The sequence below is a fragment of the Alligator mississippiensis genome, chromosome 5 (genome assembly GCF_030867095.1).
Source record: "Alligator mississippiensis isolate rAllMis1 chromosome 5, rAllMis1, whole genome shotgun sequence".
Classification (NCBI taxonomy): Eukaryota; Metazoa; Chordata; order Crocodylia; family Alligatoridae; genus Alligator; species Alligator mississippiensis.
Window position 1 is genome coordinate 13368856 of NC_081828.1, and position 1147955 is coordinate 14516810.

At 43.6% G+C, this 1147955-nt stretch overlaps 10 protein-coding genes, 4 long non-coding RNA genes and 1 pseudogene across 26 annotated transcripts; 2 read left to right on the forward strand and 13 right to left on the reverse strand.

Annotated features, from left to right (window-relative positions):
• Nucleotides 1–9308: 9308 nt before the first annotated feature.
• Nucleotides 9309–10300, reverse strand: JUN (Jun proto-oncogene, AP-1 transcription factor subunit). The gene has a single exon (NM_001287608.1). It carries the CDS (start codon nt 10297–10299, stop codon nt 9337–9339), a length of 963 nt encoding a protein of 320 aa, NP_001274537.1. The 5' UTR covers nt 10300; the 3' UTR covers nt 9309–9336.
• A 441-nt stretch (nt 10301–10741) lies between these two features.
• FGGY (FGGY carbohydrate kinase domain containing) lies at nt 10742–422974 on the forward strand. Of its 12 annotated transcripts, XM_059727889.1 has the most exons (22): nt 10744–10835; nt 22425–22553; nt 39394–39522; nt 71747–71807; nt 148278–148477; nt 157965–158121; nt 234154–234210; nt 238000–238219; nt 241890–242001; nt 244232–244383; nt 265036–265124; nt 296682–296797; nt 322947–323075; nt 332034–332137; nt 360330–360437; nt 364798–364859; nt 370030–370177; nt 374131–374205; nt 378648–378768; nt 381970–382064; nt 420792–420853; nt 422743–422974. In XM_059727889.1, the coding sequence occupies exons 8-22, from the start codon at nt 238019–238021 to the stop codon at nt 422822–422824; spliced, it is 1656 nt and encodes a 551-aa protein (XP_059583872.1). In that variant the 5' UTR covers nt 10744–10835; nt 22425–22553; nt 39394–39522; nt 71747–71807; nt 148278–148477; nt 157965–158121; nt 234154–234210; nt 238000–238018; the 3' UTR covers nt 422825–422974. The 12 variants fall into 12 exon arrangements, 11 of the variants coding, with proteins under 11 accessions (XP_019334769.2, XP_019334772.2, XP_059583872.1 ...); XM_019479222.2 differs by lacking the exon at nt 234154–234210; XM_059727888.1 differs by lacking the exons at nt 148278–148477; nt 234154–234210.
• A 2348-nt stretch (nt 422975–425322) lies between these two features.
• LOC102568008 (E3 ubiquitin-protein ligase RNF170) lies at nt 425323–458524 on the reverse strand. Of its 2 annotated transcripts, XM_059727892.1 has the most exons (8): nt 458420–458524; nt 448529–448642; nt 445509–445593; nt 437349–437424; nt 433522–433630; nt 429783–429856; nt 429195–429305; nt 425323–427855 (listed from the first exon to the last, which is right to left on the reverse strand). In XM_059727892.1, exons 3-8 carry the CDS (start codon nt 445544–445546, stop codon nt 427550–427552), a joined length of 714 nt encoding a protein of 237 aa, XP_059583875.1. In that variant the 5' UTR covers nt 445547–445593; nt 448529–448642; nt 458420–458524; the 3' UTR covers nt 425323–427549. The 2 variants fall into 2 exon arrangements, with proteins under 2 accessions (XP_059583875.1, XP_059583874.1); XM_059727891.1 differs by lacking the exons at nt 448529–448642; nt 458420–458524 and having other exon boundaries at nt 445509–445747.
• A 142-nt stretch (nt 458525–458666) lies between these two features.
• Nucleotides 458667–501276, forward strand: HOOK1 (hook microtubule tethering protein 1). Its single transcript, XM_014598711.3, has 22 exons — nt 458667–458765; nt 467719–467804; nt 469274–469346; nt 469679–469729; nt 472555–472687; nt 474633–474700; nt 475819–475881; nt 478397–478480; nt 482130–482296; nt 482896–483036; nt 485555–485756; nt 486508–486618; nt 486973–487060; nt 487144–487204; nt 489221–489361; nt 490120–490207; nt 490684–490718; nt 491781–491863; nt 492279–492379; nt 492713–492814; nt 495006–495074; nt 497511–501276. Exons 1-22 carry the CDS (start codon nt 458715–458717, stop codon nt 497667–497669), a joined length of 2157 nt encoding a protein of 718 aa, XP_014454197.2. The 5' UTR covers nt 458667–458714; the 3' UTR covers nt 497670–501276.
• Nucleotides 501277–503120: 1844 nt separating this feature from the next.
• Nucleotides 503121–518096, reverse strand: LOC102557714 (cytochrome P450 2J2). Its single transcript, XM_059727893.1, is given in 9 exon segments — nt 503121–507320; nt 508580–508718; nt 509880–510067; nt 511452–511587; nt 512222–512398; nt 514697–514857; nt 515441–515590; nt 515993–516155; nt 517574–518096. Coding segments are annotated over 9 exon segments (1500 nt in total). The 5' UTR covers nt 517784–518096; the 3' UTR covers nt 503121–507144.
• A 1274-nt stretch (nt 518097–519370) lies between these two features.
• Nucleotides 519371–523945, reverse strand: LOC132250684 (cytochrome P450 2J1-like). Its single transcript, XM_059727645.1, has 4 exons — nt 523840–523945; nt 523209–523396; nt 522229–522367; nt 519371–520840 (listed from the first exon to the last, which is right to left on the reverse strand). Exons 1-4 carry the CDS (start codon nt 523943–523945, stop codon nt 520665–520667), a joined length of 609 nt encoding a protein of 202 aa, XP_059583628.1. The 3' UTR covers nt 519371–520664.
• Nucleotides 523946–529544: 5599 nt separating this feature from the next.
• LOC132250739 (cytochrome P450 2J4-like) lies at nt 529545–547111 on the reverse strand. Its single transcript, XM_059727894.1, has 10 exons — nt 546848–547111; nt 540657–540819; nt 539349–539498; nt 538619–538779; nt 537606–537782; nt 536820–536955; nt 535477–535664; nt 533570–533708; nt 531194–531365; nt 529545–529986 (listed from the first exon to the last, which is right to left on the reverse strand). The coding sequence occupies exons 1-10, from the start codon at nt 547055–547057 to the stop codon at nt 529956–529958; spliced, it is 1527 nt and encodes a 508-aa protein (XP_059583877.1). The 5' UTR covers nt 547058–547111; the 3' UTR covers nt 529545–529955.
• A 5257-nt stretch (nt 547112–552368) lies between these two features.
• On the reverse strand, nt 552369–558892 carry LOC132250740 (uncharacterized). Its single transcript, XR_009462328.1, has 4 exons — nt 557823–558892; nt 556363–556525; nt 555810–555959; nt 552369–555222 (listed from the first exon to the last, which is right to left on the reverse strand). It is a non-coding gene; the product is annotated as an uncharacterized LOC132250740 (long non-coding RNA).
• An 863-nt stretch (nt 558893–559755) lies between these two features.
• LOC132250741 (uncharacterized) lies at nt 559756–562766 on the reverse strand. Its single transcript, XR_009462329.1, has 2 exons — nt 562637–562766; nt 559756–561225 (listed from the first exon to the last, which is right to left on the reverse strand). It is a non-coding gene; the product is annotated as an uncharacterized LOC132250741 (long non-coding RNA).
• Nucleotides 562767–578171: 15405 nt separating this feature from the next.
• On the reverse strand, nt 578172–591430 carry LOC132250742 (cytochrome P450 2J2-like). Its single transcript, XM_059727895.1, has 9 exons — nt 591181–591430; nt 588225–588387; nt 586917–587066; nt 586166–586326; nt 585153–585329; nt 584367–584502; nt 583023–583210; nt 581183–581321; nt 578172–578749 (listed from the first exon to the last, which is right to left on the reverse strand). Exons 1-9 carry the CDS (start codon nt 591388–591390, stop codon nt 578574–578576), a joined length of 1500 nt encoding a protein of 499 aa, XP_059583878.1. The 5' UTR covers nt 591391–591430; the 3' UTR covers nt 578172–578573.
• A 1770-nt stretch (nt 591431–593200) lies between these two features.
• LOC132250743 (uncharacterized) lies at nt 593201–603460 on the reverse strand. The gene is made up of 3 exons (XR_009462330.1): nt 603195–603460; nt 600072–602204; nt 593201–599484 (listed from the first exon to the last, which is right to left on the reverse strand). It is a non-coding gene; the product is annotated as an uncharacterized LOC132250743 (long non-coding RNA).
• A 3885-nt stretch (nt 603461–607345) lies between these two features.
• Nucleotides 607346–620559, reverse strand: LOC132250745 (cytochrome P450 2J2-like). The gene is made up of 9 exons (XM_059727896.1): nt 620317–620559; nt 617330–617492; nt 616022–616171; nt 615296–615456; nt 614283–614459; nt 613497–613632; nt 612200–612387; nt 610360–610498; nt 607346–607923 (listed from the first exon to the last, which is right to left on the reverse strand). The coding sequence occupies exons 1-9, from the start codon at nt 620524–620526 to the stop codon at nt 607748–607750; spliced, it is 1500 nt and encodes a 499-aa protein (XP_059583879.1). The 5' UTR covers nt 620527–620559; the 3' UTR covers nt 607346–607747.
• Nucleotides 620560–658140: 37581 nt separating this feature from the next.
• Nucleotides 658141–684048, reverse strand: C5H1orf87 (chromosome 5 C1orf87 homolog). Its single transcript, XM_006277871.4, has 12 exons — nt 683628–684048; nt 681974–682129; nt 678743–678962; nt 676863–676991; nt 676027–676290; nt 674892–675013; nt 673410–673548; nt 672339–672436; nt 670261–670331; nt 663203–663246; nt 660825–661023; nt 658141–658783 (listed from the first exon to the last, which is right to left on the reverse strand). The coding sequence occupies exons 2-12, from the start codon at nt 682078–682080 to the stop codon at nt 658623–658625; spliced, it is 1554 nt and encodes a 517-aa protein (XP_006277933.2). The 5' UTR covers nt 682081–682129; nt 683628–684048; the 3' UTR covers nt 658141–658622.
• Nucleotides 684049–697448: 13400 nt separating this feature from the next.
• On the reverse strand, nt 697449–718465 carry LOC109283574 (uncharacterized). Its single transcript, XR_009462331.1, has 4 exons — nt 717857–718465; nt 713980–714095; nt 703611–703694; nt 697449–702339 (listed from the first exon to the last, which is right to left on the reverse strand). It is a non-coding gene; the product is annotated as an uncharacterized LOC109283574 (long non-coding RNA).
• A 600-nt stretch (nt 718466–719065) lies between these two features.
• On the reverse strand, nt 719066–850570 carry LOC102567110 (FRAS1-related extracellular matrix protein 1-like; annotated as a pseudogene).
• Nucleotides 850571–1147955: the final 297385 nt, after the last annotated feature.

Genomic DNA, 1147955 nt, shown 5'->3' on the forward strand with positions numbered 1-1147955 from the left:
ACAGCAGCGGTCCCCAAACTGTGGGTCATGACCCCAACGGGGTCGCAACATCAGCGGATAGGGTCGTGGGGCTGGGGGACTGTGGCCTGGGAGAAGGGGCCATGCTCGGGATATGGGGTCATGCTGACGAAGTGGGGCTGTAAATGGGGTCATGATGAGGAAAAGTTTGCACTCGAGTTTGGGAAGCACTGCACTTTTATCCCTGCTGTTTGGGTGGGGGTGTGAGAGATCTGGGGATACTGGAGGACTTCAACTTGGGCAGCACATGTGTGGGGAGCAGCCACATGTTAATGGAATAGGAGCCGGGTAGTGCAGATTCGAGAGAGCCCTGCCCTTGAGTGGCATAACTTTGAGCCACATAACGAGTGCTTCATACCGCTTTAAGGGGTTTATATGTGGACAGCCCAGGGGTTAAGAGCTCCAGGAGCTGCATAACAAGGCCCTGTGAGGGGATCATAATAATGTCAGAGAAACACCAAGGTCTCTAGTCCAGCAGGTAGACTCAAACAGCAACTGCCTCACCAATTCCCAGAGAGCCAGGGCTCTGGTTTTGACAGCCGTAGTCCTAACCACGTTATGAAGTTGGAAGCTAGACACAGAGATTCTGCCTCTTTCTTTTTGCTTTATGTTTCAAAGGGAAGGTGTAAGATGGGACATAATATGATCACAGAAGGTCTCTCCCTAGCTTGGCTTCAGGGAGAAAGGAGCTAGAAAAAAGATCACTAAACTCAACTCTATTTCTTTTGGGAAATATTTATTGATTGCAAATCTAGTGCTCTACTCAATAGCTATAAACTCACTGATTTTGCTATTACAGATTAGCTGCAAAGGTTTTTTTTATTGCAGTCATCCTTATAATCTGCTATACTTAGAGTAATAGCTTTTTATTGCTATTATGTGTTCATTTGAAAAAGAGCACTTTGGTAAATATTAGAAAACACTTGTAGAGATACCTGTTTGTGGAAGGAATCAGGGAGGACGGACAACCTGTACAATAAAGAGAAGAAAGAAAACAAGAAAAAATATATTTTTGCCTTGGAAGTGTCTTTCCTTCCTATACCCAATAGGGAATTTGAATAACCCTAAACTCATTTTGCCACTTTTCAATTAATCTAATGTGATTAGAATCAAATTTGGACTAGGGTCTATAGATACTACAATGGAACAAGAAAATAATAATAATAAATTGGTTTTGTTTTGAATGATTTCCTATAAGGAGATTAAAGCAGGAAGCTTGAGAGATTAAAGCAAGTGTTCTCTCCTATCATGGGGGTCTTCCAGAGGAGGCTGGATAGATATTTGGCTGGGGTGATATGACCCCAGCACTCGTTCCTACCTGGGGAAGGGGCTTGGACCTGATGATCTGTTTAGGTCCCTTCCAACCCTGGGCACTATGATATTATGGTTGTACATTTCCGTATGGGAGACATGGATTTCCAACAGTTTGGTCCATACATGATTCACCAAAGCAAAATGTTGCATGCACAAACTGGTCCTTCAGTGAGGGATAGTGGATGTTTCAGAACATTTCTGTATAAACTAACAAAAAGAAGCATCTCTCTGTCCAGTTAGCTAACCAGTAGGCCAACATCTTTGATGTGTTAACACTTCATTTAAATAGGAACTATTAGTTATTCAGTGTTCCTGCGTTCTCAAACAAAAATTCATAGCTACAATTTTCCAGCTAGGTATCTCAAATTAGGCTTCCAGCGCCACATTTTGGCCTCTGAATAATTAAATGGGCCTGAGCTTTTAGAATTTGCATGTGGTCAGCCCCTCTGGAAATCCAACTTCTCCGATGCAGAAAAGTATCATTAAGCACCAGATTTTTTTCTCTGATGCAGAAAAGTATCATTAAGCACCAGATTTTTTTCAAAATTGCCACTAACTTTATAGAGAGTATCCCTTATTTCTTCTTCAAATGTGAACCTGTGCAGTTTCCTCTTGTAGGTTTGAATAGCAGCATCTGTCGGGTCACACCTGCGGTATGCATGTGTTCTTGTGTTTTCACCTGATGGCATCAAAAGGCAGAGTGGCTACAATCAGTCTCCTTTCCTTCACTAATTCAGAATCCTAGGTATGGAGAGTTACAGAAACAGGGATGGTGGGGGCAGGTATAAATACATCACGGTGGGAAGGAATAACAGAAAGTAATAAGGCTTCTGCTAAATAGGAGTAGATTCTAGTGAGAAAGGAGAATGCTGAGAAGGCTAAAATGCTCAGCAACACTGTTAGTTGGTTCGCATTGCAAAGGATGAAGAAAGGAGGCACAATAAGATGTACAACAATTAGAGCCTGGTAATATGAGGTATCAAAATGATGAAGGGTCGAGTAAACACACCTAGGTCACTGTTAATCCTGACAAGCCCCACATGCAAGGCATAGCTGGGCTCTTGAGTGCCCTGGGCAGCAGCTGCACGTGTGCAGGATCAAGGGCTGTGCTACTGGTGGTGTCTGGGCTGGAATAGAGCTGCTGCTATTTTTGCATGTCACCAGGGTTGGTACCTGAGGCTAGTGCCCCAATCAGTCCCCTGCGTTATGCTACTGCCCACATATGAACTTCCTCCCCACAGTGGTGGCCAGATCACCCTTTTGAACGCAACAATTTTAGGGTGTGAAATTCAGACATAACTGAAACAATATTTGCTGGCAACCTTGATTTTCAAAGGCTTGAAAACTCCCCCAGCTCCCCCATGTTTAAACAGGGTTTGATGGGTACTTTTCTTAACTCGGCCCATAAAGGAGTCCTTTAACATGGCCTGAATGTGTGTGCATTCATTGAGGTATTCAGCCTGACTTTTTGACTTTGCCCTTTGAAGTTGATGCAAGTTCTCCCTGTCCACCGCAATATTAACTGCATTTACTCAAATCCAGGAGGAGGTTTTTTTCCACCCCCCTGTTCAACATGGGGAAAAGAAAACTTCATCTTAGAACTGAACACCAGGCTGCTGCAGCTAGGAGGTGTGGGGAGAGGCAGTGTGGGGAGTCTGGCTCAGCCAAGGACAGCAGCAAGGTAACACAGGTTCCTCCTTCCAGTGTCTGCTCCCTATCTGGCTCCTCTCCCCACCTCCCACCTCCTGCCCCTGTCCCCCTCGCTGGGAAAGGGCAGGTAGGGGAAGAAGGAATCTGCGTGCTGCTACTGCTGAACCTTGCCAAGCCAGGCTGCCTGCACCCTCACTCCCCACAGCTCCCAGCTGGAGCGGTCTGTCTGCCAGCACGGGGTCGGAGGGAGCCCCAGAGCCATTCTGGACATATTCCAGCCCTGCCCCATGCTGCAGGAGGAAGCTGTGGTGGCATGCAGGTTCCTCCTCCTCTGCCCAGCTCCACTCCCCCTGCCCCTCTCCCTTGCTGGCTGGGAGCAGACAGCCTGCTCCCCATGCTGTTTGCCACCCCACCACCTACCCTTTCCCCCCCACTGCTTACCCCGTTTCTGCTTTTCTGCCACAGCACCTAGTGGGACAAATTTAAGGCAAACCTCCAATAATTAGTTTCTAGACATGGAAAATTATAACCAATTCCCAATTTTCCATGTCTAGAAACCAATTACTGGGGTGGGTGGTCATCTTAAATTCAAAGGCATCTTGGATTTGGTTAAATGTGGTCATTTCAAAATCCAGGTCAATCCTTATAAAGTTTCTACTATTATTACTATTACTAATGCAACAACAAGTGGTATTATTATTAGTATTAATAATAATGGTGCTGGTTATTACTATCAGAATCACCACCTGTATGGTATACTGTCAACAATAACATGCATTTATTGGAAAGAATGCTCCTAGACCCTGATTTGTTATCTCCCATGTAGAGTGACATTTCTTCCCTGACCAACACATGGCCCGAGTACAATCTGTTTTCAGAAGCATTTGTTTTCTTGTGAAACCTACACGGTTCAGTGACCGTTTCTGCCTCGTAGCTCCATCTACTGGGACAATTTCTAATCTATTCATGTTCTCACCTCTTTTCCATTTCCATAGCAGCCAAAGTTTATCAGATAATACAGGGGTAAACAGACTGTAACACAGGTGTCCACAGTTTGGAGATTTTTTTTAATAGGTGCATTTCTTGTCTTTGTGCAGTATTCTGTCAAGAATAAAGGCTCCAAACAGAGAAATGTAAGGCACAGATATCCATTTCAATTTTGTTCACATAGTTTCTAAGTACTTTATCTAAATCAATATAGGAGCCTACCATCTCACAACTTACTTCAAACCTCTCACCATTTCTGAATTACGTTTTCCTTTCTTTCCTAAGTAGCCACTGCTGTAGTATCACAGCCATGGCAGAAAAATATCTGTGCCTGCAATATTTGGTACATTTAAGAAAATATTGTGCCTTTTCATTACAACTATTTTTCCTGCTGTTTGGAGGTTTAAGGCCAGAAATATCCATTACAACCATCGAATCTTATCTTCTGAATTGTAATTGGTTCTCCACCTAAATGTATTTAGATAATAATATACAAAATCAGAAGAGAGATCCTGCTATGCTAAACCACTCTAAGATTGTTTGAGTCTTCTTATGCTTTTATTTTGAATTACAGGATGATGTGCTACCAATTTATCTTTGTCAGAAGCTCCAGTTTTGTTCAGAGGATTTTATCATTCTAATATTTGTGTCAATAATGGGACGTGGCAAAAGGGTGAATGTAGAACTAGGAATATCCCTACAATTTGTGTGGATTGAATGGAAGCTATGTAGTGGCAAAACAGGGACGCACTGACATCCTGTTACCACCACTGGAGCATCATCAGCTATTCTCTGTGGTGCTCAGGTTGAAAGGACTCTATTTAAGTGAGGCAGGACAAGTTGAAAGCTGTCTGTGATCAGACATCCCCGATACCTTCATATGCTACAACAGTCTTCTGCTTACTCCAGTTCTTACCCTGCTTTCCCAGGACAAAGCCTCCTAGCCTTCTCACCCATGGCTACAGCCACCTTGACTCTACTTATAAGCTTTGGGTGGTCATGCTGGGCTCTTGGTGCCAATAATATGGGCTCCAGGTGTTGTGTTATACATATATCAGCTGAAATATCTGTGCCTCAATCACTGATTGTGTCAAAATACTTGAATCTGAAGCGTATGTAGTGCTATCCATTCCAAAACGTCCTGCCAAATAACAAATGCTTCTACAGTTTGAAGTTTTTTTTTTCCTATGGGTAGAGCATAGTTTATTGTGTTTAAGGGTATTATTCTTAAGTAATCTTTTCTCGCTGTTACACCAATTTTTGTTTGCTCTTTATGTTGGCAACAATATTTTTTTATTATTATTATTTAGCAATTTGAGTTACACAGATGCAGCTGGTTTAGTTTCCAGGTGAAGAAATCCATAATGCATTACCTGCCTTTAGGAAAAAATGCAGTTGTTGCAATGAGAGGAACTCAGAGACTTCCCAGTTTTGCCAAAGACTTCCTGTGTAACCTTGGGCAAATCACTGAATGCTCGCTTCCTCAGTCTTCCCATGTGCAAAAGAGGGAAAAGAACAATTCCCTATCTTGGAGAGGTTGAGAGACTAAATTCATTAATGCATGTCAGGTGCTTACATACTGCAGTGATGAGCTTCACAGAAAGTAATGAGGAGGATGATTCTCTACTTGCTTCCATGGTATGAACGAGCTATCCTCTTTCCTCCCAGTTGGACAGAGCTTGCCTTTCTGACTGTTTTCTGAAAAAATAGAGAAAGTGGCTGAGACACCTACTGGAGTTGTACCTCACTACTGGGTAGGTGTGGGCTATCCTGCGGGGACTGACATTTAACAGTGCAGTGCCCTGCTGTCAGCATTTTTCAAACTCATAATGAGCAAATATTCAAGGTTGGAGGAGTCTCTAAGTTACTAGTGCTACTGGCTGAAAATAAATATCATGGGCAATTAACTTCCTTTACAAGACAGAATAAAATAGATATTGACTGTTTTTTCATATTTATAAAGGCAAGCAGTTATCCTTTGGGCTGAAAATTATTCAGTGAATAATCATTCATCATTATCCAAAGCCCATCGTTGTGGCTAGCTTTTCTATCCATGGGGAAAATGGTTCTTTATCCTAAAGACCCAAACTCCAATCACTATTTCTGCAACACAAACATGTTGTTCTGATTAGAAAGCTCACTGCCCGGGCATTTCTGTGTAGCCTGCTCTGTTTGAAACCCTGCCTTTTTCTGACTTCACTTCCTGAATCCGTTAACAACACTCACAGCCAAACAAAATACATGTTCACAATGCCGTTATTTGCAAAATATTCCCTTGTGAGTACAGCTGGGGCAACAAAAAGAGAGTTTCTCTCTAAACCTCAAGAACTGAGTGTTCTGCCTATAGGCAAGGAATGGGATGCACCAGGCAATATTTCATCTCAATGGTCAAATATTAAATCCCAGCATTTTACTGCATTAATGCAGGCATGTCTTTCACTGTTTTGTGCCTAGCTAATTAGCTAATTATGTGGAGTTGAAACAACCTAGTGACAGCACTGAAGAGAGTTCACAAAACAGATGGAGTAGGCAGAGGCAGGGTAAAGCTCCTCAGTGCGTTCTGCCCAGACCATGCATTTCAAAGCAGACACTGAAAAGGAGGAGAGTAGTACTCACTGTGCCTTATTCCTCCTTCCACCCTTCACCTCGTGGTGACAGTGCTGGCAAGAAGGGTAATTAGTGCCGGTTAGGATGTGGATTTTCTAACATGGGCATCCCTGTACATCCCATATTGTTGAAAGCAGCAACTTATTTCATAGAGACCAATGAACAACCATCCAAGAGTGCCTGCTTTAATTAGCTGCTGTACTAGTAACCAACTTTTTCCTGTGCCTTGAAATGTCATTTGTGCGAGCTGGAACACTTCACGACTACAGTGGTGAATGTATGTTATGGTGACAGGGTGGAGCCATTTGTCGTTCAGCTGCATCTAATTAAAACAATCTTCTAGGAATACGTTTCCAAAAACACAAACAACGCTCAGATGGTTAAGCCAGATCCTTGTTAATAAGGTCTATAGTACAGCACTGTCAGGAGTTAAACCTCTACCTTTGCAGGTAATTAATCTCCTTGCCCTGCTTATTTTGCTAGTTGGCACTTGTCAAAGCCCTGCAAAGCCACACCCCAGCAGTGCTGTGTGTTATCCCTCTGCTGACTATTCCTACATATGGTCAAAATCAACTTACCTTCCGGGTTGCTGACATCAGCAAAATGTACTCTTGGCAAATTACAGTATCCTCCCAGTAACCCTTTGTTTGGTAAGTGTTGTTACAATTTTATGCATTTGACAACAGCAAATAAAACCTAAACATAGTAATCCCAACTCCAGCACATATATTATTAGGGAAGAAACGTTACTATAACTCAAAAGTTAAAACAATCTACTCTATGAAATGATTCATATCCCACAATTTATATCATGGGCCAAAAGGATCACTCATCAAAGGGGACTAACTACTACTGTATACTACTATAAAGGAACTACTATCCTGAGAGAAAGCAGTTACAAAAAGTTTCTGGGTATCCAAGTTTTGTTACCAGTTAACATGTGTGTTTATTATGAATGATTTTAACTGACATTTTGTGAAGTACTGTGTTTTCTTACAAGTATTATAACTTTAAAAAGAGGAGACTTTTAAGACTGACTAAACAGAATTATAAAGTAATGTATTAATGATTTTTTATTCTGCCTCTCCCCCCACAGCATCTGTTACCTCTTAGCTATATGGCTCCAACCCCCTCCAAATAATTTTAGCAATACAATCTGTTTTATATAAATGTAATTGGACACAGAATCAGTATGTTGAAAATAGTGACTGATAAATATTACTATTTTCCACAAGCATGCGTGGTTTTTTTCTTCAGAACTATTAAGTACCTTGTTTCTCAGTTGTTGCTTATGGTCTTAGTCTATAAATTATTGTACATGCACACTGACAATGACAGGGAAGCTGTTGTCATAATAATGTCTTTTTTGAAAAAGAAGAATCCTCCCTAGATGCTTTGCTTTTTATTTACACCCTGATTTTCAGTGTAGAAATAAAAGGTTTCCTCACTGTTAGCTTTACCCACTTTTCATATGGATAAATAAGTATACAATCAAAAACATCTGAAAGGGAAAGGAAGTAGAGATAGGGAAAGGGTTATAGAATGATTTTATTGTGACAACAGCATTGTCATAAATACTTATGAACAGAGATCACCTTTTATCTAGGAATAGTTAGACAAAAAAAAAAATGAGGTGATGAGTTCCATGTGAAGGATACATTTTTTTTAAATCTCCTATTTTAAATATGTTGTTGAGGACACTAGTTTACTAAGAAGCATCTAACATTAAATAGCCAGTTACAGTTCACACTATTTCAGCACAGGACAGTTCGATACAACAGCAGATTCCTCCAACCTGCTTAATTTTTTTAAGTGTACTGTCCAAACTGCTACTGGATTATGGTAGCCAATCCAGACCACATAAAGGCAATAAATAAAGATGCAAAAACCACATCTGTTTACACTACAGCATTGGTTTTGTATCCCCACTTTGACACATTCCTCAGATGTCTGTTGTTATAGAGTAAGTTTAACATCAGTCTTACCCACTTAGAGTTTGGGATACAGGATACTAGTCCTGATCTAGGTACTGGGGAAGGGGAGAAGGGAGGGGAAATGCATTTTTAAAAACAAGTTCTTAAAATATAAACAGAACTTTTCTGGGATTCTTTTCCAGAAGCAAAAAGCATAAAAGAAAATTATACTTTTATTACAAACTGCAAACTCAGGGTGCTTGGGGAGGAAACACTGTCTTATTTACAAAACAGTACCAGGCAGACCCCAAATAAACAACATAAAAATAACTTACAAAGTCATGAAGTAGTTTATTGACATTAATCAGCTTTCATAAAATAATAATAATAAAAAAAAGATATGTACATACACAAATTTAAGTGAAGGCAGGCAGTATAGTTCATTTTTTTTTTTCCTTATGAGCCTCCCACAAGCCTCCCTCCCACTTTTTTTTTTTTTCCTTTAAAGAGAGTACTACAGAAAGCAAACTACAGTCTCTATTGCAGTTTAACCTTTAATACTGAATGATCATCGAATGTTAGGTCCATGCAGGTCTTGGTCAGTGTTAAAACAAGAGATCTGAAGTCTCCTCGGAGCAGGCACAGCACTTCTCAGAGCGGTGCTGCTGGCTGCTTCACCCACTCGCTCGGACTGAAGGCTTGCCAGTCTTTCCACACATGCGCTTGGCGGGGCGCAGGCAGGACTCAATGCCTTTCAGCTTTTACCATTAGCTTTACGTGTCTGCCACTTCTGGGGGGTTTGTTTGCTCTACCACAACCTCATTAGTTCTGACTCGAGTCAATCTCTTCAAAACGTTTGCAACTGTTGTGTGAGCATGAGCTGGCACCCACTGTTGACATGGTTCATGACCTTCTGCTTAAGCTGTGCAACCTGTTCTCTGAGCATGTTGGCAGTGGATGCCAGTTCTGAGTTCTGGGCTTTCAAAGTTTTCACTTTTTCTTCCAATCTGGCAATCCTTTCCAGCTTCCTTTTCCGGCACTTGGAGGCGGCGATTCGATTTCTCATGCGCTTCCTTTCAGCCTTGATCCTCTCCTGAGACTCCATGTCAATGGGGGACAGCGGAGGAGTCTCCCCCGGCATTTCAGGGACAGTCTGAGGCTCTTCTTTCAACGCCTGGAGCCTGGGATGCTGCACCGGCATCTGGGGGTTCATGTGATGCTGTGGTGGCGGCGGTGGTGGCGGCGGGTAGCCCATGCTGCCCGGCGTGTAGCCGGGGGCCGAGGTGAGGGCGTTGGGGTTGAAGTTGCTGAGGTTGGCGTACACCGGCGGCTCGCTGTGCAAACTGGCATTGAACCCGCTGTTGCCGGCCATGGAGGAGACAGGTGCCATGCCGCCGCCGCCAGGTTGGGCGGCCGAGGTGACGCTGGGCACCGTGTTCTGGTTGTGCAGCTCGGCCAGCGCCCGCACGAAGCCCTCGGCGAAGCCCTCCTGCTCGTCCGTCACGTTTTTGGGGCAGAGGAACTGGGTGGGGGTCGGCGTGGTGGTGATGAGCCCGTTGCTGGACTGGATGATGAGGCGCTCCAGCTCGGGCGAGGCCAGCTTGAGCAGCCCCACGTCGGGCGAGGTGAGCAGGTCGGCGCTCTTGTTCCTCAGGTGCGGCTTCAGGGCGCTGGCGGGGTCGGCCAGGTTCAGGGTCATGCTCTGCTTCAGCGCCTTGGGGTTGTTGTATCCGTAGCCACCGCTCTCGGGCGGCGCGAAGGCGGCGTTCAGGGCATCCTCGTAGAAGGTAGGCTCCATCTTTGCAGTCATAGAACAGGGGGCCAAGGGCGGGCGGGCCGGCACCGGGCAGCCGGGGGGCGCGGGCCGGCCCTGGCCTCTCCCCTGCGGGCAGGAGCCCGAGTCCCGCTGCGCTGCGCTGCGCTGCGCCGCCGCCGCCTCCTCCTCCTCCGGCTGCTGCTCGCGTGTGTCCCGAGACGCCGCAGGCCGAGCCGAGCCGAGCCGGGCGCAGGGGGCAGCGCTGGCGGCCGCGCGTCTGAGCCCTTTCGCCGCGTGCAGCCCGACACTTATCAGCGACCAGTAACCCCCTAAAAATAGCCCATGATGTCACCCCGCGGCCTCCCCATTGGCTGCGGCCGCCGGGGGAGGGGGCGGGGCGGGCCGGTTGCCTACGAGCCCGTCTCCATGGCCACCCCGCCCCTCGAAGCTTCTCCTCCCGCGCGCGGGGCAAGCCGGGATGAGGTAATGCGGACCAGGTCGGCGCGGCGCATTGTGGGCTGACGTATTGTTTTCGAATCTCCGGTTGCCCGCTGAAGAGGCGCCCGAAGGGGGCGGGGCTTCCTTCGGAGGTAGATACCAAGCGGGGCGGAGGGGAGGGGGGGCACGGGGGTGACGCGGGGGATGATGGACTCTTCCCTACTCCCCCCCCCGCCTGGATGTATGGGACGGGCCGGGGGTTCCCGCGGAGGGGGTGGGGAGCGCGGTTGTCACGTGATTTCCCCCCTCCCCCCTGCTGCCGGGCAGGGTCGGGGGCGCCGCGGGAACAGTGCGGGAGGGGGCTGTCTGCTATCCCCGTGCACCCTCGTGTGCAACACCCTGGCACTGCTTCCCGTGCACCCCGTGTGCAACACCCCCGCACTGCTTCCCGTGCACCCCTTGTGCAACATCCCCCTGCACTGCTCTCTGTGCACCCAAGTGTGCAACACCCCCGTACATTACTTCCTGTGATCCCTTTGTGTAACACCCCCCGCATTGCTCCCTGTGCACCCCTGTGTGTAACACCCCTGTGCATGACACCCCCACATGCTGCTCCCTGTGCACCCCCATGTGTAACACCCCCCTGCACCATTCCCCATGCACCCCTGTGTGTAACCCCCTGTGCAGCCCTGTGCGTAACACCCCCTGCACCACTCCCTGTGCACACCCATGCGCAACACCCCGCATACAGCTCCCCGTGCACCCCCGTGTGTAACACCCCTGTACTGCTCCCTGTGCACCTACTGTGTGTAACACCCCCCGCACCACTCCCTGTGCACCCCCACGTGCAACACCCCCCCCACACCACTCCCTATGCCCCCCCCCCGGCACCGCTCCCCCATGTGTAACACACCCCGCTCTTGGCTCGCTGTCGCACTCCCTCAGCGCCCTCCCGCATTTAGGCTTGAAAGTACAGTTCAGGGCCTCGCCACGCCAGGGGTGGCTAAATCGGAATAAAAAGCAAAAAAAAACCCCTGGATTTTTTCTGTTGGCAAATGACAAAAATACACGCGCCCATGGCTCCACGTGGTTTTATTCATCTATGGATGCGTTCCTCGTGTATTCAAATGTTTTGAGTTTGTAAATTGGGGCGGAAATAAGGAAAATCCAGTTTTTTGTGGATTGTTTTTGTCTGACGGGGCCTGCTAACAGGGACGGTTATAATCGTGTCATGATCCCGCGTGGCCTTGGGCGGGGTGACGTCAAGAACCAGCCCCTGGCGGCGTTCGGGGTCAAGAACCAGCCCCTGGCGGCGTGCGGGGAAGGGGACGCGGGTCGGTCCCATGTGCGGCTCTCCTCCGCTGCCACCTTTCGGTGCCGCTCTCTGGCCATCGTAGAGGACAGTCCAGTTGTCCTCTATTGATATGAAACCGGACGCCTTTATGTCCTCTGTTTTTTCTCCAAGAAAAACATCAGATGAGAACAAGAGAGGACATAAAGGCATCGGGTCTTCTCAAAGAGAAAAAGAGAGGACATTAAGGCGTCGGGTTTCGGACCGATAGAGGACAGTGTAGCAGAAAAGCGGACTGTCCTCTATGATGGCCACCCTCGCCCCCGCATGGGCCTGTTGGACGCATGACGGGATGGCGGGTCTTGCTCTGGCAGAGCGACGGGGAAGTGCTCCAAGGGGGGTGCTGAGCAGAGCACACCAGACAGCATCGGCTGGCCCTCGAGCCACTGTGACAGGATGCTGGACTGGACGGACCTAAGGTCTGACCCAATAAATAGCAGTTATGTTGAGCCTTTAAAGGTTCTGGCAGTGCCCCCACAGCCAGGGCTGGATGAACCCTTTTGTAAGCCCGAGGCAAACAAGCTCATGGACCCCGGGGCTGGTCAAGACCCCTCTCCCCACCCTGGTGCTGCTGCCTGCGGGGAGCAGGGCTCAGAGCGGCCTCTAGGAAGCAGCTGCCGCAGTGGCGAGGCTGGCGGAGGGAAGGGGAAGTGAAGGGAAGGGAGGCGGACAGGGCCCTAGGGATGTGCCTAGTTTGCTTATGCATGAATCCAGCCCTGCCCAAAGCTTATAGGTGGCGGAAGGCTGGGGCTTAGCCCCCCCAAACTAATTTTGCAGCAGCCAGCGACAGCACCAGCACCACGGCACTGCTGTCCCACAGCACCCGGCGCTGCTCCTCCAGCACCGCGTACAGCACCAGCACACACCGGGTCTGCAATAAACCTGCAGGGGCGTGGGTCAGCCCCCCCACAATAATATTTATTCAGCTCCCCACAATAATATTTTTCCTGCCACCAGCACCACAGCCTGGTTGAAATCTCTGGTTTAAAAGCAGCAGATTCACTAAGTTGAGTCCAATACTCTTGATGCTGTGTTGCAACTGCATTGGTTCGGTATAAAGAAAATGCGCAGTCCTTCAAAGCAGCTTACGGGGCGAAGTTTCAGGCTCACTCTTGTACCTGTGAGCTGCCCTGTGGAGGTGAGATGTGTATGATGTAGGCATCATGTTGTGGTATGTTAAGGAAGGTATTATGGACTGGATAGTGATGTGTTTGAATATATTCTGATGTCCAACATTGGATCAGACTTTCAGGAATGCACGATTTAAGCAGGAAAACAGAGCCCAGTGTCATGGTGGAAGCTACTAAGCCACAGAGGTTGGAGGCAAGCCTTTTCGGTGAGCATGTCACAAATTAGCCCTCAACAGCCCCAGGTGCCACTCCTCTGCCTCATCTCATCTGCTGTTCTGCTTTCTCCTTCCTGACCTATCTGCTGCTGTGGTACCTGCCCCCTCTCACACCCACAGGTGACCCGTGTCATTTGTTGCGTGCACATGTTGGTCAACAGGAAAAGGAAAAGACAAAGGAAAAGAGCTAGGAAAGGTGGGAGAGTCACAGCAAGGAGCCTGGTATACCAGTCACCTGGCTCCAGTATATCTGAGAATGGGCTGAAGGAAAACAAGGATGGTAGAAGAAGGTTTTGTGTTTTGCAAACAGTCAGAGAGGCTTATATACAAGTCAGGGGCTAGATCTGATCAATTTCTGGAGCTCAGAAGAAGATGTAATGAGAAATCTAAGGGGATTAAACAGGGGTCCTTGGGAGTGTGAGTTAGTCTGTTGACTGGGACAGCAAGGAAGTCCTTCTCTAGCCTGGTTGTAAGTACAGGCAGTCCTCAGACTTACAATACAATTGGTTCCTGAAAACCGCGTCTTAAGTCGTAACGTCGTAACTCAGAACCGATTTTCTCATAAGAAACAATGTTATAAATGGGGGATTGGTTCCTGAACCAAGGCCCGATACCCTATTTTCACCAAAAATACCCCAGAATTTTATACTCGATCAATTATAGTTGAGTAATATAGCTACATTAATGTATTTATAACGTAAATAGCAATCACATTGATTTGGAAGGACTTCTTTGAGGTGACTTTGCTGGACATTTTGAAGGGCTCTTGGTTGGACTGTTTGAAGGGTTCTTGGCTGGAGTCTTCTTAGCAGTCCTGGCTGCAGGTTTTTCTGGAGTCTTGTCTGTTTTCTTAAAGAAAGTGTCCAAGGAAGTTTGGACAGACGTTCTCCAGGGAGATGAGCGACGCAGCAAACTTGTTCGCTGGTGTGGCGTCACATCAGTTCAAGCATTGTAAAGCCGAAACTGACATCAGAAAGTTGAAACAGGGTGTCAATTTATAAACGTTGTAAATGCAAAACGTTGTAACTCGAAACGTTGGAAGTCGAGGACTGCCTGTATTCAGATCGAGTGCTTGTAGCTGTAATTACTGTGTGAGTGAAGTCATTAATAACTGCTGCAACACTGCCATCTAATATACAGTTAGTTAGAAGGTTTGTCTAAAGTAACTGTATGACAGTTCTTGTGTTTGGGTTTGATAAAGGGATTTTAGCTCAATTACTGACATGGTCAATCAGATTCCAGCAGTTTGGTGTAATCGGGAGGATACCAGTCAGTAATCCTGAAAGCCTGTAGATGGAAGGATCATCATCTGTCTTTCTTAGGCAGCAAATAGTTCCTCTCCAGTAAACACAACAACTTACAGGACAACAGGGGTGGTACTGCACAGCAAAGAAATACTGGATGCTACTGGGAAAATGTTGGCATGTGATGGGTAATGCTTGAGAAATTTGAATGGGAACAATCCATGCAAAACTGGAGGAAACTTAGAGTTGCCATTCTGAGTAACCCCAAGTAGGAAAAGGCAGAAGTAAAAGCAATCATCCTTCAGGGCCTGCGTTTGGTACGTGGAGTGTACTACTACCCCAGGAGATGACTGTAAGAAGTATGAGAAATAACGTAAAGCTAATGAGGGAAAGATCAGCTTGAAGTTACACCTCCCTCCATGAGAGGATAGCGGAGTTGACATTTCTTGCATCTCGTGTAGGATTAGAAATTAGTGCCTGGGAAAAGAAGAAACTGAAGTTCAAGTTAAGGCTGAAGTGAGTAAGGTGAAGCATTGCAAAGTTGCCTTCGGTAAGCAGATCTGTGAGTTAAAGGAAAAGGTTAAATGTAACAGAAGGCAAGTTTTGAATTGAGGCAGTTGTGTTGCAACTTTTGTAATTTACAGAAAAGAGAAATGGCAAGGGAAAGTGAAATGATGTTTAAAGTGCAGTAGTGTTTTTCCCAAGCACGTTGGTAGAGGTAAAAGCTAAAGGTGTTTTAGAACAAACACAGTCAGGAAGAAAGTGCAGGGAACCAAAAGGGCAAAAAACAATGTGACAATGTGTACTGACTAAAAACAAAAATCAAGCGGATTGCTTTTCTTGAACTTACAGGAATCAAACGAATTAATAGAGTTAATAAAGCTGTGGATGTAAAACATGAAGATATGATTACTCTGAGTTATGTATTTTTTTGGTGACATTTTTGGAGATGCATGCATTAACTGCTTTTTCTCTTCTTGCAACAGTAAGATAAGTTTATGTAAAAAGCAAGACACCAGGGTTTTATAAGCTATTTTCTTTTGACCATGGTAGATCTGGTGGTTTTAATTTTGTTTCCATAATTTTCATCCTTTTGCTAACCCTGAAGCCTCACTTTGCTTTTCAGATTCCAGAAACAAGGTTGCATTCTAGCAAAGTGTAATTTAACAGTTCTTAGCCCTGGCTATGAAAAAGAAACGTCTTTTCTGTTACAGTTTAGATGTTTTTGTCCTAGTTCAGTGGTTATCAACTTTTTCTTTACAAATTGCAAAAAATTAAATTTACTGCAGTTGACAATGAGAGCTACTTGGCATGACTTAAAACGTTAAAATAACCTGTTAGCATTTTTAGCATTATTATGCGTGTGAAAATAAATGTATGTTGCAGCAAACAACACACACATGCAATATACATGTTACACAATGCAGTATGTTTAAAGGAAAGCACACTCAAAAGCCATGTTGTCAACCATTATATTTTTATCTGCCAAAAAATCATGACAATTATTTTAAGCCCTTTTGTAAAAAAAAAGAAACAGTAAAAAATGCTTGAGTCTTTCCATTTTAAGTTAAACTAGGACAGCGATTCTCAACCAAGTTGCCCAGGCACCTTGGGGTTCTGTGGGATCCTTTTATGGGTGCCATGGGGTGCTGTGCAATAGTAGCCCTGTTAAGATGTGCAAACATCTAAATGCGATTCACCAGATTAAACCCAGAGATTTTAAGTAAGATTCCACAGTGTCAAAGGCATTTTGATCTGTTGTGGTCTTTCTGAATTCTTGCAACAGAAAATATTCTCTTTTGTTTTCTGTAATCAAGAAATGAATGAAAGCAAAATGCTGGCATTTGTCAACGGCTGCTTTGAGTGTAAAAAGGTTGAGAACCTAAGAAATATCAACATCAATGTCAACATGCAGCAACGACATTACTTACCACGTCTTGACTAATCAGAAGATCCACCGCCATTATTAAAATTGAGGCATGTACTCCTTGGCTGCGTATCCATGGTGGGTACATGTACCTCTGTTTGAAAACCACTGCCTTAGACAAAGGAAGAAGCTACTAAAGATGATAGACAATAGCAAAAAAGATTGGCATGTCACAGTCACCTGGCTCCACTATACCTAAAAAGGTACTAAAGGAAAACAAGGACCGCAGAAGAAAGTTTTGTGTTTTGGGAACACGTGTATGGATGTTGGGGTCTAGATCTAATTTGTTTCTGGAACTCAGAAGAAGATGTAATGACTAACCTAAGGGGATAATACATAGCCAGAGAGAGGGTTTGGTTTCTTGTTAACATAAGCGAATCATCTGAATGGGACAACTAGGATGTGCTACACTAGCTCAGTTGTAAGTATTCTGATTAAATGCTTGTCCCTTTACTTGCAGTCATTAATGCTGTAAATGCCATGTAATATACAGTTAGTATTTGTTACCATATTTTAGAAAGTACAAAATAACTGTATAACAGTTCTTGGACTTTTGGGTTCAGTAAAGGAATTTTAGCTGAATTACTGATGTGGTTAATTCAGTTCTAACTATGTAGTCAAGATATGCCTATGTTCCGAGAAACGTAATGCCTTTGTATCTCACATCTAGAATCCCAAATCCTTAACTAGTTTTTAATCAGTGTATGTCATTGCACATAAATGAGAAAGTCTCCAAAATCCACTGGCAGTCCATATAATGCCCTCACTATTTAACTTATTTCAACCTCTTTTCATCTTCTCAAAATACAGAATTTTAGGAAGTGCATCTTCCATAAAAAATATTGTGAAATATATTTTACATTTTCACTTGTCTGTTTTAATGAATGGAAACCTTAAATTTTCCTTATTAGCATCTCTCTTGCCATTTTTATTTTTTGTTGTATCAACATATAATTATAATCTTTAAGGGCTTGGCTGCATAGAGCAAGTTATTCTGGAGTAAAGCAGGGTGTGAATTTTAAGCCCTGTCACTAGTCCAAAATAAATGTGTGTGTGGAGCCTGATTGCAGAATAAGAGTGGATTTTGGATTAAGCTAATCTGGAAGAAAAAATCATTTTTATTCTGGCATAACAATCTGTATGCAGAGAGGCTATTGTGAAACAGCGGTTCTGGTCAGTTTTCTTGTGTAGACAAGTCCTGAATCTTAATAGTACTAATGATATTTATTCTAATTAATCATTGTCATCTTTAATTTGTCAAAGGACACTTTTTTCAGTCTGATTTGTTTCCTGCTAACATTGCAACGCCAAATTCAGATTGTGAGTCAAGAATATGGTCAGTGTAGCAGTTAAGAGCTCTCCTTTGTTAACTTTATTGGTATTAACTGAAAAAACTTTTCTTTTAGGGTCCTATTTGATGTCAGTGGGAATATTCCACTGACTTGCATAAGTATCAGAATGGGCCACAAGAATGTGCGTGTGCAATTTTTATCCTCACTTTTTTTCTCCCTCTTTAGTGCTAAGCAGGCCTTGACTTCCTTCCTGTCACATAGGTGGAATTTCAAGTCTAGACACAATTAAAACAGGTCATTCCAGTTTTGCAGGGGACAAGTTGCTACTGGGGGGGACACCCATCAATCCACCGATTTACGTTGATTGCTACTAATTTAGAGGCTATTTGGTCACTTGAGCAACACACGGTCAAGTTGGCTGTAAAGCCTGAGTATACTTGGATGGCTTTGAAACTAAAGACAGACAAATTGATTGCATTTGTTTGTTGTCCTTCAAGGTTTTATCCCTCGCTCTTTCAATAATAATGATATTATTGAAGATGATTACTGAAGATGACAGGATGCTCTCTGCTCAATCGAAGACTAAAAGTCTTAGTACCTAGCTTGACCAATTGAGATTGATTCAGTGTCATGGAGCTTAACTCAGACTCCAGCTGAATCAGAATTAGACCCCTTGGGTGTGAAGACTTGACTCTTCATGGCCAGCAGCCACTGAGCTGGGAATTTTGGGTGAAGAGAGCCCTGAATTATTAATCAATTATTACTTTAGGTCTGTTTCCCCCCCGATCTTCTAAAGTAAATATTCCTTCAGTGGGATGAGCCCCCCCCCCCCAGCCATTTGTAAATTGTATCCATTTATATGTCTAAGTAAACTTACTTATAGGTAGGAATTGAAAATTCACTATATATCATGTTGATGTGACAAGCAGATGCGTTGACCAATGGTAATGTAGATTTTGATTTAAAGAGTTCTCTAACCAGTCAATACAGGACTGACTGAACCTATCTGATGATCTGAATAATTAAATGGCTTTTCAGAGGCTCATTAACATTTCTTATACACACTACATCCAAATGAATTGAATTTCATCTTCAGATACAAATGGGTTGTTACTGTGTTTTCCTTCTTACATGAGGGGCTTTTATTCTTCCAGCCCCACATGCGGCAGGAGTCAGGCACTTTGAGAAGTTAAATATAAAACAGAGGTTTAAATATTTAGAAATTGGTTGAAATCCAGTATGATTTAATCAACATTTGCCAGCCACCTCCTGAGCTCTGGGCTTATTTTGTTGACCGCTTGAAAAAGCATAAATGGTAGGTTCAACTCTGGCTGTGAGGGAAACAATACTCTTGGAAAGACAGTATCTATTTTAATTTAGGTTTCTTATTTTAGCCGTGTTTCAGAATCTCTCTCTCTCTTTTCTCACAGGACTTTCTCAGTTTTACTATAGGAGTGTTGAGAATGCTACTGTCACTTTTAACGTGGTTCTTGCCTTCCCACTTGAGGCCCTTTTCATTTACATCATCCTTCAGAAGACGTAAAATGGGGAAACCCTGGATCACTTCAGGCTCTCATTAGTTTTTAAATGGGTTACTGTAGAGTAGCACGAGATGCTCCTGTCTGATCAGTGCTTTGTCTGCAGCACTTTGTAGTAGCTGAAGTCATGTCTTCTCTAGTCCTGGGCTGGCCTTTTTGTGTGCATTTGAAAGAGGCTCAGCAGAATTGTTTCTTAGAACTACAAACCCTTGAAGATGAACATCATGTCCATCTCCTCCACCCTCAATTAGTCATCACATGGCCAACCCGCACATACTTAGTCCTTTTAATCTTTCCTTACAACATTCTCCTTAGACTGTGCTTCCCCTCATTTGAATTAATCTCTGCATTACTTTGAAATGTTGAGTTTGTGGAATGGAGGAAAATGAATAGGTGAGAAAGACATGGTTGTGAATGATGGGAGCGGGCCAAAGTTTAGGAGGCTTTGCAAGACCTGTTATGTTACTTCTGGGCTCAATATGAGGCACCCATCCTTGGGAGGTGACAGACATAGACCATACTGGGCATGTGTACACGTGCGCTTTAATGTGCAGTAGCCTGTTTTACTGTGCATTAAAGCATCACATAAAAAACCATGCTATTACAATACTGCACGGTAAAATAGGTTACTGCGCATTAAGCATAATTTAAAAACGATGCACATTCGTTGCTGCTCATTAAGGCAGCCTAATGCGCATTTGTTTAATACCTCCCATTGGAGGTACTAAATGTAATGAGCATGGGGAAAAGCCCCTTAATGCATGGGAAGACATACCCACTGTGAAGGAGTATAGGAAGAACAAGTGAAAACAACATTTGTCCTCGATTTTGTTTCAATGTTTTTGAAGTATGCTGGCTTTGTAATTTGAGGCCTGTATAATTAGCAAACTTCAAAGATTTCATGTGCTTATTTCTAGAATTGATCACAAATAGTTAATTTATTTTTCCTTATTACTTTATTTAATTTTCCCATTCTCCGCTTGCTGTATAGATGATGGGATAATCACAGTAGATGCAGGGGAGGATTTTTGTTGATTGCTTGATTAAGTGAGAGTATTTATTTATTATTACTGTTGTTGTTATTCAGCCAGCTGTAGTTATTATACAATGCTTCTTTGTTGGTGGGCTGGTTTACTGACAACTGTTGTTCATTACTAGAGACGGATCTGAACAAAAACCCAAGATCCTAACTTTCCACAATTTTAGTGTGTTGCAATTCTGAATGTCATGGCTTTTGTGCGTCTGGAGCATCCAAGGTGCGCACAAGACTCTGTGAAACCTGCAGTTGGATAAAGTCCCTGTCCTGTGGAGCTTACAATTGGATAGATCCATGACACACAAACTAGGCTGGCAGAATAGCAGTTGATCCACAATGGGAGTCCAGAGCATGAAGTGGGTTTAAAGGTAAAATATAGAGGACAAGCAACATATGGGAAGCAGAAGGCTGTTTCCAGCATTGTGGGCATGCGGCACGAACAAAAATGTATTAGTTAAAACATACAAGTAGAAACGCACAAACAGTGCATGCCGGGGAGCAGCTGATCGGCCTTGAAAGCTGTCTAACATACTCAAAGTAAAAGAACAGCTCTGGAAACTTATGTTCATTTGAGCTTAACTGAGTTCAACTTCCATTGTGGAGCTCTGCGGTTCACAACTGCAGTTCAAGGCACAGCTGATTAGCATTTCCATAAATGCGTATTTTACTAGTTCACTCTCCTCCATAGGTAGTTACAACAAAATCTACTGATTTTATTTACCTCTTACGACTGAAAGCTTTAGATTAGCGAAGATAAACACTTAAGAATCCCTGATAAGATAACCTAGTCATTTGGTTGTTGGCCCAGAAAGATCCAGAATGCTTGTTTTTTTAATTAATAAATAATCTGGCATGTTGTTAAAGTTGACACTTCATACTATGTCAGCAGCTGCTAGAACAGCAAGACTCCTGGCAGCCCAAAAGGTAGGAGAGTCTGTAGCTAGAGCAGGAAAGGAAGCGAGTCTATGTGAGTCCAGAAAAGTGCAAGTGTAAAGGGCAGCAGAGCTCAGGGTTTGTATTAAGGTTTTGAGTTAATTTGGACTAAGATTTTGTTGTTGAAGGTCACTACTGAGAGTTGTTAAGTGGCTCATTTGAATTCACTTGGCAGCATTAGTCTGGTCCTATGGGTTTGATGCCCACACCACAGAGAACTTAAATCATAGCTGGCAATTTTCTTGACAATCAGCAGAGAAACCACTGGACAGAGAGAGTATGACTTAAAGGTTCCCCCTGAAGATGGGGCATCATGGTAGAGCACTGTAAAGAGCCTTGCAGGGTGGCTACACATTAATACATATAGAAAACTTCAGCCTGAATGACTAACCTTGTCTTGGTGTCAGTTTGCAGTAAAGGTAAGGGTTGTTGAACAGGTAAAGAAAAAGATCATGAACTGAATAGGGGGATATTTCTGATAAGAAGCAGAGGTGGAGAAAACTAGATAGTCAATATTAGTATCTTCTGGGGATCTTCTGGGTAGATACAAAACAGTTACCAGAAGAGAAGAGGTAGTTTACATAAGGAACGTGAACAACTGGCCAGTGGCCATGCATTTGGCAGATGCATTAGTCTGTTTTTGTTGTTTCCCCAGTCCTTTGGGAATATACCAAATTTATAAAATGCCTTAAAAATGTCAGGGGTTTAGGTTGTAGCCGTGTTGGTCTAAGGACATAAGCAGACAAGGTTCCTTGGGTGAATTTGATATCTTTTATTACACCAACCCGAATAGTTGGAGAACAGTTATTAAGCAAGCTTTCGGGTTCAAAAACACTTACCTGACGAAGGGTTTTTGAACCCAAAAGCTTGCTTAATAACTATTCTCCAACTATTCGGGTTGGTCTAATAAAAGATATCAAATTCACCCAAGGAACCTTGTCTGCTTAAAAATGTCATACATTAAGAACAAGATGATGCAATCAAGGAAACTTTAGGATACAAAGCCCATGCTACTAGTGCAGTGGTTTGAGGCTGTGATGGCTACTAATTTAAATTCAGCTGTATTTTATTTTAGGGATCATAAGTAAAAAGAGTCATTCTGAAAAAGGCTGTGCTGCATCTGGAGATCTGGGACCTACCTGAAATGTGTACATGTCTTGCTGACACTTCAGTTTCAGCCAGGAACTGGTGGATAGGAACACAGGTAAGTCATATAAGAGAGAGTAAACATGCATGTGGTAAGAGCTAATGATAGGACCAAACCTTGTTCCACCTGGGTACATGTTGTGTTGCTGGTTTTCCCTAGCAATCAGTGTAGGGAAAGGTGTGTGGCTGGAAAGTTAGCAAGTTCAGGCATAAATGTTCAGGGTGTGGATGTTTACAGCTTATTGCCAGGTGCTTCAAGTAAGCATCTAGGTCAAAGATCCAAGGTCAGTTCAGTGACAGCAACAACTGCAGCCAGGAATAATGGCAATAATAATAATAATAGTTTCTTATTTATTGCATTGATGTACAAAGCATCTATGTCTGTAGCATTGGGGGGATGTTGGAATATGTATCTAGCTTTTCAGGGCAGGTTTAGAAATTTAGTAGGCCAGGCAGAAGCTCTGCTTATCTAGCTACCTGTATCATGGTGATATTAATGAATAAAGTATCCCAACTCGAGCAATTCACTCTTTTCCCTTCTTTCCCCTCAAAATACCTGCATCAGCTAAGTGGATTAGTGGAAATGAAGATAAAGTAGTGGACTGGGTTCTATTTCTGGTTTTGCTACTTGCCTAATAGAGGACCGTGACCAGATAACTTTTCACTGCCTCAGTTTCACCGTCTGTAAAATGGACATTATGTGACAGTCCTCTTTTGTAAGACATTTTGTAATCAACTGATGAAACTGATATAAGAGTTAGGTAGTATTCACATTGAAATGCCTTAGAATTAACTCAAATTGGCAGAGGAAAGATATGGAAGTTCAGATTTGAAGAAGCCTGAGAACCATAGCTTTATACTACAAGAGAATTGGATGCTTAGCTTCTCGATGGCACATAGGAACTGCCATGTATTGGGTCAAGCCATAGGTCCATGTGTCAGCATCCTGTGTCACTGTGGCAAGGAATGGATGCTGAAAGGGAGAATGAATAGATATGACTAGGGTTTTCCCCCCTGTTCCTGTCCCACTTGCAGCCTCTAGTATTTAAGGACCAGGAAGTTCTCATTCAGAGCCTATACCCCTAACTCCCACGTTCAGTAGCTACTGATGCAACTTTCCTCCAAGAATTTGACCAATCTCTTTTTGAATCTGGTTAAACTGTCAGCTTCCGCAATATCTTGTGGCAATCAGTTCCACATTTGAACTACACACAGGCACAGATCATTCATTTTTAATTGCAATGGATTGCAGGATATTGAGCACTGATGTGTATATTTGTCTATCTGCCTTGCAGTGCTTTTTTTGGTTTTAATTCGGGACTGAGTACAGCACACTGGATATCAGACCAGTCTCATTTTCAATTTCTAGTCCCTTATTGATAATGTTGTATTCAGGTATTTTCCTGCTGCTATGGGCAATTTAATTGTTCTGAGCTTTTTTATTGTATTTAATTTGTGTTTCAAAATAGTAATCTCTTGCCATTGTATAGCATCTGCCAGTAGAGGATCTCGGGTTTCTTTGCAGGTGTTAATGAGTTTCTTCTCACAGAAGTCCCGACATGGGTATTATCTTAGTTTCACAGAGGGAGAAACTGAGGCACAGAGAAGTTAGATCCTGACTGAGGCCTCACAGACAGTCTCTTGGCAGCTGGGAAAAGAATTCAAGAACCTTGATGCCTAGTCCTGTGCCTTAGGACCAAGCTGCCTTGTAAAACACAGCAGCTCCTTTTGGACTGCAGGATTTTCAGAGCTGCATATTTCCTTCATTTTTTACAATGGACCCTGCTATTTGATGGTTTTTTCTTCTGCCTTTTTTTGATTATACGTGCCTTTTTTATTTTGCTATGCTGCTGTGTATCTCTCTGCTTTCTTTTTTATGGGCGATTAAAAAGAGGTAACTTTCTAGGTCGGGGGTTGGCAACCTGTGCCCCGCAGGTCGGATCCAGCCCATGAAGTGACTGGATCCAACCTGGCGGCAGCTTAGGGAATCAGCAGTATGCTCCAGCCAAGGCAGCAGAGGAGGTGTCTGCGGTGTCCTAGCACTTGCCTTTTTCCCTTTGCAGCCTCTGCTGATTTCTGTAGGAGCACAGGGGTTTTCCCATGACAAGGGCTGGGTTGCAAGCACCAGCCTGCACTGGCAAAAAGGTTGCTAACCTGTGCTCTAGATGGCTTCGCCTTCACCGTAACTTCTCCAATAGCCTAAGAAACGTTGTGAGGTAATTCAGGTTTTTTCTTTTTCTCCCTTTTCCTCTATTCATATTTCTCTGCTCCCACCTGCTTTCCCATTCCTCGCTCTCTCATGCTGTCTAGAACAGCGTTTCTCAACCATGGATTGCGACCCAAAAGTGGGTGGCAAAAATATACGAAAGGGTTGCGAGCAAACTTTAAAGAATGGCTCAACAAACTTTAAAAATGGATTCTCCTTTAAAGGAGAAAAACATGGGAAACCGTGGGCTTCTCCTTGCAGGCTGGAAGAGCTCCAGCCTGCAAGTGGCTGTTTGGGGCTGGGGGGGAGTGGGAGGAAGGTGATCAGGCAGTGAGCACCACGTACGTGTGTGCCACACATGCATGTGGCAGCCAGGCAGTGTGGAGAGCAGCTTCTGCAGCTCCCTGCCATGGGCCAGCCACCACCACTGCTTCCTCTCAGGCCATGGCTCTACCCTGGAGAGGAGGTGGGGTGTGGTGGTGGGCAACAAGTCTCCCTGCCCCAGTCTACCCTCCCATACTGGGTCCTGCCCACTGGGCCTCAGAGGTGGCTTCTGCCTATGCCGGTCCAGCCAGGCTGCAGTCCCAGGCAGCTGTGGGTGCACAAATCTTGGGGGGCATGTGCCCCCCCAAAACTCCAGACATACCCCCCTTCCCCACACACCACCCCTTGTCCCACACACTGAGGGGCTGAGGCCTGGGGGTGGGGTGCAGTGGGTTGGGAGTTAGGGGCACCATCAGGGCTGGGGTTGGGAGTGAGGGGCTCTGGCAGGGGCAGGGGGCTATTTTCTACTTAAACTATTTACTGGGTCGGGAGGGACTGGCCATCAATGTTTACACAAAGGTCCTGGTATAAAAAAAGTTTGAGTACCACTGGTCTAAAAGTTTGCTGTATACCCCGATTTGAGAAACATTAAATGATAATGATAAAAATTCTGTTTTAACAAACCAGAGGGCAGATCCTTGGCTTAGCGAAAGGTACTGCAGCTGTCCTAAAGTCAGCAGAGCTAGTCTGATCTACCTCTGCAGAGGTTTGGGCTCTAAGGGAATAATCAGTCTGGCACTGAAATCCCCCAAGTGCATCTCAGTGTTTCATTTGTATTCATTTTTTTATATGGCTTTTTACACACCTTTGCCACAGTCGGCATCAAATCTGTCAGCATTTCAGTCAAACAAAGGCCTTCTCAAGTCTTTCTGTTGGGTAAATAAAGCCGAAGCATTTCACCTTGCCCTGATAGGGTGCCACTGAGTTAATGTAAAGCCTGGAAAGGGGCAGGCATGGGAGCAGCGTGCTAGCATTAACCTGTGCTGCTGAGAAGGATTGCAACAGGATTGCAACAGCTCAGCCTATCTGAGCCACTGCACGTACTGTAAACACGGCTCCGTGCCTGCATTTGGTATGGGTGGTGATAAAACAATACCCATCTCTGGGAAATGATAACGGATGCCGTTCTCTCATTTCAAGAAATTTTGAACAAACAATCCCGGTTTCCCTTTGAACGCTGATACTCTCCAGACAGCCCACTGAGCTGCCAAAGGGAAGCATGCAGGTCAACAGTCATTGAGGGGTTAAAGTTTTAGGGAGGCAGGGAGGAAAAGCCCATCCGACTTTATAGAAGCGTGACATCGATCTTTGTATCTGTAGTGCAGTTCTGACTGTTTGCTGTTTTTTTCTCTGCCTTGGGACACAGTGACAGCAATAAATGCACTGGGACAGCAGAGATTGGTCTCTGAAGTGAGCAGGAATCCACCTTTTAATCTGGAAATAAGCCTCTGGTAACATGTGCCCACAGTGCCACTTGTTGAAATTTTAGGATAGTTAAGGAGAGACTAAGCCTCCTTAAAGGGAAATGCCAGTACCTTTCCATTACTTCCAGTATCCAATTTTTCTTTTTTGGAGAGTGATGTTCCCATAGAAGGTGACATAAAATCACAGACAAGTTATAATAGTGTAACTTGTATTTTTCTCAGCCTGGGCTGCTTTAATTTATGTTAGGATCATGCAGAATACAAAACAATGCATTTAATTTGTGTTTATCCTGTAATAGCTTTGACTTTTTCTGTTGTGTCCCTCCCTGTACTGGGTGTATCGCTGTGTGTGCTTCCTCTGGAGTTGTTTATGTCCACATTGACGGGTTCAATAAGCACTTTCTTAGCAGGGCGTCTTCCAAGGCAAAGACAGTGTTTTTAATTCTTTTTGGAGTTCCCACTTCCTACATTCACCAGGTCTCCACAGTCTGCAGCTGAGAACAATAGAAATGAATATCAACAGCCTTGGTAAAGCTTAATTGATTGCTGTATGTTAACCATAGAATCTCTTGATACTAAACAGCTGTACAAGTATAGGACATCTGTTTATTCCATGTCAGTATTTTATTAGTGTTCCAGCTACACTGCTTTAGCTATAGTATAAATTTAAATTTTAGGCATTTTATTGACAGTGGGCATGTCTACACGTGCATTTATGCTGGTTTAAATTTACTGCTCAGTAAATTACTGCGCAGTAAGTAGAAATTCGCTGGCATCTACACATGCAGGCATTAAAGCACATTAATGCTCTTTGTGGACTGACTTGGAACTAAAGTTTGTCCCGTCAGTCCACAAACACACACAGTGTTACTGCGTAGTGAGGCATCTCCATGTGCATTACTGTACAGTAAATAATCGGGCATAAATTTGATACCGGCATAATGCAGGTATCAAATTTACATTCAAGTTGGCGTAAGTCACCTTAGTTACTGTGCAGTACGGATGTGCTAGTGTAGATGCACACCCATGCTGGGCAGTAATTTCAGTTACTGTGCAGTAAATGTGCGTGTGTAGATGCACCCAGTGAGTCTGAAAAACCCAGAATTGTAGTGTGCTAATGAATTTCCTATTTCTCAGCAAGGGGCTCCTATTCCCTTAGCAAGGGAATTTCCTATTTCTCAGCAAATTAAGAAAATTGTGCTAATCTCTTTAAGGAGTTGCTGTGTATACAAGAATGTGAATAAAGGCCATGGGAGAATACGAATAACATGTAATTAGAAATAACTATTCCTAAATTTGAATAATGAAAATTTGAGAATAAATTACCCAGGTAAAATATATAGATTTAATTATATACCATGGTGCCTGGGAATTAGGGAGTAATGTTGGGCCCTTTTGAAATTACCTTATAAAGGGCAAGATTTCACCTTATACACATGGATGGGTGTTGGTGAAGGCAAATTTTCCAAACTATCCAAAAAACCTATATTAATAAGTAGATTTTCAGGGAATATCTACAGAAGGAACACTTTCATTTTCCATATCTACATTAGAATTTCTTTTCACCAGACGGGGAATATGAACACTTGTATCCTGGCCAAAATTCCAGTTTAAGTGAATCTACTGAATTTTGCTTTTGTTTTAATTTGGATAATATATTCTCTCTTGTGCAATACTGATAAGTTTCTATGCTGTAGATCTTGGGAATCCACCTGGATAGAAGGGATTATGTAAATGGTAGGCAATCATGACATCTCAAGGAAAATCCTGAATGTGATGATAAGAAAAGAATATGAACAAGGCATCCAAGGGTCTCTGTGAATCCCCAAAAGAAACCATGACTTATATTTGTTTTTATATTGTCTTACATCAAGTTAAAGATGTGGGGTGTGTTCTAGGTCACTACCTCAATGGGGTATGCGCTTAAGACGACAGAGTTAAACTCCAAGACTTTTGTATGGTTTATTTTCGTTGCAGGACCATGGAGATAAGACACATAACTGTATCACATACATGGCAGTGATATCCATCTGATAAATTGCACTTTCTATGCACTTTTGATGACCTTGCCTCCTCTCTGCCTTTTAATCTGTTTCCACAAGATTGTTCCTAGCATTTCAAACTCTTGAGAAGCTTTCAAACAGCATTTTAAAATAATCAAGCGTACAAACCCTCTTTCCCCCTCTCCATATATAGAATTCTCCCCTCCTATTGTTTTGGTCCAAGACACATTATTCATTCTTGAACTAATGATAAGTTTTAAGTGCAATAACTTTTGGGCTATGTGTGGGTAAATTATGCTACTGGAGATCTGGTATGATAGGAACATTTATTTATAGTTCTGGTAGCTCACATTCCATTGGACTTGAAAATTGTGATGTGGTTTTATATAAGAGGAGCACTGGATCATTTTTAGAAGTTCTGCTATACTAGAACACTTATTTGGTATGACCTACATAAACTCGTTTGTGAATACTGCAGCATCCTAAGGAAATACAAGATGATAAAACCTGCATATTGTCCTATTAGATATCCTCATATATAAGCATGACACTAATTTGGAAATTAAAATGTAAAATTCTGTAAAATGTAAAAAATGAGAGATAAACTTTATATCTAATAAATATATATGAACATGAGAGAACAGGAGCATGACGACAGGTTGACCTTTAGTTTGTGGGTTTGTTTTTTGAGTTCCAGGTTTCCCTTTCTCACTTTGAAAAAGAAAAAAGAGGCAGTGGAAGCTAGGGACAGTCCTCAAGGAGGACTATACAACTGTGGTCTGCACTTGTAGGGAAATGATTAGGAAAGGTAAGGCAACTGAGTTTTAAGGCTGTGGGAAACAGCGCCATTTTGTTTCGACTTCCGTTTTATTTCGACAGGACAGTGTTTCGTTTTGAGTTTTGTTTCATTTTGAAACCACTGTTGCTGTTTCGACACTGTTTCGACGTTTCGCCCATAGGCTATAATGGGGAAACATGAAACTGCCCATAACTTTGTCATATTTTGGCAGATGTGGATGAAAAGAGCAGGATTGATAGCCCCTTCTGAGGCCATGGAGCCTGCCGGTTTCAAGGAGATAGGTGCAGGGGTTCCTGGGAAACTGTGCTTCAAGCTGCTGACAAACAAAACTCGTGTTATGTGTGCATGTTAAGGCACAGCAGGGTGAAAACTGCAGGCATGGTAGGCCCTGCTGAGGCCTTGAAGCCTGCCAGCTTTCCAGGGGTTTCTGGAACACTGCACCTCAAGCTGCTGACAAGCAAAATTCATGATATGTGTGACTTTGTGTATGTGTTAAGGCGTGCCCTCACTGGCACTGCGACCTCTACATGACACAGTAGTGTGCCCCAATGAGGTCTCCTCCTCCCCTACAGCCTCGTCCTCATCCACCACTTTAAATGACAACAGGTAAAATAATAACTCAGTGAGCAGGAGCACAGTAGCACCAGCAGCATCTCAGGTAGCTGAACTGTGACAAAGCCTTTCTTTCCCCTCCTGCAGGAGCTTCTTCTCCAGAGTGTGTGTTAAGACGTGCCCTCACTGTGTCCTTCCCCCCTCATCCCCCTCCCTCTTTTTACTTTCTATTTCCCTATAGGCAAGCCAGCTTCAGCGTCGAAACTCGAAACGTTTTGAAACTTTTGAAACATTTCGACTGCCCTTGTTTTGTTTCAAGGGTGTTTCAAAGCTCTTGGTTTCATTTTGATTTCGCTTTTTCGAGTTCGAAACAAGTTGAAACAGTGTCGAAAGGAAACAGCCGGTGAAATTTGGCACAACCCTACTGAGTTTAAGTTAGCCAAGGCAGTCAAGGGCAATAAGAAGTCCTTCTTTAGGCATGTAGGAAGCAGAAGGAAAACAAATGGAAGCATGGGGCCTCTGCTTAACACCTTGGGATAGCTGGTAATGGATACTCAGGAAAAAACTGAACTCCTGAATGCACACTTTGCTTCAGTATTTCACCAGACCAAGGGGAAAGACAAGTGAGATACGGATCGCAGGGAGCACAGTGGGAATGATAGCCTTCCCACTGTGGATGCTGAGCTGGTGCAAAACCAGCTAGAAAAGCCAGACATTTATAAGTCAGCAGGACCAGACGGACTTCGCCCGAGAGTGCTGATGGCTGAGATCACTGCAGAAGCCCTGGCAAAACTCTTTCAGAATTCGTGGTGCACAGGGGAGATACCTGAGGATTGGAAGAGGGCCAACATTGTGCCCATCTTCAAGAAGGGGAAGAGGGAGGACCTGGGCAACTATAGGTCAGTCAGCCTAACCTCCATCCCAGGGAAAATCCTACAAAAACTCATTAAAGAATCTATGTGCAATACGCTCGTTGAGGGTTAGATTCTGAACGACAGCCAGCATGGCTTTGTCGCGGGTAGGTCTTGTCTTACCAATCGCATCTCCTTCTATGAAAAGGTCTCTCACCACCTCGACACGGGAGAGAAGGTCAACATTATATACCTAGACTTCCAAAAGGCTTTTGATCTAGTATCTCATGATATCCTTGTGGAAAAATTGGAAGATTGTGGGCTTAACCGTTCAGCACTTCAGTGGGCGGAAAACTGGCTGCATGGCATGACCCAGAGAGTTCTCATGAACAGATCTGTGTCATCCTGGTGAGAAGTGGCCAGTGGTATCCCTCAGGGGTCTGTGCTTTGACTGGTGCTTTTCAATATTTTTATCGATGATTTGGATGTGGGGGTGAAAAGCTCGCTGGCCAAGTTTGCGGATGACACCAAATTATGGGAGAGCAAGGTCATGCCACAAGATAGGGTGCAGATACAGGTGGACCTGGACAAGCTGGATAGCTGAGCATACCGGAACCAGATGAAGTTCAGCACTCAGAAGTGTAAGGTGCTCCATCTGGGGGCAAACAATCCCCAACATACCTACAGGGTCAGTGGTGACGATTTGACTTGCACCGCAACTGAAAGGGACCTAGCAGTAGTGGTCGACCATCACAGGAACATGAGCTGGCAGTGCGATGCTGTGGCAGCAGGTCAAACAACACGGCGGCCTGCATTAACCATTGCATCTCATGCAAAACTAAGGAAGTGATACTCCCACTGTACTCTGCATTGGTGGGACTGCAGATGGAGTACTGCATCCAGTTCTGGGCACCACACTTCAACAAGGACGTGGAAAAACTTGAAAGGGTCCAGAGAAGAGCCACTCATATGATCAGGGACTTGCAAGACAAGCCATCCAAGGAGAGGCTGAGGGACCTGGGACTCTCTAGCCTGCAGAAGAAAAGGCTGAGGGGGGACTTGGTAGTGGCATACCGCTACATCAGAGGAGTACATCAAGAACTCAGTGAACAGCTGTTCACCAGGGCACCCCTGGGGAAGACCAGGACCTATGGATACAAACTCCTGGAAGGCTGCTTCAGGCTCAATTCCAGGAAAAACTCCTTCACAGTCAGGGTGTCCGGACTGTGGAATAAACTCCCTCCAGTGGTGGTGCAGTCACCTACCCTGGAAATCTTCCAAAGGAGACTGGACAGTCACCTCGCTGGGATTATTTGACCCCAGTTGTCTTTTCCTACCTAGTGCAGGGGGACTGGACCTGATGATCTGCAAGGTCCCTTCCAGCCCCTCACAACCTATGAATCTATGAACTATATGTACAGCCTCTATTACTATTCAGCCTTTTCAGCTTCTTTGCTTTCCAGGCTGCGTTTTGGGGAATCATTTAGGTTTAATTTTCAACACAGAGGAACTTTGACAGGGCACATTATTTTCTTCTATGAACAGTAATAAGAAGACCATAATGGTGGGAGATACAGGAATATAGCCCAGTTTGGCCAGTTAGATATTACAGTTAGATTACACATATTATGCATACTGTCTTTGGTTTGGATTATAGATATTAGTACCACGAAAGGGCTTAGATGATTTCTCAAGGCCCAACCCCCTGTTCAAGGCAGGATTATTTGTGTCCAAACCATCCAGACAACTGTTTGTCTAACCTGTACTTAAAAACTGACAATGATTGCGATTCTACATCTTCTCTCCATAACCTGTTGCAGTCCCTGACCAACCTCAGGGTTAGAAAGTTCTTTCTACTATCTAAACTAGATGTCCTTGGTTGCAATTTAATCCTATTATTTCTTGTCCTATGCCAAGTGGACAATAGAGAACAAATCTTCAATACCCTCTTTTTTGTCTGAAGACTGTTATCAAACCTCCCTACATACTTCTTTTCTGTACCCCTAAGTATTCCTACTTTTTCTAGCCTTTCCTCATATATCATGTCTTCTAAACCTCTTGCCATTTTTATTGCTCTCCTCTGGACTCTCTCTTACTTGTCCTTTCTTAAATTGGGCCCAAAATGGGATACAGTACTCTAGCCTCACCAGTGCTGAACTGAATGCAAGCCTATTCCCCTGATTTGACCACGATGCTTCTTTTAATGCACTGTGTTATGTTATTAGCATATTATAGTCTGGACTCATCTAGCTTGTGATCCACTATAACTCTCATACCCTCTTCTGCTGTATAACCATCTAGCCAATCATTTCTCATTTTGTACTTATGCATTTGATTATTCCTTCCAAAGTGTAACATACTGTACTCATCTTTTAAAAATGTAATCCTATTTATTTTAGACCATTTTTCCAATTTATTAGAGGTGCACCGATACATCAGTTCAATATTGGATTGGCACCAATACAAAATTGACTATATTGGAAATCGGCTTTTTTTGCCCGATGCCTCCAATAATGTGGCTGATAAATGCCCTGTGCATATGCATCACCTGTTTCCTTAGACTCTTCCTGGGACTTTGGGGGTTGAGTGATAGATGAAATGACAAAGGCCAAAGAGAGGATTGAGAGGTAGATAGCAAGAGGTTTTAATTTTTAAAGCCTGAAAATGTTGCTATGCTTGGATATCCTTTTTTTTCTCTGTTTGTAAGGTAGACTGACTTCAGACTACCACAGCTAATCCAACTCTTTGTAAAATGTAATCTGCCTACTGGTAAGGTCAGCATACCTATATACATAAAACATAAATATCATGGCAGTGATTCTTATTTAATCACTTCTTCCTGTTTACTTCATTGTTCCATCCAGTGGCAAAGTGGTACAGGCAGTTCAGTCTTGCCACTTCCCTTAATCATTTTATTCTTGTGACTGACAATACTGTGTAGAGAGTGGTCTGTGCCAGAAACCTGTTTGACTCCCTTTGGGCTGGATCTGGATTATGAAACTCCTTGAAGGCCACCTCCAGCAGTGGGGCAAGAAGCATCAGAGAGCAGTGGGGCTAGTGCAGCTGTTCCTTGCCCCATCACTGCTAAAATGCATTCCCAATGCAGTTCCATATACGAGATTTCACCAATAGGCCTTGGCCCTGCTCACCTAACCCACAAATTCCTGGTCCTTCTAGGAGCCCCACAGGCCAGATTTGGCCTGCAGGCCATATCTTTGACATCCCTGGTCTATACAAAAAGCTTCTGATAGTAAAGCCCCCCATTCTTGTACACTTATTGGGCAGAGCAATAGGTCATTTCACTAACAGTCCCACTGATTTCATGGAGACCACTTCTCAAAGAGCACATTACTGTTCACCATGAGCAAGGCTGGCCAAACCTTTGTCAGAATAGCTCTAAGAGTTATTTTTTGTTTTAAATAAACCCCCCCCCAAATCCTATGTCCACATTTACAGTCCTAAATCTGAGTTATTCTGAGAGCGTGCTTACAACTTCCATGGAAGTTGATGGGAACTGCAAACGCTTAGCACTGCAGAAAGCCAGGTGCGCAGACTTGAGAACATTGGTCCAAATATAGTCATTACTATACTATTAGGGAAATGTCAGGACTTACTGAGATTAAACAAAGACCTGCTTAGAATTTTTGTGACTTCAACTCATAAATGGATTTCATCACTCGCTACAGCTGCATAAACAAATGCATGTGGTACACCTTTTTAAAAAAAGAGACCCCAAAGAATTTGTCTAATCGTGCCTAATGAGCAAAATGTATTCCAGGTGTTGGTTGATGCCTCGTATACCTGAGCAGCCCAGCCCAGGCCAGCCATTTCCCAGTAGGGAAATAGTTTGCTTGCTTTTCTCTATCCTTGGCAGCAGAAGTGCTTTGGACAGGTGAGTGTTTTAAAGGGGAGATGTACAATATGAAACCCAGCACCAAACATCTTATTCCCTTTATGAAAAAAGTCTTGTCCCACTGCTGCTTTAGGTCTGCAAAAGCATTGTCCCTGCTCGGTCAGCAGTTTTTACAATGCCTGAGAAGATAGTTCAGCTCTTGCACAGCAAGGCTATTGGGTATTTGGAATAAGCTTCTGACCCACACATTTTCCAGTCATTTTCCATGTTTGCGTGTGTGTTCCTCCTACTAAAAGGGGTCACAGCAGAAGCCCTGAAGACTGACACTTTGTGTTTATACACAGAGCAGCCAGCCAGCACTTCTATTATGCTTCTATGCCAGTTTGGACTGAACTGCAGTAGACTCCAAACCAGTGGAGTCCTACACATCTCAGAGTTGAATTTTCCCAGGTCTGTTTAACAACATTATAGTGCAGCTTAGAGCAAGAAGAAAGTAAGTATTAGCATTAAAAGATGGAAAGTATGTCTTCACAATGTGCTGTAGCTATTTGAGTTTGAATATGGCCATCCTGTTTTCAAAGCTGGGAAACCAGAGGTTTTTCTGGATGAATAAATAATAGGTCCTTTTAATGCTACATATATGTAACTGCTCCAAAAATATTTCCATGCAAGAAGGCTTGTGGACCAAAACAAAACTCTTTAATGCTCACTTTTTACTTGAGCTGACATCTGTGGTTTGAAAATAAAAGTTTCGGAATTACTATTTTTTAAACTTATATCAACCTAATTCGTATTTACCATGCTTACTTTCAACCATGCTTTTTTCCTGGGGAAAATGCAGGAGCACGAAATCAAAGTGGGGCAGGATTTTGTGCCATTGAAGTTAATGGCAAACTCCCACTGACATTAAAACGATCAGGGTCAATCCTACAGTGACTGTTCGGCTCCTTACCCCAGTAAAAAGGAAGTAATATATTTTGAAAAGATTAACATTAGCTCCAAGATGTGTCATTGATGAATCTGAACAAACCAACATTTTTCACAAAATACTATACTTTTTACCCCAACTAGCTCTAATTTGTGAACAATTGGGATGAACAAATATTGCATCCTGTCAATCCTTCATCCTGGGTGTGTAAGTGGCATGCTTTTCTGCCCTGCTGTTTGTGCTTCAAATCCTGGTAAAGTTAAGGGGACTGTGGTTTCTTATGGCCGTTGGAAATTTGGCTCAATGTCAGTTAAAGTACCTGCCTGAACATTTTGGCTCGATTGCCTTAAAAGGTTATGTTAAAACTACATGTGCTGCCACAGCCTGTCTGCATTTTCCAAATATGAAAATGACCTGTGCTTAATTAAACTTCCCCGCCTCCTAATGGTGATATTAAGCCCAATTTGAAAGCTCTGCAGTTCTCAGAGTAAAGGTGCTAGAGGAGGGCAAAATACCTCTGAACTTGTGTTTATAAAACATGCTCCTCTTGGGAAATGCAGGAATATGACCCTGCTTGCATTCTTTCAGTAGGCGGGCGTTTACCTTGTAGTCTGCCTTAACGCACAACCAAATATGGGCTCGGGGAAATACCTGTCTTTCTCCTTATAAGGATGCAGAGGCACTTCCAGTGCCCACAGTCAGCTTTCTTGCCAGTAGTAGTTGCACTGTGTTGTTGATCCTTATGCCTAAAAAGGCGGTTCCTCCACTCCCTTGCCTCCAGCTGCAGAACTCTGCAGAGTATACAGCTCTCTGAAATCAGGCATTTACTCACAAGGAAAGCAGTATTTCTGGATTTCACTGTCACTTTTTAAAGCCAGTCAATTTACAACTACGGCTGTGGTTATCCTTTACTCTCATGATTAAGCAGTCGATGAATAATAAAGAGCCCAACAAAAAGCATAGTGCCTGAACCTTGCAAGTGGTTCCAGTTTACAGGCATTTTACCCTCCTGTAGCACCTTTGATCTGAGAACTGCAGAGCTTTTAACTCGGGCCTGATTATTACCATTAGGAGGCAGGGAAGTTTAATTAAACACAGACCCTTTTTAGATTCGGAAAACCAGGCAGGCTGTGGAAGAATATGTAGTTTGAATATACAGCTGTAAATTGGCAGGGATCCCTGAAGGACTCTACGTAGGTCAAGTATCGCCCACGCCCATGGGGGATAGCTTCCAGTATCAGGTGCTTTAGCTCCAAAAGCACATACAGGTACATGCCTCCTAACCCAAAAAGAGCTCATGTGACTACAAGATATGATTGCATTTTAATAATAACTCAAAACCTTTAAGAAATCTTGGTCCCCAAATATTGACTTCACTCATTCACACCCAGCCAGGACTGACATGTGGTTCACAGACTTTAAAGGACAGATGTATTTATTTTTATTAGAGACATATTCTTACTCTCTCTGGACTCGTCTGCCTTGAGATATTTATTCCATTCGTCTATTAGCTCCGAGCATACAGGATTTGTTTGTTTGTTTATTGGTTTTTTGTTCATTAAGTTAACAAATAATCCTTCTTACATAAAAATAATGTCAAGGAACGTAATGCCAATTTGAGACCAGTGGAACTGAGCTGCCCGAAATGGTGTGTCAAAACTTTCTCTGGTGGGGTCTGGAGGAGGGCCTGCGGTTTGAGAGAGAGAGAGAGAAGCTGCAGCATGGATTATTCCCTGCTGTTTGCAGGACATGGTAAGGGTGAACTGCAGTTCTTGACCTTTTGAATAACGTGCTCCGGGATCCAATTCAGAAGAGGGAAATATTAGTTGATGTAATTTTTTAAGCCACAGACAATCTACATTGATATTTTTGCACACATTGTCATGTCTTTTTTCATTGGGTCACGGCCCCTTTTCTTTTTGAATGCTTGAAACATCCTGTCTATCCCTGAAGACAGCTACTTTCCAAAGCATATTAGCAGAAAGGAAGAATTATTAAGGCCAAGATTTGCAAAAGAGACTAGTGATGATTAGCACCTCACTTTTGGGTTAGCCAGGTTTAACTGCACTTAAAGGGTTTGATTTGTACAAAGGGCTTGATCCAAAACCAGAGTACTCTGTCCTTGCTCTAGCCAAGCACTTAATTGCACAATTAGGCCCTTTAAGTTAAAGCTTAACCAGGTGTCATTTCCCTCTTCACAGGCTGGTTCCCAGCCATGCTAGCCCCTTTTGCATTACCATGTAGTGGTAGATGTGGAGCAATGAGCTCAGCACCCTTCAGGATCCAGATTAAGTGTAGAGCACCTGCTTAAAAAAAAAAAATAAAAAATCTAGGCTGCCACTAAAAAGTGAGGCACTTAAAAATGATCAGAAACTTTTGAAAGTCTTTGGGTTAAGAGTTCATTGGCAAGGAAAGACCTCTGTTTTCACAATGAATATGAAATGTGCTCCCTGTGCTCTCTACTTTCAGTTCGGTTAGTATATAAAAGGTTAAAAGGTATAAAGGTATAAGGTTAAAAGATATATAAAAGGTTTGGAAATTTTGCCAAAGATTGAAACAGGATGGCTGGTCTTGAGGGCACTGATATAGTTTATGAGGCAAATACTTTATAATTAGCATCACCTCTTATAAAACATCTTTGATAGTATTCACAGTCATTTGTAGTCACTCTGATGAGCAAATGAAGACACTTGGCACAGGCCTGTCTTTATCCCAAATCATGAACTGAGAACAGCAGGTTATCCTAATCCTTGCCCTCAGAGTACACTGAAAATAAAATGGTATCTCTCAGAAATCTGCTTCATGTTTTGTCCCTGATATGTGGAAAATGCATTTGTTCCAAGCCCATGTTTGATATGTTGAACTTTTTAAATCTGGTAAGTGTAGCTGGTATATTGAGGACAGGTGGCTCTACCTGGTGGGAGATTGTCATTCATAGTGCTGCTAATCTCCTCCCCAAACTACAACCTATAATCTGGGATGCTGGGGTGAAGGTGAGACAGGAAGGTTTAAACTCGTGGTGTGGGACAGAAGTTTCATCAACTGGTTTGATCCAAATCAGTTAAGTCTGATACTACATATAACCAGGTTCATCTTAAACCAGCTTCAGCCATTTTGAAAGTGGTTTATGTGCACTGAAATTCTGTTCTGTTACAGGTTTAAACCAGTTTCTGATGACTTAAACCAGTTTACATGTAACTTCTGTGCCTAGCCCATGACTATCTCATGCCAGCACCCAACTTCAGCTGCAAATTGACTTCATGATAACAAAAAATAGAAAGAGTGGGAAGTGATTTTTTTAAAATGATTTTTGAACTGCTTATTTTAGTCTAGAGTTCTGCTTTTCTTGTGCTATTCAGTAAAAATCTATCATAGGTTTTGGATATGCTTCAGAAATGTGTGTGTCACTCGTGTCCCTGAAGGGTTGAGGAGGATGTCTGCAGGTGCAGTTATAGGAGAAGTTAGATTTTAGGTACAGGGACCTTGAAGGGTCAGCCCAAGGTCTGGGATCCAAGCTGTACTGGAGGGGGCTGTGAAAGTCGAATCTGCAAAGTAGGCCCAGTAAATTGAGACCCAAGAGGACAGCGTGGTGAGTGTCCAAACACTGGGAGAGTGATCAGATCTCCGATAGTGGGAAAATCTAATTATTCACTATCAGCACTCTTCTTCCAGAGACAGCTCGCAACCTCTTCCACATGGAGCAACAGCAGGAGGCTAGTGTTGCTGTGGATGATTTTGTCTACTTGTTTGTACCAGCTAGTAAAAGCAGCTGAGCAAGCACAACTTTAACCCTGGGGGATATGCAAAAGAGGGAGTCACATGTGGAATTCAGGAAAACAGGAGGGACTCCTGTGGGGTGAAAGAGGAATGCTTTATTTCCAAGTCCTAGAGTGAGCTAGTGTTTATTCTCTGGGGGAAGATGTGAGTGATCTGGTAGCACTTGCTTGCCTCCTTTCAGATGAGAATGTCAGCAGAGTCTTATTGGAGTGGATAATGAGGATATGGCAAGCATCCCTCATCAAGTGCTGATTTCCCGTGCACCTAGGATGTAACGTGCTAGCCCTTCGTGAACATCTGCTATCATAAGGTACACATACTTTTGATCCCTGTATATTTAAAGGATAAAACCTGGTTAGCAGTGTAGTCCATAGCTAACTAAAATTTTAAGCATGGAAATGCCTACAAAAAGCTTTGTAATGTTTATATTAATTGCAAACTCCCTAGCTAGTAAAATCACATAGGAAACCTGCTCAAGGTTCCAGTATTGCATTTGTGCCCCAATTGTGGCTTCAGTCCCTATCAGGTGAAGCACTATCAAAAGATAGTCCCACAAGATGGCCTCTTAACCCAAAAACTTGTGAGACAATTGATGGATATGGACATTCAGACAAGGGAGGATGAGGAAACGAGGGGAGACAGTGTGGGTCTGACTATGTCAGTAGCAATCAAAGCTAGTTGAGGTTATGATCTCTAATAAACCTTGTATTAAATAATCATGCCAGACATGTGTAAATTAGCTTTTTTTCTGAATAGCCACTGCTTTTTACAAAAGGCTCCAAGGTGCTAATCTTTGTGTTGGCTTTGTGAGCTGGAAAAGCTTTGGGTTAAAATCCAAGGAGGTTCTTAAAAACAAGAAGCTTTTTTGTCTGTTCTCTTGACTTTCTGAGCCATTTCATTTGCTTTGAACATTTTGTAAGTAAGCTATGTTCTCAACCTGAGAGTTTAGAAGTTGAGTTTTTATCTATGGAGAAAACTTACTGTCTAGTCAGAGGCTTCAAAACTAACACAGCTTTATAGCTGAAAGCCTGGCAGATGTTTAGCTATGGATGAAAGAAAGTTTTTAAAATGGCTATTGCTTTCACATGATGGAGTTATACGGCGGGAATAAACTTTTGGAGACTACAGCACTGTAGCAAGTTTTTAGGAGTGCCAGCAGCCCAACAAATTGTTTATGTCTCTCCTGCCTGTTCAGTTTAACTCTTTCAAATACTCCCAGTGACTGCAGTGACATACACCACGCTCAGATAGATGAGCTGATCCACTGAAAGCCTTACCCTGGAAATGAACTCTACTAATCAACTGCTCATGACTCCAACAGATGTTTCTGTTTTTCAGACAATTAGAACCTCATGTGCAACTCTTTTTTTTTGCTTTTCATACTAGCAGCAAATACCACTACACATCTGAGCTTCAGAAACTTGTCACATGATATCAGGAACAAATTGTTAAGCCAGTCAGCAATATCAAGGTTTGAAGTGGTGGTCCGCGGAAGCACCAGGTCTTAGAAGCCAGAGGAGTAGTTTATGGAGCTACCATGCTGTGGTTTTGCTGCAGATGCCAATACTCTGCTCCAGTCTCTTGTCTGCAGTTTTGAAATATCAGATGAACTCAGACCAAAACTCCTTTTCAAAGGCTGAATCATTTTAGGATGTGGAGATAAAGTTAAGTGATACTTTTGAGGATATGAGTATTATTCTGTGAAAACCACAGACACAGGATAAGGACTGTTTATACAGTGTGCTTATACTAGTCTAGCACATATCTATTGAGAGAGGTCTGAAACGATGAATTCTCAGAGGCAGAAGTCGCTGTGGCCAAAAAGAGGGAAGTTTTTATTTTTATTGGTTTGGTTTGCTAAATAAGAGTCTATCTTTTCAATTTGTTCTTGTTGTCTAGTAGCTGATGGGACTGGGATCAACTAATATTAAGGATCTGGGCAGAAAGAATGAAATGTAACCTCCCTGAAAGGATGTGGTACAATCTCATGTCACCAAAGCCAAAACCAGTTATTGGAAATGAAGCACCTGTTGAAATGGTACAATGAAACAATTAAAACTTTGTAGCTGCTAGAGACAAGTTTCTTTGGGAATGCACCAGCTCATTTGCAAACCATCTTTCTGCTAGCAATGAGCAATTCCCCAAGTACTTGCTTCTGCCCACAGCTGACCCACAATCAATTGATTCAGGAGCCACAGTTTATCAGAGTTGGATGGACCAGACCAGGAAGTTTATCAGCATTCACAATTTATTAGACAGCAGTGGGGGAGGATCACAACCGAGTGTGGGATTCCATAATCGGAGCTTGCTCTTTCAGACCTCCCAAACAGTGTATTACGCCACTTCTGCTGTTGGACTCAGTTGCCATGATGCATGCAAGTACAGAGAGCAGACTAAGTTGGAGGGAGTTGCACCGGGGAGCGAAAGGAAAAAAGTACAGATTGTTTTTCCTGCCAGCCTCACAATGCCACAGTGACTGTAGTATTCTGCCCAGTGCCTGATTTCTAAAGGTGCTAGCTATTTATATGTATAAATGACTTCAGGTAAGGACCTGACCCTTTCCCAATACTGTACAGTATGTTTTTTCTGGTGGGATGCTAGCTGGTGGAAATACCGTCTTTGCGTTCCTTACTTCTGTCTCCTCTCTCCTTCGAGACAAAGTTTTGCCCGTCGGTTCTATACTCATGTATCTGAGGACAGAATTTGCCCTTCATCATTTTTAAAGTGGGAGCAAAATAATTTATTTTGAATTAGCTTTGGATGGATTAGCTCTGGATAACAAGCCAAGGTCCTTTATCTTTTCTCTGTGGAATTGCCATCACTGGAAATTTTCAAGTGCAGATTAGTGAAATATTGGTTGGGATGCTTTAGGCAGAAACTATCCTGCCTGGAGCTGGGGGTTGAATTAGATGAGGTCTTGACTCCCTTTCTAGCCTATTTTTCTGTGACCTTATGTTGCTGATGCTATATGTGGTGTTTGGCTTGTATACTGCCGTTAAATGTTGGAAAGGCTGTTTTTATAATTCAGTATATAAACTCCTAACAGTGCTCCCACTGAGTAAGCAGAGCCTCTTCAAGCCCAACATGTGACTGGTAAATTGGGGATCAGAGGTGGGAGACAGCATCTCAGTAGCAAAGGTGCGGATAGGCCAAAAAAGGGCCTTGAAAATGAAGACAAGTAGCTTACATTTGATGCAGAAGAGAAGCAGGAGGCAGTGACAGGATACAAGGAAAAGGATGACATTGCCAAAATCCTGGACTAGCTAAATGATGTTAGCAGCAGGTCTTTGAATGGATATGAGCAAGTTTGCATTTCTCAAAAGTGAGAGGGAGAGATGTTGCAGTAAAAAGATGGAAGAAGATGTGGAGCAGCATACAATTTATTTAAGCTGAATGGATGGATAGCAGGAATCATCCTATTAGAAATGGTACATGGAAAGATTTTTGCAAGACTCAGTTCCCCACATTTTGGGTCTGTAAAAGAGTCCAAGGTGATGGCCAGACAGGTAGTATAGTGGTCTTGTATATAACAATCAAGAAGAGATATGGGAATAAAGGCTTAGCGGGGAAGCTAGTGGAAACTGAAGAGAGGAACTTCAGACAGAGCATTTGGTTAACTTGCAGATGAAAGGAAGCAGAGATGGGGCAATAGCTAAAGAAGCAAATGGGGGCAAGGCGGGTTTTACTTTTAAGATGGCACATGCTTGTATGCAGAGAGAGAATTGAAGGAAGTCAAAAGAGAAAAGGAAGGGAGTGGATAAAAGAGGAAAAGCTAATTGGGGCAAGTGGAGGGGTAGGAGGAGTAGAGTACACATGAGAAGCTCCATGTCTGTGATGGCAAAAAGGAAGAGAGACTTCAGGAGAACAGAAAAGTCCTTTTGTTTTGTCAGTTTTTTTCTTGGAAAAACTGAGAGACTCACATTTTGGGTATATTCATGTTTTGCAAAAAAAATTTTCCACATAATATTTCTAAGATGATCTTTCCTGGAGTTGGTGAGTCTACAGGGTCTTCTTTTTCTCTTTGCCCTCAGTGTCCATTTTCTCAGGCCCTGCCAGCCCTAAGGACTAGATCCATGGCCTTCTCCACCGGTCCAGCCATGTCTATGCCTCACAGATGTTACCAGTTATCACTGAAGTGGGGCAGCTCATCCCTAATGCAAGGCTTGTCCCACTTAAGCTTCCAAACCTTTGTTGGGAGCTTCAGCCCTCTTGACTTTGCCCCTTTTCTTCCCCTTGGACCCTGTCTTTTGCTCTGGGCCCTTGTTCTTGCTCTTCTTAGGCAGCAGGTTTGGCCCTCCTGGCCTTGGCCCACCTTTCTGGACCCTCTCAAGGTCAGAGTATTGGCCCCCTTGGTCTCAGCTATTTGCTTCTCATGCCAAAGCCCCTGTCATGCCTCAAGGCTCAGCATGCCCCTCAGGCTCTTCACTATAGCTTAGACTTCAGCTTTCCTGGCTTCTGCCTGCCTGTCTCTCAGGCTCCTGTCTCTGGCAGAGCTCAAGACCTCACGCATCCCTGGGACACCCCTGCAGCTTGCATTCCTGCCCCTGGCAGCCCTATGCTTTGCTATAGCTCCTGGTGTTTGGAACAGACTGCCTGCTGCACAGGGGTCTGATCTAGTGCCTATCTGGAGTCAGTGGAAAGATGCCCGCTGTTTCAGTCACTTTGGGTCGGGCTGCATTTCATTATAGCCAAGTTCCCTTGGCTACCCTTTCAGTCTGCTTCTGTCTAAAATAGTATTGTCAAATGAGTTGGCAGGCTGGATCTGAACCACAGGGCCTCTCAGGAGCCAGATAACCCACCTCCAGATCTGCTCCACAGGACTTGTTGCGGTGACTCTCTACATCAGCATCCAAGGAGCTAAAGCACTGCTGCCTGCCACTCGAGCCCCAGATCTGTAGTTGCCTGAGCTGCAGTGTCAGCCCTGCCAGCTCCAGGGGGGTGGGGATGGGCTCCACAGGATTTAGTTCCCAGCAGCACCAAAAATGCTATATTTTTATCCTCTGGGTGTTGGCCTCACTAATGCTATGGCTCTAGCACCGGGAGCTCCAGGTCTTGAGTGGTGGCAGCATTAGCTGCCTGGCTGCTGGTAGTCATAGATCATCTGGCCTGCAGGGCTTTTCACCATCTCTTGATGGCTGGATCCAGCCTGCAGGCAGTATGTTTGATACCCCCTTTCTAAAGCATTTTAGACTTGAAAGGGTGTGAGAAGCATAAATATGTGTTCCCTCCCCCATTTGCTAAGGCACCAAGCTAAGAGGGATCTGTTAAGACTCTCCTTCAAGGACAATAAGATGTTCAGCGCTGTTCCACCGAGTTCAGGTCTGAGCGCCTGTTTTGGCTTCGGCTCTCCCAACACCGGTCCTCTTCTATTTGGAGTAGCCAAAGGCTGGCGTTCACAGTAACTGGAGAAGATGGTGAGTCTGCCCGTCAGGTTCAGAGCAGCTCATCCAGAGCACATGAAGAGACTCCGGAGAGGCCAGTGTCTGAATGGTTGTCCTTGCAGCCGTGAATTTATACTGAGAAGGCCAGATGAATCCCGGAGCTAATGCAAGCATTTCCCCTCTCCATGCAGAGGCCCCTTTCCACCCTAAGCTAGGGACCTGTCTTAGGCTCTGACTGTCCTGCCCTGTCTTGGGCTCTGCCCTGCCATGAAATAGCCCCTGCATCTGGGTTTGCCACAAGGATGATGCAGAAGTTACATGCTCCAGGGAGATGCTGACCTGGCTACAAGCTTGTTTCGTGGCTTGCTAGTACTGTCATGAAGAGGCCATGGGATGGGGATGCATCAGTCCCACCAGCAGGGCTGCAGGGAGAAGATTTTGCAGCTGCTAGCTGCTGTGTGAGCAGCCCGACCAATTCGGTCTCTGGGGGTTTTCAGTCTATCACCCCTCTGGGTAACACAATGTTCGTTCTGTCCCTCCCATACGCACAGTGCACCCAATGAATAGTCATCTGCCTGCTGTCTGCCCACAGAACACATCAGGAAGGAAGCTGCCACTCTCTGAAAGGGGATATAAAAAATACCAGTCAGGCAAGCCTCGCATATTGTACCAATTCCACTAGGACTGAAGGAATCCTTTGCCCCTGTGATTCATGCTGAGCTGTCCAGTCCATCCGGCAGCAGCCCCGTCAGGCAGCCACCCACAGTTAATCGGGTGCTGGCTGCTGGCTGCGCCTGGCACAAGAGGCTATAGATTTTCAAGTTCTTTTTATTAGTCAGGGCACTGGCACTTCCTTTGGCATCTGTCTGTCGGCAGGAAGGGGGGGGGGGTGTGCGTGCGTGTGTGTGCGTGCGTGTGTGTGTGCATGCTTTTTTTTTTTTTCTTTTACACATTTGGAACCTAAAAGTTTGATTCAGACTTTCTCCCTCTTCTCCGTTTCCTGTAGGTTTGAGGCTCTGGTTTTTGATGATTAGCCAATACCAGCTGTTCTGGGGATGAAGATGTCTCAAATCAATTCTATCCTGTCTGGCTTTCCAGGAAGAGGGTTTTTTTTTTTTCCCTTTCCCCTGTCATCTGTGATTGAAATTTATCAGAGCCATTGCAAGCAGGAAATTTGTTCCTTTACTAAGTGTGCTCTACTGTTCCTTGTTTTTATTGTTTTAACAATTTCCAGAAAAAAAGGCACAAAACAAACCTACTTCCTTTTTAGAAAGTGCAGTTTTTAACCTCTGAGATGCTGATTTCACTAGCAGAATTTTTTTTTTTTTTTAATCTAGGGTTATTTGAAAAGTATTTTCAGGATCACCAGATTAAAACCTCAGCCAAAATTCAGTCTCTCTAAAGAATGAGACTACAGGCAACAACTTCAACCCTCACTGCTTAAAGATAAATGCCTGAATTCTACACATGGGTATTAATACTGTAATGAGCTCCCCCAGAGAGAGAACATCTAGGCAAAGCCCCTATATAAAGGGACAAACACAGAGATCTTCCTGAGAAAATGTGGTTTGTAAACACTAAAATAGAGATGACCTAGCTTTGCAAGGCAAAGGGAAAAACTGACCTAAAATTTGATGTAAAGTTTGGGTGCATTAATATTTTTTTACATTCTCCCCCCCCCCCCCCCCCCCCCCCCCCCCCCCAACACACACACATGTCAGAACTGATAGAAGACAAGGTTCTTTGGGTAAATCTGATACCTTTTTATTAGACCAACTCAAATAGTTAGAAAAAATCTTTGCAAGCTTTTGACCATAAATACCCTTCGTCAGGCTGAGGAAGCATCTGCAGTTGGTGTGTGCTCTTCCTGGAGGGAATGAATAGTAAAGAAGCCAGAAGCTGGGCTGCCTGCAAGAAAGGCAGTCAGTGAAGATGTAAATTGAGGAGTCGGTGGGTGAGAGACAGATTGTGGGGGAAGGGGGCTGGAGAGGGGAATGAATGTAGCTGGTAAATAGTGGAGAGGATAACAGTGTTAAATAGTAATAGTGGTAAATAGTGGAGAACTGATGGAAGATATTCTGGGATATGCGAAAGAAAGATTCTCCCTTAATTATCAGATGTTTTTGGTATGCTTCAACAATCAAAATACATCTTGCTTTTTTCCCTGAACACAATTCTGGCAAACATATATATACCCTACTGCAGGCCACAGGAAAACAATGGGTCTCTTCATAGCTGGGACTCAAGCTCAGGCAATTAAACTAGGACCCATGTCCATTGATCTCAGTGAAAAACCCTAATATAAGAGAGAGCTCTCAGACCACATCCTGTCATCATTTTGCACTGAAAACCACTACTGAGGTCAGAAGTTTTGTGCGAATATTTATGGCAGGATACAGTCCGCTTAATGGCCCTGTGAAGGTTGTCAAGCCCTAAACTAACCTTTCCTTCTCCATCCTGATCCTGCCAGTTCTCTAAAACTAGGTTTGCACAAGATATATAGTCTCCACTGGTTGATCAGGCACAAACAACACAGGCATTAAGTTTATATACAACAGTGAGCACAGATAGGAGGCAAACCTGTTACATGACACAATGTCCCTTCTGAGTGTTTTTTGTTCTTATAAGCATGGGCTGGGTTGGGCTGGGTCCCTTTAACTTCTCAGAAGTGGGCAGCAAGGAAAGGATGACTGCCTCCAATTTACCTTTGACTTAAGCAGCTGGAAGGGTTGCTAATTATTATTTTAAGGGGACACCTGGATGACTTTGTTAGCAAATGTCTTTCACCTGTGACCAGCCAAGGTTCTTTCCTGGTTCACAAGTCAAATTTTAGCACTCCTGAGCTGGAGAGGGGCTGAAAGGTCTAAGTTTGATGTCTGTAAGAGCACAGTTTCTTGGACCACCTGGTTCCAATAATAGCAAGGACAGCTCTGTCCTTTAGCTTTGTGAGAGAGAAATTGAGCTCTGTTTAGCTGATACAAGTCTTTCTGCTAGGACCTTAAGGACCGAGGTCCTGTATGTTATGAATTAAAGTTAAAGGATAGTTCACTGGCTAGAGTTTTTGAGTTAAAGGAAAAGGGTCCTGCTCATAGCTTTGTCACTGACTGACTGCTTGATTTAGGTAAGTCACTTAACCTCTGTCTTTCTCAATTTCCTCATTTGCATGAACGGGATAATGATTCTCAGCTGCCTTTATATAATACTTGGAGTCTAGTTATTCATAGATCTCCATCTACATGCTTGGCTCTGACCATGTTCTTGGTAGAAGTGAGGGTTTGTCCTGGAGCCTTAGCCAAAACGTTTCCTATCCCCAGCACAGCTGCCACCCTCTGCACTAGAGAGAGGATTAAATTAGTGCATGGTGAAGTAATCATTCCACCCTTATACTTATTGCTTACATATAGTGTACAAAACTGCATCTTAGCAATAGTAAATTTAGCTGAGGATTGTGAGATCCTGCTTTCGGGGCTAGATCCGATGAACGACTTAGGTTCCTGAATCCAAAATGATAGCCCATAAACCTCTGATCAGCTGCCTATTGCTGGCTGCATCTCCCTGTTTGACTTAATGTGACTCAAGAACCTAAAATTCTGCTTCTGTGCAGGTCCAGAACCGCTACAGTTTGAACAACTTGGTAACTATCCCTCACCTCACCCCGATCCAGGCTAGAAAGGATGTAGTCCCTTGTCTCCATCTCCAGAGGGGCCTGACCTAGTAAGGAGGCTCAAAGCATGGATACCAACCAACACCAACAGAGCTATACACTTACCTTTTGATACAATATCCTTATGGCTAGATGACATGACTATGGTGATGGAGGCCTGGGTTCAATTCCTTCCCAGCTTCTTTACACTGCTCAGAAGAGTGCCCTATCCACCTCCCACCCTCTGCTAGCGCTGGTGTGTGGAGGTGGAGCTCTCTCCTGCCTCCTGGGCTATGGTACAGGAAGAAGATCAAGATTTTTCATGTTAGAGTAAAAGAAGGTAAAAGGAGCAGCTTGTTCGGGTGGCCTGGTGGTTAGGCAGCTCCTGCTCTCTGGCTTGCTTCTGCATTTTACCCAAACCTGTTCAATGTAAAATAATGAAATGGTCCTGGAAATGGGGGGGAAAAGAAAAGTTTTAGTATTTTTTAACTACAAGACTAATCTCCAAATTGTGAAATGAGCACACTGGTAATAAATGACATTTTCTATATCCTAGTTGTGATAAGTCTAATTCAAGAGAATGGCATGATAGCACTGAAACCTAATGATGGCAAAGCAGATATCAACATTGACTATTTTTCTGTTGATCAAAGCATGAGCGAGAGGTAGATAATACTGTATAACCCATTCCATTCTGTAATAACAAACCTAGAAACCTGTCCAAGCAGATACTGGGCCATAACAAAATGACTCTCATCCCCATTGTTGCAGTCTTTGTCTTCAAGACCCCTAAAGTGTGACTTCATTCATCTTCCTGCACCTTGCATCCTAGGTATGAGGTGCTCAGGTGGGCCATGAGCGGAATAACTAATGGCCAGAATAGCCAAGTGTGGACTTTTTCAAGAAAGCGTGTTTTGCTGTTGTTGGAAAATGGGGATGTATCAAAGCAAAAGCTCTTCACACAATTGTATCCATGTTCTAATGCAGGGGCAGGCAATTATTTCAGGTGAAGGGCCACTTACTGAGTTTGGGCAAACTGTTGTGGGCTGCATTTCCCTTTCCAGTGCAGAGAAGCAGGAACACCCCCATGGTCCCAAGCCAGAAGCCTCTGCTAGGCTGGGGGTTTCTGTTTGGGGGGCCAGGGCTGGGTAGACCTTGCTGCTGGGTCCTGCCACTATTTTCCTCTGGGTCCTACTGCCCCTGGCTCCTGTCATCTTTGACAGGCAGCTAGGAGCTAATAAATATCAATTTTATAATTTTTTTTAGGGGCCCCGTGGGCTGGATAGAATGGCCTGGTAGGCCGGATCTGGCCCCCGGGCCATATTTTGCTCACCCCTGTTCTAATGGGATGCTCTTTAGGGAGATTTTATGGATCCAAGGTGGAATCCTTAGGCAAGAGATTGGCAGAGAGAGAAGGTCTGCCAGGACAGCTGATAACCTACCCTTGCAGGAAATGCAGCTCCTGTTCTGAGGACAGGGTATCTATCTGTCCATCCCTTTCTGACTCTTTGTAAAAAAAATAAAATAAAAAAAAAAAAATGGAATGTCCCCATTTCAGCCCGACATGGAACAAAACCAAATGCCAAACTCCTGAAATTTCTTTTCAAAATGGAATTCTTGTTTTCTGGCCAGCTCTAGTGCAGAACAGATGTGTGTTTGTGGAAGGTGTTGGAAATGGAGGCTTCCTCTTAAACAGGAAGAGTGCGAACCTGCTACCCTGCTCCAGCCAAAGGAGGAGATCTCTCGATTTCTTTTACAGCTAGCTCTGATCATGATGCAGTTTGTGTTGAGTATCTGAAGGCAGCTGTAGCACAAACAACAAGTGCGTAGGTCGAGAGGAAAGATAACGTTATGTTCAGTGCACTGCACTGGATTCACAGATGTGGGATCAATGTCTGGCTCTGCCACTTATTCCTGTCCCTACATTTTTCTGTGCCACAGCTCTTTGCCCTCAGGAGGTCATCTACATGATAGAATTGCACTATTGTGAGAAGTTAAATTACTGTAGACACCTTTATGTTTAAATTAAACTCCTTTCAGTTTAGCTGAAGTTGGAATCTGTTTAGACTGCACCAAATGAGCCACTTGAAAAGAAAAGCCTGTCTACACAGGGAGTTGCACGAGTTGATTAAAATCTATTTTGGTCAATCTAGTCCAGTATTATGAAGAAAGATGCCAGAGTAGGAACCTTCCTCTCAGCCTTATCTGGCTAACTAGGCATGATCTGTACAGTGCCCCATGTAGTGATTTCAGTTTGGTCTCTAGACACTGCAATAATACTACTTGTTAACCTCAGCAGGGAGGCACCTCCTGCTCTAGAGCTCCCAGTAGCTGCCAGTTTGGCACTGTTGTCTAAAGAGGCTGTATGAGCACATGTAGTTTCTGGGGCAGGGATGTTGGGGAGGGGAGGCAAGGGAGGGGAATGAAACACTTCAGTGTGAACGCAAATGGCACTTTCCAACTTCCATTGGCTTGGGTTGCCGTAGAGAATACGAGCAAAACATGGTGAGAAACACCTGGAGATTGGCCTCTTCAGCAGCAGAAACTAAAACAAACAGCAGCTTGAATTATTTATGAGCTTCATTGCAATCCTGGAACTGTGTCCCCTTTGAATGAAAATGTGCGAGTTCAGCCTGCACAATGAAGCCACAGCACTGAAATGAAAAGGAATCTTTTAACTGCTTCCTTCTATTGTCTTATCTTACTGTCTGCCTTGCCACTAATGTTCTCTTTGGTAGGAATTCGATTAGCACCGTGTTTTTGTTCCCAGGAACAATTCAAACAAAAATACTGCTTAGAGAGTCAGTTTGGAAAGTACAGATGGAAATCTTTAGGACTGAAAAATAGCACGAAAGGGTATTAGAGATGGTTGTGACTAGCAAAACAAATGTTTAGTTTAAGATAGAGAAGAGAGTTATATTAGACATGCTGCAATTCCATCTGGCTAGAAATTGAGAGACTTAATGCCTGATCGTGTCAGGCCTGGAATGGAGGAAATAAAGAAAACTTTTGAGTATCTCGCAGTCCTGCCCCATCTTCAGGACATTCTCCCTACTACAGACACCAAGGGACCTTTAATGCAAGTCAAACACTCCAAATGAGGAAAGAAAAATCTGTCTGAACAGGAAGCTTCACATACTGCGAGTATAATTGAGTTTGGATAATTAAGGGGGTTTAGAGTTGTAATTCAGAGGAGAATGGGAGGGGGAGGACAATTTAATTGAGATTGCTTGTCCATCTGCAAATTCTCTGTATGGTCTTGTGTAGCACATCCTGGTTGTTATTCATCTTGACCTAACGGGTTTGATGTAGTTTGTATTGACCTTATTAATAATGCTGCAGACTTTCATCTACATTATAGAGCTATTTCTTTGGTATGAGAGAGGTTGATAGTCTCTGATTTTTACCGGCTGGATACAATGGCATTCTGTAACACAGACCAGCAGAGACTCCCTATGCCTGAAGAAGGGTGACTGTGCCTGAGAGCTTGCTAAGAACTTTTTTCCAACTACTCAGTTGGTCTAATAAAAGATATCACATCCACTCAAAGCACCTTCCCTGCAGTTTGTAACCTACCCACTTGGGGACCTGGCTTATGGCACTTCCAGGATTAGGAAGGGAGGAACAATTCCTCACTTGGTGTTCCTCCCTTTACTGGAGTCTAGAATTCACCACTGTTTTTCATAGCGCTAAATCCTGACCTTTGTTATACCAGTTATAACCAAGATGAGAATCATGCTTCCTTGAATCAAATGAATGAAAAAGCCTCTACTAGGAGAAGCCCCTGATGGTGGTAGCAGGCATTACAAACCAGGCAGTTGAGGGGAGATAGCAACTCAGTTCCATAACCTTGGTGGCATGGTGCCTAACTAACTTTGCATGATGTATAAACAGTCAGGAAGAGCAGTTTAGGAAGGAATGTCGTGCTGTGCCACAGAAACAAAAGTAATGCCCAAACAAGCTATGCCTCAAGAGACTGTGCTGGTGTATGAAGAATGCTTAAAGTTATTGTTGGCAACTATGCCCGCTTAAACTGTTATCTTTGCAAATCTCAAAAATGAAGAAGAACAATCCTGACTATTAGCTGATGGGGTGGTGCCAAACAATCTAGGGTGCTGCAGGAAGTTGTGCTGGTGATTCAGTAGGTGGCATGCTTTCTTCCGAGTCCATACTGAACAAATGCAGACATGCAATGCTAGTGCTGCTCTATTGTCAATATTTCTATGGCCTGTAGGCATATCTGAGTTAACTTTAATTTAATTTGAGGCTTTCTTCAAACAGCTAGTGGAAGTTTCCTGATCACAGGCCTGGTTCTCAAGGTGGACTTAAATCACCCTGACTGCTGCAAGGGCAATACAGCAGTGCATGGGGCCAGGCGTGGTGTACCCAAGGGTGCTGAGGGAGTTGATTACTACCATCTCTTTGGCAGCTGGTATCAAGTGGTGTGTCCCAGGGTCAGTCCTCTGAACAGTTTTGTTCAATGTCTTCATCAATGTCCTGGAAGATGGGATGGAGTGCACCTTCAGCAAGTTCCCAGATGACATCAAACTGTGGGGAGTAGTAGATACGCTGAAGAGTAGGGCTAGGATTCAGAGCAACCTAGACAAATTGGAGGATTGGGCCAAAAAGCAATCTCATGAGGTTCAGTAAGGACAAGGGCAAAGTCCTTCACTTAGGACGGAGCAATCCCATGCACCAGTACAGGCAGGGGGGTGACTGGCTAATCAGCAGCTCTGCAGAAAAGGACCCGGGAGTGACTGTGGACAATAAATTGAATATGAGCCAACAGTGTGCCTTTGTTGCCAAGAAGGCTAACAGCAGCCTGGGCTGCATTGGTAGGAGCGTTGCCAGCAGATCGAGGGGAAGTGATTATTCTCCTCTATTCAGCACTGGTGAGGCCACATCTGGAGTACAAATGTGGATATGGACAAATTGGAGACAGTCCAGTGGAGGGCATTGAAAATGGTTAGTGGCTGGGCACGTGACTTATGAGGGAGAGGCTGATGGAACTGGGCTAATTTAATCTAGAGAGAAAGAAGATTGAGGAGGGATTTAATAGCAGCCTTTAACAAGCTCAAGGGAGGTTCAAAAGAGGATGGAGCTGGACTGTTCTCAGTGGTGGCAGATGACAGAGCAAAGAGCAATGGGCTCAAGTTGCAGCAGAGGAAGTTTAGGTTGAATATTAGGAAGACCTTTCTTACTAGGAGGGTGGTGCGTTTATCCACAGAGGCTTTAGACTCTCCATCCTTGGAGGTTTTTACGACCCAGCTAAACAAAGCCCTGACTGGGATGATCTAGCTGGGGAAGGTCCAGTTTTGACCAGGGGGTTGGACTAGATGTGACCTCCTGAGGTCCCTTCCAATCCTCACTTTCTATGATGCCAAAAGCAGTAATGCTGCAATAGTATAGGCAGCCCTGGGGGACTTAGGCACATATGATGGCAGATAGAAAATGACTTTCTTCGGAGCTCTTTTTGCTCAAAATCTCATACGGTGTCGTCATCTTGTGGTAAAGGTAGGGAAGATACCATGCACTTAAACACCAGTCCTGCTCTGAGTTCTTGAATAATTGATACCCATTTATACACTTAACAGGTTATAAGATACATAAATGACTATAAACATAAACCTTTTCCATGTTTCTTTGTCTTTAAAGAAGAGCAGTTAGAGGGATAAAAATGATACTAATCCCTCTCTCTTTTTAAATCCATATTATTAGTTGCCTAAGTGAGCTGGTATTGTCTCCAAGATCTGCTACCATTTATATATATACATATTTACACTTGTAACCAGGGTTTGACAAGTAAATATCGTAGCATATTAGTAGCCAGTTAATACCTTAATTTCAGTTGCAATGTGAGCAAGATGCTAACCAACCACTTAGGGTCTGATTCTGATCTTACTTACTTTGGTTGCCCCCCTGGAATAATTCTTGTAACTGAAATGAACTGGTTCCTCTCTTATACTAGCATATATGAGATCAGAGTCTAGACAACTTTGCAGCAGGCCACATTTCTTAACTTAGAAAGGAGCCTAAAGAATTTGAAAGGAGAGGTCTTGAGTCTACAATTGGTAGCAGGTCTAGTTTGCTTTGTTTATGTACAGCATCAAATCATCTTGAGTAGGAACCAGAGTGGTCCCTCACCTTAAGGACCTCGGAGGAAATAATAAAGGAATCTGAAAGTGTATTGTTTTTGCCTATTTCTGTCTCTCTTGCTTTTCTTCAAGTGCTTCAGTACAGAAGTGACAGTTTAGCACAATGGGCTCTTTACTATCAACACAGTCTTGTTTGTGCCAGGAATCTGTTAACCAGAAAGTGGGGGACTAATTCTTGAACACTTCCAGTGAAAGAGTAGGAAAAAGGCTGTGCAGTGACTGCTGTTGTCAGGTGTTCCCATAGTTATAGTTATTGTTACTACACTTCTGGGCCTGGGAAAGAGGAATAAATAACCAAAGAGGATGTCTCCAACTGATATTCTCTGTCAGATTGATATCAGTCCAAGATTTAACACTTCCTTTCTCTGCCAACCACATATTAAGAATAACATGTTTTCAGGATATGGGAAATCACTAGAAATCTGTGGTGGTTGGCTCTTGCATACTACTTTTTGTAGGAACACAGGACTGGAAGGAACCTTTGGGGTCACTAAAACCTGTCTGCTGCCATTGCAGCCATGTCACAGAGCCCCATCATGAACTTTTCAAGCTCTATCACAAGAGCAATGTTGGTCCCACTTCTCCTTTCCTTGTACTTATGATGGATGAAGAACACTTTATTTGTTTTAATAGTCTTTGCAAAGTCTAACGCAGCTCGCCTTCTGGCAGTTCTCACTATTATCCCTGTGCTGCCAGACTTCTAAGGCAGCTTTCTTTGCCAGTCGGTCCTTTTTTCCTCTTCCTTGTTGTCTCTGCTTATTCCTAAAATTCTTCTTGAAGTGGCTATTCATCCAGTTGGTCTGGAGTCCTTCTTTAGAATTTCCCCCCTTGCTTGAAATACAGACTGCTGATAGATTTAGCACCTTTGACTTAAAGAAATTCCAGACCTCCACTACAGTCAAGTCCCTGAGCTCTTCCATCCAGTCCAGACTTCATTAACTAGTCTCTTGATTTCTCAAAGTTCACTCTTTTGAAATTATGTATCTTAGTTACAAACATGATCTTGTTTATCTTTCCTTTTCATTTAAACCATGTCAATTGATGATCATAGACTATGTCCCGTGACCAGGTCTTCTATGTCTCCATTGCTTACCAAAGCCCAGTGTAAAATAATATCTCCCTCTGTTGGTTCAGTGAGAGCTTGAAAAAATGTGTCAGCTATGGCATCCAGAGTAGCAGATCTCTACTATTAGTAGTGCTTATTCTCCATTTTCTAGCTTGGATGTTAGTCTCCTGTAGTATTCTCTGTGGGCGTATTGGTATTGCTGGTAGTATTCCTCTCTCAAATACCCTTAGAGAACACTATCCATTTCCAAATCGGACCCAGACTTCAAGCAGTACTCTCATTTACCGATGTGATTTCCCACCCCCACAAAAAAAACAAACCAAACAAACCCCAACAACCTGGTTTTAGTCAGGAATCCCTGCACATTTCTTTATAGTCTATTGCATTCCTAATATATAATGCTATTGCTATTCCCTACCTTTACATTTATTTCTTTTTCCTTAAGTGCTTCATTACCTATACTGTGCTTGCTATTCCACCTGGTTTCTGTTATTGGATTTCATGTTCTGCACCAGTAATTCAAGTTCCTCTCTATTTTTTTACCTAGGCTTTTTATATTAATGTATGAGCATTTTTGTTGACCATACCCTGCCCTCTGGATGGATTAGGTACAGTCCTTTCACTAACTGTATTACTTTCCTCACTGCTGATTTAATCAGACTTAGTACTTTCCTTTGGTTTCCCATTCATTCTTCTGCTCTTTCCTCCGTTGTGATATCCTCATTTACCCGATTGCTTTTCTCCATTATGTTAAAACTAGGCATGGGAGGTTACACAAGGGGAGAAAGTTGGGAGAGATTCATTTCTCATTTTAAAAAGCTTCTCTTGTGAACCGTTCCAGCCCCCATGTCAGAAGGCTATTTCCCTAGGGATTTTAGATTTACTTTCATCCAATGAGAAGAATCCTTTTTCATAAATGCATCCCAATGGTTGAACATCTAAAAAACTTCTAGCACTAGGCCCTGGACCCTTGTTTTCTAGGCATCAGAAGACTGAAGGTTACCTGTGAGCATCTTACCCAGACTGTCAATGATCCTCCTTCATCTGTTGCAGCAGAAACCTTAAAGTGCTGTTTGTCCCAACATGGAAGAGAATCAGTGGATTCTTCCCTGATCCCTTCCAAATCCTTTACAGCCTCCAGTCTGCATCTCCTATTCTTGTTCCTGGCAGACAATTAAGTTCTGGATATGCTTTGGTGACAAACCTACTGTATTTACTCAACTAGAAGATGACTGTGATTATAAGATGATCCCCCCAATAATTAGATTCTATATAGGAAAAATGTATAACTTTGTTATAATTTTTCAGGTAAATAAACTAATTATTAGAGGCTTGCCTTGAATTTGTCCCCTTCCCACTGCTATAGGAGGGACAATTAAATCTGGAGGGTCTGGTAGCTCCCTTGCCCTGCTACCAGCTAGTTTCCCCTGTAGCCCCTTCCCCTCTTCCTTGCTGTCAGACCCTTCCGTCCCTGAGCTTGTGGAAGTGAGGAGCAAATTTGAAAACAATAACCTTGAAATAAAACATGGCTGTAGCAATGTGTACATAGTGCCCAGAATTGATGCATGTTACCTTTTTCTGAAACTGCTGCAAGTTTGAGCACAGATGTTTCATCAACATACTTTTGAGGAATACTTTGGCACCTACTTTTTATTTTATTTTATTTTTGCAAAAATATTTATTTCTAGAGATATAAATATACCTCTTCCAGTCTCTCAGACCAATATGGTTCATTTGGCAGTCCAAACCACACCTTTTACAGTTACATTATTCTCATTCCTGGTACAATAACCACATACCACACCTGCACTCCCACGTGCTTGTGATGTTGCAATCACCTTTAACTGTGGCAGTCACACAGAGGACTGTCTCAGAGCTCTCTTTCTCTCCCTAACCACTCCCAATTTCTCACCCGTTTCCCCAGTCCTTTCATTCATCGTTGTAGTCGGCATCATCGCTGTCATTGTGTCCATTGTCATTCTCTGCGGTGATGGTCCTGCCTCTGAATGGTCTGTGCCAGTCATTTCCCTTTCATATGATCTCTGCAGTCCCATCCCCCCCACATCATCTTCAACTATCTTTCTGTAGTACCTCTATATCTCAGTCCCATTTTAATGCAACCCTTGACTGGGAGGTTTGTGTGTCTGTTCATGAGCAGGTTCCTGGTCTTCCATGGGGCATTCCTGAAACTGGAAATGAACTGGTTGAAGCACGCTATCGGGGTCATATGACCAAACAGCACTGCCTCTTTGGTTGGGATCTTGACCCCTGTCACCATAAGAAGGAGTATGACTACTCTCCTCCACACCTCCTTGGCATATGGGCAGAACCAGAGGAGGTGATTATTTCTGTTTTTCACTGGCAGGTTTGCCTGGGGCAGTTTGGTGGGCCTCTCTGCCCCTCTTTGTTTTTCAATGCCCTCGTGGGGAGTACTGGTAGTCTATCTGCCTGTTCAAATCTGTGTGCTCCTTCTGCATTTTCTTATGGAAGGTTCACTCCCATGCATCCTGGCAGCTGTAATCGGGTAGTATGTCCACACTCGACAAACTGTCTCTTGCCTGGCTAGGCAGGCAGTCTAACCCTGAGAGCCACAGAGAGAGGGGCTCCTGGCTAACAGCTGAGCTGGAGTAAGCAACTCTGGTTTGTGGCAGGGATTAAGGGAAGGTGAGGAGGTTCCAGCTGCCCCACGGAGAGAGGGGTCAGAGGCCCAGAGGGTCCAGGGAGCAGGTAGGGCCAGGGTGCCTGTAGGTCTAGGAGCAGAGCTAAGGCTCAGAAAGGGCTGAAGACCAAGAAGGGCCACAGCTGGAGACTGGAGGGGCTGGAGAGCCCAGGGGTCTCAACTGGCTGAGGAGCAGGGCCATGGTCTAAGGAGAAGGACCAAAGGCCAGGAGGACCACAGCCAGAGACTGAAGGGGGCCGGAGTGCCCATAGCTCAGAGAGCGGCTGGTGTAAGGATGAACTGAGCCGGGAGACTGTAATCTGTAGGGGCAGTTATGATTTGATCAGGATGTATGACATCTGGAAGACATGGGTGTAGATACTGGGAAGGTAATCAGCCCTTACAGCACTGAGCATGGACATTTGTGTTGAGGAGTGCGAGACCAGGCCTGGGGAGCCCTGGGGCAGCACATGCTGCTTTTGGTGGTGGGTTAATGATGTATTTCATGAGATTTCCTTGTATGTGATTATAAAACGAGGGCCTTTTCCCCCTGTGTCAGTTGGAAGGGGGGACACACCTTATCTTGTATTCAAGTAAATACGGTTTGTTTGGGGGGGGTTTCCTGAGGCAGGTTCCCCAATTGCATTGACAAGTTGGTATGAATCTCTGGTCCTCTTCCTTTCAAGCTGCCTACAAATGATCCCCTCTTCCATTCTCTGTCACCATTTGCTGGATGATGTCCTTGCTTTTCCTCAAGTGTCATTCCCTGATTTGTCTCCATCTTCCTTTTCTGGGACCACCTGTCCTTCTTCTCTTCCCGGCCACCTCACCTTCTGATACCGTCCCCAATGGCTCCAACATAGTTCCTCGAGTCAGCCCTCCTCTCCAAGCATTGCCATAATTTTGTAGCTCTTGGTACATCTGGGGTAACATTAAAACAACAGAGCAAACCACGCACCCATCCCTGAAGTGCCAAGAATTATCATAACTGCACAAACAGGTTTACATGTCGGCATCTTGAGAAACGCAAGTCAAGAGTAGAGGAGGGAAATGCCCCTAAAGTTTTCTTAATGCCTCTGTTCCAGTTTTGGTGAGTGAATGGGTAGGGCCTATTTTTTATGTCGCTCAGGAGCAGTCCAAAGCCCGTGTAGACATAACATTAAGTGTTAACTTTGCTGCCTAGCAGAAGATTCTGCGCGTTTTGGGGGTGGAGGGGGCCATCTTGAAAACACTGTGACCATTTGTTTTTCTGACATCCTTAGGGAAATTATCACTTTCAAAGTGAGTGGGAGGGGAAAACAATGTTGTTTTTTGGAAGGGTGAGATGTACCACACGATGTAGCTGCAAAATGTTGACTGTACTCTAAAGCAATCTGTTTAATTTTGCGCTCTTCAACATCTGTGGACTCATCCTGGCAAAAGTGAAGGATCACATGCTGATAACATAAAGTACGCAAGAGTATTCAATATGCAGCGCACAAGGTGGTAAGGAGTTGGTCTGCTTATGGGAATTTCATGCCTGGTCTTTGTGGCATGGGTAAATGATCCTTCTGCTCTTGCTGCTGGACAGCTTCTGACTGACACTCACACAACTGCTAAAAGAGATGCTCTCTACCTCTGGCCAGTAGCAAGGGACAAAATACCATTCCAGCTGGTATCTATGAGTTCTGCTGTAAGGAAACAAGTGGTCTGACTGCCAAATAATTTTTCTTTATTTCTGAAGGTGATTAAGGATTTCATTTACAGTCAACGTTTGCACCCTAACTTGAATGCATGCATGCAATCTTGTTTCCTCTTGCCACTGACCGGGTTCTGCTTATTCCACTCTGTACCAGCTCTTTCCCCAACAAATCTATGAATTCTTCAGTTTTTCTCCAACTCTGACCTCTGGGACATTTTTCCTCAACTGCTGTTGGGAATTCCTAACTCCCAGCCAGGACTTCAGCCCCTCTTGTGTTTTCCTTTGTCTCTACTTACTGCTGTTCTTTCCTTGTCTTTCTCTCCTTCCCTTTGACAGGAAACAGGATGAATAGTGAAGAAACCACTTCCCTAAACTTAAGTGAACACAAAGGAAGGCGCAGAGATGCAGATACTCTCATGAATCTGAGACTCAGTGTCTGTAATGAGGACAAGTAGGGAAGGAGCCATTGCTTACAATCCCAAGGTGCTATGGGGCAGGAGGAAAAGTAGTTGAAGAGGCTCACATCTCTGCCCATTCTAGCATGAGCTCCATCCTTCATATTTTGGTTCTAGCTAGATTCATTATACATTAAGCTGTAACCAGGTGTCTGTGGGTTGGATTGCACTGAAAACTTAAAAGGACTAGTGAGGTGGATCCGGAGAACTAGATTCAGACAAAGGGCAGAAGCCCCTTTTCTAGACAGTAGCACAATCATTATCCATCTGTGTGGCAGAGCACCAGTGGGGTGCTTGCCAATTTAGGGCTGTCACGGGCTCTGGGGGAGCCTGTTGTTGGGAGCAGAAGGGAAAAGCCTTCCCTGCTAAACATGGTAAGGGGGAAGGTGGGTGTCTGAGCACCTTAAGGGCTCTGCCACTGTAAGATCTGGATCAGGCAGCAGGCAGGTGTGGCCCAGCCTTGACAAGTGGCCATTTTAAGTCCCAGGCCAACAGGGCTGGGGAAGCAGTTTGCTGCCAGGCACTGAGGAAGCAACATCTCCCGGAGGAGCTGCTGCTCTGAGAATAACTCGGAGGTAAGGATGAGGCTATGGGGAAGGAGGCGACTTCACTGCTCCCGGACATGACCTGAAACTGTACCTTGCTGGGATAGGGACCCTGCCTGGTGGTCCTGCCTGTGACGGGGCAGGGCCAGTTAAATGCCAGGCTCAAGGACCATCCCAATGTAAGGTGGGTTGGGGAGCCTAAACCCCTGCCCCCACCACCCGGTGGGTTATGCAGGTAACATCGGAGGGAGTAATGGGGCCAGGGACATCCATATGGGACACCTGAGCCCATTGGGGTGCAAGACCCTGAGGGAAGAGTAGTGGAAGCCAGGTAAACTCTGAGAAGCACCTGAGCCTGAAATGGGGTGGAAGACTCTGGAGGTGAGGCCAGGTTAGCTTCGACAAGTGCCTGAGCCTGAAGGGGGAAGACCCCATAAGAGGGGAAGTTGAGGCCCTGGAGAGAGGGCAGTGAAGTGGGCCAGACACACTGACAAGTGGCACCTGAGCCTGCATGGGTGTTCAATTCTAGGCCCCGGTGTAAGGGCAGAGCATATGCCTCAGTGGAGGTGGCTGTGCAGAGTAGGGTGCAGAGGGGCACCTAAAGGGCTGCATGGGAGTGGCAGTTGTGAGGGCCTGTGAGTTAGGGCCGTGAACTGGGTCCCTGTGGGCAGGGGGCTTGAGTGTAGATCCTGCTAGCATGGGGACTGAGTTAGGTTCAGGTAAGCCTTGGGGCGCCTGAGGCTGTAGGTGGGCCAGATGCTGATTGGAGGGCAGCGGAGGAGTTGCTGCAAGGAGAATGGGGAGTGAGCCATCAGTCTCTTTATGGAGAGCAGCTGAGGGGGAGTTATCCAGCTACAAGACCAGGGGCAGAGTCAGCACAGTATTTTCTGAACGAGCACTGGGCGGTTCACATGAGAGTAGCGGGAGATGTCCAAAAGGCTGTTTGCTTGCTGGCAGGGGAGTGAAGAGCATCAAGCCTGAGGACCCTTTGGGATAGGGCAGGGTGGGTGTGGTCCCAGGGAGAGAAGGGGTGGTATGGTGAGGCCCAGGGAGGCAGTATGAAAGAGACTGGGTGAAAGTTGGTGGAGTGTGAGAGGCCTCAGTGAGAAGGAGGCGGTGTGAGTGTGGCCTGTAGCTGGACAGAAAAGAGGCTCAATACTGTGATGAGTTGTGCCCAGCCTCAGGCCACAGCTTAGCTATTAGTGACATCTGCGAGGCATGGGACACGTGTAGGGACGGTCAGAGCATGTATGTTTGGCCCTTGTCAACAGGGCAGTCAAAGGGCAGGCTCTTGCCTACCTAACAACTCAATTATTTACAATCAAGGTATGGCAGGCGAGCAGGCGGGCGGCATTGCCCGAAGGCAGGTGGGTGGCCAGGACTGTGCAGGTCAGGGAGTTCTCACTTGTCACAATCTTTTTCAGTGGTATGGTGCTTTTTCAGTGGTATGGGCATAATCCTTATGCCCTATCGGATTTTATTCTTCCCCAAGAGCTACCCCAGCAGTGACTTATAAAAGTTGTTCATACTAATAATTGTGCTAGCTGGCTAACAGAAGAGACTTTCAAAGGCATGAATGTAGCTACATGTCCAGATTCCATTGAAAACTGAGATAACTGTTTTTGAAAATCTTTGCTGGCACCATCAACCCAAGGGTCTCAAAGGCTTCCCAACTTACTACATTAGGGGTAAATGTTTCACAAATGCCTTGATGGATTGTAAGCACCTTGTAGGTGCTTTTGAAAACTGTACCTCAAATCTCAGATCCCTCACAGAAGACAAAGGTAGTGATATTCTCCGAAGTGGGTAAAGTAAGCCACAGAGATGAAGTAACTTGCTCAGAGTTACTTAATCATTTGTATTCATGTCTCTTGACAGCAGCCTTGTGCTCCAGACTCTAGACCCTGCTGCTTTTCTAAGCCATTGCAATATCTATCCGTAATAAGTGAAGTGTTGCTGAACACTTACAGATATTCAGAATCTACTGAAGAACAAAATGGGTTCTTCAAATATATAGTCTTCTTTAAAGTGCACTTAATTCAGTGCTTGCTTGGTTTATAATATCAAAAGGGGCACTCTGAGGATCAAAGCACAGTTCTAATATTTTCTTTTTAATACTTGTACAATTTAAGTTCCTTAATTTGATGTTGGAGCAAAAGGGGGAGGGCAGAGAAGAGACCCAATGGAAAAATAAATCTTTGACTTGCAGTAAAATTCACAGAGCTCTCTCAAACATTGAGCATCAGTGTTGTTTCATTATTAAACCACCGCGCTGTTGTTACCATGGGAACAAAGCAACAAATATTTGGAGCTATGTAACACCTTCCACTAAAATTCCAGACAAGAATATTTTGGAAAGTGCTTCTGTCAATCAGACCGCTCCTGTTCATTGAATGAATGCTTTGTCCTCCCACTACAGCTCAAAGAGGTGGAACTCCCCTCTCTGCTTTATAAACAGGCCTTGTGTTTACATTTTTGAAAAAAGGAATTAATTACTTCAGCACTCCTTTCCTCGGTCCAGATGATAAATACAAGACTTCAGGAATGTCCCAAATTAAACCATAAAGGTTTTTTTTCCTAAAACAATCCATATATTTCCATAGATCTCTACTGGCAACTTGTCAGATGATTTTACCTTGAACCCAACACGATCAATCTAGAGATGAAAGAAAAGCTAAAATAAAATTGAAGCGGTGGCCAAAGGTTATATTTATCTTACTAGGATAATGCGATCCATCTATTTATCACCAGCAGAGAGGGATTTTTCAACATTGCCAAGGTATTTCTTACCTGAGGCTTCCCATCTGTCTAGGTTTACAGCTGTGGGTGGGGGGAAGAAATTGGATTAGATGTAGCAGGTGCTGCCTTTTTAAAATTAAAATGATGATTGTCTTCCTTTGTCTGCTTCCTTGGTTTCACCTGCAGACCAAAGTCAACACGCATTAACCACTGAAGTGCCAGAAAGCTGCTGGAATCGTTTGCCAAAAAGGAAAACCCTAACAAATGGAGAGGGAACACCATGGGGAATCATGATGTGTCAAGCTTTGAGGCTCTTCTGAAGTGGAATTTATTATAATGCTTTCAGTCTATGAAGCACTTCTTTATGCAAAGGGTCTGGAGCTCCTCCAAGATTGGGGGATGGGGGTAGGGAGAAACTAGTAAAACTAGCTAAAATATTCTAAATTCCAACAGCACTTTTCTTCCCTAGTTTTTTCCAGTGGGCATTTCCCTGCGGCATTTTTTTAACTTCCAGTGTAGTAAGTGTATATTCAAAAGGTTTTAGTTTGGAAATTCAACCATGGCTAAGAATCATTTTCAAAGTTTTAGAAAGGTTGAAGGCCTCATGGCTGATGGAACATCCTTTAAAGCATTTGTAACCAGCCCCTAACTGTAATTGCACTTTCTTTCAAGCATTATAACAGGATTTTATATAGCAGAATCAAATCTCTCTTCCAAGCTAGTGGCTGACTATGTGTCAAGCCTTAGCACATTGCCTGACTTAAAGGGAGTGTGGAACTCAAGCTACTTCTTTCTTTCTCTTCGTTTCCTCTCAAATTGTGACTGATGTGAGCTGTTGCCTTCACAGTCAATAATCTCTACTTTTTTTTCCTTCAGTTGTGTGCCATTGTAAAACCACTCACTTTCCTGGGGTTACACTGGCATAAAGCTGGAGTAAGTACAGGCCCACCACATGCCAGGCATAGATATTAAATTATATTATTTCCAAGGTCCATCTACTGTTCTAGCAAGTAATGATGCAGAGTAATCATGCCTAAGGTAATCATTTGGGCTATAAGGTCTTACAGCAACATTAGATGTTTGTCAGTGAAAATAGGCTACTCTATCTGTTTTAACTTTTTAATAATGCTGAAAAGGGCGGTCTTATGTTTGTCCAAGGCCATGCAGAAATAAATGACCCCAGCCATAAGTATGGGAATGGGTGCTGCTAGATTGGCAAGCATGGAATATTTTGTAAGCGTAACGTAAAACTATGCATTCATTGCCATTAGCAGATTCAACAGAAAGTAACTTTAGATTCCCATGTGCACATTCAGCACATTGGCATATCTCAGAGGTGCTTCTCTTGTGTCTAAACTCTTATACCCTAGGTACCCCTGACATAACTTAAGAGTGCATATAGCATGACCATCCATTCTAAGATAACCCTTTTCAATTCTCACCCACCCTCCAGTTTAAAAAGCTCTCAACTTGTAAATTTATCAGTTATGTATGCCAAACTAAAAACATTGCATTTTTTTTGTAATTGTGTGCACTTTCTTGTTTTCCTGTCTTGTATTTTGTTATCTTTTCCAAACACTCCCTAAACTCACTTGACTAGTCAACATGAGGAGATGTTAGAACTGGACAATTTTTTTGTTTGTGAAAGGTCCCAAATTCACAAACAGTTTTGTCTTAAGTTCATCAAACAATTTTGGCTGGAAATTTGTTTTACGGAAGTACTGTTGCTTTTCTATCCAGTTGTTCAGTGGCTAGAGCATTCGCCCTAGCTAAGGGAGATGGGGATTTAGCTGTGTTCTCTCTTTGAGGGGATCTGAAACCACATCTCCAGCCTCTAGAGAGGCTAAGTGCCTTGGTCAATATGCTATAGGAAATTTTAGAGTTGGAGGACCACTCGTTTTCTCCTGTTGACACCATCACACTTGGCATATAGGTATATTTTCACTGGAGAAGATTGGAATCAAGATATCCCACTTCTCAGTTGAGTATTTTAACCATCAAATTAGAGAGCCGTTCTTTCTCTGTCTCTGACTTGTTGACTGTCTAAATTAGTTTTTTATAAACTGGAACAGTGCCAACAGGAGAGACTGCTAGAAACCCATTCAAGTGTACCTTGTTGCCTAGCAGTTGGGGTTTTTGATGGCAGGTGAGGAGTCCTCCTGCAAATGCAGTCTCTGCTTGATGGGCGTCGATCTAAAATGCCAACATTTTCCATCAGCCATGGTAAAATAAAGAATTTGTTCACCGACTCTCATTTGCGTCACGTTCTTGTTGCTCTAACGTCAATGTACTCTGCAGCAGCTGTTGTTGAAACCAGTACAACTGTCTTAGAGCCAACACATTTGTATTTATACCGGTGCACTAATGATCAAATCCACAACTTATAACTGCAACCAGTATATCATGTTGTAAACATCCTACAGATGGCCTTGGTACCCCATTGCTTTTCAAAACCATGTTTTAAATATGCTAAAGTAACTTTGTGTGATGTTGTTAAATTTCAAGCTGATGCAACTAATTTGTGTTGAGTGGGGAGCGTGTTCCCTCTTCATTTTATTGTATCCTTCTGTTAAATTGAATGATCACCTGTGTGTATGAAACGGGTACCAAATTCTCCCTTCCATTGGAACTCTTTTCCCAAGAACCACATGGAAGCCAGATGGGGTTGCTATCAAGCGGCGAACGTTATGATTTCCTCTTTAGGTGAGCTACTTACTCAACACTGCTCCCAGCTTAATCCTACTGACCCTGGAGTGATGCCTACATGCAGTTGTCATTGATAATGATGCCTGCCTATTGCAGAATATAATTCTCTTTCCATGGAGGCTCCGGGCTCTTTGTCATTTGACTTCATTGCCAACAGGACTGGTCCCAATGAACACCATTCCCTGATCAAGCCAAACAAATGAGCCATGCACAGCATTTTCAACATGACTGTCCCTGTACTCATGGTTGGGTGGATCAGGACCATGGTGAGCCAGGTTCTTGGTTTCCCATTAGCTGGGTGTTCTTTAGAGATTGTCCAAACATTCTCATTGCAGCTTTTTTGTGGTAGAAAAAACTGGGTTTTTGACCAAGCGAGCAATTTTGAGAAAAAGTGTCTGTAGAGAGAGGGTGGGCAGCTTTAAATCGATGTCAGAGAAATTCTTCTAATTTTAATGTCTACTCATGAGATAAGCTAGAATATCACCTTGAAAATGCAAAGAGAAAATACTGTCAGGTGTACTTGCAACTGAAGTCTTTCTCAGAATTAAAGTTGTCGGACCTGGGGTCATATCTTTTGTGCTGTGCTTGCACAGCACCTATAACAATAGGAGTTTGATCCATGAACCTATGATTTTGGTTTCTAGGAGCTATTGTAAATACAAATGAAGAACAGCTACCAAGCAGGATGCTTCTAAGGCAAAACTCGAAATGCTCTGCGTTAACAAACAGTGTAAGTGTAAGACATTTGAGGCATAGCACAACATTCAGGCATCGGAGACCTGGTTTTGACAGTTTGTCATTGTAACCACTGAAACATTAAAGGTCCTATTAAAACCTCATAAAAAAGTTATTCACCGATGCTTGAATATGTAAAATAAAAACGCTTTCATAGCTCAGCTTTATGAGCATGTATGGCCTCTAAAATTTCTGAGAACTTTAGTATACTTTTATACAAGTCGTGAACTCCGGCTTATTTAGCAAATTTTGCCACTTTTTTTTTTCTTTCCAGGCTTTCACCATTGCTTACAACCCAAACCACAAATAAAGCATTAAAATAATTGATGTGAGCTAAGCAGGAGGGCTTTTGCCAAAAATAGCAGAGTTCAGTCAGGCTTATTCTGTGTAGTTCTGGAAAAATTATTCCCAAGCTACGGCAAAGATCACATTTTTTCCTTTCTTCACTAATAGCTAAAATATTACCTTTCAAGTGCTCTCTTGTTCCTGCAGCTGGGGGATAAGCAGGTTGGATAGAGTTTAAGGTAGCTACATGAACAAGGCCAGCAGCTCTGGCCTCCTGGTAATACACTGAAAGATTTATTAAGGCCGTCTCTTCTGCCCCCAGTTTTTGTATGGCAGGAATAGCCTATGCTTTCTTTCAAGAGAAAGCAAATTAAATAGATGGACAAATGAAATCCTTTATTTGACCTGGGCTCCAGGAATTTTTTTTCATGTTCTTTCCACTTTAATGAACTGCAGAAGAATAAGTTTAGTAGGTGTTGGGGCTCTTTATAGTGGTAGGTTTTGAATGGAAACTTGCAGTCCTGTGTTGTGGTGAATGTAACTCGGAGCAAGAGGTGTGCTCAGAGATTCAGAGGGCTTTTAGGATGGGCAAGGACATGGTGCATGGGGTTAAGGCATGTATATAAATATAGCACCTGCAAAGGCTTGTCTCTGTGGGAGCACTCAGAAAAGTTAGCTTAATCTTTGGAGAGTGGAGTTACAGTCATCTAAAACATTTCACACCATAAAGTGCTTTAAGTTATTTGCATTGACTTCACACCCTTATAATTTGCCTTCTTTTTCCTGAGAGTCCCTGTGTAGACATGATATGTTGCATGCATTAAGGCTGAAGCCATGCCTCTATAACCACTGCCAACAGATGCACATGGACAGTTGCCAGAGGCATTTTACCCAATTTGAGGGATTTGGGGCAGAAGCAGCATGAACCAGAATGCGTACAGCTAGCTGTGCAGGGTGGGCCACTTACCACTGAGCCAGACCAATGCTTCTGGCCTTTGCTTTGCTGTCCTGATGCTAACCTTGGTCAGTCCTTGTACTTACAGAGTTAGTCATGAGCTATCCATATTGATACAGAGCCTTTCAACATCCTTGTTTTGTCTTCTCTTACTGGAAGAAGATGAAGAGTTAGGAGTAGCATGGCCTTTTGTTCATCTTCCTTCTAACATGATAGCTTTTCTTGCTAAGATGTACCTTTTGCCTCATCTGAGTTGAGTGTCAGTTGTTCTTGTGCTGAATCATACTAGTACCTTCACTGAAGCAAGCCAAGACACTTGCTTAGAGGAATACCTGATCACCCCAAGACAACTTGGGGAAAGAGGCTAATACAGGATTAGGAGCTGCAAGATCTGTCTCCAACTCTCCCACCAACATAGTGGTGTCTTGGGCACATCACTTAACAGTTTCTTTCTGTATCTCACAGGAGAGATGGGAAACTAAATTATCTATGCATGGATTAACATAGATCCTCAGAAAGAAGGGGCTGTAGAAGTGGAATTTTCTGTTGTCACTATGCTTCAACTGTCCACAGGCCGCAGCTTTAATGTGTGTCCTCATTTTTTCAGGACATAATATGATCTGGAAGAAAATGCATCCCTGGTAGAATTACGTGGATTATGGTGGTGTTATGCCTTCTGCTCCAAAAAAACCTGGCAGTAGCTGTTGTCAGAGATAGGGTCCAGAGTTTATGGACAACGTTTTAGCAGAGTACCCGGGTCCAGTTCTACACCCACTGAAGTCAACTGAGTTTTGTTACTGACTTTAAAGCATCCTTCGTGTTTAAACAAGTGAGCAAACATGGCAAAAACTACTGCAGTCCTGTGCAGAGGTGTATACGTACTAGGATGGTGACAGATTGTACCCTAGTTCTGTGTGAGGTTTTATCCTTAGAGAGTAGTAGCTCCTGCCAGCAAGAAGGAGGGAAGAACGTATTGTCTAGGGACCCAAGGGGCTACAGAATAAGCAAAAAGGGTAATAATGCAGACTTAAAGGAGGAAAAAAGCTAATAATAAAAGGCCAGTGGCAACAAAGGACAGGGCCATAAAGGAGAAGCCCAATCCAGGGAGAGAGACATGCCTCCAGGCTCCATTGCCAAACAACACGAAAAGAAACACATGCACATCATTGTTGTGGGAGTTTTTCTCATTAGATCAAAAGGACAACAGCACTGCAATCTGTTGCTTGTGCAGAAAAAGCAGCAGAGAGGAGGAGGATACACATGTGGGCAGAAAGAAGCCTCTTGAAAAACAACTGAAGAAACAGCCTGGGAGAAGGATCTCGCAGGGTGGGTCAGACTCATAACGCAGAGAGAGAGGAATGAGAGGGCACAGGAGTGGGTGAGGGACAAGCACCCTAGTGATGTTGATTGTGGCACAGGCTCCATTAGAATCCTTCCCTAATGCTTCCACTCCCCGTGCCAGGAATACGCTGTGCCAAGCAAGTTCCCGTGTAATCAAAGTGCTAACTGACAATAATAAAAACTGCTGCTGAAAACCACAGCTGACTGCAGCAGAGCTATGGGATGGAGGAACAGTAAAGACATAATACATGAACATTGAAAGAGTTGTCCTCCTTTTTATTAGTGGAGGTTTGCACTGCCCTGGGCCATTGCTGTTTGCATCTTTGAAATGTATGGGAGATATTAGGCCTCATGCATTACAACTATTTCTTTCACAAGATGTAGACATTAATTGCCTTTTCATAGAAAACTTAGAAAATTAGGGTTGGAAGGGACCTCACAAGGTCATCTAACCCCCTGCTCAAAGCAGGATCATCCCCAACTAGATCTTCCAGCCAAAGCTTTGTCGAGCCAGGTCTTGAAAACCTCCAAGGATGGAGAGTCCATCACCTTTGGGTAACCTGTTGCAGTGTTTTACTACCTTCCTAGTGAGAAAATTCTTCCTAATATCTGACCTAAACTTCTCTTTCTGCAACTTGAGCCCATTGCTCCTTGCTCTGTCATCTGTCACTACTGAAAACAGTCCAGCTCCATCCTCTTTTGAACCCCGCTTCAGATAGTTGAAGGCTGCTATTAAATCTCATGTCGGTCTTCTCTTCTTTAGACTAAATAAGCCTCAGCCTGTCCTCATAAGTCATGTGCCCCAGCCCCCTTCACCATTTTTGTTGCCCTCTGCTAGACTTTTTCCAACTTTTCCACATCCTTGCTGTAGTGGGGGACCCAAAACTGAACACAGTACTCCAGAGGTGGCCTCACTAGTGCTGAGCAGAGGGGGAATAATCACTTCCCTTGACCTACTGGCAACGAACCTACCAATGCAGCCCAGTGTGCTGTTAGCCTTCTCGGCAACAAGGGCAACAACAAACTAGCTTATATTCAGCTTATTGTCCAGTGTAACCCCCAGGTCCTTTTCTGCAGAGTTGCTGCCCAGCCAGTCAGCCCCCAGTCTGTATTTAAATCCTAGTAATCCATTGCTAAAGTCTCATAGGACTTGGAGAGTGCTTAGGGTCTGCATATTACTTTTAATTGCCATCTGACTTTGTGCCAGAAATAAAGTACATCCAAGAATTTGGAATTTGACCCTTAGCAGTCCAGCACTGTTCCACTTGGTCTCTGTGATGGCACACCTATGCAGTGATTCTCATTAATAGCATGCAAGAAAACTCTTGAGATTTCCTAATCGGGTAGTCTGATTTAGGCATTAGCCTAAAATCAAAGGTATTTTCAAGATGTAGGAAAACACTCTTATTCCTGATCGGTATCTCAAAATGCCATGCCTGCTTAACCATGCTTTTAAAAAAGTATCAGAAACTATGAACACAACAAATTTCAGGTGGAAACGATCCCTTTTTTCAGAGGGTTGAAAGAGAAAAGTGTGTGTGGGGGGGAGAAACCCATTCAAAATCCATATTATTTTGGTAACTCTTGCAAGCTGGGCTTGAGTCAGTGTTTATGGCTGTCTAGTACTGGCAAATGTAACCGGCAGACAGAGAATCCAGGTTGATTTAGGGATCCCAAGCTTGTGATTAGAAAACTTCTTTCTTGACAGGTGAACTCGGTGCTTTTTTCATATAAATGTCCTGATGCTGGGAACGGCTAGAGAGCTCCTGATGTTTAGGTTTGGTTCTGTTTCGAGTCCCTTTTCGGAGTATAAACATGCTTAAAAACATGAGATGGAGTTACGCAAAGACAATGCAACATGAGGAAGTGGTAAAAAAATGACTTTTATCTAGGGACTGAACATCGTGACGAAAAAGAGCCACGGGCCTTTAAGTTGCTAACTTGGTTCATAGCCAAATTCAATCGGTCTCAAGTTCAGGGTGCTCTGATACCAGGTTTTGCTTTGGCCTATATTAGAGCAGCACAAGCAACTCAAACTTAGGGGGCGTTCTGAGTTGCATCCAAACTTAAGGGTAGATGAACCTGTGACTCTGTTTTGGACATATGAATTAAGGGGAAAATATTAAAATATTAGCTAATTCATTTTTTTTTTCTCTCTCCCCACCCTCCCCTCTATCTCTCCTATTAGGAACAAAGGTTTTGCAGGCAGCCTGGCTAGGATAATACTCCATTACATCTCTTCAAGAGAGGTAAGGAAAAGCAACTTTATTTATTTTGGTTTCATTAGTGGCAGACCAACCTCTCAAATGAGCACAAAGTTTCTTTTTTTGCCAGCTCTAAACAGATAAAATTACTACTTGGTAAATTCCACCTAACCTTTAAGGCTTTCAATCACAGCAGTAAAAGCTACTGTGTTTTAGCTCTTACTTCTGCTAAATTGTATTATAAGCACCTTAATTACAGTGTAGGCCGTCTGATGGCCGTAGAAAAGGTTGACTCCCAAAGAACGCATGATAACAAGGGTGGAGCGACCCTGGTAGGATTTTTTGTCTGTTGGGAAAGAAGGGCTTTTGCAGAGGAGAAGATTAATAGTAAACAATGCTAATCTAAATATATCTCAGACACAAGACCTCGCATTCCTCCAGCCCTGTCTTTTCAGGGGATGTGGGTGTTAACCATTTCAGTCCCAGGTCTACCTAAACAAACATAAGAAACACTCTTCCTGGATGCAACCCGTGGGAAGCTGTTGCAATGGTCCTTATCACTGCTGTTTCACCGTGACATTTGTCGGTACAGATATTTAATGCTCTATGGCTTGATTTGCCTCTTGTCTGCATTGGGTTGACACTGGGAGCGGGGTTAGAGTGGTGGTGTAGCTGTATGGTACAGGAAATGTATAAGAGGTGAGGGTTGTTTGGGGGGGTGTTTTTGGTGGGGAATGGTTTATAATGGACCAACTCTACAGTTGGCAGATACACAAGGTTTCATGAAGAAACTGTCCCTCCTTAAGTCTTGGGGAGAAGCAAATTCTTCTCGCCTCTTTAACACTTCAGTTAAAGAGTTTCTAACGTGGGGCCCAATCCCAGGCTGTTGCAGTTAGTTTAAAGACGCTCCTTACCTTTGGATTAGGCTTTTGCACAGCTATAAGGGTGGAAAATCAGGTTTTGGTCTGAGAACGAATTAGCCTTCCACTACGGGCCATTGAAAAGTAAGGCCTGGGAAGAACCGTCACTTGGTTTCCCAACCCTGTCGTGTTATTTTCTAACCCCCTGCGGTGTCTTTTTATTTTATAGGTCAGCTCAAATATAGATTGGAGGGAGCTCAGTTTTAAAGTCCCTGTTGGTCTAACTATAGCAACCGTCTGGCATGACAATCCCATCCCTGACTCCCCTGCTAATGGCAAGGCTTTGGGCCTTTGGGTAGGCAGGCTATCCTTATCACCCTGGCAGGCTTCCAGCTCCAAATAATAATCCATTAACGTCTGCCCTGCTGGCATTCTTGCCAGATACGAGGGATATCTTTTAAATAAACATTGGCAGTTCCCAGTCAGAGGAAAGAGAAAGGGAGTAGAGGAAAAACAATCCTTGACATTTCAGTGACTTTGCAGGGCTAGCTGACACCTGGTACCACCCTTATCTGCGGGTGTTTATGCAGAGCTGCAAAACACAGCCTCTCCCGCTGGCTCCTTTGCTGGCTTTAAATAGAACTGGAAAGGTTTGTAATGATAGGCGGAACTTTCTTGGACATCTACTCATTTTTTTTTTCAGGCTAGGGGAGACCCTTACGTTAGTACTAACATCTGTGCTCCTGTTTTCCTGTGAAGTTCAGCAGACTCAGCCTAGCAGGCTTGCATGCCATGTGCACTTTGCCAACAGTATTTTTTCCCACAGTTTGCTGCACCAGTGGATTTTTGTATAGTGCTGATCTGCTTTCAGGAGGCCCCTTTCCCACCTCCTGATCCCTTATCTGTTCATCCACCAAACTAGACAGCCTGGCCGTGAAAGATTCCCCCCCCCCCTTTAATTGCTTAAATATTACTCTTCACAGTTAAAGGGGAGAGCTGTTGACAAAGCCAAATAATAATAATAATAATCAGGGTAACTGTGTAAACTAGAAGAACATGTATTTACTAGCCCATTCGGTGTGGGGGTGTGAGCATATGTCTAAATTTTCTAAATTCAGAGTATAGGACCTAAGTCGGAGATTATTTTAACTGATCCTTGCTAGCCTGTTGTTCAATATATTAGATTAAACCAATGGTTGGTAAGCTTTTAGGAGTGGTGGGTTGAAATAATGCAGCTAAGTGCAAGGTGGGTCATCGCTTCTGACCTAGCTGCTGCCCAGGTGCTGTAGAAACCCCCTGCGGTTGAATTGCTATCCATGTTCATGCTTCTTGGTCTAGATGAAATCATAGAATCATAGAAAATTAGAGTTGGAAGGGACCTCAGGAGGTCATTTATTCCAACCCCCTGCTCAAGGCAGGACTAGACCCAACCAGATCGTTCCAGCCAGAGCTTTGTCTTAAAAACTTCCTAGGATAGAGCTTCCACCACCTCTCTGGGTAACCTGTTCCAGTGTTTTACCACCCTCCTAGTGAGAAAATACTTCCTAATCCCTAACCTAAACTTCCCTTGCTGAAACTTGAGACCGTTGCTCCTTGTTCTGTCATTTGCCACCACTGAGAACAGTCCAGCTCCATCCTCTTTGCAACCCCCCTTCAGGTAGTTGAAGGCTGCTATAAAATCCACTCTCAGTCTCCTCTCCTCCAGACTAAATAAGCCCAGTTCCCTCAGTCTTTCCTCATAAGTAATGTGCCTGAGCCCCCTCACCATTTTTGTTCCCATCCACTGGACTCTTTCCAATTTGCCCACATCCTTTCTGTAGTAGGGCCCAAAACTGAACACAGTACTCCAGATGTGGCCTCACCAGTGCTGAATAGAGGGAAATAATCACTTCCCTTGACCCTTTGACAACACACCTACGAATGCAGCCCAGTGTGCCATTAGCCTTCTTGACAACAAGGGCACACTGTTGGCTCATATTCAGCTTATTGCCCAGTCACCCCAAGGTCCTTTTCTGCAGAGCTGCTCCCCAGCCAGTCAGCCCCCTGCTTGTATTGGCACATGGGATTATTCTTCCTAAGTACAGGACTTTTCAGTTGTCCTTGTTGAACCTCATGAGATTTCTTTTGGACCAACCCTCCAATTTGTCTAGGTCACTCTGCATCCTAGCTCTACCCTCCAGCATATCTACTCCCACAGCTTGGTGTCATCTGCAAACTTGCCGAGGGTGCACTCTATGCCATCCTCCAAGACACTGAACAAAATCAGCCTCAGGACCAACCCCTGGGGCACTCCACTTGAAATGGTTTGGTGGGTTGGATTTGGCCTGCTGGCTACCCCTTAACTAGAGAAAATCCTTGTCATTCCTTTTAATTATGCAGGTGAAAAGAGCTTTTAATTAAATGAATCTCATGTAGAGAAAATGGAAGGAAGTAGTAGCAGTTGTATGCAAGGGGCACACTCCCTCGTTTCCTTTGTAGTACCTGTTTGGGCCTAGATCTAAGACCATTCACCTAAATGGACTTCAGATCTGCTTTCCTGATAAAAAGAGAACAATAATGTTAATTTGCCACCAGGATAGGAACAAGGTAAATGAGCAATACTCTTCTCAATGGAGCTCCATTATCTTCTGCCTGCTGAGGTAGAAGCAAGTACCTGCTCCTATGTCTTGACTTTCCAGAAAACAACACTTACCAGGATGATGGACTAGAGGAGTTCTATGAAATTCTGCAGTTTAGGTTTTCATCTAGATTGTAAGATCTTGGGGGCAGAAACTGTCCTTGGTGGGTGCATCTACACATGCAATTAGCATGCAGCAATAAACTCTGGCATAGTTCACACTGGAGTTTATTGCTCCCAGGCACAGCATTGCATGTCTGCCTGGGACCACAGCACACTGAGTGGGGGCTGAGCAGTCCCGGCTGGCCGGGAGCCCACGGGGTCAGCCTGCCAGCCCAGGGGGTCATCTTGGCAGCCCACGGCCGCTCCGACCCAGCTCAACATGCTGTAGAGGGGCTGGCTGGGTCATAAGGGTGCTGCAGCATGAGGTTAGTGGGCAGGCAGCCCCTGCACTGTGGCACCCTCGTGGCCCAGCCAGCCCTGGTTGGCATTTTGGTGCTGAGGATAATATACGTGTTGGACAGGACTATCCTACAGTGGAGTTATATAATTTCCTGCACTCTAATACAGACGCACATGTAGATGGTGATGTGTTACTATGGAGCTAGTTAGTCAGTTCCTCGGTAAAGCGCATGTGTAGACGCATCCAGTTTTTATTCCACCTGGGACAGCGAGGTGCTGAGCCATAATTGAAGCTCCTAGGTGGCATGCCAGTGCAAATAGCAGCTGTAGTATATAGTAGTGAAACAACAAGGTTTTGGATGGCTAATGTTGTATTTATTTATTTTGTTTTGTTTTAAGTTAAAGAAAATGGAACTGCTCAACTTTTCATCCTTGGGCTCCTCTTACAGAATCTGTCAGCAATGTTTTCCAATCCACCGTTCAGAAACTACATTTTATGGAGCTGCTCTGGGAGAATTGTTGTCTTAAGTTTCAATCTGGTTTGAGAAATTATACACTTCCTCTGTTTCAAAGGTTTATGTTTCCAGAACACCAGTTTGGAATTGCTTCTGTGAACTTGGAATGGATAGTGCGTGTCCTGGGCTTATTTTTGTATTGTTGTAGACTATAGAGTGTGATAGTTGGTCAGATCCTGATCTTGGCTACACCAGTGTTAGTCCAATGGAACTGTAGCTAGCCAAATCTCATTTGACTGGGCGTAGGAAAACCCCTCTCCTACTACAGAACAAGTTTTTCCACCCTGTTGGGTCATGACCGTATACGGAAGCAACCCACGCTGATAACACATTGCACAACCCATTTTGGTGAGTTGTCTTTTAAAGAGCAAGTCTCTGCACCTGTTGACCTTCTGCATCTGCCCAGCAGGAATGTGCAGGTTCTGGAGTATGTGAGCTGCAATCTCCTGCACTTATCTACTTCTAATCACTAGCCCATTGCGCATCAGAGAGGCATCCTGATCTGCTCTGCTTGGCAGAAGCAGAAGTCCATGCCCTGTCTCTCTTGAAATCTTCTCCCTTGTCGGGGGAGAATATTGTCTGGTTCTTTTTTTCTTGAATACAGGGGTGTTGTGTTTCTCTGACTAGCTGTGCTTTGTGAATATGATTTATAATTGTTTCTTGAGCTGTACAGGGTCCCCTGTTAGAGCCATTGGTCCAACTGGGGGCGGGGAGGGTGGAAAAGAGGGGGGCATTTTGCACGTGCAGAGACTCCGCAGTGGCAATGCTTTTCTGTTACGTTTAACACCCTGAGTGTTATTTACAGGTGTCACATGTCCCTTGCAACACAGCCACTTGTCTCACAGCCAGGAGTGACTGTGCACATCATGTCGTCTTTGCCTCTATCATTCAGGTGTTCACATGTGCTCCATAAACATCAATAGATGTGATTAAATATAAAAAGAGACTTGGTACTAATGCTTCATGCCTGGCATATGGGGAAGGAGCTATGACAAGAAATGACATTTACATCCTCATGAACACTGAAATATAAGAGTAGCAGAAGAAATGACACTTACTCGAATTTTGCAGCCTGGGTAAGAATGTAATTCTATCATCGCCTGGAAAAATTGCACTTAGCAGGGACTGCTTCACTTTTAAGGTGATATTATAGCATCTTTGCATATGGGCATGACTGTATGAAACCAACAGACCATGGATAGTTGCGTATATTTGGCCACAAGACTTCTTGCCAGAAATACGAATGGGAAGCTAACTGGGAGAAGGTATTTTGGAGAGTTATGGGGGGCCTAAGCAATTGCAAGAGAGAGGGGTTCAGAGTAGTACAGAGGAGATTTTTCCTTACCCTTTGCAAAGACAGAATTATCTTCACTCTTCCATTTTTTCCGAACTGTTTCTCCCCTTCCCCCCACCACTTTGGTAACAGTTCATTTTGGCCTTAGACACTTGTATTCAGGGATACACATGCACAGCTTGTGTTAGTGTATTGAGCAGATGTGTCTGACGCTAGTTTTTCTAGAAAGACCCCACCCACGTCTGTGCCTCCAAAACAGATCTATGAAGAGAGGCCAAAGGAAGCTTCCTTTGCTTTCCATTCAGCTTCCTTTGTTGAATTGGGCATCGGGGCACCGACACCTGTCCCACATCCTCCAGCTCACTTACAGATACAAAGACTCTTCATAATAGCAAATTTTCCGAAATTGTTGGATGCTAGAACTCTTATTTCAAATTAATTGCTTAAACAGAAGAAAATCTTCTTAGAGTGATACTGCACCTGGCCAGGTCCAGGCATGTTTTTGTCCATTTGGGCAAGTCGGTGTGTAAACGCAATGGAGTCGTTCTTGTCTAAAATGTGATGTTTTGTGCAAAATGATGTACTGTTCCTGGAAACAGATTTAAAAAATATGAAGTGAGACTGGTACATGAATGGAGAACCGACAGCTTGTAAAATCCTGGTGCAGCTTTAAATTTAAGTGACACCTCTGGAAGAATTTGCCTAAGTAAGATTTCCTTGGAGGGCTTTCTCCTGAAAAAAAATCAAATGGCCTTAAATAGTGTGCCCTCGGTAATAACCGTATTCCACTACCTTTTCTCTACCAAGGAGAGGGAATTCTGCATGTGGTACCAGTGCACTTGGTTAACAATTAACCACACCAAAAGTGCAGAGTTTTTAAGAACAGCCACTGTACAATGTCACAACTCAAGTGCCTCATTTTGATGGCCTTGTTCCTTTCTTTGGGATTTATTATGCCAAATAATAACAGAGGAAACTACACAGAAACTGAAAAAGGAATCTAATTTCTCTCTCTCCCTGTCTCCCTCTTTCCCTTCCCCTCTTCCTCCCCGTTTGGGAGTGTTTCTGTTTTTGTTTGAACAAAATTAAGCCACAGCCAGTACCTCACTGCTCATTTAATATTGCCTGCCAGCATGGGAAGTTGTTATGCAGGTTTTCCTTAAAACAAGCTCATGTTCAACTGCAGAACACCTGCTAGGAGACGGGAAGACGGTGAAACCCAGGGAAAAGACCTGCCAAACACAAAGGGTTGCTTGTGGAAAAACGTGTTGACTTTTGGGTCTAAGTATATCCATCACTTGGGTGACTTTAGCAAGGCATTGTGTGGTAGGCGAAGTCCGCACATGTGTGGAGGTAGGGAGCAGAGCTAAATGGAGAGTCTAACACTCGCCCACTGACTTGAATTTTTGAATCTATTTTGTGGAGGTGTTTTTGTTTTGCTTTGTTTTGTTTTTAACCAACTTCCCCGTTCAAGCCTGTTCATAACCAGATTCAAAAGCCTCACAGCAGCGGTAATGTCTAACGGAAAGATTGCATCTTGGGGATCACCTTGCCTGTAACTCATAATCTGATCTGCAATCTCAAAATGCATATTCTAGTCCCGCTACCCATGCCTTACTGAGGAACCTTGCCTGTTTGGGAAAGTTGAGGTGGAAATTTCTACTCCTTGCCTCCTCCATAGAAATCAATTTTAATGCAAACATTGCTCTCCATTGATTTTGCATAATGCGGCACCTCCCTGGGCATCTCCTCTGTAACCCACTCCCATGCTTTAACGCTGCCCCCTGACTCTATTTCCTGTGCTCAGTTTTGTTCTTGTAGATAATCTTAAGAGTCAGAGATGCCAGGAACAATCTAAGATTAAAACATGATGGTTTAAGTGGTGCACAGCTTAATAGTAATGTAATAAAATATAATATAATATAGTAATATATAAAAATATAATAACAACAACAGCATAATACTATGGAAGAAAGGAGGAAGACATTTTTTCTTAGGAAAAAATTGGCTTTTTTAATTTAAAGAATTATATTTTATAAGTGGGAAAAATACCACTGGCAAACTTGTTTCTACCTAAGCAGGTCAGGTGCTCTATAAAACAGAATAACCAGAACTTTATGAAGTTAGCTAAGAGACAGTCTCTGCCCAGTGCAATCAATGAACTGCTTAATTGGGCTTTCAATCAAGTACCCAGTCCAGAAAGGTGGGGCACTGACAGACATACAGGTCTCTGCTCTAACTCTTGGCACTTTTCATAAAACACCATGAGTTAGTGACCTCCCCAATGTTATCCTGTTGTGTCAGGGGCAGGGGAGAGATCAAGCCTGCCTGTCTAGCCCACGATCGGGGCTGGGCTGGTGCAGCCCTTCTTTCCACCCAGCTCCAGCGCTGTTTGCAGGAAGGGAAGAAGGGAAGGGGGAGGCTGGGGTTTTCTCGGCCTGAACTGAAGGAGGGAGGCAAGGGAGGGTGCAAGACAGGGGGCTCCAATCCACCCACCTGCCTTCCAGCTCAGGCCAGGCAAATCCCAGCCTGCAGCTCCCTCCCCCTCCCTTTTCCCCCCTCCTTTCCTGTAGACAGCATGGTGGTGGTGGGGAGGACTGGGCTGCATCAACCCAGCCCTGACTGCACTAACAAACTCACCCTAGGGAACAGAAGTTCCTTCAGGTGCTTCACTTCATCTGATCCCTCATTAGATGAGGTTAAATTTGTCGCACAATCAGCCACTTTTAAACCACTCTGCAGCCATGCACTTCTGTTAAGGTGCAGCTGTAGACTGCTTTCAGGGGGCCGATCGCATGACAAACGCCACTCCTATCAGCACCTGTAGTGTCCTTCCATGGCTCAAATTTACTTCAATCTGTGAGATCACATCACTTTTTTTTTTTGTTTTTAATCTGTGGTAGTTCTGGAGATGGACTTTACCTCTGACTATACTCTGTTGTTTCTCTCTATTCTATGATCATCAATGTAATGGTCTCAGAAATTGAATATTATGCACTAGTCAAATCCCAAGTACATTTTTTTTCTTTGTTGTTGGCTCAGGAAAACCTTCTGCTGACCCTTTAGAGACAGACGTTTTTAATTATGGGGTACCAACACAGTCCAGATGTCTCAATCACCTACAGCAATAATGAATCAGGCCTCAGATTAGGGAAAAGCCATGTTCAGAACTGGTCAGGCAACTTTAGCAGCAAGCTGATCCATGCTGTTGTGTTTTTACTATAAGCCCATTTGTTTGTGCAGACAGGACTCTGAAATCTTTGGTTTGGAGCTGCACAAGCAGAACTGACAAACTGGATGACTGCCCAGCCTGCTAGAACAAAGAAGGAGAAAGAAAGAGCTCTTAGTATCGTTGAAGAGCTTGACTGGTTTTCTCTGTAGGTATTTTTTCCAGTCCACAGTAGCCCATTGACACTGGAAAATGCAGCAACAACAACCTCGATGGTGAAATTGCCAGTGTTACAATCGGAGGGAGATAAAGTGAAGTATTTGTTGGAGTGGCTGTACCAGGAAATGGTTGAGACATCACATGACACAGGATGCGCACTCTGTACCAAAGGGAAGTATTTACTTAGAGGCTAGACTTCTCCCAGATTCCACCAAGGGCGGTTTGGGCTTGTCATTTGAAGTACCTGACCCATTTGCAGTAGGAAGTTGTTATATAGATAGTAAATACCTACCCCACCCATGAGTAGGCAGACAGACTGTTTGCCAAACTGGTCTAGCCCAGTCTCACTAAATATAAAATATTCTGCCTTTTCAGTTCTACTGTTGGTACAAAGTCATTAACAGTGCTGCTGTTCCAGTGAGTGGCTCCACTGCCTGGCATTCAGGCTAGCCTGGAGAGAGCTGAGTGGACTTGCTGATTACCAGGGATCCTGTTTTTCTCTGATTTAAAAAAAATCCCCAATTTTTGGTTAAAAAAAGTAACCCCAAATCCACATTTTTCAATCATTAAAATGAAACACCACTATAGGTGGTGGTCAAGCTAGATGATCTGTTCAGGTCCCTCCTGACCCTAGCTACTATGAAACTATGAAACTATAGATATAGATAGATATATCTATCTATAGTTATATAGATCTCTCTCTCTCTCTCTCTCTCTCTCTCTGTACACACACACACACACACACACACACACACACACACACACACAGGTACAGAATGTATGTGTGTGTGTGTGTGTGTGTGTGTGTGTGTGTGTGTGTGTATATATATATCTATCTGTGTAGATATCTATATAAATATAGATATATCTATATATATATTAGTGGTGTTTCATTTTAATCATGGAAAAATGTGGGTTTGGGATTACTTTTTTTTAACCAAAAACTGGGGCTTTTTTTTAAGTTGGAGAAAACCAGGATCCCTGCTGATTATCAACTTTGGAGCAGGAATCACCTCTTAGAAACAGATGGCCAGAATTTTTCCGAGGTCCTGAGTGCCTGCAACTCCCACTGGTGATAAAGGGAACGGTGGTTTCTCAGCATCTCTGGGAGTCGGGACACTCATCTGCGACTGAAGATGGTTATCAATGTGAAACTCGGAGTGGAGGAAACAAAGACATGTTTTTCCTTCGTTGATTTGTCCTGGCAACTGCAACTACCTGAGCAAAGTACCACAATACGACAGGATCTGCTGACACATAACACCCCTTAATTAGACAAGGCAGTCGATCCTAATCCTCTGTTAATTAACAGATGAGTGTAGAATTTCAAGCAAGCTGTCCGAGACATTAGCATACAGGTTAACACTGTTAACAATCATTCTCAGTACTGTTATGACTGCTCACAACTCTGTCCACATTTTCAGCTGGTGCAAATAGATGCAGTTCCACCAGAATCAATGGGCCTGAACCATACATCCTTATATATTTAAAACCTTGCTGAGATAAAAGGCAAGAGTCTCTTCTTGCTTATTCCAGAGTCAATATGGAATAAATCCAGGGAGTGACTCCAGACTCAAGGCCAGTGCTACTGGGAGCAGAATCTGGTCTAATATAGGCTTGGTTGATTTTAAAATAATACCTTTGGCTTGTACATAAAAGAATGGCGGGACTTTCTTTGATTGCAGTGCATTCTGGGAGCAGAGGAAAAAGACAGACGTTGAGAGAAGGAAAAAAAATATGCTTGGAATAGCTCCATGTGGAGAGGAGACTTGCCTTTTGCTGTACATATTGACCCGTTTGTGTTTGTGCATGCGACCCTACACGTTGTAGCAGCACAGTCTTCTCTCAGATGTTCTATACACCTGGACTTCTACTGCTGCTATGTGCCGGGGCAGTTTGTTGAGTAAAACCTAAAGTGGAAAATTATTTCATTTACAGGTCATTTTTAATAACATAGTATAGGGTTTTTCTTTCTTTCTTTGTTCGCTGTGTTTTTTTAGTCTAGAGTGTACGGGCAGGCCTTGCAGGCCATGAGCCCAGGCCATGTCCGTGAGGCCCAGGTGTTCGGGCCAACCTGTACATACTCTCTACTGGCCCCGATTTGTCACCCTCCCTGGAATAAATGCCTCATAAAAGTCAAAGTCTTTCTATGGAATGAGTGAGACTTCTTGCCCTTCTAAACAAGGCCACCTGAAATGGATCTGATTCAGCCGTAGACCTTTGCATGACTGCAGTGCAGCTAGCTGCACGTCTCTCCTGCACGCTGCATGCTTGCTGTAAGAATTGGAAGTGACCACAAGAATCTGCAGACCATAGCTAAGTAGACATAGACCAAAGTATTTATGCTCTTGCTCTCTTCCACCATCCCAGTCTGCTAACAGGCAGTGATGAGCACTGTTCACGGGAGGAGAATGTATGTCCCCGGCTATTCAATACCGATATCCATGTCAGCTTGCTACCTACTGGGTGAATTACTTTTGCACTGAACTCTATAGTTCTGGCAGTGCAAAATGGACAGGCCATCCTCCTTGCTCATGGGTACTGATAGTCCTGTATCCAAATGGGTTGAAGACTTCAATTCTAGACACAGTTTGGTCTGTTAAAAGTAGAAATCACTAAGTGCAGAAGCCTGTCGTCATTCTGTGCCTGGAATTCCCATGAGCCCCAGTAATAATTCCCAATGCAAAGCTGTTTGTGGGGGCAAAGCCTACGTAGATCATTAGAAGCTAGGGCCAGTAGTCTGGACCTTCTATATCTGCCTTTGGCACTGATCACGCCCGTGCTTAGTCCAAGCCAGTTAGGCTCTGTTTGTCTTGTTTTTTCGCAACAGAGGATTTTTTGCAGCGTTGTGCGTGTGCACTATTGTGTCTGTGCTCACCACTCACTCCACATGCAAAATTCCATCATGTTTCCTTGGCACTTCTTTTTCCTTGGCAAAGCAAACCAAATTTAATTTGCCTCCCCACTTTTTTCAATTATTAAAGTACTCCATATGGTACTGATGGCCCAGTGTTACAATGAAGCTATACTTCCCTTGTTTCCAGATCTATTTCTTTTATGAGTGCTTCTCATCAACTAATCACTGCTTGGCACAGTATTAAATTTAATCACTGAGCTCCAAAATATTGTAATGCATCTACCTACTCCATGGTTCCCATTTGAATGGAAATTTTCCTGCTCGTTTAAAGACTATTAAAAATCCTGCCTTTCTTGTATGCAACAAAAGAGTATTGTTTGTTTTGTTTTTCATTATTTTTGTATGCAACAAAAGATGATTATTCTCCCGTCTTATTGCAGAGATCTCTACTAACATGCAGACCTCCTCTCTGCAGGCTTTTTTTCCCCTCCTGGGTACGTACAAAATAGAGAGATTGCAGTTGAAATGCACTATAGGAAATGTCATTTAGATAAATCTTCAAAGCTTTCTAAGCAAAGGTATTAATTAAAAAGTTGATGTGATGCATATTTGAATCAAGATAGACATCAAGATAGACATTTTACAGGCAGCAATAGCAGTCAATGACAGCAACACACTTTATGATTAAAAGTGAACCTTTCACAATATAGAAGGATTTATTTCGGTCAAAACCTTTGACCTTTTAAGCGAGATGCACCAAACCCACAAACATCTGATTGTTTGTTTGAATCCAATTATTGCAATCACATTATATCCTAGGGAGAAAAACTTTTTTGATGCCTACTACTAAACAGCCTGTAGGCAGGACAGCAATTTTCTTGCTTTTTGAGAGCTAACAGCCCATTCACAGTGGGTTGGCTTTCAAAAGACCCATTTATTGAATGACGCAAGGTGCAGATTATGACTCACCTTGGATAGGTTAAGTTTGTAAAAAATCTGCCATCGGCTGCCTATGTTCACCTTCCTAGCACCTACACAGTTGCATAATGTATTTGTTTTATTGAGAGTCCTATTAACCCTTTCAGAACCGTAAGTGATCTATAATAAGTCATGGGAAAGCTTGTGATCTTGTTTATTGAGGAGACTTCCCCCTTTTTGGTGGTGGTGAGAGAGATTTTCCCCTCTGGCTGATGCTAAGAGAAAGAACAGCTCAGTGACATGGTTCTGAATGCCCTCCCTGACTGCTCTGGCAGACTCCATGAGTGGCTGGTCTGCTATTTCTCAGTGGCACACGAGGGCATCTTTTCTAGCCATGCTAAGCAGGAGATCCTGTGTCCCCTACTCATCTTTAAGGCTGTTATGAAGATTTGTTAGTGTGGACAGCTTCTGAAGACAAAGTCTGGGGTCAGGGGTCTCACATCCATCTAAGTAATTCCTTGTTACCCATGACCCCTCAGCCAATTGGAGTATGCTTGACTGAACATGGACCCCTGTTACTCTGGTGGCAAGGCCTCTACAGCAGCGATTTTTAACCAGGTGACTGTGTTATCCTTTCAAGGGTGCCGCATGATATTGGCAGTTAAATATGCAAATGCATAGATGGTTCAAAATATTAACCCAGTGATTTCTAATAGGAATCCATAATGTCAAAGACCTTCTGGCCGGTTGTCATCTTTCTGAGTTCTTTGCAACAAAAGAATTGCTCTGTTATTTTTCCATATTCAAAAGATGAGTGTAAGCCAAGTGCTGGCATTTTCTGAGTGGTGTCTTGCGTTTAACAAGGGGTGCCTTGAGTCTGAAAAAGTCAAAAACCACTGCTCTAAAGGGACAAAGCCTACCCCCACCATCCTTCCTGCCCGAGTGTCATTGTAAGGGTTGGTGGTGCTTGAGGGGAGACAGTGAGGTCACCTGAAAGAGTCAACCTCAGTGTGCAGGAAAGCTAGATCAGCATTTGGTGCAAGCGAGACTGGCCTGACAGTGAAAGCAGCAGTTGCCACTATGGTGTGGCAATTAAAAGGTGGGATGACAGCTCAAAACTTTTGTAAAATTGGTCCTCTACATGTCAGTCTATATCTCTAACAATGGCCCTGATGCAGTTACAACTAAGTACTGTTGCTGGTAATGTTTTTTTATGGAGGGAGAACTTCAGAAAAGTTTGGGGTTCAAGTTTGGTTCCCTAACCTGTTGTGAATGAGGTGAGGTTATCAAACTGGACTGGAAGTACTGCGAGGCCACTTGTGCTCTCAGTATTGCTCCCTTCAAGACATCAAAGGAAGAAACACTCAAAAAGGCTCTTTCATATTTGATTATAAAAAACGTTGGCTTCCTGAAGTTGTTATTACTTTATCTACACTATTTCATTCCCATTTTGTGCATACAACAAAGAATAAAAACCACAACACACGTCAGCTCAGAAAAGGGGCACATCAGACTGATAAGTGTGAACGCTATCTGGGTGACCTTGAATGGGGGTTCTGACTCATCCAGAAATCTCAGTGCCTTGGACTTTTTTCAGAAAAAAAAGGACAAGACCATTATATACTCTCTTGTTTCAGTAGCTTAAGGAATACTGCCAAAAAAAAGTTTCCTTGCATATTAACAAATTAATTTGCTTCTCCCTTGCTCACATCCCTTTTTTGTGTAACCTTTCTGTAGGCCACAGCATAGTAGCTTCTTATGGGCAAGTTTCACGTGTATTTGAACCTGAAGTTTAAGAGCTATACCTGCATCAAATGCTTGTGTACGTCTCTCATTACCACGTGATTCACCTGGCCAGTTACTATGAAATCCCAATGCTTGAATTACTGGATGCACACAAGAAAGGACTTGGATCAGTAATGAAAGATTTTAAAAATAGTAATAAAACAATCTTCCAGTACTATTAAATGATGAATGAATTTAGTGGAAGCTGTGATCTACTTCTGAGTATTCTATAAAATGAAAAGGGCAAATTCTTCAAGCAATCTGTTCTTTACAAATTATATTATTAGTTCTTCCTTCTATTATCTGTGTATATGAAACAGCAATGGGAGGTTGCTAGAATCTCGCTGAAGTCTCCTGTTTGGGTCCCTCAGTTTCTAACTTCCACAAAAAGTCATTGTAACAGGCACCAACCAGAAACTGAATTGAGAACCAAAAGATTTGTATAATACAGCAGGAGCTAAAGCCAACTGTTCTTTAAGTATAGCTGAAACAAAGTATGCTCCTCTGTGACTTGGGCACATAGATGGACCTGTTAACACACATTCCCCAGGCGCTTACATCAGTTTGTGCCATTCCAAGTGAGGCCCTTTTGAAATCAGCTGCTGCTTTGCCTCTTGCCACTGCTGAAATATGATCCAAGGCTCAGGTAGATTCCAGCTGTGGTCTTGCTTCTTGGTTATGAACATACATTTATGTTCTCAAGACATCATAGCTCCTTCTACACAGGCAGAAATTGTAAAAACAAAGTGAACAGCATTCTCTGTGTAAAGTTATTTAATGTGCCTGAGGGCTTGAACATAAGCAGACACTTTGTTCTCATATAATATAAGCACAATTCCTGGGTTTGGGGCATTTCAAATGACAACTAAAAAGTGGCAGACATGTTTTGGCAACTTTATGAGATGCCTTAAACCTCTAGAAAAGGATTCCAGACAAAAGCATAGACTCCCAGGTGCTTCTTTGCCTTTTGTTTCTTAAGCTTGCTTGTTAATATGTTGTGCCACTGTGCACCATAAAGCTAATAAAGCAAATATATATGACAAAATGCATCTTCCCGCTTGCAGTTAGAATCTGTTGTCAGAGAAAAGTGCTTCTTGGGGACAACCAAGATTTGTATTCTGTAGATCCCTGTTCAGGTGATTCTTGCCATTCCTTGTTCTCTCCATCTACAAAAGGCCTAGGCAAGTGAGTCATCATAAGATAAAAAAGCATTTCTTCCTTAATGCAGAAGAAAGATATTAGACATGAATTTCAGCCCCCCAAAAGTGTGCTTACCTTGAAGCTGCCTCCACTTTATATAAAATATTTGCTGGAGAAATGGTGCTACCTGAGGATAAGTAAGCACCTTCAGGTGCAATGCAAGCAGTGCCTTGTATTGCAAACCCTACTGCTCGTTGTCATGGACTTTGATGGTAACATCTTAAAGGCCCCACCCAGGACTGGAACGCCATTGTGTTGGGTGCTGTACACATGTATAGCTAATCTCTCCCATGAGTTGCTTAATGTCTAAATAGACAAGATTGACAAAGGGTGGGAGAAAGGAAGCGCTTACCTTGAGTCATCAAGAGATTAAAGGGAGTTGGGTGCTTATCTTTTCTGTAATCCTTTAAAAGTTTCTTCCTAAATGATTCTCAAGGTCACACAGGGAGTCTGGCAGAGTTGGGAGCTGGACCCCAGCTAGGACTTTCTTCGCAAGGCAATCATTCTCCATTTTTTTGCACCCGAGACAAGAAAGGTATTCAAATTCAACAGTGCAAGAACTGAAATAGGTTCTCCAGTTTGTTTCATCACTAATCCTGTAAATCTGCCATTCTCTTAAATGTTCGGGCAGTGTGTTTTGCCACTGTGTTGTGGCAGCTAAGGAACTTAGTTTTGTGACTTTCCAACTCTTCCCTTGCCACAGGAAGGGATACAGCACTGTGCTGTGTCCTCTTGGATGCACCTGAACTTGGCTTCTCTTGTGCGTTTCAGCCACTCGTCCTTGCCCAGCAATGCGGGCTTCTCATGACTTTCTCACCCTGCACAGGCAAGGAGGAGGTCTCACCCTTCTCTTTTAGTCCTATATGTATGCTGAATGACTCCATAAACGTTGGTTTTCAGTGGCAAAACAAGGAGGTGACTTCTCGAGCAGCAGTGAATCCCTGGCTACTGCTCATTCACCAGATGCCACCACCATTTCTCTCCCCTCCTTGCTGCTGGAGCCACTGTAGGAAAGTTGCAGAGTATGGGGCAGAGGGAGGAATGGGAGGTGGGAGTGCAAAGCATCGCCCTAGCTCCATTCTGGTACCCCTTTGGTAGCACCTGGGCCTCATGCCCTGTTCACCCACCTGTTGTTACATTACTGCTACCCACTCACTTATCCTGCTCTGCTCATATCGGCTCCAGCGAGGTGGTGGCATCCTTGATCTTGGATCAAGGCTTAGGATTCTTGCTTGTTCACGGATGGCAGCTGGGGGCACCCAGGGCATCCTGCCACCTCCTTTCCAAGGTTGCTTGTAGACCAGAAGCAGTCAGGCAGGGCTGATTTCTCCAGCAACAAGACTAAGCTGTCTGCCATGGCAGCATAGACCAGCTCTAAGGGCCTGCTTTCACTCTCTGCAATTGTGTTTTGCTCAACTCATTCTCTTTTCTTCTCCTTCCCCATGCTACAATCAAAGCCTGTTGCACCTGTTGTCTCCCACCCATCCAACTCCTCTTGCCCTTCCTCCTTTACATTCCCTCCCTGTGTTTATTTCGTCCTGTTAGTCTGGCCTCAACTTAGCTTGCACCAGGGAATCTGTCTATGTTTTGCTCATATATAGTACCAGAAAGACATGATGATACAAGTGCAAGGTTTGCACACAGTAAAAATCACTCTGCTGCAGAAGACTGACAGAAGGCGATGCAGTATTTAAATTTTACTTTAACTGTTTTGCAGGCTGGAGTGGGAATGATAGTACTGCACAGTCTTAATGCTTCTCTTCTGCATGGAGGTTGAAGCACTGGGAGCGCACGTGGTTTTCTGACAATTGTAATGAACACACCAACTTGGAGGAAAGTCTGGCCATGAGGGATTATGCCACTGCTCCCTTCACAGTATCAACTCCAGCATTTTTCCACTTCACACCATCAACCTGAAACCCGTACGAGTAAAAATAAAGATGGTAAATCATTGCTACTGCAAACTAATTGAGCTGCACAAAATAGTTGAGCTGCTATACAACTGCAGCATTGTATTTCAAGCCCTTGAGTATCACTAATATTGCACTTCATTTTTCCCTTGGCCTCTGCTCTGCGACAAAAACGGAGATGTTATTTTTCTATTGGCAGATCTGGAGGTGGAACATCCATCCCTCTTTGATTATCTGGTTCATCTCCCCAGCGGTGCTGTATCATCCCCCATTATATAATTGCTTGTGGTTTGCCCAGTCTGGTCTTTAGATGTGCCAGACATTGGCATTTGCAGCACGTGGGCGTTGATATTGCAGGCCATTAGAACTTGAGGAAGTTTTCTTTGAGTTTCAGTCTCTATTTTCCACTTAACAAATTTCATACCACTTTTAGTCCTTTTTATTGAGGAAAAAAATTCTTTTCACTCCTTGACATTTACACTCATCAAGTACTTGTAGACTGCTATGTCTCCTCTGAGTTGTTGTTTAACCAAGCTATAAGCATTTAACTCTATCCTCATAAATCATTTCCTTCAGCTTTTTAACTAGGGTGACTGCCTATGATCCAAGGAAAAAAAAAGGCTGGCGGCATGAAAAATTCAGCCTAAAATGTTGTTTTAAATTACTAGTCTCTGCAATGTTGCATTTGTGTGCAAGTATTTTTATCATGATGTGTGATCCTTTGCAGATTATTACTGACACTTGGACCCCTGCTGACCTAACACACATGGCAGAGGTCTGGGTGGAAAACCGCAACCTTCTGATCGTTGCAGCACCTGCAGTTTGGACCAACGTTTGAAAAGGGTTAATTGCCACAAGAAAGCACTTATGGCCAAGAGTTTAGCAAAAGTCGAAAAGGTTGGACATTTATTCAGTTAACTAGAAAACCCAAAGTTACAATTGCAAGAATTAAAAATAATCTAGAATTTTGTAAAGAATCTAAATCATCATGCTTTAAGGCATAAATGAACTGCTGACTGAGGCCGGCAAGGCAGAAGCTTTCCTTATTGGGCTGATTGGTTCATAACAGCCTACTGAAGAGTTTCTTGGATTTTCCTGTGAAGCATCTGGTAATGGCCACCACCAGAGACATGATGCTGGACTAAATGAATCACCAATCTGGTCTTGGATGGCAATTTTTAGATTCCCATTCAGAGTAGAGTATGGCTCTCTTTGCAGCTGAAAAGACTCAGAGAATACAAAATGTGTTTGAGGGCAATGGGAATAGAAACCACACGTTCATGCATTTCCTTTTCCAAAAGCTCATAACAATCCTAGTCTACTCTGACACTGATTTAATTCCCCTGCCCCTCTCTTATTTTTACTTAAGCGTGCTCTAAACGGCAAAGTTATGCCAACAGAGCTCTCGTTTTGTTGACAGAAGTATGTGTGTGACCATATCCGAAGAGCCTTTAAGTGACAACCCCAGGTTTATGTTGGCAGAGCAAGACTGCCTTCCTGAGTGATGCAAGCTCTCTGCTGCCATGCTGAAGCCAACACGAGGAATGTGTGGGCAGTCCCCCACATCTGTTGGCTGTAGCAGTCCTCCAGAAGAACTTGCACCATGCTTTACATTGACCTCCCTGGACAGACAGGTTTGAACTCTATTACTTAAATTCAAACTACTGGAATGCATATGGTAAGCCAAGCAAGAACATCTGCAGCAAAGAAACAAAGGTTTGTTTTTTTCCTAACCAGGCTAGTATAATTTCTTTTTCCTTTCTCATTTTTGGACTCGGGGATGAGCACTTGATGCCATGTAGGAAAAGAGTCCATACAGTCCTGCGTAAGCAGAGCATTAGCAACCCCTTCCCATTTTGAAATCCCTTTGTCTTTTAGATAAAGCTCAGTTTCTGTAAAACATGGCTATTGCTGGGGGCAGGCTTGCTCCCAGATCTCATGCTCCTACCTGGAGCTGGAAGGGGTTTTTGGATCTCCCCACCCCACAGAGAGCTCCATGTCATCCAGGTCAGCTCCGTGGAGCTCCTCAGCTCTGGGGAAGGGGTGGAGGGCATGCAGGAAAGTGCTACAAGCAGGACTGGAAACAGCACCAGACTAGGCACATTACTATGTGTCCAGACTAGGCTCTCTGGCAGGACTGTTTGTCCTGTGGAGCTGATCCAGTGGAACAAGTACTCTCGGGCCTCCCTTGGGAAATACCCCTTAGTAAAGTTGAGGCACTTTCCAATAGATTGTTTCTGCAAGAAAATGCAATCTCTTGTGTCAGAGTTGGCAGAGCTACTTCTGTTTGTTTGGCCTGAAGAGAAAAGCCCAGTCCTAGATAGAAATATCTGATGTTCATCTATTACTTCCCTCTCACATTGGATTTTTACCACTGCTCCTAAATATTTGGCTTGTGTTTCATCAGATGGGTTCCTCTTCAAATATGAGCAAGAGGTCCAGTTGCAGCCTGGCTGCCTGATTGAAGATAAGTTACATTTAGGTGGTTTGGGAAGGTTTTGTGTCCCACTAGTTATTCTGCTGTATGTGCATCTGTGCTTTGAAATGATTGAAGCTATATGCTTACGTACACACACACACGCCTTTTCATCTCACTGAATGTTTCCTTCCTGAAATCACTTGTTTTATCGGCTTGGAAAATCTCTACTTCAGCCCAGCAGATATAGACAGAATACAGAAAAAGAAGAAATATGGCTGTTTCCTTTAAAATTCTTCCAAATCTAGCCACCAGTTTACTGCTGTGCTGTGTAGCATGGCTGCTGAAGTCCCTATGTAAAAAGGGAAGAAAAACAAAAATAGCCTCTAATGCTCTTTGCTTATGAGGGACTGCATGGACTCTTTATCTGCATGGCAATAGGTGTTCAACCTTGAATTTCTAAGTCCCCAAATGAAATTACATTAGCTTGGTTAGGGAAAGACACTCTTTTTGCTGCAGATGTTTTTGCTTGGCTTACCATATAAATTAATTAAACAAATTCTGTACTATCTCAGAAGCCATTCACTACGAAAGGTTAGCCATCACCTTGCTTTTACTTTCAATTGTTAGCTGCTACACCTTTTGGAGGGGGGATTTCCCATCAGGTCCCCAGAGTCTGATTCCTCTTGCTTTTCTCATTATTTGGTGATTAGCTCTACAGAAATACCTTTCAGTCTATAGTCTAATTAATTACTGTGTGTCCAGGCAACAGCTGATCCATCATCAGAAACCTCCCCCAACCCCCCTACATTTTCTTTACAGGCAAGGCCGGGAGTACAAAGGAGCCAAAGTGAGATGTGCATCCACTACCTTTCAGTGAATTTCAGCAGTAATTAGGCTATGAAAATCTCAGCCAACATTTCTAGAGTTTATCACACAGCGATGACTATGCTATTCCTATTTTTTCCCCGATGATAAAGCGCAGTGGAAACTGCGATACGTGGCTTGGTAGAATGACAGACCTTGCTAATGTTTCTCATGCGAGTATGGAATAAACATAGGTAAACACTAGAAGAGGGTGCCCAGAATTGGGGTTGAAGGACTGGCCCCAGCAAGGAGAAGATGGCCCCATACTCAGAATAAATTAATCTGGTGAGTAAACTATTGCAGTTAACAGATCAGGTCAGCTTGAAATATCTCTTACACCTGCTTCTGGATGAACCCTTTAAACCCATGACTAACTAGATGACTGTTCATTAAAGGCTTACTCTAAGTAACAGGATATTTTTTTTTTCCTCTGGGACCTGGCTCATGACAAAATGCCCTAATTGCATGGGTATTGGTTTTTCAGCTTGGATTGGCTGAGCCTTAAAACACTATTGAAAACCACAGTGACATTCTTACCTTCTTCCCTAGGGGAACTTCAGCAAAAGACACAGGCAGGTGGCTTGACACATCTAGTAAGGAAAACATTTGCCAAACTGGTCAAAGTGGGATATGCAATTCCTTTCTTTTTAACAAAAAAGAACAGAGACAAAAATCTCTCTGGCTTAACCTGTATACACCTTTTCTTCCTGTGCTTTTTACTTATGGACCCAGAACTGAGCTAGGTTTAACTTAACAGTGGCTCATTTCAAGGGGTAAAATCATCTTGGAATTCAAGTGACATGACTATAATAAATGCAAATGTAATCCTACAATCTGAATGAAGATGTATTGAGACAACTTCATGTTACCATGCTTGTACTCTCTAAGCCATGAGGCCAAATTCACTGTCATGTCAAGGCTATGACTGAAAGAGGAACCTTTTCCCTTTTGAACACCTTGCCATTTGCTGCTCCATTTCCCCTTGCAGCATTGAGATTGATCCCTGAAATAAGGAGAGCAGGAAATGGAGGAGTGAAAGTTGAGGTGTCTAATAGTTGTTCCTTTGGCACATTAGTAAGTGGTCTTCCTGGTTGCTTTATTTCAGTGTTAGTGGACTCTCTTTCAATGAATTGCTTTGCAACCCACTTACTTGTGTGGACTGCCTCAAATACGTCTTACATGATGTCACCAAGATAGCATTTGTGCTAGATTTATGTTGGCACACAAACTAGCTATAAACTGTGCACATGTGCCCATAGTAGCCCCTTCTTAAAGACAACATGTTTATGGAAACAGGAAACATGGCTGCAGCATGGATATACCAGTTGCTGCTATGTCAACAACAAATACAGGTATCCAGGATCTACACATGATGCATTCATTTTCCATGTATTTCAGCTCTGCCAGTTATTTGAGACACTTTTACCAGAGATTACTGCTTGATTGGTTGGTCCAAAAATGACTTATTAGGTGAAATTCATGCTTTGCCTAAAAATACACATTAGACTTGCCTTCTTGCCCTGTTTTTTTTCTTTCTTACACTTTGCAACCTGGGGCTAGTCTTCCATAAGGGATCACTACTAACCTTCCTTACGGAGTGAGGAAATTCTGATTCTGTAGCTCCAACATTTATCTTTAGAAAGTGTTTGTATGCTCTCATTCAAATAAATCTGGAGACCTTTTAGCTATATTCAGGGACTTATGAGCTCTTCCCTGTGCTTTACAGTCTGGTACAAAAAATGCAAAGGGTAGCATTGCTCACCTGTATTGAAGTAGTTAGAAGAAAAGCAGAAGCAATAGAAATGCACGGAGTTATATGAAAGAAGAGACTCTCTCCATTGCTTACTTTTGTTCCTTGGATCTGTATATAGATATTCATTCTTAGATTTGTCTGAACTGAAGGACACTGCTAATAGGCAATGCGATATATACAATGTAACAGCTTAGCTCTTTCTTTTCCACTATAGTAGCAGTGAAAGGATGGCTCCTTCTGCTCCGGGCATCTGGGATGGAATTAAATATCTTCTCTTTGTTATAGATGAAGAGCTGCACCAGAAAGCGAGCGAGGAGGCCAATTCAAGTTGCAACTGAGGTTCTGATCTCTCCCTTCTGTGTCAACACAGAAGTGGACCTAACCAAGAGCTCTTCTTGCAAGATTATCTTTTCATAACATCCCTTTCTTCCTGCTTCAGAAGAGTCATAATAGAGACATTGTTCGTGTATACAAAAAAACTCCTCCTTTATATTTCAGAGAGCAGCACATGATAATGCAGAAGAAATCCTTTCTCATGCAGTACATCATCCCTGTTCTTTTTTCCTCTAGTTGGGAAAATCCCCTTCTTAATCGTCTGCCTCCAGTAGGCAAAATACCTTCTCCCTATTTTAATTAGGCAAATCTTATGTTAGAAATATGTGTGAGAGTGGAATCAAAATATTCTTATCAGCTGGCTACGTTCTCCTGTCAGGGCATGTCTGACAGCAAAGACTATCCACTGATGATGAGTGATAATATGAATCCCAAAGCTTAGGTTCTAAATAACGAACCCTGTTTGTGAATGAAATGACCATTTCAAGGAATTTCAGCAGGTTGGGTTACTACTTTGGTAACTCTTTCAAATGGAAAGCGGGGAGGCCTGGTAATGCGACGCTGTAGTTCTCTAGAGGCTAATGTCCGTGGGGTAGGATCAGGCCCCAAGGGTGCCAGAGGTAAACTAAAAACACCAGGACAGAGTCTCCTCCCATTCAGCGAAATTATGTTGGGCTTATCACCTACAAGAAGCATTGTTATGTGTGACTCTGAAAATGCAACAACCACCATGCATTGTAGTTTTCATTTCGGTAAAAGGATCAAAATAATGCGATGGTTATTTCCTTACAGAATTATGAAAATGTGAAAAACCTGGTCGCTCGTTTAGGAAATACATTCATTCCATGATACTTTATAGGGCATTTAGTATATTTATTTATTTATTGCGAATCCGATAGGACTTTCAAAGCATTGTAACCCTACAAGAGACAAGTTGGAGCCATACTAAATGCACTGTCAAGCACAGAATATTCCAGGTATGAATTTCAAATTTGAGTCTTCAGTGCTGTACTGTAACCATTGGCATGACAGGAGTGTGTGGCTGTGAGTTTTCCCCTACTTTTGGTGGAAAAATAATTTTGCCAGTGTGTTCTGAAACCTGTTCGCTGTGTATTTAAAAACTGGTGATATTCGTTTGCTCGGAGCAGTGTTTGAATATGGTAACAGGCTCATTTCCAAGGGTAGATCTAGAATTTTGAAAAGGGGGGAGTGCAGATGGTGAGATTTATTATCACATGTACAACAACATATACTTTTCTCCAGTTAAAAATAAACTAGAAGCTTACAAATGTGCTAGGGGTCCTAGGACCATACGTATTCAGTTTAAGATTTAAACAAAAACAAATGTAACTTCATTGGACTGAATTAATAATGTACAAGGCTGTGAAAGAAGAGCTCCATTACCAGGAGCAACTAATAGACAGCAGAAGTGCAGAACACAGGCTAGCCTGATTGGTGGAACGGCAAGATCATTGAAAAGAAGATCCCCTGTGGAATGAAGAGTTGAGAAGGGATCAGGTAGATTATAATGAGCTATGAAGTCAGTTGACTCCCTCAGCACTGCCTAACTAGAAATACTGCTGCTCTTGCCAGGCACTTGGTTTTAAACTTTGGGTGGAGCAGGAATCAAAGGGAGGTGCAAGTCCACCAGTGCACCGCCCTTCTCCCCCTGCCTCTCCCCTCCCCACCCCGCAATCTGCCCCTGCCAGTTTCCATCCAGAGCCATGCATGTAATGAGAGAGTTTCATTGAGGAAATAGGTAACATAGCTTTGAAGGGTTCTCCCGGACGGGAGCTATTTGACGTCCTATGGGAGCTGATACTCAAGCAAATGCTTAGGCTGCAGGTACCAAGCAGGAAACAGGGGCAGCAAGGAACCTTGTGGTCTGCTTCTTGGGGTCTGATCTGCAAGAGCCCCAGAAAGGCATGTCATTCCTTCTCCGTATCATCTCCTTTGGGCCACAAAGCCAGAAGTCCATTCTTGCTTTCTGGCAGCCTTGAGTGCTGGAGCTGCCAGGAGACCTGTGGCAGCAGTAGCGGCTGTCCCCTCCTCTGCATGAACTGTGTCCCAGCCAGTGACATTAGCAGAAGGATGTCTGCCACTCTTGACCAGACTGCCTGTCAGCTGGAGAGAAGTATATTAGAAATCAAATTATTTCTTTGCAAATAAGAAATGTGACACTTAGTAATTTTTCCAGCACGTTCCCACCCTGAGACTCCCACTCTACCAAATGCCACGCACGGTTGCGTGGGACTTTTTTTCCCCCCATCAGAACTGTTGGAGTCACATCTTGTATCCTTTATTACTCACCTTACTTTCTCAGATAGTCCTATTGATTTCAAAGGGGTTGCTTACATGAACAGAGTTTACGTGTGTGGATATGAGTTGCTGGATCTGGCTTTCAGTTTGTATCTCTTGGAAGGATCCTGATATCTAGGCGTACTCTGAGGTGCCTGTGAGATGGATACTGGAGCCAGAATGACTTATTTTTGGTCTGATGCCACTTTGAGTTTTGGGCTAAATCCCACTCAGGTGTGTGTGTGTGGGGAGGGAGGGGGTGGTGGGCAGGCGATTCACAAGCACATGCACATAATGGGAACTTGGATTTAACATTGAGTCCTAATCTATTTTTTTTTAAACAACGAACCTAACCTAACATATTTTAGCATGGACAAACAATGCAAATGTACAATCTCTTTCCCTCCGTTGCATTTCAAATACACTTTCTACATGGAAACGTCATTTATTTTTCTTAGCAAAATGCAGCGAAAGTGGTGAATGACTAAAATATTTAGGACCAGAGGCACAAGTGTCACAGGCAGAGACGTGATGACCTTGAGAAAGGCGCACTGCCCGCTGACACTTGTCAGTAGTGGGATTGCATTGTTACATCTCTTGTTACCCTCCTATTGCCCACTATTTGGACTGAGCTCAGAGCCTGCTGTTTGCAAGAGCCAAGAAGAACAGAATCCTTCTTCAGCTTTGCAAGAGCTTCTATTAATGATTTGAAGTTGTACCAGATTCTGCTGTTACTATGTACGCCTCCAGTCTCCGGTAATTCTTGCTTATCTTTCTCAGCTCCACAACAGGGAATTTGCTTCATTTAGCCATGTTTTCTGCTGCTGTATCAAGGTTCAGTATCTGTGAAAGAGTGGATTGATGAAATCCTGGGCAACCGAGTATAAACCTGTCAAACCTGAACCTTGCCTATAACCCGAACTGCCCAAGGGATAAAACAAATTAGTTCCGTCTCCAAACATTTTGTACTTCATTGCCTACAAACCTCCTGGAGGTCTGAGCTTGTTCTCCGATTCTTGACCCTGATAAAAAAGGAAGTTCTCCTTGTCTGGGGTTCAGGCGAGCGCTGGTCACAAAAGTAAGGCCACCCAAGTAGAAGTATATGACAGAACTGCACCATCATCTGCCAGGACCTAGGTCTAGACAGGAGACTAATAGGAGCCTGGGAGATCCAGGACCTTGAACCTGACAGGGTCACCTACCTTGTGAAGCTGCCTGAGACAGGAGAAGGCTTGAAAGGAAGATGGAGTCAACCCTGAAGCCAGGGGAAGATGTCCATGGGTGAAAAGCCTAAAATGAGACTATTCCCGTATATCTGAAGACTGTATTTTGACCCAGCTTTCTACCCCCAGTAGAGAAGGATTCTGGAAAGTCTGTAGCTGGTTTTATACCTGGAAGGGATTGCCTGATTTTGGATTCAAGATGCTTCTGTGACTTGTGATCCTGAAGTGAGACTGCCCTGTCTCCAGAATCAAGCTCTGAGCTCGGTTTCCAGGCTAGACTCCTGGCTGCTGGGTTCCTCAGCCTGGTTTGTTTAAAAACTTCAAAGCATTTCTTCTCACTTTCCTCACTTCTCCCTGCAGCACTGAGTCACCGTCTGATTCTGGGTGAGAAATAAAACTGTTTGCTGCTGGAAATTTTGCTAGCACCTGCCTAAAATCCAGAGTGGCAAGGTCCGTAGGTCAGTTTGCTCCAAATTAGGCATACATCACAAATGCCACATCTAGTACTTTTGTCCCCTGCAGGTATGCTTGTTTTTGTTCTCCTGCTTGTGTCTTTGTTCAGGTATACCATCGAAACCTTAAAGAGGGCTGCATCAGGCACGTGCAGAAGAAGATTAAAGGAGAGCAAATGGTGTATTGGTTTCAAAGGGATGTTCCAGTCTGGAAGGTGACTGTTCAGACATGGCACCATGAGATTTCATGACTGCTGCATCTCTCAGCGACTCCATTTTAAATCAGATCAGTTTTTTACTACTCTAGGGTCTGAAAGTCAAAGTGAGCTCTTCCTGGGCTGTATGTGGTCTGCAATCTGTAGAGGATACGGACCTGTAAAAACTCTAGAAAGACTCCTCTTTTTAGTTCTCGTGTTCATTGGTTTAGTCTCTGGAGTCAGTTATGTTGACTGTCCCAGCACTGGGAGTGGCAAAGCTTGCATCTTCTGTGAATTATGGTATTGGGGGGGCATGTATAACTCTCTCTTCCTTTCCCTTCCTGTGGTTTATATTCCTCCTTTTGGAAGAGAGGAAGCTCATCCCAGGCATCTTCAGGCAACAGAGCTGATAATAGGGACTGAACTGAGAACCTTTTAGGCTGCTAACCTGCAGCTTGAGCAGAAAAGGCAGTCAGCTGCGACTGTACCAGACCTATCGACATGCTTTGTGGACAAGGTACAGAGATGGACTAACTCACACTGCAAGTGGGTTATGTACTGCTTTGTCACCACTGAAGCATTTTGCAGGCCACTGGGGATTGTGTAGCTGTAACCTAGGGCGTAATTTAAAGATTTACCATTGCACACAGAGGAAAACTGTAGAATCCTTTATTGTTAATGATGCATAAGCCAGAAAATGCAATTTGGCTTTCAGACGTCAGTGTGAGTTTGCAGAGCTGACAATCAGAAACATTATCCCTCGCTCACAAGCTAACTAAGTTTAAAATGGAATCTGCTGAGATGCATTAGATGCAAAGCTCTGTGGTGCCATTATTTTGTAGTCACCTCTCCGAGTAAAACCCTCTGAAAAGCCAATAAGCAGCTCATTCTCCCGTATGCCTCCTGTGTTAAAAATGAAGTATGACGAAGAGCCTAAGAGCTGTTAAAGTAGCAAGAACAAAATACGTAGATGTTTTGCATAAAGTCATTAAACAAAACAGTATTTGTTATTTTGCATCAAGTTCTGGATAACGTGGTACAGTGGCTTTGCCATTTAATTTACTGGAGTGCAAAGCAGCACTGAAAAACTTCCAGCAATAAACATTTTATTTCTTGCCTACAGCCAAACTGTGACTCAGAGTGAAAATGTCACTGAGACATGGCAGGTAGTGAGAACAAATGATAGTGTCCAGGTGAGACTCTAAGACTGTTGTTTCCAATAGTCTAGCAATTAAATTTTTGGTTTGTGGATGATGCATTAGCTAGGGTAACATCTGCAGGGCTAACCGGACTAAAAAGTATTCAATTTATTTTCCATTGGGAAAGTCAGCAGATAACCGAGTGGATCACAAAATATTAGACTTAACAGGTTTTGGTTGGAAAACAGTAGGTTCATCAAAATAAGAACATTTCAGGGCAACATTAATTGCCACGGCAGTTTCTGTGGGGAAAAGCCACTGGACCATTTTAATGCTGTCACTGAGTGTTAACAAGATAAAAGATTTTGGGGCTTTTTTTTTTACTTTCTTGTTCTGATTGATTTCATTTTGACTTTTATGACATTAACATATTTTACCACGGCATCTTTAATGTTGCAGAATATATGGTTTGGATATGTGCCTGTGTTTGCACTAGTTCTGAAGGCCAGGCCTGGTCATTTCTAAACTTTCTGTGACTGTTCTGTTGACTGGGGCAACAATCACAAAACCAGATGGGGAAAATCTGAGATCCATGGTTCCCCTGGCTGCTGGGTAGGGCTTTCACCAAGTTCTGCAATTATCTACACCTTGATGGCCTCCTTGAACACTTTCCAACCTAACTGCCCCCTGTTCTGGACTACCCCTTTTTTCCGGGCAAGACAGGAGGCAAAATGTAGGAACATGGGGGTCCATAAGGGAACTGATGACAAAAAGAGAGCCCCAGCAATGGAGAAGGATGTGGTACCATTAGTAACACACAGAGCCCATAGTGTAGGGGAATGGGAAGCCGTGGTATAGGGGGAAAAAGGAATTTGATATGGACCAAGAGGCCTTGAAAGAGGGAAGTGAGGGCCACTGAGGCCTGGGAATGGAGACCCCTACTATGGAAAATGAGAGGAATGAGAAGCATAAAGAAACTCTGGCATGAGGAAGTGAAAGGTTTTAGGAGTTTCAGAGGGCCCCTGCATTAGAGCGGGAGGGGAGGGTGCCACGTCAGGAGATCTTGGCCATGCAGAGACCTGAGTGTAAGCAATGATTTTGCCCTACAGAAGCAAGAAAGTATGGGATGCCATCAGACATTGTGTCCGAATGTATTAGCGTTATTGAAGCAAACTGTTTGGCGAGTTCCCAGTTGAAATTGTTTAGATTTTTCACTTGGTGGAAATGCTGGCTTCTCCCTCTAATCCAGAGCAAAAACAACTTTTGCAGTAATGAAATTTTCCTTGGAACAGGATTCTTTAGTTCCAGCCATCACTCCATGCACCCAGGGAGCAGGTCTGTCAAGCAAGGAAGTGGTGGTTTTACATGAATACAGATTAGAACAGTAACTAAGTATCTGTGCTGGTGTTTCCCCATGTTGCGTATTCTGACCTGTTTTGGGAGAATTCCCAGCTCTGAGCCGAAAAATAGCTTTTTGTGTTTGTACCGGCTCTAACCACCGTACCAATGTTCAGAAGAGAGACTCTTGTGCCAGAGACCGAATGAGCAGCAGCAGTGGAGCAGCAATAGCATCATGCCTGCTGTTTACTGGGCACCAGTTTGGTTAGATCAGGAAAAGTAAGAACCCATGCTGGAGCTCAGCAGCCTTCCTTCTTGCAGTTTGGATCTCTAATTTCCTGATTGTATGGTCAAAGATCTGGAAGCAAGAGGTTGGTGAGCTATTCAGCAAGTGAAGGAGCAGGGAAAGTATCTACATATACAGGTGGCTGAAAGTATTTTCATAACAGGAGAAATATATTTTTAACTGCTACTTTGCCTGTATTCTTTTCACTTTGAATGGAGGAGATAGGGCATTAGCTTCCATTTTTGCCTTGCATATGAATTGGTTTTAGAGTTGGAGTTCTTCTGCCCTTCCCTTAGCTTTGGTTTGATCATGCTGCCACTTACTAATAATGCATGTGGCACTTATTCCTCTCTGTGCCTCATTCATAGAGGATGCAAGTTATTTACAGCTCCTACATGGGGCCTTGGCTGGTTAGCTCAGACCATGACATATGATGCTTATGTATGTTGGAGGTCCCCAGATCAATTCCTTGTGTGACCCACAATGCCTGGGAGTCATTGATGATAGGATCTGCCTTATGTCAGGAAGGAGCATCGGGGCACCTTTTCTTTGACAAACCAGAGCATCTTTAGTATATAGTATGCAAACTCACAAAGAGGAAGAAAAGGAATGCTCCCCTTGCACTATATTCTGATCTCTCACAAAGGCCCATCTGCAGGTGGACCTGGAGAGGAAAGTCAGATAAAATGAAAGTGTGCGGTGTAGTTCAAGAGCACAAACCAAGCATACTTGAGTATGGCGGCAAACAGGACCATTGGGAGGCTGGATCCACAGCACTACAACATCTTCACTGGAAGGATGGGTCCAAAGAGGATGGAGCTAGACTGTTCTCAGTGGTGGCAGGTGACAGAACAAGGAGCAATGGGCTCAAGTTGCAGCAAGAGAAGTTTAGGTTAGATATAAGGAAAAACTTTCTCACTAGGAGGGTAGTAAAGCACTGGAACAGGTTATCCATAGAAGTGGTAGCATCTCCATCCTTGGAGGGTTTTAAGACCTGGCTAGAAAAAGCCTAGGCTTGGGTGATCTAGTTGGGGATGGTCCTACTTTGAGCAAGGGATTAGACTAGATCACCTCCTGAGGTCCTTTCCAACCCTCACTTCCTATGATTCTATAAAGATGGATTTGTTATGTCTATTATGTGATTTTTTCTATTTTTCCCTTTTTTACCAATGGTAGCCCATTTTCTGTAGCCATTGTATCCCCTATATTCACTAAGTGCAGAGGAGAGGCTGGGTGTCAGTCCTGGCAAGCTGACTTTGCTCTGTCCTTCCCCAGTGTGACTTTAAAAGGTCAAGGAGAGTAGTTCTTAGTTTACACTACTGGCAAATGAACTCTGCTGGCATAGACTTGAGTGTAGAGGAGTTTGGCTTAGCCATGTTTCCTCCCCACCCTACTCTTAGATGTGACCTATCCATGACACAAACCCTTCTTTCCTTAAGTAAAGCAGTGAATCTCTGGTCTGGAAGGAAGTAGTGGATGGCAGAGCCAACAGCACCAACTTTTACTGCAACGAAGACTACACAAGGGAAGTCCTCTAGGGAAATCCCCAGATAACATGAAGTCTTTGCATTGTGCAAGCACAGTAGGAAATCAGGAATTTAGTAGAGGCTCAGGCACCTTGGTGATAAAGTCAGGACCTAGGCAGTATTTTTTTCCCCTTACTTAAGGCCCTAATTCTCTGAAATCATGGAGAGTTAAGCCATCTCTACACAGCAGATATGCTACACTGGGTAGCAGCATCTTCCGTCATGCTATGATGCTCTTGTTGGACTGCACCCCGACCTGGAAGTGGCAGTCATGTTCACATAGTCGCATTCAGATGGGCTGGTTACTTAGGAAAAGAATGGGCTAATATTAGCAGTATTTGTGAATGCAGCTTCTGCAGGGCAGCAGGTGTATTTGCAGATACTGCTGCTGGGCGCAGTAAATTTACCATGTAGCCACAACTTAGTTTCTATATGCAATGTGGGGCAGTGGGCCAAACCTTCAGTCAAACTTAAGGGCTAGTCCCCACTGCTTTCCACTCTCTCGCTACTTCTACAGCTCTTTTCAGCTTTCTAGTGTTTGCTCTGCTCCTTCTGAATTTAAGGTGCACTTACCTGGCTCCTGTGCTGTTCCTTGTTTTACCTAGGGAACAGTGGTGGATATGAAAAAAGACAAGTGTGGCACAAAAACGGCTTCTTTTGAGAGAACCAGAGCAAGAGGTTTCCACTGTTTTCCCAGTCTCGTCTCTTCTCTTCTCCCAAGCACCCTGAGGAGAAGTGAGATAATGAAGTTTCTGTGTGCAAAGCAAGAGGAGATTAACAGTGGATTAACCTTTAAGGAAAACAGCATAACTTTGCGTGCCAAAAAAAGGTACCACTATGTTGTGGGAACCCCCCCAAATAATATGTTGTTTGGAAACTGAAAGATTTGCTGCTGTCTTGGGGAGCGGAGATAAAATTGTCCCACTTCCACTAATATTAGCACATCACCACCACCACCATTTTAGGCCTTAGATATTATGATATTAATTTTAAAATATCTTGTGCTTTTAAAAAAAAAAAAAAAAGAAAAGAAAAACTTCAGTGTGTTCTTCAGTCACCCCATGGTTTCTGAGCTGTTAGGGTGCAGCATGGTCACATATTTTCAAGCTCTTTTTTTTTTTTTTGTCCAGTCTTAAAGGCTAAAAAGTTTTTTGTTGTTCTTAAATGAAAGCTGAGATGGTCATCGTTATTTATCTCTAGTAGCTAGGGTTTTAAAAAACCTCAAATATAATGAAGTTTGTGAGATGATTCCCACCACTGCACCACCTTGAAAATGTCAGTCTTAGAAGTCAAAGAGGACTTCTAAAATGTGCCCATTGGACCAGTTGCCCTTTTTTAAATGCAAATGTACTTTTTGTAAGCTATTTTGTATAGGTAAATTCTTAAATAAGGCTGAAAGAGAACCTCTCCATTTTAGTGTGTTTTAAAAAGACAGGTTTTCAGGAGGGAAGTGATAAGGGAATAGACCTGTTTTTTATCATACAACAGAGTTGGAAGTTAGCCACAATACAATACAAGTTATAGAAGGTCTCTGCGCTGGAGTCTGTCTGCTTCACTGTCTGTGATACGTTAGGTTGCTGCCAGGGAGCTGTATAGCCGAATCTGAAGAGTTCAAACGCTGAGACTTTACATCTTTAACCTCCTTGTAGTTGAGGATTTAATTGTCTTTTCTGCAAAACTGTTGGAATCTCTGCCATGTATCCACATATCACAAGAAAACGAACGATAGCCTTTTTACCAGTGCTTGGGGGGGAGTCGTTTTTTTTGCCCCCACTCCCATGATTATCAGATTTTGGAAGAGTGACACTAGGCACCAAAACCAAACACAAACGGGCAAGGCATATGGTATGTGGGAGAGTGCCGACTCCTACATTTCTGATCTCAGTACTAATGCAGGGCATTGGTATAGGTGGGGAATGACAATGTTGATGTGTGATACAATTAGCAAAACAGAGAGTTGGCACTGAGCTCCTAGACTGAGAGGAACCTTAGAAAAACACTTCTGATAAACAGGCAGCTTTTTCATAACAGTCCAAGGGACGCGTTCATCCCTGGCATAGGGCTGCTTCTGGTCCAGGGACTGAAGACAGGTGGTTTGACACCACGAGCACCTGCCCACACATGCACATGCTCACAGTGGGGGCCGGTTTGTCTCTTCATCATTGAATCTCTGGGATGCTGCAGCTGTATACTGGCTATCCCACCTCCTGCCCCTAATCTGTTTCTTCCTTTCTCCGGCCTGCCGTAGGAATGGTTGTGCTTGTCAAGGCCTTTGTACAGGCTTCCCACAGCTGATGTGCCAGCATCTGTTTGACATAGCTGGTTTCTCTGCCAGCATTATTCAAAGGGGAGAGAGGGACTGAGACTTCTACCATCCCTCAAGTTTTTTGCATCTGGCCATTGCGTAACTTAGTAAGCATCCTACTTGCAAAGGATCTTTGAGTTACTTGCAGGAAACAGTATTCTCTAGTGGACTGAGGGCAAGCTGGGAACTAGGAGCTCCTGAAACGTAATCCCAGCTCTTCTGCTACTTTCCCAAGCAGCGGCTGTGGTGAGAGGGAGACAAACACACGTAGCCATAGTGTTGGTTGTAATCTGGCTCTCCCTCAGGGACTGTCCCATCTTTATTACAATTCCCTTAGTACTGCCTGTCTAAGGGGTGTGGAGGACCCGGACTCTGTGATCACTCCACAGGGGCTACACTAGGGAAAACAGGGTCTCTCCCAAACTGACTCTCCGAAAAGGTCGCTTCACTCTGGCTTTTGCTACATCTGCAATGTTGGGATAATAATATTGGCTTACCCCCTTACACGTCGCCTTAGATCAGTATGTGTGTAGTAGTATGCTTCAGAGATGTAAAATGTTGCAAAAAACACGCAAAAGTGTTGTTATTAGTAGCAACTTCAAAAAGGTGTACCTTTAGGAGGGTAGAGTTGTGTGGGTTTTAAAGTGATGCAGAGAATTAATTAGCCTGTTTATTCTACAGCTCAATGGAAAATGAAGTTTCTATAGCAACCGCATCACACAGATATTTACGTTGCTGTATTACGAAATATCTTCAGAAAGAACATTCCCATAAATAGGGCTTTAGCATTTTCTGTGCCAAATACCAAGCTAATATGTGTACAGTGCTTTGAAGAGGTACTTAGCTACGTGCTAAGCATTATTATTTTATTGCTATATCCGGCCACTTACCCACTGCATACGGGATCTTGCCACTAAATAGCATTTAATATCTGACAACAGGGGGCTGGGATGGTGCAGGTGCTAAGGTGCATGGTTAACAGCCTAGAGGTTGCAAGTTTGAGGCCATAGCTGAGATGTTCATGGTGTGGCCCTGTCAGATTCTAATGCATCTGCTAAATAACTTGTCACAAGGACATGAAAAGGAAGGATATGATAGAGGGAAAGAAGCCAAAAAAACTCCCCTTGGCAAATATAGTATTGCTGTGTATAGAGGAAATAATTCCTTCTTGCTTCTGTAACCAGAGTCTGCCATGAAACACGAGACAGGGTCCAATCTCTCTGACAGAAGTGATTCCTTGGAAACTGATTATATGATTTCTGAAATGTAAAGGAAAATAAATACTCATATGTGCATGCTTTTGTATGTGAATCCTGCCTGTGTTCAAGTATCTAATGCAACTTCTCAAATTAGCATTTAGGTTTCTATTACTAGTACTTACCTTTTGGGAACTGGAGCTCTCCAGGGCACTAGGTAAAGATACACTGTGGCTACTTACTATTAATGGGTTTCATTTAGGGTGGCCATCATAAAGGACATTCCGGTTTTCTGCTACTCTGTCCTGTGTCCTCTGTTGATACGAAACCGGGTGCCTTTATGTCCTTTATTTTTGTCTTCAAGAGAAAATATTATTACTGTCTTCAAGAGGAAAACAGAGGACATAAAGGCATCCAGTTTTGTATCAATACAGGACAGAGGACAACCGGACTGTCCTCTATGATGGCCATCCTAGTTCCATTATGGTTCAAGCCTGGGGATGGGGGAGATAAGTTTAAAACAAGTTTTGAATTCAATAGATGGATAAATCATGAAAATGTATCTTTGTTCACTGCTTTGTCAGTATTGTTATAGGGCAGAGTTAGGGCCCACTCTAGCAACTGGCTGCCATGCTTCCTACCTATCTTTGAGTAGATCCACAGGAAATAGTAAAAGAAAATACTCATAGTAGAAAGCACTACACCTGCTAGCATTTGCCAGACCTGGTCTATTGTCCGTAGGAGACCAAGGAGCAGAAGTACCATTCTCTTTTATATAAGCCATGTAGGTATTTTAAAACATTTTAGCCAGAGTCTGTAATCAGCCCAAAGGAGAGCGAAACTCTGCACGCCATAAATAAATTAACCAGACCACTGATAAATAATAACTGACGTACTACTTGGTACCAAAATAGCCTCGTGCTGTCTGTGGCAGGTAGCATCCAATCACACAATAGCAGGTAGGTCAGGAAAGAGCCCTAGGTACAGAGCACAATAATGCAGTTTTGTACAAGCCTAAAATGAGACCATCACAGAGGAAGAGGGAAGGATGTGACTTTCTAAATCTGATTTTCTTTCCATTTTTCTTCTGAGCATCTGGATGCCAACCTTTAATAGCAAGACATACAGTATGTTAGTGCTCTCTTTTGACCTGTTTGCTGAAACATGAAGACTTTCCCTTGCCTTTGTTTTGTTTTCCCATGCATAGCTAGGATCTCTCATAAACCTGGCATACAGGGCATGCTAATAAGCAGCCTAGCCCTGAATTGTCCAATCTTTTGTTTCAGGAACACAGCATGAACCTAGGCTTGCTCATAAAATATCCATAGCCAAATCATGCGATGCCTGTCCCCCTTATACATTTTTCAGAGCTGTGCCCTAAATCCATTAAAAGACTGTGAGGCATGAATACCGTGGAATAATCCCTCCTACTGTATGGGTGAGTAGGGAGCTGAGATCAAATGACTGCATATATAAAATGCGCTATCGTGAATTAATTTCCCCCCAACTTCTGCTGTGGGAGTACAGTGAAGCTCTTTTGTCTCGATTGTCATCAAGGCATTTTGCATTGAAGGACTGAGAAACTTTTTCCAGAAAAACACAGAGCTGGTTTAAACACTGGGCCAGGGGGAGGGAGGCAGAAGTCCAAGGAGAAATCATTTTAAAGAGTCAGGCGGTAGGGATGTGAATTCATGCTGAGTGTTAACATTGACTTTCTCAATATTTCAGTACAACTAATTGCAGTGTTGGGAAAACTTCACTTACCTTTGAGCAGAAAGGTGGCTGCTCTTATTCTGAAAGCGATCTTTGGTAACCCAACCTACTTCTGCAGATTACAATAAAAATCAGCGTTGGCTGTTTCACTAATGGGAGAGATGCAGGGAACCTAATGACAGCTCAAGTAATAAGGGCTGGGATTTTCAAAGGAACCCAGGGGAGTGAGGCATGGTGTTTCAGCGGGATTCGGATGTCTGAATCCCTCAAGAGTCCTCTCATCTGATCATTTGTGTCGTTCCAGGGTGGAAACTCAACACCTGCTTCTCCCTCCCCACTGAAGTCAATGGGGGTTTTGCCACAGACTTCAGGGGGAGAAGGTTGGCTACCAAACTCCTGCTCTTCTGTTCTCTATACTAGCAACTCAGGTTTTTGCTTTGCATCTTCCTTGGCCTTCTCCAGTAGAAAACTAGGTGAGCCACTGAAATAAATTGCACTAATATCTACCTTTATTTTAGAGACTTACACTTCTGTACCTAGCACAGTACACATTTCCGCAATGAAACCAGTTTCCATTTCAGCCAGCTGTCATCCCCTCCACCCAACTTGCTGAACTTTATCCAGGTGAGGACTGCAAGGCTGAACCCAAACTCCAAAGAGTAACATTTTTAAAAGAACCTATATTCCATATTCAAAATCAGCACGACCACTTAGACATCCCATTGATTTCAGTAAGACTTAGAAACTAAGTCACTGTAGAACATAACACTTAGGATACTGAGTCCTCAAAAACTTAGAGGGTATATATATTTAATTTTTTTTTAAAGGTGGTTAACTGCACTAAGTATTTGAAGCTGTGACAAAAAGTTAGCCTTGTCCATATCAATTCAGGTCGGTTCAGAAACAAAGTAGGCAAATTCATTGTATCGTAACGGTGACCTTACTTTACCTTAGTGTCACTGCCTTGTGTTCTGGAGAGTTCACTCTTATTTAGGCAATAGCGGGAGAATCGGCACCATTAATTAAAAAAAAAAGTGTAAATAGCGGGAGAATCGGCACTGTTAAATAAAAAAACTAGATTGAAGAGCAAAAGCAACCTCCACGCACAGTAAGACTTCTCTGTGATGAAAAAGCCTGTTGAGAGAGGCGTAAGGAACTAGCTTAACACGTTTTAGAGCGCATTTACTGTAAATATTAGTTGTGTTTTTTTGCAAGTCACTTTTAAGATGACTTGTTGCTAGAATTCCCTCTGCAGTTTTCAATTCCCTTTCTATGGTTTCAGTTTCTCTTCTCTGCTGAACAGGCTGCAAGTGGGCTGGGGTTTTCTGAAGAAGTAACCACAATGTTTACCATCAAACATACAAAACTCGATTTAAAAAAAGAAAAGCATTAACCGAAAGCAAATGTTTCTTTTCATGTATGTGGGTTACTACTGTTCAGACAACTTTAGCAGATAAGATAGAGGCATCACCAAGATAATTGGCCGTGGCACCGTGGCAAATACCAAACCGAATTTAAGTATATTTGAGTTTTTTATACATAAAACAGCCTGTACCATTAGTGCTTTTGTACTTTTCCTGTTGTATTGGACATTTATGTACAGATCAACTCATATGCCTGGTACATGGATACTCAGCCATGACTGCAGTCCATGCAATCACATCATGGTTTTCTTTTCTACAAATAATAGCCATGATCCTGTATTTAAGTGCCTCGAGATGGACCCCCAATGACTCTTTGCATAAGCCATCATGCTAAACTTCATTTTCCCATTATCTATAAAATGTTCCACTTGGTATCTGAAAACAGTTTTTCCCAGAACCCACATACGGGGTAAGTTCAAGTGCTTTTATTGCTAGGTTTAATTGAAGTTGATGCTAAGCATTTTGCAGGTTGAGATTTTTCAGTGTGCCCAAAACAACGAGAACTAGATGCCTAACAGGGGTGTGCGGAGCGGGCCATATTCAATTCGGATTTGGATTCAGCCCAAATCGGGGACAGTGATTCGATTTGTTGATTTGGATTGCTGTCCCTGATTTGATTCGGCCAAATCCGAATCTGGAGATTCGATGCTGATTCGAAGAATTAGTAATTCAGACATAGACACAGCTTTGAATGTTTTTTCTACATGCTTCGAGGTACCAGCGTGGCTTGTGACTGCTGTGATGCTGGGGCAGATGGAGCGTCCCACAGGAGTGCAGGGGCCCCGCCATGTGCTCGGTGGTGAACCTGGAAGTGGACCAGAAGTACTTCCGATTCACTTCTGGTTCTGCCGTAGAGCATGCTGCCCCTCCCCCCCGGGCCTCCCCCAGCTCGGTGATCAGCCATGGGACCCCAGGTGTCCCCCCAGACCCAGGAAACACCAGTTGCCAAGCCAGGGGCACAGGGGGCCCCCTTGTGTGCTCCCTGGTGGACCTAGAAATGGACTGGAAGTGCTTCTGGTCCACTTCTGGGTCTGATGCTGACCTTGGGGAGCCCCCCGTGCTTCTGTGGGATGCTGCATCTGCCCCAGCATCGCAGCATTCATGAGCCACCTGGTACCTTGAGGTATGTGGAAAAACCATTTAAAGCTGTCTGTCTCCATATCTTTCTGAGTCTCTCTGAACCAATTCAGAGGGTTCTGATTCAATTTGGAGAGATTAAAGGGTCTCCTGATTCGATTCGGATTCGGAGATTCAGCCACCGAATCGGGCCGAATCTCTGCCAAACTGAATCAGGGACTGAAGCTTTGCACAGTCCTAATGCCAACTCCCTCTATGGCCTGAAGCACTGTTGATCCCAGAAAGGTGTGTAAAATTCCCACTGAAATTAATTTGATTTTGGACCTGTTGCCATGGCTAAGATGCACAGTCCCACTTCAGTCACCTGAGTTAAGTGTTGTAAGAACAGACCCTTTGCTTAAATAGCGAAACTTTTTAAAAACTGAAGAGCCAGGTTTTTATAAAGCATTAGTGCAACTGGTGCTTCACCTTAAACCCAAACCTAAAAACTAGCTGAGCTCTTTGTCCTGTTAAAAAGACACTTGTTTTTTTCATGGAGCAGTACCACGCATCCAAAACCCCAGTAAAAATATTCATTGAAAGTCAGATGGTGCCTCTCTTACTCGCATTGAGTATACCTTGGTCTTTGGGAAGCTCCAGGGGAGCCAAGTGCAACTTGTTGTGGGTGAGTGCTTGAGAGTGCAGCCCTAAGGAGGTTGAATTTTTAACGCTTGTGCTCCTAAATGTATTTTTGTTTTCATTTCCATGTGAGGCTGCCATCACTACTTTCACTGCAGCAGCCGCTTGGAAAGGAACATTCCCTTTAGATCAGGTTTGTCTGTAACAATCTTGAACTTGTTGACCTGCACACCTATTAATTATTGATATAATCCTGCATTATTTAGGCTTGTTTCAGCAGACGGGTACATTATTACCAGACAGACATTTGCCAGACAGGTTGAGAGATAGCATCCTAAAAAAATCTCATGTTGCATTTGTACAGTACAGGGCAGTAACTTCTTGACTGTTTTTTTTTTCTTCCTGACTTGCAGAATTAGCAATACACTAGTTTCAAGTCTTCACATAAAATCCAAACGTATGATCTTGCTGCAGGCTGTGGACTCATCTTGGCTATGTTGGATTTGTGGTTCTGGCATTGATCAGTTCTCAGAAATTCAGAGGAACTCCTAGTAACCAATCTTCCCAAACTGTTTTTCTTAAGATGCAAGGACTTGTTTAGTGTTTCAAAACCTTACCACTAAAAGGGAACTTATTTCTTATTGGTTGCCATGCACTGAATTTTGGCATTTTAGAGGCACATGAACTGCCTGATGTGTATCTCAGGGAAGCATGCCTTTGATTTATTTTTTCTTAAAACACTGCAGTCATTTTGTCTATGGTTCCAAGACAAGGAAAATCAAAATGAATTAGCTATAATTTAAAACATGCATGCTAAACCCTTTGCAACTGAAGAGCATAGCTTTAGCTGAAGTAAGAACAGGGTAATGCAGTTTTTCACAATAATCATATCAAAACCACTAGCTACAGTGTACAGCTGCAGTCAAAGAGCTATATCTGGGATATGACAACCCTGTTTCAGTCTGCAAGTTGCCCCTCTTTCCTCTTCCCCTGCCCGGTTTGTTTCACGCTGTCATAATCAATTTACCTATGACGTTAAAATCTTAGCACTCAACAGGCTGTTCATAGGACAGCAACAAAGGGAAAAAAGAGGAAGGGAAGCAGACAAGGGAAGGGAAGAGAAGTAGTATACTGGGAATCCCAGTTCCATTAATTTTTACAGATGTTAGATGGAATCATCAGGAGAGGCAGTCCGAGAGAGCTAGGGTGAAAACTAGGCTGTGCAAAGCTTCAGGTGCTGATTCAATTTGGAGGAGATTCAGCCTGATTTGGCAGCCAAATCTCTGAATCTGAATCAAAGTGGGAGACCAATGAAAAGGTCTGAATTGATTCAAAGCCTCCGAATGGATTTGGAAAAGATTCAGAAAAAAATTTGGAGATTTGGCGATTTGGGCAGTCCCTGCTTGCCGCTGTGAGGAGCTGGACCTGGGCTCTGTGCCGGTAAATAGGGGGTGGGGGTGGGGGGGCTGGAGGAGACAGAAGGGAACCATGGAGGGACCCCTGCCAGGCCCCATCCCCTGCCTGTGGCTCCCGCCCCTCTCCCAATCCCATCAATGGCTTCCATGCCTAGCCCCAACGTCCCCGCTCTTTAAAAAACAAACAAACAAACAAAAAACCTGACACTCTTTGGCTCCTGCCAGGTGTGGGGAAAATCCCTGCTACACCCCACTGCCCTGTGCTGCATGGCGGGCACTGCCACAAGCCTTCGCTCCCCACCCACTCTCCCGGCCTGCCAATAGCTGCTTCGCCTGACCCCAGTGTCCCAGCTCTTTAAAAGAAAGCAAAAAAACCCAAAGTCCCAAACTCTCTGGCTTCTGCACTGGCCATCAGTGCTTCTGGGGGCTCGTGGCAGAGCCCCCCATGCAGTGTGGGGCAGTGGGGATCGCCCCCCACCTCCTGCCTGGCAGGAGCCAGTGAGTGCAGGGCTTTTTTTTTTTAAGAGCCAAGATGCTGGGGCAGGCTGGGCAGCCATTGTTGGGGCTGGGAGAGTGGGCGGAGGATGGGGCCTGCTCGACTTGGAGATTTGGCTGATTTGGCGGCAGCCAAATCTCCAAATCAGATTTGGCCAAATCAGATTTGGCCAATTCATCAAATTGAATCGCTGTCCCCTAAATCAGCCAAAGCCAAAGTGAATACTAGCCACTTTGCACAGGCCTAGTGAAACCCCCCACTATGTCGTATTTTCAGAAGTAAGTTAAGGCTGGATTTTTAAAGGAATTTAAGGTCCTAAAGGTACAAGTAGGCACCTAAGCTCCTTGATCCCATCTGTGTCAGTGATGCAGAAGCATGCCTTTTGGGAATCAACAGCTCAAATATAGTTCATTATGTGGTAGCAGGGTGCAAGGCTATTTCACACAGTACTGGTAATGGTGCCTTAGCTGGATCTTTACCATACTGCTGTGATTGCGCTCCACCAGGGTGGACCCATGTAGTCTTAATCTTTTCTTGGTTTTTCCTTGACCTTTCCTTGGCCTCTCTGGCACATTTCTCCTCTGCCTGTTACCCTTTCACAGTGAAAAGTCCAGATGCTTTAGGATCTCAGGAACATAGCTAGCGCCAAAACCCTTCCCCAGGTTTCCAATCTGGTAACTGAAGCAAAGAGTAGTCAAATTTTTTAAGGCGTTCCAAAAAACTTATGTAATTTTTTTTTTTACATTCACTAGCAAAAGTGACATTCCAACCCAACCAAAATAGTGAATGTTTATACGTGTTTCCTGGTAGCAGATTTTTTACTGCTATGGAGTATTCCTAGGGCTTGTTCATAGTTCTCTGGAGTGTCTGAGATGTGTTCCTGCAGCTCATGGCTTCTCAGGTATGGAGCTTCTCTCAGTCTTGCTGCCAGCTTTCTGTTTCTGGTCCTTCTCTCTCTCAAACTGCTGTTGATAGGAGAGAGCTCAAGCCTTCTCTGTCAGTGGGCCTCCCCACCTAGCCAGTCTTGTCAGGTAATCAAAGCCCCCTTACCAGGGGTTCTTTCACTTAGTTGCCAACTACCTGGAGTTCAGTTTCTACAAGTGGGTTTGCCTAGGTCACAGCCATCTCTTTAATCAAGATTGGTCTGTTTGAATAGACAATCAACATTTAAAAGCCACCTTTTTTTTAGCCCAATGCTAAGTGCAAGAATTTCACGTACCATCTCCTGTGGGGTTTACCTCAATGCATAAGCAAAAGACAGTAGAGATGGCAACGTTCTTCTTTTTGCCTAAGTACAGACAGTTAAAAAGCCTGAGACTGAATCGATTCAACCTCACAGATTAATCTAAACTACATAGATTGAACTCATAAACAAGTGAACAGACATTCACTTTTGATTCCAGAAATGCAGCCACATGCCTGCAACGGCTCAGGCCAGAAGTTGGGGAAACTAGAGCATACCTCCCTGTGTGGCTGGAGCAGACAGCTTGGGCCAAGGCTAGCCCACCCACCCTGCAGGGGAGGTGCAAAGCATCCTAGGATGCTGGGGGGCTGTTAGTTAACTGGAATCCTGAGGGGATCTGGGACAGAAATTCAATAAACTAATTTAACCTAAACCAGTTAAGTCAGATACTACATCCATCCAAGTTTATCTTAAACCAGTTTCAGCCATTTTGAAAGTGGTTTATGTGCACTGAACTTCTGTTGTGTTACAGATTTGAAGCAGTTTCCAATCACTTATACCAGCTGATGTGTATTTTCCTTTTCATGCTCTGCCACAATAATTATGGAGGTTTCCAGCATTCGGCATATATTTATGGCCCAGGCACTAGCCCTGGTAATGTTTTCCATAGTGCATGGTTCCTCCAGGAGCAGGTGGATCACAGATGTTGCCTGGTCTGTTTCAGCACAGCCACATGTGTCTATGTCATTAAAATAACTCCACCTCCTCATGTTGCCCTTCAACCTGCCAACTCTTGTTTGAAGGTGATTATAACTTCTCCAAGCTGGTCAATCCTTTTCTGTGCCAGGGGAGACATTCAGCAGTATCTATATGTGCGGTCCACAGCCATGTAGTCATTGGTTACATTTTTTAAAACAGTTTCACTGCAGCTAAGAAGCTTTTCCATGATTTCAAACAGCTAACGGCTCCCATATGGTAGATGTCTGATGTCTTTGCCTTGTCGCGATTGTTCTGTTTTCCTTGCAGTTGCTCTCCTGATATCCAGTGGAGTGATTCCAGCAAGCACATAAGGCTGTTCATGTTTGTTGGTTTCAGACATGTAATACAATATCAGATGTCATTTAGCATAGGGTCCAGTTCTTTGCATGAGCTGATCTTTCCCGCACTGAACATGCATGTTCAGCCATTGAGTAGCAAGGTGCAAGGGCAGTAGGTCTTAGTATTGCCAGGTTGGCTTCCCACTTGGAATCTGCAGACTTCCTTAGTATGTTGTTTTGGCCATTAAGTTTACCTTTGTCTTTTCTACCTTTGCCTGGAAGGAGAAGGTATGTTTAGTGTCACTCAAAGGTAGACAGGAGTCTACCTGATACCTTCTTTGAGATGATGCTAAGTTGTCTGGTAGCTTTATGGTTCTGAAGGTGGAAGATACTCACTTGCTTTTTAGCTGGGCTGTCATGTAATTGGTTCTTTGTGTGATAGACTGAGAGCCCAGGAAGCGCTAATGTGAGCATAGCTTCCGTTTGGGCAAACGTCTTAGCTTGGGCAGCAGTGCATAGGTTGTTGGTTATAGATAAAACTTCTTGGGCCCGGATGGATCCATTGATCATTTGAGTAGACATTGGCATAAGTCCTCTCCCTTGTAGTAGGCCATTTCACCCTAAGCCTTGGCTTTGCTTCCTCCACAGGCTTTCACTGAGCAGTAAGCGTACGTTGTGTTGGCACTGCAGTATGCATGCAATGCTTTTCGGTTCTACTACATCCAGAATAGACTCACAGAGAAGTAGGGCTGGAAGGGACCTCCAGATGTCATCTAGTCCAATCCCCTACCTGACACAGGATCATCCCTATCCAAACCATCCTATACAAACCAGAATCTAAACTCTACATAAGCCTACCATATAATCCAGCAACATTATTGAATAACCAGTCTGATAACCAGTTGCAACACTGAGTCCAGGCCTGTGGTTCTTCCACTGAAGCCTGTTCTCAAGGAGTGCTGCAGAGAAACGCCAGTGGAGCCTGATATCTCACTGTAGCAGATCTAGTATAAGCAGTCTGAATCTTTAGGCCCCATTGTATTAGCCAGTTGAGCACCATACAGTTAGGTGCTGCAAGCTCTGGGCAGCATCCTATCTGTTGACAGTGAGCTATAGAGTCATGCATGTGACTCTTTTCCAGTGTTTTGTTAATTGGTTTTAGATCAACATGCATTATGCTTACCTGAAGGTTTTCTCACTACAACTCATCCACTCTGTGCTACTTTAAATAAGGTGTAAATGATTCCTCTTCTTTGCAGGCTCGCCAGGTCCTTCTTGAATGGCTCTCCCAGGGCCAAAGCAATGCTCTGTTCACGTAGACTCAGATTCTTACATCAGTTTGTCCCCTAGCAGCTGATATCCACGAAACAAGTCTATTTATTGTGTTAGATACTGGAGGGGGTCCACAATGAATGCGCTCCCTCTTTTCTTACACTGAGGAGATTGTGGTGATATTCTGCACTCAAACCCATGGCTTGCAGCCCAATTACGAGTGGAACTCCAGTGTGACAACCATTTATTAAACCCCTACTGTAAATTATTTCAAATTTCTCCCATCCAATACTGCTTCTTTTCCTTGTTGCCTGGGATTCGCCTGCTGGTCACTATTTAGCGGGAACCGATCTCCTTATCGCATAGTCGAATTATGAATATGGCAGTTGATGGCTGGCAGTCTACTGCAGCAGGTGTAACACTGAGTCTTTTGTTACCAAATTTGCCCATTACTTTGGGGTGTGCTCATTTATTAGGGATAGTTTCTAGGGTCTTGGTGATTCTGTCAACGTGCTGCTTGTGTTACTATACGGAGCTGTATTTCTCCCTTCTGCAAGCCCTCACCCCCAGTGGAGCTATCTTGCAGGACTCAATCTCAATGGGACTGGGTTCCTCCAGTCACCAAATCAGTCATACACACAAACACACACAAATTAACGTGACACGCCTGACCTGGCCGGGCTGATCAGCATGGACCGGCTGACACCCTCATATGCCAAGAATCAGTTCATAAGAGCAACAATAAAATGCAGTCAGACACAAGCACACAGGTGAACAGAATCCCTCTGAATCCGGCTGAGTGTCCAGCTGACACCCTCATGGGCCAGCATTCAGTTCATAAGGGCACGTCTGAGTCAAACTGGGTCAATCAGCCTGTACAAGCTGATCCCCTTATGTGTTTCAAACTCAGCACGTCCCAATCTTTGGCCTCTTGATGAGCAGACCCCACAATATTTTTGGGCTTCACAGGGATCTTTAGCTTAGGTAAAAGAAGTGTTGCTGCAGAGCACGGGAGGAAAAAGAAGCAGAGAAGGAAAAATATACCCAATTACTACCAGTTTGACTATAAAAGTTATTTATTGCTAAGCATATGAAATATATAATGGTACTAGTAGTAATAGACATGCAAAAGAAAAACAAACACCAACAATGACAATTCTACCCTGGTTTCACTAAGTATTTGGGGAAACTTAGCTCAAGCTTAACTAATACAGTTCAGGTTCAGAAGTTTATGCCTAGAGAGAAGAGAGAGAGAGCGAGCGCTGGGATCTCACCTAGTCCACGGTACTCAGGCTGCAAAGCTGACAGGCACAGTCCACAGCACAATCCTTGAAGAGAGAGACGATCTGTTCTTCCAGCGTCCCAAGAATGACAGGGGATGGTGTCAGCACAGGGGTTTTCTTCTTCTTTCTTCTTCTCCTTCTTTCCTCCTGCTTCTACTTCTTTTTTTTTTTTTCAGCACACACACTTACAGATTTTTATACCCTCAGTTCAGCTGCTTTGAAGCACCCTCAGTAGTGTAAATCATTGCCTTTTCTATTGACAAGAGGTTATCTGGTTTGGACCATCTCAGGAAACTGATTGATAATCAGGAAACACTTAAGATTAGGGAGTAACCCAAATACTTGGGAGCCAGCTTGAGATTCCTATGGGTGGCAGATATACTGATGGGATATTTCATGGTTTCTTCAGGAACAATAGATAGCTTGCAGCATCAGGATTTTGGATTTTTACTTGTTGTGCACAAGCCTCAGCTTAGCATGACTTTTCCAGATCTTACTATAGTCTTTTAACAGACTTAAAGCAATTATTGGGGTGCTCATAACCTTTTGTGGAGAGAACTCCCACCAGTCATCTCAGGAAAGATATGACAACACCTGGGATTAGGGCTCCAGCAGGCTGGATGCTGTGATGAACCCTTAACCATTGTTCAAATGTTGCCCGTACCCCCTCTGACTCGGTCTCTTGCCTCAGCATTCCCTAACCCAGCAACCGAGTTTTAGTCAATCAAGTTTAAATAGGCCTCCCATAGTGGGACCGGGGAATGTATGGCCCGAGATGCCTATTAAACTTAGAGCTGTGTGTGTGTGTCGGGGGGGGGGGGGGAAGTCCTTAGTAAATCCAGATTAGAACTTGTCTGATAAATGCTGAGCTGGGTGTGTGTGAACATGGGTTGATTAACATTTGAAGCACAGATTCCCCATCATGCAGTGCTCCCCTGCTTCTCTGGTCCCAGAATTCACTGCAGTCTCTGCTTCAGGCTTTCTGTTCTCCATCTCTCATGTAAATGAATGGTCATCTGGTTCCATCTCAGATGTAAATGAGACCTAGGGCAGTTGTTTCACTCTTATCACCCTTATCTGGTGAGGGTCTTAGGTGCGTCTCTCACTGCATCTGAATCAGTTTCGTTTAGGTAGAGGAGGGGGCGGGGGGGGGTGAGTCCTTTGTGAGTCAGACAGACTGCATCCTGTGCCAGGGTTGCCCAAGAACACAGAGCTGAGACGTAACACTTTGGGTATGCAAAAGTCATACTACAGACCTCTTCTTCTTTACAAGAAGTCTTGAAACCCTCAGCCACTGCACTGCAGTTGCTTTTTTTCTGATCAGGGTAACTAAAGCATCAGGCCATGCAGATGGTCTAGTTTCCCAAACCTCTTGCTTGTTTCTTGTCCCTTTTCCCAATGAGATAACAAAAGAAATTCACTTCCCTTTTCTTCATCCCCAATGGTCAGCTCAGTGAACAGACAAAATTCTTCTTTCCATGCTTATGCAGCGTTTCTTGTTCAGAAATCCAGGTTCCACGGTACTCTGGGTCCCTCCATGTCGCCTGTTTGCTCTAATTCGAAGTGCTGGTTTTTATCTGCCTATTAATCATGCTTTCTTACTTGTTCATGGGTCAGAAGACCAGTAAACCGACTGTTGCCACTGTAGATCACATATTCCTTGTTGAATAAGAACATGAAAGGGCTCTATGCCTGTCAAACTGAAATAGCACTTTATTATTAGGACTATTTTCAAAGTTGCTGCAGGTGGCACCTGTATGCATACACACTTCTTGGTGTTTCCTTCATTATTTCCCATCATGCAACTTGTTCTGGTCCCTGCATGTTCCACGCACGTTGCTATAAAGCAGGGAATGATTTCCATTGAGAAAATCACTACAGTGTGGAACTTGAAATGGAGAAACCAACAGATGGGATCCTGCTCTCATACTGAACTTAGTTTGCATCCTTTTTTAAAATACCCCTTTCATAGACCAGTGAGATACAATCCAGTGCCGCCTTTGTGGGGTGGGGAAAAACCCATTATGGAAGATTTCTCAATAAGACCCTTCCCGGTTCTAGCTCCTGCAGCGTTTGAAACAATTTTGGTATCTATTCATGACTCCAAGAGGAAGTAAGACTTCCAGTTACATTACACCTACAAAGAATCTAAGTTCTTTCGTTATGCTCGAAAGTGAGCCTGTTCCTTGGAAAATAAATCTAGTTATGCTCAGTAAATATCAAGTGGTTTAGTGCTTATTCTCTGGAGCCTTCCTCTTTCTTTTAATCCTCACAGGGATCTTTCAGGGGCAGGCTCTGTTCCTTTAACGGAGTTGTTCTCAGTTTGTAATGCAAGGTTATACTGGACCCGTTTTTTCTAAAGTGATGGGAGCAGCAAGTCCTGGATTTTACAATCCATGCTTTACTTTCTACAAGTTCAGCCTTACATTATACCCCTGAAAACTGCACATTAAGCTTGAAGTATAGCAGTCATATCTAACTGCTCACCTTCTGTGTCATATAGGGGCCATTTGTGTTTTACAAATCCATTGCAGAGGGCAGGCAGTTGTAGCCTCAGGTCTGTAAAGCTGGTGGTGCTGCTGCCGGTAATATTTTAATAAATGCTCAATATTCAAACTGGTTGAGGAAAGACCGAGCAGTTTTTATGAACAATCCAAGCAAGTAGCTCTGCACAGAGTAAGCCACGTGGGAAACGCAAGCATGCAACACAGCCTGTATACTCTAGAGGAGCAATCTGGAGTTCAGAGGGGACACATGTCCTGTTGGCCAGAACAACGAACAGGGCAAGTCGCTCAAAGCTGCACAAAGCAGTAATAAACCATTTACCTCCTTATTGTTAATAGTTCTTGACACAAAGTTCCTGTGCATAGTCAGAGGTTATCTCCACACCACTTGGCTTGTTGATAAGATGCTACAGGCTCAGCCTGTTGGACGGTACAAACTAGGCATGCTTCGAAGCATGCTCAGAAGTACTAAAGCAGTCAATTCACATAGATATATACAGGCACCGATTTGTAGTTATTCATGTGCTATTACATTGCTAGTGTGGAGTTCCCTGTGGTTCAGTGGCAGAATCCTTGTTTGCTATACAGGAGATGTGGGTTCAATTCCTGGATGCTTATACCAGTGTAGCTGTGGAGGCACTAACCATCTAAATTTGATCTGGCCTTTGGGTTCTGTCTAAAGGGAAGATGTAAGGTTTGAGCAGTCTCTACTCCTCCATACTCCTGCCTAGGCATAGTGTCAAGGGTCTGAGTGATCCCTGATGCACCATGATCCCGAAGGGTCAATGGTTGCCAAACAATGGCCATTACTTTGGTGCTTATCCTCACATCTGCTTGACCTGGCTTCTCCGGTTGCCATTGCAGTCTGAAGCCAGTTAATTGCCCAGTATATTTGTTGGGGGATACAAACACCAGTTTCTTGTGGTCCTACCATGGCCACCTTGTTTTCCACAGGGATGGGTGGTTGTGATGCATCTCTCTCTTTGGAAGCAGTCTCCAGGACTCATGTTCCAGTTAGCTGCTTCTCCTTGTGCACATTTCCATGTTCCAGGAACACGCGTGCAACTGTGAACTTGGCCATCACAACAAATTAAAACAAATGCAATCATCAGTAGAAAAGTTGCATAAGCCAAATATGGAGCAGAAGGACCCAAGAGTGTAAGGAATGGCTGTGGCTGGCGCACATGGTGAGTTTGCCATTTGATGCCCTTCATTGCCCCCAAGAAACAGAGCGTAAAGTAGAATGGATCAAAGTAGTGCCAGAGTCTAGGGGGACTCTGGGGAGCACCAGCTTCTGTCCTCTCCTTCCATTCATGCTACAAGCACAAAAATAGGAAAGCAGAGAATTGAGCCCTAAGCTTTGTTCTCTTGACTTGCAGATAATCTTGTGGACACTGAATTAATCTTTTTTGATACAGTCACACTGCGCCTTATTTTATCCAGCTGTTAATGTAGAGAAAATAGTTACTTGCCTCTCAAGGTGTTTGTGAAATCAAACCAGGTGGTGTTTGAATAGTGCTTTGACATTCTCAGATATTAAGAAATGAGGAATCAAGGAGCAGATTTTTAAGGCTATGAAAAGGTCTGTTTCCCCTTGACATACTTTTAAAAATCTGGCCCCAGGAGATAGGCCTGTGCGAAGCAGCAAGTATTCGATTTGGATTTGGCTGATTTGGAGGGACAGTGATTCAATTCAGTGATTCGAGTCACTGTCCCAATTTGATTCAGCCGAATCGGATTCAAAGAGTTGGTGCTGATTCAGAACTTTGGCCATAGACTAAACAGGCAGCGATCCTCAAAAACACTGGACACAGCTGCCTTCAGCTGGTAAATCTGTTGTGGTGGGTGGAGGGGGGAGGGAAGGGGCATGAGGCAGGCAGATCAATGCCCTCACAGCGAGGGAGGTATTGAGGCTGGGGCTGGGACAAGCTGCCCAGCTGGGAGAGGGGAGGCGTGGGACTCGGGGAGGGGGGATCCTGCCATTATGTGCCACAGGTCTGGTAGGACATGGGAGTGTGCCCCCAGATCTGTGTGGGGCGTGCTGGGCCGGGTTGTGCTCTGGATGGGCAGTGGAAGGTGCTGGGAGTAGGGGCTCTGCCCTCCCATCGCTTGTCCAGCTGAGGCGGTGGGGTGCGGGATGTGGGCGCAGCAGCGCTTGGAGTGGGGGCTATGCCCTACTGGTGCTTGCCCAGCAGGGGCAGGGCGGGGAGGAGGGGGGCACATGATGCAGGCACAGCTCACTCTGGGCAGAAGGCACTGGGAGTGGGGGCTTTGCCCTCCTGCTGCTTGCTCAGCCTCCCGGCGCCTCCCGGACAAGCCATGGCTTTGCCCCGACTGAGTGAGCGGTGGCAGGGCATGGGGGCCCTGCACCCAGATTGGGGTGGGCTGGCAGCAGGGGCTATGGGGAATTTTAGGGTGGCTCCGGCCCCATAGCCCCCACTCCACTGTGTTCTGCGGAGCAGGTGGAGCCAGGGCTGCACTCTGGACTACAGCTGGGGCTAGCCACCCAGAGCGCAGCCCTGGCTCCACCTGCCCTGAGCAGCGCAGCCCGGCGGCTGGGGCTAGCCTCCCGGAGTGCAGCCCAGCCCAGCCTGCCCTGCGTAGATCCAGATGCACATGCCTGCTCCCATGCTCTACCGGACTGGCAGTGTGCAGTGGTGTGCAGTGGCAGGAGCCCCCCTCCCTGAGTCCCACACCACCCCTCCCCGGCTGGGCAGCTTGTCCCAGCCCCAGCCCTGATTCCTCCTTTGCTGTGGGGGCATTGATCTGCCCACCCGCCCGCCTCCCCCCAACCCCTCTTCCCACCACAACAGACTTAACAGCTGGAGGCAGATGTGTCCAGCATCCTTGAGGACTGCTGCCTGTTTAGTCTATGGCTGAATCTCTGAATCAGTGCCAAATCTTTTCTGAATTGATTCAGAGACTTCCAATTCGATTTGGACCTTTTAATGGGTCTCCTGATTCGATTCGGATTCGGATACTCAGTCGCCAGATCGGGCCGAATCGCCTCCGAATTGAATCGGCTACCAAAGCTTCGCACAGCCGTAATAGGTGTTACTGCCCTGTTCCAACCTTAAAAAGAAATAAACCTTCTATCACCTCATTTTTCTAGTTGTCTTTCTATTATCGTTTTGTAGTAAGTGTTCATTATTGTTATTTTGTTGTGTGCTACTTTCATGGCACGAGGCACCTGAAGTGATGGACATATTTTCTGTAACTATGTACTGCAAATGAGTAAAACATATAATCTCTGGGATTCAAAGAATTGTACTCCATGTGCCTCCAAGTTTTCAGTGCAACCGACGTACTAAAGGATTCAGAGAGTTTTTGTCTTCTTAAACTGATGTAATTGAGATGCCTCTCACTGACTTCGGTTTGTTTATGACTGTACCACAAAATCCTGAAAAGAATAGAGGAATAAAGCTGACTCTTTCAGGAAGAAACATTTTAGGGTAAGCGTTTCAAAAATGACTTGTAATTTTGGATGTCTTGATTTTGCGGTGCCCCACATCGTTAGTCACTTTGAAACTTTTGGCCCTTCTTTGTACTTTTACTCATGGGGACTCATTCCCTCCCCACACAAGGAGTAGAGCTGCTGTGTCCTCATTTGGTTCTGAGGTAGCATGTACTCCGAACGAGGCCTGCTTAAAACTTTTCCATCAAATTTTTATTTTGCTAGAAAATGTAGATAAGTTCTTCTTCCCATACTTCTACCGCTACTACTCTTTTGGAAGCAGGCTTTTCCTCAGTTTATTTTATCAGAAAACTGAAAGCTTGGAAAATGACAACATTTTTAATTCTGAGTTGCAAAAAAGTCTTTGTTTTTTGGGACAAACTCGCAAAATTTCCTGTGGGGGGAAGTGTATATATTTTTAATCAACTCCATGCTGAATTATCCCCAGCCCTCCCTTCTGCCTCCCACCCCACAAAACACATAGACCTAAGCAAGGATTTATTTAGGGTTTGAATTGTGGGGGAACTCGGGGTGGGGGGGTTGAGCCACCCCATGAGAGATGAGAGCCCCCCTGTAAGATTTGAAAATCATAACTTGGGGGGGAGGGGTCTCTGATTTTATTAGGGCATCATGATGGGCAGCCCAACTTTTTTTGCAGACCACCCTGCTCCCCCCCTCCAAGAATCACACTGCATCTCAGGGGCGGGCAATTATTTTGTGCGGAGGGCCGCTTACTGAGTCTTGGCAAGCGGTCGAGGGCCGCATGGCAGGCAGCCGGGGCAGATAAACATTAATTTTCTTAATTTTTCAGGGGCCCCACGGGCTGGATAGAATGGCCTGACGGGCCGCATCTGGCCCATGGGTGGCATTTTGCCCACCCCGGTGTATCTTGAACCTTGGATATACTACTACATAAACATATCCTTAGATGCAGGAGCAGTTTACGCTCCCTTGGCAATGGGGATCAGCACTTTTTCTGCTCTTCAGATATACTTGCTTGAACCTTCAAAAGTATAAGTCCCTTGGGTTAATTGTATTTAAAAACCTCCCTCCACTGATGCTGGGCTGATTTTTAATTGATACACTTAAATCTGCTCCTTTATGGATGGGCATTTGTTCATTATGAACTTGTTTTTACACACAGCCACCCTCAGGGAAAGCAAGCTAATATTGTTCCATCAGCAGTCAGGTACATTAGAGAAGCAATTGCAATACGTCTGCCTCTGATGTGTTTTTGGCATGCTTTTAGCTCCCAGTGATTCAGATGTCAGCTACTGCAGCTGTAAGAAAACATTTATGATGGATTTAAACATTCAGGCTTTAACTTAGTGACCAAACATGCCTAAGCATTTGCTTTTGAAACAAAATTGGTTTACGTTGTACAAAAAGACATCTTCCATTCTCTGTATTTTAATTACACACTTGAGCTTGATCACAATTGCTTGGTGCTTGTCAGACTGGGTTTATTGACACTGCAGGGTTGATTACTGAATGTGGGTGAGGAAACACCTTTGTTCACCAGCAAATTTATCTTTGAAAGTGTCATTAGGATGGCTCAATTCAGTAGATCAAGGTGCATCAGCACCTGTAAAAAGATGGAGTCCTTCTGAGTTGGGAAGTGCTAGAGTAAAGGTCTGCCAAGCAGTGCCCAGGAAGTTCAGGGAGAGGCCCCATGGGTATGCTTCTGGAGAGCAAAGTATTAGCATTATAGCTGTAACTATTTTGTATTACAGTGGATTGTAGAGGCCCCCACTGGAGTCCCTTTGCTGCTGGCTCCTGTACAAATGCTTAGGAAATGAGAGTTCCTGCTCCAAAGAGCTTGCACTCTCCCAGCCTTCATCCATCTTGATTATACGAAAGAATAATAATAAATGAAAGTGGAACCCCTTGACCCCAACAGCTCAAATCCAGTACTGGGATCAGATGTGTAGGGTTCAGTCCCTTTGTCCTCATTCTGTCAGAAACCTCTGCTGCCAGCATAAAACTGATAACACTTTGTAAAGTGTGTGTTGTATGTAGGTATATCTAATGATCACTTTCCACTTTGATTCTTCCAAAGGAAGAATGGGCCTGTTGGTTGGGCCCCTCATGGAAAGATCCCTAAGTCTGCAAAATACCCTTGGGTAATACGAGCTGTATGAAACATTCACAATGAGCCAGTGAACCAGGTCGTACTTCCCTTTTGTGTGTGTGTGCATGTGTGTCTGATTTTTTTTTTTTTCTTGAAACTCATTCTGAGTTCACCAAAAGATTTCCTGAATCTCATGAAAAGGAAGATGATGTTGTGGTGAAGGCTTCACTGTTTGGGAAATCAGGAGGTCTGGGTTCATTTCCTGACTTGATCACCAGTTTTCTCATGTGACTGGATAGATCATGCAACCCCATCCTCCTTGGTTCCCCATCTGAAAATGGAGGTGACAATCCTTGCCTGTTCAAAAGGGGCTTTGCAAGGGCTCTCTTCAGTGAGGTTGATTGGCACTTAGGTGTGGTGGCAATAGGACCATACAAGAGATTTGATCAGGCTGTGGGCTGGTCTCATGAAAGTAAGTCTGATCTTGCTTTTGTAAGTTCTTATGTACCTCCAAGAAGATTTTTCATGTTGATAAATATGCAAGTGTTTCTTGGTTCAGAGCATATTGTTGAGAGAGCCTAGAAATTCTTACGGTGAGTTATGTGCTATCTCAGGTTGGAGGAGGTATTGTTGTGCATGAGACTCATACCCAAGTTCTTGAAGGCTCACTGCAAAAACTCATCCATTGGCTGATTTGGTTAGCAAAGGTTATCACTCCACATTTTGGAATCCAAATTCATGTAAAAGAGGCCTCCACTCTTTTTTGGCTCTGGTAGCATCTCTTCCCATAAGGATGATAAAGCTTTGGTTATATGCTAGCCCTGAGACACCTCAAAGTGTGTTACTTAGTGCCCTGGGGCATCCCTGGTATATAATTCATAACCAGAAACACTTCCCGTATGGGAGGTTCCATGCTGTGGCCTGGACTGAGGGCAGACAGCCTGTGGTTTTCTCTCTCTTTAGGGAGACTGTATTAACCCTCTTCCAGCCAGCCACTGGACCAGGAGTTGTAGGCCCCATCACCAACACTAGCTTAGTGGTTATTGGACAAGGAGAGACACTGTCTGTTAATCAGGTATGTTGTAGGCAGCAGCAGAGAAAGCTCCTGCCAGACACTACCCTTGTTCCTTGTTATCCAAAGGGGACATCTCTAAGGAGAAGACCGTTTAATCGTCATGCCTGTTTTGTCCTTGGGCTCTCAGGTGAATGCATCAGTTTTGAGAGTGTTTTCTGTGGCATGGACCTCTTTGCTAGGAAATGCATAGGGAGAAGCAAAGGATATTTATCCCTGGTCAGCAATTAATGGCTTTTGGTCATTACCACACTGCTCTGGATTCGGACCAGTCAGTTTTGTAGTAAGCAAAAGAGTGAAGTAGTTCTTCCCTTCTGCTAGGAAGTGAAAACAGTGGATGAGCTCAGAGGAGCAAATCCTGCCTTTTCCCTTGTATCTGCAGACAACCCTGGCCCTAAGACAGGGAAAGGGATTGGAGAAGATTTAAAGAGCTCTTGCAGGGGAACTGGGCTCTCTATTCATTGGAAAGTTCAATTTTATGGAGTGCTCCCTTCACCTTGGTTCTTCGACTTGGGTTCTTAGCAGGATATTACACAGACACCTCCGTTCTGTATTTTGGCTATGTAGGATCTCATGCAACCTAGACGGAGAAGAGAGTAGCCTCAAGGTATATGGGAGAAAACTGGGCCTGCCCATGCACCCCTACAGTCTAGGTTAAGTGTGTGTGGGCAGAAAGGTAAGATTTGTTGCCCCCATCCAAAGTCAAAATTGAGTAAAGCCACTTTGCCCAACTGAGAGAACATTATTGAGATGGTAAAAGGGGACCCTATAGGTTTTCCAGTTGGCAAAGATTTGCACATAAGAGTTCTTACCTGTTACCCGTTTACATTTTGACAGCTCAGACCTGATGTTTTCTCCCTCCCCATAGCTAATCGACAAACTGGAGCCTTGAGGGCTTTGGCTTAATGTCATTATACTCCTGCTAAACCACTGCTGCGGTGTTCCTCTCCAGACAATAACTACAGTCGCTACAGGGCATCACAGAGCTTCCTAACAGACAACCCCAACTGCTTCATTAATTGCTTATTGTTCTAAGATGCTGATAATTAACACCCTGGTTTGTATTTCTGTTCAGCCAAAAAAAAACACCAAAAAAAAAAGAAAATCCCAGGTGGGCTAAAAAAGCCATAAATATATTATTATTTATGTTTCTTAATTATTAATATGGCTAGCTCTTATGAACTCTCTGACACAGAGTGATGTCAGAAACATCCCAGATTAGTAAGAGAAGCAATGCAATGGTAGGTTGTATGACAGCGTATTTCTGAAATGACAAATAGGACCAAATTCTGTGCAAGAATATTCAAATGAATGCCCTGATGAGAGAAGACTTTGGCTCGATAAGTCACAACGGGGGGAGACAATGCTGTCGTCTGCTCACTTTAGTTAGCTTCACAAGCAGTATTGGCCATGACACTAGCATCTGCACTAAATAGTAAAACAGTACAGAGTTGGACTCCCCAGTCTTGCATCTTGCATCTGGGCAAAATGGGTGTAAAACACGAGAGATAAGAGTGGTCCTCCACAGAAAAGGACACGATAAGGTGTAAGGCAGCAGGGAATTTGGTCAAAAAGAGAAGCTGGTGGAAGAGTTCTTCTACTGAAATTTGCTTTAGCACAAACCAGCCATGGGCAGTAACCTGCCCGAATCCTTTCTGCTGTGGGAGTTGGTGTCACAAGGACAGCAACATTATTTTTTTTTCTGTTGGACTTGCCTCCCTAATGAATATGCTCTGCTTTGCATGGGAACAGCTTGGGTGGGCCTGGAACAAAGACTGCAACAATCGTCAGATTCTAGCACCGAAAATATCCACATGCAAGGTCTGCAGTTCAGGACAGTGGCTAGAAAGAATGGAAATGCCCTTGCCTGATATAGTTAAAATTAGCTTGGGCTAATTTGCTGTAGGGAATATTCCTCCATTAGCAGGGGAACGCATAAGTTGATCTGGGCAGGTCTTTTCTGCCTCTAATTAAATCGATTCCCTGGTTCTCGCCTGAAATGTCGCATGCTGAAATGGAGCAGGGCTGGCGCTGGGCTATGGTAGATGAGGGGTCAGCTGGCATATAGTGGTGAGGGGACTGAAGGGAAGAGGAGAAATAAGTGAATGGGACAAGGAGCAGGTCTTTGTGCCAATACTTGGAGCAGTCTGCTGGAGCATCTCCAGTGACTGACAGACTGACAATGGTGAGTCACTGGAGATGCTCTGGATTTAAAGCCAGCTGCAAGAGCAGAATTGACCCTCCTTTTGTCAAGTGAAAGGAGAAGTGAAACTGCTCTACATCTTGTAAGATCTGCACTCAGATCCTACAGAATCTGAATCCCTGTAACCTCAAAGTAGAAATATCAGGGAGGGGAGCTGCAAATGAAGCAAAACTTGACTACTTAGTATTAGCCATTGGAATGGAAATGAGGGAGGCAGTGCGGCTTGGTGAACTGAGCACCGCGCTCGGGTAGCGAGACCTGATTCTTTTCTCAGGTTTGTCATTGGTCTGTTGGGTGACCTTGGCCAGCTCATTTCTCCTCTATATGCCTCAGTTTCCTTATTGGTAGAATAATGTTAGTGCTACTGGCGCAGAGCTACACATGATTAAACTAGACTTGTTGAAATGCATGTAAGTTGAAAAGGTGAACTCATTTGGATTTAGCTCTCTTTACAAATGAGGTTTATGAATGTTGTAGTAACAAAAATAATTGGATGAGGATCTCTACAAACATGTTTCGGCCTATATTTTCAGGAGCAGTGGTTAAAAACTACATGTGTCATAAAGAAATACCATAGTTTAGTATAATTATCCTTCTGACCTCTCTGATGTCTCAAAATGATGCATTACTACTGGGCTTTTTTTTTAATTTCCAGAAATAAAAAAAGGCTTTGCTCTAGGGTAAAGACAGTCTAAAAGCTTGTGCTAATAAATCTGTGCTAGTTTAGCAGTGCTTAATACAAATCCTGCTTCAAGTGCTTTTTAAATGCATTATCACCTTTAAGTAAATACAGTGGAAGACTGCCAAATGCCTAGATGCTATTCCCTGTCAATTTATGCATTTATATTATTAATGCAATAAAATGTTTAAACTTTCATTGAATTTTGCTAACTGATTTGCAGTTTGAATTGTAGTAATTTTATGCATTTATCAATTGCCTTTTAAGTGGCGGCTATAATATTTCTGTTTAAGCAGGCAAAGCACATTCACCAAAACACTTCTCGTCTGAATTAGATTTGGTATGAAGTATTCTAGTAATCAAAAACCAGGAGAGGTAGCAAAAGGATAGGGACAGCAGAACTCTAAAAGCTCAGTCCTGATGGAAAAAATAAAATGGATAGTGGAGAGACGTCTCTGGAGGGTCTCAAGTACTCAGTATGACTTCCACTTAATAAGCCTAATTCTTCACTGCTATTCACTGTGTGAGACCAGGGACACCTTTGCAAAGGAGGGTCTCAAATTTAAAGGACAGATGGTTCCGATTGATTATATTATAAATCCTGTAGAATAATATGTATGAAAAAAAAGAGAGTGCATTATGCTTCCAGCCATATTTCTGCCTGTTTTGCTCAAATGAGTTCAGAAACAAATAAGAATGGATGAAAGTGTTTTATTTTGAAAATATCTGACAGCGTTCTTAATCTCCCACTTCTGTTCACTTTTCAAGCGTGACTAATACGAAGCTCATGATTGCTTCATTGAGTGGGCACTAAACAGTACTTAATGGAATGATAAATTTCAGTTATAATTAGGGGACTTAATTGATTTGCTTGCCCTTGTTTTAACCAAATTAGCAGATATCAGAAAAGAGAGATATTCAAAGCAGGTTCTGAAATGTTTTTTCATAGCCAGCTGAGCACGGTCAAACTGAATAATTGGGGTTAGTGCTGGTGAATATAGCTGATATGAATAATCTTTCATTGCTATTGCTTCTTTTGTCAGAAGAACTTAAAGCACTGTACAAAGATGGACGGATTAAACTTCAGATCATGCATGCAAGATGGGTATTACCCCCATTGGGCAGATGGGGACATTGAAGCCCAGAGATTAAGTGTCCTACAGTAGACGGTCATAAGGAATGGGATTATAACAGTGTTACTTAACCTTCTGGTGCTGCAAGATGGATGAATGATGCAGGATTAATCCATGTGTGCAATCCAGCATGCTAGCCTGGCTTCACAGGCTGGTGCATCCCACATGCTGGATCCAGCCACAAGCCAGCTGATCCCCAGATCTGACTGCAGAGTGACCCAAGGCCATCATGATCTAGTATGCAGTGCCACCTTGTCCAGCCTGCAGAGCTCTCCATAGGTCTGGAAATTTGGCCGCAGGGATGTGGCAGTAAATGCTGCTGCCACTCAGCACCACGTTTTCAGACCTATGAGGAGCACCACTGGATTAGAAGAGGTCTCCTGATGCACAGGTCTTCTCTCTAACCAGATCCCTCCGCCATTCATGCAGGCACAAACTCATTCAGAAACAATCTTATTCCTCTAGTTTTTATCATTCACTTCCTCCTGATATATTTTCCTAGACCTGCACCCAGGCAGCATACTTTCTTGCAGCTCTGAAATACTTTGGCGCAAATGCTCTTCTCCTCCGGTTTTTAGAGGGAACTAATAGTGCTGAAATATCACAAGAGAGGATGTGTAAGATGTATTTCTCCCAGAGACATTCAGTGGAAGTACCAGCACTTATAGAAAGCCTATTCTGACATGATTTCCAGCTCAATTCTGTGGATTCAAAACAGATTTCTACTGCTTTGGATACGTGTGTAGACTTTTTTGATAAACGTCTAAATGTATACATTGTGGGCTCATTTTTTAATTCAAACTGGAAAAAAAAATCACCATTGGGTTTTTGACACAGACCAGAAAAAGGGAGAAAATCACAGGGAAAACTGAAATGTGGTACGGTTTTCTTTGCTTGGCATATCAGAATTTGGTGAAGGCTCCTAGAAGTAAAGCTAAAGATGCATGCAGTAGCGCAGAAGAAAAAATTTCTACCGCTTTTTTTTTGTAAAGTGCAGGAAGAAAGCACAAAGGCATTTTGAGACAATCAGAGCAGCAATTTAACATTTTCAAAACAGAATGTCTCCATTTTTCATTTCAATATGGTTTTTAATGTCATAGATTTCATAGACATTTGGGCTGGAAGGGACCCCGGAGGATCATCGAGTCCAGCCCCCTGCCCCATGGGCAGGATGTCAGCTGGGGTCATAGGATCCCAGCAAAATAAGCATCCAAATGTGTCTTGAAGGTGTTCAAAGTGGGTGCTTGAACCGCCTCCGGTGGCAGTCTATTCCAAACCTTGGGGGCTCAGACAGTAAAGAAGTTCTTCCTTATGTCCAGCCTGAATTGGTCGTGGTGGAGTTTGTGACGGTTCAATCTTGTCATCCCTTGCGGCGTTGTGGTGAACAGACGTATTGTTCACCAGAGCAATTTCAAAATGTATTGTGCTAATGGCAATAAAAATACATAAAGAACTGTTCCAATTTTTCACAGCTCCCTTTACCCCAATTTCTACCTCTGATAATTGGTCACTACTGGATAATTTGCCATTATTTGCATTCCACTTAGAGTGGTGAATTTACCAGTTTACTGTATAGCAGCAGTGCCCAACCTCAACCTTTTAACCTTACTGGTATAGGGTTGATCTGTGGCTTGGATCCCATGTGGGGTCAGTCTGCAGGTGTGATGCAGTATACTGATTTGGCCCAACCCCATGCTCCATGTCTGCCTGTGAGCTAGCTTGAGATCTGGCTTTGTGCTGACCTAAGCCCGTGCACCCCAACCTGGCCACAGAACAACACTGCATGCTGACCCACCTGCAATCTAGCATGCAAGGCCACGTCAGCCAGACAGTGGGGCTCCCTACAGGTCTAGAAATTTGGCAGCAGGGGATGTCACTTAAAACTGCTACTGTTCCCCTGCTGCCAAATTTCTAGACCCGTGAGGAGCCCCTGGCCTGGTTGACATGGCTCTGTTGGCCTGAGGTTGAGCACCACTGCTCTACCGCATTTTGAGACCCAATATCAGTTGGGACATTAGATGCTGCTGCATTCTTCTTGTTACTAAAACACTATGGCTTGGCAGGAAAGAACCCAGCAAATCAAAGTATGTAATACTTGGTTACATCAGTAGCTTGTATAAATCAGTGGAACTACACTGATTTGCACCATCTGAGAATATTTCCCAGAGCCATTCACCATCCTTTCCCTAATTTGACAGTCAAAATGTTGGCTTTGCAAACATGTTGAAACTAAGCACTTGCCTGTAAGTGCAGTCATTGTGTCATAATGTTTTAAAAGGGATTTGCATATTTAGTCATGTAGTTCTTTGAAGTATAACACATTCACATTCTGTATTTTGTTGCCACATAAAAAGTAAAAAGAACTAGAAGCAGAAAGTGAAGGTGAGGAGTCTCATTTCACCTGCTGGGTGAACCACGCTTACAAAGTAAGTGGTGAGCAAGTTACAGTAATCAGAGTCGAACTTTTCGCTTTGAATGGTTGTAGATTCCACAGGAATCTAGAATAAAATCCAGGATTTGTCTTGTGTGACCTTTGTAAAGTTTGCTGATTTGTATGTATTTATTCTTTGCCAATGTGTATTGCAGCAAAGCCAGAAGCTGCTTCTTGTTATACGAGGCTAAAACATTTTCAAACTAACTACCTTCACAGAAATTAGAAAGTCAACAGTTCATCTTATTTCACAGGAGATACATAAATCTTAGGAGGATTGGTATTATTGACATTTGCTTTATTTATTAAGATATAAAGATTTCTTACTATCTTTTATTGAACCAGCTATGTAGTTGGGATAGTTAGACAAACATTTGAGTACAAAACTTTCTTCCTTAGGGCTCTGACTTTATCCCAACTACATAGTTGGTCCAATAAAAGATAACACCCTAAGAAATCCTTGCCTCCCATAATTTCTGTACCTTCATGGCTACAATGTCACTCTTACAATACGTACTTCTATTTATTGAGCTTTTAATGATGTTATAATAGTGTCATAGAAGCCAGTAAAGACAAATTTCCCTGTCCCAAGGAATTTGTAATTGAATGTCAAAATTGTACAAATCGTATGTCGATCATATGGCAATTTATACCAGCTGAGCACCTGACTTTTAGGCTTTCACTGGACTGTAACAACTTGGCTGGAACCTGGAGAGGGAAGCACAGATTGCAGGAGTGAAGGGTTTGGAGGAACCATAGTTGGGATCCGGCTGCTCTTGCAGCCTCTTCGCATACATAGTTCTATTACTAATGAACCAGTTGAGTTTTACAAGCTATAGACTCCTTCACTCTTATTTCTCAGTTTAAAATATATGAAACCAGGCCAGCTTTCCTATGAGTAATATTGCATGTGCAGAAGTATTGTAGAAATGGGCCTCGGTCGTGCTATATATGGAACATACAGAGGGAATTGGGAAACAAGGAAAGGAAAAAGGGGCTTTCAGTACAATGTTATGCAGGTATTTCCAGTGGCATGGGTATACCCAAGCAAGTTGGGATTTTTCTGGTTTGGTTTCACTTACTGGTGATAGAAGAGGGGAACACATTTTTTATTCTAGAAAACATTTTATTCTTCCAAACAATGTTAAGATTTAATTCCCATTCAATTGATATAATGTGCAGCTGACGTCTAAACTAAGCTAAATGAGGTGTAATGGGAGGCATAGTAGAGAATCCCAACCTATGCTTTCAAATAGTTGAACGTGGTCCATATTTTAGGGGAAATGCTTTTTGTCTGGGATCCACATACAATTCCTGCTTATATACCATGTACAGAGTTAATAGACTATGTTGTGTGCATTGCTTTAAGAGATTCTTAACCTTATTTAAATTCCATTTCCTTCTCTTTCCCATCTTCTGCGATAGCGTTAAAGACTATAATTCTTGCTCTCCCACAGCCATCTACTAGAACACAGTATCCCTCAGGGCCTGAGGGGGAAGTTAGAACTTAGCACATATGAACATGAGTGTTTGACCTTAGCTGAAGAGTTAATCTGATGAAAATTTAAGCATGGCCCTGGCTGAGCTCGTGTTCAATGCTGGGGCTGAGCCAAGGAAGGTCCAAGCCAGTGAGAACATTTTGGCATCAGTTCTAGAGGTTACAAGAACCTTATGTATCATTTTATGTATTTTCTTTTCATGTGCACATAATCAGTACCAGTGGCTAGGCTTGTGTTTTGGTTCATACAGCCAAGCTAGGCAATTGACTTGGCTCTATTTTCAAACCTTTCGGTTTGCTGGATGTCAGAGCCTAAAATACTAAGCAGGGCTTTTCTTTGTACTCAAGTGTGATACAATTGGCCTGTGTTAAGCGTTTTCCCTGAATGTACACGTACAGCCATGAATACGAAATCAAACCTACATAGGAGCCAGACAAAAGGTCAGCAATGCAAATATTTCTGTCTCTACAAACTGCCTTCCTGGAAAAGCCGTGTGAGGCCCGAGCTCGATGAGTCTTCTGGATCCCGTAAGTCAGGAGCAGAAAATTAAATTGAGAAAAATACAAATCCATTGATGGGACCTACTAGTGAAATTCCTAATGATCTGGGATTTTGTGGGCATGGGCCTCAGGGTAAAATATCTTCTTTGGCAGTAGTAGATCTTCGACATTATCTCCTAATGGTTTCTTCAAAGTTATAGTGAGGTAAGTTCTCCTTAGGGAACCCAATAGGCAGTATAGGTTGCTACAAGCCAAACTGATGAGAAACTCTTGAGGGACTTCCAACTGCTAACTGCTAGAGAACAGCAGAATGGAAGTGGGCATAAAAGCACTCCTGGAATTCATGCTATATTTCATTTGCACTCGGTCTTGTAAGTTTTAACTGCAATGGCACAGTGCAAAATGTTACACTGCAAACAAATATATGCAGGCAAGCTGCAGTCTTACCACAATTTGATTAGTTACACAATGTTTGCATTTACTAACAAAAATAAATTCTCAGATCCAAGAGGGTGTTGCTATCCAAAATCCTATTAACTCCGAGACGCATTTCATCCCCAAATATATGCAAAAATGTACATTCTCTAAACATGTGCATGAAATGAACATTCAGTACATTTCACTTCTAGAACATAACATTGGCTCTGATCCTTACTTCATCCATAGTGGTTGAGCACAGTATGTACTAAGCAGCACATGTTGCTGCATGAGATTCAGCTGTAGATTATCTTTGGTAGAACATTCAAGATATCTATTAACCAAACCCTGAATTAGATACCTGTATCTCCCATTTCAGGTGCAGACAGAAGTGACAAGCACTCTACAGCTATGAAAACACTCTACAGCCATGACCAAACACAAGTGCATGGCTGCAGAGTGCTTTAAAAAGGCCCAGGCCTGTGACAGTCTCAACCCTCATTACATGAGGGTTCAGATGAAGGCACTCCAAAATAGAGCGCCTTCATTAACTTGTGTATGCACCTGGTGAGAGCAGGGCTTGGCTGATGCAGCCTAGTCCTGCTCCTGGCTCTGTTTTCAGAATGGGAGGGGGGGAAAGAGAGTGGAGGGAGCTTTTGGGGTTTGCCCAGCAAGTGCTGGAGGGCGGGGTGGGTGGATTGGAGGATCCACCCACCCCACCCACTGAGGTAGGGGCTCCAATCCACACCCCACACACACTTCATCGTGTCTCGGAAAACCCCAGAATGGACCTTCCACCCTTTCTTTCTTCCTCTCCCATCCTGAGACAGAACTGGAGCTGGGAGCGGGGGGTGGAGCTAGGGGAAGAGGCTGCAGAGATACAGCTTCTCTCCCTGAATCAGCTCCAAATTGGACCTCAATCCCCCTCCCTCCTGACCCAGCAGCTAACATCTGTTTGGTTTGGAGGATCAGTCTAACTCATAGCGCTTTCTGTGAAGCTCCATGAGTTGGACCTGGGAGCTGCACTTCTGTCTGCCCTTTTCAAGCCTGTTTTATGCATGTTTTTCCTGCTTGTACATATGGGTGTTTTGGGGTGCTTACCAACTTCTGCCTGTATTACTTAAGATTATTCCTTAGATTCTCGGCATGGTAAAAAATGGTGTATGTCCAGCCAAGTATAGTTCAACTTCTGGTAGAGGTTTTGAAAGCAGCCACAGCAGGGTAGCGTGGAATGCTTTCCTTGGTGTATCTGTGGGTTTGGAGCATAAGAGTGGGAGCGGATACCCTTGGGGCTGTTCAGGCTGAGACAAACTGCTGCTTTTGTATATATACTCGTGGTGGCACACCTGACCCATAATGAACCACACATAAGCGGGAGGAGTTTTGCCTTTTCTGCATTGTTTTCTCCCCCAGCTCCCTGGCCCCTCATGGATATGCTTCCCACAGAAGCTTGAAGCCCTGCAGATTTCAGTTGTAAATGGCTGGGAATGGGAGAAGGCATGGCATGGCAGTGGCCTCTCTCCAAAGCACCATCCTCTTCTTTCTGATTGCACTTCCACGTGGAGATGTTAACGCTGGGACCTGGGCTATCTCAGTGGGTTTGCCTGTCCCATGTCAGCAGCAGGTCAAGCTGAGGGCAGGACTGAAAAGGCCACAGCCAGCTAAGTCCAAAGCTAGAAATTCCCTAGTCAGGTTACTCTGGGCTCATCCCCAGTTCTTGCTGTCAGACCCACTGGAAACTGAGGGCTCAGGAGCAGTTTTTGTGGATGAGTCCAGAGTAATCTCATAGGAAAATTTCCAACTCTGGAGCATGTTAGTGAACTCAGGTGGGCAGTGTATGAGGCAGACTCGGTCCTAAGGCTCTTCTAAAACCATTGCTGATGTGATGCATACAAACTCTGTAAGCTGTTTAAATTCCATGCCAGAAAAGAGGCCTGGCAGAGCTGCCGTACAGCTCCCGACTCAGTACAAATGTTGGTTCCTGTTCTGATGAATCTCTGAAATCTGCAACATCAGAAGGCAGCAGCCTTCAAAAACTGCCACTTCTCTCATCAGAGAGGAAGGTTCACTCCCATTCAGCCTTCTTTCCTCTTTTCCCCCTATAGAAAAAGGACAGGCTGGCCATAATAAAATAGAGCAAAGGCCCAGAGGTTCTTGTAATGATTAACTTTTTAAAGGCCTGACTTTTGGAGGTTCTGAGCATCCGCCGCTCCCATTACACCTTCAGTGTGGATGATTATCGCCTCCGAGTACAGGCCCTAAGGGAAAGGGAGAATGGAGAGAATTAGAGTGGAAAGAATTAGAATGGCATGTTCAGTTAGGAATTGTAGGGCCAGTCCAAATCCAAACTCATGAAGCTTGAAAACAGTCATCAACGGCACTCATCCAGTTCTCCGTGAAGAAAATGGAAATCTTGGCAGACACTTTCATGGGAAGAAGATCAGGTTTCCTGTTTTCCATTTAAACATAAATTGCATTAAGCTGGCTGGGTAGGAAGGTAAGGACTGGTATGCAGTCCTTTGGCATTGAATAACAACCTCTGCTAAGAGGCACAGACCACCACACAGTTGCGTGCACTTACCAACTCCTGAAAACTATTGCCTAATAGATAATTCACAAATAGAAAGTTGAATGCTGATCTCTTCCTGCAGGAGTGGTACTAGATGCAAATTTTTTCATCTTAAATATACTTTTTAATTAAAATTCTTCTTCTTCATCTCCTGTTTCCAGGACTCAGTGAGCTGTTAGAGTAAAGGCCATATCTCTGTACTAAGCAAGGTGCTGTAGCTGTAAGATGTTTTCCATTTACAAAGCAAACTGAAGGCTTTCCCCTTCTGCTAGTAAAATGGTCATGACGTCTATTTTTTTGTTGAGCAGGGAGAGTGAATTTACTGGCCATTTCAGGTTCTTATTGTCGCTGTTGTGGTTAACTTTGAAGTGTGTACAGTCATCTCAAGCCACTTGACAATTGTAGCGAGGGTATTAATAATAACTGAAGTCAGACGGTGATTTAATTTGGTTTTTGGGTAGTTACAAATGGAAAAACCCTACAAGTTTTTGGTGAGAGGTCACCAAAGTCGGTCACTGGATATGGCCTACAATAAATGGCCAGAAGCCAGTTTGTGCTTTCATAGCGTTTAAGGCCAAATCTAAAATAATCTGACTTCCTCTAACTCAGAGCTGTTCAACTTTGGCATGGCCAGGGGCCGCACACCACCTGGGCTCCAGGCTGCCATGGTGGGCCCTCAGGATTCCTACCATGTGGACTGTGCCAGTGGCATGCAGCCTCCCCCAACTCCGCGACCACATGGGTTGTGGTGCTAACACATGGCTCCCCCTCTCTTTGCTGCAGAAGTTGTGGCAGTGGTATGTGGCCCCTCAGGCCTTTCCCCAACACAACAGCTACAGAGTTGTGGGGGCCTGTAGGCTACATGTTAGATGCTCACGGTCCGCATGTGACCCATAAACCAGCAGTTGGTTTATTTTGAGACCTTTTTGCGTGGGCATAAGCCCACTAATTTGCAAGAGACTGCCACTCATTGGTGACAAGGGAACAAAAAAGTATCAAGTAATTTGGGGGGACAAAAAACGACAAAAGGGAATGTGCATGTGGGTCAGAGGGTCAAAATAAGTGCACCCTCAAGGACACTGAGCAAAGCACCCCAGACAGTGGCCACCGACTCAAACGCAGCCAGAGAGCCGGCAGCTACTGCCCAGCATTGCTCTGCCCATAAGCCACCCGTTGGATGGCCCTGCGGTGACACAAGCTATACAATTTAAATCAGCTACTCCTGTATCAAGCACAATAACTTGCGTCTCACTAAAACATCTTCTGGAAAGTTATCCAGTTTTGTCAGGAGAGATTCCACCCCTTTGGGTAGTTTATTCCACAACCATTAAAATGTTGTTATTTTACTCTGTAATTACTTATTTTGATTTATTCAAATTATGGAGCTAAAAACGCCAGGAGACAGCTGCTTTTGATTTCTTTCCAACATCGGTACCCTTGCTTCATGTGTACCCCTTTCTCCCCCTCTGCCTTTTGGTTTGTATCATGAGTGGTATTTGGCGTGTATTAGACGCTGCTTCACCTCCCCTGTAGCAGGCACCGTTATATTTGAAGGATTCAAAGTATTTTAAGTCATTTGGTCTACTTGTGAGGTAGATATGCATTGTCATACCCATTTTACAGTTTATAGGAGCTAGGATCCTGATAGAGCTCATGAGGATTCTTTTCCATCTTTCTTTTTCACTAAACTTCTTTTTTTGTCAGAAAATGGTGACTTGTGGAACTTAACATTTCTTGCAAGAATTCTCCAGGTCCTGAGGGGTGAAAGAAATGAGGTGAGAAAGAGACTGATTCTGGGAGCATGGGTGTGTGAGCAGGGAAGAGAGTGCCACAGCCTCAGCCTGCTAGATGTTGAATGTAAGCAACCTTGGTTCAAGTCCCTGTTGTGTGGTCCTTCCATAATCCTGGTGGATGCTGGTCCCTGGACTCTGAAAGGTTTTGGTTTTGGGTTTTGTAGAACAAAAGGATAACTTTAGATAGACAAAAAATGTATCTGGGACTGGAAAACTTACTAATCCTAGCCTTTTATTCCCCTCTAATTACCAGACAATTTTGTTGCACAGGGCTCTCCCTTTCCTTGAGTTGTCTTTATTACACTAGTGTTTGCCTCCCTCTTTCTTCTTCATTGAACACTCAGGAAAGATCAAGAATTTGATCAAAACTCTGGGGCTTATATCTGAGACTAAGCTTCAAACAGCTCAGGTGTTTGGCTTCGGTGAGAGCCAAAACTTATGTACCGAACAAGAGAGTATCTAAGCTTTTGAGGCTACCTTAGTACAACTATAATTACAGACAGACCACACCTCTCCAGTGCTGTATAGCAGGCCCCTAACTTTCTCCCTACCTGCACTTCTGCAAATTCCCTATCACCAGGCAGATCTTCAACTTAGCTTTTCTCTCTGGCAGCCTCTTTGCCAATCGTTAAATCTAAACCTCTTTTCATTTCCTGCACTTCAGGCCTTTCTGGTCAGAGGTGCCACAAAGTACATTGCGTGCTAGAACTTGCAAAATTGGAAGAGTGGCTTGTCCCGAACTTGCAGAGTGACTGCAAAACCTGTTGGACTGTGCAACAGATTTCCTGAAGCATTTGTACTAATACATGGATGAGGGGCCTGTAAAGGAAGTTGTAGAGAGAGGAGCGGGTTATTAGTTAGTGGATAACTGAGAGGTAAAACCAGAGCTTGATATGCCATATTTACTCAAATCCAAGATGAGGTTTGTTTCCCGCATTTACCGTAGGGAGAAAGCTCCTCATCTTGAATTGGGGCAACAATTGTGACTCTGACTCCAAGCCCAGGGTGGAGGTAGGGGTGCAGCCATTGCCCTCCCTCCAACTATGTCTACCTCTCCCTTCATCCCCTTGCCACTTACCTTTCTGTCACAGCTCCAGCTCCAGTCCCATTCTGGCCGGGGGTAAGGAACAGGAAGCATGTGTTGCTTCTGAAAAGTAGCTTGCAATGGCTGGAGAAGGGCCGTAAAGAATTCCTCTTGGGCTGGGGATGAAGTGGAGGATCTGCTCTCAACAGTGGAAAATCAAAATGTCCCATGCCAGGGTGTGGCAGGTGTTCTCGTTTGGGTAATAGGTTGGAGCAGGGTGGTGACATCTGTAAGTGCTCTCAGTGTGTGTCACTTAAGTTTGTGGAACAATCTCCTTTTGACCTGCTTTTGCCACATGATGACATTTCAATGGGTACGATCGGGATCTGAACTAACCCACACTTCGGGAACATTCACATCTGGAGCGTTGGCCAACGGCAGTGTTGGAATCTCAGAGCTTGTGTCGAGCTTGCACCCGCTTCAGAATATTTTTGGGGTGTTTTGATGTACAACAATGTGAGCTTTCAGACACAGGAGGAACCCCACTTTGGTGCTAGTTAAATACTGTTCTTTGAGCAGTTGCTTACAATGGAAACAAATGTCTAGCTTGCAATGGTCTCAGAAGAAATTGTCTAACATCTGCTGGGGAGATGATCAGGTTAACACACTGCTGTAGTCCTTCCTTGCTAGTGTTGTTGAGGCACAGTGGATTCCTTTCAAACGTCTTGAAGAAATGGGCAAGATTAATGATTCTTGTATCTAATTTCCCATGGCAAATTAGACGTAGCGAGTAACCCACCCAAATTCAGCTACAATAGCAAAATAGCCTTTTGTAATGAATGTAATAAATGCACAAGAGACTTCAATGCGCCTCCCTAGTGCAATCACTTTGGATGGCTGGTGCCGAGGTGGGTCATATCTGATGCAGATTGCCTAGATGATAGATATGAAAACTAATATCTTGGTTTGCAGAGGGGGTTCTGAAATTGAAAATCTAAACCAGATGTGCAACCAAAAAGAGCAGTGTATATTACAAAGTGTTGTGAAATTGCCCAAGGGAGGCAAATAAGCAAAAACAGCCCTGTTACTTAGCAACATGAACAACAAAACAAGTAACAGCTTGGTTGGCATCTGACAGGGCAGGTTTTGCTCTCTGTAATGGAAAAGAAGGATGAGGGTAGTTTGGAACAATTTTGAAGTGTTCAGTGACCCCCCAAGCCCCTCCCTTTTCAAGTTACCTGCTTCTTCAAACTATCCTTGGTATTACTTACTCCTGTCTTCTTGATGTGGTTTCTAATTCTTCTCCCTGCAAAATCATGGGAGTTTAGTAGCTCTTTGTCCCTCTGTATGACACATTTCTAACCTAGCTCATCTCATCCAAGTCAAACAGAGGGTCCTGATTTTTCTATTGCTCTATGCCTTGCAAAATCATTTACAACAGTGAAAAGTGAATGAAAGAGGATGTCAAATCCTATCAAATCCGAAAGGCTGGAAGCGCTTTGTACAGGTGAACTGACTAGGTGAGGTTTGGGAAAACAGAAAATTGGGGCCATCACCATATCCAAAACTCCTGTTAATTGGAAAAAAAAAGTTAAGAAAAACCAAAGAAAAGTGTGTGTGTGCGTGCGTGCGTGCGCATCTATAAAACTATTACTAAATAGTGTCAAATGTAAACTCAGACTAGTTTATCTGTAGCATTCTCCTTTGTCATTTGAATTTATTCCATTGCTCATTAAGGTATTTTATACCCCAGGAACTCAAAAAATCATGAGTCAAGTCCTAAAATATCATGAGATCTGCATAAAAATCATAGCCATCAAGGGCTAGATTTTGTTTTTTAAATACAACCTGATGCTTCATTTGCATTGCGAAGTTTAGCTGCTAGTATAGCTATATCAATGAGGAATGTGCAAAACCCATCCCTTATGGTGACATCCCCATTTTGGCAAAATACTTATGTACCTATAGGTATACCAGTATACAAGTCCCTTTGCTGGCATATTCCATTTGGGAACTAGCTGAACACTTTTGCCGGCATAAGCTCCTTCACTGGAGCTGTCTATCAAGATAGCTCCAACAGACTCGCAATACAGGCTATCCCTGAGATCCTTACATAATCAGTCTGAAGTTAGGTTATGCAAACCCACCAGTTATATGTAGTATCACAAAGAAGAGCATCCCACTATAATGGAATTAACCTCTTTTTGACACCAGTCTCATCCGTGGGAGCCGTGATTTATCGTGCATCTTCCATTGGTCCTGCTCTGTCATGGAGCCTCCAAATACATGCAAACAAACTCAGGATAAAGTGATAACAAGTGGCCCCAGTGTGGCTGCAACAGATACGGTTTCCAGATCTCATCTACTTAACTGTGGATAATCTGGGAGCAAACCCTTGCTTCATTGGGCCCCTGCTTTGTTCCACAACGCAGTTTTCCACTCGAATTCTGAAATCGTGTCTCTTTTGGAATGGCTCAGAACTGCCTGGGTTTGTCCTCCAGGGTTATCCAGTACTGGCAAGAAGCTTGTCCTCAGTGTGGTAAGTCAGGGACGGAAGCAGAATGCTGGAACAAGGATTTTTTGGAAAATATTTTAACTATCAGACCTGAAGAAGGGCCTAACAGGCCAAAATATCGTCCATGTCCCCTTCCATTGCTCTCCTAATGCCTGACCAGTAAGTCTGCCATGTATGGAACTGCTGTGGCCCTCAGTGGGTTTGTTGCGTGCAGAAGACTGAATGAGTCGGGTCCCTCATTACTAAACACCGCAATAAGCATTGTTCAAATGGGGGCTGGGGAGAGCATCATTGTACTTTATGTGTCTTTCTCTGGCATGAGTTTCTGTCTCCAGCCCCACTTCCCTTGAACAGTGGCTTTACTGTTTGATGAACTGTCATGTGAACTTGTACATTGGTAGAATGCTGGTTTGGATCTCAAGAGAGAGTTTGCTGATGGGGAAGCCAATAATTTTCCAGTCCCCCTGTAATTGTGGCGGGGGCAGTCAGTGGACTCATGTTGACTCCTGATTGCTACCACTAGCAGAAGTTGGTCATGGGGATGCAGTGCAGTAGCTGAGGAGGCAGACAGTTATGGAAAAGTTGGTTTTGTCTTCAGTAATGGACTCCAGAAGCACTTGTCTGAGACCCTGAATAACTCTGGTATATGGTATTACTGGGCCACATCTACACAAGATGCTGACTGCACAGTAGCTCCTTACTACTGCGCAGTAGTGTTGCAAAGCACAAAGTGTGACGTGACTCTATGCACAGTAGTAATGAATTGCTGCACAGTCAGCGTCACCTAAAAGCCATTCGGCGATGCTACTGCACAGTAACTCTAGTTACTGCACAGTCATTTAGTACTTGTGGATACTCTGCTTGTGTAGACACGGCCTCTTAGTACCAGGGTTTTCCACCACCAGTAAGGCCGCAGGGTGACACTGGGCTCTACCTCCTGAAGACTTTTTCTGCACAACACAACACAAATGTCATTCCACTATATCAGTAGAGTTAAAGTGTTTGAAGCCAACACCTCTCCTTTCCTGCCCCGTGTGGCACAGTCACATTGGTATGAATAGGCCATATACTAACTATTCTCACATAGTGAAGAGAATAGTTATTTGAGTATAGATCATCTTTATATAAATATACCTGCAAGCACACTAGAGCTTTTCCCAGCATAATTATTTTGGTAAAGAATTACACCTCTAACCCATATGAGTTATACCAATAATTTTTTAACGAAGCCAAGTTCAGAAGCAGGTGGTTTTACTGTGAACACTTCCATTTTAATTGGAAGTATAGTGAAAGATGAGGGTGTGTTTTTCCATTATCAGTGCTTCAAACCCACAATACTTAAAGATAAGTGACAGTTTCATAAATAAAATTGTTCCTTTTAAATCGCTGAAGCTTTTACAGTAAGCCTTGTACCCACCAATGAGATCCATTAGTGTCTGATTAAGTGGTAATTAGTGGCGAGAGTCACAATCATTCGTGTTTTTAGCTGCCTGGTTGTAAATCATAATGACAGCTGAGTCCTGCAGGAGCCCGTTGCCAATATTTGAGGCAGGAAAAGGTGACTTCCAGAAGGGTAGCTGTGGAGGAGTCTTATTCAACAGCTTCCTTCCAGGGCTAGGATGGAACAAGCCAGTTGCAATGAACAATTCACTTCACAAATTTTTGCTTGCGACCAATCACGAGTCTATCTGTTATCACTCACTACTTATTAAAACATTGGTGTGGACATCCATGCTTGTTCTTTTATATGCGATTGGTTGCCTAAGTCAGATGGTGTTACCATCTTCACAAAAAAAGAGTGAAAGTGTTATTGCTCACTGAAGAAATGAAGAGGACCTGAACTATTGCACCTAGCACTGAATTTAATGGGTATATCTCTCTATCTTGGCTCTGCTTGCAGGGGTGACTTGCGTCGGCACATGACTGACCTTTATTAGAATCAAATGTTGAATAGCAGCAGAGATGTCTACGCAGCATGGCTCCGTGCCACACAGGGATAACTTGAACTGGAAGCGAACTTACTAATTCGCATGCTAGAGTGAATCCCGTGCAAGGCACAGTGCCGGGCAGACACACAAGCTGTCTCTGCATGTGCTAGCTCCAGAAGCAGTGGAGCCATGCTGTTGCATTGCTACGCCTGGGCTGATTTGCCTGGTTTCTCAGCGGGGCTAATTCAGCAGGTGCAGCACTTCATTAATACTTCTTCTGGGTCCAGAACTAGCGCGTGCAGAGCAAGCTTGGCTCTCTCTGCATAGCACTGCCATGTGCCCTATAGATAGTATCTCCCTGCATTAAAACATGGGTTTTGTGGTGGATTGACTTGGACCTCCCAAAAGGAAAATGGTCATTGCCAGAGAATCAGCCCAAATATCTGGTTGTTTGTGGATCCTGAGCCAAAATATCCCCTCTTGGTGGATTTAGATCTCAAGCTGATTATGTAGAAATGAAAGGTGATTTCCAGATTTGCAGATTTTTAAGGCAAGAGGGGACCTTTTCATCATCGAGACTGGACTCCTGTCTATCACAGGTCACGGTGTTTCACTAGTCAACACTGTATGAAACCCACAAACTTGTGCTTGACTGAAGCTCATCATCCAAAAATATCTACTTCTGTTCTAAAGACATCAATTGTTAGAGGATCTGTTACTTCTATTAGCAGTCTGCCCCTATAGTTAATCTTCACTGTTACACATCTGTATTTCTGGTTTCAGTTTGTCTGGCTTCAGCTTCTAGCTGTGGGATTTTCTTATATCTTTTCCTGCTGAATTAAAAAGCCCTTTTTGCACCTAGTATTTTCATCCAATGAACATAATGATAGGCTGTAATTAAGTCACCTCTCAATCCTTTTGCTTAACTCATCAGAGTGAGCTCTTTAAGTGTCTGACTGTAAGGAACTTCCTGGCCCTCATAATTTTGAGGCTCTTTTCTGTATCCTCTCCAATTTTTGGACAGCCTTTTAAAGTTGTGGGTGCTAGAATGATATACAGTTTTCCAGAGTCAGTCCCACAAGAGGCATATACAGAGGTAAACTCCTCTCCTTAGTCCTATTCATTAAACTACTACTTATAGATCCAAAAATATAACCAGCTTTTTTATCCACACCATCATGCTAGAGGCTGATACAATGCTGCTTGTCCTCTATGACCCCAAAGCCATTTTAAGAGGTGCTGATTTCCAAGAAACAGCCCTCCCATTCTGTATGTATGACTTGTATTCCTTGTTGCTAGATTTATGTCCTCATATTGAGCTGTATTCAAAATGTACTTTGTATGAATAGGCACAGTTTATGAAACCAGTGCAGATCACCTTTGTGTGACTGTCCTGCCTTCATCATTACTTCCCTCTGTCAGTCTTGGTGTCTGGAAATGTAAGCAGCGGTGCTTTTGTATTCACTTCCAGATCACTGACAAAAATATTGAAGAGCTATGTATAGGCCCATTAGAATTGGACCCACTCATCGTGGTTCCCCAAGGACACCTACTGTTGGGGAGCAGTTACTTACCCCTCAATAAAGGCAAATGGAAATAATGTGGAGAGAGTAATGCAATTCTCTCTCCTACCCATCATCAGCTTTCCTGGATGAAGCAACCATGCTTAGTCTTTGCAATAGGCCAGTTTTACTTACGGTTTTACATCATCCTATGTTCTTTTGAATTCCCCCTGCCAACTCTGCAAACACAGGTTTCCTTTTGACTTGGATTCACCTTCCCCTAATAAACATCTGAGTGAGCACTACGTTCTTGAAATGGCTGAGCTCAGGTGCAATGTGGGAACCTCAGGGCACTTGACAGAGCCCTCCCAGCCAGTAGAGGAGGAAGTGGGGAAGCAACTTGATGTAAGTGGAGGTGTTAACATGTGGGTTTGTTTGGATTGATTCTTGCTACAGTAATTACAACTGCACAACTTCTTTGAGTTGTAGGTAAGAAGAGATTTGGACTTGGCATAGGCCAGCTATAAAGGCTTGATCCTGTTTCTGCTGATGCCGATGGAAGCTTTACCCCTCATTTCAGTGGGAGCTGACTTTATATGACCAGTTTGCATCTCTGTGTTTCATTTAGAGATTCTGCCTAATCAGGTGTACTGACTGCGATGGTCCATTAAAGGCAATGAACCTGCTCCCAATGACACCTGTTGGGGATCTGACGCCCGAGGTAATATAGCAGATGAAGTCTCATCCTTTTCATGGTGATGTGGATCCTGGAAGAGACAGAGCATCTGCTACTTACAAGAACTGTCTTCCTTTCTCAATCTGGGAAATGTAAGTGCCTAAACCCAGTGCTGGGGTCAGCAGTTCTGAGAAGTTTTTTTTTATAAAGCTCTCTGCCAAAAGCACAATTTGGCACACACAAATGATTAGTTTGTGTTTCTCCAAAGCCACAGGAATAATGTCATTTTATTGTATTGGATGCTCTTTCACAACAAGAGAGGATGCTTTAAAACAAGGAGTAGCTCAGCACAGAATTTTAACCCTCACAATACAAGAGCATTGCAGTTAGCTGTGAGCAGGGTCTGATTGAAACGCAAGGCTAACTATTGTAAAAACAGAAGGGCAAAATAAATGCCTCTGAAGGCCAGGGATTAACAAAAATGCTTTAGATCAGAAGGGATCTCAGTTAGAGCCTTTGTGATTCCTGCCTGTTTCCTGCTTATAGCTTTGCACTGCTACTATCACTCGCGCCAGATCATGGGCCTTGTTACACCTTACACTGCAAAATGCACAAATGTTGACGGCTGTTAGTGCTAGACTGGGGTTTGGAGCAGTCCAACCCTTAGTTTAGAAACCTTCTCTGGCTGTCCCCCACCTGCATAGCTGTGACTTGCTGCTAGAGGCCTGGTGAGCAGGCACAGGACTAGGAACTATAGGTGTGTGTTTCCACAAGAGGATTGGTGAACCAGGACAGGCATCTATCCCTGCTCTACAGGCGGAGGTATGAGAGATCCTGGGATACTGGAGGACTTCAACTTGGGCAGCACATCTGGGGGAGTGGCCACACCTTCATGGCACAGAAGCTGGGTAGTGCCGATTAGAGATAACACTGCCCTGGAGTGGTATAATTTTAAGCCACATAATCAGTGCTTCAGATCACTTTAAGGTGTTAATGTGAGGACAATCCAAAGGTTAGGAGCTCCAGGAGCTGCCCCAAACTATTGTGTAGCAAGGCCCTATATCTTGTGGGGTAGCTTTTACTTTTCCAGAAAACTGTACAAAACTAAAATATTGTAGTTGTGGGTCTTTTACTGAGGTGTGTTACCAGAGCTGAGAGTGGCTGCAATATTGCATATCCCTACATTCAATCTAGTTCTAATCAATTTTGGCTCAAGATTGAATGAACACCAACCACATGACCAAAAACATTAATAAAAAGTCACCAGAAAGTGTTCAGAAAAAGTACAGTAAAATGGTAAGGGTTGACCTAGCCATAGTATGGCAAGACTCCCATTACACATGAAATCCTGGTCCCCCAGATGTCAGGAGGATTTCTGACATTGATTTTAGTGGGCCAGGCTATCACACAAGGGATTCTCTTGGAAAAAGCTTGGGTGGGGAGGAAAGAAGCTCATTGAGTATCTAATGCACTGGTTGGGAGGATGAATGGAAACATTAAATTGGGAAAGAGAAAGACCATAGATTTTTTTGAAGGGCAAATGTGGTACTGAGAAGAATGGGCTGGGAAAGGCAGAGGGTTTTATTGTGAATGGGAGGAATCAGCATTTGCTTGGCCCGTGTATAGCAGACACTTGAAAAGAGGCCATTTTTAACCTTAAACCCAGCCTTGGTAGACTGTCTACTTTAATCTCTGAATTATGTTAATAATTACAGTAACATTATATTTGTGAACTGTTGTATCTTCGTGATCAGTTATCACCCTTCAGATCTCTAGGGAGGGTGAGTTGAGAGCTAGCTGGACCTCAGGGCATAATTATATACACATTATGTATCAGGTTTAACAAGACAGTCACCCTGATGTGTATGACTGATACGTGCCCTTGCTGCTAGAGTAGCTGTTAAGTACCCAAAAATGGAATAGCTGAAACAACTGCTGGTCACTTTGCACAAAAGGATGAAAGTGTGCAGGAGACAGATCGGTGTAACAGCTGCTGAAAAGCAAAAACACAGAAGTCACAAACAAAATGGGTACAGCTAGTTCAGAGATGGGATCTATAGGCTTTCTAATGCGGTAAGAGGCCCCTATTCTTCCTGGCTATCTCTTAAGAGAAAACCTAGTGTCCCTTTGCTCCAGGGAAGAGGGATATTTCCCCCCTTTATTTCTAACAGTTTAACAAATGTCTTTGTGAAGTATTGTATGTATGTATCATAGTGGCAACATGTTCCAAAGCTGCAGCTTCTTCTTCTCTCTCTCTCTCTCTCTCTATTCAGATAATTCTACCTTTCCAAATAGGCATGGCAGGATTGGGCCCACTGGACTATTTTGGGTCATCCAGTAGCAATTCCTCCAAGGAATTCAGGAGATTTCACAGACCGCAGGAATTAAGACGGTGCAAACTGTACCTTTGAACCATGTTAAGTATAACACATCAATATAGAGCTTGGCTCTGTGTGATTCAGCTCTTGCTTGAGATCCTTTTTGCCTCCTTCCCCCTTTGCTCTGTTTCTTTGCTCTTCCCTTCTTCCAGCCCTCTCTCTTCACCTCTTGATTTGAAGCTCAGTTTAGTAGTTGCTGTCATTGTCAGGGAGTTTGGGGTGCAGTCTCAGTGAATTGTGACAGCTACCTTTTGTTCAGGATAAGTGTAAGTAGCACTTGCATTCCTTTTTGAAACAAGGTGGCTGAAATGATAGGACCAACCACCCAAAATGAGGATAGCGAGCAAGGCCAGCTGTACGGGCAGCAGGTGCTGTTTGGTGAGGCTGTGTTTGACTAGCAGCAGAAGCTCCCAGAAGAAGCCAAGGAAAGAGGAGCAAGAAAGTAAGGAAGGACCCCAAAATGTCCCTTTGAGAGAAAGCTAAGATAGGGAGCTTAAGGGGGAAGGTGTTGTCTGGAAAGAGGACTGGACTGCGACCAAAGAACTGCTTCCTGTTGTTGGAGTCCTGCTGGGCCCTGGGAAACAAGATGGCATGTATAATCTTTGTAGACCTTTCTTTGCATGGAAGAGCTCTATCATTTGTTCTCATTCTAACATGAGGCCCTGAAGAGTAGCTAAATACTCAGGCCAAAAAAACAAAAAAAAAAGATAAAAGTATTCATATCTAGGCTTCCTTTATGAATAAACTGTAATACTCGCATGTTGAATATTTTCCAGGAGCATTCCTTTGAAAATAGGATGTGGCTCTGTCACGTGCAAAATGAGGGGTTAGTGACTGAGCTGATCAGTTCATATTCATCAGCCAGGAGTTCCAGATAGTAACTTCATGAAGGCCTTCAGTTCAGTGAGATATATAAGCACACGCTTAACTTTAAGCCCGTGAATAGTCCCATTAAAGTCAAAGGAACTACTCACAATAAATAAGGGCATGCTGAATTGGGGCATAAAACGGCAACTATAAGTCTTTGTTCCTTGAAAGTGATTTTTCACTGCAATACTGGAGTTGTGTGATAAAAACCAGATTCCAAGTTACTTTTATTTAGTTGGACAAGAGGTATGCCAGCACCTGACTTGTACATGCAATGAACATGAACCAATGCAGTTTGCTTGCCAGAGTCCTGCAGGGAAAAAATGATTTGCTGAATGATGAATATATTTTGTGAAAATCTCAAACTGTTTGTAAGCAGTTTATGAGCTGAAAAAAACCAAAATGCACTGGATAACTACTGCACGGAGTTACTTGCTGTGATCTAATTGCCATAAAGGTGTAAAACTCCCCTAACATAGGCACATCGTAAAAATCCGGATGGAGAGGCAATGCAGTAATTCAGCGGGCTCCTGATGAATTATGTCTTTAAATTTTACATTATTCAGGAATAATGGAGGACCTCCTAAAATGAATGCCCAATCCTTGTGTGTTTCTCTGCATGCCAGACAGCTTATCCCATCCACTTGTGAAATACCCCATTTCTCAATTTCTTGTTAGCAATATGGGTTTTTTTAGCCCTTTGCTATTTGGGTTGCCATTGTGGTTTGGCCCAATATGGTAGTTCTTTGTTGGGAAAACTCACATTTCTAGGTTTAGAGAGTGTGGAGATTCTCCTTCAAAAGACCGAGCATATTACCAACACGCCAGAGGTAGAAATGGTCATGAACAGTGCGACCATTTCTTATTTAAAAGATCTTCATTTTAAGATATACTTCTCCTCTCAGGAATATCTGTTACAGAATGTAAGATATGACACATGCTTTCCTCTTAAATATAAAAGGAGGAAAAAAAAAACTAGCATGAATCAGAGCGACACCATGAAAGGGCTGTTTGATGTAAATTCTATGTAAGTGGTGCGTATATTGGGGTTATACAGCTGAAAATCATCCTAAGATATGTTCTTAAACTCCTAGCCAAATCAGTGGGGGGCTAGGCTGGAAAGTTGGTGGAAGGGGGGAGAACTTGATCCATGTCCAGGCCATGAAGTTTTCCTTCTTATCACAGCAGCAGTGGCTGACCTCTCTTTCCCTTACATCCCTCAAAAGGAGACCAAGGATGCTACTTAGAGCTAATAGCGTACGTTTATTTTTTCTCTGTCTGAGATTTCTTGCACTTAGGTGTTGTTTTATTTGAGGATGTTCATACATTTACCTTGATAGTCCCCTAGCGAGGAAAGCCAGCAGAAGTGGAGACATGAAGTACAACAAGGTCAAGTCACTTAACCAAGACCACATGGTAGGGTTGGTGTCCAAGTCAGGAAAATCTGTTTAGTTCCTAACCACTGCACATGCTGTCTTTCATCCTGTGTGAAGGAGGTGGAAAAAACTGTTTCATATTCCCCAATCATGGAGTTGGGAATGTTACAGGTCATGTGAACAAAGCCGTTCATTCAAGTAGCTTAAACTGAAGACTTCTAAGAAGCTGTCGAAATCTCACGGCCTTTCCTTCCTCAGTAGGGCAGATATTGCATCCAAACTAAACATGGCCAGCTTCTCCTCTATAAAACCGTAAGTCCTGCCCAGGATCATCAAATCCATGTCAAAAGTTAATTGTTTTCAAAGGTCTCCCTTGAAACTAAGGGATTATGTTGCTTTTGCTGTAATATCTTATAAAACACGGCAGACTGGGATCGGTTGAAATAAAACCTTTTGCTCCATTTGTAAAGATTAGATTATTACAGTTTTTCAAATTCTTTACAAACAGCATTAATAACATTTGGCGATTTTGCAGTTTGGCCAAGTCCCTCACTGCTAGTATTGTTGTTGGTATGTCACTGTCAGTATTTTACATTGAACTAGCTAACAGCTGTCTTGGCTTTCTTCCCCGCTAAAACAACTGCTGCTTCACAAAGAACACAGATAATTTTGTCTTCCTTGAAATTCACAGATCAAGGGAAGCCTTTGCCAATACAAACCCATACTTTATTTTTACAGTTTAAGTGAGACCCTGAGTAAAAAAAAATGTTCTCTTTTATTCCATACTGTGAGTGTAGTTGACATTAATCTTGTTCGTTTTAACTGGTGCCTCTTGGGTGGGACATTTAGAAGGGGGATATAAGCTCTGACAAAAGAATCAAGGTGGAAAAGAAGCTAAAGGCAAAAGTATACTCGGTAAAACCAGTACATAGTTCCCTGTGGAGCATTGGCTAAGAGCTCAAATAAAGCAAGTAAATGGGAAGCGCTGCACTCCAGATTTGTACCCATCTCCTCCTTGCCCACAAATTCCACGAGCCAGGATGCAAAGTGATGTTTAATATCATGGCACCTATTCTGGACAAGGATCGGCATCTTTTACAGCAGATCAGTGGCATCCACAGAGAAGATTGTGGTAGTCCAGGAATAAATTTGGGGCAAAGCATCCACACCAGAAGACAGGAGGGTGATCCAGGCTGACCTGGACAAGCTCAGCAAATGGGCAGACAAGAACTGATGGTGTTTAACACTAAAAAGTGCAAGGTTCTCCACCTTGGAAGGAAAACCCTGCAGCATCCTTATAGGCTCAGCAGTGCTATGCTGGCTAGCACTATGGAAGAAAGAGACTTGGGGGTCATCATTGACCACAAGATGAACATGAGCCTGCAATGCAATGCTGCGACTAGTAAAGCTACCAAAATGCTGGCTTGCATCCATAGATACTTCTCAAGCAAATCCTGGGACGTCATTCTCCCCTTGTACTCGGCCTTGGTGAGGCCACAGCTGGAGTACTGTGTCCAGTTTTGGGCTCCACAATTCAAAAAAGATGTGGAGAAGCTTGAGAGAGTCCAGAGAAGAGCCACGCACATGATCAGAGGTCGGGAAAACAGACCTTACGATGACAGGCTGAGAGCCCTGGGGCTCTTTAGCCTGGAAAAGCGCAGGCTCAGGGGTGATCTGATGGCCACCTACAAGTTTATCAGGGGTGACCACCAGTATCTGGGGGAACGTTTGTTCACCAGAGCGCCCCAAGGGATGACGAGGTCGAACGGTTATAAATTCCTGCAAGACCATTTCAGGAAGGACATAAGGAAGAATTTCTTTACTGTCTAAGCCCCTAAGGTCTGGAATAGCCTGCTGCTGGAGGTGGTTCAAGCACCTACGTTGAACACCTTCAAGAGTAAATTGGATGCTTATCTTGCTGGGATCCTATGACCCCAGCTGACTTCCTGCCCTTTGGGCAGGAGGCTGGACTTAATGATCTTCCAAGGTCCCTTCCAGCCCTAATGTCTATGAAATCTATGAAATTCTTCTGTGGACTGTGTACTAGAGCATTGAGATGTCTGTAAGTGGGTATGGGGAGGACTACTGAACACAGTGATGCAGAGACACTACAGCAGCTGATTATGATCCCCCTTTACGTAAGTCTAATGCTTCACAAAGCATATTGGGTATCTGAAAAAATGTAGGTGATGTGGGAGCATGATGTAGCAAGGATGCATGAAACTGCTTGCTGTGCAATTTTTGAAAGCCATGTTGAGCTCAGTGGGGAGTAAAATGTAATCAACTTTTCAACAACTATCAGCCTACTTGTACCTGAAAATGGAAATTTTCTCTATTGAAATAACCAAAAATGAAGTAAAATTTGAGGGAATGTGAAATTGAGGTACTGCTTGCTTGAAATCATATTATACAGGAAGCCTCTGTCAGGTACATACTACTGCTCAAGGGCCTATTCTTCAAAATACGGTAGGGGATTTTAGATGAGGATAATGCCTTTCAAATGAACAAAGTCAGACTTCTCTGGAAACCAAGTTAAAATACTTAGGAGACTTAGCTTGCAGTGTGTTACATGCTGCTCTTTTTTACCAGGTTGGTCTTTACAATTTTACTCTGAAGTCACATGTTATTCATCTGCCATCCAGAACTATTTTAAGTGGCAATACACTTCCGCGCTCTGCTTATATTCTAGCTGTATCACATTCACGATTTTTAAAATCGTGGTCAGAACAATCTGACATCACTCTTTTCTGACCTCATCAGCTTCCCATAGGAATTGTGTGCACTGGTCATATTTGTCCAGAATAACTTTCTTTTGAAGAAACACATAAGGTTCAAAACCCTGCAGTCCAATGAGTGAGGTCCCACACGATTGCAAATATAGTGCCCATCTTTAAGAAAGGGAAGAAGGAGGGTCCAGGGAATTATAGACCAGTCAGCATGACCTTGATACCTGGAAAGATCAAGGTCATGGAACAAGAAGGAACCTAGTGTGAAGCTCCTAGGGGAGACTAAAGTTATCAGAAACAGCCAGCATGGATTCAATAAGGTTTCTTTCTACAATAAGGTGACAGGCTCTGAAGATGTAAGGAGAGCAGTGGATATGATAAACCTTAATTTAGCAAGGGTTTTGACACTGTCTCCCACAACATTTTCATTAACAAGCTAAGGAAATACAGACTACACTAGATGCAAGTACTGTAAGGTGGCCACATAACTGTTTGGATCATCCTACTCAACAAGTAGGCATCAATGGCTCTATGTCTAGTTGGGAGGTGGTATCAAGTAGGGTTCCCCAGAGGTTTGTCCTGGGTCCAGTATTGTTTAATATTTTCATTAATGATTTGAATGATGAGTGTACAATTAGCAAATTTAAGGATGACACCGAGTTGGGTGGAGCTTTAGACCCTCTGGAGCATAGCGCTAGGATCCAGAATCACCGAGGTAGACTGGAGGAAGGGCCCACGATCAATCAGATGAAATTCAACGAGGACAAGCACAAAGTTCTGTGCTTGGTATGGAATAATTGCATGCACAAATGCAGACCCTGGAATGGCATTAAAGTGAAATCCTGGCTCTTTTTGAAAGCAGTTTTAGTCAATGGATGCAAGATGTTGATATAAGTGGCATTGCACATCGAACTGTGCAAAATTAAGCAGCATTCTCCCTCTAAAGGATATTTTGAAGTTCAGTGGCACTGTGCTGTCAGGGACCTGGCTTTACAGTATGAGTAGGATGTGTGTTCTTTTTTGTAAGGTAGAATGGTATTTTTGACATTCCCGAAGTTCCTAATTACTGGAGTTAATTTTGTATTTTCCAGCATGGACAGAACATCTATTTTGCATTTCCCACTAGTTGTGTTGTTTTTTTTGTTCTGTTCGTTATCTTGGCTTCCAGCATTTTTAGATACCCTTGTATGTGCAGTCTATTTATAGCACCTCTGGATGGTACCTGTTCAAAGTTAGATGCCAAAAACAACTGTTGCTATCCAACACATAAACAAACCTGGTGCTTTAGGAACATTTTTGGCTGCACAATAATGTGCATGAGGAACACCCTTTGCATTTCTTTTTTTCCTCTCATTTTTGCTTATAATTTAGAAGAAAGAAATCCCTTGCCATCTGCAACCTCCCTGAAGTAAAACTGTTTCTCTGCTTTTCCTCTTATGCTGTTATTGTCTAATGTATAAAGACCACTAGGTTCAAGGCTACAGTCTCTCTCAATTTTTCTCTGCTCGATTCAGCCAAGCACTGCTCACATGCTCAGTTATAAGCACAGGACTTGTCAGTGGAACTGCTCATGCTTACAAATAAGCATGTGACTAAGTGCTTTCCTGCACCCTGGCCTCTTACTCTGGTCTTACCCAACCGTTTTCATTTACAGTCCTGAATATCTGTATTTAAATAGTCCCCAAAGGTTCCAACCCCACAGTATTGCATTTTATAGCAACGGTGCTAGAATAAAATCCACAAGCCTTTCTCATTCTAAACCCTCCGTAGTTATGTATTTTCCTAAGTCCTTCTCCATTCAGCAGAAAATATAAAAATGCTTAAAGGAAAGTATCTGCTTGAAGTGAGTGGCCGAGCTGGCATCCAGGAATGTCTCAGTATTCTCCCAATTCATATGTTTTTCCTCCTGCTTCATACGCTTCCAGGTGCATGCAGTTTTTTCATTAGAGGAAGGCAGAAAAGAAATGGAACTGTATTGAAACTAATATCAGACCTGGGTCTGAAAAGACTTTACTTCAGCCCTAAAACTTTACCAAAAATCTCTAACAGATATGTGGTTGCAATGCTTCCTTTTGTATTTGTTGCTACCTGTACGGATGTCATAGCACAGTGTATGAACAAAAGCACCAGAGAAAGAAGTGCTCTTGATTGTAGAGTTGGAAGTCATACAGGAGCACAGGTGGAGTGCTCTGCATAGAATTGCTTCTGTGCATCTTTGTGCATCTTATAATCTCTTTGAACTGCTAATTTATTTCACCTACAAGTGTTTACAGTAGTTTGTTTTGCCCACAGGTGTATGTGCTTCTGGAGCTGCGTCAACTTGTTTCTTTCCCAGAGCATCTTCAACTGCATATTTGGATGAAATCCTAGCCCCTTTGAAGCCAAAAAGACAGGATTTTGGGGCCAGAGACTGCTTCTAGAGAACCAGGAAGAGAAAACTGAAGCTGAGGTACCCAAAGAGGGAAATGGTCATTTCCTAAACTGTTTCTGATCTCATCTATATCAGTCTGCTCTTCCATCTTTTTTTAACTTCCTTCCCTATTTCTAATGCGCTGCAGTTTATTCATTTCAAAACAGCAGACCAAGTTCTTCCTCTCTCCTCCACTTTTGTCTCCCAATAACTATGTCTAGTACTATATCACATACCAGAAGTCATTCTGGTCTGTTAGGTCAATATGTAATTAAGTTGTTTCTTTGTATTTGGTATTCTTCTCTATGCATGGGACAATGTCATGCTATCAGGTAAATATATAATTGGGCAATGTTTTACTAGCTGGTATTAGGTAGCAAATAAGTAAGTATTGTGTAGCTCCTGTTATACGATATATGCGAAGGGCATTATACTATTTACCTGATTAGTAGGCCTTTTGTGGCTCTGTTAGCATATTATGGTAATCACTGTTAGAAACTCACCATCTGCCAGGAGTTTCCATTCAATGCTATTGGAGATGCCATTGTGGCTTGCCTGTACATAGAGAGAGAGAGCAACTGGGGTATCTTGGGTACAACCACTGAATGGCAACTCCTGGCAATGGACATTTTGTTAATGGCAACCCTTGTGTTTAACTGAGATGCTATCTCCATGGTATGGATCCGTCTGGAAATGTCTTGGTGGTGCTCCGAAACCATAACTTAATTTCAGTACCCAACTTCAGCCCAGTTTCAGTGGCTGCTTCATAGGTTGTCTTTGTGCAAAAATCCTAATTGAAAAGCCACAGGTGCCATATTCTACCCCGGATATTCGGTGGGTTCAGTGCTTGGCCATGACCTAGCTGCCAGGTCAGGCCTGCTGGCTGTGAACATGTTCCTCTCCAGAGAAGGAAGGCCTGTCTGGCAATCACTAACTGGGGATTTTTTTAGTTACCTCCTACTCCTTCCCCCTAAACCTGGGATTCTGTTCCTGCCTCCCTTTCCCCTTACACAGATGAGGTGACTGGATGAGAGGAGCCTGAGTCCCATGGTAAGGTAGGCGCCTAACTCACCTAAGTGCTTTCGAAACTTCTCCTGCAAGCCTCAACTTCGACATGTTAAAACCGATAAGAAATGTAAAGATATGGCTTGAAGTAAAATCAAATCTTTGAAGCAGGTTAATTAAATAATTTTCTTCCACCAACAGATGTTTTACTACCAACCTTTGAATGTACTAATTGCCCCAAACAGCCTCCAGACATCTTGCATAAATCATAGTGTTATGCAAGGCTGGGGAAAGGCAGTGGGTCTCTGAGCTATCATAAGTAGGTTAACGTGAACATTTCACAACCAGCAGATGTGGATCTGCAGTCAGCTAGATGTTGACAAATTTTCCCCTACAAATGTTTTGTGTACCTGAAACACCATTACCACTTGTCAGTGGAAACTCAGGACCAATTGGGCACCTTGGCCCAGATTTTGAGCTAGTGTAGAGCGACATCAGTTCCTAGCAGTTGAGTATTCAGCCTCAAGACATAAAGCTTTTCTTATCGAAGGACTCGTTTTGGCCTGGAACATAAGGTTCATTGTTTTGGGGATCCGTTTTAAGGTGTAATTAATTTTTCCATAACCAGGCAAAGCTTTTATAGAGGCTTCTCTCAATCCTAGGGAAAGGAGCACTTGTCCTTATCTCTTCATATATAACGTAGATTGTATTTACATTCTAATTGCTAAATTGTGCCTTTACTTTTCTGTCCCTGTTTTTACAGTGTCTTCACTATAAAAGCAACTGAATTAAATAGCAGGTTTCATAGATTTCATAGACATTAGGGCTGGAAGGGACCTCGGAAGATCATCGAGTCCAGCCCCCCGCCCCAGGGGCAGGAAGTCAGCAGGGGTCATAGGATCCCAGCAAGATAAACATCCAAATTTCTCTTGAAGGTGTTCAGTGTGGGTGCTTGATCCACCTCCAGTGGCAGGCTATTCCAGATCCTGTAAATAAGTTCTTCCTCCAAGGTGTTAAATACTAACTGTTGCTCACACAGGCCACATAAAGTACTGATATCTTGGGTAGCAAAACATGTAGTAGTAGGTAATTAATGAATAAAATCAAATTAACTTACAATTTTAAGAATGATTTATTTTCCCACCACTGTCCTAGCGCCAGCTGTAAAAACCAGTCTCAAAGGAACCAACATAGAAGGAATGGAGAATTGGATCTGGGCCAGATGCAGAAGGCACTATACAGAAGTGTCTGTCAAAGGGGTTTCCTCAGGAAGGTGATGTGGCAGGGGGATCTAGAGAGAGGGGTTGACCCGTTTCTTTCATTGTTGCGTTAGGCTTGGAACTTAGAATCATAAAAATCATAAAAAATTAAGAGTGGAGGGGACCTCAGTCCAACCCGCTGCTCAAAGCAGGACCATCCCCAACTAGATCATCCCAGCCAAGACTTTTGTCTAGCTGAGTTTTGAAAACCTCCTAGGATGGAGCTTCTACCACCTCTCTGGGTAACCTGTTCCAGTGCTTTACTACCCTCCTAGTGAGAAAAGTCTTCCTAATATCTAACTTAAACTTCCCTTGCTGCAACTTGAGACCATTGCTCCTTCTTCTTCTGAATGCGTCTGTGTGGCTTTCAGCTGTTACATTTGGATGTTGCCTGGGATCCTGTCTTTGCCTAACAAATGCAGCTACAAATGCAGACTGTTGTTCTTGTTCATGGGCACCATGTCCTCTATTTGCTGAGGAAGCTTGGAGCTCGATAGGCAGGGCTTGGGTTCCTATTGACGGTCTGAGGTTTTCTAGGAAAGTGCAGTTAAATGAATGAAGAACCTCCTTACTGAAGGTTGAACGGGGGAGAAAGGGGGCCTGGAGGGTGGTCTGTTAGGACAGTGTTTCTCAACCTTTTAAGTAGCAAGTACCCCCTAACGTCTGAAAATTTTAATATGTACCCCAACATTCAGTTTTCCAGGGGATTTTATACTTACAGACTAATGTGCATCACATGTTGGAAGAAGGGCTGTGTATATAAGGCCGTGATATGACAGATGTCTGATCTGGTGTGGGTAGGGTTGCCACCTTTTACACCAGGGGCGCACAACTCAAGTATGTACCTGGGCTAGAGGTGATGTTGGCCAAAGCTAGGAGGGCTGAACACCAAATTTTTACTGGGGAATTTAATTTTTTAAATTGCACCAAATTTTTTGCCCTAGTTTTGAGGGTGAGAGAGAAAGGAAAAGAGGGCAAGAGAGAGAGAGAGTGTTGGGGTACCCATGTCCCCCCTGCCTGTGTCTCGTGTACCCCCAGGGGTACACAGACCGCAGGTTGAGAAACTATGTGTTAGGAAACATAGCAGAGACAGCTCGGGTGACTGTGTTCTGTGTGCACCATGTCCCTGGCCATTTGGTTCACCCTTTTCCAAAACAGCTGACCAGATCCATTTCCCCCCCTGTGATTAAAGCATTGAAATTGGTTACACTTGTCATTTTCCCTGTGCCTTGGCTTGGCAACCCTCAGTTGGCAAATTATTTTTTAAAAATACATCTGGTGTTAGCACAGTAGAAAAAATTACAAGTCTCTTTCTACACAGATGCGTGGAACACTGGAACTCAGCCTCAGCTACTGCTTCTTCTCTGTGTATAAATATATACATTTATGTAAATATATACAAATGTGCATGTTATAAATTATAATGACCAGGAACCTCCACTGAAATAGAAGCCTCTCTGTGAAGCCTGTGGCTTGCTTATTCTTTCTGCACTGGCTTCTGCTTCTTACATCCTTAACAGGAGCATCACCGACACGTGAGTCACTGTAGAGGCACTAAATGTCAAAGTTGAAATAAAGTTTACCACCGCAGTTGTGAATGTGAATGTGAATGTTACATGTGTGATCAGTGGTGTGTCACTCTTGTAGCATGGATGTCTGGTTAGAAAAGGTTGTTTGTTTTTTTACCTCCAGGGGTAAAGGGAGGGAGGGATTGGGCCGAATGCATCTGTGTGGCTTTCAGCTGTTACATGTGGATATTGCCAGGGATCCTGTCTTTGACTAACAAATACAGTTAAAAGTTCAGATATGCAAGGTAAAGAGCCCTCCAAACTAAGAGACATAGGGCACAATGCCCCCCGGGCTCAGCTGCCATCTGATGATGTGCTATCCCATCCTGAGCAAAGGTGAAAATGTTTGCATTATTCCCACAGGTTCCTGTAGGTGCAGTCAGCAATGCAAAGTTGTTGCCATTGCTTGAAGGTATCCACAATCATTCTTTTTGAACAGTTTTTATTTTTGAGGCAGCATGTAAACAGGAACCCCTATGGCAGTGGTTGTCAACCAGGGGTACTTAAAAAAGTTGTAGCAGGTGTGGGGGGTGGCTCCTATCACTGTGTGCACCCTAGCAGAGACCTAGCGGGGATGTGCCTCCCAATCTGTGTGTGGGGCGGAGGTGGATGCCATTGCACACTGGGCTTTGCACACCACTGTACCTGCCACCACTGGGCTGTGCCATGCCCCCTGCCTGCACCGTTGCAACTACTCCTGGGGTAGTTGCAACGGTGCCCACAGTGGCAGCCACCTCTGCCCCATGCACAGATTGGGGTGGGGGCGGGCATGTGCCCCCTAGGCTTCACCAGCGTGCAGCGGCAGGAGTCCCTGTCCCCCCCGTCCTCCCCTCCCCATGACCCTGGACGAGCTGCCCAGCCTCTGATTGTCCAATGACCGGGCCCAGTTGGGGCCCCATTCACCCCAGCCCCTGCCCTTGCCTGTGCCCCACTCCCTCCCTCACCATGGGGGCCTTGATCTGCCCCCCCAATGGCCCTTTCCCCTCCCCCACAGACTGCTGGGGAGGGCAAGGGGGGGGCATGCGCACACTCAACCCCCTGAATAATTTTAATATAAAGGGTTGCATGAGCTGAAACTTTGAGACAGAAGGGGTATGCTTGTTAGAAAAGGTTGAAAACCCCTGCCCTATGGGAACTGCATGATGCATGTTTCATTGATTATCCAGGGTCCTGGTACCACGTAGCGTCTGATGCTCTGCCAAGCCACTGCTCCAGAAGCTTTGTTTCTGCAGGTGGAACACAAGAACTGCAGCAGAAAATTGTTATGCTCAGCGGCATGTGTGCCCTGCTTCCCCATGGCGAGCTCTCCAAAACTTAATATGGAGAGTTAAAGGATTGCAGTTACAAATTTAGTTCTGCTCTCATGTAAGGAGGTATTAATGATATCTGTAAGTACTTGCTCTGGCTCAGCTTTTGGCCCTAATTTCAACTGTAGTCCTTTACTTGCACCTCATGACATTGAAAATAAAAGGAAGCTAATAAGCGAGTGTGGCTTCACAGGTGCCTATACCATACACTTGCCATGCCGGGCAGTGGCACATTCAAACATGCTGTGCTGTATTATGCATGCAACCACCTGATGTGCTGCAGGTAGGCTACATAGCACAGCTTAGAAAATGCATTAGTCTGTTCATGGTGCTTTGCAAATGCAGCTACAATGCATCCAGCCTGGGAGGAGTATGCTCCTTGGCACAGTAATTTTGCGAGGTAGGCATGGCTGTAGATTGGCCCAAGGACCGACAACTGGGTTTCTCTTCCTAACTCTGGTACTGGCTTGTTGGTTGGGCTTTAGCAAGTCACTTCATCTCTCTAAACTTCCGCTTCCCTGAGAGTCAATGATATTGGCCCTTGTAGTGGGTTAACAGTTCATATAACACTGTCCTTTATTTCCCTGGAGCCAACTGGTCCCACGGGACACAGCCTAAGTCACAACCGGAGCATATACATAACCAATAAACAGTCAAATCCTCAGGCATTCAATACAACATAATAAAGAATCAGAGCAAACCCTGTAGTCTTTTTCCAGACCCTGGGAGAGTCCCTGTCTGTGTTGTAGCCCTTCACCCTCTCCCTTGTCCTGTTCTCTAGTCTCCCCCATCTCCTTTCCCCTGGGAGCTTTTAAATTCCTCTAGCCGGCCAATTTTTCTCCCCAGCTAACCTGCTTTGGTGCCCTTCTGCACAGTCAGGGTGATACAAGAGAACATAGTGACTTCCCTTTAGGTGCCAGCTTTCCATTATATTGTTGGCACTTCAGCAAGGACGCGCTTGGTACATGACCCAGCTCTAGAGGTACGTATTGTCCTACATAAACTCTCAGCGCTGAAGCGGGTCCAATTGCATGAATTCCTGTTGCCTGCTTGCAATCTGAATGTTATCTTGGGGAAGAACACCTGTTCCCTACAACTTTGCTGTCGTTTGGAATAATGCATCTATTTTGTCTTTCCTGCAGGAGCTGTTGTAGCAGGTAATAACTATGCGCAGGCCATAGGAGAAGAATGAGTCTGTTAAAGGACTCAATTTAGCGCAGGAAGGAGAGACATACATTGTCTAATTAAAATATATTAGCCAAATTATTTGTAAAAGACTGGGCAGCATTTTAATTCCACAAATTAGGGTCATTTTTTGAGATCACCACCCCAGAGGGCAGGTTTTGAAAAGGAAAGATGTGTGTGGTGTTTGGATATGTGGAGTGAGCTGGGGAACTGTGTACACTATTGGAAGCATGTTGTTTTGAATAAGTGGATGTTTTGGGGGTTTGGGATCTCAAATCTGACACAAGGTAGTCTTCACCAATAGCTCACAGAAGAGAATGGCTTGATTCACCATATTCAGATCTAGAGCCGAACTTTGCCAAAAAATGGTTGGAGGGGCAGGGCGCTGGGACTGGTGATCGAGGTCAGTTTGTCTCCCGTAAATGTATCGCTATGCTTTACCGAGGTGCTTTAAAGTTTTCAGCCCACTCTCGGGGCAAAGTGAAACCACGTGAAGCTTGAGATTTGGACATGGCACTTGCCTTCTTTTTTTCTGCTTATCTTTTAATCTCTGTTTCTCATCAGACCCTAAAAATAACCACTTTTTCCCAAAAGTTTGAAACTTGAAATCTCTCCAGACTCTATTGCTTTTGGATCTTCAGCACTTGTGAGTCATATCTGCAGATTACATGAGTCAGATTTCAGTGGTCACCATGTCAAATTGGCCATTTAAGGTGGAAACATTCACCATTAGCTAGCACTTTTTGTACACCCTTTGTGTGTGTGATTGTTCCTGCCTGCAGGATGCAGGACCCTGTTTTTGATGGTCTTTCTCTGGGGGGGAGGGGGGTGGTCATTTAAGCAAAATCTGCACTGTCCTGGAGTTTGCTTGAGAGATGATTAAATAAAAAACATCCTCATCACAAAGAACTGAGCACCAGGATTTCTGGTTTACCTCAACCAGTTCCAGAGAAAGGTAGGGATTCCTCTGGCATGGGCAGGGAGAGGAGTTTGAGTGGGGGTTGGCAAGTAGGATGGCAGTGGGCCAGGCTGGGTCTGCTGTGCAACAATGATGAGTGAGTATTGACAGCCACAAGTTGCGGGGAAGCATGTAGGTACCTCCCATTGCTGCCAGGAGTTTCTGTGGATGCTGGTCCATGATGCACTGGCCATGCATAACATAACACAGGCACTATATTTCCGAAAGCACTAGCAGGGCAGACTGTCATTTGCTAGGGCATATTTAGGGAAGAGAAACATTTTAGCTGTTGCAGCATCTGACACAGTCCCGATTGCTGGTTTGTCCACTCAAAACCCCCAACCAGTTTTGTTTTATGGGCAAGTGGATATTCTGGGTAATCAGCAGTCCAAACTCCGAGAGAGAGAGAGGAAAAGGTATGCCTCGCTGACAACAGAAATGAAACCGTGCCACTCTTTTAGTGAGAGAGTGGCCTGTCTGTGCTGTTTTTAATGCTGTTTCAAAGTAGACAGAGGCACTGCTAATGCTGCTTGTCTGGGAGATATATAAATGTAATATAAGACAGCCATTCAAAGGCGATTGCTGTCTTGCAAGTGATTTATGGGCCACAGGAAAGATTCTGATGTGTCATGCTGCAGGGGGAAAGAAAGTGGGACCGGGGTCATGAACAAAAAGGAATTTGCTTATCCAATTTCCGTCCCTTTCTGAATTTGATTGGAGCTCACAGTTGTCAGGCTGTGTTTAAGTCTAGTCTTTACCAACGCCTCCTTAACTGCGGAAGGTCAAAACCAATTATTGTTTTGCCTCCAGGGACTTTCCTCCTTCAGAGAGACCTTACAGTGGAGGGTCTTTAAACCCCTTTCCTTTGAATCAAGGCAGCAGAATCCATTTCCCAAGTTTTTTTTTCTTTGGGTGGGGGAGAGGATAGACTTATCAATAGCCTTGCAAAATAAAGCCCATATGGCTCAGGAAGCTTGAAATCTAATTCCTTTCAAGGACTTTTTCACTCTGAAGTTTAAATCTGTCATTACATTACAGCGGGAATGGAAAGCCCCTAGTTTTCCCAGGCTAGAGTTTTCCTCTGTTTTTTAACCCTCGAATACCTTGCGGATTCACATTTCAGCATGCCCGGGGTTTGGCATTATTTGGCGTTTTGGTATGCACGGCATGCCTTGAAGAGGAAGGACTGAGGGGAATGAGGAGGGGCAGTACCTGGAGCTCTTTCACTCTGACATGCGTGCAACTAAATCGCTTTCCAGGGTTTCGGGACAGAAGAAGTAAGGGCTCTCTAAGACGCCTCTGTAGATTTTTCTTTTTCTTTCACTTTTATGATGAACAATCCTTTTTCCACAGTTTAAAGCGAGGGAACTCCAAACATCCCCTAGTAGCCCCACGTGCTGGTTTGCACGGATATTTCTCAAAGGCCAGGGCAATGAACCCTGCACCCTTTACTGAGTTGGCAGTCAGCAGATGCCTCTCTGATTATTCTGGTAGACAGTGAAGGGGTTAACAATATTGCTTCTCTATGGTTCAAATCTGCCATTTGTTGTGGGGGAAATGAGCCACAGAGCAGAAGGAAAATAATCTGTTCTGGAACAGAAAATCCATCATTGGAGGGGCAGGGCTGGAGGGGAGTTAAGTACAGGAAACAATACCTTGGTATTTTAATTAGGCATTGTTATTACTAATGGCAGAATAAACGTTGAAACTGTAACACTAGATGCCAGATGCAACTCATTCGGGCACTTAAACACTGCAGTAAATAAATGTATCTGGATAGAGAGCTCTGTAGACTGCGCTATCTAGACTGTTTATTCTTTGAAAAACAGCCTCTGGCGTGTGACACCAAAACAGATTTTTTTCCCCTGGTGCATAGAAATTTAAGGAAACTTAAAATAGATATACTACACTTATGAAGACTTAAAAGACTGTGTATATATAAGGCAGTTAGGATCTTACAGACTGAAGCTAGGGAAAGGGTCAGGAGACCAGGGTTTTCGTTCTTGCTCCGCTACTGACTGGCTGTGCGACCATGGACAAGTTGCTTAAACTCGGTGCCTAAGTTTATCCATCTTTCAGCCTTTACCCATTATGGCGTGCTCCAGTTTGTGACTAGCTTATAAAGGGTAAACACATGCTACGTGGTTTAATAGTTAATCTTTGTTGTGGATTGCTATGACCGGTCAATCGCTTGCTTATAGCGAAGTCTTGCAAAGTACTATTTATGTCTGGTAAGCAGTTATTAAGTCTCCATTAAACCATTTCTAAACTTAAATAGGAAGTGAGACCGAGATCATAACTGCTTGCCAGCCTTTGCAGAACCCCCTGAGATGAACCGATAAAAGGGGTAGTGAAAGTGGATGGGATTGTTTTGTTTTGTCCTGACGTTAGCCTTCAGCCCCGAGCTCAGGTCTGTGCAGATGTCACAGCTGTGACACGAGCGCTGAGCAATAAAGCGGCATGTCGCTATTTCAATATATGTAATGGTAGAAAATATTTTCCTCCTCTTACCAAAGCAAGGAAGATGATGCACTCTGGTTAGTGACTTGATAGTCTCACCTAGGCAGATAAGTACAGATAACACAGATTTCCTTCCAAGCTAGCAGGAGCCTGTGTCCCCAAACAGAGGCTTTTCTTTTGACAAGGTGTCTCATGTATCCCGGACTGCTTAAGCAGTCTGAATCAGCACGTCATCATGTGACTGTAGGAAGATACCGGTTTCAGCCGCTGAGTCACATGAATAACTGGAATAGTTCTTTAAAGCAGAATTAATTCCCAGAACCTCTTTAGGCATATACTAGCAGGCACATGTTTTACCCTCCAGCATTACTTTACAGCTTTATGATTTAGTGGAAAAGACACAACCAATATTTGTAAACCAGCTGACCCATAGAAATGGTCTTAAATCTTGCAGGTTTATTGTTGCTTTGTTTTCCTGTTTTCAGGAAGATTGAAGAATAAGCCGTGGCATTACAGGGTGATTAGGGTTAAGCTCAAATCAACTGTACAATGACTCAGAGATTGTGGTGCTCTCATACCAGTGGTGAGCAGGGAACAAAAAAGATCTTGTCATTATTAAGTTAACTGTTGAAGAACGGCTCATACCTGAAGGGTGGCCAATTAGATTGTCTGCAGTTCTCTTAAAGTATCTCTTCTGCGCTGGGTGCTATAGATGGAAAATAACAGCAACTTAAACAGTAAGGATGCTTTGCTAGGCGTTCCAGAGATCCTGGCAAAGGGAAGATTTGAGATACCTGAGGCAAGGCAGAGAGATTTGGTTCGAAAGCCCAAATTTTGGTCCTAAATCTCCTGAAGACTGCATGTATGTTAGAAGTGGCCTCAGCTGAGAGAGAGAAATGAAGGAAGGAAGAAGAAAGCTTAAGGAAGATGCCCTGTCTGCTTCTGAATGCCAGTTGAGTGTGCCCTAGCAGCTGACATTCAGGGTAGCAAAGGAGAGCGGAAATACTTGTTTTTTTCTTTCTTAAATAACCATTTTGTACATTCCCTTAGCCTGGGAGTAAGAGTCAGGTTGCCACAGAGGTGAATATAATCACGGGTACTGGTGCTTCTGCCTGTTACTCTGGGATACATCATAAATGAATGTGGGATTACAGCAGAACTCTGATAGAGGAGCCATCATGAACGTGGCCTGTATCTCTACCTTGTCTCTATGGGCTGAAGGCAGGGCAGGGTAGCACCTTAGGGGGCATCCTCAGGAGTGGGAACATGTGTTTCCCTGGGGACAACTACCAGCAGCCCATATTTGTGCCACTACTAGTTGTCCCTGGGCACACTCCTGCACATGTGCTCTGGCATGTGGCAGATTGCCTTGGGTGGGGTAGGGGAGGCTGGAGCCAGCAACCAGGCTGGCCCAGCAGCCTTACCTGGGATCCTGGGGGCCTCCCGGGGCTGCAGCAGCAAGAGGAGCCTGCCCGGCAGCCAGAATGTGGCTCTGGCCGGTCAGGCTCCAGTTTCGGGTGGCTCATGCTACAGCCACATGCACCACACCACTTTTTTCTGCTGCAGGTTTTTTAGATACCGGGATTTCCCAGTATCTAACATTGCCACCGCACTGCAAATATGCAGCATGGCAAACAGAATCACAAGTGGTGCGTGCGTTTCGTGGCACCTCAAAAGGCTTTGAGGCACTGGAAACTGTACCTTCCCATTCATGGGGATGTAGCCTTAGGGACTAACTCAGAGAGACATAGGCTTTTGTAGGTGACACCTGTATTACATCGGATGCCTCTCTGAAGCAGATAGTCTCTAAGGGCCTTTGCACAGGTCATAAAATTGGCCTTGCAAGTCGCTTAAATGCCCTTTTGCACCACTTTAATGGTGTTGCTGTTTACACTGTCGGCAACGTATTGCGCTTTAATTGACTTAGGGACGTAGCAAAATAAAACACCTCCGAGGTGTTTTAGTTTGCTACCTAACAAAGTGCAACAGCCCTGTGCAAGCAGCATCCACTGAAGAAAAAAAAAAGTGGCGAGCCTGATCTTTTTTTTTTCTCCCCACCTCTCCCCAGACTCCACCTGCCTGCCTGAGCTGCACGGGGACCTGGTGCTTCCTTCTGCAGTTGCTTGGGTGGGGTGGGGTGGGGAGGGCTGGTGCTTCCCTCCGCAGTTGCAGTACCCCCTGGGACCGCCCGAACCAGGTGCCTGCAGGTGGGTGCTGCTGCCACCATGGAGAGAAGCCCCAGCCTTCCCCCCCCACCAAAGTTCAGGGACCGCTTGGCCTGTCGGGAGCTCGCCCCCGCATCCCCCCCTGCTGCCGGAGAGGCAGGTAAGGATCGGGACCTACCCTTGTGTACATGCCACAGTGGTTTACTTCGGTTTAATTCTCCCTAAATTGAAATGGTGTTTTTAAAAACCCACTGCTTCAATTTAGGGAGAATTGAACCAAAGTAAACCCCCGTGGCGTATACAAGCATTAGTGCTCTCCTGCCCTGCCCTCTGACTGACTTCAGATTAACACACCTCTGTCAATCCATGGGCTAAGGAGCTAAGAGGCATAAATAATGCAATCTTTCCTCTAAATATGGATGCAGTTATCCTTCAGGCACCCTGTTTTCCATTCTTCCATGAAATCAACTGTTTTTCCTTAGCGAAGAAATCTCGCTCCAGTGGATTGAGAATCATAGAGACACAGGGCTGGAAGGGACCTCAAGTGGTCATTTAGTTGAACCCTATGCCTGAGGTAGGATCGTCCCTCTCCAAACTGTCCTATACAAATCTATTGTCTAATCTGTTTGCAAACCTACACAGTCAAACCTGACACATCACAAGAGATAACACCCAAACCTGCCACAGGTAAAGCAGGGGGACTACCACGGCCAACATACTGCTTGCTGCTGCAAGGGTTATTAAAATACGCTCGAGAGATAGGCTATATCTCCTGTTATAGAGGAAGGCAGAACACTCCCAGACTCTGTACCAATCTGAAATTCCCTCCTGGCCCCAGATATGGTGATCAGTCTGACCCTGAGCAGAGGGACAAGACTTAGCTAGGAACCTCTGGGTTTAAGTCTCAGCAGGAGCATTGGCACACCCCAGTCAAAATCCCAAGCTTGGGCTGCAACCAACAACCAGTGCCTCTGAGGAAGGCTTAAAAACAACCTGACATGTAGCAGTAGGAAGGGAAAAAGTCACTCCCGGCCCCATGCAGCAACCAGCAAAGAAAAAAAGAACAACTCACTCCCAGATAACTGTCTAGCAGAGCAGGACACAGGATGGATCACCATGCTACTGCTTCTCTTACTGCATTACCATGGGTTCTGCTTCACGAGAGATTTCTTAATATCCTTCTATTTTATTTTGCACACCCTTCCTATGACCAAAACTGGTCTCTGTCCCAGTCCCTCGTATGCTGCCTGGCAAAAGGAATGGAATGATGTCCTGGAGACTTCCTAGATATAAAGAGCTCTACCTGTGCCCTTTGTGCAGTCCTGCACCTGCCACTGATAGTCACCTCAACCATTCTCATTACCTCCACTGTCTTCTCTGCCTTGGCTTATCTTCCTTTCACACTATTAGGATTCTACTGTGGCCTTTGTGTTATTCAGATTTGTTATCTGAAGAGCAGAAAAACCTCTCTGCTATTTTAACTCAAACCCGCTTCAGCAACCATCAGTCTTAAAAAGCCAATAACCAGAAAGGAACACACATCTGAAAAGTTTGATGTCATTGGGAAATCCTGAATTGAAGAAATAGCAGTGGAAGAAGGCCAACGTTTTTAAATTTGGACGCCTAGTGTTTGCATTCTTTGGGTGTAAGGGCATAATCTTTCATTGGGCTTTGTCCTGAGTGAGCACGCACTACAAACAATTAGCATTTTGGATCTGACATCTGCTTCTTGTTTTGATGGCAAACTGGCGAGGGCTTAACTTTGTCATTTTAGTCAGAAATGCAGTAAACAGTCGAGTGACCATGGAAACCACATACAGTTTTTTCCTGTTTCTTCTTCTACTCATGTAGTGAATTCATTGCTAGTGAATGAAGCCAGTTTGGCAGCCCAAGAAACTAGTCTTCAGTTTAACAACAGGACGGGGGAAGCATAATCAAAAGCAACGTATGTACCATGCATCGCTTTGCTGAAGGACACTGTCCCTGTTCTGGAGTGGGAAGCTAGGGTCATTTCTCATTTGCTGAGGGTGGCGGTTAATACCAATTTTATTGTGATATGGACCCCAGGAGTACAACTGGTGCTGCCAAACCAATATGACAGATTACAGTTTCTTTGACAGAAATCTGCTAACCTTTTGTGTGCCAGTGGAGTCCATGACTGGCTCCAGTAAAACAGTCGGGAACCTCCATTCACGTCCATGTAACAGTAGAAGAGGGCATGTGCACTAGGTAGCACTGGAGGGGTTTGAAGTCTCTGCGTTGTGTTCATATAGTACCTAGAACTGGAAGGTCTTGATCTGTGAGTGGACTCCTAACTGCAGTGCAATTGATAATAATTGAAATGCTGCTCTGAATGAGACAAGTCAGCATACTATTATATGCAAAACTGTATCACAATCTGTTTATGCAGTATATTGGTTTAGGAGACATGATGTTCCCCAGGATTGTGTAACAGTAATAATAACTTCAAGTCCTGTTCAGAACAGGATGCAGGACATAGTTTCATAGTAGGTAGGGTCGGAAGGGACCTGAGCAGATCATCAAGTCCGACCCCCTGCCATGGGCAGGAAGGGATGCTGGGGTCAAACGACCCTGGCTAGGTGATTATCCAGCCTCCTTTTGAAGACCCCCAGGGTAGGAGCAAGCATCACTTCCCTTGGAAGTTGGTTCCAGCTCCTAGCTGCCCTGACTGTGAAGTAGTGCTTCCTGATGTCTAGCCTGAATCTACTCTCAGTCAGCTTATGGCCATTATTCCTTGTAACTCCTGGTAGTGCTCGAGGTAACAGGGACTCTTCCATAGCTTGCTGGTCCCCCTTGGCAAGTTTGTAGGTGGCCACCAGATCCCCTCCCAGCCTTCTTTTGTGGAGGCTGAACAGGTTCAGGTCCTGTAGTCTCTCCTCATAGGGCCTACCCTGCTGCCCCCCTGATCATGCGAGTGGCCCTCCTCTGGACCCTCTCCATACTGTCCACATCCCTCCTGAAGTGCGGCGCCCAGAACTGGATGCAGTACTCCAACTGTGGCCTGACCAGTGTCGCATAGAGGGGGAGGATCACCTCCTTGGACCTGCTCATGATGCATCTGTGGATACACGGCAAGGTGCAGTTAGCCTTCCTGACCACGTCCCCACACTGGCAGCCCATGTTCCATGTTCATCTTGGAATCAGTAATGATTCCAAGATCCTTTTCTGTCTCTGTGCTGACAAGAAGGGAGTTCCCCAGCCTGTAGGTCTGCTGCTAGTTTTTCCTTCCCAGGTGCAGCACCTTGCACTTGTCCATATTGAAACCCATCCTATTCTCATCTGCCCACCTCTGTAACCTGTCTAGATCTAGTTGTAGCCTGTCCCTCTCTTCTAGCGTGCCCACTTCTCCCCACATCTTAGTGTCATCTGTGAATTTGAACAAGGTGCTTTTCACCCCCTCGTCCAAGTTGCTGATGAAGATGTTGAACAGTGGGGGCCCGAGGATTGAGCCCTGGGGAACTCCACTGCCCACATCCCTCCCGGTCAAAAATGACCCGTCCACCACCACTCTCTGGGTGCGGCCCTCCAGCCAGTTTGCAACCTATCTGACTGTGTAGGCATCAACACCACAGTTGCCTCATTTTTTAATGAAAATGGAGTGAGAGCGTGTCAGAGGCCCTCCTAAAGTCGAGCACCTGCAGTCCCCTCACCAGGTCGTCACCTGTGGTCAGGACCAGGTCCAACATAGCATTTCCCCAGGTGGGGCTGTGCATCTCCTGGGTTAGATGGAGGTCCTGTAATTCAGCCAAGAACCTACGTGAGTGGTCAGACTTGGCTGACTGCTCTTCCCAGCAGATATCTGGATAGTTTAGGTCACCCATGATGACCACATCCTTTGACTTGACTGCCTCCGCGAGCTGACCAGAGAATTCCCGGTCCAGCTCTTCTCCCTGGTTAGGTGGCCTATAGTAGATCTCCACCGTTAGGTCCCTTTCCCCCTGCCCCCTTATATTCTGATCCAGAGCACCTCGGTCTGCCCTACCTCAGACCCAGTGCTGCTTGCTGAGGATGTGTATTGCTCTTTGACGTAGAGCGCCACACCCCCACCTTTCCTCCCCGTTCTATCCCGCCTATACAGCCTATAGCCCTTGATGTTTACCACCCCATCGTGCGTTGAATCCCACTAAGTGTCAGTGAGCCCCACTATGCCTGGGTTTCTGTTAGCTAGTAGGAGGGCAAGTTCCTCCTGCTTGTTCCCCATACTACAAGCATTAGTTTAGAGGCATTTAAGGCCTCCTGAGGGTGTATGCACCTCCCCCCCAATCCCAGGACAATCCGGGCCCCTGTCTCTTACCTGGGTATTTCTTGTGGTTATCACCTGTCTTGACCGGACTGTTCTTGGGGGTGTCTTCTGGTTTGGTGTTCCATGGTTCCCTCGGTCCTCTTCCTCCCCCAACAAGTCTAGTTTAAAGCCTGCCCAACATATTCTGTGCAGTCACATAATCACCATGTCATAAATTTGATATATAACATCTGTAACAAGTGGATGTCCCAGGGCCAGTCAAATCGCTGGCCCTCCCACTTGCTTCCAGGCAAACCACCTGCCTACCTTTCCCTCCCTGCCCTGATATTAATAGTTTGAAAAGATGTCAGTAAGGCAGGAAGCTGCCCATTTACTTGCCCTGGTGACAAGGGCCTTACACACAACTCCGACCTCCCCTTATTCATAGATTCATAGATGTTAGGGTCGGAAGGGACCTCAATAGATCATCAAGTCCGACCCCTGCATAAGCAGGAAAGAGTGCTGGGTCTAAATGACCCCAGCTAGATACTCGTCTAACCTCCTCTTGAAGACCCCCAGGGTAGGGGAGAGCACCACCTCCCTTGGGAGCCCGTTCCAGACCTTGGCCACTCGAACTGTGAAGAAGTTCTTTCTAATGTCCAGTCTAAATCTGCTCTCTGCTAGCTTGTGGCCATTGTTTCTTGTAACCCCCGGGGGCGCCTTGGTGAATAAATCCTCACCAATTCCCTTCTGTGCCCCCGTGATGAACTTATAGGCAGCCACAAGGTCGCCTCTCAACCTTCTCTTGCGGAGGCTGAAAAGGTCCAGTTTCTCTAGTCTCTCCTCGTAGGGCTTGGTCTGCAGGCCCTTGACCATACGAGCTGCCCTTCGCTGTACCCTCTCCAGGTTATCCGCATCCTTCTTGAAGTGTGGCGCCCAGAATTGCACGCAGTACTCCAACTGCGGTCTGACCAACGCCCTATAGAGGGGAAGTATCACCTCCCTGGACCTATTTGTCATGCATCTGCTGATGCACGATAAAGTGCCATTGGCTTTTCTGATGGCTTCGTCACACTGCCGGCTCATGTTCAACTTGGAGTCCACTAGGACTCCAAGTTCCCTTTCCACCTCTGTGCCACCCAGCAGGTCGTTCCCTAGGCTGTAGGTGTGCTGGACATTTTTCCTCCCTAGGTGCAGCACTTTGCATTTCTCCTTGTTGAACTGCATCCTGTTGTTTTCTGCCCACTTGTCCAGCCTATCCAGGTCTGCCTGCAGCTGTTCCCTGCCCTCCGGCGTGTCCACTTCTCCCCATAGCTTTGTGTCATCTGCAAACTTGGACAGAGTACATTTCACTCCCACGTCCAAGTCGCTGATGAAGACATTAAAGAGTATCGGTCCAAGGACCGAACCCTGCGGGACCCCACTGCCCACACCCTTCCAGGTCGAGACCAACCCATCTACCACGACTCTTTGGGTGCGACCCTCTAGCCAATTCGCCACCCACCGGACTGTGCAGTCATCCACATCACAGCCTCTTAATTTGTTCACCAGTATGGGGTGGGATACCGTATCGAAGGCCTTCCTGAAGTCCAGGTATACGACATCCACCCCTCCTCCTGTGTCCAGGCGTTTCGTAACCTGGTCATAGAAAGAGACTAGGTTGGTCAGGCACGATCTGCCTGCCACAAACCCATGCTGGTTTCCCCTCAGCATAATTTGTCCTGCCGGGCTCTCACAAATGTGAGCCTTGATAATTTTTTCAAATACTTTACCAAGGATGGAGGTGAGACTGACCGGCCTATAGTTGCCCGGGTCCTCCTTCCTCCCCTTTTTGAAAATGGGGACCACGTTAGCCCTTTTCCAGTCCTCCGGGACTTGGCCTGTGCGCCACGAGCATTCGAATATTCCCGCCAGTGGCTCTGCAATGACGTCGGCCAGTGCCTTCAGCACCCTCGGATGGAGCCCATCCGGGCCTGCCGACTTAAAGGCATCCAGTTCTTCCAAGTGACTCTGCACCACCTCAGGATCTACGCATGGAAGTCTGGCACCTTGCTGCTGCCTCTCTACAACCCCAGTGAGAGACTTGTGCCCCTCGCTTAGGAACACTGAGGCAAAGAACTCGTTGAGGAGTTCAGCCTTGTCCCCTCTATCTGTCACCAATTGCTTCTGCCCATTTAGCAGGGGTCCTATTCCTCCCTGGGCCTTCCTTTTACTCCCTATGTATCTAAAAAACAATTTGTTGTTGTCCTTTACTTGGGTTGCCATCCTCAGCTCCATGGTAGCTTTGGCCCGCCTAACTGCCTCCCTACAAGCACGAGCAGAGGAGGTATATTCATCTTTAGTGATCTCACCCTGTTTCCACTTTTTATGTGCTCCCTTAGGCTGCCCTGGATTTCTCTGGTCAGCCATGGAAGCCTCCTGGCCCCTTTCCCTCTTTTGCCTCGCTCGGGGATCGTCTTGCTTTGTGCCCAAAGGATCGTTATTGTGTCCCATGCCTCACACATGTTTCTCCAGCTGGCTAACACTGGGACCCAAGCTCTGGGGTCTCACATGGGACTCTCCCGCCAGAGCTCGTGGTCCCAGAGCCCTCACACTAGGTTCTTACCTAATCATATCCTAGGCTTCAAGCCCCACCCCAGGCCTCCAAGGCTGCACCCTGGGCCCCAAGCCCCACCTTGGGCCTCCAAGCCCACACACTGGACCTCCAAGCCCCACCCCAGGTCTCCAAACCCCACCCTGGGCCTCTGTACCCTCACCCTGGCCCCAGGGCTCCAAGCCCTGTCCCATGCCCCCCAGGCTATCACTTATCCCATCACCTGGGATCTTCTCTACTAGCTCCCCAAGGCTCAGGCCCCACTCCCCTGCAGCCTTACTCCTGGCTCTCTACAGCAGCCTCAGGGCTCACGGCAAGCCTGGGCATCACTCCAGGTCCCTTCACTGACCTCAGCCCCGAACTCCCATGAGCCTGGACTCCCCCTGCTTGATTTCAACCAACGAGGAATGTGGGGGCTGGGATTAGAAGGCACTCCATACTCACCTTTCATCGGAGAGGTAACTGGCCTGGCACTTCTGGAGGGCTGTCCTGCCATGGACAGTCCCACCGAACCACCCTTCCCCAGCAAGCTGCAGTTTCAAGTTATACCCAGGACCATGGGGCCTCCGCCTTCCCTATAACCCCAGCTCTTACCTCCAAGACATTGAGCAGCAGCTCAGCTGATGATGTCTCTCTGGCTGCTGGCAGCAAACTGCTGCCTTCGCTGTTCAGGGCCCTGCTCTTCTAGGGAATAGCCAGGCCCTGTTCCCCAATCAGGCAGTGGTGCCTAATTGGGATTGCAAGCAGCTGCAGGCTACCTTGCTGCTGCTCAGGTCCCTGCAAATAACAAAGCACTCTGTGCTCTGTTATCTCATTTTGAAATGGCATGCTTTTAAATAATAAGTTGTCAAAAATTCTTGTGAAAGGACTAATGGAAGTCTTTTCATTGATGGTGTTGGGTTAGGCCCATAACATACACAGGATTACTTAGTGAGGGGACTGCAGATCCTTGACCACCTGGGCAATAGTGATCATCACCTGCTGGATTTCATTATCCAACGCAGGGCATCAAGGACTTGCACCAAGGCTAAAGCCCCTGACTTCAGAAGGGCCAATTTCAATGAGCTTAGGAGACTAGTGGGGGAGGCACTGAGGGCCCAGAAGGTAGAGGAGATGGGAGTCCACAAGGGATGGTCGTACCTTAAGGGGACGATCCTCCAGGCCCAAAGGATAACAGTCCCTGAGAGAAGCAAGGCGGGTAAGAGTGCTCAGAAACCCCCTTGGCTCAGCAAGGGCATTCAGCAATGCCTGAGGACTAAAAGGGAGGTGTACAACCAGTGGAAGGGAGGAGCTATCACCAAGGAGGAGTGCTCCTCTTCGGCCCGGGAGTGTAGGAGGGCTATTAGGAAGACCAAGGTAGAGATGGAGCTCAGGCTAGCATCCAGGATTAAGGACAACAAAAAGTCCTTTTTCAAATACATTGGGAGCAAGAAGAGGGCACAAGGCAATGGAAGGCCCCTGCAAGACACAAACGGTAATCTTGTGGCTATGCCAGACAAGAAAGCTGATATTTTGAACAGTTTCTTTGCCTCTGTTTTCTTGAACAGGGACTGGGATATCCCATCTACCAGAGGTGAGGACAATCTTGGGGATAGCTCTATCAGGCCTTCAGTCAGTGCAGATGTAGTTACGGATCTTCTGGAAGGGCTAGACATTTTTAAATCTGCAGGTCCAGATGCCCTCCAACCAAGGGTGTTGAGGGAGCTGGCAGGGGTTCATTGCGGAGCCCTTGGCTTGGCTGTATGAGCATTCGTGGTCATCTGGCCAGGTGCTGGGGGATTGGAAACTGGATAATGTGGTCCCAATTTTCAAGAAGGGGAGGAAGGAGGACCCAAGGAACTATAGGCCTGTAAGCCTCACCTCGGTGCTCAGGAATATCTTGGAGAGAATCATCAAGGAGCACATCTGTGGGGGGCCAGCAGGGGAGATCAAGCTCAGGGGCAATCAGCATGGGTTCATCAACGGCAGTCCTGCCAGACCAACCTGATTGCCTTTTATGACCAAGTAACTAAATCCTTGGATGATGGTGCCACTGTGGACGTAGTCTTTCTAGACTTTAAGAAGGCCTTTGACACTGTCTCTCACCCCATCCTCATCAATAAATTAAGCCACTGTGGCATTGATGCCTGCACAGTTGGATGGGTAAAAAATTGGCTGATGGGGCGCACCCAGAGAGTAGTGGTGGACGGGTTGTACTCAGCCTGGCAAGATGTGAGCAGTGGGGTATCCCAGGGCTCGGTCCTCGGGCCCGCACTGTTTAACATCTTTACCAGCGACTTGGACGAGGGGGTGGAAAGCACGCTGTCCAAGTTTGCTGATGACACTAAGATGTGGGGCAAGGTGGACACACTTGAAAGGAGAGAGAGGCTGCAACTAGATTTAGACAGATTACAAAAGTGGGCAGACGAGAATAGGATGGGGTTCAATGTAGACAAATGCAGGGTGCTGCACCTTGGGAGAAGGAATCCACACCATGCATACAGGCTGGGGAGTTCCCCTCTTGAAAGCACAGGGGCAGAAAGGGATCTCGGAGTCATTATTGACTCCAAGATGAACATAAGCTGCCAATGCCAGACTGCAGCCAGCAAGGCCAACCATACCTTGTCATGCATCCAAAGGTGCATCTCAAGCTGGTCCAGAGAGGTGATCCTCCCCCTCTATGCGACTTTGGTCAGGCTGCAGTTGGAGTACTGCGTCCAGTACTGGGTGCCGCACTTCAAGAGGGCCAGCCTGGAGAGGGTCCAGAGGAGGGCCACCAGCTTGGTGAGAGGGCAGCAGGACAGGACCTATGAGGAGAGACTGAGGGACCTGAACCTGTTCAGCCTCAGCAAGGGAAGGCTGAGGGGGGACCTGGTGGCTGCCTACAAGCTCATCAGGGGAGATCAACAGCAAATAGGCAGAGCCCTTTTCTCCCCAGCACCACTTGGGGTGATGAGGAACAATGGTAAGAAGCTGATGGAGAATAGGTTTAGGTTAGAGATCAAAAGGCAATATTTTACAGTTAGGGTGGCCAAAATCTCGAACCAGCTTCCCAGGGAAGTGGTCCTCGCCCCTACCTTGGGCAAATTCAAGAGGAAGTTGGATGATCACCTGTCTGGGGTCTTGTGAACCCAGCATTCATTCCAGCCCATGGATGATCTGTTCAGGTCCCTCCTGACCCTAGCTACTATGAAACTCCTGTGGCACACAACTCCCACACAAAGTAGACTTCCGTTAAATTCAGTGGAAGTTTAGGTTGCCTTTCAGGAGTTGCTCAGCACTTTGCAAGTCTGGCCTAATATTGTTTAGAAACTACATGGTCTGGGTCTGTAGACAGTGATTCCAATATGAGTAATTCTAGTGTGAGATTTTTGCCATGAATATCACTAGGAGACAGATTGGGCATTAAAATGTACACCCACTGTGTACTATTAAAGCCAATGTGAAGCAGCCTTTCTTCCTGATTCCCCCCCCCCCCCCTTGCTTTTTCTTCCTGACCCAGAAAGAAAATTCATGGCACAATTGTAACCTGAGTTTGGAGCCACAGGGTTCAGGAAGAGGAGCTGGGGGTAAGTATGCAAAAGCAAGGCCTTGTTGAATCCTGGAAGGAGTAGGGCTGGTGTGCATTCTAGGAAAGTCCTTTGGGATGGAATAGAGAGTGAAATGGCCCCATCCTGCAGCTGACACAGCTCTGCTGGCAAAACCCACTATGTGGAGACAGGTCTGCAGAAGATGACTTCTGCTGATAAGAGCTTTTGCCATTCAGGTGACCTGGTGTAGCTCTGAGAACAGAAAAACTCTTGCTGGTAGAGCTGTCTCTACAATCAGTAGCCTGGAGCCATAATATTGTCCCAATAGATAAAGCAACAGCAGTCCCTAACAGAAGGCAAGCCTTGCTGTTTGTGGTGTACTTTGAAACTCTTTGGGCATGTCTACATGTATGATTCATGTGCATGAATAAACTGCAGAGCTTATTGAGTGTTTTGCTCCTGGGCATACAGTTTGAATGTGTGTCCGGGAGCAAAAAACTCTGGAGCATTTTGCTCTGGAGTCTATTCATGAGCAGCACATAGAGCCCAGTTGGAGCAGCCCTGGGCTAGCCGACTGACCCCCCGGGCTGCTCCCTGCCATGTATTTTACAAATATTACTCTGCTGTGGAGTTTATTAGTTTCATGCACTCTAATAGGGGTGCATGTGTAGATGCCAAGACACTTACATTTAATTAGTCAACTGCGCAGTAAACATCTCATGTAGATGCACCCTTTAGGAGTCAAATTCAGAGGTAGTGATTCAATTCTTAATGGTATAATTCCACTGATAATTTATATGGGTAAAGATTGAGAAAAGATAGTATAACAAGTGTTAAAGGACCTCAATACTTAGCTGCACAGATTTGGAAAGGATTTTTATTGCCCCACACAAATTTTCTGGGTGCATTTTAAATCCTTTTTTTTTCTAGATATTTAAAAGTCAGGGCTGGGATTTTCAGAGACGCTTAAGAGAATTAGATACTAAGTTCTGATAAAATTCCCATGGGATTTGGGTACCTCACTTCTTTGCACTCTTCCAAGAGTAAAGATTTTGTACTCTGCTGTTTTGTCAAGTGATGCAGATCAGGCCGCAAAGCTGGCCAATTCTTCTCCTAAGAGCAGGTTGACTAACTGCTTGCAGGCAGCTTTTGAAAATCATCTTCTCCCACTAGTTTCAGCTTTATTGGCATCTTTTGCTGATCACCACACCCACACCTTGCCATAGAATAGAAAGCACTTGCCTTGCAACATCCAACTGACAAAGAGATGGAGTATTTTTCCAGAAAATAATTTTTTAGCCCCCAAGATCAACAATTAAAGAAACAAAAAATCTCGTGAGAGGTGGTGAGCGAGGCAGTCTGCACCTGATGACTACAATAATTTAGATGGTGGTACATGGCCAACCTTAGAGATGCTGATGCAAAATATCTTGTAGGGTAAAATTCGCAAAGGGACTTGGGTGGGGCAATGTGCACAAGGTGGGCATCACCACCGTCAGGCGCTGACCTCAGTGTCCTTGGACATCCTCTGAGTATGTCCATTGTGTCAATTCCAAGCAGCTTTAGGCAGAACATATGTTTAGTTCATCCAAGATGATAGCATCTCTGGGCATGCCCAGTTGCTACATTTTAGATACCAAAGTTGCATTTTGCCAGAAAAGATAGGCCCCAAGAAGGTCTTGGAAGCCTAAACAGTTTGCTCAGGGTTTCTGTGAATCGCTTGTTTGGACTTTGGTAACGTCCTGTTTTTGGCACTTAAATTCCTTCATGAATCTCAACACAGTCTATGGGCTCCTATACACGTGCAAGGAAGCTGCTCCAGTGCACTGTAATTACAGCACATCGGAGCGGATTCAACTGTGTCTGCTGGAGCGTGGTAATTGCCGCACTCCAGCAGACTCCAGCGTCATGTGTATCAGTGTCCCTGTGCTGAAAAATGGCAGTGGGCACTTTAAACTAAAGCTTAATTGACAAGTTTTAGTTCAAAGCACCCTGCCCAGAGCATGTCTATAAATGCCCAATATTATCACAGTGTTCAAAGGCCAAGGTGCCTGTAGTGTCTTGCTACTTATAAAGCCAAATCCCAACCTAGGTTTAAACAGTTATACAGGTCATAGAAGCCCTGCTTAGGTGAATCAGAGGTTGTTATGAGGAGAAGGAGGTATGGCAAGGATCTGCATCTTCTCCATGGAGTAGGTCTGCAGCTATTGACTGCACTCCAGACAGCCCTTTGTGCCATTCAGTTTTCTCCTTCTTTATTGTCCAATCTTTATCCCAAGGATCCAGAGTGGAACAGGGGGAAAGGGTCAGGGAAACATCTAACTTTGTGTTTCTCCAATTTACCTTTTAGAAACATAAGCCAAAGATATTTGTGTTAGGCTGCTTGGCTCATTCAGGGCCTTGCCACAGGTTACACTGAGCACATGTTAACTGCACTTTAAAAGTTAGCATTGGAGCGTTCGAGCAGTAAAGCCATGCTAAGTGCATTGCAACAGAGCAAAGTTAGGACTTTTCTAACGAGGAGTATCTCCAGGTTATATTATCTGACGCGTGTGGGGCTAACGTCAGACTGCTCCAAAGAGGCAATACGATCAGGAGACTGGTGAGGTGCTGAAGGTGGGATGGATAATCAGCCCCTGCAACCCTCTGGAGTCTTCAAGGGCCCGATGCTTTAGGGCATGTTTTATTTTGGCTCATAGATAGCATGACCATGTGACTGAGCAGAAAACTTTCTATCTTATAGTAATGCTTACTACAATCTAAATATAACACATCCTAAGTGTAACATGTGACAAGGCCTCATGTGACAAACATGTAACAAGACCAGTCAGCTTATTTACCCCAGCTATTTGTGTCTTGAACTGGGAGGCAATTGACTGGTATTTGATGGCCATGTTGATGGTATTGGTCATGCTGAAGCACTCAACAGAGAAGGCCATATGAAGTTGCCATCTTCCATCTCAAAGGGTAGCTTGTTGTTTGACTGTAGAGAAGTCATCCAGACTATTGAAAATCCAGCAAACCACTGACTTTGAATATACTTCTCTGGAAAAGTATCTTTGATTCATTCTATAGCAACAGAAGTTACAGACTGGGTAGCAAACCCTGATGCCCTTTAATGTTGCTCTTCAAGCTGGCATACAAAAGAAGAAGACTCTAACCACAGGGGATGCTGAAGAGGAAATACTACGATATGTAGAAGGTCAGATTAGTCAGAGGCATAGACTCTACCTCTGAGAGCATGGCAGTGTGGGCAGCCATGTACATGATTTGTGCCTGCTTCAGGCACAAAGGGGACTTCCCTTGCAGGATTCAGGAGAGGTATTCATGATGGCAAAGCCTATTCTGTAAAAGCTGCACTGGCCAGGATTTGGAAAGCTGCCTAGTGCAAAACTACCTTGGTACATGGGGCTCTGTTGCAGTCAGAAAAAGTTAAATAGGCATTTATAAAAAAGATAACCAAATGGTGCTGCTAGCAAATGAACATTGAAAAACCATAGAGCACTTCAAAACTTTTATTTCCCATTTCTCAGGAAATGCTGTTTACGTAGAGAACTTCTGAGTACATTTTATAATCAGGCCTGGTGAGTGCTGCAGGTTTACAGTGCAGGGCAACGCAGACCTGACTGACACATTAAGTGGGACCGTTTTGCATCCATTGGTCTTGATGTGTCATTACTTCAGTCTGCCAACCCCAGATGCACAGGTGTGATTTTGTTCCTCAGTTGCAAATGGCACAATGAAGCTGTGAAACAAAAAAACAGCCAGGCCTGAGAGAACCTCAAAGAAAAAAGAAAATATTAACAGTGATAATGCGCTAAGAACAGCAGGAGATTTGACCCAAGTGCAATTGTGGGGAATCAAATGGTAAATATGACTAATACAAAGCATTTGACGCAGTAGTATCTCTAAGTGAAAAACACTTCCCATGCATTTCTTGTGACACCTCGTTGGTTAAATATATCGTGCATACATTCAGTATGTAAAATGTGTTAATAAAATTGTTCCAATTTTAAAATAATAAGAGTATGTCAGAAAGCTAGATATGTTATGAATAATACTAGATATGTTACAAATAGTGATGACTATGGAGCCAATGGGAATACTCCCACATGTACAAATTATCCAGTATGAGTAAGGGTTGTAGACTGACAGCCGTAGTGCTTTAAATCTTCAAAACACTGTACAAATACTAATCCTTGCAACCGCTCGGAAAAGTAATGCTTAGGCTCCTGCTCTGTAGTCAGGGTCAGCTCTGTAAGGCTCAGGCAGGCCTGGCCCAGCCTGGCCCTGCTGTGCCTTGCAGCCCTTAAATGCACTGACCCAGTTACTACTAATCAAGGCCGGCTGACCCCAGCCCCTTCCCTCCGGTTGGTTCTAGAGCTCATCCAGCACCTGACTCTTGCTGTACAACACAGTGCTCTTTAGTGTCTGAGCAGTTCTTGTCCCAGCAACATCTCTGGCTTCCCTGGTTCCTGACCCTGCCTTCTGCTTGCTCCTAGATTTTGGCCTTCAGATTCTCCCTGCAGACTTGTTTCCTGACTCCTGACCCCATTTTGACTTATTCTTGGACTTTGCCCAGTGGATTACCCTTCAGATTTGGTAACTAGGGGCATGTGTAGATGAAATGGGGCCCTCAATTGAAGCGGTGGATTTTTAAAAACACTGCTTCAATTTAGGGTGAAGTAAACCCCCGTGTCGTGTGCACCCGTGTCTTGCCTCTCCAGCAGTGGGGAGGGAAGGGTGAGCTGCTAGTGAGTGGGGCAGTTCCTGCGGTGGGCAACGGGTTGGTGCTTCCCTCTGCAATGGTGGTGCCCCCCCCAAGAGGCACCCGCCTGTAGGCACCCAGCTCAGGTGGTCCCGGGGGGCATCACAGTCGCGGAGGAAAGGATTGGGTCCCCATGCAGCTCATGCAGGCAGGCAGGCTCAGGGTAGGGTCCAGGGGGGCGGGCAGGGGTGGAAATCAGGCACACCACTTTTTTTTTCCTTCATTGGAGCCTGCCTTCCCAGGCTGCTGCCAAGCTGCCTGCACGGTCCCTGACCTGCACAGTGCCTGGTGCATTACGCTGCTGAATGTGCTACAGCAGCTGGAATTAATGTGAAATACACTCCCAATGTGTGCAAACACCAACACCATTAAAGCAGTGAAAAAGCAGTTAACCTGCTTTAAAGTGTCATGCACACATGCCCCTCATTTCATCTACACATGCCCTAGGTTTCTGATTCTTGGCTTCTGACCCTGGCTTGGCATTTTGCTTCCCAACCTCTGGAGTCTGACCCTTACCCCTGTAAACCCCAGATCCGTGCCTGGCCCCAGCCCCTAGGCTGGCCGGCCTGGTGGACCATGGCAGTTTCTGAGTTCCAGCCCAGATCAGAGCTCAGAAGGCACCTACGTTCCACTTAGGTCTCCAGGAAGTCTGATCCGTAAGGTCCTCACAGCACTCTTATGTATTCGCACTTGGTTATAGTCAGGCTCCCTTGTTTGCTGTTCTTGTGGCCCTGTTGACCTGTTCCTCTTGGCTGCCCAATGGAAGATTGGAGCTGTGGATTTGAGTCCTCTTGGGCTAATGTGCATTACATTTCACTGAAGGCCAAGTAAGTGCCCGGCTGGGTCTAAGATTAGGGAGCTGCAAAGGCATCAAGGAGGTGAGGAGTGCTGAGGTTCTGGCAGAACAGGGAAGGAGGGATTCTGGGGACAGACAAGTGCCAAAGCTATGCAGAGCTCCTAAATTGGAGTTTAGATGTGATTCAGAAACTCAAGGGGAGCAGTTGTGGTATGGTATAGAGTCTATTCTTCCTTCAGTACACACTTATAACTCCACTGGATGTTGACTACATCTTTTATGAAGAAGAGGCTCTGTAAGCTCCCAAGTTATTTCAATTTATGTTTTCATAAATAAACTATCAGCTGTGTTCACTAAGAGCCTGATTCAAACTTGATTGAAGCTGTTAGGATGCTTTCAAATAATTTTAGTGTGCTTAGGAGCCAGACCTAACGAACACTATTGTCTGCTCTGCTCATTACTCTATTACATGTCCTTTATACCTGGTTTATTGTTGAGTAATACCTAGTATTAGGAGCGCTTATCCCTCCCTGTTATAATGACAAGAAGAGACTTGAAAATCATTATTTAGTGATTTTAATGTTGATACACAGCACATGCATTACACTATCGCTTCCTCTCAGTAAAGATGTTTTTTACCAAACAAAGCAAAATAGGCATCTGTCAAGGATGTGTCTGGAAGTCAGGTTTGAAAGGAGAACCAACACTTAAAAGGTTACACATTCTGTTAAGCAATGGGTTGGGCTTTGTCATTTTTGTTCTTTGCTGAATTTGCTTTTTCAACTATTATACAGTTATGAGAAGAACTAGTAAATAAAGTGAAATGACTTTGGAAACACTCAGACAAAGGTTTCAACATAACAAGCTAGTCATGAAGACTGTAATAACTGACAAAGGTTGATGCTTCTAAGATTATTTTTTAAAAATATGTTAAAGTTACTGTGAAAAGAGGCTCACCATCTCAGTCTCCTGCAGAGCTTCATGCCCATAAAAGTGTGACTTCTGAAAGGACTTGGAGAAGATTAGCAAGGACATTTAGCTGTCCAGATTAGCAAGGACATTCCAGATGGAAAAAGGTAGAGGCTGGAGAGTGGGAGAAGGATGAGTAGAAAAAGGCCTTGTACAGGATGGAGGTATTTGTAGGAAGGGTGCATGAGGAGTAAGTAGATAGAGGGTAAGTACACATGTAAGGCTAGAGAGATTTCCAGAACCTTGTCGAAATTCAGGATGAAGAGCTTGGATTTGATTCAGGATGTGAGAACCAGCAAAAGGATTAAGCAAGAGGAGTCTGGTTTCAAATGAGGAACGCCCCTGCCAACCTACCTCTGCCTTAGGGTTGCCATACATCTGGCTTTTCCCAGACATGTCCTCTTTTTGGGTCCTCCTATCTCCATCTGGGTGGCTGTTTTCTTAAATATCAAAAATTGCCTGGGATTTTGCTCTGCTCAGCATCAAAGTTTTTCCCAGAACTTCCCAGCTTGCCCTAGCAAGGAGCTGCTTGGGGCTGGAGGATTGAGGGGAGGGCAACTGGAGGCATGGTGTACATGCACGTGGCTGGCATTCAGCCAGGAATGGTGGTGGGAGCAGCCCTGGCAGCTGCATTCAGATAAGTCTGTGAGGGCAGCGGTTGGAGGGCCAAGGTTTGGGGACTGCCGGGCGGGGTGTTGTGTGTATGTGGCATGGGTGTGTGAGGGGGTGTGGGGTGTGGGTGCTTGTTGATGCTGGGGAAAGCTTTCCATTTGCTGGGGCCACAGCAGGGGGGAGGTGGGGGAGATGCTTGCCCGTGCAGTAGGGGAAGGGGTGGGAGACCCTTTACGGACAGCAGGGAGCTCCATGGCCAGCCCAGTGTACCAGGGATGGGGCAGCTGGGAGATGCTGCAGGGCTAGGGGAAGCAGGGGGCTGTGGATTGGGAGTGAGAGGCACTGGGAAGGCTGGGGTGGGGGGCTGTGGCTTGGCAGCGAGGGGCACCAGAGGGGGGTGGTGACTGTGGGTCGGGAGCACAGGGCACAGGCAGTGCCAGGGGGCTGAGAGTCGGGAGTGAGGGGTATCAGCAGAGATGGGGGGAGCTGCGGATTGAGAGTGAGGGGCACCAGCGTGGTCTGGGGGTCAGGGTACTGTGGGTTGGGAATGAGGGGCAGCAGCAGGGCTGGGGGTGCTGTGGCTTGGGAGTGAGGGGCAGGGGCAGGGCATATCACTGCCCTCCTCCCGGCAGGTTCCTCTTTTTTGAAACTGGAAATCTGGTAACCCTACTCTGCCTGCAGTCACACGGATGATGGGTGGGAGAGGTGGGGGAGGGCACTGGGAGAGGGGCAAGGGGCGCCAAAATACATGTTCACCCAGGGTGCCATTTTCCCTAAGCCAACTCTGTTTTTACCTGGTGAAAGAATACTTCGTGCCAGCTGGATTGACTTGCTCTCACTCCCACCGAATCCTAGTATCGCTTTCATGAAGACTGAGTAGTATCAATTTATCTGCACCTTCCTCATCACATCATTAGAGGGGGGTTTTCACAAAAAGAGGGTTCAAACTGCACTGAGGCAGTGGCCTGGCTGTTCCTTTTTAATGTTGAGACCTGATCCTGTGCCCATTGACAGGGATGAGAAAACTCCCATTATAGCCAGATTGGGCCCCAAATTTAAAAATCTTTTGTTAATGCTTTAACACCAAGGGATTTCCTTGAGCACTTTATAGTTACATTCCCAGCTTTGTCTCTGTTTCACTGTCCATTGTTTACTGTTCTCCTTAATCCTTTTTGAGCTTTCTAGCATCTTATCTTTGCCTTCCACTGACATACAAATTTATTGTTGGTAGCTTTACTGTACTGTACAGAATGAGTTCCCACTTCTTTCAGATTTTTAGATCCCCTTCCCCATTTAAATTGTCAAAAAGTAATCCACTCCACCAATTAGCCTATTCACATTAGCAACCTTAAGGCTGAACTTTTCATCACTCTGGCCTTCTTGCTTAATTAGTTCAAGTTTATTTAGCACCTAGAAAATGCTAAATGAGTTCACAATATTTTCATTATATTACTTCTGAACCTGAATTTTTAAAGGCTCAGACTATTTTTAGCCTTCTGTTTATCTCCAGTGATGGACTGGTATCTTCTCACATCTCTGCAAAAGCTAAACACAATAGATCAAAATAATCCCCAGAGTAACTCCATTGAAATTGGTAGAATTCTGACAGGGATTAATTTAATTTTGTATTAGTTATTATCATTGTCTTCACCTCAGCTCACTTTTTCTCTCCTCTTGTTATGATGATTTCTTTTAAAGTGTTTGATTCAGTGGAATGATACAAGACTTACATTTAAAATGATTAATACAGTTGTCCGTAGCAAAACCAACCATATATGCCAAGAACATATTTATGATACACTTAATCTTGATTTATACGATGGGAGATTTAAAATGTAGCAGACATTTGGTTGATTGTAACTGCAGGGTTATAGCTCTTATGCTTTATCAAAAGATGTAGAAACACATTTCTTTGTATAGACTTTTATTTTTCTGATACGGTTATTTAATTGTCTATGTTAAGAAAAGCTACGCGTCCGTGTTAAGGAAACCTACGCTCCCTGCAAGCTGATGTTGGTGACCAGGGTGGACGACTGGAGACCCTCTGGGTTAAAATCTGTGGGGAACATAACACAGGGGACACAACGGTGGGAGTCTACTATGGACCTCCCACCCAAAGTCAAGAGCTTGACCAGGAGTTTGCCTGGGAACTGGCTGAGGCTGCATGCTCCAGGACCATGGTTGCAATGGGTGACTTCAATTACCCGGACATCTCATGGGAGGATCACTCAGCAAAATCCGAGTGATCACAAAGATTCCTATGGTGCATGGATGACCTCTACCTGACTCAAGAAGTCTACGGGCCAACGAGAGGTAAAGCGCTGCTCGACCTGGTACTGACTACTGGAGATAACCTTATCGGCGACCTAGTGATAGATGGGAAGCTGGGTGACAGCGACCATGAGCTGATCACCTTCTCCATCTGCCGTAAAGCTGGCAAGTCAGTCAGCAACACTGAAGTCCTTGACTTCAGGAAAGCCGACTTTGACAAGCTCAGGAGGCTTGTCAGTGAGGCCCTAAGGGACCACGACCTCAGGGGGAGGGGAGTCCAGGAAGAGTGGTTGCACCTCAAGGGAGCGATCCTTAATGCACAAACTAAGTCTATTCCATCTCAGAGAAAAGACAGCAAGAGGGCACAACAGCCCTCCTGACTCTCCAGGGATCTAGCAGACCTCCTGAGGCTAAAAAGAAAGGCCTACAAAGGATGGAGGATGGGATTCACCTCCAAGGAATTCTGCACTGGTCTGGTCCTGCAGGGAGCAAACCAGGAAAGCCAAGGCTGCAACTGAACTCCAGCTAGCTTTGAGCATCAAGGACAATAAAAAGTCCTTTTTCAGATATGTGGGGAGCTAGAGGAAAAGCAAGGGCAACATTGGACCCCTGCTGAACCAGATGGGACAACTGACAACTGACACCCAGGAAAAAGCCAACCTATTAAATGGGTACTTTGCGTTGGTCTTTCATCAGTCCTATGGGACGCCCATGCCCACTACAGGACAGGGAGGTCCAGGTGAGGGAGATCCCCTGCCCTCCATCAATGCTGACCTCATGAAGGAACACCTTGAGAGGCTGGATACCTTCAAGTCAGCCGGACCTGACAATCTACACCCCAGAGTACTCAAGGAGCTGGTGAGCATCATAGCCCAGCCCCTGGCACGGATCTTCGAGAGCTCCTGGCGCTCTGGTGTAGTGCCCAAAGACTGGAAGAAGGCCAATGTGGTGCTTATCTTCAAGAAAGGGAGGAAAGTGGATCCGGCAAACTGTAGGCCCATCAGCCTGACTTCTATCCCGGGGAAGATCTTAGAAAAGTTTATTATAGAGGCCATCCTTAATGGACTGGCCGATGCCAACATCCTGAGGGATAGCCAGCACGGGTTTGTTGTGGGTAGATCTTGCTTGGCCAATCACATTTCCTTTTACGACCAGGTGACCTATCACCTGGACGAGGGAGAAGAGATTGATTTCATATATCTTGACTTCAAGAAAGCCTTCAATCTGGTATCCCATGATCACCTCTTGGTGAAACTGGCCAATTGTGGCCTTGGGTCCACCACGATTCGCTGGCTGGGAAATTGGCTCCGTGGTCGGACCCAGAGGATAGTAACTGATGGAAGTCAATTGTCGTGGTGCCCTGTGACCAGTGGGGTCCCCCAAGGCTCTGTCCTTGGACCAGTATTGTTCAACATCTTCATTAATGATGTGGACATTGGAGTCAGAAGCGGACTGGCCAAGTTTGCTGATGACAACAAACTTTGGGGCAAAGCATCCACACCAGAAGACAGGAGGGTGATCCAGGCTGACCTGGACAGGCTCAGCAAATGGGCGGATGAGAATCTGATGGTGTTTAACACTGAAAAATGCAAGGTCCTCCACCTTGGGAGGAAAAACCTGCAGCTTCCTTATAGGCTCGGCAGTGCTACACTGGCTAGAACTACAGAAGAAAGAGACTTGGGGGTCATCATTGACCACAAGATGAACATGAGCCTGCAATGCGATGCTGTGGCTAGTCAAGTGACCAAACACTGGCTTGCATCCATAGATTCTTCTCAAGCAAATCCTGGGACGTCATTCTCCCCTTGTACTTGGCCTTGGTGAGGCCGCAGCTGAAGTACTGCATCCAGTTTTGGGCTCCACAATTCAAAAAGGATGTGGAGAAGCTTGAGAGAGTCCAGAGAAGAGCCATGCGCGTGATCGGAGGTCAGGAAAACAGACCTTACGACAACAGGCTGAGAGCAATGGGGCTCTTTAGCCTGGAAAAGTGCAGGCTCAGGGGTGATCTGATGGCCACCATAAGTTTATCAGGGGTGACCACCAGTATTTGGGGGAACATCTGTTCACCAGAGCGCCCCAAGGGATGACGAGGTTGAATGGTTACAAACTACTGCAAGACCGTTTCAGGCTGGACATAAGGAAGAATTTCTTTACTGTCTGAGCCCCCAAGGTCTGGAACAGCCTGCCATCAGAGGTGGTTCAAGCACCTACATCAAACAGCTTCAGGAGTAAATTGGATGCTTATCTTGCTGGGATCCTATGACCCCAGCTGACTTTCTGCCCTTCAGGCGGGGAGCTGGACTCGATGATCTTCCGAGGTCCCTTCCAGCCCTAATGTCTATGAAATCTATGAAATTATTACTAGAGCTATGAACTGTAGCAAATAACAGTTTATAAAAAGAATTCTTCTTGCCCCGGGCTGTTACCTGCAGACAAATTTGTCTGTTATTGAGAACAAAAGGTCAAGTGCTTCAGCAAACATTTTAACCTAAGGACTGCATGAAAATCATTCTCCAAGAGTATTACTTTAAGTATTAAATATTGGCTATTAGAAATGACAGTTTATGAATGGCCATCTAAGTTACATGGTATTGTTCCCTGGTAACTGGTTGGGTGAAATGCAAAGGTCTGCGCTAGAGTTAAATGAGTATTTATGGGAGGCAAGGATTTTTTGGGGGGGTGATATTGGACCAGTTGCATTTCTTTAGGTTGTGGGTTTTCCATTGTAAGCAGCAGATTTCACTAACATCCAAGTTATGGTAGTGTTAGAGTGATGATGTAGCCATGATGGACCAGGAATGATACAGTTGGTCCAATAAAATATCACCCCAAAGAATCCTCATTTCTCTCAACTCCTGGCCCATCGTTGTTTTTCACCATTGTGGCAACTGGTCCAGGACACAGAAATATTCCAGTTATTTAGGCTGCTTTCTTTGGGCTGTAGCAGAATGATCCTAGCAATATCATAGGTAGAAAACACTTATCCAGAATCTTCACGGTGTTTTTTTCCAATTAAATTTTGTTTGTTTTTCATAAGCTCAGAAAACTAGCTGCCCTTTAAAAAAGCAAGCAGGAGTTGATCGGGTTTGTGCATCGGAATATCGACAGTCGCTGCCAATCTGCCTCACTTATGCGGTTTCCCGCTCCTGTTTCTTTCTCCCTTGATATAGATCCAATTCCTGATGTCTACACAGAGAAACGTCCCCTCACTTATGCCAGTGGAACTTAAAATAAAAAATGAGGAAGGTTGTAAAATGAACATGGCTGATTTTTATAATATCAATTGGAAGTAATTACAAGTTCTTTGTCTCCCAGCTTGCTTGAAAAATTCACATTTAACTCAGCAAAACACCTTAATTAAAGTCATACATCTATAGATAGATAGATCTATATATAAATTTCTATGTAGATATATATATATATCTATAACCTTCACTTTTCAGCCAAAGTCCTTCAATGAGCTCTAATAAATTCCCTTTGCCTTCACCTCTTTATTAATAACCTTTCTGAATATTTTCAATTAAGCTTCTGATCACATTATAGCACCAAGCAAAGATTTCTCATTGACCTCCCATAGAATATGGATACTGAGCACTTTCTGCTCAGGTCTTCTTTTGGCATCACTGCCCTCCTTCTTAATACTACCTCCCACCCTCCCTACAAATCCTTAGACTTCTGGAAATGCATGTTGCATTAAGAAAAGCTACTTTGTGGTACTGCTACCAACTCAATGGACTTAAAAGTGAAATTATTCTCTAAGGTTGTGAGACTCCATTAAAACGAGATGGAAACTGATTTGCAGTCTAAGAAATCAGACAGTGTTAAAATGACCCCAATTTTCTAAAGTAGGGCAACCACCAGTGGCAGACTTGGAATGTCTCTTAAAGCAAAATAAAAATACACAACTGATATTTTCCATCTGGCAATAAATGCTTCTCCCCATGTGAACTTTTAGGAGTGTGCTGAAAAACAAAGGATGTTTATTTTTAAATGGCTAGTACCGTATTGGGTTCAAATTCAGATGCAGACACTCCAGCTTTTGGACACCAAATAGAATCAGTAATTAATGGTATAGCATGATAAGGGATGTTTACACTCCCTTCCAATCTAAATGGCTTCTGGGAAGGAAAGAGATATTTGGCAGCTAGCCAGATATTTGTCAGTCCAAATATTTAAGACATTTGGTTTTCTTCTTCCTGGTTGAGTTCATCTGTTCTTTCTTTTGCTTTGTTTTGTTACATTTGTCTTTTTCCCCCTAATAACCTGCTGTTTATGATGCTCTCAAGAATTTTTTATCTTGAGGCATATGTCATGCGTCTTCCTCATGACAGGTGATTATTATATTATTTTAATAGGTGTGAAAGAACCATGCTCATATACTTTGGCTCCAGCCTTTGTGCACTCAGATAAGCCTGTTATTCATAGAATAGCACAAATTGTAAAACCTGCTTTAGCTGGAAGTTGCCAAACATGTAGTCAGGAGTAGGTGGCATAGTGGATTGAGGCTTTCAAGGTAACACATTTCTATATTGACTCTTTCAATATTTACGTCTAAATGAAGATCCAGTTGTTTCAGGAAACTTCATCTGGCTTCTGCAAATAAGGGTAGAGGGTGTCTAAAGATCAAAGCAATAATTTAGATTGGAGAACTCAATCTCATGCAAACCTTGACTGGAAGCCAAGGTATAAGAATGGACATAACGAGCTAAATTCAGAACTGGGGTACCTGGGCGCCCCTTCCCTGAAGGCAAAGATCTGGATTTGTCCAAATGAATGGGTTTTATTTTTAAATGAAGACTTGGTAGTGTTTACTGGCTCTAAATGAGTCACAGCAATGGTAACTCTCTCTTTCTGTTTGCCTGAAGCCAGTACTTGGCTCTGGACACTGCTTTTGGAAGCAGTTGAGATCCAGAGATAATGCACACAGAGGCTGAATTATTTCTGCGGCAATGCCTTGGTCTTAGTTGCAATTCTTAATGTCTCGCTTTCCCTGCCCTATTTTCGTTTGTTTTAGAGTCTCCCAAGCAGCAGGATCCAATAGTGGTTCTCTATTTATTTTCTCTTTTTAGTCAGTAGGACTTGTGCTTTAACACCTTCCAAACTGAGAATATATTAATCATAACTATAATTTCCACTAATATATTTCACACTGCTTCCCCCTCTCCGCTCTACTGATGTTCCATCTATCAGCATCTCCCGCAAACACCTCCATCACTTGCAGCTCTTGTGCCTCGTACGAGTTCATCCACAGAGCACTGACTGTCCATATTTAGTCTCTCTTAATGATCCACTTCTGCTATGCTGCTTCCAGTGAACTAAATTTACTTTTGTATTAATTGCCTCTTGTTCCTCTTCTCCAGAAGTCAGACCGCGAATTGTCCTGTTTTGAATATGTGAAAAAATACCCTGCTTATCAAGGCCTCTATCACAAACAATGCTAAATAAAAATAAAAGCATTGCCCATCAAATCTTCAAAGGCTTGGGATTATCGGAGCATATTTTCTCATTATCCCATTATACAGATGCAGAAGCTGATGCAGAGGGAAGTTAGGAATCTAACTGCAGCTTCTAAGCAATAGAGCTGGGACTGCAATCCAGGTTTCCTGGCTCCTATTTCTGAATTCAGACTGCTAGAGCACATGGTTGCTCTGCTTTCTTTTCCAGAAAGCTCATGTATAGTGGTAGCTGGGAGTTCTGTATTTTATGCCAGAGGCTTCTAAGATGGGGTCTGTGGTCCCCTGGTTATTTAGTGTAGGGACTGGTTATCTTCTTGCTAAAAATTGTATTAAAGGAAATGAAATGTGCATATATACCTACCTTTACTTTCCTTGCAAGCCATTTATTGTAGTTGCCAGAGCTATTAGACTCTCCCCATTAGGGTTTAGCCTGCTATATAAAAATGCCCAGAGCCCCTGCCCAATCGGGATTCCACACAAACTTATTTCACAGGTTTCTGTTTCTCTAGACACAATGCTAACTCCCAGGGAAGCTGTGCAATAAGCAGATCACTATTACTGATGAGCAGAGATCTGGGTTTCCCATTCGCCACGGGGGGGCGGGAGGATGACTTGGGTGGCACATGCCCCTCCTCCCCGCTGATTTGTGCATGGTGTGGTGGGTGGATGCAGATTGGTGGCTGCCGGCTTGGGGCTCCCTACCCTGCTCCTCTCCCCCCCAGGAGCCTCCGCAGCCCAGCATGCGGAACCCAGTATGGCAGGGCAAAGTGGGGCAGGGAGGCTTGGTGCTGCCTCCAGGAGCCCTGCACTGCCATGGTGAGGTGCCTCTGGCCACCCAGCAACAGCAGGGGCAGCAATGCAGAGTTGTGCCCCCTGTTGCTTCCAGCCAGGCAGGGAGCACCTTGCTATGGTGGCATGGAGCTCATGACTGAGCCTCCTAACCCTGTTGTGCCCTGTGGCACCAGGTCCTCCTGCTGGGCCACAGAGGCCCCCAGGGAGAGGGCAGGAGGGCACGCAGTCCAGAGCCTGCAGCTGCCAGCCCATATCCATACCACCCTCCTCCTAGAGCTCCAGCTGTGCTGCCCATGGGGGAGGGAGTGCCGGGCTCCATGCTTTGCTCCAGTTGCAGCAGCTGTTGCCTCCCATGGGTGGCAGCCAGGGCTCGGGCGCTGCTAGGAGGGGAGGGAGCTGTGGACCTGGGTCCCTTGCCCCATAGCCCTGGTAGGTGGGCCCCCCGCCCAGCAGGGCTGGGGGAGTGGGGGGCTGTGGGTCAGAAGTGAGGGGCACAAACAGGTCTGGGGGGCCATGGCTTGGGAGTGAGGGGCAGTGACCTGGACAGGGCACTGGCATATCAGGGCTGCTCAGCGCCACAAAGCGGGGGGAGGGGGGGGCAGCTACAGCTGGACCTGCATCGTGGTAAGCAAAGGGAGCAGGGGGAGCTCTGATTTTCATGATCAAAAACCCAAAATCAAATGCCAAAATTTATAGGTATTTAGAATTAATTTTATTATAGTGGTTGAGGCACTGGGAAGCTTCTAAATTGCTTTAAAATGGTAAATATATCAATAAAATATGTTTAGCCGATAGCTATATATAATGGTGTTTAATTTTATTCACGGAAAAACACAAGTTTGGGTTTTTTTAGTTGGAGAATTCACAATTTTTTCTAAATAACAGATTTTGCAATTTCTAAACAGAGAAAACCACAGGATCCCTGCTGATGAGTCTCAAAGGAGGAAACAGGATACCAAAGCTGGGCTCAGAAGGGCAGTGTCTTGTGTAGCTTGCATGCTCTCATACTTACTCCACTTTGCTTGATCCACTTCACAACACCAGGACAGTGCTGGAATCATCAGCTGGGAAAGACAAAGGCAAAAGTCCAGTCTCCTTCCCTCCATGCTGACTCCCATAAGGGACGTGCACCAAATGGGCAGGAGAAGAGTATATGCCAGGCAGGTATTTGAGAAGGCCCTAGGGGGTACATGCAAGTGGGTTGGGAAGGAGCGCTGCCACCCATCACCAAGCACCACTGCCTCCCAGGAGCAGGGCCAGGATGGGGCAAGGGAAGCAGCCGCACAGGCACCACCCAACTGGTCAGACATGGTGGGGGAGAGGGAAGCTTGCACGTGATGGCAGGTGCCACTGCTGTAGCGGGGCACTGTTGGTGCCTGCCACTTTAAGGACTTTAAGGACTGGAGCAGTCAGCAGCTAGGTGCTTGAGTATGGTGGCCATTTTGAGACCCTGGATATATATAGGATGAAACAGCAGTTTGCTGTTGGCAGCTTTGAGAGAAACATCAGTTGGCAGAGCTAAGGCTCAGGATCAGCTAGGAGGTAAGGGCAACAGCTTATGGGGATGGCTAGGAGGCTCTTGGTCCTGGGCATGACCTAAAACTGCACCCTGTCAGGGATGGGTGGTCTGGTGGGTGGCGTGGGAGCCTCAGGAAATGCCAAGCCACTTACCACCCCAGTGAAAGGCAGGTCGGGGCACATTAATAACCCCAGCTCCCACAATTGGGTGGGTAACCCCATAGTAAAGCTGAGAAGGTGGACCCATGTTAGAGAGAGTGGGCTAGATGCTCAGAAGCCTGACTTGAGGCACCCTCAACTGTTCAGTGTTGGGGCCAGGATCAGAAGGGTTAAAAGGGCCAGAGGCCCACCGTGAGGGATGTCCAGAGCTGGAGGCCTGGGGTTCTGACTGGCCTTGGTGGTGAGGCCAAGGCCTGTGTGGCCAAAGGTCCCGGAGGGTAGGGACACACCTGAGACTGAAGGGTTATGGGGCCCAGTGTGGGGCCAGAGACATCAAGAAGTTAGATGCCATCTGTGAAACATGGACTGCAGTGTAGAGGAGGTTTCAGAGCCACAGATAACACCCCCTGGCATTGGGGCAGGAAAGGGTAGCCTCTCGCCTGTGTAATATTTTAATCATTTTCCATCAAGGCATGGCAGGTGAGAGAGGCAGGTGGTTAGCTCAGAAACAAGTGGGCAGGCCAGCTTCTAAATGACCCCAGGAAGGCCCCTTTCCAACTGCCTTTTACCACCCTGTGCTGCCACTCCGCGTTTGGCCGTGCGCCACCTGTTCACCCTCCCCCCCCACCTGCTCTGTACCCGGCCACCGGCCATGCACCACAACACCCTGCACCTCCCCCCCCCTTCTGTGTCCAACTGCCAGGGGTACACTTATTTAAAAGGTTGAAAACCCCTGACGTATGCAATTCCCTGGGGAGCAGACACCTAGAAGGAATGGAAGAGCAGGCATGAGGTCTCTCTGTGCTGTGTGGGTTTTATAAAGCCTCCGTTCCTGGAGTCATAACATTGCTTGATAATCTCAGCCTCCAGTTAGTTAAATACATAAATAATTTTGTACTCTTTAAGTATTATGGCAGGTGGTACCCATTTAAACAGCTTGTGAGCTTTCTGGGCTAGGGACAGAAGTTACACATAAACCGGTTTAAGTGATCAGAAACTGGTTTAAACATGTAACAGAACAGAAGCTCAAAGCACATAAACCAGTTTAAAATGGCTAAAACTGGTTTAAGATAAACCTGGTTGAATGTAGTATCAGACTTAACTGATTTGGGTCAAACTGGTTTATGAAACTTCTGTCCCAGGCCTCTTCCTGTTTCAAGTTAAATCACAGTCCCCCAGTATCCCAGCAGGCCTTCCAGCTCCAGGCTGGGCTGTGCTGTCTGCTCCACAGAGCAGGGTTAGCCCTGCCCCTCTGCTTCCTAGCTGGAGCAGTTGGGCTGGCTGACAAGACGGTGTGGGGGGCAAGCCCAGCTGTCCTGTTCCCCGCCCCCCTGGCAAACCCTGGCTGGGGGCTGGGACCAGGGAGTGAGGTTAAACACCCCTTCCCCCGCTCCAATTTACTGCTGACTGCGACTGTGGACTACAAATCCAAAAAGCATCTGGAAGCAGGAAATAGAGGTGATAATGAGCAACCCAGCAGAGTCTTGTTGCTGGGATTTGGACTACAAATCCCAGAGACCTTGGGGGCAGCAGGAAGAGGAAATGAACACACAGCCCATGCTGGCTGCATGCCAGTGCTGTGCTCTAGTGCCTCTGCGCCTCCCGGCTTCTGGCCTGAGCCACTGAAGGCAAGTGGCTGCATTTCCTGAATGTCTGTTTACTTCTTTTTCAATTCAATCTCCGCAGTTTAGACTAACCTCCAAAGACTTAATCAATTCAGCCTCTGGCTTTTTGACTATCTGTACTTAGCCCTGGTAGTGCTCACCATGTCCTGTCCTCTGTGATGCACCAGAAGACATGAAACTGGAAAGGAATGCAACCACATTGGAGAATGCAAGTGCACTTCAGAAAGATCCTGACAGATTGGGCTAGAGCTAGGATGAAGTTCAGTGTGGACAAATGAAGGGGGCTGCACCTCAGGAATAATAATCAAAAATACAAATATCAAATGGGTGACACCTGGCTGGATGTCAGCACTATGGAAAAGGGCTTGGGAGTCTTAGTAGATGACAGACTCAATATGAGTCTGCAGTGTCATACACCCACACAAAAAAGGTGAATTCGGTTTTGTGATGCATCACTAGAAGCATTAAGTACAAGACATAGGAGGTGATAGTGACCCTCTTGGTACTGGTTAGGCCTCATCTGGAGTACTGTGTGCAGTTCTGGGCTCCACATTTTAAAAAGGATGTGGAAAAGTTAGAGAGGATCCAGATGTTGGCAACAAAGATGATCAAGGTCTTGGAAGGCAAATCATATGAGGAGAGGCTGAAGGAGATAGGCATGTTCAGCTGTAGAAAAGGTGCTTAAGAGAGGACATGATGGCACTCTTCAAATACTTGAAGGGCTGCTGTAAAGAAGAAAAGCACCTTTTCTCTTGTTGCAGAAAGGAGGTCATGGACCAACGACTTGAAGTTGCAGCGAAGTAAGATTAGATTGGATATCTGGAAAAAAGTCTTCGTTGTTAGAATAGCAAGGCCATGGAATAGACTGCCTAGGGAAGTTGTGGACTCTCCATAACTGGAGGTGTTCAAGAAGAGGTTGGACAGCCACTGGTCGGGGATGATCTAAGCCTAGCTATGTCTGTATTCTCCTGTGGGCATTTCCTATGCTTCTAGATTGTGCTGGTTGCCCTCACCCCCACTTTCTTCTATATGTGTCAGGGTGTTTTTAAGCCTTCTTCAGAGGTATTGGGTGTTGGTTACAGCCAAGGCTGGGTACTTTGACTTAGGTGTGCCAGTGCTCCTAGTGGGACCAAAGCCAGATGTTCTTGGCTAGAGGGTCTGCCCCTCTGCTCAGGACCAGACCAATTACCATATTTGCAGTCAGGAAGAAATTTTATTCCGTGGTCAGATTGGTATGGACTATGGGGGGTTTTGCTTTCCTCTGTGGAGGGGGGCATGGCCCTACACCCAGCATCTCTTGAGTGTATATTTACAACATTTTGGAGGAGCAGGACGTTGGCTGCTGTGGATCCCCTAGTTTTCCTGTAGCAGGTTAGGGTGTTAAGTCTGTGTTGTGTCAGGGTTGGTGATAGTTTTATGTAGAATTTAGATTATGGCTTGTATAGGATATGGTTTGGATAGGGATGATCCTGCCTCAGGCTGGGGTTAGGCTAAATGACCTCTGGAGGTCCCTTCCAGCCCTACTTCTCCATAATTCTATGAGAATACTGAGAAAGCAGCAGCAGCAATGTAGGTGGCCTCTGCATTTTACCCAGAGTGTAGTGTGCCTGTGGAAAAGTTTCCATTTGAATTGAAGCCAGTGAATTGAGTATTTCACAGGTACAGAGGTTAATGCAGATATGGTCAACAGTTAAACAAACAAACTGCTGTTGGTGGTCCCAACCTACTTCTTGCCACCATCTCAACCTTGCATGGCAGCCTAAGCAGAGGACCCAAGGAATGAGTCATCCTGGGGACATAAATACTTTCTCATTCCTTGCAGTGGTCCCTCCAAGTAGGTCAGTTATGAGGAACATGCAGTGGGTGGGAAGCTTTAGTTGGGCTTGTTTGATGAATAAAGAGAAGACTTCAGCCTCTCCGGATGCCAATCTAGCTTTTTTTTATGAGCACCAAGTTGACTTACATAAATTAAATCAACCAACCAACATGCAAATAGATTAATTTCTACTGAGAGAGTCCCCTGTGTGCCAGAACTGTTAATGCTATGTGTTTCTGTTTATTTAGTCAAATAGCTGGTATGGATGAAGAAAAAAATAATGTACAATAGACCCACTGCAATTAAGTCCTACAGCTGGGCACATCCTGCAAGTCCCAGTCTATTAACACACACACACACACACACACACACACACACACACACACACACACACACACACACACACACACACACACACACACACACACTTGAAAAATCAGCCAGTATCCTTTCAGTTTGTGTAAATATAGCTTACAAGGGGAGGGAACTGGTCTAATTTATGCATTTGGACCCAGCTCTCTGGTTTACCTCAATGCTGTTCAATGGATTCATTCCATAAATCTCACTGGGAGAAAGGATGTCAGCTCATGCTGGTTCCCTGAAAACATGCTGAAAATGTTACTGAAAGAACAAACATGCAGAAGTGATAATGAGCATTTAGTTTCCCTTTGCTTGATAGACAAGACTGAACCAAACCCCTTTGATCCACACAGTCCAAACACTGGGAGGTTTTGAAAGCCCAGTTCAGATCCAAATCTGAATTTCCCTGCTGGACCTGAGAAGAAGTATGAGGTTGAAAGGGGGAAGGACCATGTAAATGAGATGACATAATACTAATTTGTTTATAACAAGTAGATTTAGTATGAATTGGATGCTTACTCAGCTGATACAAGTAATGCAACTTCTTTCAAACATGTTTGGCTACTCAGTGCATAATCAGCATTACAGTCTCTTTTGCTGTAAGGAGCCAACTCAGATCTCAAGATCTTACTTATGTGGTTCTTAGGGAATTAGGATTCTGGATCCAGATTTTACAGCTCAGGCTCATCTCTTATTTTCTTTGGTTTATGGCTGTCAATGACTGGTCTCTGGGTTTCACTGCTTTGCACAGGGAACCTAAGTTAAAGTACTGGTATATGAGCTTGCAGGGTGTTTATTGATGGACTAGCACAAACAGACCTAATCCTTGGAAAAAGTTAAAATAGGTATAAGCTAATTAAAATAATCTACTTGTTGCTGGATGGCAGTGTGCAGACAGCTTCCATCCTGTTGCTTACACTGTTGCTATCTATGTTCATAGTTTCTTTGTCCTATATATTTATCTTACTTAGGTTTTTATACTGCTCTTCACTGTAGCATCTTTATACTTTTTCAGTAGTGCATTAAGCAACATAACTACTGCCTGTCCCATATAGTCTATTCCCTCTCTGAACCTCTCCCCAGGAGAAGGATTGTGTGTGCTGTGTAAGGTGGGGCTTGGGGTATTTGCACTCTGCTCATGCTAAGTGGATTGAAGAGGTATGCCTGGCACTTTAGACAGAGGGCACTGAGGTTTGTGATGGTCCTTAGCTGCTGTGAGACTTCATTTCACAGTCTCAGAGTGGCCCCTGAGAAAGATCTGTCTCCCGGACAAAAGAGGTGATGCACTCCATGAAAGGACTGGCTGGTTATGATCTTCACCCAGGAGCTTTCAGCAACCTTATAGAAATGCTGAGCCCAGACCACTGGGGACCTTGCAGAAGGTTCTTGAATATTACTGTACAACTGATACAAAAATATTTATTATGATGAACCAGAATCAAAACTGGATCCAGACAGAGCTCAGTTTTTGGAAATATTTAGCATAGGACCCAAATTTTGTGGTTTGGTCCCATATCTCATATTTACATGAATAAGAATAGCAAGTAAAGTGCTGTGAAGTTGTAGAAAATTACAGACCCTTTTAGTTTTCCCACATTATGACTAAATGCCTAAACAGATCTCCAGCTGAAATTAGAAAGAAGTAGAGCTCCATTATAAAATGAAGAACAATTAAGTGGAATATGGGAAAGGGCCTTGATCTCAACCACTGTTAAAGACAGGCTGTAAGGGAGAGGTAGATCTTCAATCTGCTCTAATTGGTCTGTATCTCTATTCCAAAATCTGATCATTCAGATCAGAGTGTAAATATTTCACGGTTCCCTTACCTTCCTGGGCCAAATTAATTGCATTGATTTTATTCAGCCTTAGTTACTATGGTATGGCATGGGAAGATGCATAGTACAAATGGAAGGAAAAAGTAGCTGCACTGTGGAGGTTATTCCAATCTCTAGTATGCCTCACCGCTCCTGCAGTGGCCTCAGGGGCTCGGGGGGCTCATGCACAGCCCCCCATGTGGTGCAGAGAAGTGGGGATCACCCCCCCCCCCAGCAGGAATGGTGAATGTGGGGTTTTTTGTTTTTTTTCTTAAAGGGCCAGATCTGGGGTGGGCTGGGCAGCCATGTGGGGGGCTGAGGGAGTGGGGGCAGGGTCGGGGGGCTCGTCCAGAGTCCCCAGGCTGCGGGGGGCAGCAGGGATCACCCCCTGCCTGGCAACATCCAGCTTGAGTTGGGGCTTATTTTTCCAAGTGCTGGGAGCTGGGGCAGGCAGGGCAGCCATTGCTAGGCTGGGAGAGAGGGTGGGGGATGGACCTGGCCTGGGTGATTTGGCTGAATTGATTCGGGACAGTGATTTGAATCACCAAATCGAATCACTGTCCCCTGAATCGGCCAAATCCAAATCCAAAGCGAATACCAGCCAGCCATTTACAGCCTTAGCCATTAAAAATCAAGAGATTGCATTCTTCACACAAGTCAACTGGAAACCAGCATAATGACAATGCTAGCTCCACTGGTTCTCAATAGGATGCTCTGCTCAGTGCTCACAAAGGGTCTGATCTGGCACTGTTATAGTCAAGGGAAGTAGGATTAGACTTTAAGGCACCAATACTTTAAAGATTTGCATACATCCATAACTTTAAAGCATGTGAGTAATCCTCTGCTACTCAATGAGACTACTCACATGTTTCAAATTAAGCATGTGTGTCATTCTTAGGAGGAATAAGACTTTGGTGGCCAGGTGCCTTCTGGACCAAGTTCCAGTTAGCAGTCGCGCACTAAACCAGCACGTGGGACAAACACTAGGGCTGTGCGAAGCTCCTGGTGCTGATGCAATTTGGAGGAGATTCGGCCTGATTCTGTGGCTGAAGCTCCAAATCCGAATTGAGTCAGGGGACCAATTAAGAGGTCCAAATCAATTCAAAGCTCTCTGAATTGATTCAGAAAACATTCAGAGAGCTTCAGCACTTCAGGCTGTCCCTGTTCACTGCCGCAGGGAGCTGGACCCGGACTCTGTGCTGGTAGGTAGGGGGCGGGGGAGGGGGGTGCTGGAGGAGTGGGGAGGAGACCCATCCCCTGCCTGTTTCCCCAGCCCTGCTGAGTGCCCCCTGAACCCCACCCTCTGTCCCAGCCCCCTCCCCCCATGGCTTCTCCGCCTGTCTCAGCCCTTTAAAAAAACAAAAAACAAAAAACCTCGAACTTACTGGCTCCTGCAGTGGCCTTGGGGCTTCTGGGGGCTGCTGAAAGAGCCCCCAACGCAGCACAGGGCAGTGGGAGGCAATGGGGATCGCCTCCACTGGGCGGGAGCTGGTGATTTCAGGGGGGGGTGGTTTATAAAGTGCTGGGAGCTGGGCTGGGCAGGGCAGCCATAGGTGGGGCCTGGAAGAGTGGAGGGTGAGTCAGGGGGCTTGTGGCAGAGCCCTCCATGTGGCATGGGGCAGCGGGTATCAGCTCCCCGCCCAGCAGCAGCCAGTGAGTGCGGGCTTTTTTTTTTCCAAAGAGCCGGGAGCTAATGGGGGGGGGGGGGGAGCTGGGAGATTCAGAGGGGGGCATGGGGCCTGTGTGATTCAGAGATTTGGCTGCCGAATCTCCGAATCAGATTTGGCCAAATTGATTTGGGACAGTGATTCAAATCACTGAATCGAATCACCGTCCCCTGAATTGGCCGCATCAAAAGCTGAAGCGAATACTGGCCGTTTCGCACAGGGCTACTGTGTGTGTATCCAGTAGAGTCGACTAGAACCAGGTGCAGGAACAAAGGACTACAAAGAGGATCTGCTGTTCTGTGCTGATTTGGCAATTCATGGACCAGGTAAATCTTCCCTTTTGGGACCTGGAGCAAGCAGGAAAGGGGAGGACCTCCTCCCCAGACTCTTACTCCTACAGGAGTAGAATCAGAGAATAGAAAAGTGGTCCCTTCTCCACCAGAGCAGCTGGACCTCTCACCACACTACTTTCCCCATGTTCTTTGGTACCCCGGACCTCTGCAAATCATAAATCCAGGCAACTGTATTGAAAATGTTGGGAAGAAATGACAGTCTGGTGGAGCAACAAATAGTGAAAGACTCCAGATTTGGTGTAGGATGTGTCTTCCATAGTAGATAATGCAGACTTGAGGGGTCGATGTTGTGTGATGGTAACATAAAAATGGGGAGCTCAGCCTTAAGCAGAGTGCTTATAGTATTAACCAGAAAATAAAAGTTGACTCTTGAAAAGAAAAGAAAATGTTATTAAGCAAAAGAAGAAGTGGCAATGACTTGAGCCCTTAATTAGATGCCAGTGGTGTCTTTGAGTAAGCAACTCCCAGAGGATTATCAGAGAGATGTGAAATGAATTGTAAGAGCTGCTTTACAGGCTTTCGCATACGCATACACCTGCTTACAGCGAGGCAGAAGACAGTGCGTAGATGTCTGGAATATTACATAAAAGCTGTCTGGTAGACCAGGCAAAGCAATTAAAATCCATCTTGCTTAAACGAACTCTGAGTGCAGGTCAAACAAATCTAATTTTTATTGTTCCTTAAGGAGATGTCTGCATAGGAGACAAAAGAGAGATGCAGCAGTCAGGTTAAAAAATCAAGATGCCTTAAAAAAATTAAATGTTCACAACAGTGCTACAGCAGACTGGATAAATGATATAGTGATGGTTTAAAACTAATTGATGACTAATGTTGTAATGCATTCATAGCTACACTGATCTATTATACGTCTCAGCCATGTTGAAGGGACACTTCAAGGAGAAAAATTGCTAACTGTTTTAACCTGATGGAACTCAGGGAAAAAATAGTTACTTTAAAAGATAAATGTGAAGGTTGTGACCTCCTAATGTACAGCTGGGTCTTGCAATGCAAAATCAAATTATCATTAAACAGATTGTGATCTGTGATGGTATTAAAACAAGCAGAATCCAGAAGAGAGTTGTAGAGAAATGCAATAGGGCAGCTTGAGTTTGGGGTGGCATCGGCTAACCTGCATCAAAAACAGCCTGGCTTTAGGACAGTTATAATAGCTCATATGGATTTGATTGGCTTTAAAGTAAAAGTTCATTCCATTGAGGACCCAGGGAAAACTGTAGTACTGGTAATATTTGGCATTTATATGACAAATTACACAGGCAAGGCATTCTACAAACACTAACTACTTAGGTCGTAGCAAGGAACAATTTATCTTCAGAGTTGAACAAAAGGTGGTACTTTGAGCTATTAGGAGTTCTGCATGAATTTTCCCTCCTTAGTTTTGTTTCACAACGTGCAGGCCCCTCCTTGGTTTCATTCTAACTCTGTGATCCAACACCAAAGTCAGTCAAGCTCTGCTTCCATTTCTGTCTAATTCACGGTATTAGACCTAAGGCCATAAACTGGCCTGGATTCACTGCAAGGCTTAGCTTAGGATCACTGAAAGGGTCACAGCGGCTGAAACAAAACCACTTTCCTATCTGAAACACAGTGATATGATCTGCAATGGGCAGGTGGGGACAAAGGCTAGATGCGGTCCTTAAAACTCTCAGTTTGGTCAATCTACCAATTTCCTACAACCCCCTCTCTCCCATCTCCAACATGAAGAGAGCAATATGAACGGGATGGCTCAAATCCAGGAGCAAGCGTGCTTTTCTGCACTCTCAATAAGCTGTAAGAGACTGGCTTTGTTGCACTGTGCCAAGAGTCAGGGCAGCAAGCAGCTGGCCTTGGTTACCTGAAGGGGCCTGGCTGCCAGTGACCCTGACTGCCAGCACTTCTAGGTGACCCCAGCTGCCTGCAGAAGTATGGCTGCCTGTTTATGAGTAACAGGTCTTTCACTGCCTAGAAATATGTTGAGCAGGATAGATGCTTCTCTGCTTGGTTCCTGGGCCTAGCCTGACTCTGCTTCTCATGCCACCATGACCCTCTTTGCTTCCTAGCTTGCTGGCTCCCAAGCCCTTGGCTTGTGGCTCTGGTCTGGACCCCTGCTTCTGGTTTCTGACTTTGCTCCTGATCCCCTGGGTGCCTATATACGTATAGTGAGGCTGTTCTGACACTGCATCGGACCAGACTCAATTAATTATGGTAATTACCATACTCAGGAGACTCCAGATCATGTGTATCACTGTTCCTGCCCTGAAAAATGGCAGCAGGCAGGGGCAATACATAGGGATTGCACACAGGTGCACGTGCACCCCCTGAGCATGGCAGTGCACTCTCTACAAAAAGGCAGTGCTGGCAGTGTCTGCAGGTGGTCCATGACCCCTGCTGGCTGCCACCGATGCTGCCGGTGGCAGCTGCAAGGGGTTGCTGACCTTTGGTTAGTGCCTGCCACCCTCCACCAGTGGCGACGTCTACAGGAGCTCCCCCACTTACTGCCACCATGCTCCTGCTGCTCCCACCACTGCGCTCCTGCTGCCGCTGTGCCCACCCCCAGCAACCAGGGACACGAGTCATTCATGGTGGTGGGTGCACTTTAACTAAAATTCATTTAGCTAAGCTCTAATTAAGTGCCTCCCCACTCCGCCACACTCCCAGAGCACGTGTATAAATGCCCTTTGTGTCCAGCCAACCTCCTGACAGCTGAGTGATCTTCACAGAGCAGTACAGGCTCCCCTTGCCTGTATTCCCAGAATAACTGCCCAGGTCTTGGTCCCTTACAGCTGTCTGTTCTTGGATGGTGACCCCTAGCTTGGTGATTACCCATGTCCTGGTCCCCATGACAATTAGAGTCTCCCCAGAGCTGCACAGGCTCTGCCTGGTCATTTCCCCAAAGCATTGTAGGCTTGACTCATCCAGGTTCCCAGAATCCTGGAAATCCAGCTCCTGGGGCCTCTGGAAAGTGCCCTAGGGAGGGGAGGGGATACTGTCAGGAGTCAGGGAACTTATTTGCACCCCCCTTCTCCATATGGTTACCTGAGTAGGCCTGGCTGCCATTAGCCTAACTACTTCCAGCTGGCCCCAAGCTGTATACATAGCTCTTGCTCTCTACTTTTAAGTACCCAGGAGGCTACCCAAGACAGATGTTCTCTGCCTGGCTCCTGGGCCTTACCTGAATCCTAATTTCTTGCTTCATGTCTCTTGGTTTTTGGTTCTGGGTTCCTGCCTGCTGGCTTTATGTTTGTAGTTTCCTAGTTCCTGCCTGCTGGCTCCTTGCTTTTTACTCCTGTGTGACCCCTTTTTGCTCTCTAACCTGTGGCTCCAATCTGGACTTCTGCTTCTGATCCCGTTGATGTGTGACTCTTTCTAGTGTCTAGCCCCATGGGGACTGCCTGTGTCTTGGTAATCCCCTTAAACACAGTCCCTGCGGGATAATAAGGCACAGCTCACCAGTTCAGTTTGCACCCTAGGGTACTCTAAGCATGCCTGAGACAAAACCTTAGAGCAGCACTGGGAGCACATGCTCAGGACTCTTCTAAGATAGCTAAGCCTCCTCATTTCTGTTATTTGGTGCACATTGAGTGGAAGCAAGCAGGCAGGGTGTAGATAAGCCCCAAGATGCAGTTCTAGAAGTCCTGTCAGGGAGGAATCACAATCCCAGTGTCTTCATAGTGACAAGGCTATATGTTGCTTTGCAAAAGCTATTACAACACCCTACAAATGAATATAATAGTTTCATGCCACAGTTATTCTGTGGTTTTCCCTGGAAATGCAGTGATTGAGTGATTAAAAATACCACCATTTTCTGCAGCTGTGCTAGCTGCTTTTGGACTGGTTCTCTTAATATGCAGGGGTATGACAGAAGGGAAAACAATCTCTTAGGGCGCTGACAGGCATGTAGTTTCCCTCTGTAACTCATGGCGCTTCACAGGAAGCACTGCAAGTTACAGCGATCCTCCCAACTCAGCAGACATTTGCTCTTGAGTCCAGGGGGTTGGGGGATCAAGCTCCAGTTTAGAGCACTTATGTGTCTGCAGCTTCTCTCCACTAGCCAAAGGCAACACATAGAGAGGGCACGGGGCTGTATGTACCCCCCCTGAGATTGGCCCTCACCGGCCAGGGAGTGGCGGGAGCTGGCTGGCGCCCCCCTTGAGATTGTGGGGATGCTGAGAGAAGCACCATGGGTACTTCCAGGTTTTCTGCCAGCACTTTTGGTTTTGCTGCTATGTTTGCAGCCATGCGCTTCTGTCAGGGCAAGGCTGTACAGCGCTTCAGGGGGCTGATCAAGCAACAAAACATCACGTCTGTCAGTGCCCAGGGTGACTTCTACCCACAAACAACTTTCCTTAGGGTTGAGGACAAGTTATTATAGCAAGAACTCCTCCATCTGACATATCATCTAGATGTAAAGTGTTTTTCTTCATCCATTAACCTTCTAGTGCAAAGGGAAATACTTGATGTACTTGATTTGCAGGTATTTTTCTGGCATTCCAAGGTTATTGATGTTCTTAACAAAAATTGTATGTGACCTGCTTTTCCATGTGTTGATGCTTCCTTCTCTGTGCCTAAGCCATACAGGTTACAGCAGCCCATTAGGAAAGTTAGCCCTTTGCCCACCTGTGGATGTTAAACCGTTCACTCAGGAGGCCATTAGTTCAGCCTGTACAAAGTGAGGTAATTATTTTGAATATCAGAATTCTAACAGTTGAAATTTTTTGGAAATTTGAAAAATTTCAGCTGATTGTTAAATGGGCTAGAAAATCAGCAGCACAAGTTCAGGCTGGGTGATTTAAGAAAGATTTTTCCAAGTGGTGATACATGTACAGTCCTCTCCAGGAGAATTTGGAAGGGTCTTAGTCTTTCCATTCACATATTAGAGCAAAACTAGTGTAATAGCTCCCCCTTCTCCCCAATGAAAGCTATGTAAAATGGTCTACTTGCCAAGCTTACTGCTGTATTAATGCTTCTTGGATATTTGTTGTTGTTAGGCAAAAAATGAAGGCGAACCATCTTTAGATGACCTCATTAGCCCATAGTGATTTAAGAGCAAACTAAGCTACATGAGACAGCAAGAGAAGGAACTGAATAAACTCCAGTTGCAACCCTATCCAGTTTTATGGACTGGCTAGAGAAAGACTTACTAACTTAATGAAACTCGTGTAGTTCAATGAAAGCATCTTTTCAACCCCCCGGTAAGTGCATCCTAAGTAGACCTCCATGATTTTCTTGGTGATTTTTTGGGGAACAGGTATGTTATTGCTTCAAGTTATTTGTTTGAGCAGGAATAGATAGAGACAGTGCTCTCTGCAGGAGAATGTCATCTCCTAGACTAGAGAACCAGAATGGAGGAGATGGTGTTGAGGAGCACTGCTGGAGCCCCATAACAAGGGCTACTACAGGCTACTTGAGCTTGGCTGCTTTATGCTCTTGTTTAAGATTGTTTTGGAATCCAGAGAATAAGTCTTTGCCATTCCTTGTCTTCAGCTCTGCCGGCACGCGCTGGTCCTGTATTCTCCATACTGTTGATCAGTTGATGGTGAAGGAGGTTTGTTCATCAAATAATAACTTTGTGAGTCCTGCTCTCACATTTTATGCCATGCATGCACATAACAAGTATGGCAGCTCTTTGAACTGGCAGAGCTAAATAACTAAATTCGTCCTCCGCTTCCTCTTGAAATCAATCGCTCTTAAAGCTATCCTGAAATAAGCGTTGTTACAGTTTATTTCCTTCCTCCACACTTTTTGCCTCCTGCTTCATGACAACACAGCTTGGCTGTGGTTAAAAGAAAAATGGGGCGAGGGAAAATAGCATTTATGAAATGTTTGTCTCTGCTGTTTATTTCACTTTCAGTTTTTTTAAATCAAATAAAAACAATTATGGTTTTATCGCTGCTCCTGAAAGAAAAAAAAAGCTGTAAGATCCAAAGATTAGCTTCTGAAATGTGATTCGGAAGAATGCTTGAAACATTTTTTTTGATCTGCTGCTTGTGCCTGACGCTGGAAGGAGCTCTGAATCTGTGGCTGCTTTCTGGATCAAAATGCTGAGAATTGTTTTGCACAGGGTGTAGCTTATTTTTTGTACCTAAAAAAAAATATTTTGGAAATTGTTGATAGCGTTTGCTGTGCTGTGATTTATAACACAGCTGTTTGCTTGTCAGCTCAGCGCAAAGGCAGCGAGCAGAAAAGAATGAATTGTAGGTTGATGCAATTGTGCTTAATTGCCATAATTTTCCTGATTGATGCATGGAGAGAATTCATTCATACTTAAAGTCAAGAATCTAAGAGAGATTTTAATTTGATTCACTCAATATTACGATCCTAGTAATGGAGTCTAACAGCAAATACAACAGTCACCAATTCATCTCTAGTAGTAGGTCTATTCTTCCCTGATCTCCAAGCCTGCCTCTATCTTATCTGAGTATTTGTTCATAGATAAGGTTTTGAACCAGAGCTAATAGCTTTATCTTTCCAAGAAACCAGTGAGTAAGAACAAGAATCCTACTTGGCATCTCTGTTCTGTCTGTACTAAAGAACCATACGCCATTAGAAGTAGGTCCTTGAAATGTCTGGTAGCACGGAGGTGCCGTGGGTGCCCCCCACTATTCTCGCGCTCCATACAAAGAGCATTCTCTGCTGAAAGCTGATATAGTTAGGGAGTCCCCTGTTTCCTCCAACAGACCCTTGGGGCTAGAATAATTATGAGGCTGCTTTAATTTTTAGCAGAGACCCGCTCAGCCTCAGGAGTATGGAAGTCTTACAACAGCTAACAACCACAAATGTCCCCTCCTTGGCCCTGGTTTTGCACCAAGATAAGAGAATCTCACCCCCTGTTCAGAGTCACTTTGCAGGATATAAGATCTGCTTCTGATCTCTTATGCAACATAGTAAATGCAGTGAGATTTCACTGTGGGAGATCAGAATTGGACCCATAGCTACATTAAAAAATGCCCCAGAATTAACATTTCAAATTTGCCTTCAGGGTCCTGAATAGTACAGTAAGCGCAGATTGCAAAATCAAGTAATACATTCAGATTGGAAAACTTAAAATGACCATAGAAAAAGCTGAATTTGCAGGATCCACAACTGACTTCTTCCCAGGTCTTCCTATAATTGCTGCATTAAGTTTCCTTGGGGACTACACTATTTTGCAGGTGCCACCTCCAAATAACCCATTTCTGAATAAAGGAGGAATAGTTAAAGATTTTGAAATTCAAGACCTATAAAATAGATCTAGTGATGTTGAGTAGTTTGTAAATATTATTAACGACTAATATAAAAACATTCCCCAAGTTTCTTCCTTTGTAGACGTTCCTTGACATACTTTGGAGAAACCGGGCCTAATTTAGGAGGAAACCCCATAATTGTCCCTTAAAAGTTGCGTGGTATTAGTGTGGATGAGCTACGAGGCCAAACTCTTTACTAGTGTAACAACCATCTTCTTTAGTGATGTTACACGAAGGATGAATCTGCCCCGTAGTATAAAATTTTCTCCCGGAGGCAGGAGTCTTGGAAGCCGCATTGCATTTTAATTGCAAGCAGACAATTTGTTTTGGAATGCATGCAGAGCATGGAAACAACTGCTCTAGGCGGTAACTATATCCTATAGGGTGATTTTTATCCCTGCCTCTCCAGTGCCCTTCAGTTTATTTATCCAGACTTCACAGGTGACCTGCAAACTTCTTTTTTTTCCCTTTATTTGATTGATTCCCCAGGTGAATTCAGGATTTTAAAAATCTAATGCTAGCTTTAAGGTGTCATTTGTAATCACTTTAACAGAGGAGCAGCTTCTTATTTGTGTAGATGCTATACGTTTCAAACAATCACTGGGGAGCTGGAGGAATCCTTTTTTGGGGTTTTTTTTTTTGAGCTAAGAGATGTTGATATAACAACTTTTGGGATGGTACTGACTGGTTCCTGTCTACAAAACGCTGCCTTAGGAGAAAATGTGATCTGCATTACGTAGAAAGCCCAACTGTCATTGAAGCAGGGAGAACACTACTTGAAAAGTGTGAGAACCGTATTCATCCACTTTTACTGTTGACTAGATTTTAAATGTTGCATGGGTATATTAAAACAAGCCGAACTGTACTTGTGTGAGCTAGGCACGCTTTGTGGAAAGCTTCTGGTACAATGTTGCAGAAAAATATTTACCCTTTTAATGCAATTTTCACTTATTGTGACATTCAAAGAGGTCAGTTGATATTTCCCAGCTTGTTTTGTAAATTCCATTTTCCAGCTCAGCTGATTGTGATTTCAAAATTTTGCTGGTCTATTTTTTTCATGGAAATATAACAATTCTAGGAAATTCATGGCAATATCATGACTGGTCTAACAATTCTGTCTTTGTAAAGAAAAAGCCACAGAAACTTCTGTTTGAGGTTGCCTATAAATCCAATTTATTTTATTATACTCGCCCCAACCTATCTTGTTCCTTTCTCCCCATTACTTCTTTTTTTTTTTCTGGGGCAGAGACTGTTACTTACTGTAGCTCCACAAAGTCTCTGCATCTACACATATGGTTTTATTAGGGCACAGGCAACTAATAAACTCCACTGGAGGATAGTACTTGTAAACACAAGTACTATCCTAGATTCATAGATTCATAGATGCCAGGGTCGGAAGGGACCTCAATAGATCATCGAGTCCAACCCCCTGCATAGGCAGGAAAGAGTGCTGGGTCTAGATGACCCCAGCTAGATGCTTATCTAACCTCCTTTTGAAGACCCCCAGGGTAGGGAAGAGCACCACCTCCCTTGGGAGCCCGTTCCAGACCTTGGCCACTCGAACTGTGAAGAAGTTCTTCCTAATGTCCAGTCTAAATCTGCTCTCTGTTAGCTTGTGACTCTTATTTCTTGTAACCCCCGGGGGTGCCTTGGTGAATAAAACCTCACCAATTCCCTTCTGTGCCCCCGTGATGAACTTATAGGCAGCCACAAGGTCGCTTCTCAACCTTCTCTTGTGGAGACTGAAGAGGTCCAGGTGCCCTAGTCTCTCCTCATAGGGCTTGGTCTGCAAGCCCTTAAGAGTGGCCCTTCTCTGGATCCTCTCCAGGTAATCCGCATCTCTTTTGAAGTGCGGCATCCAAAATTGAACGCAGTACTCCAACTGCGGTCTGACCAGCGCCCGATAGAGGGGAAGTATCACCTCCTTGGATCTGTACATCATGCATCTGCTGATGCACAATAAAATGCCATTAGTTTTTCTGATTGCTTTGCCACACTGCCGACTCATGTTCATCTTGGAGTCCACTAGGACTCCAAGATCCCTTTCTGCTTCTGTGCTACCCAGCAGGTCATTTCCTAGGCTGTAGGTGTGCTGGACATTTTTCCTCCCTAGGTGCAGCACTTTGCATTTCTCCTTGTTGAACTGCATCCTGTTGTTTTCTGCCCATATGTCCAACCTGTCCAGGTCTGCTTGCAGCTGTTCCCTGCCCTCCGGCGTGTCCACTTCTCCCCACAGTTTTGTGTCATCCACAAACTTGGACAGAGTACACTTCACTCCCTCGTCCAAGTCACTGATGAAGACATTGAAGAGTATCGGTCCTAGGACCGAGCCCTGCGGGACCCCACTTCCCACACCCTTCCAGGTCGATACCGACCCATCCACTACGACTCTCTGGGGGCGAGCCAATTCACCACCCACCGGACTGTGCAGTCATCCAAGTCACCTGTGGCAGAGTTACTTAGAGCACCACAACGCAGGTGTAGATGCTGACGGGGGATGAGTGTTCTTCGGGGCTGGGGCAGGCTGCCTGCTGGCTAGCCCTGCGCTGTGGTGGCGGGATGCTTCAAACTGAAGTTCATTGAATGTGTTTTATTTCAAAGAGCCTTGCCACCATTTTTTTCTGCCCGTGGTCCAAAAACTAAGTGAAGAGATCAGAAGTTGACAGACTTACAATTTTTTTGTCAGGGCTTTTGATCAAGCCCGCTTGGCTGGGCCAAGCATGAGCTACCACACTTGCTCCTGATCACAGAGTAATGCAACTGCCCCAGTTCTCCGCAGCTGGACTGGCTGCTGATGGAGCCATTCACCCCTTACAAGCACACTTGCAGCCTCTGGCTGCATGCACCCTTTCACACAGCCTCAGTCTGTCTCAGCACATCTGGTGTTCGCTGCTCTCTGGTTCTGCTGGCTCCTGACTTGGCTTTGGCTTTCTTGGATACTGATCTTGGATCTCCCCATAACCTTGGCACTGGCTCTCCTCTCTCTGGCTCTGCTCTTCTTGGCATGCTGATTCAGCTTGGCTTCCTGACCCTGACCTCAGATCTTGCTTGGAACTCGGCACCAATTATCTGACTTCTAGCTCCTGACCTAGGATTATGTCTCTTGAATTTCCGCCCTTGGCTCTGGTAACCTGTCCCTCCTACCTGCTGACAAGGACCCACCTATGTCCCAGCTGAATCCTCACAGTTTTCTCCAGATATCTTCATGGCTGCTTCAAGTTTGGGGTTTCCTTGTTTGAAGCTTCAGTATCTGTGGGTGGCTTGATATACCTAGAAACAGTCCCTATATGCAATTTCCCCTTTTTTTCCCCCTTTGGTGCATTCTGTACTTAATTAAGAATTCCACTCCAAGCATCCTCAGTCGGCTTTACTAGAGCTGGCAGTCTTTATCCCTTTCACTCCTACTTTATGAATACTTCAGTCTAAGGATTCAGTGGGCAACTGATCCTAGATGCCTCCCAACTTCAGTTTTCTATTGGCTTGCTTCCTGGAGAAATGGATGGATCGGTTAGTTGGAGGCTATTAAACACAATAGGCAGAGATGTATCCTCAGGCTCAGACATCCTTAAACTTATAAGTGATGGTAATTGAGAGGGTATGGCATTGAATGGGTCACTCTACACATGCCTTGCTCATATCCTTCCTAAAGAACACCCACTTCTTGGCACTGTCGGAGATCGAATACTGCGCTACACAGAGCTTTGGTCTGACTCAGTATGACAGTCTTCATGCTGTATGATTAGGTGCATAATAACTTCAGGTGATTGTACAAACTGCCTAGAGAAGCAATTTTGTATTCAATAAATCATGTCTTCTCTTTAATTTTTTGTCTGGCTATTAGCCCAATCAATATCTAAGTAATTGAAACTCTCTATGATCGAGGATCTATTATTTTTACAAGCATATTTGTTGTAGATTTTCCTTATCTGCTCGCTTTCTTTTTAATAAATGTACTGATTGCCTACGTATAATAAAAGATAAGGCTATAGGTAATCAGTGAAGATCATACCAGATGCATGAGCTTTTTTATACCAAAATAAATGTGCCTTGGACTATTTCCTCCCTTGTTTATAAAGATCTATAAAGACTCAGGATATGGGTCAAATGCTCTGGCTACTTCTAATTTGCAAAGCAATTCTGTAGCTATCTTGAGTAGCCCCTTCAAGATTCCCCCTCTGTTGGACAGTACTTGTGTAGCAGAGAGTTACGCCTAAATGCTCATATTTTCCAGCTATTTCCTTCCACTAAAGAGTTAGATCCTGCAAAAATTCCTACTGACTTCAAAGTCAGCACTTCCAGGAAAGTAGCAGCGGGCAATTTGCTTAAACATTTTACCTAGGATCTTATTACTGATACACAAAAGCACTTGTAGATAGATATGTAGCTGTCTAATGACTGTCTGCATTGCCAACGAACAGCAACATGGTGGGTCTGATCCCTGAAGTGAGTGGGAGGTTCACTATTGTTGTCCATAAGAGATGGTTTGGATCCTTAACACCCAGCTGTACCTCAAGAAGTGTGTGTGTGTGTGTGTGTGGGGGGGGGGGGGGGGGGGGGGGGGAATGGTCTGTCTTTTTTTCCTTATTCTAGAAATCATTTATCTCTATCTCACCTTTCACCTCCCTCTTTGATTGCAGTTAATGGAATTGTCACCTTTATGTACTCACGTTCCATTTCTCAACCTGTCTGCACTTTGGCCTCCAAAGGTTCCCAGTGGCAGTGAAGTAATATGATTAAGTGAGTCTTTTTAGACAGATTTATGCAGGGTTTCTTCTCCGGCAAATGTTACATATAGTAGAGCCCAGCAAATGAGAATATTTCAAAGATGCCGACTGTCATTTAAAAACATTAAATTGTTCTGTGGTGTTGCTTCAAGACAACAGGCCAAATCAGAGCGCATTGACTTGGGCTACTTGAGGAGCTGGCCATACCGCTTACAATAGTGTTTCTTTCTAATAAGGACAAATACAAGTTGGACTTTTCTTGTACCTTGGAAACAGGACTTTCACATGAGATTTTTTTCACTACCAGGAAATTTAAAAGGCAAAGTGATGCACTTCAAAAGTGTTTATCCAAAATTACGGGGTTGGAAGAGGGTTTGAAAAACAGAGTAAAATAGCTCATCTGCTCATTTTTAAATTTGTTCCTGAGTTTTAACTGATAGTAAGATTTTAAATAGGGGGGAAAGATCATTTATTTGCCTTGCATTCCATGCCTAACAAGGAGAACTGCAAAATGTTTTTGCAGCTTTTTAGCTCCATTTTCTGGGAGGCTCAGTGCATACACATCTAATCTCTTTAGGCTTGGCATGAAAACCAGAAATAACAACACCAATAGTAATAATAATAAAGTAACAAAACCACCTTCAAATCTTCAGGTCTGAAAGTATTTCAAAACAATAATGAGTTTAGCTTCATTCTGTCCCCAGAGTTGTTAACTCTTGTGGTTTATTGTAAGCCTTCTGTTATTTAGTAGTTTAAAACTTCAGAACCTGGAGTCATGTTAATATACGAGAACTTCGACTTTCATATTTAGCTGTTGTTTTGAAGAATATCTTGGAAGTATGGCCCAAATGCACCTTAAAGGCTCAGGGAACCAGAAGATGAATACAATAAACCCAGAATTCATAGGGTTTTTTTAAACATCTGTCTTGCAAATCCTGGCCCCTGGAGTTTTTTCGGGGGTTTTTTAAGGCATGACTTTTGATGCCTGACTGCTTGGTGTTGGCAATACTGCATTTCTGGAAAGAAGATATTGCTATCTCTGTTTTGCAAAACAGCTAACAAACTAGAAAAGAGGCTACTTATTCCGAGTGCCTCAATTCTTAGATGCACAATTTGAGATACTTCTAATCTCAAAGGAGACACCCAAATTCAGTGGCTATTCTTGAATATATTAGTTTAAGGGCTTCATTAACAATGAGTTATTTAGTAGGCAGGGCTCCAAGAAAGAGACTTGTATGCAATATGCTGGGAGTGTGCTTTAGAGTGTGTGTATTACAAGCCCAGCTTTTATTCCTAAATCCCTGAAGATGTACTAGTCTTGGTCTTCCTAAAGTCTGATCATCTTCTTCAGCCCCATTCATCATGCTTAGGGATCTACTCAATTTACAATTTTGTGATTTTTGCAGAAACCTAAAAAAAGAGGTGGTTTCAACAAGCACCGTAAAAACTGGAATTCCTTGCAATTTTGCAGTCGTTTTGGCCAATCAGCAGTGAGGAGCAGGGCTGCAGGGGTCCCTTGGCCAATCAGCAGTGTGTGTGTTGGGGGGGGGGTTGGGGGCGGTGGGATTCTCTGCAAAAAGAATACAAAAATGACACTGAGTGCTGTGAGCAGCCCATGATTTTTACTTTACTTCCATATGCTTTAAGTAGATCACTAATCATACTACATTAATTAAAATGGAATGAAATTTGAATCCTCTTTCCCATGGGAGATTCTGATGCCTCAGTATTTGTTTTCAAATAACACTAAGCACAAAAGTTGAAATTTCCAAACTTTTCATGGATTGATAATTAAAGAACAGAAAAAAATCCAATTTAGAAATGTGGAATTACACAGGGGAAAAATGTGTAGGGAAGAGGTCCAAACCTAACTGGATGAATAACCATCTAAAAATAATATTAGGAGTAAGCACAGAGCCAACAAGGAATGAAAAAAATGGATAGATCAGCAAAGAAAGTGTCCTGGAGGTTGGACAGTGTAAAGGTAATAAGAGAACTGCCAAAAGGCAAGATAAGTTACGTTACAAAGGAAATTAAAGCAACCGTCAAAGGTTTTTTGGCCATATGAAGAAAGAGAAACTGGAGTAATTACACAGAAAGAGAGGGGTTAAGATTAATATAGGCAGCCTAGGTACCTACAAGATAATCTAGGTGGGGGAAACACCAAATGAATAGTTAGCTTCATATTCAATATGGAGGAGGATGTAGAACTTGGGGGCAAAGGCAGCATTGCTAATGAGAGTGAGCGTATGGATATGGAAAAAATTGAATGTGTTAAAGTTGGAGGAAGTCAGATGATCTCTATTCCTGAATTCTGTAAAAAACTGGTATGTAAAACTGCAAGTCCAGTTGCAAGGATTTTTAATAAATCTCAGTTCACACTGGTGAGACCTTGCCTTTCCGAATGAATCCAGTTTTGCATACCATACTGCAAGAAAGACATGGGCAACCTGAAGAAAGTGTTTGGAGGAGAGAAACAAAAACTATTAGAGGTCTAGAAAACATGACTCATAAGGAGATACCGGAAGAACTAGGACTGTTTAGTCTGGAAAAAAAATACCCGGGAGAGATTTGATGATAAAATATAAAATATTTTCAAAAATACAATGGGTAACTATGAAGAGAAGGAGAATTAACTGTTCTCTGTAACTGCAAGGTCCAGGACAAGAAGTAATGCTCTTAAATTTCAACAGTGGAAATTTAGGTTGGATATTAGGAAGACCTTCCTAAGTGTGAGGGTAGTTAAGCACTGGAACAGATTCCCTCGAGGTTTAGAAGAGGATGATCCTGTCTTGAGCAGCGGATCAGACAAATGGCCTAGCGAGATCACTTCCAGCCTTATTCTTCTATGATTCTACCTGCAATTAAGAAAGGGAAGAAATGTATTCTAGAAACTACAGACCTGTTTGTCAAAACTCAATAGTAAGTAAGGTTTTAGAACAAATTTGAAAGGGAAGAATAATTAAAAAGATGAAGAAAGAAGGAAAATGGGATAAAATACAACATGGGTTTACTAGAGGTAGATCATGGTTGACTAATCTGCTTTTTCTTTGATAGGCTAACTTATTTTCTTGACAAGTAGAATGTGGATAGATCTAATTTGTAAAGCATTTGATAACAGGGCCATGTAAGAAAGAAAGAAATAATCTGGAGAAGATAGGGTTGGGTACAAGTCTTCTCAGCTGGGTTAAGGAGGAAATGACAAGAAGAAGCTTTTAAGTTGGAGTGGGCTTAATAGTGGAGTTCCTGAAAAAACGGGTCTTGCTCCCGATTTTTATCCAGTATTTCATTAGTAACCTTCACACAAAAAATAAGCATGTGCTTACATAATTTGCTGATGGCATGAAGTTGGGAAGTGTATAGGACTGGAATTTCATACAGGAGGAAGTGAAAGCCCATGAAGGTGAGGTAGTAGAAAAGGGATGAAATGTAGCGGTACAAACTACAAGCTTATGCATGTAGGGACGAATAATAATGTCTGCTGTAAACTGTGGAGAAGTCGCTCCGTAAGATCTCATATAGAATATTGCATACACTTCTGGTAACCCACATTTAAGAAAGATGAATTTGAAGTGAAATGGGTACAGGATGATGGGGGGATGGAGAACCTGTTTTATGAGAGCTGATTAACACAGCATGGCATGTGTAGCCTAGCAAAACAAAGGAGGCTACGAGATATGATGACTGCTTATGGATGCATTCGGGGGCCGATAAATGCCAGGGTGGGGGAAGGCCTGTGTAAACTAAAGGAAAACAGTGGCAGAAGAAATATTGGGTATAAACCAAGGCTCGGAGTTACAAGAGTGAGAATATGGAACAGCCTGCCGGCAGAGGTACTGGGGGTAGGAACAAGGGTTTATGACGTGGTGGCCAAGGTAATAGGAGTCAGAGGGGTCTCTCTCAGGCCTCTTTTCCTATGTTTCAGTTTGCCATTTTTAATCTAAAGAAAATGTTGTGACATACCAACAATCAAAATGTTTCATTTTGCTTTACTGAAATGATTCATTTTGAGTCAATGAATATTAAACTGCATTTCCCCTTAATAGCACACTGCTGGATGAGAGTTGCAAGCTGGGAGCCTGAGGCTCTCAAACTTCCTTATGGGCCAGGCTCACATAAATATGCTCAGTCATGCGTACCATCAGGCTTGGGTAGAGGGCTATCTGCATTGCATTACAGGAGACACAGATCTCCTGAGAACTCATGTCCAGACCTAGAAGATGATGAGTAACATGAATTGTTACTTAAGGCAATGCATTCAGTTTTATTAAACCAATTCAAAACAGCATTTTTAGGCCAATTAAGCTAAATATTTTGATTTAGTTTATGATGACTTTTCTGTTTAAATGCTGATTTCTTTTTTTTTTTCCCATCTGAATTGAGATTTTTTCCGAAGAAAATTTGGCTTTTGTAGAAACCACATTTTCTGTCAGAAAATCATTCTAGCGGAAAATTCCTGTCCAGCTCGAACGTTAAGTGACTAACAAAGGTCACAAAATGATTCAGTGTCAAAGCTGGAATAGAAGCCACAACTCCAGACCACTAACCCTGTGCTCTAACCACAAGACAGCACTCATCTTTCCATGAGCAGTATTTCTGTCTCAACCAAAATGGGAAAATTTGGAGAGTTTCTAGCCTTTGATTGCAAGGTTGTTGGGTTTTTTTGTTTTGTTTTTTTGCCACAGAAGCCAGATAATAATGGAGGCAAATTAATAGTGGCTCCTTGGGGGTCTTCTGGGCTCACAGACTCCAGGGTTTTCATGCACTGCTCGGTGTATCGCTGGTACAGTGACGTACACTACTCTAGGACCGGCCAACCTGTGTCATGCAAATGGCCCGAGCAGCCTCTGCTCATGGCCTGTGGCAGATGGGGGAGGTGGCAGGCAGCACCGTGGCAGATAGGAAAGGAAGCAGAGCAGCAGACTGGGCAGGGGTAGCGGATCGGAGCGATCTTTGGGTCTAATTTGTGTCACATCTGCCAAGAAGGCTGCCCCCGCCTCTATGCAGGAGTGGATCTGAGGGTTGCACTGCACACCCCCCTTTTGTAGTCTAAGACCACCCGCCTGGCAGTGGCATTTCTCCTTAGGCAGCAGTGAGAGCATCAAGCAGATTTGTGGCTCATTCAAATCACCGTGCTCCTGTCCAAACTCTTCGTGTGAGCCCCCTCCCGCCTGTCGGGACCTGGATGTGGCACTGCCCAGGCCGGCCCCTGTTCCTGGGCATGGAGCTCCTCCGGCACAGCCGGGTTTCTTCTGTCCACGAAACTTCCCCAGGAGAAGGTGGGGGTAGCACTGAGCTCCCCGCCACAGCACTGGGCAGGGACCCTCTAGGCTGATGTCTCCTGGTGGTGCCACCCCTGAGCCCGGGCTGTAACAGGAGCAGAGGAGTCCTCCTCCCCACCACTGTGGCTGGATGGGGCCACCTCTCTCCGCTGCCCCATACGACTGCACCCAGAGCGGGGCCCAGCCCGGACAAGTAAGTGACTTACCGGCATGAGTCACCGGCTGCAACCCATCCTCCCCCTGCCTGCCATGCCAAGGACAGGCTGGCTGGGTCCCGGGCCCAGTATGTGGGGCCGCAGGTCAGCCCGACCCCGGGCCTCGGGCATGGAGGGTGGGAGGGAAGGAGGCTCCTTAGTCAGGTGTCTTGTTCCCCCAGTGCTCAGGCTGCAGGGTGCCATAGACCTGCTCTGCCCTCCTCTGTCCAGCCTCATTGAGCAGAGACGCTTGTTTTACTGCTCTCTGACAGCCGGACACTTGGCGTGTAGGACTCGCCCATAAGTGTGACAGGGCCGGGGTTTTCAACCCCCCTCCCTGTTGTGTGAATTTAAGACACGATTTGATCTGCTCCCACTTGAAATGAGTTGGCCATGGGTTGTGTCCTCAGAGGGCCCCGAGCCCCAGTCACTCCCAGGGGTTGGCTGCAGCTGGAACGGGGATGCTGGGAAGTGCTGGAGACCTTATAGGATTGCATTTAGGATGGAGCAAGGCCATGTGCCGCTGCAGGCTGGGGACCGCTGGCTGGGCAGCAGCTCTGCAGAAAAGGCCCTGGGGTTACAGTGGACAGTAAGCTGGATATGAGCCAGCAGTGTGCCCTTGTTGCCAAGAAGGCTAATGGTGTCCTGGGTTGCATTGATTGGAGCGTTGGTGGCAGATCAAAGGAAATAATTATTTCCCCTCTATTCAGCACTGGTGAGGCCACATCTAGAGTACTGTGTCCAGTTTTGGGTCCCCACTACAAAAAGGATGTGGACACATTGGAGAGAGTCCACTGGAGGGAAAAATGGTTTAGGGACTGGGGCCCATGAATTCTGGGGAGAGGCTGAGGGAACTGGGTTTATTTAGACTGCAGAAGAGGAGACTGAGGAGGGAATTCATGGCAGCCTTCAACTACCTGAAGGGTTGTTGCAAAGAGGATGGAGATGAACTGTTCTCAGTGGGGGCAGATGACAGAACAAGGAGCAATGGGCTCAAGTTGTAGCAAGGGAAGTTTTGGCTAGATATTAGGAAAAACTTTCTGACAAGGAAGATACTAAAGCACTGGAACAAGCTACCCAGAGAGGTCGTGGTATCTCCATCCTTGGAGGTCTTTAAGACACAGCTACACAAAGCTTTGGCTGGTTGGGGATGGTCCTGCCTTGAGCAAGGAGTTGGACTAGATGACCTCCTGAGGTTCCTTTATGACCCTATTTTTTTAATGATTCTATGATTGGGCACAGCCTTGCATCATTATCATCATTATTTTTATTAAGGAAAGGTAGTACAGAGCCCTGCTTCATATTCAGTTGCCTCTCCCAGGTTTGTTTGTGGAGTTCAGCTAACAGCAGTGGACGGTCTGAAGACCTGCAGAAGGGATATACATCTATGTGGTTTTGTTACTGAACCCACCGGGTCTTTGGGAGGATGAGACCTCCCAGCATTGTGGTTCTTGTTTTAGGCCCTACCCCTATAGGATGTTCTTTTTCTTCAAACACAGCGGGGGACAGGGGGAAATCAGATGCATCAGTCAAAGGCTTATTTAATAAAATTGGCCTGAGAGGCCAGTGGCTGGAGGCTGCTTAGAACAGGAAAATAAATGGGAACGGGATGAGAAGGACCTGACTGAAGAAAAAGGGGCTGTGAGACAGGATTTTCCCCAAAGCCCTAAAGGCGATCCCATTCATTTTCTATTCTTATGCAGTCCCTGGCAAGGAAGACCATTCCTTCTAATTTAGAAAAAAAATGGTACTAAAATATAATGGAACTTTTAAGAGGGGTCTCGGATATCAATAGTTTCCTCTTTTACATGAGTATGTTTGGGAGTATTGGGGGGGGAGGGGATTCTTTCTATTTTCTTGCAAGTTTGGGGAGTCCTGATACTTATATATAGACAACTGCCACCATTATAGCCTCTAAGAACCAGTTAGAAAGTTTACTTACAGAGTCAGCGCAGAAGTAAATAGCTACACCAGGACTTTCAGTATGGATCCTCACGGACATCTGCCACCCCACCATGTGTTCTGTGTGGTGCTACAAGCACGAACAGGGAGGACGAGCGGTACCAAGCATGTTTGGAAAATCTGACAAGCATTGGAGAAATAATGATTCCCTCTCCAAGTGAGCAGCAAGTCCTTATCCCTCACTCAGATTGTGCCTCCTCAGTAAGCCCTCGGTTTCTTCATGCTTCTTACCAGTTCCTCCCTTAGAAACCCAATAATGTCGGGCCTTTGTTTTTTTCCCTGTGTTGGGTTGGGGTTTGGATTCTGGACTATTTCAGGGTCCTAAGGCTTATGCAGGAGGATGAGAAACAATTACATTGCCTATCCTGATTTTGCAGCTTGACTCTTTCTGGTGACCAGGTTTAGGATTTTATACTGCAATCCATCTCTGTAGTGGGAGTAACTCCATGTAAAATCAGTAGCATTAGTACAGTCCCTAATGGATTACATGGTTTTCCTCCCCTTTTTAGGATCCAAAAGGCAAACGCTGCTTGATGTAGGCTTTTTTATTATTTGAGAAGTCTAAAATTGGGTCAATGGGTTAAAGTGCCTGCTAGTGCTGTTAAGTATTGGTCTTTGATCTTCTCATCATCTGAAGATCTTTTTCAGCTGGCGTTAGGCCACCAGTGTTGTGGTCTTAAAGTTCTTGTCTAATGAAGGGGAGAGCATTTGGGTTGATCACAGGAGGGTAGCTGAAAATCTATGGTTTCTTCATTGCCTTTGGTAGACAAGCTTATGTGAGGTCTTGCATGATATACGGTGTCTTGAGGAAGCCCGAGGGAACACAGCTTGTGAAGACCCTGTATTAGTATCGTCTGCATCCTATGCTGTTATGAGTGTTCATAGTTATTTGGGATCATCTCAAAGAAGACTCATAGGGAGATCCCAGACTTTATAAGAAGAGTAGTCATGAAGAAGAGACAAGGAGTGTATCACATTAGGTTCAGATAGGCCTTTGTGGTTTTCCCATCACCATTATGGGATTCTGATATAGAAAGAGAGGGAAGGGAGCTTGTTACACATGTACAGTGTAACCTGACATCTGATTTATGTCCTGAATACATGTTTCTCTAAAACTAGCCTAATGTACAACCTTGCTGCCTTTTAAGTAGTTGTGACAGGAACTTCAGGGCCAAGGTGTTAGAATTGCAGATTGTCTAGCAGCCCAAATAAATGTTTAATTTTAAAATGACAAATTACTTAGGGCTGTCACTCTATCCAATTACTATGCAAGACTGAACAAGTACTGTATAGTAAACTTTGGAATTGGCTGCAGAAACACACTTGCTCTGGGCTGAGTGTCTCAAAAGAAGTGGTTTACAGCATGTCTTTAAAAATTGATTGAAGAGTTGCATCTACTACTGGCCTCAGCTTTCCAGTGTCTGTCATGGGTAATTATAGATGGTTGGTTCAGATGTTGTTTAAATATCAGAGGTTTTCTGGGAAGTGCAGTGGATTTCAGCCAATATGCTAATTTTGATGTTTTGTCATATTATTGAATTGAGAACTTGGAACAAATAATTTTTATAGTGATTTGGTGATGTAATTAAATACACAGGGCCAAACTCATCCTTGGCGTAACATACAGAGTGACCTCACTACAGTCTGAAGGTGACATGCTCAAGTTCTTAATCGGGGTCCTGGGCTTGCATGTCAAGCCCACGTCGAATCCCCTGTTGCTGTGGTACAGTTTCTCAACCTTTTAAGTAGCAAGTACCCCCTAACTTCTGAAAATGTTAATAAATACCCCAACACTCAATTTTCCTGGGGATTTTATAGTTACAGACGAATGTGCATCATATGTTGGAAGAAGGGCTGTGTAGATAAGGCCGTGATACGACAGATGTCTGATCTGGTGTGGGTAGGGTTGCCACCTTTTACACTAGGGGTGCACATCTCAAGTATGTACCTGGGCTACAGGTGATGTGTGCTAAAGCTAGGAGGGCTGAACAGCAAATTATTACTGGGGAATTTAATTTTTTAAATTGCACCAAATTTTTTGCCATAGTTTTAAGGGCGAGAGAGAAAGGAAAAGAAGGTGAGGGAGAGAGAGTGTCGGGGTACCCACATACCCCCTGCCTGTGTCTCGTGTACTCCCAGGGGTACACGTAGCACAGGTTGAGAAACTATGCTGTGGTAGACTGCCACTAATACCCAAGATGCATAGTTTAAAGCTAACTTGAGTGTATCTGCATAAGCTTCAATCATAACTTGAGCAATATAGGCCCACCTGAGGTTCTCTTCACTGCATGATTTATGTCAGTCAGGCATCACTCTTTTTTCCCCCTCCTTTCTCACTCCCATTATAACAAAGAGGAAAACAAAAGCAGTGACCAGCTTCAATGTTAATGTTTATGTATCTAAGTGTCATAGCCACCTTGTTCTCTCTTTCCTCCTGCCTAGGCTAGGTTAGGATGGTCATGAAAGAGTCAACACTGCTACTGTAGACTGCTCCAGGGGGATCTCTGCATTCCCAGGGGTATGCTTGCCTCTTGTTGGCTATCCACACAGCTGTTGGAATCAGATCTCATGTAATAGTTGGATTGCATGGTTTCTGTTTTCACGTCATTAGTGGAAAAGAAAACAGCACCTCCTACCAGATCTCCAGGTACACAGTGATCCCACTGAGAATAGGTGTGGTTGCCAGCACGGCTGCAACAGCTTTCCTAAGCAAGGGCTCTGTTCTGTCATGGAGAGGTCAATGCTTTCGATGTCCAGTGCACCGTGGAATTGTAGCTGTTGTTTTGTTAAAAGAGTTACATGAATTGGGTGAGTATTGGGGATGTTACAAGATTTCTAAAATCTGCTGTTGATCCACTGATTCCAATGGGCTCAGGATCAAGCGCCTTGTTTATAGGTGACATTCAACCCAAACTGCATCAAAGTTGCAGTTGGAAATATAGAGAAGTTCCTGTGTTGTCTTCCTTTGTCTCCTTGTGCTGGGCAGACCCACGTTTTCTTCGCAGGTCTCTGTTGTCTTCCTTTTTCCTGCCAGTCCCTGCCTGCTGATCCGGAGAGAGCAGTTTTCTGCTCTCTCTCACGCTGGAGGGGGACAGGTAAAGAGATGCAGTTCACCCAAGAGGCAAGGCTTCATGGGTCATTTCTTACATGAGGAGGAGGCAAAGTGCGGTGGCGAAAGGACCAGAAGTCATGGAGCTGGAATGCACGCTTATAGTCCAGAAATGCAAACAACCTCTTTATTCATCACCATTTCGTCTTGGAGCGTCAGTGCCTTGGGAATTGCCTGGAGACTGAAGGGCTGCAAAGGCTTTTTTTTTCCTCCCCCTGAGCTAGCTTTCTGTAGGTCTGGCTCTGGCTCTGCTCAGCAGCTCTTCATTCCCACCACATCTTGCTGGCATGCTGTTTTTCCACATTGAGCACCGAGAGAGAAGTAGTTCCTCTCTTGGGTGCTGTACGCACCCTTGCTGGCTGTCTTGGGCAGCCACTGTGCAGGGTCTTCCCACCTGTCTGGCTCCTCTCGCTGTTGCTGTTCTGCATACCTACATTTATTATTTGCTGTTTGTTGTTCATATATGTTCATAGAAAGGCTTCAGGTATCCCATCAAGGAGCAGAATGATATAATCTGACTCATGAGTTCAGCCATGCAGCGCAGCCAACGACTTGCAGCAAGCTGCTTGGAGACATCTCAGAGGCTGAGATGTATTTACCTGAATTATTCATTGACCAGTTGAGCGCAGCAAAGTGATTAGTACGGATTGGGGTGCGCTTCTGAATGAGCCATCGATGAAAAAGAAGGGCAAAATTTACAAGCAGTATTACTTCTATCACCGCTATTATTATTTGCAGTGTATCTGATTTATTATTTGTATTATGATAGTACCAAGGGATAACTGGCATGAACCAGGAGCCTGTTGGTCAGCATTACCATGCACCTTGTATAAAAGCTCAAGACAAGAGCTGTCAGAACAAGAGCATCAGTCTCCTGCTATGCCACAGACTGGTTTAATTAATTATTCAGAAATTATTAGCTTTATTGTTCATTTGGTAGAGTTGATTTTTGTTGACATCTGTCATGCTTACGTAGCTGAGTTTTCTCTCACAAATCAATGACTGAGTCTCTTTTCTCAGAAAAATAAAACCACTTTGCTTACTCAGTTGTGCTCTGCTGTGTTGCTTTTTGGTCATTTTGACAATTTACTTAGATGATGCTTTTGGTTTCAAAATCATGGAGGGGCCACATTTTGCTTTTAGTGATGCTAGTGTAAATCAAGAATGCCTCAGACTTGCACCTTTGGGTATGAAAGCAGAGACGAATAGAAATAAAAAGATAAAAACATCAGTGCTCATTTAAATACATCTTGAGGGTTAGGAAGGAAAACAAAATTGAAGATCAGAAGACCACATGGGTTTAGACTAGAGGTTATTTGTGAAGAGAGAAGGAAGCGGCGGGGTTTCTAATAGTCCAATAATCCAATTCTTGGTTCTGGTATGCAGCGATTTGAGTACTATATTATAAAGAAATTGTGGGGTGGAATAGGCAGGTGGTTAGAGTTTGAGACTGGGAATTTGGATGCCAGGATCTGGTGCATGACTGTTACTGAACTTGGAAAAGTCGCTTCTTAGTTTCTTCTCATTCTCCCCATCCTTGTAGAGTGCATTGCTGTGGGAAAGGGCCATCAGAGTAAATAGTACTACCAGGGAATTAAAAAAAAACCACTAGAATTTTTTTTTTTTTACTTTGAATAAAATAGCAATACAGTGATAAATAGCAACCTAGAGCAAGTGTTTGAGTGTTTCATTCTTTTCCTTGTCAGCATGGTTACAAACTCTAGAGCCTATGGAGTTTTTATGAGTGTACTTTTTCTCTTTTGACATTGAAGAATTGGAAAATAAGCCATTGCTCATAGGTTTATAGCACTGCCCTTTGGCATTCAGGGCATTAATCACTATTAAAGGCAGTCCCCATCCCATTCCCCGCTCCCTACCTCCCAAAAAAACCCCTCCCACCCTTCTGTTTGTTCCTTTGATCATGTCCCAACAGGAACCAAATATCCTGGAGAAGGAAATGGAATACATTGCCTTTAAGACGTGATCTGGACTGTTCTGCTACCATAGTTTGGCTTAGTGTATCACTAAAAAGCTGTCAAAGTGCTGAATTTTCCTACCTGGCACAATGTTGTCAGAAACACTCCTTCCATTTTTTCCCTCTATGAGGGCTGTGATGTTGACATGCCGTTCTTGTTTAACGTAATGTTTAGATCCTTTCATATTAAGATTATGAAACCTAATTTGATGCCCCGCTAATCTTTTTTCCCCATAATCCCTAGAAAAGCACAGCTGCAGTACTAAAAACACACTATTTACACATGATCTCCAGGCTTGAACGGCCCGCAACGTTCCAAAGATCAAAGTTTAAAAGAGACGTGTCAATCCTTCCTAATTCCTAGTCTTTAAGCATATGACACCACCAAATCTGTACTTGCAGCTGATAAATATTTCTGCTGAGCACCAGTCTGCTCTGTGTGTGTGTGTGTGTGTGTGTGTGTGTGTGTGTGTGTGTGTGTGTGTGTGTGTGTGCATGTAGCGTCTGCTTGTACTGTAGCTTTATCAGAAGAGTATGTCTTGGCAATCTGATAACCATAAAGTAAGGTAAGACAAACTGAGCTTAGTACTGAACTGTAACAAAATGATCGTCTGGCTTCTCAGCCATTCCTTTTAAAGTAAAACAAACAATGTTCAGGATTTTCTTTTTTCTTTTTTTAATGAAATATTTTTGCAAATGGCAGTCTCTATGTCTCTCTGTCTCTCTCTTTTTCACTGCTGATGTGGGAAAACTAACACATTTGTTTAAGGATAAACTGGGAAGTCTGTGGTTTCCAGTGCACACATTTTGAATAATATTTATACAGACTATTATTTAATGGACCATATAAATATTTATCATATGCTGCTGCCCTTTGATCATAAATACTTGTTTGAAAAGCTGGTCTGTCCCTGCTGCGATTCATGGAGGAGGAGGAGGTTATTGCTGCCCCAGTGCTCGGAGGGGGTTTTGGCTGGAAGTCCTATTACAGTGATTGTGATTTCAGAGTGCCACTGTCAAGTTTTGGGAGGTCCTTTCCTTTTATATCTGTTGTCCCCTTTTTTTTTTCTGCTTGCAAATTCAAAATAATAATAGTCCCCCGTGCCCTCCCTCCCTCCCCCAAATCAAAGCCTCCCGTTCTGCAATGGGCAGTCCATTTGGCTGCAGGGTGACACGCTTGGCATAGTTACAGGGTTGTTGCCAAATACTTTGCAGCCTCAGGGAATGACAAGGTACAAAGCTATCACCTGCTTGCAGTGAAAACCTCAGCCCAGTTTTTTCCACTCCTTGCATGTGTGTTCAAGCAAAGACCTCTGCCTCCCCCATGCTCAGTTCAGAGAGGACAGTGTGGCCTCGGGGAAGGGGGGCTCTGCAGCCAGGACCAGCTCGCACCCCAGCCTTGGAAGTTTTGTTTCCTTTTCAGTTTTGGTTTCTGTAGTTTATCATGCTTGCTGGTTATAAATATCATTCCCGAGGAAAAGACCTTTCTGACTGCGTTTCTCCTTTGCTGTGTCATACTCTGAGATTGCCCTGTTTTCCCGGGATCAGATGCATTGCAGAAACTCTCCCATGGCAGTGATGAATATAAAACAGAGCTCACAATCTCACATCTGAGGCCGTGAATTTTGGTTTCAAAGTTCAGAGCCTGGAAGTTTGTACTGTGACCCGCTTGTGGCCTCAGATACATCTGGGGCTGTTATTATGGGTCCTGTTCTCAGTTTGGATCCCCCTCAGGTACCAAAGCATGTTTCAAATGGTGATGGAATACTTTGGTCAAGTCTTTTCTACAAATAACTCTGTCCAGGTTTGAGTTTTTCAGGGATTGTATTAGACTGTTGCATCAAGACCCCTGGCAGTGACGCTTGTGACCTAGAGATGACTGCTTTCTTGTGGATCCAGATGACAAGTTGGTTAAATCTCAAGTGAACTGTATTTCAGAAAAGCCCTTGGCATCCAGTGATGTTTGTGCAAGCGTATCAGATCGTGTTGCAGAGATGTTGTCCTCTGAACAACCTCCATGGCCCAGAATGTCTGCTTTGCTACAAGTGCTAGCTTGAAGGAAAAAAAAAAAGCTGGTTAATGTTTAATTTTCTTTTTTTTTTATCGTAAGATGTGACATTGCTTCCCTAAAAAGTTGAATCAAGAGTCATTCCAGAAAGGAAGACTAGCTAAAAGAGGAGTTTTGGGTTTTGGAGTTCATTACCTGACTGTTTTTTGCTGGCTTTCAGTCAATTTTCAGAAAATCAAGATTGGAAAAAAGTGTGGATGCACAGCTTAAACACAGATGTACTTCCTGTATGCTCAGGCATTAGACCAAATGATATAAGAAGACGGACCCTAACTTCATTACTGGCATTAGAGGCATGAGATGACAAAAATCACTTGTTCCATCAACTGCTAAGTGAAGACCTGAATAGATGGAGGCTTAAGAGGCATTAAAGTTGTAAACCATTTATACATGAAGCCCACGAGGGCCTGAAAGAGATTGGGGATTCTGAACCAAACCTATGGGCAGCTTAATGGAGTAGGCTGACTGCTGGGAAAGGTCAGACCTATTCCTACCAACCTATTCCTGCCATTTCTGATTTTGTTCCTACTAAACCTATTTTATACCAACACCAAACGAGTCCCCCATTGGGCACAACCTTGACAGAAATGCATGGGTCAAGCTGAACAGACTGAGATCTGGATACGGTTGCTTTAAAACAACACTGTCCAAGATAAACATCTTGGACAGCCCCCTTTCAGTGTCCAGCAAACAGCACAATACTTAATCAAAAGCTGCAATGCCCAAACAGGGCTTTACAAATGCCTGGATGGGGTAGATGGAACCCGCACATTGAGCAATTATACCAGATAGTGGTTTTTAGATTTGGAAGTTGATATCTGATGCCATACAAAAAAAAAAAACTTTCAGAAGTAAAACGGTGGCAGCAGCCTCGGCTGTAGTATATACTACTATATAAGCACATAAACAAGCTCACCCTCTCATAAGCAGCCAAACACACTCATTACTTTTGTTGCTTAGTAAGGGAAAAAAAGGAAAGCAAATGTTCTATGGGTTGATTGGGTTCCAATTTTCAAATGCTTGTGGTGAGAATCCAATGCAAAGCCATAATTTTAAGTGCTGAGTAAAGATGTACTCTGTAGCTTAATTCTCTAACATCTGTTAGATGTGCCCTCAGTGTACCAAAAAGCATTAATGATCTAAAATCAAGGACGCCACGTAAAGTAAAGGAATAATAATTTAGGAGTAACTGCTTTCTCTGTGTGTGTAAGAGGGGAGAGAATATTTTCACTTTCTGTAATCTGAAAAATGTCAGAAATAGGCTTTTTTTCCTCTCTCATAAAAATGAAATTCACTTAGTGGCTTTTCTTGTGGTTCTTTCTTTTTTATGAGTCAGAGGCAGCACCTAAAGAAGGCAAAACAGGGAAATTCATAAGATAATATCAAGAACAGTTTATTTTATGCAATTTATTTAGAGTAATATTCCTAGCTAGTAGCTATCAGGTTTTGAAGTCAACTTTCTAAACTGATTGTTGGGAAATAAAGTATAAAATTGGAATGGGAATGTTATCTTTTGCTGATAGTGCTTTACAACCCAGTGAACACTGGAAAAATAAGCAGGTTGTAGTGTGTTGTAGTGGGCATCCCCAACTGGTAAATTTTATATATAAAGGGCTTAGTCCATCTGTCTGTGTGTCTATCCCTGTGTCTTTCTGTCTGTCCAGAATGCTCTTGGGGCATGGCTCCCAATGGGGCGTGGGTCTAGCCAGTGCTGTGTCAAGCATGCCCATCAAAACATGGATCCAGCAGAGTGGGCCAGGCAGATGCAGAGCAGGGGAGAGGGGAGGTGGGTGGTGTGGGGCTGGATGCAGTGTGGGAGGGAGGTGGTGCGTGGCTGGATGCAAAGCAGCGGCAGCGCAGGGCAGTGGGGTCAGCACAGTGCTGGGGGGACAGGTCCGGATGTGGAGTGGGGGGGGTGGGATGGGGCTACACACAGGGGGGAAGGTGGTGTGGGGCTGGACATGGAGTGGCAGCAGTGCTGGGCGGTGGGTGCCGGTGCCAGGTGCCACATGCAAGCTTCCCCCTTCCCCCCCCCAGCTCCTGGGAGGCAGTGGCAGCACGGGGTATTGGGAGGTGGCACTCTATGCCCGCCCACCCCCCATCATTCGTGATGGGCAATTTGCTAGTATAATAATCGCTGAAGTCAGTAAATATTTTCCTCTGTAATGTGACAAGAGTATTTACCCTTTGTCACTCAGGGGAAGGAAATAAATTCAGATTTCTTGCTAGTGCCCTTATGTGTTAGACTATTTGAGTATTAAATCCACCTTCATGATTATATTTGATCAGTTGTTGTTTGTACTTAACAGGACCTCTGTATAGTACTGTCCAAGCTGCTTCTGCCCAGTGGAACTTCAGAAGCAGCGGTAAGATGCCAAATATTCCCAAGTCCCTTGCTCTTTGTGCTAGTGAGGTTTCTACAGGGTGTTTATTAGGCCTGTGTGAAGTGGCTAGTATTAGCTTTGGATTTGGCTGATTTGTGGGACAGTGATCCGATTCAGTGATTCAAATCACTGTCCCGAATTGATTCAGCCTAATCTGATTCAGAGATTCAGCTGCTGCCAAATCAGCCGAATCTCTGAATCACGCAGGTCCCACCCCCGCCGACTCTCCCAGTCGGGAGATTCGGGAGAGTCCCCTGCCGGGCAGGGGACGATCCCCACTGGCCCATGCCACATGGGGGGGCTCTTCCAGGAGCCCCCCTGACCACCCTCTGCTCTCCCTGCCCCCCACCCCCCATGGCTGCCCCACCTGCCCCAACTCCTGGTTGTTTAAATAAAAAGCCTGCACTTGCCGGCTGCTTCCAGGTGGGGGGGCAATACCCGCTGCCCCCCACTACCCCATGCCATTGGGGGGCTCTGCCATGGGCCCCCCAACCCCTGCCCACTCCCACAGCCCCTCCATGGCTGCCCTGCCCTCCCCAGCTACCGACCCTTTAAAAAAAATAACCCCCTCCAGACTCACCGTCTCCTGCCCAGCGGGGGGGAGGGGGCAATCCCTACTGCCCCACACTGCCCCACGCTGCATGGGGGGCTCTTCCATGAGCCCCCAAAAGCCCGAAGGCTGCTGCAGGAGCTGGTGAGTTCGGGGGTTTTTTTGTTTTTCTTTTAAAGGGCCAGGAGCTGGGGTGGGCAGAGAAGCCATTGTGGGGTGGGGAGCTGGGACAGCAGGCAGGGGTCAGGGGGCACACAGGGGTGCTGGGGGAGCAAGCAGGAGATGAGACCTGGCAGGGGTCCCTCATGGGCCCCTCCCTCCTCCTCCAGCCCCCACTCCTCCAGCCCTTCCCTCCCCCGCTCCTACATACCAGCATGGAGTCCGGATCCAGTTCCCTGCGGCAGTGAGCGGGGACTGCCCAAAGCGCTGAAGCTCTCTGAATCTTTTCCAAATCAATTCAGAGAGCTTTGAATCGATTTGGACCTCTTAATTGGTCCCATGATTCGATTCAGATTCGGAGATTTGGCCACCAAATCAGACTGAATCGCCTCAAAATTGAATAAGCACCCTAAGCTTCGCACAGCCCTATTGTTTATCCTACCCACTGGTTTAGTGTGCGACTGCTCACTGGAACTTGGTCCAGAAGGCACCTGGCCACCAAAGTCTTATTCCTCCTAAGAATGACACACATGCTTAATCTGAAACATGTGAGTAGTCTCATTGAGTAGCAGAGGATTACTCACATGCTTTAAAGTTATGGATGTATGCAAGTCTTTGAAGTATTGGTGCCTTAAAGTCTAATCCTACTTCCCTTGACTATAACCGTGCCAGATCAGACCCTTTGTGAGCACGGAGCAGAGCATCCAATTGAGAACCAGTGGAGCTAGTGTCATCATCTATGCTGGTTTCTAGTTGGCTTGTGGGAAGAATGTAATTTCGTGATTTTTAATGACTAAGGCTGTAAATGGCTGTGTCCTGTGCCTGTGAGAAGCCGCATCCCTATGCTCGCAAAGGCACTCAAGCTGGACTCTGCTTGGTGGGACAGAAATGGAGCTCTTGGCAGGATGCTCCGGGAAGGATCCTTGATCAAGGTGGTCTGTTCCCTACAGTTCTGGATTGCCTTGATACACTGATTTTCTCTGCCTATTGTGGTATTGTTCTGTTCTTGTGACCATCTATTGGGAACAGGGCCATACATGTAAACAGACTTGCATAGCTTGGGCTGTTGGTTTATGGCCACATTTCTGCTATCTAAACACTTACCAAATTGTCCAAGTATAAGTGACGGCAAAATAAGAAGAGCAGTTGAATGAATGTTTCTCTTTCTATCCTTATTGTCATGAACCCCATTATGTTTTGGGGGTTTGCAGCATGCCATGAATGTTTTCTTGTGTTTTACTATACTGATATGGCATGTGTGGTTTTGTTGGAAAGCCAATATTATCCGTATCCATATATTACTGTTATCTCTGTATAGTTTATGTTGTGCTGTCTATGTATGGCCTTTATGGCTTCGATTATGGTTAGGAATGGCCCATCCAGCTAAAGAAATGCCACAGCAGGCAGATCAGAATTTTTTAGACAATCCCGCTGACTGTTGCAAGTGCTGGTGAGCAGGTTGGTTGGAGGGAGTTAGGCAGTTAGCGGTGGGCTAGGAAGGGTCAGAGACCCCATCAGTCAGGGCTGACATAAATCAGCAAGAAGGCTGATGTCTCAGGAAGGCTGAGGTATAACTAGATGAGAGGGTAAAGCACTTCCTTGTTTTATTTTTCTGTTTCCAAATCTGTAGTCAGTTTTAAGCTTGCCTTATCCTTGTAGCCTGGGTAATAAACCTTTTTGTTGTTTGGCTCCTTACTGATTGCCTGTAATTTTTAGGCACATGATATTCCAGGCAAGCCCAAGCTAAAATATTCTTCCATAACCCAATGGGATGCCCACCTAGGCTGCCAGGGATTCCCTCACCTCAGCTGCAGGATCTGGTTAAGGAAAGTGGATCCAGGCTCACTGGGGTAGGAGCTATCCCAGGACAACCTCGATTTGTTTCGTGGACAAGTAGCAGCACAGTGGGGAGAAACTCAGCGCTCTCTGCGGCCATGTTTGTGACAGTTATAAAATCCTATTAAATAAATAACGGGGAGGCATTGGTAAAGGAAGTATAATTGGATGGATATGCAGAACATGACTGCATGGGGAAAAATTGGGGAAAATGAAAACCAGATAACTCTCAATCACAAACAACATCACTGCTGTTTCTCAGCGAGAAGATTTTGTATCTGACTTCTTTTTTTTTTTTATATAAGTTAGGCTATTTTGGTGTATTATAGAAACAGCATGTACCAAAACTTGATGTGTGATTGGGTTACATTCAAAAAATTAGAAAATAAATGTCAGTTCAAATTTGCAGGCTTCAGCAGCTTTATTTCTTTCAGCATCTGAACAAACTTTTGGGTGCTTGTCTAAACCTTCAAAACACTTAGTATCAACTATTATTTATCTGTTCTCCCAACTTGGCCAATACATAAATATTAATAATTAATTAAAGGCAATCTGTGAGAAATTAAAAACAGTGATTTTTGTCAGCTTTTACAATGTCATAGAGCTCAGTGAACAACTAATAGTGAATAATTTAAACGATAAGCTTATAGATTCATAGATTTCTAGGATCAGAAGGGACCTGGTAGATCATCGGGTCTGACCCCCTGCTCCAGGCAGGAAAGAGCACTGGGGTTAAGTAACTCCAAATTCTCTTTTATTCTCTTAATTCTCTTTTAGTTTTCAACTTTTAGTTTCTTTTTAGTATTCAACAAATTCCTTTGTGAATTTGCTTTAATTCTACAAATATTTACTAGGCAAATTTGGTACTTGTGATCAATCAGCTTTGTCAAAGGGTATTATGCCTGTTCCCTGATTGGATGGGTGATCAAACATTCCTATTAAGCATACTCCTGCATGCAAATTGGCAATGTGCTTTCCAGGAACATTTATACCAGTACAGTTCATAGACAAAAAGAATTGAACAAAAACAACCTTCATACTACAGGGGCTGCATAAGCAAATTCATATTACAAGTTCAAATGAAGACTTTCAAATATATTGCTCACCTTTAATCTCGAATGCTCAAAAGTGCCTACACGACACCTGCACTGTTTCATGTCATGCAGCTTTTCTTCATCACTTTATACACGTGGTTTTAAACCAGATTTTTTTTTTCCCTCTTGCAGCTTTACAGGGTTATTAAAAATGCACAGCAGCAAGCAGGACCTGGTAAATTACTATGTTGGAATTGATGTTGGAACAGCAAGTGTCCGTGCGGCTTTGGTAGACCAATTTGGGACAGTAGTGGCGCATGCGGATCAGCCAATCCAAATTTGGGAACCCCAACCAGACTACTATGAGCAGTCCTCTGATGACATCTGGGCTGCTTGTTGCACAGTGACAAAGGTAGGTGGGGGAATGAGTTGAAGGGATAGCCGATGCAGGCTGTACTTCAGCTGGTAAAATGAGATGCAGGCTGCCAGCTGGTGCCCTTGGCCTCCTGTCCAGTTGTGCCTGCTGTATTCTGCCAAGCTGTAATAATCTTTTAGCACAAGGGTACTTCCCAAATAGAGATGATGGTAACATCACACAAAAAAATCTTTGTTTTCCAAAATGAGGGGTGGCAGGGGGGAGAGGAGATTGAGAGCCATAGAGATGGAAATGACTTGTCCAGGGTCACAAACCAAATTTGTATTGCTGGAAATAGAACCCAGGGCCCTGCTTCTGCATTAGTGTGGATGGAAGGTGTGCTATTGACCTCAGTGAATGAAGGACCAAGTCTGAGATATTGATTCATTGGTCTATATCTTAGCCTTAAGAGAAGCCTTACTCTTGGGAGTCAAGGTTGCTCAAAGCTTGCTGGCATATTGGGTACTGACAGACATACAGGCCCCTGCTCTAACTTATGGTACTTTACATAAAGTCCCATGAGTTAGTGCTCCCTGCAACCCAACAGAGGATCTTCTGTTGGGTTGCGGGGCGGGGATTGTGCTTGTAGGTGAGCAGCCAGATGAGAAGACGCCCCTCTCTCCAGTCCAGCTCTTCTCCCTCTGTCCCAGCTCTGGCACTGTTGGCAGCCGGCTGGGGTTCGCTTGGTCTAAGCTGGAAGGGGAGGCTGCCAGGGGGGCATGATGCAGGGGGGCTCTGATCCGCTCCCTCCCCGCTCCAGCTCAGGTCGGGCAAACCCCAGCCAACAGCTCACTGCTGTTGGCTTCCCCCTCACTCGTCTCCCCTTCCTTCGTGCTGACAGCCCCAGGGGATCCCAGCCCCAATCACAGGACAAATTAGAGTGACTTAGGGAACTGGTGTCCCCTAGGGTTAAGGTGGAGCACCTTCATCTGATACCTTATTTGAGGAGGTTTAACTTTTCATGCTATCTGCCACTTTTAAAGCTTTCTGCGGCTGTGTGCATGTGTCAGGACATGGCTGTAGAGTGTTTTCCGGGGGCTGATCATGCAACAAATGTCACTTCTGTCTGCGCTTATTGACTTGAATTAAAGATGAGCAGCTGTGATTCACTGGGGCCAAACAGGACTTCTGTGATATCTTTCTCCACCTTAACAAGGGCTGAAAAATTTTAAGTTCCCTTCTTGAAGAGATGATACCTGGCACAATGAGCTCCTGATCCTAATTAATGTCTTTGGGCAGTATGCAAATAAAATAAGTGTTAGGTATAAGAATAGCATTCATGCTTGTATGTATTCTGCTACTTTATGAAATGCAAGACTCAAGCAAACTTTGCAACACTGAATACATCAGGGAGCACTGCTTTCTCGTTTGTTGTGTCCTTTTGGTAGGAACCTTTCTTATGCATCCTGGCAGTATGTAAAGGTCCTTTTATTCCTCTTAAAAAAGCTCCAGCCCCAGACTGCTCCATGTTCTGAGGTTGGCTTTTTAAATATTCATGCGATGCCTGGTAATTTGCAGATGGACAGTTCACCATTCTCTTGTTATTGATCAGCCTTTTCAAACATTAATGAGCCTGGCTCTGTAGTGCCCTGAGATAGAGGAGGTGAGAGGAGGAGGAAAGAAAAGGGATGCAGGGGGAGGGGAAAGCAACTAGATGGAGACTAAAACAAAACAGGGGCCCTTTAACTAGGCCCGCTTAATGTTTTTTCATTGTAAATGGCTTTGCCGTTGCCCTCGGGCCTCCTTCATATCCCTAAAATATAATTTCTTAGCACTAAAGACCTTCCAGGGCCTGTAAAAAGGGACCAAGTATGATTCCTTGGTACAGAGAAGCTCTAAAGACATTTTTTTGCATATGTTGCTAATTAAACAGTTGTATTGTCACCGAGCGGTGACAGTTTGTTGCTTCATTACAATTGGAGGATTGGGCTGAAAGGAATCTCCTGAGGTTCAACGAGGACAAGGGCAAAGTCCTGCACTTAGGACAGAGCAATCCCATGCACCGGTACAGGCTGGGGCTGACTAGCTGGGCAGTGGCTCTGTAGAAAATGTCCTGGGGTTACAGTGGACAATAAGCTGAATATGAGCCAACAGTGTGCCCTTGTTGCCAAGAAGGCTAACGGCATCCTGAGCTGCATTGGTAGGAGTGTTGCCAGCAGGTCAAGATCTAGTTGGGGAAGGTCCTGCTTTGAACAGGGGGTTGGACTAGATGACCTCCTAAGGTCCCTCCCAACCCTAATTTTCTATCATTTTTATGATTACCTCGTAGGCACCTTGCAAATTCACTTGTTGCTTAGTCAGTGCACGTATTTTCTTCTCAGCAATTCTTATGAATTGCAAAGTTCATAACTGCCATAAAGTTTAGGGGTAGTGCGCTCTGGTGTTTTAGGGGACACCTATCAGCACATTGGAGGAAATGTGGATTGCAGTGATATTTGTCTACTAAGCACCTCAGATCAGTTTTATAGGCAGTCTTTTTTCTTCAATGCTTAACGTGCTAAATAGGGTTAGACAAATTCTGTGAGATACTTCCATCCAAAATAGCTTGGAAGTGGCTCTGACTTGAAATACATTGTCACCCTCAAACCTGTCCCTGAGTCTCCCATCCAAGTCTGCCTGAACTGGTCAGGGTCTTGTTTCACAGGACAATTAGCTTGTGTTTTATTCAGATGGTAGTAAGCATTACCATGCTCCACTGAGTTAGAACGTGCTCCGAGCAGTCATACGGTAATGCTTACTTCGATCTCAGTGCACTCTGACAGGGCTGGAGCAAGCTGGTCCTTCCCCCCCTTGCCCCCCTCTGACTGTGGCACTGAGTGCTGCAGCTTGCACATCCACCTATGATGACTTGCAACCTCTGTGCCACACGCTTGTGCTTTCTTGGCTGTGTGCCCAGCACCGCCAAGTCTGCAAGCACCTGTCCGTGGCATGCCAGGGCAAGCCAGGTCTCTGCCGATGGTGGTGGGTGGAGGGAAGCATGTGGAGCTGAGCCCAGAAGAGGGTGCCACTCCTGCTACTGGATCCTCTCCTATTGCTGGATCTGTGGGGCAATCTGTGTCTCTGCCGCTGGCAGTCATGAACTAGCTCTGGTCAGTGTTGGGGAGGGGATCAATGATCAGCTAATTGCCGGTCCAGCCTGGGCATCACACAAGAGCCAGTTCAAGACTCTGGGGTAATGCTGGGGCTGGAAGCAGCAGTCAGCTGATTGTCAGTCCCAACTTCGGCCCTGCACCGGAATCTGGAACTTGTATTATCTCCCTCGAAAAGTCCTTACTTTACTACGCTATGAGAGCACTTGTTCATGCAGAAAACACATGCTAAGTGGACGTTTGCATTGAATCCTAATTGAGACATGGCCCTCAGAAAAGGCTAGAGTTAACATAACTTACTTTCCCTTTTGTGTCCCTCTGCACTGGAAGCAGCAGGACCAAGAGGCCATCAGAAACCCTTTTATGAGCCTTGAGTCCAATTTTACTGACCCAAGAGGTTTCCATTGTTTGCATAGCTCTTGGAATATATAGCACCCGCATTTTTAAGGTATTGAATTTCCCAAATCTTTGACCTTGGGTCTTCAGTTTATAACCTCTCTTCTCTAAAACCACGGTACACTTGTTATATGTGTGTCTGTGGGCATTTGTGTATTCAGAGATGTCTTGTGTCTTCACAGAAAATTGTCTGTGGCATAGATGCTGAGAGGATTCGAGGGCTTGGTTTTGATGCCACTTGCTCACTTGTTGTTGTGGATAAGCAGTTTCGGCCCTTGGCAGTCAATTACGAAGGTAAGACCCTCGTGACAAAACCTAAGGTTAGATAGCTGTTTGCTGGTGACTTTACGGAGGCTGGGATTTCATAGTTTCATAGTAGCTAAGGTCAGGAGGGACCTGAACAGATCATCTAGCCTGACCCCTGACCCATTTGACTTAATTCTGTAGAAGTGGAATTATAGAAGTCACTTAAGAACAGCAATTTTTATTACATTTTGATCATTAGGTCTAATGCCAGGAAAAAAAATTGAGATCAGAACCACTTAAGTTTAGAACTATACTGGGTACCCTAGTAATATTCACTCAGCTTAACTCTGATATCATATTGCTTTTTTCCTGAGAGATGTCTTTGTTTTAATTTTTTTCCCCCCCTCTTTTAGATTGAACAAGTGCTGTTTTGGGGGGGCTTTTTTTCTTTTTTAAAGGGCTCTTTTTCCATGCTTGCTTCCAAAGAGAGCTGAACAGCATGGAACGACTACAGTTTAACTCAGTGATTCTCAACCAGGACTCCATGCCATCCTGGGATGACGTGCTATTGTTCTAAGGCTGCCACAGGGAGCAGCACAATATTAGTTATGTTATATGTGCAAATACTTGCACACGATTCAGAAGATAAAGCCAGAGATATTGTGAAAGCATTCTGACCTGCAGTAGTCTTTCTGAGTTCTTTGCAAGAGAAAAATTGTTCTATTATTTATCTAGACAAAAAATGAATGAAAGCTAAAAGCTGGCATTTTCCAAGGTGTGCTTTGAGTGTAAAAAGGTTGCGAACCACTTGTTTTAATGGCTGCAGGCCTCTGTGATAGTAGACTAGAGTGAGCTTGTTCATATTACTGTACTTGTGAGACTGAGATATTATTTCTAGCTATATTATGTTGTTAGCTAAAGTGTCTATTAAATTAGGGAACTAGTGCTACTGCAGAGGTCAGCATAATGGTTTAAAGAATTTGATTTGCATCAATTTTTGAATAAATGCTTCAGAAGGATCCTCAAACATGAATCTGGGTAATAAAGGTAGTTTGCACAATTACTAATTAATATTTGGTTTGTGCACCATTCAGTAATTATAGTCACAGTCACAATTCGAAGAGTCCTTTTTTACATTAAGACTTGTCACCTACTTCTACTGTTATCAAAATAATTTCATTATCCTCAGATCTTTGCCTGTTACATTTTTTATCATATTTTTTCTTATATGTATGGTCCTTGACCATATCTGTTATTTTAAACTGTATCTTAACTGTTTTGGCCCCTCATAAGTCAAATTTGATTCCCATTTTTTATTTCTTTGAGTTCTCCAGAAAAGAAAGAAAGATATCTTTTTTTAAATATTTACCAAACGTTATCATCAAATAAAGTCGATACTGCACTACATTCTCTAATGATGTATGCATGTGTTGTTCTAGTGCATGTTTTAATCAGTCTCACAGCTGCAACACTTGTGTGAATTTGTCAGCAATATGAATATATTCCACAGTTGTTACTCTTCTTCTAATGCACTTTGGGGATTAAGTATATATCAGTAGCTCTGTCATACACTTGAGGAATATAGTGCTATCAGCAGGAGACAAGAGTTGGGAGTGTTGGTTGGATTATTACTTTTTACCTCTCGAATGTTCCCTGGGTAGTTGAATTGAGATATGATATTCTTCATTTTTCTAAAGTGTTATGGAGTCTTGCCAAGGGCTGTGGCCTTCCACCTCAACAATGAGTACGTTTCAGCAAATTATCACTATACATGGTTTTTTTTGAAAAAGGCTAAAGGGGTTGCTTCCCACAATAGTGAAAGGGCAGAAATAAGTCCCTCTAGCTGTCTAGCTGGCTGGGTTCATTTGAATTCACTACTTTAATGCACCTTGAATTTATTATGAGGTTGACACTGTCTTGAGTAGGAGTCTGTACATTTTTAAATTTAAATACATATAATACACTTGCTTGTTAAGCATTGTTTTGGATGAAAGATGCTATTGTTTATAGCCTACATTTTCAAAGATCTTGAGCCCCTGCAGCTCTTGCTGGCTTAGGTTGGAGTAGCGATGGCTTGGCATTTTTGAAAACTGGCTTCAGTGCAACCATAATCTTACCCTAAATATTGGTTCCCTGTAATTAAAATGAGCTGTATTTAAATTCTGTATTCTTAAGTGGAGTTGCCAAATGGATTACCAACAAATAACTTCTAGTATTGATGAAGAATTAAACCAAAACTAAAGCAGCTGTCTCTTTTTTTTAAATTTCTTTTGGTAAGGGGAGCATACTAGAAACATCATTCTGTGGATGGACCATCGTGCAGCCAGTCAGGTAGCCAGGATCAATGGAACTCAGCACAGCGTTTTGAGCTATGTTGGGGGAACGATGTCTGTAGAAATGCAGCCACCTAAATTGCTGTGGATAAAAGAAGTGAGTATATCTGAAATTGTGCCAGACTTTTAGCTGATAGCTAAGGCCTTTGCAAGTTTTAAAACTTTCAGAATGAGATGTCTAAAGGAAGGCTCGGCTTAGGCTGAAAATTGCTCCTGCTGGAGTCAGTGAGAGTTTCACCCCCATGTTTAGTGGCAGCTAAGTGAGGCTGACCTTGAGCATCTTGGAAAATGTCCTCCTTAAGAGATTCCATTTTTTCCATTGCCTGCTTATAAATGTCTATGTCTCTAAGGTGGTTAAATGTTTTTTAGGTCAGGGTATTTCATGTATCTCTCCTGCAGTAAGAGGATAGATATTTTGGACTTCCACGTTAGAAAAACAAAGATGAGCGTATGTAGTTGGGTGACTGATGAATAAGCCTTAAAAACAGACACAGATTTAAATACCTGGGCATCTGGCCTACTGCAAATACCATTGTTGCACATGCTCCCTCTAGGTGCATGAGCGGATATAGACAGGGGTGGATGGCGGGGGGGAGGTTGGGGTGTTTAGGGGTTCAATTCCCCCACCTTTTGATTCCTGGTCCATCTAAAGTTTAAAACCAATTGCCTGGCAGTGGCAGCAGCATTTCTATTCAGCCAGCAGTGACGGAGTCAACTTCATGGCTTATTTCCTGCTAAACTCTTCATCCCACAGGTGTTAATGACACTCTCTCCTTTTTTAATGTTCTTAATAATCAAGCTGTCCTTTGATCTGCAATTCTGCTATCTATTAGCTTCTCCTGGTAATGTAGCTCCTATGTCACGGCCCTGCAGACTGTTTTTAACTCTAACCAAAAACATTAACTCAAGTTTGGAAACATTAACTGAGGTGCATGTTTACTCGGGCATGGAAATAACTTTTAGTGAAGCATGAGATGCACTGTACAGATGCTAAAGAAGGCTTGAGTTTGATTTATGAATCTGAAAAAGATGTACTATTAAATCTAATGGCTACAGGACTAAAGAAACAATGTTTTGATTATTGTTGCCAACTTTGTTGTGTTTTTCATATGTAATGTCTGATATAGCAAATGAATGCACATTCCAATAAAGTTAGATTTGTTTTTCCCTTGATCTTAAACTGAATAGTACAGCCCTATGCCCCTAATATACTAGTGAAGACCCTAGTTTCTTTTTACCTAGAGAAAAATGTGTTTTGTTGTAAGTGAGGCTGTACCACACGCTCTGCACCTGGCATTTCAAAATCCTAGGTCTACCCATGGGTGTAGGTGCTATTTCTGGGAGGCATCTGAAGCTGTACAATTGTAGCCAGAAGTATTGCTTTTAAGGCACCGCATCCAGGACTGGAATCGTTCAAGATTGCTTTGCTCCCTAGGAAAGAAAATGCTTGGTTAATTAGAGTCTTCCGAAAAAGGACCAACGTTGCTTAGTCCCATCTGTAGGAAGTAGTCCGTCTGGAGAAGGAAGGAACTCTATTCATAATGCAGAACTCTTATGCTGTCTCTTACACTTACATTTTCTGTGTTGTAGGATGACATATGGCTTTTTAATAATAACTGTCAGATAAAAGGAAAAATGCTTGCCACTTGAATTTTTTATAACTTCCACCAATCTGGGTTTTACATTTGGTCTCAATGATGTTCACTGTCATTTTAATGAAGGCCAAATGTAAATTATGTTCTGTCAGCTTTGAACAGCTGAAGTCTCCTATCCTTACAAACATGAGACATTGTACAGTAACAAGGTGCAGACGAGGGAAGGTCAAAGGAGTTAACTGGCAGAAGCAGATAGTGACAGATTAATGTTAATTAATGTTGTTTGTAGGTGCTGTAATGAAATATGAATATCTGTCTATTAAATACTTTTCTCTTTTGACCCATGAATGCCATTCAGCTGGTCACTTTACAGCTTAATGTTTCCATTCTTATTTTGAAAAGGCTTGAAGGAAACTGTTGGGTTTCATACGTTATTATGGTGCGGAGTCTGAAATATCAACATCCAGGTTACTTGGCAAACTTTTGTTCATTCAGGGCCTGATTGTGGTCCAGTTCGACAGGGTCACCACCCTCACAGCATAAGGAAGCCCAAAGGCCATACCACCTACACAGCTTGCCCAGATGTTTTGGGGAGAGCAGGAGAGTATGAAGAGCGTTCAGACTGAGCCACAGTCCCTTCTCAAGACTATGAACAATGGCTCAGCTATGTACTACACATGAAGTTTGAGGAGGAAAGACCTGTTCCCTAGTCCCTCAGTAAGGGGGAAATTGGGCTATGCAGTGAACTAGCTCCAAATCTGTACAGCTCCTACGGGTGGTGAAGAGTCTTTGTGCTGGTCTGTTGGAGAAGGATGACCTTCATCCTCACTTCACAGCTGGTGATCTCTCCTGCCTACCTTTAGCACAGTCATCTGCATATACCAGCATATAGTGCTAAGCATCTTCAAGAGCTTTACAAATATTTATTCATTAAACTTTAGCATATTCTGTAAAGTAGAGTAAGTATTAATAATTTATGGCTGAGTAAATTGTCACAATGAGAAATTAAAGTAGAAGTAGCAAAATGACTAGAAAAAGATACTTACCAGCCCCCGCCGCCCAGGAGTTTTGCAAAATCCTATTCTCTTCCTTTTCTGGGCAGAAAGCACATGTTTAGTCATTTGCTCCTGTTAGCTCGTCAAAGCTGAGAAGCCTATGGCAGATTTCTCTAAATTCTAGTCTAGTTGGTGCCCCATGGATAGAGTGATTACATTTGAGTGGCAGAGAGGGTTTTATGCTAGTGGCTAAGGTCTTTGCAAGTTTTCTTCAGTGCATGGTCTGGAAGGAACAAAGCTTGGCCTGCAGATCCTAGGACTCATTTACAAGGATAGCAGTTAACCACCCCCCACATGAAAACAGATGAAAAGGCCTGCAGGAGAATGGCTATAGGGTCTCCATCATACCAAATTGACAGGCGCTTTCAGAGCACAGCTGCACCATGCACGGACTTGGCTTAAGGCTTTCTTGTGAGTCAAGTTGTCTAGGTAGGAACTTTGTGGACACACAACTAGACTCTGTTTTTGAAAATGGGGCCCTTAGTCTCTCTAAGGAGGTGGCCAGGATGGGGATGTTATGGGCATTGCATGTTAGGAGTGAGATGTGTTGGCAGAGCTGTGTAGGGAAGTTTACACAGTGTCTGCCCACACTGTGCCTGGCTGTGATCTGTGCCTTTAGTCTCCAGTTTTTCTGAGTGCTAAATGTCATCAGATACACTACCAACAGGATTCCTCTAAAGTGTCTTGCAGCTGGGAGTAGTATATTTTTCTTATTTAAGCCCCTGTTGCTACTTATTTTTCTTCCATAGTATATGAAGTAATTTTTCTTTCCATGCTACTACTTGCTCCAATACATGGTTTCTTCTCAGGAGCAGTTTTAAGCCTAGGCTTGATCACCACCTTCCTGAGTCCCCCCAAAACCTCTTGAGAGTCCATTCCCCTATCCTGTACTGTGGATATACACACACTGACTCTTGCATGGCTCTTTCTCTTTCATTTTCTTGTTCTCAGTATTTTCAGTCCCTGCAAGCATCTATGACCTATTTCTGTCTGCCCCTAAAAACTTCCCTTGCACCTTTCAGAGCCATTCCCAGGCTCATGACAGATGTGTGGCTGCTTGCTATGTGCATCTCCATCGACTGCTGGAAGTGTCGTGCAGTTACAAAGGGCAGACGGTACCTCCAGTGGTCCCAGGGCAGGCTCTTCCTAGAAGGGGCCTCTGAAAGCAGCAGAATGAATGGCAGGGCTTACAGAAAGAACAGGGAAGGGTCCTTTGAACTGAACAGCTGCTGGCAGGGGTAGCTAGAAGGAGAAGCAAAACAATCAGCTGGAGTTTCACAGGAGAAGGCCATGGAAGGAGCAGTGAGAGCCAAAAGAGCAGCAGCTGGCATCGGCCTGCAGGACAAGCGATGAAAGGAAGTGCAAAGGGCATTCTTGTCCCAGTAGTTGAGAAGCAAAGGGGTTGCTAAGCAAAGCTATGGAGATTGCAGTGGAAAGAAGAAACCAGACACTTTTTATAAACCCTTCTCACAGTGGTCCTCCTGGATCCCAGAGAAGGAGAAGCTGTGGCAAACCAAATGGAGTGGGCTCATCCTGGGACACCCGGCAAGGGGGCAGAGTCACCTGGAAGAGAAAGAGGGGCCCAGGAGTAGCAATGGCAAGGAAGGCCCAGTGAGCTCTAAGAAGGACCAGCAGAAGAGAGAAGGGAATGGCAGTGTTGTTGGAAAGGGAACGTGAGCAAACAAGTGGAACGAGGGGGCAGCTACGTGAAACATAATGCTCTTCTGCGTCTAACTCTTGATCATGTTTCTGCACTCTGGTAGTAGGCTGGCTCTGTGAGGTGGGTTTTTAAGATTAAAATGCATTAGTGTTTTCTCTTTTTTTCCCCCTTGAGTCAGGGATAATAAGCATCTGTATCTCAGGCCAGTTTTGTCCCTTCTCTGGTCTTTTTTTCTACTTCTTTTCTTTTAGGTAGTGCTGCTCTTGGCTTCCCCTTTTCGCCAATAAACAGTGTGGTTTGCATTGATTCTGATGATGCCATCTGTCACTGTGGCAAGTCACCTGGCTCCCAGTCATCCAGGCACTAACAATGAAAGAATAAAATATAAAATAACATCATAACTGTTAGATACCTCTTGAAAGACTAGAGGCTATAATCCTGAGAGTGATCCTTGCTAAAGTGCAGTAAGCACAGCACTTTCTCTTCATATGTTTGCAATGTGAATAAGTCTCTGAAGTCCTTCACAAACGCAGTGCTGCTGTGGCTAATGCATTGGCAGATGGATGCCTTCAAAAGGTGAACCTCAGCTTGTCAGTCATTATAGACTGGACATCCCATCTAGGTATAGCCCATAACGGTGCTTCTGTGGAACCACACAGCCACGAAGAGTCTGCAGAATGGATACCTCCCCGGTAATGTGACATTCAAATGTTGCTGACATTTTACTCCATCATCCCTTTGTGGGATGCAACTTATTATTTCCCTCTGGAAAGGGGAAATAATTCCACAGGTGTGGGGTCACGTCCGTCTTTTTCACTTTTTCCATCTCTTTTCATGAAGACCAGCCATGGTGGCAATGGGTGTCCAGAGGAATAGTGAAAGGGCCGAGCTTGTATTTTTATTTGGGCGGTGCAAAGATGAGGCAGTAGGGAAGGCTGTTTTATATCCCACTAAAGCCTGGCCTTAAAAGTTAGGTTGAACTTTTGTTCCCATTGAAGTTGAAGGCAAAGCTCACGCCCTCTTACTACTTTTTCCATCCAGTTTTTTATTTTCCTTTCAGTATTTTTCTTGTGATAGCGGCATAGGGGTAAATCACACACATACTTGGGATCCACAAATGGAGGCATCACATTTACTGGACTTTTAGTATAAGGAAGCATTTTCTTTTAGAAGAGTGCCCAGCCTTCTCAGATTTTCTGGAACAGGCTCAAATCTCAGGCCTGCATGCCAGTGCCTTCATGAACCCTCTGCAATGGGACTTTGGTCCCAAATTTGAAAACCTGGTTGCGGATCAGCACCAGGCAGCATCCTGATTGTGGCTCTGTTAAAAAAACCAATACAAAACCATACCATTTCAACAACCTCCAAACTGAATAGCTCCTGGCAACTTCAGGGCTACTCTAGGCAGCCATGGCACCGACCTGACACCATCAATTGCTCCCATCCTTAAGCTGCTGTGCAGCAGCCTTCCCACCATTGGTTTCACAGCTGCTAATAATCTGCTGTGGACTGTCCTCCGGATTTTGCTCCCTAAAAGTCGGTCACTACATCTTTAGTTTTCTTAACTGCCGGTGTTTGTACCTATTTGTAAGCTGGATTTTTTGTTGTTGTTGTTTTTTGCTATTTTCACCACTGATATCAGTGTGTTCCCATGCTACCTTTTAAGTTTTAACCTGGATTTCTTACACAGACTTGGAAAAACTTCTGAAATCAAAAATATTTTATTACACAGTTCAGGTGAGATCAGTGAAAGGATTGCTTGAGGCAGCCAGAAATACGAATTATTGACATTGAAAAAACAATGCAGTGGCATAAATGCTATTTGTTTTTTATTTTAAAATTGTCCCAAGGCACCTCTACATGTCATTAATACTATCTCTGTGAACATCGGCACACTATATTGCCAGTTCCTCATACATGTTTTTAGTGATGTGTCAGATCCTAAATTTAAGTGAAAACTTCATCTTTTTTTAAATAAAGTATAGCCCTCATGGTTATGAAGGAAGGCTTGTACAGTCTAAATGATTGTACAACCTAAATGCTTCAATTACAAAAGACAAGTAAAAAGACCCCAAAACATTGTGAAAAATGTCATGATTTGTATATGAATCTCATGTTATAGGGGTTCTTGACTGGATTTTTGAATGCTTGTGTTTGGCAATACCAAATATATCAAAGGGAAGTGAATGCTGATGTGGTTATGAGTCAGGCTGTCCCCTTACATCCAATAGAATATGAACATCTAAAATGGGCTAGAGCAGTCAAATATTTCATATTCATCCTCTTAGTCCAAAAAGGAAGGTATAATTGTGTTACTAAATACAAAGCTTGCATTCAAAAGCATTAAGAAGACAAATGACCTTGTAGGCTATTTTTCTTCCTTACAGCAGATCAACTTCTTTTTATTTTTTACATTTGTTATGCTTGTGTCCTAAAAAAAAAATTCCTGAAATAAAACACTAAATCAGTGTTCCTAGCATACATCTTCCACCTATGCCAAGACTTTTACATTTGGTAATATACTCAAATGCAACACCACCATCCCTGTAGGCCAGGGCTAGCTAACTGGCAGAATGCATGCCACATGGGCAGGAGGTCTGTGTGAAGCTTCAGGTGGTGATTCAATTTGGAGGAGATTTGGCCCGATTTGGTGGCCAAATCTCTGAATCTGAATCGAATCGGGGGACCAGTTTAAATGTCTGAATCAATTCAAAGCTCTCCGAATCTTCGGAAAAGATTTAGAGAGCTTTGATGATTTGGGCAGTCCCCGGTGGCTTAGGAGGGAGCAGCAGCCAGACTCCGAGCTGGTAAGTAGGGGGGAGGGGACCATAGGGGGACCCCTACCAGCCTCCCCAACCCCCCCAGCTCCCCCAACCCCTGCTCACTCCCCCAGCCCCTCCATGTCTGCCTCGCCCTTGCCAGCTCCCAGTGCTTTAAAGAAAAGCCCCAGTGCTCACTGGGTGCTGCCAGGTGGGGGGAGGGCGATCCCTGCTGCCCCCCACTGCCCTCACTGAATGGGGGACTCTGTTACGAGCCCCCCAATTCCTGCCCCACTCCTCCAACCCCCACATGGTTGCCCCACCTGGGCCAGCTCTGGCCCTTTAAGAAAAAAAAAAGGAGAAAAGCCCCGGGATTTACCACTCCTGTAGTGGCCTCGGGGCTTTGTGGGGCTCATGCAGAACTGCCCATGTGGCACGGGGCAGTGGGGATCACGCTCCTTCTGGCAGGAGTGGTGAGTCTGGGGCTTTTCTGAGTTTTTTTTCCATTTTTTTTCCTTAAAGGGCAGGAGCTGGCCCAGGCAGGGCACCCATGGCGGGGCTGGTGCAGTGAGGGGGTGGTCAGGGGCTTGTGGCAGAGCCCCCTATGCAGCATGGGGCAGTGGAAGGCAGCGGGGATCGCCCCCCTGCCTGGCAGCACCCGATGAGTCAGGACCTTTTTTTTCCCAAGTGCCTGGAGCTGGTGCAGGCAGGGCACCCATTGCTGGGCTGGGAGAGCAGGTGGCAGATGGACCTGGCTGATTCAGCGATTCGGCAGCAGCTGAATCTCCAGATTCGGCTGAATCGATTCGGGACACCGATTCGAATCACCCAATCGAATCACTGTTCCCCGAATCAGCACCCTGTATATATGGCACATGGCAGATCAGGGAGGAGATGAGCCTCCCAGGAGGGTAGGAAGCATAAAGCAGAGCAGCAAATGAGAGGCAGGGAGCACAAAGGAGTATAGGTAGGGTAGGAAGCAGAAAGCAGAGCAGCAGATGGGGCAGGGAGCACAAAGGAGTATAGGTAGGGTAGGAAGCAGAAAGAGCAGCAGATGGGGCAGGGAGCACAAAGGAGGAAGCAGAAAGCAGAGCAGCAGGTTAAGCAGAGGAGGGGAATGGAGTGGCATTCAGGTATGGTGCAGGGCGAATTTATGGCATCCCTGACAAAAAGGTCGGCTTCCATTGCTTAAGCAGATATTTCCCATCCTACCAATCTTGATTTTATTAGGAATATATTTTGAAGTGCAGAAATACTGGTACTTAACAGTACAAGTGGTGGTGTCTTTATAATGACAATTAGCCATCAATGGCTCAATATCTAGCTGGGAGGAGGTATCAATTGTGGTTCCCCAGGGGTCTGTTCTGGGTCCAGGATTGTTTAATATCTTTAGTAATGATTTGGATGATGGGATCAAATACATGCTTAGCAAATTTGTGGATTACACCAAGTTGGGTGGAGTTGCAGATACTCCAGAGAGTAGGGCTAGGGTCCAGAATGACTTGAATAGACTGAAGAAAAATAGTCTGCAATCAATCAGATGAGATTTGACAAAGACAAGGGTGAAGTCCTACACTTGGGTTGGAATAATTGCGTGCATAAATACAGACTGAGGAACAGCTGTCTAGGCTGCTGTATTGCAGGGAAGGCCCCAAGGTGTTACAGTGGACTCTAAACTTGTTGCCAAAAGAGCAAATGTGCTCTTGTTGCAAAAAAAAGCCAACAGCATCCTGGGTTGTATTAACAAGAATGCTGCTTACAAACCAAGGGAAGCTATGCTTCCTCTCTATTCAGCACTGATGAGCCTTTACTGGAGTACTGTGTCTAGTTTTGTGCTCTATGCTTCAAGAAGTATGTGGACAATTTGGAAGGGGTCCATTGCAAAGCAACAAAAATGATTAGGAGCCCAGGTAACAAAATTTATGAGGAAAGGCTGAACACATTAGGATTATTCAGTCTGGAGAAGAGAAGACTGAGGGGGGATTTGATAAAAATCTTCACCTGAAGGGTGATTAAAGAGAGGATGGAGATGGACTTTATTCTGTGTTTTTAAGGGATAGCACTAGGAGCAGTGGCTTCAAACTGCCGCAGAGGGAGATTTAGGTTGGAGATTAGGAGGATCGTTCTGACTATGAAAGTGGCCCAGCATTGGAGCAGGCTATCTAAAGAAGTTGTGCAATCTCCATCCTTGGAAGTTTCCAAGAACAAGTTGGACAGACACTTGTCTGGGATAGTTAGGGACAATTCTACCTTGAGCAGGGGGCTGGACAGGATAGCCTCACGAGGTCCCTTCCAGCCCTACACTCCTATGATCCTGTGCATTTCTCAATGGACTGTCTGTGGAGGATTAGAACTCCAGAGTCTTATAACATGCAAGCCCTCCTTTAATTTTATCAGAGTTCTTGTGTCATTCAGAATTATATTAGATTTCCTTTGAAACAAGGACAAATCAGTGGAGTACAAATGCAATAAAACAGTACATCTCATTTGAGGGAAAGTTTTATAAGAAGATGCAAACAAGATGCTATATATACTCTGCTCAGTATTCAGAATACTAGACAAGAGCTGGCTTAAACTGACTGCTGTTTCATGTAGATGCAGCGATTCAGGTCTCATAACACATGATCTTTTTGGGTTCCAAGGTCCTTTCTCTAGCAGCTATACCAACAATAATTGCATCTCTCTGACTGCTTGTTTAACTGTTACTTAAATTTTATTGAGGGAATAAATTAGGATATAGGTTTCCAGGAGGTACTGTTTGAATAGAATGGAGTAAAATCTTGATGTTGAATCAAGTTCTGCCCCACCACCCTCTTATGATGTCTGAACTCTGGGTTCCTTGCATGTACATTTTTATAAGTAATCCAGTTTGTCAATCTTTCCCTTTCCACTTTATTAGTCTGACCTTGAGAAGCTGTATCAAAAGTTAGTGTCTGCAGACTCCAGACAAATGTATGGCAAACTTTTGCTTCACTGTTACTTGTCAGTACAATCTTCTGATTGTTGATTTAACCCCCCACCTCAAACCCAAGCTAGCTTTCAAGTGGTTAGCATACCTTCCAAGGGAAGAGATGGAAGTCCTGTTACTTTAGTAATTTAAATCTAAATAAGAAAAAAAAAAACAACGCCCTAAAAGTATAGCTTATGAGTTCATCCTGTACTGGCTGACATTAGGGAAGGTATAAGATGACTTAACTGTACTTTTCCACTTCCATTGTATCTGATTCAGAGAGGTGAAGTTGAAGATGACCTCATTCACCATGAGGAATGAGATGACTGCAATAGTGTGGGAAGTAGATGAGGGTCCTTTCCTCTGCATGGTTTCTTATTATAGTGGACACTTTGGCTGCATCCAGATGAGTGAGCACATGCCTGTTGTGGCATCTCAAAGCGGTTTGAGATGCCGCAACAGGCATACTGGGAGCGAAAAAATGTTCCCTGTACTGCATATTTGCAGCATGGACTCTAAACTTGATTCTGGGAAATCCTGGTATAAAAAAAATGCTGTAGAAAAGTGGCACAGGGTGCAATCCTGGAGCATGCCCTGAGGCAACCAGAGGCTGGGTCTTCCAGAGAGACGCTCTAGCACCCAGCCACAGTGTTCCTGTGCCTGTCGCGTGTCCCTGCTGCTCCAGCAAGGCTGCAGTGGTGGATCGGACCCAGGCTTTTTTCCCAGTAAGGAGGGACGTGGGGGTAGGGGGAACTGTCTGGGTGTGGGGGAGACTGTGTGGGAGGGGTGGGTCCCCTGCCTGCTCCCCTGCTTGGTGTACACCTCTCCCACATAGTCCCCCCCATACCCACAGTCCCCCCACACCCACAACCCACACCACAATCTACCCCCACAAACCCCACCAATCCATCCACAAACCCTATACCCCCAAGCCCCTGCACAAGCCCCAAACCATCCCCACAAACCTCACCCCCACAGACCCTACACCCACCCACAACCCCCCCACAACCCTTTCCATAAACCCTACCTCCACTACTAAAAAATGCCCAACTGATTTCTCTTTATATAGTAGTGCTTCATTTTAATTGCAGAAGAACAGTGATTTGGGGTATTGGGGTATTTTAATGAGAGAAGTTAGGGTTTTTTATCAGAGAATTTGCAATTTTTAAACAGGGAACACCAGGATCTTGACAGGTGAGGCAAGTGGTGGGACCCAGGCAGAGGAGCCTGCCCAGGGCCAGAACTGGGGACGCAGCTGGAGGGCTGACGAGCTGGCTTCTTCTGGCCATTTGGGGTGGGGAGGACACGCTTTGACAGTTTAAAGTGGGCCACCACAAGGAGCACATCTTCTGGGTGATAGGTGCCCAGATGTCAGGGCAGGGGCACCAGAAGACATGACAGCAGTGCCTCATGATGGCCAACTGTGCAGTCATAGCCCACTGGCAGCTGGCCCAGAGATGCAGGTGGCTCTGCTACAGTGTCCATACCACAGCTCAGGCAGCCATGTGGTCCCCAGCTGGGTCTGGCAGGTGCACAGCCATGGGACTGCAGGTTCAAGGAGGTGGATGCTGTCACAGGTGGCAGCAGGTCACAGCCAGGCAGCAGCCCCAATTACCAGACTGCTGCAGTCAGTAGAGGGTGCAGGGGCCACTCTAAGTTAGCGCTGCTTCAGCAGTCCAGCTGGCACAAGAGGCTAGTGTCCCCAGATACCAACTGGCAGGACCTCAGAAGCTGGCCTCAGCCTCTTGCTCCCCTTGGCTGAAGATCTGGGTGGAGCTGAGCAGGGTCAGTTTGCCCCAAGTGGCACAATTTGCCCCACACCAAAGTGCATGTTCAAGTCTGTGTGCTGAGGCACAAATCCCCAGCACAAATATGTGCCACTGCTATTTGAGTGTCTGCAAGCACATGTGCCTACATGTGTGCATGTACCCTTCGGGGATATTTTTATAGGAAGATGTCACTTACTCCCTTCCAAACCATAACTGGCTCCAGCTCCTCTGGTTTGCTCACCCTTCTTTTGCTTTTTCATTTTGTTGGATTTGTTTTCATCTTCTTAAATTTCTCTTCTCTTGATCTGTCTTCATTGCCCACTCTCTCTTTTCCTATATTTCATATGGAACAAAAAAAGAAACAGAAATCTGAAACAGTAGCTTATTCATTTAAGACTTGGGTATATCTGGTAATGCAGTATAAAATCTTTCATTTCTAGATCACGTTTCACATTCAGTCTAACTTAGTTAGAATCACAGAATCATAGAAAATTAGAGTTGGAAGGGACCTCAGGAGGTCATCTAGTCCAACCCCCTGCTCAAAGAAGGACCATCTCTAACTAGATCATCCCAGCACAACAGGTCAAGTTGGGCCTTAAAAACCTCCAAGGATGGAAATTCCACCACCTCTCTTGGTAACCCATTCCAGTGCTTCACCACCCTCCAAGTGAGAGAGTTTTTCCTAATATCCAACTTAAACCTCCCTTTCTGCAACTTGAGACTGTTGCTCCTTGTTCAGTCATCTGCCCCCACTGAGAACAGTCTAGTCCTCTTTGGATCCCCCCTTCAGGTAGTTGAAGGCTGCTATTAAATCCCCCCTCAGTCTTGTCTTCAGACTAAATAAACACAGTTCCCTCAGTCTTTCTTCATAAGTCATGTGTCCCCAGCCCCCAAACCATTTGTGTTGCCCTCCGCTGGAATCTCTCCAACTTGTCCTCATCCTCTCTGTAATGGGGCACCCAAAACTGGACACAGTACTCCAGATGAGGCCTCACCAGTGCAGAATAGAGCAGAATAATAACTCTCCTTGATCTTCTGGCAACGCTCCTACCAATGCAGCCCAGGATGCTGTTAACCTTCTTGGCAACCATGGCACACTGCTGACTCATATCGATGTTATTGTTCACTATATACCCCAGGTCCTTTTCTACAGAGCTGTTGCTTGGGGTTTTTCCATCCTAAGGGCATGACTTTAGACTTGTCCTTGTTGAACCTCATGAGATTTCTTTTGGCCCAAACTTCCAATTAGTCTAAGTCATCCTGAATCCTAGCGCTACCCTCCAGTGTATCTACTACACCCCTGGCTTGGTATCATCTGTGAACTTGCTGAGCATGTACTCCATCCCATCTTCCAGATCATTAATGAAGATATTGACCAAAACCGCCCCCAGGACTGACCTCTGAAGTATTCCACTTGATACTGGCTGCCAGCTAGACGTTGAGCTGTTGATTACTACCAATTGAGCCCAACAATCCAGCCAGCTTTCTGTCCACCTTACAGTCCGTGCATCCAACACATACTTTCTCAGTTTGCTTGCAAGAATGCTGTGGGAGATGGTATCAAAAGCCTTGCTAAAGTTAAGGTATATTATATCCACTGCTATCCCTGCATCCACAGAACCAGCCTTGTCATCCTAGAAGGCAATCGGGTTGGTCAGGCATGACTTGCCCTTGGTGAATCCATGCTGACTATTCCTAATCACCTTCTTCTCTTCCAAGTGCTTAGAAATGGATTCCTCCATACTTTTTCTAGGGGCTGACTGGTCTGTAGTTCCTTGGATCCTCCTTCTTCCCTTTCTTAAAGATGGGCACTATATTTGCCCTTTTCCAGTCACCCTTTTCCAGTTGTCCAGTCACCATAAGTTTTCAGAGATAATGGCCAGAGGATCTACAGTCACATCAGCCGACTCCCTCAGCACCGTTGGATGCATTGCATCTGGCTCCATGGACTTGTACATGTCCAGCTTTTCTAAATAGTCCCTACCCTGTTCTTTCACCACTGTTGACTGCTCACCTTCTCCCCAAACTGTGCTTCCTGGTGTAGTAGTCTGGGAGCTGACCTTGCTTGTGAAGATTGAGGTAGAAAAGGCATTGAATACTTCAGCCTTTTCCTCATCATGTATCACTAGGTTGCCTTCCCCATTCAGTAAGAGACCCATACTTCCCCTGACCTTCCTCTTGTTGCTAACACACTTGTAGAAACCCTTCTTGTAGAAACCCATTCAGTTGCACCTGAACGATGTCTTCTGTTAGTCTGTGCAAAATTAGTTGGGTAGTCTATACATAGTTCACAACAGGTAGGCGTCCATGATACAATGTCATAGAAAATGAGGGTTGGAAGGGACCTCAGGAGGTCATTTAATCCAACCCCCTTCTCAAAGCAGGACCATCCCCAACTAGATCATCCCAGCCAGGACTTTCCCAAGCCAGGCCTTAAAAACCTCCAAGGATGGAGACTCCGCCACCTGATACCACCACTGCAAATGACATGAACTAAGACCCTTGCTTGAAGTTGCAGTGTACTGAGTGAAAAATGAACAGGCAGCCTGATTGACATACTCCATAAGCCATAGAATAGTGCTGGTACAACATGGTGCTGCAAGGACCACGGAGGAAATAAATGCATTGTTTGTCTGTGTGTGCATAACAGCTCTTCTGTAGTAAATAGGAATTCAGTCTCTAGAGTTGCTAATCTGACCATTAGTTGATATGTGATTAAATGAATTTGGTGTCTGTGAATACTTGTTTATTTGTCTTTTAAAGTTGCCTGCTCTGAATGTTAGTGAAGGATGAAATAGAAATGAGAAGAAAATAAAATGTTCTCACAAGCATACGGAAAAACTTTGGATGATAGATAAGAAAGATTAGCTTTTCCTAGGTTCAGTCAGATAACTCTAAATGTAAACTTTGTTGAAAATATTCTAAGTTGTCCAAGGTGATGTTTCTAGTCATTCACAGGAATTAATTAATGCTGGCCTCTTTTCTGCTTGCAGACAGTCTTTGAACATGAAGCTATTTCCTCAGCTCTACTTATTATTCCAAAGATTTTGATAAATGATTTTGAAATATTTTTAACTGCAATGGCCATAAATAGTATTCTGAGATAATTTGCTACTCAAGCCGTGTCTACTGGTGGATATTGATTAGATGCATTGCATGGTGGTGGTTCTCTTCCTTCATCAGATAAATGCACAGATATTTCCAATGTGTGTACACATGCATGTGAATTGAACATTTGCTTTCCATGAATATTTATGCGTGCAATTTTGCTGTCCACTTGCTGTAAATATTTGTATCTGCACAGCTCAATTGCATGATTGCTTATGGGTGGCAAACACAAAGTGGGTGTAAGCATAAGCAAAGCAAATTGACTTAAAGCATGGAGTTAAAATGTGTTTGTCTGGCTATAGAATTATTCAGTTAGGCATTTTGTTTTTTCTTCCCAGGATAGGAGAAAAAATCATCCAAATTTATTCATTCCTGGCTGAACGATTATATTGTGGCTTTTGCCCAAACTAAAGGACATGTGTTAGGTTTTTCTCATAATAATGACAATGCAGTGTAGCTATTTCTAAAAAAATACTTGCTCCATGATATCAGCAGTGCCCTCACACTTTCTGGTTCTGGTTGGGTGGGAGAGGTTGGACTGGGAGTAGGTGTTTCTTTGCTAATTGTGTCCAAATTAAATGCATCCATTCTAAAGTAGTGCTTTCACACCTCATTTATTATCGGGGGAATAAGGGCAAAGAAGATCCTCCCTTTAGCTAGAATCACTTTGTGCAGCAAACAGCCAAGATATAATTCCTTTGCCATTAATAACCAAGATTGATGGCTCTAGAATGATTCTTTTACTTTTTCTGGCAGATTGCCCAAGGACCTTGCTGTGTGTTAGTGTTCACTTCTTCATTTATGGCTGCCTTTTTGTACATCATTATTCCCTCTGTCCACTCTTGTCTTGCAAGTGCTAACCAAATTGAGAGAGAATGCACAGCATCTATTAAACAGACTTTTTGTTGGCCCTAGGAGGGTGGAAAACAGCTGATATGACAGTGGTGTTTGCATGGCAGTGGCTCCTTTATTCATGTTCTCTGGGCTGCTCTCTTGGCATTGCAGATGGCTGAAAAGTTAAAGCTTTGCTAGAAAACAGACTGACTTCATGTAAAGTAAAGATGGCTTTGAGCTGCTGAGTTCTGATCTGGATATGAAATAAACTGTTTGGTATTTTTTTGACAAAGCAGTTGTGTTTTTTTTAACAGAACATGGTGAATTATCACCAAAAAAATGTAGCAGTGTATGTGACTGGTATGTACTAGGTACAGAAAGGGATGACATTTTTATCAGAAAGAGACTCTCGGACCCAGAATAGCTTCTAGCCCAGGAGTTACAGCACTCAGCTGGGATGTGCAAGACTCACATTAAAGGACTTGTCTGCCTGATTCAGACTTAACCTCAGTTTCCCCCCTCTCAGGTTGGGGAACAAAGCACTAGGCTATTGAGTTGGCCTCTCTCTCTAGATGAATGACTGTTTCACTGTTTTTATTTAGTTTTAACAAAGCAGAACAGCTCCAACAGAAGATAGTAGATGTAATTCACTATAAAATGGCAAGTAGACTAATAGTTAAAGCAGTTACCCAGCATGTAAGAGACTATTCTCCTGTGTGGTCTGAACGACACAAAGCGGGCTCACCCAGGTGAATGCCCACCTCATTGGACCATCATTTATTCTGGAGTAGGCTGGTCTGTCTCTTTCTCTTCAGGACATCTTGGTTTTGTCCCAATGATGAGATGAAAAACTTTTGAAATCTTGCAGATTTCCATGGGATGATGAAACCCATTCTCACCCATTTCGATTGTCTTTCACACACGCCATATCTTGGAGGTGTTTGAACTTGTACATTTAATATTGGCTAATGAGACAACAGGAAGTCCAGGTTGAAACACGGGTTTCACTTCTGGCTCATGTCTATTCAGTCACTTGGCCAATAGGGATCTGATGGCAAAGATGATTTGTAATGGCCTATATGATACAGAATCTTCTGCCTCAAGATCATTAGTTTAATCCATATTTCTATGGGTAAGGACCAAAAACTAGTAGCATGCAAAATGTGATAATTCATTCATGTTTAGATTTAAACAATAGCACATGCAAGATGCCCATGCAAGTTTTCTAGGTACACTGACACTTCATTGTATAATGCACTTAGCAGCTTTAAAGATCAAATATTTACAGATTAGTTCAGGTCTTTTAGCAAGCCAGTAAATTATCTATGAAACAACTCTTCTCTATCCTCAGTCTCTTAGATTGTGCCCTCACCCTTGTCTCCAAACCCTAGTGGATATACCTCCATAGCACACAAAATGCATAAGTATCTTTTGGTTCTTGATGCCAATCCTGTGAAGGCATGCACTGAATGGCAGAAGTACACAGGCCCTGCAAGCAGTGTGAAGAAGTGTGTAACTACAGTTAGTCTGTGGATAAATGGGACACCCCACTATTAATGGCTAGATTCAGTCCAACATGGATCGCAATCCAACATGTTCCATTTGAAAAATTAATTTATAAAAGGGACCTTGGGCTCTTCTTTGCAAGATGCAAAAGTGCTGTCTCAGAGATCTAAGTTCAGAATTTCTCTAATTTCCCTGCTTCCCAAGGGGTGCTAAGAATGCTGTATGATCAGCATTTGGCGAGGAAAGAACTTGTTCAGATATGTCATCTCCAGGTTTTCTGAAATCTGGACTGGAGTTGATACTATCACTCTGGGTGCATCTACAAGAGACGCTAAATGCACAGTAGACTAATTCTACTGCGCATTAGTGCATCATGGCAAAAGCTGTGCCATGAATTAGTCTACTGAGTTAATCTACTACACATTAGCATCATTAAAAGGACATATGCTGGTGCTACTCAGCAGTAGCACTGGTTACCACACATTCAGTTAGTACCTGTTATTAAAGGTACTAAACTTAATGCGCAGTAACTACAGAGAATTAATGCACGTGTAAATGAGTCCTCTGGTAATTGTGACTTATGTCTTTGGGGCTGAAGTAAAAAAAAAAAATGAGGGAAGAAGAGTCCATAGGGCAAAAGAAGTAGCTGAATTTATTTCCTTTGCATGTGATTTTGGAGGGTGAGTCGCAGGATATGAATATGGCATTGAGAATGTTCCTGGGGCTTTTCCACAACACTTTTAATGTGGTTGTGCATTCTTTGACTGTGTCTGAGAATAAAATAGAACTGCAGCAAGTGTAGAAAACATGAGACTTTTAAATTTGTTTGGAAAATGCAGCAGGGCTTGATATGATTTTGTCTATACTAGCTAGTGATGACAAAGCATAAAGATGACAAAGAATGAATCATTTGGATGTTCATGAAACAACATATTATAGGGTCACTAATTTGTGGCTTTTGGGAATTCTTGAAGTAATGAAATCAGGATCCAGCGAATATCTTTGCTAAATTGTTGGGTGTGTTTCAGGGGTACATTTAGTATCATCTCAGCATCTGTTTTCATAGACACTAGATTAACAGCCAGAAATTCTACTTTTTCAGTTCCTGCAGGGCTCCATAGTATGGGACTAGTATTTCATGGTATATATTATCAAAACAATCAGGCTGAATAGCCTTTAAATTAAAATATAAAGTTCCAGGTTATAGCCTTGGTTACAAAGCCAGTTTTAAAAATGAAATGGCTAGCTGCCACACCGCTTTAGGAGCAAAGTTACAACCAAATGGTTTAAAACAAACATCCAGCACTCATACTTTTTAAGCTATGAGTCTACAAGTGACCTTTTATATCCAGAAGTCATCGGGCACGTAGTACCGTGTGTGAACATTAGAGAGTTGTAACTAGAGAAAATGCAGAGATGGATTTGTTAGATGATCCTCAACCAAAATGATGCTCTTGTTGTCACTGTTTACATGGCTATGACATAGGCCATGGTCAGGTGCTCATTTCTACTGGTAAGACTTTCAAGGTTTCAATATAATGACTAACATATCCCAGGAGCCAGCGCCATACATGTGTTGCAGTGATCTGGCTGGAGAGCTACACAGTCAGGCTTTCCAACCAGGGGGTGCAATAGGGCCACCTCCATCTTTAGGGGAGCCCCTTAATTGACAGCCTGCCCTCTCCCCTGCCTGGGAAGGGAGCAGGTTGTCAGTTGGCAATTGGCAGCTGATAAAAAGTAGCAGCTGCCATAGACATCCCCAAGAGGGATCCAGTCCCTGGAGAATGCCCCCCAATCCTGCCACCCCTCTGGGTGGAACCCGAAGGCATGTAGGATGTGAGGGATGGGTCTCCCAAGGCTGCAAGCCTCCCCAAATCTGGCTGCCCCGCCACTGCTACTTGCTGCCCCCCTGCCCCCGACTGCTACTTGCTGCCCCCGCATGCCTCTGCAAGCACCTGGAGCGTGGGGTGGGGGGGCATTCTCCCCAGGGGCAGCCCTTCAGGGCTCTTGCAGTACTCCTGCCACAGGAAGGCAATGCCCCTCTCGCCAATTCAATGATTAGTTGGAAGGGAAAATGGGGGAGGGATAGTCCCATGCAGGGGTCCCAGAGAGCCTGCCCAAAGGGGGGTCAGAGAGGAAGGGAGGGAGAGAAGAGGACTGTGAGTGTCCTCCACATCTCAAGAGAGCCGGGCGTCCATTCAGTTTAGATGGGGAGGAGGGAGATATCCTTGGAGGTAACAGGTTTAACTGCTTGTGAAGGAGCCAGTTTTCTTCTGCAAGAAAGGCCTCGAATGGCATCTCTCTGGGTACAAATGTGGTGCCTCTTCATGGCCTGAGTTTCTGGGGGTACATTTTTTTCACTATTGTTAACATTAGACACTGTCCTTCAGTAAGTTTTGGGGTCTTGCAAGACTGCGTTGTGACACCACAGAACATAATCTGAACCTAGATGGCGATACTAGGCTGAATGCAGTGCTTGTTTAACAGAAACTAAAAACACGCTTTATATTTTAGGATGTACACTTTGAAGCAGGAGCTGGCTTTTCCTCAGTGTGCAGGGGATTTTAAGTAGTGGAACCCTGAGCTTGGTTGGAGCCTCTGAGTGCTGCTGTAATATAAGTGATCAAATAGTGATGACATTATTGGTGCTTGTACTTTACTAAATTTGTGAAGGAACCTGGCACTCTTGCGAGCCAGCCACAGTAAAAATAGGGGCTCTTAAAACCTCTCCCCTCAGTTCTGCCAAAATGCCTCTGTCCTGACCCATAACAACCTCAGCGTCCTAGTCCCTCGCTAACCTTCTGTCCCAAAAGATTTGTTGCTATTGCCAGCTCTCATCATTTTATTTCTAATCTTGTACGTACTTCTGGAGTCAAACAGCTCTACAAGAATATCGGTTCTCATTTGTAAAAATGGTGATGGCGGAAAGCCAAAAACAGGGAAGTCCAAAGATCCAACAGCAAAAAGACAAATAGAGACCAAATTTACCTTTATTTCAAATTTTGTAATTTGGTTGGGGTTTTCTTTTCCCTTTTAAGCTGACTCGTGACTTTTTTTTAGACTGATTCTTGCCAACAACAAGCTTCTGGTGCTACGTTAGCTAAATTATTGAAGCAAGAGGTAGCCATTGATGGGCCACTGTTATAGGGAAGTGAGTCTTGCTCTTTATCAGTGTCTACTCTACATTTTAATAGACAGCTCTTGGAAAACTCTGTTCCCATTCACAGTTATGCTTTCCCATTAAGTATTGTTTAAAATCCCGATGTCAAACCTAGCAGTGGCTTTCAGGATGCCTCTGTGAACCCAAACTCAGGGGAAGTGTTTTCTTGTTAGCACCACCTGGCTGGGTGCTTCAAGTAGTAAATCATTGTAAAGGGAGTGGAGTAACCATAGGTTGAAAGTTCAGTTCCATGTTTGGAAAAATGCTTGTCTTTACGTAGCGGGCAGATAACTTAGGATGTCCTTTAAAAATACTGGCAGATCTCACATTCGCATCTTTTACCTTTTTGTTAGAACTTGCGAGAGTCTTGCTGGGAAAAAGCTGGCTACTTCTTTGATCTTCCCGATTTCTTATCATGGAAAGCAACAGGTGTCACTGCAAGGTATGTTAATGATAGCTGCATGATTTGTTTTTCTTCATCTGTTTTCCTGTGTATGTTTCTGCTTTAATTCATTTTGACTGAACATGTTGTATGTACATCTGTATGTGATTTAGCTTGTTCAAAAACATCTTGAACCTATCTCCTGCTTCCATTGTACATTCCTAAACACAATTGTTCCTAGGAGCACTGTAACTCTCAGATACAGTATGTTGCTACAACTGTCAGTTAATTGGCTTCATACTCCATTTTGGAACGTAAGCAGAATTGCTTTTGCTGTTTTAAAATACGCTGCTTGTCATGCTTGGAAATCTGTTTTTATTGACAGATCGCCGCATTTTTCGACAGAAAAACAAAACAAATAGCTTTTGCCATGTGCATGAGATCCAATGATCCTTATTAAAAGTAACTGGCAGTTGTATCACTTCTGAAAAGCATCTTTGCTAAATTCATCTTTTATTATACGAACCTCATCTAGTAGAGTGTGTCCTGTGTACAGTAGGGTGATCCGTTAGGTCTGTGTCTGTACGACACATTTACCCATGTAAAGTTAGTGAGTGAGTAGGGTGGGTCCAAGCTTAGTTTTGTCTTGTTCCTGTTTTTTCCCCTCAAGAATAAAGGGCAGATCCCTCATACTCTGTATTCAAGCTGGGATTTTGTCTCCCTGCTTTCTTGACAATTGGCAGCTATGGTTAGGTATCTTACTTCTGAGAGCAGAACAGGGCACAGTTCATTTAAAAAATGGTGAAGTGTATGGGTTCTGCAAGAGCTTGTTCTCTGTAAAGCAGTAGCTCCCCTGTGCTGGATGGATCAAGATCTCATTACGCTAAGTGCTGTACAGGCACAACTTCTGAGTGCTGACACCTTAAATAGTGCTGTCAGTAGCGCCCATGTCCGACGAGTCTCAAGAATCTGAATCCTATGGCTCCGAAGACGGATGTCCTGCATGGCAGTGTTTTGTGAAAGAAACCCTGGCTTTCAGTGGTATCCACTAGCTTTCTGGCTCTGGGCTGGGCAAGGGAAGACACTGCTGTTCTTTGCTACTCTTCTTCCCAGTGCCAGTGTGCTAGAGACCCCTGGAGCAAGGTATGAGCCAGTGCTCACTGCTACAGAGAAAGCTTTGTGAGGCCAGATGGGCTCGTGGGCTGCAGACGTTTGGTTTCCTGGGGACAATCAGCAAGGAACGCCTATGCCACGCATGCTTTGGTGCATGGCAGGTTACCCCGGGTGAGGTATGGGAGGCTGGGCCAGCAACCTTACCTGGGGGATGGAGGGGCTGCAGCCGCGATGCTTCTGCAGCTGGGAATCTGGCTGGCAGCTGGAGTGTGGCTCCAGCCGGCCAGGCTCTGGTTTTGGGCAGTGAGCACTGCCACCAGGTGCGCTGTCTCACTTTTGTTCCACGCAGGTTTTTTTTACCTTGGGATCGCCCAGGATCAAAGGAAAAAAAAACCCCTGGGCTGCAAGGCAGCAGTGCAAGGAATGCCTGCATGTGGGGTTTGTGGCACCGCAGACCCGTCTGCAGCGCCACATGCTGTATGCCTGTGCTTGTCTGGATGCAGCCATGAGAGCTAAAAAGAGGTATGTGCTTTTTAGCTATTATTTGGCTATAAGTCCTTGGATTCAACTAATGACTCTATTTAGCAGAGATCTGAGGAGGAATGTCTTGCATTCAAAAGCTTGTCTAACTTTATCCCAGCTAATAGGTGGTCCAGTAAAAGATCTCACCCTAGAAATCCCATAATTTTGGGAGCATCATGACTACAATATCATTCGTAGGCTATCCATTTAACAGGACGGAGTCAGTCATTTGGAGCTGTGCTTCAATGATATACATGCTCGCTAACCACCTGAAAAAGTATGCAAGCAGAACAGGAGCTGTTGTTGTGCTAAAAGATTTGGGAAGTCAGTACCGTCTACGAGACTTTAGATTAGAATAGCACAACACATTTTTTGAACCATGTTTGTAAACCCAACACAAGTTGATTTTTTTTTTCCAACACAGAGTCATTTTTAGGGCTGGAGATGACTTTGGATGGAATTGGGGTCTATTTGGAAAATTATTTATTTTGCTAGAGAATAGAAGGCTGAGGTAGGGGATGGTTCAAGTTTCAGTACTCTTCAAAGCCCTTCAAAGCCTTTCTCTCTGTCCCTGTCCCCACTCTCTGCCCTCTTCCCCAGTTCAGTGCTAGTAGGTATGCTCTGTGTAAGAGATCCTCCCCTAACCCCTCCTTTTTCTTAATTGAGCCTTCTTCTGAGGAACAACCACCCTCCCTGTCTGACACATTCAGACCCAGAAGCTAGCTATTTGTGCTGTAACTTACTCTTAACCCCACCAGGACACAGCCAAACAATTTTGGAAGTAGGAGATGGAAGTCTCTGGTGTTTCATATGTTGAGCCAGTGGTCATATTGCCAAATGACAGTCATGTTGGGTAGAAGTACAGCAAGAGTTGGTGTAGCTGACCTCCTTTGGCTATACTTCTCAGAATGAAATATTTCCTGTAAAAATGAAGTTTCGTGTTTGTGTCTTAATGCTTAACTTCCAGGCTTCTGCAACTTGGGAGAGTAGATAGAAATGAACAGCAGTGTCTTCCCCCATACTTAAAAAGGAAAACTTCAGTGTCATGCTGACTAATCCTTAAATCTTCTGGGAAGCAAGTAATCAGATTAAATTGCAGGGTTATGCTCTCTTTGCTTCTTTCCCACTTGTGACACTCGATGGATCCAAGGGTTTGGTCACAACTTTTCCTGTAGTAGTGAGGATTTTTAATAGAATCCAGGATATCCAGATGACAGAGTCACTTTGGCATGTTATAGGCTCTTCTTTCCTCCTTCAACTTGCTCCTTAAAACTAATATTTTCCGTTGATTCCCACAAAACCCAGTGGCTGTGCAGCTGGTGTCCTATGATCCCTGCTTATTACACTAATCATAAGACTGTAGCTCTACTCTCAGGGTTGCATGGTGCTCCCCAACCTGTTTGTTATACCTGTCTATTGCCTCTTTTTTGGGTACAGAGATTGTTAGTACTTTGAGGCATGGACAGGGCATTTTTTTGTTAGCTATTTGATCAGTTGCTAGCACAATGAGCCCGTTATTCATTACTGGGGCTCAGCAACAGCACAAATCAATATAATGGTGACAAGGTAGACATCCTATAGACAAACTACAGGATTATACAGTAATGGTCCAGGCATTACAGTAATGCTGTTGTAAGCTCATTAGGTGAGATTCGTGAGTCCCTCTCTAACCTGTATATGCCAGGAAGAGATGCTGGAAAGGCATAAGGAATCTAAACTCTAGATCCAGCCAGAAGAATTTCCCATTGCAGGAACAGAGGAAGATGTTAGGTTATCATCCAAGTTCCTCTTGTAAAACTCAGTGTAAGGGGCATGCTACTCTTCATAGTTTGTGAAAGGGTTGAAGTGTTGTTGTGGTGGTGGTGGTACAGGACATGTCCAAGAGGCAAGGTTTTGATAACTTTTTTAATTGGACCGACTGTCAAATTGGGAGAGCTGTTGGACAAGCTTTCAGGCCTCAAGTGCCCTTCTTCAGGTCTGAGAGAAACAACTACAGGCTGAACTAAATAGCAGAGAAAGGACACCATGCAAATGCATTTCGCAGATAAGAACTACTTCTTTCTGGAATGGTTTCCCTCTGCCACCAACTACTTTGCCTATTCTATTAGACTACTTTTGTCTTACAAAGACTCCTTTTGGCAGCATTTCACTCCAAGTGAAACCTTCCTCCATCCCTCCATGTAGACTGCTTGAGTATTTCTCTGATATTGAGTTAAAACTAAGATCTTGACATTTTCCAAGTGGTGCCTTGAATCTAGAAAGGTTGAGAGCCACCAGTTTAACACTTCATTGCTTTGCTTTTTAACAGATACCGGGCAAGAAAGCTTTGTGTGTTGGTCCAAGTACAATGCTACATTCCACATAAAACATTTTTTTTAAAATTTTTCATGAGGAAAAAATAGTTGAACTTTGATTGAGGGTTCCCTTCCCCCTCGGTCTTATGAACAAATTGAAAAGCTAGTTAGCTGATTCCTCCATGTGCATGGTTGAGAGCTTAAATTCGGATGCCTTTGGCCTTTGTGAGTTTTCCAATAGCTTGAACCCCTCTACCTCCTACCTAGGATTTTCTCATAATAAAAAACCCCAGAACTGTCCTTGCTTACTCCGTCCGTGCAAGGAGGAAGGTCAATCCTGTTCTGAGATTTGCTCAGCTACCTTTTATCCTTAGCTGTCCTGAGGATGGACACCTTGCATCCAGCAGCTCGGAGAGACTAGTTTGAAACCTGCATTTTCATTTCAGTACACTCCAGCTTCTCATGGAGGGTTATTGTCTGGGGATGTTCCTCAAACAAAATCTACTCATTTGCTCTGATTCTTGGTAGACATCAATTAGTAAAAAAGCCATTGCTCTAAATGGTCCAGACTGCTGACCGCTTTAGATTAAGGCAGACAAGGTTCTTTGGGTAAATGTGATATCTTTGATTAGACCAGCTAAATAGCTGGAAAAATTGTTCTTTGCTAAAACCAACACCCCTGATTGCTTTAGATTAAGGGCATTTTATTAGGTTAAGGCATTTTGTCACCTGGTCATATTTTTAAGGCTCATTGCAGGGATATGCTTTCCCCTGGGAAGAGTGGGTAACAGCCTTGACATTCAGATTATCACCTGGCTTTTCTCAACAAGGCTGTTGGTGAGGCCGGGGGAAGGAGAAAATTGTTTTTCTCACTGTTCTTAGTAATGTTCTTCAGAGGCTCCCGCACTTTTACTCATGGTGAGTATGATTCACCACCCTGCTCCACCCACCACTTATAACCTCTGATCATTTTTCCTTTGTGTACCGTGTTTTGGGTTAAGCTAGTTTTAAAAATACTTTTAAATAACTGATACAGCTACAGGTGCCTGTATTATGGAGACAGAGCTCTTGCCAGAGGTAAGCCCCATTTCCATTGGACTCCCCTTCCCTCATAAAGCACTGCATTGCAAGCTAGGAATTGATAGCTAGGAAGTCAGATCTCAATTGATGGAGCTAGGAAGTCAGATCACAATCCATCTCCAAAATGTTCTCCTGAAGTTCAAGGGTATTTGCTCCAGGGCTTTCTCCAATTATAAGCAATACACTCAGTGTGAAAGCCAAGTCTCTGTTGGATTTATTTGGCTGAAGATGAACCATAGCCAAAGAAAGATTATAGCTGTGGAGGAAGATTTAGAAACATAGGTAAGACTATCAAAGCACCTCTAAGAGAGGTGGAGAGTACACAACATAGCACTGGGAGCTTGTGGAACAAATACTATGCCTTTGCCTTGCACACACAGGAAGGTAGTGAAGCGAAGAAATCGTTCTAAAAGCAAGAACTCAGAAACTGAGGTTCCCGTGCTTTCATAGTTCACTCAGAAATAAAAATTACGTGGCCTTTATAAAGATGAAGGAAGGATTTCCCATCTTTAGCCTTACCTATCTAGGCTAGTAATAGGAAAAATATAATATTTTGTCCAGTGGAGATCCAAGAGCTATGTGGTATTATTCTTCTTACAAGCTTAATTATTTTGCTTCTTCATTTGTCAAGGACTTACCCATTTCATGAACTGATCCAAAGGAGCCTCTCCTGTGGCAGCAACTGCTCTGTCCCACTCTAGCTCCCGGGCTCATGGAGTCTCTGAAAAGGATGATGGCTGCATGGAGGCATAGGATGCATTTTCTCTTCTGCGTGGGTTGTAGGAGACCCTTTTCAGATTGTCCACTATTCACATGAATCTCAATGCTATGATTTCATCGGAAGAAAATGCCTTCTCTACATTTATATGCTTGTGAAAGTTGTGCAACATGCACAAGCCCAGAGGAAAATGTGAATGAGTCTCAAGAAGCAGTGTTGAGAAACACTCAACTAATATTAGACTTCTTGTATACCAATTTTAGACAGGAATTTCTGTGCCCAGACTACATTGAAAAGAGTCAAATATTCATTTTTTTGTGAGAGATGCTCATGGCCAGCTCTTCCATCCTGTAAATTGATATGAGTCCTGATATACGCCAACTGCAAATCTGACTCTAAGCAGAGTAAACACGATATACAATTTGGTCCTTTTTTTATTTGAAATAATGGAAATTCTTAAAATAGCCACAGGGTCCAGTGCCTACTTTGGAGACTTGGATTCGAATCCTTACTTCACCACATTTTGATGTTGGGCAGCTCACTTAGGCCCACCTTTTCAGTGGTATGAAGATGTCTGCATGCATTTTGAGGATCTGGGCTTTATAGTCTTCCTTGTACCTCAGTCAGGTGAGGTGCTCAAGTACTATATAATCTATTTTGAGTATCACTTCTAGATGGATTGGCAGTTTTGTGCTAATAATGTGAAAAGAGAGAAACAGCATTTTGGAGAAAAGTTGCGAAGTTTGCTTAGAAGGAGCAAGGAGGAGACTAGTGTAAATTCAGTGATTATCTGAGGAATGTGTGTGCCTTTTTAAGGGGTGGGGCAACCCTTTTTAGTAAGATGTGGTAACTGTAGCAGCCAAGACACCAGACTCTTGGGGCCAGCTGCCCTTCCCTTCCTTCCCGACCCTGCCATGACTAATATATAGTCTGGCTGGCATTCGGGTGGTTGGCTGCCTTTTGTTTATAGTTTGTGCCTACTTCAAAAGATGTCTGGTCTCAAAATCAGGCTTCTCTCTAAAAAGGAAGGGACCTGGGACTGTTTCACAGAGCTGCACTGATTAGTGCCGCAGTCTGTGCGGCAGGGACAATGTTCTGTGTTGCATTGGAGTTGTTTATAAAATGAAACCCAAGACATCGGACACCAACTCATTTGGGAGAAACTGCTAAAAAAGGAGGAGAGGGGGAATTCTCTTAAAGGACATGGGATGGCATTTTCACGTCTCAAGCAGGGCAAACAATGTATCAAGAACTTCCTGTGAGAGAGCCAAGAGCAAACGTCTATATAGTTAAACCTTTTCCAAATGAAAAGAGACATCTTTGGGGTAAAGCATCCACACCCGAGGACAGGATCGTAATCCAGGCTGACCTTGACAGACTCAGAAAATGGGCGGATGAAAACCTGATGACATTCAATACTGAAAAATGCAAGGTACTCCACCTTGGGCAGACAGACCCATAGTACGCTTATAGGCTTGGCAGTGCTACGCTTGCTAGCACCACGGCCAAAATGGACATGGGGGTCATGACTGACCACAAGGTGAATATGAGCCACCAATGTGATGTCACAGCTGGTTAAGCGAACAAAACTCTGGCTTGCATCCATAGATGCTTCTCTAGCAAATGCCAGGATGTCATCCTCCTGCTGTACTTGGCCTTGGTGAGGCCACAGCTGGAGTACTGCATCTAGTTTTGGGCTCCACAATTAAGAAACGATGTGGAAAAGCTTGAGAAAGTGCAGAGGAGAGCCACGCACATGATCAGATGTCAGGAAAACAGACCTTATGATGAAAGGCTGAGAGCCATAGGACTCTTCAGCCTGGAAAAGTGCAGGCTTACGGGGGACCGGGTGGCTGCCTATAAGTACATCAGGATCTGGGGGAACCCAAGGGATGACAAGGTCAAACGGTCACAAACTTCTCCAAGACCATTTCAGGCTGGACATAAGGAAGAACTTCTTTACTGTCCAAGCGAACAAGGTCTGGAATAGCCTGCCTCCAGCGGTGGTGCAAGCACCTACTCTGGACTCCTTTAAGCGTCAATTGGATATTTATCTTGCCGGGATCCTGTGACCCCAGCTGACTTCCTGCTCCTGGGGCGGGGGGCTGGACTCGATGATCTTCCGAGGCCCCTTCCAGCCTTATTGTCTATGAATCTGCTCCCTCTAATGCTCCCCAGTTCCCTATGCTTTCAACAGCTCAGGACCTGGTGATAGAGGGAGGTGAGCCACCATGGAAGAAGTAACACGTTTCATGCTTATCTGCCAGGGACCTAAGGGAGAAAAGTGTCATGCACAGCTGACAGTGTAGAGAGAGGCAGGAGTACTGTTGTAACCATGGTCCAGGAAGTGTATGGGAGACGAGGCTTTTTTGGTGACACCTTTCATTGAACCAACTGTGTTGCTGGGAGAGCTGTTGGACAAGCTTTCGGGCAGCAAATGCCTTTAGTGTAGAGTGAGGTAGTTAGCTATGTTAGTCTCAAGTCATGCAGAAGGCACCTTAGAGACTAACTTGTTCAAAAAGGCCTAAGCTTTCATAGACAGCCTACTTTGTCAGACTCTACAATTGGATTTAGTGAATGTGAATAATACTGAGTGGGAGAGTCTTGATGGATGGCAATTTTCTATCAAGCCTGTTGTTTTTTTTTTTTAACTTCTACACATTTTGTGAAATGATTGTGTCTATTGTGTAAATTGCAGATGTAATAAGAAATACTGGCATTGTTTGTCCCTCATATTAGGATGAATTTGGGCTCAGTGGCATTTCTGTTCTTGGCCTCTCTATACTCAAGGAGTCTTTGTGTTTTTTTTTGAATGAGTCAACAAATTGGAAGTTTCTCTGTAATTCTCTGCTTCTCTTGTATTTGTGACTTAATATAGTCCCCTTCTTAGGTGACCAGAATAACAGCCATAATCTCTGAAATCCTATTTTTAAATAAGAATGAGACATAAAGGAATAACATTACAAGTTACTTGAATGGTGATGGTTAAAAAAACAAAACCCAAAAAACTGTCTACTTATAATATATCTAGGCCCTTCGTACCCTGGTACTTACATATGTATAAGTATATATTCTTTAAAGACCTGCATCTTTCATGTCTTAAGCTTATGTCTTAAACCCTTTACAAATGCCATCATTTGGGATTTTATTAATTCATTTAGATGTGAGTCATAATATAGACCCCGTGTTTTGCTTCTCTCAACATTCATTCTTTGTTGTCGTCTTTCACTCTCTTTTCACCGAAAGTTTGTTTTGCTCTTTCTACTTCTTTCTATCTTTAAAGGAATATCCTAAGGTTAGAAATTGCACCCTATCAGATTTTCATTACTGGTATTACAGCTAACACTTGCTGAGATTTCTATAACTAAAAAATCCGAGAAATGCATTATTTTAGTTATTCCGGTTGTTTGTCTGTGCATCTGGCACCAATTTGTATCTGATCAATGCCAACGGTTTCCCTTCGGTTACTTTTCACGTTTATTTATGTGCGTTTTTCACAAAGCAAGGGGAAGGCGCAACATCGTTTAGAAGAGGAAAATATGAATGTAAAGCCACAGAAATTGGCAGGGGTCTTGAAACCTATATGTAACCAAACAATTTTAAAAATGACTATTTCAAATTGCCATGACCTATGGTCTTTAGCTATCAAAGTACTCTGAGGGACTTTTATGTGTTGAATATGAAACTTGCTGATATGTATTGTTAATGTTTTCCAGGAAGTACACAGGCAAACAGGAAACTTTAGCTATTGTTATGAGACAAATATCCTTTACAAAACATCAGTGAGCGAAACCAAGGTATTTTCCAAAAGATCTTCAGACCTTTACTTTTATATAGCTCCTTAGTCATGTCTAAGCTTATCTGTACAGTGGAGAAATACTTGTATTGCAAGTGTTTACATTTACATTTTTCTTCAAATATTTACTTCTCCTTAAAGGTGTTTGGGCTCTTAATTAATGGTGACAGTGTCTGGCCCTTCATTTTGTGTGGTGCTCATTTGCTGTTAGGAAAAAGCCAGCTAGGTCAGAATTGAAAAGGAGTGGGGGCCGGAGCTGTAGTAGATATATTACTGGCAGCTTGCCACAGAGACACTGAACTCCGAGCCAACCATGAAGTCATTTTGAACTCAGGGAGTCTCACTAATCCAAGGCAATGCGTCTTAATTTGACAAAGCAAGGACTGCTCAATAAGCCACCCCCGCTACAAATGCTGTTAAACAGGGGTGCTTGTAAGTGTAGATTGCGAATGAGAAATGTGGTGATATGAAAGAATCATCTTGTTTTCTGGTTCCTACTCCCCCAATCCCAAAGGCAGGCTTGGCTCTGCTCTTCCCTGCAATTTGGGCTTATGCAGTGGCTTGATGTGAAATTTGAGAAACATATGTAGTTTTCTATTTCAGGAAAATGATCTCAGAGATTGAATGTGTGTGTTGTTGGCTGTTAAACTCTGATCTTGCCTAGTGTGGTAGCGAGGGTATTTTTTTTTTTTTTTTGGCATTGGGAAGGCATTCCAAAGCGTGTTTTATCAGAATTCTTGTATTCCTGTTTGCTGGTCTTTTGGTTTCTCCATCCTTAAGCTGCAGCATCGTGCATCGTAGGAAACATTTAAAGAAACTCTTCGCAGCACCATCGAAAAGGGTCTTCTACCTTTCATTTTTCCAGAATAGCTATTATCATGCATTTCTGCTGCCGAGGGATGCACATGAAATTTTCCATCAAGGAAAAGAAGCCTGCATTTTAAACAACCCTTTCATTGTTTATTCTATGCAGGAGGGGTATATATTGGTAGATGTGAAAATAGTAATTGCTAGCTCCTCTAATACTCCCCTTGTCCCTCCCCATTAATAAAATCTGCAGAAAGATGACCAGGAGACTCTGAAGTTTGCTGAAACTTAAGGGAGTGAAATGGAAGAGTGAGGCTGATAAAACTTCAGATTCTGATGGAGTGCAGGGAATGAAAGGTTCACCCCCCTGGAGGAGTTTACCTCTTTTCCCCTTTTCCCTTTCTTTGAGCATCATGGCTCTCTTAACATATAGGCATGAGAGTGTGGAGGGTACCTTACTATTAATTTCTTTTGCACCAGCCCCTGAAAACTCCATCAGGGAGCAGTTTGTCATTGCACAATGCAAACTGGCATTTTCCTGAATTCCCATTTGGGTTGAATATTATAGAAAAATTTGTTGTACAATTACATTTCCATTTGTGACATCTTGTATCCATTCAAGAAAAGCAGAAGGCACTGGTGTTAGCATGGCCCTTTTTCTAGTCTAAGCTTTACGTGGATTAGAAAAGAGACATATGTCTCTTGGGTCACTTTCAGCCCTAGTCATGTTTTATGGGTGTATACATAACGCATGGCCTCACAGTAAATTCCTAAATTCAAACTTCTAAGCACGATGATAACAATCCAAAAGCGGCTCAACAAGAAAACAAAAGGGAAATAAATAGCATATGATTTATTTGTTGTGTGCTGACTTGGACATAATTGTTTAAAAAATTACAGGTCATTTACATTAATTAATGTATGGCAATATGTTCTGAATACACGCAGATGGTGAGGGAGGAGGGGGATTCCTATCTTTGTCCTTAAATGTTTTCCCACTATAATACTTTGTGTGGGCAGAGGCCTTAATGAAGAAGGCCTTAAAATATCTCTTCCAGGTAAGTGGCATTCCCATGCTATGGCTGGGGGAATTGAGACATTGAAATTTAAAGGTGAAATCTGCCAAACTTGCAAAAAGGACTTAGTTATCTAAGTCTCATAGACTTTCAAGGGCAAGTAAGTGCCCACCTGCCTTAGGCCGGAATATAAACTACTACTCCTGACTCCCAAAGCTATCTTCTCACTGCCAAACTATCCCTCTTATTTCTTGTACCATAGCAGAAGATGGAAGTCACAATAGCCTGTCTTGGAATGAGATTCTCTTATAAATGTTCTGCCTTCTTTTCATTGGCACGCTGTTCAAATCTGTTTAATGTTAGTAACTCTCACTAGGAATGCTGATCATACTTTAGACCACGCTGGGGCTGCTGGGGTTAATTTACATTCTCTCTTTAAAGTAGCATTAGCTTACACAGTATTTTTTCTGTTATTTATTTTTGCATCCACTTTATCCAGAGAGGAGCCTTTTAACCAGTAGGTGTAAGTATCCTAACAACTCAGACTTCAAAGGGAAATCATTCCTTGCCTTTACAGCAATACCCATGTTGCCAACTCCATGACCTTTAAAATAACATACTTTTGTGTTTGACCTGTCATCTGCCTATAAAAATCATCATAGATCAAGGACACAATGCTTTCAACAACACATCTAAAGAACATAGGCACTTCTACTTATATGTTCTGTCATTTCTTCATTGTGGTAGACCATCTGCCACCTCAAGTCTAAGTAAGAGATGGTTATTGATTTGTAGTAAGTGCTTGACTACAGCTTCTACTTACATTAGGCAGTGTACACTTTTACTGTAGGTTGCAAATTGATGTTCCCAGATAGTGAAAGGAGCATTATATAAATATATAATGTGTTATGTGAAATCACTGAGGATTGGATTTTTTCCTCTTTTTTTTTTTTTTGTATGCCATTCCATTAAGCTGCTTATGAGATGAAAGGTTGTAATTCATTTTTCAACGAATGCAATTTATTTGTGCTTGTGGAATCAAAGGCATTCTGTGAGTGTTTATTTTTTATTACCTGCTGTATGCAATTATATTTTAATTGCAACATCCTCAGGGTCTGAGTTAAGAGAAGCAGATGGAACACAGAAGTTAGCTGGGCAAGGTAGCAAAACAGAGTGAAAATCATGTCAGGCAGTGTTACAGAGGCAGATATATTATCCTGGCTCAGGATGCTTAATGGTTCACTTATCATTATCACCCTGCTTTTAGTTTCATTTTAAAAATAAAAGATGACATTCTGTGCTGTATCCCTCATAGTTTCATAGTAGTTTCATAGTAGCTAGGGTCAGGAGGGACCTGAACAGATCATCTAGCCTGACCCCCTGCTACAGGCAGGAATGAATGCTGGGTTCACAAGACCCCAGACAGGTGATTGTTCAACCTCCTCTTGAATTTGCCCAAGGTAGGGGTGAGGAGCACTTCCCTGGGAAGTTGGTTCCAGATTTTGGCCGCCCTAACTGTAAAATATTGCCTTCTGATCTCTAACCTAAACCTATTCTCCATCAGCTTATTACCGTTGTTCCTTGTCACCCCAGATGGTGCTGGGGAGAAAAGGGCTCTACCTATTTGCTGTTGATCTCCCCGATGAGCTTGTAGGCAGCCACCAGGTCCCCCCTCAGCCTCCTCTTGCTGAGACTGAACAGGTTCAGGTCCCTCAGTCTCTCCTCGTAGGGCCTGTCCTGCTGCCCTCTCACCAAGCGGGTGGCCCTCCTCTGAACCCTCTCCAGGCTGGAGATGTAATGCATGATCCATCTGCATTGCAAAAAAGGTCAGTTAACTCCACTAAAACAACAGTGAAGTTGAAGCAACTGAGAGCAAGGTGTGAGCATACACTAAGTGAGATAAGACACCTTGTTGAAGCGAGAAGCTAAGTCCACTCATACCTTCAGTGTATACCTGATCTTCAGTATCACAGATTTGTGCTGTAAACAGCTTGGCATGGCCCAAGCACACGTTCAGGGACCATGCTCAGGATTTTTCTCAAGTGAAGAACATGTGCATTTTGCAGTGCAGGCATACTCTCAGTGGCCTTATGCCACCCCTTTGCCATTTTGATCAGGGTGCTGAGAGCCCTTGGCATATCTCACGGACCTTGGCAGTCCAGGAAGCCTGGAATTTCTGTAGTATTGTGGCTCCCCTCCTGTTGCTGCCGTGCATTTTGCTCCTGATTATAAAGACTATGCAATGGTCGTGCTAGGCAATGCCCATGCCATGATGAGGAATGGGTGGGCTAGGTTCAAGGGCATGACCTTATCTACCGTCTTCCTCATGTCCCCATCTCCCCTACACGGAGGCCAGGACAGCACTTGCCAAAGGGAAGAGTAGCATCTTTAATATACGGTGCCTTTCCAAGGTCATAATCTGTGATTCTTTTTTTTTATTCAACATAGACCTGTGTCTTAAAGGCCCAGTCAAAGATGTCTTTGTTCCCCCTTCACTTATAATATTGATGATCTGATGCCAGCAGGCTAGGGTACATCTGGAAACCTCTCTGGAGGAAAATGGAGTTAGGTTAGGGCCTCTGTTTTTGTCATGCTTTCCATACTCCATTCTGTGGAAAAATTTCCCCTCTGGTTGTGCAGATGGTTGATAGACAAACCTAGACATCCACAGCCTGAAGTTCAGTGTTGTTACTGATCCATCAATAATAACACGAGACGGATTTATCCAGGTAGCCCTGTTGCCATCTGTGTATATAAAATTTATTTTACTTCTGAAGCGTCCTGTCTATTCAGAAGGATGTTCCCTTAAACATGATCAAAGTAAAGTTCTTTATATGAAAATGTTGGACAACTCATCAAGCGACTTTAATCTTCTCATGCATCAAGAGACATTCATTAAGTACCCAGAGTTGATTGCTCATTTGCTTTGGCTCATGCTGAATTGTTGGAAAGAGAGAAATGAAAGTAGAAGATGGCACAACATAAGTTAACTTTTGAATATGATATGTATAGCCTTGGTAGGAACTACTCGAGGCATTATTGGGAGGCTTCATCTGCTGTCTCTTACTTGTCAATTAATCCACACTAGCATCTGTTAATGCTTGTGTGTACTCCTGTGTGTCTGTATGGGGGCAGTGCAATTTCATAGTATTATCTCTAAAACCCTGCTTGCTGGAATATAGCTCAAAGAAACTGTGTTTTGCAAAAGCAAACTAGTTCAGAGAAAGCGTTCAACATGTCAAAGCCTCAAGCCCTCCATCCCTCTGTTCCTCTGAACCATGCCTCAGGACTTACAGGGCTGAATAATTTAGTTTTTATTTAAAAAAAAAAAACAACACTCTATAAGAAACATTAGTCTGATGTTTTATTTTCTTAAGGTCTGAACTCCACATAGCTTTTTTTTCAGAACTGTTTATCCTCACTCCAGACATGAACCTTGGAAAGGTGGCAGAAAAAACAAACAGCTGCTGTGTTTTTGGGCAGTCTGCATTCCTTTAAACTTTCTGAGATCAGGCTTATGCCTAGATTTTTAAGTTATTTGTCCCAGGCCTTAACCACTTTGACTCCTGCTTAAAAGTGAGTTGGCCCTCTGTGTGCTTGTGAGACCTGTCATGCAGAGCTTTTTATGACTGAAGAACTATGAATACAAGATGTGTTTGAGGAGTGGGTGTTTCGTTCTAACTCTAACTACCTGCTTCTGCATTGTCTTCTTTGAATTTTTGGACCTTTTTCTACAGTCTCTTCTAAAAATTCAGCATTTTGAGATTGATTTGTGTCACCCCAATCCTTGAGTTTTGTGTTTCTTTGGTTTTATTTTTGCTTTTTTCAGGGTATATTTGTTGCTCAAGAACATGTGGTCCTAATGGGCAAAGTTAGAGGCATGCAGTTGTGACATACCTAAGATCTACAGTCAGGTGGGGTCCCCTTGATGCTTGTCTCTGCTCTCCTCCTATAAGGAAGAGGGAAGGGTCACTGGTGATGTGTAGGGGGTGCATGTGAACCCCCTGAGTGTGGCAGCACACCCCATGTGAAAAGGCACTGCTGACACTGCTGGCGATGCCTGCGGGTGGTCGCCGACTGCTGGTTGGCACTCACCACCCCCATCGCCCCTTGCCACCGACAGCACCGTGACTGCCTGCAGGAGCTCCCTGCTTGCTGCCACCACACTCCCGCCACTAACAGTGCCATCGCCGCCACCTGCGGGAGCTCGCCCTGCTCCCCCAGCCTCGGGGGCATGCGGCATTCATGGAAAGGGTTTTCTCATGGGAGAAGAGGATCTAGTCCAAAATGTGGTTTTCAAGTCCACCCCAAGCCTGACGTTCCCTGGCTTTTTCATTCTTGGGACTTACCTGAGCGATGAGTCCAAATACTAGCAACTAGGCTAAATAGAAAAAACAAAGCGAGCAATCCAGTTCTGAAGGGATGATCAGTTAAACATGTTCATCCCTTTCTTTGGGCTCTTATCTAGGAAAACATTTAGAAATGTGCTTCAAGTTAGAGCATGTGCTTAGGTGCTTTATTGTTCTAGGGGTTGTTGTCTTTTTATTTTTTGCTTTTCAAGCACATTGGTATCATAGGCAAATTAATGCTTGGGCCTGTGGGGCCCATTAATCCAGTCAGAGCCCCTGGATTCCTGGGCTCCCTGGGGAACCAACTGGTTTCCTCTTGCAGGTGGGCAGCATTCCCATCTGCAACGGGTCCTGCTTGGGGGTGCTGGGAGCAAGATGCAGGGGGAACCACCTGCGGCCAGGAATGCAGCCAGGCAATGTGGAGAGCAGCTCCCTACAGGTAGGTCTATAGAGGGGAAGGGGCATGGGGAGTACCAGGTTAAGGCTCCCAGGCCCCACAGTGAGGAAGGGAGTGGGGCAGGGGCAAGCGCTGGGCTGGGGGCGCTGCCCAGTCAAGGTGGTGCATGGGACCCAGGGCCGGGGTAGGTAGTAGGACAGAGCCTTGGATGGTTTGTCCAGGGGGTGCAGGGTGGATCAGGAGGAGAGGTGCTGGGGTGTGGGAAGGGGGGGTGGCTCCTCGCCACTGTTTGCACCCTGCAGGGGAGGCATGAGAGGCATGTGCCCCCCCATATTTGTGCGTGGGGTGGATGCAGGCTGGTTGCTGTGGGCTCAGGGCTCTCGGCTCTGCTGCCTTTGCCCCGGGGTCACCACACCGGCTACGTGACCCCTACCCACCTGGCAGCAGTGGGGGCAGCAAGTTATACCTCCTGCTGCCAGGTGGGCAGGGGACATGTGGCCAGTGCAGGCCCCTGGGTCAAAGGCAGCAGAGCAGAGAGCCCTAAGCCCACAGTGGGCAGCCCGCATCTGCCCTCTACCCACTCATCTCTCCTCCACTCCAGCCATGGCAGGGGGTAGGGAGGATGGGGAGCAGGGAGGAGAGGTGGACATGTGCCACCCTACTCCCAGCCTGGCCAGGTCCACCCAGCCTCCCCCGTGGGGCATGGAGGCCTGCCCTGCCCTTGGCAGCGGCAGCACCAGGATGGGAAGGGGCTGCTCCCCTTGCTGGAGTCCCTATGGGTTTGTGGGGGATCTCCAATTTCCTGCTTGCCTAGGGTCCCAGTAAATCTTTATCCACCACTGATTGGTGTAAACGGGCTCTTGGTTGTATGAATATGGGGAATTGTTGTAGCAGATACCTAAGGGGAAAAAGTTTACAAGCACCCATAGAGGTTTCCTTTCAATTAAACTACATGGTAAATTTAAGACTGAGATCTTTCTCAGAATTGGGATCAGTTTGCAAATGATTTGCAAGAAGAGATTGTTACATTGGTCTGATGTCGCTCCCAAAGTCCAGTCCAGTCAAGTACACTTGTGATCTAGCAGGGTGCCTGTAAGGGCAAAGATTGCTACCAGCATAGTCTACATTTTCTACAATCTTCTCCTCCTTCCAGGAAATACTCTTTTACATTATTGATCCTGTGGCACTTATAATAGTTGTGAGGTGCTTGGCTATAGATGGCATTTGACTTTTCATTTATTTATTTTTTTTACTTTAATCCATGCTTTCTGCTTTCCCTTCCCCCTCCCTTGAATTTGTTTTCCTTTCCTCTCATTCCCATGGCAAGTCAGGACAAGGAAGCTTATTTAATAAAATTAGGATCTTAGGACTCTGTCAGCATCTCTTGGCAGTAGATGTTGGACTTGAGCCCCCAGCATGCTAACAATACCTGTGTGCTAATTTTCTCTATCTGATATTCTACATTTACACTTTAGGCTTAAATATGTAAAACATAGAGCCTGATATTGCAGTGAATTCCCAGAGAGAAAAAGGAATATGTAGAATATGGTTTGCAAGACTATGTGCAGTCCTGCAATTGCTCATGCACACAACTGGTTTCCCTTACCAGAATGTCCCCATTGGTATCAGAGATTACTAATGCAGGTAAAGTCACTTATATGTATAAGTATTTGCAGGCCTAAGCTTCTAGATTGTCTCTTGTATAACTTGAGGCAGCTCTAATCCAAGTTCTGCATTTCGCCAATATTAAAATACAGTCTTTTATTACTGCAAAGTGGGACTCAACATTGCTTTTAGGTACTCCCTCCCCTGCTCTCACATTGCACGATTTTCATTAAAAGTCGTAAGAAAGAGGGGGTGAGGGGGATCCTGTAGTGTTATTACAACTGCATAGTTCATCAGAGCATGGAACAGCAATGAACTCCATCCCTCTGGTTCAGCCACGACTTCGACAGTGTTTAGTGCGAGGCAAGGCCAGGCAGTACCAAACTCACCTGAGAGGGTTAAGCCAGAGAACATAGCATATGCTTATTCTCAGAGTAAGTTGTTTTTACATTAAATTAAAAAGCAATATGATAACTTCTTACCCTACCTGCTATTCACATTCCTCATTTCATATGCTCCAAATCCTCTAAACAAATTTCCAACTGTCCCCTCTTTGGAATACCTATATGTCTTTGTATGAGGTTTTCCTGGATGCTGGTATTATCAGTTGCTTCAGAGAAAGCTATAAAAAAAAAATTCTATAATGGACAATGATGGATTAATCTTCCAGTAGAAGATGTTTCTTTCTAACCCCAATTAGTTAATGGTTGGCTTGTATCCTGAAACATGAGGGTTTATATCCCCTTTATATTCCTTTGTATTTTATATCCTTTCTATTATAGCTGAGATGTCCACATTATCTATGTACATATTCTAATCCTTGTTTGATTCTTCCTTAGCTTTTAGTCTCAATGATATGTTGTAGCAGGGTGGTCCATAAATGAATTAATGTGTTGTGTGAAGTATCTGTTTTCCATTGCTTAATTATATAATGATTACCTTTCAGTTTTAGGAAGTATCCTACCTGCTTCTGTATTGTGAGAAGATACGCTTGATTTGCCTTCTTCATATGATACATTATTGTGTTCTCCTCTGTCATGCCCCCTCCACCTCTTACTCATTTTCACTTTGAAGTAAAGTTACTGTATTCTCTCCAAACCCTGTCTTCCTAGGGAAGTGTCTGTGCCTCACCTCTACCCCCTTGTCACCCATCTCTGTAACCCTTCTGTTGCTACTGTGTTTTTTCCCTCCTGAGGGTCCTGAAAACTGGACACTGCTACTGCCTGCAGTCTAAAATTCACCCAAAATTATCTTTCCCCTTTTCATAACCCAAATATAATATCAATGGAATGTAAACCAGAATGCAGTATTATTACAAAATATACTGTAGAGCATTGACCCATCTGTTGTGTATTATTCTATATATATAAAATTAAACAAGACTTTTCAACAGTACAGGAACACAGCACAGGCTGTGACTTCTGTGAGGCATTGGCCTGGAGTCTTATTTTTTTTTAAATTTTGGATTCTATGTATTAAACCCAAAATGTTGTTTATAATAGTAAATAACACGCACAACTTTTGCTGTTCTTATCAAGTGCATCTTGAGGGGCTTTATGAGCAATGGTTTTGAAGAATACTCATTCATTGAATTCATTATTACAAAAGGAAGAGGCTAAACACCTCCCTCCATGTTCCAGAAACCTTGTGCAGCATTTGTCCACCCTGCAATCTAACTGGGCCTTCCTCACTTAAACAAAACTTCCATGGACTTGAGCAGGTTTTGCCTAAGTAAAATGGGCTCATGCCTTAAATTGAGCTGCATAAAGAATAAGGGAGTTCATAAATGAAATAATCTCTTTTCTTGGCTTGCAAACTGAAAAAGTATCTAGTATTAATGATAGTTTCCCTGCTTCTTTTTTTAATTCACTTAGGTTTTTTCTGGCTAAAACTGCATGACTTAGGCTCTTAGTCAGCCTGGCAGTTGAGCAAGTCTCTAACTTCTAGCTTGTCAGTAGTCCCACTGCTTTTAATGGGAATTTTCCAAGTTAAGCACATGCTCAAGTATCTCGCTGAATCAGAGCCTTATAAATGTTGCCATTTTGAAACATGCAGTTCTTTGACTATTGTTATCATTGACCATATTGAAAATCCTGTCACTGGAGGATGGGATTAAGTACACACAAACTTGGGTGGAGTTGCAGCTAGGGCTAGGATCCAAATGACCTGAATAAAGCAGAAAAATGGCCCACAATCAATCAGGTGAGATTCAGCAAGGACAAGTGCAGTCCTACACATGAGATGGAATAATTGCATGCACAAATACAGACTCAGGAATGATTGGCTAGGTTGTAGTATTGCTGAAGACCTGGGGATTACAGTAGACCAGTGATTATCAACCATGGTGCTGGAGTGCTTTTGGATGCTGCAAGGTGTGAAGAGATAAGCAGATAAGCTAAGTAGACAAATGCAGTTTCAGACTTACCCATGTCTGAACAATCCTGCAGCCCCATTGCCAGCCCTGCTGCAAGAAGATAATCACTATCATGTATAATTAGTTTTTGAAACTGGATGCTACTCAATTCACAAAAGTGATAGAGAGAAAGCTTGAGTCCGGTGAGGGGCGCCTCAAGTCCAGTGAGGTTGAAACCACTGCAGTACACCACAAACTGAATATAAGCCAACAGTGTGCTCTTGTTGGCAAAAAAAAATACTGGGTTATATTAACAGGAGAGTCACTTACAAATCAAAGGAAATGATTCTGCTGTTCTGTTCAGCACTGTTGAGCCCTCACCTTGAGTGTTGCATCCATTTTTGGGCCCCACACTTCAACAAAGTTGTGGACAGATTGGAAAGAGCAACAAAAATGATTAGGGGCCTGATGAGCAAATCTGAGAAAAGGCTGAAAGAACTAGGGTTATTTAGCCAAGAGATAAGTAGACTGAAAGGGGAATTTGATTCCAGTCTTCGGATACCTGAGGAGCAATTATACAGAGGAGGGAGATTGGGTTTTCTCTGTGGCTGTAAGGGACAGGGTTAGAAGCATGGGGAAGTGGTGCCACCTTAGTCGGGGGGCATGTGCCACCCAAGCGACTGGTTAGCGACCGGGGGCGGGGGTGTTCCCCCACAGCCAATCTTGCTGACCACGGGGGGAAGGGAGGGTTCCCCCTTGGCCAATCTTGCCGACCAGAGGGAAAGTGGGGATCCCCCCACGGCTGATCGCACCGACTGGCATGCAACCACAGTGCTTCCAGAAGTGGCTGCAGCGCTTCATCCGTTGCTCTCATTCCCCAGCCAGTGCTCGCAGTGGGGGCACTGGCACTTCCACCTGACCCCTCTGCCTGTCAGCTAAGCAGGGAGTGCAACCTGTCGGGGGTGCACCAGCACTCTCGGGGGTGCACGTGCACCCCCACGCACTCCTTACACGTTGCCACTGGTTAGAAGCAATGGCCTCAAGCTGCAGCACGGGAAATTTAGGTTGGAGATTAGGAGCTTTCTGACTGTGAGGGTGGCCGGGCATTGGAACAGGCTCCCTTGAAGTTGTGGAATCTCCATCCTTGAACATTTTTCAAGAGCTGGTTGGACAGACACTGGACTAGGATGGTTTAGTCAGGGATAATTCTGCCTTGAGCAGGAGGCTGGACTAGATGACCTTGTCAGGTCCCTTCCAATCCCACATTCCTAAGTGCTAGTAATTATGGATTCATACACAAAAATGTATGTCTGGTGAATGTATTAAAAGAGCTCTAATTCATAGAAAAACAAATTTTCTTTCTCTCAGTCGGATAACGGAGTTGCATTGTGATGTCTCTCCCTACTGATGTAGTCCACATTTAATTTATGGTCTCTTAATACAAATTACCTCCAGGCAGTCAGACAAGGGAACCTACCATCTATCTATACCTGTTTATTTCACTGTCTCAGCCAAGCTTGTACTTGTTGCAATCCTGAAGAGCATTTTCTTGTTCACAAGGAGCTCTGTATCGCTCCCTTCTTTTTAGGGTCTATGCTACCCTATATTTTTAAGGTCAGAATTAACTTAACAAAAAATTAACAGTATGAAAGAAATAACAGTTGATTTTGTTTGATGTTCTCAAAGGACCCCTGTCTGAAACATTGGCCATTTCATGCCAGGGCTCTGGGGAGTAAGAAAGTACCTAAAGTGCTGCTTTGTTAGGCTGACAGAGGGGGACCCATATTTTGAGAAGCAGCAGAGCTTGTATGGAGTGTAACTTTACTCACCCCCCCCTTAACCTTTCTTCTGTGTTGAGGGTGAAGCTAGTGGCTGCAGCTATTCTGGGCATGGGCTAAGGAATTGTGATTCCCCCTTTCCTTCCCCCCAAAAAGGGTCCTTGAATCCTTATTGAGCTGTGAGCATCATTACAGTTGACTTAACAAGTAGGGAAGGTGCATCTGACCACATGCTCAAACCAGTGATCTGCATTAGCCACACACAATCACAGCTCACCACTAGGCTTGTACGTACCTGGATGCAAGAAGTGACACACTGCAGTGCATGGGCTGGGGAAATTGCACACTGCCACTGGGGAGTAGTTGATTGACCACAGTTTGGCCATGCAGAGATGAGAGAGTTCGTTAAAAGTTTTCTAATCATTTCTTTCAACTGGCTTGTAGCCCTGAGTGAATCTTCTTGGAACATTTTCAGGAAGTGTGTAATGAAATCTAAGACCAGGTAATTTGCCCAGATTGGAGGTGTCTTAATCAAGGGTTTACCTAGCTCCCCCACCCAATACTGACACAAAGAAAGGGTAGTGCTGCTATTGCTCTCTTGTACAGCTTTACACAATAGACCAATTGTGCTGAATTGAAAAGTACAAAATCAAGTCAAATAACAAAATAGCATAGAAAGAAAGGTCCAGCTTACTCATTGGTGGGTTTCTATTTAAATGAATATTGTTACACTAGGGATGAATTCAGCCCAAATAATTATGATCAGTCAAGGTCTTACAAAGCTCAAGGCTATCCATTTTCAGCTTTAATTGTTGAATGGTTTTAGCTGGCTAAGGAAGGTGACAAGAGAATATATTTTTAAATATGAGCTCTTCATTAAAACAGATATTAGTTCTATTCCAGTCTGCTTTGGATGAAATATTGAGCTGGAAGGAGTACATTTTTCTGAATTAATTGAGCTGGAGTGCTGCTGACGTTGCAGCTTGGGAGGCAGCATGTCTAGATTACAGGACCCGGGACGGAAGCCATGTTATGTAGGCTCTTTGTCTCTTCCAGTCATTTGCAGTGTAACATCAGACAAGTTTTGCAATTTCCCTATATCTAAATGAGCCTTCTTTTAAGTGGGCTGATGATACTTTATTTACTTAATGTTGACATATTTTTAGATTTTAAATATGTGAAAAAAGTTTAATCCTGATCTGACTGACTGTACAAGAATGTATAACATGTCCAAGTTAGTGGGGTATCTGAGTAGTATCAGATACATATACCTCTGAGTATGATCTTGTGATGAAAATTGTTGCCTGGGAATCAGGAACTTAGGTTCACTTGAGGCCCTGAGAAGGGCCTCCTGTGTGACCTTGGGCAAGCCAATTAATTCTTCCGTGTCTTAGTTCCCCATTTGTCAAATAAGGATAGTAATATATCCTGTCCCTTATGTTTTGTCTGTCTAGGACATAAATTCTTCATGGTAGGGACCATGTTTTTGAATGGGTTTTGGGCATTGTTTAAAGCAATGGGACACCTTTCCTGGTTGGGTGACGCTAACACAATAGAGGAATGCAACTGATAAGTAAGTCAAAGCACTGGATATATGTTTGGTTCCTCTAGCTTCATGTCATGCTGAGAAGTGGGTATAAAGGTCTATTATTATTTTGTATTTTCTGGCCCAGCTGATGTTTAGCCAAATATATCCCTGAGATAAAATCAATAAAACAAATGGAAATAAACAGGGGACTAATTTGACCTGCCATCTGGTACTTGAAATGGGCGTTTCCTTTCAAGTCTTGTGACATAACTTTTTCTAGGAAAACTCTAAGGTGACGGGTCTAAAGATTTTTTTCTTGATAGCTTATCCCTAAAGAGAAACATTTCTCAATAGTTATTGCTACAGCTGACAAAGGGAACATCTTGCTTCAATGATAGTAAAGTTTATTTTGTTCTTAGTTGAGTTGTATGACATTAGCTCAGTTTGATTAATTTTGTTTTTCAACCAGCAATTGCCATTCCTCCATATCTATCCTGTCTCCTTCCCCCATAGGACAGTTGCATGCTAGATGCATAGGTTTAATCTTTAGCAAGGTATATAACAGATGAAAACATTTATGGACCCTGAGACTAGAACTGGATCTGTTGGGACAGCCCCTTACAGTTCCTTGGAGACTTACTGACATGGTCCTGTATGATGTCTCATTAAAATCAGGGTATATCTGTGCAGATCCAAAAGCAGGCCATCCTAGCTTTAGCTTAAAACCTTGAGTCTCTATGCTAGGAGTATAGGCATCATCACAATATACCATGTCATATGAGACTATTAAGCAGGGTCCCATCTCTGACAGTGGCTGTTCCCAGTGCTCAGTGAAAAGTGAGAGAACTCCCAGGAGGCAGATGTAGAATAATCTGGGCCTTGCCTCCATGTTCTCCAATAGTTAGAGAAAGCCTTAAAGTCAGAAGCGGAAAATATAATAAATGTGCAATGCAGATATTAAGTATATAGATCAGTAGAATGTGTGCACTTCCTATAAATCATTGCTTGACAGGGTTGTGTGGCAACTGATGATCTTGCCAACCTTGGGGTGATAGACACAAGGTTGGTACCAAAGATCAAAAGATCCTGTTGTCTTCTAAGCTTTATCTTGTTACAGACTCTTTGAAAATAATCCTGTTGTTCTCTTTCCTTTCCTTTTTTTTTTTTTTTTTTTTGAAGTGGCATCCAGTGTTTAAATATAACATGGATCCTTGTCAGGGAGTGGCTGCACTCAGGAGAGATTAATTATATGTGTGGGTATAGAAAATTGCAGATGTGAATTGTATTTTTCTGACAATAAAATCCTGCCCTTTAAGTAAGTAGTATATTTGCTTAGAATATTCTATGATTAAAAAAGCCAAACAAAAAAAAAAAGCCAGGAGTCGGAGTAAGAGAAGCAGGTAGCACACTGAGTTTGGAGTTTATTGCTCTTTTCTTTCCTAGAAGGAACTTACTGTTTGAACCTGCTGAATAAAAAGTTTTATTTCTTGGTCACTGATATAAGTTTAATGTTCTGATTCCTGAAAGAGCTATGTGGCAACTTTCCCTAGAGGCCTTCTTCCTCTTCCTAGAGAAACCAAAGATTAGGAGTCATGCAAGTATATGTTTATATTGGCACAAACCCTTAAGGCTTAGATAATGTAGTGTTGCACACCTTAGAAATATCTAATAGATAGCCCAGGCTCTGGAAATTTTGCCAGGAGTCAATGTTACAATGCAACTGCAGCTTTCCTTGTTATTGTGGCTGTTGGTGGGTGGTGTACATTACGGCAGTGTGAAGCTTTGGTTGCTGATTGGATACAGAGGAGATTTGGCCCAAATCAGCAGGCGAAACTCTGAATTTGAATCTATTCAGGAGACCCGTTAATCTCTCTGAAGCAAATCAGAAGCTTCTGAATCGATTCGGAGAGATTCGACGATTCGGCCATAGACACAGCTTTATGTGTTTTTCTGCGTACCTTGAGATACCAGGCACGGCTCATGAATGCCAAGATGGTGGGGCAGATGGGGCATCCCAGGTGAGCGTGTGAGGGTGGGGGTCACACTCGGTGGCAAACCCAGAAGTGGGCTAGAAGTACTTTCAGTCCACTTCCGGCTCCAACGTGGAGCATGTGGGGGTCCCCCCACCCCTTGGCTTGGCAACTGGTGCCTCCTGGGTCTGGGGGAGCACCCGGGGTCCCCCCATGCCCGATCACTGAGCCAATCTCTGGATGAGAAATACTTCCGGTCCAATTCTGGGTCTGCTGTTGAGCACATGGGGGACCCCCCCCCCCAATGCTCCCGTGGGATGCTGCATCCAGCCCACCATCTCAGTGTTCAATGAGCCGCACCTGGAACCTCAAGGTTTGTAGAAAAAACAATGCTGTGCCTATGGCTGAATTGCTGATTCTCCAAATCAGAATCAAATCTTCAGATTCAGATTTAATTTCAGATTTAACAGTTTGCTTTGATGTTTAACTTTTCCAAAGTTTTCTGGAAATAGCATCTGTTCCATCCAGAAACTGTACAAACCCCAACTGTGTCTATACCCAAATTCTATATCCATGCAGAAACTGTATAAACTGAAACATGTATAATATTTAAAACACATCTGGGGTTGTCTTTAAGGACCTTACAATTAAACCTGAAGAAATTCCTGCTTGTCCGAGCTCACTGTTTGCTAATACAGTGCATGGAACGGATGCTGTTTCCAGAGCTTTACATATTTGACATATTTCAATTTGTATAAATGCAATTAAATACAATTAAAGAGCTGTTCAAAAGGCAAAGTAAGTAATGTGCAAATAGCCTGACATGAAATGGATTAGACCCAGGCTTATTTGGCCCTGTGGCTTAAAGTTAATCTTCCTGGGAGATCTCGAGGAGTAACTGAATGACAACAGGTGCAGCTCTTCTTACACTGTTATGTACTCAGCCCACAGCTCTTTCTTTGAATCTTTTCACCAACCATCTAGCCTAGGCTGTATCTCATAAATTTTATATTCATAAGATAATGTTTCAAGGCTAAGTGACTAGATGCCAGATTTTTTTTCTCCTTCTGGCTGAATAATGTCACCTCAGGGCCAACTACCCCTTTCTTTTCCCACTCTCCACAAAGAGGGTAATATACAGTGTAGACATTGCTGTGTCAGGTATAAACACCATCAGCAAACGTAAAGCTAATTATTTGGTTTCATTTCATAAAGGTCATGAATTAACATGTACAGCATTACCCGTAATGGGGAGGGGTGGTGTTTTCTTATTGCTTTGAGATAACTTATGCTGCTTTTCAGGCTGTCTCAGTACTGATGCCTAGCTCTTTTTCATACTGATTGTTGCTGGAGGGGTTGAGCGCGCCATAGGATTTTTTCTGGGACATTTTTATGAAAACCGCAGACAGTTCTTTGATTGTGTTAGAACAGCATTCTGCTTGTTTCAGTAGAAAGCCTGAAACTATGGGACACTTAATTTGGGGGGACACTAACAACATGTCTAGATGTCAGACCATGGAGGAGTTCACTTGAGCACAACATAAACCCGGAGTTTCCATTTGAATACCATCTGTTTTAAATTTAAGGTCTGTAGAACAAAAGGAAAAGCATGTTTGATGTTGTGGCAGTCGTACTCCATTGTTTGAGGGTTTTTTTTCTTACTTTCAGAAACTTGCATGGCTTCCTTTTGTTCTTGATTGCTTATGGCTTTTGAACAGCGCTGGCCTACAGACCACAGAAAGCTACTTTGTGCTACTGCACGTGACTTCTTTAGGTCCCCGATACAGTTTGCTACAACTACTTGTAGCATTTGAATTGTGTAAATGAGTGAAGGTGTAAGTGGGTGGAAGTGCTGTCCCTCCATATATTACTGTGTGTATATGTATATGTATATATGTATTTTTATATATATATAATTTGTGTGTGTGTATATGTGTGTGTGTGTGTGTGTGTGTATATATATATATATATATATATATATTTGTGTGTGTGTGTATATATATATATGTATATGTGTGTGTGTATATACAATTTCTTCTGTGATCTTGGCTAAATACTGAATGTCGATTGATGCTGTCAGTTATGATATATGTACAGTGTGACTCTTTACAGAAAGCTTTGTGTAAGGTTAGCCTTTGTACATGGGAGACAGCAAATAGGGGGTTTTTCTGGCCTTTGCTGCCTATACAGTCTCATGGGGCCTGAGTACAAACAGGTTCTCAGCACCTGTGGGGAGGACCCAGCCTGATTTGATGCAGAGATATAAGCCAATGCGTGTGAATACTCCCAATGAATTGCTTCTAAATGTGTGGAATTTAACATGCACGACTTCCCTAGACACCTGACTTCTTACACAAACTGTCTGGAACCACTGGATTTCATGTAAGGAGATTTCCGGAGCTTCCAGCGTCTTTCTGATCCTGCTAGAAATACCACGAGGACAACCTGCTTCCTGTCCTTATTTCCACAAAAATTTGCAAGGGCACAGAAACTTAGAAAATAACTGAAAGAGGAGCTTAGTGCACCCCTCCCAGCCAACGCTGCCTTGTAGTAAAAATAGAGGGTACTCTTTCCTGCTGCAAAGCTGAAAAATATGGTTTTGACTACATCAGTGTCAAAATGTTGATTTTGATTTTTCCATTAAGATATTTCTCATGTTATTTGGTTTAGGATATTTCTGAGGCTAAGAGTGTTTTCTCACTAGGTGTATCCCCGTCTCACTAGGAATCTATGCTAACTAGGGCCAGCCACTATACCAGATGTCCAAAAGTCCTATCCTGGTGTCTAGCAGTCATGAAATCAGAATGTTAACTGAATTTTCTTGAACCAGGTTATTTTTGAATAATGGTAGAGAAATTAAGTGTTTACTTTATCCTTCTGGTTCATCAATCTTTAGGTAAGAAAGTTCTGATGTTTAAGGCCAAATAATGAAGTTAATACCTCCAACCATTCCAATAGAGAAACAGAAGTTAGGAAGGTACTGCAATGAGCATTCCTCTTTTTGTATGTGTGTGGGTAATTTCTGTCCTTCATCTCCTTAAAAATTGGGGCTGGGTCTTGACATTTGAACTCAACTGGCAGGTATCTTTGAAGTGAAGTCACTTGCTTATTCAATCTTTTTTTCATAATGACCTTTTCATTTTCTGGTTTATTCCTGGAGTTAAGAATTGTGCTATCCCTCCCTAATGGGTTGTATTGGACAAGGGTTTCTGTGGGTGGTTCTAGATCAAGCTAATGTTTATTTATTAATTTTAGTCCATTTAAAATTCACCTGTCCAAAGCTGCACACGCACATGGAAAATATGTAGTTAAATGCCCACCCCCATAAAACACAAAAATTGAACAACTGAGCAGAAGGAGGAAAGCGCCTACTATACCTTCCAATCCAAAAAAGGTCACCCCAGCAAAGAACACATGGGAGATAAGCTATGTTTTCTTTGGGTTTTGAGGACTTGGGCTGCTAAAAGCTTTATAGTTCAGTTAACTTTGTAAAGTTTAATTGGCGATGCATTGGCAGCCCGCACAGGGTGCTGTGCTGAGTCTCAGGAGATCTCAAGTTCTTCGCTGCTGGTAGACTTTCAGCTTTGGGGCCATATTGGTGGTTCATGCCTAGCATATATTCAGTCTTACCCTATCCCAGTGTAATGAGTGAATAGGCAGTAAGGCCTAGATGCCTACCTGTAGATGAAATACTTTAATTATATGTATTTATAAAAGCCATCATGAAACACTATTTCTGTTTGACAACACATGTAATATTTCCCATATATGGAACTGAACTCCTATGAAACTTTGCAGTAAGACTGAAAACTAAGGGTGCTGCAGTACGTATAAATCCAGTGCGAGTCAGGCTCCTCCCTTTACTCACTGCTGTTTTAAAGGACCATAATGCACGAAGGGACTACTCACTCTGAACTGGGTGGCAGCACTGAGCCCTAGTTGATAATATTTTAAAAGAAATTTCTTTGAGATCAAAAGTGATTCATCATTCAAAATGAATGCAAGGGCCCTGTAGAAACTGCTCTGGGTTTTGAGAGAGTCGGAAGCCTGTGTATTTGGCTTGTGGATAGCCCTCTCATGTATAGGTCTTAAAGCATTTTTCAAGGTAGTTCCTAAATCAAAAGGGTAGGATAATAATTCATAGCATTGCGATCTAATTTAAAAGTATGTCCATGTGTGATGATACTTTGCTTTGGCTTATTACTTACAGTATTTTGGAAAACCTGCTACATTATTTTACACTTTACTTATGTAGAGCAGTGACAGAGGCTTCGTTTTGGATTTTCCCTTGTGCCTTTTTTAAATAGAAGGATCAGGTTGATTCGGGGGAAATGTTTATTTTTTTTCCAATTTATTCTTGGGCCAAGAATTTATATATTCATCCAATTTCTGTCAGAGGTCCTAATTGGATTTCTGTGTCTGGCTTTTAAATCCCTGGAAATTGGAATTCCTTATATCAACATTGTCACTGCTGTAGTTACAGGTCATGTGCTTTCTATTTTCGGTTGTGTTTGTTTGCAAACCAGAGACAGAACGGTACTTGACTGGCCATTTTGTAACTGTAGAAAGGGGCAGATTCAAAACTCAGGTGGATCAACCTGCATCAGCCTAGACTCGGAGAATTATAACCCCAAAGGGATCTCTAGGTTTTTCCATTTATGAGCACATGGCCTGTCATTCCCATTTCAGTTCCTCCAAATCACTACCATGCATTAATTGATGTACAGTATTTGCTGTAAGCCATCGTAGAAAAGTACACAATGTGGAATGGAAAGAAGCACTGAGAGTCCTCCAGTTATAAGAACATATGGTAATGTTAAAGCAGCAGAAGAAAATGTAACATGATAGGCTGCAAATGTATTTTTAAATTAAAGTTTGGCTCTCCATGTAAGAAACTGTACTAGCCTTGAGCTTTGTCGCTTTGTGGCAACTCTTATTTGGTTTTGTAACTTTTGGTTTAATTGTTTACATAGACCTCTGAGAGAGAGAGAGAGAGCGACTGGAATATTTATTTCTCTCCTTTTATTTGCAAGGAAATATAGCATAAATTGGCCTGAATTCAATTACAGGCAATCTCAAAGAAGCACTTGCTCTTTTAATATTTTCTTTTAATTGTGCCACATCTTGTATAAAAGCAAGTTGTCTGCAAAAGAAAACCTACGTGAGAAAAACAAGGGACAAACAATGCATATGGCCTGATAGGAAAGAAGCGTAATCCCTAAGCGTGGTTATCTCCGTAATGAGACCAATTACACCAGGAAGCATTTCAATGAGATGCAACAGAGCTCACCTCTACTTGGCGCCTTAGTGGCACATCCAAGTCTACAGGTAGTTGTCATTTTTGGTGGCAATTAGAATTATTAACACCTTTTAGTGTATTGATTTTTCCGAGCACAGTTAAAAACTCCTGGGATGCCTTAATCATCAGTAAGGCAACAGTGTATTTGTTTCTCGGTATTTTGTATCACTTTTAATTATTCACTTCTTTGACTGTAAGTCTGATATAGTAGGTGGCTAATTCTAGAAGAGCTGTTACCTTGTGCCTTTCCAGTGCCCCTCTCCCATCTCCTTCCGACTGTATTCTCAGTGGGGCTCAAGCCGTTTTATCAGCAATATCAGCTGAAACAGTAACTTAATATTTCACTTGGTTGCATCATGGCTTATATATTATTTCAGCACATCACTGAGCTGTCATCAAGTTCTGATGAAATACAGACCCAAAGGCAGCAAAACTAGATGTGCTGTGCAGAAGCACTGCTAGTTTGACACAGTTCTGTTTTACACACGTGACCTCACAGGATTTTGCCTGTGTGGTTAATGATGCAACATCACTAAATTGTGGGTTCATTGTAATGGCAGGTGCTCAAAGCATTTATAGGGCTATGCTGTGTGCACAGGATTGCTTTGCAGGTACTACTCTGAGTACAAGCAACCCCTCCTCAAGCTCCTTGCTATGCAGTTGTAGTGTTTATGCTGTACTGTCCCTCTGAAATGCCTCTGGTAGACGTAGCTTGCTGACCCGGCTGCTGTATGCAGATGAATAACCAGCTGAAGAGCTTTTATTGTTGAGAAAGCACCCTAGACATCAGCCTTTGTGAAGTGCCACAAACCTGGCACCCTAAATCCTAAATCATTCTTTCAAACATAGGCATGTGTTTTAAAAGTATTAGCCTTAGGTGTCCTGTTGCCACTTACCTTGTTATATATTCTCTATCATTGTCTTTTAAATGATGCGTTAATGAACAAACATATGAAATGCTCTGACTGTGGACTTATGCCATTTTTCATTAGGTCCCTCTGTACAGTGGTGTGCAAATGGATGTATTCGTCAGAGGAGGGGTGGAACGATGATTTCTGGAAGTTGATTGACTTAGAAGATTTGGTGGAAGATAAATATGAAAAAATAGGTAAATAATTTTATATTAACCCCTAACCCTTTACTGGTGTACCTGCCAGCAAGAAAGTAACAGGCCTCACTGAAACAGGAGATGGGCAGGTGAGAAACTACATGATTGCGTACATAGAGGTGTTACGTCTCCTGAGTATACTATATACTTGTGGGTGCCATGAAGTATAGTAGTGAGAACTTCATGCCTTTGAACTGTTAACATTATTGGAAGAATTACTTCCAGAAAGCTGTTTATAAAGGTGTGACATGATATCAGTGTTTAATGATTTAATCTTTTTTCTTAAATGATAGGATTTAGAGTACCATAGGTACAGGAATTACATGCATCTGAAAACTTCAGCACTGTTACCAGCTCTCTCCACAGCTTTACCAAAATCACTTAGAGCAGTGCTCAACAACCTTTTAGAAGCTGCGGGCCAGGACAACCCAGCTCTGGTCCAACGTGGACCAGGTGGCATTGGGAGAACTTCAGAGACAGAGGGGCTTTCCCTGCCTCCTCACCAAGGTACACAGCTAGGAGCTACATCCATGCCACCACCACCACCTCCAGACCCTCCTGTTTCCTGGCTGCAGGCAGGTTCAACTTCTAGCCAATGGGGAGCTGCACCAGGGCCATGCAGCTTCCAGCTGCATCTGTCACTGGTGCTTTTCCTCTCCCCTTCCCCTGGCTACAGCATGGGTGCAGCGTCCAGCCTTCAGGTTTCTGTGTCAAGCCTGTGCATCTTCCAGCTGTGCCTGTTCTGGAAAGGGCAGGGGCCTGGGAGCGGAGAGAAGCAGTAGAGTTTGCAGTAGGGCTGTGTGAAGCTTCGGTAACCGATTTGATTTGGAAGAGATTCGGCCTGATTCGGTGGTCGAATTTCCAAATCTGAATCAAATTGGGAGATAATTAAAAGGTCCAAATCACATCGGAAGCTTCTGAATCAATTTGGAAAAGTTTCAGTGCCATTTCTGAGATTTAGCTATATACTAAACAGGCAGCAGTCCTCACCACACTGGACACAGCTGTCTACAGCTGGTAAGTCTGTTGTGGTGGGCAGAGAGGGGAGGGAAGGGACATGGCGGGAGGGGGCAGATCAACATATCCACAGCAAGGGAGGGATTGGAGCTGAGACAAGCTGCCCAGATGGGGCAGGGGGGTGCAGGACTCAGGGCAGGAGGGCGGGGGATGTGAGCACAGCAGTGCTGTGAGCAGGGCCTATGCCCTGCTGCTGCTTGCCCAGCTGGGGCAGCAGGGGGGATGGGACGTGATGCAGATCTAGCTCGCTCCAGGCGGAAGGGAATAAGTGGCAGCAGGGCATAGCCCCTGCATCCAGTGCTGCCATGCCTGCATCCCATGTCTCCCTGCACCCCTGTCCCAGCTGGGCAAGCAGCAGCAGGGCATAGCTCCTGCTTCCAGCGCTACTGCACCTCCCCTCCTCCCCCCCACCGGCTGGGCAGCTTGTCCCAGCCCCAGCCCCGATCCCTCCCTCACTGTGGGGCATTGATTTGCCCCCCCATGCCCCTTCCCTTCCTCCTCTGCCCACCACAACAGACTTGCCAGTTGGAGGCAGCTGTGTCCAGCGTGGTGAGGACTGCTGTCTGTTTAATCTATGGCCAAATCTCTGAAGCGGCTTCGAATCTTTGGATCTGATTTGGTTGAATATAATCGGGACAGTGATTCAAATCTCCGAAGTGAATCACCGTCCCTACAAATCAGCTAAATCCGAATCCAAAGCAAATACTTGCCATTTGGTACAGGCCTAGTTTGCAGCTCCCTGGCCTTGGTGCAGCCCCCTCCAGCTGGAAGCGAGCCCGCATGCAGCCGTGGAGCAGGGCGGGTCTGAGAGCAACAGCAGCAAGGCGGGCAAAGCCTTCCAGGTCTGCGGGTTGGATCCAGTGGCTCAGCTGGCTGGATCCAGCCCCCAGGCTTTATGTTGCCAACCGCTAACTTAGATCAGCATTTTCAAATAGATCTAATACCTTTGTCTTGTTGCAATACTGCAGTACTTTCTTTAATGCTGACATTGAGATACATATTGATAGGGCTTGATTTTTCAAAGGTGGGTACAACTGCTGTCCACTTCAGGTAGAAGTGTAGATTTGCTACACTGCTAAAACTCAGGCCGTAGTGGTTTTTAAGTGGACTGCCAGGAAATCAAGCAATTTCTACAGTGGATTCATAAGAACTTCAGCTAGATTTCAAGCAGTAAGTTTCTGACACTAACATACCAACCAGCATGCTGATGGAGGAACCAAAAGTAGCTTTTGCTGCTACTGTTAGCATATTTTGTGGCCTGTACCATGCTTTGTGAGGCAGAATTTTCCTACTTGTTACTGTCTTCTTAGTGCTTTTTACTCACGTATGGCTTGTATTTAATTACATTTTAGTTTTGCTAATAACAATTCCTAAAACAGATTTTCATTAGAAATCCATAATGTTAATTTAGCAGAAAATTCCCAGGGTAAGTTTATTAGACTTTCCCTGCTAAGTTAATGGACTTTTAATGGATGTCCTAAGCAGACATGTCATTAACAAGAATACTACCATACGTGAATTAAAATATGCCTGTTCATCAAATATAATCATCTAAAATTTCTTTTTATTTTTTTTATATTTGGCATATTGAGCAGGTTTCTACAACAGTTTCAGTGCAGTAATGTGAAATGTAAATAATTTAAGAATGACTTGTTATTGGTAATGAAATCTAAAAACCTTTCCAGTAGTCATAAGTAGATGCTTCAAGTAATCATCAGGCATATGTGAATTGTACTTGAAAGCCATGTTTGTATAGCTTTCAGCATCTCCACTGCCTATTAAAAAGGTTCTGCTGCGTTACAAACCATTTCAGCAGATTTCAGCATTTAGCATTTTGAGATTTTTAGCATGAATATAATTCCTATAATTCCTACCAGATGCAGCTTTTAGCAAATCTGTACCAAGCTAAAAGAATGTATGCAATAAATAAATGTTTTTTCAGAAAATTGAACACCTCAGCAGCTGCTGGTCTCATGGAAGAGCATTTTTAAAATAAATTATTTATGAACTGTAAGCTAAAGATCAAATACAATATTTATACGGTACATTTCAAGGACAGTGCAAAGCAATTTACCATTTGAGGCAACTAAACATACATGTTTCAAGTGATGAAGCAGCCTTTAATAAAAAGGAGGTGCTGGTATGAGAGAAACCTCATAAAACTGAACAATATGAGTATCAAAGTTTGGAAGGACCAAAATCTTCAATTTAATAATGTTTACATTTTTCTTTTAAACAAGGGGTTCATAGAAATAAATACAGATACAAATTATCTTATGTAGGCAGATAAGTTGCACAGAAAATAAAAACAACACATTTTTGGTTCTCTCTATAAAGTAGAGAAGTAGCTTGTTCCACAAATAGTCCCAGTGATAGAAGAACAGGAATGGGAGAGGCAGAAGCAAGCCCAGAGTCATGACCTGAAACTCTAACCTTCCCAACAGAACAAGATGTCGGGAATACACATATGTGTGGTACAAAGTTACCAGTTGCTCGAGGTTCTGACATCTTTACTCATGTTGGTTAGTATTTCATTCTTCAGAAAGTTGCTCTGATTTCAAGTGAAATACTGTTCACTGTAAGTAATGTTAATGGCAGTTGTTCTAAGGGCTCGGGACAGAAATTACACACAAACTAGTAAGAGCAATCAGAAACCGGTTCAAATCTGGAACACAACAGAAGTTCAGAGCACATAAACCGCTTTCAAAATGGCTGAAAATGGTTTAAGATAAACATGGATGGATGTAGTATTAGACTTAACTGATTTAGATTAAATCGGTTTGTTGAACTTTTGTCCTAGATCTTCTCCAGATTCAAGTTAACTCACAGTCCCCAAGCATCCAAGGATGATTCGCACCTCCCCAGCCAACGCCCCCCCCCCGGCAGGCTGACTTGGCCTAAGCTGTCTGCTCCAGCCAGGCAGACAGGTGTGCTCTAGTGTGCCCCCAGCTTCTGCCCTGGGCCAGCGCAGGCATGTGGCTGCATTTCTGAAATCAAAAGTGAATGTCTGTTCAGTTACTTATTGGTTCAATCTACGCAGCATAGTAACCTGCAAAGATTGAATCAATTCAGCCTCCGGCTTTTTGACTCTCTGTACTTAGCCGAAGCGATCAGAGAAGGTGTGGCTAGTTCCATGGACATTGATTTAAATCAGTAGGGGCCAGCCATTGCAGGTGTGCCACAAATTAAGCTCTGCACCCTCCCCATGTGCCACTCAGATCCCTTTCTGTCTGATCTGCTGTTCAGCTTTCTGCTTCCTACCCTATCTGCCATTGTGTTTCCTGTTTCCTTCCTGATCTGCCATGCACCCCATACAAAGCCTGCCTAGGCCACTTGTGGCATGTGCACCACAGGCTGGCCACTCCTGATTTAAACAGTCAGACTTACTGAGTTTGAGCTAAATACTGACAGTCCATGCATGGGTGCCAGAGAAGAGGAAGAGAGAGCAAGGAGTCCTCCCTGTTAATAGAAATACAGAGGCAGGAGATGGAAATGACTGCCCCTTCTGCAAGTACTGGAATTGAATTTGGTGGACTGAGGGCCAGAGTCCAAAGGAGTCTTAGGTGTGGTGGTGCAAGTTAAGGCCTGACTCTGGAAATGGGGTTCACAAACTCATGGTAGATGCCTATTCTTCATATACTTTGAATGGGGAGAGTTAGGTGCCAGGGACTGGTATTCACGGTGCTTTGTGTGCTGAGTGAATGGGATGTTTCAATCAGCCAATAAGAAACTAACTATGGATGCGTACCTGTGATCCTGTCTCTGGCCTGGACTTAGACATCTACCCTGGAGCCCTGAACTACATGCTTATGTGAGATTGAGATTCACAACCTGATTGCTTATGCATTTTGAATTGGAGATGCTGGATACAATGCAAGAACAGTGTTGAGGGCAGGGACTGGAACTCACCCAGAGCTCTCAGAAGAGTGCCCTCTTGCTTGTTCACTGTGGTCACAAGTCATTCATTTCTTTCTGCACTGTGCTCCCCTTCTAACCGGAGGGGGTCACAATGCTTCCAGTCAGACATACCTGACTTCTAGTCTTGATTAAGGTACTTTCCCAGGAGATAAAAGGCTCCTCAGGCTGTAAAGGGCCTAGAACCCAAGTCTCCCACTTGCTAGGCACAGTTTACATATAACTCCTTGACTGTTTATATGCTAGATCATTGCTGTCACCATAAAATGACCCTAGGGTCATCTTTGGCTTTGTTTCTGAATGACGGTAGCCAGGGGTGCTGAACTCCATGTTGTCAGTGTGTGATAAGTATGGTCTGAGTACATCTACTGTATCAGTAGTAGCTGAAGCGTACTGGCAAAAACTTCAGCATGGATAACTTCTCATGTGCAAAACCAGCCAGGTGAGGTCTCTTTATTTCTCTCCTGGATTTTGGTGCCTGAATGCCCCCTGAGTTGAATTTTAGGTGCCTGAATCCTTTTTTTTGTATATGGACTTTTGCCCATCCAATGCTAATGGATGGTTCTAACTCAGTGCTTTGGAAGATACTAAAAGAAATTGCTATGCTAATGTCCACGAATATGCCCAGGGGCACTCTCCTTCCCAAACTTCCCACTTCAATCACTGTTATTTCCAGAAGTGCTGCTTCTGGACAGCCTACTTCCAGGAATTGAGTTACAGAGCCAGAAACTTTGATTCTCTGGCATAGTAACGCTAGCCCAGGGGGTATTTGTTCTCGAAGGGTGTGCAGGCTGAGCGGAACGGGTATTGATTGCATTGTTTGGCGAGGGAGCAGATTGGGAAAAGCATTTTGGATGAGCTCAGCCCTTCCTTGCTTCATTTAAATTATTTAAGTAATTCAGTGTTGTCTTGATCCAGCTAGTTCCTAATTGACACTTTGCCTGTCTTGCTGCAGATCTCAGCAGACCTGCAGGGCTGCCAACCCCCAGCTGGGATTGTTTTGTGTAGTGCAAGACTTCTGGAAGGTGTGTTAGTGCCCTCATTGCTGTTAAGGAAGGCAAAGGCTCTTTTGGTCCTGGTCCCACAGAAGTAAATGGGAGTTTGGCACACAGTGCAACTGAGGGGAGGAAAATACATCTATATACATGCATCTGAATACATGTGTAATAGATTTTATGGCTGAAGCAAACTAGGGTACAAGTAATACACCGAGCTATGCTTGCAAACACAAGAATTCCAGAGATTAGCAACTAAGCCAGTAAGGAATAAGGATGAGAAGATAAAAGGGACACGATCAAATTCTTCTATAAGGAAAAAAAATCAGACTTTTCACGGGAACCTAATGGAATTTCCCTTTTGCCTTAGTACACAAATTGGCCAAACCTTCATACCTCATTCAAGGTTTGTTTGTCCCAAATTCTTATGAACATGTATTTTTAATGCCTGTACATGCCCACTGAAAAGAAAATATTGGCTTCTGACAAATGCTTCTGATGCTCACAGTATTAGGAACACTAAAGTATAAGAGTAGTTTTGTGGGAAAGAAAGCAAAAAGATCAGAATAAAATTACCTGAGTCTTTCATTTATTGTTGTAAAAGCAAATATTTATGTTACAGAATTTCAAATAGGCAGACACAATATGAATTTTTATTTGCAATGAGAGGAGACCTATAGCTGCATAGTTAGGACTGGAAATATTTTTAACATGCAGTTAACTTTCAGGACACCAAAAAGAATGGTTGAAATGATGTGAGACTATTTACTCTTAATTTAAAACAATATACATGTTCATATATTATGAAAAATGCATATTAAAAATATCTGGCCCTTTAAATATACTTTTATTGTAACCAGAGAGGGGCTTGTGGTTTTGTGTAGCAAGTTTCTTTTAGTTTTATTTTAACATAGTATGTGACCTTGTTGTGAAAGGACACCTTTTCTTTTGACCTTTTAGGGTCTCCCACAAAACTTTCCCACATCAAGGTGTGGTTTCTTCTATGAAAGTACGGGCTTCTGACCTTTTACACTTCTCAGAACAGTTTCACCTCTCAGGAAATCTACACAATAGGCACCTTGTGGTGACGTCTGCGTCTCATGAATTTACTTATCATACGTGCGAAGGTATAGATTCAAACCTAGGATTTCTGCAAGATTTATTGATCCGATCAGTCGGTCCATTGCAAACCCGGAGCAGAAGATGGCTCGCATCAAATCCCCTGTGAAAAATCCAGTGTACCACAGGCATCAGCACTTATCTGCTGTGGTGAGAGCATGCAAAGAGCATCTCTGTGCCATTATAAACCTAGAAAGACATTAATAATACTATTAAATGTTCATGTAGGTACTGAAGTATAAATTCCATTTAGGGGAAACAGAATGCCTGATGATTTTTTTTGTCACTATTTCTTATTTCAGGGGCATCTTATGGGGCCAAATAATGATTTCTTATTGCATTTTGCTTTATACCTAGCCCTTTGTACATGTGACAAAGGGTCCTTATACACATGACAAAATTGCCCCTTTAAGCGGTTTAATTGCTCTTTTTAGTGATTTAATTGCATCACCATGCACATGTGCGGCAGCATATTGCGATTACATTTCGTAACCGTGTACACCTGTTGTGGCGTTTTTCGATTTTAACTGACTTTTTTAGGTAGCAAAGTAAAACGCATCCAATGTATTTTAGTTTGCTACATAACAAATTACAAAAATACATCTGGAGATGGCAGCAGGGACGATGCACGGGGCGCTGGAAGCCCAGGTGTGTTAGGGGAAGCTCGGGCTTAGCGGGCTTCCAGCTCCCCATGCACCATCCTTGCCACCTTCTCCCACTGCCAGCATACCCAGCTACCCTCCTGCCACCTTCCTGCACTGCCTCAGGGCAAGCCAGCCCATTCCTGGGTGGTCCGAGGTGGCAGGAAGGTGGTGGGGATGCACAAGGTGCTGGAAGCACACCAAACCTGAGCTTCTCTGAGCACACCTGGGCTTCCAGCACTCTGCGTCCTGTTGGATCCGGCAGGTGCTGCCTGTGAGCTGGGACAGCACCTGCCCACTAGCACCCCACCTGGGTGGTCCCAAGGGGCACTGCCACCACGGAGGGAAGCATCGGCCTTGTCTGCTGGCAGGAAAGGAAACAGAAAGCAGAGCAGCTGATCAGGCTGGGAACACAGGGCTGGGAGTTTAAAACAGAGCAGAGGATCAGGCAAGGGAAGGAGATTGGAGTGGCATTCAGAGGGTGCAGGGCTAATTTATGGCACACCTACCTCCTTAGCTTTAACAGTAGTTCCTAGAATCAAGCACTGTGCCTTGTGCCTGAGGTTGTTAATCCTTGGTAACCCTGACAGGTCAGGTATCTGGAAATAAGGGCCAGCACTCTTTTGTGCATAAGGTATTATAGGCTTTAAACTATGAAATAACAGACCTATAAAGAAAACTCTTGTATGTACAAACATCAGCATCTAGCTGGATGCGTTCAGAAAGAGAACATGGTATTCCAGTTAAAGACAAGGACCTCAGATCTGGGAGGAACCTCCTCTGTGGAGTGAGTGAGTCCAGCTGGCAACTGTTGCAGGCAATCATATCATGCCATGCCATGTCACGCCATGCCACTGGCACCATGCCATGCCACGCCACGCCACACCGTGATGCCACTACCACTCCACGCCATGCCACAACTCCATGCTGCTGCCACTGCCCCCACTGCTGCTGGGCAGCCATGGTGGCATGGCTAGCATAGGGCTCCTGTTGGTGGCAGCAGCACTGAGTCTCCCCACCCACTCTGCCCTCCTGCTTCTGGTCCCGCCCAGGAGGTGGCTCCTGCCCAGTACTGGTGGAGGTGGCTCCTGCCCAGCACTGGCCCAGCCACGCTGCAGCCCCATACTCCATGCCCCCCGGTTAGCACAGAAATCTTGGGGGTAGGAAACAACACATGCCCCCCCATGTCCTCCCAACACATCGCCAATGGGCATGCCCAGACAGTTCCCAAGCCCTGGTCCTCCAACCTCCCCGCCCCAAGACTTACCTGTATCCAGCTGCTGGGGGCTGCTCCCACCACCCTTCCTTGCTGTATGCTGGCATGTTGGCCACATGTGTCTGCATGCTTCCCACTTCAAAGAGGAAAATCTGCAGTTTTCTCCTTTAAAGGGGAAAATCCGCATTTTTAGGTGCAAGACACAGGAAGTGACAGTGCCTCTCTACTCGGCATTGGTTAGGCCTCGTGGAGTACTGCGTGCAGTTCTGGGCTCCACATTTTAAAAAGGATGTGGAGAAGTTGGGTCTAGAGGCAGGCAACGAAGATGATCAAGGGTTTGGAAGGCAAGTCACATGAGGAGAGGCTGAAGGAGGTTGGCATGTTCAGTTTGCAGAAAAGGCACTTAAGAGGGGACATGATAGCAATCTTCAAATACTTGAAGGACTGCTATAAAGAGGAGGAAAAGCACCTCTTTCTCTTGTTGCAGAAAGGAGGATGTGGACCAGTGATCTGAAGTTGCCGCAAAGAAAGTTAAGGTTGGATATCCAGAAAAACTTTTTCATTTTTAGAACAGACTGCCTAGGGAAGTTGTGGGGGCAGGAAGGAATTTTACCCCATTCTTGGATTGATACAGATGGTGGGGGCTTTTGCCTTCCTTGGTAGCGATGTGGCATGGCCCTCGACCCAGGGACTCTAGAGCATATATTGACAATGTTTCATAGAAGCAAGACATTGGCTGCCGTGGTTCCCCTGCTTTCCCTGTGGCAGGGTAGGATGTTAGGTCTGTGTTGTGTCACGGTTGACAGTGGTCTTATGTAGAGTTTAGATTATGGATTGTATAGGATGGTTTGGATAGGGATGATCCTGCCTCTGGCAGGGGTTGGACTAGATGACCTTTGGAGATCCCCTCCAGCTCTGCTTACATGATTCTGTGATCTGCAGGCTTTTATACCTGCCTACCTATAGGTGCTACTGTTCAGCTATTCCAGCCAATTCCTTCTTGGTCTTGGCAGCCAGGCTTCCAAAACTTCAGCATTGCGGAACCTGTCTCAGGTATCCTTTTCTGTGAGTTTAACCCTTTTGTAGTTTGGCTCTGAGATTATTTTAAATTGCAAGGACTTTGACTCCATAGAGACACACTTGTGTTTGCTGCTTTCTTCCTCTATAGGCAAGGCGGTGCGTGGCCCTGCACACAGTCCTGGCATATTGCACTTCTTCCTTGGCATCGTGATACCCAAATCTGAAGCTCTGAGGACTGTAAGCTTCAGTGCTTTCATGGTGTTTTGGACTTCAGTGCCTAAAGAGCCTTGCCTACTTTGGCATATTTCCCTCGTGATTCCTATAAAAGGGCCTGTAAAGGAGTAAAGCAGGTTCCTTGCTTTTGCAAGATGTCACTCTGTCCAAAGTTATCTTATGTGCAGTGCTTTGTCTTGGACTGAGAATAAAGAAAACTGAATACCACTTGGGACCTGGCTCAGGGATCTAACACTGTCTGTAGGCGATGCTGTTCATTTTCACTGTGTACATGCTGAAAAACTCAGAACCAGATTGTTGAGCTTAGTTCCCAAAGCTGTCTCCCCTCACAAATTCAAGCAAGGAATGAAGTATACTTGTTGGCTATATTTACATGTGCAAAGTGCCACTGTGTTGCACATGGAAGTACCAGCCTACACGAATAAATGTATTGTTACTACATGCATCGGGGGGGGGGGGGGGGGGGGGGGCATTTCCACAGTCTTCTGAGTTTGTTTTTGTGTATGCAAAAGTTATGATGCTCGGGAAGAGATTCTTTATTGTTTCGGTTATGTGACGGTCTGGGTAGAGGACGCAAGAGGAGAAATTAAATAGCATGAATAGCTGGAAAATTTGCTGCCTACCTTTGTCTCTTATTAGCGGTAGTTGTTGAAGCTGAGCTATCCCGTGGGAACCAGGCACTAGTGCTGGGCTGAGATTCCTGAAAAGAGGGATTACTCCATATCGGGTATAGCCATCTTATCTCAGGACTGTTGTTTCTATGTAAATGAAATAAGTTATATTTACAATATAGTTAGACTCTACATCACTGATTTCACCTTCTTTGGAAAGCCAATTCAGACATATGCTACCACCAGAGACAGAGTACTATACATGTTGGTGTTGCAGACAGGAGTGACGTGGTAGATTCACCTGCATCTTCTGGGGACTGAGTTTCTGTTCTGACGTGGGAGAACCCACGAAGTATAACCTGCGCTAGAACAATGCAGCTGAGAGTTGCCTTCCCACTAGTTCTCTTCCTTTACCACTGCTTCTAAAGATTTGAACGCCAAACAGCTCAGAGCATGTACTCGAGGACATTTTTCAAGGCCAAGAGCACCGTGATCCTTTTTTCCTGGCATCTCTGATCCCAGTCCACTGGATTCAAGTATCTGTTCCGAGAACTGCAGAAGTGCCAACAGTATATGAGCTCTGAACTTGCCATATGATATATAAGGATGTTTCAGACTGTAATGACAATTTTAAAATAAAACCCTTTTGTGTGCAATGAGTGGGAAACTGCACAGCAGCAAGGAGCACTGCTGGCAGCACTGTCAAACTCACCCGTTTTTTATGGCTAAGTAGGGAAATGATGTGGTCCAGTAAGTTATCATTGCACACAAAATAGTTTTATTTTGAAATTACCGTTGCTTTCTGAAACACCCTGGCAAATAATGAACAGGGGAGAAAGAGGAAACTTAGTGTAACTTAACCTTTTTTTACATGGTTTTCCCCTCAATAAGTTACAGTTTCAGAAACAAGTTAAAGGTGTGATTCACAGCATCCTTGCATGGTAGATGCTATGGAAATCCATGGAATTTGCAAGCAAGTCGTGCTCCAAAAATGCTAACGTTTCTTTGGCTTCCTGTCATTTCAGTTGCAACAACTTGAAAATGGGTGAAGTTGGCAGGGTGGAAAGAGATGTTCGGTGGTGACTCTCCCTTTGAAGCCTGAGGCTCTGTTTCATAATCTCTGAATCAGCAGTAACAAGTTTGAGGAGCATTTTTTGAGGGAAGACTGAGCTATGTGTGGCAACTTATCTGCCCTGAGCTACTTTTTGCCTTTCTTTCTCAGGGCACCCTTTACATGTTCCAGGTTCAGCTCTATCCAGGCTGACCTCAAGTCTCAGAGTAAAATTTATCTGAAGGGGAAAACATTGACAGCTCATGTCTTTGCTCCCACCGTTTGCTGGGTTGGGGGTTTCCAACCCTTTTTTTTCCAGCCTGGGAAGTGAACTCTTGTTCAGTAAAGGGAGGGAGGAGGTCTCATCTCTGCCCACCCCTCCAATCTCAGTGAGTGAGAGTATGGAGTTTTGGTATGATTTTTTTTTTCTTCTTAGGATTTTTCTTGACTGATAGATTTGTCTTACCCTAACCGACCAAAACCCTGACCCTACACCCTTCTGAGTTGTTCCTTTTCCCTGTGACTGACTCTGTCCCCTTCCATTTTCCCACCTCCCAGGACTTCCCTGTGCTCAGAGCCTTCGTTCAGTTGTGAGCGCTCAAGTTGGGGTAGTTTAGATCACTATTAACCTTTCCTTAAAGGGCTAGTATGTCCCGTTACAGGCTGATATAACTTGGCAGGTTCCACCATGCTGCTAAAGACAAGGGAAAGATGAAGAAAGATTTAATATGCTGTCATCAACCTGCACTGGCTGGAAGTGTAGAGGCTCTGTTTAATCTTTTGGTGTCCTGGATAGGAACTGAACTGGATGGATATCCCCTGGAGAGTAGGCAAACAACTTAATTTGCCAGAAAGCAGGCTGAATTTAAACTACTGTGTTGGAACCAAAGTTTGTCTATATACATTTTTTTTGCACTTGTTCCTTCTATAGCTGACAGGCACAAGTACATTCTTTCTTGCTTGTTCTGCACATTAAATGATGTTTAAATTTATATTATGGCAACTTCAACTTTCTCTTCCTGTTAAAAATGAAATCTGGGAGTTAAATTTATACTTCTTTTTTTTTCATTTTTAGCAGACAGCAAAAGTTTAAATCAACAGTCTTAGCAAAAGCCTTGCCTGCAGCAGTCACCGCACTGATATTTTATCTTTAAACAATGTAAGGAAGAAAAGTGTGTATGAGATAATAGTGGTGAAAGTGTGTCTTGGGAAATTGCCCTCTTCAAGGAAAAAGGTAATTGAGCTGATGCGCTTGTCTCTTGTAGTAACCTCACTCCTTCCCGCCTTCAATTTGTCCTGTGGTTTTGCTACCCCTTCATTTTGACATATCATAAATCAGGCGTAATCCTTTAATAGCCGACTGAAGTTCCCATCTGGATCCCCTCTTTCTAGGACCCTGCATTCCACTCATCCGTTGCAGTGTGCTGGATTGGCTTAATTTTTGGCTTTACGGGACAGAAATGTGACTAGACATTGTGAGACACCTGCCATATTTGTGTATACTGTGAAATAAGTTAGCTATCTGGGCATTTTAAATCAGTTATCCCTATTGTAGGTTAAAGCCACACACCGCATGCAAGGGCTGCTGTGCACACACTGATCTCCAGGAGCTATAAGATGTTAGAAACATTTGACTGAATAAAGGTAGCTCTACACGCCATGCCAGGAGCATGAGAAGTTCCTGTATGCTGAGCAGCTGGTGACACTCCAGGTGACATGGGGTTAAACGTATGTTCCAGCGTTAAATAGGGCTGTACAAAAGACCTGAGATACCTTAATTCTTTTGTGCGATTAGACACTTAGAAAGAGAAGGGAGTTGAAAGCAAAAATGGTATTTTTTTCCTTTCATCATCCTCTGTCTGTCCTGTTCACTTCAGCACACTGTTGTGGTTTAAATGATCATTTCTAAAACATTTTCTCCATATGGTTGCAATAAAAAAGGCTGTCTTCAGAGAATTTCCAGATCAGAGGCTTTCTGTTGAACATCTTCCTCTTCCTCCTTCTTTTGTCTAATGCTTTCCCTTTCTTCTTCTCCTCCTCTTCACCTTCTTCCTTGGCTTAACATGGGAATATACTTTTTTGAGACATAGATTAGATATCCAGAAAGGGCCCATTGTGATCACGTAGTCAGGCCTTCTCTATAACACAAGCCAGAGGACTTCTCTTGAATTTCTGTTTGAAATAGAGTATGTCTTTCAGAAAAACAATGAATCTTAAATTAGAAAATTTCAACTGCTAGAGAATCCAATCCAGATCTTGTCAAGTTATTTCAGTGTTTATCGTATTTACTCAAATCCAAGATAAGGTTTCCCCCCGACAAACACCGGGGGGGGGGGCGCATGAGGGGAGAGGTAGCTCAACTTAATTTTGAGGTGGGGAATATGGCAGCTCAAGTCCAGCTTCAATCCCTGGGCTCAGGGCCAAAACCATAGCTGAGCCACTGCCTGCCCTGGGTGGGGTAGGTTATGTAGTAGAAGAGCGGGCATGTGGTAGGGGAAATGCAGGAGAGATCATGCAGTGGGGAGCAGCAAGTGGGGAAGACCTGGGGTGTGCAGCTTAGAGGGAAGTGCAGAGGATACTGTGCCGCCTGCCTCCCCCTTTCCCCCACTTCCTAACTGACTAACTTCAGCTTTAGGTCTGGTCTAACCCAGCCAGGCCTGGAGTTGTAGCCATTCATTTTTTTCCTGGCTTGGCTGGGCTAAGCCACAGGTGCCATCGCTACTTACTGACCCAGAGCCAGAGCTGCCCCCCAGAAGGTAAGCAGCAGATGAGTGCAGGGTAGGGGGCAGGAAGCCATAGGCACCGAGGGGCAACAGGCAAAGGAGGCCAAAGGTAGGGAGGCAAGGGCCTCCTTGAGAGGGGATCTGGTTGCCATCTATAAACTTACCAAGGGGGACCAGCAGGGAACGGGAAAGACCCTGTTCCCCTGAGCACTACCAGGAGTAACTAGGAATAATGGTCATAAGTTGACTGAGAATAGGTTCAAGCTAGACATCAGGAGGCACTACTTCACAGTCAGGGTGGCTAGGATCTGGATCCAACTTCCAAGGGAAGTGGTGCTCACTTCTAGCCTGGGGGTCTTCAAAAGGCGAGGTCATTTGACCCCAGCATTCTCTCCTGCCCATGGCAGGGGGTCGGACTTGATGATCTGCTCAGGTCCCTTCTGACCCGACCAACTATGAAACTATGAAGGGTGTGGTTCTGGCTCCTTGTCCCTGCTGCTCTTTTGGGGAAGCAAATTTAAGACAACCCTCCAATAGTTAGATTCTGTACATGGAAAAATTTAAGAAATTTAGAATTTTCCACATTCTAAATATATAACGGGCTTAGTCTGTCTGTCTGCCTGTGTGTCTGTGTGTCTGTTTGTCCATAATGCTTTTGGCCAACTGTGCATGCACCACCAAGAAGGTGGGTGGCGATTGGCTGCGTCGGCCCAAGGTTGAGCTGATGTCAGGGAAGTTTGTGGTGGTGGTGAACACGCCCTGACCACCCAAGCAGCAGGGCTTCCCCATGCCTTCCTGCCTGAGGGTGAAGCAGGGGTCATGGTGGTGGCAGCCCCCAACCCGACCCCACAGAACAGCCGGCAGGGAGGGGGAGGCAGTGGGGAGGGAGGGGAGCAGGGCAGAGGAAGCAAAGTGGGGTCATGGTGGCAGCTCTTGTCAGGGCTGGGTGGTGGGGAGGGAGGGAGGGAGGGGAGTAGGAAGGGGCCCTGAACAACAGGCGGTAGGGAGGGGGAGGTAGCAGGGAGGGAGGGAGGCTGCATGGGCCTGGGCAGGCACGGAGCAGGGGGAGGTGAACAACATTCCCCTAAGCTGTGCGGTGTGCATGGCCATGCAGGCATGCCAGGCAGAGTGGCATGAGCACACCTGCCAGGCCACGCATGCCATGAAGCACAGAGGGAACTCTGGAGGTGAAGGGGAGTGTGGTCATGGTGGTGGCTGTTTTCAGGGCTGGGTAGCAGGGAATAAAAGAAGGGAGGGGAAGGGGAAGAGAGAGGAGATGGAGGGAAGCCATGCTGCGAGGTGGAGGCAGGCGGGAGGGAGGGAGGGAGGGAGCCCCCTGCACCAGAGGCTGGAGGAGGAGGCGATGGTGGCAGTGGAGGGAGTCTTTACATGGCCATCCTCGAAGGGTGAGTGAGGGTTGAAGGGGGCCATGTAAACACTCCCTGAAATCCATCATTCTTGACAGGCAATTAGCTTGTATAGAATCTAAATATGAGGGGTCATCTTAAATTCAGGGTCATCTTAGATTTGGGTGAATGAACCTCACTGTTAAATATTGGTGTGGGGGTTTTTTTTAGTCTTATTTTGTCTAGCTTTCAGCTTTCAGTCACTTGATTTTGGTCTGCAAGGCCAAAGATCTGTCTGCTGTAATATTATTATTCCCATGGAAGTACTTTGTCAGGATGCCGTCTTTGGTCCCTGATGCACTCTACTGAACTGCAGTCATCTGTCCTCAGTTTCTTTCATTGAGCCTCCAGTCACCTTCTTGATATGTCACTTGCTACTCGCTAGTTATATAATGTGCTACTCTGGCTCTTCCTTCTTGGGATGGCATCTAAAGCCACTGTTGATTATAGTAACTGCACTGATGGGAAAGATGATTAAGGAATCCAGATTTCCTACTCCCCTGTGGTCCAGCCCAGAGACTCTTTAAAAAGCAGCTACAGCCAATTTTCCTCCATAATTTGCTGTTTTCCCCCATTTGCTGCTTTCTTGCCTCTCTAGAAGGTGCCCTCTTTCTTTTCTTTTTCTAGGTGCTTTGGTGACTCTTGAAGTCTCTCTCTGCAAGAAACTCCCCTGCCTTTCCTCTTCAGCCTCTCTAAACTGCAACCTTCTTATCCTCCTTATCTCTAACCTGCAACCTTCGTTTCTTCAGATGTTGCAGGGCCAACAATTTGATCTAGCTGAGATGATATTCTTAGGTACTGGTCCCAGTAACCTTCTCTTTGTTAAGTTAGGCATGTTGCATTTGTTGGGCCTTTAAATGTCAGTAGAAGCCTATTTTCTAGTCTTTCACTCATTCTCATCACTCTTCTTTGAACCCTCACCATTTTATTGCATTCCTTTTGAAACGTGGGTGCTAGAAATGGATAGAATATAAATGTAGTTAATTCTTGTCAGTCTTTTTGGGGATTGAAGTTGTGTGGACTTGAAGGCTTCAAAAAATTCCTTTAATAATTGATTAAGGTATTTCTTGTATTGATCTCGTGTTTCTTCTGGATTTGAAAAAGGGGTAATCAAATAATGCTTCAAATGAGAGTTACTATCACCTGCATTATTAATAAACATCAGGTAATAAAAAGCACTCGACTGAGTAATAAAAGATAAATTATATATTTAAGTCAAAATAGAGATCTATCATTCCCAGCCAGAATGATTGATCTGCAATATCAACAAGTAAAACATTAATCACATAGAATGATGCCACTTGTTGATCTGCAGTATTTAGAGACAAGAATACTGTTGATGGTATACTATAAAGTTATATATATCTATGCTGGTGAGCTCCCATTAGATAAGTTAGGGTGCAAACCTATAGTTTGCTAGCTCCTCCATGATAATAGACCTTATGAGTGCTTTTACCTCCACTAAGTGGGAGGTAGCTCACCACACTTCCGCTGAGAGGTAAAAGTACATTACATTTGCCATGGATAATTATACACACCCAGGTAGTCAATGTGCTAAAAGTTTATATCTTCAGTTACTTACCTGAATCAATTATTTGACTGTTACACTTGATTATTTACTCAGTTATATATACATGTAATATATTTATTGCTCACATACCTCAGAGTAAGGCTCCTACACATGTAGGCAATATTCATGTTACTCTGTTAATCCAATTCCAGTTACCCAATGCACGTTTGTGTCCCTGAGACTTCAGCTAGACCCTGTACATGATACAGACAAATAAATCCGGAGCCTTGTAATGTATTTTCCTACTTTCCTTTTGCCAAGAAAGTAGATTATATAGATGTAAAGTGTGTCTTCATTGGACACACAGGAAAGAGCCTTAGTCAATGCATGCATTCATGACCTTTAGACTGCCTTTACTCTTTAGCTTAATAGATCATTTTCTGGTACCCGCACAGATTGTTTGGCTTTGCCAAGTCCTCCCATCAGCCTTGGTCCATCTGTCTTAGGTAATTAAATGACCTCCATTACCCTTAGTTGCTGAGCTGAAAAGTAGACCAGGTAGAAGTTTGGCCCACAGGGGAAATGGGGGTATCAGGCAAATGAGCTACCGCAAATATGAGGCGCTAGGGCAGCTCAGCTGGATGTGGATGCAAGTTGATTTGACCCAAGACAAAATGATTAATTTTAGCAGACCATATCTTTCAGTCTGGGTTTAGCTGAACTGAACGGTAGTATTGTGTGTTGATTTTTCTGGTGCACAGTTACATTTCAATGCCTTCAGAATTCCCCTCTGAAAAAATCTGATTTTGCAGAAACTCCTTTTTCCATCAATATTTTTAATGGACAATTCATGAACATAGTCCTGAGCTATTTTATATGTTTGTTAACATTTTGAAGAAATGCACTAATTCTTACTGCTGACATCAGCTCTCTAAAGTCCCTTGAATCCTAAATAAGTGTGAACTTTAGGGTTTATTTTCTGGTGTGTGAGTTTGTAATGGAGCAGTGGTTGCAGCGGGGTTGTGCTTGCATCCTCAGGTGCCAACTGGGGATGGGGAGAGGATACCCCTCCTTCCTCTCCCTCCTCCCTAGCCTTATATGTTGTGTTGCCTCCCCCTGTTCCTCAAACCCTAGCCCAGCACTTTGTCCCTGCCAGCTGGGCATTCCTGGGCTCTGTCTGTTTGGGTCTCAGGCTTGGCATTCAGGGGGGATTGCCCTGGGATAACGAAGGCCACAAATAGGTCCTGCACTTCCCTGTCCCTGGTGGTGACCTGGAGTCTAGGTGCCGTGCTGAGAACAAACATGCAATGGGCCAGGCAGAGCTGGGGAGGAATAACCTGAAGGGGGTGACTGTTAAATTACATGTTATATTCTGTTATTTATTAATACAATTAATGAATAACATATTGATTAATAATATATGCTTATATTATAATATTCATGCTACATGTACATTAGTTTTTGAAATGGGGTGCTGCTAAATTCTGAAAACACATGGAGGGGTGCCTTGAGTCTAAAAATGTTGTGAACCACTGGTCTCTAAGGTGCCTCTCCACCCTGCCTTATTCTCAAACAGTCACCTTTGCATAACTAAACTGAACAAAAGTCTGATTGCCATGTTGATTGGGTGAGGCAATTCTGCACATTCCTGGTATCAGAAAGGCTGGATGGCTATTGCAGACAGTTCTCAGGTTATTTATCCAGATATATAAAGGTGAACTTTGGTTGTGCACATGTTTCTGTGCATGGGCACTCTGTGAATTCCTCCTGTTATTTTGCTTTGTTGTTGCAGCAGCCCCAGGGAGCCCCAGCTGGGCTGTGCGAGGCACTCTGCAAACTAACAAGACAGTCTCTGCCTCTAAGGCTAGGGACAGAAGTTACACATAAACCAATTTAAGTGATCAGAAACTGGTTTAAACCTGTAGCAGAATAGAAGCTCAGTACACACAAACCAGTTTCAGAATGGCTGGAACTGGTTTAAGATAAGCCTGGTTGAATGTAGTAGCAGACTTAACTGATTTGGGTCAAACAGGTTTAAGAAACTTCTGTCTCAGCCCCCTTTCCTAATTCAAGTTAAATCGCAATCCCCCAGCATGCTTTCCAGCCCTGGACTGGTATGGCCTGTATTGTCTGCCTCAAAACACAGGGCTGGTCCTGCCCCTCTGCTCTCTAGTTTGAGCAGTGTGGGCTGGGTGACAAGGGGGAACAAGCCTGGCTAGGGATGCAGTCCAGTCTACATGGGGGGGACTGCTCCCCCAAGCAAACCCTGACTGGGGTCTGGGAGGGGAGTTAAACACCCCTTCCCCTGCTCAAACTTACTGCTGGCTGCAACTGTGGACTACAAATCCTAGAGGCACCTGGAAGCAGGAAGAGGAAGTGATGAGCAACCCTGCAGAGTCCTGCTGCTGGGAGTCTGGACCACAAATCCCAGAGACCTGGTGGGCAGCAGGAAGAGGAAGTGAATACAGCCAGAGAGTCGTACTCTAGTGTGCCCCAGCTTCTGGCCTGAGCCACTGTAGGTATGTGGCTGCATTTCCTGAATCAAAGGTAAATGTCTGCTCACTTCTGTTTCAATTTAATCTGTGCAGTTTAGACTAACCTGCAGACACTGAATTGATTCAGTCTTGGGCTTTTTGATTGTTTGTACCTCACCTAAAAGACTACAGTGTGGTTTTTTAGCCAGCAGAGGGTAGGTAGGAGTTAGCCCATGGCTTAAATGGAGTGGGACTTACATCACGAGACTCCATTTTTATGAGGTTTCTGCTTTCTTGGACCCTGTGCTTGTGCACTCCTTGCATTTAATGCTCAGTCTTCTCAATGGGTCCAGCATACAGCTTTTTTAAAGGAAAGATTGTTGCAATTTTGATTGGTTTTTTAATTATCATCACTTCAAATTTCCAGTTTTTGTGGGTCAGAAGATAGGGCCAGAAGAAAGTCCTTTGGCCAGATTTGTCCTTGCAGTCCACAGAGTCACACACGCACTGATGAGGCTTTTTAATGTGTTAGATGTCAAGTCAATAGAGAAAGAAAGCTTTGTCCTTTGAGGTCTCTTTCTTTTTTCTTTTGTATATTTTTTTCTTACAGTTTTGCAGCCAAATACAATTGCAGATAAAATGCAACGAAGTTCTGTATGACAGGTTAAAAGCAGCTCTTAAATGAGTGTGTGTCATCGCTGAGTCAGCTGGGCCCCCTGCTGTGCTCTGCTTTTGTTATTTTAAAAAAAGCTGGTGAGCATTAAAAAATCTGCTTGTATTAAATATTAGCAAGGCTCTGTCCAGTACATTTTGCTTACTAAAGTTGACTGAAGATGTATTGTTGTCTGCTTCATGTGTTACGTCTGGTAAATAGCTGGTTGCTGGGGCAACCGCTTAAAAAGGTGGAGGGTCGTTGGTACCACAAAGTCTTTAAACAAAACAGGAATGTAGCAAATTCCAGCATTAGTTTGAAAGAAAGGATAAAAGAGGAGGAAAGGGCTCAGGCAGCTTTTTCCTTTTGTAAACTTGCTGCTTTATAGGGGGCAAAACTACTAAAATGGGATGTCCTGTGCAAAATAAAAGAGTGGATCAAAGCACTGCACTGAGAAGGGCTCTGTGTGTCGTAGTGAGACAGCCGTACAAATGTAAAGCAGAAACTCTTTCACCTTCCCGTCGTTCTGCTTCTCTTTCCTTAGGTCCAGGTTTGGAAACCATTATGTCAAAGGTAAATGATTTGCACAAGAGCACGCAGGTACATTTCCCTTAAGACGGGTTCGTTTGTTGGCTGCGTCTTTCCATGATGGTCTCCACGCCCGCTTCTTTATGCATTCTCATTTCCACTTCCACCTCTGAAAGCTTGCTTCCAACACGGGCTGAAATTGTAGATGGTGGCACCTGCCGTTGAATTAGACCTATGTGGCTTTTCAGTGGCTTTATTCCTCCTGTGGTTGCTTGCTCACATCCCATATCCGTAGGTAACTAGCTGCTTTGGACAGAGAGGAACTGCATCATTCTCTCTGAGGCTAGTAGCAGCATCCTATCCATTAGACAATGGTTACTTTGTCATTATGATCATTTTCTCATGTTGGTGTCTTCTGCTGAGAAGTTCTTACAGTTCTGAAGTCTAGGTGTGCTGGTGCTGAGCTGAATTTCCTAGCTTCTCAAGTAATGAATCACTGAGCATTTTCCAGCTCCCTCCATGCATGGGGCAAAATCAGGCCTCCACCCATATTCCACACCCACTTACTCACGCTTGTGGATCTGGAAGGAGATTCTCCCAGAAGGGGAGCAGCGCTGTGCAGTGCTCTTTCCCCTTGGACCCAGGCTGGTGATGTAGTTACACCCTGTGCATGCACTGATTTCGATTGCCTAGGAGTGGGGGGGATAAGGCACTTTCTTGTTGCCATGCACACTCTTTTTAAAGCATCTTAAAGATGCTTTAAAAAGAGACAGATATTTGGCTGGGGTGGTATGACCGTGGCACCCATTCCTGCCCGGGGCAGGGGGTTGGACTTGATGATCTGTTTAGGTCCTTCCGATGCTAAGCACTATGAAACTATACCCTGGCTGCCAAGTGACCAAGGGAAGACTCTTCTCTTTATTGGCCCATAATCCTCCCTGATGTTATAGGATAATGGGTTCTCCCTTATTATTTTCTCTGCAGCCTTTCCCCTGTTAACATCACCGTCACATTCTTGCTGCTGGCTGGATAAAAGGGTTTTTCTGCTCTCTTTGAGGTCTCCATTCATCTTACCCCCTTGCTCTATAACCCCACTGTTTTCCTTTCTTCCTAAAGGGAACTTGGGGTTTGCTTCTGCTTGGTTCCTCCCTGCTCTTCCTTGCGGAACTGGGAGCAGGGGTATCCCATCACGCTAATCCTGTTTGCTCACCACTCCCTGCAGCGTCTTACTCCAGGTTGGTTTTGCATTTGTTCTTCCTAAGTCATGCCAAGGACTGTAGTTGTCACCAAACTTCTGGCAGTAGGTTTCACCAGCTGAACTGGCAGTGTGGGAATGATGTGAGTACTTTCAGGAAGTGGCTTTAGTCAGGGAAGGATTATTCTTGCTTCCCCGACTTCTGAAATAACACAGATATGCTTCTGGGTTTTTGGTTGTAGCCATGTTGGTCTAAGGACGTAGGCAGGCCAGGTTCTTTGAATAGTTGTGAGCTCTTTTCTTAGACCAACTGAGTAGTTGGAAAAAAGTTCTTGGCAAGCTTTTGCATGCAGTCACCCTTCTACAGTCATAGGGAGTCTCTGCTGTTCTGAGACTCCAAGAAATGAAAGAAGCTAAAAGTATGGCAGGATGTTAACAGGGGAAAGGCTGCAATAATAGAAAATAATAAGGGAGAACCCATTACCCTATAACATCGGGGGGGATTATGGGCCAATAAAGATATCACATCTACTCAAAGAACCTTTCCTACAGATATGCTTTGCATTTAGTGCATCTTACTAAAACATGAAATGGCTGCACCTTTCAGTCACAATAAACCCATCTCCAGACGCTCCCCCGCACCCCAGTCCTAAAGAAAATGATGAAACTGTTGACCAGTATAATGCACTTTGTGTCTCAGAGAAATCCATATGGTCATTTTCTACTGCTTGCATCAGGAAAGAAGATAATCTTTATCTCTAAGATTGTTCCCTAAGTGCCCATTTGTCATAGGTGCAGTCATTGAAAAATCAGTAGGAAAAGATTTTGTTTAATGGTTGTCCTGATCCTTAGAATAGATTGTAACCAACTAATAATTACTCATTATGACATTTGACCACTTAGACTGTAACAAAAACCAGAATTGGGAGTAAATGGTTGGAAAGAAGTTTTCTTTCAGAAACGTCATCCTGCACTGAAGGTACAGCATGACATAGCTGTGCATTTAAGAGGTACAGGAGATTATGGAGCAAAATTGTGGTTGTAGCTGGTGAAGATTCATGAGCGTCCATTCATTTGCAAGGTCTTGCAGTGTTTGGGAGAAGCAAAACACTGCACTAGTTTTATTCTCTAATGCCTTCTGTTTCTTTAATTACGGTGTTCTGAAAATGGAAATGTCCTCCTGTCTAACCTTAATGTACTTTTTGGAAAGACAAGAATGCTGGCACTTCTCCTCTGAGATGTGGAGCGAGCCAGCAATTCATTTCACATGAGCCACCGGAGGTGGAAAAGGTGCCTTTGGATTATGACCACAAGGAGTTAGTTTGATTGTTACCACCAAATAAATGCAGAAAGCCTTGAGTATATGTGTCGATTTTAAATTCAGAACATAAAATGAAAGCTAATTCAAGGATGAAACTTTAATCTGTATGACTGAGAATTTCACAGCCTTGTTGGCAGAAGGCAGGGCAGGGGTGCACCTTAGAGCAGGGGTGGGCAATTATTTTGACTAGATGGCTGGTTTAATGAGTTTTGGTAAGCTGTTGAGGGATTCAAGGGTAACCCTGCCCCTTGACAGGTGCCCTGTCCCCTGGTCATCATCTTGGGACCAGAAGTCCCACCCCCTGACTTTTGCCACCACAAGTCCCTCCCCTTGTCCCCAGAACTTTTTTTTGGGGGGGGGGGGGGAGAGGGGGCATCTGAATCAGAAAAAAAAAACTCATATACTAAACATCAAAAATCTGCACAGGCCACGAGTGCCCCGAGGAGCCCCGCCTGCTGTTGCTGCTGCCACTGGTGGCAGCAGGGGCTATGCACCATGGGGGGGGGAGTGTGTGGAGGGTCACCCAACCCTTACACCCATACCCTACCCACCCAAGCTTCGTGCTCCCACTGCCTCCCTGGGTATGGGCTCCATCTTCCTGCCATCCCCAGCCCCAGCCCCACAATCCCTGTCCCCACCCAGCTGTAGCTCCCACCACCCCTGCCGCAGCTCCCTCTGCTCCTGCCAGGAGACAAGGAGGAGCCGCTGGAGCCTGAGAAAACTGAACAGGTTCCCCCATGGCTGCAGGAGTGGCAGCAGTGGCCCCTCCTGGAAGCTTTGTGCTGGCTTGGCCAGGCCCTTCCACACACCACAGTGGGAACGAGGCAAGTGGGCTGGGTGGGGTACAGTTAATCAGTAGACACCTGTGGGCCTGATCCGGCCCGTGGGCTGTATTTTGTCCACCCCTGCCTTAGGGACTACTTCATCCAGAGAGCCATAAGCTTTCATAGGCGACAGTCTGCTCCGTTAGCCTGGTTGATGCTTGAACAGCCAAGGGTTATGTGTTTGGATGACAAAAGTCAGTTTAATCACAGAATATTTTACATGTCTTATCAGAAGATGATATCCTGTTCATTCTTATCCCGGTTAGTTCATGTTAATTAACCCATACTGTGCAGCTTACTGAATTTGAACTTTGCCACATTAGAACACCTTTGAAGTTTAATGCATTTTCTTATTAAAATCAATGGTGAAAGTAGGCCAGCCTTTTATTTGAAGAAGTTGTGCCAACTCTGTCCAGATAATTTTTTAAACAGTTTGAAGAAAGAGCCTCATTAAATGAATATGGAGTCTCTGACTTGGAGCCAAGGCATTGGCCAGGAAGCGTGTGGAAGCTCCCACTGTGCTTTCCTCTGCCCCACACACCCATTTTATGCATCAAGAAAGAGGTGTAGATGCCAGGAGCTGTCAGTTGTTTCTCACCACGTTGTGCTTGGTTATGCTCGACAACTAGCCAAGTAAGGGATCTCTTACCTAGAGATGGGCCTAAACCGATGCTCCCAACCCAAAACAACATGACTTCTGTAGCTATCCATGTCTGGATCTGCTCTTCATAGCTTTGGCCTGTCTACTTTTGTTGTAATTGTTGAGCTTGTTCAAATGATCTCCCTCATTTTGGTAAGAAATGGTTAACAGCCCAGTGTGGTGGCTCAGACCATGGCAGATGGGCCCTTCTGCAAATGGTGTGGGTTTGAGGAGGTTCAGTACCAAGTATTTGAGCCCGTAGTCTCCAACTCTCAGAGTTGATGTTGGGGATGAATCTAGAGCAGCCTCACAGGCAGTCTTCTTCCTCCAAAGCATGTCAATGCATTTGAAATGGTAGGGAGGCTCAGTCCCATTTACCCTAAGACCTGCCACTGGCGCTGTATAGACAAGCCACAATATCCCCTTCACTTCCCTCAGCCCACATAGATTCAGATGTGGGTGGTCCTGACCATAGGTGAAGTAACAGGAGCAGTAGAGTCGGCTAACTGAGTATCTCCCTGCTGGCTCCTCCAGAGTTTCTGGTGGTTGTTACAACCACCCTTCTTCGCTGCAACCTTTGAGCCAAACAACCCCTGCTAGTGCAAGAAGAGTAGTTTACATGTGTGTCAACCCAACTGAATCTAGGTCCGGATATGCAGTTATACGGTGTCTGTAGATAATACCGTCCATAGCCACAGTATAAAGCGTGTATCTTTGTATCTATCTACATATTGATAGAAAGGCCAGAGTAGGTTCAATGGGATTTGTATGAGCTATACTGTGTAGTAAAATCTGTCTTCTCCATGGCTGCTTTGGGCGCAGAACACTGCACAGCTTTTAAGCTGTTCTGAACAGCCCGATACAGCACAATTGTGTATTTATGCATCGTGGTAGATCCATTTGCTAAGTAAATGGAGTTCTTTGATGCCCTTTCTTGTTCCGTGTCCTGTGTGAGACTGGATGAGAGAAGGAGGAAAGGACTTCTAAGGAGAAAATACATGTTTGCTTTTCTGTTTATCAAATTGACAGCTGTTTGGTTTTTCTTGTGTCTGCCCAGGAAACCAAATCCTGTCTCCTGGAACTTCTGTTGGAAATGGTCTAACGCCAGAAGCTGCAAAAGACCTTGGTCTTCCTTGTGGGATTGCAGTAGCAGCATCTCTCATTGATGCACATGCTGGAGGACTAGGTATGCTGTTTTTGTACTTGGAAATAGAGATGTTACTGAGATTCTATATTTATGGAAAATATCCCTTTTCCACAAAGCTTCATGTGTTACAAATGCCAGTAGCTAAGCAGCACGCTGACCTATTCTTACAAAGTAACATACTTTTTAAAACCCCCTCTCTTATGAATTAGTCATTCAGAAAAATGATGGTATGCCTATTCCACATTCAGTTATCTAGGGTTGAAACTTTTGCTGATTTTGTTGTTGTTGTTGCCGCTACTTCGGCAATACTAACTAGGAATGTCAAAGATCTGATGTCGGATACTAAGAGACTTCATGTCCCAATGGCCGTTCCCATCAATCAGTGCTCCAGGGGAAAAAATACCCAGTTATTAAATGAATTGCTTGGCCACAGACTGTGGGGCTCAGATAGGAATCAGTAGGTGACATGTCATAGATAAGGAAACAAAACAGAAACTGCTGAAAATTCCAGTAAATAGTCTGGAGAAACACTATAGGCAGGGGATTTTGTACATATATTAGTATCTGAACATATTAACTTATTTACTATATCATCCACAGCCATTTTGTAATGTTTTGGTTCTTCTAAATGTTGTATATCCATTAAAAGAAGCACCTGTGTACAATACTATGTTTGTTCGCATTGCAATAGAGGGAATATGCCCTGTTTTGTTTCAAAAGTCTCAGAAAACAAGAAACACTAAGAGTCATGCAAAGTCAAAATTGATTTCTGTTAGTAAGATGCACCTTCTCTACTAATAAGCACTTAATAACATCCGCAGTCTGCAAACACAAAAATAGAGAATAACTTCATAGTATTGGTCATTAAATAGCCATGTCATAAAACTTACATTGAGCTTTTCTTATCTTTGAGGGTGTGTAGAATCTGGATGATGTATTTTGGTGTTCACCCATCCCAAATTTGGTTTCACATTGAAAAGCCAGCTCACATATACCATTCATTTTTAGGCAAACCAAAGTTCAGTTTTGAGCAAGTCTGGAACGATTGGTATGCACATGTCACCAGATGTCTAAACCTATTCCGTTCTGCATGATGTTGCCTCAAAATCCAGTGGGAATCAGCACTTCCATCTGCATTTGTTCAGGCTGTCAGTTTAAAGTGAAATTCAAGGAGTAAATCCACATCAGAAAGAAAAGGGAAGCACTGGACACACTCCTCTGCAACAATGAAGTAGCTGAATTTCTTTCTGTCATATAAGGAACTAACAGAACCCTTAATTCTGGGTTTTTCAGTTAGTGGAAGTAATGGCAATATCTATTTTCATGAGTTCTGCTAAAAAATGAAAATATATTTGTAGTTTTCAAGTTCACACGTATTTCCTGTTGGTGATCTGGGTTCTGGACATTGGACATTGTAGTGCATTGTACAGCATTTGCAAAAGCTTCATTTTACCTTTTAAAAACTGTTATCTGTATGTCATTGTGTAACTTCTGCTCTAACAAACCGGCTAGTCATTCTTCATGAAAATATATGGACTTTGATAGAACTCCTCCGGAGATGAGGAAATGAATTTCCCAATACATTTGCTATTTTGCTTCTTGCTGCTCTTTATAGCCCTAAGTTCTCAGCGTTGGCTATCCAGCATCATCCAATTTGCTGAAATATATCTGTGATCCTTGGAACCAGCAAAAAAGATGGCAGCAACATTTAACTTGAGGGCATTTTCCCCCTCTGAGATCCATATGGTTCAAGAAGATTTTAAGTTTCTTTGTTGTTAGTTGGAGTTTACATAGGGAAAACAGTGGTTTCGGTGTCTTATTCCACCCTGTTATTCTGATAGGACCGTCTTAACAGGCTTTGCTTGCTTGTTTGTTTTTCCACTTTGAATTTAGCAAACAAATTCTGAGCAAAACCACATCTGTAATGCAGAAACTTCAAACACTTCCCAGAAGTCTTGTCCCCAACTTCTGTGTAAAGTATATGGGTGCTTTGGAGCAACCTCAGAGGAGACATGAGTATGCATAGAGCTTTTTTCGATGCCCTGGGATAGGAACAGGTTCCTTGCCTGAGTGGCTGATAGCTTATAAATATCTGACAGGAGCTGTGCAGCTCACAGTACACTCTCCTTGCTGATAGCTCTAAAATGGAGCAGATACACAGACCCATCAATCACATCATTTCCTTTGGGAAATGGTGTGGGGGGTAGGTATAGAGGAAAGAGCATCTCGGTGACTTCTGTTGTAGAAAGGATGGTAGAAGAAAACTCTCTGGTCCCAACAACCTCCTCTCTTCCCATGGCTGAGCTGCACAAGGCTTACTGCTGCTCTAGTAGTGCAAAAACTTGCGCAGTCCTGGTGGAAGGGAGATTCAGGGACTGGGATACAAGCAGGGGTATTGACGGGAGGAGGAACTCATGGAAATAAGCATCCTGCTTTGACAAGCTGGCCTGTTCAGTTCAGGACTGGATTTGCAAAAATAGTATAGGTGCTTACAGTCAAATTTAAGCACCAAGTGGGATTTGCAAAGTGCTTTACAAAGATATGTGCCTAGACTCCCATTGGCTTTCACTGAGAGTTAGACACCCAACCTATTTCAGCGCTCATTAAAATCCCCATAGGTTACCTGGCCTTTAATTAGTAGACACTTGGGTGTCAGAATTTTGATGGCAGCTAACTCCGGAGGTTTGACAGTCTCTCCCTCCCACACATGGGATGCAGGCAGAAGTAACAACAGAAATGTTTCAAAGGACCAGCTTGTAACAGGGAACCCTGCCCTGTCACTGAGAGTGAGAAAGTGAGGACCATGCCCTTAAGGTAAGCTTTTGAGAAGCCCGAAGAGGCAGTTGTGGAGGTATATAAGCCCTGCACCAGGGGCAGATGGGGTCAATCTGACTGGGACAGAGATGAGGGAAGCAGTGCTGGGAACTGGACCCTGGCTTAAGCTGTGCAAGCAGAAGAAGCTCTTTGCATAAAACAGAGAAGCAGGACCAGAGACTAAGGGAAGTGTGAGTTGGCCCAGAACGGACAGAGCTGGCAGAAGGCAGCGGGACTGGATAGGAGCCGAGAAGGGCTTTTAGAAAGGTTTTCCCAGCTGCAGATGAATTGTGGTGGAGTTTTTCTTATTGCATTTTGAGCCACATAGGTAGAAGGAGGTCACTAATGGTGCCTGGGGAAGGCTCTGCAGTCAACAAAGGACTGTTAGAGGCTGGTGCTCAGCATCAGGGGTGTCAGCCCCGTTTCCTGAACAGACCCTGTTACTTGTGCATGGAGATAGGGGCCAGATATAGGTGTCTCCTACCCCATCCTCCCTGCTCGGTACCTGCCAACTCCTGTCCTCCTGCCATCCCCGCTATTGCTCAGCTCTCCACCCCCAGCCCTCTCTACCCCACCCCTCCAAGGGGGGAGAGGAGAATTGGGATTGGAGAATTGGGATTGCAGTGGCAAGGTCCCCTCTGCTCTTGTCCCTTTGGGGGGATAGGGGAGCAGAACCACAGGTCACTCGCTGCAGCCTCCTCTACTGCTTCTGGCTGGTGCTAGAGGAAACCACAGCATTTTGAAATGTTTCAGCTGAGGAATGCCACAGGGGCTGCATGTATGGCCCCTGGCTAAAATTATTCTATTTTGAAATGTTTCCAAGTGTGTTTCACTTAAAAATATTTCAGAAGTTATTGTCTGCTCCCTGAGAGAGAGAGAGAGAAAGAGAGAGAGAGTGCACTTCATTAATAATCCAGAGAGGTTCTGTGTTTGGTCTCAAATTATGGGAGGTGGGAGTGTTTCTGCACACATATTTCTTTCAGAGATGGAGCAATGCCCTACCAAAGGCTGGGAGCCCTAAAAACCTCTTCAGCTACTTTGTTCTTCTTTTATTGTAGTATGTTTGGGGTTAACCTTTGTGACCAGTCAAGAGACCTCAAGGATGGATGTGATACCAACTGTTCTGTTGGTATCAAAAATGCAAAAAACTCTTTTAAAGTCAGCAAGATACAGTAGAACATGGTTCTGCCTCCTCTTATTCATTTACTTTAGGATAGTGCCGGTAGACTCATTGAAGATCAGAGCCTTGTCATGCCGGGACATGCAATGAGAGATTATCTCCTACAGACCTAGCATGCAAAGTACAAAAGACAGACAACATATACATGGGAAACAGAGAGGAGATGCACCTTCACCGTCTACCTTGTGGACTTGTCTATTATTATCTGATAAGTTGCTAAACTCACTGTTCCACACTAAGGGCACTTCTATATGTGACAGTTGTCATGATGTACACATGACAAAAATATAATTTGTGTTGCTTAATGGCATCACACATCACACGTGCACCAGTTCTGGGGGGTTTAAATGACTTTGCATCATTGCAAACTAAACCACATCTGGATGTATTTTACTTTGCAGTGTTGCAAAGTGCAATGATACAGCTGTCAGCTCATGGGACTAGTAAGGGGAGGTGGAGATCCCAGTGGTGCCTGGAGGCCACTTGACTGCTCTGATCCCCACCTGGGGCTGGGTTTAAGGCACTAATAGATGAGGATTGAGAGACCAGAGACGTGGGGCCCAAAGCTGAAAAAGGACAAGATGGGCTGGAGCCCAAAAGCCAGGTCTGACACAATGAGCCTAGGCTAAAGAGTTCAACTAGAGAAAGGGGGCAGAGGCCAGGAAGGCTCAGGCCCCAGCAAGAACATAGACACCTGGAGAGGTGTGGTACAGGAGTGCCCAGTTAAATGATTAATTGGTAACACCTGTGAGGCATGGCTGCATGGGGAGATTGGAGGTCACAAAATTAGTCCTTAAGGCAACTATTGCACCAGGGCACAGACGAACCTGGAGGGCCCACTGAGCATTTGAGGGTGGGACAGAGATCAGTGTGGTTTGGGAAAGACCCAGCAACAGCTAATGGGTCAGGACTCGCTCTCGGACCCTGGGCAGCCTTCCTTCATCCCATTAACAATAAAAGCAAGGCATGGCAGGAAAGAAGGTAAAACAGGGAGGGTGCCCAGAGCTAGAGCTGAATGAGTCACACAGCCATCAGGGGGCATCCTGGCTGCCCCTGGAGCCTGGTCCTGTTACAGTCATTAGTAAGAATATCAGACACTGCCACACACAGAACAGACCCCTGTTGCATCCCATGTGAAACTCGGGTCACTGATATTGATGGAGGCAAATAACTATTTGGTATAGATATTTTAGCACTCCAGGGTGCAGTATAGTGTTAATACAGGAGCCCTCATCCATGCAGTTGCATATGTAATGCCACAGTACAATAAATGGCAGATTTTTGGAAGCAGTTTGGCGTTTTTGCTATTCATTAGGTATCTGTGTTGTAGTTGTAGGAGCAGTTTTGTTCCCATCATTGTAAACCCCTTATCTATCCAGGTTCTTGGCAACCACTACATTAATTGGCTAAGTGATGTGAATGTGGGTCCATAAATACACATGTAAAATTATATGCCCTTTGAACTTTGTACACTGACTGCAAAATTAGAAACCACCTTTCAAAGTGAGGTCCTCAGTCTCAATTTGTACTTCACATTAGCATAGGTGTTTTTCTCTTAAAGTATTCCAGTCACTAAGTAAAAGATAAGCTTCTTGATAACAAGCAAATTCTCCGTTCAAGACACAAAATATACACTCAGATCTTTTGCTATAAACATATATCAGTTAGCCTTTGAAAGGCTTAAAACATGATTGTTTAACTAGTGAATCTCTCCATCTCATCTTCCTTGGTTCATACTGTGTGTGTGTGCATGTGTATGCATGTATGTATATATGTGAGTATGTATATATGTGTGTGTGTGTGTGTGTGTGTATTTTATATATAATATGTGTGTGTGTGTGTGTGTGTGTGTGTGTGTGTATAGGCAGACAAGGTTCCTTGGGTGAATTTGGTATCTTTTATTAGACCAACCCATGTTGTATGTGTATGTGTGTATATATATATATATATATATATATATATATATATATATATATATAAAACAAAGCAATGCATTCATATAAACATGGAGAATTATTTGCTGCCTCCAGTCTCGTGATAGTCAGGTGGTGTAGTTTGCATTGAAAATGGCCTATTCTTTTGAGCATTAAGAGTTCTTCTGAATTCAGCAAGTTACTACTTATGTGTGGGGGAAAAAAAGTTGAACTGAAAATGATCCATGGGAAGTTTGCACTAATTCATATACTGTAAGAATTAGAATTTGGTGTAAACAACACTTCCTGTCCATGTTCCCAACTACATAAAACTTCAATAAATAAATGTGGGTGAGAAGCAATGTTTCATTCATGTTCCAGGGATCATCTTTTGTTAGAACAATGTTCAGATCCATGAGTGTATAAAAAAGGCACCCTGCTATTTGCTCTCTGACCAATTTATATGAGGTCAGTAATAAGAGAGTATGGATTAATCTGGGTAGAGGAAATTAATTCAGTTTCCTAGAGAATTTAGGTATTCTGAAATGTGGCTTGGTTTTAGTTAAGAACTGGTTTAAAACTCTATACACGAGAAGAAAGCCACAGCCTTAAGGCTGAATGCTTGGCGAGTTCTTCAGAGCCATAATCCCTGGAAGACCTGGACTCTGCAGTCCCTGGCAGGCTTGGCTCTCCAGCAGCGCACTGAGCCATCTACCAGGGAACAGGCAGGTGAGCTGGCAGGACACCAGACATGGAAAGAGGATCACCAAGACCAAAGGCTATCTTTCAAAGATAGATAACTCATTGTCCTCTTAGCTAGGGTGATGAGAACTCTGCCCATCTACTTCATCCAGAAGGCATTTGGAAACTTGAATGGCACAAGGAAAGGACAGAAAAGAATGTGAACGGAGAATCTTCAGTGGGAATCGAAGCTAATAAAAATAAGAAGGAACGTTTAATAGCATTACACTACAATTTACCGCCATTAAATAAAAAGATGAAAAAAGTTGAAGAAACACATATACAATGGAGGCAGAAGAGAATATGGTAAATTTAGACCAGGAAACATTGAGAATAAAGATTGGTTTTAGTTGATGAAAAGGGGCACCATGTTTTGAAAAGCTAATGTTGCATCTTTGGGTATTTTCTCCATGTTTTATCATGCACTCGCTTGGTGAGAGGTACACCATAAGTAGAAGATCTAACTTGAGACATGCGTACTTTAATATAGCCCATCATATAGTAACTTCGACTGGATGTCACAGTTGTTCCACTGAAATACTTTGTTCTGCCTATGTTACTCAATGGTTTATGAAGATAAAATATTGAAAACAGGCCCTTCTCATGCTATGCACCAAGCCAAGGTGACATGATGGCTGTCTACGTTTCATTGTTAGCAAATTGTGATGCAGAATCTATTTCTCTACTTGGCTAGGTATATTGAAGTTCAGAGTCCTGGAAACTGATGGATTTGAAGTGTGTGAGCTGGGTTGGGAGGAGTTGAAGAGTTATTTGATATTTACTGTGGCAGAGGTCAGAAATAGCTTCCAAACTAGTCCATCTGAAATCTGTTACTAAAACATAGAAAACTGGAAGCTGGCTAGATATATGTCCTTCGTTTGACCTGTTCCATTAATTTTAGAGCTTGGAGTTAAAACATCATAGGAGGTCTGACTTTTACAGATGTGACCTCAGAAAGTTAGAATAAGGTGCATGCCTATTCCTTTCAAAAAGTACCACCATTATCTTTTTTGGTTTGTTTGGGTTTTTTTTTTCCAAACTATGTCTTGCTGTACAGTATTTTAGATAGTTTGTCAGCATGGGAAAAGGACTGAAATTGTGCCTGCTTAGCTTTTCCTGCTATCTGAGACTGACTGATGTGAAGTTTGCAAGGTATCGTAATTTTCTGTGTTGGGTCCATCCTTTTGGAGCCTTCAAAAGAGACGTTTATAGCCCTCCTAGAACACAAAATAATTCTGATACATGGAAAATACTCTTCTGAAAAGCACTTGGGTTTTGTCCCAAGAACTGAATTAAATGGCATGCTCTTATGATTATAATGTTATAATCAGTGTTTCAAGTTTACACCCATGTTTGCTATCTAACTTATAATGAATAGAAATGTTCAAGCCGGCTGTGACTTTTAAGTTGGAATAAACACTGACTGCAAAAACGGGAACCCAGTAAAAATCAGTGGCAAAATTCTACTAGCTGAGGATTTCATCCTAAGCAATACGTATTTTCCCAGTGATTAGTGGATCCTTCACTCTGAGGTGCATGAAATTTATGGGAACCATACAAAAACATGTTTACATATTGCAGTTTTGATTCACACTAATACATTTGTGTATTGTAATGTGCAACTAGCATTGCATTTTTTTCACATACAACACACACTTTTTCCCTGCAAAATCAATCTCCCCGAATTGGAATGAGTATATTATGCAGGGAAGCTGATTTTCTGCCCAGGATAAAAGCACCCTGCTTTGATTTCTGCACTGCAGTGCAGCAGATGTGGCATTACTATTCAGGCAGCTGAGGGGGTCAGTTGGCATAATGGCTCATTGTTCTTGATCGCTAATCAAGCAGTTTTTGGACAGTTTTGCTGAGTTGCTAGCAGCTCCTGGCCTCTTCTCCTATTTCACAGCCCTGAAGACTTTAGCTTTTTTTAAAAGCATAGATCCACCCATGGAGACTAGTCTTTAGCAGCAGCTGGAGTTTCAGCTTTAGTTAAGTAGGAAAGGGAGGGTGAGTTAGCTGAAGAGTACTCTCTGCCCCTGTTCTGCGCAGCCACAACTGGAAAAATCTTTTTTTCTTCATTCTGCCTTTGCTTCAGTACAACTCTAATTGCAGCTGAGCCCTCTGTGTATTGCTGGGACAGAAATAAAATAACGAACGCTTAAGGAATGTCTGGTCCATCGCGGATGGGAATACATGTTTATCTGTGTGGATAAAATTAGTCTTGTTCATTGGACCTTTCTGCTTTGTGGAATCAGCATGAGATCCTTGGCAACTTGCATCCTAAAAACTTCCCATTTTATAAGAATCTTTTTTAAGATTGAATTTCCCCCTTTTTTCTTTTCTTAATAGGCATCATTGGAGGAGATGTGAAAGGACATAACCTACCCTGTGAAAATCAGCCTATTACCTCTCGGCTTGCCCTGATCTGTGGAACATCTTCGTGCCACATGGGGGTAGGTGGGGAACATGATCACTCTGGTGGTGGGGCAGCAGCTCGGGCTCGAAAGAGAAATTGAACTTTGTCTCCTCTCACCTTTTTTTTTTTTTTTCTTCCATTCTGCTGGTAATTCTATCTTTACTTCCAGATATTAATTATATATCACCATGCATTTGCTACCAAGCAGCGGCTCTAATAGTAGTAGAAATCAATACTGGGGGTGGGGGAAGAGACCTGAACATGAAGTGTAAAAGCAAAGTCTATGCAATGTGAGAGTGGCTGAGAGCAGCTTGAAATCTGAGCTGAAAACTCTGCACTTGAGTTATCCACGGCAAGCCTGTCGCTAATGCGCTACTGAGTACTGTCTTTAGAGAACCAGTGTGCATCTTCAGTGGCAGCCCTTCTCCCCCCCACCCCCTCTCTCAATCAATATAAATCCATCTCCCTTGGAAAGCTGCAGTGATCTATAGAATTATGATACGTATCATGACTACAAAAAAACCCAGATAAGCAATTTTTACTTTGTTAATTTTTCCTGGTGAATTAACGAAAAAGCTTTTCCTGAGATTGCAATTAAAATTTAGTGTCTGCTTGTGAAATTTATACCTTTTTAAAATGTATGAGTCTGAAAGCATTCCATTTAGATAAGTACCCTTTTCTGCCATATTTTTTATTTAAAACTCATTACTCTGTTAAATTTAGACTGATTATAACCTGGATTTTTCCCAGATGAGCAAATTGTGGTGGGGGTGGACGGACAGTTTGGCAGAAATGAGCCTGCTGTCAAGGAAAGGCACCTCGGATACTGAAGAGAGGGAGACACTTAAAGAAATGTCACAGCCAAGCTTAATCATGATGCCCGTGTCTTGGCCATATATACATGGATATAGGACATGATAGCAGCATGTTATTAAATAAATGACCTTGTCATATGCCCCAGTTTAGCAAAGCAGGTACTTCATTTTAGGCATGAAAAAGCCCATCTCTGTTAAGAAAAGCATTTAGCAAGTAATTACATCCTTTAGAAGTCTATGGGATATAATCTTGTATTCACACTTCAGAAATGTTTGAATTCCTGACAAGCCCTATTTTATATTTAAAATCCTACTACTCCTAGACCTGTTTTTCACCTGAGAAGTTTGGCTGGTGTCACTAAGTTGGTTAAAGCAGTGATTCATTTTTTCACGCTATACATAGTCTGATGCAAAGTTTGTTATACCAGTGCACAGTTATACCAGTAAAAATGATCTTGCTTTTCAAATTAATCCAGTATAAGCACTTTTACGCCAATATAACTGTATGTGATCTTTGGGATGGTGAAAGTTGTCCCTTGAATGATATCGGTAATGTTAAGTGACACCATTCTGTGGCATGAAACCTTTGGTGAAGTTGATCATGATCCTAGTACATGCATAAAATACATACATCCTAGTATATGCATAAAGTCACATGAAATCACTAAGTAAGGGGTGGCACTTAACAGTTTCAGTCCCAATCTAAGAATAGACTCCTTTTTGTAAAATGTTTAATGTTACAACTCAGCCTTTAATAAATCTCCTCTCTGCCACTTGCTTTTTTGGGAATTAAAAAAAAACACCACAATTTCCAACCAACAGATAATTAGCAAATGCCAAGCTGCTATGGACTGAATCTCTGAAAGGCCTTCGGTGTTAACAACTCTTTATCTGTACCTTCTTATACTGTACCAAGTGAATATAGAGCACATAGGACCTTTGTGTGTGTGTACTTTAATGAGACGTATATGCAGCTGCAGTTGGTTGAAATTAGCTGTGCCTTTTTTTAATTAGGGCCATAAAATGAAAGTTTATTATACTCATGTTTTGATAGAAATCTATATTTTCTCTCTCTTTCTTTGTACCGAGGGACCCTCGGGCAATAGAGATTAATCATCGGGTTTAATTTAATGCAGTGGGAGAGAGACCTGTGTGGTCAGGCGGGCATTAAAAAGTGCCTTTGATCTGCCTCAGGTGCACTGAGCCCCAGTGAGCCAGCAACAATAATACCTTTGTGAGATGATCAGAGAAGAGAGAGGGGGGGAAATGGTCTGTGTGGAAACTCAAGGCCATCCTTTGTTGTGGTTCTGGCAAACGAAAGAGCCAACTGTCAGGAGAAATTCAGAAAACAGAAAGCAGGGTGAAAGTGTGGCGGTCAGGCAGTGCATTTCTTTCAAGGGATCTTAACAGGAAACTGTTCAAAATCATCTGCTGTTTCTTTCTTTTGGCAGGGGGGAGGGTTGCTGTTGGTGGTATATGTGTATGGATAAAATATTTCCATTCTTTAGGCTGAATGCTCCATGACTCGGAGAAGTTCGCATAGCTTGAGTAGGGCATTTATTTTAAATGTAGAGAGAAACTCTGTGACCTAGCTTTTATTAACCTCGAGGAATCAAGAGAACTTGAGTAAAAGCTTTTGCCCATCATTCCTTTCATGTTTTAGAAGGTGAAAGTGGTGAACATAATGTTACTGATGGACCTAATAGTTTAACTAGCAGTAAAACTACTCTTTTAAGTAGGGATAGACTTTTGGAATTAACCTCTGCCTCTCCTGGCAGTCAGATGCACAGACCCTCGCTGCTGAGAGATTTGGATGGCTCATTCAGCAGGCTGCAAAGAGTTGCCTGATTAAGTCGTTGGTTCAAGTTCAAGTCCAGGTTGGTAGTCATCAGATGGCATTACCATCCCAAGACTGATCCAGTGCCCACGTGAAGAATTTGATGGTTTGTCTGGATGATGGTGAATAGTTATCCGTATCATGATGCCTTTTCTGAATAGCTGTCTTAATAAAAGACATTCTAGGAAGAAAGACACAGGAACTATGCTTTTTTCTCTTTAGAGGTGGTCTCTTCTTCGGGGGTGGCATGGTAGCCGTACTTATCATTTCTCCCTCCTGTCCCTTTCAAGTGGCAGACCCAACGCCTGCATTTCCCCCAAAACAAACTTCTGTGATTCAGCCTATTTTTCGATTGGAAATCCGGTTTCAGCACCCTGTTCTCCTGCCATGTTTCCTTAATAGGCCCAAGCAGTTTTGGCTCCTCCATGAGACTTGCCTTGGATAGCTGCGGGGGTGCAAGACCACTTCTCCAAAACAAGATATTATTTAACACAGAATTAGTGAGGGAAGGTTAAAGGTAACCAAAGGGCTACATGAATATTTGTCTTCACCTAGCACCTTGGATATGCCTAGCTTCTCCCAACCCCCCAGCTCACCCCCTTGTCCCAGAAGCCCCAGCCTGGTCAGAGGTTATTTCCTAGGTCTTGATGTCCATTTGTCACCATAACAGTAGGTGACTTGCAGTTACCTAAAACCATTGTCTGCCTTCCAATAGCTGTAGAAAACCACCAGGATTTCAGTTTACTTTCTGATTCCAGCAATCAATAGCCTATAATCCAAGAAACAAAGGTACACATACCATTTATGAAAATAAATGAATATTTCCCAGCATTTTTCACAATCAGGTCATAACTTCAACAGCTGCTGCCTCTGTTCACTAGATGACATACTTCAGTCTCCAGAGCTGTCAGTCTAGGAGTTTCCATCAGCACTTCAGTATTAAAAATATAGGAGTAAAGTCCTTTTTCCATGAAGAACAATGTTTCTTAGTCCTAATTGGGATTTCTGTTACAACTGCAATCACAATATTAATAGGACTTTTTACATTTAATTTACAGGTAAACAATCTGGCACTGTTGTCCAGAAATCTTGCACTATTGTCTGTGCAGTAGGACAAACTTGCTCAAAAGCTGTACCAAGAAAAGCTGCTGTACAATGGCATCTTCAGAACTATTCTCTCTTTCCCTGTTGCAAGAGATCCTATGCATATGGGATATGGACTTACTAAAGGGTAGAGCCAGATACTTATATAAACTAACCCTGCTCAGAAAATATGTATAGACCTTCGTTTGTACTTTTTGTTATCAACTAAACTTGCTTCGAGAGCAGTGTTCTGCCTTTCCCCCTTGCCAGGACAGTCATCCCCATGGCCTAAGGGAGTAGCCAAAAGAGCTTCGACTGGGAACATTGTCTGGCCTTAATTTTATAGTAGGGGCCTGGGGGAGTAGGAATTTAGTGGTAGCTTGAATCCCAAAATGCACAAGCTGCAGATTCTCTCCCAAGAGTAGTTTTCTTTAGTTGTCCTGTCTTGGTTTAAGTTATTAAATCTCTGCAGTACTTTGCCACAGGCTTCCCCTCTCCTTATGTTGGCTGTTCTGGAGACAATCCCTCCTGTTTTGGATGGTGCATACATTTCTCTTTTCTGGATTAAACAAGCTTTTCTCTGTCTCCTTTTGTCTGTCACAGCAATTTCAGTTTTGACCCCTCTGATTTTGGACATCTGTGAGTTTAAACTGGGTTGCTGCATAACATGTGAGGGCTTAGAAACAGTTACCTGACTTGTGCACGCTCCAAGGAAGCTTTTGGGTTTGGTTTGGTTTTTTTGCAATAGTAGCACAGATTCACAGTTGGAAAGCCTGCTTATTTTTATTTTTTATTTTTTTTTATCATTTAGCTATTTGAATCCTAAAGAGTCTGCAGTACTGGATGATTCTGGTTTATGAGATTATTTCTTTAAAAGACAGCAGAGTTGATTTTTTCCCCCCCGCAAATAAAAAAATTCCCAGAGGACAGAACAAAATGGGAAGTGTTCCAGCTCTTTCATTTTGTTGCCCCATTATTTACTGTGACCTATTTAAGAAGAATTGTTTTTACCAGGCAGGGCTATTCTTTGCCTGTTTCTGCTAAAGGCACTTCAATCTGACTTGGTTCATCTGATTCTCCTGATGACAGGCGAACACAATAGTGTTTCTTTGCTCCACAATGTCCATCCAAGCTGCCAGCTTTGTTCACACAAATAGAGTGTAAAGCACGTTTTGAGCCCCAAAGCATGCACAGTGTACACATCCTGGGGTGGAGACTGCAGACGCACTCGCTCAAAGTGTTCTTGTAGCCTGATCTCTGTAATCTCGGTGGGAGCGAGACCAGCAAGTGGATTCAGTATGTTTTGGCTCTGATACGAGAGCCTCCTCTTCAGAGCATGCCACGTTGTTAAAGCAGCAGACTTCTGAGCGGTTATTGCAAAGGGACTTCTCAGCTGTTGAAACTTGGGAGTTTGAGAGGAAACTTGCAGGAACAAAAAAGCACCGTGCTCAACTTGCCAGCTACATTGAATCTGTGCTGGTGGCACCAGGCAGCGGGTTTCCAGGAAGAATGGCGGGACCGCTTGACGGACTTCAGCCTTGCACTTTTCAGTCACCGCTGTACTCGTATAACGTGCAGTCTCCGGGGGGACAGGGCCTGGAGCTCTGGGCAATGAAGCCCTGTGCCAGCTGGCTCAGGCCCAGCATTTAGCAAAGGCAGCAATTTGTCCTTTTCCTGACCAGAGGAGAAGTGCTGGGCTAGGGAAGGGAAGGCAGGGAATGCAAGGAGAAAGCAAAAACAAAAGCAAAACTGTTGAAACCCAGGCTGCTTGGAAAAGGCTTGAAAGGGACGGAGCGATCTTCGAAAACCGATAGGCCCGTGCCCCTATTTTTTAATACTTTTCTCTGCTGTATGACCTCTCCTCTGAATATAAATCATAGAGCTGGTGTCTTTCAAGTGAGGGAAATAAATCCGTTCCCCTGGAACCACTGCCTTTATTCTAGCCTTGTTCAGTTCTTCTGGCTTACAGATTGCCTTTGGCAGGAGTCACAATGCCGACTTCCCAGCTAATGAAGATATTTTCCCTTCAGGGAGGGGTGTATGAAATTAAAACCATGTTTGCTTCCCTATCCCTTACAGGTTGCCCATCTGTACTGTACACGACTTGGGCACTGCAGCTGGAAAAGGTCACTCGGCCCATTTGAATGCCTTGGTGCTATTTCTGTTCAGCATGTGACTTTGCAGGGGTTACATTTCTCCATAATTATACCCCAAAACTACTCAGGGCTCTGTCTCACAATCTTTCTTTTCCTTCGTGAACCCTCCCCCCCTCCCCACACACACACACAACCCTTTGGCAAGGAGCCCTTTGCAGCATCCCCATCATTGGTGGCAATTGGTCTGATTTATTTTTTCTTTTAGGGTGAGAAGTGAAATAGCTTTGCCGGCGGGGTGTATCAAAAGCCGGTTGCTCTTCTGACCTCTTCATTTTATTAATAAAGGGTAGGAAGATATTGGTGGTGGTGATAGATGACATGCAGGTTGCCTCCCAGACCCAAAGCACTTACTTGCAAAACTGGAAAACCGCAAAGCTTAAGATCTTGAAATGTAAATAGGAAGTGGAAGAGTTTACTTTAGAGGCAGCAGTGCTGAGCCTGTATAGTGTTTACTTCTGTTTGCCTCCCAGCCCCTCTTAAAGCCTGGTAGAGATGAAAGGAAGGGTCTCTGGGTAAATCAGTTATTAAGGATTGTGTTCTGAGCAGGGTGCCTTTGTTTGTGGCCTGGCATAATTCAGGGCCCGAGGATGTCTCGGATCAAGTGGGAGATTTTCATTTAGTTCGCCTGTCCCAGAAGTCCAAGTTTTGCACTCCAGCACTTTGCTTGTGGAATCAACCTGATGCTGGAAGCGCATCTGACAGCAGCACAATCCCTTTATTGTATGCACAGTAGATAATGCTTAATAACATTTCCAGAAAACTGTGCAGTCCGCTCCCCTCCCCCTTGGTGAATAGGCCATTTGAGTTCAAAGAGTCACAGAGTAGACGTGCATAAAACAAATGCTTTGAAAAATATTCTGCTCTGAGACGGTACCAAGAGTGATATTCTACAGCCGTCGCCTTGACATGAGTGAAAACGCTTCGCTTTGAAAATTCCATCAGGCAGAGCAGTTTCCATCCTGCGGTTGACTGTGAGCTACCCTTGTATGACATGCAGACGTTTGTTGGGATGACTGATTTATAATACTGTGCATTTCTTTGACCCCTTCTAGCTGGGGGCTTCGAGAATCTTTACAATAATGAGAGAGTTATGTAAGTGAGGGAAGAATTATTACTCCAGTTTTACAGATGGGAAACTGAGGCACAATGGTTTGGTGATTTTTTTTTTCATGCTTATCTCTTTGTAAATTTACAAATCATACTTCCCAACCTATAAAACTTAAGTGACAAATGCAGCTCTTTCCCTCAACCATTGCTACTCAGCCTGAACCATGCCCAGCTACTATATTTTTCTATATTTTATTTTGCCTGACAACAAAATCATATTTTGTGTGGCAAACACATTTCGAACATGGCGATGTATGGACCAGTCTCCAAAACTCTCTACTGTTTTGGGCTTTGTTTTAAGAGTAGCCCACATGCATAAGTCCAGCCCTGTAGGACTCTGTCTTCCTATCGCATCCTATCCCAGTTCTCTAAAAACATTGGCTCAATGTACAGTGGCAACCAAAAATGCCAGTAAAATGTGCATCATTAAGAATGGAGTAGACAATAAAGCAGAGAAGATCATCATGTCATTGTACAAATCTGTGGTGCACCCACATCTTGAATACTGTGTGCAGTTCTGGTTTTTGCATCTCTAGAACAATGTAGTAGAATTAGAAAGGGTACTGAGAAGGGCAACCAAAATGACCAGGGGTATGGAGCAGTTGCCATACCAGGAGAGATTAAAAAGGCTAGGGCTTCAGTTTGGAAAGGAGAAGGCTGACGGGGGATGCAATAGAGATCCATAAAATCATGAAAGGTATGGACCAAATGAATCGAGTGCTGTTATTCAGCAAGTCCCAGCATGCTAGAACTAGGGGGCACCCACTACTTCCAGTGTATAGGATCTGTCTGCCGGACACCATTCATCTGCAGGTGGCATGCTTGGCAGGTCCAGAGTGCACACTGCATGTGGTGCCCACTCCAGACTGACTCCACATACTGGTTCCAGTTCATGACCCAGCCCCATGCCATTTATCTGGCCCATGGACTGCATCTGTGCCATTTTTCCAGCTCAGAGGAGCTGATGAGCTTCACACCCCTGCCCTCTCCCACCTTTGCCCTAGAAACTTGCCACTTTTCATATTCTTGATATGAGACCAGTGTGACTCACCTATCTGATGGCAACGTTAGGTGGCAAAATAGCTGTATTTCCCTGTGCAGTCCTAGAACCTCACATCCTACCGGCCCCTTTGTGACTGGAGAAATAAAGGGGAGGCACCTTCAGTCTGTGTCCATCCCTTCCTCCTCCGTTCCCGCAACAAAAGCAGTTCTCAGGTCACGCATTTGTTCTGCATAGTGACTGCTCTCCTGTTCCGGTGTTGTGATTCCTCCAAGCAAAGGGGAAGCCGCTTCCTTTTTTTCTTGAACAGCGTGGAGGTGTTGAGCATTGCTTGCTACCGGTATCTCTAGAGGACAGCACCTTTAAGCCATTCATGTTCTTATTGAGTATTTCTAAATTTGGCTCAAGCAGGGTTTTCTGTTTGAGGAAGGTGGGGATGAGAGAAGCGGGCGAAGCAGACTGTTGCTGCGCACTGGACTCTCTTAAAAGGGGTTTTTGAGCAGTTAGAAACTGTTTCTGTTGGCATTCATTTCCCAGCCTTTTCTTGCAGCATCACTATACTACCTTTGAATAATGTTGACATAATTTTAGTTCTGCTCTAAATCCAAAGTTAGAGGATGATCGTTCACACCTCAAACATTGCACGGCTGCTGTCTAGATTCACCGAAGCACTCCATTAACGATAGCACCCCATCGCACTGAACAGACTGAAGATCTAGCCAGTAGCTATAAAAATCCTTTCTTCAGCAAATGTAAGCTAGAAGTCTAGCTTTGCTTCTAACAGGTTTTTAAGGTAAAATCTCCATTATTTTCTCTTTCTAAATGATATGATCAGATTTGACAGGTACAACATTTCATCTACGCTTGGAGTAAACTGAGAAAAGGTTATCTTGAAGTCCACAAAACAGATCAAAACCCAGCTTCTCCACAGAGTGCCTGCCCCAGTAAAGCTGAGTCCAGGACTTTCTTCATGTACAAGCATACTTATGTGTGCTATCCTGTCCTTCTGCCCTGCTCATCTCTGTGTTTTATTCTTGTGAGTAGATATGAGATTATTAAACAGTCCATGTATTTCATGCATCTAGATGTCATGGTGGACAAAAGATAGGAGGTCATGCTAACATATATATTATCTCCTTGATACCCTGTAATAAAGCAGCTTGACATAGGACTGGTAGGGACTTCTGGCTCATGAATTAGCATGGGTGTTGATGTACAATAATCTAATAGATTTTTTACTTAAAGGAAATGTTAAAAATATCAATGAAATAAAAACAATTTGTTAGTTTTGTTGGGTTTTAAAATCTTTTAAAATAGCAATATCTTCCAACCCAGTCATACAGCCATGATTTAAATATGGGACTTGGAGTCCAGGCTCCTGGATTTCTTTCATGACTTGGTCATGTACAGCCGTTACATTTTTACCCAGGAGAATCCCACTTTTCTGGTACATACTAGACAAAGCCTTGACTGGGATATAATTGGGGATGGTCGTGCTTTGAACACGGCACTGGACTCGATCACCTCCTGAGGTCCCTGCCAACCCTCATTTTCTATGATTCTGTGATGCTAGGAGTGTACAAGCAAGCTTTCAGTCTCTCCCATATGCTCCCCCTGGGAAAAAAGAGCTTCTGGATGTCAATCTGGAAGATCTCCCCTGTAAGAGAAACACTCCTGGAAGAACAAATTAGGGGTGTGTGAAACGGGCCGTATTCCATTTGGATGTTGATTCGGCCCGAATCAGGAACAGTGATTCGATTTGTTGATTCAGATCGCTGTCCCTGATTTGATTCGGCCAAATCCAAATCTGAAGATTTGATGCTGATTCAGAGGATCAGCAATTTGGCCATAGACACAGCTTTAAATGTTTTTTCTACATGCCTTGAGGTACCAGGTGAGGTTTGTGAACACTGTGATGCTAAGGTGCATGGAGCATCCCACAGGAGCACGGGGGGCCCCCCGTGCTTGGTGGCGAACCTGGAAGTGGAACAGAAGTACTTCTGGTCCACTTCTGGGTCCACCAGGGAGCGTGCTGGGGGGGGCTCCCATATACCTCCAACATACAGTGCCTCTGGTCAACTTGCAGGTCTGCTGCCGAGCACATTGTGAGGCCCCCTGCGCTCCTGTGGGACTCTCCATCCACCCCAGCATCACAGCATGCGCAAGCCCCCTGGTACCTAGAGGTATGTAGAAAAAAGATTTCAAGCTGTGTCTATGTCCAAATTGCCGAATCTTTCTGAATATCCCCGATTCGATTCAGAGAGATTAAAGGGTCTTCTGATTCAATTCACATTCGGAGATTCAGCCACAGAATTGGGCCAAATCTCCTCCGAATCAGAGACCAAAGCTTCACACAGCCCTAGAATGAATGTCTGTACACTTCTGCTGGACTCCTCCATGATCAAGAGTTGAGCAGTATGTTCCCCTGTGCCTCCTCCCAACAAGGCAACCAAGTTGGGGAAGGTGGGAAAGCATTTCCCCAAAGCTAGATTCTCCCCCATGAAGGCGTTGAATTGCCCCTGCCCCCTCAGCCTTCCCAAGGCTAGGGACACCCTGATCAGAAGCACAGAATAGGAAGAGACACAGAGAAAAAGGGATAGATTAAGACAACATTGGAGAAATACTGGTTATGGAGAGAAAAAATAGAAGCAAACGATATAGGGCAGATAGAAAACCACAAGTAAAGGTGTGAGAAATTAGGGGGAAGTGTGAAAATACACAGCTCAAAAGTTTGTGCAGCTTCTGTATTTCCATTTCACTAGCAGAAAAGCAGGTTCCAAGTGGTTTAGGAACTAATGAGTCGCCGGGCATTGTGAGGAAAAGGCGTTTTGGGGGCTGCATAACAGCCTTTAATACAATAATACAGCTAATAATGCTTTTTTCAGTTCAGACATGGGTAGCTATAACAATACTTGCCTTGCAGGAGTGCTGGGAAGGTTGCATTGTTTGTGAACTGGTTTTGAGTCCTGTAGTGAAAGATGCTGTGCATGTACAAAGTGAAGACTGTTTGGGTCACGGCAGTATAAAAACCATTCAATTATTTAATTTTTTTTTTTAAACCGCAACAAAGTGCTAAATTCAGGAGGAGCCTGTAGATATGTGGGCAGCAGGTTTGCCCATGGGCCTTTTGCTTGTTTTCCCGTCTCGCTCAGTCCCTGATGTAGCAACAGTTGTTTATTCCAGGCCCCTTTTGCTGCTCCAGATGCGAGTGGAGGAAGCTTTAGTTTGGGCAGGGTTTAAGAGGGAGAATATAATCTCATTTCAGTTCTGTGAGCAGTGAGGCAGTCGCTGCTGCCTTTCTCCCAGTGTCAGCTGGGATTCACAGTTTACTCTGAGCTCATTGTTTATAATGGGGGGTGAAAGCCTGAGGTCCTCTCCCAGTGTTTACTCGCTCCTTCAGAGTTGGTCCCAGTAAGGAAGGACCGAGTAAACACTGAACGAGGCTCTCAGGATTTGCCCATTTAATTATTCAAATAAAAACGTTCTTCAAACGGGGTGCAGGATGGCACAGCCTGTGAATCCTTAGCGAGCTTCCCATACCTCATCATGGATGCAGCTGACCCTTTCTTGGACCAGTAGGGCCAATATTGCTGCCGTTATGACATTTCCTTTTATTGCTAGAGGGAGTACTAGCCACCCTGGAAGTGAAAGCTTTTCAGCTGTATCATAAGGTACATGGGAAGTCCATGCAGGCTCATTAAATCACCCGGATCTAATTCTGAGAGAGCTGTCCTTGGCGTTTCCTATTCATTTCAGAAAGCGTTGGGTAACTCTGACAGCTGTTTGTGCGGAGCATATGAGATGCAACACCACAGCAGAAGGGAGTCAAGCTAGATATTTTAAAGCTGCGTCTGATTTTTTTTTTTCTTCTTACTCAGAGGGTGCAAACAGATGTTACCCCTCTGCCAGCATAAAGGTTTGTATGGCAGCACAAAACCCAAGCAAACAGACATCCATGCCCTTTGTCACAATACAAGTACCCAAAATTGTGAGTATGATGACTTGTAGTGAAAGTTTGTGCTGCCTTTTGGCAATGGATGTTCATTTGTTTAAGGTGTGAGAGAGCAGGCAGCTTGGGGCTGCCCACCCTCTCCAACCACCATAAGCAGCACTCCCAGGGCTTCAGGAGCTTGATCCTATAGGACAGTGGTAGTAGGTACCTGGCCTTGACCTGGGCTGTGCTTCTACAGCTGCAGAGTGGGGAAACCCATGGGGTTCTCTATTTTGTGCCTGCATTTCACCTGACTGGAAAACTGTCACAATGGGATCCCTCTCTCTGCAGTCCAGATCAAACAATGAATTTTGCAACCTGGAGTGTCTGCACCCGGATGGACAGCCCTAACAGTGACCGTCCAGAAGGAAGGACAGCACTTGTAGCCAGAGAACTTGCATGATTTGATGTTGATGTTGCTGAGAGGAAAATCCTTGGAAAATGCTGTGCATTTTGCTTACGTGGGTCACCACCATTCCCAAAAAGTATACGTAGCATCAGTCATTTTGAGCCTCACTCTGGAGGCCAGTAGATGAGAGAGGAAGAGGGAAAAAGGCATCAACTAACATCTCTAGGACTACTTTTCCCACTGGGAACTATTTGTCACGTCTGCAGTCAAATAAGCAGATTTCTGATGTTTCCTCAGTCATCTGTGGATTCACCGATGACTTCCCTATTCACTGGAAGACTGTCATCCTTGTGTCCTGGGACTGCCAGTGACGACAGCTTGCAGTGAGCTATTGCTATTCCCTCACGTGGCAGGGAGGTATAATGTTGTGAGTCACTAAGTAGTGTTGCTTTAGGACAGGGGTCAGCAATGTTCAGCCCACGTGGAAGCAGTTTCCAGCCCACAGATCTGCTGGACTTTGTCTCTGCCCTTGCTGGGGCTGAGCAGTGGGGAGCTGCACCTGGGCCAGAGAGCTGGAAGCTCTGCCCATGCCACTGCCTCTTCCCTCCTCACACCTCCCGCACCAGAGTTTCAGTGCAAATGCAGCCGGGGTGGAGCTGTGCCAGGGCCTGGCTGGGTAGAGGTGTGGGCAGGGAGAAGCATGGTAGCAGGTTTTAGCTGTGCTCTCACTGCAGCCTGGGAATGGGCTAGGAGAAGCAGTGGTGGCATGGATGCAGCTTCCAGGAATACAGCCAGGCAGTGGTGGAGAGCAGCTCTTGTAGCTGCCTGCAAGTAAATCTATGTAGGAGAGGAGAGGGAAGCACAGACTGAGGCCCCCACATTGAGGGAGGAATTGGGGCTGGGCCTGGGGGCACTACCCAGCCAGGGTGGCACGTGGGACCCAGGGATGAGACAGGGAGCACAACAGGAGCCACAGCTGGCCCCAGGGGGGCTGTGGGAAATCTCCTCTCCCCCTCCTATTGACATGCTGCCGAAGCCACCCAGCTCATGGCTTGAAAAAGGTTTTCAGCCTCTATTTTAAAACATGATTTAGAAAAAAAAAAGCATTTCAGCAGAGGACATAACTAGACTCTCAGAAGCTCAAGTGCAACCAGACAACCTTTCAGACCATTTATCAAAGTACTCACAATTCCCATTTCAAGCCAGGCGACACAGCAAATATAAGCAGAAAAAAAGGTTAATCTGTATCCAGACATTTCATTAAATAAAACAATAAAATAAATCAATGCAGAACTGCTGGTGCTTAAGTGCTTAGCAAAATGCTTCTCTATCAATTAGGAATTTACTTTTTGCTCTTTTGGATCACAAAAAAAGCAACTTGTAGATTAAAGCGTTTTGCCCCAATTGCCATTAGAAACCGTGGAATTGGGGAATACCAAGAAATAGTCGTGTATCATTGTGTCCCTGGTGTGTGTGTCTGCCCACACACCAGGTAAAGCTATTTTGAACTTTAAGGGGACCATTAGAAAAGGCAGGATTTGGGTATAGGAAAGAAATACTGAAACCCAAACAAAAGTCGGTTTTGTTTCAAATCTGAGCATTGGATCAGGCTTTCTGATAAGTGAATTGAGATGATCAAATCTCTAGACCATATTGTGAGCCAAAGCTGAGCCTTGAATGAAGCTGGAATGGTTCATTATTCATGAGGAGCTCAAAGACCTGTTCTGAGTTTCATTTTTTTTGCCTCTTTCCAAACCTGAAACTCTTGGCACGTCACCTCCCAGAAATGGAGGCAGCAAGCAAGCAATACTGCTTCTGCTTAGATCCAGGGCAAAATTCAATCCAAAGGTTCACAAGTGACTCTGAAGTGCAGTTGCCAAGTTTTTTGTGCCATTCTTGTCAGAGCGCCTGACCTTGGGTGCATCCATCCTGTTTTCTTTGAATTCTTGAAAGAAGAAAAACATTTGCAAGAAGGCTTACAGCAGTCCTGCGTGCCGAAGGCCAAAGTCTGTTCTGTCACCAATGGGTCATGTACTGCAGTCAGTCAGTATAGCACAGTGAGTATAGAAGCTGGCAGATGCTCACCCTGGCTGATTTTATCAAGCAGAGGGGTCTGGTAAATGGAGCTGATTGAAACCCTTTTCCTTGCTAAGAAAAAAAAGATGTCATTGAGAAAAAGAATTGGCAGGAAATTGTCACTTTCAAACAACGTTTTTATTATTTTTAAACAGGTGATGGCTAAATAAAATGGAAAAAGGAATTTTGCTTAAAATTGCATTTTACACTAAATTTTACTTACCCTACCCCGGCAACCTTTTCCAGTTGTTGGAGCTTAGCTTTTCTTTTGCTTACCCCTTCCATGGGCAAAGTGTAGAAGTAGAAAGTAAAAAATTGAAGGGACTTGGAAGAAAACACTTCCCCTTTGTTCTTGAACATTTTCATGAAGCTTTCTCCCACTTTTAACGTTCTCAAGTGGGCCATCTCCAACAGCCAGTACATGACAAGTCTGATGGGCATGGCTTTGCTGGAGTGAGCATGCAGGACTAACAAAATAAATTACAAAGACAAAATAAACTAGTGCCAACAAAGTCCTTCCAATTTAATAACACTTTTTTATATAAATACTGTATATAGCTTTAAGTGATGAATAGATTCAGCCCGGAGATGCACTGGCCACATCTACACGTGCCCCCATGGCTCAGTTTATTACTGCACTGTCATTTAGTCTTCCTTTAGGGGAATTATTAAATGACGGTGATACACGGTTACTTTTAGCAGCTACGTTACCATAGTAATGCACGACATAGCAGCGGCATCATGGTTTGTGCCCGCTGATGCTATGTCACCATAATGATGTGCTACTTTGCCGTAGCATCTAATGTAGACGCACCCACTGGCTTGTATCATATGGCAGGGCTAGAGGGCTGAGGTGGTAGAAATCAGAAGTGATACTGGGGTGGCAGAAGGCACCTGCAGTCCAAACTCAGCGGGAGAAACCAGAGCTAGTCAGGGTAGGTTGAAAAAGTCAATGCAGTTGTTATGGGGAGGGATATAGCCAGGCCATCAAGGGATGCAATTTTGTGCAGCATCCTCTAGCAGCTTCTGCCAGGGGGACTCCCCTCGGCTGAAGCTTAAAGCTGTCCTGTTCTGGCAGGACCCCAAGAGCATAGCTGCACAGACGCAGGCTGTGGGTTCCCCAGTTCACCCCGGCTGGCACAGGGTGAATGCCAGCCCTGGGATCCTGCACTTTCCAAATATAGCGGAAAGGTAACTAAATAAGAAGGGTTCTACCATTAACCTTTAGCATTTTACTCTTTTGCTTTCACAAGATTAAGCATGGAGGGATGGTTTTCTACAGACACGGTTGAGCTATTTGAAAAATGTTAACAGCTAGATTCCTTGGCAAAAAACGGTACCTGGCCCAATAAGATTGTGACTGTGTTACTTTAAATCCAGTCAATACGCAGTATAGCTGGAGCTGTTCAGACGGTGAAGCTGTGGCTGTTCCCCATGTAGCTGAAGTCTCAGGGCCCCATTTGGTAGATTCATGCTACTTTCTGAATTTTCCTTAGGAAAGGAAAATCTCCTTGGGGTGCATGCCACACTCTTTGCTTAGGCCAAACCCATACTTGCAGGAGTCATGTCTCCTGTCACCCTTCTCCGTTTATGAACTAAAGAACAGAGGCAAATTCCATTCTTCTCCCACGTCCAGGCACTCACTGTTCCTGACCTGAAGAGAGGCCTCTTTCAGCTGCACGGGTACTCCTAATTATAGACTCATAAACACCAGAGCCAACATTTTCAAATTTGTGTTCCTAAAGTTAGGCCCCTGAATCCATATTTGGACACCTAAGGAGCTGAGTGGGTGCTTCTGAGATGCTGAGCTTACAAGTGAATGGGAACTATGGGTGCTTGGCACCTCTGAAGAACAAGGCTACTCACGTAGGTGCCTAAGTACAGATGGTGGCTCAGAGCCTCAGATGATAAAAATCCATGGGGTTATACCGGTCTATGCCATCTGAGGATCCAACCACCACCACCACGACTGAAAACATGGGCTTAGCATTTTTATCCTCTACCCCTCTATCCCTCAGTGCAACTGAAATAAAAAGTAGGCATACTTTCCATTAGGTAACTCTTTCTCATTTTTTTTAATGTGATGATGTTTTTTAATCATGATCATAACATGCATGTTAAAATACCTTTCCTTATTTAGTTGCTAATTAACATTTCATAGTGGAAAGCTTTAATAAGAATAAATAGTTATAATTTATAAATAAGTTGTGGTAGTGGTGGTTGTTGTTGTTGTTGTTGTTGCTAAATTTTCCCTAATTAACTCTTGCTGAATACATGGTCATACTGTACTGGGTATAATGCTCTCTTATGATAACATTTGCAGAGTTGAGGTCATCAAGTTGCCTTAGGAATGCAATTGCTTTCCTGGGCATTAATCATACACATTGTTTAGGTTCACTGATTGAGGAGCAGTTAATGCTTCAGTGAAAACTTAAACCTGCTTCTGCATCCATGTCATTTATTTTTTGTTTCTATGCCCAGGCAGGCTATTCAGGATATTTACAACCAGAAATATCTAAGCTCATCTATTTCTGCTCTGTGCGGTCCCCACTGACAGTCCTCTATCCATGGCATTATAATTAGAAGAGAACCTGAACTAAAACACCAGATCCAAACTCCAGCCGTTGGGAGTTTCCGATTCCAGTCTGACTCCTGACCCAAGGGTTGCAATGTGGGTCTCTCGTTCGAATCATTTTCACTGCAACACTTTTTTTTTCCCCCCATGCAGTATTATTATGCTTTTATCAAAAGGGAAATAAGTAGTACAATAAGATGAGGAGTCAACATTTCCTCTTCCACACTGTCACATAGCCTTCAACCTCCCATAGCTGAACTCTCTCCAGGTAGCTGCGTGTGGGTCCCAACACCTAGGACTCGTGTATTTTTAAGCTAAGTGTGAATAGGTTGCAGCACTGTCTCACTTTATAGCTTCTATTGTGTTTTCTGGACATAATCTCTCTGTTACCTATCCAAGGAAATGGGACCCTACGGCCAAGGACCAATGCAAACCTTCAATATATACCAGTGCTTTAAGCACACCCCTTTGCATGGCAACACAATGCCCACAAGCCATAAGCTGGAACCCTCTGCCACAGAATATTTGCTAAGTTGAGATCATAATCAATCCAAAATTATCAGTGGTATGTGACACACAGGAATTCGGGGTCCAGAGTACACATCTGCAATAGATTTTGCCGTTCAGTTCTTTTCTGTCTTTCAAGCATGTTTCACTTCTGGTATAGGTTAGGTTATTTTATACACACACACAGATATATAAATTTTGATTTTGGATGCAACTTGAGCATCACTAATCGTTTTAATTTTATTTTTAATAATAGTTTTAATGCAGCAGTTATTGCTACAGTTAAACATATTGCAACATTGGAAATTACCGTATTTACCCAAATGCACTGCTGCTATGGGGATGGTCTGGGGTTTACTCCGTGCTCCAGGCTAGAGTGGGGGTGGAGCCTGCTGGCACAGAGGTGGGGAAGTGAAGGGGTGGGGATGGAGGGGGCAGAGGCTGCAGGGAGTGGGGAAAGAGGGGCAGAGGAGATGGGGGGGTGGGGAGGGCAGAAGCCCGAGTCTCCTGGGGGAGAGGTGGTGGGGGGATGCAGCCAGCAGCTGTGGCTCTGGCCCCAACCCAGTGTTGGGGCTAGGGTCAAGGCCACAGCAGCTGCCTGCTTGCTCTTCGCCCCCTAGCCCCTGGTACTCAATTCCAAGACAAGGGGTTTTCCCCCCATGTAAAAAAGGGGAAAAGAAACCTCATCTTGGAATCGAGTAAATATGATAAGGTCTCTTTAACGTGACCTTAGAGGACTGCATTTGGGGTCGTTAGTCACCACACACACTCATTTAGTGTCTGGCTTCTCTGAAAATTGCAGCCAGGATGACAATTTCAGAGTAGACATCTGTCCACTGGGAACAAAACTGAGTCTACCAAAATTAACAGAGACCATTAAAAAATCATCAAATCATAGTATTCAATAGGTAATCATATGAGCTGGATCTGAACCAGAGACATAGAGATAAAAATCTCTAAATTTTCCTCTAAATTTTCTCCTTTCGTTTAATGCTCTTTCATTCTTTGTAAGGGGTGTACTCAACTGGCTGCATAGGACACATCTGTCTGCAGCAGTAAAATGATAGCATTCTTAATACAAGATCAGACTCATCAACCTTGAAGACTGTGGTCAAATAAATATTGGTATTCACAACCAACAGTATGGCATAGAGTTTGAAATTTAAAAGACAACACGCTAGCTAATGAGAGTATTTGACTTGTCGGTGATCAAAGCCCAAAGCCATAGATGGAGGTATAGAGAGCATTTATTACTTGGTGATTGACACAGCACTGTCCTTTCTTTTCTTTCTTTCTGTTTTTTGCCCCTTAATATCTTAGATCATGTTTCATACCTAACTTAGCCTTAAAAGGACGGCTGTTATTCTGAAATGCTGTCTGTAAAAAAAACAATCGGTGAGATGATTTCAACTGGGCCTATTGACCTATCTCCTTGGTAACAAGGGGCATGTATAGATGAAACAGAGGCCCTAAATTGAAGCAGTGGTTTTTAAAAACACCGCTTCAATTTAGGGCCAATTATACTCCTGTGTCGTGCACACACCTGACTTACCTGCCTCTCTGGCGGCTTGGAAGGGAGGGGTGAAACTGCCAGTGGGTAAAGCAGCCCCTGGGCTGCGGGGGTGGGGGCAGTGCTGGTGCTTTCCTCCGCGGCAGCAGTGGACCCCTCCCAGGTGGCACCCGCCTGCAGGCACCCGGCTCAGGCAGTCCTGGGGGCACTGTAGCCGCGGAAGGTAGCACCAGGCCCCCACGCAGCTCAAGCAGGCAGGCGGGCTCCAGGGGGAAAAAAAAATAAATCAGGCTCACTGCTTTTTTTCTTGGGCAGAGCCTGCCTTCCCAGGCTGCTGCCAGGCTGCCTGCAGGTCTTCCTGCAGAGCCCCATAGCTGCACAGAGCCCAGTGCTTCACTCCGTGGCTGTCAGGGAGTGCTTCACTCCGTGTGCCCCAAGTCATTCAAGGCTCATTACGCTGCTGAATTTGCTACAGCAGCTGGAATTAATGCGCAATGTGCCACCAAGGCATGCAAACCCCAACACCATTGAAGTGGTGCAAAAGCATTTTAGCCCATTTTTAAGTGTCATGCACAGATGCCTCAGCATGCACATCTCGAAATGGCTTAATGGTGGAATGAAGATATAATTCTGCTCTTATGTAAACTGGTGTTAATTGGGAGTGGCTTCACTGAAATGAATGCTGTTACACCATTGTAAATGTGCTGCAAGCGAGAGGAGAATCAGGTTCTGATACTGTAACCTGCCAGGTTTGAGAGCCCCTGTTCATAGATTCATAGATGTTAGGGTCGGAAGGGACCTCAATAGATCATCGAGTCCGACCCCCTGCATAAGCAGGAAAGAGTGCTGGGTCTAGATGACCCCAGCTAGATACTCATCTAACCTCCTCTTGAAGACCCCCAGGGTAGGGGAGAGCACCACCTCCCTTGGGAGCCCGTTCCAGACCCTGGCCACGAACTGTGAAGAAGTTCTTCCTAATGTCCAGTCTAAATCTGCTCTCTGCTAGCTTGTGGCCATTATTTCTTGTAACCCCCAGGGGCGCCTTGGTGAATAAATACTCACCAATATCCTTCTGTGCTCCTGTGATGAACTTATAGGCGGCCACAAGGTCGCCTCTCACCCTTCTGTTGCGAAGGCTGAAAAGGTCCAGGTTCTCTAGTCTCTCCTCGTAGGGCTTGGTCTGCAGGCCCTTGACCATACGAGTGGCCCTTCTCTGGACCCTCTCCAGGTTATCTGCATCCCTCTTGAATTGCGGCGCCCAGAATTGCACGCAGTACTCCAACTGCAGTCTGACCAGCTCCCGATAGAGGGGAAGTATCACCTCCTTGGACCTATTTGTCATGCATCTGCTGATGCACGATAAAGTGCCATTGGCTTTTTTGATGGCTTCGTCACACTGCCGACTCATGTTCATCTTGGAGTCCACTAGGACTCCAAGATCCCTTTCCACTTTTGTGCCACCCAGCAGGTCATTCCCTAGGCTGTAGGTGTGCTGGACATTTTTCCTCCCTAGGTGCAGCACTTTGCATTTCTCCTTGTTGAACTGCATTCTGTTGTTTTCTGCCCACTTGTCCAACCTGTCCAGATCTGCTTGCAGCTGTTCCCTGCCCTCTGGCGTGTCCACTTCTCCCCATAGCTTTGTGTCAACTGCAAACTTGGACAGAGTACATTTCACTCCCTCGTCCAAGTCACTGATGAAGACATTGAAGAGTATTGGTCCAAGGACCGAGCCCTGCGGGACCCCACTGCCCACACCCTTCCAGGTCGAAACCGACCCATCCACCACGACTCTCTGGGTGCGACCCTCCAGCCAATTCGCCACCCACCGGACTGTGCAGTCATCCAAGTCATAGCCTCTTAACTTGTTCACCAGTATGGGGTGGGATACTGTATCGAAGGCCTTCCTGAAGTCTAAGTATACAACATCCACCCCTCCTCCTGTGTCCAGGCGTTTTGTAACCTGGTCATAAAAAGAAACTAGATTGGTCAGGCACAATCTGCCTGTCACAAACCCATGCTGATTTCCCCTCAGCATAATTTGCCCTGCCAGGCTCTCACAAATGTGAGCCTTGATAATTTTTTCAAAGACTTTGCCAAGGATGGAGGTGAGACTAACTGGCCTATAGTTGCCCGGGTCCTCCTTCCTCCCCTTTTTGAAAATGGGGACCACGCTGGCCCTTTTCCAGTCCTCCGGGACTTGGCCTGTGTGCCACAAGCGTTCAAATATTCCCACCAGTGGCTCTGCAATGATGTCAGCCAGTGCCTTCAGCACCCTCGGATGGAGCTCATCTGGGCCTCCCGACTTAAAGGCATCCAGTTCTTCCAAGTGACTCTGCACCATCTCAGCGTCTACGCATGGCAGTCTGGCACCTTGCTGCTGCCTCTCTACAACCCCAGTGAGAGACTTGTTGTGCCCCTCACTTAGGAACACTGAGGCAAAGAACTCGTTGAGGAGTTCAGCCTTGTCCCCCCTGTCTGTCACCAATTGTTTCTGCCCATTTAGCAGGGGTCCTATTCCTCCCTGGGCCTTCCTTTTACTCCCAATATATCTAAAAAACAATTTCTTGTTGTCTTTTACTTGGGTTGCCATCCTCAGCTCCATGGTAGCTTTGGCCTGCCTAACTGCCTCCCTACAAGCACGAGCAGAGGAGGTATATTCATCTTTAGTGATCTCACCCTGTTTCCACTTTTTATGTGCTCCCCTTTTGGCCCTTAGGCTGCCCTGGATTTTTCTGGTCAGCCAGGGAAGCCTCCTGGCCCCTTTCCCTCTTTTGCCTCGCTCGGGGATCGTCTTGTTTTGTGCCCGAAGGATCGTTTCCTTAAGGCACAGCTACCCTTCTTGGGCTTCCATTTCTTCAAATCTCCTACTCTGCAGTGCGTCCTTGACTAATCCCCTGAGTTCACTGAAATCAGCTTTCCTAAAGTCTAGCACTTTCACCCTACTAGTTACCTTACCCACTCGAAGTCTTATGGTGTATTCTATTATTAGGTGATCACTGTCCCCCAGATGGCTACCGATCTGGAGGTCCGCTACCATGTCATCTCCCGTTGCCAGTACCAGATCCAGTATGGCATTCCCCCTAGTGGGACTGTGTACCTCCTGTGTCAGGTGGAGGTCCTGTACACAGGTTAGAAACCTGCGTGAGCGGTGGGACTTTGCTGTCTGTGTCTCCCAGCAGATGTCCGGGTAGTTTAGGTCCCCCATGACTACCGCCTCTTTAGCTTTTATGGTCTCCGAGAGTTGCCTCAGGAGCCCCGAATCTCTTTTTTCCCCTTGGTGTGGGGGTCTGTAGCAGACCCCTACCACCAAATCCTTTCCCCCTGCCCCCCATGTAGCCTAACCCACAATCCTTCTACTTCCTCATCCTCGGATTCCGTCTTGATGAGGGTTGATGTATATTGCTCACTGACATAGAGCGCAACCCCTCCCCCTTTCTTCCCCACCCTGTCCTTTCTATACAATCTATAGCCCTCCATATGTACCGCCCAGTCATGGGATGAATCCCACCAGGTTTCCGTTATCCCCACTAAGTCATAGGTGTTTAGTGCAAGCAGGAGCGCTAGTTCATCCTGCTGGTTTCCCATACTCCTAGCATTAGTATATAGGCACTTGAGCCCTGCGACTGGTGCCTTTGCTGCCCCCCCGCTCCGAGTCCCAAGGGGCCCTTTGATTCTTACCTTCTTGTTTCTTACCTGTGCCGTAGTGCTGGCCTCCCCATGGCTTTCAGGTTTCCAATGTTCTCCTTCTTCAGGCTGGGCTGTCCTTGTGGGTGCCACATGGTTTGGTGGTCCACAGCTTCCCCCGCCCTCATCTTCCCCTCCCCCCCGACGAGCCTAGTTTAAAGCCCGCCGGAGGAGATCCGCCAACCTAGAAGAAAACACACGCTTGTTTTAGGATGCATTGGTGAAAATGGGAAAAAAAATACACATCCAGCCATGTTCCCTGTTAATACAAAGATTTACTCTTCAGGTGATAGCCAAGTTCTCAAATAGTGTCAGTGCAGGAATTCATGTAAGCCTACACCATCAGCACATGGTGTCAGCTAAGGAGGAAAGTTCTGTTGGAATTCACGCGTCCATAAAACTGCCCTCACCAGCACGGCCTGTTTTATTTTATCTTGTCTCTGATTACTGTAACATTTACACAAAACCAAGGAGGAAACATTTGCAGATGTATGATCATTATGACTCTGCTGGCAAAACAGAGTGTGCTAAAATAAATCTATAGTGCTTACACAGTCAACCTCTTCATTTTATGGCTGGGGTATAAGCTAAGGTGATTCCCTTCTGCAGAAGTCTGTGTTCTGCTCCATTCATCGTCTGTACCAAATGACAGTGTTGAAAACTTACACAAGCTTAGTTTGGATTAAAGACAATGACTCCAGTGATTCCACTTAACATTAGTTTCAAGTTAGCTTTAACTATAATTGGTAAGTAGTGCATTTCTTCCACATAAACTTTTGCAATTGAGTTTTGGTGAGGGGGAGGGGTTAAGCCAAACTAAATACATTACAAATTTCATGCTAGCACCATTTAAACTGGTCCTTTGGTACCATAGCTTAGCTCTACATAGTATTATGTATTTTATAGCCCTTATAACATTTTTGTGGCCTGCCAGATGTGCTCCTGATGCCTTCTGATCCTGGATAGTTTGACATTGATTTTCCAAGTGCACGCCAGAGTTGAAATCAGGTCTGTAACTCATCCAAGTGATCTGTTCATAACAAAAAGTGCCTTCTGGCAGTTGCACCACAGCTGAATACTGTTAAACTGAATCCATCGTTTCATTTGTTTCTGATTGCTCTATAATGTTTACATATCTTACATATTAGTATAATCTTGTGTAGAGTACAAGCTGAGGTTAAACCCTCCCGGATAGAGCTCCCTTTCTTCTTTCCTTCCTGCTAGAAAATGTAGAACTTCTTTCTTCTTTCCCTGGAAGAGGAGAAACCCAGGGAACCCAAATCCTTGGGATATTTGAACAGGTTTCCCAGACATGTTTGCTGTGGCGAGTGGAAAGCTGGTGCCTATTAGGGAGACATGGAGCAGGAAGCATCGTCCTCCATGAAAGAATTCTGCCACCCACTGCAATAGCATGTGGTTGTAAGTGCTCTCCAAAGACAACAGAGAATGGCTATAAGTAAACATCGAAGCAAAAAAGGCAACATTTTCTCTGTGATTGCATTTAATTCACATAAATGGGTATAGATAATGGCTGTGTTCTTTCACTTTAGAACCCAAAATTTAAGGCCCCAAATTTTTGGCCCTATTCAAGGTCCAAATTTTGCTTTCCCTCTATTCCCAAATACCAATGTCAATAAATACTGTGCAGTGGACTGGGAATCAGGTACACCAAGATTTTATTCTGGCCCAGACACTGATTTGCTCCATTGCTTTGAGCTGCCACTTAACCCAGATGTACCTCAGTTTCCCCATTTACTGAGTGGAGTAAATAGCAATAACCTGCCTTTCAGGTGAGGTGGAACAGGTGCAAGGGGTGTGTGTTTATAATGAATTGATCAATTAATGTTTGGAATTCCATAGATTTCATAGACACTGGAGCTGGAAGGGACCTCGGAAGATCTAGCCCCCTGCCCCAGGGGCAGGAAGTCAGCTGGGGTCATAGGATCCCAGCAAGATAAGCATCCATATTTCTCTTGAAGGAATAAGTCCTGAGAATGAAAAACAGTGCAATGCAAAATGTATATTGAATATTGATTTAGGTTGGATGTCAGAGAAAATCAGGGTCTCCTTGTGTGTAGCCATTCAACTTTTAAAATCAAAATGGTGACATCTCTTATTCACTTGAGAAATAAAAATCACTCATCCATAAATCAAAACAGCTTTTTTTTTTTTATGCATCATGAAGCTTACAGATTTTTCTTAAGCTTCATAAAACAATGACTTGTGCTGGCATCAATCTGACCATGTCAGCACATGAGTGTTTGAAAGTAACATAGAGTTTAATATGAAAAGGATATGGTGCCAATCTGAAACAAACCTTTTCTAATTGAACCCCAAACCTGTGAATGTGCTTGTTGGATGGAGCCACCGCAAACTGGGCACCATTTCCCCTGACCTACACCAGTGTAGACTCATTTACCCTAGGGGGATTGTATGGTGTCAAAGTCCAGACAGAGTTTAGACTTTTGATTATGAAAGTACAGATGGCAGATGCAAGGTGGCTTAGGGAACTTATGAACCATCCAACATTAATTCAGGGAGGGAAAATTGGCATGTATTATATGTACATCTGTGGAAGAAGAGTCACTTTACTGCTCCTCAAATAATTTCTGTTTTGGTGAGTGACAAATCTTCATAGCTCTCCATGCATGAAAATCACAGTCTTCAGTTTTGCTAGTTGGCCTTTTAGTCTGCTAAACCTGAGCTAAATTTTTTGAGAGGTGGCTGTCAGAGGGCAATTTGAAAACTATGAATGGTGCAAATAACCCTCGGCATCATAGCAACGTCTCTCATCCCACTTAAGAGTTACTGGGGAGAACTTCCCGCAGAAGAAGAAATGGCAAGTCAGCGTCCCATTGGCTGTGTCCAGTTACCCAGAGATATGTGACTGTCTCATTTGCACCATACATGCGTTGAAAGTTTGCTGGAATGCATACAAATGGTATTTTGGTAGTAAGATGATAGGAAAGCCTCAGTGTAAATGGATACGAGGGAGCACGGAAATATCCTGTCCCGGCAGATTCCTGTGGGTATCCTCCAAAATGCCGAGCCTGGCTGCAGACACTCTGGACCCATTGCTCTCCAGAAGTACTCGCTTCAGGGCTGGTTAAGTCATTACTCAGCCTACACCTTCTAAAGTTATCAGACATAAAGGACAGTTTGGGGAATAGCAAGCTAATAACTGAGGAGCAATCAAAGTACATTGTAGGAAAAAACAACATCTGGATCTTCCTGTACATTTGTAAAAATCTTGTAGCAAGTCCAACCATTTGCTTCTGCCTTAATAAAGAGGTGGGCAATGCATAGCTTGCTGGCTTTAGCTTCAGGAATAGTAAAGCTGTAGTTGCTAGAAGCACAGATTCAAGCCTCAGCAGAGTCCATTCAACCCTTTATCCTTCCAGGTGAGTAAATTTAGTACAAAACATTTGCCCTGTGAAGGACACTTTGGGAGGAGACTTCAAAAATTCAGACCTCCTCTGCCCTGACTCCTCCTTCCTATCTTTACAGTTCTTCCCTTGTCTGGGGTTAGAGCAAAAGACTGAGTTAAGACCCCTGGGCTCCGTTCCCATGGCTGCCATTGCTGTATGAGCAAAGTATCTAAATAGGGATTTGGGGACCAACGGCTACAGTCCCATTCTCTTTGACATCAGCGATGCAGACTTGGGTCTTCCAAGCTGTCTTTTAAGTGCCTAAATATAGAGCGAGGCTTTAGGAAAACACATTGTTCATGTCGTAAAATATGTACCATTTTTATTGTAAAATATGTAATGGACTGCCCGTCTCACTACAACGTTGTGAAGCGCTGTTTGTTAATTCATGTAAAGCACTGGAACGTCTCGCATCAAAAGGGCCTAAAAGGACACATTCGGAAGAGTTGATAGCATTAAAAAAGAAGTGTTTGTCATCTTGACTTGCTGAGTTCAGTGCAGGACATGCCATCCAATCTTGAACTTTTAAAAAAGAAATAGAGCTGATGTCCATTGTATCAACATCTCACTCAATGACATGCAGAAAACTCTTTTAGAAATACTAAAAATCTTTCTTGCTTTAAGACTTTTAAGTATTTCTAGTATTAAGATTGACCATTTAAGGACAAATGAAGAAGATTCTCACATAGTTGTCAGCTGTATTCTCAAGAGAAATTGGGATTTGGGATTGTTCAGCACTATGTAGGGAAACCAGTTTCTGCTTATTTGTTTGGGTTTTTTTAAGTTAATTTTGTGTTCCTGGCAAGAGTTATCTGTAATTTAATGATGGTTTGATTGTACAGAAACCTTTCTGCTGGTCTATTTACTAAACATATGTTGAACACATGCCAATACGCTTGATATTAGTAGGCAGCCCTAAAATGTTTAGCAAATCTTCTATTAAAAATCTGACTCTGCTGTCACTGAAGTCAAGGGGAGCTTTGCATTACATTTGTTGGGAACAGGATAGGGACTTGTATTCAAACAGTATGGGGAAGACCTTGGATGACTTTGGTGGGGCCCAGGTTTCCACCCATGAAGGGCAAGCTCCAGTTGAGAAAGTAGATTCTTACTGATTGGGCCAGGAGATGTTTTCTTTTGACCTCTATCTCGTTAGTCTGGTGGAGCTCTTGAGAGAGATGTTCCTAAATCCATAAAAGTCCAAAACCCTCAGCCCTGCCACTTAAGTACCCTGGCACAGCCAGAGGAGGTGGCTGCGATGTTCCCCTTAATTTATCATCATAGGGATTGGAGCACTCACAGGATGTCAGAGACCTGAACTGAACTATGCCGAATCTAAATGCAGGGTAGGACAGCTTCAACAGGAAGAAAAGCGAGTACCCTCACCCTTCTGGCTTGGTAGTTGGAATTCCAATTTCAAGGAAAAAGAGGTCATGAATCCAGGTCTTCCATGTGTTTCCATAATAGTTTAACTGCTGAGTTAGTGGATAAAAGTAGGGTACCCTGTGTGTTGAAAAAGAAGAGCAGTCTCTGTTCAGTTCTTGAGAAAAGGGCCTTCGAGACCTACATCCAGGAGAATCTTTTAGTGAAGGAAGACATCTCCAGCAACACTTAAGAAAGATACTTCCTTAAATCCCCCCCAGAGAGACAGGATTTAAACCACAGTCCTGTCCTCAGTGTTTCCTACTGGCTAACTTTGGCAACTCTTCATTGAACCTGTTGACTTCTGTGAATGCCATTTGGAGGCACCTTGCTCTTCCTGTGCATCATGAGAGCAGAAAGACCTAACTGAGGATCTCAGACATTGTCTCAGGACCTTCAAGTTTTATCTTAAGTCTCTGCTTTGAAAAAATGATCAGCTACGGCATAAACAACTCCGGAGTATCAGCTAAGCACAATTTAATATGTGATCAGCATCAGCAGGAGATTATCTTCTCATCAAAAAGTTAATTATTCCCACTTAAAATGTATCTAGTAAGGGCCATGTTCTGAAATCTGTTGCTCGTCCTCCTCGTGTGAGCATTTCCATTGCTCTAATGCCAATGATGGCCCCTGGAAAGCCCAGTCAAACAGGGCAGTTTGATTGACTATGTTTATTCTTGCTTTTGCAGATAAGTGAAACCCCCATTTATGTGCCTGGTGTTTGGGGGCCCTATTACTCGGCCATGGTACCTGGATTCTGGCTGAACGAAGGAGGCCAAAGCGCTACAGGAAAACTGGTAAGTCTGGAAAGAGTTTCTTCTAAAATACCGCCCTGGTTCCTCAGCTCTTGTCAATCAGCGTAGCTGTGCTGAGCTATGCCAGTGTATGCCAGCTGAGGGGCTGGCCCAGAATATCTTAATGAGAGCACGATGGTGACTGTGCTGCTAAAAGCACTAAACAATTCGCTGCTCAAAAGTCTATTAATTTTCAGAAGGATAAAAACTCTTGTGTTTGGACTTGGTCAGGGGGGTGAGAGAGAGTGGACTAAAAGAGCATTCCCTCTTCAAGCCCTCTCCAATACAAATGCCAAACATATATATTCTCTCTGCAGTCTAAGGGAGATTGAGGAAATAAAGTTAAACCTGAAAGTGTATTCTAATCTCATTTGTTACAATGGAGAGATCTGTCTTCAAAAGTACAGTTAGAGGAACAGATACTGCTTTAATTTATTAACGAACTGAATGTAGATCTGCGTATTTCTCAACCCATGGGTCACAACCCAAAAGTGGGTCGCAAGAAAATATGAAAGGGTCACGAACAGACTTTAAAAATGTATTCTCCTTTAAAGGAGAAAAATGTGAGAAACTGGCTTTTTCTTTCTAAAGTGTCTCAGATCCAGCCTGCAAGGGGCTGCTTGGGTGCCCCACTCCCTCACATGCACTCCCCCTGCCAAACACTCTGGGGGGCTGAGGGTGGGGGGCAGTGGGTCGGGAGTGGGTCGGGACTGGCCATCAATGTTTCCAAATGGGTCCTGGTACAAAAAAGTTTGAGAACCACTAGATTAAAGGTTTGAAGCAGTGAAGGTCTGACTTTCTTTATCTGTAAGGAGGCACTTGGTACTCCAAGAAGATCTTTGGAATTTGTTTCTATTTTTGTTATGGCCCCTAGCAAAAGTTAGCATAAAACTTTAGGTATGTTAAGGGAAGTGTATCTTCATTAAGACATTCATAGAATATTCTGTTTCATGTGGATTTTTCTGATGATACATGCAAAACAAGTAGAGAAAAAGAAATTGAAATTAAATATGTCAAACCTGCTATTGTGGTTGGTTGATTGTCTCTACTGTAATGAAATTTGCAAAGAAGCAGTCATAATGAAATAGGCTTTTGCCTACTGTAACAGGGGGCCTACTCAGGGCCGATCTCTGTGGCCCGCCTGCCTGTTCTTGGGCCAACCGCCCGCCTTCTCGCCCGCCACGCCTTGATGTTAATTGATTCATTAATTGATGTCAATTAAGCGGAAGGCTACCCATTTTGGTGCCCCAATGCCAGGGGGCACTCTCTGCAGCTCCTTTCCTCCCCTATACCGCAGCCCAAGCCTCGCAGATGGCATCTTGATGTTCATATCCTCACTGGCCCCCACGCTGGGTCCCAGAATCATCCTAACAGGACCCCTCCATGATCCCTCCACTCAGACGACCTCTCCGCCTTCATTCAGGCTACCTAGCCCCCCGAAACTATTTTCCCCTCTCGGGTGTGGTCCCCCCGGGACCTTTGGCTATCAGCCCTGGCCCACCTCCAGGCTAGTCGGGACCCCAGGCCCCCGACTCTTGGGCGTCCCTCGCGGTGGGCCCCTGGCCCTTTTGACCATCCTGGTCCTGGCCCCAGCATGGGCCAGTCAAGGGTACTCTCTCATTCGGGTCGGGTCTCTAGTCCCTCACTCTCTCCCAGGGTCTGCCCTCTGGGCCCTTTATAAACACAGGGGTTACCCACCCAGTGGTGGGGGCTGGGGTTAAGGCGCCCCGACCCTCCTTTCACCGGAGTGGCATTTCCTCGGGGCTCCCGCACCACTGGGAGCCCCACCAGGCCACCCACTCCCAGCAGGGTGCAGTTTTAGGTCATGCCCAGGACCAGGAGCCTCCTGACCATCCCCTCTAGCTCCTCCCTTACCTCCAGATGATCTCAACAGCCCTCCAGCCAGGCAATGTTGTTGCCTGTCCTCCAGCAGCCAAACTGCCCTGTTTATATAGACAGCCCCTGACTCCAAAATGGCTGCCCTCATCAGGCACCTGGTGGCTGCCAGCTCCAGGCCCTTAAAGTGGCAGGCGCACACAGTGTCCTGCCACACCTACTCTTAGCTGTTTGAAAAAATCCTATTTTGGGATTAAATTTTCACTGATTGGTCTGTGCCTGAAGGTGATTTTTTTCCCCATAAAGTTTGAACATAGCCAATGGTATCCAGTGAGAGCAAAATAAAGATAGTTTCCCTTTTAAAAAGTTCCCATCACTTTTCTAGCTTAGCCTATCAGAAATTCTGCTAAAGTTTGAAATTTCAAGATTTCTTTTGAGGAGCTGCTTTTTCTGGAAAAAAACAGTTTTCCTTCTGGAAGGTCTAAGCATTTAAACTGCATTTTCAAAATGTGTAGGAAAAGGTCTATTGCATAATTGAGATGAGACATAATTACAGACAGCAGCCAAAAAACATATCCGCTAGGAATTAGAGGTAAGTTTATGCATGCAACCTTAATTTGGGTATTTCTGAAGTCTGAGTGTTTAACTTTGCAACCTTAATGTTTCAGTAATATAATTTTGTTAATAAAATAAATTCTCTATCACACGTGCACACACATCCATATATAAAGCATGCACCTATGTATATTGACTTTTAAATTAAGTTTAAAACATTTTCTGGACAGCTTTATATAGTTCATGTATATGACTAATGCCTGATGGCTTGTTCTAATATTAATATTTCAGTTTTTAAAATTCAGGGCAGCCCAAAGCTTTGTTCTTGATGCATTTATCATTGTGCAATTTGCTTTCCTTAATCTTCTGTGCAAACCTCAGAAGGAACTTAATGTATTTCATCTGCTGTCCATCTGGAAATGTGTGCGCATATTGAAAATAATTGTCATCATACTGTTAATACTCAAGTTCCGGAACTAATGAGAACTATGAAAATTAAACACATCATCTGGCTTTCGGTCAGCAGGTATTTCCAGTACCCTGAGCAGTCATAGTTTTACCTCTTTATCTTTACAGTCGCCTCTGATAGGTGCTGTCATGTGTTCATGAGGCTTAAATAGTTATCTTGGAAGCCCATTTGACCCTGCTCAGTGCATTGTTTTGTGAATAGTAAGGGAGACATTTCCCTGCATGGTGCATCTTACATGCTCACTGTATAAAGGATATGTTTATACCAGACCTCACGTTGAGCTAGTTGATTTTCAGAGTAAAGGACGAGTAACTGTATTATGAGAGAGATCTGTAGAGTTTCCATTCTAGCCACTATGTGTGTTGTAGCTAGCTCAAGCTAACTAGCCATCAGTTAACTTCATGCTAAGAAACTGAGATGGACCTGTCCCACAACAGAGTTTGAGATCAGTAATTTAGTATAGGATTTTCTCATAGCATTCTCTATGTTAGTCTCTCTCGGGCAGGGGTAGCCAACTTGCAGTACATGTGCTGCAAGTGGCACACGCAGCCTTTCTGTGTCACCTGGCAGGGGACTGTCAGATAGGCCACCGAGCAGAACGCAGAGGAACAGATCAGGCTGGGTAAGGAGATCAGAGTGGCGCTCAGGATGGGGTAAAGGCCTAATTTGTAGCATTCCTGCCAAAAAGATTGGCCCCGGTGCCCTAAGGGATACATTCTGTTAGTTTTTGGAGAGATAGAAAATATGCCTTTAGATTAGGGATGACTATTTTTTGGAATCCTGTAAAACTCAAACACTTTAATAGCAACCAACGAAGCAATTAACCTGTATTAAAAATTGTTTCCAACCCTGCCTCAGAGTTGTTTGATTGTAAGCTTTGATATCTGTTGATAGAACTTTATTAATACAAATTATAACATAATTTTGGTATTCACATGGCTGCCCAATGAATTTAGTAAGAGGTACTAGCAAAGCTTATGCTACAAAATAGTGCAGTGTTCTTGTGCTGCATGAATATTGTGCTGTCTGCTTGAGGAACATCTGAAGTCTGCAAGTAATTAGACATTTGATATTCTAACAGATCCAACATTAAACAGCCTTGACAATAGATATTATCTTCATAATATAGAATGAAGGAAAAATGCAAGCTAGATGTTTGCACCAGTAACACTCAAGGTGAGTTAGATTTCTAAATGTCACCATTTCTGCAATGGCATGAGATGGATTAATAAGCATACTTTGGCTTTTCGAGACACAAGGGGTGATGCCTTTTGCTTGCAGCTATACCTGGGAAGCTATAAACATATTATTTTACTCATCTTAGGTATAACATCTTTTTAAACTAAATCCTGGCTCTATTGAAATCAGTGGGAGTTTTGCCGTTGGCTTCAATAAGACCAAGCACTTTTGCCATTTTAGAACTGTAATTTCTCAAAATGCTTTACCAGGAGCGAATCTTTAAATTTAATTTCTTTCAATCAAGTTGGTTTTCTTCTTTTTCAGATCGAGCATGTTGTCCAGGGCCACGTTGCCTTCCCAGAATTGCAAGCAAAAGCTGCGGCCAGGTCACCACTTTTACTTCTTTACTACAGCATCTGCTTTATAATGATTTTTAATAGTATACTGAACTCACATACCTGTAGTGCTCTCATCTCAGAACATGAGAATCACCCAAACTGTCTACGAACTCAGTTACCTGAATGTGAACTGATTGGAAGCATTTGCAAAGGCTGTTCTAATTATGATAATTCATGGATCAAAGCTTAACAAACCTAAAACATGCCTCCCTGAGGTTAGAATACTTACCCAAGTAGTGGGGCTTGCCTTTTGCTTTGCACATCAAAGCCATTTTTGTATCCACCTGATTAGGTCACTTGGTAGCACTGAATACTTTCTATGTGGCACACCTGGGTGCCTTGGGCTAATGGGGCCTCATCATTGTGATGTTGTCAAGGACTAGGGATGAGACTAAGCAGACTGCTGCTAATAGCACAGTGGAAGCTAGTGAAAGAACAGCTCCTGTATGAAGAGATACTCTGGGATAGTGGGAAAGAGGAATGAAAACCAAAATAAAGGGTTACTTAAAGAGGTATGCTTGAGCTGCAGCATTTGGATCTACATCCACACTTTTTACAGTTCTGTTTTGGATCTGGGGTTTAAAGTCAGCCACTTCAGAGAGTGAAGGCTGGCTGCCTGTGAGCTGCCTTTCAAATCTAGAGCCTGAGCTTTCCACTTGGGCTCATCTTTAGTTAAAAACTCTCCAAGACTAGAGCCATAAGAACAAATTTGCCTGTCTGTGGGAAATATCTTCTTTCTTCCCTTCCTTCCTTTTCTGGAATGATGAAGCATAGCAAACGTGGTATTTTCGCTCAAGTCTCTCAACCTGCCCTAACCTGTATACAAGTCCCAGTCCTGAAAGAAACACACACATGCACATTCACGCTGATTTTGACACAGAGCTTCTCACAGTCCTCCCTACTTCTGCCTTGGTTGCTCTAGAAAACCCATTACTTCCCTATGACATCTAGGAAGGCCTTGCAATAGCCAGTGACTCTTTCTTAAAGAACTCTTTCTGCCTCCCAGAAGTCCAGTTCTAGCAATTACATGTCATGTTGAATGAAGGAGACTTCATGCTTTCTAGGGTCCCGTGTGATTTAAGGCTATGGCTAAAGTTCATGTTACAGAATAAGAGTCAATCTCTGTATTTTTCCCCTATGCTGAAGCTTCAGATGTAGTCCCCCACCAGTGAGTTTTAATGAGAAGTCAGTCATACGAGCACAAGCTGTATTTTATGCTGGTGCTGCAGAGGCATCTGCTGTTGTAGACAGCCCTAACTGAATGAAACTATACAGTTACACAGTGCACCATCCACGAGCGCTGAGATGATGGAGGGAACTTGTTTTCTCCCTATATACTGAATACCATGGGATATAACAGTCTCACGTAGCACAGCCTACCATCCTTAATTTATATTTGAGGCTTATGAAGATCATAAAACTGTGCAGAAGAGTGTTGATAAAAAGGGTTATAATATTTTATCCAGTTAATTTACCCAATTGTACTTCTATAATGCTTTCCAGACACTGCCCTTCTAATGAAATGTTTGCATAGCTATAAATTTAGTAAACAAGCCACTTATAAATTCAACCCTCACTCGCACCGAAATTAAAGTTAACATTAGTACCTAACTTGAATGGACAGGAGCCAGGGACCTTGCCGTTCGGGCCAAAATTCCATCTTTAACTCAACATCGTACCTAGCTATTACAGCACATATGGCACAAACTTTCTCTTGCTGTTCTGAGACCTTATCAGATTAGACTATATCAACTGAAAGAGCTGAGTAGAAGGTGGTATTTAGCAGGAAGTTTTGGCTCCAGCTTTGAATTTCCTGTGTTTTTCTCAAATTAATTCTGGCCCTTTATATCAACGTTTGGTCTTGTCTGGGTTTTTTGGACCCTTGATGGGGAGGAGATGATGAGTTATTTGCCTGCAGATCTCCCTAAAATAAACAGTAAGGTGTATTTGGCCTGATTCCCTGCCTTGCAAAGTCACTTATGTTTGTCAGTGAGTGCAGAGCAGTTATAAAATTGCAAACAGAATCAGTGTTCTGCACTCATCCTTGCAGTGTTATTTTATGCCAACTTCATACCAACAGCAACTGTGCAAGGTATAGGGTTGTGACAAGTCAGCTGTTTTGTCAGTTAATAATCTACAGGTATTTTTGACATGAGAAAACTTGTAGTGTATGGTCAAGAGAGGAGAGGACTTTTTGTTCTAAGCATCAAGGCTGCAGTGTCTAGGGCTATTTGTATATGCTACAGGGTCTACTTCAGTTTAATTCTCCCTAAATTGAAGCAGTGGGTTTTTAACACCGCTTCAATTTAAGGCAAAGTAAACCCTCGTGGCATATACGCAAGGGCTCAGGCCTGATCCTTACCTGCCTCTCCAGCAGCGGGGAAGGGAGGGTGAGCTGCCGGTGGACTGAGCAGTCCCTGAGCTGTGGGAGGGGGACAGTGCTTCCCTCCCCGGCAGTGGCAGAGCCTCCCAGGTGGCACCCGCCTGCAGGCATCTAGCCCAGGCAGTCGCAGGGACTACCGCAGCCGTGGAGGGAAGCACCAGGCTCCTGTGCAGCTCAGGCAGTCAGGCAAGCTCCAGGGAGAAAAAAAAAAATAAGATCAGGCTTGCTGCTTTCCCCCCCACCTTCGGTGGAGCCTGCCTTCCCAGGCTGCTGCCATGCTGCTTGCATGGGCTGCTACCAGGCTGCCTGCACAGCTCCTGAGCTGCACGGGGCCCAGTGCTTCCCGCTGTGGTTGTAAGGTAGCAAACTGAAACACCTCAACATGTTTTATTTTGCTGTGTCCCAAAGTCATTTAACACGCATTATGCTGCCGACATGTGTGAACAGCTGCACCATTAAAGCAGTGAAAAAGGGCATTAAGCCACTTTAAAGGCCAATTTTGTGGCGTGTACAAATGACCTAGATTCCTTGAGCTGACAGGCACTAATCCTGATAGGGTTCAATTAACTCTTTGCTCTTCAAGGGGAATATACTGAATTCATATTTTTGGGCCTAGAGTTCACTCCTTTTGGCAATTTTTATATTACTTTCAGGGTTTTGTCCTCAGGTGTTCAGACAGAATTTGCAGTAGTGAAATGGTGTCTGTAAAGTACTTTGGGATCATTCAGGTCATCTATAATAATGGCAGTTGGCAGTTCCTTCAATGTGTGGATTTTAGGGCCAGAGTTTCAGAGGTAATAAGGAATCTGAAGATGTAGGTAGGCACCTGGTAGCATTTTCAAATGCACCTATGCAGATGAAGTGCATAACTCCCCTTGGCTTCTGAGATATGGCCGACAGTACAGATATTACCTTCTGGTGAATTTCTGCTGCTTGTTCATGCTGTCACTTACAGAGTTTTTAAACAGCCAAAGGAAAGCTCGGTGGTGGTGACAAAAAGCATTTGCTTCAAACATTCAGGAGTGCAAAGCACAGCCCTACTGTGCTAAAGGAGGAAAGGGATCCGGTACAAGAATATCAGTAGCCCAGCACTGCACATGGCACTGACAAGTGTTTGAAGATGCTCTGAAGCTCTGTCATTCATACTGACCCAGACCTTATGGCCCAGATCTAGAGGAAGGGGAAGGAGTAAAGGGTAATTCTGGGGTGAAAAGACACATTTAAATTTCTGCTGCATGGGCTTTGAGCTCTGAAATACCTGCACCCACTGGAAATCCCTGCTATTAGGTACAAGTAACAAGAGGACCAGAAGGAAATCTGGGAGGTCACATAGGCCCCATGTTGAATGATGTTGCTCTCGTCCTCTTTTTTTTCCCCTCTCTATTCCATAAAATCAAGATTTACGCTGAACATGCAGGGATTGATCATTAGCAGGTATTGCTTCTAATATAATCTTTAGGGAGGCAGAAAATTGAGCCACTATTGGGGGGTGAGGGAAAGGATCGTTGTAACTCACAAAATTATCATAATTCAGTTCCAGGAAGGCACATAAAGCACGTTTAAAAGTATGTGAATAATGACGTGAATTAGTTATTTTAATGTCTTCCAAGTGGACTTCATTTTGAATGATATTCTCTGATAGCATACACATGGTAAGGTATAATTGAAAAAACATGCGGCTGAATGGTTGAATGCAAATATAAATATACAGCTGCTAGGAGGTCAGAAGTCAAAGTGGTAAAGCATATGCCAAATTCCCTTAGGGATCTCATTAGTGTGTGATTGAATATATATGTAGGGGCTAAATGAATATCACTGTTTGGACCTACAATAAATGAGACAATGACTAATCAATTGTAATTAGGGTTAGATGCTGTTATTGACCTAGATGCCTGAAATTAAGTGCCCTGCTCGGACATTCCTGAGCAGTGAAGGAAAAAAGGAAAATTATGAATCTGTTGCTTGCATTTTTCCTTTGTTAGAAAAGTATTATAACCCTAATTGCAACATTTTTAACTGGAATGTCACTTGGGCCCGTGCAAGCCAGAACAATGAACAGTTCATCATTAATCCTGCAACTACTGTTGGCCCAGGAAAAAGGCTCTTGGACAATGTGGAGCTGGGTGTAGAATCAGAACCCAAATAAAATCCAATTTGGAGTCTGCTGAGCTCCTCCCCAGCATCTACTTTACCCTACTCCACCCTTGCTGGTCTGTTTTAATCAGACCACACTCTCTAACATTTATGTAGCACGAATGAAAAAAATTGACACAAATAACAAGAGAATTGATAATATTTGGGGAAAATAAGGCATTTGTTTTCATTCCTCTCGAGGAATCATACTTCTTCTTTCCCTCCCCGCTGCTCTTTTCCTTCTTCTCTTTCACGATATTCACACCTCTTCTCTGTGACGGGCATGTCTGCCAGCCTAACTGACACCAAACAGCTGCAGCTCCAGGAGTGACCCGCAGGAGGCAATGCACTGGTAGCGGGGCAGCTACTTCTGAAGGTTGTTTGCTCCCTACTGTCTCCCCACATCCCCGCTACATTCAGAAACTTGGATCTCCTGCTGTACAATGGTGCAATATAACTCCCCGCTTATTCTACATGCCTGGCAAGCAAATGAGTCTTTCTCTCATTTGTTTTAAGTTTGGCTTGTGGGCCTCTTTGATGGTTTTCTTGCATTTGATATTAGAGGTACAAATGTTTTACGTTCAATGAATAACCTCCCCCCCCCCCAACCCTTCCCTTTTTTCCAACTTGTTTTTCTTCCAGTGCTCAAAGTATATATACATACTTGAACAGTCACCTGGATCTGATTAAGAAATCTTTGCCTGTGGGTTTCCTCACTGTTGATTTACATGTTTGGCCAGATTTCCATGGTAACCGATCTCCCTTAGCAGATCTGACACTAAAGGGCATGGTAAGAAACAGCCTGACTTTGCAAAAGGTCAATACAGGGTAATGTTAAAAAAAAAGTTTAGAAGGAGCTTTCTTTTTTATTTTAAACATACTCCTCCTTAGTTATTCAAAATATCCCAGCAGACCTGATTTTCTTGCTAGTATTTTTTGCTGCTGTTGTTATTGAATTTAGCAAATGTATTTGCAGCTCGCCATCAATCCGGATAGTTCTGATATCACTAGGGCTGCATGTGCTTGCTAAAAGTATGAGGAGGTACTTCTTCCAGTATTTTGCCCTGCAATCACTCATTATCTTTGACTACCCCACCTGTCTGCACAATCTTGGATTTCTCACGTAAAATGGATGAGCCTCTAAAACCAGTAGCATAAATTTAGAGTGATGTATTGCAAAGAAAATTTTCCAAATTAAATTGATGTATTCTGAATATGGGTGTTACATTATTTCAGTTGCTTACTGGTTGGTTTAAAGAGAAGCTGGAAAGCTCTGGTGTAATGCTTAGAGAAGGGTGTGCATGTTCAGACCTAAATAATTAACTAAGTAAATGAGGTACCTCCTTATACCTCCTCATCCTTCATTCATTTTTCAAAGCTGAATTCAGTCTTATTTTGGCTTGAAATTTTTAGATGTTTTCTGGAACTGGAATAGCGAAATATGGTATGAAGGACAGTTTTCACAGTGTTTCAGTCCAGAAGCAGAAGCAGCAACACTAGAAAACTTGTGAGAGAATATTTGAAGGTCTTTTTTTTACCAGTTTTCAACATAATGTTGTAGATAAGGGGGGTGTAAAATGGGCCCTATTCGATTCAGATTGGGAGCACGCTGGGAGCCCCCCCCATGCCCCCCTGGTTTGGTAACCAGTCATAGGGGGACCCCGGGTGCCCCCCCAGACCCAGGAGGCACCAGTCACCGAGCTGAGAGGGCATTGGTGGGGGGGAGGGGGGCTAGCACGCTGTGCAGCGGACTCTGAAGTGGACCAGAAGTGCTTCTGGTCCACTCCTGGGTCTGCTGCCGAGCATGCTGGGGAGCCCCCCACGCTCCTGTGGGATGCTCCATCCACCCCACCATCACAGCATTCACGAGCCATGCCTGCTACCTAGAGGCATATAGAAAAAACATTTAAAGCTGTGTCTATGTCTGAATCGCAGAATCTTTCTGAATCTCTCCAAATCGATTAAAGGGTCCTCTGATTCGATTTGGATTCACAGATTCGGTCACCAAATCAGGCCGCATCTCTGCTGAATCGAATCAGGAACTGAAGTACAGCCCCCTAGTTGTGGACTCATAAAAGTCAGAGAAGCTTCCAAACCTTTGGATGCTCCTAACTCGGGGGTGTCAAAGGCTGTATCAAGTCCTCAAAAACTTTACTCCCACCGTATGCCCCCCTATGCCAGATCCAGCATGCACGGCACACACTCTGGGATCTGCACTCCATGTGGTGCCTACCCTGAGCAGTCTGGGATCCATGCTGCATGCAGTCTGGACCAGCTGGGTGGGGAGGACTGGTGGGGCACTGTGTGCAGAATGGATCCTAGACCAGCTAGAACGGGCATCATGATTACCATGGATCCCAGGTGGTGCACATTGTGGGCCCTGTGCACAGAGCTGGTCCAGCACAGACCATGTGATTCAGCTCAGCTAAATCTGGTCCATGGGCTGTATTTTTGACACCCCTGTGTCTAACTGAACCTGATGGAGGCAAAGGCTGTCTATACACGTGCTGGTTCGTATTCTAATTAGAACGCTCCAGTGTCGCCTTACCATCACATGTATTAAGCACCTGCATGTTTTAAACTGGCCACAGGGGCACTTCAGCTAAACCTTGTTGCATGAGGTTTAGCTAAAGCATCCTGCGGCTATTTTTAAGCATGCACGCGCTTAATACATGTGACAGTGAGGTGTTTTAATTAGAGTGGGTCTCCAGGAATCACTCTAATTAAAACATCCCCTGTACCCCCAAGTATTTGTATAGGCAGCCAAAATAACTAGATGACACGCCAGGATGGTGTTGTACAGGACCATGACAAATGAAGCAGATAGAAAGGGGCGCAATCTGAATCATATGTGTCAAAGGTCTAGGATCTTTTGAGTCTCAGTGATGTATAGCAACAGTTTCTGTGTCAGATGGTTTGTGTTATAACATCCTTTAAAATGATCATTGGTTCTTGGAGTAAGGCAAAAACCTGAGAAAGCATTGCAGGCCATACCCAGTTGGAGTGGGTGACTTTTAGCACCCTAAGTGTCCTGGCAACCTAAATTGAAAATACTGGCCAGGAGGGCATTCTAGACAACTACAACTTTGATGACTCTGGATAATCAGGAAAGTAGTGAATTGAAATGCAGGAACCGTTATCACTGAAATGATAGAGAAAAGAACTGGTGATGCATGTGCATTCTTGCACAACAAAATCAGTCTGATAATTAGGGATGAAACCCAGCTGCAAAGTTTGGATCTGTGTTTGAACTTACCCCAAATTCAGGAATGTCTGGAACTGAGGGGTTGAGTCAAACTCTTCTCTAACAGTAATAACGCATTCCTGAAAATTTAATTCTGGTTACAACAGTGAGAGAATCAGATCTACAGTTTAAATGTAGTGCTATTTACATACTTGTATATTCTATACTAAGAGCATCAAAACCTTTTTTCTTTAACTATTGAGCTTAAATGGACAGTACTTGATGACACTGTCTACTGAAGTGCTAATTACTCTTTGACTCATCAGCTTAAAGATGATTCTGATACATGTTGTTAACAAAGGGTTTATGGGATCAGTGACTCATCAAAAACTATATACAAGTTAAGCTGCATCTTTATTTCCAATTAACGCCAGGTTGCCACTGAAACTACAGGCAAAATGAACTTCCATCTTAATATGGTGCCAGGACTAGCTATACTCAACTAACTGCAGCTCATACTTGTACTCATCTGGCTTTGCAGAGAGCCGTAGCTCAGAAGGACCTAACTGTGAACAGTAACTCTATCTGTAATTTGAGTAAAGTTATTAAGGTTATCTTTTGCTCTCAGCTGTACCCCAGTGTAGAGCTCTTGGGATCCCTTTGACAACACGTTTGCAAATTTGGCTCAGAATTGAAGTTGGGTGGAGATTTTTCCTTAGAAACATTTTAGATGAAAAATAGCATGCAGCTGAGGCAGAAACTTCGAAGGGAAACATCTCTTCTCAGTGAATTTTTGTTGGTCTTTGTTTTTCAATAAACACACTCCCCCTCCCACCCCTGAAAACATATTACATCCTTTGGCTAAAGAGAATAGGAACATTTTAAGAAAAACTTAGTTGACCAATGTATATGTGGAAAGAGAAAGAGAGAGCACGCCCAAGTATATTTCTGAAAGAAATATATACTACAGTGGGTGTTTATTCCCTTGATATGATGACTTGATGAAAACGACTCCGTATGTTTTCTGCCACAGTGAGGGGCAAATTTGGATCTCACTTATGTTGATATAAATCCAGAGGAACTCCATTACTAAACTGGAGGCAGTTTGGAAATAAGCCTGACAAAATGAGATCAGAATCTGGTTTTTAATTATTAATTGTCTTTCACTGAAAAGATGTACGGGGGGGGGGAGGGGGAATAGGATTTTTTTTTTCCTTTTACTGTGCCAGTTCAGAATATTGCACTAAATGTATTCCCAAATCCATATGTAAAGCTTATAAGAAGAAAAAAAAAATCAGGGAACACATAACATGCTAATCCCCGTCTCTGCAAAGTATGTTTTGTCCATTGTCTCTTTGCAAAGGCAAGATCTCTTCCCATGGCTCTTCCCCAGATCGGGAGTAACATGTTTAATGTAACACTCTGCGTGCCACCCTAAAAGAGAGGATTAGAAATAGCATCGATACACCAAGAAACATGCCTTGTGTGCTGAAAATGTGGAAAACTTCCATTTCTGCTGGATTTGTACACTTTTTTTTCCCCTTGTTTTTTCCACACAGGTTGTTGGGCTCACGCTGTCTCAGGGCCTTGATGATCTTGCCCTTATCTACTTGGCCACAATTCAAGCCATTGCTGTAAGTCATTTTATAGAGCCTAAGTTGTGTAAGAGCATGAAGGACTTCAGCAAACTGCACCCTGTTCTATGGGGGATTGATGGTGCCCCCCCCCCGTTAAATAGATTTCTAATTACAAATGAACTTACTAAGTAGACATCTTAAAGGAGCAAGGTGGAGAGTAGAGTGCCCATTCCCTTGGCAAAGGGGCAGGGGGTCTGACCTAATGATCTGTTTAGGTCCTTTCCAACCTAAGCACTGTGAAACTATGAAAACATGTAGGAGTGAACTAGGTTTAAAATCCCTAAAATCCTAATTTACTCAAAGCATGAGGGATTTTGGCTAGCTAATAAATGAGAGTTGTGCATTAAGAAGCTTTTGGTCTTTGTGTTCTCCAGGAGGCAAAATGTATAAATATATACCCCCAAGGGGTCATTAACTGCCATAAGGAGGGGAGAGGCACAACCTTACCCCAACCAGAAGTCCAGTTCTGTCTGAACATGCATACTGGGATGCCCAGCGGTATGACCGAGCCTGGGAGGTTGCCATGTGTGAGATTTCCTTGCCCAACCTATAAAGAAATTTCTGGCATCATTAACTTTTGTGGAGTCCTGCTGTAGCCTGTCCAAAGCCTGGGATTGATACAGGGACCATTTGCCCCAAGTACTTGTGGAGGGTGACATTCCTTGGGGAGCGGTGTTAATGAGGGTAATGCATGGACGAATGCTATCAAGATGATGAAAGAAGCTGGATAGCCGTATGCAGGAAACAGCTCACTAGAGGGATGCATTATAGCTCTTCCTAAATCTGTGGGTTTCCCCTCTAGCTGTTGGGACTTCTGCCTGTTTGGAGGGGCAGATGGTGTAAAACATTTGGGGTTTCTCAAATCAGTATTTTCTGACAAACCTCTGTTTCAGTGGAAAATGTCCAAAGAGTGCTGCTCACTGAACAGCTACAAAAGAATATTTGCTCAGCCGATGCAGCCAGGTTGCATTTTTAGATGTGTAATGCCTACAATTGACTTTTCTCTCTCTTTGCCTGTGTTTTGAATTAATGCCTATTACCTTAATAACAACCCACCTATTCTTCCTTTTATTTTTTATTTTTTACTCATTTCCACACATTTCATTACAAAACTCTATGCAGCACGAGCTGCCTAGAGTTGTCCCTGTAGGTAGTCTGTTCACACAAGATGGGGCCTTGTACAGTGCTGAAATTAATTATCTTTCCAGCTGTCACACAGTAATGCAGCCATGTTTCTCTGCCATCCTGGGAGTTAACACTTGCTGCTGTTTTCTAATGGGACAGAGGTTTATGGATAACAATGACCAGTATGGTGTGCAGAATCCCAGCATTGCACCCCACCATCTGGAAGAGCAGCACAGGCAGCTGCTGTAATTTTATTATGAATTATGCATCTGACTTGTTAACACTCCTTCTTCAGGAAATACTGATCAGTTAATGTAAACCTGGAATTCATTAGTGCCAACTATTGACCTTTCTTTGAGGAACATAATGGTGTTATACCTGATGCTTTAATAAAATCCTCTGATTTAAATTTAAGAATGTCTAGGAAAGTAGACACAATGCCAGCTACTGATGTAGCCAAATGAAAGAAGCTGAAAACAAAAACTTTTCAATACCAAACAGGTGCTCAGTTATTATTTCATGCTAACGAGGTGGAAGCATTCTCTGCTGGACATCCTGGGAAAGCCACCTATTATCTCATTGCTTTGTTCTAAATACCGCATTTTAGCATTAAATGCAGCAGCCACAGGCCTTTTTCTATAATGAATTTTATTGACCATGATACATAACCTCAAGATAAAAGACCATACCCTCCGTTTCTCTTCCTGGTAAGTTAACACGCATCCATTTGCTTTTAAAACACCATTGAAACAACAGGCAATCATAATAAATCGACAGAGGACAATTTGTGTCTGCCCTTCCTGATAATATTTATGAGGTACAAACTTAGTTATTAAAAAGTTCCCCCCTACTACCACCTAATTTTTTTCTTTATGTCTGTTGTGTAATGCAACAAGACAAGATTTCCTGTTCACTAGAGCACCAAACCTGCACAACCCCTTGACTTTGATGGGAGATGCATCAGACTTTAAACCCAACTGCAAATCTTGTCAAAAAACCTAGGTCTACCCCTGGAATGTTAATCTCTAGTTTTCTTTTCAGTGTGAAACCCTTTTCTCTTTTTTTAAAATCAAATTAGCATTTGAAGCCCTCAATTTGCATTTTGTCCAATCCAAGATTAAATTAGGTTTGTTTTTTTTGCTTCCCGTAGTGAAATAAGAGTAGTTTTAATTTAAATTTCTCTGTGAATAAAATTTTCCAGGCAGGTAAACACACAATAATTTTCACAGCATGTTCTTTTTCAAAGTATTTGGAGCGGGGGCAGGGGCAGCGAGAGAGAGAGAGAAAGTGCGTGTTGTGAAGGAAGTTGTTAATAAATTTGAATTTCAGCAGTAGCGAAAGAGAATATCCTTTAGCTACTCATGTGGAATAATTTGGTGCAACAATTAGACTATTGTGGGCATGATCATAGATATAATTGTGGTCATCAAAGCCAGTTTTTAGGAGAGGGTTTTTTGGAATCGTTTATTTTTCCATAATTAAACTCATGGCTGTGTGATTTGGAAATTAGCCCTCTGTGTCAATAGGGAAGTGATGGATTTAGTCAGCTGGCCCTATGGCTGTTGCAGTTCCTCCTAACCACTTTGCCTTCAACCAAAATATATTTGAAGGCCTATCCAAAGTCATGGCAGCCATTCATAATAAACATCCCAAAACTGGTGAAATTCAACTAGTTTTATATTTCAGTAGCAACCTGAGCTTCAGTTTGCAGAGGGATTTACTCTGGGCTGCAGGCCTTTTCGTTAACTGGGGGCCCAGTTTCAGGAAAATGTTGGGCATAGCTGTATTTCTGACTCACTGTGCCAAGCAACACCATGCTGAAACACATCGCATGACTGCTTTTGGTACCTTCAGAACTAGAAATAGGGTAGCCATGCTGTGATCAAGCCCATTGGCTCCATCTCACAGCAGAATGAATTAATTCCACTTAAAGCATCTCACTTTTTCAGTTCAGAAAAACATGTTTTATTTTTTTTAATGGTATTAGTTAAAAATAAGCAATAGAGGGAAATAAAAGGATTTTTAAAGAGTTAAATAGAATCACAGAGACCTAGGGCTGGAAGGGACATCCATAGGTCATCTAGCTCAATGCCTTTTCATGAAAAACATGAAAAGGAAGCAGAAATAGTTGTTACTGGTTGAACCAAAACAAAATTCTTCATTTAGCCAAAACACTGGAAAAAAAACCTGGTTTGGTCTGACCCTAAACCATTTTCCCCTGTTTTGCTGCCAAGCTATAAAAAAAAAAAGGGCCATTTTCTATAAGCCTGTGGCAGATCCTTCAAATTGTGCATATACTGACCTGTGAAACTATAAGAGTTCTGCTCTTCCCTTTTGGTAGCCCAGTCACTTCGATACACTATCATAGCTATGCAAAACAGTGCCAGTGCTTGAACCAAGTCCCCCTGGTTTGGAAGGGAGAGTACTGAAGGCGGAAACTTTTAAGGAAGGATCTTTGACTTCCTTTCTCCTTAGTGTAACAGATCCCTAATATATTAGCCTTTAAATAATCCTGCAAGGCTAATTTGTATTGTGTAATGTTTTCAGAGGCATATCAGATAGTGGTGGATGGTGCAGCCATTCAGTGTCGACTTCTGGGACTCTTAACTGTCTCCTTATTCCCTTGTAGCTGCTCAGTTCCCATTGTCCCTCCTGGCCCCAAACAGCTATTTTTCAGTGGTCCCAATAGGTTTCCTTTGATCTTTCTGATCCTGAGTCTTTGCATCTCACAGCCAGTTCTGTTGGCACTTTGGGTGTTTCCATTTCAACTCTCCATAACTGCAGACAAGCCGCTGTCAGGTCCTGCTTTCCCCTCCATCCATCTCCCAAAATGTTTCCTCCAGCCATGTGCTTTCATATTCTTCCCTCCCAAATCTTGTACCTGATACCTTTTGCTTTCTTTGACTTCTTTTGTTCCTAATAATTGAGAGTCAGACTGGCTGTGTCTACATGAGACAGTATCTTGTGACTACTGCACAGTAGCATTGCATGGCACGAAGCATAGTAGCATGAGCTGCAGTGTAGTCAGCATCACCAAAAAGCCGTTCAGGGATGCTACTGCACAGTAACTCCTTTAGTACTTGTGTATGCAAATGCAGCACAGTCAGCATCTCGTGTCGACGCAGCCACAGTGCTTCTTAGTGGCCAGGAATGAAGCTGAATCCTTAACTCCATTGACCTACTTGTTGTCCTTAGGTTACCATAAGGGGCTCCCACTAGCCATACATTTCCATCTCCCTTGTAATCACTTAGTGTAGGTTCTCTGATGGGCGTGTTTTCCTCCTGAGCACATCAGTCTTTTTCTGTCTTTGAAGTTAGGAACAAGACACATTTTGGAAACTATGCAGGCTGCAGGGCACCGCATCAACACTCTGTTTCTGTGTGGTGGGCTGAGGAAGAACCCCCTCTTTGTGCAGATGCATGCTGACATTACTGGTAAGCTAGACAGAGGAAGTGGGGGAAGGAGAGTAAACTGCTGTATTATTTTAGGTGGCTAAAAACTTTGTGTTTGGAAAAATAAATACTCTCTTTATATGGAACTCTGCTTGGCTGGTTGGCCAAAAACTGTGTAATGAAATGCTACTTCCTGAAAGTGGATTTTCTGAAACCTAAAGGCGTTGGACTGACACAAAGATGTGGTGGAAACAAAAGTATCTTGTCCACATTATTAACAAATAGGCTTCTCAGAAAAACACAGCAGTTCTTTGCCATTTCTAGGAGAAAATGCAGGAAAATTTAATGGCAAATTGGAATGTACCTAGAGACTTTAAAAAAAAAAAATGTCCCATTAAATGGTGTAGCAGGGATGTAATTCAGTGTAAAAGTCTATGTTGGTTTAAATATTCTATAGAAATTATTCAGTTCTGTTAATTAATTAAACCAGATTCTGCCAATCTAGTCCTAGGCCTTTTTCTATAGAACCTGTTTGTTCTGTGAAAAATAATGTTGGCTTCATCTCAGTTGAATAACCTTCCCCTAACATCCATTGTTTATACTGAACATTTTCTTGATAACATAGTCTTTCTTATCTCAGTTCCTTGGGTGCTCATGTAATTCAGGTACTATAGGACCCAGTTCTGTAGATCTTTACTCCTGCTGTCTCTCATTTGATAGAATTTCACATAGATAAAGGGCCTGGTTTATATTTTTTTATAGGAGCAGATGGCAAGCTTGCACTGCATTTATAATCTCCACGCAGTCTCCATAGGCATGGTATTGTCCAACATCTGCACATCAATTCAGTGTACTGTCAAAATTTAGAAAAAACAATATCATTTACTTAAAAAGACTTTATAGAAACCTTGACCTGTTTATGGGTTGGATGACTTTCAAATGAGGAATGGTCAAGCTGGTTTGGATAAATTTAAAGCTCAGATTTGGGGTATTCGGTGTGGAGATTTGAATTACCTTCACATCAAACACAACTTCTTACCTTGGTATAGGAAGAAAGATGAAAGTCTGCATTATGTAATTATAGTAAACGAAAGCAAAAACAGAGAAGCAAATGACATGACCAAGGCTTGTGTGGATGCAGTATATCATAGCGGTGCTTTCTGTTTGTCAAACACGATTTTATCAAGTCCACACCTTTCCTTATCTAACTAAAAGATAGCATAAGGTGAGTTAATTGCAAATAGCCTTACTATTGGAAACTGCTTTGTGATGTCTACTATAAAAGCTTTATTAATAGGTATTCTGATTAAAATTTAATCAGGAATCTCTGGACTGTAACTAACAGCCAAGTACAATTCCAGACAAAAAGGCCTTTTTGCAGTCCTGGAATTCTCCTGGTTTGTAAAATGTGTGACTGACAAGGGATGTCAGAGTTCATCTAACTGAAATGCTCTTGGTTCTGTTGAACTCATTAGAGCCTATCAGATAAAATAACTAACATTCCAGGATCAATCCCCCATTCTTTCAGGAAAAGAAAAAAATCTGAATATATTACTGTTAGCTGTAAGTGCCCATTCTGCTCAACCATGCAGACTATCAGCAGAGAAATTCACAGGCCACTTTTAAAGTATCAGTTGAAATGGCAAGATGAATATGTTCATTCTGAAGACTGGGAAATAGTCAAGATGTTTTAAAGCATGCTGCAAGTTGCTCGGTACTTCAAAGGTTAACCAATACCGAGACTAGCAGTGAACTGTCCTTTTAGTTTGTCCGGGCACATTCAGAGTTATAGGTCTAAAGCCTGACCTGTAGTTGCAGATTTGGGGGAGGAATACAAAGATGGCCAATTCTAGAGCCACCTATATTGGACTGATGCCTTTTGGGAACACCTTAAAAAACTTTAGAGATTGGTCTAAATTACACATTTTACATAATTACATCTGCCTGGCAGCGGCCATTCCAGCAAGCAAGAATCACCAGGGCACAGGAAGCTCTGGCTAGATCCAGTTTGCCCCAGTCACTCCTTTTGTGCCAGCTACGAGGTGGTAGGGTAGTATGGAAGGCAGCTCCATGTTACTACAAGGGTCCCACTATCCAGCTTGTGCCCATGGGAAAGTGCAGATCTGCTATATTGCAGCTAAGTGTCTGGCTCCCTGAATGTTGAATGACGGTTTTTTGTATTAATAATTATGTTTTCCACTTCGAAGTATGAAGGAAAATCCATGAGGATATGCATAGAAAGTGTTCCCAGGCCCCATCATGTGGGCAGGCTTACGCAGAAGTAGCATGTAGCTTAGCAGTTTCAGCATCTTCTCAGTCACTTTTACTCCTTGCAGGCATATGACCAAACCCTGCTTATTATTGTCAGGACTGGCTCATCCATCCACAGAAGCAAGCATTTCCTTCACCCAGTCACAGATAATCAGAGAATTCACAAATGTATTCAATACTGTACAAATACCAACAAATCATTTGCAAAAATAACTTGCTAAGATAGCCTGAAGCTAGGAAAATAATTAGATTTGCTCCCTTTCTATGTTTTTAACGGGCTGTGAAGAAAATTAAAACATTTGTATTTTCTTTGTACCCCCATATATTTTTTCTGCTTGATTTTTTTTCACCCTTAACTGGGTGGAAGAGACCCATTATTTTCCTGGAAAATTATGGAAGTTGGAAAACTAGTAGATTTATGATATTACTTAGGTTAAAAAGTCTAATTCAGGTAAAGAGGAAAAGATTTCATATAAGGTTTGAGGAAACCCCCAGCTCATATTTTTAGACCTTTCAGCAAAAACAGAAGATTAGACCCAGCACTTTTGTCCCAGCATATATATGACCCAGCATATATATGTAGGGAGGGAAACTGGACTCTCACTTTTCTAAACTCTTTACATAAAAGCAAAAAAAGGCCACAGCTCACTTTTCTTTCCCCTGTAGGTATCTTTTGTATAGTGGGCAAATGGTGTTGTTTGGGTTGGGAAGATATTTTTCAGTGCAATTTGTGTCTCACATTTTACCGAATTTGTATAAATTCTGCGTTTTGCTTAGAGCTTGGGGTAATTAAGGGAATCATTCTACACTGACCAGCAGTAGAAGCAGCAGCTGTGCAGAGTCTATGAACTTAGTTCATACACAGATTCGCCCAGCCTCCCTCTTTTTTTTTTAAACTGTGATTATTTATTGTGCATTGAGTGCTATGGTACTTCATTCTCCCTAACAGAGGTGTATTTCTTTCCTGCACAGGCAAGCCTATTGTCCTGTCCCAAGAAGTGGAATCTGTTTTAGTTGGTGCTGCTATTCTTGGAGCTTGCGCTTCTGGGGATTTTGCTTCCATACAGGTATGTAATAATGGAAAAACCTGAATCCCTCTGTCTTCAGGTTTGATTTGTAGTTTTTTTGAGTCTGGAATCATAGAAGGTTATAATTAAGCTGAAAAACAATTCTACACATCAAGGAAGTTTCCTGCTTCAGTTATGCCTCCTGATTTTTTTTCCTCTACCAGTTCCATATATGTATTGCTCCTGTGTGTTTGAGAGACATTTTCCTTTTAAATGTGGGGAGAAGTAAATATAAGCTACTCCCTATAGAATTACCCACGTCATTTGGCAGATGACCAAGCTAAGCCCTGGTCTAAAATGTGGTTCTTGTAGGTATAGAAAGACATCCACCCAAATACAGCATAATGCAGGATCCAGTCCAAAGATTATTACCACTGCTAACAAGTCCACTCTTTCATCCCAAGTTATCATTTTTGTGGTTTGTTCTCCTTCCACTTCCTTAAAATCAAAGAATCTTAAATGTGTAACTATTCCCTGGCCAGAATAAACACAGCCTATATCACCTAGCGTGCCTGTGGCTGGAGCTTAAGAGTATTTGCTCCAGATACTTAACTCTATTAATTGTAACAGAACTAGTAGTAGTAAGGCTTATCCTCTGTGGAACAACTTCTGGGGGTGACACAACCACAAGCATGAAACAGATGCTGTACTGCCTTATGTAACACTGGTATATGTAACTTCCACGTGTACATAAAAGGATATTTGTATATAGTGAGTTAAGAGGACCACCTCTCTTTTAAGGGGTTCCTTTTGTAAGTGAGTACAGTTGCCATATAATAGCCTTTTGGACTTGCGCTGAACTCACAGTTCCTTGGGATACTGAGCCAGAGTCTCATTCCACGTTCATTGACAAGGTCCCATTGAACTCGGAAGCAGATCTGCATTAACTGAGGATTTAGCCCAGGGTCTCACATGTTTCCAAAGGTCTGAAGGCTCTGCTGAGTGATATGGATTGGCTTCCTTTAATGAAAAGGCATTCACTGAAACATACCCCAGTGCAGCAAATTAAAATCTTGTAATAAATTGTATCTGTGTTGTATAATTGTACTGCTTATAGCTCAGGCTTGATAATTGTGATCAATGTAATTGATTTTGATAAAAGCTTCTGGTGACAGGGCTTCATACTAATTCTTGCCATTCTGTTAATCTTTTGAAGATTACTTTCTGGCTTTAAATATATGGGTGTTTAAAAGTTCAAAGTTTAGTCTGTCATGCAAACTGATACATGGTAAGAAAACTCTTCAGTTCTCCTCGTAGCAAGTCTGATTGCGTAAGCATTAGTAAATCTTGTGTTGTAAAGTTGCTAGTGGTCTGATACCTTTCCTTTTATGTGGTTTTATATAACGGTAACTTCTTTTTTTATTTTAAGTATTTCTTCTTACCCTCATATGCTTAAATATTTCAAAAGTATGACGTCCCAGAATGTAAAAACTGTACATTGTATTGAAGCCCATTCTTTCAAAAATCTTTCTTAGTTCAACTGTGACTGGACCCTGGTACCTAAACAAATCAGGGAGCTGTTAATTTAAAACCTGTTTGCCTTTTGAATGAAAACACTATAATGACATCGTTGCAGAAGTGTACACTTTTAATATTCTGAAACCAGTAACCCCTGTGGAGCCAAAGATATCAAGATGAGGCACTAGCACTTCTTGGTTGATCCTGTGAGTCTGCAGAATTTAAGACTAACACTGGAAAGGTTAAATACCTACATATATGGCACCTTTATCTATGCTTTGGCATCAAAGGAGAAATTGTATAATCTAATGTGTTCAGTCCCCATCTCTCTCATTAGCCTCAAACATGCAGAAATGTTTCTGAAGGTGTTATATGCTAATACTGTATTTCATGCTGTTTGTGCTTTAACAATTTATCTGGATTAGCTGTCGGATTTTTGGGTTGGTCACTGTCTTGCTTCAGTTTAAAATTCAAAATAATGCATCTGATCCTGTGATAAAGACAGTGTGCGATTGCAAGGAATCGGTCAGAACCCCCGTGTTTTTGGCTGAAAGACTTCATGACGATCAAAATGTAAATGCAAGACAAACTAGCTTTATACTGTCAGACACATTGGAGAGAAACTTTTAGGGCATGATTTTCAAAACTGCCTGTGCACACAATTAAATTGCCAATTTGTATGTGCTCTTATTGTATTAGGTCATGTAACTGGTGGCTACTTTGATGCACTTAAAGGCATTTTGAGTGCAAAAATACCTGGTTTGAAAACATAATCTCAATAATTACATGGCTAGATTAGGCACATAGAAACTAGTGGGGTGAGTTAGCAAAAAGAACAGTTGCTTTCAGCCAGAATTTTTTTCCCCTTTGAATTATAAAAAGGACTCAAAAGAAATTACTGTATGCAAAAAGGGAATAAATAGAATATTTCCAGTTGAAATTCAACCCAGTGCTATAGTCCTGGGTGGGAAGCCTGACTGCCCCAACAGCCCCCTCCCCTCCCTTCCCTTCCCTGCTTCCAAGCAGTCATTTTTACCGTGCCTGACTCAAAGCTTGTGTTAGCTGACAGGAGTGATTCCACTGATTTAAATGGGCAGTGGGTCTGGCCCATTGCATTTCCTCAAGGCATTTGTGCCAAATGGAAAAAGGATCTTAGAGAATGCCAGTGTCTCTGTCTCCATAGGTGTCTGTGTCATGCTTATTGCTGTGGTATCTGAGTATCTTGTTCAGTGGCGACCAGTCTATGCCCATGCATCCAGTCCAGCACTGTGACATTCCTGCACCTTTGGCAAGACCCAACCCTATGTGTTTTCAATTAATATGTTTTTTGATGATAGCAGTTCTTTTATATGCATTGCTGATAGCTATAACAGTGGCAAGGCACAGTAAGGAATTAAATATTGAAAATATTTTTAAAAGAATCTACCCACTGACTACACCAGATCAAGAAACAAGAAAGTATGTAAATGCCATACTTTTTGGTTAACAGATATCCCATATTGTAATCCAATAGCTTCTCACTATGTTGGGCTCCTGATCAAAAGCCTCCCTACACCAAATTGGATTTTCCCCAATGAACTACCTGGGCATTTTGTCCAACTTGTTGTTTGTTATTCTTGGCAAGAATACCCAGGAAGGTATCTACCCAAGAAGAACACAGGAAGGTATCAAACTGTCCACCTAAGCACATTTTTTCGTACAAATTAATGACCAACTTACTTTCTAATTCCCCTTCCTCCCCCCAATGTAACAATAGTCCAGTTGCTCATAAAGAAGTATAGTACATTTCTTTGGACGAGTCAGATTCCTGCTCTTAAACCATACAAGTGTCTACTCTTGATTCTTATTTTCCAAATAAGATATCTATATTTTTATCTCTCATGTGAGACCAAGGCAACAGGAAAAGTTAGTGACTCAGGGATTAAAGGAGATTTCTTTCAAAGTATCAGATTCCCCTATGGTCATTTTCTTTATTGACCACATCTGTATTAACAACTGAATTCTCAGTATCCTGCACATCTTGCAGGGAAGTGTTTGAAAGGTTACTACAAAATTTGTAACAGTCCAGGTTACAATCTAATTTGCTGGATTCCTTTGTGGGTTTAAAAGCCCAAGCTTTTATTCAAAACTGCAATGTCTTCCTTAGGTAATTCTACCAAGGAAAGATTTATAACATCCATCTCTGATGCCTGGTCACCACATGTTGTTCCTTCAAAGAACGTTGACTTCCCTATATTTCTCTTCATTTACCCCCTCTGCGATTTTTCTCCTCTGTGGTGAAAGGGAATTAAAATATTTGTCCAATCCAAAAAAACCTCCAAAACCTTAGAATGATCAGAATTATCCCCTCATTTCATCTTTTGATTATTTAGTCTCTAGACTCTCCTGGGGAAAAAATCTTTGGGGGGTTTTTTCTCTCTCTCTTTGGCTCATCTTATGATTTGTCCCAGCCATTCATTTTTTTTTCTTTTAACCAGCTACTTTTGTCTCTTTAATGGTTAACTACAAGCTATAAAACAGCCCACCTGGGCCAGCACTGACACAGGAGACAATTCAGAGCAGTTCATCACCATAGAAAAGTCCATGATGTTGAAGGATTTTGGTTAAATTTGCACACACAGTCTAAAATAGTCTTAGCACTGATGACTGAGATGGATCCAGGGTATGGGCTATAGTCATTCCTCTCATGCTGGGATCTCGGTTTGTCATTTATGTACATTTCTATATGATTTTTTTTTTTTCCTATAGTGAAGATAGTTTCTGGTTTCAAAGGCCAGTGGTTCCTTCTAGGTAAAAGTGTTCAATAAATATGTCAGAGTTTCAAGTATATCCTTGTTACTCCGCTTCAGTTATATGTAACTGGAAAAGGGAAAGAGGAGGCTGTTTGAGTTGGCTGTCATCCAGCTCTTTCTTCAGGATTGCCTTCTCCTTCGGACACAGCTCATACACATGAGAACAGAATTATTGCCTTATAAAAGCCAGTGACCCCACTGATTAGTCCCTAATTTCACATTAAAGTAATTAATAAAATTATCTTTAGAAAACCTAATTACCAACTTTCTTTTGGTCCTGGTATCTTAAGGAAGAGTCTTTTCACTGAGGCAAAGATGAAAGAAAAGAAATGTCATCCAGTGCAGTGCAGTGTATTTTACCAGGAGCTTTTCTGTAACCGGAAGAATTGTTTTGGCATAAACACTGAAGAGGGAATAAGGGGTTGACTTGGGCTTGATTCCCTGCTTCCCAATGCTCTTCCCTGGCCCTGGGTCTTGGATTTGCACCATTTTGATCCTCAGGAGCACTGGAAAATCACTTAGCACATAGTGAGTGCTACTGCAAAGAAAATACAATAGATAAACACAGTACTACAAACAGTGTGTGCGTGTGAGTGTTTTACCTGCACTGGTTGACACTGATATTCGTATATATTTGCAACTGCATGCATGTGTGTATATGCATGTATAGTTCAAATGATGGGTTATATTTGCATTTCTGTGTGTGGATGGATGACACAGGAGGAGAGTGTGGTTGTGCAGTAGCCTGTTCCTCCCTGTATTGCCGAGTGCTTTGTCACTCTGTGACCTCATTTGTGTTGTGTTAAGTCTCCTTTCCTTTCCCTCATCCCCTCTGGGGCCACGTTCACGATTGCATCCTCCTCCTCCATTACTGTTTTGTTCTTGTTCGGAAGGAGTGCCAGGTATTCCCACTGCCTTCTCCTGACCTGCTCCAGGCCTGTGGAAGTGGACTGTCCTTCTCCTCCCTCTATCCGAGGAAAGCTGGAGTCTTTCCTTTGGGCCCTCTTCAAGCCCCCTGGTGTTGCAGCTACTTGGAGATAGGAAGCAGAGTTTCAGATATCCTTAACAGCTACTGGTTGGCCCCAGAGATGAAGGGGACAGTCCTGCTGAGCTGTCTGTAGACACTAGCTTGTGGGATCAGGAAGTGGTCTCCCCTCCCTCTTTCCCTAACCTTCACTATAGGATCAAAGTCAAGGGAGAAAGTCCCTCGCATGCCTACTTTGCATGCTTATATTATACTTGTGTGCCAGAACAAGATCTCTTGCCCTCACTTGGCCTCTCATTCCATTTGATCAGCTACTGAGGTCACAGTTTTGAATCTGACATCGTCGTGTTGCCATAGAAATGCTTGTGATATCATTAATTCAGCGAGAGACAAGTAGGACCTGTGAATGGATTTCATTTTTTAATATGTATTGGAGATTTCCTTGTATGAAAGCAACTTTTTAAGTTACTCTGTATATAGTTTCCTGTTAGCTTAGGTTGTTAAGCAGAAAGCTGACATTTACTAAAGCTTCTGTATACTTTTTTTCTCTCCACTTACATTTAAACAGGAAGTTGTAGATACAAACTTGCTAAATAGATACTACAGGGTGCTGACCAGCATTGTAGAAATAGCTAAGTAGTGTATTAGTTGCAATATTTAAACAGTTTTAGCTACTTGGTGATATCAAGCACTACGTAGTTATAACTGCATGGCCCCTGAAGCAACACCCATAGCTACATGACCCTGGAGCAGTGGGGACCAACCTTTTTGGTAGACATGCCACAGATTAGTCCTGCACCGTCTCCGAGTGGCACTCGGATCCCCTTTCCATGTCCAATCTGCTGCTCTGCTTTCTGTGGATTATCTTCCTGATCTCCTGATCTGCTTTCTGTTTCCTTCCCTGTGCCCCCTGCCTCATCTTCTTTGCTGTGATCCGTTCCCTCCCCTATCTGCTGTTGTGCTGCCTGTCACCTCTCTGATCTGCCCTGTGCCATACACAGGGTGCATTTACATATGCGCTTTACTGCAGAGTTAGCTAATTATCTCTGCAGTAAAGCATCACCATTTACACATGCAGCTGTATAAAGGCACAGTAAATTAATTACCTCTGCCATAAGATAGTACTATCAAAGACAGTACTATCTTATGGCAGATTAAGTAACTGCGCTGAAACGAACATATAGATGGTGACAGGGACTGGCTGGACCATGAGGCTAAAGTGTGGGAGCTGCCTACCGGCTAGCCACACAGCTCCGCAGGTTCTGCACCCTTGTGCCTCGGCCAGCCCCTCCACTGCCTGACCCTGCCACCCGGAGCCTAAGGCTGACCCCCGGGATCCCCTGCCAGCCGGGGCTGCTCCTCCCCAGGTCCAATTGCTGCTGTCCCCAGCACACGTGCAGACATCATGTCACATTAATTCCACACGTAGATGCACCCACAGGCTGCCCGTACTGTGGCACTCATGTCGCAGGCCGGCCGCCCCTTCCCTAGAACCTCCTGACATGTAAATAAGGTCTGTGATTAGGAGGGGGAGAGGTTTCTTGAGACAGTTGGAGATGCTCTTTATGAAATGGTTAAGTTACAACTCCCTGTTAGCAGAACTGGGGTGGGTTTTATTTCTGCACTGCTTGGATTTTCTCAGTGAAGTGGCCGTGTGTCAAATTTGATTTTAAAAAATACAAGTAAATATTACTTGGGCACGGGTGGAGGTTTATATTGGTTTAACAGGGACTAGTCCCACTTTTGGAGTTTCTGAACCAGATCATCATCTGATGAGATTTGGAGTAGCTTTATTGGCTTCAACATGGGCAGAGGACCTGGTCACTATTTCTCTTGCAAACATTGCCACTGAGTCAAGGGCTGAAGTTTGTAAAGATATTCATCTCTCTTTCTGGATCTTTAATGAGAAAAGCAAGGAGGTTTCAGGGAGGGGAAAGTTCTTTCCTTAATTATTTGCAAAATCAAAAGGGACAATCAATTGGGTTTCTCCCTATTAAGTCAGGGTGAGTCTCCTTCCCTCATTTCATTAAACATTTAAAGCACTCTTATTTCTAAGCAGAGTAATTGGTAATTAAGTGCTATAATCAACTTGTGTAAACATAATGTTGAAGGAGAGAAGCAAATTAATCATTTTGTTGGCATGCTCTTACTCTATTAATGCACCTTTTACTACTTGTACTAAGGAGCCTCCTGCAGCATCAGGATAGTTTTTATTCTCCACTCCTTTGATCAAACATTTTGGATAAGCACAAGTGCCCATTTAGCCTTGCCTGCTTAGTTTTTATCTTCTGCGTTTTGACCCCCAGCAATGTTACCATGTATGTAGTCTTATGGATTGTTCACAGGTTTGGCTCTTTTTCCCATTAGAGATCAGTGAAGAGCGATCACTTTATTTCACATACGTAGCAAGGATTGCAGGTGATAACCAGTTATCGTCACTGTTCTGTTAACCAGGACCAGATTCAGTGGCTCAAGGGTTTATACCCTCTTTTGACTTCCAGTGAAGTTAGTATGGCATGTGTGAAACCACCAAAGAGAGAAAGAGGAGAGGAAACAAATAAAAACGGAATGATTTAGGTGCCTTGCAGACTGCTTTTCCTATTACTAGCATAGACGAGCACTGTTGTCAATCTCCCCAGCAAAGGTGGAGACTGACAAGAATCACAGCTACTTCTTTGTGCCTAAAGATGAACCCTCTTGATTAAAATGAGGGAAAGAGTTGGAGCAGAATGAGTGGAATTGCCATAGCTTTCCAGTCCTGTCAATACAGGAATGAGTTTCCAGTTAGTCTGAGACGTTCCATGAATACTAACTTCACTTTTAAAACAAGTGAGGTAGGCTTACAGATCCAATATCTATTTATTTCAGATATTGAATGGGCGGTATTTACATATGGCTGAATCTAATCCCCAGATAACAGTTTAATCTAAGGAAACTCCCCTACACCTCTCCCCATCACATTTTAAAGCTGGGGCTATAGATGATGGCATGGTATATTCACAAAAGCACTAAAAAAGTAGCTCCTTGCACATCTGCTGTTTACTGATACACGATACTTGTTGACATCTGTTGCCCTTCTCATTTAATGAGAGCTTGCTTCACTTACTTCAACATTTCCACATTGCCCTGCTCCTGAAATACACTGATATAACGATCCTTCCAGAGTCCCAGTGATCATTGTCTAATGAGGAGAGGCACCTATCATTTTGTAGACTTCATCTCGTCCTCCTCACCTCCGTGTTACTGCTGGGAATTGAAAGAAAGCTGTCAAAGAACGTTACCCCCACTGAATTTTCTCAACAGATTACAGTATCTGATGTGATAACCTGCTGGGTGTTTGATACATTATCAGATCAGTACCTGCTGTACTGTAGTGTTTTGTTCACTGTAACTTTACTTGTTTTGTAGTTGTGTTATATCACTAGAAAGTATTGCAAGGAAAAACACGTGTGCAAGCCAATATCAAAGTAGGTCAGGGGTGTCAAAATCATCTTGTTCCCTGGGTCAGATGTGGACATGGCAGTGACAGCAGGGCTGGTAGTGGTGGCAATTGGGTGATCAGTAGTGGGGATTTATGCAGCCATTACTTGCCCCCCACCACATGGCCTCTGGGGGCTCTGTGGCCCAGATTTCAATGGCAAGTCCTGCCTCCACTCATCATCCCCAAATTCCTGATCTCTACAAGCCCCATGGACCAGATGACACAGCTGTGTGAGCTAGATCCTTCCCTCAAGCTGTAAATTGAACACCCCAGCCGTAGCTCATATCACTTTAAAGAGACACAGGATCTGGTCCATAATAATAGTGCCCAACTCTCAGCTGATATAAATCCACATAGCTCTCATGTCTTCAGTAAAGCATTGCCAATTTACACCAGGGCTGTGATCCACTCAACAGCTGAAGATCTCTCCCACAGTTCTCTTGTGGATGATACATCTAGAAATGATGAGGATTAGTATAGCTCAGGGATGGGCAATTATTTTGGGTGGAGGTCCACTTTCTGAGTTTTGGCAAGCCATCGAGGGCCGCATGACAGGCAGCCAGGGGCAGATAAATATCAATTTTCTAAACGTTTAGGGGTCCCGCGGGCCAGATGGGATGGCCTGGTGGGCTATATCCAGCCCGCGGGCCGCATTTTGCCTACCCCTGGTATAGCTCCTGCCATTGGTTTTCAGTAATATCCATTCAGAAATGAGCTGTGGACATGATAGGTAACAAGATACAAAAATATCCTCTTTTCTTTATTACTCTGGCTATCCAGAAACCTAGGACACTACATTTTAAATATCATCCAGAAGAGAGTTTTTTTCTCCATAGCAATTTGATAGATAAAGAAGGCCAGATTCTCAGCTGGCAAAAATCGATGTAACTCCATTGAGTGCAGTGAAACTATGCTGATTTTTTTTAGCTAAATGTTTGGCCCAGAATTCCCTACAGTCACAGGAGCATTTAAAAATGTGGCCATACTATTGTCTTTAAAGTAGATGATTTATGACATACTCCACTAATAAAATTAAATGAAACATTACGTTCTGTTTAGATGTCAGTGAAAGGGTATGTATTACTGTTTGTTGGGAAATCAGCCTGACTTATCTGTTTATTAATTTTGTCTGAGAGCAGTGATAAAGATTTTATTACTTATTGCCTACATTTATGAGGATGGATTGAAAAGGCAGTAAAGCCCCTTAGCAATTCTAAAATGACCCTAGAAATCCATTCACTTTGTGTATTTTCATGTAATAATGTGGCCAGACAGAGAGGGCCAGATCTTCTGCAGAGGTAAATCGGTGTAGCTCCTTTGACTTCATTAGAGCAATGGCAAATTGCACTGCTTGAAAGATCCTAGTGACCTTCTTCACTCAAGCTCTGCATCGTTCATACATTGTTGTAGTCCCATTGAAGGAGTAGTTCCTCTTGTCCCAGTAGCTTTGACATTTACTTTAGTGATCCCGGCAGTCTGTAGTAAGAGACAGTGATCTCACACCTTTTAACTTGAAGTAACCTCATCTCAGCTGACACATTGGCATAGCACAGAGCTTGTGTTGGAACAACCTGAGGCCAGTGAGACTCCCACAAAGACAGCAGAATCCCTTTTATCTGTCAGCAAGTCTAAGAGGTGGGAAGCAGGAGGAAATATACTGGGTAGCAAATCCTTGGCTCCGTTGCTGGATCTCTTCATAACAACCCAAGGCACAGATGACCACTGTAATATTCAGATATGTAACGTGCAGCTAGATTGTAATCACCTAGACTAAATGATCTGTTTTGTAATAGGAAAAGTATATCAAACAGGCAATATGAGCAGTTGCAAATGAAAGAGAATTTGCCACTGCTCCATAGTGGCTTGTAGGCAGTTTGGTTCACTCTGTACTAGAAAGAGAGGTGTTGGTTTTAAATGAAGCGTGTAAATCAGTCAAGAAAATCATCTTCTGGAATATATTGGGTTTCCAAAACAGATTATGATTCAAGGGCAGCTCTTACAATAAACTGTGTAATAATACAACCACTTTGTGTCTATTTTTACAACCCGTGGCATGGTTTTCTGTTCGTGTATTTGTGAAGAAACCATAAATATGTCTTCATAACCAAGAGAGATCTTATTAAAAATGTTATCCATTTCCTCTCTATTTTAGGGTCAAATTCTCTCCACAGATACGTAGGTCTAACTCTCACAGAAGTCATTTAGACCGTAGACATCCACTCTTTGTTTAGGGCACTGGGAAGGGGAGAAGCATGTGATGGTAACATTTTTTGAGAAAAAATATTTCAGAGATGGTATGATAGATTTTTTTTATGGCTGTTACTAGCCAGTGATGGCCTTTCCAGTGTGTATCTTGTATAAATGATGTGGAGGATTTCAGACTAGGCGAATGTCTCCCTGCCCTCACCTCTTCCACAGCTGAGCAGAACAACCTTCAAGCTGTGCACTAGAGAATTGGAAACTCAATCCAGCCACATTGTGAGATTAATTTTCCATCTGGGATTTGAACTCTTGCTATGTCAGTGCAGGGGATCAGACTGTTCTGTAAGGAAGCACAGGCATCTAGAGTCACAGCGCTAGCTGTCTGAAATGCCTGGGGTTTTTTAAAATGAATTTTTCAAAGGACATTATGATTACTTCGTCTGGGGATTTGACACCAGTGGTTTGAATCACCAGGACATGCTTTTACCACCCTGGGTCTTATTAAATTTGCTGCTGTGCACGTACAGCTTTTCTTGCAGAAGTGGCAAGAGCATTTTGCTTCCTTAAAATGAATGTAGTCTTGCCAGACGATCTGGATCTAACAAGACTCCATTCAGGGTAAAATCTGGACAGTTCAGTTTCCCTTATGTGGCTAATGATGGGAGGGAGCTCTGTTTTTTCCTTCTTATTCTCTTCTTAATCGTGGTTCCAAATGACTAGAGTCCAAAATCTTCAACCCTTACTATCTTTTAAAAGCCAGTTGACTGTTATTATATTGGTTCTCTTCAGCCTCAGAATTGAATGTATTCTCTCCCACCTATTTCTGTAGTTCCTGTCTTTCATGGACTCCTCAGTATCCAACTGTTAGACACAGCTAGGTAATAACCACAAAAACTTCCATGTCCTGCCCTGCCCTGAGTTTTCAGGACTGTGCTACATTGGATACTCTGGGCATTACAATGCACAGTTTGATTTCAGAAGCAGGGCACTGGCACACAGAGTGGGTCTGCATGATTTAGGTTGGTAGTTCTAATTCATTTGTTCAAGCATCTCTGTGATAATTAGCTCTGCAGTAATCAGCACCCTTATGGGAAGTCTCAGTAAAAATGTCAACAACTAACCAAGGATATCCAGGGGTGGAGGCTTCGCTACCACCTTCTTCCCAGGGGTACCCCTCCAGGACTGAGAATTGAGAAGAGAACTGGGCGCGCGTGGGCAGAGAAGCTTGTTCTGATCTGCTTGGTGGACAGGGAGAAAATGTGAAGTGGCTCGACAACTTTTACCAGCATTTCAATTGAAAATAATAACGGTAATCTTAAAATAAAGGCACAGAAGGCTGTAATGCTGGCATGGGCTACATTTCTTGCTTACATGATAGCCTTCAATATATAAATACCTCTTAGCCTATCTGGGGCCTCTCCTTGCCCCTAGATGTTGAACACCTCCTATGATGTTCCAAGCTTCAGTTATCCTGAATGATGTGGAAATCCCTAGGCAGGCTTTGGGTGATGAAAGCTCAGAGAAGACAGTTTAATAAGGAGACCCACACCATCCTTCTGTCAAAGGGTGCATGGGGTCCCCTTTTCTCTACCACCAGGCTGAATCCTCACCTTCCTGGCAATACGGTTCCTTTGGAGATGCGCAGCTAGGGGCTGTTCTCGGCCAACCCCAAGCACAGCCACTTGGTAAAACCAACAGTCCCAAATGATGCACTTTTTTTGTGGGGAATCTCTCTGGACTGTGATGTAGGGAAGGAGGGGAGCAGTGTCTATCACTCTTACCTTGCCCTCACCCAACCCAGTGATTCTGCATCTGCTCTCCAGAATGCATTCATGGTAGAGGAGGGAATAGGTAGGACAGCAGTGGCTAATCACTGCCCTTCACCGTGAGAAGGTCCCTGCTGTGTTGTGCGTGGGCAGTGAGCACAATAAGTCACTGCTGGACTCTGCTAACCCATGTCAGAGTCATTTGCTCTTATTTTACTTGCTAATGTGTGGGGGTTTTTGCCAAACTTGTCTGCCGGCTTGCTTGCTCTGTACTGGTATGTCATAGCTTATCTCTATTAAATTTTTAAAGATTAGATGGTGAATCCTGTATCTCTGGACTGGGGGAAGCTATGCTCCAACATCTTATAGCTGATGAATTAGAAGTGTGTTAGCCTGGAGTTTGGGAGCTGGCACTTAGCTTAGGTGAAAGAGATGAATAATTGCCTTAAAGATGCGAACTTGTTTGAAGCTCTGGTAATAAATGAAGTCTTTGGGGGATGAGCTGTTCTCACTTGCTTTGAGTATTTGTTATAAAAGCTTTGTGTATAGAAGCACATTATTCATTATTTGCTGGTACGGTTACAAGGCCGTCTGTTTAATTTTGCAATAGTCCCACCTAAGGGATGGTTCTCGTACTGCACTAAAACAAGAGGGAGAAAAAGTGCACTTTGCTCTTATATAGTTCCTGCTCCGTTTTATTGTCTGTGTATACTTGGAAATATTTGAGCAGCCAACACTTTTGCTGTAAGAAGCCAACCATCCAGGATTTGGGGCTTTTTGGACATGCATATCCCATTCATCTCTGAACAGAAAGAGAGAGCAGATATCCAAAGAGCACAAAAGAAACATGAGAAGGAAGAAGATGGGGATGAGAGAATTTCCCTTTGCTCTTTTTGCATATCACTCTCCTCTGAACACGAATGCCTGCCAAGTGTCATCTAGTTACTTTTATCTAATATACTTCTTCTTAGTAGTTGTTTTCTGTTGTTCAGGCTGTCTCCCTGCTTTCTTCTGCCTCATTTTTCCTTTCTCTGTAATTTTTTTCGCCTCATTTGATCCTACTCCACCTCTTTTCCCTCTGTTTGTGTTCCCTCTCCTACTGTACTTTTCCGATTTTCCCCACCCCTCGTCCATCTCCAGGTGCTCAAGCTAAATGCCCGAGTCGGGAAAAGGTTCAGATTGAGACCCTTCAGCGTAACCCTTCAGACAAACAATCTAGGGCTAATCTGCAGGCCCCTCCACTTTGTCAGCCTTCATATCCTGTGCTCTTTTGATGTGACATTTTTATTGTGGAGCATTCGCCCTGCATTGATTGGGCACTGCCAGTGCTCTTGGCAGTCTTGTTACAGGGACGGGAAGAGATTTATGGTGGCATTGATCACAGTGCTAAAGTAAACGGATCGGTGTTAGCTAAATGAATTCAATTTTGTAGATGCCAATATTTTATAAGCAAAATGAAGGGCGCAGACTAATGAAGCCAGCTGCCTTGGGTAGCTGTTAGAGCTCTGGAAGTAGCCAGTCTTTAAAAGCAGGGAGCCAGAAGAAAAAGTAATTTATATTAAAACAAACTCTGTCATGAGTCATTTGACTTCTCTTTCTCTTATACACATAGTTTATGTCTCAGGCCTTCTAAGGCCAGAAAACATCTGATACTCTTTAGGCTGAGTCGGCTCTAATTTGATTGGGTTCCTGCTTACAGTTGCTGAATGCACCGCTCAGCCCTCCATTTAATTTGAGACTTGTGTTTAAAGGCTGTAACTATTATTTATTTGTTGTTTCTGCGAGGAGGGAAAGAATCCGTGCCCCGTGCCTCGGGCACAGCCACGCCATCGAGAAGCTCCCCGTTCTGAGCAGAGAGCCCAATCTGGGAAAGGTCTTTTGCTTCTTGCCCTTCCAGCCACCCTTTCCTTCCTCCCCAGCTGCTTCACAGAGGGGTCACCTAAAATGCGCACATGCAGAAGCAACAGCAGAAGCCAGATATTGGGAGAATGGGGCGGCTCATTGCAAACTGGATTGTAACTTCACGGCTGGATCCCCGGAAGGAGCAGTGCAGATCCGTATCGCGGCAGGAGTGGGCTAGAGATGGAGCTGAGGCACAGTTGCACGGTTCCTCCCCTCTTTCCCAGTTGCTGTAAGGGAGGAGTGCATTACTTCAGCTCTTCCCGTGGAGTGGCATTTGACCAGCTACTCTGGTCAACAAGTGCAGGTGTGGAGCTCAGGCTCCTCCAGGTCCCTGCTTCCCACTTATCCTTCCCTGCCTACTTACTCGCAGAGCAGGGGGATTGGGCAAGCAGCCTCCCCAATTCCCTGCCCAGCTGGAGCCATAACCTCCAGGGCTGAGTAAGCATGGTGGCCGGTCCCCTGGGCTATAACAATCCAGCATTATACGAGCAGAAAGTTTCAACCTTATTATATTTGCCTTTCTTTTCTTAGTCACCAGCTCCACCCACCCCTCCAAAACCCCCCACAAAAAACAGTGGTGTTTTCCCCAGGCATTTCAGTTGGTCTTTGGGCATAAGCACCCATAACAAATACGAAGTTGTGTGAAGAACCAGAAGGATTCAAATCCCGTTAACTGCTGTAGTCAGAGGCATTAGGGACCCAAAGAAGTGATTGTGAAGCACTGCGTCAGGTCAGAAAGGCCTGATCCCAGCTGAAAAGCAGACAGAGAAAACGTTCCAGCTTCATTAGGGAGGGATAGCCCGTCCAGGCTCGCTGCCAAGAGCAACCTTCTCTTAATTGTGCAACACGACTCTTGTTCCCCCTAGCGGTTCATTACAAGGGCTGTATTTCACATGCACTTTTTATGCGGCTGCTTTTGAATCTTCCTGCCTGCTTTCTTTTTTTCATTCCAGGCTTTTCCAGCTTTCTCAGGCTCACCTACATTTGTGGCATTTGCCATCATTTTGCTTGTGGCTCCAACAAGCAGAAAAGGATGTTACGGATTATACCTTCAAAGGGCCGGGGGCTAGAGTTGCATGAGAACAATGCAGTAGGATTTGGGAGTTGAAGGAAAGATTTCTGCATGCGTTTTAACTGTGTACTTGTGTTAGAAGCCTTAGAGCTTCCTCTGCGGATGAATGTCTCCCTTCCTTATGATTAGGAAGGTGGACAAAGCTGTACCTCTGAAATGTTCAGAGTCCACAAGGCTACATGGATGCCCCCACAATCAGAGATGAACTGGCTTTGAGGAACAACCAAAAAAGGCAACCCCTGAAGTCTTCAGGGAAGTGGGAGCTTTCCGTAGACTAAGATATGTTATATTTGCCTGTGTGCATCCCATTAGCTAAGGCAGACTTTTGCCAATCAGAAAATGATCTATGCTGAATAACTAGATCAGAGGTGCTTGGGGAGCAGGAGCTCTCAGGTTCCCTCCTGGCTCTGCCGCTGGCTATATTTTGACTTGGAGCAAGTCATTCAGCGTTTCTTGTTCTTCACCCTACTGCTTCGTAAAATAGACCTAATAACATTTATGTCCTCCACAGGCTGGTTGTGCAGTTTAATTAAGGTAATAAAATTCAGAGTGCTTCACAGTGAATGGTTTTAGTTATTGTGCTTGCCAGGTCATGTAAGGAGCAATTAGTTGAATTGACAAAGTAGTTCCACATATTTGGAAAATGTCTTTCTCATTCTTTCTATGTAGGAAATGAACACATTTTAAAACTGTATCCCAGGGCTGTCCAACTTCAAAACAGCTGGAGGCCACATGCCCTAAAGGCAGCACTAGCAGGGGGCCATACAATGTGGGCAATCACTATCAGGGGCCACAGGCCCCTTAGGCTTCCTTCTTCTGTCTCCCCTTCGGCTCCTTGCAGGCTCCGCGTGCCACCACACTGCACAGGCGTTGCAGTGCACGTGGCCCCACCTCACTCCTGGGATGGGGGCAATGTAGCAGAAGCCAGGGGAGGGAGGAGGTGCCCTAAGACCCCAGCTGCTGCTGCAGCTGGAGCAATAGAGTCAGCAGTGGCTGGATGGGCAAACTTGTAAAGGCTTCGAGACTTATTACAATGAAATAAACTGCAGCGTAACAGTGAAACCCTTGCAGAACATGCATTACTCTGGCTGCTCTAGGAAACGTTTGGGTGGGAACTTTAACTTTGAAACAAAATGCGCACATTTTACCCACCTGCGGGCTCCATTGGCAATTTCCCAGGAGTCAGTGCAGGTCAGTGTTTTCAGACATGGGGACTTAAAGGTAGGCATCGAGTTCCATACATATTCTCATAACTAAAAGCTTGGGGTCCTGGTTTTCCAAAGTATTGAGCTGTCAAAACTCCATTTGAGGGCTTTTGGAGGTGACCCGTGAAAATCACCTCTGCTTGACCACACAAGGATTAGTAGGGTGTTTATACACATGCTTCAGGGGTGGAGGGAAGCGGGGCACTTTTATTAGAGTGGCTCTAATTAAAGTGCCTGGAGCATCATATGTATCAGTGTCCCTGGGCCACAAATGGCAGCAGGGGAGCTTTAACTAAAGCTCATCAAACAAGCTTTAGTTAAAGCACCCCTGCTGCCATTTTTCAGCACAGGGATGCTGATACACATGACACTGGAGTCTGCAAAAGAGCAGTAATTACCATGCTCCAGCAGACTTGATTAATCGAGTCTGCTCTGATGTGCTGTAATTACAGTGCATTGGAGCAGCTTCACTGCATGTGTATAGGTGCCCTAACATTGTTGTCTCTGCAGGTATATGGAAAAACACTGAACCTTTGCATCCAAAAGTAGTTCCAGAGAGCCCGGCAACCAAATGAAAGAAAAGTAAAACATACAGAGGGGATAATAAGACTTCTGCATGCTTTCTTTTGCATAGCTAAATTGTATTTGTTTTAAATGATTATATCTAGAAGGGCCTGCATTACTTCTAGCATGAAATGATTGACTGTGTTAAGATTCACATGGTGCTAAGGTCCCAGTTGATTTTTAGGTGTATTTTTTTTGCGTGTGTAGCCAGGATGGTTCTGCCACTGCCCATGTTTTTTGCTTACCAGTGAAAAGATACAGGAGGTAACTGTTTAGTTTCAAATACACTATCATTAATCTAACTAAGCTGTAATATAAATCAAATAAAACTTTCTCAAGACTGGGAAACAAGGACTAGAATAACAGAAAAATATCTTTGGAAAAATTCTAGATAAGGGGATTTTTACCCCAAAGAAAAGTGTTTTTAATTTCACACCCTGTCCCCCATTCCAGTCTTCTCACAGCCTCAGGAATACCTTTGAAGTAAAACAAGCTATTTTTCAGATTTGCTGGATTAAGCAATTTCCACAGTCCAAAATTGCTGCTATTGAGAAAGCGAAACAAATCTGGGATTTTGAGCTAGAATAGTATTTGTGGAATTAGTTAGTCTTGAAATGGCAAATAAGCACTAGGGAGAGGATTGTAAACTTTAAATATGTTAGCACTTTATTAAGCACTAAGTGTTAGCACAGCTTCAATGTGTCAGATTCATGGACTGCTGTAAACAGTATGGATGTTTAAAAAAAAATCTCTGATTATATCGTAGCACATTAGATCATGATTCCAAGGTTCATTTTATTTTTTTTTCTTCAAAAATTAAATTAAGTAAAGATTAAGACCATGATCTGGATGGTTTATATGCACGCACTTCATTTTTAAATATGAATAGGCCTGGAAACGTCAAGGTGTAGTCGCTCCTGGGAGTAAGTGAATCACATATATAAGACCTTGCAGAATTGGGACCTAAATTCCTTTGCTTATCCATAAACTAGGAACAACATGTACAGCTGTAGTGAAATATCCCCTACATAGCCCTGACTCTGCCACAGTCTAGAAGTCTCTAATAGAAGTGCAAACTTCATTCCAATTTAGGGCCACGTCTCCAAGCCCAGCTTCCTTTGCATTTAACTTGGGAGGTGAGTTTAGAAAGAGGTGTAAGTTAACTCCTTAATTTTTAGTTTGTTTCGTAAAACTGCCAACCAAGACTTAGTAACGAGTAAAGGATGATGGTGGGTTTTGCATTGAGAAGACCCTATCCATCAGCAATTCATCTGGAACCAACAAACAAAAGCTGTTGAAAAGCTGTTGAATAAGCTTACAGGCATTACTGATCCAGTCCAGATTTTGATCGGTGACCTGCAGGCGCTATGATCCATTTCCAAGATCTTGAGCTACTTGATCTTCCCTTGGTCAGCTTTGGTCTTTCAAAGAACAGACCAGGTCCTGTCCTCGGTGGGCTAAGTTGGGGTAGCTCTAAGAATCAGTTACTGCATAAAACACGAAGCGAGCTTCTTCAGCTGAGGCTGGGCACATGTGATCAGGGTATCTTGGGAAAACCTCAGCTGTCCTGATAAGTAAAAAGTTGTGAGCTTGTGATGCAGTCCTTTGAATTGAGGTCAATGGATCTTGAACTCTGGGCCTTTTAATGCAGGTACCAATCTAGAATAGTCCCTTTCCAGGACAGCCATTTGTTTGCATGCAGCTGTTTCCATATTCCCTGTCGGTGGGCAACAAGCATCCTTAGGGTAGCCCAAAGTGTAGATTTCCCACTGATACGTGCTAGTGAGGTACATTTCCCATTTTGTACCTGGGGAAACTGGAGGGGCTAGAAAGCTCGAGTGATTAGTCTAAAACAACCTAGCATTGGAACAGAGCCCAGGAATTGAGGTCTTCTGGTTCAGTCCCTAGGGCTCAAGAATTGCTCTGGGAAAAATTTTACCCTCCTCGTGGCTCACCAGGACTGGGTTAAAATTCCTCTCTCAAGGGAAGGAAAGCACAGACTCCCCCCACAGGGAATGCTGTAGCTGCCAGCATGGAGATGAGAGCAACCAGGTGCAGCTAATTATGTGCTCTCAGCAAAACAGGAAGTTGTAGGGAACAGCAAAGGACCTTATAAAAAGGGGAAAGGATAGTGGCAGGGGGTTTCAGTGGGGGAATGGCCCCTGTGGGAGAAACAAGAGTTTATTTGCCTCTGCCCAGAGATAACAGACTATTTTTTTTTTAAAAGAACAAATCAATCCAGCCTAAACCAAAAGTCTCCAGTACTGTTCTCTCCTCTGCCGGGTCTGAACTTTGATAACCCCAGAGGTAGGATGGTGCTATATTAGATTTTGGGCATCGAGCCAGCCAAACCCTGCTACCACTGATGAATCACTTGCATGCTAACTGCACTTTTAATTCTGACTCGTCTGTTTTCAGACAGAACTGCCTATTGTTTTGGACACAGCCAGTTACAAAATCTGTTCTTTTCCTATTTGCCAAAATTAAAACAAATCCAATCTTAATCATCTTGTGAAGAAGTCTCCGGTATCTTTTAAAATTCCTACTGGGAAGATGGTGCGGCATGCTTAGGGTTGCTAGTATGAAAGGTTATGTATTGCTGCAATCAAACCCTCTTTTGTGGCTTTGGGACAGGTGGTGATTAATTGTTGTCATTTCTGTTTCATACAGAAATGTCAAGTGTGATTGACTGCTAAAGTAATGGGGGCGGGAGTCTTTGACATTTGTGGGCAAGGGGGCCTATCTTCTTCCAGAAAAGTTTCAGAAAAGGTTCAGAAAAATCGCCTTGCCACATAGCAGAATAAAGTCTGACTGAGAGACAAAAAGACACTGTGAAGGGGCAGGAGATACCCACATATAAAGGGAGAGGGGTTATAATCCTGTATTTTCCCTTTGCTGAGCCTCGCCAAGCAATAGAAGCCCACATTTATAGTAACAAAGAAAGCAGACCTGAACAAGTTTGCATTTTAAAAGAGCACCAGCCCATAAGGAGTTCCTGTAAAATGTATTCTTATTTCAGAATGGCTGAATTCAATTCAACAATCCTTCGCACACGTGAGATGTGTTCTTTTACTAGTGCTGCACCTACACAGCCCTCCCTGCCATATTTCTGAATGTATCCAGAGCCTTCCCCTTGTTGGGGAAAAAATCTGCCAGCAGGATGGGGCACTTGTCTCATAAACAATGAATCGATGAACCGAGCAGGGAAGTCGATGAGTGAAATTCAGAAATTTCATAGAAGCCACATTTAGAGAGAAAAGACACGTTTGAAACCTGTAGCCTTTCAGGGCCCCAGAGTTACAGTGGTTAACAAAGGGAGTGTGGGTAGGAGATGAGGTTGGGAAAAGAATAACAGTGACAATAAGAGTGTCTCCTAAGGAACATAGCAGTGCTTCTCAGTGAAAATGTCTAAGGAAGGGAGATGCCCCCCAAGGCCTACCTAACTCTTAGGATCCCTCCAGATATTCTGATAGGATCTGATGTGTGATCCACACAATTGTACTTTCTGCCATGGCACACAGGTATTGCAGGAGGTGTGATGATGGGATTCAGCATCAGATCCAATCATGCCTTATTGCTGATGCAGGAGGAGCTTGAGATCGCAATCTTGGGCTCCCCCTTCTCCAGCAAGGAGCAAACCTCCACTGCTAGGAGCCTGCAGCTGATGCGGCTCGCAGCTGTGGGAGCATCCCATGCACTGCCGCTGCTGGAAAGCCCATCAGCTGCAAGAGTCACAGTCGTGGCAGTGCTTTGGATACTGCTGTGGCTGGGAACCCTATCTGGTGTGGGACTCAAAGCCATGGAAGTGCATGGTGCACCCCGGCAGCCACGTATTCAATTAATGACATAAGAAAAAGCCACAAAGTTATTACACATTTTTTGTGGAATAACTTTGTGGCTTACGCCTTGTTTTATCACATCCTTAATTGATTGGACATGTGGCTGGGTCACAACTCAAGATGTGAATAACTGGTTAATCATGTCTCAAGTGTAACATGTAGATGGAGCATTACTGTGTCAGAGCTGCACTGCCAGCACTAGCTTGAATGAAATACTTGGCTTCATCCTTCTTATGTGCTGTTTTTTTTTTCCTCCCCATGCCAGCCTCCTGTTCATGGAGTGCTCTTTCTGTGTTATTCCACTTGCTACAATGGTGTACAATGATACTCTGTTAAATCCCTCCTGGAGGACTCCTTTTTTCCATTAAGTCTGTGAAAACCTAACTGAAGGCAAAAATCACAGTCCAGCTGGTGCAGACATAGGAGATGCCCGCTTACACACCTCCTCTGCCTACACACATTATACAGGCATGAAAGCAGACTCTGCAGAGCCATTGAGTTCTGTCCCTGAGCAGGTGAGTGACCGGATGGGGATTCGATTGCAGAGGAAAAGTTTTCTTACCGTCAGAAGAGCAAAGCTTTAAAACGGTCTTCCCAGCCAAGCAGTGGAGGCAAAGAACTGAAATCATGTTGAGATTGAACTTAATGAGGTTATAAAAGGGATGGGATAATAGGAGAGGAGGGAGATCTTGGCTTAAATATCAGCATGTGATACATGAAAGCATGTATTCGCAATCCCCTTGTCTGGGTATAGAGCAGGGGCGGGCAGTTATTTCGGGAGGAGGGCCTCTTACTGAGTTTTGCCAAGCCATTGAGGGCCGCATGACAGGCAGCTAAGGGCAAATAAATATTAATTTTCTAAAAATTTTAGGGACGCTGCAGGCTGGATAGAATGGCCTGGCAGGCTGCATTTTGCCCACCTCTGGTATAAAGGAAACTCTCTTGCAATCCCACACTCCAGGATTTCTGCTGGTAGGAACCAGGAAGATTTTTTTTTCTTTTTATGAATGGAAGGAGGTGCAGGAGGTGGACTTGCCATCCTCTGAAGTACTGGGACATTGGTCAGAGGTAAAACTGGGGATTTTTCCTGGGATATGCTGATGCTTCTGCTAGAACTTAAACAGCCCAGAGGTTCCTGGCTAGAGGGTCTTGATGACCTAGAAGGCCCAACACAGTGGACTCTGTCTTGGCTTCAACCCAACCTTTCCAGTCACGCAGCCATGCTGGTACACTATCAAACCTCCCATCCCAGGCAAAGACCAGCATGCTCTATTCCCTCCTTCAAGTGGCAGAGAAACCACGCAGGGGATTTTGGCTTTCTCGGTTCTGCCTCCCTCTTGAGCTGCTTCAACCGTGCAACACGTTGCCTCTTACCGCAGGTGGCTCCAAGTCCCAGCCTGGCCTTCAGTAACCTGTTTATTGAGGGAGCTGCTCGGTTATGTCGAGAAACAGAGCAAAATATCAGCAGGGAGGGGAGTTAAGGGCCCTGAGATTGACATGGGGCAGAGAAGACAAGTGTGCTGGTTTGCGGAGAACTGACTTAGTGGTTGAAATGGTGCATGGGAAAACAGCGAGGCATGCAACCACCAAGTATCTGTTTCATCTGCTTGCGGGGTGAGTCACTGAGCCAGCCGAGCACGTAACCATGTTCTTAGGTCAGTAGGACTATTAAGATGCTTAAACTTAAGTTTTGTTAAATCACGGACGTAAGATTGAGGCACAAAACACATTTATGCCAATGGAAAACACGTGTATAGTGATAGAAACAAGAAGCAGACAGACAGTGTAAGTTCTTCAAGTGTAACTTCCTCAGGTCTGAGGTATAACTGCCTGGGAAAAATCTGTAGTAAAAATACACCACTGTAGATATACCCAGTATTAGGTGTCATGTGTCCATTTCCATCTCAGGGGGAGCTGTTTGCTCAAAGCCAAAAGGATCTGACATGCCCCCTCTTCGCTTAGTGATGAAGTACTGTAATATATATAGTCTGCTGCAAGCAGCTGCCAGTCCGGTGTGCAAAGCCAATGTGAATCGCATTGATGGACATGTGGTGTGTCCAGGCCCTTAGATTATACTTTCTTCAGGGAAGAGATGTGTGTTTTTCTGCATTTGAAAAAGACCTAGCAGATTTTGAATAGTAGTGCAGTAGTAAATAGTAAATGAGTAGTAAATAGTAGTAAATGAGAAACAGCAATCCAAGCAGATAGTTTATGAAGGGGGAAGCACAGGCTGAATGAAATGGGATCAGGTATTTGTCACAATCCATTTGATGCTCATTTGTGAACAGAAGAAAGGGAGCCTTTCCTTGCTTCTCTTGTTCAGCAATTCTCTCAGGGTAAGACGCTGCAGGTTTGCAAGGTGTCAGCAAGACCGCCACTACTGTTTCCTTGGAGGAGATCCCTGTGCTCTGGGTAATCACCTGTCACCTTTGTCAGCATGCATCTGAAGGTGCAGGTCTCTTTATTACTAGTGAAAGGCAGGGATTCTCACTTGGCACCATCAAAGTACCTTTTACAGCAGCTTCACTGTTTTGTCCATGCCTTCAAGCTTTGCTGGCCATTCTCAAGTCAAAAGGTTTTTAAAATATCTATTACTTGCCCGTCCCTGTTTTGAGAACGGGCTCCACGCAGGAGCTAGAATTCAGTTCTTACAGGACGGGGAGAATGCATCAACTCTCACCCGTCTAGAAAAAAAAAGTCTGTAGTGATTAATACATCAGCAAGACAACTCAGTGAGCCGCTGAGTTGGCGGACTGATCTTCCTCGGCAAGTTTAAGGAGATCGTGCCTCTCAGTGTTCAGTTCCTGCCTTCCTGGTTTATCTTTCACCAGACTATTTCATCCAGGCTCCACACACCGCTCCCCACTACCTGCCAAAAAGACATATGTTACTTGGGGAAGCTCTGCTACCTACATGTGATGGAGAATATCCTTTTTTTTCCATCTAGGTGAAACGTCAGTAAGTTTGAGACTTGGTGCTTTGTCTGTACTTTCATGAAGTTCTGCCTTCTCAAAGTTAAATCTTGCTTTTCAGGGGTGTAAATTGTGACCATGTTGGTCTAAGGATATAGGCGGACAAGGTTCTTTGGGTGAATCTGATATCTTTTATTAGACCAACTTAAATAGTTGGAAAACAATTTTTAAGCAAGCTTTCGGGTTCAGAACAAGAGCACACACCAACTGCTGAAACTTCCTTAGCCTGACGAAGGGTTTTTGAACCCAAAAGCTTGCTTAAAAATTGTTTTCCAACTATTTAAATTGTCTAATAAAAGATATCAGATTCACCCAAAGAACCTTGTCTGCCAATCTTGCTTTTCCACACTTATTTACAATAGTGAAAATCTTTATTAAAAGCCTGTGTGTTTTTTTTTATGACCAGCTATCTAAAGTAATACCCCAAATACTACCCAATCTGGACTGTAATACCCCAAATACCACCCAATCTGACTGCATGTGAGATTTGTTTCTGGATGTCCTTGCTTGCTTTCTGGCATTTCTCTGGCAAGTGCTAATATGAAATAAACACGATCACAACCTCAAGTGGGAATTTCACGTGTTCACCTCTAGGCAGATATTGAGATATAGTGTAGAGCAGGGCTGTCCAGTTTCTAGGCAACCAATACCCCACAGGCTATACTAGCAGGGCTGCACCAGTGTGGGACCGGGGCCTCCACGGCCACCCCCTACACTCCCCAGTGACCCCCTCCCTGCTGCATCCCACGCTCCCCAGCTACCGGCTCGCCCACTGCATCGCACCTCTCGAGCACCCCAGGCCACGGGCTCCCCGAGCACTGTGTGCTTCACCAGGCTGCACAAGCAAAGGGAAGCTGGAGGAAGAGTTAGCTTAATGACCTGGCTTCTTCCACAGCTAAATCAATGCAGGGAGCAGTGGCTGGGTGGAAGCATGGGGCACACAGTGTAACACCTTGCAAACCACCGGTTGGACAGCCCTGATGCAAAATAAAGGAAGAGAAGGGGGTTAAGATCCAGTTCGCTGAACCAGGTTTGGAGAGATGTGTATGAGTACTTAGAGAACAATGACACGTTGAGCATATAACCATATTTTTCGGATGCAATAACAGCAAAGCAAAATGAAATCGGGACTTGTTTTTGTGACAGAATCCCAGCTGGATGCCCAAAGAACCCTGCCCAGAAGACATTGTACTTGGACTGGATGAAGAGATGTGTATAGATTAGTTAGATCCAAAAAGTTTTATGCGAGCGCAAACAAACATATGGAAGGAATCGATAAAACCCCATCCAGCCGCCCATGTTTAAATGATGCTTCAGCCATAGCTCGTAAAGCAAATACAGATGCAGGAGGGGAAAAACAGCAATAACAAATAATTTCCAGATGGTAAATAAAAGTTTGATCTAAAGGTGAGGAAAGCTCCATGTTGAGTATGGATGTGGACAGAAATCAACTGAATAAATCTGAGTCCTGCACCTTCAGGCAAATGGCTCTGTTCAGCAAAATTTTGGACTGAATCCATAGTTAAGTGCCAGAATGCGGAAGGGGGTTCTGATTTCTTAATTTTTATACCCTCTCGTCACATGAAGACTCCTGCTGCTCTCACCTCCTCCTCTTCTCCTTCTCCTCCTCCTCCTCCTCTGCCTGTGTATCAGTAAAGAACCTAGCGGTCTCAATCCCTCACACCTTCCTCAAAGAGCTTACAAGTAGACAAGGGAGGTGCAGAGTTTGAGAGAAGCAGAGTGGTAGTATGACTTGTCCACACTGACACAATATCCTAGAAGTCGACTCCAGCTTTCCAGAGTCCCTAGCCAGCAACCTTTGCATTATAGCATGCTGCCAAACAGTGTAAGACTTGCCTAGGATGTTTTAGCATATATTCCCCTGCAGTTTTAATGAGATGATGTGATTCTTCTTGACTCTGCCTCCTAAATTGTCCTGCTAGTGCTGCTGCGTGCTGTTAAACAATTGCTTCATTCCACCCCAGAAGCAGCTGCATTTCAAGGATGGCTGAAACAGTTACTTCACTATGGAGTTTTGCTTGTAGCTTGTGAAGATATACCCATACGGGCTTTAAATGGGGTACCAGTAGCAGTATAGAGACTGACAGCAAGGGCTTCCAGGTAGGCTGCTTGGGACCCCGTGCTAGTTTGGTTGACTGCTGTGTTGTACAGCCAGCCTACTCAGCACCTAACCTAACTAGTTTAAATCTAGCTCAGATATGTCTATGAGTCTAGACATTTCCTATGTCTATGTGTATGTGGAGCTGCGTCTTCCCAGGCTGATGGAGGGATGACTGAACCCCAGCCCCTCTCCCCATTGAAGAGGGAAGGACTGCTGAGGCACAGCCCAAAAGCTGTTGAACTATCGTACCCCGTGCCAGCAATCTGTCAAACTAAAACAGGAGCTAAACTGTTGGGCCTTTTCCACAGCCCATGTAAACTTGAAACCAGTGCTTAGCAGTTGACCTGGCATCTGACCTGCTTTGGACACTGTGAGGTGCCAGTTATGGAGGCCCCGTGAAGCAAACTGCTTAATTGTTAGTCACAGGCAACTCGGGCAGTTGCAGATTCAAATCAATAGCAAAACAACCTAAAATAGTAAGAGTCTGGCCAGTCCTTAGACCCAAACATACTTTCCAGCTGATAGATGATGTGACGATGATAAATGACTCTCATTCCCATTCTAAATTTGGTCTCCTGAATAAGTAATTAATATCACAGCCAGCACAACAGTCACCCGCCGTAGCAGCTGCACTGCCACTGCTGCTCCTCTTATGGCTTTGTCCATCTACTGGACCAGTTTGGCTAAAGGGCAAGTTCCCTGTGAGACTGCTTGGGTGGGTAAAACACATCTGATACTGGACCTAGTCATTGAACCAGGGTAAACCTATGGGCTAGTCCAGCAGCAATGTCTGCTTTTCCCCCAGCTCTCACCCAGTGCCTTTTGTAGGTCTGCTCTTGCCAGCAGACAGGCTGGCAATAGGACTCAGCCGCCACTGCCATTACTTCCCACCATACTAGAGAGGAAGCCCCTGCCACGGCCATTTCTCCCTGCCACAGCACAGACATTCCCCGGACTGCTGCCAAAACCCGACATCCATGGCTCCATAAGCTGAATCTGGCATGCAGGCCAGAGGTTGATGACCCCTGCTGTAAAGTGTCGAAGCACCATTGAGGACTGAATTCCACTGTAGCAGGAAGGTAGAAACATGTATAAGACACGGTCCTTGCCCTGCAGTTGGCAGTCTAAGACAGACAAGGCAAAGAAGAAATGGGGGGAAAGAAAGGATTTTCTGCCCTGATGGCCTATTATGCGTGGGGACAGTGTAGGGTTCATTACATACTCAAGGTCACCCAGGGAGCTGATGGCAAATTCTGCGCATGCCAGTTCAGTGCTCTTCACTATAAAACCTTCCTTCCTCAATGGAGGGCCTGTTCAAGGCCTATGCACTAAGCCCCACTTGCCAAGCAAACATTGATGACTTTGCTAAGCAGACGATGCTTTTTGGTCCAGGTCTCTTTGCCAGCAGCTGAGTTTCTCTTTCATCCTTCTAAGGTGCCTGTATAGTTCATGTCACCACAATCCCTGAGCTTCTCAGAATCTGTAATGCATTTACACCTTCCTGAAGGAAGGAAATGCTGTTATCTGTCTTTACAGAGGGGACTGAGACCCAACAGGGTTGCGGGCCAGACTCTTGCATGGCGGCATCAAAGTGAGCAATCCACAGTCTCCCTGCCTAACTGTGAAAATCTGTACCTAAGGTTGCTCCTGAGTACTCTCAGTATTTATCTCCCACCCAAGCCTCTCTGGGATCCTCAAACTAAGGTTGCCTATACACATGCTTAGAGGTTGGCGCAGGGGGAGGGGAGCGTTTTAATTAGAGCAGTTCCTGGATAGCTGCTCTAATTGAAATGGCTCAGCGTCATGTGTATTAAGCCCTCCCCCAGGTTTCAAAATGGCTGCGGGGACACTAACTAAAGCTCAATCAATGAGGTTTAGTTAAAGCACCCTGCAACCATTTTGAAATGGGGGGGGCTTAATACATGTGATGCTAAGGAGACGCCAGAGCCTTCTCATTAGAACCCGGAGCAGACTCGATTAATCCAGTCTACACTGATGCGTTCTAATTACAACGCATCAGAGCACGTCTATAGGCAGCCTAGTGTCTCCATGCCTAGATCTCCTGCAATAGGCACACTCACAGCATGCCAGTGCCCCAGACAGCACTGAGTTCAGAACAGAGGAGACCCATTTCCATTAAATATATATAGCCATTTCCAAAAATATATAGCCATTTTCATTAAATATATGGTTGTTGGTGGTGTTACCAACAAAGGATAGCTTTGGGCACTTGCTAGGGAAGTAGAAGTGGGCCCTTCTTTTTAGCTGAAAAGACAGGTGGAGTGATGCTGAATCTCACAACACACAAATCCATTTGTGGATTGGGCCACAGTGCCTTGCCCCAGGTTGCAAGGGAGGGCTGTAGCAGAGCAGAGAGCACATCCAGCACAAGTGGCCTATTCAGTGGCATAACAAGCAGAGTTGGCATCTGGGGGGACAGGGAGTGGGCAAAAGACTCTGAGAGCAGGGGAGCCGTGGGTTGCAGGGGACACAGGTTGAGAGACTGGGGGAGCCTGGGTTGCAAAAGCAGAGGTAGGGGACACGAGATCTGAGGGCAGAGGGGGATGCTTCAAGAGCAGGATGGGGGTACAGCGCTGTTACCCACGCCAGGAACTCTTACGCAGTCCTGGCTGAGCTGCTGCCCACCCCAGCTGTTGCTTTTAAAGCAGCGGCACCCAGGGACTGTTTAGGAGTACCTGGCATGGGAGTGCAGCTGGGGCACGGACTCTGACTCTGCCACCCTTCCTAACTTGATACCTGGGGCAGGTGCTCCTCTCACCCACCTCTCGTTATGCTGCTGGTCCTATTCATGGAGCCATCCATCACTGCCATGTTGTCTCTCCTTGTCTCATCTTACGTGTGCTGCAGAGCAAGTGAGGCCTTGAGGACTTCACCTTCCAAACACACACCTCTTGGAACAAGACAAGGGGAAAATACAGGGTTATGTGAAATTGTATGCCTGTTTGTGAAGCCACCGAAATGCCAAATTATCACACACTTTGGGCCTAGGCGTGAAATTTTTGTCTAGCTGTAGTAGTTATGCATCATGTTACTTGAATCTTGGCGTGCTGGAGTCCACATACCACAAAGAATTGAGTTCCAGATTTCAGGCTTTGAATGTTCTGCCAAGATCTGCCCCTGTAACCCAAACAAACTGGAGAAAAAAAGGAGACCAGCAATAACATATATGGTCCCTCAAATGCTTTCTTTGCATAGTCATATACCACCGGAGAGTAATCTGGGGCTGTGTTACGTAGTTAAGTTCATTTGACTCCTGTAAACATATAATGTAGAGTCTGGATCTCTGAACTGTCAAGCAAAACTGGTTCATTAGACTCCTATAAACACACACAACGCACTATAGGAAAAAGCAGCTTGTTTAAAATTCTTACAAGGGCGATATTAAAATATTTCTACACAAAGGCATTCCAATCTTCCCCTTGCTAAGCTTCTGTAAGGAGTGCACCCAGATGATAGGGTGATGAAAGACCTACAAAATACTTTTAATAAATACATTGATTGGTATCAAGGGACCTGCAGGGGGTTCCCCGATTGGTAAGAATTATTAGCAAAAAAAATCATTAAATATTTGATATAATGATTTGAAGGTTTACGGCAAAGCCTTTTCCTTATCCCTACAGAATTCACTGTTAATTTGATTGTGAAGATTTTTCCTATACTTGAGTTTATTTTAAGTAAGGCAGCTATTACATTTTTTTCATGTGAAGTTAAGATGACTACAGTAGATCAGGTAGATCTACAGACATTACAGGTGAGGCTTCATCCTACTGAAGTTAATGGAGTTTTCTTGTTGGCTGCAATGGGATCTTCATGTATCCATTCATAGAAACTCCCCATTTTGAAGGTTTTCCATGATACAAAGGGCTGGTGCTGAACCACGGCACAGGTGCTGAACCACTGTGCATTAAATCTCATCTTGAATGGATTAAATTGGACTACCCAGTCTTTTTTAGCATGTCAATACATCTTCCTCAGCAGTTGGTGTTTTTAGCAAAGGTAGGTCTTTCTTCTAACTTGGCTCCTGTCACCATTGTGTAAATGAATCTCGTCTCAGAATTGTATATGAGGAATAAGCTCAGGTAAATTAACAAACACGTTAACTGGGACTAGGTACCTGGATCAAGGACAACAAGAAGTCGTATTTTAAATGCACAGGGGGTAAAAAGAAGGTACCGGGCAACGTGGGGCCTCTGCAAGACACGCTAGGAAATCTGGTGGTCACATTAGACAGCAAAGCTAACCTATTTAACAATTTCTTTGCCTCCAATTTTCTGATCAGGGACCGAGTCACCCTCCCCACCGGGACCCCATAGGCCCCAGGGGTGGCGCACCCAGGCCTATGGTCAGTGAGGATCTAGTCGGGGAACTTCTGGAGGGACTGGTCGCATTCAAATCAGCAGGTCCTGACGATCTCCACCCCAGAGTGCTGAGGGAATTGGTGGAGGTCATTGCGGGACCCCTGGCACGGCTTTATGAGCACTCATGGTGCTCTGGCATTGTGCCAGAGGACTGGAAAAGGGCCAATGTGGTTTGCATTTTCAAAGAAGGGAGGAAGGAGGACCCAGGAAACTATAGGCCAGTTAGTCTTACCTCAATCCTGGGTAAGCTTTTTTGAGAGAATTATCCTGGTGCATGTCTGTGAGGGGCAGCAGGGGAGGTTATGCTTGGGGACAACCAACATGGGTTCATTTGAATCAGGTCCTACCAGACCAACCTGGTGGCCTTCTATGACCAGGTCACAAAATCCTTGGATGCAGGTGTCACGGTGGACGTAGTCTTTCTGGACTTCAGGAAGGCCTTCGACACTGTCTCTCACCCCATGCTCATTAAAAAACTAGGGGACTGTGGCGTCGACACCTACACAGTCAGATGGGTCACTAGTTGGGTAGAGGGCCACACCCAGAGAGTGGTGGTGGATGGGTCATTTTTGACCTGGAGGGATGTGGGCAGTGGGGGCCCCCAGGGTTTGGTCCTCAGGCCCGCGCTGTTCAACATTTTCATCAGCGACTTGGACGGGGGTGTAAAAAGCACCCTGTTCAAATCTGCTGATGACACTAAGCTGTGCGGGGATGTGGGCATGCTAGAAGGGAGGAATAGGCTGCAATTGGACCTGGACAGGTTACAGGGGTGGGCGGATGAGAACAGGATGGGTTTCAACACTGACAAGTGCAAGGTGCTGCACCTGGGGGGGAAGAACCAGCAGCATACCTACAGGCTGGGGAACTCCCTTCTCGTCAGTGCAGAGGCAGAAAAGGATCTTGGAGTCATTATCGATGCCAAAATGAACATGGGCTGACAGTGTAGGGACGCGGTCTGTAAGGCCAACCACACCTTGTCATGCATCCACAGATGCATCTCGAGCAGGTCCAAGGAGGTGATCCTCCCCCTCTATGCGACACCGGTCAGGCCGCAGTTGGAGTACTGCATCCAGTTCTGGGCGCCGCACTTCAGGAGGGATGTGGACAGCACAGAGAGGGTCCAGAGGAGGGCCACCCACATGATCGGGGGCAGCAGGGCAAGCCCTATGAGGAGAGGCTGAGGGACCTGAACCTGTTCAGCCTCCGCAAGAGAAGGCTGAGAGGGGATCTAGTGGCTGTTTACAAACTAGTCAGAGGGGACCAGCAGGCACTGGGGGAGTCCCTGTTCCCCCAAGTACTACCAGGAGTGACTGGAAATAACGGTCACAAGCTGGCAGAGGGTAGATTCAGACTAGACATCAGGAGGCGCTACGTCACAGTCAGGGCGGCTAGGACCTGGAACCAACTTCCAAGAGAAGTGGTGCTGGCTCCAACCCTGGGGGTCTTTAAGAGGAGGCTAGATGAACACCTCACCAGGGTTGTTTGACCCCAGTACTCTTTCCTGCCATGTCAGGGGGTCGGACTTGATGATCTGCTCAGGTCCCTTCTGACCCTACCAACTATGAAACGTTGCTTCTTATGCAGGGCTGAGCTGAACTTAAATTAGCTAACTGCATAGCAGCTTGCATCCAGCATCCTTACAGTGAGGTTGCTCTACCTACCTTCTCAGTCAGTTCCAGTTAGACACTTTGTTTTTTAGATAACAGAAGCAGGTTGGGAAAAACCATCTAGGGAAAAGCTGGTTTAAATACACTGCAAACCAGCAGCAGCGGTCACGAACAAAGTGTGCTGAGTTTGCATGTGAATGCATCTCTCTGTTTGCATTGGAGATGAGGAGCCTTCTCCGAAGTAGCTATCTTGCTGTGATTGTTACTGAACCATGGTAAACCCAGAGGCTTTTGGTAGGCTTACATGCTCACATATATACAGGCCAAATATTTTCAACCACTGACACTGTACAGTAGTCCCCCAGATGATAGATGGTTGTGCTTTGTTGTTACTATGAAATTTAACATGAGAACTGTTTCAGATTCAACCACTTGAAACTCAGAACATTTCTCAGGGGTTATTGAGGTGAGTAGGACATGGATAAGTCAGTTGAGAAATCCCATTTGTCCCAGTTCCTCAGTCATCTGATACAGCACAAAATGTTCAGAAGCACCCAGGAATCCTAGAAACGTAGGCCCAAATCATTCAGGGAGTTCAGTGATTGTTAGGGAATTAGCTGCATCTGAGAATCCGGGATATAAGTCTTATTTTTGAGCGTGACCTACTTTTGAGGCTACATCTCATTGACTTCAAGTGAGAACTGGGCTCCAAAGTGCCTGCTTTGCTCCTGGGACTTGTTATTCCAGCTTGTTCCTGGTGTGTTTTAGTGTCTTGATGAACATCTGTTATGCCTTAGACTTGAAAAATGTTATTTTTCACTTAGTACCTTTCTGATTTTCAAAGGCAGTGGTCGGATTAATGCTTCGTAATGTAGAGAAGACCATGGTGTTTTTCCTAGAAAATGGTGACCAGGGCCAGTGAGCAATTCTGCTACAGCTTTATTTTCTCAGGGCCCTGTGAAGATTCAAGCTACGGAGTTTGACTGTCCTTTTGCTTATACAAGTCACTTCCATTTATGGCTTTTTTCACTTAGAAACTGCAGAGAAGGATTATGTAGAAGACTGGCTTCAGGCATCCAGCACACCTCCTGTGGACAGCACTGGGAGATCTGGTTTGTGCTGGGAGCAGTTGACAGTCTTCAATTTATAGTCGAACCATGGATCATGCTTAAAAATAGGATTTTGGCCCTGTCTAGAATGAACTTTCCCTGAAAGCAAATAGAGTTTCCTGATTAGACGTCACTGATGTTATTCCCTTTCTAGCAGCAAAATGCAGTGGTTTGTTGCCCACTTTTGAAACATTGCCGGTCCTGGGAGAATTGGGTTCATTGGGCCTTTTTCTCTCCCACCCACATATAGAAGTGGGTATTCCCATTCTGCTAAATCCCTTCTTGCTAAGCAGGGTGTTTACTGGCTTGTATCTGTCCCAGCTTTGACACTATAACAAAAGGTTAGAAATGATGAATGCGTTCCTTTATTTATGCTCCACAGTGCCTCCCTTTTTTTCTGCATAAACCCTTCGCTTGCCTCTTGCCCAGGCTTTAGAAATGATCATCAAATGTGAACTTTCATGGGTTTATTTATAGCATTGCCTTTATGGAAAGAGAGAAAAGAAATGATTAAAAAGCAATTTTACAAAATATTTTGTTTTAAGAGAGAATTCATTGTGTTTAAATCACTGTATTCATTGTGCGGTCTAGACTGGCAAACGAAGGCCTTGGAGCGTCATTCAAATTAAGATTGCAAAGTTCTTCGTGCCTGGAATTATGGATTTGGACGTAAACCCTCAAATGAGCTATTTCTGAACAGTAGTATAATTTTGCTATATTTAAGGCTTTGTTGGAGAGGGGGCACTGGACCAGGTTGGGCATTCAGTCTGATTCAGTAGAGCAAGCCCAATGTTCCTTTTGTTTCTGTTGTCATTATAAATTCATATTTTCAGGGTTTTGTTCTTTCTGCTTTTCACAATTGCTGAAAACAGTCTCCTCTGTTAGTGAAGCATTTAATCAAACCAGGAAGGGCCAAGCTGACTCGAAACATATTATTGAAGTGCAAAAAATAAAAATAAAAAACCCCCAAAAAACAAAGAATCAAGTACCAGGATCACTCTGGATATTTTGAGCACCCTGAAAGAGGCAAATTTGAAAACTGCCGCCTGCAGGGTTTATTTTTAACCTGTTTTTGTCACATTGTCATGATGTCTGGTACAAGTGGTTCACGCTCAGGAGGATTAGAGACTTAAATATCAATTGACGTGATGTTGATGTGTGTTAAAATAAAACAGATTTGCCTGATCGACTGGAAAGACAATTCTGGTGCCATCCCTCATCTGTGTAATAGGGATTGGCGAAGCAAGTCCAAACAATAAGCAGCAGCCATAACCAGGTTTCTGATTTAGATGGAGTTGTGTAAGGACACCACACCCCAACCTATTCTCTGACCGCTGTCCTAATGCTGTCTCCTCCTGCCCACCCTGCCCTGGCGTTCCAGATGTGAAGTGCTTTGTGCAAAGGAGGCAGTAAAGAAATTATCGGGATTCTTCAGTCTGGAACTAACATATTTAAAAAAAACGAGAAAGTCTGGGAAGGAAGAGGCAAAATTAACTTGGAGGAGAAAGAAAAGCATCAAGTGTTAGGGAAGGGCTGAAACTGCAGGGTGCATACCCAGAGCTCATGCCTCTGTTGTCTCTTTTAGCACTTACCAGAGATCTAGCTCTCATTGTAATCAGTGCAGAGTTTCCCACTGTCTCAAGTGGGAGTTGAATGGGGCTGGTGTTGCCCCGAAGTTTGCTTCCAAGCTTCACAGACGTAGGTGGGAAGAGAAATGTCTGATGTGAGGTGCTTACAGCCTAAAGACCCATCCTGCATCGGGATCTACTGACATGTCCCTGGTGCGAGTGGAGAGGCAGATGGGGCGTCATGATGGGAGACTCCTCCGGCAGGATCTGTGCGCAGGTCATTCACGGGCCCAGGGGAGAGAGAGCAGCAGTGCAGCCCAGTGCCAAGCTGCAACCCCCCTGCTAATCTGCTCTGGTGTGTGCAGGCAAGAGTGCTTTCTCATGAACAAACCAGAAAATCTCCATTACTGGGTGAATAGCAGCTTAAAATAAAGCCTGCCTTCACCTACATTTATCTCTAAAGCCTAGATCTTTTCCAGAGGAGGCACCGGTGGTTTTTGAAACACCAAATGGTTGAAGGAGCCAGAGGGAGTCAGAATGGGAGTCCCTGTGTGAGCACATAGCATACTTGTGACACAGGCAGGCAAAACAGGAGCCAGTAGTGAATGCACTAGAGCACCAGCTCCTTTGCCCCTGTGCTTTGCCTTTCCCTCCGGCTCACAGGTAAGGGTGCAGCTGGAATAGCAGCAGCGAGATACACTGCTACACTGGCTTACTTGCAGTGACATCAGCAGACAAGCTGGCCCCTTGTTTCACTCGTGTTGCACCTGACAAAGGGGGGTGAGCATTCATGCATTAGGCCCCTTCAAATACACCCATTATCATTGCTTGAGATTCATTACTTTTCCCTTTTGGAACAGAGTTTGGCTTTTTCCAGGCTCAAGTTTCACCTGCTCATGAATCACAGGCACAGACAGATTAGGTAGAACTGGGAAATGGGGGTGGTTATAAAACTTGTGATTATTTAAGATTTTTCATGGCCATGTGGACCTGTAGTGTGGGAGGATAGTTTTAAGAAAAAATGCATCATAAACGATTAAGGATATGTGGCTTCTTAATACCGTATTTTCTCACAACACAAACTCCCCCAAAGAAGAGGTGCACCCAGTTTTTGGGAAGGCCGAATTAAGACTTTTTTTCCCCAGAGTTATGGCCACGTGCAGCAGAGACCAAGCCTAATATTCAGCTCGCTTGCTCTTTCTTTCTTGCTTGGGCAAAAGCTGGTTTGAACTCTTTCACGGCTGACTGGTCAGCAGCTCTTGGCTGCTGTGCTAAAAGCTAAAACTGTAATGGAGTTACTGTAAGACTGGAGTCCAACAGGATTTTGAAAAGGGCTAAAGTCATCTGCAAGGCTGTGAATGAAAGGAAGAGAGACCAGCATGAGCTCAACTATAAACTCTTCAGCAAAGTTACTGAAGAAAAGATACCTTGGTTAGTGGAACATCAGGACTATTAAAAAGACTATGGTTATTAAGACGGGGCACATTTACTTGAGTCATTTACTGCGCTTTGGCATCTTGGTGTCAACATGTGTGCACCTATTAGGGAGCATAAAATTAATAAACTCCACGGCAAGGTAGACTTGTAAAATACAAATACTTCCCTGCTGCAGAGTGTTTTTGTGCATAGCAGTGCACATGTAGGTGCTGGCTGAGGCACAGGGTACATCAGCGTGGGGCTAGCCAGCAAGAAGCCCCTGCACTGAAGCACCCTGTGCCCCAGCAAGCCCCTTCGCAGCACATGGAGCCGGGGGGAGCAGCCCTGGGCTGGCAGGCTGGCCCCCTGGGTCCCTGCCACTCTGTACAATTCCTGCACCAAAAGGGACCTCAAGTTTCCCCTTTCAGTCTCCTAATCTGGTGGGAGGGTAGAGGACTGCAAGGCGTCTCCCTCACATTTCCATGGGAAGAGAAAGCATCTCATCATGCATGTCTCCTCCAGGGTGTCCTTTCTGGAGTCAGTTAATGCCATTGCGCTTCACCCGACCTCCCTGTGGATGTGTGCACCCAGAGCACTCCTCAGTGCTTCTGAGCAGAAACGCTAGGGCGGTGGAAACCTGGCTCCATTAAAGTCAATGGGAGCTTTCCATTGACGTCAGTGGAGACAAGTTTTCTCTCTCTGCTTTTTTGCAACCTTAAAAATGCTAACTCGTATGTATGCCCACACACTGCTTGCAGCATGCGGTAGAAATGTATTTGGATCTGCAACATATAAGAAGATCTAAAAGGATTTATAGACATTTATACCAAAAGGAATAAACACATGGAACATAACCAGCCTAAAGTACTGGCTCAGCAAGACAGGCTGTGGCCAACATGACATCACCTACTTTTCTGGTCCACCAATCTCATCCTAAGCAGCGTGCGCCCAGCCAAGTGCACAGCCCTGCACAGGGGAGAAAAAAAATGACCTGCTGATCTTATTGACAGTCCACTGACATCCTGGCACTTAGGATGTGATTATATTCCTTCCAAGCAGGGCTTAAAAGTGGAAATGGGGAGGTCTGGGACCTGTATGGTCTTAAGCAAGTGATTCTACATTTGGGGAACTGCACTGGCGTTGTTTGCCCACCTTGTAAAGAGCTCTGATATCTCAGTTGAAGATGGCTCCACGCATGCTAAGTGTTGTTTTTTTTTTGCTACAGATATAATAGACCATAAAATTATCCAGTGCTTTTCAAAACGTAGCCATGACATGATAGCTGGCTTTCAAGAGTAGCCCCTTGCCCAAGCAGACTGTCGGATATGTCCTTCACGGTGCTGTTGAGGACCTAGTACCAAGGCAGATTTAGGTTCCAGTTTGAGAAATCATAAAAGCTTGTCACGTTCTGATTAGACTTTTCTGACCTTTATCTTTTATAAAATATTTTAGCAGTCATCTCTCTGTGGGTGGCAGCTCTCCTGTTTGCTGTGAAATAATACAGGCCCTGCCAACTTTTGTTTCCCTAAGTCACATAGGCCCCAAGCCCGACCAGAAACACAGAGCCTCATACTTTCATCCCGTGTTGGAGCCGATTGCAGCCCCCTTACTAACACCGCTGCACAGCTTTTCACGTGCCGATCCACCAATTCTAAAAAATCAGACCCAGAGATGGATCCACCTACAGGGACCCTGATCCCTCCAGTGTATCCCCACAGCCTACAGCATGAATCTGCCCAGAAGATCCTTTGGCAGGACCCTGCAGTCCCCAGTCTGGATTCGCTTTGACCTTGAGCAGATCTGGATGGAGCCCAGTGTCCTGCACCTTCACATTAGAAAGTGAAGAGAGCTGCGGGCCGCATTACAGAACCGGAGACGTTCCAGTAGCTCTGGGGACGCACATTGGCCTGGCCTCACTACTTACAGAAGTGATTAAAACACCTCATCTACAACACATATTTATTGGTGAATAATCAGGATATCAGCCCCTTACGTTAGGGATGGGGGGTAACATTTCCTTTGGTTAGCATAAATCTGAAAAGAAAGTCTGCTCTGCCCCAGACTCCTTGGAAGACAGAGGAACTGATTTTTGGTTTGCGGAAAGGTTTGCAGTATTTTGTTCTTGTGACTACTGTAAAATGGGACTGAATGCGTCTTATGCCATCTGGCCTGTTAACCCACAACTAAATCCATCAGTAAGCTCCTGATTGGGCTTGAAACATCTTGTTCTTGTCAAAAAATATTTTAAATAAAAACAGGCCTTTCCACTTGTGTTTATCTTTTACCAGGAGGCCATGGAGAGAATGGGAAAAATTGGGAAAGTTGTGCAGCCAAACCACAGGCATAAAAGGTAATCTTGGTTGTAATCTTGACTTTTATACGTCTCTCTGTGAGAGTTGAGAAATCATTTAAAAGGAAGTAAGTGCCTGCTTGCTTCTAGCCCTGTTTGTGCACAGTTATGTCGATGGCCCAGGTTTGCTAAGGTATTCAGGTGCCTCACTTCTTTTGAAATATCACAATTGATATATGAACTAAATCGTGATTTCAGGGGCTGTTAGTTATCTTTAAGAATCCGGGCCGGTGTCCCTATTTGCACTGTGAGTGATCGGGAAAGTGTGACAAGCAGAGCACCAAAATATAATGCATATGTGGTTGAAGAGGTTAAATCCCCATTTTCAGAAATGATTTGACCTCCTAGGTCACTAACAGGCTTTTGAAAGTGTCAGCACCGTACCTAGACTGCTGGCGGCCCTGGGTGAACTTTCAGTGTTCGCCAGAGATAATGATAATAATAATCAGACAATGGGAAAAGAATTGTCAGGGCCTTTTTCTGTCCCGTCCCCGGGTGGCTGCCCCATTTGCCCATGCCTGTGCGCAGCCCTGCAAAATGTCAATCCTGGGTAACGCATTTCGGTGAAAGTCCCATAAACTACAACTGTGCTTAAATAAAAGTTACAAGGGTGTATGTTGTAGCCGTGTCAGTCTAAGGACATGGGCAGACAAGGTTATTTGGGTGAATCTGATTCCTTTTATTAGACCAACTTAAATAGTTGAAAATAATAGAAAATGCTGAAACTTCCTCAGCCTGACGAAGGGTTTTTGAACCCGAAAGCTTGCTAAAAAATTGTTTTCCAACTATTTAAGTTGGTCTAATAAAAGAGATCAGATTCACCCAAAGAACCATGTCTGCCTAAATAAAAATTAAGCACGTTCACCCGGGTGAGGTGCTGAATTAGGTACAGCTTTGTATGAAAGGGCTGTCCGTTTTTCCTGAAACCTTTCCATTGTCGATGCGTGCTTCGACGCGCTCCACACCAGGACGTGCGAGTACAGGGAGCTAGTCCGCAGCATACAATGGCTAACCCGCATTGCTGTACTCCAGTTAAATGTGAGCCGTAGTAGTAATAGCCTTAGCTCAGAGCAGGAGAGTTGGCAGGGAAGTGTGCGAGCACCACCTGCGGGTGTAGTTGGGGATCGACAAGCAAGATGCCAGATTCACACTTCAGAACAGCCCCTCCGCCTGTCTGAGTCACAACTTCATTTTCTGACAGCTTATGTGAAAGACGCTTCTCTCCATTGTGAAGGGGAAACTAATGAGCTTTGTGATAAAATGTAGCAAGGACCAAAGTGTGAACAACCCTCAAACAGAGAAAACTAAACAGTTTCTTGCTGGTAAGGGAATGCAAACTGTTGCATGCACTACAGCCCACTCCAACCTGTGCAGGCTATACAATAGCACAGACGAAAACTCCTGCCTTTCTCTTTCTTTGCAAAAGAGGAGTAATAGTATCTCTGAGCATGAGCAAGCCCAGAGAGCAGGGAAGGTTTGACTAAGTACACGGGAGGCATTAGTCATTTTTTAAAGGATTAAAGCTTTTGGAACAATTTCTGCTCATGGGTACAAGTGGGTAAAAGGCCTTTGAAGTCAATGGTTATGCAGCTGTTTACTGCAGCAGAGACTTCTGCTGTAGCATAATAGGAAAGTGTCTGAAAATTAAAGCTGTGTGTGGAGTAAATAAAAGGTATAATTATAACTTGAAATCACTTGTTTGGGTGGATGCTCTGCTCTGGCAGAACACAGGACTCCAATCCCTGCAAAACTGTAATTAGAACAGAGGCAACATCACCATGTATCGATGCTGCTCCGAGCAGAGTAAACATATATATTGTGGGGTGTAAAGCATTGTAGAGCTTCAAATGTGTTGAATCCAACTTTTTTATCCCCCTCCGCCCCCACAGATTTTATGACAAGAAGTACGAAGTGTTTCTGAAACTCGTGGAACATCAGCAAGAGTATAACGCTATCATGCAAGGCATTTAATTCACAGTCAGATAATCCGGGAACTGCGGGCATCCCAGCTTTTCCAGAGACTTGCAAATGGGAGTTCATGGTAATTTCATCTGATTGCATTATGCGGTTCCAAGGAAAATTGTACTTTGTTCTTTTTAATTAAAAAAATAACCAAGTGCATTCACTTTGTGGTGCTATGTTGGGTATTTTCCCTCAAGCCATTCACATCTCTGAACTGCAGATGACCATTTCCCCACCGGTTAAAAAACAGGAGTTAGTACACCATGCCAACAGTCAGTGGTGGCCACAAGCTGGGAAAGCACAAGAAATCAGTGAAGTCCTTTTGCATTTTTAATATCTACCCTACATACTGTTTCAAAAGCTGTCAGGTCAGTTGATCCTTTTAATTTTAGCACCTGCTATGATTGAGACTAAAGTAGGATTTCTATTGTAAACTCATATTGCCTGGATAATTTGATGACAGCTTTTCTTTCTGGGCCTATCTGTAGCAGCCTGCCTATGCTGCTAAAGACTCTCCCTCTCTGTCTTTCCAAATTTCAAAAGCACTTCCAGATTATGACAGATTATGTTTCTCCATCCCCATCCTTGCAATCAAACATTTTGCCATCAGATAGCTCAGACCGCTTTAACTTTTGAAAAGTCTTTAATGAGCAGGTGGCGAAAAATTCAGGCACTGATATTTAAAGGTTAGGTCATGCCGATGCAGTTGTAAGGTATGCATATACTGCAGGTATCTTTCCCTGCTTTACAGATGCCAATAAAACTCCCTGCTTATTGTTTCTCATGTAGCCAACAGTGAGGTATCCAGGTGTATCTTGGTGCATTCGCACGCTGCAGACAGGATGACAGCAAGTGTGGGGACCCAGCCTGCAGTCCCAATATGACATAATCGTGTGTGTTACCATAGCCCGCTGAGGCCCTTCTCATTGACCATTGGGCTGGACACTGAAGAAGAAGAGGACAAAGAGATGGCCCTAGGTCCCACAAGCTCACAATTCAAGTGGGGCTTCAGCACCAGAGCCATTCTCAGGTCTGTAGTGAAAGCAGAAGAATAAGTGGGGGGCAAACAGGTTGGCTTCCCCCCCTTTGCAGAAGAAAAGTACACCTGCCCTTGGATGACATACGCAGGCCTGATCCTGCAAAGATATGAGCACTGCAGTGACTTCAATGAGATTCTCACAGGAAGCCCAGGGCAGCTCACAGGAACAGGCATTACTTAAGCATGAGTCATTTATCTTCTACTATTTTAACACCAGTGTCCAACAGTTTAGGGCTTTGGTGCTATATTAAAGGCAAAGGGGGTAGCTGACGAAAGGGGAAAAAGGGTGCAAATAGCCAGAAGTAGCTTAACAGCCTTACAGCAGAGGTTCGCAAGCCCCGGGCTGAGGCCTGGTACCAGGCCTTTAAGGGTTGGCTGCTGGTCTGCAGGAGGGTTGGCTGCCGGACCGGAAATCCAGTAATGACCGGCTTATATTCAGTATAAAATGATTGGCTGCCGGTCCACAGTATGCCAGTCACTTCTTGTCTGCAGTATGCTGGTCTGCAGTTTCCCAGTCTGCAGTCTTAAAAGGTTGGGAACCATTGGCTTAAAGCACCAAATGGACTGTGCAAGGCAACTGTAGCTCCTTTGTAGGTCACTGGTGAAAACCCATGAACCCCCAACCTGCTGGTGCCATTCTTCCTCTAAGCCAGTGGTTCTCACCCTTTTTAGATTTGAGACTCAAGGCACCCCTTGGAAAATGCCACTCTCTGCTTTCCCTCTGTTTTTGAATGCAGAAAAATATTTCTTATGTTGCAAAGAACCCAGAAATATCACCACAGTGGGTCAGATTTTTTTTAGCACTATAGATTCCTGTGCAAAAATTCAGAGTTTATCTTGTGATCCGTGTTTGCACACATAACGGTGCTATCATTGTGCAGCACCCCATGGCATCCTTGAGAGAATTTCAAGGGACAACCATGGCATCCTGGTTGATAATCACTGCTCTAAGCCCTAGCTATGCAACAGAAACAGCCTATGGATATGAAACATAATACCATCTTTATACACATGGCTTAATAGGAATTCCATTCTTTAGTCCAAGTTAAATGCACACAGGAGTTACCTGATGACAAAATTAGGCTTAGAGTATTATATAAATAATAGCTGGTTCCTAAAAAATCATTTTATGTGAGTAGCGAGTGCTCAGAAACATCTGGTAACCCTTTTTTAAAGAAACAATACACTTCCTGCCTTGAAGCTCATGGAAAAGCAATTGCTGTCCTTTCCAAAGTACCCATTGTTAGGGGGAGACTGCTCCATGTAAGCTTTCCAAGTCTGGGGCCGTAACTAGAGACAATGATAGTGTGTGGGTTTAAAGTGAAGGAACAAAGAAGAACCAGCAGCAGAGAAAGCAGATATAATGATATTAAACCAAAGCATGCAGCTCAAGGGGTTAATGAAAATTATATAAATTGAAAATATGCGAAAGGAAATAAATCACAAATACGACACTTAGAAACTAGTATATTGTGAACAATAAATATTTATATTTTTATATATATATATATATATATACAGATGTATATGTATATACATGTGAGGTGAAGTCCATTAACTCCTAACGCATAACAAAAAGCATATAGTACAGGTTGGGTCCAGATGGAACGAATAATAGTTTTCTTCACTATACCAACAATTTTAACTACTTGCAAAAAAAAATCCTTCATACACTTCCTGCTATTTATATCATCATCATAAATTTGGCCTTGATCTTGCCTGTTGAACAAGTGCCCGGACTTATAAGGAAAGTACAGGGAGCATACAAAGTCTACAGGAAGCGAACAACAATGTTAATTTTGTTAAAACTCAGATACACGGAGTTCAAGGAAGCTGCTAAAAATAAAATTGTACCTTGCATGAGCATGTACACAATAGTCAGATCAGGCTTTATTTTGATACTTTGTATAGTTCTTTCAGTCCCTTTGCATTTTGCTCTCTTTGAAAAACTTGTGTTTCATAGTGGTGTTCTTCAGTCAAGCTAACATTATGTCCTTTTATAAAACCAAGATCATGATAATAAAAAATTTGCAAGATTGTAATCCAATGGATGAGCTGAGTATAGACAGTTTTGATGGCCCAAAAGTCCCTATGAAGAATCCTCTTACAGACATCATCTAGCTGACATTGTATTTTCTTTGTTGCGTGTGAAGTTGATTTAGTAAATTCTTCAGTAATAAAATGTGTTAGGGTTTAAATCGAATACAATCGAACTGAGATGTCACTATTGTTTATTTATTTGATTTATATGCCACTCTCTCCAGAAAAGTTGCAGGGTGGCTAAGGATAAAACCAAGATAAATGATCAAAACAGAATAAAATATTGAAGTAAAATTGTAAGTAATAAATAAAACAACTCCCGAAATCATAGCACAGCACTTAACCCCACCTGCTAAAAGCCTGGCCAAATAAGAAGGTACTACAGTGCTTTTGAAAGATGTCCAGGGTTGTGCTCTGATGGTCCACAAGTGGGAGGGGGCTCCAAAGCTGAGGAGCAACAACCTACAGCAGGGGTTTTCAACCTTTTTTAATAGGTGCATCCCTGGCAGCTGGATGCAGAGCAGCAGGAGGGGGAGTCAAGGGGGAGGGTGGTACATGGCTGGATGCAGAACAGCAGCAGCGCGGGGTGATGGATGGTTGCGGCGTTCACCACATGCGAGCTTCCCCCCACTCCCCGCGTCTGGCCGGCTGGGCGGTGCCTGTGCGGCCGGCACAGGTGCACTGCTGCCTTTGCCCCTACCACCCCCAGCCCTGCTCCTGGGAGGCGGCAGCACAAGGTGGTGGGTGGTGGAGCTGCATCCCTGCCTGCCTGCGCGTTCCCCCTAGGGCCTTCCCAAGTACTCCTGGGGGTGCGCGTACCCCTGGTTGACAACCCCTGACCTAGAGCAACCTCCCATGTATTTTCATTAAATGAACTTGGTGCATAGACTGCACTTGTAAGAGGATGCTCAGGTGACATCAGGGGCCATGGCAGAACACAAAGAAAGAGGAAATCCCTTATGTTTATAGGGCCCAGTCCATCAAGGGATTTTCAGGTCAAAACCAGCACCTTGACTCACACCTGGAAAGCTATTGGGAGGCAATGAGCATTTGCTCATCATCACCATCTGGGATCTCCCTGTGGAGCCAAGTAAGAATGGTCCTGCAAATCCCCACCAGGATGTATAAATGCATTATCAGCACCTCATAGCCAACTGTATCAAACACCAGTAAGAGCTCAAATAGGATGAACAGGGTAGGGTTCCCCTGTCAGTCTCCAGGCAAAGATGGTTGAGCAGGGCCAAAAGGCAGTCTCTATACTACATCCAAGACAAAACTCAGGCTAGTTAAATAGAAATAGGTTGAATAAAAAAACCCACTGTTCAGATATAAAGTGCCTGCTTTGTAATTTTAGGTCTTGCGTATAGCTCTCAGGCATTGTCACTTCAGATACCCTATATGCTAAAATAAGTTATGTAAAAAAAGCCAATTTATTCTGAAACAGCCCAGTATATACATAGTTGTATAGAAAATCAGCCTTGCAAGACATATGGAAACAAATGACTTGGTTGTGACAAATGTCTCTGAGTCTTACTTTGCCATATGCAGCATTAGATTGTTCTTCAAAAACAAATTCATCATACACTACCGCCGAGTCTTTGAGAAGCCTGTAACTGTTCGATGGAAGCTCCCTGAAAAATGAGGGTTTGAGTGGATCAAGATTCTGATAGCATACTCTGCGTCGCAGAACTTGTCATACTTATACCCTCTGATTCAATTTCCCGGCAAATGTTTATCATGCAATTCAAAAAGAGGAAAACAACCACTAAGTCGTCAACTGCTCCAAGGACTCCACCAGGGGGTTCAGGCATTATGTCAAATGGAGAAGATAAGCACATGACGGTTCCCAGGGAGCAAACAATGACTCTTAGGAAGAAAATCCATATCAGACCACCTTGGGTGAAGATTCCTCTTAAGGCGAGACGTAGAAGCAGTGGCATGTCATAAAGGTAATCTGCAAACTAAAGAGTTAATTGAGTTATGCTCAGAAGTGATAATACATTCTCCTGCTCTATCTCACGCAGTGTCTATAGGCAGCAGACAAGTTTCTGAACACTTTTTCAACTACAGTTTCTTAACTATGGAATTTACTGATTGAATTCACTAATTTTCCAGAATTTAGAGCCAGGTTTTCTCAAGTGTTCACTCTTACATAGATACCGGAATAGGAGACCCGGTTTTCTAAGGAGCAAAGTATGATTGGTGTTGTTTTTTATGAAGATCTGATCAGGGTTGTTTCATTTAGTGAAGGGCACCTTTGAAAATCTGCTCTCAGGTCCTTGAAAGACCAAAAGACTTCAGCGCTTGAAAAAGTGCTTTTGAAAATCTGGCCCAATGGCCCAATCTAGCAGCCTATACTCAGACTAACATCCCAGTCATGAACTGGGACCTGTAGAACAAAGTTCTTAATAGCAATACAGGGTACTCAGTTACCAAAATATACTATGAGCCTTTAAAGAAATCTTTTTCATGCATCATAGACAACCAGTGATTCATATTACCTTCCATTGCCTGTTAGTATTTTAATTCATTAAATCATAGAACGAACTATGCATGGAATAAATATGCAAGAGGAAATATAATGTTTGGATTTTCTATTGTTATTTAAATTCCCTGCTGGTTTATAAACTAATCTGAAGAAATAAATTTCTGTTTCATGGAACGTACTCAGTTTATCGGCTAAAGTTCATTTCACAGTCCTCTTAGGCCTGCTCCTTAGGGGCAGGAAGACAGGAAGATTTGCCTTGCCATTATCTTTTATGTGAGGTAAGCAAGGAATGTGCAGCACCTGTACATCTGGCTTTCATTTTTGCACAGTTTTGCTGCCTGTGGAGCCCCTGTACTTACTGGGATTTGGGCTTTAATGAATGATTTTCCCTGTAGGCCTGCCTGGTTTTTCACCTGAGAATTGGGATGCACCCAGAGAAGAAACCAGTTTCTTTCTGGTTTCATATCTGATTCAGAACTAAACCTTAAAGGCGGTGGAGATCCTAGGGTTCAAACGTGAACACACTGAAAACCAGCTTGCCCATCTCAAGTTCTGTTTTTCTGCCCTTGATATTTTTCCCCGCTTGTTTTTCCCCTCTCCCAGGATAATGTGTCCCTCTGAGGAGGCACCTGCTTGCATGTGAACCGTGCTCAAAGGCATCTGCCCTGGGCATCTACTAACAGAGAGGCTGAGCCCTGCTGTAAGTGTCAAGAGTTCCTTAGAAAGCGCCAACCAGGGAAACGTGCAGAGAGATTTCCCATACTGTCACAAAATGGGATCTGTCTACCACCTGGGCCTACGTAAGCACTTACCTGTCGAGGTTGTCCAGAGAAGCGCTTGTTGTAATCTCTAATCTCATGTACAATCTGTTTGCTTGGCTTATCTTGTTGATTTTCACAGAAGACATTATTCAAAAGAATCACCTGCGGATAGAAAATAAAGGTGAGCCTTAGCACTGTATCTTTCCATCCAAAGGAGTGCACCACTGCATCATTAAGGGAAAAAAAAAACAACCCTATGCTGGAGTTTATTGTATTTCTCAATATCATCACCATCACATTGACCTTTACCCAGTTTCATTTGAGCAGAAACATTTCCTGCATCTTCCTTTTAAAACCTGTGTATATTTTCCAGTGCAATATGCAGCCTCTGGCAAGAGTCTGAGGTTTTATGGAATATTGTGACACAGATATAACGAACTATAAGATCATAAAACACTGGAGGCCCATTTAATACTTCACAGGTTCCTGATATGACAGGCGTCGAATAATAGTTGCAAATGACCATAGTCCAATTCAAGCCTAAATGGGTTTCGAGATGCTGTGGAAAACTGGCTTAACCTAGGTGTCTTCTTCATTGTATGTTAAGAAGCAGGAGTTTAGAATAGAAATGACTCTTACTTTTTGTCTGCAGAGGGGGCAGCTGATTGCTCCTAGCCAGGAGCCATGTTTCCAGTATGTTATTAGGCAGGAACCTACAGAAAATAAAATCACTGTATTAAGGCACAGGGTGTGGATATTTCAGTAGGGTAGATTTGACAGCAGGCTCTCGGAGTTAAAAATCCCTGGCCCCTTCACATTAGTCCAAAAATCAGTATAAGTCTTTGTTTTCTTCCTAAAAACTGTTTTTTAAAGTAGGATTTTACTTTGAAAAGCAGCTGTTTAAAATGGGTGCCTTCCTTCTGAGAGGATCTACTTTTTCTGCGTATTTAAAAATGTACCTGCTGTCTTCAGGTGAGGCGTTGGTGTTTTGAGTAATGTGAAGGAGTATGCTTGCTCTGTGAGCAGCCCCACTGATTATAGCAGCACCACTCTGGAAGTAAGATCATATTTAACACGCATAAGGGTGTCAAAAACTGGCCCTCGGCGACTAAAGTAGAAGGCTGGGGTAGGGGGTGTTATTACTTTGGCTGCTGCCATTTCTGTGGAATTGCCACATTTCTGGGTGAGTGAGTTGTTGGACTCTATTCAGTTCTTCATTAACAACAGATTTGTTAACTAACTTTCAGTTTAGCTCTCAGTCTTAGCCTGTGCAACTTCCCGGAAAATGGACAGCTGTAAAATCAGGACGGTGGAATTGTACAGGTATAACTGAGAGCAGCACTCGATATGCAGAAATGTTATTGCTGGTCCAAAGGAATTAGCAACAAAAAATCCAGAGATTTTCTTGACTTTCATCATCCAGGCTCAGTGCATAAGGCTGACAGCTAGGGAAACCAGCTTTCGATTTGCAGACTGATCACATTTGACACAAGCATTGTAGTGTTAATAGAACTGGGATGGTCCAGGAAATAAATGAGAAGTAAGGTTGGTGGGGTAAGGTAATATCTTTTGTGTTCACAAACTTATCTAATATCTCTACCAACTTAGTGTTAGGGTGTGTACAGTCGTTTGCTGCACCTGGCCTGTGTTCATGTGGAGCTGCGTGGGGAAATCAGTGTAAATAACTCAGGGTAGGGTGAAGGGTGGCTGGTATTGGGGGGTGGGGGCGGGTTGCCCTATTGGGGTGGGAGCGTTCAGCAGTTGAGGGGTGGGAATAGCACAGCCCCAGGGCTGGGGTGAGTAACTGGGCTTCTGCAGACCCAGGGCTGCACTGCCAACATGTGCAGGCATTCGTGAGGTTGGGTTAACCCTTTCTTAAATCAGGTTAACTCAATCTCAGGTCGGTATTCCTATGAACTTCCTGAACGTATGGTCTGTAATAAATCTGAAAATAAAAACTCAGGGAAGACCTGTATGAATAACCAATAATAATAAAATGGTATCTTTCTCTAACTCTCAGTTAATCTGCCTAGAAAGCCTTGGGCTGACCACTTTAAGAAAAACCAGAAAAACACTTTTTTTAAAGGGTAGAGTTTATAAAAAGCTATTCTGCACTGGCCTGCCCCTCTTCCAATGGATGTCAGTGGGAGTTTTACTACTGATTTCAGTGGCAGTAGATTTAGAGCTAAACTGAACATTTTTTAAAATCCTACCCTCAAGTTTTATTGCTTCAAGATGTGAAAAGGTAAATGTTGTACAAGGACTGGCTCTGTACAAATATAGGTATTTTATAACATGCTTGACACACTGGGTTGGGCTTTTCTCTTAAAAGGGTAAATGATGCTGCACTCGGAGGAAAACAAAGTCTAAATAATGCCAATAATAATAATAATAAGCTCTTACATTGCACTTCTCATCCAGTGATCTGAAGCACTTTACAAATGGGGTCAATAATACAGACAGAAAGGGGAAAAAAAAGTGTAGAGAAACAGAGATGATAATATACTTCACTGTTACATCTATCTCCTTACATGAAAAATCTGCATAATAAATTGCTGGATATTATTGGAAACATTTTTGGAACCATCTGTTTTTGTCCCATATTTGTTCTGGGCTGGAAGAAATTCAGGATATCAGTTTTTCCTGTGTGTGCACATTTTATAAAGCAAGTCATGTACATAAAAGCCTCAGAGACTCCTAAAATACTCTGATGCCAACTTTCAAACATGGCTGGTTCCTATGACCTACTCCCTGATTTTGGTAAATCCTTAATTGCACCACGAGTCAGATTATAGAGATGATGGTCATGAACAAACTGTGCTGAGCCAGCATAACATCAGTCTAGAAAGAAATGATGATTTCTCTTAGCAAAAATCATATTCCAGAGTAGTAAAAAGTCTTTCAGCACCTTTTAGGTTGCAGTCATAATGTCCCTGCACCTTCCAATATCGACTGGTGAAAAGCATGTTCTTTCCCAGGGATGCAGCTGGGGCAACATATCTGATGTCCTAAAGGAATATGTTCTAAAACTCTCTCCAGAATATGCTTATTTCTTATTGTAGCAGCAGTGTCAGAAGGCCTGATTCTCTTTAAGACTTAGGCCTTTTTTTATAACTGGCACTGTAAAGAAAGCTAAAGTAAGTGTAAATAGTGTGTAAATGTTGTTTTAAGGCCCCTTAAAAGTGATATAGTGGAGACTTACTGTGGAAAAAAAATTCAGTCTTAGTGAGTGCATCTACACGAAATGCTACAGCAACGTAGCATCGGCAGGCACGAACTGTGATGCCAATGCTACTGCGCAGTAGGGTTGGAAATGACCTGCGTGCCACCGGGACTGCGCAGTATCAGCTTTAAAAAGTACTAAATGAATGCACAGTAACAACTGCACAATCGGGTGCCCATGTAGATGTGCCCATGTCTTTATTAGGCCTGTGCGAAGCAGCAAGTATTCTCTTCGAATTCGGATTTGGTCAATTCAGATGGACAGTGATTTGATTTGGAGATTCGACTCACTATCCTGACTCGATTTTGCCAAATGGGATCTGAAGATTCGGCCATAGACTAAACAGGCTGCAGTCCTCACCATGCTGGACACAGCTGCCTCCAGCTGGTAAGTTTGTTGTGGTGGGTGGAGGGGGGCAGATCAACATCCCCCGCCTGGAAGCTGCGTGTGCTGGTTGGGCTGGGTCCTTCCACACACAAGGGTGGAGCAAGGTGTGTGAGCTGGGCAGGTTACAATTAATTGGTGGGTGCCCACAAGCCGGATAAAATTGCCTGGTGAGCCATATAAGGCCTGGGCTGTATTTTGTCTGCTCCTGTCTTAGATGGACACAGGGAATTCCTACAAAGGTCCATGGGAACTGCATAGATATATTTTAGAGCATAATTGGGTCTCACAAGTGCAATTTTTATGAATTAATATTAAAAGCTGAACTTTACAATTCTTAGCTTTGGAGTACTTTCAGGTATAACTTTAACTTTATGAGAATGCCAGAGTTTGTGAGGTTTGCATAGATTATTGCAGTTTGGACTTTTACCGGCTATTTGCCATTCACAGGCTTCATTGCAACCTATTAGTATTGAACTGGCCTCATGGGGATCTGTTTCCTGTTTATTGCTTAAAGTCTTCATGGGCATTTCAAAACCTTTTCAGCAGTTCATAAATGTGAAAGTGTCAGACAAACACAATATTGTTGCTAATTTTCTAGTAGTTTAAAATAAACAAAGATGGGGCTTAATCTGCTCCCTCCCTAGTGAGACAGCACTTACAGATCCAGTGAGAACAGACACAGGATCTGAGATCTTGAGATCTCAGTAGCAAGTGTTCTGCCTTCACTGAACTGTTCAAGCACCATATGCTCCAGTCTGGAAAACTCACCACAAAAGATATGTCCACAGTTGGTTTCTACTGGGCAAGCTGCTGTTTGGAGACATATCGGGCAATTGAAGTCACTGTGATAACGTGGTTGCCAATGCTGGAGAGATTCCTAAAACAGAAAAAGTCAAAATTCTCTAGTAGATGCATATTTTCAGTGACATCATTTATTAATATTACATTAACTATTAATTATTCTATTTCATTTGCAAACAAGTGTATTAACATTAACCATTACTTGGCCTACAGCAATCACGGAAGGATACATCAGTGGTGGCAGATGACAGAACTAGGAGCAAGGATCTCAAGTTGCAGCAAGGAAAACTGAGGTTAGATATTAGGAAAAATTATCTTACTAGGAGGATAGTAAAGCACTGGAACAGGTTACCCAGGGAGGTTGTGGAGTCTCCATCCCTAAAGGTTTTTAAGATTCAGGTAGACAAAGCCTTGACTGGGATGATCCAGTCAAGGATGGTCCAGCTTTGAGCAGAAAGGAGGACTAAATGGTCTGTTCCGACCCTGATTTTCTATGTTTCTCCACCTAACAGATGGGGAAACTGAAATGCCTAGAAATTGAATGACTTATTTAATGTAACAAATCATGGCATTTTTACACATGCAAACACTGCAGCACTGCATCATGTGCAGTTGTATAAGTGGCGAAATGCATGTCATGGAGCAGAAAATGGTGGCGATCCGCTTTTGAACTCAAACACGTAGAAGATGTTTTAGTTCAAAAGCGCACTGCCGCCATTTTCTCCATGACCCAAGTTAACCCCTACCTAGTCCTCTTACTATTGAATTCAGGGCTTTGGATCCCTGCTCACCATGAAAAACTGCTGTGATTGCAGGGCCAGAGAAGATTTAACTTGGTCCTTGGTGGTGACAGCTCTCTGGCAGCAGTATTCTGCCCCTGCTCTACTCCACACAGCCAGAGGCTCAAGCTCTCCTGCCTCCATCTGGTGCCCCAGGATGCAAACTGTTAGGTATGCCTCTGGGAGTCAAGGATCAGCAAGGATCAGAGCAGCAGTTGGAGAAGGGGAGGGCTTAACTCGTGGCAAGCCAACCAAAAAGGTTGGCCACAACTGACCTAGGCCATCTTTACTGTTCATACAGGACGCCTCTACGTGAGCAATTAATGCACATGAATAAACTCCTGGACTTATTGCTCTGGAGTTTTTTGCTCCTATGCGCAGCATTTGAATGTGCACCTAGGAACAAAAAACTCCAGAGTATATTGCTCTGGAGTTTATTCATGTGCAGCACATTGAGCCTGGTTGGAACAGCTACAGCTGGTAGCAGCCCAGGGCTACTCCAGTCGGGCTAAAATTGCTACAGAGAGGCTGACTTGGACATGAGGGTATTTCAGGGCTGGGCTAGTCAACAGGTAGCTCCCACATTGAAGTACCCTTGTGTCCCAGCCATCCAGGCAGTATCTACACATGTGCTGCTGTGCAAAAAAACCCTCCAGAGCAGGCTAGTACTTTTACAAGTACTTTTACAAGTACTAGCCCGCTCCGGAGTTTGTTTCATGTGCCCTAATAGGGGCATACATGTAGACAGAGATGTTTCCTGTGGAGTTAATTAGGCAGCTCTTTAATAAATGTCTTGAGTAGGTGCACCCACTGAGTCCTAAATTCTGTCTCAATAACCCAGTTATTTTTCTTGTTGTTCATTGCCAGTTTCAGCCAGTTCTTACATGTACCAGAATAAAAGGCTTGGTGGGTATGGAAATGATGGCTTTTCTTGGACTGCCATGATTATTTGTCCAGTGTAAACCACAGGCCTTGTACAGTGAATAACTAATGGAGGATCACCTGTAACTCAAATAAAGGGCTGTGTTTTTAGAACAAGAGAATATGAGTTTTATCCCCACTGTCAGTATAATTTTTCAAAGGGGCACTGTGAAGTCATAGATGGCCATGCATTACCTATGGGGATATAACACAACACCCCAAAAGTATCCTATCCTTTTGTTCTAATTTTTAGTGGAAAGGATGTAAGGTTTAGTTTGTTCTCCGGGCTTTTGTTTCAAGATCGCCTACTGCCCACTCCTATAAATAAAGTCTGCTTGGTATTATAGTCATTTCTGCCATAGCTACCTGATATAATGAGTGGTAAAGAAAAGGCTAAGCAGAATTTTTCTTACTGTATATCAGTTTTTTGCTATGACAGAAAGTTATTGCCAGTTTAATTTATTCAGATTTATTAGCTGGCTTCTGCTGGATCAGGAGATAAAACGTGCTTGCCTCTTTTCATTTTTATGTATATTAAAGAAAATATTGCTTTTTAGATTTTTGTCACTTGTCATTGCCAAACTTAGATCAACCTGTGAAGACAGTCTAGTAACAGTGTAGTTGGCACTCTTTTCTTCTGAAGATAAAGTTATTTCAATGTTCGTGTCACTCCCATTTAGTAATTGGACTCCTCTGAATTCAGGAAGCAGCCTCCATAGACATTGATTTGTTCTAAGGTAATACCATTTGTCTTTCACTTCCTGTGCATAGTCAAAGGGTACAAGAGGAGAAGGAGTATCAGTTCCACAATTTCATTTTGCATTTGGATCAAAATGTAGTTAAAAGTAGGTGTTTCTTGATGAGATATGCCAAATGATATAGAATGGTATGTTACTACAAAGGAAATAAGGCATATGATTATGGTTATTTTATGATGTCACCATATGCATGGTCATGCCTTATTGCCCAACAGGAAGGTACATGCCAGTGTTCTTGTTTGCTCTGGTGCATATTTCAAAAGCAAGGTTGGCACCCACTTTCCTGATGAATCCGTGAAAACGCCCCCACACCATTTGATCTATTTCTGGAACATTCAATAAAGAGCATAATAATAGAACTTAGCTCTTTCAGTGGTAGAAAGCAGTAGAGACAGGGAATGCAGTGAATGCCAAGCTCATGGGAAAAGCAGACAAAGATCAATTTTATTAATTTAAAGACTCCAAAAAAGAGTGAGGTTGACAAGCAGCTCTACAAAACAACTGAGCTTACATCCTGCTATCTCTGCCAGTTCATTGACTACATGTGTCGAAATCAGTGCCCTCTAAATGATCCTTTTCTTTGTATGATAAGGATCTGGAACCAAGAGGAAGTAGGGGTTTTTTAAAAACAAAATATCAAACCCACTAAAAAAGTCTCATTTGTATAAGCTGCAATGAGTTGTATGAATTATGTAATCAAGTACTAAATAAATGCACAGTAACCAAAGTTACTGAGCAGTAGCACTGGCACACGCCTTTTTAGTGACACTATTGTGCCATAGCCTAATAAACAGTGCTAGTACTCTACTGCACAGTATTGTGCTGTGGTGTACTACTGCAGAGCATTATTAGGCTACTGTGCAGTTAGTGTCTCATGTAGATGTGTCCAGTGTGACTTAAAAAAACACATCCATCATGGCATTTTAATGTATTCCAACTTCTCAAAATGCTTTGGGGACCTCTTTGTAGACTCAAAGGGACAGCCTCGCAACTGACATCTATTTTCACTGGTGAAACTCTGACAGTTTACATCCGCTAAAGGCCTGTGCCTTAGTCCACCACCATGGTGTTTACAAATGCTGCACGTTTGACCTAAGTGTATCAAATCTTTACTTTGCAAAGTAATAAAACATATACTCCTTTAGCTTTGTCTAGTACAAAAACAGGAACCAAATGTGTTTCCAATTATGGAGCAGATATTGAATAAAGGAAACCCAGCATTCCCAGACCATAACCAATGGAAATTTTGAAAAGCTCTCCTGACCTCTGCAACCTCAGTAAGTATAAATTGCTTTTGTATTTTATATTAAACTATAATGTAAAATAATGAACTTACTATGGGATTCCTAGAAGAAAAATGGTTATAGCCTTTTTCCAGATGACTCATCTTTTGCTGATTGACATTAGCAAACCTGTAAAAACAGAGTTTGTGCTATTTTAAAAAATGATAGAATTGAATATTACTTTGTTGCCACGTAATATCAGCTCCAGCTTCTAACATGAATCATTGCATTAATGAGTGCCTAAACTCATCAGGTATATCTAGTAGGCACTGCATGTAAGTACAGATTTGTGCTTAAACATAGAAAATTCCAATCATTTTCTACTCAAGGCACTGTGTGTCACATGGGTTAAAAATTCAAAATCCCAGAAGCCAGCCTAATAATAATCCACTAATTATGACTCACAGAAAGGAACACAGACATGCATGCAGTACAACAAAAAGTTAAATTCAGAGTTACAAAGTAAATTTATCTTCTTGAAATACCAGTCTTCTTTCCCTACATTCTGGGAAAGAAAAGTATGGGTACCGAAGAGCTTCACATAGGAGAAATCTCCCCAGTTGACCTCTAAGAAATATTTGGGTCACCCAGAAGGGATAAATTTTGTAATTATTAAGCACTAAAGCTACAATTTCCAAAGCCACCTAAGGGATTTGAATACTTAATTCTCATTAAAATGAATGAGTGCTTGGACCTCTATACATTTAGGCAGTTGAGAAAAATCTTAGCTTCAAGATTTTCTTCTGATTGCCAAATAGATACTGAAAATGATTTTGTTTTGTAATGTTGGAATTCCATTGTGCCTGACACAGTATAGGTAGTTGTCCAGGATGGGCAGATAATGACAGAGACAGACCCAAGAATATCAATATAATCAACATTTTTAAAAATGTACGTTGCACGTGGGTAAAAAAGTGTGTTTTCATTGGAGAATATTCTTGCATCTTTCAACATCAGGAATGCTAGATACTGTGGGACTATATTCTTCCTTTTCCAAACGATCACCTAAGTGTGATCTTTCTGTAATAGCTGGCATCCTCTGATCTTCCTCAAAATAATACACTGTGGGTGCATCTACATGTGGAATTAATGCAAATGAATAAAGTCTGGCATGGATTGTGCTGGAGTTTATTGATCCTGAGAACCATATTTACACATGTGCCTGGGGCCAAAGCACACTGAGCTGGGTCGGAGCAGCTCTGGCTGGCAGGAGCCCTGTGGGGTCAGCCTGCCAGCCCAGGGCTGCTCCAACCTGCTCAATGTGTTATGGAGGGGCTGCCTGGGGCACAAGGGTGCTTCAGTGCTTCACTTCTACCTGGCTCAGTTCCCAGCCGCTTGCAGCCCCATGAAACTGAGCCCAGTAGTGGGTAGCAGAGCTCAGTGCGGGAGCTGCGCTCCACCTCCCTCCACTGGCTCAGCTCCTGCGGCCGGTCCCAGGCAGCAGCAGCAGCCTCCCGCCTGCACCCCCGGGAGGGCTACAGGGCTCTGCCGGACTCCTCCCCGGGGTGCGGGCCCTGATCTGCCTGCGATCAGAGGAAGCTGCTCCTCTTCCAGTTTCATGCTTCCGTATTATAGCCTGGGCAAAACGTTGAAACAGCATCGAAACATCAAAACTGTTTCGACAAAATGAAATGGAACAGTGCTTTCAAAATGAAACTAGAAACGAAACACTGTTCTGTTGAAACTTCGAAACAGAAGTTGAAGCAAAACAGTGCTGTTTTGCAGTCCTGCTGTGCAGTAGCACCCCCAAACAGCTTTTGCGTGACGCTGACTCTGCAGTAGCTCGTTACTAGGCCTGTGTGAAGCAGTTAGCATTCACTTTGGATTCAGGTTCGGCCAATTTGGGGGACAGTGATTTAATTTGGTGATTTGAATCGCTGTCCCGAATTGAGTTGGCTAAATCTGATTTGGAGATTCCGCTGCTGCCAAATCGCCGAATCACACAGGCCCATCCCCCAATTTTCTTAAAGGGCCAGAGCTGGGGCAGGTGGGGCAGCCATGGGCGGGGGGGGGGCTGAGGGGAGCAGGCGGGGGTCAGGGGCTCGTGCAGAGCACCCCCATGTAGCATGGGACAGTGAAGATCGCCCCCGCACCTGATAGCACCTGGTGAGTAGGGAGCTGGGGTGGGCAGGGCAGCCACGGGGGGGCGCGGGCTGAGGGAATGGGCAGGGGGCACTGGGGGGCTGGGAGAGCAGGCAGGGGATGGGGTGGCAGGAGTCCCTCCATGGCCCTCTCCCCTCTCCTCCAGCCTCCCCTCCCCTGCCTCCTACATACCAGCTCTGAGCTCCAGCTCCCTGCTGCAGTGGGCAGGGACTGCCCAAATCATCAAAAGTCTCCAAATCTTTTTTGAATCAATTTGGAGAGCTTTGAATCAATTCGGACCTTTTTATTGGTCCCCTGATTTGATTCAGATTCGGAGATTCAACCACCAAATCGGGCCGAATCTCCTCTGAATCAAATCAGCACCCGAAGCTTTGCACAGCCCTACTCATTACTACTGTGCAGTGGTTTGTTACTACTGTGCAGGAGTGTTGCATCACAGTTCATGCCCTGCAACGCTACTGTGCAGTAGTAACGAGCTACTGCACAGTCAGTATCTCATGTAGCCATGGCCACTGTGCTGCTGGAAGACCACTGAAACTACTCCCTTACTGTACTGCAATTAGGGCTCAGCACTTGGTGGTTTAGTTCTGGTCTTTCTTTTAAAGTTTTGCAGGTTAAAAAGAAACTATCATAGGGCAAAAAAGCAGCTGCTAGAAGCTGGTTTTATGCCACCCTGATCTCTCTGTAAATGAAACTGTGCTGTCCAGATGCAAGGGGCTGTGCATAAAGGATTTTTCTGCTACCATAAAAAGTAAGTCAGGAGCTGCTTCCTTATCTGTGACCTGAGTCTTTTGTACATTAAAGTAACTGTTAATTTAAGAAAGAAAATGGACTGCCTTCTATTTAACTTTAAATAAATCCAAAAGCTATAAAGACTCTTAACAAAGGGGAAAGAATTGGAAAGCCACAAGTGGGACAGTCTAACAGAGGGGTATGCATGTCCTAATGAATTTTCCCCCTAGGCTTATCATATTAATCTGCAAACCCAATCCTAATATATCTTGTAAGAGTTAATGCCCAAACCCAAGGCTTTAATTCTTTGATGTATTAGACCTATACAGCTGATGACCTATTTTACCCTGACAGAGTTATCATGCTTATTTAAACATTATTTATTACCCTGTGGAAAGTTTCATGAAAAAGAACAAAGGAAAATGATCATTATATTCTAAATAAAATATCAATTTGATGTATTTAGCATATAAAAACATAGATGACTATCTTAATTGTTAGTGAAAGCTATCAGAAAAGTAAAACCATTTTATTCTAGCTGAGAATTTGTCCCACAGTGAACAGTTTTCTTGCATTCTATCATTATATAGGGGGAAAGTATCTAACATATGTATCTTTTAAACACGTTGGGCATGAGCCTGATCTTATTTACCCTGATTTATCAAAAATAACTACCAAGATCAATGGATTTACATAGTTGCATTAATGGTCTGAGACCAGAACTAGGCTTATTAGATGGTGAAAACTATTACAGAAAGAGTTAATCACATAGCACCATTATTTTAAAATGTCTTAAAATGGTATTTGTGTCCCATTTTGCCAGGATGTTTTTATTATATGTGTCTGAATTTTAAAGCACATATTCTAGCCCACATAGTGTTGGCCTCTTTAGTTTAGATGTTGTCAGTTTTCACAGTATGTTAGCTTCCATCTATATTTTCCAGATGCAAATGGTAAAATTGAGGTTAGTTAAAAATAACTTTATTAAAATAATTTGGCACCAGGACAAGTTGGCAAAGAGCATTGTGGATTCATCTTCAATGGAGATATTAAAGGCTTAGACTTGTCATTCATCTATCAGGGGTGGATTAAGAAAAACTAATTGAATCTTGCACTGATTTCAGTGACTACTTTACATGAATAAGGACCACCGCACAATTTAAATTGCTGATTATTTTTAAATAATCATTTTTAAATGATTTATTTTAAATACTATAAACTGGATTTTTGAGGGGTCCAAAGGAGTTAGTGTCCAGTTCCCACTGATTTTCACTATGAGTGCCTAAAATGTCCTTTGAAAATCCAAGCCTTGGATAATAAAATATTGACATTGTCTGTGCATTCTGCATCTGTCTTGTTGAAGCTGACTCGCTTGGCCACCTCACTGAATTCAATAGTCCATTTTGCATGTTTTGTCTGCCATATGAATCTTTCATTAATGTCTCCTCACTGGCCCAGTATCAATAGGAAGGGGGTGGAGGATGCTCTCAGCTCTGCCTAGCCACTGTGGTGTTAAAGGCACTCTAGCAGGAAGTAGGAGGTGTGGGCTAAAGCCCTTTTTTACTGAAGAAGGCAGTGCTGTGTGAAGCTTCGGTTCCTGATTACATTCGGTGAAGATTCGACCTGCTTTGGTGGCCTAATCTCTGAATCAAATCAGAGGACCCTTCAATCTCTCCGAATTGAATTGGAACCCTCCAAATCGATTCAGAGAGATTTGGAAAGATTCGGAGATTCGGACATAGACACAGCATTACATGTTTTTTCTGCATACCTCAAGGTACCAGGCGGCTCGTGAGTGCTGTGATGCTGGGGTGGATGAGCATCCCACAGGAGCGGGAGGCTCCTCAGAGCACTCGACAGCAGACCCAGAAGTGGACCAATAGCACTTCTGGTCCACTTCTGGATCCTCTGGGGAGTGCGCAGGGGGGGCCCCCCATGCCCCATGAGGCTTGGCGACTGGTGCCTCCTGGGTTTGGGGGGGCATCTGGGGTCCCCCCATGGCCGATTGCTGAGCCGGGAGGGCACAGGGGTAGCCCCCAGTGCACTCCCCGGTGGATCCGGATGTGGACCGGAAGTGCTTTCGGTCCACTTTCAGGTTCACCACCAAGCATGTGGGGGGGTGTGCCCTGTGCTCCTGTGGGATGCTCCATCTGCCCCAGCATTGCAGCGATCACAAGCTGTGCTGGTACCTCGAGGTATGTGGAAAAAACATTTAAAGCTGTGTCTATGACCAAATCGCTGCTTCTCCGAATCAGCATCGAATCTTCAGATTCGGATGTGGCCAAATCGAATTGGGGACAGTGATCCAAATCAACGAATCGAATCGCTGTCCCTGATTTGGGCCGAATCCAAATCAAATACGGCCCACTTTGCACACCCCTAGAGGAAGGCCTACAACCCAGATCTCCCACTTCCTGGGCAAGTGCTTTAATCACTAGGCTGTTGAACAAAACGTAGACAGAAGGATCACAACCACGGCTGCAACATAAAACAGTTGCTCCATGTGGTTCTTTCTCTGGCTAGAGATCAGGGACTTCTGCAGAGTTTATGCATTTTCCCAGATAGAACTGAATGGCAACAGAGCTGGAAGTGGAGGCCAACACCTAAATGGCTATTCTGAATTGTTTCTGGGCATGCACAGTGGCCCAAAATTAGGCCTTTTCAGACCAAGGTGAAGTGGTATAAGTAATTAGATACTACAGCAGTCTTACAGCTGTTGCACAGGCTGGAATATAACTCTATTTAGTGACTGGGGTACCTAAAAAACCTCATAACTTCCACTTAGAAATCAAAAAAGTGGAACGGGATGTGGGCAAAAGGCCTAACATTTGGCACCAGAGCCTATATTTATACTCCTGAAAAGATTAGTCTGCTTTTACAGAGTTGTTCTACAACTTACACTGATTTCATTGCAAATGGTGAGCATACAGTAATTACTGAAAATCAGACCTCACTTCGGTGCCATGACATAGACTTGCGGTGCTGACCTTTACATGCTGAAGTGAGAGAGACTGGACAATACTTTTTAACCAGATCACATGCCTAAAATAGATGATTGTTCTAAAGTGACTTCCTAAATAACATTTTCTACAAATAGAGACAGGATAAATTTGCTTCTTCAGCCACCTGACAGGAGGATACCATGCTGAAGCTCTCCGAATCGATTCAGAAAAGATTTGGAGAGCTTCGGTGATTCGAGCAGTCCCTGCCCACTTCAGCAGGGAGCTGGACCCGGATTCGGAGTTGGTAAGTAGGGGGCGGGGGAGGGGAGGGCTGGAGGAGGGGGGAAGGGACCATGGGGGGACCCCTGCCAGGCCCCATTCTCTGCCTGCTCCCCAGCCCCTCTGACCCCTCCACCCCCTGCCCACTCTCCCAACCCTCCCCTTCCCCCACGGCCACCCAGCCCCAGCTCCCAGTGCTTTAAAAATAAGCCCCACTCACTGGGTGCTGCTGAGCAGCGGGATGATCCCTACTGCCCCCCACTATCCCACACCATGTGGGGGGCTCTGCCACAAGCCCCCTGATCCCTACCTGCTGTCACAGCCTCACGGCTGCCCCACCCACCCCAGCTCTGGCCCTTTAAGAAAAAAAAAACAAAAACAACCCCCAGACTCACCAGCTCCTGAAGCAGCCTCGAGGCTTCTGGGGGCTCATGCAGAGCCCCCTATGCAGCACGAGGCAGTGGGGGACAACGGGGAGTGCAGCCCTGCTGGGCAGGACCCCAGTGAGTAGGGGCTTCTTTTGTTTATTTGTTTTTTAAAGGGCCAGAGCTGGGGTGGGCAGGGCAGCCATGTGGGGCTGGTGAGGGCGGGCAGCACCCGGTGAGTCGGGGCTTTTTTTTTCAAAGAGCTGGGAGCTGAGGCGGGCAGGGCTGCCATTGCCAGGGCTGGGAGAGCGGGTGGGGGATGGGGCCTGCGTGATGTGGAGATTTGGCTGATTCAGCAGCAGCCAGATCTCCAAATCAGATTCGGCTGAATCGATTCGGGACAGTGATTCGAATCACCAAATCCAATCACCGTCCCCTGAATCAGCCGAATCCAAATCCAAATCCGAAGTGAATACTAGCCATTTCACACGGGCCTAGTAGATACAAGTATTAAAAAAAAAAGTGCATTAACTAATGTGCCATACCGCATGTGTAGACGCTGACCGGGAGTAATTGACTTCTGGTCAGGCTAGGCAGCAGAGGGCTGAGAGAGCTGTCCTGGCTTGGCAGGATGCTGCCTGCCAGCCATGTGGACATCGGGACCTATCTGGATCTCCGTGTGGCTAAGAGATCTGTCCCGGCAGCTGGGTAGCTGCCTCCCTGCCCCGTGGAGATCAGACCTCTCTCAACTTCCATGGGGCAAGGAAAGCTGTCCCAGCTGCCTTCCCAGCCACGTGGAAATCAGGACCCATCTCCCCACTCAGGGCCAGCCTAATCTCCCCCCAGCTGGGACAGAGCTGCTCATGAAGCTGGGACACCTGCTGGAGCTCAGGGCTAAGCCCCCGTGCCCCCTGCCACAGAGCCTGGAGCTGCCCCTGGCTGCTGCATGGGGCAGAGCAGGGCAGAATCAGCCCTGGACTGGGCAATACCTGTCGGGCTCAGTTTGCTCCCGACAGGGGTGCATATGTAGACATGCACAAAGGAGCACTTTAATGAGGCTGAATTATTAGTGCAGAAAGTTCAGGAGCATTAATTGCACATGTAGATGTACGCAGTTTGTCTCCAAGGTACAACCCTGCTCTACCCTTCTTCCTGACTTCAGACTAACATAGTTAACCACCTCTCAAAGGTTTGAACTAGAGGTCAGAGCATTGTCTAAACCTTCCTCACCCTGTGGCCTTGGGCAGGTCACTTAACTTCCCAGGTTCACCGGGTGTATTTTTTTTTTAAATTGTAAGCAGTCCATGATAAAACTTGTCCATCTCAAAGATATGTCAGAAGGAAATTAATTAAAATTGGCATAGCGCTTTGAAGTTGAAAAGTGCTAACTATTATTAAACAATTTTTTCGAACATCAGCCATTATTCAGAATTAAAATAGACCTCACTTTGAAGTAGAAACTTGTTAATAAAGTATGGTAATCTCAGGGTCAGGCTCCTGTAATACATGAGCTGTGACTGTACATTTGAAGTGCAGTACTGTTAAGACTGTTGATATGGATACATTCAGAAACAATAGCTATTTGATAGTACATATTAAACCTGATCACAAGCAAATTAAAACTAGCTGACATCCTAAAAAAAGAAGGAATTGTTTTGTTCCACACTTCCAGTTATTTAAAAACATTTCAGCTTGAGTTTCTAACAGTTAAAAATATAATGTGTGTTTTTCACCCAGCACATTTATTTTAGTGGAAAAGCCCACAGTAACCAGCCAAATAAAAAATCCCTACCTTGGTTCAGAAGGTCTGCATAATGTATGGTTTAGCATTCTGCCTTCTGTAGATATGTAGCCAGATGACTTCTTCCTTACACCAGCTGACAGAAAAGTGTTGTGATATGGAGTCATTATACCTGATTCATTGAGGCAGGCCATTCATCTTGGTAAATTATTAACTTGGTTGCCTCATGTCAAGGTTTTGTTAGGATTTCTAAATATACTAAGGAAAGGAAAGAAATTTATTTTCAAATGCAACAATTGCATTAAATGTCTGGAGGACCCCGGGGGTAAAAAACAATCAATTTTTTTTTTTAACGAGTTCAAAGACATTCATATATCTAATAGCAATATTGCATTGCTGCCTTCAAACATTAACTTGATCAAGGTCATGCAACGGGTATTTTTCATCATATGATATAGTAGCAGCTCAAAAAGTGTGTAGATAAGAGATTAGCTAAAGTGCTGTGGTGAAACAGGTTTAAAGCTTGCCAGGCACTTGTGATAGTTTAATATTGTGTAACTCTCGGACCAGATTGAGTAGCTATCCAATCAAACGTGTGAATCTCACATTTGGGGGGGAAGACATTCATATCCCAAAGAACATTACCTGATTGCCAAGTAAACGTCATACAAGATATGTTCTTTTTCATGGTACATGTCTCTCAACAAAACGCCTGACTGATCAAAGAACACGTTTTAATTCCTATAAGGTTCTTTTACAATTTAATGAATAAAATGGTAACATTAGCAAGGAGGTCTGTTAAAGGTCGGGTTTTGCACAGCCCTGAGCGCGCTGGCTCTGGGTAGCAAAGCATTCAGGCACATGCCTACCTTCAGTTCTTGAGCAGTCCCGCTGATTTATTGAGGAAGTCAGTAATGTTATGGTATGATAGCACGCATGTACTTGGGACACTTATAGTATACTGGCATTCATGTACTTGGGACATTCCTTATAGGCATTTTATCATGGCAAACAAAGCACTTTTAGAAAGATTCACGACAAGATGGGCTTAGTGGAATAAACAATACTCCTTGTCAGTAATTAATCCCTCAGAAATGCTCTGTATTATGGTGACAAACTACATACCTCCATGTGTCTGTCGGTGTGAATGTGGGTATACATTCACAGTATGTTAGCTTCCAGCTATATTTTCCAGATGCAAATGGTAAAATTTAGGTAACTAATTTTTAGCTACATTGTGTACACAGCAGTGCCAGTTGTATATAACGTGTATTATTATAATGTGTATTATTCACTCGTATCTATACTTTGCTGTTTATACATGTTTGAACACAGAGCCCTAATACGATGTAATTGCTTTTGAAAGGTGCCAGATTGTGGCAGTGCAGGTTTCCCCATGTTGCTCTTGTGTTGTGCTGCAAACCCAACATAAGGATACCCCTCTGTGAAATGTTGGATATCCCTCTGTGAAGGCTGTTTATGCCCTTACCGTGCAGCTGATGCTCTGGATGTTAGAACTAATTGTAGTTTTGAGATGTGAATACTATTCACATGGGAACTGGTCACCAAAACATGTGATCACTAATAACCCAGAATGGATTTGAATTATTTTTGACCGAGACATGATTAAACCAAACTGTCAAAACAGCCTTCTTTTCACAGAAGTTAGGGGTGAACACATACATTTTTGCAAAAGTGAGATGCAATCCAAAGACTTTTTTACTTGCTGAAGGCAGTGTATGTAGTTCTGTGTTCCTCTTGCAAAGGCTGATGCTATAACTAACACATAGTACAATCTTACAATTTTTCTGATAAATTTTGCACATCCATTGGAAAGAGATATTTCTTTTTTCGTGCTTATCCCACTGGCTATTGGAATAGATGATATTAGAATGGAACTCCTGGTTAAAGTGTCCTCACATTTTTATTTCTTTGCTAAACTGCTCTTAAAGTATAAACCATCGTCCTTCCACTACGTTAAGTTAGATGCTAGCAAACGTCCATTCTAATAGCACCAGATCATTCTGAATGCACAGATTAAATACAGGACAACCCCCTTAATCTGTTATGAATGTTAAAGATAAATCGGCAGTTAAAACACGGCAACCATCTGGTAACAGCTAGGTGCGTGACAAGTTGTGACTTTTGCTTATTATACAAAAATGTTGTTTCATCAGTGCCTTATCTTTCCATCTCTCGACCTCCTATTTGTTTGTTTCATTCGTCTGCCTTGTCCTGACATGAGCAGACATTTTCATTCTGCTTTATACAGTACCTAGCACAGAAAATGGCTCAATCTTTGACTAAGGCCCTCAGGCACAACCGTGAAAAAAACAACAAAGAAAACCGATGAGTACATTGGCCTTGTCTTTTTTGCCTTAGGCTTTGTGCCAGCAAATACTTCTGAGTTACTTGAGCAATCCCATTGAAGCCATAAGGGCTACTCACATGAGTAAAGCATTCACTCACAGTATCAAGTCCTTAATTGCTTAGCTTCTACAGGCAGGTTTTGCAAAAAAATATCATCTACATCACAAAACTCTAACCAAACAAAACTGGAAGAAACTGGTGCCATAATGTGAAATATCACCTCTTGGTAGTGCTTGTGGGGGGAATCTAGGCAATTTGATTTTATGCAAACCTAGGAGTTTTATGTTCGTATGGGAGTTTCTCATTAAAGAACCTCTCAATGTGGCCCAGATGTGATCAGATTCCAGTCGGGGTAATGAGAGTGGGGAATGCCAACTGGTGCCTACAGAGGCAAGCTTTACAGCATTGTGCTAAAAATCAAAATCTAAACTGTTAGAACAGTTATTAACCTGTTCCCACGTAAGAGCAAAACGTGACACACCAGCTGTCAGTGGAAGTGCATGATGAGAGGTAGGAGAGGAATCTGTTTAAAATGGCAACATGTTGGGCTGCTAGAAAAAGCAATTGTGGTTTTTGCCATTAAAACAATCCCAGTGTATAATATCCTTTTATTGCTAGTATTTCCAATAAAAAGAATTGTTGCCTTACCGGCAGTGCGGAGAAACAGCATTGCATATAAAACAGAACAGAACCCCACCCACCTGCTTTTGCTGGTTGGGTTTGCTATTTCACTCACTGGAATATGAATGTCAAGGGAAGTTTAAAATATTGATGAAAATATGGTCAGAGGTCTCAAGCAAACTCATGAGAAATATCTAAAAAGAATAAAAGACAATGGCATTAATATGGGAGATAATTAAATCAGAGCTCAGATGTGTACACACATGCCAATTTATTCTATTTGATGTGTAAACAATAACATGAATTATTACGGTAAAGCGTGATTAAAGGTGGAGAAAATTCTGAAGTCACAGAATTATAGAAAATTAGGGTTGGAAGGGACCTCAAGAGGTCATCTAGTCCAACCCCCTGCTCAGAGCAGGACCATCCCCAACTAGACTATCTCAGCCAAAGCTTTATCTAGCCGGGTCTTTAAAACCTCCAAGGATGGAAAGTCCACAACCTCTCTGGGTAACCTGTTCCAGTGTTTTACTACCTTCCTCATAACAAAATTCTTCTTAATATCTAACCTAAACTTCCCTTGCTGCAACTTGAGACTGTTGCTCCTTGTTCTGTATCTGCCACCACTGAGAACAGTCCAGCTCCATCCTCTTTTGAACCTCTCTTCAGGTAGTTGAAAGCTGCCAGTAAATCCACTCTCAGTCTGCTCTTCTCTAGACTAAATAAGACCAGTTCCCTCAGGCTTTCCTCATAAGTCGTGTCCCCCAGGCCCCTTACCATTTTTGTCATCCTCTGCTGGACTCCCTCAAATTTGTCCACATCCTTTCTGTAGTGGGGGGCCCAAAACTGAACACAGTACTCCAGATGTGGCCTCACCAGTGCTGAATAGAGGGGAATAATCACTTCCCTTGACCTGCTAGCAACGCACCTACCAATGCAGCCCAGTATGCCACTAGTCTTCTTGGCAACATGGGCACACTGCTGGCTCATGTTCATCTTATTGTTCACTGTGACCCCCAGGTCCTTTCCTGCAGAGCTGCTGCCCAGCCGGTCAGCCCCCAGCCTGTACTGGTGCATGGGATTGTTGTGTCCTAAGTGCAGGACTTTGCACTTGTTCTTGTTGAACCTCATGAGATTCCTTTTGGCCCAATCCTCCAATCTGTCTAGGTCACTCTGAATCCTAGCCCTACCCTTCAGCATATCTACTGCTCCCCACAACTTGGTGTCATCTGCAAACTTGCTGAGAGTGCACTCTGTGCCCTCTTCCAGGTCATTGATGAAGACATTGAACAAAGTCGGCCCCAGCACCAACCCCCCCACTTGATAGCAGCTGCCAACTAGACATTGAGCCATTGATTACTACTGTCTAAGCCTGAAGCTCCAGCCACTTTACTATTCACCTTACAGCCCATTCATCCAGCCCATACTTCTTTAGCTTGCCTGGGAGAACGTTGTGGGAGACCATATCAAAAGCCTTGCTAAAATTAAGGTACACCACATCCATTGGTCTCCCTGCAACTACAGAGTCAGACGTCTCATCATGGAAGGCAATCAGGTTGGTGAGGCATGATTTGCCCTTGGTGAATTCATGCTGACTATTCCTAATCACCTTTTTCTCCTCCAAGTGCTTAGAAATGGATTACTTGGGGATTTGCTCCATGATTTTTCCAGAGACTGAGGTGAGGCCAACTGGTCTGTAGTTCCTTGGATCCTCCTTTTTCCCTTGCTTAAATATGGGCACTATGGAGGGCCGGCACACATTTTTTGGGCACCCCTGCAAGAAATAGTTTTGGGACCCCCTGCCCTGAAGAAGCTGGCGGTGGCGGTGGCAGTGGCGGGGGGGGGGGGGAGGGCGGTGGTGAGCAGCTGAAGAAGCCGGAGGCAGCAGTGGCAGGGGGGTGGGGGGTGGCGAGCAGCCAGATGTGAAGCTGGCGGCAGCGGCGGAAGGGAGGGGGAAGGCAAACAGCTGAACATGAAACCGGCAGCAGCAGTGTTGGGGGTGTGGGTGGCGAGCAGCTGGACGCAGGGGCCCCCTTAGTTGTGGGACCCTCTGCAGTTGCAGGTTTCACAGGCTAGGATGGGTCAGCCTTGGCATTATGTTTGCCCTTTTCCAATCATCTGGGACCTCTCCTGATTGCCCTGAGTTTTCAAAGATGATGGCCAATGGCTCTACAATTACATCAGCCAACTCCCTCAGCACCCTCAGGTGCACGCCATCTGACCCCTTGGACTTGTACACATCCAGCTTTTCTAGGTAGTCCCTAACCTGTTCTTTCACCCCTGTTGGCTGCTTACCTCCTCCCCAAACTGTGCTGCCTGGTGCAGTAATCTGAGAGCTGACCTTGCCTGTGAAGACAAAGGCAAAAAAAGCATTGAGCACTTCAGCGTTTTCTGTATCCTCTGTCACTAGGTTGCCTCCCCCATTCAGTAAGGGACCCACACTTCTTGCTACCAACATATTTGTAGAAACCCTTCTTATTATTCTTCACATCCCTTGCTCGCTGCAACTCCAATTGCATTTTGGCCTTCCTGACTTCATCCCTGCACGTCCAAGCAATGCTCTTATACTCCTCCCTAGTTAATTGTCCAAGTTTCCACTTCTTATAAACTTCCTTTTTGTGATTTAGTTTACTGAAAAGTTCCCTGCTAAGCCAAGCTAGTCTTCCGCTATACTTGCTAGTCTTCTTGTGCATCGGGATGGTTTGTTCCTGTGCTCTCAGTAAGGCTTCTTTAAAGTACAGCTGGCTCTTCTGGACTTCTCTCCCTTTGAGCCTGGCTTCCCAGGGGATACTTCCCATGAGTTCCCTGAATGAGCCGAAGTCTGCTTTTCTGAAGTCCAGGGTCCTCACTCTGCTGCTCTCCTTCCTTCCTGTCCTCAGGATCCTGAACTCTATTATCTTGTGGTCACTGCTGCCTAAGTTGCCATCCATTTCTACGTCCCCCACCAATTCTTCCCTGTTTGTGAGCAGCAGGTCAAGAAGAGCATGGCCCTTAGTTGGCCGCTCCAACACTTGCACCAGGAAGTTGTTCCCAACACCCTCCAAAAAACTTCCTAGATTGCCTGTGCACTGCTGTATTGCTCTCCTAGCAGATGTCAGTGTGATTGAAGTCCCCCATGTGAACCAGGGCCTGTGATCGGGAAACTTCCACTAGCTGTTTGAAAAAAGCCTCATTCACCACTTCCTCCTGGTTTGGTGGTCTATATCAGAGCACCACCACATCACCGTTGGTGCTTTATACCAGTGCTCCAGTCATGCAAGCTCCCACTAAGTCTCTGTTATTCCAATCACATCATAGCTCTGTGACTGTGCAAGGATTTCCAAGTCTTCCTGCTCATTTCCCAGGCTCTGTGCATTTGTGCAAAGTCCCTTCTTTGCTTCAAGTATCTGTGAATAACTAGCACACCATATGTCCTGCCTTTGTCAGTTATTAGTATTGGTTAGTTTACATGCTAACTAATTGACTAGTCCTCTCTATTGGGGATATTTTTAGCTTTTTATCTTTGAGCGCCAACTTTATTTCTCGTACGTAAGTTTATCATCTTAATAATAATAACAATAAGAATAGTAAATATACTAGTTTTTTCATACCAACTATGTGCAGAGACAAAATGAAGGAAAATTAGTATTCCTTTTATTAACTTATTTATTCATGTTCACTTTGAAAAATATATGAAATACAATTAAAATAATTACATATGCTGCCCATGCCACTTTTGTCACAGGTTGGCCACCTCTTCTTTAGAGGGTCATGTAACAGATACGTCTCAAGCACACTTCGCAGTTTTATCAGTGGATCAATGGATGTGGGACAGAAAATTAAGCAGCACTTGTATAAATAAATCTGATGATGAAAGTATGGGGCTTTTTTGTGTGTGTGAAAGAAATTTTAGTGCATGTAAAGGATTAAAGACTGGGATATCAGATAGGCAGAATATAAGCAGTTCTACAGACTCAGTTAATATCAACTGGTGACAGTCTTGTGACCACCAAACCCAATTTCATGTGTGACCTTAGCCACAAATAAAAAAAAGATATAAAAGGATGGGACATCAGAATAGAAATAAGGTTATCTGTGAGCAAGTAAACAAAAGCCAGAAACAGAAAGGCATAGATATGAGACTGATAAGTTGTTAGAGAAGTAACCCAGGCAGAGAGATAGGAAGATGTGAAGGCTATAGTGAAAAGGAGGAGGAAAAAAGCATGATGAAAAATGGGTCAGGTGTAAATATTTTATTGTTAAACTGCTGCAGTGTAATGGATCTGTTCATGGTGGGCTGGATCAGACTATGATTTATTGAGGTGACCCATGTAGATACATTCCTGAAAAGGTTATTCATTTTGTCTTCTGTATCAAGTGACAAAGATTATTCTGAGCACTCTGGGTTTAAGCAGCCTTTTATTTAATGACATTTCTAACTGTGAGCCAAATAGTTCCCTTTGCCTCCCTCAGGAGAACAGACATGCTCTGGCACATCCGTTTTAGGTGGTATAATGGGACGTGGGAAGTTCTGAGTCTGTGACATGCTCTCTTTCTTCCCTCAGTCCTGTAAAAACCCCTCCAGGAATGGCCTGTGGGAGTCATGCTATACTGGTGGGTAGGGAGGAGGGCTAGGATAACTACTTAATCTGCTGCTGCATTCTGTCTTTTCCATCTTTCAAGGAAGGACCATGCAAGCTAATCCTAACACAGTCTGCATGATTTTTACAGAGAGTGCTTCATGCCAGAGTGAACTTTTCTTCCTTCTGCAAAGCCAGAAGGATGTTGGGACAGTTTTCTTTTACAGATTTCAATGCTCAGGTCTGTTCTCCAACATCACAGCATTCACGAGCTGCACCTGGTACATCGAGGTATGTAGAAAAAACATTTAAAGCTGTGTCTATGGCCAAATTGCTGATTCTCCAAATCAGCATCAAATCTTCAGATTTGCAATCAGCCGAATCGAATTGGGACAGTGATCTGAATCAATGAATTGATTTAGATTGACAGGGTTAGGCACCTGGCATCATACATAGGGAAGGAAGAGACACAGGGACCTCCTAGGTATGATCCAGAGCAGTAAGCACCTAAAGCTAGCTCAAAGGCACAGCAATGTATCTGCACCCTCACTCCACTGCAGGGCTTAGGTGTCTGGCTTCAGGTGAGGGGGATCCTCTGTTATTTCAGGATCCTCCAACATCTCTCTTGGGATCCAGCGTGCTTGAGGTGACTTAACTATCCTTTTGCTACCTCCCACACCCATTTGAATCACAACAGAGTTTACAGTAGGCATTGATAACTATCTGGTTAATCTGGATTATTTCTGGATTGTGACTTGGACAAATCCTAGGGCATCTCCACTTGGGATATGTACCAAGGTGAACATGAATCAGAGGAGGAACAGTGAGGACTCAGTAACACCTGAAGAGTTTTGCTGCAAACACCTAACCTGACACCTAACTTGAATGCTCAAGCTCACCTGGGCTGAATGTGCAGTGCAGATATACCATGTCTTTCTGTTCCTCATCTGTAAAGTGGGGATAATACCACTTCCTTCTCTCACAGGGATGTTGTAAGGATATATACTGTAAGAAGTGCATAATATTATAAATTGTATCAATCGAGGTTCTAAATGCAACAGCAAAGCTATGGAATATTCATTTTTCATCTAGTCCTTAAACCTGTTCAAGTTTATTTCATGGGGATGGGAAGTGGAATGGGTATGTTCATTCCATAGTTAGCCATGGTGTCACAGATTGGCTTTTTTTTATATTTCCAAACTGTATGTATCTACATAAGTGCACAGAAGAATCTGTCACATGCAGTACAGTATTCTGTATAAGATACTGGCTGACCAAAGAATTAAACACATAATTTAAATAAGGAAAAATGACATGCTTGTATCCTCTGTTTGTAAGGAGCAAATTGCCAGGGTCAACACATGTGGTTTCCTTTTTCTTCTGCAACAAAACAATAGGTAAAAAGTTTATTAAAAACGAATTGATATGTAACTGAGTCAATTATGTAATCTCCTTGGAGATCAGAAGACTAATTAATTAGATCTGATTCAAAGATTGATAATGATTGTAACTGAATTATATAAAATGTTTTACACTACAGAGGGCTTTGTTTTATATTTTTTACACAGACAGAACTCCCATTAAAGTCAGTGAGAGTTTTCCTTTTCTTTATTTTTCATCTTATTATGAGGGCAAAACAAGTCTTCCAAAAAGCAAAGAATCTATTACCAAAGAGAATAATAATTGATTTCTAGCAAGGTGCATGTTGCTAGAAACAGCTAGTTTGTTTTAAAACTGCTTTAAAAAATACTGTCAGTTGATGTTAGATGTCATGAGTCTAAGCAAAGCGACTGCTGAGAATGCCAAACTCCACTTCCCCCCAACTGCAATGTCAATGTAGGTCAAGGTACTTATACTCTTGGTTGGCACAAAACTTAATCTGCTGATAAGCTATCACATGGGTTACACCATATGAACAGGCTTCTAGCAAAGTCTGTAAGTAAGGAAGACTGGTGTATAGTCTTTCCTGTGGAAACTAGAACACTTTCTTTGTCATCAATTCCTTTGTCCCCCTTCTTTTTTCCTTCACCACCATACCCTGCTAGTCCTACTGTATTTCTAATGCATGCATGTATAACAACAGCTGGAAGGAAAAAAGCAGAGCTTCACAGACTGCCAAATGAATTTGCCATTTTGTCGTCTCCTGTCTACCTGCAGGATTTGCATGTCATAAGGATAGTATGTCTCATAATCCTGAAGGACAGACTGTTCGTCAGCTAATTTGGGTTTATCCTGGGGAGGCCTTTATTAGTCAGAACTTGAATTAGATCCTGTAGGACGTGAGTGCATAGGGTGCCTTTCCCTTTAGACATGGTACTGCCACTCCTATGCAGACTAGCTTTTGGACTTGGTCTCAGTCCCACACTGCCTGATTCAGCCTCCTTTTGCTATGCACACCATTTTCTCAGGGGCCAGGCTGACCCTGTAGAACAAACTCCTAGAGGAACGTAAATCTAACACAAACATCACAATCCAGTGCAAGGCATAAACTAACTTAAAGCCAGAAAATGCACAACACTATTTGGTACTCATATTTCTCACCTGGAAGCGGATGCCAGAAAGAATAAGAATAAACCCTCATGGTAAAACAGCTGTTAGGGATGTTGCTCAGTGTGCTACCAAAAGGTGCTCAGCTCCTCTAGCGAGGTGAGCAATGTCAGTATAGAAGAGAATAGAAGCAATTAACATAAATGAATGAGATAAACAGGACAGGACATCAGAGAATTCAAGCCAATGCTATGGCTACTAAAGTGAAGCAATAAAATGTGTACGTGGTGCAGGAGATTATCCTATATCTATCCTATATCTGTTTACCCTGAGATCCCTATGCTTGTCTGTGAAGCATCTGGTTCTGGGCACTGTAACAGAGCATTTAACTTGATGTACCTCCAGTGAGATTCAGATGAGATTTTTTTAATGGACACAGTGCACATAACAGGAAGTGAATGCTTCCTCATTACACCTATTCACTGAAACAGAAAATCAGTAGCACCTAAGTGCTATATGTTTAGCTGTGCAAAAAAATATGTGTTTGTTCGATGCCAGGATGTTTTGAGCTGCACAGAGACAACAATTATGCAGCTGCCTGTGGAGATGCATCTGGGTGACCATGTGTAGAGCAGACTGGAATTCAAGCATAACAGTTCAGGTCTTCAAGTCCCCCAGCCCTGTCACAGAAGATTTTCAGTCGCTGTGGGGCCAAGTTATAGTGACTAGATGGTGTCACCTTTGAGACAGATGGTTTTTGGAGCAGTCACTAACAGTAGCCACTGGCTACACAGCACTGTTAGTAGTACTCAGGTACTAGACTATAGGCAGAAAAGGGGGGGGAAATGATAATTTAGAATGAAAAAAGAGAGCTTTGCATCTCTCCTCAGTCTTTACCACGCCGTCTGGGGGAAGAGAGAAGCGTGCTACTTTATGCCCATGACTAGACTTAAATCACACTCGCATTCAGCACCTTAGGGTCTTGCCATGTCCCCCCCCCCAATGCCACTCATCTATGTTTGTCAGTATTTTACATCCAAGTCTTGATTTTTGTCCTCCAAGTTCACATCATTTGTTCTATGCATTGAGGAGGCTTTTGCTGTGAATGCACTTCCAGGAAACAGCAGCGAGCTATTTGAATTCAGTTGCCACACTGAGTTTGTTCCTGTCAGAGGCTACTATCCACTTCACAACCCCATTGCAACTGGCAGTCGCCCAAAGGCTCCACACACTATGTGTGCGGTAACCTAAGGCCCCATTGGCACATTACGCCTAAGACACGATTATACATTTCGCCACGTCTGTGACCGAGCCACAGGTTCAATCAGTTAACTGTGTGATAAAACAATGAATAAGCCACAAAGTTATTTCACAACAATGGGTAATAACCTTGCACTCCTTATTATGCCATTAATTGGATGCATGGCCAAGTGCTCCTCTGTGGCTGGGAGCCCCATCAGCTGACGGGGCGACCAGCTGCAGGGGTGCACCATGTGATGCTGCTGCAGCTGTGAGGCCCGTCAGCTGCAGGCCTCCCAACCACAGGAGCTGGCTACTTGTCTGTGCAGGGGAAATCTGGGGTTGCAACCCAGGTCTCCTCCCGCGCCGGCAATATGGCATGACAAGATCTGATGCTGCATGAGTGGTGCTGTCCAAGGTGCAATGGTGTGGATGGCACCTCAGATGCTATCATGTGTTTACCCCAATGTCTAGACCAGTGGTTCTCAACCTTTTTTGAACCAGGCCCATTTGCAAACATTGATGGCCAGTCCCGACCCCCTGCCTCCAGCCCCCCCGTGTGTGGGGCAGGCGGTGGGTCTGTGGGGCACAGGGAGCCCCTTGCAGGCTGGAGCTCTGCCAGCCTGCAAGGGAAAAGCTGCAGTTTCCCATATTTTTTTCCCTTTAAAGAAGAATCCATTTCTCCTTTAACAATGTTGATCCATTGTTAAAGTTTGTCGCAAGGGCAGTTTAGGTTAGATATTAGGAAGAATTTTCTCACTAGAGGATAGTAAAACACTGCAACAGGTTACCGGGAAAAGCCGTGGTTTCCCACGTTTTTCTCCTTTAAAGGAGAATCCATTTTTAAAATTTGTTGATCCATTGTTAAAATTTGTTACAAGGGAAGTTTAGGATAGATATTAGGAAGAAATTTCTCACTAGGAGGGTAGCAAAACACTGGAACGGGTTGCCCAAAGGTGGTGGCCTCTCCTTCCTTGGAGGTTTTAAAGACAAACACTTGGATGGGATGGTTTGGGTAAGGATGGTCATGGTCCTGCTTGGAGCAGGGGGCTGGACTAGGCGTGCCCTCCTGAGGCCCCTTCCAACCCTCATCTTTCTGTGGCGCATTTTTAAAGTGGACACATACAGACATGACACTTAGATTAGTCTGAGCGATCGGAAATCGAACGAAACGAGGGTGGCCATCACAGAGGACAGTCCAGTTGCCCTCTGTCCTGTACAAAACCGGACCCCTTCACGTCCTCTCTTTTTCTCTCCAAGAGAAAGTTCGTCCTCATTTTTTCTCTCCAAGAGAAAGCTCATCCTCTATTTTTCTCCTGAAGAGAAAGTTCGTCTTGAAGCGAAAGTTTGTCCTCTGTTATTCTCTCGAAGAGCAAGTTCACCCTCTGCTTTTCTCTACCAGAGAAAGTTCGTCCGCTGTTTTTCGCTCAAAGGGAAAGTTCGTCCTCTATTTTTCTCTACAAGAGAAAGTCCGTCTGGAAGAGAAAAACAGAGGACATCGGGTTTCGTATCAGTAAAGGACAGCAGACAGATGACCACCCTAAACTAACCCCAGGACCGTACAGAAGTTCGGCGCGTGCACTCCGGTCAAAAACCGGTGTGAGGGTCTAATCCACACCGAGCCTGACACCAGGGTCAGAGGGATGTGCAGGGGACCAGTGCCAGGTGTGCATCGCCCTTCCCTACCTGCTTGAGAAAGGCTGGTGTAGACCCAGGTGGGACAGGAGCAGCACGTGACCAGCCCGGCCCGCTCCGGGGCGCGGGGCTCTGTCCGCGGAGCCCCCGCCGGCCGCCAGGAGCTCGCACTGGCGCCCGCGCCCGGCAGGGGGCGCCGGAGGGGCGCACACCTGGTAGGCGGGCGCACGGCCCCGCCTCCCTGTGCCGGCTGCTGATTGGCCGGGCGGCACATCCGTCAAGCGGCGCGGGCGGGGGCGGCGGCTTGTCACGTCGCCGCGCGTCGTTGCGGGGTCGAGGAGCCGCCATGGAGCCGGGTCCGGGCGCGCGGCAGCTCTGCCACAGCCTCGTGCTCTGGGTGAGTGGGGCATACCCCCCCCACGGGGCCGTGGGGCTCCCACGCGCGGCGGGGGGGAGGGGCTCCCTACTCCCGCTGAGACGTCACAGTGCCCCTCCCCCCGTGGGGACACGACCCCGTGGGGGGGGGGGCTGCTGTGCACACGCGTGGGTGCCGCGCTCCCTTCACCCTGCAGAGGCATGTATGGAGCTGCAGGTGGACGCGTGGGTCGGCGGGAGCGTCCTGACCCCCGCGTACGCCCACGTGTGTACGGGCGTGTTCCCGTATGGGGGTGGGTGTGGGTTTAGGGGAGGGTGTGCGCTAGCCTCAGTGCGCAGCTGTGACACACGCTTGTGTATGCGGGCGGGGGGACGTGCAGACACCTTGAGCCCAGGCCTGCGCATGTTTTCAAGTGGACGTGCGTGTGTACATGGAGACGTGCATATGCACATGCCAGTGTAGGTGTGTGTATACGTGTATGGGTTTATGCGTATGCCTTTACCTACACGGACGCACATTGTGCGCGTGTGCACGAATGCGTGCCTGCTTACATACGTCTATACACATGCATACATCGACCCACACATGCATATATGCACATCCACATATACATACATATCTACATGCCTGCATACACGTGTGTCTTTGTGTATATACACATGGGTGCATGCACACATCTGCCCACACATGCACGTACGCACATCCATATATACATACATATCTACATGCCTGCATACATGTCTGTATGTATACACATGTGGGTACATGCATACATCTGTACCCACACATGCACATGCATATATATGCATCCATACATACGTACACATCTACATGCATGTTTACACATGTGTCTGTGTGTACACACATGGGTACATGCATACATCTGCCTGCACATGCGTATACACACATCCATATATATGTACATATCTACATGCCTGCATACACATGTGTGCATATACATACGTGAGTACATGCATACTCATGCATGTACCCACACATGCACATTCATATACACACATCCGTACACATGTACCTATCTACATGCCCATGTACACATGTGTGTGTGTATACACATGGGTACAAGCATACACCTGCCCACATGCATACGCATATACACACCCATCCATCCATACATACATATCTACATACTCACGTACACGTGTGTGTGTGTATACACATATGGTTACATGCATACAGCTTTACCCACACATGCGCAAGCATATACACACATCCATACATAAACATATACATACATCCATATCTACATGCCCAGGTACATGTGTGTATACATACATGGGTACATGCATACATATTTTATGCTCACATGCATACACATATATACGCTTCCATACATACATGCATATCTACATGACCGTGTACACGTGTCTGAGGGGGGTGTATACACACATGGGTACATGCGTACATCTTTACCCACACATGCATACGCATATACATGCATCCATACATACGTACATGTCTACATGCCCCTGTATGTGTGTGTGTGTGTGATATATTGGACAGCTGTCATGAAATACCCGTTCTCACCAGGGAGGCTCATCTCCGCTAACACTGTGGGAGGGAGCCGATGTTTATTTCACTCCTAACACATCAGATTGAAAGACATCAGGAGCCGCCTGTGGGGTCCTTGCCCTGCTTCTCAGTTACAGCAGAAAGGCTGCAGCCCTCTGAATTATACATCAGCAGGGATCTTGCTTCTTGGGAGTGCTGCCCTTGTGTCCTGCTTTCCCATGTTGTCACTGCTCACAGGCCAGAGCTGATATTTGAGGCTGCCGGAGCCTGGCAGAGGGAACCGACAAGGAGGCAGGTGCATGCTGGAAATGAAGGTTTCTTTTGATGGGAACAACTGTTGCTGTGCTTGGGGGAAAAGGGGGAAGGAACACAGTTCTTGAAAACAACAAAAGGTTGGTGCAAGAACAAGGGTGTAGGTAGAAAATATAGGTTCATCTCCTTGGCAGAGGGGCTGGTCAGCGCTTCTTTGGTTCTGACTCTGACTTTTGTTAATAATTGAACCAAAAAAGGGAATTGACAGAACATTTAAAGTGCAGGTGAATTGACAAAGGAAAAAAAAATAGATCTGAATTTTAATTTCTTCCCTTTCCACATTGCACTGGTGAGATTGTCTAAATGCAGGTGCTCTCACGGTATGAGATGTGCACGGCTGCATGCACCACCGTTTGAGTAAGCGATGCAAAATGGATGTTTCCTTCATTCTTCCTCTTCAAGCACATGAGCAAAACTGTTTTCTTGTCTTTCCAATCCACAGTAGGCTTGGCAAAATCTTTTGACCAGATTGAATTGTACTAAGTTAACATGTGATTTGCAGTTGGAATTACATAAAGCAGCTTGCACGTTATACTGGGGCCTTGTAGCACTCAGTGTCTTTTAGAAATACCAGACATTTGGTGTACACTCTTTAGGAACAGGGAAGAGGAATTTCTAACTCTTTAGAAGTATTTTTAAGATCTAGGGGAAAAAATAAATAAGTATAAGAGACAGTTTGGCAGCAACTACAATAGGAGGAATTCCATTCTTACCACCTGCTCTTTTGGGATATGTATGTGTGTATCTATAGTAGATGTTTATCTATATATATGGATATGAGTTCCGTTACACCAGAACCTACAAAGTCTTATAATGTTTTAATAACTTAGTCTTATAATGTTTTAATTCTCCTTTGCTTTTTTCACTTCTATTAATAGTTTTGCACATACTCCGTATTAAATGATTAGTGTTCAAAAATAGTTCCTTTTGTCTGATTGTCTCTTCTTATTCCTTTCTCCTGACACTTTTTTTATAATCTTTTCATCTCTCCAGTGATCTCTTTTCCTAGCCTTGCTTCAGTACATGTATTTTTATCCTTTTGTTTATATATAAGTAAAAATCATTTGATTTTGAGAATACAGGTCTTCTTGTAGTCTAATGATAGTGAACAACCTGAGCATGTACACTCTTGAACATATTCATAGAGTTGAAATGAAGAATCTTGGACTAATTTATTTTTATAATGAGCATAATTTTCATCTAAACAACCTTAACTATGTCAAGGGACCTTAAAATGAATGCTAATTTAATTTTCTTCTTTAAGACATCTTTAAATTGCCAGACTATTATATATATACATGAGACTGAAGCCATGTTATATTCACACGTCCAATTTAAGCATGTGCTGTAATAAAAGTTCATGTCTGCATGTACATTTTCTAGCCAATCATCTTATTTCAATGACCTTTTTACAAGCTAGTAAAAAGTTTTATGTATTAACTGCCATGTGTTGCAACAGTTCATGTGACTTAAATTTTTCATAACTGTGTTTAATAACACATTCATTTTCTGCAGTGATGGGGAAAATTCTTTGTGTCTGAGTTTTAAGAAGTTCCCACCATTCTAGGTAGCCCAGAGAAATAAGCTCATATGGTTAAATTTTCGTTGCATTCCAAAGGGATGTTCACCTTGTATTTTACTTTGCTCCACTGTAAGATTTTTGGGTATTAAGTTTTGTTTATTATTAAGACTGTCTGTATAGTATATATACACATCCTCCAAAGGTGGAGGTAAACGTGAATGGTAACCATTCTGCATGCTGGGTTTCACTGAACTTGTTCAAAAGGCTATACAGTAGAAGAATATACAAGGTTATCCATATATTCTTCAGCCTACTATTCTAGGGTATATAGTATTTATAAATTTCAGAAAAGGAGTGGCTAGTTTTCAAATGAAGAAAAACCGGTTTGAGTTTCTAAGGGGTGGGGTGAAATTTGGAGGTCTGATAATGCTATCACTTCCAAGACAAAGTTCAGTCTGGCATTTTCTTAATGGTCTTCCCAGAAAGAGAGCGTTTATTTTGTGTCTTTTAAGGAAACCATACCGCTCTCCTTTTGGAAATAAGAGTGGAACTATATGCACCGTAGCAGCAAGGAGGCAACCATGACCTGACCTGGCTGTGTCAATAGCGTCTTAGGTATTTCAGTGCCCATTACAATAGTATGGGGACATATTCTTAATATGGTAAAGCAATGAATACTCTTGAATTTCCTTTAGCAGCACTCAGTGGCTTTTTGAAGTTATGGGCCAGATTGACCCAGTTTGGGTCAGAGGCGGATGTGTGCTAGGACCCAGCCACAGCTGTTGCCTTTCCCCAAGAGGTAGGGGAAAGTGACTGCTGCTGAAGCCCCACACTGCTAAATGCCTCGAAAGTCCCATATCAGGAGGCCACATCTGACCTGCAGGCCCTGGGTTGCTGATCCCTGCCTTTTAGCGTTGTGCCATTTACTGGAAATGCCACTTGTCCGAATAAAACTTTTATCTGGGACTTTATATTTACATCAGTATGACAGAGTAGGACTTGGCCATGTGTTATTAGAAACATTACTCTCTCTCTCTCATTTTATATATGTAAAAAATATAAAATGTGTGTGTATGCATGTATATATGTATGTGTGTGTATGTATAGGTATATGTATATATAAAAATAAAAATAATCGATGCACTGGCTTGCCTTTAAAATAGTGGTATCTTACACTAGACCTCAGTCCTGCAGACATACACGTACTTAACAGGTATCTGTGTAGTCATGTTACCTCAGTGGGACTATTCATACTTGAAGTTAAGTATGTTCTGTCATATTTTCTATCATCAAGGGAAAATGGGGCTTGAATCCTGCTGACACTCAGGTCACTGATAAAACTTCCAGAGACTTCAGTAACACCTGATCATGGCCAGAGTGAGAGTTAGAGGAGTAGATCGAGAGCTAGAAGAGTAGATTTTCCATTAACAGCTCTTCTTTTCAGTTCCGTTTGTAATTTTATGGTAATGTTTCTTAGAAAACACTCTGAAATGAACCATAAACTTAACCCCTATAGTTTTACAGCCTTGGATACTTGAAAATCAAAAGGTGCCTATGAAAATGCTTCTGAAATTAACCCTCCAAGGGTTACTGCTGCTCTCCATAAGTAGAGGAGGAGAAGGGTGGAGGGTATGAACAAACGTGTTCATCCTTTCCCATTTGCAAGTTTGCAATAATGGTGCTATGAGGCTGGCGTACATGTTCAAGCCATTTTTTTTTTTTTTTAATTAGAGCCTTTTTAGAATATATGGACGCTATATTTTTAAATTGCTATTTGTTCCCCTACAAATCTGCTGGTAGATTTGGACATATTAAGCCCCGTGGAATGTTATATGGCTGCATCTGTGGGAGAAACCTTGGCAGTCTTACTGAGCCGGGTAGTGGCCCTTTGAAACACACTGTGGTGGTCTTTGAGCGCTGCCTCCTAGACTGGAGTCATAGTTGTGATCGCACAGAACAGGCTAGTCATTACTGCTAATTAACCTACTTCCAGTTTGGGAGCTGGCTTGCCTGAAGCCGTGCAGTGTTTGGTGCCAGTATGGTAGCTTGTGGTTTATGTGTAGTTTTAGTTTCAGCTCTTTAACATTGTTAATAGTCATAAGGGTAACGTCCCCTGGATCAAATCATGTTTATTTGAGGTGTTTTTCTTTAAAAACTCCCGTCTCCTTTTTTTTCCTTTCACTTCTAATAAAAACACCCAACCTGTAGCTCTTTCAGTTCACAACCTGCTTGCATGGCTAAAACCTGTAAGACCTGTCTTCAGAGCTGATTTGGCTGTGTTAGCTGGAGAACTTGAAGGGTGGATCATAGGGATAAATGTAAAGGTGTTTTTTTTTTTTATTTTTCAAGTATAGAAATCTAAAAGTCTGTCTGATAACTAGTTATGAGCATGGTCCTGTTTTAAACTGCAGGCATTTGGTGGTGGAACATGTGAGAGCCCAGAAAAAGAAACACTAGGCGTTATGCCAGGAGGTGTGGCATTCATCCTTCAAACATGTGCAATGCAAACCTGATAGCTCTGTTTCTAAGACAGCATTTTTGTTCCACTCAGATGGGTGGCAAAATTTAAATCTGATGCTGGGCTACTCTGAGGGGTAGCTCAGCAGTAGTGAGAGCAGTCATGGATGTCTATGAACTACCGTGCTGTTGGTGGCCTGGCAGATCCATCTCATTGTCCCTTGCAATGAACCTGTGTGTTGTGGGAGTGGGGAATACTATTTCTCAGCACATTTTGCTCTTTAGTATCAATTTATCAGACTTCATGTTCATTTCCAGCAAATAATTCTGCTAGAGTAATGAAGAGTCAATCCCCCTTTCATTAAAGTCAGTGGCAAACCTCTGTTGAATTCATTGGTCCAGGATCAGTCTCTACTGCGGAGATTCCTGAGACCTATATAACAAAAGTTTTATATTTCTACCACAGCACCAGCAGTGCCCAATTTAAAAAGTGCCCAGCAGAACTAGGACATGCTGTAGGGTGGTTTTAAGTTCATTTGAAGGTACAGCAACATGTTTGAAAGCAAAACAGAATAGAAAGCCAGACTTAGCAAATACAAACTCTGAGGTCATAAAGAGCACAGAAACATGTAGTTCTATATGCATTGCGTAGTTAACTCATGGAATCCCTTACCATAGGAGGTTGTAGAGGCAGATAGTATAGCCAGATCCAAAAAGAGGACTGGACAAATTCATAGTTGATAGATCTATTAACAGGACAGTCAGATATGTATTCTTTGGCATCTGTAAACCAATGATTGTAGATGGCAAGGACAGTAATGAAAAGGGGCTAGATCACTCTAGATATACCTAGTTCAGTGTTGTCCCTCCAAAATAGTGCTGTCAAACTCATCTGGCCTCATGGGCTGGATCAGTGGTGTGGGGCCAGTCCACAGGACAAATCAGGCCTGCAGCCTGGCCCTGCATGCCAGATCTAGCAGGGGTCCCCGAGTGAGCAGAGGAGGTGCTGCCTGCATAGGACCTGGAACTGCTGGGGTGGGTACTGAGTGCAGCATGGTCCCAGACCTGCTGCTCTGGCCACTCTGGGACCATGCCACACATGGTGCTTGCTTCTGCACACTGGGCCCAGCACATGTCCCATGTTCCCTGGAGCAGCCAGTCTGGGGCCATCCCCTATACAGCACTTGATGAAGTACCTGCTCTATCCACTCTGGGACACACTGGAGCAGGTGCCACATGTAATGCACAGGGCCATCCAGCAAACCTCACACATGCTGCCTGTGGATCTGTTTGAGACTCCTGGGCAGCATCGGGGTCTGGATGATAGGGCTCTACATACCATATCTTTGCCACCCTAACTCTAAAGCATCTATTCTGGCCACTGTCAAAGATGGGCTACTGTGGTAGATGAACCATTGGTCTGCCCCAATGTGGCATTTCTTGTGTGTAGCCAAACATTAGCACAAACAAATTCTATTCAATAGCTATGAGGAACTATTGAAGCAGTCCAGTGATCCTGGGCTTAGAGCCCCCCATGTCCCCTAGAGAAGCCTGTACAAGGGGAGGTTGGCCTGGAACGTAAGGGGCTTGCTGACCCCAGGCCGTGAGCCCCAGTTGAGGGCTTCCCAGGAACAGCATGGGGATTGCTGGGGCCTGGGTACAGGCGCAGGGAGCAGAACAGCAAGAGCTGGCACTACTCAGAGCCACAAGGTAGCGGGTGGGACAGCTGCAGCTGGACTCATGTCCTGGTGCTGGGACAGAGCTGCTACCGGGATGGAGTAAGTGGGGGCAGGCAGGGACTGTGGGTTAGGACTAAGGGGCAGTGGCAGGGTTTGTGGGTTGGGGGTGAGGGGCAAGGGCAGGGGCAAGGCAGTGGCATATCAGTGCCGCTCAGTGCCCCACATACTGGTAAGCAAAGGGGGCAGGGACAGCTCTGATTTTTCTGTGATAAAACCAAAGGAAACGCCAAAGTGTATAGATATTTAGAATTAATTTTATTATGATGATAGAGGCACTGGTAAGCTTCCAAATTGCTTTAAAATTGTAAATATATCAGTAAAACTTTGCCCAACTGATCTTTCTGTATATAGTGGCATTTCATTTTAATTGTGGAAGAATGCAGATTTTGAGTATTTTAATGAGAGAATTTGGGTTTTTTAAATCAGAGAATTGGCAATTTTAAAACAGGGAACACCAGGATCTCTACTGGTGTGGCAAGTGGTGGGATCTGGGCAGAGGAGTCTGCCCAGGGCCAGAACCGGGGACCCAGCTGGAGGGCCAATAAAGTGGCTGACTTTCTGGCCATTTGGGGTCAGGAGGATGTGCTTTGACAGTTCAAAATGGACCATCGCAAGGAGCACATTTTCTGGGTGAAGGCTGCCCAGATGGCAGAGCAGGGACACCAAAAGACATGACAGCAGTGCTGTCCAATGGCCCATGGGCAGCTGGCCCAGACATGCAGGTGGCTGTGCTGCAGTGCCCAAACCACAACCCAGGCGGCTGTGTGGTCCCTGTCTGGGTCTGGCAGGCATGCAGCCTTGGGGCTGCAGGTCCAAGGGGGAGGATGCTATGGCAGGTGGCAGCAGGTTCCAGCCAGGCAGCAGCCCCCAATGCCAGACTGTGGCAGTGGGTAGAGGGTGCAGGAGCGCTGCTTCATCAGTCCACCTGACACAAGGGGCTAGTGTCTCCAGATACCAACTGGCTAGCCCTCAGAAGCTCCTAGTAGCCCTAAGCTGCTTGCAATGGCAGGTTTTTATACTGCTGGGGTAGCACAGGTGCTGGCCCCAGGTTCTAGCTCCTTGTAACTGAAGATTCGGGAGGAGCTGGGCAGTTTGCCCCAAGTGTCACAATTTGCCCCACACCAAAGTGCTTGTTCAGGCACATGTGCTGAGGCACAAATCTCCGGCCCAAATTTGTGCTGCTGCTACTTGAGCTCACATGCCTGTGGTTGTGGATGCACCCTCTAAGTCAGAGGTATTAAGTGCACTGGGTTGGCCTACAAGCTAATCTAGTTTTATGGAATTGATTTTGATGTTCTGAGCTACTTAAAGTAAAAAGACATTTTACTAAAGGTTCATACTAAAAAGTAGCATTGCAGCAAATTCCCTGCCTCCATCTGATGAGAGATATTGTAATGGTTGTCTTTTTTTTTAGTTGCAGACATTTAATACTGCTGCACCCTGCAAAGATGTCCAAGACTTGACTAATGGTGTTGCCATGGCACAAGTGCTTCATCAAATGTAAGTTGATGGTCTAGTTCAGTGTGTATCAGATTATGCAAAGTGCTTATTTAGGTTTTACAGTCTTCTTTGCCGAGACCAAGATATTTGAAATGAAGTAGGTCTTAAAACAACAACAAACTGCTTCCCCCTCCAAAACCTCCATCCAATTGTAGATATTTCAAAACATATGATAGGGACCCCTTCTTACTTTGGGCTGTTGTTGACCAGGTGTCAATAAATCTGATGAAATGGAACTTCAGAATAATTCTCCTTCACTTGCTCTCCTCCCCTTTCCAGGATATTGTAACACGCAAAACTAAATACAGTTTAGTTATATAGTATATTTTTTTTCAAAAATGGCTAGCAAAGGTAAATTGAATTACGAAGTCATAGTCATGCAGGTGTATACTTTCTAGCTTGCAGGTATCCTTTTGTTCTTGTTTATGCTGAAAAAATACAAACATTAAAATCACTTCTGTTTCTTCATGGCTTACTTTTGTTAGATCACAAAGAAGCATAAAGTAGCACTACATTCACAATACCAGCGTTCATCTAGTCAAATAAAGGGCAAGATTGGGCAGTTTGAATTTGACTGTGTTTCTGTAGCTATCAGGACTTCTGGCTTTGTACCATTTTTCTTTGGAGTGGGAATTCATGCCTCTATGTAGTATTGCCATTAGAATTACCCAGCTTCTTGACCATTTTGCTTGCAGCAGTTGGGAGCTTTTACAGGTCAGGTGTTAAAAGTTGACATCACGAAGTGCCGGTTTATTTTCTAATTTAAAAAAAGGTGTGTGTGTGGGGTGGGGGAATATTCAAAATAACTTGAGCTCCTGCTAAGGTTACAGCAGTGAAATAAGACTGCAGTGACAGTCAGGAGTCATGTATGGTATGTCTGCTCTTTAATCTTGCAGTCAATTTAAATAGTACTGTTATAACCTAGTATTTCAATGAGATAATGCTGCAGCTGAGCTTTTGGGGCCTTTCTTCTGGCTCAGATACTAAAAGAAAGATTTAGTAGGGGGCATCTTCTGTTTAAACACACAGGCTGCATCCACACATGTGTGAATGTTTGGTTCACCAGGGACAAGTAGTGGCAGCACACTTTGTGCCGTGACTAGTTGTCTCTGGGGAGTGCCTGTGTTACTCTGGTGTTAAAAAGCACTTGCATATAAAAACTAAGCACAGGAAAGTATTCAGATATCTGTCTTCAGTTCACTAAGTATGTTCTTGAACTTCAAAATTCCTTTTTCCTAAAGAGTAGAATGAGTTTACTACTTGGATTTAGTGTTTTATTCAATAGAATTTATTAAGCAGGGTAAGAAATTCCCTATAGCACAAGTGACAATGCAGTGTCCAGGAACGTACATATCTTTGGGATACAATAGTAGACTTCCTAGTGGAAAATAATATTGGATGTTTGATGTTTTATTCAACTTCTGCATTTACCAAATATTAAATTGGCATGTATTTCATTTTCATTTTAGAGATGTTGCCTGGTTTGACCAATCATGGCTAAGCCGTATTAAAGAAGATGTTGGTGATAACTGGAGAATTAAGGTATCAGAAATTAAAATTGGCAAAAGTTAATTTGCTGTTGTTTGGGATGTAATTCCTCAGTGTATCTGATATTATAGTCACAGCAACATAGCATTGGGCAGGTTGAAAAAAATCCACCATACTGAAACAAATTTAAATATATTTGAACTGTGTTACCAAGATTTACTGATACCTGTGTATTTCCTCCCTTACTTTAACTATGCATAGCTTCAAGATAAAACTGCTGTGTAGATTTTAAGTGAAGAGTAAGATATTTTTGTACTATACTTTCATGAAGTTTGGGAAAAAGTTGGCGGTTAATAGTATAACCTTTATTATCATTTATACGACAGGCCAGTAATCTGAAGAAGGTTCTACAAGGAATTATGGACTACTATCATGAGGTAGGGGAAAAACAGCAATTCTTATTCAAATATAAAGATCGTTTTGGTTTTTTTCCATGAAACTCTAATGTGAACTCTAGAATAATGCTAGTTTTTCTTCTGTTATAAATGTCTTATTGAGAAACGCATGATCTAGGCTGGTACAAGAAAATCCCGCTTACTCTGGAAGTACTCAGAGTACGAGTAAAACCTGGGTGGAGTAATGGGGTTTTCTCAAGCATGCTGCATCTTGATCAAATAAGTGAAACTTGGTTTGCGGTCAACACCCTGTGGACTTATTCTGTCTAGTCTATTTTGATTTTAGCAGCAGACATGCTCAGTCAGCTGTAAGTAAATATCTCCACAGCCTGATTTTTCCTTGTGGCAATGATAGCGCAGGAACAGGCTTATTGCTCATGAAGGGGGTAAGGAGTGGGTTTTTGATCCTGCAGTTTTATAAAAGCATGCATTATGAAAAAGTTCCTGTTTTATCTGGCTTTAGAAGTTAACTAGTGCTGAATGTTTGCAGTACTTGGATGGGAGATCTCTGGGGGAGCAGTCAGAGGTATACGGTGCTGCTGTTCGTAGGGTTAGATTGGAAAGGGCGCTTGGGCACTGCAACTCTAAGCATGGCTTCCTGAACCCTTGGAAGAAAATTTTGAATTCTGTTAGGGGCCTAGATCCCCTGTACAACATCTGCCAGAGTTAGGTGTCTCAGAACAGCCTAGAGGCTAAATGGGCATAAAGATGTCCACAGAAAATACTGAGGATAGGGCCACCTCTCTAAATCCTGTGCGTCTCTGGAGCTTAGGTATCTTACTCAGGGCAGTAGAGAAGTGCCTTTCTCTATTTCAGAGTCATACCTGGAGCCTTCTCTTCAAAGGTAACCTTTTGCATCTTTTTTGTTTATACAACATTTCCTGGTACAGAAACAATAAACCAGGTCTCCTTTTTCTTCCCTTCCCCTATGAATGTCACAACCATTGAGCTGCAGAGTCATATTCGCTCTTGTGTGCTCGTGCATGCTCACCTGCTAGTACCCTCTCTCTCTCAGTCAGTCAACCTTGAATTATTTGTCACCTAATGTCCCAGGAGCAGAGAAGCATGCACTCACCTAACAGCATCCTGTAGCCTGGAAGTCTGCGGACCCTCCAGAGAGGTGGCGGGCTTGCAGGCTGATTTTTGAATGCTTAGGGAGCATTTTAAGATAAAAATGAGGTTCCTTAAGGGCTAAATGGCAACTAAGTTTGGACTTGGGCTTCTAAATTCTGCTCTAGTCTGTTCCTTATTTCTAGCAACAGAAATGTCCATTCCTTCATTAAGACTACAGGCTGTCAGACATTTAAAAAAAACCCCAAAACACACTTTACCAGAAGAAGCAGCACATTAGTTTGACCTGGCTCTGCACCATCTGTATAGGTTGGGTGCTTCAGCAGAGCTTTTTTAGCGCTTTTAGCTAAAGCTGATTCAATCAGCTATCAGATAAAAGTGCCAAAAAAGCCCCACTAAGGAACCCAGTCTATACAGATGTTGGGCAAGCTGGGTCCATCTAATGCGCTGCCTTTTCTGGGCATGCATTGAGCTTGGTGCAGGTGTGTGTGGAGTTTAAATCAAAGCACTGTTTTCTGTTGTTGTTTTTTTAACGTCTGTAAGCAGCCACAGATCTTAGATAAGAAAAAGGTTTTATGTTATTGCTTAACAGTTTCATGATCATGTGATACAAAGGGGCAAAGGCTGGGGTAATTGTAGAAAATCTCAGCTTCCTGCAATTAATGCACCATTCATATAGTGTGTATGCTGTTGCACATGCTTGTGGTATCTATGTATACTATTGGCTTTTTATATTATAGTACAGTGGGTCTTTAAAAATGACTGTGTACTTACCTCAGTTTACTGTAAGCGGACATAGTCAGTGTTTAGCTTTTTATTCTTGGTTGAGTCTGCCCACACTGAAAATGGCAAGGAAATTAGTCAATTAATTAAACAGCTGCTTGCAAGTTGTCAGCTGCTACTTAAACTGCTGTCAGTACTGTGTGGAACGGCTGGTTTTATGTCCACAAATTTGAAATTGGCAACTGCGTGTCTTGTTCACCAATTATTCTGCAGTTTGAACAGAGTGCAGTATACAATTCCATCACATAACCTGGAGTGATACCAAAAGATACCGTGCACTTAACCAACTCCAGTCTCTGTTGGAGATCTTCCTTTTCAAGCTACACAAATGCCCCCTGGTGTTATTAGCTACTGGGACCACTCACCACAGGGTTACTTTCTACCTTCCCTCCTTTGCCGTAGTTAAAATAACCATGAGCATCTGTGCCTCAATTAAGGCAGCAGATGAGGACTTCATTTGATTAGAGCTGGGGCTGTCTGGGACTGAGAGGGAGCAGGCAGGTGGGATGGAAATGGGATTATATGAAGTGAGGGAGGTACAGCCCAAGTGACATTTAGAAGGCCACGTATGGAGTCCCTAATGGCGAGTAAAGCTAAAATCACTACTCTAGCCATTTTGATTTTCTAGTCCTTTACATGCTTTCCACTGTCTTCATAGTCTCATTACCCTAATTTATAATTGCTGTCTCAGTGTTCTACCATCAATCAAATTGCCAGGTGGTAGAATAATTGTATTTCTCTTGTTCAGAACTGACTTGAAGTGACCAAGGTCTTTGCCCTCATCAGTTCTAAGATTATCAGTTTTGTTTTCTTTCCTATCTTGAGGTTTTGTCCAGAGCATTTCCCAAAAACCTTTTTACTCAATGGTTCACCGTTTCCTTTGATGTTAAATATTAATGTTGTATAAAATCAAGAATCCAGATTTAACCTTATCGTTTTTTTTAATTCTGCAGTTCTTGGGTCAGCAGATCTCCGAAGAACTTGTTCCTGATTTAAATCAGATATCTGAACATTCAAATCTTACAGAGATGGGGAGGTTGCTTCAACTTATTTTAGGTTGTGCAGTCAACTGTGAAAAGAAACAAGGTACCTACTGTTTTCAAAGATACATTTAGAAACAAGCATTGTCTTTAGGAATATCTTACTATAGGAAATGGTGACTAGTAAGATAAATTCAGCATAAACTGGAATAGATGCACATTAAAAGTAGTTCCTGCCCTGAGTTAAACTACAAGTTTAAGCACCCTTCTGCTGATGTGTTATAGCGTGTTCATGTGTATGCTCCGTAACTAGAATTCATAAAAACAAAAAATCTCTCTCTGTACAGTTCAGATGGCTCAAATGGCTTCAATTTTTGGTGGAGTGCAGAGAGGCCTTTAAATTGATTTTATTTTACTATTAAAATTGCAAATTGCTTACAAAATTTGTGTCCTGGCTTAAGGATACAATTTAAATTAAAACTAATTTTTTGAAATTCTCTCCAACTTACTGTGGAGTGTTGAGAAAAATGCTTTTTGTGCAATAAATAATGCCTTTACAAGCACTTAGAATGGCACAAGAAAATCCTGAGTGTTGAGTAGACATTCTTGATAGGATAGATTCATAGATTCATAGATGTTAGGATCGGAAGGGACCTCAATAGATCATCGAGTCCGACCCCCTGCATAAGCAGGAAAGAATGCTGGGTCTGGATGACCCCAGCTAGATACTCATCTAACCTCCTCTTGAAGACCCCCAGGGTAGGGGAGAGCACCACCTCCCTTGGGAGCCCGTTCCAGACCCTGGCCACTCAAACTGTGAAGAAGTTCTTCCTAATGTCCAATCTAAATCTGCTCTCTGCTAGCTTGTGGCCATTATTTCTTGTAACCCCCGGGGGCGCCTTGGTGAATAAATACTCACCAATTCCCTTCTGTGCCCCTGTGATGAACTTATAGGCGGGCACAAGGTCGCCTCTCAACCTTCTCTTGCGGAGGCTGAAAAGGTCCAGTTTCTCTAGTCTCTGAAGGTACTGAACCTCCTCCGGACATAGACCTAATAAACACGTAAGATGTTCTCGAGTAATTCATACGTTTTGAATCAGTGAGTATTTTGGCGGCAAGGCAGCATAGACCTGCATTGGGAATTAATATTAGCAATGCCAGTTCATCTACCATACTTCATGCACCACCCCAATTGCAAGTTTTTCATAGCAGACATTCTAGAAATATAAAATAAGCCAAGCAGTGTTTAAGGCTACAGGTTAGAAAAACTTTAAAAAATGGAAGTACTTTAAAGACATTTCACTCCATTGTGCACACTGTAAAGTTGAGAACATTTATAGTAAGCAAAATATTAAATTGTTCTAATTGACTATGTGTTATACAATTTTTAATATGCACAATGCACTGAAAATGCCTAAAGCAGCTTTCTGGCTCTTGAGTTTAAACACAACCCTTCTGTCTTGAATAATAGTTTAACTATGTGGCGGTAGCAGTGGAATGTTATAAATTTCAGTTATAGCTTTCAGGCCTTCTGTTGTGTGCAACATAAGCTGTTTGTGCATGAGTGGCAATATGTTGATACCTGTACTTTTGCTGCCTTCATGGAAAGGGTTGCATTGTAAAGTTTATTTACAATTTATAGATCTGGTCATTGTTTTCAATTTTGTTTTAATTTAATACTCTGAAGCCTTTTTAGGGTGTTCTTGGATTTGTTACTTCAAAGAACCAAATTCTTTCTGATATAGACATAAAAGCTGCCTTTTAAAGATACGTGAACTATGTGCATGGTAAAATTTGTCTCGAGGCATCAATTTTTTTCAAACTTCAGTGTGGTCCTGTCCATTGAGCTTAATTTTATAAACATGAATGTAAAGTAAACATGTCCTCATTGGACTGTAATTAAAAAGGGTAACAACTTTCCTGCAATGCTAAACCATAGGAAATACATTTTTTGTTCTTTGTTGGTGTCTCAGATATGAAAAGGGCAGATGGTAACTCATTTACGATAAATGTCACTATAAATTACTGTAAATATCTTTTCATTGTTACAGAACACATACAAAACATAATGACCCTAGAAGAATCTGTCCAGCATGTTGTTATGGCTGCTATTCAAGAGGTGAGTGGTAATTCACGTAGCCTAAAACAGGAGAGCTTGAATATAACTATTTAGGACAAGAACCTTGTGTCCTGCCATTCTTCCATCTTTACTGCTTTCCTCTGTTCAAGTTGTAAAAATAAATTGGAAAGATGCTTGAAACATTCACTTGGGCATTCCTCTTATGATTCTGTGCTATCTGTTCCCCTGGACCAAAGCATAGTCTGTTAAGGAATCTTTACTTGTTTGTGCATAGGTCCTTACAGGGTTCTTAAAACCAGATGGAAGTCAGGGAGCTTGAATGCTGCCCTGACTTGTCTGCCAGATCAGGACTGAGGAGAGATGCACTGAGTTTTCTTTTCATTTGGTTGCACTTTTAGCCCCTGTACTTTAATAGTTTTATAAAACATGAAGCTGTTTCAGCATGCCTCTTGCACTGAAAATAAATTCAGTAATATAAGACAGGACACCTCTAGAGTCACTAATAAGAAACCAGCAGTTCTTCAAAGTCTTTTATGTGTGGATATGATCAGGAGAGTTACATCTTGTTTTGTAACATATTTTGGATAACTGAACTCTTCTTCCAAATAATGGAAGAATTAGTAGGTGATTGCTTTGCTTTGTTCTTAATCCAAAAGAACAGAGGTAAAATGTATTAGCTGGTAGCAAATGGAGTTCCAGTATTTTAATTTGAATTAGTAAGAATTAAACTGGTCTTTCAGTTCTCAGTATTCTGGTCTTTACATTAATTGATATTACTTGGGTCAGTTGACCTTGAGTGAACAAATACTGCTAATGATCAAACTCACTGGTTGAAATAGTGATACTGCTCTCTCTCTCTCTCTTCCTTTCCCTCCCCCAACACCTTTGAAGCAGATTGGAGTTTTTGACATTAAATTCATTGTGGTAGGGATTTAACCCATAAATTTATCACTCCTATTTTTTAACATAATAAAGCACTTATTCTGGCTACTAATGATCTTTAAACAGTTATATGTAAGGAATATAGTAATAGAAAACCAACAGTGACTGAAGTTTAGTGGGGTGGGGCAATCTAACATCTTGTTTAGCAAACAGATACTAGTTTTACAGCATGTACATTTGAATTATTTTACTCTTTAATTTTATTTTTTTGGTAGTTGATGAGCAAAGAAATAGTGGGTTCTGCGACAAATGATGGATCAGGTGAAATGGAGCAACAGGTAATAACTTTTACATTTGTTATAATAGCCACAGTAATAAGCTTGTGGTAAATAATAATAAATAAATAGTAGTAGTAGTAAATGATAAAACTTGTAGTAAGCATTACTGCGAGTAAGAATTTCTGAGCAGTCACACAGTAATGTTTACTGCAATCTAAATAAAACATGTCCTACGTGCTGGAGTCATTGAAGACTCCAGTGCATTGCAGTGCTGGTTCAAGGCTCCAGTGGGGTGGGAAAGCTGGGACTGACAGCTGTTTGTCTGTCCCAGGCATCCCACTGCATGGGAGTCTTGAACAAGCTTTGGTGCAGTGCCGGGTGTAGGACCAACAAACAGCTGCTTGTCAGTCCCAGCCACAGCACTGCACTGAAGTCTCCTGGTCATATTGCCTCCATGGAGCAGCTGAATATTAGTTCAGCATATGTTAAGCAACAAATACAATCTAGCGATACTCTTGGACAGAAAAGTCCTAATTTGGTATGCTGTGGTGGCACTTTGGCATGTATTTTACTGCTTGAATGTTTGGACCTTAGCATTTTAAGTATAGTTAACATGTGCTGAGTGTAATGTGTGACAAGGCCCTTATTCAGAGCTTCATAATTAAGGTGTTGGCGTACTGTGCCTCAAGATGATCGATATGTATTCCGTCATCTCCAATGATGGAAATTTCAGTACTTTCTCCAAACTATGAGCTTGTCTCTTGCTTCATGCAGCCAGTTGTTGCTACCTCCAGAGCAGTTGACCAGAATTAATGCCCATGTTCTTATTTCACAAAAGACAGAACAACATACTGATGGGAAGTTATACATTTAACTTGTTTTTTACTATGGTCTGTTGTGTGAAAGGTCATTGAATAACTGTGTAAAACAATACACACACACACTTAGTTTTTTTAAAAGATGCCAAGAGCCTTGTTTTGTGTTATCGCAGACCTGTGTATAGATTGCAGGAGTACATGACCAGCAAAGTGCAAGTGCACGGCACCTGTCAAATTCCATCAAATTTCAAAAGTTCAGAAATGTGCAAAGTTATCCTGAAAATATTTGAGTTCTGTGAGAGCCTAAACAAACTAGGGCTTTGTGCTTTCAGTGAACTTACCTTTATTTGAAAGTACTTACTCCTTCAAGGAAGTTAATGGTATGCCCCATACAGTATTGGTTTTCTATATTTCAGGATGATTGTCTGGTGGCCTGGGAAATATTCTTGCACTTTGGCAACAATGTTTTACTTTCCTGTTCTCTCTCAGACTCTTGATGGCCTAGGGCAAGTTGCTTCAGGCTATATCCTTGACAGGCTTAAGTATTACAACAAACATTAAGCACAGCAACACCTAACCGTTGGGCAGCTAGCTCTTAGAGTGGAATTCACCGCCCTGAGTTGTGCATCTAAGTAACCTAGGCAAACCAAGGGAAGACTGAAGTCACTTTTACGAGGCAAACTCTCTATTCCTGAGAGAGGTGCCCTCAAGGATACAGCAGTGGTCCAGGTATTTTGCCCTCTGAATTGGAAAAAGTATAGCCACTGCCATGGGGCACTGAGGGAAGGCTAAATTGCACACCTGAGTGACAGTGCTAATCATCCCTTTCCCAAATTAATCAGCCCACCTACAGCAACAGCTACTCTGCTTCCAGTTCTGTCCCTCAGAGCAGTGCACATAGGAATGGCCTCAGGTGCCTTGGAATCAGATTTGTAATGGTTTGTAATGGTCAGGACACTGAGTGTAGAGCTGCCTTAGTTATCCAGTGGCAAACGCTAAAGAGAGGGGTGCGTCTTTAAACCCCAGTACAGGTAGAATTTGGCTTTGAATTCTGGTCTTCTGGGAGGTACCAAGGTCAAAACCTGTATTGGAGTTGGATACCTAAGTCACCCGTTTTCAAAAATGGAGGTTCTGGGAACATACAAGTTAATGAACCACAAAGAGAGCATGACTGGCACCCAGTCTGTAGGGGCTTCAGTTGGAAGAGGGGTCAAGAGCTCTGATCTCTGCTCTAAGAACTGTTTGTTCCTTGTTCAACACCTCCACCACTTCTTGGTTTGTTTGTTTGTTTGAATTAAAATGCTTGTTATCAGTGTTGTGCGTGGTTCATACCCCTTCAGGGAAGTTCTGACCTTACCTATATAATCCAGTCTCTTTGGGGTGGAGGGTGGGAATGGGAAAAGGTAAGTGGAAGAACATCTAGTTTGAGGATCCTCATTGGGCTTTCTTGCCAGGTTCCTCAGCCCTGTCTCAGTAGGCTTAGTCCTAGGCATGCACAGAAGCACAGCTTGAGTTATCTAGGGAATATGACTGATGAAAACTTAGATGCCAGCAGACTTCGTGTGCCTAAACGATTAGGCAAGGGTTTTGAAGTTTGCAGTCTTGAACTTAAGCACGTACATTCCACCAAAGTCCTTGTGTGGATTTAGGCCTTAGATATGTTGCTGGAAATTAGACTAAGGTATCCCTCATTTAGCAGACAGGGATGTAAAGCACAAAGAAACTAACCTGTGTTAATACATATGTGTCTATTTAAGCTTAAAAGGGCATTGGAAGACCTGCAGGAAGCACTTGCAGAAAAAGAGGAATTAAAGCAAAGATGCCAAGAACTGGACCTTCAGGTAAGAAGCAAGCAGCTACTTTTCTAAAAGAAGTGATGAACATCCTTTAATAGGGACTATTAGACAATGGCAAAATTCACCATGTCTTTAGAAATCAGATATGTTTCTTGCATATGTCTTGGGCATTTTGTGCAAAAGCCAAAACTTTATTCTGGAATGCAGCATCAATGTGAAATGCAGCATCAATTATATTAGAAGATAGTACTTTTAAATAAATTTTCAGCTTCTATATAATTGTTGAAAGTAAACTGTTAATTTGTGCTGTGAAATGTTTATTGGTATAATAGCATAATTTCATAGTAGCTAGGATCAGGAGGGACCTGAACAGATCATCTAGCCAGACCCCCTGCCACAGGCAGGAATGAATGCTGGGTTCACAAGACCCCAGACAGGTGATCGTCCAGCCTCCTCTTGAATTTGCCCAAGGTAGGGGCGAGGAGCACTTCCCTGGGAAGTTGGTTCCAGATTTTGGCCACCCTAACTGTAAAATAATTGCCTTCTGATCTCTAACCGAAACCTATTCTCCATCAGCTTATTACCATTGTATCTTGTAGCTTGATATCTTGCAGCTAGTAGCAAGCTATTATTGCAACACTATAGTTTGCGTAATAGAAATCTTAACAGCGCGGATGGAGGGGAGTATCCATTTCTCAGCCATCAATAGATTTAGCTCTTTAGAAAATATATTAAAAGATTTTTTTTTAATATTATGTAACTGATTGCATTCACTAAAGGGAAAAATTGAAGGGCATTGTCAGTAAAAAGAAGTTAGAGGAAAGTGTATGTGAAATCAAATAATTTTTCCCTGTTTGCTCCAGTCTGAAAGTTTGCATATGTTAACTAAACTATTTAGAAATAATTTCAAATGAATGGGTCCTTGCTGACATTTTTTTTCAACCATCCAAACATTACTAGGTCCTTTTTGATTCAAGAGAAAAGTTTACGTTTTTATCTTTTTAAGTTCTATTTCCTGTAATAAATAATTTTTTAAAAATGTTATTTTATTTTGTTTAAAGGGATAAAGAAAAATAACACTGTATCCCATCTGGCTCCCTGTATCTCATTCCACAGCCGCAAGTGTAGTATCTTTACTTTCTATATTTGAGATAACTCAAATATAATGAATTGCAAGGAGCTACACATGAAAAGAAACCTTTCTTAAATTTGCCCATCGAAAGTTAGAACTTCTGTTTTAGCCTTTTGTATAGGAGTTAAATGTTCACTCTTTTTAAGTGTGCATGCTTTTAGTTCACTGAGAGCCAATTCCTTTTTTTATTCTGAAATGTACTCTCACAGGGAGAACAAAATATCTCTCTAATATCCTTCTCCTTATCAGTAACTGCAGGTGACAGATGCCTAGGAAATTCATTAGAATCTCATTGATTCCTCATTCTTACATGAGGCAGTGATAATTTGTCTCAGTAAAGATAGAGATATAGAAATGACCATGATGGAACTCCGCATGTAAAGTGGAGTGTTTTTGCAAAGTAGATTGAGGTATTGCACAACTTCAACTTCAATTAGGACATGAGTATTACTAGAACTATTAACAGGTTATCAGTGACAACAGGATAGTTGCTTTGTGTCATTTCTCTTCCCAGAGGGTAAAAAATACTATTCTTGCTCCATCCCTTATCTTATTTTTTTTATCTAATGTGCCTAATTTCAGATTGCACATCAGTAAAGTCAGGCTGAGTTGACTAATCCCTCTGCTCTACCAGATAGTGTTCCCATTCTTTTTCTAGGTTTAAGATTTATTTGCAACTGTGTTTCTTCCGAGAGGCTGTCACTGAAACTTGAAAGTGCCTTCACCTTTAAAATGTTCAGTGTTCAAAATATGATCCACTCACTTCTCCAGAAATGCTCTAGTAAATGTTTTCTTGTAACTGCACCTACTCTGTATCTTTTTGTGTTCACCAGGGAGTAAGGCAAAAAGATTTTCAGCATGTACCTTTATAGTAAGAATTTCTTCTGTGATCCCAAATACCCCTTTATGATTCTACTTTAGTGTCTAGCATGTTTCATTCTGAGACATCTAAAGCTTTCACAGAGCTACTGTAGACTTTTTTACAGGGGATAATGATGGTAATTCACATAATTGATTGGTCATAACAGATGGAGAGAATGGCCCAGTAGTCCTTAAAGGTCTGCTGTTAAGTGTAAACATACAAGTGGGGACTAAAATTCATTAAAATATGTTTTAAAATAGTATTTTATATTCCTGGTCCTGTGTTGTTCCATGGTTCAGTCATACCGTACGCAAAGTCACAGTGAAGCAGGATGTAGTCAGTGTGATTCTTCAGGGACACGAAATGAAGATAGGGGAAAGCTTTAGTTACGTGATGTTCTTTGAGGCCTAGGACATACAGTTTATAAAAGAGCATATTTTAAAAATAAAAATGTTAATGTCTTTCCTTGATTGACACCTTTCTGGATCCTGTAAAGGAATTATTATATTAGCTAAGAAACAAATGTGGTCTAGGTTTTACAAATGCACATAAGGTAAGTTGGCTTCCCAGATGTAAAAGGAGATGCACCTTGAAGGTCACCACTCACTGAAGAGCAGGGAGAGCACAACTTGTTTCTTTTATTTCTTTTTGATTAAAATTATGTAACCTACAGTGCGATCACAGATAAATAACAAGCTGTTATTGTTCCATCATTTATTGTAGTATGCCAACTTGCTATCAGTATTGACACCTGAAATGCTGTATATGTATTGAAAGTCATAGTAATGACTGACAGTTCTCATTTAAACTAATTTTTTAATAAATTCACTTGTAAGGTCTCAATCTTCCTTGATATTTTCCAAGAATATAAAGAAGGTAGGTTTCTTTTATGATTCAGGAAAATGTAACCCAAAGAATGCGTTCTGTCTGTTTAATGCCAGTTAACTAACACATGTTATATGCTCTGACAGGATTTTAAAATTAACACAAAATCTAAAAGGTTCTGTACTTTTAATACTCTCCCCCCCATTTTATGGCTATTAATAGACTTAACATTTTAATATAATATTGTGGTCTCATTTGCTTAGCTGTGAACACACTCCAAATTAAGATTTTGTTCCATCATTGCAAAAATGCATGCCTTTCTGAAGCTGTTAAGGTTTTTTTTTGTGTGTGTGCGCTTATTAGTTTATGGCTCCCGGACCTGCTTTTTTTGCACAACCATTCACTGCTGAGCGCACAGCACAGTTTTAGTGTGCTACCTAGTGCCATGCTGCTTTGTATTATCAATTTAAAGGTCAAGTAGGGAGTACTCTTCACCCTACTATTAGTATTTCTGTACAGGTTCTGTGGGTATTGTTTTACCAAAGTAGTTTTAACGTGTTTATTTCATTTCAGTCTCAATAAAACTGGAAATACCAATTGCTTCCCCTATTTATTACAACACTGCATGCCTTTAAGATGTTTTTTATTATAAAAGTAATATAAAATACACTTTCTTTTAGTACTTCATCATTTTCATGCACTAAAACATCTGTCGTCTTAGTATATCTTATTTAAATAACTTTCTGAATTTTCAAAATGCTCAGCTTTTATGTGCCAAATGAATTATTTGATGATACCTTACACTCCATTTTTTTTAGTTTTATTCAGCAACTGGATGGGACCTATAATGTTATATATCATCTTATGCACACTAGGTGGCTGCCCTTCAAGATGAAAAAAACAGCCTGATGTCTGAAAATGAGGTTATGAATCACAAATTAGAGCAGCTGGATGATTCTTTTGATGATCCAAACAATATGGTCACAAAAAAGTATTTCCATGCACAGTTGCAGCTAGAACAACTGCAAGAAGAAAACTACAGGTATGAAATAAATGAAATAATTTGAACCCTATTTCATGTTCCTGAAGACCAAAACCAAATAATAAAACACTTAACACTGACAACGTCATGGACATTTTTTATAAATCTGTAGGATTTTCTGCTTCCAAGTCCTCTTTTTCTTCTTAAAGCTCCTTTATACCTTTACTTGATCAAAATACATTTTTAAAGACCCAGCTTGGTTTTGCCACCTTGGTTATCATACTGAGACCACTTGAGGCCTTTCAACCTAAAAATATTCCTAAAATATTATGGGGTAGTTAGAAGGGAAAAGGAAGAATTCTTTCATGAAATGAGGTAGTCAGGGGAGAGCGTTCTGTATCTGTTTTGAAATAATGTTTTTAGGGCAGTTAAAGGAAGTGGGCATTCCTTCAAATATGGAATTAAGACAAAAGCTGCGAGTTTTAGTCATAGTTTCACATGGATATGATACATTAGTATCCTACTGTGACACTTTATGGTCTCTATATTTATGTATTTCATTTGGGCTGTTTTTGTTTTGTTTTTTTTAGAAGGCAGAACATTAGTGACAGGATTGACAGATAAAAATGTGATTTCTAAATTTTTTATGCTTTTAAAAGGCTTGAAGCTGCAAAGGATGATTATCGTTTACACTGTGAAGATCTGGAGAAACAACTAATTGAGCTGCAGCATAGAAATGATGAACTGACGTGCCTAGCAGAAGAATCTAGGGCCCTGAAAGATGAAATTGATGTTCTTAGGTACGTAGTAGATATAATTGTCCTTCACACTGGAGCTTCTCAATGACAGTATCAAGGGTCAGTATTTAAAGGTGGAGACTTCTTTGCAGTATTACTTGATTTTTAGCTCTTACCATAACCAAGCATAAAGAAAAGCACACTTAATAAAACTGGAAGATGAACTGTAGGACCTCAGTTCTGCTAAGCCTTAGGGATGCCTAAGTTGCTAAATGGCTACTCATTAAAGCCCCACAAAACATCATAGATTCCATTTTTTAATCCATATTCTTTAAGTTTCATATGGGCCCCTGAAGGAGGCCTCCATCGTCACTGAAAAAGCTTTCTGTGGTCCATGATGTGCCTTGACTTGTCTGCCTGAGAATACTCAGAAGGAATCCAAGACTGCCACCAAAGGATCTAATTCTTCTTATACATCTTTCTGATTTCTGCTGTAGCTGGGAACATTTGTAATTTGTGCATATTCTTGAATGCATGAGCAGGAACAGTCTCATTGACACCAAAATTAAATATGGTGATAGAGCACGTTTTGCTTAGCATCCTAGTGATTAAACGATTTTCCCAATAAGTGGTAATTCCAGGTTCTAGGTCCCACATCTTCTTGATCTAAGTTGAATGCCATATTTTGCACTTCCTAGAATAACATTTTTAATCATCATGCCATGGGCTAAGTGGGGCTGAGAGCACTCTCCACTCCTGTTGAATTTGAGCTGGCCAGATTAGTGTCAAGGAGGCGAGTAAGAGAGCAAGCAAATACAGACACACACTGTTATAATTAGCATTAACGTTAAACTATTTACTTATAACTTAAAATTATATACATCTATATGCAACTGGTCCTGCCCTTGTGGCTTAGTTCAAGTGCATCTCTGTTCTGCTTCCTTGCCTTCACCTGTCCTCCCATAAAACTTGTTTTGATAATTTTAGTTTCCACTCCAAAACTCCTATAATCCTTATACATGAGATCCCAAATAAACACCATCTTTGTTTAGTGAATTTAGTGATTCTTCTTAATAGAGCACACACATACAAGTGTTTTGGTTGCTGTAACATGAAAGGTGTTTGCGTGTCTATTGAGCAGAGTAGGATCAATATACAGAATAAGATTGCCTCCTTTGTTTTCCCCAGATGGGAGATTTAAACGCCCCTGCAGGGTGTAACGGGATTAAAGTTTGAAAATGCACTAGGCTTCCCATTTCCACAATGGGAAATTCAGGTATAATAGGTTTGCCTTTCAGGGGACACCTGAGTTCAAGGTAAGCAACAGGCTAGATGTACTTAAGACTTATGAAGATTTCAGCCTAAATGTGCTGGCCCAATCACTGCTCAGAACCCTGAAGTTTTTATGCAAAAGCTTCCACGGGAAGCAGGATTAATAGATGTAAATGTTCTCTAGCCGGTAAAGAGGAAGAAGATTTGCCTTTTTATAATGCAGAAAAAAATAAAATTGTCCAAATGTGTGAGGCTCAAACCTAGTAAAAATGAAACATGAGTGTTTATATCTGTATTGCAGTTAGACGGTGTGTTCAGGCTTGTTACTTAAGATAAATTGTAATAAAACACAACTTAATAAAAGGTGATCAAGCATTTGATTGTATATAAATTTGAACAGGATACCAAGAAAATACACAAAGCAAATAGGATGCTAGCATGATTGTAGAACTGTAACCATGTCTAACCACTTTTATACCGATAATAGCTCACTTATTAATGTAGAATAAAAGACCATTAATATGCAGAAAATAATATGGAATAAAAGAGATTCCGATTCTTTAATATGTAACATTTATTACGGTAAGCTTAATTGTTTCAGTGTTTCTGTACTAATTATTAATGTGCTAAGATACCAAGTGAAGGGACTCCTTTAATTTTCCTTTATAGGTAATTTTATTTGCATAGAGTACTTTCTTCTGTATGCCTCTTAGATTATCATTTTCTGTTTGTTGGTCACATTGTATATTTTACAACAATGCGTAATTCCCTGCAAAACGTGTACTAATGAGCCTGCTAGATGCAGGTTGCATTATTTTACTGGCTTGAATAAGATGCACCTCATAGCAAAGGGCATAGTGCAGTTGTGGTACATCTGTCCCGTTTTGAATCCCTGCAGCCATTGGCAGTGCCTTAATCTCCCTTGCTTTTATTTCTGACATATTTAGGGTGGTTTTTGTCTTTCTAGTTGTCTGTATCATAGTGCTAGTGTTTAAGTTCAGAGTGGACATGTTTTAGCAATGATTGCTTGCAGGAACTGGTTGCAGTGACACAGAAGACCTGATCCCATCCTAGTTGGATGTTCCTTTGTTCCATTTGACATGCAGCTAAAAACTCAAAATAATGCATTTGGCTTTAAGTAAAACACCTAATTCTACCCTCAGGTACTTGCATGGGAACATTTTATTTTTTCTCTCCCCAGCTAATTAGAACAGTGTTTGAGAATGAGGGCAGAATTAATCATTTTTCATTTGTTTTTGTCTGAAAAAAATGATTTAGCTTTTTCTATAATCCATATTTCCTCTTCTAGGACTGTTGCAGATAAGGCAAGTAAACTCGAGGCAACAGTTGAAGCATATCGCAAAAAACTGGAGGACCTGAATGATTTTCGCAGACAAGTGAAGTCTCTGCAAGATACCAACCTGATGTATATGCACAATACAGTGAGCCTGGAGGATGAACTGAAGAAGGCAAATGCAGCGCGTGCTCAACTAGAAACATACAAAAGACAGGTAGAACAGAATACCAATTACCCTATGGCATTTTTAATGAAAATATCTGATTATTTAAATAAAAACTTGTTAAAGACAGGGAAAGTAAGTCTGCTTGAGTTAAAAGTTCTTAGGATTCAAGGTTTATAGCTAGTGATATTTTCCTAAGGAAATCCTCAATCTCTGCCATTCATTCCCAATCTGCTCTTTTCCTCTTCCGTCCAAGTAGTTGGACAGAGTCTATTCTTTGAGCGTTGGCTTCGGGTACATAGCAATAAGCACCCTTTACCAGTAGTTTAAAGTGTCCTTTTCTGGACTATAGGGATTTTTTTTTTCTTTAAACAGCTGTGTTCTTTTGCATTTGATATCCTCTCATTAATTTATGGGCATAGAATTTTTTTTAAAGTGTTGTCTTTTCATTTTTGGACATGTTCAACCATTTGTTTCTAAAGAATCCCCAGACTGGTTCAATGTATTTTCTCTATACCTGTCTTTAAAAAAAGAAATAGATTTTGGCCAACATGAGCTGCACATGGTGTCTGAATCTGGCAGGAGAAACGTTTTTTGTATACAGCTAGCTAGTCCTGCCTGGATTCTGTCAGCTGAAGAAACCTGTATGGTCAGAGTCAAGAGTTATTGTAACATTGTCTCTCTTTACCTTCTCTTCCCCACCCCACTCCCAATCTACATGAAAATGCCATGTCACTAAAAAAATATTTTAACAAAAACCTGGAAACATACTGACTCTAATGTTCACGTGCCTTTATATAAGGTCCAGGAACTTCACAACAAACTGTCAGAAGAATCCAAAAGAGCTGATAAGGTAGCTTTTGAAATGAAGCGACTAGAAGAAAAACATGAGGCTTTAATCAAAGAAAAAGACGTAAGTTTTATGAGTGAGAGTTTATTTAAATGTACTAGGACCTTTCTCTCCCTCCCCCTTATCCTTTGTTCATTTTTTTTTTTTTTTTTTTTGTAGGCTTTGGTCATCCTGAAAATAATTTCAGAGCAGTATTGGTACTGTAAGGATGAGATTTAGCATGAAATATAATTGCTTTGATAGTCTGGCTGCTATAACTCGGTAGATACCAAGTTATTTCACTTCAGACATCATCAGAAGTCTGCCAAATAAACTCTTGTCCAAAAAAAAGTTTTATGACTGACACAACGCCCTAGCATAAAACAGTTGTGTTCGACATCATTTCTATCTCAGATATATTCTTTCTCTTACCCCTAGAGGCTGATTGTACAGCGTGATGCTCTCAAAGAGACTAATGAAGAGCTTCGATGTTCACAGATGCAGCAAGATCGCTTGAATCAAGCAGGTATTTATTTTAATCTAGAGATGGGTTTTTTTGTTTTTTAATATGTTACATAATCTGGAATCTAATTTGTCATGCCCTTTCAGATGCATCTGCTATGAAAAGTCATGAAAATCTTGCTGCTGAAATTTTGCCAGTGGAATATAGGTAAGGAAATAATTTTGAACTGTATTCCTGTCTTGTAAACGCTTATTGCCTCAAAATTTGTTGGGTAAAATACCAGTTTTTGTATTTGTTGCTTCTCCCGATTCAAGCTCTAAATTTTGAGGCGAGTCCAAGTTTATCATGACAATAATATAGTTTTCATATAAAGATGTCAAAATGCTTTAAAATATGTTAAAAAATGAATCCTCAGAAATAAGAAACAATACTCATTTTGTTGATGAAGAAACTGAAGAAGAGTGACTAAAAAATTTCACAGGCCATAGGGAAAGTCTGGGAGGACATAGGATAAAACTTCACAAAAATAGTCTTCTGAGAACCCAAATCAAATATCTTCCTCCTTTTTATATAGTTTCTTCTTTCAAGAGCTAGTGTGACTTTTTAATAAAGATTTTACTCTAAAAGAAATGGACATATAGTTTGAAAAGTAGTGTGGTAGTGTCCTCATAATCCTTTAGTAAATGTAAAATTAAAAGAACAAAATACCTTGAAGTCTAGTAGAATTATAGGCAGGGCTTGTACTACCACCTGTTCAGGGTGACCAACACTTTCCATTAGAAAAAATGTTTAGTTGATTTAAAGTATAATGAAGTTAAACATGGGATCTAAAGTTTTAAAGCAGTGGTGGGCAATTATTTCAGGTGGAAGGTTACTTACTGAGTTTTGGCAAGCCATTGAGAGCTGCATGACAGGCAGCCAGGGGCAGATAAATATTAGTTTTCTAAATTTTTAGGGGCCCTGTGGGCTGGATAGAACAGCCTGATGGGCCGCATTTTGCTCGCCCCTATTTTAGAGGCTGGGTGGATGCCATAGGCTGTTTTGGGGAGGGGCTGAGAATTTTAGTCAAAATGCAAAGTGATGTGGATATTTCCCTGGATTCATTTTTGGAAAGATTATATATGCATTTTAACATCAGCAAATCCAGTGAGATGCTCTACTCCCCTAGTATTTGGAACATGGACTTAAAAATGTATCTAAGATGTGCCGTTTGTTGTCCTTGCTGACAGCTCCTGAAAAATCATTGTCCATTCATACTTGGTAAAGACTTGCCTTTTGGCAGCTAAAATCTCCAAAGTCTATGTGCTTAGTGAGGATGCAGTTTTGCATGTCCAGTTTCCACAGAATGTCTGAGCATGCTCTGGTCCAGGGTCACGAGGCCAAGTAAGTTCCTTGTAACGGCTGCTTCAGGTTGTGCTGTAGTGCGACTGGGCACTGAAACGGCATAGATCCTGCCTCTGCTCTCACTGAACTCCAAGCAACGTGGAGAAGGAACCTGTCTGATCTACAAGCAGCAGACAGAAACGAGTAGATTAGAAGTAGAGAGAGGAATTGCTGGCAAAGAGTTTGGGACTTGGTGCCACAGAAAGGAAAGGATGGACATCTCTAAGTGAGTTGGCTGTGGGGCGACCTACATGTTGAACACCAATTCCACAGAAGTTAGTGGGAGCTGTGCATTGAACATACAAAGTGCCCATATTTCTGGGTGCTCTAGAAAACGCGGTTTGAAGCTTCTCCATTTGAACGTCCAAAAGTGAATATTTTTTCAACTACACCGTCTCTGTGCCCTAGCCCCATGTCTAAAATGGAGATAAAAGAATCACCTTACCTTGAAGGTTTTGTTAAATCGATGAAGGTCTGTGAAGCACTTGGCTGTTATAGTAATGAGTACCATAAAAATACCAAGATGGAATTAATTCCATCTTCAAACAGGGTTTGAATATTGGACTGTGAGTAAGGTCTAGGCCTGTACGTTGAACAGTGAGAGTAAAGTCATGCCTTGAATAGCTGCTTATTATTTACTACCTATTTCATTTCTGGGAAACCCATGTGTTTGGTGTTTACTAAAAGGAACAGCACATTATGGTACTTGGTTTTAATGAAAAACATTGATATCATAGTTAAGCAAAATGCCAGCTCTTCCATTTAAATCACATTTTAATTGAAGAAAGAACTATACAAATAAACTTCACAGAATGATGACTTTTTGTTTTTGAACCACAGAGAAATGTTTATTCGACTGCAACATGAAAATAAGATGCTTGTTTTGCAACAAGAAGGATCAGAAAATGAACGTATTGTAGAACTCCAGGAACAGCTAGAGCAAAAGCATCGGATAGTGAATGAACTAGAAACAGAAAAAAGGTGAATGGAGTTTAAACAAGAGCAAATAAACCTGAGACTCTGACCTTAGGAGGGAATGGGTGTGACTAACTTCTATGATCCTGTTCTGTTTGAAGGAAGCTACCTGTCCTGTCCTCTTGGCTAATAAAATTATTGATGTGGTCATTATAATGTGGGTGAGCAAGTCAGGAAGCTACAAGCCTAGAAAGTAGTGTAACTTGTGGTGTCAAATATAGACCCCGCACCACCCTCCTTCCCCAACACATGCACACGCTCACACACGCACATTTAGTTTCCAAGAAGTTCTAGGCCCAAGGGGTCGACTTCCTGCCAGCTTGGGGCTGCTCCCCCAGCTGTGTGCTGTGGAGGGGCTGGCTGGGGCACAAGGGAGTTTTAGTGCAGAACTAGCTGGCAGGCAGCCCCTGCACTGAAGCACCCTTGTTACCCCAGCCATCTGGGGCAGTGTCTACACGTGCACTGCTGCAGAGCTTTTTACTTCACAGCAGGAAAGTACTTGTATTTACTGTTTCCAAGTACTATCTTGCTGAGAAGTAAATTAGTTTATTCCAGCCTAATAGGGTTGCATGTGCAGATGCAAGACCTTTACTGAACAGCTAATTAGACTACTGTGCAGTAAAAATCTCATGTAGATGCACCCTCCATGTATATAAATCTGTTATAGAATTATAACACAGGCTTGTATGTATGTGGGTTATTTACCTTTTTATTAGAAGACAAATTACATTTTTTTTCCCCTTCCCTTCTCATTCCCTGGAAAGGCTAAGCAAAGAGCGTATCGGCGAGCTGCAGCAGCAGATTGAAGACCTTCAAAAGACTTTGCAGGAGCAAGGATCCAAAACTGAAGGAGTAAGTGAAAGCCCAGACTCCTCGAGTCTTAGAAACCTCTTAACAGTTTTGCCCAAATGCTTGGATCTAGTGTCAAACTCTTTTGACTGTAAAAGAAAATATGCGTTTTCTCCCTTTTGGTCCTGACAGTGCTGATAGTTCTTGTGACATCAAGACAACCGTTTTTTATTAGGTAGTGGTGATGTAGTCTGAGCTAATGTATGATAGACCTGTAGGACTTTATTGAACTGTTTTTTGAATTTGATCTTAAAAAGAAATCTTACATATACACACACACGCACACTTTATATATGCATATGTTATGTATAATTAATTATTATATATTCTTATTATGTAGTCTGTGTATATAAACATTTTGAAAAGAAGATTTAAAAAAAATATTTGTAAGTGTGGGACTCCCATTTGTCTGCATTTGTAGTGTTGCATTTTTCATGTGACCAGGCTGTTTAACTGAATTTTAATTCTTTATTTTATAGTCCAGCAAACTGAAGCAGACGTTAGCAGCACAGATGTAAGTAAAACTGATATTTTTAACAAAAAAGAAACTGTCACTTGTTATTTAATATTTTAACCCATGCAGTGAATAAAATTAAACACTATTAAAGATCAGGCTTGCCTCTAGAGCTAAATACAGAAAGTCAAGCCTAAGTCAGTCTTTGCTGGTTAGTCTAAGTTATGTAGATTGAACTGATAACCAAGTTAACAGACATTCACTTTTCATTCTGGAAATGCACCCATGTGCCTACAGTGGCCCAAGACAGAAACTGGGACACGCTAGAGCACGCCTCCCTGCTTGGCTGGAGCAGACAGCTTGGGCCAAAGTTAGCCTGCCCCCTCTTCTATGGGGGCAGGTTGCTGGGGAGGTGCAAACCAACATGGGATGCTAGGGACTGTAAGTTAACTTGAATCTGGAGGGGATCTGGGACAGAAATTTAATAAATCGGTTTAATCTAAATCAGTTGTCTGAAACTACATCCACCCAGGCTTATTGTAAACTGGTTTCAGCCATTTTGAAAGCAATTTATGTACACTGAACTTCTATTGTGTTCCAGATTTGAACTGGTTTCTGATCACTTCTACCGATTTATGTGTAATTTCTGCCCCCAGACTAAAGAAGAAAGATTCAAAGTTAAACAGCTCATCAGCACAAGCAATTCTATGCTTTGGTTCTAATGTTATGACTTCAGACAGTGTTTTTTTTTTATAATCATAAATCTCTTTTTGGCATTGCCAGATCCATTTCAACGTGCTGAAAAAGTATTTCTCAACATCACTTGTTTCTGTCTGAAAGAAATTGTCTCCTGTCATTCTGGAATTAGATGAGCCTTTTGTTCCACCCCCCCTCCAGCCCCCTACCAAGTCTCAGTTCAGAATGCTTTTAAAAAAATGCATTAACTGTCTTGAGACAGTAGCTCCATATAAAGTTTCACCTTTTTTAAATCAAGTTATCCTCCTACTTTAGACTTCAAACAAAGTTTTCAGTTTTTAGCACGTGCGCATGTATATATGTGTGTTTGAATGCATGGGATAGCATTATGAACCTATCCTCTGGATCAAATCTCTGAATCCATAGGGAAAAACTGAATGAAGTCCATGAAGAGTTGCAGAAAAAAGAGGCAGTTCTTGCAGCACTCCGGCCAGATGGAAATCAGAACTGTAAGTAGCTTCATGCAGGTCCATAGTATTTGCTCCTCAGTGTACTTCTGTCATCATAATCATCTGATGCATCAGATACAATCAATTAATGAAAATTCTAAGCCCGGAAAAGAAATTATAAACATCAGTCTGACTGGATATTTGTATAGTGTCCAACATAGTGGGACACCAGTCTTAGATATCGTTATGTAATGATCATTTTACACCAAACATATATTAAGTAGATGAAAAGTTATTTTTCTCCTCTCTAAATTATACTAGAACATTTTATGTTCTACTGATCTTCCGGAATCTAACACCTATAGCTTTATATTCTAAGCAGAATATTGATGGGGTTAAAATATCTGCTGTCGTTATTTTGGGTGTTTTTAAAATGCTGTGTGTGTTTTGCTTTGTCCCCCCACCCCCCATATAGCTCAAAAGATTGAGGAGCTAGAGGCAGCTTTGCGTAAAAAAGATGAAGATATGAAAGCAATGGAAGAAAGATATAAAATGTATCTGGAGAAAGCAAGAAATGTAAGTCAAATGGTTCACAACAAATTCATTCCCCACCTCCCCTTCCCCATGCATCAGTGATGCTCACAAACTTCTCAGATAGTCTTTATTAAAAGAAGTCATCTAGTTGTGCATTTTTTGTTCCAATTCCTTGATTCCGGTTGGTCACTTGACCACTATAATTTATATTTAGCACAGTATACAGTTTAACCAACAGCATGATACGTCATTGATGTGTGTTGTGTTGTTCATCTTGATTGACTGCTGCACATTTTTGTCTACCTGCCTAATATAACTGGATAAAATGTGAAGCTCTTGAAGATCAGACATAATATATTCATTTTATTTCCACAGGTCATAAAAACCTTAGACCCCAAATTAAATCCAGCATCAGCAGAAATTATGTTACTGAGAAAGCAGCTAACAGAGAAAGAAAAAAGAATTGAAGCATTTGAGGTAAAATTTGCTCTTTTTTGTGTTACATCTTTATTATGTGTCCTCATAAATCTGAGTAGGAAGCCAGTTTCTATAGGGTGCCAATTAAGTGTTTTAATGATATACTGAAAACCTTTTGAAAAGTAATTCATATAGATTTATAATGTTTCAAAGGGATGAAGATTAAACTGCATTAGAGAGATGTAGTTAGGCAGAAAGCAGGGTGGCATCTTACACTGCTTACAGATGTTTAAAAAAAACAAAACAAAAACACACTTTACCAGAAGAAGCAGTGCGTTAGTTCAGTTCACCTCTGCAGCATCTGTATAGGTCGGGTGCTTCAGGAGGGCCTTTTGGTACTTTTATCTAAAACTGCTTCAATCAGCTATTAGATAAAAATGCCAAAATCCCACTAAAGTGCCTGATCTATACAGACTTTGGGTGAGCCAGGTCCAACAAGTGCAATCCCTCTTCTGGGCATGTACTGGGCTCAGTGCGGGAGCATGTGGAGTTTCCAGTAAAGCACTGTTTTGGGTTTTTTTGGAAGGGGTGAGGTTTCTTTTAAAGGTATGTAGACCTTAAAGGCCTTAGAGACTAAACACACACATTTTTGTAGGTAACAGCCTAGTTCCCCAGATGCTATGAATGGACTTGCAAATCTCTGTCCAGACCATTATAATGAGTGATGAATTGTATCTTGCAATGTAGTAGTAAATAGAGTTTGTTTGCTTGTTTTAAGTAAGGACCTGGATATATGGCACATTAACATTAAATTCACTTATGTTGGTGAACAAATCAGATGCAAATTGCAGTTGTGATCCAAGTCAGAGTGGACAGGATCAGCTGCCTTGGGGTGTCTGTCTGCAACAGTAGGCACTATTATAGTGCTGTGCCACTAGGTGGCAGAAGAGCCAGCAATAGCTGGTTCATAAGTGGACACAACACCTACATCTGCACAGTTTTACCCCAGTTTTACTCCAGTTTCTCTACCGGATTCTAGTAAGTTCCATTGGTGTATGGCTGCAGTGAATGGGTCTAATCCCTGATCAGTATAAACAAGTTAGACATTCAGACTGTAACTATAATATTGTCTATATGCAGTGGATTAGATATTTTACTACAGAATTAACATAATACTGGACATGATAAATTGAATATCAATGGTAGTGAAAGTACTATCTAGTGATAGTAGGATGTGTACACACACACATGCACACGCACATGCGCGCACACACACACACACACACATATATATAATACAGATTCTGATTTACCACAATGCTATACCCAGCAGTCAAGGAAAGTTTTGAGCACCTAAGGATCTGAATCTGCAATTGTTCATGTTTACAAAAATCTAGATTTTTGTAAACATTAGCTATATATATATATATATATATATATATATATATATATATATATATATATAGCTAATGTTTACAAAAATCTATGTATATCGTTAATGTCTATCTACTTTAGCATTTTATATATATAGAGAGAGAGAGAGAGAGTTAATGTTTACCAAAATATATATATATATATATATATAATAATGCTAAAGTAGATTTTTGTAAATGCTAAAGTAGGTTTTTGTAAACAACAATTGCAAATTCAGATCCTTAGGTGCTCTTGATTGCTGGGTGTATCACTGTGTTAAGTCAGAGCTGCAGAGTATTAAATCAGGGAGGATGCTTGCTTATTTTTTGGCTGTTGTATAGACTGATGTATAGTCAAATACTTGCACAGAACAGACTTTGTGATCATATGTGCTAGAAAGCTGTTTTTCTTTTATTGATTATCATTTAAATATGTGCCGGTCTGTCTTGTTAAGGGTCGTTCTTTTTCTTGGAGTAATGAACAACTGAGATAGTGGCAACCTGAGAAACTATGTAACCCTTCCCAAACTTCTGTTTTAGTTGCTACAGAATTTATATATTTTTACTAGTAGCATAACTGAAGGGGGGAGCTTCAGGAAGGGGTAGGGGAGCACAAAAATAGGCACCATACAGGTAGCTGGCCATGATATTGTTGCTGGCAGCATGGCAGCAGGCATTGCCCTGTGTAGAGCTGTTGCCCAGTATACTGAACTACCTAGTTACACCTCCTGAGTTTTACTGTGTATATTTTTTCTCCGTCAGGTCTTTAAAGAAAAAAAGTTGTCTGTTAGCTGCATGTTTCTCTTAAACTGGCCTTCTCTGTTTTAATCTTTCTCTAGGCTGACTGTAAACTGACCAAGCTGCGCGATTATGAAGAAAAGCTCATTGTATCTGCTTGGTATAACAAGGTGGGTGAAAACAATTCACTTGATAGCGAATCTGGAATTTCTATTAGAAGAAGAAAATCCTTGAAGCTTACCAACCAGAGTTGGTACACCTTGCTCCTGCTTGTTTATACACCTTATTTTCTTTGCAAAATTTTGACAGGGACCAGAATTTTTCATTCTGAGCATCTGCACAGTTTAAGTTCTTTAAAAATATACCAGCCATCTTTGACAACATAATTAGGAGGACAATATATTGTTTCCCAGTGTCAAAACAGAATGTTGGTGACCTTCTCTTTGAGAAGATTTGATCTCTCCTTGCTTTGAAGTTTGGCAGAGAAGTGGCCTTTGTATTAGGGTTGTGTCTCTTCCTGTCCCTGTAATACTCAACCTAACTGGCCTCTGAAAAGGTCCGGTCTCTTTATAGGTCATCTTTAACAGTGAAAATTTCAGAATACTAAGAAGTATTTACTAGATATGTGTGTATGTATGTTCACTAGAGCCTTAGTATTCTGAGACTCATTCTTAAGAGTCCATCCTAATGAGCCTTGTAGATTTCACTGTGGATATCACTTTTGCATGTTAAAAGATAATTAATTTTGCAAAGCCAAGCTTTCAAAAAGCAATGAAATCCCAGCATCTAAGCTGCCTTTGCGACCTGAAGTTTCTCCCTTTTGTGTAAGCTTTTTGGATCATGTAACTGGAATGTAACATACAGATCTTTTTCCTTCCTGGAATTCATGCCTTATTCACTGCCTTTCTGCTCTGCAAAAGAGTAGGGTTACATAGTTAAGTTATTGTCTCTAGTACCTCTTCTTCATTTACTGCAGAAGCTGCATAGTGGCAAGTGCATGAGATAAAGGGTTGTGGAAAAAGAATGGATGGTCCCTTGGTAAAACTAGTTGAATACTAGCTTAGATATATAGGTTCTCCCTCTGCTTCTCACTCTGCCTCAGAGTTCTTATGTGACTGGCGTTCACTTAGGCAGACTTCTCAGAAGTAGTTGTTACCTATGTGCTTTCTTGTTTCCCATCTTGAGACTCAGGGGTGTGATTTGCAGGAGTGCTGAGCATTCACAACAGCAGCAGAGGTCGAACAGACGATTTCAACATAAAGTAGTCTGATGCTGAGTACTCTGATGAATCGGGTCTTAGGCACCTTAAATTGGACACCCAAAATTAGTAACACTTTAGAACAGTGGTTTTCAACCTGTGGTCTGCGGACCCTTGGGATCTGTAGACTATGTCTAAGACAAGCGATCCCTGAAAGATTCCTATGATCAATCAAAAGTATGTGAATACCCACACTTACAATTCAAAGGGGTCCGCAACTCAATTCTAAATTTTTAGGAGTTTTCAAATGAAAAAAGGTTGAAAACCACTGCTTTAGACCTTTATCTCTGTCTTTAGCACTCACAGTAAAATGGGGCTGATACCATCCCCAGGGTATTGTGAAGACTGTGGAAAACTCAGATATTGCACTGAGGAGAAAAAAACCCCAGAGGAAAGTTTATCATTTTGTTTTCAAAGCAATGAAGACAACCAATGAAATAATGAGGATAAAACTTCATAGACAGCACTTTGGGTGTCTGTACATGAGCCAGGAGGCTACTCTGATGTGCTGTAATTACAACGCATCAGAGCAGACTTTATTAATCGAGTCTGCTGGAGCATGGTAATTATCATGCTTTGGCCTCCTGTGTGTCTCATGTATGAGCATCCCTGCACTTCAAAATGGCAGTGGAGGCACAGTATCTAAAGTTTGTTCAAGAGATTTAAATAAAGCACCCCCATTGCCATGCTGAAGCGCAGGGATGCTGATACACGAGCTGCTTTGGGCACTTTAGAGTGCTTTAATTAGAGCAGCTCTCAAAACCGCTGTAATTAAAGTGCCGCCACTCCTGGAGCATGTGTAAAAACACCCTTTGTGAGTACTATCTATCCTATTATCAGTGGCGATGCGTAGGGCATGCACAGGGAGAGCGCTGGTGCACCCTCTGTCAAGCCACGCTCACCGTTTAAGCGACAGGCAGGGGGACAGGAGGGACCACCGGTGCCCCCTCTGCAAGCACTGGCCAGGGAGTGTGCTCCCCCATGGTTGTTGACTGGTGTCAGGTGGGGCACGTACCCCCACAACTGGCTCAAGAGGCACCAGTTGCCCAGGTATTAACAGAATGAAGCAGGGACACCCTGAATATTTAGTATGTGATTATTAAGTTTAAGCATTATTATGTGGAATGAATGAACCTTCCTATATGTCTGCACTGCATTGCATGTCCTTGAGGTCTGTAGCATTTCAGATGTATATATCCTAAACAGCTGGAAAAGAGCTTCTTTAAACTTCATATGGCAGCTACTCTCACATGAATTCCACAGATCTAGATCCCATGTGTTGTTAAAGTTAAAACTAACATCTTTTGATCATGTGAAAAAAAATAATAATTCTCCCATTTTCTCCCAGAGCCTGGCCTTCCAAAAACTCAGCATGGAATCCAGACTGCTCGGTGGCAGTGGTGCCTGCAGAGATCCTCCTGGACGCTCCTTTCTAGCACAGCAACGGCATGTCACCAACACCAGAAGAAGTCTTTCAGTTAAAGTACCTGGTGCAACATCAGATTAAATTGCAAAATAAATGTCTACACTAAAGTGTCCTTAAAGAAAATTTTGTAGCTTCCATTTTAACTACCTGACAGAAGAGGTAGTTGTGATGCTGGGCATCTAATATTTTAACATCAAAGCTTATTGGATATATTGATGCATCTGGTCAGTGGTATCTAAGAAGCATTGTGTAACAACTTTCCTAGGTCAACATAGGTTTAATAACTGAAGTGTGTGTTTTACAAGCACAACTTTAAAGATGTATATTTGTCTTCAGAGTATATTGTACATAAATACAACAAATTGGCACTATATATTTAAAATTATATTTAATGTTTTCAGTCTAGAAAGTTGAAGACTGATTTTTAACAGAAGAAAAATTTTATGATGAATCATACTTCAGAAAACTTTCAACACTGGGTATTTTTGTGGGGTTCTTGATAATTAAAAAAAAAATTGGTAGTTTGGCTGGAAGAGTCCAGATTTTTAACATTGTGCATTTGCAATTCAGAAGTATTTTTTGGATTGCAAAACAGGTTAGTTTAGTGACTGGGATTTATCTTTAATGAGAGAAGACATATTTGTCACAATCTCACTTTGTCCCAAGGCAGAAGGATTTTATTTATTTTAAATGATTAAACTGTTTAAATTTGTCTGTATTCTGACTAAAGAAAACCTGTTTTTTGCGGTGTTGAATTCACTAAAAGCAAAAAAAAAATCCATCTTCATTTATAAAATAGTTAATTCTGTTTTTAAGAAACAAAACAAAGCCCAAACTTATCTTTTAAAAACTTTGCTGTAGGTTTCTTTTTATTTTCTTTTACTATATTGTTCATTAGGTGGAGCCATGCCCTCATATTTATTTAGTTCAGTTAAACATCACGGTGCATAGAACTTGATCTTTCTCATTCTTTAGTTACATATTTTCTGTTTGGTTACTCTGAGCTGGTGACACCAACCGTAAAGCGGGTAGGCCTTCTTTTTTTAATTGATTAGCAGCTTAGGCTGTTCAGCCCGGAAAAAGTTCTAAAGCTGCACTATATCTAGTATCCCATACTGCCGACGGTGAAAATGGGATTGGTGTGAAATTCAATTTTTGTTTTTTATCATTCCCTGCGGCACTTAAGTTGACGTTTTGTATAAAAATGTCTTTTTGCATTAAGAGTGTATTTAAAAAAGCACTTTTTAAAGAAACTATATTTTGAATTTTCTTTGATGCTTCACAGACTGACTAAACCAGTTGAGCACATGAGTGGTACAATAACACAGTAAATAAAATTGCTTACCTGCATGTAGTTCGTTATAGTAAATGCAGTCACCTGCTCACATAAAAACAAGTGTTTGTGTGTCTTCAACGTTAAAGCCATCTTCGTATGAAAGTTGGGCTCAGGTTTGCTTTGCAAAATTAAAAAATAGTCCTATTGTCGAGTTTGTAATGAAATGTGAATGTTAAATAGCCTCACAGATCCTTGGATAATTTACATGAATTTAAAAGCTTATTCCTTGACCTTGCTGCTGTATGGTCCTGAGATTGAACTGGGCCTCCTGCATGATGCTGCAGAAGAAGGATAATTATCCATTATTAGTGTTCTTTAAAAGTATTTCTTCAAATAAGTGTGTTGCTCTGGTTACAGTATTACAAATATAGGCACTCAATTTAAATTTCCTCTTAAAATGTTTCACGGAAAGCTTTATTTAAAATCAAATCCCATTCTAATTGTACTATTCGTGTGATCATGTAAAACACTTGTTGGATAATTTTTGTCTTTCATGTTCTGTTTGGCAGGACTCTGCTTCTTTTGACTACCTCTGGGATTTTGAAGTCTTTGGCTGATGTATTGATATTGCTATTTTATGTTTGGTATGTTTTAAAGCTTTGATTGCCTACTAATCTTATTCAGATGAGAGGGTGAGGGAAGGGACTTCAGCAGCTGTCTTAACACAACGTTTGTGTTTCAGAAGTTTGGTACTTTGGCATGTTCTTGGCCAGAGTAGGACAAAATTATTAGTAATAGCATTGTAGGTATTTTGTTCCTGTATTTCTGCACATAACTCTTAAAGATTTTCTTCTTGAAGCATTTGTCTGGACTATAGTCTTCATGCACTCTGTCATACTTTATTATATTAGAAATGCAATGCTAATATCAAAAGTCAGGTCCTCGTAAAAATAGAACTTTTCAATAAATGCCTGTAATTAAAACTTTTCAAAACTGCAGACCTAAGTACCAAAACACTGAATACAAATAATGGTGTTTTTACTTATCTGAAGCTATGCCTTCTAAGCACTAAAATTTCATGTAGGTATTCAAAGACAGGTGGTGATTTCAGGGAATGGTTATCCATAATAATGCCCACAACTATTTCAGTGAGGTGTCAGATGAAAATTCACTTAGTTAAAATTATTGAAATAAGTAAAACTCTAGGCACGTGACTATTAGTTTTATTTAGCATTTTTTGAAGCCTAGTGAGAAGTTATGGGGAAATAATTTTCACGGGACTGTTTAAATATAGACCACCTCCTGTGAGTGGCAGAGAAGATTAGGAAGAGAATATTAATGATGAGTTGTTAACAAACTATACATTTCTACCTTTGTTAAGTTTGTGCAGGAGGTACAGTGACAAGGATTTAAAAAATAACTTTTGATTTTGACTGTGTTCTGAGAACTTGTATTCTTGGCAGACCTCCTTCAAAATGTTTAATGGCTTAGATTTGAATTGCTGAACTGTGTGTGTTTGGTTTTGTTCTCAGATTTACATAATATGGAGAGTTGTTGGACTACTGATTATTGTTGCCGTGATACAGAGAGGGGGATAGTTGTATATTATAGCAAGAATAGCTCATGTCACACCCAGATGTCACAGTTATGAAGGCATGCAGATTATTGAGATAATTGAATATTGTTCTGTTTCTTCATATAGCTAAGTGTGCTGGAAGGCAATAACTCTCATCAATAGGTAATAAAGAGCCAATGAAGAGGAGAAAAAGTCCTTGTTTTTAATTACAGTTCAAGGATAGACATTCTGGCTGGGGTGGGTTTGATTTTACATTATAATAAGATTTGTATGGGATTAACTGACGAAAACTATTTTGAACCTGGTTGTTCAGGTTATTCTCTGTTAATAATCTTAATTTGGGATTATTAGATTTCTCATGCTTCAGGGTTCATAAGAGAGCAGTTTTGAGAAGTTTCTTTTAACGTGTATTTTATTAGCATGAGTCATTCAGTAGAAAATTAACAAAGCTTTCCTCTGCATTTGTTATTCTGCAAGAAATATGTCAAAGGATTCCATTTTCTGTTGTAATCACTTGGGAAAAACTACTTCAAGCAATACTGGTGTTTTAAGTAGCCCTAGCATGCTTAGGGAATTTTTAAAAAGAGATTAAAATAACCTGTCAGCTTAATTGTCAGGGCTGGGAAGTACTTTTTAAACCTTTTGGTTTTCTTTCTACTGATCTGCCAGGTTTGAGGTTTTCAATGTGTCAATGTCTACTTCCTTTGTTTAAAACAAATGTAAAGACTGTGTTACCGTGTAGAACTGGAAGAATGTTGCACTACTTTTTAAATTCTGGTTTTATTTTGTCTTTGGAAAATAATCTTTTATATTCACATAAAAACAATTCAAATGAATTCAGTGCTCTCTGTAGTGTGTTTGTTAGCCTTTAGTTTAAATTCTTTTGGGGGGCAAAATCCATATCTCCCCCTGAATTTTTACAGTGTTTGACATGACTGGCATCTCTGGGTGGTATCAGAATGTAGCTACTCATTCCAGGTAGAATAGTGCTAACATAGCTTTGCTATTTCCAGTCATCACGCTGGCTTGCTGAGAACTAGTTGGTGTGTATTTACTACACAGCAAGGCAGTGTTTTGCGTAGATAGACTCATATTTCCTCCCTGCCTTTCTGCACTCATATTTCTAGTCAAGCTGCTCAGCTAACTTGTCTTGGTCTGGTTCTCCACATGCCTTCCACTTGAGGAATACCCACATGCGTGCACTTCTTGAGGAATACCCACTGGTAATCACGTGACCCCAGGCTTTTTTGGGGTTGTGCCCTGCACTTTCTCTGATGTTCTGTATCCAGCAGCTCAAAGGGCAGAGCAGCTGCAACTGCCTGGGGCCTCTTTATAAAGACCCTGCAGTGTCCATTTTATTGCACACTATGCATTTTTGTTTAATTTTTTTCCTTCCTCTCAAGTTCTCTGTTCACTCTAGTATTCCTTATTATAGTTATGCCACTTGGCAAGGAAAAAAGGCCTTCAACTCTGGGTGCGCTCCCAGTACTAGACTCCTGGATGGGGTGGGGGGTTTCATTCGCAGGGTTAAATTATACCGTCTCGTGAGTCTGCTTTTCCTGATAATGAGCATTTTGTCTCAATGAAGCACATATCCATCAGAGGGAAGACCAGCCTCAGGACTATTTAGACTGAACAAGACCATTCAGATTTTTTTTTTTCCTAAGATGCTTTAAGTGGGTTCTGCACTAGATGATAATTTGTTTCAAACCATCTTCCTGGTTTAGAGCCAGAGTTCGAACATCTTCTCTAAGGGCATGTCTCTAGACTTGACACCTGAGCTTAACTCTAAACAAGCTGGTTTGGGTACTAGAGCTGTATACCCCATTAGCATGGTACTGTCTGAGCTAGCTTACTGTATTGAGGAAAAGTTTATTTAGAGCTAGCTCAAATGTCCCCTGATACAAAATGTCATGCCATGCAGAATACCTCCACTTGTGGGGCAACTAGCTAGAGCAGAGCTGACCACCTTCTGGACATCGGGGGCAGGGGTGTTACATGTGTATGGGTTGCACACTAAGTGCACGGCTGAGCTCTCCCGCTATCACACAAGTGTCCTGCCACCTTGCCCTGTCCTGGAGAAAGGAAGAAGGAAGGCTGGAAAACCTGGTCACTACTGCAGCAGGGGCCACGGAAATTGGAATATTTCAGTTTTGAAGCTACAAAGCTGCAAACTTTGCTATACACCTCTGAGAAATGAATGCAATAGTCGAAGTTCTTGGGAATCCGTAATTATAGCTGCTCGTAGCCAAATTATATAAAAATGGTTTTAAAAAAGGGTGAATCACAAGGTTAGTTTTCACTTTGGACACAGTAGCTATTTGCCCATGTGTGGGGGCTCTTGAAAGCATTTTTAAGGGACTATTACGCTTTTATCACTGTATCCTTTGGGGCAAGACAGTAGTAGACAGAATGAAGAGCAGAGTCATCCAAAACTAATTGCCTAGGAGAGTGGACAGAATTTGCTAGAGATTCCTATATTGTATATCCTTAGAATTGTCTTTTGTTAATTGCTATCCCAGTTTTTTATAGCTTACCTGTGTTTAAGAAGATAACTGTCTCTAGTGGGTTTTACGGAATAGAGAGAGGTCCCACACAATATATTGGTTCAAATTTGTACGCTGGTGGGGGTGAGGTTGAGCCTTGTGTATTCACACAATGACCACGATTTCGATTCCTTTTAAGATGTTTATTAAAACTCCTTACTACGCATATAACACTGCTTAGCTTTAAGAAATACCACAAACATTAAAAACACAACAACTACATATATCAGAAACAATGCTCCAAACGCACTTCCTTCCCAAACAATGCTATAAGAATTAGTATTGCAAAACCAGTTCCAATTACAACTAAAGGTTAAATTCGAATCACTACTGTTATTTCTCATGCTTACAATCCTAGAATTCCAAGAAACCAAATCCGCAGATATACTTCCATTCTTTAGTTATGGTTTTAGGGTTGGTCTCAGCAGTAATAGGACTAAGTCCCCTTCCTTCAGTCCCACTCCGGGCGCTCCAGGGCTTCAGCGTGAACAAGAGTGCTTGTTCACGGAGAGGGTGGTTCAGGTGATCAGTCTGATCCAGCCTACACTTGTGATTCTTCCTTCGTTGTTCTGCAAGTGAGGTTACCTCCAAATTGAGACAGTAGGTTACAGTTTTTATTGGGTAAGTTGCCGTCTTGGGCCCCTCCTACCCAAACCTGTCACTACTCCCAAATTTGGGCTCAGATCTTACTCAACAGGTTTTGTTAGGTGGTCAGTTTGTCTTCCACAACGGAATTTGTCTGCTGACTATTTAGTTTATCTTAAATTTTGCTTTGGGAGATTTTCCATAGCACTGCGGTGACCTTTCTTTTACAACCCCCTTTCAAAAGGCTCCTAGGGTTTGATCTCTCAGAATGTTTGCTTAAGGGTTGTTTTTTTTGCTCACTTTTTCCAGGCAAGGCCGGATTTCACAATTTCTGCGAAATCCCGATTTTGGTAGCTCCCTAGTTATGGACAGTGATTTCTGTGTTCTGTTGTTGTGTAAAAAGCAAAAAAACAGTATGTGTAACTTGAAGGAATTGCATTGGCAGAGGGGGATGCAAATCTTTACTAACATGCACATCATGCTGCCTATATGCACTGCTACTCTAGCAGTGGTTTTGAAACCTGACCCAGGCTGAGCACCGCTAGAGGGCTCTCAAACTCTTAGAAGATGATTACTCCTAGTTCTGCTTGTCATGTATCAGTATTGCAGCACTTAAGCAAGGAATGTAACGGGATGTTTTTCAAAAGACTGTCCTCAAATTAGGGTTGAAAGAGACCTCAGGAGGTCATGTAGTCCAATCCCCTGCTCAAAGCAGGACCATCCCCAACCATATCATCCCAACCAAGGCTTTGTCAGCCCAGATCTTAAATGTCCAAGGATGGAGATTCCACCACCTCTCTGGGTCACATGTTTCAGTGCTTTACTACCCTTGTAGTGAGAGAAGCTTTTCTTAATATCTAACCTAAATCTCCCTTGCTTCAACTTGAGATCAATGCTTCTTCTTCCGTCATCTGTCACCACTGAGAACAGTCCAGCTCCATCTTCTTTGTAACCCCCCTTCAGGTAGTTGAAGGCTGCTATTAAATCCCCTCTCAATCTTCTCTTGACTAAATAAGCCCAGTTCCCTCGCCCTCTCCTCAGAAGTCATGAGCCCCAGCCCCCCTAACCATTTTCATTGCCCTCCACCGGACTCTCCAATTTTTCTACATCTTTTCTATAGTGGGAGGCCTAAAACTGGACATAGTACTCCAAATGTGACCACACCAGTGCTGAGTAGAGGGAAATAATCACTTCTTTCAATCTGCTGGCAATGTTCCTACTAACTAACACAGCCCAGTATGCTGTTAGCTTTCTTTGCAACAAGGGCATGTTGTTAGCTCATATTCCGAGTATGGTCCACTGTAACCCCCAGGTCCTTTTCTGCAGAGCTGCTGCCTTAGCCAGTTGGTCCCCAGCCTGTACTGGCACATGGGATTGTTCCATCCTTAGTGCACAACTTTGCCCTTGTGCTGTTGAACTTCATGAGATTTCTTTTGGTCCAGTCCTCCAATTTGTCCAAGTCTCTCTGAATCCTATTACCCTCCAGCATAATTACTTTCTTGTGCTTTGCCTGTTCAATAAGGCAATAGTATTTTTGGAACCCATGTGCAAAGCCTGCATTCGTGTCAAAATGCTCATTCTTGACTACTCAAGAAAGAGGCAAAATGTGCAAATCAGAAATCTCCCACTTCCGGGGTGGGCGGAGGTGTATTCAAGCTCTGTAGGAATCAGGCATTGGCACAATCAAGCAACAGGAAGGAGTTTAAGCCAGAGCATGCCTCAAGGTCTACCGGAGCAGTGGCTGGACTCTTGTTCAGACTCTAGATGCTTAAAGCACACACAAGACTCGGCGGCCGTGCTCTCTCATAGCAGTTGGGAAAGCTGTGTTGGGCCAGGTCTGTCACTTGCCCTTCATTGTGAAGATTGTGGATTTGCTCAGACACCAGACAAAAACAGCATGGGAGAAAGGGTTATTTCTTCACCCTGAGATGGGAAAACAGAGAAGGGCATCTTCTGCTTCATCCTCTGCTTTGGTAGCTTGTCATGCAGTGGCTGCTTGACCACGTGTACTCGGTGCTTTATTTGCCCAAGTGTGCTGGAGTATGAAGGGCAGCAAGTAAATATTTATTGTATTTAAGGTCATCCTTCACCAAACATAGATCAGAGCAAGACTGAGGTATTGATGAGGTGCCAGGTATGGATCACTTCTGAGTATGCACTGGTCTAGGTACCTCGGGGAACTTTTCAGGTTCAACTGTAAGCAGGAGGCGGTTTTGCAACTGGATTTGGCTCACTCTTTGAAACACAGTGCTGAAATGCTGCCTAAACCCTGCTTAGTTTTTACAAGGTTTAGTTGACTCTGGCTGTAAAGGCTGTGTCCACATTAGGCACAGAGCATGCATTGTGCCCGGCTCTGGTTTAGGAATGCTTGCAGAAGCTTTTTCTGAAAGGTTCTGTTGTGTGTTTTAGCCAGATTTGGGATCTTGGCAGCTCAGTTGCAATGAACTTTGCTGTATGATGGGTTTTCAACCATTTTTAATAAGTGTACCCCTGATCGGTGGACGTGGAGTGGGGTGGGGGGTGGCGTGCGGCTGGATGCAGAGTGGGGAGGGGTGGTGGCTGCCATTCGCGTGGAGCAGTGATAGCGTGGGGTGGTTAGTGGTGCTGGCAGCTGCCATGTGTGAGCTCTCCCGACCCAGCGTCCGGCCAGCTGGGCGACACCTGTGCGGCTTGCAGAGGGGTACCACTGCCTTCACCCCCCCCGGCCCTGAGCGGCATCACGCAGGGTAGTGGGTGGTGGCGCTCCGTCCCTGCCCACCTGTGCATAAACCCCTTTCAAAATGGCCAAAACCAGTTTTAAAGATAAACCTGAATGGATGTAGTATCAGACTGAACTGATTTATGTTAAATCACTTTATTGAACTTCTGTCCCAGATCTCCTCCAGATTCAAATGAACTCCCAGTCCCCCCAGCATCCCACGGGGGTGTGGAGGGAGGCTAGCTTTGACCCAAGCTTTGTGCTCCAGCCAAACAGGGAGGCATGCTCTAGCGCAGGGGTTTTCAACTTTTTAAATAAGTATAGCCCCGGCAGCTGGACGCGGTGCAGCAGCAGTGCAGGGTGGTGAGAAGCTCCCCCACCCCAGGTCCGGCTGGCCGGGTGGTGCTTGTGTGGCTCACAGAGGGGTGCTGCTGCCCTTGTCCCCCCAACCCCCCCCGGCCCTGCCCCTGGGTGCTGGTAGCACAGGGTGATGGGTGGCGGCACTCTGTCCCCGTGTGTACCCCCTGAGGCCTTCCCAAGTACCCAAGGGGGTACGCATACCCCCAGTTGACAACCCCTGCTCTAGTGCACCCCTGGCTTCTGGCCTGGGCCAGTGTGCCTGATCTTCCACAATCAGAAATGAATGTCTGTTCACTTATCATTTCAATTTGCACAGTTTAGACTAACCTGCCAGAATTGAATTAATTGAGCCTCAGGCTTTTTGACTGTACATAGCCCAAACAAGCTATTGCCCTTTTTGTGGCGCCTCTAATACAGAGAAGACAGGGGCATTTGGGGACCAGGGCATGGGGCTCGCAGCACCATCTACAACAATTCTGAGAAATAAGGTAATGGCAAATTTTTCCCACCTCTCCCTAGCGAGGTAGGGCACAGATTTTGTAGGGCTGAGGGTTCATGGTGAGTCCTATTCTGAACCGGAGGTTGAGCTTCACATCCTTTGGAGCCTGGAACGTGAACTTCTGAAAAAGGGAGGCAAAGAACAGGAACAGCTCCGTTCTAGCCAGCTGCTCTCCCAGGCAAACCCTTTTCCCTGAAACGCCAGCAACATTTGGGTGTATCAGCCAAAGGATGGTATTAGAAAGTGACATTGGGTTTCATGACAAATGAGGCTTTAACTTTCCACAGCAGAACGAGCATTGCTTTTATTTCATGACCGTAAAGGATAGGAGATGGTGTTTACCACCAGCTTCTCTTTTGCTAGCTTAGTACTAAATTTTCCCAGCAGCCCCTGGATAAGCCTGGCCTCGGCTGCTGTTCTTGTCCACAGTGGGACACTGCCTGTCCCACTGCTGTCTCTCCATCTTTTTTGTTCAGTGAAAATCCAGTGCAAAAAACCCCAACAAGTGGAGCTGAGGTGGAGGGTGGGGACAGGCCAGAATCCAGAGTCTCATCCCGTGACCACTTCCATGAACCAGACTGTCTCGAGCATGTACGTCTCCTGGTGCCACCTGTCTTCTTCTCTTGACTGCCAGACTTAACAGGAGCAGGAGGAGAGGCTGCTCTGTGGAGGCCTAGTCTCTAGTCTGGTAGTGAGGGCACTTTGCTAGCAAGTGGGATAATCCGTTCAGACCCCTGCCGGGTGAGTCTTGTCTTCAAGCCCCAGTGGAGCAGGATCTGCTAATCCATTTATTCAGTGACTATCACATGCCAAAACAGGTAGTGGTTGCAGGGGTGGTGGAGGGTCCCAAACCAAACCCAGAGCATTCTCCTTTTCTGGACTGAGCCCATGCGCTGAGCCACACTCCCTTCAGCACGTGCTCTTCCAGACCCCACAGACTATTCCCAGTACACCAATTTGAACAAAAGGGGTAGAGGTGACTCCTTGCTGTTCCTATTCCCTAGTGGGGGGCTCAGAGCATTTTACTGGGGAGTGGGAGACACGGGGTCAAGTCCCTCTGGGCCTCCTAACATATTCATGGGGATGTACACACAGCACTCTGTGGACTGGCTGGTGGACTGGCTGCAGGACACAGCTCCCAAGTATTTAAGGCAACACTGTGGAGCAGGACCCAGGCTGATCTGTGCTCCCTCATCCCTACCCCTGGAGCTTAGCTGGTCTCCTGCTTCTGACATTGGCTCACCTCTTGGCCCTCAGCCATAATCATGAGGCCAAGCTGGCTTCACTTGGGTCCATTATAAAGCAACATGCACCTCAGCCCCAGGACCCAAGCCTTGGCCATGATTTCCATTTCTGATCTTTCCATGACACCTTACAGAAGTGCTCTGGCCAAAACCAAAAACCCAGAGGCCCAAACCTGATGCTAATGAAAAGAACCGAGTATGTCCCACCTGCTGAGAAGGGCAGGAAAGCTTCCCTCTTTCTGAACTGTCCATCCTTCAGAAAGTGCTCAGGGTTAAAGGCATCGGGAGTTTCCCACTCATTCTTGTCAAACAGCACTGACATTAAGTTGCAGATCAGACTGGTACCCTGGGAAGAGAGTAAGAAGGACTTTAAAAAAAAACACCCCAATCTTTGTTTCCTCTTTAAATGGGACTTACAGAGAGAGGAAAAAAGAGAAGCTGGATCAAGCTTTTCTTTTTCAGCTTGTATGATGTATGAAGAGGGGTGTTTTCTAGACAGGACATTTATTCTGCCTCTTTCATTTATTTATAATCGTATAAGGTGACTGGAGCAATGCACGGGGTCACACATCCTTGGTTCACACTGACTGGCCAAACTCTGGTCGCTCTGGCTGAGCTCCAGCATGAAGTTATTCCTCAGTGGACACATCTACATGTGTCATTAGTATGCAACAACCAAGTGTGGAGCTTATTGCTCCTGGGAAGCTCCTGGGTGTACAGTTTACATATGCACCCAGACCGCAGCACATTGAGCCAGATTGCAGCAGACCCAGCGGGCAGGGGCTCAAGGGGTCAGCTTGCCTGCCCAGGGCTCGACATGCTGTAGGGGAGCTGGCTGGGGCACGAGGGTGCTTCAGCCAGGGGCTAGTTGGCAGGCAGCCCCTACACTGAAACACCTTTGTGCCCCGGCCAGCCCTGGTCACTGTCTACATGTGCGCTGCTGTGCATGAACAAACTCTGCAACAGGCTAGTACTTGGATTTACAAATCTTGCCGTGCCGTGGAGTTTATTAGTTGCGTGCACCCTTATAGGAACACACACGTAGACGCCGAGATGTTTCCTGCGCAGTAATTTAGCTCTGCAGTAAATGTCTCGTGTAGACACACCCAGATATGAGCTCAGGACCACTGAGACAGGGTTCTGCACTCGACGAAGCATCAAGGGAGGGACAAAATGAATCTGCCCAGCTAACTCAAACGGCTGGGGTAGGAACAGCCTGCTCCCTTCCACGAGGAGAAACTCTTGACTGGCAAGCTGGATGGAGTCAGTGAGAAATGCTGCCCGGAGAGGGAGTATCCCTCTGGAAACTTCACTTTATATTACTAAGGACCAGCTGTAAAGTACAGGCCTGGACCTGGGTCGATTCCCTAAGTGGGTTCAGATTCTGACCCTCACCCTGCTTGCCCCAACTTGTGAAGGTGATTAACTGCATAGCTCTGGTTTCATCTCTTTATTAATTTCCTCAACCAAGATAAAGGAAGTCAGACTATGTTGCCTTCCAGGTTACCTTTGGCAGGTGGAATCCAGCCAGCGTTGTGTCCCTGGTTGTCATTCGGGGCACATTTAAAGGTACAATGTTGCCCATCCTTTGAATTTCATGCACAACTGCGTTGGTGTATGACATGTTGTCTCTGTCGTCCATGGCTGGCTGGCGGGACTGGCTAATCACCGTGTCGATCTCCGCTTGCACTCTCTCTACAGAAAAAGCAGAGTTGAACATTGGTGCAAAAACAAGCATACTCTTGAAACTACGGGCGTAGAGTGTCAGAAGTTGGAGCTCTAAGATTCAGCCTCAGAGATCAGGTTCGACATCTCAACGTCAAACTAAGTAAGATGTACACCTGCGAAGAGGGCTGTATTTCACTGGCTGGAGGGAGAGGAATATATAAGGAATGGTTACTTGCCTGTGATGCTGCAGCAGCATTGGAAGGAGAAAAAAAACCTGTTCCCAAACTATGATAATCCCAATAGCATAACAAGGGTGGGACGACAGGGGTAATTACTTGAGAGGCAGATGAATAGTAGCTGCCACCACAGCAGCCAAGTCACACTGACAGAAGTCACTGCTGCCCCCATAAACCCTGCTACCCTGGATGGCAGGCCACCTCGTTATGCCTCTGGATGATCCCGCTTCTCACACCGTGGCATCAGCATCCACTGACACAACCAGCTGACCGAGCAAGGACATAGCCCAGTGGATTGGGACTTGGGAGACCTGGGTTTTATTTCAGGCTCTGTTTCTGGCTTTCTGGGTGACTTCATGGAAAAGTCGCATTTTTCCTTGTGCCTCAGTTTTCCCACCTATAAAATGGGACTGATCCTTTCCCCCCCCCCCCCCAAACACCATGAGCTTTATTGTGAAAAGCCCTTTGAGAGCTTGAGATGAATAAACATCTGCGTGGAAGGCACAAGGTATTGACTCCAGGCTCTCCCACTTCCCCCTCAAATAATTAATGTTGAAATGTCTTCAATACATATTTTATTTTGTCCCCATTCCAAACAGCAGGGTCAGGGTCCCAAGCCTGTTTCAAAGCACATTGGAATATGAAGAAACATATTCATTGGTTTTGTGTGTAAGGCAAAGCTCCCACATTTTCCCAGCACAGACTTTCTCTGAAACTTTATCAGATGGACCAACATGCAGACACCCTGCCCTATCTGCATTCACTGAAGCTGGTGTCCTTGGGACACACGTCAGCGCGGAGGATAAAATTGATCTTGGGCCACGTTTTAGAAATGAAGGAAACCCCCCTTTATCCCCAGCAATCAAAGGCCTTTCAGAAATGAGCAGCATCCTTCTATCAGGTACATCAAATATCAGGGACTTCAGCCCCCTGCTTGAGACTCAAGGTCGTTTTCTCCTTCCATCAATGTTATTGACACACTGGATTTTGCTCCTTGCTTCCTCATTAGTTGCTGGGTGTTTAATTGAGGGCAAAAGTCACTGTAATACAAGGAAAGATTTCTGACTGGGGGAAATCTTTGGAAAGAAAGCATTTGGGCACAGGTTTTTCATAATGCAGCATTTGAAATCTCATCATAAGCCTCTCATGCTGGGATAGAGCCATAACCATTTTACCTTGAATTTCTGGATACATGGCCATGTACAGTAGGCCCCAGAGGATGGTTGTGGAGGTTGTTTCAGTTCCAGTAAAAAAAAGGTCCAGTGTAGAAAATAAAAGATTATTTTCATGGAAAGATGAACTGGCTTCATTCTGAAAAGAAACACGCCAGTTCTACTCATGTCCATATAAATAATATTAATATGATTCAAAGCCATATTCCAGGCTCAGGCTTGCAAGGTGCTGTGCGCCATCAGTGCCCATCAACTTCAGTGAAAGCTGGCAGCCACCAAGCATAGGGCTTACAGCAGAAAAGACTGCCGTGTTTTGAGAACAACGTTTGTGCTGCTTTTAGAGCCGAGGGCTTGATTCATGATACCTGCTGGCCACAGCTGGTTTTGGTTCTGGCCCCAGAGCCCAGTTAACACTTTTTAAGACATTTTTAGGCCTCAGCTCATCTCCATGTTCAAACAGGTGCTTCTCTTTAAGCATGGGAGTTATGGGCTGCCAATGGGGGCTACATTCACCCTCAAAGTAAAGCACATGCTTAAGTGCTTTGCTGAAAGTGCTTTGCTGAAAGCACTTAAGTGAAGAATTCAAGTGTTAATTTATAAGGGGTCAGAGTCTCGTGATACAACTGAATTGGCAAGTTCTGTATTCATTCTAGTTCAGCTTTCTTTTACACACAAAAAAACCGGGGGGGGTTCAGTCCCCCACTTGAGCAGCTGTGGCTGCTGTAATTTTGGTATCTGATCGGAACAGGGTTTTTTTTCCATTTCTCTCTTACCTTTGCGATTTCCTTCAGATAGCAGTCAATGAAGTCCCTGGTGTCCACTGGATTCCAGTCCTCCTTGTGCTTTGCAATCTCTTCTTTCACAAAACATTTCAGTTTTCCCCAGTTTTTAAAAAGGGTGTGATGGTGTCCTGGGAGCCACTTCATTAGGGTGGGAAAGGAATTATACAGCTTTGGGCACAGAGAGAGAGAGCAAAGAACATCACAAGTTAAGAGAAGTTATGCATTTGATTTATATCCTGTCCGAGGCTCAGAGAAGCTTATGTTATATTGACATAAACCCACAGCTTTGCTTCATTAACATTTGTCTCAATTTAGAATAGGTTATTACAGTTTAATATCCCTGCCTACATATGCCTGAAGTAAAGCCTTCATGTTTTGTAGACAGAACTGGGACAGAGAAGGGCCAGTGCTGAACCCCAGGGCCATTCACACCTTTATAGCTAGAGAGCAAAGTAAAAGAGTCGTGATCATGATAAGCTGTAAGCCTCACCTCGGTGCTCGGGAAGCTTTTGGAGAGGATCATCAAGGAGCACATCTGTGGGGGCCTGCAGGGGAGATCATGCTCAGGGGCAATCAGCATGGGTTCATCAAAGGTAGGTCCTGCCTGACCAACCTGATTGCCTTTTATGACCAAGTAACTAAATCCTTGGATGATGGTGTCGCCGTGGACGTAGTCCTTCTGGACTTTAAGAAGTCCTTTGACACTGTCTCTCACCCCATCCTCATCATTAAGCAACTGTGGCATTGATGCCTGCGCAGTCGGATGGGTAAAAAAGTGGCTGATGGGGCGCACCCAGAGAGTAGTGGTGGACAGGTTGTACTCAACCTGGCGAGATGTGAGCAGTGGGGTATTCCAGGGCTCTGTCCTCAGCCCCACACTGTTTAACATCTTCATGTTAAACTTGACATGACAAAGGGGTGGACTTGGACGAGGGGGTGGAAAGCACGCTGTCCAAGTTTGCTGATGACACTAAGATGTGGGGCGAGGTGGACACACTTGAAAGGAGAGAGAGGCTGCAACTAGATTTAGACAGACTAGAAAAGTGGGCAGATGAGAATAGGATGGGGTTCAACGTAGACAAATGCAGGGTGCTGCACCTTGGGAGAAGGAATCCACAGCATACCTACAGGCTGGGGAGTTCCCCTCTTGAAAGCACAGGGGCAGAAAGGGATCTCAGAGTCATTATTGACTCCAAGATGAACATGAGTCGCCAATGCCAGACTGCAGCCAGCAAGGCCAGCCATACCTTGTCATGCATCCAAAGGTGCATCTCAAGCCAGTCCAGAGAGGTGACCCTCCCCCTCTATGTGACTTTGGTCAGGCCACAGTTGGAGTAATGCATCCAGTACTGGGTGCCGCACTTCAAGAGCGATGTGGCCAGCCTGGAGAGGGTTCAGACGAGGGCCACCCGCTTGGGGAGAGGGCAGCAGGACAGGCCCTATGAGGAGAGACTGAGGGACCTGAACCTGTTCAGCCTCAGCAAGAGGAGGCTGAGGGGGGACCTGGTGGCTGCCTACAAGCTCATCAGGGGAGATCAACAGCAAATAGGCAGAGCCCTTTTCTCCCCAGCACCACCTGGGGTGACGAGGAACAATGGTAACAAGCTGATGGAGAACAGGTTTAGGTTAGAGATCAGAAGGCAATATTTTACAGTTAGGGTGGCCAAAATCTGGAACCAACTTCCCAGGGAAGTGCTCCTCACCCCTACCTTGGGCAAATTCAAGAGGAGGTTGGACGATCACCTGTCTGGGGTCTTGTGAACCCAGCATTCATTCCTGCCTGTGGCAGGGGGTCAGGATCGATGATCTGTTCAGGTCCCTCCTGACCCTAGCTCCTATGAAACTACTATGAAACTATGCATGATCCCACACTGACAGTATGGCACGATACTGTCTTGTCCCAGCTGAGGCTGCTGTACTTTTGGTATCTGGCTGGGAGAGGCAGACAATATAATGCAACCGCAGGCTGCCTACAGGTACTCTTCTAACAAGAGCCCGGGCAGCTGAAGGAAGTGTCACAGTTCACATGGGGCATCTGCACAACCCCACACTAACCACTAGCCTTTCTTTCCTCTCCCAGCAACAGGACACTATAGGCAGCATCGCTGCTGGGATAACTGGGAGCTGTCCTACTTGCTGTGTGGGGTGGATCAGCCGGAGTCAAGCACAGGCTGGCCATTCAGCCACAGGTGAAGGAAGAGAGGTTGAGGTGTCTGCAGTTGAGGGTGACGCATCCCAAATATAAAACTGGAGGTCAGATAGGATCCCCTGGGGGAGAAAGAGGATAGAGGGGGGATCTTGAGAATGCAGAGAAGTACCGAGGAGAAAGAGCATCTGAACACCTCAATCTGGCCAAAGCAGAAATGAATCAAGGAACAAGAACGGTGCTGACCTACTCAAGTCTGCCTCCACTGTAACCATCCCAAGAAGTATTAGGGTTGATTTCAGTTGATTTCCAAGTTATACCTGGGTCCAAACAGTTCCACGGAGGTACAGCGTCTCACCCACCAACTGCAGCAACTTCTGGAAGTGCCTGTCGTGATACTCAAACCGGCTGCCAAAAGTGATGGAACGTATAACGTTGGAAACGGCGTTGTTAATTTTAAAGTGGGGGTCAAAAGGATTCCCTGGAAAACACCAGAAGAAAGAAATCATCTCTCTCCCAGCCTTTGTGGAAGAGAAAGAAGGTATTGAGAGGGTGTGATTGCTCGGTGTGAACTCCACTCTTTGCACGCATCCCACATGCAACCTCGGTGAGGATCTGTTAAACACACGGGCTGAGCAGGTAACGCATCCAAGCAGCTACTTCAAGCCAGCTTTATTTGAATTTTCTAAAACCATTACTTTTTCACACAGGTTTCTGCCTTCATAATAGCTTAGGTAGATTTTATCTATACTTCTTCCCCTGGATAATTAATGGGAAAAATTGTAGGGCTGTCATGTAAACCCACTTTTCTATGTGGAGGCTGGGGGCAAGCAGACCCCAAATCAGGATGCAGTTCCATTCCTGATAGAAAGAAAATCCAAAAATTGCCAAATTTCCAAATGTTGCTGATTTCTGGATCCAAATCCGTTTGCTACCTGAGTTTCTGATATTTCTGAGTTTTAGCAGAGCCAGATTCACACACAGTTTAATATTCCTCGCATGTAATCTCGTGCTCATCGCAGCTAGTCAGATCTTAAAAGAAACTTCAGGCGTCTCTCTCTTACCTTTCTCTTCCTCAACTGCCTCAATGAGGTACCCGATCTCCTGTTGTATGCGCTCCTCTAAGCTTCTCTTCCCCACGCCAAAGTTTCTCAGAGTTGATAGGGCAAATCGTCTCTGTTATTTCCAGCTATACCCATTAGCAGAGACCAGTCCTGTCGTGAGAGGTCACTCCTATTACTTTGTGGTGACATTAAAAGGTTAGAAAGTCATAACAATCCCCTTTTTTTTGAAAACTTAGCAAGGACTGGTTCTTTTCCCAGAGAAACAGATCCTGGGATATTACCGTTGGGATGTAAAAACAAGTCTGCCCATTTCCTTACACCTCTGCATGTGCTTGAAGAACGTGGGACAGTGAAGGAGGCTCAGTACAATACCTGATTTCAGTGGGAACCGGGTACATCAATATCTTTGAGGGTCTGGCGTAAGAAGAATTTTTCCAACTATTTTAGCAGGTCTAATAAAAGATATCAGATTTACCCAAGGATCTTTGTCATCCTATGTCCTTAGACCAACACGGCTACAACCAACACCTCTGTCCTGAAGAGTAAACTCACCCAAGCTACCGCGGACCTCCAGCATAATGGGGATCTGGGGACGATCTGCAAAGTTTTCACCCTGATGAACAAGTGCTTCCTTCACCAGCTGCAACCCATTCACAGTCACAAGCATCTTGTAACCAAGCTGCAGGCTGAAAATGTTGCCATATTTTTCAGCAAGCTGGAAAAAAAAAAGATTATGTGATATTGTTCCTAGTAAACTTGCTTCTTAATGAGCATTTGGGACATTGACACAATGTCTTCCTCCCCCCCACCCAAAAAAATCAGTATTAATTATATTTACTGCAATAGTACTGAAGGACTGTGCTATTTGAAAACTGCCCGTTTGCCCTCAAGAACTCACAAGAAGATTTCATGGGTATTTGACGGGTACAAACAGAGTTTGGTAACAGTTCAACAAACATATTAAACTTTTATGATCATGTTGGGTCTTTTCCTAAAGAAAAAGAATATCAAAGTAAAATGGCCCAAATACTAACTAGTATTTATTGACAATCAGATGCATTTAAGAGGAACAGACTCCTTTCTGCCTGATAGCACTGCCAACCGGAACATGTTTCTCTTCAAAACTACTTCCTCTGGTGAAGCAATCAAGTATTCTAGTTTAAACAGGGCAGGCTCCTAGTGTGCCAGAGGCACTGGTATCTTTAGATTCACATTTTGCAGATGGTAAACTGTTCAGCTCCTCCATGACCAGGACTAAAAGCTGTGTTTCCTCTGTGACCCTTGATGAAGAGCAGCGAAGCTATGAGCCTCGCAAATCAACTTTTATGCCCCGCTGGGACCTCTGGGTCAACTCTTCTTGGGATCTTCTGACTTATCACCTCCCATCATACATGCCTTGCCTTGCTGTTCTTGCACAACTTCCCTACAAGTTCTTGCCACCACATACCTCAGAGGCTTTCTTAAAGTCTTGTAATTCAATTATAACAAGCCCATGTGCTGTTGAAAATCCCTTCTCAGTCTTCCCAGTCTCACCTATCCCTTGCAAACCCTTCTAAACTGGCCGAGCATCTCAACCCCAGTCTTTCTAGGCTTAACAACCCTCTATGAGCAGCTTCTTACCTGTCAAGTACTTGTGGGCTTCCCACTGCCTGGCCTGACTTTCTGTACCCTTTTAAAAAAAAACCCTGAATGTCTCTCAGATCCCTCCAACACCTTCCAAACTCTTAGTTCCCATCTGACCTGACACCCTGCCATCCCCAACATAGAGATCTGAATTTCCTGGTAATGCCAAGTTAGTTTTGAACCATTCCCCATCACCAACAGATGCAGCCTTGGTGCATCCTGCTTCTTGAGGATTTCCGCTGGGGAAGAGGATCTGCAATGGATGCCACCACATCTTGGCCAAGGAAAAAGTGTGCCCTGGATTTCCTGCACTATAACAACCCCAGGTCGTTGCAGTGGCTCATGGGGGCTATCAGTAAATGCCAGTTCAGAGCAGTCTAGAGCTGGCTCACCTGGTTTTCTCAAGAGCTGGACCAGGAACGCTTCACCGCCTGCTGCAAGACTTTGTGGCTCACCACACCCTGTTGCCTATTACTTTTGAAAACAAATCCCTCTCCTGTCACCTCTGACCTTCTTCATGGAGAGATGAGGCTGCTTGAAGTCCAGATGGAATATGTGACCCAGGAATGGAAGGGGCAGTGGTCCTGGAGGGAAATTTGCTGGACGGCTCCTCTTCATACAATCAGCGATCAGCAGCCCCACAACCGTGAACGCCGCGAAGGTCCGGAAGGACACATTCTCCCAGAGAACGGCCAAAGGGGAGAGAAACTGCAGCTGCATCTCCACCACCAGCAGCCACTTGCACAGAAAGTGGAAGTGGTTGCGAAACGAAATGGGAGAGCAGGAGCAACAAGCCTACCCGCCCCCTTACAATGGGAGGAGAGTAAAGGTTACAAACAAAATGAACAGGATTAGCAAGCACACGAGATGTTCCCAGCAAGGTGACAGCCAAGGAGCCCTGCTAGCCCTGCCTCTGCCAGACAGCTGGCCTGGTTCTCCCTTCTGGGTCCCCATTTCCCGCCCTCATCTCAACATTTGCATTGGCTTTGGGCAGATTCTTCATTCCTCTTCGCCAGCCTCTGTCTTAAAAAACAATCCAGTAAAACCAGATCTCTTACAAATGCATAGCAAGGGAGGGGAAGGATCTTGTTACAGTAGGTGTCAAGGTGAAGTTTGTGGCTGTAATTTCACCACTGTCCTGTACGCAGCCCTGGGAATGCTTCTCCACCGCCCCCTCCCCACACGTCTGTGCTTATGTTTCCCACGAGAGTGCTGGATCTGAGTGCTTTTAGCTTCCGTGATCTCAAGGGAGCTCTTTGCATTGCATCCTGGGGGCTCCCCATGGCAAACATGCTCAAGCACCCCCTGGTCCTCCCCGCAGACCCAACAGCCAGAAAAGAGGAATGGTTTCCGTACCCCATTTCCAGGCTTGACTGAGTGAGAACAGGTGGGAGGCGCAACGTGATGCGTGATTTCTCAAAGCAATGACACCATACTGCGGTCAGCCCCAAAGCTGTACAGGATCAGTCGAAAATTATTCCCTGCAGGCATCTCCCTGACTTGGCGTTCTCACCATGGCTTAGACCAGTGAACTCTAAGGAGTCTAGCGTCCCACCCATGGCTTCAGCTCTGAATCAAGGCACCCCTTTTCTGTGCAGTGAGTTCACTTCTTCCCCTTGCACTACCATGGGCAAACAGGACTCCTAGGCTACAGGAGCAAGTCCTTCTTCTTTTTTTTGTCCAAGCTCCCTGTGCTGTGAATCCCTATCACTTCCTTGTGAGTGCTGGATCACAAAAGCCACCTGCTTTCGGTTTTTTATTTCGTGATTGCCCACAATATTATATAATCATCGTCATTAGCATTTGCACTTATATCATGGCATTATTTACAATCTATAATGTCATAAAATACTACTGTATTGAAAATGATATACTATCTTGCAGCAGTGGCCTGAGGCTGACTGCATGAGGGTCCTTATACCCAGATGCTGTATACATATAGGGGAAATGGCAGTCCCTGTCTCACAGAACTGGCATGCTGAAGCCCCAGATCAGGAAAACATCCAGAGTCAGATGCTTAAGCACATGCTTAACTCTAAACACTGAACTCCATGGAGCATTGTGTGAAGTTAAGTAAATGCTTAAACCAGCACTTCATTCCTCATCTGAATGAGAGGCCACAGCCCAACTAGCCATGGAGATGCCGTGCTTTGCAGAGATGTTCACTCTGTAATGCTGGGGGGTCACCTTCCCCCATGCATGTGTTGTTGTGCCCCCTACCCCCATGACTTGGAGCTTTTGAACATACACATATGCACACACAGGCTCTGTCGTGATCACTGGGTTGAATAAAAGCAGGTGTATGTGAATGAAAAGAACTTAACTATGAACTTTATTGTGGAGTAATAGGGAGCCTTGGTAGACCCGTGGTCTCTATTTTACTAGAAAGCTAGCAGCTCTCTAATTAAGGGACAATCTCCATCACGTGCAGCCGACCAGATGGTTTCATGCAACAGGTTATGCAGGCTCGTATGGAGTCGCCCCGTGGAAGTTTGGCAGAGTGGAATAGATGCACTTTTCTCTGCAATTACTCATGCAAGTAACTGTATGAGAATGCAAGCTTACAATAAAAGACAAATTAACTTATAAAAGCAAATAAAATATTAAAGAAGACATACAAGAAAAGCTGTTTGAACAATACCCCAACTTAGCCTTCCTTGCTATGGCTACACTATGAATAAGAGATGTGTTTTCTAACCCAAGTTAGAAGATGTGTTTTCTAACTTGAGCTAACCTAAGTTAACTCACTTCATTTTAAATAGCTAAAACAAGACACTGGTCATTTGAACTCAGGACAGCAATTAACAATTCAATGCCAGGTCATCAAGGGATTTCACTTGTGCTGCTATGCTGTTTTAAAGCCGGGAATCAAGTTTCTCATTGCAGTTGTTTTCAGCCCATGCTGACTAGCACTGCTTAGTGAGCTCAAAGTCCATTTTTCAGTAGTAGAAATGTGAGAGGAGTGGAGGGCAGAAGAGAGACAAGGTGGCTTAGGCATGGGTTTTTCCTCATCGGCTTTTTAAACAATTATTTCTCACAAAAATGAAAATAGTTCCCATCCGAATATAGAAAAATATTGAATCTAGATTTTTTTTCTTCCTTTGCTCACTTTCTCTCCCTCTTTTAAGTCTCCCTCCCAGACTTTTATGAGCAGAAAATGTTAAATAACAAGATGCCTGCTTATTTCTGATCCCTGGGATTAAATTTTCTAAAAGAGAATTTGGAAGGGCTGGACCCGATGATCCTCCGAGGTTTCTTCCAGCCTTACAATCTATGAAGCTATGACAAAGCTTTAATTAAAAAGCTGAATACTTCATGAACACATTTGAATGAAACAAAAATGTGCTTCTTTTGAAACAAAAAAGTCATGAAATATGCAGCTCTCAAAGACAGCCTGAAGTCCTGGGCTACCTGATTGCAGTAGGTCTCCGAGCAAGTGGATCCGTTCTTTCAGCTGTAGCCATCCCATTAGCAGTGCTTCAATGGGACACAGGAATGGAGGAGGCAGAGACATTTGGGGATGTGTGCACAGTGCTCAAAGCATCACCTACCATAAAGCTCAGCAATTCTGAGAAATGGGGCAAAATCTTGCCAGCTCTCCCTAGCGCGGCAGAGCACAGATCTTGTATGGATGAGGACTTGTGGTGAGTCCCATTTTGACCTGGAGGTTGAGCTTCATGTCCTTCAGTGACTGGAACATGAACCTCTGGAAAAGGGCGGTGAAGAACAGGAACAACTCCATTCTAGCCAGCGTCTCTCCCAGGCAAACCCTTTTCCCTGAAATCACAGCAACATTGGGTGCATCAGCCAAAGGATTGGGCTCAATGACAAGTGTGGCTTTAATTTGCCACAGCAGAATGAGTATTGCTCTTGTTTCATGACCGTGAAGGAGAAGAGACTGTGTTTGTTTCCCACGTGAATCTCTTCTTCCTCGGTTAGTACTACATTTCCCACCCTCGACCACTGTTCCAGTCCCCCATGGGGCTATCAATCCATTTTATCCAGTGAAAATTCAATTCGACCCCCCCCCGCCAGTGAAGTTGTGGGAGGAAAGAGGAGAGCAGGTTAAAATAGCCCAGTGGAGGGGGGAGCAGGCCAGAGTCCAGAGCCTTATTTCTTTCCAAACAGTGGCCATTTCAGTGAACCAGACTCCTCTAGCACGCGCTCCTCCTCGACCACCTGGAGGAGGAAACTGTGCCCTCTGGAGTGCCCAGTCTGTGATCCGGTAGTGAGGATATTTTGCTAGCAAGTGGGAGATGTCAGTTCAAGCCCCTGCTTGAGTTTTGTCTTCAGCCCCCGATGCAGCAGGAGTTGTCCCACTCCAATCCGTTGAATACAATGGATGTCTCGTGCCAAAGCACTGGTGGTTGCAGGGGTGTGGGGGGGAACAAGGACCAGTCCAGAGTCCAGGACACCCTCCTTTTCCGAGCAGCGCCCACTGCACTGAACCACCTTCCCTTCAGCACGTTCTCCTCCTGGCCCCCCATATATCTTGCTCTGTTGGACCCGCCTAGGGCCAAGATTCAATAGGAGAGGTAGAGGCGGCTCCTTGCTGTTTCTCACCTGGGTAGTCTAAGGCTGGGTGGTCAGGGCATGTTTCTGGTGAGTGAGACACGTGGGGTCAAAATGCTCTGTATGTCCGAACACGTCTTGAACAGTTTTCTCCGGGACACTGGCTACTGCAAACAGCCTCAGGCATTTAGGGTGATTTTAAGGACTAGGACTCAGGCTTGCAAGTGCTCACTGGTTCGTGTTTATGACACCTGGCTGCATGAATGACTGGTGCCTCCTGAATCGGGGTGGGGGCACCTGCGGCCGCGGCCCTGTCGGGGGGGCACCAGCCCTACTGACGGCATCGGTGTCGGCCGTCGGGGGGCACGTGCACCTCCAAGCACCCCCTACTAGTCACCGACGCCTGGATGGCCTTCTGCTTCTGACTGCGGCTCACCACCTGGCCCTCAGACCTAATCACTCATCCGGACTGCCCGCACCTGGCCATTACGAGACTGAGCAAGCTGCATCTCAGTCCCTTGGCCATGGCTTCACTTTCTAAGTTTTCCATTTTCCAAACATTTCTATAACCCAGAAGCACTCCAGGCTTTTTCTAACTTAAAATCCCAGAGGTCCAAACCTGATGCTAATGGAGAGAGTCAAGCACATCGCACCTGCCGAGAAGGGCAGGAAAGCCTCTTTCTTCCTGAACTGGCCATCCTGCAGAAAGTGCTCAGGGTTAAAGACATCAGGAGTTTCCCACTTGTTCTTGTCATTCAACACTGTTGTTAAACTGGAGATCAGAACGGTACCCTGCGAAGAGAAAGGAAAGGATGGAGCATGTTTCTGTGTCCTTTGCAACCGTGCCTTGCAAAGTGGGGGGATAAAGGAGGGTCAAGACCTTCTGTTTCATCGTGAATGACAGATAACAAGGAGTGTTTTATAAGAAGGTCATTTTCCTGCCTTTCTGTGTTTGTTTCTTTGTTTATACACTTGAAACTATTTAGATGAGGGCTGTGCAACCGGCATCCCCATGTTCCTGCCAGGCCATTGCTGCCCCATCACTCAAGCTGCCCCCACACCCCTCTGGCTTCCATTCTCTGCCCCTGCTTCTGCCCCTGCCCCTGCCCCAGGGAAGCAGGGAAAAAGCAGTGCAAACTTGGAGAGCTGCTGAGAAAGGAATATTCCCCTGCTCCAATCTTGAAAAAGAAGCAGCGTCCTCCAGACACTCTGCACCCTGCTGATCTTGCATAAGGAAACAACCACTGCAATGAGCTTCGGCCAGATCCAGTTCTTAGGCTGGTTGCAAGCTGTCAAACATATACACCTCTCATTATGGTTTATGCAGTCATTGGCTGGAAAACTCTAATCTCACCTTCAAATGCCTCCATGCTGCTGGGAGTAGGGATTCAGGGGACTTCAGCCCATTTATACAAGTAGGGACCGGCTGCAAAGTGCAGTTCAGGATCTCAAATGTGTTCACATTCAGACAGACATAGTTAATATTCCCTGTCTTCTGCTGCACATTGAGAATGACACCCTTCTTGCCCTGAAGTGTAATAAAGGTTAGATGTGTGGCTCTAGTTTTGTCTCCTCTTTATTAATTTCCTAAACCACAATAAAGAGAAGAGGGCTATGTTGCCTTCCATGTTACCTTGGGCAGATGGAATCCAGCCAGCGTTGTGTCGCTGGTTGTCAGTCGCGGCAAATTAAAAGGTACAATGTTGCCCATCCTTTGAATTTCATGCACAACTGCGTTGGTGTATGGCATGTTGTCTCTGTCGTCCACGGCTGGCTGGCGGGACTGGCCAATCACCGTGTCGATCTCTGCTTGCACTCTCTCTGCAGATAGAGCAACAGTTGAGTGTTGGTGCAAGAACCAGCACGCTCTTGAACAATAGGTGCAGTGTCAGGATTTGAAGCTCCATGTAAGCTTCAGAAATAGCTTCAGAGAGCAGGTTCTGCATCTGCACATGTCATTATGTAAGAAAATGTACAGCCCCTAGCCTGAGATGATTGCTTGGGGCCTCACAGGGTGGAGGGGAGAAGCATGTATGAGTAAGATCTTAAATGGCTAATTGCTTGTGATACCATGACAATCTTGCTACTGATGGTGGGGTATCAAATCCCAGAAGTACCAAGCGGGGTCTGAGGGCCCTGGCCTTCCTCAGGAAGAGCTCTGTGACCTGAAATGTACCTGAAAACTTTTCCCATGTCCATCATTGTAGGCCGTCCCCTCCCCTGACAAAGATAAAAGTTGGCATCTACGCAACATCCCATCTTACCGATGGAGGATCTATAGACCAGTGGAGGAAAGAACATGCTGGGACTTGGAAATCGTGGGCTCTGGAATATGCTGATTTGCTGAGTGAGTTGCTGGGAAAGTCGCATCCTTCCTCATTCTTCAGGTTCTGCATCTGTTCAATGGGGCTAATATATATCTTCCTGACAAGATACTTCTGGTGACAAATACTCTAAGTGCTGGGGATTTTCCAAGCATATTTTTTTCCTGTTCAAACTAGCAGGGTCAGGTTCCCTGGGTTGTTCTATGAGAAACCTGAGAATGAAAATGCTTGCCCATCAGTTTTCTCTGTGAAGCAATACTCCTCCATCTTCCAGCACAGCATTTCTTCGACACTTTGTCAAGAGCCCAAGGACTCCACGTTGCCTGTATGTACTTAAAAGGATCTTCCAGATCAGTGCTGAGGACAAGACTTACTAAGGTTCAGGGACTCATAAAACACAACTGGCAAGTCCTGTTTGAATTCTTGTTCAATTTTCTGTTACACGGGATTTTTCTTTTCATGCATCTCTTACCTTTGCGATTTCCTTCAGATAGCAGCCAATGAAGTCCCTGGTGTCTGCTGGATTCCAGTCCTCCCTGTGCTTTGCAATCTCTTCTTTCACAAAACATTTCAGTTTTCCCCAGTTTTCTAAAATGGTGTGATGGTGTCCTGGGAGTCACTTCATTATGGTGGGAAAGGAATTATACAGCTTTGGGCACAGAGAGAGAGAAGGACGTGGCAGTTTTAGGGAAATGTATTATTCAGTTTAATATTTTTGTCTACATCTACCTGAAGGGAGGCCTTCTCATTTTATCAATGGAGAGTGTAGTCATTAAAGGTCTCAGTTAACATTGGTCTGCTCCTACAGATGTGCAGAGAGGCTGCACTGATGTGTTATGGAGCAGACTCAATTAATCAAATGTGCTGGAACGTGGATATTAACATACTCCAGCAACCTCCAGCGTCACATGTATCAGTGTCCTCGACCTGAAAATTGGTGGTGAGTTGCTTTGAACTAAAGCTGGTTCGATGAGCTTAAGTTCAAAGCACCCCGCCATCATTTCTGAGTGCAGGGACACTGATAGACGTGAGGTTCCGGTGCTTTTAATTAGCACGGCTCACTAACCCCGTCCCTGCACACACACACCTCCTGGAGCTCGTCTACAAACACCCTCACAATTCATCTGGTTTAGAACCAGGAAATGAAACCAGGCATCTCTATAAGTCCCAGTCCGGTGCTGCAAGCCAGGGCCCTGCAAACCTCTTTGGCTAGAGACCAAAGTAAGTGGAAGATGAGGCATGTTGGATACAGTCTCTGGGTGCAAGCTGAGCATGGCACTCAGCTGGTTACATTTCTACCCCTTCAGGATGCAGTATTCACGGTGCAGGATCCCAAGCTGTGCTAATTTTGGCGCTGTACCATACTGTCCTGATTGAGGCTACATAGAAAAGAAAAATTTAACCAGTGCTTGGTTAGCCAAAGAACGGGTCACAGGTAGACCAGGCTTTCCATAGTCATGGAGAGACAGGATTAATTTACAGCAGGTGGCAATGTGATTTGGCAGCTTTAATTTCACCATTGTCCTGTATACAGCCTTGGGAGAGCATTTCTGTTGCACAGCCCCCATAAGACTGCACCTGTGTGCTTTTATCTTTTGTGGTCTCGAGGTAGCTATATCTTCATACATTCATAGTTGGGAGGGTTGGAAGGGACCTGAGTGGATCATCAAGTCTGACCCCCTCCCATGGGCAGGAAGGGATGCTGGGGTCAAACAACCCTGGCTAGGTGATTGTCTAGCCTCTTTCTGAAGATGGCCAGGATAGGGGTGAGCAGCACTTCCCTTGGAAGTTGGTTCCAGCTCCAGGCAGTCCTGACTGTGAAGTAGCACCTCCTGATATCTAGCCTGAATCTACTCTCAGTCAGCTTATGGACATTATTTCTTGTTACTCCTGGTAGCGCTCGGGGGAACAGGGACTCTCCCATTGCCTGCTGGTCCCCCTTGGCAAGTTTATAGATGGCCACCAAATCCCCTCTCAGCCTTCTCTTGTGGAGGCTGAACAGGTTCAGGTCCCATAGCCTCTCCTCATAGGGCCTGCCCTGCTGACCCCTGATCATGCGAGTGGCCCTCCTCTGGACCCTCTCCATGTTGTCCACATCCCTCCTGAACTGCAGCACCCAGAACTGGACACAGAACTCCAACTGCGGCCTGACCAGTGTCGCATAGAGGGGAAGGATCATTTCCTTGGTCCTGCTCGAGATGCATCTGTGGGTGCATGACAAGGTACGGTCAGACTTCCTGACCGTGTCCCCACAATGGTGGCCCATGTTCATTTTGGCATCAATAATGACACCAAGATCCTTTTCTGCCTCTGCACTGACGAGAAGGGAGTTCCCCAGCCTGTAGGTGTGCGGCTGGTTCTTCCCCCCAGGTAGAGCACCTTGCACTTGTCAGTGTTGAAACCCATCCTGTTCTCATCCGCCCACCCCGGTAACCTGTCTAGGTCCAATTGCAGCCTGTTCCTCCCTTCTAGCATGCCCACATCCCCCCATAGCTTAGTGTCATCAGCAAATTTGAACAGGGTGCTTTTTACCCCCTCGTCAAAGCCAAGATGTTGAACAGTGCGGGTCCGAGGACTAAGCCCTGGGGGCCCCCACTGCCTGCATCCCTCCAGGTCAAAAATGACCCATCCACCACCACTCTCTGCATGTGGCCCTCCAGCCAATTTGTGACCCATATGACTGTAGGCATTGACACCACAGTTGTCTCATTTTGTAAAATGAAAATGGGGTAAGAGACAGTGTCGAAGGCCTTTCTAAAGTCCAGAAAGACTATGTCCACTGCGATACCCGTATCCAAGGATTTTGTGACCTGGTCATAGAAGGCCACCTGGTTGGTCTGACACGACCTGCCTCTAATGGACCCATGTTGATTGCCCCTAAGCATAATCTTCCCTGCTGGTCCCTTGCAGATGTGCTCCTGGATAATTTTCTCAAAGAGCTTTCCCAGGACCAAGGTAAGATTAACAGGCCTATAGTTTCGTGGGTCCTCCTTCCTCCCTTTTTTAAAAATGGGAACCACATTGGCCCTTTTCCAGTCCTCTGGCACCTTGCCAGAGCACCACGAGTGCTCGTAAAGCTGTGCCGGGGTCCTGCAATGACTTCTGCCAATTCCCTCAGCATCTACATTGCATCCCTGGTGCTCCCCTGGTCATCCATGCTTGAGCACACCCTAATCCTCTCGGTAGAAAAGAGAAACTGCTGCAGTGCTGCATTCCAATGTTTGGCATGTATTTGCCGGTGGGAATGGTCTGGTTGTGAATTGTTTCTAAAGACAACTACTCTTTACTGCAGACAGCACCAAAACTGCACAGGACCAGGCAAAAATAATAATAATAACAATAATAAATACCCGTGCAAACATTTCCCTGCCTCAGCATCCTCGCCATACTGGAGCAGTCCCTAGGCTTAGGTCAGAGACCTCTAGGGTCCTTGTAACAGGTGAGGCACCAGGAGTTTCCATAATGCCCCCTAGTGCTTGCCTTGACCCTGCCTAAGGTGCTCTCTCTTTCTATCTCTGTAGCAGTTCTTTAAGTCCTGCTCACCTTAAGGCAGGGATGGGCAAAATATGTCGCATGGGCCAGATTCTGCCCACCAAGTGATTGTATCCAGCCCAGCAGCCACAAAGTCTTAGGATCCGGCCCGTGGGAAGCCGGCTGATTTGGCTGCTGAGTTGTGCATCCTGGCCTCATCTGCAGCTTACCCTAGCTCCCACCCTGCGCACTAGAAGCAGCATGGGGCCAGTGTGGCTGGCAGGTTCTGGGTGGGTATCTGAGCATCCGCCTGGGTCTGCACTTCATGCTGTGGTATCAGCAGAGTCACCTCGATCCCTGCTGGGATCTTGTCAGCTGAAGATGCCAGATGGGCCCAACCTTAGCCCCCTGGCAAGCACAGAGGGAACCTGCCTGGTGGGGGGCCTCCACGTTTCTGTTTGCCCAGGGCCTCAGTAAATCTAAATCCGCCATTGGCCATTACCTGTCAGCTTTGCTTTTGGTGTGTGAGCTGTGGACGAGGCTGGGACACTGTGAATTGGAGCATGCTATAGCTGCAGGGCCAGTTTAGGCAGGGTGGGGAGAGAGAGATCGGGTATGTGTGCTGTACCTGCAGGGAGGGCTCAGTTTAAGGGCTAAATTTATGGCCTGAGTATTTAGAATGGGTTTTATTATAGTGATTAAGGCACTGGTAGGCTTCCAAATTATTTAAAATTGTAAATATATCAAGAAAACATTGTATTCAACTGATACCTATCTATATATCTATATACCTATATATATATCTATATAGTGGCCTTTCTATATAGATATATATATCTATATAGTGGCTTTTCACGTTAATCAAGGATTTGGGGGTTTTAAGTAGAGAATTTGTGATTTTTTTTTATTAGAGAATTGGTGATTTTTTTATCAGGGAAAACCAGGATCTCTCACCATGAAATGCAACCTAGCTGTTGGGAATTAGAACAGGAAAAAGATTCCTGAATGTCAGTGCTTTTTTGATGTCTCCTTTGATTTCCATTACGTGCTTGCTCATGGAGTAAAGGAAACTAGTTTATATAAAGAGGTGTGTGAACAAATGCACACATCCAGGGAATATGAAAAAAAAGAGGAAACAACCAGAAAATTGCTTTTCAAGCAATGTGAATACATACCTCCTGACAAGGGGCTGCTCCTAGAGCCAGATCTGTGTAGAGGAGCATCTGAGTCAACCACAGGCAGGAGTTATGATTTCTGTATCTGGACAGCAGGTGCCAGAAGAGTAAAAAATACCTACTTGTGATAATCCTGAGGGTGTTATGGATAGCTCTGGTCTGGGATGCTTATAAGAAATTATTTAGCAAATTCTGTTGTTGTCTTACCCAGAGTGTGGCTTTTATGGGGCAGGGGGAAAGGGGGAAGGAGGAGGGGCACAGAGAGAGGAATCAGCTGTAATGATCTGTTCTACGTGCTCTGCACTTTTGTAACAGGTGCCAGTCCTAGATGGGCCGTTCTTTTATGTAGTTAGTACTAAAAAGACATTTCCAATGACCTTTTAGTCAGTGGATTTATTCTTAGAAAGCAATCAATAAGTTGATTCTCAGAATTTCTTTTCACCCCTTTTATTTTGCCAAAAATTAAAGGGTTGCTAGTCAAAGCCGAAACAGCTGCATATCAAAACTTGCTCAGTAATTCATTTTAAATGAGTTTGGAAACTACAATCAACACTACAAACTAAAGCTGTTGTTTAACTACATTGAGCCACAAAAAATAAGGAAGTTATCACTCCTTTAGGATATGCTTAAGTCCTCTGGCACACATTTACTTAAAGGCACCCTGAGATTTGATCCCCAACCCCAACAATCATACCTCCTACCATGCCACACATGCATGGCAGGAGGCATCAGTTTGGAATCAGGTATCAGGTCCCAATCATGTTCTGTCTACTGGCCAGTGCAGGGGGAGCTGGAGACGATGATCCTGAGCTCCCCCGAACAAGCAAGTTGAAAGCCAGGTGCCTGCAGCCTGGCATAACTCAGTATGGTATGAGGCTGACAATCAGCTGAATGCTGGCACTGGTTCTGGGGCACTTGTTCAATTTAAGGTGCCATCCAAGCCAACTATAAAAATATTCTACATTATATAAAAGAAATGCAAAACTCTAGAACTCGGGGTTCAGAGATGATACTTTTTATTAGACCAACAAAGAAATTGCAAAAAAAATATTTTTTTCTGCAAGCTTAGCGCACACGTGCCCTTCCTCAGGCTCAGGGAAAAATAAAGACGGTAAAAAGTTCCCACAGGTAGAAAACAAACTTCATTTGTGCATGGAGGAAGTGGAAGGTAGAAGTCTATTCCTCTGGGTCCATGAGAGTGTCTTTGTGAGTTGCTGTCTGACGTGCAGATAAAGCAGGATTCCTTCCCTGGTGGTGTCAGATGGCAGAAAGGCAGGGAGGTGTAGATATCTTTCTTGCTGTTCAGCAATGAAGGTAAAATCCAAAATGGACTAAAATTCAACATCTTCCATGTTTCAGGGATGTATTTGGTAGCCGTGTAGGTATATGCACATGTAACGTCCATGCCATTTATGTAACATGTAGAAGGGTCCTAATACACCTATTATAAAATATTGATACTAAATATGAAATTAAGAACCAGAGCAAATGACTCTTTCGTTCACTTACAGATGCCTTAAACCACGAGCAGTATGGTAGTTAGCTTACATGTGTATAAGTGCCCTATGATTGCTAACTACCATACTGCTCGTGGTTTAAGGCATCTATAAGTGACCAAACAAGCATTTACCGTGGTTCTTAATTTCATATTTGGTATCAATATTTTATAATAGGTATATTAGTGATTGTCCATGTACTGCTAATCTTGCCTGGTACACCAAAGCGTCTCTCTAGTTTTTAAACCACGTCTGTAATGTCAGCAAATATAGATTATTACCGTTACATAAGTTAGGCGTCCAGTTTCCAATGAGATCAGGTTTCTACAGATCATACACTTTCATAGCGGTTCAAGTACACTGTCCTCATAAAATCCTCAAATGAGGAATATGAGAATCCTCACTGATTGTCATATGTGTATATGCTGACATGGTGATAAACAAGACATGTTCATAACTACATTTGGCTAACCCAAGTTATCTACTTGGATTTAAAATAGTAGCAAAAAAACAAGGTTTACTTTAACACAGGACTACACTTAAAAGTTCAATGCCAAGTCACTGATGGGTTTCAAGTTGAGCTGCTGAGTTCATTTAAACCCAGGAGTTAACCTTCTCATTGCTATTGGTTTTAGTCACCTTGGCTTACACTGTTTAGTGACCCCAAAGTGAAGGACCTCTGTTTTTTAGCAATCAAGATGGATGAGGGAAGACTGAAATGCACATGAAGAGAAACGGCAGACAAGGGTCTTTGGGTAAATATGGTATCTTTAATTAAACCAACTACAGAGCTATAACCAACACTCCTGAAATATGAGAAGCAAAGGTGGTCTAACCTGGGGTGCTTTTCCTCATTAGATTTTTTAACAGATTTTTTTTGGACAAAACGTTAACAATTTTGTCAAAACATTTCCATCTGTATTCAATTTTTCCATGGAAGAAGGAAGTATGAAATCCTATTCTGTCCTTACAGCAGTAACCACTTTGCACTCCCAAACACTGGAGATAAACAGCTGCAACCACCCCCTTACTGGGACACAGAAATGGAGGACGTAGGGACATTTGGGAACAATACACACAGCTCCGTGTATAGAAAAAATTCCTGTAATTCTGAGAAACGGAGCAAGGGCAGATCTTGACAGCGCTACCTACCGAGGCAAAGCCTGGATCTTGTATGGCCGAGGGCCCATGGTCATGCCTATTTTGAACTGGAGGTTGAGCTTCGTGTTCTTCGGTGCCTGGAACGTGAACTTCTGAAAAAGGGCGGTGAAGAACAGGAACAGCTCCGTTCTAGCCAGCTGCTCTCCCAGGCAAACCCTTTTCCCTGAAACAATAGCAACATCTGTGTGTATCAGCTAAAGGACTGTGTTAAAAAGCTCTACCAGCAATGGTACTTTTTGTAAGTAAAAACAATGGGCTCCTATAGACATGGAGTGAGGCTGCTCCGATGTGCTGTAAATCCAGCAGGCTGGAGCAAACTCAATGAATCTAGCATGCTGGAGTGCAGAAATTAATGTGCTCCACCGGCCTCCGGCATCACGTGTATCAGAGCCCCCATGCTGAAAAACGGTGGTGCGGTGATTTAAACTCAAGCTTATTGAATGTGCTTTACTTCAAAGCAACCCGTTGCCATTTTTTCAGCGCAGGGATGCTGATACATGTGACGCTTGGGTACTTTAAATTAGCATGGCTTGCTAATTAAAGCGCCCTTCCCGCCCACCTCCCAGGTCTAGAAACGCCCAATGACCCAATTTGTCTCCCCCTCAGGCCGATAAGTAGCATTTAAGCAGCTAACTGTAGTCACACACGTGTCATGTTGAAGCATTTAGCAGACTTTTAGGTCTTACTCTACCATGTGCAACAGGCTAGGGCTTTCTAAGCCTGCACAGAAGACCTTACTCCAGCCATTTATGCTCTTGCTGTAGTCTTGCTGCGATCCTATTCCAGTGGCATAGGCCTGTAAACTCTAAATCACTTGAAGCTGCTTGAATGTTACTTGTGGAAAAAGTACAACTGGTGACTGGTTGGCCAAGAAGGAAGGTTGTCCTAGTTCTCAGGCTAGTACTTGGGCAACTTGCCCAGGGAATGGGAGACACAGATTCTAGGTCACCCTCAGTCTCAAGGGATTTGAACTTAGATATCCCACTTCACATTAGAGTACACTAATTGCTGGCCCAGGGCAAGGCCAGGGCCCAGAGCACCCTATTTTTTCAGGCACAGTCTAGCTCATTTCACCACCGTCCTTAGGAAGGTGCCCTATATATCATTTGGCCTCACATATACTCCCCTCCCTGACTGCCCAGGGGGCCAGCTTCAACAGGATAGGGAGAGATGGCTGTCTGTGACCTAATGCAGCAGGAGATGCAGGCTCCAGTTAAAAGGCAGAAGCCTCTCCCTTTTCTACATTTGCAGTGTACACAGCGCTCTGGGCCCTGGAGCACTAGCTACAGAAATCAGCCCCCAGGCATTTAGGCCGACTTTAGGGAGCAGGACTCAGGTTGGTCTGTGGCTCACTCATCCCTTCTGCTCCTGATGCCTGGATGGCTGTCTAGTTCATAAAAGCATAGAAAATTAGGGTTGAAAGGGACCTCAGGAGGTCATCTAGTCCCACCCTGTGCTCAAAGTAGGACCAGGCCCAGCTAGATCATCCCAGCCAGGGCTTTGTCTAGCCAGGCCTTAAAAACCTCCAAGGGTAGAAATTCCACCACCTCGCTAGGTAAGCTGTTCTAGTGCCTTACCACCCTCCTAGTGTGAAAGTTTTTCCTAATATCCAACTTAAACCACCCTTGCTGCAACGTAAGACCATTGCTCCTTGTTATGTCATCTGTGGGTGTGACTACACATGCCAATTTAATGCATATTAGCCGAAGTTAATGCTCATTAAGGATGCACATCTACATGTGTACACCCTTAATGTGCATTAAAAATGGTGAACTTAGTCTATTTGCACCTACATTGGACACCTGCAAATGCAAGAATCAAATTTAGGCTCAAATAGTTAAAGTGCATTAACAAATATATAGATGCTTTAAAGCGCATTAATGCTGTGTAAGTTGACTGACTTGGGATGAACTTTAGTCCCAAGTCAGTTCACACATAACATTAATGCATTTGAACACCTGCACATGTAGACCCATACCTAAACCCGCTTCATGCGCATTAAGGTAATGCGCATTCACTTTAGGCATGTGTAAATGCACATGTAGATGCCCTGTCACCACTGAGAGCAGTCCAGCTCCATCCTCTTTTGGAACCACCCTTCAGGTAGTTAAAGGCTGCTATCAAATCCCCACTCAGTCTTCTTTTCTTCAGACTAAATAAGCCCAGTTCCCTCAGTCTGTCTTCAGAAGTCATGTGCTCTCAGCCCCCTAATCATTTGTGTTGCCCTCCACTGGACTCTTTCCAACTTCTCCATACCTTTCTTTAGTAGGGGGGCCAAAACTGGACACAGTACTCCAGATGCAGTTCCTAGGTAGAAACACAGCGGCCCAAACCTGGTGCTACTGGAGAGAATCAAGCAGATCTCACCTGCTGAGAAGGGCAGGAAAGCCTCTCTCTTCCTGAACTGGCCATCCTTCAGAAAGTGCTCAGGGTTAAAAGCATCAGGAGTTTCCCACTCCTTCCTGTCAAACAGCACTGACGTCAAATTGGCGATCAGAATGATCCCCTGGACAGAGAAAGAAAAGGACTTAAAACCAGTTCTGTTTCTTTGATTGTAACCTGCAATGGAGTGAAGGGCAAGGGCCTTTCTTTTTTTATCTTGCAGATGGTATAAACAGCAGGTTTTTTGTTTGTTTGTAAGAGATGTTTTTCCTGCCTGTCTTTTTGCCCTGGAGGTAGATTATTGAGTTTGGTTTTGCTACTGGCCTGCCTGGAAGACCTGGGAGAGTTTTTTCAGTCCTAGGGGTGAGGTGTTGATGTCTGAGGAAGAGACCTTTTTCTTAGCTTGTTTATCACAAATTTGGGTAAAACTGTCACCGTAAATACAATCACCAGACAGAGCACAAATCACTTCCCCTCTCCCCTAATCAGGGTTGCTGCCTTCATATAGCAAGGGAGGATTAGGTTGGATATGAGGAAAAACTCTCTCGCTAGCAGCGCGGTGAAGCACTTGAACAGGCTACCTAGAGAGGTGGTGGCAACTCCATCCTTGGAGGTTTTCAAGACCTGGCTTGACAAAGCCCTGGCTGGGATGATCTAGTTGGGGCTGGTCCTGCTTTGAGCAGGGGGTTGGACTAAGTGACCTCCTGAGATCCTTTCCAACCCTAATTTTCTATGATTCAATGATATAGGGAATGTTATAAAGCTGCTAATACTCCAAAGTCTCTTAGGACAGGTTCTGAATTTCTAACAGAATACAAGTACTGAAAATTCAAGTTCAGGCTTTTTTATAAAGCATAAAGCCTCACAAAGGATTGCAACCCCTGTTTTAGGCTCTTGGTGAGTACTGGCCTTCAAAAAACAATATGTAGCTAACTAACTAGTACCTTACAATGGCTGCGTAATGATTGAGTGCACTTATTTCCATACAGTTTCATCATCTACCCACTGGTAATCTGGTCCTGAGCATCTCCTACTGTATAATATTTTCCAATAGGTTTAATCAGCGAAGAGTTACCTGCAACTGAGTCCAACATCATCACAGGATAATGTTCTCCTGGTTCACGCTGACTGACAGAATGGTCCCCAGTCTGGTTTTGTCTGGCTGATTTCCAGCATGAGGCTGCCAGTCAGCGGGAAACTCAGGAGGACCATGGACATGGGTCCTACACTTCCCTGAGCAGGGAGGAGAGAGGGAGAAGATGAATCTGCCCAGGCGTCAAGACCTGAGCAAACTCTGGATTAAAGTTGCTTGGGCAAAGCTGGGGCAGAGATTCCACCTGCTTCTTCCCATAAGGAGAAGTTTCTGCCTGGCAGTCTGGCTGGAGGCAGTCAGAAATGCTGCAGGCCCCAAAGAGGCAGCTGTGAAGACTTCTGGAGGTGCTGAAGAGGGAATATTTCTATTTCCCTGCTCCAAGCCCCCCCAAAACAGACCTGCAGGCACCAAGAACTCTACTGATCTTGTGTCAGCCAATAGCCTCAGCAATGAGCTTGTGCTAGATCCTGTTCTTTGTGCTAGATCCTGTTCTTAGCCCATATATTATGGCTTCAAGCTATTAAATAAAAATATATTCCATTATGGTTTTTGTAGTCATCAGGTCAAAAACTCTGGTCTGATTTTCAAATACCTCTATGGTGCTGGGAATGTGTATAGAAATAAGGAGCAGCTGTAAAATGCAGGTCTGGATCTGGATTGCTTCTCTAAATGGGTCAGAACCATACCTTTCCTGCCCTGAAGTATGAAGGCATTCAGATGTGGGTTTCTAGTTCAAACTCCTCTTGATTAATTCCCTAAACCAAGATAAAAAGCAAGACTACATTTCCTTCCAGGTTACCTTTGGCAGATGGAATCCAGCCAGCGTCGTGTCCCTTGTTATCCTTCGGGGCACATTTAAAGGGACAATGTTGCTTATCCTTTGAATTTCATGCACAACCGCGTTGGTGTATGGCATGTTGTCTCTGTCATCCATGGCTGGCAGGCGAGACTGGCCAACCACTGTGTCGATCTCTGCTTGCACTCTCTCTGTGGAAAGAGCTCTGTTTAAGTACCAGAGTGCAGTATCTACATCTGAATGCACCAGTAAGCATAGAAAGGTATGCCTGTTGGCTTACGAAGAGTGTCTTGGGCCTTAAGCACTAGAGGCAAGAGGATTTTTTTGTGTAACTAAAGAATAAATAGAAAACCTCGTTAGAGGGTCAATTGCCTCTGATGCAGTCAAAGGGGGAGAAAACTGTCCCCAGTCCATGCCAGTGATGTTGCTGACAATATGGTATGAACCTCCACTTACTGAACCATCTTATCAAGCAAGGACATATAGATCAGTGGAGAGAACAATGGACCGGGAGTTGAAAGACCTGCGTTCGGGCTCTGCGTGTTGTGCAAAAAAATTGTCTTCATACACACCACTCCTTCCTCGCACAATAGACACAGGGGGTGCCTATAGACGTGCTCGTTTGTGTTCTAATTAGAACACTCCAGCATCGCCTCGCTGTCACGTGTATTAAGCCCCCATACATTTCAAAATGGCTGCAGGGACACTTTATCTAAACCGCATTGCATGAGCTTTATATAAAGTGCCCCATGCCCATTTGGAAATACGCAGGAGCTTAATACCCATGACGGTGGGCCATTTTAATTAGAGCAGCTATCTGGGAACCGCTCTAATTAAACCAATCACCCCACCCCCGACCATGTATATAGGCAGCAAGAGGTATTTTCAATCCATATTCTGTCCCTGTTCAAAATATTGGTGTCAGGGCTCCCAGGGATGTTCCAAGGGAAACCTGACCAGGAAGATGCTTATCCACCAGTTTTCTCTCTGAGGCAATCTCCCACATTTTCCCAGCACAGACTGGCCTTTTGTCTGTCTGTACTGAAGGAGATCTCCCTGGGACAGAAGAACAAGCACAAGTAAGGGCCACATTTTAAAAATCCATGAGCAACATCACTGAAGCAGGTACATTAGATACAATGCCATCCTCTCCCTCGATCAAGCTTACTGTGGCTGTGGAGTTTTCTTCTTGCTTCTACATTACTTGCCAAATGTTTATCAGGGAAACATTTCTGAATGGGGAAAATCTTTGGAAAGAAAGCACTTAGGCATAGGCATTTCATAGAACAGCATTCAAAATCCTACCAGAAGGCTCTGATGCTGGGATAGAAACAAAACCATTTTACCTTGAATTTCTGGATATAGGGCCATGTACACTAGGGCCCAGCGGATGGCTGAGGAGGTTGTCTCAGTTCCAGCAAAAAAAAGATCCAGTGTAGAAAATATGAGATTGTTTTCATGGAAAGTAGAATTGGCTTCATTCTAAAGAAAATGTTTTAATTCTAATCAATTCCATATGAATGTTTATTAGTCTGCTTCCACGCTACATTGCAGGCTCAGATCTGCAAAGCAGAGGTTCAACTAAGGAGTTTTTGTGCCCTGGGGGTAGTGCAGGGCTGGTCCAGTCTTAGACCTACAACTGAGCAATACAGGGCTGCTATGGCAAAAGCCAGTGGGGATGGGCCCCTGTGTCTACCTCGGTGCCCAGCACCCTCCTCCTTCCCCCTAGGTACACTACTGCTACAAGATGTTGCATGCAATGTCCATTGACTTCAGGGAGAGCTGCCAGCCCCCAGCATGTCCAAGAATAGAGCTTAAAACAGGGAAGACTGAGCTTCATTCTTTTGGATGAAGTTTCTGCTGATTTTAGAGCTGAGTGCTTGGTTCAAGATGGCTGTAGGCTAGAGCTGGTTTTGGGTGTGAGCCCAGAACACAGTCCATGTATCTAAACACACCTTCAGGCTCTAGTTCATCAAGACACTCAAGCAAGTGCTTCTCTTTCAGCATGTGAGGAGTTATTTGGATGCCAACGGGGCCACCCGCGCACCTGAAGCTATGTGCTTAAGTGCTTGGCTGAATCAGGTCCGAAGTGTTAACTCACCGAGGGTCAGTTGCTCATGAAACTCAATTACCTTTGCGATTTCCTTCAGATAGCAGTCAATGAAATCCCTGGTGTCTGCTGGATTCCAGTCCTCCCTGTGCTTTGCAATCTCTTCTTTTACAAAACACTTCAGTTTTTCCCAGTTTTTAAAAAGGGTGTGATGGTGTCCTGGGAGCCACTTCATTACGGTGGGAAAGGAATTATACAGCTTTGGGCACAGAGACAGAAGAAAGGACACTTTGGTTTTAGAAAAATAGGCTAGTGCAGTATAATGTCCCCACATCTATTTCCTGAAGAGAGGCCTCGACATTGCAAAGACAGAGAACTGAGGCAGAGAGAGATTAAAGGTCTCAATCAAGGTCTCACAGATCATCTCTTTTAGAGCCAGGAAGTGATACCAGGCATCTCTGAACCAGCAGGCTCTGAACTAACTGCTCAGTTTATAGCATGCCATCCTTTCATCCATGTGCAAGCCGTGCATGCACTTGAGGCTGCTCTCCTCTGAACTTAGAGGTAAGTAGCAGGCAAGATAGAGGGCTGAAGTCCTGGTCACTGATCAGAGCCAGGGCACCAAGGCCAAGTATCTGATGGAAGGTAAAATTTAGGAGCTGCAGTCACCAGCACAAGTATAGGCCATGCTGAGCGGACTATTGCTGCTTTTCAGTTAATCCTATAAAAGGCTGAGAGGCTTCTCTAGGGTATGGACCATCAGAATCAAGAACAGGCTATCCAATCAGCCCTGGGTGAAGGAGGAGGAATCACCTTCTGCAGGGGAGGGTGACACATCCCAAAGAGAAACCAGAATTGAGGATCAGGCAGGATAACCCCAGGGAGCTCAAGAGAAAAAACTAGGGAACGGATAGGGAAAGGCAGAGGATTGCTTGGGGAAAAGAGCATCTGAACACCTCAATCAGGCCCAAGAGAAGTGTGCTTAGGGCCAAGAACCAGGCTGACAAACTCAAGTATGATATCATAGGATGTTTGGCAGGGAGAGCAAAATAAAGTCTTTACACTGCCTGAAGTCAGAAATCGAACAAGCTGTACCTGGATCCAAAAACTTCCCTCGAGCTGCACTGTCTCATCAAGCAACCGCAGTAAACTCTGGAATCGACTGTCATCATATTCAAACCGGCTCCCAAAAGTGACAGAACAAATGATGTTGGAAACAGCATTGTTAATTTTAAAGTGAGGGTCAAAAGGATTCCCTGGAAAACACCAAAAGGGAGAGATAAGATCCTTCCAGCTTCGCGGAAAAACAAATAAAAAAGCTCTTGAGAGGAGTGCAAATGTCAATATGGGCATCCTACATACCACCCAAGTGAGCAATGTCTCTTACACGGTGACCCCAAGTACTGAAAATGCTTTAAACACAGTGACTGAACAAGCAGCTACTTCAAGTTGGCTTTATAGCTTTTATAAGTGCATGCGTATATTTTTACACAGGTTTCCACCTTCATAAAGACTTAGGGAGGTTAATTCCATGCGTCTTCACCCTTGTCATTAATGGAAACAATTGTGTAGATTGTTTTGTGAATCCATGTCTCTGTGTGGAAGAATTTGGGTCCATTCCTGATAGATAGAAAACCCAAACCTGGACAAATTTATGGATCCAATTCCAGGTCTTGACCTAAATCTCAGTTATTTCAGAGTTTTTAAAAAGGAGCCAAATAAAGACAAAATGGCTCCAGAGAACTCACATGCAATTTCATGCCCATAATAGTCACATTATTGTTCCTTAATGAAAAAAAAAACACTTCACAAATCATTCCTTTACCTTTCTCTTCCTCAACTGCCTCAATGAGGTACCTGATTTCCTGCTGTATTCGTTTCTCTAAACTCTTCTTCCCCAGACCAAAATTCCTCAGAGTTGATAGGATAAATCTCCTTTGCTTTTTCCAATTATATCCGTTAGAGAAGATCACGCCTGTGGTGAGAGATAATCCCTGTTATTTTGTGGTGACCTTAGGAGACTGGACAATCACAACACTCTTCCTCCCTTTGGGATTTTAATAGTGAGCCTGGTTCTCTTTCCAGAGGACGCTCTGCTCTCGTTTGGCCTCTTATCTGTGCTCCATCACTCTCACATTGGGATTCTTGGGATATCAGTGTTGGGCTATGAAAACAAATCTACTTATATATTTACACACACAGCCGCATACGTGGGAAAACAGAACATGGGATATATATGAAAGCCTAAATGGAACCAGGCCTGTAAATGTCTTTGAGGATCTGGGCCCAAGTTACTGAGACAGGACTTGATATTGTTTATAATACTTCTGAATTTATTTTTTTTTACTATCTCTAGGATAATGTTGCATGCCTCCATTTCCTTGACTTTCTCATACATGGTTATAACTTGGAAAATATTTGGGGTAACATTGCACTGAGGTTAGCCTGGGAATGGAGTTGGGTCTTTGCACTAAATTCTCTGATGTATTTGGTACCCAAGAGAGACATGAAAGAAGCCCTAATGTGAAAGACTAGCTTGGAAAAGAGACTCCCAGAGACTCAAGGTGGAGAAACAAAGGCAGGACGGAGAGGAATGAGAGTCTCATGGGAGGCCACTCAAGTCTTCTTACTGACTTTTAAGCCAAAGCTCTGCCTAAGATTTGGCTCAAGTGTTGTGGCAGGAAGACTCTGCCTGCAAGATCAGAGTGGACCAATAATTGCTGTCTGTTCAGAAGAGGCTGCCTGCTGAACTGCATGCGACTTTGAGGTGCTGTCCTTCTTCTTTAGGAGGCAAAGGCCCTGTCCAGGAGTGGAGCTAGAGCACGTCTTGTTGGTGGACCACAGATGAGCAGAGGGTTCAGGGACCAGCAGGCTCCAGAGTCAAAACTGAAGCCAGAGAGTCACCCACTATAGAAGCGATGCCTGGGGTGGCTTCAGATGGGCACTCAGAGAAGACCTGTATTAAGATTGGGGATCCCAAACAAGAGCCCCTTTGGGGAGTCCATGACAGTCACTATGCTGTCACTGCTTAGAGGGGATTTGTGTGAAACCCACGTGCAGGTGTTTGCAGGATCGGTGCAGTCATTATTGAAACATTACAATAGAAATGCTTGTCCTAGAAAGAAAAACTCACCGAAGCCACCAACGAATTCCTCAAAAATAGGGATCGGTGGACGATCAGTACAGTTTTCACCCTGATAAACAAGTATTTCCTTCACAAGCTGGAGTCCATTTACAATCACAATATGCTCACTACCAAACTGCAGGCTGAAAACGTCACCATATTTTTCAGCATACTGGAAAAAAAGAAAAGATTGAGTGATTTTGTTCACAGTTAAACTTGCTTGTTAATGAGAATTAGGGACCTAAGATATGTGAGCAGTCAGGATTTTTGTTGGGGATATTTTTTATTTGACCAACTGCATGGTTGGGAGATTTAGACTACAATGCTTTACTTTCCCCCCAACAATTATGATTGATAAGTTGTATTACAATGGCGCTGGAGGACCATGCTGTTCAAGCCCTCCTTTCTTGGCCCTGTGAGCTTACAACAAAACGTTACAGGTGTTTGCAGCAAACAAAAAAAAGGGAATGAGGTAACAGTAGGAGAAAGCTGTTATATCACTAGGACCACCTTATGTCTTGGCCTAAATGATCTCAAAATACAAGAGCCCAAAGCATCAAACCAAATCCTTCCTGCCTGGGACCTGGGACCTGCCTCCCCTGGTGAAGAAATCAAATATTCTGGTTTAAACAGTGTGCTCCTGTCCTGTTAGAGGCACTGGTGGTCTCTGGTTCATATGCTGCTTATTACAAACTGTGCTGCTCCCCCCTGGCTGGCCCTGACTGGAAGCTGTGAAAATAAATGAAATTACTGGGTTCCTGTGTGACCCTTGGGGAAAAAAGAAGGGCAAAGGGGCCGAATATCACAGAGTCATTTCTAAGCTCCTCTGGACCTTCTGGGTCACCTTCAATCCTCGTGGGTTCCTGACTCATCGTCACTGCTTGTCCTACAGGCCTTTCTAGCCCCAACTTCCGTGCAAGTTCGTGCCAGCTCATACCTCCTAAAGTCTTGTAATTAAATCATTCCAAGCTCTTCTGCAATGAACTCTTGAAAATCCTTTGGAGATTTTACCCATCTCATTTCTCCTAATCCATCATGAGTCCTTCTAATCCTGCTGAGCACCTCAATCCCAGCTCAGAACCTTTCAAATCTTGAGTGTTTCTATGCGTGGTACCTCTTTATGAGCAACATCTCATCTGTCAAGTCTTTGTAGGCCTTCTTCTTCCTGAAATCTGAGCGGTCGCAGAGCTTCCTCTCGTGCGTGGATGACCTCTACCTGACTCAAGAAGTCTATGGGCCAACGAGAGGCAAAGCGCTGCTTGACCTGGTGCTGGCTACTGACGAGGACCTAGTCGGCGACCTAGTGATCGATGGGAAGCTGGGTGACAGCGACCACGAGCTGATCACCTTCACCATCTGCCGAAAAGCTGGCAAGTCGGTCAGCAACACGCAAGTCCTTGACTTCAGGAAAGCCGACTTTGACAAGCTCAGGAGGCTTGTCAGTGAGGCCCTAAGGGACTGTGACCGCAGGGAGAGGGGAGTTCAAGAAGAGTGGTTGCTCCTCAAGGGAGCGATCCTCAATGCACAAACTAAGTCTATTCCATCTCAGAGGAAAGGCAGCAAGAGGGCACAACAGCCCCCCTGGCTCTCCAGGGACCTACCAGACCTCCTGAGGCTAAAAAGAAAGGCCTACAAAGGATGGAGGATGGGAGTCACCTCCAAGGAGGATTATTCTGCACTGGTCCGGTCCTGTAGGGAGCAGACCAGGAAAGCCAAGGCTGCAACTAAACTCCAGCTAGCTTTGAGCATCAAGGACAATAAAAAGTCCTTTTTCAGATATGTGGGGAGCCGGAGGAAAAGCAGAGGCAACGTTGGACCCCTGCTGAGCCAGATGGGGCAACTGACAACTGACGCCCAGGAAAAAGCCAACCTATAAAATAGGTACTTTGTGTCGGTCTTTCATCAGCCCCATGGGACGCCTGTGCCTGCTACAGGGCCGGGAAGTCCGGGTGAGGGTGATCCCCTGCCCTCCATTAATGCTGACTTTGTGAAGGAACATCTTGAGAAGCTGGATACCTTCAAGTCAGCCGGCCCTGACAATCTTCACCCCAAGGTACTCAAGGAGCTGGCAAGCATCATAGCCCAGCCTCTAGCGCAGATCTTTGAAAACTCTTGGCGCTCTGGTGTAGTGCCCGAAGACTGGAAGAAGGCCAATGTGGTGCCTATCTTCAAGAAAGGGAGGAAAGTGGATCCGGCTAACTATAGGCCCATCAGCCTGACTTCTATCCCGGGGAAGATCTTAGAAAAGTTTATTAAGGAGGCCATCCTTAATGGACTGGCCGACGCCAACATCTTAAGGGATAGCCAGCACGGGTTTGTTGCGGGTAGGTCTTGCTTGACCAATCTCATTTCCTTCTACGACCAGGTGACCTATCACCTGGACAAGGGAGATGAGATTGATGTCATATATCTTGACTTCAAAAAAGCCTTCGATCTGGTGTCCCATGATCGTCTCTTGGAGAAACTGGCCAATTGTCGCCTTGGGTCCCCCACGATCCACTGGCTGGAAAATTGGCTCCGGGGTCGGACCCAGAGGGTAGTAATTGATGGAAGTCACTCATCGTGGTGTCCTGTGACCAGTGGGGTCCCCCAGGGCTCTGTCCTTGGACCCATACTGTTCAACATCTTCATTAACGATGTGGACACTGGAGTCAGAAGCGGACTGGCCAAGTTCGCCGATGACACCAAACTTTGGGGCAAAGCATCCACGCCAGAAGACAGGCGGGTGATCCAGGCTGACCTGGACAGGCTCAGCAAGTGGGCGGATGAGAATCTGATGGTGTTCAACGCCGATAAATGCAAGGTTCTCCACCTTGGGAAGAAAAACCCGCAGCATCCTTATAGGCTCGGCAGTGCTATGTTGGTTAGCACTATGGAAGAAAGAGACTTGGGGGTCATCATTGACCACAAGATGAACATGAGCCTGCAATGCAATGCTGCGGCTAGTAAAGCGACCAAAATGCTGGCTTGCATCCATAGATACTTCTCAAGCAAATCCCAGGACGTCATTCTCCCCCTGTACTCGGCCTTAGTGAGGCCGCAGCTGGAGTACTGCGTCCAGTTTTGGGCTCCACAATTCAAAAAGGATGTGGAGAAGCTTGAGAGAGTCCAGAGAAGAGCCACGCGCATGATCAGGGGTCAGGGAAGCAGACCCTACGATGACAGGCTGAGAGCCCTGGGGCTCTTTAGCCTGGAAAAGCGCAGGCTCAGGGGTGATCTGATGGCCACCTACAAGTTTATCAGGGGTGATCACCAGTATCTAGGGGAACGTTTGTTCACCAGAGCGCCCCAAGGGATGACGAGGACGAATGGTCACAAACTACTACAAGATCGTTTCAGGCTGGACATAAGGAAGAATTTCTTTACTGTCCGAGCCCCCAAGGTCTGGAACAGCCTGCCACCGGAGGTTGTTCAAGTGCCTTCATTGAACACCTTCAAGATGAAACTGGATGCTTATCTTGCTGGGATCCTATGACCCCAGCTGACGTCCTGCCCTTTGGGCGGGGGGCTGGACTCGATGATCTTCTGAGGTCCCTTCCAGCCCTAATGTCTATGAAATCTATGAAATCTATGATATCACTGCATACTTAGCAAGGCCCCAGGAGGCAGGATGATCGTATATTCCTGGCCTCAAAATGGGACACCATGCCCCCAACCCCATTACCCTTGCTGTCTGGCATGTTTAACTGCCTCCCAGTTCTGGTCTCAGCACACCAGACATCATGACTTGGTGGAGGAGAGGATGGTGCAGAGGACCAGAGACCAAAACTGGAGAGAGACAGTCCCATTTTCCTGAGGGCTGTTCCATTTTAAACGTGTGTCCTGCTGTCCTGCTGAAAATTGGACTAAAACATGCACTTGAGCAAACTTTCAGGATGCCCAGCTGGCTATTTAACATGGGCCTGCTCTAGAAAAAATTGGACATGTGGTCACCCTACCTGCATGTGTGACAAACCCTGACCAAGCTATAGTTCCCTTAGTCCCCATTTGTCCTGACACACTGCCATCTGTAACATGCAGGTCTCGATTCACCTGTAATGCCAAGTTTGCTTGGGAGCATTCCCCATCTCTGGCAGACAGCCTTGGTGCACCCTGTTTCTTGAGCACTTCCACTGGGGACGGGATCCTCAGGGGGATGCCCCCACACCCAGCCCAGGTGAGAAGCATGTGACCCGGGTTTCCTACACTATAACAATTGCAGGTTGCCACGGTGGGTGGCTCACAGGGACTGCCAGCAGCTGGCGCAACCCAGAGTAGCCCAGAGCTAACTAGCCAGTTACCCTCAAGAGCCGTGCGGGGTGTTCTTCAGCTGCCGCCTCAAGACTTTTGCTCATCACACCCTGTTGGCTATTACTTTTGAAGAGCGTTGCCATATCTCCAGTTCCAAGAAAGAGGACACCTGTCAGGGGGGTACACCTCACTCCCCACCTACAGCCTCCTGGTCCTGCCAGTGCCCCTCACTCCCAAACTGAAGTCCCCCATCAAAAGCCACAGTCCCTCATCGCTCCCCCCACCCCACCCAGGCCATGCTGGTGCCCATCACTCCCAACCCATGGACCCCTGACCCTGCTGGTGCCCCTCACTCCCACCCCCTGGCCATTCTGGTGCCCCTCACTCCTGACCCACAGCCCCCTGCTCCCTCCAGCCCTGCAGGAGGGGGCAACCAGCTGCCCCCATGCCAACCAGGCTCTCTCAGCTCCCCCGACTGCAGCCATCGAGGCTGGGGTGGGTGAGCTTTCACCAGGTGGGTCCCAGGGCCTGGGCTGAGGCCCCCACCATGCCCATCATGCAGCTCCTTTAAGCCCTACGCTGGGGGTGGTCCGCACTGCATCAGCAGGAAAGGGGCGGTGCGGGGCCGGGCAGTGTGGTCCAGTGCAGGGATGAGCGTGCAAGCGTGAAACATGGCTGCCCAGCTGTCAGTGGGGCCGTGTCCCCAGGTGGGATGCTGAGGAGCCCGCACGGGGGTGCGTGCACTCGTGAGGAGGAAGCACAAGGTCACACTAGCACCTTCCTCCTCCTCCTTCTTCTCCTCCATGGGAGCTGGAGATGAGGAGCGAGGTGGGCTGTGTGCGCGTGGCCATGTGTGAAGACCATGATCCTCATCCCCGATGGAGCCAGGCAGTGTCCTGAGGCGCTGCTTCTCCTCCTCCTCCTCCTCGCTGCTGCTGCTGGAGGCCAACAGCTGGCTGCTCCTGCACGGCTTCCGCTACCTAGTGCTGTACGCCCAGGTGTCCCAGGGCAAGCCTGCATTACGCTTCGTTCATTCATTGAGAAGTGAGCCACAGTCCCTCATCCCCCCCGCACCAGGCCATGCTGGTGCCCATCACTCCTGACGCATGGACCGCTGACCCTGCTGGTGCCTCTCACTCCTGCCCCCCGGCCATGCTGGTGCCCCTCACTCCTGACCCACAGCCCCCTGCTCCCTCCAGCCCTGCAGGAGGGGGCTACCAGCTGCCCCCATGCCAACCAGGCTCAAGCGCAGTGACTCCAACTTGTGCGGGCGGCAGTGGAGCGAGTTTGGCCCTGGCACAGGTGGGAGGGAAGAGGGGATGCCTGTGGCACCCACCTCCCTGGGCTGGGGCTCCAGTGCCGTGCCAGGAAGCCTGGCCATGCCTGCCCTGGGCAGCATCTCCTGGTCAGCCCAGCCCCAGGAGCACAGGCACCATCCCTGGTGTTGCCAGCCTGGCTGCAGAGCTCCCCACTGCCCTCTTCCCCCGCTGGAGGGGCAAGTACCTGCCCCCCACTCACATGCCATAGCCCGAGCCCCCGGACACCATGCTTCCCTCAGCACCAGCAGGCACCCACTCCCCCTGCACACACCCATTCCCTCCGCACACCTCTGCCACACACATAGACACACACAGCCCCCCAGATAGTCCCCAAGCCCTGGCCCTCCAACCCCCGCCCCCATTGTTTTACCTGCATGCAGCTGCTGGGGCTACTGCCATGACCCTGCCTGCCTGCATGCCAGCTATGTGTGTGCGTGTACAAATGCACATACGTACACTGCCTCCAATCACCCTTTGCCCCACTTCCACCAAGGGAGCAGAGCAAAATCCCAGACATTGGTTCAGATTTTTAAAAACTGCCTGGATGGAGATCAGAGGTCCAGTAAGAGGACATGTCCAGGAAAACCTGGATGTACGGTAACCCTACTTTTGAAAAGGAGTGTCTCTGATTCCTCTCCCATTACCTCTTACCTTCTGTATGGAGATGTGAGGCTGCCTGAAGTCAAGATGCAATATGTGGCCCAGAAACGGAAGAGGCAGCGGTCCTGGAGGGAAATTCACTGCACGTCTCCTTTTCATACAATCTGCTATCAAAAGAAATGCACCTATGAAGACTGCAACGGTCCGGAAGGACACATTCTCCCAGAGAACGGTTAGAGACGAGAGAAACTGCAGCTGCATTTTGACTTGCACAAAGGGCAGAAACTATTGTGAAAGGAAACTAGGTAGTAAAGCAGCAACCCGACCCGACCCGCCCCTGGGTTTGGGAGGAGGAGCCAGGTCACAAACAACTGTGGAGGGATGGTAGAGTCCTCATCATTCATACCTATGAGAAAGTACGCCAAGGAAATGCTAGAGGGATAGTAATAAAACTAGGAGAGCTCCCAGAGGGAAGCCAGATTGGAAACTGCAGTGTGGCTGTATGTCTCTCCTCCTCACACTGCATGGTGTTAGGACTGGGAACAATCTCTTGCTAAGGAAAGAAAGAGAGAGTAAATTCCCTAAATTGGCAGGGGGCAGACAGAGTCAATGGAGACAAGGAGGGAAGGAGAGGCTAAAATCCTAGTGTAGCTGTGGAGTCCAGTGCAGCCTCCTCTTTTGGAGGCTGTTAGAAAAGTGTAGCCGGCCACATGGCATTAGAAAGTTTGGGAGGCTCCAGGTGGATTCAGATTCATCAGGGAAAACCCAAGAATAGCAGGAAAATGCCCACGTGTACAGCCAGCCTTAGGGAAAATTGCACCCTGGGGGAACTTGCAATTGAATGCCCCCAACTCCTCTACAGGTCAGCAACACTGCTGCCGGCAGAGGCAGGGCACAGTCTGGCAGGGAGGTCGAGCAGCATGGTGTGCCAGTGCCAGTGCCAGGCAGGGGGGTGGGTAGGCACCGCTGCTGCTGTGCGCGAGCAAGGAGGGTGGACTGAACCAGGAACTACCCCACCCATGCCTGGCTCGTCCTCAGCACCAGCTGGAGGCGGGGGGTGGGCTGGGATGGGCACCACTCCTCCTGCCTAGGGGCAGGGTCACTCAGGGTGAAGGGAGTGCAGGCTGCTCACGCATGTGTGTGTGTGTGTGTGTGTGTGGCGCCCCCCTAACCACAATGCTCTGGGCAGTCTCCCATGTCGCCCACCCATAAGGCTGGCTTTGCCCTCATGTGCCCTTCTATGTGCCCTTGCCTTCACTGAAGAGAGAAGGAAAGACTCAGTGAAAGAGATTTTTGAGGCCCGTTTTATAGGGAACCATAACATTAAGTATGAAAGGGCAAAAGGACAGCGACACTGTCTCATCATCATCATCATCACTATTATTATTACTGTTCATACTACTATTAATCATAATAAGAACAATAATTATCATCATCACAACAGCAACATGGACAAGGAATGTATTTCCAGAAAGGAGACATCCTTTTATTTGTATTTTGGAAAGAAGTGAGCTTGCTAAACGCAAAGCCCTTCTTAAAAATGACAAGGGGTGAAACCTTCAGCTGAAAACATAGCTCACTCACAAAATCCCCATCTCTGTAGGACAGCTGCGGTGATGTGATATGCAGAGGACTCTCCCATGTGGCTTAAATGTGCAATTACACAAAAATTGTTCTTCAGAGGCATTAAATTACTTCACTGCCTTAGATTTCCAGTGAAATTCAGTGGAAAAGGCCTCTAGTTACTCTGAGTTTTCCTGTTATATTCAAAGAAAACATCCTTTATGAAGGAAAACCCTGGTAAAATATCCTTGCCTCTATCCTAAACAAAATCAACGTATGTCCACCTACATAATGGCATTAGAAGTTCTGTCTAATATGTATTTTAGTCAAATAAATGAGCAAAACTTCTACAATTTCTAATTAAAAGAGCTTTTTAAAAAAACTGTTTGAAGGGCTAATATTTGAGAGCCCTGAAAGAGACAGAACAGTATGGGCAGAAGCATTTTCACACAAATGCAAACTTTAAAATATATTACTCAATTATTTCCTTATTTATCTCCCTATCAGTACATTGCAGGAGAGGAATGGGGCCAAGGGCAGTTCCACTGAAGTCAAAGGGGAGCAGGGAGGAAGGAACATGAGGTTACTATTTGGGACGTGCACGATTACCTCTCTCTTTTGCAGATGATCTCAGGGCATCATTGGAAGAAGAGGTCCCTGGGTATTCTACTGATTTTCTAGGCCTCTGAATGCTGGAAGCTGTAAGGGAAGAGATGTGGTCTTGATAGGTCCTATAGAAATACTCTTTCCCTTAGCCACTATAAATAAAGGCTCCTGGACTAGAAGGACCTGGGGAATGACCCAGTATGACATGTCATGTTTTCCTGGGAACTGTGAAGGGAATAAACTATGACTTGACACTGCTTTATGGCTTTGGAGTGTGCTTTTCCTACAAAATCCAGGACATTGTTCTGAAGATATTGATTTTGTTCCAAACTCCATAGCAGGTAAAACTATGATGTGATTAATAGCGATATAATCATAGTAAGCAGAGAACTAAAAGCTAAAGGAGAAAATTGGTACCTACCTTTGATTTTCTACTACAAAGTCTGCAGGATGGGCTGCAACTGAGGTTTTTTGGGTCAAAAAAACCCTAAAATACAAGAATGTAAGTATTTAGCAATTGGTAGGCGGCTGCGGGGCTTTGTAGGAGCTACCATTTCAGTCAGAGCCTCTCCCCGTTCTTTTCGGTGGGCTCCTCCCTGGGTACAGTAAATCTCCCACAATGTAAAACCTTTTCTCCGCTTCTAGAGGGAAGACAGCAGTACACTGTGGTGGTCCCACCAGGGGTCCTGGATTAAAAAGGAGTATGAAAACACCCAAGCTAAAACCCTATGAGATACCACAGAAGCATTTCCAAACTGAAATAGGATCATGGGATCGTAGGAAAGCAGGGCTCAATGGGACCTCAAGAGGCCATCCAGTTCAGTTCCCTGCTCCAGGTAAGGTCATTCCCGACTAAAACATCCCAGCCAAGTATATTCTTAACCTGGTTTTGAAAATGCCCAGAAATGGAAATGCCACAAATTCTTTAAGTAGTTTCTTCCAATCCTTGACCACCCTCACAATCAGGAAGCTCCTTCTAATCTCCAACCTAAATTTATTCTGCTGCAGCTTGAGACCATTGCTCCTAGTCCTGTCCCCTGCAGTCACAGGGAAAAAGTTCCTTCCTTCTTATAATCACCCTTCAGGGATTTGAAGACAATTAATTCATCCCTCAGTCTTCTCTTCTCTTTCCTAAATATTCTACTACTTTCAGCCTTTCCTCATACATATGATTTTCCAGGCCGCTAACCATTTGTGTTGCTCTTCGCTGGACTCTTTCCAATCTGTCTACATACTTTTTGAAGCGTAGGGGCAGAAAACTGGATGCAGTACTCCAGATGAGGCCTCCTCATGGCCAAAAAGAGAGGAAGAATCACTTTCCTTCATTTGCAAGTGACACTCCTGTTAATATAACCCAGTGTGCCGTTGGCTTTTTTTGCAACAAGAGCATACTGTTGATTCATAGTCAGCTTCCAGTCCACTGTAACCCCCAGGTCCTTCTCCGCAGTACTGCAGCTTACACAGCCATTTCCCAGTCTGTATTTGTGCATCCAATTATTCCATCCCAAGTTCAGGACTTTGCACTTATCTTTGTTGAATTTCAGCTAGTTGCTTTCAGATCGTTTCACCTGTTTATCCAGGTTATTCTGGATCCTAGTGCTACCGTCCACAGGGTCTTCAGATCCACCCAACTTGGTGTGATCTGCAAATGCACCAACTGTGCACTCAATTTTATCATCAAAATCATTAATGAAGATGTTCACCAATACTGGACCCAGGACAGACCCCTAGGGAACCCCACTTGATACTTCCTGAGCCACTGATGACTACTCACTGAGCACAATGATCCAACCTGTTATGTATCCACCTTACAGTACTTTCATCTAGTCTGTATTTCCCTAGCTTATTACTGAGAATTTTGTGGGAGACCATGTCAGAAGCTTTGCTAAATTCAAAGTATATCACATCCTCTGTCTCCCCCAATCCATGGAGCCTGCCTCTCCATGGGGAAAAGTAATATGATTGGATTTACTCACAAGAGTTCTATGAATCAAGTAATAACTAATATTGTACCCATTTTTATGAGTAGACAAAAGAAGGATGGAGAGGACAAGGCCTAAATATTTAAGAGTGGTCTATGATTTAGGGTGTTCTAAATTTTGAGCATACGTTTTGCTCCCAACTCTGCCTCCACGGCATAGTATCACATAATGAAATGCATTACCAACGTGAGATGTCTCAACTCAGGCCTCCAGTATTGAGGTACCCCAAATTGAAATTTGATCTAAGCATTTTTTACAAGTTGAAAGAATTTATACAAAGTTGAAGAAAGTGTCTGTGGCAAAGCAGTCTTTACTAGAGTCTTATCAAAGGTAGGCGGTATCCCTGACCCCACCTGAAATACAGGAGGGTTGCATTTCAGACTGCTTGTCCTCCTTTTTCCATGATGCATTAAGAATTACATTCCCTACTGCAGGTACTCTCCCAATGCATCTACAAATCCTAGAAGCCCTACTGGGCCTGTGTGCCCTTTCATCTTCTATAGTAGTGATGTCCAACCTTTTTGAACATGGGGCTGGATCATGAACTTTTTATCACCCACTGGGCCAGCGAGCCATATTCAAAGACCTCACAGGAAGCGGTATCACATCAGAAAGTGATGTCATGTGACCTTTGACACCAATGAAGTTGCAGGAAATGACAATGAAATGGGTCTGGAAATGTGGTTTAAAATCCCAAATAAAAACAATATAAAAGCAACAATGTAATAATACCAAATTCTTAACTAAAATAAGCACTTCCGCTGCTACTCACTTCTCAATGAATGAACGAAGCGTAATGCAGGCTTGCCCTGGGACACCTGGGCGTACAGCACCAGGTAGAGGAAGCCGTGGAGGAGCAGCCGGCTGTTGGCCTCCAGCAGCAACAGTGAGGAGGAGGAGGAGGAGGAGGAGGAGAAGCAGCGCCTCAGGACACTGCCTGGCTCCATCAGGGATGAGAAGCCTGGTCTTCACACACGGCCACGCGCACACAGCCCACCTCCCTCCTCATCCCCAGCTCCCATGGAGGAGGAGGAGGAAGGTGCGAGTGTGACCTTGTGCTTCCTCCTCACGAGTGCACGCACGCGTGTGGCACCCCCGTGCAGGTTCTTCAGCATCCAACCTGGGGACACGGTCCCAATGACAGCCAGGCAGCCATGTTTCACGCTCGCCTGCTCATCCCTACACTGGACCTCACCGTCCTACCCCACACCACCCTTTTCCTGCTGATGCAGTGCGGACCACCCCCAGCGTAGGGCTTAAAGGAGCTGCATGATGGGCATGGGAGAGGGGCCTCAGCCCAGGCCCTGGGACCCACCTGGGGCAAGCTCACCCACCCCAGCCTTGATGGCTGCGGTCGGGGGAGCCAAGAGAGGGGCCCTGCTTCCCCCAGGGAGAGGGTCAGCAGTCACAGGGCAGCCAACTGTCTCGTAGTCCATGCTCGCCGGTCACCTGCTGAGGGGCTGGGGGCAGGAAAAGGGGTGGGAATGAAAGCAAACAGTGTTTACTTTCATTTACCATTGCAGCACCTTGGGCCTCAGAAAACGGCTTGGTGGGTCGCATGGCGGCCCGCGGGCCTTACGTTGGACAAGCCAGTTGTATAGCATACAAAGTAAGCACATGCGAAGCAGCAAGTATTCACTTCAGATTTGGATTCAGCTGATTTGGAGGGACAGTGATTCTATTTGGGGATTCGAATCACTGTCCCGATTCGATTCGGCTGATTTGGATTCGGAGAATCAGTGCCGATTGGGAGATTCACCCATAGACTATACTTTGCTCAGCCCTAATACAAAGCTTGCAATTCCTGCTATCTTGTACATTTGAGGTCAGCAGCACCAAATAAAAGCTACTTCTTATCAGGGGCCAGGGGGAAGTGGGGAGCAGGCTCCTCCCACTAATGGGCACTCTGAGATGGGAGATATTCCCAGTACTGCTTCCAAGGCTGACCACAAGAGCAAAGGTTTCTTATAATCCACACATTGGTTGCTAGGAAACTCCCAGCATAAAATACTAGGAAAAAAGTTTTAAAAATTAAGATTGTGTTGGGAAAGGGAATGGGAGCTTTTCTGATTGCAAAGCAAGAGTTAAATGCAAAAGGGAAGAAAGCAATAAAATCTTCCTGATCCTTGAAAGTGAGAAATATCAGAAAGCCAGAATGGGTGGTTGTGAATTCAGAAGATAATTTTACGTTGTCCAGAGCTTGGGATGTGAATTTCTGAGTTGGAACAGTGAAGAAAATGAAGATCTCTGTTCCAGCCACCTTTCCTGAAAGGGAGAGAAAGGGCAGCTGATGAACAATAGCAGTCCTAACAGGATGAAATGATTGAAAATGGAGAGTTATGGTCTACTCCAAGAATATTCATATGGCAATGTCCTTTAAAACCTTGGTGAATGCCTTCATTTATAAACAATGCTACCATGATGTTCGGAGTGCTCCTCATCAAATGAGTTGATAGTCTTAAAGGAGTTTTTAATTACAGGTAGCTGCTTCTAGACACAATCAAAGCAGAGTGGTAAGGCTATGTGAATGAACCCTGAACTGCCCTTCCCTGTGCAACATCTTTGAGTAAATGAACTGAACGCTTACATTTAGAGTCTGACCACTGTCACTACCAACAGCAGTATTATGCTAGTAACAGTATTGGTCTTTGTCTTTTTCTAGTGTCTGAACTATTGAAAGATGTGATTTATGGGCCTGGTTTTTCCACAGAGTTAATTCAAAGAAGATAATCAACATTATCAGAAGCAAAGCCAAATATTACACTGAGACGTGAGAGTTTTTTTGTGCTATCTTTTATTGGACCAAATGTATAGTTGGGAGAGATGTTACACAAGCTTTTCAGTACAAACTACCCTGAAGACCTGCAGAAAGGTACTTTTATGTGCCCAAAAGCTTGTCTAACCAATCTCTCAGTTATTCAGCTTGCCCAATAGAAGACCGTCCAAAACCCCTTTGTGTCTTGTACATTCCCTGGATTATCATGGCTATAATACTCGATCCCCACCCCTGCCTCCCTGACTTATAGCACCTTCTGTCTTCATTTAAATTATAGCAACTCCTGAATGTCCTCTTCTCTATATTCTAGCCTCACATATGCCCACTGGAGGTTTCTTTGCATGAAAGATTTTCTTCTTCAGAGGGAGGGGGGACCTGGTGGCTGCCTACAAGCTCATCAGGGGAGATCAACAGTAAATAGGCAAAGCCCTTTTCTCCCCAGCACCACCTGGGGTGATGAGGAACAATGGTAACAAGCTGATGGAGAATAGCTTTAGGTTAGAGATCAGAAGGCAATATTTTACAGTTAGGGTGGCCAAAATCTGGAACCAGCTTCCCAGGGAAGTGGTCCTCGCCCCTACCTTGGGCAAATTCAACAGGAGGTTGGACGATCACCTGTCTGGAGTCTTGTGAACCCAGCATTCATTCCTGCCTGTGGCAGGGGGTCAGGATCGATGATCTGTTCAGGTCCCTCCTGACCCTAGCTCCTATGAAACTACTATGAAACTATGCATGATCCCACACTGACAGTATGGCACGATACTGTCTTGTCCCAGCTGAGGCTGCTGTACTTTTGGTATCTGGCTGGGAGAGGCAGACAATATAATGCAACCGCAGGCTGCCTACAGGTACTCTTCTAACAAGAGCCCGGGCAGCTGAAGGAAGTGTCACAGTTCACATGGGGCATCTGCACAACCCCACACTAACCACTAGCCTTTCTTTCCTCTCCCAGCAACAGGACACTATAGGCAGCATCGCTGCTGGGACGACTGGGAGCTGTCCTACTTGCTGTGTGGGGTGGATCAGCCGGAGTCAAGCACAGGCTGGCCATTCAGCCACAGGTGAAGGAAGAGAGGTTGAGGTGTCTGCAATTGAGGGTGACGCATCCCAAATATAAAACTGGAGGTCAGATAGGATCCCGTGGTGGAGAAGGAGCATAAAGGGGGGATCTTGAGAATGCAGAGAAGTACCGAGGAGAAAGAGCATCTGAACACCTTGATCTGGCCAAAGCAGAAATGAATCAAGGAACAAGAACGGTGCTGACCTACTCAAGTCTGCCTCCACTGTAACCATCCCAAGAAGTGTTAGGGTTGATTTCAGTTGATTTCCAAGTTATACCTGGGTCCAAACAGTTCCATGGAGGTACAGCGTCTCACCCACCAACTGCAGCAGCTTCTGGACGTGCCTGTTGTGATACTCAAACCGGCTGCCAAAAGTGATGGAACGTATAACGTTGGAAACGGCGTTGTTAATTTTAAAGTGGGGATCAAAAGGATTCCCTGGAAAACACCAAAAGAAAGAAATCAGCTCTCTCCCAGCCTTTGTGGAAGAGAAAGAAGGTGTTGAGAGGGTGTGATTGCTCGGTGTGAACTCCACTCTTTGCACGCATCCCACATGCAACCTTGGTGAGGATCTGTTAAACACACGGGCTGAGCAGGTAACGCATCCAAGCAGCTACTTCAAGCCAGCTTTATTTGAATTTTCTAAAACCATTAGTTTTTTTCACACAGGTTTCTGCCTTCATAATAGCTTAGGTAGATTTTATCTATACTTCTTCCCCTGGATAATTAATGGGAAAAATTGTAGGGCTGTCATGTAAACCCACTTTTCTATGTGGAGGCTGGGGGCAAGCAGACCCCAAATCAGGATGCAGTTCCATTCCTGATAGAAAGAAAATCCAAAAATTGCCAATTTTCCAAATGTTGCTGATTTCTGGATCCAAATCCAGTTTGCTACCCGAGTCTCTGATATTTCTGAGTTTTAGCAGAGCCAGATTCAGACACAGTTTAATATTCCTCGCATGTAATCTCGTGCTCATCGCAGCTAGTCAGATCTTAAAAGAAAACTTCAAGCATCTCTCTCTTACCTTTCTCTTCCTCAACTGCCTCAATGAAGTACCCGATCTCCTGTTGTATGCGCTCCTCTAAGCTTCTCTTCCCCAGGCCAAAGTTTCTCAGAGTTGATAGGGCAAATCGTCTCTGTTATTTCCAGCTATACCCATTAGCAGAGACGAGTCCTGTCGTGAGAGGTCACTCCTATTACTTTGTGGTGACATTAAAAGGTTAGAAAGTCATAACACTCCCTTTTTTCTTGGAAAACTTAGCAAGGACTGGTTCTTTTCCCAGAGAAACAGATCCTGGGATATTACCGTTGGGATGTAAAAACAAGTCTGCCCATTTCCTTACACCTCTGCATGTGCTTGAAGAACGTGGGACAGTGAAGGCAGCTCAGTACAATACCTGATTTCAGTGGGAACCGGGTACATCAATATCTTTGAGGGTCTGGCGTAAGAAGAATTTTTCCAACTATTTTAGCTGGTCTAATAAAAGATATCAGATTTACCCAAGGATCTTTGTCATCCTATGTCCTTAGACCAACACGGCTACAACCAACACCTCTGTCCTGAAGAGTAAACTCACCCAAGCTACCGCGGACCTCCAACATAATGGGGATCTGGGGACAATCTGCAAAGTTTTCACCCTGATGAACAAGTGCTTCCTTCACCAGCTGCAACCCATTCACAGTCACAAGCATCTTGTAACCAAGCTGCAGGCTGAAAATGTTGCCATATTTTTCAGCAAGCTGGAAAAAAAAAAGATTATGTGATATTGTTCCTGCTAAACTTGCTTCTTAATGAGCATTTGGGACATTGACACAATGTCTTCCCCCCCCCGCCCAAAAAAATCAGTATTAATTATATTTACTGCAATAGTACTGAAGGACTGTGCTATTTGAAAACTGCCCGTTTGCGCTCAAGAACTCACAAGAAGATTTCATGGGTATTTGACGGGTACAAACAGAGTTTGGTAACAGTTCAACAAACATTAAACTTTTATGATCATGTTGGGTCTTTTCCTAAAGAAAAAGAATATCAAAGTAAAATGGCCCAAATACTAACTAGTATTTATTGACAATCAGATGCATTTAAGAGGAACAGACTCCTTTCTGCCTGATAGCACTGCCAACCGGAACATGTTTCTCTTCAAAACTACTTCCTCTGGTGAAGCAATCAAGTATTCTAGTTTAAACAGGGCAGGCTCCTAGTGTGCCAGAGGCACTGGTATCTTTAGATTCACATTTTGCAGATGGTAAACTGTTCAGCTCCTCCATGACCAGGACTAAAAGCTGTGTTTCCTCTGTGACCCTTGATGAAGAGCAGCGAAGCTATGAGCCTCGCAAATCAACTTTTATGCCCCGCTGGGACCTCTGGGTCAACTCTTCTTGGGATCTTCTGACTTATCACCTCCCATCATACATGCCTTGCCTTGCTGTTCTTGCACAACTTCCCTACAAGTTCTTGCCACCACATACCTCAGAGGCTTTCTTAAAGTCTTGTAATTCAATTATAACAAGCCCATGTGCTGTTGAAAATCCCTTCTCAGTCTTCCCAGTCTCACCTATCCCTTGCAAACCCTTCTAAACTGGCCGAGCATCTCAACCCCAGTCTTTCTAGGCTTAACAACCCTCTATGAGCAGCTTCTTACCTGTCAAGTACTTGTGGGCTTCCCACTGCCTGGCCTGACTTTCTGTACCCTTTTAAAAAAAAACCCTGAATGTCTCTCAGATCCCTCCAACACCTTCCAAACTCTTAGTTCCCATCTGACCTGACACCCTGCCATCCCCAACATAGAGATCTGAATTTCCTGGTAATGCCAAGTTAGTTTTGAACCATTCCCCATCACCAACAGATGCAGCCTTGGTGCATCCTGCTTCTTGAGGATTTCCGCTGGGGAAGAGGATCTGCAATGGATGCCACCACATCTTGGCCAAGGAAAAAGTGTGCCCTGGATTTCCTGCACTATAACAACCCCAGGTCATTGCAGTGGCTCATGGGGGCTATCAGTAAATGCCAGTTCAGAGCAGTCTAGAGCTGGCTCACCTGGTTTTCTCAAGAGCTGGACCAGGAACGCTTCACCGCCTGCTGCAAGACTTTGTGGCTCACCACACCCTGTTGCCTATTACTTTTGAAAACAAATCCCTCTCCTGTCACCTCTGACCTTCTTCATGGAGAGATGAGGCTGCTTGAAGTCCAGATGGAATATGTGACCCAGGAATGGAAGGGGCAGTGGTCCTGGAGGGAAATTTGCTGGACGGCTCCTCTTCATACAATCAGCGATCAGCAGCCCCACAACCGTGAACGCCGCGAAGGTCCGGAAGGACACATTCTCCCAGAGAACGGCCAAAGGGGAGAGAAACTGCAGCTGCATCTCCACCACCAGCAGCCACTTGCACAGAAAGTGGAAGTGGTTGCGAAACGAAATGGGAGAGCAGGAGCAACAAGCCTACCCGCCCCCTTACAATGGGAGGAGAGTAAAGGTTACAAACAAAATGAACAGGATTAGCAAGCACACGAGATGTTCCCAGCAAGGTGACAGCCAAGGAGCCCTGCTAGCCCTGCCTCTGCCAGACAGCTGGCCTGGTTCTCCCTTCTGGGTCCCCATTTCCCCGCCCCTCATCTCAACATTTGCATTGGCTTTGGGCAGATTCTTCATTCCTCTTCGCCAGCCTGTGTCTTAAAAAACAATCCAGTAAAACCAGATCTCTTACAAATGCATAGCAAGGGAGGGGAAGGATCTTGTTATAGTAGGTGTCAAGGTGAAGTTTGTGGCTGTAATTTCACCACTGTCCTGTACGCAGCCCTGGGAATGCTTCTCCACTGCCCCCTCCCCACACGTCTGTGCTTATGTTTCCCACGAGAGTGCTGGATCTGAGTGCTTTTAGCTTCCGTGATCTCAAGGGAGCTCTTTGCATTGCATCCTGGGGGCTCCCCATGGCAAACATGCTCAAGCACCCCCTGGTCCTCCCCGCAGACCCAACAGCCAGAAAAGAGGAATGGTTTCTGTACCCCATTTCCAGGCTTGACTGAGTGAGAACAGGTGGGAGGCGCAACGTGATGCGTGATTTCTCAAAGCAATGACACCATACTGCGGTCAGCCCCAAAGCTGTACAGGATCAGTCAAAAATAATTCCCTGCAGGCATCTCCCTGACTTGGCGTTCTCACCGTACCGGGGCACTCTTCTGGCTTACACCAGCGAACTCTAAGGAGTCTAGCGTCCCACCCGTGGCTTCACCTCTGAATCAAGGCACCCCTTTTCTGTGCAGTGAGTTCACTTCTTCCCCTTGCACTACCATGGACAAACAGGACTCCTAGGCTACAGGAGCAAGTCCTTCATCTTTTTTTTGTCCAAGCTCCCTGTGCTGTGAATCCCTATCACTTCCTTGTGAGTGCTGGATCACAAAAGCCACCTGCTTTCGGTCTTTTATTTCGGGATTGCCCACAATATTATATAATCATCATCATTAGCATTTGCACTTATATCATGGCATTATTTACAATCTATACTGTCATACAATACTACTGTATTGAAAATGATATACTATCTTGCAGCAGTGGCCTGAGGCTGACTGCATGAGGGTCCTTATACCCAGATGCTGTACACATATAGGGGAAATGGCAGTCCCTGTCTCACAGAACTGGCATGCTGAAGCCCCAGATCAGGAAAACATCCAGAGTCAGATGCTTAAGCACATGCTTAACTCTAAACACTGAACTCCATGGAGCATTGTGTGAAGTTAAGTAAATGCTTAAACCAGCACTTCATTCCTCATCTGAATGAGAGGCCACAGCCCAACTAGCCATGGAGATGCCGTGCTTTGCAGAGATGTTCACTCTGTATTGCTGGGGGTTCACCTTCCCCCATGCATGTGTTGTTGTGCCCCCTACACCCATGACTTGGAGCATTTGAACATACACATATGCACACACAGGCTCTGTAGTGATCACTGGGTTGAATAAAAGCAGGTGTATGTGAATGAAAAGAACTTAACTATGAACTTTATTGTGGAGTAATAGGGAGCCTTGGTAGACCCGTGGTCTCTATTTTACTAGAAAGCTAGCAGCTCTCTAATTAAGGGACAATCTCCATCAGGTGCAGCCGACCAGATGGTTTCACGCAACAGATTATGCAGGCTCGTATGGAGTCGCCCCGTGGAAGTTTGGCAGAGTGGAGTAGATGCACTTTTCTCTGCAATTACTCATGCAAGTAACTGTATGAGAATGTAAGCTTACAATAAAAGACAAATTAACTTATAAAAGCAAATAAAATATTAAAGAAGACATACAAGAAAAGCTGTTTGAACAATACCTCAACTTAGTCTTCCTTGCTATGGCTACACTATGAATAAAAGATGTGTTTTCTAACCCAAGTTAGAAGATGTGTTTTCTAACTTGAGCTAACCTAAGTTAACTCATTTCATTTTAAATAGCTAAAACAAAACACTGGTCATTTGAACTCAGGACAGCAATTAACAATTCAATGCCAGGCCATCAAGGGATTTCACTTGTGCTGCTATGTTGTTTTAAAGCCGGGAATCAAGTTTCTCATTGCAGTTGTTTTCAGCCCATGCTGACTAGCACTGCTTAGTGAGCTCAAAGTCCATTTTTCAGTAGTAGAAATGTGAGAGGAGTGGAGGGCAGAAGAGAGACAAGGTGGCTTAGGCATGGGTTTTTCCTCATCAGCTTTTTAAACAAATATTTTTCACAAAAATGAAAATAGTTCCCATCCGAATATAGAAAAATATTGAATCTAGATTTTTTTTCTTGATTTTCTCACTTTCTCTCCCTCTTTTAAGTCTCCCTCCCAGACTTCTATGAGCAGAAAATGTGAAATAAGTAGATGCCTGCTTATTTCTGATCCCTGGGATTAAATTTTCTAAGAGAGAATTTGGAAGGGCTGGACCTGATGATCCTCCGAGGTTTCTTCCAGCCTTACAATCTATGAAGCTATGAAAAAGTTTTAATTAAAAAGCTGAATACTTCACAAACACATTTGAATGAAACAAAAATTTGCTTCTTTTGAAAAAAAAAAGGCATGAAAAATGCAGCTCTCAAAGACAGTCTGAAGTCCTGGGCTACCTGATTGCAGTAGGTCTGCGAGCCAGTGGATCCGTTCTTTCAGCTGTAGCCATCCCATTAGCTGTACTTCAATGGGACACAGGAATGGAGGAGGCAGAGACATTTGGGGATGTGTGCACAGTGCTCAAAGCATCACCTACCATAAAGCTCAGCAATTCTGAGAAATGGGGCAAAATCTTGCCAGCTCTCCCTAGCGCGGCAGAGCACAGATCTTGTATGGATGAGGACTTGTGGTGAGTCCCATTTTGACCTGGAGGTTGAGCTTCATGTCCTTCGGTGCCTGGAACGTGAACCTCTGGAAAAGGGCGGTGAAGAACAGGAACAACTCCATTCTAGCCAGCGTCTCTCCCAGGCAAACCCTTTTCCCTGAAATCACAGCAACATTGGGTGCATCAGCCAAAGGATTGTTAGAAAGGGATGTTGGGCTCAATGACAAGTGAGGCTTTAATTTGCCATAGCAGAATGAGTATTGCTCTTGTTTCATGACTGTGAAGATGAAGAGACTGTGTTTGTTTCCCACGTGAATCTCTTCTCCCTAGGTTAGTGCTACATTTCCCACCCTCGACCACTGTTCCAGTCCCCCATGGGGCTATCAATCCATTTTATCCAGTGAAAATTCAATGCAACCCCCCCCCCCCCCCCCCAGTGAAGTTGTGGGAGGAAAGAGGAGAGCAGGTTAAAATAGCCCAGTGGAGGGGGGAGCAGGCCAGAGTCCAGAGCCTCATTTCTTTCCAAACAGGGGGCATTTCAGTGAACCAGACTCCTCTAGCACGCGCTCCTCCTCGACCACCTGGAGGAGGAAACTGTGCCCTCTGGAGTGCCCAGTCTGTGATCCGGTAGTGAGGATATTTTGCTAGCAAGTGGGAGATGTCAGTTCAAGCCCCTGCTTGAGTTTTGTCTTCAGCCCCCGATGCAGCAGGAGTTGTCCCACTCCAATCCGTTGAATACAATGGATGTCTCGTGCCAAAGCACTGGTGGTTGCAGGGGTGTGGGGGGGAACAAGGACCAGTCCAGAGTCCAGGACACCCTCCTTTTCCGAGCAGCGCCCACTGCACTGAACCACCTTCCCTTCAGCACGTTCTCCTCCTGGCCCCCCACATATCTTGCTCTGTTGGACCCGCCTAGGGCCAAGATTCAATAGGAGAGGTAGAGGCGGCTCCTTGCTGTTTCTCACCTGGGTAGTCTAAGGCTGGGTGGTCAGGGCATGTTTCTGGCGAGTGAGACACGTGGGGTCAAAATGCTCTGTATGTCCGAACACGTCTTGAACAGTTTTCTCCGGGACACTGGCTACTGCAAACAGCCTCAGGCATTTAGGGTGATTTTAAGGACTAGGACTCAGGCTTGCAAGTGCTCACTGGTTCGTGTTTATGACACCTGGCTGCATGAATGACTGGTGCCTCCTGAATCGGGGTGGGGGCACCTGCGGCCGCGGCCCTGTCGGGGGGGCACCAGCCCTACTGACGGCATCAGTGTCGGCCGTCGGGGGGCACGTGCACCTCCAAGCACCCCCTACTAGTCACCTACGCCTGGATGGCCTTCTGCTTCTGACTGCGGCTCACCTCCTGGCCCTCAGACCTAATCACTCATCCGGACTGCCCGCACCTGGCCATTACGAGACTGAGCAAGCTGCATCTCAGCCCCTTGGCCATGGCTTCACTTTCTAAGTTTTCCATTTTCCAAAGCATTTCTATAACCCAGAAGCACTCCAGGCTTTTTCTAACTTAAAATCCCAGAGGTCCAAACCTGATGCTAATGGAGAGAGTCAAGCACATCTCACCTGCCGAGAAGGGCAGGAAAGCCTCTTTCTTCCTGAACTGGCCATCCTGCAGAAAGTGCTCAGGGTTAAAGACATCAGGAGTTTCCCACTCGTTCTTGTCATTCAACACTGTTGTTAAACTGGAGATCAGAATGGTACCCTGCGAAGAGAAAGGAAAGGATGGAGCATGTTTCTGTGTCCTTTGCAACCGTGCCTTGCAAAGTGGGGGGATAAAGGAGGGTCAAGACCTTCTGTTTCATCGTGAATGACAGATAACAAGGAGTGTTTTATAAGAAGGTCATTTTCCTGCCTTTCTGTGTTTGTTTCTTTGTTGATAAACTTGAAACTATTTAGATGAGGGCTGTGCAACCGGCATCCCCATGGTTCCTGCCAGGCCATTGCTCCCCCATCACTCAAGCTGCCCCCACACCCCTCTGGCTTCCATTCTCTGCCCCTGCCCCTGCCCCAGGGAAGCAGGGAAAAAGCAGTGCAAACTTGGAGAGCTGCTGAGAAAGGAATATTCCCCTGCTCCAATCTTGAAAAAGAAGCAGCGTCCTCCAGACACTCTGCACCCTGCTGATCTTGCATAAGGAAACAACCACTGCAATGAGCTTCGGCCAGATCCAGTTCTTAGCCTGGTTGCAAGCTGTCAAACATATACACCTCTCATTATGGTTTATGCAGTCGTTGGCTGGAAAACTCTAATCTCACCTTCAAATGCCTCCATGCTGCTGGGAATAGGGATGCAGGGGACTTCAGCCCATTTATACAACTAGGGACCGGCTGCAAAGTGCAGTTCAGGATCTCAAATGTGTTCACATTCAGACAGACATAGTTAATATTCCCTGTCTTCTGCTGCACATTGAGAATGACACCCTTCTTGCCCTGAAGTGTAATAAAGGTTAGATGTGTCGCTCTAGTTTTGTCTCCTCTTTATTAATTTCCTAAACCACAATAAAGAGAAGAGGGCTATGTTGCCTTCCACGTTACCTTCGGCAGATGGAATCCAGCCAGCGTTGTGTCGCTGGTTGTCAGTCGCGGCAAATTAAAAGGTACAATGTTGCCCATCCTTTGAATTTCATGCACAGTTGCGTTGGTGTATGGCATGTTGTCTCTGTCGTCCACGGCTGGCTGGCGGGACTGGCCAATCACCGTGTCGATCTCTGCTTGCACTCTCTCTGCAGAAAGAGCAACAGTTGAGTGTTGGTGCAAGAACCAGCACGCTCTTGAACAATAGGTGCAGTGTCAGGATTTGAAGCTCCATGTAAGCTTCAGAAATAGCTTCAGAGAGCAGGTTCTGCATCTGCACATGTCATTATGTAAGAAAATGTACAGCCCCTAGCCTGAGATGATTGCTTGGGGCCTCACAGGGTGGAGGGGAGAAGCATGTATGAGTAAGATCTTAAATGGCTAATTGCTTGTGATACCATGACAATCTTGCTACTGATGGCGGGGTATCAAATCCCAGAAGTACCAAGCGGGGTCTGAGGGCCCTGGCCTTCCTCAGGAAGAGCGCTGTGACCTGAAATGTACCTGAAAACTTTTCCCATGTCCATAAGTGTAGGCTGTCCCCTCCCCTGACAAAGAGAAAAGTTGGCGCCTACGCAATATCCCATCTTACCGATGGAGGATCTATAGACCAATGGAGGAAACAACGTGCTGGGACTTGGAAATCGGGGGCTCTGGAATATGCTGATTTGCTGAGTGAGTTGCTGGGAAAGTCGCATCCTTCCTCATTCTTCAGTTTCTGCATCGGTTCAATGGGGCTAATTATATATTCCTGACAAGATACTTCTGGTGACAAATACTCTAAGTGCTGGGGATTTTCCAAGCATATTTTTTTCCTGTTCAAACTAGCAGGGTCAGGTTCCCTGGGTTGTTCTATATGAAACCTGAGAATGAAAATGCTTGCCCATCAGTTTTCTCTGTGAAGCAATACTCCTGCATGTTCCAGCACAGCATTTCTTCGACACTTTGTCAAGAGCCCAAGGACTCCACGTTGCCTGTATGTACTTAAAAGGATCTTCCAGATCAGTGCTGAGGACAAGACTGATCATGGGCCACATTTCAGAAGTCCACTAGAACATGAGTGTGCCAGGTACATCAGATGTCAGGGACTCCAGTCCCACACTTAAGACACAAGGTCTCCTTTAATTGGTGCTTTTGCAGCTGTGCATTTTGTTCTTCATTTCTGCCTTAGTTAACTGAGGGCACAAGTCACTGTAGTACAGGAAAGGATGTTTGAATGGGGAAAATCTTTGGGAAGAAAGCACGGGCAATTCATAGAGCAGTATTTGAAATCCTATGAAAAGCCTCACCTGCTGAGATCGAATTAAAACTATTTTACCTTGAATTTCTGGATACATGGCCATGTACAGTAGACCCCAGCGGATGGTTGTGGAGGTTGTCTCAGTTCCAGCAAAAAAAAAGGTCCAGTGTAGAAATTAAGAGATTGCTTTAATTGAAACTAGAAGTGCACCATCCTAAAATAGAAGACTGCCTCATTTTGAGAATGAAGTTTGTGCTGATTTTAGAGCTGAGGGCTTGATGCAAAGTAACTGCTGGCCTTAGCTGGTTTTGAGTCTGCATCTAGAGCCCAGTTAACACTGTTTAACACATTTCTAGGTTCCAGCTCATCACCATATTCAAGCAGATGATTATCTTTAAGCATCTGAGGAGCTATTGGACTCCAATGGGGGCTATCTTCTATCTCAAAGCAAAGCACATGCTTAAGTGCAAAATCAGGTCCTAACTAAAGAATTCATGTGTTAACTTACTAAGGTTCAGGGACTCATAAAACACAACTGGCAAGTCCTGTTTGAATTCTAGTTCAATTTTCTGTTACACGGGATTTTTCTTTTCATGCATCTCTTACCTTTGCGATTTACTTCAGATAGCAGTCAATGAAGTCCCTGGTGTCCTCTCTATTCCAGTCCTCCCTGTGCTTTGCAATCTCTTCTTTCACAAAGCATTTCAGTTTTCCCCAGTTTTCTAAAATGGTGTGATGGTGTCCTGGGAGCCACTTCATTATGGTGGGAAAGGAATTATACAGCTTTGGGCACAGAGAGAGAGAAGGACGTGGCAGTTTTAGGGAAATGTATTATTCAGTTTAATATTTTTGTCTACATCTACCTGAAGGGAGGCCTTCTCATTTTATCAATGGAGAGTGTAGTCATTAAAGGTCTCAGTTAACATTGGTCTGCTCCTACAGATGTGCAGAGAGGCTGCACTGATGTGTTATGGAGCAGACTCAATTAATCAAATGTGCTGGAACGTGGATATTAACATGCTCCAGCAACCTCCAGCGTCACATGTATCAGTGTCCTCGACCTGAAAATTGGTGGTGAGTTGCTTTGAACTAAAGCTGGTTCGATGAGCTTTAGTTCAAAGCGCCCCGCCATCATTTTTGAGTGCGGGGACACTGATAGACATGAGGTTCCGGTGCTTTTAATAAGCACGGCTCACTAACCCCGTCCCTGCACACACACACCTCCTGGAGCTCATCTACAAACACCCTCACAATTCATCTGGTTTAGAACCAGGAAATGAAACCAGGCATCTCTATAAGTCCCAGTCCGGTGCTGCAAGCCAGGGCCCTGCAAACCTTTATAGCTAGAGACCAAAGTAGGCAAAAATGAGGCATGTTGGATACAGTCTCTGGGTGCAAGCTGAGCATGGCACTCAGCTGGTTACATTTCTACCCCTTCAGGATGCAGTATTCACGGTGCAGGATCCCAAGCTGTGCTAATTTTGGCGCTGTACCATACTGTCCTGATTGAGGCTACATAGAAAAGAAAAATTTAACCAGTGCTTAGTTAGCCAAAGAACGGGTCACAGGTAGACCAGGCTTTGCACAGCCCTGCTCTAAGCAACACGGCACTAGAATCAATATCTACCTTTTGTTTTCTGGTATGACTGCTGAGCCGTTCATATCTGATACCACAGAGGTGGCCAGCCAGCAGCACTCATGCCACAAGTGGCACAAGCAGCCTCAACGTGTGCCACATGGCAGACTGGGGAGGGGACAAGCAGCACAGTGGCAGTCGGGGCAGAAAAGGAGAATGCAGAACAGCAGATTGGGTAGGAGGTCAAGGGAAGGAAGTAGAAAGTAGAGCAGCAGATCAGGAAGGCAGTTCAGGACAAGGAGAAAATATAGCAGCCAACTAGGCAGAGGAAGTGGGCTGGTGTAGGACTCGGTGGGAGCCAAGCTTTTTGGTAGGTGTGCCATAAATTGTCATAAACCCATGTCTCTCTCAAGCTCCCTACTAGATCATATTTTATGTGGCCGGAGGCCCTGAACTGGCTGTCCATTGATCTAACGCTGCTTTGTCATTCATTCATTTATTCCTTCATTTTCAAGACTCATGTGCAAATGAGTCCTCCCTCCCATGAATACAGAGTTTAATGCGCCAAGTGACAAGAGGGAATGGAGTTACTTAGCAGGGAGAGACAGCATCCTTCCTTCTTCCTCTCTCCAATTTACACATCCCTGATGGCTGTTGAAATCATCCATCATCTCTTCAGTCCTATCGGAGGACACCCTAGTTGGGCTGTGGGGAGGGCAGCAGCAGGGCAGTGGATTTGTATAAGATAAAGAGGGTGTATAGGATTTTTATAGGACCAAGAGGATGTCCCAGTTGAGTATCAGGTGAGACCCAAGCCTGTAATCATGGTCACTAGTCAAAGTCAGGGTGTCAAGGCCATTATCAGATAGGAGGCAAAATTCAGGAACAATAGTCACCACCAGAGCCATAGGCTATGTTGAGCAGACTGTTGCTACTTTCCTCCTAACCCCAATAACGGCTGAGAGGCTTCCCACTTCTGTGCGGTGAGGGACAAAAGCAATCAAACACAGGCTAGCCAATCAACCATGAGTGAAGAAGAAGGAGTGAGTCACCTTCTGCAGGTGAAGGTGACTTATCTCAAAGGCTAAGAGAGGAGAAGTCAGAATGGGCAATCAGACAGGATTTCCTCAGGGAGAATGGGAGAAAGAGGGTAGCTAGACAGATAAGGATAGAGAAAGATAGAGGAGTCCCGAGAGAAAAGGATCATTTGCCCATCACAATCAGGCCAAAATAGAAGCACATTTGGGACCAAGAAAAACACAGACCTACTCAAGTCGGCTTCTACAAAAGAAGTTGTATTATTGACTTCAGGGAGATCGAGATAAGAGTCCCTCCAGGGCCTAACGTCAGAAATCAAATGAGTTGTACCTGGGTCCAAAAAGTTCCATGGAGGTAAACTATCTTATCAAACAACCGCAGTAATGTCTGGAAGTGACTATCGTGATATTCAAACCAGTTGCCAAAAGTGATGGAACAGATAACGTTGGAAACAGCATTGTTAATTTTAAAGGTGGGGTCAAAAGGATTCCCTTGAAAGACCAAAATGGAGAAATCAGCTGTCTTCCAGCCTTTGTGAAAAAGCAATTAAAGATGGTGAGAAGGGTGTGAAATCCACTGATGGTTTCTCAATTCATTGAAGGCAAATCCTCCCATGCCACCCTTGTGAATAGCATTTGCTGCACTCACCTCCCCGAAAACTAAAGATCTGTTAAACATGGACTGCTTAAGCAGCACATCCAAGCAGAGCTGCTTCAAGTCAGTTTTATTTGATTCTCTAAAGCCATTTGCATTTTTAATGCAGGTTTCTGCTTTCACAATATAATAGGTTAGATAAGTTTTATCCATACTTCTTTATCCATACCTGTGTAATTAATGGCCACATTTGCAGGACAGTTGTATAAATCCATGTTCCTACATAAAGTTTGGGGGCAAGCTGACCCCAAGTCAGAGTATGGTTTCATACTTGATAGATAGAAAACCTAAACCCTGACATTTTTTTGGAGCCAAGTCCAGGTCTTGACCTGTATCTCTGATATTTCTGAGCTTTGGGAAGGAGCCAGATGCAGGCATAATGCAGGCTCCAGGGTACTGGCATGTTATTTCATTTGCACTGGAAAGAGGAGGAAGCCTAGAGAGCTCCACAGAAACGTTCAAAAATCATTTCCTTACCTTTCTCTTCCTCAACTGCCTCAGTGAGATACCTGATCTCCTGCTGGATTCGTTCCTCTAAACTTCTCTTCCCCAGGCCAAAGTTTCTTAGAACTGAAAGGGCAAATCTTCTCTGTTGTGCCCAACTATATCCATTAGAGAAGATCAATCCTAGGGTGAGAGGTAACGCTTGTTATTTTAAGGTGGCATTTAAAGGCCAAAAAATCTTTCCTTTTTTGAAATGCCAGAGATTGCAGCCTTGGGATGTCATTGTTAGGATGTGAAAACAACCCTACTCATATACTTATGTGCCTGTGTATGTGTTTGCAACATGTGGACAGTTACCACGGCCCAGAAAGAATAACTGATTTCAAGGGAATCAAGTAAGTAAATATCTTTGAGGATCTGGGCCAAAGTCTCTTTGACAGAATAATGTATTGCTTTGTAATATTTCTGGTCCAATGTGATTTTTGCAGGGTGGGTTGAGGGGGTTGGTTTTTACAATCTCCATGACAATGTTACATGCTTTAGCTTCCTTAAATTTCTCATACACTGTTCTACCCTTTTAAAGAATGGGTTAATGCTGCCCAGAATTAAACATGGGAGGGCCTCTGACCTGAGTTGCAATTAGCCCAAGTAAAATGGGCTAATTGGTATAGGAAGACACAACAGAGAACCATGAAATTCAGGCCCAGCCCCTGGTGGTTCCCTGCTGGAGGGAGGGGCGCAGGGTTTCGGGAGAGGACCTTCAGGGCCTTCTGAATGAGAGCTCTGTCTGGTGGCGCATTGTCTTGGTTAAGAAGGGCTGCCTGCTGGACTCTTTCCCCCTGAAAGAGGTAAAAGTCCTGTCCAGGAGCTGAGACAGACAGCAGGTCACTCTGGGAACCAAGGATAGCCAGGGGCTGCAGGGACTGGAAGACCTGGTCTCAGAGGCTGACAAGCCAGGGGTTCATCCACTCTAGCTTCAAGGAGTAATCAGAGAGAGACTGTGTTAAAATCTCAACCCAGAGCCCTTTCGGGGAATAGATGACACTTCCTATCCCAACATAGATTTCAGGAGACTCCTCATGGGAAGCCCAAGTGCACACGGTTGCAGGATCAGTTTACTAGTTATTAAAATGTTACACCTTAAATGCTTTTCCTGAAAAAAGAGGAACTCACCCAAGCCACCAAAGACTTCATGTGTAATGGGGACCTGGGGACGATCTACCAAGTTTTGACCCTGATGAACAAGTGCTTCCTTCACCAGCTGGAACCCACTGACAAACACAAATGTCCTGTAACCTAACTGGAGGCTGAAAATGTTGCCATAGTTTTCAACAAACTGGAAAAAAGAAGAGATTATGTGTGGTTGGTAACTAGAATGTGTTGTCTTACTTTGCTCTTCACAACTATTATTCATTAGATGTAAAGCAATAATACTGAAAAAGCATGTCTTACTTGTTTGCTCTCAAGAGCTTAAACAAGTCTCCACAGGTTTTTGAAGAAGACCGACTGAGTGAGGTAGTAGTAGAATGGGCACTTCAAACCAATACAATCACCATGGACATTTATACACCTGCTCCACGGTGGCAGCGGGGAAGCATTTGAATTAGAGCAGCTCCTGGAGATCTGCTCTAATTAAAATGCTGCCGTGTCACATGTATTCAGCATCCCACATTTCAAAATGGCTGCAGGGACGCTTTAACTAAAGCGCATTCGATGAGTTTTAATTAAAGTGCCTCCAATGCCATTTTGAAATGTGGGACCCCGAATACGTGTCGCTGCAGCGTTCTCATTAGAACTCTCCAACAGACTCAGTTAATCAAGTCTGCTCTGATGCATTCTAATTGGAGCATGTGTATAGGCGTGTCTTTTCTTGAAGATGTCTTTATAAAACAGTGCAAAGAGTGCATAATATTTATTAGCACACTCAGCCACAATTATCATATTTTATGGTGTATAAATTGAGTTTTGAAGCTCAATTTTAACTCTTAAAATTCAACCTTGATTTTATACACCATATCACTGTCTGCTGTGACTGCTTGGCACTTGACTTACAGTGACCCCTACGTGCCCTCACTGTAAACCAGGCACCCAGGGGGTGGACACGTGCTGGAGCACTGCTCACAGGGGATGGGGCCAGGCTTGATGCTCAGCTGGCACAGCCGGGCTTGGCACTTGGTAGCGCCATTTGCAGGGGATGGAGCTGTGCCAGCAAAGCACCGAGCCCAGCCCTAGCACTGCAGCATTTGTCCACCCTGGGGTGCCTGGCCCTCAGGGAGATCATACAGGGATGGTATAAGTTGACCACATATTTCTGATCCAAAAAGTTAGGCCAGCTTATACAACGGATCTACAAAATTCCTAACTTCCTCAATCAGAAAAATGGGATTGACGTATACCCTGTTGATCTATACACCATGAAATATAGTAAGCGGAATAAACTATTTTCTGCCTGATAGTACTGCTGACTGGGACGCATTGCCCTTCAAAGCTACAATGGCTGGTGAAGAAATAAAAAGCTGGTTTAAAAAGTGTGTTGCAGTTCTATCAGATGTTGGCACTGGATTTATGACTCAGATACCTTGCTCTGGGTGGACCCAAACCCTTAGACTGACCAGGACCTTTCCATTAAATAATAGGCAAATTTTATTGATACACAGTGATAGCAGATAAGAATAATACAAACAATTTTATATCTACCAGTTCTAGAGCTGTCAGGGTCAAGGTACAGCTGGCCAGGATGTGAACTTCATGCTGAAGTTCTTTCTTGAATGTCAGATGTCAGCAGCCTGGAGGTCATAGGCTGAGGCCCACCCCCACACCCAGTAGGGTGGGTGAGATTGGCTGGTGGTGTACCCTTTGTCCATGGAGGCCTCAGGTACCCCTCTCAGGGACCCTTTGCTGCTCTGAAATCCCTCTTTTTCTATTCTTTCTCCCATCTGATGACTCTTCATCTCTAGGCATCTGTGATTGGTTTCCCTGTGGTCATCATACTGTCCACGTTCTGTCTTGTCAGAATATTCCTGTGTTTCACAAACCTATCACATGCACACATCCTAATTTGGTTGTTTACAGGGCTTCCTCGTTTGGTCTGTCCACCAAAACTGCAGATCCCAAGGGCTCTGCCACTTTGGCCAGGTCAAAGTGACCAGCTGCAGAGTCCTTTATCACAGTTATGGAACACTGTACTACATGTCTTCAGTTTCCCAGCCCGTGTGTCTGCTGCTTGCCTATGTCAGGCACAGTAAGCCTTGAAAGAAACTTTGCCACAAACAGGCTTTTAGAAATTAATTAACCCTTGCTATTGACCATTGCTCTAATGAAATATCTACTTTATCTATAAGCCAGTTTCCCAAATCAAATCTCTAAATAGCATTTCCTAGCCATCATCAGAGGCACTGGTATTTTCAAGTTCATATTCTGCTTATGACAGTATTTGCACCTGCTCCATGACACCGACTGAAAATTCTGGAAATAACAGTTTTCTCAGTGACCCCCAAGAAAGGAATTGCAAGGGGATGAAGCTCACAAAGCAATTTCTTTGTCCCATGGAGCTTCTAAAGTTCCCTTCTTGCTTCATAAGCTCCTGACTCAGCACCAATTCTCATCACACCCTGTTTTCTATTACTTTTGAAAAGGAGTGCCTCTGATTCCTCTCCTGTCACCTCTTACCTTCTTCAAGGAGATGTGAGGCTGCCTGAAGTCCACATGGAATATGTGGCCCAAGAAAGGAAGAGGCAGTGGTCCTGGAGGGAAATTGGCTGGACGTCTCCTTTTCATATAATCAGCAGCCAGCAGCAACATGACTGTGAACACTGCAAGGGTCCGGAAGGACACGTTCTCCCAGAGAACAGTTAAAAGGAAGAAAAACTGCAGGTACATCTTGACTAGCAGCAATCACTTGCACGGATGGCAGCAACTCTTGTGAAAGAAAACCATGCAGCAGGAACAGCCCTACCCACCTCTTGACAATGGAGGAGGCAAGTGTTTAGAAACAAGATCAGTGTGATTACATAGGGACCCAAGAGGCACACGCCCAACTGGGAAGCCCTGCCAGGCCTGTCTCTGCCAGAGAATATAGCCTGGATCCCGGATCCTAGATTGCCATTTAATTTTTTTTCTCATGCCTCAACGTTTGCATTGACCTTGAGCAGATTCTCTGTTTCTCTCTGTCTAAAAACAATCCAGTAAATCCAGATCCCTTGCAAATCCATAGTCATGGAGAGACAGGATTAATTTACAGCAGGTGGCAATGTGATTTGGCAGCTTTAATTTCACCATTGTCCTGTATACAGCCTTGGGAGAGCATTTCTGTTGCACAGCCCCCATAAGACTGCACCTGTGTGCTTTTATCTTTTGTGGTCTCGAAGTACCTATATCTTCATACATTCATAGTTGGGAGGGTTGGAAGGGACCTGAGTGGATCATCAAGTCTGACCCCCTCCCATGGGCAGGAAGGGATGCTGGGGTCAAACAACCCTGGCTAGGTGATTGTCTAGCCTCTTTCTGAAGATGGCCAGGATAGGGGTGAGCAGCACTTCCTTTGGAAGTTGGTTCCAGCTCCAGGCAGTCCTGACTGTGAAGTAGCACCTCCTGATATCTAGCCTGAAACTACTCTCAGTCAGCTTATGGCCATTATTTCTTGTTACTCCTGGTAGCACTTGGGGGAACAGGGACTCTCCCATTGCCTGCTGGTCCCCCTTGGCAAGTTTATAGATGGCCACCAAATCCCCTCTCACCTTCTCTTGTGGAGGCTGAACAGGTTCAGGTCCCATAGCCTCTCCTCATAGGGCCTGCCCTGCTGACCCCTGATCATGCGAGTGGCCCTCCTCTGGACCCTCTCCATGTTGTCCACATCCCTCCTGAACTGCAGCACCCAGAACTGGACACAGTACTCCAACTGCGGCCTGACCAGTGTCGCATCTGTGGGTACATGACAAGGTACGGTCAGCTTTTCTGACCATGTCCCCACAACGGCCGCCCATGTTCATTTTGGCATCAATAATAACACCAAGATCCTTTTCTGCCTCTGCACTGACGAGAAGCGAGTTCCCCAGCCTGTAGGTGTGCTGCTGGTTCCTCCTCCCCAGGTAGACCACCTTGCACTTGTCAGTGTTGAAACCCATCCTGTTCTCATCCGCCCACCTCTCTAACCTGTCTAGGTTCAATTACAGCCTGTTCCTCCCTTCTAGCATCCCACATCCCCCCATAGCTTAGTGTCATCAGCAAATTTGAACAGGGTGCTTTTTACCCCCTCGTCAAAGTCAAAATGTTCAACAGTGCGGGTCCGAGGACTGAGCCCTGGGGGCCCCCACTGCCCGCATCCCTCCAGGTCAAAAATGACCCATCGACCACCACTCTCTGCATGTGGCCCTCCAGCCAATTTGTGACCCATATGACTGTAGGCATTGACACCACAGTTGTCTCATTTTGTAAAATGAAAATGGGGTAAGAGACAGTGTCGAAGGCCTTCCTAAAGTCCAGAAAGACTATGTCCACCGCGATACCTGTGTCCAAGGATTTTGTGACCTGGTCATAGAAGGCCACCAGGTTGGTCTGACAGGACCTGCCTCTAATGGACCCATGTTGATTGCCCCTAAGCATAATCTCCCCTGCTGGTCCCTTGCAGATGTGCTCCTGGATAATTTTCTTAAAGAGCTTTCCCAGGACCTAGGTTAGATTAACAGGCCTATAGTTTTCTGGGTCCTCCTTCCTCCCTTTTTTGAAAATGGGAACCACATTGGCCCTTTTCCAGTCCTCTGGCACCTGGGCAACCATGCTTGAGCACACCCTAATCCTCTCGGTAGAAAAGAGAAACTGCTGCAGTGCTGCATTCCAATGTTTGGCATGTATTTGCCGGTGGGAAAGGTGTGGTCGTGAATTGTTTCTCAAGACAACTACTCTTTACTGCAGACAGCACCAAAACTGTACAGGACCAGGCAAAAATAATAATAATAACAGTAATAAATACCCGTGCAAACATTTGTCTGCCTCAGCATCCTCGCCATACTGGAGCAGTCCCTAGGCTTAGGTCAGAGACCTCTAGGGTCCTTGTAACAGGTGAGGCACCAGGAGTTTCCATAATGCCCCCTAGTGCTTGCCTTGACCCTGCCTAAGGTGCTCTCTCTTTCTGTCTCTGTATCAGTTCTTTAAGTCCTGCTCACCTTAAGGCGGGGATGGGCAAAATATGTCGCATGGGCCAGATTCTGCCCACCAAGTGATTGTATCCAGCCCAGCAGCCAGCAGCCACAAAGTCTTAGGATCCAGCCCGTGGGAAGCCGGCTGATTTGGCTGCTGAGTTGTGCATCCTGGCCTCATCTGCAGCTTACCCTAGCTCCCACCCTGCGCACTAGAAGCAGCATGGGGCCAGTGTGGCTGGCAGGTTCTGGGTGGGTATCTGAGCATCCACCTGGGTCTGCACTTCATGCTGTGGTATCATCAGAGTCACCTCGATCCCTGCTGGGATCTTGTCAGCTGAGAATGCCAGATGGGACCAACCTTAGCCCCCTGGCAAGCACAGAGGGATCCTGCCTGGTGGGGGGCCTCCACGTTTCTGTTTGCCCAGGGCCTCAGTAAATCTTAATCTGCCATTGGCCATTACCTGTCAGCTTTGCTTTTGGTGTGTGAGCTGCGGACGAGGCTGGGACGCTGTGAATTGGAGCATGCTTTAGCTGGGGTGGGGAAAGAGAGATCGGGTATGTGTGCTGTACCTGCAGGGAGGGCTCAGTTTAAGGGCTAAATTTATGGCCTGAGTATTTAGAATGGGTTTTATTATAGTATGTAAGGCACTGGTAGGCTTCCAAATTATTTAAAATTGTAAATATATCAAGAAAGCATTGTTTTCAACTGATACCTATATATATATATCTATATATATATATATATCTATACATATATATAGATATATATATATATATAGATATATATAGTGGCCTTTCATGTTAATCAAGCATTTGGGGGTTTTAAGTAGAGAATTTGTGATTTTTTTATTAGAGAATAGGTGATTTTTTTATCAGGGAAAACCAGGATCCCTCACCATGAAATGCAACCTAGCTGTTGGGAATTAGAACAGGAAAAAGATTCCTGAATATCAGTGCTTTTTTGATGTCTCCTTTGATTTCCATTACGTGCTTGCTCATGGAGTAAAGGAAACTAGTTTATATAAAGAGGTGTGTGAACAAGTGCACACATCCAGGGAATATGAAAAAAAAGAGGAAACAACCAGAAAATTGCTTTTCAAGCAATGTGAATACATACCTCCTGACAAGGGGCTGCTCCTAGAGCCAGATCTGTGTAGAGGAGCATCTGAGTCAACCACAGGCAGGAGTTATGATTTCTGTATCTGGACAGCAGGTGCCAGAAGAGTAAAAAATACCTACTTGTGATAATCCTGAGGGTGTTATGGATAGCTCTGGTCTGGGATGCTTATAAGAAATTATTTAGCAAATTCTGTTGTTGTCTTACCCAGAGTGTGGCTTTTATGGGGCAGGGGGAAAGGGGGAAGGAGGAGGGGCACAGAGAGAGGAATCAGCTGTAATGATCTGTTCTACGTGCTCTGCACTTTTGTAACAGGTGCCAGTCCTGGATGGGCCGTTCTTTTATGTAGTTAGTACAAATCTCAATGTATAAGCAACTTAAAGTCATAATTAATCATTGGCATTATAGTTCTTTCGCTTTAAAATGCCTTTGTACTAAAAAGACATTTCCAATGACCTTTTAGTCAGTGGATTTATTCTTAGAAAGCAATCAATAAGTTGATTCTCAGAATTTCTTTTCACCCCATTTATTTTGCCAAAAATTAAAGGGTTGCTAGTCAAAGCCGAAACAGCTGCATATCAAAACTTGCTCAGTAATTCATTTTAAATGAGTTTGGAAACTACAATCAACACTACAAACTAAAACTGTTGTTTAACTACATTGAGCCACAAAAAATAAGAAAGTTATCACTCCTTTAGGATATGCTTAAGTCCTCTGGCACACATTTACTTAAAGGCACCCTGAGATTTGATCCCCAACCCCAACAATCATACCTCCTACCATGCCACACATGCATGGCAGGAGGCATCAGTTCAGAATCAGGTATCAGGTCCCAATCATGTCCTGTCTACTGGCCAGTGCAGGGGGAGCTGGAGACGATGATCCTGAGCTCCCCCTGAACAAGCAAGTTGAAAGCCAGGTGCCTGCAGCCTGGCATAACTCAGTATGGTATGAGGCTGACAATCAGCTGAATGCTGGCACTGGTTCTGGGGCACTTGTTCAATTTAAGGTGCCATCCAAGCCAACTATAAAAATATTCTACATTATATAAAAGAAATGCAAAACTCTAGAACTCGGGGTTCCGAGATGATACTTTTTATTAGACCAACTAAGAAATTGCAAAAAAAATATTTTTTTCTGCAAGCTTAGCGCACACGTGCCCTTCCTCAGGCTCAGGGAAAATTAAAGATAGTAAAAAGTTCCCACAGATAGAAAATAAACTTCATGTTTGCAAGGAGGAAGCGGAAGGTAGAAGTCTATTCCTCTGGGTCCACGAGAGTGTCTTTGTGAGTTGCTGTCTGACGTGCAGATAAAGCAGGATTCCTTCCCTGGTGGTGTCAGATGGCAGAAAGGCAGGGAGGTGTAGAAATCTTTCTTGCTGTTCAGCAATGAAGGTAAAATCCAAAATGGACTAAAATTCAACATCTTCCATGTTTCAGGGATGTATTTGGTAGCCGTGTAGGTATATGCACATGTAACGTCCTTGCCATTTATGTAACATGTAGAAGGGCCCTAATACACCTATTATAAAATATTGATACTAAATATGAAATTAAGAACCAGAGCAAATGACTCTTTCGTTCACTTACAGATGCCTTAAACCACGAGCAGTATGGTAGTTAGCTTACATGTGTATAAGTGCCCTATGATTGCTAACTACCATACTGCTCGTGGTTTAAGGCATCTATAAGTGACCAAACAAGCATTTACCGTGGTTCTTAATTTCATATTTGGTATCAATATTTTATAATAGGTATATTAGTGATTGTCCATGTACTGCTAATCTTGCCTGGTACACCAAAGCGTCTCTCTAGTTTTTAAACCACGTCTGTACTGTCAGCAAAGAGAGATTATTACCGTTACATGAGTTAGGCGTCCAGTTTCCAATGAGATCAGGTTTCTACAGATCATACACTTTCATAGCGGTTCAAGTACACTGTCCTCATAAAATCCTCAAATGAGGAATATGAGAATCCTCACTGATTGTCATATGTGTATATGCTGACATGGTGATAGACATGTTCATAACTACATTTGGCTAACCCAAGTTATCTACTTGGATTTAAAATAGTAGCAAAAAAACAAGGTTTACTATAACACAGGACTACACTTAAAAGTTCAATGCCAAGTCACTGATGGGCTTCAAGTTGAGCTGCTGAGTTCATTTAAACCCAGGAGTTAACCTTCTCATTGCTATTGGTTTTAGTCACCTTGGCTTACACTGTTTAGTGACCCCAAAGTGAAGAACCTCTGTTTTTTAGCAATCAAGATGGATGAGGGAAGACTGAAATGCACATGAAGAGAAAAGGCAGACAAGGGTCTTTGGGTAAATATGGTATCTTTAATTAAACCAACTAAATACAGAGCTATAACCAACACTCCTGAAATATGAAAAGCAAAGGTGGTCTAAGCTGAGGTGCTTTTCCTCATTAGATTTTTTAACAGATTTTTTTTGGACAAAACATTAACAATTTTGTCAAAACATTTCCATCTGTATTCAATTTTTCCATGGAAGAAGGAAGTATGAAATCCTATTCTGTCCTTACAGCAGTAACCACTTTGCACTCCCAAACACTGGAGATAAACAGCTGCAACCACCCCCTTACTGGGACACAGAAATGGAGGACGTAGGGACATTTGGGAACAATACACACAGCTCCATCTATAGAAAAAACTCCTGTAATTCTGAGAAATGGAGCAAGGGCAGATCTTGACAGCGCTACCTACCGAGGCAAAGCCTGGATCTTGTATGACCGAGGGCTCATGGTGATGCCTAGTCTGAACTGGAGGTTGAGCTTCGTGTTCTTCGGTGCCTGGAACGTGAACTTCTGAAATAGGGCGGTGAAGAACAGGAACAGCTCCGTTCTAGCCAGCTGCTCTCCCAGGCAAACCCTTTTCCCTGAAACAATAGCAACATTTGTGTGTATCAGCTAAAGGACTGTGTTAAAAAGCTCTACCAGCAATGGTACTTTTTGTAAGTAAAAACAATGGGCTCCTATACGCATGCAGTGAGGCTGCTCCGATGTGCTGTAAATCCAGCAGGCTGGAGCAAACTCAATGAATCTAGCATGCTGGAGTGCAGAAATTAATGTGCTCCACCGGCCTCCGGCATCACGTGTATCAGCGCCCCCATGCTGAAAAACAGTGGTGCGGTGATTTAAACTCAAGCTTATTGAATGTGCTTTACTTCAAAGCAACCCGTTGCCATTTTTTCAGTGCAGGGATGCTGATACATGTGACGCTTGGGTACTTTAAATTAGCATGGCTTGCTAATTAAAGCGCCCTACCCGCCCACCTCCCAGGTCTAGAAACGCCCAATGACCCAATTTGTCTCCCCCTCAGGCCGATAAGTAGCATTTAAGCAGCTAACTGTAGTCACATACGTGTCATGTTGAAGCATTTAGCAGACTTTTAGGTCTTACTCTACCATGTGCAACAGGCTAGGGCTTTCTAAGCCTGCACAGAAGACCTTACTCCAGCCGTTTATGCTCTTGCTGTAGTCTTGCTGCGATCCTATTCCAGTGGCATAGGCCTGTAAACTCTAAATCACTTGAAGCTGCTTGAATGTTACTTGTGGAAAAAGTACAACTGGTGACTGGTTGGCCAAGAAGGAAGGTTGTCCTAGTTCTCAGGCTAGTACTTGGGCAACTTGCCCAGGGAATGGGAGACACAGATTCTAGGTCACCCTCAGTCACAAGGGATTTGAACTTAGATATCCCACTTCACATTAGTGTATACTAATTGCTGGCCCAGGGCAAGGCCAGGGCCCAGAGCACCCTATTTTTTCAGGCACAGTCTAGCTCATTTCACCACCGTCCTTAGGAAGGTGCCCTATATATCATTTGGCCTCACATATACTCCCCTCCCTGACTGCCCAGGGGGCCAGCTTCAACAGGATGGGGAGAGATGGCTGTCTGTGACCTAATGCAGCAGGAGATGCAGGCTCCAGTTAAAAGGGAGAAGCCTCTCCCTTTTCTACATTTGCAGTGTACACAGCGCTCTGGGCCCGGGACCACTAGCTACCGAAAACAGCCCCCAGGCATTTAGGCCGACTTTAGGGAGCAGGACTCAGGCTGGTCTGTGGCTCACTCATCCCTTCTGCTCCTGATGCCTGGATGGCTGTCTAGTTCATAAAAGCATAGAAAATTAGGGTTGAAAGGGACCTCAGGAGGTCATCTAGTCCCACCCTGTGCTCAAAGTAGGACCAGGCCCAGCTAGATCATCCCAGCCAGGGCTTTGTCTAGCCAGGCCTTAAAAACCTCCAAGGGTAGAGATTCCACCACCTCGCTAGGTAAGCTGTTCTAGTGCCTTACCACCCTCCTAGTGTGAAAGTTTTTCCTAATATCCAACTTAAACCACCCTCGCTGCAACTTAAGACCATTGCTCCTTGTTATGTCATCTGTGGGTGTGACTACACATGCCAATTTAATGCATATTAGCCGAAGTTAATGCTCATTAAGGATGCACATCTACATGTGTACACCCTTAATGTGCATTAAAAATGGTGAATTTAGGCTATTTGCACCTACATTGGACACCTGCAAATGCAAGTATCAAATTTAGGCTTGAATAGTTCAAGTGCATTAATGAATATATAGATGCTTTAAAGCGCATTAATGCTGTGTAAGTTGACTGACTTGGGATGAACTTTAGTCCCAAGACAGTTCACACATAACATGAATGCATTTGAACACCTGCACATGTAGACCCATACCTAAACCCGCTTCATGCGCATTAAGGTAATGCGCATTCACTTTAGGCATGTGTAAATGCACATGTAGATGCCCTGTCACCACTGAGAGCAGTCCAGCTCCATCCTCTTTTGGAACCACCCTTCAGGTAGTTAAAGGCTGCTATCAAATCCCCACTCAGTCTTCTTTTCTTCAGACTAAATAAGCCCAGTTCCCTCACTCTGTCTTCAGAAGTCATGTGCTCTCAGCCCCCTAATCATTTGTGTTGCCCTCCACTGGACTCTTTCCAACTTCTCCATACCCTTTCTTTAGTAGGGGGGCCAAAACTGGACACAGTACTCCAGATGCGGCCTCACCAGTGAAGAATAGAGCAGATACTTATCTCCCTCAATCTGCTGGCCACACAGTTCTGACATGACTTCACTTCCTGGCCTTCAGACATAACCAGGACCACCCACGCCTAGGCTTTGACAAGGCTGAGCAGGCTGCACCCCAGCCCCAGAATCTAAACCCTGACCATGACTGTAGCTACCCATTTTCCATGGGTCCTCTATAATTAATAAGTTTGCTCTGGGCTTTTCCTAGGTAGAAACACAGAGGCCCAAACCTGGTGCTACTGGAGAGAATCAAGCAGATCTCACCTGCTGAGAAGGGCAGGAAAGCCTCTCTCTTCCTGAACTGGCCATCCTTCAGAAAGTGCTCAGGGTTAAAAGCATCAGGAGTTTCCCACTCGTTCCTGTCAAACAGCACCGACGTCAAATTGGTGATCAGAATGATCCCCTGGACAGAGAAAGAAAAGGACTTAAAACCAGTTCTGTTTCTTTGATTGTAACCTGCAATGGAGTGAAGGGCAAGGACCTTTCTTTTTTTATCTTGCAGATGGTATAAAAAGCAGGTTTTTCGTTTGTTTTTAAAAAAAATTTTCCCGCCTGTCTTTTTGCCCTGTAGGTAGATTATTGAGTTTGGTTTTGCTAGTGGCTTGCCTGGAGGACCTGGGAGAGTTTTTTCAGTCCTAGGGGTGAGGTGTTGATGTCTGAGGAAGAGACCTTTTTCTTAGCTTGTTTATCACAAATTTCGGTAAAACTGTCACCGTAAATACAATCACCAGTCAGAGCACAAATCACTTCTCCTCTCCCCTAATCAGGGTTGCTGCCTTCATATAGCAAGGGAGGATTAGGTTGGATATTAGGAAAAACTCTCTCACTAGCAGGGTGGTGAAGCACTTGAACAGGCTACCTAGAGAGGTGGTGGCATCTCCATCCTTGGAGGTTTTCAAGACCTGGCTTGACAAAGCCCTGGCTGGGATGATCTAGTTGGGGCTGGTCCTGCTTTGAGCAGGGGGTTGGACTAAGTGACCTCCTGAGATCCTTTCCAACCCTAATTTTCTATGATTCAATGATATAGGGAATGTTATAAAGCTGCTAATACTCCAAAGTCTCTTAGGACAGGTTCTGAATTTCTAACAGAATACAAGTACTGAAAATTCAAGTTCAGGCTTTTATATAAAGCATAAAGCCTCACAAAGGATTGCAAACCCTGTTTTAGGCTCTTGGTGAGTACTGGCCTTCAAAAAACAATATGTAGCTAAGTAGCTAGTACTTTACAATGGATGTGTAATGATTGTGTGCACATATTTCAACACAGTTTCATTGTCTACCCACTGGTTATCTGGTCCCGAGCATCTCTTACAGGATAATGTTGTCCTGGTTCACGCTGACTGACAGAATGGTCCCCAGTCTGGTTTTGTCTGGCTGATTTCCAGCATGAGGCTGCCAGTCAGCGGGAAACTCAGGAGGACCATGGACATGGGTCCTACACTTCCCTGAGCAAGCAGGAGAGAGGGAGAAGATGAATCTGCCCAGGCGTCAAGACCTGAGCAAACCCTGGATTAAAGTTGCTTGGGCAAAGCTGGGGCAGAGATTCCACCTGCTTCTTCCCATAAGGAGAAGTTTCTGCCTGGCAGTCTGGCTGGAGGCAGTCAGAAATGCTGCAGGCCCCAAAGAGGCAGCTGTGCAGACTTCTGGAGGTGCTAAAGAGGGAATATTTCTATTTCCCTGCTCTAAGCCCCCCCAGAACAGACCTGCAGGCACCAAGAACTCTACTGATCTTGTGTCAGCCAATAGCCTCAGCAATGAGCTTGTGCTAGATCCTGTTCTTTGTGCTAGATCCTGTTCTTAGCCCATATATTATGGCTTCAAGCTATTAAATAAAAATATATTCCATTATCGTTTTTGTAGTCATCAGGTCAAAAATTCTGGTCTGATTTTCAAATACCTCCATGGTGCTGGGAATGTGTATAGAAATAAGGAGCAGCTGTAAAATGCAGGTCTGGATCTGGATTGGTTCTCTAAATGGGTCAGAACCACACCTTTCCTGCCCTGAAGTATGAAGGCATTCAGATGTGGGTTTCTAGTTCAAACTCCTCTTGATTAATTCCCTAAACCAAGATAAAAAGCAAGACTACATTTCCTTCCAGGTTACCTTTGGCAGATGGAATCCAGCCAGTGTTGTGTCCCTTGTTATCCTTCGGGGCACATTTAAAGGGACAATGTTGCTTATCCTTTGAATTTCATGCACAATCGCATTGGTGTATGGCATGTTGTCTCTGTCATCCATGGCTGGCAGGCGAGACTGGCCAACCACTGTGTCGATCTCTGCTTGCACTCTCTCTGTGGAAAGAGCTCTGTTTAAGTACCAGAGTGCAGTCTCTACATTTGAATGTACCAGTAAGCATAGAAAGGTATGCCTGTTTAGCTTAAGAAGAGTGTCTTGGGCCTCATGCACTAGAGGCAAGAGAATTTTTTTGTGTAACTAAAGAATAAATAGAAAACCTCGTTAGAGGATCAATTGCCTCTGATGCAGTAGAAGGAGAAGAAAACTGTCCCCAGTCCATGCCAGTGATGTTGCTGACAATATGGTATGAACCCCCACTTACTGAACCATCTTATCAAGCAAGGACGTATAGATCAGTAGAGAGAACAATGGACCGGGAGTTGAAAGACCTGTGTTCGGGCTCTGCGTGTTGTGCAAAAAAATTGTCTTCATACACACCTCTCCTCCCTCTCACAATAGACACAGGGGGTGCCTATAGACGTGCTCGTTTGTGTTCTAATTAGAACACTCCAGCATCGCCTCGCTGTCACGTGTATTAAGCCCCCATGCATTTCAAAATGGCTGCAGGGACACTTTATCTAAACCACATTGAATGAGCTTTATATAAAGTGCCCCATGCCCATTTGGAAATACGCAGGAGCTTAATACCCATGATGGTGGGCCATTTTAATTAGAGCAGCTATCTGGGAACCGCTCTAATTAAACCAATCGCCCCACCCCCGACCATGTATATAGGCAGCAAGAGGTATTTTCAATCCATATTCTGTCCCTTTTCAAAATATTGGTGTCAGGGCTCCCAGGGATGTTCCAAGGGAAACCTGACCAGGAAGATGCTTATCCACCAGTTTTCTCTCTGAGGCAATCTCCCACATTTTCCCAGCACACACTGGCCTTTTGTCTGTCTGTACTGAAGGAGATCTCCCTGGGACAGAAGAACAAGCACAAGTAAGGGCCACATTTTAAAAATCCATGAGCAACATCACTGAAGCAGGTACATTAGACACAATGCCATCCTCTCCCTCGATCAAGCTTACTGTGGCTGTGGAGTTTTCTTCTTGCTTCTACATTACTTGCCAAATGTTTATCAGGGAAACATTTCTGAATGGGGAAAATCTTTGGAAAGAAAGCACTTAGGCATCGGCATTTCATAGAACAGCATTCAAAATCCTACCAGAAGGCTCTGATGCTGGGATAGAAACAAAGCCATTTTACCTTGAATTTCTGGATATAGGGCCATGTACAGTAGGGCCCAGCGGATGGTTGTGGAGGTTGTCTCAGTTCCAGCAAAAAAAAGATCCAGTGTAGAAAATATGAGATTGTTTTCATGGAAAGTAGGATTGGCTTCATTCTAAAGAAAATGTTTTAATTCTAATCAATTCCATATGAGTGTCTATTAGTCTGCTTCCACGCTACATTGCAGGCTCAGATCTGCAAAGCAGAGGTTCAACTAAGGAGTTTTTGTGCCCTGGGGGTAGTGCAGGGCTGGTCCAGTCTCAGACCTATAACTGAGCAATACAGGGCTGCTATGGCAAAAGCCAGAGGGGATGGGCCCCTGTGTCTACCTCGGTGCCCAACACCCTCCTCCTTCCCCCTAGGTACACTACTGCTACAAGACGTTGCATGCAATGTCCATTGACTTCAGGGAGAGCTGCCAGCCCCCAGCATGTCCAAGAATAGAGCTTAAAACAGGGAAGACTGAGCTTCATTCTTTTGGATGAAGTTTCTGCTGATTTTAGAGCTGAGTGCTTGGTTCAAGATGGCTGTAGGCTAGAGCTGGTTTTGGGTGTGAGCCCAGAACGCAGTCAGTGTATTTTAACACACCTTCAGGCTCTAGTTCATCAAGACACTCAAGCAAGCGCTTCTCTTTCAGCATGTGAGGAGTTATTTGGATGCCAACGGGGCCACCCTCCCACCTGAAGCTATGTGCTTAAGTGCTTGGCTGAATCAGGTCCTAAGTGTTAACTCACTGAGGGTCAGTTGCTCATGAAACTCAATTACCTTTGCGATTTCCTTCAGATAGCAGTCAATGAAATCCCTGGTGTCTGCTGGATTCCAGTCCTCCCTGTGCTTTGCAATCTCTTCTTTTACAAAACACTTCAGTTTTTCCCAGTTTTTAAAAAGGGTGTGATGGTGTCCTGGGAGCCACTTCATTACGGTGGGAAAGGAATTATACAGCTTTGGGCACAGAGACAGAAGAAAGGACACTTTGGTTTTAGAAAAATAGGCTAGTGCAGTATAATGTCCCCACATCTATTTCCTCAAGAGAGACCTCGACATTGCAAAGACAGAGAACTGAGACAGAGAGAGATTAAAGGTCTCAATCAAGGTCTCACAGATCCTCTCTTTTAGAGCCAGGGAATGATACCAGGCCTCTCTGAACCAGCAGGCTCTGAACTAACTGCTCAGTTTATATCATGCCATCCTTTCATCCATGTGCAAGCCGTGCATGCACTTGAGGCTGCTCTTCCCTGAACTTAGAGGTAAGTAGCAGGCAAGATAGAGGGCTGAAGTCCTGGTCACTGATCAGAGCCAGGGCACCAAGGCCAAGTAATTGATGGAAGGTAAAATTTAGGAGCTGCAGTCACCAGCACAAGTATAGGCCATGCTGAGCGGACTATTGCTGCTTTTCAGTTAATCCTATAAAAGGCTGAGAGGCTTCTCTAGGGTATGGACCATCAGAATCAAGAACAGGCTATCCAATCAGCCCTGGGTGAAGGAGGAGGAATCACCTTCTGCAGGGGAGGGTGACACATCCCAAAGAGAAACCAGAATTGAGGATCAGGCAGGATAACCCCAGGGAGCTCAAGAGAAAAAACTAGGGAACGGATAGGGAAAGGCAGAGGATTGCTTGGGGAAAAGAGCATCTGAACACCTCAATCAGGCCCAAGAGAAGTGTGCTTAGGGCCAAGAACCAGGCTGACAAACTCAAGTATGATATCATAGGATGTTTGGCAGGGAGAGCAAAATAAAGTCTTTACACTGCCTGAAGTCAGAAATCGAACAAGCTGTACCTGGCTCCAAAAACTTCCCTCGAGCTGCACTGTCTCATCAAGCAACCGCAGTAAACTCTGGAATTGACTGTCATCATATTCAAACCGGCTCCCAAAAGTGACAGAACAAATGATGTTGGAAACAGCATTGTTAATTTTAAAGTGAGGGTCAAAAGGATTCCCTGGAAAACACCAAAAGGGAGAGATAAGATCCTTCCAGCTTCGCGGAAAAACAAATAAAAAAGTTCTTGAGAAGAGTGCAAATGTCAATATGGGCATCCTACATACCACCCAAGTGAGCAATGTCTCTTACACGGTGACCCCAAGTACTGAAAATGCTTTAAACACAGTGACTGAACAAGCAGCTACTTCAAGTTGGCTTTATAGCTTTTATAAGTGCAGGCGTATATTTTTACACAGGTTTCCGCCTTCATAAAGACTTAGGGAGGTTAATTCCATGCGTCTTCACCCTTGTCGTTAATGGAAACAATTGCAGATTGTTTTGTGAATCCATGTCTCTGTGTGGAAGCTGGAGGAAAGCTGACCACAAGTCAGGATGTGGGTCCGTTCCTGATAGATAGAAAACCCAATCCTGGACAAATTTATGCATCCAATTCCAGGTCTTGACCTAAATCTCAGTTATTTCAGAGTTTTTAAAAAGGAGCCAAATAAAGACAAAATGGCTCCAGAGAACTCACATGCAATTTCATGCCCATAATAGTCACATTATTTTTCCTTAATAAAAAAAAAACTTCACAAATAATTCCTTTACCTTTCTCTTCCTCAACTGCCTCAATGAGGTACCTGATTTCCTGCTGTATTCGTTTCTCTAAACTCTTCTTCCCCAGACCAAAATTCCTCAGAGTTGATAGGATAAATCTCCTTTGATTTTTCCAATTATATCCGTTAGAGAAGATCACGCCTGTGGTGAGAGATAATCCCTGTTATTTTGTGGTGACGTTAGGAGACTGGACAATCACAACACTCTTCCTCCCTTTGGGATTTTAATAGTGAGCCTGGTTCTCTTTCCAGAGGACGCTCTGCTCTCGTTTGGCCTCTTATCTGTGCTCCATCACTCTCACATTGGGATTCTTGGGATATCAGTGTTGGGCTATGAAAACAAATCTATTTATCTATTTACACACACAGCCGCATACGTGGGAAAACAGAACATGGGAAATATATGAAGGCCTAAATGGAAGCAGGCCTGTAAATGTCTTTGAGGATCTGGGCCCAAGTTACTGAGACAGGACTTGGTATTGTTTGTAATACTTCTGAATTTATTTTTTTTTACAATCTCTAGGATAATGTTGCCTGCCTCCATTTCCTTGACTTTCTCATACATGGTTATAACTTGGAAAATATTTGGGGTAACATTGCACTGAGGTTAGCCTGGGAATGGAGTTGGGTCTTTGCACTAAATTCTCTGATGTATTTGGTACCCAAGAGAGACATGAAAGAAGCCCTAATGTGAAAGACTAGCTTGGAAAAGAGACTCCCAGAGACTCAAGGTGGAGAAACAAAGGCAGGACGGAGAGGAATGAGAGTCTCATGGGAGGCCACTCAAGTCTTCTTACTGACTTTTAAGCCAAAGCTCTGCCTAAGATTTGGCTCAAGTGTTGTGGCAGGAAGACTCTGCCTGCAAGATCAGAGTGGACCAATAATTGCTGTCTGTTCAGAAGGGGCTGCCTGCTGAACTGCATGCGACTTTGGGGTGCTGTCCTTCTTCTTTAGGAGGCAAAGGCCCTGTCCAGGAGTGGAGCTAGAGCACGTCTTGTTGGTGGACCACAGATGAGCAGAGGGTTCAGGGACCAGCAGGCTCCAGAGTCAAAACTGAAGCCAGAGAGACACCCACTATAGAAGCGATGCCTGGGGTGGCTTCAGATGGGCACTCAGAGAAGACCTGTATTAAGATTGGGGATCCCAAACAAGAGCCCCTTTGGGGAGTCCATGACAGTCACTATGCTGTCACTGCTTAGAGGGGATTCGTGTGAAAGCCACGTGCAGGTGTTTGCAGGATCGGTGCAGTCATTATTGAAACATTACAATAGAAATGCTTGTCCTAGAAAGAAAAACTCACCGAAGCCACCAAAGAATTCCTCAAAAATCGGGATCGGTGGACGATCCGTACAGTTTTCACCCTGATTAACAAGTATTTCCTTCACAAGCTGGAGTCCATTTACAATCACAAAGTGCTCACTACCAAGCTGCAGGCTGAAAACGTCACCATATTTTTCAGCATACTGGAAAAAAAGAAAAGATTGAGTGATTTTGTTCACAGTTAAACTTGCTTGTTAATGAGAATTAGGGACCTAAGATATGTGAGCAGTCAGGATTTTTGTTGGGGATATTTTTTATTTGACCAACTGCATGGTTGGGAGATTTAGACTACAATGCTTTACTTTCCCCCCAACAATTATGATTAATAAGTTGTATTACAATGGCGCTGGAGGACCATGCTGTTCAAGCCCTCCTTCCTTGGCCCTGTGAGCTTACAACAAAACATTACAGGTGTTTGCAGCAAACAAAAAAAAGGGAATGAAGTAACAGTAGGACAAAGCTGTTAAATCACTAGGACCACCTTATGTCTTTGCCTAAATGATCTCAAAATACAACAGCCCAAAGCGTCAAACCAAGTCCTTCCTGCCTGGGACCTGGGACCTGCCTCCCCTGGTGAAGAAATCAAATATTCTGGTTTAAACAGTGTGCTCCTGTCCTGTCAGAGGCACTGGTGCTCTCTGGTTCATATGCTGCTTATTACAAACTGTGCTGCTCCCCCCTGGCTGGCCCTGACTGGAAGCTGTGAAAATAAATGGAATTACTGGGTTCCTCTGTGTCCCTTGGGGAAAAAAGAAGGGCAAAGGGGCCGAATATCACAGAGTCATTTCTAAGCTCCTCTGGACCTTCTGGGTCACCTTCAATCCTCGTGGGTTCCTGACTCATCGTCACTGCTTGTCCTACAGGCCTTTCTGGCCCTTGCACAACTTCCGAGCAAGTTCGTGCCAGCTCATACCTCCTAAAGTCTTGTAATTAAATCATTCCAAGCTCTTCTGCAATGAACTCTTGAAAATCCTTTGGAGATTTTAGCCATCTCATTTCTCCTAATCCATCATGAGTCCTTCTAATCCTGCTGAGCACCTCAATCCCAGCCCAGAACCTTTCAAATCTTGAGTCTTTCTATGCGTGGTACCTCTTTATGAGCAACATCTCATCTGTCAAGTCTTTGTAGGCCTTCCTCTTCCTGATATCACTGCATACTTAGCAAGGCCCCAGGAGGCAGGATGATCGTATATTCCTGGCCTCAAAATGGGACACCATGCCCCCAACCCCATTACCCTTGCTGTCTGGCATGTTTAACTGCCTCCCAGTTCTGGTCTCAGCACACCAGACAGCATGACTTGGTGGAGGGGAGGATGGTGCCACAGACCAAAACTGGAGAGAGACAGTCCCATTTTCCTGAGGGCTGTTCCATTTTAAACGTGTGTCCTGCTGTCCTGCTGAAAATTGGACTAAAACATGCACTTGAGCAAACTGTCAGGATGCCCAGCTGGCTATTTAACATGGGCCTGCCCCAGAAAAAATGGGACATGTGGTCACCCTACCTGCATGTGTGACAAACCCCGACCAAGCTATAGTTCCCTTAGTCCCCATTTGTCCTGACACACTGCCATCCACAACATGCAGGTCTCGATTCACCTGTAATGCCAAGTTTGCTTGGGAGCATTCCCCGTCTCAGGCAGACAGCCTTGGTGCACCCTGTTTCTTGAGCACTTCCACCGGGGACGGGATCCTCAGGGGGATGCCCGCACACCCAGCCCAGGTGAGAAGCATGTGACCCAGGTTTCCTACACTATAACAATTGCAGGTTGCCACGGTGGGTGGCTCACAGGGACTGCCAGCAGCTGGCGCAACCCAGAGTAGCCCGGAGCTAACTAGCCAGTTACCCTCAAGAGCCGTGCGGGGCGTTCTTCAGCTGCCGCCTCAAGACTTTTGCTCATCACACCCTGTTGGCTATTACTTTTGAAGAGCGTTGCCATATTTCCAGTTCAAAGAAAGAGGACACCTGTTGGGGGGGTACACCTCACTCCCCACCTACAGCCTCCTGGTCCTGCCAGTGCCCCTCACTCCCAAACTGAAGTCCCCCATCACAAGCCACAGTCCCTCATCGCCCCCTTCCACCCCAGGCCATGCTGGTGCCCCTCACTCCCACCCCCGGCCATGCTGGTGCCCCTCACTCCTGACCCACAGCCCCCTGCTCCCTCCAGCCCTGCAGGAGGGGGCTACCAGCTGCCCCCATGCCAACCAGGCTCAAGCGCAGTGACTCCAACTTGTGCAGGCAGCAGTTGAGCGAGATTGGCCCTGGCACAGGTGGGAGGGAAGAGAGGATGCCTGTGGCACCCACCTCCCTGGGCTGGGGCTCCAGTGCCGTGCCAGGAAGCCTGACCATGCCCGCCCTGGGCAGCATCTCCTGGTCAGCCCAGCCCCATGAGCACAGGCACCATCCCTGGTGTTGCCAGCCTGGCTGCAGAGCTCCCCACTGCCCTCTTCCCCCGCTGGAGGGGCAAGTACCTGCCCCCCACTCACATGCCATAGCCCGAGCCCCCGGACACCATGCTTCCCTCAGCACCAGCAGGCACCCACTCCCCCTGCACACACCCATTCCCTCCGCACACCTCTGCCACACACATAGACACACACAGCCCCCCAGACAGTCCCCAAGCCCTGGCCCTCCAACCCCCGCCCCCATTGATTTACCTGTATGCAGTTGCTGGGGCTACTGCCATGACCCTGCCTGGCTGCATGCCAGCTATGTGTGTGCGTGCACAAATGCACATACGTACACTGCCTCCAATCGCCCTTTGCTCCACTTCCACCAAGGGAGCAGAGCAAAATCCCAGACATTGGTTCAGATTTTTAAAAACTGCCTGGATGGAGATCAGAGGTCCAGTAAGAGGACATGTCCAGGAAAACCTGGATGTACAGTAACCCTACTTTTGAAAAGGAGTGTCTCTGATTCCTCTCCCGTTACCTCTTACCTTCTGTATGGAGATGTGAGGCTGCTTGAAGTCAAGATGCAATATGTGGCCCAGAAACGGAAGAGGCAGCGGTCCTGGAGGGAAATTCACTGCACGTCTCCTTTTCATACAATCTGCTATCAAAAGAAATGCACCTATGAAGACTGCAACGGTCCGGAAGGACACATTCTCCCAGAGAACGGTTAGAGACGAGAGAAACTGCAGCTGCATTTTGACGTGCACAATGGGCAGAAACTATTGTGAAAGGAAACTAGGTAGTAAATCAGCAACCCGCCCCGCCCCTGGGTTTGGGAGGAGGAGCCAGTTCACAAACAACTGTGGAGGGATGGTAGAGTCCTCATCATTCATACCTATGAGAAAGTACGCCAAGGAAATGCTAGTGGGATAGTAATAAAACTAGGAGAGCTTCCAGAGGGAAGCCAGATTGTACACTGCAGTGTGGCTGTATGTCTCTCCTCCTCGCACTGCATGGTGTTAGTTTGGGGAACAATCTCTTGCTAAGGAAAGAAAGAGAGAGTAAATTCCCTAAATTGGCAGGGGGCAGACAGAGTCAATGGAGACAAGGAGGAAAGGAGAGGCTAAAATCCTAGTGTAGCTGTGGAGTCCAGTGCAGCCTCCTCTTTTGGAGGCTGTTAGAAAAGTGTAGCCGGCCACATGGCATTAGAAAGTTTGGGAGGCTCCAGGTGGATTCAGATTCATCAGGGAAAACCCAAGAATAGCAGGAAAATGCCCACGTGTACAGCCAGCCTTAGGGAAAATTGCACCCTGGGGGAACTTGCAATTGAACGCCCCCAACTCCTCTACAGGTCAGCAACACTGCTGCCGGCAGAGGCAGGGCACAGTCTGGCAGGGAGGTCGAGCAGCATGGTGTGCCAGTGCCAGTGCCAGGCAGGGGGGTGGGTAGGCACCGCTGCTGCTGTGCGTGAGCAAGGAGGGTGGACTGAACCAGGAACTACCCCACCCATGCCTGGCTCGTCCTCAGCACCAGCTGGAGGCGGGGGGTGGGCTGGGATGGGCACCACTCCTCCTGCCTAGGGGCAGGGTCACTCAGGGTGAAGGGAGTGCAGGCTGCTCACGCATGTGTGTGTGTGTGTGTGTGTGTGTGTGTGTGTGGCGCCCCCCTAACCACAATGCTCTGGGCAGTCTCCCACGTCGCCCACCCGTAAGGCTGGCTTTGCCCTCATGTGCCCTTCTATGTGCCCTTGCCTTCACTGAAGAGAGAAGGAAAGACTCGGTGAAAGAGACTTTCGAGGCCCATTTTATAGGGAACCATTACATTAAGTATGAAAGGGCAAAAGGACAGCGACACCGTCCCATCATCATCATCATCACTATTATTATTACTGTTCATACTACTATTAATCGTAATAACAACAATAATTATCATCATCGCAACAGCAACATGTACAAGGAATGTATTTCCAGAAAGGAGACTTCCTTTTATTTGTATTTTGGAAAGAAGTGAGCTTGCTAACCGCAAAGCCCTTCTTAAAAATGACAAGGGGTGAAACCTTCAGCTGAAAACATAGTTCACTCACAAAATCCCCATCTCTGTAGGACAGCTGCGGTGATGTGATATGCAGAGGACTCTCCCATGTGGCTTAAATGTGCAATTACACAAAAATTGTTCTTCAGAGGCATTAAATTACTTCACTGCCTTAGATTTCCAGTGAAATTCCGTGGAAATGGGCTCTAGTTACTCTGAGTTTTCCTGTTATATTCAAAGAAAACATCCTTTATGAAGGAAAACCCTGGTAAAATATCCTTGCCTCTATCCTAAACAAAATCAACATAAGTCCACCTACGTAACAGCATTAGAAGTTCTGTCTAATATGTATTTTAGTCAAATAAATGAGCAAAACTTCTACAATTTCTAATTAAAAGAACTTTTTAAAAAAAACTATTAGAAGGGCTAATATTTGAGAGCCCTGAAAGAGACAGAACAGTATGGGCAGAAGCATTTTCACACAAATGCAAACATTAAAATATATTACTCAATTATTTCCTTATTTATCTCCCTATCAGTACATTGCAGGAGAGGAATGGGGCCAAGGGCAGTTCCACTGAAGTCAAAGGGGAGCAGGGAGGAAGGAACATGAGGTTACTATTTGGGACCTGCACGATTACCTCTCTCTTTTGCAGATGATCTCAGGGCATCAATGGAAGAAGAGGTCCCTGGGTATTCTGCTGATTTTCTAGGCCTCTGAATGCTGGAAGCTGTAAAGGAAGAGATGTGGTCTTGATAGGCCCTATAGAAATACTCTTTCCCTTAGCCACTATAAATAAAGGCTCCTGGGCTAGAAGGACCTGGGGAATGACCCAGTATGACATGTCATGTTTTCCTGGGAACTGTGAAGGGAATAAACTATGACTTGACACTGCTTTATGGCCTTGCAGTGTCCTTTTCCTACAAAATCCAGGACTTTGTTCTGAAGATATTGATTTTGTTCCAAACTCCATAGCAGGTAAAACTATAATTCCTTTGGAGTGTGCTTTTCCTAGTCTGCAGGATGGGCTGCAACTGAGGTTTTTTTGGGTCAAAAAAACCCTAAAATACAAGAATGTAAGTATTTAGCAATTGGTAGGCAGCTGCGGGGCTTTGTAGGAGCTACCATTTCAGTCAGAGCCTCTCCCCGTTCTTTTCGGTGGGCTCCTCCCTGGATACAGTAAATCTCCCACAATGTAAAACCTTTTCTCCGCTTCTAGAGGGAAGACAGCAGTACACTGTGGTGGTCCCACCAGGGGTCCTGGATTAAAAAGGAGTATGAAAACACCCAAGCTAAAACCCTATGAGATACCACAGAAGCATTTCCAAACTGAAATAGGATCATGGGATCGTAGGAAAGCAGGGCTCAATGGGACCTCAAGAGGCCATCCAGTTCAGTTCCCTGCTCCAGGTAAGGTCATTCCCAACTAAAACATCCCAGCCAAGTATATTCTTAACCTGGTTTTGAAAATGCCCAGAAATGGAAATGCCACAAATTCTTTAAGTAGTTTCTTCCAATCCTTGACCACCCTCACAATCAGGAAGCTCCTTCTAATCTCCAACCTAAATTTATTCTGCTGCAGCTTGAGACCATTGCTCCTAGTCCTGTCCCCTGCAGTCACAGGGAAAAAGTTCCTTCCTTCTTATAATCACCCTTCAGGGATTTGAAGACAATTAATTCATCCCTCAGTCTTCTCTTCTCTTTCCTAAATATTCTACTACTTTCAGCCTTTCCTCATACATATGATTTTCCAGGCCGCTAACCATTTGTGTTGCTCTTCGCTGGACTCTTTCCAATCTGTCTACATACTTTTTGAAGCGTAGGGGGCAGAAAACTGGATGCAGTACTCCAGATGAGGCCTCCTCATGGCCAAAAAGAGAGGAAGAATCACTTTCCTTCATTTGCAAGTGACACTCCTGTTAATATAACCCAGTGTGCCGTTGGCTTTTTTTGCAACAAGAGCATACTGTTGATTCATAGTCAGCTTCCAGTCCACTGTAACCCCCAGGTCCTTCTCTGCAGTACTGCAGCTTACACAGCCATTTCCCAGTCTGTATTTGTGCATCCAATTATTCCATCCCAAGTTCAGGACTTTGCACTTATCTTTGTTGAATTTCAGCTAGTTGCTTTCAGATCGTTTCACCTGTTTATCCAGGTTATTCTGGATCCTAGTGCTACCGTCCACAGGGTCTTCAGATCCACCCAACTTGGTGTGATCTGCAAATGCACCAACTGTGCACTCAATTTTATCATCAAAATCATTAATGAAGATGTTATCCAATACTGGACCCAGGACAGACCCCTAGGGAACCCCACTTGATACTTCCTGAGCCACTGATGACTACTCACTGAGCACAATGATCCAACCTGTTATGTATCCACCTTACAGTACTTTCATTTAGTCTGTATTTCACTAGCTTATTACTGAGAATTTTGTGGGAGACCATGTCAGAAGCTTTGCTAAATTCAAAGTATATCACATCCTCTGTCTCCCCCAATCCATGGAGCCTGCCTCTCCATGGGGAAAAGTAATCTGATTGGATTTACTCACATGAGTTCTATGAATCAAGTAATAACTAATATTGTACCCATTTTTATGAGTAGACAAAAGAAGGATGGAGAGGACAAGGCCTAAATATTTAAGAGTGATCTATGATTTAGGGTGTTCTAAATTTTGAGCATACGTTTTGCTCCCAACTCTGCCTCCACGGCATAGTATCACATGATGAAATGCATTACCAACGTGAGATGTCTCAACTCAGGCCTCCAGTATTGAGGTACCCCAAATTGAAATTTGATCTAAGCATTTTTTACAAGTTGAAAGAATTTATACAAAGTTGAAGAAAGTGTCTGTGGCAAAGCAGTCTTTACTAGAGTCTTATCAAAGGTAGGCGGTATCCCTGACCCCACCTGAAATACAGGAGGGTTGCATTTCAGACTGCTTGTCCTCCTTTTTCCATGATGCATTAAGAATTACATTCCCTACTGCAGATACTCTCCCAATGCATCTACAAATCCTAGAAGCCCTACTGGGCCTGTGTGCCCTTTCATCTTCTATAGTAGTGATGTCCAACCTTTTTGAACATGGGGCTGGATCATGAACTTTTTATCACCCACTGGGCCAGCGAGCCATATTCAAAGACCTCACAGGAAGCGGTATCACATCAGAAAGTGATGTCACATGACCTTTGACACCAATGATGTTGCAGGAAATGACAATGAAATGGGTCTGGAAATGTGGTTTAAAATCCCAAATAAAAACAATATAAAAGCAACAATGTAATAATACCAAATTCTTAACTAAAATAAGCACTTCCGCTGCTACTCACTTCTCAATGAATGAACGAAGCGTAATGCAGGCTTGCCCTGGGACACCTGGGCGTACAGCACCAGGTAGAGGAAGCCGTGGAGGAGCAGCCGGCTGTTGGCCTCCAGCAGCAGCAGTGAGGAGGAGGAGGAGGAGAAGCAGCGCCTCAGGACACTGCCTGGCTCCATCGGGGATGAGAAGCCTGGTCTTCACACACGGCCACGCGCACACAGCCCACCTCCCTCCTCATCCCCAGCTCCCATGGAGGAGGAGGAGGAAGGTGCGAGTGTGACCTTGTGCTTCCTCCTCACGAGTGCACGCACGCGTGTGGCACCCCCGTGCAGGTTCTTCAGCATCCAACCTGGGGACACGGTCCCAATGACAGCCAGGCAGCCATGTTTCACGCTCGCCTGCTCATCCCTACACTGGACCTCACCGTCCTACCCCACACCACCCTTTTCCTGCTGATGCAGTGCGGACCACCCCCAGCGTAGGGCTTAAAGGAGCTGCATGATGGGCATGGGAGAGGGGCCTCAGCCCAGGCCCTGGGACCCACCTGGGGCAAGCTCACCCACCCCAGCCTTGATGGCTGCGGTCGGGGGAGCCAAGAGAGGGGCCCTGCTTCCCCCAGGGAGAGGGTCAGCAGTCACGGGGCAGCCAACTGTCTCGTAGTCCATGCTCGCCGGTCACCTGCTGAGGGGCTGGGGGCAGGAAAAGGGGTGGGAATGAAAGCAAACAGTGTTTACTTTCATTTACCATTGCAGCACCTTGGGCCTCAGAAAACGGCTTGGTGGGTCGCATGGCGGCCCGCGGGCCTTACGTTGGACAAGCCAGTTGTATAGCATACAAAGTAAGCACATGCGAAGCAGCAAGTATTCACTTCAGATTTGGATTCAGCTGATTTGGAGGGACAGTGATTCTATTTGGGGATTCGAATCACTGTCCCGATTCGATTCGGCTGATTTGGATTCGGAGAATCAGTGCCGATTGGGAGATTCACCCATAGACTATACTTTGCTCAGCCCTAATACAAAGCTTGCAATTCCTGCTATCTTGTACATTTGAGGTCAGCAGCACCAAATAAAAGCTACTTCTTATCAGGGGCCAGGGGGAAGTGGGGAGCAGGCTCCTCCCACTAATGGGCACTCTGAGATGGGAGATATTCCCAGTACTGCTTCCAAGGCTGACCACAAGAGCAAAGGTTTCTTATAATCCACACATTGGTTGCTAGGAAACTCCCAGCATAAAATACTAGGAAAAAAGTTTTAAAAATTAAGATTGTGTTGGGAAAGGGAATGGGAGCTTTTCTGATTGCAAAGCAAGAGTTAAATGCAAAAGGGAAGAAAGCAATAAAATCTTCCTGATCCTTGAAAGTGAGAAATATCAGAAAGCCAGAATGGGTGGTTGTGAATTCAGGAGATAATTTGACATTGTCCAGAGCTTGGGATGTGAATTTCTGAGTTGGAACAGTGAAGAAAATGAAGATCTCTGTTCCAGCCATCTTTCCTGAAAGGGAGAGAAAGGGCAGCTGATGAACAATAGCAGTCCTAACAGGATGAAATGATTGAAAATGGAGAGTTATGGTCTACTCCAAGAATATGGCAATGTCCTTTAAAACCTTGGTGAATGCCTTCATTTATAAACAATGCTACCATGATGTTCGGAGTGCTCCTCATCAAATGAGTTGATAGTCTTAAAGGAGTTTTTAACTACAGGTAGCTGCTTCTAGACACAATCAAAGCAGAGTGGTACGGCTGTAGGAATGAATCCTGAACTGCCCTTCCCTGTGCAACATCTTTGTGTAAATGAACCGAACGCTTACATTTAGAGTCTGACCACTGTCACTACCAACAGCAGTATTATGCTAGTAACAGTATTGGTCTTTGTCTTTTTCTAGTGTCTGAACTATTGAAAGATGTGATTTATGGGCCCGGTTTTTCCACAGAGTTAATTCAAAGAAGATAATCAACATTATCAGAAGCAAAGCCAAATATTACAATGAGAGGTGAGAGTTTTTTTGTGCTATCTTTTATTGGACCAAATGTATAGTTGGGAGAGATGTTACACAAGCTTTTCAGTACAAACTACCCTGAAGACCTGCAGAAAGGTACTTTTATGTGCCCAAAAGCTTGTCTAACCAATCTCTCAGTTATTCAGCTTGCCCAATAGAAGACCGTCCAAAACCCCTTTGAGTCTTGTACGTTCCCTGGATTATCATGGCTATAATACTCGATCCCCACCCCTGCCTCCCTGACTTATAGCACCTTCTGTCTTCATTTAAATTATAGCAACTCCTGAATGTCCTCTTCTCTATATTCTAGCCTCACATATGCCCACTGGAGGTTTCTTTGCATGAAAGATTTTCTTCTTCAGAGGGAGGGGGGACCTGGTGGCTGCCTACAAGCTCATCAGGGGAGATCAACAGTAAATAGGCAAAGCCCTTTTCTCCCCAGCACCACCTGGGGTGATGAGGAACAATGGTCATAAGCTGATGAAGAATAGGTTTAGGTTAGAGATCAGAAAGCAATATTTTACAGTTAAGGTGGCCGAAATCTGGAACCAGCTTCCCAGGGAAGTGGTCCTCGCCCCTACCTTGGGCAAATTCAACAGGAGGTTGGACGATCACCTGTCTGGGGTCTTGTGAACCCAGCATTCATTCCTGCTTGTGGCAGGGGGTCAGGATCGATGATCTGTTCAGGTCCCTCCTGACCCTAGCTCCTATGAAACTACTATGAAACTATTCATGATCCCACACTGACAGTATGGCACAATACTGTCTTGTCCCAGCTGAGGCTGCTGTACTTTTGGTACCTGATTGGGAGAGGCAGACAATATAATGCAACCGCAGGCTGCCTACAGGTACTCTTCTAACAAGAGCCCGGGCAGCTGAAGGAAGTGTCACAGTTCACATGGGGCATCTGCACAACCCCACACTAACCACTAGCCTTTCTTTCCTCTCCCAGCAACAGGACACTATAGGCAGCATCGCTGCTGGGACGACTGGGAGCTGTCCTACTTGCTGCGTGGGGTGGATCCGTCGGAGTCAAGCACAGGCTGGCCATTCAGCCACAGGTGAAGGAAGAGAGGTTGAGGTGTCTGCAGTTGAGGGTGACGCATCCCAAATATAAAACTGGAGGTCAGATAGGATCCCGTGGGGGAGAAGGAGGATAAAGGGGGGATCTTGAGAACGCAGAGAAGTACCGAGGAGAAAGAGCATCTGAACACCTCGATCTGGCCAAAGCAGAAATGAATCAAGGAACAAGAACGGTGCTGACCTACTCAAGTCTGCCTCCACTGTAACCATCCCAAGAAGTGTTAGGGTTGATTTCAGTTGATTTCCAAGTTATACCTGGGTCCAAACAGTTCCATGGAGGTACAGCGTCTCACCCACCAACTGCAGCAGCTTCTGGACGTGCCTGTTGTGATACTCAAACCGGCTGCCAAAAGTGATGGAACGTATAACGTTGGAAACGGCGTTGTTAATTTTAAAGTGGGGATCAAAAGGATTCCCTGGAAAACACCAAAAGAAAGAAATCAGCTCTCTCCCAGCCTTTGTGGAAGAGAAAGAAGGTGTTGAGAGGGTGTGATTGCTCGGTGTGAACTCCACTCTTTGCACGCATCCCACATGCAACCTCGGTGAGGATCTGTTAAACACACGGGCTGAGCAGGTAACGCATCCAAGCAGCTACTTCAAGCCAGCTTTATTTGAATTTTCTAAAACCATTAGTTTTTTTCACACAGGTTTCTGCCTTCATAATAGCTTAGGTAGATTTTATCTATACTTCTTCCCCTGGATAATTAATTGGAAAAATTGTAGGGCTGTCATGTAAACCCACTTTTCTATGTGGAGGCTGGGGGCAAGCAGACCCCAAATCAGGATGCAGTTCCATTCCTGATAGAAAGAAAATCCAAAAATTGCCAAATTTCCAAATGTTGCTGATTTCTGGATCCAAATCCAGTTTGCTACCCGAGTCTCTGATATTTCTGAGTTTTAGCAGAGCCAGATTCACACACAGTTTAATATTCCTCGCATGTAATCTCGTGCTCATCACAGCTCGTCAGATCTTAAAAGAAGACTTCAAGCGTCTTTCTCTTACCTTTCTCTTCCTCAACTGCCTCATTGAGATACGCGATCTCCTGTTGTATTCGCTTCTCTAAGCTTCTCTTCCCCAGGCCAAAGTTTCTCAGAGTTGATAGGGCAAATCGTCTCTGTTGTTTCCAGCTATACCCATTAGCAGAGACCAGTCCTGTCCTGAGAGGTCACTCCTATTACTTTGCGGTGACATTAAAAGGTTAGAAAGTCATAACACTCCCTTTTTGGGGGGGAAAACTTAGCAAGGACTGGTTCTTTTTCCAGAGAAACAGATCCTGGGATATCACCGTCACTGTATAACGCTGCTTTGTCATTCATTCATTTATTCCTTCATTTTCAAGACTCATGTGCAAATGAGTCCACCCTCCCAAGAATACAGAGTTTAATGTGCCAAGTGACAAGAGGGAATGGAGTTACTTAGCAGGGAGAGACAGCATCCTTCCTTCTTCCTCTCTCCAATTTACACATCCCTGATGGCTGTTGAAATCATCCATCATCTCTTCAGTCCTATCGGAGGACACCCTAGTTGGGCTGTGGGGAGGGCAGCAGCAGGGCAGTGGATTTGTATAAGATAAAGAGGGTGTATAGGATTTTTATAGGACCAAGAGGATGTCCCAGTTGAGTAGCAGGTGAGACCCAAGCCTGTAATCATGGTCACTAGTCAAAGTCAGGGTGTCAAGGCCATTATCGGATAGGAGGCAAAATTCAGGAACAATAGTCACCACCAGAGCCATAGGCTATGTTGAGCAGACTGTTGCTACTTTCCTCCTAACCCCAGTAAAGGCTGAGAGGCTTCCCACTTCTGTGCGGTGAGGGACAAAAGCAATCAAACACAGGCTAGCCAATCAACCATGAGTGAAGAAGAAGGAGTGAGTCACCTTCTGCAGGTGAAGGTGACTTATCTCAAAGGCTAAGAGAGGAGAAGTCAGAATGGGCAATCAGACAGGATTTCCTCAGGGAGAATGGGAGAAAGTGGGTAGCTAGACAGATAAGGATAGAGAAAGATAGAGGAGTCCCGAGAGAAAAGGATCATATGACCATCACAATCAGGCCAAAATAGAAGCACATTTGGGACCAAGAAAAACACAGACCTACTCAAGTCGGCTTCTACAAAAGAAGTTGTATTATTGACTTCAGGGAGATCGAGATAGGAGTCCCTCCAGGGCCTCACGTCAGAAATCAAATGAGTTTTACCTGGGTTCAAAATGTTCCATGGAGGTAAACTATCTCATCAAACAACCGCAGTAATGTCTGGAAGTGACTATCGTGATATTCAAACCGGTTGCCAAAAGTGATGGAACAGATAACGTTGGAAACAGCATTGTTAATTTTAAAGGTGGGGTCAAAAGGATTCCCTGGAAAGACCAAAATGGAGAAATCAGCTGTCTTCCAGCCTTTGTGAAAAAGCAAGGTAAGAAGGGTGTGAAATCCACTGATGGTTTCTCAATTTATTGATGGCAAATCCTCCCATGCCACCCTTGTGAATAGTATTTGCTGCACTCACCTCCCCAAAAACTAAAGGTCTGTTAAACACGGACTGTTTAAGCAGCACATCCAAGCAGAGCTGCTTCAAGTCAGTTTTATTTGATTTTCTAAAGCCATTTGCATTTTTAATGCAGCTTTCTGCTTTCACAATATAATAGGTTAGATAAGTTTTATCCATACTTCTTTAACCATACCTGGGTAATTAATGGTCACATTTGCAGGACAGTTGTATAAATCCATGTTCCTACATGAAGTTTGGGGGCAAGCTGACCAAGTCAGAGTATGGTTTCATACTTGATAGATAGAAAACCTAAACCCTGACACATTTTTTTGGAGCCAAGTCCAGGTCTTGACCTGTATCTCTGATATTTCTGAGCTTTGGGAAGGAGCCAGATGCAGGCATAATGCAGGCTCCAGGGTACTGGCATGTTATTTCATTTGCACTGGAAAGAGGAGGAAGCCTAGAGAGCTCCACAGAAACGTTCAAAAATCATTTCCTTACCTTTCTCTTCCTCAACTGCCTCAGTGAGATACCTGATCTCCTGCTGGATTCGATCCTCTAAACTTCTCTTCCCCAGGCCAAAGTTTCTTAAAACTGAAAGGGCAAATCTTCTCTGTTGTGCCCAACTATATCCATTAGAGAAGATCAATCCTAGGGTGAGAGGTAATGCTTGTTATTTTAAGGTGGCATTTAAAGGCCAAAAAATCTTTCCTTTTTTGAAATGCCAGAGATTGCAGCCTTGGGATGTCATTGTTAGGATGTGAAAACAACCCTACTCATATACTTATGTGCCTGTGTATGTGTTTGCAACATGTGGACAGTTACCACGGCCCAGAAAGAATAACTGATTTCAAGGGAATCAAGTATGTAAATATCTTTGAGGATCTGGGCCAAAGTCTCTTTGACAGAATAATGTATTGCTTTGTAATATTTCTGGTCCAATGTGATTTTTGCAGGGTGGGTTGAGGGGGTTGGTTTTTACAATCTCCATGACAATGTTACATGCTTTAGCTTCCTTAAATTTCTCATACACTGTTCTACCCTTTTAAAGAATGGGTTAATGCTGCCCAGAATTAAACATGGGAGGGCCTCTGACCTGAGTTGCAATTAGCCCAAGTAAAATGGGCTAATTGGTATAGGAAGACACAACAGAGAACCATGAAATTCAGGCCGAGCCCCTGGCGGTTCCCTGCTGGAGGGAGGGGCGCAGGGTTTCGGGAGAGGACCTTCAGGGCCTTCTGAATGAGAGCTCTGTCTGGTGGCGCATTGTCTTGGTTAAGAAGGACTGCCTGCTGTACTCTTTCCCCCATAAAAAGGTAAAAGTCCTGTCCAGGAGCTGAGGCAGACAGCAGATCACTCTGGGAACCAAGGATAGCCAGGGGCCGCAGGGACTGGAAGACCTGGTCTCAGAGGCTGACAAGCCAGGGGTTCATCCACTCTAGCTTCAAGGAGTAATCAGAGAGAGACTGTGTTAAAATCTCAACCCAGAGCCCTTTCGGGGAATAGATGACACTTCCTATCCCAACATAGATTTCAGGAGACTCCTCTTGGGAAGCCCAAGTGCACACGGTTGCAGGATCAGTTTACTAGTTATTAAAATGTTACACCTTAAATGCTTTTCCTGAAAAAAGAGGAACTCACCCAAGCCACCAAAGACTTCATGTGTAATGGGGACCTGGGGACGATCTACCAAGTTTTGACCCTGATGAACAAGTGCTTCCTTCACCAGCTGGAACCCACTGACAAACACAAATGTCCTGTAACCTAACTGGAGGCTGAAAATGTTGCCATAGTTTTCAACAAACTGGAAAAAAGAAGAGATTATGTGTGGTTGGTAACTAGAATGTGTTGTCTTACTTTGCTCTTCACAACTATTATTCATTAGATGTAAAGCAATAATACTGAAAAAGCATGTCTTACTTGTTTGCTCTCAGGAGCTTAAACAAGTCTCCACAGGTTTTTGAAGCAGACCGACTGAGTGAGGTAGTAGTAGAATGGGCACTTCAAACCAATACAATCACCATGGACATTTATACACCTGCTCCACGGTGGCAGCGGGGAAGCATTTGAATTAGAGCAGCTCCTGGAGATCTGCTCTAATTAAAATGCTGCCCTGTCACATGTATTCAGCATCCCACATTTCAAAATGGCTGCAGGGACGCTTTAACTAAAGCGCATTCGATGAGTTTTAATTAAAGTGCCTCCAATGCCATTTTGAAATGTGGGACCCCAAATACGTGTCGTTGCAGCGTTCTCATTAGAACTCTCCAACAGACTCAGTTAATCAAGTCTGCTCTGATGCATTCTAATTGGAGCATGTGTATAGGCGTGTCTTTTCTTGAAGATGTCTTTATAAAACAGTGCAAAGAGTGCATAATATTTATTAGCACACTCAGCCACAATTATCATATTTTATGGTGTATAAATTGAGTTTTGAAGCTCAATTTTAACTCTTAAAATTCAACCTTGATTTTATACACCATATCACTGTCTGCTGTGACTGCTTGGCACTTGACTTACAGTGACCCCTACGTGCCCGCACTGTAAACCAGGCACCCAGGGGGTGGACACGTGCTGGAGCACTGCTCACAGGGGATGGGGCCAGGCTTGATGCTCAGCTGGCACAGCCGGGCTTGGCACTTGGTAGCGCTATTTGCAGGGGATGGAGCTGTGCCAGCAGAGCACCGAGCCCAGCCCTAGCACTGCAGCATTTGTCCACCCTGGGGTGCCTGGCCCTCAGGGAGATCATACAGGGATGGTATAAGTTGACCACATATTTCTGATCCAAAAAGTTAGGTCAACTTATACAACGGATCTACAAAATTCCTAACTTCCTCAATCAGAAAAATGGGATTGACGTATACCTGTTGATCTATACACCATGAAATATAGTAAGCGGAATAAACTATTTTCTGCCTGATAGTACTGCTGACTGGGACGCATTGCCCTTCAAAGCTACAATGGCTGGTGAAGAAATAAAAAGCTGGTTTAAAAAGTGCGTTGCAGTTGTATCAGATGTTGGCACTGGATTTATGACTCAGATACCTTGCTCTGGGTGGACCCAAACCCTCAGACTGACCAGGACCTTTGCATTAAATAATAGGCAAATTTTATTGATACACAGTGATAGCAGATAAGAATAATACAAACAATTTTATATCTACCAGTTCTAGAGCTGTCAGGGTCAAGGTACAGCTGGCCAGGATGTGAACTTCATGCTGAAGTTCTTTCTTGAATGTCAGATGTCAGCAGCCACATAATAATAACAATAATAAATACCCGTGCAAACATTTCCCTGCCTCAGCATCCTCGCCATACTGGAGCAGTCCCTAGGCTTAGGTCAGAGACCTCTAGGGTCCTTGTAACAGGTGAGGCACCAGGAGTTTCCATAATGCCCCCTAGTGCTTGCCTTGACCCTGCCTGGCTCTTACCCTTGCCTCCCAGGGTCCCACCCTGGTTCCTTGCCTGCCACATCTTGTAAAACTTGATGACAGGAGGCAGGTGAGCCTAAAGTGCTCTCTCTTTCTGTCTCTGTATCAGTTCTTTAAGTCCTGCTCACCTTAAGGCGGGGATGGGCAAAATATGTCGCATGGGCCAGATTCTGCCCACCAAGTGATTGTATCCAGCCCAGCAGCCAGCAGCCACAAAGTCTTAGGATCCAGCCCGTGGGAAGCCGGCTGATTTGGCTGCTGAGTTGTGCATCCTGGCCTCATCTGCAGCTTACCCTAGCTCCCACCCTGCGCACTAGAAGCAGCATGGGGCCAGTGTGGCTGGCAGGTTCTGGGTGGGTATCTGAGCATCCGCCTGGGTCTGCACTGGATGCTGCGGTATCATCAGAGTCACCTCGATCCCTGCTGGGATCTTGTCAGCTGAGGATGCCAGGTGGGCCCAAACTTAACCCCCTGGCAAGCACAGAGAGATCCTGCCTGGTGGGGGGCCTCCAAGTTTCTGTTTGCCCACAGCCCCAGTAAATCTAAATCCGCCATTGGCCATTACCTGTCAGCTTTGCTTTTGGTGTGTGAGCTGTGGACGAGGCTGGGACGCTGTGAATTGGCGCATGCTATAGCTGCAGGGCCAGTTTAGGCAGGGAGGGGAGAGAGAGATCTGGTATGTGTGCTGTACCTGCAGGGAGGGCTCAGTTTAAGGGCTAAATTTATGGCCTGAGTATTTAGAATGGGTTTTATTATAGTGATTAAGGCACTGGTAGGCTTCCACATTTCTTTAAAATTGTAAATATATCAAGAAAACATTGTGTTCAACTGATACCTATATATATAGTGTCCTTTCATGTTAATCAAGGATTTGGGGGTTTTAAGTAGAGAATTTGTGATTTTTTTATTAGAGAATTGTTGATTTTTTTATCAGGGAAAACCGGGATCCCTCACCATGAAATGCAACCTAGCTGTTGGGAATTAGAACAGGAAAAAGATTCCTGAATGTCAGTGGTTTTTTGATGTCTCCTTTGATTTCCATTACGTGCTTGCTCATGGAGTAAAGAAAACTAGTTTATATAAAGAGGTGTGTGAACAAGTGCACACATCCAGGGAATATGAAAAAAAAGAGGAAACAACCAGAAAATTGCTTTTCAAGCAATGTGAATACATACCTCCTGACAAGGGGCTGCTCCGAGAGCCAGATAGGTGTAGAGGAGTATCTGAGTCAACCACAGGCAGGAGTTATGATTTCTGTATCTGGACAGCAGGTGCCAGAAGAGTAAAAAATACCTACTTGTGATAATCCTGAAGGTGTTATGGATAGCTCTGGTCTGGGATGCTTATAAGAAATTATTTAGCAAATTCTGTTGTTGTCTTACCCAGAGTGTGGCTTTTATGGGGCAGGGGGAAAGGGGGAAGGGGAGGGGCACAGAGAGAGGAATCAGCTGTAATGATCTGTTCTACGTGCTCTGCACTTTTGTAACAGGTGCCAGTCCTGGATGGGCCATTCTTTTATGTAGTTAGTACAAATCTCAATGTATAAGCAACTTAAAGTCATAATTAATCATTGGCATTATAGTTCTTTCCCTTTAAAATGCCTTTGTACTAAAAAGACATTTCCAATGACCTTTTAGTCAGTGGATTTATTCTTAGAAAGCAATCAATAAGTTGATTCTCAGAATTTCTTTTCACCCCATTTATTTTGCCAAAAATTAAAGGGTTCCTAGTCAAAGACGAAACAGCTGCATATCAAGACTTGCTCAGTAATTCATTTTAAATGAGTTTGGAAACTACAATCAACACTACAAACTAAAGCTGTTGTTTAACTACATTGAGCCACAAAAAATAAGAAAGTTATCACTCCTTTAGGATATGCTTAAGTCCTCTGGCACACATTTACTTAAAGGCACCCGGAGATTTGATCCCCAACCCCAACAATCATACCTCCTACCATAGAGGTTCAAGTACACTGTCCTCATAAAATCCTCAAATGAGGAATATGAGAATCCTCACTGATTGTCATATGTGTATATGCTGACATGGTGATAAACAAGACATGTTCATAACTACATTTGGCTAACCCAAGTTATCTACTTGGATTTAAAATAGTAGCAAAAAACAAGGTTTACTTTAACACAGGACTACACTTAAAAGTTCAATGCCAAGTCACTGATGGGTTTCAAGTTGAGCTGCTGAGTTCATTTAAACCCAGGAGTTAACCTTCTCATTGCTATTGGTTTTAGTCCCCTCGGCTTACACTGTTTAGTGACCCCAAAGTGAAGGACCTCTGTTTTTTAGCAATCAAGATGGATGAGGGAAGACTGAAATGCACATGAAGAGAAAAGGCAGACAAGGGTCTTTGGGTAAATATGGTATCTTTAATTAAACCAACTAAGTACAGAGCTATAACCAACACTCCTGAAATATGAAAAGCAAAGGTGGTCTAAGCTGGGGTGCTTTTCCTCATTAGATTTTTTAACAGATTTTTATTGGACAAAACATTAACAATTTTGTGAAAACATTTCCATCTGTATTCAATTTTTCCATGGAAGAAGGAAGTATGAAATCCTATTCTGTCCTTACAGCAGTAACCACTTTGCACTCCCAAACACTGGAGATAAACAGCTGCAACCACCCCCTTATTGGGACACAGAAATGGAGGATGCAGGGACATTTGGGAACAATACACACAGCTCCATCTATAGAAAAAACTCCTGTAATTCTGAGAAATGGAGCAAGGGCAGATCTTGACAGCGCTACCTACCGAGGCAAAGCCTGGATCTTGTATGGCTGAGGGCTCATGGTGATGCCTAGTCTGAACTGGAGGTTGAGCTTCGTGTTCTTCGGTGCCTGGAACGTGAACTTCTGAAAAAGGGCAGTGAAGAACAGGAATAGCTCCGTTCTAGCCAGCTGCTCTCCCAGGCAAACCCTTTTCCCTGAAACAATAGCAACATTTGTGTGTATCAGCTAAAGGATTGTGTTAAAAAAAAGCTCTACCAGCAATGGTACTTTTTGTAAGTAAAAACAATGGGCTCCTATAGACATGCAGTGAGGATGCTCCGATGTGCTGTAAATCCAGCAGGCTGGAGCAAACTCAATGAATCTAGCATGCTGGAGTGCAGAAATTAATGTGCTCCACCGGCCTCCGGCATCACGTGTATCAGAGCCCCCATGCTGAAAAACGGTGGTGCGGTGATTTAAACTCAAGCTTATTGAATGTGCTTTGCTTCAAAGCAACCCGTTGCCATTTTTTCAGTGCAGGGATGCTGATACATGTGACGCTTGGGTACTTTAAATTAGCATGGCTTGCTAATTAAAGCGCCCTACCCGCCCACCTCCCAGGTCTAGAAACGCCCAATGACCCAATTTGTCTCCCCCTCAGGCCGATAAGTAGCATTTAAGCAGCTAACTGTAGTCACACACGTGTCATGTTGAAGCATTTAGCAGACTTTTAGGTCTTACTCTACCATGTGCAACAGGCTAGGGCTTTCTAAGCCTGCACAGAAGACCTTACTCCAGCCGTTTATGCTCTTGCTGTAGTCTTGCTGCGATCCTATTCCAGTGGCATAGGCCTGTAAACTCTAAATCACTTGAAGCTGCTTGAATGTTACTTGTGGAAAAAGTACAACTGGTGACTGGTTGGCCAAGAAGGAAGGTTGTCCTAGATCTCAGGCTAGTACTTGGGCAACTTGCCCAGGGAATGGGAGACACAGATTCTAGGTCACCCTCAGTCACAAGGGATTTGAACTTAGATATCCCACTTCACATTAGAGTACACTAATTGCTGGCCCAGGGCGAGGCCAGGGCCCAGAGCACCCTATTTTTTCAGGCACAGTCTAGCTCATTTCACCACCGTCCTTAGGAAGGTGCCCTATATATCATTTGGCCTCACATATACTCCCCTCCCTGACTGCCCAGGGGGCCAGCTTCAACAGGATGGGGAGAGATGGCTGTCTGTGACCTAATGCAGCAGGAGATGCAGGCTCCAGTTAAAAGGGAGAAGCCTCTCCCTTTTCTACATTTGCAGTGTACACAGCGCTCTGGGCCCAGGAGCACTAGCTACCGAAAACAGCCCCCAGGCATTTAGGCCGACTTTAGGGAGCAGGACTCAGGCTGGTCTGTGGCTCACTCATCCCTTCTGCTCCTGATGCCTGGATGGCTGTCTAGTTCATAAAAGCATAGAAAATTAGGGTTGAAAGGGACCTCAGGAGGTCATCTAGTCCCACCCTGTGCTCAAAGTAGGACCAGGCCCAGCTAGATCATCCCAGCCAGGGCTTTGTCTAGCCAGGCCTTAAAAACCTCCAAGGGTAGAGATTCCACCACCTCGCTAGGTAAGCTGTTCTAGTGCCTTACCACCCTCCTAGTGTGAAAGTTTTTCCTAATATCCAACTTAAACCACCCTCGCTGCAACTTAAGACCATTGCTCCTTGTTATGTCATCTGTGGGTGTGACTACACATGCCAATTTAATGCATATTAGCCGAAGTTAATGCTCATTAAGGATGCACATCTACATGTGTACACCCTTAATGTGCATTAAAAATGGTGAATTTAGGCTATTTGCACCTACATTGGACACCTGCAAATGCAAGTATCAAATTTAGGCTTGAATAGTTCAAGTGCATTAATGAATATATAGATGCTTTAAAGCGCATTAATGCTGTGTAAGTTGACTGACTTGGGATGAACTTTAGTCCCAAGACAGTTCACACATAACATGAATGCATTTGAACACCTGCACATGTAGACCCATACCTAAACCCGCTTCATGCGCATTAAGGTAATGCGCATTCACTTTAGGCATGTGTAAATGCACATGTAGATGCCCTGTCACCACTGAGAGCAGTCCAGCTCCATCCTCTTTTGGAACCACCCTTCAGGTAGTTAAAGGCTGCTATCAAATCCCCACTCAGTCTTCTTTTCTTCAGACTAAATAAGCCCAGTTCCCTCACTCTGTCTTCAGAAGTCATGTGCCCTCAGCCCCCTAATCATTTGTGTTGCCCTCCACTGGACTCTTTCCAACTTGTCCATACCCTTTCTTTAGTAGGGGGGCCAAAACTGGACACAGTACTCCAGATGCGGCCTCACCAGTGAAGAATAGAGCAGATACTTATCTCCCTCAATCTGCTGGCCACACAGTTCTGACATGACTTCACTTCCTGGCCTTCAGACATAACCAGGACCACCCACGCCTAGGCTTTGACAAGGCTGAGCAGGCTGCACCCCGGCCCCAGAATCTAAACCCTGACCATGACTGTAGCTACCCATTTTCCATGGGTCCTCTATAATTAATAAGTTTGCTCTGGGCTTTTCCTAGGTAGAAACACAGAGGCCCAAACCTGGTGCTACTGGAGAGAATCAAGCCGATCTCACCTGCTGAGAAGGGCAGGAAAGCCTCTCTCTTCCTGAACTGGCCATCCTTCAGAAAGTGCTCAGGGTTAAAAGCATCAGGAGTTTCCCACTCGTTCCTGTCAAACAGCACCGACGTCAAATTGGTGATCAGAGTGATCCCCTGGAAAGAGAAAGAAAAGGACTTAAAACCAGTTCTGTTTCTTTGATTGTAACCTGCAATGGAGTGAAGGGCAAGGACCTTTCTTTTTTTATCTTGCAGATGGTATAAAAAGCAGGTTTTTCGTTTGTTTTTAAAAAAAATTTTCCCACCTGTCTTTTTGCCCTGTAGGTAGATTATTGAGTTTGGTTTTGCTAGTGGCTTGCCTGGAGGACCTGGGAGAGTTTTTTCAGTCCTAGGGGTGAGGTGTTGATGTCTGAGGAAGAGACCTTTTTCTTAGCTTGTTTATCACAAATTTGGGTAAAACTGTCACCGTAAATACAATCACCAGTCAGAGCACAAATCACTTCCCCTCTCCCCTAATCAGGGTTGCTGCCTTCATATAGCAAGGGAGGATTAGGTTGGATATTAGGAAAAACTCTCTCACTAGCAGGGTGGTGAAGCACTTGAACAGGCTACCTAGAGAGGTGGTGGCATCTCCATCCTTGGAGGTTTTCAAGACCTGGCTTGACAAAGCCCTGGCTGGGATGATCTAGTTGGGGCTGGTCCTGCTTTGAGCAGGGGGTTGGACTAAGTGACCTCCTGAGATCCTTTCCAACCCTAATTTTCTATGATTCAATGATATAGGGAATGTTATAAAGCTGCTAATACTCCAAAGTCTCTTAGGACAGGTTCTGAATTTCTAACAGAATACAAGTACTGAAAATTCAAGTTCAGGCTTTTATATAAAGCATAAAGCCTCACAAAGGATTGCAAACCCTGTTTTAGGCTCTTGGTGAGTACTGGCCTTCAAAAAACAATATGTAGCTAAGTAGCTAGTACTTTACAATGGATGTGTAATGATTGTGTGCACATATTTCAACACAGTTTCATTGTCTACCCACTGGTAATCTGGTCCCGAGCATCTCTTACAGGATAATGTTGTCCTGGTTCACGCTGACTGACAGAATGGTTCCCAGTCTGGTTTTGTCTGGCTGATTTCCAGCATGAGGCTGCCAGTCAGCGGGAAACTCAGGAGGAACATGGACATGGGTCCTACACTTCCCTGAGCAAGCAGGAGAGAGGGAGAAGATGAATCTGCCCAGGCGTCAAGACCTGAGCAAACCCTGGATTAAAGTTGCTTGGGCAAAGCTGGGGCAGAGATTCCACCTGCTTCTTCCCATAAGGAGAAGTTTCTGCCTGGCAGTCTGGCTGGAGGCAGTCAGAAATGCTGCAGGCCCCAAAGAGGCAGCTGTGCAGACTTCTGGAGGTGCTAAAGAGGGAATATTTCTATTTCCCTGCTCTAAGCCCCCCCAGAACAGACCTGCAGGCACCAAGAACTCTACTGATCTTGTGTCAGCCAATAGCCTCAGCAATGAGCTTGTGCTAGATCCTGTTCTTTGTGCTAGATCCTGTTCTTAGCCCATATATTATGGCTTCAAGCTATTAAATAAAAATATATTCCATTATCGTTTTTGTAGTCATCAGGTCAAAAATTCTGGTCTGATTTTCAAATACCTCCATGGTGCTGGGAATGTGTATAGAAATAAGGAGCAGCTGTAAAATGCAGGTCTGGATCTGGATTGGTTCTCTAAATGGGTCAGAACCACACCTTTCCTGCCCTGAAGTATGAAGGCATTCAGATGTGGGTTTCTAGTTCAAACTCCTCTTGATTAATTCCCTAAACCAAGATAAAAAGCAAGACTACATTTCCTTCCAGGTTACCTTTGGCAGATGGAATCCAGCCAGTGTTGTGTCCCTTGTTATCCTTCGGGGCACATTTAAAGGGACAATGTTGCTTATCCTTTGAATTTCATGCACAATCGCATTGGTGTATGGCATGTTGTCTCTGTCATCCATGGCTGGCAGGCGAGACTGGCCAACCACTGTGTCGATCTCTGCTTGCACTCTCTCTGTGGAAAGAGCTCTGTTTAAGTACCAGAGTGCAGTCTCTACATTTGAATGTACCAGTAAGCATAGAAAGGTATGCCTGTTTAGCTTAAGAAGAGTGTCTTGGGCCTCATGCACTAGAGGCAAGAGAATTTTTTTGTGTAACTAAAGAATAAATAGAAAACCTCGTTAGAGGATCAATTGCCTCTGATGCAGTAGAAGGAGAAGAAAACTGTCCCCAGTCCATGCCAGTGATGTTGCTGACAATATGGTATGAACCCCCACTTACTGAACCATCTTATCAAGCAAGGACGTATAGATCAGTAGAGAGAACAATGGACCGGGAGTTGAAAGACCTGTGTTCGGGCTCTGCGTGTTGTGCAAAAAAATTGTCTTCATACACACCTCTCCTCCCTCTCACAATAGACACAGGGGGTGCCTATAGACGTGCTCGTTTGTGTTCTAATTAGAACACTCCAGCATCGCCTCGCTGTCACGTGTATTAAGCCCCCATGCATTTCAAAATGGCTGCAGGGACACTTTATCTAAACCACATTGAATGAGCTTTATATAAAGTGCCCCATGCCCATTTGGAAATACGCAGGAGCTTAATACCCATGATGGTGGGCCATTTTAATTAGAGCAGCTATCTGGGAACCGCTCTAATTAAACCAATCGCCCCACCCCCGACCATGTATATAGGCAGCAAGAGGTATTTTCAATCCATATTCTGTCTCTGTTCAAAATAAGATGCTTCTCCACCAGTTTTCTCTCTGAGGCAATCTCCCACATTTTCCCAGCACACACTGGCCTTTTGTCTGTCTGTACTGAAGGAGATCTCCCTGGGACAGAAGAACAAGCACAAGTAAGGGCCACATTTTAAAAATCCATGAGCAACATCACTGAAGCAGGTACATTAGACACAATGCCATCCTCTCCCTCGATCAAGCTTACTGTGGCTGTGGAGTTTTCTTCTTGCTTCTACATTACTTGCCAAATGTTTATCAGGGAAACATTTCTGAATGGGGAAAATCTTTGGAAAGAAAGCACTTAGGCATCAGCATTTCATAGAACAGCATTCAATATCCTACCAGAAGGCTCTGATGCTGGGATAGAAACAAAACCATTTTACCTTGAATTTCTGGATATAGGGCCATGTACAGTAGGGCCCAGCGGATGGTTGTGGAGGTTGTCTCAGTTCCAGCAAAAAAAAGATCCAGTGTAGAAAATATGAGATTGTTTTCATGGAAAGTAGAATTGGCTTCATTCTAAAGAAAATGTTTTAATTCTAATCAATTCCATATGAATGTTTATTAGTCTGCTTCCACGCTACATTGCAGGCTCAGATCTGCAAAGCAGAGGTTCAACTAAGGAGTTTTTGTGCCCTGGGGGTAGTGCAGGGCTGGTCCAGTCTCAGACCTATAACTGAGCAATACAGGGCTGCTATGGCAAAAGCCAGTGGGGATGGGCCCCTGTGTCTACCTCGGTGCCCAGCACCCTCCTCCTTCCCCCTAGGTACACTACTGCTACAAGATGTTGCATGCAATGTCCATTGACTTCAGGGAGAGCTGCCAGCCCCCAGCATGTCCAAGAATAGAGCTTAAAACAGGGAAGACTGAGCTTCATTCTTTTGGATGAAGTTTCTGCTGATTTTAGAGCTGAGTGCTTGGTTCAAGATGGCTGTAGGCTAGAGCTGGTTTTGGGTGTGAGCCCAGAACACAGTCAGTGTATTTTAACACACCTTCAGGCTCTAGTTCATCAAGACACTCAAGCAAGCGCTTCTCTTTCAGCATGTGAGGAGTTATTTGGATGCCAACGGGGCCACCCTCCCACCTGAAGCTATGTGCTTAAGTGCTTGGCTGAATCAGGTCCTAAGTGTTAACTCACTGAGGGTCAGTTGCTCATGAAACTCAATTACCTTTGCGATTTCCTTCAGATAGCAGTCAATGAAATCCCTGGTGTCTGCTGGATTCCAGTCCTCCCTGTGCTTTGCAATCTCTTCTCTTACAAAACACTTCAGTTTTTCCCAGTTTTTAAAAAGGGTGTGATGGTGTCCTGGGAGCCACTTCATTACGGTGGGAAAGGAATTATACAGCTTTGGGCACAGAGACAGAAGAAAGGACACTTTGGTTTTAGAAAAATAGGCTAGTGCAGTATAATGTCCCCACATCTATTTCCTCAAGAGAGACCTCGACATTGCAAAGACAGAGAACTGAGACAGAGAGAGATTAAAGGTCTCAATCAAGGTCTCACAGATCATCTCTTTTAGAGCCAGGAAGTGATACCAGGCATCTCTGAACCAGCAGGCTCTGAACTAACTGCTCAGTTTATAGCATGCCATCCTTTCATCCATGTGCAAGCCGTGCATGCACTTGAGGCTGCTCTCCTCTGAACTTAGAGGTAAGTAGCAGGCAAGATAGAAGGCTGAAGTCCTGGTCACTGATCAGAGCCAGGGCACCAAGGCCAAGTATCTGATGGAAGGTAAAATTTAGGAGCTGCAGTCACCAGCACAAGTATAGGCCATGCTGAGCGGACTATTGCTGCTTTTCAGTTAATCCTATAAAAGGCTGAGAGGCTTCTCTAGGGTATGGACCATCAGAATCAAGAACAGGCTATCCAATCAGCCCTGGGTGAAGGAGGAGGAATCACCTTCTGCAGGGGAGGGTGACACATCCCAAAGAGAAACCAGAATTGAGGATCAGGCAGGATAACCCCAGGGAGCTCAAGAGAAAAAACTAGGGAACGGATAGGGAAAGGCAGAGGATTGCTTGGGGAAAAGAGCATCTGAACACCTCAATCAGGCCCAAGAGAAGTGTGCTTAGGGCCAAGAACCAGGCTGACAAACTCAAGTATGATATCATAGGATGTTTGGCAGGGAGAGCAAAATGAAGTCTTTACACTGCCTGCAGTCAGAAATCGAACAAGCTGTACCTGGCTCCAAAAACTTCCCTCGAGCTGCACTGTCTCATCAAGCAACCGCAGTAAACTCTGGAATCGACTGTCATCATATTCAAACTGGCTCCCAAAAGTGACAGAACAAATGATGTTGGAAACAGCATTGTTAATTTTAAAGTGAGGGTCAAAAGGATTCCCTGGAAAACACCAAAAGGGAGAGATAAGATCCTTCCAGCTTCGCGGAAAAACAATTAAAAAAGTTCTTGAGGTGAGTGCAAATGTCAATATGGGCATCCTACATACCACCCAAGTGAGCAATGTCTCTTACACGGTGACCCCAAGTACTAAAAGTGCTTTAAACACAGTGACTGAACAAGCAGCTACTTCAAGTTGGCTTTATAGCTTTAATAAGTGCGTGCGTATATTTTTACACAGGTTTCCGCCCTCATAAAGACTTAGGGAGGTTAATTCCATGCGTCTTCACCCTTGTCGTTAATGGAAACAATTGTGTAGATTGTTTTGTGAATCCATGTCTCTGTGTGGAAGAATTTGGGTCCATTCCTGCTAGATAGAAAACCCAAACCTGGACAAATTTATGCATCCAATTCCAGGTCTTGACCTAAATCTCAGTTATTTCAGAGTTTTAAAAAAAGAGCCAAATAAAGACAAAATACCTCCAGAGAACTCACATGCAATTTCATGCCCATAATTGTCATATTATTGTTCCTTAATAAAAAAAAAGTTCACAAATCATTCCTTTACCTTTCTCTTCCTCAACTGCCTCAATGAGGTACCTGATTTCCTGCTGTATTCGTTTCTCTAAACTCTTTTTCCCCAGACCAAAATTCCTCAGAGTTGATAGGATAAATCTCCTTTGCTTTTTCCAATTATATCCGTTAGAGAAGATCACGCCTGTGGTGAGAGATAATCCCTGTTATTTTGTGGTGACGTTAGGAGACTGGACAATCACAACACTCTTCCTCCCTTTGGGATTTTAATAGTGAGTCTGGTTCTCTTTCCAGAGGACGCTCTGCTCTCGTTTGGCCTCTTATCTGTGCTCCATCACTCTCACATTGGGATTCTTGGGATATCAGTGTTGGGCTATGAAAACAAATCTACTTATCTATTTACACACACAGCCGCATACGTGGGAATACAGAACATGGGAAATATATGAAGGCCTAAATGGAACCAGGCCTGTAAATGTCTTTGAGGATCTGGGCCCAAGTTACTGAGACAGGACTTGGTATTGTTTGTAATACTTCTGAATTTATTTTTTTTTACAATCTCTAGGATAATGTTGCATGCCTCCATTTCCTTGACTTTCTCATACATGGTTATAACTTGGAAAATATTTGGGGTAACATTGCACTGAGGTTAGCCTGGGAATGGAGTTGGGTCTTTGCACTAAATTCTCTGATGTATTTGGTACCCAAGAGAGACATGAAAGAAGCCCTAATGTGAAAGACTAGCTTGGAAAAGAGACTCCCAGAGACTCAAGGTGGAGAAACAAAGGCAGGACGGAGAGGAATGAGAGTTTCATGGGAGGCCACTCAAGTCTTCTTACTGACTTTTAAGCCAAAGCTCTGCCTAAGATTTGGCTCAAGTGTTGTGGCAGGAAGACTCTGCCTGCAAGATCAGAGTGGACCAATAATTGCTGTCTGTTCAGAAGGGGCTGCCTGCTGAACTGCATGCGACTTTGGGGTGCTGTCCTTCTCCTTTAGGAGGCAAAGGCCCTGTCCAGGAGTGGAGCTAGAGCACGTCTTGTTGGTGGACCACAGATGAGCAGAGGGTTCAGGGACCAGCAGGCTCCAGAGTCAAAAATGAAGCCAGAGAGTCACCCACTATAGAAGCGATGCCTGGGGTGGCTTCAGATGGGCACTCAGAGAAGACCTGTATTAAGATTAGGGATCCCAAACAAGAGCCCCTTTGGGGAGTCCATGACAGTTACTATGCCGCCACTGATTTCAGGGGATTCGTGTGAAACCCACGTGCAGGTGTTTTCAGGATCAGTGCATTCATTATTAAAACATTACAATAGAAATGCTTGTCCTAGAAAGAAAAACTCACCGAAGCCACCAAATAATTCCTCAAAACTCCGGATCGGTGCACGATCCATACAGTTTTCACCCTGATAAACTAATATTTCCTTCACAAGCTGGAGTCCATTTACAATCACAAAGTGCTCACTACCAGCCTGCAGGCTGAAAACATCACCATATTTTTCAGCATACTGGAAAAAAAGAAAAGATTGAGTGATTTTGTTCACAATTAAACTTGCTTGTTAATGAGAATTAGGGACCTAAGATATGTGAGCAGTCAGGATTTTTGTTGGGGATATTTTTTATTTGACCAACTGCATGGTTGGGAGATTTAGACTACAATGCTTTACTTTCCCCCCAACAATTATGATTAATAAGTTGTATTACAATGGCGCTGGAGGACCATGCTGTTCAAGCCCTCCTTTCTTGGCCCTGTGAGCTTACAACAAAACGTTACAGGTGTTTGCAGCAAACAAAAAAGGGGGAATGAGGTAACAGTAGGAGAAAGCTGTTAAATCACTAGGACCACCTTATGTCTTGGCCTAAATGATCTCAAAATACTAGAGCCCAAAGCATCAAACCAAATCCTTCCTGCCTGGGACCTGGGACCTGCCTCTCCTGGTGAAGAAATCAAATATTCTGGTTTAAACAGTGTGCTCCTGTCCTGTCAGAGGCACTGGTGCTCTCTGGTTCATATGCTGCTTATTACAAACTGTGCTGCTCCCCCCTGGCTGGCCCTGACTGGAAGCTGTGAAAATAAATGGAATTACTGGGTTCCTCTGTGTCCCTTGGGGAAAAAAGAAGGGCAAAGGGGCCGAATATCAGAGAGTCATTTCTAAGCTCCTCTGGACCTTCTGGGTCACCTTCAATCCTCATGGGTTCCTGACTCATCGTCACTGCTTGTCCTACAGGCCTTTCTGGCCCTTGCACAACTTCCGAGCAAGTTCGTGCCAGCTCATACCTCCTAAAGTCTTGTAATTAAATCATTCCAAGCTCTTCTGCAATGAACTCTTGAAAATCCTTTGGAGATTTTAGCCATCTCATTTCTCCTAATCCATCATGAGTCCTTCTAATCCTGCTGAGCACCTCAATCCCAGCCCAGAACCTTTCAAATCTTGAGTCTTTCTATGCGTGGTACCTCTTTATGAGCAACATCTCATCTGTCAAGTCTTTGTAGGCCTTCCTCTTCCTGATATCACTGCATACTTAGCAAGGCCCCAGGAGGCAGGATGATCGTATATTCCTGGCCTCAAAATGGGACACCATGCCCCCAACCCCATTACCCTTGCTGTCTGGCATGTTTAACTGCCTCCCAGTTCTGGTCTCAGCACACCAGACAGCATGACTTGGTGGAGGGGAGGATGGTGCAGAGGGCCACAGACCAAAACTGGAGAGAGACAGTCCCATTTTCCTGAGGGCTGTTCCATTTTAAACATGTGTCCTGCTGTCCTGCTGAAAATTGGACTAAAACATGCATTTGAGCAAACTGTCAGGATGCCCAGCTGGCTATTTAACATGGGCCTGCCCCAGAAAAAATGGGACATGTGGTCACCCTACCTGCATGTGTGACAAACCCCGACCAAGCTATAGTTCCCTTAGTCCCCATTTGTCCTGACACACTGCCATCCACAACATGCAGGTCTCGATTCACCTGTAATGCCAAGTTTGCTTGGGAGCATTCCCCGTCTCAGGCAGACAGCCTTGGTGCACCCTGTTTCTTGAGCACTTCCACTGGGGACGGGATCCTCAGGGGGATGCCCCCACACCCAGCCCAGGTGAGAAGCATGTGACCCGGGTTTCCTACACTATAACAATTGCAGGTTGCCACGGTGGGTGGCTCACAGGGACTGCCAGCAGCTGGCACAACCCAGAGTAGCCCGGAGCTAACTAGCCAGTTACCCTCAAGAGCCGTGCGGGGCGTTCTTCAGCTGCCGCCTCAAGACTTTTGCTCATCACACCCTGTTGGCTATTACTTTTGAAGAGCGTTGCCATATTTCCAGTTCAAAGAAAGAGGACACCTGTTGGGGGGGTACACCTCACTCCCCACCTACAGCCTCCTGGTCCTGCCAGTGCCCCTCACTCCCAAACTGAAGTCCCCCATCACAAGCCACAGTCCCTCATCGCCCCCCCCCCCACCCCAGGCCATGCTGGTGCCCCTCACTCCCACCCCATGGACCCCTGACCCTGCTGGTGCCCCTCACTCCCACCCCCGGCCATGCTGGTGCCCCTCACTCCTGACCCACAGCCCCCTGCTCCCTCCAGCCCCGCAGGAGGGGGCTACCAGCTGCCCCCATGCCAACCAGGCTCAAGCGCAGTGACTCCAACTTGTGCGGGCGGCAGTGGAGCGAGATTGGCCCTGGCACAGGTGGGAGGGAAGAGGGGATGCCTGTGGCACCCACCTCCCTGGGCTGGGGCTCCAGTGCCGTGCCAGGTAGCCTGGCCATGCCCACCCTGGGCAGCATCTCCTGGTCAGCCCAGCCCCAGGAGCACAGGCACCATCCCTGGTGTTGCCAGCCTGGTTGCAGAGCTCCCCACTGCCCTCTTCCCCCGCTGGAGGGGCTAATACCTGCCCCCCACTCACTTGCCACAGCCCGAGCCCCTGGACACCATGCTTCCCTCAGCACCAGCACACACCCATTCCCCTCCACACACCTCTGCCACACACATAGACACACACAGCCCCCCAGATAGTCCGCAAGACCTGGCCCTCCAACCCCCGCCCCCATTGACTTACCTGCATGCAGTTGCTGAGGCTACTGCCATGACCCTGCCTGGCTGCATGCCAGCTATGTGTGTGCGTGCACAAATGCACATACGTACACTGCCTCCAATCGCCCTTTGCCCCACATCCACCAAGGAAGCAGAGCAAAATCCCAGACATTGGTTCAGATTTTTAAAAACTACCTGGATGGAGATCAGAGGTCCAGTAAGAGGACATGTCCAGGAAAACCTGGACGTATGGTAACCCTACTTTTGAAAAGGAGTGTCTCTGATTCCTCTCCCGTTACCTCTTACCTTCTGTATGGAGATGTGAGGCTGCTTGAAGTCAAGATGCAATATGTGGCCCAGAAACGGAAGAGGCAGCGGTCCTGGAGGGAAATTCACTGCACGTCTCCTTTTCATACAATCTGCTATCAAAAGAAATGCACCTATGAAGACTGCAACGGTCCGGAAGGACACATTCTCCCAGAGAACGGTTAGAGACGAGAGAAACTGCAGCTGCATTTTGACTTGCACAATGGGCAGAAACTATTGTGAAAGGAAACTAGGTAGTAAATCAGCAACCCGCCCCGCCCCTGGGTTTGGGAGGAGGAGCCAGGTCACAAACAACTGTGGAGGGATGGTAGAGTCCTCATCATTCATACCTATGAGAAAGTACGCCAAGGAAATGCTAGTGGGATAGTAATTAAACTAGGAGAGCTCCCGGAGGGAAGCCAGACTGGAAACTGCAGTGTGGCTGTATGTCTCTCCTCCTCGCACTGCATGGTGTTAGGACTGGGAACAATCTCTTGCTAAGGAAAGAAAGAGAGAGTAAATTCCCTAAATTGGCAGGGGGCAGACAGAGTCAATGGAGACAAGGAGGGAAGGAGAGGCTAAAATCCTAGTGTAGCTGTGGAGTCCAGTGCAGCCTCCTCCTTTGGAGGCCGTTAGAAAAGTGTAGCCGGCCACATGGCATTAGAAAATTTGGGAGGCTCCAGGTGGATTCAGATTCATCAGGGAAAACCCAAGAATGCAGGAAAATGCCCACGTGTACAGCCAGCCTTAGGGAAAATTGCACCCTGGGTGAACTTGCAATTGGACGCCCCCAACTCCTCTACAGGTCAGCAACACTGCTGCCGGCAGAGGCAGGGCACAGTCTGGCAGGGAGGTCGAGCAGCATGGTGTGCCAGTGCCAGTGCCAGTGCCAGGCAGGGGGGTGGGTAGGCACCGCTGATGCTGTGCGCGAGCAAGGAGGGTGGACTGAACCAGGAGCTACCCCACCCATGCCTGGCTCGTCCTCAGCACCAGCTGGAGGCGGGGGGTGGGCTGGGATGGGCACCACTCCTCCTGCCTAGGGGCAGGGTCACTCAGGGTGAAGGGAGTGCAGGCTGCTCACGCATGTGTGTGTGTGTGTGTGTGTGTGTGTGTGTGTGGCGCCCCCCTAACCACAATGCTCTGGGCAGTCTCCCACGTCGCCCACCTGTAATGCTGGCTTTGCCCTCATGTGCCCTTCTATGTGCCCTTGCCTTCACTGAAGAGAGAAGGAAAGACTCGGTGAAAGAAACTTTTGAGGCCCGTTTTATAGGGATCCATAACATTAAGTATGAAAGGGCAAAAGGACAGCGACACCGTCCCATCATCATCATCATCACTATTATTATTACTGTTCATACTACTATTAATCGTAATAACAACAATAATTATCATCATCGCAACAGCAACATGTACAAGGAATGTATTTCCAGAAAGGAGACATCCTTTTATTTGTATTTTGGAAAGAAGTGAGCTTGCTAAACGCAAAGCCCTTCTTAAAAATGACAAGGGGTGAAACCTTCAGCTGAAAACATAGCTCACTCACAAAATCCCCATCTCTGTAGGACAGCTGCGGTGATGTGATATGCAGAGGACTCTCCCATGTGGCTTAAATGTGCAATTACACAAAAATTGTTCTTCAGAGGCATTAAATTACTTCACTGCCTTAGATTTCCAGTGAAATTCCGTGGAAATGGGCTCTAGTTACTCTGAGTTTTCCTGTTATATTCAAAGAAAACATCCTTTATGAAGGAAAACCCTGGTAAAATATCCTTGCCTCTATCCTAAACAAAATCAACATAAGTCCACCTACGTAACAGCATTAGAAGTTCTGTCTAATATGTATTTTAGTCAAATAAATGAGCAAAACTTCTACAATTTCTAATTAAAAGAGCTTTTTAAAAAAACTGTTTGAAGGGCTAATATTTGAGAGCCCTGAAAGAGACAGAACAGTATGGGCAGAAGCATTTTCACACAAATGCAAACTTTAAAATATATTACTCAATTATTTCCTTATTTATCTCCCTATCAGTACATTGCAGGAGAGGAATGGGGCCAAGGGCAGTTCCACTGAAGTCAAAGGGGAGCAGGGAGGAAGGAACATGAGGTTACTATTTGGGACGTGCACGATTACCTCTCTCTTTTGCAGATGATCTCAGGGCATCATTGGAAGAAGAGGTCCCTGGGTATTCTACTGATTTTCTAGGCCTCTGAATGCTGGAAGCTGTAAGGGAAGAGATGTGGTCTTGATAGGTCCTATAGAAATACTCTTTCCCTTAGCCACTATAAATAAAGGCTCCTGGACTAGAAGGACCTGGGGAATGACCCAGTATGACATGTCATGTTTTCCTGGGAACTGTGAAGGGAATAAACTATGACTTGACACTGCTTTATGGCTTTGGAGTGTGCTTTTCCTACAAAATCCAGGACATTGTTCTGAAGATATTGATTTTGTTCCAAACTCCATAGCAGGTAAAACTATAATGTGATTAATAGTGATATAATCATAGGACTAAAAGGTAAAAGAATAAATTGGTACCTACCTTTGATTTTCTACTACAAAGTCTGCAGGATGGGCTGCAACTGAGGTTTTTTGGGTCAAAAAAACCCTAAAATACAAGAATGTAAGTATTTAGCAATTGGTAGGCGGCTGCGGGGCTTTGTAGGAGCTACCATTTCAGTCAGAGCCTCTCCCCGTTCTTTTCGGTGGGCTCCTCCCTGGATACAGTAAATCTCCCACAATGTAAAACCTTTTCTCCGCTTCTAGAGGGAAGACAGCAGTACACTGTGGTGGTCCCACCAGGGGTCCTGGATTAAAAAGGAGTATGAAAACACCCAAGCTAAAACCCTATGAGATACCACAGAAGCATTTCCAAACTGAAATAGGATCTTGGGATCGTAGGAAAGCAGGGCTCAATGGGACCTCAAGAGGCCATCCAGTTCAGTTCCCTGCTCCAGTTAAGGTCATTCCCGACTAAAACTTCCCAGCCAAGTATATTCTTAACCTGGTTTTGAAAATGCCCAGAAATGGAAATGCCACAAATTCTTTAAGTAGTTTATTCCAATCCTTGACCACCCTCACAATCAGGAAGCTCCTTCTAATCTCCAACCTAAATTTATTCTGCTGCAGCTTGAGACCATTGCTCCTAGTCCTGTCCCCTGCAGTCACAGGGAAAAAGTTCCTTCCTTCTTATAATCACCCTTCAGGGATTTGAAGACTATTAATTCATCCCTCAGTCTTCTCTTCTCTTTCCTAAATATTCTACTACTTTCAGCCTTTCCTCATACATATGATTTTCCAGGCCGCTAACCATTTGTGTTGCTCTTCGCTGGACTCTTTCCAATCTGTCTACATACTTTTTGAAGCGTAGGGGGCAGAAAACTGGATGCAGTACTCCAGATGAGGCCTCCTCATGGCCAAAAAGAGAGGAAGAATCACTTTTCTTCATTTGCAAGTGACACTCCTGTTAATATAACCCAGTGTGCCGTTGGCTTTTTTTGCAACAAGAGCATACTGTTGATTCATAGTCAGCTTCCAGTCCACTGTAACCCCCAGGTCCTTCTCTGCAGTACTGCAGCTTACACAGCCATTTCCCAGTCTGTATTTGTGCATCCAATTATTCCATCCCAAGTACAGGACTTTGCACTTATCTTTGTTGAATTTCAGCTAGTTGCTTTCAGATCGTTTCACCTGTTTATCCAGGTTATTCTGGATCCTAGTGCTACCGTCCACAGGGTCTTCAGATCCACACAACTTGGTGTGATCTCCAAATGTACCAACTGTGCACTCAATTTTATCATCAAAATCATTAATGAAGATGTTCACCAATACTGGACCCAGGACAGACCCCTAGGGAACCCCACTTGATACTTCCTGAGCCACTGATGACTACTCACTGAGCACAATGATCCAACCTTTTATGTATCCACCTTACAGTACTTTCATCTAGTCTGTATTTCCCTAGTTTATTAATGAGAATGTTGTGGGAGACCATGTCAGAAGCTTTGCTAAATTCCAAGTATATCACATCCTCTGTCTCCCCCAATCCATGGAGCCTGCCTCTCCATGGGGAAAAGTAATCTGATTGGATTTACTCACAAGAGTTGTATGAATCAAGTAATAACTAATATTGTACCCATTTTTATGAGTAGACAAAAGAAGGATGGAGAGGACAAGGCCTAAATATTTAAGAGTGGTCTATGATTTAGGGTGTTCTAAATTTTGAGCATGCATTTTGCTCCCAACTCTGCCTCCATGGCATAGTATCACATGATGAAATGCGTTACCAACATGAGATGTCTCAACTTGGGCCTACAGTATTGAGGTACCCCAAACTGAAATTTGATCTAAGCGTTTTTTACAAGTTGAAAGAATGTATACAAAGTTGAAGAAAGAGTCTGTGGCAAAGCAGTCTTTACTAGAGTCTTATCAAAGGGAGGCGATATCCCCGACCCCACCTGAAATACAGGAGGGTTGCATTTCAGACTGCTTGTCCTCCTTTTTCCATGATGCATTAAGAATTACATTCCCTACTGCAGGTACTCTCCCAATGCATCTACAAATCCTAGAAGCCCTACTGGGCCTGTGTGCCCTTTCATCTTCTATAGTAGTGATGTCCAACCTTTTTGAACATGGGGCTGGATCATGAACTTTTTATCACCCAGTGGGCCAGCGAGCCATATTCAAAGACCTCACAGGAAGCGGTATCACATCAGAAAGTGATGTCACATGACCTTTGACACCAATGAAGTTGCAGGAAATGACAATGAAATGGGTCTGGAAATGTGGTTTAAAATCCCAAATAAAAACAATATAAAAGCAACAATGTAATATAACCAAATACTTAACTAAAATAAGCACTTCCGCTTCCACTCACTTCTCAATGAATGAACGAAGCGTAATGCAGGCTTGCCCTGGGACACCTGGGCGTACAGCACCAGGTAGAGGAAGCCGTGGAGGAACAGCCAGCTGTTGGCCTCCAGCAGCAGCAGCGAGGAGGAGGAGGAGGAGAAGCAGCGCCTCAGGACACTGCCTGGCTCCATCGGGGATGAGAAGCATTGTCTTCACATATGGCCACGCGCACACAGCCCACCTCCCTCCTCATCCCCAGCTCCCATGGAGGAGGAAGAGGAGGAGGAGGAGGAGAAGGAAGGTGCGAGTGTGACCTTGTGCTTCCTCCTCATAAGTGAACGCACGTGTGTGGCACCCCCGTGCGGGCTCCTCAGCATCCCACCTGGGGACACGGTCCCACTGACAGCCGGGCAGCCATGTTTCACGCTCGCACGCTCATTCCCGCACTGGACCACACTGCCCTGCCCCACACCACCCTTTTCCTGCTGATGCAGTGCAGACCACCCCCAGCCTAGGGCTTAAAGGAGCTGCATGATGGGCATGGGGGGGGCCTCAGCCCAGGCCCTGGGACCCACCTGGTGCAAGCTCACCCACACCGGCCTTGATGGCTGCGGTCGGGGGAGCCAAGAGAGGGGCCCTGCTCCCCCCATGGAGAGGGTCAGCAGTCACGGGGCAGCCAACTGCCTCGTAGTCCATGCTCGCCGGTCACCTGCTGAGGGGCTGGGGGCAGGAAAAGGGGTGGGAATGAAAGCAAACAGCATTTACTTTCATGTCCCATTGCAGCACCTTGGGCCTCAGAAAACGGCTTGGTGGGCCGCATGGCGGTCCGCGGGCCTTATGTTGGACAAGCCAGTTGTATAGCATACAAAGTAAGCACATGTGAAGCAGCAAGTATTCACTTCAGATTTGGATTCAGCTGATTTGGAGGGACAGTGATTCTATTTGGGGATTCAAACCACTGTCCTGATTCGATTCGGCTGATTCGGATTCGGAGATTCAGTGCCGATTGGGAGATTCACCCATAGACTATACTTTGCTCAGCCCTAATACAAAGCTTGCAATTCCTGCTATCTTGTACATTGAGGTCAGCAGCACCAAATAAAAGCTACTTCTTATCAGGGGCCAGGGGGAAGTGGGGAGCAGGCTCCTCCCACTAATGGGCACTCTGAGATGGGAGATATTCCCAGTACTGCTTCCAAGGCTGACCACAAGAGCAAAGGTTTCTTATAATCCACACATTGGTTGCTAGGAAACTCCCAGCATAAAATACTAGGAAAAAAGTTTTAAAAATTAAGATTGTGTTGGGAAAGGGAATGGGAGCTTTTCTGATTGCAAAGCAAGAGTTAAATGCGAAAGGGAAGAAAGCAATAAAATCTTCCTGATCCTTGAAAGTGAGAAATATCAGAAAGCCAGAATGGGTGGTTGTGAATTCAGAAGATAATTTTACGTTGTCCAGAGCTTGGGATGTGAATTTCTGAGTTGGAACAGTGAAGAAAATGAAGATCTCTGTTCCAGCCATCTTTCCTGAAAGGGAGAGAAAGGGCAGCTGATGAACAATAGCAGTCCTAACAGGATGAAATGATTGAAAATGGAGAGTTATGGTCTACTCCAAGAATATTCATATGGCAATGTCCTTTAAAACCTTGGTGAATGCCTTCATTTATAAACAATGCTACCATGATGTTCGGAGTGCTCCTCATCAAATGAGTTGATAGTCTTAAAGGAGTTTTTAATTACAGGTAGCTGCTTCTAGACACGATCAAAGTAGAGTGGTAAGGCTATAGGAATGAACCCTGAACTGCCCTTCCCTGTGCAACATCTTTGTGTAAATGAACTGAACGCTTACATTTAGAGTCTGACCACTGTCACTACCAACAGCAGTATTATGCTAGTAACAGTATTGGTCTTTGTCTTTTTCTAGTGTCTGAACTATTGAAAGACATGATTTATGGGCCTGGTTTTTCCACAGAGTTAATTCAATAAAGATAATCAACATTATCAGAAGCTAAGCCAAATATTACACTGAGAGGTGAGAGTTTTTTTGTGCTATCTTTTATTGGACCAAATGTATAGTTGGGAGAGATGTTACACAAGCTTTTCAGTACAAACTACCCTGAAGACCTGCAGAAAGGTACTTTTATGTGCCCAAAAGCTTGTCTAACCAATCTCTCAGTTATTCAGCTTGCCCAATAGAAGACCGTCCAAAACCCCTTTGTGTCTTGTACATTCCCTGGATTATCATGGCTATAATACTCGATCCCCACCCCTGCCTCCCTGACTTATAGCACCTTCTGTCTTCATTTAAATTATAGCAACTCCTGAATGTCCTCTTCTCTATATTCTAGCCTCACATATGCCCACTGGAGGTTTCTTTGCATGAAAGATTTTCTTCTTTAGAGGGACAGGAATGATGGGATTGCAGGATTGCTCCTCAGAGCAGTACCACTAAACAATGCTGGGCATTGTTCTTATGGCCAAACACCAGAAATCAGTCAATAGCCAACTTATAAAATGTCATTGACCTTTTCATGCAAAAACATTCCCTCACACATTGTCCTATTGGAACAGCAGGGTAGAAAAGCCTTCTGTTTCCTAAACTGGCTGTTTTCCAGGAAATGCTCTGAATATAGGCATCAGGCCTTTCCCACGCATTCCTACCAGACATTATTGATGTCAAACCGGCAATCAAAGAGATATCCGGAAAAAAAGCAGAAGAGGCAAATGGGAAGTGAAAGCCCTTCTCTGACTGGTAAAAGGTTATACGTTGGTCCTTGATGTTAAATCAGTCCTGGTGCTACTGTGAAGTCCTGCTCTGCATATAAAGTGAGATTGGTTTTAACTAAGCAATTTAATTACTGGTAAATCAGTACAAAACTTAATTCAGCTGATCGATAGTTTACATTGGCTTACTGCGTGTCAGTAAATTGCACTTTTGCGGGTGGCTAAACCAATATAAGCCAAATTTAAACCAGTTAACCTTTTAAAATTGATTTTAGTTATACAAGTACAATGTCTTAGAGCAGGGAACAGCACCAGTGGGGGCCATGGACCCTAGGGGCCACATACCCTAGCCCACCCTGCTGCACCGCGATGCTCCCCCACTGCTGTTTCCCAGACCCTCTGCTGCACTGTACCCCCGTCCTGCTGCTGTTTCCTGCCCCCTCCCTGCTGCATCCGCATGACACCGCATTGCAACACGTGACCCCCCTGCTCCTGCACTCTCCATGCTGCTGTGCCCCAAGCCCATGTCCCCACTCCCTGCTGCACCCTGCTGCCCAGGCATCCTGACTCACCCTTAGGTCCCTGACTGTAAGCTTCCCCAGTGCTGCAGATCGTGCTGTGCTGCACAGCCCTGCCTCACAGGGGCAGGGGAAGGAAGGTGAAGCCATGGGAGGGGGAGCCTGGAGCCCCCAGGTGCTTTTGCAGCCATGCAACATGGGGAGCAGCGGTCAGGTGGAAGTCTGGGGGTGGGGAGCACAGTTTAACCATGTGGAGGCCAGACACGGCCCACGGGTCACCAGCTGCTCAGCCCTGCCTTAGACTATACATGGCTTTGCTTGTTTCAGCCACCTAATATTGTTAGCACATACTAAAGTATCCCCCACCTTCCAAAAGAGGAAAAGACAGCCTGTAATCAAGATGCTAGGGTGATTTATACAAAAAATGATGGCTCATTTCTCTCCATAAGGCAACTCAACCTGTGACAAGGAAACGTAAGAAATGTAAGTTTGATATTTGCTATTATAATGTTAGCACAGCATTTGTATGTGAGGAACTAAAAGTTCACTCTTAAATAAATAAGTGCTATTTATTTGCCAGAGCTGAATTTCTTAAGCTACTTGGTTCTGCCATACCAAAAACAGTGCCAGCCATGCTCCTTGGGTCTCAATCTCATATCATTCATAATAATGACCCAATATTGCTTTTCTAAACCAGATTGTCTGGCAGAACAAGTGAAAATCAAAGAATTTAATGAACATTTCCATTTTAGTAGTTTAAGAACTAACCCCTATAAAATTGTCTCTTTTACACAGGGTCTTCTTGCACTTTGAGCTTCTCAAATGTTGATCAGTGTTAGTGCTGGCTCAGGTTTGGAGCAGTAACACCTTAAAGCTAAAAACCTTCTCTAATTGTCCCCCCCTCTGCACAGCTGCAACCTGTCACTAGAGAGGCCTGACTAGGAGCTACAGGGCTGGTGAACCAGGAAAGACTTGTATCCCTGCTCTAAGTTGGGGTACATGAGAGATGGGCTGGAGGGGGTGAGGACATGAACCTGGGAGGTGGAGAGTTAATAGGATGGGGGTGGCTACTGAAATGGGAGGTGGAAAGGAAATGGGGGTGGGGGAAATGAAGGAAGTCAGGCACTGAAGGATAAAATAGAAAGAAGTAAAAACCAAACAAGCAAAAAATAATGTAAAAAGAAATAAAGAGAAAGCATATTTAAAGAATTTCTCATGTTTTAATAAATTGGGATTGGAGTGTGGGGCACTGGTCACGCTTCCTGCAGTGCTGGGTTGTGGGAATGGTGAGGGAAAGCACTTTTTGGGGAGCTATTGCCCCTGCCCTAGGAAGGAACCCCTAGCTCATGGGGATCTGAGCTGGCTCCCTACCTTATCTCCTTACCCTAGCCTCCACTAGACCCCATTCCCCCACAGACAAGTCCATGCCCTGCAACCTGGCTAGCCAGCATGTCTTCTTCAGGGTGTTTGTATAGAGTTGCCCCCCCTAGGGGTGGGAACATCATACCTCAGGGGGCAGGAGGGGGAGTTAGCTTGGTACCAGAACCACCTCCTGGGTAGTATCAGGGGGTGGAAAGCTTGTTCATACACAACAGGAGGGTGTGGGAGGGGGCAGTGCATCCTGGGATGCTGGAGGATTGCAACTCGGGTGGCTTATCGATGGGGAGTGACCACACATTAATGGAACGCCAGCTGGGTAACATGGATCACCGAGAAACCTGTCCTGGAATGGGGTAACTTTGAGCTGCTTAAAGTGTACTTAAAACTAGTTTCAGGTGTTACTATGTGGACAATCCAGGGGTTAAGAGCTCCAGAAGTTGCCTAAAATTAATATGTAACAAAGTCCGTAGACTCTTACACTGTGGTCCAGAATATAACAAGGATCATATCACTGCTCTGGAATTCTTTGACCGCAGACCAATAACCAGGAGGAAATGGCACAAAAATAGTAGCAAGCTACATTGTGGGAGAAAGGGCTCATTAACAAAAGCAACAGAGACCGCAGGCTAGGCACCTGATACCACAGGCAACCATGACATCTAGTCCAATTCATAATGGATCGAGCTCCACTGTAAGACTAGTTAGGTTGGTGGGGCCTACTTCTCCTCTTCAAAGCAGGGGACGGGCTTCTAGAGTTTTACTGCTCTGATGGTTAGGAGCTTTCATAGATTTCATAGACATTAGGGCTGGAAGGGACCTCAGAAGATCATCGAGTCCAGCCCCATGCCCCAGGGGCAGGAAGTCAGCTGGGGTCAAAGGATCCCAGCAAGATAAACATCCAAATGTCTCTCAAAGGAGTCCAGAGTAGGTGGCTTGCACCACCTCTGGAGGCAGTCTGTTTCAGGCCTTGGGGGCTTGGACAGTAAAGAAGTTCTTTCTCATGTCCAGCCTGAAATGGTCTTGGAGGAGTTTGTGACTGTTTGACTGTGTCATCCCTTGGGGTGCTCTGGTAAACAGGTGTTCCCCCAGACCCTAATGGACACCCCTTATAGGCAGCAACCAGTTCCCCCCTGAGCCTGCGCTTTTCCAGGCTGAAGAGTCCCATGGCTCTCAGCCTCTCATCATAAGACCTGTTCTCCTGCCCTCTGATCATGTGCATGGCTGTCCTCTGGACTCTCTCAAGCTTCTCCACAACCTTTTTAAATGGGGGAGCCCAGAATTGGATGCAGCACTCCAGCTTCAGCCTCACCAAGACCAAGTACAGTGGGAAGATGATATCCTGGGATTTGCTTGAGAAGCATCTATGGATGCAAGCCAGAGTTTTGCTAACTTCACCAGCTGCGACATCGCATTGGTGGCTCATATTCATCTTGTGGTCAATCATGACCCCCAAGTCTCTTTTGGCCATAGTGCTAGCAAGCATAGCACTGCCAAGCCTATAAGTGTGCTGCAGGGTTTTTTTCCCCAAGGTGGAGTACCTTGCATTTTTTGGTGTTGAATGTCATCAGGTTTTCATCTGGCCAGTTTCTGAGCCTGTCTAGGTCAGCCTGGATCATCATCCTGTCCTCGTTTGTGGACGCTTTACCCCAAATTTTGGTGTCATCAGCGAACTTGCCCAGTCCACTTCTGATACCAATGTCTACAATATCAACATCGTTGATAAAGATGTTAAAGAGTATGGGTCCAAGGACAGAGCCTTGGGAGACCCCACTGGTCATGGTGCATCACGATGATTTACTTCCATCTATTACCACTCTCTGGGTTCGACCTCAGAGCCAATTCCCCAGCCATCACACTGTGACATAGCTGATGCCACAGTTGGCCAATTTTACCATATGATGATCATGGGACACCAGATCGAAGGCTTTTTTAAAATCAAGATATATGACATCAATCTCTTCTCCCTTGTCCATGTGATATGTCACCTGGTCATAGAAGGAGATAAGATTGGCCAGGCTAGACCTACCCACAACAAACCCATGCTGGCTGTCCCTCAGGATGTTGCCATCAGCCAGTTTGTCAAGAATGGTCTCTTTGATAATTTTTTCCAAGATCTTCCCCAGCATAGAGGTCAGGCTGACAGGCCTGTAGTTCCCCAGATCTACTTTCCTCCCTTTCTTGAAGATAGGCACCACAATGGCTTTCTTCCAATCTTCAGGCACTTCACCTGAGCACCACAAGTTCTCGAAGATCCGTGCCAGTGGCTGAGCTATGATCCTCGCCAGCTCCTTAAGTACCCTGTGGTGTAAGCTGTCTGGGCCAGCTGACTTGAAGGTGTCCAGACTCTCAAGGTGTTCCTTCACATGATATACCCTGATGATGGGTAACAATTCTCCCTCACCCTGGCCGTCCCGTACTGTATTGAGCAGGGCCGTCCCCTGGGACTGGTGAAAAACCAATGCAAAATAACCATTAAGCAGGTTAGCTTTTTCCTGGGCGTCGGTTGTCAGTTGTCCCATATGGTTTAGCATGGGTTCAATGTTACCCTTGCTTTTCCTTTGGCTCCTCACATATCTAAAACAGGACTTTTTATTGTCTTTGATACATGTAGCCAGTTGGAGTTCAGTCGCAGCCTTGGCTTTCCTAGTTCACTCCCTACAGGTCTGGACCAGTACAGAATACTCCTCCTTTGAGGTGGATCCAGTCTTCCATCCTTTATAGGTCTTTCTTTTTAGACACAGGAGGTCCACAAGTTCCCTGCAGAACCAAGGGGGCTGCTGTGCCCTTTTGTTACCTTTCCTCTGAGATAGGATAGACATTGCTTGTGTTTTCAGAATCGCTCCCTTGAGGAGCAGCCACTCATCCTGAACTCCCCTCCTCTTCAGGTCGTGGTCCCTTAGGGCCTCACCAACAAGCCTCCTGCACTTGTCAAAGTCAGCTTTCCTGAAGCCGAGGACTTCTGCATTGCTAACTCACCAGCTTTTCGGTGGATAGCGAAGGTGATCAGCTCATGGTCACTGTCTCCCAGCTTCCCTTTGATCATTAGGTCACTGATTAGATCATCCCCCGTTACCAGTACCAGGTTGAGCAGTGCTTTGCTTCTTGTCAGTCCATTGACTTCTTGAGTCAGATAGAGCTCATCCAAGTGCATGAGCAAGCTTTGTGACTGTTTGGATTTAGCCGAGTGCTGTTCCCACGAGATGTCTGGGTAGTTGAAGTCTCCCATGACAACCATGCACCAGGAGCGTGCAGCCTCAGCCAGTTCCTTGGCGAATTCCTGGTCGAGCTCTTGATCCTGATTAGGAGGTCTGTAGTAGACTCCTAGCATTGTGTTCCCTGTGCCATGTTCACCAAAGATTTTAACTGACAGAGTCTCCAGTCATTCACCCTAGATGCCAGTGTCAGCTTGCAGGGATGTGCAGCTTTCCTTGACATAGACAGCTACACCCCTGTCCCTTTTGTGTACCTGATCTCTCCTGTACAAGGTATAGCCATCTATACCTGTGGCCCAGTCATAGGTGAAGTTCCATCAGGTCTCCGTTATCCCTACGAGATCGTAGTCATTCTTGTTTAGCAGGAGAACCAGTTCCTCCTGTTTGTTCCCCAAGCTCCCGGCATTGGTGTACAGGCAGATAAGTGTCCCATTGGATGCCCTAGTCGTCCCTACACATCGTTCCAGGGCTGGGGTAGGGGTGGGTTCCCTTGAGTGCCTTATCCTGCTGGATTTGCAAAAGTTGCCCAGTGGGCTTACTGTGGCTGTCGTCCCCACCATCCACCAGCAGGCTTAGGTTAAAGCCCAGTTGAGCAGGTCAGCCAGTCTGACTGAGAAGAGGCTCCTCCCCAGTGCACTGAGATGGAGGCTGTCTCTTCCCAGCAGACCACTGCCTCTCCCACCAAAGAGCAGACTGTGATTGTGGGAGGCAAAGCCGTTACAATGACACCAGTGCCACAGTCTTTAGTTAACTACCTCGATCCTCCTCTCCCTTCTAAGCCTATAGTCCAAAACCAGGAGAATCAAGGACAACACCACCTGTGCCCCCCTTAAGCCATGCTTCCAAATCTCTGTAGCATCTTATGACCCGGCTGGGATTGCTCTGAGCTGTATCATTCATGCCCACATGGATAAGGAGCATAGGGTAGTGGTCGGTGAGCTGGATGAGCTTTGGGATCCTCTTGGCTATATCCCGGATACAGGCTCCTAGGAAGCAGCAGACCTCCCAGGCTAAGGGGTCAGGGTGGCAGATTGTGCCCTCAGTACCCCTCAGGAGGGAGTCTCCCATGACAACCACTCTACGTGTGGCCTTAGGGAGAACAGGGACGGTAGCTGTGAGTGATTCTCCATTGCCTGCAGAAGATGGCAGCTCTGCAGGCTCTACTGGGTCTGCAAGAGGTTCATACCTGTTGCAAAGCTCCAGAGGGAAGGGGACCCTGCTGCAGAGGTCTTGGGGTCATTGACCACCTCGGTCCAAGCCCCTGGTTGGACAGTATGGGAGATCCTCAAGTCCTCCCTCGTCCTGGAATGTGACCTTGGTCTACCCGCAGCCTCCAGGGGGTGAAGGGCCTGGCAGTAGGAGTCTATCTCCTGCTCAGTATCCCTGATGGCATGCAGTCTCTGGACTGTGGCCTGGAGCTTCTCTATCTGGTGCCCCAGAGCCTCCAAAGTGGAGCAAACCTGACAAAGGAAGGTGGCCATGCTTGCAGTCCCCTGTGCCTGGAAACGTGCCAGGCAGCCCCCACAGCTGAGAGCCAGAGGCTCTGTCTGTGAGGAGCCCAGAACCATGGGTTCTATCTGGGTGGAGACATCTGAGATGCCAGAGGGGCAGGTCTCAGGCTCCGAGGGGACCCTCGGGGTGCGGCGTGTGGCCATCCGCATTGTGCCACTGGTAGTCTGGCTACTGCTGTGACTACCTATCCTGTGGCTCACTGGCACAGCCTCAGGCCGTCCCACACACCCTCCTGTGTGAACTCCCATGCTAACTCACGCACCGGGCCCAGAAGCACACCTGTTTGCATGCCCTGTTTGTGAGGCTCCAGTTGCTTGGCTCTCTGGCAGCTGGGCGAAGTAGGAGCCGGGGGATGGGGCATGTCACTCCTCCGCTCCACTCATCTGCCCCACAGCTGACTGGGTTGGGGTCCCTCCCTCCCCTGCCGTGGGCCCCACCTACCTCCGGCTGTGCTGGAGGTCCAGGTCGGGGTCCCGCTGGAGGGGTCCTGGAGGTCCCTGGGCTCAACGGTGGAGTGATGGGCTTCCTCCCATGTGTCTCTCGCCAGAGCCAGGGACAAACTCTAATCCTGGGGACAAATTCTTTCCTCCAATCCCAGGCTAGATTTATTCATGGGCAGTTTATACCCATTTGTTCTTGTGCCAGCATTGTCCTTTAACTTCAATAGATCTTCTCCCTCCCTGTTGTTTGACTTATGGAAATACTGCTGTCTTTAGAGAGAGCAATCATATCTCATCTTTGCCTTTATTTTGAGAGGCAAACCAGTCATCTGTGTCATTTAAAGCTGTTTGGTGTAATTTGAATGCGACTCTGACATGCACTACCAAGGAAGATCTTAAGCTCAGTAGCATATGTAAGTAATGTTGGGCAGATACAGGGATCTCTCATCATGAAAAGAGACAGCAATGGCAAAATTTAAACTTCATTACTTTGTTATAATTGGGCATGTCAACCCGAGACACTTACTGTGCAGTAGCTTAATAACACTGTGCAAGTGTGCCAATCAAAGACCATGCCAATATGCTACTGTGCAGTATTATTAGGCTATTGCACAGGAAGAGTCACAAAAAAACTGTGCGCTGGTGCTACTGTGCAGTAGTGTGAGTTACTGTGCATTTAGTTAGCACTTCATTAAGCAAGTACTAACTTAAATGTGCAGAAACTATTGCACATTAATGAACATGGAGACGTGCCCACTGTTCCTCTGCATCTCTACATCCCTCTAGTAATATCATTCCCACACTATAGCACCCATAGAACTGATCCTAATACATGACTGTAATGACTGTATATTCCTTTAAGAGCTAAGCAGAGTTTAAAAGAAAGAGCTGGGAGATGAAGTTTCACAGCTGCCTGTCTGCGTGTGCTATGGGCATTAATAAAGAAACTTCTTTGTTAAAGTGGCTCTTACCTCAATGAACTGAGATCCACATTACAACTGTGAGCATCCTACAATGCTTATAAAGCTTCTCCTAGGGTCTGTTTTTTTTTTTTTTTCCTTTGACACATTTCTTGGACAATGTGTGGATATTGTATTGTCATATCCAGAGTTTGGGATGTTCCTGGATGGGGGAAATGCAGGGGGTGCTTAATATTTAGTCTCTTATCTTTCTGAGCAGATTCATGCATCCCTAAATAAACATTAGCTTTGGTCCCACATGCTCTCTTCTTCCAGTAATGGAAGATACCATTTAGTGACTTAGGATCAGGACAGCTTTTTCCCCATAAGATTATATTAGTTTTAAGGGGAAATGAAAGGCCAAAATTGAGACAGAAAGCTTACAATATCCCTTGAAGCCTGCCTAAAGGGGATGATTGTGTTATTTGTATGATCCTTCTCCAACGCAGCAAACTGAGCACAAGGAGTTATAAAGGGCCTTTGTGTTACGGACATAATTGTTATTCTGATGAATAAAACCTAACTGGCATGTAGGTGTTTCCGAAGTCCCAAGGCTGCACTCATATGGAGCAGAAGCCTCTGAGACTGACTCCAAGTGGAAGCCAAGGCTTGATGCCACACTAGGGAAGGCTTATTTCTATATAATAGGATATGAAAATAAAACCAAATGCCAGGGGATGTGCTTGCCCAACAACCTATAACGTAGATTCATCTTCCCCACCCTGCCCCATTCTCCAATTTTAGGGGCAGATCCTCAACTGGAATAAATTATCATAGCTCAACTTAACTTCAGTGGGAGACAAGCTCATTCCTATCACTGCCACTGATCCTGTGCAACTCTGAAGATTTAACCTCTCTGTGCTTTATGCCTCTCCATCAGATATAATGGGAAAAACCTGGACTCCTGAGTGAAGCCAAAGAACAAACCCTTGCACAAGGGATCTTGCACCACACAGCCAACTACCACTCCCTGTCACTCTTTGCCCAACCTGCCCCCAGTCCCTTCACAGCCCTCTGGGATGCTGCAGAGAGATACCATAGAGCAGCCAAGGTTACGTGGTGCCAGCCCATCCAGAACTCCTGCCCCATTGCACTTCTGTTACACTTTGGACTTATCTAAACCCTTAGAGAAGGGTGGTGGTCAAGACTGGCTCAACAGCAGTCAAGACTGGCCCAACAGTTGTCTACATTGCCTACTCTTTACAAAGCATTATTATTTTTGAAGACCTGCAATGGCACTCACTGTGTATATACATATTGTTATTAGTATAATACGGTTCTGTACAGCAGTGCCAGGTGGACGTATTGCTGAAAAACACAATGATGCCAACTAAAGAAATGTCATAGCCCAAGAGGTACATTTTTGGGACCTCTCTTTCCAAATGGTTGGTAATTAAAGGAATATAACTGTCATGACCCAAAGGGTATGATTTTGTGTGTGCTTCGGCACTGCAGAATTATTTCCCGCCACATGGAGTTTTCTTTGCACGGTGCAATTCTCAGTTGCATAGAGAAAACCCCGGTGCAAAGGAGTTCCCACCATTCGCATGCAAATTTGTTCCCCACTATTGGCTGTTTCTAAATTATTCCCACGTGGCGGCTAGCGATTGGCTTGCTAGCCGTATAAGAGGCTTGAGCGGTTTCCACCCAAGTTGGAGGAGGAGAAGGAGGACTTCACATCTTGTGAAGAACTCTAAGCGTGCTGTGGAGCTTAGCGAACCCAGCGTGTGCCTTAAGAAGAATATAGGGGCCTGATCAACTTCTAGCCTCTCCCCGTCACTGCCTGATCCCTCGACGTACCCTTCCCTGCGCGCTCGTGGAGAGTCACCTTTCGGACTCTCATCGTGGTATCCAGAGCTCTTCTCGGGTTATTTCATCCGGTTGATTCAACGGGCTTGCGGTTTTAGAGCTCTCAGCCGGCCTTGGACCAGAGTTTGCGGTTAGAACTCTTGTCTGCTCTTCTTCTTTTCTATCTGTAACTGCAACGCAAGCAAGTTTTCCTGCCTGCACCGCGACCATCTACGGTGTAAGTAAAACAATCTTTAATCAACCGCTACACGTCTGTGCCTAATTCTAGTCCGCCGTGCCGAATTCCCTGACCCACGTGCCGGGGCTGCTAGCCACAGCCCGCCGCGCGCCCCTGAAAGCCTCGGACCGCTCCCAGCCCGCACAATAACCAGAATCGTTAAGAGAACTGGAGCCTCCAATTTCCTCACAGGGGGTGTGCCTATATAAGATGCTTTACTGCACAGTTGACTAATTGACGGCATGGTAAAGCATCACTGTCTACACGTGCAAACACTTACTGTGCAATCAAGTAGTCAACTGTGCGGTAGTGACTGTACAGTAGCCCATGTGTAGATGACTGACCGGGAGGAAATCTGCACAGGCAGAGCTGGGAATTGCCAGGGCATTGTCCCAGCTTTGCAGTCAGAGCCCACCCCAGCAGCAGGAGGCTCCCAGGGGAAAGGAGCAAGTTCTCAGCCCCCAATTCTGATCACAGAGCTGGAGCTAGGAGCTTCCTGCACCAGGACAGCTCCCTGCCCAGCCCAGGGCTGGCTCGGACCTGCCCCAGAACAGAACAGGTCCCAGTCATCCCTGGGCTGAGCAGGGAAGCCCTGCTGGGTACAGGGCTTGTCCCTGTGTGCACAGGGTGGGAGAGCTCTGCAGCAGCAGCTCTCCCTCCCGGTGCACATCAGGACCCCTCCTGATTGCTGCAAGGGGGCAGATCAGGGTGGGAGCAGCCCTCTCTGGGTTGCTTACTCAAGGGAGCACGTGGAGACAAGCTCCCCCAGTATGCTTACTGCACGGTATTTTTACTGCGCAATAAGCCTACTTTGGATTAATAGCCCATGTAGATTTGCTCAGGGAAGAGCAAATGGACCAAAACTTGGATTTGATCCTAATTTTGGTCTTGCAAGGCAGGAAGAGAAGAGAAAAGGACTATAATTAAACAGGCGACAATGTCTACAACAGACTGCTGGGAGGAGTTTGTCAGGGAGCGGCACAGTTCTGGTGCCAGAATAACCTAGAAATAAGCAGGTGAAAACACGGTGGTATCAAAGGAAGGCCCAAACAGTCAACTCAGCAAAAACAGTCTTGCAAACTCCCGCAAAGCTTTATCCTTCTATTCGGCCCCTTTGTTTTCTTGATGCAAAATATCCCACCTCTCTGCCTTAACAGACCTTCTTTACCCAGACACCTAATTAGGATTATAAGCATTACAGAGGCCAGATACAGGCATATTCTGGTTTAGGTGTTCAGAAACTGGTCTATACCCATAACAGAACAGAAGTTCGGAGCACATAGACTGGTTTTAAAATGGTGGCTCCTGTTCCGGATTGATGTGGTATCAGATTTAATCGATCTAGGTTAGCCAGGTTAATTGAATTTCAGTACCAGGTCCACTTGCAAATCAAAGTAGGTCTCTGTCTGCTGGTATCCGTTGATGGGCTCTTGCATCCATTGATGCCCTTGATGGACTTTTGCACACCCAGCAAGGGACCCTCGTGCCCCTGTGAGGGAACCACGTGGGCTGCAGTCAGCAGGCACTGACTCAGCAGCACTAAGGAATCTCCAGTAGCCTGGGGACTGGCTTAATTACCCCCAACCAGCCAGTGCAAGCAACCTGAGTGCCCCCCAACCCCCTAAAGGGCAAACTTCTGTTCTGTTCAGTCCCAACCTAAACTTGGGGGTTTACAGAAACCCAGGTAGGTTTGAGCAAGTCCTTCTCCAGCTTTTTGAATGTCTATACCTAGTCATGGATTTTGGGTTACAGTAAATCGTCTAACCTAACTACCTATATGTGTAGGGACTTAAAGTAAAAAAAAAGTGGTAACAGTGAAAAATGATTTCACTATAGCTTTCAGGGGGGGGAAAGGTATCACTGGAAATTTCACAAAAATGTGATTTTTATTATATGCGAGAGCTTGGTTTTTTAAAAGAAACTCTTTTTTTCCTGGAAAACATCTTCCCCTGCCTGTTGCATTTGCTACCTTTATATGCAGTGCCATTCAGTACTATAACTGGATGATTGTGGCAATTTTAGAAAGAATGTCTTGTCTGTAATCAACTGCACATTATTGAATTTTTTAGGCTACAGCCCAACTGGAACACCATACTGCCCTACTGCCTATGAGCCACTAGAGGATTACCTACAGATTTGTGGACCCTATTGTGCACATACTGAGCTGCAGAGATACAAAGAACATCATAAGCTTCAGGGTAGCTTTGTCTGCATCACAAGCTTCAGTGTCACATCATTGTAAATCCTATCCATCACCTTGACAGAGCCATGAGCACAAAGCACTCCAAGCCATTAGCTTGGCCATTAGCTTTGCCAACAGCTCAGTTCTTTTCCTGGGGCATGCACTTGGCACAGATGAATCTCTGATGAGTGCTGAAAGGCATTTGCATTCAGCATGGGCCAGTTGCATTTTTCCTTGTGAGCTAGTTCATCAAAGGTCCAACAAGCAAATAAACCCACAAGGTGTATGCTCAAAAGGGAAAACACCTGCAGAAGCTTGCATTTGCACACTTTGCTACACACAATATGTCTTTGCAAATGGAAGTCTTGGTGGGTCCAATGGTTTCCCATGCAGCATTTCTGTGGCATTCATGAACCAACTTCTATGTACACATATGGATACCGCTCTCTGACTAAAGGTTGTAGTATTGTGCTCTTAATCCTGACATCATGGATGTGACTCTGCTGGTAGGTGCCAGCTCACACTATGTTTAAAGGGAATAATAAGCCACCAACTTGCATTGTTATTCTGCAAGCCTGCTCTGTTCTTGGATATGCCACAGGATTTGTTAGTATGGACACACAGTACAAATCACTGCAGCACTTGTGGCTGCTGTGAATCGGGATATGTGCAAAGCTAAGGTGTTAGTCTGTTCTGTTGAGGGGGTGGATGAGTCATGGCTGAAGATAGGGCTGACATGAGGAATGTTATTTTTCTGCATCAAGAGTACATTTTGCTTGCACTTACATGTAACTTGTCAGTCAGAAACCTCATGTTTCTGACTTTGTCTTGAAGCTTTACTTGTCTAAACATGTCTATTCCGAGGAGCCTTAATTAGTATGCTGCGCTCACTACCTGTTGCAAATTTTGAAGGAGACTTCCAATTGCTTCACGGCTGCCCTAGTCTCAGAAGCTGGTAATGCCAACACATAACAACTTTGCATTGCAATAACGGTATTTCAGACCTCAACATAATGCATGGCAGCGTGATAGTATTGTTTCAAGACACATCTTCCTTGTGCAATCAGCTGCACACTTATCTTAGATATTCACACAGCTCTGATTACCATTGTATTGGAGAACCTTGCAAACATGAGTGTATTTATCCTTCCCATAAATCTGTGAGACAGGGAAGTGGCAATAACTCCATTTTATAGACTACAAGGAAGGGGGGTACCTTATAGACCAACTTGTTCGAAGAGTCACAAGCTTTCATAGGCTACAGCTTACTACATCATCTGACAAAGTAAGTCCTAGTTTACAAAAGTTCATGCTTCTCTGAATTAATTAATCTCTAATACGCTGCCCTGTTCTGCCCTCTGCCTAACTTCAGACTAACTCAGCTAACTGCCTCTCTCTTCTTGTTATAGTTAGTAAACTAAGGCAGAGAGACACTAAGTGACTTGTTGAAGATCGCACAAGAAACCTTCTTCTCTAGCCAATAGCTTAACCGTCTTTCCTCCATATGTTCACTCTCTGTGAGCAACTTTTTGACCCCAGCTTGCAGATCTGAGGACAGAGGTACCGTGAAATATAGACTATTTCATGGACATGTACACACAGCTGCTTATATATTAAGGCATCTTGAACAGGCAACAGACAGAAATTGGCCCATATGCTTAGTACCTTCTTCCCTGGCTAGATGTCTAACTCTGTGCAGAAGGTTTTGAAACACAAAGAGAAACATTCTGTTAAAAATGTAATTGCCATTTGTTTTTGAGATGCAGTATCCTGCTATCTTTTCTGGAGAAATGAAATTCAATAAGGTTACAACAGAATGTAGTTCAACTGTTACCGTACTTTAAAAACATTATTTAAGCTACAGAGTTTCTTAATGATTAGAAACATATGTGGAAAAATAAGTTGCAAATGAAAATGATGAAAGAGAATTCTTTCTCCAAACATTTTTGTGAAGTCAGATAATAACATATTAACCATTGCAATTCACCTTTAAATTTTTTGCAATTCTGTGATGCGTCATGAAACACATGTCTGATTTCTACATACCTATGGGCCCAAATGCTTACAAGGCATAAATTAGCATAGTTTCAATGAGAAAAAAAACAGATTTATACTAGTTGATTATCTTGCCCTTATTCTCTCCTTATAACCAATGCCCATATGGCCAGCTCCATCCTTCCACAGCAGTAAGACAGCATGCAAGTGTTGCAATATTTCAGTCTTACCACTATGATCTCCACATTGGGCCTCCAATCCAAACAGGTATTCAACCGCTACAGTTCCCAGTTTAGGGCTCAGTCTTTCTAGTTGATGATTGAACTCACCCTTGTTTCCTTGGAGTCTGTGGCAGTTGCTGATACTCATTTCCTTTTAGGATTTGGTGCATAGGGCATGACCCAAAGCTCATTAAAGTCAATGGGAGTCTTTCTACTGACATCAGCATGCATTTGGTGAGCTGTGTTGCCTTGATAAGCCTAAGTGTCATGTGAACTTGGTGTTTATGCAGGATAAAATTTTCTGAAGTGCCCGAGTGACTTAGGTGCAGAGCTCTACATATATTTAGGTGCCTAAGTCCTACTAAAACACCTGTTGTTGTTCATCCTTCGAATTGGAAGATGACCATGACATCACTGGTTGGTTTGGTTTCTGCAAGCAAGTGAGTGGGTGATCAGGCCAGGTTGTGCTTTGAGCTGACTGCGGCACACTGAACAAGGGGTGCTGCTTTGGGCTGCTTGATCAACAGGGAACATGCTGCTGTTGTGAGATTTACTCTGTTTGCACTTCTGCTCTGCCTCAGCAATTCTCCTCTTCTCGTAGACCGTAGCTCTAGTACAGATGAGGGTTCGCCAGGTGGAACGATCATGAACAAGATCTTCCCAAGTCTTTGGGCCAAACACCTAGCTCCTAAATGAAGTCATTGATTTCAGTGAGATCTAGGTTCCACAGTAAGAGATTGGGTCTTAGCTCCGAAACAGAGAACATAAAAACACAAGAATTGCCATTTACTGGGTCAGACCATAGGTCCATTTGCCCAGTATCCTCTGTCACGTTTAGGTGCATCTGGACATAAATCACTTAGGCTCATCTGGACATAGGTACCCCTGGTGCCTCAGTGGATGATACTTTGTAGGCTCCCAGTCTGTGTTTTCTTTTTCTCCCTTTCTCTACTGCTTTGCATGTGAAAGTTTGTCTAACTTTACCCAAACTATATAGTTGGTTCAATAAAAAATGTCACCCCAAAAAACTCCTTGCCTCTCACATAATTCCAGGACTATCGCAGCAGAAACATCATTCTAACACTACCATTTCTCCACTGTAAAAATCACGATAAACTTCCACAAAGAATTGTACACGCACGTAAATGTGGTTACAAACAAATAACCGGAGGCATCCCAAATTTAATCAATTGGTTCACACGGGCCTACACAGATCATCAGTAGCAGGACCTAGAGAAGAATCTAGGGCATGCGACTATAAGCTTCCTATCTTAGTAGACAACATCCCCTCCATATAGATGCAGCTGGTTGTGCTCAAGCGATTTTTGTATGAATTTATAAGCTAGATAATTAGGCAAAAAGAATTGTCCTAAATTCCATTGTTTGCAAAATTACAAGGCTCGATTCAAAAGCTGTAGAAACAAGGGCAGCAAATGGCAATTTGCCCTTGGCCAGGAGTCTAGTGCCCTAAAATCAACTTCTGGGCTCCTGATAGCTTCAGCGGTTTTGGATCAGGCACCCCTTCCCCGCATTGGATCCTTTGAAAATACTTTGAACTGACTCTCCTTGTTCCACAGTCTCAACCAGCCAGCTCTGGTCCATCTCTGTGTCACCGGCACCCCAGGCTGCATAGGTTTGCTGCTGCTGTGTGACACAGCCTGGTTTCCATGGGCAGAATCCAAAACCGTACTCAAGCTGCCAGCGTTGGCATGGCAATTTTGTTCCCTTTACTCTTATTGTGGTAAACGTTTAAAATACCACCCCCCCATTATAAATCTACACTTTCTCAGTATTCAGAGAGAAGAGTACCGTCACATCTTCCTTTCAATGCCACGAGGACTTAACTAGAGCTAAAATGTCATTTATGTACATATCACAAGCATTTTTCTAGGCACAGATGTCTTTCTGGTGCCAATATGCTGTTTATGTACTTATCTGTCACAAGCACATGTCTACATACATATGCCCTTCTGGCAGAGGCACAGTGCATTTTGAAACTCTTATTAGACTGCTAATGAATAATATGCATACAAAGGAGAAAACAGAAGGTGGATCCATCAGTAAGAGCATCTTTCTTAACTACCTTTTAATTGTAGTTTACTTGCATATGCTGCCGAGGAGAGGAAGAAAGAGATGAGCTGATATGCAGGCATCTGTAAAGGCCTGGATAGCAGCCTCAGATACAACCACTTTGAAACTGGATTTTCACAGGTTTGGGGGTTGTAGTTGGTGGGGGGGAGGCTTGTTTTTTTTTTTTTTTTTAAATTGACACTGAGATTATTGCAAATCCTGGTGCTGGTGACGTACAGGAGTGTGATTGTCACCATGGCATGTTGAAAAGCCAGAGCAGATGTTTGGCATATTTACAGCATAAATTCAGAACATTCAAAATGCAAATGAGAATATGCAATTGATTGCATGGAGACAATGGGGAGTAGCCCTACCTTTTTCTCAGCTATACTCAGAAATAATCAGTCTACAAATCCCTTCACAATAGGGACATTATCTACTTCGTGGGGATTGCTTTCTCCTTCCTACATAGAGGTCAAATGATGCTTTTTAGGCAAAGCTGCGCTGAAATGGAGGTGACATTACACTGCCCTGGGCACTGGAGAGGGGAGCAGTTAGCACCAAATCCTCTGGGTCCTGTGCACCAGTCTGTTTTCTCTACCCTTTTCTATCCTTTCCTGTCTAATCATTTCCTTGCTTGGCTGGCTTTCAGACTTGTCTTATCACCATTACTCCCTTGCTGTAATCAGCATGGCAGGCAGAGAGCTGCATGAACAGCTATGTTCTTGTTCATCCTCCCTTCCAGTGAGAGGAGAATAGATCTTAACCAAGCTAGATTCAATCTTAGACCAGGAAGGAAGCTGGGGTCCCTCAATTATAGTTACCCAAACTGTCTAACACTGGGATTTAAATGCAATGCTACATGGAATGAAGCGAGTCGCAGGCAGACACTTTTCTACCTTCTTACTTCCATGCCAGCGTGCGTATGTCCTTATTGCAAGGCTAATCAGATCCTCCTACAGCAAAAAGAAAAATTGGCTATTAAAAGTCTTTTCCTCAAAATCCTACATCAGAGACTTTATGAATTGGCCAAGAAAATCAAAGGGAATCTTTCCAGATAGCTGAAATTGTCAGCCAAGATTTTTAAAAGTGACTTTTGACTACAGACACCTCAACCTTCAAGGTGTTCATACCCCAGCTTCTGAATATTAAAGTCTCTCAAGGTGCCACCAGTTGAATGGCCAAAAATGATGTCATCTGACATCATTCATCACTTTTGGAACTCTTGGCCATCCTTTTTAGTCGCCAGATCGAAGATTTTGGGGGATTTTGTTTTGTTTTTTTAAAAATACGGGCCCAAAATTGACCTCCTTAAAAACAATACTTGATTTTTTTAAAGTGCTGAGAACTCCTCCCTGAGACTAGTGGGAGCAGTCAGCTGCTTGGTACTATTGACCAGACCATTTATCCAACAAGAGACCTCATGTAACAATAAACAACACAGTTTTTAAGCAAATGACCCACACAAGTATTTAGGCTCCATCATAGCACAGTATAGTAATATAAAGGAAGAAATTAATAGAAGAATAGAAGCAGGAAATAGAGCCTACTTTGAGCACAAATAAAGCACAAGCTCCTGTCATCCAAGCTGTTCTCAAGGAAAATTAAGCTTCAAGTCTATATAATCATAATCAGGCCATGCATGACCTATAGAAGTCAAGCCTGGGTTCTATCACAAGCAAAGAAGTGGTCTCAAAGAAAGTGGTCCTTGGGGTGCTGGGGGGAGAAGGCAACCTGGACAACCAAGACGAAGATGGCTAGATGATGTATGATGTCAGACCTACAGATTGTCAGACCTACAGCAATTAAATACGGATGACTGAAGGATGAAGGCACACAATAGATGGAAATGGGTGAACCGTGGAGGTAGGCAAGGGACTCTAGGACCTCTGGAGAAAAATTACTTATTTATGCAGGTGGAAGCAGTCACAGTTGGACTTCAGCCCTAAAGTTTAGACTTAAGACCAAACTTGGGACTTTAGGTACTCATAGGTAGCAACCTTGTTCCAAGTACCATATCTTCACTTCTCTTCTTTACTTCCTTTCCTTGGTAGACTTCATAACCAATGAAAAGGGCTTTTAGGATTTGGTAGCTTATATAGAAATGAAAAACAGCCTTGAAATTCTTCACAAAGAACCAGGAAGCTCTGATTGTAAAGCTCCAGGTAGGCCTACAGATACTCAGATACCAGTATTTTTCACTTTTCTTTTGGATTGTAGCATTAGTGGAGCTTGCCTAGCTTTTGCTTGGGCAGAGCTATAGGGAAGAAGCTACCTCACCTCTCACAAGTACATCCGTTAAGGCTCTATGAGGTTCAGTAAGGACAAGTGCAAAGTCCAGCACTTAGGACAAAACAATCCCATGCATCAATACAGGCTGGGGCCTGACTGGCTGAGCAACCGCTCTGTGGAAAAGGACCTGGGGGTTACAGTGGACAGTAAGCTGAATATGAGCCAACAGTGTGCTCTTCTTGCAAAGAAGGCTAATGGCATCCTGGGCTGCCTTGGTAGGAGTGTTGTGAGCAGATCAAGGGAAGTGATTATTCCACTGTATTCAGCACTGGTGAGGCCACATCTGAAGTGCTGTGTTTAATTTTAGACCCTCCCACTACAGAAAGGATGTGGACAAAGTAGAGTCAAGCAGAGAGCAACAAAAATGGTTCGGGGGCTGAGGCACATGATTTATGAGCAAGGATCCTGACTTTCTCTGATATACCCCTCCCCTACCCCCCCAAATTTTCAGACTAAAAAAAGTAACCCCAAATCCACATTTTTCCATGATTAAAATGAAACACCACTATATATATACATACACACACACATACACTATATATATGCATATGGGTATATATGAGTGACATTTAATTTTAATCACAGAAAAATGTGGATTTGGGGTTCCTTTTTTTAATCCAAAAATTGGGGATATTTTTAAATCAGAGAAAACCAGGATCCTTGCTTATGAGGAGAGGTTGAGGGAACTGAGCTTGTTTAGTCTAGAGAAGAAGAGACTGAGAAGGGATTTAATAGCAGTCTTCAACTACTTGAAGGGAGGTTCAAAAGAGGATGGAGCGGGGCTGTTCTTAGTGGTGGCAGATGTCAGAACAAAGAGCCATGGTCCCAAGTTGAAGCAAGGGAAGTTTAGGTTAGATATCAGGAATATTTTTCTCACCAGGAGGGTAGTAAAACACTGGAACGGGTTACCCAGAGAGGTGGTGGACGCTTCATTCTAGGAGATTTTTAAGACCTCGCTAGACAAAGCCTTGGCTGGGATGATGTAGTTGGTGATGGTCCTGCTCTGAGCAGGGGGTTGGACTACATGCCCTCCTGATGTCCTTTCCAACCCTAATTTTTTATCATTCTATCTTTAAACTTCTGAAGGAAGGGAGTAAAGAAAAAGAACAGCTTCATTTTTACCACTTTTTGCCCATATTTACCTTGAAGGCAGACACATTTGACAGGAATTGGCTGATGGAAGCCATTTGTAATATTGCTACAATTTACATTGTTGATTTGCTACAGGAGGGTGGGTAATGGGAGTGATAACTTTGTCTGTTAGTTGTGAATGCTGATGGGTGATTGGCAATGGGTCTTGAAGAATACCTAGTCAGATAAATGCAAGGTAGGAGGAAGGTGACTGATTAGAAATTTTTCTCAAATCAGCCACATAAGAAATTCATCACTGAGATCATTAGCATCACACATGAGCAATTTTACTGCATAGGAAAGCTGAATTGTAAAAATGCAATGAATAGGTGAACAGACTATCACATACCACGTAACTCAAGAGCATAATGCATTATTACCCAGAGGGAGCTGATGATGCCATTTATCCGGCTTTTTAAAAAATGTTAAATTATATGACTATGGTGACTGACCAGCTGACAGAATCAGAACAGTGATAATAAGCCTTTTAACTCAAGCTAACTGAGCCAAAGCTAATGCAGGTTGGAATAACGATGGAAACCCATTATTAGGCTATGCAATGATCTAACCTAAGGCCCTGGTCCTGCAATTGAAGGTACCAATTCAAGGTCCTGTGCCTGTATGGAGACCCAATGGTTCAACTGCAGGCTTTAGTAGATAAGCATGTGGTTGTTTTCAGTTAAGTTTCATACAGAAAGGTGCGGTGGGGCTGGGGTGGTGTGGGCGCTAAGGTGCACAGTTGACAGCCCAGTAGTTGCAAATTTGAGGCTATAACTGAAGCGCTTATGGCACAGCCTGTCAGATTCCAATAAGCCTGCAAATTTTGCTAAATACCTTATCGCCAGGACATGAAAAAGGAGATATCCAGACAGGTGATCATTTCAGAATAACACTACTACTGACACAGCTGTCCGTGTTTTGCATCTTCTTATATGTGTTTATTGTCTTCAGCTCCCTGATCCAACAGAAAGAACCCTATGTTTGGGCTGCTCCCATTTGTGCAGGCTCCTGGTGCTTTCCCAATTTTTTGAAAAGCTTAAAGCACATGATTTGCAAGCACATTATTAGTGTTCCCCATTCCATAAAATAGGAGAATTTAAAAAGCAGAGATGAATACATTCTTGAATGTCTTCCAATAGTCTCAATTCTTCAATATCAAGAGTTGTTCCACAAATCAAAGGGCCCTTCTGGGCCTTGAGAGAGTCACGTTAACTCATTGCTTTGCTCTCTTTTTGTAGTAAAAATGATGCCACCCTTGAAAGCTCTTACTTGTATCTCCAGGCAAAAAAAGAGGGATGAATCAAATCCAGCTTCTGATTGATCTGCAATAAAACACTGGCCAGAGATTTCAGAGAATTTTTTCCAGATTATCAAATGTAGGTTTGTGGTTGCCAGGAGCCCCTAAATCTATATTAAATAAACCACACAGAGGTAATGGATTCCTCAGTCCCAGATTTAATTCAAACTGGAAAGACTGCCCAAGTGCAATGGTGGCCTCCAGCACAGGTCACTTTTTTGGTGACAATTGGTTTTTAATTTTAAAATGATCCATTCCTACTTATCCTAAACTAGTGGAATCATGGGATAAATGGTAACATCTTTGCTTTACTATATCGAGCCATTTTAAGGCCACACTGGTTACACTGAAGTCCCAGACCCAGGGTTGCATGGAAGTCAGATTACCAAAACAGGCTGCCCCCGGGGGCAGCCTTGATGCAGACAGGCCCTGTGGTGTCATACCACATAAAGAGCTTGGTTGGGACATAGCTGGTTGACAATGGGTGCTCAGGCAATAATGCAAGGGGAACCTCCAGACTATCCCAACTCAGGCAAGGAAACTAGCCTGTTCCACACCTGTCTCATGGGGAGGGATGGAGTTATCCATTAAACCCACAGTGCATTTCTTTGACCAGGGCAGGTTGTACTCAGACCTTCTGCCTTTAACTTGACTGCTCTTAAACATACGTGGATAGTTAGTAAATTAGCTTGTCTCAGGTTTCCTTATGTTCTGAATAATAAATGGCATAGCTAGAGAATGAAAAAGAGTTGTTTTTTAAATTAGGGTTATCTCAACTTGCTTTTGAATCATAGAATTGAAGAAACAAAAGGGACCTGTAAGATCAAGTCTGGTCCCCTGCCATGGGCAAGAAGTTATTAGGCTCAGATGAGCTCAACAAGGTACTTGCCCAGCCTCATCTTGAACGCCTCCAAGGATGGTGACTGCACCACCTCTGCTGGGAGTGTGCTCCAGATTGTGGTGACCCTTCCAGAGAAAAAGTTTTTCTTATGTCCTGCCTGAATTTACTGTCTATTAGCTAATGCCCATTGGTCATTGTCCTCCCTTGAGGTGCCTTCCTGAAGAGTTGCTCCCCTAGATCCTGATGCTCCCTCTGACGTACTTGTAGGCAGCTATCAAGTCACCTCGCACCTTCTCTTACTCGGACTGAACAGGCCCAGTTCACGGAGCCTATTTTCATACAGCCTCTCCTCCATGCCCATAATCATATGGGTGGCCCTTCTTTATACCCTCTCAAGCTTATCCGCATCCTTCTTGAAGTGTGGTGGACACAGTACTCCAGCTGTGGCCTCACCAACACCAAGTAGCGAGGGAGGAGCACCTCCATGGATCTGTTGGCCACATATCAGCTGTGGCACACCAGAGTTTTATTTGCCCTTCTGGCGACCTCATCGCACTGCTGGCTCATGTGCATCTTCTGGTCGACCATGACCCCCAGGTCTCACTCAGATGCTGTGCCAGCCAGTGGATCACCACCTATTGTGTAGTTATAGTGAAGGTTATTCCTACCCAGATGAAGAGCCCTGCACTTCTCCCTGTTAAACCTCATCCGATTCCATTCCACCCATAAATCCAGTCTGTCAAGGTCATCCTGGATCTTTACCCTTTGGCCAATATGATTGGGATCTCCTCCCATGCACCATCTTAGCACTCATATAGACACGCTATAGCAGAAGCACTCACTCCGCGGCCTGTCAGATTCCAACAAATCCGCAAATTCTGCTAAATCCCTTGTTACAAAGACAAAAAAAGGGAACAACCCATGCAGACATGGTTGTACACATTTTGAGACATGTTAGCTGCTGCGTTGTGGCTAAGGTTCCCAACAGAGTTGGTTAGTTTAGCAGGGTGGAGACCTTCAAGTGTTGTTTTTTTCACTGTACTCCCACCAAGGAGACAGACTGTCCCTGAGGAGCAATCAGCAAACCTCACAACCTAACCCTACTGAAGTACAGAAAATATGTGGGGAAAGGGGGAATTAACCCATCAAAATAGGCCTCACCTTTTACTCCCGCCACCCCCAAAACTTCTGCTTACATCAGAGAATCAGACACAGTCTGTCCATTTAAGAGGTAGAGAGACAACAGCTGAAAAACAAAAACAAAAAAATTTCATAAAGGCCTTTTGAAAAAAAAAAATCAAATCATCATGTAATAAATAATCATCTGGAAGGAGAAAAAAAAAAAACATTTTAAGCCCCTTCTATATAAACAAGCTGAACAAGACCATGAGATTGCAGGAACAGATGGGAAAATGGGACAAACAGATGGAAAAACTCTATTTCTGACAAAAAAAAAAATCTATTTGTAAAGTTGGAGCTGCTTGGAATGAATGTTTCAACATTGCAGAGCTGAGGAATCATAAAATTCATAACAAGGCCATAAATTCATGCATCTTAGATCAATAGAATGGCAATTCTTTTAGGCAGGTTAATAATGTGTGTTTCTCAAACAGTCTAAGCGTATACATTATTTAACCCATATTTATGTATTCATCCACATGGCTTCTTTGCATAGCTTATGGCCTGTTTTTTCATCTACTTCCTGGCAAATCTTTCAGCCTTTCATATTATCACAGTATAAAAATTAAAAGGAAAACTTGTAATCAAGTTGCACATTGGGCCTGGTCTGCTCCTACTGAAGTCCATAGGAAAATCCCTACTGACAAAAAAGGTAGCAAGATGGAGACCTAAAGAAGGACTCTTTGGTCCTTCATGACCCAATGCATTGACTTCACTGGGAGCTGGAGATGGACCTGGGGGATATAGTCCTGGTGCAAATAAGCTGTCTGTGTAGTTACAGTAGGGTAACCTTGGAATAACTACAAGGAGAATTGGGTCACTGCATTTGAGCTCAGGAAGGCAAGAAGCAGCTTCTTATGTTGCAGTCAAATTGGAAGGGGCATAGTGAGAGTCAGGGACTTACAGTAAGAGAAAGGATGATCACATGATTAAGGCAGGTGACTACTGTCCTTGAGGTTGCTACTCCTTACCTCTGCTAGAGCTCCTAAGTGAAGCTGGGCAAGCTACATATGGGAAGTTTTTCAGCTGGCCCTAACGATGCATTCCTCTTTTCCTAAGTGTCCACACAGACACATGGGAACCTGGGGTCACTGGCAGTACTCATGACACTGCATCATGTTCAGATCACCTAAAGAGGTGCTTTTCTTTGACTGTAAATTTAAACATTTCCTTTGAAAATAAAAGTGGCAAGTAGTCTGAGCAACCAGGGGTTAGGTGGGTCAAGTTGAGCACCCAAAATTAAGAGGTCATTGTTAATTTTGAGTTTCACTTTCCCCAGCTGTAAAATGGGAACCTTAGGAGCAGTGTATTTCCCTGGGATACTGGTGAGATAAATTCATATGCATTTTTGAAGCCCTTGTATTGTTGGTGGGAACACTGGAGGAAATTCCAATGTTCTTGTATTCATGTTCTTGTATTCATTTGCTCCAGTAAAGATACCACCAAAAACCCCTTGCTTCTTCCATATTTCCTCAACCCTTGTGGCTGCAACAATCCAACTTAAAGTTATATAAGCTTTGTCTCTGGCCTTTTTCTCATCAAACCTCTCTTTCTAGTTGTATGGAATCTGGTTGCCAGTGGACAAAAAAATAAGCTACATTTTTCAATTGCGACAGGGGGCCTCCTGGGGCCGAACTCTGTGGCCCGCCCGCCTGTCACTGTGACAGGGGCCTCTCAGGGCCGAACTCTTCGTGGCCCACCCACCTGTCTCTGGGCAACCGCCCGCTTATCTCGCCCGCCATGCCTTTGATGATAATTGATTCACCGATTGATGTCAATTAAGCAGGAGGCTGCCCATTGTAGTGCCCCAATGCCAGGGGGCGCTCTGCGGCTCCGACCTCCCCTAATACCGCAGCCCAAGCCTCGCAGATGGCATCACGGTGTTACTAATCACCGGCCCCACACTGGGCCCCAGAATCATCCTACTCGACCCCACTATGATCCCTCCTGATCAGGCGGCCTCTCCGCCTTCATCTGAGCTACCTAGCCCCCCCGAAGCCTTGTTCCCCTCTCAAGTGTGGTTCCCCCAGCACCTTCAGCCTCTTGCCCTGGCCCACCTCAAGGCCAGTCGGGACCCCAGGACCCCCGGCTCTTGGGCGTCCCTCGCGGTGGGCCCCCAGCCCTTTTGGCTACCGTAGTCCTGGCCCCAGCTTGGGCCAGTCGAGGGTACTCTCCCCTTCGGGCTGGGTCTCTCTAGCCGCTCACTCTGTCACTGGGCCTCACCATGCCATTACTCCCCATCCTCCCAGAGGCAACCGCAACACCACGCCCACATCACCCCCACTCTCAGGGTCTGCCCTCTCTGGGCCCCTCACAACACTGGCCCATCTGGGTCCCCCAACAAACACATGGGTAACCCACCCAGTGGTGGTGGGAGCTAGGGGTTAAGGCACCCCGACCTGCCTTTCACCGGGGTGGTCACTGGCCTGGCATTTCCTGGGGGCTCCCGCGCCACTGAGAGCCCCACCAGGCCATCCACTCCTGGCAGGGTGCAGTTTCAGGTCATGCCCAGGACCAGGAGCCTCCTGCCAATCCCTTGCAGCTCCCCCCTACCTCCAGGTCATTCACAGCAGCCCTACAGCCAGGCAAAGTTACTGCCTGCCCTCCAGCAGCCAAACTGCCTTGTTTATATAAGCAGCCTAAGCCTCAAAATGGCTGCCCTCATCAGGCACCTGGAGGCTGCCAGCTCCAGGCCCTTAAAGTGGCAGAGACACCCTGTGCTCTGCCACACTCCTCCCGTCCTTAAATCATAACCGCCCCCTCTCTGGGGCCTCTCATCACCGCCCCCTCACCCTGGGGCTCCCCATGTCCTCGAGCCTCCGGTCTTTTAGGCCTCACGCACTTCTATCCTCTCAACTGGGCTCACCGTCCTGCTGTTCCTTCTCCCAAGGCTATTTTCCCCTCTCGGGTGTGGTTCCCCCAGAACCTTCTGTCTCTAGTGGGTTATGGAACAGAGAAAATCCCACACAATTTACTGATTCGTTTTGATGCACTGTCTGGGGGAGTAGTTAGCTGATTGCACGATTTCACAATGATTACACACTTAATTTATACAACACAATTTTATTTTAAAACTCTTTGCTATGTATATAACACTGCTTAGCTTTAAGAAACACCACAAACATTAAGAATACAATAATTACATATATCAGAAACAATGCTCCGAATGCACTTCCTTCCCAAACAATACTATAAGAATTAGTTTTACAAAAACAACTACAATTACAACTAAAAGTTAAATTTGAATCAATACTATTATTTTTCATATTATACTTACAATCCTAGAATTCCGAGAAGCCAAATACCAAAATATGGTTTCATTCCTCAGTAGTACGATTTAATGGGTTGGCCTCAGTAGTACGGTTCAATGGAATGGGCTCAGTAATACAATTCAATAGGCTGGCCTCAGCAGTGATAGGACTAAGTCCCCTTCCTTCAGTTCCTTTCAGGTGCTCCGCGGCTTCAGCGTGAACTAAGAAATTCGTGTTCACGGAGAGGGTGGTTCAGGTGATCAATCTGACCCGGGCTATACTTGCGATTTTTCCTTCGTTGGTCTACAAGTATAGTCACCTCCAAATTGGGACAGTAAGTTACAGTTTTTATTGAGTGAGCTGCCGTCAGTGGGCTCCTCCTACTCAAACTGTCATTACTCCCAAATTTGGGCTTGGATCTTACTCAACAGATTCTTTTGCCTTTGTTGAGCATTTTAAATTACCTTTGGGAAACTTCCATATCACTGCAAATGCCCTTTTCTTACCAACCTGGTCAAAAGGCCCCAGGGTTTGATCTCTTGGAATTCAGGATATTTGCTCTCTTTGTAAAAGATTTCTAAAAGATGAAATTTAAATTAAGACTTTAAGCAAAGTCAGGACCTTTTGCACGTAGTCCCAAAACAATGAACTAGATAAGGAGATAAATCTTATCTTCTTCCTGAAACTGGCTAATGGGCAACCTTTACAAACATTCAAACTATTTCATTCAATATGACACCTTCGGCCTCTTGCCCTGGCCCACCTCAAGGCCAGTCGGGACCCCAGGCCCTCAGCTCTTGGGCGTCCCTTGCGGTGGGCCCCTGGCCCTTTTGACCCTTGTGGTCCTGGCCCCAGCATGGGCCAGTCGAGGGTACTCTCCCCTTCGGGCTGACCACCGCAGGACCCTGCCCCCTCGAGGCCTATCGTTGTGCTGGCCTTCTACTGGGCTCGATGTACAGACCCTCTCGGGCTCCTCGTCGCTGGCCCCCTTCACACTGGGGCCTCTCACTCTACCGCCCCCTCACACCGGGGCTACACAACCCACTGGTTGCAAGTGGCAGGCACACACAGTGCACTGCCACATCTATGGATGGAAAAACATGGATCCAGAAAATCCTGCAAGTAATGGTAGTGCTCTCCCTTACCTTGGGGGTCTTTACGAGAAGACTGGATAGGCATCTGGCTGGGGTCATCTGACCCCAGCACTCTTTCCTGCCTAGGCAGGGGGTTGGACTCGGTGATCTGTTGAGGTCCCTTCTGACCCTAGCATCTATGAATCTATAATATCCTGCAAGTGCAATCCAAAGAGCCCTGACAACTTATCTTCCCCACGTTGGATTCTTCACTTCTCATATAGGAAAGAGAAAGTGCCATCATGAATCAGACTAGTGGCCATCTAGGTAGCATATTGTCCTGAGCATGTCCAAAACTAGTTGCTACCAAGGAAGGTACAGAAGTACTGAAGAAATAAGTTGTGGCTCACAAAGGACATTTCTTCCTAATTCCCATTAATCAACAGGTGGCTTACCCCCTGAACAAGGCCAGACACGGGCATGGGTGAACTGGACAGAAAGGGGGTCCAAAAATGGTAATTATTATTATTATTATCATTATTTCTGGCAAAGGGGAGCCCGATACTAAAAGTTCACCTGGGGCCACCCAAAGTCTAGGTATGGCGCTGCCCTTACAGCATGAGACCATAAATGTACTAGCTTCTCTGTATGGGTGTTGGATACTGCTAAACAGCTATGTATGTTCAGGAGTGGTGTGAGGATTTTTTCATTCTAGGCAAATGACATTTTTCTGCTCTCCCTTGTAGCTGGGAACTGGTGAGGGCAGGAACCAGACAGTTCCAGAGGGGTGGCTTGGTGGCATCGGGCTGCCTTGCTCCCTCCTGAATGTGCCCAGACTCCTGAAGTGGCCCCCCAAAGAGCACGTATAAGGTGCATGCACACTGTTCATGCCAGCTCTGCTTATGTTTCACTCTGCAGCATTTTAGTGGTGAGAAAAGTGATTCTTGAGAAATGCTTTGGGATCCACAAAGAAGAGTTAGGATTACAGGACTAGGCCTTGTGTTGGAAAGGCTAGGAAGAGTGCACAAGCCAGATGAAAAGAACAGAACATACAAACATTAGCAGCTAGTATGAAAGGGCCTCTCCATTTGTCCAGGCACATCGGGGTATGCATGGCAGTTCAGTAATTACCTGAACAGCATTTATTTTCATTTGTGACCTCACTTAAAAATCTTCACTTTTTTCCTAAAATGAAGCAAAGATATGGCACCAGGAAGCATCATGGTAAAGAGAAGCCCTTAACAAAGTAACATGGGCTGCATCCAAAGGATGAGACAAGCAGCTAGTGACCTCAATGGGAATTCATCTGGTCTTTATAGCAGTGAATGGAAATAAGAGGAGTGCACCAAAGTCATTCTCTTTCCCATTGCTATGTGTAAAATGCCGTGTGTCTCTTGAAGAGACAGGTGTGAATGTGTAGACTGGATACCTGCACTATATGTCATTTACTTTACAGCCCATGTAGGAAAGGAGAACTGGAAAAAAGGCGATGTAGTTGAGCATAGCCCTAGTCCTAACAGGGATGAGAGGTCTGGCTAGACTGCATTTCTGTCAGGCTTTGCATAGATAATGTACAAACTCATTGGCAGCAGCTGGAGGTGAGAGCTACCATTGTGCAACTGGTTGGTACAACTTACTGCTGGCTGCCTTGTACAAGCTGCAGAAAAGCTGGCCCCGGAGGTATATAAAGCAGAGCAACAAGTTCTGTGGGAGCCTCAGATTCATTATTTCTATGTTCAGTTGCCTAATTACTGCATGTCAGCTGTCTGTCAGAAGGAATGATATAACAGGGGTCTCTGGATTTGGAATTCGCTGTGATTAATGGGCTTGGAGGGACTGACTAATGAGGAAACATTAGAAGTAGCAGATACACAGAGGGTGGGCAAAAAATAAAGAGAAAAACACGACAAATGAGGCAGGTATGAACATCCCATAGGGAGATGGCATTCGGTAAAGTGGCCTCTGGGCCCTTTAGTAACAAGGAGCAACATGATGACACTAATCAAGGGAAATGGAGGTAGGGTCCAGAGAAACCGTTTAATGATGAGTTCATCTATGAGCTGAGCTTTAATTTCTCAGTAGCTGAAGACCTCTCGTCTAAATAATCTAATCAAGACTGAGGCAAAGAACAAGCTGCATGGGATAAACCTACACATGACTTGGCAGTGGCTTCTTATCTCACATCTGGTTTACAGAGGTGTAACTCCACTGCCTTCCCTTAAGCTACTCTGGATTTTAGAGGGGGCTCCAGGACCCAGAGCATGAAAGGTTTTTCAGTATTCTTCATTCAACATTGTAAGGCTTAGCTCAGGCCCATTTTCAAATTAGCTTCCATGTTACTATTTAGTTATTATAACATTTACCACTGCTTAAAGGTTTTTCTAAATCAAGGCCTATGCCCTTGGAGTAAATCTGCACACACAGGAAGAGATGGGATCCTAGAAACAGATTGCAGGTCACAGTTTAGGGTTATTTTCCCTCATCCTAATATCTGAACACTACCGTTTTTGGGCCTTCACAAATGACCTGTGGTGAGGGTACTGACAAAGTTTCATTGCTACAAAAATTATACAGGTTTTAGAGAGACGCCTGATTTTTGCCGGGGGGGATTCCATTACAACCAGCTGAGTCATTCAAACTGATGGATGTTAAGAGCAGTAACAACCCCATTGAAATCATCTGACAACTGATTCTTTATTAAGTCTGATGATCACTATAATTAATAGAGATGTGGCCCAGATTTGAACATCTATTGAATGCTTTCATGGTGTTTAAAATTCAAACTTAGTCTCTCATGCAAATGCTGTTATATTTATAATGGGCAGACTTGTCACACTCCCGGACACTAATATACTCAGGCTGTGGGGTGTTTGCAATTCACAACTGCACCTGCCTCCCAGTTGTGAAGACTGAGCTGATCTTTAAGTATCAGGAGGAAAACCGTGATTCTATGTGGCTACCTGGCTTAATTTCAAACAAAGCAGCTTTAATACAACTTCACTCAGGTGAAAGACACAGCTGTCACCAATTTTGCATCATGTCTTTTCCAGAACAGGGGATTATTAATAATTCTGTTGGGCAGCTAGCACATCACCCACATTTCATAGTCAGTGGGGGAGAAATGAATTAATGAAAGCTGTATTATAAGTGCTTCTTGTTATAACTCCTTTAAATACTGCAGCACCGGCTGCAGGGGCATATTTTCTCCAGAACGGAAATTTCGTAAGGCCTGATCAATTTTTAGGGGACTCAGAGCAAGATCATAGATGAGGTTATAGTTGTGGATCAGGCGCTTTGCTTTTTCCTTTTCCAGCATGCCTAAGTTAAAAAAGAAAAAAAAATGATTAATTCCTTCTACAGATTAAAAGAACCCCTTTGACAAAAACCAATCCCTTCAAGTCATCATTTTTCTTATTGGTATATGAATCCATACACCAGGGCTGGGTCCTGCAGTCCTGTACCACCCCTGCCCAGATAGGATTGGGTGCTGGGGGTCCCACATCACCCTGCCCAGCCCCCATACACCAGGACTGAGCCCCATGCCACCTTGCACGCCCAATCTAGTGTGCAGCCACAGCCCTCGGGACTCCCCATAGATCCATGGAGGACTCTGCAGGCCAGGGAAAATGGTGTGGGGGGCTGAATCTAGCCCACAGGCCAGAGGTTGAACAACCCCAGACTAAATTTATGAGATCCAAACAGATCAACTCTACAGGGAATGAGCCTGAACATCAGGACTTTTGATTCAACCTCATCTTGAATCAAGTCAAAGTGAGGAAGCTACATACAGCTCTCATAGATTGTCACTACTGGGACAAAATATGTTTTGAAGATAATCAGGCAACACACAAAAATGGGTAAAGATTCAACAGACACTCCCTGGGTGGAAAAGAGTTGATATTTATACAGTGAAGAAATAACCAGCGAATACATCCTTATAGATGGGTTACCAAAAGGGAAATGTGCCTTGCCTGCCCTACTGTCTTATTTTTGGTCCTAACCATCCTCCTTCAGTGAAATTCTCCCTCTTCCTCGCATGCATGTTTGTGAGGCCAAAGAAGAAAGACAGGGGTGTAGTTATGTTCATTCCCTGCTATGATACACTTGCCTGGAAAATCTGTGTAGTTAATCTTCAGGACACTGATTAGCCCCAGATATGTAACAGCTTGGAGGCTGGCCAAGTCTTAAAGTTTCAGGTTAAGCTAGGAGGTGATGCTGTTGCAGGAGGATGGAGACATATCTGAGGAGTTGGCAGTTTGGAGACACTGGGATTTTTTTTCTAAAGCAAGTCCTGGATACCCCTCTTGCCTGCTGGCAACACAACTCCTGAACCTGTCCTGCTGCTGAGCCCCGTTCACCCTCCATTCAATTCTGCAGCCCTCACTCAAACTGGGAACTCACAGGGGATATGTAAAGGCATTGAGCTGACTGCAAGGAGGCAGGACTGTGCAGCTAAAAGGAGCCACATCCAAGAGCAGAATATGGCCCTTTCATAAAACACTAACTCAGAGCCCCTCTTCTGCCCTTATTGGTATTAACAGTTGTTGTTTTCTTTAGATGTATTTATTCAATAGCATTTCTGCAGTACTGACCCCCACTGGATCTGGGTGCACCCCTGAAGGGGCAGATTTAGGGGGCGGTGCAGTGGTACAGCTGCATCCCCCTTCCACAGTGCAGGTTGCATGCAGGGAAGCTCCAGCTCCTCGTGGCCCAGGGGCCTGGGCTCCCTGTGGCATCCAAGGTGCCCCTGGAGCCCTGGCCTGGTGTGGGACACCGGGGGCATCATGCAGGGAAATGGCAAGAAATGGGGGAATTGCCTGATACCATCACTGTCCCTGGCTGAGCCTGGCACACTATGCTGCTACTCACAGAAGCCCCAGCTGGAGTGGGGAAGAAGTGGCTCTTCCCACCCCTAGGGTCAGCTGGGACAACAGCAGTGGTGGCTCCTCGCTAGGTCCTCCCTACCTGCACCCAGAGGAAAACCCAGGGCTGGAGAGGGGGAGGGAGGTATGGGGGGGAGAGAAGGAGAACCCACGTATAATCATTTCCATTGTACATACAAGGAAAATGAGTCGCAATGAAATTTAAGTGATTCATATACTTTCAAGTAGTTCACAGCAGAGTTTGGGACAGAATCCACACGTCCTGACCTACAGGCCTGTACTTTTCCTACAAAGCCATTATGTAACTCCTTCAGGTAATGGAGTTCATGGAGTCCCTTGGCTGAGGAACTACAAATTTGTCTGACTTTGTAAAACAGAAAATTAATTACTCTTATTTGATAGATCTGAGCCTCATGCCCTTACTCATGCGAGTAGCCCACGGAGTAAGAACTGTAGGCCTTACTTTAAAAAGTTACCTGTGTTTTTTACGTCGCACAAATAAAGAGCTCTCTCCAGTTTTCTGAACCGGTCTATCCAAGTGTCTTGTTCTTCAGAATCACTGGAGCCAGTCTGACCAAAGAAGGACTGTGCTACTTGTTTTTCTTTTCCTTCTGTAGAGCTGTCATTTTTAATCCAGGTCTCAGAAGCTGCAATTTTGTGGCCTTTTTTTTTTTCCTGCAAAGAAAATGAATGAAAAGTATAATAAAAGAGTAAGTGCTATAGCTTTATAGAGAAAGACAATACAGTAGACCATAAAGAATCGTAGAGAAGTAGGCCTGGAAGGGACTTTGAGAGACCATCTAGTCCAACCCCCTGCCTGAGGAGAGCTGGTTCAAAATTATATATGGACTCATGGAGGTGCAGCAACTTCATCCTACATAGCAAAATACAGACAAAAACTTTATTGCAGTTGTACTTAGGAACCCCAGCCATGGCCAAGTTCCAGTTGTGCTAGTAGGTACTGTAAAGACATGCTGTAAAAAGATTTCATAAGGCCTGATCAATTTTCAAGGGACTCAGAACAAGATCATAGATGAGGGTATAGTTGTGGATCAGGCGCCTTGCTTTTTCCTTTTCCAGCATACCTAAGTTCTTACTGCAAACATTTCTGTATTCTGTTTAACCTCTTGTCTCATCAGAGGGCAACTACTGACCTTATCATCTCAGGTCTCATAACACTCAGTCTTTAATGCTTATTTAATTTATGGCTTAAAGAGGCAGAGGCCTTGCTAAAATGTGGGGTTCAAGAATTGAGAGACTTAAGATTACATAGAAACTGGTAGCAGTCACTTATTAGAATCGCATACACTGAAGACAAAGCAGAGACTATAAAACTTGTTCCACTTAATGTCTAAGGTAAGTTTTTATTTCAAACTACTACAAGATCGTTTCAGGCTGGACATAAGGAAGAATTTCTTTACTGTCCGAGCCCCCAAGGTCTGGAACAGCCTGCCATCGGAGGTGGTTCAAGCGCCTACATTGAATACCTTCAAGATGAAACTGGATGCTTATCTTGCTGGGATCCTACGACCCCAGCTGACTTCCTGCCCCTGGGGTAGGGGGCTGGACTCGATGATCTTCCGAGGTCCCTTCCAGCCCTAATGTCTATGAAATCTATGAAAGTGCTGAGGGCAGACTGGTCCAGATCGTTAAAGTTATTTGGGTGCCTAACTCCAACTGAAATCATTAAAGCCCATTTTCATTTGTGGATTGCAACTATGCTGAATTCTTTCACTGAAAATTATGCTTTTCATTTCTGCTTGAACCTTTAGAAAGCAACAAATTAAAAATAATAATAATAGTTTCTTTTAAATGCCTACCACAGATACAGGCTCTTCTCAGTCCATTGCATTTACATTTCATTTTGTGAATAATGGTCACTTTTCTCTTAAAGCATTGAAATTAGCATTGTGACCACTCTTACTTTGATCAGAGCTGGCACGGTATCACAATTCATGTGAACAGAGTAGAACAATAAACTCCAGAGCTGCCAGCACGACAGAGACCCAACAGGAAAGTCAAACATTCCCCAAAACTAAAAAAAAAAGGTAATATAAAATGTAAAAGAGAAAAAAATGAAAACATTTGTGTATGGCCTTCTTTATTAAGGCAAAAGGACCCCAATCCAGTGATTAACATAACTTTTAAGCATGTAAGTTATTCTCTTGAACCCAATGAAACCAATATGCTCAGATTTAGGCAGGCCAGGTTTGTTGAGCAGATATGATCTCTTTTATTAGACCAACTGAGTAGTTGGAAAAAAGTTCTTTGCAAGCTTTTGGGCACGATCACCCTTCTTCAGGCATAGGAAATCTCTGCTGCTCTGAGAGCATTTAAATACCTTGTGAGACCAGGCTTTAGGGCATGAAAGCGACTGGTAAAACATGAAATGACTTTAATGGTTGCAGCATTTGGCCCTGCCAGTTGACTAGATATTCATATTTTGTTTATTAGGTTAAAAATGACCACACAAGGTCATCACCCTTGCCCTGTAGAGACAGCTATATAACAGAACACTAACATCTCAACCAAACTCCTTATCAGCTATTTCAGTGCAGTCCAACCTTTTGGGCAAGCATGCCACAAATTAAACCTCACCCCACCCGAACCCTGCCATTCTGATCCCCTTTCCCTGCCTGCTCTGCTTTCTGTTCAGTACTCGGCGCTCCCTGCCCAATCTCCTGCTCTTCCTTCTGCTTCCTGCGTATCTGCGTATCAGTATCAGTATTTTCAACTGTGCTGCCTGTCCCCTCCCACACCTATTTTGTGCCACACACAACAGGCCCTTGTGGTACTTGTGCCACAGGATGGCCACCCCTGTGCTACTTGGTTGTATGCATTCTGTTGAACATACCGGATGCGTAGCCAGACCATCACAGGTTTCTTCTTTGATTTCACCTAAAATGGAAAGAATCATAAGCATTTCTTGCAACCATACATGCCATAAAGCAGCACAACGCTGGAGTTTTGGAGCTACCGACCTGACCCACTGTTCACTGGTGTCAATAGACCAGGTCAGGAAGAAACATCCAGGAGAAGTGAGCTATTATGTGGAAACACAGTATCTTTACAATTTATTTTTAAGTATCTTCCAAGAAAAAACAAAACATGTTGCAGTCTTTTATTCTTATGGGAAAGGCCAAGCATTTTTCATTTGGCCCTATCTGATTTGAAGCAGTGTGTTGTTTTTCATTCAGGGATTTTCTGATATTTTGATTTTCCAGTGGGGTTTAGAAGGGAAGCTCCTGTTTGGCCTGCTAGGGAAAAACAGCATTTCTTGGCTAGTTGTAACACCCAGTATGCTGGTGAACCCATTTCAAGGAGATCATGAAAAAGCCAGGACCTTACGAGAATCCGCCCCAGGCAGAAAAAGAGAGCAGGATTCATATACAGTCCAATATAGACCTAATCATAGCACAGATGGACTGGAAGTTGTGTGCCAGGAAACCTCTCAGAGGGGCCAATGGTACAACATGGCACCCGTTGCCAAAAGTACCATGCAGCAGTATTTGAACATCACCTGTATTAAATGCAAAGGATTACCTAAGGCATTGCAGTTACCATGGTGTGGTAACTGTTGGCAAACACTGACCTCTTAATGGCAACACCTGTACCTCATTTTCATCAGCCAGCTTCTGTTTCCATGGAAATGGGACCAGACGCAGCAGCTGACTTAGAAGACCTCTCTTATGTGGATCTCAGCTGTGGCTGCCAGCTGGGCTATGTAAGCACCATTTTCCAAACAGCACCTGCTACACTTTAGGATGCAATAGACTCCTATCATCTCCCGAGCCAGAGTCTGCTGCCAGTTATACTGATGGATATCTGCATTGACTCTATCTCATACAAAGGAATCACTCTCACTTGTGCTAAGGTAACAGATAGCGTTTAAATTTTCAAAGGAGGTGGAGGACATCTTAATATTACTTTTAATGTCAGACCATTTCTTTTTCCTACTTTTCCCTGCCTTTCTCCATGGGCTCAACTGATCTGATCTCTCACACAGAAGAGTCTTCACGGAGGTCCAGTGACCTCCCAGGACTGACGGCCCCGACTTAGCGTAGGTTTTTGCATTTGTTGGTTCGGTGGCTCCATTTGTAGACTTGGCCGTCAGTTTAGTTTTATTGGCATGTCTTGAAATCCAAGCTTATGCACAGACACAACAGGTAATGGAGAGTGGTTTTAAACCCTTCTGGCAAAAGTCCTGCCCTTGATTAATGTACCCCCACGTGAAGCGCAACTGATGTACATACACCTGAGGGCTCAATTTTGCTCAGCCTAGTGGTGGCTCCACACTACTCATTGCTGTGGTAGGTTGGTAGCGATCACTAGATGGTCACCAACAGCTTTTTGGTTACCCACTTTGCCACAGAACGTGCAAAAAACCTACAAGGCTCCATGTTCCCGTTTTGCTTTTCAGGTTTAGTTCACATATGTCCACGTTTCTTGGGCTGGCCAGGTGCAAAGGGGAATATACATACTTCAGCCTGTCAAGAAATGGTGTGATAGGCATGTTCCCTGATGCTGTCCACACCCATCACCAGTAAGTAAAACACTTCCATTCTGCAAGGAATCCAGGCTGTAGCCATACTGGTCTAGAGGCTAAAGCAGGGGTGGGCAAAATGCGGCCCGGGGGCCGGATCCGGCCTGCCAGGCCATTCTATCTGGCCCGAGGAGCCCCTAACAATTTTAGAAAATTAATATTTATCTGCTCCTGGCTGCCTGTCATGAAGCCCTCTATAGCTTGCCAAAACTCAGTAAGTGGCCCTCCACCCGAAATAATTGCCTGCCCCTGGGCTAAAGCAATCAGGGCTCATGGTAGAGGTGCTATCTTTTATTAGACCAACTAGATTTCTGCAACCATTTTTGCAAAAATCTACTTGATCTAATCAAAGATATCACCTGTACCACAGGTCCTGATTGCTTTGTCCATTCTGCAAGGCATTCAGCACCCAACAGGCATAATCCATCCCTACGCATTCAAAGTTAACCCATTACAGCTGGAAATTCAAACCTTGATGCATGGTTTAGCTAACCACTCTGATCCATTTCCTTTTGATATTAGCTTAATATCCTTCTTTTTGGCGATTATCTTCCTGTCCCTAAATTAGTGTAGATTGAAGTATAAATATTCAATGGCAGGAAAGAGAAGTTATCATTAGGGATGAAGGGTGTTTGTAGCTCAAAAGACAGCTGGTTTGCCTCCAGCCAGATGGTCACAGGTTCAAGTCCAAACTGAGAATCCTGAACATGCTCTCGTGCTACAATAACAATTGGCTGAACTTACAGTTTGGCCATCAAGTGACTATTCAATACCTAAGAATGCTTCCTGAAGATCATTAGATTAGTGTGATATCCACGTCAACAGCTCACAATCCAGCTTTTGTTTCAGCTTTGAAAAATCAGAAGCAAAGAAAAGTAGCCCTCCAAACCCAGCTGCCTCCATATGAGCGCACACAGTAATTATTAAAATTGAGGCTATCAAAATTCTGGATCCCAGTTGCACATTTGAAACTTTAAGGATGTTCCAAGTCTGAACTCTGATCTAAATCCAAATTTTGCAATTGCTTGTCATCTAACTGAAAACCGTGGTTACAAACATAACAGCTTTTTGATTTGCAAATTCTGCATTCCTATTCATATATTATTTTATATAATATGTTTATATCCAGAATCATATATTATTATGGAATTATTATATAAAAGCTGCTTATGGGATATTAACAAGCCTTCTTAATGAGAGCATTTATGTTTCATATCACCATATGGAAATAGGGACTTCCAAGTTGGGGCAATCTCTATAAAGACCTGTAGACATGCCCAGGAAAAAATTGAAAATGAGACATTCCACATGTATATTTGCATTTCCTTTTAAATCACCTGATTTTTCTCTCTGAATTAATCTGACACTTCAAGCAACCAGGGCCTCTTTTGCATCATATTTTTATCACATTAAGTCACACTGATTTCTTATTACTACCGCAATAAACCATTTTTAAAAACGTAATTCAGGTTGATCTGAAATTTGGCTTCTTCAATGTGATCTTTGTGTACAGCACTCAGAATTTTTCAAAATAGCTTACTGCTTGAAATTTTGGGGGGGAGAATGCAACTCAAGAATATTTGAGTCTTACGGTTCAGTCAGTACACCAACATTTGATAATGACATTATTTTCTTAAAATGTGCTTTCTTCTTTTTGGTGAAAAATTGTTTTTTGATTCACAAATGTCTAGAACTTAATAAGCAGGGAACCAGAATGGAGAGGTGGTTTCTTTACAGATCTCTGCAGAGAATTTGATTCCTAACTTCTGGAGAGGGCAGGGAGCTAAGAAACGCCTCTGTGCTGGACATTACCTACTCCAAGTGGCTCCCAGCACAGTGTTCAGGGTTTTCATTGCCCTTTCTAAGGCAATCAAATTCTGCCATGCACTACACAGGCAGCTAGCTCCTGGGTCTAACTCCAGGAGTCAGGCACCTAACAGCTGGGCCTTGTGGTGCTCATCTTTGAGGCATGCAAGTCCTCCTTTGAATCCGGCTCCATATGAAAGCAAACATCCCCTTTCACTTTTGCTTGGGATCCGTACCTTATATATGGAGGTATTGCCATATACAGAATGTTTTATACTGTAATTAGAGCCAACGTAACATTTTTTGTGGAAATGTGATTATGAACTCAATTGTTTTCCATGAAAGTATCTATGTCACTTGGAGGAGCTGAAAATCTGTCCCCGTACTGTGAACAAAACGATTTTCGAGGGGTTAATTTTAAAATGTCTATTTAAAGGGAAGGAGACACTTTGAAAAATCATCTTTCCGCTTAAAATACTGCATGTTTCACAGCTATAGGTAACAGCTGAACTGACTAAAGCTGAGAAGGAACGTAGCAAAATTCGTTTCTCTCTCTATTTAATTCTGTGAAAGAATATTCTCAACCGGGTGCCACGGCGCCCTCGGGTGCCTTGAGATACTCTCCAGGGCGCTGCAGGATGCCATCGCTGTTAGGCGTGCGAATGTAACTCACATGATAAACCCAGAGATTTCAATGAGGAATCAGAAACATTCTGACCTGCTGTGGTTTTTTTGTGGTCTTGCAGCAGAAAAACCTGCTCTATTAATTTTCTCTATAGTCATCAAAAAAACCAAGTGACAACCAAGGGCTGGAATTTTCTGAAGGGTGTCACGAGCCCACCGAGGGATGCCTCAAGCCTAACAAATGATGAAAACTACTGTTCTAAGCAGTCACATTTCATTTCAGATTTGTAATTTCAAAGACTTTCCCCCCAGTTAGTTGACAATGGAAAAAGCGATTTACTGAAGAGACCCTTAACAAGTATTAGCACAGGAGCAGAAACACTTTTGCAGCACCCCAGCCCCTTTTAGGTCTTGCATAAAGCATCCAAAAACAGAGGCACCAAAAATCACTAGCCCCTTTTAAAACTGGAAGCCTTGACTTTATAAATACACATTTTTTTTTCTCTACAAAACAAAAGCAACCGCTGGGCTTGGAGTTTTTGAACCAAATCGGAACAGGGCAGTAGGACAAAACATTAAGATAAAAGGATAGGAGGGGGAATAAAACCTAAGGAAATTAATTATAATGGCAAAGTGATCAACTGCTATGATCATCTATGTACGTAAATGCTCTTGTGGTTAATATGTGCACATAAAACATGCCTCAGGAATGCGTAGTCCTGCTGACAGCCAAGAATGAACTGCCTCTGGCTCGCAAGGTCAGCACTCAGAAGCGAGTCCACGTGAGACTAAAAGAGGCTAAGCTAGAGGGATTTACATCTTCCTCTAACCTGCTCAGCCTAAGTTACTCCAAGACAAACTACCTCTGAGTCAAGCCCATTTCCAGGGGTAACAGCCACCATTTTACGCAACCCCTTTGGATTTGGGTTTGAATTTGACCTACTGACTCCTAGGGAGTCTAAGCAAGGTCAACTCCTCTATCAAGAGACTAGAAAAAAGAGGTTGTATAAGGAAAAGCAACTAGCTAATACAAGTGTGGGAGGCGGGCTACATTAACCTACATCACCCTTTTAGTATATTGTTCCTTCTGTATTACTCCTTTCTATCCCTAGGCATGGAAGCTAAACCATATAAAACTCCCATCTAGTCATTTCCTGATCTGGCGCACTCCAGACGCTGCCCTGCATTTTAAGGCGTGCTTCATGAATGCATCAAAGTCCAGAATTAGGCCTTGGAGGGGAAATCTTTTTTGATACATCTGGCCTTTATCAGCTTTCTGTAGACTGTTAAACAAGCCGCAGACACAAGCAGACTACGTGTCATCTCAGCCTGGCTGATCACACCGTACGATAAAGGAAAACTGTAGAAAAACTGCCACTTGTCAATAAACACAGGAAAAGATGATGGGAGATACATTCCTGCTGGTAGCCAAACAGCCTGGACAACTGAAACAAGAAGACCATGTTAAAGCTTTCCAATATGGGCTACCCTGCTACAACACAGAGCTAGGTTGGACATGTGGCAAAGCAAATGAAACCCTCCCAAGCAGGAGAACTTTGATTAATGCCTGGCCTGTACCTGCATCGATACACCTAGGGTCACTATGACCCTTATCTTCCAGGGCACTGAGTAGCAACACCCCCCACTGACATCAATGCGGTTGCACAGCACTTTGCTATCTAACAAGCCTCCCATCATCATTTGGGCTGATACCAATCATTTGGCTTTGGTAGCCTGCGGTGCCCACTCTGCACTGGTATCAATAAGGTACAAGATAATAAAACTTCAGGTCCAGCATCATCTTTGCATCCTCCGGGTCAATGCATTCCTAAGATAAGTCTCCTGAACCTAAGAGAAGCAGATCCTCAGCTGGCATCAACTGAGAGAGATGCACTGAGGACATTGCAGCTGGGGGATAACTAGTGCAGGGCAAGAGGGGCACCCATCCCAAGGGCTGACTAGGAGAGGGTGCCAGGATCCTGCCCCCTCACCGGGGGTCTTTGCCATGGCAGGGGAAATGCCACACTGCCCATGCTGGGCCATAGGAGCTGGACAATGCAGCACCACACCCAGGAGTGTAAGGGGCCAAGTGGGGCAAGTGGAATGGCATCCCCTGCCCCTAGATACATGCCTTTGTGTGGAGCCGAGGTACCAGATCTTGTGACCCAACATGGGCACTGCAGAGTTTTACCGGCTGCGACAAAGGGTCTTGACAGGGGGGGGAGCGTTGTACAGCAGGGAAGGAAGCCTCATGCTGCCTTGTGGCTACAGAAGCAGGACAATGCGGTGCTGCACCATATAATATATATGGGGGGGGGGGGGGGGGGCTGAGAGAGAAGGGAGGCAAGTGAATGGAGCTTCCCTGCCACACCACGCGGAGACCCCCACCCCACCTTGCCCTGCTTGCTATGCCTCAGCCTTGCAGCTGCATCCGCTTACACTATTTGCCCTATACATCTGCATGATTTTTTTCCCCCTGTAAGTATCATATTTTACAACAGCAGAGGTAGGAAAGCACATTAAAAGGAGAAAAAGGTAAAATACAGTGAACAGGCGCACTGAGAGAGAAAGGATCAGCTTTCCAATTACAAGCGGTGAACATCCTGAGTCGACTGCATGAATCCAGCTGTGGGGAATTATGATGCACCACTTGCCTTTGGAAAATATACATTGTTCTGCTAATTAGGATTGAGACAAATGTTTGATGAACTTTCTTATTTTTTGGTTCCAGATTTGTAAGACCTTTTCATTTTGAAAGAAAAAGTGCTCAGCATGGTCCCTTGGGAGGATGGCATTACCAACAGCAGGGCACTGGTTAGAAGACAGCTTGCTACTTAGAAACAAGACATTTCAGAAACCTCTAGTCTTGTAAAAGACGATTTTCAGGCTGCTTATTATATCTCATAGATGTGATTTAGACTGACAACCCCTTAACTTACCTGCAGGAAGAGGCAAATTAGAGGTCATATCTGACTGAGCTTCCTTGAGTAACTCCACAAGCTTCCTCCATCTGCATGAAAAAACATTTTGAAATTAAATATTCCCAGTTTCTACCTCCTCCTGCCTTCCCCACAAAAAAACCCCAAACCAGTTTGCCCCATCGGAGCTATGCAAATTAAGCCAGAGATATAGTTAAAACTTAGAAATAAATGTGTAAAAATACTTTTGAAAGGAAGAATGACATTATAAATATGCAGCAGAGCAAGTTAATTAATTGCATGAATAAAGCCTAATGCATGCCAATTCATTCAATAAATCGTATAACAAACTGTACACATCTGCTTGAGACAATGCTTTCAAAAGGGGTTGCTCCCATATTTGCCAGTGCAATGTGCAACGTTAAGGTTGTCCTTAAAGTTGGAGAAGATCAAATTTTACATCACTTAGCAATCCTGTATGGGACTTATCCAGAGTATCTTCCCACTCTTGCAGGCTCCAGAAAATAACCTGACCCCCCTCCACTTCCGCAAAAGACTGGGAGGAAGGCCCTTAAAAGGAATAAAGGAAGGAGATGTGTAGCAATACCAGACATTCCTCCTTCTTCCAGCCCCCAATTTTTTTTTTTGACAAGTTAAAGAGAGGACATAACTTATTCTGCTTTGTTCAACAGGAATAAATTCACGTGACTATAATCACTCATGATGTTTTATTGATTTTAAACACATTTAATCAGAAAGTGGCTCAGAGCTTGATTCCTGCTAATTACTAAGAAGCAGCATTGTAAATGGCTTCACAATTGGACTGCAGATTAGAAAGGACAATATGTACTAAAATAATGATTCATGCATTCAGCTCCCTAGATTTATTTTGTTTATATTGGATTTTTTAATCTCTAAAGATGTAATTCTGCATATGGGCAAGCGGCATCTAAAGTCTTTAATGAAATGGGTTTAATTTAACAGACAAGGCTTTAGCCAAAGATGGTAAGTGCGTGGAACAGTTGATCCCTTTCAAATGTAATTCCTCACTGAAGGTCAGTGGCATTACGGTGTCCTCACTGCACTACACATAGGTAACTGTCTAGCATATAAGGCAAGCTATGATACGTCTGTACTAGGACAGTCACCAACACACTCCTGCATTAAGAGTCCTCTGAAGGTAAGCTCAGGCCTAAACTGCAGGTGCAGGAGTATGGGAGTTGTTATACTGGACCAAGCCTGTGGTCCATCTGATCCAGTATCATGCTACTGGCATTAAACAGTCAAAGAACCATCAGGGGAAATGTAAGATCTACTGGTGTGTGGTGCTGAACAGCTCCCAGATGAGGCCATGTGAGCTTTCACTGACCCTCTATTATCCCATTGGTGATGCGTAGGGGGTGCAAGCGGGTGCACGTGCACCCCCTGAGCTTGGCGGTGCACCGCCTGCAAAAAGTGCCACCAATGCTGTTGGCGGCACCTGTGGGCAGTTGCCACTCGCCACCCCACTTTGCCACCAACACCACCGGTGGCATCTGCAGGCAGTCCCTGATCAGCACTGGCTGCCGCCTCCACTGCCGGTGGCATCTGCAGGTGGTCGCCGACCACCAGTTGGTGCTCGCAACCCCCTCCCTCTCTCTGCCTCCGACACCACTGTGGCTGCCTGCGGGAGCTCCCCACTTAGCCCACCGCCGACACTGCCACAGCTGCCTGCTGGAGCTCCCCGCTCACTGCTGCCACTACCCTGCCACCAACACTGCCGTTGTCTGCGGGTGGTCGCCGTGGCCTCCAGCCTCCAAGGGCACGCGGCATTCATGTATTATCCCTTAGGTATACAGGGCTCTCAATGTTCTGCAGGATCCAGCCTTGAAAGCAAAGGGCCCATCCTGTTTCAAGCTGCTAGGAAAGTATGGTGGAGAATCAAACAGTGAATGGTCTTTCATCTCAGGTTCTGGACCTGCCACTGTAATTGCCAGTCTCTATGACACACCTAAGAGCAGAGTGATTCATAGATTCAAGATGAAAGAGACCCATGTCTAGTGCAACTTTAAGGACACACTAGAAAGAAGTATCAAGTCAGGATGGTATTAAACACTCACTGTACTCTGCCTCCTGTGCACAACTCATGTTTCTTGAACAAAGCTTCCAGCAACAAAGGAGTTAGTGCTAATCCATGCTTCTGGCAAATCATCTCAACCTGGAAATATAAGATGTCCATTGAAAGCTGGTATTCACCAAGTGATTTATGAGGAGCAGGATTTACTATGAATCAGGTTAAAATCAGACACACCAACTCCTGTGCAAAAGCGTCACAGAAAAGCATTCTAAAACATGCTAACAACATTCTTTAAGCCTGTGTGCAGTGCACCTCTGGCTGATCCATGTCTTAGGAGGATGACTTCAAACACTGCACGTGCAAAACTCTGCCGGCCTCCAGGGAGAATTCTGAATGCAAACTCAACACAGAATCAAGTGACGGTGTATGAATAATATCAGCTGGAAATGTCCATTTTTTAACTGAAAGTAGGATTGCAACTAAATGAAGATTTTTTTTTTTTTGTGAGAAATACCCAATTTTCAAAATTTTTTTGAAAAACTGAAAAACAGTGTTTGCAGAGGATCTCAGAGTTGTCAGCCAAGCATTTTATGTTTAAAAATGTTGGACAAAAGGCTAACATTTTCTAACCATGATCTACCAAAAAGAATTAAAAATAACTTATAAGCCTACATTTAAATGAAAACCAAAAGACCAAAAAACACAGGCAAACTCTTTAATTTGTGTGCCAGATAACCCCAAAAGCACTCATCCCTATTCTTATCCAAAACGTCCCTTCTCCCTCTCACTTGTCATTATAGGTTGGTGACACAATGAGCAATGACACATTACTGTCTCTTGCATAGTATAAAGCCTCAACTTTCCATCTACTGAGAAATTCATTTAAGCTCTACCACTGATTTTCCATGAATTATTTTTCCACCCACTGGCTATAATATAGGAGCAGTCTAAACTTTACAAGGCCAGAAGTTTTAATAAAACCAGTTTTGGGGCTTGTGACACCTGCTCTTCAGCTCTCCCCACCTCTCATGCTTCAACATTTTTAAGCTTAAGGAATGGGATCCCTACCGCTGGGATAATGCAGGGTACAACCTAAAGCAGTGTACCTACTTACTTTACAAAATGAGAGAAGGCCTGAAGAGGACTTGTCTTCTTTCTGAAAACTCAAGCTCAGCTTTTCTATGTCCAGTTCCCCTTTACATTCCTTTATTGCTTGCTTCAAGGTCTGTACTGGGTCTTCGGAAGTCAGAAAGCTAGGGAATTAAAAAATACAGAATACCAATTTATTGTCATCCTCCAAAGAGCCCCAAGTGCTTTAAAAGTACATCCCCCTTCCTGTGAGACAAAGAAACTCTAGCATACGCTGGCAGGTGAAGGTAGGAAGAGAAGAAAAACAGCGTTCCAGCTAAAATGATAGGGTAAGCAAGGTACAATTATCCATGCCAGATATTGGCTAGATTATCAGATTTAATGCTCTGATTCCTGTGAAAATTGCTCTAAGATTTATATTGACAGTTTTATCAGGACCTTACAACTTTGTTGTTTCACCTAAAATATGGTACTTTCAAACGCCTGAATGCCGCCCAGCTACAAGTTGATAGTGGGCTCAGTATCAGCTTGGAAGGAAGAGGAACATCTACTGACCCAACACCTGTAGTGAGCCACGTTTCCTTGGAGGTTTTCCACTCCAGTACCAAATGGGCCCAACTCTATAGGCTCTGACAGAAGCAGAGTGGAGATGGCATGGCTGTGAGCCATCTATCATAAATATCAGCCTTGTCTTTGCCTCAGGCTCTTTCTGGTAATAGTAAGCTTAATGCATGCTTTAATAAAACCCTTTCTCTGTGGAAAACTTCTCATTCTGTGACACTTGGTACTGCCTAAGGTCACTGTGACATGCAGTGATTAGAACAAGTAGTCTCAGGGGACAGAAACATACTGGTGTCTGATTGCTGCGTGGTGGACTATAAGAAATGAGGTGATCATCTCAGTCCAGCTGCTCATGCACTGGTGTTCACATCCCAAAAAACCCACTATTCCACCTGAATTTCAGCAGTAAAATGAAGAATGCAAGAGGTGCATAACCTTTGTTCATTTGTTACATACATTGGTAGGAGGGTGGCATGCACTGAAAGTGTGTCTGGGCAGTCAGAACGTCCATTTGCAGGGATGTTAAGCCAGTATTTGCACCAAAAGATGCACTTGCACACACAAATATAACATTAAAATGCTTTCTCTAATTGAAATGTTTTTTCCTTGCCAAGGTTAAGTAAAGAGATTCTGTATAATCTCAAATGATGCTTCCCAGCATTATATGGTGTAGGTGTTCACAGACCCAAAACATGTTGCTCTAGGAGTGATTTGAATGGATCCAAGAGAAAAAATCTGTGTTCCTCTGAACTATGTAAAACATTTCTTAATTGGAGAGCCATTTCTGACTCGAGAATCCTCAATGAAAAGTGAAGGAGTGAAAATATTTTGAAGATATAGCACCTACAAGACTTTTACCAGATGGAAACCTGAGAAAGGATGATTTCCCAGATACATTGCTCATTTGCTCAGAGTAATTAGTACATGTAAAAAACAAAAATAGAACCTTTTGCTTTGATCCTTTGCAGTTAGACTCTTTACTTGAAGACCCGGAGCACATGTCTCGATATTCTGCATTTTAATTGCTGCAGCTAGTCTTAAAAACTGAACCAGCTTGTCATAATTCACCTACAAAAATACAAGTGGGTATGAGCATAAATAAACAGAGTAGAGGAATATCACTTTATTTTAACCTTTCACATATTGGTTGGGGGGGGGGGGGGGAATTATATTCAATTTTATTTCCAAAGAGTGAGTCCCAGTGTCTTTGCTAACTTCACTGGACACTGGATCTTTATATAAAATATACATCCCAGTTGAGGATGAAGAGATAGAAAGGAGACAACGAGATGAGGAGCACAGTAGGTGGGGACAGGAAAGAGGTATGTGCGAGGAAAACGGAGACCTGACAGCAAGAGTTGAGTAAATGTTGCTGGAAAAGTACTATTGCTAAAAACTGCGGAGCAAGTCCTGCCTCTGCCTCTACTAAACAGATGCAGCAACATCTGGGGGCTCCACTGGGGATAAAAGGTGGGTGCCAAGTGTTACTGCCGGTGTGGCTGCGTGGAGGGTGCTGACTCAGTTGCATGGTTCATGCATTCAACAGCACAGTGCAGGGAAATGCTATGTCAGCCCCATTAGCTAAAAATGACAGGTCTTTGATTCTTGAGGTGAGGAAAACTCTCCACAAGCAGCTGTACTAGAGTTAACAGGTGGGATTTTCAAAAGCCCTTGGCATTAGCCTAACTCTGTGCCATTTCCAGTCAATGATGCCAAGCAATTTTTTTTAAATCCCATGAGCTAACATCTGTAGTTGGATCATTGTGGGCACTGGCACATAAGCACAATTGTCAGTATATTACAACTTCCTTTCTGCTGTCGGGGCCTGCAACCGATTACAGCGGCAGCCCTGAAGGCATGGCGAAAGACAGGAAGTGTGCCAAAACAGACTGGTCAGGTAGGCCATGTTTGCTATAGTGCAGACTAACCCCCAAGTAGAAAATCAAGACAAAATACAAGCATCATTAAGTTAAAAGTTATTGCCTATTAATCTCTTCTACTTGATTTACATGGATAACAAAGATAAATAAATAAAAGGCAAATTGACCCCCCCCCCAGTTAAGACATTTAGATTAACATACCAATTCAGAGTCATTTGCTTTGGAAAACCTCTCAAAAAGAAGCTTGACAGTCGGTAATTGTAGAGGGACTTCGTGCTTCAGAAGGAGACAGCTCAGCTGTGACTGAGGAAGAAAGCCCGAGAAGGTCGGATCCACAGCCTTAAGCTCTCTCTGCACTTCTTCCAACAAAGCCAACTTAAAAAGACCCCGTCCAAATTCATTTCTGACTACAGTCAGGAGAGAATCGTCTTCCTCCGGTGACTCTGTTGGCCCTTGGTTGACAACCTGGTGGAAATTAAGCATGATAACTTGGTCGATCACCCGGTTTTAAAAAGAGTGGTGATCACGTAATATATGGTCACTCATAGAAGAGGTGGCAAAGCCGACGTTTGAGTGAACACTGCATTACAGCCCCATTTGAATGTCTTTACTGAGCAAGCCTCTCTCCTGAGCAATGCCGAGTGCTGCCAAAGCAACGTGGCAGCAATAAAGGTTCCCCAAATGGGCAGCCGAGGACTTCCCTTGCCACAGATGAATTGTAGGGTTGCAGGCAGTGACATCGCTCCGGTCACTTTGCTCACTTTATGGAGCATGCTAAGAACAGGAGGTGGTGGATTGGGGCTCCTAGGACTTCTGAATGATCCTCAACTGCTGGTGACATAACTTAGCTGCTCTAAGTGACGGTGAGAGCTTTTCTAGCTGGTGTTGGGACCTGATGATTTAGAGCCACCTTTTCTCTGTCTTCTTTCCCTTTAGAATAAATGTGATTTATGTAAGGAGTATGCCCATAATGAGCCAGAACATCATACAAAATGTTTACTAGGTGAACAATTATGGCAATATTTAAGTACGGTTACCTGGTGCTCTCCTACTTGTTGTCCTAAAGACTGAACTCTCAGAAATGGCTTTTGGAGGACATGAATATAGGACAAAGTCTGGTCTCCTGAAGGAACACTGACGCACTGGATATTTGATGATTTTGAAACCTGGGAAATGAAATGCAGAATTAGATGCGAGGTGATCAAAGGAGTATAAATGTCTCCGCCCTTTGAGTGCAAATATGAAATGCTGATTTTTGTCACCACGCAAAGCATATGCTGGTTATCTCGACTTAAAAAAGCAGACATATTTACACTCTAACACTAACACATGTTTAAATGAAACATATATTACAGCAGACACTTCTATTCCTATAAATAGCTCCTGCAGTGCTGTAATCCCTTCCCTCATTGCTTAAGATAAAGATAAATCCTTTAAGAGTGCTCATGACTCGTAGTGGTGCAGTTCTGATTCCCTCCGGGAGAGGGCAATGGTGCTCAGAGAGACGATCTAATCCATGTCACATTCAAGTTTCCAGCAACAGGTTTAAAGTGCTTCATTTGTTATGCTGAGCATTAGAAACAACCGCCCACATGAGAGATTAAGGTGATAAGTGCTCACTACTTTCAGCAAGAGATTAATTCAATCCCAACGTTTTGAGGAGGAAGTCTGTATAAATGAATCAGTTCCTTTCACAAAAATCTGAATCAGTAACAAGTCTCTCCTTTATTTTTTGATGAGCTCTAAATTGACACTGGGGCTAAGTGAAATGTAATTTAGGCACTGCTGTCCCAATGAGTTCAAAACCAAAAAAAAAAAATAGCCATCTGGAAAGTCAGTGGATCCTTTATGACCACCGTGTCCTCCCCATAGTGCCCTATGTCCATCAGATTTGTCTTGCCTTAACAACGGGTTCCAAGTACAGAAACAATGTCCCAAATATCGGCCTTCCAAATCATGGTATGATTTATTCATGAAATGCCTTGGTTGGAGGAGAAGTGGCAAAAATTTGCTCTGAGCTGTGAAAGTAGGGCCTAGCTATACATACAACAAACAACTGTACATACTCTGCGAGAGATAAGGAGGGAGAAATTCATCTCCTGGCTAGGAAGCTGCTGAACTAGGAAACAGATGTGTTAGCTTTTGCTGTGGAAATCTGTCATTGGTCTTAAAGCCAAGAGGGCTGGATAGCAATCCTGTACAGTGAAGAAATGGGGGAGTAAGACCCCCAATTGATATGGCCCTCTGAACACTCCCGTTGCAGGGGACAGAACAGAGACCGTGCACATGACAGTTCCTCCAAGCAGGGGAAGCAAAGAATAGGAAAAGCAGAGCTGAGCAAGGAAGTAAGGAAGGCAGCAAGCCCTGAAAGCAAGGAGGTTAGAGGCACAACATCACAATTTCCACTCAGATGGGGCAGCTCTGGGCCATCCCATACTCAGGGCTGACACCAAAATTTAAAATCTTTCCACCCGAAGGCAACATCTCCATTTAACTCACCAATGTGGCCTCAGACCTGCCAGGCACATGGTACCCCTAAATCAGGCACTTCAAATTACTGAACCCTTTAAAATCTAGACTCCTATTTAAGTGCACCAGTTTGTCCATCTATAAGATGAGGATTCAGGAATTTCACAGGTGCATGATAGAGCTTAACTCGTCTGCAAAGCCTTCTGAGATCCTCAACTTGCTAAGGAGCTGAGTGTGGCACCTGTACTCATCTTGACTTCAAGAGGACTCTAGAGTCCTCAACGGCATAAGGCTTGCATTACTAGGCTCTTAATGCACAGCAGATTATTTATACTGCTGCAGAGATCTGCTTATTTCCATCCAGTTTGACATTAAGGATTTTCCACAGAGTTTTCCTTAGGAGAACTGTGCAATTCAAAATGTTGCGGCTGCAGTTATGGCAACTCACTTTGCCATCCAAAAGTCTGCTGCTGCTTGTTCGTGCGTGTTTAGACTTGTCCTCTTCCTGTTTGCCTTTATTCTGTCTTGCATAATCAAAGTCATAATTGATCTGTTGACAAAGAGAGTTACTGAGACCTGGAGGGTTTCCATGTATCTGTCTTGTATTAGAAGGGGGCAACTTCTTGAGTGCAGCTTGAGTTTCAACCTCCATGCTCTCCTTTCCCGTGCTGTGAAAAAAAGCGTAGATATAACATGGTGCAAATATATGTTCCATTTGCATGAAGATTAAATAGTAACATGGAAAATATTTTGTCTTTAGAAAGTTAACTGATTGGATAGAAAGGTTCAGGTATTAGCAGGGAGCTGGCTGGGGATTAGAGCTTAAGGTCAGAAGAGACTGTTAGATTTCAAGCCTGATCTTCTGTATCATACAGATCAGAGAATTGCAAGCTACTGTGTATTGAGTACAATTTCCTCTTACTTCTGCAAAACTTGTAGAGAAAGAAATGTTAGGAAGAGGAAATCATTATTGTTATAGGGTTTTACCAATTAGAAGCAAGAACTAAATAACATGTATACTTATAGTGTCATGGTACACATTCCCCTCCTTTATTGTCTTGGATTGAAACACTGACCCATATCATGTCATCTTATGCCAGCATCTTGACCATACATGTTCACTGAGAAGTCGGCAACAGCACAGAAGTTTAGCTAAGCACCGAGGCAAATGGATTTTTTGTTAAAAGTGACACTGGAATTATTTACAGTCTCCCTCACTCTTCCCAGATGCTACATTAGAAATCCAGTTATTTTAATTCTGCCTCAAATTATGCTCCTAATTATCAAGCAGGTTATTTTTTCTATTACCCCAATCATTGTGCAGAGATTGCATGTATTTTACAGCCTGCATTGCTCTCTGTCATTAGTATAAGATACTAGAGTCCAGTCAGCCCCGAACATCCCTGAAACAAGTGGGATTGGTGGGTTTTATTATTTCAATTTACACTCGGCATTTGAGCAAGCTAGTTATTCCATATTGTGCTAAAATATCTTAGGGAAACAAGCTGCTACTCTCAGTTAACCAGGTGAGATTATCAAATGAATTTCTTTAGTGACCTTAAGTTTTGTGAGGACTGGAAGACTGACCACTCAATTTCTGCCTTTTCCTTTTGAAGATTAGCACTTACAGGAATGAAAGATGGGCAAAAATCTTTGAAGCTTCTTACCATTTATTATTAATACCATTCTTTTTGATTCATGAAAACCGTGTCACTAAATGTCAGCATCAACATGTGATATGTTATCAACTACATAAAAACAAGTATAACTTGTTAGTTTTTATATATATCGCAAAGTACGTGGTTTCCAATCTAGTTAGATTGAAACACATACACACACAACCATATGTTTAAAAGTATCAATGGAGATTCTTTATAAGCATATGTGTAGAAAAAGTCCACAGAAATGTCCTGCTGTGCTGTTCTTTTCTATAATACTACCTATTGCATGTTTGTTTTTACTTTCACTGGACTGCAAAAATATTTTCTATTGCTAGATTTAGAAATCATGCCTCTTCTTTTTTTCTTTATTTTCTAAAAGAAGCCAATTCCAATCTGTCAGCCGGTCTATCTGAGCCAAGGTTTTCCAATACAAGAACCTAAACTAAGATGAATTGTCAAAGTTGCCTACAGGTTCTCAGATAGTTAATTCCCATAAAAAAGTGAGTGTATTGACATTGCATAATGTAGTGGCATGCATAGACACCAAGGTAGCTATGATAAACTAAATTGTCAAGACATTGCTTTAATGCAGTTATATTACTTCTGATTACCCAAACTAGTTGAGAGTTAGCTAGTTGAGGGTTAGCTCACCTGGCTGACTTTTACTGGGACTGGGGAGCCTAAATCACTTAGCTGCTTTTGAAAATGTTGCCCCAAATACCCAGTGCCCTCAGCAGCTTTGCATGATCCAGATTTTCTGAACAGCTCATCACCCAGTCTAACTCCTACACGAAGTGCCCCATTGCTCTCAGTGGGAGCTGGGAGATCCTGAGCACTTAAAAAAATCTGGTCAGCCACAGTTTTATCTAAAGTCCTTCAAAAATCTAAACCACAGTCCATATTTTAGATGCCTCAGGTTCCTGATTCTCAAAAACCCTGAGCACCCTCCATCACTCCCAGGGCAAGTAATGAGGCCCACACACTGAAAATCCAGCGCTACATGCAAACATGCAAACCATGCCCAGTCAAGCCTTAAGTTAAGAAATCTGTTTTTGACCCAAGCTCCTGGAAAGTCCCCAATTTATTACACACACACACACACACACACACACACTAACCAGTGTTTAGGCAAATACACTCATGGTATGGCTAGATAAAGCACCATTGCAAGAGTGAAATGCTGAAGAAAGGTGAATATTATACATATACTAAACTTTATCAATATTATATATATACTAAACTTTATCATTCCAATTCATTTCTCACCCTTATTTGTTATTGCAAATACCTTCTGGTCAGCCTTGCTGTCATAATATCTTCTCTAAATTCTGGGTGCATCTACACGAGACATTTAATGTGCAGTTGACTAATTAGCGGTGCAATATCTTGGCATCTACGCTTACACTCCTATTAGGCTGGACTAAACTCAGCAACGGGATAGTAGTTGTAAATAATAGTAAATACAAGTTCAGTTACTACTTGTAAATACAAGTACTATCCTGCTGTGGAGTAAAAACTCCACAACAACGCATGTGTAGACACTGGAAAGGCCGGCAGGGGCATGAGGGTGCTTCAATGTGGGGGCTGCCTGCTGGCTAGCCCCACACTGAAGCTCTGTTGTGCCCCAGCCAGCCCCTTTGCAGTAGGTTGACCCCCGGAGGGCTGACCCTCAGAACCCCCTGCCTGCCAGGGCTGCTCTGTCCTGGCTCAGTGTGCTGCAGTCCTGGGCGTACGTTCAAATGATGTGCGCAGGAACAATAAACTCCAGAGCAATAAACTACGCAGCTTATTGCTTTGCATTCATTGCACATGTAGACATGCCCCCTGTACACTAGTGTGTAGCTCTCAGACTTTGGGATGCTCACTTCCACGTTTCACTGGATGTATCCAAAATATCTATGATATTATTATATAATACTAACTTTTCCTCAGCATTTCAGGCTCCTGGACCGGTGCTTTACCCAACAATCCCACAAGTGTGTTTGCCTGCAATGGAGCTCTCCCAAGACCATACTTACGCCATGGGTTTTTCTACAGTGCAGCGGATGTATTTGCTTCCAATGATTTTCACGATGGTCTCCGTGTTCATGCTATTTCCATAGGGGACACTCCTGACTGAAGCCATGGTGCGCGCTGGGTTCGGCTCACGCTCTATCGACTCCACGGCTGTTCCCCTGTAACATTACACAACACGACCAGACCAAATCTGCCATCTCGCCCCTTGGGAGCAGAGCCAGCCTGTGCTGGAGTAAGCAGGGAAGCCACACACCCTCCAGACTGCCTGGATTTATTTATTTTTTTCAGAAAAATTTTCGTGTTTCAAACCAATCAGACAAATCAATTCCAAACCCATGAGTCATTCAAGAACCATATGTGGCCCTACTACCAGCAAACATCTTCCATCCCTGCCTGAGGCTTCAGATGTTTCCAAATCATTTGTAGGGCATCCTACATGTCCTACAGTGCCCCCGAGTTTCCCTTGCCCTCAGCCTCAGGAGCAAGCTAGGGGGAGTCTTAAAGTGGGCATAAAGTCATAAGGTGGGCATAAAGTCAAGATCTTCCCTCTAGAAGAGAAAGTGGGAGGTTAACTAGACATTACCTCGGGGGTACTACCCCATGCTAGAAAAGTGGCTTTTTTTTTTTAATTTGTATCCAAGGCCAAATTAGCCAAAACTAATTCCAAGCCCAAAAGTCCAGAACCATAAGTGGCCCTACTACCGGCCAACATCCTCCACCCGCACCTGGGGCTTCAGATGTTTCCAAAAACCTTTGGTGGGCTTCCTACTTGCAGGCCCAAGCCCAGAGACTTGGGGTTCGGGTGCCCCCGAGTTTTGCTTGCCCTTAGACATAAGGCCCTCGGAGCAAGCAAGAGACTCCCATTTCCACAAAACGGGCTTAAAGCAGCTGCACCTCGGCGGGTACCGAACCATGCCAAAACAGCGGTTTGCCTGCAAAGCAGTTCCAGAAAACTGCCTTCTTGGACCCAGATGCACCGGTATTGGTATTGCCCCGGCCAGGTTAAGAAGCCACCACGCAAGAGGCCAAGAAGTGATCCATCCCCAGCAACTAGAAAAACAGCTTTATTAGTGGCCATGGTGTTGCTTAGTGGGCATGATCATGAAAAAAAGTGGCTTGCAGCGGCGGGAGCACCGACTAGGGGGTCAGCGACCACCCGCAGACACGGCTGCGGGCAGTGCCCAGCGACGACCGCTGACTGCCCGCAGATGTCACCCGGGGAGGGCGAGCAGCGATGCACCTTTTCATAGAGGGTGCACCGCCTCGCTCAGGGGGTGCATGTGCACTCGCGTGCACCCCCTACAAGACTGGACGCTTTGGGGAGCAAGCAGGTGCTGGGGGTGACACCGGTGGGTGCCTCTCTTGCAGGACTAAGGGCAAAGCAGGTGAGAAGGGGCTGGCAGGGCAGGGATCAGCCGAGACAGGGGGAGAAAAGCGCAGCCCCGCGACTCACCCGCGCTGCAGCTCGGTCCCGGTGCCGGTGCCGGCGGTCGCCAGGGACGCGGGAGGCGGCGCCCGCACCCAGCACGGACCCGGGCACGTGCTGCACTCCCGTTGTGCAAACCCCAGCTCAGCTTTGCTCGTCATTAAAAAGAAAACAATGAAAAAAACAAACAAACCATCCATCCAGACCCGTTTCAGCTAAGATGTCCTCACCATATTTCCAAACCAGCTTTGCAACATGCTGTTCTCCTTCTCCCGCAGTGCAGGCGGCTTTGCGGGGTCAAGGTCCAGCACCTGCCGGATCAAGGGCAAGTGCCGGCGCTTGTCGTGCCCGGGGCGGCGGCGCGGCCCCGCGAGACGGAGATGGCACCGCGACAGCCGCCAGCCTCCGCCGAAACACGCGTTTGAGCAGCAGGGTCGGGTTTGCAGGGAAGGCTTCTGAAATACCTTGGGAAGGCTGCTGAGCTCACCTCGATCCAGCACAAAGTTTCGGATCATTCTTTTGCACAGATGAGTTCTGCCTAGACATCACCTTGTAACAAAAAAAAGATCCTAAAGCCCATGACAATTTGTTTTTTTTAATGACTTTCTTGGGGATCAACAGTGCTGTTAGATCGTGAGCAAGAATCAGCCCCCCCCCCAAAAAAAAATCTCAGCTATGCTAACATACAACTAAACGGTGTCACCGTTTCGATTTCTCTATATAATGCTCATTAGAACAATATTTTCCCGCTGCAATCATATTTCAGTTCCCCAAGAGATTTGGCAACTGTTTATATACTTGACAAAATAATTTTATAACAAAGTGCTCAATGAATTAAGTCTTAAATTATGAAAAAAAATAAAAAAAAAAGGCTCGGGAATTCAGAGTTGGCCAATACACCACGTTGAGTTATTGCTTTTACATGCTGCATTCACACCCTTTCCAGATATACCTTGGCTGGTGTGTATGAATATGGAATTGAATGACAGCATTGAGTTGAATGTCATTGCTTTTGAAAAGCGAATTTATTGCTTTGCTTTTGCATAATGATCTTTTTCTTATATATAAAATGTATGTTTCATAGACTTCATAGACATTAGGGCTGGAAGGGACCTCGGAAGATCACCAAGTCCAGCCCCCAAAGAGCTTGTGGCCATTTCTAGCCTAATGCTTATATTAATATGAATATTGGGAAGTATTGAACATTTCAGCTGATTAAATACAATATTCTTGCTCATACGTGGCACTTTTCTCTGTAAAGGATTCTCAAATGACTCCCAGGATGTGGTCATGTTTATATCTAGGCACAGCTGGTAGCACAGCCTATTATTTAAGGTTGTCTGACACTTTTCATTCTAAGACCCTGTTTTTAGCTCCTTGTAACTTTGCCAAACTTTAACCATTTGGCAAAAAATTCTGGTGCTGGACACCTGCCTGAAGCTGATTTTAATTTTACTCAGAACAGTTTGGCCAGTTCCAGGAACAAAACTGAGACACGGAGAAGAAACAGGAGCTGGCTGTGTAAAGAAACAGGGGCAGGGAGAGCAGATAGTGAAGGCAGGGAGAGCAGATAGTGAATGAAGGAATCGGGAACAGATGGAAGAAGATGGAGAGAGAGAGAGAGAGAGACTGAGAATGAATGAGGAGCCTGCAGAGGGGAAATTGGGATTAAGCTGGTTACAGAGAGAACATTAGGGAAAGATAATGGAGTCAGATAAAACTGTCCATGCACTGTATCCACTGAGCAACAGAAGATACTTCAGCCCCACACAATTTCTACTTATAACCTTACTTCACATGAATTTTGTGGGGGCCAGGGGCAGAAACTAAAGACTGTAGCATAATATACATGCATGGGCAATCTTCATTCTGGCATTTATGAGTGTGAAGATTCTTGGATTTGAATGTTAAAAAAAAAAATCACATTAGCGTGTGATATACATGCACACACACACTGGTTATTTTATCCATTGTGGAAGTTCACACCATCTTGGGGTGGAAGATGGCAACATTGCCAGTCCTGGCTATTTTTAATGACCTGGGCAAGACTCTAGAAGTTCAGCCGGGCCTGAAGCTCCAAACTGCAAGCCTTACAAATGACACATCAGCAGGAGAGTAAATCAAGCAACCTGCCAGGTTCAGCAAATGGCAAATATCATCATTTAAATTAAGCAAGAAGCATAGGCCCGAGAAGCAATTATTAAATGGGTTTTAGTAAATAGGCAATAATTTGTTTTAGTGCTTTGAAATATAAACATAGCGATAACAAATGGTGATTGGTTTGTTTCTGTAACGTGTATTATAATAGAAAGCCTGGGCTATATTTTTGTGTAAGCAAATTCTAGAAGATAGCAAAGGCAGAGAGATAGGAGCAATTTTGTTGGTGTGATCATGAGATGAAACAGGGGGAGGGAGGGAAGGAAAGATAGGTGTAAGGGGTGTGAAAAGTAGACTTTCAAGGCCAGTGAGAAAAGCCAGAGAAGACTTTTCTTCCCAAAAGCTGCAGTTGTCCAAGGACTCACATTTTGACCAAATGGGCTTCATCAGAGGGAAAGTGAGAGAAGACACAAGAGAGCTAGAACATACCTGTTGCCTGCGTGATGCTTTCCTCTATGTGACGCTCATTCCCCAGTGATGGTGCAGGTGAGTATATGTCCGTCACTCTAATGGACCAGATAGGCCCTGGAAGAAGTATAACTTGTGCTAAAGACTTATTTCCTATGTCTTTTAGCAGTAGCCGACTCATCAACATACCCATACCCTACAGGTAACTGCAAACATTAAAGAGCAGGTAGTATTTATGATAGGAAGGGAATAAAAACATTTCCAGTAACTTGCTGTATCCCACTGTCCAATCACTAATGGCTCCACTCATTCTCCTTCATCTTTTGGTTTCGGGATAGTCTTCTAGGTTTTTAATAATTTCCTGGCAGGCATAATAAGAATTGTGATGCTCTCATAACTTTTACAGCCTAGTTGACATTTTCATGAAATTTAAAATTGGACTTGAAAGTTTCAAACATCAAAAACATTTCAAATATAGCTTTTATCTGAACATTCAGAGTGGTGGAGATATTTTTTAAGAAACAGAGGGCCCACATGTTGACTTTTTACTTGGGGCAAAAGAAGGGAATTTTCAAGAAAGCCGATAGCCCCATAGTCTACATTTCGTTTTTTGATCCAGTGACATGAGAAAGAGCAGGTATTGCCTGTGGTACAAACGTGTGCCACGTGGGTTGCTATGAGTGCTTCCTGATACAGCTCATACAGATAGAAGAGTTTAATGAGCCAGGCCTTTTCATTTGCCCTGTTTACCCTCCGACTCAGGTTCATTTGGTAGACTTACAAAATCACACATCAATAATTTGAGCTGCTGCTAACTTGTGGAAAAAGCTGGTTCACAGATGGAGGAGAAAATATTTCTCATTTTGCCCTTCTCCAGGAAATTTACATTACAGGAATACCAAGTATATATTCAACACAGCAGAGCTGAAGTCCAAACCCACCTCATTTTGCAAGCTTCATTTCTACCTGCAAGCCAAATTACTTTGCTTAAAACTCTGCCTGCTTTATAGCAACAAGCGGGGAAACAGGGTATACTGACCCAGATTTTCAACCCAGCTTCACTGTAGATGCACAAATACATCTCCAGCTATTGCTTCTGTAAACTCAGCCTGTAAATGTTAAGCTCCCCCTTGAAAATTTGGCCTTTAAGTTGCTGCTTAAAATGGGAACATGGACAGTCTCTAGAAACCCATCTTTTCTCTGGTTTACATATCACTTGCTAAGCTGTTCATTTTTAAAAAAGAAAGGGCTTACAATGTCCAGTCTAAGTCAAAATTTAATGATCCCTACAGTACTTCATTGAAGAATGCAACATTAATAATAGCTGTAGCGTAAGTCATGGAATAACTCTCCTTGTCATTCACATAATTAATCATATTTATTTCTTAAAATTATGCTTTACATAAAAAAAGAACCATCCCAAAGGTTTTTTGTTTATTATTAAAATGAATCTGAAGGGATCGTTTTAATAGGGCCAAGCCTGAACTCTGCAGCTGTTCTCATCTCTTGACTAGGTCAATTAAACCCCCAGATCCAAATGCTTTGGGAATGTTGGAAACCAGATCATAATTTTGTAGTCTAAACTCTCATTTAAAGTGGCCAAACCCCCAGCCAGAGGAAGACTTGATGGCAGTACCTTTCTTGCCCAGTAAGCTTTCAGTTTGCAAGAGGTGGCTCTGGTCAAAAGTTTCAGCAGGGCATTGAAAAATGCCCTTATTATTGGCAAAGTATGGTGTGTCCCTCAGTGCAGCGTATTAGCAAAAACCAGCTGGATCGTGCCTGGCAGAGAGCAGGGATGCAAGGGTGTTCTTCTCGAGTTAGTAGCTGTGGGTGACAAACAGAATTGGAAATCTTTTTCCCTTTGCAGGTATTTTCTCAGCATCCCTCTGAGTTAGGCAGCGCCCTGTATGTCCCAACTGCTGACTGTCCCATGACTTCCAGGTTGCTGAATAAGCAACCTGTACCATGACATGGCCTGTAAAGGGTAAATCAGTCTATTTAGCAAGAGAGTTCAAACATAACAACCCAAGCTGTATTGAGCAGCTCCGAATACATGGATCTGTCGAGAAGTAGCCCTTGCAAACCAAAGTCTGTTGATCAGTGCCCACACGTATTTATCTGCACTTCCTTCATAGACTTCCTGCCAAGTACAGTAATGGCCATTAAAACCCCCACAGACTTAGCATTACCAGTGTGGTGACCCTATATGCAACACTGGTCAATCATAAGGGACCAATTAGATTTCTGGATCCAATTAGCAGCAGCTGTGATTTGTGTGCATACCTTCCATACATATGGTTATGCTGAACTTTCACTCTGTTTCTAATGTCCCCACATAGTGCAGGCCAAATGACCTGAGCAACCATTTGTCTCCTTTTCAAGAACCTTTATAATGATGAATGATCAACCTTTTACATCACTCACTCACTTGCAAACACATTAGCAATTTTCACTGTACTCCCTCTAGAGCAGAACGGCAAATGGTGAATCCATGTGCTGTCAGAGAAGGGTAATTGCAGGGACTTCAGTGGAACAGGGCAGATGTCTTCATTGGACAGTCCGCACCAATTTGTCTGAAAACAGAATATTTACCTGGAATCACTTGAAACCTTAAACACCCATGCATGAACTGGAGGAGCTCTCTTGAGCTAAACTCACTCAGGGCCGTGATTTCCTTCAGTTTTAGTGGAAACTGGGGATCCAAATCCCTGCAGCAACATTGAGAAGCTCAACTCCTGTTTCTCTGTGCCTCAGTTTCTCACTCTGTAAAATGAGACCCTTTGAGAGCTTCAGATGAAAGGGGTGCTACCAGAGCCAGGTATCACTACCTAAGAAATCCTAGAGCAAAAATAAAAATTGGACTCCCACCTCAGTAGATATAAATGAAGACCAGTGATAATGGGCAAATAGATATAGGCTATATAAGCATTTGCCTGGGGTGGTTTAGGAATAGAGCATCCTGCATGTGTACTAGTTTAGACTGACCCTCGAGGTCATTTCCAACCCAATGATTCTTAAGGGAGCTGCAGTACTGATGGCTACAGAGAGGAGTAAAGGCGGAGCATTGCAGGGCTTGTTGGTATTGATCCTAACAAGGACAGTAGAGGCATAAGCACCCATTTCACTGGAGAAGAGGATGATGGCAAATGTCGACAAGCTAAATGTGTTAGATGCATGGCTTGAAGGAGCAGAGCAGCAGGGACACACCCAAAGTAGGAGGTCGAGCACAATGCTAGGATACATTTTGTAAGGACCTCCTCCTGGAAATATAGTGGTTAAAATAATCTGGTGCTAGGGAAAAAGAACAACCACTCCACACAACGAACTCACACCTTGAATGTCATAGCTTGGAGTGTCCGATCCATTTCATTTCACACACAATTTGGCAGCTCCATTGCCTGAGAGATTAGGGAACAAGCCCATTAATTCATCAGTCTTACTGCATTCCAACGCGCACGCAGCCAGCAGGTTTACTGGGATGTGCATAGCAAAGTTCTTGTATGTACGAGACAACAGCGAGCCAAAAGGGCTTTGAGTTGAAGTTACATGTTTTCCCAGATTTGAGTCATCTGACACACTGAGCAGATGATGAAAGCTGCTCCCCCTCCAAGCCAAATGCAGAGATGACAATGGGGAAGCAGGCACTTGTTTTCTGCCAACTGCATGTCAGTTAAAAAAACCAATCCGTTGTCAAACTGAATGCTGAACCTGCAGCTCCTTCCCTGGAAGGATGTAAAGAACAAGAATATTGAGTCTACAGCAAAATGTGAGCAAGGGCAGGCTGAGAACAAATGTGGGAGTTTAAAGTTTTGTGCTATTAACCTGATCCTTGAAGGCAAAGATCTAGTTTTGCTACCCAGTTAAAACGTTCACGTGACAGTAGCTGGTCTACAAAGAGGAAGAATGACCAGACAGTCAAGATGCTTAACTATGATTTGAGAAATCTGGGTTTAATTCCTCCTACCACAATCTCTCGTGTGCTCTTGGACAAGTCACTGAATATCTCTTTACTTCAGCTTACTATATAAAATGGGGATAATAGCTCTTCCTTTTAAATAGATAACTGCTGCCCTGAAGAGTTTACAGTCGCATGTTAAGCGTGCAGCATTGCAATGTACAGCAGCTCATCTTAAGAGCAATTCACCTTGATAGTCACAGCAATATTTTATGTTCCTCTATGAAGAGCATGGAATTGTCTGTTGAAAAGAAACAAATATTGTATCTACAAGCTATTCCCCTTTGTGGGTCAAGATAAAAATCAAATTAAAAAATCAGCACAGCACAAAAATGGTTTGATTAGCTCTGGAGACAGTCACCAGGAGCACAAATACCCTGTGCAAGATCCTCTACAGCCAAACACAGTCCTTTAGGAAACTTGGCATTCCTTCCAGGCTGCGTGTCAAGGAGATTCAGAAACTTTACATCAACATAACATGGATTTTCCTTCTCCCAAACTACTCTGCAATCTGTAATTTTTAACCTCACAAATTTGAGATTGTACCTTAACATGTGCAGGAAGCAGATGGCTTCTGCATACTGCCAACCTGTTGTTACAAAATTCATCTTCCAAGAATTGTTTGCTACCCACAGTCGCTAACCATAATTAACCTTTCATATGATTTAATAAACAGGAAAAAATATTTGCCATCTCATATTAATAAAGAGAGCTCTTCAGGACACAGGGCTTTTTTCCCCCCAAAAAACCATAGAAGCTGTTGTTGTAATTCTTTTGGGCTTATTTTGATAGCTTTTAAACAATTTAAAGATGTAAATCACCTACATGCATTAAAGTTGCCAATGAGCAAAGTGCTAATTGTTGCTCAATTAACAAGTTGCTTATAAAATGTGAGTTTTAGTAACGCTAGGGACCTAGGCCGAATGAGAAGTTTGACAAGGCCTGGAAATGCAAGGAGGGGAGAAAGGTAAATATATTATTAGGCAGTGCTGTGCTGATTAAAAATAAGTGTGAGAAACAAGAAAGTCAGAAAAACCCAAGAACCTGGAAACACAGAACTGATATGAGGAGGTGGTGTTTAAAGCATGTTGTTTAACAAATATTAAAAGTAGAGGAAAAATTGAAATTAAAATTAAAAAATTGGCTGGAATGATCTAGTCGGGGCTGGTCCTGCCTTGATCAGGAGGTTGGACTAAATGACGTCTTGAGGTCCCTTCCAACCCTCGTTTTCTCTGAGTTCTGGAAAGCAAGAGGTCTCACTTAAGGTGTATTTGGAGAATTTACTAGCCACACAATTTTCTAATTTGATCTATGGAGTCAACTGGTAGGATGCTGCAGTGTTTTAGCAGGTCCATTCAAATAGCCCAAGAAGTTCAAGTACTGAAAATGAGCTAGTATGATAAGCATCCTGATGCTTTGTCAAAGTTTCTTCTCATCACTGCCTGAAGAGAAACTGCTGCATTGTGTTTGCAGGTGACGCTAAGGTGATGCTTTGCTTTTGGACCTTGCTATTTTATGAATTTGCTGTAGCCAGAAATAGAAATCTTTTCATGCATATATAGTTTCTAGTAAAGATTTGGGGGTGAGGGTTTGTTTTTTTTTCAGGAAGGGGAGCGCTGAGGGTTAATGTCACCATCATTGCCTTTAATCTTTCATTATAAAAAATATAACCTAATGCCAGTTCAGAGGCTGGACACAATGACATAACAAGAATGAAAAATAATTCATAATAACAAATTAAAAAGAGAGAGAGAACAAAGAGTAGTGGCAATGTAATGGTCATTCACAGCGCACCCTCTAAATGGAAACAAGATGACCCTCTGCTAAGAACATAAGAGCTTTAACATTGCAGTTGCCATGCAGAGGAGAGTGCACAATGACAGCCCTAACATTGTCAGGGGAGCTAGTTACATTTTTCACCCTTCCCACCGTTACAATTTTTATGCCTCATATATTTCTAAGTGATGGTAATAGAGTACAGAGTTTTGACCTTTTCAATATTCGGAAACTTTTACTGATTGGACATTTTTGGATGGCAGGTTCTAGATAGACACACCATCATGAAAGACACCTTAGAAGTTGGGAAGGCAGAAGTAAGCACAAGTATTGTTATCTTGTATGATTCACTAATGAAGAAATCTCAGGAGGATCTCAAGGAGGACCTCAGCTCAAATTACAGTGGGAAGACAAAAGGCAAGAGTAAGGATAATACGGACATGGGGGGTTGAAGTAAAACCCTGATTCTAATGGTTAGACGCTTTCTTTGGGTTATAACAATAAGGAGCTGAATACATAAAGAAATATTCACTTGGCCCAACTGATTACTAGGAGGAAGATCCGAAAACCCATTCTGTGAGGACACAAGGGCCACTTTATAATGCTGATTTCTTGATTTTTCTCAGGATATATCAGAGGCCTCTGTACCAGGCCATGAATTCAAATATATGCATAGATGGCTACATTACAGTAGATTTATACCACCATGAGCAGAATATGGCCTGAAATGTTTTTTAAGCACCATAAGTGAATCAGTGTTGATCAAATATTATTTGATTCTCCTTCACATTGCAGCAAGGGAAGTCTAGGTTAGAGATTAGGAAAAACTTTCACAAGGAGGGTAGTAAAGGGATAAGAGGTGGTAAAATCTCCATCCTTAGAAGTTTTTAAAACCCAGATAGAAAAAACCTTGGCTGGGATGATCTAGTTGGGGATGGTCCCGCTTTGAGCAGGCAGTTGGACAAGATGTGACCTCTTGAGGTCCCTTCTCACCCTCAGTTTCAGTGATTTCATGATTCACTATCAGTGGGCTGCCAAGATTAAACGGACCAACCTGAACTACAAATGGATAGCCAAAGTTTTCAGTGAGCCCAAGGAAAGTCATGGAAGGATATTCTTTCTTTTTTACTAAATTATCTGCAAACAAAACATCTGAAAATGTTATGGTCACAACAGGGTTGTGGGTTTTTTTGTTTGATTTTTGTTTTTCCTGATCGATGTTATTTTTGAGAGCCAAGGAATTAAACTATTAGACTAAAGACCAATCAGATGGTCTTCACATATACAAGATATTGACTGTCTATGTATTGACTAACATATAAAACATGCACACAACCTGCTGGATGACTTCAGTATTTTATGTTCATGCTATATTTCTACAGATCGTTCCCATATATGTGCATCCTACCATCTCCCCCCCCAGCTATGGGCCTGCAAGTTGGCTGAAACACCATTAGGAAAAAACTGAGATGTTTACAACATGTCAGTAGCATGAAGCTACGTGTCAGAAAGGGTACCATGAGATCTTTTAAGGGTGCTGCAGGATACCACATAATATTAGCACTGTTAGGTAGGCAAGCTCCTACACACGATTCACAAGATAAAGCTAGAGATGTCCACTAGGAATCCATAATGTCAAAAACATTATGACCTGTTATGTTTTTTCTGAGTTCGTTGCAACAGAATTACTTTATTATTTTTCAGCAGTCAAAAAACAAGGAAAACCTAAGACTTGGTATCGTCTGAGGGGTGGCTTCACTCTGATAAAATGTGCTTTGAGTTTAAAAAGGTTGAGAACCACTGTTCTATACCTACTTCATTAGTTCAGTTCTTTATATTGAAATTGTCCATATTTGGTCTCATATAAAAGGTAATTTTTTTTAACATTTGTGCCAGACCAGTAATGCTATTTTACAGTTGTCCAGATATGAATCAAATATATTCCCTTCCATACATTATGGATGGAAGAGCTGCATTTGCATCACTGGAAACAATAAAAATGACAGAATTCAGACTTTTTCATGAATTTCAAATAGAGTCAAAATAAAAGGAATGTAGGTACAATAGTTTTAAAATCACTTTGCATGATGTTTAAAGTCACCTTAAGATGCACTGGCCAGTTTTAAACATTTATAAGTTTAAGACTCCTTAACTCATTTTGTTTTGAATATACCGCCATTTTTAAGTCATAAGTACAGTATGCATAAATAGCTGATCAGCTCCTGACAGCATACAAGTCCTAAAGTAAGATGGAAGAAGAGGGGACAAGCTAAGGTTTGGCCTTCAGCTTTCTGGAATTTTCCATTTCCTTGATGATTTCTAAATATTAGTATTATATTAATATAATTTTCTTCAGAGAATGCTTACAAATTAGTTAAAATACTTTTTAAGACTACTGGATAAAGATCAAATCCACAGGATAGATATTTTACAGTCTTTGGGACTCCCAGGAACCTTATAAGCTGAGGTCCTTTTAGTAGTCTGACAGCAGTTTTAAGTCAAGAGGAAGTTTTTAATTGATGGATTGAATTTAGAGACAACATACTTTACTCAAAAGATGTTTCAAGTGTTCTAATAGATTTCTTTAGTGATTTTCCTCCAAAGATAATATTTTTCAAGACTAAAGAATCTTGTCTTATAAAATAAGTAGAAAGTAAATATTTTACCCCCTATGATTAAATGAAGGACCCAAAAGATTAAATGGACCAGGATGGCCACGACCTTTTTCAGATGCCCTGTGTGAGATACCTTAGATCTACAGGGTGTGTAGCCTTACTGTGGTGTCTCAGGCCAACTACCTTATAACCAAGAGACACTATTTGAAAATTTGGTTGTTAAGTGGCTTACTCAAGGTCATGTAAGCAGTCAGCGGCAAAGTGCAGACTTACGTATCCAGTGTTTTACCTTACTCGCCGCACCATGCTTACTTATACTCTTTCTTATCCTGAGGCTGAGGCTCATGGAGTCTTTGAAGTGCTGCTTGCACAGAAAGAATTGGGATTTGTTGTATGCTGCCAATTTTGGGTCATCCCTCTAGGCCCTTCTTTAGCCATTACGGTAGGATTTTGAGTACTTCCTAATCTTTGATGTACAAACACCCTCCGCAGCAGGGAAATACTGTTATTACATTTTACACATGGGTATTAGGGCTGTGCGAAATGGCAATGTTCTGTTTCGACCTAAGTTTCAAGGTTTTGACGGAATAGCATTTTGGTTTGAATTTCATTTCAATTCGAAACAGCTCTTCCGTTTTGCTTCGTTGAAACAATGAGACTGTTTTGATGCTGTTTCTATATTTCTTCCATTCGCTATAATGGGGAAGCTCGAAACAGCCTCTCATCTGGCAGGCAGATGGGGGCCTACAATCCCCGGGAGGGCAGCAGGGGCTGTGCCAGCCCCTGATCTGCCTGCCAGATGAGGGAGGGAAGCCAGGTGCTGCCACCTGGGAGCTGGGGAAGGGAACTGAGCCCGATTGCTCAGGTCCCCCCTGCACGCTATGATCAGGCTGGGGTTGGGAACTCAGCACAGCTGGGCTGATTTCTCTTCCCCTGTGCTGTGATTGGCTTCCCACAGCCCGATCACAGGAGACAGGGGAGAGCCAGGGCTGCACTCCCCACTGCTGCTGGGAGCACAGCCCTGGTTCCCCCCTGTCTCCCACCACTTGGCTGCTGGCTGCTTGGAAACTTGAAACGTTTCAAAACTTTCAAAATGTTTCAACTAGCCTCATTTTCTTTCAAAGCCCTTCGTTTCAATTTGATTTCGCTGTTTTGAGCTCAAAATGAGTTGAAACAGTGTCGAATCGAAACAGCCGGTGAAATTTCGCACAGTTCTAGTGGGTAGCTAAGGCAGGGAAAGACCAAGAGACATAGGCGCCAACTTTTATTTCTGCTGGAGTGGCTGAAGATGATGGACACGTAGAAAGTTTTACACATTTCAGGTGACAGCCCTCTTCCTGAGGGGAGCCAGGGCCCTCAGGCCGCCACATAGTCGGCACCTCTGCTAAGAGATTTGCCCAAACTTACACAAAAAGTGGACGGCAGGTTTGCACCCAGGTCTCTATGGTTTGTGCTTTACCAGTAGATCATCTGTCTTGTTCTCTTCTAACGCAGTTTCAATGGCCCACAGTCAGAGTAAAAATACTATATGTTGCCAGTTCATGACACTTGATGCTTTTCTTAAAACCCCAGTATCTTAGAAACCTGAGATTACAGGGGGATCACAGCTTTCCCTTAAAGGGAGAGGCAATTGTGGAGAAAAACTTGAGCACAAAGACTCAAACACCAGCAAGCTAATAGAAAGACTCTACCATTTGTTATGGTTTAAGCACTAATTGTTTTAAATCAATGCCGAGGGAGGGTCTAACTCACGATGGTGGAACCTGTATAGTCAACAACACCATCAGACTTGCTACTACCATGCTAAAAATAATCAAAAGCATCCAGGCCCTGACCAGTTTTTAAACAGCACCATACATTTTAATGTTTACCTCACATTGGCCAAATCAAATCAAAGTAAATATCAACAGAAATATTGCATAGAACATAAAACTATCCATTTGTGGTCTACCCATATGCTGCTTTATGACTTATTGCATTTTGCTTGTGTGTAAATCGTATACCACCAGCCTCCAGGGCATGTGGTCAGAACAAGTAGCCTAGTCATCTGTGAGCGTTAGGCATTCATGCCTCAAATACCACACTCCAGGGTCTGCCTACATTTCATTGTAACTGCACCTCCTAGCAAGGTTATTGCCTATGTACAGCATCCATGAACATAGCAGCACTTGTCATCTGGGCTCCACTCGCTGCAGACATTTTCAGGTTAGTGGGCGGATGCTGCATAGCTTGCTTGCTAGTGTGCGTAGGCCTATTGGGGCTGATAGCTGGGGCTACTCATGGTAGTCCCTACTATCCTTGGTACTAAGCTCCTGGAAGGTCAAGCCCTTAACAAGTCTTAAAATACCCACAAAAAATAGAGTAAAAGAGACTAAAGGAGGCTAAGGCACAGTCATTATCTTAGGGCAGTATGCTCAAACAAGGAACACATCATCATATTATATGAACGTGCCTCTTGGGGATTTCATTGCTAGTACATGACCATCAGGGTACCTAACTGTGCCGTTGTATTTAAGAAAACAACAACTTAGCCACCCGGGTATATGCATATTTACCCAATGACTCGTGTACAGCATTATGTTAGAAAATGATGAAACTGCATTTGGTTTTGAAAAAGTGAACGATGTGTGTTGATTCAGAAGCAGCAGTGGTGATTTCTGCATTAGAAATCAATGTGTTTAAGGAGAATTTGATTAGGGCTTAAACATTTTGCTTCTTCGTATTGTTTAGCTGCTTCATCCCAAATGCTCAGGTTTGCAATTTTTTTTTGTTTGGAAATTACACACCCAGCCAAATTTCTTATTTCCCCTTTGACAGGGCACTGCTGATGGTTATTGTTCTTTTCTAGCTGCATTACGCTGTCCTTGATTTTCGTTTCAAGCAGTCTAATGGCATGATGTCAAATCCTGCTAATTGGTTTAGGATTAAAATGCAGGGCCACATCACTCTCTTGATTAACTAGCAGCAAAACTGCTTTTGTCTAACGATCGTTTCCGAGGAGAAAGAAAAATAAAGCATATAAAGGAAGCTTTAGGCGTCCTCAATGAAATGCAAAGGGAACTGCTTTCAGAAAGAAGTATAAGGGCCATACTAACTTTTGACTTCCATCGTCTCAAAAGCAGCAGCACAAAGAAAATAGATTATTAAAAAGAAGAGACTATTTTTTTATTAAGGATATGAACAGTGCCTAATACAATGAAGTCCATAACCATGGTCAGGCATTCCAGAGACTCTCACAAGTATTTATTAAATAACACCGGCGACAGATAACGCTAGTCCAAGTTCTCCCCTCACTCATACCTGTACAACCCCATTCAAATCAGTGGGATTGCAGGACTGTAAGCAGGCAGGACTGTTCATGGCTAGACCAGATGCAAAGCCAATAACAATACAGCTGCTCCGAAGCACCACTCTTCACCGAGACAAAATGAGGACTTCAGCAGAGGTTCCGAAGGCAGGTCTGAAACCCTGTTTCAGGGGGAAAAGAAAGGGCATCTTATTCTTTATGCTGGCTGGATATAAGCCGAGAGACTTTTCCAGCAATGAACTCCACAAGGAAGAGGAAGAGATTTTATACTTACACCGGGCTCCCGCCCACAGTAGCTCCACTTAATTAATTTTACAGCCTGAGCATTTTACCATAATTGCTTGGAAATTTACCCTCTAGTTCCCTGCTGGACCATGACAACTGCGAGAGTCCAGGTATTTTCCACGTTCTGAGAAGCACGCTGAAGAATTTATTTCAAAGAATAAATTAAGGTCATGATTCAAATGAAAGATAATAGGGTTGAGCTCAATAGTAAACTCAACAGTTAGACAGCTGATGAACGGGGCTATTTCTTGCCTGCAGAGACAGTGGTTTTTTGAAAAAGATTTTCCCGGTTGCAATATTTAATCTCTTTGGCTCCTGTTTTCTTTGAACAGCTGAGGGGCTTAATTTCCAGGGAATTAGATGCACTATTCATATCATTGTTAATGGTAACCATGCACATGATTTACCACACACAGTCCTGAAAGTCACCGGTTTCAAAGGAATAAAGCACTTCTGAGAACATTCATCATACTCCCTTGATTTTTGCGGCCAGGTGTTAGGTGAAAAGAACTTTATTTTCAAGGTACTGATGCATTAAACAGATCTTTGAACATGACTCACTGAAAAAGGAGAAAATGAAATTAGCCATAGAAGGAAAAAGGAAATATAGCACCCTGCTTGCTCATCTGCCTGGTTACATTCAATAGAGAAGTGTTTAGGAGACAAAATGTGCTCCTTGTGTGCTCCTACTGGGGATTTGTTCTGGTTAACTTCTCCAGAAGTCGCAGTCAATTTGTGCTTGGTGTTCTACACCCTCCCCTGTCTGGCGTCCGTGTCTCCACATTTCCGCCTGAGGCTGAAAAGAAATCAAGGCCTTAACATGACTGCTCTGCTGCTAAAAACCAACCGTGCCTTATGCAACATCCTGGAAAACTACCCTCCAAGGGCCAGCATCCTTGAAATCAAAATAAGGTTTGTACTGAGTTCTGTGGGATCTCACCCAAGTCTTGGAACAAACAGCCCCTAGAGGATCCATCCCCCATTTTCCAGAAAATAGCTAAATATCTAGACACTATTGTGATGGGGGAACACAGTGAAAATGCACTCCTGGGAGATCAGAAGCCCTTGGGACTTCTCATCTGTTTGCTGGTAGACATCCAGAAATGCTGAATGTCTGCCAGCTTGCTCTGTACGTGGATGCAGAAGCTTCTGTTGAATTTATTGCAAAAAAACACATTTATGACACCCAGGTTGAAATGTGTCCTGGAACTTCCCTGGGCACCATAAATGCAGGACGGACATATAAATCACACCGCGCGATACGGATCTCTGACTCACCAGGGATCAGTCCAAAGCCTTCTTGGAGGTCCATGGCTATCCTAAATATGTTTCCGTGTAACAAACTGCTAGAGGAAGTACTTGAAACACTAGTATGGTCAGCAGGCTGGATGTGTAGAAATGCATTTGGTTAGCTTGTGAGATTTCTGAGCAAGATGTCCTGTGCATCTCTTAAAAGCAAATGGCACGTTCTGGGCAGCTGACTGCTCATGTACTAGGGAGTTATGACAACAGGTCAATGAATATGTGTGTGTGTATAGATAGATAGATAGATAGATAGATAGATAGATAGATATAGCTAAGTGCAAGTGATATTATATATATAGTTATAGTATATTATTATATATTATTATGTTTTATATATATAGCTAAGTGCAAGTGCAAGTGAAATACACTCAGACTTGTTATATGTTCTACGTTAAGAGACACTAATCAAATGTCCAAAATGAAGTAGGTCCTATCCTATTAATGTTTATTTTGTGGACACATTATACGTGTATCAGAGCTAAACAATCACAGTATTGTAATTAGTGACATTTTCATAGAAACAAAATTCACATAACATTTAATAAATGTAGGTGGGGGCATTAAAGCAATTGTGTTTTACCCAGGGTCTTGAAGTTGTCAATCCATATGTAAGGATCTTGAATGAGAGGGGAAACACGCCTGGTATGACATGAACTAAATACTCAAGCTCATCCCCAAATGGTAGGAATCTACCATTTCTACCATAACAGAGAGCTGTTAAAAGGGGGAAAAAAGGCCTCCACAACTAGGTAGAAAACATTACACTAGAGGCTATTATGTCTTCATCTTTTCAATTTTCAGTTTTCCTTTATCCCTCCCACCTCACATTTCCAGCTATTTCTTTTCCGTGCTTCCCTTTGTTCAGGTGCAGTACCCTTACAGCAATATCCAAATAGCAAAATTTAAAGAATTATCATCCCAAAAGCAACCACATATTTTTTTTTACCTTTAAGTGATTCTTTTTCAAAATTAACCGGTAAAAAAACCCAAAAAGCCCCAAAACCAACTTCTTATTTTCCCTCTAGCTGTCATACACCTTCTCTGCTCTCCCTGGGACCTGAAAGGGTTAATGTGAGAGCCAGGACAAACACAGTATCTTTAATAAAGGTCCCATTAATTATTCTTGAGCCTGGGAAGACTGGGTGAGGCTCCCAGAATTGCTTGACTGCTGTAGAACGAAGAGGAACTCAGAGAAGTAAGGTCTTTCAGTCAGCACAGATATTTGAAATCTGCAGAGAGAAGAGATGCCAGGAGTAAAACCAGAATTATTAAAATAGTCATCTTTCTGACCCTAACTATAATTTAAAAAGGGAGCTTTGGTTTGCTAAGAGTTACAGAGTATCTGTGGTTTATAGTCTAGTGACAGTCCCTGATCGATAGTGGTTGTTTCAAGAGAAGTGGCAGAAGCATGTGGTTTGAATTTAAAGTTTTAGAGTCTCAATGTTACTCTAGGAAAGATGTTGCTCATGTCTCAATGGACCATACTTTTAAATCATCGGGAACCTGAACACTACTCACTAAGTGATTGATAGGAGAAGAAATGAAAGTTACTATCAGAAAGGATATATAATGATTGCAATGATATAAGCAATGCCATTTTTAAATGCATAGAAAAAATATTACCGCCCTGACAAAAGATAACCAAAGATATCAAGCAAACTCTAATCCTTCCATTAAGAATATAATCCTAATAAAGTAACAAATTCTAGATGGCAGGGCGGGTTTACACATCATTTAGTCTGGGAATAGAGCATTCCCATAAACATGTTATTGCTATGGGATCCCATCACAGTTAGCTGTATTGTTATGCTCCACTCTTTAGAAAGTAAAATTGTCCCTGGGCAGGAAAGACTGGGTGGATTTGTATCAAGATATTTATCCAACTGAATGTCCAAACTATAAGTTGTTCTGTATTTTTCCAGTTGGGAATTTTCTATCTTCCATAAAGAAAAGAAGATACAGATGAGCTATAATTGCTGGCTGCCACTAAGGTTTGCAAGTGTGGGCCCAGGAGGAATATACAGATCCAAGGAAAGGCATGTTGCATCTCCATATGAACTTAGTGTGTCCTCTCTTGTGATCGATTTTCTAATGCTTTACTAACAGTCATACTGTAATAACTGTAAGTACAGTATTAATCCAATGGATGTAAAATCTCTCTCATTGTTGCTATTACAATAGATGTTCATGAAACTGCATGCTTTTTACACAAATGCACTTGTGGTTTGAGTCTGCTCTCATTGAAGTTAATGGCAAAACAGCACTAATTTCAACACAGAAGAATCAGGCCTCTCTGAAGGGTAAAATTCTGGATCTCTGCATGAAGCCTGAGGAAATGGATCTTGCCTAGGGGATCTTCACATGGACACATAGCAATGGATCCTTTTCCTTCCCGGGCATAAAGCACCAGCACAAGTCAGTGCTAAGACTCTTGGTCATTCTTCTCTCTGTGGGGATTTAAGCTGGTGGATCAGGCCCACAGAGCTACAGCCCAGATTACTGGCCTGTCCCCAGCTTCCCTGCAATAAGATTATTTCACATGGTCACGGTAAACTTTTAAAGTAGACCAATGCACAAACTCACGAGGAAAGTTTTGAAATCTTCCCTTGCGCTAACAACTTGCAAACCTCAAAACTCTGCCCGCAGCTGCTTATCAGCTCTGGCAGTATTCACATTGATTTAACTCTACAGAAGGAAAATGGCAGTGAACTTATAAAATGTCAATTATAAATGAAATTATATGCAAATGAAATGAATTTATAAAATGTTTAGTTTTAACTTTGCTCCCTCTGCTTGGTATTTAATTCATTCCTAATTACAACTTTTCTCCCTAATGTCTTGCTTTCAATTGCAATGCTGATCATCACCCATGACGTAGCTGTTGGGATACAAGAAATGGAGTTATGTTGGGTTTTGTGAGGTCAAGCCAGTCCATGAAGGAGAAGAGCAGACATATCTCTCTCGGTGTGCCTGTTTGCAGTGCCTTGTTACCCATTTTTCCTTCCTTTGTGCAAGGACACACTTCAGTTGAGCTGTTTGGCTTGGTAATGGCTTTCCTCCCTAAAAATTATGAAAGGTCACTGGGTGTCCAGGACTCAAAATCCATCTCTCCTTCTCACCTTTTTCCAGAAGGCCTGAAACGAAATAGACTTCTGTTACAGAACTCGCAGCCGATGCAATCGCCACACATTTGATTACAGGCATTATATGAGGCAGCCTGCAGGGTCAACGGCTTGTGGTAGTTGCATGACAAGAGCAAAAAGTGTGAAAAAGTGGGGGGAAAGCATCATAGAGAAAATAAAATATTGTTTAACATCTTAAATGACATATGTTCTGTTTTCATATATTGATAAAAAGGGGCATTTAAAAAACAGAACACAGTAACTCAGCTCACAAATTTTTTTAAAGTCAAACTTCACATAATTTAGCTTGAGATCCCAGCATGAGCAGGAACGCATGTTCCCCGGGGACAACTGGCAGCAGCACATATTTGTGCCACTGCTAATCATCCCCCAGGAACGTCCTTTCATGTGCACTCTTGTGCATGGCAAGTTGTCCAGGGTGGGGTGTGGGAGGCTGGGTCCAGCACCTGGGCTGGCTCCAGTAGCCTTACCTGGGGCCCTGTGGTCTCCTGGGGCTCTTGTGGTGAGGTGGGCACGCAGAGCCTGGCCGGCAGCTGGAGCATGGCTCTGGCTGGCCAGGCTCCGGTTTTAGGCAGCACAGGCTGCTGCCACATATGCCGCGCCATTTCTTTTGGCATGAGTATTTTTGACATCTGGATCGCCTGATGTCAAAAAAAGCCACCACGCTGAAAATTAGCAGCACAGTGAATGTCTGCATATGTGGTGCATGCAGTTTGCAGTGCTGCAAACCACATGTGCGTGCTCATCTGGATGTGCCCCCAGTGTCCTTTTGCTTTACCCCTGAGGGCTCTGTAGTCTGTACAAAGTCTGAAGGCTGGAACAGAGATGATGTATGCTGACGATAGTGCAACTGTCCCATCTCACACTGGCTGAATATCTAGCCCAGTGTCCCTGTTCTTCATTACCAACCACATTGGCGCCTTAAAAATTTGCACTGCAGCAGTGTAAAATAGGACCTATCACACAATACAAATGAGAGCTTAATGAAAAGCCATTAAAAAAAAAATCCTCCCCTCAAGAGTTTAAAGTGGGTGAGGGTAAATATATAAACAATGGATTAAGCACAAACGTTCTTGCATTAATTTGGATGGAAAGGCAAGGCAAGGAAAGGAAGAAAGAAAGGAAACTAAAGAACATAAGCAATTACTCCTACACATTAACTATTGTTGGAGGATCGGTAGATATAGCATGCAATGTTTACACTCCAATGTAGGCAAGTGGCACAGAAGATCTCTGTAAACAAGTGAACTGAAATTACTTACCAATCCAAAACGGTTGTTTGCCGGCAAACTTCCAGAGCCATACCATTTCTTTTTGGGAATGCACGCTGGCTAAGTGAATCAGACCTACCAGTAAGACACCAAAGGCCAAAGGGAAAATGAGACCTAATATTTTATTATCTTGCCCTAGCCATCCTTACTTACATTCAGACAATAAATACTCTTGTCCTGCAGTCCAAAAAAAGCATTACATTCTTTATCAGCAGTTTTTAAACTACTCCACCCAAGCAGGATGCATGTGTCCCATCGCTGATATAATGTTAATTTATTATTTGTATAATGGTAGTATCTAAAGGGCTCATCTGAGATCCTTGTACAAGCGAGAGACAGTCCCTGCCCCCAAAGGTCTTACAATACAAAGAGTGGGAGGGAGAGGAACGTAAGTACTGAAAGATGAAGTGAACTGCCTACAGTCACACCACACATTGGCAGCAAAGCTGGGAAAAAAGCCCAGTTCTCCAGAACTTGGTCCAGGGTCCTATACATGAGTAACAGGGGGATCAGTGGGGATTGGGAGAGACCTTGTTCCCCCAAGCACCTCCCGGAGTAACAAGGAATAACGGCCATAAGTTGTTAAAGAGTAGGTTTAGACTAGACATTAGAAGACACTACTTCACAGTCAGGGCGGCTAGGATCTGGAACCAACTTCTAAGGGAAGTGGTTCTGGCTCCTACCCTGGGGGTCTCTAAGAGGACGCTTACCTAGCTGGGATCATTTGAGCCCAGCTTTCTCTCCTGCCCAGGGCAGGGGGTCGGACTAGAAGATCTACAAGGTCCCTTCCGACCTTACATCTATGAATCTATCTATGAATCTATGAATCCATAAACTTTGAACATCCATCAGCAACTAAAGAGACTGAATGAAATGCTGAGACCAGTCAGGCTGCATAGAAACCATTTTGTGTTACCAAATTATGAGGGGTTTTATCAAGGACTAATCATGGCTATCCCTTGTTGATTCAATAGCTGATCAAACTAAGCGCTCCCAATCTGAGCAGCCCGGATGAGCTGTCACCAAATCCAAAACTTTGGCTTGGCCCCATTTTACTCTGATGGACTTCCATCTTTATGTTTGCTTTAAAACAATCATATATTTACCAACTATGTTTATATATATAGAAATATATCTATATCTATATCTATATGTATATATGTATATACATATGTATGTATGTATGTGTATCTCTCTCTCTCTCTCAATATATTTCTAGATATAGATATGACTAATACATAACAGGACTGGCTTTGGGATGTACATTGAACAGTTGATCTCTAAACAGGACTCTTTACACCAAAACAGCTAAACATTCAATATATAACTATTCTCACTGCTCATTCTAACTTCCTGTTCTGTTTTATAGCATGTGTTCAGCATATTGGCACTCTGCAAGTTAAATAACTTTAGGTACCTTTATAAACCCTAGTAAGATAGATGTTTATGAGATATTGTAAACACTTTTGGCATGCAGACACGTGTCTTCAGTTTGATTATTTGTGTTGTTGAGAAGCTATAGAAAAGCTTCTATTCTGAATTGTTGATTAGAGGAATGTTGCTCATATCCCCAAAACATAACATTCCTAATCCCATCCTCATTTCATTTTTAAGAAATGAGTTTTGTATCTGGCATGTGTGTCATTTTTAAACAGAGCCATTTCTTTATACAGCTTTTCCACAATGGCTTCCCTCTTATAATATGAACACCATACAAAAACTCTTGGATCCGTACCCCAAAAGGAAAACAAATGGAAAAGACTGTTTGTCACATTATTACAGTCTGAATAGATGTCATATTCAATAAGTCTATTGCTTAAAAAGGGCAAAAATGACAAGATTTTTTTACCATTACAGATTTCTTTTATTCATTCTGCAAGCATGGCTTGTCAACTCTTTTATTCCTTTTGCAAACACGGTCAGTTTGTCTTTTTTATGTGGACATTTCTCTCCAACGAGTTCTATAAAAATTGCCATGATAAACCTTAATGACTCTTTTAGACTGATGGTTTTCTGTAAGTATATACTGTTCTGCCAGCCAACTGGGAAATGTCCATCCTGTAGATACATGCAGGACTGGATCCTACTTCACATACTGAGCATCTAGGGCCTTGGACACATGTTCATCTGTAGTCTTGCAAAGTGCCTCCGTGTCTTGATACAAAGACCTATGGGGGTATGCATACAAGCAGAGAGCAGCATTTAATGTCCATTAAACTAATCTAAGGCACCATTTGCTAGTACCAACACATACCGGTACTATAAAAACTAGGGGGGCACCAATAGAGATTTTTTGGGCCAGTACCGATGGCCGATATATAACAAACCATATCAGTCAATACCAATCCAATTCCAATATTCAGCCCCACAGCATGGAGAGCAGCTCCTGGCTGGTAAGTATGTTATGGGGAAAGGGGTGAGGGGGAGGGAAGGATCATGGGGACAGATCGAGGACCCCGTGATGAGGAAGGGAGTATGGCTGGCACTGGGGCAGGGGCAGGGCAGGGGCAGGGGCCGGTGCTGTCCAGCCAGGGTGGAGCATGGGATGCAGATGCAGCTTGTCTGGGAGGCACGGAGGGGTGGGTGCAGTTCCCGTTGCTGCACACACCCCGGGAGGGCATAGGGGGCATGTGCCCCCAGATCTGTGTGTGGGGGATGGCAGGCTGCTGCTGTGGGCTTAATTTCATTAAAATGTTCTTATTGGCTAGGGAAGACATTTACATTCATATTTACTTTCTCAATCTATTTTAATCTACTTGTGTTTATACAAGAGGCTTTTATAAACCCCACAGCTCATATTTTCACTTTATAATGGAAAGTAAACATAAAAAAAAGAGTCTGATAGAAAAGAAAATAGAACTGAAATAGCTCCCAACCTACCGTTACCATCAGCACAACAGCAGCAAAAGTTTCAGGTACAAATTTGCCCAGTTGTAATCTTATATAAAAAAGTATACTTGCAGGCATTTTTAATAGCTTACTTTCCTAATATTAAATTAACATTCTTAATTGGTTTGAGAGCTGATAAAATAGATCAATTCCTCAGCCTGGCAACCTCAAATCAAATTGACAATTCTCCTAGCCCCCAAGCAGAGAGAGAAATTATCAGTAGATACTTCCAGTATAGTCTTTATTTAAAAAATAGAGAATTGCCATTAAAAAAGTTCCTTTCATTAAATGGACATGCACAGGTAAGTGAATTGTTAGTAAAAGTAGGCATAATTTTGCAGCAATACATATAGAGGTGTGACAAATCTATATATATATTTATGTTTGTCTAGTCGACGTAACAACATACAGAGTAATGCACACAGTGAATAAGGACATATTTTATCCATCCTATCCATTCCCTCATCTCTGAGAATATCCACTTCATTACTTCATGTTTCCCTGTCACCCATACCTGTAATTTGGGGCCCAGTTTTTAACCTACTCTGCACTTCCCTGTCATAACCAAATCTTGGCACTTCTTCCTCCAAAGCATTTCCAAGATCTGATTGTTCCTCTGTATGGTTAGAAAGGTTCATTTGCAAATTACCTGTTACTCAGACTTTGTAGAACAGCAATAAGTTACCACAATTGTCTTTGATCACTCGATCCATTTATCTTTTAGGACTTACGAGTCCCAAATCACATGGTTAACTTTATCCACATTCAATTGAATTGCTCAGGTACATAAAATCAAGTATGCACACATTTATTTGTCGACCTGGGTCTTACTTTGTGAGCTCCATGGGACAAGAAGCCACCCCTTCTTTCTGTATTGGTGAAACTACCAAAAACAAACACATAGTAACAATGAGAATAATTATTTAGATCAACACAATTAATTTCTCAAAGTCTGAACTGCAAAGCAAAAATGAAAATCAATAGCAACTTGATTGCACAGAAGATGAAGGGAATTTAGCTTGGAAATAGGTTTGGGGCTCTTCTTAAAAGTGTTTCCCCTTTTATTCTGTAAATTCTTTGGATTTCTTGATCCCCTGGAGATGCCCCAGAAGCATCATCACAGACTTCAGCAGGTCTGTGCAATCTTCTTAATCCACGGCATTTTTCACGTCAAAGAATGGTTGTGTTTGTGGGTATCTTCAAGAACTAACCAAGGGCAAAAAAGCTGAACTAAAACTGATTAGATAGCTCTCATTTCTTTTGTTCCATTTCCCCTTAGCCCAGCTAGTCATCCGAATTTAGCACCTTCTTTTGTTTTGCAGCTCACCTTACAGAGTGAGGAAGGTGAAGGAGGTGGGAACACATGGACTTCAGGCCTTTCTATAAATGTCCCCCCTTTCTAAACAGAAAACCTTTGAAACCAAGATGCTGTTCACACATGCTTCCAGGCCAAAATATCTTGCCTGTGTTTTTTTTCTATAATTAAATCTAGCCTACATTGCTCACAATTGTTTTATGAACAAATTAAAGGAATCACATTTACCTTCCTTTAGTTTGCCTTTTGGTTTGGGATCTTTTAACTTCAAAAGCATATTTTTTTTAAATCTATGCAAAAAAGAGAACAAGCAACTATTTTAAAAAAATCTTCTTTCTTTCCTGTTTGAATCTAATAAAAATGTTAAAACTGAATGGATATTTTCCCTTATGAAAAACATATGAAGGAGACAAGGAACCTAGTATTCTGGGGAGATACTGTAAACAGGACAAAATGGGAACTGCGGAAATATATAGTTTAAGACCTTTATTTGCTTCTAGCTCTTTCCAGGCATCACACAAGCTTTCCTGCAGATCTTGTTTCAGCTTAGTGAAACCATTTTCATAACTGTTCTCCAAAGCCTGAGCTTCAAGGTCAGCCCTATGTTTTGCTGGAAAGGGAGAAATATTAACAAGTGTGACTAACCCATTCTCTGTTCCCTTCTTAAATTTTCCAGAGTTTGTCAGCAAGCATGAAAGCAATAGATCAAAGCTCAAGGTTTTTTTTGTTGGAACTGAATGTCAGGGCGAATGCTGCAGAAGCAAAAATCCCAGCACTTCCAAGGAGCTGGACTGCAAGGTCAATTAAAAAGAGGGAATTAGCAAAAATGACCTCAAGCTTCTGGAAACACACACACACACTTTCCCTCTAGTATATCTTTTGGTGACCTGAGATATTCGCCAAACAACTCCTTGAGCACATATCATTTTGGGTCCAAGTGTGTGCATGTATGGGGGCAGGGGTTGGGAGGAAGGGGCTTAAAGCTTCCTTTGTGATCTCCAAATGCTGAGATGGCTGGAGACTGGTATGTCTCCCATGGAAAATTAGAGAGAGACTGGGATTACATGGGAGACTAGTACGTCTCCTATGGAAAATCTCACGCAGGACTTATGTGCTGTCCATGAAGCTCTGCAGAGATATGGGTATACCTTCTGCTATCCACAAAACGTATTTCCTTCCCCCATCCCTGGGATGTCCTCTACAGCAGAGTTTAAGGAATAGATCAGAGCAGAGCAGAGTTGATTATATCAGTCAGATGCTTCCAAGGGAATTTTCCTCCACCATCAGAAGCAATGACAGTCTGGATAAGCACCAAGAAACTAACAGGTTTTTATTATTGTTTTTAAATGTATGTACCACCCTCATAAATAGCGCCTACTAGGAATAGGGACCTCACTGCACTAGGCAATAAATAAATGCATAAGGAGAGGCAGCCCCTGCCTCAAGCATCTTATAAGCTAATTCTGTTCAAGTCACAATAATCATCAGAAAGGAAGTGGAAGAGAAGGGCAGGGGTAGCAGAAATCACAAGTCTAATAAACATCAATGTGAATTATCTCTACCAGCAGTTCTCAACATTTTTAAACTCAAAGCCTCCCTGGATATGCTCAAGGCACCCCTCAGAAAATGCCAGATCTTCATTTTCACTTGTTTCTTGACTACAGAAAAAGAATGGAGCAATTCTTCTGTTTGCAAAGAACTCACCAGGTCCACAGCAGGCCGCACGTCAGAATGTGTTCAACACTACGGATCCCTGTTTGAAATCTCTGTGTTGATCTTGTGCGTTATATTTGCACACCTAACAGTGCTAACATTGTGTGGCACCCTGCAGCACCCCTGAAAGGATGCCAAGGCACCCTGGGAGTGCCACAGCACTCTAGCTGAGAACCAGTGATCTATACCATGCAGGTCCACAAAAGGAGCCAGAAATCTAGTGACAAAAGGGTGACAAGAGACCTCTAGTACTGCCCACCAAAAGAGATCCAAAATAGAAAAGCTGCAACTCCTGAAATGGCATTGCCATGTCTCCTATTGACTACAGCCTGGGTGAAACCACAGCATTCAGGTACAGCTTATATTCCATATACCCTAAAACCCTCAGATCCAGGCTCAGACTCTAAGCCCAGATATGTAAGGGACACTTGCATCGTTTATCCCCAAATTCAGCTCTGGAATACCAGTAATCTCAAGGATTACTGTGAGGATACTCAGATCCAAGGCTCCAGCCCTATTTAGCTCTGACAACAACAAAAAAGGAGGAAACATCAAAACATTTTAGGCCTTAAATAGAGTTTGGTTCAAGCAATCAACAGATGTTAAGCGCAGTTTTCATCTTATCCAAAGCTCTTCATTCCTGATACAGTCGTATTACCCTTGGGGATGTATTTAATTATCATCTTGGCTCCATCTATTTAAAAACATGCTTCAACTTTTAGAATATATTTTCCACCTACCCAACTGGACTAATAAGAAACCGTCATGTTCGTTTTTGGTTCAGATCTTGCTTTCCTCTTACATGATGTTAATCTGCAAAGCAGAACATACCAGAATATGTACATAAACTCTTCCATTGACCAAATGATTTTTACTTTCTTGGACAGCTCAATGATTTTTTCCTCCATTGAGTAAGGGAAGTAACTCTAACTCAAGACTGATACATGTTATCTTGAACAGCAGTGAATTTAGAGGGAAGCCTCCACACCCAAAGAACTATCCATGTGCTCTAATGCATGCAGCTGGAAAGCTGCTGCATCAGCAAGTATTTTCAGGTCACTTAAAGAGCTCTCAAAGACAAGACCCTAAAAATAAAATACATGAACTCTGGCCCCATTTTCCACCCTCCCCATTTCACAGTTCTGAGCCCCTCGGTCAATTGACATCTGGAGGAATAATGAAGTAACTAGGGATGCAGGATAGCAGGAAGGTCTTCATGAGGCAGTCTCTTGGTGCTCTAGTTGAGTACCCAATGGCAGTAGGAGGCCTAAGCTCCTCTCATCAGTCAGAAGTACACAACCAGTAGATTGACCCATGGTGTCCATTTCAAAACACCATGAGTTGCCTTCCCAGGACCTGTCTGTCCTTGCTGAAAGAGAATACAGAAGATGTGAATCCTTTTATGGGCCAGATTTCTAAACTAGGCCCCACACTCAAATCCCAGATCTGAACATCCCATTTTAGGGAGTATTTGCTTCTGGAATTGAAGTTCTTAGTTTTGGCCCATCTTTACTCACAGCTTCCTGCAACGTCAGTCTGCTCATTTCCCACCAGACACGCACCCTTATAGACTAAGTACGACAGTCAAAAGGCCCAAGGCTGAATCAATTCAGTCTTTTCAGGTTAGGCTAAACTGCAGAGATTAAACTGAGAAGCAAGTGAACAGACATTCACTTTTTATTTGGGAATTGCAACCAGATGCCTGCAGTGGTTCAGGCCAGAAGCTGCGGGGTGGGGGGTGCTAGAGCATACCTGTCCACCACTGCCAAAGGGTAGAGATTGAAACTCCAAGGCTTTAACTCCTTCCTGCTTGAGTGGAGGGGGTATAGCCAGGCTGCAGCCCCAGGCTAGCAAGTTGGAGGATGGGGGTTTAAATCACACAGGACCCCAGCACAGGTCTGCTTGAGGTGGGGAGAGGCAGACCCTGTCAGGCTGAGGAGGGGGTGGGTGGGAAAAAAGGTAGTGGCATTGAATTTATAAAAGCTTGAACAGGAATAGTCCTTTCTCTGAAGCAAGCATATATTGAACACAGCAATTTGCAACCTCAAGCACACAACAAAGAACAACCAAAACTCTTTGCGTAAGTTAAGATACAGCCCAGTAAAACACAGTGAGAGCACACACAAGAGAAAGCCGTGCATAAGTCAACGTAATCCTGAGGGCAGAGCATCTCCTTACAGACAGGTATTCAGAAGGTCCTTCTTAGGGGATCAGCAGGTGGTCTTAGGTTTTGGAATGGAAATCCCACAGGCCTCATCTCTACTTGGGTTTTTACAGGTGCACTTGCACCCCCTTCTCCTTCTTGGGTGCCTTGACATGAGGATGCTTGTCACCTATAGCACCCTTGGCAGCACTCTCATGCAATCAGTGTCTTTTGTCTCTGCTTAGGTATTCCAGTCTCCCACAGCTGATAGGGGACCAGTCCCTCCAGCCCCAGTTCCCAGCCTCTTCCCCCTCCCCCATAGTCCAGTGAAGTTGAGGGGAATTACGCCTCCTTGCCCCTCCCTGTATCAACTGCTTGCCTCAGTGTTTGCCAGAGGTGGGAGGGTGTGCAGTCTGCTGGACTCATGCCATCCCCCTGCCAAGCAGACCCCAGCTGGGGTCTCATGTTGGTGGGAGAGGGGGTTTAAAACTCTCTCTCCTCCACCTGTGCTTACCTGCCCACACCCCTTGCTCCCTTCACTCCAGTGGGGAAAAGTCTGGCAGGGGCTGCCTCCCGACCACATCCCCCAGGCAAACCCAGCTGCTGTCTCCAGCCAGGTACCCCAATCCCACCCCCTTGTCAGCCAGCCCTCACTGCTCCAGCTAGAGAACAGAGGAGCGGGGCCAGCCCTGCTCTCTGGAGCAAACAGCATAGCACAGCCCAGGGCTGCAAAGCATCCTGGGATGCTAGGGGACTGTGTTTAACTTGAACTAGGAAGGGGTCTGGGACAGAAGTTTTATAAACCAGTTTGGCCTAACTCAGTTAAGTCTGATACCACATTCAACCAGGTTTATCTTAAACCAGTTTCCACCATTTAAAAACTGGTTTAGGTACACTGAACTTCTGTTCTGTTACACGTTTAAACCAGTTCTGGATCACTGAAGCTGGTTTATATGTAACATCTGTCTCTAGCCATAAAGCACTGAGATCTTGGAAAGAAAAGCACTTGATATATGCGAAATATTATTAAATGCTTCAGAGTCCTCCTAATGCCATTCTTTACCGCATAGCTGCACTATATCACAACAGGGACAAAAGGAACCATGCTGGAGAAGGCAATACCAAATCCTTGGGAAGCCGTTAGTAACCTTCAGTATTTTTAAACTTTGCCTCTAAAATTAGGTTGTAGATCTGTTAATAGCACCTTTAGCCAGGAGCTGGCATGCTGAATTATTGTCAGTTGGAGCCTTAAGCAATTAAAGTAAGAACTGGCTCTGCAGATCTAGGATGAGATATACAAGACCTGCTACAAAGACATAGTCCTACAGGGTTTCAGAAGCAGCCTATTCAAATGAAGAGCAGCAAATCCAAAAGAAAAAATAAATAAATAAAAAAATCACATAATATATTATCCTTACATGTGCACATATATAATTAGATTTTAGGCAGTTCTGGATTTCTGGATTAAATTCAATACCATGTGGCTCCATTAGGACTCTGGCTTTTAGAAAATTATCAAAAAAGTAATATATAAAATTCTGAAAGCTTTTTGGATGCCTGGCAGCATCATTATGCAATTTATTAATATGTGGGCAGAGTGACTAATACCTCTTAGGATATATTTAGTTGAAAAAAAGAGAGAGAGAAAAGAACCAGCTACAAGTTGATGGTCTGTGCCATGGAGTGGGATACAGCATTCTGTTCCAGTCCTCAATAAATGAGAGCACATAGCAAACCTAATCCTCCTTTCACATATAAATGGCTGGCTGTGAACAGCACAGGCCACAGAACTTCATTCACTGACTGATTTACTGAGCCCAATAACTTCTGCTTGACTAACACATCCTCTGGAAAGGCATCCAGCCTTGATTTGAAGGTTTCAAAAGGTGAAGGATCCACTTTAGCTTTTTCCAAAGGTTAAGGACCTGGGCTGTATTTCTCACTTGTATTTGCCCGGCTTTAACACCCACTCATAGCTTCTTGCTATTCCTTTGCTCACTTGATTAAAAGAGCCCTGCCTCCTTAGGGAGGCATAGTACAAGTATGCTGTTTCAGGTAGTAACCACTGTAAGGCCTTTTTTCCAGCCTTCAAATCATTCTTGTAAAATCTTAGCCTCAGTTTTACTATCTCTATTTTATGAATTAGAGCACCTGATTTATGAAATCAGCTTAATGATATGTGTTTCTTCACCAGGCTACCCTAAAGCCAGAGGCCAGAAACTGTCCCACTGGGTATGCGATTTGCACTTGGAGAAAGGCAAACTCACAATAATGGGAGGTCCATCTTCCTCTCTCCTTACCATTCTCTGCAGGCCATTTCAGCACTCTCCCAGGTTGCATTTCTAACTGGATTCAGAAGGTAGCAATGTTTGCCCTGGAGGGTCCACCCAAAAGGACATTTCCTGGACTTAGACACCTAGGGAAAAAAAGAGAAGCAAGGGGATTGCACTTTCTTTACATACCTTTTGTAGGAACCAGCTCCCATATGAGTGGCTTCATTCTAATATGAACAATGTTATACCCACCCAGTAATAGAGAGTGGTACAACTGGGTCCAGTAAGCAACAGTGGTGCCAGGTGAGGAAGGCTAATTGGTAACAGGTAGAGGAACACCAACAGAGCCACAGAGCAGAGCAAGTCTTGCCAAATGAATCAATCAATAATTTAATGAATTGTTCCTTCTTTTCTCTTTGTGAACTGTTCATGAAGAGTTTGTGCAATAAACAGATTAGAAGGAAGTCATAAATAATTTCAAATCTTTTACAGAGTTATTGTTTGGTTAGTTATGTAGCTATATAGTAGGGGTGTGCGAAATGGGCCCTATTCGATTGGGATTCGGATTCGGCCCAAATCAGGGACTGTGATTTGATTAACGGATTTGGATCACTGCCCCTGATTCGAGTTGCTGACGAAGAATCTGAAGATTCAATGCTGATTCGGATGATCAGATGAGGAGGCTGCCTGTGTATGCAAGCAGCAATAGCAAAGCTTTCAAACCTCATGAGCCAGACCCCAAACTTTATGACATTGACTTTAAAAAAATAATAATGATGCTTTAAACGTAATAAACACTGAAGGGTTGCATTCTGGCCTTTGACCCAGATCATATTTTCTCTGCAACCACAAAGGCTAGATGCTTACTTTGTTCCTTTATAACAGCTGAGATCCTGGCATATTCGCATGACTCCATGCTCTAGGGCTTTAAGGAAAATACAAAATATTGCAAGATGCTTAATGAAACTGCAAACACTATGTCAACTCCTAAAGTGCTGTTAATATGACCCAAACTTCTTTTGACTCCTCGATAAGCCAATTTCCTGTCATTCTGTCTTGAACATTTGGCTTATATGTGAGTGTACACAGTAGCCTAGTAACTAAATGCTAGTTGTTTGACAGTAATGACAACACTGATGTCCAAAAATTCCATTCGATCCAGACAGAAAGCTGAGTGCTCCAGTAGGGACAAATCTAACAGGGCTGTGCTAAGCTTTGGTCCCCGATTCAATTCAGAGGAAATTTGGCCTGATTCAGTGGCCAAATCTCCAAATCCAAATCGAATCAGAGGACCCTTTAATCTCTCTGAATAACATCAGAACCCTCCAAATCGATTCGGAGAGATTTGGACAGATTTGGTGATTCGGATGTAGATACAGCTTTAAATGTTTTTTTCTACATACCTCTAGGAATCAAGGGCTCTGAACAGTGCAGTGCTGGGGTGCATGGAGTATCCCACAGAAGCACAGGGGGCTCTCCAGCGTGCTCGGCAGCAGACCGAGTGCTTCTGGTCCACTTCTTGATCCACTGGGGCCCCACTACTCCCTTGTGGCTCAGCAACTGGTGCCTCCTGGGTCTGGGGGGGCACCCGGGGTCCCCCCCGTGGCCCATCACTGAGTCGCAGGGGCATGGGGGTGGGGGGGGGTTCATGAAGAGTTTGTGCAATAAACGGATTAGAAGCAAGTCATAAATAATTTCAAATCCTTTACAGCTTTATTGTTTGGTTAGTTATGTAGCTTTATAGTAGGGGTGTGCAAAACAGGCCCTATTCGATTCAGATTCTGCGCAAATCAGGGACTGTGATTTGATTCATTGATTAAGATCGCTGCCCCTGATTCGATTCAGCTGAAGAAGAATCTGAAGATTCAATGCTGATTCAGAGAATAAGCGATTCAGGTATAGAAACAGCTTTAAAAGTTTTTTCTACATACCTCGAGGTACCAGCACAGCTTGTGAACACTGCAATGCTGGGGCTGATGGAGTGTCCCAGGGAAGTGTGGGGTGGAGGTCCAGAAGTTCCTGCTGAAAGACCTTAACCTTGCCTTTTGGCTTTTGTTAAAAAAAAGAAAGAAAATAAAGTACTTCTGGTCCACTTTTGGGTCCACCAGGGAGCATGCCCACATGCTCCCCTGGCTCAGTGATTGGCCATGGGGGGACCCCAGATGCCCCCCCCCAGACCCAGGAGGCACCAGTTGGCAAACGGGGGGGGGGGAGTACAGGGGGACCCCCCCTGCACACTCCCTGGCAGACCCGGAAGTGGACTGGAAGTGCTTCTGGTCCACTTCCAGGTTTGCTGCTGAGCACGCTGGGGAGCCCCCCAAGCTCCTGTGGGACGCTCCATGCACCCCAGCATTGCAGCATTCACACACTGCCTGCTACCTACAGGCATGTAGAAAAAACATTTAAAGCTGTGTCTATGTCCGAATTGCCGAATCTTTCTGAATCTATTTGGAGGGTTCTGATTCAACTCAGAGAAATTAAAAGGTCCTCTGATTCAATTTGGATTCAGAGATTCAGCCACCAAATGAGGCCGAATCTCCGCCAAAACAAATCAGGGAATGAAGCTTCACACAGCCCTACTATATAGTATTGTTACTGTTCCCTAACTGGGAAGCTTCTGTAGCTAGTTTACAAAGCCTGAATGATGAATTGCAAATTTTATTATCAAGGATAGAATTTAAAATTTACTTGTGATGAATGCCTGAATACTTGAGTTTAAGTAACTTTTTGCAAGTATTTGCATAAGAAAAGCACAAGAGTTTAAATGTTCATCAAAACCACATATGAAAGAGACATGAATAAGGTCAAATCAAAGTTCGTGAGTTTTTTTGGAGAGGTAAAAATGAATATCTACCCTAACTTTTTGCATTTTATTCAGCTGTGAGGATGAAAATACACTAAACCTATCAGTTTCATGTTGGGTTATTGTCATTTTAGCATTTTGATTCTCTTTTTTTAAAATAACACTTTATAGTTGGGTTATGGTTGCTACACTTTAAGTCTAACCTGACCTGAATGTCTCTATACATCTGTCTTTTGTGACAGAGAGTCTTTAAATGTGGTTGTCTTACAATACCAATGAGTGACTTTGGCTAGAATAAAATTAGATCCCTGAACCTTCACCCACTTCTGGAATCAACCACAAACCAAACTATTTCCAGTGTTGTGACATGTTTTTCCACATCTGGTATCCAGTCAACACCATATGCAACGAAAGTACTGGGAATCTCCCAAGAAGCCTTGTTCCCCTGTATTTTCCAATCCAATTTTACAGCCTTGGGAGATCTGAATACTTCAGATAAGTATCTAAACCAGAAGCCAAATCCAAACTGCAAACCTTCTGAGGCTCACCAAACCCACAGCAGCTTCCATCTTTACTCCATCATTCATAGCAGATGTTCTTCAAAATTCTCTAGTGTGTTAAATTTCACGTGATTTTTTGGGACAAGGAATATAAGAAATATGTAATTCTGAATAAAAATGTTTATAAAGCACACCTCACAGAAGTCTGTAGTTAAAGATCCATGAAAATGTGATTATAACAATAATTCTCTCCTTTTTTACTACCCTCTCCCCACATTTGGGATTCAGGACTTGATCTAAGGCCCTTGGAAGCCAATGGCCTTTCCATTATCTTCAGAGAGCTTTGGATCAGGCGGTGACAATGTTTCCTTCCATAGGTCAGCTTGCAGAAGATGGGTTTCTGCCAGCAGACTGTCCCTAGAACATTTTGCCATAAATGTATTATCTTTATAAAATGTTAAATGAAGTCCCACAGCTACAGTCATATGGTATATTATAAATCATAGCAAACTCTGCAAGCTTCACTTGGGGTTCTTTTTCATTTGGCTCCAAGGGAGCATATATTTTTCCATTGAAATTGTTCTTTAAAAGCTGAATTTACCTGCTTTGCGCTGTTTTGCAAGAGGATACGTTCATTTCTCGTGCCCAAGTGTCTCTGAGGAAGGTCATGCCTACTACTATAGAGGTGGAGAAGTAAACTGTCAGCTGGCCTGCTGTTAGATGATGGGACAAGCTGCTTTTTGGCCCTCAGTGGGATAATTTCTTAATACTATAAGAACAAATAATCAAGAAAAAGAAAGAGATTCCAACATTAAAGACTGTTTTTCTTTTAAATTGCAGCTAGTTTAATTCTAGGTATGGCTCATTGTAGATTGCACATGATTATAATTTAAGAGATCTAGGTTTCACTCCCATGCTCTGTCACTGACCTGCTTTAGGCCGGTCACTTCACCTCTTTGGGCTTCCTTTTCCCCTTAAGTTATATCACACTGGAAAAGTGACTGTCTTCCTCTGACTTAGTGCAGCACTTAGCACAATGGTGCTACTCTAATATAAGCAACAGAGAATAATACTACTGATAGGGTAGACAGGTGAGAAATGGGGACCGGGCATTAAGAGATCCTTGTTCTAGTCATGACTTTCCCAGTCATCATGTGTAACCATTAGAGGATAATTTCACTAGCCTCTGCAAAGTAAGATTATAGATACTTTACCGCTTTCTGTCCTAAGAGCACAAACTGTATATTCATAGATTCATAGATGTTAGGGTCGGAAGGGACCTCAATAGATCTTCGGGTCCGACCCCCTGCATAGGCAGGAAAGAGTGCTGGGTTTAGATGACCCCAGCTAGATGCCTATCTAACCTCCTCTTGAAGACCCCCAGGGTAGGGGAGAGCACCACCTCCCTTGGGAGCCCGTTCCAGACCTTGGCTACTCTAACTGTGAAGAAGTTCTTCCTAATGTCCAATCTAAATGTGCTCTCTGCTAGCTTGTGGCCATTATTTCTTGTAACCCCCGGGGGCGCCTTGGTGAATAAATACTCACCAATTCCCTTCTGTGCCCCCATGATGAACTTATAGGCAGCCACAAGGTCGCCTCTCAACCTTCTCTTGCGGAGGCTGAAAAGGTCCAGGTTCTCTAGTTTCTCCTCGTAGGGCTTGGTCTGCAAGCCCTTAACCATATGAGTGGCCCTTCTCTGGACCCTCTCCAGGTTATCCACATCTCTCTTAAAGTGTGGTGCCCAGAATTGCACGCAGCACTCCAACTACGGTCTGACCAGTGCCCGATAGAGGGGAAGTATCACCTCCTTGGACCTATTCGTCATGCATCTGCTGATGCACGATAAAGTGCCATTGGCTTTTCTGATGGCTTCGTCACGCTGCCGACTCATGTTCATCTTGGAGTCTACTAGGATTCCAAGATCTCTTTCCGCTTCCGTGCCACCCAGCAGGTCATTTCCTAGGCAGTAGGTATGCTGGACATTTTTCCTCCCTAGGTGCAGCACTTTTCATTTTTCCTTGTTGAACTGCATTCTGTTGTTTTCTGCCCATTTGTCCAACCTGTCCAGGTCTGCTTGTAGCTGTTCCCTGCCCTCTGGTTTGTCCACTTCTCCCCACAGTTTTGTGTCATCCGCAAACTTGGACAGAGTACACATCACTCCCTCGTCCAAGTCGCTGATGAAGACATTAAAGAGTATCGGTCCAAGGACCAAGCCCTGCGGGACCCCACTGCCCACACCCTTCCAGGTCGAAACCAGACCATCCACTGTGACTCTCTGGGTGCGACCCTCTAGCCAATTCGCCACCCACCGGATTGTGTAGTCATCCAAGTCACAGCCTCTTAACTTGTTCACCAGCATGGGGTGGGATATCGTATTGAAGGCCTTCCTGAAGTCTAAGTATACGACATCCACCCCTACTCCTGCATCCAGGCGTTTCGTAACCTGGTCATAAAAAGAGACTAGATTAGTCAGGCACAACTGATGATGATACTCTGTATATGTACAGAGTATCATCATTCAGTACTAAATGAAACCTATTTTAATTTCTTTGGCTATAGCATAAATTACCAAAGGCAACAATCCAACCTGGCAGGCAAAGAACTGGATGGGACCCAACAGATTTCTTCCATCCCTAACTTTTATTTTTATTGTTCTGTTTCGTTAACAGAATTTCCATTTATTTCTTTTTCCTATTACAACTTTTCAAAGCAGTTAATGCACCAGCAAAGAGAACAATCTTCATAATTGTAGACTGACTTTTTTGCAGTGTCAGCAGGAATCTGAACTGTTATTAATAGGATCATAGTGTTTTTTTCTTTACTTCTTTGCCCTCATAGAGCAAGCGGCTAAAGGAATGTATTATTTAATAACATTTGTCCCTGCTGAAAGACCTTAACCTTGTCTTCTGTTAAAAAAAAAAAGAAAATACAAATGACAAAACTTATATAAATACTGGCCATATAATCCACTGATGTTAATCATCCTAGAGCCTGCAGTATATGGCAGATGACATTAGGGCAGCACACCTCAAGATTTCCTTTCTCTCCCCATCAGTATTCCCAGAATCTGTGCCCTAGACCAGGGTGAGAGATCATTAATGTCTTTCTTGGTCTCCTTGCTAACATGGGTGCCAGGAGCTTCTATGAAGGTAACTTTGGTCACTGAGCCCATGTTTACATATGCTCCAAGGTGAGGTGGAGGTGGAGGGGGCATTTGAATTAAAACGCCTGCAGTGTCTTGTGTATTCAGCATCTCCCATCATGTGTATATGTGCCCTAAACTGGTCTGAGACCAGAGTTCAGAGATGCATACCATTAACCAGCCAGTGGAAGGTAACTTTTTCTCACTGTCCACTGCAGCTGGGTTTGAAGTGCTATTTTAAAGGTGTCTTACAGTTCACTCCCTTTTTATTACTCAGACACAGTAAAATTTACTTTGTTGTTTTCCATTAGCAAAGACAGAAACCATATAAAATACTGCACCTCTCCCCCTGAAGGGCAACAGAAGAAATCAAAAACTTTTCAGATTGCTAAATGGGGGAAGAGTTGAATCAAATCCTGGGGACAGAAACTTAACTCATTGCTCAGGGTCTTATTCTCTGCTAGCATGACCGTTTGAGACCCTGGTCCTCAGTTTCTACTCAGTCAAACTCCACTAGAAGAGAGGAATGGAGTAAAAAGTGATTACCTGGTATTCTCCTCAGTGTTTGAAGACCTGGGGCCCAGGGATATGAGAGGTGGGGAGAGCAGGTGTTGTTCTGTGGCATGGAATCGGAGAAGCCATGCTAGGAAGGGAGCGATGGGACAGAGAGGCAAATCCAGTGGGACTTAATACAACAATGGTGTTTGGGGGACTCTGGCAGCTTGCCTACAAAGCACAGAATTTCACCCAGTGATTTCACCAAATGAAACCAGCCTGTGGTTGAAATGGAGGGTCACTAAGTTTAATAGCCCAGCAATGATACCACATTCTTTCTACAGATATCTACTGCCCCTGTAAAGTTAAACAAACATACCATCTTTCGGCTACCTGCAGCTTCTCTCCATTTTCTGGCAAGCCTCCTGTTAGCAACACCTTGAAAATCCATGTCTGGATGGTGAGGCAGGTGACTTGTCTGAGGGACATCCACCCTAGAAGAAGAACCAGGATGCTGATCCCTCTCAACAGCCACATTTTTGTCCTGATGGATCTTCCATCTCCTACTGTTAAAAGGCAAACACCAGGATGCTGTGCACTTTCTGAAACTTGACTTCTTCTTTCCAGCATTTCCAAAGTGTCACTGAAGCCTGATGAGTCACAGCCACCTACTTTTAAGACACACAGCACAACAACATAAATATTACATTTGTAGGCCATGGACAGATGTGCTGTTTGAGGTGCTACAAACAATGAGGGTACAGATGTTCACACACAATGAAGCACTTTAAAAATATCCAAAATGCTTAAAAATGACTCTTGAAAAGAGAGGAACATCTTCAAAGTGCTTCAGTTTGAAGTGCTTCCTGAAACATCTGCACCCTGCAGGGGAGTGCAACAGGGGTTTGCTTGGTCCTCCACAGCGCATCGTGTATCCCACAGTGCTCTGGATTCCTTTGTCTCCCATGCTGGTGGTGTGACAGTAGGAAGAGAGCAAATGAGCACTCCCCTGCATGTTCTGCTGCCCTTGGGAACCTCTGGAGACTGAAGATAGAGGCATGCAGGGATTCCTACTCTCCAGCCCCTTGGCTGGAAAGCATCACCTCTGTGTGCCCTCATGGCCATACTGAAGTGCTCCAGGGCAAGGAGGCTAGACTTCACATTTGAGTGGAGCTGAAGTGCTCCAAATTCAAAGCATTCCAAATTGCAGCAGGATTTGCTTCAAAGGAATGTCTGTCTTAGTGTCACGAGTTGTATACTGTCATGTTCTTCTTATATATTTTAGGTCAAATTGTTAATGTCATGACCTTGCTCTAGAAGGCCTAGGAGACTGAATACATGATTTTCATCTTTTGCTTCTCAGTCTACAAGTGGCTCCATGTTCATGTCTGAGTGGCAAGGGTGGGAGATTCCAGCTCCTACTGTTTTAAAGAGAATGCCTCCTACTCATGGTCCAAGACATACAGATAGATTCATAGATGTTAGGATCGGAAGGGACCTCCATAGATCATTGAGTCCGACCTCCTGCCCTGGGCAGGAAAGAGCGCTGGGGTCAGATGACCCCAGCCAGGTGCTTGTCCAGTCTCCTCTTAAAGACCTCCAAGGTAGGGGTGAGCACCACCACTACAGACAGGCTTAAGATAAGTCTACGCATGAACTTCCCCAACAGCTACATGGACAGAGCTACCGGCTTTGTTTTTGTGGATACAGCTCCTATCAGCACAAATATGCTTTTGGCCTGTAAAGCATATACCCGTTCTCTGAATGCACTAAATTATGCTAACAGAAGCACTTTTTTCCCACTGAATCGACATGAGTGCTTCTACTGATACATGGATGTCATTAAGTAATTACACCTCATATTTTAACAGCAAAGGAAACCAGTGCAAAAGAAACCCCATTTCGTTTCAGCTGGTAGATACAGAGAATTAAATGTTGGGGAGGGAAATTGGAGACAAAAATCTTTGTGAGGTTTCTGAAAGCCTTTTAACTACCTTCACATAAATGCATGGTCCTTCCCAGAAATTTTAGTTCTTTCCGCAGTTGGATCCAAATAATAAGTGAATGATTAAGAAACTTTTGCTGAGTATAAAATCATTTATTCCTTGGGCAGGGACAGTCATAATTTTTATACGACAAAAAGCACAGAGGGCCAAGTGCTCAAATATCATAAGTCAGTGTAACTCCACAGAAACCATCTTTCATGAGCTGAGGATGTGCTCTACATGCTTAAGCTAGACAATGCAATCCCAATAGGTTGAGTTTGGTGAAGGGGTTTGTGCAGCAAGTGTTGCAGGTCAGTTTGTATAGACTGGAAGGGAGCCAATCTCTACAATTACTTTAGGTATTAGGGTTCAATTAATTAAATACTCTTCAAAAAAACTTTATTAGTCAATAAGACCACCACCACCACCTTTCCTTGGCTGTTTCAGGAAATATCCTGAGGCTTGTTGAAGGAGAATGAGGGATGGCACCCAAGTGTGAGGAGGACAGAGAGGCACTATTTCTCTTTCACCTAGGTGCAATCTGAACCAAAGTTTGACGGACTCTTGTGAACATGGGCAGAGGTTTATAAATACCTTGGACATTGAGAGTTTCACATAGCAAAAAATGTTAAATAAGAGCAGCCTGCCCATGGTGGAAACATCTTTAATGGGTATAAGAACTTCATAGAAGAGCTTTAAAGAATCCGAATGGATCAGGGTCCAGTCCTGAGATAGTGAGCACCCAAACCCCCGAGGAACAAATGCCTCATGCACTTTCATGCATTTTGTAGCTCTGGGTTCAAATCTAAGTTTGGCCAGTTTTTCGATCTACTCCCCCTGTCATCTTGCCCCTCAACAAGTACCCATGCAGATGCTTCAAAGGAAGGAGTTAAACAAGGCATCCCTTTGTGTGTTAGAGCATTGTCCTGAACCTCAAAATGACTCCTGCCAGGTCAACTTAGGTGACAGCCTCCACTCCAAAACCCAGGTGGGTTGCTCCAAGAGCACAGGTCTAGTGAGAAGTACACTCATCCATCGGGCTATGAGCCTCTGCCTTAATAAATATTTGTTCAAACTATAGTGGGGGGAAGAAAACCAGGGGAAAAGAGAGAGACAGATAAATCCTTGTGGAGCTGGCTGAGAATAACTTGACCACACGGTGTCACTCTTGACCCACATTTGGGTCAGCACACAACCTTGTCTATGGCAGCAGGAAATTTGTTTTCATTTCAGACTTGGAATAAGCCTCATCAAAATACAGGATAGCACATCTCAACATCCAACGTTCTGCACTCATTTGCCCAAAATACATTGTGTGCCTCTTCCTCAATGCCTATGATGGGGCTCTCTAGCAAGGACACACCAGGGATACCAGCTAAGCACAAAGCTGTCCGTTCCCTGGCTGATTTTTATTTTTTTTTAAGAACAGAGAAGAGTGTGCTATGGACAACAGTTGTACTTAAGGCAGCATTAATGTGTGCAGTGCATACTGGCTGCTCCTTCTTGCCTTAATTATATGTGATCTTTATCCTGGGCAACATCTGCATGAACTGTCTTCAAGAAACTAACACCTGGGAGAATGTTTGACAGAAGGGAGGGAAGGAAGTTACTCTAGACATGGATTACAGCTGACATAAGGGTGAATACAAGCCACCAGTTCAGCCAGACTTTCACTAAGTACCATATAAAAAGAGGAGGTGGGAGTAGAGGGGCCTATCAGTTTTTCCCATTGTACCAAATTGTTTAATTTTATCATTCCCCCAAAAAGTCCTGTTCCTTTTATTATTAATATTATTATTAGCAGTAGTATTTTTAGAAAGAGTCTAATTTAACCATAGAATCAGTGAAAAGTGGACTGAACGACACTTCAGGGGTCATCTGGTCCAACCACCTGCTTAAGGCAGGATCATCCCTATCTAAACCATCTTAGACAAGTGCTGTTCTTAAAAACTTCATGAACAATCCTCATGCACAACTACTAGGCATAATACCTGAATGATCATAAGCACTATATGGTACCAAAAATACCTTGAACTTGTCACAGGTGGAAGTAGGGGGGCGAGGGCATGGCGATATCCTGCCACTACAGGAACAGGAAGCAGTTTGTTAAAATATGCTCAGAGGTAGCATTAGCCCTGGAAGCATGCTGCATGCTGAACCTAGTGATTTTCCAGGACCTGTTTGTTCCTTCTGGGGTGCTATGTGCTTTCATCCATGAAGCACATTCCCAAATCCAAAAACTCTTTAGAGATGACTCAGGGTAGTTAAGTGTTTATCACACTGTGCTTTCCAGTGCTGGTGCTCCTCAGAAAACAGCTGCATTTTGTGTAACAGGAGCCCTTCTTGGTCTCACTTCAAGACAAAACAAAACAAGAAATTACCATGTCTCTTTTTGAGTCAAGTTCTGCTTCAGGCTGTTGTCATCAGACAGCAGTTCTGTTATGCTTAGCCAACTCCAGAAAATGCACTGTTTCAGAGCCTTAAATGAGTAAAAAAAAAAGGCCTTGACCCTTTTTGTACTGTGGGGTTTGAGTGTTGGGAAAGGGAACTGCTGCTCTCCTGCAAGTAGCAGGGCATGTTAACCTCTAAGTGCTCTGCAGAGAACAGGGATGGGAAAGGGGGAGCTTCTACATTGGCCTCACATTAATACCAGATGGGACCATGTTCAGGGTCTGACTTTCCAGCAGAGTAGCAGCTATGCTGGGGTCAGCAGGGTATTAACCAAGAAAAAGAGTGCTTCTTTTTAAAGCATCAGTAAAGTGTGATCTACTGCATAGCCTCCCCTGGCAAGATTGCTGGAACAGAGGACTGGTGATGGCTGGGACAGGGTTTGTCCCTGTGTACATAGCATGCAATTATGTGGCCATCCTTTACATAACTTGAGCTTGGTACTGTGGCCATTACTGATGTTTTATCCAGCAAGCTGCTGAGAACTTCCTGACAGTGAAAGGTGCTCTCATATTTGGAAGAGAGACTCATCATCACCTGGCAGGATGGGACCGCATGCCTTAAAAAGGTACACCCTTTAGGTATATTCAACTCGATCTGTCTTACCTGCCATTGAGTCTATAATTCTGACAGTCAGTTCATTCTTCTGCCCTAAAACCACATTTTTAGGTGCACTCAATATAATTTTAGCCACTTCATCGTTTTCTTCCAGGCCAGGGTCCTTAAGGCAGATATTCCAAGCCTTTATGGAAACACCTGCAATATGTAAAAGCAAATGTATAAATCTTGGTAATGCTAGAACATGGCTTTCCCAAAGCAAGACAAAAACGTAGTTACGTGATGGCTAAAGTACAGCCAAAAACTTCATTTATAAAGATCTCAAAATAGATGGGAGTAAGCAGCAAAAACAGGCTGGAGCAGTAAAACGTGAGGAGAGACGGGGAGAGCGCACTGTCAGCAACATCCAAAATAGGAAGTGCTTGTTGTACTAATTCATTTCCAGCAATGGCTTCCTTTGACGCAGCAAATTTACATCATAGCATCCTTAATGCGTGAACATAAAGGCCTTTAGTGCACTTGGAAATGGCCCCAATTCAGCCATTGCTGATGCAGCTGCCCTGCTGCTGACCTCTAAGTATAGGCAAGGGCAAGCTGCAGCTTGCACCACAAACTAATCCAGGTTTACTCCTGCTCAAATCTCTCTCTTAAGGAAAATAAAAAGCAGGGGTTTGTAGTCTTGCCTGTGCTCCTGCAAACCTAATACAGGAAACACTGCAGATTCTTCACCCCAGGTAATGCTATTCAGTTTCAAAAGCAACCAGACAGCTTTTTAAAAGGCAGCCAGTGAATGTGGATCATTTTGGGCATCTGTAATAAATCTAGATGGATAACAACTAAACAGCAGTACCAGTAAGACCCATCTCAGGGAGAAAAAAGCAGCTATCAAGGTGACAGCCCAAAGAGGTTGTTAATTTCATAGATTTCATAGACATTAGGGCTGGAAGGGGCCCCACAGATCATCGAGTCCAGCCCCCTGCCCCAGGGGTAGGAAGTCAGCTAGGATCAAAGGACCCCAGCAAGATAAACATCCAGGTGTTTCTTGAATAATTCCAGAGTAGGTGCCTGCACCACCTCTGGAGGGAGTCTTCCAGGTCTTGGGGGCTTGGACAGTAAAGAAATTTTTTCTTATGTCCAGCCTAAAATGGTCTTGTAGGAATTTATGACTGTTGGTCCTTGTTTTTCCTTGGGGCGCTTTGGTGAACAGACGTTCTCCCAGATCCTGATGAACACCCCTTGTGTACTTATAGGCAGCCACCAGGTCACCCCTGAGCCTGCACTTTTCCAGGCTGAAGAGTCCCATGGCTCAGCCTCTCTTCATAGGGCCTATCCTCTTGCCCTCTGATCATGCATGTGCCTCTCCTCTGGACTCTCTTCAGCTTCTCGACATCCATCTTGAATTGCGGAGCCCAGAATTGATGCAGTACTCCAGCTGCGGCCTCACCAAGGCCAAGTACAGCAGGAGGATGACATCCTGAGATTTACTTGAGAAGCATCTATAGATGCAAGCCAGAGTTTTGTTTTCTTTACCAGCTGCAACATTGCATTGGTGGCTCATGTTCATCTTGTGGTCAATCATGACCCCCAAGTCTCTTTCAACAGTGGTGCTAGCAAGCGTAGCGCTGCCGAGCCTATAAGTATGCCATGGGAGTTTTTTTCCAAGGTGGAATACCTTGCATTTATCAGTATTGAACGTCATCAGGTTTGTGTCTGCCCACTTACTAAGCTTATCCAAGTCAGCCTGGATCACTAGCCTGTTCTCAGGTGTGGACACTATGCCCCATCGTTTAGTGTCATCCGCGAACTTAGCCAGTGCGTTTCTGACACCAATGTCCACATCGCTGATAAAGATGTTGAAGAGAACTGGTCCAAGGACAGAGCCTTGGGGGACCCCACTGGTTACGGAGTGCCATAATGACTCGCTGCCATCAACCACCACTCTCTGGGTCCAACCTCAGAGCCAATTTCCCAGCCATCAGACTGTGGTGTAGCTAAGGCCACATTTGGTGAATTTTTCCATGAGGAGGTCATGGGACACCAGATCAAAGACTTTTTTAATACTCCATACATACTTGGAAAACAAAAAAATCAGCCTCAGACAAGCAAGCCAAGCATCGCCTGCAGGAACAGCCCAGCCTAAACTGATGACAAGAGAAACAGATAATCAGGTAAGTGACATGGGCCTGGGTATCACTGGAATTAGGGGGGCGGTCCATTCATCCTCAGGAGGACTCAAATGCCTCTATACTAATGCCCGCAGCATGGGGAACAAGCAGGAGGAACTAGTCCTCCTGCTAGCCAGCACCAACCCAGACATAGTGGGGCTCACTGAAACGTGGTGGAGCCCAACGCATGACTGGGCAGTGAATATCAAGGGCTACAGGCTCTATGGGAAAGATAGGACAGGTAGGAAGGGTGAGGTGTGGCGCTCTATGTCAAGGAGCAACACACATCCACAATGTGTATCATTGGGTCAGAGGAGGAGCAAACGGAAGTGCTCTGGGTTAGAGTACAAGGTGGTCGGGGAGAAAGGGACTTAACAGTGGGGGTCTACTACAGACCACCCAACCAAGGAGAAGATCGAGACCAGGAATTCTTATGTCAGCTGACGGAGATAGTTAGGTCCAAGGATGTGGTCATCATGGGTGACCTAAACTTGCCAAACATGTGCTGGGAGGAGCAGACAGCCAGGTCTGACCACTCACGCAGGTTCTTAACTGACATACAGGACCTCCATCTAACCCAGGAGGTACACAGCCCCACCAGGGGAGATGTCTTGTTGGATTTGGTCCTTGCCACGGGCGACGACCTGGTACGGGGTCTGCGGGTGCTCGACCACCTGGGCGATAGCGATCATCACCTGCTGGAATTTGCCATCCAGCGCAAGGTGGCAAAAGCCTCCAGCAAGGCAGCAGCCCTCAACTTCAGGAGGGCAGACTTTAATGAGGTAAGAAGACTTGTGGGGGAAGCACTGAGGTCCCAGAGCTGGAGGGAGTTGAGTGTCCAAGAGGAGAGGTCACTCCTTAAGGAGACGATCCTCCAAGCTCAAAGGGAAGTAATCCATACACGAATCAAAGGGGGCAAGAGGGCGCAAAGACCCCTATGGCTCACCAAAAGCATCCGGGAACGTCTCCAAACAAAAAAGGCGGAGTACACCCGTTGGAAGGGAGGGGCCATCACAAGAGAGGACTATATCTTGGTAGCTTGGGACTGTAGGGGGGGCGGTCAGGAAGGCCAAGGTGGAAATGGAGCTGGGACTAGCGACCCAGATCAAGGACAACAAGAAGTCCTTTTCCAAATACATAGGGGGGCAAAAGAAGGTGCCAAGTAACATGGGGCCTCTGCAGGACACGCTAGGAAATCTGGCCATCTCACCAGATGGTAAAGCTGACATATTCAACAATTTCTTTGTCTCCATATTTCTGAGTAGGGACCCAGATATCTCCCCCACTGGCCCCCCTGAGGGCCCTGTGGGTGGCACACCCAGGCCTAGGGTTAATGAGAACCTTGTCAGGGAATTTCTGGAGGGACTGGATGTATTTAAAGCCACAGATCCTGATGAGCTCCACCCCAGAGTGCTGAAGGAACTAGCAGGGGTCATTCAGGACCCCTGGCACAGCTCTACGAGCACTCATGGCACTCGGGTGATGTGCCGGAGGACTGGAAAAGGGCCAATGTGGTCCCCATCTTCAAAAAAGGGAGGAAGGAGGACCCAGGAAACAATAGGCCCATGAGTCTTACCTCGGTCCTGGGGAAGCTTTTCGAAAGAATTATCCTGGCACATGTCCAGGAAGGGCCAGCAAGGGAGGTTATGCTCAGGGGCAACCAGCATGGGTTCATTAGGGGCAGGTCTTGTCAAACCAACCTGGTGGCCTTCTATGACCAGGTCACTAAGTCCTTGGATGCAGGTGTCGCAGTGGATATAGGTTTCTGGACTTCAGGAAGGCCTTCGACATGGTCTCTCACCCCATTCTCAGTAAGAAACTAGGAGACAGTGGTGTTGATGCCTACACAGTCAGATGGGTCACTAACTGGCTGGAGGGCCGCACCCAGAGGGTGGTGGTGGACAGGTCTTATTTGACCTGGAGGGATGTGGGCAGTGGGGTTCCCCAGGGCTTGGTCCTCAGGCCCACACTATTCAACAACTTCATCAGTGACTTAGGTGAGGGGGTAGACAGCACCCTGTTCAAGTTCGCAGATGACACTAAGATGTGGGGGGAAGTGGGTACGCTAGTAGGAAGGAACAGGCTGCAAGCAGATCTAGACAGGTTACAGGGGTGGGCCGAAGAGAACAGGATGGGGTTCAACACTGACAAGTGCTGGGTAATGCACCTGGGAGGAAGAACCAGCAGCACACCTACAGGCTGGGGAACTCCCTTCTCACCAGAGTTGAGACAGAAAAGGATCTTGGAGACATCATTGATGCCACAATGAACATGGGCCGACAGTGTGGGGACACGATCAGGAAGGCCAACCATACCTTGTCGTGCATCCACAGATGCATCTCAAGCAGGTCCAAGGAGGTGATCCTCCCCCTCTACACGACACTGGAGTACTGCATCCAGTTCTGGGCGCCGCACTTCAAGAGGGATGTGGCCAATATGGAGAGGGTCCAAAGGAGGGCCACCCACATGATCAGGGGGCAGCAGGGCAGGCCCTATGAGGAGAGGCTGAGGGACCTGAACCTGTTCAGCCTCCAAAAGAGAAGGCTGAGAGGGGATCTAGGTGCAGTCTACAAACTAGTCAAGGGGGACCAGCAGGCATTGGGAGACTCCCTGTTCCCCCGAGCAATCCCGGGAGTTACAAGAAACAACGGACAATAGCTAGCGGAGGGTAGTTTCAGGCTAGACATGAGGAAATGCTATGTCACTGTCAGGGCGGCTAGGACCTGGAACCAACTTCCAAAAGAAGTGGTGCTGGCTCCTACCCTGGGGGTCTTTAAAAGGAGGCTGGACGAACATCTGACCGGGGTCGTTTGACCCCAGTACTCTTTCCTGCCACAGCAGGGGGTCGGACTAGATGATCTCCTCAGGTCCCTTCCGACCCGACCAACTATGAAACCTCCCCATCCACACCACACCTTGCACCTTCCACCTGCACTCCCCTTCTAAGTCACTTGAGCCCATCTGTACTGAGTTCTGTGCTTGGAGCAGCACCTCCAGGCCCTGGGTAGCATGTAACAGTGTAGCAAATTTGTAAAGAGAGTCCCTTCTAGCTCCCACTGGGTGTCTGTACACAAGATGCTATATTGCTGTAGTGACAAACTACAGTGACATAGCTTGTCGCTACAGCAATGTAGCTTAGGTGGACATGAGTAGTGATGCCACTGCTACTGTGCAGTAGGGTCAGAAATGACCCATGCACTGCTGGGACTGCGCAGCAACAGCGGTAACTGTGCAGTCATTTTGCTAAAGCACGTACTAAATGACTGTGCAGTAACAACTGCACAGTCAGGCACATGTAGACACACCCATCTTCCAGGGGGGCAAAAAGCAGCAGCGCACACACACAAGCTCATCAGCACACCAATGCCAATTTTTTGTTTCGCGTTACCCTTTTCTGTCTTGGAAAACCTGCTTCTCTCTGCCTCTGTTGCTTAGGATGCTTAAACCTGCAGTGTCACTGCTACTGCCAAGGGTGTACCAACCACGTGCTATTATCTTGATTGCCCTTATACTCTTTATTAATCCTTTTAAACTCAATTTTGTAGCCTAATTCTTTCCATAGAAATACAGAGCTCACCAGACAGTCTCACTTTATGAAAACTGATTACCATGCCATTCCCTGCCCCAAATGCAGCTTCCTCCTATTTTGCTTTTTTTTTTTTTTTTTCAAATCTTCTGAAAACATAATGTAAAAAGCAACAGGGCAGATTCAAATCCCAGGTGTGCTAGTGTAAGCATGGAGCAATTCTACCTGAAATCACAGGTTATCGTGAATGTCACCAGAGTAACTAAGGTCACAAACTAGCCCAATACCTAAAGGCATAGTTTGCTTCAGACAGCAGTAAAATCCACATACAGGGTTTAAGCAGCTAGTAGGAGGATGGAGTTATTTACCAAAGACAACGGGTCTGAGAGCCACAGTTGTAGTTGTCTGAAATTAGAATTGGCTCATAACTACAGAAACGTACACCTGTGCTGAGAGCTGTGTGCAGCTGGTGTTAAAAGACCTGCATTCAGCTGCAGGGAAGATGAGAGGTTTGGGGAAATGATTCACATGTCTGCATATTAGACATGGTCTGATATAAGCTCTGAGTGAATGGTGAGAAAGATTTGATTTGGACTCAGTGGAAGATTCTTTCCCATCCTGAGTCCTGATCTGGGGACAAATCCCAACAATGGCAAGTAAAGTCAAAGGGACAAGTATCCATGCTTAAAAGCTTGCCTAAATCTGAATCCTGCAATAGAATTTGGATAACAAAAGGTTTAAACATTTTCACTGGAGGATTTGGAGGGAGGGAAAAATATTAAAAATGGAGTGAAATATACCATTAACCTCAACAAAATAATTAATTTTTAAAATGTTGATCAGCTTTATGGGTAGTGTAAAAGTGATGTTGTAGCTGTGATGACCCACAACTTATGTGAGAGGCAGGGATTTCTTAGGGTGATATCTTTCATTGGACCAACTATGCAGTTGGGGTAACTTTAGACAAGCTTTTGAATGCAAGACACTTCATCAAGCCATTCATTCTTGCATTGTAAAGCTTGTCTAAAGCTTGTCTATGTAGTTTATCCCAATAAAATATATCTCCCTGAGAAATCCTTGCTGAGCAGCTTTATGGAATTCTATGGATTTTGCATTTTCAGGCAAAGTGCCTGGGCCACTTTATAAATTTATCCACAAAATACTAAAAAAGTAAATCAAAAGGAAAGTATTTACTCTCTCACTATTAGCCCAGAAAGTTGGATGTTAATGTTTGTGTTACTCACTCTTGAGTATTTGAGAGACAAAGTCAACAACAGGTTTCTCCAATCCATGACTAGAACTGAACAAAAACTAGAATGTCCAACTTGTAGGAAATGCTGATATTTCAACATTTATTTTAAACTCTAAATTGAGATAAGTTGAAATATTGGCATTGCTATAGATGAAAAAATCCCCCAAAATTTTAAATTTGGGACTGTCTGACTGAAATGAAACATTTTAACATTCCTCAGTCCAAACATCTAGCTTTGGCTTTTTAAGCCAAGTCAAAATATTTCAGTTGAGGTTCAGTTTTTCCTTTTGATTTTTCTGACTGACAAGTTTTCCATAAGACTGAACACAGCACAATTACATTTTGCAGGCATTATATTTTCCTTGAGAAATGATTTTGATGGACAAATGTTGATAAACTCTGTTCATAAGATGCATAACTCAGGAAGGCAGCAAATTCCCAAAAGAAGGCAAGTGGAGTGAGTATCTTTCACTTAGACCCTTTCTAGGAATCACATTTAATGCATTAACTCTTTCCTTGTGAACTGAATACTTTGGGCAATATTCTTGTCCTGCATTGCTCAATGCAGCATGTACTATACAAATGCCATGGGGGGTCCACCGAGATCCCAAGGGAACATCAGTAGAGCAGAGGTTGTGGTGAAGATCCAACAGGAAAGCAAAAAACCTACAATGGAAAAAGGTGACAAAATTTTTTGGAAAAGCCTGGAGCGACCACTGCCAAAGGATATGAAGAACTGAATGTCCCCCAGGGCCAACAAGATGCTTAGATACTGTTGCCCTGCCAAAATAGCTAGCCAGATAGAAAACTATAGCCAGGTTATAGTTGAAAATTGGGATTCCTATAACCACAAAGACTACAGCAGCAAAAAGGTAATTATGCAGCTATCTACACATAATTTGGTAACTGTAACAGAAGTAACTGACTGATTACTAGTTACAACTGTTTTTAGTGGTATAACTGTAATTGCTAAGTGGTTGATATGAAAAACATAGGATTTATTATAAATGATTAATTCACATTACCAACATCATCATTACACAAGACCAGCAATAACACTGGCATCCAACCATGTCATTAGCCATTGACTGTGGCTCCCCAATAATAACAACTGCCTCAAGTTACATGTCCACAAGTATGAGAAACAAATTGCACCAAAACCGCCAAAAAACGTTCCTAAAAAGAAAACAGAGATGTCAAATACTGAACATGCATTGCCATTCTCATTCCCTTAAGTCCTGGCTTTGGTTAGCATGCATAGCAGACTCTCCTCTGTTCAATAAGACTCTGGGCATTGTTTCCTCTAGTTTTTCTAGGCACTCTCACACATGCCATTTTTGCATGTCCTGCTCCCTTTCTTGTACCAATCTCACACTGAGTTCTGCAGCTAAAATGGCACAGGAGTCTGAGCTCGGCAGCCACACTAAATCCTAAGCCAAGGAGCAGAGGTGTGGCCAGGGAGCTTTTATTCATACCCCTAAACTCAAGGAATGAAATCCAAACCACACTGAATTTTGCAAATGTCTCTTAAAGGGACTGGATTTCATTTCCAGTTGTTTACCTCAAGCTACACATACCAAATCTAATGGCTTTATTATGATTTCCTCTCGGCACTAGATTGAGCTATTGCTTTAACTGGCTATTATTGGATACGGGGCCTAAACCAACTCCTATTTACCTACACTATTTTTTTATTCCTCACTCAAAACTGTATCCAGTACATTGAATGGACATCTCTCCACCGGACTCTTAAATACTCATTCGGTCCTATCCTCAGAGAGCTGATTGTCTACCCTGGGGGTTCGTTCCTTCTTTGTTCTTTTCCTATAACATTTTTGGATGATTTTTCTCCCAGCTGCACAAGACACTTGTTTCGCTACAGTGTTACAGGGATGATCAGCTGTGCAGGTGGATGGGGTAGTTTGTGGGTCAAATTACGGCACTGCTCAGGCGTGCCAAGACCATAGGCAAAACTTCCTTACCATTAAAATTTGTTCAGCTATTCATTGCCTTTATGTTCAAAATGTTGCCAAGGAAAGAACCTTGATCTTCTTTGATTTCTTAAGACAGAAAGAGAGTGAGAGATGATTAACAGGGAAGCATGAAGTCTGCATGAAGGGAAGCTATAGCCAGTGTAGACATCATAGACTCAGGGCAGCCCAAGTGAGAATGATTTCCCCTTCTTTCCTCCTAGACAGTCACAAAGGCAAAAGGATCAAAGCGACCAGAATGACAAGGGTGGGTGAGTATAGGGGCAATGGTTCCAAGAGAAGTCCCTAGTGAACTGGTTTGGCAGTGGCTGAGAAAGTGAAATAAATCCTGGGCACTAGCCAGAATAGAGCTCATGAGGTGGACAGCACAACCGCGACGAGGGAGAAAACCGATAACGCTTACCAAAAAGGGGTAAATATTAGTATTCTCAAATATTAGTGACAGAGGTCATATGAGCTCTTAGAAAGACAGAAGTGACATGCCTACAAGCCGCTGTTGAAGACTGTGGCAGAGCTGAATGCAGAACTCAGATCTCTTTACATTTAGCTTAGGACACAAATACTGTCTCAGACTAAAATGCTACTCGGCTGCCAGGAGATGACAAAATTCAGGAAATTAAAAAAAGAATAGGCGAATATAAGGCAGAATATAACAAGCAGACAAGGTGCCACAAAGAGAAGGGACAGGGCCATCGCCACATCAGAATCAGCTCAGTGATATTTGTGTGGAGACGCTGTCAGCCAAGGCAAAAAGGGCGTCCACATGGGAACAGCTGCTCTGAGAAGCCACTTGAAAAACTAGGAGGTACTAGAATAGGAAAAACATCTGTGGTGCCGTGACACATGTCTCCTTACATGCAGCAGTAGTGCTGCTCGGGACAGGGAGGACAGGAGGAGCTCTGACAACACCAGGCTCAGAGCCGTGTCCATGACCCCCATGAGCTGCTCCATTCTCAGTACAAGGGTGACAGAAACCAACAGGCACATATGGCAGGAGGACAGGCACATATGGCAGGAGGACAGGCATACCTACTTAAAAGTAGTTTGTTCACGTGATGCCACAAATCACAGCTTTAGTGAAACGGAGAGCTCCCAGGCAGGATCAAAACCTCCCTCCAGCCTAAAGGAAACACAGCTAAACATTGGCTATGCATCTGCCTTTCTTACATTGGAAGCAGCAGAAGCTGGGATTCCCTTTTGGGCCAGTTAGGGACACGGTGGGAAGGGGAAAAGTGACTTTAAGTAATCTTGGCAGACAAGGTTCCTTGGGTGATTTTGATATCTTTTATTAGACCAACCCAAATAGTTGGGGAAAAGTTATTAAGCAAGCTTTCAGGTTCAAAAACCCTTCACCTGACCTATGCAGGGCTTCTCTGAATGCAGTAGCAATTCCCTAGGCTGCCAGAGCCTCTGCACTGCTGCCCATTGTAGGCCCCAGTACAACCATTCTGCTCCTGTATGCCCCCTGTACTGGACATTGCAGAAGTGTGCTCAGATAATGAAATTTCATACCGCCAGCACCCAGGTACTCTTCCTGCAGATGGAACCAGGCCTCTTAGACTCTTTTACATGGTGCAAAAGGGCCAGAGCAAAGCATTTCAGAAGAATTTACTGGTACTTTCCATGCGTAGATGCTGAACTGAAGCACCTTTGAAAATCAACCTGATCACAGCACTACATTAGCGCTTTTTCCTCTACTGGATAATTACACCCACGATGATGTTCCAAGTGTCATCAAGGACATTGATAACAGTGAGCCCGTGATAATAAGAATGTAAATGGTGAACAGCCATTTCATTTCACACTGGTTCCTACACGAGATGATGACTAGGGGAATTCCAGCTAGATATAGCCTTTGACCAACATATTAGCTTTGTAATGTTGCAGAAGATGGGTGGGAACAGGGAGCAGCAAGTCTGTTCTGCAGCTGATATTATCTTAGTAGAGAGCGAGGAAAGCCTGCAGGTTAGCACCTTGAGAGAGGTTTCAGAAGACTAAGTAACATGAAGGAATACATGCACATAATTTACAAGGTATTGATATTACTGGGGCTTTTATTACTATCAGAAAAGATTTTTTCTTCCAATAATGATTTTAAAAGACGGACCTTATCATCCTGTTCCAGAATAAAATGTGCGGGTATTGCCTTTAGCCTACTGGGAAAGGAGTAAAAGAGTTGAGGAAAAGTGGAAGGAGGTCTTTCTCTGGTGGTGAACAACTTAAATTAAGACTAGATAAAAGTTATCAGTGATTTAAGGTGTCTCCATTTGTAGGTTATCGACTTGAAAGCCTTTCAATGGGCATGAGTTTCAGAGAACGGAGGCTCAGTACTTTCTACAGACCAGGCTGAGGTTGGACACCCAGGCCCCATGGTACCTGTATTAATGGTAGTCTGTATTGCTTACTAGTACATTTGGGGAATTTTCTTGTTTATAAGATCTGTAATGTGCCCATTCAAAAAAAAATGATAATTAACTCAAAAAAGGAAAAAATTAAAATGATTACTGTACCAGGATCAAACTGCACTAAGCTTGCGGTGCTGTGAGTGAAGTCTAAGCCAACTCTAGCTGAAACATCTTGGACCTTGAAAACAAAACAAGACCTCATGAACTTCATTAGATACAGAAACCAGATATTTTGGCTTCTTATTGTTAATAAGTGTCAAAAGCAGTATAAGCACAGCTTGTAGGGATTCATCAACAGAAACATACTTCATATCGTACCCTTATGTCAACAAATGATGGCTCCATGCTTTGCCCTGTCCTTACCACCTTTATGGCAACAGTCCCAATATTTTCACAGACGTGCTGAAAAGTTTCAGCCAGTTCGATTCTGGACCATTTTATTTCGAGGCTGGGGAGGGAAAAATGAGTTTTAAAATAGTTTTTATTGTTATGGCATATGCAGCATGGAAATATGAGTTATAAACACCACTGCTTCCTGTTCCCAGCTGTGCCTTGTGAGACTTCCATACAGCTGTGTCTCGATCGAGTCCCGGCGCTATCCTCCTCTGAACTAGTCACATAGAGGACAGAGTAATCTACCACACTAACCCTGTACAACTGTAAATAGTGCATCCAGCATGTGTTGTATTTCAAGCTAGACAGAATTTGCCAATTTAAGCATATCACATAACTTGACACACTTGACCCCTCGGCGTCCAATGTTTTACATACTTTTGGTCTGCACACATTTTTCATGTTCTTCTCCATCACATATTCATCAGCTGCTATACAAACAAGTGTAGATTTAAAGTGTCCCTGTAACATTTTACTTATTCTGTGACTTAATAATAAAAAGAGCACTGAATAGAAAGGCTAGAGTTCAATTTCTGGGCTCTATTACCATTTGCAAACTGCATTCTCCCAGAGCTCCTGGCTTGAAATACAGCCTCCCATTCAGTTTTATGCTAGCTCAGGAGCAATAAAACTGTACTTTGCTACAGGAATTTAAAATGGTTGTACACCGGTGCAGAGATCTTTAAAATAGAAATGTAAAACATGAAGTCAGGAGTGAAGGGAAAATTCTAGATTTTACTAAATGTACCTAGAATAGTCTATGTATATTTTCAAGGAGAAAATGTCCATCTACTTTTGTGCATTAGTTTTATGAAGATTTGTACTTAAGTTTCCCAAAGTTTCCAAATATCGTAATGAACTTAGTATTTGGACAGGAAAAAATCCATCTTAGTCAAACACCTTCACTGGCTTGACAGGCTTGAAGTTTAGAGAGTAGGAATCAACAACCTGGACTCCATTCCTGCAACCAGAGCCATTCAGGAAAATCTATGCAGCCACACAGGGCCTGACTGACCATGGTGGGACCCATATATGTGGCTCTGATGGCAGAATAGGGGCCCTAATTGTTACAAAAGGACTACATATAGGGAACAGTGTGGAAATGCTAACCTTATGTGGGCATGGCAACAAGGTATAATGACGAGGGCATGGACTGGAAGCCAGGAGGCCAGAGCTCTGTAACACTGCCACTGACTCTGCTGTGTGACCACGGGCAAGTCACTGCATCCGGTTCCCTTTGTTCCAACTATTTGTATTCTTGGACAGAGTCTGTCTCTCATTGTGCTTTTGTGCAGTACTTAGCACAATGAGGGACCAGTCATGATGGGCACCTCTGGGAGTAATAATAAGATAAATATTTTTTTAAATAGTTTCCAGAAATTTTCTAGTTTTGCTTTAGACAATTTCCTGCATGTGAAATTCTGATTTTTGACACTATTTCAGGTCCACGATTACTTTACAGCATACCACTAGTGAGGTGAACCCAACATACCACTAGTGAAATAAACCCAACATGGGCACCTTGCCCAAAATGTTATGCTAAGGAAATAATCCAAAAGTCAAATTCTGCTCTAAATCCATGGCTATATATCTCCATTGTATTGTGGCTCCTTACAGCACCTGATCCTGCAATCCCTTGCAAGTTTTACACCAGCTTAACTCCACTGGCCCTGATCATGGTCCTAACTACAGCTGCTCTGTGCTGCTCCACTGGTGAAATGCTCCTTCAACAGCCAACTGAAGCTTTCCCTGGCAAAATCTTTGGAGGGTAAACAGCTGGAATATACAATCTTAGACCAACCACTTTTTGCTGTCCCTGGCACAAATGACATGTTGGGAGTATACTACAGGAAAGATGGCATCACTATATCACTACTATTCTGGTGACCACTCGAATGGCCCCCAGGGGTCTTTGCAGACAACACAGATTTCAGAGCAGCTCTGATGTTGCTGTAGGCTCCATAGACTAAAGGACCAAGGGTGTAAGAAAGGTACCATAGATCTCTATTATTCACTTCCGTGGCAGGTTTCTAGACTTAGTCTAGTGTCATTCTAGTAACATAGGCAAGATCAGAATGAGATCCAAATTCTTAACCGAGAAAAATAAGACGTGGTAATAAAATACCCAGCCATGTCAGGGAGCATTTAACGGGACCTTCAGAGCCCATCTAAAACCATATTATGAAAATGTACCTGAACATTTAAAACAAGGTCATTCTGCAGTGATAAAGTGTTACCCTCCATCAAACTATAATCACCTTTGGGTTTTCATCTTACTTTAGGGAGGGATACATGTCAGTATTGCTGCAGCACAGATACACCACCCATCACCACCCTCCCACATGATTAGACAGCCCTGGATGCAAACACTTACACTTCTGGAACCATTGTGTTTCCTGCCATATCTGACACTTGAAATTCAAAGCTATCCGAAGTCACTTCAATGGAGGGATTTATGATGTATCAGATGACATGCTGGTTTAAATCATTCCGGGTAAAAGTACTGCATACATAGCTGCCTGCAACAGACAATGTACTGTTTTAGCCGAGCACAGATTTTCTGATTCATTATGGTCACTGCTGCATTTTTTATTATTAATGTGTTTCGAAAAATAAGATGTTTAGCTAAGCCCACTAATTCTTTCAAACTCAAATCATTTAGGCTGTCTAACCTTGTTCAGGATAATTATTTCTATCCATTATCCATCATGCTAAAAAATGACAGCTCTGGGACAAGGAGGCTTTTCAAGCAAATGTTTTAAGACAGTGTTTTAGGTTGCAGGCACTGGCAAATGTTAATTAAATTAGATAAACAATGACTCAGAGTTGCTGTGCTGCACTGGAAAGAAGGATGGGAGGCAGTGGGGGAAGGAATTTAATATCTTAAAACCTAGTCAGTTTTTGGAAACAAGAATCTGTCTATTCCTTGGGCTTTTATCTCACCTAAAGAGGAAATTGGGTCCTTTAGTAGGATACTGTTTTTTAACCACTTAGGGCTCAGCCAGGGATGTGGCAGTGCACCTAGGCAGGGGATTTAGGAAATATAAAATAAACTACCGATATCGCCAGTATTGAGGTGCTAAACTACCGATATAGACTACCGATATCACAGGGGGGTAGAGACAAGTCATCCTGCACTGGGCCAGGTTCCTCATCAAGGACAGCTGGGTGAGGCACAGAATAAACTTCAGTGCATGTGAGCTGGCATGAAAAAGGGAGGTAGCCTGTCCTGAGAAAAGGGGTTTTCCCTGTGGGAGAGTCAGGGAAAAATTTGGGGCCCAATTTTGATCCTCAGGGAACATATGTAATGCCCTTTTTTATTTAGGCCAGATGGTGAGCTTGTCTGCTCAGCCTTTACACCTTAAAACTCTTTGGCATGGTGACCCCAAGCATTGCAGAACTCTGGGAGACAGAATCGTATCCGAGTCTCCTCGACTTAGAGCACGTTACAAGAACGTTTTTGAGAACACCCTGTTTCACTGCATTGCAGACCTTCCTACTTCTGATTACGGGTCCTAGAAATAGAGACCTAGATGAAAGGAGGGTACACATGAAATTAAACGCCAATTTTTAAATCTCAAAAATGTTGGTTTTGGTGTGAAATTTCAGAACAGAGGACGATTCATATTCTTTCCAGAATGGGTTTGTCCAGCTGGACAAAATGGACTAAATTCACCTCTGGAATATGATGATGCAATTTTATGACACTTTAACAGAAGTATCTGCTTATGCTGGCTCTGAAGTTGTGCCTTTATTCCTATGCTTTCTGCACTGATCAAACGTTTTCAAAGGTGGTGGCTAAATAAACAGCTTTATGACTTTTAAGCACTAAAATACATACATGACATCTTTCCCCACCGGATGCATCTGATCCTATCCTCCTTCTAAGGAGGGGAGACTCTATGCATTTCAGTCTTGTTGGTAGCAAACCATATAGTATTTCCCCTCCTGCAGGGTTAACACTATGGATAGGGAGTCATTGGGTGCTTTGACATTTATCATATTAAAAACAGGCCTCGGTTTGGTTTGGGGGGTTAACAAAGGTTTTCTACTGAGTCAGTTAAGCTATTTTAAGAGTATTGTGCAGCGTCATCACTGGTCTTATTTTTACTTTCATATTTTTATTTATTTCATTGAACACATCCATATTTCTTTCATTGATTATAATAGTGACAAATGAATACAGCACTAGTCAAAACATCACAATGCCAAATATTTGCATTAGTACCCCAAAGAACACAATAGATAGGTTAATAGCAGAACACAGCGTTGGTCCTTGTACCATCAGTGCAGTGGCATAACTAGAGGGGACAAGGGGGCAACTGACCCAGAAGCCAACTTGGTCACTGTGGCGGTGAGGCGGGGAGCGCAATAAGGGCAACCACCAGGGGCGCTTACTTGTGGGGGGTGAAACAAAGCAGCTGCTGCCAGCAGCCATGCAGTCATGAGCTTAGCAGCAACCAGAAGTCATGGCTTCTGCTTGGTGAGGCACCCAGCCATGTCCCTACACAGCTGTATTAGTGTTTGGTAGAAAAGGAAGCTTTTACACTCTGAGGCCAAGTCCAGATGAGTGCAGCCGTGTGGTATGTGGAGCCACAGACCCGTCTGCAGTGCCACACACTACACACGTGTTCAGGCATTCCCTGGGGAGGAGGTGACCCCAGGAAATCCCAGGGTCAAAAGATCCCACACAGATAAAAAAAGGGGTTGTGCACATAGTGGCAGCGTGTGCCACCCAAAACTGGAGCCAGGCCAGCTGGAGCCACACTCTAGCTGCTACCTAGTAGGGCTGTGCAAAACAAGCCCTATTCAATTCAGATTCAGCCCGAATTGGGAACAGTGATTTGACCCATTGATTCGGATCATTGTCCCTGATTCGATTCAGCTAAATCTGAATCTGAAGATTTGATGCTGATTCAGCAAATCAGTGATTTGGCCACAGGCACAGCTTTAAATGTTTTTTTCTATGTACCTTGCAGTAGCAGGCATGGCTTGTGATTGCTGCGGTGCTGGGGCACATGGAGCATCCCACAGAAGTGCGGGGGGGGGGAGGGGGCAGGCAGCCCTCCAGCGTCCTCGGCAGCGAATCTGGAAGTGGACCAGAACTACTTCTGGTCTACTTCTGGGTATGCCAGGGAGAGCACTGGGGGGACCCCCCCGTATTTCCCCCAGCTCGGTGCCCACCCCAAGACCCAGGAGGCACCAGTCACTGAGCTGGGGGTGTGGGGGCCCCAGCCCGCAGGCTCTCCACTGGACCAGGAAGTGGACCAGAAGTGCTTCTGGTCCACTTCTGGGTCTGCTGCCGAGTACGCTGGGGACCCCCCCGCACTTCTGTGGGATGCTGCATCTGCCCCAGCACTGCAGCGTTCAGAGCCCCTGCTACCTAGAGGTATGCAGGAAAAACATTTAAAGCTGTGTCTACGTCCGAATCACCGAATCTGTCTGAATCGAGTTGGAGGGTTCCGAATCGACTCGGAGAAATTAAAGGGTCCTCTGATTCAATTCAGATTTGGAGATTCATTCACCGAATCGGGCCGAATCTTTGCCGAATCAAATCAGGAACCGAAGCTTCACACAGCCCTGCTGGCCAGACTCCCAGCTTCAGGAGCGCTGTGGCTGCAGGTTACCTGGCCCCCAGGACCCAAGGTAAGGCTGCTGGAGCCAGCACAATTGCTGGCCGGAGCCTCCCTTCGCCACCCAGAGTAACCTGCTATGCACCAAAGGGCGCATGGCACGAGTGTTTTCTGGGATATCTAGCCATGGCACAAGGCGTGCCACTGACTCTTGGCCCCCAGGAAACAAACATCTGTGCTCGTGTGGACATGGCCTCATGGGTCAAACATTCAGCTGGCATAAACTAATATACTTCCATTTACTTCACAGAGAGCTACACCAGCTGATAGATGTGGCCTTTATATTCCTTAGGGCAACTGGCTACTATGTATAATTATACACGCAAGAATCCATTACAAGAACGTTATTAAGTTTGGGAAGCTGAGTGCTCAGAGGTTATGAAATGCCTGTGCAACTTTAATTTGCTTCCCTTGTGTATAGGTGTTATGATGCAGTCTTTAATTAAATGATCACATACTAGATTTTCCACAGGACTCTGGCCCTATTCAGGGCACAGAATGGGTAGTGCTCATTTTCTGAGCAGCTATTCAATAGGTTATTTTATTGTCATTGTTCAAAATGTGTCCTTGGGCTTTATTTACTGCCTGCTATACAAACCCTGCTCTGATGAGAGAATCAATAATTTCCTCGTGGGCAGTTCTACGGTGCTCATCGCTGCTTTACCTAAAAGCGTTAATTTATCTACATAAAACCCTTGCAAAGGACTGGTATGATTCTTGTTTCACAGGTGGAGAGGTGAGAACGGGAATAAAGGGCGACAGTATCAACTGATTTGGAAATTTGTCTCCACCTCACAGCCCTCCAGCTCCTTGTCCAGTCTCACTGTTACCCTGTAATCAACTGGATCTCAGTCATGCCCCTTCCTCTCACAGGCTCTTACTCCTATTTTCTCTCTCAACATCCTCAGTCCTCCACACCCTTAGCACCCAAGCCCAGCCTTTTTTCCTAGCCAGAAATTCTTCCTTCAGTCCTCAGTCTTTACATTATCATGTACTATTTTCTTTCAGCAGGACTCTACCCCCATGCAGCACCCAGAATGGAGGGGCTTCACTTTTGTGCAGCTATTGAATTCCTTATTTTATGCTACAAAAGTGTTGCATTTGTCCCAGGATAAACTGTTTCATCCCAAGACAAAATGTAGTTGTTCAGGTGTCCATATTCATTTTCCAGCAATAAATCCTAAAAAAGGTTCACAGGATAAGAAGGACTAACACTTTTTCCCCAGGACCTTGCAAAGCACATCTGATTGTTTATTTTGGGATTGCATCATTGAATGAATGGCCAGAAAGTGGTAGTGCATTCAGCTGCTCACTAAACACTAAAAAGAGGGGTGATGTGTGCGTGCCAATCCTGGGATATTTCTGTTCTGGGACAAACACAGGCACAACTTGTTCAGTAACAAATGCAACATTTTTACCCAATCTTATTGTCATTGTTCAAAGTGTGGCAAAGGGCTTTATTTAATGCAATGCCCAGTATACTTAATCACCCAGTCAGAGTCCTTCATTCTCTTTCTTTCCCAATCTCCAATTCTCATCTCTCCACATGTTTTATTTCAAATTCAGTCATCTCTCTAGGGCTGCAATTAGCTACTCCAATTACTAAAGTGATATATTTAGCACTCAGTAGAATACTGTACAACCACCATGTTAACTACATGCCACTACTTCCATTCTAAATGCCATTTTTTTAATCAAATGAAGCTCTGAAACAGACTTGTTGTGCAAATCAAATACCTGGTTTTGAATTTTCCAGAGAGACAAAGAAAGGAAAGCGACAGACTTGGAAAATGAGATCATCTTCTTTGCTGTAGATACCTGCAACTTTCAGATGGCAAGCCGTGATTGGAACTCCAAACCTGCCGTCCTTCAGGCTCTGTACGATGGTCGGACTCTCTTTCACAAGGAGCTTTGGAGACGTTTTGTCTTGCTGTTCTATCTATTTCACATTTTATAAACCATTGTGATGTAAAGATGCTTAAAAATAATATGGCTAATCATTTGTTACTAATACAGAATCACAGAATCATAGAAAATTAGGGTTGGAAGGGACCTCACGAGGTCATCTTGTCTAATCCCCTGCTCAAACCACGAATGTCCCTAACTATATCATCCCAGCCAAGGCTTTGACTAGCCAAGTCTTAAAAACCTCCAAGGTTGGAGATTCCACAGCTTCCCTGGGCAGTCCATTTAAATGCTTTACTATCCTCCTTGTGAGAAAGTTTTTCCTAATAACTAGCCTAAACTTCCCCTGCTGCAACTTGTTCTGTCATCTGCCACCACTGAGGACAATCCAACTTAGTCCTCTTTGGAATCACCCTTCGGATAGTTGAAGGCTCCTACTAAATCCCCTCTCAGTCTGTTCATCTCCAAACTAAATAAACCCAGTTCCCTCAGCCTCTCCTCAGAAATCATGTGCCTCAGGTCCCTAACCATTTTTGCCCTCTACTGGATTCCCCCCAACCTATTTACATCCTTTCTGTAGTGGGGGCCCAAAACTGGCTGCAGCATTCCAGATGTGCCCTCACCAGTGCTGAATAGAGAGGAAGAATCACTTCCCTCAGTTTGCTACAACACTCCTACCAAGGCAGCCCAGTATGCTGTTAGCCTTCTTGGCAACAAGGGCACACTGCTGACTCATATTCAATTTATTGCCCACTGTAACCCCAGGTCCTTTTCTACAGAGCTGCTGCTTAGCTAGTCAGTCCTCAGCCTGTAGCGATGCATGGGATTCTTCCATCCTAACTGTAGGGCTCTGACCTTGTCCTTACTGAACCTCACGAGACTTCTTTTGCATCAAATCTCCAATTTGTTGAGGTCTCTGAATCCTAGCCCAACCCTCCAGCATATCTACTACTCCCCGAAGCTTGGTGTCATCTGCAAACTTCCTGAGCGTGTACTCCATCACATCTTCCAGGTCGTTGATGAAGATATTGAGCAACATCAGCCCCAGAACTGACCCCTGGGACACTCCACTTGATACCAGCTGCCAAATAGATATTGAGGCATTGATTACTACCCTTTGAGCCCAAGAGTCCAGCCATTTTTCTATCCATCTTACAGTCCATTCATCCAATCGATAGTTCCTTAGCTTTCTTGCAAGAATGTTGTGAAAGACCATACCAAATGCCTTGCTAAAGACTTTTCATTCCATCCAGGAAGAGCACACACCAACTGCTGAAACTTCCTTAGCCTGACAAGGGTTTTTGAACCCGAAAGCTTGCTTAATAAATATTCTCCAACTATTTGGGTTGGTCTAATAAAAGATATCAAATTCACCCAAGGAACCTTGTCTTGCTAAAGTCAAGGTATATCGTGTCCACTGCTCTCCCTGCATCCACAGAGCCAGTCATCTCATTATAGAAGGCAATCAGGTTGGCCAGGCATGACTTGCCCTCGGTGAATCCATGCAGACTGTTCCTAATTACCTTCTTCTCCTCCAACTGCTATATAAATGGATTCCTTGAGCACCTGCCCCAAGCGTTTTCCAGGGACTCAGGCGAGGCTGACTAATCTGTAGTTCCAAGGATCTTTCTTCTTCCTTTTCTTTAAGATGGGCACTACATTTGCCCTTTTCCAATCATCCAGGACCTCTCCCAATCATCGTAAGTTTTCAAAGATAATGACAAGCCACTCTGCACTCACATCAGCCAACTCTCTCAGCACCTTTGGGTGCATTGTGCCTGGCCCCATGGACTTGTACACATCCAACTTTTCTAAATCGTCCCTAAGCTGTTCTCTCACCGCTGTTGGCTATTCACCTCCTCCCCAATTTGTACTGCCATGTGCAGTAGTCTGGGAGCTGACATTACATGTAAAAACTTAGGCAAACAAGGCACTGAGTACTTCAATGTGCTTAAATCGACTAGAATTATACTATTTTGTAATGTGCCTTCCTTTTCTCCCTCACTTCACTACTGAAATATTATTAATAAATAGATGTAGCAATTTCCCATAAAACTCTAAGTCCTATGAAGTCATCCATCCCAGCCCATGTCCACAGAGAGGGAGGCCCCTGTGTCTGTAGAAGCAGGATTTTCTACCTGCCGGTTTTCTCCCTTTTCTTCCCCAGCCCTACAGATCAGTGGCTCTCAATCTTTCTTGTACCAGGACCATTTGTAAGCATCAGTCAGTCACAACCAGTCCTGACCCAGTGCACCTCACTCCCGACCCAATGCCCCCCGCCCCAGTCCCCCAGTGTTTGGGGCAAGGGGTGGGTGTGTAGGGCATGGGGACTCCCCAAGCAGCCCCTTGCAGGCCAGATCTCTGCCAGCCTGCAAGGGAAAAGCCACAGTTCCCCACATTTTTCTCTTTTAAAGGAGAATCCATTTTTAAAGCTTGCCAGGCAACCCTTTCATATATTCTTGCAACCAACTTTTGGTTCATGACCCATGGGTTGAGAAACACTGCTCTAGGGGCAGTTCAATGTAATTCAAGTTCTCAGGATATACTTCCTCTGGTGAGGAAGAGGAGCCAGGTGAGTTGCTCCCAGCTCCTCCCTTACTTAAATACAGCCCAAAGCTGTATTCACCTGTACCAGATTCACTGACTGTGCAATGAATGGGGCAATTCGGGTCAGCAAGCCCCTAGGAGGAGATGTTCTGCGTGGTTGTACATAGTTTATTGAGTGCAGTGCTCTGTTATGTTCAACCAGTGACTGGGCCAAGGATGGAAGATGATGAGCCTGCTCCAGCCATAGGTGATAATGCTGAATCTTTTAGCTCAGGCTGCAGAGGCTCATGCAATTTGATCCAAAAGTTGTGGGTTCAGGTCTCTTGCTGACAATAGGCCTAGGGAGTGGCAAGAGCCAGCAGGTCCATATGGCAGAGGACAACCATCTTCACTAAGCTGAGTACTCATCCTGTACCTCCAGAAGGTAATTCTGTTACTCAATTTTTCTAAGTCTGATGCCTATGAGTAATAATGAAAACTGACTCTTGCAGTGGCTGGGGAGAAGGATTCAGAGAAGAAGAGCAAGCTTCAGTGAAGGAAGAAGAAAGAAAGTCACAACTATTCAGAATGTAAACCCCCAAACTGCTCAGCTATTCTAACTCCCATACATTTTGGGTCATGTTCTTTCAAGCATTCACTCACTGGTAGGTTTTTTTTCCCTGAAAATAGACTAGAGAAGGAAAACAACAGTATTTTAATCTACTCTAGTGTACAGTCCCTAAAGAAGGAACAAAGCTGCCCCTAGCAGTCAGCATCATTGTAATTCAGCCAAGTGTTGAGTTTTATACCACAGAGATACTGATCTATCAAAACTTTCTTCACCTGTTCTGATAATTCGCTTTCCTTTGGGATGCACACCTTCATGCCACTGTCCAACTAATTAGTTGCTTCACTGACTGCATTCTGCAATCCTTAAGTGATGGTTCCCCATCTGACATCTTATGACAACTGATTAGTAAACTAGGCCATGAGTTTAAGAAATATGCAATTTGGATGCTACTTACCATTAACTCTTGGTATACCAATTTTTAAAAATTCCTGTGAACTAAATATCACAGAAACTGGATAACAGCAAAGTTTCTTAAGTGGCTGTTTTAGCTACCAACAAGAATAAACCAGGCACCTTAAGATTTGCTTAACAATAAACACTGGAGATGCATTTTTTTGCATATAAGTCCTGATAGTAGAGCAAAATCTTATTGATGTCAAGGTATAAAGGCATATTTCCAAAACAGACTGTGAGGACTCAAGATTTTTGAACCAGGCATATGAGATACTGAGTTAGAAATTAGGGAAAAAATACCAAACACAAGCTAGCAACAACATAACCCCAAGATTTAAATGGGGTGTGCATCTACCCAGGTTCAAAAGGATTTCAACAGCAGAAAGCACCAGCATCATAGTGGTTAAATGTCATTTAAGGTTTGACTGTATTTGGTCTGGGATTTGCTCTCACTTGAGAGCTGGTCAAACCAATCTTTCCAAAACACTGACTTCTGAACTTTTGCCAGAGGTGCCTCTCTCTGGTGACCATGAAGCTGATTTACCAGACAACATGTTAAACCTGTCAGTTCTGAATATGCAGTAAAGTGTGCAGCCACAGGAAGGAGCATGTTTAAAGTCACAATGACTTATTTTGCAGGCAAGCTAGCATAGTTGCTTTTATACCTGAAGGCTTGCAAGCCCTTAGTTCTTTGAGCCAGATGCTCAGCAAATTGACAAATTCTACTGAAACAGGTGGACCTACATTGATGTAGATCAGCTCTGAATCTGGCCTTCTACTTTTGAAAACGTGGAGCTCTGCTTTTCTATATCACACACGCTTCAGATGTCAGGGAATACTGAATCTTTGCAAAAATAAAAGAGAAGGAAGAAGTTCAGTTGTTATTCAGATGAAATCAGTGTTAAAACTAATGTATTTGTACGCTCAAGTACAGACTGCAGCACCCAATGGATCTTGAAACAAATTTACTGATACCCCATTGGTAATTGGGGTGAAACACTGAAGACTTCTTGTCCTACACCTTGTTGATTGGTGTCATGAAATCTCTCCCCAAAACTCATCTCTTTACTGTCCTACTTAGGATTTGCACAAGTTCTCTCTGTTCCAGCCCACATAATCTGTCATATCCTGAACCTCACCTTTGTCTTAGATATCAGAAATCATCACAACACAGCCATTGTTTTAAACTATCACTTCATTATAGCTGTGCTCACATGGAGACCTTCCAGGTTCCAGGCAAGAAGATAAACTATTGACCCTGACTGAACTGCAAAATACCAGGTACTCCAACACATTCTCAAACCTTCTAAAGGAAAGCAGCTCTCCAACCACAGGATGGGGACTCAAGGAGCTGGCAATTCATCGTGACTTGTATACCGGTCTCTGTTCTATATGCTGACCTCTGAAATAGCTCTTTTCTCTCCCTTGCCTACACAACTCCCTTTGATTCTCTGGTATATCATGCTAGAGTTTTCTTCTTGTTCTCCTCATGTCTCTACATCACATTTGACCATCTTGTTACACATGCTTGTGTTCGTTTATCATACTTTGTGAGGTCTTTCATTGTATGGGTGCCTTCATGCAGCGGGCATTGCAGCAGGTGTTACATAGTCTGAGGCTCTGTGCTGCAGCCACAAGTGGTTGAACCAATGATATAGCCCCACTTCTTCATTAGTTCCTTGGAGTGTCCGACCCCGGGACAGAGGTGGTTGAGATCTTGCCACCTTTCCCATGGTTCATCAGTGCCTGGTAGTAAGGACTTGGCTGCTGGAATGTCCATTTTTCTGCTGTCACGTATTTTCTTCAGCCTCTAATTCCACACCTATAGTCATGTCTCCTTGGGTGGGTGCTGGTGAGGAAACTCTTGCATGACTTGAAGCATTGTGTGCTGTGGGATGGTCATACAGTGGATGTCTCACATCCCCAGTTTGCCTCGATCATTTTATCCTGCTGGCCTCTGCTCTTCTGATGTCAGGGGGAGTGATGCCAGCCAGCAGGTACACACTGTCTAGGCATGTAGGCTTCAGATATCCTGTAATGCATCACAGCTATCATTCAGAATGGGGTCAAGGTGCCTGGTGTGTGTGGATCTCTCCCATACAGGGCATGCACACTCAGCAGAGAAGCCGAGAGCCAGAGCAGTGGACACAATGGTTAACGGCTAGCTCCCCATTTTGGGTTGATGAGCTTGTATAAAATGTTGTTCCAAGTGCTCACCTTTGCTTTTGTCTTCATGGGGTTCTTTGTATGAGAGGGCTTGAACTGCAAGGTAAACTGGGTTTGGATAGTGGGATAGTGGAGTCTGGGACCAAGTAATGTTAAGGTGGCAATTGGCCTCATGGTTTTTCAGATGAAGGTTACATATTTGTGTTTCCACTGGGTTGTCACGTAATTGGTTTTCAATGTAGTATGAGGTTAGGCCAATTAGTGCCGTGCTCAGGGATTTTTCAACATGGTCAAAGCCGGTGTTTTGGGATGTTATGCATAGGTCATTTGCATGGATGAAACATTATGTTTCCAAATTGATTGGCTGGTCATTTATATAGATGTTATATAACAGTGGTGCAAGTATGCTTCCTTGGGGGAGGCCATTAATCTGTCACCTCCATCTCCTTCTCCTATCCAGTTTGACAAAAAAAGTCTGTTTTTGAGCAGGGTTTGTATCAGCTCTGTAAGGTGTAGCTCTTTTGTCATTTCCAGGGGCTTGTGGAGGAGTCGTCAGTGGTTGACTGTATTGTAGACAGCTGTTAGGTTGATGAACACAGCTCCAGTGATTTGGCTTCTCTCAAAACCATCCTCAATATGTTGAGTTAGATTGAGCAGCTGACTTGTTGATTTTCCAGGGTGAAGGCCACCCTGTTCAGGGATTAGGTGCTTAACCACATATGGCACAAGCCAGTTCAGTATCAGTTGTTTGTACAATTTGTATGTGTGGCATAACAGAGAGATAGATCTGAAGTTATTTGGGTTGGATGAATCTTTTCCTGGCTTTAGAAGTGCCACGACCTGAGCATGTTGCCATATCTTTGAAATTTTTTGACTGGCTACGTAAGAGCTGTACAGGCAGAGGAGCTATATTTGTTAAAATTGGAATGGTCATAACTTCAGCAAAAACTGAAGAAAACAACATTGAAATCCTAACCATCAAACTCAACAGAATAACAGTCACTTCAGTCTACAAACAACCTAACACGAGTTTTGCCTGTACAGATACACCAGGGATCACTCGGAATAAACTGTGATCCCTGGTGATCATTGGCAACTTTAACCGTCATGCAATGGGGCTACAATGAGACCAATAAAGATGGTGAAGCAGTAGAAGCTTGAATGGATGCATACCAGCTGAGTTTGATCCATGTCCCAAAGCTACCTGAATCATTCAACGGTGACCACTAGAAATGAAGATACAACCCAGACCTTATATTCACCATGTATACAACACCATTGCTGGGCTAAGTAATAAAATGGTATTAGACTGGGGCGGGAAAAGTCCATCCCATGGTGGACTCCATTTCCCAGCAGCCCCTGCCCGCATCACTGTGGCTGGTTTCCACAAAGACTCCAGCAGCAGAAGTGTCATGACAGTGTGGGTACAAGATTTCCATGGAGACTGGCCCCCATAGTTCTGGCAGGGCTCACAGCCGGGCAGGAGCTGCTCTGGGGCTGGGATCTCATGGAAGAGCCAGGGCAGAGCTGTGATCCACCACCCAAATGCCCCAGACAGGGGCATGCAGACAGCAGGTCACGGCTCTGCCTCAGCTCCGGACCACGTTGTCACCACTGCAAGATCCCAGCCCTGGCCCTGGAGCAACTCCCCACCCAGGAGCATGCCTTGCCAGTGCTGCTGGCACCAATCCTAGGGTCTCCATGGAAACTGGCCACAGTGACATGGGCAGGGGCTGCTGGAAATAGAGTCTGGCCACCAGCCAGATCTGCCATTTTGCCCACCTCTGTGGGACCCTATCCCACATTCCCAACATCGACAAATTGGCACTCAGAGCAGTCTCAGTTACACCTATAACACTGCCATTCTGCCAACGTTTCAACCTTAAAAAGGAAAACTGGAAAGGCTTTTCAGAATACCTTGATGTCACGTCAGAACCAAAGCATTGCCTGAGAACTATGACCAATTCATAAAAGCTGTACAGAAATCTGCAAGGAAGAACATCCTGTGGGGCTACCTAATGAATTATGTCCCAAGCCTGACCCTACAAACCACTGACAAAGATTACAGGTAACAGTATGAAGGAGACCCTTTTTTCCATAAACACCATCGCTACAGGTGAGGAACTCATATTAGCCATCACAGAAGATTGCAGGAAATCCTGGCAGACCCCGACTGAGTCAACTGATATGACACTAGAGCAAGAACAGCAGATTCCAAGAGCTTATGACAGAAAACAAAGGTTAAAAGTAGGGCTGTGAAGCTTCAGTCCCTGATTCAATTTGGTGGAGATCTGACTTGACTCAGTGGCTAAATCTCCAAATTTGAATCAAATCAGGAGACACTTTAATCTTTCTGAATTGAATCAGAACCCTCTGAATTGATTCAGAGAGATTTGGAAAGATTCAGCAATTCAGACATAGACATAGCTTCAAATGTTTTTCTACGTAACTCTAGGTACCAGGTGGCTCATGAGTGCTGAGATGCTGGGGTACATGAAGCATCCCACTGAAGTGTGGGGGGCTCCCCAGCATGCTCAGCAGCACACCCAGAAGTGGACCAGAAGCATGAGCCAGGGGGGAGCATGAGCCAGCCCCCCCAGTGTGCTCCCCAGCAGCCCCCCACAGTGTGCTCTCCAGCAGCCCCCCCCCCCCCCCCCGGTGCGCTCCCCGGCAGACCTGGAAGTGGACCCAAAGTACTTCTGGTCCACTTCCAGGTTCGCCGCCAAGCACATGGGGGGCCCCCCTACATTCCTGCAGGACACTTCATCTGCTCCAACATCGCAGTGTTCACGAGCCATGCTGGTACCTTGAGGTATGTAGAAAAAACATTAAAAGCTGTGCCTATGGCCGAATCGCCAATTCTCTGAATCAGCATTGAATCTTCAGATTTGGATTTGGCTGGATCAAATCAGGGACAAAGATCTGAATCAGTGAATCAAATCACTGTTCCTGATTTGGCCAAATCAAAATCCGAATCGAATAGGGCCCACTTTGCACACCCCTAGTTAAAAGCAAGAGGATGAATGAATAAGAATTCAAAGCCTGTAGTATGACAAGCCAAGAGACTTTTTCTGACATTGCAGGAGGTTAAAATGCTTGAAAATAAATAGTGAGAAGAAAAACAAAACCCTTCTCTAAAAAAGTGTGTGGATCAAGAAATTCCAGACACCCTAAAGGAATCTCAGCCCAAGCCTTCTGAATTCATCCCATAGGTTTTTGAATTGAAAAAGCCAGTCATGAACAGCTGGTGAACAAAACAGCCAATATATCCCACAGAGAAGGAGATCCTTTCTTCGTTCAAACGTGCCAAAGGCCAACTGACACTGAAGAAACCTACCCCGAATATATCAGCTCTAGCCAACTCCCATCCAGCATCAAGCCTCTCAATTCCTGAACTGACTCATACAGAGGTTAGTCAAAGACTATCTACAGACTTATCCAACTGAAGCTAAGGGCCTTGTTACACATTTCACTGTGAGTTGAACAAATGTGATTGGTGTTAGTGCTAGCTCCAGTTTGAAGCAGTCATACATCAGGCAAGGAGGGACCTGTAGACCTGAAAGGTAAGAATCCCCACCCCACCACCACCACCACCACAGTACTTCTGGGCTTTCCCCCTTCCCCTGTCCCTCGGGGCTCTCCTGCCATGCAGCAAGTTAAGGCTTCCCTGCCTGCTCCCCAAGGACAAACAGAGAAGGCAGCCACAAGTAAGGGGGGGGGGGGGGGGGGACTGCAGGATTCTGTGATGCTGGGGAGGGCCCGATCCAGGCCAGCATGGGATAGAGGCTGGTGGGGTATTTGCACTAAGGTGCAGCAAACAAATAAGCAAACAAAAAGGAGTCATGGATTAACTTTTGTGGCTATACCTTTCTATATAATACAAGCTGGGTAGTACAGATCAGAGATAATCCTGCCCTGGAGTGGCAGAACTTTGAGCAGCCTAACAAGGTTTTAAAACTTCCAGGTGTTACTGTGCAGACAATTCAGGTGTTAATGTTAAGAGCTCCAAGAGCCACCCAAAATGAGCATGCAATAAGGCCCATAATCCTCTAGATCCCAAACAATCTAGATTCAGGCCAGCAGAAGGAACTGAAACCATCTTTAAGTCACTGTTGCATAATTCTCAGTCAATGCAGAGAGAGTAGATGCCCATTCTTACTCTCCTGGACCTCTCTGCAACACTGAATGTTATCATGGGCGACTGGTGCTTCCTGAGTCTCGGGGGGAGTTGCACCAGATCGCCAACAGGGGAGGGGTCCCCCAGTGGCTGATTGCTGACTGGGGTGGGGGGAGAGGGGCTGATTGCCGATCGCTGAGCCTGGAACTACCAATGGCAAAACCAGAAGTGCACTTCCGCCGGCATTTCTGGTTTCGAGGCTGGTGCTTCGAGGGGGTTCACAACTCATCTCAGGGGGTGCACGTGCACCCACATGCGCCCACTACGTATTGCCCATGAATGCTGTTGACCATGAGCTATTGCTGTCTAAGCTGAAAAACTGATGGCCAGGAACTGCATTAAAATGTTCTGAGTCCTTTATGTTTGAGAGCCTCAAATGAGTAGTAACAGGAAAGCTGAACTCTACCACTAAACTCTTGACAAATGGAATTCCACAAGGATCAATCTCTCTCTGCTGTTCTTTTCAACATCTGCATGCAGCTCACTGGGTGAACTGTCAGCTCACATGGACTTGAGTGCCAGCTATATGTAGATGACATGCAAATCCTCCATCTGAAATCACACCACTCCAACCAAGCTAGCTCAATGTTTGGACAAGATCAACTGGGGAATTAATATAGGGGAAGCTGAAATGCAAACACAATGCAGGTGATGCTGGTATGCAGAGGACAGAATTATAAGAGTGCACAATCTCCTTTGGTTTATAGTACATACTCTCAATTCAGTTTACAACCTAGAATTACTGTTGGGACACATCTGCATGGTAGATTTACAATGCACATGGCTGCCTTCTAAATTTGAAACAGCAGACCTTCAGGCAGACTGATCAGCAAGTAACCAGGATAACTAGCATAGTAACCCAGCATCCCAAGCACAGTGCTGCTCAGACACAGCTAGATTGCTTCCAGTTTAGGAAGAAGCCTGGGCAGAGCAGCACAGCATGCTTGAGGGCATCCCTGCTGAGAACAAGAAGTTTACCATGTAGCCATAGCCCTGGATTGCGCACTGATGTTAAGCTCTCACACAGCATCAAGCATCTCTTTCCGTCAACTCCAGCTGGCTAGGAGACTCCATCCCATCCTGGCAGATAATGACCTGGCATCAGTTATTCACACCTTGGTCACCTCTTGCCTGGACTACAGCCACACAATATACCTGGGCACGAAGCCTGCAGCACTTAAGAAACTTAACCAGCACAAAATGCTGCAGCACATCTTCTCAGTGATACAAGCAACCAAGACTGTTCCCTCCACTCTTCACATGCAATTTTACTTCAAGTTCCAATTTTTGATCCTGTGCTTTCAAGGAATGCCATGGTTGGGGCTGTGGATATCTAAAAAAAATTGCTGAAAGCCCGTTGCTGAAGATGGTGATGGAGAATTTTGCTCTTTTGGCATGATGGACAAAGGCAAATCTCATCTGTGTGGGTGATAAACCTTTTTCAGGGGCAAATCCAAGACTGCAGAGTGAACTCCTTCTTAACTGGAGCCAGGGTCACCTTAGTTTGTAAACAGGAGTTATCCCTTTTTCTTATCCCTGGACATTTGTATTTGTTTGATTCTTGCAAAACTCACCTCTTCCAGGATGGATGCAAATAAGCAAACAAAAAGGAGTCATGGATACTAGCAAGACCAGGAAGCTTTATTGAATTATATTCACATTTTTTTCCTGTAGTCTTCCAGTTCTAATTAGAGCTAATTGCATAATGGCCGAGTTTTTCAGAAAAAGTGAAATTACTCAGCTATGCATGGCTTGTTCCAACCAATACAGATTAGAAACCAGCATATTTCACAAGGTTTAGGACCTGAATTTTCCCAGATATTCCCAGAATATAGAGTACTTGATCTTGGCCAATCTATCAATGAATAGCATCAGAAAATCTGCAGGCAATAGTCACTCATGGCTGGATCTTAAAAGCTTCTGTTTGTTTCACAGCGGTAAGAGTTTAAAGTTTTGATTGGTTTATCAGAATATTTCTGATAGAGAAATCAAATATTCTTGTGAGAGCACCAAAAGATTAAGTCAGACATGCCACATAAATAAACTTTTGTATACAGCTCAGACCAGAAGCAGAAGTCCCAGCAGCAAACAAAAATTCATTTAAAGCTGACTTTTAAAAAAAATTATAAAAGTTTGTTTGATAAACAGCACAGAACATATCCTGTCCTAAGTAGTCTTTTAAAAGTCATGCCTTCGAAATAACCATTGCTAATTATTTATCATCTAATGTTTCTGGCTTATGTTTTACAGCCAAGATACCTGTTAGTATATATAAGCAATGTTTTGTTTTGTTTTTTGCTCTGCTCTCTCTGGTTAGATAAGCAATAAAATGAGAAAAAAAATCCTCATTTAGTTTATAAGCAAGGCCTTCAGCGACAGTTAATAGTGATTTGATCCCAAAATGTTAATGGTTCCACTATGTTCAGAAAAATAATCTAAAATTTATATGATGTTCATAGTCAGACTTTTGACTTTATCCCATTTGTCCAGATTTATCAAAAAAGTTTCTCACAAGATTTCCTGGTTTGATTCTGAAGCTATGGAGCAGGGGCGGGTAATTATTTTGGGCAGAGGGCCGCTTACTGAGTTTCGGCAAGCCATCGAGGGCCGCATGACAGGCAGCCAGGGCAGATTAATATTAATTTTCTAAATTTTTAGGGGCCCTGCAAGCCAGATAGAATGGCCTGGCGGGTCACATCCAGCCCCTGGGCCACATTTTGCCCACCCCTGGTATAGAGCTACAGGAATTTGAAAATAATGGTAACAAAGACTTGTTATCCCAAAGGGTTCATTGGTCTCAGCTAAGAGTTTGTTCTCCTCTGGCAATTAAACCTGAATGGATTCTTGCTTGGATATTTCTTACTCTAAAAGTCTTACAGAAAGTACTTATATTACTTACTTGTATTACAAATTCCACTGGCTTTTCTCTCATTTGCCCATTGACCAGAAAGCCATGAGTGACTTTGTCTGTAGCTATAAATGAACACTTATCTATTTGCCCAGCACCTCCGCTGTGTCTGTAGAATACTTCCATGTCATTAACATCCACCTGTGTAAACTGGCTCCACTACAAAATAGTCTCTTTCATGTATAGGTGGCCATACTGTGGGTGCTGGGTCACTATATATGTCAGGTTCTTTAATGGACTATCCAGGTCGATAAGCTGAAGAACATCTGATGAGATCACTCCCATGCCACTCTCCACTACATGGATGCCCTTGTTGTTAACCAAGGTAGGAGGAATGTGATCAGTGTACTCAATATTGAACTCCAGCTGCCCACTTCTATTCATCTGACCTTTGGTAATGGTGAAAATATTTAGAAAGGAAGGGAGTGAGGATATAATGTGTTACGGATTAAAACAAAATCCAAGCCCTCTCTGCTGCAAATTAACCCCATGTTGCTGTTGTTCACTGTTGTCAAGTTAACTGTGGTTCAAGGTAGAGTGAAGAGACAGGTTTGTCTGTCACTTCAATTGGATTCCATCACTGCTTGGTGTGGCAAATTCACCTGACCACAGAGGAGGCGCCCACACGAGCAGTGACTGAAGATCCTTCGGTCTGAAATCTGCTGCTAGATTTTAGAGATTGACCACCCTCAGTTGATGTGTAGTCTCTCACCTTTTTTGGAAGGAGAGCACATAGTTTCACAGTTAGTAGGGTCAGAAGGGACCTAAGCAGATCATTAAGTCTGATCCCCTGCCATGGGCAGGAAAGGATGCTGGGGTCAAATGGCTCCAGCTAGGTGGCTGTCTAGCCTCCTTTTGAAGACCCCCAGGGTAGGAGCAAGCACCACTTCCCTTGGAAGTTGGTTCCAGATCCTAGCCGCCCTGACAGTGAAGTAGTGCCTCCTGATATCTAATCTGAATCTACTCTCCGTCAACTTGTGGCTGTTGTTCCTTGTTAACCCTGGTAGTGCTGAGGGGAACAGGGACTCTCCCATTGCCTACTGGTCTCCCTTGGCCAGTTTGTAGATGGCCACCAGATCCCCTCTCAGCCTTCTCTTGCGGAGGCTGAACAGGTTCAGGTCTCGTAGCCTCCACTCAAAGGGCCTGCCCTGCTGCCCCTGATCATGCGAGTGGCCCTCCTGTGGACCCTCTCGCTGTTATCCACATCCCTCCTGAAGTGCAGCGCCCAGAACTGGATGCAGTACTCCAACTGCGGCCTGACCAGTGCCGCATAGAGGGGGAGGATCACTTCTTTGGACCTGCTCATGATGCAGAAACTAATCTTAAGAGCATAAGTCTTTTTAAGTTAATTAAAGAGCTCCAAACCAAAGAACAGATGGGGCAGGTGAACACACATCGACATACACCAGGGCAAGGGTATTGAGATGTGGATAAGCACTTCACTTGGCTAATCAGATTTTCTCATACCAACTATAAATCACTGCAAACACCAAGACTTAGACATCTAGACATCTTTTGACACCAACCAGCCCCATTCGCCCCTCCCAATTTCTAGCATTTCTACCTATGTTTTTAGCAGAAAATATTATAGTTTCCACCACTTTTACAGTATCTTGCCCTTTAGAGATTTGGGCTAAAATGAAAATTGCAAGTGAGAAAAACATCCAAGCGTTTCAGAATTTCTGAGGAAAATAAAACTCAGTTTTGGGAAAAATTCTAAGATGGTGGGTAATAGCTTTTGTTTTCTCACAAACTCTTTACTAATCCATCAATCAGAGCATCCTGGGAAACCACAATTGAGGACAAAAAAAAATTGAAGTTAAACTTTCATCCCAAAATTTTATATTTAAAGACTTTAGAAAGAAGTAGCAGTGCTGTAGCCGTTATTGTCCATGGAATACGTGATAAGAAAGATTTATTTGTTATTGAAAAAATTATATAGTTGGGAGAGATGTCAGACAAGCTTTCAGATACACAGAAAAAAGTTTAGCTCATATTAGACAGGAAATAACATAAAAGGGTAGTGAGATCCTCCCAGGAGCTCCTCAACTTAAACACGTAAGTTCTAGAAGTCCTTGCTCCACCAGCGCCTAAGAAATAAGGGTCACCTTTGTCTGGAAAGTACCACCACTCACCTATATTTTACCCCTTCATCAAAAGATCCTTGGTGTCTACAGTGATCTTGCTTGCTGCCCTGCTTCACCACTTCTCTGCTTCCTTTGGAAAGACGTAAACACTGGGTACTACTAAAGAGTAGTCCCAGCTCTCAGTTGAGAATTGAGCCTGGCCTGCATCAAGAAGCTATAAGGAAGTGTGAAAACACTTTGCCCCCTTCCCAAACACCCATTTGGAGGTACCTAATGTGTGGAAATTATTTCCCACCCGCTATGGTGAGGAGGTTAAAAGGATTACTCCCATCCTGGTAAAACAAATCAGTTATGCCAACAATATACCATGGTTACATAGCAGAGGGGCCTCATCCTGTGCTCCTTGCTCTGAAGTCAATAGGAGGTTTGCCCGAGGAAAGAATGCTGGATTGGTGCCATAATTCATAAAGCTACTTGAATGGTTAAATGTACTACCCGTATGGCATCTCACTCTTGTAGTGATGCACTTTGAGTGCTGCATTCAGCTTAAATAATATATGGTACTTTTTTTTTTTTATTTAGCTTCTAAGCCTGTAAAGTGTCCTCAAGTAGATGAAAAACATGGCTGGTCTTCACTTCCTCTTTACAGAAAGGTTGCAGAAAACAAAGAGCAAAATGACAATATTTACAAATCTAGCCAGTGTTAGATACTCTCAGGCCTTCCAACCTAAAAAAGGATTGAGCTGAGATTTTTGTAGGTATGGCTTAGATCTCTGAATACTGCACTTCATGTTCTTAATCACATCTGCTACAGAGATGAGGCTATGAATAATTAACTATGCCTCCAACATTACAGTCATAGATTATGGTGGTGGTGACTGGTGGACTGCCATGCGCAGCATAAACCATTTAGGAAACTCTGTTATCCACTTTCCCTTTATATTTGTCTTGCAATCACTTACTGCTTAAAAGGGTAAATCTTTCAGAGCTTTAATTAAAGCATTTAAAATAATTTACACTGAAATTGTATGTGCTCGGGTCTGTCAAAATTGATGCTTTAATAACATGTCATCCCTTTTTTCGATTGCCCTGAAATCTGTTAAAATTACCACTAATCTAATTGGGAACAAAGTTGTCAAATGCACGCAGCTCTGACAGTTTGTCTTTCTGCAAACTGCCGACAGATTGCAAGTTACGCATGTGTTGAGCAGATGGGTAAGTTAAAAGGAACACAAAAAAAAGCAATTTATTAAATCACCTGGAACCAGCAGCTCCATTCCAAAAATAGTGAGAATGAAATATAGCAAGAGCTAGGAGAGTTGGCACTGGAATATGCCAGAAGGTACCAGTTACAAAACAAGATAAACATTTTGAGAAGCCTCAGCTGTGTTGCAGAATAATGAGGAGTTATTTAACCCGATATAGATTATCAGCAGAAATTAATTTAGGGTGCAGGGTTTTTTAAATGATTTTTTAATCCCTATATTTAACTCCTTCATTCCTGAAAAGCAGGCATCTCTCACTCTCCCCCTTCCTCTTCCTGGATCCTTCTACTATATCTGTTTTAAATAGTCAATGGCAGTGTGGGAGAAGAGACATACAGATGGTGCCCTCTCCTACAGGTACTTAGCACATAATCTCTTTCATGTGTTCAGCCTCCATTTATTGAGAGGATGCTGAATCCAGCCATGAACATGGAGCTGACAATACTATAGCAGCAGTGCACCTCCCAGCTAAGAGTTTAGATTTTATTTCACATGGAGAAAACCTAAAATTTAGATGCAATTTGAATACATATGCTAAAATGTCAGGTCTCTCCAAATGCAACAGGTGCCCCTAAACTGCTCAGTGTTGACACTTGCAAGTCACCAAGAATTGCTTATTCATTATAGCACAGTGCATAAGAACATAAGTGATGCCTTATTTAGTCGGACCACAGGTCCACCTTTAAGTAAGGTACAGGCAACCCCCACTTAGCGCCTTAATTGGTTCCTGAAAAAACAAGCATTAAGTGAAACAAGCATTAAGTGAAACCAAAAGTATTTGGCAATCCAAGATGGTGACCGCATGTGTTTTTAATGACCCAAGATGGTGACCGTGGGCGTTATAACAAAACTCGCTCAGCACCAAGTGGAATTAGGTATCAATTTAAAATGAGCTTTATAGCAAAATAGCTCTAAGCAAAACAGCGCTAAGCGGAGGTTGCCTGTATATCTAGACTGATTTGTGCCCTCCCCATCTCCCACTGACAGCCACCAGCATTCAGAGAGCAGGTCCTAAATGTGCTAAATACCAGGCAGGTGAACAGCAAAGTTTCCCACCCCAGAAAGCTTACAGCCTAAATAAAACACAGGACACAATAAGTGGACAAACCAGATGCTTTGGCACAGAGAGTGGGGATAACAAAGGGCTGATTGGCAGGTATTGCAGCAAAACTAAGTTCTGAATAGTGGATCTGAAAACCAGCATGGACTGGCTTTAGCGATTTTGACTAGGAGTTTTTCCTAAGTGCAGATTCTGCAGGCATTTAAAGGATAAATGAACATGAAGGCAACTGAGCTGTTTGGACCCATGTGGTGCCTTCTCTGTACCCAGTCATGTGGTCTTGGAAAAAAGACCTGAAAAGGAGCCAGCCAGAGACTCCACTCAGCAGGGCTCTGCAAAGCTTCGGTCCCTGATTCGATTCAGCGGAGATTCATCCCAATTTGATGGTTGAATCTCTGAATCCAAATCAAATCAGAGGACCCTTTAATCTCTCTAAATCGAATTGGAACCCTCCTAATTGATTTGGAAAAAGTCGGTGATTTAGACATAGACACAGCTTTAAATGTTTTTTCTACATACCTCTAGGTATCATGAATGCTGTGATGCTGGGACACATGGAGCATCCCACAAGAGCATGAGGGAGCCCCAGCGCACTCAGCAGCAGACCCAGAAGTGGACCAGAAGCACTTCCAGTCCACTTCTGAGTCCACCAGGGAGCATGCGGGGGGCCGCCCAGCATCCCCCTGGCTCAGCGACTGGTGCCTCTTGAGTCTGGGGAGGGCACCTGGGGTCCCCCCTCAGCCAATTGCCGAGCCAAGGGAGCACGGGGGCTGGGGGGCAGCACACTCCCCACCAGACCCAGAAGTGTACTGGAAGTACTTCTGGTCCACTTCTGGGTTTACCACCGAGCACGTGGAGGGCCCCCCCACACTCCTATGGGATGCTCCATGTGCCCCAGCATTGCAGCAATCACAAGCCGCGCTGGTACCTCGAGGTGTGTAGAAAAAACATTTAAAGCTGTGTCTATGTCCAAATCGCTGATTCTCTGAATCAGCATCAGATCTGCAGATTTGGATTTGGCCAAATTGAATCAGGGACAGTGATCTGAATCAACTAATCGAATCACTGTTCCTGATTCGGGCCGAATCTGAGTTGAATAGGGCCCATTTCACACACGCCGACCAACCAGTAGGAGCAGCTGCAGGGACCTTACCACGTTCAGAGAACTTCCTGTAGGTTCTGACCAGTTTTTCTCTGCCCTGTGTTGACCAGCTGTTTATACAAGCCATCTACCTTCCTCAGGGTAACTTCACCTCAGCTTCACTCTACCCATACCCACCTCACCAGATGCCCTCCCAGCCCACCATCTCCTTGCCCTTCATTTTCTTTCCATTTATCTGTTCCCCTTCTAAATACCTTTCCAAATAAAACCAAGGGACTAACATGCCTTTAGCTACCATTTTATTGTTCGTTCTGCCAATGCAGTATACCCTTCTCCCACCCTGTGTCTGGCTTCCACTGTAAACTCTCAGGGGAGGGACGGTCTACTACTCTGCATTTAAAAAGTGCTTAGCACAATTGGGTGCCAGTTGCTGGTTGGCCTTTCAGCATTACTGTAGTAATCATGTAGTAAGCATGATTTACTGGTAAAGATCAGAAGCATACTTGGTAAGAGAGTGGACATGAGCAATAGTGGAGGGCTAGATGATAAAAGGAGGGCAGAGACACAACACTCGTGCTTTTTGCAGTGGAGGAAGAGGAGCTTGTGGAATAATATAAAGAAAAGATCGACGTGGTCAGAGCAACAAATAAAGAAGATGCAGCATCATTCTGAGTGGGCCTGAGAGTGCCAGTGTGCATCGCATGTAGATCAGACAAATGGCAACTGGAGGAGTCAACGCATGTAGGACCTGATCAAGAACCGTGGCACTTTGGAAATGTTAGACAGACTACAGTGGCAAGATTCAGATATGACTTAGAAGCAAGGGTCAAGAGAAGAATCAAAGACGCTGCCAAAGTATAGGCTTGTGTGACTGTTGTTGAGACTGCACAACAACAGGGAAATGAGGGAGAAGCGAAGGCTTGGTGTGGGGGGAGGGAGGGAAGGAAGAAGAGAGAAATCAAATGCTCAGTGTTGGCCATGTGAAGCTTAATATTGCTGGCTGAGTATCCATGAGCAGATGTCAGAGAGATGGGCCAAAATGCATGACAGGATGGAAGGAAAGGGGTCTTTAATGGTGAGGACAATTTGAGAGTTATCTGTGAAAACAGTATGTAAAGCTGCCATAGCTAAGATCATGTGGATGGCTTATTGAAGGAGTCCAGAATCTTCTTGTGGTGGGTCAAAAGTAAAATAAATAAAAAACAGGAGCCTTGATCATTTTGGCTGGTAAACTGCAAAACAATTGTCATTCCTAATGACACCAAAATGTTGGCCAACACTAGTATATAGCATTCTGAACCGTGGAGACAGCATTTCCATAGCAACAACAATTAATACCTACCTGAGGCTAGAGTGTAATTTGGACTATCCACCCACAAAGCAGAATAGGAACTCCCTATGCAGGCTATCCAAAAGCTGGGTATGTCTTGACAGCCAGATAGAGTGTGTTTCTTCAATCACATTTGTTTAATCAAGTTAACTTAGCACAATTAAGAAGTCCCAATAAAGGCTGGATAAGACAATACGAGCAATTTTGCCCAACATGACTGGAACACAGCCACCCTCTGCTCATCACATGGCCCTTCAGTCCAGGTGTGAATCCTAAGCCTCATTGAACTGAAAGGAAGTTTTGGCAATTAATTCCTTAGGACCACAATTTCCCTGGATAGTAAATGGGAAGGGAAGGGAGGAATCTTGCTTTTGTTGCCTTTCTAGAGCCAAGCCCTTCACTGGTTAAGGCAATGTGAGGGGGTTGGAGGGCCAAGCCAACAGCAAACATCCTGTCCCTGACACAAGGAGGAAGCAGGAGGGGAATCGTGTCTTTTAGTTCCTGTGTCACCCAGGGTTACTTCTGAGCTGGGGAGCAGCTTATACACCAAACCTAGTTTGGCACTAAGCTTAACAGTGTGCTCCAACACTGTTTTCCAGTTTCAAAAGACATTTCAAATTTATGAGGAAGGACCGAGAACCCTGCCCTCCCCAAACACTTGCATTGTGATGGCCAGGGAGCAATCACACAGGAGGTGGGGACCTACGCAGAACATACTACCCTCTAATTACACACACACACGCCTGTACAGAGAAATGGCACCAGTTCTTCTGCACAGAACATTCCACATCTGCAAGAAAGAGACCAAAAAACCAAAAAAACTCCACAGAGACTAAATAACACGATGAACACAAAAGAAGCTGCATGCATGCAAAGCTGGAAGAGAAAGGCATTAGAAAATAGAGTCCTGAGAGGAGCTTTATGAGCTTTCTTTATAAGACCATCAGCAGTAATCCCTTGCAGGCGAGGATGATTATCTTCTCTGTGGGTCTGAAGATGGCTGACAAGGCCTATCCAGGCCAGTTTATAAAACCATGGAGCCATTTAATAAATGCAGCTACAATGATTTAAACCAGCTGACAATCTTTCATCTCAAGTACAAACCAATGGGTAACTATTTTCCATGAACAGCAGATTGATTCCCCTTTATACGTGTTTTCCAGGAGGGGAATTATTCATAAAAAGAATTGCGAATGTGAGGTTAAAAGTGGAGTTGGCTGAACGATGAAATGGACCTTTTGACCTATTTTTCCCTAGAAAGACTGAGAGAAAAGTTGGCTGAAGTTTCTAATATCTGAAGGGTTTCTACCAGTTGAAAGGTGCTATATGTTTGCACAGAGCAGAAGACATATGAAATTCCTCTACAATGGCTAAATATCCTTTTAAAAAAAGGACAAAGAGCCTTATTCTCAACAGTCAAGTGCCCTGAGTATTGCTGCTGAATTCCCTTTCAAAAGGAGTAAATGAGACCGCATAAGGTGCCCATACACATGTTCCTATGCCTCTAATTAGAATGCATCAGAGCAGACTCGATTAATCAAGCTCAATTAATTAACTCGATTAATCAATTCATTGAGTCTGCTGGAGTATTCTAACCAGAATGCTCCAGCATGCCTCACTGTCATGTCTATTAAGCATCCCGCATTTCAAAATGGCCATGGGAGCACTTTAACTAAAACTCACCCTTAGCCATTTTGAAATGCAGGGCACTTAGTACATGTGATGCATTGGCATTTTAATTAGAGTAGCTATCCAGGAGCTGTTCTAATTAAAACACACCCCATCCCCCACTACCTGTTCCAGGAACATGTGTATAGATTCCTGCTCCGGGAACACGTGTATACATTTATGTAATTTCTATTTTATTTTTTTACCTTGACACCATAGGTAGACACGGTGAAAGGTGTCACGGTTTCACCATGGTGTCAAGGTGAAAAAATAAAATAGAAATTACATAAATGTCACAATAGATAAGAGTCTGATTTTGAACTCATTTCCAAATCAGGAGTAAAGCAGGAGTTACTACATTAGGCTATGTGTAGATGAAACGAGAGGCATGTGTGCATGACAATTTAAAGTGGGCTAAATGCTTTTGCACTGCTTTAATGGTGTTGGTGTTTGCACACCTTGGTGGTGTATTGCACATTAATTCAAGCCAATGTAGGACGTTCAGTGGATAATGCACCTTAAATGACTTGGGGCTCAGCAAACTAAAACTCCTTTAAAGAGTTTTAGTCTGCTGCCCCTACAGCTGCGGAGCAAAGCCAAGGGCTCCGTGCAGTACCATGGCTCCGCAGGCAGCCTGGTAGCAGCCTGGGAAGGCAGGCTTCACCCAAGACAAGCAGCAAGCCTGATCTCCACCCCCCCCATCTCCCCTGGAGCCTGCCTGCCTACCTGAGCTGTGTGGGGGCCCGGTGCTTCCCTCTGCAGCTGCAGTGCCCCCCTGGATCGCCTGAGCCGGGTGCCTGCAGGTGGGTGCCTCCTGGGGGGTGGGCGCCACTGCCACGGAGGGAAGCACCAACCGTCCCCCCCTCCACCCCCCCAGCCCAGGGACCTCTCTCCGCCCACTGGCAGCTCACCCTCCTCTCCCTGCCAGAGAGGCAGGTGACTCAGCGGGGGGTATGTACGACACGGGGGTTTAATCACTCCTAAATGGAAACAGTGTTTTTTAAAACCCACCACTTTGATTTAGGGCCCCTGTTTCATCTACACACGCCCTTAGTGTCAAATGGAGTAATGCCACAATGGGCAAGAGCAAAATCAAAGCTATAATGAAAATGTCTGGTAGGTCCTCAGTCCATAGGATCAACCTCTGTCTCTCTGTTCCTGTGCTTGGTGACAGGCAAAGGTGGCTTGAAGCAACTTTTGTGCTTTAGGAGTCTGATCTCCAGACAAATTAGACTGGGGGAGTCCTCAAGCCAAGCTATAGTTGGCTGTTACAGCTCTTTAGTAGCCACCTTACAGCCAAGCACAACAAGACTGTACCAGTGGGCACAGTGAAACTATGCCTCTTACCTCCATGCCCCATAACCCTATAGTCATGATAGCAGCAGTATGCTGCTCATGGAGCTCCCTCCATGGGGCTGCTTTCCCATTCTCCAAGAGTTTAGGTAGAAATTTCTTTCCTGTGTCCAAGAGGATCATCATTTCGAATCTCTGATTTATTTGATGGTAGTTTTAACCCCACTTAGAAACGGGTCACTTTTGTGATTTATTGATTTCTTCTTCCCCCTGTTAATTTAACTCATTTCTTAGTAAATTATTCATAGTTAATCATAGTAAGAATAAAATTAGTTATAGTGCTCACTTTGCTGCAAAGGGAGCGTAAATAACTTCTAAAGCAAATTGGAAAGAAAAACACCATACAGTAAAAAAAAAAAAAAATCTAGAATATATAAAAGACAATGATATTCCAGCGTGGGTAGTAAATTAAGTTTTTGCCCACTTACTGGGTAGAATCATTCAAAAATGTACATTCCACTGGAGCATGGCTTTTACAGCAGGTTCCTATCAATTGAATTTGCCACATCTTTTGGGAAACACACCAGTTGGAAGATAAAACCTCCCCTGCAGCATTCATAGGATTAAAAAAAGCCAACCCTGTTGTGTGCCTCTTGTGCCCACTGGAGGAACATAAAACCATTATATTTAAGTATCATAATAGCCAACATATGCTTTTTCTTAGAAATGACACCACCATCTGGATTAAGTTCTCCTGATCATTTCAGACAATGTTATGATTATTATATCTTTTTTTTTTTCTTCAGTAGGAAGAAACTGCCCAGAGAACAACTACTTTTTCAAGGGGGAATATACTGTTTTTTATTCCTAGCCACCTGAGATCTTGAGAAGGGCAAGGGGAAACTCTCTTAAATTTGATTTCACATGCTAATTGATTATGAATGTCTAACCTAGGTATCCCACAGTATGAAGCATGCATGTCTCCTATTGCCTTTGGCCATATGCATTAAATATTACAGTTAATAAAAGTATGTAATTACTGTGCTGATAAAATTACACCATATTATTATCGAAGCAGTCATGTGCACTTCCATATCAGTCACTAAATACTGTACTTACTCTAGATGGTGCAGAATGAATGAGAAGCAAGTTTAACCCTTAGCCTGCTCATAGGTCTCTAAATACATTGGAGAGTAAGAGGGAAAGCCTTCTCACCTGAATGAATCCTTACTAGCCTCATGGCTATTGTCATGAACATAGCAGACCTTCTGGGCCACCACATCCAAACTGGCTGTAACTGGAAATGGGCACGCCGGGATAATTGATGTACTCAATCTGACCATGCACAGGTGGCATGGAGACAGCATACAGCAGCTTCTCGGGTTTGCTAGTGCCATCTGTTGCCATAAGAACATCTGTCGTCAAGGTCACCCTGTCACCCTCTGTTAAAGTTACAGGTTTGGTGAGTAGAACAATGTCACCTAAAAAAAAACCCACAGGGAGAAAAATTTAAAAGGGGATAATCCTTTTACATCCGATACAGGAGGGAGGGGAGGAGAGGGGGTTGGAAATCAGCCTTTTATACAGAGGGAGGGAGAAGTTGTGGAAATGAAGCAGAGAACACTGCAGGGAAAATTAACAAAGAACTTTATCAAAATAGCTTGGGAAAAGCTTTTTTTTTTTCTTTTGTAGCCTGCCAGGTTTTAGATCTCTGTGATGGAGCTATATTTTGTAGCACAAAGGAAACTGAACTTACGTGCATGCAGAGCGTTTGCAACAGAAGAGTCACAAGGAGCTAGAAAGATTTCTCTTAACGCGTTAGACATATACACTTCCAATTTTTAACTTAAGGTCCCCATACAGTGTAATTGGCTCCACGTCGCATGTTTGCATTAATGCATGTATATTTATATGGAATGCATGGACGCTTGCCCCAAAAATATTTAAACCAGCTTGGAGTTTTTCTCTTTGTGAAGAGAGACTGACCTATTTGTTTATAAAGAACAATTAAGTTAATAGATCCAAATGAGCCAATGGACAAAATGCCTTAATGAACTAAGCACAACACTGAATTTTAAGCTGATAGGGTTATGCGGTGCTGTAACCTCGGCAACAGCGGTTCTTTTTCCATTAGATTTGTTCTTAAGAATATCACAAACAGCAAAAGAGAATCAACACAGTTGTTGCCTGTTTGCAAAACAGCAACTTAAAGGAATTAAAATCATTAAGCGTTTGAATAACTGAACAATTCAGAGCAGAAGGAGAAATAATTTGCCTTTTCATAGCCCTTTTATACTGTTCTAGTATCTCTTCCTCTCAATTCTCCTACGCTATAAAAAATTGAAGTGCTAAAATGACAACACAATGAACTGTGTGACAACATAGTGACAAAGGTGAAGCATATTTTGAGCTCTCATAGGGCACAGGATGGCTGGTCTTCACATGTGGCCAAAGGGTGAGGGAAAGGGAAGCTTTATATTAGATAGTGTTTAAAAAGTAAATAATACTGTGCAGATTTCCTAGAGCGCTGCTGCAGGTTCTCGTGTTGGCAACAATACACAAGCACAGGGTCTACAGCACAAACCAGCACTTTTTATGCTCCATATTTTCTTATGTTGGGAGCTGACCTTCATGTGCAATAGGGCTTCTAGTACAGATGAAAGGGAACTAGCAACATTTAAGCATGGTGAGTTTTAAATATATATGTATTTTCCCTTCCTACTTCAGACTCCATTCAGCGTTTTCTTTTTGTTCATCTCTAACTAGCTTGATGGCTCGCTTTCACCCCAAAAGGGTCACAAACATTAACCTTTTCATTGCTAGTTTCCCACTGCATCTGTTGTGTTGTATTTGCCTGTTACCAAAAATCAATGAAGTAGAGTTGGTGGAATGATTAATTTCTCAGGAAAATATTCATGGTTAAATCATGGTCTAAATAGCACGACTTGCTTTGCCTTTTTTAAAATGACAGTACAAAACATTTTAAATAAATTTTTAAACTTAACCTGCAAACCTCCTCTCCCCCCCACACTCCCCCTGAGCCCAACTTGGCGCGCACATACTTGAAAACACAAATCTTGGAAGATTAGGTGGTATTTGAAACTGTACAGCAACTTCTTAAAACAAAAGGCAGTGTTTCTCCATTTTAAGTTGAACTTATAAAAAGGTATTAGTATTATTATTCTTACAAGGTCCATATGAAGATGGGTAGCCATTTCCTGGTTGTCTTCAAAAAATCTCAAGGACTAGAGAAGCATGAAGGAGGGTGATACAAAGTTACTAAAAGTAAGATGGTCAAGTGAGAAATCATGGAGGTGGACCCAAATTTCAGTCACTGTATTAAACCAGGGCTTTTGATACCATAGCCCAGCTGCTTGCATGGGGATCACTGCAGAATAAAAATACCTCGCTTGTCTATAGCATTTTGCATCACTACATCTGCAAATGCTTCAAAGGAGGTGGGTATCATTTAGCAGTCTGCCCTGATGAGGAAACCAAAGCATGGGGAGATGAAGTGACTTGCCCAGGAACTCCTAAACAGGCCAACTAGGAAAAACTATTCAAGGCATAATTCTCTAGGTTGGGTGCTGGTGGTGACACATGCTCCCAGCCACATGCATGTTGTTATTTCTTAACATTTCTAGGGTCCCTACTACGCTAAGCACTTCATGAACAACTCCCTTCCAAACAGCTTGCAACTATCTGTCAGACAAGACTGAATGAACAAGAGCAACAGATACCAGGAAGGAATTACATCCCTTTGTAATGAAGCACATGGGTTACAAATGAAGCACATGGGTTAGCGAGATTATACAGACACTCAGCTGTACCAAGAGAGATGCCTGACCTGCGTACATTGTAATCACGCAAGTGAAGGCACTGGTGCAAAAACTGTTTTCACTAACTGAGGATCTGGTTAGTTATCCTCACATCTTGAAAAATGGCTTATGTACTTAGTAGGGCTGTGTGAAGCTTCAGTCCCTGATTCAATTTGGTGGAGATTCGGCCCAATTTGGTGGGTGAATCTCTGAACCGAATTGAATCAAAGAACCCTTTAATCTCTCCAAATCAATTCAGCGAGATTCGGAAAGATTCAGCTATTTGGACATAGACACGGCTTTAAATGTTTTTTTTACATACTTCTAGGTAGCAGGGGCTAATGAGTGCTGTGATGCTGGGGCGCAAGGAGTGTCCTACAGAAGCACAGGGGGCTCCCCAGCATGCTCGGCAGCAGACCAGAAGTGGACCAGAAGCACTTCCAGTCCACTTCTGGGTCCACTGGGGAGCATGCAAGGGGCCTGCCCTGCACCCCCCCAGCTTGCTGACTGGTGCCTTCTGGGCCTGGGAGGGCACCCGGGGTCCCCCCATGGCCACTTGCCAAGCTGGGGAGGGTGCAGGGGAGCCCCCCTGCATGCTCCCCTTTGGACCCAGAAGTGGACTGAAAGTACTTCCGGTCCACTTCCAGCTTCACCGCCAAGCATGTGGAGGGCCCCCCTGCACTCCAGTAGGACTCTCCATGCACCCCAGCATCACAGTGTTCACAAGCCGTGCTGGTACTTAAAGGTATGTAGAAAAAACTTTTAAAGCTGTGTCTATGTCTGAACTGCTGATTCTCTGAATTGGCATCGAATCTTCAGATTTGAATTCAGCTGAATCAAATCAGGGACAGCGGTCCGAATCAACTAACTGAATCACTGTCCCTGATTCGGGCTGAATCTGAATCGAATAGGGCCCACTTCGCACACCGCTAGTACTTAGTTCTTTTCGATGCTGTATCTTTTCAAACACCAGTGATCACTGCAAAGCCTCTGTGAGAGTTAAGTGGTACTGTTCATTTTAAAAATGGTGAAAATAAAACATGAGGGTGCTGGGCCAAGTGTTCAAAAGTAGTTCCTAAATCTGCACACCTGCACTTTGCAGATACCCAACGGGACACCTTTAATTGGGATGCAAGCAATTTTGGGTGAGCCTTCTATGGCTGTTCTACCAGTGATGCTGCTGCATAGATCAGTGACTAGCCCTTTTAACAGCCAGCTATCAAGTAGGGCTGTGCGAAGCTTTGGTGGCCAATTCAATTCAGAGATTTGGCATGATTCAGCAGCCAGATCTCCAAATCTGAAGCAAATAGGTAGACCCTTTAAAGGGTCCAAATCAAATCAGAAGCCTCTGATTTGATTCAGAAAAGATTCGGAGCCGATACGGAGATTCGGCCATAGACTAAACAGGCAGTAGTCCTCAAGGATGCTGGACACAGCTACCTCCGGCTGGTAAATCTGTTGTGATGGGCAGAGGGGGAAGAGTAAGGGCATGGGGGGCACAGATCAACATCCCCACAGCAAAGGAGGGATTGGGGCTGGGGCTGGGGCTGGGGCAAGCTGTCCAGCCAGGGTGGGGAGTGTGGGACTCGGGGAGGCAGGCTCCTTCCACCACGTGCCACTGGTCCAGGAGGGCATGGGAGCAGAGTGGGCTGGGCCAGGCTGCACTCTGGGAGGCAATCCACGGTCACCCACTGGCAGGGAAGCAGAGCCAGGGCTGTGCTTCAGGCAGCTAGCCCCAGCCATTGCCTGGAGCACAGTCCTGGCTCTGCCCACCCCACAGAACACAGTGGAGTGGGGGCTATGGGGGTCTGCAGCCACCCTAAACTTCCCCATAGCTCCTACCACCACCCTGCCCCGATTCAAGTGCAGGTACACCCCCCCATGCCCTGCCACTGCTTGCCCAGCTGCGGTGAAGCCACAGCTTGTCCAGGAGGTGTGGGCAGCCTGGGCAAGCGGTGGGAAGGCATAGCCCCCGCTCCCAGCACCTTCTGCCCAGAGTAAGCTGCACCTGCATCGTGTCCCCCCACCCCGGCTGGACAAGCTGTGGCAGGGCAGAGTCTCCGCTCCCAGTGCCTTCCACCACCCATCTGGAGTGCAACCTGGCCCAGCTTACCCCACACAGACCCTAGGGCACACGCCCACTCCTATGCCCTTCCAGATCAGTGGTGGGAGCCCCCTTCCCCAAGTCTCATGCCCCCCACCTCAGCTGGGCAGCTTGTCCCAGCCCCAATCCCTCCCTCGCTGTGGGGGCATTGATCTGCCCCCTCACGCCCCTTCCCTCCCCCCTCCACCCACCACAACAGACTTACCAGCTGGAGGTAGCTGTGTCCAGCATCCTCAAGGACTACTGCCTGTTTAGTCTATGGCTGAATTTCTGAATCGGTGCCAAATCTTCAAATCCAATTCAGCCAAATCGAATCAGAACAGTGACTCAAATCACTGAATCGATCACTGCCACTCTGAATTGGCTGAATCTAAATCCGAATCAAATACTTGCTGCTTCGCACAGGCCTACTATCAAGCACTGCTCAGAGTAGTATCCTGTGACAAAGGACTAAAAACACCAGTAACCACTCAAGAGTAGCATTAACAAAGCTTCGAAGTTGTGCAGTTGTGAGAGATTTACCAACACACAAGTGTAGACAGCTGCTTCACACTTCTGAAAAATTCAGGTAATAGTAATAGTTGGATTACTGTATATCATTTATTTTTTTAAAAGAAAGTGTTGGAGCCATTGCTCTAGCATCTGAGCTACTAACAACATCCTAATAATTAAATGGGTTAACAGAGATGCAAGCTGTCATTTGAGTAGGATAGATACTATCTCATATCATAAGCCCCAGACACTAGGTGCCTAATGAAGTCATTACAGGGTTATAGGTTGTAGCTGTGTTGGTCTAAGGACACAGGCAGACAAAGTTCTTTGGGTAAATCTGATATCTTTTATTAGACCAACTCAAATAGTTGGAAAAAAATCTTCTTAGCAAGCTTTCAGGTATAAATACTCTTCGTCAGGCTGAGGAAGCACCTGCAGTCGGCGTGCGCGCTCTTCCTGGATGGAATGAAGTCATTCACACTATGGCAGAATTTGGCCCTAACATTAAGATTTTCTTTTTTAATCAATTCACTTTTGTGCTGAATATCCTAGAGAAAAGATGCAATTCAATTTAGAAGATAGGCTGTACAATACGGGTAAATAGAGATGCAAGTCATCATCCGAGTCATTTTCATTAGCCTACATTTTCTAGGACAGTCCCAAATTCTGGGGTTTGCTCCTGGTGTTAAAGAGCTTCTGAAACAGGATGCTTGTCCTGAATTTGAAAAATCGGTCCCAAATGGCACCTCATCTCTTGCCCTCAGCATCAGCTTAGAGGACTGCATAATATCTCATGAGCGTGGCTATGCCATACAGTTCAGACCAGTATGGTTCATGCAATGCTGTGCTCAGGTGAATTAACTCTGTCTCTCAGAAGCATGTACTTCCCGTTTTGTGGCACCACCAGAATCAGACATGGTGTGGAGGATCATCCTGAGACTTTTCCCTGGATTTTGCGCCCTGAAAATTTGTCACTTTAACCTACACAGGGGCATCTATATACTCAAAACCATCCTCAGCTCCCAGCAGTTTTTGCCAGAAGCTTCTGAAATATTCCATGAGGTCTGACTTGCGTTCTGTGCATTACCTCTCGATCTGCTAGGCCTGGGGGAACTTGTTTAGCTTTTTAAAATTAATTTGCACAAACACTGTGGGCTTGAAAGTTTAATTTGAAATATAACGTTGGTGGGTTTGTGGTAAAAGGGGCAGAGAGGATAAGATGACAAGAGGAGCAGAGGGGACGATTTAAAAGCAGGTGTGGGGGAGGATGAGCGAGAGGGGAGAAAGGAAAAATATGACTGAAAAAGTAAATTCATCATATGTACCATATATAGGGCACCCACATGTGCCTGTCTCTCTTGAAGAATGCCTATTTTTTAAATACATACACAGACATCCTTAAAACATTACCCAGACAAGATGCTCTAATGCACATCTCTCTCTCCCTGCCACCAGGGCAAGGATAAGAGAACAAATGTATGACAGATATTAGTCACTTTGCTTAATGCACTACTGGATGTGGTCTAGCTACTAGGGTGACGAACGTAGTGTATGCATTTATATAGCATAGGAAGAGCTCTGGAGAGATTCACAGGAGTCTGACCTCCGGTTGCAATTCATGTCTTAGAATTGCAAATCCAGTTACTCTTGCGCTGGGTCCCATAACTTGCCATCAGTGCACACACTATACGGGCTTTCTCCTTTAGCTAGTGAATCCATTCCTTTTAAAGCATTGTTCCAATTTTAGGGGGGTTGGGGTGGAAGAAAATGTACAGGAGGGGAGAAAAGTCTCTGATATTGTGCTGATTGTATGATCCAGGTCAGAACCCCTCCCTCCTCCCACTCCCCACTCCTCTAACACCACCCCCACTTGCACAAGGCTTTGCCTATTTTTACTGCATTTTTACTTGATTGCACATATTATTATATTAACAGCTAAAGCTTTCCAGAGTACTAAAAAAGGAAGGAGCATTAAAAATACACTGAAAGGTCCTTGAGCTCAATTAACACACACCAGGGGGGTTGGGGGGCTTCAGCTCCAATTATGAAAGGCAAACTTAGCCTTTATTTTTTTTTGTAATATCAGCTAATTAGACTTTGACAACCAATTAGCAGATTTTTAGCTTTACTGAGCATCAAGAAAAAAGGGAGACCAGAAGAACCAACTAGCAAAATGCTCCTTCTCATGCCCCGTACAAGCTATGCTTAAAATCCAGGGGGTCAGATCCTGGGATTGATGTCCCTTGCAGCTGACTGCCAAGATGGTTGCACAGGACATCAATGTAGTACGCAATCTGGCCTGCAAACTTAACCTGACCGTAACTCATTCAGCCCCACTACAGAATAGCACCCTCCATCCGACTTGCAAGGTTACATTTTAACTTCTAATAACCTTTTCTCTATTTTTTCTAGCCTCCATGAAGTACCCAGATGATTATTTAGGATTAATGGATTATCAGAAGTGCCAGTTGGCACACTCCTAGTAAAAAAAAAAAGTGTAACAAATGCAGCTGTTTACTAATAAATAAAGCCTCAGCTGTAACAGAAATAAATTAGATGCATTTAATTGGTCAACTGAAAACCTCCTCTCTTTATTACAATGCTGCTTCTTGTTATTTTATGATGTCAGGGTACATGGCAGACTGACAGAGTGTTTATGAATCACAGTTTGCAGATGGCACTCCTGGTTTTTCAGCAGTTATGAGCACAAGTAGCATGAGGACTCAATAAAGGGGTTTTGCCAATGAGGACCCCCTGAGAATTAGCCGCCTTAATTTCTCTTGTGCCAATCTCTCGCTGACAGGAGCTCTATTTCACAAAACCTACATTCAATAAATTACACCCGCCTGGCAAGAATTTAGAAATATTTAACACTCTGAGGACACCAGTGTCTCAGTCTCATTTCTATTCATTTCTAAGGGATGTGAGATAGGACCTGGAACAGACCCCATGCCATCTCCCTTCCTCCCCATCCCTCCACCCCCACATATAAGAAATATAAGGGACTTCGTAGCCTGGAATATCTCACCCTGCCTACAATGAGATTTCAGGTCTCCTGAGGACAGCTGAAAATCTTGTGCCCTGGACTTTGAGTTGCCCTAACTAATGACAGCTTTGTAATCCAGTTGGGAAATAAGCTCAGATCACTGCACTTGAAGCTTGTGAGCTGTAAAACTTCTGGACTGAACTGTTTCTTATGGTCACTTCAATGAGTTCAGAGCAGAATACATGAGGGACGTGGTCATAATTGTCAACAGATTTGTAAATGTGTGTCATTAGTTATGCGCATAATGGAGTTTATTCTAATGAGCTTGCTCATAAGAACACCGGGAGGAGTTGGCCTCTTTGGAGGAAATGAAGAACAAACTTTGCCCATGCACTTTAAAATGCATCGGTGCCACATAAAGGAGCGTGCAGGGTTTCCTTTCTGTTTAATGCACTGCAGATTTCACTTAGGTGAAGTCAATACATCAGGCTAAACCTCACCACAATGGCTGCAAGCTCATTTCCTACCTTTGCCAACATTTCTAATGGAGAGATGGAAGCTTTCAGATGGGGAGGTGTTCTCCCTATCCGTCACATAAAACCTGAAACAATCATGGCTCTTTAGATCCAGGATGTTGGTATGGAAATACCAAAGGCGACTCATGTCCACATCCTGTCCTGGAACAGAGAGCAGTCCAAGCTGTGGTACCCTGAAAAGCAATGTAACATGGTTGGCTCTGGACACACAGAAGGCAAAAAGTAACCATAAAGCCAACATGATCACCATGGTGCCTTCTTCACTTCTAACAAGTGGGTTAACTCACACGACAGGGTACATGTCATGGAGCAATGAACCATAAGTAATAATATTAGAGCACTAATTTCATTGTCTAAAGACCCCAAAAATCAGCAATGCTTGTATCTAATGCTTGTATTTTGAACCCCTTCTTTGGAAAATCTCCTTCCTGCCTTTCTTGAAATTAACCTAGAAAATGTTGACTGCATGCATGAGGTGGGAAACATCCAGAAAGGTCCATCTAACCCTACTTGAACGTTATCAAAATGAAGTTTTCTATGTATTCAACCAGTTCCCATCCACACCCCTTTCTTTCTTCCTGCTCCCCTTCCCTCCTATCTCCCTCTGCACTGGACTGATGTCTTTCTTATATCTTACTTCTCAGCCAACCACATATAAAAATCCCTGGCACATGCCAAGTACTACAGATGGGTCCATTGTAGCGCACCCTAATATTCATAGCAGACACCCAGGTGTTTCAGTTTATTCTTGTTTGCTAGCCAGAGACAGGCTTTATGCCAAAGGGAAGGCACAGAACACTTACATACCGTGATGTGAAGATATATAAAGACAGACAACTAAGAAACTGAAAAGGAGCAAAAGTGAGAAGCTACCCACGGCATTGGAAGACTAGTCCAGCATCAACGTTCTTGCTTCCTTGGCTCTGTATTGCTCCCCATCCCAGATGGTCTCATCGCTGGATTATGCATTAGAGCCCTTTGCTGCACTGACTTGACCCAGGATTAAACTGGCTCCCTGGGGACCTCCTGCCTGATGCATGTTCTTTAAAGTCTTGTTGATTCGACAGCAGCCATTCATACACAAGGTGCTAGGAGTTGTACACTTCTGACCATTGTCCTTCTCACACTGGTCTCCCTGGGCTCTCATACATTGCTTGTAAATTTTACATAAATGTAAGTGTCTGTAGAGCGTCTGGACTTCCACTCGCTCATTGTCTTAGGTGTTTTTTTAATGGCCTTTGTGCAAACCTCAGGATGTGCAGGTGATACTTAGGAGATTTTGTTGTTAAGCAAACATAACAGGTTAATACTATCCTAATTCCTTCCCCCTCTCCCCATCCCAATTTTTCCTTCCCAGGAGCCTACTCTCCTTCCAGCCTAATTTCCTCCAGTTTAATTAATTTTCAGTAATCACAAGTCTAGACACCACAAGCAGCAGCTTCACACACCAGGTGATGTGCATAAAACATTTTTGGACACTACAAGGAGGCACAAAGCAATTTTATGTGCCATGCTGCCTGAACCTATAGTGCCCACTGATCCTCATCTCCATGCTACTGGAAATAGCTTCCCTGATGGGAACTGGTCCATGGTGAAGCAAGAATGTGACATGAAGTCATTTCTCCCCCCATCTCTCCCCCCCCCACCCCCTTTTTAAGATTTTTTTTAAGGATTCAAATGAATTAAGTGTTACCTTTAACTTAACACTCTTTTTCTTAATAGTGGCAGAGGAGGAAATGGCTGTGAGGCACTTGGTGTTATTGGAGAGGGAGTCACGGTATGTTGGTCATCTCTGGGGACAGTTAGAAAAAGAGGACACTTGAAAGGGAATCTGCCATGGAAAAGAGAGGGGAAGATTTGGGTAGAAAGAGCATATCAGAAATGTGAAGGTAGTGGCATGATCCTTGGGCAAGAATGCATAGGAATGCCGAGATCTCTCTTGGATGGTAAAAATCACATATTTCCTAATCTGCAGGTAACAGCACAGCAACTCAGAGCAGTTCACTTTCTAACCTATGCATCATATGTATTGTTTTTTGATACACACATACATAAATTAATTTTACGTGCTTTTTGCTATGATCCTATTCTTTATGGCTCAAGACTGATGCTGCTTTTCCTCAGTATCATCCAACCCAGCAAGCACAGGCACTACCTCTTGGCAGGCTGCGAAGGACCAAGCACGCTGAAGATGAGGTACAATCGATCCAAATAAGATGAATTCTAAATATGGATACTAGAACCTGTAAATATTGAATACTTTCATGGAGGTTGTGTTCCCCCTCTCCCCCCAATTTGGGGCACAGAAAAAAAGATCAAAATATGCTAAACCTGGTGGCCACCTAGCTATTTCTTTTGACATCTAGCTCTTTCAGTCTGACTCCTGAAAGACCAAAAAAGAAATAGTAGTTGAAACTACTTGACAGAAGGGAGAGTCAGCTTGTGTATGTGTTAGTGAAGTCCTTCTAAAACTGGTTACAGAGGAGCACTACTGAAGTAGTGTCGCCCCACTCAATCTGAGGTTTCGCATGGATAGCTAATGAACATGGTTCAAAATGCTCTTTCCTCTTCCAGTTTTGATCACCTACCTTTCACCATTGTTTAGTATCCTCAAGCAGGACAAGAAGCCAAACTCATAATGGAAACCATCTCCTGCCAAATCAACTTATACTCTTTAATGGGAAAGGCCAGTCCATACTACACATTATTATTAGCAAACATGTTTGCTTATGCTCATGAGACTGAAAAGTGGGGAAGACATGTCTTTACTACACTCAAAAGGATCAGCTCCTTCCTCATAAAATATAGGCACTTGAGGTTTGGTGTTCTTAAAAAAAAAAAAAAAAAAAAAATGGCACTAAGACTATACCACATTGTTTATTAAAGATCCACAATGACATCTTTGCTTCAATTAGCAATGAAAAAAAAATCTCACATGGTTAAAAGACTGCATCTTAGCTCAGATCTAATGAATCTTTTGACCAGGTCCAATTTTCCCATTTTCTGATCAATTTGCTGTGTTCACTGATGGCCGTCAGCCAAGACTACCTAAATCCTGAAACTAATTTTTGTGTTTCCAGCAAGCAAAATAAAACACAGAAATCCACTTGTTCCACACACTAAACTATATTTCTGAGTTAAGAGCTAAATTTCCTCCTGCACATAAGATGCCAAAAGACTAGGAGTCTACTTCAAAAGGACTTCCTCTCTCTCTCCCTCTCTCCCCCGTATTTAAATTAGTAGATTATGTGAAACTCATATTTTATAGCTCTGCGCAAAAATCTTAACAATTGCTTACTAATATTATGCAATGACATAATGCCATTTGTGGAAGTGTAACATAAAGGGATGGACTTTTACTGGTTTCTGATAGCAGGCCTATCCACTAATATATTCTTTTTTATCAAAGCCTTCTCAAAATTTATTGACCCCAGCAGATTTCTCTGGTTGCTTAATTATAAGAGAAAGATGACAGCATAGAGGCTTAGTGAATCAGTATAAAAGTCCGTTAAGATGCTTCATTACAACAGCAGAGCATTGGTGAAAAGAGACATGTCAAAAGTGCCAGTCCCAGGATCCTATACAAAAGAACAGGGCTTTTCTGCTAACTAAGCCTAATGGTGGGTACTTGGACTCTGCACAGTGATGTGGGATTGAATCTATTAGCTTACCTTTATAGGCCTGGGCACACAATATGCTTACATCAGTATAACGTACATCAGTTCTGTAGGATGATATAAATTACACTGAGACCCAGAGGAGACAGATGCTTTCCTATCCCACCGAGGTGCATGCAATAGGCAGCTATCACCTCACCACTAGGAGGCAAATGAGCCTGTAGTGACAGCCTGTTTGCCTTGAGCAAACTGCGACCCAGGAGAGGCTGCAGACACGCGACATGTAGAACTTATACCAACACAGCTTTACCCCTGATTTCCCCCAAGATAATTCTGTAGCAGATCAGACTATGTGACAAAGGGATGACTGTCATGAGTCCGCTCCTTTTTTGCACCGGTGTAGACATGTAGTAATGCCCAGCCTCTGTGTCAGACTGGGTATGACCTAGTAGCTCCAGGCTAGAAGAGGTATAAAATAGATTTTGATGTCTTTTGGAAGCTAAGGGGAAAATAGGAACAGTAAAACAAAAACCATGCAAAGTAAACATCCTGGACCCAGACAAACCAGAAAGCAAGCGCTGGATAAGACTGATGTTGTGGTGTTGCTCTTTAATGCTCCCAATAAATTCAGTCCCCTAAAAAGGGTAAGCTGAACCACTTGAGATGGATGTACTATGTTGTAGGAGCAAGACAGGAGCTCACGCTGTTTACAACAAAAGAATACGAGTGCTGAAAGCAATCAGTACCTTTCATTTTAAGTCTCCAAACTTTGGCACATCGATGAGGATGTAGTACAGTTTCTCCCTCAGAGAACCTTTGTCTTCTGCTTCTAATGTTACACTAGAAATGACCTTTTTCTCAGCAACTTCAAGCTCCAAATCTGCAGTCCTGGAGAGATAGAAAGGGAGCCACCAGTGAGAAAGGTGCATTTCAAGCCAGTCCAGAGAGGTGATACTCCCCCTCTATGCGACTTTGGTCAGGCCGCAGTTGGAGTACTGTGTCCAGTACTGGGCACCGCACTTCAAAAGGGATGTGGCCAGCCTGGAGAGGGTTCAGAGGAGGGCCACCCGCTTGGTGAGAGGGCAGGCCTTACGAGGAGACACTGAGGGACCTGAACCTGTTCAGCCTCAGCAAGAGGAGGCTGAGGGGGGACCTGGTGGCTGCCTACAAACTCATCAGGGGAGATCAACAGCAAATAGGCAGAGCCCTTTTCTCCCCAGCACCACCTGGGGTGACGAGGAACAATGGTCAAAAGCTGATGGAGAATAGGTTTAGGTTAGAGATCAGAAGGCAATATTTTACAGTTAGGGTGGCCATAATCTGAAACCAACTTCCCAGGGAAGTGGTCCTCACCCCTACCTTGGGCAAATTCAAGAGGAGGTTGGACGATCACCTGTCTGGGGTCTTGTGAACCCAGCATTCATTCCTGCCTGTGGCAGGGGGTCAGGCTAGATGATCTGTTCAGGTCCTTCCTGACCCTAGCTACTATGAAACTATGAAACTATGAGAAAAGCAAATCCTACAATGGCAAGCTCCTGTGCAGTTTTGGACTCAGTAACATCATCTATCTTGCATAGCGGCTACTAATTTCAGAGGTCATATTTTGCACAAGTCATATCATGGCAATGGAAGACTGTTAGTTTCAGAGCTGGTCAGAAAAAAAGAAAAAGAAAAAAGAAAAGAAAAGAAATGGCAGGAAGCATCTTTCCACGGTCTCTGCCTCAGACCTTGCAGGTCCACCCACCTCATCCCACTCTCCTTGATGTAAATATGTAGGCAGAAAGTCCCTTCGGGGCTCTCTCAAGTGTGGGGTCACAACCCCCACAGCAGCAAAGCAGCAGTATTTCAATTAGGCGATGCTGGGCAAAGAAGGAGTTAAAGACTAAGAGTGAAGTAGTTTGACGGAAAAGGTAGTTCACATATGCATCAGTAAACACTTGTGGTACAGGTGAAGAGGTTAGATGATGATAATGATGATGAATCTTTAATTTCCTCAGGGCAGGAATGACACTTCCTTTACTTGTTTGTCCAGCATCTAGCACAGTAGCACCGTTAAGCCATCTTTCCTGCCCACACTTTGTATCCCCCATCCTTTGTATTTTAAAATAGAGGAAGCAGTGCAACGAGCCCCTCTTCCTCAGATTTAAGCTGATGTCTCAGTCCCTGTCTGATAAACTAGCCATGGAAAAAGAAAACAAGTCAAACCAAATAGGGAGGACCTTGGGGGTGGGGGAGAGTGAACACAACCTGATTATTTCCCCATAATATGTTTGCATCTCAGGAAAACTGTATTTGTGAAAGTCCTGCACCTAGACATCTCTCATTTGTGTGACCATCACTTGCTCAGCATGATATCACCGGGCTCTCTTCACTTGGCAACACCATAGGATGGAGTATTCTTGTTCTTGAGCAATTTCTCCAGTTTATTAGGCATGAACAGGCTTCTCTTAGAATCAGGCATGTACAATGTGTATAACCTATACCTCAAACAAATATTTATTATAGCATCTGAAGGGGAATCCCTAGCCCACAACAGTATATGTGTTTTGCTTTATGTTCTTATTCAGAATCACGGGCATACACATCTTTGCACTGCCTGGCTCTTTCTTGCTGTAAGAAGACCCCTGCAAACCTCCAAAGCTGTTTGCTACCTGGTAACAATGACGTTTCTTTTATACTGCTTTACGTGACAATAGGAGCCAATTGAACTAGACAGTTCTGAAGTTAAAATAAGTATAGATTTGTCTACACAAGGAAGTTTGTGCACAGAAAGCTCAGGGGTGACCTGTACTTTGCACTAAACACCCCATATGGATGCTCTCAGCATATACACCTGGAAAGCTGGATTACTTGACTTTCAAAGCAGAGTAAGCAACCTCATAGAACGGCACTCCTACAGGGTGTTAGTGCAGGATCAATAGTTTATTGGAAATTCACATCCTAGCTGACTGTTCACTACCTTCCTCTCTAGCAAGTCCTAGTGGTAGATTTCAATTTTAAGTTTTAAAAACCAAAGTTAGTGCACTAATGAAGATTCTTAAGTGCTGAAACAGTTTTCATTTGTTTAAAATGACTTTCTTTTAATGGATCCCATCCTGTTTTTGTTTGGCCCCTCAGGCCTTCAAATGGTTGAGTTTTCTTGACTGACAGCTCCTTTTTGTAAAGTTTTATGAGTTGTAAGAAGTATACATGTGGCATACAATTCATACTTACGCTGGTGAACACATACTGCCGGGTTAGTTCCATGATCATCCGTGGAATTATTTCTGTAACTGCTCACCAATGTAAGTGAAGGCAGTAGACCCACAAGCATGGAGAGTAGTAGAAGTGCTTTCAGGTTTCTCCAATCTGGGAAAAAAGGTATCTTCTGACCTTTCCAGACTAAGCAGCACAGCTGTAATTTTTAATATTAGTGCTCAATTTGCAGATTTAAAAAAAAAGCAAACAGTGCTTTGTGCAATAATTTTGATTACAATCACCTAGTGAAGATTCCAAGATTTTGGGAGCAGAGAAGTGACTCAATAGGTCAAATAACTCAATTATTAGTGAACCTTAAACTTTTTGTCACCATTTGTCCCTTTCTTCTTTGGACAGCACTGATTTTTGCCTCTCTCCTATGTCCTCTGTGTATAACTTTCATAAAAGTTTACAACTGTGTCATGACAATGAGGGCTTCCTAGATTTTGGCAAAGCCAGCGTAGATGTTTGTAAACAGGTGGAAGAAAAAGAATCCTAGCCAATCAAGACAAATGCAGGGAAACTGCAAGGAGGGGAAAGAATGAAATAAAGAGGACAAGTGAAAGTGGGGGAGAGGATGGATCCTACCCCCAAAGGGCAGGAGTAAGAAGTCAATGTGGTGGGAGATTCCTTTCCTAAAAGGAGCTGAGGAGATGGAGAGGATGAGGAGATCCCAGTCCCAAAGGGAAGGACAGAGGGTCAATGTTATATTTCTTGTGCCACTAAAAACAGGATTGGTCAACATTTCCTAGGGATAGTAAATATACCCTCCCCACGTTCACTTGGGCTGAAGCAGCAAAGCCAGCAGCTTCACCTGGCATCTTCCATCTCATTTGTCTCTTCTTCCATGTCTCAAAAAGGCTGCAGTGGCACTGGCTTTCCTGCCAAGGTTGTTATCACTTGAGTTGACTGGGGATTAAAGCAGACATGAGTATCCAACTAGGCTAGGGACACACATTCAAAAAGCCTGAAATGATTCAATCATTGCAGGTTAGTCTAACCTGGCTAGGCTGAATCAGTTTGCAACTGCAAAGACATTCCAGAAATGCAGGCACATGCCTGCAGTGACTCAGGCTAGAAGCTGGAGGGGTGCAAAAGCAGCCATCCCTTCCCTTCTACAATGCTGAGCTGAGGGGGGCATGGCAGGCCCCTGCAGGACACTCTGATTAGCGAGGGGTTCTCCTCCCCTTCTCTGACCAGCCCAGCAGGAAATTGAAACACAATGTTTATCACCCCTAGAAAACAACGGAGGAACACTACCAGCTGACCTGTTGATTAGTTCCAAAAAGTCCTAAGTGGTCACCGCTCTATCTCTGTCCCAGTGAAATTGGAGAGACACACACACAGACACCTCTTGCATTAGCTAGCATACCACATGCCTAGGGTCTATGGGACTGGGGTCTGTGCTGTGGGAGATGGGAAGGAGGGAGGAGGGGATTCGTGCTTGAGCAGTGAGGGGGGAGGGGCAGGCAGGGGGAAGCCAGACAGACCCTGCTGTGCCTGCAGTCTCTGCTGGAGCTCCAGCCAGGGAGCAAAGGGTGGGGGGGGCAGCTCTGCTGTGGAGCAGAAAGCCCCACCCAGCCCAGAGAGCATGCTGGGAGGCTGGAGGACTCTGATTTAATTTAAACAAGGAAGGGGTCTGGGACAGTCATTCTATAAACTGATTTGACCCAAATCAGTTAAGTCTGATACTACATTCTACCAGGTTTGTCTCAAACCAGTTTCAGCCATTTTCAAACTGGTTTATATGCACTGGACATCTGTTCTGTTACAGCTTTAAACCAGTTTCTGATCACTTAAACCAGTTTATGTGTAATTTCTGTCCCTAGCCCTAGAGGCTCCAATTTCTTATGGCCCCTTAACATGTATGTGGCCATGATTTGTAATGAAACCTGTCCTGGCCTTGCTTCCACTCTCTGCTCCCTCCTACACTACAAGAAGCTCCAAATTCTGGCCCCCCACCCCATGAGAGTTGTTTGACCAAAGGCCAGCCCTGATTATATATGGCATTCATGTACCATGAAACTTCAGATGTTACATTGTGACATTTAGGGGATCGGTAAATCTCTATTGCCCCAGGGCTCCATAACCTGAAAGTCAGGGATGAAAGGTCAGCAATATTTCCGTCGTAGAAGAGAGACTTTTGTGCACTCTGCCCAGACAAGCCCAAGAGGAAACACTGCCAGAAAACAGGGATGCATCTCTGTTTTGTAACTTTTCATTGTTTACTACTTCTCTGAAAATTTTAAAAATACACACAGGATGCTCTGGGAACATAGCCAAAGCCATTTCAAATGGGCGGAGTGTCGATACCGCACTCCACACACCAGTCTGCTACTTAAAGGAGAACCTGAAGTGAATTTGTGAAAACCTCCCCTAACAAAAACATCAGTAAGAAGCCCCCCAAATCTAGAGAATTTAACATATTTCCTTTTAGCGATTTGACTAAGCATGTGGATTTTTGCTTTGAGACACAAATAGGGCACTTATCTACATGAAGAGAAGCAGGCAGGAATTTTCTATGAAACTATTTTTTTTTTAATCTGAAAATTATGACTTGTAGAAAAAAAAAAAAGTGTCCAGGGGAAAGGGATGTTTTTGATGGAATTTCCTCTGCCAAAAAATTGGGGGGGAAAATTTTGGAAACAAATGGTTTGGGCAATTTCAAAGTGAACAACATCTGAATTCTGAGCCCAAAGTGACTTTTCGTTTCAAAACTTGTTAGAACAAAAAGACCAAAGTTGAAGTTATCTGTTTTGTCTCCCCTGGCTTTTTTTTCAGTTCACTAAAATGTGACAGTAATTTTTCATCTTCATTTGGGAGAGGGGAAAAAAATACAAAATCTTAAAATTGTGTGTGTGGTGGGAAAACATTTTCCTGCCCAGCTCTACTCGTAATATCTTTGTGAAATACTATTATCCCCAGTTTGAAGATGGGAAAATGAGGCATTAGCGAGCCCAAGTAACTTGCCAGTGGGCACATGGGAAGCCTATGACCAAGCTCAGAGTCAAACCCAACTCTTTTACATCTGTCACACTTAAACCATGGAACCATCCTTTATTTTTATGAATTTCAAGCCAATAAATGAAAAAAAAAACAACCTGTCTTTTACTCCATGTTCCTCCCATCCAGTTTGGCTTTGTTCAAGATTTTCATGCAAGTCTTTTAAACCCTGATTTAAAGTCTAATGACTTCAGTGGGCTTACTTCTGTCAGGCCTACATTGTCCCACTCCCATCCCATTCCCCTTTGACCAGATAGTATTAATCATATGAAAGGGTACAATAGCTTGCTTGACTGGAGGCCAGATTGCTTTTCCCTCTTGGAGCCAAGACAGGGTTTTGAAACCCAATTTCCATGGGGTAAAAAAAATACTTGACCCAACTGAAGTCAGTGGAAATACTAACACCGAGTTCACCAGAGTGAGATCAGACACTACCTGCTAAAGAACATCTATATTAAACTCACTGGGCTGTGGTCAAAAGGATTAATTTGCCAAAGTGCATTTGGGAGAATGCTTCCACCTATTTACATTTTCACAGACTTCTTGTCACACTTTTAGCTTCTTTTCTACTTTGGAGATCTCAAAACAACCGAAGAGTCTCCCAATGCCTGAAGAAGGGTACTTGTGCCCAAAAGCTTGCAAAGACCTTTTTTTCCAACTATTTAGTTGGTCTAATAAAAAATATCACATATTCCCCTGCTTGCCTTTGGGAGAATGAAAAATTTGTTGCAGGCAAAAATCACTGGGGAGGGGAAAAGGGTGAAGAAGATGGAGAAAGGATAAAATCCTAATCTAAGCTAAGTCAATGGAAGTTTGGCTATTGATTTCAGTATAGACAGGATTTTATCCAGTGTCCTCAAAAAGCACTGTCTTATATATGAATGTTTTTCACTGGATTATATTTAGTCTGTAGCGGCTTTAGCTGAAGTCTGGCTCAGGCTGCAGTCCAGACATGTTGCTGTGCCAGCAGCAGGTACTTTTCTTCTACCCATGAAATTATTTATTTAAAATGTTCACAATTAAAAAGGAAACAGGTTTTTTCTGTCCACAGTGGGTGGTTTTTTTCTTAAGTCATTTTGCATTGAATGTCACTTAAACAGCTAACCTGGAAAGATGAGGGATTTCATCGTTGACTGGCATGATGTAGATGTAAAGTGTCCCTTGGACTGTGTGCTTGCCATCTGTCAGCTTCATGGTAAAACTATCCTCTAGGCTTTCTGTGTCATCATGCATGTACACTAGCATCAGTCCTGCAGGAGGGGGGGTGGGAAACCTGCACACTGAAAAGTTAGAGCACAGCAGGCAAGTCATCTTCAAAAGGACATTCCAGTTCTCAAGATGCCGGTGATAATCTTTAAAGGACTATGAAGCCTGGAACCCCCATAATCCAACAGTTTTATCTTGCTCTCATTTTTTAAAAATCATTATTACTGGTACTACCACAGAGCTTAGGACCCCACTCTTCCAAGTGTTGTATAGCACCTAAAACAAAGGGCCAACCCTGTCCCAAAGAGCTTGTGATGTAAGTAAAAGGCAGCAGCACTAGGCTAAGGGAATTTGCCTTACTAATGTGTCTTGCCAGCCAAGGTCCACTTTGCTCCGTTACCCTCTTTTTGAAATGCATGATGGAAACAGTATAGAGGACAGATCCAATTGATGTATTCAGGATTTTGAAATGATTCAAAGGAACATGCTCACAATTGGAGATGCTGCTCCTGAGAGCCCTGCTGGACCTTGTCCCTGGACATCCACAGCTGAGGGAACTGGGTTAGGCCCTTAGTGTCTGGCTGCTAAGTCTGGCTCACCAGCACACTTGCAATGCCTCGCAGGCATTTTGTTCCTATTTAAAAAGAGGTATGTATAGCTAAGTACATTTAAATAACTGAAAGAACCATTTAGCTTCTACATTTTTGCTGAGAAGAAGAAATTAAGGTAACATTGGCAGCACATTTTCCAAAGAGTTCAAACACCTGCCATATATCTTGCTTCAAGCAGTACGCATAGGTACACACATCAAGCAAACAAATCACATTTTAACTCTAAGATTCAACTTATTGAATATTGGAATAGCATCTCAAGGGTCCTGGGAGATGTTCACCATCAACTGTAATGCCTCTGTTAAAGGCACTTTGATTTATCACAATCAATTTAATCTGTGTATAAAACTCGAGATTTCTTTTCTCCCTCTTTAAAGATCTTTCTTTACATAAAAGAGATTGATTTTTCAGTCAGTTCGGTTTATGGAATTGACTGGGGTATTTTTTTTTTTAATTTAAATGAGGTCTTTTCAAATTTTAAACACACGCTTTTTACATTAGTGTTAGCAGTTTCTCAGCTCAAACCCAAACCGTTTGTGGGTCGCTGGGGTGCCAAATAGCCCCCAGCCCTGAGCCATTTCCTCTCCACACCCCTCTCCCTCTTTTCACTTGGCAAGCACGAGACACAGATGCCAAGCTGTGGAAGGTATTTTTCTGCTGCATCTGGTTCCTTAGCAGATTCTACAGGCAGTTGTGTTGGCAGCTTCAGAGATGCCTTTGGGTCCATCACATGCTTAAGCTACTGGCTGAACTGGCCAGTTCTCTTGTACATCATTTTCCTTTGGCCCAGATTGTGTTGCAAAGGGGATGAAATTGTATAGACATTTAAGAACAAGCTTTTGTGGAAATCATCCATGGAAACTGAATGGAAGCACTTGTGTGTTCAAAAAAAAAAAAAAGGTGGCGGGAGGGAAGAAGATGGGGGAAGATTGTACAATTGTTCCCTTATGCTTGCAGAAAACTACAAAATGCTGTGAATGTTCAAACAAGCCAGAGAGTCAATGTAGTACATATGCATTACAGTCTGAGTAACTAGAAGGCCTCAGTTCTTTCTGTTGCAGTAGGAAGTCCCCAGCTCAATTTGCACAGAAAGTATTCAGGAGACTGCAATTCAATCTCCTTTCTCAAGGCTGAAAAGCTTAAACAAATACTGAGCCGGCTGCAATGAATTGTGGCTTCCAGCAGAGGACATCCACAGCTCATGCAATGGAAATCTAGTGGTAATCAGAGGCAAGCATTTGTACTGCAAAGCTGATAAATGAAAATTATTACGCATTCAGAACCCAGGATCTGACCCCAGCCTTTTAAAAGTTGCATTCAGTAAAGACAAAACACCCTATGAACAGAGGGCCACATTCCTCCTGAACAGGCCACAAGAGTGACTGTAATTAAGCCAAGCCTCATAATAGCGTGTTAACACCACAAGCCCAGAAGAACATATTGTTCGCGTGCAATCAAATATAATCCATGTAGCCCTGATGCAGTGGACGTGTACAGACAATAAAGCCCAGTGAAGGGAAGCCAAAGTTCCATTACTCAGACCTTGTTTGAGCTCGGCCAAGGAAAAGCTGTGAATTTGTAAGTCTTGATGAAGCACTGCTGAGTTCAGCGACTTGTACCAACTGAGGTCTCTGCCATAGATTCCATTTAATAACAATCCATACCCAGGAGGGCTAGCAATGGAGAAACTCAGCATATCCTGAGGGACGTCCAGATCTTCAGTACTCAGAATCCCACGTCCTATCACACAGAAGTCACCTTCCATTATCTAGAAGAAAGTAGAGGGAATGGGGAGGGGAAGGGAAGGAGGCACATCTTTAGGTACTGCTGAAAGGGAGAATTGAGTACTAGAGTGAAAGATACTGGAGGCATCTATACATTTCCTAAGAGACTCCTCTGAAGGCTTTTAGTGCTGAAAGACAGAAAGATGAGCGTTTATACTGGAAATTGTTTATAAAAATTATTTCTGGAGACCAGATGCACACGAGGGAGAGAATGCAAGATTTGGACAATTTTTTTTTATCCAGGGCTGATTCAGATAGGCAGGCAGTTTCAAGGGGCCCCAGGACACAGTAGAGCACAGCATCTGATTTTTATTACTATCCTTAAATAGATTTATGTGGGCTCCTTCCTCCAGATAGATGGAAGTTGGATGACTCCACAGGTGTCAGATTTGCCTGCACTGCCTTCATGCAGGGAACTCGAGATTTTATCTGGAATGAAAAGCCTATTTGTATTGTATGATCTTTCCCCCCTCACAGCATACGCACCTTTAAAAAGAAAATACCGCATGTACTTGTTTTGCATTGAAAACGAAATTATAATACAGTACAAAGCCAACACTTTTGTGCATGTGTAGGTTGTATATCTCAATGTCATGAAAAAGCAAACAAGTGTGTCTAAGCAGGCCACGTACCAAATTACATAATTCAACGGGTATACCATTTGGATTCTATAAGTAAACTATTTTTTTTTTAATCTTCTAACTGGGAGAATGCAAGCAACCTGGTGATCCTGAGGAAATGATTTTATTTTGCTGCAATAGAGTAGGCCTCACTCACTAAATGTTTGTGAGGTTAGTCGTGGTACTGGAGTGGAACCGGACTTTTATAAAAAATACCTTTGTGTAGCAAATTCTCTCATAAAGGACCATAACAGAAGATTATTTCCAACAGGTATGTTGGAGGCATCTACTGTACTGCATACTGAGTCAGGGGTGGGTCCAGGCGGGTGGAACTGGAAACCCAAAGGCAAACTGTTCAGCCTTGGTTCATGGTCTAATCTGAATGAGTTGCAAAACACAGCCAATTAGATGCTTAAATCTCTATGATTTTTAATAATCCAACATGAAATTAGCAGCATTTCTTATGCTGACCACATCTCCAAGGGGTTCAAAATGATTTCAGTTTTATAAAATAAGAGGATAGAGCGGAGCAACATTTTAGGGATTATATCACATACACACACACACACTATTTTTATATATGTGTGTATATACATTATATATTATAATAAATAATATTTTATAAATATATAAAATCAAAACCTTCTGCTGAAATCAACATAGTTTTTGGAATATTTGGCCCACTAAAACTACTCATTTTAGCAAACTAATTTGGGGAATGTTTTGGCTGACCAGAAACTACACTTTTTAAGCTAAATATATGTGCAATCTCTGTTCAGCAAAAGCATTCCAAAAATCGGTGTTGATTTCTGTTTATCATGAGTGACTGGTGCCTCCTGAATCTGGGGGGCACCCGCAGAAGCCACCGACAGTGGCAGCCCTGTTAGGGGGCACCGGCCCTACCGACAGCACCAGTGTTGGCCATCGGGGGGGGCACTGGCCCCTTCAGGGGAGGCACGTGCATCCCAGTGCACCACCTACCAGTCGCCTATGCTGTTTATTAAAAAGTGAAAGAAAACCCCTTGAAAACAAAATAGTGGGTTAAAGACGATTGTTTTCAATTTTGCGATTCACCAAAAAACTTTGCAATTCGCTCCGGCCCTCCCCTCCCTGGAAGAGAGAGGCTCTCTGACACAGGGCGCAGTCTCCTGCTGCAGCCTGAGTCATAGTCCCCCAACACCTCCAACAGGTCCCCCCTCGCCGTAGGGCTGCAAGTCTGGGGTTTGATGTGCTGCCGGGGGGGATGCCCACCCTCTCCACAGCACTTCAGAGCCCTGCCTTCACCTGCAGTCCCACACATAGGGCTGAGGGCACCAATGTGAAGTGCTGCAGATGTAGTTTCCCCCCAGTCCCCATGGCAGCCTGCAGCCTACTCTGGGTCTGCTGTCTGACAGCTGGAAGGAGGGCAGTGTTCGGAGGGAGGGTGTGATCCCTTGCGACCATCAGCCCCGACTAGTGCCCTGGGCTGTCCTGTTTTCAGGCAGACAGGAGAACCTGCAAAGCGTGCTGAATGAGTGCTCTGGGGTCCCCTGGCCGTGCGCTTCCAGTGGTGCAGACTGTCTGCAGAGCACACAGACAGCTCCTAGCACCTTTGTACAGCTTTCATCCAGTTAGGTTTCAAGTGCCTGAAACCAAGTGGCTAAACACCAACCATATGATTTGAACACTGGTACGTACCCCAAGACAGCAAACTGACAAGGGTATTAAATGAACCGCTAGACTTCTCCATCTAGCTTAGATGGATTATATTTAGTTTTACTATGTTGTGTAAAATTCGTGCTGCCATTTTTATTTTTCTTGGCTAAAAACTGCTTATGATTAATACCACTGAAATAGCAGCGCAGCGCCTAGGCAAAAGAAGAAAAAAAAAACACGGGGAGGGGAATGGAAATCATCCTTAGACTTGAAAGAGATCGATGTAGAAATTCAGCCAAAAACTAGAGCTGGGCTGAAAAAAAAAAATCATGCTCATCCTGAATTTCAGACAAAATGAAATGTAATCGTTGTAATTTAATGGCCAAAAGTTGATATGGTTGGGGGAACAGTTGAGGAGGGAGAGTTTGCCAGCAGGGATAAATAAATACAAACTAGTAATATGTCATTCATCTAGTCACAAATATTAAGGCCAAACAGGATCTGTTAAATGATCTTGTGCAGCAAGGGCTATAGAATTTCAACCAGCTTCTCTTGCTCCATGCTTGTCCCCAGAAAGGCATCCTGTCTTGAAATGAGGACCTTAAATTGTGAGTATACCGTGTCCATGGATAGTTTGGTCCAATGATTAATCATGCTGATGTTTAAAAAAAAACCTGTGCCTTATGTGAGCCATTCATATATTTAATGTCTTTCAGACATGTTTTGAGTGTAAGCGTTAGGCCCAGCCATTCACCAGCCTCTTCACCCAGCCTCCAAGGGATTCTGGGTAAGATCCTGCAGCAGTGAAATCAATGGGAATTATGTCATTGATTTTAAATGTGACCAGGATCAGGCCTTCTCTGTACAAGTCCTCTGACAGCAAGAGAATTTCACCCTTGTAAAAAAAAAATCATGCCTTGCAGATTGCCTTTGAAGCATCCAGCCACAGCTTTGCTAAGGGAAGTATCCAAGTCATTTTACATTAAAAAAAAAATCTATAACACGTGCTTACAAACCCAAACACAGTGCTAATTATAAAATACATAAATAAAGGTTGGGCAAATATCACCAGAAAACAGTTCGTGGAATATTTGCTTGCATTTAAATTAGATTAGACTGAGTTTTCTTCTATGAATAGTTGTGAAAAGAACACATTTTAAGCTTACCATATGCTCCAGTACCATACTTGCATACAGCAAAAAGTTAAGATGCCACAGTTCATCATTCATACCCGCTATGGTAAATTTTACATGATGAATGCAGTTTGAAAGAGTTTCCCAGTGTCTTAGCAATTAGAAAGTTAAAAAATTAAGACAAAACTCTCATCACACCCTTCAAAATTGAGGGTAGTTAAAACTGCCTAGATATTCTTGTTTATTTGTAGTGTGGTAGTTAGGCGTCTCAGTTACGGACCAGGAAAGCAGTATGCTAAGCACTGCATAAACAGTCCCAAGGAGACAGTCCACTGACCCAAAAGCTTACAAACTGTTTATCGGCTGCTTCCCAAACTCCTACAAGCCCCAGACGTATTGCTTACCCCTGATCCCAAGTACAAGGCATATCCACGTACAAAAGACTGCGTACCTTATGTGACCAAATGCAACCCACAAACAGTGCAAATTGCAACTGTCAAAGAGCACATCTGGGTTTTAAAATAGAACTCGTCAAAAAATTGGCCAAATAAATACAATGAGCAAATCTGAGAAAATCATAGTTTGTTTGCAGATGCTTGAGAGTTCCTGGCTGCTAGCCCCGCATGCTGTCCACTGCTCTGTCCCACTTGTTCTCATGACAAATGTAAATAAATGGCTTTATATAACACCGGGCCTAACAATTGACAGGGCTCATTCCCTAAAGAGCCTCAATGCTTTGTGGTGATATAAAATGCACTGTAGCACCATATTGTCTTTAACTCTTTTGCTTTTGCCTTATGTTGCAGCGTTCTTCTGAATGCTCTGTTGGCATCATGAAAGGACAGAGCTCATTCAGGATCAAAACGGATGTCAGTCGCTGATTTTTGTATCTAGTACTTAAGCTCTGATTCAACAATGAGAATCCTGGACATGGGGAAACACAGTGCTGAGGAATGTGTAATTCAATTAAATTAATTGACATTGTTTAAAGTAGCAACCCCTTTGCTAAATCCACCTCGTTCAAAACACTTCGTTTTACTCGTACAGCCTATGTGAAACACTAACGCTGATAAATGGATTAAAGAGGGCTTTGTTTTATTTATTATTTTCCCTGTTTTGCTCTGCTTCACGTGAGCACAGCAGGCACAGGCCTCCTTTCACACTCATCCTAACACACACGTCCTGCTCCAACTTCTCCACTAAGGCTGGAAGAAGGAAAAAAGATTCCACTTTTCAAATACTTGCAACAACTCTTGTATAAAGCCGCCCTTCTTTAAAAAGAGAAGTTTCTTTGAAAATTATAAAAGCTTGGAATGCAATAACACCCACCAATACTGTCAAATAGGTAATTTCAGGATTAAAAAAAAAAAGAGAGAAATTAAAGGATTTGTCCTCCTTTCAAATATATGGTAAGGATTCACTTGTCCTCGTTCCTTTTTAACTTGCTCTCTGATTATAATTCATTGTTCAATTAAAAAAAAATATTTTCAACCTGCCCCATATGATCACCGTATTAGAATTTCTCAGTATACCAGTTGTGTATCCCTTGAAATGCATCATTGATGAATTATATCAACAAGGACTCACGCTTTCATTTATCTTCAAATATTTCACAATCCACTGCAGTATATTCTCAGCTGCAATTTTCACTTTCAAGTTTGGCCACCATGTGTGGAGCATTAATTTCTCTGTTCGCTTGTAATTCATTCAGGGACTTACACCAGCTGAGAACCACATATGGAGGCCCAGATTTACAGAGCTTTTATTTTGTGCCATGGAAGCCTACAAGAAACAATTTTCTATTTGAATATTGAGTGTTTACAGTGGTCTTGTCGTTCACTAGAGACAGCAGATTATGAAATCATATTCTACAAGAATCTTATCCAAAAAAATGACTGTAGCATTTAATAACCCTGCTTGGTTTAAGTGTTTTTAAAGGCTTTTTCTGTTGAATAAAGAAGAATAAAAGATATGATATTTGCTATTAAACAACACATGTCTCCTTTATTTTTATAGGTCCAGTTTCAGTCAGTGTCTGTCTCTGTATCACTCTCTTTGCTATCATCATAACTAGGTTATATTAAAAAATGAACTGGTGAAAAAATGGGCAAAGTAACTTACAGGCAGAAGGGGCTGGATGTCACACTAGTTTAGATAACCACCATACCATCTACACACCAAAATGAAGGCGTTGTACCATGGATAGACACATGCATGCACAGGAAACGAGGGTAACGAAGATGGCAACACTAATCTAAGTACATCCCCAGGTCCCCAGTGATGTTGTATAATCTTCCACTACATCTTCACTCCTGTTATTACCCCAGCTAACCTAGTTAAGGCTAGCACAGGTATGCAGGAAAATACTGCACGCACACTTTCGTTTTGCTGTGCAGACAGACTTTAAACTCCTCTTTAAGGCAGCCTTCTGTCTTTAGCTCCCTTCACTCCTTTTTCCTGTCTGATGCTGATCCCAGTGGTCAATTCTTGCTACTCAAAACAGGAATACTGATTTTCCCTATCCCCCTACTCTTTCCAGAATAGTCACCCTTTCTGATTTCTGTGATAATCAAGCATTTGCAATGCAATTCAAAAACCAATCGAAGTCCAGGCAATAACTGGCAGTTTGACAAACGTATGCATCTTAACAACTTCATCCTTAGAGATTTTATGAACAGTCTTATACATCAATCATTTCTGCATACATGAAATTTGCCACTCAGGTTGTGTGATTAGTCATTAAATCATATGGTATTAAAACTGGTTAGAAAATACTGGTTAGAAGTTTTCCAATCAATCAATCAATTTTTGGTCAGAAAATGACAATTCATCAAAAGCAGCTCATTCTATGGAAACAGTTTATCTCAACACTGTTTTTTTCTGCCAGCTCACCCTCCTGGCCTTTCCAAGAACCAAGACTTTCTAGGACTGATACCATCAGGCTCCAAAACATCTCAAAAGTTTCCATTGTGATAGTTGGCGAGAGTCAGGGAAAAAGGCCCAAAACTCTTTTCAGTTCGACTGTGGAAAAATATCTTTGCTTGCTAGAACGTTTTCTACAAAGACCTAGTTAGGAGCAAAGTCTTTTCCATTTGAAAATGGGAGCCAAAGCAAGAAATTCAGTGAAACAGAATGCAAGAGCCTACACTGAACGGTGCCTGGGATTAATTAACATGGTATACCTTCACAACAGCAGTCAAGGGGATCTTGTATGAGCAAAAGTGGTCAGGAACCAGTAATTCTTCCGCATCTAAGAAAAGACTTGTCTAACAGCATGGATCTTCATAACGCTACGCTGTGGCAATCATTCACTGGATGGCATCTACTGAATCACTGCAAGCCTTGTAGCTAATAGTTTTTCGGGATTCAAAAGGGTTTATATAGATCAGGCTAGCTACTGCTAACAACAATTATGGGACAGCAATTAAACTTCATGTTTCAGGATTTAAGATGATCTCTAACAGTTACAGACCAGGACGAAACCAAACGTGGACACGGGAGATGGGGGAAGAAAGAGTGGGGTATGCTGCAGATGATCTACCTCCCGTGGGCTTCTTACACCTTCAGCTGCAATACTTGGAGCTGGCCCCTGTTAGAAGCACAAGGCTGGACTAGATGGATTTCAGATATAATCAAGCAGGGCTACTACTTGATTCTTTTTTCTAGTTTCCAACCTCCCAATTTATTCCTATTGAAAATGAGTGTGCATCTCATTTTGATGCCTTCTTGATTACAGACAGAAAGTAAAAATCAGCCTTCATTAGTGCTCATCTAAATGGCCATGGGCATTCAATTTAATATCAAAACACCAGCAACTTAATTCTTTTTTTGCCCAAGAATAGTTCAATAAATGTGATGTCCTAACAAGTCACAGAAAACTGATTACAACAGTCATTTAATTACTGAAATGTAATCGATGACAAGTCCCATAAACTGTACAGGCTCTGGATTTCACCCCAAAACTGATGATAAAATGATATTTCAGGTGATAGACTAGGAGGTTGGGCTGGCTGCTCGACTAGCAGCAAGGCAGCCTCCAGGTTTGCGTGTGCCCGCAGATGTGAGTATAAACTCATCTTCATTATGCAAGCGGACAATTAGAGAGAGGCAGACACAGAGCGTGTCCAGGAGCTGTGCTGCATGAATCCGCAGGGCTGCTCCAAGGGGTCTACTTTGCCTCATTTTTGTAGGTTGGCAAACCCAGAGGGAGCAGGACATGCTTCACAGCACAGCACCCAGCCAGAGCACAGATGTCACATCAGCATGACCAGAGACCACCAATGGTATCAAAGGAGAAAATGACATCTATGCACTCATTTACATCGACTGTAAGATAGCAGGAGCAGTTGCTCTGTTTCATCCTGTGTTCCTACGGGGCTAAAATAATGGTTCTCAGTAGGTTTTCCTAGGAACTACTGCAAGACAGCAACAAAAACAACCACGTATCCAGTTAAGTTCACTGTCATGCCCTTTCAATTTTTCCTTGCTAATAAAACCATTTACTGCCCCTGATCCAAGTAATAACTTTCAGCCAATTAAAGAAAAAAAGAAACCCAAATTTAGTAAATGTTGTTGCACAAAGGGACCTGAACCACCATCTGGGCACTGAACATCTGCAATAATTAGAGAATCTGGGTCCTGATCTGAGCTTCACCGGTGATACCTATTCCATGGTGGAACAGACAAGTACTTGCAAAAATTAGGGTCAGAATCAGAAGGCTTAAGCCCATTTCTAGTTATTAATAATGGTGGGACAAAATTAAAGCTGAAGTGCTTTCGAGTTAGCTCCTTCTAATTGCAAAATAATCTTAGAGTAAGTAATCAGGGATCAGCTCCAAGAAGGAGGATGGAATCAGAGGTTTACATTGAGTAATAAGATCACACTTACTGTTATGTTCCTGAGTCGTAGATCTGGGATTTCATCGTTAACCGGATTGATGATAACATAGAATGGCACCGCCATGGACTTGTGCAGGCCATCGCTAACAGCAAGCATGAAGTGATGAGCAGTGGCTTCCAACTGCTCGTGCTTAGACTGAACATAGTTGATGTAACCAGCCTGGAGACTCCGAAGACTGAATGAGCCTTGGTTGAGAGTAAGAAATAGGATTAAAAATACATGGAATATTTAAACCAATTCTAAAACAGACATTAGCTTGTTTCTTAAAGTCAAACACTATTAGAGATATGGCCATCACTTGTGAACGCAGGAAAGTTTGGAACCAAACTGCAGTGCAGGCTCATATTTAACTATTATGAATGAGACCAAAAAACAACGCAATGAGGTCTATTGGCACATGGATTAATTTCCCCTGGGAGTACTGGAAGCCCTTTTGCTAGAATCATTTAAAATTAAATTGGACAAAGCATTCACAATAGTGCTATGCAAACCAATTGTGCAGCGAATGACAGACAAGATGACCCAATAGCTTTCTGATGTGATGTAATGATGTTTAAATATATAAATGATCAGTGAACCAGAAGCAACTTGTTTCTGTGAGATAAGATTTCTCTCCTACCTATGGCCAGCATTATACAAACAGCTGTGAAGTCTCAATTATCTTCTATTATATTATACTCAGATAAAGCCAATTGTTTTCAGGAATATATCACATTTATATTCCTTGGGTGAATTTGATATCTTTTATTAGACCAACCCAAATATCAAATTCACCCAAGGAACCTTGTCTGCCTATATCCTTAGACCAACACGGCTACAACCTAAACCCCTGTCACATTTATATTATCACACTCACATTGATTCCAGCATTGCTCTTCTCATAACCAGATGAGGGAAGGATGTTCTCTAGGAAACCATACCGAGGATTTGTCTCCAACGTGAAGTTTAGTTCCTCGGGGAGTGTGCCCTCATCAAAAGCATTCAGATAGTCCAAGCTGATACATGCTGAAGATCCCTCATCCACTACAAACAAGTTCCCTGAGAAAAGCCAGGTTAGCATTATTCTAACCATCCATGAGCTTTGGGCTGGGCATCCTTTCCACCCATTTCCAGCCCAGAGGAACAAGAGAGGAGCTAGAGAACGTGCAACACCTGGTAGTCTCGAGCCAAGCTTTAGCAGATGCAAACTTTGGCCTAAACTTTTCCTTATTCGTTTCTTTAGACGAAATTCACATGAACTACGTAAAGTATAAGAATATGGGTTTGTGAGAAAAATACTCTCACAATTTCACAGTACTAGGTTGATGCTATAAGTTGAGATGGGGCAGAAATGGCCACTAGGAATAGTAGCAATTATAGTAAAAGTAAATGAAGAATCATTTTAGGTCATGTACTTTGTATCATGTATTTTGCTTTTAAACTACTTTCTTTGAGATAAGAATATACTTTTCGTATTATTGTGTTGTGGTTTCTGGTTATGTGCAAATGCTCCATCTTTTTTTTAAATGAGTTATATTTACGATAGGACATTTGGAATGGGTGCCAACAAAAGTTTTTCTTGGACGCACAGGACCAATGGGATCATTTCGCCCCCATCAGGTTGTGTTAATTAGTATCTCTGCCATTAATGAGCATCTCTACGCCTTTTCATCTGATGCCAAAGATTAAACAGCAGAAACAGGAAAAAATAAAAGGGGTGGGCAATGAATGTAAAACAAATGGTTTGGAAATGGAATATTCAGACATGCTGGGTTTTATAAACAGCCGTAGACAGCCCATTCTCCAGGCACGCCCCTACCCTACAGACGCAGGGCTTGATCCAGCAAGATTGGGAGCAGCTGATAGGTGGAAAGAATAACTTTCATTCTCTTAAAACCTATGGGGATTGAAGGCCCTCAGCACTTCATAGCCACTGCAGGCTTGGGCACAGTAGAACAGATGAAGAACCCACCAAAAGCTTTCATAAGGTGCATCAAGGGGTGCAGATGGTCATCCCTTGATGCACCTTATGAAAGCTTTGGGTGAGTTCTTCATCAAGCCAGGAGGGGAGGGGGCGTTGCACTTGTGATGGGAATGTGGGCTGCCCCCATGGCATGTACAACTGGGAAGGGAAGAGGGGAGCTAGGGTCCCCTGCTTGGGCTGTCTGCACAGTGGGGGAGAGCCACAGTTTGCAGCTCATGCCTCATGCACCTCCCCAGCACTGTGGCCCAGGCAGCATGTGGCCCCTGGGTGCCTAGACATTGGAAATCCCTGCTGTGGGCTATAGGGTCTGTTGCTTTCCCTGTGCATGAGATTTAAAAGAGCAGTGCCATGGCCCTGCTATGATTGTGGGACCAAATGTGCTGACCTCACCTAAGACAAGACCTCTGCACTCCCACAGAGCAGAGTCTGCGCTGCATGCAGCTGGAGACAGTAAATTACCACAGGGATGGGGACCTTGCATTACATTGGTTTTATGACAGTGCGACTCCATTGATTTTAAGTCATACATGGACGGCATAAACCTGAGTCATGAAGAATCAAAACCAGAACGACATCCATTTCCCCACATACATATGTGCAAAAAGTTCAGCTCTTCACAATAGCTCCAAAGAAACAACCCCTCCTAAATATCTAACTTTGCGCTGTAATAGTCAATAAGAAATATTTTGATGTTTCAAATATACTCTCGGCTTGTCATCTCAATCGTATTCTTGCACTAAGGTTAGTTTTATATTTAGCCAACTGTTTACTTTGTACCAGATCTGGACAGAAAGAATCAAAGATGAAAAAAAAGACACGACAACAACAACATTGTGAGCTGAACTTTTTCCTCATTTAAAAGATGTCTTTACAAATTTCTAAATAACTCTAATATGCATCTCAGTGCTCTTTCCAAAGAAATCCATTAGGATTGCAATCTACCAAATAGACATGTGCTTCCTTTAAGGGTGTGAGTAACTCGAGGATCTGCTATTAAGTTCAGCACAGCTTAAATGCATGGCTGTCTTGAGACCTTACCCTTCATACAACAGTTACACTTCCACAATAGTTTTAGTCATTTTTATACCTGTTTTACAAAACAGAGAAACAGTGCCATAGGAGGAATTATGGTCAGTATTTTTAGGAGAATCCTTTCACTTTGGTTTCTCCCATACTTAAATGCCCCATTAAATGGCAGGCAGAGAGATTTCAGAGGTGTTGAACATTATTGACTCCCCCTGCACTAGTTACTGGACAAAAATGCTCCGTTCTCCCAGGAGGCAAGCACAAATCCTGTGTTAAGAGATATAATTGCATGTACTGTCTCCATTAAATGAGTCAGCTACATTGCCTTCCTGCATAAGGAGCTGCTTCATTTTGTTATCAAAAGCAGGCAAATAAGTAGCTATGGGGGAAGAGAGAGTGTGGGGGAATATTTAAAAATCAAAAGGAATGAAAAGACCTGACCAATGTAAAGGAGTTAATAAATACCCCGTTGCTGAAACACTTCTGCTAGCAGCACGCCTGCACAGATGGAAGGGAGCGCCGGCACCAGTGACCCTGCTCATTCTTCTGCACCATTTCCATTTTCCAAGCTCTGTGCTCGTACTGGATCTCTGGACCTTCCATTCTCAGTGGTATTGTAATTTGCCAGTGCACATCTTTAAAAGGAATGTCTTAAGCAAGGCTTTAAGGGAAATAATTCAGTTACCTATTGGACATCTGGCTGCAATCCTAGTCCACCCAAGTTGAGTCACAGAATAACTATTGCAAATGAGATGAGAGTACTCCTCCTTCTCGCAGCCATTTTTTCTGACTTAGCCTTAAGGGTAAGATGAAGGCTCATTATACAAGTAGACATACAGACAGATTTTCAGGGACTCAGCTGGGGTAGAATAGGATCACACTTAGAGGTGCAGACACCCGAAGCACCACTTAGACACCTAACAGATAGAATAGGCTCTGGGCTGAAGACTATTTTCCCAGAAAGCCAGGGAAATAAACACCATGGGGCTTGTAGTACAACCACTGCAGTAGTTCTCAACCTTTTTATACACAACGTACCCCTCAGTAGACTAGAGGCACCCCTCTGAAAATGCTAGCTCTTGGTTTTCACTTGCTTTTTTTAATACCGGAAAATACTAGAGCAGCTCTTCTGTTACAAAGAACTTAGAAAGACCACATCAAGTCGAAATGGTTTCAGTACTGTGGATTTCTATTTGAAATCTCTGGGTTCATCATGTGAATTAAGTTTGCACACCTAACTGTGCTAACATTGTGTGGCACCCTTGAAAGGATGCCAATGCACCCCCAAAAGGATGTTAAAGGCACACCCCAGAGTGTTGCAACACCCCCTTGAGAATCACTGCCATGGCAGTGCTATTTTCTTAAAAAGCCTAAAATTCAAGATTGACACCATATTAGGTCTAAGCTCCAGTGTTATGAAAGTACAATAGTTAACCATCAGTTCTTCCCTGTTCATTTTAAATGATCCTTTGAAAAAAAAAATGAAGTGCTTTCTGTAAGTGAAATTGAGAATCAGAATCCAAATCAACAGGAGTAACTTCTGACAGACCCAAAGCAGAGGCCAGATCTCAGACATGACCTGAGCTGTGGAGACCTCTAAGTCCACATCTAGGTTTTTGTATACATCTCCAAAGCAACATGAAGGTTTGATTTTAGCACACCTAAATATGCCTATACTAGCTTTCCTCTAGCTAGCAAAGGGACACATGAAGTGGCACAGGCTATAGCATGGCCAACCAGAATACAAACTCTCAGAGGATGCTGGGAATATATTGTGGTTGACAGTCCCTATGGAATTCATTCACATCGTTACTCATGCTAGCCCAGACAGGGAAGCCCACTGTAGCTACAATCATGTCTTCATTTTGCTGTGTAGCTATATCCTTTGAACACATCTGTATACCTGTTCTCATTCATTCTCTCTCTCTCTTTCCCTCCTTCCCACCTTATCTGTCCCATTCCATGCTCTTCATCCATATTTTCCAAGTTTTCCTGACTGCAAATGTAGCAGCCTGCACCTAGCCCTGCATGGAAGTAGGCAAGGAGTAAGAAGAAGACTTTTTCTCATTTTATGCAGCCATTTAGGGAACAGGTACAGCACTTATCCTTGAGCTTATTGTGTACAGGGTCATGACACCACAGGGTTGACAGCAATGCAAGAAAACCAGAAGTGGGGAGGAACAGAGGGAAAACACATGCTGCGGACCAGGAAAAGTTTAGAAGTGGCTGCCATTATCTCCGTTCTTTCATAGTCTCTTGGAGGTCTAGTGCCTTCCCGATATGACAACTGGAGATTGCCACCAAGAAGACACACTTCTAGACTCTCTGCTACCAACGAAGGAGCCACAATTCTCCTCCCAAACTCTGCTTGGAATAGTAAATCTCCTTAAGGAGTTCATTATAGAATCCTAATTGTAGGACAACTGGCTACAACATCTGCTGGAGCAGTCTCAGAGGTGTTTTAAATTACTTTCCTGGAATTGCAATGAGAATCGCCCTTCACAGGGGAACACCTCGTACAGAAGCCAGTTTCAGCAGCCTTACCGCAGCAGGGAGTTCCTCCTCTTCATGGGAATTTGAGACTGCCCTGGTGCCACCAGAATCCACCCCTGCTTTGTCACGTGAGCAGTGTAGGAAAGAGGAGAGAGACCTCCCAAACTACGCTGTGCCCCAAAGCCTCCATATTCCACATTTCACTTTCAAAGCTGAAATGCCATATTTTTAAATCGTATTAATATCTTGCTGTTAAACAATATTATTTGCCCTAAACATCAGATCCAATCCTGCAGGCCTCGCCGAGGCAAATTCCTCACTGCCGTCAGCAGAAGTTTTGCTTAAATAAAGGCAACAAGATCAGACCGATTGTAATTGCCTTGATAAAGTAGGTCAATGTTAGATACATCTCAGTGCTGTGGTACTTTGGCTTTTAATGGCTTCAAAAAGGTTTAATGTTTCGAGAAGTAAACTAAAACACTTAGTCAAATTAAGTATTTCCCTTAAGCTGTCACAGCATTGCTTGCATTGCCAAAGTGAATAGGATAAATTGGATTAGATGCTGTCTATGCCTCAAATCCTAATTGCAAAGGATCCAAAATTTAAAGTGATGCACAAAGGCAAAGCAAACACTACATTGTCTGCAGAGTAGCAGATCTCTCCGTTTACTGATTAGCCAAATGGTTTTAATAGCATGACTCATCTCTGAACAGAAGCATTGCATTACTATTGGCTCCGGTGTGACATGAGGTTTATGATAGCGTAGCACTCTGTCCCTGTACCATGAAAAGCTATACAACCTAGGGAATACTGTACTATTTCCAAGCACTGGATATACACTCTGATTCAACCAAACTAACTCCAGGCCAGACTAGATTACCAGGGACAATGCATTCTGAATTGTAGTCTGGAGAAAAATCAGCTGGGAATTTAGGCTGAAAAACACACTGAAAAAAGAAAAAGAAAAAAAACCATGCTAGAATACATATCTACGTGAAGGGTTGGATGTTGGTTGTTAATGGGTAGAATAGTGATGTTCAGATCATAGACTGGGAGACTAGTGTGAAGTGGTACCAGTGGAGGAAGAACTTTATTGAAACAACCATAATCTAAACCAGCTTCTCCATCAGAGACAATGCGAGTGATGGTGTCCATACAAGGACGATGTCCTATTCCACCTCCTAGAGAAACAAAAAACCCACACAGAACATAGAGATCAAAATAAAAATAAAAATCACACTCATAGGAGAACACACAGAAGGTCATGAGATCCTTCCCTGAATAACAATCCAAATAGATTCAAGAGCTGAGAACTTGTGGGAACAAAAGAAAAGCATGTGCGTATGAAACCTGCGTAAATCCTGTACACAGAGGAGCCTGGATGTATTTGGAAAGGTTTCACTCAAGTTATAGTCAGGCAAACCAACCATAGACTGGTACACATGGTAAACTTGAAAGCAGCACTGCAAGGAAGTGGATGCTTCTCCATACAAAATAGTGCATTTTAAGTGTCTCCCATGCAAAGCAGGGCATTATCAACTTTTACAGTATCTTCTGCGCAAAGACCCAAAGTTCTTTGCAAAGGTTAATAAATTAAATACCATAACATTCCTAAGGCTGCTTAGTAATGTATTATGGAGTCAGGATTAGAAGCCGTCTTCAAAAGTGACTGCTGAATTTGTGTGTATAAGTAATTCTTGTAAAAGTTCAGTGCCTACATTTGCTGGAACATGGGACTTTGAAGGGGCTCCTACATCATAAAATCTAAGCAGAAATGTCATAAAATGTCTTTCAGAAACTGTTTAAACTCCATCTGAAAAAAGTAAGTATGGAGCTTTGTGCTCTTTCCTCCACTTTTATTAGAAGGCTGTAGCAAAACAACATTGCCTTCAATGACCAGAAACCATTTCTTAACCTAAAATTTATTCATGGTATATCTGCCTGGCTTCCCCCTGCCCTACACACCCCTTGCTGCACACTGCTCAAGCAGGAATCCTCTCCTCCCTCCCTCCCTCCCATCTCCCACAGCACAGACCCCAGGTGTGTGGTATGCTAGCTAATGCTGAGAGGTGTCTGTGTGCGTCTCTCCAGTTTCACTGGGACAGGCAAACAGAACAGTGACTGCTTAGGGCTTTTTAGAGCTAATCAAAAGGTCAGCTGGTAAAGTGATTAAGAAGAGTTTGACCTAATGGAGAGAGGTTATTACTTTGCTGATGGGGTGATTAACACTGCTATCAGCCCCTTGCTGGCTTGCTTGCCTGTCAGTTTACTGCGGACAGTATAAAGAAGCAGGGAGGGAGATTGAAAAGTTCTGTATCATCAACAGATGCATGCACTGCACCCCTACTCCCCCTACCCCCACTTGCCTCCAAGTGCTAGCAGGGGGCTGGGGGCTGGCAACATTCCTGCCTCTTGAGCAGCCAGAAGGGAAAAGCCTGGGATGGTGCAGACAAACCTCCCTAATCAAAGCATCCTGCACAGCCCTGGCCATGCCACCCCTCAGCTCAGCACTGTACAAGGCAAGGGAGGGCTGCTCTGGCACTTCCCCTCCCCCCCAGGCTTCTAGCCTCTGCCACTGCAGGCATGTGCCTGAATTTCCTCAGTACAGAGAAAGTATCTGTCCAGCTACAAACCAGTTCAGCCCAGCCAGGTTCAACTAACCTGCAAAGATTGAATCAATTCAGGCTCAGGCTTTTTGAATGTCTGTCCCTAGCCATAACAAGATGAGCTTCTACTTTCCCTAGGTCAACTTATTAGACCTTCTCTACATCTGTTCCACTTTGAATTCATCTTTCTGAAATAAGAGAGTGACCAGAATTGTGCATAATGTTCTTTTTAGCCAAGGTCTTTTTACAATGGCATAAATATTTCTCTGTTTTTTGGAAATGCCCAACTAAACCTAGTCTCTTTCTATGACCAGGTTACGAAACGCCTGGACACAGGAGGAGGGGTGGATGTCGTATACCTGGACTTCAGGAAGGCCTTCGATACGGTATCCCACCCCATACTGGTGAACAAATTAAGAGGCTGTGATGTGGATGACTGCACAGTTCGGTGGGTGACGAATTGGCTAGAGGGTCGCACCCAAAGAGTCGTGGTAGATGGGTCGGTCTTGACCTGGAAGGGTGTGGGTAGTGGGGTCCCGCAGGGTTCGGTCCTTGGACCGATACTCTTTAATGTCTTCATCAGCGACTTGGACATGGGAGTGAAATGTACTCTGTCCAAGTTTGCAGATGACACAAAGCTATGGGAAGAAGTGGACACGCCGGAGGTCAGGGAACAGCTGCAGGCAGACCTGGATAGGCTGGACAAGTGGGCAGAAAACAACAGGATGCAGTTCAACAAGGAGAAATGCAAAGTGCTGCACCTAGGGAGGAAAAATGTCCAGCACACCTACAGCCTAGGGAATGACCTGCTGGGTGGCACGGAGGTGGAAAGGGATCTTGGAGTCCTAGTGGACTCCAAGTTGAACATGAGCCGACAGTGTGACGAAGCCATCAGAAAAGCCAATGGCACTTTATCGTGCATCAGCAGATGCATGACAAATAGGTCCAGGGAGGTGATACTTCCCCTCTATCGGGCGCTGGTCAGACCGCAGTTGGAGTACTGCGTGCAATTCTGGGCGCCACACTTCAAGAAGGATGCGGATAACCTGGAGAGGGTACAGCGAAGGGCAACTCGTATGGTCAAGGGCCTGCAGACCAAGCCCTACGAGGAGAGACTAGTGAAACTGGACCTTTTCAGCCTCCGCAAGAGAAGGTTGAGAGGCGACCTAGTGGCTGCCTATAAGTTCATCACGGGGGCACAGAAGGGAATTGGTGAGGATTTATTCACCAAGGCGCCCCCAGGGGTTACAAGAAACAATGGCCACAAGCTAGCAGAGAGCAGATTTAGACTGGACATTAGGAAGAACTTCTTCACAGTTCGAGTGGCCAAGGTCTGGAATGGGCTCCCAAGGGAGGTGGTGCTCTCCCCTACCCTGGGGGTCTTCAAGAGGAGGTTAGACGAGTATCTAGCTGGGGTCATTTAGACCCAACACTCTTTCCTGCTTATGCAGGGGGTCGGACTTGATGATCTATTGAGGTCCCTTCCGACCCTAACATCTATGAATCTATAAGCTTTGGCTACTTAAAACCTCTCAAAGTCATATCCTACCTTTTTTCCACATAGAGTACCCCCCTCTCCACAAAGCATGGAAGAGTCAAAATTAGAAGATCCCTTTAAAAAAGTTGTGCTTGTGTTCATACAAGAAACTTGTGACAAAGCCAGGAGTAACCCTCTTTTGATTCTCAGTCACATGTAAGGTATTAGAAGATAAAGGTCATGAAGAGCATCTAAGCTGTAAACCCAGTTCTAGAGTAGACTGGAAAGTGTAGGTTGTCCTGCACAACATTTTGACAAATACAAAAAAAAAATCTTTTTCAACCAATCTTCCACAAAAAGTTTTCGGGTTTTGGCAAAAAACTCAAACACTAAAAAAAATTCATTCAAAAGACAAAAATATTTCATTTTTGACAAAAAGAGCAGAAAATGAGAGGCTTTTCACTACAAAAGAAAGTGTTTAATTGAAATCCTAAGATTTTATAATAAAAGTTTTTAAGAAAAAAAATAGCTAGTCCCACATGGTTCCTTCAAGATAGCTCAAAAAGAATGGGGACAAAAAATAAAAAAATAAAAATAGACCAGAGATTTCTATTTACTATATATATGTTCATTTAAGAGCATAATTTGTCTTTTATATAGGAGATTCTGTTTAGTACAAGAGTTTAGTCCCAGAAGTCAACATCACTATAAAGTGAACAATTTTATAGCTCAACTTAAAATGTATATGTCCCACAGTACATGGAATAACATCAGTATGTGGGAATCTATGCTGTAGCAGTCAGTTCAATAGACTGAGTGGGCCTCACTGACTAATAGGTTACCATTTTTCATTTCAGAACAGCCACTCTTAAAAGCAGCTGCACCTTTAAGAAAATAACAGCTCCACAAAAACCAGAGGGATCTCACATAATACAGCTTCAGAAAATCCAAGAGAAGACAAAAGACCCCAACTTCCACCAGAACTTGCTGCAGCTGGTCTTGGGGTGGAGATCTATTATTTAACAGTAACTAGGAGGCACTCACTGACAAACCAGTGCTCACTTGGAAGAATATACAGACAGCCAATGCAAAATTGGCAATGGTTTGGGTACCCATTCTGCCCACAGGTTGAGTACCTGTGTTCTTGGGAGAAAGCAGAGCAGCAGAGAAAGTAGTTGCCTATTCCAGAGGCTGCTACAGTCCCGGGTGGGGGAGAAGGATGGTGAGGAGGGGGGAAAGAAATGAGGAAAGCAGGTGGTTTTGAACTTGAAAGGAAGATTAACCTATTGAAGCAGTGCTCTTCTCCAGGCTGATGGCTTGAACAATAATCTGCTAAGCTTGAAATCTGTACAGCAATAGCATACTTGCCGCTGTGCAAAAGAATTGAATGATAACGTGCCGGACACTAGAGCCAAAATTACTGAGAAACATAACTTTTTTTTTTTTTGAGCTGTAATTAAAGTATTTTTAAAAGACAGGAGGCTTTTGATGTTCTTTACTGTGGCAGAAGCTGCATAAGAAGAAGAGGTGGGGGAACTTTCTGATACTGTTTAGGGTATATACACACACACACACAGTTTCAAAGTAGATCAGAGGAGTCAGACAAGCAAGAAATTATACTGATAACAGAAACCTGGTGGGATTCATCCCACGACTGGGCGGTACATATTGAGGGCTATAGATTGTACAAAAAGGACAGGTCGGGGAAGAAAGGGGAGGGGGTTGCACTTTATGTCAGTGAGCAATATACATCAACCCTCATCAAGACAGAATCCGAGGTTGAGGAAGTAGAAGGATTGTGGGTTAGGCTACATGGGGGGCAAGAAGAAAGGGATTTGGTGGTAGGGGTCTGCTACAGACCCCCACACCAAGAGGAAGAAATAGATGCGGGGCTCCTGAGGCAACTCTCGGAGACCATAAAAGCTAAAGAGGCGGTAGTCATGGGGGACCTAAACTACCCGGACATCTGCTCGGAGACGCAGACAGCAAGGTCCCATCGCTCACGCAGGTTTCTAACCTGTGTACAGGACCTCCACCTGACACAGGAGGTGCATGGTCCCACTAGGGGGAATGCCATACTGGATCTGGTATTGGCAACAGGGGATGACATGATAGGGGACCTCCAGATCGGTAGCCATTTGGGAGACAGTGATCACCTAATAATAGAATTCAACATAAGAGGTCGAGTGGGTAAGGTAACTAGTAGGGTGAAAGTGCTAGACTTTCGGAAAGCTGATCTCAATGCACTCAGGCGATTAATCAAGGACGCACTGCAGAGTAGGAGTTTTGAAGGGATGGGAGCCCAAGAAGGGTGGCTGTGTCTTAAGGAAACAATCCTTCAGGCACAAAGCAAGACGATCCCGGAGCGAGGCAAAAGAGGGAAAGGGGCCAGGAGGCTTCCATGGCTGACCAGAGAAATCCAGGGCAGCCTAAGGGCCAAAAGGGGACCACATAAAAAGTGGAAACAAGGTGAGATCACTAAAGATGAATATACCTCCTCTGCTCACGCTTGTAGGGAGGCAGTTAGACGGGCCAAAGCTACCATGGAGCTGAGGATGGCAACCCAAGTAAAAGACAACAAGAAATTGTTTTTTAGATACATTGGGAGTAAAAGGAAGGCCCAGGGAGGAATAGGACCACTGCTAAATGGGCAGAAACAATTGGTGACAGACAGGGGGGACAAGGCTGAACTCCTCAACAAGTTCTTTGCCTCAGTGTTCGTAAGCGAGGGGCACGACAAGTCTCTCACTGGGGTTGTAGAGAGGCAGCAGCAAGGCGCCAGACTTCCATGCGTAGATCCTGAGATGGTGCAGAGTCACTTGGAAGAACTGGATGCCTTTAAGTCAGCAGGCCCGGATGAGCTCCATCCAAGGGTGCTGAAGGCACTGGCTGACATCATTGCAGAGCCACTGGCGGGAATGTTCGAACGCTCGTGGCGCACGGGCCAAGTCCTGGAGGACTGGAAAAGGGCTAACGTGGTCCCCATTTTCAAAAAGGGGAGGAAGGAGGACCCGGGCAACTATAGGCCAGTCAGTCTCACCTCCATCCTTGGTAAAGTCTTTGAAAAAATTATCAAGGCTCACATTTGTGAGAGCCCAGCAGGGCAAATTATGCTGAGGGGAAACCAGCATGGGTTTGTGGCGGGCAGATCGTGGCTGACCAACCTAGTCTCTTTCTATGACCAGGTTACAAAACGCCTGGACACAGGAGGAGGGGTGGATGTCGTATACTTAGACTTCAGGAAGGCCTTCAATATGGTATCCCACCCCATACTGGTGAACAAGCTAAGAGGCTGTGATGTGGATGACTACACAGTCCGGGGGGTGGCAAATTGGCTAGAGGGTCGCGCTCAGAGAGTCGTGGTGGATGGGTCGGTCTCGACCTGGAAGGGTGTGGGCAGTGGGGTCCCGCAGGGCTCGGTCCTTGGACCAATACTCTTTGATGTCTTCATCAGTGACTTGGACGAGGGAGTCAAATGTACTCTGTCCAAGTTTGCAGATGACACAAAGCTATGGGGAGAAGTGGACATGCCGGAGGGCAGGGAACAGCTGCAGGCAGACCTGGACAGGTTGGACAAGTGGGCAGAAAACAACAGGATGCAGTTCAACAAGGAGAAATGCAAAGTGCTGCACCTAGGGAGGAAAAATGTCCAGCACACCTACAGCCTAGGGAATGACCTGCTGGGTGGCACAGAGGTGGAAAGGGATCTTGGAGTCCTAGTGGACTCCAAGATGAACATGAGTCAGCAGCGTGACGAAGCCATCAGAAAAGCCAATGACACTTTATCGTGCATCAGCAGATGCATGACGAATAGGTCCAAGGAGGTGATACTTCCCCTCTATCGAGCGCTGGTCAGACCGCAGTTGGAGTACTGCGTGCAATTCTGGGTGCCACACTTCAAGAAGGATGCGGATAACCTGGACAGGGTCCAGAGAAGGGCAACTCGTATGGTCAAGGGCCTGCAGACCAAGCCCTATGAGGAGAGACTAGAGAAACTGGACCTTTTCAGCCTCCACAAGAGAAGGTTGAGAGGCGACCTTGTGGCTGCCTATAAGTTCATCACGGGGGCACAGAAGGGAATTGGTGAGGATTTATTCACCAAGGCGCCCCCGGGGGTTACAAGAAACAATGGCCACAAGCTAGCAGAGAGCAGATTTAGATTGGACATTAGGAAGAACTTCTTCACAGTTCGAGTGGCCAAGGTCTGGAACGGGCTCCCAAGGGAGGTGGTGCTCTCCCCTACCCTGGGGGTCTTCAAGAGGAGGTTAGATGAGTATCTAGCTGGGGTCATGTAGACCCAGCACTCTTTCCTGCTTATGCAGGGGGTCGGACTCGATGATCTATTGAGGTCCCTTCCGACCCTAACATCTATGAATCTATGAATCTATGAAAATGCAACATTCGAATTTCAGTTTGACTTAAAATGGCCAAGAAATAACAATTTAGAATCAGGCAGCTGCTTCCACTATCATGATCTCCTGCTCCATCCATGTAACTCAGTGCAAGTGGCACAGCGAGCAGTTTGGGCAGAAATACAATCCATCACCCATGTTAGCAGACACTTGACAGCCTGTTTCAGGCAATGACACCAAAACACCCACACCCCAATGATACAATATTGTGTCAGTACACATTTATGACCATTACACCACTGTAGTCATGAGTGGGGTTGGGAGGAGCGTCTCTGTGTCTAGGTCAGTGTGCCCGAGCTGGGATGTTCCCAAGTATGTTCCACACACTTGCACCCCCTCGCACACTCCAGAGCCAGAAAGCCACTGGTGAGGTTGCTCTAAGATGGTCTCTAAAGGCCTCCCTTGGGCATGCCAGAGATTGATGAATTGACTTTGGGCTCTAGGGACAACTCTGGAGAGGCCTCACTGGAGTATTTCCAGGAAGTAGGAATGGGTGCATGGGGCATGATCAGGGAAGTCCTGACTGGGACATACTGAAAAAACTATAAAAGATCAAAATTGTCATAATACTGTAATGGATGTAGAAGACCTATCTCTGAATAACATCGAGTTGGAAGAATGCATCTACTGTGCCTCCAGTCTTTTGAATCACCCCATGTGCTGGAGCACAGGCAATCATGTATGTCAGTTCAGTGTCATTGCTATCAACATCTGTAGCATAAAGGTATTCCGTGGTGATAGCAACAATTCCTCCCTCTGGGCACTCCAGTCTTGACTTCAAACCTGCCTATATCTCAGGGGGCTCATCATTAAGTGGTATGATCTTGAAAGAATAGGAAAGGGATAGTAACACTTCACTTATAATTAGAAGCCAAAACCAAAAAAAAACAGCGTTGCTCTTTTTTTCTAACAAAAGTTTATTTCCCCCATCGCCACTCTTTAGGAACTCATGCAATAAACAAATTATCTTAACAGGTGCCACTCCGATATCTCCATTTAGCATATTTCATACCTGATCCATGATAGTTATCAGTTGCTGTCTGTACCGATTATTTATGGCCAGCTATTCATAGAAATAGGGATCTACCGGAAACTCGTGGTACTGATGGATTTGTTCCTGGCAGCACAAGATTGAACTAATTCTGGGTATTCTCCTCCCAGAGTCCAATTATGTTAACATTTTTCAGATTACAGAGCAAATCAAGTGTTTAAATATAGTCTAAAATGTAACTTCAGGGAGAAATACACACACACAAACACATTACACACACAGTACACACACACATACACATACACACACACTCACACACACACACACACATGTTAATGAACTATCATATAAATAGTTCATTTCCATCAGCCTGCTAAAGAGCAAATACATATAGCAGAGGACTTTACAAAGATTATTTTGCATATTGTAGAGCTGTTAATGTTTCATAGTTAAAATGGAAGCCTGGATGTAGCTTTATGACCTATTTTCTCCCTCCCACTCCTTCTTCAGACTTTTATTAGAGAAGATGGTGAGGAACGGGGAAGATAATTCAGTGAGAAGGAAAAAAAATTGGTTGCTTTCTTAATATTAAATCTTAACTCTTTCCTGCCTTTCTAATATTTAACTCCATCATCATCAGAGTTGTTGTTTTATCTTGAACTCTGATGGTATGTTTTCCAACTGCTTCTGTGACTGCCCCTCTTGTAAAGGAGTCTCTCCATGGTGGGACCCTCTAGCTACAGTGTACCATGGCCAGGGAATCTGGCACCTGAAGGAGTACGCGAGTAGAAAGCACCTGAACTATAAATCCCAATCGGTATTACTGCAGCATATCCAGCTCAAAATAGCCAAGTTTTGGACAAAAAAGTTTAAACTTTTGAATTTCTGCTAAAAAGGCAAAATTTTAAATACATGCACACACATGCATAAGTACACACACACAAGCAAATCAAACTCAGCTAAGGATTCAGTACTAAAGTTCACTGCACTAATCCCCAAAGGCATGTTACGTGATGTAACAAAAGTTATGAAGTTTCTAACTTTACAAGTGAAATAGTGTTTTGCAAAACTACAAAGAATATTATAGAACAAGAACCAAAACATGGAAGCAGCAACCGCTTAACTTTTTTTGAAGTGCTAAAATTGGGGCCTAGTGCAACTACATTTACCTGTGGGAAATCAATCTAAGCAAGGCTAAGGAGAATATTGATAGTGGTTTTAAAGAGGTGAGTTTCAATTCACGATATTTTGAAAAGGTCCAGTATTAAGAGCAAAGGAGAAAACTAAAATGCCCTTCCCACTTCCACCTATATGTAGGTTCCCAGGACCGAACGTAGGTGAACTGTAGGCCCCAGGAGCAAATTTTGAACTTCAGTAATTTCAACTCCATGGGCACCTCTACATGAGATGTTTACTGCAGAGAGCTGCCTAATTAGCTCCAGAGTAAAATCTCCACGACTACACAAGAGGTCCTATTAGGCCACAGTAAACTAATAAAAATACAAATACTATCTTCTGGTGGAGATCTTTAATGCACAGCAATGCACGTGTAGATGCTGACCTGGCTGGCTGGAGCATAAGGGTGCTTCGTGTGGGGGGCTGTCTGCTGGCTAGCCCCACTGGAGCACCCTCATGCCCCAGCCAGCCCCTCCACAGCACATTGAGCCAGGTCAGAGCAGTCCCGGGCTGGCAGGCTGACTCCCTGGTCTCCCTGTGAGCTGGGGCTGCTTCAACCCAGCTCAACGTGCTGCTGTCCCAGGCACATGTGTAACCACAGCACTCGGAAGCAATAAACTCCATCATGCTATGCACCAGAGTTTATTGTTTTGCATTAATTGCATGTGTACTCATGCCCCATATGTAGGCAGTTAAGCATGTGTATTAGTTTTTGTGGGATCAGAGCTTGCTCATTAATAACCTGGAATTTCTTACAGTCATTTCACCCAGGAGTTGGACTCTGTCTAAATAGAAATCTTTCCGGGAATCGGGTAAAAAGATTGATGAAAATTAAAAATCTACTTAGTGAAGCTGAAGTAACCAATATGTGATTAATACTTTCCAATTATATTTCAGTACAGTACATTGCTGAGTTTGTTATTACCTGCACTCTTAACACTCCATCTGCAGTGTTAAATCCATCTGTTGCTGAAAATATGACTATATCTTCAAGGGTTTCTGAATCATCATGTTGTTACCTTTAACATAATTATAATGAAAAGTGATATTCATTATCTAGTGGAAATTAGAAACCTATAAATAGTAGCTGGGGTGGGGGAAGGGGAAAGGACGAAGGTCCAGCTATGCCCACATCTTGCAAATTTGATTATGTGGGTTGCTCCCATTTGATTTTAGCATATTGGTCCATATTCAGATTTAGCACAAATCAACACAATTAATGGGGCTACACTGATTTACGCTCACTGAGAATCCAGCCTTAATAAGCATTATTAAGAGGTCAAAAGGAAGATGGTAGTTCATAGAATCACAGAGAAACAGGGCTGGAAGGGACCTCCACAGATCATCTAGTCCTACCCCCTGTCTGAGGGAGAATCATCCCTAACCAATCATCCTATGCAATCCATAATCTAAACTCTACATAAGACTATCATCAATCCTGGCACAACACAGACCTTACACCCTAACCTGCCAGAAGTAAAGCAGGGGAGTCACAGCAGCTAACATCCTGCTTCTATGAAATGTTGTCAATATATCCTGAAGACATCCTGGGTAGAGGGCCATGCCCTCTGCTACAGAGGAAAGCAAAAATCCCCATGGTCCATACCAACCTGACCATAGGGTAAAATGCCTTCCTGACCCCAAATATGGTGATTGGTCTGACCCTGTGTGTTGGGTCAAGTCAGGAACCTCCAGGTTTGATTTTAACAGGACCATTGGCACATCCCAGTCAAAAATCCCAGCCTTGGCTGTAGCCAACATCCAATGTCTCTGAAGAAGGCTTAAAAACACCCTGACACACAGCAGAAAGTGGGGTTAGGAGCAACCTGCAAGGCCCAGAAGCATGGGCAATCCCCCGGTAGAACATTGGCATAGTTACACCGAGATCATCCTCTTGAACACCTCCCGTGATGGAGAGTCCACAACTTCCCTAGGCAGCCTACTCCACTGCTTCACTGTTCTAACAATGAAGACGTTTTTCCAAATATCCCATCTAAATTTTGTTGCAACGTCAAGCCATTGGTCCATGTCCTACTCTCTGCAGCAAGAGAGAAAAGGTGCTTCTTCTCCTCTTTATGGCAGCCCTTGAAGTATTTGAAGATTACTATCAAGTCCCCTCTTAAGTGTCTTTTCCACAAGCGGAACACCTTGCTCCTAGCTCGAGGTGAGTTAGTGATGCACTTGGCTTCCATGACCACAATCTGCTCTTTGGTGAGAGAGGCAGCAAGCTGCTGGGAAGAGATGGCCTCCACCTCTCTCCACAAGGAAGGAGGCTCTTCTCAACCAAACTGGCTGACCTGCTCCATCGGGCTTTAAACTAAGCCCGCCAGGGGATGGGGGGACTACTGCCAGTGCTGGCCCGCTGAGCAACCCTTGCAAAGCCAGCAGGTCAAGGCATTTAAGGGATCCCAACCCTGCCCCAGCCCTGGATCAATCTGTGGCCCCCAAGGGGACACTTGCCTGCCTGTACACGAATACTAGGAGCCTGGGGAATAAGCTTGGGGAATTTGTCCTCCTGCTTAACACAAATAATTATGATGTCATAGGGATAACAGAGACCTGGTGGGACTCCACCCATGACTGAACCACAGGTATAGATGGCTATACCCTGTACAGGAGGGATCAAGTGGACAAAAGGGGCGGGGGTGTAGCTCTCTATATGAAGGAGAGCTACGCATCCCTGCAAGCCAATATTGGCAACCAGGGTGGACAACTGGAGATCCTCTGGGTTAAAATCCATGGGGAACATGGCACAGGGGACTCAATGGTGGGAGTCTACTACAGACCTCCCACCCAAAGTCAAGAGCTTGACCAAGAGTTCACCAGGGAATTGGCTGAGGCTGCACACTCCCAGTGTAGACTTCAACTACCCAGACATCTTGTGGGAAGAGCGCTTGGCTAAATCCGAGTGGTCGCAAAGCTTCCTCTTGTGCGTGGATGACCTCTATCTGACTCAAGAAGTCTACGGGCCAATGAGAGGTAAAGTGCTGCTTGACCTGGTACTGGCAACTGGGGACGACCTAATCAGTGATGTAATGATTGAAGGGAAGTTGGGTTACAGTGACCATAAGCTGATCACTTTCACCATCTGCCGTAAAGCTGGCAAGTCAGTCAGCAATACAGAAGTCCTTGACTTTAGGAAAACTGACTTTGAAAAGCTCAGGAGGCTTGTCAGTGAGGCCCTAAGGGATCATGACCCCAAGGGGAGGGGAGTTCAGGAAGAGTGGTTGCTCCTCAAAGGAGCAATCCTCGATGGACAAGCAAAGTCTATCCCGTCTTGGAGGAAAGGCAGCAGAAGGGCACAGCAGCCCCCCTGGCTCTCCAGAGAACTAGCAGACCTCCTGTGGCTAAAAAGAAAGGCCTACAAAGGATGGAGGACGGGATCCACCTCCAAGGAGGAATATTCCTCACTGGTCCGGTCCTGCAGAGAGTGAACCAGGAAAGCCAAGGCTGCGACTGAACTCTAACTACCTACAAGTATCAAGGACAATCAGAAGTCCTTTTTCAGATATGTGGGGCACCAGAGGAAAAGCAAGGGCAACATTGGACCCCTGCTAAACCAGATGGAACAACTGACAACTGACGCTCAGGAAAAAGCCAACCTATTAAATGGGTACTTTGCGTCGGTCTTTTATCAGTCTCACGGGACGCCCATGCTCCTTGCGGGACAGCGATGCCAGGCAGGGTGAGGGAGACTCCCTGCCCTCCATCAGTGCTGACCTCATGAAGGAACACCTTGATAGGCTGGACACCTTCAAGTCAGCCGGCCCTGACAATCTACACCCCAGGGTACTCAAGGAGCTGGCTAGCATCATAGCCCAGCCCCTGGCATGGATCTTCGAGAGCTCCTGGCACTCTGGTGAAGTGTCCGAAAATTGGAAGAAGGCCAATGTGGTGCTTATCTTCAAGAAAGGGAGGAAAGTGGATTCAGCAAAGTACAGGCCCATCAGCCTGACCTCTATCCCGGCGAAGGTCTTAGAAAAGATTATTAGAAGCCATTCTTAATGGACTGGCCGACAGCAACATCCTGAGGGATACCCAGCATGGGTTTGTTGCGGGTAGGTCTTGCTTGACCAATCTCATTTCCTTCTTTGACCAGGTGACCTATCACCTGGACAAAGGAGAAGAAATTGATGTCATATATCTTGACTTTAAAAAAGCCTTCGATCTGGTATCCCATGATCACCTCTTGGTAAAAATGGCCAACTGTGGCCTGGGGTCCACCACGATCTGCTGGCTGGGGAATTGGGTCTGTGGTCAGACCCAGAGGGTGGTGGTTGATGGAAGTCAATCATCGTGGTGCCCTGTGACCAGTGGGGTCCCCCAAGGCTCTGTTCTTGGACCCATATTATTCAACATCTTCATTAATGATGTGGACATTGGAGTCAGAAGTGGACTGGCCAAGTTCACCAACAATACCAAACTCTGGGGTAAAGCATCCACACCTGAGGACAGGACGGCAATCCAGGCTGACCTTGAAAGGCTCAGCAAATGGGCGGACGAGAACCTGATGGTGTTCAACACTGAAAAATGCAAGGTTCTCCACCATGGGAGGAAAAACCTGCAGCATCTTTTAGGCTAGGCAGTGCTATGCTGGCTAGCACTATGGATGAAAGAGACTTGGGGGGTCATCATTGGCCACAAGATGAACATGAGCCTTCAATGCGATGCTGCGGCTAGTAAAGCGAGCAAAACACTGGCTTACATCCATAGGTGCTTCTCAAGCAAATCCTGGAACATCATTCTCCCCCTGTACTCGGCCTTGGTAAGGCTGCTGCTGGAGCATCGCGTCCAGTTTGGGGCTCCAAAATTCAAAAAGGATATGGAGAAGCTTGAGAGATTCCGGAGAAGAGCCACGTGCATGATCAGAGGTCAGAAAAACAGACCTTACGATGACAGGCTGAGAGCCCTGGGGCTCTTTAGCCTGGAAAAGCACAGGCTCAGGAGCAATCTGGTGGCCACCTATAAGTTTATCAGGGGTGTCCACCAGGATCTGGGGGAATGATTGTTCACCAGAGCACCCCAAGGAATGACAAGGTCAAACGGTTATAAACTACCGCAAGACTGTTTCAGGCTGGACATAAGGAAGAATTTCTTTACTGTCTGAGCCCCCAAGGTCTGGAATGGTCTGCCATCGGAGGTGGTTCAAGCACCCACATTGAATGCCTTCAAGAGAAATTTGGATGCTTATCTTGCTGGGATCCTATGACCCCAGCTGACTACCTGCCCCTGGGGCAGGGGGCTGGATTCGATGATCTTCCAAGGTCCCTTCCAGCTCTAATGTCTATAAAATCTATGTCTAAATCAGCAGGCCCAGATGATCTTCATCCAAGGGTACTGAAGGAATTGGCTGGTGTCATAGCAGAGCCACTGGCATGGCTGTTTGAGCACTCCTGGTGCTCAGGTCAGGTCCCAGAGGACTGGAAAAGGACCAGTGTGGTCCCTATTTTCCAGAATAGGAGGAAGGAGGATCTGGGCAACTATAGTCTCACTTCTATCCTCAGGAAAACCTTTGAAAAATTATTAAGGATCACTTTTGTGGAAGTCGTGTGGGAAAAACAATGCTGAAGGGCAACCAGCACTGAGTCATAGGAGGTAGATCCTGCCTGAATAACCTTGTTTCTTTTTATGACCAGATCACAAAATGTTTAGATGCATCTACTTGGATTTTAAGAAAGCCTTCAATACAGTAGCTCATCCTATTCTCACAGATAAACTGAGAAGCTGTGATGTAGGTGATTACACAGTCAGATGGGTGGCAAATTGGCTTAGGGGTCACACCCAGAGAGTGGTGGTGGACGGGTTGGTATCGACCTGGAAAGGTGTGGGCATTGGAGTCCCACAGGGCTTGGTCCTGGACCTGTGCTGTTCAATGTCTTCATCAGTGACTAGGATGAGGGCGTGGAAAGCACTCTGTCCAAATTCACTGATGATACCAAAATACGGGGCAAAGTTAACACACTAGAGGGTAGGGAATGAATCCAGGTGGATCTGGATGGGTTGGAAATGTGGGTGTAACAGAATTGGATGCAGTTCAACAAGGACAAGTGCAACGTGCTGCACCCTTCTCTGCAGCACAGCAGCGGAAAGGGATCATGGAGTCATTGCTGACACCAAGATGAACATGAGTTGTCAATGTGATGAAGTGATCAGTAAAATCTAATCACACTTTATCATATATTAGCAGGTACATGACAAACAGGTTCAGGGAGGTGATACTTCTCCTCTAGTCGACATTGGTCAGGCCACAGTTGGAGTATTGTATACAGTTTTGGGTGCCACACTTCAAGAGGGATGTGAACAACCTCGAGAGGGTTCAGAGGAGGCCAGTCATATGGTTAGGGGATTGCAGGCAAAGCCCTACAAGGAGAGACTGAGGGACCTTAATCTCTTCAGCATCCACAATAGAAGGCTGAGAGGTGATCTTGTGGCTGCCTACAAATTTATCAGGGGTGACGGGGTGGGGGGGAGCAGCAAAAAATAGGAGATACTCTGTTTACCAGGGCACCCCTTGGAGTAACTAGGAACAACAGCCATAAACTGATGGAGAGCAGATTTAAGTTAGACATCAGGAAAAACTTCTTTACAGTGAGGGTTGCCAAAATCTGGAATGGGCTTCCCAGGGAGGTGGTGCTCTCCCCTACTTTGGGGGTCTTTAAGAGGAGGCTAGACATGTACTTGGCTAGGGTCATCTGACCCCAATGCTCTTTTCTGCTCAGGGCAGGGGGTTGGACTCGATCTGCTGACGTCCCTTCTGACCCTAACATCTGTGAATCTATGAAAAAACAAATTAGTGACCATTTACCTAAAAGGACACTAAGTAATATCCTCTCAGTAGGGGATACTGAAAGATAAAAACCTAATGCACTTCCTTTTATTGTAAAGAGATCTGAGAAGCAGCACATCCAACTCATCCTTTTTTACACTGCAAAATAATTCAGCTCAGTTTGACACAAGGGGCAAGCGTACATATCTGCAGGTGAGCTTATATAGCTTGGCACACTGCTTCTGGAACCTACATAATGCATACAGTCTTCCCCCCTGTGCTGCCAAAGCCTACTAAGTAAATTTTCACGGCCTCCCAGGAGTATTAGGCAGGGGGTCTTGTTCCACTGTAGGCAGGAGGGTCTGAAAACATAAGAGAAGCCTCCACATACAAACCTAGAATCAAACAATGCAAAAAAAAAAAAAAAATCACCTACAGGAATCACCTACACACCCATTAAAGGTACTGTCAAGTACTAGCTTGGTGCATATCTGAATACGGGTGATGTTGCCTGCATGCCTGGTCCACAAAAGATAAGAGGGCCTTGATATTACTGTCAGCTGAAGGAGCTCTCCTCACACTCATTGGCAGCAGCCTGTATTTTTGGAGCTGAAATTACCCAAGTACTACCCTCCGCTCTCCATATGGATCTGTCATGGTAACTAACCACCAAATCCTCAGCTAAATAACAACCACCCTGCAGAATAAAAATACAAAGGAGACAAAGCCTTCCCCCGGAAAGTTGCCCCCTCTCAGCACAGCAAACAGAAAAAGAGCCCCAGAAAGACCACCTGGATCAGGAACGAATGCTCTCAGATAATGACATTACTGACTCTGTTCCTTGGGAAGGATTTAAAGGCTTGAAATTCAGGTCAGTAGGATCCAAGTGTTCCAAGAGTCCCTGTTTTGGAGCTTAAAGCATTGCCAAAACCTAGCTGGCATGAATAACCATTATCTCCAGACCTCTGATGAAAAGCTTGTGCTGAAAAGGATGTAGAGTCCACTCAGTAGGACTAAAATTTGATTAAAGGTAGTTAGTCCTAGCAGGTGAGCCATAACATTTCTGACCTGCGGTCATGAATCAAACAGCAGGTAGAAAACCAATTTAGCAACATATCCTTTTCCATCGTGGTGCTTATAAAATACAGTCTGTTTCATTGAGTAAAAGTGGAGATGGATAATGTAAAGTGCTGTTTAGATCACCTCTCGCTCAGCCTCTAACTGCAAGTAGAATGAAAAGCCGTCCTAATCTGCCTGCCCGGGAAAGGTTTGCTGCCTCTATATCCCTATATTGGCATCTAGTAACAGACACAGGGATGGTATGGGGTCTTTAGAAAGTTATAGACTACCCATTGTGACATGAAGAAGCTTATGTAGAAAGGTACCTTTCCTCCTCAGAGGAAGACAGCTTGCCCCCTTGTTTGAATGTAGACAAAGAAACGATGGAAACATGACCTGCTTTTGTCCGGGATCTTTGAGTCATAACTTAAGCTGCTAAAAGTTGTCCCCCAGTACTCCAGCAAAGAGCTTTTTCTAATTGACACAAAACTTTTTCTTCCAGTGCGGTGGTTTTTGAGGCTTATGGATCACTGGAAATGAGTTTACTTATTACTCTAAAGAATTCACAGGGCTAGTAGTCAGAAGGGCACAGTGAGATAAAGTGGGACTCTGAGCAAGAAAAAGATCAGAGTGTGGCTCCAAGCACAAATGCACATTAGATGAATTATGTCAGTTTTAAAGAAGCGGATAGAGGCCGGAAGTAAAAACAAGAACATTTAATGTGCTTATTTAACCCCAATGTTATTTTCTTCTTATAAAGCCGTTACTGTTATTCTGGGAATGGTATCAGTGATCATTTTCTAACCCAAATCTGAGAAATCTTGCTAGTTATTAAAACTGCCTGAAAAAAAATAAATCAATGAATTTTGCTTCTTTCTATTCATAACGAATGTGTGGGCAGATCAATTTTCTTAAATCATTCATTATTTGCCATATCATTTTTTTCATTTGTTCAAAATTCTTTGTCCACCGCTTATTCACATGCTGTTCATTGTAACTATGTTCTGAGTTTCAGCTCTCCTGTACAAGCAGATCTCAAGTCAGAATTCAGACACTGGACTAGAGAGCATAAGTCTGAGATGTAGGTGTCAAGTACCTAATTCAATTTACTTTCCACAAAAAAGTTTTCTAATACTTGCATAAAGTTTGCCCCTATGCAAGCAGTTCTGAAAGTAAACTTATTTACTAAGCTGTTTTCCCAAAACTATATACAAAAATACCACAAATAAAAAGCTGAAACATATACAATGAACAATTCAGTAGTATACATTTTTAACTAGTTCAGAAGAATGAGCACACTGGATAAGCCATGTGCTCAGAGTTCGGCATGATTACTTGCCAAATAGTACCAGACCAGTGCTTTGCCAGACAGTCATATATTCACACCCCATTCTTTCATTGCCTAGCATATTGCCTATAAATACAGAAGTTGTAGTTCTGAATTAAGGAGAGACAAGCCAGTTTGGTCAACTGTTAACTGAAGGGCATGAGAGGTAGAACTTGCTGGTTCCCATCTTTGGCTGAAGAACAGTCATGCAGAACAAGCCCAATGCAGAGAGCCAAACACCTCTCCCTTTGATGGAGAACTGCTGTTCTTTTTAAGTCAGGTAGAAATTAGAAGCCATGCAGAGTGCAGAGGGCTTTAAAAAGGCAGTGAGGGAAATTAGAGTAGTTTGGAAACCATTATGTCACAGTATTGGACTTCTTGGCCTACTACTAATGACCTTTCTCCACCTGAATGCTGCAAGGATCTTAAAACCCGATGCAGCAACCAGGGAAAGGGGCTATATTATATCATAAAAACTAAAGAATTAATGGGTTGACTAAACCAAACAGCCAGGGCTGGACACAAGCATGGGTGAACCGGGGCCCAGACAGAAAAGGGGTCCAAAATGGTTTTTTTTTTTCTGTTATCTGTTTATTATTAGTATTATAATAATCATCATCTCTGACGAAGGGGGGCCCAATCCTAGAAGTTTGCCCGGGGCCACCAGGAGCCTAAGTACAGTGCTGCAAACAGCTCAGGCAAAAAAGCACACACTTCAAGTGAATTCATTGGAACCAACTAGCCCCTTTGCCATTGATTCAATCCCTCAACACTCCTGTTTACTCTCAGATACTATGGCTGAAAGTCATTAAGAAGGCATTATGTCGGCAGATAATTAGGCTGGTTGATAAATACCTCTGGTGCTTCATCATCCACAGGCATCACTGTGATGTTAAAGTTGAGTCCAGCCACCACACCTCCCCGCTGGTCACCAACAGAAAACTCAAGCTGTACAAACAGTGGGTCAGGGTCTCTCTCTCTCTGTGGGGGCATGTATGCAACCTTCAAATGTGTTACGGCATGCTGGTAGGAAAGAGAAGTGACGGCATCACACAGACCTCACAGATTTAATTTTCTGTTCTGCAATAAAAGCATCATTCAAAGTGTAGCACTCAATTCTTTTGGCATATCAATCATAACATGCCTTCTTTTCATGTGATCAGTGTGAATGAAAGCAAAGCAGTTCATTCAGCAGTTATCTCTTGATGTTTGCACAGAAGCACGGCAGAGGGTTTGCATGTTTTTGAAACGCAAGGACAAGGATTATCAAGGAGCAAATGACTTGGATTAACCAAATTTACATCAGACCCAGTTCATCCTTGATATAACTCAACTGAAAACAGTGATTTTTGCTCCAGGGGTTAACCAAAAAAACAAAACAGCCCCCCTGACACACACACACATTACAGAACAGGACAACTAAGTGTGAAAGTCATGCTGGTAATGCACAGGACTTGGGTGCTTAACTTCTCATTTATTTCTCTGAAAAAATCTCCCCCTAAAGCCTATGATACCCTCAAAATTTGACCTGGAGAAAAGGTTGTTTTTAAAACCTCCTCCACATTGAACACCTGCAGTGAACTGACCTCAGTACAAGGCCAAAAATCACCCAAGCAAATGCCAGGGTTGGTGCAAACACTAACAGTAGCATACCCACCTTCATTCTCCCCTTTGCAGTGCCAACATAATGCATATGCACATTTTAAAATTCACCTATAATAGGTCTTAAACTGGTTTGAAGAATTTCAACCTATGTGCACTTTTATTTGGGGCAATTTGTCTTTTAACATTACTGTAAGGGCTCACTTGATCTAACTTTTCTCTCACTATCTGTTCATAAAAGTGGAGGTTTAGGGGAAAAAATAGCTGACTGTAATTGCGAACAATATAAAATAATCTATTTGTTTACCTGAGTGAAAGATGTCAGTGCAGGGATAGCAGGATCTTTTTTAAAGCTTTTCAGGTTGTCTGTGAAAATTAGCTTCCCCAAGTCATAATTTCTGCAAGAGGGGAACAGAGAAGATAGATCTTCTCTCTATGGGCTTATAAATACAAAGGTAGCCCAACAGTTTCATACATACCCAGGAGAAGTAGGAGAGAAACATGATTTAGTGACTATGAATATGAGCTGATTGTCAGGAGATTCAGCATCTATAAAACGAAGATACTTCTTTGTGACGTGTGCAATCTCTATTTCTTTGACAACAAGTTGTCTTGTAGTCCCGGGAACTTCCTCAGGCAATTGGTCTTTCACTGGCACAATGTGAATCATCACAGTCTACAGAAAAAGTTGGAGAGTTTTGGGACTGGAGATCATGAAAACTGATCCGCGACTGGTAAGAATTCTGCTCTGCTGCAACAGATAAAATGTGTCACGAATGGACAAGTCTTTGATTTTATGCTGTTCGGTTCCTTGATCTTCTATTAATTTATCTGTGTAATCTGTCCAGAGGCAGAGAAAACAACCCAGTAGCCATTCCTCTGCTTCTGTTTCTACTCTATTTTTAATTCTGGTACAAATATGGAAAACATTAGTATAAGAGAAAAGCAAGGTGAGGAGTCAGGCCCATGAAATGTATTGTTATCTTGATGCAAAATATTTACTATAGGAGTCCCATCATCAATATGGTTTCTACCTTGTCCTTCCCCCTGCAACATGCTATGTCACAGACAAAGAACCAGTCAACTTACTTGAATATCTGAAAGATTTGGAGGTTTTTGGCTGTCGGATAAAATAAACTCAAATGAATCCTGAAAAATCTCCCCTCCCAGATGGTGGTAGTATATAAGGCCATAAAAAAGATCCCTTTGCAAGAAGCTCAATACAGGAATACCTTGAAAATACAACAGAGCAAAAATAGTTTTCAGAAAAAAACACTGCCTTTTTCTCCCTCCATCAACTGCTAACCCCACTCCAGAGTAGCATACTAGCTTTAGAGTTTATTACTGCCATGCATTTTTAGCTGGTCTTTATATTAAAGACCTGCCTGTCCTAAAAAGTTTACCATTAATCCAATTGCTAAATAACATCAGTTGGTAATTCCTTTAGGGCACCATAAGTATTCTACCTGGTCCATCTGGAAGATATTTCTTGACAATCTTGCCAGCACTTGGTGGCTTGGTTATTTTGTAGAGAATATAATCATCGCTTGGGTCAAAATCAGAAGACATGAGCATGTGCTTTTCTATGAGGACTCTCTCTCCTTCGTCTAGCTCAAAGAGGATGTTATTCACCAGGATTGGTGGCCTGTCATCTTTAGGAAGGATATTAATGGGGAACTTATGTCTCATGCTGTGCCTTCCATCAAAGATTCTGAAGACAACATAGTCTTTGGTTGTGTCATTATCATCATGCTGCTAATGGGCAACTCCATCTTAGATATCTTTAACTATAAACCTAAATCCTTTGCCTCCTGTTACATAATGCAGGACAAAAAGGTTAGCACATGATACTGTTTCTATCAACAGGAAAATTACCAATAAAATGTTCATGTTCACATTGACATAACACAAAATCTGTTCAGTGGGTAAGGGCTTGATCCAAAGCCTGTTTAAGTCAACAGGAGCCTTTTCATTGACTTCAACGTAGTCAAACAGGAGCTAAAGTACAGGGATACATTGTGCTGTCATAAAGCTTAGGAACCCTGAAATCCGCACATACCCACTACAATAATGGAAAAGGCTTGAATCCACAAGGTTCTTATCATTTCAAGTTTTCATTATTTTATTCAAAATATTGGGAAAACAATCAAAATATTAATTTGGGCCCAAGAAGATAGTTGGAGTAGAGGAGTTCTGGAGACAGAGCAGTTGAGCATCAAGTTTGTAGACACCAGGCATAGCTTTGCACTCATTCCTTAGTTTAGTGCTTCTCTGATAGAGCGTACCTTGAACTGTGATCCATCCATGCTGTGGACCTTCCACCACCACCAGCTGAACTGCATCAAGATTACCATTGTCTACAATCTGGAGGGCGTCCCAGGTAATTGCATGTGACTGTCCTTCCAACAAGTCAAGCCCTATAATATATATGTACACATGTAACAATTACAGATAGACTGTAGAGATTTGGATGACTGAAAATATTATGCAGAAGACAGTACAGCCATAGACTATGAAATAAAAATTCCCATGTGCACCAGATTTAAGTGGGTGGGCTGGATGCAGAGGGATTCCATGAGATTTCAGAGAAAGTAAGGAAATATTTCCCAAAGTCACAGAGCAGAGCAAAGGGAGTACATAAACCTGCATGAGTTCCCCTGTCTACCCTGTCTCTTGGGTACACATCATATACACTTAGTCTAGGTACAGACAGTCAAAAAAACCAAATTCAATCTTTGCAGATTAGTCTACACTGCATAGATTGAACTGATAAGCAAGTGAACACACATTCACTTTTGATTATGGAAATGCAGCCACATGCCTGCAGTGGCCCAGGCCAGAAGTTGGGGGGTGGGGCATGCTAGAACATGCCTCCCTGCTTGGTTAGAGCAGACAGCTTGGGTCAAGGCTAGCCTGCCCACCCTGCAAAGAGGGGGGTGGGGCATTGCGGGGGAGGTGCAAATCATCCTGGGATGCTGGAGAACTAAGTTAATTTGAATCTGGAGGGGATATGGGACAGACATTCAATAAATCAATTTAACCTAAATCAGTAAAGTCTGATACTACATACATCTATGTTTACCTTAAACTGGTTTCAACTATTTTGAAAGCAGCTTATGTACACTGAACTTCTGGGCCTGGTTCAATGTAGTATCAGACTTAACTGATTTGGGTCAAACCAGTTTATGAAACGTCTATCCCACACCCCTTCCTGGTTCAATCACAGTCCCCCAGCACCCCAGTTAAATCACAGTCCCTCAGAATCCCAGCATCCTAGGCTGGGCTGTGAGCTGTGGGCCATGGGCTGTCTGCTCCAGAGAGCAGGGCTGACCCCTGCCCCCCCAGCTGGAGCAGTGAGGGCTGGCTGACAAGGGGATCAGGGCCAGAGGATGGGCAAGCCCAGCTGGGGATGGTGCCCAGTCTACAGTGGGGGATTCCCCCCCTCAGTCAAACCCCATCTGGGGCCTGGGAGGGGGGTTAAACACCTCTTCCCCCATTCAAACTTACTGCTGGCTGAAACTGTGGACTACAAATCCCAGAGGCATCTGGAAGCAGGCAGAGGAAGTGATGAGCAACCCTTCAGAGTCCTGCTGCTGGGAGTCTGGACTGAAAATCCCAGAGACCTCAGGGGCAACAGGAAGAGGAAGTGAACACACAGCAAGAGAGCTGTGTTCTAATGCTCCCCCTCTCTCCCTCCCCAGCTTCTGGCCTGAGCCACTGTAGGCATGTGGCTGCATTACCAGTATTAAAGGTAAAATGTCTGTTCACTTCTGTTTCAATTTAATCTGTGCATTTTAGACTAACCTGCAAAGACTGAATTGATTCAGCCTTGGGCTTTTTGACTGTCTGTACCTAGCCCTATCAAATTACAGATTTGAACCAGTTTGTGATCACTTATACTGGTTTGTATGTAACTTCTGTCCCTAGCCACAAGGTTCAGGTTCACTCCAGAACAGAAATAGAGGGCTAGATTTGCCTTTTGTAATAGGAATATCAATGTAAATTAAAATTAAAAAAAAAAGAGGAAGAAAAACCCCAATAACAACAACAGCACATATCCAGTCCAGACCTTTGCTCAGTCAAACCAAGCCATGGAAATCAGAAGTTTCAGTACATTTAAAAAAAATCTGTGTATTGCTTAACTTCCTAAATCTGATTAGGGCAGGATTCAGGATTAAGGTAATAGTATTAGAAAGGTTATTTTTAAGAAATGTTTGAGTAAGAAAAAAATGTAGGTATTGAAAACCTTGCAAAAAAAGCTCCACTCATGAGATTTTCAACTTTGTATTACAAAAAGCATATTTTATACCTAAATTCTATTTAAATAATTTTATTTACATTTGGATTTTTCTTTTTTAATATTCATGATCAAGCAAATTCTGTGAAATGTATTATTTCTGTTGGAAACTTTGTCAGTGTAATATTCACTAGAATTCTGCTATCACCAGGAAAAACAGTGGTTTGCAAAACTTCATAATGTTAAACAAACAGAAACTTAGCACAGTCTGAAATATGCTTGGACTGTGAGAAACTAGTTCTCTATTGAGCCATGACTCTGGAGCCTTTAAATTGTATTAGACAAGGAGGAAGACTGCTTGCCTTCAGGGTAAAATTCACTAAGTAACACAGAGATCTTCTGAAGAAAGTAATATTATTTTTGCAGGATGTATGAGATTTTGGTGCTCCAGTAATAAGGCCCAAACCTTAAAAATTATTCAGTGTCTAACTCCCATTTAAGACTTAGGTACTTGACACACCTTTAAGGATCTAGACCAGGAGTTTTCAATGTTTTTTAATAAGTGTGCCCCTGGTGGCCCCCTTTTTAATAAGTGTAACCCGAGGACGGGGGGAAGGGTGGCAAGCAGCCAGACATGGTGTGGGGGAGGGAGGGGGTGGCAAGCAGCCGGACTCAGAGTGAGTGGGGGGGTATGGCGAGTGGTAGAGCGGCAGCAGCATGGCATCTGTGCGGCTCTGCTCTCGCCCCACCCTGGCCCTGCTCCTGTGAGGCAGCAGTGAGGGGTGGCAGCGTTCCATCCTTGCCTGCATACCCCCTGGGACCTTTCAAAATACCCCCAGGTGTATGCATACCCCTGGTTGACAACCCCTGATCTAGACCATTATTGGAAATTTAACTTCAACAGGGCATCTAACCTGAGAAGATGGGCTTCAAGTAAAAACAGAGATGTGATATGTTTCTCATCCCTTAACCCCTGAAATTCTATAAAGGAAGCTTTCTTAAAGGAAAAGTGCAGAACTAAGTGCTTACTTTCACCCATATGCATTTTTATGCTTGTCCATTAATAACTCTAAGATTGTCTATTTCTAAAGCAAATAAATCAAACCAAATCCTCTTCTCCCTTACAGTGATGTATCTCCACCAATTTAGAAGGGCTATTTTGGATATTTATTATTATTGAATTGCTCAGCTCAGTTTGTGTCATAGAATAAAACCAAATGCAAGAATACTGTACCCTTTTAAAGAGAGACATCAAAATATTTGGTTCTAATTTTAAAGAAGGTAGGTGAAAGGAAGATGATAAAAATGGAGCTAGAAGTGTCAGTCAATCCACAGGCACCACTAAGGAACCTACAGGACCATAATACTAATCCCAAAATGCCAGATATGCCTACAAAACAGAGATTCTTTGCAATGCACTCAAAAACATAATGAACTCTTACATGTATATATGTTTGGATAAAATTTTCCTTACCCACGTTCCATGCAACCCTAGGAGCATTAGTTTCAGTGCTTCTTATTGAAAAATAGACCATGGTAGGAGAACTGCTCTTGAAGATACTATCAACTGCTTGGAATTCAACCTTGCAAAATAAGCAAAACAAACACCCCATGAATGATTAATGCAGCACGCCCTAAGCGGCGAGCTGTGTGTTGCTGCAGGTATGATAATTCTGACTGAAGGCACTGGTGCTCCACAACTCACCTCATAGTTCTGTCTCTCAGAATAAGACACATTGGGTGACTGATAGATGACCTACATATCAAATAAATCCTGCCAACTGAATGATGTAATGGCTTTGGTGTGGTCCTCCAGATGGGTAATGTATCCTTCCAGCGGAGGCTTAGTAATGCTGAATGCTAATCTATTCTTTGGCGTTTCGTCATCTTCAGAATCTATAACTGCTGTTGTAAGTGGGGTAAGAATAAAACTGATCAATCTCCAAGATGAACATGGACATAAATGCAGCATGGAGTTGTGAAGTTGGAATGGCTCCCCTTATCGTCACAGGAATCCAAACATGTTCTGAATACAAACAAGAAAGCCCAGTTAATCCCCTTGCAATCACTTCAGCAAGAAGAGGTATAGAAATACCCAGAAATGTATATATTGCTAGTAATTTTTAGGTGCCTGTTATCAATGTTTCCACCCCATGAGAAAATTTAAAAATTAACACACATGTGATCGTTACTCCTTGAACTTTGCTTCAAGTTGTTGGAATGGCTCCTTTTGTTGAAGATCTCTTGGGCTAAGTACAGACATTTAAAACACTAGGAGGAATCGATCTAGGATACATGGTTTTCTGTAAGCAACGTAGTTTAGATCAGTAGCAAACAGCACACGCATTCACCCTTTGGCAACCGGGTTCTGCCGTTTTAAACAAGTCTGTGTGCTGAACTTCTGTTCACTTACAGACATAGACCAGATTCTGACCACTTCTACTGGTAAAAGTGTAATGCCTGTACCTGGCCCTGATGACAACTTGTGTAAACCTAGACAAGTCACTTCTCTTCCTGTGTCTCTTCTCTCTCCCATCCAGTCCCCCACATATACCCATTTAGATTTGAAGGAGGGACTGAATCTTATTACACATGTATAGCACGAGGAAACCCTGCTCTTCAATGAGGTTTCTCTGTTACCCGAAGACAAAGAATAAAAGCCTGGTGACGCTTCCCTTATTGTCATCAGATATAGGTCTGAAGCAAGATGGACAGGGTTCAAGATAGCTCCAGTTGGCTCAATCTCCATTTTTTTCAATCATCTTCTCCAGAAGAGAAGGCTTATGTCACGGTGAACATTGGGAAGACTATTAATAACAAGACAAGGGTACAATCCTGCCCCTCTTGAAGTCAGTGAACATTTTGCCATCAATAACAGTGGGCAGATATCAAACAAGGCCTAGATTTCCACACTGACCTCTTGAGCAACCATTACTCAAAGAAATTACCAAAAGGTGGTACACACATTGCCATGGAGAAGAAAAGCAATCCTGTCAATAATGGGCCATTTGGCTTTATTAGCCATGTCAGGCAAGCCCACTGTATCAGCCCCTCAGCCTGTGCTCATTCCTCTATATAACATTGGATTTGGGTGGTCAAGACTTCCTCCTCAGCTTCTCCTCCAGCTTATGCAAAGTTCACAAACATCCAGTTTGTAAAAAGTTTGGCTGAAAAAATGTCTGCAATGTATACATAATGTTACATAATAGACTGAATACAGACTATTTAAGGCTAAAATGGAATGGAGACCTAGGTACCTAGATGACAGAATCCTAGTGGTAATCAGCAATTCACAATATTTGAACACTGACAATTGATCTTAGACTTCATCTTATACACCAAAAGATGATTTGTCATCTGCACTGGGCTCCCTCTAAACTTAAAATATTAAATATACTGCCAGTAGATGCATTTTGGAGCTGTGATGAATTGCAGGTAATGTTTGATCACACATTCTGGTCATACCCTATTAATTTTTTCTGGAAAAATAAAAACTAGAAAATGAAAAGTAGAGTTGACATGGTTTTGAATATAGCAATGATACCTTTGGCAACTGTGTGTATTCTTGGATACATCCCCAAGGAATTCAAACTGAATCCTTCACTCCTACACTGGTTATCTTGGATTATATTACTGAAGGGAAAAGGAGGACATCTCCAAAAGGCAAAATCTGGTACAATGAGATGGCTTAGCTGGCCTCTATGGAAAGAGTCATGTTTAGCAGTCTTAGTGGCTTCAAAAAGTTTTGTGCAATTGGGAAGGTATTCTTGGAATATTTTGGTATCTAAATTGTTGCTCATTGAATACTTCTCTTTTCTTCTTTTATCCCTACCGGTTCCTTCCCCCTTTTTCTTCTTTGTCATTTTACTGCTTATGTAAAACTGAAATTTCACAAACAATACAGTTGATATACATGTTTTTATGATTGTATGTGTATATTGTATTTTTTTTAAATCCCTAAACATTAAAAAATATTTCTGAAATGTTATATATGTTTTGCAAACACAAAGCAGACAAATATCAGAAATTGTGCACATGATCATAGGACTGAAAGGAACCTCACAAAGATATCTAGTCCAACCCCCTGCTTAGGCTCATCGCTGACTGTCATCCCAGCCAAGTGTCTGTCTAACCTGCTCCTGAAGACTTCCAAGGATTAAGACTCTACAACTTCAAGGTAAAGGCCAATGTGGGGAAGCCTGTAGCACATGACACTCCAGCTCCCATCCAGCAATGCTTGCAGAAACAACAGCTCCACAGTGCACAGACGTTATGGTTGGCAGAAATGTCCTGCGTTTGCAAAAAGGCAATTGGGTAGATTCTCAAAACACCCATCTGCTCTAACCTGTACTTGAAATCGGATCATTTTGTCTCCAATTTCCACCTGGATGGGAATGTAATCTATATCCGGTGACAGGGAGGGGCTGTGTTGGTATCAGAGTCTCATCTCCAGGAAATCTTCACAGTTGATCTTTAGCATGTGTATTTCTTGTGACCCCAAATGGCAAGCATTGTTGCTAGGACAAGGTAGTTTGTGTGGTCCAGCTAAAAGAAACATTTCACAAAAAAATCATATTTCCTGACCATTTTTTAATCAAAGGAACTTTGTTCCTTCTTTTAAAAGAAATCATGAATTCAAATAAAATCTTTGAAATGGACAATTATGTTATTTAAGTACTGGTGCCTATTAGGGGTGTGCGAAGCAGGCCATATTTGATTCGGATTTGGATTCGGCCGGAATCGGGGACAGTGATTCGATTGGTTGATTTGGATCACTGTCCCTGATTCGATTCGGCCGAATCCAAATCTCAAGATTCAATGCTGATTCAGAGAATCAGCAATTCGAACATCAACACAGCTTTAAAAGTTTTTTCTACATACCTTGCGGAAGCAGGCACGGCTTGTGATCGCTGCGATGCTGGGGCAGATGGAACATCCCACAGGAGTGCAGGGTGGCCCTCCACATGCTCGTTGGCAAACCCGGAAGTGGACTGGAAGTACTTCTGGTCCACTTCCAGGTCTACCGGGAAGTGAACTGGGGGGGCCCCCTGCACCCTCCTGGCTCAGCAATTGGCCTCAGGGGGACACCAGTGTCCCCCCAGACCCAGGAGGCACCAGTTGCCGAGCTGGGGGGGTAGCTCCTGTGCACTCCCTGGCAGACCTGGAAATGGACTGGAGGTGCTTCTGGTCCACTTCCAGCTCTGCTGCCAAGCGCACTGGGGACCCTCCTGCACTCCTGTGGGATGCTCCATCCACCCCAGCATCACAGCATTCACAAGCCGCCTGGTACCTTGAGGTATGTAGAAAAAACATTTAAAGCTATGTCTACATCTGAATCTTTCCAAATTGATTCAGAGGGTTCCAATTCGATTCAGAGAGATTAAAGGGTCCACTGATTCGATTCGGATTCAGAGATTTGGCCACGGAATCAGGCTGAATCTCTGCCTAATTGAATCAGGGACCGAAGCTTCACACAGCCCTAGTGCCTATGTTTGGAAAATACCATGCACAGTGGAATTCAGACTTCAAGTGTGTTATCAAGATCCTACTGTGACATAAGCAGAAGAGCATATGAAAATATGGATTTTTTAGTAGCTATTCACAGCTAATATTTCAATTTGGAAAACTGCTTCAGTTTTTTACAAGACATGTAGTTTGGGCACTATGGGGATGTTACTTCCAGGTCAAATTATATTCCATGTTGCATCACTGTCACTTCTGTTTGGTGGTGGAGAAAGCTGTGCATTATGTAAACGACTGTTCAGAACATTTTTGATATACAATTTTTATTGGGGCCGATTGACTTTTTTTTAAAACTCAAGCTCTAGCATGACTATAGAAACAAATACAGAATCCTCCAGTACTTCATGAAGAAATTCTTCATTCGACTGAAAAGCTTTTTTCTGCATGCTGCGGATCCTGTTATTTTTGTCCTTTAGATCACTGCTGTGCATTTTTGTAGGAAGAATTAAGAGCAGCTCACCAGCTTGGAGAGTGAAGGAAAAGGGAAAAAAAATTATTTTTACTTCCCCTGATAGTCTTCTATAAACAAGAGGCATACAGTTTGTCTAGCTTTTTCAAATACATATGTGTGTGTGTGTGTGTGTGTGTGTGTGTGTGTGTGTGTGTGTGTGTGTTTACACACATATTCAGGACAAGAAATTCCTCTAAAAACATTCTGTTCTTAATCAATTCTCATGTGAATAAAGCTACTTGGAACGCTAGCAAGATTCTTTTGTCTGAAGAGAATTCAATACTTGTTTCACAGCCCAAAGTCCCCTTTATATCAGCTTTGCCCTACGGATTTACTGTTTTCTTTGTGTGTGAAGAAATCTGGAAAATACATAGCAAAGTTGGATGGGAACCCAAGGCAAACCTATAACCACTTGCAAAGCACTTATATAAACTATTAACTTACGTGCTGTATTCTAGACAGAACTTTAAATAAAAAGAAGCTCCCCCCAAGAGTATTGCACATATATCTGCTGTTTTAAAATTCATCTCCTTTCTTTATTATGGTGCTTTTCAGAAACTCAGGTACATCTCCCCACCTATGGATTTCAGGATCCACTGCTACTATCTGGCCAAAAGCAGGAAGCTGCATCTCAGAAGACATGATCCTCACAGTGCATGTGGCACAAAGCCCATCCATATTGTATTTGACAGTCAAGACATTTCTGTCCACTGCATTAGAGATACCAAGAAATTCAGGAACTTTCAGAGACCTTTGTCCAAATTGAGTAATACTCAACTTCAGACTTCTGCTCTCTACCTGAAGAACAAGAGCGTTGATGATGGTCTCCAGTTCAGTAAACCTAAGTGCAAGTGCAAGGTATTTATCATATTAGGTTATGCACAATATGAAGAAATGAACTTTCTCAAGGCCATTTATGAGGTGATCATGAAATGAAATCATTATGCAACTGTGCTTCCAGCAAAGTCTGTAATGTAAATAGAAACAATCACTAGGGATTAAGAGTGTTGACTGCCTCATGGAACCAGTATTAAAACAAATACTTTAAACTTGCATTACAGGCCAAATTCTCAGCTGGTGTATATCACTATGATCATTCTGCACCTTCCCTATGATTTCAGTGAAACAACATCTATTTACTTTAAGATCTGCCCCTATACATTTATGCTATTCTGGGATTCTTTCTGAAATCAGGAATTAAGGTTCAGAAACCTGAGCCAGATAAATGCACAATTTTGTAGTCAAATAAAGAAAATCAAAGAAGTTAACAGACCTACCTAAGTTCAGATGGACATTCAGTCGCAGAGCTGAACCTAAACCCAGAACTCCTACTCATGATCGCCATTCCTGAACTCCCTGATACCTTTTCAACACCTTTTAGAATAATAGCATATGTAAACTGCTCATTGCTCTAGCGTCCCCTTATGATGATTAACATTGCAGGCATAAATTCAGTGTTTTTTTGGACAATGAGACCTTATATCCATCTCAAATGTGCAAACATTTAAAATTTTAAAAGTTTTTTTTTACTCCAGATACTCTGGCACTGTGCGTGCTGTTTGAGAAAGTTGCATGCCAGAAAAACCTAGGTTGATTGCATCAAAATAAAGCCTCAGGAGATCAGCATGAACCTGAATTTCCAGGTCTTGTTTTAACAGCAAAGCAATTTAAGAACAAGAAAGTCATTGTCCGTTTCCTAGGGGAGCTGTTTTTTTGAGGACACTAGGTGATGCCTGTGGTTTCAATAATATGATCTTTGCCTCCTACCAGTATTTTTAGATGGTGAAATTCACCTTTGTGAAAGCTTAAGGGATACATAGGCCTTGTGCTGACTCTCTGCACAGGAGTGAGTTTCATCCCATGGCACCATAAAAGTATTTATCCCAACTTTAAATTATTCTGGTAGGTGACCTCTACAATTCACATTTAAAAAGGAAAAGAAAGAGTTAAAAGGACCATATTTTAATTGTAACAGAACACACCAGATCTATAGACCATATGTAATTGAAGCTGTCCAAGCATGCTTACATACGCAAAGTGGCCTTCTGCAACTCTTATGTAAAGTGAGATTATGGGGTGTTGCTTTTAAATAATAATAATCATTGGGATTTTCAAAAGGGAACTAAGGAAATTAGGCACCCAAGTGTTGACTCTGAATGGAACTGGGGCTTTGGAAATTCTGAATAGTAATAACACTAGTGATTATTATCATAATCAATTATAATATCAATAACGTGGCTCAAAATGTTTCATTACTACATACATGAAGGGAATTAAAAGACATGGGAGGAGAGAAAGAACATGGTTACATGGTATCACAGGCAGATCCATTATTTTGAAAAGGGGAGGTGCAGATGGTGTGATGCATCATCCTATTTAAACAGTATATATTCTTCTCCAAGGAAAAAGCTTTACTAATGTGCTAGTGGCCTAGGGCTATACTATTCAGTTTAAGATTGAAGCAATATAACTTCACTGGAAATAGTTAAAAATAGTCTGCTGGGCTGTGGAGTAGGAGCTACCAGGAGCAGCTAACAAACAGCCAATTGCAGAAAAAAGGCTAGCTTGATTAGTGGAACATCAAGGCCATTAAAAAGGAGAGGGGGTCATTATCACCTCTGGAATGAAGAGTTCAGAAAGAATTAGGTAAATGAGCTGTGAATTCAATCGATGCTCTCACTACTGCCCAAAAGGAAATGCTGCTGCCAGTACCAGACAGTTGGTTTTAAACTTCGGGGATCAGAAATAAAAGGGGGGTAAAGATGCTTCAGTGCACCCCCCTGGATCTGCCCCCATGTGGTATCACACTTCCTTGATCCCAGATCTAAAGTGGGGCCTACTACAGGAATGGGGCTCAGTATACAGGGTGCTATAGGCAGAAATATAGCTTGCAATTGGTCTTGTTGGTGTGTCCCACACGTGATCTCCTAGAAGTCACAGGGACATTACTATAAAGTGAATAGAGCCAGAGTGTCCTATTTTTGCATGTCCAGTTTGTGTGCCCATTATGGAAGACTTCCACAAGCAGCTACCAGCAGGAGAGAGGCCTTTCAGCATAACTCCATCAGACCTGAATTAAGAGGCTGAGGGTGCAGGGAACCATGAAGCAGCATAGCATTACAAAAAATACACTGATGTTAGGCATCTGGCTTAGGTTGATTTGGGATGATGAACCTTATTTCACCCTGTAACAGAGAAGGGGCAAAGCTCCACCTGACAAATCATGGTTAACACTGTAGAAGGTGAACTTACCCAAGTTATTTTTTCCATGTTGGGGTTTGATTTTGAATGAAGCTTCTATTGCAATTTAAAAATGACTATTACTCTGTACAGTGTCCTAAACACCTTGGCAGCAGACTTCTCATAAATAAATTATAAACGTTGTGGGCTGTAGTAGGACTACAGAGCTCATCCTGCTCCAGTTAAAAGCAACGGCAAAAATCTCACTGTCTCCAGTTAAGGAGGTTCAGGATATAACTCTTTTTACAGTTAAAAAAATCACTCCCTAAGAAAAATGAAACTTCAATGAGTTGTTGCCTGCATGTTCAAAAATTCTTATCTATAACTTTAAATTATTTTGCTTAAATATGCAAAGGAATGAATGAGTGAATTGTGCCTTATAAGGAAACATTTTAAAAATAAATACCAAGTCATTTTTATTACTGTCTCCAAACCCCAAGAATGAAATAGGAGTTGAAAAGGCAATTTACTAATGTCTGTGTCATTTCAAAGCAACAGCCATTACCTGTAAATCCTCAATCTCACACTGTCCTCTTCCAGCAATGGGCAGCCATTATGAATATACTTTACTTCCTTGGGCAAGAAATGACAATCAAATATCTGTTAAGGAAAATGACAGAAACACCCTGATAAAGAACAAAACGAAATTACTTCATCAACGACATCCAGCGGTCTTTACCCAAAAAGCCAGTGAGAGTCTTGCCTGAGTAAAGGAACACAGTACTCTTTCTGGATAAAATGTCAAGCTAAAAGAGTAACAAATTCCAACAGCAATACACGTTTTTCAGTCATTTACATAAATTGCAATTTATAAGACAAAACTGAAGGAAAAAATTGCCCTTGTATTACTGAACGTTTTAGAGATGTACAGAATATCAGGTAACAGAGTTTCTTACTGTAGGATTCATTACGCCTCCCCTTGTCAAGGAGATCTCACAGCACCCATTTATTCCAGGTTTACATAGAAATCCAAGGTTTGGCCTGTCATTTCTACAAACCAGATCATCACTCAGCTATATGAAGATGAAATTAAACAGACCTGAAATGTCTAGTTACAGTCATATATTTGTCTAACTCTGAAATCTTCTCTCAGTGTAAGGTTACATGGAAAACCTTGGAGAAGCATCTTTTTTTCTGTCTGTATCAAAAGTTTGCTTTGTAGGTAATCTAGAAAATCAAGTGGTCTTTGATAAAGATTACAGATTATTTATAATGTTTTGGACTATTTAATGGCTTCCCCTTTCCTGAGAAAATGAAATAATGTTAGCGTAATAAAAGACTTGAAATAAACTTTGTTTCCTCTAACCATGTAGCTTCATTTATAATGTCGTCCATAAAATGATACATTTTCCACATTCTAGGTTTCGTTTTGCGGGGGGTTCCCCAATCTTTTGTACTGTGAACAGTTGAACAAAGAGATGCAGCTCTCTAAATGTGTAAAACTATACAAAAATGTATTTTGCTACAAAACTATATATGTATATTATATTGCATTACATTATGAAAAAGAACTCCCAGCATTACAATGATAAGAACTCAAAATATTTGGAAAGTTAATATATCTCCAAGTGTTGGGGTATTGGTGTGTCCCACATGTGACCTCCTAGAAGTGACAGGGACATTACTGTAAAGTGAATACAGCCAGAGTGTCCTATTTTTACATATCCAGTTTGTGTGCCCATTATGGAGGACTTCCACAATATATTTATAAATGGATAAAATTTTATCCAAACAGTACAAGTGTTAATGCAAGTAAGGAAGAATTTTTCTCATATGGAAAAATACCTACATGGCTTCTTGCACCTTTGTCTGATGTAGTTGCTGCTGCCGCTGTCAAAGAAATGATACCGGACTAGGTGGAAACCCATCTGGAAATGGATTTATTCTTCTGTTAACCAACTATTTGTGAATGCAAATGTATTTCTCTCTTTCTTACATAGGAAATTTTCAGCAAAGTATGCCATTAAAATGACTATGAATTGAAAAGTTAGGTTGATATAAAAGTTGCTCAGTGACTAGGGAATGTCTCTGGAAGTCCAATATTTCAACACTTGCCCATCTTCCTACCTCCATTTGGGTGCAGAGTTTGTTATAAAGGAAGATGGAGCCACACAATTGTTCCATGGGAGGAGTGAAAATTGTCCAATAAACGTAAGAACATAAAATGTCCTTATCAAATGGGTAGAAGTAAATAATCAAAGCACCAGCAAATCAGTGCTGCAGTCACCCGAATAGTTCAAACTTTGGAAATACTAGCTAATGAGGTTGAGCTCACTCTCAACTTCACCTCACAGAAAATGCATGGTGAAAGAGCCTCCCCCCACCAACTTTATTTCCAATTGCTTATGAACTGCAGTCAAGCTAATTTATATTTCAAACAATTAAACAGAAGCAACTGGTCTGAAGTCCACCAGCACTGTGACAAACCAAGCCTTGCATTAAAAAAGTACTTACCAGAGGTGTAAGTTTCCCAACTCTTTGTGTTACCGGTTCATTTAAAACCACTTCTACCTTGCAAGAATCTCTCTCTTTGGGAACACTAAACTGTAGTTCATTTTCTGTAACATATACCATCTGTCCCCTTTCAACGCTGATGCCTTTATTTACCAAGACAAGTTGTGCTGCTTCTGCATGTCCAAGATGTACCAGAAATATCAAAATATCCAACTTCATTCAACTGATCATAGCTTCCATCTTTTGGACCCAATTCTTTCCATTTATACAGTTTAGGTACCCAATATCTGAAAGCCTTCAACTTCTTCAGTTACTGATTACTGCCTCTTTTGTACTCAACAAAGTTTTGTATGCATTTCCAGCATCACAGTTATTAGAGGGGATTTTGCTTCATATTTTAAAGTAAAAAAAAAAAAAAGACTTTTTTTCAAGCTGTTGTGGTTGCTTCTTACTCCATGTCACTCTGTTGCCCAGGTGGCTACAGTTGAGGAGTTCACAGGTGTTGCTAGGTATTACATCAGATACTTCACTAGTTCATCTGACAAGTGTTCAACAGATGGTGATCGTTCCCCTGGCATTCAAACAGATTAAGGTCACTCTAGATGGAGAGGAAAGAAATGCTAAAGTGAAACAATAGCTTTCAATAGAACAGGAGGAATCAAGAGATCTTGACTTGAAACTGCTCTCAAAGACAGCTTGATTATAAAAGTATCCAACTTTTCAGGGGAAAACAAGTCACAATAAAGAGAACATCACTCAAATAAGTAACATATATAACATATCACAGATAATATTAAAAAATACTACTCTAACCTTTTCTGTCTCGGATTTCTGTTCTCTAAGGACAACATTTGCACCTGTGTGAGATCTATGAAATACTTACAATGGGTCAAAGTATTACAAAGACCTTTTGCACAGGAGTGAATTCAACCCAAGTGCGACTGAACCACTCTACTATAAAAGCAACCTCATGCCCACCAATTATATTATAATCCTTTAGATAAGGAAAGCACAGTCTAGCTCTCAGCCGTGCTCCTTTTTGTAAAAGTTCTTTATTCTAGGAATATTACACTTCAGTTTCCACGTCTGTTTTTACTCCATTCCAGAAACCTTTCTGTGTCATGAAGTTTCATCAGGCATAGAAAGTGGAGCTAATAATGCTTATAATGCTTAACCATTTACTGTAAATTGCTTAGCAATACATCAATGAAAAGTGCCAGGTAAGTGTTGGTAAACTAGCAGTTTATAGCACCAGACTAAGAATCAGGCCCCCTAGGTTCTTCCCCAGTTGTTGCTGACCCCATGTATAGTGCATGGCTCAAGTAAAAGATAAAATGATACAGGCTAGGGACAAAAGTTACACTTAAACCAGTTTAAGTGATCCAAAACTTGTTTAAACCTGAAACAACAGTTCAGTGCACGTACACCACTTTCAAACTGGTTTAAGGTAAACCTCGTTGGATGTAGTATCAGGCTTAACTGATCTAGGTCAAACCGGTTTATGGAACTTCTGTCCCAGATCCCTTCCTGATTCAAGTTAACTCACAGTCCCCCAGCATCCCAGAATGCTGTGCTAGCTGTGTTGCCTGCTCCAGTGAAGCAGGGCTGGCCCTTTTCCCCGCTATCACAGATCTAAGGCACTAAAGCCTCTGCTCCCAGTCAGCACCTGTCAGCCTATCGGGATGTGGGGGTACAATTAGCCCTCTGTCTGTACAGGACAAGGAGAAGGAAAGCCCCAGCAGTGGGGGCTTTTCACCCACACAGCAGCCAGGCAAGCAGGGTTGGCATTGGTTCAGCCCCAACCCCTAGCCTGTGGGGGGGAGGGGAACTGCACCAACCCAGCCCTCCAAACTGGGGTCTGCCCAGCATAGGGCACTGAAAGCCCCCACCAGGGGCTTTTTGTAACCCTGTAGCCCAGCAAGCCAGGCTGGGATCAGTTCAGCTCCACTCCCTCCCCAGGAATGGGTGGAGCTGATCCCCACATGGTGGGGACTAATGAAAAGCCCCTGATGGGGACTTTCACCACCCTATCTGGGCAGACCCCAGCTGGGGGCAAGGGGCTGGTTCCAGGTGTTCCCCTTTCCACCCCTCTGCCTCTTACAGGTGAGGGGGCTGGGGATGAGCCCATGACTGCTTTGCAAAACAGGCTGCAGGGGAGTGAAAAGCCCCCATCCCAGTGGAGGCTTCCTTCGCCCCTGCCCCGCCACCACTGGGCAGACCCTGACTGGGGGTCTGGTGCCAGGACAGGCCAGTGCATTCCCATTCTACCACCTCTGCTCTCTGAGGTCGGGGGCTAGGGAGGGGGCAGGGCTGTGCTGATCCGAGCCCAGTAAGGTGGGCCGCAAGGCAATAAAAAGCCCCTGGTCTTTCCCCCATGCTGGACAGACCCCAGCAGATGTGTGCATTCCCCTCACCCCCTCTCACAGGCATGGGGTTGGGGAGGGGGTAGGGCTAAACCCATCAGAGCCCTGTTAGCCAGGCTGCAGAAGGTGAAAAGGCTCCCTGCCCTGGTGGGGTATTTTCTGGTGTCAGGCAAACCCTAGCTAGGGTGCCAGGGCCAAGTGCATTACCCCTCCCCATTCCCATCTTAGATGTGGGGGCTGGGAAAAGTTTTTATGCTTGCTCTCCCCTCCCTGCAGCTGACAACAGGGCTCGGAGTGGTGCATGTGCAGGAGGCAATCAGGCCTGGACTACCACTGGGCTGGGTTTAGCAGCCTTAGGCAGCTGGCTGTGAGAGGTGGTGTGTATGAGTATCCCTGGGCTCCTGGCCTGGGCCAATGCACGCTTCTGCTTATCTTGGCCACACAAACACTGAACATCAGTTCAGTTTGTTATCAGTTCAAGCTACGCAGCTTAGACTAACCTGCAAAGATTGAACTGATTCAGCCTTGGACTTTTTGAATCTCTGTACTTAGCCACAAAGATTGACAGATCTATAAATGATGCTAATTGGCTTAGTCATCATCACAGCATCCTTCTTCAATTTACATACTAAAATTCATAACATACTAAAACGACATAAAATGTGAATTTACATTAGCTCTCAGATTGTGAGCCCAAAATAATCCAGGACCATTAAAAGCTTGATGACATAGTTCATGACCCAAAGATCACCATCTCCAACTCTCCAAAGCTCCCACAGAAACACTGGACCTTCTTCTGGGACAGCCCTATCACCATTCTCCAATGTTCAGATTTAGGAACTGACATGTTTTAGCAGATCGTACTAGGCATTTTTACATATGCAAGCGGTGCAGCTTCAGGCACTTTGAAAAGCGCCCGGAGCTGCAACACTTACAGTTGTATAGGTGGTGAAATGTATGTCAGTGCTGAGAAAACAGCACTGGCGCACTTTTGATTAAAACACCTTGGAGGTGCTTTGGTTTAAAAGTGCACTGCCGCCATTTTCTACATGCTGATGTGTATTTCACCGCTTGTACAACTACACGTGGCATAGCGCAGTTCACCTCAGCTCACATGAAGATCTCCAGTGCATCGCAGGAAAAAAAGTATGTGTATAAATGCAGAATGATTTTAAACAGAATCTTTAAGCTTCATCACCCTACACATGGTAAGCAAAACTCAGCTGATTTTGGACAGAAAGAGGTAGCTCATGCTGAGTAATAACATTCATAGTATAGGCATAGTAGAACACACCTCCATTCAACAGGTGAATCGACTGGAGATTCCCAGAGCAGCACCAAGATGCAAGGATTGTAGTGACAAAGCCTTGAAGTTACAAAGATGTAAACTAAAAGGATAAAAGTAATGAATTTAACGGATGCATGTACAGCTGAAATGTACATTAACAAGGTGCCTATTGAAAAATATGTTTGTAGATGACATAGGAACAATTAGATTTGCATAAGATCAGTAGGTGCAATTCACTTCTGTATTGATGGCAGGGGTGTGCGAAGCGGGCCCTATTTGATTCCGATTTGTATTTGGCCTCAATCAGGGACAGTGATTCGATTTGTTGATTCAGATCACTGTCCCTAATTCAATTCGGCCGAATCCAAATCTGAAGATTCAATCCTGATTCAGAGAATCAGCGATTTGGACGTAGACACAGCTTTATATGTGTTTTCTATGTACCTCGAGGTACTGGCGTGGCTTGTGAATGCTGTCATGCTGGGGTGCATGGAGCATCCCACAGGAGCATGGGGGAATTTTCATGTCCTCAGCAGTGAAATATTGCCATAGACACAGCTTTAAATGTTTTTTCTACATATCTTCGAGGTACCAGATGCAGCTCATGAATGTTGAGATGGTGGGGTGGATAGAACATCCCACGGGGGCATGGGAGGTCCACTGCCAAGCATGCTGGGGGTCCCCCGCACTCCCCCAGCTTGGTGATCAGCCGCAGGGGGACCCTGGGTGTCCCCCCAGACCCAGGAGGCATAGTCGCCAAGCTGGAGAAGCGTGGGGGGGGAGGGCCTTGTGTTCCCCAGCAGACCTGGAAGTGGAAGCATCGCAGCATTCATGAGCTGCCTGCTACCTGGAGGTATGTAGAAAAAACATTTAAAGCTGTGTCTATGTCTGAATCACCGAATCTTTCCGAATCTCTCCGAATCGATCTGGAGGGTTCTAATTTGATTTGGAGAGATTAAAGGGTCCTCTGATTCAATTCAAATTTGGAGATTTGGCCACTGAATTGGGCCGAACCTCTGCTGAATCGAATCAGGGACTGAAGCTTTGCACAGCTCTAATAGATGTACAAAACTAATCCAGGCACAACTTAACTTACTTCAGGGCTTCTATGACACAAAGACTTTTTACCTTTGCAAGTCGTGTTGATCACCATGAGTTCATCCACTGAAATAAGTGGGACTACTCACTCAGAGATAAATAAATCTCTGAGTAGTGAATGAGCAAAACCCTAACCCTATTGACTGGGGACAGTATTTCACCTATTGTCTTCAAGTTTTGGCCTTAGGGGCATTTATACACATGCTCTGGGGGGTAGGCAGGGCACTTTAATTAGAGTGGCTCCAAAAGCTGCTGTAGTTAAAGCACTCAGAGTATCTCATGTATCAGCATCCCTGCACTGAAAAATGGCTCATCAAATGAGCTTTAGTTAAAGCGCCCTTGCCACCTTTTTTCAGCACAGGGATGCTGATACATGAGACACTGGAGTCTGCTGGAGTTTAGCAGCAGACTCAATTAATCGAGTGTGCTCTGACATACTGTAATTAAAGCCCATCAGAGCAGCCTCACTGCATGTGTATAAGAACCCCTAGTTTCCAATTTTGTAAAGATGTATGCCTGTGCTTAATCTTAAACTTGGGAGTATAAATAATTCCATGAATCCAAACCAATATTTATAAATTAAGTACACATTAAAAAAAAACCCACACTCAACATTTCACACTATACAGTGATGAAGTCTGTAAACGACATGATATAAAATCATAATATTAACTTTAGCATTTATTAAACAGTAAGATAGATTTGGGACTTTACTCATCCTTCATTTTATTAATGATGATGAATGAAATGCAAACTGTTCATACAGTTTAATGTATTTTGCTAGTTCATTTTATGGTATAGTGTAGTTTATTGGTAATTTTTCCTACTTTGTTTTTAAAACCAATAAAAAACAGCTTATATAAAAGTTATATATATATATATTACAAACTTGGCCAGTTGCTTGTTGTATTTCTTTTAGAGCATGTTGATGTATTTTTATTCTCTTGAACATTTCACAGTTCAGTGCCGGAAAATAGTTTGCACTTCATTTGTGCGTGTACTAATTTTGAATTAAACAGGACCACATAAATCCTGCTGAAAAATGATACAATTAAGTCAAGCCTATTTGTAAAAAGGACAACATGCAGCTGTAATTATAATGGATAAACATCTCGGTAACACACTGACTTATTAGTGAACTAAATGGAGTTTGTGCAACACATGCTAAGTCCTCAAATAAATAAATAAATTGTAGCATTCTAAAAAAAGTGAGCCTTGATTTTTTTTTTTTTAATCTTTAATTACACCTCTGCTGAACGGTAACAGTAACACATTTTAATGGCTGGCTGTTGTTGCATAACACTGCGACGTTGCAGGGGAAGTATACTACATACTCACTGCAATCATGTGAATGTCCACAAACTAGGTCTGGTCTCCCCTACCTCTTCACTAACACCAGTTAGTGTTATCCTAGAACAGGGGCGGACAGTTATTTCGGGTGGAGGGCCACTTACAGAGTTTTGGCAAGCCATCGAGAGCCACATGACAGGCAGCAGGGGCAGATAAATATTAATTTTCTAAATTTTTTATGGGCTCTGCGGGCCGGATAGAATGGCCTGGCGGGCCGCATCTGGCCCCCAGGCTGCATTTTGCCTGTCCTAGAATGACAGTATAACTAACATGGATCAAGAATCAAGACTACTGTATGCATCACTGGTAGACTAACGACCCATAATATACATGAAATGTTTCTTCCCTTACAAGTGTATGATAATCTACACAAGCAATCATAAATTGTCTATGCAGATACCATCATGAAACTGCAGGCCTACCGTAGCATTTCTAGTGAAGTGCCAAAAAGTAGGCATAAGAAGGTCATCTCCATAACCTGTAGAAGGCCAAAAGTTTCCAGGACCTGACTCTTGAGGCAGGAGACCTTTTATTACCCAAGTATGACAAAAACGTATTTATTTTTATCAATGCATTTCAGCTGCCTGCTTTTTTAATGGCACAGTGATGCTCTCTATCTAATGAGTTACCAGGAACATAACATAATCACTCCAATTTTTACAGCCTATCTAAACTTAACCACAAACAAAATACAAGTCTCTTTTGCCTTTTGACCCCCAATCCTTCTGGTTTTCTGCTTTATTCTCCAACTCAATAGGAAAAGATTATTTTCTTAGTAAAACGCCTTTCTCTGAACTAGATCAGAAAAATCTCTCTCTCCTACAAAGGATTCATTTCCTTTAGAATTAAAAGCTCTGAGTCAGTTCTTTCTCAGTTTCAATGACCTCTCCTTCCCTGCTAGCTAGGGGCCTTGATTTTTTTCACAGAAGAACATGTAATATAAACATAATCAGTCCTTTCACTTCGTATAGCTCTTGTAGCTCTTAGCTCCACCAGGATCTTCCTTTATTTTGAGAGTTTCTGACACGGTCTTGCCAAAGTTAGATCAGTCCATAGCAGGAGGAGAAACATACCATTAAAAGACCTTAGCCTGCCAGCAATACTTACAAAATGCACCTGTATCTTGTCATTTCAAAATGAATATAAACCAAGGTATGTGATCCCTGCTGCTAATTAACAGAGTCCTGTTAGATTTCCCTTTCCCCTCACGCTAATTAGCGACGAAAAAATTCACACACGCAAATAGACAAAATATCCACAGGACTCCATTGTTAAGCGCACCGCTTAGGGGGCTGGGCAAAGCTGTGTGCCTGTAATGTTAAACACCTGACCGCCTGAAGCATGCAGGTGTGGGAGAAATGTTGACTGAGTGGTGCAAGTCTTTCAAAATGCCATCATGGTTTGCATGAAAATTCAGATTTCCCATTAGCTGTATGAATAATTTATCAGCAGCCCCATAAACCAGGAGAATGATACTTTTGTTGTCTACTGAACTAGCAATGAGGTCACTTGCCACTGGGAAAAAAGAAAGAAAGGGAGAAAAAACATAACCTTTTTCTAAAAAATAAAATCTGTAGAATGATCATTCTTTGCCAGAACTTTTACAGACATATCGTAAAGGACCCAGTTATTATAGCCCAGGATATTCCTTTCCAAAGGAGAGAGAAAGCTGCACAAAGCATTTAATAAGTTTTAAAGAACTGCTCTCTCTTTAATCCACCATCAATTCAGTTTAAATAACAGGTACAGTATGTACTGAGTTTTAAAAAAATCCAGTATTAGTATTTAAACATTTTCTAAAATGGATTTTAAATTAGCTTGAGGAAGTTCGAAAGTACTATAAGGAATAAATGTTGTGTCTAATCTTTCAAAGCACAACTGTAGCATTAGTGTTATCTGCTCTTGCCAAATGTAAAAAGCATACTGGTCTTTAGGCACCCAGCCGTGTTTCTTGGAAGGGCAATGAAAGAGTGAATGGCAAAAGCCTGCCAAAAGGAAAATCAAAGCCATACCTGCAAGCTGCAATACAGCTCTAGGAATCCCTTCAGACTTTTCTTTTCATGTATTTGAAACTGAAACTTTTCAAAATGCTGGTATGGTTCCTGAAAGTCACTTTTACTTCTTAAACCTAAACAACTCACAGACTGGGGGGGGGGGGAGAAAGGGGGAAGCAATATTAAATGTAATTGTCCCAAAGCAATCTCTTCAGAGGAAAAGAGCCTTAAAATGCAGGAAATCTGTCTAACCCTCTAACTATTCCCACTCAAGCTGCCCCGTAGTCACAGATGTTACTGATTCAGTTAGATAGCAATTCCAAGCTCCCAAAACAGATTCCAAGTGAGAAAATAGGAAAAGTCATTGGTTGCTATTAGATACGCATTCTGAAGTAAAAAGAAGTATGGGCAATGAGGAATTTGTGGCCTGGATTAGAGGTTCCATGGTAATTAAACAGTTATGACAAATAGCATCTCCACTGCTCTACTGAACAGGAAGCCACAAGGTTAGCAACTCTGGCTGCAGTGCTGCTTTTTGGGAAATCTGTCAAAACTTCCAACTGAGATTTACTGATAAAGTTTAATAGCAATAAAACTAATAGTGTTCTGTAGAAAAAGGGTAAGGATCTACAGAAATTACAGGAAGACCGTAGGAGTGAATACTAAGCCTTATAGAAGATTTAACCTGTTTTACTGACTTCTGCAGCAGGGGCCTCGCTTTCAGTGACGTTTTAGAGGGTGGTCCAGGAAGAAAAAGAACTAGAGAAAAGCTAATTTCTAAGAAAATGTGTAAGACTTCGAGAGCTCTCTACAGCCCAGGGTTTCTCAAATTGTTATAATCAGGCCCTACTTTATCAAAGCAAAAGCAAGAGCTGCAGTTTGACATTTCTAAAGAAAGTGTGCATCAACTGTTATTAAAATATATGTCATGTTAACAGAATTGCCAGGCTGCGTTTCAGTGAGACTGATGAGTATGCGCCTGTGTTTATGTTAGGACACCCCAGCTGATGTAGAGCTCTATCAGAAACACCGGACTGGTCTGCTGCATTCAGAAGCAATCATTTACCAGGAAGTCCCCCAAAAGGGCCGCTTCCAACCTTCACGCACAGCACAAAGTACAGTACCAGCCTCACCCCATAGCCTGCCATAGGTAAAAGCTGTGCTAGTAAGAGACAGGTCCTGTCCCAAAGAGTTTACAGTCTCAACTGGGAAAGGACAAAAGAGAAAGCACCAATGTAGTAACTTGTCTAGGGTCATGCAGGTAAGTTGGTGAAAGCTGAGAAGAGAACCAATGGCTCTAGGATCACTGTCCTGCACCCCAGCCCTTAGCCTACACTGCACTATAGGGCTAGGGACAGACATTACACATAAACCAGTTTAAGTGATCGGAAACTGAATTAAACCTGTAACAGAATAGACGTTCAGTGCATATAAACCAGGTTGAAAATGGCTGAAAACTGTTTGAGATAAACCTGGTTGAATGTAGTATCATAGTTACCTGATTTGGCTCAAACTGCTTTATGCAATGTCTGCCCCAGACCCCTTGCTGGTTTAAGAGAAACCAGACACCCCCAGCATCCCAGCATGCTCCCTGGGCTGGGTGGGGCTCTCTGCTCCACATCAGGGCTGCCCCCCCGTCCCGCATCTACTTGGCTTCTCTGTACTAAACAGGGATTATTCCCCCCACCTCTCTGCCTTAGCAGACACCTCCAGATTAGCTAGCAGATCATATGCTGGCTACAGTCCGTACTGTGGGAGAGACAAAGGCAGACAAGCTTTTTGGACCTAATCAACAGGTAGCTTAACAACCTTCCTTGGAAATGTTTAAGAAGAGCTGTTTGCTCCCCTCCCTCCCCGTCACTACTCTGTACTAAGCACAAATTCCCCCCACCCCTCTGCCTTTGCTGAGGTATCTGTGTATTAGCCCGCAGACCACATGCTGGATCTGGGCTGAATCAATAGATAGTTGGTAATGTCTCTCTGTCGTTTCCTTAATGGGGCGATAAACACTGAGATAAGGGTGATAAACACTCTTATCAGCTCCCTGCTTCCTCTGCCCCCCCCCCTTTTGCTTGCCTGTCAGTTTGCTGCAGACAGTATACAGAAGTAGGGAGGGAGAATGAAAAGCTCCATATCATCAACAGATGCATGTACTGCAAACACACCCTTGCCTCAGAGAGCTGGCCCAGCGCTGCAGTCTGGCACCACCCCTGCCCCTTGAGCAGCGAGTGGAGAAAAGCCTGGGACTACAGGCAGTCTGGGGGTTCACACCCCGCCCTAATCAGAGCCTCCTGCTGGGACTTGGCTGCACCCCCCTCAGCTCAGCTCAGCTCTGCAAGGGAAGGGAGGGCTATGCTAGCACTGCCACCACCACCTCAGCTTCCAGCCTGAGCCACTGTAGGCATGTGTCTGAATTTCCTCATCTCAGAGGGATTGTCTGTATGGTTGGAAACTGGTTCAGCCTAGCTGGGTTAGACTAACCTGCAAAGATTTAATCAATTCAGGCTTGGGCTTTTTGAATGTCTGTCCCTAACCTAGGGGGAAACTCATCCCCACTAGAACTGGAGAGGGAACTGCAAGACCCTTGAGGAAAAGAGAGGCTCAGCAGGGGACCTATTCTCTCCATTCTCCAATCCTGCTTCTCCTCACTAGTAGGGCAAACTACTTGCTTCCCCTCCCTCCACACTTCAGAGAGCACTGAGCAGGGAGTAAGAGAAAGTTGCTCTGCCCTCAGGGAGCACAGTCACTTCTGGCCTCCTGGAGGAGTGACTGTAGGAGGTTTGGCCTCTGCCACCCTGCCGGCTGTGAGAGAGAGATGTGTTGCTGTTGGAAAAGCACACAGGGAACTTCACAGAAAATCCCAGCAGCTGTTTGCATGTTCTTATTATTAAGATTGTAAATCAAATCAAATAAAAGACAGACCCAGCCTCACTCAAACACTGGCCAGGCTCCACTGACAGATCTGGGCTCTTTAGTTTTATAGAGCCTGTGCTAGCTCCCTCAGTGTAGTTTTAAATGCCGAATGCTAACCTCACACAGCTATTACACCTTTGTTACTCTATTGGCCTTGGAGGAGTTACTCATGAGATTCATACTAATGTAAGGAACAGGCATGAAGCATCTATATAAAAGCTAAAGGGATTCTGGAATTCACATATACTGTCCTTTTAAAAGAAGGATTGATTGGTCCTCTCAGTGGCGATGCATAGCGGGTGCATGGGGGTGCACGTGCACCCCCTGAGAGCGTCAGTGCACCTCCTGACTGGCCGCACTCACCGCTTAGGCAATAGGCAGGGGGGACAAGCAGGAGCCCTGGTGCCCCCCCTGCAAGGGCTCTCAGAAGTTGGGATACGGTGGCAAAGCAGCTGAGATGGCTTCCTCTGGATAAAGACATGTGTGTTTAAGCCTGGATCCTGATAGGGGTGTGCAAAACAGGCTGTATTCAATTCAGATTCAGCCCGAATTGGGGACAATGATTCTAATCATTGATTCAGATCACTGTCCCTGATTTGATTTGGCTGAAGCTGAAGATTCGATGCTGACTCGGAGAATCAGCGATTCAGCCATAGACACAGCTTTAAATGCTTTTTTTACATACCTTAAGGTACCAGGCACAGCTCATGAATGCTGTGATGCTGGGGCAGATGGATTGTCCCACAGCAGTGCAGGGGGCCCCCCACATGCTCAGCAGTGAACCCATAAGTGGACAAGAAGCACTTTCGGTCCACTTCCAGGTCCACCAGGGAGCATGCTGGGGGGCACAGGGGGAAGCTGGGTGTCCCCCCCAGACCCAGGAGGCACCAGTCACTGAGCCGGGGGAGGTGCAGGATGGCCCCCCCCGCGCGCTTCCCAGGGGACCCGGAAGTAGACTGGAAGTGCTTCTGGGCCACTTCTGGGTCTGCTGCTGAGTGCGCTGGGGACTCCCCTGTGCTCCTGGGGGACGCTCCATCCACCCCAGCATCACAGCATTCATGAGCCACCTGCTACTTTGAGGTATGTAGAAAAAAAAATTAAAGCTGTCTCTATGTCCAAATCTCTGAATCTTTCTTAATCTCTCCAAATCAATTCAGAGGGTTCCAATTTGATTCAGAGAGATTAAAGGGTCTCCTGATGTGATCTGGATTTGGAGATTTGGCCACTGAATCAGGTTGAATCTCCGCTGAATCAAATCATGAACTGAAGCCACACTCAGCCCTAGATCCTGACTTATACAGAAAGCTGTCTTCAGCTGACCCAGCTGTAAATGGTACCCAATCATTCAGGGAGGGTCACAAAAGTGGCTGGATGGGATGCTGCCCACACCACTCTTTAGTGTACTCTTGGTTATAGAAATTATCCAGCCTGAACTATACCAGCCCAACAGAGCGTTAACTTTACCCATAATCACATGAATCAGAGCTGATCCTTTCATGTCACCACCTTTGCCACAAGCTGCGTCAGTAACTTACAGGCATAAAAGTTTTGCTTTGCTGTTGTCTGAGACCTTGATCTGTGCAGAAAGAGAAGTTTCACTATTTCCAATCAATACCTGAGGAAGGAATGCTTCGCCACATTATGGGTATTGTTTTGTTGACATGATGGGCTTACCGATAGCTGCCCAGTGCATTGAGGCTTGGAGAATCTTCAATGTGATTGTTGGAGCCCTTCCACCAATCAGGTGATTGCTGGGGAGGAGCTTGCCCCGCCCCTATTTGGGACAAGGCAGAGAACCCAGACCTGGTTGAAGACTGCACCTTTCTTCAACCTGACCAGAGCCATGCTCTGGCTGCCAGGCATGCTCTGAGTGGCCAGATTGGCACTTCTGCTGCCCTGGGTGCCCCCCACAGATTGCCCCAGCCTACCCCACCCAGGTCAATTTGCCACTCTCCAGAGTGCACGTGCATAGGCGTGCCCTGGGACAAAAAGCAGCAGCACAAGTATGTGCCACTGCTATTTGTCCCATGGGAAAAGTATGTCCATGCACGTGCACACCCATCTGGATGTGCGCTGTAAGGCTAAGGACCAAAATTACATGTAACCCAGTTTAAGTGACTGGAAAGCAATTCAAATCTGGAACACAACACAAATTCAGTGCACATAAACTATTTTCAAAATGGCTCAAACTGGTTTGCATCTCCCCAAAAACCACCACCCACCCCCCTTGCAGGGTGGGCAGGGTAGCCTTGGCCTAAGCTATCTGCTCCAGCCCAGCAGGGAGGTGTGCTCTAGCATTTCCCAGCTTCTGGCCTGGGCCACTGCAGCCACATGGCTGCTTTTCTGGAATCAAAAGTGAATGTCTGTTCACTTGCTTACTGGTTCAATCTATGCAGTTCAGACTAACCTGTGAAGATTGAATCGGTTCAGCCTTGGGATTTTTAACTGTTTGTACTTAGCCTAAACATTAAATGATGAACCCAAGAGTCAACAGAGCATCACTCATAATAGTAATCATATGTACAGTAGATGCCCTCCCTCCTAAAGACAGCTTCCTTGATAGATAAAAAGTTAACTTTGCGTATCTAGTTTTAAACTAAACTATTAGGAGAACTAGAAGAGTAACAGCCAAATACTCTGCCACATCATTTTGGACAGCAAAACTGCAGTGCAGTGTCTTAGTTTCTAGTTTCTCAGCAAAGCTGATGCAACAAAAGGGAAAAAAGTGACATAAAGGAAACATCTTGGACTAAGGTAAGGCATGGGGACTGGCAAACTTGCAATGGTTCTAAAGACGGTCCTGGGTAAGCCCACCCAATATTCAGGAACTTCTTCAAAGTGTAGCCAAGATAACCCTACTGCCTAAATTGAGATCTTCTGCTAACTGGCTGTCTCATGAAATTCCCAGAGTTTTCTGATCTTGGTCAGAAGTCTGCAAAGGTAAATCTTCCTTCCCTGTGCTCCACTCTTTGGAATCACTTAGCACACTATAGGAGAGGCAAGAATTTCTGTGGGTGATATCTTTTATCGGACCAACTTCATGGCTGGGATAAAGTTAGACAAGCTTTCGAATGCAAGTCATTCTTCACCAGGTCCAAGGACAGTAGCAGGCAAGCCAATGATTAAAGACAGTGGGTAGGACTGTGAGATTGGAGAGGAGAGAAATTCCTTGGCATAGCAGACAATCAATTAGCAGAAGAAAAGAAGTTTGACTGCCGGGACAAAATTTGTGCATAACCACGTGCATGGGTCTGTATAGGATCAGGATGCAGCTTTTGCAAGTTCCAGCTTTTGCTCTGAGGCAAAATGCAAACTTACAAGGCCAGTACCAAACTAAAATGTTGTCCAAAAAAAATCATTTTTCCAAGAGAATTCTAACGATAAGCAAATCATTTCACTTATTCTTAATTGCCACAGAGTGGATCCCTGGCAACTTCTGAAAGAGTAATAACTACCTTTCTCTGAAGGATCACTGCAAGTAGAGAGCTGGGTTTCTCCACAAAGAAACAGCTGCCAAAATAATTGGTTTAAATCCTGTTAATTAAAAGCTCAATGCAAGATTCAAACCTAGGCAAGCAAAGCACACAACGCACAGCCACCCTCTCATCTATCCATTAGCATAATGAAGTAGATGTAAAGACAGTTGAGGATGCAGCGAGAACATATTCAGAGTGCCACGCTGGATTCTGTCTGGGAATAAAGGGAGGAGACTGAGAAGGAACACAAAAGTGAAGCAGCATAAAAATCTTTCTGACATTAAGATATATCAGGCGGCACAAGATTCATGCAAGGAAATGGGTGGAAATCTATGGCTTGGCATATTAAAACCTAAATCAGAAAAAGATACTGGGCAATATCTTGCATGGAGAATTCCTGCATTGGCAGGAGATGATGTTATTATTTGGCTAGCACCAAAGCCATAGGTAAATATTTTACCAGAAAGTCTGAAGATAATTTCCCTTCCTGCAAAACCTTAACATACACAACAACTGACATTTAGCTGCAGGCATGAGAAGGGGAAAACAAAAAGCTAAACTGCTCCAGGGAGCTGGTCGAAGTTTAGTAGTGTCATGAGGCCTTCCTAAATTCCAGCACTTCACCATCCATCCCTTTGCACAGTAAAATGTACTCCCTGCTCTGTACAACCTAGCTCTACAGGCTAGATCCCATTCTTCCATTGTTAAGTTGGCTGGTGACTGGAAAGCTTAATTTTCTGGGTTCAGGGTCTGCAGTTACCTATGGGTTTTCATCCATTATGTGCAAACAAGAACCAGCAAGAGCAGAATGACTGAGCCTGACTTTACTTAATCCCAGAATTTCCGTGTGATTTATTTTTATATCAATATTATTTATTCTGTTCATATTTTATTTATAGCTGTTGGATGAACTGCCATCAGTCAACTAAGACTTCTCCACAAGGGGTCTTGGAGCAACCAGGATGATCGGTCTAACAGATCTTTCCCATGACTGTCAGCTATGATTCTTTTCATTTATTTATGCTGTGCAGAGCTCAGCAAATAATGGAAAAAATAATTCACCAATTTATTTGGAAACCTATTTCAATATTAGTGTATAATTTATTAATACAAATTATATGTCCAACCTTAGAAACTGGGTGAATAATGGGAACAAAAATCTTCATTTATTGGAGATATAGTATAAAATTCCCTGCATCATTTATGTGACAGATGTTTATGTCACCCAGTTCTGGTGATGTGGCTGAAACTGTGCAGAAGGGAGTGTGACAAATGAGGCAATAGTAGCCATTTTCTTGATCTTGTGAAAGCATAGAAAAATAGGGCTGGGAGGAACTTCAGGAGGTCATCTAGTTCAACAACCTGCTTAAAACAGGATCACCCCCGCCTAAATTATCCCAGTCAAGTATGTTTTTCACCTGAGCTAAAAATGTCCAGTAACAGAGCTTCCACAGCCTTTCTCACAACTTTCAGTTCTTAGCTACTTTCACAGTTAAAAAGTTTTCCCTGTAATGTAAGACAGCTTCTCCCAGTAGCTGAACATAGTCCTGAGAGATAGGGCAGAGAGGTGTGAATGAGGCAGGTGTATGGTCCCACAGAATGGGAGCAGGACTGCTAACCAACCAAGGTGGGGGGAGCAGGGGAAGGGGGTGGGGTGGGGTGGGGTGGGGGGAGCGCTTGGCACCTTGGCTGTGCTCCAGGAGGGGAGGGGGTAACTGGTCTGTCCAGTGCTGAAAGGTAGAAATCACTTGAGCATTTAGTGGCCTGGGTCCCTATGATTCGAGTGCTCAGGGTGAGCAATTCACTGCCCCCTGCCACTCATGCTCCTCCATCCATGCACCCCCCCCACCCCTGCTTCTGGGTCTTTCAGCTATGATGGCCTGGGAGAGGGCTGTGACCACAGGGATGGCCTGTAGCAGTCACCTGTCCCCCCAGAGGCTTGGGGGAGCAAGAGGGGGAAAGGCCAGTGTGTTGAGTCTGGTGACCACCTTCTGGAGACAGGTTTATACAGAAGGCCTTGCATGGTGCAGCAGCATTGTGCTGCCCACCCTGCTGGCTACGGGCATGACCCACCCACTCCCCTTCTACCTGCTTTTCCCCAGGGTTGTCATATTTCCTCAGGGCCTGGGTCCCCATCATGGCTGCATGGAGCCAGGTAAAGCTGTACCATCCCAGGCAGAAGGGCATCCTCAATCAATACCAGTCATTGGTGACACATAGGGGGTGCACATGGATGCACATGCACCCCCTGAGATTGGCCACTGCTGCCAGCAGTGACTGCAAGTGGTTGCTGCTCACCACCCCTCCAATCCCTGCTTCCAGCAGTATCTGCGGGCAGTCGCCAATTGGCACTCGGCACTTGCCGCCCCCCCCCACCAACACCACCATGGCCACCTGTGGGCAGTCCCCGCTTGGCCTGCCCTCACTGCCAACATCACTGCAGCCCTGCTTGCCGCTGCCATGCTCCCGCCACCACCACCCTGCCGCCACTGTGCCCCCCCCCAGCCATGGGAGGTACAGGGCATTCATGGCCAGAGTGTTCACCAGGACTGGCGGGGAGGGCTGGCTAGGGGTTGTGCTACAGCAGCAGCCTCTCTACTAATAGTTAGGGATCTGGAGGATGCCTTTCACATCTGGAAGGGGGACAGCAAGGAGGTGTTGGAGGAGCGGAAGCAGAACACCCATGGCAGCTGTGTCAGGAAGGGTGTCCCGGAGGCCACATGCTTGGCCATGGTGCATGGGGTTGATGGACCAGGGTGGGTAGTTTCCACAAGGTGGAGGGCACAGGTTCAGGATCCACATCTTTGGTTGTGATGTCCGTGGCATCAGAGCTCTGGTGTGAAGTGCTCCGTGCTCTCAACAGTGCCTGAGAAGATGTCAAGGGCGCTCACATCCGGCAGTAGTACAACTCTGCTCCCAGATCTTGCAATAATCCAGGGATGAGCAACAAGGGACTGGAGTCCCTGAGGACAGCTGCCAGCAGTAGACATTGTGCTCTATGGCCCTGGGGACCTGCTCCTGGGCGCCCAGTTGTCCCATTGTCCCGGGGCCTTCTTGTGCCTCCTCGTGCAGTAGGGTCCCTGAGGGCAAATCCTCTCTATAACCAGTGATACCATACAGATGTGGAGCAATGATAGGCTTGTCCATGGTGAAGAAGTGGGACAACTCCTTGTAGAAAGGTATGCTCTACCTATTGGCCCCAGACTTTTTAATGGCATCATGTGCACACTTGTACCAGATCTTCATCCATTTCATCTTGGCCCAGCACAGTACCCAGTCCCTGTTGGAGCCCTTTGCTTGCATCTGTTGGGTAATCTGCTTGAGGATGTCCCTGTTGCAATGTCCTTTGCCGAGTGGGTGCTGGATCTCCTCCTTCTCCCAGACAGCAACAAGATACCTTATCTCCTCGTAGTTCCAGCTGCATGACTATGGTTAGGTACTGGAAGATAATGGGGCATGTTCTACCATGGTCCACAGTGATACCCATGGGGTCTTAGCATCCGTGGGTAGATGAGGGTTTGGCTGCAAGGGGATGGATGGATGGATGGATGGATGGATGGATGGATGGATGGAAGAAACAGTAGATGCACATAGGTATCTATCCTGGCACATGGCTCTCAGTGAGGCCCCTGTTCCAGAGTGACTCAGGCTCCACTGGCCAGGCCACCCCCCTGACCTCAAACGTTTCCAGGGCTTCCTACAGATGCCCCATGATTCTGGCAATGCCCCATGCCCCAACCTGGAAATTTCCAGTGTCCTCTACTGCAACACTGAGATAGCTGGCCATGCCACACCTGTTCCTGAAGTTTCCAGGGGCATGTACCTGCTTGCCCCAGCTTGGATGCTCAATGCCCCCCTTTCTAGCCCTAGTATTCTAGGACCCTGTATCTGTAGGCCAAAAAAACCCTTGCAGCACCCCAGGCACATGTTGCCTGAGCACCTGCCTGCAGTGGCCAAGCCACTGAGGACACAGGGTCACCTCCATGCAGGGCTAGTCCCAATGTTCTGTCCCCCGCCATCCCAACCCACCATCGGCGAGCTATCCACATCAGCTCCTGCTTGGGAGCGAAGGGTGTCTATGCTGGAGTCTAGGTCACAGGGTGCCTGGCTCTGGCCTCTGACATGTGGCGTGTGGGTCCCAGGGTTGAGGTCCATAGGGCCTGTGCCCAAGTGCAGGGGCATGGCAGTGCTTGGCTGCGTGTGGAGGTGCCAGGATCAGGGTCTGTGGGCCTTTGCTGAAGTGTAGACATTCTCCTGGGTTCAGCATTGGGGTTTTTATGTGCGTTGTGGGGTGCTTCATGACAGGGTGTTGTGGCATGGCCAGGGACTCAGGTGCCCAGGTCCCAAGGCTTGTGCAGGGGACACAAACACCTCCCTTCATCTGCTGCCTGCAGGTGACTGACAGATGGCTGGGGGCAGGAAGGGGGTCTGGGTTGAGGGGCCGTTCTTGCTCAGTGCTGGGCCAGCCCAGGGGTGGGGCCTGCTCAGCACTTGACTAAGTGCTAGCATGTTTCCCTGCAAGGGAAGAGTGGGGTGCTGCAAAGCAGGCTGGTGTGCCAGAGGACAGTGATCTAACTTGAATCAATAGTGAGAGAGTGATCTCTACTACAGACCGGATCAACCATACTGATATTAATGAGGCAGGGAATATACCATGCATTCACTAACCTGCAGAGGTGACTTACCTGCTGACCCAAAAGTATTCATCCATTGCTGGGAGCATATATCCAAGAAAAGCTCTAAATGGATCAACAAGAGAAAAATGCGATGATGTCCTTTCAAAACCTGGCTATTTTTTTCTTCTGGCACATGTGTTCTGAACACTATATGAAGGAATGAATAGTGGTAAGATAGCAGGGTTAGTGGGTCTTTATTATCCTGTAAAGGTCACTCTGAAGGCTATACAGACTAAAGATACCTTGCAAGCCCTCAACTCTCATTACTCAGGCTTAGAAATCTTCATCTTTCACCAGCGAGCTTGTCAACCAGGTTAGCCATTCGGCTGCAGCTGAGATTAGATTGAATGACTGTGTTGAATGGGAATCAAAACTTAATTTGGACAAGATCCAGATTCATATATATATATACCAATATTTTCCAAGCTAGGGCTTAGCAGGTAGCTTGGGCTAAGGGGCCTTGTGAAGCAATGGTAATAAGTTGATATTATTTTTTGTCTCAAAATACTATACTAGTGACTTACGGGTTGCATCTGCCTGTCCACCCTAAATCCCTAGATAAAAGATATTCATCAATCAGCTGTAAAAGTATTAAATGTGGCGTGCAGTTAAATAATCCACATTCTTAAAAACATCTTTCACTAGTTCATGTCTAAGCCCATGGTTGGACAAGAGTTCCCGCTAAGTGCATCTGAGCAGGGATCAGGAAGCATGTTCTTCCTCTCCCTCTTGCCCCTCTGAAAAGGCTGGGACATGTTCTAGGCTCCTCTTATCTTCACTTTATTATCTTCTGACAGACAGTGCTACTCCGCTCTTCCTTCCCGATTTCTTTCTTCTAGTATCAAAAGGCCTTGCTCCTTTCTCTCTCTCTCATTTACTTATTGTATGGGGGACAGACAATAATAATAAATGATGCCCCTTCCCTTCCGCCTGGATGACTTGCCCTGATTTGCCACTCTAGGATGTTGCTACACCTTTAACATCCATTCTGAATTCAGGGATACCCTGGGTGCTCTCTAAAATGCAACGAAGCCCAAAGAGCTCAAATAAGATCTGCGCTCCCTTGTTCTGACAACTTTGTAAAAAGGACCTCAGGCCCATCTCTAGATGAAATGATACCTGCAAATGAAACAGGATATAAATGACAAATCATAGAAAGAAAGTAGGAGTGGGAAGACAAGGGTAATAAAACTAATATTATGTGGCTGAATAAGGTAGTTATTGCACAACAACATAGCCACCCATCTTAAAAAGGGGGTGAGGGAAGGGTTTAAAAAAAAAAGGGAGGGGGATTACAGATATCTGCAGCTCTATTTGCTAACCACACCACCATTCCTTGTAGGTATCATAGCAGAATTTGGCTTTGTGGGGGTATTTTTTTGTGTATTGGTGTTAACATTTAATGAGATTATGAAAGAAACTAAGGTTTTCCTTTGTGAGAGAAGCTAAGAGAAGGGGGTCCACTGGCAGCAAAAGTGGAAAGAAGTGGAAAGAAACTGTGAAAGATCTTGTAGATAAAAAAAAATCATATATTTTAAAGATAGAAGGGCCCGTTATGATCACATAAACTGATCTCTTGAATAATCCCATGCCATAAACAATTACTGCATCTAGTCGAGTAACTAGAAGTTGAGCTAAACGACACTCTGACGGGCACTTCCAAAAGACCACAAGAATACACCACTCCCCTTGATAAATACCAATGATTAGGTATGCCCACAGTTGAAAATGTACATATGGTCTCTGTGTCAAACTTGGCTGGTTTTGAATTTAAAGTCATGAATAATTTTGCTTCCTCACTCTGCTGATGGAGACCCCCTCCTCCTGAAGCAAAAGTGGCCAGCAGGTACTTCCTCTCTTCCGTGTAAGTAGAATAAAAGAAAAAGCTAAGTCCAAGAAAAGTTTGCAACACATAATAGTCCTAGCTGAAGTATAACAGCAGCTGTTTGGGGAAGAAAAAGGACTTTCTGGATCTAAATAGTTCTAAAGAAACTTAGATCCTTTCCCCGCCCGAACCTGGAAATTTACAGAGGACCTTAACAGCTCTTATTGTAGCAATCCAATTTATTATAGTGCATCGCTGATTCGAGGCCAGAACTTTGTTATCCCAGAGATTCCTAAATGCTATATGATTAATAACCTCTTACTCCAACAAACTGCTGGTTTGCACTCTTCCACAAACCTCTCTCCTCATTGCAAAGCTTGATATCTGGTCTGATGTTTACTGGGAAGCGGGCTTTATAGTTTTCATAGCATTTCTACTGAGTTTCCAGTTCTATATCATTTTAATGCCACCAAAAAAAGAAAATCAGATTTTCTTTTAATTGAAAGTAGATCATATTTCAAGCATCACCAAGAAAGAAATGTCCTGTAGCTCACTTCATGATTTATGACTACCCCCTTCAGAACAATTACTATTTATACATTCATTTATCGTGCCTCCTGGTGTCATATTTTTGGCAAAGTCACTGGACACTGTATAGTGTGTCCCAATTCTCCCTCCATCAGAAAACATTTAGCAGAACTGCCTTTTAATAATGATACTGCCTTTTAATTTTCTTGAATGAGACGGAGGCTCATACCACTTTACTCAGCTTTTCCTTTGATTAATGGGAATGCATTTCTGCATACGGTGACCAAGGCTGCAAGCGTTACAGGCTGTAACAATTCTAATATAAGGTTTCAAATATAAAAACCTGGGGAGCTTAGAATGTATTGTTTCAATATAGATTCTGAATGAATTGAATGTTAAAAATATGGTGGTAAAGTGGGAAAAAAAGAAGACTTCAATCAGAGTTTTTGTTAGAAATGATGCTGTTTAGGCAGACTGATTTCATGCGCTTGGGCAGATATATTGCCTGGATAAGAACAAGGGGAAAGAAAACATTCTGCTGATAATGATAATGGATTGCTCTGCTTTCCTGTCCTATTCCATCATTAACAACCACCATAGTCTAACAGTTAGGTATCATATATTTTAATTAGCATTTTAAAGCACTTGGTTATCTGTTTATTATGTAACTGTATTAAAATTTTGTAGGGCTGGAATATGAAAGAGGACTTTTTGCAAAGGAAAGCAATCTGATCTGTTCTTCAGCATGATTACAGTCTCCCTTTAGATACCACATCTCTAAGTTCCCACTGACTTTGATAGAGAGAACTAATGGAGGACTAAACAGCTGGCTACTATTGAATAACTAATTATTTGGTCTTCAGTCTTGCAGTGACTAGTGTATGAGCAGGCCCATAGACCTGAATGGACCTCCGGTCTAGTATGCGGGCCTTCATGCAGAACCTGGCTATATTCAACCCATTTCATTATCTATTGGTGAACACTAATCTATAGACAACACTAGATAACACATTATCTATAGACAAACACTAAAAGATCATGAATTTCTTTAGTATATATGTTCAAATTGTGATGCCGTGAATAGTTACCAGGAAAAATTCTTAGTCCGTCATCATTTACAAGCAGCTCTTTCAGTACCCTGATTTCTGCAAAGTTCATATAGTATGTAGCTTTTGTTTCACTAGATTAAAATCAGATTAGTGTTGTGACTACTCATGATAGGGAATTAGACCTCAATCCACTGTGTGGATATTAGACTAGCCCAGTTTGAATGAAACCCAGGTGACAGACTTTCACCATTTTGCTTACTAGAGATGTGGCTTTCTGCCAAACATGTGCCATTAACACCCATCACTATTAAAACATTCAGAGTTTGAAAAGCAATCTCAATGTACTTCCCTGCTGTCCAGACTCCTATGGTACATGACAGACATGGTGAAACTTAGGTGTAATGTAGATTGTTCCTTTCCAGCAATTGCAGCTGTAAAGCTGTTGAGACCTTTCATTAAAAACTGAGTTGTAGAGCTGGACTATAAAATCCATGTCTCTGATTAGCTGAGGAGCCCCAGAAGTCCTGCCCCATATAGCCCCTGCCAAAGGACAAATGTGTGCTCTGTTCACTACCAATATAAACTACACTGCTTACAGAAAACCATGTAACTTGGAACAGTTCCACCTCAGGCTTTTTGAACGTCTGTGCCTAGCCACCATGTCCTTCTGTTCTCCCCTTCAGATTCCAGTTTCTCATGTGTGCTAACCTCAACAGGAGGAAATTTAACAGTCACTAGCCCATGACCGGAGCCAATTTACTGTGCTTATAAGAGTTTTTCCCCCTGGTCAGTACATTCTTGCTATTCCGCACCCTTGCTGTGCACTATTTTCAGGGCCCCTCTAGGCCTGGGTGCTCTGAACTACATTGTGATGCCAGTGCTGGAAACATTATTTCTTACCATGGCCATGTGGTCTCTCCAGCCTTGGTGAGGTCTCTACAGAGAAGAGTGCAAACTGTCTTGATGGCCTAATTCTTCAATTTTGACCAAATCACTCAACTTTGCTCCTTCTGATGAACTTTCCAGGCTAAGGGTTGCATTTCAGTGAGCCCAGGAAAGCCTGAACTGCACATATGAATGCAAACCTGTACTGAACAGCTTATCCAGTTGTAATTATGTGAAATGTTTATATTTGTAGCTTTATTGTGAGAATTTGCACAACTGTGTCTTTATTGTTTACATTCCTCATTGATTACAATCTAGTAATACTTTACCATTAAAAAAAGCTTTCATGAAACTTTCTAATGCTACTGTGCAAGGTATAATGCAATTCTAATATTAGCAAATCCTTATTCCACAACCTGAGTTTTCCATATTTTTATCCCAGGGACTAGCAGAAACCTGATTGCCAAGTAACAATGAGCTCATCTCAAATGCTAATGTAGCTGGTGCCAGGTGAACAAATTGTCTATTATTAGACTTTTTCAGGCAGTAAGTGCTTTTGTTCCCCATTTTTCTGTCTTAACACCTGCTGTTGCAATGGATATCAACTTTCAGAACATCATTCCCCATTAACAACAGAATATAAAATGTATAGGGAATTGCTTATATAGAAAGTGATTAACTTTTGTAAAGGAAGCTTTGTTAAAACTAAAAATGAAAAAAAAAGCATGCCATGGTGGAACGGGAGTAATTCTGAATATAAATCAAGAATCTACTTTGAGTCAATGTAGCAAAAGCTAAACATCCAGATGCACTAGATTCATTCAGCTAAAGAAAGTAAAAATAATACCCATTAGTAATAGTAATAACGATTTTATCTCTTTTAGGGAATTTCACAGAAACATGGAGCATTTGACTGGTGTGTTAAAGTGTTGATGGGATTGTGTGGGCTGAGCATATGGAAAAGGTGTAACCCACACCCAGCAGCTTAAAAAACACATATATAGATTTTTAAAAATATTTAGTAGTGTGATCCAAGTGTTAGAGAAGGAAAGTATAATTATCAGAGTAAAAAGTACATTATGAGGAGGCCTGGTTTCTACTGAAACTTGGCAGGTTATTGTTGGTGGTAGAACATTGCATTCAAAAGAGCACTGGCCTTATCAGATGCAGGAAATTATTATACAAAATAAGAATTGAGAGGGTTTTTGGCCTCCCTGACCTACAGGGAAAGACCTTTAGAAGTCCGTCAGACAGTTATTTGTCTTCTAGTTAAGGCAGTGAACTGGGGCTCAAGTTTCTGCTCCTGGATCTGACAGTCATTTAAACTCTCTCTGATTCAGTTGCCCAGCTATATAACACAAGGATGAGAATCCCTTCTTTTCCCTATGTTTCACTTCCATTGCTGGTAACCTTTCTACACGAAGGACTGGGTCTCACTCTAAGCTGTCTACACAGAACAGCACAATGCCAGTAGAGCTACCTAAGCCGTTTCTGAACAAGGTAGTTCAGGTAGAAGAAGCATTATAACTTCATTGGTGTGGAGCTCTATCAAGGTTAGTGCTGTTGAGAATATCTGTTGTTTCCAATGTCCTGGTTGAACACCTCTGCATGGCACTGTATTGTACCAGGTAGATACTTCATATGTTTGCACAAAGCATGTCTGTTCTCAGTTGGGGTATATAGACATTACTTAAAAATTAAGAGCATAGGAAAGTTGGGCTGGAAGAGACTTCACAAGGTAATCTCATCCAGCCCCCTGCTCAAGGCAGGATTCAGCCTTGACTAAACCATTTCAGCCAAGCATCTGTATAACCTGCTCTTGAAAACTTCCAAGGATAGAGATTTCACCATTTCTCTAGGTACCCTGTTCCAATGCTTGACCACACTCAAAAGTCAGAAAGTTCCTCCTAATCTTCAACCTGCTAAAGTTGAGGCCACTGCTTCTAGTCCTGTCCCCTATGGTCATAGAAAAAAGCTCCGTTGCAATCTCTGTAATCTCACTTTAGGCATTTGAAGTTTGTTGTCAAATCGCCCCTCGATCTTCTCTTCTTCAGACTAAATAACCCTACTTCTTTCAGCCTTTTGTTCATAAGTCTTGTCTCCCAGGCCCCTAATCATTTATGTTGCTCTGCACTGGACTCCTCCCAAACTGTCCACATCCTCTGTGAAGTGTGAGGCTCAAAACTGGACACCGTACTCCAGGGGAGGCCTCACCAGTACTGAATAGAGCAGAAGAATCGCTTCCCTTGATTTGCAAGGTGCGCTCCCAATAATACAACTCAGGATGTTGTTGACTTTTTTTGCAACAAGAGCACACTGTTGGCTCATATTCAGCTGTATGAACCAACTGTAACCCCCAGGTCCTTCTCTGCAGTACTGCAACCTAGCCAGTCATTCCCCATGAGTGCATCTACACGTGATAGTAAGGCAACATTATAAACTCCGGCGCAGTTCACACCAGAGAAAAGTGGTCCTGGGCTCAGTGTTTACACATGTGCCCAGGACCACAGCACTTTGAGCTGAGGTGGAGCAGCCCCAGGTTGGCTGAGGGTCTGGGGGCTCAGCCCTGGGCAGCAGCGTTGGACAGCAGAGGGGCTGGCTAGGGCATGAGGGTGCTACAGTGTGGGGTGAGGCAGCAGGCAGCCCCTGTCCTTGTCTACACATTCATTTTGGTGCAGTAAATTACTTTGCCATACAATACTACTGTCCCCAATAGTACTATCCTACAGTGGACTTAATTAATTTACTGTGTCATAATACCAGCACATGTGTAGACTGTGACACTTTACTGCAGGGCTAATTAGTTAACACCACAGTAAAGCTCAGGAGATGCATCCAGTATGTATTTGATGCAATTATGCCATCCCAAGTGCAAGACTTTGCACTTGTCCTTATTGACTCTCATCTATTTGATTGGGGACCACTTGTCCAGTCTATCCTAGTCATTGTAGATCCTAGCTCTCCTTTTTAAAGTATCTGCAACTCCAGCCAACTTGGTGTCATCCACAAATTTGCTTATCATGCACTCAGTCCCATCATCCAAATCATTAACAAAGGTATTAAACAAAATGGGACTTAGGACAGACCCCTGAGGAACTCCACTTGATATGTCCACCAATCTAGATGTTGAGTCATTAATGATGGTCCAACTAGCTATGTATCCACCTTTTAGCACCCTTATCTAGTCTGTATTTCCTTAGGTAGTGAATGAGAACATCATTAGAGACAATGCTATCATAAGCCTTGCTGGTATGCTTATGATGGTAGGCAAGGTTAAGGTATACCACGTCTACTGCTTTCACCCCCTCATAGAGCTTGTCACCTTAGCATACAAGGAAATCAAGGTGGTCAGGCATGATTTGCTCTTGGTGAATCCATGTTGGCTGTTCCTGATCACCTTCTTCAGAAGAACTAGGTGCTTCATAATGGATTCCTTAAGGATGGGCTCCATGAATTTCCCAGGGATTGAGGCCAAGCTGACTGGCGTGTTGTTCCCCAGATCTTCCTTCTTCCTATTCTTAAAGATGGACACTATATTTGCCCTTTTCCAGTCATCTGGAATCTCACCTGATTTCCACAAGTCCTCAAAGTGAATAGCTAGTCGGGCTGTGCAAAGCTTTGGTCCCTGATTTGATTCAGCAGACATGAGGCCTGCTTTGGTGGTCGAATCTCTGAATCTGAATCAAATAAGAGCACCCTTTAATCTCTCTGAATTGAATTCGAACCCTCCAAATCGATTCAGAGAAATTCTGAAAGATTCAGAGTTTCAGACATAGACATAGCTTTAAATGTTTTTTCTGCCTACCACAAGGTAGCAGCTGGCTCATGAATGTTGCAATGTTGGCATGGATGGAGCGTCCCACAGAAGCACGGGGAGCTCCCCAGCACGCTTGGCAGCAGACCCGGAAGTAGACCAGAAGCACGTCTGGTCCTCTTCCAGGTCTGCCAGGCAGAGCGCGGGGGGGGAGGGGGGGAACCCCCTGTACCCCCCCCAGCTCAGCGACTGGGGCCTCCTGGGTCTGGGGGGTCCCCCCCGTGGCTGATCACTGAGCTGGGGTGATTGGGGGGCCCCCCAGCACACTCCCTGGCAGACCCAGAAGTGGACCGGAAGTACTTCCAGTCCACTTCCAAGTTCACCACCAAGCACATGCCCCTCCTCCCCCCCCCACACACACTCCTGTGGGACGCTCCATGTGCCCCAGCATCACAGCGTTCATGAGCCACACCTGGTACCTTGAGGTATGTAGAAAAAACATTTAAAGTTGTGTCTATGTCTGAATCGCTGATTCTCTGAATCAGCATCGAATCTTCAGATTCGGCTGAATCAAATCGGGGACAGTGATCCAAATCAACTAATCGAATTACTGTCCATGATTTGGGCCTAATCTGAATCAAAATCAAATAGGTCCCGTTTCGCACACCCCTTAAAGCTAGTGGTACGGAAATTAACTTAGCCAATTCCTTCAGTACCCATGTGTATATCCCATTCGGCCCTGCTGACTCGAAAGCATCTAACTTCCCTAAATAATCCCTAATCTGTTAATCTATTGCTTCTACTACTCTAGGCCAGTGGTTCCCAAACTGTGGTATGCATACCCCTGGGGGCTACACAGGACATCTCTGGGACAGGTACATGGGAGAAATTGTGTAATGGCGGATTTAATTTTCATTCTAATAATAAATGGCATTTAAGGGATTGCAATACAAAATGTATGCTTATAGGGGTGCTTGGGCAGCTGGTAAATCTGGAAGGGGGTACACAATAAGAAAAAGTTTGGGAATCTCTACTTTAGGCTGTTTGTCTCCTTCCCTTCTCTATCTTTGCTGCCAACAGGATTTGTCATGGCAAAGGTGGTGCAGTCACCCTCCTTGGAGGTGTTCAGGATGAGGTTGGACAGGCACCTTGTCAAGATCATCTGAGCCCAATACTTCCTGCCCATGGCAGGGAACCAGATTCGATGATCTTACAGATCCCTTCCAGTTCTATATTTCTATGTGGCAGCTGACCCTATTTATGAAGACTGAAGTGAAAAAGGTATTAAACACTTCAGCCTTCTTTAAGCCTCTTTAAAGTACAGCCAGCTGTTCTGGACTCCTTTTCCCCTCAGACCCTCCTCCTAGGGGATCCTGCCCATTGGTTCCCTGAGTTTGTAGAAGTCTGCTTTTCCACATCCAGTGTCCTTATTCTGCTGCTCTCTTTCCTTCCTCTCCTTTGGATCTTGACCTCTATCATTTCACAATCACTGGCTGTGTCTACACGAGACACTGACTGCACAGTACCTCGTTACTACTGCGCAGTAGCATCTTGTGGCACAAAGCGTGACACAATGCTACTGTGCAGTAGTAATGAACTCCTTCACGGTCAGTGTCACGGAAAAGCCATTTCGGGAAGCTACAGCACAGTAACGCCAGTTGCTGCGCAGTCATTTAGTACTTGTGTATGCAAGTACTAAGTAACTGTGCTGTAACGACCGTGCAGTCAGCGTGTCACCCAGATTACGTTCCACCTTCACATTCTCAACCAATCCTTCCCTATTTGTGAGAACTAAGTCAAGAAGAGCATTCCCTGCCCCCCACCACCATCTGTGTCAAAGAGTTATTCCTAACACAAACCAGGAATTTGCTGGATTGCTTGTACACTGCTGTGTTTCCCTCCCAGCAGATGTCCTGATAATTAAAGTCCCCCATGCAATTTGGAAGCTTGCATCATTTGTTTAAAGAAGGCCTTGTCCACCTCCTCCTCCTCATTTGCAAGCCGGTGGCAGACGCCCACCGTGACATCCCCCCTGCTGCTCTCCCCTCTGACCTTTAACAAGAGACTTTCAACAGGCCTTCCACTTTGTACTGTGCTTCTGAACACATGTCTATCGCCTTCATATAAATGGCAACACCTCCTCCTTGTTTTCCCTGCCTATCCTTCCTGAACAAGCTATACCTATCCACGACTGTATTCCAGTCACTTGAACTATCCCATCACATTTTTGTAATTCCAATCACATTATAATTTGATGCTTATACTAGGACCTCCAGTTCTTCCTGTCTGCTCCCCATACTTCTTGCATTAGTATATAAACATTTCAGGTATATAACTGACTGTCCTACCCTCTCCCTAAAAACCTTGCTAAGGCTTCCACTACTGCTGTCCCTTATTTAGTTTTTATTCAGGATCCCAAACTCTTTATTTACCTCTGGGCTTTTGTCTCCATCCCATGGTGAACTTAGTTCAAAACTCTCCATATTAGGTTAGCAAACTTGTACCCAAAGATACTCTTCCCACTCTTCTGCCAGAATCCAGACACATATGCAGGCAGTGAGATTTTCTTCAACTTCCCTGCTTTTTTTAGCTTAGTAACGCCCTCTTTTGGCCTGCATGCCTAGCTATCTGAAGTAGAAAACTACAAAACAATGAGGGTGTTTTTACATGTGCTTCAGGATGGAGAGGGGGCGCTTTAATTAGACCAGCTCCAAGAGGCACTCTAATTAAAATGCCTGCGGCATCTCATGTATTCAGTGTCACATGCTTCAAAATGGCAGTGGGGGTACTTTAACTAAAGCCCGTTCAACAAACTTTAGTTAAAGTGCCCCCAAAGCCATTTTGAAGCATGGGAATGCTGAATACACAAGGCACGGAGGATTAATCGAGTCTGCTCCGACGTGCTGTAATTACAGCAGCATCCCTGCATGTCTACAAGCACCCTGAGATGCCAGTACTAGGCAGCGATTCATGCTAATGAGATCTGCAGTTGTCATGGACAGGTGGTACCAGACCCCATAGACAGACCAAATATGTTCTTGTGGGAAGAGTGAGATAGATGCCTTAACCCAATATTTATGGTCTTGTTCATTTTTTTGAAGAAATAAGGAGAAAATGGATTTCTTACTTAGTGAAAAATTATTAAATTCTAGGCTAATGAATAATAACAATCTGGCTCCTCTCTAACAACCACCTGTTCTATACTCCCCAGGTATATTTGTGTTACCTGAGCACAGGTCTGCAGGTCCTGTTGAATCGAATCGAATCCCCATTTTTACTTCTATTTTGCTATTCATATATTGTTTCATTGCATCTATTTTTTGTATCATCACATACTATGTTCTGTTTTCGAATTCCCATTTTTACTTTTAAAAATCGAATTCCCATTTTTACTTTTATTTAGCTATTCATATACTGTTTCATTGCATCTATTTTTTGTATCATCACATACTATGTTCTGTTTTAATTTTGTTTAAACTGGTAGAATGTATAAACTTATTGCACAATTTTAGCCAAACCTATAAATCATATGATTTTATGACTATATTAAATTTTATAGTCAATTGTATTATATTATTTTAGCAAAACCTGCAAATAAGCTACTACTACTAGACATTACTTTAACACACTTCACAAAGAATAAAAGAAACCAGGATGAGTGAAGACCAATAACTTGATGTCGTAATTTTAAATCAGCAATTGAGTATCTAGTTGTCTTATATTCATGGTTAACCAGCAGCTAGATAGCTAGACCATCTTAGTATTGGGGGATCCAGTCGGACATTGATTTTATGTCATTGGGGTATGAGGCAGTGGTAGGGTTAAAATGTTATCCATAGAAAGGTAGCAATGCACAGGCAAGAATCTAATTTAGTCAGTGTCCAGAGAACTAGAATTGAATCCAAGTAGCCAGAAGATTTATCATGTCCTCAGATAAGTACATCGTACCTTCCCAAAGCCTATTTATAGCTGTCTTCCCTTTGCTGTACAGAACAGTGGGAGGAAATCAGCTACAAGTCATATTTCTGCCGAAGGTTCATCATTACCTTCTGGCAACATTTGGGATTTCTCATTCTCAGCTAGGGTTTTGTTAATTAAGGGTAAAGTTAAGGTTTGTTAAGATTTTGTTAAAGGTAAAGGTTTTGGTAAGTAATGGCCCTCACCAGCCTGATAATCATAGCAGCAAACAATGTTGGACAATCTTACTGGTAATATGGCAAATACGCTAACTAGTCCAAAGGCCTCTGCAAAGCCAAGGAAGAACCAGAAGATTTTCCTCAATCTTCACAACAAAGGGCAGGAGGAACTTCATTTTTTGACTATAGATATTGAAAGTGCTTAAGTCAGTGCTACTCTAATATGAGTAAATACTTTGCCCTTAATCCAGTACTGAGTTAGTGAACTGGAGGCTATGTCTAACTGTTCTAAAGTAAGCACTAAAATTGTGACTTTACACACCTGGCCTGCTACACAAGGCTATTTTAAATTATTTCCTAGCTGCCTGATGTGGCTTTCCTAGCAGACAGTGAATACTAGGGCTTGGGCCATGCCCTTTTTTCCCTGGCTGCATCCCGCAGACCTATGCTCAGGAAAGGCTTTAGAAACAAATCACTATGGCTGCTCTCAGCCCTCCAGGGATTTTCACATGCTAATAAAATCTTCCCCTGGCTATTTAAGCCACCTGTTTAAGTCTGCTTTGCGCTAGCAAAGAGCGGCTGTAGAGTGGTCAAAGATCTGAGCCACTGTCTTCAAACCACTGCACAAAGATTAATCAATAAAGAAATAATCAATTGGGACCTCAAATAGGAAGGAGCCAGATTTCGCGTCTTTAATCAGTTGCAAAAATCCACATAAAATGCAACTTGTTATATGGATATTTCTTTATAAAGTCTACCCTGCCCCCAGGAAGAGTGACCAGATCATAGCAGAAACTGTCATAAAAACCATCATCAAACCATACTGAAAAGCTAAAACATGACACAGCCAAACAAAGCAGCAGAGGTCCAAAAGGAGCCATGCAAGAGGAGGAAGTTGTACTTAGGTGGAGCAAGGGCACAATATTTCTTGGCTGCAGCACTGAAAGATGATGCACTTTCCTGAGGGTTTCTGTAGCGCAAAAAGTTGAAGAAAGAAATCCATACATACACATCTGCCAGTTGCACCTATGCAGTCTTCCTGCTAGACATCACCTCATGTTCTGCTTCCAAGATGCATTCCCACTATTTATGACTACACATCAGAACATGAACAGAAACACGTATAAAATCTATAACGTATTAAATTACCACGGACTACTCACTCAGATGGGTCCTCCAAAGCAGATTTGACATGGTCCCTCCTATCAGATGGCCAGGCAAATCTCTCTTATAAGATATTTTTACATGCTGTACATTCATCAAGTCAGAGAGAAATTTCTGCCTCTGGTGTTCTATGATGATATCACATGACCACTGCAAATTAGGTTCAAGGGGCTCATGAATCTGCCTTAGCCACCAAAGATAAACAAATCTGGAACTCATTAGTCTTTGCATGGCAGTGTTTTGGCACACACTGGAAAAGGAGTTATCAAGACTAAATTCAGAAAGGTTGATATATGTATCTACATCTCAAAATGTCTGTTAAACTGCCAGCATGCTTCACATAGTCCCTGTGAGGTTTGTATTTTTTTCCTGCATTGTTTAAGCTGTCAAATGTTAATGTGTTTCTGGCTTAATTTATTACATTGATATGACAAGTTATGAGCAAATTCTTTCTTGTTTACTGCTGTTAATATTTTGGTTACAGTCATTAAGAGCTTTTTAAGATTAGTCTTTTTTGTTATTTTACATGATAGAAAATTGAAGCAAAAGACTTTCATGAAAATGTTGTTCCATTTGCATTTATGCTGCACCGTGCTTTAAAATGCAACCATAGCATTAACTATTAACAGCAGCATCAGCATCCCAGATCAGAATAAATCCTAATGAATAGGTTTCCCAGAGCCTGGCTGATGTGCTGAACTGTCCTGCCCCTCATGGGATCTCAGTTGGATACAAGGGATGGATGTTTGCCATTAAGTGAAAATCCAGCATGTACTTGTGTATGGATTGATTTACTTTCATCACTAGTGGGAAGTAGAGACTCATCTATATAGATTCATCTGATCTTAGGCCAGAAGAGTCTGTTGTAGTTACCTAGTCTGATCTCCTGCAAAGCTGAGGCCACAGAATTATTCCCAGTGACCCCTGCGTCGAGACTGAACTAGCATTCCTCAAATAACAAAATACCCTGTCTATGAAAGTGGCTATTTTATAATATGAAAGACCGGACAGCAGGATGCAATATAGTAAGTCCTACGTTCTGAGGAAAGTACAGAAGCCGTGAGATACCGTACCATGTCCCTCCGTTGAAATGCATGAAAGGCTTGTTCCTAATTAGTAGTTTGCTTTACCAACTGAGCTCCTGGAGATATTTATTTAGATACCAAGTGAAGGTCTTTGAAATGTGGAGTCACTTGTCCCAGTTTCAAATTATGTTGCTTCTTTTTTTTTGTGCTACCACATGATTATGGGCAAAGATAATCGAAACCTCTTTAACAGAAGGTTTCATCAGTCATTATGTCAGAGAAGCCCAATGCTGAGGTGATAGCAGCTGTCAGATCAGACATCTTTAGGGAACTGATTTCAATAGAACACACACATCAGCCCCCTGAATAAAAAACACTTTTATTATGATTACTTTCATTTTTTAACTCTTACAAGCACCACCAAAAACACTAGGTGGACAGAGCTCAGATTCACTGATGCAACCCAGCACATCAGTACAGCATTTCAGGCATAATACACTTCACCAAGGGCACTGACAGACATGCAGGGCTCGGCTCTAACTCATGACGCTTTCTGTAAAGTGTCATGAGTTAAATCACCTCCTCCGCAACCTAACAGATGTTCACCTATTGGGTTGGGGGTATTGAGCTTGCCTGCGGGCAAGCAGCCAGCCCATGGGCAGCTCCTCTCCCCAACTAAAGAGCCACCCTTCTCTCCACCCTTATCCTCCCCCCACCTGCCCACCCCCAGCTCCAGGGCTATCAGCAGGAAGAGAGAGGGGAGGGAAAGCCATCAGCAGTGAGGGGCTGGGGTTTATCCAGCCTGAGCTGTACGGGGGATCTGGGGACAGGCCATGAGGCAGAGGGTCTTGATCCACTGCCACCACCCCCGCTCCAGCTCAGGCTGGGCAAACCCCAGCTGGCAGCTCACTGCTGATGGCTTCCCCCTGCCCCATCTCCCCTCCCTTCCTGCTGACAGCCCCAGGGGCAGGGTTGGGCTGCATTAGCCCAGCCCCAATCACAGGACAAGTTCCCTAGGGCACTCTAACATTAGAGTGCCTTCATTTGATACCTCATTTGAGAAGGATTAATTTGTCGTGTGACTGGCCACTTTAAAAACACTGTGCAGCTGTGCAAGTGTGTCATGGCACGGCTTTAAAGTGCTTTCACAGGGCCAGTTGTGCAAAAAATGCAACTTCTATCTGTGCCCAATATCGCCACTTCGCCCTGCTTAGCAGAATATGGAATATCTTTAGACACGTGAAGCAAAGTAACAAGCACATGTTGCATCAGGTCTTCATTTATAAACGTGATGCAACATGACATAGCCCAGTTACAAATCATATTGTATCATAAATTCAAAAGTAGGGGTGGATAGAGAATTATGCACACGAATATTTTATAAAAGTGTATTTCCATTTTGGAATGAAAATGAAATTCTCTGACGGACGGTAATAAAAAAACTTTCTGCAAAATCAAAATATGTGAATGAATTCCTAAATGAAATTTAGAAATTTCTAAATCAAATGAAATCTCGAAATGAAAGAAAGTTACTTCTTGGCTTAAACGCCACTTGTCTAGTTTTTAAAACAGAGGCAATGCTCACCTGTGGTTGTGGGAAATGGCAGGGGAATGTGTTAGGTCTGCTCTTCAATAATATCTCAATGAAAGACAACATATTGCAGAGCAGCCTAATGAAATTCACAAAACTCGCTTTACTGGGAAAAGCTACGAACTCAGATGAGCACAGAGAAATATTACAGAGGGATGTGGATACAGTAGATGGCAAAAATAAACATAGCAAGATGCCTCTTGGGAATATGCTGTATAATACATCTGGGGAAAAAATACTCTGAAAATACAAAACACTCAGCATCTGAGAAGGACCCTGGAAAATTATAGCTGAATGAGACCGACAAGGCAGGAATCTGAAAGCTAACGTAACTGTGGAAATGACAAATGCAATTTTAGGCCTTGCACAGTCTTCACACTGTAGATCAAGACGTTAAAGTCTATTTTCCTGTGGCTTTCAACTCTAGGTATCACATAACCAGAAAGATATTGACTATTTGAGGGGAGTGCAGCAAAAAACAAACATTATCACGAGGCTATTAAGACTGAGTTATGCAGTGCCTGGGAGGCAAACTGCATGACCTTACAAGTCCTTTCCATCTGTGACTGACACAAATCACTGCGGAGGTTTTTATTTTTGGCTAACTTGGCCTGTTACCTGTTCTTGTGCGTTATCAGGAATGCACAATGTTTTTATAACTATGAAACTACATGCCTCCCTTCCAAATATGCCTGTGAATTCATTCATTACATGGATATTATGAAAGGGAACCGACTGCTACAGTGTAGCATACCGTTCTTAAAGTACATCTGATTATTCTGGCTGCTATAGCTGCTGCTTGACGGAAAGCAGACATCTCAATATCTTGTGCTGTTCCTATTGACCAATTGTCATCTCAAGGGTCCAATGCCTAAACTAAAACTACAAGAAAGGAAAATGCAATGTTAACTCATTAACCCAGGTGACTTTGAGAACCAAGATGCAGAGAGATGCAAAGTTCTTTATGAACAAAATGCAGAGAAACAATTTTATTTAGTGCAACACAGCCCCTCCAGACTAAAGCCTGATGGTGGGTAAACAGTTTGCAGACACACTACGTATTAGTTTAGGGTACGGTAGACTGGGCTCTGTTCCTAGTTTTGCCATTGGCCTACCAGGTAACCTTGGTCAAGCCAAGTTCCCTCTCTGTTCTCCAGTTTCTCCTATGGTACAATAGGGATAAGGATGTTTATCCTCTTAGTAAAGTACTTTCAAATCTACTGACAAAAACCTAGGCAGGCAACCATCAATCCTTCTGGATCATGGTGCATGTGTAAGAGGTCACCAGGGCCATCAACACATGCACCTAGGCAGGAGTATAGGATGGAGGCTGCCCAGACTTCCCATCTACCTTTTAGACCAGATCCAAAGGCCAGCCATTCAGTGCCTCAATGGCTGTAGTTATGTGCATGTCCAGGAACCAAACCTAGGGCTCCCACATAGCAGACAAGGAGTCTACCACTGAACCACAACAGCAAATACTGGCTGGGGTTATTAAATAAGGTATACATAGTAGACAAACCAGATTTACACCATTAGAATTTGATTTGTAAAAAATCTGTGTTCAGTAAAGGACACAAGTGCTCTGGGTGTGACCTGGATTTCACTTAAGTAATTGTGTTAGTTATTCTCCCCACAGATTGTGATATTACTTAGGTCCTGTGTCAAAGACTGTCACCGGTTAAGGCACCAGATCAGCTACTATTCCCTACAGCAGTTCCTATGAACCAAACTCAACCCAGCTTAGTTTATGTGATTTGCTGAGAGAACCACCCAAGATACAACTGAATGCAACTTCTGCAGCAACATACACAGGAGAAGCGGCAGCAAAATGTGTTGGAAACAAAATTCTGGGTCTCTCAGTCTGTGACTGCCAAACTTGAAACACTTTCAAGGACCTTGTTTGTAAGGAGGACAAGCTCTCCTGCACCTTTTAAGAGTCAGATTCCTGTAGGTGCCTAAGACAGGTCATTCAAAAATGGAGATATCCCAAACTCAAGCGAATTTAGAAAATCTTGGCCCAGCCATGTTCCCAGCTATTACTTCTCATCAATATTTCGACCTCTTCACTGCAAAATATACATCTGCTTGCACCTTTCCACCAAATTTATCTTTCATGAACAGAGATACAAATGAAAATTATATTTTGGTCATTTCTTGTGTCTCCTATACATGTTCCACTTCACTTCCTCATGAAGGATGTGATCAGGATAACAGAACATGTGATCATAACCTCAGGTGAGAAATAACACCCTGCACTTTACAAACTTGAGATCCTGCGGCCATCTAAATGTGTTTATAATGCAGAAATAATGAGGAAAAATGGGTGCAAAGGAATAGAATTGTTTCCAGACATTTGTTGTTCACGAGGCTTTTTCTTATGAAATCTTTCAGAACAAAATCATTTATCGTTCATTATCATACTGCTGTTCTTTTACACGGGATAGACTATAGGTGAAAATCACAGTTCTTGTCAATTTATTTTCATTAACTTTCATTTAGATTAACGGTCCGAAGTAAAATGCAATATCTCTGCAATCTTCCTGACACTGTTATGTACACTTACCATGAAGAATTGAAAGTGGAGGTGTGTCATAAGGCCCCATTCTCCGCTGGTGTAAGCCAGCAGAATTGCACTGCAGCCAAGGAAACTCTACCAATTTATGCCAGTCACAAGTTTGACCCACTGGGTTCGTGCACATTTAGTTTCCCTTGTATTTTTTGTTCAGCATGAGGATCCTGAAACATGAGTAACTCTGGTTCCCAATCATCATGGTGATGAGGCAACAAACCTCCAAATCTGCTTGAGTTGCCTAACCATGAAAAGCACCATTCTCCTCTGACAGCCTATAGTATATCATTGTTACAGCCTCCATTAATTTTCACTTCACCACCATTTTCTAAATAAGCCTGCAAAGCTGAAATTCCTTCAGTCTACATGCACCTCACTACTCTATTTTCTCTGTCATGCTTCTTGACATTTTTATTTTCTGGGTCCTCCCCACCCTGTTGTATATTTTAAGTAAGGCAATAAAGTACTTACATAAAACTATCCAGGAAATGGACTTCTTTTCTTTCAGCAGAGAACACTATTAATGCTTGCTTGTTCAGTTTTGAATGGCTGGGATATGTTTTAAGGCATAAAAGTGCATTGTTTCATATGTTTAGCAAAGCCTGTGATGATAGGTAGAGCCCAGCCTGCATTGGAAATACAGTACCTCTCTAACAAGTTGTCAATCTTAATTAAGACATCAGCATGTCAAATTAGGAAGGTACTGCTGCACAGTCTATTGTTGAACTGCATGTCAGGTGAAATAAGCACTAATTATACACTTAGTGAAATATGTCTATTCAGTATTACTTCAAAACTAAGGTCAGTGAGTTATTATGAAGTGGTAGTTTACACTATTTTGGATTCCACCAAGTGGCAGGTGGTCTTACAAATATGCAACTCAGCATGTTCTGTTTGGTCCCCACAGCTGTGCTGCCAATCAGTTAAGGATGGCTGCAAGTAAATGCTAATTAGCTTCTGTTGATCTGCATATTCCAGCAGCCTCCCAGGATTCCCATTTTGATATGCAAGATTGCCAGTTGGGTATGTGATTGAATTAAGAACCAGAAAAGATTTTATCTTCCATGCAGGAAACTGTGGGTCTGAATCCCCAACAGAGGCTGTTATCACTCTGATTTATGTTTGGCAGCTCCTGTCACTGCAGTGGTAGCAAAGGCTAATGCTAGAGGGTGCTGCCTTCCTTCTTATGAAAGCACACGAACCTCCTAGTCCTATTAAGAGTAAACATTCCTACCATCTGGTATATGAACCAGCCCTGGCATTACATTTGCAAGGATTCTGCATGTCTGCTTCCTCACTCAGGATCCAGCAGATGCTTTCTCATAGGTTGAATGGCCCTTGAAAAATAAGACACAAAAAAAAAAAAGGCACGGAGACTTTGGACTTTTTTTTCTCAATTGTGGGATGGGAATTGATGAAGAAAATGAGGGTTATTGGGGTACCTGGTAGCCCATTCATAGTTGGCTAGTTAAGTTTCCTGTAAAGTTTGCTAGGTCTGCTAAGAAAGGAAACGGTTGTGAAATTGCACTTCTGGGACAAGTGTATTTAGATTTTGCACCTGTACTTCATCAAGAAAAAAACATGATCTCACTGGGTAAACATTACAATAACAATTTTCAGAAATTTTGCTTGGCTCTGCTCTTAGCAAGTCCTGGTTCCCTGCTGTGATGAAACAATATTTCTTTGAAATCACTCAGAGCATATGATAGCAAAATAAAATGTTTCATCTTTTACATTTTTCTTTCTATGGCTTGATCGGACATTGCAGAAAAAATTATTGAAGTATGAGGCCAAGTTTGTAAGTTTTGATCATATTGTTTCTTGACTTTCAAAGCCATAAATCCGAAAAGGGTTGGCTTCAAACTGATGGAACATTGTATGCTGCACTCAAAATGCCAGGAAACAGGTTTTCCATAAGGACTTAAAGTTATGTTCTTTTTTCAAATGATGCCATTCTCCCATTCATAAAGCTTGTCAGCACTCTGCTGTAAGCAAGACACCTAAGTAAATTAACATTACTCCAGTTTAATAGAGTTCATAGAGGAAATAAATATGTAAGAAACTGCATTGCAGCTTTCAGTAGCAAATTTAATAGACAAGATGTGTGGTAACAATAAATACTGTTTTAAAAGGCTCCTAGAAAAGGACCCTCTCCTGCCCTTACACAGCCGTAGACATTGAAAACTTCACCCCCTTTTAAAGGACATTAATAAGCTGATATGTGAATTAAGACATAGCACTCTATATAAAAAGAAAATATTTGTCCTGGATAAAATAAGCTAAAGGGCTTCATTCATGAGCCTGTATAGAATACTACAATCGTGTCAAATATAGTTCAAAATTTAAAAATATGCTAATGAATCCTAAATCCAAACACATTGTGAGAAGTATTTTTTTTTTACTCACTTTCTCTTATAAATGGAAATGCTAAATGGAAATGGAGTTCTAATGCTGATTTTTTTTAAGGAAAATATGTTTTGGGGAATTTAAAGTCAGAAAAATATTGAATGTCTCTTGAAAAAAATTACCTTGGAAAATAGGCAGACAAGGTTCCTTGGGTGAATTTGATATCTTTTATTAGACCAACCCAACTAGTTGGAGAATAGTTATTAAGCAAGGAAAATAAGCACTTTACAGGTAAATCTTCCTATCTGAAGAAAATGATGTCACAGTGGAAAAAATATTAACATTTTTGTGAATCAAAGGAATATTTTTAAAGAAAATGGAGCTATTTATGAATGAAACCTAGCACTACTAAGCCTGAAGTACTAAGACATTTATCTAGCTAGATTGAGTGCCCTATTATGGTGTTATCCAAGCCCCAGTTTCAGCCAGGCATGAGAGCACGTGCTTAACTTTAAGCATGTGGGTCGGTAGCATTGAAGACAATGCTTATACATTTTGCTGAGTCGGAGCCAAGTCTTCCAGAGTTATGAAGTGTATGCATTATATTTCCATTTGGTATCAAGACTGCACAACTGGGTTTTGGTTTTTTTGTTTCGCTGCTTTTTATGATGAAACTGTTGGCAAAATAGACAAGTAATGGCCTTTGCATTTTGCTCTGTAGCTGCAGATCATAGCTACCCTGATCTTTCCTGGAAGCAAATTCCAGGGTTGTTGGGCAATCACCAAGAATGCTATCCTTCCTGAGTAGTACAGTAGGGTGCAATAGACTCAGGAAGTGAGTCCATGAAATAACTAAGGCTGTGCGAAGCTTCGGTCCCTGATTCAATTTGGCCAATATTCGGCCCAATTCAGTGGCTGAATCTCCGAATCCAAATCGAATCAGGAGACCCTTTAATCTCTCCAAATTGAATCAGAACCCTCCGAATTAATTTGAAGAGATTCAGAAAGGTTCAGCAATTCAGACATAGACACAGCTTTAAATGTTTTTTTCTACATACCTCTAGGTAGCAGGTGGCTCATGAATGCTGTGATGCCGGGGCACATGGAGCGTCCCACAGAAGCACAGTGGGCTCCCCAGTGCACTTGCCACCAGACCTGGAAGTGGACCAGAAGCACTTCCAGTCCACTTCTGGGTCTGCCGGAGAACAGGTGGGGCCCCCTGTGCCTCCCCTGGCTCAGCAACTGGTGCCTCCTGGGTCTGGGGGGGCACCCGGGTTTCCCCACGGCCCATCACTGAGCTGGGGCGCAGGGGACCCCCCCCAGCACTCTCCCCGGCGGACCCAGAAGTGGACCGGAAGTACTTCCAGTCCACTTCCAAGTTCGCCACCAAGCACGTGGAGTGCCCCCCTGCACTCCTGTGGGACACTCCATCCGCCCCAGCATTGCAGCATTCACAAGCCACTCTGGTACCTTGAGGTTTGTAGAAAAAACTTTTAAAGCTGTGTCTATGTCCAAATCATTGATGCTCCGAATCAGCATCGAATCTTCAGATTTGGAATTGGCCAAATTGAATCAGGGACAGTGATCTGAATCAACGAATCAAATCACTGTTCCTGATTGGGGCTAAATCCATATCTGAATTGAATAGGGCCCGCTTCGCACACCCTTAGAAATTACTATCTCACTAGAACACTGCTGCCTTGGGAAGCCATGGTCAGTATTAGGCAATACCAGAGGTCAAACAGGCCTTCCAAGATGAGCACTGAAATTTGGAATTTGAATGAATGGCCAACATAACACCAGAAACTGGAACAGAACTAGAGTAAGGTCTCTCTGGGTACAACCATACTGCACTGGCACGTACCATACTGCTGGAGTACCTGAGCTATTATTGGCAGCCATAGAACTAATTTACCTACTGGGTGTGTCTACATGAGACATTTAATGCTCACTGGACTAATTCTTCTACATATTAGCACAGCTGGCAAAAACCATGCTAATGCGCTAATGCACAGTAAATTAGTCCAGTAGGCATTAAGCATTACACAAAAAGCGTTCATTTGTACTAATGCATAGTAGCGCCAATTATGGTGCATGAAGTTATTACCTGTTATTACTTAATCCACATTAATGACCATGTAGACGCACCCACTGAGAAGCAGGGAACTGAGCTAGCTCAAATAAAGCTAGCACAGGTATGTTTAGTGCATTCTGCAATGTCAACATACCCTCGGTGGTTAGAGTTGCTGACAGAAGTGCTTCAGATTTATGGTAGCTTTGGGGGTGAGCTGTTTGGTTTTAATTTCACATCTTCATATGGAGAATTACAACAATAAACCATACTTCTGCAACAGAAACATATTATTCAAGACAGCAGCTTCACCCTTTACCATCCAATGAAAGTTGCATTTAACAGCGAGTTGCTTTTATTTTAGAAAAATAAAACTCTACAACATTTAGCATCTTGGAACATTATTACCGTGTAGCCTTAGAGCCAGTGTCTGAAGCATAATATGGCATAGATACCAGGAAATACCCACAATGACATCAGCCATGATCAACCATATGAGCAATTAAGATATTCATTGCATCATTGTATTTATGACATCAACAATGCTGATGATTACACTTTGTACATCTATAACACCTTTTATTCAATAAACCCAAAATGCTCCTGTCCGGATGTCCAACAGCTATTTTATCTCCATTTAATAGATTCAAAATATTGCCAAGGCTCCATGGAGACTGCTTGCAGGGGCAGTGAATCTACAGGCTAATACAAGTGGGGTGCAATAAACTCAGAAAGTGAATTGAGGGCATCAGTCTGCAGTTACTCTATTATTATAAAAACAATTTTTTTTTAATGTGATAGATTTCAAAACTGAAATAAATCAGGCTTCTAGGAATGAAAAATCTCAGGTATACACACAAACAGCCTGAGAGAGCATCTTGGGGCATACATCTTAGGTAGATAATCAGTGATATCCTTTGTCCTTTACTATGCACAACCAACAGTACATTCATTCCTTAGTATATACTAAGGCTGTCCCACTGACAGCTCATGAGGCATTACTTTTAGGGCTGTCAAACAATTAAAAAATTTGATCGCGATTAGTTGTGCAATTAAAAAAATTAGTTGCAATTAATCATGATTTTAATCACACAGCTAAAAACTCAAAATTATGCACAGAAAAACTCAAAATTATGCAAAATGATGCAGTGCTTTGTGTGGGTGTGGGGCGTATGTATGGGGCAGGAAATTTGTGAAGGTGTGGGGATTATGGGTGTGTGTGTGAGATTTGGAGCTCCAGGGAGTGGAGGGGGGCGGGGGGGAGGATCTCTGAATGCCCTGGCAGGATGCAGGGTACTTGGGGTCACGAGTGAGGGGCAAAAGCAGGGCACGCGCGCACACACACACACACACACACACACACACACACACAAAATGCCCTGAAGGTAAGTCTGTGGAGGGAAGGGGCGGGGGGAGAGGGAGGGGGCAGGGGGGCAGATCAAGGGCCCCATGGTGAGGGAGGGAGTGGGGCAGGCTGTGGGCTGGGGTAGCCTGCCTCCACCACACGCACAAATCCAGGAGTCACATGCTCCCTATGCGTCTCTTGCAGGTGTGTACAGCAGCCAAGAGCCATCCCTCTAGCCCCCCACAACCCTGGATGAGCTTTCTGCAAGTCCATCCCATGACACGCTGTGGCCCTCAGGCCCCATTGTCCCCTGCCCCATGCCCTCCTTCAGCATTTGGGTCTCCATTTTGCTCCCACATGCCCCTTCCCTCTCCCCTCACCCCTTCCATCCACAGGCTTACCTGCAGGGTGCTGCTCTCCACACAGCCAGGCTGCATTCCTGGCCATGTGCAAGCTGCAGCTGTTCATCTATGCCTGTGCCTGTGCACCTCCATCCTCACTGCAGCTGCCCAGAGCCCACACTGGGCTGCCCTGCCATCCTCAGTGCCTCTCTGGGCAGCCTGGAGGTGACAGTAATGGTAGTGGAGCAGAGCCCAGGTGCAGGCTCCAAAACTGTGTGTGCAATTAATGCGTTAGAAGACTAAACACAAGAACTGATTAACGTGTTAATCATGTACGTTAACTGCAATTAATTGACAGTCCTAATTAATTTGCAACCCCTTGGCTCCCAGCCAGCTACAGCACCCCCTATCACTCCAGCTGGGGTCTCCAGGCTTCTACTTCTTCTGCATATGCCTCAGAAGGCAGGGCAGTACAGCACATCCCAAGGTGCTAGGGGAGCCTGGGGCACAATGAACTACTTGGGTGGGGGAGTATAGAAGAGCTTTCCATGTATGCAGTACAGTGGTGGCAGGGGAGGCTGCCTGCAGCTTGCACTTTTGTAGCCTCCACCTCCCTCCCATATGGCCTCAGCTGCTTAGAAGTTGGATAGCCCTGGCATATATCATGCGAGGTTGTGTAATGAAAAAAATATAGCCAACATGTTGTGCACTTTATAAGTCGGAAGAAATGACATTAAGTGTTAGTTTTTACTACAACTTTTAGTTCTCGCTGATTATTTTAAATATTTGTCTAGGGCTCTTCATAAGAGCAAAGTGCTTTATAACTACTGTTTTTCACAGCACCCTTGTGATGTCAGTAACTTACCCACATTTGTACAGGAAGTCTGTAGCTAAGTTTGGAATAGAATCCGGGAACGCTGACAGCCAGAAATGCTCCAGCTCCTAGGTTACACTTTAATAATAACACCCTCTAGGCTCATGCTCATCTGTTTTTGCTTTATTTTAAAGTGTGTTTGCATTAATCTTGAAAGTTTCTCATGGTCTGCCTCCTTGATTTCCTGTAATACACCAAAGATCATTTCAGTACCCTTGATGTCGACTTGGTTGTAAAAGAAAACTCTTTCTGATACTCAGATAAGTGAAACAACAAATTTTAATGCAGCTTGACATGGTGTCTTTTGCTTCCCAGTGTCACCAGTTAACATGAGAAGATTTTGGTTAGAAATGGTGTAGCACATGGCCCTAAATGGTTTGGATGTTATAGAATTATTCTGAACTATATTGATTTTGGTATCAAATGACATTATGTCTGAAAATAAAGTTAAGAAGTGAAGGCTACAATTTTTTGGAAAAAAAATCTATGACTGTTCTTCTTTTCCAGTAAATGAACTACTAGAATTCTGCTCAATGCCTGTTGTAGAGGGGTCTGGGTCATGGAAAAATCAATGCATTAGCTGCTATTCATTAAATCAAAATCATAAAGCCTCTGTTTGCACATTTCTCTATAATACATTCCCCTTCAACATTGTCTGTATGTAACAGGGATCCCCTAGAAAGTAAAGCAGCCTTTGATTTTCATTCTAATCAGGTAATGCTGAAGAAGTACTCCAAGCATAAGTGTGTAAATGTCTAACTAGGAGCATTGTAATAAATCCCATGGAGGGAAAACTGGATACAAACACCAGTGGTGAGACTTAGTCTTGGAATCATTTTCTACAGCAAGAGTGGCAAATTCACCTTGTGCCCAGGGCTAGATATAGCCCATGGGGCTCCTTACAGGTCAGATCCAGCCCAGGGCAGAGAGTGACAGTGATGAGAGTGGCCACCGCGATGGCAATGCCAGTGAGTAGGCAGCTGCAGGCCAGGTATGGCACAAGTACAGAGGGTGCCTATACACGTGCAGCGAGGCTGTTCCAACACACTGTAATTACACTGGGGTGCCTTGAGATCCCTTCAAGGGTGATCTGACATGCTACATAATGTTAGCACTGATAGGTGTGCAAACATGATTCACAAGATAAATCCAGAGATTTCAAATAGGAATCCATAGTGTTAAAAACAATCTGCCCTGTTGTGGTCTGAGTTCTTTGCAACAGGAGAACTGCTCTCATTTTTCCATAGTCAAAACATGAGTAAAAACTAAAAGATGACATTTTCTGAGGGGCGCCTTGAGGCTAGCGAGGGGTGCCTCAAGTCTGAAAAGGTTGAGACCACTGTTCTACAGGAACCAGGGAGGTCTGTTATTCTGGATATTTAAATACTGTAAATTTTACTGTAGGACATGATGCTGTGATTATACTGATGGGGAATGGATTACTCAAAGTTTTGTGATAACATCTGAGGCATATAAAAACAGTAGAAACCCAGTTCACAGGACTGAATAAGAATAATCAAAGGAAAGGAGCTTCAAACGGTTGTAGAAATTTCTAAATTATTTGAGTCAAAATTAAATCCCATAATTAATTGCTTGTAGCTTTACTATTGCCCATAGTTAGTCTGGTGCATTGCTTAAATTTCATGGATTTATTAATCTTTGGGGATATTGTAAAGCAAGTTCTGTCTCTAATTCAGGGGCAGTGGGCAAGCTGGAGGATGTGAGGTGGTTCGGTATAGTAACAATAATTAGGGTATCAATGGGTCCCTACAATAAAAGTCATAGGGATCCATATATATCTATATCTATATCTATATCCATATAGATGGAGCCTGGGGCACCCCTATCTATATCTATATCCATATATCTATATAGCTATATCTATATATAGATATCTCCATGTATATGTGTGTGTGTGTGTGTGTGTGTGTGAATTTTTTATTTATGCTTTGTTAAAGTGCCCAGCTCTGATAGAAACTGAAGAAATGAGTACACTGATTTATGTCCAGACACAAATCACTGCCTTTAAACATTTTCATCTTTTCCATAGACATGGGCCCCAGAGTCCTATCATTCAGATCCAACCTTTTCCAAAGTTTGAAGGTGCCTGAATCCAAGAAGTTTAGTTCAAGCCCTTTCAAACTCATAACCACACACCAGCTGCAAGACTAGGGCAAGGCAATGGGAACAGCTGCCCTGGGCACTAACTTGGAGGGTGCAAGGGAGGGGGATAGAAAAAGAATGGCTTGAAGTTGGCACTGCCCCTGTGCATGGCATCTGCCTCAGGTGCCCAAATGCATCACTATTCGCTATCCCCTACCACACACCTCTGAGGTAGAACAATGCCAGAGCATTTTCAGAGCGACAGTCAGGGTGTAAACTTCCATTTTTGCCTCGCACACAAAAAATATGAAAACATTTATTATGAAACATATTTTCCATTACTGTATTGTAAAATGTAAACAAGTTCTCGGGACATATGTGGCCATGTGTTTTCTTAAAGAGGTGTTATGTATGTCAGAAGCAGCATATGTACCGTGTGATACAGCTACCACCATGGTAAGCATTTGTTATTTCCTAGTGAGCAGGTGCATAAAACCCTCCTGTAAACAGATGCCACAACTGCTCCGACATCTTTTACTCATGTCTTATCCTCAAGAAAATGAGCCTCACCCCCTCTACCCCTCTGGAGTTCAATGTGTACGCTCTGTGCATATACGCTGGCAACTTTCTTGATTAGATTATGTATTATTTCACTGCACAACATGCGTTAGAAGGAAGAGCTATACCAAGGATGACGGTCCTGCTTCAAGAGGCAGAGTAGATGCATGACTCAAATTTTGCAAAGAAAAATAACTGCAAATGCAGAATTATTGATGAAAGGCATCACCAGATGCTATTTGTCCAAAGACAACACATTTTTCTCCCACAGAAAGGAAAACAATATGTTTTAGGAACAGTCCAAAGTCAGCCTAATACCAAGAGCATAGAAGGAACTTTTCTCTAGGAGCAGTTCTCTGATTCATCCAGTAGTCACTCTAACTGTGGCCTTTTACATCGTCTCCCATCCTGCTATCTGATCCATGCAAGCAGATCCTTGTGACCATGCAAAGCTCTTCCGACTGTACTGGACCGCTCTGCAGCCCCGGGGTCCGTTCCTGAGGTTCCCATTCTCTATGTTCACCTGTCTCACTCGAACCAAGATTTCTCCATTTCCCTACGCAGGAAAGTTCGCACTTGAATTGTAGTAAAGTTACAGCTACAATTTCAGGGAGACCAAAACCCTAAACCATCATGTTGCCTCTCCTAGTATAACATGCATACTTTTTACCAGCTTGCAGGTAAATGGGTGTTTTATAAATACACACTATTCCCTGTTCTTGACAGCAAATTTGTAAATTCAGTCACAAATCCTTTCACACATGCAACACAAGCAGACACCCAGACCTCATCTTTTCCTTTTTTTTAAATCCGAGTATCTAACCAAAGGCAGGAGAAAATGCCCTGAGTTGTCAAGACTGCTCCCCTTTGCTGTTCTGAAAAAGGACCTGTTCTGAGCTTGTGTTTGTCTGGTACATATTAAAATAATAAATTTCTCTCCCTCTCCCCCTGCTACAGCAGCTATTACATTTTTGTTCTCTTGTTTAATTTTTAATGTATTTTTCATTTTGAATTCCTTTGGCATAGACCCCGTGCTTCCTTTCCTTGCTCCTCCACCTTCCTTAGCAGTGGCTGAGGAGAAAAAGAAGGGAAAAAAATCTCCATCGTCCATCACTTCAAAACTATTAACAAATGGCTGTACTAGTGCTTTAGTGAATCTAGGTCTGATCCAAATCCTACCAGAGGCAATCATAGTCTTTCCATTGATTTCAATAGGCTTTGGATCAGTCATATAAATTGATAACAGCCTGCCAGCATACATTACATAAGTTATTAATCACAGGAAACTTCTTTCCAGTCGAATCCAGTGCACGGTGGCATTATCTAACTTACCTGAGAAACATTGCAAGAGCTCTATATCTTGTTAATAGAAGCATGCTCATCAGCTTTCTTTTTGCAGTGTTTTACAACAGAACAATAATAATGGTGACTTGTGTTTAAATAGTCCTAGGGTTGTGCAAACCTGAACCTACTTGAAATCAACTTGAGTTCATGGTGGAGACCACAGGGCTCCTCAAGCGTCATTTAAAATAAAGCGGCAGCTTTGGTTGAGAGACAGGAATAACAATAAAGAACAGAGATTTATTTTGAAGATATGAGTCCTGAAGAGCCCAGACTTCCCAGGGATTGAGTACGTAGCCACTAACAAGGGTTCAGCTCATAGAAATAAAATTAGGTGAACTCTCACTGGCTTCATACACTTTGGTTATCCACCTTTCATCTTTAGAAATACCACAAGACTCTACAAGCTATGTTGGCATTTGTCTGCCATTGCAGGCATCTACATGTGCAATTAGCACGTAGCAATTAACTCCAGCAGAGTTTGGGCCAGAGTTGGCTGCTCCCAAGCACAGTGTCTTCACATGTACCTGGGACTGCAGCTGTTTGAGTCGGGGTGGACCAACCCCAAGCTAGCAGGGGACCTAGGGGGTCAGCTGCAGGCAGGGTCATCCCTCGGGTTGTGCAAATCGGGGTGACCACCCTGGGGCCCGTGCTTTGGAAGGTCCCACGGAGCTGGGCGGAGCAGCGGCGGTACAGAGCTGGGCAGAGCAATGGCTCCACGTCCAGCTGCTCGCTACCTCCCACCCCCATGCTTACAGTGCCAATGGCAGTGGCAGCTTCTTCAAGTCCAGGGTCTGTGGGATTAGAGCAGGGGTGGGGACCCGCATGGGCTCATTTGCCCCGGGCCCCACACCCTGCTCAGGTCAGCTCTGACTGCAGGCTCCAGGTGGTGGCATCGGGTGGCAGAAGAAGTGGCTGGGCCATGAGAGTGCTACAGTGTGGGGTTAGGCACCATGCAGTCCCCCCACTGTAGCACCCTTGTGCCCCAGCCAACCCCAGTCACTATCTACACATGCATTTCACGCACTAAATGACTCCACAATAACATTGTACTTGTCCCAGACAGTACTATCCTACAGTGAAGTTAATTGATTTACTGTGCCCTAATAGGGGCACATGTGTAGATGGTGACACGTTACTGTGTAGCTAATTAGTCAACTGCAGTAAAGTGCACATGTAGATGCACCCACTGTGAGCCAGACATTCATTGTCGCTCAGCAAGACCATTCAAAGATCTAGGGCAGTGAGGGTCACAAATTAGTCCTATACCCTCCTCCAGTGCCACTCTGTTCCCCTCTCCCACCCAATCTGCTGCTCTGATTTCTGCTTCCTGTCCTGTGCCTTCCTGTCTGGTCCACTGCTCTCCTTTCTGCTCCCTGCCTTATCTGCCACCGTCCCCTCCCCAATCTGCCATTTGCTACATACAGGGACTGGCTCTGCCATGCATGAACTAGGGTATGAGTTGAAAATATGGGCAGTCTTCTGCCTTTCAATAGACAAAGTCAGGGCCTTGTAGCTTGGTTTCCTATTAGAAGAGAAATCAGTGAGGTGAGGCTCTTTGCGGAACTTATCTTAGTTATACTACGATGCCCCAGTCATTGTATAGAGATGATTAGACAGCATGCAGGTAAAAAGTGATATAGAGGAATGAGGTAATAAAATTAATCAATCACATTCTCCTTTTTCTTGCACCTCATCTTAGATGTTTCTGAGGCACAGGACAAGGGTTTAGCCTTTTTAGAAAGCATCACAAAGTTAAATTTACATCATGTAAATTTAAATTAATTCTATAATGTTATTCTTAATTATTCACAGACAGCTTTAAGGACAGAGTATCAGACCATTTCTAAGCAAATATATTTAACATATGAAAAACCACTGTAAATAGCGCTTGAACTATTTATCAAAAGCTATTAGGTAAATGGGATGATGCAGTTGGGGATAGGATGATATGGCTGGGGATGGTGCTATTTTGAGCAGGGGTTGGACTAGATGCCCTCCTGAGGTCCCTTCCAACCTTAATTTTCTATGATATACCTACTGGGTTTTATATATCTACCTTTCCTACATATTCAACATAATATTTACACCTCTCTACTTTAGTGCACACATTCTTCTCTGATCTTTTTTGAGAAAAAAATTCTTTTCAGTATCCACAGCATGGCTTCAGCGTGCAGTGTGTGTCACTTGGACCATTCAGACCTTAAGAATGAGTCTTTCGGGTTTTTTTCCAGACCCTTTGGTATCCTTTCAGCAAGCCACTGCTAGGGGTCTTCACAGCTAGCTGCATCCCAGCCATCAAGTTAACAGTCAATTGGCTCTCCTTCTTATAGAAATCTGTAGTCTGTATCCTAAGTGGTACAGGTGTGGGGACATTTATAAAGCTACTCCTCTGTAGGGCACCCTTTTCTCCATAAACCTATATATGTCCAATTAATTGTCACAAACCCTCATCTTCCTTTTTTTCTCTATAAATGGAATAAAATCATTTCAAATAAATAAATTAATTAATAAATGTAAGCTTCCAGGGCCAAATAGCCAATGGGATTGAAAATATTCCCCTCCCACCTTGCTCTCTAGGTCAATAAAACATACCTCAGTTGACCAAAATGTATTCTGATGTTGCACTTCTCTAATAAATAAAGTGGGAATGGCATTTGCCTGTGGCCAAAGTGGTACAGGTATGGGGACCTAGTCCTTGCAGAACACATCTCTTGGTCTTATATCAATCTGCCATTGAGTCTGAAGGGTTCTCTCTAATTTCTGTGTTTATCATTGGCCCCATCCCAACCTCTGCTTGACTCAGTTCTCACAAGGTCAATGGTACTGCTTGTATGGTGTGTAATCCTGGACTCTGTATTTTTAGAAGGGTGCAGAGAGTCTGAAAAGCATTCAGAGGTGAGCAACAAAGTTGGCAAAGGGTTTGGAATGAAAGATGTGCAAGAAAAAGCTGAGAGAACTAGGGATGTTTAGTTTGGAGAAGAGGAGATGAAGGGAGGATATGATAAGCCATTTTCACATACTTGCAAAGCAGGCATAACGAAGGAGAACAACTGCTCTCTTCACCAAAGGCAGAGCATGAAGCAATAGGTTGAAGCTGGAACAAAGCAAATCTCAGTAAAAAAAAAGTCTTAATTTTAAAAGCAGTAGAATAATGGACCAAGCTGCCCAGGGTGGGTCTAGCTAGCCTTTGAGGTCCCTCCACCCAATGGCCCTGTGATCCATGACCCTGATTGCATTCTAACATGTGAGACCTGCAAGTCTAATTGTCCTAAATTAAAACTTCCGACAGTTTCAGATGTACCCCAATGAAAATCCACATCTTCCCACTGCTCCGCCCTCATTCTTTGAGCCAAACTCATCAAATGCTACAGGATAAAGCGTGTAGATCGTGTAGGCAGCTCCTTCTATCAGGAATCTCAGCCAATGCATTAATGACTCCGCAGTAGAGAGATCAAGGTCAATAGACCATTTTCCTGCTGTTTGCAACAGCTCCCTTAAGAAGTAAATTCATCATAAAACTACCAGCTGCATTTTCCCAAAGGCTGAATAGTGCTTGCACGCTCAGAGAAAGAAGTATGTGGAACAGCCCCACCTGCTGGCTCTGACAAGGTTTTCTTGTACTGAAAGTGCACTAGAAAAATCTGTTTGCTCTGCACATTCCTGCATGACTATTTTCTTCTTTTTTTTTCGTTTTCTGTATATTCACTCATAATCATCACTTTTTTTATTTCTGCAAAAATATGAAGAAACGGCTGTTTCCCTGTGAAAACGTGCCTGAGGAAATCAGCCAATTTATGTCGGCTGGGTTAAAGAGACACTCAGAGCCTTCCTAAAGAGGAAGGATGCTCTAGCTTAGGACTTAGGAGATACGAGTTAAGCTCCTGTTCTGCCACAGGCTTTCCTATGTGATCTTTGTCAAGTCACTTCGTCTTTCCCATGTAGAAGCAGGGGAAATACTAACTCTCTGTCTCACCGGGTTGTTGTAAAGATAGTTACACGAGAACTGCGAGGAGACTGAAGGCTTCGGTGATGAATGGCATAAGCACCCAGGAATGATTGGCACTTCAATGCATAATTTATCAAAATAGCAGACGTTGACATATATAAATACTGGATGCTATTTGACTGACTCTATCTTCCAGGGGTCACTTGTCATCTTAAACTCCAGGGCAGGGACTGTATTTTCCTGTGTGTGTTCTGTATCTTGCACAATAGTGACCACTAGCCCCAGCTCGACTGGTGTTTCTCTGTGCTACAGTAGAAATGTCAAAAAAATCAGTAATAATTAATATTATTGTGTTATTTCACAGAAATCGGCATTCTTCACCAGTGAGTTCATCTTCCCTTGCCAAAAGTCACACATCTTTCTGAAAGCCTCAGTCAAGCCAGAACCATGGCTCACAGCTCCAATGAGCATTTACATCCCAGACAAGGGTCAACAGCCCCACACTGCTCCCTAACTCCTGCCAGGGGGATCTGTTTGGTACTGACCAAAATCAAGAACTACTATTAGTCACCGTACCCACTTCTGCAATGTGCCAGTTTTTGCAGGGACATCTCTCCACCAAGTACTGACATAGCTGAGTTTGAAATCAGATGAGATCACATGCTAAAGTCAGTGGCCACAGCAGAATCAGTCAAGTGGCCAGGGGAGTCAAAAATCAGTTCCCTCGCCTGCCTTTTCTTTTGTCACTTGTCTACCATGCTATGCCTTGGTGCTGCAGAGAGAAAACACAGTCAACAGTTCAAATGATACTTAACTTTAATTATTTAGAAACCATTAGGAGCCTCAAAGGTACTCTTCATAAGCAAGTTTTAGCTGGAAGGATGGGTTGGAGCTCATGTTTGACCATTAAAGAAAGAAAATAGTGGATGCCTGTTTGCTAAATTCGTATCTCCCCTTGTACAGTAACCATTATATTCAGCAAAAAAGCATTCACCTTTATAGAGACTCAGACACGCTACTGGGATTTTATCTCAATGGTAACTGTCTAGATTACGTCTGCACAATATAATAGATAATATTAATATGTTATCACTACATGGTATCTGTCTAACCTGCTCTTGAAAAAGTCCAGGGATGGAGAGTTCACAGCTTCTCTAGATCAGCATTTCTCAACCAGTGGGTCGCGATGCAGAAGTGGGTCACAAGAATATATGAAAGGGGTGGGGAAAAAACTTTAAAAATGGATCAACAAACTTTAAAAATGGGTTTTCTTTTAAAGGAGAAAAACATGGGAAACTGTGGGTTTTCCCTTGAGGGCTGGCAGGCCCCATGCCTCACTCCCCCACCACACTGTGGGGCTGAGGCCTGGGGGCAGAGGGCAGTGGGTCAGGAGTGAGGGGCACCAGCAAGGCCAGGGGGCTGTTTTTGACTTAAACTATTTCCATGGTCAGGACTGGCCATCAATGTTTACAAATGGGACCTGGTACAAAAAGGTTGAGAACCGCTGCTTTACGTAGCCTGTTCCAATGCTTGTCAACTCTCATTGTCAGAAAGCTCCTGCCTAGGGACGTTGTGGAATCACCATCATTGGGATGTTGATGGGGACGCCATCATTTAAGAGGCTGGATAAGCCTTAGTCAGGCATGATCTAGGACTAGCTTTGCCTATGCTCTACTATGAGTATTTCACAGGCTTCTGGGCTGTGCTTCTTGCTACATGGGGCCAGGAAGGAATTTTTTCCCCTCCTATTTCTATATACATTAGGGGGGAGTTTTTTGGGGGGGGTTTCTTAGTTTTTTTATTTGCTTTCTTTTTTTTCCTTCTACAGAAACATTGGGTGTTGGCTGCCAAGGCTGGGTATTACAACTGGGGTATGCCAATTCTACTGCTGAGACTTAAACCAGGAGGTTCCTAGCTAAGTGTTTTGCTCCTCTGCTCAGGGTCAGACCAATTGCCACATTTGGGATCAGGAAGGAATTTCACCCCGTGATCAGATTGCTACATCCTGGGTGCATCTACGTGAGATGTTAAGTGCACAGTAAACTGATTCTACTGAGCATTAGCGTGTCACGGCAAAAGCCGTGCTAATACACTAGTGAGAATTAGCATCACTTAAAAGGCATGTGCTGGCTACTGCACAGCACTGGTTACTGGGCAGTGATTTGGTACCTGCACAGCGCTGGTTACTGGGCAGTGATTTGGTACCTGGTAATACAGGTACTAAACTTAACGCTCAGGTGAGTTAATAAACGTGTAGATGCACCCACTGCGAGGGGTTTTGCTTTGCTCTGAACTCATGGCTGTTCTCCTTCCTTACCTGTGATAGGTCAGGGTTGATTGTGTCATTAGTAATAGGTTAGACAATGGATTTGTATAGGATGGTTTGGATAAAGATGATCCTACCTCTGGCAGGAAGTTGGTCTAGATGATCTCCAAAAGTCCTTTTCAGCCCTATATTTCTATGACTGTACAAATCTCCAATCTAAATTGCAGCTTGAGGCCACTTTTCGTAGTCCTGTCCCTTACAGCCCCAGAGAACAGTCCAGCTGCATCCTCTCTGTAACTGCCCTTCAGGTATTTGCAAATCATTATCAAATCCCTCTTTAGTTTACTCTCTCCAGACTAAATAACACAAGTTCTTTCAACCTTTTCTCATAAGCCATGATTCCCATGCCTCTAATAATTGTTGTCATTCTCCACTAGACTCTCCAAACCATCTTGAACTTAGACGCAGTACTCCAAGTGAGGCCTCACCAGTGCTGAATAGAGCAGAAAAATCACTTTTCTTGATTTGCAATTCAAACTCCTGTTAATGTAACCAAGGATGCTGTGGGCTTTCTTCTTTTTCTTCTCCTTCCTCTTTTTTGCAACAAAGCACACCATTGGCTCATATTCAGTTTATGGTCCACTGTAACCCTCAGGTCCTGCAGTATTGCAGCCTAGTCAATCATTCCCCTAAACAAAAAGGAAGGAAGGACATTTGCTATATATTATCATCACTATATTCCTTTAACAGGCTTTGGCAGAAGGCAGGGCAGATTGTTTGCAGTCCACTGGAGGTTAGTATAAGGGGGAAAGCAGTCTATGAGAGCTGGTTGTATTTTAAAGAAACCTTACTGAGGGCACAGGAACAAACCATCCTGATGTGCAGGAAGAACAGCAAATATGGCAGCCAGCCAGCTTGGCTTAGCTTGGCTTAACTTGGCTTAGCTTGGCTTAACTCTTCGTTGAGTTTAAACACAAAAAGGAAGCTTACAAGAAGCAGAAACTTGGATAGATGACCAGGGAGGAGTATAAAAGTATTGCTTGGGCATGCAGGGATGAAATGAGAAAAGCCAAAGTGCAAGTGGAGTTGCAGTTAGCAAGGAACATGAAGAGTAGTAACAAGGAGGGTGTCTACAAGTATGTTAGCAACAGGAGTATAGGTTGTAGCTGTGGTGTCTAAAGACATAGGCAGACAAGGTTCTTTGGGTAAATCTGATATCCTTTACTAGACCAACTCAAATAGTTGGAAAAAAATATTTTTGGCAAACTTCTGGGCACAAACAGCCTTCATCAGGCTGAGGAAGCATCTGCAGTTGGTGTGTGCTCTTCCTGGCTGGAATGAATAGTAAAGAAGCCAGAGGCTGGTATGCATGCAAGAACGGCAGTCACTGACAATGCAAATAGGAGTCAATGGGTGAGAAACAGGTTGGGGGGGTTGGGGTGGGTGAAGGGGAATGAATATAGCTGGTAAATAGTGGAGAGGTACCTGGGGAGTCAGATGTTAGGCAGGTTATAATGTGTCATAAATCCAATGTCTATATTTAGTCCACAATTGTTTGTATCGAGTAGGCTAATGAAGTGAAGGTCGTAGGCTCATCTGTGAAAGGTGTTTTGTAAATTCCCTTTGAGGATCAGAACTGAGAGATTGAAGAGAAAGTGGTTTTCTTGTGAGAAATGTGCCCCCACAGGTAATTGGGTATTTTAGTCTTTGACAGATTTCCAGTATGTGTTCATTCTGGTACGCACAGTTTGAGGAGAGGGTGAGTAGCCCTCAGTGGTGAAAGAGCAGGTTAGGGACTATTTAGAAAAGCTGGAAGTGTACAAGTCTCCAGGTCCAGATGCATTGTATCCAAGGGTGCTGAGGGAGTTGGCTGATGTGATTGCAGAGCCACTGCCCATTATCTTTGAAAACTCATGGTGATTGGGGGAGGTCCCAGACAATTGGAAAAAGGCAAATCTAGTGCCCATATCTAGGAAAAGGAAGAAGGGGGCTCCAGAGAACAACAGACCAGTCAGCCTCACCTCAGTCCCCAGAAAAATCATGAAGCAGATCTCAAGGGATCTATTTCTAAGCACTCAAAGGAGAAGAAAGTGATCAGGAACAGTCAGCATGGATTCACCAAGGACAAGTCATGCCTGACCAACCTGATTGCCTTCTATGATGATATGACTGGTTCCGTGGATTCAGGGAAAGCAGTGCACATGATATACCTTGACTTTAGCAAGGCTTGTGATACAGTCTCCCACAGCATTCTTGCAAGCAAGCTAAGGAAGTGCTGGTTGGATGAAGGGACTGTAAGGCGGATAGAAAGCTGACTGGATCATCAAGCTCAATGGACAATGATCAATGGCTTGATGCCTAGCTGGCAGCTGGTATCAAATGGAGTGCCCCAGGGGTCAGTTCTGGGACCAGTTTTGTTCAACATCTTCATTAATGATCCGGAAGATGGGATGGAGCGCATCATTAGCAAGTTTGTGGGTGATACTAAGCTGGGGGGAGTAGTAGATATGCTGGAGGGTAGGGCTGGAATTCAGAGTGACGTAGACAAATTGGAGGATTGGGCCAAAAGAAATCTCATGAGGTTCAACAAGGACATGTGCAAAGTCCTGCTCTTAGGGTGGAACAATCCCATGTACCTCTACAGGCTTGGGACCAACTGGCTAAGCAGCAGCTCTGCAGGAAAGGGACCTGGAGGTTACAGTGGACAATAAGCTGGATACGAGTCAGCAGTGTGCCCTTGTTGCCAAGAAGGCTAACAGCATACTGGACTGCATTGGTAGGCATGTTGCCAGTAGGTCAAGGGAAGTGATTATCCCTCTATATTCAGCACTGGTGAGGCCACATCTGGAGTATTGTGTCCAGTTTTGGGGCCCCCACTACAGAAAGGATGTGGACAAATGGCAGAGAGTTCAGCCAAGGGCAGCAAAAATGGTGAGGGGGCTAGGACACATGACTTCTGAGGAGAGACTGAGGGAACTAGGCTTATTTAGTGTACAGAAGAGAACACTGAGCAGAGATTTGATAGCAGCCTTTAACTACGTGAAGGGTGGTTACAAAGAGAATGGAACTAAACTGTTCTCAGTGGGGGGCAGATGATAAAACAAGGAGCAATGGTCTCAAGTTGCAGCAATGGTAGTTTAAGTTGGATACAAGGAAAAATGCTCACTAGGAGGGTGGTGAAGCACTAGAACAGGTTGCCTAGGGAGGTGGTGGAAGCTCCAGCCTCGGAGGTTTTTAAGGCCTGACTCGACAAAGCCCTGTCTGGAATGATCTAGCTGGGGATGGTCCTGCTTTGAACAGGGAGTTAGACTAGATGACCTCCTGAGGTCCCATCCAACCCTAATTTTTGGATTCCTTTCACTCAGCTGTGTGTTTCAGCAGAAGATCCTGCCTTTGGCATGACTTCAGACTAACATAGCTAACTGCTTCTACTAACTGTAAACCTTTGAGCTGGGTGCAACCCTTGGGAAAATGCTTGTGATTTGTGTGCTGCCCTTGTCTCTAGTGTAAAATGTATGGATAACATTAATATGACAATCAGCTGAGAGGCAACTGATTGATCACAGGTGCAGCTGGTCCATCTACCCTTGAAGGGGCCAGTTACTTTATCAGTGAGCTGCTTATCTTTAAAACTACCGTTAACCACTCCTATAAGCCATGTCTAATCAGTTTTACACCTGAGGGATATGTGACATTTTACATTTGTTGTTATAGAGAGCTAGAGATACCTATAAGGAATAAATACTCTGCCAAATAGCATTTTCTCACTTATGCTACCATGGCCTGGCCTACAAGTACTTAGGCCTGGCCTATAAGTTATTAGGACCAAAAATACCCTCCAGGCATCATCTTAAGACAATTCTATGAACAGCTCCTTTATGAAGGTCATGGGGAAGAAGAGGAAAGAATGTCAATGTCGCTCTGAAGCAGCCACAGTTCTTATAAATTAGTGTGCAAAGATATACCCTCAAGCATATCAGAGACCAAGGTCTTGAGAAAAGTCACAGAAGGATTCTCTAGAGTGACCAATGTGGCTGTATTACCAGATTGGGTAGATGCAAGAAATAAGTGGCCAGGACATGACAGAGTGGGCATCCACAGCAGCAATGGAGATGCAGTATAAATATATCCTGTCACTACTAATTATAATTCAACACCCCATGAGTACTAATTCAGCACCCCTTATCCCCCTGTCATCACCTGTTTAGTGTCACTCCTTCACATAGTGTCAAAGGAGACAACATCACCCCGTGGATAAGGCACTAGACAGGATACAGACAGCATGGGTTGGCTATTGGCCTGCTAGATAACCTTAAGGCAAATCACTTTTGCTCTATGCCTCAGTCTTCCCATCTTTAAAATGGGGGCAACATAATCCTAGAGCCCTATGAGAATAACTAAGAAAAGGGTTATATAAAATCTAGGCTTTATTGTTACTAAATCCTAGGTTGCAAAAAGGGACTTTTCTTTATACTATTTGTGTGCACAGCAACTAGCAAATTTGATTCCAATTACTGCTTGGGGTTCATAAGCATTATTAGGATAGAATAATTAATCATAAGTACACATGAACCAGAAAGTGAAACTGTCTGTAAATAGACCAAGGCAATTTACAGCCATAAGGAAAAAAGCAAGCAAACAGCAAGAGCGGACAAATATTCTGGATATGTGTAGAGCTTTCAGTTTTAAATTAATAATCTATTAGGAAAGATATAGGGCTAGAAGGAAAGAATCACTGTGCTTTCAAGAGTTTCTCTCTCTCTCTCTATTTTGAAAGAGAGAATGACAGTGCCAAACTCCTGTGCCTTATCTAAAGTGTTGTATCATCCATGTTTTTGCTATTCATAGCTCCAATTTGAGTTTCATGGGCATGTTTTAATACTTCCATGGTTTACCACATAATGGTCTTGTCATTAGTAACCAGAACCCTTTCAGAGAGCTGAATTTTGTTTATTTTATAAAGTGCCACTTTTTCTAGTGATTTATTGTTAGAAACCTATTGTAATCTTCCAATTTATACCAGTTATCGCACTGCATGTGGCATGGGTAGCAAGTGTACGCTATATTTTTTCTGACATTCCCCCCCCACATTTGAAGAAATCATTACTTTTTTCATATGGAATGGGGTTACAGTGATATTTTCCTGCTGGTTCTTTACTGACATTATTTGGCACTGCGACATGTAATTATCTGAGTCTACACATACACAGCAATTAGGGTGCAGTAGACTAATTTACCGCACTGCACAGATAGTCCCATCAGATACAAGTGGTATCCTGCAGTGCAGTAAATTACTATGCTTAATCACACGTGTAGACGTCGGGCTTGGTTTACTCCGGCTCAGATCACACTGCAGCATTAATTGCAGGTGTAGACATGCCCATTGCCCACCTTATGGTAAAATAAGCCAGGTTCATTTTTGACGGTTGCTGTATAGTACACCATGATAATAAGGCACTAGATCCCAATACTCATCAAAACAAAAAGAGGGGGAGTAAAGTTGCACAACAGCAGAAGAAAGATAAGTAAAATAAGAGAAATAAGTGGTCCTCTATTTTCAAGGCCTAATGTATCTTATCTTTCCACACAATTGCTATAGTTAGCACACTTATTAGTTTCCTGGGATGTCTTGTTTGTTTCCACCAGACGGAAGTAATATAAAATTATGTAAATCAACTTCACTTGAAGTAAAGAATCATGGACCAGTCAATAATGTTTATGCATTAAGAAAGGGCAGCTCCTCCTGGAAGAAATAACACAGGGAGCCGATCATAAGTAAACATTTCTAAACAGACAAAGGGCTGGTCCCTGCAGCACAATATATTATCATATTTCCACATAATTAGTTTGTTTTCCACTTGAAATCAGAAAACGATTCGACGTTGCTTTCTGTGCCTCAGGATGGTGCATACAGTAGAATTCTCATGTGCAGGTTCATATGTTGAATAATTAGTAAGAATTAATCTGTTGAAATTAAAGTTTGGAATATTATAGAACTCATGAATAGTGTATGGGACAATCAAGTAAATTAAACCAGAAACAGAATTTAAGAAGGCAGACAATAGCAGATGACTGCTGGCAATCTGTTTTTTAATCAGTGAGTTACAAGCCAGAGGGATGAATATGGTTACTGGCTTTTGGAAAATATTGTAAAACGTTAGCAGGCACAATAAAGAAGACTTACCAAGTAAGCACTTTTTATTATATTTTTTAAAGGTGGGTGCTTGAAAAGAGATGGTTAAGTTGAACCTTTACCCCTCTCCAAGATGATCAAGAAGGAAATGATCCTCTTTGCAGAGCGTCCTATCGTTCTGCTAACCACTTCGGCTGCACCAGGAGGGAGGGTTCATCTTAGTCTGCGTTAACATTATGTTTATCTGCAGCCAAATGTGTAAGTTCATGGTTGGTTTCTTTAAGAATAGCTATTGAATGAGGGCAGCCTTGAACCCAAGCAGGTGAGTTTTCCTTTTAGATGTTGAGAAGATTTTTTCTTTCCTAGATTAGATTCATGTAACATAAATTTAATAAGCATAAAGCATCACTTTTCTTTGCCTGTTTTATTGTGGAGAATGTGTTGACCAAGTTTGAGGAAGAGGGGGCACAAAAGAAACTTGGTGTCCATAAATTGTATGAAGAATAGTTAGTCCTCTGTTGAATGAAAAAAAATATGATCTTTCTCTTCCAGGGGACAGCTTTAAATTCAAATGCAGACTTGACTTTTTGTAATCTGTGTGATCCTGCTAAATTGGAAGAGGTTTCCAAACCTATTTGAAAAATGGCCACTACAGTTAGCTGAAACTTCAATCTTGAAAATGAATGAATGGAGCCGGTCCAGTACATTGGCTCTGGACCAGTCTTTAAAATACAGCAGAACAATGAATAACTGAATTCACAGCCAGCTGGTATCATAGTTGGGCAGTGAAAGTGTCAAAATATTAGTGACTTTTTTACATTTGTCAAAATCATTGCCAATACAGGAAGCATGGGCAGCTTGCAAATGTGAATCGTGTAACAAAGTAGTTTTTAAATCTTGCCTTAAGAACAAGTGTTCAGTTTCCTCATTTTACACCACGCCGTCAAGATGAGGAAGGGAGGAGAGAATAGAAAAATCTTCTACCTAGTAGATAAAAGCCATTATTGATTTATTATCAAACATCAACTACTAATTTATGATCATGGTGCTACATGCCCTGCAGTAATATTGGATCCATCAGCATTTCCATTCTTTATTTTCTGGGGGTCTAAGAAGTCATCCATTCAATCATTCCTAGAATTTAGCATGCAAGAGCTCAGTGCAGGAGTGAATATACATATAGGAAAGTGTAAAAGGGGAGGAAATACTGTTTGGCCATGTTTCAGCTATACAAGGGGAAAAGAAAAATAAATATATGTTACTGATGTCAGACACTCCATTCTGCTCTAATAATTAAAAAAAAATTATTATTTTAATTTGAAACAAAATGTTGCTAGCATTCAGTGCATGCTGTAGCAGAGATACCTTTGCTATATTTGAAAGAAAAATATGCATGACTGAGGGTTCCTACTGTAAAAGAAAACCAGTTTCTCAGTACATATGGTATTTATTCCCTGTCAAGAAATTCATCAGGAATTTCAGTGCGTATCACCTACTTGCTGGATGTGTTATCGCCTGCATTGACATAGCCCCTGTTCAGCTATTGAGACAAACCCAATGGAGTATGGAGGGTTGAATAGTCCCATGACTATTCAAAAGGAGAAACATTTGTCACTGCCATGCAAGCAAGCAAGGGATTTTTAGGAAGAAACAGTCCACAGTTTTTAGAGAGCTGTGCCCATTACCAAGGTAGTACATTACCAAGTTAGTTGCTAAAAGCTAAGTTCTACAAATTGTGTGCATAGCTTTACTCACATTATTGCCCAGGTTGGTATTCTAAGACTAATGATTAAGCAAAGTTACTCATGTTCTTTGCTGTTTTGCTCCACCAAAACTCTATACAAGACTAGTGGATTCATCTTACAGTCTTTAATGCAAGACCATGAATACGCCGCTTTTAACAGAAATAAGATATGCAACTATCTTCTGTTCCTAAAGTGCTGAAGAATTGCTTCAAAGGGTTATATTCCAACAAGTATTGAAAATATACTTGGTTCCATTTCAGAAAATATATTGTGTAGATTAAGAGAAACCTTCTAGTTTTTTTTAACCTAGATATTTAATTTTCTAATTTTTTGTCATTTGGGGACACTTAGGGCTCCTATACACATGCAGGGAGCCAGCTCCGATGCGCTAGAAACCCAGTGCATCAGAGCAGACTCAATTAATCATTGCCAATACAGGAAGCATGGGCGATTAATGGAGTCTGCTGAAGCGTGTTAATTACCATAGTCCACCAGACTCTAGGGTCACGGGTATCAGCGTCCCCATACTGAAAAATGGCAGCAGGGCACTTCAAACTAAAGCTCATCAAACAAGGTTTAGGCCAACGTGCCCTGCCGCCATTTTTCAGTGCGGGGGATGCTGATACACATGACGCTCAGGCACTTTTAATTAGCGCGGCTCGCTAATTAAAGTGCGCTCCCCAATGCCTCCCAGAGCACATGTAAAAATGCCCTTAATAGCTAGATAACCATTTTGTGCTCCTTTACTAGGTTTATATTGAAGAACCATCATTTCTAGTATCTTTCTTTTAGCACCTTGCAAGCAAATGTTCTCAGCTTAGGCAAAGATTTCAGCTAGAAAGTTTCCCTCAAGAAGCCTTTAATTTCTTATCCTGTCTGATGCAAAGTAAAGAGTATGCCAGTGCTACTGACCTTAACTCTCCTGGATCAAATATATCTGATGTGATATATAGAAAACTTTGATGTGTAGATATGCTAATCAGTAAAGAAATGTCAAATTTGCATACATTTCAAGTGACCCAACAATATTTACCTTAGAGCTAAGTTTCATATTTTTCTGACAATTGCAGCATTGAACAAGTGACTCATTTAGCATATCTAAGTAGCATTATGTCACAGGGATTTACCTCAGAGTTGTTTGAAAGCATCAAAAAGATGAACATCACTGTCTGAAATTAACAACAAGCCTAATTTGATTTGACAAATGATGTTGATTTAGATAGGGTCACTAGCTATTGAAGATGGTGAGGACAAATAGTGCCTTGAAGCCTTGATAAAACTGAATATTTAAACAGTTCATTATGCAAATTTGTCCTCTACCTGTCAGTAGTGACTACAGTATAGGGTTAGATTGCTGGGGAAAAGTGTGCCAGAACGATGACTAGTAAACTTGTACCTGGTTCTCTTTAAAGCATTCCCTTTAGAAACCATTATTATGTTGCTATATTCTGCCCAACTTGGATGGCAGCAAAACAAATGGGAAAGAGTTTCCTGAAAAATTTGGTTTCCGACTACAGTGCAGACAAGTTAACTTTACCAAGATGGTAGCTAAACGCTGAGGCCAACTATAATACATTTAGAACCTGATTCTGCAATTATAATGATTTACATCTGAGTAACCATGTTGATTTCAACAGAGTTATTCATATAAGCTACCAATCATGTATAGGGGTTGCTGTGCTGGACCCACGCCTTTCTAAAGGAACAAGGCTGTTGATATCAGTGGACCGTGGTCTGTGTGACAAAAATTCATGATGACCACATGAAAATCTGGCCATCGCCATCTAAAACAAACAACTCTGCAAAGCCTTAGATCCATAAAGATCACAAAGTGCTTCACAAATTCTATGCAATGTCTAAAGGAATGGTTTTATTCACTACTAAAAGCTCTCTCTTAAGTAAAAGGCTGCAATCATTTGAGCAACTGATACCATATATCCAGCATAGCATTACAGAGGAGAGAAAATTTTGGCCAGGGACATATGGATAAACCCTTGTTCTTCTGAAAAGTTCCATGGTATCTTACTGTCCATTCAGAGCATGGAAAGCCTTTGTTCTTAAGGTCTCATCTAAAAGCATCCCATACTTTATTTTCATTGAATCAAGTTTAGGTACTCTCTGATACTGGAGAGTACAAATGACCCCACATGAATTTACCTTGTTTCAAAGTACAAGTCTTAAATCTGAGGCTCAAAGGAAGTTTAAATATTTCAGAATTTATGCTCAAGTAAATGGCATTTATCATGAGAGTGGGTCACAGATCATCTTATACAACAGGACTCATTAAAGGGTATTCTACATCACCTGGTATAAAATTGTGCTATCGTATTACATTTGATTTTTAAGTGACCAGAGGTACAGCTGGATTCAAGGGCATTTGCATTTTACACAATTTTGCTTCATACTATGCTTTATAACTGATTTAAGAACATCAGACACTGCACCAGTTTCACTTCTGAGCTCTAGAAAAAAGTCAGGGTGCAACTCAGGTATATTTTAATCCCAGGGGTCCAGGTAGACATAAGAAAATGTTAATCTAGATGTTAGTTAGTAAAGAGCATGACACCAACACCAACATGACATCAAAGAATCCATCAACAACAGGCTAACATACAGCAACTTTCTAAGAGATATCCAACAAGGCTTCATTGTGGGTAGGTCTTGCCTGACCAACCTCATTTCCTTCTATGACCAGGTGACGCATCGCCTGGACAAGGGAAAAGAGGTTGATGTCATATATTTGGATTTCAAGAAAGCCTTTGACTTGGTCTCCCATGATGTCCTCATGGTAAAATTGAGGAACTGCAGCCATGACAACCTCACAGTCTGATGGCTGGGGAGCTGGCTCCGTAGTTCGACCCAGAGAGTGACAGTCAATGGAACTGAGACAACATGGCGCATGGTGACCAGTGGCATCCCCCAGGGCTCAGTACTCAGACCAGTACTCTTTAATATATTCATAAATTATCTGGATTCAGGTGTCAGAACTGGACTCGCTAAGTTCACAGATGACACCAAATTATAAGGAAGTGCGGTCACACTAGAGGATAGTCTGGGAATTCAGGCCGACCTGGACAGGCTTACAAGGTAGGTGAATCAAAACCTGATGACATTCAACACAGAGAAAGACAAAGTGCTCCACCTTGGGAGAAAGAACCCACATCATACTTATAGGCTCAGCAGTGCTATACTCATTAGCACCACGACCGAAAGAGACTCGAGGGTCATGATTGATCACAAGATGAACATGAGCCACCAATGCAATGCTTAATCTGGCAAAGCAAATAAAACTCTGGCTTGCATCTACCAGTGCATCAAGCAAGACCCAAGGAATCATCCTCCCGCTTTACTCAGCCTGGATAAGACTGCAGCTGGAGTACTGCATCCAATTCTGGTCTCCACACTTTAGAAAAGTCATAGAGAAGCTTGACAGAGTTCAGAGGAGAGCCACGTGCATGAGCAGAGGTCAAGAGAACAGGCCTTATGAGGAGAGGCTGAGAGGCATGGGACTCTTCACCCTGGAGAAGAGAAGGCTCAGGGGGGATTTGGTGGCAGCCTATAAGTGTATCAGGGGTGTGCACCAGGAACTGGAAGAACATCTGTTCACCAGGGCACCCCAATGGAAGACAAGGTCTAACGGTCACAAACTGCTGGAAGACTGTTTTAGACTAGACATAAGGAAAAACTTTACTGTCCGAGTCTCCAGAGTCTGGAATAGCGTTCCCCCGGAAGTGGTGCAAGCACCTACTCTGGATATGTTCAAGAAATGTGTGGCTGCTCACTTTGTTGGGGTCACCTGACCCCAGCTGACTTCCTGCTCTTTGGGCAGGGGACTGGACCCAATGATCTTGCCAGGTCCCTTCCAGCCCTAACGTCTATAAAATCTATGAAACACAAAGAAACTGCTAATTAACTAGGTGTAATGGAGCCACAAAACTGGGCAAGACTAATGGTGATTTAAAGATATAATATGGTGCAGATGCCATTAAAGCAACCCAAAGGAACGTCTCATGTATTTGACATCTACTTGAATCTGAAAAAACCTGCCTAGCAAGCAATCTTCATTTGTTTATAAAATGATCCCCTATATTGGCTGTTTGTATATTCGTGGCAAATTCCTATCGCAACCATGGAACGGGAGGAATCTGAGCATGACTTTGAAATCTAAAGAAACAAATAGGGCAGCAAGGAAAAAAAAAAAGTATGATGCAGAGTTCCCTTGTGAATAGATGTCCATGCCAAGTTGCTTTTCCTATAGATGGTATGTTTGCAGAGGGATCAGCAGTACGATGTACCTGTGCATATTTAGCATGCAAACGTATTTGTTTTAGATGGCAATGGCCATATTTTCAAGTGGTCATCATCCTTATTATCACACGAACCAAGGGCCACTGAAATCACCAGCCTTATTGTTCCACAGGCTTATACCATTATGTCTTAGCCCAGGGGCAGGCAATTATTTTGGGCAGAGGGCTGTTTACTGAGCTTTGGCAAGCCATTGAGGGCCAAATGACAGGCAGCTAGGAGCAGATAAATATTAATTTTCAAAAATTTTTAAGGGCCCCGCGGGCCAGATGGAATGCCCTGGCAGGCCACATCCGGCCCCTGGGCCGCATTTTGCCCACCCCTGCCTTAGCCATACCTGCTACTTTAAGTCAGTAAAAGAATCTCCACCCTTCACCATTAATCAGAGGTGCTAGGAAGCAGAGGAGTCTGTTTAAATTCAGATGGGCACAGTACCACCTAATCTGACTTCCTTATTCATGGTAGATTTTGTCATAGCTTAGTCTTCATTTTTTTAATGTTTTTTTTCCATGAGAAGAAGGAAGATGAGCCTTGAAACTTAGTAGAACAACTGACAATATATCACATGTTTTGTAAAAGAACTGTTAGTGTGAGTGAAATACCAGTTCTTAGGATCAGAAAAGATCAGTCGTTTCTCTAGTTCGGGGTGTACAACTTATCAAGCCCATGGGCCAGATGACTAACGCAGGGCTAGTCAGTGCATACCACATGCAGATCCAGTCTAAGAACTACAGGCACCACGGCGGGCCAGTTAAGGCGCTACAGGATGAATCTGACCTGAAGGCTGTGTCTTTGACACCCCTGGTCTAATTCAACCTCCTGCTGAACCATAAAATCACGGGGTTGAAAGGAACCTCAAGGGTCATCTGTTCCAAGCCCCTGAACAAATGCTTCTCCGAATCACCCCTGCCCCATGCTTATCCAGCCTCTTCTTGAAACCCCGCAATGAGGGATAGTCCACAACTTCTCTGGGCAGCCTATTTCACTGCCTCGCTGTTCTAACAGGAAAAAAGGTTTTCCTGATCCCTAGTCTAAATTTACTTTGCTGCAATTTGAAATCATTTTTTCACATCCTCTCCTCTGCAGCAATGAAGAAAAGTTGTTCTCACCCTTCTTTATGGCATCCTTTCAGATATTTGAAGACTGCTATCATGTTTCTCCCTTAATCACCTGGTCTCCAAACTAAACAGGCCTGGTTTTCTTAACCTTCCCTCATAGTTTGCCATACAACCAACTCCTTCATCATTTTTGTCATCCACTCTGACCCTTTCCTAGCTTCTGCACATCCCTCTTACAATTTGGAGGCTAAAGCTGCACAAAATACTCTCAGCGAGGATTAGCCAGCACCAAGTAGAATGAATGACTCCATCACATCCCATGTCTTACCCCTAGTGCTCCTGCTGATGCACCCCAAAATTTCATTTGCTGCTTTTTTTTTTTTTTTTTTTTTGCAATGGCACCACATTGCTGACCTATGTTAAGTCTGTGATCCACCAAAAGCACAAGGTCCTTCATGGCAATGTTGCCAGTCATTTACCTCCCATTCTGCGTTTGTGTTTTTCATTACCCTTCTGTAGGTGTAGCACCTTGCATTTCTCTGCACTGAACTTCATCCTACTGTTTCTAACCAATTTATCAAGACCCTTCTGAATTCTACTCCAATCCTCCAATCTGTTTGCAATCCTTCCCAGGTTTGTGTCATCTGTAAATTTGCTCAGGATGCTCTCTAGTCCAGCATCCAAAAAATTAATAAATATGTTGAACGGCACCAGACTCAGGACAGAGCCCTGTGAAACCCCACTCAGAGCCTCTTGCCATTCTGATGTTGATGCATTTATAATTACCCTTAGCTTGCAGTTATTGCGCCAATTATCTATTGACCTTGTAGTAATTTTATCTAGCCCAGATTTCTGCAGTTTGCTTATGATAAGGTCATATGGGACTCTAACATAAGCCTCACTAAAGTCCAAGTGCACTGCAACTACTGCATTCCCTTCATCCACCCAACTAGTACTTTGTAAGGGTTTGGTACAGGAATTCAGGTATGAAGTCCATAACTTCTTTTTGAGCTGGAGCAGAGGTCTTAAAAAGATAAGCAGTCATGACTCCAAAAGAGCAAGTGATGGGAAATCCACCCATCATTCCCTAAACTGTTTTTCCAATAGTTAAGCACCCTTGCTGCTGAAAATTAGCACCCTACTTCTGAATTTGTCTAGCTTCCAAATCCGAATCACTTATTGGAACTCTATAAATATTTAACTTGTGGCCTTAAAATAGGGTAATTCTCATGAAGCATGATCATGGTAATTAGATATGAGTAGGAAAACTAAAAAAGAAATTTAAAATATCTTGCTTCTTGCCCTTTACTCCAAATGAATTTTTATTTTTCTATTAGCCATAAGGATGATTGGCCACTGGAACCACTTACTGAAAGATGTGATCATCTGAGTGCCTCTACTGCTAAGGAGCCCTACTTATGGAACATCCCCCATGATGCATGGCACTGTACAAATGTTGGCTGTCACCATGGGTGGATCCAGGATTTTGAAAAGGAGGGTGCAGATGGTGTAGCATATCACATAACAACACATTTTTCTCCAGTTAAAGAGAAACTAGGAGCTTTGCCAACATGATAGTGGGCTAGAACTATGTTATTCAATTTAAGATCAAAGCAAAACCAAATGAACTATTGGAAGGTACATTCATTTGCTAGAGTACATATAAAGTATTTTTAAAAACCCAACAAACTGGGCAAAAAATAGTCAAAATATATTTTATCATTAGTCCTGTAATCATTACAGTTAAATGTACATCTCATTCAGATTCATAAAACAAAATCTAGCCTTTTTGAGCATCTTGACAGTGCCTCCAATACTTCACTGTCAGTCATTTTTACACCTGAGTTAATATTACCACACTTGAATTAAAATGTTTAGCTAGAGCTAAAAACAGTCTGCAGGGCTGTGAAATAGGCGAGACATTACCAGGAATGGCTACCAGACAGCCAAATTGCAAAAGAAAGGATAGTTTGAACAGTGAAATATCAAGGCCATTAAAAAGGAGAGCAGGTCATTAACAGCTGTGGAGCAGAAAGGGATTAACAGGAAACCAGGAGATGATCATGATCACGAGCCATGAAGTCAATTGACTATCTCAGCATTACTACCTAAGCAGAAATGTCCCTACCCCTCCCAGGCAGTTGGTGAGCAAGAATCAAAGGGGAATGCAACCATACCCCTGCACCCCACCTGGATCTGCCCCTGGCTTTCACTTGAAATCTTTAAATCAGGATCAGATGCCTTTCTAAAAGATAAACTCGGTCCAATCACAAGTTACCAGACTTGTGGCATGAAATTCTATGACCTACATTAATATAGGAGGTCAGACCAGATGACCATATTAGTTCCTTCTCCTTAAAAACCTCTAAGTTTACAAGCCCCACCCCACTTTATTATTTAATGTTAAATATTACTTTCTCTACACTGCTGACTTTTAAAGTGATTTTTCCACATATAAAACCAAAGGTCAGAACATCTTTTTCTTTTTGCAGGGTATTAACGAAGGCGCTTTTCTCCATTGATAAGGGAGAAATAAAATTAAAATCCAGTTATTCTCCTGTCAATTTGGATGCAAAATGAACCTCCACATTATGCTAAGCAGGCACCTTTGCAATCTTTGTTTTGTGTGGGCTCTAACTGAAACTTAAAAGCCTACTTTAAAACATTTCAAGACTCCCTAATCATTGCATATGTCAGACCAGCAATCAATAATTTGTACACCTTCAAAGAGTGCACATTTTATATAGACCAAATTCTCACTTTTCAAACATTGTTATCCAGCTATCATTAATTTTATGATTGACATTGACTGCATAAACTCCAAGTTTTTAATTTCTCATATCTTATAAACTAGTTAGATTTTTTTGGACTCTTTCTGAGTAGCATATATGCCAGTACCTCTCTTTTAGCTCCTTCTGGTAGCTTAATTCAAGATTAAAGCATTGCACCAAACAGTGGTAAGTAGCTTCAGCAGTGATGCAGCTACATGCACAGTAAGCATGTGATCAGCCAGAGTAACAGTAGATCTCACTTTTTTACTTCGGTGCAACTCTATGCATAAGCATTACTCCATATACATAAGAGAGGCTCCATAAGAGTATGACCTTAAATCACATTTTTCGACACTCGCTCTTCCTTCCCATGCAGTTTAGACAATCTTCTGAAGGTTTCTAAAATAGTATGTGACTACACCACTTTATCAGTAGGATTTAAGTCTTTTTATTGGAGTAGCTGAAGCCAGATATGATTTTTTTAAATGACAAAAAAGAAAAATGATGTCTCAATTGTAAGGGGAAGAAGAACTCCAAACATTGAAGAGTACCAGTAGGATCAACAGCAAGCAGTGGCCATAAAAATATTCATGGAATGCATATCGTTCTAGTGACTGGACTGCAGCCAAGACTTTTTATTCTGTGTTTTTAAAAATGCATAGACTATGAGAGTCATAAAAATGTTTTGTCTCTGGAATATGCTGGAACAAAAGCCAGATACGATTAGACTTTGACATGGACATTCATCATGTCCTAAACTGAATTGGTTATTAATTCTGAAAGTATTAAATATGGAATGAGTTGAGTGTCTAACAAATTTGCAATATTATTCAATTATAACAAAAATGTTAGACTGAGTGTATCTCCTGAAACTGCCTCTTGTATATTAAGTCACCCTGGTGACTGGAGCCAAGTCACTGAAAACCAACACCAACGCTGTCCATACAGAAGCAAACTAGGTGTGGATGCTGAGTACTTGTCCTGACAAAATGGAGCACTGGTACTTGAATTGTTTTAATTTTGGGGGGTGGGTTGCACATGCCCAATTCATTTTTAATATCTACAAATGAAATCTTTTCAAGCTCTTATTGATAGAGGCCTAACTAGGAGCTAGGTCACTGCTGCTGACTGGCGTGGCAATGCAGCAGGACTGCAGAGGTTCAGTATGCTCTCGTCATCCCTCTCCAAGGGCTAGTATGGAAGAGGGAACAAGGTCATAGCTCCGCTTTCTCCTTATTCCTCTTAACAGCCCTTCTTGCACATATGCCTGGGGAGATGTGGGGGGGACAGCAAGCAACTTTAGCCGGTCCTGATTTTGACCATATAGAGGATGGTGAGAGGGCACAGGACAGAAAACTTCAAGTTTAACTTGCTGGTAGACGTTGCATTTTACAATATGCTGGATTCTGCAAATGCTTACATGAGTTTGCAGACTCAGACCTTGTCCTTACACTCTGTCACCCATGTTACCATCTCAGCATTTTCCCCTAAAGTTTTACAGTGCTTTTCTGATGACTTAAAGGAATAGTAGGAGAGTCCTCCTGCTGGTAATTCAGGACTCATTCCTGCCAACTCTCCATGAGCAAAACCCTCTTGACTTTGATAGGTGTCCCCACACAAGAGGGACAAGGACATTGAGTAAAAAGCATGATTTTAGGCAATGTCTCACTCACCTTTCAATGGTTGTTTTTGCCAAATTATTAAAAATATACTATCATTTTTTTTTAGTTGAAGAGCAAAAAGCCTGGTATTAATAAGTCTAGTTTTCATTATTGATAATTATATGTGATCTAGATCTTTATATAAGAACAAAGACGCTTTATTACAACTCTGTAGCCCTTATTGTATATTGTATTGTATTCTATATCCATTTTCTTCATGGATGTTTGGACTCAATCACCTTCCCACAGGGAAGCCAAGGAGAGGGAGTGAAGCAACGTTCCTCTTAAATTGATTTCCTCCGGTCTCCAGATCATTCCACCCCGGGGCAGTAGTGGCAAATATTATAAGAGCAGACCACAAACCCTCTGTTGAGATGGTGGATCTCTCAATAAAAACAGGGAAAAAGAGGCAAATCGTGCTCAGAAGGATTCTCGGTCCAAGTACACAAAAGGTAGAGGACGTGTGTATAGCACACCAGTAAGAGATATAGTGTGCAGACTGCCTCCTAGGGCTAGGAAAAGCGATAGTGGCTCCATGCTCACAAATGATCAATTCTTTATAATCTGTCTGGATCTCAAGGAAACTAATGGGAGCTCAGGGATATCCTCAGGGAAGTCTGCACCGTTATGGGGGCATGAAACCTCCCTTATCCAAGTTCCCAGGCAGCAGAATCCCAGTCAAATCATAGGTCCAAGGAATACCTTGCCCTCGGTTGTCCCTGGAAAATCCCATCCTCCTTCCTCCTGAAAGGTTCTCCTCCTTGTGGAAGAAGCCATGCAGATGTTAAATACGGCTTCTCTGAGAGCATCTCCCATGATATGAATCCATACGAGTGCAGAATGCTATTAGGGAAAAATAAAAATTTCAACTCTACCACCTCTCTGGGTTCTGTTATTTCAGGGTTTGTGCACAATTTTTAAATTACAGAGATATTCAAAGAAGCCGGGTCAGAGAACTACTGGCATTTTCTCCTATCCAGGCATTGTCACGAATTGGAGGGAAGAGAGGAAGTGTCATGAAGCCGTGTCAAATTGAGCTCACATGTTCTGGCTCTCACTGCCCTCTCCACGGCTCGAATGCAAAAGCTTTGAGGTCGAGCACGATTCAACTGGAGTCTCAGCCTCTATCCTCTTCCTAGTCTCAGGCTATGTATACACATGATTTACATGATTTCGTACCAGTTTAAATTAAAAGCATGTTTTAAAGCCATGCAGCTAAACCAGTGCTGGTCCTGTATATTGACCCTACTATTTCAGTTTAAGAGTAGCTTATTTTGTTAAACTAAATTGCTCTGGAGTTGTAGCTACCATCTGGCACACAAAACAGCGAGGAAAATCCTCACAGAAGTCCTGTATCTTGCAACTGAAATAAGCACCTCTAAAACCAAAAGAAATGTGTCTGCATACAAACTTGTGCAACTCAAATCCGGCAGCAGTGCTCCTGGGCTGAGAGTTTCTACACCTAATAAACAGCAAATATTAATGGCTAAGCTATAAATCCCTCATGAGGCATGCTCTCCCTCATGGCAGAGATGCTGATGTACCCATTATTACGGCAGAGCCCAGCAGCACTTCTCAGTGGTAATTTTAGCTTCTTCAAGTGGGAAAGGGCATTCCTCAGTCTGCAGAGAAAAGCAGTGAAGGCTAAAATGGAAATGAAGTGCAATGCAGCTACAGCAGAGCTCCAGCCAACCAGCGGGCCAAGAGATGGTTGAGTGATTACTCAGGGACTATCAGCCCCTCACTTTGCTCCTGCAGCAAGAAACAGATACAATGGGCTGGGACTCTAATCTCCGTTGTATTTGTACAGCATAATAATGCTATTTTTATATACTGTTGCCATCATTAAATCTCAAAGCATTTTACAAAGGATATAGTCACCATGACACCCATTTTTATAGACAGAAAGAGCTGATTTGTAAGGAGGGTAGTAAAGCACTGAAACAGGCTACCCAGAGAGGTTGTAGATCTCCATCCTTAGAGGATTTTAAAACCAGGATAGATAAAGCCTCGATTAGGATGATATAGTTGGGGATGGTCCTGCCTGCTTTGAACAGGGGGTTGGACTAGATGTGACCTTCTGAGGTCTCTTCCAGCCTTAATTTTCTATGATTGTATCCAGTGGACTGGGAGGAAAACCAATGTCTCTATCCAGCACTAATCATTGGGCAGCACTGCCAGCAATGAGACCCAATTTCTTACTGGGCTTTCAGGCATTCTTCCAAATCAAATTATAATGAATTGGTAACAATTTCTGGTCTACCCGAGGTATTTTTAAAGCATGTTTCACCATCTTACCTAAATGCCAAATGGTTCAGATGTACCAACAGGCTTCTGAAATCAGGTGATGTTAATGTGAACATGTGTCAAGGCCTACTAGCAGAAGTGTATTGTGAAATGCTTGATCCTGAAAGAAACAGGTGGTTATTTCATTTCTTCAGAGGCATAAATGAGACACAGTAAGGCTCATTCAGTTCAATGTCTTGCTCCTAGGATACAATCAACCAATTTAAATTTGTCATAAGGATTCAGTGTTTCTGGCTCATAAATTGTTGGTTGTGAGTGGTGCCACTCAGTATCCTGGGGCATTGTGCACGTAGCAATTCTGGCAGAAACCAGACTTGTCCCTTTGAAGCTAGGCTGGGATTGTTTTATTACAGCTTCTTTTAGGTCTTACAAAAAGTTGTTGCTTTGCAGTTTTTCATCAATAGTTCTTACGGCTGCTTCTGCTACTAGCCTACAACTCCACGCTGGCAGGTCCCCAGCATTCATTGCAAGTGAGTGAGGAAAGCTAAATGAAATCCTGAATGTTTTGAACCACCAAATGAAATAGTAAACCCCTTCTCCTCCACAGCACTGTTGTTCCCTGCCCCACCACAGATCTTCTTCAGGAGATGATCTGAAAAAAACCCAAACCTGCCACCCTCAAAGGTACTAAAAGCATCTTCTCTGATAAGGCTCACACTTCTGGAGAGCAGTTCTGTACTCCGAACCATCACCATTCCCCATGTCCTTTGACTAAAACTACCTCTGATGCACAAGCCTTGCAATCTAATACACCCAGGTATCACTGCCATCTGCAAAAGTTGAACTCTCCGTGGTGTGCAGATGCAGTAACTTCTCTGTTCACTAGATTCAAGAGTACTCTTAGTACAGTACACGCAATGAGGGTTCAGATTTTTGCTCGACTGGCCATTTTTCAAGCAGTCTGAAGCTCTGCACTTATGTTTAGTCATGGCTATACAGGGGCAATGCATAGGGGGTGTGCGCGGGTGCACATGCACCCCCCGAGCATGGTGATGCACCCCCTACAAAAAGGCAGGCAGTCGCCGCTCACTACTCAACCGCCGACACTGCCAGTGGCATCTGTAGGCAGTCTGCAATCCCTGCTGGCAGCCACTGATGCTGCTGGTGGTGTCTGCGGGTGGTCAGCAACCCCTGGTCAGTGCTCGCCACCCTCCCCTGCACTGTCAATAGCGCCAGTGGTGTCTGCGGGAGCTCCCCATTTACCACCGCTGAACTCCTGCCACCACTGCGCCCCCACCAGCTGCAGGGGCCACGCATCATTTATGTAGCTATAAACCACTTTCTGTGGCCAGATCCAGCAAAAATTTTCCCTTCTGCCTGCACCTTTTAAATTCAGTTATTAAGATGGGAACCAGACGTCTATTTGCAGAATGTCTTTACAGGCCTGAATCATAGAAACTAGGGCTGAAAGGGATCCTGAGAGGCCATCTATTCTATTCTCTGCTTCAAGGCAGGATCAGCTGTACCTACATTTCTGATACAAGTTTGCTTAACCTGTTCAGTAAAACCTCTATTGACTGAGACTCCACTGCCCCTCTAGATAACCTATCCCAAGACTTAACTATCTTAACAGTGGGGAAAGGTCCTTCTAATGTTTAACCTAAAATCTCCTTGGCTGCAATTTAAACCCAACCCTTCTTGCCCTATTCCCAGGGGACATGAAGATTAGGATCTTCCTCTTTCCAGTAACCTTTTACATATTTTAAAACTTATGCTTCCCTTCAGCCTTTTCTTTTCTAGACTAAACAAACTCATTTCTTTCCTCATAGGTCATGTTTTCTTAATCTCTGATCATTTCTGTTATTCCCTTCTGGACTTTTTCCAATTAGTCCACTTCTTTCTGGAAGTGTAGTGTTCGGAACAGGAGTCTTACCAGTGTTGAGAAGAGGGAAAACATTACCACACGTCATATATATGACACTGTTTATACATCCCAGTTAAGTGGTTTATGATCCACTGTAGCCTCTGGATCGGTTTTCAACAGAATTCGGCCTAACTAGCAGATCCTGTTTATCATCATCAGGTAAACATAGTGTTTTGTACTTGTCCTCATTGAATGTCTATTTATTTCAGACCATTTCCCCAATTTGTCAAGATCATTTTTTAAACTTAATTCTGTTGCCCAAAGTGCTTCCAACCCCTCACAGCACGGCTTCATCCACAGATGTAATAAGTGCAATCAGTATCCCAGACTCAGAACAGACCCCTATTAAACTCTACTCAATACATCCTTCCAGTCTGAGAGTCAGCCATTATCAGTGATCATCACTATTCTTGTGAGTAAAGTTTTCTAACTGGTTCCACAACCTCCTTACAGTAAATTCATCTAGACCACATTTCCCCAATTTGCAGGGTATCCCAACAGAATCCCTACTGCACCGTGCACGATACAATTATTTAAGCATGTTCAGAAATGAGTGGAAAACATTGCCAGATCAGAGCAGGAGCATTTCACGCCTTCTTTAGGCAGATTAAATGTCTGTACAAGGTGAAAGGAAGAGGAGAATCAAACCATATCACTTTATAGCCATCATAAACATAGGTTTAAGGTAAGAGAAAATTTCTACTTCACAATACCAAAAGCATCATCCAAGTTAACGACTGAACACATTTGGCTAGTTCTCAAATGGGATAGATTTATCATTAATGAATGGCTATAAGCAAAGTAAAATGAGATGGTACATCAGACAGAGAGGTACCCATATCTCGAAGGGCCAATGTCCCAGTTGGCAAAAGCCATGTGTGTGACAGAGACTGGGAAAACCAGACTGAACATTGCAAGGGATGCTCTTGCTGTGCAAGAAGGAATAAATATCATCTTTGGATAGCATCCGATTCCTGACTGCCTTTGGTTCAGTTCACTTTCTGCATATGTCACTCCCTCCCCTCTGGGTAAGAGCCAGACCCAATCCCAGACACCATCTTTGCCCCACTTTGTTGGACACAACCAACCTGCAAGCCCTACAGAGACATCAGGCCTGCTCAAGGGCCCCCCTTTGATGGAGACAGGGACAAAAGGGATTTCCATTATTTTCTTGTTATAGTTCTTTTGTATTCAGTGCTGTGTTTGTTAGGGTGTATGCATTTCAGAGGGCATCCACAGACCCTACATGAGAGAGAGGAGTGGGGTGCATTGAGGGTAGAGAAGGGAGCTCTCACTATGAATAAAAGGAGTAGGAGTGCCAGTTGGCATGCAGGTGGAGGGGAGCGGAAAGTGGAAAGAGGTTTCTTATACCTAAATGTGAATGGGGACTAGGAAGCATGGTTGAGATGAGCTGAAGGGTTTGCTCTCCTGGGTAGTAGGCAGGGGAATGGATGGGGTGAAATTTTAAAGATCTGGAATAGCTGTTATCTTTCCTTATCTGGTGAGTTGTTTATTGTTTTAAGCTCCTCTGAGACCTTCTGAATCAATTTAAATAATAACAGCATATCAAATTGTCAAGAGGTGGTAATATTGGTCATAGGCCAAGAGCCAAAGCCTCCCAGTTGGACTGCAGCAATAAATCCTAATTTTGGCTACCACTGAACATCATCCACATTTCAGTTGACCCTCCCTTTGCATGAGCAAATTGCACTGGCTTCCTGTTTGCTTCTGGTTATTATTGGCTCTAGTGAAAAACACTGATGTGTTTTGGGGCTTCACTACTTTATTGATCACCTTCCTACATACCACCACTCAGACTTAAGTACGTCTGATGGCAGCCCATTGAATACATACTGAGGGACTAAAGACTGGTGTTTTTAGAATTTCAGTCTTTTTGAGAGGCAGCTCAACACAGACTGGTACAGCCTGGCTTTGAAAAAACAGTGCTAATATTCTTTCAACTGCCATGCTGCAGCTTGAAGTTCAGTAATGCAAAACATTTTCTTTTTTAGTTCCAAGATTTGTTCAACTCGAGGCTGCTTTGAAACTACATGTTATGGCCAGAACTGCCTATTTAGAGCAAGATTGAATTGTCATGTGCCAAGAAGTGACAATGACAGGTGCAGAAGGACCTCACTAAACAATGGCAGCAGTACCAGAAGCTTGAAGTATCAATAGCAATTCTATGTCTGCCTTGTTTAAACCAAGGGACTTCACTCCCCAAGGTAGCAATCAGATATAGGCCGAGGTGCTGACATGGTACAGAAGACTAGCCAAGCTTCTTGATGACCTGCTTCTACTATAGCAAGAAAAATGCTGATGGAACTGCATAGAGTTAAGTAATGGCCAATATATGTAGAAGCAGGAGGCTCTGGTTTTGAAACTCTGCTCAACATATGTCTGAAAGATTTTTGGGACTGCACAAAACTGTAGTACAGAAAAAGATTGGCAAGGCAGATGTTCATTGTTTACTGACCTCTGATGAGATCTGCCCTCTCTCTTAACCATTCGAGATGTTCAATAGATACATTGGTGCTGATTTGTAAGCCATACACTGCCAAAAATCTGGTGTATTTCTACATCCCCGAGAGTTTGAAAACAAGTAGTACACAAGACGAGTGTGAAAACACACTTCCTTATGGCAGCTTTATGAGCTGATCACTGGAAACAAAACTTCTTGTGAAGTAACATGTTGAAAATCATGACAGGCTCATTGACAACAAGCAAAGCCCTCACAATCCAATCATGGAAGAGGGTTGTGTTGCAGCTCAGGTGGCAAGCAATTGTTTATTAGTGCTTTATTAAAATATCTCTCTCTCAATTTCTGCCTTCTGGGGATGTGCACGAGAGAAAGCAGATATTGTCACATGCAGAAATAACATCACAACAGGACTGGGAGAACTCCTGACTAATCAAAACTCACTGTCATCCTACCTGACTAAAATGGCAATATTTGCATCCTGGCTGCATATACCGCACACTCCAATTTGGAAGAAGCCATCATTTTGTTATGTTCTGTTTTCATTTTCCATTTCTACATGCCTGAAAAACTAGGAGGTACAACATAGTATGCAATATCAAAATAAGCTTCTGAGAGTGGGTCAGCAAGCCAACTCTCATGCTCAAGGTCTCCACCATGAGGAAACCCCATGGATGCTGTCCAAAGTGGAGTGATCAGAACTTGATTAAAAGATAAGCATTATTATGGCCATCTGTAAATCTCAATGACTGGAGTCATCTGATTATATCAGCAGTTTAGCTTTATTCAAAGGAAGTGCCTAGCATTTATAACTCGGGGGGAGAAGACTACCTTAAAAATGGAACCTGAGTGCAAGCAATGCACTACAGTAATGTCCGTGGCCAGGCATTGCTGTAGCACTCACTCTCTCAACATCGCCCCAGCAGAAAACACTGTTTGAGAGGAGGGGAGTATAAAAAAAGTACCCCTATTTGTTCATTAAAGCAAATGCATAACAGCTGCTTAGGTAAATACTTGCAGAAAGGGGCAGTTGTGCTCTGGTGTACTGACAGGCCCAGATTTCTTTCAAATGGCCTGGGGAATGATATAGCTACTTGTACTATATTATTTAGCAACAAGGAACATGGAACATGGAAAGGTGTCATCTGTAGTTCTCCAACAGATATGAAGGATAGACCCTAACACATGCCTCAAGCTGTTATTTTCAGGTGGCGTTAACCTACTGCCTATTGCCAGTTTTAGCTTCGTTCTAATGCCTTCAATACCAGACATCAATTCTATCAGATCCTATTTTGCAGGAATCATTCCCCTTTCCTCATTCCTTGCAGTTTTATGTAAATTTATGTAAATAAGCAGTTTAAGCAACTTCCTGATCTACTTTTTAAGTTTAAAAAGACCCCCAAATTATGCCCATGCATGCTGGCGAATGGGTCTTTCAAAGCATTATTTAGCAACCACAGTTCTTATGGGTCTGTAAGCATTTGCAAAAGGATTCCTTTCTTATCAGTTGCTGAGGTGTTGAGAAAGGAAGGATCTTTGTCATTTAAACATGCCAGTGTACAGATCCCGTACTCCTCTCCATCTCCAGTTGTCATATTCTATTCTTTCTTTCCCCTCACCTCATTCAAAGAGATGCACCACAGTTACATGGATTAGGGGGAGGAAGGAATTTCATCTCTCTGGTGCAAGTATGTGTGATGGGGACAGGGGGAGAAGGATGTGTGGCTCTGGGAAGGTGAATTCACAGCTTAACCTGACCAGCATCAACAGCCTCTCCTTTCCTCTCCTGTCAGAGCTGCCTATGTTTCACGTTACCACGAAAGTATTATTGATTGCTGGGTAAAGTACTGCTGCTTACAAAGCAGTGGAGGCCCCACACCCCAGCACCACCACTAGAGAAGGCAAGAGGATAAGCCCACGGATTACTACGTGTAAGCTGGTCCTTTAAGTTCCCATTTTGGGAGGGTGGAGGAAGAAGGGGGAAGGGGAACGGCTCATGTAGCAGGCAGGCATCAGGATGGGATGGGATGGGCTGCACCTTTCCCCCAAAGGTAAGTGTGTTTTCTCTTCTAGGTTGGCAGATCTCCTCCGGCGGGCTTTAAACTAGGCTCACTGGGGGAAGGGGATGACGTGGGTGGAGGAAACCTCAGACAAGCAAGCCAAGCATCGCCTGCAGGAGCAGCCCAGCCTAAACCGATGACAAGAGAAACAGGTAATCAGGTAAGTGACATGGGCCTGGGTATCACTGGAATTAGGGGGGAGGTCCATTCATCCTCAGGAGGCTTCAAATGCCTCTATACTAATGCCAGCAGCATGGGGAACAATCAGGAGGAACTAGTCCTCCTGCTAGCCAGCACCAACCCAGACATAGTGGGGCTCACCGAAATGTGGTGGAGCCCAACGCATGACTGGGCAGTGAATATCAAGGGCTACAGGCTCTACAGGAAAGATAGGACAGGTAGGGAGGGTGGGGGTGTGGTGCTCTATGTCAAGGAGCAACACACATCCACAATGTGTATCACTGAGTCAGAGGAGGAGCAAACGGAAGTGCTCTGGGTTAGAGTACAAGGGGGTCAGGGAGAAACGGACCTAACAGTGGGGGTCTACTACAGACCACCCAACCAATGAGAAGATCGAGACCAGGAATTCTTACGTCAGCTCACGAAGATAGTTAGGTCCAAGGATGTGGTCGTCATTGGTGACCTAAGCTTGCCAGACATCTGCTGAGAGGAGCAGACAGCCAGGTCTGACCGCTCATGCAGGTTCTTAACTGACATACAGGACCTCCATCTAACCCAGGAGGTACACAGCCCCACCAGGGGAGATGCCTTGTTGGATTTGGTCCTGGCCATGGGTGACAACCTGGTATGGGGTCTGCGGGTGCTTGACCACCTGCGCGATAGTGATCATCGTCTGCTGGAATTCGCTATCCAGCGCAAGGTGATGAAAGCCTCCAGCAAGGCAGCAGCCCTCAACTTCAGGAGGGCGGACTCTAATGAGGTAAGAAAACTAGTGGGGGAAGCACTGAGTTCCCAGAGCAGGAGGGAGTTGAGTGTCCAGGAGGAGTGGTCCCTCCTTAAGGAGACGATCCTCCAAGCTCAAAGGGAAGTAATCCCTACATGAATCAAAGGGGGCAAGAGGGCGCAAAGGCCCCCATGGCTCACCAAAAGCATCCGGGAATGTCTCCAAACAAAAAAGGAGGAGTACACCTGTTGGAAGGGAGGGGCCATCACAAGACAGGGCTTTACCCCAGTAGCTTGGGACTGTAGGGGGGCGGTCAGGAAGGCCAAGGTGGAAATGGAGCTGGGACTAGCGACCCAGATCAAGGACAACAAGAAGTCCTTTTCCAAATACATAGGGGGGGCAAAAGAAGGTGCCAAGTAACATGGGGCCTCTGCAGGACACGCTAGGAAATCTGGCCATCTCACCTGACAGTAAAGCTGACATATTCAACAATTTCTTTGCCTCCGTATTTCTGAGGAGGGACCCGGATATCTCCCCCACTGGCACCCCCGAGGGCCCTGTGGGTGACACACCCAGGCCTAGGGTTAATGAGGACCTTGTCAGGGAACTTCTGGAGGGACTGGATGTATTTAAAGTCGCAGATCCTGTTGATCTCCACCCCAGAGTGCTGAAGGAACTAGCAGGGGTCATTACAGGACCTCTGGCACAGGTCTACGAGCACTCATGGCACTCGGGCAATGTGCCGGAGGACTGGAAAAGGGCCAATGTGGTCCCCACCTTCAAAAAAGGGAGGAAGGAGGACCCAGGAAACTATAGGCCCATGAGTCTTACCTCGGTCCTGGGGAAGCTTTTCGAAAGAATTATTCTGGCACATGTCCAGGAAGGGCCAGCAAGGGAAGTGATGCTCAGGGGCAACCAGCATGGGTTCATTAGGGGCAGGTCTTGTCAAACCAACCTGGTGGCCTTCTATGACCAGGTCACCAAGTCCTTGGATGCAGGTGTTGCAGTGGATATAGGTTTCTGGACTTCAGGAAGGCCTTCGACATGGTCTCTCACCCCATTCTCAGTAAGAAACTAGGAGACAGTGGTGTTGATGCCTACACAGTCAGATGGGTCACTAACTAGCTGGAGGGCCGCACCCAGAGGGTGGTGGTGGATGGATCTTATTTGACCTGGAGGGATGTGGGCAGTGGGGTTCCCCAGGGCTCGGTCCTCAGGCCCGCACTATTCAACATCTTCATCAGTGACTTGGCTGAGGGGGTAGAAAGCACCCTGTTCAAGTTTGCAGATGACACTAAGATGTGGGGGGAAGTGGGTACGCTAGTAGGAACAGGCTGCAAGCGGATCTAGACAGGTTACAGGGGTTGGCCAAAGAGAACAGGATGGGGTTCAACACTGACAAGTGCGGGGTAATGCACCTGGGGAGGAAGAAACACCGGCATACCTACAGGCGGGGGAACTCCCTTCTCACCAGAGTTGAGACAGAAAAGGATCTTGGAGACATCATTGATGCCACAATGAACATGGGCCGACAGTGTGGGGACGCGATCAGGAAGGCCAACCATACCTTGTCGTGCATCCACAGATGCATCTCAAGCAGGTCCAAGGAGGTGATCCTCCCCCTCTCCCCGACACTGGTCAGGTCGCAGCTGGAGTACTGCATCCAGTTCTGGGCGCCGCACTTCAGGAGGGATGTGGCCAATATGGAGAGGGTCCAATGGAGGGCCACCCACATGATCAGGGGGCAGCAGGGCAGGCCCTATGAGGAGAGGCTGAGGGACCTGAACCTGTCCAGCCTCCAAAAGAGAAGGCTGAGAGGGGATCTAGTGGCAGCCTACAAACTAGTCAAGGGGGACCAGCAGGCATTGGGAGACTCCCTGTTCCCCCAAGCAATCCCGGGAGTTACAAGAAACAACGGACACAAGCTAGCGGAGGGTAGTTTCAGGCTAGACATTAGGAAATGCTATGTCACTGTCAGGGCGGCTAGGATCTGGAACCAACTTCCAAAAGAAGTGGTGCTGGCTCCTATCCTGGGGGTCTTTAAAAGGAGGCTGGATGAACATCTGGCCAGGGTCGTTTGACCCCAGTACTCTTTCCTGCCATGGCAGGGGGTCGGACTAGATGATCTCCTCAGGTCCCTTCTGACCCTACCAACTATGAAACTTGTTCTCCTATTTTGCTGCTTATGTTGCTTTGCAGAAGGAAGTTTCTCAGCAAAGCAGGGTACAACAGGTCTATTTTATTATTAGTTACTCTTCAGGGGTAACTCCCAGGATCATTGCCCACAGGAGCCTTTCTCCCTCAGAGTCCCTTCTGTCTAGGGCAGGGGTGGGCAAAATGCGGTCCGGGAGCCGGATGCGGCCCACCAGGCCATTCTATGCAGCGCGCAGGGCCCCTAAAAAATTTAGAAAATTAATATTAATCTGCCCTGAGCTGCCTGTCATGTGGCCCTTGACAGCTTGCCAAAACTGAGTAAGCCCAAAATAATTGCCTGCCCCTGGTCTAGGGCATTTAGGGAACCACAGCTCTCAAGGTAGCAAAACATTTGAAGGGTTGCATGCCTAGCATTGGACCTTCCTCCTTTCTGGGGTTAACTAGTCTTTAGCTCCTCCTAGCACTTCTCTTTCTATGGGGGAGGAAAAAAATTCAGGAACCAAACCCAAACTTACCTCTGGGTGCCAGCCCAGACACCCTACATGAGTAGGTGGGTATCATTCCTTCCCATCTTTCATCAGAGCTCTAGGCTTCCCCTACCTTCCTGCTTGAGGGACTTCCTGACCACAACTTCTCTCAGCCTCTCATCATTACAAGGTCTCCTAACTGATAACCAGGGATCCTGGTTTCCTCTGACCTTAAAAAAATCCCAAATTTTCAGTTAAAGAAAAGTAAACCCCAAATCCACATTTTTCCGTTATTTAAATGAAACATGACTAAGATATGCACATGTGCATGCACATGTATGTGTATTGCTTCATTTAAATCATGGAAAAATAAGGATTTGGGGTTCTTTTTTTAACTGAAAACGGGATTTTTTTAAATCAGAGAAAACTAAGATCCCTGCTGATAACCAGCCTTCCTGGGCTGCAGCCTTTTATAGCTGCTGTTTCTCACAAGCAGCTTGGTCACAGGTGGGGAGCTAATTAGGTCTTTCATTAACCCTTTCCAGGCTGCAGTAATGGGGGGGGGGCAGCATTCATGCAATATTTTGCTCTGTTTCAGTGATACAGGCACAAATGAGATTTGTCTTGTGGTAAAGCCTACAGATGTATTTGAAGGCTCTGCAAAGCCAGGCACTGAATTTCTATCTAGCTGTTTTGCCTCCATAGTTTCATTTGATTGTTATTTTGCTTGTTAATTTGGAAATTAGGATGTGAAAAAATAATAGGTCTAAGGTGACTAGGAAGGAAAAAAGGCAGTTCCTTTCCCCAGTCCCACTTTATTTCTTTTCTTCAAAAGACACTAGATACAAATAGTATCTAGTATCTTCTTGTAGTACTGAATACGTGTTCTCTTTGTCTGGCTAACCAGGACATTTCTTTTGCTATGCTTTCATGTCCTTGAGTTACAAAGCCTTACGGAATTGAATCCTGTCATAGAAAGTAAATGGAGAAGGTATATTAAAATAAAAAGGCTTCTGTTCTTTCACCGCAGCTGGGTCTTCATGGGGTAGGCGATTTACCTGAGTCTAGAAAGATTAATAAGATGAAGCTCAATCTTCAAAAGACATTTAAGATTTAAGTGAGTTAAAAACTAAACACCTGAGAGTTTTTATGGGGGAAAAGCCTGCTTTTGTATTTGTTTTGCTCAGGAGTCTGTGTTCATCGCATTGTGATACCTTTGTCTGTACAAATGCCAATCTGGGGAATTCTTCACTTCTCATGCGGTATATAAAACTTTGTAAAAAAAAAAAAGACCAAAAACATGAAATATGAACCTGTGCTGTGTTCTCACTTGAATATGCAGATAGATACAATAATTCAGATAGTAAGCAACACCCAACTCTTTTCAGGAGTATGTTGACTCTGAAGCCTAATAAGGGGGTTGCAATTATTGAGTGCCACAGGCTCATTTCATGTCTGGTGAAAGTGAATAACACCCCACTGACTTCAATACAGTATGCTGCTGCAGCGGAGATGTTGGGTGTTCACTTAATCTGTTCCAAAAGCAGGTGGATGGAGGCTGGGCAGAACTTTGGCTTTAGCCCTCCTACATAGTTGAACACTACTGTTAAATATTGTTGTCATTTATTATTCACGCTAGCATAGTGCCTACAAACCTGAGTCATAAGACCAGAACTCCCCCCATCCCAGTGTTGCAGACACAGAGCAAAAAGACAGACTTAAAGCTCTTTGGCTGAGACTAAGACAACAGGCAGATGGGAAAGTATAAGGCAAGAATAAGTGAGCCAGAAAGGGAGGACAACAATGTGCTACTTGTGCAGACCAGAAGTAAATTATTAGGGGAAGAACCTAAGGGTGCATTCCTATGGTGCAAGGCAGTGGTGTGCTGAGTACTTGAACTTGCACGTGTTTGCTCTGGAAGGGGAAGCAGTATAGCCACGGTAGCCCAGCACGGCACGCAAGAGAATTAGCTTGGCTGAGAAGCAACATTCCAGAGCCGCTGAGCTCCCACCTGGCTTGGGTTATCCCTGGTTCACACCGTATTGTGCAGACTCTTAATCACAATGTCTGCCAGCGCTACTTCTGCTGCAGCTTACACATAATCCTTTCATCCAGCCTGGGCGTAAGGTCACAGTCAAACTGCAAGTCATGCACATTGTCATTTGTAGCAGTCACTTCTGTAACATAGGTCACTATATACTACCCAGGTGGGGAGGGACAGTACTGTACTAGTAAAAGCATTCAGACAAGACTTATTTGATGGTGGGTGCATGGTAATATAATGCATCAAAAACTTGGTTTTAAACTTTCTGACAAGTTGCTTAGAGCATTTGCTCCAAATTAGCTGTGTACTCAAGCTGATAAAGCGAAGAGTGGTGGGGGAGGGCAGCAAGAATCTTGCTTTAAGAAAATGGCAATGTAGCTATTCAGAAGAGAATGAGAAAAGAGGAAATGGCCTGGAGAGTCTATTGCTGAGAGTTCATTGTTCATCTGTAGAATTAATACTACAGACCTTCCCCAGACACGTACTGCAGGAGGACTCCCAGAAGCCCCTCATCAAAATGTCACCATTAAAGTGAATAGAGGGGATAGCCCCCTCCTCTAGTTATTGTTTACCGATCCATACTAGAAAGGACAGAGGGGGATACATTTTGCTTGCCCTCCGCTTGGCTAGAACTGCTCTTTTTTTATCTTGTCTTTGAGGCAAAACTTGCATCCACCATCTCTCTCATATGGACCTTGCAATGAACATCCATAGCTTTATATATTTCAGGTTGCATTATTTGGCTGTTTTCAATATGTAGCCATCATCAAAGTTCCCACAGAAGCAAACGGCATTGCAAAATGCTCCAGGGATCGCACAATTTGTCTATTAGCTTTCAATTGAAGTGTCCCATTTATCTTTAAAGCTCTATGTTGCTTGTGTCCCAAATAGAGTACCTAAAGACTCGTATTCATTGCCACTATAGCAGAAATTGGCTGATATGCTGTTTAATTCAATGTCTAAGAGCAAAATCTAGCCACAGAAGAGCTCTCTGTTTGGGAATCTGCTTTACATAATGGTCCAACATATCATGAGTCTCTTGATCTTTAGAGCACAATAAAAAGCCTATTTGTAGAGCTAGGATTTTTGCTTGAAGGCGCAATCTCAACCTACTGCTGATTGTGAGATTGAGCCTCATTAGATTTAGTTGAAATAATAAGTAGAAGTAATAAGTAAACTAATGCTACACGGTTTTTAAAAATATAATTTGTGCAGATGCACACAGAGGCACAGCTAAGAATATATTAAAAAAATAAGACTTTCTTAGATTTGGAGCCCATGAGTCTACTTACTGAGCTAGATCAAAGGTTTCAAGGGTATGGAACAGTCCCTTTTAGCTGGTTTGGTAAATTTAACAAAAATATGAAGCCAGACAAACACAGTAGATTCATATTACATACTCTCTGAAGCAGCAGCAAGGGAGACTGCAACCCTCCTGCACTTGTTAGCTCTTTCCATTGCCTTTCCAAATCAATGCTCAATGAGACTAGAGCGCTAGATCTACAGCTCATTCTGGGGGCTGTAAATGGAAACCCAAGTAAAGCATTTTGCTTATATCACACTTTTTGGATACACACAACAGAAATATAAAAACCTCTTCCACCACTTTGAAGACACTGCACTCGGTCAGTCATAACCTACATCTACAGGCAAGACTCCACCGACTGTTTCCTGCCGTGGAAGTGGTTTCCAGATTCTCTCTTTGTCTGACACTGGTTAACAAATCAGCCAAGACAACATTTGCATGCCAATAAGTAGGGACCTGCCAAATTCATGGCAGAAGTGGGCTGTGCGGCAGCTGCTTTAATCTTGCAGGTTTCCCTGTGTATCCCCCCACCCCCGCCACCCACTGATTGGTGGAGGGGTCCTACTGCTCACTGCTCATTGGCAGGGAGGCAAAAACTGTGGTTTTAAATATGGTGCCATTTTTGCCTCCCAGGCAGTGAGCAGCAAACAGCAGGTCCACCAGGGCCCCTTAGCCAATCAGCAATGGGGGGGACCTCCAAGATTAAAGGACCGGCCACACTTGCGCCATAAATTCTGTCATTCCCTACCAATAAGTTTAACAAGCCCAAAAATGATTGCTATTTGGCCTGTGGAGTTTCATATTTTCTTAAGCTAAGTTAAGACCCCAGCCAAATTTATCCAGCATAGCAAAAAATGCAGACATCCCTGGAGCCATACATGATCCACCTGTCTTGCATGGGCGAAGCTTCTGGGGAGGGGAAAAAAAAAGTATTCCTCAGTAGAAACCACCCCTGCAGCTCTGTCCCCCTGGGTGACATTTCACTGCTCCAGGGATGTATGTGAAATTATGTGGCTTAGCAGTATCAATGGAAACTGTATAACCACAAAGCATTTTATTACAGTACATTGATGTTCTTTCAATGGTATCAACCCAAATGCAAATGAAGCCACAGAATCAGGCATTTCAGCATGTCACTTGTTCACCAGAATTCAACATTAGGAATGGATGAACCATTCACCTATGCCAAGAAACAACCCAAAACCAAGACTTTCTTGAGGTGCGAGAGTTTGGTTGACTTCTACCCCTCACCTCCCGTTTTACCCACAGGTTTCCTCTCCAGCTCATCCTACACTTCTAGTCCCAATCAAGGCCTAAAGCATAGGGTCTGAATTAGCATTTGGAAACAATTCCATCTATAAAACCAGAAGCAGGAAGTACCAGGTATCTTGTAAGTAAACCTGTTCTCTTTAGACATTTCTCCTCAGTTGGACAGACTAAAGCGTTGTGGATGGTTTGGATAAATATATGGAACTGCTAAGTATTTTATCCCAACCTAACTTTTGAAACTTCTCTAATGTTAGGAAAGACCATAGTGGAAATAGACATAAAAGAATATATCTGCATTTACAAGTGGTGGGTTCAGTGAAACTGCACACCCATATACGAAAGCTGCAAATTGTCACAGTGCCCAGACAAGTTACTTGTCATTACGATGATCTGCAAGGCATCCATAGAAAGAAATTATTTTGACTGAGCTTAATTCCTCAAGGACAATGCCAAGGTTAATTTATTGGGGGATTTTTTTTATTTTATTTTTTTTTGCCTTCTGTTTGGGGTGGAAGGTCTCTGGAAGAATAGAATTCTTTGTCTTCCTGTATGTACCCAGCTTGCTCACCTATCATCTGTGCTCCACACTTTTACAAATGTCCCCATGAACTTGTGCTACATTAAATGGTTATAAGGTAGTTCTCAAGGTTGTTTTTTTTTTCCATTCCTGTGGTTTCTGACAGATTTTTCCCAGTATTTGTGAAAGTTACAGCTGGGATAGCTAAACTGAAGGACGATACTAAGTAGAGACAGGGAACCAGAGCAGCACCATGCTGGAAACAATTGGTGAAGATTTAGAGGTGGGATATGGAGACAAAATTAAAGATAAAAATAAATTAACATGTTAATAGGGTTAAGAATCACAGAGTGATAAGAGGAGAATCTCTCTGTCTTTGGTCATGGAGGTAATGCAAGTCACTTATCCTTCCTCCATTTCTTCATCTCCAGAAAGGAGATGGCAACTGTCTCCCAAGAAAAACAAGAAGCTGCAATTATATCTATAAGGCAATTTTTGATATTTTCATTCTTACATACTCTCATATATTCTCTACTAGTACATACTAGTTTGATCAAAGTGGCAAAAACCCACATTTCTACTTTAGACCCTGATGCTTTGCAAAACAGAGATGTCAAATGCCTCAACTGGAGAGCTGGTTTTGAGAACACATAGGTTTCCATTGCATTTGCATTTATCTGTTCAAATTCAAAGATGTATTCATGACCAAATATTTTCCCACTAAATGTAACTGTAGCTTTTACATGATAATGTTTCTCTCTTCTTTATTCTACAAACTGTCAGCTCTCTGTTACATAATGGTGCATAATTCTGATTCTAGTAGACCATTTCCATAAAAGATAAGACTTTTAAGTCTTCTAAGTTACATTGCCATACTTAGTTGCAGAAAAGGGAAATGCTTATTAAATTTTAGAGATGCAAACGTTCTTTCAACTCTTTTGGTAACCAATATACCACACATACATCATGATCCAGAAAGATTGATGGATGCCTACTACTGCTACATGGTATGTATGCTTTTAACCACCACCTACAAGTATGTGCAGTGTTTCTAAACACGAATGAAAATGCAAAGTGACAATTAGAAAGATTCCATAATTCAGGCTCAGCATTCTGAGATCAGAGGCAGGTCAGAAGATTTAGGGCTCTTTGGAGACCCACTGATGCCAATAGGGCTTCTTATAAGTTTAAGGGTCCACCCAGGCAGACTGGAGCAGGGCCTAATTTTAAATGTGATGTAACAGATAAGTGGAAGGACACAATTTTGAACAATAAGACTATACACTAATCAAGTTTGGAATGAATGAAATAATGTTGTGGTTCAGCTAAAAATTGTATGTTAAAATTAAACATGATTGGCATGTTTTAGATTTATAAATTAAATGCGGGGGGGCATCCAAAAAGAAAAAAGAAAAGACAAGCCAATGGAACTCAATGCCTCTGAAGTATGGGAGAGTTTGGATTTGGCTGCAAAGTTTGCATCTGGCTTCTCGTGTTATGGATGTGTGTCATGGTAAAATGCTTTTTTCTTGACATCAAGCGTCAAACCCAATTACAAGAACACCCTGACCACCACTCAGTTGGTGCTGAAAATAGTGTCACTCCAGCTATAGGCAGCGCCAAGCTGTTTTCAACACCCATTATGGAAAGTATGCTACATGTCAGCTTTTTGTAATGATGTTGAAATCTGTTTGGCTCTCTCTACATTAGCAGATGCATGTATTTGTGGGATGGGTGTTGGAGTGGGTTCATAGCAGAGTAAGCCACTGTTGACACCCTTTTCTTGTCAACATCAGGACAATCTTCTAACAGAGAGGCTTAAATTGGGTGCTAGATCTTCATGCCCCCAAAACAAGGGAGAGGACACACTGGTATTAAAATTCTTCCTGGTAGGTCCATCCGTTAAAATGAACAAGAAGCGAGGAGAGTGGAAGCAGAGGGAGGGAAAAGGGAAATTTTAGTATCATATGGCATTGAGTCTATTTCTGAGTCACAAGACATAACTTGAAAGGTATATATACCCATTAACACCTATTTGTTGAGAAAGCATCTCCCAGAGCTGCCACTTAAATGGCCACTGCCCACTACTTCCTAAAAACAAATTAATTGAGGTGGGAAGAAGGAGCTGATGAATACATGTGAAACAGCTGGAGCATACTTTCTGGGCCAGACATTTGCTTTCTGCAAAATCTGGTTAGCAGAGTTCACTGGCAGAAAAGGGTAAGTGCTGAATCCTTGTTTCAGATGACATCAGACCAGTTTCCTTTCCTTCCTGCTGCAGAAATGGAAGGCATTTTTAAACTCTCCCCATGAGCAAGTGACCACCCCTCCAGCTCCAAACGCAACCCACATTAGTTTTGTTTGGTCAAACTACATTGTCTTTCTAGGCTTGTTTTTATTCACATAGTTTTATTTGAAGTAGAGCATAATTGAGATTTCAATGATGCATATGCTTTGCACTCACCCTTTGCACAGGGGTGAACTTCATCCACATGGCAATCATAATGAAACATAGAATCCAACCCAGGTGTTCTCTCCAGATTTCCCCTGTGATGGCTCTGCTATTTATATGTGAGGTCCTTACCCTGTAGAGGACCACTTGCGTATCCCCTGACATCTGAGTGCAACATTAAGCCACCTGCACACTTAACTTTTTGCAATCGGATTGGCATGTGCCATCAGGATGGACTTTTCCAACAGCATTACCAGTTCTATCCAATCACTCCAGCGGGTAAAAAAAAAATTTTTTTTAATTTACCAGGCACCCAGAAAAATATGGAATTCTAGGAAAAATAAAGAGGGTTAAATGCTGCACTGGATTATCTTAGTGCCAGTGACTTCATTTCCATTACTCCACTGTCAGTAGAAGGAAAATTCAGCTCAAAAGTGTTTTAATTTGTAGGCCGCATATGGTCTCCATAATTAGTAACATTTACATCTATTTTCAAAATTTTACTCAGCATGGGACCAGCAAGCTGAGTTATTTTGTTTAGTTCTACCCATCCACAATTTATTACTAATTATCGAAATCAAATTGTATCCCTAGAAAGAAACTAACCATGCAGCCATGTGCTGTAACAAAGAAAAATGCATTTCGAGAGGCATCCAAAAATATACTAACCCAGATCGGTTGCCTTGATATACCTATAAGGATAAAAACAAACCAGGATTTTGCAACTGCAGCGTGCAGGAACAATGCATCTTGGGGAAGTCCTGACTTCTTGCACCATATTACTTTATGCAATACATTAATGTTAAACTGACACAGGATATAACTGGAGAGCTCCAGTTAAATAAATGAAATCAGCTGTCTGACTTCTTTAAGATAAATGATGTTATTACAGCATAATTGTATAACCCCATATAGCTTACAGCAGCAAAAGGATGTGTATTTCACATGCCCTACCATAATTACATCCCCATTATAATTTTGCAGTTAGTTACTATGAGCTCTGGTCATGAAAACATGCCAATTTTGTATGGGATTGAAGTCTGCCTAATTTTAGCAAATTGAGAGCCGCACAAAAGAAAAGAGATAAATACTATGTTGTTATTTTTCATTAGAGAATTGCTATATTAAGAGGCTGTGATCCAGCTGTGTTTGTTTAAATAAAAGTGTGATTTGAATACCTCCTACAGCTATGTTCCTGCCAATGAATAAAAGATAAAATGCGGCTCTCGTTGGATGTTAGTCTCTGAGTTCTAGCTGACTCGGAGATTTATTGTTTAACATAAGGAAGTGAAAAGCATGTAGAGCAGACCACACACAGGGCTCTTTTGTGTATTGTTTCAAGCCATACCACTAATAGATTTGTTCCACCAAGGCTTGCAGCAATTCAGCTGTGCTAAAATGCTCCACTTAACTGTGAAAAAAATAATAATAAAATAGTAATTATGTCTAAATGGCAAATGCAGCTTAGACCAACACCATGAGTAATGTAAACAGGAACTAATGTCATTCAGAGCTGTATATTATCATCATTATGATAATGAAATTAAGCTTTTATTTCCTCAAAACAAGCCCTTTAAGTTAGTACATGGTGTATCTGCAAACACACTGCCTTCCACTGCTACCCTGATATGATCAGTAAAGTTGCTTGGATAATAATATTCTGCCAGTAGGAAATGACAACATCCTATACTGCCTTCCATTAATCACCCCCCATTTTGCTATAGAGAACTGGGAACTCATTGCATGGTGAAAAAAATGCAAACAACATAATCCACATACAAGATCCCCACCTTGTGTCCATCTGTTTTGTGGCTTTCTTCATGGTGATTCTACATGCAGGAGCATCAGTTCTGAGGAGCTGATATGTCTGAATGGAGTTTGTTAGGGCCAAGTGCAGAAGTGAGTGGCTGCATGCCAGACAGCACTGACTATTGAAGGCTTGGAATGTCAAAGGACTGACTTGGGCTGTCTGAGTTCATTTAAATAACACAAGTGCCTCCAGTTAAAAAAAAAAAACCTATTTAAAGAGTAACCTTTATGTCATAATTAAAACTCTTAAGGATTGGTAACGCTGATATAGGTGGCATAGCCCAATATTATGAAACTGGAAACCAGACATTAAGAGCCATATCTTATTCTAATTATTAAGTGCCTACATGGACTTAGGCACCTTTCTTTTCTTTTTCTTTTTTTACAGGAGGCCCTGAAAAAAAAGTTAATGCAAAAGATGGAAAGGTCCTCATTCTTGCTGCTTACTCTTAAGGCTAAAATGATGACCAGTGACAAAAATTGATATGCTAATGTTTCTTCAGCAGAGTGGGATAGGATTACATTTAGAAGCCTGGGTCCATTTAGGCATCTAATAAGTGAAATAGCGTGTGGCCCTGAGTACTCTGTGCTACAGGCTGACAAACCAGAGGTGACCTGTTAAAAACAAAAGGCAGGATGCAAGGAACAGTATTGCAGGATGCAATAATGTATATTCATAGTGAAAAGGGAAGGAAATTAACAGCACGGCACATGGGTTCACACGCACCACATGCAGTTTGCAATGCCACAAATGGCTTTAAGGCATCGCACATCACACATGCATGCGCACAGGGACATGTCCATAGCATCCAAAACTTTCTGACCTGTTGCATTTCTGAGTTCTTTGCAACAGAGGAATTGTTCCATTTCTGAGGGGTGCTTTGAGGCTAATGAGGGGTGCCTTGAGCCTACAAAGGGTTGCCTTGAGCCTAAGAAGGTTGAGGACCATTGGTCTAGAACATAATTTAATAGAAAGTTCATGGAAAAATTTAAAAATAAAGCCAGAAATGTTTGGACTTTTCCCAGAACAAATGAGAAGAGTGAGAACATGGGACTGGTGTGATTGGCTAGAGATGCAGGACTTGGAGCAGACATACAGAAGGGAGTTGTAACAGCTAAAAAGAAAAGAAATGATAACGGCATGAATGAGATTGCCTTTGGAAGGAATCAAGCCAGTAATAATACATGTTTGTACTTATGAGCAGAATTTTGTGAACTGCTCATAGTAAAAAAAAAAAAAAGAAGAAGACAAGGCTGAATTTAGCCTCCCCCCGCCATGTCCCAAATTGTCTGTCTGCTGACTTTGGTTTCACACATTTGTTTATTTGAAGCTATTTGAACACTTCCTGCCAATGAGTTCTGCCAATGGGCTGGTCACCAACTCTTTGGTTTTACATGTTCCCAATTACTCTGTTTGTGCTGCGTGAATGAAGCCCATGTCACATGATATTGTTTTGCCCTTCTGATTGGATAACTTAAAATTTTATAAGCAGAAGGAAGGCAATCCGAGATTTCCAGATGGCTGCATGCATGCCTCCAAATGAAGTGTCCTAAGAATGTACATGGTCGGTTCAGTTAAAAAATTGTATCGCTTTTGTAATTGCTGCACAGAATACCTTATCTGTCCCAGTGGTATTCCTCAACACAAGAATAGGGAACCCTGCTCAAGATCTTTCACCTGCCAGTCGACGTGCAAGAGAGCATTTGCAATGCCTTCCACGTATCCGCAAATGTCTGTTACTCTTACTCTTCTTCAGAAGCTCTCTGTGGGACAAAACGATCCTTAATATGAATATTTGAAGAAAGCAAATCATGAATGCTACGATGCAAGCTCATATTTAAAAATATTAAACATTATTTTGCCATCTATGCCCAAAGCTAATTATGGGCTTAGTACTGTAAATGCTGCACAGGCAGAAGTGGCAGCAAGAAATGGTCTCAGCATTACTGGATTTCTCACAGTAAACTAACCAAGGTCTTCACAGTCTTTCAAAGTGGTTGCTGACGATGGGGCTACAGCAGAGCCCAGGCATCTGGGTTTGAATTGATACACCTGGATGTTAAACACAATCACTCTTTGCTCTTCACTAATTTGTTCAAGACCTGTTTTTCTGATAGTAATGCTGACATTTTTCATTTCATTCTTTTTAGTGCTTACTGTTTCAACCCCTTGCCGTCTTGTACATTCCTCCTTGTTTATTGCTGGCAGGGTTTATTTGAGGTTGTAAAAAGGCTGAGATGGTGATTTTCCAGCCATGATTGAAGCTAAATAAACTGTAAGAAGTAAAACCACTGTTGGATTAGGGCAGTTCAGCAGTTTAGAATGTGAAATGATTTAAATTTTGATACTTATTTCTGCAGCACTCTTTTACTTCTTACAATAGCAGTTCAAAAAGCTACCACTGACAATCGTGCTACTAGGGTTATGGAAGCTTTTGCTGTGATTCCATATGCGTGGTCTAGCTCACTCGGTATTTAAATAGGAGACTTCTAATGAACAGCTACTCGAGTTGTTGCAGTAAGTGGTACTTCTTTATAGACACCCAAATAGAATATTTCAATGACTCACTATAGTGTTAGGGAAGAGCAATCCTCTGTATGTGCTACTTCCTGAATATTAATTTAAATAATATGATGGCTGTTATACTATATATAATAAACACACAAAGATACAATCTCTGCCTTAGAAATTATAGTCAGAATAAAAATGGTATGCAATGATGGGAAAATTATATATTCTGTAGGGGAAAAGATAAAGCATTACATACTTTTAGAATATTACTATATGTTTATGTGTATGTAGATAGATAGATAGATAGATAGATAGATAGATAGATAGATAGATAGATAGATCAATCTATTAAAAGTTTATATATATCTATACAGTTTATATATATCTTATATATATCTTATAGCTATATATAAGCATTAAATCCTTCCTGTCCCCCTCCCCATCTGGGTTGATTTCTTATTGGTATCATAGCAAACGTGAGCACTAGAACTGGAAGGTGAAGGTGATACTTGTCCCATGAATTACAGGCAACATCATAGAAGGTACAGAGGTACCAGTGTGAAATACTGCCCAACAGGCAGCTACACTTGGCAGAAAGAGGAGGTGGAAAGATAAGAATGCATTAACATGTGGAGGAACAGAGTTGTAAAAGACCCATAAGAAGTTGAAGCTGATGTAATGAAGCAGGAGGAGCAGTAGAGAGTTAGTCAGAGTTGTGGGCAAGGCAAATTATTCTAGCTGCTGTGCTTCCTCTGGACCTGAGGGGTGCTATGTAGGTGTTCAAGAGACAACAAGTAGGTGGTTACAAGACATGATAACAGATGGTGGCCAGGAAGCAAGTCCTTGCTTTCTAGAACAAGAGAGTGGAAAGAACAACACCTGAAGCCCCAAGCTGCAGTCCAGAACAAGAGAATACTTTAGACAACAGTGCCAACAGTGACAGAGATTGGGGACATGGAGGATGAAGGCCAAGAAAAGTAAGGAGTTGACTAATGACCATGTTATATTTATGCAGGAGGAGATGTCAGAAAGACAGGATGCATGAAGGGAGACTGCTCAGAAATAGAAAGGTCTGGGAATTATTGGTATAAAGATGGGAGCTATAAAATGGCATAAAGGGAAAAGATGAGGACACATCTACAGGAGCGCATTAGCCTATGTTAATGTGCATTAAAACATTACTGTTTAAACAGTCATGGGCGACTGGTGCCACCTCAATCAGGGGGGCACATGCCCCCCCAGTGACCAGTCAGTGACCGGGAGGGGTGCCCCCGTGGCCAATCTCGCTGACCAATTGCTGTGGCTACTTCCGGGAGCACTGCTCCCTGACTGGCACTTGCATGGGGGGGCCCCAGTGCTCCCGCCTAACCCCCTGCCCATCACCTAAACAGCGAGCATGGCCAGTCAGGGGGTGCACCAGCAGTCTCAGGGGGTGCTCAAGCTAATGCTCATTAAGCATCACTTAAAAACCGTGCTCTTTAGTTAATGCGCATTATGACAAACTAACACAGGGGCGGGCAAAATGTGGCCTGCAGGCTGAATGCAGTCCACCAGGCCATTCTATCTGGCCTATGGGGCCCCTAAAAAATTTAGAAAATTAATATTTATCTGCCCCTGGCTGCCTGTCATGCGGCCCTTGATGGCTTGCCAAAACTCAGTAAGTGGCTCTCCACCCGAAATAATGGCTCACCCCTGGGCTAACACATATTTTCCTAGTAATAAATGATAGAGGTACTAGATTTAATGTGCATTAACTAAAAGTGTTAATGCACATGTAGACACACCCAGAGAATACCAAGTACAAAGCCCTGAGGAGCCCCCTAAAAGAGTGGGAGAGAGAGGAAGGGTCATGCCAAAGAGCTGATGGAGAAGCAATTTGAGATGAGACAAAGGTCCAAATGTCTCACAAGAGAAGTGATCTTAACCCATATATCCTGTCCAAACTTCCAACCTGAACTATACCTACATTCCCAAATGAGCTAAAACCTTCTGCCCCAAAGAGTTTTGACTTGCTCTATGCCATCAGCTATGATTCAACTAAGGGATGCTGCATTTCAGAGGTGCCTACTGAACCGTACATCAGGTGTTTAAATTTTGGGATTAGACATATCAGCCATGTTTGCATGAGACACTGACTGCACAGTTGTTACTGTGCAGTCATTTAGTACTTGCACAAATACACAAGTACTAAATGACTGCACAGTAATGGGTTACTGCAGAGCAGCATTGCCGAACGGCTTTTTGGTGACACTGACTGCACAGTAGCTTGTCACTACTGCACAGTAGCGTTGCATCCCACTTCGTGCCACATGATGCTACTGCACAGTAGTAAGAAGCTACTGTGCGGTTAGCATCTCACGTAGACGCGGCCACCATGTAGCTAATATCTGTTATTAGTAATAATCTTATATTTTCCATATTAAGCGCTATAGTAGCTTTTAACAAGTCTCAGCTCCTTAGTTTTCTTCTTCCCCAGATAAGTGGGACTCTCTCACATACAAGGGCAACAAAGCAGGTTAAGAAGGAGTCTGGATAGAAGTATGGATTTTGGATACAGCTTTGGTATGCCTCACTTCAGCATAATATCCAAGGCAACAAAGGGAAAGGAGATGGGAAACAGCGTAAAGCACTAGCTGAATTATAGTGCGAGTGCGGGGAAAATCACAGAGAGAGAGAGAATGCTTGAAATGTCTGCAAAATGTAATTCAATTATCAGAGATCAGCCATAACAAGGAAAAAATCACATAAGGCTGTAAGAGCTATAAGTATCAAATAGTTACGTTTACTGCATTTATAAACAGATATCTTTTGGCAGGAGACTCAAAGAGGCCTCCACAAGGCACGAGATTCTGGGCTTGAATCCATTCACTCTGTGAATTAATTGACTTGGTTTGAACTCTACTGTTTTCAGTTGGAGAATTCACTGTGAACATGTTGTACATATCTCAGATATCAAATAGCAAATGTACTGAAGCCAGATACTGAACTGGAGCCAGAAATTTTTCATTAATCAGTATTGTATGCTTTCTGTGAATAGGAAATATAGCAACAACAACAACAAAAAAAGCAGACAAGAATGGAGGAAATATTTTTCCTCTCCGTCTTTTTTTTTTTTTTTTTACACACACACACACACACACACACACACACACACTCTCCCCACATGCACTATTATTACTATTCATTATTTGTATTAACAGTTGTGCCTAGTAGCTCCAACTGTGTTTGTAGTCCCATTGTGATAGACACAGTGCAAACACGCAGTGAGAGACAGTACCTGCCCTAAAAAACAAAACGGACAGGCAACAAGACATTGAAGGTTAAAATAGTTTGCCAAAGGTCATATGACAGAGAAAGGAAAGCCACTGGCAGACACTATAGGTGATATCTTGGCCTCACTGACTTCAATAGAGACAGATTTCACTCCAGGTCTCCTGACTCCCAGTCCTGTGCCCCGGATTGCATCTAACTCCACAGTGCTATAGATCAGGTATTTCTCCAGATGAGAAGCACAAGTTAAAATAATGAAAAGAGACATGATTCTCTTCTCTCATACACGGGTCTGATACCTGTATATTGTGTAATGTCTCCATCTTCAGTGAAATTACTCCAGATTGACACCAGTTATACAGCAAACACCAGGCAAATTGATTCATAATGCAGAAAGTTTGAGTAGGTTAGAGTTTAACTTTACACATTTTTCTTGGCAAATGCTAATTATAACTATACTGCACTGTGCCACTGGCACAGCATACAAATCCTTACATGGTGACAAAGCAATCGTGGTACATTTTGCAACCTAACTTCATTTTTTTTCGACAAGCTCAGCCATTCACCCTCCCTGCCGGGCACAAATAATGTGGTAACTGCACCTGGAGTTATTGTGCATTGTATCTTTCTGCCTCCCGTCTAATCACCCCTGTAACCTGTGGTGAATAAACCTTCATTAGTGCATGTTTAGATCGGGACAGGTCATAGCCAAATACTTTTTTTTTTTTTTTGGAAAACGTGAACAAAATCTGCATAAATGTAGTCTGGATACATGCAGAAGCTCCTGGAAATTGACTATGGCTTCTCTGTCTCCCTCCCTGATTTTTAAGCTACCTATTTGCAAGCCAAATATATACATAAAAGAGAAAGCATATTACACAGTTGCCAGAGGGAAGGATATTTCTGCTTACACAAATGAGCAGGGGGAAATGGAGATTGAGAGGAAAAGAAACAGAACCGGGCAAATAAATGAGCAGATGGAGAAAACAACAAACAAGGAAAGAACACAAGGCAGAGTCATGGCTGTGATTCCAGATAGTCCACCTGCAAATGTTTTATATGGTAAGCATCTACAAGAGGAACATTTCCACTGGACATCCTGAGACCCTAGTTCATGTTCATTTAATGACACAATGGGATCTAATCCCCAGTCCCAACAATCCTACCACAAATGCATGGCAGGAGGTGTGGTAGTGGGATGGGGGATCACATCCGCAGGGTGCCATTTGTTAGTGCAGGGGGAGGCCAGAATCATAATCCCGGGCTCCCCCTTCACCAGAAAGTTCAAAGCCAAGTGCTGTAGACACATACGTGGGGCCAACAATCACCTGATTGTCAGCTCTAGTCCAGACAGCCCCTGTCCAGTTTGAGACTGAAGGCTGTTCAGGGATGAGGGCAGAAAATCAGCTGATTGTCAGCCCCAGTGCTGGACAATCCCAGATCCAGTTCACCCAGGGGTGTCAGGGCAGGTAATTAGCTGATTCTCAGGCCTGGCACGGACATCCTTAGGTTTGAGGCCTGGGGCTGACGATCATTATAGTGTCAAAACCCTGCAACCCGCGGTTCTGGTGGAGCTGCTGGCCAAAGGGGATCAGAGGCTCCCAGCAGGTGTAGCTGAAGGTCTTCCCCCAACGGGGACTTTAAATTGCAGAGTGATCCCAGCACTGAATTGACAGTCAAGTGATTGTCCGCCCTAGCTGTCCAAAATTTAAGGCTTCATATAGACTCACCTTAAAAATGTTCTACAACTACATTTTATGCTTCCTTCCCATGTATGCTTTGATTAATGTTTAAATTACGGTGTAAATGTAACATATACAAGGGGCTTTGGTCCTTAAATCTCAGTACTCCTACAGTCTAGTTAATAATTGCTCAATATCCCTGCTCAACATAGGAGAGAAATAAACCAGCAGCCAGAAAAGACAGAAGCGAGTGAAAGAAAAAAGTAAGATCAGTAAAATCAGGATTTGTGAGACCCACTTATTTTGGGTTCAGTTCAGTGATTTATATCAGTCCCCAGCTTACGCTTTAAGGCCCAAAGCAACATCCACAGAAAGACTCCTATTGACATCAATGGGCTTTGAATCAGGATCTACCTGCACTGGTAGGTTTCTCAAGCAGGAGTGACCTCCAGGTCACCCTTCCCATCTCTCTCATCTTTACAAAGTAAACTGATTTCTCCTTCTGTCTCATTTCCCACAAAACCTCTTCACTCCTTTTCAGGCTGAGATGATTAGCTTGTCCATTTCAATACTCTTTTCTGCTCGTTTCTTCATTAGGAAAACAAGGTTTATTTTAATCCACGTTAATTTCCCCTTATTAAGACCCAGCTTAAGCAATCTAGTTAAGGTAAACCCAGGGTGATGAGAGCTTATGATGTATTTAGATTGGAGAATAATGCAACTGCCATGTTGGATTTTAATATAGGACTATGTTTAGCATGGGTTTTCCTAGTGAAGACTTAAGCAACCATTTCCAGCGCTCTCCATCTGTTCTGAATCCTCATTGCCTGAGAATTTCAAAGGCCTAATGCTTCCACCCAGTCTTTTCAGGAAATTGGTTTGCTTCTACACCCCAAATTTTCCTGGGTTGTCAAGGCTGCCTAGGACAGATTCATGAGCATGTATGTTCCAGTTTCCCCAGCAAAATGTGCATGACAACCAGCAGGCCGTTGCTCTGCTGTCCTGCAGTGTGTTTTGCAAGCTTGGAAGGACAATGACCAAAACATGGAAACTCCCTTATTCCTTAATGTACAATATATTGGAATTGCTCAGAAGGAAGCTGTCATTCCTCCAAATTCTCAAAGGATAATCCCTAAGGAGAGTTTTTCCAGTAAGGCAGTTTTAGGGATTTTAACGGTCTCACTGGAAAAATTCTCATCTGCTCCATCTTTATACAATTCCTGTTTCTCATTGATGTATATCTTGAGCTAATGAAAACACAGCCTGGAGTCTAATATAAGAAAAGAGTACTTTATTATTTTTGTTTCAAGCCGTAGCACTTTTCTCAGTGGAAAGCTATTTTAAATACCTGAGGAACTACAAAATTTACACAAGTCAGGAGGACTACAGCTGACTTGGAACAAAAATCCAAAAGCAATAAGCAATGCTGACACAATAATCTATGTCTATGAAGTATTTAAAATGTATTCTTACTTTCAGCTCTTCTTCAGTCTGTTCCAGAAATAAGAATGGTATTTGCTTGTAGCAGTGCCCCAAAAAAAGTAAAGCAATAAACAGATGTATTTAATGGTTGGGTAAAAGAATAAATGTCTCCCTCCCCAATTCTGTCCTTATATACTCTAAATAAAGTATTACTAAAATCCCTTATTTGGCATGAAGAGATTGCCAGCTGTTGAATCCAAAGCAGTTTAATTTAATCTAGACAACCACTGTCTGGTTTAAATGAAATATGAATATTTATCATTACTAAATACATGAATTATTTACATTATTTATATTATCCGGAAAAAGAGTTGCAGCATCTTTAGAGGAAAAAAGATGGCTGTATTGCTGACTCCAAAGACATATTACTATAAAGATATGCCCAAGATATTTTATTTATAGGCATAACGCATGCTTTGTTTACACAGTCATCTAATCCTCTGAATATTTATTTAATTTGGAGAGGGTAGTTTGGACACTTCTATTCACCCTCCCTCCAAATGTAAAAACAGGGAAAGAAACAAAATGAGAAGCAGCAAAATTTAAAATGGAAAGAAGGCAATATGTGTTTGCACAACTTATTCACTTGGTCCATGGAATTTATTGCCACAAGATATCATTGCTGGGAAAAGTCTGTGTGTGCATCCATCTGAGCCCAACAGCCCATTGGGCTACTGGTGTGAAGACACACATTTCTTTGCCAACACTTGCCAAGGGAGTGACATCACACCCGGCCACCTTTAATTCCCCAGCCTGAACCACCGGGTAGTCATTGACAGAGGGGTTAGTCGAGGGCCAGCCTCCAACACAGTTTCTGGGTAGTAGGTGCTCTGGATAACATTCAGCCAGGTACTATGGTTAGGCAACCAAAAACATGTTCTGTCAGGTCTGGCCTACCTAACACGCTAGGCTCAGACAAGAAGCTGCTGCAGCGTGCTGCAGAAAACCTCCAACAATTCCATGCAAAATGGGAATCTGAGCCCCGGATGATGACTTCTGCTCGTTACCTACAAAGCAACAGGAATACAGTCATCAGCCAAGGCAGCCCAGGAACTAATGGCAATGGCAAAACAGCCAGTAGGAGATCCCTACCTATCAGAGCTGACCACAACATACTTCGAGGCTGTTGGGGTGAAGAGGCCGCACTCCACAAACCCTCGGGGGTACTCAGTGCAGCCCAGGGGAGGAACAGCAGACAGTCCAGAGCAGTTAAGAAGACGGCAAGCTAATCAGGCATCCTGCTACAACATGGGCAGGAAGGGGCTGCAGCTACCTACGGCAGCTACAGGCTCGGGAGCATGGCAGAGATGAAACCAAAGACAAATTGTGGAGAGGCAGCTGAGAGCCAGCACGCACAGAAAGGCAGGACAGGAGCCAAAGTCAGGACCAGGAGGACTTGGAACTTCAGCTCTCAGCTGGTGAAGAAGGAGTGTCAGAAAAATGTAGGGGAAACAGTTATGGAGAAGCCAGTGAGGGATCCCTAGCAGTCAGGGAAGGCAGAAGCTGGAAGGAGCCATTGCAGTGATCACACAAGCTGGTTCTTGGACCAACATACTTGACCAACTATTAAGTTGAGAAAGTGAAACAGCAATAAAGGCCACATCCCTGAGGCAGGCTCAGTACTAACATCTTCTGGCTCTGGCAGATCAGCAAATGTTGGCAGAAAAGACAAAGCAGTGACCTTGCTTAAAAGGGAAAGATGTGGGAACCAAGCGTGAGGGGTTCAGCTTGCGGGAAGGAAGGGTGCAGAGGCAGTGCTGGGAAGCCAGTCTTGAGTGTAGGTTAGCTGTGCTGGCATGCTTCTGTATCTAGGCTAGGGAGTCTTCCCAAGCTGGGGCCTAGCGCACAGCACGTGAATGACATGAAACCTGTGATACGAGGTTGCAGCACTGGGGCAAGAGGAGCTGGAAAGCTGGGCATGTCTTTGGTTACCTCTGAGAACGGTGCTGGAAAACGCCCATCATGGAGGGGCCGCAATTCAGCAAAGGACTGAAGGATGGCGCCAAGCTTTGTGCTGCAGCCCAGCCACCCCTGAGCCAAAGAACAATGCTCAGGATTTTCCTTTGAACTCCCAGGAGGTAAGGATTTGCTCAGTCACCAAAGAAGCAAGGGGGAACCGAGATGTTATGTGTGTTTCCAGGCTGAGCAGAGGTAAGGCAACTCTTACCTACAGGTCTGGAGAGCATTCAGGATTTATTGTTCGGGAGTGGTTTGGGCACGGGCCAATCTCTGACAAAGGAAACTGGAAAGAAAGTTACCTGACTGTCGTTTACTCCATGACTGCCCAATGCAAAGTTCCTTCCTCCTGGTTTAGGGTCTGTTTATACTTAAATTAAAGTTGGGTGTGAATTTGAAGTGCTGTAACTATTCCTGAATAACTCCACATGTTGTTGAGGGGAAACTGAGGCAGAGGCAAAGTATTTATAAGTAAATAAGCATCTAAAGCTGCAGATACACACCTAAATGCTTACAAACATCTGCCTACACACCTGACTCCCATTGATACCATTGACAAGGCCGGTTATTATTATCCAGGTTTGTAAAGATAGTGCACAGCAGCTACTAACACGGTAGCAGACAATCCCTGGGGGCACTGCACTGTTCTGGGAGTGCTGGGGAAATATAAGCAGGACTTCATTTCACCCCTCCACCCCAGTGCAAGGGTGCTATAATCAGGGCTGTCCACTTCTAAGCGGTTGGGGGCTGCAGGATAGCCACAACAGCCAAAGCCAGGGGTCTCCTATACTGCCCACCATGTGGGCACCCCAGCCTTACCCTTTACCTTGCTAGCCACGGGCTCCTCTGTTGTACCATGCCATGCAGGAGCCCTGTGCAGCATCATACACACCACTCCTGGTGTAGGGGGAGGAAGTAGAAGCTGGAGGAGGGAGGAGGAATATAAAGACCCCAAATGCTGCTGCAGCCAGAGCAGTGTGGGGAGTGGTGGCCAGATGGGAGCCCAGGGGCCACAAATCCCTTGCCAGCTGCATGTGGTCCTAGGGCTGCCAGTTGAACAGCACTGATCTAAGTAGACACAATAGAGATAGGGCAGGGAAAGGGGATAGTACACAGGGAGTAAGCAGCATGGCAAGGTTGTAAATGCATGTGTGTGGCAGGGGAGAGTGCTTGAAGAGGATAAATTAAATGGAAAGGGGAAAAAAAACAAGAATAGAAAGGAGGCAAAGACTGGTGAGGGCAAAGAGAGTAAGGGGAGCAGCAGACAGGGAGTGAAGCCAACTCTGAGGGAAAGAGATGGCAGGAACAAATTGCCAATTGGCACAGGGCATAGGAAGAGTAGCTAGGACTGCAGGACATTTTCTGACAGACCAGGGGTCTTTGCTCTGGCTCTTTCTGCACCTGCTTCTGCTGGCTAGGATCTCTGGTTGGCTCCTCATTGTACTCAACCCTAGGCCTCCAAGGGAGGCACCACCTGGGTACTGTGGCTCAGAGCATGGGGGCACTGCACTGTTCTGGGAGTGCTGGGGAAATATAAGCAGGACTTTATTGCACCCTCCGCCCCAGTGCACCAACCCCAGCAGTGCACATGTTGGGAGGCGCAGGAATTAGACACAGTTGCTGTTACTGAAAACTCTTGTCCAGCAAACAAGATGCAATTGAAATTAATGACCCTATAGGCGCTGAGTCACGTGACATGTATTTCTACTAAAGGTCAATGTGGCATCGTTTCATTTTATGTCAGCATGCTTCATTCGGCAATGAAACAAAAATCGGATATAATGGATTTTGTAGTTTTAATCAACAGTTTCATCAAAAGGGAATTTTTCACCTGTGATAATAACATAATGGAAAAGGGGATCAATAGTTTAACTATATTCCCTGCATTTGGAACTCTTTTCTTAATGAATTATGTTAAGTGTTGTGGAAAGGAGAAAAAAAAAAACCACATGGTTGAAAGATCTTACACGTTCGTGGCAGGCATGTGAATGTAAATACGTGTCAACCACTCTTCATTTCAGCAAACGCTTTCATTTTTGATTGTGTATCAAAGCAATTGGGAGTGATCTAAACATAATGCCCTAATAGGATAGTAAAATCAGCTATACTCCTTATAAACCAGAATGGGATGAAGTAACAGATTGTTACATAAGAAACAGAAATAGCACATGTAGTATTTATTTTGGGAAACTCTAAAAGTAATATTTTAACCCTTGGCTCACTGGGAACTCCTCAGAGTGAAGATCAATATGCTCGCATCTCCCGCTCCTATATATCCCTGTTACTCTCCATTCAAATGTACCCCAGACAGGCTCTTTCTTTCACTGCCTATTGTCTGCCTGTTTCCTCTCCAGCTATTGTAAAGTAAAGAGATCTTAGTTGAAGGATCATATAAATGTTTCTTGATATGGATTCAAACAAAACCCATAGCATGACTGAAATTAGCTTCCTATTTGCATAAATTGTCATAAATACATATGTGGTGCATTTCATTGGGCCCCAGCTCATCTGTTTCTTTCATTCTACATTGGGGCCAGGCAATTATTTTGGGCGGAGGGCTGCTTACTGAGTTTTGGCAAGCCATCGAGGGCAGCCAGGGGCAGATAAATATTAATTTTCTAAATTTTTTAGGGGCCTCGCAGGCCAGATAGAATGGCCTGGTGGGCCGCATCCAGCCCCCAGGTCGCATTTTGCCCACCCCTGTTCTACACCCTTGTTTGTTTCCTCCATGTTGTCACTACCGATACGCTTCCCCAGACAGAACTTGTCCCTTCCCTCCATGCACCATCCTCTTTACACTGAGGCATCCACTCATTTCACACACCCATGCCATGTCCACAATGTCCACATTAACCTCAGAAGCAGCTCAGCAGTTACTTCTGTCCAGGCAATCCCCAGGATACACCAGGAATGGGGCAGGGTAGACCTGCGCTCTCTGTTCTGCAGGCAGATGGCGGGTTTCTGAAGTATAGAAGTCCTTTTCCTGCAACTGAGCCGTGCCCCCTTGTCTCACTGGTTTTAGCTGTTCCCCTTTCCCTGGGCAAGACATCCTTAATGTCCCTATTCACCATGCAGTTGGCTTCTCTATGAACCCCTCCTGATCCCCAGCTCACCCAATAAGTCACTCAAACTGGTATGCTTTGCCACTCTTCATATCTTCCGTGTCTCACTCCCCCCTTCCACTGCTGAATTCCTCCAAAGAGCTCCTATCTTGGAGGTATCATAAACACGAGGATCACTGCTCTGCCCCAGTCAGTAGAAAGTAGCGGATGTCCAGGGAAAGGACCTCCAGATCATTTTATTTTTAGCCATCAATCAGGACTAGCACTGACCCCAGGAAGTGAGGAAGGGCAGTTCCTTGAATGTGATTTTTCCATAAACCTTGAGCAAAGTCAGAAACCTCTGTAATCCACAGGAAATGTGAGCAGTTTGGCAGGTTTGCTACTGTTGTCTGGTTTCTGGTCTCTCAGACTAACTCTGTTTGTGCTATCTGTTTTCACTACATACGGTATTCCTTCATCCAGGCCTGACCTAAAGAGTGGCCTGTGATCTATAGAGATTTTTTTTGCACCAGTCTTTTTGCCTGTGATTTCCTGGATGGACCTGTCTCAGCTGGTTTTCCAGCTAGTTGCTCTGAGTGATTCTGAAATGATTTTCAGGAATGGGAGGAAGGACTCTTGTAGTAAAGAACAAGGTGAAATGAGTCTCACTGTAGGTGAAATGTCCTGATCCAGAAACTTTTCTGTGCCAGGGACTTCCCAGTTCATCCTCAGAACCCATCACTGCCTTTGTTTTCCATCTTGGTCTTCCCACTAAACAAATCCAGGCTGTTAAGTGAGACTAGCAACACTGCATCTACAGACCTGGCTCACTAAAACAGTCTCACATTTCAGTAGCCAAAATAAAAGGATTCCTTCCAGGCATTTCCTCCACCTCCATCTGCTTGAAACATCTAACCCTAAACCACTAATCAAGTAGTCTCCCCCTTCTAGGAAGCCCTTCTCCAGGCTGCTCTCACATGAGTCCTATCACTGAACCCAACTGCTGGCTCAATCCCAAAATCATCTTCTAGAGCCAGGTAACTAGACACAGGTGGGCTGCCCAATTTCTTTAAAGAACTGGACACCTGCCCAAAGAACAGAATAGGGTCTTCTACATGATGACTAGTGCCTTCTACCTTTAAAAACAGCTGGTTTCCTAAGTTTTAAAGAGGGATTTCTTGTTTGCTATTGCAGTTATGAACCAAACAGACCCGGTATTCACTAGTCACTAACACATGAGAAATTGGAAAGAAAAATAATCTTAATCTTCTGATAGATGTTTTCGATACATATCATAGGACTGTCGGTGGTGCAGTCGCTAATCTGATCAAAAGGCTGTGCTTGGCTGGGCTGGAGTACTTGGGTTGACTGCCATACTAGGACATGGAAGATTTGTTTTTCAACAACATCTCTAAAACCCTTGGTGAGCAGGGAGGGCTCTGTTTGTTCGACAAGCCATATAAGATTACATGGGCTCTCGTTGTTCAGAATGAGCCAAACATGAGTAAACTCTTTACTTGGCTTTTCGCTCAGCAGAAAATGAAAAGGACAGATGTTAGCTATTCACAGCGCCCCCCAGCCCCCCTTCAGTTGCTAAATTTCAACCCCAATGTGGCATGCAGTCTAAGTAGAGAGTGAAACTGCCAGAAAATCACAGCTAGGCATACTACACTGAAGGAACCAGAGCATTTTGTGCTGTAAATAGTATGGTAGTGGCAACATTGAGAGTGTGTGTGGGTGTTTGGAGTGGAGTGGGGAGTTGGAGATTTAGAAGAGCCGTGCAGCTGGCAGCTTTGACCCACAATGTGGACACTCACAGAAAGTGAGATTTTATTTGGTGAAAGGTGCCCAAGCAATCATCATGTGGAGCTAGCTGCATCCCTTGGGGGTAGGATTATAGGGGCATAAAAAAAGCATCAGATGTGCCAAGAAGCGTAGATAAGTCATTTGCAGATGTTATACAGAGAGGAAGACATTTAGACATGAAAGTCATGCGAGTTCAGCCATAAGTCCAGAGCATAGTGGATATGCAGGACAGAGCATTGCGATTCACAGATGAGGTGCATCCACCAATCTGGTCAGCAGAGACCAGTTACCAATAAATACAATGCACAGCCTGTGTGATAGGAAAGCCCCCTAAAGAAAACTGGACAGAAGCAAATAGTCCAGGATCAGCAGCCTTGCAGGAAGACTTTATTTTTCTAAGTAAAATAAGTTTCTTACTTTTCTGAAGTAAAGCAGCAAGTATATTCAAAATGCAGTTGCTCTATAGTGTCTTGTAGTATTCTGTGTATCCCAGGCTCTGTCAGACATGTACGTCAGTAGGACCCAGAAAGTCCTGCTTGCTTAACAAGCTGCTGATGAGGACCAGATTCTCAGGTTGTGTAAACTGCTACAGCCCATTGATGGGGCTTCTAGGCTGATTTTTCACCTATTGTACTAGGTGTACAAAAGGCATAATATTAAAAGAAAAGGTACCTACGTTTGCACAAAGATTGGAATACCTTCCACCTTCACCAGCAAGAATTTGATGTAGGCAGGAGTTAAAAAGAAATGCCAATTAAAACCTGTAGAACAGGCTGTGCTATGTCTTAGCTATCCATGCAGCTAAGAGGGGACTAGCCTAGTATGGGAACATTTACAAGGCCTAGGGGTATATCTAGGATTTTGAGAAGGGATATGGAACATCATTGCATATATCACAACACACTTTTTTCTCTGGTTAAAGAGAAGCTAGATGCTTTACTAATGCCCCTATGGAACTTGCACTATATTATTCAGTTTAAGATCAAAGCAAAAACTGATATAACTGCTGGAATGTGTGCTAATTTGCTAGATTATATATAAAGTTTTAAAAAACAGGACAAACTAGGCAAAAATAGTTAAAATAGTCCCCAAAGATAAAGTGTCATTGGTCATGTAGGCATTACAATTAAATGTGCATCTCTTATTCAGATTCATAAAACAAAATCTAGCCTCCTTAAGTGCCTTGACAGTGCCTCCAGTACTTTACTGTCAGTCAATATTAACATCTGAGTTAATATTACCACACCTGAGGTAAGGCTAAAAACAGTCAGCGGGTCTGTGAAAAACAGTCATTACCAAGAATGACTAACAGCACAATTTCAGAAGAAAGAATAATTTGAATAGTGGAACATCAAGACCATTACAAAGGAAAGGAGAGGGGCATTAACACCTGTGGAGTGGAGAGAGCTTAGCAGGGGTCAGGGACTTGATAATGAGCCAGGAAGTCAATTAACTCTCAGCACTGCCTGAATAGAAATGACACTGCCTCTCCCAGGCAGTTGCTTTTAACATTAGAATGGAGCAGGAATCAAAGTGGGGCACAAATGCACCGATGCACCGCCCCCCGTCCCAGATCTACCCCTAAAAGGACCTCCAAATAATTTATAATTAAATCTCTTTCTACAGTATGACTTGCATCCATCTTGTAGTTTACTCTCAGGGTCAGAAGTGCAATGGAGCCTTTTTGTAAACGGGATTGTAGGCCTTAGCACCATACAGGACTGTGGGGAACACCATTTCACAAAGCTCTGTTAAATATACCAGCTCTATGGCAGTCCTTCCTGCGTGCCAGACAAGGGAAGAAGCCCAAGAGCAGAATCCTCATACCTGGTTTCTAGATGGCCACATCATGAGCTGCTGTAATGCAATCGGGCCAGATTCCAACACACTGGAATCTGTGTGCCCTTTAAGATATATTAAAGGGCATACAATGTAAAATGTGTTGTCCACGGCTTCAGGGCTCAAGCCAGTAAGGCATTCAGTACTTTACCCTCAAGCCAGCAAAGCACTGACCTTGATGGAGTCAGTTAAGCTCTCTTGGGCTTCTCTTCCCCATCTTTAAACAGAGGCATACAGATACTTAATTCCTTCCAGCACAAGGGCCCAGGTGTTAAAAGCATTTAGATGCCCAACCCCCCAATGAAGTTATTGAAAAGTAGGTGTTTGAACATCTTTGAAACCCTGAATCTTTGAAGTGTATGAATGAAATGTGTTATACAAGAGGGATTCATATTAAGCATGTGCTTAATTCTATTGCTATGAGTAGCACCCCAAAAATGAAGTTTTTTTTCAAATACAGTCAGTGAGATTGCTCTGAAGTGGTTTGTTGGATTGGGGCCAGAGTGCTCAACACCTTGCAGAATCAAACCCTTAAGAAAAAAAAAACAACCTACTAGCAGGCATACATACAAAAACTTCAGGATCCAGTACAGCCATATCAGCCAAATTATGCAACCTTCCACGTTGCTTTATTTTAAAGGGTCTGTTTAGTAAAAAAAAATGATTTATGAGTACAATGAGCATAATGCCCTTATTCAGTGAACAGTAAGGAAAAACTCAGGGAAACCAGTTTAGAGTAAATACAATAAATTTTGCCTCAATTACCTATAACTCAATATTTTTCCTGTCTCTTAGCAGGTCAGGGAAAATAAAATCTATCCTAAAGGCAAAAATATCAATGTAGAAAGATGTTCTCATTTGATGGTGGTGAAGAATTGCAGAAAAAGTCACAATTTAATATAATTGAACAATAAGCTTTATTACAATATAGGAGACTATATTATTCATAAAGCTTTTCTCCTCTCCACTTCACTATAAAACCTCTATCTAGAACAGGGGTGGGTGAAGTATGGTCCGCGGTCCACATCCATCCCACCAACTCTGATTGGATCCGGCTTGTTAGGGGGGCACCTGCCAACTGATTGGAGCTAGCCCATGGCTGCCCCCACGGTACCGCACATGAGGCCAAGCACCACCCAGGGCAGCCTGCATGGTGCTCCAGCCCGCACCCGCCAGCCCAGCCCCAGCTAGCACACACAGCTCACTGCTCCTAGTATGGCTACAGTTTGGCTCCCTCAAGGGCAACTCCTCCTCCTCCTCTTGTTCTGCTCCAGGCTGGGAGGAAGCTTCAACCAGGTGGCTCCTGCCCCAGCATGCAGGGCTGTAGCTCCAGCACCTAGCTGCCTTCCACCCACTCAGCTGCTGCACTGAGCAGAGGGGAGCTGAGCAGCACTGAGCCACACTGAGAGCAGCCCTGCCAGTAAGCAATACACACTGCCTGGGGCCAGGCTGGTGGGTACAAGCTGGAGCATGGTGCAAGCTAACCCAGGCAGGGCTTTGCCCCATGCAGAGTGCCACAGGGGCAGCCGCAGACTGCACCACTCAGGCAAGGTCTGCTGCATGTGCCCCTTCCTCCCTCCCTTCACCCCAGTTGGCTCCCAGGACCTAGCACCAGGCAGCCCCCCTTCCCCCCCCACATGCACACATATGCGCACTTGCCCCCTTACACCCTCCCGCAGGGCAGGGGCTGCCCTGTGACCCCACCCAGTGATCCCAGCCTCGTCCACCCATCTGACTCTCAAACACAGCTCACCACCTTCCCATGGCCCCATCCCACATAGGGAGTTTTGGTGAGTTGTTGCAGTGGGGGCCGGTGCTGACCTGGCCCACAACAACTCATCAAAACTGCCTATGTGGCCCCTTGGCCCAAATAATTGCCCACCCCTAATCTAGAACTTTCTCCAGCCTGCTATCTCCCTATCTTCCTCTGACTGTGATAAATGAGTGGTGTATGTCTATGGACAGTCAGAGCTCCAGTTTCTCTGTCCTGCTTGAATCTTGTCAGCTAAAAAGATATATAGCTGAATTAAAATAAGACTGCATTGCTGCTGTCCAGGGATCTGGCTTTGCATGGGTTTCCAGTTAGGAGGGTCACAAGCAACCCACATATTCTCTATAACAGTGTTTATCAACACATGGGTCAGATCCAAAAGTGGGTCGCAAGAATACATGAAAGGGCTATGAACTTACTTTAAAAATGGATTGTCCTTTAAAGGAGAAAACCATAGGAAACCGTGGGTTTTCCTTCAAAGGCTGGCAGAGTTGCAGCCTGCAAGAGGCTGCTTGGGGTTCCCCATGTCCCACACACTGGTGGGGCTGAGGCCCTGGGACAGGGGGCAGCAGGTTGTGAGTAAGGGGCACTGGGCCAGGATTGCCCATCGATGTTTACAAATGGGTCTTGGTACAAAAACGGTTGAGAACCACTGCTCTATAATATTCAGAAGCCCTGGCTTGTGTGTGTGTGTGTGTGTGTGTGTGTGTTATAATCTGGGGGCATGGGAGGGAAAAGAGTAAGAACCGTTGGTTTTAAAATACTGACAGGGTAGTTCAAGTGGATGGTTACTACACACAGTTTTTTGCCTACTAACCATGGATAGTTTTATGTGGGAGAATTTGCCAAGCAAATTTAACTTGTTTTCTAACTTTGGTCAAGTTTTGCTTTCAGTACTGAGTTTTAACTGCCCTTAGAGTCTGAAGCTTGTTTGCATTTCTCCTTCTCATCTCCATATCTTGTTGTGGTTTTCCTTTTCTTTTTCCTGCCAAAAGCCAAGGCCTGCTACTCCACACTGATGTTGCTTTGTAACCAGTGCTGCTTCCCCTCATCCAGCAGGGGTCATTCTTGGGCAACACAAGACTTCTTTCAACACGAGGGGTTAATGTCCTTCCTCCATGATGTCTTTTGAAGGGTAAAGGCATATTTCCACTAGAAGCTATTCTAGAATCATTATCCCTGCATAGCTCCATGTGTGGACTCTTCTTCTAGAATAAGAGTTATTCAAAAACACGATGTGAAGTTAAAATGTAATGGCTACATGTGACTGGCTGCTTAGTGCACCTGTCACTGTAAGAGAAGAGGCTGCTTAAGAAGAAGCCAATTAGAGAGCTGCCGAGTAGTGGCACAGGACAATTAGAGAGTCACCTGTCTAAAAGTGGGCTGGGCTTGAAACATATAAGCCCAGGGCCTGAGCAGGTCCAGAGTCAAGTGCTGAGAGTCAAAGAGAGAGGAACTCCTGGGCAGCAGGGCTCCTGGGTTAATGTCTGAGCTGGGGGTAAGCAACTCTGGTGCTTTGTGGAAAGGATTAAGGGGAAGTAAGAGGGTCCCAAGTGTCCCCGAAGGGGTAGGGGGCAGGGAGCTCATAGGTCTGTATCCTAGGAGGGGCGAGTGTCAGTAGGGCCAGGGAGTCCAGAGATCTGGTTGCCCCAGGAGCGGAGCCAGGGCCTAGAGATGGGATGAAGTTTGAGGAGTGCCACAGCCAGAGACTGGCAGTGCCAGGGGAACCCAGGAGTTTTGACTGGTCTAGGAATGGGGCCAGGGCCCAGAGAGAGGGGCAAAGGCCAGGGGTCATAGCTAGAGGCCGAGGGGGCCAAGGAGCCTATAGCCCAAGAGGGGCAAGGACTGGGGCTAGGAGCCCATAGCCCAGGAAGAGAGTGTGTCAGCAGGAATGAGTAACATCTGCGAGGCATGGACATGGTGTAAGGGGTGGTTGGAGACACGTGATTAGCCCTTAAGGCTAACAGGTGCCCTGGGAGAATTGGATGGCATCTAGAGGAACAGGGGATCATTCTAGGACCCATTAAGCAGCCTCCTTTCTAACCACACTATTATATCAAGGTGTGGCAGGCGAGTGGTAAGGGGAGGGCACCCTAGAACTGGAGCCAGGTAAGGGTTGTGTGGCCACTAAGGGGCATCACAGTCACTCCTGGAGCCTGAATGTGGTTATACTGTCATAAAATTCGATTTTAGTTGTAGGCTAGGCTTTAGTTGATGAGTTTGGCTCCAAGGCAGACACCCACTGCCCCCTCCACCATAATATTGAGAGTTAGGGCTTGTCTACAGGGTGATAGGGAAATCTGAACTAACTTTTAAATTGGACTAGCTAAACCACATTAAATCCATGGCCTTAGTTCAGTTGAATTTACTTTGAAAACACATTAAAATAAAGCACATTAAGGCCAATTTAACTTTGAATATATATGCCAGCACAATTTTATGAAGTTCAACTATTCCACTTTATATTCAAAACTTTAGTTAATTCAAATCCAAGTTATCTCAGTGTCCCTATGTGGACAAGCCCTTTGGCCTATTGATTTGGGGCTATCCTCTTTCAAAAGCATTGTAACTTCACAGTGTTATGTCAGATTGTGCAGAAAGTGGTACAACAGCCCAGAAGAGCAACACTGTGCTTTAGAGGAACAAGGTAACTAGAAATCTCACACTCATAAGTACTATTCCAACCCAACTCCACTCATTCCAGTGCCTGTAGGATATCACAGTATATTCAAGAAAAGCTTGAAAGCAGTACATGGTCTGGTAGCAACCGCAGTAACAGTTTAGAGTACAGATTGTTCTTTACATAATATGTTTTTGTTTTCATTTAATTCCTCATGCTGCTGATTTACAGCAGAGGCATTTTCAAAAAATCCAGCAGACCCACTGCCAATACATCAAACAGGCATAGTTTGTGGTTTTTTGTTTGTTAAAATTCTCAGGAAACTATTCAACTTTCTACTTGCCAATCGGCTCTGGGTATTACTATTTTTCACATTGGGAGGGGATTTTTTTCAGTTAAATGGAATGGGTTGTTTTCAAAATTAGCTTTCTGCAAATGTATGAATATAGTTACACTTGCTGAACGTTGAAAATCTGATCCAATATGTACATGACTTGAGTGAATGAGGCATGAGATTAAAGGGAAATGTAGTGATTGGCTATAAGACCTAAGGGCCTGAAGTCGAAAGATGCTGATCACCAGTGTCTTTAGTGGAAGTCTTGTAGGATATCTGGTATGCTTTACTGTTCAGGCTCATCCTATTAGCTAAATAGTTATTTACTAGACAGTGTAAGTCATTCTGTTGTATATTCAAAGCAATATTCCAAAATCCATGTTGCAGGTTCAGTATTTCCCATTTCCTATTATGTTCTGTTGGAGTGGGTTGGTTTAATGACTTACTGGGTGTGTCTACATGTGCACATTTACTGAGCAGTAACCAAAATTACTGCACAGTACAGGCGCACATCTACACATGCATGCCCATACTACACAGTAAATATGGTAATGTACACCAACTTGAGCGTAAATTTGATAACTGCATCATGCAGGTATCAAATTTATGCCCAATTAGCTACTGCACACTAACACATGTGTAGACATCTTGCTGCACAATAACACTGTGTGTGTGGACTGACTTGGGGCTAATGTTAGCCCCACTAACACTGCGTTAACGTGCTTTAACACCTGCATGTGTAGATGTCAGCCTGTTCCCACTCACTGCACAGTAACTTATTGCACAGTAAATTTAATGCAGGTGTAAATGCACATGTAAACACGCCCACTGGGTAGGTCTATGCTGCTGACACTACAGCATAGTGTAGATACATGAGGTAGTTTTAAATAAGATACACTGAGTACTGGCAGCAGTCTACTTGCATCACAGAAATGGGATGGAACTAGTTTATCTGGACTTGAATAAAGCCTTTGCTACAATGCCATATGGGAAATCATTAATTCAGTCGGAGAAGACATGGTTTGGTTTAAGAATTGCAAGAAAAGCAAGCAAGTAGCCAAAGGAGAAACTAGAATAGGTGGCTTTGTTTAGCCCTCCAAAATGAAGACAGAGAAGGGATCTAATTGCTCTTTAAATGTGTCAGGAAAGTGACTGTAGGGAGTGGGAAGAGTTGTTTAAGTTACAACACAACGTTGGCACAAGGTTGGGTATAAATCTAGCTATGAAAATATTTACACTACAAATTAGAGGGTTTCTAGCCATCAGACGAGTGAGTTTCTGGAACAGCCTTCCAGCAAGAGTAACAGAATCAGAGTCCTACATGTTTTAATCTAGGGCTTGATTAGTTTGTGAAATGAATTATTGAGAAGGTTTTCTGTGATAGCAGGGACCTGACTTAGTGATGTTAGGATCCCTTTCAGTCCTGTGTTCACTCCATTTGAATTCTTCAGGACAATACCATTTACACTGAGTACCTCCTTCAGTACCCCTTTTTCCTCCCTTCTCCCATTCATTCCCCAATTCCCAATTGTCTTAATGTAATTGTTATACTATAATGTTTATTTTTAAACACAGAGGCTTGAGTAAGTGGGGCAAGGGGTAAAAATCTACTTCTCTTTCGAAATCATTGCAAGTGAGCAATAGCCTTGCTGGCCAAACATTACTAGCCAAAGAAATTTCCAGCATTTCATTTTTTTAAATCCAAAATCTTATATTTAATGAAGGTCAGTAAGAAGGAAGGTCTGGGATTTAGATGGCTACACAGATCAGTATGTCAAAATGAAGCAAGACACCAATGAAATGAAGAGACTATGTTATTCTGTTGGTTACAGTGTGGTTTATTTTTTTCCTTGATCTGTCCTTTATCCATATTTAAATTCAGTATAAACTACATGAGAAAAATATGATCTCTGTGGGAAGAGAACATGAAAACAATATCCATGCACCTGCCTACTTCTGGGGTAACCTACAGCAGTCAACTATTTGCAAAACCAGACACTTTGAAGGTAGAGAGCTACAACACATCTATTACTGTTTCCAAATGCACAAATCCAGAACAGACAGGTATTAGTCCCTGGTCTTGCAAATGCCCACGTGTAACACTTAAGCATATCAGTAACCCACTGGCTCCTGGGAGGAAAATCAGTTTTTGTATTTAAATTTGCTGCAATAGAAGGATTACCTTTTTTCAAAGTGATATGTATTCCCAGACAGTCTGCAATGTTTTTATTCCTTCTTAAACATTTTTCTTGCTTGAATTTTCCAACAAAAAAAATTGAAAAGGGTGCTTTCGAAAAGTAGCCATAAACCTTTCCTATAACTACCAACATTCTTACCCATTGAAAGAGAGTCTTTTTCAAGCACTCTCTGATAACATATGGTCCGACGCTGTTTGTTTGTGTGTGCGCACGTACAGGGTTTTTTTCCCCCCTTCTTCATGAAACCAGCACAATTTGGAGTGATATTTTAATTTATTATCATGAAAGGGACAGCAACTGGTTTTTAATGGTTACAGAATGGTGACTCACAACACTGTCCCAGATGCTGTCACTGTCGCTATGAGAGCAGATTTGCAACATCTTGTCATAGGCACACATCAATGCCCGTGCCTGCTGCCTTCATCCCAGAGGACAGGCTAACACCTGCTGCTGGCAGCATGCCGGGCCTTCAGGGAACAAATGTTCTATTGCTGCTGGGTGATAGGACAGGACAGACTCTAGATTTCAAGTGAACTGGCTAAAGGCACCCTCAGGCTCAGTGTACCCACTCCTGCACCCATATGGTTCCCATTTCTAGAGGAAGATTACATAGTGAATGGTGGGGTATACAGCTGCAGCCTGTAAATAAAGGGCACAATAATAAAAGCAGCCTTCATAGTAAGATTGCCAGCATTTCTGCAATTCCTTAGAAAACATTTTTTCCAGTCAACATTATATTGCTGCAGTAATATGTTCCTCCCTTGTGCTTATGACATTATAAACTTAGGGATGTTTATTATGGATTTTTTGACAGCGGAACATAAGTACAGTGACATTTGCTAAAGGATAATGTTCATATAAGGAGCGTAGCTCTGCTGCAGAATATCCTTAACCTTACACAATTTACAGTCCTAGAAAAAATAAACAGCATTTTTATTTCCTGCAAAGCCTTTCAAAGCTTTCTACTGCCATAGCCATAGCTTGCCAGAGATGCTATTTTAAAATGACAAATAAGGACAAAAACAAGGTGAGTAAATATATTTGCAGGTGCGCGCTTTCAAAGTAAATGGCTTTGTTTTAAAACAACTGTCCCCAATACTTAAATATATATGAATCAGAATGAAAATTATATATACACATATACATAAATACATGCATATATACATAAATTATACAAAAATCATACATATACATATATACATAAATGCATACATATATGTATGCATTTATGTATATATGTATATATGTAATGTTTATGTATGTATTTATGTATTTATGTATGTGTGTATTTATGTAAATATATATATGTATATATATAATTTTCATTCTGATTCAAGGAGCTGCTCTTTTATCAATCATAATATTATGATATTATTGATTTTATCAATCATACTATTATGATTGATAAAAGAGCAGCATCTTGAATCAGAATTAAAAATAAAATTCTGCTTTCAGCATTTAGGGGTCTGGTGCTGGGGAGGGCTGAACCTGGCATGCTGGATACTGAAAGCTCACTGCCCCACTAACTTGGTGAAATGGAAAAGGGTTCAGCAATTTGGTTAAGCAGCTCAAGCTATTTCAGGGCCAGGGTCCTGTGATAGATAATCTTTCTCATTTCAGTTCACTGCTGCAACGCTTTATCTGCTGGGGTGATAATAGTGGCATTAATATGACTTCCCTTCATGTGAAAGGGTAAGGGTATTTTTCTTTCCAGCTATTCCACTCAAATTTCCAATGAAAATGTTTTTATTCCGAATTTCTGAAGAGGCTTTTTTATACAGCGGTTTCCCAAATTCCACTTCAAGTGAAATGTTAGGTGTCCCGAGGAAAACATCCAATATCTAATTTTTTTTTAAAAGCATTTATGATGGCTGCTACAGTTACAGTGCTCTCTTTCTCCTCATCCTTTGCACAGGAATTATGTTTCTGTGAAAGTGAGTTGTCTTTAAAAACATAGGTTATTTGTATGTTCACATGAGGCTGGTTTGGTGGTGGATCTATCTAGACTACTGACTTCTGTAATGTAGGAACAAGTTCTAACTCAGGGTGGTGTTACAGGTTACCTTTACACCATCATAAAGGCACTTAAAATGAGAGTATTCACCCATTAAAGCAGGGGTGGGCAAAATGCGGCCTGTGGGCCAGATGTGGCCTGCCAGGCATTTCTATCTGGCCCGTGGGGCCCCTAAAAAATTTAGAAAATTCATATTTATCTGCCCCTGGCTGCCAGTCATGCAGCCCTCGATGGCTTGCCAAAACTCAGTAAGTGGCACTACACCCAAAATAATTGCCCACCCCTACGTTAAAGGGTGTTAACTCGTCCTAAGTACTCTCTAAATGTTTTAAAGTTATGTCACTTAAAGCAAGGTTTAGCATTGATTGTTAGTCAGCTCCAGGGTGATAAACTGCTCTGTTTTCATTCCTCCAGTATCCCAGGATGCACCATTCCAGCCCTTCTCACTGCTTTGCTTAAGGCACAAACTTTCAAATCTCGTGAACAGTTACTTGGTGCTGGCCACAACCCAACACCCCCTCCCACCTCCAGGGGTGCAACCCAGCACACGCTGACCACTTGGAGCACCTAGATGCAGCTCTCCAGTTTGCTGCTCTTCCCCTCCCAGTTCATTACCTTAAGTAGAATAGGAAGAAAATGGAACTAAGGGAGAAAATTTATCATGAACCACTGAACAGGTCTCTTAGTTTAGCACGGGCAACATTAGTGAAGGCTTCCTCGGTAACAGTCAAGCCATGTTTTTGCCACATTTAGGACACGTTGCATGAGTCAGTTATTTTGTTTGCTTTCCCTGTGAGCCATGGGGTAACTCCAACTGGTGCAAGACACAAACCAAAAAGTTTCAGTTCATTTTAAAGGAAAATTTTCCTATGAAAAGTGGCTAAAAAGGGCATCGTAGGGTGCTCTGTTCTCTCTCTCAAGGATTTCATTTCTGGTTTTTTGCTCAAGCAAACGTGTTTTTTCTTATTGGTATCCTTAGAAACTCGGCCTGTCACCTGAAAGTCTGACAGTGCTGGTATGACCACTGTGAAAGGTTCTGCCCTCTGGTACACATTATCTTTGGATTTGCCACATGGGACCAATATACTGTCCCTGGACAAATCAACCTCCTCTAATTTGTTCTTTTGAGTAAGTCGTGTTGATCTTTTTTTCCCCTTTCTTTCTTTGGTTGAATCCATCCCTCTGCAAAACCAATGCCACGCGTCTTTGGAAAGAAAGCAAATACCTTCTACTTCAATGTTGCGGGGGGAAAAAAAAGCAGCAGCAGTGTTGCTGAATATCAAAAGCACAATTTAGTGAGAAAATAAAAATTTTATGCTTTGTGTGAAGTACGTTCTGTAAAGCAGGCAAAAATTACTGGTAGGTATGTTTTTGCAAGTGCCAAGGCCCCATAGGTCAAATAAATAAATTAAGTCATATGTTAATGATGTCGTTTTAGTGGCTTTTTGGAAGCCAAGAATAAATAAATGGATAGAGAGCTTTGAAAATCAGCACCCAAGAGGGTATTCTCCCCCCTTTCCTCCCTCCCCTCCAGCAGAAGTAGAAGTTACTTGTACATTGAGAGAATTCAGCATTACTGCTGGGAGGATGGGATGGGAGAAGAAAGAGAACAAGTGCCAAGCTGCTTGACACAGCAAACTAGTTTCAAAGCAGGTGCATGAGGGCATAAAAGACTCTCTCTCTGCTTTTTAAAGTTTAAAACAAACAAGGGAAAGAGACCTTTCATCAAGACTCCTTTGCCCTGGATCACAGGACAATGTCCTTGAAGAATTTCTCTTGCCTAACTTGTTAGCCAGGATCACGGATATTTTTCTGGCAATCCCCGGATGCAAGAACACCAAGGTTGGATTAACCTTTTATTTCAAAAATGAAAAACAAAAATTAATCACTATTTTTTTTTGCTTTAGAATTGTAAAATTCAGCAGAATTGAGCCAGACCATGGGTTATGCAGACAACCCCCATGTGGAATAGAGCTGAGCAGAATATGTGGGATTCTTCTGCTTGATCACTGGGGATTGCTTCTGTTGACTACGGCTCTGGAAAAAGATGATAAATAATAAAGTGATGATCTGCCAACATTAAGTATGAAGGAGTCCTGATGCTGAGCTGTGCACCCAGGAAGGCTTGTGGGCAGTAGTTGGCATTTGCTGAAACCTTGTTTTTGTAAATGAATCTGCCAACATGGGCAAGGCCCAGGGTGACACCAGAGCAGTGGACTACTTGACCAAACCAGAACAAGCCACAGATCTCAAACCAAGACTTTAGTCTCTTCAATATCTACCTGTTGGAACTATTTGTTCGTGGACTATCTACAACCATCCCTGAAAGACTGGCATGTAGGAGGAAAAAAGATTGCATGCCGGCTATAGCAGGCAGTTGTAAGGTTGTTAGATGGTACTGGATTTATACTGTCACTTGATGCACTACAGGGTTCAAGGGAATGACCTCTAACTAGCAGCTATTGCTCAAATGCTTCCATGGCTAGGCATGGGACTTGTCAAGCCAGTGGAAACTCGGTGGGGCATGTGTAAAATACAGCTATGGTGAACTCATTTTAGTGGTGAACAACTGGAAGTCAGATGCTTGAACTACATGTTCTGGGATTATTTAATGCCTTTCATCAGCCTGTCAAGTTCCTAGGCCCAGGCAATACAGATCATTCCCGAATGCTTCTTGGTTTCGTACCCTTCCTACAAGTAGGTGCCCCTTAACTGTTGGAAAAATGATTTATGATTTATGAGTTTATGAAGTCTAGTATTGAGAAGCTTTTCTTCACTAGTTTGTACCTTTCTTTACCTCTGGGCAAAATAAAGGTAAAGCACTGTTTTTCATAAGGTGGAGTCTTGCACTTACGTTATGTTGGTGTAAATGTCTACACAAGGTACAAGACAATGGGAAATCAGTCCAGTAATGTTTTGTTAACTGCTGTATCAACCAATATTTTTTTTTAAAGTGGGGAGGGAGTGCTAAATTCTGACATCAGTAAAACTACACCTGTGTTAACACTGGTTCACCTGAAAGCCTAATCTGACCTGGAGTCTCTTGGTCCCAGGTAGGCAGAGAGAGACAACCATCATGTATACCGTTGATAAGGCAAATGACCAGAGACACAACAGAAAAATAATGTGTTAACTGAATGTGCTCTGATTGGTAGCTTTTAAAAAAAAAAAATCTTACTTTGTACACTTGTGTTAAATACTTTGTATTTACGGAAACAAATAATATTTTCTTACAAATATAATCTCTCAACTGCCATGATCTGGGTTACCACTACCAAATGTTCCATTTTCAGTTGTCAAACTAGTCAGACTTCTATGTTTTACAAGTGTTTAATTTAAAATACAGAGTTCACTACCTCTGACCTAAATTATTTCAAAACATTGTTTTGACCAATATTCTTTCAAAATACTGTTATTAATCAAACATTAGGAAATCTAGAAAGCTATAAGGCAAAGTTTTCTGCTCCTAGGTCTCTGATACAAATCATAAGCACCAACTTTGCTAGAGGGTGCTTGCAGCAGTACCTCTCCTCCCTCCCCCAAAAAACCCCAGTGCTTTATTTAAACTCAGTGCATTCCCACGCCAAGCCCCATACATGCCCAGAAGAGGCAATGCTTTGCTTCAACCTGGTTCTGGCATCGGCATCTGTAAAGATCAGGCACTTTAGTGGGGCTTTTTGGTGCTTTGATCTAATAGCTGATTGAATCAGCTTTAGCTCAAAGTGCCAAAAAGCCCCAGTGAAGTACCCAAATTTTGCAGATGCTGCAGAGCTGGCTTGAAGTAATGCGCTGCTTCTTCTGGTAAAGTGCTTTTTTTTTTTCCTAACACCTGCAAGCAGCCTGTGGCTGTGGCTCATGGGTGCTGAGCACTCACTAGTCTTTTTTCAGTGGGTGCTTGGGCCCCGGAGAACCCACAGAGTCAGCACCTATGATTCAAATCCAGCCTAGAAAGCTAATGCATGATAGTTGTTACCATCAAATAGCCTTGAGGATATTCATTGATAGTCTCAGCAAATTATTTGTGTGTCCTGTTCTAGGTGACAATCTCAGCAGAGAAAACTGAGGGGCACAAAAGCAGAAATCCCATGAGTTCTGGCTCCTCCAAAATGAGCATGGGGCACAATGGTGGAATGATAGAATATCGCTGCCAGGAGAAAGAGCTGTCCTGCCACCACAAGGGACTTGGGAGTGTGGATACACTCAGATTTTTGCTGGCAAAGTTTTATAAAGTAGGCCAGACATAAAAGAGATTTTCAAGGGCATATATTTAATTTTTGGTTAGTAAAACAACACCTTTGTGTTCAAGCAGACATCTAAAAGGGAATAATAGCTTAAGCTAGGGGGTTCTCAACCTGCTTAGACTTCAGGCACCTCCTGATGGATGCAAGCAACACCTCAGAAAATGTCCTAATTTTCAGTCATTTTTGACAGGGTGACATGGCACCCTGGCTGAGAATCACTGGTTTAAGAAAAAGGAGATATTTAGTTACCCCGGTTACACCTACCTACATCTACTGCAGCAGCATGATCTGCATGGTATTGAGCTGTAGCACTAGTTGTCATGCTGGAATGTAAATGGCCAGGTCTGGGGCCATGTTGGGATCAAGTTGCTGGTCAGAGTCAGGATGGGCAGGGAGCCATGAGATCATGGACAGACTGAGTCAGGGAGCCATTAGATCAATCAGAGGCTGGCCACAAACATTCAGGGGAGATTCCTAGATTCATAGATTGTGGAGTCAGAAGGGACCACAATGGATCATCATGTCCAACCCCCTGCCCCTGGCAGGAAAGAGGACCAAGGGCAGACAACCCCAGCCAGGTGATTGTCAAGCCTCCTTTTGAAAACCTCTGAGTTAGGTGATAGCACCACCTCTCTTGGAAGCCCATTCCAGATTCTGGCCACCCTCGCTGTAAAAAATTTCTTCCTAATGTCTAACCTAAATCTACTCTCCACTAGTTTGCACCCATTATTCCTAGTTACTCCCTGGGGCGCTCTGGTAAATAGCGCATCACCAATTCTCTGCTGTCCTCCCTTGATAAACTTATAGGCAGCTACAAGGTAACCCCTCAGATGTCTCTTGTGAAGGCTGAAGAGATCCAGACCTCTCAACTTCCCCTCATAGGGTCTTTCACGGAGGCCACTAATCATGCAAGTGGCCCTCCTCTGAACCTTCTCCAGATTCTCCGTGTCCTTGAAGTGTGGTGGCCAAAACTGGACACAGTACTCCAACTGCGGGTCACATAGAGGGGGAGTATCACCTCCCTCGATCTGTTGGACATGCATCTGCTAATACATGACAAGGTGCGATTGGCCTTGTTGATGGCCTCGTTACACTGCCGGCTCATGTTCTTCTTGGAGTCAACTATGACTCCAAGATCTCTCTCAGCCTCTGAGCTGCTGAGGAGGACATCCCCCAGCCTGTAGGTGTGCTAGGGGTTCCTCCTCCTTAGGTGGAGTATCTTACATTTAACTTTCATGAATTGCATCCTATTTCTCTTTGCCCATTGATCCAACCTGACCAGGTTGGCCTGTATCTGCTCCCTGACCTCCGGTCTGTTAACTTTGCCCCATAATTTGGTATCATCTACAGACTTAGAGATGGTGCTCTCCACACCCTCGTCCAAATCACTGATGAAGATATTAAATAACACCGGTCCAAGGACCAACCCTGCAGGACCCCACTGCCCACCTCCCTCCAGGCCGAGAACAACAAGTCCACCACCACTTTCTGGGTGCGGTCCCTAAGCCAGTTGGCCACCCACCTGACTGTGTAAGCATCCACTCCACAGCCTGCTAGCATCCCTATGAGAATAGGATGCAAAACTGTGCCAAATGCCTTCCTAAAATCCAGGTAAATGACATCAGCCTCAGCTCCTTCATCAAGGCAGTGTGTGACTTGATCATAAAAGGCTATAAGGTTTGTCAGGCAGGATCTACCTGTGATGAACCCATGCTGGTTTCCTTTCAGCATCATTTCCCCTGCTGGGCTTTCACAAATGCCCTCTGATGATTTTTTCCAGTATTTTCCCAGGGATAGAGGTAAGGCTGACTGGCCTAAAGTTACCCGGTTCACCCCTTCTCCCCTTCTTAAAAATGGGCAGATTCGGTTAGATCATGTAAAAATGGCCACCTGATCTAACTTAGTTCATCCAGGTGCAGACCTTATACTAATTAGATCAATCTATGTGTGAACTCACAGAAGTTCAGGACAGTTTGTTCAGTCTAAAAATGGCCAACCTGATCTGAGTTAATCCTACCTTCAAGGTATACTTAACGTAGATCAGGCTGGCCATTTTTAGACCAATCTAACTGTCCTGAGCTTTTGTACAGTTCCCAGCACAGCCCCAAGGCTGGGAAGGCCTAGCTATTGACCCCAGGCCCAAGGCTCTGCTTTTCCTATCCCCCTCCCTGGCACCAGTCTGTTTTTAGCCCCCCAGGCCCTCCCTTTCATCCCCAGATGGACAGTGTCTCTGCCCCCTGCCCCTGAGCCTGCCAACCCCCCATCTCGCAAGCCACTCCCAGTGCTGGTTTTACTGGCACGTGCCTGTGCTGCGAGCCTAGCAAGTAAGTTGGGCTATGAGGAGGGACAGGTGGGATGGGGGGTTTGGTTCACTGGAGGGGGTTGTTCATCTGGGAGTCAGGGGGGATCAGGGGACCAAAAACAGCCCTGTTCCCAGGGGGGAAGAGAAAACCTTCCATCCCCCAAAGCCATCTGCCCCCCTGACCTCCACTACAGCCCCTGCCTGCCCCCCAATCCTCCATGGACCCCACTTCTCCCCCCCGATTCCCCAACCCCCCCCATGGACCCTGTCTGCCCCCTGATCTTTTCCTGCCCCACACTGCTTGTCCCCGCAATCTCCCAAGCCCTCCCCACTAGCTTTCTCCATCTTGATTTACCTTAGATCAGGTGGCCATTTTTAACTTGACCTAACCTCCCCCTAACCTTCCCAAATATTTGTACGCAGCCAGGGAGCAGAGTAGGATGAAGCCAAGGCAAGGTCCCTAGAAGAGTAGACAGAGAGCGAGGTTACCAATGACCTGAGTCAGGAAGACAAGAACAAAGTCTAGGGGCAAGCCAGAGGGGCAGCAGAGCCGTTGTGGGTGAGATTGAGCCTTGTTGCCCGTACACTGCCTGTTCCTGCACAAAGGTTTACATGGAAGAAGTGGAGGGTCATCTGACCATGACTGCTCAATCTGGTGATGGAGTGTGCGTGGAGGGGTAGCTCTTGCTGGAGGCTTCAGGCCAGCCTTGATCAGCATAGGGCATTAGCTGTAGGGTAGTAGGTTGAGATAAGCATCTGTATTGCTCAGGCTGCTGTCCCAGGTTTGCCACTAGGAAGGTTTAGAAGTACGAATTGCCTCATTACTGCTTATCCTCTTCCCTCCAGCTTGTGAGTCACCCTGCATTGCATAGGCGTGAGGAACCTGCCTCTAGTTCTGCCTTCAAGAACTGATAGCACAATACTGATTATCAGTGCTATGCGACTAGTTAGTTCTTCTCCTGGTGGAGTGGTTTATTACTACTGGGCCTTTCTGTCCACAAAATAAATAGGGGTGTTAAGGAGATTTGGGGCTTGCTAGTTATCAAAGATGGACTATGTATTGTTTATACACAAGGGATTTAATCCCTGCAGCATCAGTGTAGTTTGGCTTGGCTTGATTCATTTGGTATATCAACTGCATAGTTCTGTTTAAATAACTAGCAGTGAAATAGTTAATGAGCCAACTATTTATATTCTTATCTATTTTGCTCCACCCAGACTTATTGTTTTAATTCTTTTAATCTGCTTGTATACTCAGGAAGGTAACACTGTATTTGCCCTCTGTTCTTGCATTCAGAGTCCTCACACACTTATAGAGCACATCTTTTGAGTGAACATTTCATTTTTGGATAACCTCAGTCTGTTTGTTTTTCCTGTTAATATGCATTAATGAACCCATAGACAATCATAGACTGAGAGAAACATAATAGTTGGGTTGTTTTTTTTTTAAACACATTCATATGTTCAAGTAGTCTGTTCCCTGAAGTTTTCTACAATTAAAAAAAAAAGTCTACTGAACACAAGGGAAGTGTATTTCATGGAGCTTTGCAACATGCCCAATAGTTAAATCAAGTCAAACCAAGTGGCTATTGTTTAGGTAGCCTGGCTAGGTTGCCTGATCATACTGGGCAAATAAAGATGCTTTGTCTTCTGAATCTTCATCTAGTAGTAGCATCCACTTGTGCTACGGTTTGTACATACATCCACTAGTCTATAGTTTTTTTTGCTTAAACAACTGATCACATTGCCTAACAGGAGGCAGTCTAAAAATGCATATTATATAAATGACCTTGAGGTACAAGAGAGCATTGTTTGGGCTCTTGAAAAAAAAGGGGTGGGGAGGGGGACTGAAGTGATTTCCTTTGCCATGACACTGAATGGCAAAAGTTGGCCTCTGTGTTAAACAAAATGCATGCCACAAAACCCGTTTGCCATAAGTTCTCATGGAAAGCTATTCTGGACAAATTAATTAAGCAATGAGACATGACAGGGTGTGAATCACTTGGTAATGATTTACGCCTATTGTGTTGTTAGGCAGAAGGCCAAAGGCCGAGTGCTGTCAGATCACCTAGGTGTAAATTATCATTTGATAATCTGAGCCCTTGAGTGTCCCACTGTAATTAGGAAGTGCTCTGTAGGAAACGCTTGGGGGGTAATTCCATTTTTATTTGGTTCTTAGGTAAATTTTGACATTTGTGTTCCACTCACTAAAAATCATAAGTTTATTTTTGCAAGATAACCAGAATGCTTTAGAGAATTAAACCCTGTGTTACAAAACAGTACCTAGCAAAAACCCACAAACAGTGCCTAACGCAGAACCAGAGACAAGACAGCATCGTGCAGATGAAGTTACACATGAAGATGAACTTCACTTTTTTCAAAAATCTGGTTACAGGCAAAGGAAGACCTAGAGTCATAGGGAAGGTGCAACTTAAGATGAAGTAGAAATGAATAGGGAAAATATTCAAAACCACTCCTCTCATTACTAGATCTCCACAGTCGAATCAAAGAAAAGAATCCAGCCCAAGATTAGAGGGGTAGATGGGAGCAGCTGGTTTCTCCACCAGTGAGCAAATACTGAGTGACAGGCTCCTAAAATGAAAGGAGAGCGTGCAGACCCAATCTATAGTAGAAATCCTTTACCAGAATAGCTGTGTTAAGGAACATTCAGGTCTCCCGACCTACTTCAGTTGAGTTTGAAGACTTCCACTATGGAATACGCTGTGAATTAAAAACATTTCTCCCAGACTTTGATATAACCTAGAAAAGCAATGCGCATCCAGTTGGAGCTTGTTCATTAATTCAATGCAACTGAACTGTTACGTGTCAGTAGCGTAAGCACGAGGTGGCCAGCAAGGCACCCACCCCAGGTGCCTACTTAGAGGGGCACCAGGATGTCCTGCCCTCCCGGAAGTCTGCAGAAGCCGGGCAGTCCTGCACCCAACTGGGTACTGGGAGAAGGGGTTAAGCAGAATAGTGCCACCCCCTCCCTATTCCCTCACCCCCTTCCCCTTGGGGATTTTTGCTATAGGAGGCTCAGCTCCTCACCCAGTAGTGTATTACAGCAGTGCTGTGGGCCAGGTGCAGCATCCCCCTAGTGCGGACTCCCCAGGGCCCTCCCTGCCCACACCCCCATGTGCTACTTGCTGCAAGGTTTCCCAGCTTTCATGGCCTTGTGCATCAAAGACCCCAGGAGGGGGGAGGTTGCATTCTGGTGTCCCCTGCTGCATCTGGTGTTTGGCAAGCTTGTTCCTCACTTACAGGAGCAGCTGCAGCCAGCGTAGAGAGAGCTCGGGCAGGTAAACCCTCCCTCCCCCGGCTCTCCAGGGGTTGGCACTCTGCCCCCAGGCGCTGCAGGAGCTCACTAGGAGCTCTGATACATTTGTATCTTGTTGTCTGTTTGGCATTTGAAAATTTGTCAGTCACAAACCTGTTTGGGAAGCTTTGAAAAGGCATTAAGTCTCCGTGTCGCATCTGCTTAGTCAAGTTTCTTTGCAACAGCTTATCCCTTCAGCATCAGGTGCAACCACAGCCTCCATTTCCTTCTCTGTCCCTTTCTCCCTCTTGAAACTGATTTTTACTGCACCCACACAGCCATTTGAGTAGTAATCTTGGGCCATATCTACATGCAAACTCGGGGTACGGGAACCCAACCCTTCTTTCTTCAGCTGATAGACTCACCCCAAAATACTGTTCTCCTTAGAGGCAGCCTTTGATTCCTGCCACTCTTCCCCCTGCCGCAGGCTCCATTCTGCATGGAAAAAGCCTGGGTTAGATGTGGCCTTGTCTTTAAAAAGCCAGCACTCCCTCTTCTGCATTTCTTTTAATATAAATCTGAATAATTGATATCAATTTCTTGGAAAGAGTGAATAAGCTATGGCTGGTAATCCCTATTTTGGGGTAAAGTAGGTCACACACAAGTTCCTTCTGCGCAAGTGTAGTGGGAGTTTGTTGTTAGTGAGCTTGTTGAAAACACTTTTTCTTAGAAAGCAAAGGAGCAGCTCCTCTGTGCTGTATAAGCTGTTCCGGCATATAGTCATCAAGCGCAGACATCTATGTTCATTATTTGAGGGGGGTTATTAATGTTTTTCATGTTCCAGGTCAAATCAGCCAAATCAGTTCCAAATCATATTGATTGAGCAGAACTCAAATCCTTCTAAAAACCATATTGATTGAGCAGGCAGAACTCAATCATTTTAAACACCATGTAGGATGGTGCTACAACCGGAGAGCATCCTTCACCCCAGGCTCTTGCCCTGGGACTTCAGATACTCCCAAATCCATTGGCAGGCATCCTACGTGCAGGCCTAAGCCTGGAGGACTTGGGATTCAAATGCCCCCACTTGACACTTGATGTGAGCCAAAAGAGCAGAGTTTGGTCATTCTTTTTTTTTATGAGAGTTTGGTCCTTACACTGAACAACCAGTCAGGTCAAAGTTAAGGAAATTCAGTGAAACTGTGTGTGTGGTAAAGAGCAGCGTGGGGGGTGCTGTGCTTTGCAGGATCTCACAGGGCTGGAGAAGCCTGATCCTGCCTGGGAATTCCTGGGGTCCTCAAGCCCCAGGAAAACGCGTCATTCATTGTCCAATAGCATCAATAGGCAGAGCAACATCTGACATGTTTCACCCAATGAAGTGGATCAGCTGTGCCAAGATGCATCCCAGCACAGTTGATCCATTCCCTTTGGCAACATCAATTTCTAGCCTTAGACTCTACTCCAGAGACCTGATCCCAAATCCAGAGGCAATAAAAAGATTCTCATTTGTGTTAAACAACCTGTGGATCATACCTTTGTCGTTGATTTCCATAAACACAATGTTTTATTCTCCAGGACCGTCGAGCCATCATCAAAAAAGCACTGGTTTTGTTCAAAGAAAGGAAATAGTACTGGCACCTGTTTGGCCAGAATCAACAAGGGGTCATCTTGTAAATTTTATAACTGTAAGAGCACTAACTCTTCAAGTCTGTCCTCATACATTGCCAGGCCGCAATTATTTTTTAAATAGAGTTTATTTTTACTGTTTTATAATGACCTGTGGCTACTCTTCTGCAAGGATCCTTCTTGCAACTAAGTTTTTTTTTTCATCCTTTCCAAATAATCACAAAAACTGCAGTACATCTTATGGTGCAGTCCCCTGAATCAGTAGAACTCAGCTAGTAAAGCAGTTGATTTTATCATCATATTATTAGTAGGTTAGGTTTTGGAAAATTGACAGAGAAACAGATGTTGGGATTATTATATTTAGTATAAATACCATAATGATGTACAGTTGTCAGAAGCATCTATTTGCTTAGTTTAAGATGATGATTGTTTTATGTGGGAAATACCTTTGCTCCGTGTGTGTGTGTGTGTGTGTGTGTGTGTGTTGGGGGTAGAGGTGAGATGTGGGAGGTAAAATGAAAGACCTGAGGAAAATATGTAAGAAATAGATGATGGATGTTTAGTCTGCGTCTAAAAGTCTGTAAAGAACACATGCAATTCATGAAGCTGTTTATAGGGATAATTTTGACCATTCCTACCATCCTCGAAGGTTCATGTCTTTTGAAACTATGAAACATGAATCTAGGTTTGTAGGACTTGGATATCCTAAATCCTTAGTGAGATGTGACAAAGGAGAGAGATCATCTTTTTTTAGTCAACTTTAGCTTAAATAACACAATATGTGAGAGTTTCTACTTTCTAGGGGTGTAGGTTGTAGCTGTGTTGGTCTAAGGATATAGGCAGACACGGTTCTTTGGGTGAATCTGATATCTTTTGTTGGACCAACTTAAATAGTTGGAGAACAATTTTTAAGCAAGCTTTCGGGTTCAAAGTCTTTCTACTTCCTAGGAATTTGACAATTAGACTGAAGATGTAAATCCTTTTCAGATGAGTAGAGTTTAGAAGGGTTCATTCATTCGAAGATAAATATATATAAATTCTTACTAAGTTTGGGGGATATTTTATGTTCTATAGTAGATGACCAAGAGTTGTGAGACTTGTTTAAATGTTATTACCATTTTAGTGTACTGATTGGCTGTTGGGTGGAATTTTTAATGTTAAAATAGTGGGCCAAAATATTAAAAATGGCTGGTTTTAGGTGGCTCAGGTGTTGGGTATCCCGGCAAAAGTACTTCAAAAAAGGAAATGAGTGGTGATGAAAAATACCGTTCTGAATACTCAGCATTCTGATGCACATCTCTGACCATGAATACCTTTTCTATATCCTTTTCTTCCCCACCTTTCCATCATTGCATTGTAATATCAAGTCTGGACAGGTACTCAAAGACTGATGTATATATTTATATTTGTTCCCCATCACTCTGATAAGGGAAAACTTGAAAGTTGAGGGCACACAATACCATCTGAAGATTCTCAGCAACTCATAGCTCATAACTTTACTGCCCTCTTTCATGAAATATAACCAACTGAAAGAAAAGTCTTGAGCCCAGTCATACTGAAGCTGAGAGCAAAACTCCCTTTGATTTTTAGTGGGAGCAGGCCCTAAATAGATGCACTTACAAGGAAGCATTCAAAGTAGTGTACAGAATTACAGAAGGCCATACTAGCCAAAAAGAGAATAGTTAGAAACTTTCTTACACAAACACCCACACACACACTATACACTATAGTATGGAGCACACTCCATACTATGATATATAATGTATTTATATGTTCAGGAAATCTCTCAAATTTAACACAACAGAAAAGATGGATGGCCAGTCTCAAGAAAAACACATGCAACTGATTAGGAATAGGAAAACTTGCACAAGAAGGAATGGCCAAGCAACCCCTCAGGAAAGTTGCAAAGATCTTTATTATTAATGACAAAAATATATTTTGCTAAAGACATAAATCTTAGTGATGAAATAGTTTTCAGCACCTCCAGATTTATACGGCTCTTTAGCAGGAGAACAGGTCTTTATAGATGCCTCCTGACAGTCTAATAAGTAATAAAAAACTGTAGAACTAATAAAGTCAACAGGTAGTTGATACAATATTTGAAAGTAGACTACTCCTTCTAATTACAGAACTACACCCTGGGATATATAATATAGTCTCTGGACATTCATCAGTAATATCTCCTCTTGGTTTACTTTCTCAGCCAGTGGTTTCTGGATAATATCATTTAATGCAGAGACAACTGGGAAATGGTATGTCTGATGGTAAGGTTTTTTATATATATAAAATAAATGTATATATATAAAAATGTGTGTGTGGGTGTGTATGTATGTATATACATATATGTATATATGTGTGTGTATGTATATTGTGTGTATTATATAACATGTATATTATATATGTATAAAGTTTATCCATATATAAAATTGTATACATATATAAAATATGTGTATGTATGTATGTATATATTTCAGTGTGTGTGTGTATGAGTTTGCATCCAAGGGAAGTGGTGCTCACTCCTACCCTGGGGGTCTTCAAAAGGAGGCTAGATAATCACTTAGCCGGGGTCGTTTGACCCCACCATTCTTTCCTGCCCATGGCAGGGGGTCGGACTTGATGATCTTCTCAGTTCCCTTCCAACCCTACCAACTATGGAACTATTTTTCCATGCAATTTTAATCAAAATACCACAGTTGATGAACATTTTTAAGTAGCAATGGTTATTGTCAGTATGCCGTAAGATTACTAAATTAATAAACTAAGCAATTTATTGTATTTTTTTGTCTTTGTCCTTTTGTATATATTTTTAAATATGAATGATTAGGTATTAATTACAATGAAGAAGAAAGTACTTATCCAAATATCCTATTTTCATATCTGCTGGTATGAATGAAATTATACATCTTTGTGCATTCCTACCATACTTACAGACCTTGAACTAGTTAACCGTGTATTGTGCACTGTGTTTTGCTTCTAGGGTAGTTGATAGTACAGCTATCCTAGAAAAAAACTTAATTTCCTACGAATCTAAGTTATTTTTCAAAGCCAACAAGGGTTAAATATTTGAGACATTCTCAAATTAAAATTGTGAACCTGAACATCCTTTAGCCTGGGAAGTTCTGATCCAGATTCTGTTTTTTCCAGCTTTTTCTTTTTTGCCATAGCTGGAACTCACCATAAGTCTGTGTCAGCCCAAGATGTTTAAGTAGATGTCAGCTGAAACTGAATTTTGGGATGCATCTCTGTATGTAATTGTTAATCTCAATATGTGGCAAACGTGGATACTAAGATTGTGAGCGTTTAAAATATTTGGGAAGTGTTTGTTTTCTTATAATCTGATTAAACTAAATTCTAAATGAATGCAAGTGAATTTACTGTGAAAGATATGAGGCAGGAACCACAACTAAAGGGAAATGTATTGGGATCATTTCAAGCAGATGATATTATCCTTGAGGCGGGCAGAGGGAAGAAGAAATTGCCTTCTGAAATTACTGTTTTTCCTCAGAGAAATAACCAGAATAATTTAATAGTCTTTATGATGTCCAATTTAACATAACAAGTTATAGAATTGTGCATTTCTTTCAAAGACTAGAAATGTTGAAGATAACCATCAGCATAATACTGTATTCTGTGACCTTGGGTGTTCATTTTATAGCTGAATTGCAGTGAGAATCCCATTAGATTGTCACACAGACATCAACATACAGCCGTGATCTCTTGTACTACTTGTGACCATTTCTACAATGGAAGACTTTTAGGGATACTAAATAAGCAGCCTTTATTTCCAGGGTAAAGCAAGCCTATTTCACAAGTTACTTTATAGACCATATGGTTATAGTTGGTTATGTTCAGTCACATAACATCACACAAAGCATCTTAACCTAGTGCATCCAGACACCGTGCCAGGCAAGTGGAACATTATGTTAAAGCTGTAAAGGAACCTTCTCTTTTTTTCCCCATGGGTGTACGGTGTTGACTGTAGCTGTAGCCATGTTGCTTATATTCCTTTAACCCGCTGGCTAATCCAAAGAAATTGTGACCACTCAGGACATTTTCAGTGTAACATTTAATCCATAAAGTTTATTATACAAAAAAGAACTGAAGTGTCCTTCTAAATCTTGCTAAATGAAATGATGACCCTTAAAGGGGAACAGGGAAAAATGAAAGCTTGTTTTAGTTTTTTGTACATGTATTGTTAAAGTAGCGAAGCATTAGTGATGTCTATCTGCCTATTTGTTTGTCTAATTTGAAACCTACTGATGTCAATTGACTTCAGTGGACATTCATCAGGCTGTAAATTAAGAATTTCTGAGACTGGTCACAAAGGTATGTTTGAACCACATATGTGCCAAGCCCCTCTCTACCAGAAATGGGAGAGGCTGAGAGCACTTATGGAGGCATGCAAGGCAAAAGAAGGTACCCAAGAAGGAATAAAGAGTTAAGTCTGCTTATTTAAAGTACTTCACTGATCATTAATATCAGGAATGTTTTGACCCTTGTGATTTATCTGGGTGTCTAATTACACGCTGGCAAATACACATTACTAATAGCAACCTTCCATTCTATATTTAAAATGCATGGTTAGCTTGGGACACAAACGTATTTGGGTACATTCCCCATTGTCACAAGGTGCTTTGTATGGCATACGGTGGAACAGAGTTACTCAACGCTACCTTGGCTTCTTGATTATGAAGCACAATTCTCTCTCTTCATGGCAGCAGTCTTCATAACCTAGAAACTATTTGCAATGACAGTGTTATAAAGGAGTGGTGTATGCATAAATAAAGATGAATAGATGTTGGCACTCTTCATAGTTTCTGCCATTGATTAGGAAATGTTGATTAATGTCATAATCAGTACCTCCACTTCATAAGCAAGAGCCGCATTTTTTGCTGGCTTCACTTTTCTGTGTTCACATCTGCTGCTTTCTCTTCAGTCTCTGGCTCCTGTCACCCATCTGATTCATCCTCATAGTAGGATGGCAAAAGTCACAATGTTTGGTTGCCAGTGAGAAAATTTCAGTAGAACAATTTTGAATCTGATTGTTCTCGACTAACATGCTGCTCCAACGGATTTCAGCACTTCTTTCTGCGATTGATTTTTTGCTGGGTCCATCTGTTTGTTCTCGGAGCTGTGCTCCTAAGATTTGACATTTCAGGCAGTTCAGATTCTGTTTCTTCTCTCTCCTTTTTTTTTTTTCTTCTCTTTCAATGTTTTTAATATATATTGTGGGAAAGGCTATGAAATACTAAACAAAAAGGACCTTTATTCTTTGCAGTTTTTCAAATCATTAAAATAATTCCTACTATTTGGTGCTTTACATACGCAGTAAATGAATGCTCCTTTTTCTCGCATAAAGTAGGTAAGTAATGAGTCCCTCTTTTACATATGGGTAAAAGAAGCTAAGAGCAAGGACTAAACCAGTGTTATCCACAGTGCTGATTCCCACTCCCATGCTCTAAAAATAAGAATGTCCTCATCGGATCTGTCTTATTCTGGAATTAGTTACAATAACTTTGGAGTAGCGATATGCTATGCACGGACCTAATAACTCTATTCAGTTAGATGAAAGAGCCCGTGTAAGTGGTTAATAGCTACTACCTGAATTTTTCAGGTAATGAATGCCTGTTAAAATGTAATTAAGTTTTATAAATCATGGGCACTCATAGTTAATGGAATAAAAGAAAAAAAAATGTTAACAATAGTTTAGCTCTGCAGTAAGAGGGTTATGCTCAGAATGTATGTCAAAATAAAATAACTTGTGCCTAATTTAAATGCATTGTCATTTTATGCAACATATGTTCATTTTTTAAATACTTGCCTTGCCAGAAGCTAAGGAACCAGCCATAAAAATAAATTAAACCAGACAATGTCTGGTAAAGTTTAGAAAGAAAAAAAATGCTGTAAGACATATTGTGCTTCGCTCATTGTCTCTACTGTATTTCATAAAAGACATAGCTATATCAAGTTGACTAGGTTAGTTCAAATAGGATAGATGAAAATTACTCGTAGTATTAGAAGTGATTTCTGGTTTTTTAAGATGGCACTGCTTGAAGGGATTTGTTTAGACCAAATATCTATATATTTGGCAGGGAGTTTTGTGTACATCTGTCTGGGACTGTATTTGACTCAAGCAGAACTAATGGACATTTTACTTGGTCCCCTTTGGTCCTCGCGGGAGTATTATTTGACATATCTGGAAAATGATGTTATGCGCCAGAGTTGTGGATTCCACCTAGCGATGTAATAAACCAAGAACAAAAAGGAGCTAGAACAATGGTTAGATGAAGCAGGATGTGCAATACATAATAAAAGGTAAGGAAAGATGATAATGTTCACAAAAAGAAACAGAGATGAGGAAGATTACAGTTAGAAAATTAAAGGAAAGAAAGAAATAAAGGTCACTAAAGAAGTTCAGTCAAATTAAGATGTGTCAAATATGTAGGAAAAAGTAAGTTACTAAAGGAATCGAGGGAGCTTTTAGACAGACAGCTTCCTTTTTGAAACGCATAGGAATTATTGATTTCCATTTCCACAAGAGTCACCAAACACCGGAAGAACTTACTTTGAATTTTTGCTGCTTTGAAGATGTCTTCATTCGAGCTTCACATTGGAGATCTTGTATTCCAGCATAAGACACATGGGTATGCTGTCCTAGCTTTTGAAATTTTGGCCCTCTCCATTACCTGTAGAACAGGGAGCAGGTATTGTTTTTAAGATCATAGCCCATCCCAGGGGGCTTCAGACACCCAAGAATATTGCAGCCAATTCCTGTCCTAGAACTGCCCTGAACTCCAAAAGCATATAGAGAAAACAAGTTGTGTACTTGCATACACCTATAACATACAAGGTGTCAACCATACTGAACATGGAAGGAAGAGAAGTGTTCCCATAAGGTGGTCACAAACATATCCCTTCAACATTTCTTCTACAACACACACAGGAAGTATAGGGTTTTTGAGAGTAATATTTCATCGTAATTCAAGAAAATGTTCATGCTCAAGGGATGTCCCACAAAGTGGTGAAAACATGTACTTTTCAAGAGGAAGCATGAACAAGGCCAAAATGCCTGGGCTTGAGGTGGGCTTACAGAAATCACCAGTTAACTCGTGGGTGCCATAGTGATACAGCCAGCCTCTCAGCATGGCACACAGCAGAGGTGGGGGAGAACAAGCAGCACAGCTGCCTGCACCTAGGACAGGGAACAGAAAACAGAATAGTAGATCGAGCAGAAAGCAGAGCAGCAGGTCAAGCCAAGGAAGAGGATGGGAGTGGTGCTCAGGAAGGGTGCAGGGCTAATTTGTGGCATGCCTGCCAAAAAAGGCTGGTGCCACTGGACTAAACCATGGTAGTAAAAGCAACCCTAAAATCTAGGCCACTGCTGAAGGCAGGATGATATTCAACCTGTGGCAAGCACCTGGGTATTGGGGATTGCTTTGAATGCCCTGTTTTTTCCTCTATGTATTCTCACGTTCTGTCTTTCTGCTTCTGTGCCAAATATAACGAATCTTTTAACAGTGAGATAGCTTCTTACCTGCCTCATTTCTGACTTACATGTTAGCTCTGAGTTAAGGGAAGGCTGAATCATTAAAGATTTGAAACAAATTTCAGTACTACAAGAACTGGATTCATTGTGTGGATAGTGAATTTCACTGAATAAAGAACCCCAATCACCCCACAATGCTGATGTGAGAATCAGAGTCTGTTCCTCTTTCCCACTATTCTTGGAAAAAAGCAGAAAATAATCATATACCTTGGGTTTGGGTTGGTTTTTTTGGTTGTTTGGGGCGGCGTTAAGAATGCCTAGCAGTGCATAGGCAAAATCCATCCCTGGCGTGACCAGGTACTGTGCCATTTAACCCAGCATTGTTGTACACACTTAACTGCACCCTGCATTTAGCTCTGAATATTTGTGCTGCAGCAGAGATGACATCAAGAGAATGCTGTTTGAAGACAGGCAGCCAAAGAACAGTAGGAGCTGGGACAATGGTAGCTGCAAAGTGCCAACGGACCCAGCTTGGGCACAGAACTGCCAAGACCACGTGATGGCACAGATTCCATGCAAAATGCACAGTGACATGGAAAATGTTACCTAGTGGTGTCCAGAAATCACTGGTTAACTCCTTTAATAGTGCCTCTACCCTGACTTCCTGTGTTATCACAGCTGTTCTGTGGCTCCTGTTGAGAGACAGAGACGTAGAGACATCATGGCAAAAAAGCTACCAACAGATGGGGAGAATGGTTTAAAGTGCATGTGTGATTATTACACTGAGGATTATTTTATTTAAGTATTCCTTTGATTTTTGGGGTTTTTTTTTTATTTGGCTCTTGTACCTTTGTGTACTGAGAATTCATGGAGTGTGAAATATTTAGGGGCATACAAGAGCAAACACTTGGGGCTGAAAAATTGAGTTTCCCTTGACAATGCAAAGCAAGTGCAAATCCATCCCTGCCAGGAAGCAGCAAGTTCCTAATTGGTAGAGAGCAAGAGGAGTCGTTTCTAATTCATACTTGTCTGGCCTTTGAGTGTTGAGGACATTTGCAGAGAAACAGGGTATTAGCCAGAGTGTATTTTATTTTGCTGATTGTTGCATGCTAAATGTTCTTACAATTTTAATAAACCGCAGAGTTTGGGCCATTGTTTCCTTTGAAACTGTTCTTCATGACCCACTGTGAAGTGCACGGGATAGAGGAGACGGAGAAAGTAATTGTCTTGGTCCTGATGTAGGCCTTATCACATGTCTGCAGTGTCTTCAGCCTGACCTTCGAGCTGAAATCTCATCAGAAAAGCTCATGTTTTCAAAGCTTAACCAACACCAGTTCCATAGCTGCATATGGGCTACATGAGAAACCTCTAAATTAAGTGTTTTGAGTTGTTTATTATTATTTCTACCAGAATATCAGCATGTAATTGAGGAAAGGACGTGTTTTTACATTTCTCCTTTACACCTGCCTATTATATGTTTCATTAGTCAGGCCATAAAACTCTGCCTTAATTGGTAAAATCACCCTTGGGACAGCTACTCTGGAGAGTAACTGAAGCAGAACAGCCATAACTCATCCAATTTTGATGTTTCATCAAGAAGCAGTGAAAAGTCACAAGAACGGACCTTTGTTGCTAGTGTATTGACAAAAATAACCATTAAAACAGCATTAAGACAGCCAGTGTCTCTTACTGGCTTTCTCCTGGCTGACCATCATATCCATGGCAGTATAAGAAAGCCCTGAAATTGCGTAGGATGGGACATGACTTAGAAACTTCTTGTTCTAAGAAAGGGCTGCCAGGTGACTTTCTGAGCAGGCATGGAAACACACACGTGTACACCCATCATGAGATGCATCTGGAGGTCTGTGTTAGTCCTGGTCCTCTGCCCAAATGATCATCATCGGCAATCCCTCACAGTCAAGGGTGATTGTCTTCTAAGCTTGACTTATCTGTGGGTCTGAAGATGGTTGACAAAGCCAGTCTGGAATCAACAGGTGCTAGCGTAATTCAGGTGTGTATTTCTGTGCAGGATGGGTGGCTCTGGATTCTTGGTTTGGTCTGCAACACGCTGTTTCTGCCACCACCAATTTTCCATCTTCTGTTGTTGTCATAATGTTTTAAAGTACTGAGATCCTTGCAGCAGACTTTTTCCATTTGGGGCAGTCCTGGGCAATTCTCTCCCACAAGCTGATGTCAATGTTGCATTTTTTTGAGTTGGCCTTGAGGATATCCTTGAAGCACTTTGTTGGCCCTCCTCTTGAGTGTATGCCTTGACTGAACTGGGAGAACAAAACTTGCTTCAGGACTCTGGAGGGTGGACATATGGACGATATGGCTGGCCCGCTGAAGTTGATGTTGGATGCTTTCCTCAGTGCACATGGTGTTTGCTTGCAAGAGGACAGTAACATCGGTGCAGCTGTCTTCCCACTAGATTGGAAGGATTTCCCACCAGGAGCATCGATGGTACTTCTCCAGTGACTTCAGCTCTGCCATCAGGCCCAGCTGAGAAGAGAGTCATGACATTGTCTGTCAGGAGTTTTAATTACGTGGTCTCAAACACTTTTGCCTTTACATGTTCCTAAATAGGAGTTGCATTTTGACTAGCTATGACTTGGGTGGGAGGCAAGGGAACATGAAACAGAGAAGTTAGAGAAACCCCAGTCTGAATTTTGTCAACAGTGGTTCATAGATTCCTTTGCATTCATGAATTTGTGTGTCTGATCTGCTGTTGCCTTGCACCTTATTTAGCCCTGACACCTTGCAAAGGAGATGCTAAATGAATGTAGACTATTTACCATTTTAAGATGGGCCTGATTCTGGTCCCACTTTACACCCTGTTCATAGGCATGTAAGTGTATGGAAACCAGCTGTGTGGTAATAGGGGAACACTGTGCCACCAGGATTTCCCTACCCTTACTCAACACATATATGGCCCTGTCTTGACCTTGGAAAAGTATTTGATTGGAGAGGAACTGCTCCTTTCCCTGCCATCCTCCATCCCAGGTTGTCTTGTCTGCCCATGCCCAAGCTTGGATGCTGTGTTCTTGGGATAGCTGGCAGTTAAAGCACTTGTGGGACCATGGGAGACCTCTGGGCAGTGTGGAACAAGTGAATGCAAAACCCTCGTGCTTCAGGGATCTCTCCGAAATCTACCTTTTGCTGATTAGATCACCAAGGACAATTATATTCCCTTCAGGGGTAAATTTGCAGAACATGCCATGTCTTGAAACACTTGGCACTTTCCCTCTCATCACTGAGTATTCCCTGTGCCTGGGAAAAGAGTTCTGCTGTCCTGCGAATCACTGCCCAGAAACAAAATTTGACCGACTAAATTAAATAATATAACACCATGAAGGAAACTGTTAACTTTAAAACCATGCAACTTGTTTGTTTTTCTCTCATATTAACCAATCATAGGGTTAAGAAAATATGCAGCCATACGAGCTTGGCTGGGATCCTGTCTGATCGTGCAAGCTAAATGGAGCCAGACCCTGTCAGTAGCTGGATTGGAAGCCTCTAAGGAAATTCCAGTGATTCAGTAAGTGGCACTTTTCCTGCACAGTTATAGCAACCTAAGCCCCAGCATGGAGTGAGGGGGCAGTGTTTTTGGCAGTTATGTTTGCATCTGCGATGTAAAACTGTTGTGAAAAAATCTAATGGCAAGTTTCACAAAAGCAGGAATTATTAGCCCATTGTTTTTGTAATTATAGTCTTTCTGGAATTCACTCTGTTTTTCCACTGTAGCTAACTTCCTTTGTATTTTAAACTGCTGAGTAATAGTATTCTCCATTAAGAAACTGCTGTGTTCTACCCCAGAGGTGGCTGCACTGAAGTAGCTTCTGTTCCTATATAAACTTAGCAAAAACTGGTTGGGTCTTCTGCATGAGAAACAATAAAACTACATAATGGCATACAAATTGCTTGAAATCTTAAATCCACATTGACTAGTTGTCAATGTAACAATATCTTGATTCTACCACTGGTTCTGGCATAGACTCACTAACTAGCTGGGAAGCCCATTGAACAGCCTAGTGCCTCAGTTTACCTATTTCCATGAGAAATGTAATACTCACCTGCCCTGCATTGTGATGTTTAATAGATGAGGACCTAGACTTTCCCTGATGTTACTTGGAGCTTGGGTTATATAAGACATTCAGGATTAGCCCTGGTATATGTTAAGTGTTTTGAGCTCCTTGGATTAGTTGTCCTCCATAATTGCGCAGTGATGAAAGTGCACCAGTACTATTATAGAGAAGATGTATGAACGTTCTGAGGAGGTCAAAATGTCATTTAATTTTTAAAACCCCCAACACTTCACAGTTTTTGTTTGAAATAAGATTCCATGGCACCGCTAAATCTTTATACACAGGGGTCTCTTCTAATAGCAGCAGGCTCATAAAAAATAACAAGACAAAATGATCAACTGTCTCCTGACCCATGTATGTATTTACAGTAGAAGCCTTTAATAAAGGTATCTACATCCTCTAGATCCCCAGACCTTTATTTGAACTCTTCACTGTAACATAATTGATGGATAGAATTAGAGTTTATATTAAGACCTGGAACTGAACTTTTTCAATAGTCTCAGCTATGCTCCCATCACTCATAATATTAGAAAGAATCTGCCACAGTCATGTTCAAATGATGCCATCCTGACATAGATTAACAAAGTATGCAATTATATTTAAATGCTGTAATTGGAACATGCTGTTAAGTGCCTACTGTCAGTCCTGGATTCCCCTTAAGGCAAGAAAACTGTTTCTTCCTTTGCTCGGTGAATTTAATGCTGTATTCTCCATATAGCAATAGCTAGTTTTTGTCAAGAACACTTTGTTTACTTTAAACGACTGTGAAAGCATAGACCTTGGGCATGTCTACACATGCAAATAATCCAGGAGCAGTTTACTCTAGAGTAAACTACTCTAGAGTAAAGTCTCCCAGGCACACATCTACACATGTAGAGATGCAGGAGCAGATTTGCTGCTCATGGCAGCAATCTGTTCCCACCCGCACCAGCCCTGCACTAGCCCTGTACAGCAGCTGGGGGAGCTCTAGGCTCCTGATCACAGGACCAGGGCTGGAAGTTCCTTATCTCCCAGCTGGAGCTCCACGGTCATGGGGCCCAGGCTGGGAGATTAGAATCCCCCCCATGACCGTGGGGCTGGTGGAGGGAGATAATCTCCTAGTCTGGGGCCCATGACTGCAAGGTTGGCACTGGAAGATAAGAATCTCCCAGACCGGGCCCCGCAACTGCAGAACTCAGGTTGGGAGATAAGGGTCTCCCAGAGCTGGCTGCATGATCACAATTGCAGAATTGGGGCTGGGTGCTCCCTGCTGCCAGGGCAAGGGGCCATTGTCCCCACCTTGGCTCTGGTGGCAGAGCTTATGCCAGCAGCAAACAGCTCCCGAGATCAAGGAACAATCCCCCGCCCCCTGCTGCCTGGCTGACCAGGAGCAAATGGGCTCCCGGTCAGGTGTCTACACATGCACAACTGCACAGTAAGTTATCAAGAGTAAATTTACTATTCGTATTTACAGGTAGTAAAATTTACTCGTGATTAGAACAAATTACTGCACAGTTAGCATCCGCATGTGTAGACAGTGATGCTTACTACACAGTAATTAACTCTAATCTCGGGTAAAGCATCGTGTGTAGATGTGCCCCTTGTGAACAATGTAAGGGGCAAATTTACTCTGAGAAGTGACTCTGTGGCAACAGCATTCTGCGGTTTTGTGCTTATTGTTACATTGATTCCATGATAAATTTGCCTAGTTGTATAACCTAAAAGCAAAGCTGAGTTCATTCTGTTGTATACATCATCCCAACAGGTAAAGATTCTGTAGGCTAGTTATTTATGCAGCCATCAGTGACCTAAAGTAATGCATACAATCCTGCTTCTATACCCTGTTGATAACTAATAGAGCCACACAGCTATAACTGACAGCCTGATCTGACCTGCAGTATGTCTATTACTTGGGATAATACACAAGTAATAAAGAATCAAGCTCAACTTCCAAACTGCAAGAAAGGCTGGCAGGTAGGGGAAAAATGCGTTTTTCAAAAAAGGTTTGATCTATGAGCTGCAAGCAATAAGACTAAAGAATGTGCAAGGAGTTTCAGAGAATGCCTCCCTTCAAATGTCTCCAGAATGTACTGTGTGTATAATGAAGTAGTTGTACATTCATCATCAGTCAGTCATTGAATAAATACTTTACTAGATCTAGCATTCGTAATATAATTGCTAATGTAATCTTGAATCTGTCAAGGCTTGCTTACTTCTCTGTCAATCAAGACCTAATTACTTCCTGGTATTGTATTAACATGTAATAATTTGGTGTAGCATTTAATACTATTGTTCTTATTTTTAAAAATAATTATTTTTTAAAAATCCATCAAGGACATCAAGTTTCCAAAAGATCTGGAATGATCTTTTGGAAAGATCTAAGAGTTGTGCTTAGAGTTGTGCAGTGGCAGGACTCAGCTTCCTGGCAGTCAGGGTGGCTGCTCCTTCCTGACTGCCACTGACAATGTCACCACTGCCACCAGACCTGGCCTTGCTGCCTGGGCACCCCAGTTAACCACCAGGGGTGCCAAACAGAGTGGGCAAGCAGGCAGGAAGCGGATCATGTCTCTGTCCCAGGCCCTGGCTCAGTGCTATCACCGCTCTGTGAACCCAAGTGTCTTCCAATGTGCCCACAATTGTCTGCAGCTTTTGAGCATGACTTCTCTGAGCCACCACCACCCCACACACACAGTGACAACTAAGTTTACACATGTCTTCTTTAATATAACATAATATTGTATTTGAAATCCCTGCACACAGGCACAGTTGCTTGTCTTACCCATCAGTTCCCTCAGATTCCTTGTATTCTTATGTTCTCCCTTCTACTGCTGTAGCCGGTGACACTGGACAACTTTTCTGAACTATGATGGGAGAAGAAATGACTTGGGTGATATTTTTTTTTTTCCTGAAAAACCTTCTAAGCAGGAACGAAGTCACTTCCAGACAAAACAGCATGGTTAACCATCAGTCTCCTCTGCAAGGGTGCCGTAGTCCCTCACCAGTGAAGAGGCACGTCTCATGAGGAAAAAATGTTAATAATTATACTAAGACAATGTGAATATATAATCATTAGGCCTGTGCGAAGTGGCTACTATTTGCTTTGGATTCAGATTCGGCCGATTTGGGGGACAGTGATTTGATTCAGTGATTCGAATCTCTGTCCTGATTTGATTCAGCCAAATCTGATTTGGAGATTCAGCAGCAGCCAAATCTCCAAATCTCGAATCAGCCAGGCCCATCCCCACCCCTCTCCCAGCCCGGCAATGGCTGCCCCACCCGCCCCAGCTCCCGGCACATGGGGGAAAAAAGCCCCAGCTCAGCAGGGCGGGGGGTGATCCCCACTGCCCCCCACTGCCCCACACTGCATGGGGGGCTCTGCATGAGCCCCCAAACCCCACCTCCACTCCCCCAGCCCCTTCATGGGTGCCCTGCATGGGGCAGTGCCGGCCCTTTAAGAAAAAAAACCCGAAGAAAACTGGAAGTGACTCACCACTCCTGCCAGCAGGGGTGATCCCCGCTGCCCCCCACCACATGGGGGGCTCTGCATGAGGCCCCCCGAAGCCCCAAGGCTGCACCGGAAGCAGTGAGTCCCTGGACTTTTCTCAGCTTTTTTTTTTCTTAAAGAGCCAGAGCCCCGGCATGCAGGGGATCCAGGGCAGGGGGCTGGGGGATTGGGGGGGTCAAGGGGGACCAGGGGGGCTGGTACGGGTCCCCCCTTTGTCCCCTCCCCCCTCCCCATCTCCCTGTTGCAGCTACTAGGGACTGCCTGAATCATTAAAGCTCTCCGAATCTTTGCCAAAGATTCGGAGAGCTTTGAATCAATTTGGACCTTTAAATTGGTCCCCTGATTCAATTCAGATTCGGAGATTCTGCCACCGAATCAGGCCAAATCTCCTCCAAATCGAATCACCACCTGAAGCTGTGCACAGCTCTAATAATCATGATCTTCAAGAAGAGAGGATGAAACTTTGTCGTGTCCACTTGTAATATTCAAAGCGTATGCTCTCCCAGGACCTCTGTCTCACGATGATAGTATTGGAGTGTTGTTCAGTCTGACTGGGACTCCCAACAATCCTAGGCGATGTGTAGAGTGGTCACGGGGGGGCATGTGCCCCCCCCGAGATTAGCCCTCACCAACCAGGGAGAGGGGGGCACCAGCTGGTGCTCCCCCTTAGGTTGTGGGCACGCTAAAAGAAGTGCTGGTGGCACTTCTGGGTTGGTGATTGGCCACTGGGGGACCACCCCCCTGGTCAGCGATTGGCTGCTGGTGCCCCCACAGATGCAAGAGGGACCAGCCGCCCATGCCAACAATTTAAATCTATGAATCTATGAAATTATCGATCTGGGACAATTTTGTAACCCTATTACTATTTTCTGTTAAAGGCATTGTTACTACTGTAATTATCTAGTACTACCCAAATTCTCCTTTACCTTTAGAGTAGGTGAGATCAAGGTGCACTCCAACGTTGGATTCTATGAAGGTCCCTTTTGCAATAAGCCTTAACTATAAGAGTATATGGCAAGAGTATCTAAAATAAGTCTTATCTTGAGTCTATGCAAGTTCTCTCAAATAAGCTGCTAAGCCAATGTATTATAGTGGTCTCATCCTGTTGTACTTAATAATCAACTTTGTTATTTAAAATAATTTCTCAAAATTACCATTGGACTAAATAGAATGAAATTCTGGCCCTGTTGTTTTCAGTGGCAAAATGCCCATTATATTCAGTAGGGCAGGTTTTTACCTGGGGAAGCTCAAAGTAACACATGCACACCAGAAGGCTACAGAAATACTAATGGAGTCATTTTCAATCTACTGCCTTAAATAAAGCTTCGAATTTGGAAGTGAGAGAATTACCCCCAACAGTAGGCAACTATACATCTCTCCGAGTGAGAGTGAGGCTTAGAGGCTGTGACAGGCCTGCTGTCCTAATTAACAACCTGTCAATCTTCAGATGGAATTAGGCACTTCTATCAATGTAGGACTCTAAACCTGGGGGTATACAAAGGCAAGGTTAATGAAAGCTGTGTACTGATTTAAAAAATCAACTGGAAGTGGTGGGGGGGAGGGAAAAGATGGAAGTATTTTGCATAAACTTTTGATACCTCTGAGCCTTTAGGATATGTAGTTAGCCAATAGTCCACCATTGCTACATTGAATAATTCAGATACACTGAAAAGGTATGACTAGAACAAAAATTGAAGCTTGTACCTAAAGGAATAATTTTATTTTAAAACAATCTTTTTGTAAAACAACAAGTTCTCAGGGTTGATTGGGTTGTTTCCCTTCCTCTCTCTCTGCTCCCTGACAACTCAGAAATTTATTGGGAAATATCCATAATAATGAATAGGAGAGGATGGACAACATAAGGAAATGAGGTAGAAAAGAGTAAAAATATTAAATATATTTCCTGTGCACTTCTATAAATTAATCTCTCCATGAGCTGCCTCTTGTGAGGACTTTGAATGGAAGCAGAAAATGCTTAGATATAAGGGGGTGAGCAGAGGCATTAACATTTTGACTTCTAGTACCCTGTTTGCATTTCTGTCTGTCTGTCTGTCTGCTTCTGTGATACCTTAGGAGCTCACAGACAGTGGATTTGCTCCCACCAGCCTCCTGTACAGTCTCCATTTTGTAAATGGAAACTAATGTGCGGGTAGATGACGTAAATCTGTCAATCTGTACCAGAGCCAGTAACTAAAACCAGCTCTCCTGTATCCTAGGTCAGCACTTTGAATCATGAATATAGATGTAGAATTTGAGCTAGTATGAGGCCACACAGACATCCCGATAGTTAAGAAAGGAGACACACTTTGTGTTTCATGGTGAACCAGCAAACACTTTTCTCCATTCTGTGACCGGGGGGTAGAAACAGGTTGGCTTCCTATTTATTTTGTGTTTCACTGCACTGAATACTGTAGTCTCAGAAATCTGATCTCCATTTCTAATATGTTTTGGTGGGGAAAAAAATTAAGAGATGAAGTCTAGTTCTGTCCTCTCCCTAAAAGGTGGATACGTTAGGAGATTAACTTTGCACCTCACATGTTTGTCTTTACAATAGGCCTGAAATAGAAACTAAGACCTGAATCTCTTGAAGACTGAGGCCTAGATCAAAATTTTGTGTAACTCTTTCTCTAATGTGCATTTTAAACAGGAACTTTGACTTACAATTTGCACTTGTCTAAAAAAAGTGCCAAGATTATTATTGACTGACAGCACTTCATCATCAACAAGCATTTCGATCTGGTATCCCATGATCACCTCTTGGTAAAACTGGCCAACTGTGGCCTCAGATCCACCACGATCTGCTGGCTAGGAAATTGGCTCTGTGGTCGGACCCAGAGGGCGGTGGTTGACGGAAGTCAATCGTCATGGTGTCCTGTGACCAGTGGGGTCCCCCAAGGATCTGTCCTTGGACCCATATTGTTCAACATCTTCATTAATGATGTGGACATTGGAGTCAGAAGCGGACTGGTCAAGTTCACCAACAATACCAAACTCTGGGGTAAAGCATCCACACCTGAGGACAGGAGGGCGATCCAGGCTGACCTGGACAGGTTCAGCAAATGGGCAGATGAGAACTTGATGGTGTTCAACACTGAAAAATGCAAGGTTCTCCACCTTGGGAGGAAAAACCTTCAGCATCCTTATAGGCCTGGCAGTGCTACGCTGGTAGCACTACAGATGAAAGAGACTTGGGGGTCATCATCGACCACAAGATGAACATGAGCCTTCAATGCGATGCTGCGGCTAGTAAAGTGAGCAAAACGCTGGCTTGCATCCATAGATGCTTCTCAAACAAATCTTGAGACGTCATTCTCCCCTTGTACTCGGCCTTGGTGAAGCTGCAGCTGGAGTACTGCATCCAATTTTGGGCCCCACAATTCAAAAAGGATGTGGAGAACCTTGAGAGAGTGTAGAGAAGAGCCAAGCGCATAATCCGAGGTCAGGAAAAGAGACCTTACGATGGCAGGCTGAGAGCTATGGGACTTTTCAACCTGGAAAAGCGCAGGCACAGGGGTGATCTGATGGCCACCTATAAGTTTATCAGCGGTGTCCACCAGTATCTGGGGGAACGTTTATTCACCAGAGCGCCCCAAGGGATGATGAGGTCGAATGGTTATAAACTACTGCAAGACCATTTCAGGCTGGACATAAGGAAGAATTTCTTTACTGTCTGAGCCCCCAAGGTCTGGAACAGCCTGCCATCAGAGGTGGTTCAAGCACCTACATTGAACACCTTCAAGAGAAATTTGGATGCTTATCTTGCTGGGATCCTATGACCCCAGCTGACTTCCTGCCCCTTGGGCAGGGGGGCTGGACTCGATGATCTTCCAAGGTCCCTTCCAGCCCTAATGACTATGAAATCTATGAAATCTAAGTAGTAATATCTTTGAGTATGCTAGATCATTCATTTCTTTTGGGAAATTATCTTCTATTCCAGAATGCATATTTTCCTTTAAGATCCAAGTTGTGGGAAAGCCCTAGAGGGGGTCTTTAAATTTTACAAGACCCAAATCAGTGACAAGGACACTGTATTCCTCTGGAGGAAGTATCTTACTTGGTCTCTGCTTAGAACCAGATCAAAGGAGTAATTTCCTGTAGAAGATATTACTCTCTATTGGAAAACAAATTTCCAGTTGAAAAACACTCAAGGAAAGTAGAGCATATGGAGAATGGGCTGCCAGATAATGTGGAACAATCCACCTACTTTAGTTATTGAGTCACCTGTCACCATGGTAGCTAAACTCCTTGGAGGGGGACATATAAGAATATTAATTGCATCTTTATATCAACCAGCCAGAAGGGGGAGCTGATAGCCAGGCTGTAAAAACTCAGCGGGCCAAATTAATTCCTCGTGTAACTCAATTGACAATATGCCGACAAGATATATGACCACTTGAGTACATAGAAATTTACAACTTTACTTTGTTTCTTTCATCATGAAGCTACTGATCAGAAATTAGTTTGGCCCGAGGTCCATCAAGACAGATGCGTAAAGCTGTAATAGTAGTAAACATGTATTGCCTGTTAGGAGAACGTAGAGGTGTAGGCAGCCGAGCTGAATGTGTGTGCAAAGGAGGAAGGCAGACGTTGGAAAGTGTTGGGAGAACACAAAAGAAGCATTATGGGGAGCTGAAAACTGAAGCAAAAACAGGCAGCTGGATGAAAAGTGTTGGAGTTGAAAGAGTTTGTATTATATTAATACATTGTGCTAGGTAAAAAATGTGGAAATTATATGCACTTTTTTGGTGGATATTTGTCAGATCTGTCAGTATTGACATCATCTGTGAGCTTAAGAAAACAAATTCTTATTTCAGTCCAGACACCTGCACGTCATTTCTGGATGTTGTACTTATAAAGGAAGTGAAATGCCAAACTTTTTTAAGCCATTAAAGCTATGTGTTACAAGCTATACATTGAGTAAACGTATATAGATTAATCACCTGCTACTTGGCAAGTGCTGCTTTTGTATTTGTCCGGCACTTTGAATTATTTGTTGACTGTTTCAAAAGTTATTTTTTTCCAGCTGACATTTTCTGTTTTGCAGTGTTAAAATTATACTGTTTCATAATGAAGTTGGAAATGAAGGCGAAGCTAACATGGGACTTACCTAAAGCTGAATGTGGTAATTTGTAAACAGATGCCACTACTAAGTGCTTAAATTAGATAATAAATGGTACCTATCTCATGAAGGCCTTGCACTCCATTTACTGTGGTGTGCAGTCTGGGATTTTTTGTGCTTTTAGGATCTTTTAGGGATGCAATTTGCTTGTGAATCTTGCACAACTGTCACTGGTTCAATGCAGGCTTAAAGGGATTAGTTTGTTTCTAAAGGGTCCCAAGTGGATTTTTTATTAACCTTTTGGGTAATAAACATTTATCTCATTTTTACAGCAGCATTTAACACTATCTATTTATGGCCAAATATCTGCAAATCCATTACACGAGCTGAAAATGCACCTGCTTCAGAAAAAAGGCTCTCTGGAGAATCCACGGCAGGCGCTGATAATTGTAAACAAAACAAAACAAGAGCCCATAAAGTAAAAATGGAAGTATTACCTTGAGCACCATGTCTTACAAAATGACTTTACTTTGAACGTAAACCCAACTATTATCATAACATGTCTATAAAAACAGGATAAGGGAACTCTAGGATGATTGTTTGATCGAAAATTGAGGAAGATGATCACATGCACATGGCAGATTGGCTGTCTGGGACATTGTGTGTGTTATCAATGAAAGCCCTGCTATTGTGCGGTTATTGTGTGGCATCTATGGCCTGTGGAACTATTGTCTGTCTAATCTATTATCACTTTATAGCCTCCCAAAGTGTGTTAGGTGCTTCATGTGGAATAAAAAATGATATAGCCCATGTCTCATGAGCTTAAACCTCAATGATGTATTTGAACGAAAAAGCGAGGGTGACAAATGAACAAGGGTGATTAAGTAGGGAGTGGATACAGCAACAAAGACAAGGAATTTTGCAACGAGACCCTGTGGTTCCCCAAGCAAAATATGGGAGCACCTTGGCAATTTTGCCACACTTTGAATGTTGGCCTACATGTCTGCAGGAAGATAAAAGCAGGAATGGATATTGCTGGGTCATACAACAGTGACATGATTTGGCTCAGGTGGAGCGTACTGTTAAAAATCGTGTTCCTCAGGCCAGCTGAGGTTGGGATTGTAATGAGGAAGAATGAAATAATATCAGATAGAAATTTCAAAACAGAGGGCGCATACTGGGCACTTACATCTTGTTCATTTTCAGGGGGAGCCTGGCATCTAGCATCCATAGGGACAGTTGAAGGAAACGCACGTCCTCTCAGGGCATGCCCTGAGTGAATGGGGCACTCAGAATAATTTTGCACCACTGAAGTGCTATTGTACAGCATCTTTGGCATTACAGAACCAGTCACATCACTCCTGATATAGCAAGATACTTAAGCATGTTCATCCAGTTGTCTTCTCGTGTGTTTAAAGGCAAGTGAAACAGGAACACAGGGAGGAAGATGGTAGTAGCCACAGGTTTTAAAAGAAGGACAGGATCAAAACTGGGAATGATCCAAGAGATATATATGATGGCACTCTTCCTATCAGACCTGTAAGGAACTTGCATTTTGAGGTCTTTTTGTTCAAATTCAGTCAGAGGTTTAGACTATTAACAGGCAATATTACTATTAACACTGAGATTAAGTATTAACTATTAACACTGAGATTCTACCCATTGACATATATCACGTTGTAAGAAAAGGTAACATTTTTACATAACGGACGCTAGCAATTTGTTAGCACTTAAGTTTCTTGCATCAGATTTTGTTATGTCACATTATGTTAATTAACCAGCATACTCATCTGAGATGTAATATAACATGCATCACAATAGAAGGCACACTGCAATCTCTGTGGTTTGATACATGTTAGTGAGTTATCATCAGCTATCATGGCAGGTATTTTGACAAAATACCTACTAACAATCTGAACCTTTTGTTCCCCATACGATAAAAATAAGGGGCAGAGAAATTACACCATTGCAGCATGAAAGAAAGAAGCCCTCTTTTTGCTGGCCTGATCACATTAATTATGCTAAATAGCTGAAAACAGAGAGAAATGAAACAGAATTATCCCTTCAAATGATGCTTGCAGCAAAGACAGAAATGAGACCACTTTGGAGTCGTCCAGTGATATTTACAAATCAGAAGCTCATGCCGTTCCTTCTGGCTCTGGCTGGCACCGGTTTTAGTTACTGGTATGGACTTCTGCAGGAGAATCACAGCAGGGGGGAGTGCAGGGTGCAAGCTGTGAAACTCTGGGATGCGGTTATTGCTAAAGAAGCAATTCCTTTAAGAACTTTCAGCAGTTGTTAAGGCTGATTTCTTAGATTCAGAAGTTTTGTGTCATTTATAATGTCATTTACATAATATGATTTTTGTACAAGGAGGCTGGGTTAATTCATTCTGAGAGCTCTCAGATCTAGATCGACTAGATAGATACTTCAAGCCAAGCTTTACATCATTTTCACCTGTGCAGCCCGAAGGAAGCTATCGAGTTGAGCAACTATCATTTGTTTGGGGATTATTTATTTTTAACACATTAATCTCCAATAGCAAAGTAAATTACAACAAGAAATACACTTTTTAAAAATGTAAATGGAAGTCTTACCCACTCCTGCTGTGCTTTGCAGGCAAATATATGACCTGGCATGATCTATCAAAGGCAATTCATCACAACAATATTAGCACAGACAGCTGGGTTGCAGTACTAATCCTATTGGCTTCAAGCTTCCAAAGCCACATTGACTTCAGTGGGGTTAGGATTTTACCCTAGTCTTCATCCATCAGCAGAGCAGTGCCTCTCAAATAGCCTCTATGTTTTACCCAGATCTGCACCCCATTGGTGATGTGATCAAGGGAATCTGAGACATCTTGCTACTATGACAGCTGTCTCATCACAACCCTGCAAGTAATCTTCACCAACAATGGTAGGGCGAGAAACCAGAGTGCCTATGTACAAACTGACAGCATCGCAGGGGGGAAAAAAATCATGATGTAATGCTATGCAACAGCTTCCTTTACTTCATTTCCTATACTCTGCCTTCCCTTGAAATCTGTGGACAATCAGTATGAGCAATAAACCTAATTTTTGCCTTCATCGCTCAGGAAATGCAACTAATTAAAAAGTACAGTCTGTGATAGGAAATATTTGTAATACCTCTCATGTCACGGGTTCCCTATTCAACCAGGAAAGATGTAATGTGGCAAAATGAAATGATGAATGCACCAAATGTAAAAATGATATTGCAGTAGAAATGTTTCTAATGCATAAGGAATAATCATAATATCTAGGTCTTATAAATCAAATTTTATCCAAAAATCTCTAAGTGCTTTAGAAGTGTGAGTAGGCTTTATCATCATCACTTACTAAATGGGGAAGCTGAGGCAAATTATTATTAAGTAATTTACTTAAAGTCCTACAGTATATTTGAGGCAGGATGGTGATTATAATCAAGGTCTGTTGCCTTCTCGTACCTGTTTGTGTTTTAGTGACTATACAGAACTGGCTGACAGGGTAAATGAGATCAATGAAAGAGATCACAACATCTCAAAAGCTCTTTCTTGTGTTTGGCGTTGACCCTTTGCTGATCGTGAAACAACTTTTTAAGGCCTTCCGACAGTGGTTTCTCTGCTGAAATAAATAGGATAAAGCCTTTCAGCATCATTATATAGAAAACACTCAAGGCATGGTGGAACGTTTGCTGTGTTACCGCATCTACAGGACTAACATGATTACTTAGGCAGTGATGCAGTATGTCACAAAAGACACGTCTACCAATGACTAAGGGCCTTGTTACATGTTGCACTTTCATCTGCTTAAATAATGATCGCTGTTAGTTAGGGCCTTGTTACACCTATATTGCGAGCCACACGCATGTTGAGCGGTGCTAGTGCTAGCTCAGATTTGGAGCAGTCAAATTTCAGGACAGCAGAGGACTGAAAGGTAAGAATCCTCCCACCCATTCCAGGCTTCCCTCCTGCCCCCGGGGGCTTCCCTGGTTACCTTGCACCTCCACAGCTTCCCCCCTGCCCTTCTCTGCCAGCTCCACCCCCTCCTACTTGTAGCTGCCCAGCTGTCTGTCCCAAGGGAGCAGGCAGGGAAGGGTTAACCTGTCTGCCGGGCTGCTGCTGTTCCTGGGGCTGAACCTGCCCAGACAGCAGAGCTGCCTAAGGAGTGCTTTAAAGCAGTCTCAGGTGTCAATATGCAGACAATCCAGGTGTTAAGAGCTCCAGGAGCTGCCCAAAATTACCATGCAACAAGGTCCCTAGTATTAGCTCAAGTTTGGAGCGATCACACATTTAAGCCAGTAGAGGTCTTGAGGACAGCAAGGTAAGACTCCCCTCCGCTCCCTTCGCATTTCAGGCTTCCTCTCTACCCCCTGAGGCTCCCTCTGTTCCCCTCCCACCCCCAGGGCTCCCCCCTGCTCCAGGCAGCCCTCATGGCTCAACTGTGCCCTTTGTGTCCCCCTGGTCACCACCACCCCCACTGCTGTGTGGGCTAGGCACAGCCCAGAGAAAAGTGACATCCTGGGGGGAGGGGGGGAGTGCTTACATTAGTGTGTGTCCACTCTATGCTACACATTAGTGTAACGTGAGCTGGGTAGCACAGATCATAGATAAACCTACCCTGGAGTGGCTTAATTTTAAGCCACCTAAAGGGTGCTTAAAACTAGTTTCCCATTTTAATATGTGGACAATCCAGGGGTTAAGAGCTCCAGGAACCACTTAAAATTAATGTTTAACAAAACCCTAAGATGGCCACAGTGAGTTACATGAATAGCTAAAGAATGATTCTGGACATGGATAAAAGAGGGAAGCAGTTTTTAAAAAGGCGAGGTGTCAGAATCAGTATTAGGGCTGACTTATGTAGCCTGGGTACACCCGGGGGGTGTGCCCTGTCCTCCAATAACAGTAGTGGTGGTCAGGCAGGGTGCTTAGGAAGGGGTCAGCTACTACAGCGGCTTCCTCCTCTCTCTATAGACCTAGGCCGAAACCAAATACTTAACTATGTACAATTTATTACAAGAATAATTATAGACACTTAATAGAAAACCCAGAATATTTACAAGGTTTAACATATAATACTATATAGAATATTCCACAATTCACATATAATACCAAATAACTTACAACCTATACAACACAATTAACACATAGGGTTATTAACCTATATAACCCAAGTAAATTAACAATAATATTTCTTTAAACTTTCACAAATCACAGTACCAATATACGCACTGAGACATTAAAACACATAAACTGTATAAACCCCCTTAAAGAATACCCCTAGCCATATAGCCTTTAACACAACAAGCTCAAATAGGGAGTGCACTCAGCACCTCCCCGAGGGGTTTTCCTGAAGCCCTTCCCCTTTAGGGCCCTGGGACGTGGACACATCCCTCCCACAAAGGAGGGTGGAGGCTGGAGACCCTCCTCATCCTTGTCAGCCTCCCCTGCGGGGCCCGCTTCCCCAGCAACTCACGCTTCCTCTCTGGAGAAGTCAAGGTTTGTCCCCTGGTGGACAATCAATCCCACAAGAGCCTCTCCCCAGTGGCACTTTCAGCTCTCCTCAATGGCCTGGCACCCTGCACTGGGCACCCAGGGCTCTCTTGCAGGAGCCAAGCCCTTGTAGGCTCTGACTCCCCAGTCTCACACCAGGGGTTCTCCCCTTTCCCAGGCCCTGCTCTGGGCACCAGGCCTGATCCCTGTGCGCTGATTCGTGCACCACTGAAGTTCAAGCAGGGTCCCGAGGATGGCTGTCTCTGGAGCTCCTCTCTCCTTACCATCCCTTGTCATCTCCCCTCCAGCCTGCTGAGCACACTCCCCTTTTATACTCTTCAGGGGCTCCACCCTGAAGTTCTCCAGACCTGGCTGGTGCAGTTCCGATTCAGGTCCAGCTGCTCCTTGCCCCCTCCCTTCGTAAAAGGGCGGGGCATTGCTTCCCTTGTGCTGCATCAGGATTGGTGGGCCAACTCCACCAATCAAACAGCAGACCCTTGATCCTGGGACTCAACCCAAGCTCCGAAAAGGTAAGCCTGCTACACTTACACATTTTAGGAGAAAAAACCTCATGGCAAGAAGACAATATTTGCTGCTGGTAAGAAACAGAGCAAAGCCAGAAAAGGTTTTAAGTCACCTATAGGCATTAGTTAGTTATCAAATTCAATGTAAAGAAATATAGTAATAAGACTGGGTCAGGGACAGAAAACAAGAAAGGGAGATGCACTGTTAATTTTCATGTGACATAAAACAAAGAACAGGAGAATGATGAGAGAATGATTGAAATGAGTCTGTTGGGGCATATCCAGACAAGCACGCACGTGCATCTTGCCCTCTCTCAAAACCCTTTGAGGCGGGGCAACAGGCACGTGCAGGAATGAAAAAATGTTCCCCACACTGCAAACTTGCCCAGGCCAGCCTGCCCTGGCCAGTTGCTCCCCCTGCCAGCCCCCACGAGGTCCCCAACCCCTGCCCTGGCCGGCCCCTCCCCCACATCAGCCCCCCGGAGACCCCCAACCCCTGCTCTGCCCTTCCCAGCCCCATCCTCCCCAGCCCCCCAAACCCCCGGATCTCTGCCCCCCACCCCATAGTTTAAAAAACACACAAAAAAAAGATGCTGGCACTTACCAGCAGTCTGGCTGCCATCTGGCTGACTGGGCCCCCACCTGCACAGTGTGGGGCAGGGTGACAGCCCAGCAACCCCAGCCAGGCCCTCCTCCCCCACATCCTGTGCTGCCCGGGGGGGCTCTGCCAAGAGGCCCTGGAGCCCCCCCACCCCTGCTTCTAAGGTAGCAGGGGCTTTTTTTCCCTTTTTTTTTCTGTTTTTTTTTTGGAGGGGGGGGTTTAAGTGACAGTGCCTGGGGTTATGGGGGTAGCCATGGGGGCCTGGGGGTGCAAGTTGTGGAGAGAGGCTGGGTGGGGTAGCCATTGGGGGTCTAGCAGAGTGCAGGGTGGGGCTGGGTGGGGCAGCCATCGGGGGGGCTGCAGCAGCTGATGGGGGATGGGGCCCAGTGGGGCAGCAATCAGGGGGCTGTGGTGGGGCATGTGGGCCTTGCAGGAGGGGTGGTAGCCCCTGTGGGGGCCATTTGGCGCCTGTTGGGGGTCCATACCCCTTGTGTGGGAGCCGAACTCCGTGTTGGGGGCCATAACCCCTGTGTGGGGACCATAGCCCCTTTGGGAGGGCAGCAAAATATGTATTCATGAATTCATGAAACATGTATTTAGAGTTCACTTTATTATTATGATTACAGACTTGCTTTAACACTGTAAGATATAGCAATAAAACTTTGTCCTACTGATCGCTGTCTCTGTCTCACTCTCTCTCTTTATAGTGGTCTTTTGTTTTACTTGTGGAGGAACATAGATTTGGGGTTATTTTACAGAGTGACTTTGGAATTTTTTTTATCAGGGATTTTTCAGTTTTCTAATAGGGAACACCAGAATTCCTGCTAGGGAGGCCAGTGGCAGGACCCTGCCTGCTCAGAGATGGTACCTTGTACCCAGCTGGCTGTGGCTGACCTCCTGGCCAAATGGGGCCAGGAGGACATGCTTTGACAGTTCAAAGCAGGCTACCACACCCAGAACATCTTCTGGGCGATAGCTGCACAGGTGGCCAAGGGGCACATGTGGCAGTAGTGCTGCACGGAGGCCAACCCTGCAACCACAGTCCACTGGCAGCTGGCCCAGAGGGTCACATGCATCTACTGGCTGTGCAGTCCCCATCCGTGTCAGGCAGGTGCACAGCAGGTCACAGCCAGGCAGCAGCCCCCACTGTCAGACTGCTGCAGTGGGTAGAGGGTGCAAGGAACTCTCAGGGCTGCTTCAGCAGTCCAGCTGGCCCAAGGGGTAGTGTTCCCAGGTACCAATTGGCTGGGCCCCAGAAGCTCCTGAGAGCTAGTAGCCCTGAGCTATGTGCCAGGGCGGCTTTTTGTACTGCTGGGGCCAGGACAGGGCAGTGTTTTATACTGCTGGGGACAGCACAGGTGCTGGCCCCGGGCTCTAGCTCCCCCTGGCTACAGTTCTGGGAGGAGCCAGGCAGGGTTATTTTGCCCCAAGTGGCACAATTTGCTCCACAACAAAGTGCATGTCTGAGCACGTGCACTGAAGGAAAAAGCCTCGGCTCAAATTTGCATTGCTTCTGTTTGAGCTCCTGCAAGTGCACGTGCTTGCATGTGTAGACACATCCTTGGAGTCTCGAATATAATTTTTAATAGCAAAGACAAAATCCCAGGTACAAGTAAATAAGGAAGCTAATGTGATCACTTTTATTAGGCCAAGAAATGTTGTTGTATGCAAACTTTTGGACTGAAAGGTCATTTCTTCAGTGGCATCCTGGGATGCATTAACATTACAAACCCAAGTCTGAGTCAGCAAAAGAAATTGCCAAACTCAGTAACAGTGAGCACTGCACATGAATACATTAGCAAGGTTTTGAACATCCGGAAGACAAGAGTACTAAACCAGCGCTACTAAATGTATTTGGCAATGTAGTAAAGAAGTTTTGATTGTGTGATATTTTGCATATTTGGACTGTCCTTAGGTTCTTGATGGTAATATTACATACATAAATTTAGGCTTGAAAGTAGCCTCATTGATGTGAGTAGGACATCTTAGATGCTTAAAGTTACACAACACACACATTTTAACAAGCCTTGAATGAGGGCTTAAATAAATCCTATTTCATTGGATATGTGCTGTAATCTTTATTGCCATAGTATATCAGCACTGATGATAGCGTGACCACTCACATGCTTAAAGTAGTGACCATGCTTGCTGAACTGGAGCCCAAAGCTGCCCTTGTGTCACTTTTGAATGAGCAGTTGTTTAAATCCAATAACCTACAGTCTATGGAAGAAAAAGCTGCTAAAAGGCTGTTGGACTCCTCAGCTATGTGTACGTTTCCTCTCTTTCTTGTGAACAGATCTCTTCCCCTCTTCTTGTAAGAAGTTTCCCTGCCTTGTTAGCTATTTATTACCTTGTGAAATAGCCCAGACATCTCCTCTGCTTTTACTGTATCCATATGTGTTCTGAATCATGTGACCTTAAGTGCAGAAGCCACAAAAAAAATTGTGGCATCATGACTCAACAGCATGGTACTTTGCCCCGTAGTAACACTTTCCATTTTAAGGCCTAATATTTTTCATAGTTCTATTAAAAAACTGTTATGTTTTGTTATTTGACTTTATCCTCTCCTTATCCCAGTTTACAGGCACTCTCTTAATTTAATTCTTTGTTCTAACAGTGTCCAAAAACATTATCTTCTGTCCACTCCCTGATTAATAGCCAACAATGTGATTGCTATTAGCATGGATCTCCAAGGTACTGACATTAACCAATGTGTACATGTACAATGTACAATGTGTACCTTTTGCAAAAGATTACTCTCTCCTCCTGAATACATAATTCATCTGAACTGTTTTCCTCTTAAAAGACAGTAAATTAATTAGGCGTATTATTACATTATTACATTGGCATTTTAATTTGGGGGATACCAGATCTATAAGATTTTGGCTGCGTTAGCCACATCAACTAAGAATAAATTAGAGATTTTCACATGTTTGCAGAAAAAAACACATTCAGCATTCATTAATGCACTTTTGTTACTGCACATTAAAATTAGTACCTCTGGGCATTTTTACACATGCAGGTGCCACAGTGCCAGGTGCTTTGAAAAACATCCAGTGCTGCATCACTTGTTGTATAAGGGGCAAAATGCACGTCAGCACTGAGAAAATGGTGGTGGCGCACTTTTGAATTAAAACATGTGTTTTATGTGTGCTGTGTGTTTTAGTTCAAAAGTGCACCACCACTATTTTCTGTGCACTAACGTGAATTTTGCAGCTTATACAACTGCACACAGTGCAGCACAGTTTGCACCAGGTCACATGGACCTCCAGTGCATCGCGGGACAAAAAGGTATGTGTATAAATGCCCTCTAATGTAAGATACTAAATAAATGCGCGTTAGGCTGCCCTAATGCTCAGTAGCGAAAGTGCATGCTTTTCATTCCATCCAGGAAGAGCACACACCAACTGCTGAAGCTTCCTTAGCCTGACGAAGGGTTTTGGAACCCGAAAGCTTGCTTAATAACCATTCTACAACCATTTGGGTTGGTCTAATAAAAGATATCAGATTCACCCAAGGAACTTTGTCTGCTTTTTTGGTGACACTTAATGCACAGTAGCCTATTTTTACTGCACATTAGCTTATTAGCACAGTTTTTGACATGACACTTTAATATGCAGTAAAATAGGCTACTCTGCACTGAAGTGCATATGTAGACATGCCCATTGATTCTTAACATGTGCTGAAAAATGGATTTGCTGATCCGTATAGAAGGTTTGCAAAAACAAGGGTTGTGCATAGGCTATTCTGGTATGAACCAAAGTATGCATGCAACAGTGGTCCATAGTACACTATAAAGGGGATGCACTATAAAGGGGATACGCACAATAACTGAATCCCACAGTAGTACTGCCATGAGAGAAGTGCCAGGACAAAAAGTCTCCCAACACATTCAAACATAAAACTGAAAGAGAAGTGAGTTAAGGTAACAGACACTAATGGAACCTATTCCACCTTGCTTCAAACCCTGAAAAGCTATTATTGTGTTTCTGTTTTGTAATGCACCCTCAGCTTAGCCTCCAAACAGCTTAGCCTCATCACACAGACCCCTTAGCACGTATTTTATTCAGATCACAGTATGAACTACCATGCCATACTAAAAGTTATGAGCTTACTACATAGTAAGCTTTACATGATAAAACTTACTACGATCTTAGCCTTTTTAGACAGGGCTGATGCCAACTGTGGTTCCTCCATCCATCCTGTCCCCACCCACTGACACCAACCCTGGGACCAGGCACTGCAGCTTGCACATAAACCTATGAAGATGTGCCACTCCTATGGCCAGAGCCTGCACCTCCCCTTCCACATGCCCAGCAATGCCCAGCCTAGGACCCAGGTCTCTACCACTGGCAGTAAACAGAAAGCAGCACAGGTGGCCAAGCCTGGGAGAAGGTACCGCTCCTGCTGTTAGATCCCACTGGGATCCCATGCTTCCACGTTTTGGGTCCAGGCAAGAAAAATAATTCATAGAGAGGCTGTTCATGTGCTAGAAATCCCAAAAAAGGAAGCCAGATTTCCTCATTTTTCTAGGCTAGATTTTTTGGATTTAGCCAAACAAAGCCTCTAAGCTATTTCAGTCTTATTCAGCATTTGGAGAAGAAAATATTCAAAAGAGATGAAGAATTGCTCATTTTTCTCTTTCCTATAGACAACCACCAGGTAGTGGGCATGGATACCAGCCATCTATCCTTATGGGGGGGGGCTGGTTCTCTCTTTGTTTTCAGGTACTGTTTGAGCCTTTATCATCTTAGTACTAAGCAAAAATAGTGAGGATGAGGATCAGTTCCTGAATCACTATCTCTTCCTGCATGAAACCCCAAATCCGGGTATCCTGATCTCCTATCCCAGCAAAGTCAATAACTTAGCCAGATTCTGAGCTGGTGTAGCTTGGTTTAGTCTCTACTGAAGGCAGTGAAGTTATACTGATTTACACCAGCTAGTAGCCTGACCTGTTACTGAACTCAGGAGTGATCTATGTGTTGCCTCTTGCACCAAATCAGACACTAGATCATCCTGCAGCTGTGTCAGCCTTTTCCAGCCATAACTTCTACAGTGAACTTGTGCTACACATCATACAGGGAACATGGTGCATTTTCTTCAGGGGAAAGCAGCTCATCATTTACTTACATAGATGGAAGTAGTTATCATCAAGCCCATCGCATGCTCAATTTATGCAAAATAGTCTGTTTTCCACTTCCTATGAAAAGAAGCAAAAATACTAGAGCACGTTCAAAGTGTTCACTCCTAATAAGAGTCAATACCATGATCCACAATCCTTGGTTTTGATAAGTACCAGCCTGTGTCACTGATGGTTGCTACTACTATAATTTACTTGGACACTGAAATCTTATGGCTCGGACTGTATTTAGACTTCTAGTAATTCTCTTATTTTTATTCCTAGTCCTACACAAAAGTCCCAAATTCTATTAGCTCAGTGGGAACAGGCATGCACTGTTCCTGTTAAAATTTGACCATGGAAAGAAACTGTAAATAATTTGTTTTATTTGAACAGTGACCCCATAAACTGTACTTCTGTATAGAATTGGCAAGAGCATTTTCACATGTTCTTGGAGAAAGTGTCATGCACTTTGGGTAACGAAGTGAAAGCTGCCAATACCATATTACAAGTGTCATACTATAGGCTTTTGTCTGACTTCATTGCCAGCAAACAAAGTCTCTGCCACTGCTAATGTAACAGCAGGACCATTAACCTCAGCTAGTATGTATTCATCTTGGAAGCTGTTATTATTTATCAAGCAATGAACAGTGCAGGTGTCCTTTGCAGGTTTGATCACTTCTATTTTCCTTCTTTTCTTGAATCTCTTTAATATAGCACCTGCAACTCATCTTTTGTAAGCAAGCAAGGGTAAATAATGCCAGGTACTTCTCAAAGGGTAAAATGCCAACATGAAATTTAAGAAAGTTTAAATTATTGCTAAAAATTCTAACTCTTGTCTCAGAAAATTATGGATGTCATTTTACTTGAGCTAGGGAATTGTTCAGTTCAAACCATTTCTCAATGGAAAATGAGTTTTCTAAGATGGAGATTTTGAGACAAAGTCCTTAAGTCAAGAATGTTTTGGGTTTAGTAGAAAAACTGAAAATCATTTGTTTTTCAATAAAAACCCAAAACATTTCATTTTTCCTTTTCAACCAGCTCTCTCTTTTACCCCAAGCTCTGCCAGTCCAGCCCTACTTCTCACCAAAGCTCTTTGTTGTTGTATATCGAAAGTGTTGTTCTTGTTGTATATTGAATATATCATAGTGTCCATGTTCAGGTCTATTACTGGTCTTTCACTACCAAGCATCCGGGGGGGGGGGGGGGGTTGTAATTAGGTGTATCCATTTATTTGGCAGATAATTAAAAGATCATTAATTCACATTGGGTGATCTATACATTGAGCTAGCAAAATTTCCCTGTACTTTCAACAGACGGGACAAGATTGGCTTTTGGAGTATAATAAAGTTATCCTTATATTAGCTAAAGTTCCTCTGTCAAAAATGCACAATAGGCTAGATCCTGTGCAGGAGATTCTCAGGTGAGGTGGTTGTACAAATTAATATCTAAATTTATCTAGGGACATAGAAATGTAGCGGTCAAAACAGATATTTAAATGGCCATGTGCCTAAAAAAATGTAATTGCAGAGGAGCCCAGCAGCAATGTCTACTTTCCCTGTTTCTATCAGCATCATTCCTGGAACTATTATTTTAGCTTCAGCATTCAGGGCAGTTGACAGCATCGGAGGAGCCATGGTAGCTTGGGGGAGATGGCCAAAACATGTGCCAGAGTATTAAGTGGCAGGGCCTCTGCTTTTTACCAGGCCTCCTCCAAAGGATGCACCAACAACCTCCTCCTCCTCAACATTGTGCTCTGACCACCCATATCATGGGCCGTGGGACTCAGCATCACAACCACTGAAGGCTAGCGACTCCTTCCCCAGCAGTAATGAGTGTCCTGGCTCTCACATCTAGAGGTATCAAACATGCCTAATGTTACAACACCAAAGGCAATGAGCATTAATCTCCTCTTGCATCTGTTGGTGAAAAATCAAGAAGTACTCCTGTTAGGTCAAGTAGCCAAGTCCAGGATATGGCAATATAGCTTTAAGAAGCCTACAACACAAGAAACATGTATTAAAGTAATCAATATTTATAGAGCAGGTAACATTCATATTAGACAGGCTCGATGCCATCTGTCAAAATAATCTTGATTCCAACTTGCTATCCAAAATGATGAAGACTAATTACAGGGCTAGCTTCTTAAATCAGGTTAAAAGACAACATATTACTGTGCCAACAAAAGTGAGGTTATCACACAAATGTATCCTAAAGGATATCCTTGTGTATTGAATCACTGTCAATTCCAGGCATGTAATAAAAATCTCCTGCACTGCACACGTCATTGAGCAGCTCTTGGGTATAACTTTGTCAAAGTAATTTTGCCTTTCCTACCAGAGTACTAATTGTTCAGAAGTCTTCTAGATAAAGTATGCCAAAAAGTAAATTAATTAGTGATTCAATATCCAATTTTCAAAAAAACCCATCAGATTGCTACAGTGGCTCACCTTGACCATGCCAAAACAGGCTGTGTTATCTTAGGTAAGGAAGAAGCTAAAACAGACTTCTCTGGTTTCATTTTGGGAAGTATTGGGAGTTACATATTCAGGACCTGATCATGCATTCATTAACATTAATATGAACTCTACCATAAGAAAATAAGTTTAGGTTCTTGTGTGTACTACAGCTGTTTAAAAATCCAGAATAAAACCAGGAAGAACTCCTTTGGTTTCTAGTTTTGTTACAGACCTTAAAACTGATCATGTCTGCCAGTTGGGCACAGGTTTTGACTGAGCTTAGTTTAAGGAAAAACCTACACTACCTCAGCCTGGCTGACATTCACTGTGGGGTTTTAGTTTTGCTCTGGGGCTTTGGTTTCATTCCAAGCAAACCAATTCAAAGAGAAATTGGGGGAGGTGTGAACTCACACAAGTCGAAGTAAATTAAACAGGATTGCCCACTTTCTTGAAACTTTTCACATGACTCTTCATTGTCCTGAACCTTGGTCATGTTTAAAGTGGGAAGAGAGGCTGCAGTTCACATCTTGTTAGCCAACATATCACAATTTCAGCTCTGGCATCAACATAGGCTAGCGCATTAGCTGGTTACAGTTAAATTTATGCTCTCCCACAAAGGTTGACCACAAGTGCTAATGTGTTCCAAATGATTTACCTCAATCCTTGCTCGGGACAGTTGAACTCATGTTGGCCATCAGATTGCCTTTTTCCTGAGTCTAAAGAAGGCCCTTGCATAGATGCTTCTTTCTAGATGCTTTGATTCCTTGCAAAATTATTTAAAGTGGGTTTAAAATCAGGGTGGTGGCATTTTATGACCACTAAGGCAGTTATAAAAAAAAGTCCTAATCCAAAACCCATAGAGGTCAACAGGAATATTTCCTAAGAACTAGGTAGTGAGGAAACAAACCCCAGTTTTTTTTTCTCTCAAAACTTGTGTGTGCTTTATTACATTTTAAGTAAGGCATGCCAAACCAAGTCTTTTTTTTCTCAAGATTGGTCTAAAACAAAACGGAACTTTTGTTTATTATTTAATCCCTTCATTACATACCATTTAAATATAAAGATAGAAAGAAACATTCCTTGCTCCTTTTTTTGCTAAAGGCTCCAACCTGCATCACTGATCTCAATGGAAGTTTTGCTAAGATCAAGTCAGAGTCCTACATTTTGTTTGCCTTCACATTACATACATAGGTCATTGCCTTTTTGGGACACTTGTTTTCAGAGCAGTTTGTTTTTGGGGGTGTTTTTTCTTTTCTTTTCAACCTCTATAAAGGCAGATGGGAAAGAGAAAAATCCGTACTACATATTCCAGTTATGGGTTTAAGAGACAAAGAAGTTACAATGGTAAATTCTTCCAAAATGAGTAGAGGATTGTCACAAGGGCCTGATTCTTCAAGATGTTAACCTCCCTCTCTCAAGGCAGTATGTTAACCGCCCTCTTGCAAGGTCCTCAATTCCATTGGGGTTAGTGTGAGCCAAGGGTCCTGAGCACCCCATACAATTATGCTCTAATCAAAAATTTTGAAGGAAGACTCCTTCTAGTTTAATCTATTACATGATTGTGCAAAATTACTTTACCACATCAAAGCAGCAGTGGATTCATACTCTGGGGAAAGACCCTGTTCCTAGTTTTCAAATTCAAAATGCAATCTTACAGGTGATTTAGTCATGGGAATGCCTCACTGAATATGTTTCCCTTATGCCTTTAAGATGAAAACAATGGAACCATTATAGGAGGCAGAAATATTAGAACTATTTTCCTTATTAGCTTTGGTCATTAGGGAGACATTTACCCACCCGGTAATCTTTACTTCTTTTTTTTTAATCAAACCTCTTCTGAAAAGAACCCTTTCCAAAAATAAAGGGGGGCATTTCCAAAGGAGAAGAGAGAGATGTTAAACAATAATTTCATGGGTTTCTTTCAAAGGAATTGTGTTTTCTTTTTTAAAGAATAACAGAAGTTCTAAACCAAACTTTTCCATTTCCCCCCTGTAAGCTCCCATCTTTTTTGTGAAGCTCAGTACAGAAATGATACTATCCTCATGCCCAACCCATGGAAATATAATCTTTATCTTTCTTTTCATTTTATTTAATGGTTGAAAATATCAGAAGATTTGATTCTTTTGTTCCTGTAACCCCAACCGGTTTGAATGTTATCTGTGTATTTTACCCAAATTAAGCTGACAAATTTGGCCTGAGAGGCTCCCATAACTAGGCTTCCTTGTGTGATTTATGGATCTTTCAGCCTCTGGTGGCCGAACACACGCTGAAAATAGCTTCTTTGTAAAACACTTGTACTGTTATGATATTGCTCTTAGGTGCTCCGGCTCTGATTCTGCAATATGGGTATGGCATGCTTGGTGCAATTTCAGGGAATATAGATTCATGGCACCGTGTCATTTGCCATCCCTTGATTCTGGACCACCTTAATTTTGTGCGCACTGTTAGGAATATCAAATGAGTATTCTGGCAAGTAATACTCCTATTATTATACTCCTGAGTAAGCAACTCCTATAGCTTGTGTCTGACCATTCATGACCATTCATGACAGTAGCTCTCAAGGCACCCCCCCAAAACTTTTGTGAATTGAACAGCACCCCATTTCAAAATCAAGTGTATTTATCACAGTGCTCCCTTGCAAGGAGCTAGGTAGTGGAGGTGGGGGAGCGGCCAGGCAGGGGCAGCTTAAGCCTGCGTTTATCTCCTCAAACCTTACCCATCTTCTCACAACTTGCTTACCTCCCCACACTTCCTATCACCCTTCAAAGGATCTCAGGGGACTTCAGGGTGCTGTTTCATCCCAGCTGAGATCACTAATTCAGACAAACAAGGTGACTTGGTCACTTAGGGCTACATAAAGAAAAAGATCTCGGGTGCCTATGAATGACTGTAAGTGCCTAAATATAAGTGAGCAGTCCGCTTACCCTCTACCTTTCCACCTAGGTGCTGAAGAGTCCATAAATGGCTAACTTTTCTGATAAAAACTGATTTAACAACCTGAAACTCAGCAGCAATGCATGCTTGGAGCTCCTGCTATCTTAGCTGACACAAATATTAAGGTGCCTAAATCCACTTGAAGTTCACAAACTAGGCATTCTCGTGTCTGAGCCTCTGGAGGAACCCAGTCCATTAGGTGTGCACAGATCACACTCACGCCTGCTGCCAGCATTGAGTTTACTGCCCACAGTTGCTCTTGTTTGAGAACGTGCCATGTGGTCATGGTGCTGCCCACCATTTGCCTACATAGCCTTAGGGCACTTGCCCAGGAAGTGAGAGGCCTGCACCCTTCTTTCCTCCTATTGAAGGTAGGCCTGTCAGTGGCCAAGAATATAAAAAAACAAGGGCAGAAGGAGCCAGTAGCTCTATTAATGGCAGTGCACCCCAGGAAGGGCTTTTAGTCTCTGCTGCCAGAGGTATTTTTGTTTTATTTGACCAATAACCAATGTAAAATGAGCAAATGTTCCATGGAGCAAGGGCCCAATCCAGTACTCCCCATTCCCTGCCCACTATGTTGTTATGCAAAAGATGGCCCAGCTTAAAAGAAAAGAGTGAGCAGGTCACCTGAACATGAAAGGATAATGTAGGGGCCTACGTCCAGCTGGGGTTTCAGACTGGGAATCCCAGTATCAAGGAAGTGTCTAACTCAGGACCACAGGTAGGGGCCTAGATGTTGCCTAAGTCTGGTGTGGGATTTCAGCTAGCTCTCTTCTGCACTCCCTACTGGTTGGCTTAGCTGTACCTGCTAGCTTGGCAGGATGAGTATTGTGAATCCCAATTTCAGGTATCTAAGTCTCTCCATGTAAAGTATGGGGAACTTAGGCACCTAACTTGCCTTTGTGGATTCCATGTCTGGAGCCTTACTCTTTGATATATGAAGGCTCCACACTGCCATACCTAAATCCTTCTCTGGACTGGGGACATTAAGGGCTAGATCCATCTCAGATGCTAGAAATCCCTATAAACCAAAGGTGGGCAACCCCTGGCACAGGTGCCAGAGCGTAGCATGCAAAAGCATTTTACTTGGTACATGCACTTCAGGGCAGATGGCAGGGAAGGAGACGGGGCTGCACTGCCACAACAAGGATCAGGCCCCTCGCAGCCCCCTGCCATCCGTCATGGCATGCCAACATCTTACAAGTTGAGGATGCAGATGTTTTTGGCACTCTGCCCAAACATATTGCTGACCTCTGTTATAAACCATTACCTTAATAACTATGTTAGATCATTTGAATGACCTGTAACCTCCCCTGAAACTACCCTCGGAGGATTTCTAAAGTGTGTTTGAAGAGTGTTTGAAAATGGAGTTATAGTGCATAGAAATAGAGTAGCACCCCTTTCCACTGTCAGGCCTAAAAATGACTGAGCAGTCCTGCCATGTTTCCCTGCACCCATGTAATATCTACACTTGTCTGGAGAGGAGAAAAGCCTAAAACAAAAAGCTCAAGTGGGATCCATCACTGGGTGGGCCTTTGGAGCTTTATTCCATGGTGTCCTCAGTGCACATTCAGGACAGGACATGCCAAATACTTCAAGGTCCTTCTATTTCTGAAGTCAGTAACAAAGCTCCTATTTGATCACAAAAAGAGAAGAAAGGACTCAGAAGCGGTCCTGGCAGAATTGGTTCCTTAAAACTTTGAGATTGGCCATGTTTACTTTGCTAGGCAGGCTTTTGTTAGGAGTCTTTTATTTCCTTGATTCAATCTGGGTGCTGCAAAACCATGTAATGTAGTGATTAAAAATGAAATAAGATCCCTGGATGACATCTTTTACTTCTTGTTTAACAGCTAACATGTAGTTTATGACTTCCAAGAATAGTATAATAATTATACCCTCAAATGTAAAGGTGTTTGTGTGTATATATGGATTAACTAAATAAATGTGTTCCTTAGCGAAACCCTGCATGCCAAGTTTCAGTCAGGAGCGAATTTCTGTATCCAAGTTAATATAACCCCTTGAAAAGAAGAGCTCATAGCAGAAGTGCTGACACAATCTTAGCTGGGGCAGCAGAACATTTGTGCTGCTGCAATACAGATTTGATTGTGCTTCAGCCAAGAACACCTTGACAATCTTGTTTGGGCTTTGTGATTAGTTTTTAGCTCTAGTATGCTGTAACTCAGTAGACCTAATACAGTGGGTTTAGCAAAGGTTTTGTGATTACACTGCATCAAGTAACACTTCTGAAGCAGAATCAATTTGGGTACAAAAACAAATGAATTGTCAACATTTCTCAGAGGCTGAAGTTTGTACACTGGTACTCATAATGATTCTTATTTAAATGCACAGGAATCCTTCTTTCCCACTCTTTGTTAAGCATGGTTGGAGGAAACTAAGGTTGCCAAAATTATAGATGTCAATGCCAAAAATGTAAAATGCAGAACTGCTGAACAAAGATAAACTTATAGTAACCCACATATGTGAAAAATCTGGTGGGAGTTTGTTAGTATTTTAAAATTTTATTTCTGACCATGTAAAATGAACAAAGCACTTCTTAATTAAAGTTCAGGGGCCAAATTTTGCTCATAGTCAGACAGACCCAGGGAAATCCAGAGCCATTCTGAAATCAGCTATTTTTTTGTGGGGACATCTGAGAGCAAATTTTGTCTATATAGCTAATTTTCCTCTTGGGAATGCAACTCTAAATCCATGGAACCCTAAAAGTGTAATAAAGCACTATAACTGGGGCATTAAATTCTACAATAAAAATCTCATTTCCAGTGAGATAACCGAAGTACACCAGGCTGCCCAACATGAGATTCAGTATGAGAATAAGGTATAAACTATATGGGGCTGGAGGAAAACCTTCTCTTGAAGATTAAAATGTGGAAGGCTTGTTTCTGAAGATTTTTTCTAATTCAACCTCAAAATATGGCTTCAGCATAAAACAAAGCCAGTTAGTGGGAATCTACCCTTGAAGACAGTGGGTTTGGTTTGGGGTTCTTTTTTAGAGGTTCTATCCATGAGTTCAGAGCTTGGTATCAGCAATGCATATCCTAGAGGCACTCAGTCACAATTTGCTCAAGGCCTCTGAGAGTTCAAGATCTGTGAACTGCGTGACCTGGAAATCCAATTTACAAACTGCCAGTTCCCCTTCTTCCAGCTCACTCATACCCTCAGCATGACATTTTTTCTATTTTTTTTTCTGTCTAAAAATCCATTTAAAACAGTATATCCTCTAAGGCGGCTCAGGATGGCAGGGAGCAAGGAGATACCCATACATTTGCTGATGGAGAAAAACACAGACAAAGGAAAGAGGAAGGAAAACGACAAAACTAGCTGCTATTTAAGTTTCCCAGTTGGTACCATGTCTGCTACAAATGAGTATGACCCCTACGGTCACTCATGTGATTCAAAATAAGAGTAGATTCAGATAAAAGGTCTACAGTGGACCTAGGGTGTAGGGTATAGAACTTCTTTAGGAAATGCATCTCTGGGCAAGAAAGCACCCTGCATCTCATGAGTTAACATTCGCAGTGGCTTCCACAACTCCAGACCTTCTCTCAGACTGGCTTGGCATACCTCGGCTCCTATCTATCAGAGTTTCTGATTTTACATCTGTTAGAGCAATAACTAAATACTAGGCCTGTGCAAAGCGGCTAGTAGTCGATTCAGATTCAGTCAACTCGGGGGCCAGTGATTCAATTCGGCGATTTGAATCACTGTCCCGAATTGATTTGGCCGAATCTCCAAATCAGCCCCATCCTCCTCCCACTCTCCCAGCCCTGTAATGGCTGCCCTGTCCAGCCCTAGCTCCCGGCTGTTTGGAAAAAAGAGCCCGGCACTCACCATCTGCTGCCAGGTGGGGGGTGATCCCCACTGCTCCCCACTGCCCCGTACTGCATGGGGGACTCTGTCATGAGCCCCTCAACTCCCGCCCGCTCTCCTGGCCCCAGCTTCCAGCTCTTTAAAAAACAAAAAAGCCCCCACTCACCATTTGCTGCCAGGCGGGGGCGCAATCCCCACTGCCCCATACTGCCCCACACCACGTGGGGGGCTCTGCCACGATTCCCATGGCCTCTGACCCCCACCTGTTCTCCCAGCCCCACTGCCCCCCCTCCTCCCCACGGCTGCCCTGCCCAGCCCAGCTCCCAGCTCTTAAAAAATAAATAAATAAAAAGCCCCCACTCACTGGCTGCTGCCAGGCAGGGGGCCAAACCCCACTGCCCCCCCACTGCCCTGCATTGCATGGGGGGCTCTGCCACGAGCCCCCAGAAGCCCCAAGGCTGCTTCAGGAACCAGTGAGTGGGTGCTTTTTTTTTTTTTTAAGAGCCGGGGTCTGGTGCAAGCAGGGCAGCCATGGGTGCAAGCTGGGAGAGCAGGTGGGAGTCGGAGGGTGCTCAGAGGGGCTGGAGGAGCAGGGCTGGAGGAGCAGGCAGGGAGTGGGGCCTGACAGGGGTCCTGCCATGGTCCCCACGCCCCCATCCAGCCCTTCTCCTACCTCCTACTTACCAGTTCAGAGTCCAGGTCCAAATCCCTTCTGTAGTAACCAGAATCTCTGAACCTCTCTGAATCATTTCCGAATCAATTCAGAGAGCTTCAAATCAATTTGGACCTTTTAATTGGTCTCCTGATTCAATTCGGATTCAGAGATTTAGCTGCCAAATCAGGCCAAATCTTCTTCGAATCAAATCAGCACCCAAAGCTTTGCATAGCCCTACTAAATACTAAGTGGTGTTTGATTCTACCCATCTCACAATAAAGGACAGAATAGTGCTGTAGTATGCCAGGGTAGGACTGTGTTTATAGCTGCACCCCTTCAGGGTTGGCATCCTGTGCCCACTGTTCTGCCAGGCTGATAAGGTTAAGTCCAGACAGTCAAAAAGCCCAAGGCTGAATCAATTCAATCTTTGCAAGTTAGTCTAAACTGTTTAGATTGAACCAATAAGCAACTGAACAGATACTCACTTTTGATTTTGGAAATGCAGCCACATGCCTGCAGTGGCTCAGGCCAGAAGCTGGGGGATGTAAGAGCACGCCTCCCTGCTCAGCTAGAGGAGACAGCTTGGGCCAAGGCTAGTTTGTTCACCCTGTGAGGCGGGATGTGCGAGGGAGGTGCAAAGTATCCTGGGATGCTGGGAGACTATGAGTTAACTTGAACATGGAGAGGATCAATTCAGTAAACTGATTCAATCTGAATCAGTTAAGTCTGATACTGCATCCATCCAGGTTTATCTTAAACTGGTTTCAGCCATTTTAAAAGCAGTTCATGTGCACTGAACTTCTGTTGTAATTTGAACTGGTTTCCAACCACTTATACCAGTTTGTGTATAATCTCTGTCTCTAACCAGAGTGGGGAGTAGAGGAGGCATAGATATGCCCGCTTTGGGGATGGATTACATGTTGAGATGCAGGAAGACTTCAGGCCTGGAACTTCACTAAAGTCAAGCACTGGCATCATTGTCATTTCCTCCGGCCATGGGGGCTTGTCAGTCAGGCCAGAAAGGACTTCCAAAGGTAAATATGTAGAGTGAAGTCCTGAGATGAGACTACCTATAGCTGTCTGTGATATGTTATAATAATGAGGGCCAGGAATTAGAACATTTGGAAGTGCCTCAAAAATAAAGAATTGTACCTTCAAAATGCAGATGAATGTGATAGTTCTTCAAAAGGATCTGGTTGGTTTGTCTGGGGGTTTATTGTTTTGTAATTATGTAAATGTAAGTGCTTATGAAATGTGTTGGCTCAACAGCTCTGAAATATTGAAACTGGAAAGAATTGGAAGTCCAATTGCCTTAGCAGCGATGTTTAATTTCACTTTACAGTTACTCATGGGAGGCACCACGAAAAAGCAGTCATTGTGAGTATATCTACACGTTCATTAATATGCTTTTGCTATGCGCATTAAATTTAGCACCTCCGTTGTAAGGTACTAGAAAAAGACTCATTAGCCTATTTTAATGTGCATTAGCAAAAGTGTGTAGGTTTTTTGTGACACTTTATTGTGCATTAAAATAGGCTAATGCACATTAAAGTGCGCGTATAGACATGCCCTAAGTGCCTACTTTTAGGCACCTGAACTAAGCAACAGCAAACCTGGCTATTGTATTCTTTCTGGGGTCAAACTTTCTGGATCATCTGAACTAGTCCAGTCAGCACAGGCCAAGGGAGGCCTTTGTCTGAGTCCAGTAACCTCCATTTGATTCCTGATTTGGGGGAAAGTTGGCCAGCAAGGACATCCCTCCCAGCTGTTTTTCTCCTTCATCAGATTTGTGCTGTGAAAATCAACTGAAAATTAATGATGAAGAAATCATAAATTTTGCAAAGATTTGGTTGGAGAAATCCCCCAACATTGTTTAAGTAGAAAGGCTAATCAGAGATAGCCGATCATCTTGAGAATGAGATTGGAAACGGTGAAAAAAAAGGATGTTTGGGCAAGGTGTTACTGCACTTGCTACTTGGGGGTTAGAAAAGCTGCATGAGTAGCCTTTTTGCCTGTCGCAATGGCATCTGTTGACCCAAATGCTTACTCTAACAAACGAGTTCAGCTGTTTATTATTACAGGGTCGAGTAGTCATTAGATATGATGCCATCAAATTAACCCTTACTTAGCTTGTGCCTGATCTTAGGTTGAAGGGTGATTCTTCTAAGATGTGACCAGAACATATTTCAAGGGAAATAATGCTTTATACACTTTCCCTGTTTTTATTACTATTACTTATAAATATGAGGAGAGACATTGATTAAAACATATTTAGCTTTATATAATTAACACAAATGATGGGTTTCAGAAAAATAATATACACGATTATGAACAGGGTGTTTAAGCAGAAAGACTGAAACAAGGAAGAACGTGTGTGTGTGTGTGTGTGTGGTGTGCACAGACATATATAGTGTAAATTTAAGATATAATAATGTGATTTTTTCTTTAATTTATTAAAAATATTTTATCTATACTTATTCTGTCCTTAACGCTCTGAGAAAAGTTATACGTAAAGCCACTCTTCAGAGACTAATTCCCTGCAGTGATTTTAAGAAAAATAAGAGATTGTCAACCTCTGAATTGCATCTGCACTTCACCCCCCAGAGCAGCTTCCAGTCCTAGTCTGCCAAACCAGTAGAAATACACCAATTTCCAGTATACCTACTAACTGCTGAACTGAAGTAACTGCATCCATCCAGGGTCGTTTCCAATGCTTGACTCTAAAGCCAGTGTAAACGCCCTGGGCATTTTTACATGTGCTTTGGGATGCAGCGCCGAGCACTTCAATTAGCGAGCCATGGTAATTAAAAGCACCCACGCGTCGTATGCATCCGCATCCCTGCGCATCTTCCAGTTTGCCTGATTCTGATTGTGGATCAGATAATCAACAACCACTAAAAGCACTCGAGAGCATTCATCTCTGACTTGCCCTCCCTGAGAGACTCTTCTTCCTTGTTGAAATTTCAGAATCTCTGTTTCCATCTGGAACTTAAAGAAAAAATAATAATTAGAAGAAAATCTAATTATAATCTGCTATTATATTCCTCAAAGAGTAAAAAGATTTTAATGATAAATTGTACAGCTTGCGAACCTTGCTGTAAATTATGCCACTATATTTCATATAAGGATATACTATGGAAAGAGATTGGAGAGGGGGTGGTTGGCTTTCTTTTGAATCTCTCAGTTCTATTTGAATTCTGGAGAAATATTTGTACAGAAATTATTTCCATGCCCCGCACCTTCCCCTGCCCTCCTCCCCGCCTCCCCTTCATGTTTACCCATCGTGTTTTAAAGAGAGCAAAGGCAATGCAGATTAAAAAGAAAATTAAGCTATAAAGAAGTACTTGACAGCGTCTCTCTTGTACTTATCGGAGTATTCTGCACAAGACTAAAGAGGGAGCAAGAGGTAATCTTTGCTCTGCTGTTTGTTCTAAATATGATCGTGTTTTTTGGCTCCCAACTATATCTGACTCCTGAATAAATTCAGCTTGTATCATTCAGAAACACACCTCATTATCTCTTGTTAAATGTTTAGCTGCTAAAAAACCAATTGTGGTGCACAGTATGCCTCCGAGGCGGTGGTGTACAGGAAAGATTTAACTCTGAATATGTTTTCTGTCAATGACAATGCATTCTACTAATCTATTATTACATCATTTGTCTTGTTCTTAGTTATAAATATTTTGTGACTTAAGCTTTAAGGCAGATCTGCATTAGGGGCTAAGTTTTACATAACTGGTTTAGCTATTATTGCTCTAAGATTTATCTCAAACACCCTAACTTGTGTGTGCTGGTGGCAAAATCGTATAATAAAACTTATAAATGAGGACAGCGATTACTGGGTGTTTTTAAAGCCTTCTCTACAGGGGAAGTGCAGGCTAATTTGAAAGCTGCAGAGCTAATTTGAGGAGGGGGGAGAAAAATTTGATTTTGTTTTCTGAGCCTTGTTTTCAGGAATTGAAAAGCTAGGTCCAGGTTCAATGCATCATTCTTGAAATGCTGAACAAAATCAGTCTTTGTTCTTCGGTGAAACTTATCTGCACAGGAGCTGTATTACTTCCTGTGAAATACAGCTCTGAGGATGTGCTTTGCTAGGAGCCCCTCTGCTTTTTGCTTCCTTTGGTCAAGTAGTTAAGAATAGACACTTTGTGCTAGAGTGAAAATGATGCTGCTTCTACTGCGCTCAGCTGAGACTAAGTCCTTCTCACCAAAGGAGCACAACTTCCTGCTAGTTATCCCAGTGTTTGTTTATTTGTAAAGTGAAACAGGATCTTTCTCTCTCAAACCGAAGGCTCCTTCTTTCAGCTCTTGGGAGGAGAGGCTGCAGATTCTCAAGCAAGTGCAAACAGTTTCAATGGATAATAACATTCATAAAGCTAGAAAATGCATAACAGAGAATTGTCAACAAGGGGCAAAGTGTGAATGAGCTATGCCATAATCAAAAAGGCCTCAAAAACCTCAAGAAAGACCCATTCTTGGGGAAGTCAGTCCCATATTTAAGGAATCAGACTATAAGGAAGTGAATTGGGGCAGATAAAGATTAGGTTATAAATCAGACTAAATTGATTTTAGACTCATGCATTTTGCCATGTATATTCAGAGTACACTGAGTGCCTCAAGTTTTATACATTGGTAATATGCTACCTGTGTAGTGAAACAAATCAGCTGGTAAACACTGAGCGATAGATCTCTTGGTCTTGGATGTGAGAATGGGCCAGATTTTGCTCTTAGTTCTCTCTCTCAGCAATTATGAAGCCTTGGTAAATTATCTTTTATTAATAGTAGTAATTAGTAAACTCCGTAAACTCCAACCATGATATAGCCTGAGGAGTCTGGGACAGACATTGCATAACCCTGTTTGAACCAAATCAGTTAAGTCTATACTACATTCAACCAGGTTTATCTCAAACTGGTTTCAGCCATTTTTAAACCAGTTTATGTGCACTGAATATCTGTTCTATTACAGGTTTAAACCAGTTTCTGATCACTTACACTGGTTGATGTGTAATGTCTGTCCCTAGCCATTGTGTTAGGTGCTGTATAAACAAAGTTAAAAAGATCCTTGCCCCAAAGAATGTACAGTCTATAGAAAACAAGCGGCATATGACGATGGATGAGGGGTGAAAGAAGCAAATGAAATATAAATGTCCCTATATTTAATGGTTTTTTTGGTAGTTGCATAGATCCTCTTGCCCTCAGCCTAGCCTCTAAGTCAGTGGTTCTCAGTCTTTATAGATTCCAAGCACCTCTCATTAGACTCAAGGCAGCCTCCATAGCTTTTGTGAATTGAATGGCACCCTATTTCATAAACTAATTTATTTATTACGGTGTTTACCTCTTTGCAGAAGGGCTGGGAAGTAGGGAACGACCAGGCAGGATGACCCTGAGCCTCCCCTTATCTGCTTATGTTCTCACACCTGGAGTCTAAGCCTGCCCTTATCTACATAGATCTTCACACCTCGCTTATACCCTCGCTTCCTGCAGCACCCTTCAAAGGATCTCCTGGCACCCCAAGAGACTCACAAAAAGTGTATGTGGAATGGAGAGGGTAGTACCTTTAATGATGAATTCAGGACAGTTTCTAAATGCACTGAAAAAGTACTTGGAGGATTGTGATGGTCCAAAGGTCCTCCTCCAGTTATGATGAGGCTCCTTACCGATGGTAGGCCTGTTGCCTCCTGTCCAGGGTTACTACTACCAAGTACACTGTCAATTTTTTATCTTTCTATTCCAGTTCCTTGCACAAAAGTAGAGCTTCTTAGGTTAGAGGTTCCAGAAACATGGGCCAGTGCTGAGAAAGTTTCCATTCTCTTCTGTCTTTACCTAGATGCTACCAAGCATAGTGCTTGATGACCATGTCTTGTGAAAAGTTCATAGAAAGAGTAGTATGGATGGGCTCTGCTGAAAGCTTTTTATGCTGTGCAAAGCCAGAACCAGCAGTACTTTAGCCCACTTTAAGCGGCAGGTGGTTCTTATAAAGCACATGGGATATGCTTTCTGCTGCACTAGTTTGGTGTTGCAAGTTTCTGCACAGTAATGTTACAAGGTATGTTGGCAATGTACAGGCTATAGCTAAAACTATTGGCAAAAAAAAGACATTATAAGCAAAAATTAATCTAGTCCATGGCTAACTGAAGCTAATATTTGGAATCATTGTTACCAAAACTTTAAAAATCAAGACATTTTCAAATTGCAGAAAGTTCCCAGAGCAAAGTTTACAGGGAAGCTCAAATAGAATGGAAATATAATGGAAACTGATTGCAACCATTGTGAACAATTATGAAAGAGAACAGTCGTAGGTACAGGATACCATATTTTGTATTTAAAATGCCATGATCATGTAGTTTTACTTGCAATATACACACGCATGTACACACACAAGGATGGAACTGAGGGAACTTTTTACTGCTGTGTGATGTACCATTCAACCTTAGGGATGCAAAAACAGCTTTTTTCTTATGGGATTATTAAAGGGGATATACTGGTGCAGGGCCAGGCTCTTTTAATTTTAGAGGCATTTTTCAGGTACAAAAACAGTAATAATTCTGTCTCCAACTGAATATTTTAGAAAGTTATAGCCAAAACGGTTCTGCTGTTTCTGATAATGAGATCTGAAGAACCAATATTGTTTTGTCCACTTACAAATAGAAATGTGGAAAAAGGTGATATTTTCTTTAAGAAGCTTTAGTGCCTCCTTACTTTGAAGCAGAGACTTGAAATTTAGGACCTGGTGCCTTCATGTCAGAAAATCCCTTTTTGTTATCTGCGTGAAAGTATGCCTAACTTTGGCAAAATGATGGACCTGTAGTAAACTTCAGTTTTATACCTGCCAGTAGAGACTTCCTAGGGGTTCATGTACAAATTCCCTGAAGTATCCATTTCTTAAAATTGCTTAAAAATCCTCCTCAGCCCCAGCCTGGGCATACTCCAGTCTGGGGCTAAGTAGGATTTCCTAGTACTTGTAGCTCTGGCCTGCTGTATGATAGGACTGGTCCAGGCACAGAAACTGAGACTGGTCTCTTCTATGTTCGAAATGTCTCTTCTGTTGGGCTTGGCTGTCTGATTTGAACTCAAAGTAGAAAAGAGCTGAACTGGGGAAAATAAGTAGATTAGACTAGAACAAAAAACAGTGGTGATAGGGGGCAAGACTAATAGGGTGGAGGAGTAAGAAACTGAGAGTATGGGTGTGGGAGTAGAGTGGGAAAGAATTGGAATCAGTGGACAGGGGGAAGGAGGCCAGGTAAGAAAGAGAGAGATGACAAGGAGCCAGAGCACAAGGAAGAACTGTTTAGCTTGGAAAGAGATTGTGGCCAGGAATTAGAGAGGAAACTGAACCTGGCAGTCCTGCTGGAAGTGCCTGGGGTTGCTGGGTAAGAGGAGTGAGATAGGAACAACACGCTGGAAGAGTGGAGACTGGGGTCCGTGGTATGCATTCATTTAATGGTGCGATGGGATCTAATCCCTAATCCCAAATCCTTCCTGCCTGCCAGGATGTGCAAATTTATGATTGGAGATCAGATCCCAGATGGGCCATTACTATTTACCAGTGCACTGACAAGGTGAAAGCCCAGTGCCCACAGCCCAGCAGGAGCCAATGTGGTTTTAGGACTGGGAACCACAGCCAGCCCCAGGACCACACCGGAGCCAGTTTAAGGCTCAGAAGACACAGGGAGGACCTGTCAACAAAACTTCACCATGCAGCCGGCATCTTGCTACATGGAAGAGACCATGCCACGTGTTCAATTTAAGGCTCGATGAAAACCAGTCACAAAAATATTACACATATTTTGTGGAATATTTGTGTGGCTGGTTTCCCATTTTGTTGTGCCACTAATTGCATGAATATGTGCCCAAGTCACTATTTAAAATGAGTTTAACAGGTTGATCATGTCCTCAGTGTAACATCTGCCAGGGGCCTGTGTGTAACTAGGTGAGGAAATGAGAGTGAGTTGATGATCTGGGAGTGGGGAAGAGTCAGGGCTGGAACAGAGAAGTGTTAGGATGGAGGGGGGCGGGGGAGTGAGTCACATTTAAGAGGAGTGAGCAGGACACTGTGGCTGGAACGTATTCCCCTCTGGAGATTCATAGTTTCCAATATGTCAGCAGATGTCAGTGGATCCTAGCTGCAGTGTCCCACAGACAGAACAACTACTGCTATCAGTTACTTGAATCGTGCCAGATATCTATATGTTGGATTAGAAAATCCCAACCCTGCTGAAGGTCGATGTGGCTATTAGTATGATGCCACGTGATAGAACTTTTAAATTGGTTTTCATTTTTAGGTCATTGCAGGGGTACTTACAGCTATGCATTGTCATAATCTGTGCAAGGTTTTCATGCTGTTGGTTCATAACACTTTCCTGTTTTCTCTGGTATTACGCTGTCCTCGGCAGCTTTCCCAATAACATACACTTGGCTGATATTTGTGATGTGTGACACTTTTGATAAGCATTGTCTGGGATAATCCACTGTGGAATAACCTTTTGGATTATCCATTGAAGCCCCAGTCTTCCAGCACAAACATAAATGAGCTCTAGATAATACTTCTTCCCTTTTAGAAAGAGGATCTTTGTGCTGTCAGGTAAAACATTTACATGAGGATAAAATGAAGTGCCTGGACCAATATACAGTCCACTAGTGATTGATACTGTGTGTGCTTCAATGGTAGTGATCTGCATTTCTGAAAAAAACAATCAAGGATGGGGGAAGTTGTATGCCTTAGTTGGAATCTGCTCAAGTACTGCCATACATTGCTTGGTTCTGTGTATGCACATGAGAGTATGCATAACCTACATGTCATGCACTCGACATCTATCTGAGGCAGCCTATCTTGGGAAGAATGTTCTTCTGTTCCTGGAACAGAGCGCAGACTCCCCTTTAGCTATAAAAACATCTGCTGCTTTGAAAAATGATAGATTAAGTTACAGCAGAGAGAAGTTTGTGAACATGAACAAGCTCTGCGAACCCAAGAAGTTAAAAACCTTGATGAGGTTTGCCCACCCCCAGATAAACTCTTCCACTCTGATGGCATGCAAAGATCTGGATTTTGGCACTCACTCTTTTTCTTTCAAGAGAAAGAATCCACCCATTTACTGAAACTTATTTCTGGTGCATAGACATGTGATTGCTGTATTTTCCCATCTCGAGATAAAAGCATTTCAGTTGTTCATACTGGGCCCTTTATTTACAGTGGTGATACAAATGCATACCCTATTTCGAGTTCTGGATTCATAGATTCATAGATGTTAGGGTCGGAAGGGACCTCAATAGATCATCGAGTCTGACCCCCTGCATAGGCAGAAAAGAGTGCTGGGTCTAGATGACCCCAGCTAGATGCATATCCAACGATTAAATGGGTGATGTCCAAATTTTGTCTAAATAAGAACCCATGGGCTGCTTAAACAAGCATCAGACAAACTATTTGTAAAACTCAGCAACAACCCTGGGTTTTGGATTATGGGTTTAGTTAATTGAGCCCAAAGCTTGCCTTTTTTTATACCACCCTGCCAGGACTTTTTCCCTAAAGTTATTCTCATCTAAATTTTGCATAACCATTTAAGTGAGGACATATTCAGATCACTTTGGGTTCTGTACAGGGCTTTCCCAGCATCTGTTCAAAAGTGTACATGAAGGCTAGGTAACAAGATTTTTCCCCGTGAAAAATATTATCCAACACTTATGTTGGACAAGCTTATGTTGCATCAGCTGTGGAATTGTCTCTCTAATTTAGCATCTGCTGAGTCATTATTTGGTTTTTAAAAGAATGTGGGGAATTTATGAGTGCTTATTAATGTGAGGACCTAATGGCACTAATGATATTAAATGGATATGACGGACAGATATTGCACAGTTGTGGCAGTACACTTGATTCCTAGACCACTACATCTCTGCTATTGTATTCCAGTCCTGAACTTGAATAGTATGCAGTGGCTTCATTAGATATTCTCATTTTATCTCTGGATCTTTTCCTAGTGGTTGATTTCTCCATCTGTGTGTGGGGGGAGGTTCATAGTTTGTATTTTACTATTAGGAGGCATATTACAGCTCCACTGTCACTTTTTTCTCTGCCGAGTTTTTGGATAGGTTGCACAAGAGATAGCTTTGTTTGACCAGGAGGTTCAATAAACATCTAATGATCTCTGCACCTTATCTGACCCACCCCATCTTACCTTCCTGGCATAAGCTCCCTTTTTTTTACCTGTTTTCTCAGGTGCTGAGGCATTTCTGATCACTTTTGTTTTTGCATTACAAACTATTCTTGAAGAGCCTTGGCCTACAGTCAGGGGCTGGGCTTCCCCTGGCTCAGTCCAGTCTGACCAATCCAAATGGAAGACTTCTTAAAACATTACCTGGTGTCAAGCCCTTACAGCCTGAAAGTTGAACATATCATTTCTGAAAGATCAAGGAGTCAGAGTCATCACTTAGTTGCAGATGGTGCTATTCAAAGAGGTCAGAAACCAGCTACAACCTCCCTGTTGAACAGGCCTGTACCCCAGGTGGTACCCAGTGATGTACCCCCCTTTTCAAATGAAGGGATGCTAGTGGGTGCAGATGCACTGTAGCCAGCTGGGCGAAGCTTTCCTCCTCGCCCTATAGAGCAGAGCCAAGACATGTGTTGACACTTAACTATTTACAAATTTAATAAGATATTTAAAAAAAGTTATAATATTAACATCTATGTACATAAAATACAGGAACTATAGGCAGTATAGGTACATATCTATGCAAACACTATAAACAGATGAGGGATCACATAGTCAAAACTTGGGTCTCATCAAACGTTATGCACTCTTATACTGTAATAGGACAGAAAGTTTACAAAATATGAGGCGCAGGGTTCACAAATCAAAGCATGGGATCCCAGAGAAGAGTAAAGAATAGCAGGCTACACAGGTGCTACAGCTTGGCCCCAAAAGAAACGACCCCTGGATGGGGAGAAGAGAAAAGGAATACCCCGATACTCTAAGTGACACCCTTTAACCCCTGCTTACATCACCAGGTTGGTCAGGCCTCAACCTGGGACCCTTAGGGGCTTCCCCCCAGCTGCTCACCACTGGGAGAGGGAACGGGGGACTACTACCCTGTGGGAATCCCCTTCCCTGGCAACTCACAGCTTCTCAGGGGCCTGATGAGGCTCCCCTCATTTCCCGGGGCAAGGTGTTTCCTCCCTCGGCAGGGGGCCCTGAGCTGCTTTGGTGTCCTCCCTGCCTTTGGCTTGTTCTTGACCCTGTGCACCGTTAGCCCCTGCCTTGTGGCCTTGTGCGTGGGGTGGAGACCTAAGCTGCCACGTGCAGCTCTGCGGTCAAGGTCCGCTCCTGGACCCTCCATGCACTGATCCGTGCACCGTGTACCCTGCCTCGTGCAGGGGTTGGAGACCCGAGCTGCCACGTGCAACTCCTGGACCCTCCGTGCACCGATCCATGCACCATTGCTGCACTCCTTCATGGCAGGCCTGGGAATGCAGCCGTGTACCATTCCCCATCCAGCAAGGCATCTTCCAGGTGCTTCTGGGGCAGTCTCTCTGCCCCACTAATCAGCTCAACCAGCTCTTCTTAGCCCTCTTTGCTATCCTTCATTGAAGCCGCCCGTGTGCCGGGCACACTGTCTTTTTATCCCCTTCAGAGGCTTCTCTCCCAGATTGAAAACAGAGCAATCAGAGACAGGCAGGGGTAGTCCCCTCTCCAGCCCGTCTCTTCTCCTTGCCCCTGGGTAGGGGCAGGACAAGCCTGTCTCCTTCCATTACCTGATTGGTGGTGAGGGGGAAATGCCCCACTGATCACTTTAAACCTCTCTGAAACTGGCACGCCAGGCTGCCACTGGTAAGCTCGCCACAGTCCCCTGGCATAGGAAGACCCCTGGCAGAGCTAGCTCCTACCCCAACTTCCAGGAAACCACTTGCACTGGGGTCTGTTAGCATTTGGGATGGGGAGTAGCTGGCCATCCCTAACTGGTTCATACTTCTGTGTGGACTACAGCCAGCTGTTAAACCAGGGGTGGGCAGTTATGTCAGGCAGAGGACTACTTACTGAGTTTTGGCAAGCCATCGAGGGCCACATAACAGGCAGCTAGGGGCAGATAAATATTAATTTAAATCTAAATTTTTTAGGGGTCCCACGGGCTGGATAGAATGGCCTAGCGTGCCACATCTAGCCTGCGGGCCACATTTTGCCCACCCCTGTGTTAGAAAATGGAGCTCTGCTCTTGCTCTAGATCAGAATCAGGACGTTTATAACCGGTGGTTACTGTAACCTCTCCTTTGGGTTGCATAATGGAAAGAAGCCTTCCTTGGAAGTCTCCTGTCCTGCTTTCCCTGGGGCTTCTGCAGCTCAACAGCTAAGTGCCCCAGCCACCGCTACATAACAGAGAGAACAAATTCAAACCCTTTGGTTTAAAAGCTGCAGAATGCAGCCCAGAGAATGCATTATCAATTCTCATGCATTTTCTTTTCTCAATGTCTTCCAAGGCCATAGAGGGGCATGTATCGCATACCCTACACTTAGAGATTTCACCTTCTCAGAAGTCATTCAGCTTTTTGCCCCCAGAGACTCACAGCCTTGGTGAAGAAGCAGTCTGTCCACAAGAGGACAAGTAGCCCTGTGTTTGCTCAAGAACAACCTGTGGTTTACCAGAATATTTCTCTGCTTCCTTCCGAGGTTTCTAGCTACGAGGGAAATCTTACCCAGTGCTTTTATGACATTAAAATAAGGGTTACAATCCACAAATAAATCCACTGTTACTTTATTTTGTAGACTTAAAAGACTTTGTCAGCAGCACTTTCAACTACTATGACTCATCTTATGTTTCGGTAGTTTCAAAGCAGCCTGCTGGTAACCTAGATATACATTCCTGCCATTCCTACAGCACAGGCTTCAAAACCACTCAGAAATGGTTTCAGGAGCTTTTCAGCACTGAGAACATCTAATCCCAGGCATTGTGGCAAGTTCACTTTACATGGACTCCCTATTGCATATCTAGAGAGAAGAACATAGGACTTGGTTGACTCTGGGAGTATACGCAGGCTTCTGCCGGCACAGAACTTGGGAGAAAACCTGTCCCGGAAGAACAGCCTCGGTGGTGCAAAGCAGGGGCCCATAAAATGTCAGGTCAACTTGAAAAGTGGGTGTCACTGGTAAGAAGGGGGTCATGGGAAGTGTGATTGAAAAATGAACTGCCGTAACATTTCATTAATGTTGTCTGGGAGAGCCCCTGTATGGAGGCCTGGAGGGAGTTGATGGTGCCATCATAAGCAGAAGTTCTGTGGGAGAATAGTGGCAGGGAAAACACCTCGTCTCTGTCCAAGAGGAACTGTGCAGATGGCTTCACTGCATCTCCATTCCCCAGCATTTCCGACTGTGGTCCGTAAAGCTCTGACAAGAGAAGATGTGCACTTTAACAGAACATCAGTGGGTTATGGTGATAACTGTTTTTATTCTTCTAGGCATCCCTACTGTAGAAATAACAGGCCTCAGAACTGACAAGATGCAGAGATGAGATTGAAAGCTTAACCTTAACTCTGCCCCTGTTGCTTAGGCTGCAACATATGGTGGTTTGTGGTACTACTAGACGATACAAAATAAAACATGCTTTTTTTTTAATGAATGTACAACTTTCCACTTGCCACAAGAAATTATAGTACCTCAAGTTTTCATGTTGGCTTGATTTTTAGTCTCAGCCAACTCTGATGAAAATTAATTTTAGGAGTTCAAAAGTTATTAATAATATATAAAAATAGCAAGTTGAAATGTTTATCTTTTATGTGTTTGTTTTTAAAAGGCCAATCAAAACTTATCCTGCTAAAATTTTATATTTAAAATAAATAGCCTCCAGACTGGAAATGACCTAACTGTGGAAATTTTCCATGCCTGGTCCCAAAGTCAATTGGTGCTGTGTCATGCTAAAGGCAGTTCAAATAGATGAGATTAGCAGTGTCCCCACTGAGATCAGTGAAGATTTGACAGAGAATATGGCCCTTGCTGTGGCCCTTGGAAGAGGTGGTGCTCAGAGCTCTACCTTAAAGGTGTCTTCATCATTTAATTCTACTGACATGGATTAACCCAGAGGATGTATGTTCTCTACATATATCCTAGGGTTACCCACATGTTATCTTCCTGTATAATGTTAAGTAATCCAGAGCCATTTAAATGGATTATCCTAGATTTACTTGTAAAGTTTGCTTGCAAGATGTTCAATCCTCCCCAAAGCATTTCTCTAGGTATTTCCCTATGTTACTCCTTGTATTGGCTGAGATTTGGTTGGCACTATCATGAAATGAGGTGGACATTCACAGTGGAGATGCAGCAAAGAAACAGATTTTTTTTTTTTACTGGATCATGGAACTGGCAAGCAGGAACAATTATTAATGTTAAGGAATTTCTTTTTTTTTTTCTTTTTTCTTTTTAATTAATTAAAAAGGGGTTTACATATACACTGGTAAAGAATTGCAAGCAAATGCATGCAACTGGATTTGGCTTATGGTACTGTGGGCACTGTAAATCCAAGTGATTCAATGTAAGTGTTGTGCAAGTGTTCATATTTCATCTGCTTTGGGGATGTGCTCTCTGAGATGAACTTAATGTTTAGTGCTACATTTGTCTTAGATTCTGAGTGATCTTCAAGAATAGTCACACACAAAGAACATGGCAGAAGTCTTACATTGGGATGGAGTGGTTGCAGGCTTTTTATTATGCAGGTATAAGAGACACTAGGGGCTAGGACTGGTCCCTGAGACTCCAAGAGGACTGAGGGATTCGGTAGGACACATATATGACCCATTTTGTTGAAAGTCTTTGGCATGCTCTTCTAAATGCCACTTCCAGTATGTATTCCTAGGCTTGAGTTAATGGCAGCTAATCCATACCTGTATATACATACAGACGTGTGTGTGTGTGTGTGTGTGTGCAATTTTACTAATACCAATACTACTACTACTAATAATAATAATCTGTGCTATTATAAATATGATGACTCCCAATTGGCTGACACAAAGAACAAGTTTTTTTCCCATAAAAGCCAATTTATGAAGATGTTCAATAATAGTAAAGAGAGCAACTGTCTCACAACTCTGCCAGTGTTCATCAGACATAGTGACAGCAGCCACATCATTAATCGCACCGTATATTAGAAATAAAGTCACTGGAATGGAGTAGTGTAGAGGATAAATGTTTCCCCCTTTGAAAATAAACTTTTCAGTTTCACTTAAATGTATTTTTGTCTTTCAGTAAATCCTGTGGTTTCACCTGGCATTTAGGTAGCAGTAGGAGATTGATATCATATGACAGGGCTTATTCAACAGTTATCTGTTTGGAACACCCTTAAATACCCACAATTGCTCTGCCAGGACCACTCCTCTTCCTTACGTTGCATTCTGCAAATAGCAGTTGGTGTAAGTAGCAGGTAATTAGCCTCATTTAGATGCTCTCACTTTAAATTATATTTAAAACCCTATGATGCTTTGCAAGGCACTTAACCTTAAAGAGACATAATTCTGCATGTATCTTGTCATTTTTAACTTTATTCACAAATAATGCTGTGAAGATATTTGATTAGTTTACTTAATTAGGCCAGATGAACCAAGATACACTCTCTTGCCTTACAGGTTTTCATGGTTTCATAAAACTTACTTCACCCCATTAAGACTGTAATTAAATTTACAGGCAGTGTCTTACAACTTTAACAAAAGATGTCTGGACATGTTATTTCTTATCCTTTTTCTTTTTTTCTTTTTTTCTTTTTTTTTTTTTGTCCAATTCTTGTTCCATAAGGATTATAGCTCCCCCGCTGTTTGGAAAAGATAATTTCACTTGTAACACTAATAACTTGAGCAGGGAGAAGGCTGGCTCAGTGAATGGAATGCACTTCACTGCACATCTTGGCTTAGTTAGAAATCGGAAACAGATGGTCCTTGCGGCTGGCTTCCCACTCAGGCCCGCTCAGTGCCAGCCTGTGGTCGTTGGCTGGTTGCTGCTGGCACTGTGTGACTTGAACATAGTAGGACAGTGGCAAAAGAAATCAAATCTTTTTCATTGAGCAGCAAACTGTAATGAAATTTGACAGATCTGACATTCTATACCCAACATCTAGTTAGAATATATTAACCTTTTAGTTTTCTTGAGCTCCTCTTATACAAGTTTTGAATCTGCTTAGTAGAGTTTTGCAGTGCGTTGAATTCTTTGCTAAGGCTGCAGCAGGGAAGCAAAAGTCTTTTGGGTGTCCTCTAAAGTTTCAAGCAAAATGAATATTTCAGAAGATGAATTTAACACTGGGCTTGTAATTCTTCCCCATAGAATTTGCATGTAAAGAACTACAGCAGAAATAAAAGTTCATTTTTGTGGCATTTCATTTGAGGAAGAAAGGGTCAGTAGCACAATGAGAATAAACTCTAGCCCAATTTCAAAGTTGGGATGAATATTTTGTCATACTCTGGTCTTGCTGCTAAGTATTGTTATTTTAGCTTCTTTTCTTGTTTCATTACAATTTTTAGTTTGTGTGCTTAGGTAAAATATTTTAATTTTCATTTTACACATTTTTTATGCTTTCTATTTTTTCCCCCTGCAAGCACTTACTCCTAGGGCATGGGTAACTGTGTGTTCTCATCGACCTTAACAAGGCTTCTCATAGTCATAAGCATTATATATGATAATACGTGTTAGCAGGATTGGGCCCTAAGGCATTGTAATTAATGTCCCTCAAGTAATTGAGTTGGTTGTCATTTAGATCCTGATTCAACAAAGAAAGCAGTACAGTGAAACTTCAACACGTGCTTAAAGTTAAGAGCATGCTAAAGTGCTGTGTTGAATTGGGGCCACAGAGTAGGACCTTATAGGATCTTACAGAAAACATTAATTCATATCAGATCTAATGATCAAATTGCTAATGTTTCTTAACACTTTGGAAAGATTAAGCTTTTTCTGTTCTGTTTTGGGTTTGTTTGGGGTTTTGTTTTGTTTTGTTTTCGGGGGGGGGTTATCAAGAAAACAATTATTAAATGTTGAGACAGATTTTTGCACTCGTACACTACATCTTTGACATCACTCTGTCTCCGCTGTAAGAGATTGCTCTGTCAGAAACAGAGGCTGGTTTCTCCATTTGAGGGACATACAGAAGGAGAACCTGTGTGGAAGCAAAATAATGAATAGGGTGAGGAAAAAATACAGACAAAGTAGAGGGAAAGGGATGTGATACAGATAGTTAGAAAAGCCCTAAAGTAGATCCTTCTTTCCTCAGTTCACCGGGATGGAGCCAAATAACCCGTTTATCCCTAAATGTCCAGTAGACCAACAACTGTTGTATTCGTTTTGGCCTTGAGATCCAAGGAGTAGTTGAAAAAGTGGCCACATGCTCCATCACTTTTTGTTTACGCCTTTAGCTATAGCCCGTCCTCTTGACTGGAGCAAGGATTATAGGATTTCCAAGCCGCTCATCGGCAACTTTGTGTCAGTTCAGAAGCTGTCCAAACATTCAACTATCTGGTTCTTACAGGACACTTTAATTGTCACCATTAAAGATTAGGAAATCTTCCTAACGTGTCCAAGTTAAGGTAACACAGAAAAATAGTTCCAAAATTACAAGCAGATATGTAATCACACTACTTTTATATTCTTAAAAAAGAAAGATTCTGAGTAATTGGAACTAAAGAGGTAGGCAAGAATGAACATAATGAAAGGGTTCATAGGCAGTAGATATACCATACAATTAGTAGATAATCTAATATAAAAATGCTAGGTCCTTAGGAAGTATCTAATAGTGGGATCTACATACAGCTGTACCCAGCTTCTTTTACCAGTGTAGATGTGAGGAGCCAACATTAGGAGAAACGGCCTAGCGTGCCAAAATTTCTAATACTCTCATGCATTCATTTTCCAATAGGCTATAAAATGCCAGCTTGATGTAGTCATCTGAATTAATATACTTAGCCTTTTTAACAGTTGTATCCAGGTTTTTTACACTTGGTAGTAGCAAGGACCGCATCAGAATGTACTACAGATAGTGGACACGGTGGGAAATGCTCAGCACTTGTTGTATTATGGCAGGTACCTCTGCTTAACAATTAAGCAAATTATTTTTTGATAGTTGGCCACATTTCCAGTAGGAAGCCAGAAAGCAACTGGGAAGTACCTCAGTTCATTGCTTGAGTCCCAACGCTGTAGGAAAAGAAGTTACTTGTTCTGTGTCCTACAAACATAATATGCATCTATAAACTATTTGCAACGTGAAATATCAGTCATGTCTCACGAGGACTTTTATTTTGCCTGTGAATCCCTACAAATGTCCGTATAGCACTTATAGGTTTATTTTCCCTGCGGTACAAATCTGGGTTAGGAGCAAACATCTTTGTGGTTTATTAGTCTTCAGAAGGCATCATTTTGGCCTAGTACCATTCGCATGCAGCATTGTACAGAATGCTGATTGACAAGAGTTAAATTCAAAACATGTAGCCATTTTATGGTGTGTGGCTTTTTTTCTGATTGAAGGAAAACTACTTAGATGTTTGTTTCCAAAACGGCATCTGTCAGCAATCAAAGGGGAAAAATTGCATAAAACAAATGCAATTGTTTGGAGTAGCATTTCCTGGATCATGTTAAATGCTTGATTTGCTCCTCATTATGCTCACCAAATAATTTTATTTTCCACAATAATTGCAATATTTAACATGTTGTATTTAATCGTGTTTTAATGCTATTAACAACCGCCCACTTACAAAAAAAAGCAGTTGCTCTGTGGGTAAGAATCCACCCTCCCCAGCGTCACAACAAAGGTAACTTGCACCAAACTGCTCTGGATTTAAAGCACTGCTATCCAACAATGCTGATCATTTCTTTGCACAGAACTACTGTACTGTCAGGAAGGAAATGATTTCACGCTTCTGTCATTCATAAAGTGAAATCTGCATAGTCTTTTTTTTTTTTAAGTATTTTGCTTCTTTGGTGTGTTTCTAATTATTATTCGAAAGAAAAGTCCCACAATTGGCTAAGGAAGACCTAAGTGCTATCAGAGCAGAGGTTAGTAGAGGAATCCAGGCAAACTTCATCGGTCAGTATATGGCTACATCAGGTTGCATAAAACTACACAGGCAGCAATAGGAGATTTCCCATCATTTTAATAGAGGCACACAGCACGACTGGCTGTATAATAAATTAATGATAAGGAGCGTGGGTAGACTGTTTGATTTGAGAGATGTAGATGCAGGGAAGGCAGGATGAAATTGAATCTGACAGTAGTTCAAAGGCTGATTGTTATTTAATCATTTTACTTTATAAGTTGCATGACTATTTTTTACAGAATTCTTACAATATCCAGTGAGCAGCAGAAAGAGCAGGTAGCATTAATGAACCTGCAGTAACACAAGACGATAAATGTTTTGGCTGCCCGCTGCAGGGCCAGTTCCTGGCAGAAGGTGTGCGTTTTTTTTTCCTGGACTCCAAGTACAATTTAACACTTCCCATGCTAGTCAGACCTTTTCCTGTAAATAGAGTTGATACTGCACCTGAATTGGGATGCTAATAGGTGATGTGTTAATATATTCTGCCCAAATATATGGTTATTAAGGGTGGCATCGGGAAGAGGGGGGAAACAAGGACTGGTCCTTGTCTGTTATACGGCAGTTTGGGTTTACTCTAAATCATTTGCTTATCTCTCGAATCACAAAAATCGCAAGGTATTGTTGAAACGGAATGAAAGAAAGTTCTGTACCGTGGTGAATAACTGTTCTGTAAACTGTACGGTCTGGAATGGCATTTTGCTGTAGCCAAATAGTTAAACAATCGTTAGCATGCAAAACAATCAGATGAAGACTTGTGCCCCCAAACTCTCTGCTTTTGATCTAAACAAAAATGGATATTGTTTAAAGTAGAGTGGAGTTTTTTAATACATTTTCCCCTTGTGTCTAAATAGTGAAATGATTTGCAGAGCACAGCTGTTTTTGAATGAGCAACTTTTATCAATTGGAGTTAAACAAAGCTAAGAAATTGGACTGGCAATAGTCTGTTTGCCAGTTCAGAAGTTCACTCTTAGAGCACTTGAGGAAAAGGACTACTGTGTGGATTGGAGTGCCCTTTCATTAAGCGATGGTGGTTATGTACTGAACATCTGTCTCCTGATAGGGTAAAACGGTCCCATTTTAAATGTAAAACATCCAGTGCCTATTTACTCTGCTATCTTCATAAAAGTGACAACTGAATGCCCTGGCTTCAACATTCGCTAAGAGAACTGAAAAGTGGGGGAAGTAGATTGAAGTGACTATCTTTTACTTCATTGTCCAGGGAAGGAAGAATGTCATCTGATGTGATAAGACTTTCTGAATGATTCAAAAGTGTTTATTTTTCAGTGGTGTTTCTTTTTTCCCCGTGTGATAGTATCAACTCCTAGTGTAAAGATCGTGTGTTCACAAGACTGCTGATGCATACAGAAGTTTGGCAATAGAGAGACAAGCATACACAACTGTTGGGGTTGTGACCAAATGACGTGAAGAAGCACTACATGAAAAACAAGCTTAACAAATGAAAGCGTGGGAAAACAATATTTTTTGAAAAAAGGAAAATTGAATTGTTTAGCTCTTCGGATGCCCATTTGCCCTCTGATCCTTCATATGAAAAGTCATTCATTTAAACAATATGGTTGAGTATCTAAAAGTCAAGAAGCAACAAGGATGGGGCCAAATCTTTTAATGTTTCCCTTTTTAAAATCAAAGAGGATTTTGATTCCTTCCGACAGCACGGTCACTCACTGGAGGGGGAGGAAAATAAATATAAGTGGCTTCTATTTTTGTTTTGCTTTGCATTATTTAAATGATTATATCCACGGTTGTTAAAAAAAAAGTGAAAAAGAAATAAAAACAATCAGTGGGGGGGCGGTTGTTGTATGTTTTTTACATTCATGGGAAAAGTAGCTGCAATAAACAGATACTGAATCAGACTGAAAGTCTTTAAAAAAAAAAAACCCCAAAACATTGCATGATAGTCTCTAAGCAGTTCCATCTGTCAAGCAGAAATTTTAGGCTAATAGCCTGTGGCGATCTCCCTCCGCAGTCCACTACCTGCCTTTGTCCTATTAAATCTCTTTATTCTTCTTAAAAAGAAAAAAAAAAAAAAAAAAGGAAAGGAAAAACCTTGCAGACCAGAATCATCTGAGTGATGAAGCCCTAATTTTGACCGCCTCTCTTTGATGTGGAGCAGTGGGTTCTTATTAAAAAAAAAAAGAGAGAGAGAGAGAGAGGGAGAGGGAGAGAGAGAGTGAGAGTGAGAGAGAGAGGAGAAGACAGTGCTAGGAGCAGATGACTTTTCATCTCCACTTCACCTTGCCACTGGGTCTGTGAGAGATTGGTTCATTGTCAAGGAGATTTTTTTTTTTACCCATGATTCCATATGGTATGGACCGGGCTACATGTTGCCCAACATGCCAGTGCAAATGTTTTCTCAATTAGGTGTCTTATCTCCCGTGAGTTAGCATCAGATGAAGCTTGCTGACAGCATAATGGCAGGGAAAACCTCCGACGGCTCCATCAAATGGCAGCTCTGCTACGACATCTCGGCCAGAACTTGGTGGATGGTGAGTTGGCAGCAAGGCTGCTTTTTTTTTCCTCCCTTTTCTACTTTCCCTCCCTCTTTGACAAAATGTCCCAGACCTCACATTTATCAAATTAACATTTGATTTTTTCACACTCTTCAGTGGAGCAGGCTCACACTTGTCCCACTTGTGTGCTTTCCTCTCTGTAACAAGAGACGGTTTATGTGCACTACAGTTTCCACTGGGCAGCTTTTGCAGTTCTCCTCCAAAAAAAAAACTATGTGGAGAAGTCGTCTGTAAAAGCCTTGCACAGAGTAACGTGCTTCACTCAGTTCCCTCAAGCTCTCAGCTTTGTTTTACTTTATCTGCCTCTCTTTCCAATGTGGTCTGTGTGTGTGTACTTTTTTTAACCATGCTGTAGTTTCTACTGGGAGATGGGGGAGGGAGAAAGTTTTTAATACATTGCAAAACAGCTTGATTACAGTAAAAGTCTGGGACGGTGCATGGATGGCATGGTGTAAAATCATCACGTGCAAGAAAAGTGTGTTTCGCAAGGCGCTGCCTTTCATCGGAGACCCCAATCGAACTTTTCCCTCCGTTTGTTTACGTTAGGACAGGTTCCCGTTCTTTTATGATCTGGAGCCATGTGTTATAGATCCACATAATCTGGCTCTAGCTGCTTTGGGGCGCAATTAAAGTTTCAATAAAGTTCCAATGTGCTCCGTAGAATGAGTTAACTAGCATGTCATGGTCAGCCGGGCCAGACAACCTTTGACATCTTGAATCTATAAGAGGTATAGTGAGTTAGGAGGATGCACAATAGCCCATTGTAGCAGAAGATGCAAGTCCTGTTGTGAGGAAGAGAGTCCTCAAATCATTACTGCCCTCGTTAGCGTGTTGTCCGTTAGGGATTAATTCGTTAGCAGCGCATTTTTAGTTTTCTGTAATTATTATTCTTGTGGCAAGCGTGAATTCTTCCAGTGAGAGAAAAAGTTTGCTGCCAGGACAATGAATGTATTATCCGTTCCTAACTGGACCGTGAACCTCAGCTCATTTCACATAGATATCAGTTAAAAAAGGACTGGCGAGTGGAATTACAAAACAAGGCATGATCAGTTTCATTGTATGATACGCTGAAACAAGGCGGGGGGGGCTCCCTCCCCCTCACCTCCCTGGACCAATTTTCGGTATCATTTGGAAAGTTTAAGACCTCTGAGGACTTGAAAGACTTTTAAAAGTGAGACACGGAAGGTTTTTATTCTGCAGCTTGGTGGTGGCCATTGTGTGTATCATGTGGCTTGTGTTTTAAAGGTGTTGGGGCTTTTGGATTGTTTTTGTTCTGTTTCTAACTTTTAATTTCTTAGCCATGTATTAGAGGTTTACCAGTGGTTGCCAGTGAAATGTAACACGCAGCTTTTGGTTAATTAGAGTAGTGGAAGGCTAACCACTTTACTTATAGTACTGATTTTCCAATTAGACTTTATGCCAGGGAAAGTGGGGGAAGGGGTGTTTGCATGCTCATAAACTGTTGACTATTCATTTGACTTTTTTAGCTTGTTAAATGCCAATAAATAACTCTATTGATTCTCAGCTATCATTTTCAAAGCAAAGTCATAAAGTGCATTTTTTTTTTTAATCTACACACTTTATGTTACATTGTGACTGGAGCTTATTCTTAATTCACTTGTATATTTTATTAGCACCCTGATTTTATTGTCTGTCGCCTGTTGTTTATGATGAGGTGTGTCAGGTTTTATTCTTTCATAAGTATCCTCAAATGCTTTTAGGCTGCTATCTCTCTCTGAAAAGTATACTAGGAAGTTGCATTTCATTCACAATTATATCACAAAGGCTTGAATGTTGTGAATACAATATACAAAAAATGCTGGAAACATTTAGTAATACACTTGACTAAGAGTACACAGCTCATAACCACACATGCTGCTGTTTAGATTAAACGTTGCAAAAAGTTCTCCTTAAACTTGAACACACACTATGTATTTTCTAAAAGAACAACACACACACCCCCCAACCTAAAAAGCCATTTGTAAAAGAAGTTTGTGCTACATGAAAGCAATTTAATATTTGACTGAAATAAATAATTCAAGAACCTGTACAGCAGATGTGTTAATTAAAAATAATTTTAAGACAAGGTTTCAATTAAAGAATAAACAGCTTCGGTATACAATCTATGAATCTGTAACGTATCGTTTAACTAAAAGTACAGCGATTTTTTTCAGCCTAATCATATTTGCTACGCTCTTTTAATCAAGAGTAAGATACAGAGTAGATTTTAAAGACAAATAAAGCTCTTAAAATTACCTCATGCATTGTCAGGCTGCACAAAAATCTCAGCTGCATAGTGCTAAACTTCGCTTTGGTACTACCAGCATACAAAGAGATGAGTGACTACCCCTTGCACCCATACGGGACTCAGCTGCCAGCACTGTGATGTGCAATTTTGCTTTTTAATGAATCGTAAACAATTTGTGTGTCAAATGAGTGAGTTTGTTTTCTTGCTGGAGCAGGTTCTGAACCAGTTATAAGCTACAGTCATCTCCTGTGTTACAGTGTTATGGCCAAATGTAAAGGTTCTGTGTGATTTTAATGAAAAGACCTGTTATAATGAAAGGAACTGCTTTATAAAAGACGGGGTGTAGTAATCTCTCTCTCTCTCTCTCTCAACCTCACACTCTTCCTCTTTCACTCCAGGCTACAGTATGTTCATAGCTAGCTAGCTGGAGATAATGGAGATTGGTTGATTGCATGATTAGGAAAATGAATGGATTTTATCTTTGGGTAAAGCAGCTTGTATTTTTTTTTTTAAATGGTGTATTTATAAAGTGGACTTCTGATTTGACCTTATTATCTTTCATAAATAAGCCTTTATGAATGCAGCTTTAATAAATGTACTTTTCCACTACTGCTTTCTCTCTGGCTATGAGATGGAATGGCTAACAAATTTTATCTAATTTGCCAAAATGGCGAGAGGTCAAGGTAAAATGAAAATGTCGAGTTGTTTTTTTTTTAACCTTGAGTTATAAACGCTTCAAAGTACTTTAAGCAAGGCTCATAGCATGTGTACATTTTAACAATAATTACATTTGTTGCTGTTGTCCATAAGAAATCTTTTGAAATCTGATCTGCTTCTCGCATGCTTTAATCATGTAAATCCAGAAATAGATATTAATTTAGTTTTACTGTGTTTTGACATCTCTTGTTGAAAACTTCCAAAGGAAATACTCTAAACTTGTCTGAAAGAGAAAACAAATTTTCTAAAGTATATAAAACAGGGCATGAAATATGACATACTATGAATGAATATATTGGAGACAATTACTTTTTCAAAATCACTGTATTTTTCTTTTAAATTTGATGTATCCCAAAGTCACTAAAATATTTCTCAAACAGGAGTTTCAGTGTTTTGCAGTCTTATGTTTGTAGCAAATATATGTATCTGTGCCATTTTCATAAATATTTCTTTCTAATCCCTTGGTTTTTTAAAAAATGATTTTCCCTAACAGGTCGGTATGGTATGATTATCATGATCATTTAAAAAGGTCATTTGAATAGGTCTTTTGCATGTAATAGTTTAAATGTATTTGTCTTTAAATATGTATGTATTTAAGGAAAATTCTCCTTTACAAGATGTACCTAAAGAAATTGGGCCAATTTCTGCAGTCAGTTTACATTGGCGTTAACCTAGAGTCATTGAATAGAAAAGAAAGGAGTGACTCCAGATTTGCATACCTGTGTGACTAACAGAAAAGCATGACATGTTATCTTATGTTCTTAGTCAAAATTGTTTTAAAAATAAATGTAGTTTTTCTCTTCAAAATATGTTGAGAAATACGCCTTATCAATATATATAAAAAAGCCATTTCCAGGGACCACATGGAAGAGTTAACTTACAAGTAAAAGAGATCTTTCAATTCCAGTTATCTTCCAGAATTCTTCATTTTGTATAATATGGATGTAACAATATATGTTTAAATGTGTATGCTCTTATTTCCTTTAGGTGCTGGTATATTACTAATGACAAAAATAACAGTTAATTAAATGGAGATGATGGAACTACCCTTGAAGTGGTCATTTTTACCATTTTAAATTTTTTTGAAGCACGATCAATTTGTTGATCTGCGACTCTTAAAATAGTTTTTGCGCCTTTACACTGAGTTTTTCATCATCATAATATTTAAAATGGTTTGGATCATTTTGGCAGTAGCTAAAACATGAAAATGGCCCATATTATTCATGTTAAAGAAATGTAGGATGTGTAAACTCTTCACTGTAAAGTCCCACCACAAAGGGAATGGAAACAATAGCCTATATAATAAACATTTCTTTCATCTCACTATCTGGAAAGCTAGTCATTCTTCAAAGATGAAGAAATGTTTCCCAGTATAAAATAATTTGATTTGGTGGGCAGGGGGGGAAACACACTTATATCCAGTAGATTCTGACTGCTCTAAAATTCTGTTGAGTTATACTTGGCTCCCCTAATTTTGGCTTCCTAAAGAGAAATTAATGTCTATCAAGAAATTTATATGCGTTATATTTATCCTTGGCATGTTGTTGAGAAAATAAAAAGGCAAAGAAAATCATTTTCCTCACCCAATTCTGTAAAAGTGTTTCTTATAGTGAAATATTGTTCAGCAGCTATGGCAGTATATTTTTATTAAACATAGTAAAAACATGCCTGCCCTGCTAGTGTTTCTAAATGTTTACCAATATATAACTTATATAGTTATATATTTCATTGCATGCAGACAGTGCATCATTGCATACCTCTGCCTTACTATCTTGCTTTTCTGTACTTTATGTTTCATGTATTTGCATTTGACCTATTTTGTTTTCTACTCTTTTTACTTCACCTGTCCTGAATATTGTCAGGAATGTTTCTAATTTAAAGCCAAAGGAGTCAGTGGCTGATTAGAAGACAGGAAATTGGAGGATTAAACTGTCTGGTTGAACTTCCTTTCCTTATCAGCACTCAGTAATTTACACTGGATTATAAACTCAGCAGAACAGTTTCTACAATCTGTCATTACTTGTGCTTTTTTAATTTTTGATTTTTGAAGCAAATCTGCAAAATAGGGAAGTTGGGCAGATGGTGACTCCAAGCCAATAGTTCTTTTAAAGCACTGAAACACACCACCAAGTTTGTGGAAGTTGCTTTGTCTTTAGATATGCATGCATATTCAGTTCCAGAATACCTTTTTATTTTACATAGATTGTAAATTAACTTTATCAGGTAAACAGCCAAGCAGCAGCTACTTTCTGGTGGGGAGGAGGGGGGAAGATGACGTTATTTTGGTAAGGAGAGAAAGAATCGCATTAACCCTTGGTCAACCTTTTTCTCTCCGAAACGTTCAAGATCACTGTAACATAATGGTATAGCCATGCAACATCCTTAGGAAGGAATAGTGAGAAAAGACTTTCCTTCTGTTCCTAGTATAATACTTCCAACTTACCCAGGAATTTCAAGTGTTATATTCTAGTTCATAGTTTGCCTGGTGAGGAGACCTCTGCACAGAGCAGCTGCTTAAGTGGGAGGAAAATGGAGAAGGAGAATTTCTCTTTAACCCTAAGGGCCAATCCATTCTCTCCACTCCAGTCAATAGAATTCGTCTAAGGATGATCACAGAGCCTCTGTTACCAAGTTACTACAATGCATAAAAAGAGTAAATATCAGTGCGTGTCAGGAGGGTCTGTGTTGTGCAGGATAGCGCAGCTAAACTTAATTCGTGATGGATCCTCTGCTCCGCTGCGCTACCATTGCCTGCCTCCTGTTCAACTCTTCACATTCTCACCTGTACTAAATTAGGACCTAAAGGAGCCAAAACTCTACTGAAACTTGGAGCCCAAAGCAAGAAGAGCAGAAATAGTCACTGGCTGGTAAAGCTCGAGACCCTGATTCCAGACAGAGGCCATGAGCCTGCCTGCACCTCTAGGTGTAGAACGACCTGGCACTGTTAATGAGAACAGGTAAAGGTAGAGGTGGAAGTGAAGTGTATTTTAAAGGGTTTCATTAATGACGTTTGATCCATTTTTAAAAACACGAAAGAATTTGAAACAGGGAAGATGCTATACATAGACTATCATTTTATTAAAAGTAAAAGGCAGTAATTGTTGGTATAAGCACAAGATTGAGAGTCCCGGATTCCCTGAGTTTTAGTCACATCGCAGAAAGCCTCCCACTGTGACCATCAGTTACTCGGTTCACCTCTCCCCTCAGTTTCATAATCGATAAAATGAAGAGGCTGACGCTCTTTCATTTTAATTTTTAAAGATGCTTTGAGGATTAGTCACTTGATGATTTTAACTTGTGCTGAAAATGAATGGGCTAAGTGTTCATAACTGCACATGGTCTTCCTTGAAAACAGATAAAATATTCTAAAGATAAAACAAATCAGTGTCTTGAGCCAAGAAAAGTATTGTACCATTTGATAATATTTTGTCCCTTATACTTACCAGGTAAGACCCTTATTCAGTCACCAGGTTTATTGCTGAAGAATGGACTGCAGGATTTGCCCACGAGCAGTTACATTACTCATGTGAGACATGGAGGCTTTTCATATATGCACACTCACACACATATGCAGAGCCCAATCCTGCTCCCATAAATGCAATGTCAAAACGCCTGCTCAACTCCATGCCTTATATATGTGAAACCAGCAATGTTGGGGTCCTATTTTGGCAGGCCCTACACAAACTTGCAATAAGGGACAGTCCTGTCCCAAAGAGCTTTGACAGATTGCTGATCTGATGTCCCTACACCAGATTAGTGAAAAATAGTTAAGAACAATATTACGATTTGTGAAGGAGGCAAAGTGGACTTATTGACTAGTATAGCAGAATTTAAACAATTTGCTACGTATAAACATATATGTATACAGAGAGCTACTAAATGTAAACTTACTACAGCTTGAGCTTTGTTGGACTGTAGTATAGTACAGATGCTATGTGTTTTGTAGATTTTTACTGCCAGTAATTGCAATGTCCTTGCTTTCAAAGGAACTTGGGCTGATGCACACAAACAGCCCATATTAATTTCAAAACTTAAATGAAATTGCACACATGGATTAAGGTTGCCACTGGGAGCTGCATGGGATTCATAGCCAGGATAAAGCCCCACTGCCTAAAATGTGACTGCTCAAAGTACAAAAGGACGTATTATGAAAACAGTTTTCTACTAAATCAAAGGGAGTGTGGTGCAAAAGATCTATTTGGCCCCTAACAAGCGTCCACAATTTCCATTTTAGCCACACTAATCATATATAAGGTTGCACAAGAAACAAGGAACTAAAACAGATGGGAAAATGGGCCAAATTTTACATTTAAATGTAAATCTGGAATTGAATTCTGAGGTATTCTTCCTCATTAATAAAGGTGTAACTGAAAGCAGTGTGTGTCCTATAACATTAAGTATATGCGGAAAAAGCCATGCATGAGGATACCATATTCTAAATTTAGCCTAAACCACCTCTTTCTTTTCTGTAAATAGGAAGAGAAACCTTACCACGTGATTTATGGAGCCTTGTGCGGCCTTCAGCTCACACATTTACCCTCTTGAACAGAGAGGGCAGGCATGCGTGCATTTATTTGTCCATGGCAATATTTTACCACAAAATTTCTTTAAACGTTCTTTGTGATGAGATGGGTTTGGAAGAAGAGAAAACATGCAGGAGCAGGGGGTTACAAATGGATTATTAAATTTTTTGGACTACCAAAAAAGCAGTATGCTTTCCAGAGCAATATACAAAGACAGCTGTTGCTAATAATATGTGCTTTCAGTTTATATAAATTATGCAGTGCATAAACTTTGCAACAAGACTTTTTTGCTTCCCCTCATTTTTTTTTCTATGAATATTTTTGAGATTTAATCCCAAAATTCCCAGTCTTTAACTATCAGAGGCCTGGGGAGGGGTGGCAGATGACAGTGAAATTATCCCACATCTGCTTAGAGTCTTATTCCTTCCTCCGAAGTTTCTCATGCCAACCACAATCAGGCACTGGTTGTCTATTTGGTCTGTTCCTCTGTTTTCAGATCTTAATTTAACATTTAAATTCCATAAGTTATGGGACTAAACTAAGCAAGATTGACCTCTGTTGGTGTTTCTTATACAAGCTGCAGCATCTTAGTAGAGCTGAGAGAGCCATTACTTCCCAATGGAGAATTATCCATTCAAGAGCCATAGTGAAGTAAATTTATCTCACGTCAAGGCAGAATCCATCCACAACTTCTGTCACATGATCAAGGAGATAGTTTCAGGAGGCTTTATTGATTGTGCCCAAAGCATCCTCTCTAGTCCGAAACCTGGGGAATAGTTCTTAAAGAAATTAAGGGAGAAGAATAACTCTTTTATGGGTAGGATGTTTTGGTTTGTTGTTTGTTTTTGCCCCTGTATCTAATTTATTAGGAAATTATTTATCGATTAGAGAGATCAAGGATGGCTGTGAAAAGTCTATGGGAAGGACCTCAGTCTTTCCACACTAGTTACTGTAGAACCAAATTGCATTCATGCATGCTCTTCCAAGGAAGTAGAGAGAGATCATGGCCCTAAATTAGCAGGTCTTTACATTGGCAAAGGCCTCATACTTCTCAGGCAGTGAGAGAGGCTTTTTTTGACATTGGTTTCAGAATAAATCTGGCCAGCTGAAGTCCAAGTGGGTTAGCCCATCCCTTACGAGACAGGAAAGAAGGCTTACTAGTTAGAGGTTTCTTCTTCTGGTATGCTGATGATTGATGATTAGGAGATCAAACTTTGACGACAGATGTTGGGTATCTTTCATATCCTCTACTCAATGTTTCTCCTCGGTCAATTTAATTTATACTAAAATCAAGTCCAGCAAAAAACTAGCTGCCAAACTTCTTGGTTCCCCAGCACCTGGAGCGTTACACAGATGAATGGCTTTGATTTACCTTCTCTAGCATCAGACGTACAGGTGGGGGGCTAAAAGGACCTTGGAGTTGGAGACAAGGGGCCCACTTGTTCAAACTATCCTCGACTGGAATAGCTCTGCAAGCCAAAGAGCTGCAGCATGGTGGTATTAACTGAGTAAGTGGAAGGTCTGCACTTTAATCTGGGGCATTCCTCAGATTAATGCTTTAGGAATCAGTGGGCAGAACTGTAATCCACTTAGTAAAAATGGACAACTGGAAACACTAGTGTGAGTGAACTGGCATCTACTTAGGATGCATGCAGAAGAGTCTCTCTGGTGGCCCCGATGCTACTTTGATGCCACAAGCAACCGCTTCGTAGTCGTGTCTTTCCCATTGGGTTTCTATCTAAGTAAACAAGGGAATATTTGAACCTCCAGTTATGTGTTTATTTTTTATCAGTGGTACCATGCAAGAGGCATTTTCCATGCAGTTAAAAAGTCGGTGGGTCTTGCCTCAAGATAACTGCCCCTCCAAGAACAGAAAGGTTGTGTTTTGTTTTGTTTTTTTCCCATGTGAACCGAATAAGGGGATGAGATGAAGGGGCTGTTCCCTGCAAAGCAGACTCCATGCAAAGAGAAATACATGCAGCTGTGTGACAAACTGGCTGATGACAGAAGAGGGGCAGAGCTATAGAGATTCGAGGATGATAGCTTTACATTTGAAGCCTACAGCAGCTCAGATGTTTTGTACTGAAATAGTCTAACACCCACACCACTGAGGGTGTGCATACACTTGCAAACACCCTTGTTCCCAGTGAGGGTTGTGGGTGTCAGCGCTAACATTTGTGTGCCTGAGCAGGCGTTAGACTGTCTAATGTGCGGGAACAGAGTTTAGAATGATTAAGCTGTGTACTGCTGGGATTTGCACCTGCACTTTGCAGGTGCATGTTGGGAAGCGTGTTCTTGCAAGTAGAGACAGTGTAATACTATGTACTTCAGCAGAGTTTCTTCAGATTTACTTTCCTTTCCGCACCTCGGCCTCCCTCTCTGTACAATGGGGATAATAAAACTTAGAAGCTCCAGAGGGGCCGTTAAAGGCTTAACTAATGGACGTAAAAATTGTCTGATAAGAAAGCGCTATAGCAAATTGTTTTGTGTATGTGGGAGAACATATATAGTTTGACAGAGGAGTTATAGAAGTAAAAGATACGAAACACCTAATAGATTGTGTAGACCTTTCATCTGCGAGTTATCTCTGCTTTTACTATATTCAGTATTGATTGCTGACTTTTATTTTGCCTTAAAACCAAACACTATGGGTTACTCATGGAGCATATGCTATTACCACTCTGAGCACAAGTACTGGTTCTTCACTGAATTATCACTGTCAAAAGTTACATGATAATACTGTAGCAAAACTGGGTTAAAAGAGCCCAAAAGAATAGGTATATTTACCACTAGATAATACTGAGAAACAGAAGGTATGTCCAAGCAAAAGGGTTGTGTCCCCTTTCTTACCAGTACTTCACAACACTGAACAACATGTTCATATTTTATTCACTGACTAGATTGCTGAGTTTTCAGTTCAAAAAAATTAGAAGTCTAATTATTTGGATTAATCTTTGATTTCTGCTCACAAACAAAGCAGTTTTATTTTAGGTTTTGGCATAGGATACATGTTTATGTGTACATATGTATAGCATGGAAAGGCAGCGCTTCTCAGACTCGTGGGCTAAGATCAAGTGTAGTATTAGTCAAGCCTGTTATTAATTGATTAAGTGATTCTTATATTGGATGTAATGAATAGCCCTTGCATGGCAGATCTGAAACAATTTTGTGTTTTCACTGCATTGCATTAAGGCCTATTTTATCCCATGAGCAGTGTCAGAGTTCATACTCGAGTGCAGTTTATCCAAGCTTGTTTCTCATTAGATCTAACTCTGATGAGGGTTTTCTTGCTATTGATACCTTGGAAGGAAAGTTGCGCTCTGCCTTTTATAACAGTGCCTAACATTGGCCTGTGTATGTGGGATTTGCATCTGTGGAAGGCACTTTCTCAGTTTGATTTTAATTACAAACCAGGTGGTAAAACTGGAGGAAAAGATTTGTAAAGATCTGAAAATGTCTGAAAAGAAATGGCTTGAGTAACACTGTATTAGTCATGAGGCAGGAAAGGAGGAATGTTGACATGATTTGAAAGTAACGTTGTTCAGTAAATGAAGATGTGAGAAATACTTGCTAAACTAAATGAGTTCTGCAGTTTGGTGCACATTTGTGTAATTCCGTTCATTGATGCTCTGAACAATTTGCAAGGGGAAAAAAAAAAGAAACAAATCTATGAAGGGGGAAAACCATCATTTGAGCTGCTTGTTTGTGCTCTTATTTGTTTTAAATTGCAACAAAGCAGCGCCTGTATTCATGACTGAGATGGGATACTGCATAAGCACAAAGAAATACGACTTGCTTAAGCAACCAAACTCTACCTGTTTCCCTCTGTTGTTGCCCAGAATCTCATGAACTTTATTTTTTTTTTTAGAACTGTTCTAATAAGAACCTGCCTCTTTTTCCGCGCAAGCTCTGGTATGAAAAGGAATTTGAATGCACCGTGCCTTCCTGATATTATCTTTGGTGCCTGTTTCTGCTATAGTAGAGCACTTCAGTAATACAAATACAATATGGGACGTGTTGTACGTAAAATGGTCAGTGGCACATCCCTTGCAGGATAACATTGAATGAGTGTAGCTGTATAAAATGTATAAACACTCTATAAACTATTTTAGAACAAGTTTTTCTGTGTTAGAGCTTCCTCTGTTTGGGAAGGGACTCTCTGATAGTCTGTGATCATCCTGTTCGGTCTTTCAAAGCACCTCTGACACTTACTCATCTATCCTAGATCTTTACCTTTTTGCCATTATACTTGTTGCTGTCTTACTCAGTTAAGAAGTACAAGTAGCCACAGCACTGCCAGCTGCAATCCCAGGCTGGATCATTACTCCAGATTTGAGGTTAATCAACTGCAAATTCCATTAGCTTCATACAGAGTGAAAATAAAGAACAGACGGTCTCGCATGTGAGCCAGAAGTCAGGTGCAGCACAATAAGGCTAGCCTTCAGGTATAGGTTGTTTTGTTGTGGGGGGGGGGGGGGAGTTTCCTTCAGACAAACCTTCTCTAAAATAAGGCGCGAAAGGATCAAATGAAGAAAGGGATTTTCAGGGAAGACTATTAAGAGCCCAGACCCCTTTAAAAAATCTCTCTCACGTTGCAATGCCAAATCTCAGTTCTTTCTAAATATTTTTTTTTCTCCTCCTTGTTCTGAATAGCTGAGAAAGCTGATATTTAGGATTTTATTTTCAGATATGTCATCTTTGATCTACTTGTTGCTCGATCCAGTAACTTGCTATACTGCTTAAAGAAATATTGAATAGCTGTTCTCTGGAGTGTAATGTAAAGGGACCCAGCTTTCACTGCTTAAGGCCCCAGTCCTTCCAGCACTGCTGTACATGTTCACCTTTGCTCAAGCAAGTACTTCTGTTGACTTCAACAGGACTGTTTACATGAATAAAATTAAGTGCACAGAAAAAGTGTTTGCAAGATCCAGGACTAAATGGTTTTCTTGCATGTTTGTTTTTTCTAAATAACATCTGTTCTCTTTGCTCTTGAACATTTTCTCGTGAGTGAATTGTCTGTAAAATGTATTTCTTATGCACTATTATGGTGGATTTTAGAGTACTCTGCATCTTATTTGCACACATAATAAAAGCATTAACGCCAAAAATTTAATCTTGATAGGCACCTGGAATTAAAGCTGCAGTTGTCTGAAAATAATACATTTAACTCATCTAGTTCCTCTAAAACATAATCTTTGCCATTGAAACCAAAAAGAAAAAAAATAGGAAAGTAATAAGTTTATGGTTAAAATGGATTCACTTTTGTGCCCTTTCATATGGGCAGCTTCCCTGCTGTAAATTGAGAATTTACATTAAAATGGCATTACTAAATATTTCTGCATCCCTGATTTGTGTCCTTTTCCCACATTTTATCTATGTGCTCCAGCTGCAGGTATATGTCGAAATATGTATTTTTGCTAGTTAATCACTTACCTACCACTATAAAGGTTAGGGAAAATATTGCCACCAATGAAACAAAAGATTAAATAATCCAATCTCTGGGAACTGTAAACTAACAATTGCTATCACAAATGGGCCCTTTCTAATCATAGTTTGTGGTGGAATGAAAGATGCAATTGTCTGGAAGTGATGAATATGGGATCCATGCTGGCTTAGGGGTCAAAGGTCATTTTATGCAAAGGTCCCTTTCTCTCTGGCACGGCTGCCTTTGTATAGCATAGTTTGGCAGCTATCTCCTTGCACTTCGGCTACCTGCCAATGCAGCTGGTACTGTGCAACTGTCTGGTACAGACTACAAAGCATCACTCAGCAACCAGCAGCTCCGCATGGGGCCCCTTTTCTAGGATGACAAAGAAAGATGGGCTATACATTCTGCCATCTATGCCCATTAAAAAGACTCTTAAATTGCATTACTACAAGTTATTGTTAATTATGTAGTAGTCACTGGATCTGTATGATCCTTTTAGGGGATGAGAGTCCTTGCTATATGCTATCAGTAAAAGTACTCAGATGGGGCAAATCTTTAATTTGCTGGATAAAATGTGGGTACTAATATGGTAAGTCGCTCATGCATGGCCATGTGAATGAAAGTCTCGTTTTGATTATCTACACCAGAGGGTCATAGTATATGTAACAAATGAACGAAGTTGTGGTCATTTGTGTCCTTTGCCATTCATGTTCCCGTCAGGTTGGAAAGATTTTTGGTTGGTAACTGCCTATCTTGAGAGCTTTGTAAAACTGCTTGTCAAAATGTGCGTGGAGCAGAAATTGAGACTTTAACAAAACAAAGCTGCTAGTTTGGGTTTCTGCTTGTTTTGCTTTGGTGTAGCAAAAATAAATCCTTTCAATTTAAAAATGAAGTTGAGAAGCCAGCTAGCACATAAATGGTCTGTTCCCTTGTGGGAGGCTGAAAATAAAAATGGCAGCACTAGAAAAGTAAATTTGTACGAGGATTTCCAACACACATTTGTTTCTGCGGTGCATTTTGTTTCGCTTCATCATTTCTGCAACAAACGTTTATGGTGCCCAGTACACAGAAAATCTTAGTTGGTCTCCATTTGTGTTTGAGTCCTGACCCTCTCCCTAAAAGGATCCAGAGTACCATCTTCTTCGGGCACGTGAGGAAGCGTATTGCAGCTAAATCAGCAGGCCTAATTCCAGTGGATATTTTCCAACTGGTGCTTTCCACTGACTTCTCTGTAAATCTGGAATAACTCAACTGGCACAAAAGAAATTAGATTTAGTCCCAATCGGATGCACCAATAACTGCATGGATCTTGATTATTTTACTTTAATATCCAGGGCCAGGTGCTTAAATGCCATCAAATAGTACAACTCCATTGAAGCACAGTTCGCAGAAGCTAAATTTTTGGCCTTTGGTTTGTCCCAAGTTGTGTGTTTTTTTAAGTGGAAAGAAACAACATGGAACTTGTTCATTCACGACTATTTCTCCCTTTTTCCTGCCTTCCTTGGGTACTTTCTAATCTTGCAAATGCCTCCCATATAGCTGGCAAGTTTCCTAAGATGTGCACCAAATTCTAGAAGGCAAACAACACCGGCTTTGCATAATACCATTGCAAGGGCTAGTCTGTTGAACCACTTCTATTTCCTCTTTTGTTCAAATTACATGAAAATCTGAGAGACATGGGACACAATAGGGGGAGATGAGAGCCCTTAGTCTTTAGCTTCTCTCTTTCCTTCTTGTGTCTAATATCCCATTTCTTGCCTTGTTCTGATATCAGCTATTTGAAATAGTTATATATAATTTAGCATTATACAAAAGTATTGTCATATCAAACATAGTGAAATGGATTCCAAAAACACCATCTGGTATTTGGGAATGCACTGTGAGTTGGGAACGTGAGAAGAGATATTCTTTGCCACTTTGCTTGGGACCCAGCCATTAGCAGTGTAATTGCCAAGAAAAGGTGACAGGCTTCAGGCTTAATGCAAGTGGGTTTTTTTTCCCCTTCTCCAGCCTATTAACTCTATGAGTCCTAAACTAGATGCAGAAGGCACTCTAAGGGCATTACAATTTTGAAAAACAATAGGCTCCCTTAAATTAAAAGGCAGTGGAATAAAAGGAAAACAGCCACTGGGCTTCTGCTGGAAAAGCAGAATAAGTGAAAGCAAAATAAGCTTGCTGAGAGGAAGAAGGAAATCAAGACATTTATGCTTTAAAGCTACAGCATGCTATGCGGAATTGTTCTCATAAGAACTGGATTTGTAATGATTAGAGTTTTCCAAGCTTTATCCAAAAGCTCATTTCAAAGCCATCATTTAGTTTCTTCTAATCCACCCAAAATTGCAAAACCCATATTGTAAAGGTCATCTGTGACCATTCTTTCAGGCCGTTTCATTTCATGTAGTTCCTACTCTTCTGTCTCTCCCTCTTTCAGCCCATTTAAGGGAAGCAAAAGAAAAGCGAGAGTTAGTAAACCCTTGTAAAATATTGAGGTTGCTTTCTTTGGGCATATTATTCTGACGCGTAAAAAACTAAAGGGGTATGCAGTGTACAGTCTATATAATTTCCCGTTGATACCCTGGGGCAGGTTCCTGGCAGGTGTAAATCCAGTGAGCTCTGCCAATTGTTGCCAGATGAGGATCAAATCAAACATAAAGAATGGGAAAAAATCAGTAATGGTTGACTATGGATCAAAGTCTCTACCATGTATGCAAGCAGACAAACTTGGTAGCTGAGGATGAAAACAAGAGAACAGCAGAAGGATCGTTCTCTCTCTTTCTCTCATTTCCCTCTAATATTTGAAGTACTGCTTTATATGCATCCTGATCTCTTTTTTTTCCTAAAAAAAAAAAAAAAAGGCCACATTGATTTGTTTCAGTATGTCAAAAACTGTGATGCTACAATAGGTCTGCTATTAAATTACACAAAATAAAATGATTTCTGGTGGGTGTATCTAATGCTTGCCAAATTAGATGAAGTGAAAGCTAACCCTCTTAGTCTAGCTCTTGTTTTTAAATATTTATGTCTTTAACAGACATTTGTGTATGTCGTGAGGGGGACTGAAAACTCCTTTGCTATCTGTCAGTTTATGTAGACATGCAAAGTTCTTACAATCTCAGTATCAGACTCGGGTGAAATGTTTGTCACCGCAAGTTATTTTCAATCGTATTTAAATAAGCTTGCTAGTTTGCAAAACTGCTGAGCAGTCCCTGTGAATTGTGTGTGTGTGTGTGTGATTATATTTTGCTGAAAAGGAATTACGTGTACAAAATTTAGACTGGAAGGTGTAGTGCAAATTTTCGGCGAAGACTGTGAAAATTCAGTGAAGAGGAGGTGGTGGCAGTTCCACAGACGCCAAATAGCTTGAGGGAACAAGTATGGGGCTCTGAGCCCAGAATTTCCCAACTTTGCTACTGACCTGCCTTAATAAAACTTTGTCCTTTTATAGGACAGTTTACAAACATTACTGAGTTAGGCCTCACACAACCTCAAGGTGTGAAAACAAGCCCAACTTCACATGGGAGCTTTTCTCTTCACTTGAATGGGCTTTGGATTGAGTCTGAATTTTACCCAGCCCTAGTCCACCTTTGGTACCATTTTCCCTTCAAAGCTTAGAAGGTCTGTGATATTTATCTCATTTCGAACTAAGTTCTTTGGTTCAAGGTTGTGTACTAATTTTGGTAGCCAATGCATAACATTGCTCTGAGATAGGTTTTATAAATGCAGATATCAAGGTCATACAGTTGATTCAGTGGTAGCCTTGGACTGAATGCTGAAGACCTGACTCCCAGCAAAGACAAAGGAAACATCTTTTCCAAACCCAGCCTGTAGAAAGGCACATTGTTATATGAAAAGCTCCATGTATCAATAAAAATAAAATTCAGTAATATCATTTTTATTGCAGTGGGCCTATAAGAGAACTAGCACCTGTTTTGTGTTTTACTTCTTATCAAAAAATAAAACAGAACTTCAAGTATTAAAAAAAAATCAACAGCGACAGAAAAGTCTGGAGATGGATTAAGCAAATTAATATTAGTAGAGCTGTTTAAAGCCACCGCTGAACAACCGTAATGTCTACAAAACAATTCATGCTGTGATATGATTAATAGCAATAATACTAATTGCTAATAATCCTGTATACAATGAGGAATGGAGTAAAACATCTAATAGTTTTTAGGTGTGGCAATAACTTGCAGCAACTATGATAATTTCTTCTCTTCCAGCATTTTATTCTGCCTCTAAACCTCTTCTTGAATGTATTTGTTTGAGATTGCTGGAATTTGTCCTTTTTTTTTCTTGATGGATTTGGGGTTTGGGATTTGTTTACTCTGTAAACTGAAAACGAGCATTTCAGTATTCAAAACAGGACCTCTGTTTGGTTAATTGTGATTATTCATGCCACTTGGGACTTTTCCTGTTCTGTGATTGGATGGACAGGCCCTGACCCAGCAAAAACTTATGCACATGTTTTCAGGGTACAAATTGTGAGTAGTCCCACTAAAGCCAATGGGCTTTTCACAGGGTGTGAGATTGAACATGTGTTTACACCTTCACAGGTCTTCGTCTAGCCTGCAGAAACATAGAGGCTAAGTACAGACAGTCAAAAACCCAAGGCTGAATCAATTCAATCTTAGCAGGTTAGTGTAAGCTGTGTAGATTGAACAGATCAGCAAGTGAACAGGCATTCACTTTTGATCCTAGAAATGCAGCCACATGCCTGCCCAAAACAGAAGCTGGAGGGTACTAGAGTATGCCTCCCTGCTTGGCTGGAACAGACGGCTTGGGCCAAGGCTAGCCCACCCAACCTGCAAGGGAAGGTTTGCAAAGGAGGTACAAAGCATCCTGGGATGCTGGGGGACTGTGAGCAAACTGGAATCTGGAGGAAATCTGGGACAGAATTTCAATAGACCAATTCAACCTAAATCAGTTCAGTCTGATACTACATCCACCTTGGTTTATCTTAAACTGGTTTCGACCATTTTGGAAGCAGTTTACATGCACTGAATTTCTGTTGTGTTACAGATTTGAACCATCTGATCACTTATACCGGCTTATGTGTAATTTCTGTCTCTAGCTCTAGTGTTCTCAATGTTGCAGCAAAAGGCTGAATTATCTGAGAAGCAGCAGGAGGATGAAGGACATTTTCAAAAAGGTTAAACTTCATCTTTTCTTAGGCCGTATAATCCTTTTCCAAAGATTGATATCTAGAAAAAAATAGTCTACTCCAAGATTTAGTGGTTGAGTGCATGGTTTAAATGTCATCTTCTCATCTCACTGCCTTATAATCTTGAAGGCTGTGGTCAGATCCTTCTCTGAGATCTGCCATTGCTTCAGTGCCAGGGCTCCAGCAAGCGGCTTGGAGGAAACCTTGTCCTCTCGCTGTGCATTGATGCAAGTGAAACATGGCCAGCAGAGTGCTTTGGAAAGGCTATCAGAAAGGAGTGGTGAACACATCAGGAGAAAATTTCATATCTAAATGAATGCATTCTTTGTGGTACCCTGCCAACTCCCAGAGCATGTTGCTTGCTTATTGTCACTTTAAAAAGAACCTGCTGCACAAATTCATTTGGAAACACTAGATTCTCCTGGTAATTTTATTTTCCTTCTTCATCTTTGACTCTTTACAGGCCCACAGCTGTCCGGGGTGTTATTTTGTTTTTCCTATGACACGATGATGGATTGTAAGTGTACAGTCAAAAGTAGTTTGAATTAAAATTATGAACATGTAATAAGCTGTCAGCCCCCCTCCCCCACTGCATACATCTCTCCTGTTTTCCTCTTCCTCCTGTTTTGATGGCAGTCAGAAAATGCAGATGCCAAGCAGTGGAAGATATTTTTAAGCAGTAGCATCTGGCTCCTTGGCAGACTCCACAGGCAGTTGGTTTGGTTGTTTTGGAGTTGCCTCTGGGTCTGTCACATGTTTTGGCATCTGATTGATTGTCTGGGCTGTCTTGTCTTATTGGACATATTTTTTCTTTGACTCACCTTTGATTCTGAATTGTGTCTTTATTTTTGTTTGCCAGCGAACGGCAACTGTAGCAGATCTCTGGCTTGTTTTTATGGAAATACTCCTATTTCCTCCATTCCCTGGATGTGACTCACAAGTCCTTACTGCCCAAATCTGGCCACGCAGGTGCAGCGGACTGCTGGGAATGTTGCTCCCCGTACTTGGTATTCAGGTCTCTAGGACACTGTGAACGTACCCTGAGAAACTTCCCATTCAGAAGTGATCCATTCCAGGGGGGAAATCTGTCCCTCACATCTCCAAGGAGGGATCCCCAAAATATAATGAAAAGCCACAACAACCATTTCCCTTGGGAGATGTTGTGTTTTGTTGTATAAAATCACTTGCTTTTTTGTCCCCTTTGGGAAATCATGCGCTGCCTGAAAAAAAAAATGCAGCATTATTTAATGGCCCCCCATTCATTTAAAAACGATTGTCTGCAATGATAGGATTTATTATTTCCTCGGGTTGTGTGCTGTTCAGAAATGCTACGCGCTCGGTGGTGTTTGTTTCACTGTCTGATCACATAGCACAGCAGACCTTGGACTTGAAAGCCAGACTTTCCTTCAAACAAACTTTTTTTTTTCCAAACCATTCAGTGAGGTGGTTTCGTTAGCATTGCAGAAATATATCCCCATGACCTGCCGTAGCCAGCCAAGCTAACCCAGAATTTTTACGACTGTCAGGGCACTGGGGCTGACAGAAACAGGTGGACTCACAGCAGGGAACAGAAGCAAAAGCCCCAGCACAAGTTCTGTTGGGATTTTTTTAGGTGACTAAACTAAATCTAATTAAACCAAAGCATGTTTAAATAAGCTTCATTTAATGTGCACTTCATATAGCTTGGCTATTAATAAACAGCAGCTCCTTTTTTATTCATACTATCATTTCTTTGTCTCTTCTGGTACCCCTGGGGCTTAGTTGATTATATGTCTGAAGGGTTTGAGGTGGGTTTATATTTCTAAAATCTTGGTTTGGAGCTGTCCTGTGAACCAGCCCTTGCTGTGCTCAGAAAGCATCATAGAGTCCTAGAGACCAAATGTAAATCTGTGCTTTCAAGCTAAAAGGAAAGCACGCTCCAGAGAGAAATTGTTTTCCTTTTTCAGAAGAGGGCAAGCAGAAGGGGGAAAAGTGCTGCTTCCGAAATAAATCAGCATTTCTTTGAATGCAGCCTTGTTAAGGTTCGTCTTTAATAGTTTGTTGTAACAAGTGTCATTTCACTTGTGAGGTTTTCCTTTTTCTTAATTGGGCAAGGGGAAAAATAGAGAAAAAAAATCACAGTTTGACATTTTTAAATTGAAGTTCCTCAGTGTGCATTTTTATCATGTTTGTTAGGCCAAATAAATAAAAGTGTTTGTTCCATTAACATTTAATAAGAGTGTATTTGGGAAGTATCATATATAATACCCCTATACAATGTCACTGTAAATAATTGGATGTCACGCACTAGAAAATGAAAGCTGTATGAAATGAAGCTCTGTATTTATCCACAGGGCAGGGCAGTGTTAGCAGCTCGGTTACATATTTGTCCCTATGCACTTTCAGTGTCCTCAGCCGGTATGTGGCAGAAGTGGAAGGCCATTTTAGAGCTGTCCTCTGGGCCAAGTGAAGTTTGCCAACCCCCGGGGCAGTTGTGGGGACTGAAATATGTAACCAGAGAAGTCAATGTTCAGGTTTTCAAGAAAGGAAGTTTTTAGCTCTAGTCCAAGCGAAGAGCCTTGAACATGCAAACTGACTACTAGAAGTGAGAGGAACATGCACGCACATTTGTACACTCACTCTGCATCAGACTAGGGAGTCCACGAGGCCTACTCTCACTATTTAACCGTGAGTCTTGCGGCACTCAATGTTTTATTCAACTATACTGGAATCATGTGACTGCAAAAGAATCTCAGCTTTCATATATATATATTTTTAAAGTAAGTGTATGGACCAACAAACAAATTACAGCAAGGTAAAAGTGGGAATGGAGAACTGCAGATCACTTGCTGTGCAGTAAATGTTCACGGGCCTGCTTTTAACCCCTGGTCAGTAAAATTAAGCTAACTTGAGCTAACTTGTTTTACTGAGGGGTAAGCTGCCCTGGTTTTGCTTTCACTACCGCAGGAATGGGTACCTGGATACTAGAATGATAATTGTTCTACATCAGCTGCTCTATGGTGAGTGCCTGCCCCTCTTTAGTTCACTCTAGCTTGGTCATTTATTCATACCCTAAGTTTCTAGCCTTCGTGGCTATCGAGGAAACCCTGAAAATACGACCCGAGTACACCCTAAAAGCTTAAAATCAAGATAGCAAAGAAAAAGTAGCCACAATTTATTATTGTTGCTGTTCTGTCTCATGATTTTGGCAGGCCTGACTCATGATCATAGCAATACTTTGCGGTTAACAGCGCTAGAGAGAGAGTTCAAAGAAACCTCTAGCCAGCTCTCCATACAAGAGGAGGCTGATACTCTTAAAGAAGGTCAGGGTAAGGCAAAAATGACTACAGGCTGTGGCTCTCTGGGTAATACAGTAGATTTTCCAAGGAGATTAGGCCACAAACCCTAGTAGACTATGCAGGATTCTGCAAGGTAGTTTTAATATACAAAACCATGGTCTGGGGTTTTTCATTGTTGCTGTTTGGCATCTGCAAAGTTTGGCAGATACGTTGCAAAGCAGCTGCAGCAGACCAAAAAAAATACAACCCAACAGTTCAGAGTCAGATCTGCCTCCCTCAGTATTATCTGTCCTCTTGAGCAGAGCAAGAGCAGCAAGCAGCTCCGTAGCTCCCTTGAACTAGTCCTAGGAGACAGCGTTATTACAAAAACTCAATGCATTCTTTTAGAAGTCTTTGCAGACATTTCCAGTGGGAACTGCTGTGTTCGAGGGCTTCTGTCTTAGCCCTAAATCTAAGATGGAAGTCTGCATACAAGAATTGTAATATGCCAGCTGTACTGCAGTTAGAGGGAGGAATCTGTATTGTCTGCCTGGCCAACAAGCAGTTAATAATGAAATCTCTGGGAGTGCAGAAATGCCCTCTAAATGCTTTGGAATCTCTTAATACTGTGGAAGGCCCACGGTCACTGCAGCTGAACAGACAAACTTCACAAGGAAGTAAAGAAAAACTCTACGGGGTTTCTGGGTTTATCTACTGGCTCCTGGTGACTCAAGATAAAATGCAGTTCAGCCATAGTAACCACCTGCATTTTCCCTTCTTACCATTAACAAAACCCACAGTCAAAATCAAGTAGTTAGAGGAAATCTGTGTTTAACTTGTCTTCAGTGTTTAGTGTCTTCTAGACATCGAGAACCTCTCAGAATCAGTCCTGATTGTGCTAATGCACATTAACGTGATGTGTGTCCATTGATTTGGGACTAACTTTTGTCCCAAATTGGTCCACACAACTGCATTAATACGCTTTAGCGTGTGCATGTGTAGACACATGCCTAAATTTCCTTAATGCACATTAAGCTAATGTGCATTAAGTTTAGACGTGCATAAAGTACATGTAGACACACCCAGTGATAAGCTCAAAGCATTGTATTATGACTAAAGTCAGCTTTACTCACCAGTCTGCAGGTAGGAAAATGAAAGATGAACTGACTGGTCTGAGATCATACAGTAGCCTCCGGCAAAGCCAGGAATCTGGTTCTCTGTGGCCTTGCACCTTGCATAGGTATTTATAAATGTGCAGTGGAGGTGTGAAATGCTGCCATGTTGGAAGGACAGGGTTTTCCACCAGGTTTTCAGAGGTGCCAAGAGAGAAATATTGGAAGTCTAGGCCCCTGTTTTCTTGCTTTCCCAAGATCTTTCTTCCCTTTAATTGGTGTATTTAGGGCACTTTCCCCCTCTCTCTCAGCTGAATTAGCAAGAGAGTTTATTAGCTTTCCCTCCACTCTGACAATCTAGAAAAAGTGCATGCCCCCTCATTCTTAGGGACCTAATCAGAAGAGCCAGCTAAGCTCAGTCCTCAGTATTATTCTTCATAAATCTGTGGGGAACTGTGATTAGTTTCTATGCCATTACCTATGGCCTGTATTATTTATAGGGATGTTGGGCATCTGCTGTGATGTAGAAATTCAGACCCGGTGTTTCTGAATTTTGTAAATTGCTTTTCTACACTAAATTGCAAGGTGTTACTATCTGTGATGGGAGCCATTCCAAAGTGTGGCATGGCTTGGCTACCATTAGGTGGATTTAGCCTAGTGTAAAGTTGCTTTTTCTGCTACCATCTGACACAGGTGGAACTGGTGCCAATATAGTAAGTGTAAATTACAGCCAACCTGATGTGGAATATATCTCATGCATGAGTCTATGTAGCTGTGTAATTGCTTGGCATGTCTTTGGCCCTTCACTTGTCCCAAGTGGTAAGTGTGCGAATGGGTTTGTGAGAGTAATGATTCAGAGCTTGACAACCAGGGTTTTTTTCCCTCTCTCCATTACATGGTTTCCAAGCACCAGGGTGGCTCACGTTTATTCCAGAACCTTGCAGTTGTTCAGAACATTGGCCATCACTTCTCCTGTTCAGACACAGCTTCAGTGGTGTTGAATTCCAGTGCCCAACCATGTGTAGACAAAACAAGGGGCATGTGTGCACAACACTTTGAAGTGGGTTAAATGCTCTTGCACCACTTTAATGGTGTTGGTGTTTGCATGCATCGGCAGCATATTGGGCATTAATTCCAGCCACTGTAGCAAATTCATCAGTGTATTGTGCCTTAAAGGACTTGGGGTGCAACAAACTGCCCAGAGTTTGCTGCCCTACAGGCATGGAGCAAAGCACCGGACTCCATGCAGATCAGGGGCTCTGCAGGAAGCCCGTGCAGGCAGCCTGGCAGCAGCCTGGGAAGGAAGGCTTCACCCAAGAAAAGTGGCAAGCCTGATCTTTCTTATTTTTTTCCCTGCCTACCTGAGCTGCGTGGGGGCCAGGTGCTTCCCTCTGCAGCTGTGGTGCTCCCCCGGCACCACCTGAGCCAGGTGCCTGCAGGCGGGTGCTCCCCACAGCCCAGGGACTGCTCTGCTTGCTGGCAGCTCATCCTCCCCTCCCCACCACCGGAGAGGCAGGTAAGTTCAGGTGTGTTCATGACAGGAGTTTAAAGAGCCCTAAATTGAAGCTGTATTTTTAAAAACCCACCGCTTCAATTTAGCGCCCCCGTTTCATCTACACATGCCCCAAGACAAAAGACTATGCCTCATACTTTAAGAAAACTGCCTTCCCTAGAAAGGAAGCATGAAAACCACAAGCTCCTTTTGACAATAGAGTGAAAAATTCTTTGGGAACCTGTCTGCCAGTTTGATACTAAATGGATGTGTAGTCCATGGAGCAAAAGGAGTGGAGATTGCCTAGGTTAAATACTGACCAGAAGCCTGGCTCTGATATGCCTTCCATCCCTGAAGTATGACATGAAAATGTGCGCAAATCAAAAGTAAAAATGATGGATTAAGTTCCAGTATTTGTTCCCATGTTAGATGTGTACTATTGTGCAGTCATAGGGATTCACCACAATTGCTATCAAGGATTATCAGGTACTTTGTGTACAAAGAGATTATAAAATCACATTGAGATTGTTCAGTTAACTATTACTCTAATACTCAAAAAGAAGTATAACCCTACAAAATGTGAGAACAAAGATATTTGCCCGTTACGTTCTTAAATCATTTTCAGACCCTTTGCCCATCTTCCTGTTCCTCACTAAGCCAACTCCTGCTTTCTTTCCTGTTCATTTTTTTCAGTAAAGACTTGGTATCCAGTCGGTAGGACTTGGTATCCAGTACTCTTACCGCACACCACTGAGTGGAGAGTATTGTACTGTTTACTCACTTCATAGCATTGTTATTCCCTTTCTGCACAAATCTTTTGGTGCTGATAGGAAGCACATCATAGCAGGAGTGCAGACTAATGTGATTTATATCAGGAGGGAAAACCAGGGACTCAAGCCAGGTCTGTGTTTCACCTCTGCAGCTGGACATCCTCCTCACCTTCACAATGGCCATGCTGAACCCTTGGTGGTTAGCTCATGGGAATGGGCTTTCTCTTTACACAGTGAATTGGTGAGCTTAAATCACAGGGTGAATGAGTGTTACTGCCCTCAACTCTGATCATGTGGGTTTAGTTTTGTGGGATTGTGTGTAAACTATGAACTTGGCATCACTGATGTGCAGATTCTATCTGCAGTTTAATTTATGCAGCCAAAGGTTGAATTTATATTGCTCTCACCAGTGAAACTCTCCTGATCTGTGCCAAGCAGTAGAATCTGTACTTTCCCAGTTTACATGTTAAACCTAAAGTACAGGAGTGAGCAAAAAGTAGAAAATAGAGTTCATTACATGCGTAATGAAAAATTGCATTACCATAGGCATATACAGTGTCTCAAGGAAATGAGTTGGCCCTTCTTGGAAGGAACATTTAAATGGAAAGGAATCACTTGAATATTAAGATAATATAAACTGAAGTAGAAACCTTGCTTCCGGATTCCCCCTCCACCTCCAATCATCAGTGAATTCTTGAAACTTCTTGCAAGCATGCTGTTATCGACTTAAAATCATTCATAGATTCATAGATTCATAGATGTTAGGGTCGGAAGGGACCTCAATAGATCATCGAGTCCGACCCCCTGCATAAGCAGGAAAGAGTGCTGGGTCTAGATGTCCCCAGCTAGATACTCATCTAACCTCCTCTTGAAGACCCCCAGGGTAGGGGAGAGCACCACCTCCCTTGGGAGCCCGTTCCAGACCTTGGCCACTCGAACTGTGAAGAAGTTCTTCCTAATGTCCAATCAAAATCTGCTCTCTGCTAGCTTGTGGCCATTATTTCTTGTAATCCCTGGAAGCGCCTTGGTGAATAAATACTCACCAATTCCCTTCTGTGCCCCCGTGATGAACTTATAGGCAGCCACAAGGTTGCCTCTCAACCTTCTCTTGCGGAGGCTGAAAAGGTCCAGTTTCTCTAGTCTGTCCTCGTAGGGCTTGGTCTGCAGGCCCTTGACCATACGAGTTGCCCTTCTCTGGACCCTCTCCAGGTTATCCGCATCCTTCTTGAAGTGTGGCGCCCAGAATTGCACGCAGTACTCCAACTGCGGTCTGACCAACGCCCGATAGAGGGGAAGTATCACCTCCTTTGACCTATTCGTCATGCATCTGCTGATGCACGATAAAGTGCCATTGGCTTTTCTGATGGCTTCATCACACTGCCGGCTCATGTTCATCTTGGAGTCCACTAGGACTCCAAGATCCCTTTCCACCTCTGTGCCACCCAGCAGGTCATTCCCTAGGCTGTAGGTGTGCTGGACATTTTTCCTCCCTATGTGCAGCACTTTGCATTTCTCCTTGTTGAACTGCATTCTGTTGTTTTCTGCCCACTTGTCTAACATGTCCAGCTCTGCTTCCAGCTGTTCCCTGCCCTCCGGTGTGTCCACTTCTCACCATAGCTTTGTGTCATCTGCAAACTTGGACAGAGTACATTTGACTCCCTTGTCCAAGTCGCTGATGAAGACATTAAAGAGTATCGGTCCAAGGACCGAGCCCTGCGGGACCCCACTGCCCACACCCTTCCAGGTCGAGACCGACCCATCTACCACGACTCTCTGGGTGCGACCCTCTAGCCAATTTGCCACCCACCGGACTGTGTAGTCATCCACATCACAGCCTCTTAACTTGTTCACCAGTATGGGGTGGGATACCGTATCGAAGGCCTTCCTGAAATCTAAGTATATGGCATCCACCCCTCCTCCTGTGTCCAGGCATTTCGTAACCTGGTCATAGAAAGAGACTAGATTGGTCAGGCACGATCTGCCCGCCACAAACCCATGCTGGTTTCCCCTCAGCATAATTTGCCCTGCCGGGCTCTCACAAATGTGAGCCTTGATAATTTTTTCAAAGACTTTACCAAGGATGGAGGTGAGACTGACTGGCCTATAGTTGCCCAGGTCCTCCTTCCTCCCCTTTTTGAAAATGGGGACCACGTTAGCCCTTTTCCAGTCCTCCGGGACTTGGCCCGTGCGCCACGAGCGTTCGAATATTCCCGCCAGTGGCGCTGCAATGATGTCGGCCAGTGCCTTCAGCACCCTCGGATGGAGCTCATCCGGGCCTGCCGATTTAAAGGCATCCAGTTCATCCAAATTACTCTGCACCACCTCAGGATTTACGTATGGAAGTCTGGCGCCTTGCTGCTGCCTCTCTACAACCCCAGTGAGAGACTTGTCGTGCCCCTCGCTTAGGAACACTGAGGCAAAGAACTCGTTGAGGAGTTCAGCCTTGTCCCCCCGTCCGTCACCAATTGTTTCTGTCCATTTAGCAGGGGTCCTATTCCTCCCTGGGCCTTCCTTTTACTCCCAATATATCTAAAAAACAATTTCTTGTTGTCTTTTACTTGGGCTGCCATCCTCAGCTCCATGGTAGCTTTGGCACGCCTAACTGCCTCCCTACAAGCACGAGCAGAGGAGGTATATTCATCTTTAGTGATCTCACCCTGTTTCCACTTTTTATGTGCTCCCCTTTTGGCCCTTAGGCTGCCCTGGATTTCTCTGGTCAGCCATGGAAGCCTCCTGGCCCCTTTCCCTTTTTTGCCTCGCTCGGGGATCATCTTGCTTTGTGCCCGAAGGATCGTTTCCTTTAGGCACAGCCACCCTTCTTGGGCTCCCATCCCTTCAAAACTCTTTCTCTGCAGTGCTTCTTTGACTAATCGCCTGAGTGCATTGAAATCAGCTTTCCTAAAGTCTAGCACTTTCACCCTACTAGTTACCTTACCCACTCGACGTCTTATGTTGAATTCTATTATTAGGTGATCACTGCATCATCATTTGCACATGCAGTGAAAGAATATGTTTGTATTAGGATGCAGGGCCAGCAGTGGGACATTGATGCGCCACTACAAAAAATCAGTTCATGGGATTCATGGATGCTTTTTCATTTTCATTAAGAGAAAAATACTTAGCAATAGCCATATGGTGGTTTTGGAAGGCAAAGGTGAGAATAAGTTGGGCATTATTAGCACTTAGACACCACGGAAATAGATGGTACATAAAAACCTTGTAATGTTTACTGCAATTCATTGTTGTTCTGTATGTAAAAACAAATTGATTCTTGAATATTGCTGTACAAGTGTTGCTGTGCTCTTCTGTTCCTTCCACGAGAACATTTCTGGGGATCAGGGCTTTCTTTTCTTATTCTAGACCAGTTTGGTTCTAGTCCAGGACTGAGATGCCTATGTTGTTTCATTGTCATTGTTGCTATTTTTATTATTATTATTAGCTCTACAAGCTATATTTAAAATAATTTCTTTCACTGAGGAAAAAAACTGAAAGAGTTCCTATTTAAAGTTTTTGTTTCTGAAGAAGTAAACTAACTGAGAAATCCATTCTGCTACCAAACACTGTCAAGATTTTGTAGCGAGAGCATTTTTTATTATAAGTGAACCATCATTAACACCTAGCATGCTGGCATTTTCTATAATGTCAAAATGAATGGGCAATAGAAATATGGATTCTGATTTTGCAAAATTCAGACAAAAGCAATTATGGTATCATTACATATTGTGAATAAAAGAATCTAATCGCAAAGCTGATCCAAAGAAAATGTTGTGACGGCATCTTTATTTCTCTTGGAACATCTTTCATCTGAAAATTGATTTTAGAAAATACTCTGGTGATCCTATTTAAAGTACAGGGTATGGTGCAGTCAGATCACTCCTTCCTTGGCCCCTTTCAGTGATAATCAAAGATGAAAAATAGGGAAAAATAATGGTGTCTTGGCACTGGACTCTGTGCTCTGTCTTCTTCAGTGCCTCCTTGGGTGACCTTGGCTAATGGCTATGTCCCTTAATTTGTCTGTGCCTATGTGCCACATACTTTACTGAGTCATAGTGATTTTGTGAAAAGAAAGCCATAAATACGTGCACAAAAATACAATGATCTGGCTTTATAAGCATCTACACAGATACTTCTGCATTGGTAGGTTTTATAGACTCCGTACTCGCTATATCTATGGTATATGTTGGATTGTGAGCTTCTGGGGGTGGACACTATATCCCTGCATGTTTGTACAGTTTGCAGTTCATGAAGAATACTCTGTGAATAATATAGTTGCTGTTTCATTATACTGCTGAAATCCTCTGGGTACAGATCTCAACACCTTGTAATAGAGAGCTAGGATTTTCTGGTACTTAGCAGGAGGAGAGTTAGGAAGTACTAAAGGTTTTTGGCAGCAAAAGACGGAAAAGATTGTCCTTTGATAAGGGCTGTCCTAAAATCATATTATTTTATAACAGGATTATTTTATGAGACGATATAGAAGTGATGACTTCATGCTGTGATATGATGGTCTTAAAATAAAACCCCACATTAAATCATGACTATTCTACAGCAGGGCAGTGAAGAGCTATCTAGTTAGCAAAGCTGCTTTTCAAGTTTGAGTGCATGTGTGTGGTGATGTTGAAACATGCATGCAAATTTTAATTTGATCTTTTTTTTTTAAATATTGCATTATGTAGCTTCATCTAGGCACTTGCAGAAGATGGTGCCCCTCAAGGAGAAACCATGGCTGATAACAAAAAACAGAGGAAGAAAACAATGTGGCTGACTCGCAATATTTTTTGAGAGTCATGAGATGTCAAGAGGTCTTCACTGACACAAAGCCTCTAGCCATCATTCATTTTAGGCCTGCTTGAGTGAAAACACCCTCCAGTTCTGTTCCTGTGTCCTGCCATCCTGGGGAAGAGCAGCCAATCAAGGAAAGAGCTTTCTACACTGCCTTCCCCCCCAAGAAGACATCACAGTTGAGGAGGAAGGAGGAGGGAGCAGAAAGAAGCCTCTGCTGGTGCCCCTCACTCCCCACCCACAGGCCCCAACCCTCCCAGCCCTGCTGGAGGGAGCCCCAGATGCCAGAGCTACAAGGCCAAGGACCTGGGTCCATAGCCCCCTGCCCCTGCAGCACCACCTGAACCTTGGCTGCCGCCCACAGGAGCTTGGCTCTCCCTCCCCCACGGGCGGCATGGCCGGAGGGGTGGGTGCAGGCTGCCCACTGCAGACGCGGGCTCCCTGCCCTTTTGCCCTCCCCCCGGGGCTTGCAGAGGGAGGTGGGAGAGGAGCAAGTGCCCCCCAGATCTGTGTGCAGGGCAGGGGTAGGGGTGGGCTGCCTGCTGTAGGCTTGGGGCTCCCCACCCTATTGCCTTCCCCCAGGGCTTCCATGACCCTGTAGACAGGACCCGGCATAGCAGGGCAGAGCTGGGCCAGGTGGGGAAACTCTATGCTGCCACCATGAGCCTCTGCCCCACATGCAGATCTGGGGGGGGGAGGGGCACATGCCCCCCCACCCCCCTCTGGAAATGCACACAGTGACAGGGATCCAGCCCCACTCCTCCATGAGCCACCTGTGGTTCTGTCCCGCTCCCCACTGGGGTCCTGCGGCCGCGCATTGCAGCCCTAGGCCCCAAGTCCCACACACTGGACCAGCCCTGCCCAACTCACTCCATCCCTTCCCCCTGACTTACCTGCGGGAGCTGCTCTCCAGGCTGCCTGGCAGCCCTGTACATGTGTGAGTGCACACATGCACATGGTGCCCCCTGCCTGACCGCCCTCCTCTCACTCCCCCCTCCGCTTATAGGCTAAAACTCTGCCAACTTGCAGAGAGCTCTTTGCAAAAGTGGAAAATCCACGTGTTTCTCTGTTAAAATGAAAAATCTGTGTTTTTCTCTGTTAAAGGGGAAAATCCCCAGGTCTTTTTATGTTTTCCATGGTTGCCTCTGTGTGTGCCCCTCCTTTTTCTCCAAGCATGGAAGGACCCTGGCAGGTTTGGAGAGGCCAGCTGGCCTTTCCACATCTCTCCCTTAGCTGTAAAGGGGATAGGTAACATTGGAAAAAAATAGCTTCAGTGCAAGTAGTCTCTCCCCCATGAAGTGAAAGGAGGGAAACCAGAAGGACAGTCTGGTTTCAGTCTTTACAATTTGATCATAGATGTGCATTCAGGATCTCTCTCCAGGATCATGGAAATAGTGATATTGGGTGTAGAGAAGAAAATAATTCTTCTTTTGTCCCAGACAGGATTCTGGACACAGGAAAAGCTGAAGTGAACTCAGAGTAGAACAGTTCTTAGATTATCTTGGATACAGGACAAATGCAGACACATGGTGCCATCATAAGTCTGGGTGAGAGTGAATAATATTAGGTTCAAGGTCTCATCGTAGAAGAAGATTAACAGAAGGTGCATAATGCATAATGAATAACAAATGATAGCAGAGAAAAAAAACTGAGCCCCTCCTGGGGCCTATCTGATCATACACAGACATGTCTCGATAATCCAAAGTTTGTATGGCCCCTGTCAGTAAATCTAGGTATTCCACTCTTATCCATTGCCACTAATCTAAGTCAAATTATTCATTCTCTAGTCCCATAACCGATGAGAATCATCTTATTTTATTTTATTTTTATTTTATTTTATTTTATTCGGTTTTATGAGTGGGTACCAGTAAGGGAAAACTCAGCTGGAACAGTAACTATTTGAGGTCTCAGAACATTATTCCTCTCATGGATAACAGAGTTGTTTTGGTCATGGCAAACAATTTGTCTGATAGGGTTTTCATAATACTTAAGAAAAGTTCAATTCGAGCCCTGTTCCATATCTAAAGGCTGATCCTGTTTCTTACCTTGAAGTCACAGTGCTGTGAAAGTCCCTGTGTTGTGTGGACCCAAGCATGAATGACAACAGGAAAATGTAACTATATTTCCTTGAATTTCCTTGCTTTGAGTAGTAATTCCCATACAAATGGCCTGCCCTGGAGTCAACTGTATCATCCAGAGCAGAGATGGAAACTGACATCCCAGGATTATCGTTAGATGGAATTACCGTGCTGTGCAATAGGAGAAATTGTCGTTTTTCCTTTAATGTTTATTTAACGCAATCAATAATTTAAGGAAGTAGATTTAAATTGTCTTGGCTATGGAAGTTCACAGATGGAGGGATCTTCAAAAGACAGGGTATTTCTCTGCTGCTAGTAACTGACAGTTCTGGTTCTGCCCCCAAGCTGCAGGCAGGCTACAGGTCCATTGTATAGACTCTGTGGACCTTATTAACCAAAGAAAATTTGCAGGTAAAAAAGATAAATTTCCCTTCTTTCAGCTGTCATATAAAGAAAAAGAACGAAGTTCCAAGGTTCATGAGTATAGAGGCTTGAACATCCAAAGCCTAAAAGCTCAAAAACCAAAAAGTAAAGATAAAGAACTTCACTTTTATTTTTTTAATCGCACGATTTTTCAGTTAATGCCATGCTTTTTGAGGGGCCTGACTCATGATTTTAGAGGTTGGAAATACTACTATTCCCACCAAAGGGTATGACTGAATGGGCAATTTATTATAAGACATCTTGTATCATTTTGTAACTGGATCCCAACTACATGTCAAATGTTCCATTTTTAGCCATTCTGTCCATAGACTGATGATGCCAGCACTTTCCTTCTTGACAAATGTCTTTCAAATTCCTTACTCTGTGTACCAGGATAAGATTTCACAAAGCGGCACTCCCACTGCAGAGCAGTGAAGACCTTGCTGACACTTTACTTCATAGACAGTCAGTGAAACATGGCTTTAGCTATAGTTATTAATTCTTTTAAACAATGATTATAGACTGGCTTTATTAAATGTCTGAATGGTGAAGAATGCCTTTGTTGATATTTGCACTTTGTTTTAAATAACTTCATATTCACTGCCATGGAGTTTCATTTCTCTGGAGTGCTTTATTGCATGTCTTTTATTGACTTTTAGATTTCAGATACTGTGACTGGTATATTAATTTTATTTTTTGATTATATTTCCTCCCTCTATATTCTGCCATAGCATTTACTCAGCCCTCCCTGATCAATAAAAGCTGCAAACAGTTTGCCTTTAGCTGCACATACAAAATCTGTAATAATGTTCTTCAAGTCTTTACATTTTCCTTGATGTTGCAAAATTTATTATATCTTATTAGCATAGTAGAATGGATGAGAAAATGACCTGCTAAGTCTTAAGGCAGACAGCAGGCTTAGCACAAAGCCCTTATGGAAAAGTCCTCTTGAATTTAATAAAAGAATTATATCTCTTCTATAGAAATCAGTAGCTGGAATGTAATGCGCAGATAAAGTCTTGAGGGCGGCTTTTAAATTCTGTATAAAAGTAGAGAGTACCTTATTTAATTTTTTGGAACATTACTGATCTCATTTCTATTAAAATTGTCCCAAACATATACGAGGTCAGACTAGATTGCCATATTGATCCCTTTTGGCCTAAAAACTCTAATGACTCCTTAGTCCTTGGTTTGCTGTGCTGGCTAGGTATAAGAAAGCTCTTTTCCCCTCTATTCCCTCTTGAGCCCCTTCCTTCTCTCTGCATAGCCTCCATGTCTCTTAGCTAAAGCATTGGGTCAAGGCTAGGGTGAGGAACAATCAGGTGAGTGGATCAGGTGAAATAATGACTCTTGAGCCCACCCTCTGATGTGCCAATGAGCAGAGCTAAACTGGTGTGAAGGGGAAGAGTAGTGCATTCAAGTCCAAGGGCGGTCAACCCGCAGCATGAGTGCCACAGGCGCCCTTTGTGTGGCACACAACAGATCGGGGAGAGAACAGGCAGCACAGCAGGGAAGCAGAAAGCAAAGCACCAGATGAGGCAGGGAGCACAAGACAAGAAGCAGAAAGCTGAGCAGGAGACTGGGCAGGGAGCACAGGGTTGGGAATAAAAAGCAGATAGGGCATAGAAAGGGGATGAGAGTGGCACTTTGGGAGGAGGCAGAGCTCATTTGCAGCATGCCTGCCATAAAGGTTGGCCCCCGCTGCTACAGCCAGTGAAAGACCATAGCAAATTGCTGCAGCCCAGGAGCAAGGTGGAAAGAGAGAAGGAGTTGTGGTTGTCACATAGCTTTGCCAGCACTCCATTTTTGGCAGTGCAACTGCATGCTGCCCTATTCAAGACATTAAGCAGTCACCATCTTTGGACTATGGGCTGTACATAAATATATTGACACAAGGAATATTTGGCTGCTTCTGCTGAGGAAAAATTGTTCATATCATTTTCTATAAACTGGAGGTTAAATCATGCTCGCTGTATTTACTGAAAGCATATAAAACTACTGACTTGAATGAGGCTATCTGTATAAATAAACAGATTTTGGTCCCATGCAACTTAAAAATGCCAGGATTTAGCTGTTTGCAAGTATCAAATGATATTTGCAAATACTGATGTATATTCCTGGTTTTCTACTCTAAAAAATGCTGCTTGTGGTTTTTTCCAAATGTATTTTTAAATTTCTTTTAAGGTTTTGGGGATATTTGACATTCACACCAGTAGAGCAGAAAAACAACACTACAGGTTCGGCGTAAACAGAAAAAGTCAAGAAGCTCAGTTTTAATGCACTGCTCTGAATAGTAGGTGACTTTAGACACCTTTCATGTAAATGGAATAGCTTGGCTTTTACTAGTACAGAAGATTCCTGCTACATTTTATTTTTTTCAGTCTCACTTTCCAAGGTTTATTTTTATTAGCTGAAAAGAAATTAAGTGAGATTAAGTTTGTATATGAGTGCATAAGAAAGAGCTGACATGATAGCATAAGAGCTGAAGTGATACGAATGATTGTGTGTGTGTATAAATAAAATCTTTCTCATCTTTTATTGATATATATGTATACACATATACACACACACATACACACATATATATTTCTCTCTTTTTGTGTATGTGTGTGTACATGTGTGCATAATATAATTCCATTGGCACTCTTAAACACTGCAGGTTTGGGCTGGGTAGAGTTTAATGGCCCTGGATTATTAAGAAGTAGATACTTTGTTTTCAGATTGATGTTTACTTTGCAAATATGCATATTTTCTTCCTACAAATGACCCTATTTGTATAAACTGGGGAACGAACCTAGCATTTCTCTCACTAAAAACATGACTGTCTTCTGCTTGAGTTTAAAAATTAAGTTCTGTACCTTATAGTTGTACCATATTTCTTTACCGATTCTGTAAACCAGCCGCTAGAGTGGGATAAACACCTGCATTCTCCCTAGTATTGGTTAGGTTATAATATGCAACGTCATCTCTTTCCAAGGTGAAATTTCTCTGCTAGTTTGCATTAACTTCTCACACTCTGGTCACAGTCCCTTCAACATGGAAAAGTCTCTCACTTCCGCTAATTATCCCAAGGGGCTAATATTAAACAAAACACGGTAGAGAATATTATGTCATGGTTACCTCTGTTTTAGCTAGCAATGACTGAAGGAGCAAGAGTGGAGAAACCTTGGTTTCCCACAGGGCAACGCACTACTCAAATGACCTAGCTGAATTCAGGGATGTAATAGCAAATTTAAAACATAAATAGAAATTCATCATTATAGAGCAAGTGAAAAAGCAAAGCATAGTTAATCCTGATATATATCGCACATTGGTTTAATCGCATAGTGCCTGCAGTAATAACAGAAATAATTCATTAGAAATAAACCTCTAGATTATACACAGCATCTGGAGTCGTATTAGGATCTTCAGTGTGCATGTGTGCACACACATGGCCCATTGTGACTAATGCCAGCATCAGAGTCCAGTTTAGTGTCAGCTTCTGTTGAGTCTTTCCTGTCCGTTCCTTTCTGTCAATTATAGAATCAGAACAAATGGGATTTCTAAAGAGAACAAGGTCTCTGGAAAGAGAACAAATTCCAACAGCCATTTCTGAAGAGGAAGGTGGCATGATCTAGTAGTAGTCTGAGGGCAGGGATAAGAGCCAAAAACTCTTACAGGCAAATCCCAACTTAGAAAAATTGTGCAACCTTTGGTGAGCCATTTAGGATCTGTTCCAGCTCTCTTTGCAGTCAGTGTGAGTTTTCCATTTATTTTAATGGAGGTTGGTATGAGCCCTTAAACCTTTGTCTTGATTTTGTCAACTATAAAATGGGGATAATGCTGGTCTGTAAAGATTAATTAATGCTAATAAAATTTTTTGAGGTAAAAACTTTTCTAAGTACTGATGATGGGGTACTTTCTAAGTACTAACAATTGGACAGTTTCCAATGTCTTTGGTTAAGCGTAGGCCTAAATTAGAGCTTTTACTAAGCATTGTTATAGTGAGACCATGTGAGTTTAGGCCTGAAGTCAGATTACACTAACCTTTTCATGCAGTGCTATAAAGATCAGCGCTTTATCCTCAAGTCAAGATCTAGCAATAATATCACAGATATATTTCAACAACATCAACCACATTAAAGGGCTTCCTTGCTTTACTTCAGAACCTCCTGCAACTATTAGAGGTAGGCAAACGCATCCCAATTAAAGAAAATCCAACAGCCCAGCCTAAAAATAGCTCCAAACTAGTATTAATTTGGAAAATTATTTAATATAAATAATAAATATATTGCTCTCATAATCTCTGGGGTAGAGACTTGCTGTGTGTTTGAATGTCATATAGTGCAATGACCCCATATCTGTTGTCTTTGTCAGCAACTGGAAAAGCATTGGAAAGCCTCAACTTTCATTTTCTTCAATATGAATTTAACTCTTCTCCTGTCACCATTCCAAAATTAGCTGTTTTATACCTTGATTTGGACAAGAAATCAATGAGGACATGGCTGGCATTCTGCTGACTCCTCTACTGCATCAATACTTTGTTACACAGAAAGGGCCCAATCATGAGCCAAGCAGAAATTCAAAGGACTTTGCTGATGTGATAGTAGAAGTGGGTGAAAAGGGAGAAAGACTATTTCTCCGAACACAAAAGCATGATGTATTGCACCCACACAGTCTGCTCCAGCTGAGTCAGAGTAAACGTAGGATTGACCCATCCCTTTTACCATCCACAGCCTTTCCCCCTTCTCCCACTCACTAGCACCACAGGTTGGTTTTGACTTCATGCACAGTAATGAATGTGCTTGGGAGCTTGCCAGCAGTGGTGACCATTGTCTATTTGCCTATATAATTAAGACTAATATGAGACCAAAAGGGTGAAGAATGAGGATTCAGACTTCCCACGAAATGTATTTCTGAGAATATCAACTGTGCTGGATGAAATACACCACAGAAGGCAGGGCACGCTTAGAAAAGAGAAGATGTTCAATGATGAATGACTGCAAGATAGGCATGCAAAGGTTGTTTTTCAGGTAGTATTTTTGCCTCTGCCTCTACTCTTGAGCAAAACCAGGACGTGCTGAGGCACAAGGAAAAATAATTGCAAAAAGTGGGAGGGGGCAAGGGGAGGGGGAGAGAGTTAGGTTTAGTTTGAAATATAGGTTTGACTTAGGTCTTATTTTATACAGCCCTGGCCACAATGTCAGAAGCTGGCAGGAAGTACCTGTGCGCAGGGTTAGATGAAATGTCAACTGGACATGGATAAATCTTTGGAAAAGTAGGGAGTGTGGCAGTAAGGTCACCCAGGATATTTGGGAGGTAAAGCTGATAAGATATCCTGTGGACTGACTTGTTTGCTCCTTTCTCAATCTCAAAGGGCAAGACCAAATGTACCATGATATTCCCACATTGCTTTCAAAGACCTGAAGGAGATTTCCTTCATATCAGACCAGCTTTTTATTGCTGTCTTTTGTACATGTGTTTATAGGGAGAAACAACAGCCCATTCCTGCCACTTTTGCTCATGTGAGTAGTCCCAGTCGGACTCCTGGTGTGTGTCACAGTTGCAGTTTTGGGCCCATAATCAGAAAAGTTAAAAATCTACCTCTTCATTTAAAGGCTTTGTAGTGTTTGAGATACCACTGCTTTCCATTTTGGGACTGAATTGAAGAGGAAACTCTTGATCCATTGCCTCCTACACATTAGTACCCTTTTCTCCTTACACATTTTCTTGTGTGTGCTGAAGCATTTGACTACCAGAGTATTCATCAGGCATTCTCGGCTTTTCTTTGTGTGTCCATTTGGATACCTGACTTGCATCTTTCAAACCGTTCTGAGTCTTCCCTTCCCTCTGTTGTTCATTCCCCTTGTGATAATGCCTACTTTAAACTGCAGGTAGTAAAACCTCTCATCTTTCCCAAGGTAACGGTGCTTCCACACTTAGTGGTGACACTTGGAGTTTTGAAACTGTCACTTGCTTAATAACTTTACATCCGTCATTCTTGGATGGGATCCATGGCAAACAGAATGTGAGAAAGTGAAAACTAATGAGCGTCTACAAGAAAGGAAAGGGAGCTTCTGTTATTTCATTTAGTCCTAAGAGTTTAACTTCTGGCACTTCCATCACATTTCCAAATGGTAACTAAAGGTTGTTACTTTTTCAAGTTGTGCGGTGTAGCACATTTCATCAATTAAAATGCACCCTCAGTGTAAAATCACAACAGGGCCAGGCATGAAGGATGCTATTGTGTGATTTCTATTTTTTTAAGGATACTTTTGTTTCAAGTTGCTGAGATCTGTTACATAGAAGATTTAAGCTAAAGCTAGCACAGCATTACAAATAACCACTAAATGAATGCAACATGTGTTCATCTTATAGCCACAATGCAATTTGTATTCCAACTTGAAATCTATCTGTTAATGTCATTTAAATATGTTTACAGTGGTGATTTTTAACCCAGGTTTTCCTAGAAGGAAATAAATAACTTAGTCATTGCTGGGGATTTTATGCAGTGACACCACTGTATTTGATGGTCAGCAGGTGTTGTACCAGTGATGGTTGATTGTGGTTTCAAGACCTGGAACAGAATGAATCAGCTTGTGCCATTGAGTTTTGACTGCAGCTGGGGCAGGGAAGTGAGAGTGAGGACATCAGGCTCTTATTGCCAACTTTGCTATTGACTTCCTGCCTGTCCTTCAGTGCGTAATTTAACCCTGCATTCCACTCCCAATTCTGACAGTGACTTGCTATGTGACCTTGGGCAAGTCACTTGCCCCATCTGTTTCACAGGGCATAGCTGTTTTTCATTCTAGTCGCAATGTTATTATGGCAACTTGTCTGTAGTAATACCATTTTCTCTTTTCTGTACTGCATTTGTCACAGAAGCATGAGAGAGAAGGAGTCTGACATTGTTCAGTGTATTTTAGAAGTTGTCCATCCCTTCCATCTGCCTTTTTATGCTTTATATCTTTGTATTTTCCTTTTGGGTAGTGAGGGGGCAGCATAAAATTGCTAATGGATCTGACTAGTGAAGCACACAGTACAATGTGTTTAACCAGTAACACTCAGAAATTCAAACAAAGTGTAGATCCCAGTTTAGATATTTCTCCCAGTATTTTGATTCAGGGTAATGACCTTCCAAGTTTCACACATCTTCCTTTCTTTACTGGATATAGAGATCAGGCTCACACAAAAATAAAGTAATGATTAGCATCATTGTTGGGCACACTGCTAGTAAGATAGTATAGATCACATCCTCAGGTTGAGCTTTATGCATTTTTCTTACAATTGAATTTGAGTGGGACAAACTCTCAAAAAGTCCAATGAGCTGCCTTAGAGGCAGAGAAGAAAAAAGTGCTGCTTTGTCTTTACGAACCTGACAGGTTTTGGCTGAAGCAAGATACCGAACAGCTTGAGTCAGACATCCACCCATGCAGGAGTTTAGGCAATCCCAGACCATTTACAAGGGTAGACCCTGAATCAATCCTGGTTTGGCACAGATTCAGCTGTCTCATCTTGAAGTGGCATCATGACCAAGGGCACTGAGAATAGCAAGGGCTTCCCAGCAGTAGTGAAAAACTTTCATTGCTGAGCTGAAGTAGAAGTGCAAAGATAAAATCTTGCTCAAATCCCACAACATTCACATTTTAGAGATTTCTTAGAAGTATTCGGCAAACAAATGGAATAACGGTCTGTGTTTGTTGTATTTAAATATGTTGAGGTTTGGCTCACTTTCTTTTTATGTCAGGTAAACAGTTTCCGATAGAAGAACGATCACTAAGTGAGGGTGGTCAGCCAGCTAAATAACCAGAAACCAATGACATTTGTCTGACGTATTCCAGTTTATACCAGCTGAGAATCTGGGCTTTAATTTTTGTTTTAGAAAGTCTTGGGAGAATCAGATGTTAATTTTTTGTGTCATATTTTGTTGCATTTCCTGGTGATGAATATTCCCTCCCAGAAGTTTGGAAGCGCTACCAAAGCCGCTTGATAATAACAAAGGCCTTAACTTCACTGAGGGCACTGCTTCACATGAGATTTCAGACCTGAAATGCATTGCATGGCTTGCGTTCAAATATATTTGTGTGCCCCATTGTTGAACTTCTGTTTAAATCTGTAGGTAAGTTTTGGATCCATACAGGTTCACTGCAGGTTTCCAGAGCTAGATGTGCAATGAGACCAAAGTGCTGATGTAGCAAGAAAATGCTGCTTCCATGGAAGAACAGAAAGTCAGTGCTGAAAATGTTTCTCTTAGAAGATACACTGCTGAAGTGATCAAGTCTCTGCTGTGGCTGATGATCATTTAATTCAGTTGCTATTGAAGATTATGTCTTATTAGCTAAACAAGTAATTGCTCACAGTTTCATAAGTTTGCAATCAAGGTGAGCCTTATTGTGAAATACCAGTTCATTTTCATACATGGAAAACTGTTCTTCCACTGCAACACTGTTGCCCACAGGAGGAACTAAAAAAAAATATTCCAATCAAACCAATTAATATACACTTTGGTGCAGTATAGTATCTGTGAAGGTTAAACTGATGTTTAGCACAACTCTAATTGGTACCTGTTTGGCTAGTCAAAACTGTTTCATTCTAAGTCAAACCAGACATTTAGCTGTTGTTTCATAGTATTGAACTAGCAATCCAAGAACTCATTTTCAAAAGGCATTGCTCTGTTTAGCATTACAAGGTCTAACTTATTGGAAGAGTTAAGCACAATTAGGAACTTGGAAGCCTTAGTTCCATGTAAAATCACTTCAGAAGTCTTTGGGTAAGTCTGGAGAGTATGGGAGTGGTAAGGCTATTCCATACAACATAACATTAAACTCTCAGTTAAACAATTGGATTAATTCTCTATTTTAAAAATAACTGTTTAAAAGTTAAAAATTTCCCATTGCATTTGTTAGAACCTTTCAGTTCTGACTTGTACTTGCTATTAATTCTTATCAACAGATATGCAAGAACAGAAATGTGTAGCTTTGATATGTGTTGCAGACTAGCAAGATCACTTCTTAGCCTCCTTAACTGAGTCTCCTGTGTTTCTGAGGGGATCCATTTTGTGTGCCTGCAACCAACATATGTAACATGAATAACCAAATGTATGTCCTCAGGTTAGGGAATGCAGACTGGCATATGCATAATACTGGATGTATGTCCGGTTAGGGAACGCAGACTGGCATATGCATATACTGGATGTATGTCCAGTTAGGGAACGCAGACTGGCATATGCATATACTGGATGTATGTCCGGTTAGGGAATGCAGACTGGCATATGCATATACAGTTAACCTGTTCTGCATTTTTGGATGTTCAGGTATAGGATGGGTGCACCCATTTAATCAACAGGCACAAGCAGGAAGGCTGCTGAATGGGTACAGCTGGTGTTCTGAAATGTATGCTTATTAAACAGATAATCATTTCACTCTTACCTTGTGCTTTCCCATCTGTTTGTATCCCCCTCCTATCCTATCATCTACTTGAACTGTAAGTTCCTTGGGGTAGGGACTTTCTTGTCATTATCTCTGTATACTGCAAAGCATGAGTCCTCCAGCATCTAATACAAATAATAATAATAATAATGAAAATTTGGTACTGGAACCTTTCCAAAATTGTAGAGGAAGCTGTTTCTCCACTGGTCATTTCTAGTAGTTCCAGATAAAGAGGTTTCTGCAGAATTGTTAAGGCTAAACCTTAGATCATTGATTTGGTCTCAGCTCCAGTATAGGACAAGCCATAGAGTAGACTTTCATCCAGTTACTCTTTTATGGAGCCCAATAACTAGAAAACGAGAGAGAGAGGGGACCTAAAGCTTCCTATGGTAAGATGTTCTAATGGCTAATCACCCTCACAGCTAAAAATCTGTGCCATTTCCACTTTGAATGTGCCTGGCTCTAAATCCACCGTTGGCTGTTGTTATGCCTATGTCTCCCAGACAATTACAAAGTACAAAAGTTCAATGATGATAATAATAGGAGTATAACCTCCCAGTAATTACTTACTTGATTTCTGCATCCAGTGAGGCAATGTTCCAAGTGACACAGGTGTTAATATCATATTGAAAGAGGCTCTGTATCTCTTGGTTGCAATAAAAAAGCTGTCAGTCTTCTTGCTTCATCAACATCCAGTGTCACCTTTAGAAGGCTGGAAGTTTCCTTTGCTTCTGCTTTGGCCTTGTAATACATTACAGTGCAAACCTTGCCCGTTCCTATTTTGTGTGATAGCTAGAAAAGCAAGATGTAGCAGCACATGGATTACAACCCAACTTCTGACTGTTACTGGGAATGACACAATGCCAGTGACCACAGTTGCCTTTTTATAAGTTGCACTACCAGCCAGTATGGGACATTAGTGCATCCTTGTCTTTTGGGGGTGCTGCATGGATTTTGTTTTTGTTTTAACTTGTTCATCAGATTATCTTTAGGGACTAGATTACAGCTTTTGGCCACTGCAGAGCCCTAGGAGAATTTGTGCTTTAGAGGGTGCAGAGGCACAGTCTGCTCCCTAATGTGACAAGAGTAATGCACACACCTTGCCACCTTTCTGGAAGGTGGAGTACCCCTTCCTCCCCACAGATCAGGCCTGTGGGCCTTTTTCCTCCTTGCCCTTCCTTGCCTCCTATGGAATAAATTACATTGCAGACAAAACTGTGCTGTAAGAGGACCTACGCAGACGGTATCATCTTCCAGTCATTTTTGTGTGTCTGGTGTTTTGGCATAAACTGGATGTACATGAAGAGGAGTCTAACCAGAATAGGAAATATAAGCAAAGTGGTTGCATCCTTTTGCAATCAAGTATCATAAAAGCTGGCCATCATCTGTTTAATGAGAAGACTTTTCCAGTTACCAACAGGCCTAGTTTTATTTTACGTAATTGCAACCATCTCGGTATGGCAATTAAGATAGAATGTTACCTTTGGGATGGGATCAATTAAAGGTTTGAAAATTGAATTTGGGATCATGATTAGTCTGCTTTACATTGCTTTAGTTTTCTAAAATATATAATTGTATGATTCAGCCTTTTTTCATACATATTGTAAATGTAACCTTTCAGGGTTTTTTGGTTTTTTTTTAAACGGAAACAGACTTTTAGAGGCCTACCGGTAACTAAAACCATAGCATCGCAGGGAGAAAGGGCTTCCCTATTTGATTAGAGAAGATTTTAAACTTACAGTACATGAAAATGTTGAATCTAGTGTAATTGGTTGCTGGATTTCTTCAGAACTGAAATCATTATACCCTGGCTCTATTCCAAGACATCCCTTTTTTATTTTATTCTTCTTTTTTTTTATTTAAGGGTACAATATGAAACAGTGTGGAACATGCTATAATGTTGTAGTTGTTCATGTAATGTCACTGAAGCTGACTTCTGAAAATAGACAAAGGACTTCATGTACTGAAGCGTTCCACTGGTGGAAAATTGATAGCAGCATGAGATATGCTATTGCTGGGTTTTGTTCTACCTTCAGATTTGTGCTGACTAAAGTGCTTTTGTGCCTGCAAAGAAAAAAAAATCTGTCTAGAGGAGGCTGGAAGCTTAAAACAAATGCACTGCGGAGGGCATGGATTCCTAAGCAAGACTGTGTGAGTTTAGTTGGGGACCACTAAATGACAGCCAAGCTGCTTTACTTTTGTCAATTATACTTTCCTAAAACAACATGAATCACAGGGAAAACAACAGAGCAGCAAATAAAAAGAATCTTTCCAAGACCAAAAAAATAAAATAAAATTGAAGAATTAAACAGTGTTTCCCAACTATTGCCAGTCCAGCCTGGAGTTATTGCCAGGTTTGTATACACTACAATCTATTCAAGCATTGCTGAGAGATAGGAACCAGAGATGCAGTTTGAATGCAAATTAAGCATGCACTTTTTTCCAAAGCAGCTTGGAGAACGAGAGCATGACCCTCTTCCTCTACCCACCCCCCACCCCTTCCTCATGTAAATAAATTAGCCAAGGAGCACCGTCTCCACTACCCCCACATCTACACTGGAAAAGAAAGACCAAAATAAAACATCATTCATCAGTAAAAGACGATTCTTCTACCTTTACCATAGTAATACTCTTTGAGTTTGTTCGTATTGCGGGGACAAGAGGATGTGGCCTAAGAGTGCCCAGGGGGCTTGTTGCGCAATGCCAGGGGAACATAGAGCAGCCCTTGGACTCCTCTAAATTATGTTAAAGTGACAAATGCCACCAGGCACCCTAGGATTTAGGCAGCAAAAATGTGGCTTAAAAGCACCTGTTCCCTCCCTATGAGCATAGCTTGGCCAAACCTGAGAAATAGGTGCAAGGTGATGCAAGGTGATGCTTTCACCCAATACTGTTATTGGACAGCATGCTTCCTCTTCCTGGCTTTTTTCATTGTCAGGGGCTAGCTTTCCTTCCCATTTCTAATTAAATCAGTTCTTTCCCTCCACATTCATTTTCCCATCAACCCAAGGCACCATGTTCCATGAAAGCCTGTGCAGCACAAGCAGCAGCACCATCTTGCTAAATATGTCTTCATTACTTAAATGCAGGAATAAATTCTAACTTTGACATGTTGTGGCTTTGCTTTAAGTCCCTCTGCACGTTGCAATATCCTGTACCTGCCAATATCCTGGAAGACCGTTTTAGGCTGGACATAAAATGTCCGAGTCCCCAGAGCCTGAAATAGATCCCGCCCCGAGAAGTGGTGCAAGCACCTACTCTGGACACTTTTAAGAAACACTTGGATGCCTATCTTGCTGGGATCGTTTGGCCCCAGCTGACTTCCTACCCCTTGGGCGGGGTCTGGACCCGATGATCTTGCAAGGTCTCTTCCACCCCTAATGGCTATGAAATCTATGAAATCTATAACTGCATTCAGTGTAACTTCCATTGATTTCAATACAAGAAGGAACATATAACCTGTTTACTAGCCTTGATGTCCCTGGATGACATACTTTTAGAGGATTTCATTTGCATGAATACTGCTAACATAGGGAGGTAGTACCCAAATCAAGTGGCAGCTACAAAACAAATGGAATATAGCTTCCCTTGTCTGGGCAAGAAGTAGAGGTCTTTAACAATAATAAGATCATTTTCTAAAGTCTATATGTTGCTTAACAGAAGGCAGAAAGTTGCCATTGCTCACTGTGTCGTTAGAATCCACCGCGCTAGCAGTAACACTGTATACTAGGGACCAAAAGCTGTACCTGAGAGAGACATTGCTGAGGCATGATTGCCTGGTCATTTATTTATTTAAACATTCATCCATGTTTTGAAGCTATAGGGATTCACTGAAAAATAATACAGATTGGGGTTGCATGGTCTGGTTTTGTGTATATCACTGTGGTAAGGTTGAGGCCTGCCAACTTTAACCTGCTGCCACACAATGCAAGTCTTCCCTTGGCCTTCCTAGCCCTCTCCCCTTCTCATGCTGGGAACCTGACCATGGTAGGGTTGCCAACCCTCCAGGATTGCCCTGGAGTCTCCAGTCATTATATCTATTTACAGAGAGAGAGATCTATGTATATCTCTATATCTCTCTATATAAGAAGGGCTTAGTCCATCTGTCTGTGTGTCTGTCTGTCTGTCCATAACGCTCTTGGGGGGCATGGCTCCCAATGGGGCATGGCTCCAGCCACTGCGGCATCAAGAATACCCATCAAGAATGATGCGCAGGGAGGGGCAGGGTGGGGCGGGGCGGGGCGGAGCGCCAGTGGAGTGGGGCAGGTGGGGAAAGCCAAGTGGATGCAGAGCAGGGGAGAGGCAAGGTCAGATGCAGAGGGGAGGGATGGGGGGGAAGTCATATGCAGAGTGGGGGGGGCAGACATGGAGTGGGGGGGAGGGGTGGCAGCAGCAGCTGCTGTCTGCAAGCTTCCCCTCCCCCACCCACTTCTGGGAGACAGTGCTCTGTCCCTGCCCATCCCCACCCCATCAGCCTTCACAAGCAAATTTCTAGTTGTATATAAATCTCCAGGAGATTACTCAGAGTAAAAATGCAGTCGGCCCCGTACATCAGTCCCATATTGTATCAGCACCCATTATAGGGAAAATTAACAGTGTTGGAAATCGGCTTTTTTTGCCTGACGTGTCCGCTAATGTGGCCAATAAATGCCCTGTGCATGTGCACAGCTGCAGCATGCATGCGGCCAGGAACACAGCCTGGCAGCTTGGAGAGCAGCGTTGACTGGTAAGTCTGTTGTGAACAAAGGGTGGGGGAGGGGAGGGAAGGGAAGGGGCATGTGGGGGGGAAGATAGAAGCCCCCATGGTGAGGGAGAGAGTGGGGCTAGGGCTGGCAGTGCTCAGCCAAGGTGGGGTAGGGCGTGGGACAGAGCCATGAGTGGCTCATTTCGGGGGCAGGGGGGCTCCCACCCTGCATGGATCCCGGGAGGGCATGTGCCCCCATATCTGTGCATGGGGTGGGGTGGGGTGGGCTGTTGCTGTGAGCTGGGGCCAGGGGCTGCACTGGACTCTTCCCGGCAGGGGTGTTGGGCTGGGGCTGCACTTGGGGTGGGCGGTTGCAGCACTAGGAGAGGGATTGGGAGGCCTACAGTGAATTTTGGGGTGGCTGCAGCCCCCCTTTAGTCTCCACCCAGTGCCCCGAGCAGAGCCCAGACCAGCCCCAGCCAGGAAGATCCCAGCACCGCCTCGGCCCCAGCCTGCTGCGGCAGCCCACCCCACTCCACCCCACATGGAGATCCATGGGCACACGTCCCCCATGCCCTCCTGGGGTGCATGCAGGGCAGGAGCCACCCCACCATGCACCCTGGATGAGCTGCTCATCACTCCATCCCACACCCTGCCCCTCCCTGGCTGAGCAGCACCTGCCCCTGCCCCACTCTCTCCCTCACCGCAGGGGCCTCGACCTGCCTCCCCCACATGCCCTTCCCTCCCCTCCCCCCACACCAGACTTACCAGCCCAATGCTGGTCTCCAAGCTGCGCGGCTGCATATCAGAATTGGATCGTGTCAGTCGATATGGCTCCTTAAAAATTGGCAGTCAGCCCAAAAAATCTCTATCAGTGCATCCCTAGCTCAGAGTCACCCAGGGGATGAGTGACGGGGTATTCATTAAAATAAATTTTAAATATTGAATCCGATGTATGCGGTAGTCCAGTGGGTTTTTAAAAATGCAGTAGTCATGTGCATTGTCTTCCTGATGTAAAGTCTACACACTGTAATACACCACTGGTGTACGCAAGCACATGTGTATATTTGCGTTGCTTCTCACAGGCATACTGGCATTCGGGAAACCCCCCAAAATGGATTCAGAGCTGGCAACTCTCTTCCATGGGGTGTCTAAAAAGGACAGTGAGGCAAGGCAACAACAGCAAGCCCTTTCGTTGCCTAGAATAAGGCAGAACTGCGCAGTATGGATTTCTGGGTGCTGATTTGGAAAGTGCAAATTTAAATAAAATACACCTTTGCTGAGCGGGCATTGCTTGGACCAAACATCAGATGAGGTTAATTTCCAATGGCTCCTTCCCCTCCGCTTCTGAATAGAAACCTGCTACCGCCTATGAAAGCTTCTTCAGCAAGTCTTCTAGCGTCTACTACTCCCCTATGAAATAACAAACCCAAAATAGGAATGGGGTCAGCATTACTTCTAATCCCCCCTAGTTTTGCCAACCCCAAAAACAAAACCCTGCAGGATCTCAGGCCTGTACTTCATGGCTGAAATGCTAGACAGGTGCACAAACCTTTGCTCCAAACACCCATATTTGCAAATCAGCATTTTGCTTAGAGCCTTTATTTTATGATAAGACCCTGCTGTCAGCCCAGATGCTAGCACCCTCTGGCGCTAGGATGTGTTCCCTGCCCAGTTTTAGGTTTTGTAGCTTGGGCCCCTGTCAAGTAGGTGCTACCTAGTCATTGCACATTACCCACCACAGAGCACTCTTCATTGGAGCCAAGCGTTTTAAATGTTATGAAAAAGGTGGTTGTAAAGGTGGTTAGAGCAGGGTTTCATTTAAATGGGAGCCAAGGTTTGCTCAGCATATGTTAGAGTAACTTACCAAAAAAGAGTGAAGTTTATTATCTATTAATGATCACTACAATCTGAGTGCTGTTTCTTTGATCTTTCGAATATTGCACTCCTAAATAGACCCCTGATGATTTCTTCTTTCATTTTTCCCATCTGTCTTGCTGAGAATAAAGCCCACAAACTGTGCATTTTTCCTGTAAGCCTGGTGTTTTCTGCATTTTGAGATTTATTCCAGATTTTAGTGCCGCAAGATAACCCAGAAAGCAATCATTCTTTCTTCCCTGCTTTTATAACTGTAGCGCAGAGAGGATGATGGTGGAAAAATTTTAAGAATTTTTTTTTTCTTTTAGCAAATCCTGACCTAAAACACAAAGCTACTTGAAAACAAAGTAGACCTGCTGAAATTGTTAAATTAAATCTACTTTGTCAAATTAAAACTAACTATTCTATTAAATTGGGGGGGGGTCTTAGCTGCTACTTTGCTGTGATGCTTGCTAGCTTGCCTCTTGAAGGCCCATTCAAAATTAAAACTTTTCAGCTGGTATAGAGTCAGCTTGTGCCGTGTTACACAAGGAGCGCTATGAAAGCTGTACCTTTGCTTCAGGAGTAACTTTAGGGACTCTGCAATCTCCCTCAGAGTTACAATCCCCTCCTTGTTCCTGGCAAAGCAGGGGGAGTATTACTTTCCTCCTGTCCTGTTCCAGCAGCAGTTACAATACCCTTTGCACCAGCTCAACTATGCTGGCCAGAGAGCATAGGATAGAGCCAAGACTGACCATTGTACCGCAGCTCTCCACCTACAAGCTTTGGGAACAGAGAAAGCAAACGTGTAATGCCTGCTTGCTTGTAGCTACACAAACCTCAGGTTCAGGTATCCCACCCGAAGATGGGTCAGGGGATGCTTATCTTCTGCATGTGCAGGTTGTCCCGTTCACAGTCTAACCCCAGTGATTATTTGTAGCAACCGTGCTCTTCCGTCAGTAATGAAAGGCACTAGCAGGATTTCCCGTTTCTTCCCTTACCGTCCCCCTGCCCCACAGCCCCATTCAGCCACAGTTCCAGCACATTTCCTTTGGCTGGAGGCTAAACAAGTATTTTGCTCCTCAGCTGATATCCTTGTACTTCCTGAGCCAGCCTTGGGTGCTAGTACATGATTAGGACCATCTCCCTCATTCCACACACCAGCGCGCTGATGAGAGACATCTGGGGAGGACATAAATCTCCCTCCTAGCCACAGCTCCAAAATCTTTTCTGATTCAATCATGGCTGCAGATATTTAGAAAGTTGTTATGGCCCCTGGCCTGCTGCCCATTAGCTGAAGCACATAGTTAACGAGAAATTAGATACACCAATGAAATTCATTCCCTAGAATTTGCCAGTTATGCAATTAAAAATAAAATGGCCACAATGTAATGCTGTTGCAGGATGGTCCATTCAAGTCAAATTGGGAAGAACAACGCTCCAGTAGTCTGTGCGCAGTGCAAAGTGCTGCACTAAATCTACCGTGAACTGAGCATGGTGCTCTGTAAATTGTCGGTTCCTAATGTAGTGACTTTTCACACGGGGTGTGTAAATCTGAGAAAACAAGGGTAAAGTTAAACTAAAGGGGCGCTACATGTCTAACAGCATCTCAGCAGGGACCTCTCTATTCTGGAGTCCCGGTGCAGTTAGTAACATTTGAATCAGAAATGTAGTAACGAGTTTTCACCGCCAAAGAATGCCAAGCAGGAAAAATGGGGAGGTGATGAAATGAATACTTGCCCATGGGTTTGGAAAATTGGAGCCAGATGATCTTACCTCATATCACCCAGGCACTTGCTGATGGCCAAGAGCGCACATTGACAGGCACTAGCAGCAGGGAAACTTGCCTCCTTTCACATCCAAGCAACAGCCAGTTGAAATCATTACAGGCAAGCGTCAGTATAGCATCTATGGATAACAAATGAAATGAATGTTGTGAGGTGTCTCCTTTTAATGAGCTGAAAGGAACAGTTGCTGATCAGTCATTACCAAAAAAAAAGTCTGCAAATCAAACACCTTCTGACCTACTTCTTAACAGGAGCTGAAACCAAAGACCTTTTATGTTGTTAAAAACCTTCAATGGGTTGCAGTTCCTGTAAGCAAGAGCTCCTGAGGCACTTCTGCTACCTTGTCCCTTATATATTCTTTTTCCCCTTTGGCCACTCACGCAAAGAAATGCCTTTCCACTTAAACATACTTTGACTAATTAATTTATTCCATCTGTTCTTTCCTCCAGAAAGGCAACCATGACACAAAAGTTTCCGAAACAGATTTGGCTCTTATATTGATAACCAGGTCATAGAAAAATGGAAGGGGGAGGAGAGGCAGGGAAATGTTGGGATTTTATTTTTTTTATTTCATCCTGACTGGCTTCTGACTGGCTTTGATGCACATTGCTGATTTATACAGTATGCTGAATCCATTAGGGCAGGCAACACATCTGAGATCATTCATTCACCAGATCAGAAAAGCTGATCGCTGTTATGGCAGGGCCTTAAAAATGTGGTCAAAGAGTTTTAGTCCAAATGCAGTGAAATGGAATATTTGCTTATTTATTCTTGGGTGTGCCGTTTCGCCTGAGCATTTCAGTTGAATCCCCTGGCCACCAAAAAATATCAGCCAACAGGGACTTGATTTGATCATTTTCTGAGAAACCTGTATAAGGAGCAAAATTAGATGGGCTCTAGAAAGTTTAACGTGCTTGTGAGCTGCCCTGCCAGTGCTTGTCAGTTCACAGAGGCTGCAGAACTGGATATTGCACTCAGCTGCCACGCGCAAGTTTGCTTCTGAAAAGTTAGCCATGTTGCTTTAAGATCAAGTGCCCTTTATCTGAACTGACAGCAGGTAACTGATCAAATATTACTGAGTTTGCCTTTAAATTTTAACCTGCAAGAGCTCCATTGCATCCTGTTGGTTTTTATGTTGTGTGACATAGTATGCCAGAACCGAGCAAAATGGCACAGCATAATGCAACGTGACAGCTAAATTTCAAGGAAAAGAGTTCTCCTACTGCAATTAACCACTTGATACACAGAGCAGCTACACCAATCCAGGGCTTTGTGGATTTTTTTTTTTAACCAGACAGGTGTCCTGTAATAAGAAGGTCAGCTTTTGATCTGACAACTCCTTTTACATAGAAATCTAGTCTATTGTCCGTAGATTTTCTAGACTGAGTTGGGCTTGCAGAATAGGATAAATCAATGTAGTTTATTTCACGTTGTAAAATAGCTCTTTCTTTAGATGGGCTTTTCATCCATGGGCTTGCTCTGATGCAAAGTACAGTGGTGGTTTTGTAAACTTGAAGGAGATCTAGGGGGAAAAAAAAATGTTCTTTCGTGAAATATCTGTGCTCGTTCCAGATTGTATGTAATTTGGATAACCTTGACAACACAATAAACAGTGCCATAATTTTAAGTGAGGATGAGCTAGCATGTTAAACCATCTCTGCCAAATCTGATATAAGTGCCAAGCCTTCCAGGTGTTTCATTGTGTTATCACATAGAACTAACATAATTTTTTCTTTCAGTTCTGAAGAGGTGGTCCAAAATGTTTAAACTACAGTAGTTGCAACATGTCAAAGTGGGAATTTATTATCTCAGCCCCAATAGGTCTTAATAAGCCTTACACAACTGTTTAGGCATTTATTCTATTAACGGCTGTTCATTCCAGTGGCTTCACCTGAATATTCATGATCTTGCTATTCCCAGTGCTTCAGTGTAGCAGCTGTTTGAAATCCACAGCAAATGTTCAAGAGAGTTCCACAAATATAAACACCCTCACAGCTGACTGTTTGGGGCCTGTGCATCACAGAGGGAAGACATGAAACATTTATGTGGAGTGATTTTTGGAGGACAGCATTTATAAAGCTTAAATAGTCCTTGCACATTTGGGAGCACTTCACTCTGATTGGGACATTACCATGGAGGACAAAGAGTTGGAAGAGTGTACATCCCACAAAGAGGTTACTCTCCCATCTCTGCTATAATCCAGGGTAACGGAGGATTCCTGCTAAATTCCATATTAAATAGACACGGACCCAAATCCTGACAATTGCAATCAATATCTATACTTGAGATCTGTAGCCAGGGGTTTTCTCACTATGGGGAGCAGGAGGGTGGAAACACCCTACAAAGAGAGGGGTTTCCAGGAAAGTGACATATTCAGAAATAATGTGATGAACGTCATTACACTGACCACAGCACCAAATAGGTCACTATACAATCAATTTAAAAACTTTGATATTTGACTAGCTCCTAATTCAGGCTTCTATTTTTTTACCCTGTTTTCTACAGTAAGTAGGAAAAAAGTGTCCTGAGGTGGTTTAAACAGAAAAGACACTTTAATTAGCACGCGCATGGAGGACATAAAGAATTCAAGTCTCTCTCAGAGGATTAGGAATGGGAAACGGAGCTCTTTACCTGTAGGGTCCATCTGTTCGATTTCTGCCCAGGTTGTTAGTGACTGGAAGTTGTTACCGGTGAAGGCCTTTGTAAAATTAATTGGTAAGTATAGCCCACTTCTCAGAAGACAGGTGGACTCATACGAAAAGTCTTCCAAGGCAAGAGAGAATAGGCCACTTTGAGCAGATAGGTGAAAGGTGTACGCAGTTGGATTGAAGATGAAAACTAGTGCTGCCTATTCTGTCAAGAGAGGATGTATGTAAATCCAATGATGTTTCCACAACTTTTTGGGGCCCCATCCAAGATATGGTTTTGGGGCTCTCTGATCCCTGGCCAGGGCCGGGGCCAGGGCGGGAGCGGAGCTGGGAGCTCGTCCCCTGCTCCGCCAGGAAGGAAATGAACATCCCGGCACACCGGACACGGAAAGGGGCGATGGCTGGAATTTGCATCCGGACCAGTCGAACTAACATACAACATACAAGGAGGAATAATGCCTTTTCCTCCTTGACCAAGATGTTGTGAAATAACTTTCATTAGTGACTGTGAGATGTTTGGATGCTATAAGCACGGGAGCCATTTTTGACTCTAGAACGAGTGCTGGATCTCATATCTCTCACTACACTGCAATAACTTTAAAAAAAAACCTGAAGGAGTGTCAGCTTAAATGTTCTATAATTCCATCGGCTGGAAAACCCTGCACTTCCAATTCACATGTTCCCTCTACTGTCATTTTTTATATAGAAAGCCCAAACTGTCAAAACTCAGATTCAGATCTGAATTCAAATGTTCCCAAACTTAAAGAATATGAAGTTTTTTAGACGTGGGAGTTTGTTTTGGGTCATCATTATAGAAATGGGGGTAAACAGTGCAATAAGTATCTGAGTCCACACTTTCCCATAACTGGAATGGGTATGGTTTAGTTTAATCTTAGTATATATTTTGCTTTACTTCTTCTAATGTATGAATGGATTTCTTATAAGACCAGCACCAAACTGCTGCGATTTGGTTCCCCCAGCATTGGATATTTATTATTGTGACTTGTGCATGTCCACACACACATGCACGAGCATGCGCATGCACTCACACGCGCGCACACACACACACACACTTAAACATTATATAGGCTTAGCACTTATTAAGATCTTCCCCTTTCTAGTTAATGATCATTTTTAAGACTGATTCAGAAAAAAAGGAACCTCTAAAGAGAAAATACTATTTCAAAAAATAGGCCACCATGCTGATTTCACAAAAAAAGATGTAAAGTGTCTGGTGCAAAGTTTACAACAATTCCAGGATTTTCAGTAATATATGGAGAAGGCATTGTTCATATACAGACCTGATCTCTGTGAACAGTAACGGTTCCAGGCTAATAATGAAATAATCCATTTTTACCAGATGAAAGAAGGGGGATCAGAAAAGTAACTTGAGCTGTGGGTAGTAATGGTGCCAAAAGCTTATAATGGAAAATATCTAAAGAATCCGAGACTCTCTTTGTTAGATATGAATGATTTCTTTTTTCTTGTAAAAAGTGTATGAAGAACTTGAGAAGAAGTGCCTGAGTGAATTTTATGAGAAAAAGCTCTGTTTGGGGGAAAAAGGGGTAGTGTCAAGTTGCAGCCCAAACACATCTCAATGTTACGTAACAGGAGGCACAGTTGAAAGATGTTCAAACGGCTGCACTTGATGCACTTGGATTTTGAATCATTGTTTTTTATATTTTTCTTTTTCTCTCCTTTTCTGCCCAGAAAACACCACATGATAATTTTAACAGGAAGAGGTCCACCTATCTAATTTTCTATCTATTCCTCCCAAGCCATACTAGTGCATCCTATAACTATAACAATCATTTAGCAAGCTTGGCATTTAGGGGGAAACCCTTGTTCTACAAAAGTAAATGGGAGTTTTACCACTGATTTCTATAAGGTCAGGATTTTATGATTAGTCTAACCAGCCTGATTAGGTGTAAAGGAATACTGTTGGGCTGCAACTTCATCTCTTGATCCCACATACCTCCATTGTGCAAATAGTCCTTGTTATGTACATGGTCCTACTGAAATCATGAGACCTCCTCACATGAGTAGAGATTGCAAAACTGAGACCTTTGTTTGTGGCAGTTCATGAACAATAGCTGGCATTGTTACTTCCTTCTGACATTTTCCCTTGACCCCCTACTGACCCTTGTCCACAAGTAAGGAAAATGAAAAAAGTAAGTCAAGGAGAGCTATAACATTAATTATATGTTAATATTTAGACTTAATTTGTGTCCTCTCAAATCTTCAGGGAACACTTTTATATCCAACATGAGCATTTGGCTTGTGCAGAGCTCCCAGTCTCATAGTTCCAGCCCATGCAAAGCTCTGTTTCTTATCATTTAAATATTTGGTTGGTCCCAGATCCATACGTGCATGTTTAACCTGTTTCCTATGCATGCAAGCACCTGGTTTGCATGTGTGGTTACCTGTTATATGATATGAGATACATAGCAGTATCTCCGCTACACACATAATTGGAAATCAAGAATGGATGTTTTTCTAAAAGATATGTCCTAGTTCAATAATGCATATCTCTCAGATACAGCCTGGGCTCAGACTGCACTGATTAGAAAACGTATCCCATGAAAAGTTTGAGACATCTAGATTTATTCCTTAATGATCATCATGTTAGTAACAGCTGTCATTTTTTACCAGTCATTTTTTTACCAGTAGAGCTCCAAGTGCTTTACAGAGGTCAGTTTAATAATCTTCATTATACAGATGGGGAAACTAAGGGAACAAGAGGAAAAAGGAGTTATCCAAGGTCATCCTGTAGATTAGCAGCAGTGTTGGGGACAGAACTGAAGTCTTCTGAGTCCCAGTCCTATGCTTTACGACCAGTTATAGACATTAAACTTTTACCAGTATGAGTGATCAAAAACCGGTCTATACCCATAACAGAACTGAAGTTCATCACACATAGACTGGTTTAAAAATGGCAGAACCTGGTCTAAGATTTGCCCCCTCCCACTTCACCGAAGGGTGGATATGTGGTCTGTTTGCTACCAGTCTCAGCTACACTGCTTACAGAAAACCACGTAAATCAGATCGATTCCACCTTGGGCTTTTTGAGTGTCTCTACCTAGCCTATCTGATAATCCATGATGCCTCCCTGAAGGGGTCAGAGTGGATGGGAAGTCTGAATTTAAATCAAGAACGTGTTCATAATGGCAGGCATGTTAGGTCTCTAAAGTCTCGTGTCTTCTGCAGTTCCACTCATTGTAACCCAAACACGGCCCTGTCTTCTAACTTCCTCTCAAAATCCTTTCAGGCATGTGTGCACAGGTTACTCGGAAGTAAATAATAAAATGAGGCCACGGCTGTGGCACATTAATTTGAGGCTCTTTCGCTCGCACGCTTTCCCACACGCACACATCTTCCCTTATAAAGAGTGTGTGTACTGCAGATAAATCATTTGATTTCAGTAAGTACTGGGTTGAGATTGAAATAAGAAATAGCTTGTTGATTACTAAGGCGATTAAAAGGATCATCTTATTGATTCCCACCCAGCTAGGCACAGACCTCAATAATGAACATCGACTGGTTTAATAAGGGAAAAGGCAAGATTTACTGGACGCATGTGCTTTTCATTAGAGAGAGCTGAAAGGAAATAAAAAATGCTGACCTATCCAGTCATGGGCCACTGTGCCTCTTACTCTGATGAGTGTAGCTCATACAGGAAAGTGAGTAATAGAAATCTGTATTTGAGTGCAAACGAGCAGTGTCTGTCAGAATTACTGAAACCAAAGTAACAGAAAGAAGATTATTTTATCCATATTTTTCCTTTTTGTCTCTGTTTTCTTTTTCCCATGCTTTGAACTTAATAATTTGGATGTCCATTAGAAATGAGAGATGCTCAAATGTTTGAGAAAGAGAGTTCAGATTCTCTTTCCTCTCACAGATCCATTAGGAAATCTGAGATACATACCAGTATCTCCGCTACACACATAATTGGAAATCAAGAATGGATGTTTTTTCTAAAAGATATGTCCTAGTTCAAGCAGGAATTAATTCAGGGAAGTCCTCTGGCCTGTGCTATGCAGGAGGTCAGGCATCGGTCCTTTCTGGTTTTCTAATCTATTAATCTTTGAAGTGTCACCTTCAAGAAGAATTTTAAAAATTCTGCAAGCTTAGGAGAAGTACTGAGAGGTCCCTGTTATATGCGGGTAGATTGGCCGGTTTGTTGTTAACTCTTGAGCTGTAGCAGCTGATACAACAAACATATACATTTCCAAGGCTTTTTAACCCCCAGAGAGACTGTTTCTTCCAGAATCGACATGGTATGTGTTTTCCTAGCTCATTTCCACACTGAACAATGAGAAAAGGATGGACTCTGGTATTATTCCTGCTCCTTCTTCACACGAGGAGTTGCAGATTTTACAGAGCTACTAAAATCAAAGGGGCTAAATGACACTCCCTGCAACATGGTGTAAAGCCAGCCAGCTGTTATGAACTTCAGTGGACTTATTCAAGAGCTATCCCTGTGTCACCAAGGAGCCAAAAGCAACAATAGGTTTGAACTGGGAACACTGGGAGCTGAAGAGCCACTGACGCTTCAGCTAGGTCTCCAACCATTCATTAGAGAATAATGACTCTCAGGCTTTCCCTACATGAGGAACCGCAGTGGTGTAACCAAAGGTGTGACTGGAAGACAGTTGAGTTAAGACGCTGCAGTCCCCTATGTGGACACTCTCTTATACAAATGGATGAGTTGCCAGTCTCAGATAAGAACTGGTGATTTAAGAGGAAGAAGAAACAGACATTCACATCACATACCGAAAACTGCTTGCTGTACTGGGGTGTAGGTTGTAGCCGTGTTGGTCTAAGGACATAGGCAGACAAGATTCTTTGGGTGCATCTGATATCTTTTATTAGGCCAACTTAAATAGTTGGAAAACAAATTTTAGCAAGCTTTCGGGTTTTAAACCCAAAAGCTTGCTAAAAAAAATTTTCCAACTATTTAAGTTGGCCTAATAAAAGATCTCAGATTCACCCAGAGAACCTCGTCTTGCCGTACTGGTACTCTTAGAGCTGCTCCTCCTCGTCCTCTGACTGTGCCCAACCAAGGGAGAGAGCAGGTCCGCGGCTCTTTCTACTGCAGTTGGTATTGCTGCTTCTACCTGAGGTCAGAGCTGAGGTTTCCATAACCTGGTGGCATTTGGTGGGTGTCTCAGATGTTGGAAATGCAAAGGAGTTGTGTACTGTTGCTGTTTCTATAACCAAATAGTTCCTGAAATATTAGGTATTGTATGGATAGGTTTTGCACATAAGCAACCTTTACTGTATTCAAGGGTGGATCCAAGATTTGGTACGGGAGCAGCCACACACACTGCAGGGATAGCTACACCCCCATTCCCAGCCTCCTCCAGCCCATTCACCAACCAGTGTAGGTAGACCATGCCAGGGGAGCTTCTGGGGACTTTTTAAAATCCCTTGAGCACATAAAGACCTCCATCCTTCCCCTCCATGTTCAGAGATGTCTCTTTCCCTCCCCTTATTTCCTTCCCCCGCCAGCCACTTCCTCTGCTGGCTTGGGGGTAAAGAAACTTTAAAACCACTCCTGCCTGCTCCAGCCAGCTGTATGGGGGCTGGGCTCAGCTGGGAACAGCGACAGCAGCAGTTGTGATGGTGGGGGCTCTTCTTTGCCACCCCTGCTCCCGGGAGGACCACCAAGCTAGACAAACCCACCCGCTTGCCCATCACCACTGCAGCTGCTATCTCTGTTCCCAGCTGAGCTCAGCCCCCCCCCCCCAACAACCTGGCTGGAGCAGGCAGGAGCAGCTTTGAACCTTCCTCTGCCCCAGGGAAAGCAGGAGCAGGATCATTTTTTACAGCCAGGATATCTTTTTTGTTTTGGGGAGTTTTTTTTGGTTGTTTTGGGGGGTTGGGTTTTTTTTGGTTGGGGGGGGTAAATTCCAGGAATTAAAACATTGTTTTCCTCAGACTGGGAGATAATAAGGGGTTATAACGTTTAATGTGGTTCTAAATTTTCAAAGCCTGTTTATTAAAAAGCTCTCCCTGAAAAAGATAAAGGGATTTAAGGATTTAGGTTGTCTGTAGTCATTTTTAGCAACACTTAAAACACCATGCCATCAGGTGTCATCGTTGTGCAGTTGATCTTTAATTACAACTTTAAATATCAGGGACCAGAGAAAATGCTGACCTTTTATTCTGCTAAAAGATTAATTGTTCTCTGTTGCTGAAGATACAGGGGATATCTGTAAAGGTATAATTTTCCCTGTTCCAGGACAGTTTTAAAAGGTTCTGCTGCAGAGTCATTGATAGGAGAAGCAATTAGCTATAAAAGACATTATATAGCATGTGTACATTAAAAATCATTGTACAGCAGACTTTTCAGTCGAAGTTGTAACTTTTGGTATCGTCAGTCTTCCTCGCTGAATCACTGAGTTCACTGGAGACTGAAGTTGTCTTTATAGGATATTGTTCCTTAATTAGCAGGCTTTAAAATGACTTGGTGGATGAAACCTGCCACTTTGCCATGTGAGTCCTTCTGTATTACAGAATCCTATTGGTGATCCTAGACTGCTGAGACTGTTTGATGTGTTATATCACGTAATATGTCTGCTATCAACGTTCTCATGATACAGAAAGAGAGAGGGGAAAGTGAGGGAGAATTGGTGAGATCAAAGCAAAGGAAAAATTAAAAAAGGGAAAATGAAAAGAAGTGAAGAAAGACAGTGTGGAAAACCCAGATTATCTGGATCTTGAATTCTCTCCAGCTTCAAACAGAAAAATAACTTAATTTCTCCCCCAGGTCTGACAATAGTCTTTTTTGGTCAGAGGATCACAGAGATACAGCAAGAGAGAGTTAATTTGTTAGAAGACAAGGCATTTAAATAGGATGTCAGCTTGAACTAAAAAAAGGGCGCTGTTAGTTTTTTCCGTCTTTGATTGGAATGGGTCTAGGGAACGTCTTACCTGTTTCTGTCATGCCAGCGCCTTGGGTGGATCAGCTCTAGTCAACAGACTTATATTTTCCTGGCCGAATTCAGTGCATGTTGCACCAGTTTCAAAGCCAATGGAGGAAGGAACACATGAATTTCGGATTCAGCAGACCCTTAGAGATCTATTCCAGAAACTTCCCACAGTGCACAAGTGGCCTAGTTTTGTTCATTACCCAGTAAGTTGAAATTGTGCATATATATGTTTTTGTGAGTGCCTTTAGGGTAATGCTGAAGCTATTTCTGTTTACTGTGGAAGATTAGAGGTAGAAACCACAGCATTTTGGGCTTCCTTTCAGTGTCTGTGTTCCCAAAGAGAAGAAATGAGGGCCTGGAAGATCTATTCATGTGTCTCCTTGCACAAACAAAGGCTAAGGGAGGGGGAGGCGACCGTGTTTGGCAAAACTGTATTAAGTGCTCTTAGCTGGAAGCACTTTTTTACTTTGTTCCTGAAGAGTATACAAACAGGATAGCACATTGTAATTTTAAATGGGTGGGGGGTAGCGTGTATAGCTCTTGTTGGGGGATCCAGGGCTGTCTTCCCTCATGTATTTTTGGCAGATCCTAGCTATTTTGAGCAATTTTAGCTATTCTGAGTGCAATCCTGTTCCTCTTTGAAGTATTTTAATGAGCCATAAGGATAAATCTTTTCTGGGAGGGCTCATTTAGAAATATCTGAGACTCAGTTAGGGGAAGAGACAGTATCCCAATCTTTCCAAAAGTCCCAGGCAGGACTTGAACAAGAGGCCCAGAAGTCCCCAGTAGCATATCACTGCATGTTTCACATATGTCTGCATACATGTGTCTAGGCTTTGTTTCCCTTTGCTACCACTTCTGTTTGTTATATAGGATCAGACAGTGACTCTCACTCTCTACCCATAAGAATGTGCTTGACTTTGTTTTATGTTTTCTCTGGCACACAACTGAGCTCATCGGAATTAAACTTGCACTCTTTTAATTTCTTATTCTGCCCAGGGGAAATAATAGAAACTTTGCCTGAAATATCCATTCACTGAAAGGGAATGTTCTGAGCCATCCACTTCCATATGATCATTTGTAAAACAAACCTTTGTCAAGTTTTCCTGAGTGTATGTCATCAAAACTGTAACATGGTTTTAACCCAGCTCCCTGGTTTGACTCACGGAATGAGAAAAGATAAACCAAGGCTTCAAAGCAACCCTTTTTGTGAAGTCTCTTCTACTCACATTGCTCAGCTGACTTTTAGGTTAGTGCTTCATTCTTCTTGTATCTGCTTTGAATAATTTCAGGAAACAATGTCCAGGCCATTCGGGCTGATGCTGGTCTAGCTTGCTAAATTCAGATGATTAATATTCCTGTCTTTCAAAAATACATTTTTGCAAAATTGGTTATAAATGATTTCAGATCTTCTGGGGCACTTAAACCAGTTTCACAGACTAAGGCTAGGTACAGACAGTCAAAAAGCCTGAGGCTAAATTAATTCAATTTTTGCAGGTTAGTCTAAGCTGTGTGGATTGAACTGATAGGCAAGTGAACAGACATTCACTTTTGACTCCAAAAATGCAGCCACATGCCAGTACTGGCCCAGACCAGAAGCTTAGGGGTGTTAGAGTACACCTCCCTGCTTGGCTGGAGCAGGCAGCATGGGCCAAGGCTAGCCCACCCATGCTGCAAGGCTGGGGGGTGTTGTGGGGAAGGTACAAAGCATCCTGGGATGCTAGGGGACTGTGCATTAGCTTGAATGGGATCTGGGACAGAGGTTCAATAAACTGATTTAACCTAAATCAGTTAAGTCTGATACTACCTTCATCCAGGTGTATCTTAAACCAATTTAGGCCATTTTGAAAGCAGCTTATATGCACTGAACTTCTGTTATGTTATATATTTGAACCATTTCCGATCACTTATATCAGTTTATCTGTAACTTCTGTCCCTAGCCTAAGAGCTCAGTAGTACCAGCTAGCATGTGCTTTCTTTCAGTCAGTTGCATTCTCCATCCTGCATCCTACAGTGGCGTTTGTGCGACTCAGGTTTGTATGCAAAGCTAGGGTTTAGAATAGGCCAACATCCATTAGATTGCATAACCATTGCATGACCTAGCAGAGAGCCTTATTATTACGAGAGTATGGAGCAGTCTTGAATATCTGTCACCTAAACTGAAGAATCATTACTGGTACATGTATTATGGTAATGAACCAGTGCATGACACAATGTTTGCCATTGTCATGACCTGTTGTGAAAGAGCCAGAAAAACTATAAATTAACCAAACCAAGGAAAATATGTATGTCTGAAAAGTAGACAGGAAAGAGTTATTCTGTGCCACATTGTAGGGAGGAAAAACAACCTTAGGTTTGCTATTGTCTGCAGGTTTTTTTTCCATGAGAACAGAAGGTTGGGCACAAGGTGAACTGTCAGGAGGAAAAATTGAGGAAATCATAGAGAAGATGGGCCTTGTACATAATTGATCTGACAGAGTGCTGCCCACTCCATCATCGTGGCTGAAATGTGGTTGGCCTCCTTTGCAATAATGCATGTGAGTTTAGCAGCACAAGACTCAGTCTATTATGGAATTTGTTTAATCAGGAATGTTACCGTCCCTGTCAGCACAGCACTGGGCTCAGTGGGACCAGGATTTCACCCTTTGCTCCCTGAAGAATTGGCATTTTGGGCCAGATCCACAATTACTCCGTAGGTGCCTCTACTTTGGCACTGCAGTGCCTAAAATGTAGTCATCTTGCCCCAGGAAAGTGATGCCAATTAAACCCCTAAGATCCCTGTACAGTGAATGGGAAAACCTAGGCAGTGGCACCTCCCAGGGGTGGTCTAGTGTGCTTAGATGCTGAGCAGGTTGTACCTATAGACAACAGTAGGTGCAGAGGATCATCTGAACTTCTGCTTACTTTCAGAGCTTAGGATTTTGACTCAGTGCTGCACATGAGACACCTCTGACTTCTTGGGATCCAGAGTCCCAGGGGGGAGACATGTACCTGAATAAAGATGCCCAAGTTCATGGTTAAGTACAGACCCTCATGTTCACTTTAGGACATGGGTGGTGCACACACCCAATAGCCACGGGGATACAGTATGTAGGAAGCAGAAGATGGGATTCATAGGCTCTCCTCAACCTAAAGGGACCTAAAGAGGCTTAACTCAATTCCCCCAGGAGAGTGCCTTCACCATCAGGCCTTCCCCCTATTGCTGTTTAAACTGTCCCTGGACAGCCAAGACTCAAAAAAGTCACGGGGCTAGAAGGAGGACAGGTAAGAGAGATCCTGACTGTGACCATGGAAGAGGCCCTTGGGAGAGGGAAGTCCTGGGTTTTGGTCCTTCCTACTTGGTTTTTTTTTTTTTTTTAATCAGTGACTGTTTAATGTGAAATGCATACAAAGTCCCAGAGCAAGCAAGAGGGAGCATCTCTCTCTCATGCCTGGTGAAGGGCATTGGCCCTCTCCATGACTCATGGGTGTTCACCTCTCTCTAAAAAATGTTCCCTTTTAAGGTGTCTGAAAAGTCCAAAAATGGAAACACCCAAAAGCATTAGTGGGTTTTAAAAGCCTTGGCCAAAGGCACCAATCCTACAGAATACTGCAGGCCCCCTTCCTGTGAAGTGCTAAGTGCCCTCAGATCCTAATGCAATCAATAGGGGTGACATCTCATGTGGTCATCAATGAACATGAGGGATCTTTCTTTATTCATTATCACAAATACCAGGAAAAGTTAAAACAATTACTTCCTATGTCTTGTCCCTAGTGAAATGCCCTCTGCTAGGGTGACAGAGTAATGTACTAGTTATCATCATTCATGCTCTGCTTTATGATGGAGAAATCTGACTGATAATGTAATAGTATTACAATGACATCTCAATGAGCTATTTCCATTTTTAAAAGTTTATATCCAGAGAAATTTCATTTAGACTGTTACCGACAATGAAATAGTAATATATCAGATCACTGGACTAAACTTTTTCGAGGCTGTTTCTGTTACTGAGATTAAAAAAAGAAACAATCTGTTTATTTTTCAACTCTTAGGAAATGTATCCTCAGGTTCATAATGACAGGCGCTGTGATATCTGGTTCCTAAAACAAATAGTATAAAAAATGTTTGTCATAAAAAGGGTTAAGAGTTTCCAGTCAGTGTGAAGCTATAAAGAAATTAGTGTTCTGGAGTGTAGAACATTCGCTTTTACAGTAGGTGGTGTTCTTGTTACACTTTCATACATGCCAGGCTAATTAACTATGTTAAAGACCACATCATTAAATTATTTCCCCTGCTTAAAACATTTCAGTGTTTAATGTACCCCAGCAATTCAATTATGATTAAAACAATATCCCGAGCGCTGGCTATTGCATAGTGACGTTTGGAGGAGATTTCACATTTCACCTCCGATGCAGGTGAGACAGAAGAGAGCAAAAAATAGCATCCGCATGCCAGAAAAGCTATTTGAACAAAATCTCCTAAGAAAACTTGTAAATGGGGCTAGTTATTGTTGTCTAGATAATTGATTCTGCCTGTGCATGCTTTTTTGTAAAAGTTCACTTGAAGTCTTTGAAAGGTTTTCCCTACTTTACTTGCTAAAGTCTGCCCGTGCATCTGAACGTCTGTTAGGGTATATTTTGTTTGATTGCATTATGTATTTTGTTTCCCACCAATATGAAATCCCTTTTTTCGGAAAAAAAAGAAAGAAGGAAAGAAAGAAAACTGCTCGACTTCATTAATGATAATAGCTTGGAATGTTGTTTTTTTCTGGAGGTATATTGTGGACATGCACTGGGAGGGCCCTTTGAAGTATAAATGCACAAAGGCTCTTTGTTTCCCACCTAGTCAAAATATCTCAAGTTAAAACAGCAGAGCAAAAAAGGGCTGTGTCCTGGCTTTTCTGACTTGCACACAAGCATTACATCCAGCCCCTGATAATGGTTCCTCGGTGTGGCAGAGTGCAATAGTAGCACAGAAATCTGCCCAGAGGACAGTGCGCTTACCCCAGCCTCACTCCTGATGAGCTGGAGTTGCAGTGCGTGGACTTCCCCGTGGCTGCAGAAAATGACCTACTTGCTGACCATGTCCAGGAACAGCCTGCAGGTCAGAAGCTGTCGTCAGTGAATAGAAATGTATAACCTGTTGGAGCCATGGAAAATTAGAGGTAAAATGACCGGGCTTATAAGTCTGAGATTGTACACGTCCAAAAAGCTGCTGCCAGCATTTCCCCTGTCACCCCTGCCCCCGTGTGGTATTTGGAGACAGGACAAAGGCAATACTGACTCTTTACATCCAAGATCCAGTTTCCACAAACTTAAAAGCCTGGTTGCCAATTGATATAGGAAGCTGTAGTCCTAAGGGAGACTTTCTCCATACCCCCAACAAGGTACAAAGGTAAATCAAAACCACTTTTTTAAATTTATGGTTTATTATTTTAAAGATTACAGAAAGTATACTGGTCAGGATACAGCACTCACCATTTGAGAGGCAGCTGAAACAAAATGCCAAGCCTTCTAATACTGACACTTATCTTTAATCACAGCTGATATGTCAGTCCTGGATACAGTCCTAGAGCTCCACTTTATATAGATGTATGTTATCCCCCACACATCTGTCTTGTAAATAAATGGGTAGAACCAAAGTGTCTCAGAGCAGTCGACAAAGACATACAGGACCACAATGTAGACATCAGACCGACAAAAGGATATATGGTAAACAAGAGGCAAGCGAGACAGTACTATTCCAGCCAACCAAGGCTCAGAATGAAAGTAGGATGTTACAGGAAGTTACAGAGATGTTCCACATAAAAGAAGTCAGAGGTATGAAAAAGCATAATTCTGCAAGAAACGCTAAAAGGAAAGCATGCAGCAATAACCTCTTCTTGACTCTGAGACCCCCTCTACATGTTGCACTAACCAGTTAATCACGTCTTAAGTTGTGACCCAGCTACATGTTCACCCAATTAATAGCATGGTAAAACAAGCAATTATTCCCCCCAAAATGTGCAATAACTTTGTAGTTTTTTTGCTAAACATGTCATTAATTGAATGTGTGGCCAAGTGCTCTCCTTTGGATGGGAGCGGCTTTCAGCCACATGGGTGAATCAACTAAGAGACTCTCAGCCACAGACTTTCATCACCTGCTTCCAGCCTCATAGGCTAGGGACAGAAATTACACATGAACCGGTATAAGTGATCAGAAACTGGTTCAAATCTGTAACACAACAGAAGTTCAGTGCACATAAACCACTTTCAAAATGGCCAAAACCAGTTTAAGATAAACCTGGATGGATGTAGTATCAGAATGAACTGATTTAGGTTAAATTGGTTTATTTGAACTTCTGTCCCAGATCCCCTCCAGAGTCAAGTTAACTCACAGTCCCCCAGCATCCCAGGATGCTTTGTACCTCCCCTGCAAATCTCCCTGCACAGGGTGGTTAGGCTAGCCTTGGCCCAAGCTGTCTGCTCCAGCCAACCAGGGAGGCGTGTTCTAGCACCCCCCAGCTTCTGGCCTGGGCCAGTGCAGGCATGTGGCTGCATTTCTGGAATCAAGAGTGTCTGTTCACTGGCAATCGGTTCAATCTACGCAGCTGAGACTAACCTGCAAATATTGAATCGATTCAGCCTCTGGCTTCTTGACCGTCTGTACTTGGCCATAAGGCATGGCGGGGCTAGCAGCGGGGGCAGTGTGGGAATGCTACCACCTCTCTGAGCCTCATTGCAAAGGCCCACAGCAGGGGCAGCATGGCCAGCTGTAGGGCTCGCAGGAGGAAGAAGGCTGCCGCTACTGGAGCCTCATCAGCTGTGGGGCTGAGCTGTGGCAGCATTCCCAGCACTGCTCCCTGCTGCGAGCCCCACACCTAATGAGGCTCACAGTGGTAGCACTGTTCTCCCCGCTGCCCTTGCTGCAAGCCCTGCACCCAATGAAGCTCGCAGCTGTGGTAGTATTCCCAGCACCAACCGTGCTGCAAGCCCTACAGCTGATATCAGTTGATGGGCTTGCAGCCATAGGAGCTGGTGCAGGGGGAGCCCAGGATTACGACCCTGGGCTTCCCCTGCATTGGTGATAAGGCACATTGGGATCTAATACACAATCCGAGAGTTTCACCTCCTGACGTGCCCATGTGGCATGGCAGGAAATGCGATTGTGTGGATTGCTCATTAGTTCTCATTAGCCACATCCAGATGTGTGTGGATGTTTGGTTCCCTGGGGCAATTAGTGGCCACTGCCATCTTGTGCCATGGCTAGTTGTCCCTGGGAAATGCCTGTGCTGTGCCTGCTCTGGCGTGTGGCTTGTTACACCGGGTGGGTTAGGGGAGGCTGGGGCCAGCACCGGGCTGGCCCCAACAGCCTTACCTAGGGTCCTGGGGGGACTCCTGGGGCTGCACCAGAGGCAATCCTGCTGTGCAGAGCCTGGCTGGCAGCAGAGCATAGCTTCAGCCAGCCAGGCTCCAGCTTCAGGCAGCGCACGCTGCCGCCACATGCACAGTTCCACATTTTTTTCCACAGGTTTTTTTGACCCCTCGATTGCAATGCAAAAAACAACTGAACCTGCAGTATGTGACACCACAGATGTGTCTGCAGTGCCACATACCGCATGGCTGCACTCATCTGGATGCCTTTAGCTGCACATGTAGAGGGGCCCTGAGATGATCTAAGATGCACAAAAGGAAAGTGAAATGCTAGTTGAAAGGTGCGGTTCTCTTGTCCATGTATTTTGGGAATCAAATTGTTCTTAATACATGGGAATAATATACAAGAGTAACCAAGAAAAATAGTAACAGTAGATTCATGCAGAAAAAAAATCAGATCTGGTTCTAGATCTTGAGTGTCTTCAGTTCCAGCATGTTCAGATCTAGGTGTCTGAATCCAGTTATAATGATATTTGCAAAGCTTGTATGCAGAATTACACTTTAAACAATCCCAGAGGCTGGGACTGTCTGGCTTTAAGGTTCTAGGTTATGGCCAATTTTTACTATCTGTTAAAAAGAGGGCTGGTATGTAGCGGTGTTGCCTGCTGCTCCTTCTCATGTAAATAATCACACTCCACGAACCAGATGTCCTTTCATTTTTAACTGCACACATCCTGCAGTTTCAGATTATTATCTTCTGCCTGTCAAGCACACTACTCAGTGCGATCCCTTTTTTCTGATACTAATTACTACAGGATGTGAGGGCATGAGTATATCCTCCCTGACCTGTGGGAAAAATATGGTCAGCTTCTTACTGTTTGGTAGCAAGCAACAGGTTAGATGTCTATGGAAAAGGTAGGAAAAGAGCTCAAGCTTTCTGAGTCCCGGCGCCTAATCATATTCCTGCTGCTGCCATGTGCTTGTAAGATGGTACCACATGTCTAAGAGAGAGCTACTCCTCACTTGCAGATGTGGTATCCTCCTTATATAGAGGCCATAAAATGTTTCATGAGACACCTGGATGCAAGACAATGAGCACGTGTACCATGGGAGTAACTGAAACAGGAAGCTTCAACAAATGGCATGGCCATCTGAATGACAAGGTCTGAACTCGAAACAGGCTGTTGTTCAAATAGTTCAGAATCAGAAGGTGAGCTTAAACTACAGGAGCAACTACCATGGGCTAGCTCTTATTTACCCTGGTGTAATAGCATGCACACAAGGCAGTTACCACTGAGGAGCTGATGTGCTTTAAATCCCTGCCCTTGTTTACCTTGCACTAATTGGTTTGTGTGCCTCTACCCTCATTTATCCTCCAGGAAACCCATCTTTTTCTATGGTTTAAATAGACAAATCAATTTTCACTGTCTCAATTCCCCAAACACTGCTCCCTTGTTTTATAAGCAAGTATATTTCCAGGAGTATATTTTCAGTGCATGAGGTTAATTAATAATATGTAAAAGTTTATAGTTTACACAGTATAATCTCATAAACATTTATTAGTATGCTAATAGTAATGGCCATGTGGGCATAAAATTAAACTGTTTAAAGGCTGAAGTGACAGTGCAAAATACTATTCAGAGTATCCACAGTATCTGTCACTTGCTTGGCATTCAGGTTGCAAACACACACAAATCTGCATTTTGTGGCTCACTCTCAGTTTTCCTTGCAAAATGAGAAAACAAAATACTTCATTTCTGTTTTGTCATATTTCCTCTTGGTCAAGTCTTACAATGATATAAAACTATTAGAATTGTTGTTGGCTTTTTGGGGAAGCAACCCTATCTTCCTCTCCGGTCTGTACTGTACACACCGAATCAGTGATATCCAACACACTATAACATTTATCTGCACAACAGGTATAGCAGAGATGGCAGCATGGCAGCAACTCTGGCTCCCCGACATGATGCTGTCCTGAAGTATCTCATTACTGTTTAGAATAACCATCTCTTATTCTTGTCGTGGAGATTCATGTGATTCAGTCTCTACCCAGTTCAATCTATGCATTTCTCCTGAGACTGTTGATCTATTTTGTATAAAAGGCAGGGCAGGATGGCACCTTATAAACTAACTCTTTCAGAGAAGCACGAGGTTTCATAGGGTAGAGTTGACAGCATCTGCAAAGTAGGCTGGTTCCTACAGAAGCCCATGCCTCTCTAAATAAATTAATCTATAAGATGCCACCCTCAGCTGCCTTCTGCCTAATTTAAGACTAAGAAGGACCTAGGGTACCTCTCTCCACTCAGTTTTGTACAGGAAAGGAGGATCCATTCTCTGGTGGCAGCTTTCAATCATTACAGATCAAGAACATGCTGCGATGTCAAATACTATCAATACAAAGACTTCCATTGACTTCTCTGGACATTATATTAGGGTCACTGACAAAATAAAAGCCATTATCCCAAAGATGAAAGTTTCTAGCTCATTACCAATATCCTATGCCATCTATTCCCTTGAAGTGAATACTAAGTTTAATAGAATTATTAAATGTCCTCCCCAAATAGTTTTTTTTTTTAATTTTATTTTGAAAATTCATGTTGTTCATTCCACAAAGTCCTTGTCTGCTGTGCATGGATATAGGAGCCATATGGTATAGCTGTAGGTTTTATGCTGGTGTAAGTTTATGCTGCGTATAGGTTAGCTGCCACCTTTCTTCTCACAGGTAGCTGCATTTCATTGGTGCTGTCTGCATACAATTTTGTAATGCCTTTGGAAGACTTCTGGATAAAAAGTTCTGTATGAAATATATAGATATTAAATTTCAGTTTCTGCGGCTTTCTGCATATGCCAAAATAAAAGTAGAGTACAGGACTGGAATCCGCTGTGTTACTGAGGCTAAAGCATACATATTGCAGGCATGGCTTGCCCACCTGTCAAGATAGACATTTGGTATATCCATGCTGCTTTGCTAGCTGTTTTTTTTTTAATTTTTCTAAGCTTTCTCAGGGCAGAACCCAATTTGCTAGGACCAGTTCTAAATAAACCTTTTTTTTTCCTGAAAGCTAATATTAAACTTCAAAACATCTGAAGAAAAAGAAAACTTGAAGCATCTTTTAAAAAAGTCAGATTGATCTCTATGGGGATTTGATGGCTTAGGAATTTGCTAGTGGACAATTTGGAGTCAGTATCTAGATTGTCAGAACATGTCCAGTTCTGGCTGGTAGTAACTATGTTATTTTACTGTTGTTCAGTAGTCTTTGTACATTGATGTTCAATTCCACAAACACATACATCCACATCCTGGCTGACACTAATTTGCACTTCTCGTGGTAATCTTAGTAGAGAGCCAAAACTTTGAATAGGCTCCCACCTCAAGAAATACTTCCTTCAGAGGAAATGCATGTTAGTGAGGAATGCTTTCCTGTTACAATGTACTACATATGGCCCAGGTTGTGACATCCTTGCTCAGGTTGAGTTATTCGTTAAGTAGGCCCTTTGGTTGTGCTCGAATTATTGGAAGAGTAAAGTACTAGACATTGGGCATGTCTACATGAGATGTTTACTGTGAAGTTGACTAAATAACTGCACAGTAAAAATCTTAGTGTCTACATGTGCGCCCCCATTAGGGCACACAAAATTAATAAATTCTTCGTCAGGGTAATACTTCCAAATACTGCGGATTTTTTTTGTGCATAACAGTGCACATGTAGACACTGACCAACTGTCTGGGGCACGAGGGTGCCTGCTGGCTAGCCCCACACTGATGCACCCTCATGCCCGAGCCAGCCCCTCTGCACCGCACTGAGCCCAGTCGGTCCCCTGCCAGCCAGGGCTGCTCTGACACAGCACAATGCGTTGTGGTCCAGGTGCACGTGCAGGCCGCACCCAGGAGCAATAAGCTGCGGAGCAATAAGCTCTAATGGCATGTGTTGACACATCCAATGAGTGCATCTACATGTGCAATTAATGCAAAGCAATAGACTCTGGAGCAGTTTGAGCCAGAATAAACTACTCCTGGGTGCATGTCTACATGTGTACCCAGGACAGCAGCAATTTGAGCCAGGGTGAAGCAGGCCCAGGCTGACAGAGAGCATAAGGGGTCAGCTCTGGGTGGTGGCATCAGGTGGTGGAGAGGCTGACTGGGGCATGAGGGTGCTGAAAGTACAGACCCCTGTGGCTCAGCAGCAGGCAGGAGTCTGGCCCCCAGCTGGCTGGGCCAACTGGGTGCAATTTATGCCTGCAGTCAGTGTCTACACATGCATTTAATCACAATAAATTACCCCACCATAAGATAGTACTTTCCCCAGCAGTACTAGCTTACTGTGGTATTAATCAGTTTTCTGCAGCCTAATACCATTGCGCTTATGTCAGGCTGGACATCAGGAGGCGCTACTTCACTGTCAGGGCAGCTAGGAACTGGAATCAACTTCCAAGGGAAGTGGTGCTTGCCCCTACCCTGGGGGTCTTCAAAAGGAGGCTAGATAATCACCTTGCCAGGGTCGTTTAACCCCAACATCCTTTCTTGCTCATGGCAAGGGGTCGGACTTGATCTGCTCAGGTCCCTTCCAACCCTACCTACAGTTAAAAGCCTGTGTGGACACAACCAATGTGAGTAAAGGCATCAGAACCTGGCCCTGGCTGGACATGCATAGTTTTCCTTCTCTAGACCTGTCAATCTGAATACATAGGGGGAAAATATTTGGGAAGTCAAGACAGAAAATGTACGTAATTTCCTCATTTTTACCTTTCCAAAAATCTGAATCATCATCGCTGAGAGAGCTTCTTATGTTTCCACAGTATTTACTCCACAGTATTTGCAAGTACTACCCTGCTGCAAAGTTTATTACTTTACAGGCAGTCCTTGGACTTACGACACAACTGGTTCCTGAAAAATGCGTCTTAAGTCAAAATGTTGTAAGTTGGAACCAATTTTCTTATAAGAAACAATGTTATAAATGGGGGATTGGTTCCTGAACCAAGGCCCGATACCCTATTTTCACCAGAAATACCCCAGACTTCTGTACTCAATCAATTATAGATGAGTAATATAGCTACATTAATGTATTTATATTGTAAATAGCAATCATATTGATTTGGAAGGACTTCTTTGAGGTGACTTTTCTAGACTTTTTGAAGCGTTCTTGGCTGGACTCTTCTTAGGAGTCCTGGCTGCAGGTTTTTCTGGAGTCTTGTCTGCTTTCTTAAAGGATGTGTCCAAGGAAGTTTGGACAGATGTTCTCCAGGGAGATAAGCAATGCAGCAAACTTGTTCACTGGCATGGCATCACATCAGATCAAGTGTTGTAAAGTCAAAACTGACGTCATAAAGTTGAAACGGGTGTCAATTTCTAAACGTTGTAACTCGAAACGTTGTAAGTTGAGGACTGCCTGTACTTGTTCATGACTGGGACTTCTAAGGGCTACTACAATGTAAAATATAGTAATCCTCACATCCTCTTTGTTTTAATTGTCATTAGTACCGATGAAATGCAGCGTCTGCTGATTGGCCTTGAAAATGAGGCAAAATCCTTACATAGGAAATGTAACTTATTAAAACCATGGAAATAAGGAGAGAGGAATAGGTCAAAGCATGAGAAAAGTATAGTGTAGCATCCAGGATAACTGGAGAACGGGCAAGAACTAAACCCCCCATCAGACAAGAAGCCTCAGAATGTCAAGATAGTGTTATATTAAAATGAACAAACTAGATCTAGTGAAGATACCAATGATACCACTCAGACTTGAATAGGAAACAAAACTCCAGTGTTGCAGGGCTTAGATCCGTGCTCCCAGAGTACAACCTAAGCCAGAACTTACATCTGTAGTCCAAGCACTTCTAAAGATTTGGCATACCCTATTTAATGTTGTGTACTGAAAAATGCAGACTGTAGGTCTTTGTTCTTCTGAGAGGTTCTGCAGTGATGAACTTACGAATATGGTTTGAAACAGATGTAGATGCATGACATACAGTCTGTCATGTGTGCGTGCATTTGCTTAGTTCTTCTCAATTATTGTTCACGATTTTTGTTTTTAATTTACTTATTTCACATATGTGTTCAGATTTCCTAGTTAGCATTTTATTCCTATTTGATGCCATCGTGTAGTTAGAGACATCTTTTTTTTAAATCTGCAGTTTCCAGATCTGTATCACACATAAATTGCAAATGTCAGGATAATTTCCCTTCTCCATAGTTTCCTAAACTCTAATCAGCTCAACAAGTTGCATATAACATAAAACATACTGTGAGTGTTGTGAAACATATGTATGCACATAACAACTGCTCCTTCCTTCTAATGTGGTTATATGTTTACTTAATGCATTGATTCCCTTGTAGCAATTTCAAAAGTGGTTGTAATAGTAAAATATACTTTAACAGTACACTTTTTTTTCAAATTCATCACTTCTGCCTCTTCCTGTTGGGTGGTAGTGATGGTGATTATTTATAGTGAACTAGAACCTAGAAGATGTGGGCCTGTCCTGATCCAAGTATTAGAGAGCCCTGTGCATTGCACCTACAGGGATGAGATCGATGGGAATTACTCATTGCTGTTTTGGGGAAAATTTAGTCCTATTCATTTTCAGATTACTTAACTTATCTGGACATGCAAAGGAAGGGTTTTAGAGCTGTGGGAATTGATTTGCAATACCATTACATATAACCAACACCAGGGCCAAACACAGGCATGGGCAAACCAGGCAGCCACTCAGGACCCAGACAGGAAGGGGGCCTGAAAATGGTAATTTTTTTCCATGGTCCGATTATTATCATCATCATCTCTGGCGAAGGGGGGCCCACTACTAAAAGTTTGCCCAGGGCCACCAGGAGTCTAGGTACAGTGCTGACCAACACCCCCTTAATTCTGAAAAGTGAGTTCCTTTGAAAGGCATTACTGTGCATGTGGGGATGTTAGTTTGGTAGATTAGTTACTGGTAGTTCCTTGTAACTCACCCCAAACAATTAAAATTGTAGGTCCTCATGGCAGCACCCAGAAGTGGCCACAGAGTTACTGACTTCAAATGGTAATCAGAATGGATTAAAATTATGCTTTACCTGCTGGAGGACTAGCGGGAAGAGTGAAAGACTAGCCCAAGTAATAAAACTTGGCTCATGCACAACTAATTTTGTTATTATGGGAGCTTGAGGCTCATTCGTAAGAGTTGCCAGTAACATCCACCATGGTCCTGTCTACCTCATCCAATGCCTGTTGAAGTTAAAAAAGTGCTCTTTGATTTTTGTGGATACTAAATCAGGCCTTAAGTGCCTTCATCATCTCCCTTTGAAGGAGGACCAAGATCATCACAGGATCAAGTGCTATGTAAGGAAGTTCTGATATGTTTTAAAATAGTGAGCGCCAACCTTTTTGGCAGGGATGTGAAAGATTAGCCCTGCACTACCCCCTGGCCACATGTACATGAGGCACTACTGTGCAGTAGCTCACTGCTACTATACGGTAGCATTGGCAGGCACTAATTGTGACATGCTGCTACTGCGCAATAGCATCTGAAAAAGTCCATGCAGGGACAGTACGGTGCAGTAATGCTAGTTAGTACTTGCATAAGCTAGTACTAAATGACTGTGCAGTAACAACTGCATAGTCCACCACTCGTATAGACACGGCCCCTGAAAACTGTTTCAACCCCTTTCTCTTACCCAATCTGCTGCTCAGCTTTCTGATCCTGCCTTGTGCTTCCTGCCTGATCTGCTGCTCTGTTTTCTGCTCTTGCCGTATCTGCCACTGTACCACTTGTCCCCTCCCCGACCTACCATACTTCTGGTATGCGCCTTTAAACTGGGCATTTATTTATAGGCATTATAGGTTGGCTGGTCCAGTTGGTACAGAGAATACTCCAGTTGGCACTAGAGAACGGGTGGTATAGTCAAATTAGTACATGCAATCTTTGTGCCATTCATTTCAGTTCCAAAAGTTTGCAGTCATAATCTCATTGGAGATATGGAAGAGAAGAGAGATGCTAGGAAATGCTGGATGTCATTTCGCTCCTAAACTAGTAATTATTTTGTATACAAACATCGTTCATCTGAAAGGTAGCAAACGGACACTGATAGTCTACTCTTGCTATGCAGAATAGGCAATTCAAAGTCTGGCAGAGAACCGCAACTGGTTAAAAGGCAGGCTTCATAGTCTCCATCTTCAATCTTTGGTCTCTTCTCTAAGATTGCCAAAAATGCCCATCTCAGTAGCTTTTGAAATGCAGTAACTGTACTGAGACCATCAAGGCATTTCATACTGAACACTGACTGGCTACCAGCTTGAAAAAAATGTTTGCTTCAAACATCCTGGATTAAATTGCAGCTGGCATCCTGGAATTTCAAGACTTTGGCCCCTGGCAGACTTGAGACAGGGGCTTGGAGCCCAATGGGCTGCTCCCCCGTCTCCGCATTTGTCCCAGCACACAGTACTTTGGTGTGCTTTATGCTGCTTTTTTTTCAGGGATTTTTTTTGATACCAGGAAATCGTGGTAGCAAATGTTGCCCTATCTCTGCAAATTAGCAGCATAGCGCATGGTTTAACATGCAAGATGTGTGGTTTGTGGCACCTCAAAAAGGTTTATGGCACCACAAACTTCACATGCCTGCATGTCTGGATCCAGCCATCATGTGTTATATGTGAGTTTTGCACAAATTATAACATGACAAGCACTAAACCAGTTTATCCCTGGATAAAAAAGTCAGATAAGCCACAAAGAAATTACTTGTTGAACATCAGCTTCTTTGTGGTGTAGAAGTATCTTGCAATAATTTTAATGTGTGGCCAGTTGGCATGTTATAATTTGTCATGTGATACTCAACTACGATGCTTGACAAATGTAACATCTGCCAGAGGCCTCTATATCCTATCTCCAGTCTTTGGGGTAGTTAAGCCTGTAGCCAGCAATATTCTGAGTATGTTGTAGCTCTACTTAGCTAAATATTAAGTTCAGAGATGAGTCCAAATTTAAACCTCAGATCTGAATACTCCTGCTTCAGGATCTTTATGGATTGCTCTGCATACAGTATGTCCCACGTCTATATTTTTCATCAGTACTCAGTAAGCCTTCGTAAGCTTTGTAAGCACAGTATTCAGTGCAGCACAGTGTCTTAGGGTAAATAAGCATTATATCCATTTTACTGATTGGTAAATGAAGACACAGAGTGGTTAATTGACTTCCCCAGGCCAGGCAGAGTCTCTTGGAAGGAATAGTTCCATCCCTTTTTTCCAAGATGAAATCATAGTCCCAAGTCTACAAGAGCAGTAGTCTTCACTTTCAGCGATGTGATGCTCATTGTGCACAGTATGTATTGTATGGTGCTGCCACTTTTAAGTGTGGCAGACTCATAGTCCCCAGAGACCTTGTTACAGCCAATTCATACACTAGCACACAGAGAATTTGCCTGCCATCTTTAATAGTCTCCCATGAAAGGAGGATTTGCAGACAAGTGCTTTAGAGGCACTGAGTCTGACTTGCCACTTGTTACTCTGATTTCAAACAAGTCTTGACTCCACTGATTTCAATGGAAAAGATTCAGATAAGAGAAGGAATGTCTCCTTCATAAAGAAAATGCTAAGTCAGAGCAGTTACTGCTTTAAAACAGAAGTAATACGATGATAAATCCGGACTGTTTTTATTTAAGTTAATGCTGACAGTGTCTCACAGTATTTTCATTCTGCTTTTCCCATGAGACCAGCCCGTTTCATCTCAGCAAATGAACCTGAGTTTGAATTTACCAAGCACTTATATGGATGGTTTGCAGTGTGAATTATGGATGCAGTATTCAGTAGTGATCAGATCTGTCTGACTCTGCTCCTGTTATTGCTAATTATGTGTATTGTAGTAATATTTAGAGGCCTGACCCACCGGGTGATCTCACAGACATATATAAGCATATGCCAAGAGACAGTTCCTGTTGCAAAGAACTCATTATCTGAATGGGCACGAGGACAAAATACGGGGACGAGAAACAGAGACTCAGAACTATGATGTGATTTGCCAGTGGTGTCGCAGCAGGTGAGAGGTTAAGAAAGACCCTATCCAATAGCTTGTTTGCCTGTGTCTCTTGTGCATATTATCGCAGTCATTATGTAGAATAAAATATGCCCACCTATGTGGCAATGCACATTTTATTTCAGAGCATTGGTAATGCAAAGTTCTATAGTTACGTTTTGGATGATGATTTCTCAGGAAAACCCTGAGAAAATGGTCTATAAAACTGATCTGATGATAAGCTCAAAAATGTTTGTCCTTGACTTAGACTCAAAACTTTGCTTCGGATACACTGAATATATCTAAAGGAGCCTACAAAACTGTTTTTAAAAGTTTGCAAAATTCACCCCTACCACTGCTCACACCCCCTTTGCCGCTCTTTTGTGTGCCGCTTTAATGTACTCAATATTACAGAAATTTGAGTCTTTGCTTTATCAGTGCTGGAAGATTGCATTACCCTGTTTGGCTATACAAAAATCACACATTTCATTCTGCCTGCCATCCCAAAGGTCACTGTTAAGGGCAGGAGAGAACAAAAGTGATACTTTGTGGTCTAACATTTAGACAATTATCAAGTCATAAATCTTGGTCAGACTGTAATGAGAGTGTAAGGGATAAGAGTATTCAACACAGACTGATAGAAAAAATGATTTCAAAGTTATTCATAAGACAAAGAAGATTGTATTTAGCGCACGGCAAACCAGACATGCCTTTTCTTAAAGCATTTTTATTTTTCTATTTTCCAGTCTCTTAACTTTCTGCATTTTTACATAAGAATAGAATAGGGTGTCCTTATGGCAAAACACTTATAGCACAGAGTTAAGCAGTAATGATCATAAAACAAATCATTTAAAGAACAACATCAAGTAGTGACTCACTCCTATGTATTTGATAGCTTGAAATGGGATCTGCCTCCGTAATGACATTCTTCCTCTGCAGCATGCCGACATTAGTTTGCTGCTGTACAGTTGTTCACAGTCATAGTAATATGTAGCACCAGCAGCACATGTTGGCTTTTAAGTTAAAGATCTTATTAACATTGATTAAATGAACATCCCCTAAAACACTCTTATGCGGTTAGTGTAAAAATCCATTTCAGCAGATTGGGAAACTGAGGCACAGGGAGAGTAAGGGACTTGCTCAGGAGCCTGCTGCACTAGGTTAGATCCAGACTTTGAAACGGTTTATTTTCCACTCCTTTTTCAGCTGAAGTCTCATAGGGAATTGCAGTCTGTAGATGGGGAGCACCCTGCAAGAGTTCTATCTTATGAGGCCAGGCTTTCAAAATGTTGGCTCCCTCAAATCTGGACTCAAACCTGATTTGACCTTGAACCACAGCCTCTCACCTAAAATGTGGCTGCATCCAGATTCAGGCACCATTCTCTTCGTCCATCTTCCATTGCTATGTTAGCATTAAAAGTGGTGCTTGCTTTTTGGCAAATCTATAACTTAACTTCTTAATTTCTGGTGTGCTGTTCTCACGTTCTTCCTCAAGTAAACACTAGGGCCAAACTCTGTTCTTAATTAACTTCTTTGACCATCTTGGGCGGCTCGAGACATGCAGGGGCGTGTGTTTCCTGCGGCAGATCTTTGTGCCACTGCTTTTTGTCCCAGGGCATACCCCTGCACGCACAGCCCAGCTGTGGCAAATTGACCTGGACGGGGTAGGGGAAGCTGGGGCCAGCATCTGGACGCACCCCTTGAGGCCAAGAGATTGTGAAGATGCAACTGATGGCAGAATCTGATTTTTAGGATACCTGTCTTCCCTGTAGATCAGCTTGTCACTGTTCTTAATGATCTAATTTGTTTTGTTTTGTTTTTTTATTACTGTTATTATTCTCAGTTTGCAGGTGGTAAAGGTTTGTTTTTTTTTTGACTAGGTAAGAATGTGGCTGAATTAAAAGCACTGAGCTATGAAAGAAAAATTTCAGAAATCCTTTCATCACAAAATATCTCCATCCTTCTTAAAGTATCCTGCTCAAATCTATTTCCATCAAACTTTTCCTGTTGCCACCTTGGAAAGGGCAGCATCTCGCACTTGTTCTAATAAGAGCCTACAAGCTCCGGAGTAATTCCTTGAGTGAAGGTTTTATCTGTTGAACTGCTTTTCAGCGTGTCCTCCCCAAACATTCCTCCAGTAATCCATGTACCAAAGCTGAACCAAATGGATGTTTATGTAAAACAGCTCATGCTATGTGCAGCCTGTGCTTTTTGTGTGACCTTTAGTGTAAAATGCAATATGTCTGGTCTCAGTTATGTTATTCTGTCAACATGTTCCAGTTTGGGCTAAGCTGGAAGCAGCGCTCTGTACATCTGGCTCAGGAAAAGAGGACATCTGTGCAACTAGTCCAGTACACCAGAGCAATTCAATGGAATATTGTTCTAGTGCTCAGGAATGACAAGTATTTTACATTGCAAAATACAGCAAATATTAACTTTTACCAATAAGAGTTACCTCCAGAAATAAAGGGGGAAAAACAGCATGGTCATAGTCTGAGATGAAGTCCAGTGATCCTCTTGTCTCATGAATATTACTTTAAATACACACATTGTCTAAAGCAATTTACTTACTATAATATCCTCCTTTAAAAAGGAGGTGTTCAGATATATGGTATAGATGTCCAATCCTAGAAATCTGGAATATGTTGCTATTTAGAAAGCTCTGGATCCAGAACCATTTTGTTTTCTGGTTTAGACTCTGTTTCAAAAAGACCCCAAGTTTGTGAAATGACCCAGCTTCTGTATCACAGACTCATAGGGAAGTATGGCTGGAAGTGACCTCTGGAGATCATCTAGTCCAACCCCCTGCCTACGGCAGGAGCATCCCTATACAAACCGTCCTGTTGTCTAAATTCTTTGCAAAACTACGCAGTCAAACCTGGTGCAGTTGGTCAAAAAAACTTCACATTTTGGAATTTTGCAGTGAAAAGAGACATTCTTGGCAAAAAAAGCAAACAAAACCAAAAGCTCACCAAAAATGTCTTTAATTTTTTCACCAGCTCTAGTTCTGATCTGACCACTGGGGCAAATGCCCCTTCACTTCCTGGCTGCTTTGCAGACCCTCCCTCCCTCCTTGGTGTTCAAAGTTTTTGTTCCAGTTCTTATTTCCCTCTCCTAGGTTTCCTCAGCCTGCACGGTTTCAGTTGAGTGAAAACAGGGGTGCTCAACCCTCAGCCTATGAGCTACATCCAGGCCACAGAGCTATGCCATCTGGCCTTCAGAGCTCCCCACATGTGGAGGTAGTGGCAACATTAATTGCTGCTCTCCAGAGGCCAAATTTCCAGACCAATGGGGAGCCCTGCAGGCCAGATAGCATGTCCCTGTGCACTATATCGGGCATAAGGGTCTGAGACAACATAAGGCAAAATCCTGCCACACAGGGTTTGATCTGGTCTACAGGGTCCAGTCTGGGTGGCATGAGGCAGGATCTGGACATGCAAGGTGCAATTCAAGCACCTTAAGTTAGGATCCAGATGCTCCAGGCCTGATCTGGATGTCATGAAGCAGGTTTAAGACACATGAGCCCTATTTGGGTGGTGTGATGTGGGATGCAGGCATGCAGTGCTGGGCCTAGTCCGGGTGTTTACCGCACAACCAACCCCACAACTCATCCAGCCAGCAGGGCCAAAAGTTTGAAAACCAATGACTTAGGTTTCCAAAAAAGCAGTGATAGCCCTTTAGTAATGACACTGTGAAAGGCATGTCTTGGCAGGTGAGCAGAAGGGAGGTGTCACCCACAAAACCCAAAAGGGATGTCTCAAATCCTGTTGGGGGATCTACAGGAAGAATTGTGCCCTGGATAACATCTTCTCTTACTATTTCACCCAGTAGGGCGAGAGACTTTATGGAGCTCTCATCGTTCATGCTTTTCTGGCAAGCCCCTAAGGAACAAATAACAGTTCAAGAGATCTTGGCCTGCACCTTCTGGTGAGCAAAGCTGGCTGTTGACTTCTCATCAGCCCTGTCAGCAGGAATGGGAGCTACACACAAAAGCAATTCTTAGGCAAGTTTCCCAGGCAGTGAAGTTTCTGCATCAGACTGAATCGCCTTAAGACAAAGCTCAAGAGGGGAGAGGTGGGAACTCCTGAATATGCACTTGAAAAACAGACCACTTGAAGGAAACTGAGGCAGCTGCTGCTCAAACTGTGCAGTGAAGAGACTCCAAGGATGGAAGGATTTAGTGGGGTGGACGGATTTGGAGGTGAGAGGGGGAGAAGGGATGGATTTCAAGGGGCGACTCATCTTTTGTGCCTTTGGCTTCCTCTTCTAACGGGCCTCATCTTGGATGGGTAAAATAGGAAGGGGCAGGCTTTGGGAGGAATGCACTTCAGAGTGGTGGAGTGGGGACCACTTTGCCTGAGTGCCCTTCAACAAAGAGTAAACAGCATGTGGACAGCATGTGGGACTCAAAGGGCCAGTGCCGTTCTGCCTAATAACCTGCGTACTTCCATTTATCACTGTTTGACTGCATATGGTGCAAATAAGAGAAGAATTTGGCCCGTAGTGAATGTCAAGTCCTAAAAGCAACTTTACAAAAAATGTTGTTTCTGATTTAAACTAGAAAGAAGCCTGGCACTGCACCCTGAACAGAGCGTGCGAGCATCCTCTTAGGGCACGTCGTGAAAATACTACTCACTTATTTAACAATCTCTGCAGGGCTTCCTCCTAGTACGGGGAAGAGTCCTCTTTTGGATACCAGAGACTTTTAGCCTTGCTAGTACCTGCCAAAGAGCAATATTCTTTTAGAAATGTATAATTTGTTGTATCCTTTGGGGGGGGGGGGGGGGGTTTAATCTGTATTAGGAAAGTGATTAAAAAGCTCTTGGAAGTTCATTCCAGGCACCTGAGTTACAGTTCACACATGCTGCATTCTTCAGTTGCCTTAAAGAAAACAGGGATGTCATACTCCTCAGTATTTCCAAGTGTCCAAATACATATCTCTAACAGCAGAAAGGGTCAACTAGTAGCAAGGAAACCTTATGGTTGCATCTATAGCATAGCATAGAGAACTGGCGTGTTTCTGTCATAGTTCCAATATACGTCAAACCAGACCAGTGTGGCAGTATAGCAGCAGCGTGGGCCAGTGGACATGGCAGTGGACTGTGAATGAGGTGACCTGGATTCTGTTTCTGATGTGCCTTTCATCTGCTGGGGAGCCATGGGGCATCACTTCACATCTCTGCCCTTCTTTTTCCTGTTCCAGCCTTAGTCCTGCTTGGTCAAGGATTATCTGTTAGCATGCATAGATATTCATAATCAGTTAGAGATTAACTTGGAAGTTTAAAAGCAAAGTATGTGTGCATGTGTTTATACAAAATAAGCTCCAAAGTGGGCAAATGTTGTGGGCAAAAGGAAGAAACTTGGTTTTGGATTATAAGCTTTTTTTTTTCTTAGCTAAAAGAATACAAAAAGCAACACGCTTGCAGCAAATACTAGCATATTTTTCATGCTAAAATATATTGAGTTTATTCAATATTTGTTTTAATAAGAAGCCTGAGGACTTGAACTGAACTTTAGTTCGTTTTGTTTGCGTTATAAGCCTACAAACCAACTCGCAGAATTAGCAAGGCGTCCAAACTCCACTAACCCCCCGCAGACTCTGAGGAAGTGGACATTTAGGGCCAGCCTCCTCAGCACAGGATCCATTTCTACCAACCCCCCAAATCCTTGACAAAATGAAATACCCGCTTAGCTTGCAAACCTGCACAGATACATTTCTTCCTTCTGTCGTTACGAGTAGGTCTATTCGAAACGTATCTAGAAAGTAGAGGCCCTTCTTGCAGGATCTTTCATTGCAAATGATTTGTGCTCTGAGGGCTGATCACACTGAGCATGGGAGAGTCGTCTGCCAGGTATTAAATAGAGACTTTTACAGCGATGGAGTTGCAGCTCCGAGGCCTGAGCTTACCAAAATGTCAGCGAGTCATTCTGATTTAGGCAGAGCTCTTCTGATAACAGGAAATTCAGGAAAAATTGCATGAAAAGATGGTGAGATTGCTGAACAATATCCCCACACTGAGCTTGCGCTTCTGAGCTAAGGTCTGTGAAAACACCGAAGTACGTTCAGGTTTGAGACTGGGGGTGTTTCTTACAGCATCCTGAGGGACTGATCCTGCTACTTTTACAAGGGATTTGAACTGTGGGTCCCTGATTTTCAGTATAGGTCTTACCTGTCTGTCAAAAAGAATCACTTCTAATGAGCTATTTAATTAACGTGCCCTATTTTGTTTCATTCTTCCCTTAAACAGCTCAAATTCCTTAAAGTTGCTTAAAATAATCGCACTTTAGCATCATCTACTGGGAGAGACGGGCAACTGACAGTACTGGAGCACAACGGTGGAAACACCCCGCTCGGTGCCTATCCTGCTGCAGCGTTGTGTGTGTGACTTGAGCAATGCAGGGGAACAGGCAGTTTTCTCCTCTGTCGGCACAGCTGCAAAAGACACTCCTCTCCTGGCACAATAGATACTGGGAGCTTGGTGTAGATATAAGCTAGGTTGCTTATTCAGTAGGGTCTTGGAGGCAGAGAAGCACTAGGAAACAATGAAGCAGGAGTAGAGAAACAGCTGATCAGTGGACAGGCTTAAGCAATTAATTTTTTGTAAATAATTTCAAGTTTCCACTTTATGTTTGGCACTGTAAACCGTTGGGGTCAACAGAAACCATTCGGTCTGGTAAATGCTCTGTGTAACTGTAAGCTGTCAATTCATGCTAAGATTTCACTTTTACTAACAGCAGCCCCCATCCAGAGATGTCAAAGGTAGACAGGGGATAATACTGAAAATACTCCCTATATTATTTCAGTATTATCTCCTTTTTACAGTTAGGAAAACTGAGCTGTAAGGAGGGTCAGAGCACAATTTTAAAGTTATTTAGCTGTTTTACTCCAGTTGACTTGAAGGTCGGTGAATCAGTTGAAATTAGTTTGAGTTGGCACCTAAATAACTTTAATGTCGTGTCCTAAGTGAATTGCTCATGGTTCCCATAACAAATGTTACGGACATGTGAACAGAACGTGGGCCTTGTGATCCCCATTCTTCCTTGGCCACCAGACCAGGCTTCCCCTCACTAAATCTAGTGTAAGTTCATGAAGTCAATCATAACACGTTTAATATAGGTCATATTTTACATACACCTTACGTAACATTTTAGCTGCAGATCCTTTTTCACCTATGAGGTATCTAAGTACTACTTAGATACCTAAGTACAATCCTATTCTATCCCTGTTCAAGTCCCTGGAAAACTGCTAACGCATCTACTTCTGTAATGCACCTTCATGCCTTTTGCAATTTAAGTCACAAAAAGCAACAAGCATGGCACACCTCCTCCCTTTTGCATTCACATTTTTTAGGGAGACAACACGGTGGAATATGATTCCACTTAGATGTCTGACAGGTAGTATAGGATTGTAGTGCCATAGTGTGTTATGTACAGCTCTGAGAGCCATGTAGTGAATCCACATTTGTTTCAAGAATAACTTTACAAGTTCCTGAAGTGATTTACTTTGTAAAGAGGTCTACATATTGCCAGGAGAACATTTAACTTACCGGTTCATCTGTTGTCCACTCAGATGCAGTCAGACCTCCTCTGGTATGATGTTGGCCCTCTATTACTGACAGCTAATTGAGATCCTCCTTTACCTCAAGTGCCAGGAAAAGCTGGGATTTGCCTGACTCTAACTACATGTCCAGTGGATGTGCAATGCAGGGAGATCATGAGATCTTGGTCCCCACAAATTTGTTACAATTTTCTCTACAAAACAGAGAAAGCCGCATGATATTGCTGTGTTTGTTTACACTACTTTAAAAACTGTTTTCTAATTGATTCTTCCATATGTATTTTAATACTCTGGCCCATTAGACCTTCATGAGCAAAAAGCAAGTAGGCTCATAAGTCTACATGTAGATGCTAAAATATATGGCCAGATTTTTCAGAAGTTCCCCAGTGCACATCCAAGCATTTTTTTAAAATTTGATGGAAATTAAAGAATATTTTTTTAAATGTTAGGCTATTTCTGGGGTAAGCTGATAGCGATGATGAAAAAGAACTAAATTGTATGTGATTATTGATACCCCTTATCTTTTTAAAATTGTACTTTTAGTAAAATAGTCTATCATTTAAACCTTCAAAACTGTGATACACTGGACACATCCACACGTGCAGTTAGTGCACATGAATACACTCTGGAGCTTATTGCTGTGGAGTTTTTTTGCTCCCAGGTGCACTGTTTGAGCATGCACCTGGGAGCAAAAAGCTCCAGAGCAATCAGCACCAGAGCTTATTCAGGCACAACACGTGGAGCCTAGTCGGATCAGTCGTGGCTGGCAGCAGGCTCCAGGGGATCAGCATGCCAGCTGCGGAGGGGCTGGCTGGGGCACGAGGATGCTTCATCGCAGGCCTAGCTAGCAGGCAGCCCACACACTGGAGCACCCTCATGCCCCAGCCAGCTGGGTCAGTGTCTACATGTGCACTTCTGCACACAAAAATACTCGGCAGCAGGGTAGTACTTCTATTTGCAAGTACTACCCTGCTGTAGAGTTTATTAGTTTCCTGTGACCTAATAGGGTTACACATGTAAACACCGAGACATTTACTGTGGCGCTAATTAGTCAGCTCCACAGTAAACATCTTGTGCGGCTTTGCCCACTCAGTATTTTTTACTCACTTCTCTTAAAACAACAGCTGGATCTATTTGTTTTCCTGTTTAGATTCCTCTATCTGTAAATCTTTACTTCTGATACAGCACTTTACAAGTCAGGTGACAACCACAGTGACTCATGTGGTGCATGTGAAAGAGAAAGTACTCAGAGCACATGCTTTGAAACGCAGTCTGCCCGTTTCCTTATCATTGTGGCAACTGGATGTTTTGTACGCAAAGATACAACCACCTTGTGAAAGCGGTGCAGCTTGTCTCACACATAAGATAGTAAGGTCCAGCTGGTAAAAAAACAAAACGCTGGGGCGTATAGTTGCAGATCTCCATTCTTGGACTTTCTTTACCTCCCACACCCTGATCCACTCTTATGCATCTGGCCGCGGCTCTTGATTTTGTACGAAACAGGGCCTTCAGTAATGATATCTGGAAACTCCAGGCCTTAAGCAATAAAAGAGTTGCCAGGAATTCCAGCTGTGAACATCTGCTGGTTCTTTTTGGTGAGCAGAAGGGAGTATCCCTGTCCATCTTTCGATTTTGTGAAAAGCAGGGGGGGGCTCAATTCATTACAAACATTCTGCACCTGCGTTTTCAAACTCTCCCTCTTTTTCTCTTTTTAAGAAACTAAATTAATAGTTTGAGAAAATCTCAAAACACTGGGTTAATTTTTGGAAGAATTAAAGATTACAGCCAGCTGCATTCTGACTCACGTTGAGTGACACAGAATGATCATCTCACAACTCTTTGATGGCATATGTGAAATAAGATGGTTGGGTTTGCCCTGTAATAGTATGCACCATACAAAACCCATCACATTTGGTAGATGCAGCCACTTTAAAATTATGTTACAACAAGCAGCAAGGAACAGGAGGATCCACACATCTTTTGCATTAGTTTTTGTAGGGACTTGAGCAGAGTGGAATAGCATCACAATTATTAGGGACCTAAATCCACCTGGGTGTCTCCCGAATGGAACAGAATCTGGCCCCACATGACAAGAAGATTCTGCAGCTATTGAAACTGAGATACATTTTTCATCTCACTTTAAAAAGGGATTGGTTTGAGTTCATGAAGATAGTCCGTGAGATTAAATTCCAAAAGAAAAGATGCACCATTGAAATTGCCTTGCACTTTGCTTCCATGCACTTTACCCATGGAGCTGAGAGGTAAAGTGTTATTTTGGATGGCAGATGGAAGAAATTGCAATGGTCTGAATCCTAGAGATGTGGGTACAAATGATTCTTCAGCTGAAGACCAAGGCTATCTCGCTCTTTATACTATCTGTGAGTCTCGGATTGGAGAGAATCCTAGTAGGAATCACTTTGACCACAGGTGGCAAAGAAATTATCCCCTTTGACTATAGAAAGGCAAGTGCCCTCTACTACTGGCCTATCATAAGACTCTAGATTGAATCTAAACAAAATGGGTTTCTGTGGACCCCTTCCTTTGACAGTCGTGGGAAAAAGAAAGATTGAGAAGGACTTACACCAGCAAATTGATTGAATGATATGTTACAGATTTCCTTGTGGCTTCATATATGCTTTAAAAATATGAGTGAATAAATCAAAACCTTGCAGCTTTGGGGGCAGAAAAGTGTTTGTCTAGTAATAACTTTTGTGATCTTTCTAAAAGGAAGAAATGGGACTACTTATTCAAGTCTAAAACTAGGTTGAATTGAATTCAAGAACTTAAAAGGAAGTCACATGCTGCCAGAATTGTACATTGCTTTAGGGGCTAGTCGGTAATAGTACGGTCATTACCAGGGATCCAGATTTTCTCTAATTTAAAACAATCCCCAATTTTCAGTTTAAAAAGTAACCCCAAATCCACATGTTTCCACGATTAAAATGAAACATCCTCTCTCTATATATATGTCTATATATTAGTGATGTTCCATTTAAATCATGATAAAATGTGGATTTGGAGTTACTTTTTTTTTAGACAAGTTTCAACATTACTTAGGATAATTCATAAAAAGTTAGCTAACTCCCAGTGAAGTCAATAGAAATATTACCATTGACTCTACCATGGGTAGATATGGAATTTTGAAAATGGGGGTGTAGATGATGAGGTACGTTGTCACATATAAAACAGCGCAGATTTGTTTCCACTTAAAAATAAACTAGAAGCTTTACTAATATGTTTGGATGCTAGGGCTGTTTAAAATTGAAGCAAAAACAAATATAACTTCATTGGAATGAGTGACAAATAATCTGCTGTGTTGTGAAATAAGAACTTTCTTACCAGGAGCAGCTGACAGATAGCAAATTTTAGAATGAAGGATAGCTTGATAAAGTGGAATATCACGAGCATTAAAAAGGAGAGGATTGTTAACACCTATGGAATAAAGAGTTTAGAAGGGATCAGGTGGATTATTATAAGTCATAAAGTCAGGTGACTCCTTCAGCACTGCCAGACTAGAAATGCTGCTACCATTGCCAGACAGTTGGTTTTAAACTTGAGGTGGACCAGGAATCAAAGTGGGGTGCAAGTATACCAGTGTATGTCCCCCCTCCCAGATCCACCTCTGAACTGCACTGTTCGTTGGATCAGGTCATCAACCACTGCAAGAGGAGGGAAGGGCTAGCGTCACGTTCCATCCACATATCTTTCTCCATTGGAGCAATCTGTGGTTTTCCTTGGATTCAGTCTGAGTTTGCTACTCATTCCTCAGAGAGGCAAGACCACAGGGAGGCCCCTTGGGTTCCCTCTCCCTGGGCCCCATGCAAAGCCAGGGCATAATTTGTCATTCTATGGAATGATTTAAAGAGCTGTTGATTTACAAGTTAATTGCATTGTATTTTTTTCAATTAATTCAATTTAATATTAAATGATTTTAAATTATTTTAAAGTTGTTGAATTAGCGCTCACCAAGCATTTGAATATTTGCAATGTTGTGGCTCACTATGACTTGGAAAAGAGTCAGCGCTGAGGAGGGCTGCACTTAATGGGCAGTACAGTATGTCTTATTTAGATGGGCTGCACTAACCTGTCCTTTTGGTTTTGGCTAAGATCAAGGGGAGGGTGTCAGGGCTGGCTCTGGCCCCCCAGGTGCTGACTTGGTATTGCAGTACCTCCAGGCTTGGTGCCAGTTTAATGATAGACAATGTATTTAGTGAGATTATAAAACAAGGGTTTTTTCCCCCGTGCCAATTCAGGGAAAAAAAGTCCTGTTTTGTATTCAAGTAAAGAAGGTAGTTCTATATTCTGTATGAAAAAAAATGTACATTTAATACAAATTCTGGTGCACTTTTTAGTCGGTTTTACATTGATAGAATTCTGTTGGTATTATCACAAAGATGACTTACACAATCTCAGTCTCTTTCTTTCTCTACCTGTGTCTGTCTCTTGGTCTAATGAGTTATTGTTATTCTTGTTGTATAGACGAGTTCTTGTTTACCTTATACCTGTATGGTATTTTTTATATTCTCTGTGGAACCAATTGCATCAGTACTGACACAGTAAAAAAGTGCCCAAAGTCAGCATGATTCTGCTCTTACTAGAGATTCAAAATATCTGGGTCATCTATTCTCCCCAAATATTTTTATCTTGTTCTTTGTGATTCCAGAAAAAAGAATCCAAAACATATCAAAAGGAGTAATCTTTCATGCATTTGTCTGTGTTTGTAGATGTAAAGCACTCTTTAACCACCAAGCATTATTTAGCACTATTATTGTTGTATTTCAAGCATGACTGGAAAATACTTGTCTAAAATAAGAAAAAGAAAAATCTCTTGAGAGAGCCTGTTCTTGCATGATTTCCATCCCAATATTTACAGGCACAGAAGCTTCTGATAAGCTTTGGATATGCATCAAAGCTTATGGACGCTTATCCGAACCAAGCACAAGCCATGAACCTTTTGAAGTTTGTCCATCAGTAGTTATCTGCATCCAATTCTTCCCGCTTCATGACAAGAATTATAGCCCCTGTCTTCAAGAAGTTCTTATGTTCAGTTGCTCTATTTTCCGCAGAGAGATATACACAATTCTACTGATGTCTATACCAGCCTTTCAAAACAAGTCACGGCTCAGTTCATTTCTAATTTTTAAACCTATTACTCTTCAAAATTTGAAACAAACTGAATTCACATTTCTTAATAGTACTTGAACCATGCAGCTATACCTCCTCCCCTTTATGCAGAATTCAGAGCTCATAACCTGGGACATTTGGTGAGTTTAAAATCTGTCCTTTCACTACATGGGATAAGGGATGCGTTCATCTTGAAATGTAGAATAAAGTAGGTGATTTCTGCTCAGTCCCTGGTGAACAGTAGCTCACACAATAAAACTGTCATCCCTAATTCAACCCAACTGGCAAGTTTTCTAGAGAGAAGGTTTGCATGCAGACGGATTTATTGGAAAACCCCAAGAGAGGATTCTCCCTATAGGTCAGGTGTGATGAGGTCATTGATAGGGCAGTCACAATGAGGTTTTTGGCTATAAATTCCACATGTTTCAACAGCTATAAAAGGCAGCTACAAACAATTCAGATAAGTTATCCTACATGAGTTAATAAGAAAAATTTTTGTTTTATGCTTTGCTTAAAATAGTGCCATTATCTTTTTGTATTCTTTTTTCTCCCTTACAGCTTTTATACAGTAAAGCTACTACAACCAATTTATTTTCCGTGTTGACAGAAGTTAGTGAATATCTTCTTAGTCCTTTCAAGTTCATCCATTTACAAAATTCAGCGGAGATTGTTTCAATTAGGGTCATCTGGTCATGTCTCCCTTGATCCTTTGATCAGCAGACCAGCAATACTGTGTCAGTAATCTCTGGGCCACCATTTGGGTTAATGAATCGGCTTGACTTTAATTCTAGCCAGTTGTAATCTTTTATAGCTTAACGATTTGTTCCACCATGAGCTCCAATTGAATATAAATGGATCCTCAATTTAGAGTGAAAATGTGGGGTTATGCCTCATTTCTAATTAATTGTAGAGCAATTAAATCAAGCCTTGATCTGTTGCAATCAAGATTAAAGCATAGTACAAGTTAGGCTGCTAATATCATCTTTGAGATCATTATCAAGGCTAACAGTAATCAACAAAGGAGGAAGAAACCAATGTAGCTGACCTTACAGAATCTAGAGACCTGTTCACTATACATGTTCTCATCTTTGATAGGTCATCTAGTTTAATTGTATCTTTGACAGACAATTTGATTTAACACTTGCACTTATTTACTATGTCTTTTCTAAGGATCTTAAAGCATGTGTCCAACGTTAATTTATTCTCACAACTCAACTGTAAAGCCAATAAATATTATCTCTGCTGAACAGAAGGAAAAGCTGCAGTGAAGTTAGTTAAGCAGCTTGTGTGACACTCAGAAGGACCTAAATCTTGACCTTGATCCCATGAACCTACAAGCTTCGTTGTAGAATCAACACACACAATTAGTACGGAAGGAAGGACATCTCCACCCATTGGTGCTTCTGTAGCTTCCTGCTTTCAACGATTTTGTGACCTGTAGGGACCATTCTGCTATCAGGTGTGGTGATGATTAACCATGGCCATCCTATATTCTGCTTTCATACAGGGAATTTACCAAGTAGGTCTTCTCTGTAATTGTCAAAGACTGGAGAGAGCATTAATATCCCCAGCAGTGAAGGAAGGATAAGACTTACTTGTAATTTGTCAACAAGCTCCTTTACTGAGGTTGATCAGCCCAAACAGACCTTGTAGCTCTAACTAAGCACACTCTGGTCTGTCTAATGTCAATACATTGATTCTTTGGACAACTTGGTCTGGGTGAAACAGCAATGAAAGGGACTACTGCTACACTTAAAACGTAGTTCATGGTGGAGCCATGAAGAGAACCCAGGAGTCCAGATTCCCACTTCCCTATCATTAAATCATTGAATCATGGTCTTGCTATTCTAATATAACACTGTCCCAGATCTTTGTAAGTAGTTATGCTGTCACATTCTCCAGCAGATTAATTCTGTGTGGGCACGTCTACATGAGACGCTACTGCACATTTATTTAGTACTTGCTAATACAAGCACTAAATAAATGTGCAGTAACCAGTGTTACTGCACAGTAGTGCCAGCAAACATCTTTTAAATGACGTTAGTGCGCAGTAGCCTAATAATACTGCGCAGTAGAGTATTAGCACTGTCCATGCTGTGGCGCACTACTGCGCAGTATTGCTCCGCTACTGCTCAGCCAGTGTCTCTTGTAAATGCACGCTGTGAGTAAGAAACTTCAGCCAGAATGGGCTATCGCTATATGGTGCAGGGATCTCCGAGAAATAACTGGGCAATCTAACAGAGAAAAATATATGAAAACGGCACAAATTATTTTGCACTCCAGTTCCACGTTAACTTGAAAAAAAAATTACAGCAGTGCCATTTTCAATTCAGTGTTATCCTGGAAAGGTTACAAATTAATTAGAATTATGCCTTCTTTGTGCCAAGTGATAATTTACTGCAATTAATTATCAAAAGATCTACTGCTGTCAATTATGGTACTTGCTCTTTGGGGGGGAAGCTATTTACATATAGTTAAATTCCATAACAAAGTTCCATTTTACTTTTATTGTTTTCAATTAAACGATCATCATTTGCTTTCCCTCTGCCAAATACAATAAAGACTTGTTAAGAACTAATCATGCTACTGTGACCTTTTTTTTTCAATCCAAACACTACCAAGACCTGCACTGAGTCAACACTCCTATTGTTACACCTGCAAATTGTACATAGAGAAGAGCATACTTCAGAATTAATGAGCACAGCTGCGGTCTCTCTTACATTCAACACTTGTAAAATAGACCTCTTTAAAGTGCCATTATCACAATATTGATAGAGTTATTTATAGTACTGCAAACGTTCCCAGTCATAACAGAGTCCTTGTTATCCCCCACAGCAGTTCATGTTGTTGCCATCTCCTGGCCTCATTCCAGCGCCTGTGATAAGGCACCAGGTGGACAATCCTTCACAAATGAACTATAAAAGACATTAGTAAAACTTCTATATAAGCAAGTTTTATAGCTGGGAATAGGTCAAGTTGTCAAGCCCCAGCCTGTGCAAGGCTTGTCACGTGCTTCTCGCACGGTTTCCCAGATTTCCGATGTGGAATTTGAAGTGAAATCAGAGGCACTATAAACTGCAAATGATCTGGCCAGTATTGTCCAAATGGGGGCTGCTTTCTGCAGTTACTAAGATGGTTTCACCGTAACTGAGCAAAACAGATGTAAGTTCAAATTCCTGGTGTCACTCATGGAAAACAAACATTACAGGTGCCAACATTTGTTGCTAAACAACTCTTGGGCTACACGTTCTGGGTGTGAACAGCTAGAGATTGTACAAAGAAGTGGTTCTGTTGCTACGAAGTAGGTAAACTACTTTAATTTTTAGCAATTTACAGGGAAAACACATTAGCCTGTTAGTTAGCTCAGCCTTCTGGCAGATACTGGAAATGTCATCTGGCTGATTTAACTAATGTCACTTGGAGTGTTTTCAGTTTGGACTCAGTTCTGCTCCCATCCAAGTCAAGGCAGATTTTCCTACTCCAGCAGTTGCAGCAGCAGACCTCTTCTTTGCACTTGCCTTATTCTGTGTTTAAATTTTGTAACATGATTCTCCTCCACGTTTGGGATCCAGATCCATGGACAGACCATACAATGATGGGGATGCAAAGCATAGCTGTAAAAAGGTCAGTTTTACAACCAGTCCAGGTTCTCTCTGAATTTCAGGGTCCAATGAACCCAAAAAACTCAATGCAAAGTTCACATAAAACTGAGTTCTGTCAGGAGTCCAAGGAGAGGTTAATCTAATGTGTGATGAAGCAGTTCAGTCTTTTTTGTAACAAAATCCTAGAGATAAACCACATGGGTTGGAAGCCAGAATTTCACTAAAATCTTTCTGCTAGATTGTGACCACCAACACAGTCATGTACACCTTAGTAGTTACATCCATGTGGACAAAGCTACTCAAAGTCCTGATGACTTTGCTGGGGATCAATGCATGTTGCTCTTGCTGCAGAGTAAGAGGGAGGTTTGCACATGGAGCTGAGTCCAGACTCCCCAGTTCAGTCGGACTGCCATGTGCCATTCTTGGCATATAAAGTGGTCTTAAAGTTAACTTTACTGGTCAGGGGAGGGTAGTGGTTTCTGGGCAGTAGGATCCCCTAGATGGCATAGGACCGTATTAATGACACAACACTACCAAGCACCCGACTTGGAGCACATGACTAGGGCACTCCATGACACCAGGAATATCAGACTGTGGCTGTCTTGGTATGAAAAAAGACCCTGTAAGCTGCTCTACACCCCCTAATCTTATATTCTCTCTAGTTTATTTTGAGGCTAGAATCCAGATTTGGTGGAATTCATAGATAAACAGGGATCCGGGTTTTCTGTTCACCATGGTAAAACATGGATTTTTCTCATTTTAAGGAGAAAAACCTGGATTTTCTCCTTTTAAGGAGGAAAGAAAAGCCCGTATTTTCTCTTTTAAAGGAGAAAAATGTGAGTTAAGGTGGGTTTACCCTTGCAGGCTGGAAGAATTGCAGCCTGCAAGGGGCTGTGGGGAGCAGGAGGAGGGCGGTCAGGCAGGAGGCACCAAGTGTACATGCACACGTACAGGTAGCCTGGAGAGCAGCTCCTGCAGGAAAGTCTGGCAGGGGGGAGGAAGGATTGGGGCCCCCATAGAGAGAGAGGAAGGGAGTTGGGCAGGACCGAGGCTGGGGCTGGGGCTGGTGTCCAGCTGGGGCAGAGTGTGGGGCGTGGGGCCAGAATACATGGTTGCAGGTCCTGGACGGGGACCAAGATGGAGCCACGGGGAGGCACCCCCTGCCCACACAGCAGCAGCAGGGATGGCAGTGCAGAGGGCACCTCGCCATGGTGGCACGGGGTTCATGGCAGTGGCACCTGGCCCTGGTCTGCCATGCCATGCCAGGTCCTGCCCACTGGGCTGCAAAGGCCCCAAGGGGAGGACAGCAGGGCAGGGAGCCTGAGCCCTTAGTGGGCAGCCCACACCTGCTCCCTCCACGGGATCCACTCAGGCCATGCCACCCTGGGGGAAGGGGAGCCAGGCTTCTCTCTGCTGCAGCAGCTGCCGCCTCCCACGGGCAGCAGCCAGGGCTTGGGCACTTCTGCGAGGTACAGGGGACTGCTGACCCAGGTCCCTGGCCCCATAGCCCTGGCAGCTGGGGGACCCTTCTGGCAGGGCTGGGGGGACAAGGATGGGGTGAGGAGCTGTAGGTGGGGAGTGAGGGGTACCAGCAGGGCCAGGGGGCTGTGGGTTGGGAGCGAGGGGCAATGGCATGGACAGGGCAACAGCATATCAGGGCTGCTCAGTACCAGAAAGCAATTGGAGGGGTGGGCAGCCACAGCTGGGCATTCCCCTGGTGAGTGAAGGGGGCATGGGGAGCTCTGATTTTCCATGATAAAAAACCCAAAATTAAACACCAAAATGTATAGGTATTTTGAATGTATTTTATTATAGTGATTGAGGCACTATTAGGCTTCCAAATTGCTTTAAAATTGTAACTGTATCAATAAAGCATTGTGTTCAGCTGATACCGATGTATATAGTGGCATTTCATTTTAATCATGGAATAATACAGATTTGGAGGGTTTTAATCAGAGAATTTGTCATTTTTAAACAGGGAAGGCCAGGATCCTGTAGTTATCTAAATGATCGTGGGAGTCTTTATGAACCTTTCTGAGAACCTGAGGAGGTTTTATGATCACTGAAAAGCTTGGGCAGTTTTAAACTTACCCAGAAAATATGGAAGCATTGCTAGAAAAGAAGATAGACACTGATGCTATTTTTCTCCTGACTATTCAAATCCATACTCAATCTAGTGGTTATAGCTGGATATATTTGCTGGTTAAATTTCAGCTTAGAATAGCACAGCTGGCAGAATTTGCCTGGTTTTCTGTTACCTTTTTCCAGCATTCAAGATACATCTTTTCCAAACATTTTGTGGTGTTGGTTTTTGAAATATATATGCTACTTTGTGGTGTTTGTTTTTAAAATATATATGCTACTGATTGGGATGTACTCTGTTTACCTATGTTAGAACTAGATACAAGTAAAATGCAGGTACACTATATGGCTTTGCACTGGAGTGAGCTATAAAAAAGTTGGGCCTTCCAACTTTTAATCATATACTCTAAGGCTGTACTGATACCCCCCCCCCCACTTTTTTTTTTAATCCCATTCCCTGGAATATTTAAGCAAACAAGTTTGCTAGCAAAAATATTTATCATAACGGGATTTCAAGCAAAGTTGTAGAAAATGAGCTTGAATTTCTTATCAAGAGTATTTGCATTGCAGATCTGATTATAAGACTTAAAGCGTTCTTCTCAGGAAAATGCAGGCATACTTATGCAATTTGGGTCAAATCAAACCAGATCAGGAACTGTTTGCAGAAATTATTTTATGAATAATTTTGGAGAAGGGCTAAAATGTCCTGTGGCCTATGCTGTGATGTAGAGGAGTAAAAAAATACAAGGTTTTTGTACTGCTGGTCATAGATAGCAGGGAGCAGAAAAACCCTTCCAAAGGCAAGTATTCTTCTTGGACAAGCAAGTACTCTGCCTGTTGGACTGGCAGGGGCAGAGAGCCAGCAATCCTGAATTCAAATTCTCCACAACGCCCCAGCCAGAATAGATGGGTCAGCACAGAAGGGGAATTATTCTGCTTCTGGTATCCTGGCCCCTAAATTAATGAGGCCAAGAGTAAACTGTGACTCATCACGATTCTCTCCTGGAGCAATATCTCTTGATCAGGGAAGGTTATTCTGTCACAGCTTGGCCCTACTTTAAAAAAATATCCATTTGCGGACAAGTCCCAAACCAAAAAAAAAAAGGAGGGCTGGGGGTGGGGGGGAGAGGGGAGGGAGTCGGCAAAATTTTTGAACAAATGACTAATTATGAATTATGTTCCCAGAGCTACTTCTGAAGTATATAGGTCTTAAATGTTTCATGGCTGAAATGTCAGGGCTAAACTAACCTAATGTTCTGTTCTCAGTATGAAGTCAAGAGAATAGCTTCAAGGGGCAGGAGAGCTAGTCGAATTAGTAATGTTACATTCAATCTTGCAGGTGTTGCTGGCTTAAATCTATTTCAGGCAGATAGAGATATAGAGTGACAGCTATCTCATGGCTGTTTGGCCTATATAAAAAGACGCGTTGTGTCTCAGCACCTCTCCGGGGGCCCATGCCAACTCTCACTGAAGTCAATGGAAACACTTCAGTGGGACCCGCATCAGGGAACTAAATCAGGGAACTAAATCACACATATTCCACCATGAGTGCATTGTGCTAGCAGGTGTCCTCAGAAAAAGATGCCAAAAATCTACCTGCCCTGTAAGAGCTTTCTTAATATGTCTTGTTACTTTTAAGATCATTTTTGAAAGTCAGGGTAGAAGAACCTGCAATGTTAAAGTTTTATTTTGCTCAGAAGGACTTTCATTTCTTAGGCTGCTTATGCAAGTCTGTGGCACTTACATGTACCATTGCCATAAGACGTGAGCACCTCATGTTTTTTATCCTCAGAATACCCCGATGCAGTAAGAAGTATTGTTAGTCCTGGTTTACACAGAAACTAAGTGATTTGCCAAAGGTCACTTAGGAAACCTATAGCAGAGCAGGAACTTAAACTGCCAACTTATTGGACCATACTTTCTCTCCATTGCTGCATATCTTTCACGTAGAATAAATTACCTTTCAAATATATATCCTGTTATATATGGAGAGAAATCTTTTTTTTTATTTCAGAGCTGGGTGTGAAACGGTTTTCACACCCTGGGAAACTTTTAAGATGTAAAAAATATTTCCATTCTCCATTGGAGGGAAACCAAACATCTGCTGAAGGGCTTTTTTTGTGTAAAAGATGCAAATTTGAGGAGAGAAGAGTAGCCTGGTTGTTTGGGCGTTCCCCAGGGATGTGGCACATGGGGTTCAAGCCTATGCTCCACCATTTTTCCTTATTCCAAGTGAATGCACCAGGCCGTTGGCTCTTCTGGAGCGAGGTACTTTTGTTGGAGCTGTTCTACTTTGTGGGGCTCATTAAATATTCATTAGAGCAGGGACTTGAACCTGGGTCTCCTACCTTCTGGTTGAGTGCACCAAACACTGGACTACAGACTCTCTCTCTCACTGGCCCAATGAATATTTAATGTGTTTGTACAAAGTGGAATAGCTGAAAAGGGGATATTGGGATAGAGAGCCCAGAACAGCCCTGTGGTCACGATACTCACTTGGGCTGTAAAGGACTCAGGTCCTGACTCAGGCACATCAGGGAATTGAATTTGTCTTATTTATGCCCCAAATAAGGGGACTACATACAGGGCACTTGGTTAACTTAGGGTTTCTGCCTTGCTGACCAGATATTTCACTGTAGACCTGAGAAGCCGCTAATCTCCTGAAAATTCTGAAGAAATACATCGATTACTGGGGAAAGTTTCAGGATTTAAAAAAATCTATGTTTTCTGAAGGATGAAAAATCATTTAATCAAAAATTCCTGACCGGTTCTACTTTGGTTTTCTTTTCAATCTCCTCAACAGCACAAGACTCTTCCCTCTAAACTTCCCCATGTTTCAGTCATTTTTTTTGCAAAAAGAAAAAAAAATGATATTCTGGGACAAGGGAGGTGGAGCAGTTAGTTGTTTTTTGTTTCTGCGGACTTCCTTAAATAAGAAGCATGGAGCTTTGATGCACACATTATTAAACTAATCCAGTTAAAATCAGAAAAGGATTTTTCATAATTCAATCGGAGTTATTTTAAATATTTGGACACTGGTCAAGGACAGCTTTATTGATTGAATTTAATTGCATATATTTTCCTGTCCTTTTATTGAGGTCTATTTTTCAAGTCACTTGAGAGGCTGCTAACATTTCAGAAAGGGCATATGCCAAAGCATTGCTTTAATTCATTATCTTTTGGACATACAGTAGTTGCTACTTGGCCTGAATTAAATCTTTTAGAGAAAGTGATAGTGTCATTACTTACAGATATCCATAACTGCTTTTAACTGAATTCTCTTGGAGGTTTTGCATAAAATTGGCCTTGCACTTATATTAAATGCAAATGTGTGTTATTTCAATGAAAAATAATGATTTCATCAACTAAGGACAGATTTTTCTTGCTTTCATATGCTGCTGATGGGCTAAATTTCCCCTGAGGTCATTTATTGCCAAATACATAAAATAAAAACCTTCTACATATTACTTTGGTAATTCCTTCAGAATGTGTAAACACGTTGCTCTTCAAGGTAACAGGGGAAATAGCCTGTGATTTTTTTTTTTACTTCCTTTCTTCATCCAAACCATGTTGATTCTCTCGAGATTCTCTAGACAAAAGTGAACGTTAGCTAGATTACTTCATGTTGAGCTTCCTTCACATAAAGTCAATGCTTTTCCAAAAGTTATGTCAGCCTCCCTCAGATTGCAGTCAAGATCTAGATATTCTCAGATCATGGCCTGGATGCACGGACTGGAAAGGACGGTGAAGTGAGGTAATGTTCAGAATATGAGCAGCAGGGTAACGGAGCTGTCCCTGAATTCGCACATCCCTAATACTGAGCGCCACTTCCGTTCAACTTTCCGTTCGGTGCGAGTAGTGATATAATGTTAAAACAGCTTAGTGCTGAAGATATAGTGCTAGAAGGAGAAATCTGTTGCTTTAACTATGGTCCTGACTCTCCCCATCTGCTTTCTATTGCAATGGTTCTCACCCATTTTAGATTCAAGGCACCATTAGATTGGAAAGTCCCCCTCATTAGACTCAAGGCGTCTCTCGGAAAATTCCAGCTCTTTTTTTTTGTTATTTGTACCACAGGGAAATGGTAGAGCAATTCTTGTGTTGCAAAGAGCTTGAAAAGCCCACAACAGGTCAGAATAGTTTTGACACTATGCATTCCTATTGGAAATATCTGGGTTTACCTTGTGAATGTAGGTGTTCCCATACTTAACACTGCTAGTATTGCATGGCACCCTTAAAAGGATCTCACAGGACCCTGGTTGAGAATCACGGCTCTATGGTTTGTTACTCCACCTTAGAGCATCTGGTCTTAAAGTACATTTCTGTGTATCAAAGCTCTCTAGAACAAGCCACATCTTCGAGTATGCAAGCAGTTGAACCATCTATCTGCTGGGACAGAGACCCTGTGTTTCTGATTGTCCACTGAAGTATCTAACGTACTCCAAGGGCTGTAAATAATAGCATTAAACCATTGTTGTTTTATTATGAAATAATAAATTTAAGCACAAAATCTGGATTTTGCAGGGACTCATCTCTATTTTAAGAGAGAAGCAAGCAAAGCTAGATTGGTTTTGGTTTTGCAAATTGCATATCAAAGATGAATCAGACTTGCATTGAGTTTTAGAAGAAAGCTCAGCGTTTCCTTGTGCGAACAGAAGGGTATGTTCTGATAAAAGATTTCTCCTCCTCTGTCTTGGAATCCCAGACCATTAGTAAATAGAGTAAATACCTGATTCCTGCCATGCTCCTCAGAAATTACCCGATTTCTAGAGTGACACCCAATTCATGAATGTTTTGATTAGAAATCTAGTATTATGTCTAATGAAGTACTTACAAAACTCTTTGTGCAACCAACTGAACCACGTACAGCTGTGTGATCTGGAGATCGGCTGAGTATTGACAATTTTCCCAACTGAATCAAACTTACAAAAACATGCATGGCTGCATCTGTAGTTTCAGCTAAATTACACTACTACACCGCTTCATGGTATTCAGCGTATAGTCGTCGTGAATTTGAGTCAAGCACATTGTAAAATCAGGGTCAATGTCCTCAATCTTAGTGTAAGAAACTCTTAAGATTCCATGAATAATAGTAAAACTGAATGCTTATACTAAGCAGAAAGGACACAACCAAGATGTGTCTCAAAAGTGCATTATTAAGATTGTGAAGTCAACCACTCAAAGTTAGGAAATGCCAGATTAAAGATTTCCTGTATAGCTTTGATTGGGCTTCTTTGGCCATATGTGTTATGATGCAGTCTTTAACCATATAATCACACAATATTCTTTCTGCAGGACCTCTGCCTTAGTTAGTGCACGGGACAGCGAGTGCTTACTGAATGAGCAGATATCCAATAAGTCTTTTCCTCCTCCTCCTTTTTGGATACTCCAGACCTCACTGCTGGAAGAATGATTAGTTTCCTTATAGGTTTTTCTGTGATGCTTATTGCTGCAGAATCAGAGGACTTCCCCACGACTTAGGAATTTACTTTCAAAACAGGTGTAATTATCACCATTTTAGGAACGATGAACCAATGCACAGAGAGATGCTGGTAGAAAGTGTCTACCCAATTTTGAATACCATAATGTGAGACACCCAAGTCTTGATTCTTAGACTGTGTAGCATTATATGACACTTCATATGTTCCAGGCACAGCTCCCAAAGAGTCCATATTCAGTTGTGAGTGCTCAGCACTTCTGGGAATAAGATTTGAGGCTTTTCAGTGCATGAAGGATGCACAAGTGGTGACTGCTTGTGAAAATATGGCTTGAATAACATGCCCAGCAGCTCTGGGGTTATCAGATCTGTCCTGTCTTCTCCCACATTATTTCTCAGTCCCGGTGCCTTCATCCTGTTTGTCCCAGTCTCACAGTTCATAGGTCATCACCCAATCCAGTCTCCTTCTGTCCCCTCTCCCCTGCCTTGCTTTCCTTCCTCCACTCCAAAACTTAGCCTCCTTGATCTCTGCTCCTCAGCTCTCATCTTTTGCCTCCTGCCAGTCATTAGTCTCAGTTTCCTTGACTGAACCTACTGTAGTGGTGCTTCATTTTAACCCTCAAGGTCTGGCTGTTGTTCTTTCTGCATTTGGATGACATAGCTTTCTCTTACTGGGATAGCAGCAAAGGGGTCATTGAAACATGGGAGAGACAGAATGCTTTAATTCCCAGTGCCTGGCCTTGTGCTAGTCCAGAATAGCCGGGGACCATTATACATAGGTCTGGCTCTGGCTCTGTACAAGTGGGCCGAAGGACACCTGCCTGATTGTTTTATTGTATATATGTAGTCTTGTCATACTTGGTAGCTGTAAGGGGATAATGCATGCAGAGTCGAGTCAACGCTAGGAACTGTGAGAGATATCTTCTGAGAAATTTTAGGGTAACCAAAACTAGGTAACCAAACTGAGTTAGATTTTTGCAAGAATGGCAAAAGGTACAGTGCTTCACAAAAGGATGGCCCTGTGCAGATTTTAGGGCCTTGTTTCAAAACCAGTGGACACAATACAGAAAATGTCAGCTCTAGTAGTTAATGTCTGGCAAAATGATAAGTATTGAAAACTGACCCTTATCATGGAAAGTGTTGGGGAACCATAAATAATAGATAATTCTCTTAGTCCCCTCTATAAAAATGGTAGTATCTTTTTCTCAAACATAAGTGTTTCTATGTGGCCTAATCCTAAAAGGCTGCAGAAGCCCCACTTGACTTCAGTAGGAGTCTACATACCAGCAGGGTCTTGCCCACACAAAATACCTTGTCTGATTGAGTCCAGAATGAGTGGAAAATAAATAGACTCTATTATATCACCATATCCTATGACCCACCACATTCACTCTCTTGAGGTCATCAGCAGCCGGTTTACAAGGCTGAAGTTGGGATGGGAAGCTAAGTTGTCAACTGAATAGACAGAATCCTGAAAAGCTAGCTGCTAGAAGTGCTGCCTGCTGATATCTTGATTAACATTTGCACAGATCCCTAGTGTATCCAAAACTATAAATCAGTTAACATCTCTTTTGATCAAACATTAAAATTAATCGAGGAATTCGAAAGTGTGCCTTAAAGGCAAGAAAGAGACAAGTAGAAAATCCATTATTTGAAGGCAAATAGAGGAGACTTTATGTCCACCTTTGGCGGATTCCTTCAATATTTAATTCAGATCATAAAATAATTCCATGTGGTTATCAGGTACTAATGAGTCATGGTGCAATGTTTCTGAATCCCCAGATGGCAGTGGAGTGGGATTAAAGATTGTTAAGAGAAGTTAGTTCGGTGTTCAACTATACAGAATACAGTCTAGACAAAACTGAGTTTCACAATGAAAGGTGTGTCATCGACTTCTATATACATTAATATTTGCATAGGCAAAACCCACATACATTACAGCAGATGTATAATATGAATCTATCTGTTTATTCATATGGTCTGTACACCCAGAATATCCATGCAACTACCAATATTTATCCTCAGCCTGAGGGAATTATTATTATAACTATTTCATTAGTATGAAGCTGAGGTAGAGAGAAATTAAAGCTGAGATTTGCAATGTTTCTTAGGCTTTATATTTATTTTCATGAGAATTAAACACCAGAATCCCTTGGGCAGTTTTGAAAATCTCTGCCTAAGTAGTTTCCCCAAAGTTACCCCAGGCAGTCTGTGACAGAGCCAGAAACAGAGTCTGAAAAACCATGGTTTAAACAAAAGATGATCCTTCCTTCTGTGAAGGCGTTTAGCAGCTATTGTTTCACAGCAAACAATAGAAAATGCACAGAATTAAACTATGCCTTTATTGGAGAAGTCTTGCCTATCTGTGTGTTTGGCAAAATTGATCTCACTACTGTGAAATCACCATTTGCAACCTAGACATGAAAAAAATAAGAGGGATAAAACAAGACTATGTTCGAATACATAAAAAACATTAGAATATAAGGAGTGCCATACTGGGTCAGAGCACTGGTCCATCTAGCCTGGTATCCTGTCTTCAAGAGGTGGAGAACAGGATACTTTAGAGGGAGAGCATTTAATGAGGTATATCTAGAGTAATCTGTCACATCCCCATTCTTTACCCTCCCTGACATGAAGTACAGTGATTTCTGGTAACAACAGCGTGTGCTGTGAGTGACCTGGATCCACATCAAAACCATCCAGTCAAGGACACAGCAAGAGGTCTATTCTCACGTCCATACTCATATGTTAACTTCCATTGAGAAACATTCATGGGAGCTGCATACACATATGGAGATGTGCATAGCCCCAATGGGAGTTGCATAAAATAGTGTGAGACTACAAAGGAAGCTTCACTTGCCAAGATAAGATAATTTGGGGGTGGGAATCTTGAAGAAAGGTGTGGATATATCACGTCGTTTAAGCATCCCATACGTTCAAATGTAAAGATTAAAAAAAAAGTTTTAAGATTTATTCCAAGCTTCTAATTAAAATTTTTCTCTTTTCATGAAGCATCAGGGAAAACAGCATCTAAGCATTAATACTGGTCAAGATTTTCAAACATGACTAGTGACTTCTGAGTGCTTCATTCTGGGGGTTCCAAAGTAATGTCATTTAAAGAGGTCTGATTTTTAGGAGTCATAATCCTTCATCTTCCAAAAATGAAGTTGCTTTCTCAAGTGGAGCATCCAGAATCTGACAGTCAAAATCATTAGCCATGTTTGAAAATCCTGCCTGCAAATGCCTAAATGGGGTTCTAATAACCAGCTTGATCTGGCTGAGACAACTTGACCTGGTTGAGACTGTGACTTCCAAGTATTTATTCTCTTTTTGCTTGTAAGAAGGATTTATCTATATTCTGAATAGACTTAAGGGACACAACTCAAAGGACCTACTGACTGACCCAGGCATGGCCTGAGATACATGTTGCTTCATGGTGATCTTATTCTGTAGATAAAACAGGTGCGTCTCTTGTTTGTTAGATGGTGATGTTGCTCCTGGACATAACTGCTGAGCAGAAACCATCTGATGATCTTCCTAAGTTTTCAAAGCTTTCTCAGAGAGATTTCCCATGACCTGAGGAACCTCCTGTTCCTTCATAACACAGCAGGTCATCTACTTGGTGACAAATATCCCAAGAACATGTTAACCTGTTAGGCTATTCACTACGCTCTTTCTAGGTGGAACAGAGAGTCCAGTTCACGAGTCTTCTTTCTGATTTTGAAAGAATTACATAGGATGAGACTTGTTTTATCTGAGACCTCGCTCTGTGACCATGACCTTCCACCTCAGTTGCATTTCACTGAAACAGTGAAACTGCCAACCAACAGAGGAAGGTTGCAGCTGTGAAAGACACATGAGAAGACTAGGAGATGGAATAAAAATATCCCTGAGCTTTGTCACAATCCGCCCTTCATACACAACCTACTCCAGCTTTTCTATAACAGTACTCTCACTCTCAGACTTTTGAACTCAACTTTCTTAAATAATATAGTAATGCCAGAGCTGCTGTACTGAGGAGCAGGAATCAAAGCAGGTGCTTCTGTCCTGAGCAGAAAATCAGCCTCCCTACTTAATACATTTTGAGTACTTAATACTCAATTTTGGGGGTCTGACTTTTTGGGGAAAAGGTGCATGTTGTATGTGAGAAAATAAAATATTAAGAATATGGATGGATGGGGGGTAGGCAAATACATCTGTTAAGCATATGCAGTGGCTAGATCAGGAGACCTATTTGCGATCAGGCTCCTTGGTTGCTATTCCTTCTATTCCCCTTTCCTAAAATGTCGGTGTTCAAATCTGTAGATTTTACAAATTCATATTCATCCTATGACTTCACTTTGGCTCCAAGCCCCCCAGGGGTCTCTCCGATCCCTTAGCAGCAATTTCTACTGTAACATCCTGTGACAAAAGTGTCCAGGTGAATAACAATGAGAGTTTTGTTCACGTCGGTATTAATTATACAATATGGTATTTGAGACACCCCCCCACACACACTGGATTGTATATCATGTTTTTTGTGAATATGTTTTGATATGGGCAAGATGGCCCCGTTGTTCTGGCCGTGTGCTCAGCACATGGCAAGCTGGGCCCGTATCTGGGCCAAAAACCCTCTGCCTTCACTGGGCAGAGGAAGCAGGGGATTCTTCGGGCAGATTGGTTAGGAGAAAGATGAAAATGTGCCCTCCCATATTGGACAAGGCTTGGGTGATGTCACACCAGGTCTATACGAACCACTCACCGAGGCGCTCTCTTTTTTTCTCCTGGGGCTACTGAGAGCTGCACGGCGACATTGGGAGCCCGAAAACCTGCTCCCCATGGGGGGTCTGCCCCCGCTCTTCACTGAGAAGCTAGCAAATGCTTTTTGAAGGGAAAGCCTCAGGTGCAGAGTGAAGACATCGGAATAGGAGTTTGAGGTTCCTATTTCTTCCCTCTTTCCTCTTTTTTTTTTTCTTAAGTGGGTTAATGCCATTGGGGGTATTAATCCCTGAGCAAACTGCCCCAGAATGAGTCTTGGCAGCTACTGACTACAGGTGCCTGGCCCCCTCTGGTTTGTAACTGTACGGTCCCAGCATGGGGTGTAGCTGAGATTGGGTGTCCAGGCCTGGGTCTTTTTGGGGCTCTTTCTGCAGCTAGCTGCATGGCTGAACCCCGGCTATATGTTCAGGCCTCAGTGCAGTATAGGCCTGGCTGGCTTTTGCTGCCCAGTTCAGTCCCAGTGAGACAGGCCTGACCTCTCCTTCGAAGTTTTCTTCTTGCAGCTTCTGCCCAGCAGAGCTGGGATTGGGATTAGGAATTTAGGGGTGCGGCATGCTGTCTGGAGCCACAGATAACCCCTCAAGGCCACTACATGGAAGTGGGGATCGCCCTACAAGCATCGCAGGGAGCAACGAGGGGCCCCATGCAACACGGAAGGACCCACGCCGTCTAGCAGCTTCCCACAGACCAGCGAACCCAAGGAGCAGCTCAAAGGACTCTCCAGTGAAGCCCCCTCTCCAGCCCATTGCTGAAGGGCAGAAAGAAGTGTGCAAGCCCCTAGAATTGCCTTTTGGGTGAGCCCCAAGTCCCAGACTGCCTGGGCATGGGTGAAGCCTCCCCAAGAGGGTGCAATCTATAAACTATGCCTTGTAGTTGGCAGTGTTTTAAATTGTATTGTCTCCTTTGTTTTCTCTGCCTTTGTTTTCAGTAATAAATTTGTTCTCTGCATTTACACTGTTTGCGAGGGGGGGTTGTTTATGTGGGACACCCGAGTAATTTGTTTAGTGTTTTCCAGCTGGTCTGGGTGGGGACTCGAGCCAACGTAAAATGTATTTAGACCCCAAAATTGAACCCAGCCCTTGTTGGTCCCGACCGGTGCCTGGCAGAAGGGTTACAGGCTAAATAACTAAGGGGGTGGTTTTTACTATGATGGTAAATGTTAATATTAAGAATATGGATGGATGAGTGGTAGGTAATAGCAAAAATATACACCTGTTAAGTGTACAGATGTATAAGCTAAGCCAGTCTTTAAGAACTGGTTGTATCCCTGCTCTGAAGAGATGAAAAATTATTTATTGTTGCAAATCATGTTCTAATTGCACTGACATCTAATTCAGTGTGGAGATAAAGATGGAAAACTATGTTGGAACTGATGGCAGGTGGATTGGTTCTTTCCCATATGATGCTAGGCATCTCAAAATCTTGAGGTTAAAGGGAACTTGGGCAATTAAATGACATCAATGATCAGATCTTGTATATACAGATTGCACCAGTGGAAAATTTGGCCCTTGCTGTTATTTCTGTTGTCCAAATTTATACTGGCTTAAACAGAGCTATCGTAGCAGCATGGCAGGAGAGGGCAAACTCCCAGTCCCCATAAGAGAATAGAATTTGGAGGCCAGATCTCTTCCCAGAATCTGTCTATTCCATCTATCAATTGATTTCTCTCTGTATGTATTTCTGATGTTCTCTGATGCCAGGACACTTCAGAAGAGTAGTTTGAACAGGGATGCAGCTTTGGGGGAAGTATTTCTATACACCTAAAATCTTTTGGCTGACCCTCTGCTCTGAAAACCTCTCCAAGGAAAAAAGGGGAGAAGAAGAGAAGACTGATTCCTTCATGAGAAATAACCTACAGCCCCAGGCAGGTAGGACAATTTAGCATTCTGCTCACATTTAGTGGATATGCATGTAGCATTAGTATTGTTAGGACAGCTACTTACTACTTCTTGGAAAAGAGATGGGAGATGTAGACTTTGGCAATAAGAGAAAATCCATACTAAAGCACACAATGTGTAGGGGTATTCAGTCATATCAAATTTTAGCTTGTTAACATGTATAATTGAAAAAGTGGTGTTCTACACTTTTAATGTGTCATTGATATAATGGTAAGTAGCCTGAATTCTGCAGTAAAAGAGAATGTTTTAAACAGAAGAAGACAGGTCTTACAATGTATTCTTGTTTTCTCTCCTAGATTTCCACTTTTGGAGGCTCAACTACCCACATCACTCCACTTTATTTTAAAAGAAAAGGATAAGACAGTAATTATCACACCCAGATGGGTAAATGGGCTTCCTCCACATCACAAAACTTCATTTTGAGGTCTTCTGTTTTTAAAAATTAAAGGAGGATTTTCTCAAATTAGGCCCTAATCCAACCAATCATCTTAGCATGTTATTAATTTAAAGCAGATACGTAGTCCCATTGTAATGATGTATATCACTGAGAATGCTGACCTGCTTAGAGTTCATCAGTGCAAATCCTAATGACTCCTTTGCAGATCAAATGGCACCAGGATCTATCTCTAGCTGGGTCCTAAAGATGGTCTAGCTAGATATTTGGTCTATGTAATCCATTGCTAGAAATCTTATCACCAGGCATAAGATCACTTAACGCTAAATATGTACTCAATCACTTTGCTGGATTAGGTCCTATTCTGTTTGGCCCATGTTTGTTTAATATAAATTCCTCATATGTACAATATGTGGAACTTGTAATGCAACCATTTGGAATAATATTGAGGACACTCTGAGCTTACTTCTGACAAAATGCCTGCATTTCAGATGTGTTTGCACTAACATTAAAATGCTAATAAACTGTTTGTTGCTGTGGAAGAAATCTTTTTATTTGCTACTTCTACTTCTGATTTCTTCTAAAGAAATCCCCATTTTCTTGTATGACAACCATGGTATTTAATGTACCTCAAATAACATCAGAAAGGGACTAAACCTAAGGTTGAATACCCTCACAGTTAGAGAAGGAGGTCTCCCTTTGCACCTCCCAGGCTATGTTGAGGACAGGACAGATGTAGGCCAGGATCTGGGCCAAAACTTCAGGGTATTGATGGAGAAGGTGCAGCTTCAGCAAATTATTAGAAAACTGACTTACAAAGAGATGTCAAGTTTCCACCATTGCACAACCTGTGGTATTAATCTGTACTGGAAAACTACTGAATGCATTTATCTGCATCACTGAATTAATTTCCTTGAGCTGTAATTCTTGTTGATTTGATTTAACTAAGACTGAACTCTATAAATGTTGTACCTCTTTGTAAATTTTAAAAGCAATACCAAGCAGGTACCTGGGAGGTAAATGCCATGAGCTAAAGAATTCATAGATGTTAAAGGTACTGATTCATTAGGCTGACTTCCTGCATAGAACAAACCACAGGACAAGCACCGTTGAAAATCAAGTCCATGCTTTTTATCCTATCAGTTACTTTGTGTTTAGCCTTCAGCTTTCCCTTTGGGCTGCAATCTCATCAGGTTTAATAAAGTTAGCAGAGTTGTGCATGCTCAGGACAACTCCAAAGAATACACTGGAGCTCAAGAAGTGGTGTGAGATATCTAGTGTTCTGGGTTTATAGTGAATGGTAAACGGTTATAGTGAATGGCATCTAGTATTGCATTCACAGATAGCCTTCCAAGGCTTTTTCTTAGTAAGTAGGTGCATTTTTAGTCTCTTGGAAGACCATCATAAATGTTGGTTGTGGTTATACAAGATTCTAAGAAGAGGGAGTATATGAGCAGCAGAAATTCTTGTTCTCTGCATAATATCTCTGATGGAAATCAATTTTTGAGGGAGAATTGCTCTCTGGTAGTTGGGCATTAGTGTTGGGTAGAGATTCCTAAAACAAAGAGATTGCCCTGCACCCTGCTTGTGACCACTTTTGTTCCAAGACCCTGGTATCTATATAAATGACATGACTTTACACATAGATTATGCACAGATTTCTCTTCCACTTGCAAGTAGATATGCAAAGCTCAGGATTTGAGTTACTGCTTCTCAGAGGGACAGCAGAGCTAATGCTCTATATGAAGGTCCAGCAGAAGTGACAAATACTCTGTCTTTGGACTGGGGCTGTCCTACTTGATTGCTTTCCTGGCAAGTCCGATTGTGCAAAAACTCAGCTTTCATTTTTTAAAAACAGTTTCTAGGACTACATGGTTGTTCCTGCATGCTGAGATGTAAGGTCCAGGTGGTTCACAGAGTAGTAGGAGGCTTTTTTCCCTCATCTTATTCCTCTGCATGTATGTAGAGTTCAAATCACAATCTACTGACCTAGACTGACCTCTGGTCACTAAATTATAACCCTTTGTGTTGAGCCAAATAACTTGTATTTGACTATAGCATCTTGAGTTGAAGACACAAGAGATGCAGAATCCAGCAGTTTCCTTAGGCATTTGCTTCTGTGCTCTGTCACCTTACTAATAACAATGTTTGCCTGATTTCTAATTTGAATTTGGCTTCAGTTTCAAGCCATTTGTTCTTGCTGTGACTTTCTCCATTAGATTAAGAAGCACTGTAGTACGTAGTACTATATCTTCTTGCATACAACATGCACATTTCCCCAAAAATCAGCTTCTAGATATTAGAGTGCACATTATATGTGAAAATTAGAGTAAGCAGAGTTTCTGCCAATCTGGGTAAAATTGAAAGTTAACTCTGCAGGGATCCACAGGGAGCAGAAAAATAAGCAGGCTCATCTCCCCAGCTGCTGATACTCGGTTACTTACTACAAGGAATGATTTTTTAATTTTGCCTTTCAAAAACAAGGTCCATATTATATTCTGGGGCATGTTGCATACAAGAAAATGTGGTATTCTCTGCCCATGTAAATACTGAAAAATCACAACCAAGTCACCTTTAAATTTTCTTTTTGATATATTCAATAGATTAAACTCTTGGAGTGCCACATTACTAGGCATGTTCCACACCCTTGAATCAGTTTTGTGGCTCATGCCTGTCCCTTCTCCAAGTTTTCAGTGTCCTTCTTGTACACATTTAAAATACAGTGCCCCAAACTGCATAGGGTAGAGCGGTGCAATCACCTCCTGTGTCTGGCACACATTGCTTTTGTTAAATCAAATTGTATTTGCTTTT

Coding starts and splice junctions, on each gene's coding strand:
- LOC132250739 (XM_059727894.1), bottom strand. CDS start 547,057: ATGCAGCTGCAGTTTCTCTCGTCTCTAACCGTTCTCTGGGAGAATGTG. Junction 539,499..540,656: donor GGAATTCGTTGGTGGCTTCG/GTGAGTTTTTCT, acceptor CTCTCACCACAG/GCGTGATCTTCTCTAACGGA. Junction 537,783..538,618: donor AGGGAAGTTTTTGGATCCAG/GTACAGCTTGTT, acceptor CTGTGCCCAAAG/CTGTATAATTCCTTTCCCAC.
- LOC102568008 (XM_059727891.1), bottom strand. CDS start 445,651: ATGGCCTGCCTCAATGAATCAGGTATAATGACTCCATATCACAACACT. Junction 433,631..437,348: donor TTTCTTCTAGGAATCCCATA/GTAAGTTCATTA, acceptor TTTCTGTTTTAG/GAATCTCTCCAGCATTGGCA. Junction 429,857..433,521: donor CTGTGGACATATCTTTTGTG/GTGAGTTTTCCA, acceptor TATTTTCTGTAG/GTTCCTGCCTAATAACATAC.
- FGGY (XM_006267496.4), top strand. CDS start 230,311: ATGTCTTGGCAATCTGATAACCATAAAGTAAG. Junction 332,138..360,329: donor CATCTTCGTGCCACATGGGG/GTAGGTGGGGAA, acceptor TTGCTTTTGCAG/ATAAGTGAAACCCCCATTTA. Junction 374,206..378,647: donor CCACAATTCAAGCCATTGCT/GTAAGTCATTTT, acceptor CTGTCTTTGAAG/TTAGGAACAAGACACATTTT.
- LOC132250742 (XM_059727895.1), bottom strand. CDS start 591,390: ATGCAGCTGCAGTTTCTCTCGTCTCTAACCGTTCTCTGGGAGAATGTG. Junction 585,330..586,165: donor AGGGAAGTTTTTGGAGCCAG/GTACAGCTTGTT, acceptor CTGTGCCCAAAG/CTGTATAATTCCTTTCCCAC. Junction 578,750..581,182: donor TTTCCTGCCCTTCTCAGCAG/GTGAGATCTGCT, acceptor CTATTGTTTCAG/GGAAAAGGGTTTGCCTGGGA.
- LOC132250684 (XM_059727645.1), bottom strand. CDS start 523,945: ATGCGACTTTCCCAGCAACTCACTCAGCAAATCAGCATATTCCAGAGC. Junction 523,397..523,839: donor GGTCTATAGATCCTCCATCG/GTAAGATGGGAT, acceptor CTCTATCTGCAG/AGAGAGTGCAAGCAGAGATC. Junction 522,368..523,208: donor CTGGATTCCATCTGCCCAAG/GTAACATGGAAG, acceptor TTCTCTTCGCAG/GGTACCGTTCTGATCTCCAG.
- LOC132250745 (XM_059727896.1), bottom strand. CDS start 620,526: ATGCAGCTGCAGTTTCTCTCGTCTCTAACCGTTCTCTGGGAGAATGTG. Junction 617,493..620,316: donor CTCACATCTCCATACAGAAG/GTAAGAGGTAAC, acceptor CTTTTTTTCCAG/TATGCTGAAAAATATGGTGA. Junction 616,172..617,329: donor GGAATTATTTGGTGGCTTCG/GTGAGTTTTTCT, acceptor CTCTCACCACAG/GCGTGATCTTCTCTAACGGA.
- JUN (NM_001287608.1), bottom strand. CDS start 10,299: ATGACTGCAAAGATGGAGCCTACCTTCTACGAGGATGCCCTGAACGCC.
- HOOK1 (XM_014598711.3), top strand. CDS start 458,715: ATGGAGCCGGGTCCGGGCGCGCGGCAGCTCTGCCACAGCCTCGTGCTC. Junction 474,701..475,818: donor TTATGGCTGCTATTCAAGAG/GTGAGTGGTAAT, acceptor TTTTTTTGGTAG/TTGATGAGCAAAGAAATAGT. Junction 475,882..478,396: donor CAGGTGAAATGGAGCAACAG/GTAATAACTTTT, acceptor TGTCTATTTAAG/CTTAAAAGGGCATTGGAAGA.
- C5H1orf87 (XM_006277871.4), bottom strand. CDS start 682,080: ATGGCTTCAGTCAGGAGTGTCCCCTATGGAAATAGCATGAACACGGAG. Junction 673,549..674,891: donor GCAAAGGATCAAAGCAAAAG/GTTCTATTTTTG, acceptor TTAATTCCCTAG/CTTTCTGACTTCCGAAGACC. Junction 658,784..660,824: donor GTGCGACGTAAAAAACACAG/GTAACTTTTTAA, acceptor TTTTTAACTTAG/GCATGCTGGAAAAGGAAAAA.